At 32.0% G+C, this 1,107,268-nt stretch overlaps 28 protein-coding genes and 5 long non-coding RNA genes across 52 annotated transcripts; 15 read left to right on the forward strand and 18 right to left on the reverse strand.

Annotated features, from left to right (window-relative positions):
- Positions 1–6,218: 6,218 nt before the first annotated feature.
- On the reverse strand, positions 6,219–9,029 carry LOC127712311 (toll-like receptor 4). Its single transcript, XM_052218682.1, has one exon. It carries the CDS (start codon positions 8,983–8,985, stop codon positions 7,147–7,149), a length of 1,839 nt encoding a protein of 612 aa, XP_052074642.1. The 5' UTR covers positions 8,986–9,029; the 3' UTR covers positions 6,219–7,146.
- A 57,115-nt stretch (positions 9,030–66,144) lies between these two features.
- On the reverse strand, positions 66,145–69,153 carry LOC127712309 (toll-like receptor 4). The gene has a single exon (XM_052218677.1). The coding sequence runs from the start codon at positions 69,090–69,092 to the stop codon at positions 66,459–66,461; it is 2,634 nt and encodes an 877-aa protein (XP_052074637.1). The 5' UTR covers positions 69,093–69,153; the 3' UTR covers positions 66,145–66,458.
- Positions 69,154–77,255: 8,102 nt separating this feature from the next.
- LOC127712308 (toll-like receptor 4) lies at positions 77,256–83,780 on the reverse strand. Its single transcript, XM_052218676.1, has 2 exons — positions 83,620–83,780; positions 77,256–80,111 (listed from the first exon to the last, which is right to left on the reverse strand). Exon 2 carries the CDS (start codon positions 80,109–80,111, stop codon positions 77,409–77,411), a length of 2,703 nt encoding a protein of 900 aa, XP_052074636.1. The 5' UTR covers positions 83,620–83,780; the 3' UTR covers positions 77,256–77,408.
- An 8,501-nt stretch (positions 83,781–92,281) lies between these two features.
- LOC127712315 (four-domain proteases inhibitor-like) lies at positions 92,282–99,769 on the forward strand. Its single transcript, XM_052218686.1, has 5 exons — positions 92,282–92,314; positions 95,048–95,168; positions 96,359–96,420; positions 98,016–98,139; positions 99,693–99,769. Exons 2-5 carry the CDS (start codon positions 95,092–95,094, stop codon positions 99,736–99,738), a joined length of 309 nt encoding a protein of 102 aa, XP_052074646.1. The 5' UTR covers positions 92,282–92,314; positions 95,048–95,091; the 3' UTR covers positions 99,739–99,769.
- A 3,228-nt stretch (positions 99,770–102,997) lies between these two features.
- On the reverse strand, positions 102,998–109,506 carry LOC127712312 (protein Daple-like). The gene is made up of 5 exons (XM_052218683.1): positions 109,165–109,506; positions 107,739–108,002; positions 106,079–106,347; positions 104,907–105,474; positions 102,998–103,314 (listed from the first exon to the last, which is right to left on the reverse strand). Exons 1-5 carry the CDS (start codon positions 109,472–109,474, stop codon positions 103,274–103,276), a joined length of 1,452 nt encoding a protein of 483 aa, XP_052074643.1. The 5' UTR covers positions 109,475–109,506; the 3' UTR covers positions 102,998–103,273.
- A 5,521-nt stretch (positions 109,507–115,027) lies between these two features.
- LOC127712318 (uncharacterized) lies at positions 115,028–125,162 on the reverse strand. Its single transcript, XR_007987033.1, has 6 exons — positions 124,864–125,162; positions 122,287–122,547; positions 120,906–121,166; positions 117,839–118,107; positions 116,464–116,957; positions 115,028–115,300 (listed from the first exon to the last, which is right to left on the reverse strand). It is a non-coding gene; the product is annotated as an uncharacterized LOC127712318 (long non-coding RNA).
- A 35,686-nt stretch (positions 125,163–160,848) lies between these two features.
- On the reverse strand, positions 160,849–177,378 carry LOC127711368 (meiotic nuclear division protein 1 homolog). The gene is made up of 6 exons (XM_052217394.1): positions 177,337–177,378; positions 171,199–171,264; positions 167,740–167,913; positions 166,963–167,070; positions 164,454–164,613; positions 160,849–162,883 (listed from the first exon to the last, which is right to left on the reverse strand). Exons 1-6 carry the CDS (start codon positions 177,337–177,339, stop codon positions 162,777–162,779), a joined length of 618 nt encoding a protein of 205 aa, XP_052073354.1. The 5' UTR covers positions 177,340–177,378; the 3' UTR covers positions 160,849–162,776.
- A 253-nt stretch (positions 177,379–177,631) lies between these two features.
- LOC127710682 (uncharacterized) lies at positions 177,632–204,227 on the forward strand. Its single transcript, XM_052216628.1, has 13 exons — positions 177,632–177,758; positions 182,788–182,882; positions 185,174–185,290; positions 186,287–186,466; positions 187,178–187,282; positions 187,889–187,965; positions 188,766–188,879; positions 189,688–189,784; positions 190,172–190,340; positions 200,414–200,505; positions 201,532–201,699; positions 202,775–202,900; positions 203,592–204,227. Exons 1-13 carry the CDS (start codon positions 177,680–177,682, stop codon positions 203,604–203,606), a joined length of 1,434 nt encoding a protein of 477 aa, XP_052072588.1. The 5' UTR covers positions 177,632–177,679; the 3' UTR covers positions 203,607–204,227.
- On the forward strand, positions 179,247–180,172 carry LOC127710684 (uncharacterized). The gene is made up of 3 exons (XR_007986274.1): positions 179,247–179,316; positions 179,651–179,881; positions 180,148–180,172. It is a non-coding gene; the product is annotated as an uncharacterized LOC127710684 (long non-coding RNA).
- LOC127710681 (uncharacterized) lies at positions 180,185–182,056 on the forward strand. Its single transcript, XM_052216627.1, has 4 exons — positions 180,185–180,436; positions 180,678–180,913; positions 181,134–181,261; positions 181,535–182,056. Exons 1-4 carry the CDS (start codon positions 180,203–180,205, stop codon positions 181,969–181,971), a joined length of 1,035 nt encoding a protein of 344 aa, XP_052072587.1. The 5' UTR covers positions 180,185–180,202; the 3' UTR covers positions 181,972–182,056.
- On the forward strand, positions 193,621–195,798 carry LOC127710683 (uncharacterized). Its single transcript, XR_007986273.1, has 2 exons — positions 193,621–193,887; positions 194,470–195,798. It is a non-coding gene; the product is annotated as an uncharacterized LOC127710683 (long non-coding RNA).
- Positions 204,228–217,366: 13,139 nt separating the features above from the next.
- LOC127710842 (uncharacterized) lies at positions 217,367–223,056 on the forward strand. Its single transcript, XM_052216799.1, has 2 exons — positions 217,367–218,494; positions 221,218–223,056. The coding sequence occupies exon 1, from the start codon at positions 217,405–217,407 to the stop codon at positions 218,491–218,493; it is 1,089 nt and encodes a 362-aa protein (XP_052072759.1). The 5' UTR covers positions 217,367–217,404; the 3' UTR covers position 218,494; positions 221,218–223,056.
- Positions 222,910–232,843, reverse strand: LOC127710841 (cytochrome P450 2B5-like). Its single transcript, XM_052216798.1, has 8 exons — positions 232,262–232,843; positions 229,275–229,500; positions 228,588–228,714; positions 227,456–227,615; positions 226,772–226,908; positions 225,251–225,347; positions 223,703–223,909; positions 222,910–223,250 (listed from the first exon to the last, which is right to left on the reverse strand). The coding sequence occupies exons 1-8, from the start codon at positions 232,614–232,616 to the stop codon at positions 223,072–223,074; spliced, it is 1,488 nt and encodes a 495-aa protein (XP_052072758.1). The 5' UTR covers positions 232,617–232,843; the 3' UTR covers positions 222,910–223,071.
- Positions 232,844–236,691: 3,848 nt separating this feature from the next.
- LOC127711373 (uncharacterized) lies at positions 236,692–248,468 on the reverse strand. The gene is made up of 6 exons (XM_052217405.1): positions 248,280–248,468; positions 247,046–247,124; positions 245,217–245,370; positions 242,946–243,066; positions 240,717–240,763; positions 236,692–239,226 (listed from the first exon to the last, which is right to left on the reverse strand). The coding sequence occupies exons 1-6, from the start codon at positions 248,407–248,409 to the stop codon at positions 238,087–238,089; spliced, it is 1,671 nt and encodes a 556-aa protein (XP_052073365.1). The 5' UTR covers positions 248,410–248,468; the 3' UTR covers positions 236,692–238,086.
- A 15,726-nt stretch (positions 248,469–264,194) lies between these two features.
- Positions 264,195–290,475, forward strand: LOC127712998 (golgin subfamily A member 3-like). 3 transcript variants are annotated; one of them, XM_052219578.1, is made up of 15 exons: positions 264,195–264,275; positions 268,219–268,446; positions 271,531–271,749; positions 274,469–274,686; positions 277,357–277,507; positions 277,932–278,047; positions 278,849–281,425; positions 282,229–282,460; positions 282,877–283,091; positions 283,609–283,887; positions 286,268–286,384; positions 287,602–287,727; positions 288,491–288,657; positions 289,291–289,404; positions 289,659–290,475. In XM_052219578.1, exons 2-15 carry the CDS (start codon positions 268,257–268,259, stop codon positions 289,798–289,800), a joined length of 4,863 nt encoding a protein of 1,620 aa, XP_052075538.1. In that variant the 5' UTR covers positions 264,195–264,275; positions 268,219–268,256; the 3' UTR covers positions 289,801–290,475. The 3 variants fall into 3 exon arrangements, with proteins under 3 accessions (XP_052075538.1, XP_052075539.1, XP_052075540.1); XM_052219579.1 differs by lacking the exon at positions 271,531–271,749; XM_052219580.1 differs by lacking the exons at positions 264,195–264,275; positions 268,219–268,446 and having other exon boundaries at positions 271,531–271,604.
- Positions 290,476–304,598: 14,123 nt separating this feature from the next.
- On the reverse strand, positions 304,599–341,202 carry LOC127713003 (uncharacterized). Its single transcript, XM_052219592.1, has 13 exons — positions 341,116–341,202; positions 325,310–325,558; positions 324,131–324,187; positions 323,671–323,753; positions 322,077–322,228; positions 321,493–321,615; positions 318,278–318,437; positions 316,975–317,559; positions 316,302–316,408; positions 315,691–315,809; positions 313,810–313,883; positions 311,880–312,041; positions 304,599–311,356 (listed from the first exon to the last, which is right to left on the reverse strand). Exons 2-13 carry the CDS (start codon positions 325,526–325,528, stop codon positions 311,179–311,181), a joined length of 2,019 nt encoding a protein of 672 aa, XP_052075552.1. The 5' UTR covers positions 325,529–325,558; positions 341,116–341,202; the 3' UTR covers positions 304,599–311,178.
- Positions 334,718–695,998, reverse strand: LOC127712999 (small G protein signaling modulator 1-like). Of its 6 annotated transcripts, XR_007987360.1 has the most exons (25): positions 695,623–695,998; positions 695,450–695,493; positions 688,020–688,095; positions 676,168–676,333; positions 659,132–659,266; positions 651,929–651,996; positions 651,466–651,626; positions 636,495–636,632; positions 635,053–635,183; positions 626,983–627,050; positions 624,591–624,755; positions 621,933–622,100; positions 621,349–621,523; positions 617,677–617,741; positions 616,777–616,922; positions 615,899–615,967; positions 612,813–613,581; positions 612,069–612,148; positions 611,364–611,488; positions 610,675–610,757; positions 607,668–607,777; positions 607,241–607,337; positions 604,174–604,341; positions 599,240–602,760; positions 334,718–334,732 (listed from the first exon to the last, which is right to left on the reverse strand). XR_007987360.1 is itself a non-coding variant. In XM_052219585.1 (24 exons), exons 1-24 carry the CDS (start codon positions 695,699–695,701, stop codon positions 602,672–602,674), a joined length of 3,357 nt encoding a protein of 1,118 aa, XP_052075545.1. In that variant the 5' UTR covers positions 695,702–695,998; the 3' UTR covers positions 598,155–602,671. The 6 variants fall into 6 exon arrangements, 5 of the variants coding, with proteins under 5 accessions (XP_052075545.1, XP_052075543.1, XP_052075542.1 ...); XM_052219585.1 differs by lacking the exon at positions 334,718–334,732 and having other exon boundaries at positions 598,155–602,760; positions 621,358–621,523; positions 651,475–651,626; XM_052219583.1 differs by lacking the exon at positions 334,718–334,732 and having other exon boundaries at positions 598,155–602,760; positions 651,475–651,626.
- Positions 350,581–470,694, forward strand: LOC127713002 (beta-adrenergic receptor kinase 2-like). Its single transcript, XM_052219591.1, has 19 exons — positions 350,581–350,958; positions 351,087–351,163; positions 356,027–356,100; positions 394,728–394,829; positions 397,267–397,353; positions 405,886–405,947; positions 422,983–423,034; positions 432,521–432,612; positions 433,380–433,479; positions 447,626–447,841; positions 450,616–450,710; positions 452,170–452,277; positions 455,281–455,347; positions 455,683–455,783; positions 456,958–457,120; positions 457,755–457,926; positions 459,835–459,989; positions 460,957–461,073; positions 462,452–470,694. The coding sequence occupies exons 1-19, from the start codon at positions 350,846–350,848 to the stop codon at positions 462,626–462,628; spliced, it is 2,130 nt and encodes a 709-aa protein (XP_052075551.1). The 5' UTR covers positions 350,581–350,845; the 3' UTR covers positions 462,629–470,694.
- Positions 483,815–502,395, forward strand: LOC127713008 (uncharacterized). Of its 3 annotated transcripts, none has more exons than XM_052219604.1 (5): positions 483,815–483,998; positions 496,297–496,397; positions 497,458–497,481; positions 498,054–498,726; positions 500,227–502,395. In XM_052219604.1, exons 2-5 carry the CDS (start codon positions 496,316–496,318, stop codon positions 500,465–500,467), a joined length of 1,020 nt encoding a protein of 339 aa, XP_052075564.1. In that variant the 5' UTR covers positions 483,815–483,998; positions 496,297–496,315; the 3' UTR covers positions 500,468–502,395. The 3 variants fall into 3 exon arrangements, with proteins under 3 accessions (XP_052075564.1, XP_052075562.1, XP_052075563.1); XM_052219602.1 differs by lacking the exon at positions 483,815–483,998 and adding an exon at positions 488,903–489,160; XM_052219603.1 differs by lacking the exons at positions 483,815–483,998; positions 497,458–497,481 and adding an exon at positions 488,912–489,160.
- LOC127713001 (ankyrin-3-like) lies at positions 515,871–520,006 on the reverse strand. Its single transcript, XM_052219590.1, has one exon. It carries the CDS (start codon positions 519,915–519,917, stop codon positions 516,606–516,608), a length of 3,312 nt encoding a protein of 1,103 aa, XP_052075550.1. The 5' UTR covers positions 519,918–520,006; the 3' UTR covers positions 515,871–516,605.
- LOC127712842 (serine/threonine-protein phosphatase 6 regulatory ankyrin repeat subunit B-like) lies at positions 562,596–566,425 on the reverse strand. Its single transcript, XM_052219449.1, has 3 exons — positions 566,227–566,425; positions 563,467–565,773; positions 562,596–563,401 (listed from the first exon to the last, which is right to left on the reverse strand). The coding sequence occupies exons 1-3, from the start codon at positions 566,423–566,425 to the stop codon at positions 562,596–562,598; spliced, it is 3,312 nt and encodes a 1,103-aa protein (XP_052075409.1).
- LOC127713010 (uncharacterized) lies at positions 565,510–577,298 on the reverse strand. Of its 2 annotated transcripts, XM_052219607.1 has the most exons (3): positions 576,903–577,298; positions 571,956–572,100; positions 565,510–567,715 (listed from the first exon to the last, which is right to left on the reverse strand). In XM_052219607.1, exons 2-3 carry the CDS (start codon positions 572,020–572,022, stop codon positions 566,844–566,846), a joined length of 939 nt encoding a protein of 312 aa, XP_052075567.1. In that variant the 5' UTR covers positions 572,023–572,100; positions 576,903–577,298; the 3' UTR covers positions 565,510–566,843. The 2 variants fall into 2 exon arrangements, with proteins under 2 accessions (XP_052075567.1, XP_052075566.1); XM_052219606.1 differs by lacking the exon at positions 576,903–577,298 and having other exon boundaries at positions 571,956–572,377.
- LOC127713015 (uncharacterized) lies at positions 643,100–683,947 on the forward strand. The gene is made up of 2 exons (XR_007987362.1): positions 643,100–643,801; positions 683,706–683,947. It is a non-coding gene; the product is annotated as an uncharacterized LOC127713015 (long non-coding RNA).
- Positions 695,999–700,575: 4,577 nt separating the features above from the next.
- On the forward strand, positions 700,576–731,947 carry LOC127713005 (vacuolar protein sorting-associated protein 33A-like). 2 transcript variants are annotated; one of them, XM_052219594.1, is made up of 17 exons: positions 700,584–700,697; positions 705,863–705,928; positions 707,275–707,402; positions 708,282–708,366; positions 709,437–709,541; positions 716,936–717,052; positions 717,841–718,015; positions 719,150–719,340; positions 720,153–720,243; positions 721,125–721,199; positions 721,751–721,830; positions 722,565–722,651; positions 724,340–724,471; positions 725,206–725,374; positions 726,592–726,714; positions 727,307–727,416; positions 729,855–729,980. In XM_052219594.1, the coding sequence occupies exons 1-16, from the start codon at positions 700,584–700,586 to the stop codon at positions 727,408–727,410; spliced, it is 1,842 nt and encodes a 613-aa protein (XP_052075554.1). In that variant the 3' UTR covers positions 727,411–727,416; positions 729,855–729,980. The 2 variants fall into 2 exon arrangements, with proteins under 2 accessions (XP_052075556.1, XP_052075554.1); XM_052219596.1 differs by lacking the exon at positions 727,307–727,416 and having other exon boundaries at positions 700,576–700,697; positions 729,855–731,947.
- A 1,704-nt stretch (positions 731,948–733,651) lies between these two features.
- On the reverse strand, positions 733,652–767,057 carry LOC127713007 (uncharacterized). Of its 4 annotated transcripts, none has more exons than XM_052219599.1 (17): positions 766,994–767,057; positions 763,341–763,463; positions 762,359–762,398; positions 761,906–762,025; positions 761,280–761,337; positions 759,968–760,077; positions 757,183–757,311; positions 754,275–754,301; positions 753,028–753,186; positions 746,528–746,725; positions 744,855–745,138; positions 740,816–740,896; positions 739,943–739,999; positions 739,386–739,469; positions 738,783–738,824; positions 736,511–736,582; positions 733,652–735,974 (listed from the first exon to the last, which is right to left on the reverse strand). In XM_052219599.1, the coding sequence occupies exons 2-17, from the start codon at positions 763,380–763,382 to the stop codon at positions 735,888–735,890; spliced, it is 1,590 nt and encodes a 529-aa protein (XP_052075559.1). In that variant the 5' UTR covers positions 763,383–763,463; positions 766,994–767,057; the 3' UTR covers positions 733,652–735,887. The 4 variants fall into 4 exon arrangements, with proteins under 4 accessions (XP_052075559.1, XP_052075561.1, XP_052075558.1 ...); XM_052219601.1 differs by lacking the exon at positions 766,994–767,057 and adding an exon at positions 766,905–766,978 and having other exon boundaries at positions 739,386–739,439; XM_052219598.1 differs by lacking the exon at positions 766,994–767,057 and adding an exon at positions 766,905–766,978.
- Positions 767,058–872,180: 105,123 nt separating this feature from the next.
- Positions 872,181–923,259, reverse strand: LOC127713000 (uncharacterized). 3 transcript variants are annotated; one of them, XM_052219588.1, is made up of 14 exons: positions 923,222–923,259; positions 918,914–919,027; positions 917,952–917,992; positions 899,630–899,706; positions 898,743–899,175; positions 895,050–895,123; positions 894,585–894,684; positions 891,863–893,688; positions 890,244–890,366; positions 888,435–888,545; positions 882,064–882,207; positions 878,637–878,700; positions 877,142–877,184; positions 872,181–872,437 (listed from the first exon to the last, which is right to left on the reverse strand). In XM_052219588.1, the coding sequence occupies exons 2-14, from the start codon at positions 919,000–919,002 to the stop codon at positions 872,200–872,202; spliced, it is 3,363 nt and encodes a 1,120-aa protein (XP_052075548.1). In that variant the 5' UTR covers positions 919,003–919,027; positions 923,222–923,259; the 3' UTR covers positions 872,181–872,199. The 3 variants fall into 3 exon arrangements, with proteins under 3 accessions (XP_052075548.1, XP_052075549.1, XP_052075546.1); XM_052219589.1 differs by having other exon boundaries at positions 877,142–877,181; positions 923,161–923,258; XM_052219586.1 differs by having other exon boundaries at positions 923,161–923,258.
- A 17,890-nt stretch (positions 923,260–941,149) lies between these two features.
- Positions 941,150–943,126, forward strand: LOC127712843 (uncharacterized). The gene has a single exon (XM_052219450.1). The coding sequence runs from the start codon at positions 941,150–941,152 to the stop codon at positions 943,124–943,126; it is 1,977 nt and encodes a 658-aa protein (XP_052075410.1).
- Positions 943,127–951,188: 8,062 nt separating this feature from the next.
- LOC127713011 (fibrinogen C domain-containing protein 1-like) lies at positions 951,189–983,373 on the reverse strand. Of its 4 annotated transcripts, none has more exons than XM_052219610.1 (6): positions 983,276–983,373; positions 957,639–957,892; positions 956,142–956,266; positions 954,438–954,534; positions 952,833–952,997; positions 951,189–952,042 (listed from the first exon to the last, which is right to left on the reverse strand). In XM_052219610.1, exons 2-6 carry the CDS (start codon positions 957,808–957,810, stop codon positions 951,798–951,800), a joined length of 804 nt encoding a protein of 267 aa, XP_052075570.1. In that variant the 5' UTR covers positions 957,811–957,892; positions 983,276–983,373; the 3' UTR covers positions 951,189–951,797. The 4 variants fall into 4 exon arrangements, with proteins under 4 accessions (XP_052075570.1, XP_052075569.1, XP_052075568.1 ...); XM_052219609.1 differs by lacking the exon at positions 983,276–983,373 and adding an exon at positions 976,567–976,664; XM_052219608.1 differs by lacking the exon at positions 983,276–983,373 and adding an exon at positions 960,051–960,131.
- On the forward strand, positions 967,206–970,231 carry LOC127713013 (uncharacterized). The gene is made up of 3 exons (XM_052219613.1): positions 967,206–967,360; positions 967,972–968,058; positions 969,741–970,231. Exons 1-3 carry the CDS (start codon positions 967,222–967,224, stop codon positions 970,205–970,207), a joined length of 693 nt encoding a protein of 230 aa, XP_052075573.1. The 5' UTR covers positions 967,206–967,221; the 3' UTR covers positions 970,208–970,231.
- Positions 983,374–987,492: 4,119 nt separating the features above from the next.
- On the forward strand, positions 987,493–1,013,590 carry LOC127713004 (acetoacetyl-CoA synthetase-like). Its single transcript, XM_052219593.1, has 18 exons — positions 987,493–987,667; positions 989,864–989,967; positions 990,676–990,793; positions 991,081–991,191; positions 992,916–993,013; positions 994,170–994,284; positions 996,076–996,154; positions 997,189–997,330; positions 998,023–998,103; positions 998,995–999,119; positions 1,000,755–1,000,819; positions 1,002,544–1,002,666; positions 1,003,665–1,003,778; positions 1,004,164–1,004,289; positions 1,005,834–1,005,903; positions 1,006,830–1,006,888; positions 1,007,510–1,007,715; positions 1,009,506–1,013,590. The coding sequence occupies exons 1-18, from the start codon at positions 987,544–987,546 to the stop codon at positions 1,009,641–1,009,643; spliced, it is 1,998 nt and encodes a 665-aa protein (XP_052075553.1). The 5' UTR covers positions 987,493–987,543; the 3' UTR covers positions 1,009,644–1,013,590.
- A 6,258-nt stretch (positions 1,013,591–1,019,848) lies between these two features.
- Positions 1,019,849–1,029,953, reverse strand: LOC127713012 (endoplasmic reticulum resident protein 29-like). The gene is made up of 4 exons (XM_052219612.1): positions 1,029,810–1,029,953; positions 1,025,335–1,025,473; positions 1,021,580–1,021,744; positions 1,019,849–1,020,750 (listed from the first exon to the last, which is right to left on the reverse strand). The coding sequence occupies exons 1-4, from the start codon at positions 1,029,924–1,029,926 to the stop codon at positions 1,020,398–1,020,400; spliced, it is 774 nt and encodes a 257-aa protein (XP_052075572.1). The 5' UTR covers positions 1,029,927–1,029,953; the 3' UTR covers positions 1,019,849–1,020,397.
- A 108-nt stretch (positions 1,029,954–1,030,061) lies between these two features.
- Positions 1,030,062–1,063,138, forward strand: LOC127713006 (TBCC domain-containing protein 1-like). Its single transcript, XM_052219597.1, has 19 exons — positions 1,030,062–1,030,154; positions 1,033,109–1,033,232; positions 1,036,129–1,036,190; positions 1,037,057–1,037,119; positions 1,037,867–1,037,967; positions 1,038,509–1,038,617; positions 1,039,673–1,039,742; positions 1,040,804–1,040,879; positions 1,041,815–1,041,911; positions 1,042,504–1,042,570; positions 1,045,033–1,045,153; positions 1,046,409–1,046,496; positions 1,046,988–1,047,036; positions 1,048,078–1,048,157; positions 1,050,101–1,050,223; positions 1,050,627–1,050,802; positions 1,057,123–1,057,220; positions 1,060,390–1,060,539; positions 1,062,538–1,063,138. The coding sequence occupies exons 2-19, from the start codon at positions 1,033,128–1,033,130 to the stop codon at positions 1,062,610–1,062,612; spliced, it is 1,710 nt and encodes a 569-aa protein (XP_052075557.1). The 5' UTR covers positions 1,030,062–1,030,154; positions 1,033,109–1,033,127; the 3' UTR covers positions 1,062,613–1,063,138.
- Positions 1,063,139–1,069,474: 6,336 nt separating this feature from the next.
- On the reverse strand, positions 1,069,475–1,075,151 carry LOC127713014 (uncharacterized). Its single transcript, XR_007987361.1, has 3 exons — positions 1,074,991–1,075,151; positions 1,070,220–1,070,420; positions 1,069,475–1,069,599 (listed from the first exon to the last, which is right to left on the reverse strand). It is a non-coding gene; the product is annotated as an uncharacterized LOC127713014 (long non-coding RNA).
- Positions 1,075,152–1,107,268: the final 32,117 nt, after the last annotated feature.

Below are 1,107,268 nucleotides of genomic sequence, written 5' to 3' on the forward strand. Positions count from 1 at the left end.
GTGTCTCGGTATTATACATCCAACATTCATGTATTTAGTTATGATGTTTCGTTTGTAATTCTGATTCGTATTGTGTTATGTTTTATCGTTTGTGGTTTGAATTCAATTATTTTTTTCTACATGTATGTAATAGTTAAGATAATTAATCAGCTAGTTCATTTATATGATTTTTAGTTTAAGGCTACTATATGCATGGCATTTATTTGTTTTTACAGTTTTGATTTAGAAGAAAAACCGACATGGTTAGAAAATACAAATAATTAAACACAATTCTATATTAATAAACTTATAATGGTTAGGAAATACATAAAATAACACCATTACAAACCTAATCCAGATTTAATATTCTATTTTTAGAAATTTGGCATTGATACATTCGTGTGACGCACTGTTCATAATTCTATTGTGGTGTAAATGGGAGATGTCCGTTGTTATTCTGTGGTTTACATGTTGTAATGTATATACATTATTTATTTATGTATTTCTTTGTCCTGAGTGTTCTTGCGTTTAGTTGTAATGTATTCCTGTCCCGTTATGTTGTCATTTTAGAAGTATTTTTAACATTGCCATATAAGCGGGAGGTTTGGCTAGCCATAAAACCATTTCAACCCACATTTTTTCTTAAAATGTCCTGTACCAAGTCAGGAATATGGCAGTTGTTATCAAATAGTCCGTTTCTATGTTTGTTGGCGTTTGTTTTTGTAGCAGTTCAGTGTTTATGCTGTTTCGTTGTTTTCCTCCTCTTATAGTTGATGTGTTTCCTTCAGTTTTGGTTTGCGACCAGGATTTTTTTCAGTTAAATCGATTTATGACTATTGAACAGCGGCATACTACTGTTGCCTTTATTTATGTTTTTTCAGATGTTTATTTTGTCTTTATCATAGAATGAATACAGCTAGTCCAAGAATTATCCCTATCTTTAGATTATATATTCGATCGATCGATCGATCGAGAGAGATCGAGAGAGAGAGTGCATTTGTTAATAAGATTTTATTCAAAGTATGATTTTTATTACAATATTTGATCATGTTTGTTTCCCTCGTCCTTCGCCATTTGCTATGGCCTGAGGATCAAGATCACGTGCATGTACAAGTTCTGCTGATCAGTATTTGATATTTTATCAAAACACCTTCAAAAGCTGATTCTGTGATCCATGTCCATGTCTAAACTTAACTTCGTACTATAACTATCTAAACTGAAAAAATATCCAAAATTTGCAACACTATTATTTTCCCGGTATCATACACCCACAGAAAAATCGTCGAAACGCCATCCGTTTATTACTTTTTCAGAACAATTCAATCGAGTATATAATCAATAGAATTTGCAGATAATATATATATCACAAATTATAGGCAGCTAATAGTACAGATATTAATTCAATTTTTTTTTCCATTTCGCAAATCATACTGTTTCAGATATTTTGTATCTCAAATGTTATGTTATGATTGATAACAGTCATGTCTTTTAAAAATCTATTAAAAATAATTTTTTGTTAGTAGTAAGAAAGTGTCTTCAGCATAAATTTGAAAAACAGTGGTCTCAGCAACTACAAACTAGTGATAAATTGAGAACATATAGATTATTTTAGAATATTTTTAAATTTGAAAAATATTTATCTGTTGTAAATAGTGATAATGATAGAGTAAGCATGACAAGGTTCAGAACCAGCTGTCATAAACTTCATATTAAAATTAGTAGATACACTTTACCAAAAACTCCCATAGAAAACAGGATTTGTAAGAACCGTAATATAAATTCAGTGGAAGATGAGTTACATTTTTATTAAACTGTCCAAAATTTTCTCATTTAAGAGAGGAGTTAGTGTACAACTGTTTAAATAAAAACATTATTAATACTAAAAATGTTAATCCTCAGTTTATGTGGTTGTTAAGTAATGAAGACAATGATGTATGCAGAAGTATAGCTAAGTACCTTAATATGTGTTTTTTACTTAGAGTAAAAGTGTGAAATTTTTTGTTTGTTTGTTGGCTATTTATAATATACATGTATATCTACAGTGATTAACTGGTTTTTATTTCTATATATACTAGAGTCACTCCCCTTGAAACACACAATATTTTAATACTGGTTTAGTATTAATTGTAGTGCGATTGTTTAAATGTTATTCTTTGCTGTATCTATGCTATTATTGACTTATGTTCATAATTGAGCTTTCTTTAATAAAATATTTCGTATTTCGTATCTTTGGTCTTTTGTTTGTTTTGCCCATTGGCCCTACCATATTCGAACAAATTATTTTCCCATGTGTTTAGTATGATTTTAAAATTCAAATAGGTGATGTTTTGTTTGTTAATGTACAATTGTAAATTTAAATTTATACCGTTTTTATCACCAATATAAGAAAAGTCACATTGAAACAAATAATTATCCATTTATTTTGAACAATTCTCGCGTAAACACAGAAGAAGATAAGGAAATGTTGTATGAATGCCAATGAGACACTATCCACCAGAGACCAAAAGCCGTAGATCTCAGTAACTATGGGTCATCGTACGGACTTTCTAAATTAGTAAAACCAATATTGCAAGTTGTAAGAGGCCTCAACATGACAAAATGAAAAAAAAAAAAAAATTCAAACGAGTAAACCAACGGCTTGATTTATAAACAAAACAACAGAGAAAAAACAAATATGATATGCAGCAACAAACAACAACCACAGAACTAACAGTAATACATAACAAAACACTATAAAAAATCAGTTGAAAAGGGGTAGACTCATCAGAATGATACAAAGCATAAAAACAACTAAAGACCCAAATTAACGATGTGAGAGTAGTCGCAGCTACTTAAAGCTAGCTCAAAGCCAGTAACAGCTTATAAAATCATGTATCGAAAACAACAGTCAGTACATATCCAAAGGATTTTACGTAAAGACGTCATAAACAGTGTCGGAAAAAATGAGTATCGTATCTTAATTTATGGGCTCTAAAAACAACCATGAAAATCAAGATGTAATAACCCACATGGGTAATTAGTTCTAACCTTTACTGTTTAGTCTATTTCTGGTAATATACTTTTGGCGTGGCTCGGTATTCATACCCCCACTATTGTGTTATTGTGCTATGGTCATTTTTGTATTCTTGTCTTTCATTTTTGCTTATGTACTTTGTCTATAGTGTCTATATGCCGATTTGTCGTTTCTTTGTTTAAATAGTAATTTGTTTTTATAATGATTAAGATTATAACACTATGTTGACTGCTGTACTCCATTTTTGATATTTTTACCTATAATGTCTGTTTGTTTTGCTCACACATTGTTGTCAATATGATGGAATTCTATGCGACAGTCATACAAGTGAGAGGTTGAACTAGCTATAAAACCAGGTTTAATCCATTACTTTCTACATAAGGAAAGGCTGTTCCAAGTCAGGAATATGACAGTTGCTTTCAATTCGTTTGACGTGTTTGCGCTTTTGATTTTGCCATTTGATAAAGGAATTTCCGTTCGATATTTTTTAATTAGTCTATAAAGCCAAATCTTTGTATTTATCAAAGAATTTAGTGAAGGTTTTAAGAAATTTGAAGCTACAAAATATCTGACTTAATAACTTACCAGTGATACACAGATTATGTTCTTTGAAATGTACAAGCATTGATTACGTTCATTGAAATACCAAAGTCACAATGGACACAGACATAGCGAACCAGTTGTGAAATATAAACATCGTAACATGGAACAAAAGGAACATCACCGGTAAAAAAAATAACAAAAGTAACAATAGGGAACGAAAATCGTCCTTTTTGGCGTAAATTTTAGGGAAGAGTTTCCCATGCAGAACCTAAATATCTTAATCTAAGTTTATATGAAATCTATGGAAAGTAGGGTCAAATAGGTAAATTCCAGAAGTATACTTAAAAAATTATACCGTTGAACTTATTGATTATTTAATGCAAAAAGGGAAAAAAAAAGGTAACGGTAGGTGATGTTGTAATCATCAATCACTAAGGCAAATCAAATTTAGACGGATCTTTAATTCGTTTGGCCATAAAGGAGAGGCGAAAGATACCAAAGGGACATTCAAACTGATATCGAAAACAAACTGACAATGCAATGGCAAAAACCGAAACACGACCAATAGACTAACAACAGTATACAAAACATTACATAGAAAACTAAAGACTGAGCAACATAAACTCCAAAAAAAAAACTGGGGGTGATATCAGATGTTCCGGTAGGGTAAGCAGATCCTGTTCTACATGTGACACTCGTCGTATTACTCCTATAAAATCTGTCGACAACGTTATATCCAGCGATTAGGCATCATGCAATAGCAGGTTTTTCATGACATAAACTTTGATTCATATCAATACAGTAACACATCTCCTATCAAAGGGATGCAACTACTGGCCATGGGAATACATGCAACCTATCGATAAACTTTATTGCCAAAACACACAAAGATGTTGTCAGGTAGAAATTGTACAGCTTCTTATCATCTAATTACACTTCCAGTAAGTATATCTACCATATTTACCCTTTTTAGGACAAACAAGCTTCATATGAGTAGCAGCAAAGTAATTTGCAGTCAGATCTTCCAGAGGACAATTTAATTGAAAAGAAAAACTTTTTTGAAACATTGTGTTGAAGTGTTGTGTAGGGAGTGGAAAAGTACAGAGTGTCAAACCGGATTGAAAGAACCACCAAAATCATGTAATTACTCTCAAATAGCCCAATAATGAGTTTTTTTACAGAAATAAATAATAGCATCATTTACAGTTGCTTTATTTCAGATATAAATGATAAGTTCTTTGATAGTAGTTTGGGAGCTAGTTAAAAGCACTGAAAGAATAGTTGTAGAACACTTACTGGAGGTCGAGATGAAACGAATTGGATGGGGATGTGGTTGCAGTTGAGGTACAAAGAAAACAAAGCGTTATATGGGTACCTAAAGCTTGTTTCTTATTCTAGAAATGGACATATATGTTATATAGGATTAAAATGTATCTCTAATGAACTGGCAACACTGTTTCAAATTCTTATACTGTTAAAGATGGAGAACGATGTTTTTGTTCTTTTTCAAAAAAGAATTTACCTTTCGGTCTTCAACGATGTCAAGATCCCTTTTAATCATATGGCCATAGTGATCATATCAAAAACTTGATGTTTTATGTTTCAGGACCATAAGTTTCTATACTGACGTAATAACATAAACGGTACCAATTTAACTGCGCCAGATGCGCTTTACGACTTTTAATGTCTCTTTAGTGATTTTTCGAAGCCAAAATATGTGAAACCCCTACACCTGATACAAACGTTGAAGAGCTGATCAAAAAACAAATTAAAGTTTAGCCGAATCCGGACAAGGAATCAGAGTTTGCATGAGGGAGATATATTCTTTAATTTAAAATTATTTCCAAAATTTTATAACGGCAAGTTTTTATCAAAATAATATCCGTATTTTCAAGCCATTTCCAAAGTACAGGCTACTGGGCTGGTGATAGCCTCGGAGACTAACATTTCACCAACAGAGGTATCGACCAAGTTGTAATCATAACACAAATGGTACCAATTTTACTGCATCAGATGCGCATTTCGACAATTAATGTCTCTTCAGTGATGCTCGAGGGCAAAATATTTGAATAGGAGGTCGCATGTCATCAAAATATTGAGGTATAAAGCTTTGAATAGTAGATTCCTTACATATACAAGATACGTGAATAAATCAAACATCTGTTGAAATATTGAATTCAGCAAAACTTACGTTCATGTTCTTCATTTTTTTTTTATTCGCAGCAACAGCATATGATGACAAAAAGCTGTAACCATGCGCGTGCATTCATGGAGTGGGTTGAAAAACGAAATTGTGGTACCCTTATTCAAAATATGATGTGTTTTTCTAATTGGTAGTTTGCAAAGTAATTATTTTTTACCATTGTTTTTAAATATAGATAGGAGATTATCAAATGTATAAACTATACGATGTTTAATTCGTTTATTTCGATTGATCTGAGACTGCTTGTTTACGGCTGCTTTTCTACCCTTGCAACATACATATACTTACGCCACATTAAAACCAAACTGACTTCCCTTCTGAACTTAAGCAACAACAAAAAAGGACGGAAAATTCCTATACTAGTATAGGAATTTCAATGTACAAATATAAAAGGTAGAGAAAAATCTTATGAGGTACAATGAACTTAATGAAGATAAGAACCTTAACTTTTTAAAAAGGAAAAACATACAATTTTTTTATAGTTATTATTATTCAAACTATACTATGAAAATATATGAAACTCTTTCAAATTCAAAGAACACTCATTTCATGAAATACCTTACAAAAACTATATTTTAGTTTTCATTTCATTTCAAACTAAAATTTTAAATCTCTCTCAAAATTTTCCCAAAAGATTACTCTGTCTCCTTCATCCTCTGGATAATCAATGTACGTGTCCTCGTTCATTATATACCTCATTTCTCGAGGAATATTTCGGACATCTGTGCTCGATAGCTGAACAACTATTATGCTATTTCTTCCCTGTCTTGTCACCACAATATCTTCTAGAGCCATATTAAATTCATACATACACCATTTTGACCTGAGAAAGTTATTTGTGAGAATACAAACAAATTTTCGGCTGTTGTGGATAGCATTTGTTATATTTTCAGCAATGGCACTTCCTGCGATAAAGTCTCTATCATGAATGCACAAGCGCAGTGCTCCATGTTTCTCGAGAAATTCTATCATGTAGTCTTTCGGAAACCATCTGTCCTTTTCCGCGTATGATACAAAAACATCGAATTGAAAATTGCAATCAGTCTTTACACGATCGCCTCCGTAGGCTCCCTTGAAGATATAATACCAGTAACGCAGTTTCCATCGATATCGATAAATTATCATAGAAGAAATAACAGCTAGAAATACTATTATTCCGATCGCCGCTGAAACAATCACTCCAACATAGGAATAACAATCCTTTTTCAAATAAATGTTTGCCTCTGGTATATCACAAGACTTATGTAAATACGTGCATGAATAGTCATCGAAGCCTTTAAAATACTTCTTGTGCAACTGAAGCCATTGCAAAAAATATATTGAATTGCATGAACACTCAAAAGGATTGTTAGACATATCTATAGTGGTATTCAAGTGAAATGAATGTTCGAGTAGATTCATTCCTTCACTAGACAAATATAATATCTGATTCCAACTTATATCTATATATTGTAGGTCTTGCATATGATAAATAGAAATATTCCAGTCCGTAAGTAAATTGTGATCCATTAAAATAGTATTTAGTTTTGATGAACTGAACAGAAAATTCCGGAATAAAATAGATAGTCGATTTGACGACATGGAGAAACATTAAATTCGTTTGATTTTCAAAAATAAAAACAGATTTGTTCATATGAAAAATGTTGGAATTACCCAGAAGATTATTATCGATTTCTAAATGTTTGAGACCTATAAGGGAACCAAACACATAACTGGATATATCAACAGCTCTGTTACTGGACAAATCCAAGTATTGGAGTTCGGTTAAGTTACATATTGGCCCTGTAAAGGAATAAATTTGATTGTTCCGCAGTGATATTTTCTTCACAGAAGATGTACTAAAATAAATAGGTGGAAAATTTTCTCCTACTTTAGCACTTTCTATAATTATCGTTTCTGTTTTTACAGGAATAAGGGCAAGTTCAAAAAATGTGGCGTCATAAGGAATACATGATGTTATTAATGGGAACTTGTCAATTTTTTTAGATGCTCGTAAAATGTCTTTATGTAGACCCCCGTTAAGAAATGATGATTCATTGACGTAATCTGGAACTCTATCACAAATGCAATGAGTAGTTTCATGAAACACTTCACTGCAAAGCCAGGCGTTCTTTGACTGCGAAAACTGGTGTTTATTTTGAAAGCTTAAATCAACTGTTTTTATTCCTGTCAAGCCAGAAATATAAAAGTATGCGTATCTATTAATTACCCATCTATTATCTCTGGCGCTGAAATAATTCAAAGACTGTGGTAAATGACGTGGCACTAGGTAATCTGTTTCTTCTAAATTATTTCCATCAATATATAGTTCCTCTAGCTTTGTATTATTCAAGGATTTGATATCCTCGACGAATAAAACGGTACTTACTGATCTTTCACATTCCAGATAATTGGCTTTTAGTATGCGTATTGAAGTTTTTGGTAGATCATTCGTAACATTTCTAAATCCACACATTCGAAGTTTCCGATGGTATGAGATGTCTAGGTACAGCAATTTAGAAAGTTTTTGAAGAGCACCTTTTTCAAAATTTGTTAGTGCAAAATCGGTTATGTTGCGCCATTCTGATGTAGCTGATAAATCGAGGTGTTCCAGATTGGGGAAATTGTCAAAATATTCTCTATTTATGATCCTTTTAACAGCAATTCCAGTTATTCTCAACATTGTGAGATTGGTCAGAGTAGAAAATCCTTTACCAAACGTTACATTTTGAACTCCGTCGATTGATAGACTTTGAAGAGAGGAAAGTTCTTGAAATACTTTATCTGGACAATAATAGCTTTTATTGGCATTGGAATTGTTTGAAACATCTAAATATTGTAAATATTTCAGATTTTGAAACACGCCTGTGTAATACGTATTAACATCTAGTGATAAGAAATTGCTGGATAAATTTAAGCTGATGATATTATGAATTGCAGAAAATGGACCCAGCTCGTCATTCTTGAATTTTGTAATCTTATTTTTTGTTAAATCTAGATATTTCAACGTTTTCGGTAGATATCGCGCGTCATGGAGATGAGTGAGCAAATTAAAACTAAGATTTACCGACACAACTCCTTCCTGGATTTGGGGAAATTTTGTTAATCCTAAGGCGGAGCAGTCAGCTAATACGCCGTCACTAATATTCAAACATCTGCATTTGCAATTTGAAGAACATCCATGGTTATCGGTTTTATTATTTCCACTTATCTTGAAATCCAACGACGGTACACCTTGTTTGTTCTGGGACACGCACAATACAAACATTATACCATAATGCAATAAAAGGAAAGAAAATAGTCGACTGCAAAACTTCATCTGAAATAGTATTAACATTATCAATTTAACACAAAGTAAAACACTTTTTGTAAAACAAAAGCTTTGTTCATAAACATCAAATTTTATCAAATACTTGTCAATGTTCCTTATACAACCACAGGGCTTCAAAATCAAAACTGTTTTGTGCATTAGATCGTTGATAAATTAACGTTCAGCTTTTTCTTGAAAGATCATTTATGATACGGAAATTTTTATATGATTATATGATAATGTTGTTTTCACAAACGAGAAACAATAACTGTCAACGAATATTAAGCAGTACTATGGATTCAATTATTTTTGTGGAGTATGAAAATTTCATTTTCGTGGATATTTGATTTCGGGGTTTGCTAAATTCTGCAATTAAGCCTATTGGAAACTTTGTACTTCGTCGAACATTCAAATTTGTCGTTCACATTTACATCTACGAAAATTATTGTCCCACGAATAAAAATGAATCTACCAAAAATTGATATCCAACGAACAATATTGACTCCACTGTATCGAATGAATGCATAAACAATTCGATTTTTCACTAGCTCATATTTCTAATTTAAAAAAACAGTATTCGATAATTCTTTTTCAACAATTTCTATGATAAAATACACTTAATGAATTTCGTGCGTCCAAAATACTTTTCTGGATTTATCTTCATTACGAACGATCCAACCTAAACATTTGAAAGCAAGAGATATGTAAACATGCTGCAACGTTATGAGCTATATGACCAAAAAGGGTCATCTTTGCCTGCGAGAGTTGGAACATTAGTTCCTTGATAATTTCTTAACTCATGAACGAAGAATTTTATATAAGTACATTTTATAAGTCATGTCATTAGTGCCCTTGTAACTAGCAGTTAACCAGAAGCAATATCGACACAGTGCTAGTAAATGAATTTAACACTTTTTGTCGTGCGTCTGAAATGTTTTTCTGGATTTACCTTCATCAGGTATGCTTAGATACCCAGGAACTTTAGAGTCTTTTAGACTAAAAAAGACCTAAAACAATAGTCAAATTTGCCAAAGGTCAAATTTACCTGCAAATACATTTTTCAAATTTTTAGTAAAAAAAACAAATTTAAAAAATTTCAGTACGATACTTAATCGTTTTTCTTTCTAGACTAGAAATCTAAATTTTTCACGGTATTCTTCATACATATTTTTTTAGAAATTTGTTTTTTCTTGAAGTTGATAATCTGTTTGTTCGCTCTACCATTGGAACGTACTTACAGTAATGTTTCAATTTGCAATGAATTTATATTGTAAAATACTTTTACAAACCTGACCACATATCATAAATCAGATTAAACGTAGTAAATGAAGATTAAACCCTATAAATTTCGTGCATACCAATAGCTTTTCTGGATTAACGCTCAAAACTAAACATTTGACAACCAACAATCTCAAAATTCATAACGTTAAGAGTTATATAAAAACTTTAAGAGCTATATTATCAAAAGGCACCTTAAAAGAAAAACCAAATCTATCAATGTCAACCTTGTCTTAGGGATTTGGAAACAAAGTTTTTAATAAGATTTTAGAAAAAAATGTTAGTTAGCATGTCAGTACCGAATCACTGATTATGTAGATAATGATACCTTTAGGGACTTACAGTGCACGAGCAGAAGTAACGACCCAGTGGTAGTAAATGAAAAAATACTTTCGTGCGTACCAAGCGCTTTTTATATCACTTCCATTAAGAATGCCCAAACCTAAACATTTAAAACCAGTATGTATAAATACCCAAACACGTAGGAATCTGTAGTACCATAAGCTCTTAATCGTCACAATATGTGAAAAATTCAAATGTTTGTCTTATACACTAACATGACTAACTCGCTAAATAACTAAACTAAAGACAATCACTAACTAGGTTTTGACTTCGGAAGGGCGTATTAACATGTTTAAGAATCTGTTAACACCTATCAGCCTTGTAATTTTGATCCGTATTGAAAACAATAGGTATTTAGATGATAATGGTGGATGGCCGTTTAACATCCAGAGGCAAATTGAATGCATATGCAGGACGGGAACATGTTATTTTATTGATATTGCTCCATGGCTATGTTCTTCAATTCACAGTTGTGGCGTGATCATCAGTTAACAAAGAATTACAATTAAATCGTTGCTAGGGCCCCGTCTTAAACTTGAATCTATGTTCTGTGTTGAAGGTTTCACTGAGACTTTGAGATCAAGAACATCAATAAAAGCGCTGTTTCATTGCTTTATGTGTTTTTTTTTATTTTTTGTCATAGGTGGTTCCCTATATCCTTTCCTTTTCAATAAAGTGATATGAATATGAAACCTGTTTTGTACTAGACCAACATGTTGGGTCAGATTTGAACATGCTACTTCTCAATGTAACAGTTTATATGATGACAAGTCACCCTACTATGAAACGTTATACTGACTCCGAGTCCACCAGTAACTGTTCTACCTAATTTCGCGTGCTAAGTAGAGAAGAAACAAATTCCAATGTCAAAACCGTTGGTTGACCCCGCTTAAGATCGATGGAACGACCTCCGCAATGGAGGCAAGAACAATACTACAAGAATATCGAGACGATTATAGGAATTTAGAGGAACTTACATTAATATGGATTCCAAAAAAGTAATTTACTCCATAATAACTGTACAGGACACATGTGCAACCATGCATCCACCAGAATCACAATAAAACAACTTGTGTAAAGATATAAACTCGTACCAATTTATCTTCATTCGGTTGTACATGTATCAAAACTATCATCAGCACGGTCGATCATTATCATCTAAATATTTCAAAATAGGTTAACACTGATTTTTTTCCTTACCGATCGTGATTTTATAGAGGTTGACGCAATGCTGGCTTTGAAAAGGAATGTCAAAGTATGCTATGCATACCCTTTCTGGATACGTAATATCATTAACAGTTTAAGGTGGTTCTCCGAGATTAGTTTTTCAGTATTATTGTTTGCTTTAATATATCCGTTAAATCTATCGTTTCATGATGCTTGTGGATCTCTATTTTTTAAATGTATGTTCTGGTTGGTTTTTTTTTTCTTTCTTTTGATATTTGATTTTCTAACTTTACCGTGTCTCAGCTTTCAATTGTCGGCTGCCACAAGTTCCGATTCTACTTTATATGTTAATGCAATATAGCACAATACAGTTAATCAATATTTGTACTGGTCATGTGTATCGTTTTCATGGTAGCGATCTTACTTACCTTAGTATTCCAGCCCGAAATCAAATTCCCTTAATTTCACTGTTTTATTCAATATTTGATCTTCTGTTTAGATTCATTTTGAATTTAACGAATTCTACTGCTTAAGAACATACATGTTTATGATTGAATGAGCTTTAAATGCTTTGCAGTTAAGATGTTTAACACGATCAAAATAAGTCAATTACAATAATCAATTGTTAAACAATGTTATCTCCTTTACACAATCAACGTTAGTGTACCGATATTGCATAAAAGATCACTGACGGGCTATGCAATACAAAAGATAACATTTATAGAACTTGACAAAGACATCATACATCAAATTAACTAATTATTATAGATATTTGACCAATGTGTTATTCTATTTAAATAGTGGTGTGTGACAGGATCTAATGGCTTTCAGTCATTTATTTCAACATAATGCAATATTTCTTCTCGACAGTGTCTTGCTTGTTATGCACAACTTCATATATAAGAATGATTGTATTTGTTGCATATAAAGGTCGTGTTTTTTTTCGAAATTACTATAGCCAGTAATCATACTAAACTTAAGTATAGGACCAATTAGGCATACATATGATGCATTTGCAAAGGCGATTGGAAGAGAATGATGGAAGATACCAAAGGCACTTTCAAAATCATAAGTCGAAAATAAACTGGAATTGATTCAAAATTTAACAGAAAAATCTCGATTAAAAATTGGAAGTATGTTCGATGGACCCGATACGAAAGCAATATATAGGTATAATTATTGTCAAAATTCTGGAGTCTGGTATAGGTGTTTTGATTTTATTACAATTTATTATTAAAAAAAAGCGATGTACAATGTAAGCCCATTTGTCATGTAAAGTTATCACATTTACACTTTTTATAAAAATATTATATGAAAAAGGCCACTGATGCAATTGTTTTACTGCCGGGCGGGAGTAGTCCAAGAATGACCATATTTCTAAAATTGTGTCAACCTATGGATTTTTCTAAAGTCGAAGAAGGTATGATATTTTTATGCCATCAATAAAAAAGCAACACAAAAAAAATGAACAAAGTATACAAACAAAGAAAGAGTTTTGCTTAAGGAAATTTTTATCGTATCAAAATTATAAAAAATAAAGACCTTTCGAAAATATAGCTACACATATATTCATTTGCGCAACTGACTCGATGTTTGGAAGTTCGTTCGTTTGTTTTATGCTTGCTATCGTATTCTATATGGTGCAAAACAATGTTTTAGCTTTTTTAATTCCAATTTAGTCTCATTGGCATATCTCCTGGTTTTTTTTAATATTCTAACATTAACCATGTGAACGAGGTTAACTCTTTTGATTAATTGAATTTTGGTCTTTTCATACTTTCCTTTTTATGTAAAAAAGGAGATATGGTATGATTGCAGTAATATAGAATTTCCCTCTCGTGTACCGAGTTATGTAACAAGAGGTAATGAGGTCATAAAAAGACTGATGTAATAACTGGAACTGAGAAGGGGGGGAAGAAGGTAACCCCCCCCAAAAAAAACCACAAAAACGGAGTTCATAATTTATGATCCCCAATGAACTACAATCCACCTATGACTGCTTGAAAAAATATGAGTGATAAATTAACAAATAACGTTAAGGGAGATAAACAAAAGTTTATTACTTTATTTTACCTATGAAAGTTGTAAAAAATGAAAACAACACGTTAAATATTTTCATGCGTCGAAAGCGCTTTTCTGGATTTACCTTCATCAGGAGCGCCGAATATTTAAAAGCCGAACATGTATAAGAACCGAAACAGTTTAAGAGCAATATGACAAAAAAAAAACCTAAAAAATAGCCAAATCTAAGGTCAACTTTGCCTGAGGGAGTTGAAACCTTAGTTTCTTTATAATTTCAAAATTCATAAACGGACAATTTCAGAAAGGTTTGTTATGAATCATGTCAGTACCGAAGTACTGACTACTGAGCTGATGATACCCGCGAGGACTGATAGACCACCAGCAGAGGTATCGATCCAGTGCTGTAAAAAATGAAAAGGTATTAATTACTTTACGATATTACTTTTATTACCCTGTAATAGTAACCTATCTATCTAGATAAGGATTAAATAAAGTAAATATAATGATTCAAATTAAATAAATGAAGTATCGATCTCTTGATAAAGCAACAAATACGATAAGGGAGATAAAGAAAAGATGATGACACTTTATTACCCTTTATGTGTTATATCTACAAATCGAACAGATGATGATTTTTTTTCGGACTTCAAAAAGAATACATTATGGTATCGATGTATAGATTCTAGGTACTGACATTGTTTATCATCTTAATTACGTGTTATTGTGTTCTTTATTTGTCTTTTTAAATTATTAACGTTTACTGTTTTGTCCATTTTTTGTAATATCTTTTAGACGTGGTTCGGTACTTGTACATCCCGTCAATGTGTTATTGTGCTGTTGTCATTTGTTGTATTCTTGAGTTTCAATATTGCGTATGTGCTTTGTCTATATGCCATTTTGTTTTTCTTTCTTGACATATTTGTTTGTTTTTATAGTGAATGAGATTATAACACAATGTTGGCTGCTATACCTCTATTTTTGACATTTTTACCTTTTATGTCTGTTTGTTTTGTTCACACATTGTTGTCAATATAATGGAATTTTTGATAATAGAGGTTTAGCTAGTTATAAACCAGGTTTAATCCACCATTTTCTACATAAGAAAATGCCTGTACCAAGTCAGCAATATGACAGTTGTTTTCCATTCGTTTGATGTGTTTGAGCTTTTTATTTTGCCAATTGTTAAGGGACTTTCCGTTTTGAATTTTCCTTGGAGTTCGGTAATTTTGTTGTTTTACTTTTTACAGTACAACACATCCTGATTTGATCTTTCTTGTAGAGTTCATAAAAGTTAAAATATGATCCATGTAAAATATTTGGTACTTAGAATATTTTAATGTAATGTAACATTGTAATAAGACCTTTGAACAAGTTCCTTTTTGTCATATAGCTTCTCACGTTTTTTAGGTATTTTATACATCCTCAGCTCTGACCTTAAACATTGTTAATGTTCAAAAAATAAATTACCTTTTTTTTTCAATCAAAAACTTCATGACCAACTTCATCAAAATAACTCGCGGACATTATTGACTTGCAAGACGATTATTTGACTTCATTTACATCTGTATGCATTCAACCTATGATTAACTTCAGCTTGATATCGTTTTTTGGCAAGTGTTCAACATGTTCAAATAAAAATATCAACTGGATAAGTTAAACTAGAAAAGGCAGCAGTAAGACCCATTTCGTTCGCCGATTTGGCCCGCCAAAAAAGCAACGTTTTGATACTGGTTAAACAATGTATTATGATTTTTGTTATCTATGTTATATAATCAACCAGGCCTAGGAAATATTTCACGTACGTTATCAGTGTTTTTTTTATATTTATAACGGGTACACACGGCATAGGCAATCATCGAAGGCCACGTCGATGGTAAACTAGATGGCCTCCAGTCCCACAAAACTCACAAAACTCACTGTTTATTGTTTCCTAAGAGATTTGTAGTTCAAAAACTGTATGTAATAAATCAAGTTTGAGTTTTTTAGTCAATTCTGTGGTATGAATTTGCAGTGGATGCCGCTTTAAGAACAATTTATACAGGAACCTGTAGAATTAGATGATAAAGTCATAACCCTGCATTGGCATCAGACTATCTTCCTTTGAAGTTGAATGTCATTAACAAAGATCAATGAACATGTAGGGTTTCCTAAATACAGAAATTTAATTTAATATAATGATAATTGTATTTTTATCATAATAAAAATAACAAAAATAATGTATCAATGTAATGGAAATAATCGTTGAATAAGTGCTGTTTATTTGACACGTGACGTATATGCAATGAACTCAAAATATTTTTACAGGAACAGATTTAATAAAAAAACATTTAACGCTCATTAAATCGGGAAATCAGAGCGTATCATAAATCTATCAAACTATATCCTGATATGGCAGAATTTCCTTTTCCAGATTTTCAAATTAAAACTTAGTTATAAGGAATATCCTCACCTCAGCAATATTTTTCTTCAGATGCAATATTCATAGATACTTGTATGAGAAAAAATCAATCTTGGTTAGATACAATTCACGTTTTAGAAAAACTTGCAACAGTCACGCTCTAAACAAAAGAATACAATATGAATATTTTAGAGAGTTAACACCAAAAAGGCAAAAAATGATAAAACAACCAAAGCCGTCCTAAAGTCAAATATTTAGATAGAACTATCTCAATAACGAGCTGTGCATAGCTTTGCGAAAAAAGGCCTATTGAATTGACAAACGACATGATAGGATTTTTTCGAATTGCGTGGTTTTCTAAACAATTGTCAATGACTTGAAAATTCTTTGTATAATAGTTATTTATGAAATATTTCCGTTTTCATCTATATGTCAACAGAAAAAGCCTCAAGTGAGTTTGTGTGTTTGTGGAAAGGGGAAAAGAGGGGAAGGGGAGGCGGTGATCGACATTTAGGCACATGTGTTTATCAAAGTTTGGTCCTGGCTATAAAAGGATTTTACACAACAAATGTGCATGGTCTTCAAAAAGGAAAAATTCCTGTACAATATGCATATAGAGTATCGTCTAGATATTTGAAACAAGACTGACAGGCAAAACTAAAGATCAGCCATCAATACAAAATTCCCTAAATAAAAAGATATAACGAAAGACAGCCACTGAAGCACTGAGTAGAACCCTGACTTGGTATAGTTTTAAGATCCTAACTCTCTCAACCGCTTCAGTGAATGCGTGGCAGCGTGTTCACCACGAGTGCGGAAGGTCGTTGGTTCAAACACCAGCCAGATCAAACTAAATACTTTAAAATTGGTATGTGCTGCTTCTCCTCTAAGCACGCGGCATTATAGAGTAAAAAAAGTATAGCAAAAATAACGAACTCCAAGAGCAAAGACTGGTCGGCTTGGAGTCAGAATAATGTGTCCGTGTAGGGTTACATGTCTTTCTGCTGACTGTTTTTTTTGTGAACTAGCACGTTAAAATCCGGCTCAGCGTATCGGTCTAGTACAAAGCATGGTTAATTATCTTTGGCTCCGTATGTAAAACAAGATGGTGAATTATACTTTTATTTTGGCAAAATATTCTTGTACAAGTTCATTACACAAATATATTATATACATATAGGAATAACTTATACATAAATTGCGGGCCCTATAAAAATAACTGCATAAATGCATGCTATAAGTTGTACAACAATTTAAATTAGGGATGGGTGGGAGGGTAACTTATCGAAAACTTATCCAACAATTAACGAAATAATATATTAATGAAAACAACTCATAATATACCTATACTACGATATTTACAGAATAAAGTGTGAAACGAACTTCGCATATAATTATGCGTTTTTTTTATAAAAACAAATCCCTTTTTGGTATACCATTTTGTAAAAACCCTTTATAAGACTCGATGAAAGTAATATTTTTATACTGTTTAAGACTTTGTTAACGTCTACTACCTTACTACCTAATCGATGATAATCAACCGGTCGTGGTACAACAGAGGAGATCAAAATATGTATACATTTATTCCTATTCATTACACCATAAATCAAGTTGCTGAATTTGCAAGCAATAACTTTAGTAGTCTGATCTACTATATCATTTGTGCCAAAACGCAGAATAACATGAGACAAATTATTTATATCTTGTAAATACAACTGCTCAGTATCAAATATATATTGAATATAACTTAAATTTGCTCCTCGAAAACTCTATACAACCGTGTCCTTTATCCCATCCAAATATTTCCAAAAGAATCCCACAGTATCAACACCCTCTTTTTAGTTACTGCAACTAAGGCCTAAACTAAGTCATAGCTTCGACGACTGAGACCTTTCCGGATAACGAAAACTGAAGATATAATCTTGAGGCATCACTAGACCTAACACCGTGAACTTGAATAAGTTTCACGGGCACTTTAGATTCAAATTCAAATGTAGCACCACTCTTCTGAGGCTGTGTGTAGAAAACTAACGAGGATCCCTACCTAGTCTTACAATAAAATCCTGAAGATTCTTTTGAAAATCTGTATATGTGACTGAAACTAAAGTGTGCCTACTAGGAAGTTAAACAATTAGGTTGTCTCTATCTGCTGGGATTAACCTACACATACTCATATATGCTTTAAACGGACAAAGCATCGATGTAGTATTTTCTACTAAAAGCATCTTTAAAATACGGTTACCCATTTTATAGTTTTTCACAAGTAAGAAATAACTCTCGCTACACCATCTTCAATAATAATCTTATTTTTCGTTAACTGTTTATCGAATGAATTTCTTGAATCGGCACTAAATTCAATTTGCTTGCCTTTAAGAAAAAGGCTAATAAAAATAAACACCATATAGTACAATGCTTTGGATCATCATGAACAGTAAGTTTATAAGTCTAGGGAAATATCAATCTTAATCGCTTAAGCTTTTTTCGGAAAGTGCTGCTTTTCTCTAGTGATACCTTTATACAATAATTCAACAGCAAATTCATTTAAATGAACAAAAGGCTTGTCTAATAACAAATGCATTGTCTTAACACCTACTTAAACAATTCTTAACTGATTTGAAAGATATGCTTAAAAATTGAATAAACAAACAAACAATTTTAAAAGAAGCAGGCCATGTCATGAATTTAGAAGAGGGGCGAAAGATACCAGAGGGACAGTCAAACTCCTAGATCGAAAATAAACTGACAACGCCATGGTTAAAAAATAAAAAGACAAACAGACAAATAATAGCTCACAAGACACATCATAGAAAACTAAAGACTAAGCAACACGAACCCCACCAAAAACTGGGGGTGATCTCAGGTGCTCCGGAAGGGTAAGCAGATCCTGCTCCACATGTGGCACCCGTCGTGTTGCTAATGTTATTACAAATCCGGTAAAGAGTCTAATTGAAATGTACAAAATAGTTGAAAGGCTCTCCGTTGTATCAATTAATTCTTTTTGTTCCAACAACAAAGGCTGATAAAGTCGAAATCTTTACATCTTTCTCTAGATCTCTAATTTGTATATCTGAAAACGTAAATCACCATTCATGAAAACAATTGAAATAAATGGTATGACACAGTTCATTCTTCTAAACTTATTCGATGTGTGATTTCGAAAAATGTTTTGGCATAAAACTATCAAAACGCCAGCGAGACAACATATCAGAAAAACGATTTTCAACATTCGCAATGTGAACTGCCCTCATCTCGAACTTGTTAATAGCTGCAACAAAACAGATATCACATTAATAGGACTGTAAATAGACGTTTCTAGATTTTCAGTGTTGATTACAGTAACCGTCACCTGATTGTTACATTTAATCTTAATTCGTTGTTTCGTTCCATCTAGTTCCCCACAATTTCAAGTACACAGCTTCTGTTAAAATTTCTAACTCATTAATGTGAAACTGTTTATTCACATTGTAATCAGGAAATTCAGCATGAAAAATGTTTTCTTTGAACATACCAACACAACCAGACAAGCAGGCAACTGACGTTAATATTTTGTATTGCTAAGACCATTCTTCCATTGGCATCATTGAAAAATCATTATGTAATGGAAGAAACTTTTCCACTACATAATGTCTTTTTTTATTTATTCTGGAACAACAAATCGCCTTACATCTTGATTAATAGCCTTTAACCAATTAAGTTTTCTGGATATATATCAATAGGTATCTGCCTATAAGTTCGAGTAAGATCCCGTGTTAAAAATTGAGATCCTCTATTCTTTTTTCTTTTTAATCGAAACCAAATCGTCTACTGTTGGATATGTTAACGAAACAGGATCATCTAAATATTCATCGTTGTCTATAAACGAATTTACCCCAGTTTCACCAGCCGCACTCAGATCTAAAATCACCAGTTTTTCCATTGAATCCTTTTTTTAAACAGTTCTTCATGGCGATAAAATAATTTCATGATTGAAGGAATTTACATGAAAGGTCCAAAATTGCCTCTTAGATAGTTCCTTTACTAAATATTTCTCTATATCTCTTTCAATCCACTACCCCTCGATGATTTTTAACTTTGAAAATATCTTTTTGATCCTTGAACTCTCTTAAAAAATTCAAATATTCCTTATTTTCATGAAAACCAATTGGAAATCTAATTCAAAGACATATCCATTTCCTTGTCTGGACAATCATGAATCATGGACTAAAAATAAACAACATTTATTTTGGATTCTGTCTTTATTATACAACCTCCAAAATTTGATTTTAATGAACCAAAAACCAATTCGTGGTCGTGTATACATTTATGATTTAAGTCATCGCATACACCTTTGCACACTAAACTACAAGGCCGTTTTTGCAAGTTTTTGTCCATCTTTTTTCTTTTTTATTACCATGTTTTTGCAGAGGACAAGTAAGAGTAGAGCTATCTTTCTTTAAACTATCTTTCACATATTGCGAATAAAAAGTCTCCGCTTCAGGATCAAGTTTTTACGATCTAGCCAAAGTGGAAAATTTGGACAGATACTTGAGCATTCTGGATGATTAAACTTTTTTTTTTCAAACACATGTTCACTGCACAAATGTGAGGAACCGTTTTATATTGGCATTTAGATTAATTTGATGTGGAGTTGTTTTGGAAGTACAGCGATTTCTTTTGTATAATGTACAAAAAACTTTCTTCTTTTTTTGGTGAAATCAGATTTAAATGACTAACTGACCGAAATTGTTTCAAATTTCTAAAGTTTAGACAATATATATGGACATTGAACCGGAACATCAATATATGTCGGATCATCCTTCCATGATTTCTGACCCAATTCTATTTTTCGTAGCCATGCTGCATCAAACGCGAGGAGACTCTTCAACGCATATATATTACTGTAATATGCTTTTTTCGTTAAACGACATAATCTTCCACTGACATACTCATATTGTTACGCAGAGTGAGGCCACATTAATTTATTTTTAACCTGATCAGAAGATTTACTGTGCATACCAGATTTTATCTTTTTACTGTGTCTCAGACTCAGAAGAACTATATGATAAAACTATACAAATCTTTCTACCACTGTATCCTTTTTTACTTCTTATATCTTTAACGTTTACGTCATCCTCAGATTTACTCATCATCATCATCATCATCATCATCATCATCATCATCATCATCATCATCATCATCATCATCATCGTCATCATCGTCATCATCGTCATCATCGTCATCGTCATCATCATTATCATCGTCATCGTCATCGTCATCATCATCATCATCATCATCATCATCATCATCATCATCATCATCATCATCATCATCATCATCATCATCGTCGTCGTCGTCGTCGTCATCATCATCATCATCATCATCATCATCATCATCATACGTTGAAAAAAACGTATAAGATAACAAAACCCTATGCCATCGGCATAATGATAAACCAAAACATAAGTACAAGCAAAACAATGATAAACAATACTGTATTATAACATACTCGCAGTAACTAGATGTTATGGTGAAGACAAGATATTCCATCACAACCCACTTAAGCTCTGAAATAAACAGTTTTGGAGCAAATATCCGTTAGGATATCGATGACAAGAAAAACAAAAAGTTTATAATAGAAAATCCTGTAGAAGTTTCAACCGCTTAATTCAATAGTTATATTCCGCTGCTCTCTGTGGTGACAACACTTCATGAGTAGGAGATTCGATCACGGGGAAGGACTGAATTATTCGGCTTACTACAAGTTGTAAAACTAAATACCTGTTTTCTGCATTATGACGAACTCTGCGAGTAGGTGACAATGACTGATTAATCCGTCAAAGGAAACAACATTTAACACGAGGCATCCAAATATATTTCATTCAAACGTAAACATGTAGATTGATTATTACAAAATTGATTAAAATTCTAACTGAATGGCAATCATACACGCATATGTAAGTGACATGTACCGCGGAACTCTAAAGCTTTTAGAAATCAAACTCTGCTTTTAAGCGTTTTATTGGTTTACCTTTCCAAAGTTTAAGCCTTGGGTATTCCAGGTGAAGATTATTCTAGAAGCACTTGTCATGTGCAAGGGAATCAGTTTCTTCGAGTGTCTTCCAAAGTTTATCTTTTGGTGTTGATGGAATCTAGTTTTTCAATTTTAAATACCAATCTTTAGATGTGTATACGTAGTCTAGTGTCAATTTGAAATTTCTGCACTTTGATATTTAATCTGTAGACCCTACCTTTTTAAGTTATTGGCGAATATGGTCTCTTTCTGGAATTTTTATTTTTCTATTTCTTGTTTTTGTTTTGTTGTTGATTGTTGTTTGTTTTTAGTTTTTTAGTTTTTGAATTTGCCACTTTCTTTCAATGGCAATATTGGAATTTTTAATTATTAATTAGCTCCCTTGATTCGGAGCGTATTTACATTTCATTTAATTACACATATTTACATGAAAACTTTCACCTGTGTTAAAGTACACAATAAATTCATTTCTTTTCAAAACCAAATATGATCATTTATGTATTATTTCTTTAAGACTTCATTTCCCAGAATGCTGGTTTATACTTGTCCAACTTAATGTCCGGTTGAGTATTAGCTTGTCCTCCCAGAGAAACTAAAATTGTCTGTTATGTCGGTTGTTGTAGACAATTGTCCCCTAGTGTGACAATGTGTCAAGGGCAGAACTGGTCTTCGTAGATATAAAAAGATGTGGTATGAGTGCCAATGAGACAACTCTCCATCCAAGTCAAAATTTATAAAAGTAAACCATTATAGGTCAAAGTACGGTCTTTAACACGGAGCCTTGGCTCACACCAAACAGCAAGTTATAAAGGTCCCCAGAAAATACTAGTGTAAAACCATTCAAACGGGAAAAGCAACGGTATAATCTATATAAAAAACGAGAAACGAGAAACACTTATAAACCACATCAACAAACGACAACTACTGACTTAGGACAGGTGCAAACAATTGCAGCGGGTTTAAACGCTTTAATATAGTTTATATACAGTACATATAACCTGGGTTAGTTTGGTTATTTCGTGGCTGCGCTAACATTAAGTAAAAAGGTATCCAGAAAACATTACTTTTACTTGAATGTTAGATCAGTCCGTTCACGGGACAAAGAACACTGCAAAGGTTTTGTTTTTAAATACCTATTAATGAAATGAAATAACATAATACAACGTTAGTACACATTTTTTCTTTTGATAAAAATTGTTTGATTTTTGAATATCTATTATTCTGTTTCAGTAAATACATGTAATTCAGTATTGTATTGTCAAATTGTCATATTGGAATTTTCCTTTTTATGTCCTGAAAGTCACAAAATTCACATTCATAGTCATATGTTTGATTATTTATCCAGTGTCGTTTTGTGAATAATTTTAAAGAAATATTTCGAGAGGGTTACCATGAATATTTTACACCATCATCAGAATGATAGGGCATGAGACGAAAATTAAATAAGATAACACGACCAAAAACGTTAGCATCGCATTTATTAACTTTATTCCCCCGAAAGATATAAAACGTTGTTCCTGAAATAAAAGCCGAAAAAATTACGAACCAATAAGTGAAAGTAAAGAAATGTTTGCCTAGCCGAAACTAGACAGTTTTATAGGTTCTTTCTTGGTCATATAGATCTGTTTTGGTTCTTATACATCATTGGCTTAAAATATTCGGCTTTGAGCGTTCATAATAAAGATAAATTCATGAAAGCGTGTCGGATGCATGCAATTTATAAAGTGTTGTTTTAATTTTTTAACCGTTTTTTGTGCATTATGATGGTTCACTTTTTGGAGGTTGAGTCCATTGTTAAACCTGGTTCTATTCATTCGAAAGTGACTGAATCAAGTGACAGGACCATAACATCAATAACACAGAATTCCCCAAGAGAATCGTTTGAAACGTTCTTCTTAAAAGGAGGCCACTTGAAATTAACAGTAAATATTTGATTGCACATTTAAATGATGTAAATCTTATATTGACTATTCTTATTTAATTATATTTTCAGTGGACGGTTTAGGGGGTTGGTCATTATTTGGTTGCAACAATTGATATGTAGACAGTGAATTTCTAAAATGAACGATTCTTTTTTAATCAACTCTAACTCTCTGGGAACGAGACAAATCTTATTAGAATGGATTAAAAAAAATCCTAATATCAGTTAGATGTAGTCTTTTCAGTCTTGAACTGCATAGATATAGCAATTTTCCCACAACAAAATAATAATAATAAAGACAAAAGATAAAAAAAAAAATAGAAAATTTACCTTGACCAAACTACTTGCTATTGGACGTGCAAATGGTCATCTATGAAACAAATATAGATCAACTGGAGCATTTTCTATGAGGTCATCTACTATGGTTATACCCATGGCTTAGAAACTTTAATATCTGAAGCCATTTAAATTCATGGAAGCACAAATGTCAAGACCACCCGAAATATACTGTAAAATTTCTAAAATTTTCTTTTAATCGCATTGATCTATATATTTATGTAAAGCATTTTAACTCTCTGTAAAACAAACTTATCACAGATATCAGAATTAATATGTAAAATGTTTGTTTAAGGTAACACTGAAGTTTCATGCTTATATTGATAAAAAATATATCTACATAAAGATAGATTGTGTACGGGGTTTACGGAATGCTGTATATGTTGTTTTGATTTATTAATAGCGAAATATATATTAAACATTTAAAATATTGGATTATAAATACCATTTATAAAGATAAATATCAGTCATTTTTTTAAGTCTTTTAACTATGGATAATGCCTGTACCTGGTCAGTAATATAACAGTTGTTTTCCATTCGTTTGAACTTTTGGTTTTGTCATTTGATAAAGGACTTTCCGTTTTGAATTTTCCTTGGAGTTCGATATTTTTGTTATTTTATTTTTTAAATGAATTCTAAGTTCATGAAGTTACTTATTTATCTTAGGTTCATTTTAATGTATTAACACGGAATAATGTCGATAACATCTGCTGTATATAATGTTCTGAAAAAGGTATGACCAAATATGCGTACTCCGAAAATATTTTTCTGTGAAAATGGTTACACAACTTTATGATAAACCCTAAATTCATCGATCTTATTTTCACTTTCTTTCGTAGGAATGCATTCTATGATTTAGTACTGAATATCGCGACCTTCTACACTGCACAATTGTAACACACAATTTTATCAAAAATGTTTTCTTATTTGAATAAACGGTACTTTGACAAATCTGAGTGCAAAATTATGAAATGAATCTCTTAATAAAAAGTAAAATAACAAAAATATCGAATTCCAAGGAAAATTCAAATCGGAAAGTCCCTTATAATTTGGCAAAATCAAAAGCAAACGAATGAAAAACAACTGTCATATTCCGTACTTGGTACAGGCATTTCATTATGTAGAAAAATGGTGGATTAAACCTGGTTTTATAGCTAGCTCTCACTTGTACGACAGTCGCATAAAATTCCATTATGTTGACAACAATTAAGCCTTCTACTGTAATGTGAAAGGTGAATGTAATAGATTGATTGATTGAATGTTGGTTTAAAAGGTGAGTATGCTAGATATTCTTACTTGAAATGATATCAAATGATTAAAGCTGTTTTTTTTCTTCTTTGGATATACCTATTCGGCAATAAACTTAGGTTCTATCTAGGGGCACCAATTGTGCCCTTTTAATAGTAGCTTTAATGTGTTCCTGTAGTATTATAAAAGCTGTTTATGTGCAAACTATGGTATCTTCCGTCTAAACGCCATATAAATGATATTTTCAGTTAGATAATATAAAAGCTGTTATAAAAATCTAATATTGATAAATACACTAAAGGAAGGAGAGGTCAAACTCTTTCATTTTAATTGCTAGTGAACCAGTTTAATTGATAAATCTTTATTCAAAACAAACAATGTAAAGCTATGATACTGATTTGTGGAATCTAAAACGATACTGCAGACACTGATTTGGGTTCTTTTGTTCTTACAACGTCTTACATACAGATATGTTGGGAACTAAAATTTCAAATCTCTCTCAAAACTTTCCCAAAAGATAGCCCTGTCTTCCTCATCGTCTGGATAATCAAGGTATGTGTCATCATTCATTACATACCTCATTTCGCGAGGAATATTTCTAAAATCTGTTCTCAATAGTTTAACAATAATTATGCTGTTTCGTCCTTGTCTTGAGACCACAATATCCTCAAGCGCTATATTAAATTCATACATACACCATTTTGACTGGAGAAAATTATTTGTGAGAATGCAAACACATTTCCGACTGTTGTGGATAGCATTTGTTATATTCTCAGCAATGGCACTTCCTGCGATAAAGTCTCTGTGGTGAATACACAAACGCAAACCTTTCTGTTTCTCGAGGAGTTCTATCATATAATCTTTTGGAAACCACCTGTCATTTTCGGAATAAGAAACGAAAGCGTCAAATTGAAAATTGCCATCAGTCTTATCGTGATCTATATCATATTCACCTTTCAAAATGTAATACCAGTATCTCATTTTCCATCGATATCGGTAAATAATCATAGAACAAATAGTTCCCAGAAAGACAATAATTCCGATTGTCACTGAAACAATCACTCCAACATATGAATAACAATCCTTTTTCAAATGAATGTTTGCTTCAAATATATTAATTGAATTATGCAAATATATACATGAATAATTACCGAGGCCTTTAAAATATTTTCTGTGCAACTCTAGCCATTGAAAAAAAATCATTGAATTGCATGAACAATCAAAGGGATTGTGTGACATATCTATAGTGCTATTCAAATGAAAGGCTTTTTCGAGTAGATTCATACCGTCACTAGACAAATATAATATCTGATTCCAACTTATATCTATAAAGTTAAGGTCTTCCATATGATAAATAGATATATTCCAGTCCGTAAGTAGATTGTGGTCTAATAGAAGAGTATTTAGTTTCGATGCCCTGAACAGAAAGTTCTTGAATAAAATCGATATTCGGTTTGACGACATGTTAAGAAATACCAAATTTGTTTGATTTTCAAAAATAAAAACAGAACTCGTAGTCTGAAAAATGTTGGAATAACCTAGTAGATTATTGTCGATTCCTAAATGTTTGAGGCCTACTAGGGAACCAAAAATATAGCTTGATATATCAACAGCTCTATTATTGGACAAATCAAGATATTCTAGCTGTGTCAAATTGCATATTGGTCCTGTAAAAGAGTATATCTGATTGTTTCGCAATATTATTTTCTTCACAGTTGATGTACTAAAATAAATAGGTGGTAAATTGTCTCCTACTTTTGCACTTTCTATTATGATAGTTTCTGTATTTGGAGGAATTAATGCAAGTTGAAATTTCGAAGGGTTATATGGAATGCATGCTGTTGTCAAATAGCTTTTTTGTATGTTGTTTGTAAAATATGAAACTTCTCCATTTTTATTCCAGTGAAACACATTTTCATTTGTCTGAATAGGAAGTCTATTACATATGCAGTGTGAAGTTTCATGAAAATATTCAGTACAATACCAAGAATGTTTTGACTGCGACATCTGGTGTTTACAGTTGGGTGCAGACCAAGCATTACATGTAGACGGGCCGAAAAAGTAAACGCGGCGTTTACTCGCGTGCACTTCATGTTAACGCCGCGTTAACTGCGCGTTAACTCCGAAATTTCAGTAGACATAAAAAGTAAACGGGCGTTTACTTTCGCGTTTACCTCCGCGTTAACGCAAAAACGGCGCGTCTTCTAATTTTGTAAAGAGTAAACGGGCGTTTACTTTCGCGTTTAATTCCGCGTTAACATGAAAAAATGCGCGCCTTCTATTTTCGTCAAAAGTAAACGCACGTTTACTGTTTGTAGTAAACGCGCGTTAACGCAAATTGTCATCGTATCCTGGATACACTGACCTAAAAAATCAAATGATAACGTACATCAAAATTAAATGACCAACTGGTCATTTTCGATTGACATATTGACGTCGATTACAGTTAATTGATAATGTTATCACACTTCTTTAATAAATTTAATCAAAATTATTCATAGTAAATTTTTTTTTCTTCACCAAAATATAGTTCAAGTATGTCCTTTTATTAAATTAATTTAATCATCACCAAATTCAAACAGTTTTCACATCTCAGACAGGCTGACTCAGGATGACTCGTAAAAGAAAATTATTTGATCTCATTAACCAAAACTGACCATATTTGCCCTTTGTCAAGTTATCTATACAGCAGCGTAGTAATTCAGCTATATTTTATGTCATCATGGACCGTATAATACAATTGACAGCAATATTGGAACCAGCATGTCCGTCCTTTTTTTATTCTAAATATTTAATCGTAAACAAATTTCAGTAGATTTAATACCTCAGACTGACTCTTAGAACAACACGATGTGCCCTAACTAACCAAAACTGACCATATTAGCACTTTATTATGTAAATCTTTATGGCCGCATGGTAAATGAGTTATATTTTCATGTAAGGATGGATTGTATAATACAAATGATAGCAATATTGGCAATTAATGACTAAACAAATTTGTTCGCATCAATTAAGAGTGCCAGCATGTCCTCTTTTTATTCAAAATATTTAATTGTAAACAAATATCAGTAGTTTTCATACCTCAAACCAGAGACATATATATATGTGTATATATGTCTCTGCTCAAACTGACTCGTATAACAAAATAACTTGTTCGCATCAACCAAAATTGACCATATTTGCACTTTATTATGTAAGTATTTATAGCCGCATAGTAAATGAGTTATATTTTCATGTAAGGATGGATTGTATAATACAAATGATAACAATATTGGCACATATTGACTAAAAAATTTTGTTCGCATCAATTTAGAGTGCCAGTATGTCATCCTTTCATTCAAAATATTGAATTGTAAACAAATATCAGTAGTTCTCATACCTCAAACTGACTCGTATAACAAAATAATTTGTCTGCATCAACCAAAACTGACCATATTTGCACTTTATTATGTAAATCTTTATATCCACATAGTAAAAGAGTTATATTTTCATGTAAGGATGGATTGAATACACAAATGATAGCAATATTGGAACATAATGAGTAAAAAATTTTGTCCGCATCAATTTAGAGTGCCAGTTTGTCTTCCTTTTATTCAAAATATTGAATCGTAAATAAATTTCAGTAGTTTTCATACCTCAAACTGACTCGTATAACAAAATTATTTGTCTGCATCAACCAAAACTGACCATATTTGCACTTTATTATGTAAATCTTTATAGCCACATAGTAAATGAGTTATATTTTCATGAAAAGATGGATTGAATACACAAATAATAGCAATATTGGAACATAATGACTAAAACATTTTGTTCACATCAATTTAGAGTGTCAGTATGTCCTCCTTTTATTCAAAATATTGAATTGTAAACAAATTTCAGTAGTTTTCATACATCAGACTGACTCGAATAACAAAATTATTTGTCCTCATCAACCAAAACTGACCATATTTGCACTATATTATGTAAATCTTTATAGCCGCATAAGTAAATGAGTTATATTTTCATGTAAGGATGGATTGTATAATACAAATGATATCAATATTGGCACATAATGACTAAAAATTTTTGTTTGCATTACTTTAGAGTGCCAGCAAGGCCTCTTTTTATTCAAATATTGAATCGTAAACAAATTTCAGTAGTTTTCATACATCAGACTGACTCAAATAACAAAATTATTTGTCCGCATCAACCAAAACTGACCATATTTGCACTTTATTATGTAAATCTTTATAGCCCCATAGTAAATGAGTTATATTTTCATGAAAAGATGGATTGAATACACAAATAATAGCAATATTGGAACATAATGACTATAACATTTTGTTCACATCAATTTAGAGTGCCAGTATGTCCTCCTTTTATTCAAAATATTGAATTGTTAACAAATTTCAGTAGTTTTCATACATCAAACTGACTCGAATAACAAAATTATTTGTCTGCATCAACCAAAACTGACCATATTTGCACTTTATTATGTAAATCTTTATAGCCGCATTGTAAATGAGTTATATTTTCATGTAAAGAAGGATTGAATACACAAAAAATAGAAATATTGGAACATAATGACTAAAACATTTTGTTCACATCAATTTAGAGTGCCAGTATGTCCTTTCATTCAAAATATTGAATTGTAAACAAATTTCAGTAGTTTTCATACCTCAAACTGACTCGAATAACAAAATTATTTGTCCGCATCAACGAAAACTGACCATATTTGCACTTTATTATGTAAATCTTTATATCCGCATAAGTAAGTGAGTTATATTTTCATGTAAGGATGGATTGTATAATACAAATGATATCAATATTGGCACATAATGACTAAAAATTTTTGTTCGCATCAATTTAGAGAGCCAGCATGTCTCTTTTTATTCAAAATATTGAATTGTAAACAAATTTCAGTAGTTTTCATACATCAGACTGACTCGAATAACAAAATAATTTGTCCGCATCAACCAAAACTGACCATATTTGCACTTTATTATGTAAATCTTTATAGCCGCATAAGTAAATGAGTTATATTTTCATGTAAGGATGGATTGTATAATACAAATGATATCAATATTTGCACATAATGACTAAAAATTTTTGTTTGCATTACTTTAGAGTGCCAGCAAGGCCTCTTTTTATTCAAATATTGAATCGTAAACAAATTTCAGTAGTTTTCATACATCAGACTGACTCAAATAACAAAATTATTTGTCCGCATCAACCAAAACTGACCATATTTGCACTTTATTATGTAAATCTTTATAGCCGCATTGTAAATGAGTTATATTTTCATGTAAAGATGGATTGAATACACAAATAATAGAAATATTGGAACATAATGACTAAAACATTTTGTTCACATCAATTTAGAGTGCCAGTATGTCCTCCTTTCATTCAAAATATTGAATTGTAAACAAATTTCAGTAGTTTTCATACATCAGACTGACTCGAATAACAAAATTATTTGTCCGCATCAACGAAAACTGACCATGTTTGCACTTTATTATGTAAATCTTTATAGACGCATAGTAAATGAGTTATATTTTCATGTAAGGATGGATTGTATAATACAAATGATATCAATATTGGCACATAATGACTTAAATTTTTTGTTCGAATCAATTTATAGAGCCACGAGTCTCTTTTTATTCAAAATATTGAACCGTAAACAAATTTCAGTAGTTTTCATACATCAGACTGACTCGAATAACAAAATTATTTGTCCGCATCAACCAAAACTGACTATATTTGCACTTTATTATGTAAATCTTTATAGCCACATAGTAAACGAGTTATACTTTCATGTTATTTTATAATCGTTATGGATAAGTCTGTTTAAATTGAAGAGATGGTACAAATGTACATACTTATACAACACTTTATTAATATCCCTTGCAATACACTGTACAATTTCCGTTTGAACATTTGACAAAACAGAAGCTGAAATCATGTAAATCCATGTGAATTACGATTAAAAATAATGTATTAAATGCATCGAGCTAGGAATTCGAAGAGACAGTTAAAAGTGGGGAACGAAGCAACGTAAACAATGATGTTTATATCCCATCATATACAAATATTTTTCCGATGTGTTGGATAACCTTTCTATCGGCCTTGATATTTGTACATGTAACTTTTGAAAAAAATATAGAAAATCTGCTTATCAGTAAAGTTTATATAACTATTTTTCTTAAATTTAATAAAATTAATATTTCGAATTAAAATTAAGTGTTTTTGAATTGTTCTGGTTTGAAACACATATACGTTAAGTATTAAGATAACAGTCGCTTTAATAAAATAAATGTTCAAATGAACACGAAGTTTATTTCTTAATTTACACGATCAGTTAACGCGAAAAGTAAACGCGCGTTTACTTCCAAGTGCACGTAAAAATACATTAATGAAATCTGTAGTAAACGCCCGTTTACTTTTAAGTGCACGTAAAAATAAATTAGTGAAATCTGAAGTAAACGCCCGTTTACTACTGACTAAACGGACACAGAGTAAACGCCCGTTTACTCGGGTAGACATTAGAAATTTCCATTTTGACCGCGTTAACGTAATTAAAGTAAACGCGCGTTTACTAGTAAACGCGAAAATTGAAGTTAACTAACGAAATATGTGCACGCGGCGTTAACTTGCGTTTACTTTATGTAATGCTTGGTCTGCACCCAACTGTATTTTGAAAACTCAAATCAAAAGTTTTTATACCAGTCAATCTAGGAATGTCATAATAGGCGTATCTAGAAACAACCCATCTATTATCTCTAGCGCTGAAATAGTGCAAAGACTGTGGTAGATATCGTGGTACAACGATATCAGTTTCTTCTAAATTATTTCCATGTGAAATAATTCTTCAAGCTTTGTAGAATTCAAAGGCCTAATATCATCAACAAATAACACGGTACTTACTGATCTTTCACATTCAAGATAATTTGCTTTAAGTATACGGATTGAAGTGTATGGTAGATCATTCGTCACATTTCTAAACCCACACATATGAAGTCTTCGATGATATGATATGTCTAAATATTGCAATTTAGTTAGCTTTTGTAGTGCACCCTTTACAAAACTAGTGAGAGCAAAGTGGTCTATTCTGCGCCATTCTGTTGTAGCTGATATATCGATGTGTTCCAGATTGGGGAAATTGTCAAAGTATTCTCTGCTTATAATACCTTTCGCAGCGATTCCAGTTACTTTCAGTAAAGTAAGATTATTCAGATTAGAAAATCCTTTGCCAAACGTTACATTTTTAACTCCATCGATAAACAAACTTTGAAGAGAAGACAGATCTTGAAATGCTTCGTCTGGACAATAATAACTTTTATATTCGTTTGAATTGTTTGAGATATCTAAGTATTTCAAATATTTTAGATTTTGAAACACACCAGTGAAATACGTATCAGCATCTAGTGACAATAAATTGCTCGTTAGATTTAAGCTTATGATATTGTTTGAAGTAGAAAATGGAACCAGTTTGTCATTCCTGAATTTGGAAATCTTATTTTTGGCTAAGTCTAAATATTTCAGCGTTGCCGGTAAATATCCTTCATCAGGAAGATAGGTGAGCAAATTCAGACTCAAATTAACTGACACAACTCCTTCGTCAAAATATGGAGATTTTATTAACTTTAATGCGGAACAGTCAGCTAAAATCCCATCCGTTATGTTTAAACATCTGCATTTGCGATTTGTAGAACATCCATCATAGAAGGTGTCATTATTTCCAATTATTTTGTATTTCAATTGAACTTGTTTTATACCAGGCATGCATACTATCAGAAATTGTTTACAATGTAACACAAGCAAAATTAATATACGACTGTTAAATTTCATCTGAAATAGTAAAATATTGTCATTTTAACCAATAGTTAAATGAAAATTCTACAAATATCATTTTGTCAATACGAACAGATACCTATTTCATATACACAGTTTCAACCAACATTTTTTTATCAAACGCAATCATAGGTTTGAACGTTGTTTTCAATTTAGACTTGTTTATATTTTTTCGTTTGAGCTCGTATTATATTTGCCTTCGGGTCCGTTCATCCTATTTTGACTCTTTCAAAATTCAAGAGTCTATCCTAAATTGAGATAAATTATATGGCCTTCCAAATACCGTTTCGATTCCTAACATCACTGAAGAGACAATAATTGTAGAAATCCGGATATGGTGTACAAATTTTTGCACCTCATGTTTGCGGTTTACCATCTTTTCCGCAAGTTTATTGTTTTCTGTTTGGTAATAAATTAATAATAAGATCTATTTTGTTACATTTTGTGATCCGTTTATTTGGCAATCGCCAATGGCAGTCAGCAGGGTTTAAGAACATCAGTTGTTCGACCTGCTAGTCAAATGCGTTTTGTTAAAATATACTTTTTCATTCATTTGGTCTTTTGGAAAATGTTGTTTGTGCTGTATTTAGACCCCTCTACCAAGAAATTTGTTTTGCATGCACACGTATAAAAATTGCGGTTTTATCCAACGCAATCATAGGTTTGAACGTTGTTTTCAATTTAGACTTATATATATATATATATATATAAATCTATTCCGATTGTAATAATTTCTTCAAGTGATTAATCCTACAAAGAAATTTCAATTAAACATGTAAAAACTGTTCCAAGTCAGTAATTTTTCATTGATTATAATTAAGTTTGCTAGCTGTGTGGCAAACAGAATGACGTCGTGTGATTAGTTTTCAAATGTAGACTTAGTTATGTGTTCTTCTTATCTACTGAATTGTAATTAATGTTCGTTTCTAGCTAAATGCTAAATCTATGTATATATATATACGTATCTATAAATCATGTGAAATTATCCAATTTAATCTTTGACACAGGAATCATACCAGACAATTGGTAATTTGGGAAATATACATTCGATGTTTAAAACCAAAGGAAATAATCAAGATCCGCAAAATTATAGACCGATAACTATCTTAAGCTGTTTTGGAAAAACTGTTTACGTCCATACTAAATGAACGATTAACAAAATACTTCGAGAACTTTCAATAATACACAACAATCAAAGCGGTTTTAGAAAAAGATATTCAATATCAGATAACATATTCATATTATAAGGTCTTTTCAATTTAGCAAGATCACAAAAGAAAACGTTGTTTTGTGTTATTATTGATTTCGCAAAAATTTCAACACAGTATGGAGAAATAGTCTATGGTTTAAGATGGAGCTGAATACTATCAATGGAAAAATGCACAAAGTTATACATAGTATGTAAAACAATATAAAATCACGAGTTATATATAATGATCAAAAGTCAGATATTTTCCCGTATTACACTGGAGTAAGACAAGATGATCATCTTTTCCCTCTATTGTTTTCTTTATATATAAACATGTAAATGACCTCTCAGATTTTTTATTATCAAGGAATGTGAAACGTATGTTATCGATATCCAATTGCCTTTAAAAAAATCCTTATGTTTACGTAAAGCTTTTCATCCTATTATACGCCGATGATACTGTTCTAATGTCAAATGCAATTGAATTGCTTCAGTGAATATTGTGAAACATGGAAACTCAAAGTGAATGCATCTAAAACTAAAGTTTTAATTTTCTCAAAAGGAAGACAGCCTAATAATATACACTTCAGTTATGTGGAACTTGAAATTGTGAAAGGATTCAACTACCTTGGACTGTTTTTAACCAGATCTGGATCTTTCAATAAAGCAAAGAAAAGCAATCAGAAAAAGCAACGAAGACTATTAACAGTGTACTTAAACAGGGAGGACAATGTAATTTATCTTTAAACTGTCAGATATATTTATTTGATAAACTGGTGAAACCAATTCATCTTTCCGGATGTGAAGTTTGGGGATTTGGAATAAATAACATTATCGAACAAGTTATGATATCATATTGGTACAGGTTGATGGTAGATGAAAATTAGTTATCATCCATATTATATGAACTTGCATATTTTCGGTATCATACATGCAACGATGATATTGCATGGATAAAGTACATCAAAACAATACTGGACAATCCTGGATTCTCAAACCTATTTCATGTGCAAAATACCCATCGTACAAAACGGTTACCGAAAAGTCTCAAACTTCGAATGATTGACCAGTTTCAACAAATTTGGAACTCAACTATCCTGAACACTCCTAAATGCATCACATATAGGCATTTCAAGGAAAATTTGGAATTTGAAAATTATTTTAATTTTAGCAATGGCCGAGATATATGTATACTTTACAAATTCCGAACTTCAAATCATTCACTCCCAATAGGAAAGGGAAGATGGTATTATATTGACAGTAGTGAAAGAAAGTGTCCTATATGTCAGAATGGAGATATCGGAGACGAATAATAAGAGTGGACATTTTATCATGGATTTTTAATTTTAAAGTAAAATCATCGATATGAAATATTATTGTGACTTGACTGTAATTGTTGCTCTCCACCTATTGCAGTTCAAAATTCTGACCAAACTGCAATTTGTTTCATCAAACCAAACTGTTAAACTGGTCCGAAACTGGTTAACAAACTGTTGTAGAAAACAACGCCAAGTCGTGAAAGTGCAAGGTGATAAAAAATGGATACTTACATTTCTATTAGATTTTAATTCCACTTCATTGATATTATGAAAATGTTAACAAGAATGTCTCTACATACTTTTATCGTAGTCTTCATATTCGAATTCAAACTTCCTTAGTGGTCTCGTTTTATTCATTTATTAATTTGCACTTACATGTATTACACTTTTTAAAAGTAATTTATTGATTGAGAACATATATTTTTTTACGAATAATTTATCTTAACACTTGGCGATTTAGATATTTAACCCGATAAATCTAACTGAAGTATATTGATTCATAGTCTAACAATTTAATCAGCATTGTGTTATCAATGTTTTTGTTCATTTTTCAAAAAGTGCTAAACGACCTTTTGGTTATAGATTTAAACAATGAGCCATACATTTTCTCTTCTGTGTCTTGCTTGTATTGCACTACTGTATTTTGACTTTTTTTATTGTATTTTTTCTAATGATAATATTTGTACAGCAACTCAAAAACATTACTTTTTTGAATTAATCAATATGTTAAATAGGCCGAGGAGTTTTGCCATGCGTATGCTGTGTGTTTGTTTATTCCATGTTTAATAGATGTAGAGCGGAGGGTTGAGATCTCACAAAACATGTTTAACCGAATTTTTGCGCCTGTCCAAAGTCATGAACCTCTATCCTTTGTTGGTCTTGTGCGGTTTTTTTTTTTTTTAATTTGGTTAATTTGTATATTTCAGAGTTTAGTATGGCGTCCATTTCGCTAAGTTATTATTCATTACTGTTTAGGGGCCAGCAGGAGGACGTCTCCGGACGGACGCGGGATTTTGTCGCTGCGTTGAAGACCTATTGATGGCCTTGGGTTGTTTTCAGCTCAATTGTCGGGTTGTTGTCTCTTTGACACATTCCTCGTTTCGATTTTCTATTCTAGTGAAGGTCAAAGAAAGAAACACAGATACATTAAAACATTTTGAATTTAATCACGGAAATTCTATAAAGAAGATTTCCTTCTTATAGTAACTTGTTAGTATACAAAAATTAGTAAACAAACTCTTTTCCTGTTTGTTTCCTTATCCGTGTAAGAAATGCATCATTTGTGTCTTAAAGGTGGATTAAATCCTTGAAAAACATCGATAATTAATATATAACTCCGTGTCTAAAAAATCATAAACAATTTCATTCATAAACTTTGTTCTTTGAAAACACATAAATATTGTATATCACACATAAACAAATTTCAGTTGCTAATTCACGCGTCCAGAGTAATGAAAAAAATCATAATTTTCAAAGATAATATAAAAAAATGAAATGAAAATAGATTAAACATGATAAGTTTTGATTTAATTGATTAACATTTATTAACATGAAATGATCCATTGTTCACTTAACCCTTTACAAGATAAAAAGTAAAACAACAAAAATACCGAACTCCAAGGAAAATTCAAAACGGAAAGTCGACCCTTAACAATTGGCAAAATCAAAAGCTTAAACACAACAAACGAATGGAAAACAACTGCCATATTCCTGACTTGGTACAGGCATTTTCTTATGTACATAATGGATTAAACCTGGTTTTAAAGCTAGCTAAACCTCTGACAGTCGCATAAAGTTCCATTATATTGACAACAATGTGTGAACAAAACAAACAGACATAATAGGTAAAACTGTCAAAAATGGGGGTATAGCAGCCAACATTGTGTTATAATCTCAATCACAAACAAATATGTCAAGAAAGAAAAACAAAATGGCATATAGACAAAGCACATACGCATAATTGAAACACACAAGAATACAAAAAATAACAACAACACAATGGCGGGATGTACAAGTACCGAGCCACGTCTAAAGGTTATTACCAAAAATTAACAGTAAACGTTAATGATTTACAAAGACAAATAAGAAAAACACTATAACACGTTATTCAGATGATAAACAACGTCAGTACCTAGCATCTATATATACAGCAAGACCATCATGTATTATTTGTGAAGTTGATACGGAATATTTATCAACAAGGTCTTGGTATCTTCGGATGAACTTTTTTAGAAAATGGACGAGACGTTCTTTGACATAACCCTGGTTCATCAAATTTTTGCTCTGACACTGGTGACGTTTTACAAAGTCTGAGTAGCAGCTGCAAGACCTTGAATACCGAATGAGTTGGGAAATGTATATCCCATATGCAGATGAAGTTGGTATATTGCTACTAAGGTGGGGGAAATTGATAATTTTATGATTAAAATCGTCTCGTTTGTCATAGATTTTGGTACTGAGCTGACCTCTGATGTCAAACTCGAGAAATAAGTCTAAAAAATTGAGGCGAAGGAAGCCGTGTATTTTGTTTCTTTAATTTCTAGTTCTGGAGGATATATTAATGGCACCCAATCAGAAAAGTTAGGATTGATTATGGAAAGAACATCATCAATATATCTGAATGTGAAATTAAATGATCTGGATTCTTTGATCTTCTTGTTTTTGACAAGTGTCTGAAGGAACTCCAGCTCATATGAAAATAAGAAGAGGTCGACAAGGAGAGGCGCACAGTTCGTTCCCATAGGAATGCCGACAAATTGTTGAAAAAGTCTACCTCCAAATTCAACAAATATGTTGTCAATTAGAAACTCCAGCATACTGATCACTTGTTCCTCTGTGTAGAATGTTTTACCTTGTTGTTCACTATTAACAAAATATGCCGTATGGTATCCATTGTTCATTCTGGACCCTTTACTAGATAAAAAGATCTACTGGACAACGCACTCGATTGATCATTATTATTTATTAATTGTAAAAAAATAGTATATGCATATATGATCATATATATATCTATTACTCTATACAAATGCTAATTTGACTTAATATTTTATTTCTCTTTTCATTTAAAATTTCTAGTAATTGACAAATAATTGTCAACATTTCTTTATATTCATTTCCAAAAAATATGAAACTTTAAAAAAAAAAATTGATTTTTATATTTTGCCACGAAGGAGACTTCTAACATTATACAAAGCTTTACGTGTTACATCTAATCTTCTATTTCTTCATTTCAGTATTTGCGTTCTATTTTCAAATTTATTGTCAGAGAACCGTCCATCTTCAATTTCAAGTTTATGAGGTCCATTTCTTAATCTTGTTAAAATACACCTTTAACACTGTGTATCATCACCACCGGAAGCAGAGAGAAAGGAGAAAAAAAATAAACAAGGTAAGAAATCCTTTAATTTAAACCATTTCTACCGTTTTGAAGAGATTACCGCTGCTGAATCGATTTTCTGATATATAGTGCTTTTAGTTTTTATACCAACAAGTAGCAAACAAAGACAATATTTTGTGTTATAATTCAAAACTGTGCACTTGGTACCAGAAAATTTCGAAGTCGATCGCCCTTCAACTTCCCGCCCCCCAAGTTAAACGGATTTTCGTTTTTTTTTTCTAGACAATTGTTTAGATTATGATAGTATGGCATCATATTTACTGAAAAATCACTTCATCTTCTTTCCCAGTCATAAAATTTTGATATTAAAAAAATAATTCAAATTTAGCGTTTACAATTTGAACACGATACATACGACAGCTGATAAATGTTTTGACCTTCTTTTATACTGTTGCTGTGTCTATGACAGGCTACTCGAATGGTCAAATGACAGCTGTCTTTAAAAAGCAAATTCAAATGATATTTTACATACACATTTTATGTAAACTAGACTATTCGAACTCAGTTAACCTTGTGAGACATTCTTTTTATACATACTTAAGAATGACTCGACTTATACTTTGGTTATCCCAAAGTATCATCGTGATGTTAACTTGGAAAAATACATGTTCCCCATATGCTCTCTTTAAACAGGAATTCAGTTTGCCAAAACAGGACCAGGTCCCTAAATGTAGTGTAAGATTTATTACACAGTTTACATGAATAACTAGTTAAATATCTTTTTCTTAAAAAAATCTCGGTTTGTTCTTTTGTTGTACTGTCCACTGTCCCAGGTGAGGGGAGATTTGAGCGCTAACAAGCAAACCGCTCCACCTTCTATATGTGTCTGTCCCTATCCAGAAACCTGTTATTTAGTAGTTGTTGTAAGTTTCTGTGTGTCATATTTGTTTTTCGTTTATCGTTTTGTCATAAATCAGACCATTGTGATCTTCTTTTGTCAAGTCGGGGCCTTTTATAGCTGACTATATGGTATGAGATTTTCTCATTGTCGAAGGCCTACCGTATGGTGACCTATAGTTGCTTAAATTCGCTTCATTTGGACACAGTTGGATAGTCGTCTCATTGGCAACCATACCACATCTCCCTATTTTATAAGTATTATTAACTTATTTTCGAAGGCAACCACAACCAGTATGTTTTAGAGATATTTTTAATCAATGCAAAAATTCTTTTTAAGTAAGAATGAAGGTACAATCTCGCGACTTATACTGTTTGAAATTTTAGAAAATAGCATGCTATAAAACATCATTTTGTGAAAGAATTGATATAGCAGAATACTTTTCAAGGGATGCAAATCCGTCTGCGGCTACGGTATAGATTATTTATATAAAGCCTTATACATGTTATAACAGAGAAGATAGAGGACCTAGATACGCATATATTGTATACAGAACAATTGTTTTGGTATTTTAAAATTAATATGTTGTATACTTATTCATACACTAGAGCTAGAAGTAATTATGAAACTATTAAGTTGAATAGATATAGTCACATAAAATCTAATAATGGCAGGTGAAAATCAGTTTATATCCTGATGGTGTATTCTCATAAATTCTTTTGAAAAAATCCACGAAATAGTAAAGATTGATTTGATAAAGCGTTAATTTAGATGTCTGTCCTTAGATACAGTTTTGTTAAAACACTGAAATCGGTTAATTCTTATCGTGAAAGAGTAAGTCGGGTACACCTTTCACATTTAGGGGTCCTGTAGTGGTACTTTTTTCTCCTTCAAAAAGATGACAAAAAAGTTGATTATACATCTTGCTAAAGATTCGATTATCTTCATATATTTGAAGGTTAATTCAACTAAAAAGTCTTATTTTACAAGAAGCTACGATGATCTGAAATATAAATCAACAAATGTCGTCTACGGATTAGAGTGTAACCGTTGCGGATTGGCATACGTCGGTGAAACGAAAAGAACGCTAAATAGACGTATGTGCGGCCATAGATCAGACATCAACAACAGTGCTAGCGACATTGTTTACCAGCATTTTAAGCAGCCTGATCATTCAATCGTTTCTATGCAAGTTCGCATCATCGAAAAAATATACCACAGGACTAACAATCCTCATCTTGCAACACCTCTCCGTAGACATAAAGAAGACTACTGGATTCGACAATTGGGAACTGCGACACCATATGGTTGCAATGACAAAATTGATGGTATAGGTATTCTATCTAGTCCTTCCTGAGATTACCGCTGCTGAATCGATTTTCTGATATATAGTGCTTAAAGTTTTTATGCCAACAAGTAGCAAACAAAGACAATATTTTGTGTTATAATTCAAAACTGTGTACTTGGTACCAGAAAATTTCGAAGTCGATCGCCCTTCAACTTCCCGCCCCACAAGTTCAACGGATTTTCGTTTTTTCTTCTAGACAATTGTTTAGATTATGATAGTATGGCATCATATTTACTGAAATTCACTATCAAAAAGATATTTTTTAAAGAATATCGGTAAAAACCAATCAAGCCACGCAACTTGCTGGTGTTTACAGATTTACAGTACGGCAACTTGTTGTCCAACTGTATGGCAACTTGCAATTGCTAGTTTTAAAAAATGTATATGCCGTCCTTTTCGAGAAATAGTGCTATTAGTTCAAAAACCTAACTATGCATTATATGTTTTATATATCCCAATTGACATCAGACATGAGATACAACGCATTGTAGTCAGTTTTAATACATTAAACAAATGAAAAAATCACTTTATCTTCTCTCTCAGTCATAAAATTTTGATATTAAAAATATATTTCAAATTGAGCATTGAAAATTTGAACACGATACATACGACAGCTGATAAATGTTTTGACCTTCTTTTATACTGTTGCTGTATCTATGACAGGCTACTTGTATGGTCAAATGACAACTGTCTTTAAAAAGCAAATTCAAATGATATTTTATGTAAACTAGACCATTCGAACTCTGTTAACCTTGTGAGACAATCTATTTATACATACTTAAGAATGACTCGACTTATACTTTGATTATCCCCATGTATCATCGTGATGTTAACTTGGAAAAATGTCTTTTCCCCATATGCTCTCTTTAAACAAGAATTCAGTTTGCCAAACAAGGACCAGGTCCCTAAATATAGTGTAAGATTTATTACACAGTTTACATGAATTACTAGTTAAATATCTTTTTCTTAAAAAAATCTCAGTTTGTTCTTATGTTGTACTGTTCACTGTCCCAGGTGAGGGGAGATTTGAGCGCTAACAAGCAAACCGCTCCACATTCTATATGTGTCTGTCCCTATCCAGAAACCTGTTATTTAGTAGTTGTTGTAAGTTTCTGTCTGTCATATTTGTTTTTCGTTTATCGTTTTGTCATAAATCAGACCATTGTGATCTTCTTTTGTCAAGTCGAGGCCTTTTATAGCTGACTATATGGTATGAGATTTTCTCATTGTCGAAGGCCTACCGTATGGTGACCTATAGTTGCTTAAATTCGCTTCATTTAGACACTGTTGGATAGTCGTCTCATTGGCAACCATACCACATCTCCCTATTTTATAAGTATTATTAACTTATTTTCGAAGGCAACCACAACCAGTATGTTTTAAAGATATTTCTAATCAATACAAAAATTCTTTTTAAGTAAGAATGAAGGTACAATCTCGCGACTTATACTGTTTGAAATTTTAGAAAATAGCATGCTATAAAACATCATTTTGTGAAAGTATTGATATAGCAGAATACTTTTCAAGGGATGCAAATTTGTCTGCGGCTACGGTATAGACTATTTATATAAAGCCATCCACTAGCGCTAGAAGTTATTATGCATCTATTAAGTTGAATAGATATAGTCACATAAAATCTAATAATGACAGGTGAAAATCAGTTTATATCCTGATGGTGTAATCTCATAAATTCTTTTGAAAAAAATCCACGAAATAGTAAAGATTGATTTGATAAAGCGTTAATTTAGATATCTGCTCTTAGATACAGTTTTGTTTAAACACTGAAATCGGTTAATTCTTATCGTGAAAGAGTAAGTCGGGTACACCTATCACATTTAGGGGTGCTTTAGTGGTAATTTTTTTCTCCTTATAAAAGATGACAAAAAAATTGATTCAACATCTCGATTATCTTTATATATTTGAAGGTTAATTCAACTAAAAAGAGTTATTTTAGCAGAAGCTACGATGATCTGAATTATGAATCAACAAATGTCGTCTACGGATTAGAGTGTAACCTTTGCGGATTGGTATACGTCGGTGAAACGAAAAGAAGGCTAAATAAACGTATGTGCGGCCATAGATCAGACATCAACAACAGTGCTAGCGACATTGTTTACCAGCATTTTAAGCAGCCTGATCATTCAATCGTTTTTATGCAAGTTCGCATCATCGAAAAAATATCCCACAGGACTAACAATCCTCATCTTGTAACACCTCTCCGTAGACAAAAAGAAGACTACTGGATTCGACAATTGGGAACTGCGACACCATATGGTTGCAATGACAAAATTGATGGTATAGGTATTCTATCTACGTAGTCCTACCTGTAGCTCGGTGAATTTGATGAACATTTTCAACTCTACTCCTCGACGTAGACGCAGTCATGGTCATCGTCATTATACATCACCTACTCTCCATGATGTCTCTATTAGTGACCTGCTGCCATTTATACAAAAGCCATTAGGTATTCATCACATTCGCACGAAGCTTTATTCATTACCCTTTCGAAACTTCATTCTTTGTATCACTTATGTTTGGAAACCACTGTTACAAACCCTCATTCAAACCAATACAAACGTACAGCTATCATTTCTTTCTTAACTTTACTTTCCGCTACATAGATGATGTTCTCTCACTTAATAATTCAAAATTTGGTGACTCTGTTGAACGCATCTATCCCATCGAACTTGAGATAAAGGATACAACAGATACAGTTAAATCTGCCTCATATCTTGACTCACATCTAGAAATTGACAATGAGGGTCGGTTGAAAACTATACTTAACGGCAAAACAGATGATTTCAGCTTCCAAATTGTGAACTTTCCATTTTTATGTAGCAACATTCCAGCAGCGCCTGCATACGGAGTATATATCTTCCACTTGATACGGTACTCCGGGTCTTTTACTTCCTATCATGATTTCCTTGATAGAGGGTTGCTGCTAACAAGGAAGCTATTAAAACAAGAGTTCCAAGTGGTGAAGTTGAAATCATTCCTTCGTAAATTTTACGGACGCCATCACGAGTTGGTTGACCGTTACGGAATATCCGTTTCACAGATGATAGCGGATATGTTCCTAATGTCGTAACTACAAACCCGTCCCCATTTCCCGAATGTAACCTACAGAATTAGACTTATTACCGGGTTTGAACTAACATGAGCAACACGACGGGTGCCACATGTGGAGCAGGATTTGTTTACCCTTCCGGTGCACCAGAGATCACCCCAGTTTTTGGTGGGGTTCGTGTTGCTCAGTCTTTAGTTTTCTATTTTGTGTTTTGTGTACTATTGTTTGTCTGTTGGTCTTTTTCTTTTTTAGCTATGGCGTTGTCAGTTTATTTTCGACTTATGAGTTTGAATGTTCCTTTGGCACTTTTCGCATCTGTTTTTTTAAATAAATGTTGATTTTTAAACACTAAAACCTAATATATAGGGCGAGTTCTATACCTTTATGAAAGGACGATCAGATCATTTGAACTTCTTTTTTTTTTGGAGGTACGAGGATTTATTTTGAGGATTGATCATAAATTTTATTTGCTTAAATTTTTCCGCCTTTTTGTTTACATTTGTTTCCTGCATTTTGTGCTGCAGAATATTCATTTTCATCCTGTCTTGTGCAAAATGTAAAATAACAAAAATACCGAACTCCGAGGAAAATTCAAAACGGAAAGTCCCTAATCAAATGGCAAAATAAAAAGCTCAAACACATCAAACGAATTGATAACAACTCATATTCCTGACTTGGTACAGGCATTTTCTTTTGTAGAAAATGGTGAATTAAACCTGGTTAAGTTATTTATTTTCAGTTCTTAACCGGCCAAGTTATTTATCATTCATAATCCTTCTACCGCTTTCCAGAAAATCAAATTGCAATCTCGTAAGTTTCAAAACAGAGAAGGTGTGTATAAAAACAAAATAACCACGTGCTGCTGTAACTGTTAACGCTATTGCAAGTCTTATTTGTATCCAATTATATCATTTTATTTGACAATATCAAAGTCTTATTCGTGGAAAAGTACTACAATAAGAGATGTCGGCCGAATAAACCTCGCTCCCACACTACCCCTAAACTCACTCATTTTAATTTAGACCAAACAAAAGACTTTAAAATAAAAAAATTCTATTTGTGTTTGGTTACCACACATTTATTGTCTGTCGTAATAGTAGTTTGGATATTTAACGTCTTACAAAAGAACTAAATATTCTAAGTCGGCGATCCCTTTGCGGAATATTTTATTGAATTATATTTTAGGCACTGACCGTTCTTTCTGTTAAAGGGGGCATGGTTTTTCTCTCGTGATAAATATTTTTTCCCCGACTTAAACAAAAAAAAAACAAGTATTTCACACTATCTAACAGTAACTTAAAAATTATTACGAAACGCAATGAATAATTCATTTCCCTAGTTTTGAATGGCAACAAAGTTTTTTGTTTACTTTCCTTCTAAACAAGGAATTATTTAAATCATTTATTCAACAATTCAAAATCAAACAATATATATGAAAATCAACTCCCCCAGATGAATGACGTTGTTTTATTGAAGTTTTTAAAATTCGCCCTTACAACAAATAAGACAACAGTTGCTTAGGAGTATGAAAAAAATATTATTATATTTGGGATAATAATTTATTTTCTTTTAAAAGACAACATCCAATAAGGGAACGCAATGATGACATCTGAATGAGATTAATGGCTTATATTTTATGATATTTTTGACTATGTAATTTATTTCGCAAGAAAGCTGATAACGCGTAGACATGTACGCCATATCACCCTTATTATCATCTAAATAGTTATTAACTATGTACTGGCTTCCGAAGCTACACAAATCACCTTACAAATATAGATTTATTTCGTCTTCAAGTCATTGTTCCACTACTAAATTGTCTATTCTACTTACTAGTACACTTAGTACAATCAAAAACCTGATAATAAATTGTTCAAATAAGGCCTTTGAAAATAGTGGAATTAACTACTTTTGGAGTGTCAAAAACTCGTTGGAAGTCCTTGATAAATTGCATGCATATATTGGTGATTTTGAATCTGTTCAAAGTTTTGATTTTTCTACCCTATATACCACTTTGCCTCATATTCTTATTAAGAAAAAATTCACACACCTAATTAAATGGGCATTTAAAAAGTCGGAATGCGAATACATATGTTCAAACTCTTTTAGGTCATTTTTAGTAGCAATAAACAAAAGAGCTATGTCAATTGGACATGCTTTGATTTTTACTTGATAACATTTTTGTTCGCTTTAGAGATTCCGTATATCGTCAAGTTATCGGAATTCCAATGGGGACTAACTGTGCACCACTTATTGCGGACCTGTTTTTGTATTGTTATGAGTTACAATTTATGACTAAAATCAGCAAAGAACCATCGAAACAACATCTGATACAAAAGTTTAACAATACTTTTAGATATTTGGATGATATATTGGCTCTCAATAATGACGACTTCAGTATGTATACTAAAGAAATTTATCCTGTTGAACTTACTTTAAGTAAAGCTAATACTAACAATGACCACTGTCCTTTCCTCGATCTTGATATCTATATCAATAACGGGAAGCTTAATACAAAAATTTATGATAAAAGAGATGATTTTTCATTTCCTATCGTTAATTATCCATTTTTAGATGGTGACGTTCCCTTGTCACCATCTTATGGTGTTTATATATCTCAACTTGTACGATTCGCTCGTGTATGTAACAACGTATTAGATTTTAGCGAGAGAAATTTATGTATCACTGAAAAATTATTACACCAGGGTTTTCGATATCATAAACTAGTCAAAACATTTACTAAATTTTATCATCGGTATAAGGACATCATTCGTAAATATAACTCAACATGCAGCCATCTTATACGTTCGGGTATTTCACATCCAATCTTTTATGGCAATATTCTTTACAAAGCACAAAAATGTCAGTATTCACATCAAAAGCTAACAAAACCTCTAAACTGACTTATTGAGAAGGGATATAGTTATGATACTGTTGTCAGGTCATTAAAGATTGCATATTTTGGCTTTAATATTGATTCACTTATAGGGTCTTTGCATCGGAATTAAACATATTTATTCTAAAACCAGTTGTTGGCATGACACGGGTTATGTTCTTCTCATATATTTTATGATGATATAATACTAAACCCCTAACAGGAGGGATTGTGCCTGATATTCATATGATGAAGACATAATCTTTCAATCAGTTTAATTGAGGTCTGGAGCTGGCATGTCAGTAACTGCTAGTAGTCTGCTGTTATTTATGTATTATTGTCATTTTGTTTATTTTCTTTTGTTTCCTATTCTGACATCGGACTCGGACTTCTCTTAAACGGAGTTTTACTGTGCGTACTGTTGTACGTTTGTTTTTTCTACATTGGCTAGAGGTATAGGGGGAGGGTTAGGATCTCAAAAAAACAATTTAACCCCGCCGCATTTTTGCGCCTGTCCCAAGTCAGGAGCATCTGGCCTTTGTTAGTCTTGTATCTTTTTAATTTTAGTTTCTTTATTAATATCATCTTTACATTTCAGTATATCGCAAGACGCCGTACAGAAAAAAAAATGTTATTTGCAATTCGTCGTACAGTAAACAATAACTGTTTTGGCCCATATTCTTTAGAAAACATATTTTTGATAGCGAATTTCAGTAATTATGAAGTCACATTATCATAACCTCAAATTTCGTCTGGAAAAAAGAATGAAAACCCGTTGAATATCTGGCCAGCAGGACGTTGGAGGGCGATCGACCTCGAAATTTTCTGGTACCAAGTGCACAGTTTTAAAGTATAACACAAAATATTGTCTTTGTTTGCTACTTGTTGGCATAAAAACTTAAAGCACTATCTTTCAGAAAATCTTTTTAGAAGCGGTAACCTCATCAAAACGGTACAAATGGTTTAAATTAAAGGATTTCTTATCTTATTTTTTTTTCTCCTTCCTCTTCGCTTCATTGGTACCCAATTTCCGATGGCGATGGTACACAGTGTTTAAGGGAACGGTCTCTTCAATAAGTCGAAATTATAGTTTGGTTTGAAAAATCGATAGGTTCTAAGTTTATTTCCAGATGTATTATTTTGTCTTTATCATTGCACAAGAGTGCACATGCTGAAATATCTCGCCTGCTTTATTTATGATTGAATTTATGTTTGTAATATGAAGGTTTTACTATGAGGATCACATAAATAGACTATTTTTATATTACCGACTTTTGAAAAGACTTTTGTTATGAAACATAATCGGTGCAATTTTGGGAGAAGGTTTACTGTTTCCCGATTTTTTGTACTAATTGTAAACTTGTTTTTCTTCTTTAGGTTGCTCTTACTTGACCTAGAACCAGGCTTTCCTACCACAGAGAAGATAACCTGTCGAAAAATTATATAATCCGGAGTCAATATAGTAGTCCTATTGATTAAAGTACCTGGACAACCAACCAAACTGCATAAACTTAACACTGACCAAGAAACCATGAAAACGAGGTCAAGACCATCCAAACCCTACCCTGACAGACATGTACACCCTACAATCATTCCATACATCAAATATAGTTGGCCTATTGCTTACAATTTCTTAGAAAAAGACCAAACAACACAAACTAAACATAGTCAAGTGAACCATGAAAATGAGATCAATGTCAGAAAACATCTGTCCATCGGACATGTACACCTTACAATCATTCCATACACCAAATATATTGACCTATTGCTTATAGTATCTTAGATACGGCGGACTTGACCATGAACACTTAACCTTGATCACCTATCCATGAATTTAGGTCGAGGTCAGATGAGCCCTGTCTGACAGACATGTTGACCTTGAAATGAACCCATATACCAAATAAATTTATCTATTACGCATAGAAAGTGAGTTATTCACATGACAAAAAAAGCATATTTTTTCAAGCAGTCAATGAACCATAAAAATGAGATAAGGAAACTTCGTAACGTAAGGTATCTGCATTCAAGGTATGAATCATCCAGGTCTTCTACCCTCTTAAATATAAAGATTTATACAAATAGATTACTCCGTTGTCGTCGCCGCCGGATTGTAATCAAAAATGAATGTTTCGCATTCTGTGACTTTTATCGCCGGCGAGACAACAATATTTCTTCCCTTTGATAAAATAATTTTGAGTATAATTTCTTTTTCGCCATATTGTTAATGTTTGTTTTAGATGAGAGTACTTGATCTAGCATTTTAGGATAGAATGAATACAACTAGTCTAAGAATTTTACCATGCAAGATAATGTTTTAAGAGAGACTATGCATATGCTTAATATAATATTGTTCAAAATATGACTTGTTGCCAACATTTGATCATGTTTGTTAAAAATATATAATATTAGGAAAAACTTCTTCACAAAAAATAATCAAATTAGTTGAGTTCTTATTCACGTCTTGTGCATTTAAGCGAATTTAAGATGCACTTTCTCATGTGATGAATTTTTACAAAGTCTTTAGAAATAAATCAGTTTTGTGTTATTTTCAACTTCTGTTAATTAAAAAAAAAACTATTTCGGAAAGATAGGAAAAAAAAGAGAGGCGAAAGATATCAAATGGACATTCAAACTCATAAGTCGAAAATAAACTGACAACGCCATGGCAAAAAAGGAAAGAAGACCTACAGACAAACAACAGTACATAAAACACAACATAGAAGACTGAGCAACACGCACCCCACCAAAAACTGGGGGTGATCTTTTGAAAACTAAAATTTCAAATCTCTTTCAAAACTTTCCCAAAAGATAACCCTGTCTTCTTCGTCCTCTGGATAGTCAAGGTACCTCATTTGGCGAGGAATATTTCTTGTTTCTGTTCTCAATAGTTAAACAATAATTATGCTATTTCTTCCATGTCTTGATACCACTATATCCTAAAGCGCTATATTAAATTCATGCATACACCATTTGGATTCGAGGAAATTATTCGTAAGAATACAAACAAATTTTCTGTTGTTGTGAATAGCATTTGTTATATTTTCAGCAATGACACTACCTGCGATAAAGTCTCTGTGGTGAATGCATAAGCGAAATCCTTTATGTTTCTCGAGAAAGTCTATAATATAATCTTTCGGAAACCACCTGTCATTTTCAGCATAAGATACGAAAGCGTCGAATTGAAAATTGCCATCAGTTTTATCATAATCTATACCATATTTTCCTTTCAAAATATAATACCAGTATCGTAGTTTCCATCGATTTCGGTAAATAATCATAGAACAAATAGTTCCATGAAAGACAATAATTCCTATTGTAACTGGAATAATCACTCCAACATATGAATAACAATCCTTTTTCAAATGACTGTTTGCTTCAAATATATAAATTGAATTATGCAAATATATACATGAATAAATACCAAATAGAAATAAGAAGATGTGGTATGAGTGCCAATGAGACAACTCTCCATCCAAGTCACAATGTGTAAAAAGTAAACAATTATAGGTCAAAGCACGGCCTATAACACGGAGCCTTGGCTCACACCGGACAGCAAGCTATTAAGGGCCCTAAAATGACTAGTGTGAAACCATTCAAACAGGAAAAACCAACGGTCTAACCAAAGCATTTAAAAAACTGTGTATGCAACTCAAGCCATTTCAAAAAAATCATTGATTTACATGAACACTCAAAAGGATTGTGCGACATATCTATTGTGATATTCAAATGAAAAGCCTTTTCGAGTACAGTCATACCATCACTAGACAAACGTAATATCTGATTCTAACTTATATCTATAAAGTTAAGGTCTTCCATATGATAAATAGAAATATTCCAATCCGTCAGTAAATTAAGGTCTAATAGTAGAGTATTCAGTTTAGATGGCCTGAACAGACAATTCTGAAATAAAATCGATATTCGATTCGACGACATGTTAAGAAACATCAAATTTGTTTGATTTTCATAACTGAAAACAGAACTGTTATCCTGAAAAATGTTGGAATAGCCCAGTAGATTATTGTCGATTCCTAAGTATTTGCGGTCTACTAGGGAACCAAATATATAGCTTGATACCTATCAACAGCTCTGTTATTGGACAAATCAAGATATTGTAGCTGTGTCAAATTACATATTGGACCTGTAAAAGAGTAATGCTGATTGTATCGCAATGATATATTCTTCACAGTTGATGTAGTAAAATAGATAGGTGGTATATTGTCTCCTATTTTTGCACTTTTCATTATGATTTTTTTTCTGTATTTGGAGGAATTAATGCAAGTTGGAATTTCGTAGGATTGTGTGGAATGCATGCTATATCAAATAGCTATTTTGTATGTTGTTTGTAAATATGAAACTTCTTCATTTTGATTCCAGTGAAACACATTTTCATTTGCCTGAATTGGAAGTCTATCACATATGCAGTGTGAAGTTTCATGACCATATACAGTACAATACCAGGAATGTTTTGACTGCGACAACTGATGTTTAGTTTGAAAACTCAAATCAACAGTTTTTATACGAGTCAATCTAGCAATGTCATAATGAGCATACCTAGAAACAACCCATCTATTATCTCTAGCACTGAAATAGTGCAACGACTGCGGACGATATTGTGGTACAACGATATCAGTTTCTTCTAAATTATTTCCATCGAGAAATAATTCTTCAAGTTTTGTAGAATTCAAAGGCCTTATATCATCAACACATAACACGGTACTTACTGATCTTTCACATTCAAGATAATTTGCTTTAAGTATTCGGATTGGAGTGTATGGTAGGTCATTCGTCACATTTCTAAACCCAGTAAGAGCAAAGTGGTTAATTCTGCGGCACTCTGTTGTAGCTGGTATATCGAGGTGTTCCAGATTGGGGAAATTGTCAAAGTATGCTCTGCTTATGATACCTTTTGCAGCGATTCCCGTTATTTTCAGTTAAGTGAGATTATTTCTTCTGAACTCCATCGATTAATAAACTTTGAAGAGAAGAACGATCTTGAAATGATTGGTCTGTACAATAATAGCTGTTATATTCGTTTGAATTGTTTGAGATATCTTAATATTTCAAATATTTCAGATTTTGAAACACTCCAGGGTAAATAAAGGCAACAGTAGTATACCGCTATTCGAAATTCATAAATCGATTGAGAAAAAACAAATCCGGTTACAAACTAAAACTGAGGGAAACATCAAATATAAGAGGAGAACTACGACACAACAGAAACTCAACACTAAAATGCAACACACACAGAAACGAACTATAATATAACAATGACCAAAAAAACGTATCAGCATCTAGTGACAATAAATTGCTCGTTAAATTCAAGCTGATGATATTGTGTGAAGTAGAAAACGGAACCAGTTTGTCATTTCTGAATTTGGAAATCTTATATTTGGCTAAGTCAAAATATCAGCGTTTCCCGTAAATATCCCTCGTCTGGAAGATAGGTGAGAAAATTCAGACTCAAATTATCTGACACAACTCTTTCGTCAAAATATGGAGATTTTTTTATTAAATTCAATGCGGAACAGTCGGCTAAAATTTCATTCGTTATGTTTAAACATTTGCATTTGCGATGTTTAGAACATCCATGATAGAAGGTCTTATTATTTCCAATTATTTTGTATTTCAACAATAATTGACTTTGTTTTATACCAGGCATGCATAATATCAGAACTTGTTCACAATGGAATACAAGCAAAGTTAATATACGACTGTAAAGTTTCATCTGAAATAGTAACAATTTTGTCATTTTAGCTAATAGGTAAATAAAAATTCTACAAATATTATTTTGTCAATACATACATGAAATTACTAAGTACTAGATACCTATTTCATATACACAGTTTCAACAGTGAAGCTTTCATGTGTATATAACGGTCAAATTTGGAACATGAATTTAGCTATCAACATTTACCTTCCTACTGTCTTGATTCGAGCACCACTGACGATTCTTGGGTAGACGAAACGCGTTTAGCGTACTAATAATTATAAGCTTATATTTGATGAGTTCAATATTTGCTCATTTATAATTTTTGTGCTAAATATAAATAACGCTACGTAAGGTGAATACCTTAGTTTTTTTTTTATTATATATTAATCTATTCCAATTGTAATAATTTCTTTTAAGTGATTAACCCTACAAAGAAATTATAATTTAACATTACATGTAAAAACTGTTCAAGTCAGGAAGTATTGCATGATAATACTTATGTTAGCTTTGTGCGAAACGATATGCCGTCTTTCGATTAGTTTTGAAATGTAGACTCAATGTGTTCTTCTTATCCACTGAATTGTAATTAATGTTTGTTTCTAGCTCAATGTATGAACACAAATCTAAAGATTAATTGATAATTATATATTTTCAACAATTTTGGCATCTTTCAGAACAAGGTAGTCTTTCGCCATAAATTGGAGTTTCTAAATGTACCATGGAAATCGAAACACCTGACAATAATCGTTATAAATTGCTGTTCTGCTTAACAATTTATCGTTTTGATTTCGTGAGGTACTTTTCATCAAAACTTATAATAAACGGAACTTCTTTTCTATAATTAATTTTTCTTTTCTTGACTCTTATGCAATGAATTCTTATTGTTCCTTTAGTTTGCAAATAATTATTCTTCTCACTGAAATAACCTTTCAAATGCGTTTAATGATAATGGTATTTATCAAAGAATATTTCTTAGTGTGACTTGTCTATAGGTGTTGCTGTTTACCTTTACCTATTGTTCAACCGGATTGTAAAAATGACAATACAATTAGGACATTTAAATTGACCAGTTGGTTTGTTAGAATTGATGAATAGGTGATCATTCGTGTATTTAGAGTCTACCTTAATGCTGTCCCATCACTTAACTTGTTCAATTGTAACTATTGTAGTGTAACTAGGATATGTCCTTCAAAATTTATCCATGTGACATTCAGGATTCAAGTTTTATTTTTGTTAAATAACATAACATGGATACCGTTTAAAATTAGTATATATGGTATGAATAAAGCTAGAGTATGGCCACAAGATGCAAACTTTTTCCATGTTCTAATATTTTCTAAGAACTGCTGATTTAAAAAAAAATCATTTCCCAATGTTATTCATTAGAGAAACATAAAACAAGTTATGAAATAAACAGTGTAAATGCAGTCTTTTTCCCCTGCTGAAATAGATGTGTTCCTTGAAGTACCGGGGTAATTGATCATACAATTGCCAAAGAAACACAACATTTAAAAGGAAAAAGAGAGATCTTTATTTGACTGTCATCGGATTTTCCAAATTTTTAGGAGTGAGCAAGCCAGAAGAAGAATGCATATGTTTTTTTTTTCTTGCAGGGTATCTCATTGTATGTCGTGTAATGCACTACATTTCCTTTTCTTAATGTTTTCATAGCCAAATGCTATAAGTGCTTGGATTTCTTTTATATTATTAAAAGACCTCTTTTATCGCAACGAATTTTTCTAATGGGAGATAACTCAAAATATTTTTGTTTACTCCTGTGGAAATCTTCATTATTTTATAATTTTCCATAATGTTCCATGAAAAATAAACACCTGAACCAATGTGTGCATTCCTTAATTTAGACATTTGTTGATACAAGCCTTGTACAAAGTGTTTATGCATCGTAAAATATCAAAATAATAGTTGTGAATGAACAATTTTATTTATTGATTGATAGAGATATTTGATATTCCATTCAGTATTCCAGTTTTACTATTTGAAATCATTTTAAAATATTTTCCTTATTTTATTAACTTTATGGGAATATTTTCTTACATTTTTCACTTTTTCATTTGATGTTACTATATATATCCAAAGTATTCTGTAAACTTTCCCATCCAAATTAAAAAGGTTCAGAGTCTTTATATTGTATCCAGAATTTTGCAAATATTTATTATTTCCAATATCACATTCAAAATAATTATCCTCACTTTATTTTGGAATATTTTATTTATATTTTTCACTATATCATTTGATTAACTATATCCTCAGTATTCAGTTTTTATTTCATTCCCATGATTATTTCCAATATCACATTCAAAATTGTTATCCTCACTGTATGAAATTTTGAGAATATTTTACCTATTATCTTTCACTTTATCACTAGATTTGACTATATCCACTATATTCACATTTTGTTTCATTTTCCATGATACATATTCCATCTAAAAAAGGAATCATTTTCATATTAGACCCAGAATTTTATAATGATTATTTTTCAAAATCACATTATTAAAAACCACAGAAACATGTTGGATGAACTAATTTCTCCTACTTTTTTTTACCTTTGAGATTAACTAAATCTAACTATCTTATATAACTGTTTTAATACAGGAAAATTACATAAAGGTTATATTCCTTTGGTTTTGATCGCTTGAATTTACATTATATAATTAAGAAATAATTCATGGGGGTTTGAATATATCGTGATTTTACCACGGGTTGGCTCTTTATGACAAATATTTTATCCTGAGCGATATTCAAGCCCTCATGAATTATTTCGATTCTAATAGGACAAATACGGCAATTGTTTTGGATCGAAGCGCTCTAGATGAAGGCATTATTTGCCGTTCCCATAAATAAACGCACTATCAAATTGACGTAAAAGACCGGATCAAACTGAATAAATGACATGCTTAAACTATTTACAATAACATATTAAGTTAGGTTTGGATGAATCTAAATGATAATTGAACTTATATGTCTTATATGTATACAAAAAATGGCTTATATAAAACATTTTAGCATCGTTTGTTTACGTTTCTTTGTTGTATTGATTTTCGGTTTTACAAGCGTGTATTTTCCCGTGAAATGCTTATATTCTTACGTCATCGTACTATGACGTCGGGTAGCTCATTCATAAAAAAGCATATGACGCGGGAGTACAATCGGAACAGCCCAAACAATACATTCAGATTTTACCACGGGTGTGTACTCAAATCGTTTGAAGAACGTCATGTTAGAATAGTTTATATAAAATGAAACTGAATTCACACAATTCTGCATATCATGATTATTACACAGAAAAGGATAATAAAATTCGTCGACAATACTATTTAGTTAAACAACAAACAGTACCAGTTTTTGTGTGTTTTAGTCACCGAACAGTTTCAATTTGAGGTTAAATATTTGAACACCAAATCTGTATACTAATATTAAAAAACTCTTAAATAATTTAAATCCGAGTCTCGAGTTGCATTTTGGGTGATGCGTGTATTGCAGGAGACAATAGCGGCCAATGTAACAACGTTTCGAAGTTATTCAATTCCTTTAAGTTTTTTCCACCCAGGTGGTTTGCATATGCAACGGGATTTATGAGTTTTATACAACGATAAACTATTCTGGAAACGTATTTGACACTCTCTTAATTTGTTTTGTGTAAATCTGCTCATACGATATATCAAAAACTACTATGCTTCACACATGATTATAATACTTTTTTATATACAAAATGGTGAAGTTCTAAATTACCATAGTCTTCATATTCGAATTCAAACTTCCTTAATGGTCTCGTTTTATTCACTTATTGATTTGTACTAACATGTATTACACATTTTTAAAGTAATCTATTGATTGAGAACATATAGTTTTTACGAATAATTTATCTTCACACTTGGCGATTTGGATATTTAACACATTGAATTACATTAATTTATAGTTAAACAATATAATCTGCCTTGCGGTATCAATACTTTGTTCATTTTTATCTAATAGTGCTAAATGCACTTTTAGTTGTAGATATAATTAATAAGCCACGCTTCTTCCCTTGTGTCTTGCTTGTATTGCATTACTGTATATTTTTTTTGTATTTGTTTAAAATGATGATACTTGTACAACAACTGTAAAAAATGAAATAACAAAAGTACCGAACTCCAAGGAAAATTCAAAATGGAAAGTCCCTTATCAAATGGCAAAATCAAAAGCTCAAACATATCAAACGAATGGAAAACAACAGTGATATTCCTGACTTGGTATAGGCATTTGCTTATGTAGAAAATGGTGGATTAAACCTGGTTTTATAGCTGGCTAAACCTCTCCCTTGTTTGACAGTCGTATAAAATTCCATTATATTGACAACAATGTGTGAACAAAACAAACAGACATAATAGGTAAAAATGTCAAAAAAAGGGGTACAGCAGTCAACATTGTGTTATAATCTTAATCACTATAAAACAAACAAATATGTCAACAAAGAAAAACAAAATGGCATATAGACAAAGCACATAAGCAAAAATGAAAGACAGGAATACAAAAAATGACCATAGCACAATAACACAATGGAGGGATGTATAAGTATCGAGACACGCCAAAGGGATATTACCAAAAATGGACTGAACAGTAAAGGTTAATAATTTTCAAAAAAAAATTAAAAAAACACTATAACACGTTATTAAGATGATAAACAAGGTCAGTACCTAGAATCTATACTTCAATATATGAATTATTTGTGAAGTTGATACGGAATATTTATTAACAAGGTCTTGGTATCTTCCGGTGATCTGTTTTTAGAAAAAGGACGAGACGTTCTTTGACATAACCTTGGTTCATCAACTTTCTGCTCAGACACCTGCACTGGTGACGTTTTATAAAGTCTGAGTGGCAGCTGCAAGCTCTTGAATACCGAATGAGTTGAGAAATGTATATCCCATATGCAGGTGAAGTTGGTATATTGCTACTAAGGTGAGAGAAATTGATAATTTCAAAATTAAAATCGTCTTGTTTGTCATAGATTCTGGTACTGAGCTGACCGCTCATGTCAAATTCGAGGTACAAGTCTAAAAATGAGGCAGAGGAAGCCGTGTCTTTTGTCTCTTTAATTTCTAGTTCTGGAGAATATATAAATGGAACCCAAATCAGAAAAGTTTGGATAGTTAATGGGAAGAACATCATCATTATGTATGAATGTGATCTGGCTTCTTTGATCTTCTTGCTTTTGACAGTATCTGAAGGAACTCCGACTCATATGAAAATAAGAAGAGGTCGGCAAGGAGAGGCGCACAGTTCGTTCCCATAGGAATGCCGAAAATTTGTTGAAAAAGTCTCCAAATCTCCAAGTTCAACAAATATGTTGTCAATAAGACACTCCAGCATACTGATCACTTGTTCCTCTTTGTAGCTATTTTACCTTTTTGTTCACTATTAACAAAATATGCCGTATGGTAACTCAAAGTAATAAATGTATAGCGTATGCTACCATTTTTATATTGAAAAGCATTGTGGATTATTTCTTTCAGACGATTTTTCAATTTCACATGGGAAATGGTGGTTTGAATGTTGGGTTGAAAAATCAAAAGTTTTGATAGCATTAATTTTAGAAAAAGATCGAGATTTGAAGTTTTTTAGAATCCACATATGGTTAATACTACTACGCGAGTAAACAGTTTTACAGTATTTCTGAAGACCCTCTTTCACTGCGGAGTGAATTTTGGTCAATCTAATGGACAATTCCTTTGTAGAACATGCAGATGAGACGGCAATGTACCGTTTGTACGGAATTTTGTGAAGCTAAGGTATCCAATACAAACTAGGTAAATCCTCAGATTTGCTTTTCAATGTAATGTTCATTGAAGCCATGAAAGACTTATGATTCGCCAAAATCTCATCCTTGTCAAATGATATGCTTTATATGTGAGATAACCTGAGTGCTCATTTATTCCTAATTCTTTAACAAGACACTCGTAGTAGTACGATTAACATACAAAGACAATAATATTTGAATCTTTGTCCGCAGGAACAATAACATATTTATCGTGAAGAGATGATAGACATTTCACAGCTTCTTTGTCTCTGAAAACTACTTTGGTCGATCACTGACACAGTTTTTCAACTTATTAATTCGACATTTTATCAGAGACCTGATTGTTTTGACCCATTCTGACAAAGTTTCCAGTTCAACTTCTTCTCGTTTAGCCCATGCTCTGGCGTAGTCCTCAATAGAATTCATAATCATTTTGAAGTTATGGTTACAATTGATGTGTTGGGGTTCTCTGAACTTTCGGAGATGTTGAATTATGTTTAGATCCCCAGTAATAACATTGCCAGAGGGGCTGTAGATATGAGGCGAGTGGGAACAGTCACATGTCACAGGTTTTTTTAGGTATTTTTCTAAATCATGGTCCTGCAATGCTTGCTTATAGTTAAACACTTTAGGTGCAATGGTTTTTGGTGTGACTGTAGGATACAATAAGAACAGACTGATTACTTTTTAGAAGTAATAAATATGTTAAATAAGCCAATGTACCTCCTCCTCCCCCCTCGAAAAAAATATAAATATATAAAATCGATTGCACTATAGTCCACTTCTCAAGTCTAATAGCTGATTCTAAAGTAACAGATATAATATCTACCTTCCTTTATACTCACAATATTGTCCTAACGTATATGAATTTTAGTAACACTCCTGTATTTTGAGGAAATGCAATATATTTCATACCTGCTGCTATTCAATACTTTGCCTGTATTTTATATACATTACGTTTAAGAATTGCTAACCAAACTTTTACACAGACTTATTCACAAGGGATACAGTTACAACACAGGTGTCAAGTCATTAAAGATGGCATGTTTTGGGATTAATAACGATTCACTCTTATAGTGTCTTTGCATAGGAAATAAACACATTTATTCTCGAACCAGTTATTGGCATGATACAGGTTATGTTCTTCTCAAATAATTTATGATGACATGATACTAAACCCTTAACGGGGGATTGTAGTTGATTTTCATATGATGAAGACATAATCTTTCGGTCAGTTTAATTGAGATCTAGATCCGGATCTGGTATGTCAGTTACAGCTAGTAGTGCTTTGTTAATTTATGTTGATCATTGTCATTTGGTTAGTTTCATCTGTTACCTATTCTAACATCGGACTCGGACTTCTTTTAAAACCCCGCCACATTTTTACGCCTGTCACAAGTTAGGAACCTCTAGCCTTTGTAAGTCTTATGTTTTTTTTTTTAAATTTTGGTTCATTGTATGTTTCTGAGTTTAGTGTGGTGTCCATTTCGCTGAACTAGTTTGAATTATTGTATGGGAGCCAGCTGAAGCCCGCCTCCGGGTGTGGTATTTTCTCGATGCGTTGAAAACCCATTGGTGACCTTTGACTGTTTTATGTTCTTTTGTCCAGTTGTTGTCTCTTTGACACATTCCCTATTTCATTTCTATTCTATTGAAGAAGAAAAAAGAATCACGGATACACTAAAATATTTTGCATATAATCACGGCCATTCTATGAAGAAGATATTATATCGAATATTTCCGCCAAATAACAACTTGTAATTATACAAAAAATAATAAACAAAACTCTTTTTCTATTTGTTTCTAAACACAGAAATATACGTAGGTTGGTTTTAATACTTAACAAAAATCGATTATTCAGATATATCTCTCCGTGTCCTAAAAAAATAATCAATTACAATCACAAACTATGTTCCTTGAAAAGACATTAATATTGTATATCATATATATGTACAAAAAACACATAGAAAATACTTACTTTGCTAATACAGGCGCCCAGAATAATTACACTCATAACTTTCAAATATAAAATGAAATAAAAATAGATTAAACTAGGTATTACTTGATCAATTTTGATTTAATTGATGAACATTTATTACTATGATATAACCCTTGTTTTTAAGTCTGGACCCTTTACTGGGTATATATATATATATATATATATCTACTGGACCGCAAACGCTATGTATCATTAATCAATCGTGAATAAAGGATATGCCTATGTGATCATATGTATCTATTACTCTATACAAATGCAAATCTACTTTCATATATTTTGTTTTTTTATCTAAAATCTCTAATAATTGACAAATAATTACTAACATTTCTTCATCTTCATTCCCTTTATCCAAATAATACGAAATTTGTTTTCAAGTTTTATAATATTTAGATTTATTATTTAATATTTTTTCCAAACAGGAGATTACTTACATTAGACAAAGTTTTACATGTAAGATATATATTCTACCACTGTCACTAGTGTGATACCATATTTCTCCACTCGAAACAGTGAAATAAGAATTTTAAATTTAAAACGCGAGGCTCGCCCAGCGTTTCAAATATTTAAGATTTAACCGTCGAGAGTGGGAAAATACCGTATTGCACTAGTTTATGTGGTAGAATCTGTTTCTCTAAAGATTTTTAGACTATCAATATGCTTTCTTTTCACATGATTTGCAGAAATCTTTGTTCTTTCTATGTAACGTCTTCAGGCATGTTGCCTTTTTTCATGACGTCACAATAGAAAATTCAGAAGAAAGCAAGAAGATTTGACGTCATAATTGATTTTTGACCAATGACATACTGAGATCAAACGAACCACACGTTGATTAGATAAAAATAATCAACCGCAAACAGGTCAGGAAAGAGATAAACCAACTAAGAATTAGAGAAAAGACAAACATATAATCTTCTATTTCCTCATTACAGAGTTTGTATATTCTATTTTCAAAATTAATATTAAATACTCGTTCTTTTTTTATATGAGCTCCAATTCTTAATCTTTTTAAAATGCACTTTAAAGGATATGATAATTTTAATAAGTCAAAATTAGAGTTTGGTTTTAATAACCGAAAGACTTTACTGTGCTTATTCAGTAGGCTTTGGCCTTTTACTATACCAATTGCTCAAATAGTTTACCAAATTGCAGTTTGAATTTATCCCCACAAACTGATCAACTGGTAAAATATTTTAGGTAATTGCTTCAGTGAAAGGTTGATAGTGTGCAGTGAGTGCATTGATTAAAAGTTATGCTTACCATTTATCTTCAGTTAATTCTTTTATATATCAGGAAATTCAAACAAAATAATGACTTAGTATAATAAGAGGCACTGGTTTACAAAGGTATAATTTTGACATGAAAACTTCTTTCCTAAATACATTTTATAAATAATCAGTTTAAAACATTGTTTTGTTGGTCAATACTTTATAGCTTTGTTTTCCGACAAAAAGTTATTGCGTAATTGTGATTTGGATATCTTTTTAAAAGCAATTACTAATCTGCTAATAATAAAGGGAAATGATTTTCATTATATAATCAGCAAAATTTTGTTCTGTCAACTATAAACTTCCTTCATATTGACATTTTATAAGTTATTTGTTCTAAGCATTGTTTCCATGATTATAACACTATTATCCTCTATTCTTAAAAGAACACGAAATCTATTTTTTAAGATGATCAAAATTTTGAAAAAACTGTTGAAAACATATTATGGTACACATTTAAAGATGTATAAATCCAACAGATTCTTCTGTAAATTAAGAGGGTATCACTAGCCCAGTAGTCAGCAGTTCTGTGTTGACATGATTTATCATTCGGATGGTCAATATTATATATTATCTGTTTTGCTAAACATTGAATTGTTCAAAATACCAAGGATTTCTACCCCTGAGAATTAGATTACTAATCAGCAGTATTTGGCAATACCTTTCGGAATTTTGTTTCCTCAATGCTCTTAAACATGAATAACTTCGTACTTAATTTGGCATTTCAATAACTTTAATTCCAGCCTCAATGAAGAGTCTTCTGTAGACAAAACTTGCATCTGGCGTACAAAATCTTCAGCCTGGTGGTATCTTTCATTAATTTTTTTTACAATGACTGAATAAAATTATTTCCCTTAGATCAGTACATGTAATTGTTATAGAAAAAAAATATTCAAATTACAATTACACAATAACTTCCTGTTAGAAAGCAAATCAATAAATTATTGACCGAATAATTGGGCAAACTAATTATTTATAAAATGTCATTAGGATAGAAGTTGTCATGTCAAAGTCAGACCTTTTTAAACAAGTGCCTAATATTATAGTACGTGATTATTAGGTCTTTCCACTTTTCTGTGGAAAGACCTATTGTATTTGTTCTGATTATTATTATTATTTTTTTTTTTTCTTCCGCCTAATTTTGTTCTCGCGTAAAATTTTTGTTTCGCAAGATGTCGCTTAGATATTTCTTATATAGTATCATACAGTTTATGCGCTTTTTATTTTCACCCATTCTAAGCCGAACAATTTTCTTTGTAGGAGTTATCTCCCTGAACACTGTTTTCCTTGTGACTGCATCTCCTCCGTAACCGTAAAAGAAAGCGACAAATTTATTTTACCAAATGGCTCGCTATATCCTCAGGATTTTTTGTCCAATTTTGAGGGAAGCGATACGAAGACTCCATATGAGAGTTATTTCCCCTAATGCATTTGAAATAAGTGATATGCATTTGTAACTGGTAAACCATAAGTGATAGAGACCTAGGGTCTGTTGATTTGAGGTCCTTGGTCCCAAAGAATAGAAAACTAGGTCAAGGTCAAAGGTCAAGGTCATGTTGTGATTTTTTACATTAGGTTCATATCGCTTCTTCCTAGAAAGAGTTATAGATATCAACAAAACAATTTAACCAAAAATTTTGTCGCGACACGTGTTTACTAGAAATTTTTTGTCGAAATGGTACGCGTCATTTTATTGCAGGGTCAATGTCCCTGTTATGGTCGAATCAACAAATGGCTTATCAAAACTTCAAACTTTGCAGCTATCATGTTGTAAATGTTTCTTATCTCAATAATGAAGACAGTCTACCACTACACTCACTCCCCTCCCCCCCCCCTCCTTTTTTTTTCAACTGATTTTTTTTTTAAGTCATCCCATTTCAAAGAAAAGAAGATCGCTTTTAGTCCCGTACATTATACTGTAAAATGCTAATCCTTCTTATGTACAAATTTCTTTCTGAAATAGAAATCCATCCCTGCAAAAATCTGCTCCAATTCATGTATTTTCTGAAATTAATCGATGAGGCACGTGCGGTCCGCTTGATTGCGAAATTAAAATCAATGTATTCCTGAAATCCTACACTCAAATTTCTAAACATGCATTAAAATACAAATCTGTGCTCCCGTAAACATGTGTACGTAATATGTATGCGTGATCCGACATCAATGACCTGTACAAAATAAAAACAATAGTTATCGCGTTTCTCTGATCAATACACATGTGCTCTGTTCAACGGTCTCCTCTGAAACTCCAGACATATATATTCGAGCGTCACGTGACTTCAAAACATCATCACGCGCGCGGACCTAAAATTAGAATAAAACATTCGAGATCCATATCCAAATATGGAAAGTGAAACTTCCAAGACAAAATGTTACTCATTTTTTTTTTCCTACAAGTTGAAACAAAATGTACATACAACACATAAAAGAAACCATGAAGTATCAGTTCTCGTAGCAAATAGAGAAAATTAGAAAAAAAAGAAGATGTTAGGATTTTTATTTATTAGGAAATCCTGAAGCTGTCAGTTTGGGAGTGCGGGATATACAAGTACGCAGCCTCGTCAGAATATGAACGTCAAGTCCGATGCCTCGCATAGAGAGAGTGTCATGCAAACTTTCAATCAATCAATCAATCAATCAATCAATCAATCAATCAATCGACCAACCAACCAACCAACCAATCAACCAACCAACCAATCATGTTTCGGAGGGGAAAGACCGTTTAACAATTGTTTTTAAAACAATTGATTTATATTTCTATTTCAATTTCATTACAGAGACATTAAATAACTGAAGTTGGGTGGTAAGCATTACTTTCATTTCACTGCACTCACTTCATACAAAAAACCTTTCACTGAACCAATAAGCTAGAATATTTTACCAGTTGATCAGTTTGTGGAGATGAATTCAAACTGCAATTTGGTAAGTTATTTGAGCAATTGGTATTATGATAGGCCAAAGCCTTCGGGATAAGTACAGTAAGTTTATTTCAAGATGTATTATTTTGTCTTCATCATTAAACAACTCTTTCCTCCCAATGTTACGATATTTCGAATATAATTTCCACATAGTTAATGTTTGGTTTAAATGAGAGTACTTGATCTTCTTGTAAGCCAAGCAATTTTAAGATAGAATGAATACAAAAATAATACAAATCACTTCTTTTTAAATCTCTACAAAGTTCCTAGTAATAATCTTGATTTGTGTCAATGTTGAAATTCTGTGAATTAAAACAACCCCACATTTCTGAACCATATAATAATACAGAATTCCCTGGGTAAACATTTAACACGAAAAGTTTAGTTTTATTCATCATGTTCATTACGTTAACATATATTTTCTTTGATTTTATTACATAAGTACACAAAAAAGTTATTTCTTTTCATTAAATACATTATTAAGAAAACATACAAGGCTATTTGTTTGAGCCTACATTTGTAAATCTATTTATCTACATCAATTTTTCATGTCCAGAATGCATACGGGGGAAAATGAGAGGTTAAATGTCACCAAATAATGCAGATAGGTCAATATAAATGCTGTTTTAAAATGTTAATGGGGTTAACTATACTGAAGAGGGAGGGGTATATTTTCATGACTCGAAAATTAACGCGAAACTAGTTGATTTATATTCAAATCTCTCAAATTGATTACGGATTAACAAAACAAGGTTAATGTCTCCTTTTAAGCATGCATTAGCAATCATCTGAATACAAACTCAGTCATAATATAGCAACCGGGTTAAGGATACATTAACAAAATTACATATAAAACTACTTTACTGGTACATAAAATCGTGAAAACATTTCGGTAGTGAGTTGAAACACCGACACATAGTATAGGTTAACATCGGTAAGGTCGAATGCAGTCGTTCTTCCTCTTCTGTTCGAGCAGTATTTGTATAAAAAGGGCAAAGCCGTAGTAAGGCAGATTTGATTAATGGACCTTTACTCAAATCAACCAAATACAAATTTATGACACTGCTTTATATAATCTCAAACGTCTCTGTTGACACTGGTTATAGTCCACATAACTTGTTCTTGTTTAAAACGATTTAAAACATATCTGTTGCGAACTAAAATTTCAAATCTCTTTCAAAACTTTCCCAAAAGATAACCCTGTCTTCTTCGTCCTCTGGATAATCAAGGTAAGTGTCATCGTTCATTATATACCTCATTTCTCGAGGAATTTTTGTTATTTCTGTTCTCAATAGTTGAACAATAATTATGCTATTTCTTCCTTGTCTTGAGACTACAATATCCTCAAGCGCTATATTAAATTCATACATACACCATTTTGACTCGAGAAAATTATTTGTGAGAATGCAGACAAATTTCCGGCTGTTGTGGATAGCATTTGTTATATTTTCAGCAATGGCACTTCCTGCGATAAAGTCTCTGTGGTGAATGCACAAGCGCAATCCTTTATGTTTCTCGAGAAAGTCTATCATATAATCTTTCGGAAACCATCTGTCATTTTCAGCATAAGATACGAAAGCGTCGAATTGAAAATTGCCATCAGTCTTATCATGATCTATACCATATTTTCCTTTCAAAACATAATACCAGTATCGTAATTTCCATCGATTTCGGTAAATAATCATAGAACAAATAGTTCCCAGAAAGACAATAATTCCTATTGTCACTGAAACAATTACTCCAACATATGAATAACAATCCTTTTTCAAATGAAAGTTTGCTTCAAATATATTTATTGATTTATGCAAATATATGCATGAATAATTACCAAAACCTTTTAAATACTTTCTATGCAACTCAAGCCATTTCAAAAAAATCATTGAATCGCAAGAACACTCAAAGGGGTTGTGCGACATATCTATTGTGATATTCAAATGAAAGGCTTTTTCAAGTAAATTCATGCCGTCACTAGACAAATATAATATCTGATTCCAACTTATATCTATAAACATTAAGTCTTCCATATGATGAATAGAAATATTCCAGTCCGTAAGTAAGTTGTGGTCTAATAGAAGAGTCTTCAGTTTAGATGCCCTGAACAGAAAATTCTTGAATAAAATCGATATTCGATTCGACGACATGTTAAGAAACATCAAGTTGGTTTGATTTTCAAAAATACAAACCGAACTGTTATCCTGAAAAATGTTGGAATAACCCAGTAGGTTGTTGTCGATTCCTAAGTGTTTGAGGCCTACTAGGGAACCAAAGACATAGCTTGATATATCAACAGCTCTGTTATTGGACAAATCAAGATATTGTAGCAGTGTTAAATTACATATTGGGCCTGTAAAAGAGTAAAGCTGATTGTTTTGCAGTAAAATTTTCTTCACAGAAGATGAACTAAAATAAACAGGTGGTATATTGTCTCCTATTTTTGTACTTTCTATTATGATTGTTTCTGTATTTGGAGGAACCAATACAAATTGAAAGTTCGCATAAGTGTATGGAATGCATGCTGTTATCAATTGGCTATATTTTAAGTTGTTTGTAAAATATGAAATTTCTTCATTTTGATTCCAGTGAATGACCTTTTTATTTGCCTGAATCGGTAGTCTATCACATACGCAGTGTGAAGTTTCATGATAATATTCGGTGCAATACCAGGAATTTTTTGACTGCGACATCTGATGTTTATTTTGAAAACTTAAATCAACAGTTTTGATACCACTCAATCCAGGAATGTAATAATAAGCATATCTAGAAACAACCCATCTATTATCTCTAGCGCTGAAATAGTGCAAAGACTGTGGTAGATATCGTGGTACATAGAGATCAGTTTCTTCTAGATTATTTCCATCAAGAAATAATACTTCAAGCTTTGTAGAATTCAAAGGCTTTATATCATCAACAAATAACACGGTACTTACTGATCTTTCACATTCAAGATAATTTGCTTTAAGTATACGGATTGAAGTGTATGGAAGGTCATACGTCACATTTTTAAACCCACACATACGCAGTTTTCGATGATATGATATGTCTAGATACTGCAATTTAGTAAGCTTCAGTAGTGCACCCTTTTCAAATATTGTAAGGGCAAAGTCAATAATTCTGCGCCACTCTGTTGTAGCGGATATATCGAGGTATTCCAGGTTAGGGAAATTGTCAAAATATTCTCTGCTTATGCTACCTTTCGCAGCGATTCCAGTTACTTTCAGTAAGGTGAGATTATTCAGAGTAGAAAATCCTTTGCCAAACGTTACATTTTTAACTCCATCGATTAACAAACTTTGAAGAGAAGAAAGATCTTGAAATGCTTCGTCTGGACAATAATATTGCTTGTTTTCGTTTGAATTGTTTGAAATATCTAAATACTGTAAATATTTCAGATTATGAAATACTCCTGGGGGATATGTATCAACATCTAGCGATAATAAATTGCTGGACAAATTTAAGCTTATAATATTGCGTGTAGTAGAAAATGGAGCAAACTCTTCTTTCCTGAATTTTGAAATCTTATTTTTTGCTAAATCTAAATATTTCAGCTTTGCCGGTAAATATCCTTCTTCTGGAAGATATGTGAGCAAATTACAACTGAGATTAACCGACACAACTCCTTCGTCAAAATATGGAGATTTTGTTAAATTTAAGGCGGAACAGTCGGCTAAAATTTCATCAGTAATATTGGAACATTTGCATTTAGGATTAGTAGAACATCGATAGTAGAAGGTTTTATCATTTCCAATTATTTTGAAATTCAACAATGATAGACCTTGTATGACATCAGACATGCACAGTACCAAATTTTTTTCACAATGCAATGCAATTAAAATAAATAGATAACCGCAAAGTTTCATCTGAAATTATAAAATAATGTCATTTTAACTAAAAGTAAAAAAAAAAACACAAATATTAATTTGGCAATAAAAACAAGTTGTTGGCAAAAACTAAATACTCTTCTGCTATACAGAGACACAGATTCAACAACAATGGTTTATTGTGTATAGAACGATCACATTTGGAGCAAGTTACTCCATTTACACATACTACCACCAATGCGCATGACCAATACTTGATGTTTATTTGCACACCAAGACCAATCCATCGTTATATTTGATAAGTGACAAAACCTTAAATATATACAAATCCAAAATTTTAAAGGCTCTATTCAAGTCAGCAATGTTTGTTTGATAATACTTGATATGCTCGTTTTGTGGTACCTGGAATGCAGTCGTGTGATTTGTTTTTAAATGTTGACTTAATGTGTTTCTCTTATATTCTTGATTGTAGTGAATCTTGATATTGCTAAATTCCTAAACACCACGCACAAAAGACCAATTGATAGATATTTTCAAGAATTTCTGCCTCTATTTGAACGAAGTAGGGTTTCACACTAAATGTATTTTCTGTACCATGGAATTGCATACACCTGCAAATAATCTACTTAATTGCTGTTTTGATATTTTAATCCCTCAAGGTAACTTTTATCCATAGATTTATATAACCGGGAAGTTTTTCTTCTGTTTCTATTGTTACTATCCTTCCTAGTCTGTGATATAATGACGTCCACAGATCATAACAATAAAAACGCCTAATAAAGTGTACCACAAATATTGTGATTTTGTTTCTGAAGTTATTCTTTCAACTGGAATATAATTAGAAATGTCATTTCACACCAACGTTTAATGATGATATAATTCATCGATAATCAGGTTGAGGCAAGATCTTCCAAAATAATATTTACAGCTTGCTTTAAGAAACTGATAACTTTCTTTAAAAACAAAGATACCAGAGGGATATATTGAACAAGGACAGGTTTAAATGAATTAAGAGTGGACCTTTTTACATGGATATGCAATTTTACAGTAAAACTATATATTTTTTATTGAAAATTTATATTGTTATTTTGCATTAATGATTACTTAAGAATTAAATTACATTCTAACTTCGTCAGGAAGCATGATATTTTGCAATGGCCATGGTTGGTTTGTAGAGAAATACATAATAGACAATAATAGGAAAGAAAGGATTTAGTGTATCCATTCATGACACGAGACCACTACGTGTTAAAGAAAATATTAAAAAGGAACAGAGCTTTTATTGCTGATCTTGATTTCAAAGATACAGGGATGCCTCCAACATGAAGGACAAACACTCACCTCACTGCGTCTTCATGACGACCCCTTGACTCGGTTTGAGCGGAATTTTTTTCTACATGTCGACCACGCTACATATATTTATTGAGAAACACAGTTGCGGGATAAAATCAATAAATTATAAATCATATATGGCAAAGAAATCTAACAATCCAACGAATACTGTCAGAAATTTCCCAACAATATCATTATACAGTAAAAAAAGAACCAGTGCAAATATTAAGACAACTACTGGGTACATAAAGATTGCGTAATATATCTAGAGAGAAAATAACGTATGAAAAGTGCTTATATTGCGGTTGAACTACATACCAATTTCAATATATTTCCTCGTCGAAAGTGACAAAATGAAGAAGCATAAAATAGAGAAGTTATCACAAAAGTAAATGCACCATCAATTCACATGCATGTGAAATGTGTCACGGCCTCCAGAAAGCATAAGAGACAACTATATGTTAAAAGAATGAAAATATGGATATGGTGTATCAGTTCTGTTCTTCCTTTCAAAGTCAATATATAGCCTTCAAATTAGAGCAAAAACTCTCATAGCAAAACATGAAAATGAACCCTGTAGTAACGATTTGAATGGAATTCTTTTCTAAATGTTGATCACGCTTTATCTTAGCATTAACGAGTAACTGTGGAACAAAATCATCAAACTTTCAAATATATCCTAAAAATATTAGGGAGACAATTCCTCAACTTGTGTTTATAATAAATCAATAAATAACCATTAAAACTGCAGTTACGGAAACAACTTGATCAAGGATATATAAAGGCACTAAATTTTTACTAAATATATGTGATCACTTTCTTGATCGCTATAAGGATATTGTTAGAAAATCACGTGTTTTTACGAAAATGACACATTACCGTTTATGTATCTAAGAATTTCGGGTCGTTAATGTCCTTCAACTTCGTACCTTAGTTGGCCTTTTTAACTTTTTTTTATTCGAGCGTCACTGATGAAGTCTTTTGAAGACGAAACGCGCGTCTGGCGTATCCTAGTATCTATGATGAGTTTATTTACAATCACTAGGTCGATGCCACTGCTGGTGGAATTTTTCTCCTCGAGGGTATCACCAGCCCAGTAGTCAGCACTTCTGTGTTGACATAAATTATCATTGATATGATCATACTTATAAATTAACTGTTAACAAAACTTTGAATTTTTTACCTCAGGAATATATTACCTCAGCTGTATTTGGCAAAACGTTTAGGAATGTAAGGTCCTCAACGCTCTTCAACTTCGTACTGTATTTGGCTTTTTTTACTTTTTTTTTATTCGAGCGTCACTGATGAGACTTTTGTAGACAAAACGCGCGTCTAGCGTACAGAATTTCAACCCTGGTATCTATGATGAGTTTATTATTATGACATACAGACGATATGTCACATCATGAATTTAAAACTCTTTCGTTGTACCTAATTCACACCAGCTTACTCATCTGTAAATTTACACATATTTTAAAGGATTTTAAGTTTTTTTCACGATTGTTTTTACCCTCAATCACACAAGAGGAACAAAGGGAATTAATACATTGAACAATGAGACAGTGGTGATATATTTTATAATATTAACAAACAGTGCATTTAAATACTGATCAAAAGAATTTTCAAATGTATATGATAACAATAAAGCGTGATAACCTTTTTAATAGGTACATTAAACAAAGGCAATAATCCTTTGGTTTTAGTTCGCTTCCATTTATATTACAAATAACTCGTTTCATACTGTTTTATAACACAGAAAAAGATAATGAAATTCGTCGACATAACAATATAGTTTAACAACGCACAATAGCAGTTTTTTTTTTGTAGTTTAGACCAGTTTTAATTTAAGATTAAATATTTGAACACCAAATTTGCATATTAACGTTATAAAACTCTTATCAAATAATTTTAATCCGATGGTCTATTTTACTGAGTGTTGAATTACATTGTGGGTGATGCATGTATTGCAAATTTTGTTCTTATGGTTTGCAGATGCAAAGATATAGCTTGAGCTTTATACATCGATAAACTATTTTTGACACTTATTTGACACTCTTATTTTCTTTGTGTTACTAGTAATCAAAAATTCACCTAAAAGTACTTTGTTTCACATAAATAAACATAAAACTTTTTTTTATTTTTTAACAAAAATGGTGGCGTTCTTAACTTACCATGGTCTTCATCCTCGAATTAAAACTTCCTTAATCATGTTATTGTTCTCGTTTTATCTATTTATTTTTTTGTACTTGCATGTTTTTAAATTATAAAGGTAATCTTTTATTTGAGGTCAGATATTTTGCATGTTTCATTAACTTTAGAATTTGCGGTTGAGATATTTAACTTTATTTTCTACCTCATTTCATTCGTACTAAATAAATATTTTCTGATCTAAACTAAAAACTACCTATGAGGTTAACAAGGACATTTTATCGCATGTTTCCGCCTTATATTAACTTGTAACTATAGATGAATTAATATACAAACCCTTTGAATTTTTGTTTCCTTCATTTTGTGTAAGAAGTTCGTCCTTTGTGTCTTACCGACCATTTGTTATATAAGAAATTCAATATAAAAACAGCAATGCACATAGGTTGATTAAAAAAAAGATAACTTATATTTATTCTACAATGTTATTTGAGCAGTCTAAATGAGTTGACTGTATATATTTATGTGATAACAGTCACTGACCGCATATTACGTTAGGCAACGCCAACCACTTAAAAATTCGTAATGAAGTATACACACTTCTGCAAGGTGTTCTCCGAAATTTCTCCTACAAAAATTATACAACAAAACATGGTCTTATTCTTATTAATTGAAAAAGAAATAATCCACAATGCTTTTCAATATAAAATTTATTACTATAAAAGAGGGACGAAAGATACCAGAGGGACAGTCAAACCCATAGATCGAAAACAAACTGACAACGCCATGGCCAAAAATAAAAAGACAAACAGACAAATAATAGTACAGATGACACAACATAGAAAACTAAAGACTAAGCAACACGAACCCAATCAAAAACTGGGGGTGATCTCAGGTGCTCCGGAAGGGTAAGCAGATCCTGCTCTACATGTGGCACCCGTCGTGTTGCTTATGTTATTACAAATCCGGTAAATAGTCTTATTCGGTAAGTCACATTCGTGAATAGGATACCATACGACATGTTTTGTTAATAGTGAACAAAAAGGTAAAACATGCTACACAGAGGAACAAATGATTAGTATGCTGGAGTGTCTTATTGACAACATATGTGTTGAATTTGGAGATAGACTTTTTCAACAAATTGCCGGCATTCCTATGGGAACGAACTGTGCGCCTTCTCTTCTTTCCTACCTCTTCTTATTTTCATATGAGTAGGAGTTCCTTCAGACACTTCTCAAAAACAAGAAGATCAAACAAGTCAGATCATTTAACTTCACATTCAGATTTATTGATGATGTTTTTCAATTAACAATTCAAACTTTTGGGTTCCATTCAAAGGGCACTAGCTACGAGATATATAAAAATTTAAAATATGTTTTTTTTTGTTCAAACATTAATGAAAGTGAAATAGTGAAATAATAATTCGCTTTAAGCGGCCAATATGGTTCATTTTTTTCAAAATAAGCTAAGAAACATTGATGATGAATTATTCACTTGCAAGTGAATAATTCGACCTCATTGAATCCGTATTCATGTGAACTTCAATTTAATCCCTTAGCTAGAGATTGATAACGCAAGCATTGTGCGTGTTGAGTTATTTAACGGAAAAGAATGTCAACATTGAAAGTGAAACAAAGGTAAATCATTTGATTGACTGATTCGATCCTCAAAACATCATTCTTATACAGGTAAAAACGATGATTAACATATATTTTGATATATAATAAGAAATTAAACAGATCTAGAAAAATCCAATTGCACGAGTCCACTTTCTATTTATATCTATATTTATGTTTATATCGCTTATATGAACTTCAGAGGTTTTCGGAGGTCAACGCGATAGGTAATTGAATGGCGTCTAGACTAAAACACACACGAAACGAAGTTACATATTCTCGAGCCCATGCCCTGTTAATTGTTTATTTCAGACTTTTTATACTTTGGATAAATGTTTTACATTGTTATAAATCAAATATGAGAATTTGAGTCAAATCGGTTAACATGAATTTGACAGCTAGTGCCCCTTTAATATATCCTCCAGAACTAGAAATTAAAGAAACAACTGACACAGGTTCCGCCGCCTTATTTTTAGACTTATACCTCGAATTTGACATACGCGGTCTTCTCAATACCAGAATCTATTACAAGCGAGACGATTTTAATTTTGAAACTAACAATTTCCCCCTACTTTAGTAGCAATATACCAACTTCACCTGCATATGGGATATACATTTCCCAGCTCATTCGATATTCATGACCTTGTAGCTGCTACTTATACTTTATAAAACGTCACCAGTGTCTGAGCAGAAAGTTGATAAACCAGGGTTGTCAAAGAACGTCTCGTCCTTTTTCTAAAAAAGTTCATCGGAAGATATCAAGACCTCGTTGATAGATATTCCGTATCAACTTCACAAATAATATATGATGAACTTGACGCAAAGATTCTAGGTACTGACGTTGTTTATCATATTAATTACGTGTTATAGGGTTTTTATTAGTCTTTGTAAATTATTTACCTTTACTGTTAAGTCCATTTTTGGTAATATCCTTTTGGCGTGGCTCGGTACTTATACATCCCGCCATTGTGTTATTGTATATTCTTATCTTATCTTTCATTTTTGCTTATGTGCTTTGTCTATATGCCATTTTGTTTTTCTTTGTTGACATATTCGTTTGTTTTTATAGTGATTAAGATTATAAGACAATGTCGACTGCTGTACCCCTATTTTTGACATTTTCCTACTATATCTGTTTGTTTTGTTTACACATTGTTGTCAATATGATGGAATTTTTATGCGACTGTTATACAAGTGAGAGGTTCAGCTAACTATAATACCAGGTTTAAACCACAATTTTCTACATAAGGAAATGCCTGTACCAAGTCGGGAATATGACAGTTGTTTTCCATTCATTTGATGTGTTTGCGGTTTTAATTTTTCCGTTTGATAAGGACTTTCCGTTTTGAATTTTCTTTGAAGTTCGGTATTTTTGTAATTTTACATTTTTATGCTAACACAAAATTAATATCAAATTGTTTTAAAATGCAATATACAGACAACGATAGTGTTTACATGACATTATAACGATATAAGGACTCGGTACGAAACGTAGAAAATTCTAGGCAGAACCTAGCATTTTCACAGTTTCTAGGTTACACTTTGTAAATACAGCTATTCCACAAACCACGCCTCTTTTAGGGAGAAATTTAATATGCTTAGATATTTTGTTTTGTTTACCTACTGGTTCCCAGATATGATCTCTATGCTTCATCTAGTAGAGACACAACTTGGAAATTTTACCAATATAAATACACATGGTAAGCGGCCAAATTGAATTCTGAGGAACATCCAAAGTGAAGGGAGGGGTAGTACAGAATTTGAGTATATTTAAACTCTTAGAAGTTCGAGGCATATAAATGTTGAAAATATGCCACACAGCACTGTTTTTGACCATTAAAATAAAAAAAGTAGTGCATATAAACTTCCCATTCTACAATATAATTTTTTACGAAAGTTCATAGTAAAAGTGGCACAGTTTTAGCCGTAAAAGGAGTTCCTATGGGAAATTGCATTGTCTATATTTACAGTGCATCTTTATTCGTTGAAAAAAGATAAAATGTATAATTTCATGAAATCTTATTTATCTTCAGAGATTTTAATGAAATAAACTAAAATATAAAGTTTTATAAATATTTCATGAAGATTGAAAAAATCCTGGGCCTTAAATATGATTACTCAGCATAAATTCACAGTTTACAGTATGCATAGTGTACCTAAAGCCCTGTATGCAAAGTGAATTCATAATATATGCATGAATGTAATTTAAATTGTTAAGAAGTGCTTATATTTACTCTTCGCAGTTATTGAAACTCATAGATCTTTGATGAACTTTGTTGTTAGTGTGTTTCTGTCCTCTTGAAAACCCATAAGTAAGCCGTAACACCCGACTGTGCTTTCTTGTGACCGCGGCATTAAAAAATACAAGCTAGAGATATAAAAATATTTTAGACCCAAATAGTCTACTGCTTATGTGAGTACCACATCGACGTCCTGTTTTCACTTCTGAATTTAAGCAAAAAAGGACGGAACATTCCTAAAAATGAATTCGAATGTTTAAATATAAAAGGTAGATAAAAGTTATTTTAAAGCCTGTTAGTTAAAATATACTTAATGACGTAGGGAACTTTTGTTTTTGTTTTTTTGTTTTTATGTGTTTTGTATCGATCTGATAAGTTAAGCCCTATTAACTCATTTTAATAGTTTGTTCTTATGTCGTACTGTTACATCACTATTCCGGGTAAGGGGGAGGTGTTGGCGCCAGCAAACAAGTTTATCCCCGCCACATTCTGCATGTACCTGTCCCAAATCAGGAGCCTGTAGTTCAGTGGTTGTCGTTAGATTCTGTATATCATATTTGTTTTTCCCGTTAATTGTTTTGTACATCAATCAGGCCGTTAGTTTTCTCGTTTGAATTGTTCAAAATTTGTCATTTCGGGTCCTTTTATATCTTATTATTCGATATAGGTTTTGCTCATTGTCGAATGCCGTACGGTGACCTATATTTGTTACCGTCAATGTCATTTGGTGGAGAGTTGACTCATTGGCAGTCATACCGCATTTTTTTATTTCTATACTAATATTTTTACCCAAAAAAATCCAATTTATATAATAATTTTTATTCAAACTATACAATGAAAACATAAGAAACTAATTTAAATTCAAAGAACTCATTTCTTATTAAAACACGAAATACCTTCCGAAAACTATATGTTAGCTTTCAAATTAAAACGTCTTTGTACCTAATTTTATGAAACTAAAACTTCAAATCTCTCTCAAAACTTTCCCAAAAGATTACCCTGTCTCCCTCATCCTCTGGATAATCAATGTATGTGTCTTCGTTCAATATATACCTCATTTCGCGAGGAATATTTCTGACATCTGTGCTCGATAGCTGAACAATTATTATATTATTTCTTCCCTGTCTTGTCACCACAATATCTTCTAGCGCCATATTAAATTCATACATACACCATTTTGACTTGAGAAAGTTATTTGTGAGAATACAAACAAATTTTCGGCTGTTGTGAATAGCATTTGTTATATTTTCGGCAATGGCACTTCCTGCGATAAAGTCTCTATCATGAATGCACAAGCGCAATGCTCCCTGTTTCTCGAGAAATTCTATCATGTAGTCTTTTGGAAACCATCTGTCTTTTTCCGCGTATGATACAAAAACATCGAATTGAAAATTGCATTCAGTCTTTACACGATCGCCTCCGTAGGCTCCCTTGAAGATATAATACCAGTAACGCAGTTTCCATCGATATTGATAAATTATCATAGAAGAAATAACTGCTAGAAAGACTATTATTCCAATCGCCGCTGAAACAATCACTCCAACATAGGAATAACAATCCTTTTTCAAATAGATGTTTGCCTTTAGTATATCAAAAGACTTATGTAAATACGTGCATGAATAATCATCAAAGCCTTTAAAATGCTTATTGTGCAACTGAAGCCATTGCAAAAAATATATTGAATTACATGAACACTCAAAAGGATTGTTTGACATATCGATGGTGGTATTCAAAGGAAATGCATTTTCGAGTAAATTCATTCCTTCACTAGACAAATATAATATCTCATTCCAACTTATATCTATGAATTGTAGGTCTTTCATTTGATGAATAGAAATATTCCAGTCCGTAAGTAAATTGTGATCCATTAAAATAGTATTTAGTTTTGATGAACTGAACAGAAAATTCCGGAATAAAATGGATAGTCGATTTGACGACATATTGAGAAACATTAAATTCGTTTGATTTTCAAAAATAAAAACAGATTTGTTCATATGAAAAATTTTGGAATTACCCAGAAGATTATTATCGATTTCTAAATGTTTGAGACCTATAAGGGAACCAAACACATAACTGGATATATCAACAGCTCTGTTACTGGACAAATCCAAGTATTGGAGTTCGGTTAAGTTACATATTGGCCCTGTAAATGAATAAATTTGATTGTTCCGCAATGATATTTTCTTCACAGAAGATGTACTAAAATAAATAGGTGGAAAATTTTCTCCCACTTTCGCACTTTCTATAATTATCGTTTCTGTTTTAACAGGAATAAGGGCAAGTTCAAAAAATGTGGCGTCATAAGGAATACACGATGTTATAAATGGGAACTTGTCATTTTTTTTAGATGCTCGTAAAATGTCTTTATGTAGACCCCCGATAAGAAATGATGATTCATTGACGAAATCTGGAACTCTATCACAAATGCAATGAGTAGTTTCATGGAATACTTCACTACAAAGCCAGGCGTTCTTTGACTGCGAAAACTGGTGTTTATTTTGAAAGCTTAAATCAACTGTTTTAATTCCTGTCAAGCCAACAATATTAAAGTATGCGTATCTATTAATTACCCATCTATTATCTCTGGCGCTGAAATAATTCAAAGACTGTGGTAAATGACGTGGCACTAGGTAATCTGTTTCTTCTAAATTATTTCCATCGAGGTATAGTTCCTCTAGCTTTGTATTATTCAAGGATTTGATATCCTCGACGAATAAAACGGTACTTACTGATCTTTCACATTCCAGATAATTGGCTTTCAGTATGCGTATTGAAGTTTTTGGAAGATCACTCGTAACATTTCTAAATCCACACATTCGAAGTTTCCGATGGTATGAGATGTCTAAATACTGCAGTTTTGTAAGTTTTTGAAGAGCACCTTTTTCAAAATTTGTAAGTGCAAAATCGCTTATGTTGCGCCATTCTGATGTAGCTGACAAATCAAGGTGTTCAAGATTGGGGAAATTGTCAAAGTATTCTCTATTTATGATCCTTTTAACAGCAATTCCAGTTATTCTCAACAATTTGAGATGTGTCAGAGTAGAAAATCCTTTGCCAAACGTTACATTTTGAACTCCGTCGATCAATAGACTTTGAAGAGAGGAAAGTTCTTGAAATACTTTATCTGGACAATAATAACTTTTATTGGCATTGGAATTGTTTGAAACATCTAAATATTGTAAATATTTCAGATTTTGAAACACGCCAGTGTAATACGTATCAGCATCTAGTGATAAGAAATTGCTGGATAAATTTAAGCTGATAATATTGTGTACAGTAGAAAATGGAACCAATTCGTCATTATTGAATTTTGAAATTTTATTTTTCGTTAAATCTAGATATTTTAGCGTTGTCGGAAGATATCCTTCATTGGGAAGATGGATGAGCAAATTAAAACTAAGATTTACCGACACAACGCCTTCCTGGAAATGTGGGGATCTGGTTAATCCTAAGGTAGAGCAGTCGGCTAAGATTCCTTCACTTAAATCTAAACATATGCATTTTCGATTTGAAGAACATCCATAGCTGAAGGTTTTAATATTTCCACTTATCTTGAAATCCAACGACGGTGCAATGTGTGTGGTATCAGACATGCACAATACAAACATTGTCCCATAATGTAATACCAGGAAAGAAAATAGCCCAGTGCAAAATTTCATCTGAAGTAGAGTTAACATTATCAAATTAACATAAAGTAAAATACTTTTTTTTGTAAAACAAAAGCTTTGTTCATAAACATCAAATTTTATCAAATACTTGATATTGTTCCTTATACAACCATAGGGCATCAAAAACAAAACTGTCTTGTGCATAAGATTTTTGATATAATTACGTTCAGCTTTTTTGAAAGATCATTTATGATATGGAGAAAAATTCTATCAGATAAAATTATATGATAGTGTTGTTTAAAGAAATGAGAAACAATTACTGTCGACGAAGATTTACCAATACTATGGATTCATTTATTTTCGTGGGTACCGATTTTCGTGGAATAAGAAACAATATTTTTTCGCAGATATTTGATTTCGGGGTTTTGGTAAATACTAAAATCAGGCCTATAAAAATTTTGAACTTCGTCAAACATTTATATTCGTTGTTCACGTTTATCCTCGACATCCACGAAAAATTGAATCCCACAAATAATAATGAATCCACCAAAAATTGGTATCAAACGAATAATATTGAATCCACAGTATCGATTTGAATGCATACACAATTCGATTTTTTACTTGCTTATATTGTCAATAAAAAAACGGTATGCGATACTTCTTTTCAACAATTTCTATAATGAAATACACTTAATGAATTTCGTGCGTCCAAAATGCTTTTCTGGATGTATCTTCATTAAGAACGATCAAAATTAAACATTTGAAAGCAAATGATACGTAAATATGCTGCAACCTTAGGATCTATATGACCAAAAAGAACCAAAAAGACTTAAATAAATAGCCAAATTCGTCTATGGTCATCTTTGCCTGTGAAAGTTAGAACCTGAGTTTCTTAATAGTTTCTTAACTTATGAACGAAGAATTTTAAATACGTATGTTTTATAAATCATGTCAGTACCGATTTTCTGGATTTACCTTCATAAGGAACGATTGGTCATTTAAAAGGAGCTATATGACAAAAAAGGAAACAAAACAAGAGTCAAATTTGCCTTAGGTCAAATTTGTATGCAAATATCAAATTATTAGTAAAAAATTCAGATTTTTTCTGAATACACTAGTGCAATCGTTTTACTTTTTAGACTAGAAACCTTAATTTCTCACGGTATTCAGCATACCAATTTTTTTTTTAAATTTGCTTTTTCTTGATGTTGATGTTCTGTTTGTTCCCTCTACCATTGGAATGTACTGACAGTAATGTTTCAATTTTCAATGAATTTTTCTTTTATATTGCAAAATACTTATACAAACAGGGCCACATATCATAAATTGGATTAAACATAATAAATGAAAATAACACTCTTTAAATTTTGTTCATCCGAATGGCTTTTCTGGATTAATAAAGGCAATAGTAGTATACCTCTGTTCAATAGTCATAAATCGATTTAACATTTACAACGCTCAAACCTAAACATTTGAAAGCAAATGATGCTTAAATTCATAGCGTTAAAAGTTATATAAAAACTTTAGGAACTATATGATCAAAAAGGACCTTAAAAGATTAACTAAATCCAACAATGTCAACCTTGTCTTAAGAAGTTGGAAACATAGTTTTTTTTAATAACTTCCTGATTTAACGATGAATTTTAGAAAAATATGTCATTTAGCATGTCAGTACGGCAGCACTGAATATGGTGGTAATGATACCTTCGGGGGTTCACAGTGCAAGAGCACAAGTAACGAACCAGTGCAAGTCAATGAAAAAATACTTCCGTGCGTTCGAATCGCTTTTCATATTCACTTCCATTAGAATGCCCAAATCTACAAATTTGAACACCAGGATGTATAAATCCTAAAATCTTAAGAAGCTGTATAATCACAAAGTCTTAATCGCGTAGAGTCTAGACAATACGTGAATAACTATTATCAAATGTTTGTCACATATACTAATTCGCTAAAGGCGAACAACTAAAGACAATCACTTACTCGGTTTTGCCTTTGGAAGGGCATATTAACATGCTAAGTGATTTAACTATATACACCTGTCAGCAAAACACTAGGTATTTAGATGATGATGGTGGATGGCTGGTTAACGTCCAGAGGCAAATTAAATGCGGATGCAGGACGGGAACATGATAATTTATTGACATTGCTCAATTGCTTTGTTCTTCAATTTACACTTGTGGCGTGATCGTCAGTTTGCAAAGAATTCCGTTCAAGCCAGTACTATTGATCGTCTTAAACTTGCATTGAATCGAGAGTTTTTGTGCTGTTTTAAAAGTCTCACTGTGACTCTGAGATGAAGAACAGCAATAAAAGCGCTGTTCCTTTGCTTTTTGTGTTTTTTGCTGTGCATATACTGATTTTGTGTCATTGATGGTACCCCATTTCTTTTCTTTTATATTAAAGCGGTATGAATATGAAATCTGCTTTATACTAGAACGACACGTTGAGTTGGATTTTTAGTGTGCTACTTCTAAATGTATTAGTCATCAGGAAGACATTGTACCCTAATCTGACACATTATTCTGACTCCGAGCCGACCAGTAGCTCTTCTGCCTAATACCACGTGCTTAGAAGAGAAGAAACAATTACCAATGTCAAAGACTTTTGTTGACCCCGCTTGAGATCGATGGCACGACCTCTACACTCGAGGCGAGCATGGTAATGGTATTCAAAGGATCTTACAGTTCAGAAAAAGTAAGTTCCTCCATAACAACTGTACAAGACAACACCACACAGGTACAATCATGTATCCATCAAAATCACAATTAAGGTGGTACCAAACACTTTAACTAAAATTAATTTGGCTCGTTTAATTTTCTTAAAATTTTGACAAAATATTTACTTTGACCCTTTGACAAAAATATAAAAATTTCAAATAACTTGAACCACACACTTTATCGGAAAAATTTCATTGGATATATAGAAGTTTGACAAACACTAATTTTGATCATTGAGAAGCTTAATATTTCTTTAACAATAGAACGTTATTAAAACGTTCAGCTGATTTTTACAGAGTTATCTCCCTGTAGTGTTATGTACCACCTTAAATTCAAAACAACATGACTTTTATTGTGTAAAGGTATAAACACGCGACAATTTATCTCTACATTCGGTTGTATGGTTGCCATCACCATTTGGGAGGATCATTTTAAGTCAAGTATTTCAAAATAAGTTGAAAATGTTTTTTTCCTTGCCAATCGTGATTTTATCAAGATTGACTCAATGTTGATTTGAACTATTATACGGAATGTAAAAGCTTTTATGCAAACTCTTTCCGAGCACCTGATATCACTAACAATTCTTGGTGATACTCCGAGAATAGGTTTCCATGTTATTGTTTACTTTGATATATCCCTTATTACACTCGTTTCATGATGCTTGTGGGTTTCTACTTTTTAAAATGTCTTCTGGTTTTTTTTTCTAATGTTTGATCTTTTATTTGTACACTGTCTTAATTTAAATTTTCGACTGCCACCAGTTCCGATTCTACTCTATATGTTAATACAAAATTAGTAGTGTTTATGTTTATTGTTTCAATGGTAACGATCTTACTTACCTTAGTATTCTAGCCAGAATTCAAATTCCTTTAATTTCACAGTATTAATCAATATTCGACCTTCTGTTTTCATTCATTTCAAATATTAACGAATTTTGCTGTTTAAGCACATACATCTTTATGATTTAATGAGCTTTGACTGCTTTGTTTAACACGATCAAAATAAGTTAATTACAATAGTCAATTGTTACAAAATGTTATCTTCAATGCATTATCAACGATATTACATAATAGAACACTGACGGGTTAAGCAATACAAAAGATGACATTCATACAGCTTAAAAAAAACATACATCATATAAGCATATTAGTATACATACATTACGATAACGATCTAATATTCAAGTACAGATGTGTGACAGGCTATATATATTACTTTCAGTAATTCATTTCAACCCAATGCCAGACTTTTTGTCGACTCTGTTCATCTTTTTATGCACAGCTACATATATAAGAATGATTGTATTTATTGCATTTAAGGGTCGTGCTTTTTTCGAAATTATTCGTACTAAACTCAAGTTTAGGACCAATTAGGCATACATATCATGCATTTGCAAGGTCGATTGGAAAAGAAAGGGTTATTTAAACTCATAAGTCGAAAACAAAACCGGATGTCAAGTTGGTTCAATATTCAACATCCAACATTCAGCGTTCATATTATTATTATTTTTTTTAAACATTTTCTTTTTTCAATTTTTTTTTTTTTTTTTTCAACATTCAACATTCAACATCCGTTTCTTACAATCAACATTCGTTTCAAACATTTAACATTTGTTTTTTAACATTCGATTTCAACATTCGTTTTCAACATTCAATATGCGTTTTCAACATTCAACATTCGATTTCAACATTTAACATTCGTTTTCAACAGTCGATTTCAATATTCGATTCGTGTTTGGACAAGTCATTACAAAAGCTTTCGATGCCCATATTGAGATAGATTTATTAACATTTTGTTAAAAAAGAAATTGAGGGATTAGAATGTTGAAAACGAATGTTGAATGTTGAAATCGAATGTTGCAAAACGAATGTGGAATGTTGAAAACGAATGTTGAATGTTGAAATCGAATGTAGAAAAAAAAATGAAAACAAATTTTGGATGTTGACTGTTGAAATCGAATGTTGAATGTTAAAAACGAATGTTGACTGTTGAAATCGAATGTTGAATGTAATGTTGAAAACGAATGTTGAATGTTAAAATCGAATGTTGAAAAACGAATGTTGAATGTTGAAAACGAATGTTGAATGTTGAAAACGGATGTTGAATGTTGAAAACGATTAAATAAAAATAGAAAAATATTGTTTACCAAAAAAAAAATTGAATGTTGAATGTTGAATATTGAACCAACTTGACATCATAAAACAAAATGGAATTGATTTAAATTTGATTATCTCCCATTTAACAGAAAAATCTAGACTAGAACTTGGTCGTTTGTCTGATAGATGCGATACGTAAGTAATAGGTATGATTATTGTCAAAAGTCTGGATCTAGGGGTTTTGATTTTATTACATTTTTTTATTATATAAAGGCGATGTAAAATATAAGCCTATTTGACATGAAAGGTTATCACGTTTTAAACTTTTTATTAAAATATTATATGAAAAAGGCCACTAATGCAATTGTTTTACTACCGGGAGTAGTCCAGGGATGAACACATTTCTAAAATTAAGTCAACCTTTTCTGTTTTTCTAAAGTCGAAGAAGGTATGATATTCCCATGCCATCAATAAAAAAGCAAAATATAATAATGACAAAGATCATTTGAAAATATAGTTACACGTACATTCATTGGCGCAACTCTGACTCGATGTTTGGAAATTCGTTCGTTCGTTTTATGCTTACTATCGTATTCTATGTGATGCACACAAATTTAGTCTCAATGGCAGTTATACCATATCTTCTAGTTTTTTTTTTTAACATTCTAACATTAACCATGTGTACGAGGTTAACTTTTTTAATTAATTGAAATTTTGTCTTTTTATACTTTCCTTTCCGTGTAAAATAATTAGGAGATATGGTATGATTGCCATTAAGACTAAATTTGAATAAACAAAAAGCATTCTATGTGTGCCCGTCCCAACTCCCATGTAAGCAGCCTGCTATTCAGTAATCGTCAATGGTTACCAATTCAACACTAGATCTTTCAATATTTTTTTATTGGTATAAATATTATTTTGTTATCAGTAAATGAAAACCATACTAAATACTATTCTTATACACATATGGACATTCACGGTTCTACAAACTGTCGATACCTATATTTTTTGCATTGCACAAGGTTATTTTATTTTCTAGCTGTTGATGACGTCTTTACACTATACACTGTATGTTTGATGTGTATTGATTGATATACTGTGTGTTAAAAAAAAAGAAACGCATAGCTCGGATGATTTTTTTCAAAATGCAAAATATATATTTTACAAGGTCAACGGTCAATTGCATCTTCGAGTTTTTACAGGTAAGTTTTAAACTTAAAATGCCCGTTCTTTTGATTTGGCTCTCTGCCACATGAAATTTGCGACTTGCTTAAAGTGCATATGACCTGTTTCGCCGCAAAATTTTGCTAATGTTTTTCACGATAATTTTGTAGTCAACTCAACTGTTACACTTTTGCGCATATAAGGACCAAGTTTGAAGATTTAATTCATCACAACGTTAAAACGCTGCCATGCCAAGGTTGGACCCTGCTATTCGAAATATCGTCATTGGCCGTCTCCAGGCCAGAGTGTCCCAAAGTGAAGTAGCAAGAACTGAAAATGTTAACCTGAGTACAATTTCGCGACTTTGGAACAGATACCAGCAGACTGGCTGTACTTAGGATCGCCAGAGGAGTAAACGACCTCGCCTAACGACTCCTGGACAAGATCGCTACATCCGGGTATTTCATCTACGGAATCGAACCGTTGCCGCAACAGCCTCTGCAGTTGGGATACCAGGATTGAGAAGAATGAGCTCAAAAACAGTCCGCAATCGACTGCGACAACGAGGGCGTATTTTGGACCCGTTTTGAGGCCGTTACATAGACGGAATAGAGTCCGATGGTGCAACAGATTGAGGGGGTGGACATTCCGCAACTGGCACAACTGGCGCAGAATCTGGTTCAGTGATGAGTCCCGTTTTATGCTTCAGAAACGTGATATCGTGTCTACCGTGTCTACTGGCGCATGGATGAACTTTTTGCTTCCTCGTGTGTCCAAGAAGTGGACAGCTTCGGTGGAGGATGTGGGCGGCTATCTCTAATGACCGAAAAACGTAATTTGTACATGTTCCGGTTAATTTAACGGCTCAGAGGTACAAATACGAAATTCTCCAACCTCACCTTATGCATGTTATTGACCGACAGAGGGAGTTATTCTAGCAGGACAATGTTAGGCCTCACACAGCGCGTTTAACAATGGACTACCTTGAGCAGAATAACACCAATGTGCTACCTTGGCCTTCCAAATCACCGGACTTGAATCCTATTGAGCATCTATGGGACCAACTGTATACACGTGTACGCCAGCGTCAACCCTCGCCTAAGACCCTTGATCAGCTCCGACAAATGTTACAACAGGAAAGGCGAGCAATTCCACACAACAACATTAGAACATTGATAGCATCCATGCCGAGGAGATGCGTAGCAGTCTTAGCAGCGAGAGGTGGTCATACACGGTACTAACTTTAATGGCAGCGGACTAATTGTGATAAATTGACTTTTATTCATTAATCTCGAAGGAGTTGACTGTCCTCTTTTCAATCAAACACGTTTTGAATGAATATCTTTATTAGTAATTTTAGAATTTCTATTCAAAATACATGTATTAAAATTCTTAAATATCCATTATGCGTTTCTTTTTTTGCAAAGTATATTTTAGTCTTAGATACATGATTTTTTATTAGTTGTTATTGGATCCGAACTAGCTGCCAGTAACTGAGAGTACTCTCAGATCTGTACTTAGTGTCTTATTAGTTGTGGTGGATGTATAAATACCCTGCCACGTCCGGTCTGTACATGTGTCTTTGTTAGTTGTTTTTCTGCTTTGTATCTATCTCATCAGTAAAGCCCTTTCAAACTTATTTTTATAGTTTGTTCTTATGTTGCACTGTTACACCACTGTCCCAGGTTAGGGGCGTGGGTTTGGCGCCATCAAACATGTTTGACTCCGCCACATTCTTCATGTGTCTGTCCCAAGTCAGGAGCATGTAGTTCAGTTTTTGACCTAGGTTTATGTCTGTCATATTTCTTTTTTGTAAGTTGTTTTGTTATCAATTAGGCCGTTAGTTTTCTTATTTGAAATGTTTCACATTTTTCATGTCGGGACCTTTTATAGCCGACGAGACGGTATGGGGTTTTCTCATTGTTAAAGGCTATACGATTGCTTATAACTGCTTACATCCACTTCATTTGAACTTCGGTAGATAGTTGTCTCATTGGCAATCATACCACATCTCTTTTTTTAAATTGTCGTTGGTTACTGTCTGTCATATTTGTTTTCAATTATTGTTTTGTCACAAATCCGGTCAGTTTTTGTTCGTTTGAATTCGTTCACATTTGTCATATCGGAGCATTTTATAACTGACTTTTCGGTATTGGATTTGCTCATAGTTGAAGGCCGAATGGTAACCTATAGTTAGCTTGAATCGGCTTCATTTTGGAAACTATATTGGATAGTTGTCTTATTTGAAAACAAAACACACCTTCTTATACTGACGGGAAAACCAACAGTGGATGTAATACTTTACTAAGTAATTTTATTTTATTCTTCGTTAGAAACAATTAAAGTATTATTCTAATTAAACTCGTCCAAAACTAGACCAATACAGAATTTTTGAGATTAAGTATATCAGTACTTTCTAATTTAAGCGTTCAATTTGACTTTCTACGTAATTTTGAAATCCAAATACACGAATCACAACGGTACGATCGTGTTGTATCAATGTCATATCAATGATAAAGATCTGCCCTTGTCCAGCGGATATCTAGCGTGAAGTCGACCTATATCCTACACGAAGGGATACAGGAATGGCTTATTACTAAACCAAATTAATTCAAATACATTTGTTCATATTCCTAAATATTTCTTTTTGATATCGTACTTTTTATTATGTTTCCTTTTGTTCTTTGATGTCCGTGAACCATTGATTGGCCTACATCAATTTCAATATGTAAAAACTTCCAACCAAAGAAAGATCTGGATAAAAGCCTTATTGGTCTTTGTCAGTACCGAATAAGCATGAAATTTCAAAACAAACTAAATTGACCGACATTTTTTCATGCTGTTAAACGTAAGTACTAGGACGTTGGTGCCAGGCATTTTTGGTTAATATGGTATATATTTGAAATTTGATTGTAACAGTTAATCAATTGGAAGGAACAGTTGTTAGAACAAATTTTTAATTAATTAGAAAGAACATTGTTCAATGGTATTTTTCGTAATTTAACAACAGATTTCTCATGAATCGAGCTCGAAAGATGAAATGTAAGCCAATAACTGACAATAGAAACTCGTTCAACAAGTGGCGACTGAAATAATTACAAGCGCTGGCCCCAGCGCCATAAAACTTATATTTTCTCAGACAATCTCGGCGCAGAGTTCATATCCGTTCCTTACATGCTCCGCAATTTACACTCAATATTAGTGTAGTGTTACGTAGTATTGAACGGAACGGATATGATGTCTGCGCCGGAGATTGATTCTCAGAATGAATTATATTACTCAGTTAAGAATGAGAACTTTTTGTTCTGCCATAAAACCATATTCTCAACATTAAGAATATTAACAGCTGAGAATCGGTTACACCTAAAATCTTTTATATATACCAATGAAAGAAAGTCTTAGTGGTAATTTTCAAATAAATTTCGCTTAAAAGGTTTTTGAGAAAAAGACAATTTAAAGATAAATCATTCAATGTATTTTGTGATATTTACGTACATTCTCTACATCTATACGTATTTCTACAGATCATTCAATTTGCTTTATCTCCTTATGTATAAAGTTACTTATATATTTTTTCCAATATTCCCCCTGACAACCGATCAGACAACAGTTTTAAGTTGACTAAAGGCATACAAGTACATGATGCTCATTAGCTAATAGATACATTTGTCTTTTAAAATACAACTGGTATATAAGAATCGTAATGATGCTATGTGGATAAATTTATCGGTTTTCAAGAGCTAAACTGACAGCGCGTCATCCCTACAATGGCTTCCATTTTTACGATTGTAAAAATTAGGTGGCGTAGCGGGGAGATAATTTTGACGAATTAGAATCCTGACTGAATAATCCAAAATCAAATTGAAGTAACATGAAACTTAATTTTTTTATATTTTGTATCAAAGTTGGCACCCTATCAAAGTTCTGGGAAATCAGTGAAAGAACATCGAATGCACCTAACAAGGGAATTGCTTTAATCTTGATTGGTAACATCCTTGATTTTTTTTTACCTCTTTGGCAATAATGAAAAACATAAAAGGAACCTATGTTAGATAAAATCGCAAGTAGCATTGTATAAGCATCGACCCTCTATCATAGAATTATCGCTATAAAACGCGGGACATGGATGTCGTTGGGTTGCTGTCACATAGACATATACCCCACATATCCTTTTATTCACATATACATGAGTATACTAAAATGTAGGTGATTTCCAACAAAAACTAGAGGCTCTAAAGAGCCTGTGTTACTCACCTAGGTCTATGTGCATCTTCAACATTGTAGACAACTGTTCAAAGATTCTCTCTATCTTATTTAGTTTTTGTCCAAAACACAAAAGAGGGTAAACAAAATTGTCATTTAAGGGCAATCACTCCTATCTACTAACTTTACCGGCAGAATTTTACCTGATTTTTTATCTTGCCTTGCTGATCATTCTTTTATTTAAAGTATCTAGATCTATCTTTTATAGTTTTCAAGATCATAGTAAAAAATGCAAAACATTGGTAAAAATTGTCATTATAGAGCAATAACTTCCATCACCAGTCAACTGAAGAATTTCGGCTATAGACTTATTTGTAGATCTTGTCTTGCTGATCTCTTTTGCTTTTTAAAGTGTCTCTCTATCTATTATATCTTTAAAGAAAATAGGCAAAAAAGGAAAAAAGTAGTAAAATTCATCATTTTAGGTCAATTACTCCTATAAGAAATCGATGACAGTTTTGACGTGAATGAGCAATACGTAGAGCTCAACATTCTGAACAATTCTGCTCCTGTCAGATTTTTTCTATTTATAACGGCTTTCCAAAAAAAAGACAAAACCTATTTTTTTCCCTATGTTATATTTTTAGCCATGTCGGCCATCTTGGTTGGCAAGCGGGGTCATCGTACACATTTTTTAAACTAGATACCCTAATGATGATTGTGGCTAAGATTGGTTAAATTTGGCTAGGTAGTTTCAGTGGAGATAATCTTTATAAAAGTTAACGAACGACGGACGACGACGACGACGACGACGACAGACGACGGACGCCAAGTGATAGGAAAAGCTTACATGGTCTTTTAGAATAGATGAGCTAAAATAGAGTATGGTCAATTTCCATTGAAGTTATTTCACACCATTTTCAAAAAGTCTTTCAATCTTTACTTAAATTTATAGTATCACAGCATTGTGCGTACTTTTGTAATGGTATTATTATTGCTTATTTCAAAACAGATCAGCAAATTATGAGCCCCTGAAGATAGCCCAAAACCTCAATTTTGACAGATTTTGACAAAATTAGTGTTGAGTATTTATCCTAAAATCATGAATGAGAGGGACAATGTTAACCAAAACAAAAATTATGTTGGAAGTAAATATATGTATGTTCTTTCGGGTGCAATTTAATTCGTCTTGATTAGTGACGTTCTGCAAATTTTAACAAAACACTATTAACAGTTGTTATTTTATATAAAAATGTCTTCAATAGCAACATGTAACCATTTTTTTATACTTAAATATGGTTTTTGTTATACTAAAAAAATTAAGAATATTCTTAATCTTGAGTAAGAACAAATCTGATTTTTTTATGGCGGTGTATTTTGCTGAGAAAAAGTTAAGAAAATTTTCAGGCTGAGCAAAAACAAAGCACTCAGAAAGTTTTATGGCGCTGGGGCCTGATCTATAATCGGATCACGAATTTCAAAGGTATCTTTAATTGCGTTGTAAAATGGATTTAACACATTTAACTCTTACAATTAAAGTTGTACTGTTATATAATTTAGAATAGTTTTTGTTGTCTTACGTTATCAAATAAATATTACACAATACGCATGCAAGTGGATGGGGTTTACAGAATAGAGAGTAATGGGCACAAAATATAAAGAATAGAGAAAAATGGACCAAAAAAAATCAAAAATAGAGAATAATGAGGTGCTAAAATATAAAGAATAGAGAATAATGGGCAAAAAATATAAAGAATACAGAAAAATTGCCGAAAAAAAAATAACGAATACAGAAATGAAGGTTCCCCCCCCCCCCCAAAAAAAAAAAACCCTCATGCAAAGTAAATCCACGTGTCATATTTTAATATTTCATAACTTTTTTCATGATTACTATGAATTCGCCAAATCTGTAATCATAATTCTATTCTTGACCTTGTCCTTTGTAAAGGACCACAAGAAACAGGTGGTGATATTACATGATAAATATCTTTATCTTATCTAGTGTAATAATTTTAATTTAATTTGAATTTGATAGCCATGAAGTTGTGTATTGTTTTGTTTGCTTTATTTGGTAAGTGTAATGATTTATTTATTTTCCATTTACATCTATCCCTATAAAAGGTTAAATATTCGTCCAATTGTGGTTTGTTTATTTAATTTATCTTTTTTTTTTTTCTTTCGTGATAGATGATTTACCTCTAAAATTAGTTTTTTTTTTAACCCTTTTCCATTGAACTTTATTTATTAGAAAATATTTGTTCCATGTTAGAAATTTGACAGTCATCATTTGAATAAAATAGGATTTTATTACTGTACTATTGTGTTGGTCTACTTTATTCAGTATATTCCGAAGTACGATGAATGATATTGAGACGTTAACCAAACAAATGTAATTATAAAAGTGAAATATTTGAATGATCACATTCAAAAAGTTTTATTTTCATTGATAGTGAATCCCCCCCCCCAAATAAGGAAAGGTTGGCAACCAAATTAAAGCGAGAAATAACTATGACAATTCTTCAAACAGAGCATCTAGCCGAAAAGTTGGACAAACTTGAGCTACTAAGCTATCTGAGAGTTTTTTTTAGAAAAAAACTAAAGACCAATTGTAACTTATTTCGACACATTCCGTCATAAAGAAAATGATTGACGAAATAGAGATTTCAAAAGAGCACTTAAGTTAGATAAATCCTTCCAATGCCAATAATGATATCGTTGGTTAATGTAATTTTTGATAAATTTCAGAGAAAGTGTTCAAGTATTATTTGAACGTCACTGATTTTGACGTTTTTGGTAGGTTCGGGTGTACAAGATATACTGCTATGCGATTTAGCATAACACACGATGAATTCTTCATATATTCAAATGCAAAGAAAAGGCAAGAGTAGTACACCGTTGTTGTTTTTTATACGACTTTTCTGTTATCTTAAGGTCAAAGACCATCAAAACGATGTCTCGTCTAATAGTATAACACATTGGCTACCTTTAAACTTTTGTAGTGTCGATTTTAGTCTTATTCCTGGTTTTGTATCGACTATACTGACTATATCGATAGACTATAATATGTATCGCCTTAAAAGCTGTGATTTGTAATCTAAAATGTTAGGTTTGCAGTGGAGAGTAGCTTGACATAGTGTATACACACCTATCAGTTTTTTTTTTGTTAGAGATCGTACATTGACATTTACATTTCTCTTTGATTTGTTTTTTGTTCCCGTTTGGTTATTGTTCGCCCAACGTCTACTTATATTCATGCTTGGACTGATTGAATTAACTTCAATTGAATTTTCATACATTTTAAAATTAAGATGTGTTCTGTCAGAGTTAAAAAAGAAATAGAAATTGTCTAATTTTTAAATACATGTATATATCTATATAAAAAAAAATTACTGGTGGCATCTTTATGGATAGAACTCATTACAAAAATGACAATCACACATTTTGATCGAAAACAACAATTATAACTGTTTCACTGAATACAGTCCTACTAATATTGTAGCATATTACATTGAATCGCATATTTCTTCTAATCTTCATATTTATTTCTCAAACTTTTTAACCAATATTTTCGACCTTTGTATTATTTTTGTGTTTAACAATTGACTGCTTCTTTTTATAATTGTATTGGGGTGTAAAAGCGTTGACGAAGCACATTTTGTATGATGCGCGGAAGCGCTTCAGATTAAAAATTTGAACACGATTATTTAATATGAAGCGTTCGATGAAATTTTATAAGAGTTATATCAAGCTTTCTGTTAGTTTTTCTAAGCATTGTTTTAACATAGTCGTGGATAGCACGTGCAGTTATAGCTGCTGTTTTTTATACGGAAATTAAGTTTGATATTGCAGAACATTGCGATTGTTGTCAGCCAATCAGAACTACGGATTCTAATGAAACATACAAACAAACAAACAAATCATGGCGCCCAACATCAGCAGAATAATTACAATTTAATTTTTCAAACATAATATATAAGAAAAAGAAAAATAGGTTAAACAAATTATAACATTAGTTTTGACTTAATCGATTAACTGTAAGTTACATCTTATATTAAGGTGAATGAAATAAGTAATTTGTAATAATACAAAATATATATCATATGATATGACCCATTGTTTGTTACTCTAGACCCTTTACTGGACAGCACACCTCTATGTACCAGCATTATCAATTAAATGTAAATAATGTAGATGCATATATGATCATATATATATGTATCTATAACTCTATACAAAGTAATTTAAGTGAATATTGTACTTCTATTTGGATTTAAGGTGGTACCAAACACCTCGACTAAAATTAATTTAGCTCGTTTAATTTTCATAAAATTTTGACAAAATATTTACTTTGACTTTTTGACAAAAAATATTAAAAAATCAAAAAAACTGGAACCACACACTTTATCGGAAAAAATTCATTTGATATATAGCAGTTTGACAAACACTAATTTTGATTTTTACAGAGTTATCTCCCTGTAGTGTTATAACCTCTAATAATTGACAAATTATTGTCAAAATGTTTTTATCTTCATTTTCCATTAACCAAATAAAAAGAGATTTGTAATCATTTTTTTTTTAAATTTGGCCCACCTAGTAGAAAAAAATACTTATTAATTTCCATTTACAGTTGTGTTTCTTCTATTATAACAGCTGTTGTGTTATTAAACAGTAGATTATTCAGAGGTTTATGAATTTAATTTTTATGACATTAATTACCAACTTCTAGCTTGAGAATGGGACCCTAGATGCCAAATAATAAAATAAAAAATAGTTTGACATAATGGATTATTTCCTACTTTTATAGCTGTTGGGTTGTCCCTTGACCCAAACTGCCTGAGAGCATGTCCTATGATTTACATGCCAGTATGTGGCAGTGATGGAAAAACATATTCAAACAAATGTGTGATGGGATCAGCATCTTGTGAGTAAGTACAAGTAGTATAAAAGCACCGTTGAAAGTGCATTACCTGATGAAAGATTACACATAAGAACACTACACTTTTTGCAAAACGGTCACAGCACGATTAGAATAAACGAAATCACTCCATTCTTCCAGTATATATAAGGATTTATAACTAACATACGTCCTTGGTATTCCTTAATCATTTATGACGTTTCTGTGTGTAATCTAAACCGAAGTTCAGTCGCCATTATTACAGTGTAGGACGGCTGAGCATTTGATGTAATTTAAGCCTGATTTTAGTAACTGCAATAAATCTTTAATACTGTATTGTTAATTATTGTTTTGCTTGTTGTAGTTGGGTTTTTTTGTTGTTGTGTGTACATAGAAACTGAAGTAAGGATGATTTTCTTGCTAATTAGAATATAAAATAAAAATTATATTCTGATCATATTTTTGATGGACAGAATTATTGTTAGTTGGTTAAGGTGGTTTGATCAAGCATATGCTATTACAGTTAAATGTTTTATTTTTTTGAGAGTTTTAATATCCCATTTACCAGAATCAAAACGTACATAAGTTGGTGTTTCGTGCTGTCAATCAAGATATAATTGCGAAACTAGCGGTAACAAACCACTCTCGCAAAATTTTGCATTTTACATTGTATTTGTGTATCAAACGTTGCAATATTCAATCAGACGAGAACATAGGGCAGTTTATTCTAAAATCAGTGTACAGTTTACCTATAACACATAAACAATTCATACACATCAACAATGACTTGTATGAAGAAAGTGCATACTTTATAAACAATTCAATAATAGCAAGATAACTATATGAGGAGTCAACTCCTGGCGAATTGTGATACATTTGTAATTACATTTACTGTTGCTCTTTAATCTCAGATGATTCAAATATATCAAAAGATAGAAAACATGAAAAACAAATTATACAAATAAGGGTCTGGATGGAGGTCTTTATTTCTATATTCTTTAAATGTTTCGGGCATATTTCTGTTTTCTTTATTTTTTGTACATAATTCTCTATTTTTTATTTTCATTTGCCCATTTTTTTATAGTATGTTGACCCCATTCAAACCGTCATAAACAATATTGCTATGGAATCAAATGGTATAAAATGAATTTTATAATATGGTACTGAACTCTTAAATACAAATTTAAGGTTATATTAAAGAATATAATGGATTTTTTTCAGGATGAAAACAGAACTTACAGTAGTAAGCAGCGGTCCTTGTGTTGTTGCCACGACACCTGCTCGTAAGTGAATTCTATTAATAGTTCACCAGATGATAAAAAAAATGTACATAAAAAGAGCTTTTAAACAAATCGCAAATCGCTTTTAAACATGAAGATATGATTGCTTTACAATATTGGATTTGAAAATGTATGTCTTTTAAAAGTCATTTGACACTGTCATATATGACATTAAGTAAAATACTGTAAATTACAGTAAGTTTCAAGATTAGCTTTCTGTCTCATTTGCCAGTAGTCAAGGAAACGGGGACGATCGGTTTACATCAATGAGACATAAACCCTACAACACTTAAAACCAAAAACAGTGTGTTTACTTTTTCAGAGACAAATTTGCGATTATAATTTACTTATTTCAGAGAATTATATTAAAATGAATTTTCGTATTCGTAGTTAAAGTTGTTCGCAGCTGAAGTTGAAAATAACAATATTTTCAAGAAAAAGTCTTTTTCCAAAAGATAATGAAAAATATATCTTAATTATGAAGAAATTAATTAAAGGTCCGGATGAATGTTTAAGAATAAAAAGCATTTTGAAACTAAGAATTTTTAATTGGGAGAGAGTTGTCTTTGCGTTTTTCATATTCAATGTAATAAAATGTCGTCATTCACCCCGAAAGCTAACCAAACCTTTAAACAGACTTATTCAGAAGAGATATAGTTACGATACTGTTGTCAGGTCATTAAAGATGGCATATTTTGAATTAATGTTGTTTCACTCATGAGTCATTGCATTGGTAATAAACACATTTATTCAAACACCAGTTGTTGGCATCATACGGGTTATGTTCTTCTCGTATATATTGTGCTTCATTCTCATATGATAAAGATCGAATCTTTCAATCAGTTTAATTGAGGTCTGGAGCTGGCATATTAGTAACTGCTAGTAGTCCTTTGTTAATTTATGTATCATTGTCATTTTGCTTAGTTTCTTCTGTTACCTATTCTACCATCGGACTCGGACTTCTTTTAAACTGAGTTTTACTGTGCGTATTGCTGTGTGTTTGTTTATTCTACATTGACTAGAGGTATAGGGGGAGGGTTGAGATCTCACAAAACATGTTTAACCCCGCCTCATTTTTGCCTCTGTCCAAAGTCAGTAGCCTTTGTTTGTATTGTATGTTTTTTTTTTTAATTTTGGTTCATTTATATGTTTTGAGTTTAGTGTGACGTCCATTTTCGCTGAACTAGTACATAGTTTTGTTAAGGGGCCAGCTGAAGCCCGCCTCCGGTTGCGGGAATTTCTCGCTGTGTTGAAGACCCATTATTGGCCTTGGGCTGTTTTCTGCTCTTTGGTCGGGTTGTTGTCTCTTTAACACATTCCCCGTTTCCATTCTAATTTTATAAGAAAATCAACTAAAAAATTCTAAATATTTAACAAGAATTGTGTTTGAGATTGAGACGTTTAAAAATATCGCGACGTATTTAGGTTGAACGAAAAACTTTTCTAATACGTATACATAGCTTAGGAAAAATCAAAAGGGGGTTACAAAATTCCGTATTATGGAGACGTTAAAAATATGAGAAGCTAACATTATTAAAATTATAATCTAAGAAGATTTGAATAATTTGTGCGTAACATTTTTGTTTTTGTTTTAAAAGCAACACAAGCCCCTAAGATAGACACACAGTGCCTCCGAGCTTGTCCATTCATTTATTTCCCTATCTGCGGAAGTGATGGAAGAACATATGGTAATACTTGTGAAATGGAAGCAGCTGCTTGCATGTAAGTATTGCTCTTTTGACAGTCAACTATTCAAAGGAAACAGGCTTTATGACGCAGTATTCTCAATTATGACTAAAAATTAATCTTTTGGCTGTTTTTCCGGCACTTATGAATACAATGAGATATGTGATATAATTCCCTGAGACAGCAACCCAATAACAAAAAAAACAAAAAGACATTTGAAGTTCAAATATTGTTCCTATGACGATGTTATGGTTTTGTATTCATAGTTCATATTGCATGTCTGTTTTCCAAAATATCGGGGGAAAAAACACAAGAGCACTTTAACATGACCTTTAGTAAAAGAACTTCTAGAGATTGACCATCAGAATTAAGTTCATAAATACATGACCAATCCTACAAAAATGTTACAAATTCGATTTCATAGACAGTGATTTTCTTTTGATTTTTTTTTTTAAACAAGAATCACATTATTATAAATATAAGAGATCGGGTTCAATGACACTGCAACCCATAAGTTGAATTACGTTGGGAGAAAAAAAGACTAAAATAAATTGTGGATTGTTCCGAGACGGGATAATTTGCATATAATTTAAACATAAACTATCAAACACATGTCACCAACATCAAATTCTTTAACTGGCTACACTAATTTTAAAGATGTACTCGAAGAAAATAAACACATAAGCGACCGATGAGATCAGCGTCTCCTTAATTCTAGCTGTATTTGTTTAATATTTGTGCTGAAACATTATTTTGCTATTATGTATACTGTCATTCAATTATTTTGCTATTATGTATACTGTCATTCAATTATTTTGCTATTATGTATACTGTCATTCAATTATTTTGCTATTATGTATACTGTCATTCAATTATTTTGCTATCATTTACTGTCATTCAATTTTTGTTTGGTTCTTTTTGTGCATACTCATGATAAAATGTTCAACAACATTTTCAATAAATTATTTTACATAATTTGAAAGTAAGCTGACACTTAAGTCCAATTTTAATTTTCTTACACTGTTTAGCTAAAGCAAACACAAATGCTAGTGTTAACAAGTCTCATAACGCATTAGTGCGTGCGTTGCAATTTCGCCATTCTTTTGTAAAGAAGAGTTTTAAAGATCTTCTTGTCTGCATGCAACCAAGGATTCCTTTGAAGTTAAATCTGGTGCGAGTATAATTATATATGTGTATATAGAATGCAAACGGGGAATGTGTCAAAGAGACAATATCCCGACCAAAGTGCAGAAAACAGTCCAAGACCACCAAGGGTTTATCTCATGATTTCGGTCGCCTTTATGTTGCTCTAATTTTTCTGTGTTGTGTTTCCTTGGGTTCTTGTGGTTTTTTCCCTGTTTAACTTCGAATTTTTGATAGCCACTTGTAACCTGCGACAATCCATCACAGGTATCAGATACAATTTTAAATTGTAAGTCGTTTAATGGCATAATACATTTTTTATACACTTTTAAAATAGTGACTTTGTGTAATTATGAGGAAATAGATTGAGTTGCAAGTCCTGTAAAAACGCGTCGCATCATTCACCACATGTATTGCTTAATTTATGATTATGTTTATTATTGTAGGGCAAAGACTACATTGACAATGGTAAAACAAGGTCCATGTCCATAAACAATAAACTGATATAGATTTACTATTTATTGTTGTCTTATGAACATCTTAAGGATGTTATTTGGTAGATTCATAATATTTTAAGATTTTCGAATTCAAGTGGCCAAAAAAGTGGCATTATCATACCTTTTCCTTTATAACTTCTCTCATATTTATCTTAACAAATTACGGGTTTTCTTGTATGTTCCCGGCAATTAGGGTTGAGAGCGAAGACTGGTCAGAATAGCTGTCCAGTTAGGGTGACAGGTCTTCCTGCAGACTGTTATCTTGTTAGGTAGCACGTTAAAAAATTCCGGCTCAGATCGTCGGAAAAGGACAAAGCAGGGTTTGCATTCATATTATATTATCATGTTCTCGTCCTGAATATGCATTCAATTTGCCGCTGGACGATGAACAGCCATCCATCCATCCATTTAAGTTTTCATCCCAAATATCAATAATTGGTCAGTGCCGGGCCATTGATTGTTTTTTTTTTTTTATCTCAAAGATCATGTCGCCATAATTGCAAAAACAATATGTTGCGTGGTCTCAGTAGCACCTTGACCAATAAGAAAGTCCATAACATGTGTAGTTTCCTAAATGCGAGACAATCTCGAAGTCTGTCCATTTACGAGGTTTATAACTCTTTATCTATTTCATTTTCTTTTAGTTCAACACTTTGATTGACTTTCTCAATGGTGGTGTAGGTGGTATAGTGTATTCTATTATTATCATTATTTTCTCTAGATATATCAATGTATAATTCAATATATCTTCCCACTAATCATAATGAATGAATTATTAATTCTGAATTAATATTTCAACGAACATTGCGTAGATGATCCTATACGGATTATATATTTTCGAAAGGTAAAAATTGGAAAGTTTTATTATTTCCACATCTTATCTCGACCATGGTATTTAAAGAAAACAAATGAATACGTTGTAGAAAATTACATATGTACTGCGTCATTTTAATTTCGAAAATAACATATGTGCTGTGCGCTATTATGATGTCATGAATTTTGTTATTGATATATATAGAATAATACATGGCAGAATCCGTATCGCATGCTGTATCACCACGAGAAACCAATATCGGTCCCGAGGGCCGAAGGTCCCGAGGGCTGATATTGGTCAAGTGGTGATACAGCATGCGATACGGATTTTGCCATGTATTATTCTGTTTATCATATATTTTAATAGAATCAGATTCATGGGATATCTATTTTTTTAAATCGTCCGAAATTATAAGCTAGAAAAGAACATTATGATTTTCCTGTATTTTTCCAGCTGACTTGTTGGTTTTTTTTTTTATAGACTTCCTTATTTGCTTTATATCCACATCGTAATGTCCCCTATAACCTTTTTTCATTCTCAATATACGTTATTAAAGACCATGTATTAAAATGCATCCACTAACGATACTGTCCTATTATTTCAACTAAAATTAATATTTATCAAATACATATCATAAGATGTAGAAATGTTTAAAGTTTTATTGTTTATTTGGCGATGATATTATTTATGATCATTTTAATTTTCTGACGAGGTGAACAGCAAGAAAAATATGTCTTGAAAAGTTTGCTATCTATTCTAACCAAATTAAAATCGTAAAAATTTGCATTTGTGTTTAATCCATCAGGTAATGAAAACAAACTTCACGAAAATTATGACCAAATAAACAATAAAACTTCAGATATTTCTACATCTTATTGTGTCTTTTTTTATATATATATATATATATATATAAAAATCGCTCGTAAAGTTACTGGATAATAATTTTTTGAAAAATATGTTTTTTAGTTGAAATCATTGGACATTTGTTTTAGTGGGAACTCATTTTTTTCCTTTGCCAGGAAATACAGCAACTGGACGTCATATGTCAAACGTTGACGTCATTCGAATTATGACGTCACGCCAGGTATGCGATACGGGTTTTGCTATGCGATACGGGGTATGCGATACGGGTTTAGCTATGCGATACGGGGTATGCGATACAGGGTAGGTGATAAAGACTGGAAAAAAGAACCTTTATTAGATATACAAAATTGCTGTATTTTGTACTAAATATATGATAAATTTTGATCTCTTTGTATAATCGTGCAGTGGGTATATAGAATATAGATGTACGTTAATTCCGATATGTCCCGTTTAGAGAGTGTTACTCGTCACATGCAAGAAATCTTTAACAGCATTTCGGAATGAGGATTTATTGACATGTCGTGGGGAAAAATCTACTACTCGTTTTTATTTTCTAATGAACACCGCTATTGTCCGACTATCGTCCTAATCAGCTTTGCATAACTCAATTATCATATAGTACATGTGATGAATAAACTTGAAATGTTTGCCATAGAACATCAAGCAAATATCAATCCATCAATTTAATCAATCGCTCTGTTGTATTACAAATTTTTGACTACTCATAATCGGTAAAAAAGTTCAATGATAAATGCTATTTTGTAAGACATACATACAACTTTAACACGTTACACAAAGAGAAAAAACTTTCGAATAAAATAAGAACATCCAATGAGACAATTATTCAATGGACGTGGATTTAAGCAACTATAAGTTACCGTTCGACCTTCAACAATGAGAAAAATCCACACCGTACAGTCAGCAATAAAAAGCCCAGACATGAAAAAATGTGAAACAATTTAAGAAAGTCAGATGCCTGATTTATGACAAGAAATAAACGAAAAACAGACCAACGATAACCACTGAATAGACCACTTTCGAGTTCGTTGCATTTCCGTTAAAAACTTTGATTTTAGTGAACATCATTCGTTAGTTTAGGGGCATCGTCACTTCCTTCTCATGTTGAGCGAGCGGTTGAAAAAAATATGACGCTACATTGCATGAATTATTCGGCAAATTAAATTCTTATAATTGATAATCAGTACTGCTGTCATCAGGGAAGTGTGATTAAGTACCTACGGAATAAACATTATTTCTAGTTTATCCTGCATAATGGCGATCACAAAGAGGCTTGATGAACTTTAATAGTGCAGGGATACAGGCGGTTCCCTCTATCTGGAAAATGACGTCATTAAGTCGCGCATAATTGACGAACTTTTCCGGTGAAGGACATAACTCGAAAGTGGTCTATTACAGGCTTTTAACTTGGAACAAGCACATGTATAGATTGAGGTGGGGTAAAGGCATGGTGTATATACATGTATGCATATAACAGTCAGAATATATTTGATAAACTTGCATATTTGTTGAAGGCCATCAATCTTTTTGTATATAAGGAAAAACCATTAACAAAAAGAAAGGTAACATCGCCACATTTTTAGATATTCACATATCATAACATAGATACTTTAAAGAAAGTTTGGAACAAGATACATTCAACGTAGGATTAAAATATGTATATGTTTTTGTAAATGTAGGGTAGTTGATCTACTAGTATCTAATTCAACCAAAAACTAAATCTGTATCTGCAATCAAATTATGCTAAGTGAATAGGTAATAACACTGCAACTGTTTTCTGCAATCATAATCCAGAAAGAACTGTGCAAACCGTTGCTAGAAAATTTATACATCACTATGAAACTACACATATTCCGGATTGTTTCCGCTGCATATCTGAAACAACAAAAATATGATCATATATTTATGAACGCTATAGGTGACTGCTTTTCTCTTAATATTAGTGTTATTTATATAGATTTTCCAGTTATTTCTTAATGTACTAATCAACTATATAATATACCTTATACCTAAAAATATTCTTAGATCATTGAAAATTTATTTTTATGCCCCACCTAGGGGCATTATGTTTTTCGGTCTGTGCGTGCGTTCGTCCGTCAGTCTGTCCCGCTTCATGTTAAAGTTTTTGGTCAAGGTAGTTTTTGGTGAAGTTGAAATCCAATCAACTTGAAACACATGTTCCTTATGATATGATCTTTCTAATTTTAATGCCAAATAAGGGTTTTGACCCCAATTTCACGGTCCACTGAACATAGAAAATGGTAGTGCGAGTGGGGCATCCGTGTATAATGGACACGTTCTTGTTTATTTCTATTTTCACTCTTACTTGGAATTTAATATTAGAATTCTTGAAGTGAAAGAGAAAAAGATCGTAGCTCCGATCTTTGATTTTACTTTCAAATCCATATGAGGTCATTCATGGAGATAATATCCATCAAACAAGTCATTGATAAGAAATAAACCAAATTTTTATGATACATTTTGATTTAAAGAGGTAGATCTAGGGTAAGTAATTACTGACTTTAGCTAAATTTAACACAATTTAGAAAAAAAATATGGTGTTCAATTTTCTTGAACTGTCTAATTGCTCTTGAACTGCCTATTTGATTTTGTCTGGGGGTGCCACTGATATATCCTGTGCATACCTAAATATCAGGAATAATTGATGTTTGGCACTGTTCTGTGTAGAGACGTTAAACTTTTAATTCTTCTTTTGTTGCAATTATTTTAAGTTTGAATACAAACAAAATGTGAAAATCAGCAAGACTACAACCTAAGAAAATTCCTTTCAAAATGAAATATAAGCATTAATACCTTAATAAAGTTCCAAGTCGCACGAGTTAAAAGATAAAGTATAAATGGGAAAAAACAAAGACTTTGAAAGATTAATACGCCTAAAGAGAATCAAAATCAACTAAAACCACTGCTGGTCCAAGCTTAAGACATACACATTAAGAATATACAAGTCTCAACTAGTTTTGTGAGTACCGAACTTTCATTTATTTTCTCGATAAGTTAAAATAACAAATGGGGCTTTTTCTGAAACATTAAATCTTGTCCCAAAATATTAAAATTTTAGCTTAATTACAGATTTTTCATATGGTCGAATTTCTTTACTAAAACACAATTTTTAGTTTTTCTTAAATCGAAAATACAAAAAGCAAAACAAAAATGAGAAAAAGATAAGAGTGTGAATCTTATCTAGGGAGCCAGCAGTCTCCAAATACTTTAAGCAGACATAACGAATTTTTAATATAAGAAACATAAAAAAATCGTTTAGATTAAAAAAATAAAATAGCAAATTTATATCAGAAAACGAAATCTGGTTAAATTCAACATCAACAATAAATTACGAATTAACTTAGTGTGTTTGGAATGACAAAGACACAAGACGTTAAAATTATCCCTATCCGTCACTTTCAGGTCATACATCAAGCTATATAAAGTTCTACAGGTAAATTACAAACCCTCTAATGTTTTAGCTATATTAGCTATTGAGTCTGTATGCTCTGCTTTCATTTGTGTTATCATATTCTCATATGTTTCTCTAATTTCTGTAATTGTCTTTTTATGAGTTTCACTTCCATTGTCGATATATTTCTCTAACAATTCAATCCTTTTTTCTAGTTCTCTCTTCTCGTCTTTTAATGAATCCAATTCGTTTTGCATTACTTTTGCATTTGCTCTTGTAAATTTTAATTCTTCACTTTGCTGAATCAAGGTTAGAGAATTTTTATTTAACATATTTTTCTCTCTTTCAAGTTCGCCAAATTTGGCTTCTTTCAATTCCAACTGTACTTCTCGTTGTTTCATCTCTTCCTCTTTTATAGCTAGTTTGCACTTTTGACTTTCTATTTCATCTACTTTTTCTTTAATAACCATTTCTTTGTTCTTAATTTCAGTTTTCATTTCAAGAAGCTTTGTTTCTTCTTTAACAATTTTTTCTTCTTTCTGTGTTAGTTCCTCCTTTTTCTCTTGTATTTCATACAATTTTTCTGTCGTTCTGGCATTGATTATTTGTTCTATTGGTATGTCCTTAAATATAATAAAGTATTTTATATTTCGTTTTCTTTTCGGAAATACGGTATGCAGGAATTTGCATTACTGACCACAGGTTAGAATTGAGCGCTAAGAGATGTGTTTACACCAGTCACATGCTGTATGTACCTAGACCGAACGTATGTAGTTAGTATTAGTCATCTGAGGCTGTCTTTCATCAGATGTTTTCGTTACTTTTTCAGCAAAGATAAATAGTTGCTTGAACCCCCCGCCCCCATTGGCATCTAGTAGATAGTTGTCTAACCGACATTTAGTTAATGTTAAATTTCTTTTTTTTCAGGAATCTCGGTATATTTGTTTCTTCAAAAATAGAAAATATGAAAATACCTTTACAATTTCCATATCGGACCAGAACTTGTTCTTTTAGAAAAAGATTCCAAAATGAAATTGAACGAGTTTCTTTTGACTTCAATTTGATTTTAATATGGTTCATTAGACAATCTCTTGATCATTACGGAAGATAACTCGTTCAATCACACTATGAAAAAGTGGCTTAAAATAAGATTTGAATGGTTTTTTTTTAAAGTCTGTTAATGATAATAGCTTGTTTTTCGTATTTCGATTGTACAAAATTACTTACTGTTATTATCACAAAGCAGGATGTTTTGAAATTACCACACACGCAACTATACTCTCCACTGTTTACCATCTTGATATCTTTCATCTTCAATGTGTACTTGAACAAATTTTCCTTAGAAGTTTTCTTGCAATCTGTCTGTTTGTCGCATAAAATTTGTTTGCCATTTTTCAACCATTTGACATTCAAATCTCTGTTCAACTTGCAACTTAAATGAAGAGTTTCTCCCTTCACCAACTCTAAATCTCTAAGAGCTTTAATGACTTGTAAACCTGAATGTACAATTAATGTTTATAACATAAAAAGGCTATTTTTTGCGCTTTATAGTTGAACGTTTGCATGTATTGAGAGGGACTAACTGCACTTAATGCATTTATAGCATCAGTATATAACGCGTTCCAATTGATGACTACTTTATTATAAAGTAAAATTCTCATCAAAATTCTGTTATATAGGCATGCATCACCTGCCCCTTTTTATTCAATATCAAGTGCAAAGGCAGATAATATGTCAAAACCATTAATAACGTACCACTGGCTGAATTAAGGTTTCACCCTTTAAGCTGAAATCATAAGACACTAGAAGCATCAGCTGATTTACGATGACAACTGTAGAGCATAATATGAGTGATAGCTTAATAGTTCTTTCGATTATTTTCGGAGTGTATTTTTGATAAGTTGAGATAAGTTTGCTTTGAGATATACTTTTTTTTTAAACTGCTTAAAGGAGAAAACAAGCCTTAGGATAAAGACCAAATTTTATCCGTTAATATTGTGAAATTGAGCCGTAAGTGTCATATTTTTAAATAAGAAAATATCACCAGGCAGACTGAGAATATGTGTGTCCATCGTGAATCCTTTCTTAGTTCTTACAAATAATCGACTAAAGGAAGTCATTGATTTTGTCATGATTAAAATGTCCTGCGTTCTCGTCAATAAATAGCAAAAAAAAACTAGATATTATTATTTTTTTGGCATACAAAAACACGCTGCTGATTCATGTTCTTACTCACTTTCACTAAGATAAACTGAAATTTTAAATGGTTGTTCATAACACTCAATAACAAAGTAGCGTATAACAACCATAATGAGAAAAAGCAGTTTATATGTGTTTTTGTTAACAATCAACATGTATGCTTACATAAGGTTTTGTTTCATTAAGTTGTAGAATATGATTCTCTTATAAATAAAAACGAAGCAAAACCTATGCAGGAGTTTTACCTTTATATGTGTTGTATAGATTTATTTATCATTCAAATTTTGCTAAAACAAAATGTCACAAAATTATCAAAATTTGCGTATCGTAAATTATCCTTGTAACTGAAATTAGTTGATAGCATAAACTCAAATGAATCTGTAATCCGTCATTTGTATTATGCAAGTAGATGAATCATAAAATAAATGCATAATATATTATATGGGTGATTTTTTTTTAATTTGTTTCTTGTCTTAAAGTCTTTTAATGTTGACTTTAGATTATACTTTATAAAACAAAGGTCGGTGAAGATATTGACTGTATAGTAGTACAACGATTAATCAAAATAAACTGGTATTCCCTTTGAAGGGTGATGCACAACAAATGATGCTTATGATTTGTAAATATAAATATACTCAACGTAACTATATTTTGTATGTCTCTCTTAAATATGTTAAGTCTGCCCTACCTGCTTTTAGTCTACACTTTGTCTTTGCATAGCAACATTCACACAAATAATCGCCTGCATCCTCTTCCTGTGCATTCAAAATAATCAGCTGATGGGCAAGAACATCATTTTTAAGAGTGTATTTTGAACCTGTTGATAATTCTATTCCATTTTTAAACCACTGAACGGCACGATCATTACTGATTTCACAGGACAAAACAACATCCGTGCCTATTGCATATTCCGAATTTTTTAATTCTGACGTAAAGTAATAATTCGCTGAAACTAATAGAAAAAACAATTCATTTGATAAAATGTAATTATACAGTTATAATTCAACGAAATTATTTTTACGATTGTTATTTGTTTGATTCCACAGTCCGCAGTTTTAATTTTGAAATTCATTCTCAAATTAAAAAAAAAACCCAGATATTATGTCTTTTATAACAGATTTTATAGACCTCCTAAGATATGAGTTACTTGATTTCAAAACAAACCTCATATCGTTATTATTTCAACCGTATCACGACTGGCTTTGATTTAAAATGTAATCTGATCAAATAGTATTGTACTAAAATTTATTATTGATGGGAAATATATAACAATTAATGACCCCTATCAAGTCAGTTAACAGTATGGCATAAGTCTTTATCTTCGTTTGATTAATTATTCAACGTTTAGTTTGATGTATTTATCGTCTTATTTAAATTTTGTTAAAGTCATGTAATGGTATTTAGTTCCATTGTTATCTTGAAAATTCTTTTTTTGTTGGATTTTTAAAATGTGTTTCCCACTTCCTTAATTAATTAGTTAAAACTTGTTGTTAGTTTTGATTTCAATTAATTTGTACTTAACAAATTAAAGCTCAAGGGTTTTGATTTAATCACAATCCCGGTTTTTTTTCTAGATTGAGCAACCCCATACACGACATATTAATTTATAACACGGCGGGTGGCAAAAGATGAGCAGAAGCTTCTCAACCGTCCGGAACTCTTTGAAGATTTTGTTTGACTTTTCATCGTTTTTCTTTTTGTACATGGCGTGTCTGTTTAATTTAGACTTATAGTGTTTTATTGTCGCCTTAGTATTTGCTCCTATATTTCAACAAACGTAAATAATTAGAAAAATTATATCATGACACAGAAAAAGATGCATTATCAAAAGTACAAGAAAAAAGAATCACATAAACAAGGTTGTGAACCTCATTTCAATAATGATAACAAATACACTTATATTAAGTTAATAAGGTTCGATGAACAAGCAATGGAATACAATATCAATAAATTGAAAGTCTTACATTTCTCAAAGAGACGGGAAATGTGATAGAACAATACAAAAAACGTTATTTCATTTGTTTTTATGAGAAGTTTTGGCTGACCAGAATTGACTATGCATCTAACTTCTTACAGCTTTAACATATATTTATATCACAGTGCAATTTACTTACGGCGAACAAGATGTGCTATTCCGCCATTTTCAGTCTGATTAAGTACTTCAATAAATTCTTCGGATTTATCATTAACTTCTATGTAATAAAACAAATCTCGTATTCCCAAATGTGGCGACAAACTACATTCAACACCAAGCTTTTCACTGTCCGATATTATATTTCGTCTGTGCAACTTAAACACAATTTGATTCAGATTTTTGGATAACAATTCCACAATAACATCACTATTTTCTTTAAAACAGTCTTGTATCCTCCCCATAATAAACACATTTAGTGCATGTATCCCGGAAGTTTTAATGTCTCTCATTTAAATAATATCAAATCCACAAATCTTTCACCTATTGGCACTGGTTTTATTAAATTACCAGGGGTTCACCGTAAGCATTAAAACAACTCATTGTATATCTCTACGAGTTAAACTATTTGTTTCACAACTGAATAAATCCGAATGTGCATGATCATATTATTAACTTAGATTCTGGTCATCTAAGGGTCATCTAAGGGTCATATATGACAAAAAAACCATATGATAACCATTGTTCAATTAAGTAAAATCAAGACAGAGTAATCAGCAATTAAAAATGGACGTGCACAACGCGGTTCTTATTGTAGAAATGTATGAGCAAGTTGGTTGAATCCAGCATTATGGTTTAAAGGAAGTTGCGAACTTAAGACAGGAATGACGACGAATCATGTTAGAAGAACACAGACAATACTAGCATACGATGTAATTAATTGCCAGTAACTCCCATCAATGATGCGCGAAAGCAGACGGAGAACATCTAAAAGTCAGTTTTAAAATTGCTTATGTAACAACAATGCTGTTTATAACATAAATCGAGGTTTACATAAAAAAGTTTGTGCTGAACAACTTTAGTTGAATTGTGAACTCCTGTTTCATTCTCATGTTTGCTAAAAAAATTATGAATTTGCTTATCAAACTTATCAATGTCGACAGTCTTAAGTCGGATAATTCAAATGATAGATATAATGCATTAATTGATTTTGCTGTATTTTCTAATTCCCCTTCATCAAAGTTGATGTCGAATAATAGAAGTAATTTGGTTATCTTCTTTACCCATCACAAGATTATTTTTTTATCAACCAGTCAGCCCGACTGTCCGCCCGTCCGTCAACACTTTGTTGTCGCCGACAAAGGTCTATAAATTTTTGAAACCTATGCATGTGTAGTTGATAATTTCCACAAATCAATTCCACGGATCAGTACCATAATGAAAAAAACACGATTTTCGGAATTTTCTCGGGAGGGCTATTTGTAAAAAAATTATACCAGACTTTACGGTATGGGCTTTTCTTATTGTCGTACGGTGACCTATAATTGCTTGTATTATATAGATATAAGAAGATGTGGTATAAGTGCCAATGAGACAACTCTCCATCTAAGTCAAAATTTATAAAAGTAAACCATTATAGGTCACAGTACGGTATTTAACACGGAGCCTTGGCTCACACCGAACAATAAGCTATAAAGGGCCCCAAAAATTACTAGTGTAAAACCATTCAAACGGGAAAACCAACGGTCTAATCTATATAAAAAACGAGAAACGAGAAACACTTATGAACCACATCAACAAACGACAACTACTGAACATCAAATTCCTGACTTAGTGGTCCTGTCATGTGATGTTGTCGTTTTGGTGTTGTGTTTGACGTTGCCATTAAAGCGGGAGGTTTGGCATGCCACAAAACCAGGTTAAACCCACCATTTTTTTCTTAAAATGTCCTGTACCAAGTCAGGAAAATGGCCATTGTTATATTATAGTTCGTTTCTGTGTGTGTTACATTTTAATGTTGTGTTTTTGTTGTGTCGTTGTTCTCCTCTTATATTTGATGCGTTTCCCTCAGTTTTAGTTTGTAACCCGGATTTGTTTTTATCTCTATCGATTTATGAGTTTTGAACAGCGGTATACTACTGTTGTCTTTATTTAGGACAGGTGCAAATAAATGCAGCGGGTTTAAACGTTTCAATGGTACCAAACCTTCACCCTTTTTCTGAAACAATAGTATAACATCACAACATAGAAAGACACACTATAAAATATCAACTGAAATTAACTTAGTTTAAACAATATTTTTTTTGTGAAAATAATAACACAAATATTACAATATGACAATTTTATTAGTATTGGAAAAAATAATTTTACTTTTACAAATCCAATCCCTCTCCTTTATGATATAATAATAGATGAATGGCGTCGAAAATAAAGTATTTTACTAAATTAAGAAGCAATTGTTGACCAAATTCACTACCGTACTACAGTGCTACAATACCACACAGGTTATATAAATATTGATATACGACAATTTATTAGAACATGATTATGTAATTTACTGCATGTATTATATGAAATTCACACGAATCTCTTTGATTTAAGAATAAAATCTTGAATGAGAAGAAAGTTATGAGTATATTAAATGTCGAATATCAAATGATTACCTTACAGTAAGTTATAAATATTAGGCTGACATGACAAGTTAGTCAGCATAAACTCTCTAAGTAATTGGTATTGCGGACAACTCAAAAAAAGTGTTTAAATATTTCAATCTGTCTGCATTTACAGAAAGGATCAGAAACGAAACTTCAATCACTGTAAAAATATTTAGGGACTACATGAGTTTTCTTCGAGAATTTTTTAAAAATAAATCAGGAAGAATTTCTATTCTAATTGGAATCGAAAATATGTCCCAAAGACGGATAGTAGAAGGAAGAAAACTGTTATGATTATAATTCGTTTGTGCAGGTATACGAGACAAGGTACCTGCGTTAGACGGATGTAATTGGCCGACGTTAGTAGGGACTAAATTTGAAAGATAGGATGGAAAGTTATTGTTAACCATCTGTTGAAACAAAACAAATTAAGCTTTTGATTTTTTTCGCCTTTCCCTGAGAGTTTCCCACCAGGTCTCTTTTAAAAGAATGTGTAGACTAGTAAACTTACTAGCCCACCAATTATAGAGCTAAACTTCATTTGAACTCTGCTGGATAGTTGTCTCAATGGCAATCATACCACATCTCCTTATTTGTATAAGAAAATACAAAATATTTTAACTGGTTATCAACACGAAGAAATGTACATTTATATGTTTACTATGGCGAATTCTTCTTGAAACTTGATTAGTTACAGCAATATATGCTGTTTACTTTTACCAAGCTTACAATACAAGACAACAACGTCTTATATTTAAGTACAATAAAGTATACCAAGAGACCAATGCAATGCCGATTTGCTCAATTTGTCCTTTTACTTGCATGTGGAAATTCCTGATAATACGTCAAAGCTGTTTGATTTAATATGGGAAAGTTCCTGGACTATTCGAATCAGAGTTATTATCAAATTTTATCAAGAAACATCTGTCTTATTGTATAAAGCTTTGCATGAGAAGTGCCTTCGCGGATTTTATAGAAAATCTGACATGTTCCAAAGTCTATCCGACGAAAAAGAATAAAAATATATCTTCACTACATAGAAATTAATGAATGAATCAGAGCATAAATTGAAATTCTCAAATCTACAGGAAATGAGGATATCGCAAATTAATCAGGACGCACGTCCTAAATGATTTGTTATTGTTTTATATATTTTGATATTTCAATTAACCTTGAAAGAGCTGATCGAATCAAAAATGACCTAACATATAGCCAAATCCAGGAAAAGGAAACAGAGCTTTGCAGGAGGGACCTTTGAGGCCTAAAATAATTTAAAATGTTTTTTTTTTTTATAATGACGGTGATTGAAAAAAATTCCTGTTATTTGGTGAAAGTGTTGTGGTAGGGACCTTTCAAAATCAATATTAAAAGTTCTGCACAAACTTGCTTCTGCATTTGCCATCTTGATGTGACTTTCATTTTTTTTAATTGTGTTGGGGGGTGTGTATATGTAATCTGCAAATGACTTTTTAAAAAGGAAGTGACCTTTGTAGATGACATTGGAAGTGACCTTTGTAGCTGACATTGGAAGAATTAAGCAATGTCTAACATATTTCCTGACACTTAAACTATTGAGTTGTGTGCTTTTTAACGAAAAGCATGTTCATACATTTGAATAATTATATTATTTACCTTATAAACTGCATAATATGTCAAGCGCTTGATCATCTCATGTGTATTGCTAGCGATCAACATCAAATTATGTAACAGACGAAAGTCTAAGAAGTAGCAAAAAAGACAAGAACTGACCCAGTTCCTGACATGAAACAGGAATCGTTTTATATAACAGCGTTTAATAAGATACAAGATAGTTTACCGATGATAACGTCTCATAAAAGTAAAGTAAAAGTAACCAACCAAAGTAAACACAATAACTTAGATAACGAATGAACTCCAAAAGACATGAGACCGGGTGCGTCGATAGGGCATGCATTCATCAATACTCAGTCAAAATTACACAATGATCTTGAATAAGTTTTAAAATGTGTATTCCTCACTCTTTGTTTGTTTTGATCATTGGAATAAAATATGGTACAAAAACATTTCCCTTTTCAAAAAAAATATCGTATTAAAATAACTAGAACCAACGAGGCAATATAATAAACTTGAAAAAATAGAATTATCTTTAGACACAAAAATGTGCGATAATATTATCTTAATTCCTGTAATTGTAAATTGTCTCAAGATATACAATATATTCTAGCGAAACTTAAACTAGAACCAGGTAGAATGTAAAGTTTTCCCGAACATTTCTATTGTGTTTCGTGCACAGGACAAACAAAGTCATAATAAAATGTTCAAATACTTCCAAACAAAGTGATTGTCAACTTCTACGTTATTTGGTCTGTGGTGGAGAGTTTTCTAATTGGCAATCGTACAACATCTCGTATTCTTATAAAGTAACTGATTTCATTTTTGTTTCCGATTTAGGAACATTGCCACAAAATTGGCAAAATATAACAAACAAATTATTGATAGTGTGTGGAAATTATTTGGTTTTATCTGTTAACATTCCATTCCATACTAGCTTTGTGCTTTCTGTCGTATATTGGAATTTTTCGGGTTTTATTCTATACCCATTGCAAAGATATATTTGAACCAGTCAGTCATTCCGACTATCCGTCCGTCAACACTTAGGTGTCCCCGACACATATTTTTTGCGACAAGATCCTTTGCATGTGTAGATGCAACGAATCAGTACCATAATGAAAAAAAAAAAAACGAAATGGGGAATTTTCTCGGGAGGGTGATTTGTAAACATACCCGATATTTTTTTGTTGCTGGTATAGCGCCTTAATGTTTTCTCATATCCTTTTAAAATATTCAAAATGTTTACATTCATTTAATTCACCTTTCAGTTTAAAAATCAGAACAAAATGAGTGAAGAGACTTTTTAGGGGCGAAAGACTTGTAAAAATAGATCAAACATATGTTTTATATCTTTAATAAGGCCCTCATTTCTCATTGCTTTTTCTCAAAAATAGATTAAAGATTTCAACTCATTAACACCATATATGGTTCGTTCGTCGAAAAGAGTTCAAAATAGTAGTGAGACTTTGACAAATAATACACACAATCTGTCATCCTTTGTTGTCGCCTGGATACTGCCAACAAATCGGAAAGATCTGACTCAAATCTATTTTGAAAACTTTGTCAAGTATCAACGTTTTAAAAATTTCAAAGGGATTTTTTTTCAATTACATTTGTAAAATCGCACGAAGCTATGTCTTCGGACTACTGAGCCGTACCGCATTATATGAGAGAGTTGGATATGTAGCCTTCCTTAAAACAAGTTCTTTCATTTCATTTTTCTGGATCAAAATGGTGGCCACAAGGAAATGCTTGGTTGGTTTTTCTTTTAAAAGAGGGGTAAGATAAGATCCATAATCTGGCCTCTTAGACAATTTTTAATACTTCAAACCTGTTTTTATTTGCGTTGTGTTCATAAGGAACAAAAAATAAACAAAACTTTTTCTTATACAACTGTCCTCCATTTCAGTTTAAAACAACATATACGTACATATATAAAGTAACTTCATAGAAGCAAATATGTTAAATGAATATGCAAGTTATTTCTTCCATTTAAAAGTATTCAGTATTATAAAAACCGCTGTAAGAATACTATATTTTCATTACATCTAAGTCCGAACTATGACACTGCACACGTTCTGGATTGCTCACGTTCTGAAATAATAAAATATTGATATAAATGAACGTTAAATACATAGCCCAAATTTGATTTGTTTGTGTATTATCATTGCAGAAATACATATTATTCTCAAATAAGATATAAGACTCATTACGGTTAATACGGATTATAATCTGGATACCTTCCTGTATTTGACTTTCAAATATACTAGAGGTCATTGATAATAAATAAGAAATATCTCAATTACATACTTTGAAATGTAATTGATCATTCTGTTATGATAATTCTTTGTTATGTTCGGCTTAAAATGTTTGAAAGTTTACGTCTGGATTATTCTGTAATTCAAAATTTCCTTTACCAGAGATACTCTTTACTGATATTTCTACTCAGCTACCTTGGACTATTTTTTACTTACAATGGTGTAAACAATATTTCATATCTCAAGATTTCAACTTTATATATAATATTGACGTTTAGGCATTTTTCTTACATAACTGTTGTATGAACAAAGGTAGTTTTGAATATACTGTAATTTAATCTATAATAAAACTTTTTTCTTCATATAGTTGAATTGTTCTAAGTTACCACCATGACTTGCATGCATCTTTATCATAGTCAAGTTATATGTCATCTGTATTTATAGAAATTAGAAATACAGCAGTAGTTACCGATGTTAAAATCTGAATAGTCGATTAAGAAGACTGATCAAGGGTAAAACAAACAAAAACTGAAGTCATCACACATGAAATCCTAACGTACCGATACTGGGTTCATAGACAGGGTGAGCATATCCTGATACGCATGCTTCACACGCAATGCAAATCCACACTCAGTACATATGTTACAATTGGTAAAATTACAGACAAGACAATTATTCTTAAATCTAAAAATCTAATACTGCGAAAACATGCGCTAGTGAGTTTAGACACAGACATATCGAATCATCTGATGATGATGATGATGATGACCGTCAACCGTATAGTGTGTCGATTCTTTGTGATTAAAAAAAAAACGGTTAAAAGTCATCCACACCAAATTCCACCAAAGATGATAACTGTTGACATTATAAAGGTGGGACACTTAGAAATTGTGAATGTCACAAATTTCTGGTATATGCAAATAAGTAAAATCATAGCAGAAATTTACTTCTCAAATATGGAAAAGCAACAAAAATACAAACAAAATTCATCATACAAACCCTGAATTAATTGTTTTATTTCTTTCAAAGTTCTCTTATGATCTTCACTTGTAGCGTGAATATATTCTTCTAACACTGCAACTCTACCTTCTAGCTTTTCCTTTTCTTCTTTTAGTATTTCCAGTTCAGTACCCATCATGTGTACATTTTTCTGAGACTTTTCTAGTTCAAGTTTCAGTTCTTCGTTTTCTTGACGCAACAGGCGTTTTTCTTTTTCAATTTCTCTCAGTTCGTCCTCTTTTGAAATTGGTTGAATTTCTCTTTGCTCTATCTCTATTTCTTTTAAAGTTAGTTCTGACGTCTTACTTTCTATTACAAATTCTTTTGCAGACATCTCTTGTTCTTTTGTTATCATATCAGTTTCCATTTCCAAAAAAAATTATTTGTTTTAATTCTATTTCCTTTTGCTTCTCCTCTAGTTTCCGTTTTGTGTCATTTACTTCATAGAATATTTCCATTGGTCCAACGTTGATTATTTGTTCAATTGTTTTTTCCTAACAGAAAAGAATTGAATGTTTCATTTCCTATCTAAAGGTATAGTTAACTTGTGTTAATATTTCACTGCGAATCGAACTCCTTGCTTGAAGTTTGTATTGTGTGCCTGATATTAAACACACAATAAGACCTCTCGGCTTGAATTGCTTCACATTTTTTTTATGTCGGGACTTTGGTGGTGACTATACTAAAAAGTGTTTTCTAATTGTTGAAACCGTACAGTGACCTATGATTGCTCATATTTTACGTTATTTGAACTCTAGTGGATAGTTGTCTCATTTGCAATCATAGCACAGCTCCTTATTTTATATGAGGTCAAATGGAAAAGGGAGTAAAAACTATAAAGTTGCTTTCTTATGTTCTCATTACTGTTTTTTTTTTTGTGTTAATGAAGAGATTCTCATTACCAAACAATTCTATGTTTTGTTGTATTACTAGTATTCAATTGTTTCACAAAGTACGTGTTTCAAAAGGCAATAATTGCATTGTCGAAATATTTTATTGTGTTTTCATCTGATTTAATAGATATCGAAACAAACCTATATTTTCAAAATTATATGAGTGTTGTTTGATCTTTAACAGTTGTTTAGATACAAAACAAAATCGATATGTGTTTGTTCATGAAAAGGGCAAGTCACCTTCCATTATTTGGGCTCCAGCAAAATTTTGAAGAAAAACGACTGACATCGACACTGAACAAGTTTTACTGTTATAATCTGGAGCTTGTTGACAGTTGATACGTGCCTGTTATCGTACTCACAGAGACATGTTGTCTGTCTAACCTTTTAAGATATGCAATTAGTCGTGCGCTCTGTCGATCATAGAATTTAAAATTTAAATGTTCCAAGCTTTTGTTTTGCAATTTTGTAAATAAACCTACCGTTACTTTTACATCACAAGAAATTCTCCAATTTTGGTAAAAGCAACTGTACACTCCACTGTTACCTTCCTTCATATTTTTTATCGTTAATGTGTACTTGAACGAATTTTCCTCAACTGCTTCATAAAAATCTATTTGATTGTCCCCTGAAAGTTCTTGACCATTTCTATCCCATTTGATGTTGACATCTGCATTCAACTTGCAAGTTAAGTGTAATCTTTCTTTATTTTTTACCTCTTAATCTTTGAGACCTTCAATTACTTTGATAACTATAGAGAGATAAGAAAACATCTTCATATCACAAGCAAATCTTATGTCACATTCAGAAAAAAATTACTAATACACTTTACATTGAAAATCTGTAAAATGATAAAGATAAAACAACTTTATACTTAAAGGTAAATTATCAGAGATATCAACACTGATGATAATACATTTATAGCAATATCTAGTGTATTGATTGATTGACTGAATGATTTATTGGTTTATTGTCGGTGTTTAACGCCATTTTCAACACTGTTGGCTATACCGCTGCAGCCAGTTTTTATTGGTCGTGGAAAACAGAGAGCCTTGAGAAAACAACAGACCTTTGACTGGACAGTTGTCAATCCTTGTCAATTTAGAAGATCGGAGTCGAATGCATCTGCCTCGTGTGGGGTTCGAAACCACAACAATTGTTGCCAGGCTAGTGATATGTAGATAAAAAAAACTTAGACCACTCTGCCACCAAGACCCCTGATTACTTTTTTGAAAAACAAAGAAATCTTTACATTATATATATTATCCAAGTGTCTCTTTTTCTTTTTATTATACACATTTTAAGATATAACAACCTTCTCAAAACCAAGGAACTATTGTATTTGTTTTGATTGGGAAAAATCCACTTTCAATGCGTTTGATTCTAAGATTGAATCATCTTATATACTAGTACACGATAGTCAATTTGAAGACTGAAAAATGGATATATATGCTAAAACGTCTTAACCACTCTAACTTCAGAAAAAAAACTCTGATTTAAAAAAAGTTTTTCAAATACTCAACACGTTAGACAGTACAATCTTGTAGAAAATGCCCAACAAACACCTTAAAGAAAGTACAGTTTACTATATAGGATTACAATATTCAAAATCTTCCATTTCCTATCATGATTTCCTTCAAGATAAGAGGATTCAATAAGATACAATGAAACTTTTGAACTGAAAGTTGGATCCTAGTCATTAATTTGGTAAAAAATAAAGTCATCCACTCGAAAGGTGTACGCGCGCCATCAAGAGTTGGTTGACCATTATGGAATATCTGTGTCACAGACGATGTCTATTTTACACGTTCTTTTGTTAATACCTAAAACGGATGTCTATATATTTTCATTTCGCAATGGATTTGTTTTCATTGCAATCCGTTTGGTTAAAATAACAATCAATATCATCTATTCAAATTTCATCACATTCAATAAGGCAGGCCCAAAACGATGCCTATTTTTGTTTGATGGTCTTACTCTAGAGAGAAAATAGCTTATTTTTACTTGTAGCAAGAAAACAAGTTCGATGACTCCATTTTCACTTTTTTATTATCTAAAAGTATATTATCAAACTCATCTTTCTTAGTTCAAAGTTCTAATGGAGACAATAACATCACTGAAAAAAATATTTAACGCTCTAGAACCAAACAACAACAAATACATGTCGACAGATTCAAAGACAACAACAGACCGTCAAGGGGCTATAATTACCAGTTAGTCTATTAAAGAAATGAATTTGTGAAAAAAATCTTTCACTAAAAACTGTGATTTGGTATCAAGTATGCCATTTCTTTTATCATTGCTTTTATAAAGGATGTAATGACTACAAATAAATTAATCGTTCTGTGTTTCACAAGATCAATCATATGTAAGCTGTCAGCAGATAAGTATTATACACCATTGCGTAATGTATGGTCACTCCATTTAAATAGTAAATTGTTTTATATTTAAAAAAATTTAAAAAAAGAATAATAGAAATAATTTTTTTGTAACAATACCTCTATTGCTATCTTTGTATTAAGCATTCATGTAAATTTTAACATAAAAAAAAATACTTAAGTTCTTTGTAACATGATCATAACAATATTTAAATTAATTTTCTTTTTAAAAAATTTATACTTCTATTTTCTTTACATTAACAACATGTATAATTTTCATTTTTTCACCACCCTACAAACATTTTTTTGAAAGATGTCCGCATATATCCATATGCTTTTTACATATTTGATTTGTCCAATTATTTTAGAGCAATATGATCAAAACGTCAACATTATGATGATTAAAAGTTTTATCAACTTACGATTTATGATATATAAAATGAATAAAACAATGAAACTTGACTGATTTGCTACTTGAGAAATGTTTACAATATTGTAGGTGCTTAAAATTGAAACGTTGTTAGAAAATTTAGTGGTTAGAGCATGGAATTTCCTGACTTTCTCCTGAAGAATACACGTAGATTATCTGACAATAATTTTGATAAGATATAGTAAAACATCGCGAAACGTTTCAAAGGCAGAGGTTTGATTAAATGCTTAAAGGTAACCAGACAACGACCCCTTATGGAATAGTCTTAGGATCCTCAAGAGATAATCAAAATATAACGGACAAAAGTTAGAGGTCATATTTAATCAAGTTGACAGGCGAGCATATTTGTATTTTGTTTATTATTGAAGAATTAATACATCAAGGAATTCTGAATTTCAAAACGACGGCTTCTTGTTGTAAATCGTTGGTTTAACACCCTGGAATGAAGTCACCCATTTCAAATAATTTATAAAACGAATTGCAAAAGATTCTACTGTAATAACTAGTCCAAGATAAATGAAGTAAATAATAATGTCGACGACATCACGAAATCCGAATGTAAACTATCTGCTCTAACGGTCATGATATTTGCTAGTCATCATTGTCCTAATTAATAGACAATGAAACGCATATATCATCATGTGTAAAATAGATAACGGGCAATAGCAATTAGATAAACTTAAACGTTCTAAGAAATATATCCAAGTTCTTTATTTGTAAAAGTATTGAGTAAAGTAATACCTTTTAGAGTACAACATGAAGTCTCGTAGCAACATTTACATAAATAATCGCCTGCATCTTCTCCCTGTGCATTCATTATGATGAGCTGGTGGACAAGACCTTTATTCTTTAATTTATATTTTGTATTTGACGCTATTTCGATTCCACTTTTGCACCATTTCACGTCTCGATCATCGCTGCATTTGCAGGATAAAACAACATCTGAGCCGATTTCAAATACGCAATCTATCAGTTCTGATGTAAATATGAACCTCGCTGCAACTAAAGAGAAATCATAACATTAAGCACCACAATAATAAATTCCATCTGCATTATGCACATTTAGAATTAAAGTTTATTTTTGAAATGAAAAACGGTCAATCGATCCTTTTAAAGTGGACTTTATATACCTGACAAAATCTAATTATAATGTAAGCTGTCTGGAAAAGCAACATTACTTTAGCTTTACTCAAGTTTCTGAACTGCATATACTGCATTTGTAATATTTAATATTTTAGATATATGTACTTTAAGATATTTTGCCTGGTAAACTGGAGATATCCAATAACAAAAACCTAAGACTATAATCATGACATACATTGTTTTATGGCTGAATTTTGATCAAGGGATTGATTGAAATTATCAGAAGTTTACTATCAATTAATTACATTTTTTGCCTTGGGAAACTTTAGATAGAAAAGTAACCTAATAGATCAGATCTCATATTCACAAAAAAAAATAAGAAGGTATTCAAGGTGACGAGATTGTATCTTTGCCTAATCTATTTATCCATAGTTCGCTTGGTGATTTTAATATGCATATCAATAAGGTTATATTGGTTATTGTAGACAATTGAATCCCTTTGAACAATTAAAATCTTACAATAGATAGGTTTTTCATGGTTCTTTTCGTATCGTTTCAGACGAAAATATTTGTATTTTATGAAGAAATAAAAAATCAAGAAATACTTAATTTCATAACGACGGCCTCTTGTTATTACATTTAACTACGTCGTTGGTTGAACAACCTGGAATGAAATCGTTCATTCCAAATCATTGTTTAAACAAATTGCATAAGATTATTCAATAATATACCGTCCAAGGTAAATCAAGTTAATAATAATGTCGAAATCCGGGAGTAAACTATCTGCTATAACAGGCATCCTCTTTGCTAGTCATTGTTGCCCTAATCAATAGGCAATGAAACTCATATGATAGAATAGACGAACCACATTAACGCATTTGACCCATATTCATATCATACTCCGTTCAGTCGGAAAGGACAAATACATCATCATGTGTTAAATAGATAACGGGCCATAGCCATTAGACAAATGCATATTAAATATTCTAAGAAATATATCAAAGTTCTTTTCTTCTGAAAGTGTTGAGTATAGTAATACCTGTTAGAGTACACTCTGATTTCTCGTAGCAACATTTGCATAAATAATCGCCCACATCCTCTTCTTGCGCTTTCCTAATGATGAGCTGCCGGACAAGGCCTTTATTCTTTAATTCATATTTTGTGTTTGGTGATATTTCGATTCCACTTTTGAACCAGTATACTGCACGTTCACAGCTTACTTCGCAAGATAAAACAACTTTTGATCCGATTTCAAATACGCAATCTCTCAGTTCTGTTTTCAAGTAATACTTCGCTGCAACTAAGGAGAAATCATAACATAAAGCACCACAATGACAAATTCCATCTACATTATGCACATTTAGAATTAAAGTTTATTTTCAAATTGAAAAACGGCCAATCGATCATTTTAAAATGGACTTTATATACCTGACAAAATCTAATTACAATGAAACCCGTCTAGAAATTCGACCTTCCTCAAGCTTTACCCAAGTTTCTGACCTATGTCAGATGCATATAATGCATTTGCAATGTTTAATATTTCCAATATTACCAATTTGAACAATGCAAAATCGCCAATGACAAATTCATTATGCGTCGATATTACCGTTCAGAATTTTTTTTAATGAAGTTCTTTCTCCGTACTTCTCATGTACATGTTTATTGTATTAGAAATACCTCATATGGATGACTTTGGTTTAAATTTTACTTTTTTAAGATTTTAGATACATTTAAGAATATCCTACATAGTTTTTACGTTTTTAAATATGAAAATGTCTAATTGGTGATATCCAATAGAAATTTAAAAAAAAACACTTATATTATTAAAGATAATTGCTACAGTGGTAAACCGTACATTAATCGTTTAACAAAACAATATGCTATATTCACGACATATATGTTTTGTTGTTGAAATCTGATAAAGAGTTTGATTAAATAATCAGACATCTATCTTTTGATTAATTGATTTATTGGCTCGTGAACCTTTATTTAGTAAAGTAACATAATAGATCAGATCTCATATTTTCACAAATCAGGAGGTATTCAAGGTAATGATGAGATTGTATCTTTGCCTAATCCATTTATCCATAGTTCATTCAGTGATTTTAAAACCATATGCATATCTATATTGTTTTTTGAATATCTAAGACAATTCTATCCCTTTTAACATTTCAAATCTTACCATAGGTTTCTGATTCTTTTCGTTCATTTACAAATTTGACGAATTTGCATACTAAGTATTACTTGGTAATAAATTTAGATTTTCATTCAGAGAAGATATTCTCATCTCGTAGATGGAGTTATTTTTACATAAGAACATAATATTAGAAAATGGCTACTGACCCATGACCATTTCCGTAAGTCTTTCAGGAATTCTTTTATCGATAAACTGATTCCACTATTTCACTATGATACTAGAACTTATTCAAACGTTTTCAATAAATCAGATTTCGTCAGGAAAGATTACGTAGTCAAAACTTTTCCAAGAAATTTCGAACTTGGGTTTTCGAATGTTGCATTAAAAAGAATATGCCAGGGAACACCCAAAAAAACTAACAAGTACAATAGACCACATCAACCACCAACATCTGAAAAAGGACGTAAAACAATAACAGAGAACAACACATAGTCAACAAACAGTCACGCTTAAACCAGCTGTACGTGCACAAAAACCTCCCTCTTTGCCTATCTAGACCATATGTTGTAAAACTATATCGAACAATAAAAAAAACTGTACAGAGCAGCCACTTACAGGATAAACAGTTCGCCTTTTTAATTTTTTTTTTATTCAAGCGTCACTGATGAGTCTTCTGTAGACAAAACATCTTTTTGGCGTACACAATTTGAATCTTGGTATCTATCATGAGTTTATTTACTTTGACAAGGAAATAAATGAATTGAAAAGCAGGGTTATAACGTGCTCGATACTATAGGTAGCTAACAAATGTTGGTAAAGCTGTTGATTAGCTCCTGTTGCTCAAAAACAAAATTTAGATACAACACGATGGGCAAACATTGGAGTAGGATTTTCTTTTTCCTCCGGGGCACATGATTATGTCATTTTTCTATGAAATATTTAGTGATCTGTTATTTATTTTCCTTCGTTTTTCGTTTTTTTACCATGGTTTTGTCGGTTTCTTTTGACTTATGAATTTGGATTGTCCTTTTTTATCATCCACCTCTGTATTTCCGAACAACATAGCGTACGCTCGTTATCGAAAGAAATAGACAAAATGATTGATACATAGCATTGTTCACATCATTTTTGTTATCATTCCTAGACTGTTTTTTAATATCGTTATGATGAACGAACCGATTAAGAAATGTCAATGAATTAATTGGTACATATTTTCATTAGATATGCATCTTATTCTAAATCATCAATGATATTGTACAGGATGTAATATAGTTCAATAAATAAAATATCATTAAAGTTCGGAAGTATCAAGAATCGAAATTAAACTAATTCAGCAGAAACACCAAATAGAATGGATCAAATGAAAAAACATATCATATTCCTTTTCTTGGTAGTGATACTTATCATTAGAAAGTCTTGGTTTGAACTAGAATTTACCACTCTCACAGTGATCGGCATATACTATTGAAATTTACTTACATCGAACAATCATTGCAATTTCACTAATTTCTGTTATATTTAGAACATCTATGAAGACATCTGTTGATTTATTTATTTCTATATACCAAAACAAAGCTTCTATCCGCGTATATAGAGACAAGCTTTCGTTACACTCGTTAACACTCTGTTTTTGATCTTCAGTAATTGCTCCTCTTTTGCGCAACATAAACACAATGTGATTCAGTTTGCTAGTGAGTAACTTAACAAATTTTCCACTATTTTCTTCAAAACAGTTTCTTATCCTCCCCATATCATACGGTATGCAGTTGTTGCATACATTCCTAAGGTTTTTATGTCTTCAATCAAAAGAATGTAGCACGTATATATCTTCCATCTTTTTGGCAACGTTACTGTTTAGCCACGCATGGTAGATCTATATACATTTGATCAATTCAATTCAAATGTCAAGATGTCAATATATTGAACTCAATGGTTCATTGCTATAATAAATAATCTAAATGAGATATTACATGGATGTGACAATGCCGAACCAAATAGTTACAGATGGTATAATCAGCTCAGTAAGTAAGTATTTTAGTACTTGCTTGAAAAGAAACGGATATTTTTTATCGACATTTGCTGTTATAAAACTTAATAAATAATTTGAAATTGATGAATGTACCTCCTTTATGCATAGGTCTGATTTATTGTCCGGCTTTGGCAATATTTTGGCACTTTCGATCATTCCAGCTATTCAAACTTTGTACAAGGATTGGAATATTTAAAAAGGTTCCGCCCACGAGCATCACTGATGAGACATTTTTTGTCGAAATATGAACTATTTAGGAGTGCGCCGATATAGAACGCGATTCATACCTGTAGAAAGTTGCTTGGTGCCGTGTATTGTTAATTACAATATTGAAACCTTTGTTCCACTATCTAAATGTCTGGGAAAAGCTGTGATAACAAAACTACCGAACTCCAAGGTAAAAAATGGGGAAAACTGACAAAATTAAAAGCTCGACTATATAAAAGGGACGACTGGAAAACAACCGTCATGTTCTTGCTTTGATACAGACATTTTTTTTGAAGAAAATAGTCGATTTAATCTGGTTTTATAGCTCTCTAAACCTCCCACCTGCATGACAATTGTACATAGTTCGTTATATTGACAAATTTTATGAGCAGATATTATTGATTAGCGTGACAATAATTGGGATCGAGCAGCCAAAATAGTGTAATCATACATCATATATATATAACATTACTATATTTGATAGCCTTAACAAACACAATCAAATCTAACAAAGACGCTAACAGAAAATGTTTTTTAGTTGGAGGTCTAGTACAGTATAAAGTAACAATAATGCCGAACGCCAAGGAAAATTTAAAACGGAAAGTCCCTTAACAAATGGCAAAATATAGTGACATATACATACACTACATATTTAGAATATATTGAATAAAATGGTTATTTTTGAAATCTCAAAAAGAGATTTTATATGAATTTATAGGGTTAAATATACTTACCATGAAATTACATTTATATTATATAGAATATGTTTGCTTTCGGAACATATTCTCATCGCAATTAACTAGGTGATTAAAAATTACATCCATAAGATGTACTCACCTACGTCATAATTTACCTGTGTAACACATAATATCTTCAGTTTTAATTTGTCGTTTAATTGAATAATTACAATTGTGTGAAAACAAAAAACTGAATTTATACTAGGGGTGGTGATGGATTGTGGTAAGTATATTTAACCCTATAAATTCATATAAAATCTCTTCTTGAGATTTCAAAAATAACCATTTTATATGAATTTGGTTAAATATACTTACCATGAAATTACATTTATATTATATAGAATATTCACTGATTAACAAGCAGTGTTTTATTTTGGTGGAGGATAAATTCTCTCACACATATACAATTTCCAACATATCAAAAACTATGTCAAAATTGTTAAAAAATAACTCCACTAAATTTTGTAAATACTGAAATAAGTCAAAACCGAAATTACAAAATTCAAATTTATTACACAATAAAGCTATGCTGTATAACTATATGTATCAATGGCAAAACTCTGCAGATTGCATAAATAAATTTTGCAAAAAATAGACATGAATAAATAATCTGCAGGCCAGTATAGAAATTATTTCATTAAAGCTCCTACATTATGAGTTAAATGTGTTGTAATATTATTGCAACAGTAAATAAGCATTTATTTTATTTATTTTTTAATTTGTCATGTGAATAGGTTGTTCTTATTGCTTGTACAAATCGACAAGAAGTAATCCAACCTTAGTATCATTTACTTTTCAACTTTGAAATATTAGTTTTCAAAACTTTAGTTTATATAACAACAGAGAATATATGACTGCTGATCATTATCAATATCTTTCAAAATAAATTCTTTTCTGCTTAATTGTCAAAGAATTATAATCAATTAAAATATACGTTGTAAATAAGTGTCCTTACCAACAAAGTATAATAAAGACTCAAACGAAAGTTGTTTCATGATTATGCTAAATCTGGATCAATCTATAAACTTTTTTTGAAGTTATAGTCTCCTTGAGTACATATTCTTCTAGATATACTACTCTTGTTAATATCTAATAGATTTAGAAAGAAAATATTTTTTGTCAAGAGAAGTCCTGCATTATAGGAATGACATGATAATTTTCCTAAGTTAACCAACTAAATTTTAAAGTCTGATAAAATTTCTATGATTTGAATACAATGTCTACCAGTCCAACAATGAACAAACATTATCTTTGTGTTTCGTATTAGACTACCTAAGTGTAAAATTAAGAAAATGGACAAATCAGTGGAAATGTTTTAGTATACATGTTTTCCAATGGTATCATAATGCTTCTACAGAGCATTTGGATGTTGAGCAAGCCAAAACTGGTGTCCTAATAAGCCAAAAAGAATGCCGACAGATGATTTTCTCAAACTATGAAAAATCTGTCTGTCAATGTTGTTCTGACATTTCTAATTAATATCTCACAATGGTATACTGTCTAAAATGTGAACCTTAAGCCACGATTGTTTTTAAATTATAAAATGCCATGCACAGATTCAAATTTAAAGAAATAAAAGTTTGACATATTGAACAACTTTTAAACTGTTGCTCTTGACAATTGTTTTTATTTGTTTCAGAAAATATTTCGCAATCAGAAATACTAACATGCAACATGTCAAATTTAGTTCTATACATGTATTTAAAGAAAACACATGTTTGACAATATGGAAAACACTTGTACTAGCTTGTTTTTGATAAGTGTTCTTAGTTGTTTAAGAAATGGTTTCACAATCAGAAATGCTCATTTCATTTCTCTCTTAGTTCACCTTATCTGAATTCTATATATACATTCTGATATGGTTCAATATAAACTAACCAAAACATTTTTGGTATTAATTTTGTGACTTCAACCCAGTCATTTGGTTAAACTAAAAGTCACTCAGAAAAACTTTGCATTTGTCCACTGATTTGACAAAACAAAATGAATGGGATTTATATAATCACATCTTTCAAAACAATATTGAATACAAATTTAAACTAACTGTTAATAAACACATTTCAATTTTGTCTAGTATATTCTTGCATAAAATACTAACTCTATGCCAGATATTAAATATTATTTCTGCAACTGTAAAAGTTGTTAGATAATTGTCTGGTCATTATGAAAATTGAATAGTGAATACCCTCAATTTTGGGATTAAATCACACCCAATCTATTTGGAAACCTTCCTACATGTAGATTAGTCACAACTTGACTTTGACAAGACTAGAATTTTTGTACTCTTTGTGTAATAATGAACAAAAATAAAAATAAACAGTGACATTTTAAATTTAGATATTTACAAATGTCTTGCACTTATAATCATGGAATTATCGTATTGCATTTTACTTCCACTGACTAACAGACTGTTTAATGTTATTTGCTAACTATTAATCAGTCTTTTAAATAAACTGCTTTTCATGTATTTTGCTTTTAGATTAACTGTTTCTACAGGTGCTAAAATATGAGAAGCAATTGAAATATATATATATATGTTTATTGGTACATTGTAGCCAAAAAGACCTCTTCTTTTTCCTGCATCTTGTAAAGACTGGCTAAAAAGAAGATTTATATAAAGAGATGTATTAGATAGTTCATTGCTCAATCTTGTAAACTACTCTAATCTCCTCGTCAATGTCTAGTATTTTTAATGAATCTTGCATCAACAATGCTTTATATTTTCTGTATTTATTTAGTAATATTTTACTAGTTATATCTAATTTGTGCAAAATCTATATGATATGCCTTTATTCTTAATCTTAATTCTCAAAAAAACAAATCCTAATGATAATCTAGTTTTTTTTTGGTTTTTTTTTATAAATCAGTATCTTTGAGTCCTCTATAGTTCAACTTTCTAATTCAATATAAACTCGAGGAAAAACTTGTAGCAGTTTGATTAGCTGTTTTAACTAGCAATCTCACATTAAGATTGAAAACAGACCCAATGAAGATAGCAGAATCTTGTCAAACTTGTTGTCATTGCTTTGAAAACAAGACGTAAAGGCTATTTTCTATATTTAAAGAGCTTCCCAAAAATCTCTTCCTTTCATGATTGGAAGATACATGTATTATTTGTCAGTGATTCTCATATGGTGAGGGTAAAATATACCCTTAAGTCTTATGTTATCACCTTTTTGTGTACTTAAGGCAAAATAGCACAAGTACATATTATATGTCATATGCATTGGCAATTTACACTCTGATTTATGTAATCAAAATATAAGCCATTTCCGTGAATAGAGTCTTTGTGAAATGCACCATAATGGCAATGATCCCCTAAACTCTTCTGAACCCAAGAGACAACTAATGTTTACTTAAAAACATATAAAAATCTGTGTTTCATTAATGCACACAAACAACCAATTGGTCATAGCATTACATACTGATAATATTAATGTTCTTCTTGTCAGTAATAAACTGACCTTGAAAATAAAAAAAATTATAATATGAGTTGTCACAAGCTATCAACAGTTTTTAGAACGGTGTTCCATTCTTGCTGACTCAACATATTAGTAGTTTCTTAACATCTGTAAGAGAATAATTTATCAGTAAAGAAAAGATTTACAGCAGGTTCTTGCTCCGAGAAAATATTTCAGGCTTCTAAGAATTTACTGTCCTGATTAAATCTGGACATAATTATAAATTTTGTGTATTGACATGTAAGTACTAAATAACTCTGTACTATTTCAGTGGTTTTTTTTATCTGTCTTGACCTTTTGCAGACACTCTTTCAATATATCATCTGAGCTGTTAGTTCATCACAAAAATCAATGTGCAACCAAAAATTAGCTAAGATCAAAATGTGTGTTGTACTAAACATGCAACCTGCTTGTGCTTGCAAGTTGTTTTAAATACAATAAAGGTAGACCTACGTTATCTAGATGGAACGATTTCTACAATAGTCAGATAGACCTGGACTTAAATTCACTATTCTGATTCGATTTAATTTTATTTCAGTATGTCAAATACTTAAAATTGTATTTCCAAGAATGATCTATGCTCCTTAAATATCAATGTGCGATCAATTAATAATTATGATTTTTAGGAAAGATCAAATCTGTACAATGCATGCAACGTACAGATCCAAAATCATGCATGTTGTTCTAGTTCCTACGTTCCCTGGATGAAACGATGTCAACATTAATCAGATAGACTTGGGCAAAATCCCTATTCTAATTTTAATTTTATTTGTGTTGCATCAACCACTTTCTATTTTCAATAAATATGGTATATGTTCCCTAATTGGAAAGTTAACCAAATAAACATAATCAGTTCTGGGCAAATTCCCTATTCTGATTGTGATTTATCTATCTACTTTTAATAGTAGTATCAATTTTGGTCTAGCTCCCTGTATGGAGCGTTATCCAAATAAAAAAAACAATCGTTTATGGGCAAAATTCCCATTTCTGATTGAAATTTATTGAATCACTTAAGGTTCTAGTGACAATAGTGGTCTACGCTCCCGTAAGGACGTTATCCACATTAAAATAATCAGATCTGGTCAAAATACCTATTCTGATTGTAAAATAGTGATGTCTTTACTCCGTCTCGTGTAAAGACTGTAAACAATCAACTCATCCGAACTTGGTGACAATAGTGGTCTACGCCTCCCATAAGGACGTTATCCACATTAAAATAATCAGATCTGGTCATAATACCTATTCTGATTGTAATTTAGTGATGTGTTTACTCCGTCTCGTGTAAAGACTGTAAACAATCAACTCATCCGAACTTTCCACTTGACCCGTTTCGTAGATTGCTCAAAACAGCTAAAATTCGGTCAGCGTGGAAGAAGAATTTAATCATAAGTTTATTTTTATAAACGGAGTACTCATGTAACATGTCCGATTTTGACAGAAAAGTTCTGCCTTTCCTCGCACCGGACTAAAATTTTGAAAATGGCGACTTAACAAAGGTTAATTTCTAGGTCGTCGTTGTTACAGACTCGTAATGTTGACGTGTATATCAGAAACTTGACAAAAGCGCTGTATAAACATAGAAATGGTAAAACGATATTCCAAAAACAAATAATGTTTTTTTTATAAAACATAAGGATTTTCAACAGTAGACTGTTAAAAATCCTGGTCGACGAGAAACATGCGTTCACTTGAACGCAAAAATTAAAACTGAAGATATTATGTGTTACACAGGTAAATTATGACGTAGGTGAGTACATCTTATGGATGTAACTTTTAATCACCTAGTTAGTTGCGATGAGAACATGTTCTGATAGCAAACATATTCTATATAATATAAATGTAATTTCATGGTAAGTATATTTAACCAAATTCATATGAAATACAAATACGCTGGTACACAAAATGAAAATAAGACTATAAAAATGTCATGCATCCAATAGAGCCCCTTTGGACCTACTTGGGGCGTGTTTTTTTGTTCTTCAATAGTGAGCCAGAAGATGTCCATTTTCTGGTTTTTTTTTTTACATTGGGAATATTATCTGACCCTTTTCCTTTTAAATAGGTATATTAGTCTTCAGAGGCAAATAATAAACACCGCGTCGTTTAGTCTAAATGACATTAACAAATTTATGAATGCAGATATAATAGAATGTGAGCTGTGTGATAAACGTTTTTATGGTATTGGAGCCTTAGTAGGAAATCCATGTAGGGACGATAAGCTGGATAAATATAAGAACTACACGGACAATAACCATGAGGAGACGACTATTTGATATTCTGGGGAGGGGAGTGGGCAGGATTTTTTGCGGATTTATTATTCTTTTTATATTGTTGCTTAGCATGCCTATTTTTTCAGCTCTTACCAGGCCACTATATTCATATTAAATCTATCTATAAGGTATTGGAACCTTCCGATGACCTTTTTGAGAAAAAGAAGATACGAGTCAATACTCTGGCTCAACTACTTTTTGCTCAGAGACCGATGAGTCTGTGTAGCAGTTATTTGCCCTGAATAACTGGAAATCATTGTTATCAAAATTGATAAAGAAGGGGCGAAATTCTTTTAACTACATTAGGAATTGTGTATTTTTGATGGATTTTAGAAAAAATGATCTAATTGATTTGATGTCGAAGTACTGCTTCATAATAATAGTGGAAAAGGGATTTTTTTCTAATGCAAAAGCGTATATAGTTGTGTGTCTATTAAGTCAGGATGGTCATCGATCAAGCAGAAGGTGAACATTTGAACCTAAGTTTTAGTATCGTTATTGTGCTAAGGTTGCCCAGACAGTTTTGGTTGAACAATTTTATATTGATGAATGCAGACGGTTTTCCAATTTGTAACTGAACCTTATGACCCCGTTACTTCATAAAGAAGTTTTTTCGATGTTCGGTGCTAACAATTACATTATAAAAAGTTAAATCACAAAAATACCGAACTCCGAGGAAAATTCAAAACGGAGAGTCCCTAATCAAATGGCAAAATCAAAAGCTCAAACACATAAAATTCTGTATTTTAGTAAACCATTAAAATAAAAAAATAAGGACAGGAAAGTTTTTTTTCAAAGCAACATTTCTATTTTATTTGACATGGTTATATCTTTGAAAGCAAGGATAGGTGGATATGGAAAAAAAACGAAATGAGATAATTTTCGTATAAATAAAAAATAAATTACCAATTAAGGCCAGTTTTACAACCCGCCCTTAGCTAAATATGTAGAAAATTGTTATTCTTAAAGTTTGAACAGAACCAGATGAGATTTATTTCAGCACATAAAGTCAAGTAATAATATCTTTTTACTTTTGATCAAGACTTCTTCTCTTTTAGTATTTATTATTTTATTAATTAATTAATTTATTTATTTATTTATTTATTTATTTATTTATTTATTTATTCTAGCGTGTTTTTAAAACTATAATGTTGATTTAAATTCCAACTCGTTATTATATTTAATGACGATATTTTCTTTTTGATCATGTTGAACAAAACAGTATAATCAACGGAGATATGATCTTGTAAATGTCTTCTCAAACTATATGTTTATTGATTGGTTGATTGTTTGTGCTCAACGCTATTCAATACGAGAGGATGTGTTTAACGGCTGCGATTTATTACTGGTTTTTGTTGTTTACTACCAAGATGAGGCAATAGTCGCCTTGAAATATTGAAATATCAAGGAATAGGACAAATCATAGCACAAAAAAGAAATACAAAATATAATAAAATCAAAAGGCGACCTTTTTGTAAATAAAAAATTACAACTGTTACAAGATATATATTCGATTGATTTGCTTTCTGTAAACTACAAGTTGATCTCTAGCCCAGTAGCCAGTACTGAGATACTGGCATGAAAATACGACATTGTTGGATTGAAATTTGCTATAATAAAGTTTAGAATTCATTTTAAAATACAGAATATATATTCCTTATGCAAAGCACTTATTCCTTGTCCGAATTTTGCTATACTTTTTTTGATACTGTTTTATTTGCTCAGCTCTTCAACATTTTCTTTAGGTTTTGGATTTTCAAATACTGAAGATTAAATTTATTCTTCATTGAACATTTAAATTCGTGGTTTTCCTATACCAACGAAATCAGCGAAAATTGGTACCTCAAAAAAATGATGAATCAACAGTTTTTTGCTCTCGAGCATCACTGACGAGACATTATTTTTTTCAAATGAGTATCTGGTGCAGTAAAATTAGTACCGTTAATGTTATTGCAAACCTAAATATCACAAGACAATAAGATGTTATTAAATTATTTTTATAGCACAATTTTCTAAAACAAAAACATAGAAATATTGCTTAATTAGCTACGATCAAATCAACTTTATTCGAGACATAATGGACTACTTTATCTTACACTGATTCTGCTCATTTTAAAGTTAAATGATCTTTCAAATTTCACTTTTAAGTGATATTAGATGTTAAACATCACATGAGGATTCTGTGACAAACTGGGAGTATTTTTTTGTTAACTTAGCAGAGATTTATAAAACTATTATGGTACAAGTCCTTCATATATGTCTCAAGTGTTATAAATGATTTTTTATAAAAATCCCAAAACAAAGGTTATTTGACTGTAAAGCATTTTGTTTGATAAATGGTCTTTCAGTCTTGTGTTATTAAAGCATTCGTTTTAAGTTTCCAAATAATCTTTCTTCGTTTACAAAAATCGTAACGACGAATCCGTTTTCGAATGAAAATCAAACATCGGAATGACACTGGTTCTACAAACCCGTGATTTTCAGAAAATAATTCGTACTACAAAACTATTAAAGGATTTTTTTTCTTTTAACCCATAATGATATTTTTAATTTACGAATTCACCTTTGTTATCCGGCAACCCTGAAAGTTTGAAAGATATTAACAAGAAAGCTAGCCCATTTACGCGAAGGTCGCGCCAGATTTTTTTCGGTCATAACAAAACTTTGTTTTCTATTAAACGGATTGTGAACTTAGGCGCACCAATGTCGATCAAAAAAGGCATGGATGATAAGCTAAGAACCCCGAATGTTGACCCAAAAGCATAAACCTGAGTTTTATTGTATGATTGTATTTTTATTTAAAGCTGGAAATAGGATCCATAGTTTTTTGTTGTTTTTTTTTTTAAATCTAGATAATCGATTGTAGATTTTTTTACTTCTTGTCATTTTGCTGTATGAATGATCTTTCTTGCTTGCGTATAAAATGCGTACATTATTAGTTTCCAAAATCCTTTATTTATTTGTATATCAATGTAGAGTTCAACCAATTTTTTTATTCTCTAGTATAAGTATTAATAATATGACCATTGAACACTATTGTTGTGAATGCTCATGAAATATCAAACCAAAGACAAAAGTGCATATTCATAAATAAGTATTAAGATTTTTATACACCTCAGAAATTGTTACCCATGGTACTATTTTTAGGAATGGGCAATAATTTGACATGAGAGTTCAACCTTTTCGAACGATTTTTCTTGCTTGTATAGTACTTCCTATTTTTATTTCATTGTAAATATCTGTATTTTTCATAGTCTTTCTCTTTGTTGTTCAAATAACATTTGTTTCAGTAAGATAATTTCTTTTTTTTAATAATATATGAGACCTCTAAATGTGTTAATGGGAGTATTCAAATGGAGATACAAAGTGTCTATGTAGCTGTTTTGGTGCTGCCATTGTGACCATAGCTACTTCTCGTGGTGGGTATATAATGCAGAAAAACTGCAGGACGCATGTGAAAATTTTGTTGCTATACAAGGCTAACTAATAAGATAAACAAAAGCATTCAAGCGTGTTTAATTGTTACTTAAAGCCTAATGAGTTTTTTTAGGAAAAGGAAATTTTGCTCGACTAAGACGTCTTGTATTCTAAATTATACGCCTTGTATCTTTGGTGAGTTTTTATAGCGTCTGTAGGTTCTGCCTCATATTAAGACGTGACATGAGAGTGCTCGTAGGACAGATATTAACGATAATTATTGTTTTTTTTTCCTATATATCAGTTTTCTATTGTGTTGAACCTGAAATGAAATCTAAGTTATCATTGTATTCAACCATATGCTTGTAATCATGAAGCTTCTTCTTGAGTTTGAATATTAAGTTCTACGTTGCATATGTCCAGATCTTAAAAGACATGGATTGTTGTTCAATTATCTTTGCATTTTTTTTTATTATTTATAAATGCTTCTTACCTGTCGATTTTATCAAGCTTTTTTAGTAGACAAACTCTTTAATCAACTCCCTCAGGCTAAGTTGACCTTAGATGGATTTGGCTACTAAGTATTTGTTTTAGATATTTTTGTCATAAAGCTCTTCAACTGTTTCGGTGCTTATACATCCCTCGGACGCATGAACTTATTAAACGTGTTGTTTTTAATTTTTTACATCACTGGGTCGATACCTCTGCTGGTGGACTATCAGTCCCCGAGGGTATCATCAGCTCAGTAGTCAGTACTTCGGTACTGACATGATTTATAACAAACTTTTCTAAAATTGCCCGTTTATAAATTTTGAAATTATAAAGAAACTAAAGTTTCAACTCCCTTAGGCAAAGTTGACCTTAGATGGATTTGGCTATTTGTTTTAGGTATTTTTGTCATAAAGCTCTTCAACTGTTTCGGTGCTTATACATCCCTCGGATTTCAAGTGTTTGGCTTTGAGCGTTCCTGATGAAGGTAAATCCAGAAAAGCGCTTCGGATGCATGAAATTATTAAACGGGTTGTTTTCAATTTTTTTAAACTTCGTTGAAATTCAATAAATATTTTTAAAATCTATAAATCAATTTGGTTTTTTAAACAAGGAACATGCCAACTTGTGAGTGTTTATTAAATTGTGTCAATGTAAATATTTCGCTTTCAATTGTTTCAGAATTAAACGTATACAGATTGTGATATCTTGTTATCAAATGATTACTATTACAAACTATATCATGAAAAGAGACAGAAAGACAAACGCGTACCAGCCCAAGAAACGCTACATAGAAAACCCAAGAATTACACACGAGGCCCGCCGTTAACCCGGGCTAAACTAGCAATAATAAAAAAAGATGCATCATCACTCAATCATAAGAAGTATAAACATTTGAAAAAAAGGTAAGGGGAGAATTTACTTGCAATTACGTTTTTACGTTTTTCTACATTAACGGTTAACGGATAAATTTGAAAAAGGAAAAAATGTGATCGTAAAGCTAAATTCAAACTACTTTAACATGCATGACAATCCGATTATTTTGATTATTTGCATTTTGACTAGAAGATCAAAAGTGTGTTCTAGATCTTAAATCTTGAACATATTATTTAGATATAAATAAAACTAAGTATGTATCTCACTGACGGTTCAAGATGGATCAATTAGATTTAAATATGTAAAGTACGAAGGCATGGTTTCTTCAACATGCCTCGATTTCGGTATTGGCATAAATCGAATTATACGTTTTTACTCAAAGGAGTAGGTCCAGTAAGACCCCTTTTTGGCCCCAAAATATAGCAGTTTTACAAAATTGTTAAAATGTAAACTTTAAGTTATTCATTGGTAAGAAGAATGCTTCTGCTACATAAATATGGGCTGTTTTTGACAATACAATGCACATATATCGGGTACTAGCATCCTTTAGTCAGGCTAAATTACTGAAATCTTCACAATTTTAGCATTTTAGTTAAATTTTAGAAGGTTTCCGTCTAAAATGAAAGTGACCGCATTTGTGTTCATTCTTAATATTGAAATGTAAGTTGTATTTGATGATAATACATAACATATATAAAGTTTGGGGATGAACACGGATGCGGCCACTTTCATTTTTGACAAAAACCATCTGAAAAGTGACATTTTTGGCATATTTGATATATTTTTCATATTTAAGCTTGAACCGGAGCGTTTTTAATGACTAAATCAGTTAAAATCTTTCACATAAACTAATAGAATCAACTTAAATAGACACTTTAGCGTTCAAAAAGTGTCCAAAATCCTTCGTCATATGAACCTGAAATTTGAGGCCAAAATCGGCCCTTACCGGACCTATTCCTTTCACTTTATAAATCTTGGTAATTGAATTGAACAAGGCCTGCAAATCCTTCGGACGATTTCTATGCCAAAAACGTTTAATGTATTTTGCTTTCCGAACTATTTATCCTTTGTTTTCTAGGTGAAAATTGTTATTGGTTATTGTTTGTCGTTAAGAGATTGTCTCATTGGCAGACACCCCAAATCTCCTTTTATTCATAGTGAGTCCAAAACATATGTCATGTGCATTGAAATCGACATTATGCGATTACATTACAGGTGTTTGATGGGAACATGTCTTACACCATTTTTATTTTTAACTGATGTTATACATATTTCATTAAACAACAGTTGAAAGAACATTTGGTGTCCTCAAGACACCAACTATTTCCCGACGCGAAGCGATATATGGCCAGGGACTGTATATTACAAATGCATATACGGCCAATGCAATTTGATTACGTAAATACATGTAGCACAGTTGCCAAATGCAGTATAAACAATCATTCGGAAGTTTCGGGGGACGAGTCAATTCAAACGATACAGTAGGGGGAATGTTTGCTGCCAGTATTTCGTAAAAGGATTACTAACCGGTCAATAGTTGTTGAAATTATTAACCGGTTAATAGTTTTTGAAACTATTAGCCGGTTAATAGTCTTTCTACGTGAGATAATTGCTACCAGTAAATAGTTCATATCCAGGAAATAGTTTTTGAAACTATTAACCGGTAAATAATCTTTTTGAGACAATTTCGTAAAAATAGTATATCTATTCGTCTATAACTTTATAAAGAAAAATACATACTGAGGTATAATAATTATTTTTAATTGTCCAGGTAGATTTTTTAGATCGCATGTTACAAATTTTGCGGATTTTTGAAAAATGCGCTGATAATAGTTATCAAACAAACTTACTCCTAAATGAATCAACTTAATTAATTTCCATTACACTTCTTTATAACAGACAGAGCTAAATTTGTGTAGTATGTTTATGTTTGAAGTAGAGTAATTTTTTGAATGATTGTCATAGTTTTATTCATACTGCATATCCTTACTTTCATTTAAAAGTCTTTATTATACATGTATTAACCTATATAAGATAACACTATTTGTTGAACTGTATTGTTTGTGTGAGAACGAATCATCTGGTAAGGCTGAGATATCTGTTATAAATCTGTCGCGTGGTCCCGAATTGCCATTTGTTAGATAACTGCAGACGAACTAACATGAAACTGTTCATCATAATTTTGTGCATTGGAGCAGGTAAATTATAGAAATGATCAAATCTTCAGGATTATATGCAAACGGTGATAATGGATAACATTATTAAGTTAATACATTTCATAAAGTTGATTTGAATTTCATGTGATCAGGTAAAGTAGCTATCGATTTCATAATAAATTATTGCAACAGTAGTTGACCGATGTTCAATTCTGGTAAATCAATTATCAAAAAATAAATCAAGTTAACAAACGGAAGTCAGAGAGAACAATATGCAGAAATTTGAAAAAAAAGATGACTTCTTCCAAAAAATTACTCATCAAAGATACCAGGCTTGTGATTTTGTACGCCAGATTCGCGTTTCGTCTATGTGACAACTTAGAATCGCTATTCGGGTATTTTGTGTATGGTGAAGCTGTTAAGTCGTAGTGTATATTTGCATATCCTATTTAGAACTATTATTCTAAGTAAGTCGCTAATATTCAAAATCATTCAATACCAATTTTTAAAAAATCTAAACCCCAGATGTGCAAAAGCAATTTGCTAATTTAAAATGATTTCATAAATATCGAAAACAAACATATTTGGATTCCATTGACATATACACTTTGAATTTAATTCATAATGATTAAGATGATACTTAAATTTAAGAAACAACAGATTCTCTACAGTCAACGCTTTATGAAATACGAGATTCCAGAAACACGTATAACCATTGTGTGTACGGACATATTGTCATATGATTTTACAGTACTTATACCACAGCGCTGTCACAAAGGACGAATGTCTAAGTCTTGTGTAGTGCTAAAACATAGGTTAACAAATATCATTACACTTTCATGAACGAAAAACTCTTAGTTTCGCCAGTTATGTGTCGACAAGGAAAATTTCGAGGACTAATAACTTTCCCAAAAACATCGTCGAAATTATTTTGAAGTACGAAAGTTGGACAAACAGTATTAATCCTTAATCAGTAACTGTGAATGTAGATTTTCTCTGGGATGCCTTAAAGACATGAAGTTCTTTGACCTTAAGGGCACATCTCATCATTAATTAACAACCTTACGATCTGAGCGTCACTGATGAGTCTTATGTAGACGAAACGCGCGTCTGGCGTATTAAATTATAATCCTGGTACCTTTGATAACTATTTACCACACGGAGAATTCATACCTGAATTAAAATTGACACATTTAGTTTTTGATTGTAAGAACATCACACAGTGATTGTTTTAAGGATTCGGTTTCAAATGTCAACAACTCGAAATGTTTAGTAGAGCACACTTGTCTAAACAATTTGTGATAGCAGCGAATTACAAAATTATGAAATATCGTAAGAATTTATCAAACATAAGTTCAATCATTAGTATGCATATTGCATGAATGTATTAAGCTTCAAAAAGTCAAAGAAATGATGAGAAAATTTACTTTTCTAAGCAATTGTTGATAAAAACGAATTTAAAATTTTTTAGATATCATAAAAATTTATCAAGCATCAATTTATTCATTACTATGAATATTCCAGCATATATTAATCACCAAGACCTTAAATAATTCATGACAAAATTAACCTCTTCGAATACTTATATACAATAAGGAATGATCTCTAGGTTTGAGATCATGATGAAAATTACATGTAGATCTTGACAGAGATATATATACAGAGATCTTGACAAATTAGAAGAACATAAATATGTTCCATGTGTGATAATTATGACATAAAAAAAGAACTAATGCGACCCTGTTTTAGGGAATAATCATAATGAACAACATTAAAAGTTATAGAGGATACAAATCAACAAATGCTTACTTTTGTTAGCTTAATGGAAATACATACAACAGAATAAAAGACAAAAGCTTAACATTAATGCTCATGAGCATAAAGCCTACAATTTCCTCTTATGCTCCAGAGCTACATTGTCGATGAACTGAAACGAGGTTCTCTTTCAATTTCTGAAAATAGATTTAGAACAGTTTAATTTTTATTGAATATTTGCTTTGGGGCAGCATCAAATATATTTAAGACTTTGTTTGAATATGAGATAGACGTTGGTAAAGAGCGTTGTTTTTGTTGTTTCGAAAAGCTTTGAACTTGTTCTAATGACTCTTGATGGATTTTTTGTTCTTTTTTCTTTATCAAGTGTATTTACTGCCTTTACGGTATACACGGAAAATTCTTCTGAAAATAACTGCATTATCTATGATATTCTGTTCAAATGTTATGAAATAGATATTTTACTAAAAGTATATGCATTTAATTTGACCAGCTTAGAATCATTAGCCCTGATGATAGATGGAATGATGCATAATTTCAACTTTGAATAAGTCTTTGATCTTATTCCAAAAATTTGTTCGACTTGTCTGTAACTTTTTTATTTTTGCTTAACCTTTTTGTGTATTTTCTTTCTAGCCCTGGCTGCTGATTGTCCAATGATTTGTCCCATGAACTACATGCCTGTATGTGGCTCAGATGGGAAAACTTACGGTAACATGTGTGGTTTTGAGGCTGCCAAATGTTTGTAAGTTTTCTAATTTAGAGTAACTGTATTTCTGAAATATGCAAACAGGTTCTTTTTGATTTCAAAAATCTTTTAAAATCGATTAACTGGTGTTTTTAATGCAAATCAACTTAGCAGAGTGTCATTTAACCCCCAAAAATCGGTCCCACAATTTTCTAAAAGTATGCATCTATAATAAACGGTATTTATAATATCACATCAGTTGTAATTTCATTTATGCTGAATAAAGGTTACTGTGACCTTCAAATCTTCCAAAATTAGCACCAAATACTGAAATTAAGTAATATTAGTATCAGATTGTAATAAGGGATTCTGCCCGTAGTCGTCGTCGTTTTTGTTCGTTGACACGATGTTTAGGTGTTCCGTCTTTTTCCATTTCACCCATTTTGCCGTGATATTTCAACATGTTTAACGTTTTTAAAAACTCATCAAAGATAACAGGCTTATAACTTTGTACCCGCGTTTTCGACTTACAAAAGACTAATCAGTGACACTCGAATGAAAAAAAGCTAAAAGGCCAAATCAAGTACAAAGTTAAAAAGCATAGATTTCCCGTAATTTGTCAGGTGAATTAGATGAAGTCTCGTTAAAAATTTTTTAATTTATTCATTTAACGTCGTTTTAAATTATTCCATATAAGGAAATAACATAAAGTACACGCATGAAGTATTTATACAGATATTTCTAAAGAATCCTTACATTTACTTTTATATTAACATTGAAGCTATTTATTAGTCCTACATGTTATTCTTTCACGTAGTTCTAACTATTTCATTCGAGAAAAAGCAGAATTTTTTGTCTAAACCTTTGTAAAATTATTTACCCGACTAACATCAATAATATTGATTAAGCAAATTCTGAGATTTTTATTATTATTATTCAAATATCGTTTTTCATCATGTGGATCAATTTTAATAAAAATGGACATATTCGGAATTCAAGCACATGCACTTAGTAAGTCGTTTATACGTATTCTGATACGACAAAACAATGCAGCAGTGAAAAACTGCTGATGCGTTTAACAATCCTACTGTACAACTGATGGTCTTGCTTTAGTCCTTTTTTTAAAAAAAATAAATGAAGGTACGAAAGTGACATTCAAAACTCATAATTCGAAGAAAAATTTATTACGCCATGGCAAATAAACGAAAGATGACAAAAAAAAAACCCTGACAAGTTCATAAAACAATACATAGAAATCTGAAGACTGACCACCAAAGCAGGGGTGATCTCAGGTGTTCCGGAAGGGTAAGCAGATCCTGCTCCACCTGTGTTATACCATATCTTAATACTTTTATGTATTCTGATAAAACGTATGTGTGGTGTAGACGACACATTAAAAATAGTTATGTTGATGACAAAAAAAACTCTTCGGTTTGAATCTTTTTTTGGATATAATTTTCTACCTTAAATCGTTTTGTTAAAAAATATATGTTTTCAACTAGAATTTGGACAATATATAAAAAAAAACCAAGATAAAAGTTAAGATATGGTATACACTTTACTGAATATGTATGCATATGGAAGAGCGAGAGATAAACATAAATTACCTGAACTCTGAGAAATATTTTTTTTAACATACTTTTGAACGAGTGAAGGCATGAACAGTTACACTGCAAAAATAGTGTTGTAGAGATTTTGATGCTCGGATAAAAATATTATTTGATAATAAGGACTTTGAATATCATATAAGACCACATTTTATTTAACTTTTATGATGGTCTGTTTAAAATTTGAAGCAGGGAAAACATAGTTCTTCTCAAACCCCAATACTTTTAAAAACAATTTTCCACTTGCCGCGCTGTTCTATCGCATTTCGTTATATTTTGAGACATACTTAATTATGATGTTACTAATGTTATCAATATCATTCTTTCAGATTGACAAACTAATTACTAAAATACTTGATTCTTGCTTTAATCGTTTTGATCTATTTCAGATTATTGAAGGCAGACCCGAGATCAGCCCCGATTACAGTTACGCAACATAGTGCATGCGCAAAGCCGGTTGGATAGAAAACTGGAGATAATTTAAACATTTAAAAATTAAATGTCTTATGGTTGTTTTTAATTTATTGGAATATATGCTTCCCAAGTACAAGACACTACGACCTTTTCTAGATTAACATCATATAAAACGACGTAAAGAAGAGATGCATCCTTTAAATCAATGTAATCTGATTCGTTCTAAAAATATGAACGGGGACCATTAACGTTTAGATTAAATGGTTCCAAACACCCAAGATATTTGAAAAAGGAAAATTATTGCTTTTAAGGAGCTTTTCATACAATATATCTTATACTTATATATGAATGAATAATCAAAATGTAACTATTGAAGTATTTATTTTAGGTTGAACATAATTGATTTGTACAAATATGGAACCCTAGGTACAAATATCAAGTAACCCCAAATAGTACAAAATACATTATTGGCGTCAAAGCTTAAATATATTATTCTACTATATTGAACATTATTTGTACGAAAAATGCATCCAGTAAATATTGAATAAATCAAATTATCATATTTAAATCCTGATTTGTTCCATTGTTTAGTATACCATTGACCTTGTAATATCGCGAGTCATATCGTGAGATATATCACGAAATTGGCCTCCTTTGTTTCAATAAGATAAGTCACTGAAAGTTGACATGAAATCATTTTCATAAAAATTGGTCAGTGATTTCAAAACAAAAGACAATTTTCAAAATTTTTCAAGATCATCTTCATATTCGTATTATCTAAATCAGTATATCCGTGGCCTTTTTTAAAGCTGTCATAAGATTTGTACTAAAATAATCTTAAGACATAAATTATGATAATGATAGGACCGACTTATGATATGTCTGAGCATACATCCACTTCATTCGAACTTAGGTGGATAGTTGTCTCATTGGCAATCACACCACATATCCTTATTTTAACAACGAAACTATTTATGATGTCCTAACAGTTGTCATAAGTGTTAGCATAAAAGAAAATAGTAAAAAAAAATAGTTTTATAAAAAATGCATCAAATTCAACCAACAATTATAATTTTAATAAGATGAATAATAGAATATTTATTAGTATCATTATGAAATTAATACATAATATGTATATAATAATTGTACATTTAAACTCTATGGAACAAAAACAAAAAATAACTGCATTTTACATAAGAAATGAACAAATTAATTGAAAATTTAGAGTTACAACGAAATATATAATTGGTAACAATCGTTTTATCTCTTAGAGTGAGATAAATTCGAAGTGTCCCATTTTCATACTTTACAGAGTTCCAAGGCAAATATCGTGAATCTTTCATATAAATACAGAGTACTTTATTTATTTTGTTACGGGAATAATACGCGTGAAAATGACGAAGAGAAAAAATCGTAACTTTTCCAATGCCTAACTACAGGCTCCCCTGGATTTGATTTATTATTGTAAGAACCATTTTCGACCAACCCCTGAAATCTTCAGTTACTAAAAATAATCCTACTCATATTGATAATTAAAGTCATATGAAACTTCAAATTAAAAAAAAGTTGAATATGTTTTATATACTTAAATGGCTAAGTTTTACTGTAACAGTCGTACGAGAACTTTCTTGTAAAAGAAAATCATTTATATTATCAAAATCTTCATAAATGTGCTGCTATTGAATCATTGTCTTCCCGTACACTAATTCGCCGATATATTTCCGTATGCAGTGACTATAACTACGAGACCTCTCGTTAGAACTTGGGCGACCGCACAGCGCAAGTGCGAGGGAAAACCGTGATGAAAGAATGTAAACAAACGTGTACTTCAAGGTAAATAGTAATAACTGATTCTTAAGGTGGATGATTGGTATGTATTTCCTCAGATAGAATTTTCTTATACTTTGCCAGAATGTAAATTTTTCCATGCTTTTATCAAAAATATAATAAAAAGTATGGGTCACCGTACTATTTGTCAAGTCGTGCAAAATTGCCAAAATTTGCATAGATTTTTCATAAAAAAAACCACTTTTTTTGTGAATACAATGAAATTTATGAGATAGAATTTTGAAATAAAATATGAGAAGATAGGTTTTAAAATATGCTTTTAGAAAATAAAAGGAAAATCGTGTCACCGACCTTGTGTTCTTGCTAAAAGTAAAAATTGAAAATTTCTCTATCATTCCTTAAAAATTTTACTATTTGAGATATCTCCCCTTAAATGGCTAAGTTGACAATTTGATTCGAACAAACACAAATATTTGGTATTTGATAAATCAGTCTGAATAATGCAATAAATCACTTATTTTTCTTTATTCCGATTAACAGTCTAACCCAATAATTGACAATCTGTCTCAATTTGTAGATTTAAGCAAAGAACTAGACCTATTGTGAAGTGCTATTTTACCATCCAAGATTGCGGTATACAGTTAATCTACCTTAAAGAACAAATTTAATACAACAAATCCTTTAACAACTGTTAAGGAAAAGTTTAATTGACAAATGGGAACGCACGGAAAATGTAAAACAAAAAATTATGGCTCTTTTAATTCACTTATTTGTCTCGTGCTCCGCGTGCTCCGCGTGCTTTGTGTTGATTGTTTATAAATTTCACCGGTAAACTTCGTCAACAAACTCAAAACTTAATTAGCTTACGATCAACAATGACTGAATGAAATATTATTTGTCGATAATACGTTATAGATTCATAATAAATATATAAAAAAAAACGTGCGTACAGAACTTAGTTTAGTATATATGCATGCATTGGTTCAATAATGTCGATAACATTGAAATTACAAGAAATTCGTTTCATATGACTTTGATGAATTCTTTGAATGACTGATTAAATGCTGATGAATGTCCAAAAATAGAGAGGATGAAGATAAACTCGAAAACGAACTCACAATGACATGGCAAAAAACGAAAAACAATTGAAAAAGATAAGTTTACAAAGAAGATAATAGATAATTGAACAGGAGGGAGGATATAATCTGAACATTTGTATTCTGACATGTTATTTAAAATAAACTCATCATAAACACCAGGACTAAAATTATGTACGCCAGATGCGCGTTTCGTATACAAAAGACTCTTCAGTGACGCTCGAATCAAAACAGTTTAAAAGGTCAATTCCTTTGCTTTTTGTGTTTTGCTGTACATATCGTTGTTTTGTCATTTTTAAGCGCCACTTTTGTAGACGAAACGCACGTCTGGCGTACAAAGTTTTAATCCTGGTATCTATGATGAGTTTATTTATTGGAATTTGAATATGTCACCTAAAATAGCAATTTTATAAAAAGTTGTTAAAACATTTTTAAACACTTACAGGAAAAGATATAGAATCATATTAACATCTTGTAATATAAAACCTTTTTGGATAAAATGTGACTCATTTTTCATTTCTCATCAGCCCCATTTTCTTTTTTGGAAAAGGTGGGGGGGGTTCGAATGCTTTGTCTGCAGTTTTTTATGTAGTGTTTTGAAGATTGTAGATAGTCGTTTTTTTTTTCGTTGGTAGCAAAACATCTGCATTTTTTTTTTCTAATTAGTAAAGTCAACTCTATATGAATTTTGCATAAAATGCAATATGTGTGAAACCATAAAATATATATAAAATGGAAAATGGAAACAGTTAATGTATCAAAGAGACAACACAAAAATGTGTACTAGTTCAACATAAAACATATAAATGAACAAAAAATAGAATAACATACAAGACTAACAAAGGCTAGAGGCTCCTGAGTTGGGACAGGCGCAAAAATGTGGCGGGGTTAAACCTGTTTTGTGAAAACTCAACCCTCCCCCTATACCTCTAGCCACATGTAGAATAAACAAAGACACAGCAATACGCACAGTAAAACTCAGTTCAAAAGAAGTCCGAGTCCGATGTCTAAAAAATAATTTAAGACAAATTCGAAAAAAGAGATACTTTTCTCTGCCAGACTTAGATTTGAGGTCGTTTCGTAGATTTATGTGACATTTGGATTTTCAAATTAAAAGTACAATAATAAAGAGGCTTTATCGTAGATTCTTGTTTTTGTCGAGCCTTCGAAACTTTGTTGCAGAAGCAAGTTAGACCAATCCTAATCCTACATTGGAGGCGTCGTCAACAGATTCAGTCTGTGGTTAAAAATATTTTATGCCTCAATAACTATATTTGTCAAAACGTCTTGGAATATTATGATATTTGAATGTATTTAGCTATTTTTTTTTTTATCCTTTTTGGTAATACAGCTCTTCAATTGTTTCGGTTCTTATACATCCTTTTCTTTCAAATATTCGGCTTTGAGTGTTCCTGATGAAGTTAAATTCAGAAAAGCGTTTCGAACGCATAAAATTTATAACGTGTTTGTTTTCATTTTTTGGACAGACGCTTTTTTTATTATCACAAGACAGTATCCAGAGTAAAAACAAAATCCGTTTTTTAATTGATAAATGGGCTTATGGTTTTCGCGAATAACATTTGGATATAGTCTACGGTTAATAATTACCATTATTTTGTCAAATCCTCCTGGAACTTTTTGAAACTTTTTTTTTTTTTTTTTTTTTTTTTTTTTTGAAACTTTTGACTGATATTTTTTGGATAGAATATCTGAATAAAAATTTGAAAATTTGTACCATTTTCCTGTAATTTACTGATCAGTTAATGTAGTATTATATGCAGTTAACATTCACATTCAGTCTAAGATTACATTTATAACATCACAAACATTGTTAATCCTTGAATTAATTGTTCATTTTGAAACTTGAAAATTGGAAAATGGAATCTGAAGAAATTGTTTTTTTTCTGTATAGTGATGATAAATTGACTTAGTTTTTGGCAATAACATTACATTTGAACAATGACAGCAGCAATCGCAGGTAAACACAGAGTTCAGCGGGACCCTTTACTAATGTTTATTGTTTTGGTATTACTTGAATTTAGTAATGCAAGGATATGTTTGGAAGGAATTGCTAATACATTAAAACTAAAAGTTGACATATTATAATAGATCGAAGTTATCAATCTAACCGTTCATTTGACTTGGCAATTAGCAAAAGTTTCTAACAATTCAATCCTAGCCAGTCTTGATCTAGAAAAGAATACCTTTTTTTCTCTAGCATATGTACATCTCTGACTTACTGCATTCAGCAGATAGATACGATTTGATTTTTTTCTACTCAAATTTAAAACGCAGAGAAGGCAATGAATCTTAATGATACAATTTACTGATCAGAAGGGAGAAATGTAAAGCAAAATACTTGGATTAAATCAGTTTTTAGTCAAATTTAAAAGTTGTGTAGGCAAATTTTAAGTTTTCATTAAAAAGAGCTTGAAGATATCAAAGGGACGATCAAGGTCATAACTCGGTAAGAAATCGACAAAACCATAAAAAACGAAAAACAACGAATTGACTACGATACTGTTGTCAAGTCATTAAGAATTGCATATTTTGGTATTAATATTGATTCACTCATAGGGTCTTTGCGTCGGAAATAAACACATTTATTCTAAAACCAGTTGTTGGCATGATATCGGTTATGTTCTTCTAATATATGTTATGATGTATGATACTAAACCCCTAACGGGAGGGATTGTACTTGATTTTCATATGATGAAGACATAATCTTTCAATCAGTTTGATTGAGGTTTGGAGCTGGCATGTCAGTAACTGCTAGTAGTCCTTTGTTCATTTATATATCATTGTCATTTTGCTTAGTTTCTTTTATTATCAAATCTGACATCGGACTCGGACTTCTTTTAAACTGAGTTTTACTGTGCGTATTGCTATGTGTCTCTTTTTTCTACATTGACTAGAGGTATAGGGGGAGGGTTCAGATCTCACAAAACATGTTTAACCCCGCCGCATTTTGCACCTGTCCCAAGTCAGGAGCCTCTGGCCTTTGTTAGTCTTGTATGTTTTTTAATTTTAGTTCATTTATATGTTTTGGAGTTTAGTGTGACGTCCATTTTCACTGAACTAGCACACAATTTTATTTAGGGGCCATCTGAGGACCACCTCCGGGTGCGGGATTTTCTCGCTGCATTGAAGAGCCATTGGTGGCCTTCTGCTGTTGTCTGCTCTTTGGTCGGGTTGTTGTCTCTTTGACATATTCCCCATTTCCATTCTCAATTTTATTCAACAGAGTTGCCCAAAAAATATGTTCTTTCTGTGATACATCACCAGGTTAGATCAACTTTTTCATGAGATCGCGTTAGCAAAAAGGCATGAGAATTTTCAATTATTATTGCATGATTAGATGAAGAACTTAAAAGAGAGGTGAAACATGTCTTGTATTTGACATTGTATACATTTTTGAGTTTGGAAATAAAATACGTGCTTGTAGAATAATATTGGTAAAGCAAAATATAATGAAGTTTTCGAATTAAAGCTCATTATACTAGAAAATTGGAAAGGTTTAAATCTTACATGAATATAAAAACTTGAACAGCTTAACAATCAAGTCCTTGATTATCTATTATATATCTTTATTTAGCAAATGTTTTAACACTGGCACTGGAAATCAAAAAACTAAATAAAACGATGCTTTTCCTCATTTTGATAGTTTACAAGAACACAGTTTATAGTGTAATTAGTGTATTACTATTTAATCAAGTTAAATAATGGGTAGAGTTCCTTCTTGTCAAACACGTGAAGTATTTACCAAATTAAGTTTATTAAACAGTAAGAAGATATATACCAATGGGACAATCATAAACCGAAGAAATACGGATACGTTTATTACAACATGAAAAAAATGAAAATAAAAAGATTAAAATTGGCCGTTCAGTTTTCTGTAATACCAATACCCATTGATAATTTAAAATACTTACAGTGTAATTCGCTTGTTTTATTTCTAAATATAAAACCCAAAACTGCAAATCTTGTAACATTTTAATAATAGATACTCAATTTACTAGCAATTAAACTAAAAACCTTACTTCACCAGAAGCTGCGATACTCGGAATTGTAAATCAACAAATCTCGTCTACGAACTCGAATGTAAACTTTGCGGACTGGTAGATGTCGGTAAAACGAAAGAAGGCTTAATAAACGTATGTGCTGCCATAGATCATACATAAACAACAATGCAAGCGACTGTAAAGTTGCTCAAAATCTTATAACATTATGTCATTTTAAGATATCTAACCAATTCCATTACATCCTTTTGTACTCATTTTTATTCTTTAAATAATGCCGCCTTCTTAATCTACTAGATGTACTGTGTGTTGATGTCGTCTTTTATTCTCTTATTGTAGCGAGCAGGTTGACTATTTGGATGGTGATACCATCGGAAAAGAATCCTCCACCAGCAGTGGCATTGAACCAATAGACAAATGAGCATAGTTTACATTATTGTTTATGTGCCAACGGAAGCCCGCTTCGGATTTTCTCGCTGCGTTGAAGACCCGTTGGTAGCTTTGGGCTGTTTTCTGCTCTTTGGTCGGGTTGTTGTCTCTTTGACACATTCCCCGTTTCTATTCTCAATTCTATAAACTACTACCTCAGGCCATCAACTGATTACACGAATACTGCTAATAGTTTAGAATTGAACACTCCATTTCTACCTTTGAACAAAAACTAATTATACCATACTTGATACGTTTTTTTTTTCAAATTGCATCTGTATTTTTACCTCAGGAATAGATTACCTTACCGGTATTTGGCAAAACTTTTTGAAATTTTTTTGGTCCTCAATGCTTCGTTCTTAATTTATTTGGCCTTTTATATACCATACTTGATACGGTTTTTTTTCAAATTGCATCTGTATTTTTACCTCAGGAATAGATTACCTTACCGGTATTTGGCAAAACTTTTTGAATTTTTTTGGTCCTCAATGCTTCGTTCTTAATTTATTTGGCCTTTTAACTTTGTAGAAGAAATGCACGTCTGGCGGACAAAATTTTAAGTCTGATATCTTAGATAAGTTTATTTACAAGCACTGGGTCTATGCCACTGCATGTGGTGGATTCTTCCCCGATGGTTTCACTATCCCAATAGTCATCACTTCTGTGTTAACATGCACAATGGTCTAAATTATAAATTAACTGTTAACAAAACTTTGAATATATCGAAATGCTACCTCAGGAATAGATGACCTTAGCTGTATTTGGCAAAACCTTTCTGAATTTTGGGTCCTCAATGCTCTTCAACTTCGTACTTCATTTGGGCTTTTAACTTTTTTTATTCAAGCGTCACTGATGAGTCTTTTGTAGACGAAACGCGCGTCTGGTGGACAAAAATATAAGCCTGGTATCTTTGGTGAGGCTTTATTTTCACACGAAGGCGTACTTTATCTGAAAACTACATATCATGTACATGTCAATGCAATGTGCTTTATCAGTGAACTTATTTGATACTGTGTCATTAGATAATCAGAAAATTTGAACAGAACTATTTTGAACTTTTACAGACCCTATTGTGTCTAACGTCGCTTGTGGATGATATGAAATTAGCACTACTTCTCGTGTGTATTCTTGGAACTGGTAAGACATGTATATGCTTTATTCATTAAACCTAGGATATTTCGTATTTTAGCATAACTGATAGAAAATAATAAGGTAATGTCAACTTCCATGATTAAGAATGAAAAAGACCCATGAATCGTAGGTGCAAGTTGCTTATTTTTGAAAATTTTTAAACGCTACTTCCTCATGCCATCGACTGATTACACAAAGACTACTAATAGTTTAGAATTGTACACTCCATTTCTACCTTTGAACTCTTTTCGGATCACCTAATTTCAAGCACGGATTTCATGGCAGTTATATTACTCATTGTTTGTTCTTGGTGTATTTTTCATATAGTGTACACTAGTCTATACTTCCGTAGCTTTTCCATATTTCAGATTCAAGATCCAAGATTCACTGATAACGCTCACACACAAATATTTTATATTCTTTTGCCAAATTTCAATTGCGCCTGTTCATTCGAGAAGTGACAAATTATTTATGTAGTAAATAATCTCATCATAGGCCGTGTTCACATTGAGGTTAACTCGGTGTGGTGTAAGTGTACTCTACACCTAAACTAAATTCAATTACGTTCTCATTGGTAAAAATCAATGTTTACATGTAGTTTAAAACAGGTTTTGACTACATGCAGTCGATAGTCAATGTAGGCCTTCTGTGGGTTTAGTGTTCATAAAACAAAATATCAAACACGTGGATTTTATTGTGAATTTTTAAGGAAGTTACATATATTGAATAAATATAATTATAATAGTACTATGCATGAAGTTATTTTCCTATTTATATGACAAAAACTGAAAAATTGCTCCTTTAAAAACATGATTAAATTTTATAGCCTTAGTGGACCATTTGATTTTCAGTGGAACGAGGGCATTTTTTGCTGATAGAATATTTATTTTACATTGGTTGATAGTACGGCTTATTTATTTAGCGTGAAAGTTATTTTCACTTTTTGTACGCAACTTTTTCTTGCAAAGTCCTGCATTTTGTAGGACAAATTATTCATTTTCGTCGTATCGTGGTCAAGGTTATTTTTACAGTTGGTACCAGTCCAGACTATACATTTCTAAAACCATCCCTTGTGTAACTGGAGAATACAAATATGGTCACTTAGATCTTCTTCCGATCGGCCGTAAAACCCGGGCGTAAGGCGTCCGTTTAGCTGTGCGGGATATACAAGTATTCAGCCACGTCCATTATTACAGGACCTTCCTATTGTATTTATTGTGAATTTGTTCTCGTCCTGAAAATGCATGAAATATTTGCCACTGGACGTTAAGCAATAAACAATCAATCATTTTCAAAATCCCTTTTTCGCCAATTGTTGCGCTGTTTTAGCAAACGTAATCGTGACATCTTTAGAACTCTCAAATTTCTCCAAATCAATAGAACGATTTTTTTAAGGTACCGAACATTCATCTTCGTGGGACATATAATTTTTTTTTATTACTTTGATAAAAAAAATAACATTTTTATTTCTACAACATACAGCATATTTTTAAAACTCCATGTTCAATACCCCCGCCCTTCATTTTCAAGACATCAAACAATTTATTTTTCTCACTTCCTTCCTTGAATCCTGGAAAAAACATTTTTTTTCTTTAAAAAATTAGAATTTAAACAATTTATCAAAGTGTATGCTGCTGATATAAAAATTGTTTCGGTTGTTAAATTTCATGATGGGTTGCAGGTGCATCCTTAGTTTTTTTTAATCCCAACCTCCTTATGAATGTCATAAAAAGGTAAGGTGTTGGCAGATATATAGTGGATTATGGGGGATTTTTTTAATCACTTTTATTAAAACGTTTAACATAAGGTAACTTTTGGTCTACAAATTCCATACAAAAACCGATGTTTGTCACATTATTTATTTTAACAATTTTTTTCATTTCTAATCATCTTTATCTGTATATAAATTAACTAGAACACATCCGCGACATCGGGGGTCCGTGACTGTATTAAAGTACCTACGCCTTATTTTTAGCCTGGATTTTTAGTATTCGTATTGTCATCTGATAAAGTCATACTGATTATAAGGTGCACATTTTTCTCTGCTTTCAAAATCTTTCTTTTTGAACCCGTCGACCTGAAACTTATTAATTATTGGTAATATTCATTATGTGGAAAACAAAAGGGCCTGGAATGGTGTAATTTTAATCAACACCATTGTCCTATAAAGTTGAATTCTTTGATTTGTCGTTTTAACGTCATGCCGGTTAACAAATTAGAAAGTACCTATGCCTCAGTTTTAGCCTGAATTTTTAGTATTCGTATTGTCATCTAATAAAGTCATGCTGATTATGTGGTGCACAGTTTTCTCTGCTTTAAATATCTTTCTGCTTGAACACGTCCTGAATTTCTTACTGCAACCACACTATACTAATTAGGTGTTAAACCTGAAGTTTAATAAACAATCCACTTTCAACTTGTATGACAGCGAATTTGGATATATTGCTACACTAAACTGTGTTATGAAGATGATAGTTAACACCTACCAAGTCAAACCATTGAGCTTGCAGCATCATACTTTCCTTTGGTGAATATAAACGTTCTAATAAACTGTAATTAGTGAAGAAGTGTTTTATATTTTATGATATAAAGCTGAGCAGTGTTTAACTTTGATGTATATGTAGCATTATTAATGTTAGAATAAATAAATTCTTATTATTGGTGGAGGACTTCTCATCGTGTGAGGTGCTCCTTCATTGGAGGAAGATTCGTTTAACAGTTACAGTTACAACCGGAAACTACATGTGACATATACTATTGGTATCAGTATCGGATTCGACCCGGAACTTATTTATGTGGAAAACAAAAGGGCCTGGAATGGTGTAATTTTTAAACACCATTATCCTATATGCGCTATATATAAAGCTGAATTCTTTGATTCGTCGTTTTTACGTCATGCAGGCTAACAAATTGGACCTCGTTATTTTAATATTATAGATACGATATCGCCAATCATTTACATTTTTTTATCTTCTGAACACCATATACTACATTGTTGATTTTATGACCATGTCTTATTGACATTATTAATGTCAAATAATTAATCCTTTTCTTGGTTATTCATAAGCATTTTCTTTTCAAGTGTTCCTTGCTGAGTCAGCAGTGGTAAGAGCAGCATGTCCTATGTTTTGCACTGCCGATTATTCACCTGTCTGTGGATCTGATGGCGTAACCTATAGCAACAAATGCGGACTTATTGTAGCTGCATGCTTGTGAGTTGATTATCGGAGAACGAGCATCGTAGTTTATTGACAAAATACCATTCCTGAAAATGTGTTTTTTCTTCTTCTGTGGTAATGCATGAAATTTAAGAAAAAAAAATTATGAAGGGACAGGCAATCAAACAAACCAAACCGATGTTTAGTTAACTGAATTTGCTTTCATCACTCATGACATACATTCATAGGTTTCAAATAGATAGAAAGAAATTGGTCTAACGGTACGAAATGGTGTGTCGATGACAAACAATTTTTATCAAAAAAATATATTTGGCAATTTTATAAAACCAAGGATTTGTATAGTCTTGAATCCTTGATAAAACAGATGTTTTATTTAATTTTTTTTATTCTCGCGGATGTTTAACTAGAGTAAACATAAAGATCTAAACTGTCGTCGATATTTTGATTGAAACACTTTTTTTCTTCATTATACACACGATATTTTAAATGTATAAATCATAGCAATGTTTTTCTCCCTACAGGAAAAAGTCAGAAGGTGTTATAATCCATGAGGCCCATAAGGGGCAATGCTGATAACGTGCTGATATTAAATGAGCTTGATTACTATAGACGTGTTGCATCATACTTTAACTCGCTATCGCGAAGGTTATCAATTGTTTTGGGTCTTTTATTGGCTGGTATTTGTTTGGCTGTTGTATCAGCTTTTTGTTGAGGTGAGAATTTTGGTTAGTTTTACTACCACCTACATTTCATACGCTGAAATCATTGACATTTTTTTCTTATTACAAGTAATTCAAAAAATTCTAGAACAGACGTTTGAAACCAATGTTGTATGCGACCTTTCAACCTTGATACAGTGTATACGAATTGTGCAAGTTTCTTAATTGGAAGATTCTGTAAATAAATGTTTTCTTGATAAATATAGTCTTTCTTCGAATAAAAGGACTGTGTATATGTTCCGGACAATATGAGTAATTGGACCATATGAGTATATACTTGTTTGGTTATTTACGGGCTGGACGATACGAGTTCTTAGACCATATAGGTATTTTTTCGCATAAATTGTTTATTCGTTCGCAGGTTCTCCGAACCAAAATCGACACAAGTTACTTACTGAAATCCTTTATCTTTGACATGTCTGAATCTTGGTGGATCTGTTATCTTGCATTCCCTGAGTCAATTTAAAGCGCCTTAATTTATCCTGTCGACTTTTTTGTGAAACCACCGGTGTTTCGGGTATAGTGTTTGGATTTTTTAATTTTTTAATTTTTTTATTTATTTTCACTTAATTGATGTGTTCTTGTTCCTATTCATAAGATCTCACAACAGTAGTTTTTCAGGACCTGTTGCCCCTCTAGCACGTATAAACAACTGGGACTGTAAAATCGCATGAATAGGAGCATTAACACATTTATATACAAGAGAAACAAGAGTGCACACGCTGAAATGTCTCGCCTGCTTTACTGACCATAGATTTTATGTTGATAGTCCTAAATATAAAGCTTTGCTACAATTATCACATAAACTTGATCGAAGAAAATAAGGTCAAGGTCAGATAAACCAAACCGGAAATACATGTACACCTTACAATCATTCCATATACCAAATATAGTTGACCTATAGCTTATAGTTTCTTAGAAACGAACTTAACAAGGAAAACTTAACATTGACCAATGAACCATGAAAATGAGGTCAAGGTCATATGAACCATGCCAGACAGAAATGTACACCTTACAATCAATCTATGCATTAAATACAGTTAACATGTTGCTAATAGTATCTAAGAAACAAACTTAACATTGACCAATGAACCATGAAAATGAGGTCAAGGTCAGATGATCTCTGCCAGACAGACATATACACCTTACAATCATTCCATACACCAAATGTGTTTAACCTATTGCTTACAGTTTAAGAACAACAGACCAAAACATAAAAACTTAAAACTAAGCAATGAACCGTGAAAATGAGGTCAAAGTCAAATAAAACATGCCAGACTGACATGTACATCATAAAATATATCCATACAACAAATATAGTTGACCTATTGCATATAGTCTTAGAAAAAAAAGACCAAAACACAAGAAGAGTGCACACGCTGAAATGTCTCGCCTTCTTTACTAATCACTGATATTATGTTGATAGTCCTAAATATAAAGCTTTATTACAACTGTCATATAAACTTAACATTAACGAAGAAAACTAAACATTGACCAATGAACCATGAAAATGAGGTCAAGGTCAGATGAACCATGCCAGGCAGGCATGTACAGCTAACAATTCTTCCATACAACAAATATAGTTGACCTATTGCTTATAGTTTAAGAAAAACAGACCAAGACACAAAAACTTAACTATAACCACTGAACCATGAAAATGAGGTCAAGGTCAAATAAAACCTGCGCGACAGACATATAGATCATAAAATATTTCCATACACCAAATATAGCTGACCTATTGCATATAGTATTAGAATAAAAGACCAAAACTCAAAATCTTAACTTTGACCACTGAACCATGAAAATGAGGTCAAGGTCAATGACACCTGCCAGCTAGACATGTACACCTTACAATCATTCCATACACCAAATATAGTAGACCTATTGCATACAGTATAAGAAAAACAGACCAAAACACAAAAACTTAACTATAACCACTGAACCATGAAAATGAGGTCAAGGTCAGATGACACCTGCCAGTTGAGGTCAAGGACTTTTGACATGTGACTGACGGAAACTTCGTAACATGAGGCATCCATATACAAAGTATGAAGCATCCAGGTCTTCCACCTTCTAAAATATAAAGCTTTTAAGAAGTTAGCTAACGCCGCCGCCGCCGCCGGATCACTATCCCTATGTCGAGCTTTCTGCGACAAAAGTCGCAGGCTCGACAAAAACCTAACTTTAAGCACTGAACGATGAAAATGAGGTCAAGGTCAGATGACACCTGCCAGTTGGACATGTACACCTTACAATATTTCCATACACCAAATATAGTAGACCTATTACTTATAGTATCTGAGATATGGACTTGACCACGAAAACTTAACCTTGTTCACTGATCCATGAAATGAGGTCGAAGTCAGATGAAAACTGTCTGACAGGCTTGATGACCTTGCAAGGTACGCACATACCAAATATAGTTATCCTATTACTCATAATAAGAGAGAAATTAAAAATACTAAAAATCTTAACTTTTTTTTCAAGTAGTCACTGAACCATGAAAATGAGGTCAAGGTCAATGGACATATGACAGACGGAAACTTCATAACATAAGCATGTATATACATAGTATGAAGGATCCAGGTCTTCTACCTTATGAAATATTAAGCTTTCAAGAAGCTTGTTTACGCCGCTGTCGCCGCTGGATCACTATCCCTATGTCGAGTTTCTGCAACAGAAGTCGCAGGCTCGACAAAAATTGAAATATTAAAGAAATTTTAATTTTTCAAAAACAAATCAAAATACTAAAATAAGGGAACAAAGAGAGCGCAATGCCCTAAGTGCCCGTGAGTAAAACAGTTGAAGCCTCTCTCTTTGACTTCTTGTTTAACGTTTCATTTAGATTTCGTAAGGAAAAATCGCTAGTGACCATGTAAAAATGCTTGAGAAAATTCACTTTATTTCATTAATCATGTAACAATGAGTACCATTTAATTAAATAAGTCACAATTTCATTTTAGAAACTATTAATCTATGACACCTTGATGGGTCTTACCTAAAGCAACGTTCATCGTATTTAATACTCAGACCATACGGGTATGGTCATACCATATGAGTCTACACGCATATGGTCATGACCATATGCATATAGTCCCAATACTCCTATGGTCCAGAACATTTCTAAGTAAGCAATTACAAATCGGCAGTTCGCATATAAGAAATGCAGTGTGTAGACGGTAAATCATGAAAATGTCGAAAAGGCTAGGTTAACCCTGACCTGTTGACATTAATATCATCCAATGTACCAAATGTTGTTGACCTATTGTTAATACGGTATCTGAAATATGGACTCGACCACGAAAACTTTATGCAGGTCACTGGTCCATGAAATGAGTTCAAGGTCAGGTGAACCCTGTCTGGTGAACAAAAAGTAAAATAACAAAAATACCGAACTCCAAGGAAAATTCAAAACGAAAAGTCCCTTATCAAATGGCAAAATTAAAAGCTCAAACAAGACCTTGCGAAGAACCCATATACCAATTACTCATGAATGAAAATCTAACATGGTAAAAAAGACAATTTTTAGCATTCACACAATGAAACTGAGTTCGAAGACAAGGACAATTGACATGTGAAAACTTCAGACTATAAGGCATCTGTATACAATGTATGAAATAACCATGTATTATACCTTCCGACAAATATACAAAGTTGCATCTACATAACCAGTAGCAGGTTAAAATGTTATCACAGAAACATTTTAGGTTAAAAAGCACAATGTTTGCCCAAAATATTTTTTTGCTGGTGAGTGAATGATTAGAAAACATTTCAAATGGAGAATTTATTTGCAAAGGTCCTGCAACAAAGAAGTTTTGTGTTAGTTGACCTTTTTACTTAATTTTGTAGTTTACTGGCTGCATGGAAATGAAATAATTTTAAAACTGTGACAATATACATCGGATCCAACATTATTTTTTTCAAAATGTATGGCTAAATTGAACTCATTCATACCTCTCCTTTAAGAGATAAGGGAGTAAACAGCTATATCTTGTCTGTAGAAGCCACTATAAATGCCCTATTTGAAACACCAAAAACGACCTTGAAGGAAATTTGAATTTAATGTCATAATGACACATCTTCACATAATAAAAAAATAATTGCATGAAACAGCTGCAACAAAACAAAAGGGAAAAGTTCTTGGAGAAAAGATCAACATTGCCACTAATTTTTATTAATGCCCAAAAACAATTTACGCCAATTTATTCAAATTCACTCCCATCCCAAAACCGAAAAAGTAAATTTGTTAGAGAAACATCTAGGAAGTATTCCTTGACCATGCAGCTTATTTGTATAAAGAAAGATAATGTTATATATCGCTTTGAGAACCCATGATGAAGGTAACCGAAAAATGCCTGAGAATAGCAAACCTGATATTTTTCGATCTTATTTGCTTTAAAACAATATTTGTTTTCTTGCACAAAGAAACGAATAATAAAGCTATTTGATTTGCTCCATTAGGTTTTTACCTGCTACTGCTTATTCGGTAGTGGATGCAACTATTTAAATATTGGGCAAAAATCCAGCAAATCTTCATTATGACACTTGAAGACATCTTCTTCAATTTGTGACTCAAACATTAAAAAATGAATATGATTTCCTAACATTTAACACACTGGAGTTTTCAATATCGCATATTTAGCTCCTTTCTAGATCAACTTCAGTCAAGTGAGATTGTCATATGATAACGAGAAACTCAATTACAAAGACATATGAATATAGCTACTCACATTTACATAATTTGGTCTCTGGTGGATAGTTGTCTCATAGGCAATCATACCACATCTTGTTGTTTTATATATAAATTAAAAAACACCAATGAGGATTACAATTGGGCAATAAAATCCCCACCAGTGATGATAATTCCTCTACCATGGTAACCTATCTGCTCAATATATAATGCTTATGCGATTTAGTTTCTAAATTATGCTTGTTGAAAACATCTTTCAAGTGAAACTTAAGTGGAAATAACTTATAATGTATTAGACTATTTAATAAATACAACATTAACAAAATCAACAAACAATGATTAAAGCATTAAATAAAATATGATACTGAAACAAATCAAAATGGTACATGGTATATATATATATTGAACACTGTCACTCATCATTTCAGCAGCCTTAGTCTTAACCTACATATTGCATTCATTTAAATATCAAGGACATGTACTTTTCAATTTACATAGAATTCTGTTTTTCCACTAGAATTGCAACTTTCAATTGCAATAATTTGAGTAGTCTAATTTACTTTTGTTTGTGAAAAACTTGAAAAAGATTTCCAATAACTATTTTTACACTGGTCTGACAATTGCTATTAATTATTTACAAACTACTTTTCCTAAAAAATAAAAAGATCTGAATTGAATACAGGAGAAACGTCTTAGAAGTCAGCAGAAAAGTTAGTTGTTATCTTTTTTATGTACTAGTACACACTTAACCACAAATCCATGAAATAACTTTAAATTTTGATGACAGATTAAATGTGTCAGGTTTTTTTAATGAATTAGATTAAAATTATTGATTCAATCTGAAATTCATATAGAGGGAAAAAAGTGGAAAAAACTAAATCATACTAAAAAAAATCAACATTATCTCCCTTGGAAATAATCTGTTATTGTTAATAAACTGTAAATCTGTAATCACTGCATGATAAATGCCTTAAAATTGCCTTGAAATAACATCCAGGGAAAATCTTTTAAGACATTAAAACCTTATTCAGACTCAACATGCTCAAAGTTTCCCACCTTTCTGATTGAAAGTAGATCAAAATTACTGTTTCAGTCTAAAATTCATTTTCTAGTGGTCATTTCTAAACGTTCCAAATAAAGTTAAAAAGCTGTTCTTTTACTTTCTGTAATTAAAAAAACAAAATTGTAATGGCAACAAATGCACAGAATTCAACTAAAACTCAATTTCAAAATGTTTACTATAGAATTGTTTTATCAAAATTACAATTTGAATAGGAAGTTGGAAGATGGAAGGCAAGGCATTCACCTCAACAATTCAAAAAGTGACCAGCTACAGGACTATTTCAAACAAATATACCAGTCTAGTAGTCTTCACAATAAACTTTTAAATCTACAGGCCCGGAGATCAATTTTTGGAAAATTTTAGTTAGATTCTGTTGGCCTGTAGAGATGATTTTTACAGACCTGAAAGCAATTTACAAGCCTGGGCTGCTGGGCCTGTGGCTAAGCATGAAGACTGTAGAGTCTAGTAAAAATATATAGAAGCACAAGAAATTAACCAGCAATGGTGTTTGGAGAGTGAAAATATTGTGAAGACAATTCTATTTCAAAAACCATGTAGACTTCATTTTTTTAGTTGTTTGGTGTCTTTGTCCTTGACATAATCCCCTCCAACTCTTTTTAACCACTTTTACTCTATTATTTCCCCTTCCATATTTCATCTATTAAAAGGCAGCAATGGTCAGGCCTGATTGTATTGGTTAAATTGGAATCTACCAAACAAAGGCAGAAAAGACAAATTGCTATTGCAGCTATAATATTTCGACTGGTCAACTTAATCTGCAAAATGGAAGCAATCAGCGGGACCAACAGATAAATTGTTAAGACCACCTGAAGAACATATCAGGTTAAATACTATCAAAATAGTGAACCTGTCTTTTGTTTGGACTAGGTAGGTGTTTAGCTAATTTACTTTTAATAGACAGTGCACATATAAAAGGTTTCCATGAATGTAGATTTCTGCTTTACATCTAGTTAACTTTAGACAGGTTAAACTCTATTATTGTTAATGATTTTATCCAGGTATTGGCTAAATTCATCTGTGCACATCTCCATTTTCTGAATAAACATAGCATCAAATGTTTTTCTACTTTCACATAATATACCAGTAGTCAAAATCTTATGGAATACCAATGTGTTTGTCAATAACACTTTCTTTACTCAATATAGTCAAAATCTGCTGGAATACCAAACTGTTTGTCTATCACACTTTCTTCAAAACTAAACTTGTTCTTGATCCATGATTTAACTGAAAAAATGTTGTCTGAAAAAAAAATTTATGTATAATTAAAATTACAAACTCCCTTGCATGAGCAAACTCGTAAACTCACTCCCCCCCTCTCCCCAAAGTAATATAAACAAAAAGTTTTATAATTCACACCGAGTTAACTTGTAATCATGATCATGAGTTACATAATGATACATTAAGACATCTCATCTGTGAACAAGAAGATGTCAAAACAACAGCAAACAAGGTTTTTATAATATTTATAAGTGTCATTGCTATAGCAATGAAAGGCAATAACTCCTGAGTGACAAAAGGGAAAATCGTCAATATCCAACTTGACCTCAATTTTGTAATCAGTAACAACATTTGAAAAGCATTGGTTGTACAGTACTCAACTTATTGCACGAAAAAAACTTAAAATGGCAGTGTTCAATCAATTGAAGGACCATAACTCCTAAATGGAAACAGTGAAAATCATCAAAATTGATGTCCATTTTATCATCAGTTAGGACATATTAAAATTCTACGAGCATGGACTGAACAGTGAATAAGTTATTGCACAAAAACAAATGGAGCAAATAGCACACTTGCCTGTACCACGCAAAATCAATAACTGGAACCTGGTTAAAAATGAGGGTTACTATTGTTTTTGCAGGTACTGTTAAAATTAGTACTTAAAAAAATTAACAAGTTTGCAGAGCATTCCTGCTTTATATATTTCACTGTTTTTGCACCTGTTCCAACTATTGACTGTATATTTTGACTTTGACAATCGTTGCTTATATATCCACATCCCTCCAAGTTTGTCTATTTCAGTTTTATACTTTATATATTAATATGCTGTTTCTATATATCTGCTGGATGGCAAATATATACCTTCCTGTCTCTATGTCCACTCTTTATTTATAAAAGTTGTCTTCAACATTTCCAAACCCTAAATCAGCCCCTCACATTCCCTAACATTGTTCCTGTCCATTTTATCTTATGACGTTTCTGTATGTTATCTGTTTTCTTCACAACCCCAATGCCCATTTCTCAATATAGTGCACAAGGTGATGCAGCTGAAAATCAACCTTGGTAGTGAAATATCACTGTGAATATTGGTGATCATTGGTGAAGCACATTGAACTACTGTTAATTCAGAAATTAGGGAGATTTTTTTATTATTGTGAAAATTGTGACAGGATAGGTTTAGAAAAATTATAACCTGTGTTTTAATTTTTTCCAATATAGCATTTCCTGAAAATCGTAATGATAAATTCTTACATATTTGTCCATCATTCAACAAATGTTATAATAAATGCAAGCAAAAATTTCTGAATTTACAGTATATATTTGTGTGCCTTCCCTTGGTAATAACTGACAGGGTCATAAATCAGAGTGCTTTCACCTCAATTCACTACCATCATCCTGTTTCAAAGTGAATCACTCACCACAAGTACCAGTGATTTATAAGTGCATAACCTTACAGGTACTGTAGAAATTTCTCTCATCGATTTGAATATCCCTTCAACATTCAGCAGCATCTTTTAACATTTTTGATAATTTTTTAGACAATCCCCATCCCAATATCTTCCTTAATAATTATTTAACCCTTTTCTCATACCTGTCCATCTATTAGCAGCGTCTTTTGATATCTCAGCTTGTTTCCTGACCCCCTCTACCACCTCTGGGTCACATTCTTTATATTTTTCTATTTCTGACATAAACTGAGATTGTTCTGTTCTTTTCTCTGATAAGGCTGTTAACAGCTCTGTTCTAGAAACCTAAATCAAAAGGTACATGTAACAGCTAATAGTATAAAGGTATAGATGTTCTTCATTTCTGTTTTTTTTTTATTATTTAGGTCATTTTTTCTCTATTTTTTATATTTTTTGTTAATTGTTCTCTATTCTTTACATTTCAGCACCTCACTATTATTTGTTGGCCCATCTTTCTCTATTCTTTATTTTTTTAACTTTTCTCTATTTTGTAAACCCCATCCAAACCCTCATAGTATCAGAATAAACTGTTAACACAGAGATATGTCTCGCCTATTTGTTATTTTGATAATGCAAATGTTGAAATTAAAATAGCAATACTTTAACATGTAAGTTATACAAATATTCAAAGTCAATGAACCATGACTAAAGGTAAAGGGCTAAACAATCTCCATGGAAATGAGATGTGCCAATGCTTATACAACTGCATACCAAATACCATTGACTTTTCATAAGTCGTTCCCTTTAAAGAAACCTAAACACAAACATTAACTTGTAAACTAAGCAAAAGTTTCAAAGTCAATAGACCATGACTGAAGGGGCGGGGCCAAATAATCTCCATGGAAATGAGATATGCCAATGTTTATACAACTGCATACCAAATATCATTGACCTACCACTAGTGGTTCCCCATAAACTGATCTAATCACAAACTAATACATGAAAACTAAGCAAAATTTTCAAAGTCAATAGACCATGAATAAAGGGGCGGGGCCAAATAATCTCCATGGAAATGAGATATGCCAATGCTTATACAACTGCATACCAAATATCATTGACCTACCACTAGTGGTTCCACATAAACTGATCTAATCACAAACTAATACATGAAAACTAAGCAAAGTTTTCAAAGTCAATAGACCATGACTGAAGGAGCGCTGCCAAATAATCTCCATGGAAATGAGATATGCCAATGCTTATACAACTGCATACCAAATATCATTGACCTATCACTAGTGGTTCCCAATAAACTGACCTAATCACAAACTAATACATGAAAACTAAGCAAAGTTTCAAAGTCAATAAACCATGACTGAGGAGGCGGGGCCAAATAATCTCCATGGTAATGAGATGTGCCAATGGTAATTCAACTGCATACCAAATATCATTGACCTACCACTAGTGGTTCACCATAAACTAGACCTAATCACAAACTAATACATTGTAGATGCCGCCTTTGATGCCGGAAACAGCATACCTATGTCTCGCTTTTTGACTCTGTCAAGACGAGACAAAAAATCATCCTTAAAGGGGAAAATCTATTGAGTTAACTGACAATTTCAGTCATGTTCATGTATTTGTAGATCTTATCCTGCTGATCGTTTTTCCTTTTTAAAGTTTCCATTAAAAAATTGATAATTATCATTAAAGGCAATAACTCCAATAACAAGTCAACTGATGATTTCGGCCATTATAGCTTATTTGTGGATCTTGTCTTGCTGATCATTTCCTATAAAAAGTTTCTATCTATCTATCTATAACAGTTTTCAAGATATCAGGCAAAATCACAAAAAATTGGTAAAAATCATCATTATAGGGCAATAACTCTAATAAGGAGTCGACTGATGATTTCGGCCATGTGACTCATTGGTAGAGCTTGTCTTGCTGATTAATTTTGTTATTAATAGTTTCTGTCTATCTATTATAATATTTGAGATAAAAAGCAAAAATTTTTTAAAATAGTAAAATTCATCAATTAAGGGCAATAACTCCTGTAAGAAGTCGTCTGACAGTTTTGACTTAAATGAACAAAAGGCAGAGCTCAACATTTTTGACCATGTCAGATTTTCTCTATTTCTAGCTGTTTTCAAAATAATAGGCAATCTAGCATTTTACCCTATTGTTCTATTTTTAGCCATGTCGGCCATCTTGGTTGACAGGCAGGGTCATCGGACTCAGTTTTTGAACTACATACTCAAAAGATGATTGAGGCCAAGTTTGGTTAAATTTGGCCCAGTAGTTTCAGAGGAGAAGATTTTTGTAAAAGTAAACAGACGATGACGGACGAGGTCACGTTAGGCCAGGTTAGTTAAATAGTGATTCTTGAAAACCTCAAAAGTAACTAACCTGGCAACAAAAGAAAAAACAAACTAGATGTGTCGCTCACCTGCATCTTCAACAATGGCCATTTTTAATTAAATCATCATTAAATGGGAATAACTCTATTAAGAGCTAACTGACAGTTTCAGTCATGTTGACGTTTTTGTAGATCTTATCCTGCTGATAATTTTTTTCTTTTTAAAGTTTCTATTTATCTATTACAGTTTTTAAGATAATGCAAAAATGCAAAAATCAACGGGCAACAAGAGACAACAAATGCCAAGTGATAGCAAAAGCTCATAAAAGACCACTTACAGATTCCTCTTTTCCCATTTTAGCTTTATCTATGGATTCTGTTAGTGATTTCTTTCTTGAGTCCAGTTCTTCAATTCTATTTTCTAAATCCAGCAATTTTCTTTTCCGCTGTAAAAATTCAAAGAGGAAAATATTGATATATAACCATTAGAAAATTAATGATTACTTTGATATAAGTTGAATTCTGAACATCTAGGAAAAGTGCATATACTAATGTGCAATATAAATGTATAATTTTGCACTGTTATTGATATCATATCACTGCTAACGAGTGGTAAAAAAATTCAATAAAAGAAACCATGTAATTGCCTATAAGAAAGCCATATTAAACCGAATCTATAATGAATTTTGTTTGTAGCAGATCATCATGTTTTATGGCATTCAAGATATTTTATTAATTTTTTCTAGGAAGGCTGATTTATCATGTCTAGGTGGAAATTAAACATCAATTTTCATTGGTTCAAAAATTATTGCATACATTTTAATTTCCTTTTTGAACAGCAGACTTAATTGTGATATTGCTGGCTTGCTGTCTCATTAAAATTTATCCCACATCTCTTTTCATCAATCATTATTACACAGATTTCTAAAAATATCAGTTAATGCTGCATTTAATTACAAAAAATGTAATGCTAACAAATTTTAAGTGACAATACTTATTCTATCAAATTTTTTAAGCAATACATGTATTACAAACATTACAAAAATTTCTGAATCAACACTCTAGTCTTGATCCCAACAAAGACAAATTCAAACAATGATGAAGCTAATATTTACATTCTGACTAGCTTTACTAGGAAAAGCCCAAAAGTATACAGATGTTCCTATTTTATCTGTGTCGACCATTCCATCATCTACCAGACTTGTTACTATCTCCTTGACAGACATGGATGTTATACCTTTCTCTTTCTGACATTGCTTCTCTAGTTCTTTCAACAAAAACACATCTTTCTGCAAATATTAAGAAATAGCTAGATTATGGTACTCAGGTACTGTGGATTCATTTATTTTCATGGGTACCAATTTTCGTGGCTTTAGGAAAACTTTTTGTGGATATTTGATTTTGTGGTTTTACCAATGTCTGCAAACAAACTTAAAGAAAATTAGTAATTCGTTGAACATCGAAATTCTTGGTCTACGTGTACCCATGAAACCAAAGCAAATTGGTATCCAATGAAAGATAATGAATCCACAGTATATATATGCACATTGAAAACAGACGCAGACAGTAAACTTTGCCCACTTGGCTGATATGAGCTCTTTCAAAATGACCAATAGCATAAAACTGAGAATTGAAACAGGGACAACATCCTGACCAAAGAGCAGAAAACAGGCCAAGGCCACCAATGGGTTTTCAAATTTTCAGAGTTACAAAATCTAAAAAATTATATCGACAATGACGATTTTATTAAAAAAATATTAAACTTTTACTTTTAGAAATACTAACATGTCTCATTCAATTTGTAATGTATAAATAAATTGTACATAATTTTAGATAGAATGATAAAATCATGACATGAAAAATCCCTCTTGCTGGTGTACATGTAGGTGATTTACTTTGAAAAAATGCAATTTAAGAAGATCACAGGTGACAACACTTAATTTTTTACTTGATGTTAAGCAAGCAAAAATCAATCAATCAATCAATCAATCGATCAATCAATTAATTTTTGAAAGTTGTATATCATCACATGATCAACGTAATATACAGATAGATATTTTCGGGATAATCATCCACAATCACCAGCAATCACAATGAAAAGTCACCATCAAAAGCCATGTTTAACTGAATCATCTTGTGTGTACTGTATAAGTTAATGATGCATGATCATGAAATATAGATCAGACCAAGGGTCCGGAAACGGTCATATTTGCCAGTCATGTCCTAAGATGAAACTATTTGTCCGAAACGAGTAATTGGGATTTAGGACAAATTTTATTTTTTTACAGAAGTAATTTCGGTCATTTCATTGACTCAATGTTTGAAATCGGATTTCTTAATCGCCATTTTGCACTTGTGATCACTTGTTTTTGTTTATAATCCCTTTCCTGTAATAAAACTGCCACTACAGTAGTTTGATAATCCTGAGGGCCCTCCTAATATCTATATCAATGCCTCCGGGAAACATTGGCTAATGATCGCTAATCACTTTTTACCTGTGGTTTTAATTCACACCTGACAGTGATCACAAGCTCAGAATAATATCTTTAAAACATTAGTTCCCTGACAAGTGTTATCATTATTTATTTACTTTTCATCAAAGACAGTCATCAATTCTGATTTAAAAATTAAATCTAAATTTACGTAGAAAAAAGTATTTTTTCATGAGTAACACATGTGCTTTATTCATTATTTACTAAATCCATCAACGCCTTTACAAACAAATAAGTTAGGATCCTTCTTGAAAAAGTCATTAGAACTGAGGGCAGGGGACTCTTAACAACTTGTTTGTTTTTATAAATTTTGATGCTGTTTTTATTGTGTTTGTTTGATATGTATGTATATATGTTTATTGTGTTAATACATGTTGGTCACAAACTGTAAAGTTTATAAGACAATAAAAAAATATTTGATATTTATTTACTATGTAATACGCATGCGTGAAATTGTCTTCAACAAATTTAATATTTAAATCGTAAAATGCAAATTGATTTCATGCTAAATTAAACGAGTGCAACTATTATCTGTTATATTCAAACACTTTTAAAGGTAATAAAATAAAAAAGCCATAAAAAGCCGGTGATTTCCTGTCAATTTGATAAACAAAACAAATCCGGAAATGAATCCGGAATTATTCGTACTTTAAAATATCGCAAACTTCCGGTTTTAACTTTTGTAAAATCGAAAGAAACGTAAGCAATGTCTGAGAAATTAACCATTTTGAGTCATTAAAATCATTTCAATTTTAGACTGTTGCCTTCCCTAAACTGTCCTTCATGCGATGAAACAGCAATACAAGTTCGTCATGTTCGTTGATGCTATGAATATAGTCAAGTTGATATCGACAACTTTTCAAACATCTCAAAATGACCGAAATTGTCTGGAAAAATTTCCGGATCCTTGGATCAGACTGAGGCTGTTACATTTCCCAAGCTGTATCCATAAACCTAATCACAAAATTATGATGAATAAATAGAGAAATTAAACCTCATCTAATTTGCAAGTCAATACCACATCTCCTTATTTTTATATTAAGTGGGCGACTGGTATACTCTTTCAAAATGCATCCCTGTACTTTTTAAGTATATATTTGTAGGACTCTCAGTACATGAGAACTTTATACATTTATAGTATACACATGATTCAAATATAAAATCATCCATATCTTATACACATATAAGATATGCTGCATCCTTTCAACAGACAATGTGTTTGTAAGCAACTCAAATTTAAAAATTGGCACTAAACTTGCCTGAATTTTGGCCAAAACAATTTTCTCAAATGTCAAAACCAGTAAACAGTGAAATATGATTTCTATACACTCATCATAGATACCAGGATCAAAATTTAGACCTGTGTTTCGTCTACAAAAGAATCATCATGCAGTGACGCTCAAATCATAAAAGTTAAAAAGGCCAAATAAATTATGAAGTTGAAGAGCATTGAGGACCCAAATTCTTAAAGGTACGCCAAATACAGCTATGGCAATCTTATCCTGTAGTAGACCATGTGACCTTCATTTAATGGTGCAGTCACTCTCCAAGCTGCATCAGCATACCAAATGTATGATACATTGTACATGTAGCATGTCTACGAGTTTCTGATAACTGGAGGAAAATGCATATGTGGATGTCATGTGTGTTCCAATAGTCCCCCAAACAACAACCCCAACCACCATTAAACTGCTCCAAGGGCTAATAAACATAAATACTTTCATAAATTATATTCCTAATCATACTGCAACTAGTTGTGTTTATTTTCTAAATATAGTAACACAGCTATATTCTGTGCAATGTCAATTTCATCATGGAACACTTTTTCTACAATCAGGGGTTCATTAAGGGATGAAAATAAGTTTTAAATTTGTGTTACAATTCAAATAGCTATCAATGTATTGGTTTCAGTTGCAGTATAAAAACAATATTAGGTCAATGTCAGAAAAATATAAACTTTTTTGTATTCTGCACAAAACTGGGGAAGGGCTCGGTACAACCTTACCATTCCCCAGTTTCTCAGCCTCCTACTAAAAATTTTATATTTTTCTGACATTGACCTAATATTGTATATTTGTTTACCTTTTCAAAAAAGAACTCCATCATTCTTGTTCTCTTCTCTTCTACACTCAGTCCTCTTTTCTTTGACTACAAAAAATGCATACATTGTTAAGTGCTTGTTAGAAGAGCAGTTGAAAATCTTTGGACCTGACTGCCAGACTGTCTAATTTTTATGAGGTCCTGTGGAAATCTGGAGTATTTCAACAAGGTCCAAACAAACTCTGCCAGATTTAAACAACTCAGAGTTTAAAAAATGATATAATATATATTCATAGCTAAAAGGCAAAATGATACTTCCTAAGTATGACAACTTTAGCGATAGACAGTAACAAAAATTGAAGATTCAATCAAGTTACAAAATTTTTATATGAGTGTTTAGTAGTTACATACAGGTTATTTAAACCTTTCCATCACCTTGAACAATTTTCTAGCCACTAAATCATAATCTGTTGTCAATGTTAGCAGCAAGGATAGCTCAATGAAATTTCAGGTTCCTCTTATCTTTGTTAGCATTTCTGTTACTCATATTACTTGTGAGCGTTGGAATGGTATGGTAAAGTTGCAATGTCTTGTCAAGAAACCAACAACAATCTTCATGCCATGGGTACTTCTTTGTAAATGCACTGCCTTTGCTTATCAAATACAGAGGATGAATACATGTATCATATAACTGGGAATTTTTCAGGTTTTATTATTATCATGATTATCATTATTTATTATAAATCAGAAGACGCTAGCAACCTATAATTTGGCTATTCTTTTTAGGCCATAAGCAAGTAACATTTTTAAATATATATACATCCCTGGCTTTCAAATTTTAAGCTAGAAAATGCATTTAAAAACTAATCTGTTCATAAGTTCTATAGATGACAGTGGGGGATTTACCGGGGGGGGCACAGGGGGCTCGTGCACCCCCCCCCCCCCAGTCGGGGTCACAAAAAAATTTCTAACATAGTTTTATTGCTACTGTATCTGCTTATCTAGATATCTAGATCGAAAATCAAGACACAGCTTGATTTGACTTCCTAAACTGGTCGTTAATTAACCACAGCTTCAACATGCGTGATTTATGACTTATCGATGGGTGTGTAAATATTGACACCTTTGTGTAATGTCTGTATCCAAAAGCATTTATGTAAACTACATGTACATGCTGATTGGAATTAATACGAATATATTTATTGGTTTCTAATACAACATTACAGGATCAAGATCGATTAACAAGTGAAATCTTGATCAGGAAAGAAATTACCAAATAAAATCGGTCTTAAAAGAATATAGATATTTAGTGTCAAGAATGTTAGTATCGATATGAGAAACATCTTTATTACCAAACACTCACATTGTATACGGTTTCTGGGGAATGTGTCTTTCTCAGAACAGTCTTTTTCGAACTTTATTAAACAACAAACAATTTTTTTCAATGCATACAGCATTTTTTTTAAACTGAATGTCGTGTTTCTGTTCCCCTTATTTTTCTATGGAAACCAACGATTTGTCTTTAAAACAAACCTTCCCCCTCCACAAAACATGAATGGTCTGTGCCTTATATATACTCATTAATAAAATAATATTGTAATTTTAGAAAACCTACCTATAGTACAGTAATATGTGTATATTTTTTCTTGTTTCAATTACCATGTATGAGGGTATGAATAGGTAACCGTGAATGAGGGTATGAATGGTTTACCGTGTATGATGGTATATATGAATGGGGTTTACAGATTAGAGAATAATGGTCAAAAAGTAAAGACTAGAAAAAAATGGGCCAAAAAATATAGGAAACAGATTAAACATGTGTTAAAGGTGTGATGAACTATAAAGAATAGAGAACAATTGGCAGCAAATAAAAAAGAGTAGAAAGAAATGGATCCAACAATAATGAAAGTATATAGAAATGAAGACCCCCCCCCCCCCCCCCCCCACACTCCTCACGACCACCATCATCCCGAATACATGACACCACCACCACCCACACTCGCATATATACATATCTAAACAAATCTTTAATTTTGGTTTCATGGTGCCCCCCCTAGACATCGAGGTTCTGGAACCGCCCCGGGATGATCATAAATATATTATTTATCTGATATAATTTTCAAAAATCCTTTCAATACTTAGGTTTATTAAAATCTTTTATGGTCTAAGAAATTTGGGAATAGAAAGATATACAGAAGACCTCGTATTGATTTTTCCATACAATTTTTACACAAAGTCAATTTCAATATATATATGTACAATTGAAATAAAAAGAAAAATATACCATATAAATGCAAATAGAAAAATTTCTATCATTGATTTTTTCATGCAATTTTGATATAACATCCCTGAAGTAGTACAATGTAAAAAAATGTAGATAGTCTATTTGAAAAGAAAATAATGGGGGTCCATGTACTCATTTTTAGCTAGAAATAGAAAACCTAGTTTTTTAAATACTGGAGATCCCATTTCCCTTTATTGGCACTAAATTACATTGCATTGTATTCTTTATTCAACATCGCTGAGCAGCTTTTCCCACTGTACATCAAAATGCTATATGAATTAATGTCATATATACATATTTATTGCATGATAGAAAATTAAACCATCTTCATTTGACTCAAATTTCATACCCAGCAGTAGATTTTGTGTGCTTAATTATACTATACATTGCCAAAAAATTCAAATTCATGTAGCCAATTTGATGACACAAGTGATTTATTTTCAGCGAGACCAGAGACACATAATACTTAACGACTTGAATGCTTCTTTTTGTAAATTTATTGGGGTGTAAAAGCGTTGACCGAAGTACATTTTGTATGAAGCGCAGAAGCACCTCATTCTAAAAATGTGCGCACAGTCAACACTTTTACAACCCTATAAAATTACTAAAAGAATCATTCAATACTTATAATTACATTTTTTTGCTAGGATCATGAAAACACGATTTCTATCAAGTTTTTCTTTTATTTACCTGTGCACTTTATTGTGGAAGCTCATGTCTTCATGAACATGATGAATTTTACATTTTCATTTTGAAATGTAGGTTAATTTCAGAATGACGCAAGATTGCTGTTAGCCAATCAAAATAACGTATTATAATGAAACATACATGTAATGTAATTATATTAGTATGTTTTATCATTAGCAACATTGCAAAAAACATGTTAAATTTAAATGCAATTTTATCTGCCCTTGCTGCTGTATTGTATGCCCTTAAGGTTTATCAGAAGGAATAAAAAAATAAGGCAGAGTTCCCACAGAAGGAGCCAAAATAAACTAAGTTTCGAAAAATGTTTGAGATGTTCCCATATATGCATTTAATAATATTTAAGTAAGTTGTTTAGATTGACATGGACAAAATTAAAAAGAAATTGATTTTAAAAGTGTGGACCATATCAAATTAAATTCAGGTGTTAAATTTGTTTATTTTGGCAGACCTATGCCAAGTATTCTGAATTGACTTCTTAACATGCTTAAGGTTCATCATAACAAATGGACAAAAATGGCTGTATTTCCACCTCAAAAACTACTCTGAGTACAGACTAACCTGTGCAGTTTGAAAAGTTTTAATGCCTGGCATCCACTAGATATATAAAAGTTAAATGCATTTTGAGCTTCAGAAAGATAAAATATTTTTTTGGATTTTGATGGTCATTTTTTTTCATTCCTGCGGAAGGTGTAAAAATAAACTAAGTTGGGATACAACTTTGAGATGCTCCCTCTCAGGTAAAAAGTGTTGATTGTCCTTGATTGACATAGACAATAGACAGGCAATAGATATCTACACAACTATAGGTGAGTTAAAGGGTTTAACTGAGTGGACAGTATCAAAGAAATTCAGGTGTTTGTTTATTTTTACACCTTCTGCAGAAATGAAAAAAAATGCCCATCAAAATCCAAAAAAGATTATATCTTTCTGAAACACAACAGGTCAGGAATAATCACCAATTGGTGGATTATACCTCAATTGACGTATAATCCACCAATTGACATATAATGGTATAGACCAATTGACGTATAATTCTTTGTTTTTCATAGCAAATTATTCAACCAAAATGGAGCATTGTTTTCTTAACACCATATTATTGTATGAAAACATGTCAAATATTCCTAGTTTAGTATAGTGACATAACATATAATATATTGCATTTAATCAATAATTGTATTTGCAGTTTCTTCTATTGTTATCTTGTCAGTTCTTGTTGGCAAATTTACCACTAATCACCTGTCAATGGACATCAATACTGTCTGCAGTCATGTGATTATGAGTACAACTCCATAGGTGAATGGAGCTCTTTGTTAATACTTGACTTTCATTATTAAAAGTCAATCAGTGTCGGTTAGTGTATGGAAAGGTATATACTATGAAATTTAGAGCGAGGGGCTTGCCCCGAGCTCTTAATTTCATAGTATATACCTTTCCATACACTATCCAATTTAGCACATATTTACAACTTGAGTAATCCTGTAATTAGTCTATTGATATGTTTGACTGACTAAGTGTAGCTCATTTACGTAGTTTTGTAAATCTACTCACTAGTATTATTGTAAAATATTGAATCCAGAATGAAAAGATGGTAGCTGCTGGTGTAAGTATGTTTATTGACACAAAGCGGTGTTTTTTTATACATGTATTTCTTCACATGGTAAGATGACAAAATAAATTGACTAAAAGCAGGCAATAATTAAATTGCAATGGAAGCTTTACATTCTTGAAAACATTTTTTTCAATTTCACATAAAAACCAAAACTATAATAAATTTTACACATATAGATAGTTTGCAGTGGCGGATCCAAAAAGGGGGAGGGGGAGTTCAGGAGGGGGATGGAAAACGCCCTTTTTGTGATGATCAATGCTTTTGAATGAGGACATACAGTTGGACCCCCCCCACCCCCTCCCTTTATTTCGGGTTGGAACCCCTTTTAAAAATGACTGGATCTGCCCTGGTATGTACCCATAGGTAGTCTAGTAGATAGTTTACATGCATGAAATATTTGTCACTGGACATTAAGCAACCAATAATCAATCAATTCATGACGAAATAGATCAAATTGCTTTAATTTCCCTTCACAAGGTTTCATGGTTCACTCTTTTTTGTGTACAAAGTAATTGCATGGAAGATAAATGATTACAATTTTCAGATGGCGTTGTACTCTAATCAAGGTATAAAAAATCATATTTGTTACTCTTTATTTAAATGAAAGAAACTTTTAATCGTCAAAAACATTTTTAGATCCTAAGATTAAATAGTAGGATGTTAAAAAATCAATTTGAAAACTAATTTCTTGATTACGATACAATGAAATCTTACCCTTGTGGTCATTCTTGCGTAGTTACTTAGTACATGGAAAAAGTATGTACTATGAAAATTAGAAGGCAAATATAAGCAATTTGATTGGACGAGAAGTTGTAAGTATGTGCTAATGGTCAATAGTACAGATGTTTCAACAAAATAATTGTTGTACACATGCATTCTAAAGAGATGCAGCAGGCTTTGAAAAAACTGAAACTTTAAGAGGACTCAATAATGGTCATAAAATAGGTTGTATGTTGCAAAATGATGCTCCTATCTCATACTAGCATTTTATAACAAAAAAACTTGCATTATACGTCAATTGGTCTATACCACTATATGTCAATTGGAGGATTATACATCAATTGAGGTATAATCCACCAATTGGTGGTTATTCCTGACCTGCACAAAATGCATTTACCTTTTATATATCTAGTGGATGCCAGGCCTTAAAACTTTTCCAACTGGACAGGTAAGTCTGTACTCAGAGTAGTTTTTGGGGTGTAAATAAGGCCATTTTTGTCCATTTGTTATGATGAACCTTAACAAAAACAAGGATTTGTATAACTAAAAACAAATCCTTGACAAAAATAATAAAATGAAAATTTCACTATGAAAATGTCAGAAATGGAATAAGAATGTGAAGTCGTATTTTACGACAAAGAAGTATTAAAGTATGTGATATGAAAATAGAAATTGAATATTTCTAAACTAAGGTGCAAACAATGACAAAAAAAATCCTAATCCAATACCCAAACGTGAGGCTTTAATTATTGGTTAAAATAGCATAAAATGGGGAGTGTGTGGGGGGTCGGGTGTAGAATAATGCATGACTGTATGACAACCATCTGTTCTTCTATATAACATGTATAATATACACTACCATTTTGTCAAACAGTAAATTGTATAAATTAAATTTGGCGCCTTTTCCTGATACTACTTAAGACCGACAGATGAAAACAGCCACGTTACTCTTTTTAAACGTTCGTGTTATTTTTCGTAAACAAATAATGAATCCATCTCCACCAAGAACAAATGATTCCTATTCTTGAAGTATCATAAAATATTTTTCTAGACTCCAAAGTACAATCACAACATAACGATCTATCGTAATGTTCTTCGTTTCGTGTTTACATTGTCAGTTGGTTTTAGTATAAATTCTTTATGTAATAACAAAGCGTTGGTTCCTCTTCCTGTCCTTCCCGTCCCCTCATTTTTTTTCTGTGATGGACAGAAAAGCTCAGTATAAACACAAGACAGATGATGTTGATACAATAAGAAACAGGAATAGAAATGAAGAAATTGGTAGGAAGTTTATAAACATACGTGTTTAAGGGGAGTTGTTCTGAGATACTAGTGTAGTAAAAAAAAAATAACTACATATATAATATACACACAAAAAAACCAATTAAAGAATATACTGCAAGGTAATACATTTTCAGTATGCCAGTCCATCTAAATCGTCAATCATTAAAACTTCCGGTTCTGAAAACATTTCAATACTACCGTAAGCATCAGACTTTTCAGCATCATCAAAATTACTAGTGTAAAACCATTCAAATGGGAAAACCAATGGTCTAATCTATATTAGAAACGAGAAACACTCATACATGTGATTCTTCTGGCGGAAGTCAAAATCTTCCGCTTTTCAGACCCTCTTCTGTCACTCCCGTTAAAATTTGAAATCTTCCGCTTTTTGAAAATTTAAACCTCGAAAATTTTTTAGAAGACATTTTTGTTTATAAAATTGATACGGACAGAGAAAAAGTCCAAGAAACTCGAAATTGTTATGGGAAAACACTGAAAAAACGGAAGTCACCATTTCCTGTTATTGATATTGTGACAAAGGTAAATATAGGGCAATTAGCGTCAAGTAATCAATAAAGGTGTTTAGGATTAGACTGACACTGTATATACAGCAATAAAAGTTGATTGGTAATTACCAGGTGATCAGCTGGCTAGTTTAAGACACACGCCTTTATGATTAAAAGTGAAAGACCAACAATGGCCTAATTTGTATAAACAACGACTCGGCGATCTTTGATGCTGTTGAAAACACGGAACTGAACCTCAAAGAAATATGAAATCAACTCAAATATGATAATTATGGCTTGTTTTCTATCCAAGCCAATGGAATACCTATATAACAATGTTTGTCTTGGGCAATTTTATAATTTGTCAAAATGCCGAAACGTATGTTATCACCAAATACCCAAGCAGCAAAGAAGACCAAGTATCTTGCCAAATTCAACACTGCCTGGAAATCTGAATTCAAATGGTGCAAGGCCAGTGCCAAGGGTACAGACCATGCCTACTGCACTTCATGCAAGGCTGACTTCAAAATATGCTACGGTGGCCGTAATGACATGACCAAACATATGGAGACAGCTAACCATCAGAAAGCCCACAACTCCATCAGCTCAACACCTTCTGTTAGTAGTATGTTTAGTAGTGGTACCAAAGTTGACAATGTTGCTTATGCTGAGGTACTTTTCGCCAACTATGTAGCTGAGCACAACTGTGCATTCCTGATGGCTGACCACTTTAGTGACCTAATCAAGGCTATGTTTCCAGACTCTGCAACTGCACAGAAGTTTGCCTGTAAGAGGACCAAGACAACCCACATCATCACACAAGCTTTAGCACCACACTGGGACAGTAAAGTAAACGACATGTGCCGTAGTGAGAAATTCACAGTTATGATTGACGAGTCAAATGACAAAGGTGATAACAAGAAGCTCAACATCCTTGTACGTGTATACAATCAGACTTTATGCAAAGTGTCCACACAGTTCCTTGGTATCCCAACCTGCAATATTGGAACCAGCTCATCAATATTCAACTGCCTGAATCAGGTGTTCATGTAAGTACATTTTCTACATTTTCTAAAGATTAATAAAATGATGTGGGTATACATCAGTGAGACAGCAACCCATTTACAAAAATAATTAAAAGACATCAAGAAGGCATATTACAGTCTGAAAATTGTATCCTGAATAAATTTATTATTGGTATAAAAATAAGATAATATTTATTAAATTTACTAAATAAAACTTAGGATTTAATTTAATATTTTAATTTAAAATTAAATTCAGTTGAATAAAATTTAACATGATGAATATAAATTGTCATATACCTCACATGTACATTTATTTGTAAGTGATCAAAATGTTAATCTTTTTTTTAATTTTTTTCAGTGATAGAGATATTCCTTGGGCCAACTGCATTGGATTCTCATCTGACAACTGCAATGTGATGATAGGCAAGAACAACAGTGTCCTGACCCGTATTCAGCAGATGTCACCAAGTGTGTTCAACGTAGGGTGTGTTTGCCACTTAGCCAACCTCTGTGCACAGAAGGCCATCAAGACCCTGCCATTGCCAGTTGATGACTTCTTGGTGGACATCTACTACCACTTTCATCATAGGTATCACATTGTAGTTATTATCTCTATAGATGTTTTGAAAAAAAAATTGTTTGAAATAAAAAAATTAACGAATGGATTACATGTTTCTTTGTACATGATTTATATACATGTGTCCTAGTTTTAAAAATGAACAATAAGATATCAAATTAAAGAATGTGACTGTCACTGACTGAGTGAATAAGACAAATGTAATAATATTATTTAATCAAATATAAAACTAACACAATGGTATTCATAATTCTTTATTTTTGAATTTTATTTTTCAGTTCCACCAGAAGAGAGAATTACAAGGAGTTCCAAGAGTTCACAGAGACTGACCCAATGAAGATCATCAAGCACTGCAGTACCAGGTGGTTGTCTTTAGAGAGGTGTGTTCAGCGTACCCTACAGCAGTGGCCAGCTTTAAAGAGTTACTTTCAGAGCCATGCAGAGTGTGAGAAGCCAGGTCGTATCAACAGATGTATGCAGTACTTCACCAGTGACCAGATGTGGTTGTATTTTGCCTTCCTGGAGTTTGTCATGCCTATCCTGAATGACTTCAATGTGATGTTTCAGGTATTTTATTTTGATAATATGTATATTGTACCTATTTTAAGGCATAATTTTAATATCTTTTAGATGTGAGGTATAATTCAATGAGACAGCAACCCAAAGACAAATATATGTCAACATACAGTCTTCAACAGTTTACAGATGTCTATACAATATTTCAATATATATAAACATTTCTAAATCAGTACAACTTGTGAATGTTTCCTTTTTGTCAATTGATATTAATAAATATTTTAATTTGTAGGCTGGTGAGTCCATGATTGGTTACTTACACACAGAAATGGTGCGACTTTTTCGCAAGATGATGGGTAAATTTGTCACTACAAGTACCATCACAGCACAGTCAGACATCACAAAGGTAGACTTCAGGTGTACAGACAACCAACACGACAACACCAGAATTGCAGTTGGTATGAAAGTCAGAGAGTTCCTTAGCGACAATGATGACCTACCACCACACACAGTCAACAACTTCTTCAGGTATGTTTATTATGTGTTAACAAAGAAAAAATAATCTAGGGTATATGTTCTTGAGATAGTCAACAGAGAATACATGCAATACATGAAATATTTTGAAGAGAAAATAATCCCATCAGATGTAATTGTTCATTAGTTTCCATTTCAATTCACACAGAGTATACTTGCTTAAGGTGTATATCAAGTTTTGTACATTTTAATAAATGTTTTATTTCTATTTCAGTACAGTCAGGGAGTTCTACTGCACTATGACTGAAACCATGATAAAGAAGTTCCCATTCCAAGACAAGGTTCTCCGAGGCATCAGTTTTCTGAATCCACTCAGCAAAAACAAGTTATCTCCATATGAAGGTGAGTTTTTTGTTAGTCTAGTAAGTCAACACTGTCCAAAAGATGAAAGTGAGTGCTTGTTACAAACAGAATAACATAATATTGTGTCATGAGTCATAACAGTATAATAATTTACATAAAATTGATCAGTTGTGGGGTATATGCCAATGATACTGAACTGCCTATAGCTTATAGAGAAGATATAATATTACATAGCACAACATTTATTGTTTGAATTATGATTGATCATTGAACTGTTTAAACTTAGTACTTATTATTTTTTTTCTTTTTCAGTTATCAGCTTGTCTGATAGGTTCCTCAACTATAATCAGCAAGAAACCAGTCAACTAGAAGATGAAGCTGCTGAGTATTTTCTTACTCCTCTGTGTGATTTGCCAGCATTTGATCCAGATACACCTTCACTCAACCAGTTCTGGACCTCTATTGGCAACCTGAAGCTACCAAGTGTTAAACAACAGTTTCAGCACCTGTTTGCACTCAGCAAAGTTGTACTAGCCCTGCCACACTCCAATGCTGACACAGAAAGAACTTTTTCAATGCTAAAGAAGATCCAGTCTGAACCCAGAGACAACCTAGCTGATAAGACCATCCACAGTCTACTTAGTGTAAAGATCAACAACCCAACAGACTGTCACCAGTATAAACCAGAACCTGAACTAGTCAAAGCAGCAAAGTCAGCTTGTGCCTTATACAAACAGTCTCTTTCTTAAATTGTGTTTGAACTCATGTTAAACAATGATTAGTGCTCTTGCTAATGTAAAAACTGTGCTTTATATATTTATTTAAAATCATGTTCTCTTGTGACATTTAAATAGTTTGCTTTAACTGTTGTTTAAAATAACTTTTTAATTTAGTGCTTTAGTGTAAACATTATAAGAAACATTCAACATAGTGACTATTGTTTGAAATTTTATATTGTTCTGTTATTGTAACTTGTTATAACATATCTTGAACTATATATGATGAATAAAAATTTGAAAACCCCTTATCTTCTATTATTATCAAGTAAAAATGGCTATACAGGTGTTTAAAGGTATGGAATCATTGTTCTTTTAACAAAAAAGGAAGATATGCAGTTTCAACACACCAAAAAAACATTGCGTACGACAAAAAAAAGGTCGATAAAAAATCTCCAGTTATGAGATCCAAACTCCAGCTGAAAATTTTCAAATCTCCAGTTGTGGCTTGACAACTCTGTCACATGTCTGAACACTTATGAACCACATCAACAAACGACAACTACTGAACATCAGATTCCTGACTTAGGACAGGTGCAAACAATTGCAGCGGGTTTAAACGTTTTAATGGTACCAAACCTTCACCATAAAATACATGCCTTATCTGAAACAATAGTGTAACATCACAACATAGAAAGACACACTATAAAATATCAATTGAAATGGCTTAACTCAATCAAAAGACGTAATAACACAAATGAACATACACAGAACAAATAAATTTGATCAATCTTATTGTGTTACATAAACATAATTATAATAACAGACTACATGTACTTTTATTTTCAGCTTTAAGAAAAGAAAAGAAAGATAAATTACTAAGCTCAAAGAGATTTCGTCTAGCTGAAGGAGAAGAAATAACAGATGAATACAGTATAAGTGAAGTATGCAAAATTTGTTTTAGGTTCTTATGTACATGTAGATGAGGTGTACAAGCAATTAAAAGGCTGTGTTTTACTGGTTGGCAATGCAAAATTTCCTGTAAAACGATGGAATATTTTATTTTGAGTGAAACATTATATGAAGAACAAAAATTTGGGAGATGATTCTCAGGAGGCAATGACGAAAACCAGACAACACCATGGGCAAAAAAAAAAAGGCAAACAGACAAACATCTGTCCACAAACACCATACAGAAATGTAACATGTCTAAAGATTGCCGAGAACTCAGGTGTACTGGAAGGGTCAACAGTTATTGTCCAACTTATGTCACCATCAATGCTACTCTTGTTATAATCTGTTGATAAAAAATATCTTGTGAAAATGAGAGGTTGCATAAACCTCAATGGTAAAGCTAAAAAAAACATTTGAGATGCATCGGATAGAAATCGACCTTATGCAAATGAATATAAATATATCTGTTATCCTAATTCGGGTTGAAAAAATCTCTATGCAAAGTCTGTAACTATTTGAAAATTTAGTAGTTATGAGAACACTACAAAAGAGATCAAAGTTTATCTTTTATTTCGTATTTGAATGTTCCAAAATCAATCAAAGTTTTATATGTGCACTTGCATAAGTCGATTTCTATCCGACGCAGCTCATTTGTCAACCAAAATATATATCATTGTCTACTTCTATTTCTATGCATTTTAGCTTTAACCACCTAACACAACCAGTGACCACATTGAATGTGGATGGAACATTGTGGAAAGGAATGATGAATAAAGATATAATAACAAAAAGAAAAAAAATAGTTTTTGTTATAAAGATTATATGCAGCACATATTTGATCTGACAGTGAATTTTCTTACGATATTTAAAATCAACAAAGGTTGTGTTACAGTTGAAAAAATAAAAACAATGAAAAATAACAAGATTTTGTGACTGTGTTACCTGTTATGTTTGAAAGCCATGCAACATTTTTATACGCCCGTTTATGGGACGTATTATGGTATACCGTTGTCTGTCCGTCCGTCATCAACATGTCGGACATTAACTCAAAAACGCTTTAACCAATTTGCATAAAACTTTGGTGAATTGTTTATATCTATTGACGTGAGCTCCCTTTCGTTTTTTATAAATTTTAGATATTACGTTTCCGAGTTATGGGGTTTTATTCATTAAAAAAAGGGGGATTTTCCAATTTTTGGACAATAACTCAAGAATGCTTTCACCAACTTGCAAGAAATTGTGATGAATTGTTTATATCTATTGACATGAGCTCCCTTTCGATTTTTATATATTTTAGATTTTACGTTTCCGAGTTCGGGGTTTTATTCATAAAAAAGGGGGATTTTCCACTTTTCGGACAAAAAATCAAAAACGCTTTCAGCAGCTCTTATGAAACTTTGGTGAATTTTTTATATCTATTGATGTAAGCTCCGTTTCGAATTTTATAAATTTTACATTTAACATTTCTGAGTTATGGGGTTTTATTCATTAAAAAAGGGGGGATTTTCCAGTTTTTGGACAATAGCTCAAAAATGCTGTCAGCAATTCTCATGAAACTTTGGTGAATTGTTTATATCTATTGATGTAAGCTCTCTTTACATTTTCATAAATTTCTAATATGACATTGAGAATTAATTGAACTTTAATTGTTTATAGTCTGACAACAGATTTACTAAGTATTGCGCAACAATACAGTGTATTGCACAACAGCAAGAAATCTTTAATTGAATATAAATTCAATTCATATAACCAATTTCAAGTTCTTTGACTACATTTATTCAGAAACCTATAATATTTCAAATATTTAATTACAATCCAAATTCAGACCTGTATCAAGCTTGAATATTGTGTCCATTTTTGCCCCAACTGTTCAGGGTTGGACCTCTGCACGCGTATCCAGCTGCGCTCAGCGAAGCAGTTTATTAGGAAGTTTTATACATTTTGACACAACATATGAGAATGATTGTGCATCAAGAATGAAATGTTCATACATTTAAGTAGGAGTTTCTTTGGCAACAAAATATCAGTTTGCAAGAAATATCTATACTAAGATACAATGTAGGAGAGAACTTTTAATTTAAAAACGTCCACTATTTTTCATGAAAGCATTTTATTAATTAACACAAATGACTACTACTATGACTATAGATTCCATTCAATCTTATGTATGAAAAACTATGTTTCATTAAATATATCAGAATGACATTGCTTTTACTTTCCTTAATGTTAAGTAGCAAGGGATCTGCAGTTATGTTACATTTTTAATTTTCATTTATTTTAGGTAAAAACCATATCAGCTAATTTAAAGAAGTCTGGAACTAACACTTTAGCAGCTTTAAAACTTTTAAGACAAGCATTTTCACAAGGAACAGTGTACATTGATGCATTTGTAAGGCAAGTAAATGAACATTACTTCAGGGCCTTTGATTGCCGAACATGCCAAATGGTGCATGTATAGTATGTACAAGGGGATTTAATTGAAAATCAATGTTAAAAGGGAGATAATCCAATGTCCATGAATGCACTGTCCTTTTGAGAGTTCATTCACAGTTCTAGTTCATATTTATTGTGTATTACTGTTTGATATAACAGGACATTATAGTTTGTTCTTATGTTGTACTGTTACAACACTGTTCCAGGTTAGGGGGAGGGTTGAGTGCTCACAAACATGTTTAACCCCTCCACATTTTTTATGTGCCTGTCCCAAGTCAGGAACCTGTAGTTCAGTAGTTGTGGTAGGTTCATGTCTGTCATATTGGTTTTTTCTTAAATTGTTTTGTTATAAGTTACGCCGTTAGTTTTCTCAATTGAATTGTTTCATATTTTTCATGTCAGGGTCTTTTTTTGCCGAACATACGGTATGGGTTTTTCTCATTGTTGGAGGAGGTACGGTTGCTTACATCCACTTCATTTGAACTTTGGTGGATAGTTGTCTCATTGGCAATCATACCACATCTCCTTATTTTTATATTATATTTTTGTCTTACCTGTAAGAAAGTTGTGAAAATCTTGGACATGCTGTCCCTACCATCAGCACAGGGGCCTTGGTAGCCGAGTGGTCTAAGTAGTTCATCTACTGTGTTATTAGTCTGTCAACACTGAGGTTGTCAGTTCGAACCCCTGCACAAGGGAGGTGTGTTCTACTCCAATCTTAGTTGACTAGGATTGTCAGTTTTCCTGCTGAAGGTCATGGTTCTCTCTGGGCACTCTGGCTTCATACACCTTTAAAAACTGACCACAATGATATAACCAATAGTACTGAAAGTGGCATTAAACACCAATAATCAATCTACCATCTGAGATCAAGTTTGTGATTAAGCTACACATGTTAAACATTTGTCTATGTTATCAGTTTATTCAACTTTAAATACAAAAAAAATCTTTTTTTAGTGAGGAAAACATCATACACACACTGGTGGGACTATACACAGGAACAAATTCAGAGTTACAGCTGGAAGCAGGATGGTGTATTACAAACATATCAGCAGGAAGCCATGACCAGGCCATGTTAATCACTAAATATGTAGCACCATACCTGGTAGCTTACCTCAGTAGTCAGAACTTTCTCTTACAGGTAATAATCTCATGTACTCGTGAGAATTCATAAATATGTAGCACCATACCTGGCAGCTTACCACAATAGTGAGATCTATCTCTTACAAGCTGTGAAGTGTGTTAATTCAAATATAAGTATAAGGAGATATACTTGTGGTAAGATTGCCAATGAGACAACTGTCCTCTAAAGACCACAGGAGGAGGATTTAAAAAAAAATGCTGGAACAATATTAACTCATAATCATGAAACAAGATGAAGATTGGTTGGATCAAAGTTTGGTATTGACATGTTAAGAACAATCAAATAGAGATGAAGTTTGGTATGGATGACACATGGATATTTCATATCTGCACCACAACTTATTAAGTCTCTTTTAAAAAAATAAAAATCAACAAAAAGGATGTTTTCCCTGGTAAGTATTTTAGTTTGTTCTGATAACAAGGCTTATCATTAAAATGTCAGATTAAGAACAGTAGTAAACAATTTATTAACAACAACCTAAAAAAAAAATATTTTATTTAAGGGTACATATGGCAGATTATATTAATCTGGAGTTTAGTCTTTAAGCATATGAAATTCCACAAAATTTTGTCATTACAATTTCACTCTCCTCAAAAACTTTCTTTATGCAATATTTATACTACTTATTATTTTGTGTATATACATGTAGACTATTAGGATTTTTGGGAGCTCTGTTAGATGACTTTACTTTTTGTTTCATGTTTACAGGACCAGAGTGCATGGGCCCTTGGTAATTTGGCAGGAGACAGTCAAGAGTGTAGAAATATGGTCAGGGCTCAGGGTGTGGTTGCACCATTAATTAAATTATTACAGGTTAGTCTGATATAAGATTTACGTCAATGGAAAAAAAGGGTGTATAGGTTATACAACAATTTCAATGAATATTGAGAAATAAATGTGCTGTAATATATTTGCAAGCACAAGCAAACTAGACTACAATAATTTTAATAACCATTGAAATGCATATTTTCTATTAATATATTAAATACAAAACTTGAAACATGAAATTTAAAAATATACAAACCAGAACCCATAGATAAAGGTACTTCACTATGTTAATTTTACGATGGCTATAACATTAAGCTTTAATGGCTACATATTTTTGGGACATTCTATTCCATAAAAGATAAATAGAAATACTGGTATCAAACTGTCATATTAATATCAAAGAATGAGTGTACTAGAAATTGTTGCAGAACATAAATGAGAAATGTCTCACAGAAAACCTCAGGTGAAATTTATCATGTAATACATCAAAGAAACCTAATAAAATTGATCCCAAAATTGAATTTTATTCATTATCAGAACTGAAATTGGTCAAGGAGGAGTTTATCAGTGAAAAATGAAAGAAAAGATATTGATAAATTCAATAACAATTCTCACTGTTGTTCCTTCAAAAAAAGATTTTCTTTATTTCAGTCCCAGCACCCAGCAGTCATACAGTCAGCAGCTTTTGCTTTATCCAATTTGGCCAAGGAATGTATTGAAATCTCAAGGTAGGATGTATAACCTGTATACTGTAAACATTGATATTTCTGTGTTGTTGTTATATTTTCTTATTTCTCGTTCACATCAAATGCGCAAAAATTTCCAATGTTGAGCATTTAATTTACAAACATTTAAAATGTATGTATAATTTGTATACACCTTCATAGACAGGATGTATAATGGTACACTGTGTCCATCTGTCTGTCCCTCTGTCTACACATCATACAAAACAGAGAGAGCTTTGATCAAATTTCATAAAACTGTTACTGAATATTGGAAACAATGGATGAAACCTCCCTTCCCATTTTGAGTTGTTTGGTTTAACCGTCAAATTTAAGGCTATTTTTCACATTTTGTAGACTGATTCCAGTATAATTAAATTAAAACTTTACACTGTTGTTAGGATTGGTAAAAGTAATGTCTCTTTCAAGTTGAAAAATGATCTTGATGGTCTTTCCAGACTTGTGAGATATTAACCATCAGATTTAAGTACCGGTAAATGTTTCACATGGCACACACAAGCTGGAGTATGCTGGAATTGATTTTCTTGAAACTTTATACTTTTATTGAGATGGGTAAACACAAGCCCCCTTTCCATTTTGAAAATTTTATGATTTGTTATTCCAGATTTATGGGACTTTAATCTTCAAATTGAAGGTAGTTTTTCACATGGTGTGTACTAACTCTAATATGTTTGAATCAGTTTACTTCAAATTTTAGGGATTTGTGAAATTAAGCTCCCTATCCCTTTATATAGTTTTCCAATATGTCTTCGAAATTTTTTGTCATATCTGTTTATATATTTTAGGGAGATGGTACAGAGTCAGGTTATACCAGCATTACTGCCACATTTTACCTATCAGCCAGACAATGTCAGTATACTGTCAGAGGTCTCATGGGTCTTCACTTATTTAGCCTCAAGGTAGATTTACTGATTTCTATAACATTTATTATGTTATACTCCCTTCTTAGTTAAGTGGCACTTATATATAGATGCATTTATTTGTTTGTTTGTATGTTCATATGTCTGTTTGGTCTTGGTATCTGCAACTATGGATACATCAGTGAATGGACTTCAGTAAAACTTTAACTATCACAGTGTCTCATGATAGAGAACTTAGATTTAGTGCATGAGGTTATTGGTTATAAACCAAAGACTTGAAAATCAGTATTCGTGGCTTCTCTGCATGTGGCATTTAGTAGTAAGAGCAAAAAGACTGGTAAGCTCATAAGGGTGGCATGTATTCTTGCAGACTTACTTTCTGAACTAGCACATTAAAAGTCTGTAAAATACAAAACAGGGTGCATATTCATATTACATTATTAACAGGTTCTCATCTTGATATGTATGTAATATTTGCCACTGGACATTAAACATCGTCATCAATGACAGAAAGATGAAAACAACGATTAACTTATTTAAAAAACATCTGTTAACTTGTATTCCATTAAAAATGTCGTATTCAGACGTTTTTTGTCTTTGCCTCCCATCACTTTTGATACGAACATAACAAAACTTGCCGCCCTTGATTGTATTCACTTCTACTGTGTATAATACTCCAAAGAAGGAGCACACCTGAAAACAAAAAAAGATACCTCAATTTTATTTTTCCCTAGTATTGAGATAACTTCTCAAGATCTGTCTACATACTTCTGACTTTAGGACTTATAGATTTAGGAGGTCTTTTATGTTATGGACAAAGTTAAGAGGGTCTTTTCTTTGTTTTTAGTGGTGAATTCTCAGAAGAAATTGTGAAAAATGGTGTTTTGACACAAATAGTAGTATTACTGATACAGTTATCTGAGGTGCAGCCACATATAGCAACAGTAAGTTATTACTATGAATAAAAGAATATTTTATAGAAACCAGTGCTTTTCCAATTTGAGGCATTTTTTCATGAAAGTTTTAAAAAACAATTTTAAAAATCGAAAAACCAATTGGTTAACTCAAAAGTTTACAATTTTCGATCATGAGCTGATATATATGTACATCTTTCATAAAGTTTACTTATCATTTATTCTCATATATTTCATATTAACATGTTTAAGTTGCCAATTAAAAGTTTGATGCAATATTATATGTCTCTATTATTATATATTTTATTAAATTTAGATTCACTACAATGAATATTTGAAAAGATACTTTTGCCATACTTCAAAAAAGATGTTCAAAAATGTGTTTCCTTTCTTGCTCATGCTTTGTCACTGTTATAGGTTGTGACACCATTGCTTCGTTGTCTTGGTAACCTGTGTAGTGGTCCAGACGAGTACACAGTTATGGTATGTGAGAACCCACAACTACTTCCTGTTTTAGGCTCTTACTTATCATCAAATCACAGACACGTTAAGAAAGAAACATTATGGGTTTTATCTAATTTAACAAGTAAGAAAGTAATCATAAAGGCATACCCTTATATCAAATAAATAATTTAAACCCATCAATCAAATATCAAAAGAATAAAAAAAAATTACATGTTTATGTTTTGTAATTTTTACAAAGCAGAAGCAAACACATGTTCTGGACTTTCTTATTAATATTTAAACCATACAACTTGTCAGGAATATGACCTACCGAATTAGACTATTTACCGGATTTGTAATAACATAAGCAACACGACGGGTGCCACATGTGGAGCAGGATCTGCTTACCCTTCCGGAGCACCTGAGATCACCCCTAGTTTTTGGTGAGGTTCGTGTTTCTTAGTCTTTAGTTTTCTATGTTGTGTCATCTGTATTATTATTTGTCTGTTTGTCCTTTTATTTTTGGCCATGGCGTTGTCAGTTTGTTTTCGATCTATGAGTTTGACTGTCCCCCTGGTATCTTTCATCCCTCTTTGTCTTGAATCTTGACTACAGCATTTTATTAATATCTCATTAAAATGAACGTGTGGCAGTAGGAAGGTTCTTAAAAATTCCTCGTACACCCTATATACTGTTTTGAGTAATTTTACATACACCAAATGGACATACAATCATAAATGAACTTTGAACCATGTCCAAAAAAAAAAACTTCCCTTGCTTCCCTTTCACATTCACTTTATGCTTGTGTGTACTAAAGGAGACAGCTATTTTTGGAAAATGACGCTATCAGCGGCATGTTTCCGATACCATTGACCAGAACTTACGAAAGTCGATTATTGCCTCCGCCTACCGCACTCGGTTTCATATTTACTATTTTACATCAATCTCCAATACAGACAGGGTTGTCGTCCTTTCCTCCAAATTGAGGAGGAAAGGATGACAACTCTGTCTGTATGGGAGATTGATTTTACATACTAACTGGAATCTGCTTGTATTACGCTACACTCTTACAAAGTGTTGTAGTCGGACGGGAACCAGTTTACATACTTTATTTTATTTACCAAAAAGATATCTTGACGTTCATATGTTTTTTGTTATTAAATGTAAATGGTATTTGGAGCTATCCCTTTGTTATATTTTTCATATTTATTCGAGGTTTCACTTTTATGCACATGTCTTACAATCGTAAACAATTGGTATGTATACATGATAAATAGATCCGTTTTGTTATGGTGTTGGACTTTTTACCCTCCAATGATCAGCAATTGCTAGACAAAACAGTTCTCCTAAATAATGTCAGCCTTTCATGCCATTTCAACTTTACAATCATTAAAAAAGTGAAAATCGGAATCACTTTGATATCTATTGGATAGAAACTGGTCTTTATCCAGATTTACGAAGATTTTAAAAATCTGAAATTAGTAATACGGTTATACCCACGCGGTGCGTATGAATCTTTGTTTACAAAACAGGATTTTGGAACGTCTCTAGTTTTTAGATTGTAAGTCACGATAAACTCAAATCGAAAGTAAACAGTTGTTTGTAAGACGCAGGTTTACTCACCATAAACAAGCTGAAACATTCAGTATGGCATATATTTTAGGTTAAAGACGGTCCCATTCATTTAAAAAGCATTTTGAAAGTAGACGATGGGATTATTTCAGGTTTGGGGAACGAGTAAATTATCACAAAGTTCATTTCTTGACGACCTCATAATTTCATCATGTCAATGCCGATGGTACAAATCGATTTTTACTGTTTACTGTCGCTTCTCATGTTTTGTATTTAAACGGTCGTTTATTTTTAAACCCGAACCAGGCATATGCATTCTGTAATTGTGCAAATCTTCGTTCTTTGGTCAATTGGCTTATGGATAGTTGTATCAATTTCAACTCTTATATTATTTTTTTTTTAAATATATTTGCATTACACATGCAATGGCAGTACCTTTCCAATTACTATTTATGTGTTGTGTCTAAATTAAAGTTGTAACACTTTATAGTGACTGGAAAGGGTAGAAAAATTCATCAGATGAGAAAAGGCTGAAGATACTTCAAACGGCACCGAATCATTAGATATTGCATTTTATAAAAAGAAACTGAGATTTGGATAGTTCCACTTCAAGGTAAAAATGTTTATCTCTTGTGAAATGAAATAAAAAAAAATATTGTAACACTGTAGTTAATTAATAAAGATACTATTACGTGTATTTCTGTATTGGCCTTTTTATTGGTTCTCGGCCAGCAGTCAAACGGCACCGAATCATTAGATATTGCATCTTATAAAAGGAAACTGAGATTTGGATAGTTCCACTTCAAGGTAAAAATGTTTATCTCTTGTGAAATGAAATAAAAAAAATATTGTAACACTGTAGTTAATTAATAAAGATACTAATTACGTGTATTTCTGTATTGGCCTTATTATTGGTCCATGGCAAGCAGTATTGGCCTTTCGCTTCGCCTCAGACCAATACACCCAAGACATGGACCAATAACAAGGCCAATACAGAAATACTTACGCAATGATATTATAGAATGACAAAATGGTTCAATAGCGGGAATCAGCCCCTCAACTACTTTTTACATAAATATTAACTTCTGGCTTCAACGCTTTGTTCGTCTTGTCTGGAAATCTTGCTGTAGTTCCAGTTCAGCAAGCATTTTAGAGACGTATCCCGTCCATCCTCTTTTGACTTGTAATCTCTTGTGGTAGATTTTGCCGCTTGACATTGTATCCTTTCAAGCTTGTTTTTTTTTAAAGGCAGTGCTTTAATGCCTTTCTAGTTGCCGTGTTAATCTTTCTTTCCGCGATATCCAACTTATCTACGTGGGGGGTCATTAGGCTCCAAGTAGATCCGGAAAATGTTGATTCTCTCCTCTTCTTATTGTGATTTAAAATGTTTTTTGTTTCATTTCATTTACATTGGGAAATAGAGAAACGATCATTGTGTTTTGTTAGTTTTAAAAACTTTTGATATATTTGCATTTTGCATTATAAGCAGTCAACCGATTGACAAACTAGAATTATTTGAATTCCGTGTGGAAAGAGGTCGGGTTAATTTCGAGTGTTATCTGCAATCTAGATGTTTATAAATCATTTCAGTCGTTGATATAATAATTAAAGGTCGACTGAACATGAATTATATTATACAATTTAAGGCGCATTTCTGTTTATGCACGTAAACCCATCTAACGTTATTGATTGTTATTTCGCAGTTATATAAAGTAGCAAATTATCGTTCCTGAATAGGTGGCGCCGTGGTAGCCGATCCTGTTCTTCCGGTTTCTGCACTTTTTGTTCTACATGCCGAACAGATAGTGTAGCGGTGTGGTTGTCCTACAAAGGATGTGAAGATTTGGAAAGAAAGAAAGAAAGCACTGTGCAACTATACAGTTGCATTTTTAATTAACGATGCCAAGTACTTGTTGTTGTGTACCTGGATGTCATTTAAGAGGAGGACATGCATTTCCAAATGACTTAAAAAGAAGGAAAAGTTGGATCAATGCCATGGCCCATACGCAGATTGGACGAGAACACGATGAAATCGTGGAGTCCATCTCAGACTCAATCAGCTGTTGTTTGCAAGGCACATTTTACTGAAAATGACTACGTGCAGGAAACTATTCATGGTAAAACTCTATTTTCTTTTTAAAATATATAGTTATATATGTAATCGCCATGCGAATAAACCGAAGTCTGTTTACAACCGCAATTATCGTTTTAGAATAAAAGGGGGTGGTTAATTCAAGACGTCATAATTTTTTGGATTACGATTCAATGTGATCTGTTTGAGATTTTTTGGTGCTTGTTACAATTATAATGATTTCTTACAAGAGGTATATCATACTGAGAATTATTTTAGCAGTAATTATGCTAATGTTATAATGACAGGAATGCATAAGCTATGCCTTATAGACTTTCTTGAAAAATATCAATGACAATGTTAGCAGGAACAAAACAATGACATGCTCTCATCTGTATTATAGTTATTTAGGTACAAACAATGTACGTTTGTTGCATAAGTCTCTCATTGTTTGTCCTTTGGATTTACATAACATACATTTTGATGTACATTGAATCAGGCTAACATAGTTTTATCCAGATTGTAATGAATAAATCTAGTTAATATTTTGCCAGGTAGTACAAAGTATGCATTGCTAATGGAAGTTCATTTAATTATCAAAAAACTTATGTTTTATAACCTTTTTCAGGGCGCAAACCCACCATACAGAGACTTAATTCTACTGCCATTCCCAGCCTTTTTTCCTGGACCAAGCAAGAGACTGAATCGTCCACAAAAAGAAAAATCAGGGCAGTTTCCTGTGAAAACAAAAGAACTAAGTTTCAAGTTTTATTAAATCAGGAAAATCAATACAAAGTATAATGATGTCTTCCCCCACATTAACATGATATTACATCAGATAGATAAATATATATTATGTATGACAAAATATCAAATCAAGGTTAAAACTAAACTTGATGAATATTGTAGTAGAAATCTAGAGGAAAGTTTTGATTGTAAAGTTGGTTTTCCTGAAGAAGTCATTCATACTGCAGACAGGATTTATGACTGTCCACCACCAACTGCCGAGCTTATGTTGAGCTTCACAGATGGAATTACGCAAACACCATCAATGCCTTTATTTTCAGCAGAGAATTTTGAAATGAAGACACGTGACACAGCCATGCATTTTAATACCGGTTTAGAGTTGTATACTAAATTTTTATTTGTTGTGACCACACTTGGTCCAGCAGCACATTGTTTGAGATACATATATTTTCAAATTGATAGGGTGTCATTTGAAAATCAGTTTTTTTATGACTTTGATGAAATTGAGGCATTATACAACCAACTTTGAACTGTTCAGATTCTAGATTGAAACTAGTGTTAAGAATGTTGTGTAAACATGGATTGTATTTATTTTTAAACAGTGGCGTGAGGCTAACACTTGGCCATTTAGTGGTTAAGTCAGGTATTTTTCGCCATCCAACTTCAAATTAAAGTTTCCTACAACTTGGATTATTATTGACAGCACAGAATATCCCGTGATAAAACCTAAAGCTCCTAGAGCTCAGGCAACCTTTTCATCATATAAAAACAGAAACACTGAAAATACTTGTATGTTCGACACCTGGTGGTTTAGTCATCTATGTCTCTAATGCATATGTTGGTTGTACCAGTGACTGTGAAATAGTTGAAAGATGTAGAATAGTTCAATTATGTGATCCAGGTGACAGTGTGATGGCAGACAAAGGTTTAAATGTGCAAGATTTGTTTGCTCACTTTTTTCAAAAAAAGAAACAGAATTAGTTCCAAAACTCATATACGGGATAGAAAAGTCTCCAATTAACACGTGCACATAGAGCTGATTATTGGACTTGGCAAAACATACAAAATTCTAATAAATCCTATGAATGGAACTGAAACAATACTTTCATCTGAAATAACATTTAGTTGTTTTATGTTGTGTAATTTTAGAACTTGTATTGTGCCAACATGACATGGCCAAAGGATGCATAAATAAAAGTGACGCAATGAAGTTTGTTCTGATATATACATGTATATATTTACAATTACATGCACATGTAAATTGTAATGCATATAAAAATAAGGAAATGTGGTATGATATTCAGTGAGTTTATCAACCAAAGTGCATAAGAAATGGGTTAAGCAGTTACAGGTGTTACTGTCACCGTACAATCTCCAACAATGAGAAAAACTTGTACCGTGTAAAAAATTTCAGAGATCTTACAACTAAGTTTTGTTGTCTCACCTTGACTTTGGTGAATTGTTTATATCTGTTGATGTAAATATAAAAAAGAAGAAGTGGTATGATTGCCAATGAGACAACTCTCCACAAGAGACCAAATGACACAGAAATTAACAGCTATAGGTCACAGTACGGTCTTCAACATTGAGCAAAGCACATACCGCACAGTGAGCTATAAAAGGCCCCGAAATGACAATGTAAAACAATTCAAACAAGAAAACTAACGGCCTAATTTATGTACAAAAAATGAACGAATAACAAATATGCAACACACAAACAAACCACAACCACTGAATTACAGGCTCCTGACTTGGGACAGGCAAATACATGTACATACAGAATGTGGCGGGGTTAAACATGTTAGCGGGATCCCAACCCACCCCCTAACCTGGAACAGTGGTGTAACAGTACAATATAAGAACGAACTATAATAATCAGTTGAAAGAGGCTTAACTCATCAGATGGATAAATACAAATACAAGTGGATGTGGCCAGGTAGTTGTACATCCAAACAACAAAAAGACACTAAGTACAGATCTGAGAGTACTCGCATTTACTGACAGCTAGTTCAAAGCCACTAACAACTGATAAAAAAATCTTGCATCTAAGACTAAATTATCAATCCGTAAGCTCCCTTTAGAATTTTATAAATTTTAGATTTTACATTTCTGAGTTATGGGGTTTTATTCATTAACAAAGGGGGCATTTTCCAGTTTTTGGACAACAACTCAAAAATGCTTTAAGCAGTTCGCATGAAACTTTGGTGACTTATTTATAGCTATTGATGTAATCTCCCTATTGATTTTCATTAATTTCAAATATGACATTGAGAAGAAATTGAACTTTATTTGTTTATAGTCTGGCAACAGATTTATTAAGTATTGCGCAACATCACAGTGTATTGCACAACAGCAAGAAATCTTTAATTGAATATAAATTCAATTCATATAACTGATTTCAAGTTCTTTGACTACATTTATTCAGAAACTATAATATGTCAAATATTTAATTACAATCCAAATTCAGACCTGTATCAAGCTTGAATATTGTGTCCATTTTTGCCCAAACTGTTCAGGGTTGGACCTCTGCGGGTGTATCCAGCTGAGCTCAGCGAATCAGTTTATTTCTTAATTAAGAACTCCTTTTTGTCGAGTCTGCGTCGCAGAAAGCTCGACATAGGGATAGTGATCCGTTGGCGGCGTTAGCTAACTTCTTAAAAGCTTTATATTTTAGAAGGTGGAAGGTCTGGATGCTTCATACTTTGTATATGGATGCCTCATGTTACGAAATTTCCGTCAGTCACATGTCCAATGTCCTTGACCTCATTTTCATGGTTCAGTGACTACTTGAAAAAAAAGTTAAGATTTTTTGTAATGATAAATTCTCTCTTATTATAAGTAATAGGATAACTATATTTGGTATGTGCGTACCTTGCAAGGTCCTCGTGCCCGTCAGACAGTTTTCACTTGACCTCGACCTCATTTCATGGATCAGTGAACAAGGTTAAGTTTTGGTGGTCAAGTCCATATCTCAGATACTATAAGCAATAGGTCTAGTATATTCAGTGTATGGAAGGACTGTAAGGTGTACATGTCCAACTGGCAGGTGTCATCTGACCTTGACCTCATTTTCATGGTTCAGTGGTTATAGTTAAGTTTTTGTGTTTTGGTCTGTTTTTTTTTATACTGTATGCAATAGGTCTACTATATTTGGTGTATGGAATGATTGTAAGGTGTTCATGTCTACCTGGCAGGTGTCATCTGACCTTGACCTCATTTTCATGGTTCAGTGGTCAAAGTTAAGTTTTTGAGTTTTGGTCTTTTTTCTAATACTATATGCAATAGTTCAACTGTATTTGGTGTATGGAAATATTTTATGATCTATTTGTCAGTCACTCAGGTTTTTTTTTACCTTGACCTCATTTTCAAGGTTCATTGCTCAGTTTTAAGTTTTTGTGTTTTGGTCTGTTTTTCTTAAACTATAAGCAATAGGTCAACTATATTTGTTGTATGGAAGAATTGTTAGCTGTACATGCCTGCCTAGCATGGTTCATCTGACCTTGACCTTGACCTCATTTTCTTAGTTCATTGGTCAATGTTTAGTTTACTTGGTTAATGTTAAGTTTATGTGACAGTTGTAATAAAGCTTTATATTTAGGACTATCAACATAATATCAATGATTAGTAAAGAAGGCGAGACATTTCAGCGTGTGCACTCTTGTTTCATTCATAAATTACTTTATACTTGGAAATATAATTTTGCTTGGAGTTATAGTTTCTAAAAAAAGTATTGTCATTGAAAGAGTTGACATGTTGCAATGTACATTTATTCTACATAGTTCTATGGTACCAAATCAAAAGTTTATATAAAAGAAAGAAGTCAAAGGTTTCCCATCATAGTTTAGTTACATACATTTTTTTTGTACCTGAGGTCGTTGAATATAGATCATTATATAAATAAGGAGATGTGTTATGATTGCCAATGAAACAACTATCATTCATACATTGTACTTACCAGTAACAAACCACATTTGCAAAGTTGAATAAAATACAGTTGATAACATTTATTTATTACTAAAAAGAAAATGCCAAACTATTTTAAACAGTATTTGACTATTAACATAGATAAAAAAGGTACAAACTGGACATAATGCACTAGTTCATAAACAAGTGAGAACAATCGCCTTCATATAGTGCTCAGAATATGACATTCATAAAACTTGTTCAATATCATTAGAGAACTCTAAATCTTAAATACTGAAAGCCACCTCTGATAAGTACAATGTACTATGCAAGATAATGATATAACTGGACTAAAAATACACACAACCTGTAATTAACTGCCTTTACAGCACTTTCGTGCTTTGATTTTATTACCATGTAGGGGTCCCATACTATGGCTCCATATTAAATTATAAGATCCATTCCTAAAGATCTAGATCATTGTTCTAATCTGACACAAATTTCAATAACTGGAATGCTACCCAAGTTGAATATATGGTGACCCACGAGAACAGCATTATCACTATTGAAATTGTGTTTAATACCATGATTGTTCAATGTCATTAACTTAAATGGAGACAGACACTTGACCTGAAAGACATGAAAGGTGGTGTGGGAGTGCAAAATCAAAAACTAACTGACTATGGTTAAAGAATGAATATCAATTACATGGGTCAACATGGTCAAGGGCAGAGTTGTTATAAAATAACAATATGGCAGAGAAATGGTTTCAAGTTTCATATAAAGCGACCTGACTGACATGAAATAAAAAATCGAAGGAGTATCCCTATTTGTCTAATCTTCAAGGTGAAATAAAACTAGTAAAACAATATTATACTATTGTCTAAATATACAGAAATATAATTTGCTTCAAGTAACAGAAATAACTAGGTCACTAGTAACTTATTTAATGAGTATGTGGGGTATAAGAGCTTGCTAACAACAGGCTCTTCATAATCATTTAGTTTGAAAAGGATACTAGTAGTCTATATTCTTGATTTAGAAAAATGTAATTGCAAGAAAAAAATCACATTACTTAGAATACTTTAGATCATTCAGGTAGTCTTTATTTATATGTACAAAAGAACAGCCAGTAGTCATTGGATATTGTAGATCATTTAAATAGTCTTGACCTTTTTATTAGTACAAAAGAACAGCCAGTAGTCATTGGATATTGTAGACCATTCCGGTAGTCTTGACCTATTTATTTATACAAAAAAACAGCCAGTAGTAATTGGATACTGTAGATCATTCAGGTAGTCTTGACCTATTCATTTGTACTGAAAAAACAGACACATATACGAATATCAATTATATGCTTACGAGACATGTTGCAATGTAAAACTTATTACGGTATGTGAAAATCAAGACTTGCATAAAAAATATCACAATATTAGAGACAGTGGCGTCATTTTTCCTCAGAGCTTTCAGCTCTTTGATTAAACTCATTTATGTCATTGGAAAGCTTTAATAGTATAAAGTTTGAAATTTAAATTCAAACTTTGTCCCTCAGACTAAACTTAATTTTATTAGATTTATAATTTATTTTTTTACAGTCAGATAAAGTTCAGAATTATAGTTATTTTCAAATGATTTGTTTTACTGAAAAAATATAGAGGAATGGATAACAAAACACAAAGAAAGAATCAACTTTTTATTTCTGTCCTTCATTGCAAAGCCACATTGATGCACAGTGAAGTTGGAAAATGATTACCCTACATGTTTGGTGTGCTGTAACTCTAGTTTTAATCCACTGCTTTCACCTGTAATATGCATGATGATGTTTTAAGAGAATTTCTGAGAGGTAACCAGTATATGTTGACATTGATATGTAATAAACCCTGTTGTATAGTACATCTTTTATTCCCTATTCTTTGTTGTAGGTGAATCTAAAGCCTGCTCAGCAGTGACACACAGTCCTCTGTTACACCAAATCCTAGAGCAAGTACCTGCTGCTTTTGATATCAAAATGGAGGTAAGTATTATTAAAGAAACCTTTAAGAAATGAGCCACTCAAGTGTTATATAGAAATGCTAATAATGACATTAACTGATATTGTAACTCTGACTCTTTCCCTCAATGCATGACAACATTACAAAATTGGAATTAGAGCATTTACTGTTATATATCGGTTAATATAAACTACCAAAGGGAGATAATCCATAATAAATATAAATCCTTTAGCTATTTATATACAATGTATATATATATTCAGAAAATAATTTCCCCCTTTGATAACATTCTTGAAAGGATAGTAACTATCTGTGTACCCTGGTGTTAGTTTTATAATGAGGATGGTTGTTTGTCACACCTTCATGACACAATCTTATAAGAAAGACTACTATATTCTTTACAAGTCTTAAATGCAGCCAATTGTATTTATGATTGTGTCACCTGACAGCGTCCAGCTTAGATCACTTCTGCCTTTTTGTGTCTTTGTTGTCAGCATCACACCTTGTTAATCCTCAACTCCTTGAAAACATCTTGACAGAATTCAACCAAAGTTGCATGGATTTTTCTATAGGACATTAGATTGTGCACCTGCTACTTTAATTTTGATCCAAGTGATTTTTTGGGGTTCCTGTACTAAACAATTTGAATAAACCATTAGTGCTAATATTAGTTTGGTAATCATTTACTCCTTTAAAACAGCATGACAGTAGTTCTGTTTATTTTATTTGGAGATGACTGGCGACTCTTTGTCCTCCTTTGAAGACTCAACTATGATTTTTTTGTAAAAAGACTACTTTCACACAATGAAACCAGTTCAAACTGAATCTTTCATCAGTCTGAATTCTATCTAAACTGATCTCTTGTTTGTTTTCTATAAAAATGTAAACTATTTAAACCCAAAGGCCTGAGATGTCTTACCAGAACAAAATCTTCAATTCCAATATTGTTATATATACCAGTTTATAATGTATCGATTAATTGTCAATTGGCCATGGATTATAAACTTCTCGAATGTACCGGTATATTATGTATTGTCTTGTAATTTCAGGCATTGTATGTGTTATGTAATTTAGCCATTCACGGAGAAGAAATCTGTAGTTACCTTGTTGACAATGGAGTTCTACAGCAAGTTACACCAGTTTTAAAGTCATCAGATGTAGAAATTTTAAATTTAGGTCTATCCTTAGTAGAAATGGCTCTTAGAATGACTCAGAATGTAAGTATACCTAACTAAGATGTTGGAGGTCAAAATAATTGAGACCAAGGTCATACTGTAGGTACCAATTTTTGTGGATTGAGGAAATCTTGCATTTTCATGAATAATTGCTTTCATGGTTTTGCCAAATTCTGTATATAATCCAAAAGAAAATTTGTAACTTGTTGGAACATTTAAATTTGTGGTTCTCCTGTTCCAACGAAATCCATGAAAATTGCTATCCCACAAATAATAATGAATCACAGTACTTCCTGGATACTATTACCAAGTGTTTAATGACCTTGACTACCAATAAGGGTTTTGCACAGATGGCTTTAAGCCATTTGGGGTATTAAATATAAATTATTTTTAACCTTTCAGTTATAGATATAATGTACAAAAACATTTTGAGGGTAATAAAAATATCGAAAAAATAAAATGTAATTCTTAAATAAAAGTACAAAAGGAACCAAACTATTGGTATTTGCAAAACATATGTTTATATATATGTTATGTTATTAGAAGTTAAAAGGGAAAATGTTTTTAAAAATGAAGAAAACTTGGTCCTGAAGTCATCAAATCAGCGAAAATATATTAAGGACTCTTACAACAATATAAAGCTGACTGCATTTTCAAAAATGTTATTTGATTTTAGGAAATGTAAACTTTTTTTAGCCTTCAAATAATATAATATTAATTCTTTATTGTTATATAAATAAACCTGATTGATACTTGTGACAAATACAACAAAATAATATAATATATATTAGCTTTCAAAGGGAGATAATCCAGAGGGAAACATGAAGCCCTAAGGCAGATGTCAAAAATGTTATTTGATTTTAGGAAATGTAAACTTTTTTTAGCCTTCTAATAATATAATATTAATTCTTTATTGTTATATAAATAAACCTGATTGATACTTGTGACAAATACAACAAAATAATATAATATACATTAGTTTTCAAAGGGAGATAATACAGAGGGAAACATGAAGCCCTAAGGCAGAGGTCAGAAAATATCCACTCTTTGGTAACTTTCTTTGTTGGATAGGGGGAAAAACAGTATTTCAAATGATATTGTTGCCTCTTAATTGTAGGGTTGTCATGTATTTGAGGAGTGTGATGGAGTGACAAGGTTAGAGGCTCTAGATTACCACAATAACGATACAATCAGACACCAAGCCAGTGAATTGTTAGATGTTTACTTTTATGGAGAAACACAGGTTTGTGAAATATTTTTCAATGGAATAATAAAACTAACAAATACAATCTTAGTCAAATTACAATATTTTTTTAAGTTTTGTATGATATTTTACAAAGCATCATGAATAAGTTATTGTGATGTATTAATTTTCTGTACCTATGAAAATTTGTTAATTACAAACACATATTTGCCCTTTAAAATTATAAAGTTACATATAAATAAATGTATATACAGGGTATATATATATATATGTAAATGAGATAACAGGCTGACATTGCTATTAACCAAAAACAACATATGGAGGTCAACTAAAATTAGATTGGTTCTCAAACCATATGTCAAGCTCTAAATGGCCCTCATCTAGATAAATCATGATTGAATGTAACAGTAACTATAAAGATATTCTCCCAAAAAAACTAAGTTCCCCCAATTGACAAAAATAGTAAGGTGTATAGAATTACAACCATTTGATAATGTTCTTGTTTTGGGACAAGCACACAAACATGTGACAACAGTCAATATTTTATGTTCATCTTGAACTATTTTCCATGTCTTAAAAATATTTCATTTATCATACTTTTAGGAGAGTTATAATTTTTTCCATGAATTCTGCCAGCACAAGATATACTTTAAATGTTCACCAGTTTGTTACCTTGAGATGACAGTAGGTACTTAACATGAATTTATGATAATAATTATTTATTTTTCAGGAAGGTGATGGATGAAGACATTGTCAAATTAACCATTAAAAAGACAGAATTATATTAGGCAGCAATCATAGTTTGCTTATCTTCAATTATACGAGATCTTCCAGCATGAATTATGAGTCACTATTTATGTAGAATAAATAAAATTATTCAGTGCTTAGTTTATAAAAAAATGTATTAGTCTGACTGCCAAAACTTAACAGAAGCCTACACAAAAATCAAAAATCCACATCAAAAGTATAAGTCTAATTTCAATTCACAAAAAATATTTCTGGAATAACAAATAAGAAAGCTAAAGACTTAAGTTTGAGAAGCCAAAAACAAAAGGTTTTGAGGCTAAAAAAACAAAAGGATATTGATAAAACAACCAGAAACCTAAAGTCAACATTGCCTGAGAGATTGAAACCTAACATTTAGTTTATTACTAATAGGAACATCTTCCTCTTTAACAGGTTAAACCTGTCTCATTTTATGGATCAGTAGTAATAAAGGAAGTTAAAAATAAGTGCAATCAATTTTTATGTATTTAATCTATTTTACACAATTATAAGATGGAAAATTTATTATGTATTTTGCTTTTATGTTTAAGATTGTAATGAATTACAAGCTTATTCAGTTTTAATAAACATCATTAGTAAATGCATGTGTTAGTGTGATTTATTACTCAGATCAGTTATGAAAGTGAGAGGGTACACTTAATTGTATGATTATGATAAATAGGTCATATACCTGGTGATGGTTGAAAGTTACTGTGTAAATGATTGAATAAAAAGTAGAGAGTTAGATGTTAATGAGACAGCAATCCAACAAAATATGGAAAACAGAAATAATATCTCCCACAGTTTTGTATCCACCCTAGTATACATATTGATGAACCCAACATGTCTGTGCCAATATAAAGGCTATACAAATTAGGTAAGTTATTCACTGATCATTTACATGTGTTATAGGACTCAGACATCTTCGATCAATCCAGACTAGCATATACCATTGCAGATTCCATACAGTGGTGTAATACCAATGTACAATTTAATAAAGCTAAACTAAAAGTTCTTATTTTACATCCTAATAGAAAAACAAAAGATACAGGGTATCCATCTATGACACAGTACATGCACATCAAAAAACACACAAAAAGCAGAGGAACAGCGCTTTTATTGCTGTTCTTCAAAGTGAGGCCTTCAACACGGAGCAAAAAAGCCTCTCACATACTGCAAGTTTAAGACAGCCCCTGGCACTGGTTTGAGTGGAATTCTTTGCAAAATGATTCGGATAGACTGTGTAAGATGTAACACTACCAAATTGGGCCTGTCCAAAAAGAACATACTGGAAAGTAGTACTTATTAAAAACAAATAGTTAACTGGTTTATAGAAATTACTTCAATATTATGAATTATGAAGACATACGCATCTATCACATGAAATGAAAGAACAATATGGGGGAATTTTCAAAACTCTACATGCTCATGGAGTTACTTAATTAACTCTTCTTTGAAATACTGCCACTGATGGGGTCAAAATTTTTCATATGGTTCCTATACCTTTTTGTGTAAATTTCATTGAGTAAACAATGCAAATTATTTTAGATTTTAAAAGAAATCAATATGAGAATCTTTCTCTAAGGGGGCTGACTTAAAATGATAAACTGATGAACATATGATGCAAATATATTTGATGAATCCCCTTTTTTGTTTGCTCTTTCTGTTAATTGATCAAAGACAATTGACTTTATTTTAAATCTGTAGGGTATAATGTTTTTGACCCGTCAGTCTGTTTGCTTGTCCATCAGTCTATCTGTCAGTCCTGTTCTTTTCATCACAACTCCTCTGAAACCTCTAGAAGTAATGCTCCTTTGAACATAGAATTTTGGCATAAATATAATGCTGCAACAGTATGTCATCACAACTCCTCTGAATCCACACAACAGCGTTTCATGAAACAATAGATAATAAGAACATAATATGTAGATGTGCATAGCAGCAGGAAAATATGGTTCAATTTTTTGTTGAGCTTGCGACTTCTGTCGCAGAAAGCGAAACATAGGGATTGTGATCTGGAGGCAGCTGCCTTAACTAACTACTTCAAAGCTTAATATTTAAGAAAGGTAGAAGACCTTCATACTTTATATATACTGTAGATGCCTTATGTTATGAAGTTTCCGTCTGTTATATGCCCATTGTCCTTGACCTCATTTTCATGGTTCAGTGACTACTTGAAAAAAAAGTTAGAATTTTTTGTAATGTTAATTTCTCTCTTATTATGAGTACACTTGACGTCAACCTCATTTCATGGATCAGTGAACAGACCTTGACCTCATTTTCATGGTTAATTGCTCAATGTTAAATGTTTGTATTTTGTATAAAAAGGAAGATGTGGTATGATTGCCAATGAGACAACTCTCCACAAGAGACCAAATGACTCAGAAATTAACAACTATAGGTCACCGTACGGCCTTCAACAATGAGCAAAGCTCATACCGCACATGTCAGCTATAAAAGGCCCCGAAATGATTTGTTTTTTATACGACCGCAAACATTATTTTGCTGTCGTATATTGGTATCACGTCATCGTCGTCGTCGTCGTCATCCAAAGACAGTTGGTTTCCGGACAATAACTTTAGTATAATCAAATAGAAATCTGTGAAATTTAAATACAAGGTTTATAACCACAAAAGGAAGGTTGGGATTGATTTTGGGGGGTATGTCCATTAACCATTTTTTTATACATAATTTAAAGCAGTGTAAGGGAGGTAATTCAGAGACATCATTTGAATTACATCCCTTACACTGCTTTTTAATTATGTATAAAAAAGTGGTTAATGGACAATTACTTAAGACAATTTAAAAGAAATGCATATTTATAAAGGAAGACCAGTAAAAATATCTGCAAATGTTGGATATTTTTTTTTACCAAAAAATCCATATGAAAGATTTGACACCATATTTTAAATTCTATTATAAAATAGATTAAGTTTGCACTATGGTAAATTTAAATGGGTAATTATGGTTGCAAACGCCAATGGAAATTTGAATTAAGATTATGACCATATCTTGAGGGAAAGAATTTTTTGGGGGGGAAAAAATGGGGGGAGGTGAAAAACAAATTGGAAGGGGGGGGGGGGGGGGGTAAAAAGAAATTGTGGGGTTGGTCAATTTTTTTTTCATTTCAGATTACAGAAATTTAAAAGAAAAATTCTTCAAATATTATATTTTTGGCAAAAAAGTGGGGGGGGGGGGGTCAATACGCAACTGCATAGTGTATTGCACAAAAGCAAAAAATTGAATATAAATTCAAATCATATAATCAATTTTAAGTTCTTTGACTACAGTTATTCTGTGTCAGAAACCTATTATGTGTCAAATATTTAATTACAATCCAAATTCAGACCTGTATCAAGCACGAATATTGTGTCCATTTTTGCCCCAACTGTTCAGGGTTGGACCTCTGCAATCGTATCCAGCCGCGCTAGTCAAAGCAATTTATTTTAAACTATAAACAAAAGGTCAACAATATTTGGTGTATGGAATGATTGCAAGGTGTATATGTCTGTCTGGCAGGTATCATCTGACCTTCTCTTCATTTTCATGTTTCATCGGTCAATGTTAGGTTTTCCTGGTTAAGTTTGTTTCTTAGATACTTTAAGCAATAGGTCATCTATATTTGATGCATGGAATGATTGTAACGTGTACATGTCTGACTGGCAGGGTTCATCTGACTTTCACCTCATTTTCATGGTTTGGTCTGTTTCTTGTATACTACATTAGCAATAGGTCAACTATATTTGGTGTATGGAACGATTGTAAGTTGTACATGTATTTCAGGCTTGGTTTTTCTGACCTTGTCCTCATTTTCTAAAATCATGTTAAGTTTATGTGATACGTGTGGTAAAAGTTTATACTTAGGACTATCAACATAAAATCAATGGTCAGTAAAGCAGGCGAGGCATTTCAGCGTGTGCACTCTTGTTTCTGAAAGTAATGCTCCTTTGAACATAGAATTTTGGCCTAAATATACTACTGCAACAGTTTGTCATCACAACTCCTCTGAATCCACACTATAGAATTTCATGAAACTTTGTAGATAATAAGGTCAAAATATGTTATTGTGCATATCGGCAGGAAAATGTGGTTCTTTTTTCTCTAGTAGTATTGCTCCTTTAAACAGAATTTTGATGCAAATATACTAGTGCAACAGTTTTTCATCGCAACTCCTCTGAATCCACACAAGATAATTTCATGGAACTTTGCAGATAATAAGAACAGAACATGTTAATGTGCATATTTGTTTTTCATTAATTATTTTGTACATAAATCAGGCCTTTAGTTTTCACGTATGAATTGTTTTACATATGTCATTTTGGGGCCTTTTATAGTTCACTATGTGGTATGGATTTTGCGCATTGTTGAAGGCCGTACAGTGACCTACAGTTGTTAATTTCTATGTCATTTAGTCTCTTGTCGAAAGTTGTCTCATTGGCAATCAAACCACATCTTCTTATTCTTATATATCCATAAGAAATTTTGATCAGTAGACTTTTGTAGGAGTTACGAGTCTTTAAATTAGGAATCTTGTGATATTTTGTTTGCACAGTGACAATGTTGTGGGGTATGTTAGCGTGCTCACAAAGGTTCTTTGATTTTGGAAGACCTAAAAGGAACATTGAGAAATTTACCAATTTGATATGCACCTTAAAGGGGCAAGTACTCAATGTTTTTATCATAATATTTCAATTAGCAAACTATGAATAAAAGGAAATATGGTGTACACATCAAGGAGACAGCAATACAACAAAATGAAATAAGAGATACTTAAATTCATATTATAAGGTAGCCATGGCTATACTGTGTTGTGTTTTCTCAGCAAATTCTGGACCAATGGTTTCTAAACAAAATATTTAATAAACATACCCTAATGTTCCTGGAATTTCAACAAAAAACACTCCTTACCTACTTAAAATAACAATAGAACTTCAGTTTACTGATAGATGCAGTTGAGGACTATGCTAGAAAATGGGTAAAGCGCGAACCAGTCAAACCAGAACTGGACACTTTGTCTGAATGGATCAAAGCTATTCGATCATGCATTCAGAAGCGCATTCAGAAACTACGATGTACTATGAGAACAAGGGTTTCTAACCCATTCAAGAACCCGGAGGTTGTGGATGCTTTATCCTCTTTGCATGACAAATATGTCGTTGTGTTAGCAGATAACGCCTCCAATAATATTGTCTTCGTATGTAAAAACCATTATTTGCAATGTCTCTCAAAAGAGCTTGGAACTAACAGCACAACTGGTAATCCTACCTATTCTTTATCATCATTTACAAATGATGAAGTTTTACAAAATCACAAATCGGTCCTTGTTTCATTTGGTATTAATCTCAAAGAAAACGAAGAAAATCTACCGTCATTATACTGGATACCAAAACTTCACAAAACTCCGTATAAAGAACGATACATAGCTGGATCATCAAGATGTTCGACTAAACATCTTTCTAAAGTGTTGACTACTATTCTTTCTACAGTAAAAGATGGCCTTCAAAAATATTGTGATGAGATATATTCAACAAGTGGTGTCAATCAAATTTGGATTCTCAAAAAATTCTAAAGATCTTCTGCTAAATCTTAGATCAACATTAAGACCTTTGATTTTTCTACGCTTTACACTACTATTCCCAATGCTCACTTGAAAGATCGACTTCACCATCTCATTAAACAGAGCCTTTTCTATAAAAATGGGAATCGTAGATATAAACTTCTTGTTGTGGGTTATAATAATTCTTATTTTGTGAAGAACCACACTGATTCTATCAGAAACTACAGTGAAGATGATATTATCAAAATGTTGGACTTTTTAATCGACAATATATTTGTTGAGTTTGGAGGATTGATATTTCAACAGACATTCGGTATTCCAATGGGTACTAATTATGCACCCCTTCTGGCCGACTTGTTTTTGTACTCGTACGAAGCAGAGTTCATTCAGAACCTTCTAAAAGACAAAAAGAAAAAGCACCTTGCAAAATTCTTAAATTTTACTTTCAGATATATTGATGATGTCCTATCACTAAATAACCCATATTTTAGTCAGTACTTGCATCTCATATATCCCAGTGAACTTGAAATTAAGGATACTACTGATACAAGAAGGACTGCTTCATACCTTGATCTTTTCCTCAATATTGACACAGATGGACGACTTCACACTAAAATCTATGAAAAACGGGATGATTTCAACTTCCCAATTATCAATTTCCTATTTCTCAGCAGTAACATACCCTCTGCTCCGTCGTATGGTGTTTACATATCTCAATTGATACGTTATGCTCGTGCATGTTCACACTATACTGACTTCATAAACAGGAGTGTGCTCCTTACGCAGAAACTGCTCTAACAGAATTATAAGGAGGAAAGATTAAAAATGACACTCCGTAAATTTTATGGACACCATCACGAATTGGTTGATTTATAAGATATGTCTGTGTCCAAACTTACTAATGACATTTTTACCACGTTTTAGGTTGTGGTTTAACATCTATGTCGTCTGTCTGCTAAGTGCCGAACGTGACCTATTCCCGAATATGACTGTTAAACCGAGTGGCAATTTGCATTGCTATACGACGTGTCTCGGTATTTTGTACATCCAACATTCATGTATTTATTTTTGATGTTTCTGTTATGGTTTCGGTTGGATAATGTGTTATGTCTTATCGTTTGTAGTCCAAATAATTATAAAATTGCCTTTCAATACCATCATTGTCATATTCCCGAATATGACTGTTTTACCGAGTGTGAATTTGCATTGCTATACGACGTGTCTCGGTATTTTATACATCCAACATTCATGTTTTTAATTTTGATGTTGTTATGGTTTCGGTCGGATAATGTGTTATTTCTTATCGTTTGTAGTCCAAATAATTATAAAATTGCCTTTCAATACCATCATTGTCATGAAAATTGTTTGGACTGGTATTGTGAAAATATTTGTATAAAGTTCGAGATTGCATGTTCGTTACGTAAGTGCGTCACTGTTTGTGATATCCTGTTGTGTCTGTCGTTGATGGAAGATGTTCGATGTTGTTCTGCGGTTTGCATGTTGTGTCGACTATTATATTATTTGTTTGTGCGTTTCTCTGTGATGAGTATTCTTGCGTATGTTTGTGCTGTATTTCTGTCACGTAGTGTTGTCATTTTAGCGATATTTTTAACATTGTCATATAAGCGGGAGGTTTGGCTAGCCATAAAACCAGGTTCAACCCACCATTTGTTTTACAATGTCCTGTACCAAGTCAAGAATATGGTAGTTGTTATCAAATATTTCGTTTCTATGCATGTTGGCGTTTGTTTTTGTTGCACTTCAGTGTTTTTGTTGCACTTCAGTGTTCCTGTTGTCCCTTTGTTTTCCTCTTATAGTTGATGTGTTTCCCTTGGTTTTAGTTTGTAGCCCGGATTTGTTTTCTCTCAATCGATTTATGACTGTTGAACACTGGTATACTACTGTTGCCTTTATTTATATATAAATTGAATAAATAAAATACTAGAATGTGACATTTTCGCGAGAAAAGCCTCGAGCATAACCAAATTGAAAATTAAATGTATTCAATGATCAGCTAAACCCCTCACTAAACTCATTTCCGAGAATATGTTTTAAGTAAACTTTGAAATATGCAATCCAAAACCGGTCCTAATAAGACTATTTTGTTGGATAGCTTTTAAGAACAGAACAAATGTCTGGATACGGATAATATATAAGCTGGGTTTCGTTTTTAGCCGCATATGTTTCCAACACAAAGATAAAAATTTTCCTTTATTTTCCATCTTTTTCAAATTTGGTTGATTGATTTCCGGTCTGTGCTGAATTTGATTATTTTTCAATTAAAAACAAAATGAAATGCAAAAACATAACAAGAGTGCACATTTTACAATGTTGTTTGATAGAGTGCAGCCTTTGATTTTGTCAGTTTTTATGGACTTCCCCCTTTTTGAATTTACCTTGAAGTTTGGTATTTTTGTTAGTATTTTTTTGGCAGCCTACTTTTGTTGCCTGTTTAACTGATCATGATAACGTTTTAAGATCAAGTTTTTAATATAGATATCATATTATATACACTTTACATATTCAAGATCAATGAAAATAAAATCGAGGTCAAATGAACCCCCGACAGGAAGACATTTACACCTTTTATACACCAAATAAAACTAATTAATCTACTACAGGAAAGACAAAAAGATAAGGCCTTTATGCGTTTCCGTGTTTGAAAGTGTGTCTAATAATAATGATCCTAATAGACATCCATTTAAAACAAATATTAATCAAGGTGGTTGCACTTAACAACAACAAAATTAAATATCGAAAACTGAAATCAACAAACAACATTGTACAAGGTAATACATAAATTTGACATCGAGACTTTTTAGATTACTATTTGTTAAGATGTCATCGGCATCTGCAAGCATTTGAAAGGCACAAGCGCCAATTTCTTGTCATTTTTGTTACAGAAACAAAATAAAATGGAAATGTGAGGAATGCGATATATTAATGTGCGATACTTGTAAGGATAAAATCCACGAAAGAATTAAATCTACAAAGGAGCATGAAGTGGTATCCTTTGACATTGTTGCTGGGGATCCATCTGCCTCCACGGCCGTTTCATCTGATATAGTTTCATCAATTTATAGCTCTTATACAACTATTGTGCCAGTAAATGTTTTGCTATGTGCAGATGATGACATCGTTTACATTCTTGCAAATAGAAGGCAAGAGAAACTAATGAAGGTAAAAATGCTGAAAGCGTCAATACGAACATTGCTGTCGCTTGATGAATCTATATTTGACATTGCTGTAAACAAAAAGGGTGAGATTTTTTTTACTAATCCGTCTCGAGAAGCCGAAAGTCCAATCCGCATGCTGTTAACGTCGAGAGAAAATCACACTGTTTTGGACCCTTGGCCGATGATGTTACTTGCTTTACACCTGAATAAGGATGACGAATTGGTATGTGGTCCGCGTGAACAAGGGGATCCGTTTCCACTTCATGCAGATTTTTCTTTGCGGCAAGTTGTTATTTTTGGATGCGATTACAAAAGAAAAATGACATTTGAGGTTGATGCTAAGGGAAGAAAGCTCTTTACATATCCAGCTCGTATCCGTACAGACTCCAAAAATGTCAATTATATCGTTGATTGGCTACACAAAAACCAGACTGGGAGGATAATTTCAATAGATAGAAATGGTCGTCTGAAATTTACATATTGCGGACCTACCTATTTTGATTTTTTCTATCCATCATCAATTGCTGTTACTCCAACTGATAATATAGTACTGGCTGACCCTGTCAACGAAGCTTTACTAGTTTTGAATTCGAATGGAAATCTTATTGCACTATAGTATGTTCATAAGATGAATATTACATTTCCTTTGGCTCTGTGTTTTGACAGCGAATGATTTTTACTTATCGGTTGCTCGGAAAAAGAGGGTGCGAGTGGAATAATTCACGCAGTAAAGATTACAGATACACTCATGTGAATTATAGAAAATTATCATTTGAAGACTTATTTTTTCGTTAATCGTCTGTTCAATTAACAGTGGAAAATCTGGTGTCAAAACATTACCGTCTTTTCGAACACTCAGAAATGGAATTCCCTTTGATATCTTTTTTGCGTGGACGCTACTAATTATATGTTATTTCACAAGAAAACGTTCTGGTTTATAGCAATGGTGAAATATGAATAAAAATAAACGTATCATAGAATGATATCAATTTACTCTTAATATTGCAAACGATATACCAGTTTAAGAACGACAGGGTATAGGAGTTTTGAGTAAAAGGTTTGAAATATTGCTCTTGCAATAATTTCCTATTTGTATTCTTCTGGTAGTATACGTCACTGGAAGGTATTGAACCAAGTTGACTTCATCCCTTCGGAAGTTTTACGGTCATGCGTTGGTTGACTGATATGGAATATCTGTGTCACTGATTACCACAATGTTCCAATTGTCGTATTCACGAAATTGTCCTCTTTTCCTCGATTTTGAAATAACTGAATATTCTTAATATAGAAAGTTTACTTACCATGAGAAACACGACGTGTGCCACTTATGGAGCAAGATTAGCTTACTCTTCCGAAGCACCCGAGCTATCCCCGGCATTTTGGAAGGGTTTTTTGTCGACCAATCATTAGTTTTCTGAAACACGTACCTTACCGGATATTACAATAAAAAAAACGTATACTGAGAATCATCGAGAAGACCGCACATAAATGTACAAAATTGGAAAACAACCTAATCTTAAGATGTTTAAAAAAAGAATTTTTTTTTCAAATCATAATGTTTCTTGTAAAAATAATTTCCTTTTTTTAACCGGAAGAGTTATAACATATGCACATAACAGTATAGTTGTCTCATTGGCTCTTTATTTTTATATTAATTTTAAATCGTTATATTCAAAAAAAAAGCAACAAAAAATGTGTGTCGTCCGTCTTCCTTCATATGTCTCTTCCGTTGTCGTCCGTTAATTTTTCAAAAATCGCCTTCTCTGAAACTACCAGGCCAATATCAACAAAACTTTGACACAACCAAGATTATTTTCTTTAAAAGCATGTCCTTCAAAGAAATATAGCCGCCATGTCTAAAAAAAAAAAAAGAACACATAGTGGTTTAAATGTAAACATTGTTTAATATCTTAAAAACCATTATCGATAATCGAAAAATATCACGGTGGCAAAAAATTTCAGAATGTGGAGATCTACTTGCTGTCCAGTTTTATCAAAACTGTTAGACGACACCTTATATTATAGGAGAAGATGCCCTCCATTTATGATTTTCCCCATTTTTTATTTTTGTGTTTTAATCTATCTTGAAAAGTTTAATAGATAGAGTGAACTATAAAATGAAAAAAGATCAGCAAGACGTGATCTGCAAATCAGTCTAATTTTCGAAATGGTCAGCAGTATAGAATTAAAGAGATGTGGTATGATTGCCAATGAGACAACTATCCACCAGAGACAGCTTGCCATCATAGACAACTTGCCACTAGAGACCAAATAACGTAGAAGTAACATTACAGCAATTATAGAATACCGTACGGCCTCCAACAATGAGCAGAACACATACAGCATTGCCTGCTATAAAAGGCCACGGCATGAAAAATGTAAAACAATTAAAGCGAGAAAACTAACTGCCTAATGTTTGTACAAAACAATAAACGAAAAACAAATATGATACACAGCAACAAACGACAAATCGTTCATATTGACATGTATCTATTTTTTTTTTAATTAATGCAATTTTTAAAGCAGAATCTTAACTTAACTTGTCGTTGTTGTTTGAATGCTGGCCATTCCATAAGAAAATGAATTCTTATATTGAATGTAAAGAACACAATTTACAATTTATTTTATCTTTGTCAATATTTTAACGATCCTGCTAATTCATGAATAGTTATTTAAAAAATTTTCAGTGTAAAAAAAAATTCACAGTATAAAGATAAGTTTACCGTTTTAAAATATTTCAAAATTTGAGATAAGTCCGTAATTTACCCTTTTTACTGTAAAAGATTATCCGTCCACGGCAATTCTACTACTTTTTTATTGAAACATCTTTAATATCATTAACATTGAGATGATTAATACATTCATTCAACTGTTTTGCAATTTAAAATACAACAAAAGAATTACATGTGTGTGCACCATTCTAAATGCACTGCTTTGTTCTGATTGATATTTCAGTCCGGGAAAACACGATTCATTAGTATTTTTGTGCGTCATGCCGACCTGACGAGTCAAGCACTTTCCAACTGATATTTATAATTTTCTTTATGAACTGTGTTGTTACACTACTGTCCCAGTTGAGATAGAGATTTGGGCGCTCGCAAATATGTTTAACTCCGTCACAATCTGTATGTGTCTGTCCAAAGTCAGGAGCCTGTAAAAGCATATGCATGACGATGTACAATGTAAGTATCGGCAGAATGTAGGACCATACGATAAATGTATAGCAAAACATAATTAGTTATGTTTTGATTTATTTATCTTGCTACAGTGTTAAATTGATAACCTATAAGAATAAGTATGTTAAAAGGATCAATAAGTTTACAAAGATCGTATCTTAATTTACGAGCTAAACTTTGAAACCAAATATTTGTATCAATGAAAAAATTAAGAAAATGTTTTTAATAATTTATGGTAGCGAATTTCTGCTTCAATAATTTACCAGACGACTAATATCCATATTTTGCTTTTTTGATGAAAACTATAACAGACAGGGGAAAAGTGCAAACTGCAAAAATTATCAGCTACATAATTATGTATTGCCTTACACGACGATTTTTATAAATGTTTGGTGTTTTGGGTTATTGTTCAGAAAACTGTATTCGATATAATGATTTTTTTACATATTTTGTGCCGTTTTTGGCGAAACATAAAGAGAAATATGATCAGCAAAATATGTTTTACAAAATTAAATAAGTCACCATGATTGAAATCGTTAATCATCTCCTTACTTGAGTTGTTGCCCCTAGTTCACAATTTTAACATTTTATAATCCATCAATGCTGTATCTATGTGATCACTCCGGATTTTAAGATGGTGCAGATTTCTGAGTTGAAGACATATCATGAATCTAATGTTGTGTATTATGACTTGCAGAAAGTTTACATGCTATTTTAATCATCTATAGTGCCAACTTTTAACGTGTTATTTGCCCTTAAAATTAAGAAAAGACGGACTGAACAGCTGCTAAATTTTAGATATGCACTTGCATTTATTATATATAAATATATATGTAATAGATTATTATAACTTATTTGAGCAGTTGATTAGAATTATTAAATTATTTGATCAGTATTTGAACATGGGGCGAGGCATAGGGACATGTGGATAGATATTTATGTTATCCATTCATTGAATAATCGCACAACACATATACTGTTAAATGAAATTAAATATTCTGACAAAAACCAACCTTATCTCAAAGAAGAAAAAACATACTTTTAAATGAAATAAAATATTCGAACTAAAAAGCAAGCTTATCTCAAATGAAAAAAAATATACAAAGATATTTCTACCTCAGAAAATCTTTTCCATGGTTAAAATCCATAGTTGATGGAAGTGGGTCTTAAACTGGATAATAATTTGATCAGTGAAAATATTCAAATTTGAACAGTATCTGACAAAAGATGAAGCATAAGCATGACGACAACACTGTGATGACGTAGGGAAGGAACCATAAAATTATTTTCTCTTTGTGTAGGACGGAAATAATAAACGATTATCCCATGAAATAAAACAACAACTAGAATGACAGTAAGATAAGGATACGAGACATCATGAAAAAACAATTACTAGACACGTATACAAGTTTACTGTTATTGGCGTCTACTCTTAGATTAACCACTAAAAGACCTCTTCATCCGACCATACTTAAATAAAAATTTCAATTCAAACAATAAACTTTCTTTTTTAAAGTCCCGTGTGTCATTTTTAAGGCACCACCCAACACCTACAAAGGTAAAGGAAAAAAGATAACAAAAGTATAACTGTGAAGTCCTTATGAACTGATTACTAGTATTTATTTCAACTGGGTCATATTTTTTTCTACGAATTAAGATTCAGATTTCAAATACTTATTGTAGACACCTTTGAAATATATTTGTGAGAAGCATGACATTCAGACACAAGGCTTATATCCAATAAACAGTTCATACCACTTCAGTGTTGACATCTAATATCATTGATATGGCCAGATTTATAATATAGGACAGGGAAGTTATATATGACGTCAGCTGTGTTAGTGTGTACATGGTGTATTAGTCGTAAAGATGGCATCTAGATCTGCCAGTATTAGGAGGGCACAGGTACCAATGCCTTGTGGTTTTTGTAATGGGAACAAGATACAATGGAAATGTGAGGAATGCGATATATTTATGTGCAATACCTGTAAAGATAAAATCCACGGAAGAATCAAATCTACAAAAGATCATGAAGTGATATCCTTTAAAAATATTAAGGAGGATTCATTTTCTTCTACAGAGGTTTCATCTGATGTCATTTCATCAATTTTCAATTCGTATATAACAACTATACCAGTAAGTAATTTGCAATGCTCAGATGATGATATATTATACATTATTGCAAGCAAAGACCAAGAAAAACTCATTAAGGGAAAAATGCTGAAAGCATCAATACGAACAATGATGTCCCTTGATGAAGCTATTTTTGACATTGCCGTAAACAAACAGGGTGAACTTCTTTTTACTCAACTGTCTCGTGTACCAGAAAGTCCCCTTCGCTTGTTGTTAATGTCTGGAGAGATCCGAACGCTTATAAACCCTAACCCAATGAGATTACTTGCTTTGCATTTGAATAAGGATAATGAATTGGTATGTGGTCTACGTGAACAAGGGCCTCCATTCCCAATTCATGATTTCTCCGTTCGACAAGTTGTTATTTTTGGAAGCGATTACAAAAGAAAAATGACTTTTGAGTTCGACGGAAAGGGAAACAGATTATTTTCACACCCAGCTCGCATCCGTACAGACTCCAAAAATGTAACGTATATTGTTGATTGGATAGCTAGCAACCTGTCAGGAAGAATAGTAGCATTGGATAGAAGTGGTCGTCTGAAATTTAGTTATTGCGGCCCTACCTATTTTAACTTCTTCAAACCATCATCAATTGTTGTCACTCCAAGTGATAATATTGTGCTGTCTGATCAACACAATGACGCTTTACTTGCCTTAAATTCGAGAGGAAATCTCCTGGCAATACAGTTTGTTCATGAACTGAATATCACTACTCCTTGTGCCCTTTGTATAGATAGTGAAGGCTTTTTATTAATTGGCTGCTACCAAGATGAAGGTCAAAGTGGGAAAATTCACGCAGTAAAGTTGACAGAGACCCTCATGTAAGGTATGTTTTTTTTTTAAACCGTTTGTTAAAAAAAGAGGCGCTTGAAACCAAGGGCACATTCAAAACTAATAAGTAAAAAAAAACCAGACAAAACAATGGCAAAAAATAAAAATGAACGAAGAGACAAGCATGTACACAAAACACTACATAGAAACTAGATTGAGCAACTCGAACTCCATCGAAAACCGGAGTAAACTCGTGTAATCCAGAAGGGTAAGCAGTTTGTGCTCCACATGTGTCACCCTTCGTGTTGCCCATGCAGTAAAAATCCGGCGATAAGTCCCATTCGGTGATGTCAAAATCGAGGACAAGATGACGGGATTGTGGTTACAACAGTTGAAACATATTCATAGTCATCTGTGACACAGATGCTCCACAACGGTCAACTAACACCTGATGGCCTCCGTCAAACATTCGAAGGGATGACTTCAACTTTACCATTTGTTAGGTTCGAATCAATTTTTTTCGACTTTTGTTTGTAATCGATTTTAGCATTTAAAATTAGGTATAGCTTAGATAAAAGTAACAGTACAAAAAAAAACGGTACAATACTACATATAAAAGGTAAGTCATCAAAACTTTAGTACACAAAACAAAAAAGAATGAAAAAAGAAAAAAATACATCTTACAAAGTCTATCCGCATTATTTTGCAAAGAATTCAGCTCAAACCGGTGCTAGGACCCGTATTAACTTGCAGTAAGGTGATATTTTCTTGAGATCCGTGTTGAAGGCATCATTGTGACTTTGAGATGAAGAACAGCAACAAAAGCGCTGTTCCTAAGCTTTAAGTGTGTTTTTGCTGTGCATGTACTGTTTTTTGTCATAAACGTATACCCCATATCCACTGGTTTTTATTTTTCTATTCTATTAAAAGAAATTTACAGTACAACTGAAAGATACAAATATTTTTAAAAGTAAAAATAATACTTTAGAAGTTTTGTGCGTCCGAAGCCCTTTTCTTTATTAACCTTCATCCGAATTGCTCAAACCCAAACAGTTGAAAGCCAGGGATTTTTGAATACGGAATTTGAAATTTAAGTTATACGGAATTTAAAATTTAAGTTATACGGAATTTAAAATGTAAGTTATACAAAATTATATTTCGTATGATTGTAAGATGTTTATGTCTGTCTGGCAAGGATAACCTGACATTGGCCCGATTTTCATGGTTGATTTGTCAGCGTCAAGTTTTCGTTGTTATGCCTGTTTCTCAATTCCTATAAGCTTCTTTCTAAAGGTACTTTGTCAACTAAAGTTTATGTATTGACCGATTGTGAGGGAAATATGTCCATCTATCTGGTCATTCCATGGGTAATTGATGGATGATTGACAAATTAAGTTCTGTTTTTTAATTTGTAGTAGAACCATTATCTTAACCATTTTCATCAAAATATTTAAGCGATTGCATCTCGATTTTTACTTGTATTAAACGAGAGTTGCCAAATGTACAAAATTAAGACAATGCATTTAAGCTATTATAAAAACCATATATAGAATGTCCCCAGTTTTTGGTGGGGTTTGTGTTGCTCAGTCTTTAATTTTCTTTGTTGTGTTTTGTGTACCGTTTGTCTTTTCGCCGTTTTCGCATTTTGAGTTCGAATATTTCTTTGGTATCTTTCACCTCTATTTTGAATGCAGAATGTTTTTAAAGGTAATCTGAAAAATGGTAGTTCGTCCATTTGATATACGCAGGGGGTAGGAGGATTTTGGAAATAAATATTCTGGTCTGGTAATAACTGAAAACAGATTATTTTGACCGCGCAAAATAAATAAGTTGTACCAGCAAAAAAGGAAAATGATTTAGAACATACCTCTCTTAAATTATCCGTTTATGAATTTATAAGTTATTATGAAAGTAAGGTTTCAACTCCCTCAGGCAAAGTTATCCTTAGAAAGATTTTGGCTATTATATTTTAATCCTTTTTGGTCATATAGCTCTTCAACTGTTTCGGTTCTTATAAATCCTTGGCTTTCAAATGTTCGGATTTGAGCGTCCCTGATTTAGGTAAATCCAGAAAAGCGTTTCTTACCCAAAAAATTTACAAAGTGTTATTTTCTTTTCTTTTTTTTAATTAAACTGGGTCGATATCGCTGCTGGTGGTCTGACATTCCCAGAGAAGTCTAAACAATTTTGAATTACTGTTGACATAACAATGTTGTAATGGATTAAGATTCACAACATAAACAAAAGTGAAAAATAATAATGTTGAATCAGTGAAATTGTTGAGACAAATCAACCGTAACATTTCAAAAAGTATAAATTAATGTAAAAAAAGAGACCAAAGGGACGTTGAAAACTGTAATATATGTACTATCATTATCACTGAACTAGTATACATATTTGTTTAGGGGCCAGCTGAAGGACGCCTCCGGGTGGGGAGTTTCTCGCTGCATTAAAGACCCATTGGTGGCCTTTAGCTGTTGTCTGCTCTATGGTCGGGTTGTTGTCTCTTTGACACATTCCCCATTTCCATTCTCAATTTTACTAGTATGCAATGCACGTCAAATCAACAACACTTTACTATAATCAACATCCAGAGGCAGAGGACAGCAAGAAAACAAAACGATATATAGGCAACTTTTGACATGCTCCCTGATTTTGAAACTTCAAAGTTTTATTTATAATATGGTATGGATTACATGTTTATCAGTTTATCAACTTGAGATCAGTTGGAGTCCTTAGTATTAATAATTGTATGAACAATAATTCATTTCGTTTCAGGAAGTTGATAGCTGAGGATATTGTGACCTTTACCATATGCCATAGTTTGCTTTGAGTCTCCCTGAGCCAGTAACATGAAGATGCTATGGTTATGTTTTTTTTACTATAATTTTAATGGATGTTGTCACAATATACGCATGTGCACGACGATATCTTCGTTTCTGAAAAAATTGTCACGATCAAAACCAAAAGTTTAAAAAGTCAGATATACTAGTATACAATATTGTTGGCACTTGAAATTTAAATGAGTAAGTGCAAATAAGGCAAGAAAAAATAGTCCGATGGAGGATAAAATGCACTTTTTGCTCATTACCAAAAATCTCGCACTTTTTTTTTGGGGGGGGGGGGGGGGAGGCTTTCTTCATGTACATTTCAACCAGGAAAACCAATTCAATTATCAATTTGTTTTGCTTTCCTCCAATCTCTCATTTTATTCTGGAAAAGCGAGGTGAAAGATATCAAAGTCGAAAACAAACTGACAATGCCATGGCAAAAAAAAAACGATCAAAAGACAAATAATAGTATTCAAAACATAACAAAGGAAACTAAAGACAGATCAACACGAACCTTAACAGAAACCGGGGGTGATATCATGTGCTTTGGAAGGGTACGCAGATCCTGTACCCCATGTATTCCCCGTCGTGGTGCTCACGTTAGTACAAACCCGGTGATAAGTTTAATTCTGTTAGTCACATTTGAGTAGAAGAGGAAGGGATTGTGGTGACGACAATTGGAACATATCTGTGGTCATCTGTGAAACAGATATTCCATAACGGTCAACCAACACATGATGGCGTCCGTAAAATTTTCGAAGGGATGATTTCAACTTCACCACCTGGAACTCTTTGGTTAATATCGTCCTTGAAAGCGGCAACCCTCTATCAAGGAAATCATGATAGGAAATGCAAGCTCTGGAATATCGTATAAAACGGGATATATATACTCCATATGCAGGCGCTGCTGGAATGTGGCTACATAGATATGGCAAGTTTACAATTTGGAAGCTGAAATTATCTCTGTTGTCCTAAAGTTTTATTCTCAGCCGTCCGTCATTGTCAATTTCTAGATGTAAGTTAAGATATGAGGCAAACTTAACTGTATCTGTTGTATCACTTATTTCAAGTTCGATGGGATAGATGCGTTCAACATAGTCACCAAACTTTGAACTATTTAGTGACAGGACATCATCTATATAGTGGAACGTGAAGTTAAAGGATAATACTAGCTTCTTTTAATTCTTTCTAAGAAGCTCCTTATGAATTCAGCGTCAAATGAATAAAGGAGGAAGTCGGCAAGTACCAGAGCACAGTTAGTTCCCATAGGAATACCAATTGTTTGTTGAAAAATACGTCTCCTGCATACGCAACAAATAATTTAAACCAATTTTACAACACATCCAATTTAAAGCTGTTATCACATATCAAGTTCGTTCACTATATTTTGTTCAAGTCAGTGTCTTCTTCGAATAGGAGATACATGACTAGGATAAATCTATCGGCTATCGTCACACAATTTATTTACTGAACTAGACGTTTCAATGATGTAGAAATGACATATAGAATTTGCCTAACATGTTCCATGAATGTTATGAGAGATAAACAATTTGTCAAACCATCTTATTTGTCAGGATGAGTTAAACTTTTAAGTGTGTAAAACGGGTCTCTGAATTGTGTTACTATTTAGAAATAAAGCTTTAAGTTTTCGTACTGTTTTAATTAACCTTGATGTAATTTCTATGAACAATCACAATTTGTACAACCATGAATTTTAATTGTTTTCAATATTTTAATGTTAATTGATATATGTTTTAAAGCTAATAAAGAATATAATTGTGTAATATATCTAAGTTAGTTATCATTTAGGCCTTGCCACCAAGTGGTAAGGCAATGCGGTCAATGTCAAAGCTTGGATACCATCAAGTGAAGGGAGATCATTCCCATCTGTAGGTGTAAATGAAAACTGTTGTAATAGGTTGGTGAAGAATAAAAACAGTTCCATTCTTGCAAGTGGTTCTCCAATACAAAACCTTGGACCTGTAATAAAGATGATTGCTTAAATATATATGTAATAAACATAATGACAGCATGCCCATTCAATAACCTTACTGGTTATAGCAGAAAACACAACAATAGATAAAATTAATGTTTGATGTTAGATTTTCTAAAGGAACCAGTTTAGTCTGCTTTACAAAATGGATGAGTCAAATTAGAATACTGATTTTGGTACTATCGACTAGCTGGGTAACGCCATTGTTGGGAAAAAATACACGGCTTTGCCAGAGTAGCTAAAAAATAATAAATAGAAATTCGTTTTGTAATTGAGGAATATGTCTTTCATTCGTTTGTTTAAAGATGTGTGAACAACTAAACACAACCATATTGAAAGTTCATACAAGACCAGAAAAAATAGTCTGTTGCAAAAAAAAATCTTAATGAAAAGAAATTGAACTACCTTATTATACTAGTAGTATTATAGAAAAAAATACCTATTGAGAAGGGAACAAATGCATCCTTCCTCTGGATTTTGCCATCACTGTCCAGAAATCTCTCTGGCCTGAATGTTTCAGGATCATCCCAATATTTTTCATCAATATGTGCAGAATATAAATTGGCAATGACAATGGAATCTTTAGGAATAAAGTAACCTTGTAGTGTGGCATTTGTCTTTGCCACGTGTGGCAAGGAAAATGTTACTGTAATAAAGAAATAGATGTGTTAAAGGTGAGAAAGTATGATCAGCAACATAGTTTCGAGGTATAAATTGCAAAAATAGTGAAATTATAAGTGTCTGTATCTATAAAAAAAAGCTCATCATTGATACCAGGCTTATAATTATGTACGCCAGACATGCGTTTCGTCTACAACTGACTCATTGGTGACCCCCGAATAAAACAAGTTAAAAGGTCAAATAAAGTACGTAGTTGGAGAGCATTGAGGACTCAACATTCCGAAAGGTTTTGCTACATACAGCTAAGGTAATATATTCCTGGGGTAGAGAATCAATTCAAAGTTGTGTAGACAGCAAGTTTATAAATATGACCATATCAATGGTAATTCAGGTCAATACTAGTAATCTATTCCTGGGATGGAAGATTCTTATTAATTCGAACAATGTAATATGTGCTGGTAGTTCAATTGAATAAATCTTCTGTTTCGTCCTATACTTAATTCCGTGCTAACATAACAATTCTTTCGAAAAAGGAAACCAATGTATTTGAGTAAACATGCACATCTTAGGACTTGAAATAATGAAAACTTTCAATGAGTCCAAGACTTATTAAATTGTGGCCACGCGTTAAGGCGGCTTCATAAATGGCCGTTGTCGAAGATTACAACGTTTATAGAATTTAGAAATTTTTTTTAAAGCATTTCAAAAAACGTAAAAGGATTCTTAAATCAGTTCTAAAATTAATATTGTACAACTTACTATCGAATTGAGAATGACAGAAGAGCAGGAAATACTTTTAATAAATGAATAACTGTAAACGTGGATATTTTTCGTGAGTTGTTAGTTTCGTGCATCCAACAACAAACGGCCCGCCATGCTATTACTGTTGCTTTCAACAAACTATTCGCGATATTTTCGCGCATTTTATGACCGCAAAATATACGAAAATAAACCCCGCTCTAAATTTCCCCTTTTAATTAATTGTCTAATTTAGGAAAATATTTAAAACACGCCACAATTATAAAATGTTCATGACAATCCTTTGAATTGTTTATACTTTTCTGTTATAAATTACATGTATATGTTGTTGATATACCTTAGTCCTATAAGCTGTATTGTTTTTGATTTGAAACAAACTAAACTAAGTCTGTTATAATTACAATTTCCACATTTACAGTAATAGTTTCAAGGTTCGATCAACTTAAATTTTTGAGTTGGAACAAAATATTGCAAGGGGAATATATTATATGTGAAATGTGTATGATTAAATTCACCAATGATTTAGTAATTTGATATCAATTTAAGATTGTTGAACAACTAAGCATTCATGTATGATATTAAAAGTAATATGGTATAAGCTACATACATGTATTTCCTATTCTTTGGATTTCCAGTAAGGTGGCCTCTAGAAAAGGGAGGTTAACCTTGTCTGACAGTTTTACTCTTCGGTTTGTTCCTACAACCTGGGTAAATACATAATTATATTAAACACAATGTGAATACAGATTAATACCTGATTTTGTATAACACATACTAGTAGAAGAGAAAGTTTTATTGTGACATGTAGACATCTTATACGTTCAGATATTTCACATACAATCTTTTATGGTAATATTCTATACAAAGCACAAAAATGTCGTCATTCACCTCAAAAGCTAACCAAACCTTTAAACAGACTTATTCAGAAGGGATATAGTCACGATACTGTTGTAAGGTCATTAAAGATGGCATATTTTGGTATTAATACGGATCACTCATAGGATCTTTGCATCGGAAATAAACACATTTATTCTAAATCCAGTTGTTGGCATGATACGGGTTATGTTCTCCTCATATATTTTATGATGGTATGATATTAAACCCCTAACGGGAGGGATTGTGCTTGATTTTCTCATGATGAAGACATAACTTTTCAATAGTTTAATTGAGGTCTGGAGCTGGTATGTCAGTAACTGCTAGTAGTCCTTTGTTTATTTAATTAAACGACGTGTTTTAAAGCTAACCAAACCTTTAAACAGACTTATTCAGAAGGGATATAGTTACGATACTGTTGTAATGTCATTAAAGATGGCATATTTTGGTATTAATACGGATTCACTCATAGGATCTTTGCATCGGAAATAAACACATTTATTCTAAATCCAGTTGTTGGCATGATACGGGTTATGTTCTCCTCATATATTTTATGATGGTATGATATTAAACCCCTAACGGGAGGGATTGTGCTTGATTTTCTTATGATGAAGACATAACTTTTCAATAGTTTAATTGAGGTCTGGAGCTGGTATGTCAGTAACTGCTAGTAGTCCTTTGTTTATTTATGCATCATTGTCATTTTGCTTAGTTTCTTTTGTTACCTATTCTGACATCGGACACGGACTTCTTTTAAACTGAGTTTAACTGTGCGTATTTATGTGTGTTTGTTTATTCTACATTGGCTAGAGGTATAGGGGAGGGTTGAGATCTCACAAAACATGCTTAACCCCGCCGTATTTTTGCGCCTGTCCCACGTCAGGAGCCTCTGGCCTTTGTTAGTCTTATATGTTTTTTAAATTTTATTTCATTCAATTTATATGTTTCGGAGTTTATTGTGACGTCCATTATCGCTGAACGAGTAGACATTTTTGTTTAGGAGCCAGCTGAAGCCCGCCTCAGGGTGCACGGTTTTCTCGCTGTGTTGAAGACCCATTGGTGGCCTTGGGTTGTTTTCTATTTTTTGGTCTGATTGTTGTCTCTTTGACACATTTCCCATTTCTATTCTCAATTCTATTTGTAAAAAAAAATCATTCTAATTAAAAAATGCAAATCTGTTATGTTGTTGGTATTCTCTGAATTATATAAGCTTCTGTAGAGTAGTGATGATAAGTGTGTTTTAACATTTACACACCTTGTCGATTTCTGCCTGACATTTTCTTTGTATATCTGGGTATCTTATCATATACAGCAAGGACCAGTCCAAGCTGGTACCTGTTGTTTCTCCTCCTGCCAGGAACAAATCAACTATCACTTTGTAAATGTTAGCCTCTGAAGAAGACAAAAAAGATATCAAAATGAATAAAGTTAAAGAAGCAAAAACTCATCAAAGATGCAGGCTTATAAAGTTGAAGGCAAGGCAACCCACAATCCTAATCTATGGGATAAAGTTTGAAATTTCGTTGATGCATTACTCGAGTTTTGTTCTAGTCTTATGCTTTACTGGGTATAATGTGGATAGCAAACCAACGATCTAAATGTCTTCTTTTTGAAACAATGTAAGATACATAATAAAGAAGTTAAGTTCAAGGAATTAAAACATTGAATTTAAATGGGCCATGATATTCTCCACAGATTTTAAACAAACTAGTGCAATAACCTTAAAATAATTTCTAATGTGGCAGGAAAATGCTGATTACAGTAGAAGATCTGACATAATTAAAAGACGTGTTTTCAGGGTAAAGAAGTAACTGCTCTGGACTTATGACTAATTTATGAAAAATATCTTCAATTTATGATCATTTTTGGAGTGAAAGCAAACTTAAATGTGATGCTGTACCAAAGTCTGTTACTGCCTTGCTTTTATTTTCACACTTACCTGTAAATATTTCTGGTTCTGATTCGTCCATTGACACTTTATGATATAAATCAATAAAATCCCTGATGTTATTACTGTCAAATGTATCTTCATGTTCTTTGATCGTCCTAGCTAAATATCTTTTTACTTTCTCTATTGCCGCGCTTCTCCTCCGGATTAACTGTAAGAACAATATTGATCATGGAAATTAAACGCCACTGTTTGTTGATAGTATAAGACCGAGAATAGGTAACGCCCTAGTGGTCATTGTACAGAACTATACCTATAGTTAGATTACAACGCATATTGTGCCGCCTGGCAGAAGTTCCCCTGGAACTATGTTTTCCACAATACCATAATTTCTGTTCCTGTTGGAACAAATATTCTATACCAATATGTGTTCCAGTGGAAAAAATATTCCAGAATGTATCTTCCATTTGGAACTAATATTATGGAGGAAATTCTATTTCAAGACATATCAGCATATGATTTGTTTAGATATTTGATGCAGATTGTTTTTCCATGTATTGTTGGCCAAGTTTTTTGTATGCCATTATAACTGAAAATGTCTTGCATCAATTAAGTTTGAAAAGTAAAATACGCTTCCTTTGAACTACTTTGCAGAACCTACCATATACTTTATTTTGTGAATTGTTCTCGTCTTGAAACTCATGAAATATTTTACACTGGACGCTAAGAAAACGCCAATAATATACAAACACGGTGTTATATACATATCTTATACAAAAGACATAATGTTATGACTGAAACTTATGTTCCCATACTATGCTAACAATATTGATATATTATTATCTAGACATAAATCTTTAACTATCACGTTTAAAAAAAAAACTTGTAGTGGTAATATTATCAAGATTTAAAAGCATTTTTGATAAACCAGGAAAAAGTCAATCTTGTAACATATCTGGTTTAGCAACTTCAAGGAAAAAAATCCAGCATAAAAATTATGAACCCTCTCATTTCTGACAAAAAAATTAATTGATCCCTCCCTCTCCCACAACTCGAATGTTTTCGTGAATGTTACCGCGAAACTAAATGATTAATGTCTTCTTGACAAAAAAGACAGCAGGGATGCATATATATGATTTTCCTCACCCTTAAACAACTTATTTTAAATGTAACAGGTACTTACCTCTCTACCTGAGGGGAAGAGTCTGGTAATTGGAAAGAAATTTTCCTTTGCAAATGGAGCGTTTAAACGAAATATTTCTTCCAAAACGCCTGTCAGTTCTGTGAACCTGGAATTTTCATAACTGAATCTGAAACAAAAAAAAGCAGCGTATTTAATACATGATGGTATTATGTTTTCTAGGTTTCTATTTACACTATCATGAAAAAAACTAACGAAAAGAATATATAGCATCAAAATACATATTTCAGCCAAGCAGCGGAAGGCAATAATGTCCATCACTTCGCTTTACTGACGATGGACTAAATAAATATGGTCCGTTCCTATTCAAACTATTATGAGGGGATAACACGCTTTTGGAGATGTGGAAACTAGAGGGGTAAAAAAGTGGGGATGTGGGAAATAGGGGGTAAAAAATGGGATCTGGAAAAAATAGGAAAAAAGTGGGAAGTGGGAAAAATTTCAAAAAAATCAGGATTTTGAGAATGTGCGAATCAATAATTCTAATAAAAACCAATCAAAGGCAACGAGATAAATGTATGGACCAATTAAAACAGACGTATTGAAGATAACCGAACACAAAGAAAAAGCTCCCTTTACTGTAAACAAATTTCAAAAACAACGTTATACCTGAATAATTGTTGCTTAGGTCTATAAGTGTTGTTGAACAAATACAATTTATATGTTTACCTCTCTCCAAACATGACACTACAAATAATATTAGTTGCAGCTGACAAGAGGAGTGGTTTGACTCGAATCGGTTCCCCATTGCTGGCCTTTAAGGTATCAGAGACTACATCAATCTCTTCTACAATTTGTTCCTCCAAAGATTTCTTCCCCACTCCAAAATCTCTCAATGCTTGGAGAGTAAAACGCCGCAGAGTTTTCCAGTTATGGTCACTGTTGTATGTTATACCTATAACACGAGAATACATGAAGGGAAAAAATTAAGTCATTGTAGGAATTTTTCATATAGAGGTATTTAAATATCCATCTGATATGAATTTGTCGTAAAAATGCATATAGGACTAAATACAAAACTTTTAATTGGTAAGCTGAGATCTAAATTATTAATTTATTAGTTGTGATATATTAACTGTTGATGCTGCCTTTAAAGCTATTTGATATAGAGGCTACTTTATTAGCTTTTTAACAAACCCTGTATCATAGATACTTAATCGCGTATCTTTTATCACACCCCTGTTTAGTATGCATGTACTTCTAGAGTTAACAAATTTAAAAGTAATAATTCATGTTATTATACGTCACGTTAAAATGCCAGATTTTGATTGGTTAACACGAGGGAGATAATTTACTCTATCCCATGGCTCAGCGGGAGACAATTTTTTAAATGTCACCCTCTCGTGCAGACCAATCCAAATCGGTAATTTAAAAGACAATGAATTGAATTTACATCAATAATTTAAAGACAATGTTCAAGTGCTACGTTTTGGCCAAATAACTTTGTCATAGACTGTGAAAACAAAAGATACATCTTGCTTCGCTTTTGTTGCTTTTTCTAATAACTGTAATATTGTTATGTACATGAAGTCATAGTAAATTATTTTCAATTAAAATTTTAAAAGACAGTAATGGCAGAACATTGAGTATTAATAATGAATTAAATAACACATACCTGAGAGGGTGATAGAGCAGATTGTTGCCCCTCGAAAAAACATTGTCGACCTTCGCATTGTTGATAATGTTTTCTCGGGGTAACAATCTGCTTTATATACTTAGTAGTAAATACAAGTATATTGTATGTGTAATACAATCGATGGCAATCATGCTGTATTAGCCAACCGTGATAATATCGATATCAGTCACGGTTGCAAAGGCTTTATCAAACCCCTAATCAGTATGACGTCACGTAATCGATATCAGTCACGGTTACAAGGGCTCTATCAAACCCCTTATATATGTTTTACGTCATGTCACGTAAAAAAAATCTAAATTAGTTGTACGTGAGGTACATGTATATAATAAAGTGTGAATGATATGGCTTTTTCAATAGCACATTCTGTATCAACCCTCAACCAATATAATCCCTCGAGCAGAGCTCTTGGGATTATATTGGTGTCTCGGGTTGATACAGTTGTGATATTGAAAAAGCCATATGATATTCTCTATTTATCATATACTTGTATAAAATATTACTAAAATTTTACAGTTCAATAACATTTAAAAATATTAAAAGGCTATGAAAGGATTACTAGGTTTATTGATCAGATTCCTAAGAATTTCCTCAGCGGGCTAATAAAGGAACCTTTATTGACTGCTTCCGGAATGTTATCACATACCTTTCCGTTAATTTCCGTGACGTTTATCACATGCAACTTCGTGCATTTCCGGAAATTTGTTCGAAAACGGCAACACAGTGCGGAAAACCGCAAGTGATTTAAGACTTTTTACAAAATGGTTGAGGAGCAAATTTCAACCTAAGAACATGATAATTGTTGTGACAAGATGAATAAAATGCTTGTAATATCAATAAAAACAACTAAAGTTAAGAAATTTGTATTTGGTTGTCTGTAAATTATTACCTAAAAATTCATGGAAAGACAAAATTTTAATTAATAGTTCTTGTCTGTATTTCTTCTGTTGAAGTATATGATAAAAAGATAATTACATGTCATTTATCATATCAGACCCTTTATCGGCCCTCGTTCATGATATCAGCCCTCGAGCCCGGCTGCGGCTCTTGGGCTGATATCATGACCTAGGGCCGATAAAGGGTCTGATATGAAAAATGCCATGTAATAATCTACACCTATCACCCTCTCAGCTATGTGTTATTTATATAATTTATATAATAAATTCAAAAATACACGGTAAAATTTCAATTGCATGATGTATCAACCCTCAATCGATATCACACCTCTAGCTGATATTGATCTTCTAGCATGTGAGATATATTTTTTCATGTATCATTTTCTATGTAAAACAAACAATAAAAATATCATATCAAACACAATTGTGTGCTTAACTCAGTTTTGTCTAAAGCGTGGAAATATTCTGCATATTTATTAGCTATTTTATTTGATTTTTTATTTTCATAGAAAGATGCTATTTTGGAATCATGAAAGTAATAGTGTATATAAACATTCTTTAAATGTGTGTCAATCCAAATTTTTATATCAAATCATTCCTTATTATAATATTTGTAAATATGTTCATGACCAGGAAACTGCGTATATTTCATTCCGCATTTTAATAGAAAAAAAACTGGTAATTAATAACGATAAGTGTACCACTTTTGGGTACGAAGACTATCCGGACTGCATCTCAAAGTATTCAAAAATGCAGACCCCTCTCCTCATACAGTAAATTATAAACAGGGGATATGTATTTGTATTCCTCTCTATGTCTACAATTAAAGATTTGTGTTCATGTTGTGTATGCGTTCCCAACTGTCAGTCAATATATATCTTTTCAAGCCTGTATGTCACACAAAAGTTTATATAAGAGATATTCATACAAGTTTCAATATAAATATGAGCTAGATGTAATCACCTGTGGTAAAATGTCCTGAGTGTATTCTTTACCCCCACCTACTCACTCACATAAATGACGGATGAGGTAGTCATTTCGTATATATTGCCTGTCTTCATATATATACATGTAACAATAAGATCATAGATTAGAAATTGCAATTAAATACCCTCCTTTTTACATACCTGTACCCTTTGACACACCAATGAGTGGAGCAAACAGTTGGGGTCGGTCAGTGAATACAGCTGCCTGTTTAACAAACGCTTCATGTATCGCATCATATCCGTTTAGAAACACAATTTTAGTCGAACCGCAGTATAAACGATAAACACTTCCATACTGTTTAGATAACTCTGTTAAGCGTTTATATCCCAACGGATCCTTTTTGAACAGTATTTTGTTTCCAAAAATAGGACACGGTGGTGGCCCAGGTGGCAATTTTGACCGTGTATGCCATCCCTTAATGTAATTATATATAATGTAGGTCAGTATAGCTATCAATCCATAAACAAGATAAGTAGTTGATGAACAACAATCCATTTTGTACCATATGTTACTGATCACAATATAACACGAATATGATACTAAAAGTACACGATTTTTACTAAATATAACATCTAGGGTCTGTTCCTATGTCTATAAATCTCAAACACTTGAAAAGATCGTATTTATTCATACAAGTAGATATTGTGTATGAAGGTAAATTAATGACATTAATGACTTGATCCGTGTTGACCTTGCCTCGTATGAAATGTGATGCAAACCCATGCGCTATTATAGTGTCAATACATTGACCGTGATGACCGAATTTGGTAATGATATGGAAATATGAAACCATAAATTATGCAGTGTGTATCAGAATTACTGACTGAAAAAGGAGGCGAAAGATACCAAAGGGATATTCAAACTCACAAAACAAACTGACAATGTCATGGAAAAAACGAAACACGACAAAAACACAAACAGTACACAAAACACAGCATAGAAAACAAAGAAAGACTGAGTAACACGAACCCCACCAATAACCGGGGGTGATCTCAGGAGCTCCGAAAGGGTAAGCAGATTCTGCTCCACATGTGGCATTGTATGTCCATTTTTTAAACCATTTTCCTAAAAAGTTGTGTAAATAAGTTCCTCAAAATCTTGCCAAGTTGATGAAGGTCATAAATTTAATTTATTTTTTTTCTTTGTAAAAGCTGCCATTAGTGTAACTGGTACTGCTTCCCCTTCAGCGAGCCCGAAATTTCACCCCATACAGTCATGATTAACGAAATTTGTTTCGCCCAATCGTTAATATTCTGTGTAATATTTTATTAATTGTGTATTTCTATCATTTGGTCATTGCGTTGTTTACCTCTTTCTAGTGATAGTCTCCGATTCCACTCTTTGTACAGTTTACATTACTACCCGAAGCAAGGTCGCTCATAATATAAACAAGATTTACTGCATTTTAAACGAGACATTTCTGTCCAATCCAAAATCCCCAGTTAACATACCTATATTGTATAAGGCTGCATTTTCCCTGTATGAAGTACAGCAGCTGATATTACTGTCCTTTTTCTTGCAAAAACTTTTATATTCATAATTTCTTTTCATTAGCCTTCTTTAACCAGGCAGAAAATAACATTTAGAAGAATCAACTTTCATATAGCTCATGACCGAATAAACAAAACAAAAGCTTCTAGACTACAATCACAATTCATGTTGCAGCCTAGTGGTATGGGTCCAGTTTATCGTCATCAGCAAATCCTTCTTTACGAAATTGTCTTACTCTTAATAACTCTGAACTCGGAGGTATTGACCAATAAATCGTTCTCTGAATATTATGTGATCAACTACAAGTTTGGTTCCAACCCCAAGTAAGGTTCTTTCAGTTGCCATCTGTAGAAACCCTTTTCTGAACACATTTCAGTATATATGACATTGATATAGGTCTTAATTTCAAAATCGATGTTTTCTTATTTTTTGACAATATTATCCAGTTTGGGGTTACTTCAACATTCCCTACGAACAATTTTTACAATAGCCCCATTGTACGCAGAAGCATTCTATTAAGGAAATCCTAAATAGAAATCAAACACCTGGAATATCGTATCAACTTTAAAGAGACAAGTCATATACAGGAGCTGAGTGAATGTTTTGTTTATAAAAATGAGAAGTTCACAATGAAAAAAATTGAAGTCATCGCTTTTGTCATTTACAGTTTTCAACCGACCATCAAATATCTTTTCTAGGTGTAAATCAAGATATGAAGCAGACAAAACACTTGTTTTTTATAATTATTCATTGTTGGTGTTTAATGCCACTTTCAGCACTATTGGCTATATCATGGCAGTCAGTTTTTATTGTTGGAGAAAGCTGGAGTATCCGGAAAGAACCACCATCCTTCGGCAAGGAAAACTGACAATCCTAGTCAATCAAGATTGGAGTCCAGCGCACTTCTGTGAAGTACAGAACAGATATTAGAGAGCAGGGTAGCAAGATTTTCTGTATAGTTTCTTATGTTGCTGAATGGAATTTCCTGCGAAGAACAGCAGAAGATATTAGAGAGCAGGATGGCAAGATTTTCTGTATAGTTTCCTATGTTGCTGAATTGAATTTTCTGTGAAGTACAGCAACATATATTAGAGAGCAGGATGGCAAGATTTTCTGTATAGTTTCTTATGTTGCTGAATGGAAATTTCTGTGTAGTACAGCAACAGATATTAGAGAGCAGGATGGCAAGATTTTTCTGTATAGTTTCTTAAGTTGCTGTATGAAATTTTCCGTGTACAGCAACAGATATTAGGGAGCAGGATGGCAAGATTTATCATCATCAGGTAAAAGTACTCTGAGCTTTCTTTCACACAGAATAAATGATTATTTTGTTTTGTTATTTTGTTATACTATTATTCTAGTCAAGTGATATTAATGATATCAAATGTATGTTTAGTCCAATAATCCTGAAAAAAGGGGAAGGTTTAAAATCATGTACTAGTTTTAGCCTGCAACATATTCATGTGCCTTTCCCAAGTCAGGAGCCTCATCAGTGTCTTATCTTAAATGTTTTTTTCTTATCTGGAGAATTTGGTGTTAATGGGAGATCTTGCATTGTTTCTGTATATAGATATAAGAAGATGTGGTATGAGTGCCAATGAGACAACTCTCCATCCAAGTCAAAATTTATAAAAGTAAACCATTAGAGGTCAAAGTACGGTCTTCAACACAGAGCCTTGGCTCACACCGAACAGCAAGCTATAAAGGGCCCCAAAAATTACTAGTGTAAAACCATTCAAACAGGAAAACCAATGGTCTAATCTATATAAAAAACGAGAAACACTTATGAACCACATCAACAAACAACAACTACTGAACATCAGATTACTGTTTCACATCTTGAATAAAATTTTGGAGTTTGACATATTGTATAGACATCTGTCTATTATCACGAATGTGTGTTCTTTTGGTTCCTTTTGTCATTGGGTTGCTGAAATATACACAGCTTTACCTTTTATTCATATAAAAACATACTCATTTAAGATGTATCAGAGTATTTTATTTTTTATTTCTCACATGAAAAAACTCCACAAAATGAGATCACAGTAATAAAGGAAAAGTTACACAAAGGAATGTATAAATATCTATGGAAAAAAGTGTAAAAATTTATTGTATAAATAGATAAGTATATAGTATATATGGAATAAATATGTAACTGTATTGTATAGATAAATTTATCACATAGAGGCAAACTTAATGTATAAATTGCTAAACATATTAAGCAATAAATAAGTAAACATACTAGAAAAAAATGACAATGTGTATAGACAAGTATCAAAATAAACTAGAAAGAAAATTGACAAATTGTATAAATAAGCATTTATCCAAAAGATGATTGTCTTAAATAAGCAGTTATTGTTAACAGTCAAACTATTTTCATTTATAAGATATAATGACTAGCAATAGTTGTTTTATAATACCATACTACAAGAGAAAAGGTGTGCTGTACCATAATACAGTTATGAAATATTACATACACCAATATTTACTGTATCTTATTTTACCTCTACAAGTAAAATTTGTATTGCCCCTGCCCAAAAACCGGAATTTGACCTTGAAATTATAATAAGTTATTTCCCTTTATTAGTAATGGTTGTTACCACTGGTTACCATTTCCTGCAATTAAGAGGGAAAATTGAAAAAAAAATGTTTATCTTAAAAATGAATGAATTCTATTGTATAAGTTATGATAGATGTATAGTGACCTAAAAATATATTTAAATTTACACTGACCATACTGTAAAATTAAGAAAAATATTATCTACTCCCAACCAGTACAAAATTTGAAAAGTTGTCGCATGGTTCAGGGCATGGGCCGAGTACGATAAGGTATTATGCTCCTGGATGACTGATGAAAACAATGAAACATGTATAATTCAACCTACTATAATAATTTTAGAGTTAAATTCAGACTTTTGGAAATGAGTATAAATGTTTTTAAAAAAAAATTTTATATATAGATTTTTTTTAATATGTTCAATGCCATGTTTATTGAACCACATGCATGCCCAATGAAAACACTAATTTTGTATACATCTTCAACTAGAGGTCTAAAGAGCCTGTGTCGCTCACCTTGGTCTATGTGCATATTTAGCAAAGGACACAGATGGATTCATGACAAAATTGTGTTTTGGTGATGGTGATGTGTTTGTAGATCTTACTTTACTGAACATTCTTGCTGCTTACAATTATCTCTATCTGTAATGAACTTGGCCCAGTAGTTACAGTGGAAAATATTTTGAAAAAAATTTACAAAAATTTATGAAAATTGTAAAAAATTGACTATAAAGGGCAATAACTCCTTAAGAGGTCAATTGACAATTTTGGTCATGTTGACTTATTTGTAGATCTTACTTTGCTGTACATTATTGCTGTTTACAGTTTATCTCTATCTTTAATAATATTCAAGATAATAACCAAAAGCTGCAAAATTTTCTTAAAATTACCAATTCAGGGGCAGCAACCCAACAATGGGTTGTCCCGATTCATCTGAAAATTTCAGGGCAGATAGATCTTGACCTAATGAACAATTTTTACCCCATGTCAGATTTGCTCTAAATGCTTTGGTTTCAGAGATATAAGCCAAAATCTACATTTTACCCCTATGTTCTATTTTTAGCCATGGCGGCCATCTTGGTTGGTTGGCTGGGTCACCGGACACATTTATTAAACTAGATACCCTAGTGATGATTGTGGACAAGTTTGGTTAAATTTGTCTTAGTAGTTTCAGAGGAGAAGATTTTTGTAAAAGATTACAAAAATTTACGAAAAATGGTTAAAAATTGACTATAAAGGGCAATAACTCCTTAAGGGGTCAACTGACCATTTTGGTCATGTTGACTTATTTGTAGATCTTACTTTGCTGAACATTATTGCTGTTTACAGTTTATCTCTATCTATAATAATATTCAAGATAATAACCAAAAACGGCAAAATTTCCTTAAAATAACCAATTCAGGGGCAGCAACCCAACAATGGGTTGTCCGATTCATCTGAAAATTTCAGGGCAGATAGATCTTGACCTGATTAACAATTTTACCCCCATGTCAGATTTGCTCTAAATGCTTTGGTTTCAGAGATATAAGCCATAATCTACATTTTACCCCTATGTTCTATTTTTAGCCATGGCGGCCATCTTGGTTGGTTGGCCGGGTCACCGGACACATTTTTTAAACTAGATACCCCAATGATGATTGTGGCCAAGTTTGGTTTAATTTGGCCCGGTAGTTTCAGAGGAGAAGATTTTTGTAAAAGGTAACGACGACGGACGACGACGGACGCCAAGTGATGAGAAAAGCTCACTTGGCCCTTTGGGCCAGGTGAGCTAAAAAATTAACATCATAATCACATGTGTATCAAACTTCAAGTTGACATGATAATACTTTCTTGGTTAAACTACCTAAACCAAAACATATGGTAAACTACCTCAACTTTAACCTGGACAAAACATAGCACACATGCCTAGTTTGACTGCTCAAACAATAGTTTCTCCTCTGTCCAGAACAATAAAATGATTTTCTCCTGGGTAAAAATCATTGACAATGAAGGATTTATTATCCCCCATAGTATCATTGAACTGTGTGTTATTATTTAAATCAACAAAAGATTTATTTCCATCCAAAGAACATGTTTGGTGAAACTGCAATTGTTTGTTTTGATTTAGAGGAGACTCATCCAGCACAAAAGCAGGATTGTCAAACTCTTTGTTTACTGATATATCTCCTTCCTCGTTAATCAACGACATGTTTTCATTGTTGGAGGTAGAGCTACTTCCCAATTCAGTTGTCGCATGGTTCAGGGCATGGGCCGAGTATGATAAGGTATTATGCTCCTGGATGACTGATGAAAACGATGAAACATGAATGATGGGCATGGTTTTACACATTTCTTTCATCTCAGTTAAGTTTTGTAATGAACAGCAGCTATTTTGAGAGAATTTGTATCCGCTATCATTCAAGCAATGAATGTCTTCCCATTTTCCCCTTTGTAAATTAGTTGACGAAACAAAATTATTCATATTATGGAAGTTTGATGTTGACAAAAATGTTGGATGTCCTGTACCAGGTCGATACGAATCTACTGGTGCCTCTGCACATCTACTGAAAAGTGCAGTACGATAACCATTTCTTTCATCATTATATGTCAGAGATCCCTTTGACCTTTTTCTACTACTATTTGATGCGATGAAAGATGCAGACTTGTTTTCTGTTTTTCTTCTTTTCTGCCTCTTATCGAGTTTCTTTGGATGATCATTTGAAAATACTGATGTATCAGATACCATCGAGGGTAATTGCTTTTTACCATCGTAACAACTATCATCTTTACCTCGATAATATGGAGGTGGATCTTTATAAGGTGGAAGCTCAGCAATACTCTCTAAACTTCCTACAGTCTTGTGGTTTGGAAACATGGCTTTTATTGTCTGCTCTTTCATTTTCCTCTTGGTTAATGACTTTAAACTGCCCTCGGTACTACTATCAGATGTTTGTGGTCTCAGACTCAAGTAAGAGGGAAGAGGAGCCCTGTGGCTAAATTTAGTTGGAATGGACAGGAAGTTACTGTTACCACTGAAACTTGACCCACAGTTTGAGATCATCTGTGCTTCTGGTGTATCCTGAAATAATAAAATAATATTAAACTTCAGTCCACATCAAAGTTCATCTTTGGTTATTTTAATTTTTAATAACTACTACTCACTAATGGAGTAGGAACTGCTGCACTTCCAGGGCACTTAATGAAGACCTCTCTTTGGTTGTATGTTTCTTAATATTTAATTTACTTGGCTAAAAGATTAATTTTTGTTTGCAACGGCATAGGATACAGTGGCAGGGGAAGATAATAAGACATCAAAATTTAATGCGTTGTTTTGGCAACGGTGCTCATGACAGGTTTCCAAATTTGCTGAAAATTAACTATTATCATCAAATCAGTTCAACATTACTGAATTTGGTCATGTATTGTCATATGTCATAGGGAACATGTGTACTAAGTTTCAAGTTGATTGGACTTCAACTTCATCAAAAACTACCTTGACCAATAACTTTAACCTGAAGCGGGACAGACAGACAGACAAAAGGACGGACAAACAAACAAAAGAACGAACAGACCGAAAAACATAATGCCCCTCTACTATCGTAGGTGGGGCATAAAAACTTGATTTTGCCATGATTGTTATTGAAATTGTAGAGGGCGCCCTTTTTCTTTTCAAATACTCTTTTATAAATTTCCAAATATATATTAATATGCAATTCTAATTTAAAAATTCCAAAATATATTGATAAATATCAAAATTAAATGCTTGATTAAAATTTTCTTCTTTCTTTTCATAACATTGCATAACGATGTATTAACTACATAACTTAGTAGGTTATTCGTGTTTGCTACTGCTGCATGTGTGTTTTGTTTTTTTTAAGCTAATGGTTTTTCAAAAAATAATGGGATGAATAAATTTAAGTTTTTTACAGAAATACGATTTAAAGTACAGATTTTCCACACACTCTCACTGTATTTGTTTGCTATTTACATGTTCTTTTACTATTTCTGGTTAATGACAGACACAACTTTTCCAATTTTTTTTTCTTTTTTGTGATTTTAGCTAATTAACAGTTGTGAAGTGTTCTAGAATCATTAACACATTTTTCTCTTCTACTTGATGATGGAAAGAAGGTTTTTCCATAAAAATATACAGCTTGAAATTACCGAAGCCTCACTACTCATTTTCAAAAAGTGATAAAAAGAGTTTTTTCCTGAATTGAAGGACATAGACTAATAGGTTCAGTTGATTGCACAACATAGTTGCCTTCTTTTTTCTGCCAACCTTCTAAGTGCAACCAAGTCAAAAATATGTTACATCTTACAAAGTCTATCCAAATTATTTTTGCTAAGAATTCCGCTCAAGCCAGTGCTAGGGGCTGTCTAAACTTGCAGTGAGGTGAGAGCTTTTTTTTTTTGCTCTGTGTTGAAGGCCTCACTGTGACTTTGAGATGGAGAACAGCAATTAAAGCGCTGTTCCTTTGCTTTTTGTGTATTTTTTGCTGTACATGTACTAATTTTGTGTCATGGATGGATAACCTATATCCTTTGATTTTTTATTATAGAAATTACCTTTAGGAAAACAGATCCATCGGTACTAGCTGCAGAGGGCATAATCACTGAAAATAGATATTACACAGCTCTGAAACAAATCAATTATTTACATGTATATACTAAAATCCATTGAAGGATATTATGTAAATCTGAAATTCAATTCTGACATAATATCATGTAAAAAGAATTCAACCATAAATCTAAGCAAGTCGTAAATGGTTGGTATGTGCAGGGAAGAAGGGAAATAAAACGACAATTTCATGATAAATGGATTTTTTTTTTAAAGGATTACATGTTGTTTTTTTTGCAAATTTGCAAGAAACACCATTAATAATGAGCTATAAGTACGAAAACATGTGAAATAAAAATTGCAAACACATTGTCCAAATATAACTCTTTACCACCCACATCTTGCTAAAAGAAATTTTGCTTAAATCAGGAATTATTCATTCAAATTTTGTGTGTACACTTTTGAACAATCTTATGTACCATAATTGTTTATGCTTTTTCAATAAAAATATCCACTAATTAAAACCCCAATGTTAAGTAATTTCAATATTTGGTGTTTTTCACAATTGCTTTCCACAGATCTTGTAGGCGAATGTATGAATACTGTAAACCGGGAAATTTTTGCAAAGTCTTTATTTCGCAATTTACAAACTGAATCTTAATTCGTGCCGTTATGAATTCGCGATTTGTAGGAGGCCTGTACAAAATTTAGTAAATAATTTTCAAAGGACATAGTTATGCACATATCATATAGGTTGTACTTTGTAAATACAGCTGTTTCACAAACCACGATCTTTTGGGGAGATATATAATATTCATAGATATTTTGTCTGTTTACGTACTGGTTCCCAGATATGATCTCTGTTTCATCTCATAGAGACATAACTTGGGAATGTTACCAGTATATTTACACATAGTTGCAGGGAATTTTGAATTCTGAGGGTCAACTTAAGTGAAGTTAGGGGTAGTACAGAACTTAAGTATAAGTTTAAACTCTTAGAAGTTCGGGGCGTATAAATGTTGAAAATATGCCGCACAGCCATATGTTTTGACCTTTGAATAAAATAGTAGTGCATATCAACTTTCCATTCTAGGATATAATTTTTCACGAAACTTCATAGTAAAGTGGCACAGTTTTAGCCGTAAAGGGAGTTCCTATGGGAAATTGCATTGTCTATATTTACAGAAATGCAACCTAAAGCAAGTGCTGGAAATCAATCAAATACCTTTTTGTCTAAACAAAGTGAACAGTTTTCGTCATTCATTGATACACATGTATATTTCAAGTTAAAGTAAACCGCTACATTTATGTTTATTTGTAAAAACATATACACTATTAACAGAAAAGAATGCTTTCAATTCAGTAAGAAGCTGCAAGGATTACGGCTAATTAATCAATCTTTTGATCTTATTGATTAGTGTAGAAGATTAAATGCGGTTATCAATTAAAAAATGATTGAAGGTGTCATTTATCTAATTGTCACGAGTGATGTTTATATAACAATATCAATAATTTTCGGTTCCTTACAATATAATAGATTTCATATCAACTTGAATGTCATGAGTTAAAGGTGTTGGTTTCTAACACTGCCTTTCATTTAGAAATAAAGTTTTAATTTGTGATATATATAGATCTGTCATCTGAAAAATTGTTGTTATAAACTGGCCCTGTATACATAATCCTATTAGTATGTTAATAGATTGTCTTCATTCTTTGAATCAGTTCTTGAAAAATTCGCGGAATTTTTATTTTCGCGTTACCAATCTTACAGTGAAAAAAGCGAAAATAAAACTGCCACGAAAATTTCCCTGTTTAAATACTCACATTTTTCATGTAGGGGCCTTTTATAGCCAACTATAAGGTATACAGGTTTTTCTCATTGTTGAAGGTTGTACAGTGGCCTATTATTGCTTACATATCTACTTTATTTGAACTCTGGTGGATAGTTGTCTCATTGGCAATCATACCACATCTCCTTATTTTTATAGTCTCCAGGACTACAGATAACCCAGTTTTTGGCTGGGTAAGTGTTGCTCCTCAGTCTCATTTTCTATGCAGTATTTTGTAGACTTTTTTTTCTTCATCTATTTTTTTTTCATGGTTATGCTGGTTTCTCTTCCACTTTTGAACTTTGATTGTCCCTTTTGTATCTTCAGCCAAATATTTCAATGTTATGACCAGTACTTTGAACAGTGCTGAAAAATATTTCAAAAATGTAGCATGTACCTTTTACATACCTCTATGTACACAGAACTGTCCTGGTGCCATTGCATATTCTCCTGATCCTCTAATGGAAGACATTTCAGGATCAAAATACCTCCTGTGGGAATTGTCAAAATCTTCAGACGGTCTAGAAACCTAGAATTTAAAAATTATGTTGTTTTTATTGATAAATAAACCAGTTGCTTTAATTGGAAACTTATGTCCAAAATGGTCAGTTGTGATGTATCTATGACGTCATAAATACATCACAACTGTCTATTTTGGACTTAAGTTTCCAGATTAAAGCAACTGGTTCATTTATCAATAAAATTAACATAGTTTTGAAAGGCTTGGACAAATTATTGATTTTTTCTATTTCAGGGGCCAAATAACATGAATAATGGCTCTTATCAAACCTCCTACAGTCAAAAGATTTGGTTTTAGCTGTACTTTAGTTATCATCTGGAAACCAATTCGCTACAGACAGAACAATATGTGCATTTGTATATACCTTCCTCTAAGAGGCAAAATTTCTGTAAAATTACTAACTCAGGGGTAGCAACCCAACAACGGGCTGACAGATTGGTCTGAAAATTTCAGGGCAGATAACTCTAAATCTGATGAACATTTTTGCCACCTGTCAGATTTGCTCTAAATGCTTTAGTTTCAGAGATATAAACCAAAAACTGCATTTTACCCTTATGTTCTATTTTTAACCAAGTCGGCAATGATGGTTGGAAGGCGGGGTCATCGGACAAATTTTTTAAACAATATACCCTAATAATGATTATGGCCAAGTATGGTTAAATTTGTCTCAGTAGTTTCAGAGAAGAAGATTTTTGTAAAAGATTACAAAAATTTACGAAAAATTGTTAAAAATTGACTATAAAGGGCAATAACTCCTAAAGGGGTCAACTGACAATTTTGGTCATGACGACTTATTTGTAGATCTTACTTTGCTGAACATTAATGCTGTTTACAGTTTATCTCTATCTATAATAATATTCAAGATAATAACCAAAAACTGCAAAATATCCTTAAAATTACCAATTCAGGGGCAGCAACCCAACAGGTTGTCAGATTTGTCTGAAATTTTCTTGACCTGATAATCAGTTTTCCCTATGTCAGATTTACTCTAAATGCTTTGGTTTCAGAGATATAAGCCAAAATCTACATTTTACCCCTATGTTCTATTTTTAGCCATGGAGGCCATCTTAGTTGGTTGGCAGGGTCATTGGACACATTTTTTAAACTAGATACCCTAATGATGATTGTGGCCAAGTTTGGTTAAATTTGGCCCAGTGCTTTCAGAGGAGAAGATTTTTGTAAATAGCTAACGACGACGACAATGGACGACGGACGCCAAGTGATGAGAAAAGCTCACTTGGCCAAGCGGGCCAGGTGAGCTAAAAACAAGAGGCTCTCAAGAGCCTGAATCGCTCACCTGTATTTCAGAGGAGAAGATTTTTAAATGTTAGCAAACTTGATGAACAAATTGTGTAAAATTGTCTTTAAAGGGCAATAACTCCTTAAGGGGTCAATTGACAATTTTGAACAGATTAACTTTTTTTGTAGATCTTACTTTGCTGAACATTATTGCAGCTTACAGTTTATATCTATCTATAATAATATTCAAGATAATAACAAAAAACTGCAAAATTTTGTTAAAACTACCAATTTGGTGGCAGAAACCCAACAATGGGTTGTTCGATTCGTCTGATAATTTCATGGCCGATAGATCTTGACCAATTGAACAATTTTACCCCATTTTAGATTGCTCTAAAAGCTTTAGTTTTTAAGATATAAGCCAAAAACTGCATTTGACCCCTATGTTCTATTTTTAGCCATGGTGGACATGTTTGTCGATGGATCAAAACTTCGGATACAATTTATAAACTAGATACCCTAAGGAACATTTAGTTAAAGTTTGAAGGTATTTGGCCCAGTAGTTTCAGAGGAGAAGATTTTTGAAATAGTTTACGACGACAGACGACGACGACAGACGCCAAGTGATGGCATAAGCTCACATGGGGCCCGAAACCGGTGAGCTAAAAAGTGTCTAAAAAATGACTGAGAGGGATTATAAAACACCGTTTAGCAAAGATCATGCAAAAAAATCAATGGTCTACCATAAGTTTTTCTTTTTTGGTTTTCTTGTGATGACTTTAGCAGAAAACATTAAGTCTTTCTATTACTTTCTCTGACATATTTCTGATATTTTGTCAGACAGAAACAAACAAAATAGGTCTTTCGAAATCATATTTATCAACGGTCTTAATGAACAACATAAAGGAAGATAGTAATACCCTGATTTTGATACTGTTCTGATTGTTCTGGTTGTTTTTCTGTCCATTATTTACTTTTTTTGTCAATAGCAGTGTTCTATTTCTTTGATGTTTCTGTCTAAATCTGTCATACACTTGAACTTCAATTCTCTTCTCTTTTTTTCGTTTTTTCTTCCTGAAATATCAAAATAAAAGAAGTGCAATCGGGCAGATATCCACATGAAATCAAACATTATATTAAAGAAATTGAACTCGTATTGTAGAAGGCAAATTGACCAAAATGGCATATATATCTAAACAGTTCCAAGCTTTATTACAGCTGTGTATTCTTTTTCTAAGTTATATATATATTTATCGTCCTTCCCTTTGCCTACATCACCCTGTTTAGTGATCCATAACTCTCGTTTCATGTCTTTGAGAAGTGAGCAGGCATTATCAGCGACGTCACAATGTCTGAGGAGAAGTTATCAGCGACATCACAATGTGTGAGGAAACATTATCAAGCTTGCTTTTGTCAAGTGTAAACTTGTCTAAGGAAAGAGGAAAGACCAGTAATGGAACGATAAACAGATTATCAGGTTTTCTACGTATAGATATTGTAAAATCTCAATCACTCGACACAATGTGAAGCTTTTTTACTGACTCCCTGCTCTCACTCACCAAAAAGGTTCACATTGTGGACTGCGTCTGATATTTTACGATATCAAAGTGTAGAAAACCTGATAATCTATATTTATACTTAACTTTCAAATAAATTATGATATTAAGCTAATAGTATCATGTATCATGTTGTAACATGGGTTTTTTAGTCACATAACAATTGATTTTATTGGTGCAAATAATTTCTGATAAAGAAGCTTGATTGATTGCTTTATGCCCAGTGGAAAATATATCATGTCTGTTCAGGATGACAACAAATTAACAGTTAGCACACTAGGTTCTGCAAGGAAGGGGTCAGCAAGGATGAAGGGTCAGGGGCGGATCCAGGATTTTAGTTTAGGGGGGGTGCAAGCTTAAATTTTTTTGGAGGTAAAATTATCGAAATATTCTTTATTAAGCTGAGGACAACCCATGCTTTGCAAATTTTAGGGGGGCGCACGCCCGCCACGCCCCTGCCTGAATCCACCCCTGAGGGTGAAAATTTTGGACTGCCACTGGAAGATGTTAATATGTTGGATCTGGACAGAAATCTAAGCCTTGAGGGTTGTAACATGGGTTTTTTAATGTGCAGAAAGTATGACTCTCTCTTTCACAAGGCATCAGATTTAATGTCTTCTTTCTGACCAAACTTGTTTACAAATTAATATATTCCTCACAGTCAAACAGACGCCTTGAAGATGCTTCTTTGCAAAAGGTTTTATTAAAATCTCGGCCAGTAATATTAATACATGTAACTAAATATATACGCATTTTGAACCTAAATACAAAGGTTACCTCTCTTATAAGGTCAGATTTCTCTTGTTGGGAGGGTGACCTTTACATACAGGTTTGACTGCATAGAGCTAATAGGTATGATGCATCTTTTTAATCAAAGGAATAGAGGCTCTAAAAAGCATGAATCGCTCACATGGATTTACCTGCATTTTCAACAACTCTCTAACATTAAAGGCGAATATAATTCATGACTAAGACCTCTTTTTTGTTGATCTTTTATTGCTGATAATTTTTTTCTGTTTCCCTTTCTCTCCATCTACTAGTTTTTGCTCAAAATACAAAAATAAGGTAAAAATTGTCATTCAACCTACTAACCTTGCAGCAAAAAAAAACATCTCTTTTTGAGGCACTCCACTCAACAAAATGAACAGCTCACAATAAAATGAAATATATCTTAATTTTCAATATATACTTACTTAACATAACAGAAGGAAACAGCTGCAATCACTGGTATAAAGATTACCAGCAATGCCAACAGTGATAAATCTGATCCCTCTGCAATATACAGTAAAATGAAATGTATTCATTTCTATGATACATGAATCTCAGGTTTGTTTGTTAAGGCTACAATTAAATTTCTAGTTTTGGGGGAATTATAGGTGACAAAAAAGGTGTGTAGGTGCAAAATTTTAGTTTAACTCTTTTCTCTAAAATCAATTCTAACATACATGTAATCAAAATGAAAAGTATTTTGCAGGATTAGAGCTATTTTCCTAATGCTTGTAGCTTAAAGGTTTGGTTGGCTTGCTTGCCTTGTTTGTATACATGTTTGCTGAAGCATTGTAATTCAGATTGACATCTGCAATCATTAAGAGATAGACAGGGCTTCAGCTTGTATACATTATACTTAAATGTTATCGGATGTTAAGTATAATGCAGAGTATAAATGTATACAAGCTGAAGCCCCGTCATCTACTGATTGCAGATGTCAATATTAATTACAATGCTTGAGCAAACATTTATACAAAGCAAGCTATACAAACAAAGCAAGCAAGCCAACCAAACCTTTGAAATACATGCATTAGGAAAATAGCTCTAATAAATAAAAAAATCTCTATCCAGCAGTACAAAAATATCTTACAGGTAATATAAATATAGGAGCTAACTTACTTTAAATTTATTTTTTATTAGTCATTTTTCTTTTTTGCAGTAAAATTAATAAGCGATTATTGTTTGTTTGTATTGAAACTTACATCCATCAATAAATTTCTGAGAAAATCTAATCAGCAGAACTAATAATAAATTTGATGTGAACTTTCAACATCTTGATACATCTTTATTTATACTTTAAAGTTAATACTATAAAGAAGCCCTACTCTTACAAAAGATAATGTTTCTTTTCAAAGCATTGGACAACATTTCCAAATTTCAAATGATTCCCTGACAAAAATTTGTCTATATTCAGTTTTTTTAAGGGACATAACTCTAACATGTCTAAACAGACAAAAGCAAATTGAGTCAAACTCAAACTGGATCTATGTGAAGTTGTCCTTAACAACATTTTCTAATTTCAAATGATGTGGGGGAAGCTTTAAGTTTTTGTCCAGAAACCAGTTAGGTTGCTATCTCATTGATGTATACCACACATCTTTAATTAATATTTAACAACAATTACACAAGGTACACATATACTTTTATTATTTTTCTTACCATGCTTTTCAACTGGTATGGCATCAAAGATCAGTTCAAATTTGGATTTTGCATGATTTATAATCTGGAAATAAATCCAAATCCTGTTGCTAATGGAAACATACACTTCAGGAATGGCCTTGCCACACATATCATGACCGTTGACCCTACGATTCTTGCTGTCATAGGAACCATAAAGGATAAATCCATCTAAGCACCTATCATTTGACATCAAAGGGAGGTCAAATGCCAAGAACTTTAACCTAATGACATAATTGTCTGGAACAATAATCATCCAATCACACTGCAGGATTTTCTTCTTTTCATCATATACTGGAGACAAGATGTGTCCAGATGTAGCTTCTATTGTAGTATAACAGTCATCTGCACAAAAAAAAGCAATACCTTTAAAAATGTATTGACATTAACCAACATTTTCTAAACATAGTCAAAATGGCTTTCGATTGATTGCTGGTGTAAAAACCTTACTTTTTATTGGTGGAGGAAGCTGGAATGCCCTTAGAAAACCTTCAACCTTCAGCAGGAAAATGGCAATCCTTTTTAATTAAGATTGGAGTCAAACGCACCTGACCCGTGCGGGGTTCGAAGTCACAACCTCAGTACAGCAGATGAACTAGTTAGAACATTAGACCCCATGGCCACCAAGACCGTAGATGAAATGGAGTTAACTATAAACAGCTGTTCACTTTCTTGCCACATTTAGAGCATTCTTATTTCAAAAGTAAGCTCTAAACAGTCAGAGCTCAGACATAAACAAGTCGTTTTTTTTTGTTTTTGACTTACAGAAGTCAAAAAATGTATTTAATTATTATAAAAATGTGTATTCATTTTCAGACTTATTTAAGTCAGAAAAAATAACAGACTTGTTTAGGTCTATTTATGTTTATGAAAAGGCTTAATTTTAATTGGAGGCCAAAGTGCACCACCTATGACTTCATAAACCTGTCTGAGAGTTCACAAGGACCTGCGCTATCTATATTTAATTATCTCATTGAACATTTTTACTTATCATAAGATTATTTTCCTCATTTTGTGTGGTTATAGATTTTTGCATTGTAAAGTAAATAAACATTATCTCTGTTTTTTTAGGCTCTCATGCATAATTTTCTTTAGAAGACAAAGCATTGTCTTTCAATGTTGTCATAATTTCATGTAGATGCTTGACCTTTTTATAAATATGCGTGGGTCTTGAAGTTGACCAATTTTGGTAACTTATCGACTTGTAAGAGTCAATATTTGCAACTTTTTAATTTAGGTCAAATATTTCTTGCTTAACACTAATTGACTTATTGAAGTCATAATTTGTCTCAAATTAAAGGGAGATAAATCTTGAAACCTACATATTTAGACCCCTATGAGTCAAAAGCAGATTTAGACTTATTTATGTCTGAGCTCTGACTGCTAAATGTGCCAATGCTAATACAACTGCATACCAAATTTCATTGACTTCTCATGATTGATTCCCCTTAAACTGGCATAATGAGAACTATCCAATAATTATTTTAAAGTCAATAGACTATGACTGTGGGGCCAGTGACAAATAGTCTGCATGGATATGAGTTGTCTTTATGCTGATACAACTACATTTTGTGCACACCAATTATTATTGCCTTATCATGAGGGGTTCCCCTTAAACTAACCAAATCAAAAACTTGCCTTGCTGATCATTTTTGTTATTTAAAGTTTCTATTTATCTATTATAATTTTTATCATTTATGGCAAAATGCAAAATAAATTGGTAAAAATCGTCATTAAAGGGCAATAACTCCAATAAGAAGTCGTCGTAAAAAATTCCTCCACATTGTCTTAAATGTGCATCTTCTCTTGCTGATCATTTTTGCTTATTTAAGTTTCTATCCAGACTTGGGGTCAATTACATTGGAATGTAATTAATTGAATTACACATTACATTGCAACAAGAGTGGACACACTGAAATGTCTCGCCTGTTTTAGTGTTCATAATTGAATTTATGTTGAAAGTAAAAAAAATAAGTTAATATATATATATATATATAAGCTTTACATTAAATTAACATTTTAATGATGAATGAACATGAAGTCAAGGTGAGATAAACCCTATCAGACAAACATGTAGGCCGTACAATCATTCCATACACCAAATATAGTTGACCTATTGCTTATAGTATTAGAAAAACAGACCAAAACACAAAAACTTAACATTGACCAATGAACCATGAAAATGAGGTCAAGGACAAATGACACCTGCCAGTCAGACATGTACACCTTACAATCATTCCATACACCAAATATAGTTGACCTATTGCTTATAGTATTAGAAAAACAGACCAAAACACAAAAACTTAACATTGACCAATGAACCATGAAAATAGGTCAAGGACAAATGACACCTGCCAGACAGACATGTACACCTTACAATCATTCCATACACCAAATATAGTTGACCAATGGCTTATAGTATTAGAAAAACAGACCAAAACACAAAAACTTAACATTGACCAATGAATTGTGAAAATGAGGTCAAGGTCAGATGAAACCTGCCAGACTGACATGTATCCCTTATAATCATTCCATACACCACATATAGCTGACCTACTGCTTGTAGTATCTGAGAAACGGACCTAATCATGTAACTTTAACCTTGATCACTGATCCATGATGGACATGTAGACGTTGCAAGGAACCCATATACCAAATATAGTTATCCTATTACTCATAATAAGTGAGAAATTTACATAACAAAAAAACTAAACTTTTTTTTCAAGCAGTCGCTGAACCATGAAAATAAGGTCAAGGACATAGGACATATGACAGACGGAAAGTTCGTAACATAAGGTATCTGCATACAAAGTATGAAGCATCCAGGTCTTCTACCTTCTGAAATATAAAGCTTTATACAGTTAGTTTACGCCGCCGTCGGATAGTAATACCTATGTCTCACGTTCTGCGACTTTCGTCGCAGGCGAGACAAAAATGATCAATTACACTACACTAGCCGATTTAGGGGGGCTTGGGGGGGGGGGGGGGGGGGGGTTTCGGGAAACCGAACCCGACTTGAAAATCTTGAAATATTTTTTGCGAACAAAAAGCATACAATCACTTAATCATTTCTTTTTTTAATGTTATCTTTATTAAAAATTGAATATTCAGTGAGCACTTAATTGAGTGACACATTGTCACTACACTCCGTTAAATACACACATGTCATAATTACATTGGCCTGGGGGAAAATAAATAGAGGATCAAAGGATTTAATTTAAACCATCCAAGGCTGCTATCCTATATTTTATTACTTTGTTGGTTTAAGAATTAAAACGACGTTTTTCTGATAGCTTGATTTGAAGAAAAATACTTTCTCATTCTATAATATCCATAAGATTTTTTTTATTATTTTTTTTAAATTCTGCAACTGCTGCGACACCTGCTGAATCTAAAGATATTGCAAACTTTATTTCCACATCTGTACCTAGTGCTGATATGTATAGCATTCTAATTGAAAACTGGCAACCACTTATCATAGTTTTTTTCCTTTTCCTAAACGAGAAATGTACGGGTTTAAAAGATGCTTCAAATATGCGTGGCTGCACTATTACCTATTTAACTTCACCGACGGAATTGACTGCAAATTTTGCGTTTTGTTCGCTACTGGCCACAACCTCGGACACAGAATTTGGTAAAGGTAAATGGTGAATGTAAATTTCACGGAAACAGAGAATTACAAGACTTTCAGCTCTTTCAAACTCTTAAAGACCTATTTGCGATCAACCATGACAAGCAAGAGACTCAATGGCCTTGCTTTAATGCTTTTATTATTATTATCTTTGCAGGGATTTAACTGTACATAATGTTATTTTTAAATAGTTAGGTATTCAATTAATAATTTTTATAAGGATTAACCAACCTTAATTCAGTAAGGTTGGTGTACTCCAACTATTGGAGGAAGATATACATGTAGAGGAAAGAAGAAATGCATATTCATATCAGCATGGAAATTGTCAAAAGTGCAGTGATCGATCAGTATGCTAGAGCCTATAACATCAGGATGAAATTATCAACAATAGACTCTTTTAAAGGATAACTTTGTACACTCAATGTTTGCCAATTTTCATTTATTGAAGTATTTTTATCTGGAAATAAATAATTAAACTAATCTAAAAATTCAATTTTGAGTAACCATATGACGGATGAACAAAAAGTGTGCCAATTATTGAAAACATAAAGTTTAGTTAACAATTAAGAAAACTTCTATAATGTTCAAAAATGCTTCTCAACCCCCCCCCTTTAAGCTCTGGATCCGCGCCTGCACTAATTACCATTACACAGTTTAAAACTGTTTTGGCAATGTAATTAATTAAATTACAATTACTTTAACAAAGTAATTAATTAAATTACAATTACTTTAACAAAGTAATTAATTAAATTACACATTACATATTATCAGAATTGTATAAACCAATATGTTATGTACATTATGTTAATATATATAACTTGTCTCAAATTTAGCCCAACAATGTTAAATCTTCTTCCCTCAGCTGAATTTGACCTCTTGATTCTTTATAAAATTGAGAATGGAAATGGGGAATGTGTCAAAGAGACAACAACTCGACCATAGAGCAGACAACAGCCGAAGGCCACCAATGGGTCTTCAATGCAGCGAGAAACTCCCGCACCCGGAGGCGTCCTTCAGCTGGCCCCTAAACAAATATGTATACTAGTTCAGTGATAATGGACGTCATACTAAACTCCAAATTATACACAAGAAACTAAAATTAAAAATGATACAAGACTAACAAAGGCCAAAGGCCAGAGGCTCCTGACTTGGGACAGGCGCAAAAATGCAGCGGGGTTAAACATGTTTTTTGAGATCTCAACCCTCCCCCTATACCTCTAGCCAATGTAGAAAAAACAAACATACAACAGTACGCACAGTAAAACTCAGTTTAAGAGAAGTCAGAGTCCGATGTCAGAATAGGAAACAAAAGAAAATAAGCAAAATGACAATAATTCATAAATGAACAAAGGACTACTAGCAGTTACTGACATGCCAGCTTTATATATATATATCACGTGAGCCAAGGCTCCGTGTTGAAGACCGTACTTTGACCTATAATGGTTTACTTTTATAAATTGTGACTTGGATGGAGAGTTGTCTCATTGGCACTCATACCACATCTTCTTATATCTATTGTAAGCTTATGTGACAATTTGGATGTAAAGTGTTTTCATTTACTTGATAACTGGTCTTTTTTGTCAGCTATTGTCTATTGTCATTAAATTTCTAAACTTTTCAATTTTAACTATTGCCAAGCTATATATATGTCAAAGGCAACAAACATCACTATAGCATCCGTTTTTTTTTTTACATTTGGTCAAATACCATTGAATTTCCTTTAATTAAGGTAGCCAACTTAGGTTGTTAACTTATTTTCTTCTCATTTTTAAGAAGAAGGATGTCTTTGTAATTTAATTAAAAAGTTTTATTTAAATTACAAATTTATTTTGTTCTTTAAAAATTTAAAAAGAAATATAGTTGTCATAACATTGAAAATAATTGAAGTATAATGCTTCATATATTTGTATACATCTGCTAATTAGATAAAATACATGTAATAGTTTACATTGTCCCTAGGCTGTTTTACAGACATATTAATCAGACTAATTGCCATTTGTTTTTACAGCTGATAATTTTATTTCTATAAACTTATTGTGTATATTAATTTGACAAAATTAGTGTGTGCAAGGATTTAAAACATTTTTACCTTCATGTAAGTCACAAAGTCAAACTTCCAGATATTTTAGAAGTACATTGATGGCAATTTGCTCTAAAAGTTTCATTAGGATTTGTTGGTTTCTCATTAATATATGTGAATGAAATATTATTTTACAATTAATATTAACATAATTTCTTATGATTAACATCAAAAATTACATGCACATGTAATTGAAATATAATTGAAAAGTAATTTAGCATTACATGCTTTTTTCAATGTTATTAATTAAATTACCATTAAATGTAATTTAAAAAATGATCAATTACACATTACATTCAATTACATGGAAAATTGTAATGCATTACACTTAATTACAATTACATTTTCAATTACCCCATCCCTGTTTCTATCTATATATTATAATTTTTAAGATATTAGGCAAAAACACAAAAAATTGGTAAAAAACATCAAAGGGCAATAACTCTAATAAGGAGTCCACTGACGATTTAGACCATGTTAGACTTATTTGTAGAACTTGTCTTGCTAATCATTTTTGCATTTTAAAGTTTCTCTCTATCGATCATATCTATTGTAGTTTTCAATACATGTATTATAGGCAAAAATGAAAAAAAAGGTAAAATTTGTCATTTAAAGGCAATAACTCCTATAAGAAGTCATCTGACAGATTTGACGTATATATGGACAATTGGTAGAGCTCAGCATTCTAAATATTTCTGCTCCAGTCAGATTTTCTCTATTTATAACGGTTTTCAAAATAAAAGACAAAACTTGCATTTTACCACTATGTTTTATTTTAAGCCATGTCAGCCATCTTGGTTGGCAGGCAGGGTCATCAGACTCATTTTTAGACTAGATACCCCCAATGATGATTGTAACCAAATTTGGTGAAATTTGGCCCAGTAGTTTCAGAGGAGAAGATTTTTGTAAAAGTCAAAAGACTAGGACGGATAACGGATGCCAAGTGATGAGAAAAGCTCACTTGGCCAAGCTAAAAAAGGAAAAGAAACTTATTGTAATTGACTTTTAACAAAGGTTTCGTTTTGCAAAATTATTTAGGTAAATAACAATTAAATGCATTTAACTTTATGAAAAAGTTCTGACGCAACTATTTGTATTTATATTTCAGGCACAATGTATTTGTTAGGGTCGGCGGGAATAAAAAAAAAGCATGAAATGTCAAATTTTTCTTTCTTTCTGAAAATCTTAAAAATAGAGTCGGTGGATCCGTAAACCAACAAATTTAAAAACCCTGGCCTAACATAAGTTGTTCCCCTTAAACCAACCTATATAATCAAAACTGTTACCTCATATTGAATCTTGCAGCTGATATACTTTACATTATCCCTTATTTCTTTAATTTTCCATCTCAAGCAACTGATTATGGTTTTTCGCAGTCATGTCAGTCGAGTAGAATGAGAACATGATGACTTGATTAACTAACTTTATTGACACAAGGAAGTTTCTCAGCTGCATCTCATCTCAGGGCTAACACCCATTCAAATAGATTCAAGCCGAAAAACTCTCTCATTTTCAAAACCACAGATAATCTGAAAATATCTTGTAAAGGAACATCAATTAATTGGATTGTATTTGTGTGGATTTTATGATAGTTTGAAATAGCTATTTTTGGTAAAACTTATCAACATGGTGTTAAACATTATGACAATGGTGATAAGTGTCAATCAAAATTATCAAGGATAGGTAAAAAAACAACTGATGTTGTCATGGTTACGAAGCCAGGATTAAGGGCAAAACAATAAAAGTACTTATCAGTCTTCCATTAGTTACCTTTTGCTCCATTATCAGCCAAAGAAGTAGTTGTAGCAATTTCTTGCTTTGTTGTTGACTGTACATTGTATTCCACTGTTGTCAAGATGGTTGTTGGTTGTGGAGTAAATTTTTGTATCGTTTGTCCTGAAAACCTCTCATTAATATCTGTACTGATATTTGAGGTATCTGCAACAGTTTTTATGTCTGAAATATTTCTGTTGTCATGTTCATACAAGGCAGAGTTTGTTGAATTTATGGTGCTTTCTAACAGTTGCTTTGTCTGAAAATAGAATACTCTTGAGAAAAATGTGAATGACCAATGTTACTATGAAATCAAGAACAAAAGATTTAAAAAAAATGTAATATGAAGAATAAGAAATTTCAATAATTATTTTATCTATTTTCACAAGCTTTCCCAGCCCCTAATCTCATACTTCTCTCTCACTTGGTTTTTAATGGCAATTTGTCAACAAAGTAGCCACCAGGAAAAACAATTTTATTAATAATAATAATAAATTCTTTACTTAAAGAGGGTAAACACAGTTAGTTACAATTACTAATCTTCCCTGAGGCTCTCATATACAATACAAGTAAAAAAAATAATAATAAGAGAAAAAAAGCAAACATACAACATATTAACACATAGTCAGTTCACAATCGTATAGTCATGATAATTCAGTGTACATGTACCATTAGAACATATAAAACAGTTACAGAGTGCATTTAGTAAATAGATATTATATACAAATCAAAATCATACATTCTAAACTAGAGGCTCTAAAGAGCCTGTGTCGCTCACCTTGGTCTATGTGCATATTAAACAAAGGACACAGATGGATTCATGACAAAATTGTGTTTTGGTGATGGTGATGTGTTTGTAGATCTTACTTTACTGAACATTCTTGCTCCTTACTATTATCTCTATCTATAGTGAACTTGGCCCGGTAGTTACAGTGGAAAATACTTTGTAAAAATTTACAAAAATTTACAAAATTTATGAAAATTGTAAAAAATTGACTATAAAGGGCAATAACTCCTTAAGGGGTCAATTGACAATTTTGGTCATGTTGCCTTATTTTTAGATCTAACTTTGCTGTACATTATTGCTGTTAACAGTTTATCTCTATCTATAATAATATTCAAGATAATAACCAAAAGCTGCAAAATTTTCTTAAAATTACCAATTCAGGGGCAGCAACCCAACAACGGGTTGCCTGATTGGTCTGAAAATTTCAGGGCAGATAGATCTTGACCTAATGAACAATTTTATCCTCATCAGATTTGCTCTAAATGCTTTGGTTTCAGAGATATGAGCCAAAAACTGCATTTTACCCTATGTACTATTTTTTAGCCATGTCGGCCATCTTGGTTCGCGGGCGGAGTCATCGGACACATTTTTTAAACAAGATACCCTAATGATGATTGTGGACAAGTTTGGTTAAATTTGTCTTAGTAGTTTCAGAGGAGAAGATTTTTGTAAAAAATTACAAAAAATTACGAAAAATGGTTAAAAATTATTAACGGGTTGTCCGATTCATCTGAAAATTTCAGGGCAGATTGATATTGACCTGATAAACAATTTTACCCCATATCAGATTTGCTCTAAATGCTTTGGTTTCAGAGATATAAGCCAAAATCTACATTTTACCCCTATGTTCTATTTTTAGCCATGGCGGCCATCTTGGTTGGTTGGCCGGGTCACCGGACACATTTTTAAAACTAGTTACCCCAATGATGATTGTGGCCAAGTTTGGTCAAATTTGGCCCAGTAGTTTCAGAGGAGAAGATTTTTGTAAACGTTTACGGACGACGGACGACGGATGCCAAGTGATGAGAAAAGCTCACTTGACCTTTCAGGTCAGGTGAGCTAAAAAGTAATAGTTGCAATCATTTCAAGACTGAATATTGGGACTGCCTCAAGTATCGTTTTATAATTTGTTTAAAACAAAAAGTGTTTTTCACTTTACGCATTTCATATGGTAGTCCGTTCCATAATATTTACTGATTTGTTCCACAAAAATCATTCATATTTAGGTAAAAGGTTGATTTAAATTTTTTTTAATCTAAATTGTATAACATGAAATCAAACAGACCTTAGGAGAAATTGTCATTATACATTTACACATGCTCATCTGTTTATTTATATTTATGTTTATATTTGGTAGCAAGACTGTCTGCAGTTTATGGGGGTCACCTTGATGGTTTAAAATTAGATGGTGTCTAGTCTGAAATATGCACACAAAATGCTGATTCATTATAACGAGTTCATGCAGTATTAATTGTTTCTTTTGGACTTTTTTGTAATTTGGAAAAATATTCTAGTATGTCTGTATGTTATATACATGTATCAAATATCAAGAGAATTTAGGGCAAATTGGTGATCATGAACTCGACCGCTAATGCCCCTTTAACAATCTTCTATACTTTTAAATAATTATCATATCTTGTTCATTATAAACTTATTTTTTCATTATTAATCACAAATTATGATACATTCTTCCATTCTTCTAACATGTCTAATACGCATAAATTGATACAAATTCTTATCAATGAATATAAATATTTAATTAACCCTTTGGGCACCAAAACGACATTTTTGTCGTTTACCGCTAGCATGCCAAAACTGGTGCTATTTGTGACGTTTTTGCGTATATAAAAGTAGCAGGTACTTGAAATTACTGATAACGTATTGCAGTAAAACCATTGCATTTTTACTGATTTTCACAATGTTTATTGTTGCAGATTGCAAATTGTTCTATATCTGCTATCACAGTTTGATTTCTCTAAATATATATTTGATAAAAACTGTTTGCTCAAATTTAGAACGCTATATAGCTCGGCAGATAAAGTCGATCGAATTCGGGAATATCTCTTTTTGAATGCGCTGTTTTACCCAATATATTTCTTGAGAAATTTACCCATTTGCTGTTGGTTTAAACATGTGTTGACTTCACTAGTATTAAAAATAACAAAATATTAAAGTTATTAATAATTTCGACAATGTCTTCTAAAATAATTTCTGAGTAAACCAAATCATACCCTGATTTTTGTATTCATCAATCTACTTGATCATGGCATAAAATTTTCATACTCCGCCTTAATTGTTCATGCGTCTCACTTTGTTGTCAATTCAATGTTAGAAAACATGTTCAATTTTTACTTAAGATCGTGTTTGAATTACCCATCACTTGGATTTTTTGTTCTTTATTACTATGATAGTTTTTTTGTTCTTGGTCCAATTCTGAAAAGTCAAACTCTTTACAATTTTTTTTTGCTATTTGTTCTAATGTTATAGGTTAGAAGAGGGAATCAGCGCCTACAAAGTATACTGAAGTTTTCCAAAGCCAGGAAGAAGCCTTTGGCAAAGTGGCTGTCGTATCACATACCCTTTGTTTGTCATGTTTGTTTTTCGATCCTTCAATGCTTAAAGCTTAAACATGTCGTGAACTTTCTCTTTTTAATTGTTTCACATTGAATTATATGGAGGTCAGTCTTGCATACAAAAAGAAAGGCGAAAGATACCAAAGGGATAGTCAAACTCACTTGTCGAAAACAAACTGACAATGTCATGGCAAAACACAAAACCTGACCAAAAGACAATTAAAGGTACACAGACATCATAGAATACTAACGACTGAGCAACATCAACCCAACCAAAAACTGGGGGAGATCATAGATATAAGAAGATGTGGTATGAGTGCCAATGAGACAACTCATGTATAGTAATACAAAACTATTGTTGAAGGCAGTACGACCTTATAACCTTGTCCTGATGTCTTTGGTGGCTATAGGTGTCTCATTTGTAACCATATCAAATATCATGACCAAATATCATAACAGACTCTCAAAATAATACTGGAGCCAAAAGAAAATTCTGAATTGTTTATTTTAACAACCAAAATTGTTTAACGGTAGCTAAAGAAAAAACAATATATAAACACGGACGGCAGTGCATGATTCTTTAAAAGTTGCATACACGCTAGTACTAGTATTGAAAATTCAAATCAAACACACACAATTGATATACGAGCTTGTTTATAAGCAGAAGTTATTAACAGCATGTAGATTTTTTCAGTCCATCGGATCCATTAAAACTATTAAACTATTGTCATCATTTTGAATCGTTTTTTTTTTCATTACTAGGAAAGATTAAAGAAGACTAATCTAACTACTTCGTATGACTAAATATGAAAAAGATCAAGATATAATCAGATAGAGCTAAGGAAAAGAGATAAAAGTATAAAAATATATAATGGGGCCTTTCTTGTAATTCCAAGACCATAGTGATATAAGAAATGTTTCCGTTTGGCTTAAAAATCCAAATCTCAAAGGAGTAAACATTCACTGCGCCACGTCCTCATCATGATCATCTAGTCCAATAGTTAATTTTTTAATTTTATGTGAAAAGCTTTCGAATTCCTAATGGTGGAACCTGAATATTTTAAATAACATAGCATTTTTTTTCAGTTTTAAGAACATACAAGAAAGGGTTAATTCATGTAATTTGTAAAAAATAAAGTGTCGTCTAAAATTGTCTATTCTTCACACAAGTGCAATCTTCTATCTAACTTTATCATTATACAAGGGATGGGATATGAACGACTATTTCAACCCGGCACCATTTATCTGTGTCAGTCAACGGCGGTGTTTTCACTCATGTCAGAGTTGTTTTATTGTACCAGTCGTTGTTTTCGTTAATATTTGAGTGGTGTTTTTTATTGTCCAAGCAGTTGTGTTCGTTTATATCCCACTGCTATATTTTAATTTAGGAAATGAATACTGATAGCAAATTTAGTAGTCTCTGTTAACTTATCTACAGCCTATGTATACTTTATCCTTTTAGTGTTTGAAATATTGTATAATGTCCGACTATCTTTTAAGACTGTAAGTTGACCTTTATATATCTTTGTTAATTGTTTGTGTCCTGGAGTTAAAGTCTCATTTACACCGGGTCCGGATCTCTTTTTAAAATTGAAGAAGGGTTTTTTAAGTAACCTGTTTGTGCATGTATCAAATCAAATTCAAAAAATTAAAGAATCAGCCACAGTCAAAAGGAAAGTATGGCGTCTGTAATTATGATTGGGGTAAACTATTGGTACCATTACCCCTTTTTCATACTCAAACTAACCATGTACTAGTTTTAGAAAATAGATACTACATCATAAAGTAGGAAGCAACGAAAGTAAAATAGTTACAGCATTTGTAGTCATATCGATTTTACCGAAATTCCTAAATGAACTCTTGCCAAAAGAGTGTGTCTCTACGAATAGATAGTTTCTTCTCATCATCTGCCTAAATCACACCAATGAAAAAGGGATTTATATCAGATTTTCGAGGTCAATGATCGCAACAAGAAATAGAAAATAGTTTTAACAACAGGCCTCATTTAATAACAACACTGACACTGTACATAACACAGCTAAGATTTCATAAACCTGTACCTATAGTTGTGTTCTTTACTGGACTAAAGTTCATAAAACTTAAATATTATCTGTAAAAATCGTCTTACTCCATAAAAGGATCAAGACAGTTTGAACCACACAAAATTAATAGAACTTCGCATGCCTTTGACATGTAAAATATTGGCTTGAATACCAAAAAAAAAAAGAAAAAAGGACCAGTTCAGGCTATATATAAAAAGGAGCAAATTGATCCTAAAAGTTCACTACTACTGGTTATTCCGACAAGTGACATTCCTCAAAACCAAATCGGCAAATCAAAATGAAGGATAAGTCACACAATTGTAATGTTAAAGTTTACTTATTTCAGATTATACATTATCAGAAAAAAAGATAAGTTATTGTTGTAAATATTCATGAAATATTTGCCGCTGAATGCAGTTGTCATTGTTGTTCGATTTATTGCTCAATCAGTTAAGACTTTGATGGTTAAATCATTACAATGCTATATACTAGTATCCCGATTTTTGTGGTGATGTGCAAAGTGTTAAGTCGGACTCTTCATTGACGCTGCTTTAGAAAATACCAGACCCATGCCAACTATGAAGAAACTGAGAACACTGCTTGTCTTTTGAATCCCTCGATGATACCAAATATTGCATGATCCGTTATATCAAAATATAGTAATTGAACTATATTTTCTTCAATATATCTTTATCATGTTATAAGAATCTTCATTTATTTCCATATTGTGTTTTTTTTCAATAGTATTCTAGAAAAAGAAATAGAAATGAAATAAAAATAACTTCGATTTCTAACCCAAAAATAAACAAGAGTGCACACGCTGAAATGTCTCGCCTTCTTTACTAATCATTGATATTATGTTGATAGTCCTAAATATAAAGCTTTATTACAACTGTCACATAAACTTAACATTAACCAAGTAAACTAAACATTGACCAATGAACCATGAAAATGAGGTCAAGGTCAGATGAACCATGCTAGGCAGGCATGTACAGCTAACAATTCTTCCATACAACAAATATAGTTGACCTATTGCTTATAGTTTAAGAAAAACAGACATAAAAACACAAAAACTTAACACTGAGCAATGAACCTTGAAAATGAGGTCAAGGTCAAATAAAACCTGCGTGACTGACATATAGATCATAAAATATTTCCATACACCAAATATAGTTGAACTATTGCATATAGTATTAGAAAAAAAGACCAAAACTCAAAAACTTAACTTTGACCACTGAACCATGAAAATGAGGTCAAGGTAAGATGACACCTGCCAGCTAGACATGTACACCTTACAATCATTCCATACACCAAATATAGCTGACCTATTGCATGCAGTATTAGAAAAAAAGACCAAAACTCAAAAACTTAACTTTGACCACTGAACCATGAAAATGAGGTCAAGGTCAGATGACACCTGCCAGCTAGACATGTACACCTTACAATCATTCCATACACCAAATATAGTAGACCTATTGCATACAGTATAAGAAAAACAGACCAAAACACAAAAACTTAACTATAACCACTGAACCATGAAAATGAGGTCAAGGTTAGATGACACCTGCCAGTTGGACATGTACACCTTACAGTCCTTCCATACACCGAATATACTAGACCTATTGCCTATAGTATCTGAGATATGGACTTGACCACAAAAACTTAACCTTGTTCACTGATCCATGAAATGAGGTCGAGGTCAAGTGAAAACTGTCTGACGGGCATGAGGACCTTGCAAGGTACGCACATACCAAATATAGTTATCCTATTACTTATAATAAGAGAGAATTTAACATTACAAAAAATCTGAACTTTTTTTTCAAGTAGTCACTGAACCATGAAAATGAGGTCAAGGACATTGGACATGTGACTGACGGAAACTTCGTAACATGAGGCATCCATATACAAAGTATGAAGCATCCAGGTCTTCCATCTTCTAAAATATAAAGCTTTTAAGAAGTTAGCTAACGCCGCCGCCGCCGCTGCCGCCGCCGGATCGCTATCCCTATGTCGAGCTTTCTGCGACAAAAGTCGCAGGCTCGACAAAAAATCACTGAACATACGCAAAGTTCGCTACGTGTACTCAAGTTAAAAGGTTAGTCCCGAGGATGATAAAAATTTCCCTGAATGTATGAGATGTCCAATTAATCAATTAATAGCATGCAAGTGCTTGTAGGTAAATGTGTTGACGTTACGTTACGTATCGTTTATAGTAACGTCATTCATATATGTATGGCAACGTAAGAATGTGAAAAAACTACGTCTCGGCGCTCAAAGGGTTAAAATGTATATATTTCAATTTGTATCTTTACGTCTGTTTCTAGAAACAATTATATTCTTCTCCCCTTTATATCTGAAACCACTTACAAAGTTTGGCCAAACTGGCAGTGTGACCAAGGGCATAGTCAGAAACGGGGGCAGAACAGGTTCATAAGGTGGAATAGACCTAGATTTCCAATGTCACTATGATATTGGCTACATAAGTCAAACATAATGATTAGATTATGGGTTGTAGTTGTGTCTGTTTGCTTCTTCTTTTTTTTTTTTTTTTTTTTTGCTTTGTAAATAATAAATAAATAAATGTTAGGGATTTTGTTTGGTAACTGATGTTGTTTACCTGAACACTTGGTATCAAGAAAATATAAAGAAAAATAAAACCATAATTGACGAATAGTAGTAATGTCGTCATTGGATGTGACTGCTTTGAACTTTGTCATCTAACTTTTCTGAATATTGCTAATCTAAAAGTTCCCGCGAAAAACAGATGTACAAAAATATTTGGTATTCATCTTTGAAGTTTAGCATGATTCACAAGGCCTTCCGAACATGATAATAAAAATTTTCGTATTTTTTTCTTTTAAATAATGTAGTGTAAATTACTTTAGTTTGAGTGTGTTTTTCATGGAATATGTTAATTGTTTTTTAAACAAGTACTGTTATCTGATATTTATGATATAATTTTAAATAAATGAGGAATGAGTACGGGACCAAATGACATGTTTTGTTCTCACAAAAATAACAACATGGCAGGAAGTGACAGCAAACAAAAATTTTGACACTTGTGCCGACAAGTAACAGATGACAAGATAATGGTACTAATAATTTCACCATAAACTTCTTTTTAAAATATACACAAGTTGTAAACAGAAGAAATGTAGCTCATGTGTATAACCTCTGTTGTTCTTACCAAGGAGCAACTGCTAAATATAAGAAAACTGAAAAGTTGAACTGGGGAGAATCCGGGTCCGTTCGCTCAAAAAACAAGTTCGCGCCCATTCACGTTCGCCCCCTTTCACTTTCGAACCCTACACATTCGCACCCAAAGTCCGTTCGTATCCTTTTATTGGTTATGTGTTTAATAATTTTGTAATCGAGTTTTGTTGAGTGTATTGCTGTAAATATTTTTTTTTTCATTTTTTCAAAATAGATTCTGACAACATTTTATTGTGTTGAATAAATCTTATTCTAATATGACGTCCTATTATCGTCAACCAGTATAATCACAATATATCTATCTTTAGCGCAAATGCAGTAATACACAAAAAAGGCTGTTCCGCCTTACGACCAACTTATTTATACTACCAGATATTCTCAATTTTCTACATCAAAACCCCAAGTTTACGTAGGCCAAGATTCAGATACAATATATTTATCTCTATTCTTCAGCAAAATAAACAAATCAGTCCATTTCAATTTATTTTTCATGGTAAAATTTCATAAACGAAATGCCGCGAAATGATGTTATTGCCTTGGCATGGCAACGAAACAAGGTGACGTCACAAGTATGTTTTCCTAAACAAAAAATCATAATACCGTGCATTTTAAAGCTTCTTGTACGCCTCAGAACGAATAAAATTACATTGGAAGAAAATATATAAGTGTAAAATGCGATTAAAAAAAAATAATCATTGAATTATATAATATTACTAATATTATCAAAATTGGGTAAAACGGAACAGCCAAAACAATATGGTATGTATAGGGCTTTCACGGTTAACAAAATTACAGAATTTGTCCTATTTATAGAATCAAAATAATTCATGGCAGTCGTAGATTTGCTAACGCTCAGGGTAAAATAAGCGAATATAAATGCCCAACCCATGGTTAAATGGAAACAAATCTACGGCTGCCATGAACTATTTCTTAAATCATGTTTTGGTTAGTGTATTGCTATAAAAAAAAAAATTCATTGTTTCTAAATAAAGTGATATTCTCACAACGTTTGTTTTTTGTGTTGAATAAATCTTAATCATCTTTTGGTTTATATGGGACCAGCCAGAGAAATAACAAAAGAATAAAAGTAGACATGGTGCTGGGGCAGATTCATTTATAAATGAATATGAATCATACACCATGTCCGACTACTGGGGAAAGCTTCTTTTCCTCTTTCTCGTTCCACATTGTCTGTCCCCTTGCCGTCATAATTAACTTACATTGTAAAAGCATTAACAGCCGTTTATGTTGCGTCCTGAGCACAATTCTGTACAACATTCGTTAGAGCACGTTTTACAACAAAAGCTGAATAATTTGATTTTAGCAGTAAATTGAACTCATTTTACTCTAAAATTGTTTGTCAATTAACTGACAGATACAGTCTGTCCAACCTGAAACAATATGACTTTTGGTCCAAAGAAGCACAGGTACAAGACGAGATTTTGTTAATATATGTATATATACTGAATACACTATTCATTATACAATGTATATACAAATATTTTTAAAATCTCGCTTGTACCTGTTCAAAGAAGTTGAGCAAAATGCGTCAACTTCATATTTTTTTCGTCTAAGGGTCCATCATGTTCTTAAAAAAGATTCATCATATAATTTTCCAGAATAGATGTCATTATATTTTGCGTCTATGTGATCACATTTTGCATATTTGACAGCAATATACGCTACACGGTTGCCGAAAAGCCATGCTTGTTTATTTAAAATCTTGGTCCTTGAAACGCTTTACTTATCTATATTGGTCGATATTATCAAACGCTTTGAAGATCTATAGTATTCTAAACAAATAATCAGATCCAAACAGACTGAAAAATCCGGATTTTGAATTTTTATTTTTGTCAATAAAATGTTTAGGGTCGGCGTTGGAAATGGAGGTAGGGTCGGGAAACCGGAAACACACCATTTATTTATTTTGGCCTAACAATTTATACAAGAAAAGGAAAAAAAATCATGTCATATATATAAGAAGATGTGGTATGAGTGCCAATGAGACAACTCTCCATCCAAGTCAAAATTTATAAAAGTAAACCATTATAGGTCAAAGTACGGTCTTCAACACGGAGCCTTGGCTCACACCGAACAGTAAGCTATAAAGGGCCTAAAAAATTACTAGTGTAAAACCATTCAAATGGGAAAACCAACGGTCTAATCTATATAAAAAACGAGAAACGAGAAACACTTATGAACCACATCAACAAACAACTACTTAAAATCAGATTCCTGACTTAGGACAGGTGCAAACAAATGCAGCGGGTTTAAATGTTTTAATGGTACCAAACCTTCACCCTATCTATATCTGCAATTTATTTGACCAGTAGATTAATAAGACAAAGATTTCACATTCTCACTCTTCTCAAAACCTGGAATTTTAATATTGTCAGAACCACCCACTCTTCAATCAAGATCACTTTCTGTCAAACACCAAAACACATCTGTATATTAAATAAAGAGGGTGCAAGGTCAGAGTATTAACCCTAAAAAAAATCATAACTAGCTGCTGCTTAGCATCAGTTCACAGTGTTTTCAAGGGGTACTTATCTGCTCCCACATGTATACCCTGTGTGTCATTTACATTGTTAGGTTCAACGAGGCCCAACATAATAACATACCATGCCAGGTTTTTCAATGCCATTTTTGGTTAAAGATAATAAATCAGCATGAACATACACTTTTCCTATTACGACCAATGAAATGCATAAAAATTTTCATTAAAGTTTATTTTCATATTTCTGACGCAGAACTAAAACAGAAAATTAAAAAAGCTGAAGATTTATTTACTATTCTAAATATCAAAGAAGCCTGCACATCAAACGATTTGATTCTGAACTTTTTTCAGCTGTCATCAATAGAAAAAATGATAAAATGTTTTCATAAAATAAAATGTTTTACCTACCTACCCTACCTAATTTTTTTGGAGGTGAAATAGAAAAACAAACTATTAATTTATTTTGGCCTTAGGGTGAAGAGGTCATCATACCAAACTAGTCGAACAAGATGATACTAATGCTAAACACACTTTTTTCTGAAAAGTCATTAAACGGTACAGTAAATTGTCTGAACTTGAGAAACTGCCTTTTCCAGTGCTTCCACTCTTTGATTGTGTTTGTAACATAGACAATCTAGAGAGCAAACACTGTCAGATATTTTGGAAAGTTGATTGGGAATACATCAACAAATGATGGATGATCAGTACAATATTTTTCCTCTCAGGCCTTATAACATATTTTAAACCAGATTGATGATGCGACATTTAAAAAAAATACATTCAAAGTTTTATGGAAAAAGATGTTTCCTGCAAGTTCTGTAGCGAAAATTGATATTCAAATGTAATAGTAGTTTTATAAGAAGCAAATATTGTAGTACTGTGAGCAAACAAGCACGTCAATTTATAGTTTCACAACTTGCTGCTGTCAGACTTTGAAAGAGAAGTTACTTCTCCCTATGATTCTAAGGTAGGGTGAGCCCTGGCGCTAATCTTATTTTATGGTTATACATTTAGGTATGTTGACCTCAAAAAACTTGGCACTTCATGTTTGTAAGATTGTTTTCTGTGTGTACTTATGGTATCCACTGCATTAGTGTGGTGTGTTCATTTACCAACTGTATGTATCATACATTCATATATATGAATTGACATTACTCACATTAGAGATTGCCAAAAAAAGACATCATACATTGTCATATGGGCCTAAAATTCATAATGGATGACTTATTGAATATTAAAGCAACATTTTTTAGTGTAAAGCTTAAATTGTGTTGTCATAGTTGTGTTTTAACAGCATTTTCATAACTCTTTTCTCTTTTTAGGTAGCAGGTCCTGGTAATGAAGGACTGTTGCTGTTTCTATGGAGCCATTTGAGCTGACTCTTCAACAGGTCACCTTTGAAGAGGGGGATTTTTCACCTCAGGCAGATCTAGATTCATTTGACACTGTTGTTAATTACGATACTCAGTTTGAGCCACCTAGAAAAGGAACAACATTACAGGGTAGCAGTGCATTGACCTATACTTATTCTGAGGCCAATAAATGTAGAGGTGTGACATTTATATAGATTATTTTTAACAAAACTGGCATGTATCCATGAATCAACCAAAACATTTGTTGAAATTTGCAAAAATATTTTTATTTGTTTATCTGTTAGTTAGTGTGTGAAAGATTTAACTAATTGCATTCCCTGTTTAAGAATCAATGAATAGCCATTCTGGTACTTCTGTTTCTCTTTCAGTATATCCAAGTTTGTACAAAGAATAAATGAGTTAAGTTCAAAGACAGTTTTGCTAGCTGGACCATGGAATTGATATTACTTTTAGAGAACTTACAATTTTAATTCTTAGTTAGTCAAATTATATAAAAGGTAACAAACAAATGACTTGGAAACCTGTTTGACCTGTTTGTTTTCATTTATTTACAGCAACTTATCAAAATTCACAGTTCGCTTATTAAACAATCGAACCAAAATTTCATGCACTTTCTACACTAATATAATTCAGCTGTAACCAGTCAAAATGTTTTTGTATATGATTTATATAATATTTTACCCAGAATGCTTTAGATTCTGAAATGTCAATTTAATCATATATATATAATATATAATTCATGGATCCATACCTATTGTTTTGCTTAATAGGCAAAATTGTTTATCTCCCTTTCTAATTAGATTTAAAGGGGAGATAATCTGTAGTTAAATGATACCTCATGTTTTTTATGACTCTGTATTTCTGATAAAGGATTGATGTTCAGCTTTTGTACAGTGAATTGAATCATTCATTTATTAAAACACATTGCAACTTTGTTTTATTTCTACTTTGGATAGCAAAATTTTAGAGGGAATATTCAATATATATACAATATAAGAGATGGTAGACATCATGAAAAAATTGAGGAATTTTCAGATTTTGATCATTTAAAACAGAGCTATATGTGAAATTAAATGACTACCACTAAAGAGGGATCTATTGTGTAGAAATACTGTACAAGCAATTGAAAAGATGAAACATGGAATTGAACATTTGAAATAATTTTTAGAAGTTATAAGCATGGTTTCTGACATTGTTCAATTATTCACTGTGGTGAATACACTTTTGCATAAGCAATTTAACAGAGTTTTTAGTGCCTATTTTATATTTGTTTCAGAATTAGAACATAATTTAGTTTAATCCCTTATGGCTAGAGAAATCAATAGATTAAAAAGACCAAAAAAGTTTAAAATGTAAAATGTATCATGAAATTAAACATTCAATAGCTGACATCAATTCTTGTAGGAAAGATTTATTATTTTGCTTTAAGTTGTGTCTAATTAGATGTCCTTTATTTTTGCTTATATTTATTATGATTTATATTTATTTATTATATACTTAGTAGTAAATACAGATAAATTGTATGTGTAATACAATCATTGGCAAGCATGCTGTATTAGCCACCCGTGATGATATCGATATCAGCACGGTTGCAAAGGCTTTATCACACCTTTAATCTGTATGACGTCACGTCATCGATTGCAGTCACTGTTGCAAACCCTAATCTGTATGACGTCATGTCAAACCTATAATCTGTATGACGTCATTTCAAACCTCCTTATCTGTATGACGTCATGTCACATAAAAAGCATCTACGTGAGGTATATGTATATAATAAAGTGTATATGATATGGGTTATTCAATATCACACACAGTATCAACCCTCAACCAATATAATCCCTCGAGCAGAGCTCTTGGGATTATATTGGTGTCTCAGGTTGATACGGATGTGATATTGAAAAAGCCATATGATATTCTCTATATATCTTGTTAAGCTAGAAGCAGCTAAGGATTTGAAAAAAAAATATAGATAAGGAATTGTAGATCAGATTTCCGAAATTATTTTTTGCCATATATAACATCTGATCATTGGAAGTAAAGGCATGAGCTGGCTGATTTTTAAAGTTTTTATTTTTTGCCAAACTTTAGTGGAGGAAAAATCCTTAGAAAAAAACCATCTATGATAAAAGCAGGACAAAATTATATAATAATCTAGCAAACCAGCAAAATGTGAATCAATTTTGAACTTGATATATATATAGAATAATGGCCTTTTTGTTTTTGATACTGACTTTATCAGCAAGAATATCAAGCGAGCCCACTAGGGGAGCTGGTATTCGAGCTGATGAAGTCAGTATAAAAAAATAAAATGCAATTATTCTTTTTATCAAAGATTTGTCTTAAATATTTTTGGTTTAGAATATATAGTAAAATAAAATAGTAAGTAAAACTACTTTTACACGTACAAAATGTTGGGATAGTTGTTCGGTTCTATGATTGAGGTAGCATGCATTTCATTCATAAATTGATGGGGATGGACTTGAGCACGTAACGTTGCTGCACTTATACATGACGTCATTGCCTAATATTTTCAAGTATTAAGACCTGTCGGTGTCCATGATCTTTAAAATATGAGGTAGTAAGATCAAAGGGAAAATGTACAAATTGCTGATAAATGGTATAGACACATGTTTGTTGTTGAAACTTTATGTTGACTTTTAGATGTCTGTACAAAAAATTAATGCATTAACTGTCAAGAAATAAGACTACTGTGGATTCTTTTGTATAGGTAGGATACCATTTTTTGTGGATTTTGTGGGTATAGGGAAACCAAGAATTTAGATATTCAACTAAGTAGAAATTATCTAATGGTTTGTATGCAGACTTGCAAAACCATGAAATCAAATATCCTTGAAAATACACTAGTTTCACTTTTTCACAATACACCTTATCGCTATTTGTCCACCATTACTGGACATCACAAAAGTTCCTTTAAAATATTTACGTCATAATAGAAAATATCTGACGCCACAATGGAAAAGTGATTGTTGTATGACGTCAAAAGTTCAAGCGGGACAGATTTCCAAATAGCGATAAGGTGTATTTTCCCTCAATCCATGAAAATTGGTACCCATGAAAATAAAGGAATCCACCGTATCATTAAATAATAATTGGAATGGTTTCTATTAATTTGGTTAAATTGCAAAGAATCTGCTGCTTTGGTGAAAAAAAAAAAACTTTATCATTAATTTCTTAGCATGCTTGAATTTAGCAAGGAAATATATATACTATTTGCATGAAGATATACATTTTTAAATTTAGGGGAAACCAAAGGGCTTGGATCGCATGCAGCCTATGAAACCCTTCAAAAGAGCTTTGTCCCTTTAGGTTCTTTTGTAAGTAAACCCTGCTTGATAAAACCTGACCAGCAATATAGAGAACAGTTAGTAGACATACCATCATGTAACCATAGTAACAACGCACATGTTTACACTGAAAGCAGAAACAGAACTAACAAAACTTCATGGCTTACTACTAATGGTATATTATGTATTTAGTTTATACTTGTTACAATAGTTAACTATGATTAGATTTGTGCACATAAAACATTCATTAATTAACCGGTGTTTGACTAGTTTGACTATTTACCTACAATGTATACATTGAAAAAGCTTCTTCTTTAAATCAATATGGCTCTTTTGGAATAGAATAATCATGGTTACTTTACCTTAAATTAAGTGAGTTCAGTATGAAAAATACAGATTTCAAAAACAATGAAATGTTGGGGTTTAACAAGACTTAGAGTTAATGTTTTTACCTGCGTTGCCGAAGGCGAAAGCAGGTCTAGTAACTGCTCTGTCCGAAAGACCTTGGGTAGAAAAACTTTTGTCAAAGAATTCTTGGCTTATATGATAGGGAATGATTTAATATTTGGTCTGCAGCTTGATAATGTTGAGCTATACCATGAAGCAACATTTACATTCACCATGCTGCCATTTTTGCTGATCATTTGAAATTTTGCAACACTCATTGTACAAGGAAAATTTTCTTAAAACATTTCTTGGTTTCTATCAAGGGGAATGGTTTAATATTTGGTCTGCAGCTTTATAACATTGATTTGTAGGGAGTAAGCCATTTTTACATACACCCTCCTTGTACAAGGAAAATCATGTCAAACTTTTCTTGGTTTGTACTAAAGGGAATAATTAAATTCTTTGTCTGCAGCTTGTTTATATTTAGTTGTTACATGTAATCAATTTTTACATGCCCTGCAGTCACTTCCTGTTTGCAGATATTTTGAAATTTTGCAACACTCATTGTACAAGGAAAATTTTTGTCACATCTTTATTTTCTTTAATGTCAGAATGAATGGTCAGTTATGCTTCAGTATACACGTTACCTCAATCAATTTCATGCAGCAATGCAGGTCCAGAACCGGTATTGGTCTTGTTTTCAGGTGGCCTGTCTTCAAGATTGTGATTCCATCAAACAGCTAAGACATATCTCTGTGTTAACAATTTATTTTATATTTTCCATTTTTGAATCTCTTGTGATTAGATTAGATTTCATCTGTTTGAAAAGAATTTTGTCAACTGATGAATGTTTCTGTGGTAATCAAATTGTCATAGTTATATTTTTTTAGAACTTTTGTCTTAGATAATACATATAAACTAGCAATAGAGTGAAACTGAATAATATACATAACTAGCAGTAGAGACTTAGATACGCATTTATAGTTCACCCTACAGCCTTTAACCAGTCTTGTCTCATCATAAAATCTATTTTACATTCCTGCACATTTTTTTTTCTATTATTTTGATAAAAATAGATTAATGGTTGAGAAATTAGGAAATATACTTTCATGACAAAGCTACTGAAACAAATGGGTTTTATTTTATTAAAAAACGAAATATAATTATTTAAGTTTTTTAATGTTTAATTTTTCTGTTTTTACTAACTGATTTACATTTATATGCATGCATATGCTTTTGTTTTGCTATACATATTAATATTTAGTTTTCCCAGTTGTATATTCTATTATTTTAACAATTCAATGTTGTATTTTATAAAGGTTGTATCCTTTATACAATGTGCCATTTGCCACTGGTTTTAGACGGGTAATTTTAGATCACAACTTTTAAACATCAACTTTTTAGTAAAGACATAGTTCAGAAGTGAATGGACTTACTCATTTGCCTCATTTATAATATAGTGTAATATATCATTTGTTTGGTGCTGTGAAATGCTACCAGTAGTTTGGTTGTTTTGATTTTTTGTAGAAAAATTTTTTTCCCTTAAAAAATTTCAATAGATAGTCATAGAAATTGTTAAAATACGAGACATTCAACCGCAAACCATTATTTTTATTTTGTTAAAAACTTTTGTAGGGCTCTTCCATCATGTCCATAATTTAATTTATTTTGAGTGAGGTTTGAAAGCAATTATTTTTAAATCCCAACCATCTAGATTATAAATTTTTCAATATTCTACATGTACTGTGAAAGTACTTTTATTCATGGGTATCAATGTTCATGGTTTAAGCAAAAGTTACATGTTAGTTGGTTCTTATATTTGTGGATTTTAGTTTTCTGAAAAAGAATCAAGTGAAGAATTAGAAGCCATCATTATATGATATTTGATATCTTTTAAATGATAGTAAAAAAGATCAAACACAATGTTTAAGGTGGTACCAAACACCTTGACTAAAATTGATTTGGCTTGTTTAATAAGTTTCATAAAATTTTGACAAAATATTTACTTGGATCCTTTGACAAAAGTATAAAAATTTCAAAAAACTTGAACCACACACTTTATCGGAAAAATTTCATTAGATATATAGCAGTTTGACAAACACTAATTTTGATCATTGAGAAGCTTAATATTTCCTTAACAATAGATCGTGATTAAAACGTTCAGCTGATTTTTACAGAGTTATCTCCCTGTAATGTTATGTACCACCTTAAGAAATCAAAAAGATAAGAAGGGACAATAAATAAAAGTCAGTCAAAGAATGATGGACAAAACTATGGCTGAAGAGAAAAAAGACGAAACAAATAATGGTCACAAAATACTACACAGAAAATAAACATTAAGCAAAACAAACCCCACCAAATTTGGGGTTTAACTCAGGTGTTCTGGAAGGCATCAGCAGATCCTGCTCCACTAGTTACACTCACCATGTTACTCCTAGTAAAATTCCTTCAGAGTATTTAAGTGAAAAAGTTTTTCATAAAAATACAATATTAACAATACTTTTCAGTAAGCCACCAAGCCAGTAGACCATCAATTAGAGCCCAGCCAAGTTGTGTGAAGACAACACAGATACACACCAAATTAGTGTGTTCTGATGGTGTGTCGGCAGGGCTGTTACACCAACACAACATTATACATCCTGACTACTCACTTAGAGATATAGACACTTCATACATAACAAGGAAGGAAAAGATCTCTGACACTGACATTAGAACACTGTTTAAGGTTTGTTTATAGATAACTTGGTGAAGAGGTTGAAAGAACAATTTAATAATGCAAGGTGTACATGTTTGTCGGCCAAATTCTGAGTAATGGTAATTGATAGCAATGAAGAAGATCAGGACTATGACAGGACATAAATTACTTATGGTTAAGACAATACTGTATTGAATGGACAAATTTATTTATTCAACTTTCGTCCTCATAAAGTTAGTTGTAATAATAATAATAATAATAATAAATTCTTTATTTAAAGAGGGTAAACTCAGTTAGTTACAATAAACTAATCTTCCCTGAGGCCCTCACATACAAATTACAATACAATCAAAAAACAGATATTTACACATAGTTAATTTACAGTCAATTAGTTCAATGTAATATTACTAACATGATAAGATATAAGGCTGTTCAAGATGTACATGTAGTCAAAAAATCAAATACAAATATAAATAAAAGAATATACAAATACATTGTAGAAAACATAATCTTATCAGGACTGTGTTAAGTACTTCTTGATACTTTGTTTAAAAGTATAAGTGTTTTGAGCTTTACGCATTTTGTTTGGTAGTCCATTCCATAACACTGATCCAGAATAAACAAAAGATTTCTTAAATAGCTCAGCTTTTGGCTTAGGAACTATCAGATTACCTTGAGTGACGCCTCTCAGGGAGTAAGGATTAGTATCTGATTTCAGTTTAAACTTTTGAACTAGGTACATTGGTGCTTCCATACGCATACATTTATATAGAAGTAAATATTTGTGGTATTTTATTCTATTGTCAACTGTCATCCACCCAAGTTCTTTAAATAAGGGGGCTGAGGGGGATAAAGGAACTGCATCTAGAATTAATCTTGCTGCCCTTTTTTGGAGTTTTAAAATTCTTGCTATCCCTTCATTTTTACATTCACCCCAAATAATACAGCAGTAGTCAATCAGGGGCAGAATATACCCATTGTAATATGTTTTCCTTGCATTTATATCTAAAAATTTCTTTATTTTAGAAAGGAGGTATATTCTGGATGATATATTAGCACAAACTTGGTCAATTTGATTTCTCCAGTTAAGTGTGCTGTCAATTTTAACACCTAATAATTTTTCACATGAAGAATTTTGTAATACTTTTGAATCTATTATTAAGTTTGGTTGATAAGTCTGAATTGATAGTTTCTGCTTTGTTCCAGTAACCAAACATTTTGTTTTATTTGCATTAATGAACATGTTATTCATTTTGCACCACTCTTCAACCCTGTATAAATCTTCTTGAACATCATCATGTATATTTTCTATGTTTTTCCCTGATTTATGAAGAGTGGTGTCATCAGCATATAGGTCTGTTTCACAATTTTCAATGCATAAGGGAAGGTTTATAAATAGCACAAACAATAGAGGACCAAGTATAGAACCTTGGGGTACACCAAATTTTACATGTTGTTGTTCAGAGTAAACATTACAAATGTTTACCTGCTGTTTTCTGTTATTCAGGTACGTTATGACTTGAAAAAACTAACAGTAGCCTCACTAAATCCATAAATTTCAAGCTTTAAACAAAGAATGTCATGATCTACCAAATCAAAAGCTTTTTTAAAATCTAATAAAATTACTAGGTTTAAATTACCATCATTCATTTCTTGCAACCATTTGTCAATGATATTAATAAGTGCAGTTTGACAAGAATGCTGCGGCCTGAAACCAGATTGTGTAGGGTGTAAAAGTTTAAGTTTAGATAAGTATTTGTACATGTTATTAGAAACATGCCTTTCTATTAATTTTGATAAAGTTGGAAGAACAGATATAGGTCTGTAATTTGTTGCTAAAAGCTTGTCACCATCCTTGAAAACTGGTGTTACCTTAACATTCTTCAGTAAAGAAGGATATATACCAGTATCTATCATTCTGTTAAATATGTATGTGAGAGGTGATGCAATAACAGGGGCGCTTAATCTTAGGATTTTTGGTCCTATATTATCCATACCAGATGCTTTGTTTATATCAAGTTTTGTTAACTCATTAAATAGCTCATTCATGATCACTGGTGGTATAGAAAATTTATCATGTTTATGTAATTTATTTTTAACAAATTTACCAAGATTACTGAAAAAGTTGTGTAGTCCCATGGTCCTTGTAAATGACATAGAGACCAATCTCAATGTCCAAAATATGGGCATTCCCATAATACAACACTATTTCCTAATTGGGCCATTAAAAAGGAGAAATGGTGATTGCCAGCATTTGAAAAACTAGGTTTTCTATTTCTACCTAAAAAATAAGGACATGGACCCCCATTTTTTTCTTTAGCAGTCGACTTTGTACTGCTTCAAAAATGTTATATCCAAATTACAAGAAAAAATCAATGTTTTTTTCTGTCTGTATGCATATGAATTGGCAAGAAAATTGTCCGTGGCTTTTTATTACCAATAACTACATGATTTCACCAAAATGTATTCTCATTTAGCCTTTATTTTATGGACTTACTTCAAGGCCTATAAATTAAGGAACACTTTGCAAAAAAAAACAAGTGAAAGTATGCCTTTCCGTTTGAAAGCTGAAATATCTCGAAAAAAAAAGTTGTGGAGGGATATTTTTTTTGCATATTTCAATAAATTGACTTTTGATATGTTTTGTCCTCCAAAGACTTTATTATATCAAAAGATGATAATGATTGATATTTTATTCAGGTTTCTGCCAATACTGCAGCTCTAGATAAAGCCAGAACATTCCAGAGATTAAGAATGTCGAACCCAAATCCAAGTCCTGGTCCAGGTGATGTTACGGATGGGACCTTTGAAACAGTAGCTGATGCTTTACATCTACAGAATTCAGTTATAGGTATGCTATCCACATTCTTTGTTCAAACAGTTGTATTTAGATGTCAATTATTTAAAGAAATAAAATCCATGACAATATGATGTATTCCTTTATAAAGAGTTCTTGTTGAGAACTTTTACTTGAAGAACATTTTAATTAAACTTTATTTTTTACTGCTTATTTTCTTGTTATTAGAGGCTCCTGACTTTGGGAAGGCACATACAGAAGTGACAGAGTTATACATGTTTGTGAGAGCTCAACCCTTTACTAACTTGGCGGAGAGCTCCCATCATAATTTTGTTATTTCCTAGTATGTCATAGGGTTGTTGTCTTGTCTGCATCCATCTTGTGCCCTATAACTTGAATAATTTTATTTGAAATCTCCTATTCTGGTCTTTAAATCAACAAAGTGTAATTATTTAAAAAAAATTATTATAATTTATAGGTGACAGAAAAATAGCACCAGCCCCACCAGAGGTTGTAGCTCAGATTATAGCAGAAACAGAGAGGAGGTTGAAAGGGTTAAGTCCATCTGTAACACCAACACCAGGCACAGAACAGGTAGGATGGTTTAAAATTGTTGGTGTAACATGTTTACATTTCAGGGAGGGTCCTGTGTTCACCCCAATATTTTCAAATCGCACCATGAGATAGCACTGTTTCCCTTAATTTATAATACATTCTATTTTGAAATATATTCAGATAGCATCATGGTTCCATGGTGCAATAAGGCTCCTAGGAGAAAATTGGAATCCCATATGATAAATCAATGATGTTAAGTACTCTGTTGCATTAGCTAAAGTCAATGTCATATCCAAGGGCATTAATGTAATAAACAACATTTTATTCAGAAAATAAATCTGTATACACATTACAAGTTGATCCAAGAATTGGAAAGTAAATGGATAACAGTATATACAAATTTTTCTCCCAAATCAGAGTCAGTGTAGTACAAAGTAAGGTACTGTAAATTCAGAAATTATTGCGCAGTTTTTATAAAGGCAAATGATGTTACTGGGTTAGGATTGCAAAAATAGGAATTGGCTTTTTTGATATATGATACATATATCTTTATGCAGGTTTTCCTGAAATCACAATAATAAATTCACATTTATGTCCATTCTTCAAAAATCACATTAATAAATGCACATTATAATTTCTGAATTACAGTGCAAAGTAGGGTATATTATATAAACAAATTACTTGCTTAAATATGAATGTAAAATTTGCAGGCCTACATTAATATATATCTATCTGTCAATCTTAGTTTGTCATCAAAATTATTTTTTTCTGTGTTTTTTGGAAATTTTAATAACAAATGACTTCTTATTTTAACAGCTTTCTGATTATTTTTTATTGTAGACTGTAACTCCAACTTCTGGCTTGAGTGTAGATAATGTTCAGATACATGTCAACACTAATGATAATGCATCTGCCTCCTCAGATTTTACAGCTACAAATGAACTGATCCGTGTACCAACACAAAGCATTACTATGACAACAGAAAAAGCATCCTGGATAGGGTCAGCCATAACTAAAGAGGATAAAAAGGACAAAACCAAATTAGACGTTGACCCACTTAGTGATCAAGGTTCTGCTTCTGAGGACACACAAAGTGTATCGAGTGCTGCCAGTGAATTAGAAGCTATAAATCAGTCTGAAACTGACAGATTTCTGAAATCTCTGCCACCATATAAAATGATAAATATTAATGATATTGTGCCTAAAGAGCATGTGCAAAGAACTTATTCTCCTCCAGTTAAGGAGACCTCTTTTAGACCTGTAAAACAAATATCTCAAGATTCAAAAAGCACTTTTCATGATACTTCTGAGGACTTGTATTCTACTGAACTGACAGATTCAGGTATTGGTTCAGAGGTTTTGCAAGATACTAGTTCTGTAAGTATGGTAGCAAGTACTCCAAAGAGATTTTCAAACATTCATGTACCTCTGGTTGGGCCACTATTTAACAAAAGTTTAAGAGAGCATGTAGTTACCAAAAATGCACATCAGACCCCAGACAAGACTGTACGATCAGAAGAACTGGAGGCCATTTTGAGGGAAAAGGCTAAGCTTGAAGGACAGCTAGAAATGTTAACAGAGGAGGCACAGACAACTCTTCAAGAGAGGGCAGAGTTGCAAGCACAAGTGTCCTCTTTGAAAATTAAATTGAAATCTGTGGATGATAATAGTAAAAAAGGGGAAGTTGATGCAATGAAGTTAGAACTTGATAAATTCAAGTCTAGTAGGTCTATTCTGGAACAATCTTTAGCCTCGGCACAAAAATTTTTAGAGGAAAAAGTTATGGAATCAAAAGGACTGCAAGAAGAATTAAATCTTTCTCAAGAGTCAAATGATAAAATGCAGAGTAAAGTTCGGGAGATTCGAGATGACATAAGAGCCAAAGAAGTGACTATTCAGGCTTTAAAAAATAAAATAGCCGAACTTTATGTCGAAGTTCAAAGTGTTTTACAGTCTAAAATGGAGACAGAATCTGAAATGAGATCTGCAAGAAGTGATCTGAACTCTTTACTCAATACTAAAGTTTGGTATCAGCAACAGCTTCAGGCTGCACATGAAGCAAGGTCAAAACTACAACATGAATTGACAATGCTGCAAGGTCAGGCAGCCTCGCAAGGAAGTATTATTGAGAGGTTGAAAACAGAGAATGCAAAGCTTAGACACCAAATGAAAGAAAGTCAGCAGAAAGCTTTGAAAGATAAGGAAATGTTAGCCAAGCATCTGGAGGCTATTGAATCTGATATGATGGAACGTGAGGCTGCATTTCAAGACATTCAAAGGGAGAGAACTATGATAGAAAATACATTCGATGCAAAATTGCAGTCTGTTGATGACGAAAAATCACGAATTCATAATCTCATTTCATCAAATAATGATCTTGATTCAAGACTTGAAAAGGCACAAGCAGACTTAAAGAAGAAACAAAATCAGATATTTAATCTTGAAAATGAACAGATTGAAATGATGAAAAAACTGACTTTGTCACAGGAAAGTTTGGTCGAAAGGGATAATATTGTCGAGGAATCTCACCAAAAACTAATTGAAGTGGAGGCTCAGTTGTCCTCATTTCAGAAAAGTTTAAGTTTGAAAGATTCTGAAATTTTACAGTTGAAAGAGGAGAAAGCAGCCACAGAGATAGCCCTGAAAGCTGCACTTGAAGAAAAATCTTCTGTGGACAAGGCTTTAGAAAATTTAAGAAGTGATATGGGTAAAGTAGAGAAAAGTTTTAGATCGATGAAACAGGATTTGACTAATAAAACTTCTGAGCTTAATCAGGTTCATTCTGAGAAGAATGCTTTATTGGTACAAGTCGAAGAATCATCAAAATGTGTTCAGGTAGAGAAACAAAAAGCTGAAGTTTCTATGACGGAAAATAAGTCTCATATGTTTGATGAATTGCAAAATCAGAAATCTCAATTTGTAGAAAGAATTGGAGAATTAGAAAATAGTATTTCAAATCTTCAAAATGTAAAAGAAGAAAACATTAAAGAAAAAGAATATTTGAAAAAAGAGCTGTCAGAAACTCATGAGAAGTTAAAACAAACTGAAACAGAATTGACTTCATTGAAACAAGAAATTGATGAATTAAAAAGTTCAGGAGAAAAGATCTATAATGAAGAGATTGTGAATGAAAATAAAAATCTGAAAAAATCTTTTGAAAATTTGGAAAAACTACATAAAAAAGAGACTGATCATCAAAAGCAGAAAAGCGAACAATTAGAAACTGATCTGAAATCATTACAGACAGAGCTGACAGATAGACAGGCAGTGTTTGATACTAATGTGGAACTGTTGAGTTCAAAACTAAGGGAAGTAACTCAAGAGAAAGATAAACTGGAAACTGAGTTGGATATGGCTAAGAAAAAGTATGATATCAGTATGATAGAGCAACAAGACCAAGTTACTTCAGAATTACAGGTAATGTTTGTAAATATTTTTTTACAGTTGTCAGAATCTCATTTTTAGTTTGCAACTCTGTCAAAATTGTTTACTGTTAAAAATATTTATGATATACTTAGTGGTAAATACAAGTAAATTGTATGTGTAATGCAATCAATGAAAATCGTGCTGTATCTGCCATCTTTGATGATATCAATATCAGTCACAGTTTTAAATGCTTAATCAAACCCCTTCTGTATGATGTCACGTCATCAATATCAATCCGGTTGCAAAGGCTCTTATCAAACCCCTTATTCATTTTAGTTCATTTTAATGATATCAACTTAATTCTTTATTTTTTAGAAATTTTAAAATACCATACAACTGGAAACAGTTCAGAAGAAACTAGATATTAAATATAATACAAATTTTGACACAGTTAAATTATTAAAAGAATACTGAAATAGCTATAGCATAACAGAAAAAAAATATTGGACAGTACAACAAATCACAGCGACACCGGACTCCTGAAAAAAAAACAACACATGGTCCTGATAACTGACTTGGTAAAGGCACAAAATATGATGGGTTTAAATCAGTTTGATGTGTGCACACACCTTCCCCCATTGAATACTGTATGCAGTGAAAGTAATTAATGGCATTCAAATATCCAGCCAGTTTAAATATTAGATTTGTATATAATAAGAGAAGTTTTTACTTCAGATAAGAAAAGAGAAAATCTTCCATATTTCATAGTAATACATTTTTTTGTAATACTAGCTGTTTTATTAAAATGTTATTCATTTCAATAATTTCAACCGAGTTCCTAACTTGCATTTTAGAAACTTGCCAGAGAACTGGAAACAGCAAAATTAGAAAAACAAAAATTAGAAAACCAATTGTTTGAGATACAAAGAATGAAGGCAAAAGAAATAGAAGAGTTTCAGCAACATCTGTCTGCCCTTGATGATCAGTTACAACTTGAAAGACAAGAACATTTAGAGGCTATGGCATCACAGGAGACAAACCAGAAACTAGAACTTGAATTGGAAAAAGAAAAAGGCAGAGTTGCAGGTAAATGTGAAATTATTGTCCGTACAATTCATGAAGTTGCAATTTTCATTCAATATGGCATTTTTTGCTGAATGAAAAATATATAATCATAAACTCAGAGACCCAAAAAAGTGAAAAAAAATAAGTGAAAATTCAGTTTAAGTATATTTTATGATTTCTTAGGGAGAGGAAGAGGTCAAATATATGCAGGAAACTTTATGACCCTTGTGTAAAATGTTGTTACTTCTTTAATAATGTATTGATACATAACGCATCTTTTGAAATTACATCTAATTACTTCTCTGGTTATATCTGTTTGTGTTTAACAGTTGTAACAATAACATAAGTATAGATCAGCTCAGTAATATGAAAGAAGCAAGACAACCATTCTGAATTTTGGTATTTTATTTACATATCTTAAATTTCTCTTTTTATAGGTCTATTGCAAACCAACAGCTCTTTAAAACAGCATGTTTCCCAGCTAGAGGAGGCATTAGCTAGGAGAGAGTCATCCCTGGTAGATGTCCAAACACACATGGAAGGCTTAGTCAGACAATGGCAAGACGGTGAAGAAGATTATAATAAAAGGATTCAAAGTTTAGAAGAGGTTCTTCAGCAGGAGAAAGATGGACAGAGAGATCTTAGAAAACAGGTTGGTACTTAATATGTATTGTTGTTAATATTGATTTAGTATTCATTTATACCTCAGATGTTAGGATTTTTGTTTTATGATGACACACTATACACCAACTCTAGAAACGGGTACTTTATTGAATTTACCTTGTCAGTCCGTTTGTACAAAAATTATATTTTGTTCAAACTTTTCTGAGATACTACTGAACAGAATGACAACATATTTGGTCAGCAGCTTTAGATTTGTAAGACACTTACTTTCTGTTTGCTGATAATTTGATTTTTTCAATATGTTGAAGTTGAAAAGAATTTGTTACATTTCACAACTGTCAGACTCTTACTACCTTGTTTTCAGATACTTTGAATATTTAGTTGGAGTATGCTTAGCAAGACAACACCTGCATTCTTGTTTTACTTAGAAGGAAATAGGTTTTTGAAGATTGTTTTACAAAGCAATGTCATATCATATTTTGAGATAACTTTTCACTCGATCAATTTAAATGACCCTCTTCTATTTTCTTTTTTGCTATATTTAGATCGGATTAAAGATAACAGAAAACAAAAAGTTAAAACGGAGACATGACACATCAAAAGTTGAAAAGGAAACTTTACAACATGATCTCGATGTGGCTACACAGGAGAAAGATCAACTGCAGACAGTACTGGACCAGTGGAAACAGTCACACATGAGTGAACAGTCACGATTGACTGATTTAGACAGTGAAAACAAAGTACTGACCAGAGAGCTGGAGAGAGTCAAACGAGAACTGACTGATAATTTAGCCAGGGAACCAGTTCTTCAAGAACAGATTCAGGTATGTCTTTGTTACATCTGTTCTCATTGGTTGTATGCAATGATTACATTTTTAATAGCACTATTTTCAAAGGAATTGGGGTCTTATTTTGCTTACAAAATTGAACTATACCCAATCATATACATCTATATTAAGATGTTAAATAAAAATTCTTAAAATCGAAACTGTATTGGATATTCATATATTATGAACATGGACTTAGATTTGAAGGCTTGAAGAAGAGCCCACTTGAATTTTTGTAAATATAATGCTTAATTTTAATGAATACAATGTCATTACTACTGAGAAACATCCACTGTTCTGATACAAAAACTACATAATAATTATATATTTCATATTGTCAAATGATGTGGTAACTTATCTAGTTGATATGCTTTATATTTGTGATAAAAAAAAGTTTCAAAGGCACCAAATATATGTATTTTTACAAAACCACTTAGAATATTTTGTTCAGTATTATTTTAACTTCAATACATGCATAAAGGAAAATTGAAACTAAAATTTCCGTGAAAAATAAGGCCATGTCATCTTCTTGTAAACCTTACTACATTTGGGGGATTTTTATGCCCCACCTAGGGGCATTATGTTTTTCAGTCTGTGCGTCCGTTCGTTCGTCCTTCCATCCGTTCATCCTTCGGTCTGTCCCGTTTCAGGTTAAAGTTTTTGGTCAAGGTAGTTTTTGCTGAAGTTGAAGTCCAATCAACTTGAAACTTAGTACACATGTTCCCTATGATATGATCTTTCTAATTTTAATGCCAAATTAGAGTTTTGACCCCAATTTCACGGTCCACTGAACATAGAAAATGATAGCGCGAGTGGAGCATCCATGTACTATGGACACAATCTTGTTATTTATTGAGGCCAATCAAAAATTATGTGTGTAGGTTTTACCCCTTTAGGAACTTAGGTAGGTCACCCGTAGGGGAGTCGGAATTCATTTCTATTGTTTTTTTATTTTGCTCAATTTTTAGCTCACCGGGGCCCAAAGGGCCCCATGTGAGCTTATGCCATCACTTGGCGTCCGTCGTCTGTCGTCGTAAACTATTTCAAAAATCTTCTCCTCTGAAACTACTGGGCCAAATACCTTCAAACTTTAACTAAATGTTCCTTAGGGTATCTAGTTTATAAATTATATCTGAAGTTTTGATCCATAGACAAACATGGCCGCCATGGCTAAAAATAGAACATAGGGGTCAAATGCAGTTTTTGGCTTATATCTCATAAACTAAAGCTTTTAGAGCAAATCTGACATGGGGTTAATTTGTTCAATTGGTCAAGATCTATCAGCTCTGAAATTTTCAGATGAATCGAACAACCCATTGTTGGGTTGCTGCCACCGAATTTGTAGTTTTAACAAAATTTTGCAGTTTTTTGTTATTATTTTGAATATTATTATAGATATATATAAACTGTAAGCAGCAATAATGTTCAGCAAAGTAAGATCTACAAAAAAGTTAATATGACCAAAATTTTCAATTGACCCCTTAAGGTGATTGCCCTTTAAAGACAATTTTACACAATTTGTTCATCAAGTTTGCTAACATTTAAAAATCTTCTTCTCTGAAACTACTTGGCCAATTACCTTCAAACTTTAGCTTAATGTTCCTTAGGGTATCTTGTTTATAAATTGTATCTGGAGTTTGTATCCATCGACAAACATGGCCGCCATGGCTAAAAATAGAACATAAGGGTCAAATGCAGTTTTTGGCTTATATCTCAAAAACTAAATCTTTAAGAGCAAATGTGACAGGGGTAAAATTGTTTAATTGGTCAAGATCTATCGGCCCTGAAATTTTCAGACGAATCGAACAACCCATTGTTGGGTTGCTGCCACCAAATTGGTAGTTTTAACAAAATTTTGCAGTTTTTTGTTATTATTTTGAATATATATAGATATATATAAACTGTAAGCAGCAATAATGTTCAGCAAAGTAAGATCTACAAAAAAGTTAATATGACCAAAATTGCCAATTGACCCCTTAAGGAGTTATTGCCCTTTAAAGACAATTTTACACAATTTGTTCATCAAGTTTGCTAACATTTAAAAATCTTCTCCTCTGAAATACAGGTGAGTGATTCAGGCTCTTGAGAGCCTCTTGTTTAAATTTGATTTTGCTGGGAGAAATGCAATTTTGTCACAATTAACTACTGAAAGTGCTAATAAAATTTTAGGACTGGCATTTTGAGGCATAAAAAAGGGTTAGATTGGGAAATCGTTCACACAAGAACTTTTTTGTTTTTGGCCTAATTGAGAAAATCAGGAAACCTTGAATGGTTGAGAATCAAAAACATGCACATTATACATGCATGCATGCAACTTTTTTGCAACGAGCAATCGGTTTCTTTTTGCTTATAGTTAGTGTTATTTTACATCTTTCAGAGTTTACAGTGGCAGCTATCACAGAAATGTAAAGAAATAGAAGCTATACAGGAACACATCTCACTGGCAGAACAGAGACAGAATGTTGAAATTGATGATCTCAAGAAAAGTTTACAGGTAAGTACTTAATGTAGTCATATAAGGTGGAAATTAAACCACTTGACTCTAAAAATTGATATTACTGGTAAAAGACTATGAAAAGAAGTTTTGAAACAATGCCAGGAAAGAATATTAATACAACACCTGTAAATGTGTGGTCAAACCAGGGCTTCCAAAACGGTCGTATTGTCCGGACAAGTCCAGTAAATTATATAAATGACTTCTTGTGCCGAGGCTGAGACGGACATTTTAACATAGTTCAGAAAAAAAATTGAAGTCTTTTTGACCTGACCTTTTGTCTTAAATAGCCACACATTTCAGGTCATATAAGTGACATGATGAATAATTACTATCAAAACAAACCCTACTTTAATACCCTTTCATTACAATCAAGGTTAATTTGTTCTCTGACAGCTGAAATTTACCTGTTCAGACGAAAGGTAAACTATTTTGTACCGGACATTGATCGGTCTTTAATTATTAAATCTAAAAACTTAGCCACACTAACCCCAACAAAAACCGGGGGTTGATGGTATGTGCTCTCGAAAGGTTATCAGTTACTGCCCATCTAGTGACACCAGTTTGCAGAAAATACAAAACTGGCAGAATGGTTGAAACTCAGACTGATAGATAAATTCAATGTATAAGTCCAAGGTAAAAACAACACAGACACAAATTAAACAAAAAATCGCTCGTCAGTGTATAAACCAAATAAAACAGCTATCACATATATACTTGAAAGCAACATATTTAAGATAACAGGGGATGAACATCTTGGTTTGATATAATTACATTATAACATGCCTCAATTCAATATCTTGATGATGAAAAAACCCAATACATTCAGGAGCTTGGTAGTGAAAAATCTAATTTGATATTTGCTTGAGGGGTGAATTGGAATTAATAGTACAATAGAAAAAACTATTTCACTCAATTACATAAAAAATGGTGGGTAAAAAACCCAATTTGTGAATTCTTACCTGGAGCTCTGCAATGTCAAATGAAGATACCATAGACATACACATGTTTTAAAGAAACAAACAGCCCTGTCACTGTCAAGTATCCTACACAAGATGATATTTTGAAATCATAAAGAGAGAAATTATACGCTGATTATTTTAAAGTTTAACCTTTTTTTTGTAAAATTGCATGTTTACAAAAATCCAGCTGAAAGAATCAGTGTCGATAAAGTGAAAGATATGTTTGTAAAAAATATACATGATTTGTAATTGAAGGAAAGTCAGTCTGAAACGGAGGCCATGAGAGCAGAGCTGGCTACAGCTAGACAGGAAAAAGCTAACTACCAATCCAGGGTTACAGAACTAAGAACCACACTGAAGGCCTCTGTACAACATCATAAGGTATGTATAAACTGTCAAGCAACTATCAATCAAATGGGGGTTTATGTTTGTTTGAATTAGAATATCTGTGTGTATACTTAACAACATAAAGATTGTATGCAGCAACAAATCCAGATTGGTCAATGCCAGAGGTTTGCAAAGGGGTGTCTGTGAAAAAGTGAAATTATGTCAAAGTATAGTCTTATTCAAAGTATGGTATTAGCATGCCCTCTAAATCTGCCTAATCCTGAATTTACCAAAAATGTTTTATCATTAGATGTTAAGCTACCATCAATCTATCAGTCTTTATATGCCCATGTTGTGTAGCTTTTGTTGATTGGTTTGACTAAGGCGAGTTCCTTATGGAGGACAAGTAAGAACTTTTGAAGGTATAACCTTTGACATAAAAAATAAAACTCTAATGTATGTTATTAAATATACATAAAAAATTAATCTGTTTGATAATTTTCTAGCAAATGGTCAATAATTTTCTTTCAATTCGTCAATAATTTTCTTTCAATTAGTCAAAAATTTTCTTGCAAAGAGTAGATTGGCTTACAACATCATAAACAATGGAAATTTAATCAATATTTTAATTTTTGGTGTTTGAACAATGTAGTTAATCCCAGTCCTTTAGATTCAGAGTTGCTGATTGTCAGCAAATTAAAAAAAAAAAAACCTCTTCAAAAGGACAGACTCCAAATAAAAAAAAAAAACTCTTCAAAAGGACAGACTCCAAGTAAAAAAATCTCACAGAAAAATGAAAATTTTATTTATCTTTTAGCTGACAAAAAGGATGAATTCTGGGGGAAGTAGAAATAATTCTGAGGATACAAAGGATGTTGGAACACAAGTGGTGGACAATGATGTATTAATACCTCCATTACCTTTTGATCTGGACACGGTCGAGAAACTTATTCAGGATACAGGGGTAAAAGCCCTTGAAAGCAAGTAAGTATATATTTGGTTATATGGACAATGATAATGGATTTTTTTATTTTGATATAGTAGAGAGTAGAATTCAGATTATACATTCCATAGTTTTGTGGGTTTTGATAGCAACAAAAAAATCAAATTACTAGTATACATTTACTCAGATAATCCCAAGATTTGAGAGCAACTAAAAATAAATTTTTAAAAAGGCATCTACAGGACTGAATTTGAAATAACAATTTAGTAAACATGAAAAAAATTATACGAATGATTGTGTATTTCATAGTTATTTTGGGAAAAGTTGGATTAAACTTGAACTGATGTTTAGATTTTTTTTCAGAACATTAGATAACCTCAGATAACATATATATTATATATATATATATATATATATTATATTTGCCTTCGGGTTTATATGATCCGTTCATCCTATTTTGACTCTTCAAAATTCAAGAGTCAATCCCAAATTGAGGTAAATTATATGGCCTTCCAAATACCGTTTCGATTCCTAACATCACTGAAGAGACATTTATTGTCGAAATCCGCAATCATAGGTTTGAACGTTGTTTTCAATTTAGACTTTATATATATATATATATATATATATATCAGGTTGAAATTATTTAAACATGTATTGATTTTGTTTTTCAGACCATTAGATAATCTACAGACATGTTTAAGTTCCCTCAGATCACAGATATCAGGTTTACAGAAACAGATGGATGTCCACACACTGTCCATAGAAACTTCTACAGATTCCTGGAGGTATGTTATTATACCATTCTTTTATTGAAGTCAAGGCATTAGATGATTATATGCTGAAACCATACAGATCATATTTGGAGGAAAATTGGAACGAAATTTATATTTTACATATTGTCTTTCAACTTGTAAAGATCTGAGCAAATTGTATAAATATTTTCTGAAACTTATGGTATAATCATACCAATTTTTCTATTTGCACAACTTTTATCCTATTATTTATTTACATTTGAATAAGCCATTGATATATATTTCAGTGTTGTTGAAAACCAAGTTCAAGAATTGAGGAAAGTTGTCAAAACAATAACTGAAACAGCCAACAATACCATGACAACGACCTCTATATCTGCTGCTGCTGTGGATCCTGATCACATGACCAATGGTGTGTTCAATATATAATGTGGTGCTTCCTAAGTGACCTTGACATGGGTTGCTATAGAAACTGTGCTGCACCAAAAATGTGGGATCAATTTAAAATGGCATATTATATGTGTGGTAAAATATTTATCAGATTATATGAAACAAATCATTAATGTTTAAGACAATTGGTTGAGTGGCATATTGTTTTCAAGAAATTTTTGCAGTTCGTTCACATATTTATGAAAAGTCGGAATTTTAAAATTTTACAATGCTAAAATGTATTTGTCATAAAATGCATTTAATATTTGTTGTCATAGATCTAATACATCACCAATTACAGATATTTATGGTCGCATTTTGTTTGTATCTATTTTTAATTGCCAAATTGTTGCTTATTTATGGATAATGTGTTGCATTATAAATATCTTGTTATGAGTTTTAAGCGATTTGATTTAAGAGATATTTGTTTGTGCCAAACTAATACCGGTAGGCCATTTTTATTATGTGTTTGACACTGTAGTTTATGTTAGAAAGTTGAGACCATTTAACACAAGTACAAGCTGTAAAAAAACCAAATGTCTCAACATATTGAGATCTTTTTTGTATGATATATTTTAATCTCTATTCTTCTCCAGTCAGATTTAAAAACCAAATAGTTTTAAAACTAAGATAATATTCTTTTGTCAAGCAGTACTTTTTACCAAAGGATTTTTTTTATACGACCGCAAAAATTGAAAATTTTTTGGTCGTATATTGGTATGACGTTGGCGTCGTCGTCGTCGTCGTCGTCGTTGTCGTCGTCGTCGTCGTCGTCGTCGTCGTCGTCCGGCGTCGTCCGAAGACACATTGGTTTTCGCACTCTAACTTTAGTTTAAGTAAATGGATCTCCATGAAATTTTACCATAAGGTTCAATACCACGAAAGGAAGGTGGGGATTGATTTTGGGGGTTATGGTACCAACAGTTAAGGAATTAGGGGCCAAAAAGGGGCCAAAAATAAGCATTTTTGTAACTTCCAGACAATAACTTGTGTGTAAGTGTATGGATCTCTCTGACATTGTACCACAAGGTTCCATATCACAAAGGGAAGGCTGTAATTGATTTTGGGTGTAATTGCCTCAAAATTTTAGGAATTAGGGGCCAAAAAAGGGGCAAAAAACAAGCATTTTTCTAGTTTCATGACAATAACTTGTGTGTAAGTGTTTGGATATTTCTGAAATTGTACTACAAGGTTCCATATCACAAAGGGAAAGCTGGAATTGAGTTTGAGGGTAATTGCCCGAAACGTTTAGGAATTGGGGGCCAAAAAGGGGCCAAAAATAAGCATTTTTCTAGTTTCCAGACAATAACTTGTGTTCAAGTGTATGGATCTCTCTGAAATTGTACTGCAAGGTACCATACCACAAAGGGAAGGCTGGGATTGAGTTTGGGGGTGATGAATCATAAGGGGGTTCAAAAAATTTGGGGGGGGGATTTTTTTTTTTCTTTTTTTTTCTTTTTTTCCTTTTTTTTTTCTTTTAAAATTTTCCATTTTAAGTTGGTTATTTCTGATTAATATTTAAAAGCAAATAATAATGATATGGTAGGAGATACACACCAAACAGGATGTGTAAATTATTATATAATAAGTATTGTGCAATAGCAAGAAATTTTCAATTGCACAGTATTGCACAATTGCAAGAAATCTTCAATTGCACAGTATTGCGCAATAGCAAGAAATCTTCAATTGCACAGTATTGCGCAATAGCAAGAAATATCCAATAGCACAATATTGCGCAATAGCAAGAAATTGTCAATTGTACAGTATTGCACAATAGCAAGAAATATTCAATTGCACAGTATTGTGCAAAAGAAGATACTTCGTATAAATTGCTTATTTCTTGATCAATTTCAATGGGGTTTTATTCTTGAATTCTTGGGGTTCTTTAATATGCTGAATCTAACCGTGTATTAAGTTTTTGGATTTTGGGCCCCGTTTTTAAATTGGTCCACATTGAGGTCCAAAGGGTCCAAAATTTAACTTTGTTTGATTTCATCAAAAATTGAATTATTGGGGTTCTTTGATATGCCGAATCTAACCGTGTATTTAGATTCTCAATTTTTGGTTCCTTTTTCAAATTGGTCTACATTAAGGTCCAAAGGGTCCAAAATTAAACTTAGTTTGATTTTAACAAAAATTGAATTTTTAGGGTACTTTGATATGCTGAATCTAAACATGTATTTAGATTTTTGATTATGGGCCCAGTTTTCAAGTTGGTCCAAATCGGGGTCCAAAATTAAACTTTGTTTGATTTCAACAAAAATTGAATATATGGGGTTCTTTGATATGCTGAATCTAACCATGTATTTAGATTTTTGATTTTTGGGCCCCGTTATCAACTCTGTCCACATTGAGGTCAAAAGGGTCCAAAATTAAACTTTGTTTGATTTCATCAAAAATTGAATTCTTGGGGTTCTTTGATATGCTGAATCTAACCATGTATTTAGATTTTTTATTTGTGGACCCGCTATCAAATTGGTTCATATTGAGGTCAAAAGGGTCCAAAATTAAACTTTGTTTGATTTCATCAAAAATTGAATTATTGGGGTTCTTTGATATGCCAAATCTAACCGTGTATTTAGATTTTTAATTTTGGGTCCCGTTTTTAAATTGGTCTACATTAAGGTCCAAAGGGTCCAAAATTAAACTTAGTTTGATTTTAACAAAAATTGAATTCTTGGGGTACTTTGATATGCTGAATCTAAACATGTGTTTAGATTTTTGATTATGGGCCCAGTTTTCAAGTTGGTCCAAGTTGGGGTCCAAAATTAAACTTTGTTTGATTTCAACAAAAATTGAATATATGGGGTTCTTTGATATGCTGAATCTAAACATGTATTTAGATTTTAGATTTTTGGCCCAGTTTTCAAGTAGGTCCAAATTGGGGTCCAAAATTAAACTTTGTTTGATTTCAACAAAAATTGAATATATGGGGTTCTTTGATATGCTGAATCTTACCATGTATTTAGATTTTTTATTTGTGGGCCCGCTATCAAATTGGTTCATATTGAGGTCAAAAGGGTCCAAAATTAAACTTTGTTTGATTTCATCAAAAATTGAATTATTGGGGTTCTTTGATATGCCAAATCTAACCGTGTATTTAGATTTTTAATTTTGGGTCCCGTTTTTAAATTGGTCTACATTAAGGTCCAAAGGGTCCAAAATTAAACTTAGTTTGATTTTAACAAAAATTGAATTCTTGGGGTACTTTGATATGCTGAATCTAAACATGTGTTTAGATTTTTGATTATGGGCCCAGTTTTCAAGTTGGTCCAAGTTGGGGTCCAAAATTAAACTTTGTTTGATTTCAACAAAAATTGAATATATGGGGTTCTTTGATATGCTGAATCTAAACATGTATTTAGATTTTAGATTTTTGGCCCAGTTTTCAAGTAGGTCCAAATTGGGGTCCAAAATTAAACTTTGTTTGATTTCAACAAAAATTGAATATATGGGGTTCTTTGATATGCTGAATCTTACCATGTATTTAGATTTTTTATTTGTGGGCCCGCTATCAAATTGGTTCATATTGAGGTCAAAAGGGTCCAAAATTAAACTTTGTTTGATTTCATCAAAAATTTAATTATTGGGGTTCTTTGATATGCCAAATCTAACCGTGTATTTAGATTTTTAATTTTGGGTCCCGTTTTTTAAATTGGTCTACATTAAGGTCCAAAGGGTCCAAAATTAAACTTAGTTTGATTTTAACAAAAATTGAATTCTTGGGGTACTTTGATAAGCTGAATCTAAACATGTGTTTAGATTTTTGATTATGGGACCAGTTTTCAAGTTGGTCCAAGTTGGGGTCCAAAATTAAACTTTGTTTGATTTCAACAAAAATTGAATATATGGGGTTCTTTGATATGCTGAATCTAAACATGTATTTAGATTTTAGATTTTTGGCCCAGTTTTCAAGTTGGTCCAAATTGGGGTCCAAAATTAAACTTTGTTTGATTTCAACAAAAATTGAATATATGGGGTTCTTTGATATGCTGAATCTTACCATGTATTTAGATTTTTTATTTTGTGGGCCTGCTATCAAATTGGTTCATATTGAGGTCAAAAGGGTCCAAAATTAAACTTTGTTTGATTTCATCAAAAATTTAATTATTGGGGTTCTTTGATATGCCAAATCTAACCGTGTTTTTAGATTTTTAATTTTGGGTCCCGTTTTTTAAATTGGTCTACATTAAGGTCCAAAGGGTCCAAAATTAAACTTAGTTTGATTTTAACAAAAATTGAATTCTTGGGGTACTTTGATATGCTGAATCTAAACATGTGTTTAGATTTTTGATTATGGGACCAGTTTTCAAGTTGGTCCAAGTTGGGGTCCAAAATTAAACTTTGTTTGATTTCAACAAAAATTGAATATATGGGGTTCTTTGATATGCTGAATCTAACCATGTATTTTGATTTTGGACATTGGACCATAATAGGTAAATTAAAAAAATTGAAGTTCTTAGACCACATTCTTTCTGTGTCAGAAACCTATGCTGTGTCAAATATTTAATCACAATCCAAATTCAGAGCTGTATCAAGCTTGAATGTTGTGTCCATACTTGCCCCAACTGTTCAGGGTTCGACCTCTGCGGTCGTATCAAGCTGCGCCCAGCGAAGCATTTTATTTTACATTGTGTTCATGCAGGTTTGTTAATTACAAACACATAATCTAAGCAATTTAGAGATGATTAAAGGCCCTTGTCTTTTGCTGAAAGCCATATGATATTTTGACATTTACATGTAGATGACTTTTCTGTTTTTATTGTGTTGTTGAATTGCTGTCTCATTGCTATATAACCCACATCTTTTTTTATTCAAATATATTTATTAAGACTGAATTTAAAAAATAATTCTGAGCTCTGCAGTGTTTGTAATCTGTAAAGAGGAAAGGGATGTTGTGATTGTAGTCTGCTGCTCCACAATCTGAAGGATTATGGGTAATTTTATTGTTTGTACCCTTAGATGAAAATAAGATCAAGCCATTGGTTGAATTTCTATTGTTTAGAATGATATGAGCCACAAACAACACAATTTGGTGTACGCTTTTGAAAATATTACCCAGAATGCATTAGATTCTGAAACCGCAAATAGATTTACAAATACAATTTTTGTAGTGCAATGTGTTCATTTTTGCTGAAACTTTTTATTAGAATTAGTGCTGAAAATAATGATTATTTCATTTTGAAATCCTTACATTTTTAGATGCATCAATCTCATACTGCTGTTTCTGTTTGCATTTGATCTTAAACTTGATGTGTATTACATTGTAGAAATGAATTGTGTAGTTGTTTGCCATCTAGTAGTACATTTATTTTCACCCACAAAGTGCAATTTAAGCAATAAATGTATAATTAGAACTTGTATGTACAAAGCATTGAAAATGATTGTCGTTGTTTTAGTAAATCTTTTTATTTACAACAGAAGTCGTTCATGTGTTCACATATTTCTTGCAACTTGTGACCAGGTTAAATATTTCAAATTTTATGGGGCCTCGGTGGCCGAGTGGTCTAAGTAGTTACTACTGTAATCACTAGCCAGTCAACACTGAGGTTGTGAGTTCGAACCCCGCTCGTGCGGGTGCACTCGACTACAATCTTAATTGACTAGGATTGTCAGTTTTCCTATCGAAGGTCAGTGGTTTTCTCCGGGCACTCCGGCTTCCTCCACCAATAAAAACTGGCTGCCACGAAATAGTCCAAAAGCTGTGCTTAAAAGTGGCGTTAAAACACCAAAAATCAAAATCAAATCAAATTTTCAAATTTTTAACAAGAGATGTCAAACAATATTTGTGTTGGAATCAATATTTATCAGATAACACTTGTTGAAATTAAAATAGAACTGGTTGATTTCAGCAAAATTTCTGCTATAATGCCGAATTTTAAAGACAGTTAAAAGTGATTAAAGTATGTCTTCTTAATGTGTGCCACATTTAAATGTTTTGGACTTTAGTGGATATTTATGTGTGTTTATTGTATTTCATGTCTTAAATTCTATGCATACTTATCTCTTTTTACACTGTATTTTTGTAAACATTTATCAAATGTTGTAATGTTATTGTAGGCTTTCAAGTAGATGAAAATCATGAATAAAACCAACTCCATTTTGTTTAGTCTTGTAAAAGGTATACAAGATGAAAATGAATATGACAGTGTCACAAAGTTTAGAAATACTTTAACACCCACCCAATACAGGTATTTTAAAATTTTCAAAATATTTCAAATGTAAATTTGCATCAAAGAAGTATATATTACATGGGATTTAGATGTGAAAATTATTGTGTACAGTTATATATGGAAAAAGTTACATTTCATTGACTAAGATATTTTTGAAAAATATGTAAGGATCTGAGTAATCCAAATAATTCAGTAGTTATATTCCGTTGATCTACGATTACTTCATTAACGCCTGAATGTAAAGACAATGAAAAATCTTCAAACAATCATTCGGAATTAGCTCGGGATTTACCTATCTCGATAAAATTGAGATGATTGCTGATTGGTCACCTCTTCTACAGGGCACCAATCACTATCCAGGATTCGTGAAGAGTTTTTATTGTGTTAGGAATTAAGGCCCTCGCAAGTAGGAGGGATAGATTACGGGGAGGGACTGAATTATTTGGGTTAGGATCTGAGGAATTAATTTTTCTAGATTTTGTTGCTGCATTATGATGATGTTTTCAGAGTTCATCATTTATTATGATGATGTTTTCAGAGTTCATCATTTATCATGATGATGTTTTCAGAGTTCATCATTTATTATGATGATGCTTTCAGAGTTCATCATTTATTATGAACTTTGATTTTGCAGTTAGCAATTATTCAGATTTTTTGGATTACATCTGTATGGTATCACATTTTCTGAGGGTGCTCAATATTAAGTTTTGTTAATGATCTTTGAAAAAAAAGTGATCGGATTCATGGAATATACCAAACATGAAAGAAAAGTCAGCTTCAAACAAGAAACAATAGATTTAGTTTCATGGAGAATTAAAATCTACAGTTTACTCATGTCTACAGAAAGAGTTGAGAGTGGCCTTTATTAGTGCAAGGGGGATTATCTGAGGATATGTAAGGTTTGACAGGGATACATTAGAAACTGTTTTTTCTCATGTACTCTAAATTCAGAACTTTTGTGTAATATATTTAATATTTCCAAAATGCCAATGGTAATTTACAAATATTCAAAACATGTATTTTTGTGTTTTTTAACAATACTGTTTTTATAATTTTCCATTGTTATGTTTTTCTTGAGTTGTCAAAATCTACAAATCAAACTATATTTCTGTCTCTTTACTTTAATTTTATGTTTAAGATGTTAAAAATGTTTTTTTAAGGAATTTAATGGAATCAAAATTTGTTTAACATATCTTTGCTAGTGAAATCCAGCTTGTTTTGTGGCAATCTGCATAAAAGTTTTGAATTTTAAGTAAAAAGAAGGTTATACCTGTACTATTGAAATGTTGTTCAAATTTTTTCATTTCATTCTTTCCAGCTTTTACTTTGTTACAGCATATTTTTTTTAAGTGAAAAATTAAACATCATGTAAAAAAAAGTTAGGCTTCCATTCATATTTTCTTGAAGTATTTCCATCCTACAATGATACAGGCAATGGTGAGGACTAATTCTTTATTAACGTTTTTCCACTTTCAAATCTTTTAGAAATCATGATTTAAAAAACAATATTTTGAAAAAATCTCATTGAAATATGTGCTTAAATTTATTTATTTTCAAACTTTTCTACACATCTTAAAAATTCATATACATTTTTAGAAATTTAAAATCAACACTTGAATTATCTTTGTTAAAAAATTAAAATGATTGATAAACATAAAAATAATTTGGAATAAATATAATTTATTTTCAATGCATCATAGAATTATTTCAAGCTGAAATTTTACAATTAGTAATTTATGCAAATCGAAACAATAGATTTAGAACTTACCAGGAAACAAGGGCACTTGTCCATCTTTGAAGAGTGTATGCTGATTTCTATATTAGCCTGATTAATTAACTTTTATTGTGAGGTTGCTATCTCATTGATATTGGCCTCACAATACCTTCTATTCAAGTTCCAATTATAACATTGTCCTCACTTAGAATACATATCTTAATTCTACTTTTTCTGGATTGTCACTTCATTGACTAACTGAAAACTATTTTTTTCTTATCACTTTTTACATGTTTTTGTTACTGTGGGTTCATGTTTCTGGCCAAGTAAAATAAATATAATGCTGTTTGGTGCTTTTAAGTGTTGATATACTAGTAATTTATAAATTTCCATGCGTTTAAAAACTTGGCAGTAATTTTGATACTACAGTGAAATCTGTCTAATTTGAACCATTGTAAACCAGAAATTGACTATATTTTTTATCATTACTTTTGCTAACAAGCCATATAATGAGAGCTCTTGTATCAAAGTGCACACTGAATTAAGCTAAGGGAAATAATTCTTTAAAATCACTAAGGGAAATAACTCATTAAAATTATAAGTGAAATAACTCTTTAAAATCACTGGTATGTTTGGACCAACCATTTTCATAAGTATATTTTAAGCTTTAAAGTAGCACTGATTTTCTTAATTCTGTGTCAAATCAATGCTTAAAAAGAATTTAGGAAACTGATTATTTCAAACACATTACTGATTTGAATAGTTTTTTCTTTACAAAATTCTACCCCCTGAAATTATCTGTTCTTCACCTAAGACTGATTAAACCAGAAAAATTCAAGTTAAGTCATACAGATTTCACTATAGTTGCATTAGTTTCTCTTCTTACTATAGATTTAATTGCTGACACAACATTAAGCAGTCAACAATCAATCAATCATATATTTATTTCAGTAGAAAATTTAGTAATCAAATTTATTGATTTTTTAATAATTTTATTGAACAATAATACCTCAATATCTAAAGACAAGAATTTTGAATACAAAATATTATGCAATATTCACGTTCCATTAAAACAATAATGTTAAGATTTATTTTACTATGTAATTAATGGAGTTTGAAATATTTGTTTTACTTGGCTTAGTTGATCTTTGTTTATAAATTGTTTTGTTAATTTGGGATATAATAAAATAATTAAAAAATAAAATGTGTATTGTTTTATTTAGTGTAGAAATAGAGTGTCACTAGCTTAGTTGAGATTAGATGAATCAACATACATTGATATGTCATTTAGATGGAAAATTCACACAAAAAAGACCAACCATTCCCTTTAACATACATGTGATAGACTTTGAAACTCAGTTCAGGAGATAGGGTAATTTTGGTCAGGAGTTTAGACCTCAGATCAAGAGGATTTTTAGAGATTTGTACAAGACTTTTGTATGTCAGATATCAGTAATAACATATGAAAATCATCTTACATAACAGGGCTTAGTGGCCCAAGTAGTGATCACTAGACTGTCACCCCTAAAGATTAGGATTGACAGTTTTCTTGTGGAAGGGAGTGGTTTTCTCTGGGTACTCTGGCTTCCTCCAGGAATAAAATTTGGTTGCCATAATATACCCAAGGAAGCTGAGATTGGCATTAAAAACCCACAAACAAATCTTACTTAAGGATGTTCGCTACTCTGTTTCAAAATAACAAGCTTTTTAAAAGACTGTTATAAATTGGCAGTATATAAATAAAGGAACTAAAAAAGCAGAAATCAAAGCACTGTTAGCTCTATAGGCAGTTAACCAAAAACCAAGGCAAACGTAATTATGAAAACTGTGGCAGTGTTGCTTCAATTTTTTTTAAGATTTGAAAGAACAAACATTAAACATTCGTATATTGTACATTTATGTTTATTTATTGAATTGATTATTAAGCAAATTAATTAATATTTTATAAAGGTTTTCAAAAGCAATGCATATATCAATGTATATTTTTAATGGTGAGTCTGCAGTGGCACAAGTTCGCAATGATTGCAGTTGTTCTAGTTGGTAGTAAACGTTGGTACCAGTTGACTTTTAGTGGTACAAGTTTACGTAGTACGAGTTTGTAATAGTATGAATGGACTTGCTTCCCTACATGAAAATTTTTATAGACCCAGAAATAATTCAAAAAATAATTAAAAGTAAATTCAATTAACCTAGACTTATTTTTTGCATCAATTAAATTTTATAATAAACAAGAAATGATTGTAACAGGATGCTGTTACGAAGTCTCTCAAACAAAGCTCCCATAATTCGTCATTCCCATGGTCGCCTGACATTGGGCAAAGTCCAGTACACATTGGTTTGGTCTAGTAAAGTGATATGCATATGTGATGCCTAGGAGATTGACCTTGAATGTCATTCAAATCTTCTTGAAATGACGAACAGGAATAAATATGGTTTAGGGGTGGGTATCATGACCGTTTACAAGTTCTCAAAAGGGGGGGGGGGGGGGGGGGGGGGGGGCAGTGATCCCCAGGGGACTCGCCCTTTATTTCATTTGATTTGGTTTATTATCCCATACAAGAATATATATGGTTTCGGGTGGGGATCTTGACCGTTTACAATTTTTCTAAAAGAAGGGAGGTAGGGCACCCCGTGGACTTCCCCTATATTTCATTTGATTTGGTTTATTGTCCCATACAAGAATATATATGGTGTAGGGGTGGGGATCTCGACCGTTTACAAGTTCTCAAACAGGAGTTGTAGGGGTGACCCCCGGGGCCTCCCCCCTCAATTTAATTTGATTTGTTTTATTGTCCCATACAAGAATATATATGGTTCAGGGGTGGGGATCTCTACCGTTTCCAAGTTCTCAAACAGGAGGGGATTGGTGACCCCAGGGACTCCCCCTATATTTCATTTGCTTTGTTATATTGTCCAATAAATTAATATATATGGTTTAGGGGTGGAGATCTCGACCATTTACAAGTTCTCAAACAGAAGGGGGTTGGGTGACGCCTGGGATTCCCCCAAATGTTCATTTGATTTGTTTTATTGTCCCATACAAGTATATATATATATATATGGTTTAGGGGTGGGGATTGCGACCGTTTACAAGATAAAAGCACATTTTTAAATTGAGGGTTGGGGGGGGGGGGATGAGGGGTGAGATGACCCCAGGGACTCACCCAATATTATATTTGATTTGTTTAATTGTCCTGTTATCATTACTGAAGACCACGTGTTTCTATCACTAACTGTTTTCAAGTAATAGTCATTTAAAAATTAAAAAAAAGAAAAAATCCCAAAGGGTTCTATAGTAAACCCCTCCCTTCTTTAGGTCCCTCAAAATACCCCTAAATAGTCCCCAATGCACAAACGAAAGATTGATGGCTCCGCTAGACATGTTAGTCTCACATTTTATGAAACCCTAAGTAAATCTGACAAGCGGTCCGAGTGGACACAGTCTGACTTGTCTCTGGGACAAGTTGTTCCCCATTTCTTAAAATATCGACCAATTCCGGTTCTCTTTCATTCATAAAATAACAACAACTTTATTTGGCAAGGTCAGTGATAAACGGAATAATATAATAAAAGAAAGGAATTCAAATGTGCATACATTTAATTGAAATCAATTAATTATTACAATCATCTTAAACAAAAAGAATATCATGATTAACAATACTTTAAGTAATACTTTTAATCGGGCTTTATATCATCAGAATCAATGTATACTTACTAACTTACGTTTCGTGTAAGTTAAAATTACCGCCAACTTAGACTACTATATATAACTTTATTTCCTCTATCATAGAGATTTGGTGTACATGAACAATTTTCCTGCGAATTTGCCATTTGGGAAATATAAACGACTTGTAATTAGAGATTTTCGGCCATGAAATATTTCATACAATTGCTCTTTGACATCTTAGCCAAAAGCACATAGGATAATAAACTACGTACGGATTTCTATTGAGCACTATTTCCTATGTGCAACTTCAATTATTATACGTCGTTCGACAATCATTTAAGGTTATTCTGGTCATAGTTTTTGTATTTCAGAATTAAAAGTATGAAAAAAGTGTCCAAATCTAGGGTGCTAGCATAAGGCAGCTTAACTGCCTAAAAATGAAGGGACTGTGTGATTGTTTTCGAGATATAAGCCATTGAAAATTTAGCGGGAAATGATTCTCTCAAGATTTTTCATATACTTAACATTGTCACCATTTTTTCTTTCAAAAACAATGAAAAAGTTACAAGGATTTTATAAGATTTTCAAATATGGCTTTAAACTATATGTAATAAAATTATGAAAAGAAAAGTAGGGGTTAGCAAGCAAAATTTTTAATGGCACTACATGGATAAAACCAGAGGATTCCGAATATCTGGCAAAAAATTCAAAAACAAGAGGAGCGAACATCCTTAACACTCTTTAGTCCTTCAAACTTTTTGAAATCCAGAAAAGACTGCAAAATCTGCAGATACTGCCTCTGTTTAAGAACTTCCCATAAATACAGTGGATTCATTTATTTTCCTGGGTTAAATTTTTTTGAAGATGAAAGAAAAAATATCTTTTTGTGGATACTTTGTACTAGGATTTCATTGTTTTTATCAACAGGCCGACATGAAATTTGCATTTTGTATAATTGCACCTAATTACATAAAAATCTTGGATTTTGGTTGGTTGAAAGCTAGTGCATTTTTCATGTATTTTCTTTTATTGGGTGAATTTTGTTCATATTTCATAAACCTTTAGCAGCTCAGGATTTTTTTACTTTCTCTCAACTGGCATTTTTTCATAATACCCCTTGTAATCGGGATATATCTTTAATTTTTGGTTAACTTATACCCACTAACTAGTACACAAAATACAATACCCATCACTACTTATCAATCTACAGTAAGTAGATATTAATAGGTTTCATAACGAGTTAGAATTGGATGTCTCTTGATATCAAATCAAGTTATTTAATTTCCATATAATAATAAACCAGCCTTTGGCCAATTCTCATGAGTTATTAAACCTATTTCTCTAATGGTCAACACTCACATAGTGTTGAATTAAAAATTCCTCAATGATCTTCGCACATACCATTATGACATCATATGTCCTGTTCCTGCGTCAAACTTTAACATAAGACATTTTAAAACTTTTTGTACGCTTCAGAATGTAATAAAATTTGACAAAAAAAGAAGATTTTCAGGTGAAAATAAGAGTGTTGAAGAAATCACATATGTCCGTTGCCATGAATAAAATGTACATTGTCTTAACCTTTGAAAGTCATCAATGACCTAAAGAATAGCCAATGGAAATGTTGTAATATCGTCTCATGATGCTGGATAAGCCAATAAAATTAATACAGTTTTCCTATCACTTTTTCATATCACACTCCATGCAGTGTGATACTAGAAATATCTCTTCATGCAAGAAATAGATAACTGGTCGCAACCTATGAGAGAGCATTTATCTCACTTTAAAATGGAGATGATGAATTATCATTCATTGTTGTTACTATTAAACCTGCTTTGGTTTGTATCAAATCTATCAAACTGTGCATATACTTATGCATGAGTTACATGCAACTTTATTTGTGACATAGCTGACTAGACCTTGTGGGTTTTGTTCATTGTTGAAGGCTGTAGGGTGACCCATAATAGCTAACAACCATGTCTTTTAAACTCTGGTGGATATTTGTTACATTGCAATCATACCAGATCTCCTTATTTTTATACTGGAGTGGATTATTGCTTTATAAACATTGCAAAAGATTTTTAAAGATCTTATCAATAATTTTTAACTTATTTGCAGATTATTGGTAGCTTCTGTTGAATTCGTTCATATCTTTGAAGATTCAGATTAATTAAGGGCTCAGAATACATGTATGGTATGAACACTCATGTTTACAAGACTATCAGATCTATACTTAGTGTCCTTTTTGTTGTTAGGGATGAGGGATGGATAAATACCCTGCCACGTCCAGTCTGTGTTCATGTTTGATGTTTTTCTGCTTTGTATCGATCTGATGAGTTAAGCCTTTTTCAACTGATTTTTATAGTTTGTTCTTATGTTGTGCTGTTACACCACTGTCCCAGGTTAGGGGAGGGTTGAGCGCTCACAAACATGTTTAGCCCCGCCACATTCTTTATGTGCCTGTCTCAAGTCAGGAGCCTGTAGTTCAGTGGGTGTCGTTGGTTCATGTCTGTCATATTTGTTTTTCGTAATTTAATTGTTTCATATTTTTCATGTTGGGGCCTTTTATAAACGACTATACGGTATGGGTTTTTATGCCCCACCTATGATAGTAGAGGGGCATTATGTTTTTCAATCTGTGCGTCCGTTAGTTCATCCATCCGTCCGTTCGTCCGTCTGTCCTGCTTCAGATTAAAGATTTTGGTCAAGGTAGTTTTTGATGAAGTTGGAAGTCCGATCAACTTGAAATTTAGTACACATGTTCCCTATGATATGATCTTTCTAGTTTTAATGCCAAATTAGAGTTTTGACTCCAATTTCACAGTCCACTGAACATAGAAAATGAAAGTGTGAGTGGGGCATCCGTGTACTATGGACATATTCTTGTTCTCATTGTTGAAGGCTGTATGGTTGCCTATAATTGCTTACATCCACTTTATTTGAACTTTGGTGGACATTTGTCTCACTGGCAATCATACCTCACCTCCTTATTTTTTATTATTTGACCTATTAAGGTTTTTTGTGTTTTATGTGTAGTTGGGTTGCTGTCTCACTGATGCATACCACACTTCTCGTTTTATTCCTATGATATGCACGATGGAATTTTACATCACAAAAACTGCAGTTTTTTTGCTATTCATTTGGATATGCAAATGTTTAATAAGAGAACCTTTTTTTGTTGTTCATTCTGTGTTTATCCATTAGTAAAGTTCTGACTAGGATTTAAATCAAAGACTAACATAGCTAGCTTTTTTATAAAATTTTAATTGGTAATTTACTTTTAAAAAAGCCTCAGTAGCATTTTGCAAAATAAAATATATCAATACAACAATACATAACATAACCTCAATAAATAACAACTCCGTCATGTAAACAGTGTTATTGTTGACCTTTTATGTACTAATGCTTCTGAATGATCAGGGATTAATCAAAATAATAAAGTACAGAAAATAAAAAATCCTCAATTATTTTTTGATTAATAAAGAGGTATTTATTTATAAAAATATATGTTTGGTTCTTTTTTTTTCAAATCATGGCAGTTCATAAAGCACCAATGGTTTAAAATCACATAGCAAAAGTGAAAATTATGAATCTGACTCGAACAGAAATCTAAATACCATTTATTGAATTCATAAAATAATAGACAACATAACAACAACAATACTTTATTTTTAGAGGGTAAGTATTGTTGTTTTTGTTGTTGATGACAACTCATGACAACAGAACTACAACTTTTTGTTGTTTTTTTGTTTTTGAAAATTCATGACAACAGAACTACAACATTTTGTTGTTTTTTTGTTTTTGAAAATTCATGACAACAGAACTACAACATCTTTTGGTTTTTGTTGTTGTTGACAACTCATGACAACAGAACTTCAACATAGAATGTTTATATTAAACTGAAATATCACCAGGAAACTTAACAATGAACACATACTTAACTTGCACAAAAAAAGATACTGATTTAACAAAACACATACGGTAATCCCTGAACATGATTCATAACAACCAATTAGTTAATTAGATAACAAAATATAGATTACATAAAATTTTATCATTTATTCTAAAAAAAATTAAGGTTTTGGCATATAAAACCATAAAAAATACATCATGTAATGACAAATATTTCTTCCATACAGTAATAACATATTAGTTACAATGAAAAAACAACCAGAACAAAAAGCGAGTAAGGAAAGAAGGTAAAAAATTAAGCCTATAAAGAAAACCAGCCAGAAATTGGTTTAATTTTAGAAGACTGCAAGTTAATGTTTTGTGCATCAGGTTAAAACCTTACCCAAATACTTCAGGAATATTTGGTATACAAGGAAATAGACATGAAAATAAAACAGTATCATTCTCTCACACATAAAACAACATTTTGATATATTCTTATGGATGGTTTTCTTCTATTGGAATAAAAATATAGCTTCTATTTTTCATTATCTAATGTAAAAAGGGATTTATATTTGGCATATTATATAGGACGGCAACCTGTCACCATAATGTAGTTTTGTCATTATTTGAAAAAAATAATTCATGTTAAGGTGTTGTTGTTTTATTATAATCCAATTTTTGCTATACTGGATTTTAAAAAAAGAGTGGACACACAGAAATGTCTTGCCTGCTTTACTGGTCCTGATTGATTTTGGGCTAATAGATTTGAAGATAAAAGGTTTTATTAAAAGTATCACATAAACCTAACATTATCAATGATCAATTTAAATGAGATCAAGGTCAGATAGACCCAGTACAACTTTCAATCTTCCCACACACAAATATAGATGGCCTATTCAGTATTGCTTTTAGTATGGGAGACAAAGACTAACTATGGAAATGTAACATTGACCAATAAACCATGAAAATGAGGTCAAGGTCAGATAATACCTGACAGACAGACATAAACACTGTTCAATCATTCCATAAACCAAATATATTTGAACTATTCCCTGTATCTTAAAAACAAATAAGTTAAAGGTCAAGCAAACACTGCCTGACAGACATGTAGACCTTGCAAGGATTCCATATACCAAATATTATTATTATATATGGCCACAAAAACAAAAAAAACTAGATTTCAGGCCCCGTCGCATTCCTAAAAACACTCCTGCAACAACGATTTTTATTTTCATAAAAAACCGGCATTTTTTCATATCAGGTCCGATAATGATTTTGTATTTATGAATAACTTAACAGAGTCGTATGTGCGCTTGACGAAAATGTAAAAGTTACATTTCTATTGAGGCTGTTAATTATTTAACATTGACTAGACATCATAGAGTGGAGCGAGATGATTTTAATTTCCTTACCAAATCTCACATACGAGCAAAGTTTTGATGCCATGCATATGGTGCATCATATTCAACTTTTCCTCAGAAAGTAACTTATCAGAATTGATTTTTTCCTTAAAAAATGGACAAGGAAGTCCAAATGGATGGACATTTCCTGAGAAATAGGATTAGTGACCCATATTAAAATATGTCAATTTTCAGGTCATGAACATTTTTTGCTGAAACAGGTATATCTAGTTTATCAAAACTCATACCAAGAGTTCTTCATCTTGAAAATACTCATTTGTGCCCTAGGTGGGTAAGCAGACCATGATTGATAAGATATATCTAGACAGCTGAAGCAGTGGATTTGATGAAATTTCTTTAAAAAAAGAAAGACTTTCTTCTTCTGAAAAAAAAAAGGAAAAAGGCCTCCCTTCTCATCCATATTTTAAAAAAGTGGCCTGAGAAAATAGGCATTTTTTTGAATGGCCTAAATTTATTATGCATAATAAGCGGGAAATTTACATGACAAAAAAAAGTTTTTTCAAGCAGTCGCTTAGCCATGAAAATGAGAACAAAAAACATAGATCAGAAGGAAAATTCATAACATGAAGCATCTATATACAGGATATGAAGCAATCAGGTCTTCTACTATCTTATATATAATGCTTTATGCAAATAGTTTACACTGCTGCCAGCCGCCGTTTTAACATCCCTATGTCTTCCATACTGAGACATAAGTTTCGTCGCCAGACAATAAATGATCAAGTTTCAGTTTACAAATACACTGAACTCCCACATTCAGATAAAAATGAAAACAACTACCCTTGTACATATTAACTAACAAAATACATTAAATATCAAGAAAATTGTCACAATATATAGAAAAGCAAAATTAAAAGTAAAATTAAAAGAGAATACTGAAGGATGGCCAAACACAATTAAGTTTTCCTCAAAATGCTGATATGGCTTGCTGGTAAAATTTCATCCCAATCACTTTCATTATAAACTTAAGATAAGTAATAAATTACTAGTCATTAGTGTCATACAATACATTGATATTAAAACTAATATATTTTACAAAACAATATGCAGTTTACATATCATAATAAAAATATAAAAAACAAACAAAATAACCAAAAAAAAAAGGCAATAACTATTTGAGACAAGTGATAAAAGATTAAAAAAAAATTCAACAAGCACTGAACTACTTTAGCAAAACTAGAAATAAACATTCAGTTTATACAAGACTTAAATATATAAAAACTGATCAACACAGAATACATGTATAAAATCTTGACATATTTTGATCAAAACATTTTGAATAAAATGAATGTAAACGTTATTTGGTTTTTATAGGTTCATTTTCAATACAAAATTTATACAAGTAAAGAATTATTGAAGGTTATTGTTTTAAGCCATAGGCATAATTGTATATCAACATATTCTATGAGGTTACTAAAAGGACTTCAACCCAGATACTGATTATGTCATCTAATGGTTATGTAATGACTAGAAATATAAAATGTCACCCGTTATCATATATTTTTTGATTAAATGGAGTGAAAATAAAAGTCACAATACATATTTTCATTCATTGAAGTTAGAATAAAGGTTATCATGCATGATTGCAGTCAATAGGATCAAAATAAAAGTTATAAAATATCATGTTCTCAATCGAAATGTCAATATTTAATTGATACAGTTACTTTTCCTGTGTTCTTTAATTTCTGTTCCTGTGTACTTTAATTTCTATTGAGGTATTTATTTTGATACTGTGATTCACGTTTATTCGTTGGATACCAATTTTTGGGGATTTCGTAGGTAACAGTGTACAGTAGAACCACAACTTCAAATATTCAGAGAATTACTAAGTCAGGAATCTGATGTTCAGTAGTTGTCGTTTGTTGATGTGGTTCATAAGTGTTTCTCGTTTCTCGTTTTTTATATAGATTAGATCATTGGTTTTCCCGTTTGAATGGTTTTACACTAGTAGTTTTTGGGGCCCTTTATAGTGTGCTGTTTGGTGTGAGCCAAGGCTCCGTATTAAAGACAGTACTTTGACCTATAATGGTTTACTTTTATAAATTTTGACTTGGATGGAGAGTTGTCTCATTGGCACTCATACCACATCTTCTTATATCTATATATAGAAATGTATGCAGACTTTGGCAAAACCACGAAATCAAATATTAATGTATGCAAGAATTCTCAATCCACGAAAATTGGTACCCACGAAAAATAAGTCAAAAATACATGAATCCACAGTCATAAATTTACTTTATTTTTCAACAAAATAGAAAAATAAAAAAATCAGCAAGCTGAGCTTACCTCTCATATCCCTTATAGGAAACTTCAGAAAATAATTTGATAAAAAAATAAAGTAGGCGTTGCCGATAACGTTATTCATGCTATTAGGGGCTAAAATTTACTTAAAGTTTGTAGTAATAGAGGAGTCACAGATATAATTGATGTATAAAAGTAAGCTAGGATCACAATACATATATGCTTCTTGAATCAGCAAAAGGTTCAACCATCAGAAGTAAAAACCTAATTTTTTCAATCCATTTCAGGTTTAGACCTAATTTTTTCAGTCCATTTCAGGTTATGACCTAATTTTCCAATTTCATGAGTTGACAGATATGACCTCAGTTAAGTTTTCTTTTTCATTGTTATTTATTATAATCATAAATCATTTATGGATTTAATGATATATTGACCAATACAAAAGCCTGTCACTGTTTTATTACAAAGAGATCAATCATAAGGGGCCAATCAAATATTTAAATTTTACTAAAGTCAGCTGACAGCATCCAAACCAATGAAATAATTTATATGAAAAAATATGTAATGTAACAATGTATGGAAATCATTGTGTACATGTATATAACTATAAACCTTAATTTCTGTACTAAAATACAACATTGATTAATAACCATAATTCACATAAATTACTCATTTTTAAGTTAATTAAGAATATAGATAAACATCAACAACGCACCAATGACAATAAGATTATATCCAATATATTTAATATATATATATAATAATATATTAACACTCAAATAATTACAATACATTTTCCTATTGAACACAGTCTCATCAAAAAGTTAACTCCATAAATCATGCTTGAATATTATTGCACTTTTCATATCATGTACTGTTGATACATTATTATTCGTGGGATATCAATTTTCGCAAGGAAATTAACAACGTCTTCATAGGTAAAATAGCGATAAACAGATTATCATTGGTAATCTCAAATCGATTGCTTTTCTCGCTTTCACCCTACCAGCTCAAGCGAGAAAATCAATCTCGTTGAGATAACCAACGATAATCTATAATTATAGGCTTGTTTGCAGACATTAGCAAAATCACAAAATCAAATATCCATGAAAATAGAAATTTTTTCACTATCCACAAATACAAATGAATCTACAGTATATAAATATATATATATACTCCCATAGTAATGTTAATAAATCATCTTCCTCTTGAGACATATGTCATGGTTAATACAACATTCAAACACTTGACACACAGCCAAATCAATGATCACATTATAACTGTGTTAAATTTAAGCAAACTTAAGATTCATTTATTTCAGTTGGTGTCAATTTTTTTTTAAATCAATAGACCTATTTACACTTAAATAAAAATTTGTCAGCCAATAAAAAGTTACACAGGTTCCTGCAAAAGCAGCATAATGTTGTATCACAAATAAAAACACTTGGTCATAATTTAAAAGTGATTGTTGCATGATGTCAGAAGGTTATTCTGAGACAGACGTAAATACATGTACGTCTATTGCCATGCACATTTTTTTCTGTGTACAGTAGTACTTGAATTTCAAATATATCTAAGTAATTCCTGTTATTCTATTCTTCTTTTTTTTTGTGGTCTACTAGAATACACCTGCGATATCGCAGGTCCCAACTGAATTAAAGAACCTATGCCTTATTTTTAGCCTGGATTTTTCTGTTTGAAACCGTCCTGGTTTACTTACTACAATAAACTTACTATAAACTAAATTTAATTTTCTAACTAGTTAACCCACATTATTAGTGGTATTGAGGTGGAAGAAAACAGACTTGTTAAATAGTGTTCTATAGTGAACTATTATTTAACAGATATAAAACAACTACTGGAAGAATAGAGGAGGGATTTACAGAAGGTAATTGGTAAATACCGAAAACTACATGTGACATAGACCATTGGTATCGGTATCAGATTCGACCCAGAAGTTGTTAATTATTGGTAATATTAATTATGTTGAAAACAAAAGGGCCTGGAATGGTGTAATTTTTAAACAACACTATTGTCCTATATTAATTACATATAAAGTTGATTTCTTTGATCCGTCGTTTTTACATCATGCCGGCTAACAAATTGGACCTCTTTATTTTAGTAGTATAGATTTAATGATCTTGCTGTTTTAAAAGTACACATGTCTTGAAATCCCTTTCATGTTAGAATATTATTCCCCTATTTTTCTGTAATACTTCCTCTTTTCTTCAATACATCAATATTCCAGTTCATAATTTGTTCATCTTCTCATTTCTTTTGTCTTGTCAGTCTCTCTGGTAAGGTAACAGCACTGATTATAGTAATAAAGCAACACAGAGACATGAAAAAGAAGGAAAGGCTGACATCAAATGGTGGACCAAGATGTTTGGCACCATAGCTGATGGACCAGGCAAATATGCTTCCTCCTACTGTTGGGGCCAAAGTCCTACAAAAAAAAATAAATCAAATAATAATGTACTTTATTAAAGCAATGACTGTGATTGAAGTAAACTCATTACAAATCTATTATCATTTTAAATTCTGGTCAATATTAGTATGGAACTAAAACAAAAACGTGTTGTATTTCTATATAATATACAAGATAATGGAGTGTCTGTCTCAGCAAGAACTTCTCTATGTTCAGTCGGGTTGTTGTCTCTTTGACACATTCCCCGTTTTCATTCTCAGTTTTATTTTTTACAGCATTTGTCTTCAGTGCCGTGTTGAGACAGTAGAGTGTCTCCCTGTGCTTCAGCTTTATGCTCTTATAACAAACAAGACAATGGAGTGCGTGTCCGAGCTAGAACTTCTCTATGTTCAGTCGAGTTGTTGTCTCTTTGACACATTCCTGTTTCCAACCCAACGCATGTGATGACACCATTCAAAACCCCTTTTTTTTTTATGTTAACATACCAATTCACAAATAATGCTGAACTAGCAATACAAGAATTAAAAGACAAAAAACATACCTTCCTATAGCTGTGGCTGTCATGGCGATACCATTGACTGCTCCTGCCTCACTAGGCTCTACAGAATTGTTCACAAATATTGCTGTAGCTGTGAAACAACAACTTACAGCTATCTTTAACGGCAGAATGATAACTAACAAGGAGGCCCATAACTCTGGTCGTCTGCAAAATTATATATGTATCTGTTACAACTCTTAGATTCTACTGACAAGGAAAGGTAACACTAGGCCACCAAAAGCTGAATTTTAGTTCAGTCTAGGTGACTGAGTGGTCTAGAACGCCGGACACATTGCAGGCGGTGTTGTCACGATACCTCAATTGCAGGATTTTGAATCCCGGCAGGGGAAGAACAAAAATTTGCTTCCACAAATTTGCAGATTTAACATATATATATTATATATATTCACTGTAAATTCAATTAATTTTTGTACTTTTTTTTTTGTGTATTGAGGAAATTTTATTTTGTTTATGGATACTGTAAATTTAGATATTATTGCGTTTATTTTGTTCATGGATACTGTAAATTTAGATATTATTGCGATTTTGAGAAGAAATAACAAAATGTGAGATAATTATTGTGATTTCAGGAAAATATGTATCAGATATCAGAATGTGAGTGTTTACTATTGCAATACTCAACCAGTCCCATTATTCCCATAAACCAGTGTCTCGCCTACTTTTGCTATTAATCAAAGGCTCAACAAAAATGAGGAAAAAAATTAATAAAAATATTCCTCTCTATACTATCTTTTGATTGTAAGTAGCTTCTGTCCAAGTTTGGTAAAAATCCAGGATAGTTTATGAATCTAATAAATGTTTTAAAAACTTTAACTGCTGACTGTATGTAATGTTAACTGGAAGAAAAACTAAGTCCATTTATAAGTAAAATATGGAAAAAATGGATTTTTTTTTTTACAAAATTTACTTTTGAATATTATCTTATGATCGCCGACGACAACAACGACGACACCGACAACGGAATGTAGGATCGCTATGTCTCGCTTTTTCGACAAAAGTCGAAGGCTCGACAATAAAAACCTCCCAATAATTACTGAATTACAGTAATTCATTTCATGGTTTTGACAAATTCTGTATGAAAACCTACAGAAAATTTGTAACTTTTTTTTTTAGCACTTTAATTCATTGTTCACCTATCATGCCTATAGCCCAACATACATGAAAATTAGTTCCCCACAAATAATAAGTAATCCACAATACTGTAAACTCAGAAAATAATGCAAAATATATTTTAAAAGTAAAAATGCAACATAATCATTAATGAACATAATAAGTAAGATGCACACTTTAGTTTGAAGATAATACTCTTCTACCACATGTAAAGGAAGATCATTAATTAATCTTGCATTATTGTATGTTGTTTAACATTCACAATAATATATACATATACACAAATTAAATTTTCAATTAGACTTAATACCGGGTTTGTACTAACATGAGCAACAAGACAGGTGCCACATGTGGAGCAGGATCTGCTTACCCTTCCTGAGCACCTGAGATCACTAATCTCCTTGACTATAGGTTAAATTTGATATTAGTTGTGAATCTAAATCCATGCAAATCTCTTATCAGGTTGAGGAGTGACCTATTCTTTTGAATATAATTTGAACACTTATAAACAAATATAACATATTTAATGGTGTAAACTATTTTCAATGTCAAATTAATGAGATTTTACTTTGGTTTTTTCTGTCTTAATGTAGTACTGGAAAAATAGCCCATCTGAACTTTTGTCTGGAAAAAATGGCATATCTGAACTTTGGTCTTAAAAAAAAAAACTGGCCCATCTGGACTTTTGTCAAAAAAATAATGACCCATCTAGATGCTTGTCTTGAAAAAATGGCCTGTATGGATGCTTGTCTGAAAAAATGGCCTATCTGAACATATGACTACATAATGTATTTATAATTACCTGTCATATAATAAATGTGCTACTGGTTGTACTGCTGTGAGAACCATCATAATCATAGAACCTCCTAGGAAAGTCTATAATAGAAATGAATCATTAATGACCATCACTATACATATCAAAAGGATATTTTTTGCAATCCAATAAAAGAAGTCATGAGGCACATAAAAAATGAACATCTACAGGTTATGATAGCCTTTTACAATAAGCATGCAGTCACACAATTTGATTGATTAATTGATTGGTGTTTAATGCCACTTTCAGCACTATTGTGCTATTTTGTTGCGGACAAAGGAGTAGGTTCGTTAAGGCCCAAAAATGGTCCCCTTTTTTTAGCTTAAATTTCAAATTGGGATTTATTGACCAATATCACAATAAATCATAGCTAATACAGTGACTAGATAGGAAATAAGCCTTTTTGTTGAAAATATACGTTCCTGCGTTTTATTCATGAAGTCATAAATAGCACTTTTTGATTTTCCATGAAAAAATCAATGACAATGGGTAAATTTCCATTGATTATTGGACAGGAAACATAGAGCGCATACGTTGACAAAAAAGATCTTTTAAAATTATGTTTGTAAAGACATTTTACAAGTCTTACTTGAATATTTAGTTTGTCAACGCCTTCGCTCTATGTTTCCTGGTCCTAAATTTGGTTGAAATCAGGCCGATTTTGTCATATTTCGCCAAAATCTCTTATCTTGACCTATTTGGGATGTAAAAATCAATGCTCTAGAAGAAAACTTTGTTTCGTTTAATGTTTTGTACTTAAATCAGGCTGTTTTCTCATTTAAATTATTTTACTTTTGTCATTTCGGAGCCTTTTATAGCTTGTTATGCGGTATGGGTTTTTGCTCATTGTTGAAGGCTGTAGGTTGAGGAATAATTGCTAAGCTTCTACATCATTTGGTCTCTGGTGGAGAGATGTCTCATGACAATCGTAACACATCTTCTAATTTCTATAATCGCACGTTTCTTTGTTGATGATTGCATTTTAACCTCGTTGACTTTTGGCGTTTTGTTGTCGTTGGTTTGCTGTCTCCTTGAAGTACAGCCCACATTCTTCTTTTATTCATACATATACATAGTGACTGTGCAACTGAAGTACTGTAAATTCAGAAATTATTGTGAGGTTTTTTTTATGCGAATAATGCAACCGGGTGAGTATTGCAATAATAAGAACTCACATTCTGATATCCCTTATATATAATGTATGCCGATTTTCCAGAAATAATTAATCTCGCATTTTCGTTCTCTTTTCAAAAATCGTAATTATAAATGCACGCAATAATTTCTGAATTTAAAGTGAATGGCTAAAAGTTTTCAATTTTTCAGTCAGCTATAAAGCACACTTCATACAACATGTACAAACACAGTCATAGTTGGAAGCAAGTATCACCATACTCGTGTTCACTTTTGAAGTCCTGGACAAAACTTATTGGTTTAATTATTACTTTAATAGAATAATAACAATTTTGGCATCAAACTTCGTTTAAAAAAATCTTTTTTCCATTGATTCTATTGCAAAGAGGGTCAATTTAAAATATAGAAATAATTACATCATTAATATAATTTATCAAAAAAAAAGAGATAAGCAGGAAAATGTTTGTTTTTTGTTTGTTAATGATTCACCCATTTAGGGACCTTTGCTATATCATGACAGGAGTTTATATTAGTGGAGGAAGCAAGAGTACCAAAAGAAAAACATTGACCTTCTGCTTGAAAACTGGCAAGCCTTGACAGATAAGATCAGAATCTCACCACAAGCAGGGTTCCAACTCACAAAATCAGGGATGTCAGTCTATTGACCAACTACTTAGACCACATTGTCACTGAGGCCCCCACCAAAGAATTACCTTTTTTATTTGATCTACAACTTACCTTTTTAATGCCAAACCTTCGAGCACACCATGGAAAAACATATGCATTAAGTAATAGAAGTGGTACTGCTGACAAACCAAGAACAGTTCCTATTTCTCCTGGGTTAAATCCCAAACCATCTAAAATATCAGAATTGTATGTAGATACTATTAACTCACAAATGATCATCACTATAGTTATATCTTGCATAAAACAAGAACCGCTAAAGAGTAATAAATGTTGTTTACATTGTGCATTAAATTAATTTTGATATCTTATAATTTGAATTGGTGATGATAACAGCAAATAAATATTCAGGTTAAATTTTGAATGTATAATATTTTCATAAAATCACATGAACAAACCCTAATATCATTTTTTTTTTCTGTAGTACACTTGTTTTGGAGCTATCTATGATGTTTGAAAAAAAGTTTAGTAATCACCTCCTTAGATATCCAAATGTCATTTTTAAAATTGTTCATAATGAATACAAAAACATTGTTTGAGGATGTAAGACAATTTTTTTCTGGAATAGGGCCATATTACAACTGTTCTATTAACCTTTGAAAAAGATTGTATTCCATCGATTCAAAATAATTATGATTTGCAAAGGTTATACAAGGGTCACATACCTAACAAAGGATCTGTTGAGCACCAAACTGTAAAAATTTCTTCATAACCAATCACAGCAAAGGAAAAAATTGTATACAAAAATACTGGATGTCTGATATCTGATTGACTGAAATATAAAAATAATTGCCTTCTGATTGGCTTAAGCATTATATATTACATAGACAATGTGCTAGTTTCATCCAATTGAAAAACTGATATTTGTACAAAAATTCTGTACACATTTAAAATGGATTTACTTCAACAAGAATGCTCGAACCTTAACATTTTTAAAGCCAGGGGTACAACTTCAGCTCAAGATGTTTGCAAAATAATAATATATTAAAACAAAAATTCTGTACAAATTACAACTTGCACACATCATATATATACCACAAATAACGAATTGTCTAATATATTCATTTCGTTCTGAACACGCATGAAATATTTGTCACTGGATGTTCAGCAAACATCAATCAATCATATAAAATTATTAACAAATATTTTTAGGTTTTTGAAAAAAACATGCCTAGCTGAATTATCCAATCAAATTTAATCAGAAGAAGACAACATGAAGATATTTTTCCCTCTGCTACAATTTAAAACATTATTTCATGCTCATGGAAGACTTCCTGATCTTTAAAAGGAGATTGTGTAAAAACCAATTAATTTGTGCCATAATCTTTCTATGCTTACCTTAAAAGTCTAAATAAAGACATCTCTCCAATCACCTTACAGCATCTCACAAAAACATTTCTTGTCTTTTTCTCTTCAATTTCTTTCATTGAAAATTCAACTATTTCATGTCCATTACAACAGTTCTTTGGAGATGATTGAATGCTATTTTTAGAACTATAATGGCAAGAACCATTTAAAGATCTTGTGGAATCAGCATGGCATGAACCATTTAAGGAATTAGTCCGCTTCACAAATGAAGACGTTGAATGTCCATTGTTTATCCTACTTTTAAGACCGCTGTCTTGTAGCAGTGTGCTGTGTTCTTGGTCTTCTGTAACTGAATCTGTTTCATTGATATGTTTTTTATCTCTGTTGAGAGACTCTTTGGAAAGAGCACTATACTGAGTGTGAAAATATGCAGCTTCATTTTCTAAATGAAGATTTTCAACGGACATAGATATTTTGGGAATTTTCTGACTAGAAAAACTTTGTAAAGATTTTTTATCCTCCTCATCATCAACTAAGATTGTAATATCTTCATCTGGATTAATATCAAGAGTGTTTAATTTTCTTTCCTCTATGGTGAGTTCTAAATTTTCTCTTCTGAAAATATATGCAATTCAAACAATGTTTACAAAAATAGTATTATTAACATTTGTAGCATAATAAACAAGGTCATGCTATATTCAGAAGTATGACAAAGCTCTTGGTAAAATAACACTATAGTATATTTGATAACCATTTCAACAAAATTTCATTCATATCAGTTGAATAACCTTAGAAAATATTTGACAATCATATGCATTTAATCCCAATATTCTATTTATAGTGAAATCAGCTTATAGGTCAGCAGGCCATAATTGGGGTCAAGGTTGGAGATTTACCAAAAAGTTTAACGATGACAATAGAAACAACATGACAGTAATAGCTTACATGGCAAAAATGGGGCAAGAAAGCTAATAATGACAGTGATATATTCACACTACATCTTTCCAAGGGTTTAAATCAGTTGAGGTCTAAAGTATCTGATCTTTGAATATCAAAAGTGGACCTTTTATTTGAAATTTCAAAAGTCCTGGACCTTCCATTCCTGTCAATAAGTCTTAACAACATACCTTTCTTTTTTGAAGATGGACTTTTGACTTTTGTTTTATAAGTCCCAATAGTCCTGAACCACCTCTGTTATTACTCTAAAATTAATTTTGAACTCCTGCTTTATACACATTTAAATGTGAAAAAAAGAACAGTCTCTCAAAGTTTTCAATCCAAGCTTTATATAGGAAATGAACTAAAAGTTTGATGTTATATACAGTATACATACTTGCTATGTAAAGTTTCTTCTAATGCAAAGAATTCCACAATAGTCACTAAAGTGCATACTATAAATACAAGTAACCCTGGTAACAGGTATGGAAATTCTTTCAGGAACTCTGATCCACCAAACACTGATGGATATTCCTCAACTGGATTTGCTAGTAAACCTGAAAACAAATATTATGTGCTTATTTTAATCACATACTAAAGACTTCATTATCAGCTTAACAGCCTTGGTAGTCTAGTGGTAGCACACAAGTCTCAAATGCAAGAAGTTGTTGGTTTCATCACTGACTAGGTCTAAACAAGAGTGCACACGCTTAAATGTCTCGCCTGCTTTACTGACCATTGATTCTATGTTGAAAGTCTTAAAGATAAAGGTTGTAACAACAAGTATCAGATAAACTTAACATTTTTAAAGATCCATGACAATGAGGTCAAGGTTAGATAAATCCTGTCAGACAGACATGTACACCTTACAGTTATTCCATACACCAGATATAGTTGACCTATTGCTCTTAGTACTTAAAAAACAGACCAAAACACAAAAACTCAACATTGACCAATAAACCATGAATATGAGGTCAAGGTCAGATGAAACCTACCAGACTGACATGTACCCCTTACAATCATTCCATACACCACATGTAGTTGACCTACTGCTTATAATATCTGAGAAACCAACCTAATCATGTTACTTTAACCTTGATCAGTGATCCATGAAATGAGGTCGAGGTCAGGTGAACTCTATCTAACGGACATAAAGATGTTGCAAGGAATCCATATACCAAATATAGTTATCCTATTACTCATAATAAGTGAGAAATTTACATGAGATAAAAACTATATTTTTTTTTCAAGCAGTCACTGAACCATGAAAATGAGGTCAAGGACATTGGACATATGACAGACGGAAACTTCGTAACATAAGGTATATGCATACAAGGTATGAAGCATCCAGGTCTTCTTCCTTCTGAAATATAAAGCTTTATACAAATAGATTACCTCGCCGCTGCCGCCACCAGATAGTAATCCATATGTCTTGTATACTGACACAAAAACTGCTTTAAAATTGAGATTTGCTGCTTCTTTGCAAAGCACATGGAATCTATGTGGAAGAGTAAAGATTAGTTGGCCTGGAAGTCAAATTCATGTGTAGGATTAGAGTGTAATGTTTTGTCAGCTAATGTTAAGCAAGATATATTTTTATCTCATTTAAAAGGTATCACCTAGAAATATTTAATTCTTGCCAGGTCATGTTAAGGAGTGTCGGTACAGATTCTCATTCTATTGCAGTATAAAGCTAATTCATGATTTTAAGATACATCACCTCAAGAAACTATATTTGAAAATTTAAAAAAAAAACATAGGTTCATCATATGGTAAAGCATGTCAATATGAAACTTGGTTTTAATTTTAGGAACTCTGATTTGTAGTGACTGTGAATGAGAAAAACTCAACGAAAATTTCACACACAACCATCGGAGAGACAGAATCATGGAGAGGGACATAAACCAATATAACTCATTCTTCAAGGCAGGGGTATAGTTAAGATAAATTCCCTTATCTTTATTGAACATTTGGCAAGGTTCTTGTTTTTTTATCATGCAATAGACCTTTCTACTACTAAAATACAGGTATACAGATAACACAAGGCAATATATATACATAGTATTCATAAATAGTCTCCTGGTAGTTTGCCTTTGTTGCCAGCAAACAATTATATTGAAATGACAGTTTGTCACAGTTCAATTTGGGGTCCTCAATGTAGTTCTGCATTTGAGTCATGTCGTTTTCATTCAAAAATAAATTCAGTAGTTGGGAAGTAAAAAAAATCGTTCAAATAAGTTTTATATTTTCCTACAATGTACAAATATTGTATACAAATGTTGTATGTCTCTTTTTCTTTAAATATACTTTACGTCAGTTGGCTTTCATTGTGAATTTTTGAAGTGAATACATAAAGAGTTTGTGTAACTTATTTTTGAAAAAATGCTATAAATCATAAATTAATGATGTACTAAAGACTGATTGTATATTATTGCAAAACAAGAATGTGTCCATAGTACACGGATGCCCCACTTGCACTATCATTTTCTATGTTCAGTGGACCGTGAAATTGGGGTAAAAACTCTAATTTGGTATTAAAACTAGGAAGATCATATCATAGGGAGCATGTGTACTAAGTTTCAAGTTGATTTGACTTCAACTTCATCAAAAACTACCTTGACCAAAAACTTTAACCTGAAGCGGGACAGACGGACGGATGAACGAACGAACGAACGAACGGACAGACCGAAAAACATAATGCCCATAAATGGGGCATAAAAACATCTTTATATGCAAGACATTCACGGTGTTTTGTCATTTGACATTTGCAATTTAATACTAAGCTTCTGTCCATGTTTCATAACAATCAATGAAGGTTAACAAACTTATCATGTCAAAAAAATTTAATCCAAGACTGTCAGTAAATGTTGACTGCTAATAAAGTCCATCTATCAGAAAAATACTGAAAACGAAAATATATTTCAAAAGTGTGTTTTAGACATTATCTCTTAATCATAAAAAAGTTTCATAAAATTCTATGAAGATTTGACAAAGTATTTGATGTGTAACAAACTTTAACCCCAGACTGTATCTATTTGTTAAATGTAAAAAAAAACTAAGTCCTTTTATCAGTAAAATACGGAAAAATGAAAATAAATATTTTCAAAATTTTGTTCTGGATACTGTATTTTGGTCATAAACAAGCTTCTGTCCAAATTTCATCAAATTGCATGAAGGTCTGACAAAGTTATTGATGACTGAAAAACTTTAACCTTAGACTGAATATGAATGTTAACTGTAAAAAAAATAAGTCCATTTATCAGTAAAACACAGAAAAATGAAAATAAATATTTTCAAAATTTTGCTCTGGATACTGTATTTTGGTCATGAACAGGCTTCTGTCCAAATTTCATCTAATTCCATGTAGGTTTGACAAAGTTATTGATGTCCAAAAAACTTTAACCACAGACTGAACCTAAATATTGACGACGCCGACGGCGGAATCTAGGATCGCTATGTCTCGCTTTCGCGAAATAAATTGCTCATACTCGACAAAAATTGGTTAGCATGTGGATAGCTTCTGGTATAAACCTCTTACCAATACACAGACTTTCTTTAAAATCATGTTTTAGTGGCTGCTGTTTATTAGACTCATTTATCTTATATACAAACCTCCAAAAGTTGGACCTAAAATAAGCCCTGCTCCCCATGCCATGGATAATATTGACATGCCAACAGCTTGGTTAGTGTTGTCGGAAATTTCATATATCACAGTTTTAGCTGTACCCACAGTTCCTGAAAAAATATGGTGATTTGTTGAAGAACTGATTTCATAAATTTTTTAATATTTGCTGCAAAAATGGTTGATTGATGTTTGCTTAACGCTGCCTCAGCACAATAAGGCTATTTTGCTCAATTAAGAGATACCATGATTTAAAAATTTTGTACGCCAGATATATGTTTTGTCTACAAAAGAATCATCAGTGACGCTCGAATCAAAAAAGTTAAAAGGCCAAAAAGTATGAAGTTGAAGAGCTTTGAGGACCCAAAAAAAAAAAAGGTTTTGCAAAATACAGCTAAGGTAATATATTCCTGGTGTAGAAAACCCTTAGTATTACAAAAAATTCAAAGTTTTGTAAACAGTTAATTTATAAGTATGACCATATAAATGATAATTTATGTCAACACAGAAGTGCTGACTCCTGGGTTGGATATACCTTCGGAAGGTAAAGGAGCCTATTGCAATATTTTCTTACCATTAGCTAATCCTGTAAGAAATCTGGTAATCATAGCCATAGGGAAGTTCACTGTAAATCCAAACGCTAACGAAAATAATCCATTCAGAAATACTGTAATCAGAATTATTGGCCTTCTTCCAAACTTGTCTGACAGCCATCCCCAAAAATAGCTGAAACAAAATTTTCCATTAGTTCAATTTTAAGTTTTCAAGAAATATTTGTATGAGGAAGATTAAAAGACACCTTTAATCAAATTTGATGGGTGGTGGTTGCTTATGCCTTGAAAATAATATGGTATAATCAACATTTTAAAGTCTGGTAAAACATAAGAGTGCCTTTCAGACTTACTGCTTTTCAATATATTTCTAGCCACTACTACTTACAAAATGAGATTTAAGGATGTACTTAGGTCAGGTTTAGGAATTTTTGTCAGATGTTTGGACTCCTTGGTTTTTTCCTACGATACAGGGTAAAATATTTTGCCCCATAACACCCAATTTTCTTTTCATATAAGACTTCAATAGCTCATAAAAGTTCATTTACCAAAATCTAAGCAGATTCTAGATGTCTTTTTTTTTTTCGATTTAAGACCCAAATAATACCAATGCAAATATAAGGTAAAAGTCTGAGTCAGCCTTTTCCCATCATTTTTTTTTAAATTAAATATCTCAAAAAGGAGCTCCATAATCTATCAATATTTTTAAATTAGTTTGTTCCTTAACTAATGCTCTTCTCGCTTATCATGCTTATGGTATCAATTTTAAATTCTAGATTTTTTTAATTTCACCTAAGTACATCCTTAAGGCATGAGACTATCAAAATAATGATATGAATCTGATCGAAGTGTGCACAACACTTGTATCTCAAAAAAATCTTTAGAGTCGACTTGAGACAGCAAATTCAAAGTTTGTTTCTTGAAAACCATAAAAAAAAAAAAAATTGCAATTCAGCAGCTCTTTTAACAAAATATCTTATGAGTAAAATTACTCATAAGTCATAAACATTTCAGTATAACTTCAATCTCTTTTAATCATAAGATTTCTTGTGAAAAGAGTTGCAAGTGCAGAATCAAGTAGCACTGTGTGTAACAGCCACAGAGAACTGAAAGTCAATTTTTACGAATTCACATGGTGAGCAATCCTAATAAAACAAATTACAGATCATGAATCTTAAATTTTTTATATGAAAATGTACAACTTAAGGTGGTACCAAACACCTTGACTAAAATTAATTTGGCTCATTTAATTTTCATAAAATTTTTACAAAATATTTACTTCTTCAAGACCCACCCTTTGACAAAAATATAAAAATTTCAAAAAACTTGAACCACACACTTTATTGGAAAAATTTCATTGCATATATAGCAGTTTGACAAACACTAATTTTGATCATTGAGAAGCTTAATACTTTTTTTAACAATAGAACGTGTTTAAAACGTTCAGCTGATTTTTAGAGTTATCTCCCTGTAGTATTATGTACAACTTAACAAACAGGAACTTTTCCTTTAGATTATAATTTTAGAGAGTAGGATTCAAGATTCTTGAGATGATTGCGGAAAAGGGTCGTATGTACTGAGAACGATATTTCCTTGTAAAAGAGAAATTGGTTTTACCTTCCTACAGCCCTTCCAAGAAACACAGCTGAGGCTATCAATCCAGCATAGTATCCCTTGTCTTCTTCTTCATAACCAAACCACTACAAAAAAATAAACACTCATTTCTAATGTGAAACTTCAGTAAATGAAAGATTTAAAAAAAATTTTAAGTGACTCTAAATTGTAAATATTTTTTCTTTTTTTTTCTTATCACTCTTCATTGTTCAATATAGAGTTAACAAAAGATACAAATTTCTGTGATGAATTGCTAATTTCAGGAAAGTTCTAGAGCAATGATTCATAATAAAGTAGTTCTACTGCTTAAATTATCTCCCATTTATATCTTCGTTTAGAGAAAACTGAATAAAGTTTCTCCTTCCACATTTTCTTGAAAAGTATCAAATGTTCAGATTCTAATGGATTTTGCTTTTTAGGCAAAACATTTTATATGATTACCTGTAAAAAGTTTATATCTTACCAAAACCATTTCAGGTAAAAATGGGAACAGGAATGTCAGACTGAATGCACTGCCAAACTGAAATAAAATAAAGTCTTATGTAAAAACTATATTTTCCAATTCTTTCTTATAATAATAAGACATGTCAAAATCAGTAAATAGACTTAAAATGGAATTAGATTAGGGGTATATGTCAATGAGATAACAATATTGTATGGCCATTTTACACACACATGTTGCCATTCTCTATTCTTCAAGTCACTGTCTTACCCAGCCAAATATTTTACCCACACTAGCTTTTTTGAATAACAAATCTTGTATGCAAAATGTCTGTTTGGGTAATAAAATTGAGAATGGAAATGGTATTACTTAAATCTAAATATCAAATCAGGCTATTTAGATAGGTTTCACACTTAACCATTAAAAACAAGAAGTTTAAAGCCGTAAAGCAAAAGTATAAGGTAAATTAAAAAAGACTGATATCTGAAAGACTGACTATCATTCTATATCTCCTTATTTTAATATTGGTATCTCATGCATCATGACCATTGCAAGGATGCTTTTTGAAAGATATATCTTTTAGATTTTCAATTCACAAAGCAAAAAAAAGTGGCCTTATAATACCTACTCCATTAAATGTTCAATGAAATATTCTGTGAATCAACTTATTTTCACAAATTTTTTTTTGCATTTAGTCCTTCCTAGTGGACTTTGTGACGATTTATTTTCAGCGGACTTTGTGCTGATTTATTTTCAGAATTTTTTCTTACTTTGCTGATCGAATCATATAAGAAAGTATTCTATTTTCACATAATAGCGAAACATTTGTTTTTGAGATTTTTTTTTCTGCTAGTGAAAGACACTGTATTTAAAATAGATCACTTGTGAAAATTATATGCTTTACAGTAATGAACACATGATTTCTAAGATAGCAACACATAAGTTATCCAATGGGTTTCGAAATCACAAATATTTCCTGACATTTGCTAATAAATGTGTGTAGTAACTGCAGTTTATGTTTATATATATATTCTTAAAGATCAGTAAATTTATTTTGATAACATGTGAACTTTTGAAACCATTCCATGATAAAAAAAAATTCATGAGTGGGGGTAGAAGGGTTAGGAATCTAGGAATTTAAATTTCCAACAAATTTCACTACTTTTTCTTGAAAATAAATGAATCCACACCTATACTTACAAGTGAAACAAATACCAAAATAATCATTTTCCATTGAATGGGCGTTGCCCCTTCCTCTGTCACACTCATCTTTTTCTTCACTAGAACCCATACTGATGACTTTCTCCTTGGAAGTTTCACCTCGGGTGAGTTGTCATGGTTACTAGTTGCTGTCATGACCTTAGTGTTCTTATCAGGGTTACAATCAAAATCTTCTTCTGTTTCTTGAGTCTTATGCATGTTTTATTTGAAGCACATTTAAAAATGAACCTACAAAACAAATAAATCAATAGAACTAATATGTTCTATGTTATTAACATACATCTTTATACATATATCATGTCAAATGACAAATACAGGTATAAACAAAATTGTTTAAATATTTTCAGACAGTATAAAACAACTATCATTGAATTACAATAAAAACAAGAGTGGACACACAGAAATGTCTCGCCTGTTGTAAGTAAATGCTATTGCATAGGTTATTATCTGCTATATGAAGAAATGCTGGATAACTGTGGTTAAGAGTGAAATAACTTAGTCATATACCATTGATATTGATTATTGTGATTAAAGATGGCAGTGAAGAATGAAAAAAACTAACATTGACTTATGAACCATGAAAATAAGGTCAAGGTCATATGAACCCTGCCAGACAGACAGATACGCCTTACAATCATTCCATACACCAAATATAGTTGACCTATTGCTTATATTTTCTAAGAAACAAAGTTCAGCATTAAAACTTAACATTGACCAATGACCCATATAAAAGGGGTTAAGGTCATATGATACCTGGCGCACAGACATAAACACCTTATAAACATTCCATACACCAAATATAGTTGACCTATTGCTTATAGTTGGACAAAAATAGACCAAAACACCAAATTTTAACACTGAGCAATGAACCATGAAAATCAGGTCAAGGTCAGATAAAACCAGCGAGACAGACATGTACATCCGAAAATATTTCCATACACCAAATATAGTTCACCTAGGCTATTGCATATAGTATAAGAAAAAAGGACCAAAACTAAAAACCTTAACTTTTTTAGACCACTGAACCATGAAAATGAGGTCAAGGTCAGATGACACCTGCCAATTGGACATGTACACCTTACAATCATTCCATAATCCAAATATAGTTGACCTATTGCTAAAAGTATTAGAAAAATAGACCAAAAACAAAAACTTAACATTGAGTAATGAACTGTAAAAATGAGGTCAAGGTCAAATAAAACATGACTGACATGTACATCGTAAAATATTTTCATACACCAAATATAGTTGATTTATTTTATACAGTATAAGAAAAACAGACCAAAACACAATAAAATGCTTCGCTGAGCGCAGCTGGATACGACCGCAGAGGTCCAACCCTGAACAGTTGGGGCAAAAATGGACACAATATTCGCGCTTGATACAGGTCTGAATTTGGATTGTAATTAAATATTTGACACATACTAGGTTTCTGACACAGAATAACTGTAGTCAAGGAACTTAAAATTGGTTATATGATTTGAATTTATATTCAATATTATGCTTTTGTGCAATACACTATGCTTTTGAATATTAACCCCCCCCCCCAAAAAGAAAAAAAATATTTTGAAGAAATTTTCTTTTTAATTTCTGAAATCTGAAATGAGAAAAATTGTAGCCACCCCACAAATTCTTATTTACCCCCCCCCCCCTCCCTCCCCAATTTTTTTCAACTCCCCCTTTCCCTTATTCCAAAAATAATCTCAATTCAAATTTCTAATGGAGTTTGCAACCATTACTACTCATTTAAATACATCATAAAATATTAAAATATAAAATGACATACAGTCATGGTTAAAATTAATATCAATTAATAGTAACTTCTAAAAATAAATTTACAGCTAATCACCTCAAGACAATCATCATTTCTTAATACATAATTTACAAGCAGTGTAAGGGAGGTAATTAAACATATATACAACAGTATTCTTTAAATGGATTGGATTACCTCCCTTACACTGCTTTTAAATTGTCTAAATTGTCCTTTAACCATAAAAACCCTTGTTTTCCCCCTTTTTTGCCCCTAATTGCTAAATGGTTTGAGCCATAACCCCCCATAACCATCCCTTTGTTGTATGGAAACTTGTGGTATAATTTCAGAGAGATTCATACACTTAAACACAAGTTATTGTCTGGAAACTGCAAACATGCTTATTTGGGCCCCTTTTTTTGACCCCTAATTCCTAAACCTTTGGGACAATAGCCCCAAAATCAATCCCAACCTTCCTAATGTGGTTATAAACCTTGTGTTAAAATTATATTGATTTCTATTTACTTATACTAAAGTTATTATCCGGAAACCATCTGTCTTCGGACGACGCTGACGACGAAGACAACGTGATACCAATATAGGACCAAAAATATTTTAATTTTTGCGGTCGTATAAAAACTTAACTTTAAACAATGAACCATGAAAATGAGGTCAAGGTCAGATGACACCTGCCAAGTTGGACATGTACACCTTACACTCATTCCATACATCAAACATAGTAGGCCAAAAAACAGACCAAAACACAAAAACTTATCTATAACCACTGAACAATGAAAATGAGGTCAAGGTCAGATGACACCTGCCAAGTTGGACATGTACACCTTACACTCATTCCATACATCAAACATAGTAGGCCAAAAAACAGACCAAAACACAAAAACTTAACTATAACCACTGAACAATGAAAATGAGGTCAAGGTCAGATGACACCTGCCAGTTGGACATGTACCCCTGACAATCATTCCATACACCAAATATAGTAGACCTATTGCTTATAGTATCTGAGATATGGACTTGACCAACAAAACTTAACCTTGTTCACTGATCCATGAAATGAGGTCGAGGTCAAATGAAAACTGTCTGATGGGCATGAGGACCTTGCAAGGTATGCACATACCAAATATAGTCATCCTATTACTCATAATAAGAGAGAAATTAAGAATACTAAAAATCTTTAATTTTTTTACAAGTAGTCACTGAACCATGAAAATGAGGTCAAGGTCAATGAACATATGACAGACGGAAACTTCATAACATAAGGCATCTTTATACAGAGTATGAAGGATCCAGGTATTCTACCTTCTGAAATATTAAGCTTTTAAGAAGTTAGCTAACGCCGCTGCCGGATCACAATCCCTTTGTCAAGCTTTCTGCGACAAAAGTCGCAGGTTCGACAAAAATTAAGAAATGATAGGTCCAACACATTGTTCATAGTTATATACATGTATAACTTTATAAAAAAAAATGTACTATTAACTTCTGCTGTTGTCTGTTCTATGGTCGGGTTGTTGTCTCTTTGACACATTTCCCATTTCCATTCTCAATTTTATTAAGACACCAACCATTCAACTTTTTTGGAAGGGCATGGGATTTTCTCTTCTTACAAACAACTATTTTTTTAAATGACAAAGTTCTACAACCTGTCATTTGTGCAAAATTTTAAGAAAATCAAAATCCTGATAATGTGCACTCATTTTATAAATTGTACTAGTACTTAACACCCTACATAACATAAAGGTTTCAGCTTCAAAACTAGAATTTAGGACAAACCATATACCCTATGTGGGATGGACAGACTGGGGTAAAACAACAAACCCTCCCCACATATTGTTGCTGGAATGAAAAATATTCACACACATTATCATGTCTACTTTCTTTCCTCCCCACCCTACACACACACACAAAAGATGACAACTTCTTTGAGACTGGTGATTTGAGATCTGATTAAGTTTCTGAACTATATCATACATTTTAATATCGTAGATATAATTAGTTTTATTTTCAAACAATTGAAATTTAAATACAAAATAAACTAAGTAACATTGCATATGTTTAATGTTAATGTGACAGATCTATTAATCATTGTTTTTGGTTGCCAATAATTCACCCTCTTTATCAAAATATATTGATAGACTTTAATACTGAAACACATAATCTCTATATCCATAGAATATAAATTTTGTAATCATTTGAAATCATTGCATATCTTAAAATGATCAGATGAGTATTTTTCTTCTCATCTATTTTTTTTACTGTTTATTTAAGAATTCAGGTCCTTCAGATCAATTCATGCATGGATTGCTTAACTGTTAGTTAAGTTTAGAGAAATTCTGCTATCTCAGTTATGTCATGTATGTATTCTTTACTTTCGTCAAAATGATTTAAATATCACGATTTTTGTCATTACCTTATTTTATGTATTAAATCTCACACAGACAATGACGTAGGTAGATAAAACTTCTCTTATTTTTTTTATTTTTTTTTCTGAATATTGAATAATTTGTATATGCTGCGAAATTGTAAATTTAAAGCACTTTGTATGCTCGAATGAAATCATTTCCAGACTATATATGTATAGTGTGATAAAAACTTTTCTACATGTACATGTATTTAACTTTCAACCCATAAGAGTATCATACTTAAACATTAATATAAAATGCTCTGTCTGTTATATAACAGTGTGTGATAATCATTTTCTGTAAAAAAATCTTATGCAGGTCAGGTGAACCCTGTCTGATGAACATGTAGGCCTTGCAAGGATCCCATATACCAAATATAGTTATCCTATTACACATAATAAGTGAGAAATTCACATGACAAACCAAATAAAATGCTCCGTTGGGCGCAGCTTGATACGACCGCAGAGGTCGAACCCTGAACAGTTGGGGCAAGTATGGACACAACATTCAAGCTTGATACAGCTCTGAATTTGGATTGTGATTAAGTATTTGACACAGCATAGGTTTCTGACACAGAATGAATGCGGTCTAAGAACTTAAATTTTTTTAATTTACCTATTATGGTCCAATATCTAAAATCTAAATACATGGTTAGATTCAGCATATCAAAGAATCTAAACCCCAAGGGTGACTGGGGAATAGAAGTATGGTCACCATTGGTCTTCCTCGGACTGGCAGTAAAACCCTTGCTAAAGTGGGGCGTCCGTTTGGCTGTGTGGGATGTACAAATTTGCAGCCACGTCCGGTCAGAATGGGGACGTTAAATCTGATGCCTCGTGTAAAGAGAGTGCCATGCTCTTTGCACGTTAAGAACCCTTGCAACAACTCTTTGAGGGGTCCGTAGGTGACCTGTTGCAAGGCTAAATTTCTGACCCTATCCAATATACCCTCATTTCCCGTGGCAATCTATAAATTTCTCCGACCTTAGTCCCTGACTCCTCTATTACAGAAACTACCTATTGTATTTATTGTTAGTTTGTTTTGTCCTGAATATGCATGAAATATTTGCCACTGGACGTTAAGCAACCAACAATCAATCAATCAAAGAATCCAAAGAATTCAATTTTTGATGAAATCAAACAAAGTTTAATTTTGGACCCTTTTGACCTCAAGGTTGACCAATTTGATAACGGGGCCCAAAAATCAAAATACATGGTTAGATTCAGCATATCAAAGAACCCCATATATTCAATTTTTGTTGAAATCAAACAAAGTTTAATTTTGAACCCCAACTTGGACCAACTTGAAAACTGGGCCCATAATCAAAAATCTAAACACATGTTTAGATTCAGCATATCAAAGAACCCCAAGAATTCATTTTTTGTTAAAATCAAACTAAGTTTAATTTTGGACCCTTTGGACCTTAATATAGACCAATTTAAAAAACGGGACCCAAAATTAAAAATCTAAATACTCGGTTAGATTTGGCATATCAAAGAACCCCAATAATTCAATTTTTGATGAAATCAAACAAAGTTTAATTTTGGACCCTTTTGACCTCAATATGAACCAATTTAATAGCGGGGCCCACAAATAAAAATTCTAAATACATGGTTAGATTCAGCATATCAAATAACCCCATATATTCAATTTTTGTTGAAATCAAACAAAGTTTAATTTTGGACCCCAATTTGAACCAACTTGAAAACTGGGCCCAAAATCAAAAATCTAAATACATGTTTAGATTCAGCATATCAAAGAACCCCATGTATTCAATTTTTGTTAAAATCAAACTAAGTTTAATTTTGGACCCTTTGGACCTTAATGTAGACCAATTTGAAAACTGGACCCAAAATTAAAAATCTAAATACACGGTTAGATTCGGCACAACAAATAAATAATGGTGGTCAAAGATTTTACAAATCTAATGCGCCATACTGTGCAATTAAAGATTACTTCTTGAAATTTTCTTTTTAACCCCCCCCCCCCCACCCTTTTTTCCCCAAAAAAATTCTTTCCCTCAAGATATGGTTATAATCTCAATTCAAATTTCCAATGGAGTTTGCAACCATAAGTACCCATTTAAATTTACCAAAGTGCTAACTTAATCTATTTTATAATAGAATTTAAAATATGGTGTCAAATCTTTCATATGGATTTTTTTGTAAAAAAAAAAAGATGCAACATTTGCAGATATTTTTACTGGTCTTCCGTCTTCCTTTATAAATATGCATTTCTTTAAACATAATTTAAAAGCAGTGTAAGGGAAGTAATCAAAACATTGTATTTGGATTACCTCCATTACACTGTTTTAAATTGTCTTAATTGTTCATTAACCATTACTTTATACATAATTTAAAAGCAGTGTAAGGGAGGTAATTCAAATGATGTATTTGATTTATCTCCCTTACACTGCTTTAAATTATGTTTTGTACTAAAGTATTTGTCCATTAACCAGGACAACTTTGTTTTTTCCCCCTTTTTTGTGCCTAATTCCTAAACGGTTTGAGCCATAACCCCCGAAGCAAATCCTAACCATCCCTTTGTGGTATGGAAACTTGTGGTTTAATTTCACAGAGATCCATACACCGTTCCACAAGTTATTGTCTGGAAACTAGAAAATGCTTATTTTTGGCCCCTGATTCCTTAACTGTTGGTACCATAACCCCCAAAATCAATCCCAACCTTCCTTTTAAGGTATTCAACCGTATGGTAAAATTTCATAGAGATCCATTTACTTAAACTAAAGTTAGAGTGCGAAAACCAATGTGTCTTGGGACGACGACGACGCCGCCGACGATGCCAACGTCATACCAATATACGACCGCAAAATTTTTGTGGTCGTATAAAATTTTTTTTTTTTTTAACCAGTTGCTGAACTGTGCAAATGAGGTCAAGGACAATGGACATGAGACAGACAGAAACTGCATAACTAAAGATAAGGCATCTGTATACAAGGTATGAAACATTTAGGTTTTCCACCACTGAAATAAAAAAAGGTACTCCATCTCCACTGCCAGAGTGTTTGTCTCCCATTCAACAACTTTCATCGCAGCTACTAAAAAAACTTAAAGTTGATCAATGAAATTAAAAAAAAAAGGTCACCATCAGGTGAACCCTGCCAGACTACTTGTACACTATGCAATCATTTCATACACCTGTACACCAAATATAATTTACCACTTGCTTCTACATGTAGTATCTGAGAAATAGAAATAACTTAATATTAACCATTGAACCATGAAAATGAGTTCAAGGTCAGATTAACACTGCCTGACAGACATGAACAAACTTACAATCATTCCATACACCAAATACAGTTGACCTATTGCTTACAGTATCTGAGAAACAGATTTAACTATGAAAAATTCAAATTTACAGATGAGTCATGATAATGTGGTCATGGTCAGATGAACACTTCTACAGTACATGTATATAAACACGAGGCTCTCAAGAGCCTGAATCGCTCATCTGCATTTCAGAGGAGAAGATTTTTAAATGTTAGCAAACTTGAACAAATTGTGTAAAATTGTCTATAAAGGGCAATAACTCCTTAAGGGGTCAATTGACAATTATGGTCATATTAACTTTTTTGTAGATCTTACTTTGCTGAACATTATTGCTGCTTACAGTTTATATATATCTATAATAATATTCAAAATAATAACAAATAAAATGCTCCGCAGGGCGCAGCTTGATACGACCGCAGAGTTCGAACCCTGAACAGTTGGGGCAAGTATGGACACAACATTCAAGCTTGATACAGCTCTGAATTTGGATTGTGATTAAATATTTGACACAGCAAAGGTTTCTGACACAGAATAAATGTGGTCTAAGAACTTAAAAATTTTAAATTAGACATTCACCTATTATGGTCCAATATCCAAAATCTAAATACATGGTTAGATTCAGCATATCAAAGAACCCCAAGAATTCAATTTTTGATGAAATCAAACAAAGTTTAATTTTGGACCCTTTTGACCTCAATGTGGACAAAGTTGATAACGGGGCCCAAAAATCAAAAATCTAAATACATGGTCAGATTCAGCATATCAAAGAACCCCATATATTCAATTTTTGTTGAAATCAAACTAAGTTTAATTTTGGACCCCGATTTGGACCAACTTGAAAACTGGGCCCATAATCAAAAATCTAAATACATGTTTAGATTCAGCATATCAAAGAACCCTAAAAATTCAATTTTTGTTAAAATCAAACTAAGTTTAATTTTGGACCCTTTGGACCTTAATGTAGACCAATTTGAAAACGGAACCAAAAATTAAGAATCTAAATACACGGTTAGATTCGGCATATCAAAGAACCCCAATAATTCAATTTTTGATGAAATCAAACAAAGTTAAATTTTGGACCCTTTGGACCTCAATGTGGACCAATTTAAAAATGGGGCCCAAAATCCAAAAACTTAATACACGGTTAGATTCAGCATATTAAAGAACCCCAAGAATTCAAGAATAAAACCCCATTGAAATTGATCAAGAAATGAGCAATTTATACGAAGTATCTTCTTTTGCACAATACTGTGCAATTGAATATTTCTTGCTATTGCGCAATACTGTACAATTGACAATTTCTTGCTATTGCGCAATATTGTGCTATTGGATATTTCTTGCTATTGCACAATACTGTGCAATTGAAGATTTCTTGCTATTGCGCAATACTGTGCAATTGAAGATTTCTTGCTATTGTGCAATTGAAAATTTCTTGCTATTGCACAATACTTATTATATAATAATTTACACATCCTGTTTGGTGTGTATCTCCTACCATATCATTATTATTTGCTTTTAAATATTAATCAGAAATAACCAACTTAAAATGGAAAATTTTAAAAGAAAAAAAAAGGAAAAAAAAAAAAAGAAAAGAAAAACAAAAAATCACCCCTCCCAAATTTTTTGAACCCCCTTATGATTCATCACCCCCAAACTCAATACCAGCCTTCCCTTTGTGGTATGGTACCTTGCAGTACAATTTCAGAGAGATCCATACACTTGAACACAAGTTATTGTCTGGAAACTAGAAAAATGCTTATTTTTGGCCCCTTTTTGGCCCCCAATTCCTAAACGTTTCAGGCAATTACCCCCAAACTCAATTACAGCTTTCCCTTTGTGATATGGAACCTTGTAGTACAATTTCAGAAATATCCAAACACTTACACACAAGTTATTGTCATGAAACTAGAAAAATGCTTGTTTTTTGCCCCTTTTTTGGCCCCTAATTCCTAAAATTTTGAGGCAATTACCCCCAAAATCAATTACAGCCATCCCTTTGTGATATGAAACCTTGTGGTACAATGTCTGAGAGATCCATACACTTACACACAAGTTATTGTCTGGAAGTTACAAAAATGCTTATTTTTGGCCCCTTTTTGGCCCCTAATTCCTTAACTGTTGGTACCATAACCCCCAAAATCAATCCCAACCTTCCTTTCGTGGTATTGAACCTTATGGTAAAATTTCATGGAGATCCATTCACTTAAACTAAAGTTAGAGTGCGAAAACCAATGTGTCTTCGGACGACGCCGGACGACGCCAGACGACGACGACGACGCCAACGTCATATCAATATACGACCAAAAAATTTTTAATTTTTGCGGTCGTATAAAAACTGCAAAATTTTGTTAAAACTACCAATTCGGTGGCAGCAACCCAACAATGGGTTGTTCGATTCGTCTGAAAATTTCAGAGCTGATAGATCTTGACCAATTGAACAATTTTACCCAATGTCAGATTTGCTCTAAAAGCTTTAGTTTTTGAGATATAAGCCAAAAACTGCATTTGACCCCTACGTTTTATTTTTAGCCATGGCGGCCATGTTTGTCAATGGATCAAAACTTCGGATACAATTTATAAACTAGATACCCTAAGGAACATTCAGTTAAAGTTTGAAGGTATTTGGCCCAGTAGTTTCAGAGGAGAAGATTTTTAAAATAGTTTACAACGACAGATGGCGGACGACGACGGACGCCAAGTGATGGCATAAGCTCACATGGGGCCCTTCGGGCCCCGGTGAGCTAAAAAGAAGATGTGGTATGATTGCCAATGAGACAACTCTCCACAAGAGTCCAAATGACACAGAAATTCTAGACAACCTTGTACACCTTACAATCATTTAATTCACCACATATAGTTGACCTACCGGGTTATAGTATCTGAGAAATGGACTTAAGCATGAAAACATAACATTGACCAATTAACCATGAAAATGAGGTCAAGGTCAGATGAACCCTGCCAGACACCAAATTAGTTGACCTACTACTTACAGTATCTGATACAGACTTGATCATGAAAACTAAACCTTGATCACTGATCCATGAAATGAGGTCAAAGTCCGTTGAAGCCTGTCTGACGGACATGTATCCTTTACAAGGATGTTATATACCAAATAATGTTATCCCCCTACTCATAATTAGTGGGTATTTTACACGCAAAAAAACTATACATTTTTTGAAGCAGTTAATTAACAATGAAAATGTGGTTAATGACACAGGACATATGACAGACTGAAACTTTGTAACTTAAGCATCTGAATACAAGGTGTGAAGCATTAAAGTCTTCTACCTACACTGTATCTGAAAAATACAGCTTTTTACAAACAAATTACATTGGTGGATAGCAATCACTATGTCTCGCATCTTGTGACCTTCGTTGCAGGCGAGACAATAAAAAGTCTTACAGAGATGTGGAGTATATGTCAATAAGACAGCAACCCAATAACAAACATAACCAAAAGACATCTAAGGGTCAACAGACGTCAAACAATATGTGAAACTCTAAATCTTATTGAATGATTAAAAGAAGTGAATAAATAAAGCGGAAACAACAAGCATTCTCTGAGTATTGCATGGCAATACATAGTCCCCTACCGGTTAAAAATTCATTGTACTGGAACAAAATGCTAACTTGATCTCTAACTTGTCATGGTGTAAACTATATAACAAATATCAAGTCAATATCTTCAAGCATGACGAAAAATTGATTAATTGAGTGAATTTTCTAAGTCCAAGGAACACAACTCTGCATTGTGTATAAGTTTCATAACATTTGGTTGAGGCAAACTCGTTAGAGAACGGAAACCAATTTTAGGACGTACATAGGGACGGACAAGATTAAAACTTAATGCCCCCACCGCCACAGCGGGGGCATTAAAAAGTGAGGAAAACTGATTATTTGAGTACTGACCGTGCAAGGGCTGTATAGCCAGTCAAGGTCGTTAAAAACTTCCATTTGTTGTTATTTGAGTGAATTTTCTAAGTCCAAGGTCCATAACTCTGCACAAAATCAGCAGACAGGAACAAAATTCGAACTTGATCTGTAACTTGTCATGATAAAACTATATACCAATTATCAAATCAATATCTTCAAGCATGACGAAAAAAGTGAGGAAAACTGATTATTTGAGTGAATTTTCTAAGTCCAAGGACCATAATTCTGCACAAAATCATCAGACCAGAACAAAATTCGAACTTGATCTGTAACTTGTCATGATAAAACTATATACCAATCATCATAACAATATCTTCAAGCATGACAAAAACAATTGCGGAAAACTGATTATATGAGTGAATTTTCTAAGTTCAAGGACCATAACTCTGCACAAAATTGTCAGACCGGAACAAAATTCAAACTTGATCTGTAACTTGTTATGATAAAACACTAAATATCAAATCAATATCTTCAAGCATAAAGAAAAAAAAGTTTGGAAAACTGATTTGCTGGACTGACGGATGGACAGACAGACAGACAGACGGAGTGCAAACCTAAAGTCCCCTTCGACTTCATAAATAGATGCAAACTAGTGAAATTTTAGAAAAAAAATTCAAATAGACCGATCGATGTCCAGTACAAAATAGTTTATCTGATGCTTATATCGTGTTTGGTTTGTATATTTCTCTGAAGTAAGGAATCCTGAAACACATTTTTAAAAATTGGGTCATCTTCATCTTGGCTAGAATTGTAAATTATTTTATCAATACTTTTGGATATTTTGGGAAATATTTTGTACCAATTAAAGCACAGTTAAGATAGGAATCATGTAAATGAATGCAAACATTTCTATCTATATATATATATAGCTAGCCATAATTGAAAATTACCCTGAACAAATTGGTTCTCAAAATTTGCTTTCAAAGTCCTGCTGAAAAAAATGGCTTTGGAAGTTATGTCATAGGAAGGTTTCACAAAAAAAATAAAGGTAGTCTAACTGGTTGAGTTAGGGAAGATCTTCCTGGCTTAGTACATGTAGGTTCGAGTGCTGCCTTTAGATCCTCAGATTGAGAGTTTGAATCCCGTTGTTACCATCCATGTATTTTCACAATATTAATGCTGTGAGCAATTACTACTGGTATGGTACAAATGCCTGGCAGTTTAATTGTGTGATTCATCAGGTATTACCAGCAGGTCATTAGGGATGATAGACATCATTGAACTGACCAGACGGCCTAGCCACAATCAGATGTACATTTCATATTAGGTCTATGTTATAGGCTTCTATAGACAAGAAGGTGAACTTAATTTAAGTATTACATCTTTGAACTGAAGGAAAGAATATATAGGGCTTCACAATGCATATCAAATATCATGTATATGTGTGACCATTTTGAAAAAAAACCAACTAAAATACACGCTAAAATGGGCAAAATTTCACGTTATGTTGTTTCATTTAAAAATACACTGTTTTTATCAATTGATAGTTAATAAGTGAACCTAATTTGAACTACATTTTTGGTTCACTGTTATAGACAATTTATTCATCTTTCTTTTGCTGGTTGTTGCAACGAAAAATCTTCAGTGGTTACAAAGTTATGATAAAAAGTCGAATACTATGCATTCGTTATGCAATTTTGTATTTTTGTTTTTACCTTGTATAATGTAGTAATGAAAGAGAAAAATAAATGAAATTTATGCTATTATGTGTTTTGTTTTCTCTTCTTGTATATGAATTATCAACAACTACCTCATATATCTATATTGCAGTACCCTAGCTGGAGATATATGCCATCTAAAATGGATATCCAAATAAAGTGAAAAAATGTCTTGTCCTTAGGCATGCATTTCCTAGTAAACTGGAAGTGTAATAACATAAATGTTGCATTGCTAAGTTCCTACTCTTTTGTAGATATGAAAACACTACAAACATTAATTTCTACCATCTTTTAATAGAGGAAGAATTTGAAAAAAATGTCAGAATGTCTTGTCCGTAGACACATGTCTTGTCCGTAGACATGTCTTTATATCAATATTGCTTGGCTTTATGGATCTAAATTGTTCCTATGTGTTGTTTAAACTTAGAAATGTATTATTTTTTATTAATTAATGGTTATTTAACTGTTCTCATTTTTTTGTAAAATTACTTTACAGGAGTGGATTTTAAAAAGTGTCAAATTGTCAGTCATTAAAAGCATACCTTATTTTATTTCAATATTTTTATTCCAGTTGCTTCATAACTTAAAAGATAAACTTACACAAAAAAAATGTAATCAAATGAAGAAATAGTATTTCTCTCTCTGTGACTTTATCTTTTGCATTTTAGGATTATCAGCAGATGAGGAAGTGTCTACGGACAAGACACTTGTACATAACAAGTATTAAATTCAATTATTTGTCTACTTTGGAACTTAAATCTAATTTATAGGTGATGAAAGTTCTTTGAACACATTAAAACTCAGTATTTTCAACATAAATATAATCACAATTATTTCTAACAGATTGTTTATTCAACTGAAATTGTCTTGTCCGTAGGCATTACCACAATCTATTTGTTTCCAATTTCCTTGAGTTCAGCCTCATTTGATAGATAAAATGTATGTTATTTTTTTCAAGAGAACACATTCAACTTTGTCAAAATTGAGTTTTAATAAAAGTTTAATTGTTAAACATTCAGACTTATGGATTTCAGTTGAAAGAATGTGTCTTCATTTTTGCTTAATCAATAAAATTTTGAGATATGTAAAGAATCATGGGTACTTTTTTATATTTTCCAAAAATTAAAAAACACAGCTTAAAATTAAATGGGTAACTTAATCTTAATTTTAACAATTATCTTTTTAGTGCATTTAATTAAATATCAATAAAATGTCTTGTCCGTAGACATTATCACAATGTATTTGTTTCCAATTTCCTCGAGGTTCAGCATCATTTGATAGATAAACATAATAAAATGTATGTTATTTTGTCAAGAGAACATATTCAACTATGTCAAAATTAAGTTTTAATGATGCATTTAATTAAATATCAATAAAATGTCTTGTCCGTAGACAAAACATATAAATTGTATTGCTAACTTTGATTGTTTATTGTAAGAATATGCATCAAGTTATTTTAATGTTCTATACACCAAAAGAAAGGTTTTTTTTTTAAGTTTTGTTATTAATAGATTATTTTAGAAATAGTTTGATCAGATCAGAGTAATGATCAAAGAAAGCTACTGTTGTTTGAAATAATTGTGAGTTAAACATGTTCTTGTCATTTTTTTTTTCGATTAAAATGTTTGATATTCAATAATTCTAAACATATTTTGTTGTCTTTGTCATTGGCCAAAAATTTGAAACTGGTGACCATGTCTTGAAGGCAACCTGATTAAAGAAAATTAGACAGTTTTAAAACACCATTTATTTAATAAAAATATTAAATATTTCTTCCCAAAACTGCATGTTATTATATAAATGCTTCAAGTGTTAGCCTTATGACGGCCATTTTTCATAATTTAAACCATTTCTGTACCAAAATATCAAAAGGGTTTTTGCCTGATGTGATCTTCATTTTTGGCTTCATGTGAAACACAAAATGTACATCTGATTGTGGCTAGGCCGTTAGGGTTTCCGAGAGAAAGACTTGGGGTTGTACAGTAGTGGACCTGTAAGCTGCTCAATTGGATGGTATGCAGTGCAAAAATTGAAATGTGGGATGAGTGTTGCATAACTGGATGCATAAAGGTAGTCTAACTGGTTGAGTTAGGGAAGATCTTCTTTGGCTCAGTCAGTGAGAGAGCTGCCTTCAGATCCCAAGATTCAGGGTTCAAATCCCACTGGTACTGTCCATGTTACACATATATAATTTTTCACAATATAAAACAGTTACAGTGGAAAGATTAATATAAATAAGAAGATGTGGTATGAGTGCCAATGAGGCAACTCTCCATCCAACTCCAAGTCACAATGTATAAAAAGTTAACAATTATAGGTCAAAGTTCAGCCTTCAACACAGAGCCTTGGCTCACACCGAACAGCAAGCTATAAAGGGCCCAAAATTATTAGTGTAAAACAATTTAAACAGGAAAACCAATGGTCTAAACTATATAAAAAACGAGAAACACCTATGAACCACAAAAACAAACAACCACCACTGAACAACAGTTATCTTGCACGACTAGCTGTGACAGTGGTGCATACACACATCCTGAATAAGTTGGATAAGTAAGTTCGTATCCAGTACCATACAGATACAATTTTTAAACATATTTATATAAACAAATTATGAACATGATGAAAAGGAGACTGGGTTTTATAAAAAATAAACTGTACAGTAACAGGCTATTAGAAAGTTCAGCAGAACAGAATAGTAATATCGGCAGGTAAAAATTTCATCATATTAATGTACCATTTCACTGTATCTTCTAGATCTTGATTATAATTTACGTTCACAGATATAATTAACTGAAACCATGAAGACGATATTTCATCAGCTGATAACCGGTTCCGCTTCCGGTTATTACATAGCTTGCACTGTCCAAAATCCGAGAAGTAAGCCAGAAAATAATAGACAAGAACTTTCTTCAAAAATTATGGACGTACAAATAACATGAGTTCAATAAAAGATAAAATAGCCATAGATCTATGGCTATCATATCTGTGGTTCAATCAAGTTAGTACAAACACACATATGAAAATTCAGAGTACAGATACAAATAGTTAGATATTTTAAAACAAGCAGCCAACTTTGTTCGTCAACTAAAATGTAAATAACGTCAAGTCATTGGTTGACTTTTCCATTGTTTTTAACAAATCACAACTTCTTGATGTATGCTTTTAAAAATATCTACCAGATTCAGTTAGATTCTGAACCGTTGAATTGTCTTGGATTGTCCTGTGTGTATTGCAGTGGAATATGGTAAACGGGCTAAGAGGCGTGACATGCAAAAAACAAACGTTTCTCATCAAATTTATATTCTAATTCTAAATTCTAATCACAAAACAGTATACGGAACATAATATGCAAGAAACTATGCAAAGAACAATAACTCTATGAAAACTAACTGACCTGCCAATCTACATTCTAACAGAACGTGGTCGATATGAAACAGCTTCAGAAAATCAAGGATTTGTATATCATATTATATTTACTATACAAATCCTTGAGAAAATATAGATTGCGCCTCCTAAGTTATGAATAAGTTAAAAGACTTATTTCATTTTGTATAAAATATTGAAAACAACACGTTTAATAATTTCATGCGTCCGAAGCGCTTTTCTGGATTCACCTTCATCAGGAACGCTCAAAGCCAAACATTTGAACGTTTATAAAAACCTAAATAACTCTGGTATCAAAATATTAAGTGAAATTTATTACATTGTTCGTTGTTTAAATTCAATGAGTAATAAAAACAAATTTGATTTTTATTTTTCTTGTGAAGAATGTCACATAATGATGGTTATTGTTATGGCATAAGTCGGCGTGTTTAAATATAGAAACAACATTTACCATTGTGCAAGTAATTTTACATGCATGATTTTATATGTTTATTAATAATACTATAGGTCTCTTTCTTTCTTTTTTGTAATAACTTGCTGTTCGGTGTGAGCCAATGCTCCGTGTTGACCTATAATGGTTTACTTTTATAAATTGTTACTTGGATGGAGAGTTGTCTCATTGGCACTCATACCACATCTTCCTATATCTATATATGAACTAATATATAATAGAGTTAGACATCATATCCTGTTATCTTTTTTATAGTCGGTTCTATGAGCTTCCGCTCATGTTTATTGTTGATTGTACATGTGTCGACTTTAAAGAAAAATACTTAATTACTATATAGATATAGGAAGATGTGGTATGGGTGCCAATGAGACAACTCTCCATCCGGGCAAGTCAAAATTTATAAAAGTATCACTGTTCTAAATTATAATGATCTAAATGCTAATTTGAAAGGATGCGTGTTGTCACGCATGAATTTCATTTGTTTGTCAATGAAACATGTTTATATTGTCGATTGTTTGTTTTTGTTATATAGTAACAATTCTATTGTTTGGATTTTGCACTAATAAAATATCTGATCTTATCTGTTGGAGATTCGGCTTATTCAGTATAAAAATAAAAAGATTTGGTATATGATTGCTAGTGAGACAACTCTCCTCCAGAGACCAATTTAAATGACGAAACGTTAACAATAATATGTTACCGTACGGCATTCAACGATGCGACAAAACCTGTACCCCATAGCGAGTTATAAAAGGCCACAAATGGCAAATATAAAACAGTTCAAACGAGAAAAACAAAAGAGGCCTGATTTATGTTCAAAACAATCAACGAAAAAGAAATATGATATACAGCTAGAAACGCAACCACTGAATTACAGTCTCCTGGCTTGAGAAGAAGCTCTAAAATATATGGGTTTGGAGAACTACATGTTTTTCACATTGTAGTAGAACATTTCTGGGTCTTTTATTCAATATTTGACACCATGCATCTACCTGATTGTGGTTAATCTTTGCTCTGTTAGTATGTGTCAGCTAATTATCTTAATTTAACTGGATGTCTTGCTACATTTCTGGTGGAAGTTTGTACCATTGGCGTAGTTCCTTATATTAAAATCCTACCAACTTTTGTAACATGATTTATTCATAACTGTCTATAACTAACTACTGTTGTGTTAATCATTCGCTTTCATGCATTCTAATTAGTGTGGCGTCCATTTCGCAGAACTAGTATACATTATTGTTTATGGGCCAGCTGAAGCCCGCCTCCGGGAGCAGTAATTTCTCGTTGAATTGAAGACCCATTGGTGGCCTTGGGCTGTTTTTTGCTCTTTGTTCGGGATTTTGTCTCTATGACACATTCCCGTTTCGATTCTCTATTCTATTCTAATTTGTTGGAGAATTGTCAAAGATGACGTGAATTGATGGGAGTTTATACGTGAACATGGATCTACTTATTTTAGAGAAGTAACTTTCAATCTGGATATATTTTGTCGCAACTTCTTTTTTTATTGAAGTATATACTGTAGCATTAGCAAATATGACTATAGAATAATTTCATGTAAACAACCCTCAAGATAGGATATAAACAGCTGATTCAGCTGTCACGACTGGGATAGACAGCATCATGTTTAATCGTATTTCTGTGGAAAGTTTCTGCTTCTGCATAAAAGTAACCGCCACACAGGCAAACCATATATCAGCTACGATTTAAAGTACATATACATGAAACAGCTGTATTTATATGTTGGGCTTAGTCCGTACTTTCCATGCAAGCCAGCCGCGGTCAATTGAGCTCTACATTGTTTGTCTATCCTTTTTAGTGTTCGAATTTAAAGATACGTTGATAGTTTCGTCTTACAGTTCTTATGCATAATTACCATATGGAAAGTCGTATCTGTCGTATGGCTGTTTTCAAAAATATGAAAATAAGGAGATGAATGTGGTATCATTGCCAAATCACGTTGATTTAAGCAACTATATGTCACCGTACGGCAAATATTACAGACAGCAACCAACGAACAACCACTGAATTACCGGCTCCTGACTTTGGACAGGCACATATGAAAAATGGCGAGGATAAATATGTTTGCGAGCCCCCTCAAACCAAACAGAGGTGTAACGGCACACCATATTAACACACTGTAAAACTCAGCTGGAAAGGGATAAACTTATCAGATCGACACAACAAAACACAACAAAATAACAAAACGAAAAAAGGCACAAAGTTCCGATCTAAGAGTACGCGCAGTTACTGAAAGCTAGTTCAAAGCCAATTACAACTATAATTCATGTTATAAATTATTGACTATTAACACGCGAAGGTCCTTTCCAGAGTTGACTGTTAATGTGACATTAATTTTCGCACAAATTGGAAGAGGACAGGTAACATGTAGAAATTCTGTTATAAGGCATGCTTAAATTTTTTTACATGATAGTTTTCTCATGCAATTGGTCTCATATTATGTGATTTAGTAGTCATGATTCCGACATCAAATTCACAACTTTTCCTCCGAATTCAGAGAGAAAAAGCTGCATATATAAATTGTGTGCTTGACGAAACCAAGGACTGTTTAAGCATATAAAAAAAGCCACAGGTACAGTTACTTTTCCATTTAGTGCATCTGGCACAATCCTCGGACATAATTTAGAAAATAAGGTCCCAGAGTGCATATATCCAGCATTTATTCGCACAAGTTATCTGAACAGTAAATGGGGAACCACCCTTGAAGAAAACTCTCGTTGAAGCTTCAACGTTCAAGTTATTAGTAAATGTTTAGAATTTTTTCCGAGGAACAAAATTAGATCTATTATATATAGATGTTCCTCGGAAAAAATTCTAAACATTTACTAATAACTGCCAATTAATACAGTGGTACCTCTCAAAATGTTGGCTTCGAATTATACATACATGTACATAGTTTTTGCTCATTTTCTAATGCGATTGTTCTCATTTTATGTTAGTGAAAATGATTCAGACAGTACCCAAACGAATTGCGCATTCCAGATTTTTCTCAATTTTCTTAGCATCTTGTTCACTAAAAATGGCCCTGCAGATTTTTTACAAAATGAAAGAACGAAATCAGCTTGTCAAATCATTTTAAGTGTCTACTTATTCGCCCAAGAACATCTTTTTTGACGCTATATAGTTTTAAGGGCATACGATACAGTTTCGATCCCACGGTGATTTTTTTTACGAAAATTTGCATATAAGCTATTTTTCACCTGGTCAATTTAAATATGTAATAAAAAATATACCTTCATTTGCTAAATTTAGACATAAATAAGGTCGAAATTTTAGACATTTACCTAAAATCTCGGTTTCTTGGACATTTCTATCCATTTTGGACAGACATATACTTAACTTTTTTGTCAAGTTCAAAAGATAAAAACATGTGGATTTTTGTAAAACGATTTGGAATATCTTCTTTACAAAAGTATCTTCTTAATTTGTGTAACAATTCTTTGGTAATAATTATTTTTTTATTAAATTTTTATGATTTTAGAAAAAAAACCGGCATTTTTTGGTATAATAAATATTTATCTAATTTAAAAACATTTCATCGGTGATTTCTTCATAAAAATTGGAATAAATAATCCCCATTTCCATTCTCAATTTTATTTTTTACAGAGTTTGTCTTTAGTGCCGTGTGGAGACAGTAGAGTGCCTCCCCGTGCTTCAGGTTTATGCTCTTATAATATACAAGATAATGGAGTGTGTGTCCGAGCGAGAACTTCTCTATTTTCATTACTTTAAGAATATTTATCTAAAACTCATATGGTCTTTGATCGGGTTGTTGTCTCTTTGACACATTAACCATTTCCATTCTCAATTTTATTCATACAGTAAGATATATATGAGTGTGCAGGACGGCATGATTTCATATCAACAGGTAAGTACTTAGAGCTTGCTTTCAGTAAACTGAAAAAGAAGTTCCTTTATAATATCATAGTTCCAAGTGGAAGAAATTCTCTGGAATATTACGTTAACGATACTGTTTTTGTCACATGTGGGTACTATTATATATTTGGAATACAATTGTTAAAATGGTTATGTGAAAAAACAAACCAATTTCAAAAGCATGCTGCAAGATTAACTTGTGAACATAACTTTGAAAAAAATATGTTTTCCTTTGAGAAAAGTTTTCAACTAAAATGTATATATAAAAAATAAGGAGATGCAGTATGATTGCCAATGATACAACTATCCACCAGTGTTCACATTTAGTGGATATAAGTAAATATTGGCCACTGTACGGCCTTCCACAATGAGAAAAAACACATACCGTATAGTCGGCTATAAAAACACTGATGGTCTAATTCATAACAAAACAATTTACGAATAACAAATATGACAAACATTAACAAACGGCAACCACTCAGGAAATACAGGCTCCTGATTTAGGACTATGACAAGCCGGTCTCGTCAAAACTATGTTAAAGCCATTAGTAAAAAAAAATGTGCACACTGAGATTAACAAAAATCACACACCGAGATATGAAAAAACAAACTTAAAAACACACACTGGGAATTAAAAATTACACACCGAGATTTCGAAAAAGACACACTGAGGTTAAAAAAAAAAAGAAAAAGACACACCGAGATTAAAAAAAAAAGGAAAAAGACCCACTGAGATTAAAAAAATACACACTGAGATTATATAAACTGGGGGAAAAAACCACACTGAGAATTGAAAATTTCACATTGAGATTTCAATCCTCAGTGTGTGTTTTTCAGTTTATTCAATCTCAGTGTGTATTTTTTAAATATCATTGTCTAATTTTTAATTCTCAGTGTGTGTTTTTTTCATTTTTCTTAATCTTAGTGTGTCTTTTTGAAATCTCAGTGTGTATTTTTTAATTCTCAGTGTGTGTGTTTTGTGTTTTGAAATCTGAGTGTCTTTTTTTTTTAAATCTCAGTGTGTAATTTTTTTTTAAAAGTGCGTTAAAGATAGTTTTGACGAGAACGGTTTGCCACATGGGACAGAGAATGTGTTGTGGTAAAACATGTTTGTGAGCCCTCAACTCTCCCCTAACTGTTACGGTTTAAAACTATGTACATTGTGGTTAGAGTTGTGATCTGTTCCTTTAAAGTGTCGACAGTGTTGCATAGTATAACCGATAAAGGCAGCAGGTTCCCTTGTGTAACAATTATTCCATCGAAAGATCACACATATATATAAGGACGCAATGACGTCTTTGCAATGTGTCTAGCATAATTCATATACATACATCACCTTCCCTCAGGTAAAGTTAACCATAGATGATGTTGGCTATTCACTTTAGGTCCCTTTTGGTCAAATAGCTTCATCAAGTATGTATACATCACTGACTTTCAGGTTATCGGTTTTGAGCTTTCCCGATAAGAACTTTCAGAAAAACGCTTTAAATGCACAAAATTTATAATGTATTATTTTTTATTTAACCATCAAGTCTGTACAGGAAAACTCCCATCGTGCTGCAAAGATTAATCCACTCCAGTTATAATTGTTAAACATACAATTCAATGTAGCCATAACGTTACACATTTGAATATTTATGATCTTAAATTTAAACCTCCTTAATGCTTTGTTCATCGTGTAAATGCAGCTTTAGTCTTGGGGGTATGATATCAATTTTGATCGTGGGATTTTTTTTTTTCAATAATAAATGTTTGTACATCATGCACACTGATAATGGACCTGCTAGAAAATAGTAGAAACCTTTCGATCATTTATCCAATCGAAATCCATAAATTACAAGTTTCGATGAACATCAAACTTTTTTCAGTAACAACAGAGGTTGTAGATGCTATCAGCACATTAGATTACAAATATGTTGGTGTCCAATGCCACGCAAACTTCTTAAAAGTGAAATGATACCAGACATCACCATAAACAAAAAGAAAAATAGGGAAAAGACAAACAGCAGGTCACAAAGCCCCTCACAGAAATCAAGATTAAGCAACATACCACAGCAGAAAAATCGAGGACTCGGATTCTACGGGAGAATGAGCAATTTTGCCCAACTAGCGGCATCCGTTAGGATATTTATGTCGATACTGTTTTGTTCATTTTGTTTTCATGAGCAAATTCGACTTATTCCTAGTTCAGAGTGATCTCTGTTACAGAACAAGAAGGTCTATAAAAAAAAATGGTGAAGGGCCGTGTTCTGCCTTTGGAGTCAATCATACGTAATTCTTTTAAACATTCCAGAAGTCTCCAATCATAAAATCACAAAAATTTTACAACGATATCAAAACGTTCGACTCTCCTACATTACACTAAATATTACTATAAATTAAGGCTACTACAAAAAGTCTGCTTCATATCTATATATCTTTCTCTAATATACAACTAAAAGGTAGAATTCATGAAAAGCAGGATGATCCTAAAATTGAGAATGGAAATGGGGAATGTGTCAAAGAGACAACAACCCGACCATAGAACAGACAACAGCAGAAGGTCACCAACAGGTCTTCAATGCAGCGAGAAACTCCCGCACCCGGAGGCGTCCTTCAGCTGGCCCCTAAACAAATATATATACTAGTTCAGTGATAATGAACGCCATACTAAACTCCAAATTGTACACAAGAAACTAAAATTAAAAATAATACAAGACTAACAAAGGCTAGAGGCTCCTGACTTGGGACAGGCGCAAAAATGCGGCGGGGTTAAACATGTTTATGAGATCTCAACCCTCCCCCTATACCTCTAGCCAATGTAGAACTAGTTTTCCTATTATCTGCTTTCCATTCTTGAGACTTTGAAACTAAATTACCAAGATTTGCTGCCGACATATCTGTTTTCTATTAGAGATAGAGGATTGCTTTTTATAGGGAAGGTACAAAACCAATTGTTATCAATTGAAAAGTGAATTTCGTTTTCTTGAATGTCATGAGGGCGACACCATGACATGGCTGACTGTTACAGTATGATCAGAGGCATAGATGACCACAGATTTGTACCAATAGTTGTAGCCATATTCTCTTGTACTTTCATTGTTCATGACTTGTAACTAAATACTACTAATCATCACATGTTTCACTTGTCATGAGCAGCATGATGGATGCCACTGGTGGAGCAGAAACCGCACACCCTTCAGGGTTAACCGAGTCCAGTCACACATGTACACCAAGCCCAGATATTGGTGTTGGTTTCGTGTTGTTCAATGTTTGTCTATAACATAAAGTTGGTCTTTTCGCCTTATCTTATTTTGGTTCAAGTGGTGTTTTTTTTTTTCTTGGACTTGTGTTTTTTTTTCCCTTAGTACCTTTTTTTCGAAGTTCTAGATATTAACTATACACTGTTTAATTAAATTTGTGTTTTTTTTCCTTAATACCTTCTTTTTTCGAAGTTCTAGATATTAAAATCATACCGTATAATTAAATTTGTTTGGTTTAAAACCATGAATGATTCTGGTAAAAATGGAAAGTTTATGGACAATCTTTCCCCTAAAAAGTGTCTCAACCAAGACAGAAATTTAACTGTCTTAATCCATTTGTTATCAGTACCCGGCCGTTTACTAGTTTCCCGCCTAGTCGGTAAACTTGCATGGTTGGACTTTCAAATTACTATTGAGTTTACATTTGTTATTTTTATTTTCAGAAAAAAAAATAATCAAGGATCATACTACAAAAATCCTTGATAAAATGTATATATAGCCTTTCTCTCTTCTAACTAATAAAATTGAATAATAATAAAAACCCCAAAACCCCCTGAACGAGTGACGGTCCATCCTGGAAATCGTAATTGTATCGATTCCTCAGGCATAAAAAGTATGATTTTGACGATGGAAAACAAAAATAAATACAAGTATGAAAATTGTGTCTAAAAGACTTTACTACATGTATATAAAAAATGTCCTACTGTGCGGGTCTTCTAGTCGATTTTCACCTCTAGACAGACATGGTTTTTATATACATATGAAATGAATACACGGCGATGCAGTCCAACAAAAACCCAAATGGTATAGATATTACATATTATTTCAAAGATGTAAAATATTAATATTTTTTCAGTAATTTTTAAAGCCACAATACTAATTAATAATAAGATGAAAGATTACTATAAAAATCATATGCTGATATTTGTAAATTATATAAAGAAATTTTGCATCATCATTATTTAACCCCCCAAACGGTGAAGAAATTACGTATTATAAAATAGTACCCGGCTCACAAAGGCAACTTGAATCAGTACTTGAAAATCATTCTCTCATCATTTTGAAGTTTTTATTGACGAATCGTTATTATTGACACAAATCTCAAGATTGAATCTTTAACGAAAGTGTATTTGTTTAGATTTTCTAAAGTTTTTAATAATCGATCAACAAAGGAAAATCGAATAGGTCGGTTCCGCATCTGGCCAATAGCACGCCCCGACCTCTTTTCCCAGTCGCCTTTGCAAGCTCCTCATTTACTGATTAATACATTTACATATGTACATATTTGAATTATCTTAAGCAAAGCAATATAGATGAAGGATTATATGGTTAAAATATTATTTAATATTCGAGGGAATATATGTGTTATTAAAATGTAGGCCAAAGAGAATGGAGTACAAGTAAGGAAGGATAAAAATTCATTACACACTTGGTGTAAAATCGATCTTCGGGATAGATCGCACAGTTTTGTGATCTATATTTTTGTAAAAATGGCCGACTTGGAGGCTGTGCTGGCTGATGTCAGCTATCTCATGGCGATGGAGAAGTCTAAATCAACTCCAGCCGCCAGAGCAAGCAAGAAAATCATCCTTCCTGATCCAAGGTACGTAGCGGAGCAAACGGGCACCTGCTCGGGTTCTGTTAAAACCCAGTTTGACACCATGTAATTTATCGTCTGCATTGTTGATGATAAAATGATATGATAATATTTATTGTCTTAATATTTTTCAGTGTGAAGAGTGTTATGAATAAACATTTGACGAAAATGGGCGAAATAAAGTTTGACAAAATATTTGGACAAAAATTAGGTGAGTTACAAGTGTGTTTGCGGAAGTGATGCGGCGGCTGCGCGCAACATCAGATACATCTACATAACATAATCTTTCTCCTGATTATCCATCAATACACTTGATAATGTGTACACTAGTCCAGATAATTATAATTGTCAGTGTAATAGGATTTCAACTGAATGCTTCAGTAATTATTACTTAATAATGAATAACACTATACCAAGAGTGCAATAAACAATATTCTGATATAAATTGTTTCAACAAATATTTATATATTTAAATTATAATTTAGAAATTAAGTTGTTTCCATATTGATCTGACTAAATATTTCCATCTGAGATCAAACACCTGTTAAAATACAAAATGAAAAGAATATATTTATTCTGAAATAATGGATGTTTAATGCAATTAACAGATATATTATCACAAGTTATTTATTTGATTATCATAAGATATTCTTATATCTTTTTTTATAATCTCATTAATTGTAACAATTTAGGCCTATATTTATGATATACACATATATAATCTCATTAATGAAATCAAATTAAGTAATTAATTATAAATTTGTTCAAGAACAGTAAAGACCATATTTGTCCAGTCTAGAACTTTCTAGTTCTTGTTTTGTTTTTAATTTATATTTTTAATTTTAGTTTTGAATTCTGAAAAAAAAATGGAAAAATGCAATTTACTGTTAGATTTTTTTTATTTTTACAAAATTGTCATGAAATTTTGTTGTTGCATTGAATTCCACCACCCAAATTAAGTAATGCTATGAGCTAGAGATAAATTTATCTTTTATATATAAGGACTAAAACTAAATATTTGGATTGTTAATTTTCTAATTTCTAAAACCTAGAGCACGTAGAGGGGCAGGAGAACCTTTTACAGGATTTTAATAGGGATTGGGCCTTTTTTTGCTAGAATTCAAGATTTACATTTATTAGGACATGTATAATACTAGAATCAATATATTCTGGCCTGTGACAATTTTTTGGGGGGACTTTATGACCTACCAGCCCGTTAATTCTATTGCAAAACAATTCTAAATGCAATTATTTTGTTTTGTATTACCAATTTTTTTTTTCTTCAAATTTTGGTATTCAAAGATATGTATGTAAATGAAGGTGTCATGCCGCCAAATGAATGGTAGAGTATGGGTTAGCTTAACAATTATAAGTAGCTGTTAAACTAAAACACTAGTCCCTAGGTGCATGACATGTTCAAATTACAATGGTCATTCCTTGTGCTTTTAAGCCAAATTGAAAAATACATTTGGTCTATTATTAAAAATTTAAATGGTAGCATTCTAAAAAATCTTGAATTCAACTGAAATATAAGAACTCAGTTAGAAATTTTTCTCTTTGACAGTCAGGGTAAAAATACTGAACAAGTGAATTTTTAATCATTTCATCATTTCAATAAAATGTTGGCATGCATGTATACAAGAAGTTTCATGAAATTTCCAAAAATAATAATCGATTAAAAAGAAACAAATTTGTTTTGCTTTATTAAACAGTGATATGCTGTGTAGTTGTATGTATTTTTTCTTCATGTTTTGTATACAACCACAAAAAATTTGAGTTCGTATATTGCTATCATGTCCTTGTCGTCTTCGTCGTCTGAATACATTTGGTTTTCGGACAATAACTTTAGTATAAGTGAATGGAATTCTATGAAATTTAAACGCAAGGTTTAATACCACAAAAGGAAGGTTGGGATTGATTTTGGGGGTTATGGTCCCAACTGTTTAGGAATTAGGGGCCAAAAAGGGTCCCAAAACAAGAATTTTTCGGAAAATTACTTTAGTATAAGTGAATGGAATTCTATGAAATTTAAACGCAAGGTTTAATACCACAAAAGGAAGGTTGGGATTGATTTTAGGGGTTATGGTCCCAACTGTTTAGGAATTAGGGGCCAAAAAGGGTCCCAAAACAAGAATTTTCTAGTTTCAGGACAATAACTTGTGTATAAGTATTTTGATTGCTCTGAAATTGTACCACAATTCAAGGTGCAATACCACGAGTAGAAGGTATGGATTCATTTTGGGGGTAATTGCCCAAACCGTTCAGGAATTAGGGGCCAAAAAGAAGCATTTTTCAAGTTTTCAGACAATAACTTGTGTTTAAGTGTATGGATGTCTCTTAAATTGTACCACATTTTACAAAAAGAAAATTTCTTCAAATATTATTTTTTTTTGGAAAGGGGGGAGGGGTTATACAAATTTTTTCGGGGGGAGAGGGGGGGGGGGGGGGTAAATTGTTTCCCCTCAAAATTAAAGAAATTATCAATTTTCCAAAAAAAAAATTGTGGGTCACAATTTATTTTGCTAATTCTTTGTATATAGTCTGAAACAGATTTACTAAGTATTGCGCAACAGCAAGAAATCTTCAATTGTATATAAATTCAAATTATGTAACCAATTTCAAGTTCTTTGACTACATTTATTCAGAAACCTATATTGTGTCAAATATTTAACTACAATCCAAATTCAGAACTGTATCAAGCTTGAATATTGTGTCCATTTTTTGCCCCAACTGTTCAGTGTTGGACCTCTGCGGTCATATCCAGCTGCGCTCGGCGAAGCACATTTTTTATTACTTTTATATATATTTTAGATTAATTAATTAGATAAATACTACATGTATATCATGTGTATATATGTTTGACTCAAGTTTAATATTTGCTATTTCAATCTCCTAAGTAAAATTGATGCATGATAAGATTTGATTTACATCAATAATTTCTATATATATGACTTTTAATAAAACTATTTATGGACAATATTAAAAGCTGTTCACAGAATTTTATTGTTGGTTGTCATGGAGATAGTTATGTCAAAGATTTATTGGAAATATTTTCAGAACTTTATGGAACTTTTATGTATAGTTAGTTTCCTCTTACATTGTATACATAATAAAAGAGTACTAAAATTAAGTAAACCACCATTGCCATTAGCAAACTAAAATAATGTATGTACAATGTTAGTAAATCTCTGACTAAGAGTAATTCTTTCATGCACATCTTATTTGACATGTATTTGAAACTTCTATACATTAGCAAACAATCTGATTAGGTCTGCTGAAGTTTCAAAATAGGGTGGGCAATAGTTATATTTTTTATTATTTAAAATTATTTTGTTGTCGTGTAGAAATTACAGTGCGAAAGATACAGTTTTGTAATTGTGTTTTTTAAATTCTTTTTGTTTTTGAACCAATACACACCTCAAATACAAATATATAGACAAAGTAACATGCACAACAGACAACACAGACAAAGTAACATACTCAATGCACAGAACAAACATAGTAACATGCTGAATTCCAACAACAGACAAAGTAACATGCTCAATGCACAGAACAAACATAGTAACATGCTGAATTCCAACAACAGACAAAGTAACATGCTCAATGCACAGAACAAACATAGTAACATGCTGAATTCCAACAACAGACAAAGTAACATGCTCAATGCACAGAACAAACATAGTAACATGCTGAATTCCAACAACAGACAAAGTAACATGCTCAATGCACAGAACAAACATTGTAACATGCTGAATTCCAACAACAGACAAAGTAACATACTCAATGCACAGAACAAACATAGTAACATGCTGAATTCCAACAACAGACAAAGTAACATACTCAATGCACAGAACAAACATAGTAACATGCTGAATTCCAACAACAGACAAAGTAACATACTCAATGCACAGAACAAACATAGTAACATGCTGAATTCCAACAACAGACAAAGTATCATGTTCAATGTCTACCACAGACAAAGTAACATGCTCAATACACACCATAGACAAAGTAACATGCTCAATACACACCACAAAGTAACATGCTCAATACACACCATAGACAAAGTAACATGATCAATATATATACACACCATAGACAAAGTAACATGATCAATGCACACCACAAACAAAGAAACATGTTCAGTGCACACCACAGACAAAGTAACATGCTCAATACACACCATAGACAAAGTAACATGCTCAATACACACCATAGACAAAGTAACATGATCAATATATATACACACCATAGACAAAGTAACATGATCAATGCACACCACAAACAAAGAAACATGTTCAGTGCACACCACAGACAAAGTAACATGCTCAATACACACCATAGACAAAGTAACATGCTCAATACACACCATAGACAAAGTAACATGATCAATATATATACACACCATAGACAAAGTAACATGATCAATGCACACCACAAACAAAGAAACATGTTCAGTGCACAACATGACACAAAGTAACATGCTGAATGCACAACATAACATAAACAAAGTAACATGCTCCATTCACATCACAAACAAAGTAGCATGCTCAATGCCCACCACAAAGTACCATGCTCAATGCCCACCACAGACAAAGTAGCATGCTAAATGCACAACACAGGCAAAGTAACATGCTCAATGCACACCACAAACAAAGAAGCATGCTCAATGCACAACAAAGTAATATGCCCCATGCAGGACACACACAAAGTTACATGCCCAGTGCAATACATAAAACAGCCAATGTTCAAATTCATGCTCAATTTTTTGATAAAAAAACATTTCAACTTAGTATCTCTCATCACAAAGATCTGTCAGAATGCATTTTGATTTAAATTTGATATTTCTGTTAAATTTCACAGAATATGTATGCCTGGTATGGTAGCCATTATAGTATAACAGAATTCTGAGTTTCTTTTAATGAAGCATTTAAACATGATAATTGTAAACCAATTCAGACTGATGGCCTGAAAATAATTCTTAATATTTTAGTGTATACTGTAATGACAACTCAAATTGGATTTGTAATGACCAAAACAATCTCTTTAAGTTATTTATCTATATCTTTTTCAGGATTTTTATTATTTAAGGAATATTGTGAACAAATCTGTGATGAATCTGTCCCTCAGTTAAAGTTTTATGAAGAGGTAAGTACATGCATGCAAGACCATATACCGGTACACAATTAATTAAGAAGTCTTTATCATCCTGTGTGTCGATGGAAATCTGCTTCACCAGTTTTGAAAATACAGATTTTTGTTTTAAACAAACTAGAAACATGTAAAAATAGTCTCTAATCCATGCTGTTGTAGAAATAGTCTCTAATCCATGCTGTTGTAGAATTGATTGACCAATTCTAATGTTAACAATGATTGGACCTAACACATGTCACAGTTTTATCTACATAAGAAATAAAAAAAAAGATAATTGAAACCTACATATAGCTAGTTTACATGTAAAATTAAAGACAGCCTGAATGAAATACGAAAACACGTGTAACATTTGAAAAACGCACAAATAGGGAAAACTGGAAATCTTAAAATTTATTTTCCCTCTCATGAGTTGTTATCCTATGAGAAGATGTCATCATAAGAACTTGTTTCTTTATATACATGAGTGTATTTTATTTTGACTTTTGTGATAAGTTTTCTTTTCAAAATAGTACATTATAACTAATATTAAAATCAGAGCTGTAATCCAGTTTAGAATCATTGTGTGTACAAGTCCCACTCAGATCGAAAAGTGATATAATTATTGAAAATGGTTGTATAATACACCCACAACCATCTGTAATACCATGGTAAATGTCATATAACTCTGGGGGACAGGTATAGATGGTTTATCATTTTTTTAAACCAGTGTATTATGCAAGCATTAAGTCCATTTACACTATTACATATTTGCAGAATATTTTTGAGACCCGAAGTTTGGCATGCTAAAAATATAAGATGTTATACTACAGGGGGATGGGGTGATATTTAATGACCTAAATACCCTCATGAAAATGAGGGAAAATTAGTGTACAGTAGTAAATAATTAAGAGAGGCTGAAAAGCCAAATAGCTAAAACAGAACAGTCATAACAGTTGTACAACTTTGCCTAAGGGAGTTTCAACTTAAACTTTAGCACAATAACTGGTACATAATTTAATGAGCTAGATATTTATAGATGTGAATTTATAAAATTTATGGGTGCAAAATAGTGTTGGTACCTTTGTTATCCTGATATTGTTTTTCTTTTAAATTGAATGGGTCTAAAAAATTCATAAGTAGTTTCTTGGTCAGTTTACATGGTTGTATCCAGTAAAATGGAAATTAACCTCTAAATGTCTTTTATTGATCTGGTAGAAGCTTTGGTTATGGGATCGTTTTCTCCAATTTACCCCACATCTCATTTGATATACATTAAAATATAGATTTCTTTTAAAAAAACATTAAAACTTTTATTATATTTTTTTTTTGGTAAATTTAAACGTTCCAATCATTTGTTCATTTTAGTCCTAATGACAATTTTCTACATTTGTATGTTAACATTTTAATCAGATATATTTCAAAAGAAAAAAATAACTGTTTTAAATGAATACATCTGACTGAACATGCTGAAGTTATAAATGCATTCTTTTGGTCAAATTTTAAAGACAGTCACAATACGAAAACACATTATTTTGCAATTTAAGAATATCCTTTTTATAAATAACCACAAACGAAACATAAAGGATTATCAAGAGAACAAAAACCTACATTGTATTTATAACACCATTATACGGTTCTCATCCAGATATTTTTTTTTAACAATTTGGACAAAAAGGATAGGGGTTGATTTTATTTTTGGTCATTTTGTTGTGAAAACCTCTGAAATATTACAAGAAAGCTAAAAATCAGAGTATTATTGTTTTGCTCTGAAAAAAATGGTTATTTCAAAAAAATTAATTCATTCTTGTCTAGCATGTGAATCTGCTGTTGACAGGTTGCAGATTTTCTTTTACATGGTCACTTTTAGAAACCTATATACAACATTTACTATGATCACTTGTTATAAAAGTTTTATGTTGAAAGCTAAGTGTAACTCTGTTTAAAGCTTGTTTACAAGGCAGTGCATAATAGTTAGTTCCATCTTCAAAAAAAATATATATTGAAATCTCTGCTTAATTCGGAAAGTTGATATACAACATAGTAAATTAGATTTGTGTGCCTCATAATTTAATGCCAAACAGTTCTGTCTATTTTTTTAATGGCCCAGTTGCACAAAACATTAACTTCTGATGTTGCTTTAGATACATGTCATGTTACTTTTCAGGAATCATATATCAAGTGAGGTTCTGTTTTACTCCCTGTGGCCTCTAAAAATTATACCCCACCAGCCTTTTTTTCTGGATAAAAATAGTATTAAATTGGCAAACCCAGGTTTGAAGCTGCAGCATTTATTGAACTTTGTTGTAATGACCCAGGAGCCTGCAACTTATTATTCTTCAAATGGCTCATGAAATAGTAGGTTTGATACCATTCAACCTGAACAATCTCTTCTTATTGTGATGTTGGGCAGGTGAAAATATTTTTACTTTCATCTTGGTAATGTCTCTAATCATTGGAATTCTGTTACATTCTTTATGTTGTGTTGTAGGAGTATTGAATTTTATACCATTAGTAGAGCAAATTAACATGATTAAGCATGTTTAAATAACAGGAAAAAAATTCAAAATGCTACAGGGAGGTATTGCTGCTTTATGACTTTTGTGAATGTGCATTAGTTTTGATTTTGTACTTAGAGTAAACAAAAATATATATATTTCGTCTTGTTTATATATACATGTACTACATGTACTTTAAAGATTCAGTGGGTCTCAGTGCTGTTTAAATTACTTCTTTTACCCTTAGCTCATCTTTTAAATAGGTCAAAATTTCATTATTTACTGTTCTGGACAGTTTGTACCCATAACCACCCACCCAAAACCCCTTCTCAAAAGTTCAGGGTGGGATATATATGCTGTTCCATAACTATAGATTCAATATTCAGGTACTAACTTCTCATTGAAAAACCTTCCTTGTGAAACTGAAAAAATTTAAGGAACAATGATTTAAACATAATTAAAATCATGATTGAGTTGAAGTAAATTGTCACCTTTTAATTTTCTGGTTAAAGATTACAATATAAAAGGTACATATACAGAATTAAATCCTTCACGGAGGCCTCAGAACTCTACCTCAGAATTATGTGTAGGAGGAATGCTAATAATACATTATCACAATTTTAAATGTCAAATTGATAATAGGCTACAACAGATGGTGTATTTATTATATGTATTACATTGTAACCCTTGTTGATATGATAAATCACAAAGTGTATACAATTTTATTAAGTTTCATTTAAAGGAATTTACATTATGAGCTACTAAATGATTTATTTTTACATTATATTTTACATCATATCGTATTATATTTACAAGATGTTTTGTGAATATACCTGACAAACACATTTTTGTACATTTCCTGTTTTTGTGGTGTTTTTTCCTTTGAATTGTTACTTGTACATATGTATGCATACGTGTACATTGTGTTTGTTCTTCAATTTTAAAATGTACTTAGAGTGGTGTATGATTATTGTACACATAAGGATAGATTTGAATCAAAGCAGAGATCACAAGAGAGGCATCAGTACCTCTCTTTTCATGCTTATATTTTTTTCATTTTGTAAAAAAAAATCTTTATGCATAAGGAAGAAATTTTTTATTTTAATTGAAATATTATGTATTATTTTATATTTATACCTGCAATTTACAAAGGGTATAAATTAAATTAGTTGGTAAATCAGCCTGTCATTGCCTGTAGCATGTGTAGGCTGTAGACTCCAGATGTTTTGAGAAAATTTTAATGGAAAAGGGCAACATTACTACATGTACATAAACAAACTTTTGGACTAAATAGATTGACTAAAATTGTGGAATAGACTATGTTTTATGTCCCTCTTGATCATATAGTGCCTAATGTTTCTACATATTAGATATATCCCTGGCTTTCCTTCATTCTGTGTTTATGTCTAGCGGCTTTAAGCTGTAATTGGAGCAGATTTATATCTTTGTGTTCATTGGGGACAAATGTAACCAAAGAGCAAGTTCATGACTAGATCTTGGTAAAATAATACAGTCAGCAATTACCATCCTATACTTATAGACGGTGTAGGCGTAAGATTGTCTTCTCACTCGGTTTCTGTATACATGTATTTGCATATTGAGTGGCATGCTATTTAGAAACCACTGGGATTCAATATTCAGATTTCATATATGTATATCCATGACAGTGTTCTATTCTTAGTAGATTTTATGACAATAGCTGCAAAATGGATAAATTGGTTGCTGTTTGCTTCATACATACATGTACATTGACAAATATCACAGTTATTTTAAGGAAAAGTACAATTTTTGAAACAAGTTTGGTATTTCTAAAAAAGGCTGGTAGAATGGTACTTGAATTTTGAATGCCAATCGTATAAATTATAGTACTAGTATATTTAAATTTAGTACAATCAGATATTTTTGCCTTATACATTTAGTAGACAACCTTTCAACCTGTAGCTGATGAGATACTTGGTATTACTAGTATTCAATGAAATAGCTAGCGACCCCGTGACAAAAATAATCGAAAGACATCTAGATGGAAATAAACAGTCTTCAGCAGTAGACAGTTTATCTATACTATATATATATATAAATAAGAAGATATGGAATGATTGCCAATGAGACAACTCTCCACAAGAGACTAAATGATACAGAAATCAACAACTATAGGTCACCGTACGACCTTCAACAATGATCAAAGCCCATACTGGTAGTCAGCTATAAAAGGCCCCAAAATGACAAATGTAAAACTATTTAAACGAGAAAACTAACGGCCTGTTTTATGTACAAAATTATGAACAAAAAACAGCAACAAATGACAACCACTGAATTACAGGCTCCTGACTTCGGACAGGCACATACAGAATGTGGCGGGGTTAAACATGTTTGGCGGGCGCCCAACCCTCCCCTAACCTGGGACAGAGGTGCAACAACACATCTACACTACAGATACATATGCTCATTATAAAAGCTTCTATTCCTGGACAGAATAAAGCTATTATTTACATTTTTGGAAGAGCAACTGTATCCTTATACCCTAGCTCCATTGAGGTTTTTAAGGAACACAAAGCAGAGACTGGCATACATTACACTCACTACAACACATGTTGCATTTCCAACCCTGCTTGGTGTCTATCTTTTTTCCATCACTATGAATCTCTGAACTTTTACCAAGATTAATATTTATTCATAGCCAAGTCCGATAGGGAAATGACTGTATAATTGACACAGGAGTACAAACTAAAGCTTTGGTTTTATGCAAATAGAAACTAATCACTAAATTATGTTGTATTTGGTCATTAAATAGACATTCTATAGGAAGGCACTTGCTTTTCTTTTCCCCGCAGAAGATCCATATTTACATAAAAGATATGGCAGTAACGCAATCAAGGGCAGCCTCTCTGAATCACTGCACTCTGCTGCAACAGAAAAATCAATTTCCGATGCATAAAATTGTCAGTGAATAATTCTGTTTTTATCCAAATTTGTACAGACAGTGAAGAAAATGGATTTTACAAACAATGCTAGTGATTGCTATCTTAATAATCGATTGAATATGTATCCTATTACTACAATAAAACACCAGAGTTTTTTTTGTCTGGTTTTTAGTTAGAGGATTTGACTTTTATGACTATTTTGTGTTTTAAACATTCATTTCTTGCCAAAACCTCACTCACACCTGTAATGTTGCAGTTTTATGCAGTGTTATTTTTCACATATTTGAAATATTTGTTACAGAAAGAGTCATACAATTAATGGCAATCAAACACAATTAATTGTAGCTGCTAGTTTGAAATGCTTGTTAAATTGCAATCGTAGTTTGGGAGAATGCTGGTGTTCAAATCAAGATATTAGCAGTACTTTCTACTTGTACAGTGTACAGATCTTTTATTATTTAGTCTCTGTTCAATTTATTTACAACTTACCAAGACTCTGAGCTATTTATGCTTAGATTCTATTGATGACCATATATATTAACCTTTAGAAATGTCTTTTGGGGGAATGATAATGTTGATGATTTTTTCTTTCTGATTGACATAAATGGACATCACATTTCTTTTGGTATCTAATAAGATTGTTAATAATAGTTTGATTTTTAATTAGTTAGTATATAAATTCCAAACATTCCATATTTTCTCCAGTTGTAGGAAAAACCATCTACCACGATCTGTCTTATACCTTCCTCTCATTCACAGCAGCTGAATACATTTTTCTCCTTTTTTTCTTCGTTCTGATTGATCAAGTTTTATATGCATTTCAAACAACTACCACGATTTTCATTCTTTGAAATAGTACTGGTTTTAATAATAAATGGAAAATAAACTTTACATGTAGTGGTCTATTTTCGAATGATCGTACAAGGCTTTTTGTCCAAACTTATTTACATTTAAACTACAATGTTACAGTTATGACAGGAAATGCAATAACTACTTGACTGTTTTTTTAAGCTTCTCGATAATTTACTTAATAAAAAAATTAACAAAAAGCTGCTTCTAACAAACAAATTGACTTCTACATGTTTACATGAAAAACCTAGCTATGAACATGAAACATGAAAAACCGTGAAAATACAGTTTATATAATCCATCACACTTCTGAGTTACTACCAAAGCACTTTGGCGTAAGGATAGCATCACAATGCCACCATCACACTTTAGTGTGATCAAAAATGCACTTTAGCTTTTAAAAAATGATACTTCTATAAAATATTGAATTCTTGAATGAGTTGAATCTCTTGAGTAAAAGGGAAATACATGTGACTTGAACAATGATGTGGAATGTGAAATGTGAAATACGAAGTAAAGGTATATGTGGCAGCATTATAGGAAATTGACAGATTGAGTTATGGATCATTGTTGATATTTTTTGTACACATTCTTCACAGTAAATGCCATTTATTGATTAGGTTGATGAAAATATTTATACCTAGTTGTAAATGTGTTAATTGAAAATTATCAAAAAATAAATAACATTTGTGTTTACTAAATATTTAGGCGAAACTCCAAGAAAAAGTGCTTGACTGTTAGTAGCATGTAGACTCTCGAAGGTCACATGGTTACCTGTTGTTGTTTACATCCTGGACCTTTAGTCTTTGGAGGATAGTTTGTCTTGTTGGCAATCATTCCACATCTACCTATTTTTAAAGTCTCGGAAGAGAAGTCTTTAATGTGAGCACTGAAGAAAAAATCTATATATACATTGGGATTTGCATTTGATATTAAAGAGTAAAAGTGGATGTGGGGATATATGTTAATGAGTCAGTAGTTTAACAGCATGAAACAAATAACCCACCTTTAATGAAGTACACATTGTCTACATAAACATGATAAATATTCAAATTATTTTAATGTATGTGCACTATATGTCTAAATAGAGGCAGAAGACGCCAAAGGGACAGTGTCAAATAATGATTTGAAGATGAAATGACACCAAAGGGACAATGTCAAATAATAGTTTGAAGATAAACTGACACCAAAGGGACAATGTCAAATGATGATTTGAAGATAAACTGACACCAAAGGGACAATGTCAAATAATAGTTTGAAGATGAACTGACACCAAAGGGACAGTGTCAAATAATGATTTGAAGATGAACTGACACCAAAGGGACAGTGTCAAATAATGATTGGAAGATGAACTGACACCAAAGGGACAGTGTCAAATAATGATTTGAAGATGAACTGACACCAAAGGGACAGTGTCAAATAATGATTTGAAGATGAACTGACACCAAAGGGACAGGCTGTCAAATAATGATTTGAAGATGAACTGACAATACAATGGCCAAAAAAAACTAAAATGAAAAAACAAATCATTAAAACATTGGTTTACATAGAAAAATAGACTGAGGAACATGAACTCGTAAAGTTCTCAGGTGCTCTATCTGGAAGGATTAGCAAGTTTTAAAACATACTGAGTTGAGATTGCCAAAAGATCTGACATCATGCTTTGTGTAATAATGGACAAAAACACTGCTGTAATAAACAGCCACTGATGAAGTTCATAAATTGCAATTTGAGGAAGGCTCATTGATGTATGACTGGATTATACAAGCAGTTTTGAGAAAATCATCAGTCAACCTTTGATCACAACTACTAGTAGATAAAAAACAAATTTTCCTAAGATTGAGATTTACTTTAAGTGCACATGTATTAGCTACAGCATCATCATTCACATATTTTGGTATTATGCTACTTAAATAGATTTTCTGCCTTGTTTCGATATATTTTTAGTATCTAATAAGTTCAAAATCTTTCTTTTTTGGTGTTGGAAGAGTGGGATTTTCCCTCCTATAACCCGAATTCTAGTTCTCCAATCAAAATTTATGAACATGCAGTTAGCACAATTTGCTTTAATGCATCTTGTACCTTTTACTGTAAACCAACTGATATTCGTGAGTGATTTATTTTCTCGACTTTCCCTAGAAGAGAAATAACGCAAATATAAATGATGACATCACGAATTGGTTAATTTTAATCTAAAATACATCAAGAAATAAGAAAGTCACTAAAATAAATCACCGCGAAGTTGGTTAGAAGGGGATAAACGCGAAATAAAGTATCAACGGAAATAAGTTGGTTTACAGTTTTACTTTTAGTATTTCATGTGTGTTTTTCCATTCATTGTATGATACTCACTCACAGTAACACTTCCAGTTCTTGGACAGCAAGTCTGTCATTACTCTTGTTTGTCTGGACTTGGGTGAAATTAAGTTAATGAAGTAAAGACAATTGTACATTTTGTTATCTTCCGATTATTGATTTAGTCTGTATTTGTTTTAAGTTAGAAGGAATTGTGCACTCGCATTGGTTAAATGCACTTTTATTCATTTACCGTTATTAATAAAAGGAAATGATAAATAATTGTTAATGCTAGAATCTGGATCCTTGTCCACATTTGGCTATACTTTAGGTCCATTTTGGTTTGATCAGCTCTTCAACATTTGTATAAGGTTTTGTTTTTTTTTTTTAAATATTTTGGCCTTGAGCATCACTGAGAAGACATTGATTGTTGATATGTGCATCTGGTGCAGTAACCAATGGTACGGCTAATGTTATACCCGAAACATTTTGTCCAACACTTCTTATGTGTTTGGACTACCATATGGGTAAAATTTACATGATTTTACCAAACGTGAATCATTAGACCTTTTAAAAAATCACAACTCAAGAAGGGAGCCTAAAAATTACACCAAACATGACTTAACATTTGTAACATTTCAGCCTCAATGTTTCTATTATGTGAATTGTCATAACCAGAGTGTGATAATTTAATTTATGACATAAAAAAAACTATAGCTTAATTACTCAAGATTGTTTTGCTAAAGAACTTTGGATGAAAAGAGGTCGCATATATTCTTTGAATGTATTGCACTATATTATTATTAACCATAATTTCTCCCAGCGTCTCTTACATCAAGCTGCTGACCATTTTTGCCTATATCTTATATTTCTGAAGAGATTTAGCAATCTTTTTTTTTTTTTCACAGAACCTTTGCATGTTCCAAAATTATATTTTCACTTTGCTAGCATGCCCTGTAGAAATATAACAGCGATTGTGCCTACAGTTTGATATCTCAATTTTGCTGATCTTTCAATTTTTCAAGTCTTCATCAGCATTTAGATTTATTTCTGTCTGTGTTCTGACAATAGTTATACCATATCATGTCCCTACATGTATAGAAATAATGAGGGATAATCAGTAAAGTAAGAAAATCATTTTGTAATCAGAATCCAATAAGATCCTTCTTTTATTTGACCTTCCAACTCAAATAAAACCTTGGATAGATACAATTTCTAGATGTTGAGATCTTTGTAAGTGATAGCTAATCGATCTTCTTATACATGAAGTGATGGGAATAGTTGACTGGAGAAATATTACAAAAGCATAGGAAAAAAATCCATTATGGATTGTAATCTTATGTAGACTGTTGTTGTAACTTGTGAGTAAATGTCAAAGTTGATGAATTCTGTCAAGTTGATATCATCTCTATTTATTTGGACATTATATTTCCCCAAGAGCACCAGTTATTGGTAAAAACAAGGTGAAGAAAATGTAGTGGGCTTTCAGATGGCAATACCCTCTAAGTTTTAAGTGTGGGTGAATTAATGGCTTTGTAAATGTTTACCGTCTATTGTTGTGTATAATATGCATCTCCTTTACCGACTACATTTTAGGGGTAAAAAAAAGTGTATTATACACACCAAAATACGGTAGAGAATAACTTACATTTTTACCATTCAGTAAGAAGTTAATTTAATGTATGGTGAATAGCAGTATGAATCTATTTAAACGATTATTACTTTAAACACTTGTTTTTTTCACACTCAGGCACATATAAAACATGAAAAACTAAATATTTGAAAGCCAAGGATGTATTGTATAGTGTGTCTTTCTATGTTGTGATGTTACACTATTGTTTCAGATAAGGGTGAAGGTTTGGTACGATTAAAACGTTTAAACCCGCTGCAATCGTTTGCACCTGTCCTAAGGCAGGAATCTGATGTCAGTAGTTGTTGTTTGTTGATGTGGTTCATAAGTGTTTCTCGTTTCTCGTTTTTTATATAGATTAGACCGTTGGTTTTCCCGTTTGAATGGTTTTACACTAGTAATTTTTGGGGCCCTTTATAGCATGCTGTTCGGTGTGAGCCAAGGCTCCGTGTTGAAGACCATACTTTGACCTATAATTGTTTACTTTTATAAATTTGGACTTGGATGGAGAGTTGTCTCATTGGCACTCATACCACATCTTCTTATATCTATATAAAAACCGAAACAGTTGAAGATCTAAATGACCAAAAGGACCTTAAAATAATCATAATAATAGCCAAATCAATCTAAGTGTTCACTTTTTTTTTATTGCAACTGCATGGTTAGTTCAATTTGAAATTTACCAAAGCATTTGTAAAGTACAATTGTATTGAAATTAATATTGCTTTGTTGAAACAATGGACAATAATGGCTTCAACACTTGTATCTTTTAATTTAGTTATTCATGACATCAAAGTCGGTTTAATTGCCAGTAAGGAAATTGGTAAATTCTTATATGATTTCAATCGAAAATAAATTTCAAATAAGATTTTTTAGTGTGTGTACTTAAGATTTGGTGCTAAAAGGTGAAAAAACAAATGGTTAGTCAGTGGAAATCTATTTCTTCCTTCTGACCATAACAAGTTGCAGTAATTGCATAGCAGTTGATGGGATCAGAAAGGTGGATGGACCAGAAAAGGGAGCAAATATATATAAATTGAAATAATTTGACTACAATAGGAAAAAAAAATTAAGTCCTGTAATGCAGTTCTGCTTACCACTCAGAAGACTTGTTTCTCTAGACTTTGATCTGCAGACCAATCAGAGAACTTGTTGTTCTGGACTTTCATTCTTTCAATGTGTGACCTGCATTTCAATAACTCACATTTCAACTACTCATATTTCAATAACTCACATTTTAAATAACTCACATTTCAATTACTCACATTTCAATAACTCACATTTCAATAACTCATTTTTAGTGTCTAAAACCAAATTTAAACTACAGATGTTTAATTCTAAGCAGAGTAAACTTAAAGAGTACTGCCACAACAAGCAGATTTGATTGAATTTTGAGTTGAGAACAAGCACCTGCTTAAAGATAAGTTTTATAGTCACTTTTGTTCCATAAATATGCTATAGGCTTATACAGATGATTTTGTAAGACAAAAAAGTTAAGACATTGAGTTGATTGCTGTGGAGAACTTATACAGTTTTACAAGTGTTATAATGAAGACATAATTACTCCACCTGTTTTCGTTTTGAAAAGATCAAAGGTGCAGAATGAATATATACATACATGTTTTAAGTCTTAATTTATTATTGTACCATAAACAATTTTTAACAGGAGTGAATTTTAATGTATTTTATCTACACTTTTCTAGTAAGATTTCTTACACTACAAAATTAAAAAACAATGTTTGCATCCTTGTTTTTTGGTCTCTGGTGGATTATAAGTTGTCTTATTACCTACCAATCAACATCTCCTTATTTTATATATATATATATAGTCACCTTGAGTTTGATGGAATAGGTTTTTTGATGTTCCCAATGGTCCCTTTGGCCTGTTGATAGCTTATATAATTTCAAACCCAAACACTCCAAAATTAATATTAAATATGATATGTTTACAAATTTTCTCATTACATTTGTCAGAGTATACAATATCAAACAAATTGTTTCTTTTAATAAATGTTAAAACTAGTAAGATAAATTGGCTTGCTGGCTTGGTTATGTGTATCAGAATGAGTCTTGTTGTGTCAAATCTTAAAATCTGATCAGCAATGATCAGTAGTCTGTAGAGTTTACTATGGCACAACTTCATATCAACAGGTTAAGTTAAATTGATTTAGTTACTGAGAGTATTCTTTGATATAGTATTGTTTATTTGTGTTTTTTTGAGCTCTATTATTTCTTGTCACTTGTGTATACAATGTACTATGTTTGCATTTTAACCGCCAGGGTTTCATGTTTTTGCAATAAAGTTATATATTATATTATTATTTACCCTTGCTTATTTATATTATAAAGTTTAAGAGTTTGACATTTTGTATAGATTGATTGACCTTTGGCAGGAAAATTTGCCATCCAAGTTATATATATATAAATTAAATGGTAGATGAATCTTTCTCATGTTGTTTTGACTACATGCAATGATGTATGATGACCTCTGAAACCAGGGAAGACCAATGAAAACAAAGATCAGACTTAATGATAACAATGATATAGGAAATAATAGCCTCTTTATATGTTTCAAAGTTTGTAGAGTTCAAACAAAGCTTGTATGACATTGAGTTCAACCTAAATTTACCCTGAATAATCCCTTTATAATTTAAGGTAAATATTGTTTTTTGTGATTGCAAGATGATCATGAGCGCTCCAGGGAATGAAGATGCAACAGTCAGAATTTTTTTTTGATGGGGTCAACACCAATATCTACTCATTCATAAAATTAGGACCAATTGAAATATTTGATAAAATTACCTAGTTAGAAAACTCTTCATGTTAAAAGCATGTATTAATAAGATCTGATAGTACTAGATGCATGTCTATATCTACTTGAAGGTATAAGTGCTGTCAGAAATAGAATGTATGAGCACAGTGGTATACTTTCACAGGGATAAGAATGTAGGAAAGAGGTCAATGATTTCTCAAGTAGTCAACATAAACATCTTCATCTCTCATATTGATTACATCAAACACCATTCTGCTTCATCTTTCATTTAGAGAGGCTCTCAAAAGGAGTGTTTTTATTTTTTCTCACTGCTACTGCTCTGCTTATTATGCCCAAAATTGGTTTCCGTTCTCTAACTTTAGTTTGTCTCAACCTAATTTTATGAAACTTATACACAATGCTTATTACCACAAAACACAGATCAACTTTGAATTTTGGTGGCGTCACTTTTACCGTTCTAGAGTTATGCCCCCTTACAAATGGAAAAATTGCTAAATTTTTTGTTTCCGTTCTCTAACTTTAGTTTGCTTGAACAAAATGTGATGAAACTTATACACAATGCTTATTACTACAAAACTCAGATCATGTTCAAATTTGGGTATCATCGCTTTTTCCGTTCTTGAGTTATGTCCCTTTATAATGTTTTATGCAAGCGGGGGCATCGTCTGTGTCCCATGGACACAATTGCCCATTTATTTAGGAGATATAATGAGGGGATAGGACAAGGAGACCAGTAAATTCCACTTTTCTTTCCTGTTCACTCAATTTCTCCATTACTACATGTATAACTAGATACAAATCTTTCTAAATTTGAGTTCCTTACTTAAGGAATCAGTCCAAATACCCAAGGAAAATACATTGAAATTTTATCGTTTATCGTCATGAAAACCTTTTATTATTAGCTTTTAAAAAATAAACATTGTTAACCAAAAATTGCATTTTTCAATCAAGGATTACAAAGTGGCCATGAAATCCCAGAAATTGTGGGGCCATTATCAGGGTCTAAAATAATCTGGAACAAATTGAAAGCCAAAACTGTTTCTTATTCTTTATTTATTATTGACATCAAAAATTGCATGTGGTAACTGCAAGCCCCTGTGTGAAACCTAGAGCAATTTAGTACATGGCACCTGTACAGAAGAGAATCAACTGGAATAGTAATCACATTCCAATTTACCATAATAGATTGTTAATATGCCCAGATTACTTAATGTTGAAATATATATCAGCTTTAATAATCGTATACAATATATAACTTCTTATTGCTTGACATTTATATACAACCAAGTATTAACACCTGAATGGCAATGGAATATATTGATATTTAAACATACTTTCGGCAGGTAAAAGACATAAATGTTTTGATACTTAGAGAACCTGTTAAACTGTTGAGGGACAAAAAATGATATAATAAGACAAGAATACCTGCTGTTTTTCACTTTAACAGTTATTTTATTATTGTATATCAAAATTACATCAGTGTCTGATTTTTGCTTTTATTTATTGAATTCAATCTGACATTATAATTGGTCAGATAGGAACCAGGTAAAATTGTGGTCTTTTTCTGTTTTTACAAGTCGTGTCAAGGCATGAAAAAAAATCAGCAAGTGTTGCAAATAAATAATTATAAAGACTGCTTTTAGACCCTTTTAGTTGTTGTAGCTGGATTTTGACAGAGTTTCATACTTAATAACTATTAAAAAAGTGAAAAATTAGTCAAAAGGACAAGATGGAACAAATCAAAATTGCTTCACATAAAAAATCTAGAACCATTATACAAAATATCTACTTTATTCCATTAAAGAAAATGTTAAAGGTTTCATATAGATTTTTACCTTGAAAAGAACTTTAACCCCAATATAATTAAATTTGTAAACGGGTCTTGTAGAATTGAGTTGTCTCATTTCATCTTGTAAGATGATTGAACGAATTGATACTTAAAAGAAATAGAATTTTGATAGACAGATAAATTGATCTTAGGATGATTTCGGCAGCTGTAGGAACAGTGTTATAGTTTGATGCTTTGAGACAGATTGGTGTTGTTTGATTCTTACAGAGCTAGTAGTATTTTTTATTGAAGTCAGCTGAAAAGAAAAACACAGGAGGCCTTTGACAGAATTGATTTCACGAATGGATGATCGAACATAGTAGAAGTTATCTTTTTTCTTTGAGATTTTGTTGTTGATGGCAGATCTCTGATAGTCTGTTTAATTGATACACATCTTTTTTTAGACTGAGAGATTTATAGGCTGACATGTTGTTTAGACACCTGTCTAAGTTGTGCAGACTGGTTTTTATACGCCCGTTTACGGGACGTATTATGGTATAACGTTTTCCGTCTGTCCGTCCGTCTGTCCGTCCGTCGTCAACATGTCGGACATTAACTCAAAAACGCTTTAACTAATTTGCATAAAACTATGGTGAATTGTTTATATCTATTGACGTGAGCTCCCTTTCGTTTCCAATAAATTTTAGATATTACGTTTCCGAGTTATGGGGTTTATTTCTTTAAAAAACGTGGGATTTTCCAGTTTTCGGACAATAACTCAAGAATGCTTTCACCAACTTGCAAGAAATTGTGGTGAATTGTTTATATCTATTGACATGAGCTCCCTTTCGATTTTTATTTATTTTAGATTTTACGTTTCCGAGTTACAGGGTTTTATTCATAAAAAAGGGGGGATTTTCCAGTTTTCAGACAAAAAATCAAAAATGCTTTCAGCAGCTCTTATGAAACTTTGGTGAATTGTTTATTATACGACCACCAAAAATTTTTGCGGTCGTATATTGGTATGACATTGGCGTCGTCGTCGTCCGAAGACACATTGGTTTTCGCACTCTTACTTTAGTTTAAGTGAATGGATCTCTATGAAATTTTACCATAAGGTTCAATACCACAAAAGGAAGGTTGGGATTGATTTTGGGGGTAATGGTACCAACAGTTAAGGAATTAGGGGCCAAAAAGGGGCCAAAAATAAGCATTTTTGTAACTTCCAGACATAACTTGTGTCTTAGTGTATGGATCTCTCTGACATTGTACCACAAGGTTCCATATCACACAGGGAATGCTGGGATTGATTGTGGGGGTAATTGCCCCAAAATATGAGAATTAGGGGCCAAAAAAGGGGCAAAAAAAAAGCATTTTTCTAGTTTCATGACAATAACTTGTGTGTAAGTGTATGGATCTTTCTGAAATTGTACTACAAGGTTTCATATCACAAAGGGAAAGCTGGAATTGAGTTTTGCGGGGTAATTGCCCAAAACGTTTAGGAATAAGGGGCCAAAAATAAGCATTTTTCTAGTTTCCAGACAATAACTTGTGTTCAAGTGTATGGATCTTTCTGAAATTGTACTACAAGGTTTCATATCACAAAGGGAAAGCTGGAATTGAGTTTGGGGATAATTGCCCAAAACGTTTAGGAATAAGGGGCCAAAAAGGGGCCAAAAATAAGCATTTTTCTAGTTTCCAGACAATAACTTGTGTTCAAGTGTATGGATCTCTCTGAAATTGTACTGCAAGGTACCATACCACAAAGGGAAGGCTAAGATTGAGTTTGGGGGTGATGAATCATAAGGGGGTTCAAAAAATTTTGGGGGGGGGGATTTTTTTTTTTTTCCTTTTTTTTCTTTTTTTCCTTTTTTTTTCATTTAAAATTTTCCATTTTAAGTTGGTTATTTCTGTTTTATATTTAAAAGCAAATAATAATGATATGGTAGGAGATACACACCAAACAGGATGTGTAAATTATTATATAATAAGTATTGTGCAATAGCAAGAAATTTTCAATTGCACAGTATTGCACAATAGCAAGAAATCTTCAATTGCACAGTATTGCGCAATAGCAAGAAATCTTCAATTGCACAGTATTGTGCAATAGCAAGAAATATCCAATAGCACAATATTGCGCAATAGCAAGAAATTGTCAATGAGGGACTAAACTTGGGAATTTCAAGCTGGGAGCCCAGACCAGATATTTCATAATTAGTTTCTATATGTTCAACTGAAATTTACCTGAAAGTTTAGGGGCCCAGCTCAAAATCTAGGAGCCATGGGCGACTGGGCTCCCTTTAAGTTTTGTCCCTGTCAATTGTACAGTATTGCGCAATAGCAAGAAATATTCAATTGCACAGTATTGTGCAAAAGAAGATACTTCGTATAAATTGCTTATTTCTTGACCAATTTCAATGGGGTTTTATTCTTGAATTCTTGGGGTTCTTTAATATGCTGATTCTAACCGTGTATTAAGTTTTTGGATTTTAGGCCCCGTTTTTAAATTGGTCCACATTGAGGTCCAAAGGGTCCAAAATTAAACTTTGTTTGATTTCATCAAAAATTGAATTATTGGGGTTCTTTGATATGCCGAATCTAACCGTGTATTTAGATTCTTAATTTTTGGTTCCTTTTTCAAATTGGTCTACATTAAGGTCCAAAGGGTCCAAAATTAAACTTAGTTTGATTTTAACAAAAATTGAATTTTTAGGGTTCTTTGATATGCTGAATCTAAACATGTATTTAGATTTTTGATTATGGGCCCAGTTTTCATGTTGGTCCAAATCGAGGTCCAAAATTAAACTTTGTTTGATTTCAACAAAAATTGAATATATGGGGTTCTTTGATATACTGAATCTAACCATGTATTTAGATTTTTGATTTTTGGGCCCCATTATCAACTTTGTCCACATTGAGGTCAAAAGGGTCAAAATTAAACTTTGTTTGATTTCATCAAAAATTGAATTCTTGGGGTTCTTTGATATGCTGAATCTAACCATGTATTTAGATTTTGGATATTGGACCATAATAGGCGAATGTCCAATTTAAAATTTTTAAGTTCTTAGACCACATTCATTCTGTGTCAGAAACCTATGCTGTGTCAAATATTTAATCACAATCCAAATTCAGAGCTGTATCAAGCTTGAATGTTGTGTCCATACTTGCCCCAACTGTTCAGGGTTTGACCTCTGCGGTCGTATCAAGCTGCGCCCTGCAGAGCATTTTATATCTATTGATGTAAGCTCCATTTAGAATTTTATAAATTTTACTTTTTACATTTCTGAGTTATGGGGTTTCATTCATTAAAGAAGGGGGGATTTTCCAGTTTTCAGACAATAACTCAAAAATTCTGTCAGCAATTCTCATGAAACTTTGGTGAATTGTTTATATCTATTGATGTAAGCTCCCATTACATTTTCATAAATTTCTGATATGACATTGAGAATTAATTGAACTTTAATTGTTTATAGTCTAACAACAGATTTACTCCGTATTGCGCAACAGCACAGTGTATTGCACAACAGCAAGAAATCTTTAATTGAATATAAATTCAATTCATATAACCAATTTCAAGTTCTTTGACTACATTTATTCAGAAACTTATAATATGTCAAATATTTAATACAATCCCAATTTAGATCTGTATCAAGCTTGAATATTGTGTCCTTTTTGCCCCAACTGTTCAGGGTTGGACCTCTGCGGGCGTATCCAGCTGCGCTCAGCGAAGCAGTTTATTGACCTTGAGATGTCTTTTGGAATTTTGTGTGGTTGGGTTTCTTCACATTTGCATATTCCCACACCTTCTTTAGTTACCGCTTTCAACAAAGTACACATTTTCTATAAGCTTATATGCAGACACAATTATAAATTCTGTCAGTTTTTTTATTTGATTTTGCTGTTGTGATGTAAGGATTGATAACATCTCACAGAAAAACTTGCATTTCATGGAGAAGATTTGTTATATAGTCTGAAATGATTAAAAAATCATATTCCATTAGTGAATCTCTTGTGATACCATATTTCTGCACTGTTGATAGTTAAATTTTAAATATTTAAAATACTTAGCAAGGCTTGCATTATAAAAATAAAAAATTCAAAACTCTTGAGATATATTATTTCACACTGGATGCTATGATAGAATCTTTATAAGACTAAATGACATACATCCACGTCATTTGGTCTCTCGTGGATAGTTGTCTCATTGGCAATCTTATTTTTATAAAGTACAGGTTTGAGGCTTTGTACTTGGAACATGATGGTGCTGGTTGAAAATTTCCTGATTCAGGTCCTGGTTTACCCAAGATGCTACGTACCATGACTACAGTATATATGTTAGCTGGCTTTATTCACCAATTGAATTAATCATCATCAAATTGTATAAATGAATAAAATATAATCATTAAAAAAACAACATTATCAATCATGGACTGCGCTGTTTCAGTGGAAGTTTTGATACTTAGAAAAATCATATAGATAATACCACAATTCTAAAAAGCCTCGGAACAAAAAATGGTAAATTAAAATGTATTTTTTTAAGTATTAAAAACTTCCACTATTTTAAAATCATTGTGTCTATTGATTATTTTATTTAATCAGATTTTCAGCTCTGTGTTCTGTGTGAAAAAAGTTTTCTCTAATTTTCATGCTTTTTTCACATTTCTCGATCGGTGTGAGAAAACTATTTCTCATCTCTAGAGAAAACTTTGTTCTTGGCAAATAATTGGTCAAAATTTAATTATGACGTCAAATTTTCTTAAGTTTCTTCTGAATTTTCTATTGTGACGGCATGAAAAAAGGCCACCATGTCTGATGAAGTCTCATATAAAGAACACAACTTTCTGCAAAACTTTTAAAAGGAAGGATAAGCTTTGTTTAATTATTGTCCAAAAATTATTAAAGAAACAGATTCCACCACTATAACTCGTGTATTATGATATTTCTCCACTCTCAACAGTTAAATTTTAATTATTTAAAAAGCTCGGCAAGCCTTGAGCTTTAAATATTAAAATTTAACTGTCTTGAATGGAGAAATATCGTAACACACTTGATGCAGTGGTGGAATCTATATGTTTATCACAATATGCACAGTACTACAACTGTTATCTTATATCTATATTTTTGTAACACTTTTTTGACACATGTACTTGTGCAAACTTTATATATCGATATGTACAATGTAATATAAAAAAATCGCAAATTTTATTAGTTTGAAAAATTAATTGACATCAATTACATATATTGTAAATAAAATAATTGACAGAAATATGTAACAGTAAATTATTATTCCAATGATTTACATGTATAATAATTATGATTTGATTAATATTTTACGACTTATATAATTTGAAATCGACATATTCATTATGCAAATTTCAACATATTATGTATAATTGATTTCAGAAACTTATAATATGTCAAATATTTAATACAATCCCAATTTAGACCTGTATCAAGCTTGAATATTGTGTCCTTTTTGCCCCAACTGTTCAGGGTTGGACCTCAGCGGGCGTATCCAGCTGCGCTCAGCGAAGCAGTTTATTGACCTTGAGATGTCTTTTGGAATTTAGTGTGGTTGGGTTTCTTCACATTTGCATATTCCCACACCTTCTTTAGTTACCGCTTTCAACAAAGTACACATTTTCTATAAGCTTACAATAATAAGAACTCGCACTCTGATTTCTCATACATGTATCTGTATGAAGATTTTCCTGAAATCGCAATAATTAATCTCGCAATTTTGTCCATTCTTTAAAAATCGCAGTAATAAATGCACGCAATAATTTCTGAATTTACAGTATTTTAGATGTTTCCTCACTTCAACAGTTATGTTCATCCAGCAAGTTTGGAATTTTTATGTTGACAAATATGAAAACCTTAAAAAGTTCTTACTGTAATACAAAAATGAAATAGTAAAGAAGTACATCCAGCTGTTTGAAAATTTTCCTGTCTTGACTTTAGTTCAAATGATTGTGTTACAGAATAGAATGATTTTGTTGTTAAGGTTATCGGTACAGTTTGTATTTGAAAGGAAGGAGTGAATTGTTGACAGATGTGACACAATATCGATATGGATATTGAACTGACACACTGTTAACTAATAAACACTTATCAATTGATATGTAACACATGCAGTGTTTCAAATTTAGGTCAGTATACAGTATGCACACCCAAATAAGTACGGCTTTCCTTAAGGGCATTAGTGAAACTAAATTAATGAAAATTTTATCAAATCTTTGAAGATTTCTGCATTAATAGCTCTAAGTGTCTGAAAAGTTTTTGACGTGGTCGTGATATTCATGTTTTTGAAGGGCTGTTAAAAAAATCACTGTATAAGACATGTATAAGGAGGATCGTCACCTACAACAGGCTTCACATGTTTAGGTTTCATGAAATGTCCAATCAGAATTTTGTCTTGGGTTTTATTTCTAGATCAAAATGTGTTGTGTAAAGTTTGTTCAAATGGTTACATGTAATTTAATGTACTTCAAAATTCAAGTGAACAATTAAATCTTCAGAGGTCTGCGGTATTTTTTTTGTTGGCTATGTTTCATTTCTAGTGTCGCACAATTAAGTATGTCGAGGATTTTAAATCAAATTTAGTTTTTTATATAAAACAGGAAACGATTTTTGTTCTAATGTACTTTTAAGTGTAATTTATGGAAAGTTGGATTGCCAAAGAAGTTTTTTCAAGTACTTGAATAGAACAAATTCAGTGTTTTGTGGTTTATGGAAATATTGTGAGTTTTGAATTCAGGAATGTATTTAGATTTTCACATACGAAAATAGTTATAAATGTATTTGAATTTGCTGATTAAGCCCTCATTTAGGTGAATATCCCTACAAACTGAATACAAGAACTTGGATACATTATATCTCAAAATAATAGTGCAGGGTTATACCACCTGTTCTTATAATGTTATATCAGTATGGGAAATTTGAATATTACTTCTATAAACAATGATAAAAGAATACCTTATTTTATTTCCTGCATTAGCCGGTATGCCATCATTTTTTTGACTTGACAGATTTATGATGAGGAACAAATGCAATAAGCTTCCAAATGGGTGAAATATTTATTTACAGCTATGTTTAACTCACAGTATTTCAAAAACTTTGGTAGCTCAAACGCCTAAAAACAGAAATGTGTACAATGACTATTAAAAGGATAGACAGGACTTCAAAATTTTCCTTGGGCAACTATAGTGTTAAATTTGCTTGTGTTTGAGATCTATAGTATAACCATAGGTATTCAAAGACCTGAATTATAGGTCTGACATCATTTTAACACATACAGGTAATATTGTTATTAGTATTGATATTGACGAGGAAATGGACAAATTGCTTATAATCTGTTTTTCGCTAATGGAAGTACAATCAATAGAAGGAAGTATATCTTAAGGCACTGTTCAAGATTGAACTTGCTTTCAGCTTGAAAACTTGGAGAAATGTTGGTTCTAATGAGAAAAGTGGAAGTTGTTACTTTAAAATTGAGTAAAATGTCATTTCAATAGTTCCTGATTTTAAGTGCCAATGTACCATTATATTTGTCACCAAAGTAATAAGGTTAGAAAAAACAGTGCAATGGAAGATTCTTTGGGTTTATAGATAAGCTTTGTTTAATGGCTACATCATTTGTAGTTTTTATATCAAACTGTCAGTAGCATGTCATTGGGGAATCCCTCTCCACATAAATGTACTGTATTTGTGTGTCAAAATTAAAATTGATACAGCTAGACTCAGTTTTGTTTTTAATTTTACAACTATATGGGATAACATTTTATTGCAAGTGGTCCTTTTCATTTTAGTTTATGGCATTGTTTTAAAAAAAATCTGTTATTGAAGAGTGATTGTTAGCCAGGATGTACCAGTAGCTAAATTTATAAGTTGTGTTGCCAAACCTGGATTTTTAAATTTAACATCATTCAGAGGGCCAAAATAATATATTTAATCTTTAAAAGTGACATTTAGTCTCAACAGATGTCTGTGGTGATGGTATGAGAACCCCTCAATGTCTTTTTGGTGATTTTGTGTCATTGGGTTACATTTAAACTCCCACATGTCCTTTTATATTCTCAATTTGAACATTGTAAATTGAACTGTTTTAGAGCGATAAAAAGATTGTATTTCACTAGATACAGTGAATGAATCTATTCTTCAAATTACATGTGATTTAATATGATTTAAACATGCAAACTGTTGCAACTTCCTTTAGTTAAAAAAAAAGACTTATCATTGGATATGCAGGTAGTTAAAAAATGTCATTTAAAAAAAAATTTGTGAGGAAGATGAAACATGATTATACTTAACATCACAGATCGTTGTATAAAGTCATGGTTGGATATGGTATATCTTCCTTAATATGTCATTTATGACATGTTTAATGCACTGTTATATCCAGGAAGATTAATTATTGAATTTCTTCACTGTGAAATGTTTTCTTCCTTTGCAGAAGCGATAAATTTAAATGATCAAATGTGTCCTCTTTGGTTATTCAGGTATAAATCCTGGATTTTACAAAAGTATAAAAAAATAAGTGCTTAAAATAAATACATACTATCTATGAAAATTTAATATCTGTCCTCTGTAGTTGACATTTGCCTCTTGTAACAGTGTAAACTGTCAGAGTGTACAATAAAATCTTGTTAGAGCATTAAGGGTTCTGCCATTGACTGTCGCAGAAAATACGTTATATCGCTATGTGAATTAAATTCAAAATTGAAACCATGATCATCTTTTGCATTAAATAAGTTGTATTATTTTGAAGTTTAAATTTGTTTATGAGCTAGGTAGATATATTTTAGGGGTCTTTTATTCCTTTTAATGACAGCTTTTCATGATTTGCATTTCAAAAAGATTTCTCAGCATAATCAAAGGAGCTGAAGAGTGAAAATTGTGTCTGTTATCCAGGAAAGTGCTTTGTTAAGCACAGTAGCTTTATATGTTCATTTGTATGTTAAGAAACTACATTGGTATCATGCAACTAAATTAACCCTTTATTTATACTATTATGATACTTATACCGCTACATTGACAACAACACTTAAGTAAACTGCATCTTTTATTGTCGACATGTTTCGCGATTAGATCGGCGTCATTAGGACCAATTATTATGATACTTTAACTTATAGAAATATTAAAATCAACTCCTTTAAGAAAAGACATACAGACAAATCAACAGACAGTACATGTAAATAAGATGTGGACTATGAGTGTCAATGAGACAACTCTCCATCACGTCACAATGTATAAAAAGTTTACAATTATGGGTTATAGTCAGCCTTCAACACGGAGCCTTGGCTCATATGGTCCAGATACCCTTACTTGGTACAGACACAAAATGTGTTGGAGACATATCAGTTCTTTATATATATGGGTGCACGAAATAAGTATAGATAAAGGAAAACTGGGAAATGCACACATTAGCTACAATTATTTCCTTCATATTTTTTACTTTGTTAGTTTTGCAACCTCATATTTGAAAAGAATGTAAGATTTTTTAAGCAGTATTTAGAGAATTATTTATTGAATTAATGATATGTGTGTTGGTTTTATCTGTTTCAATGTTATGGATCTGAGCTTTTGCTAAGTCGATATAAACATTTTATGATTAGAAATTTTGCAAATGATATCTTTTCATTTAGGGGGACCATTATAAGTCCTTATCTGCCTAAAAGGCAGTGAGATCAAATCAAATCAAACGATTTATTGGTGTAAAAATACTAGGCAGTAGATGTGTGAGTGGCTACTGTGATTGCTTCATAGCTACTTTTATTTTCTTTCAAATTTCCAATATGTCAAAACATTTGAAGCGAGGTCTTGTATTCAATGTATTTTGAAAATTCAAGATACGTAGAATTGTTGAGAAATATCAATCAGTGCTTCCAGGTACATTGTAATTTGAATCCTAATACAATAACAGCTTGGATAAAGAAAATCATAGAATAAGATTTAAGATTATTGTTATGATAGTTTCTGGTTTTATGTTAATCACAGGCAGTGTTCAGTTTACAAAGGTTTACTGATAGTAATGATGAAAAAGAGTCATGCTCCAGTTTTAAATGAGGAATTAAAAAGATAAGGTTACATATTTAACGGCAGGCTTTAAAGTTTTATCAGTTCTTAAATAATGAATGTTTCAGTATATTCATGATATTATATATCTTAATATTGAAGATATGGTTAATTCGTGTTTTTGAAGCTGGCTTATTAAAAATATTTGAGTTCTAATGTTGGTTTTGAGTAGGAATTGATGGTCCTCACAGAGGAATTCTGGGAAATTCAGACTATTACTGGCATAAAAGAACATGTTGCACAGGTTATAAATAACAAAATAACTTAAACTTTTACAAGCAGACTTTTAAGCTGGTGGCAAAAGTTTAGTAAAGCAGAATAAAATTTCAAAATCTGTTAGCTAGTATTTACACAATTGAATTTAATCAATGCCTCTCGTGATAAGTTGGAAAGATCTTATTTATTTTAAATTTTACCTCATTTAATTGTACTTGTTACAAATTCTCCCCAAAGTAATAATGATTTATGTATTGTATCCATATGTAAGTGCTTGTCAGCAATTAATATTGTCTCCATACTTGTCAACATAAGTATTTTATGAAGTATCACTAGGAAACAGCGCCCTGAGGAATATTGTTTGTTAGATGCCATCTCATTGACTTCCAATTCCTGACAATGTCCGAGAGTTAAACCCTCCGATTATTGATATTGATTATTGTATTGACATACCACTGAGCAGCTTTCGTGCACAATTGTCATCAGAAAGCGATAGACTATTAAAAACTATTACGATGATGAACAGTCTTAGCATTAATATTTCATATCAGGAATCGATCTCTTCACTTCAGTTTATGATTCAAGTGTGCAAACTCTGCTGACTTAGACTGAATTGGTATGTAAATATTGTCATCTATGTTATAGGAGCAGGGCGCTGATTAAGGAGTCTCTAAATCTAATGAGAGCACCTAATAAACACGCAATTCTTTGATTTGTCACAGATCGTTATAATGTGACAAAAAGTGTTTTATCTGAAATTTATGAACTAAATAGAATGATATATTGGTCAAAAGGGATCTAGCTTTTATGCCCAGATCTCTTTTATTCATAAATATCTTGCAATTTCAACTATCTTGAGACCAAAAATCAAGGCTAGATTACTGACTGTCATATATTATAAAGTACAAACTACTTATATATTAGAAATATTAGTGCAATATCCTCTTTTTGAAACTGATGTAAACAATTTAGATTGGTCTTAACCTCTGGTTTTGATATCTGAAAGAATGATGCCTATTAAACCATTACATTGTACTATAAGAGTACAAAGTCAAGAAATAATCAAAATTATTTGGTTTTTTATATTAGTTAACATTTACATGTACAGATCAGTTCAGCCCATTGTTACTGTAAAAGGACTTTTTGGGCTTATGTGGTTATTTGGAGAAATTACAAGCTGTTCTTAATTTGTAAGTTTGGGATAGATTCCAGCTGTGTTGCCACATTCTGTATGCACATGTTCAAAGTCAGGAGAGTGTATTTTAGTGGATGGCGTTGGTTGCTGTCATATTTGTTTATTGTTTGTAATAAATCAAGCTTTTTTTTCTTCTTCATTTGGATTGCTTTACTTCTTGTCATGCCAGCTGTCCGACTATACAGTATGGGTATCAGACTAAACAATATGGGTATAATATGGTTAACAAATGATTATTAGCAATAAAGACTGCACATAAAATTTACAATTCTTTTCTAGCAATCCTTATTAAGAAAAAGTTGTTAATTCAAATATATATAGGTGAACTTGTTATATAAAGATTAATGTGGTAATTTTTCTCCCATTTTTGTGAGCATTTAAACTGGTTTTGACCAGTTGCAGTTTGATACTTTTTTTTAATGGCATGTCATGATGGACCTTTATATCAACTTTGATTGGTTAAATTTCCAAATTGTCAAAAGTTGTGCAAGACTGGCATTTTAATTTTGATTGATAGATAGATTTTTCATTAATTTCCAGTGGCAAATATTTCATGCACATTAATTATGATTTTATCTTTCTCAACTGGATTAATGTTATAATGAGCTGAGTTTATAGACAGATAATTTAATATGTACCAGTTAAAGTAATGAAAGAATCAGGCTGTTAGGTTGCCCTATAATGTATCATACTGGGAATTAATGTAAATTGGCTCTTGATTCAAATAGCATTAAAGCAGTGGTTTATGATCATGATTATTAATATAGTCTTAAGCATAAGTTATTGATGATTCTGAGTGTTACATAACCTATCATAGAAATTGGCACGAATTTCACTAAAATGATGTTAAAGTACAGCCTTGTAAAGATACACTGAGTGTCAAAAGACTTACAACAGAATGAACATACTGGTATTGTTTTTTTTAAATATCATTAACTAAAATTTCGAATGAATGGACCTCTCTGGATAGTTAATTAATCAATAATGGAAAAGCTGGATATTGTGTATTCCATTAGGGCCCATTCCATTATGAGGGTCTTGATAAGGGTTCCTTTGTTTTTAATAATGGAAAAGCTGGATATTGTGTATTCCATTACGGCCCATTCCATTATGAGGGTCTTGATAAGGGTTCCTTTGTTTTTGATAATGGAAAAGCTGGATATTGTGTATTCCATTACGGCCCATTCCATTATGAGGGTCTTGATAAGGGTTCCTTTGTTTTTAATAATGGAAAAGCTGGATATTGTGTATTCCATTACGGCCCATTCCATTATGAGGGTCTTGATAAGGGTTCCTTTGTTTCTTTATTCTTCAACCTTTTAGACCAATTTTCTCTATTCTTTATTTATTTTTACCAGTTTAATTAATTCTCTATTCTTTATATTTCAGCACCCCATTATTCTCTTATCTTTATCTTTTTTTGCCTATTTTTGTCTATTCATTATTTTCTCTCCCTTTATTCTGCACTTTTTGCTAATTATTCTCTATTCTGTAAAGCCCATCCAGACCCTCATTCATAACACAAAATCCCTGATGTATTTGACACAAAACCTTAAGCAAAAGAAGAGTGCTTTTATAGCTGCTCATCATGTCAAAGTCACAATTAAGCATAAACAGCACTTAAGTAAATCTCTCTCCTTAATGCAAGTGCAAGATGGCACCGATATATAGGAGTGTCAAATTTATCAGTTAAGTTAGTATAACTTGTAAAACAAGTTGACAATTCATATAAATTTCTGATTACAAATTGCAAAGTTGAGAATTTCAGTCTTCATATTTTAACTCAAAAAAGGTGTAATTAAAACTTTAAGATATAAAAATTTGACATTATTTAACATTTTTTGTATAAAATTGTTTGATCAGGGACAATTTGTCTGCATTCATGAGTTGATTCTTACCCAGAAGCAGTAAAAACAACCCTAATGGGAATCAGTAAATGTCACATAATGTTTAACAAATCTTTAAACACCAATAAATTATTAATTTCACATATAAACAGAGAATTTCTAAAGGCAAAATTTAGTTGTGTTGCATTTATATTGACCTTGAGTATATTCTAATTAATTTCATACTTCTCTCTACTCATTAGTCTAAAGTAGGTGAAAATAAATAGTTCAAAAGGAATTGTAGTGCATTCAATTAGTGCATCATGGGAAATGTTATGAAAGTAATACATTGTCAGAATATTGATAGAAATAACAGGAGGGACTATGGTGTAAATGTCAATGAGACAGAAACTTAACAACGCAAGTTAACATTTGGAAGTTGCCATAACCTCTCCCAACAATGGACAAGTGCCCAGTCATTTTGGAGAGTTAAATGTCCTGAGTCTCAAGTTGTGATTGATTCAACAGAGAAAACGTATCTAACAACAACACTTGAAATACCCAGTAACCTCCCCCAGTAAAAAGAAAAAGTGGAAACAGGACATTTGTATTACACTAAATTATTAAGTACATGTTTATAGGAATTATATTTTGTGCCTTATATCTTGCTAAACCTGCCTAACAAAATATTGTGTAATGCTCATATGAATAAACTATGTAGCTTTGTAAAGGTGTTTAAAACCTCTTGCAGGTAACAGCATTGAATTTTGAATTTTAAAGAAGGATTTCTTTGATATTTTAGAGCAAATTTTGTTTAATGAAAACTCAAAAGCATCATGGCTGTTGACAATTTGTTTTAACGATATCAAACTTGCACAAATGTGTGAAAGCTACATTGTTAACAATACAGTTAAGTGCATTAGTACGTAGTTCTCTGCTTCTTGTATTATGGTCTGTATATTCATGTAAAACCTATTGTTAACACACTACAAAAGATGAATAAAAGTAGATGTTTGAGGAATAAAAGAGCAACGACAATAAAAACATAAAATTGAATGAAAGGAGTTGTTTGGGTACATGATAAGGTTGATGAGAGTGAGCAAACCAATAGATAGAAACTAATTGACAGAAGATAAAATAGAGGTCAAAAGTTTGATAGAATTTGCAACTAGAAGTGACCTTCATCAGTGGGCATCATGGTTTTTGTGGAGCCTGCGACTTTTGTCGCAGAAAGCTCTACATAGGGATAGTGATCCGGCGGCGGCGGCGGCGGTAGCTTACTTCTTAAAAGCTTTATATTTTAGAAGGTGGAAGGTCTGGATGCTTCATACTTTGTATATAGATGCCTCATGTTACGAAGTTTCCGTCAGTCACATGTCCAATGTCCTTGACCTCATTTTCATGGTTCAGTGACTACTTGAAAAAAAAGTTAAGATTTTTTGTAATGTTAAATTCTCTCTTATTATAAGTAATAGGATAACTATATTTGGTATGTGCATACCTTGCAAGGTCCTCATGCCCGTCAGACAGTTTTCACTTGACCTCGACCTCATTTCATGGATCAGTGAACAAGGTTAAATTTTCGTGGTCAAGTCCATATCTCAGATACTATAAGCAATAGGTCTACTATATTTGGTGTATGGAAGGACTGTAAGGTGTACATGTCTAGCTGGCAGGTGTCATCTGACCTTGACCTCATTTTCATGGTTCAGTGGTCAAAGTTAAGTTTTTGAGTTTTGGTCTTTTTTTCTAATACTGCATGCAATAGGTCTACTATATTTGGTGTATGGAATGATTGTAAGGTGTACATGTCTAGCTGGCAGGTGTCATCTGACCTTGACCTCATTTTCATGGTTCAGTGGTCAAAGTTAAGTTTTTGAGTTTTGGTCTTTTTTTCTAATACTATATGCAATAGTTCAACTATATTTGGTGTATGGAAATATTTTATGATCTATATGTCAGTCACGCAGGTTTTATTTGACCTTGACCTCATTTTCAAGGTTCATTGCTCAGTGTTAAGTTTTTGTGTTTTGGTCTGTTTTTCTTAAACTATAAGCAATAGGTCAACTATATTTGTTGTATGGAAGAATTGTTAGCTGTACATGCCTGCCTTGCATGGTTCATCTGACCTTGACCTCATTTTCATGGTTCATTGGTCAATGTTTAGTTTACTTGGTTAATGTTAAGTTTATGTGACAGTTGTAATAAAGCTTTATATTTAGGACTATCAACATAATATCAATGATTAGTAAAGAAGGCGAGACATTTCAGCGTGTGCACTCTTGTGTTTGAATGTTTTTACTTGTAATTTTGTCTTTTCCTTAATCTTTGCAACTATATCGTGGATTGAGGAAAAATTCTGCAAACATATCTACAGTAAATTTGTACTTCGTTGGACATTTAAATTCGTGGTTTATCTATACCAAGGAAATCCACGAAAATTGGTATTCCACGAATAATATATAAATCCACAGTACCATTTCAGCAATCAGTAGAGTATTGTGGATTCATTTATTTTCGTGGGTACCAATTTACGTGGATTGAGAAAAACTTGCATTTTCGTGGACATTTGCAATATTTTGTGGTTTTGCCAATGTCTTCATACAACCATATAGAAAATTTGTAATTCGATGAACATTTAAATTCGTGGTTTATCTGTACTCGTGAAATCCAAGAAAATTGGTTCCCCATAAATAATACTGAATCCACAGTATGTGACCTGTAATTGCTAAGATCTACATCATTTGGTCTGGTGGATAGTTGTCTCATTGGCACTCATACCACATCTCCATACTTTATATTTACTGAAGTAATAATTTTGTAAGAATTAGATTTATGGAATTCGACGATACACAAAGATTGCAATTGGCAAATAACAACATTTTTACTGAGGATATGCTTAGATATTTGCAATCTGAGTAAATTTTGATTTTTACAGTCTGGATAATATAACAGATTTCTGTTTGTTTTCTATTTGATAGAGTTTGTATACAAGGCCAAAGCAAAGACTTCAAATTGTGAGGGCATGAAAATAAATAGTTATATATTTGTTTATTTTTTATTACTTTTGAATTGTTGAACATATGGTAATATGAATGTTCTGGTGTTGTTTTGATGCAAATTTTGTTTCTTGCATGATTTTAGAAGTCATCATAAAACTGAAGAAAAAAGTATTCAGCATCCAGTGAGTTAATATAAGCTTTTGAAAAAACATATTCCAGAATAAATTAAATTATAAAATAGTAAACACTGGACAAATTTATACGGCATAATATATGTGCAACATATAAATATACGGAAGATAAATTTCACTAGTTGCTTCCTATCAGTATCATTATTTCAATAATATTGAGGGAAAATAACATATATCACATCTGGGGCTAACACCCTGAGGGATATATTTGATAAAAATGAACTGGTTGTCTCTTTGACACATTCCCTCTTTCCATTCTCTATTCTATCACTCCCATTTCTTCAGATACTATCATACAGTTGTAATTTCTAATGATATGAAAGTATGTAACTTTATTAATTGTCTGATGAAAAATGTGTCAAGCAATTATACAAACATTCAAACTCCTTTCTATTCTTGATTGTTTCTCCAGTCATTTTTATCTGACAGGTAAGATAAATAATCCATCATCACTTCATAATGAGGCATTATGATATTCTGCTTGATTTTTTTCTTGTGTATATTCTCCTGTTATAAGGATCTGCTTACCCTTCCTGAGCACCTGAGATCACCCCTGGTTTTTGGTGGGATTCGTGTTGCTCTGTCCATAGTTTTCGATGTTGTGTTTTGTATACTGTTTTTTGTCTTTTGGTCTTTTTTAGTTTTTTGCCATGGTATTGTCAGTTTATTTTTTACTTATGAGTTTGAAAGTCCCTTTGGTATCTTTCGCCTCTCTCTTACAACTCCTCTGTTTAGGCATTGACCTTTTCCTTTTGAGAACGAGGGTCTTGAGATTTATCTTTGAACACACTAGCATTTGAGATCACCATCCTCTCCCTCCCTATCTTTATATTTAAGTTTTAATGTTGGTGGTCTCTAAGAGTCTTTCTGATGATCCATCTGAAATGTAAAATTTTCTGTTTGCTGCTGACCCAAACACCCTTAATGTGTAAAAAAACATTTTTCTCAGATCACCATTTACTTATTCATTTTATAGACTTCAAAGATTAGGATTCCAGCCAATGTGCTTAATGTATGAAATTAATAAAAATAAAACCAGAGACTTTTAGACAGAATTGCAACAATTATCCTGGTGTCTGTTATCCTGTTGCAGAAAGTAATCCATCATCTGGCTCATGGAGACATTTACATAGATGGTTGACAATTCTCCTTTGAGGCATGTCATCTTTCTATTCATTGTTGGTGTATACAGTTTGAAACATTGTTCAACTACTTGGTTCAATTCCTGCTTGATCCACACCAAAAAGCACACATGAATTAATGTTAATGATTGACTGGCCTTTTACATGCAGCAAATTTTTTCTCTATTATGCATCACTATGAGATTAAACAAACATTCTGTAACATCGGTTGCTTTTAATTTAAAGCCAGAATGTTATTGATGTGGTGTTAATAAACATGGAAAAACTGAAAGGGATTTTCATTTCTAGTAATTGTATATCCATTGTATGTAGGACTTACCAAATAAACTATTTGTGTGGTTTTACATAAACATTACATAATGGATGATGACAGTTTATGTCTTAAATTGTAATTGTTATCAAAGCTGTTTACAATCTCTTTGAGTGTATACCAGGAAATTGCTTCAGTTTAAATAGTTTACTCAAGGTACACCCTTTTCAAATATATGCACTATTTGTAAATATGAATAGATACTGTGCACTGGAGGCATTTAGAAACCAGGAGTATAATGGCATGGGGAGGTGGAAATAAGTAGAGGGATGCACTAATCATGAGATAAGAAGGGATGAAAGTAAGGTTGCAAGAATCATAAGATATGAAGGGATAAACATAGGATTACAATAGCTATGAGATAAGAAGGGATAAATGAAGGATTACAAGAGCCATGAGATAAGATGGGATAAACAAAGGATTACAAGAACTATGGGATAGGAAGGTATGCTAACAGGGTTAATAAAAACCATGAGATAAGAAGGGATAAACATAGGATTACAAGAACTATGGGATAGGAAGGTATGATAACAGGGTTAATAAGAACCATGAGATAAAAAGGGATAAACAAAGGATTATAAGAACTTTGAGATAAGAAGGGATGATAATAGAGTTACAAGAACCATGATATAAAAAGGGATAAACTAAGAATTACAAGAACCATGAGATAAGGAGGGGTTAAAGGATTATAAGAACTATGAGGTAAGAAGGGATGATAATAGGGTTATAAGAACCATGAGATAAGAAGAGATAAATGAAGGATTACAAGAACCATGAGATATGAAGGGATAAACAATGGATTACAAGAACCATGAGATAAGGAGGGATAAATAAAGAATTACAAGAACCATGATATGATAAGAAGGGATGATAATAGAGTTACAAGAACCATGATATAAAAAGGGATAAACTAAGGATTACAAGAACCATGAGATAAGGAAGGGGTAAACAAAGGATTACAAGATCCATGAGATAAGAAGGGGGTAAACAAAGGATTACAAGAGCCATGAGATAAGAAGGCATAAACAAAAGATTACAAGAACCATGACATAAATTTTAGAAGGGGTTAATGGATTTTAAGAACTATGAGATAAGAAGGGATGATAATAGGGTTACAAGAACCATGAGATAAAAAGGGATAAACATAGGATTACAAGAACTATGGGATAAGATAGGATAAACAAAAGATTACAAGAACCATGAGATACGAAGGGATAAACAAAGGATTACAAGAGCCATGAGATAAGAAGGCATAAACAAAAGATAACAAGAACCATGAGATAAGGAGGGGTTAAAGGATTATAAGAACTATGAGATAAGAAGGGATGATAATAGGATTAGAAGATCCATGAGATAAGAAGGGATAAACGAAGGATTACAAGAACCATGAGATAAGAAGGCATAAACAAAAGATTACAAGAACCATGAGATAAGGAGGGGTTAAAGGATTATAAGAACTATGAGATAAGAAGGGATGATAATAGGGTTATAAGAACCATGAGATAAGAAGAGATAAATGAAGGATTACAAGAACAATGAGATATGAAGGGATAAACAATGGATTACAAGAACCATGAGATAAGGAGGGATAAATAAAGAATTACAAGAACCATGATCTGATAAGAAGGGATGATAATAGAGTTACAAGAACCATGATATAAAAAGGGATAAACTAAGGATTACAAGAACCATGAGATAAGGAAGGGGTAAACAAAGGATTACAAGATCCATGAGATAAGAAGGCATAAACAAAAGATTACAAGAACCATGAGATAAATTTTAGAAGGGGTTAATGGATTTTAAGAACTATGAGATAAGAAGGGATGATAATAGGGTTACAAGAACCATGAGATAAAAAGGGATAAACATAGGATTACAAGAACTATGGGATAAGATAGGATAAACAAAAGATTACAAGAACCATGAGATACGAAGGGATAAACAAAGGATTACAAGAGCCATGAGATAAGAAGGCATAAACAAAAGATTACAAGAACCATGACATAAGGTGGGGTTAAAGGATTATAAGAACTATGAGATAAGAAGGGATGATAATAGGATTAGAAGATCCATAAGATAAGAAGGGATAAACAAAAGATAAAAAGAACCATGAGATAAGGAGGGGTTAAAGGATTATAAGAACTATGAGATAAGAAGGGATGATAATAGGGTTATAAGAACCATGAGATAAGAAGAGATAAACGAAGGATTACAAGAACCATGAGATATGAAGGGATAAACAAAGGATTACAAGAACCATGAGATAAGGAGGGATAAATAAAGAATTACAAGAACCATGAGATAAGAAGGGACGATAATAGAGTTACAAAAACCATGAGATAAAAAGGGATAAACATAAGACTACAAGAACCATGAGATAAGAAGGGATAAACAAAGGATTACAAGAACTAGTTGATAAGAAAAGATAAAACATAGGATTACAAGAGCCACATTGCAATGTTGGTGGGCCAGTGAAATTTATCTGAAAAGTGATCTAATTTTATGAAGTCTTTTTCAGGCTTATAAGTCAAACAAATGTTTGTGAAGACTGCTGCATACAGACATGTAAACATTTGAAATTGAAAAAGAAATAGAGGTTGTCGTAAAGTCCTGCAGTATATACCTAACTTAAAGGTTTTCTGTTGATCAATTCATTTAGGATCAGAATTAATGTTCAATATTGTCATGTTATTCAGACAGATTACTATCTACAGGAATCTTATGGCATTTTAAATGCCAATACTAGTGTAAATATGTAGAGAGAGAAGTGTAACTTTTGCTTGATTGGTCTAGGATTACTTGTTGGATTGTGTAGAGAATCGTGATGCATTTGTCTGAACTTTTGAATCAAATTGGAGTACATTTGTACTTGGAATGATGCGTTATGTCAGACAATTGACATGGCACATCATATGAAGTGTTACTGTTGAGAACTTCATTTTGATTACTTTTATCATGTTCAGTAAAAATAATTAGGCAGTACATATATTCCCGATTTAGAAACATTGATGTAGAATAGGAATAGTTTGAGTATCTGTATTATATACATCTTTCATACAAATGGAGCTCATGCTAGTGGCATCACATTTAAGGAGCTTGTGGGTGCATTCACATGGAAAATTATTGATTTATCATAAATCATTGTTATTTTTATTATCTGAAATAAGTGTTAGTCTGTGTAGGAAATTGTGATTTGCAGTGTTCGCACTCAACCACAGGCCCACCAGTCCTCGCTTGTAAAATATTTTTTCTAAAAATCATCTCTACAGGCGAATAGAATCTAACTAAAATTTTGATAGAATTCAGGTACGGGCCTGTAGATTCTTAAAGATTATCGTTGGTTCTCTCAACGAGATTGATTTTCTCGCTTGAGCTGGTAGGACTCTTGAATTTTGAAGAGTCGAAATAGGATGAACAGATCATATAAACCCGAAGGCAAATATAATACGAGCCCAAGCAAAAAAAATATGAACAAGTCTAAATTGAAAAAAACGTTCAAACCTATGATTGCATTAGTTAAAAACCGCAATTTTTATATGTGTGCATGCAAAACAAATTTCTTGGTAGAGGGGTCTAAAAGCGAGAAAAGCAATCGAGTTGAGATGACCAATGATAATCTGTTTATCGCTATTTTACCTATGAAGACGTTGTAAATTTCCTTGACAACGGCACATGTTCTCTTAGTTTCTAGCGATAATGTTCATATCACTCGACTCTGCTGAGAACGGAAATTATCAGTCAGTAAGATCAAAGGAAAAATTCGTAAAATAGCGATAAAGAAGTTTAATGTGAAGACTGCGATTTGTACACTAGTATTTGTCCTTTTCAAGCACAAATGATATGAAACATCAGATGATTATGTTAAATTAATATCCAGTGACAACTATTTCATGCCTATTCAAGACAAGAACAAAATAAACAATTAATCAATAGGTCAGTAGTGCAAACTTGGTTGATTCGGGGATAGAGGGACACATATTTGGGCTGCCAGTGGAGAAAGAGAAAATGTCCACTAGGGACAGAAATTTTGACTTGCAACAGACTTCCTTTTGACCCTCCAAAGACTTGTCTCAAGGTTTCTTTAATGTGCATAGTCTATATTCAATGCCAGACAGTTGACTGACGATATTAGACAAATCAACAAGTAACACTACAAACCACAAACCTTAATTTCCTGTTGCTATTACAACGCAAATAAACAAGATTACCTGTATTCCTTTATATTTGCTATTACAATGCAAATAAACAACCTAATTACCAGTAGTGCATTTTTAGCCTATTATCAGACCTATATTATTACAATAATTAATTGTTATTACTGATTAATGTATAAGCTTTTGGATTGTTTAGGAAATCGTGATGTGTTGTTACAGGCCACTTGACACATTGCATCATCAGTTAAAAGCAGAATTTGTATTTAACTGTTTTGGCATCTGCTATGAAAAAAAAATAAAGAAATAAAGAATGCAAAAATATAATCATGATGATTTGGTAATAAATGTTCTTGATTTAGAAGCCGTCATGTAGGAATTGGTATATATTAGTGTTTTTATGCCCCCGCCGTAGCGGTGGGGGCATTAAGTTTTACCCTTGTCCGTCTGTACGTACGTACGTACGTACGTACGTCCCAAAATTGGTTTCCGTTCTCTAACTTGAGTTTGCCTCAACCAAATGTTATGAAACTTATACACAATGCTTATTACCACAAAACACAGATCAAGTTTGAATTTTGGTTGTGTCACTTTAACCGTTCTAGAGTTATGCCCCTTTATAAATGGAAAAATTGCAAAATTTTAGTTTCCGTCCTCTAACTTAAGTTTGCCTCAACCAAATGTTATGAAACTTATACTCAAGGCTTATTACCACAAAACACAGATCAAGTTTGAATTTTGGTGGCGTCACTTGAACCGTTCTAGAGTTATGCCCCTTTATAAATGGAAAAATTGCAAAATTTTTAGTTTCCGTCCTCTAACTTAAGTTTGGCTCAACCAAATGTTATGAAACTTATATACAATGCTTATTATCACAAAACACAGATCAAGTTTGAATTTTGGTGGCGTCACTTTAACCGTTCTAGAGTTATGCCCCTTTATAAATGGAAAAAATTGCAAAATTTTTATTTTCTTCTAAATATCAAGTTATTTTTAAAATTGGAGTTATCTTCCTTTGTCCATGATTATAGTTGAATCAACTACAATCAATGCTGTATACAATGCAATGTTTAATTTTTACTTCCACTGATAAAACACAGATCAAGTTGAATTTGGGTAGTGTCACTTTAACCATTATTGAGTTATGCCCCTTTATAAATAGAAAAATTGCTGAATTTTTTAGTTTCTGTTCTCTACTAAAGTTAGCCTCAACCAAATGTTATGAGACTTACACACAAAACTCAGATCAAGTTAAAATTTGGGTAGCGTCACTTTTACTGTTCTTCAGTTATGTCCCTTTATAACTATATGATATGCAAGCGGGGGCATCATCTGTGTCCACATGTGGACACTATCCACATTTATTATACATGTGTCACACAAATTAGCTTGATGCTATGCATATAAATAGTAAATTGATGTTTTGTGCTAAAATACATGGAATTAATTGCCATTAGCAGATCCAAACCGGTGATTGTTTTGCAATTTCACTTGAATAAACTCCTTAAGTATTTAAATTTATAGACAATTGATGAGAAAAAATACTATAGTAAACAGCTGTATCTCATAGCCATTTCTCAAACAAAATTGACTGTTGACTTTGCTTTATTTGTTCTTTCTTTCAGAGGTAATAAGGTTGCCATTTATTTCTTCAAATTGAAGGGAAATTTCCCACACCTGAGTAATTATATATAAGCTGATTACCAGAAATAATGAATTGTCATATTGCATGCATATGTAGATTTTAATGCAAATTTTATCATAAACAGTGATTTAATAATTCTACCTTGTCTTTTTTTTTCAGATTAGAAAATTTGAAAAACTAGAGACAGATGAAGAAAGAATAAAATTAGGAAAAGAAATTTACGACCAATTTATAATGAAAGAACTTTTATCACAATCACATGCAAGTATTCGATATATCACTATTGTGACAACCACAATGCACATACTGCTGATTCATAATTTTTGTGGATTGAGGATAAAGGAATAGGTCCGGTAAGGGCCGATTTTGGCCTCAAATTTCAGGTTCATCTGATGAAAGATTTTGGACACTTTTTAAACACTTAAGTGTCTACTTCATTCGATTCAATTACTTTCTGTGAAAGATTTGAACTGATTTAGTCATTTCAGTCGCTCAAATTTAAGCTTAAATATGAAAAATCTATCAAATATGCCATAATATGTACATTTTCAGATGGTTTTTGTCAAAAATGAAAGTGGCCGCATCCGTGTTAACTCTCAATCTTTATATATGTTATGTATTATCATCAAATACAACTTACATTTAAATATTAAGAATGAACACAAATGTTCCACTTCCATTTAAGATGGAAACCGTCTAAAATTTAACTCAAATGCTAAAATTGTGAAGATTTCAGTAATTTAGCATGACTAAATGATGCTAGTACACGATACATGTGCATTATATTGTCAAAAACAGCCCATATTTATGTAGCAGAAGTATTCTACTTTCCAATAACTAGCTAAAAAGTTACATTTTAACAATTTTGTAAAACAGCTATATTTTGGGGCCAAAAAGGAGTCTTACTGGACCTACTCCTTTACTTTTTTGTGGATATTTGATTTGATGGATTTGCCAAAGTCTGCATACAAGCCTATAGAAAAGATATATACTTCGTTGAATATTTAAATTTATGGTTTACGTATACCCACCAAATCCACTCAAATTGGTACATGTATTCCACAAATAGAAATGAATCCACAGTAATCAAATAGTTTCTTTAGCCTATGGTACCATTCTCAGCCATTCAGGGTTCTAATGAAGACTCATTCATGGGTCACTGAAACAAGATTTTCTGTCTGGACTTGCCATTTCATGAAATCCTGCATCAACAAGAGGCATCCTATTTACACAAGATGAGTCCTTCCAGGAAAGGGAAGGGAAGTGGGAATTATCACTCCTGTCCACCCCTCAGAATAAATACTTTAATATAAAATGGTATACATGTGCCTTGAACAAGGTGTGTTGTTTATAATGCTGAGGAATAGTAAATATTTAAGAGCATTTGTATTCATTTAAGTAATCATGCACTCTAAATCTACTCTTTTTTTGTGTTTTCCACTAGAATTTTTCATATAATTTGATTTTATTCTTAAAGAATGTAGTATTATATTTCACTACATGCACTTGAAGAGTTATAGCTAAGCCTTCAACTCTCACTTCACTGCAAGTTCACAGCCATTAGCACTAGCTTGAGCAAACAGGGGAATTCATTGCTATATTTGATTTGATCCCTTGGAGTTACATTATTAAAATAAAAAAAATCTTAACAAATAGAGTCCTAAATTGCATGAAAAAATAAAAAAATATAAGTGTATGGAAGGCTTCTCCATTTAAATAAATGTTATCAATATATGTACCATTTATTTGTTTTAAGAAGACCATATATATATATATTTTATAATGAACGACTTGGCTGCATGCAAGTTCAGATCAAGAAAATACCACAGAAAAATTTAAAGGGAATAGTGAAAAAATGCTATGCAACATCACAAAAACTCAGAGCTGTGTAAAAATATTTACTTAAAACAATGCTGAGCTATGTAAAAATATTTGTTGAAACATTGCTATTAATTATTGCCATTCGATACTCCTGATGAGCTAGACCTTTAAGATCCCTGTCATTCCTCTATTACAAGATTTAGACATTTATGTAATGTGATAATCTCCCTGGAGGTTGGAATTTACTTTACAATTGTTTATTGCTGTATTTTGTTTTCTCAGTTAATTATTTGTTATTACAAAGACAAAGTTGTTCAACATATGTCCATTAGTAATTATGTAAGGAAATTTGTTATATATATATGAAAAACCACCTACACATGTACATGTTGAAATAACAAATTTCACAGACAAAAAGGAGAAGGTCAAACATTTATAAATCAAGCTACCTACATTGTACAATTATCAATAACAAACATCACAGGCTCCCTGCTGGATTTGGTAACATATTTCAGTATAATTTTGGATGTAGAGATGGCTGTTTAAGTCCAGTGGCATCCATATCAAATATCAGAATGTAGTTCCTATTATTGCGACTCTTACCTAGTCACATTATTCAAAATTAATAAAAACCTTGCAATAATTTCTGAATTAATATTATCTTGTGTTATGATGGAATAGATTTGGTGTATTCTATCACAGAATTTGATGTTAAACATTTTTAAGTTATTCCAAAGATCGGTCAGACATAAGTAAAAGTCTTTTGAAAATTACATTTTTGATATCTAAGACAAAATGCAAAGTAGCATTTACAAATTATATCTAGGTGCAAATGCTTTTACGCATGAAAAATGTAATCTTAAACCTGTATTTTCAGACATATACAAAAGAAGCTGTAGATTCTGTCAAAGAAGCCTTAACATTAGCACAAAGAAATAAAACTCTAAATCCACACATTTTTGAAGTAAGTATTTCATGTGATTGTGCGATTGAACAGTAGTAAACAAAGTGTAAAGGCTATTTTAATGTGATTTGTGACAATGTAAGTATCTTAATCTTGAATGTGCCTGACATCTAGAAGATGCTTCATTAGTTGGTTTCAACCAAATCTGAAGTAAAACATTTCAGCATGTGAGTGAATTTACTTAAAACAGTTCATTAACATCCACAGTATGCAGTCATTGTCTCTTGTGGAGGACAACAGCTGATTTGTTTACCTTTAAAAAATGTAACCTGAAGTAAGCGTCTTCAGGTATCAGTTTAGTTTCAAGTGTCAAAGACGGTTGGTGTCCATGAACTGTTCACTCGTCCTGTATATGCATGAAATATTTTCCACTGAACAAACAAGCAACAATCAATCCATAAAAACAACCTCTAACTGTTTTGTTTATCTTTTTGTTTTAAGAAAGAAATTACATTTGGTTTGTAAGTAAGAAGTTATTAGCTATGCATATATGAAAGCAGTTGGTCAATACAAAATTTGTCCTGATATCATTAAAAAATATGAAAGCAGTTGGACATAACAAAATTTGTCCTGATATCATTAAAAGATATGAAAGCAGTTGGACAATACAAAATTTGTCCTGATATCATTAAAGAACAATCAACAGCTACGGCCAAATAAAACAAATATGCTTATTTAGAGCTTCCACTAAGATACTAATTGAACTCCTACCCTAACGTTTTAATGAAAATTTATTCTCTATTCCCTTTTCACTGCATATCAGTTGTTGTAACTGGTGCAAACTTGTTTTATTAATATTTGTCACAGAATTGATTAAAACCATGCTGAGTATTTTTGCTTTGTTGACAAATAATTGTTAATTTCTAGTAAAACAATATGTATAATAATTGAACAGGTCAAAGTAAAGACGAATATCTTCCTGGCTTGTGACAAAAAATAATACAATAATGAAGTTCTTGGCAGAAAACAAAACACACATAATTTTTATTCTTATTAAACAGATTAAAACAGGCCCCCAAAAGTCTCCAAAACAGGAAGTTAGATGTTGAAACAAACTTGGACTAACAAAAACAAATAATTGCCATATGACTGCCAATAATTATTTAGAATTTGTAAAATGTAAATGAAATATTTATTTGTTGTAATCTTGTAAAAGGCACTTAATGTTTTCTGAGTACAGCCAATTTAAAGATATGTTGCAACATGAATTAGGGACAGGCTGCAAAATAAACTTCATTAAGAAATGGATCACAATTTTAATTGAAATGTGAAGAGTTAGATAATTTATCAGAATTTCACTTAGATTATTAATGTTTACTGGTCGTACATTTGAATTATTTTGAATGAAGTTTTGGCAATATTACATAAGTTAACATTCCTTTTGATAAATCTTAATCCTGAAGTTTAAAAAATTAAAATGTATGTGATTTGAAAATATCAAGTTAAGCTAAAAAGTAAGATCACCAAAAATAAAAAAAAAAACTAATGATGCAAATTTCATAATTTAATTTTTATGGTAAAGTTCACGTTCTTTAGTTTTGAGGTATTGTCTATGCAACATGATATACCAGTTTGTTATTTGACCTGATTACTTGGGGTAGGGAGGTTGCCCAAGACCACAATCAAATTTACTATATTGTAGCATTAATTCTGTCACTATAAGAAAATCACACCAAGATTAGTCTGAAATATATAGCTTAAGTCATATATTCAACTATAAGAAAAACTCTTTTTTTCTCAGAAATAAATTTCACCCATCTTCTGTCCTGTATGTGACAAGAAAACACAAGAAAGTAATTAAGAAGTGAAATAAAAAAAATTAAACAAGTGTACTCAAAATAAGGGGAAGCTTATAAATGGACAACTAAACTCTGTTTGTAGGAAAATGTATATCTTTGATTAAAACATAGATCCATGCAAAAAAATTGTCATCTTGACCTATGTTTTACTCATAAATGACTAATGTTAAGTTTTATCTAACTGTTGAGATCCATTTCTAAGAAATTTTGCTTAAAAGATGAATATATTTAGTGACATTGCACATCTTGGATATTGACTTTTACTCTAATTTTTACATGGACAACCTTGGTTTGGTTTGTGTTACTTACAGTTCTAAACAGCTGCATATCATAGAGGAATATTTTATCAGTATTTCTGTAGTATGAAGATAAAAAATTGGGTTACCGCCCTCAACCTATATTTTATGCATGAATGAATAATATGGGTCACATCCAATCATTATATTGAGGATCTCCAGCAGAACAGGTGTGAGCATAGATAGCTATGGTTTGTATGTCACAAGGTCTTTGACAGAGTTTTGCCTTTGACAATAAATATGGGCTCAAGGCCTGTTGTCACTATCAAAGTTTTCTTGGTCAAAGTTTCTGATGGATTTTTTTGTAGTGACAACCGTGAAAGAAAAATGATCAAAAACTTTGACAGACTTGGATGAAATTAAATCTCATCCTCTTTTTCTTAAAACTTGGATGGACTTTTACAGGAATTATCCAATCACAGCGCAGTTTTTTCTTTGACCAAGTTTTTGATGAAAAATTTGATAGTGACAGACAACCTATGACTTGGACTGTTGGACAAAGTTTACCGGTCAAAGAAATCTTTGATAGTGACAACCGGGCTTCACTGTGACGACATTTTGCCATTGACAAAAAATATCAGGTTAGAGTGTTAAGTCTTTATAAGTCACTTAATAATATAGGCTACCTTAAACATTGTGTAAAAATGTCACTCCATGGAATTCCAAACAAAATATGATATTCTTATTGATTTTGTTTGAGTAAAACATTGCAGCCCGTTCAATTACGAGTGATACAATAATTTCCCAAGTTGCAAGAATGATAATTAGTTTTAGTTCATTGTTAGAATTAAATTCTGTGCGAATCTAGCACCTCGTTTAAGTATTTAGAGAACAGACTAATAATCGATTAGAAATATCCATTTGAATCCTGTTATGTAAGTCTTGTCATACTGTGGAAATTACAGGTAATTAAATTGTCAATATAACAGGTAATTAAGCGTTGATGACTTGTAACCAGCCTGCTATCACTGCGGAATTATTATGATGAGCTGAAGAATTATTTTAATATTTGGATCAGTCATATGTTACAAAAGAACATTAGTCCTTGAGCAAATTATATCTTGCATGTAAATGATGGATCATGAAATTTTATTACCTAACAGAGTCATGCAAGCGGTTTAAAAATCTAATTTTCCAGTTTTAGTAAGTGAGCAAACGATTTGTATATGTTATGTTGATGAGGCTGACAATCATATCCAAGAAAAAGGTTATCATGTGACTCCCTCATCCAGGAAAAGGGTCATCAAGCGACTTCCTCATTCAAGAAAAAGGTCATCAAGTGACTCCCTCATCCAAGAAAAGGGTTATCAAGCAACTCCCTCATCCAAGAAAAGGGTCATCAAGAGAATCCTTAATTGAATAAAAAGGATCATCAAGCTACTCCCTCATCCAAGAAAAGGGTCATCAAGAGACTCCTTAATTGAATAAAAAGGGTCATCAAGCGACTCCCTCATCCAAGAAAATGGTCATCAAGCAACTCCCTAATCCAAGAAAAGGGTCATCAAGCGACTCCCTCATCCAAGAAAAGAGTCATCAAGAGACTCTTTAATCGTATAAAAAGAGTCGTCAAGCGACTCCCTCATCCAAGAAAAGTGTCATCAAGAGACTCTTTAATTGAATAAAAAGGGTCATCTAGCGACTCCATCATCCAAGAAAATGGTCATCAAGCAACTCCCTGATCCAAGAAAAGGGTCATCAAGGGACTCCCTTATCCAAGAAAAGGGTCATCAAGAGAATCCTTAATCTAGTAAAAAAGGGTCATCAAGCGACTCCCTCATCCAAGAAAATGGTCATCAATCAACTCCCTAATCCAAGAAAAGGGTCATCAAGTGAATCCCTAATCCAAGAAAAGGGTCATCTAGTGACTCCCACATTCAAGAAAAGGATCACTTAGTGATTCCACATTCAAGAAAAGGGTCACTTAGCTACTTTCACATTCACTTAGAAAGGGGTCATCAAGCAACTCTCACATCCAAGAAAGGGGTCTTCAAGCAACTCTCACATCCAAGAAAAGGGTTTTCAAGCAAATCTCACATCCAAGAAAGGGGTCAAGCAACTCCCACAAGTTTCCAAGAAAGAGTCATCAAGCGACTCCCTCATCCAAGAAAATGGTCATCAAGCAACTCCCTAATCCAAGAAAAGGGTCATCAAGCTTGAATAGGGGTATGAGCAACCAGTTAGGTTTCCTTAAAATAAAAGTTGCATTTTAAACTTTGATTACATTAATTGTATGTAGTATTTCCTGATATAACAATAATTTTACTGCCATTTCTGTCCTTTGTTCAACCATCACAATGATAAGTGCAAACAAAAATTTCTGAATTTATAGTAAAGAGTTTATTGTCCCCTGCGTAACGCGTTGCGGGGGACATGGAAATACCGGGCGTCGGTCCGTGTGTCCCTCTGTCCGGTCTTGTTAGCGCTCTCACAGGTACAATTCTTGCCAGATTTTTATAAAACTTATGCTATAGGTTAATATCAGCAATATCTCGGACAAGTTCTATAAATATAATGGTGGCCGATCGACTTTTTTTAAAAGAGTTATGTCCCTTGGAAATATTAAATTTATGGAAAAAGGCCTCGTTAGCGCTCCCACGGGTACAATTCTTGAAATATAAAATATGTGCAACGCAGTGGACATTGGAACTCTGTTCTTTTATATCATTGATGATGTCCGATATGATAAAAAATTTGATTGTCACCTATGGCCTTATGTGTTTTACACATTTCTTATACATGATGATGTATAATGGTTTACCCTCGGTTCATCCGTCTGTCCATCTGCCCACACATCGTACCAAAGCAGAATAATGCTTTGATAAAATTTTCATGAAATCTGTATGATTGAATGGGTGAAAGTTTATTTATTTTAATTTGTTACCTAATGTTTAATACGAATCTATAATTTTAAATATTAATAAATGGAAATTTTGGGTAGATGTCAATAAAAGAGCAACTGAACTGCACTAAAATCCTTTTTTTTTTTATTTTGACCGTACATTAAACAAAATTATCCAATTTTTCTAAAACAAATCCTTGAAATTATCTTGTGTTTTATTTATTTATTTGAATACACTGATGAGCCGTATAGCTCAAAGTCAATAAAGAATTTGAATTTGAATGTTCTAGTACCCTTTTCATTTATGATCAATTACCTTACAGCTATACATTAAGTAATGCTAAATATATAATGGTAATTTTGTTAATGTCTAGACTGGAAAATTTATGGCTAAGAAGAAAATAGATTAGCTGTTCTGGTTACTATTGAGAAAAAGTTACTAATCTCTTGGGTACTATACATTGTTCTGTTAGGATATTCTTCCTCATGATTAGTATCTTGATTTTTTCTCACTCACAGGAAGATTTATTACTACTTTCACTAATCAGATAGTTTAAATTTGTCTCGAATTTTTATGATGAATGATTTCATATTCCTTATACATTGTAGTTAGTAACCTGAGTGGTTGCTTCAATAAAAGTTATTAGTATTCTGAGGAGAAGCGATTTTTTATTGATACTGAAACATAAAAAGTGTTTCAAGATTTGTAAATATTGTAAGATTTTTAACAACATAGCATAGTTTTAGTCTTTTTAATTCTGAAAAGCTTTATGCATTTTTGGACCAGAGAGAGTCAAAGTTACCTTTTAAAATTTGTGTGTTTACGGTAAATGATTTTTGTCACTATTGGTTTACTGGTAGATATTTCAAAGGCCAAGGTCACATTACCTATGTATACAAAGTAAAATGTCCTCTTCTAACTATTTTTGGAGCCATAAATCTGTGTTAGCTGTTATCATTATTTGACACAACTGTTCAGCACATAATTATCTTCAAAAAAACAAAAAAAAAACATTACCCAACACAAAAAAAAGTTCCTTATGCAACAAATCTATTTAGATGCCAGTTTGATTTGATAACCTATGGTGCTGCTGTAACATTATGTTGATGATGTTGCTGATCCCTTTCTGATTTGATAACCTATGGTGCTGCTGTAACATTATGTTGATGATGTTGCTGATCCCTTTCTGATTTGATAACCTATGGTGCTGCTGTAACATTATGTTGATGATGTTGCTGATCCCTTTCTGATTTGATAACCTATGGTGTTGCTGTAACATTATGTTGATGATGTTGCTGGTCCCTTTCTGATTTGATAACCTATGGTGGTGCTGTAACATTATGTTGATGATGTTGCTGATCCTTTTCTGATTTGATAACCTATGGTGCTGCTGTAACATTATGTTGATGATGTTGCTGATCCCTTTCTGATTTGATAACCTATGGTGCTGCTGTAACATTATGTTGATGTTGTTGCTGATCCCTTTCTGATTTGATAACTTATGGTGCTGCTGTAACATTATGTTGATGTTGTTGCTGATCCCTTTCTGATTTGATAACCTATGGTGCTGCTGTAACATGTTGATGATGTTGCTGATCCCTTTCTGATTTGATAACCTACGGTGGTGCTGTAACATTATGTTGATGTTGTTGCTGATCCCTTTCTGATTTGATAACCTATGGTGTTGCTGTAACATTATGTTGTTGATCCCTTTTCTGATTTGATAACCTATGGTGCTGCTGTAACATTATGTTGCTGATGTTGCTGATCCCTTTCTGATTTGATAACCTATGATGTTGCTGATCCCTTTCTGATTTGATAACCTATGGTGCTGCTGTAACATTATGTTGATGATGTTGCTGATCCCTTTCTGATTTGATAACCTATGGTGCTGCTGTAACATTATGTTGATGATGTTGCTGATCCCTTTCTGATTTGATAACCTATGGTGCTGCTGTAACATTATGTTGATGTTGTTGCTGATCCCTTTCTGATTTGATAACCTATGGTGTTGCTGTAACATTATGTTGATGATGTTGCTGATCCCTTTCTGATTTGATAACCTATGGTGCTGCTGTAACATTGTGTTGATGATGTTGCTGATCCCTTTCTGATTTGATAACCTATGGTGCTGCTGTAACATTATGTTGATGATGTTGCTGATCCCTTTCTGATTTGATAACCTATGGTGCTGCTGTAACATTATGTTGATGATGTTTCTGATCCCTTTCTGATTTGATAACCTATGGTGCTGCTGTAACATTATGTTGATGATGTTGCTGATCCCTTTCTGATTTGATAACCTATGGTGCTGCTGTAACATTATGTTGATGATGTTGCTGATCCCTTTCTGATTTGATAACCTATGGTGCTGCTGTGACATTATGTTGATGATGTTGCTGATCCCTTTATGATTTGATAACCTATGGTGCTGCTGCTGTAACATTATGTTGATGATGTTGCTGATCCCTTTCTGATTTGATAACCTATGGTACTGCTGTAACATTATGTTGATGATGTTGCTGATCCCTTTCTGTATCTTTTGTCATGTTTTCATGCAGCCTTTGACCGTCCTATTGTTGTATAGCTTGAGGGACATACAGTTATTATAGCTGTGTTGTTTTGGTTGATACAGTATCAGTTATGTGGATTTCCTGGTTACTATAAGACCAAGTTCCAATTTGAAGTCCAACAAAAGGTGTTTTATTTTTTATTCATTTAGTATGTTTTAAGCCTAAAACAGTGGCTAAAAAATGGATCAATAATTGATTTTTCCCATAAACTTTAAGAATTTTAATCCATAAAAGGTAGTTAAGTATATGTACAAAAAAAAACATCAATTCTAAAGTATTTGTAGTTTTAAAGAAATAACTACATAAGTAAGAATAGCAGATGCATGATTTTTCCCCTGGTACATTGTAATGCAATAATACAATGATTCAAAAATAGAATACAAAAATAGAATACAAAAATACAACAATACAACAATACAACAATACAACAATACAATAACACAATAATGATGGAACCAGAAAGTAATTAGCAACAAATATTCTATATGTAAATTATAGGACATTCATGTTATATAAACAAGCTGTGATATTGGTGATTATTTCTATAACATATAATAAGTCTTTCATGACATACTAATGTAAATACAGATATATGTAATGTCTGTACTCAGCTACATGAAGATACAACTATTAAGTGTGTGTCTTTTTTAATCTTGTTCGTCCCCGTGAGTCTGTGCATTTCGTTGATGATATCAGTTTAAATGATTAGACTTATGAGATAGTTGAAAGTCCAGGCAAGCGTTTCATTTAATTGGTGCATTTAGATGGTTGAATTTCATAATCAATGTGTTGTCTACAGTAGCATATTCACAAAGTCAGATAGTCAGTATGTCGATGTTAATAACAAAATAACATTTTCATTAGATTTGTGCAGAAAAAAAACATTTAAAATTCCAAAGTATGAGATGAAACAATAGCTGAAATGTATCCCAAGAATATTTTTTTTTCGGTTTCACTGTTTGTTTTTTGGTTGCTGCTCAATAATTTTACATTAATCCTTCTTTTATTATTTTTTTATTTTCAGCCATATATAGAAGAAATTTGCAATTCATTGAGAGGCCATATATTTGATAAATTTCTAGAAAGGTAAGTAGTTAGAATAAATTTGATACATGTACAGTTGAACCTGTCTAAATTGGAACCTTTTCTGAACAGGAAATCTGTCTAAATGCAACCTATTCTAAACAGGAAACCTGTCTAAATGGACTTATTTCCAAAGCAAACCTGTCTAATTGGAACCTTTTCTAAACTGGAAATCTGTCTAAACTAAATGTTTCCTAACTGGAAACCTGTCTTAGCCAGATGTTTCTAAACTGGTAACTACATGTTCTCTAACCTAGAAACCTAAACTTTGTGTCAGAACTTATATTCTTTGCTAATCAAACCTATGTAAAGATGACATATTGGTTCAGTTTTTATATGTTTCATATTTTTCTTAAAGGGAAAATAATTCAGAAAATCACTTCCAGTTTTGAGCTAAATGTCAGTTTCCCCTCAGGAAAAACTGGGAGAAGTGGTAAAGGGCTTGAGAGGCATTTTAAACACTTTTGCTGAAATGTTGAAAAAGTTACTAGGCAAAACTAAATTTTCCCTTCATTCTTATGCCATGAGATTTGGATGATTATTAAATGGAGACATACTACACATTTGTATTTTCGAAATTATTTTTTTTGTTTGCTGCCTTCAATGTTCAACTCACATTTGTCAATTCATTTTCCCAGGTTAGTAAAGTTCTGAAGTAGATTTTATGCCTAACTACAGTTACCAGAAATGTATTTCTCATTATACGACCGCAAAAATTAAAAATTTTTTGGTCGTATATTGGTATGACGTTGGCGTCGTCGTCGTCGTCGTCGTCGTCGTCGTCGTCGTCGTCCGGCGTCGTCTGGCGTCGTCCGAAGACACATTGGTTTTCACACTCTAACTTTAGTTTAGGTGAATGGATCTCCATGAAATTTCACCATAAGGTTCAATACCACAAAAGGAAGGTTGGGATTGATTTTGGGGGTTATGGTACCAACAGTTAAGGAATTAGGGGCCAAAAAGGGGCCAAAAATAAGCATTTTTGTAACTTTCAGACAATAACTTGTGTGTAAGTGTATGGATCTCTCTGACATTGTACCACAAGGTTCCAAATCACAAAGGGAAGGCTGTAATTGATTTTGGGGGTAATTGCCTCAAAATTTTAGGAATTAGGGGCCAAAAAAGGGGCAAAAAAAAAGCATTTTTCTAGTTTCATGACAATAACTTGTGTGTAAGTGTTTGGATATTTCTGAAATTGTTCTACAAGGTTCCATATCACAAAGGGAAAGCTGGAATTGAGTTTGGGGGTAATTGCCCGAAACGTTTAGGAATTGGGGGCCAAAAAGGGGCCAAAAATAAGCATTTTTCTAGTTTCCAGACAATAACTTGTGTTCAAGTGTATGGATCTCTCTGAAATTGTACTGCAAGGTACCATACCACAAAGGGAAGGCTGGGATTGAGTTTGGGGGTGATGAATCATAAGGGGGTTCAAAAAATTTGGGGGGGGATTTTTTTTTTTTTCTTTTTTTCCTTTTTTTTTTTCTTTTAAAATTTTCCATTTTAAGTTGGTTATTTCTGATTTATATTTAAAAGCAAATAAAATTGATATGGTAGGAGATACACACCAAACAGGATGTGTAAATTATTATATAATAAGTATTGTGCAATAGCAAGAAATTTTCAATTGCACAGTATTGCACAATAGCAAGAAATCTTCAAATGCACAGTATTGCGCAATAGCAAGAAATCTTCAATTGCACTGTATTGCGCAATAGCAAGAAATATCCAATAGCACAATATTGCGCAATAGCAAGAAATTGTCAATTGTACAGTATTGCGCAATAGCAAGAAATATTCAATTGCACAGTATTGTGCAAAAGAAGATACTTCGTATAAATTGCTTATTTCTTGATCAATTTCAATGGGGTTTTATTCTTGAATTCTTGGGGTTCTTTAAAATGCTGAATCTAACCGTGTATTAAGTTTTTGGATTTTGGGCCCCGTTTTTAAATTGGTCCACATTGAGGTCCAAAGGGTCCAAAATTAAACTTTGTTTGATTTCATCAAAAATTGAATTATTGGGGTTCTTTGATATGCCGAATCTAACCGTGTATTTAGATTTTTAATTTTGGGTCCCGTTTTTTAAATTTGTCTACATTAAGGTCCAAAGGGTCCAAAATTAAACTTAGTTTGATTTTAACAAAAATTGAATTCTTAGGGTTCTTTGATATGCTGAATCTAAACATGTGTTTAGATTTTTGATTATGAGCCCAGTTTTCAAGTTGGTCCAAGTTGGGGTCCAAAATTAAACTTTGTTTGATTTCAACAAAAATTGAATATATGGGGTTCTTTGATATGCTGAATCTAAACATGTATTTAGATTTTAGATTTTTGGCCCAGTTTTCAAGTTGGTCCAAATTGGGGTCCAAAATTAAACTTTGTTTGATTTCAACAAAAATTGAATATATGGGGTTCTTTGATATGCTGAATCTTACCATGTATTTAGATTTTTTATTTGTGGGCCCGCTATCAAATTGGTTCATATTGAGGTCAAAAGGGTCCAAAATTAAACTTTGTTTGATTTCATCAAAAATTGAATTATTGGGGTTCTTTGATATGCCAAATCTAACCGTGTATTTAGATTTTTAATTTTGGGTCCTGTTTTTTAAATTGGTCTACATTAAGGTCCAAAGGGTCCAAAATTAAACTTAGTTTGATTTTAACAAAAATTGAATTTTTGGGGTTCTTTGATATGCTGAATCTAAACATGTGTTTAGATTTTTGATTATGGGACCAGTTTTCAAGTTTGTCCAAGTTGGGGTCCAAAATTAGACTTTGTTTGATTTCAACAAAAATTGAATATATGGGGTTCTTTGATATGCTGAATCTAAACATGTATTTAGATTTTAGATTTTTGGCCCAGTTTTCAAGATGGTCCAAATTGGGTTCCAAAATTAAACTTTGTTTGATTTCAACAAAAATTGAATATATGGGGTTCTTTGATATGCTGAATCTTACCATGTATTTAGATTTTTTATTTGTGGGCCCGCTATCAAATTGGTTCATATTGAGGTCAAAAGGGTCCAAAATTAAACTTTGTTTGATTTCATCAAAAATTGAATTATTGGGGTTCTTTGATATGCCAAATCTAACTGTGTTTTTAGATTTTTAATTTAGGGTCCCGTTTTTTTAAATTTGTCTACATTAGGGTCCAAAGGGTCCAAAATTAAACTTAGTTTGATTTTAACAAAAATTGAATTCTTCAGGTACTTTGATATGCTGAATCTAACCATGTGTTTAGATTTTTGATTATGGGACCAGTTTTCAAGTTTGTCCAAGTTGGGGTCCAAAATTAAACTTTGTTTGATTTCAACAAAAATTGAATATATGGGGTTCTTTGATATGCTGAATCTAACCATGTATTTTGATTTTGGACATTGGACCGTAATAGGTAAATAAAAAAATTGAAGTTCTTAGACCACATTCTTTCTGTGTCAGAAACCTATGCTGTGTCAAATATTTAATCACAATCCAAATTCAGAGCTGTATCAAGCTTGAATGTTGTGTCCATACTTGCCCCAACTGTTCAGGGTTCGACCTCTGCGGTCGTATCAAGCTGCGCCCAGCGAAGCATTTTATTCAGTATGTCAAACTTTGATCAAAATCAATGTGAAATAAATATTAAATGATTGTTATCAGTAAGATTGTGCCTGTCCTTCTCAATATAGAATAAAGTAGGTTGTCTACAAACATGGGATATATTCGTAGGAGGCTTAGAAACACATCAAAATGTGGGGCATTCTAATGTGAAGCTATTATCGTGCCAAGTAAATCTGACAAAAAAAATTGATATCAAATAAATAATGCGAATCCTTACTACAAGTACAGTTCTTTGAAGTGTTTTTTTCTATAATTTGTTCCTGTAGTTCATCTGCAACCTTTAACAAAAGCTTTTTATATTGATGACTGTTATGTAATCACCTGCATGAGTTCCTCTCTCCACAGAAGTCTATGTAAAAAAATTATAATCAGTAGACTACATGTAAAGATGGCTATGTAAAAACTAAATTTTTCATAAATAGGAACTTGATTTGATGCAAGTCTAAATGAAAGATTTTTCCTTTTTACCATAATTAAACTATTCAGAAGAAAATATAATTCCTGAAAATTGTGAATTTTGGTCAAAAACTGGTAAAAAATTTTGAACCCTACATTACTTGAAACACATTATGAAACAAGATAATGGGTCATTGACTGTATATATAGCATGGTTATTTAGAAAATAACGAATAACTTGTTTGTAGAAAAAATGTACATGCAAGCAAATTTTGAAGTAAATTGAATCACAGTCAAGACCTGCCAACTTTTCTGATTTATGGGGATTTCTCCCAAGAGATGTGTTGTCCTGACAAGTTTAATCCTCAATTTATATACACTCAAATACCTTAAAAATCACCATTCAGAAGAGTTATAGATTAATCTAAGCACATATACTCTTTCTAAGCCAAAGAATATTAGATAAAAAAAAAAACACTTATGACATATAAAAGGGAAGCATTAGATCCACATACACTTAAAATCCCTCGGGAGATTCTGAAAGTTGACATACCCTGGACCAGTAACTAAAGAAATAAAACAATCTCCATAAAGATTCTGAAAAGATGACAAAACCCCCAACCAGTAGCAAAAGAAATAAAACAAGAAACAGAAATCTTTAGAATGATTTATTATAATAATATTATTATGTTTTTGCCACAGTTAATGAACATTTGAAGTCTTCCCTAATCCGGCAAAGATCTGTCCTAAGTTGATAAGAATAAGATTGAAGGGACAGTTTAAAAAATTTTTTGAATAGATCTTTTTGCACACGAACTAGCCTTTTAATAGGGGATTTGACTAAGGGGTTGGGTTGTTGACCCTTTTCATGTTACATAATTTTTAAGGAGAGGATTTACTGATATCATGATTATTAACAGATATTTAAGACTATAGGTGTAAGTAAATTCAAACATACTCAGTCATAGATAAATCACTTTGTAATTTATAGATATATCACATAGATTGTAAATCTCTAATCTTATATTTCATTATAAAAACTGAAACATGAATAAATTTGTCCCCCATGACTAAATATTTATCCAGTGTCATATTTGGAATACATCAACTCCTCTGCATCCAGATAAGTAAACTGCATCACAGGAATTGATAAGAAATATAAATAATTCCAGATGGTTAATTTTTCTACTCAAAATAATTAAATATTGATCAACTCTCTGATTTGATTCATCTAACAGAGATTCTCAAGTGAATTATAGTCATGGAATTTGACAATTTGACGTTATGTAACATGTTCGAGGGTCATAATGAAAGTTATAATTTGATTTGTAAACAGAATCATTTTATGGATTTTGTAACAGAAATTTAAATGTGAAATTGTTTTGTTCCCACGCATTTTACACTTTTCACCATTGTTCATAGAAATTGAAACCAGTAATTTTGCATGATGGAAGTGGTAGAAACTGTCATTATGTAACTTTTGTTATCTCTTTCAGAATTTAATTTTGAACTTTTAGAATTGATTCATAGTATTTCTGCATTATTTTCGCTAATCTCTACAAAAGATCTTTTCTGTGCTGCTGATGGATTCAAGAATTCTTATTGTCGTTCTTGCAAATATTTTTGTCATGAACTTTAAGGTCAAGGTGCCCATTTGCCTTATATGCTATCATGTAATCCAATTATTATTAATAAAAGAAAACTATTTTTGCAATGTGAATGAAATCAAAATGATTATCACTCACAGAGACATGTTGGCAATGATACACTTTGTCTGCTTGTCTTTTTTCTTTTTTAAGCCATGGCGTTGTCAATATAAAAAAGAAGATGTGGTATGATTGCCAATGAGACAACTCTCCACAAGAGACCAAATGACACAGAAATTAACAACTATAGGTCACCGTACGGCCTTCAACAATGAGAAAAGCCCATACCGTATAGTCAGCTATAAAAGGCCCCGAAATGACAAATGTTAAACAATTCAAACGAGAAAACTAACAGCCTAATTAATGTACTGAATAATGAACGAAAAACAAATATGTAACACAGAAACAAATCAGTTTATTTTCGACTTATGAGTTTGAATGTCCCATTGGTATCCTTCGCCTCTCTTTTGAGGAAGAAAATCAAGCTTCTGATTGAGTTGGAATAACTTTCATTTTTGAAAAACAAACATCCTCCGTTCTTTATTTTGTAAAATATACACCTTAACGGGACATTATTGGACTTGGGGGTAAATATACACCTTAAAGGGACATTATTGGACTTGGGGGTAAATATACACCTTAAAGGGATATTTTTGGACTTGGGGATAAATATACACCTTAAAGGGACATTATTGGACTTAGCGGTAAATATACACCTTAAAGGGACATTTTTGGACTTAGCGGTAAATGGACATTTTTGGACTTAGCGGTAAATATACACCTTAAAGGGACATTTTTGGACCTGGGGGTAAATATACACCTTAACGGGACATTATTGGACTTGGGGGTAAATATACACCTTAAAGGGACATTATTAGACTTGGGGGTAAATATACACCTTAAAGGGACATTATTGGACTTAGGGGTAAATATACACCTTAAAGGGACATTTTTGGACTTAGCGGTAAATATACACCTTAAAGGGACATTTTTGGACTTAGCGGTAAATATACACCTTAAAGGGACATTTTTGGACCTGGGGGTAAATATACACCTTAACAGGACATTATTGGACTTGGGGGTAAATATACACCTTACAGGGACATTATTGGACTTGGGGGTAAATATACACCTTAAAGGGACATTTTTGGACTTGGGGGTAAATATACACCTTAATGGGACATTATTGGACTTGGGGGTAAATATACACCTTAACAGGACATTATTGGACTTGGGGGTAAATATACACCTTAACGGGACATTATTGGACTTAGGGGTAAATGTACACCTTAAAGGGACTTTTTTGGACTTGGGGGTAAATATACACCTTAAAGGGACTTTTTTGGACTTGGGGGTAAATATACACCTTAATGGGACATTATTGGACTTGGGGGTAAATATACACCTTAAAGGGACTTTTTTGGACTTGGGGGTAAATATACACCTTAAAGGGACTTTTTTGGACTTGGGGGTAAATATACACCTTAACGGGACATTATTGGACTTGGGGGTAAATATACACCTTAACGGGACATTATTGGACTTGGGGGTAAATATACACCTTACAGGGATTTTTTTGGACTTGGGGGTAAATATACACCTCAAAGGGACTTTTTTGGACATGGGGGTAAATATACACCTTAATGGGACATTATTGGACTTGGGGGTAAATATACACCTTAAAGGGACTTTTTTGGAATTGGGGGTAAATATACACCTTGCAGGGACTTTTTTGGACTTGGGGGTAAATATACACCTTAAAGGGACATTATTGGACTTGGGGGTTAGTTTTTTTGCTGGTTGTAGTTTCAGCACCTTTTTATCATAATTTAACTAAGCAGGAACCTGTTAGATGTGCTGGAAAATTTTAAACTACGCTTTATACTTTTCATGTTTTAACTCTTATGGTCACCTTTCATGTTTTGTATGAGTGAAATTTTTATTGGAAATCAAAAGTTGTGTAAGACTTACTCAAGACAAGCATAGTAAAAAACTTTTAAATGTAGCTTACTATGTTGAAAAAGGGGGCATTAAAAAAAAAAACACAATGGCTTAAAGAAAAATGATAAAAGTCGACAAACAGCAATTCACAAAACAATAAACAAAAAACTGAAGATACAGCAACAGAAACCATACATATTTTACACATTAACTTTTGATACAACTGCTTTTAAGGGAACAGCTAGAAATTAGCCACTATGTGAGAGAGAGATGATTTGGGATTCTGATCCAAATTATGTTCTCAGGGAGAAAAAAATCATTACCAGTACTATATTTGTTCTAAAATACATTTGTAGAACAAATAATATTAAACTCTCTCCATGTTGTAAATAAGTCAAAATATATTATGTAGGAGGAAGTTTGCTTAAGTTACATAAAATTCAAAGACCCTTAGTCAAAAACATGGTTGATGTCTTACACGAGGCAGTACAATTTTGTAGGACCTCTTATTCTGAATAAATTTACATGGCTGTAACTTTAAAGAAATATTCGTATAATTTATCATATGTTGACACAATTTCTGGATAAATGTCTTCATCAGAGGAAAAACTAGAACAAGAGCAATCAATCATTCCTTGTTAAGTAACATATTGTGGCTGGATCAAGTTTCATTGAATGTTAAAGAAATTGTCAATGGTCTCTGATAGATGGGACATCTGTTTAATAAAATGCAATTAATAGGTGACCTTGAGCTCACTTTCATGAACAGTTCTTAATAAAACCTAGAAAGCAATTTCCTTTTTAAAAAAAGGATAGAAAAATTTTAGAAAAAAAATGATTGGATTTCGTTAACTGCTGGTGCATTATAAATTTTAGCAATTTTAAAGCCTCTTCATAATTAACGTCATCTACCTGTAACTAGTTAATTCTTCCATAAATAAAACTATTGACATACATTACTTTGAGATGGCCCTGTAACATACATTTGGAAATTTATGACACTTTGGTTTTACGCAATCATGATTCTTAGGTAAAATTAAATTAAATACTTTTGAAAAGTTGACATTTTGAAAAAAGTTTTTTTTGTAATATTTGTCCAATCAAACAGGAAGCCAGCTGTTTTGAAAATGTTTGTCAGACTTTTATGTCGGATAATGATTTGAAAGGGACTATAAATTGTTGATTACATTCAAATAAAAAGTGCTTTCAAACAGTTACGTTGTGAAATTTTAAAATACTTTTTATACGCCCGTCAAATTTTTGGCGGGACTTATTATGGTATACAAATGTCCGGCATCCGTCCGTCTGTCTGTCCGTCTGTCTGTCCGGCGTAAACATGTCGCACCGTAACTTGAGAATGACTTATCCAAATTTCATGAAACTTAACATAGTTGTTTCTTATGATGGTCAAACGATCTGTATACTTTTTGGTGAAAATAAGATTAAAACTTTTTGAGTTACGGGACTTAGTAACTAAAACAGGTGTGTGTTTTTTTTCACATGTCGCGCCATATCTCAAAAACAATTTATGATTATTGCTTAAAACTTTACACACTTCTTAGTTATATTAATCTTAAGATCTGTATACTTTTTGGTGATGATTCAAAATTTTATTTTAAGAGATATTGAGTATTTTGTTAAAAAAGGGGGAGGGGTTTTTCACATGTCGCGCTGTATCTCAAAAACAGTTTATGATTATTGCTTAAAACTTTACACACTTCTTAGTTATATTAACCTTAAGATCTGTATACTTTTTGGTGATGATTCAAAATTTTATTTTTGAGTTATTGAGTATTTTGTAAAAAAAGGGGAAGGGTTTTTCACATCGCGCCGTATCTCAAAAACGATTTATGATTATTGCTTAAAATTTTACACACTTCTTAGTTATATTAATCTAAAGATCTGTATACTTTTTGGTTTTGATTCAAAATTTTATTTTAGAGATATCGAGTTTTTTGTAAAAAAAAAAGGGGGTTTTCGCATGTCACACCGTATGTCAGAAACTATTTATGGTTATTGCATAAAAATTCACACACAAGACGACGGGCGTATCATGCGCTCCTGGCGCAGCTGTTTATTATAAATGACTTCTTCATACTCTTACTTTTGTATCCTTCTATAATGTGGCATTGAGTTCTTGCACTATTTTGTGTTGTGCCTAGTTAGTGGCATTTTAAATTTGCTCCAGTTTTAAGATATTTTTCAATGTTGAATTCAGAAACTTTTCTTTTGGAATGTATGTATTGTAGCATGGTTACCTAGTTGATATAGATCCCACTTTTTATTCAATCAGTCAAAATGACTAAGGTCAAATCTTGAAAGTTAATTAGGTATAAATTATTTTTGGCAGTAAATCTTAAGATGTGCTTGGTTCCATACAACTCACATAATCTCAGAGTTGGGTAACATTAGTCCAATTAAAAAATAATTTGAATAACACCGGTTGAATTTATCGGTGAATTCCGTCCATATGATATTTTCACATGACCCCATAATAAAAATTTAAAAGAAAAAATAATAAAAAGCAAAAAGAAAAAATGATGAAAAAAACTGATTCATTCTTCTTTCTTATTTTTCTTGGCAGTAGTAAGTTTTATATCAATATTTAAGTATATGTTTTTTCCTACAAATTAGCTTATTGGAAATATTGATCACTCATTTGTCAAGATAGTATTCACATTTTTTCTTCCATGATTGATTTTAGTTTTACTAGTGTGTTGAGAAAAGAAGAGATGAAACCCAGAATGTCTCAGTATTGATTCTGTAACCTGATTTATATTTTCACATTGTTTTATCAAATTGATCAACTTAAACAGACTATCAGTATTGAACACTTTTTGTCCGTCTGCATTCCCTAATGAAATATGTTCTGCGTTTTCCAAGTAGTAAACTTTTATACCGCTGAACATGTTATGTTTCAAGCATGTTGTATGAAAATATTCATAGCTCAGCATCAAAGAAACTGTAGCTTACAATTTTTTCATTTATTATCCCTGTAAGTTCCAGAACTAATTCATTGGGTTATGTAATTGATTTGTTTTAATAGTGACTACTATCATGATATTTATGGCTAGTAGTTAGACAATTCATCTGAGAATTGGTTCCATTGGATTGTGCTAGCGTATCAGAACTGTTGTTGATATATATGAAAATTAGGAGATGTGGTATGACTGCCAATGAGACGTAACTTGTAAGGGAGCTACCATTTGATTTTTATGGGGGGGGGGGCTAGGAAGAAATTTGAAAAAAATAGGCAGGACAGGAGTTTTGAGTAAAAAAAAAGGCAGGATGAGCAACTTGGCAAAAAAAAAAGGCAGGATGACAATTTATGTAAAAAAAGTCAGGATAAACTAATTAAAAAAATGCAGGGCCGAATAGAGTGAAAAATAAAAAGGCAGGACAGAGATTTAAACTAAAAAAAAATGCAGGACAAAATTTTTCATCCTAGACCCCCCATAAAAATCAAATGGTAGCTCCCTAAGCCATAGACCATGTAAACAGTAACAGGTCACAATCAGGCCTTTAAAAATGAGCAAAACCAATTCCATATACACTGTAGTAAGCTGTAAAATGCCCCAGTATTACAAAATGTGAATCAATTCCAAAATAAAAACTGCAAGGATGTAATTTATACTACAACAATGAAGGGAAAACAAATATGGCAGACAGCAAACAACAACAACCACAGGATTACAGGTTCTAAAAGGACTGGCAGTTAATAAAAGCTAGTTCAAAGCCCAATTTCAACTAATAAATAAAAAATGTTCTTCCAGACAAATATGTTTTTGTCTATAAGCTGTTATTGGTAATTCAAACAGCTGTCAATATTCCTATCAAGACACAATTTCTTTGAAACTGAAGAGACTGATTGCTTGAGATCTATTCAGGTTTTTTTTCTCTCTTGTTTTTTCTCCTGAAAAAACAGGAGAAAAAACAGCATTAATATTTAGTTTATGTTGTCAGGCATTGTCTTGTTTTTAACAAAATGATCAATTGTCATGGTAATGAATCAACGTGTCAATAAGTCCAAGAACCAAGCCATCTTCTTGCTTCGTCTTTATGCATGAGCAGTGCTGCTTAAAGATAAATGATATAAACTTGTTTATGACCCGTGATTAAGTAATTGTATTTTCCATAAGATGAACACCTAGATCATGTTAAGATAACAGTATAATGGGACATTTCCATGCTTTTATCTAAATAAAATTTTATATTGTCTTTGATGTCAGCTAACTGTGGTACCATTAGGCAAGTGGTTTATGGTCAAAAGGAACATACATGATCATGTAAACTAACAAGAATTGTTAAAATCACTATGAGATGAAACTGATGAATTATTATCTTTAATGGGCTCTATAGATATTTTGGTACTCAGTGGATTATGGTAATGGTTTTGAGAATTTTTGTTTTATGTGATTGATGTTAGTTAATGAAGAAGATTACTCAAGTGAAAAGTTAAGACAGAAATCCAGAGACCATGGCATTTGAACATAAATGACTGGATGATCAAAACATTGAGTACATTTAAACTAAAGCTCCCAAAGCATAATTGTTGCTCAGTCTTTGGTTTTCTAAGTTTTTTTGTTTACTGTTGTTTGTCTGTTTGTCTTTTTCCTTTTTTAGCCATGGTATTGTCAGTTTATTTTCGACTTATGAGTTTGAATGTCCCTTTGGTATCTTTCGCCTCTCTTTAACCATTCATTTGTTAATCAGTTCTTTTGCTACATGCCAGAATTTCCAGAGTAATCATGCAATCTTATTTCAACTCTTGACATGTTAAGGCTGCTTGTGGTTAATTTTAGATTAAACTAGAATTGTCCACTTTAAAAAAAAAGGTCATCCAGTTAAGACGTAGGATAGGACGTAGAGGGCTTTTGAGCGCCGAAAAAAAGAAAAATCTCATGTTTCTCACGATTTGTATGTTTTTTTTCATCCTTGTTTCAAAATTCCCATAGGGAACACATATTATATTATTGTATATAAATTAACCATTTTGTAAGACGTTTAGGCCACTGGCCTTCTTCAGTTTCTTTATTATCCTTCTTAACTACATGGTAGACATTTTGCTTTCAAAATTTTTTTCTATTCCCTTTTCTGCAATTACACCTATTTTCAAACATTCTGGATCCACTCCTGTCATCCAACATGCCACTGAGAAACTTTGATTCTTTGTCAAGCTTTTGGTCCAGATCAATAAAAGTAAGATACCAGAAAAGACATGAAATATATCAAGACCAATCACAACTGGTTAAAATCAATGGATACATGAAAACCTTGTTAACAAATTATTTACTTCACTTACAGAAATGTGTTTGAAGTCTAAGTAAAAAATGCTGAAATAACAGTTTCAATAAGGTAGTCGTCAATTTGTTTACAAGAAAACAACCCAAGCGTTCACTATTTAATATAAGGATGGAATTCCATAAAGATGTTGTATAAGGAATACTGTGATTAGGGTATAGCTAATGACCTTATCAGGAAGTTCTACTGTTCAATCACACTATGTGAATTTATTTCCATTTGCGATAATATGCTGAAATTTTTTGTCTTGCAATAAACTGTGATTGAAAAGATTACTTAAGGTGCTGTAAAGTTGGGATGGGAAATCTAAGTTAAAGAAGTGGTTGATTATATTGCTTTAAAAAGGGGGGATGTTGTATAGGGCTAAGGCCCATCAAACATTTTTGTTAAGGGTTCCTTTGAATCATGCTTTTTCTGCCTGGAGCTGCACTGACAGTGTAAAAATATAATAATGACTGCCAAAAAATAGGTCAAATCACCAGTAAATTCAGAATTGAATAATAAAAAACTAAGTTATCATAATGTCTAAAAAAAATCGATGATGGTTTAACTAAGTTATAATGTCCTAAAAAAATTTCATCTTTGAAACTTTCATTGTAGGTATGTGAGACAATAAGAAAAATGCATTTGAATAATCATGTTTTTTTTGTCCGAAGGTTATGGCAAGTCTGCCCCCTTGATCCTCCCTTGTTAGCTCTCATAATATTTATTCAAGTGTTATAAAATATTTTCATCATTTATCCTTCATTCATGAATTGTCAATATAAAATATAATAAAGTTTCAATAGCAAAAAAAACTTTTACAATTATAATTTCAATATCAGACAGAAAAAAATAGATGTTGCATTCATCTTGTAGGAATTCTTAATGTCAATTAAATGTTCTTAAAATACCACAAAATTGTCCCAGAGAAAGAGAAAGAAGATAACATAAGAGGGCAATCAAAAATCCTAAAAATATTAAATTGTTATTTATAGAAGTACAAATCCTGAGTAACTTAAATCACTAGAGATGTTTCAGAAAAAAGGAAGAAAGTGGAAGTGTCTTGTTATCTTTCATTTCCTTTTCACATTTTCTTTCACTTTTGCTTTCCTTATCTTAAATTAAATTATAAAGTTTTTTTTAAAATAAATATTATTCATTGTTACAACGGTCATTTCTTTGACACAATTCACACATCTTCAAGTCATTCATGAACTTATAATGATTATAGAATTTACTAAATAATTCAAATGTCTGCATAATACAGTTTCTCTAGTTCATTCCTGTGGCTATTTTCATATGGGTACTTCAGTTATCAGAAATGTTTATTTTTAGCTAGCCTTCAAATGAAAAAAACATGAGTATTATGTAAAAATAAACTTTACATGATAAGCATGACTGTCTGGGAAGATTTTCTAAAATAACAATGTAATGCTCATAATCTTAATGTATAAACTATATTTTTATTTTTCATGTTTCAACAGGGATATTTGCCAAAGTTACTGAGATAAAGTCTCATTTAAACTTTTAAAAAAAAACACAATAATTTAAATTGATTGATAAGACAGTAAATAAACCTGGATATTTAAATTTGATAGATATTCCAATATTCTGTCTTTTCATTATAATACCAGCTGAGATAACAAGCAGTTATATTAGATTTAATCAATGTAGAATTGGAAATAAAATAAACATAAATTAAACAGCACAAAATTTAATTATTTTACTACTTTTATCAATGTGACTGCCCCCTGAATTCAACAACAAGTCTTCACACCCAAAAACTGATACAAAGAGAATATGATATGTCAATTCACATATTGCACCGGTATCAATCCAAAACTCCAGTATAATCCCAAGAGCTCTACTTGATGGATTATATTGGTTGAGGGTTGATACAGCCATATCATCTTATGCACTTTAATTTATACCTCACGTAGATGTTTTCATGTGACGTGACTTAATGCAGATTAGGATTTTGATAAAGCTTTTGCACATGATTGATATCCATGATGTGACGTCATACAGAATAGGGGTTTAATATAGCATTCAAAACCGTGGCTGATATTGATATCATCACAGATCACTGATACAGCATGATCGCCATTGATTGTATTACACAGACAATTTACTCGTATTCTCTACTAAGTAAATAATAAATAAGTGTACTATACATGTGAAGGGTCCACTGATATTATAGATAAGTGTACTATACATGTGAGGGGTCCACTGATATTATAGATAAGTGTACTATACATATGAGGGGTCCACTGATATTATAGATAAGTGTACTATACATGTGAGGGGTCCACTGATATTATAGATAAGTGTACTATACATGTGAGGGGTCCACTGATATTATAGATAAGTGTTCTATACATGCGAGGGGTCCACTGATATTATAGATATTTGTACTATACATGTGAGGGGTCCATTGATATTATAGATAAGTGTGCTATACATGTGAGGGGGTCCAGTGAGTCTGATATTATAGATAAGTGTACTATATATGTGAAGGGTCCACTGGTATTGTAGATATGTGCTATACATGTGAGGGGTCCACTGATATTATTCAGTCTTTTTGTTTCATATGCTTTTCTGTTGTTTGAAGAGTTCATGTAAATACAATATGAAAACTTGACATGAGTCAAACAAGAGGGAGGTTTGGTACATGAAAGTTGGTTAGACCATGGTTTAAACAGGTTTCCAGTTTAGTCATGGTTCAGAATTAAGACAGATTCTACTGTTTCTGTACTGGATCTGCAATATTGAGAATTAATAAGTTTGAGGGTATCTTTATATGTAAAACATTGACATTATAAGCTGTTAGGTTGCTGTCACATTGAAGTATACCCCAATTCTTTTATTCATATTAAATTGATTTACATGTCAGTTTGAAATATTTCTGTTCCAACAACAACAGTATGCATTTACATATGCTGTCATCATGTTCAGTGACAATGTAAATGGGGAAAGTTATAAACCTGGAGGAGAATTATTTAACAGCCTTGATGGTCATATCACAAGTCAATAGTCATAGTGATATGAAACTAGGAAACAGTCTGTTAAATGGGGAAAAAAGAAGTGTGAAAGATACCAAAGGACATTCCAACTTATTAGTCGAAAACAAACTAAGACAGTGCCATGGCATAAAAAAAATGAAAGACACAGAAATTAGATGTCTCATAACATTATTTGATACAGACAGCAAATCTATTTATAAGACTATATATTCCAAATAATGCATTTTATACATAGATATTATAGATATTGTTGTCTCTGGTAATCATATCATATTTCTCTTGTGTATATATATTCACACAAAAAAATAAAGATTAGAACAAACCAAAAATCCCAACAGACTAAATGAAAACAAAATTAAGTACTGATTCAAATAACATATATATGTCTCTGAGGATTTTTATCACTTGACCGGAGGTGTTTAAGAACTAATGTCGTGACTGTAGGCAAATATCAATGATTTAAAAGACCATATTTGTATATCTGAATGTCTATCATGAGAAAGAACAAAAACTGGTAGGCTTTGAGTCAGGATAATGTGTCCAAATTGATTGACATGTCTTCCTCCAGACTATTTTACTGCATGAAGTAGCAAGATATAAATCTGACTTGAGTTTCAGTCAATTACAAAGCTTGGAATCTTTTTGTCACTGAGTAATATGTTCTCTCTATAAACATGCATGTAATATTTGCTGCTGAAATGTTAGCAGTCATCAAACAATCAATCTGAAAGAACAGGTCTCTTAAAACATTTTAGTTCTTGATACAGTTGTCTGATTGTGTTACTCACTCATTGATGTTAACCACAAATTTCTCATTTTTATGCCCCACCTACGATAGTAGAGGGGAATTATGTTTTTCGGTCTGTGCCTCTGTTTGTCCGTCCGTTCGTTTGTTCGTCCGTCTGTCCCACTTCAGCGTAAAATTTTTGGTCAAGGTAGATTTTGATGAAGTTGAAGTCCAATCAACTTGAAACTTAGTACACATGTTCCCTATGATATGATCTTTCTAATTTTAATGCCAAATTTTTTACCCCTATTTCACGGTCCACTGAACATAGAAAATGATAGTGCGAGTGGGGCATCCGTGTACTATGGACACATTCTTGTTTTCATATTAATGTTATGTATTTATTCTTCTTCTACTTTCAGCGACAAATATACAAGGTTTTGTCAATGGAAAAATTTAGAATTAAACATACAGGTATGTATACTGTCAAATTAAAAGAAGATATTTTTTTAATGTTTAGAAATTGTTAACCTATGATAGTCACTATACAAAGTTTGTATGTTTGGAATGTTCCATGTGATGAAGGAGATGTATGGTAAACCACTGTTTTGTTTGTCCATGCCCAAATTTCTTATGTTATTACTGTAAATTCAGAAATTATATTGCTAGGTTTTTATTATTGCGAATAATGCTACTAGGTGAGAATCGCAATAATTAGAACTCGCAGTCAGATATCTGATATATACATCAGTATGCAGATTTTCTGGAAATCGCAATAGTTATTCTTGCATATTTGTCCATTCTTCAAAAATCTTAATAACATTAATACTCTCAATATTTTCTATATTTACAGTAATCGATTCTTTTGAAATTTTTGCACATTCTAAAACTTGCAAAATAAGGATGATTTAGTTTTGCTATTTTTTGAATAATTTATTTGATTAGTGCTTTGTTTGTTCACTTCTTTTGTTGTCTGTTTATCTTTTTTTTATGCTCGTTGTGTTTTGTAATTAATTGTTATTTTTTTTCCTGCTTTCCAAAACTTATGACCATGAACATACCTTGTAAGAAATAAATATTTATTTTTGAATAAAAAAAAAGAAAAGTCTATAGTATAAATGAAAACAACGGATAGCTGATGGCATGATTTTGGAAGATTTATTTTTCTCATAGACATTTTTGGTTTTAATGAATCAAATACAAAAATTAACGGGAACAAATGTGGGGAAATGATGCATAGATTTTCCCTTGAGCAGCAAGGCAGAAAGTAATTTCTCAAATATCAATTATCTTAGACAAATTAAGTTTTTATCAATTTTTCGAAAGTGGTGTCTAGAAATTAATTGATTGATTGTTGCTTGTTTGCGTAATGTCCAGTGGCAATTATTTCATGCATATTGAAATCGAATTAAGTGACATGACATGTCAAATAGACATAAGAAGATGTGGTATGATTGCCAATGAGACAACTCTCCATCCAAGTCAAAATTTATAAAAGTAAACCATTATAGGTCAAAGTATGGTCTTCAACACGAAGCCTTGGCTCACACCGAACAGCAAGCTATAAAGGGCCCCAAAAATTACTAGTGTAAAACCATTCAAACGGGAAAACCAACGGTCTAATCTATATAAAAAACAAGAAACAAGAAACACTTATGAACCACATCAACAAACAACAACTACTGAAGTCTACTTTGATCAACTTTTACATAGTTTTACTAAAGACTAGAATAGATGAAATGTAAAAAAGACATTTTTGTGTCTAAGGCCACCCATAAAAAATTCTTTGTTTGAGTTGCCTACCCATGTGTTGTAGGGTTGGGTAGGTTACTAAAGATAGGGATTTTATTTGTTTTTGGCCAACAACATAAGTTACATGTTTTAGACAAGAAAAAGACGTTAGAACAGGGAAAAAAATTATAAAATTTGTGGATAAATTTTTTCGGATAGGCTGCTTTTTAGATAGGTAGGTTGGCAACATCAAACAATTCAAATTTTATTTTTGGCCCAACGGGTGTCAGGCTGCAACTTCATGACATAGATATCTAATAAATGACTATGAGGTAATTAATCTTCATTGAGTATGCTTATGGCTGAAAGTTTTATAGCAGTACAAAATATTAGAGCATGAATTATGATTTTCAAAAATGAGTGATTAAAATGATTGATTGACAATAGTCTTAGGCTACATATAGATGATTGAAAAGGAGTAGGCCCAGTAAGACCCCTTTTTGGCCCCAAAATATAGCAGTTTTACAAAATTGTTAAAATGTAAATTTTAAGCTATTTTTTTTGAAAGAAGAACACTTCTGTTACATAAATATGGGCTGTTTTTGACAATACAATGCACATGTATCGGGTACTAGCATCATTAAGTCATGCTAAATTACTGAAATCTTCGAAATTTTAGCATTTGGGTTAATTTTTAGACGGTTTCCGTCTGAAATGGAAGTGGCCACATTTGTGTTCATTCTTAATATTTAAATGTAAGTTGTATTTGATGATAATACATAACATTTATAAAGGTTGAGAATGAACACGGATGCGGCCACTTTTATTTTTGACAAAAAACACCTGAAAAGTGGCATATTATGGCGTATTTGATAGATTTTTTCATATTTAAGCTTGAATTTGAGCGTCTTTAATGACTAAACCAGTTCAAATCTTTCACATAAACTAATCGAATCGACTGAAGTAGACACTTAAGTGTTTAAAAAGTGTCCAAAATCTTTCATCAGATGAACCTGAATTTTGAGGCCAAAATCGGCCCTTACCGGACCTACTCCTTTGACTTTGAATACTGTTTTCTAAAGGAAGGTAAAAGACTAATAACACATAGGTAAACTCACGGTTTTGAGCAAGATTAGATTCAAATAGGACACAATTTTATTAAAGTGTACTATAATTATTTTTCCATTAAAGATAGATAAGTTTAGCATTTGCGTCAACCAATGTGCTGAACCAAATTGATACTTGGAGTCATTAATTTTCAAAAAAATGTAATTTAGAAAGGATCTAAACAGCATGATGAAACCTATCTACAAACAGGTTTTCATGTTAGAGTTTGGGAATTTGTTTTACATAAGATAATTTAGATTGAAAACAACTGTAAATTTTCCTTAGAAAAAGTATCAGAGGACTTTGATAAGTGCAAGAGCACTTATTTCATTTGATGATGATAAACAAAATCTTAGTTTCCTGTGAAAATTTTAAAAAGAAGAAGAGTTCTAATGATTGCGTCAAGATTTTTTTTATAAAGATTTAGCTTTCTCATTTGCATCAAGATTTTATTTGTTGGTATACAAAGGTTAGAAACTAACGCTATATAGAACAATAGTTGATAGACAATACAGCAATACTTGACATCGGCAGAAAGTCGAGTCTAGAAAATCTAAATCTTCCAGACTCTGCCATGAAGTGCAGATTGATTTTCTCAAGATATTGAATTAAAGTAGATTTAAGTCAAACACGTGGATGGAAACAGTTTTAAGATCAATTCTTAGTCTTGTGTAATCCAATTCTAATATTCACATAAACCATGAAAAAAGTATTCTTTAGAGAGAAAAAAAAATATTTTGCACAATCAACAGATATTTAAGTGGAACACTGCATAATTTTTGTTTGCATGCAATTGATTAGTTTGAACTTTGATTTATTATTTTTGTTTGATATTTTTTTAATTTTAGCCAAAAGTAAGTATATGGACTTTACTGGATGAGTTTATACGTTCTGCAATCAGACGCATGATCTTACCCATGGGAAAAATCTACACACGAATCCTTTGCAATATCTGTTGTTGCCATATATTGAAATGCATTCTTTTTCCGTCTTTGGCATTTACATATAATCAATAGTTAAAACTTATATCTTAAGCTTGTGATTTTTACAAGTCAGTGAATATTTTTTTTCAAACTGTAGCAATATATAGCATGAACAGATATCTATTACAACCACTTTTTCTTGGGAATTTTTGCATTTTATTCTGCTAAATGCTTTGCTGATTTTTTTTATAATGGACAGCCAACCTGAATCATTTAAGAATATGAATTACATAAGAGATGTGGTGTATACATCATTGATTGATTGCTGCTTATTATTGATCAGTGGCAAATATTTCATGCATATTCAGGATGAATGTGTACTCATTAGTGCGATAGCATCAAATGCAATGACACAAAGAATAGTCTGGTATTGTCATCAGCTGTTATTATAACAGGGAATAGGGTACTTAAGATATGACAGGTTCACAATATACATTTCACTTCACTTCTTATAAGATGTCTATACTGTCTTTCAACTCGAAAAGAAGGGGTTGTTTTTTTTTTTGGAACCAGCACTTCAATTTACTAGGTGTTTAAATTTTGCTTTAAATAATGAAGGTCCTAAACCATTTGAATTTTCAAGTAAAAGGTCATCTTTGAGAAAGTCAAAGGTCCTGTAAAAGGCCTCAAATTAAAAAAATGGAAGGTCTTCGACTTTTGTAATTTAATCATATCAAAACTATACCTTATCCTGCCTTGTGCTGAAAAAATCAACATACCTTTAATTGCATATTAGAGCTCACTGGTTCTCGAAAGTTTGTACCGGTAGTACAAAAACAAAAATGAAGAGCCCCCCACCCACTAGAAAAGTCTGGTTCCAGACCTATACTAATTTGAACCTCTGTTTGTGATTGAAAAATAACCTTTGATATAACTGACCTGCAACATCTTGGTATGACAATTTTGCTTATACATTTATACTTAAATAATTCAGGTTGGTTGTGAGGTGTTTGGTTATTCATAAGCTCTGACATTTTCTGCATATTTAATATCCTAAAATTATATTAATTATTTAACAGTTGAAGTATGAACAGGATTTCTCCAATGTAAGTGATTTTTTCTGTGGTAGTTATACAAAAATTGTGGTAGAAAATTAATAGAAGATTTTTAAGATTCACCACTTGTACATTGTTAGTACACAACATACATTTTTGTGTTTCCTTACAGAGTTGTCTCCCATATAATTGGAGATAACAGAACAATAGAGGATATCAGAAAATATGTTAAAATGCAGTTTTAGGTTGTGCATTTACAAATATTGAAATGAAACATGGACATTTTTCATCAAGTAACTGTTGAGAGAAATATTGTAAATAAAATTAGAATTTGATGTGATTGCCAATGAGACAACTCTCCACTAGATCAAATTATGTAGAAGTTAGTAAACATAGTAAAGAAAAAATGAAGTTTTATCTTCACCAATGTTAAATTGTACTTTTAGATAAATTGTTAACTTCTTTTAAGCAAGTTGGTTAATATTCACTCAGACATGAAGTTCAGACTTGGGGACTAAGTAAGAAATCTTCATTGTAATTATCAGCAATTCACTGTAGGCTATCACAAATAATGTTATTTTCACTGGATCAAAAATGTTTCCTTCTGTATATTTTAGAATCTTGTGTATTGGATATGAATGATTTGTATTCTTTCTTTTGCTTTCTTTTTAAACAGAACTGAACTTAAAGTGCTGCATGTGCAAATTGTAATGGGTTGCACTCTCTGAAATAATGAAACATAATTAAGTTGAAATTTTTAGTCTTGCTAATGCTGAAAATTGTTTCTGATTGTTTTGAAAATTTGATTGATTTATGGGATCCCTTGGAAATAGGTTTTACTCTTATTCATAATATAGTAGCTATATTTGTTTGCTTCTTAAAAAAAAACCAGCACAATTTTTAAGTACAAAGCTTTTAATACCAGGTACATGTAGTTACATTGGAAAATTTTCCTTTGTCTTAATGAATGCTATGTTTCTATTGATGTGGTATCATTTCTTTCCTAAAATTAGAAATTGAACATTAAAATTGCCATTACTGTTAGGTCATCAAATATTAAGCATCATACAAATCTCAGATCTCTTGTCTCCATGCATCATTAATCCAGGTGTGTTATATATACACTGACAGACTTCCAAACCGTAACACTCAATCTAAAAGCCATAAAATACAAGGGACTATGTTTTTCTGATAGTTAAAGTCATGGAGCCTTTTTATTTTGACTCTTACAAGTTGTTCACCTTTAGCCTTAGAAAGTCTTGAATATTCGATATAAACCAAACATAAGTAAATGTTTGATTTATTACCGATAAAACAATTTGAAATCTTGAAAAGTTGTATTGGATTTCTAATGTAAAATTAGGAACAGGAATCCAGAGCTCAGAAAAAAAATTTCGGGAAAAAAATTTGCAATAGCAAACAAATATATTTTTGAAATAAAATTTGTGTCTTGTCTGGGAAAAAAATGTTTTGAGAGGGTAATGTAAATTTATGTTCATTATTGTCATATTTCCACCAGCACTTGATTTTAGGTCCAATCCAGAATAATTACTTATTAATATTTGATATGTTGCATTGGTGTCTATAATGCATTATGCATGTCAATTTCTGACGAGTATCATGAGCCAGTTTCTCCCCAAGTCTCCCCAATGTTCAAAATGTTGGTTTTATGATTAGGTCTAATTATGAGATGGTTTGTTAATGCATAAGTATCAATTGTTTTCAGTTTATAGCAATATAAAGTTTTCACTGACAATCAGTCATGCTTTATTGACTTCAAACTTTTACAACAGTGGCAAAAGATACCAAAGAGACTTTCAAACTCATAAGTCAGAAATAAACTGACAACACCATGGCTAAAAAAGAAAAAGACCAAAAGCCTAACAACAATACACATATCAATATAAAAAACTAAAGACTGAGCAACATGAACCCCACCAAAAACTGGGGATGATCTCAGGTGCTGCAGAAGGAAAGCAGTTCCTGCTCTACATGTGGCAACTGTCATGCAAATTTACAATTATGATTGAAATATTGCACTGTCTAACTTGGTTTATGATAGACCATTGATAATTTGTATACTTTGCCTTAGAGTCCATGAATTTCAGTTTTAAGTAGTATATGAAGAATAAATCTACTAGCAATGCTTTCACACCGAACTTTGAAATGTTCACATTGTTAACTTTGTTATTTAAAAGTGTGTTCATGAAAAAGTACTAAAGATAGATCAGTGATAGTTAGTATACTAGATGTCATATCAGCAGCCAAATATATCAGTTTCTTAACATGTATAGTATATAACACAGTTCTTAAAATAATCACTTTTAATTTAGCTTTGAAACAGGCAAGACATATCTGTATTAGAACAATAAAATAGATTCTTGATAGTTGAAGGCTGGCAGTCTTCTGATGTTCCAGTCTATAACCCTGCCAAAGCAGATACTCCAGTAATTGAATATTGTAAGGTCATTGTATCTATCCATGTCAAAGACATGTACAAGAATTGTCAAAGACATTGATCAGTCTAGGCTGAATCCTCAATTTCTGAATTAGTTTTAAGAGAAATTAATTTGGAAGGGGAGACAAATTAATTATTTTGAACATATCAGTTTACTATCATCAAATACGTTGTGTCTGCTAGATGAAACTGATTGCCTTCTTAGACGTGAATGGTTATTTAGACGTCTTTCATTTGAGATGATAGATTGATTGTTAGTGTTTTAGCACTCTAGGCTAATTTTTATTCAGCCCCCAGGATGGTTATTTTGCAGAATTTCTAAATAAGACCATGACATTTAAAACTTGAATTTGCTACACAGCGAATGTTCATCTAAATATTCTTTTATTTTCACAAGTTATTACCTTTCTTCTGGGTATGCATTATATTTTCCATAGGACAACATCACTACAAGGCATTTTCCCATTGAAATTAATCTAAATTGAACCACCATAAAACATGAAAAATGTGTTTAGGTGTATTGCTATCTTAATTTTTTTGGAACTAATCTTAAATCTTAAAATTATTTATCTATGGATCCAAAAGAGTTTTTTGAGATACTGTATTTCCTGTGTTCTATCAAATAAGAGGTCTTTATATGTATATATAGATATAAGAAGATGTGGTATGAGTGCCAATGAGACAACTCTCCATCCAAGTCAAAATTTATAAAAGTAAACCATTATAGGTCACAGTACGGTCTTCAACACGGAGCCTTGGCTCACACTGAACAGTAAGCTATATATATAAAGTTCAAACGTCATTTATTCTCTCATATTTTCAAATTGTGAGGAATTCTATATTGGAGAGACAAAAAAGGAACTGCGGACTAGAATGACTGTACATAGACAGCAAACCAACCATGAAGATTTAACAATCATCAGGGTTAAAGACCATTTCCATCGTTGTTCTAATGGACGATTTAAAATATTTCCATTGTATATGGTCAATCGTCAAAATGATTTTCTCCGGAAGAAGAAAGCAGAATTATTTATAAACATTCTCAACCCGGGGTTAAATGATAAATAATATTTTAATTTTTACATAACATTTTAAAGACTTTACTCCAAATTTAAAATGACATTAGTATCTTCCTTGTATTTGTTAACGTCATACTATTGTTAACGTCAATCAATTGTTTTATAACACTTATGTATACAAGTCACATTACCTGAAGATCTGTAAAAGCAGCGAAAGCGCTAGTAAAAGTGATGAATTGAAACCGTTATTATCTTTCATTAATTTTCTTACATATATATATATTAATATATATGTGTATGAATGCATGCAGTTTACTCGTAACTTTTTAAGAAGTTTCATATTTAATGGTACCCAGGAACCAGTTGAACTAATTGTGTGTGTTGTTACTGATTTTATTATATTCTCTATACAGAAAAAATTTCATTATAGTTATACAGCGGGATCAATATAGTTATGTTAGTGTAGAATAGAACGTGTGTTCCTAAAGGCTGGCTAATTTAAATGTTAGAAATACATCCTGTTGCTTGTGCCATATATAGAGTTTAGCAATAATCGTAAAATGTCATGAACCTTTGGGAAAAAAGACATTCTTTATGGATAGACAATTTTTATTGATTAAATTCTGTTTTGTTTTATAACAAGCCTTTGATAGAATTTATGCTAATTAAGTATAAGAAAATATTTGGATTTTTTTTTTTGTTTGTTGAAAAATCCCAATGGTTTATTTGAAATACAAGCCTTCTAAATCATGCCAGGACATGAGGTATGTGCTGTCAGCTGTATATCTATCTCAGGTTGTTTATAAATATTTCTATTTGATAAAAAATTCTATGAAAAATTTGAAGTAGTGATAATTATTCTAAAGGGACATTACTCTGATAATATTAAGCTCGAAAAACTGAAGACATTATGCAGTTAAAGTGTGTTTGAATCTAAAGTTTTAAATGAATGAACTATTTTAAAATAAGATTACTGATAACAGTTTACTAAAAGCTTATTAAAAATAAACACGAGTGAACCAACACGTTCTAACGGTACAAGCTTATTAGTATAAAACACTTCTGTTCCTACAATCATTGAGGTATTTCCATTATAAAATATTTTTTTCATTTTTACAGTTTAAAACCTAACAAGATTTCCTGAATATCTTTGGGACATTCAGCTTTTCCTATAATTTTAACCTGTATCAAATAAGTTTTTGATTTACTGTGTAATATCAAGATATATTTCACAAGTGTATGATATACAACTGAAATTCAGAAAATGCTAATTAAAAAAAAAAATGCATTCCAATGGACACGTGTTAATGTATTGAGGATTTTACATTTAAAAAATAATATCTTTACTGACAAACAGGGGAGTTAGGGGCAAGGGAGCTGGGGGTAAGAACTTATTTAGGTTGTTGCAAGGAGGACAGAAAGCATGGTGTTAGTATAATCATATTTGAAACCAGGAAGTCAAAGTGATGAATGGAAAGTTTGAGTTAAGAAGATGGGAGGTTTGAATATTGAGTAGAGGATCCAGCTGTACACCCCTAAGCTATGAAGTTTAACCTATAAAACTAGGCAGGGAATGCCAAGTACCTTAATGGCAAACAGAACATGCAAATATAGAGGTTGTTGGTGTTGTACACATGTTATAAACAAGTCAAATATTTCTTTTACAGTTAACCATGAACGACTTTAGTGTACATAGAATTATAGGAAGAGGAGGTTTTGGAGAAGTATATGGATGTCGGAAAGCAGATACAGGGAAAATGTGAGTAGAAAACAATTTAATACCGGGTAATGTATTTAATTTGAATATCTATATTGATGTGTAAATATATTGGAATATAAAGAAAAGAAGATGTGGTATAATTGCCAATGAGACAACTCTCCACCAGAGACCAAATGACATAGAAATTGACAAATATAGGTCACTGTACAGCCTTCAACAATAAGCAAAACCCATAACGCATAGTCACCTATAGAAGGCCCTGAGATGACAAATGTTAAACGATTCAAACGAGAAAATTAACAGCCTGATTTATGTAAAAAACAATAAACGAAATACAAATATAATATGCAGCAACATAAGACAACCACTGATTACAGGCTCTTGACTTGCGACAGGCACATACAGAATGTGGCGGTTTAAACCCTCCTCCTAACCTGGGACAGTGGTGTAATAGTACAACATATGAACAAACTATGAAAATCAGTTAAAAAAGGGCTTAACTCATCAGATATATACAAAGCAGAAAAACAAGTAACAAAAACACAGGCCAGATGTGGCAGGCTATTTATGCATCCCTAAAATTCTAACATTTCAATTCATAGTTAACCTTTACACGCCAAATCCACGATAAACTGGTACCCCACAAATAGTAATGAATCCACAGTATAGTTTTTTCTTTACAGAAGTGTAAATATATTATTATTATTATATAGCTGTTCCTTGCTTGAAATCCACAATTATTTAAATCTTTTTCATGCTTATTGATGAAAAATACTTCTATTCTAATTTTGGTTTCTTTTTGATAGGTATGCAATGAAATGCTTGGATAAGAAGCGTATTAAAATGAAGCAAGGAGAAACATTAGCATTAAATGAAAGAATAATGTTATCTCTAGTCAGTACAGGGGTATGTATCAAGTCTCTAGTCTAGTCATCTCCTTAACTTTAGAAATTGTTATTATCAATAGTCAGTGGCAACAGTTTTCTCCAATAACTGAAGTGAATTTGTTAATTGCAGTATAAAATGAATTATGGCATAGCATAATTATGACCCTAGAAAGTCTTCAAACAGAGTACTTTTATTCCTATGTTAATGAAATACTTTTGAATCATCACGGAAATGACAACTGTCATTGCCAAATGTTATTGCATAGGTCTTTGACCCTCCTTGTATAATTGACAGCAGAAGGTATAAAATTAAAATTGGCATTACATATCATAATGCTTAAGAATGCATAACTTGGGCAAAGTATTTGCATTTGTGTGTATTTTTAAAGTGAACAATACCTTGAATACTTTTATTTCATACCTGTAAAGTCACCTGATGTTTTGAGGATATACTAAAGCGCTGTTCCTTTACTTTTTGTGTGTTTTTTGCTTTGCATGTACTAATTTTGTGTCATGGATGGGTATCCATATCTTTTGTTTTTCTATTATAACATGATACCATTTTATTAGACCGTGGATGATAAAATTACGGGAGATTTTCTTTAACAACTTTTGTATCGATCCAGGGGGTGTTTTCTTGAAGGAAATAAACTGTTAAATGGCATGAAAACAGCCATCAGTTTAATAACAAGAAAATTTTCATACTTCTCAAACAAGAACTATTGTCGAAAATAAAAGATGAACAGAAGGATGATGGTTTTATTCAGATTGTCATATTGTAGTCAGTTATCAATGATTTTAGACCTTCCTTGTGCTACATTACACTGTAAAGGCATTGTGACATCTAACTGACTATATATATATTGTAATCCACCATTTTCTACATAAAGAAATGCCTGTACCAAGTCAGGAATATGACAGTTGTTTTCCATTCGATGTTTGATGTGTTTAAGCTTTTGATTTTGCAATTTGACAAAGGACTCTACGTTTTGAATATTTCTTGGATTTCGGTATTTTTGTTATTTTACTTTTTTTATACAGACATTCATAAGTACACAGAAACAACTTACTTGCATCCCTCATATTCTAAATGTTGCCATATTTGTGAAGTACTTTTATTATGAAATATTATATTTTCCACATTAATGACATTTTGATGCATTGCAATTAACCAAGTTGTCTGTATAACTATTGAAAAGGATTCTCAGTCTATCATGATATTGGAGTCTCATGGGAAACTTGTTCAAAAACTATTAAATGCAATCAAACCAACATCTGTATGAGTTTTCAATCTATGTAAGTGGTGTTTATATCGTGGATAGATATTATACTTATATATTATTCATGAAATCAAAACAAATGACGCTTTGATGCATAGCAAAATATTTGATATATTGGTACCAGGAGTTTTGAACTTTTGACATTTGCATCACATCGTCTGATCAATTAACTAAATTTCTTTCAACATGAATATAGATGCTTTTAGTAATTTCAATTTTTTTATGCACTGTACACAAATGTGGGCAGGTTATTCAGACTTATTTCTATACACTTTGACATTGAAGTTCAGTCCTAGTACGCATACTGTTGCTTTTGATTGAGGTCTCTCATTTCATTTTGGATTCCAACATTTTGTTCCTTTTTCAATGCAATTTCATTAGTATCTAATCCACCTGTTATTTGGCAACCCAATGTAGGTTTATATTTTGACCACACGTTACGGTTACCTTGCTGCTGTGATGTTCCTTTTAGCAGGCTATCCACAGCTCACAGATGCAATAGAAGGATCTTCAGATTGAGATCCCTGGCATGTTACAACTAAGTCAGCTGTCCAAAAAAAGTATAAAATTTGATAAGTTGGATCAAACGAAAAAAATATATCAGTAGTTAACAAAGGGGCTATTATAACAGAAGCATCACTGTGTCTGATAATCTACAATAAACAAAACCACTTATCAGCAAGTGTTCTGTTGTATCAAATAGCTTAGGTGAAGTTATTAGGGAGACCCATTAAAAAATACCTGTCCTGTGCTATCCTAAAGTTATCATTAAATGGAGATTGCTGTTTAGCATGGACACTTCTTCATAGTTAATGAAACCTTTCCAGAGCACGAGTCCACCCCTTGTTTTTGGTTGGGTTGGTGTTGACTCGTCTATAGTTTTCTGATTGACTTTTATTGATTGTGTTTCTTTTTGTAGTTTTCATTTTTTTTCTGTTATAAATGTTGTCTGTTTGTCTTTGAATTAAGGTTTTTGTGTGTCCCTTTAGTCTCTTCTCCCTCTTTCTGTATACATGTATGACCTTTAGATGTCAGCTTATTTACTGGGTTTTTTCAGATTGCTGTCAAATTGCTGTCTCATTGCTTTTAATTTCATGTTCAAAACACTAGTTTATTAACATTTCTGTCATCCTATTATCATCACAGTTTTTCTTCTAAGAAGATTACAATTATTGATCATGATTTAACCATTCATGAGGTATTTTTTTCCTGTGAATGAAGATAGGATAGGTTTGGAACCAGTGTCCTGATAACACAACAGTGATCTAGTCAGATAGATAATTGTTGATATAATGCAAGGTTTTTTTTGTAATCACAAGATAAGTAATAAATAAAACTTGTTCATTCGACCTTGGAAATAAAAAAAATAAAGATAAAACCCAAAGATAATCAATAAAAAATAATGCAAAAGATAAAGAAAAGTACTACCAAAGATGCTCAATGACTCTTAAAATAAAAATTGCCTTACAATGTTATGTGTAGAAACCTGTTATTCAATTTTTCATCATTTGATGGAACACCTTAGATCACCTCCCAAGTTTTTGTGCTGATCTGTCTTTAGAAATTTAGCTGGAAAATTTGGTGATAATGAGCAAATGATAAATACAACTGGTGCAGTTGACCTTGTTGAATTATGTTTTATTGAAGAGAGCAAAATGAGGATACTCTCTAAAATGTTTTTCATGGTTTGAGAGGACAGGACAGCTTTGTTTTGGCCATTTGGTTTTCATAGAGCACAAATTGGTCATGAGAGAGACATTAACCACATGTTTGTCCTAAAAGATCTTTTTACTAGTCATTGATTATTTGCAGTAAATCAAATTCCCATCTCTGATTGGCTGCTTTATAGCCTAATCAAATGAGAATATTTTCTTGAAGTGTCTTAGTGCAGTAGTTATCCTATAAAATGTTCTCTCTAATTGGTCTGGGCTTATTCTTGTGACAATAAATTCTTTCTGGAGTTTTGATTAAGCAATTGACGTATGACGGAAACAAAAACTGAATAGAATTGTAAAAAACAAATATATCATGTTCTTTTATTAATGCCCTTGATCATTCAAGGTCGCCATCTTTTTTGTTGACCTTTTATATATAAAAAGAAGCCGTTGGGAATATAACAGAAGGACAGCAATGCAACATCACAATAAAACCAGAACAGATGTTTAGAAATAACTATATGGTTTCTAATATATAGACAAATTTCAACACAATGCTCAAATACAGACTGGACAATTTAGTGTTTGACATATTCAATAACACATATCTGTTGTTAAAGACTCAATGCTGACATCTATATATCTTTTTTATGCCCCCACCATAGTGAGTGTTACCCTTGACCTTCCGTCCGCCTGTCCTTCCCGGAGTTCCAAAGTTTGAGTGGGGGCATTCCTCAGACACATTCTTCTTTTTTAATGCCCCTGCCGTAGCGGAGGGGGCATTAAGTTTTACCCTTGTCCGTCTGTACATCCGTATTTACGTCCCATACTTCCAAAAATTTGTTTCCGTTCTCTAACTTTAGTTTGCCTCAACCAAATGTTATGAAACTTATACACAATACTTATTACCAGAAAACACAGATCAAATTTGAATTTTGGTAGCGCCACTTTTACCGTTCTAGAGTTATGCCCCTTTACAAATGGAAAAATTGCTGAATTTTTCGTTTCCGTTCTCTAACTTTAGTTTACCTCAATCAAATGTTATGAAACTTATACACAATGCTCATTACCACAAAACACAGATCAAGTTCGAATTTTGTAGCTTCACTTTTACCGTTCTAGAGTTATGCCCCTTTACAAATGGAAAAATTGATGAATTTTTCGATTCCGTTCTCGAACTTTAGTTTGCCTCAACCAAATGTTATGAAACTTATACAAAATTCTAATTACCACAAAACTCAGATCAAGTTAAATTTTTACCGTTCTAGAGTTATGCCCCTTTACAAATGGAAAAATTGCTGAATTTTTCATTTCTGTTCTCTAACTTAAGGTACCACTAAAGTCAAAATATAGGACACTTCATAAACATCTAAACTTTGCCTGTATTTTTCAACCTATAAGGAGTAAATTCATAAACTATGAGAACATATGTTCATTTAAACATACTTAACATATACACACTGTGTAAATTGTAAATAAACTTGAAATTGTTATGTTGTGGCCAAACCGGTTCTTGGGGTGAACACTAAATTTTCAAAAAAATCTGGAGGCCTGCGAGACGACTTAATTTGTTTAAAATTGGTATTGACGAATACTGTTATATCTAATGCAGGGCAAGCGCATGTTGATTTTTCAGAAAAATGTATTGATTTTCGAGTTTCAGTTAATTTCATGTATCTAGGTGAACAAATATCGAAGTTACAATACAGAAATTGGACAAATATGCCATTAAAACTTATGTATGTGACAAATCAACATGCGCTTGCCCTGCATTAGATATAACAGTATTCGTCCATACCAATTTTAAGCAAATTAAGTCGTCTCACAGGCCTCCAGATTTTTTTGAAAATTTAGTGTTCACCCCAAGAACCGGTTTGGCCACAGCATAACAATTTCAAGTTTATTTACAATTTACACAGTGTGTATATGTTAAGTATGTTTAAATGAACATATGTTCTCATAGTTTATGACTTAACTCATTATAGGTTGAAAAATACAGGCAAAGTTTAGATGTTTATGAAGTGTCCTATATTTTGACTTTAGTGGAACCTTAAGTTTGCCTCAACTAAATGTTATGAAACGTATACACAATGCTTATTACCACAAAACTCAGATCAAGTACAAATTTGGGTAGCGTCACTTTTACAGTTCTTGAGTTATGTTCGTTTTTAATGTTATATGCAAGCGGGGGCATCATCTGTTTCCCATGGACACATTCCCCATTTATTTGTTCATTTAATACCTGTCTCATTAGCATATACCCAACTGGTCTATAATCATAACCGTATAATAATGTGTGCAGATGCATCATAGAGAATCTGACCAGATGTCATTAAATGAAAATCGCATTCATGACCCATATTTTAATTTAAGTTTTAAAACTTCATTACTTATTGTAAGCTATAAATCCAAGTCCAGCTCTCAAATACAAAGTGACATATAATCATGTAGCCAGTTTTCACAAAAAGTAGGTCGCTCTGACTTATTTTTATGCTTTCCTGACCTTCTTTTAAGGTTAAACAACCACTTACTACAGGCCATTGAAATCCCCTTAAATTTCTTCCATAAACCCTGGACCACAGATTTTTCCCTTTGGATCTTGAAAATAAATGACTTGAAATTTCTTTTAAATATGTTCGTTATCAAGGGCCATTAGCCTTCAGTGTATGAAAATTTCTTGTCTGCCTTTTCATGAAATATGTTAACAGAATTTTTTAGTGTTTTATTGAACTTAAAAAAATTGTCCTGTCAATCAGACAATTATTTTATGTTATAAAGGCATATTAGTACACTAAATGTAGCTTTTTAGCTGGAAGAATCATTTGTCTTTCAAAATACAACTTTCAAGTAGGAATGCAATGTGAATGAACTTATCAGTTTTGAAGAGTAGTAATGACAGAGTGTCATCCTTACTATGGCTACCCTTTGCACAATTGAAAAAATCAATACGTTTAATGGGGAGACAATTGTAACAAAGTGGAAATCTGCCTGTAAAGATATTTACATTACTCGTATGAATATATTAAAAATATTGTGTGAGAACCAACTTAAGAATTTTTTTTTTATTTTATAAGATTTGAAAAGTCTTTTAGAATTGAAATTGATTGTTCAGTTAGACATTCTATCTGTTCCTAGGTTTCCATTCATCACCCTTTACATCTGATTAAACAAAGTATATTAAATGCTGAGCTAAATAGAAAATGCACCCAAAGTACCTAATGTAATGAATTTATAAAAATAATTAAGCAATCAATATAGAAAGAAAGATTTGAGTTAAGCAATCAATATAGAAAGAAAGATTTGAGTTATCCTGGAAACTGTCCTTGAATTGAGCTGGCTGTTTTTCTTGTTTTTTATATAAGGATAAACTAACAAAGTCATTGATTTATATCCGAATGTGTAGCATTTCAACAGTATCAGAATATTTCTGCAGTGATTTCAGACTCAAAATAATTGAAAACATTCATCAATTGAGAAAACTAATCTCCTTGGGGACCTTGTTGATTTCTCAGTGGTGAAATGTTTCTAGCTTCTGTCCGGAAGAAATTAATGGTAATTCTTATTGCCATTTACTTTTGAAATTTGATTGATTGTTAATCTGTTGCTGAATGTTCAGTGGCAGATGTTTCATGCATATGCAGGATGATCTGAAGAATGGATGAAGTTGAACACGCAGGGATGCTTGAGAATATTGACTGCAACTGGAAACATTGGGTGGATTACTGATGTGGTTAGAAGTGTAGCCTTTAAAAGGTCCCTATTGAACCCCTTTTAAGAATTTTTGCTCAAGTTCTTTTTATTTTAAAAACTTTGCATTGTGAACATTTAGCAACATCTGCATCTGCTTCAATGTCTCAATCAGTTGTGCATTGATACAAAATACATTGTCTAAGCATGTGTCTTGTTTTATCAACCTAATCCTGTAGGAGAGTGCATTGATACATACTACATTGTCTTAGCATGTGTCTTGTTTTATCAACATAATCCTGTAGGAGATTGCATTGATACAAAATACATTGTCTAAGCATGTGTCTTGTTTTATTAACCTAATCCTGTAGGAGAGTGCATTGATACATAATACATTGTCTAAGCATGTGTCTTGTTTTATCAACATAATCCTGTAGGAGAGTGCATTGATGCAAAATACATTGTCTAAGCATGTGTCTTGTTTTATTAACATAATCCTGTAGGAGAGTGCATTGATACAAAATACATTGTCTAAGCATGTGTCTTGTTTTATCAACATAATCCTGTAGGAGAATACAGGAAAGAGCAGGATAAAAATTTCAATAGTTTTGAACTATACATATGAACACCCTATTACTGGCTATCATTATGGCAAAATCTGCTGTAATCAATTGCAAAATGCTGGCACTATATTGTTTTTTTGCATTAGGTATAATTCCACCAGTTTTATGACCTTTGTCTTTAAACTCCTTTATCCATTTATAGTTTTCCATTAAAAGTTTTATTTATGGAAACCTTTTAGACTTTAGTGTCATGAAAAGGTTGAATTTATAGTATGTATTTCTATTTTTGTTAAAAAGATTGATATGTACGATTCCTGATAATGGTGATTACAATGTACAAGAATTTCGCAATAATTTTTTTTTTCAAAATGAAGTTTCTTGGATAAGTATTATTTAATGACGTCTGATAGTATTGACTCATGATGGAGACTATCATATCATTTCCCAGAACAAATGGGAGGTTTGACAAGCATGAACAAATACATCAAATATTTCTTTGTTGACAGCAAGAGTTTCCTCTGACATGCAATAATTGATTTAGTAAAGCAAGCATTAAGTAATAATGCAAAAGATTTCATGTCAAAGAGATGCTTTTGTTTGTTTTCTCATCGTCCTATTTACAAAAACACTTAGGCGATTTAGATTTTATGACTGTAGATGCAAAAGAAATTTTCCGGTAATTGATCTTAATCGGTTATATTCTATAAAATTATTATGGTGGCTATCTGGAAAGATTTATTCTAGTGTAATAAATATTGATCAATATTTTCAATTTACACAAAGGAAAAGCTTATTCATTTGCGATTTAGATGTAATCAGAATTTCCAAGATATGATTACCGCCTTTTAGTCATTTTATGATTTCATTTGTGGGAATGAGGTGAAAATGGATAACGGTACAGTAGGAATGAGATCCTATAGTAAATCTCAATTTACTTATAGCAAAATGGTGTTTTGTAAATCTGGCATGTTCACCTCAATACATTCATTGCTTACATAGTTTCCAGCAATCGTGTCAGCATAAACTTTTTGTATATATAAAGATTTATTTTTTAGAAGTTTGAAGTACAGGATGCTTAATACTTTGTATACAGATGACTTCTGTTAATAATAATTTGTCTGTCATATGTCCATTATCTCTGACCTCATTTTAAGTGTTTAGCTACTGCTAAAAAATCTTACTTTTGTCACACTAATTTTTAGTAATTATTGGTTAGGATAAACATATTTGGTATGTCATATGGGATCTTTACAAGTTCTCCATGTCTGTCAGATAGAGTCTTCCAGACCTTGATCTGATTTCATGGATCATTGATCAAGGCTAAATTGTATTCTTTGCTGTCTGTCTGCAACCAGATTTTGCCATCTGCTACAAAATTAATGTACCAAATTTGGACAAAAGAAAATTCCTAAATTGTCAAAGATGTTTTAATTGCTTATGTTTTTTTAACACCCGTCAAATTTTTGACGGGACGTATTATGGTATACAAATGTCCGGCGTCTGTCTGTCCGTCTGTCTGTCCGGCTAAACATGTTGCACCGTAACTTGATAATGACTTATCCAAATTTCATGAAACTTAACATAGTTGTTTCTTATGATGGTCAAACGATCTGTATACTTTTTGGTGAAAATAAGATTAAAACTTTTTGAGTTACGGGACTTAGTAACTAAAACAGGTGTGTGTTTTTTTTCGCATGTCGCGCCGTATCTCAAAAACAATTTATGATTATTGCTTAAAACTTTACACACTTCTTAGTTATATTAATCTAAAGATCTGTATACTTTTTGGTGATGATTCAAAATTTTATTTTAGAGATATTGAGTATTTTGTTAAAAAAGGGGGAGGGGTTTTTCACATGTCGCGCCGTATCTCAAAAACAGTTTATGATTATTGCTTAAAACTTTACACACTTCTTAGTTATATTAACCTTAAGATCTGTATACTTTTTGGTGATGATTCAAAATTTTATTTTTGAGTTATTGAGTATTTTGTAAAAAAAGGGGGATGGGTTTTTCACATGTCGCGCCGTATCTCAAAAACGATTTATGATTATTGCTTAAAATTTTACACACTTCTTAGTTATATTAATCTAAAGATCTGTATACTTTTTGGTTTTGATTCAAAATTTTATTTTTGAGATATTGATTTTTTTTTTTTTTAAAAGGGGGGCTTTTCACATGTCGCGCCGTATCTCAAAAACGATTTATGATTATTGCTTAAAATTTTACACACTTCTTAGTTATATTAATCTAAAGATCTGTATACTTTTTGGTTTTGATTCAAAATTTTATTTTTGAGATATTGAGTTTTTTGTAAAAAAAAAAGGGGGTTATTGCATGTCACGCTGTATGTCAGAAACTATTTATGATTATTGCATAAAAAATCACACACAAGATGACGGGCGAATCATGCGCTTATGGCGCAGCTGTTTATTTTAATCCAGTTCATAAACTGATTCCAAAACTTGCATTTCAAACACATTACAAATGTGTATTTACTTATTTAAACTAGGTAATGCAGGATTTCGCTGTCAGTAATCAAAAAAGAAAATTTTAGATTATTCCACATATTTTGTTCAACCACGAAAACAATTGTGTGATATTTGTACAGTTTCATCAATTTCTCTTAGTTTACACATGACAAACTTAATTCCCCTAATTCGATTTTTATTGCCAATTAAATGTACAATTCATTATTTGTACATGCTGACCAAATATATTTATCAACCATTTCTTATAATGACAATTCTGTTCATGACCTATTTGTCCTTTTTTAAGTAACTTTATTTGTTTACCATTAATTTTACATTTATGGGTTGTTGTTGAAATCAGAAATGGTTTGATTGAATAGCATCCACTCTGGCAAATTATAATTTCAAATGGAACTGATAATTTCTTAGCAATAATGATGCAGGCAAATCTCTCTATAATATATGATTATTGCAAATTTTGCTGTAGAAAAAATTAAACAAAATTAATTTTATCGAAAATCGAAAGATAATTTCACATTTTAACCTCATTTGAAAATTACCATAAGATGATATTTTCAATCTGTAAAATTATACATCAAACAGCAATTGATATTATCTTGTACCAGTACTGGTACCAATTGTTTCTATCTTTGTTGTAACCAGTTTATACTGGTACCAATTGTTTCTATCTTTGTTGTAACCAGTTTATACTGGTACCAATTGTTTCTATCTTTGTTGTAACCAGTTTATACTGGTACATGTACTAACTTTGTCAACATTATGCTTAATAATTAAACACATCAGCGCAGGAGAAGCAAATGAAAATTTTCTAAACAACGATAAAAACAATTGATGTTGCAATAATCAAATGTAAACAAAACAAATAGCAGTCAGCCAAACTCTGTCCGAATAAAGATTTTTAGTTTAAATAGAGATAATTAAATCTGAAGCTATTCTCCCAATGGAGATAAAGAGTTTGACTAAATTTAGTAGTTTGACGTCAAAGTAACACATGTACCAGTGTTATAAATCCTAAATCGAGCTTAACGTATCATGTTTGTGATATAAAATGTTATAATTGTCATTTTTTTCAAGGACCTTTTCTGACCTTATGATCAATAACGATATATAAGAGTTGTAAGCTCATTAGTGGACAATATTGGAATGTAATGTAATGGCCTATCAATATTCATTGAATCATTTATTAGGACTATTTTGGAGTTTTATGCAATTTAAGTTTGAATTGAGTAGTAATCTGGATATATGATCCATTCAACATTTCAATAGAAAAGAGGGACAGCTACTTTTACTGATAGAAATTGTATGGACTGGATGACAAAGAAAATGACCAAGTTTTATATTATTTTTCCCCATGGCATTGTCAGGTCCTTTTTGACTGAATTTAAATGCCACTTTGGTATCTTTTGCCTCTTTTTATATTTTTATGATAGAGCTGTTGGCTATTTCACCGTTGAAATTCCTTTTTCCTCCACAAATCTGACGTTACTAGATTTAGCTGGTTATTGAGAACTGACCTGTATGTTAGATGTCGATAGCAGATCTGATGACCTCTGTTAAATTTCTAGACTGCACAATACTTTTGTTTCCACTGATTGTCTGGGGTCAAGAACTAACTTCTTTATAAATCATATTCACCTTATGTGAAGTTGCAAATTATGTATATAACATTCTAAGACGTGTCACAATGTCAGATCAGGGAATTTCCCGGAAAATGTTGGATGGCTCAGCTGGGCATGGTGAAAATCATTAAGAAATAAACAAATTATTATGACAAGGAATAGAAACAAAATATAACAAACAAAAAATATTGCTATTGGTAATAAATGAATAAATGTACATGAAAACTTATAAGACCTCTGCCCTCATTTCTAATGACTGTTGTAAAAAGAAGCCAATACCTTATACAAGTTCCATGGTAGAAGGGGTAGCATTTCTTAACTCTTTGTTCTTTATTTAGAGACATAAAATTATTAATAAAATATTTTCCAGTAGATTTCCATAAAATTTGTTAATTTTACATTGAAGGAGGATTATAGAGAACATTTTGGAACAATACATGATTTTATATTCAGTGGATGCAATGTTTATTGTTCAGAATGTTATATATACCTCAGCCTTCGGCCTCAGTAAATACTGAACATAAGGTTTTTTGACATTAGGTTTTGTTTGTCGTTTGGGTTAGATAGGGCAGTTAAATCTTTACTGTGTTCATTATTCACATCTCATGGCCTTGTACAATGCATTTAAATGAACCGTGAAATGTTCCCCTTACCGCTTGAATTTGCGTTAAAATGTCTACCACTAAAAATAGACACACATAAAAATTTCTAATTTACAGCATAACATTCAAAGGTAAACATGCCATCCTCTAGTTGTGTAATATTCTATAAAACCAGTAACATCCAAAGTTTGGAGATGTTGTTTTAAATAAAATCATTGATAATTGGTGCCTTGAAAATTTACACTTGTCCTTCATTCTCAGGAAAATAATCTCTAAACAAATTAGATTCTATCACCATAAATAGCAGCTTAGGCAATTTTTTTATTGAATAAAGTTTTATTAATATGTATACCTTTGAACACTATCTGGTAACTGGTAAATCTGACAAAATGATGAATTGTATTGTCACTAGTAAAATCCATCTTAACCATGATTGATTTTATCATGCCACAGAGGAAAACAAAAGTATTCATTCCGCATAGTATCGATAATGGCAATTTAGAAAAAGTAGATTGAGGAAACATTTCAAGATATCCATAGGGACCTTAAAAAGAGAATCATGCATTTTGTATTGTTCAGCTTATTAGTCTTTGTAGGTAGAATGAGATTTAAGACTGCTCCAGTCACCTATTGAAAAAGAGAAGAACAAAAATATTTAGAAGATTAGTTGATGTTCAGTCTTTTGAATTATTTTTTTTTTTTAACCTGGGACTGTTGTTGAACAAACCATAAAAAACAAACAAATAGAACAAACAAAACCACAAATAAATATTGAGATAAGTGCCGGTGAGTAATTTTAAGATATTGTCAAACCGCTGCTATAAAAGTGACCTCTTTTAACCGAATACCTATCTTGTATGGTCACCCTCTTTTGTCCCGTTGTAGTAATACCTTAGTCCTATGAATTTTGAACCTCAATTTAAAGGTCACCTCTCTTATAAGATAAGTTTTCTTTGGTCTTGAAAGTGACCATTATTTACAGGTTTGACTGTATAAGCTATTTCATTATCATACATGTTTGGCTCTATAAGGACAGTGAACTCTATATACTTGTACAACACTGCAAATCAAAATAAAAATGTTTTAAATAAAGAAGAATGCTGCTGTCATTTACACTGTAATGAGTTTGTTTTTAGAACAGAGGCATTATCATGTGTTACCATAGCAGCTAATTATTGTCAAGATCATATCCATAGGAAACACTTATTTTGCAGATTTCAGTCATATTTTAAGCAGTGTGAAAATAATCACTGCAAATTCCTTTTAGTTGAGCATTAGAACGTAGACATGTTCCTGAAAATTTAAAATTTGTAAAGTGAAATAAATCTACTTGGTATTTCCAGGATTTTATAAAGTTAAAATTTGTTGCATCATAGGAAATTTCACATCTGTTTGAATTATGTTAGATTGTCTTAGTTATCTAAAAAACTGCTAAGGCAATGTTAATGTCATTGTTGCAAGATTCAAACACTAAACAATTTAACAAAAAGTACAGGCATGAAGTTGAGAGAAATCAAAGGATTAATGAGAACAAGTTTTCAACCCACTTTTTTATAGCTAGTTTGATTTACATATACATTTTGATATATTGTTTTTAATTATGCCCCCGCCGCAAGGACAAGGGGGCATTAGTGTTATTCTTGACTTTCAGTCTTTCCGTTCTTCCCTCTATCCATCCGTCCCATTTTCGTTTGAAAAGCAAGCTTGAGTGGGGCATTCGTATCCTCAGACACATTCTTCTTTTATTTATGGTTTAAACTGGCCTGATATCAAACAATTTTAACATAAAACTTGATACCCAAACTATCAGAAGACCTGAAGATTTAGGAAAGAAACTGGTTCTTAATGAATAAGTTTTATATCTTTATTATTTATAATATTTGATTTTTTTATTTTTGGTGTTTTAACGCCACTTTTAAGCACCGCTTTTGGGCTATTTCATGGCGGCCAGTTTTTATTGGTGGAGGAAGCTGGAGTGCCCGGAAAAAACAACGACCTTCGATAGGAAAACTGACAATCCTAGTCAATTAAGATTGGAGTCGAGTGCACCCACACGAGCGGGGTTCGAACTCACAACCTCAGTGTTGACTGGCTAGTGATTACAGTAGTAACTACTTATTATTTATAATAATTGTAAATAATATTTGTTTACTTTATATATAGTTTGAATTAATATAAAATTGAGAATGGAAATGGGGAATGTGTCAAAGAGACAACAACCATATCTGATTAATTGATTTCTTTTTCTTTTTTCTTTTCTTTCTCAGCAAGAAGGCAGCCCATTCATAGTGTGTATGACTTACGCTTTTCAAACTCCAGAAAAATTATGTTTCATCTTGGACTTAATGAATGGAGGGGATCTACACTATCATCTGTCTCAGCATGGAGTATTTTCAGAGAGGGAAGTCAGGTTTTATGCAGCAGAAGTTATTCTGGGATTAGAACACATGCATAATAGATATGTTGTCTATAGAGATTTAAAGGTAATTTATATTCAAAAAATTTCAAAAGAAAAGCGAGAAAGCATAAAAATGCAAAAAAAATCAGTTTCTTAACTCTAATTTTTAAGGAGGATCACAATCAGGGAAAAGAAAATTAAGAAACAATTTGCATTTGCAATCGCAAAAATTTAAACCATGCAAAAAATAAACCAATAAACAGTTTTGTTGCTTATGGAAGATTTTGAGATACTGTGAGATACTAATATTTTAGGTTGTCAGCCAGATCTTTTTTAGTTTCAAAATCACCTCAGTCCTGCATCTTGTCATTTAGAAACAGTTCAGCTAATTTTCCCGATGTGCTGGGGATTTTCCCCGTGATAGGTGTTGTACGACTCTTGGATTTCTTTATCATATAAACTGAATACCTCTTAAAATATATACAAGGAGTCAAAACTAGTGTTTAAGTACTTATTTACTAATTCAGAACAGAGTATATTAGATTAAAAATACTTATAACTTGTATAAGAGAAGCATTAGGCCATCATGTGCTTAAAATCCTACAGACAAGTACATAGAAAACAACCTTTTTGTTTAAAGAAATTACTGTGTGTAAATTAAAGCACATGCATTTTAAAAATAAGATCTTTAATGACAGATCTTGAAAAAATGTCCATGAAAAATTTGATGTTGCATTGTCCTGTAAGGAATATGTAGAAGTTGACCACAGGTGGCTAAAATGAACAACAATGTCCCCTTTTATACTTGTGATATTATACAATTCCATATATAATTGAATTTCCAATAAAATGTAATCACTATATTGAGTACCAGTTTTATGGATGTTTTAAAGTGATGTTTTATTTCCCAATTAAATGTTACATCAATGACATCATATGCTCTCCTTGACAATGGCACAGAAATGCATAGGAATATTAAAAACAAAATAAACATACTAGTAATTTCCCTTTTTTACTCATTTATAAGAGTATAATTATTAGAATAGAGTGCTTGTTTTGTAGGTTAATGAAAGGTTGTAAAGGCGTTGACCTTGAATACATTTTTTAATAGTGCGGAATACAATATTTGCTTTGATCGATGCCTTTACACCCCAGTAAAACTACAAAGCAAGCATTCAATTCTTTAGTGAAACCACAAATTCTAATACATTTTCTATTAATATAAAATGTGTTAAGTTTGAAACAACAAATTAAGACAAAACAAAAACAAATAAAAAAAAATTCCACGACAGAGGTGAAAGATACCAAAAGGACATTCAAACTTATAAGTCAGTAAAAAACTTACAATATCTTGGCAAAAAAAAAAAAAAAAGACCAAAAGATAAACAGTATACAAAGCACAATACAGAAAACCAAAGACTCAGCAACACAAACCCCACTGAAAATAGCCGTGAATTTTTATTTACTGAAAATTTAGTGCCCCTGGCTCTTTGGCAAACCTTTGACAGAAGATTAGATATATACCAATTTTTAGTGGTTTATATCAGATAATGTACTCTTTCTTGCTGAACTTTGCTATGAATTTCATTTTTGTTGGACACTTTTATATAAAATATGCTGGAAGAGTTTGTCATCTGTTAAAATAGCCTGGAAAGTCGATAGTTTACCTTTTTGTACACAATTACTCAAGCTTAGTTCAATCCTTTCATATCAATAAATTCATTGCTGTATCCCATTTCTTAAGGTCATTTCTGAAATTTGGAAACTGAAAACTCCCATTCATTTAACATAATATTATGAGTCATTACCAGATATGACGGAATTATATCGTTGATTGATACTTTTATTTCATGTGGCTATATCTCTGTGAGAAATAAAAATTGCATGATTATAGACAATTATATCTTGTTACTTTGAATAAATCTTCGGATTAGGAGTAATTACCAAACAGGTATTACAGATAAGGTCATATCCAGGTGAAAACAGTTTTTCCAAGATTCCAAAGTAGGATATCGACTCTTTAGCACTTGAGCAAAGTCTGTTTATCTCAAAGACTATATACTACTAAAATGGTTTATCTTAGAATTTTATTTACGTAAACTGTTTTCTCTGACCATGTGGAACTTTAGAACTACATAATGGAAATTGATTAAATAAATATAAGCAACTACTTGTTTCCCTGGGCTGATAAATGACACGATAGACAGATAAAGTTTTACCTACAAAAAGCATGTGAGACAATAACATCTGGAACAATTCACATGACTCACATTTAGTCTAACTTTGTATACTGACTAAAATTTATTAACGTTAAAGTTGCATATATCATATCAGGGATTTAGGTAGGACTTTTTTGTGTCTTCTTAACAAAAACGGTCAATGTGAAATGAAAGAAAAACAAAACGTTGAACCATGATCAAGTATATATGTTCCACATTTAAACCTGAAACTTGATTTGTGAGTCCAGATTCATTCAATTTTTTTTTCTTTTAAAAGGATAAATTCATAGAATTACAAAAAATTTTACTACTTTTGAAATTTGTGGTAACTTAAATTTTCAGGTCCAAGTTCTAAATAAAAATAAGAAGCTGTGATATGGTTACCAATGAGACAACTTTTCACAAGAGACCAAAAGACGTAGAAGTTAGCAACTATATGTCAATGTAAAGCCTTCAACAATTAGCAAACCCATACCACATATTAAGCTATTCAAGGCCAGTCATGACAAACATGACAAATATAAAACAATCAAACGAGAAAATTGACACTCTGATTTTTGTACAGAACAATTTCATTTTACAATTTTTATATCATTTGTCATCAGTATGGATTGATTTGAATTGTATTTTTTTGTTTCAGCCTGCTAATATATTACTTGATGAAAATGGTCATGTACGAATATCAGATCTAGGTCTGGCTTGTGATTTTTCCAAGAAAAAACCTCATGCAAGTGTGTAAGTACAGTTTATTCCACTGTCAAGAATTTACAACATGTCATTTGTTCCTCTTTTATTGAGATGGTTTAGTATTGATAAACAATTGTTTAAGTATTCAATACATGAAATTCCGTCACATTTTTCTGAGAAACTAATAACTAGAGCTTCCTGAAATTTATAATCAGTCTTAATATGGAACATGCTTTACCATGTGACGTAGTTTTGCATTCATCCCTTATAAACAAAACATATTGTTGATATTGTGATAATATGATTAGTTTGTCTAACTCAGAATTAACACCTATGAGAGATGACGTTTGAAAATAATAACAATGTAGACTATTGAAATATTTGTGACGTTAGTTTGTTTATAAAATAAAGTATTTCTTTTTCCATTCATGTTATATAAACTTTAGCAGAGATACCTCTGAGCATGATATATTTGTGTATGATGGTTATATAAAGTTTAATGTGTAAACCGTACATGTGTCCAACAATTGTTTTGCTGGTTGTCAATTCCATTTAAATTTTTATCTAGAGCTGTTTCAAATATCACCATTGGTGGCCTTGGGCTGTTTTCTGCTCTTTGGTCGGGTTGTTGTCTCTTTGACACATTCCCCATTTCCATTCTCAATTTTATCAATATTGTTCAGATGAAAACACAGATTCATTCATTAGATTTACCTGATATCCACCCTAGCAACGTTTTAAACGAACTACTTATATTTTCGCCTGCATTGCCAAAGGTGATAGGTGTAGTTACTACTAGAATTTGTCCATCTGTATAGAATACTGTAAATTTTTGCGATGTTTTTAATATTGCAAACATTGTGACGGGATAGGTTTCGCAAATATAAAAACTGGCTCTATAAACTCTGATAACCTTATTTGTATGTAGAATTTCATGAAATTGTTATAATCACAGGTCAAACCAAAAACTTTAAAATTGGTATTTTCTGCTTTTCCACTACAGAAGGGCATTTAAGAGTAAGAGAAAAACTGATTGGCTTTAACAAGTTGAAATAATGTGTCAGTTAGAGTGACATGTCTTCAAGCTGCTATTGTTATCTTAGTCTAGTACAAAGCAGGGTTCATATTCATAGCACATTAACATGTTCTCCTACTGAAAATACATGTCATAATTCCCTAATTCCTACTGGACATTCAACATCCATTCATACATCCATGTTGACATACTTTCATGCAAGTTGTCAATTCTATGAAGAATGTGACAGAAACTATTTAAATGCTAAGTGGTTGAAAAACAAAATTGTTTTGGGGGAACAGTCTGTTAATGGTAAATTTAGATTTGCCTAAATTCTACCAGGGCAATTTGTATTAAATAGTTGCCTGATCTTTAAAATGTATTGTTACTAACTGAATAAATTGCTCAAATGTTAACACATGAGTGGTTTCTACTGTAAAGGTACAATTTCTATGAATAATTTTAGTAACAGAATGTTTTATTACATTACAGAGGTACACATGGATACATGGCTCCAGAAGTTTTATCCAAAGGTACTCCATATGATTCCAGTGCTGATTGGTTTTCCTTTGGCTGTATGCTGTATAAATTATTAAAAGGGTAGGTGAATGTTGACATTTCATTTCAGTAGAATTGTCTAATTGTCATGAAATATTTCATGGTGTTTGAAATTTTTTTTTTTACTCTCATACTTTCCAGGAGGTTACACTTGTTAATAACTTTTAAATAGTTTTGTGCAATTTGAATATTATGCTGAAATATAAATTAAAGTTATCCATATTATAAAAAAAAAAAACATCAATATCACTTTGATGACATATGGCAGTTTATGGATCTTTTAAGAGATGACTACTACTCAGTCCATAAACTGTGTCATGAATTATTTGTTAAATACCAATTGATTTAACTCTACAAGAATGAAGATATTTAAAAGTATTTATTTACTTTGGGGACATATTTTATACCATTTTATTTAATTGAAAGAGAACAGAAATATTCAAATTTCTTCCTTTTTTTCTGTACATTTTTTTTACTGCACGTTGGAGAGACTTGCAATCTCATAACATATTTTAAGCTTGCATTTAGAGAATAGTTAAATAGCCTTGTACAAAAAATTTGCAACTCTGACCAACACTTCTAGTGTACTTGAATTAATATATATTTTGATGTTTGGTAATGTGCCTGTCCCAAGTCAGGAGCCTGTAATTCAGTGGTTGTCGTTTGTTTATGTGTTACATATTTGTTTTTCGTTCATTTTTTGTACATAAATTAGGCCGTTAGTTTACTCGTTTGAATTGTTTTACATTGTCATTTCGGGGCCTTTTATAGCTGACTGTGCGGTATGAGCTTTGCTCATTGTTGAAGGCTGTACGGTAACCTATAGTTGTTAATTTCTGTGTCATTTGGTCTCTTGTGGAGAGTTGTCTCATTGGCAATCATACCACATCTTCTTTTGTATATTGATTGCAACTGGATGCGGAAGCGGGACTAAAGTGTGCTGTTCATTTGTACTATGGAAAGTACACACAGATGAGCCATAGATCTGTGTCAAGAGTTTATTTTTGTAGATGATGTAATCACCTACTGTTTACTGGTTCGATTATTATATAAGCCATATATAGTTTATGTGGGTATTGTCATCTAGGCAATGTTAGGAATCTTAAAGTTCATTTGTTTTGAATAGTTCCTGAAACTTTGAGGACTTTACCGCAAAAAAGGAATTTATCAAATAAATTGTCCTAGTTGTAAAGCAATGACACAGATTCTTGATTTATGGCTAGATTTTGAATTTTATAGAACTTCATCAATATTGTTATTATGTTTTGTAAATTTAATAGCTAGATTCGCTTTTGACATCCAAACCCTGACTTCCGAGATGCTGAATTAATCTGCTTAAAATTATGTAACAAAAGCATTCAATTGTATTGGAGCATTGTTTTGATTGGGTTTTTATCTTTCTGATATTTTAATTGGATTTTCTGGAAACATGAGTTTAATAAAATACTTTATACACCATTAGTAAGCTTAATGTAATCGATTGTTTAGGATTTTGATATTATCATTCCAGATTATATTTCTAAAGTTTGTAATCAATACATTGTTAAAAAAATTTATCTATGGGGATTTTCTTTCTTATGGCTATGTTGTGCTTTAAAATGGTTTTAAAAGCATCCTTCACAATATTCAGAGATATTTAAGAGAATATCTAGAGCATATACACTATTATACTATAAGCGAGTCGTCTTAAACATGCATGAAATATTTGCCACTGGACATTAACCAACGGTGAACCAACAATCAATCAATCAATTTTAAGTGAAATTCAGACTTATAGTCAAAATATAATAATTATATGCAAAACACGGGTTCAAAAAAATTTCAAAGGTCAAATTTCCAAGACTTTTTATATATTTTCAATAAGGTCTACCTTTGAAAAATGAAAGGTCAGTTGTTAAAAATTACTCTTAGGAACGGGAAGTCCAAGTAAAAGGTCCATCTTTGATATTTAAAGGTCATGGACATCGACCCTTCATTAATTTGAACCCCTGCAAGAGTTATCTTGCTAGGGAGCTTACACTTGTTTTTTAAGTTTCTATGACAAATGGTGGGTATTTTTCATTTTTGTACAAACTTTTTTTTCTTTGGCATAATATACATGTTAGAATACATGTTGTTCTAAGGATCAAAGATCTTGTAGATTCCTTTAACAACAAAAAGGAGTGGGTTGCTTATCCTAATCTTTCAGTGTAATTTGTACTTGGGTATTTTGATTTTTGTTTGTGACCACTTTAAAATGTAGGTAATACAAGACTAAATAAACAAGTAGATTAGGATTTATGATTTAACGAAAAACAATAGTTATGACATCATAGAAAAGACCTTTTAAGTTTTTTCTTAGAAGTACATGTAAAAACATTTTGGTATTAAGAGAAGTTTTTGTACAAACAGCTTATAATTTTCATGTGAGTAAAGTTTCCTGCCCACATTATTTTATAGCTTTGAAATTTGCCTTGAAGATACCTGTCACTTATTTTAACGCAAAACACATGATTTTGAAATCAAATATTATTTTTGACCCAAAGGCCTCAACACCTCTACCTTTGTTACATGTATAACATTTCAAAGAATACCTCCTTAAATGGGAGATAACTTTTACAAACAGTTTATGTAAAGAGACTCCAAGTACACCAACATATACATGTATTAATCATAGACCAAGTAATCAGTGCTTAAACTGCACTTATACTTACTTAAAGGTAGTAAAAGAATGTTAGGTTCAAACAAAAATATGTTGATAAAAATCATCAAAAATATCATATTTGTTAATTTTTTTCAGGAATCTTTATCAATATTTTCTACAATTACATATAATAAGATATTAGGAGCATTTTCTTTTTATCTCTGTCATAGAAAAGTTAGTACCAGACTCAAAAATGGGTTTGACTTCTACTACAAATCCATATAGATTGCAATTTGCCTATTCGTGGTGCTTTTATATTTTATATGTATTGCTTGGAAAATAATTAATCATTGTAAAAGCAAAAACTTAGCCATGCATAGCTTTTAGATTTATGAATGAATTAAGTATTTTTTCTCTTATAGACACAGTCCATTTAGGCAACATCGGACCAAAGACAAACATGAAATAGACCGAATGACCATGACAATGGTAAGATTATTTTATAGTTACCCCCCAAAAGGGCAAAATACTTAAGATTGATTTGGAATATTTTTTAACAAACATGATCAGGATAGTGCCTTCCGAATGAACAAATAGGTTAAATAGGAAGAACTGCTCCCTTGCCAGAAGGTAGTAACATATGTACACAACTATCTATGACCACAAAAAGAAACATTGCAAAATGAAAGAGCAGGTTAAGTTTTTTCTTTCCTTAACTGGAAAAAATTACTTTTCTTTCAGCACCATACATTGTAGTATTAAGCACATCATTATCATATGTCGTATAATGAATTGAACCAAATTTTGTTTCTATTTTTTTTCAGAACGTTGAGTTACCAGATTCCATGTCTCAAGAAATGAAAACATTATTAGAAGCTTTATTATGTAGAAATGTGGAAGATCGAGTTGGCTGCATGGGCAGAGGGTATGTATAGCAAAGTCTTAGAAAAAGATAAAAGGATGAAGTATATATAGAGAACAACTTTGATGAATTATTGAGAAAGAAGCTAAAGATTTGCTACATTTCAGAAATAAGTTATAAAAATGACAGTTTTCTCAGATGAAGTTATATTTCCGAATTCAACAACTGAATTTTACAACAATAAAAATGTTTGAATAATTTTAAACTTCCAAACTCAACATAAGATAAGAATAAAAGTATTTTCACGTTAATCATTAACCAGAATTTTTTGGGGGGATTAGAAGATGTGCAATAAGAGAACAAAACATTTTCCAAAAGACACTTTATTGTAAACTACAAGTTTTAAATGATAAAATGGCTCATCTGTATTAGATGTAACATGATGCCAGATTCAATAATATCAAATATTTTCATTTCTCAACAAACTATTTCTCAAACTGTTGGAAGATATGGACTTCAAACATCTATCAACAACAATAACATGTCAATATCTTTGGTCTCATAGTATTTGTATTTGTAGGACATTCACAATTTACTGTTATTTTAATGTTGTTTAAGGTATAATGTTTATAGATTTTTGCTTAGGTGGATTTTTTTTTTTCATCTTGTTTACATTGATGTCTTTCATTGACAATAAAAACAGCTCTCTAAAAGCTTTTGATGACATTAGATTTTATGATAAACAACCTTAAAATTGGCCTTTTATGGACAAATTTGATACAATTTGTCAAAAGTAACTGCATTATAATGCCATTATGATGTCAGGAAATCCAAAATTATGGATATAAAAAACAATCATAATTTTTACCTCTACAGATAAATACGGTAACCTTTCAAAATTATTTTGAGGACTTTAATTAAATGAGACCCAATACAAGCTCTTATCAACTGTGATAAGTAGTTTGAACAGGCTTTTTGCACTGAATTTTGTCATATAGGCTTCTCATGTCAGATTATATATTTTCTTAGTGTGCGAATTAGAATGGAAGATCATTATTGTTTACCCTGTAACTGTGACAAATATGCTACTTTGTAAATAAAAGAATGGCTGTGTTAGCTCTATGACATAAAAGGAGATGCAGTTTGAAACATCAACCCAAAAACCAAACTTCTAAAGTGTACTTTATCATTCAGCATACTAAACAATTTTTAATAAATTTTTTTCTAATTTTTTCAGAGCTATTGAAGTTAAAGAACATCCATTTTTCCGTGGAATAGATTGGACTCAGGTGTATTTACAAAAATATCAGCCCCCATTGATACCTCCAAGAGGAGAAGTTAATGCAGCTGATGCTTTTGATATTGGTTCATTTGACGAAGAGGATACCAAGGGCATAAAGGTAAACACAAGAGTAATTAATCGTATAATGTTAAAAACCGGTATTTTATTTCTTTTTTGTTATGCAGGGTAGTTTATTTTCATAACTACTTGGGAGTATTCCATCTAGTAGTCAGTTGTAAAGATAATCTCTATGCTGAGTCAACTACACTCAGATTAGATAATGATTGATTGCTGTTTGCTTCATATCCAGTGGCAGATATTTCATGCATATTCAGAACAAGAACTTATTAACAATAAATCCAATAGGTAGTTGGAAAAGTGGGTTAACTGGGAGACAACAGGGAAAAAGGGGGAAGTAGGATAAGGGCTTGCAAGAGGCCACCTACAGACCCCTCAAAGAGATGTTGGAATGTTATTTAACATGCATAGAATGTAGCACAGTCTTATATATGGGGCAGCAAATTTAACGTCCACATTCAGATCCGAAATTACTTGGTATTTATACATTCCATACCAGAAGTTCAATATTTCTAAACTGCAGTCAACCCTGGAATAAGATTGAATTATGCTTTTATACCATAACTTTAACTATCATCTGACTTACAATACCATCCCTTTGATATATAAGGTACTGAAGGGATTATAAAATCTTTTCATGTCAGTAAACAGGCTATTTATAATTTATTTTTCAGTTAACCGAGTCAGATCAGGATTTGTACCGAAATTTTCCATTGTTGGTATCAGAACGATGGCAACAGGAAGTAGCTGAGACTGTATTTGATGCAATTAACGCTGATACCGATAAACTAGAATTAAAACGTAAACAAAAACCAGGGTCAGATTCTTCTTACTACCAGCAAGATGGTAAGATATTTTTGTGTAATCCGATATGTTTTGGGGTGCTGTTAAGCTTCATATTCAGTGAGGAGGAAGCCAGAGTACCTGTAGGGAACCACTGACCTTTGGCAGGAAAATTGGCAATCCTTCTCAATTAAGATAGGAGTGGAACACACCTCACATTGAGCTGTGTTCAAAATCACAACCTCAGAATGAATGGGCTAATGATCACTGTAGGTGAATTACTTAGACCACTCTTACCACTGAGACCCCACATAATCCAAAAGAGGTAGTAAATGAAATTAAGTTCCAAGTTATTTATTGAAGGTTTCTTTCTTTTTGCATGAAGATTGTTGAGGTGTAGATAAAGAAAATGTTAAGTTTTAAAAAAATTGAAATTCACTTTGAATTGGAAAAATGTTAGTATGATTTTTATACGACCGCAAAAAAATCTTTGTGATCGTATAATGGTATGATGTCGTTGTCGTCTGCGTCGCCGTCCGAAGACACATTTGGTTTCCAGACAATTACTTTAGTTTAAGTGAATGGATATCTATGAAATTTTTCAAGAAGGTTCAATACCACAAAAGGAAGGTTGGGATTGATTTTGGGAATGATGGTTCCAACCGTTTAGGAATTAGGAGCCCAAAACAGGCATTTTTCTAGTTTCAGGATAATAACTTGTGTATAAGTATCTTGATTGCTCTGAAATTGTACCACAATGTTTATTACCACAAGTAGAAGGTTGGGATTCATTTTGGTGTTTATGGTGCCAACAGTTTAGGAATTAAGGGCCAAAAAGGGGCCTAAAACAAGCACTTTTATAGTTTCCGGACAAAAACTTGCGTGTAAGTGTATGGATCTCTCTGACATTGTACCACAAGGTTTCATATCACAAAGGGAAGGCTGGGATTGAGTTTGGGGGTAATTGCCCCAAACATGCAGGAATTGGGGGCGAAAAAAGGGCCAAAAATAAGCATTTTTTTTAGTTTCCAGATAATAACTTGTGTTTAAGTGTATGGATCTCTCTGAAATTGTACTACAAGGTTCCATACTACAAAGGAAAGTCTGGGATTGAGTTTAGGGGTAATTGCTCCAAGGGGGAATTCAAAAAGTTTGGGGAGGAGATTTTTTTCCAATTTTTTTAAGGGGTTCATATTTTTTTTTCAAAATTTTTCAAATTTCAAATTTTTGAAAAGTTTCAAGAAGAAATCTGCAATTGCATAGTATTTCACAATAGATTTGTAAGATCTTTGACCACATTTATTTTGTGTCAGAAACCTTTATTATGTCAAAATTTGATCACAATCCAAATTCAGACAGTATTAAGCTTGAATATTGTGTCCAAATTTACCCAACTGTTCAGGGTTCGACCTTTGTGGTAGTATCAGGCTGTGCTTAGCGAAGCATTTTATTATAGCTTCAATTGAAGCAATTATATTCATATGAAAGCTTTCCCTTTTGTGGAGGTTTGAAAATTTGCCACTTTAATATAATGCCTTATATGCAATTAAACATAAAAACAAAACACACTATAGTCTCTAATGAAGACTGACAGACAGAAATGCTGACATGGTTAATCTACTTTTGTAACACACAAAACACAAGCATTTTTCTGTGGGGATCAAAATCTTATGTTGGAAATTTAAAAGTATCAAATGATGAATCTGACAGAATCAGACCTTGAAATAGTTTCAAAAAGGAGGCTTTAACCAGCTTTTACAGGAACACCTATGCATTTGAAGATTAACCCAAGAACTGAGAACCTGTGACTGCAGCTGTCCGCAGAAAAAAATATTTCGCCTGCTAAGGCGGGATGAAATTTTACATCTTTTTTTTACAACTGAATTAAGTAACTATGAATTTTATTTTTGTGATTGATTAATGAATATTCATGAATATTGTTATTATATATAATATTTCTTTATATTTCAGGACCAACAGATTGTATAGTGGAAGGTGAAGTATTGAAATTAGGTGGACCATTTCTTCAAGCCTGGCAGAAGAAACATTTAAAGCTATATCCAAACCGTTTAGAATTTTATCATAAAAATAGAGATGGACAGATAGTCTATGGTAAAGGTGTAGAGGTAATAATAATATTAGATTGTTATACCCCAACTTTCTAAAGGGGGCAGTATATAGTGATGGGGAAGTAAGTCAATCTGTCTGTTCATTCATCCTTCTATCCAACCTTTCACTAATCTTACTCCCATGATGTATAATTTACCTCTTATTTCATTTCCTCGTTGGAATCGTTTTTTTGGTTTCCATTTCCAAAGAATGGCCTTTGCCATTATTGAAATTTTCTCACACTCTTAACAATATAATGGTGTTGTGCATCTATTTTGTTTTTTGATCAGAATCAATTTTAGTATTTCCCTATCCAAGCGTGGACTTAGCCATTGCTTTATTTAGAGTAGAGAGTATTATTTGTTTACCTTTGCTCACATAACTTCTGGTTTATATATGAATTAAAGTACACTATTAAATGAGATGGCAACCCAATGAAAACAAAAATAAAAGACATCTACAGGTCAACAAGAAATTTGTATCTATACATTATGTCAAAAAACTCTGAAACTCAAGTCTAGAAAGAACTAAGATTTCAACTCCCTCAGGCAAAGTTGACCTTAGATGGATTTGGCTAATTTTTTAGGTCCTTTTTGTTATATAGCTCTTCAACTGTTTCAGTTCCTATACATCCTTGGCTTTAAAATATTCGGCTATGAGCGTTCCTAATGAAGGTAAATCCAGAAAAGCGCTTCAGACGCATGAAATTTATAATGTATATTTTCATTTTTTAAAACTCAAGTCTAGAAAAGTTGTGTATAGATTTAACAGAGCCTATATCAAAGATTTGCAGTCAAGACCAAACCCCAGAAAGGACACAAAAATTGACTAGATACAACGACTGATAATAATATGAATATGAATAAGCCTAAAGATGGATTTCTGAGCTCTTATAGGTATACATTCTTGTCATTACCTATGATGGTATTTTCTCAATCTAATATGTGTTCATTTTTCACCAAATACTATTTCATATTCTTTCAGCTCGTATCAATGTTAGATATCAAAGAAATATATCCAGATTTCCAAAAGTTTAACAAGACTGAAAATTGTATTGTGATAGTCCTGAAAACTGACACCAAACTAATTATAACATCACCAGTAAGTACACTAACTCCCAAAGGTTCTATTAAGTAGAAGGGGGATCATAGTTTATAAAATGTGCTGATTACCTGTAATTTATGCATTTAATTTGCCTATTTGCTGACAAAAGAGACATCTATTAGACATTATGTGTTTTCTATTAATACCAAGCATTAAATTGCACTAAGTCTCAATGAATTTAACAGTGGTAGCTTTTAGAATTCATTCTAAATGTTCTTAGCATGTTTTTGGGAAAAACAAACCAATTAAGAGGTAGTTGATTTCTGTTGTAACTGTTTTGAGTAGAGAAACATAGTATCTCACTTAATTTAGTGGTTGATTATGTAATACGCTGGTTTTGATATTGTGTTGACATATATTTTTGAAAATTGACATCAAAATGAACATGAGTAAGTTTCAAGTTGACCAAAAATTTACCTAAAACAAGACAATTAAAGGAGGGGCGAGCAGATGGAAGCACAGATCTAAAAACATAATTAAGTAAAAGAGATATGCGTAATGTTATGATGATAATAATGTGGTACAGGAAGAAAACTAGCTTATGGGAAATTAAATTACATACTGTGGATCCATTTATTTTCGTGTGTATCAATTTTCGTGGATTGAGGAAAAGTTACATGTTCGTGTATATTTGATTTTGTGGTTTATCAAAATCTGCATACCAGCATATATAAAATTTGTAATTTGTAGAACATTTAAATTTGTGGTTCACCTACACCCACTAATTCCACGAAAATTGGTGTCCAACGAATAATAATGAATCCACAGTATATTGAAACAACAATGGGTTGAAACTCTTGAGAATCTATTATAATTCGAAGGCAAGAGTTTTACTGTTAGTGTTGTGGCTGTACTGCAACGTCAAGAAGCCCCCTAGCATGTTGTTATGTGTCTATTATTTGTTTGCTTAAAAGGCTTCAAGGTTTATACAAATTTTATTACTGACAGTTTAAGGGGTCAAAGATACAGAAATGTTTTAAGTAAACCACTGACCTTTGACAGGAAACTAAACTGGCAACATATGAGCTGTGTCGGATAGAAATCGACTGTATGCAAATGAATATCAATACATCTGTTATCCTATTTCGGGGTTGAAAAAATCTCTATGCAAAGTCTATAACTCTTTGAAAATTGAGTTGTAAAGACAACCCTACAAAACAGACCAAAAATCATCTTTCATTTCGTATTTGAATGTTCCAAAATCAATCAAAGTCTTAAACATGTACAGGTATATGTGCAATTGCATAAGGTCGATTTCTATCCGATGCAGCTCATATATTCTCACAAATACTTATAGGATGACAAATGTTTCACATGGTCAACTGGTAAACTGCATCTTCTGTATATTTTTACAAACATATTTCTTCTTTTCCAGGATAAGGTGCTAATCACTCAGTGGAAGGATGAAATCATTAATGGACATAAAACTTCTCTACAAATTATGTCAAATATGACCAGCAAAGGTTTCAAGATTTACGGTGCTTTAACAAACAGTCCAAGCACCGAAAATTTTAAACCTCCTTTGGAACATCGTAACAGTAATGGAAGCTAGACCAGTGTTCTATTTAGTAGTGTTATCTAGAAAGAATATTTGGATACGAGTTTACATTGAGCGAGTTCTAGAAACATTCTCCATATCTCACATGCAACTTAATACTACGTGAGACATGGCGTACACACAGCGCCATTTATCATGTAATGTTTCTTCAAGTAGATCTCATGGTGCCAAGGATTCTTATTTTAACCTTTAATTAACAGCCTGTGAGCAAGCATTGAAGTGATCCAGATGGATTACAAACTGTGGATTTAGAGATGGCGCCACAGGTTGTGTGTAATACACCAAAGTTGTTGTCTCAATGTGGATGTGGATTTGTAGTGATAGCGTGTCAGAGATTTTATACGAACAGGTGGATTTTATTTTAGTTTATGACTGTGATCTGTTTGTTTTGTTTTCTATTAGCAAAATAACTGTAGCTCTTTTCAAGGTAAAAAGTTACGACTAAAATTGATTGTAAGTTCAACCAATATGGTTATGACTTACTAGCATTTTTTGTAAGATTTTTTGTGACAAGAGCCGCTGATTTTTTTTCTCATATAGCTGTAAGTGTTTGCTACCTCGATGTATTTCACATGATATGGGACAGCACAAAGTCTGTTCATTATAATTATTACATTTTTACATCATCGTTTATTCCTTTTCAACAGTTCTCTGTGTAAATGTGGTTTTCATATTGGAATCTCATGTGAAAATATATTGCATTGGAAAACAGGTGTCATTGAATAATTGTTATAACGATGGGTAGAAACAGAGCTAATTGGATATTGATGGTAAAGCAATTAGTATGATAAATATATTTATCTCTATAATATAGATATAAAAAAATCTCAGGATGTGAAAATATTTGACCTGAGTCTGTTACCCCAAGCGCAAAATTTGATAATATGATAATAATATTTTCAATATGCTGTATGTGATACAAATCAGATTTTATGACATGTTTTTTTTTATTATTTAGAAAAAAAAAACAATATTTCGTATTAAAAACATGACCATAATCTGAACAAAGAGTGAACATTTTTGCAATTAATTTATGATTTTTTTTTGTTACTATTTTGAATCTCAATGAAAAGATAAAATATTTTTATTTACATGTAATAGTGCTTCATAATGATGGTCTGCCATAAATTATAATATAGCTTAGACCTTTAGTAATGATTGTTCAATTTTTTATGGCCTTTAGACATTATCTTGAATAGGGAGACATCATTGAGATGTGTTTAAATAGATATAAGAAGATGTGGTATGAGTGCCAATGAGACAACTCTCCATCCAAGTTTATATTTTACGACTGCAGGGTTATTTCTACCTACTATTTTGTATGGCTTTAGTTTGTTAGACAGAAAATTGGTCTCCAATGTCTATTAAGATCACTTTTAATGCTAATTTGTACTTTTCAATGTTTCGGGTTGTTTTTATTATTTTTTTTTTAGGGGGGGGGGGGGCTATCCAGATAATGATGAGAATTATATTACCATAAAGAATTACCATTGAGAAAAAAAAATACTGATCTTGCTTAAATTATTGATTATTCTAGATTTTTGTTGTTGAATATTTACAAACAAAGATGATAATTTTTCATGAAAATTCAAATTCATTTCTTCCCTTGTCTATAGTCTCTCTCTGTGAAAAAAAATCAACTTTTCCCCACAAGGGCATTATCTTGTTATCAGAATAATGGCACTTTAGGGGAAAATATGTTGTATGCATTTAAGTGACTTATTTCCCTGTAGTAACCATAATGGACAATTAGACAAGAAATGTTCTTTCCTCATCCAGTGATTTAATATAAGCTACTTTTTAAAGTTACTTATAAAGGATCAATTGTTCCAACATACTCCCATTTCAATAAATTCAGATTTTTGCATACTATTTAGAAATGTGGATTCGTACCTGTATCCTGTAAGAAAGTGGCTGAATTTTTCATTCATGTTTGTTTGTGAGAACCAGAAAATTTGTTTTATCGGGCCTAAATTTTTCTATAATCTTATATCTTGCTTTTAATGCCTAAATAATGAATTTGGTCTTGCTTTTTTCTAAGAGATGCATTTGGATTTTCAAAGCAATTAATACCCTATATTTCGTATAGTTTCGTAAATACATTATAACTCAAGATTTTTAGATTTTTATGGCTTCTTCAGTGGTTTATACGGCTTGACATTAGTTTTGCATTTTCAAATGAATCTTTTCATATAGTTATATTTTGAAAACAAGTGCAATGAACTATTTTGCTTGTTAGTAATTTTGATAGGTTATAAACTGTATTAATATCTTTAAAAAAAGAGCTTGACAAACATAATAAGTAACCTGTATAAAAAAAGTTTTTTATGATAAATTTCAATAGCTTGACAAAAATCTGTTTCATGATAGTAATAATTGCCATGTAATAGAGTTTCAACATATTTGTAGGCTCTTGAGCAGTTTTATTTTATTAAAATCTGTCGTGTTAAAAAAAAAAATGACTCAAATATTGTATAATGATATTTTTCATTTACACATTTTGTATGTTATTCAATCTGATCTCCTGTTGCTTGCATAACTACTGGTATTATTTCACAAGAGATTGAAGTGTTTTAATACAAAAAAATTACTCCACGACAACATACATAAAATTTTTTTTAAATTGATTAACCTTTGTTGGCCCTGAAATTTTTTTTAATAAATTGGTAAAAATACTTATTTACTAATATTTAACAGTACTAACATGACAGACAATGCCTATACTGTTATAGACATTCCTGATCAGAAAGAACTAGTATCTAATTCTCAATAGAAACAAGTTTCCAAGTTTTGTAAACTAATCATACTCAATTAATTGTATGATTTCATGATGTTTCAAGTTTTCAAGAACACAAATTATATGAAAGCTTTTTCTAAATAATTATTTATTCAATATTAGAAACAATAAACATTAACATTATGCCAGAATTAAGCCATATTGCTAAAAATTTCTGCTAATGTGACCTCTGTTTAATATCAAAATTACAAAAACTTTGGATTTTGTCAATGCTATGGTGCAACTGTAAATTTCAAATGACTATTACAAAGAAAAAATTGCTTTTCAGAAATTAAAAAAATGGTTTCAAGGTACAAATATTTTCAGGAATTCTCAAATACATGTATTGAAAAAATTATTAATACTTACTTATTTTTTTAAAGTTTTTCGCTTTTTAATAACTCTTAGAACAGACAAAATAGATCAATTATAAAAAAAATTATTAATGAAACATGTATCTGGAAAATACTTGTTGACTGCTCAGCTCAGTATTTTCATAACATCTAATATTATGGTCGCATAATGATGGGCAAAGTGCAATAAATAACAACCTCACTTATCTAGTGCTTAATATTAGCTCGTGGCATGATGTCTTGTCTGTGCAGTCAATATAGATTATAGTTAATAGCTTGTGGCAATATGTCCACTAACACTCTCTGTTCTATGTGTGTGTGTGCAAACTATCTATAGATTATATAATGTAGTGGTCAAAGTTCTGTGAATTATCCTCCAACTTATAACTGTGCAAAAGCATTGTAGAATTTATCTATGTGGTGAAATTATATTCAAATTGTTATCAACACTCACCGATTTAGTTTGCCCAATTTCAAAATCTGTGAGAATGATTTAATTATAATGTAGAGTAAATAAAGACAAAGTCTTTGAAAATTGCATAGTTTTTATTGTCATATTAATATCAAATATAGATTAAAGTTATAGTTACTCTGAAATTATTGTAGGCAATTATCAATGTGTATGGTTAAAAAAGTTGACTGAAGTGTGAAATTTATGAATGCGAATCATAGAAATCTGTTATTGAAATATGTTTTATTTGAACATTTCGGTTTTGAAGAAGGCTATCTAAACTCATATTTTTCACATCATTAAAACATTGCATTAATTTCTGATCTACAGGAAATGAATATCACAATATATGATAACAATGATGTAAGACAGGTGGTGATATACTAGTCCCAAATGAAGTCATGAATTACTAGTAATGTGAGTCTAGGATTTCTGGTTATAGAATGTTTACATTACTTTCCTATGGTGTTAATAAATCTTTTTTTATTTTGGCCTATACTAGATCTGTATGAAATTCTAAATTATTCATGTAATTGTATCAGCTGCAAATTCATTTTTCAATTTATACCTTATGCTGCATACAGTTAAAATGCTTGAAAAAAAACAGTGCTAGAAATTTTTAGGTAACAGTTATGTCCCTTGATTTTAAAAACAATTCCCAACTTTAAATATTTTTTAAAAATTCTAAATACTTCAGGAATTTAATGCTTAATTCGTGTACATTTTGACTACATGTATTAACTTTTCTTTTAGATTAGTGAACTCACATCTGTGAAGAGCTGGCTAAGGGAGATAACTATTTATTCCATTTTTGCGTATTCTGTAGTAAATATTTTTAGCAGTAGATAGTTAGGTTCTTAGTGATGGATTGAGATTTTTGTTCAGCTATAATACTACATTTACATTTTATCTTTATTGATAAATTTTAGATTACAGTTTTTGAAGCTGTGCATTTAGAAAATGTGCTTTATAAAAAATGACTGTAGATGCCTCAGGTTTTACTCTGTTTGTAGCATTCATAGAAGCTGCTTTCTTTGGTAGAATTCGCAATGTATGTTTATCTTCCTTTTTTAAATCATTAAGGACAATCTTCTGTTACAAAAATCATGTTTATGAAAATAAGAAAGATGGTACCTTCAGATTAATTTACTTGTGAAAGAAATAATAATCCAGTCACTCATAAATCAAGACCCCGTTAAAAAAGAAGATGACAACATTTTTCTTTGTTTTATAGTCACAATTTTCTTTCATCCACTAAAATTTATTCCTGAACTCATTGTTTGGAAAAGTAACAGTAGAACAATAATTGCCGTCTTGATGTTTTAAAAGCTAATATTGTTTCCCTGTTTGAAATTAACCTAGTAAGAGGCCTGCAAACATATCTTTACAGTATGGACAATCTTATTTTAATCTAAAATGTAACTTTCATATATACGTGCATATTGGTAAAAAAGGTATTTAACCTTTACAATCTAATAAAAGGTGTATATTAAAAAACTATCCCTTACATTTGGATTAAACTGTCAGTAGACAATCTTAAATTTAGTTCAAGATGTCAAGAAACTTAAGACTGTCTAACATTTGGGCCATAATGTCAATCATGCATGGGGACTTCTGCCTAAAGACAAAAAGATTTTCACATTTAGGTCATAATGTCAATCTTGCATTGGGGGGCTTCTGCCTAAAGACAAAAGGACTATTTTCACATTTGGGTCATAATGTCAATCTTGCATTGGGGGCTTTAGCCTTAAGACAAAAAGACTATTTCACATTTGGGTCATTATGTCAAAAGACTATTTTACATTTGATGTATCATAATAAAAGACTATCTAATGCTTGGTTGATGTTTTTAAATGACTATCTAACTTTTGCTTCATAAATTTCAAAAGACTGTCTTATATTTGGTTCATAGGTCCAAAAGAGTATCTTACATTGGGATCATTGTCAAAATAAACCAAATGTTAAAATATATCATTAAAAATCTTAGTTTAAGAGTGATCTCTTTTACTAACAATAGTTCAAGATATTAGAAAACGAGCTTTCATAACTAACATCTTTTCAAATGTAGGTTGTTGCTGCTCAGTTTGTTGAAAGATAAATTTCTGAACTCCCAGTTACATTAAACTTAATATCAATGAATCTTCTTATTATTAAGTTATGAATGGTGTTATTTACACCTTATACGGTAATGACGATTGGCCACATTATAGTGTATTATAAAAGTCAACATGAAAATTGTGCTGTCATAATATTTGCAATTGTCCCACATTTTGTTGAATGATAAGTTATTGAACTCAAAATAACTGATAAATGTTGACCAGGGTTTTTTTTCTGATGTGTTTATGTTATTAAGTTATTATTGCTTTTTTCTACATCCATATAATTTATAGGGTAATGATGCTTGTTTCACATTCAAGTGTATTATAAAAAATGTATGACATGAGCTGTACATGTATATGTTTTTTTACACAACTCTTCAATGGTGTAGATTTTTTTTAACTTATCATATTGTGTACTATTAAAGCATAATAGATAATGTCTGAAATTATGTTGTTGAAATCGGTGGTTGTACTTATATATTGAGAGAGAAAAAATGGTATTTAAGGGGGTACATTACATTTATGGGAGATAACTCTTGATTAGTCAGCAAAACTGTTAAAAGCATCGTGATTTTCAAACATCTTGTTAACACAGACTCACATTTTAAATACAGATCTCATCATATGTTTTGAGTATTGGATTTTTTTTTATGAAATGTTGTGTCCAATTTGGATAATATTTTGTAATAATTAAGAATTTGGTATCTGAAATATTCCCAAAAATTTGATAAAATGAATATAATTCAACAAAACTATATGTGTACCCCCTTAAAGGACACTAGATTTTTTTTAATAGCAGATCAGATGTTTCATTGTGCGAAAAAATTGTTTGTTTCATATCTCACTTTGTTTAGAATTCACTGATCTCTATTAGTGAAGGTATGTCTCTTGGCAAGGAATTTGAATGAAAGGGCACATTTCTAAACATATTAAATTGAAATGGTATGAATTGTAGGTACATCTCAGATCAATTTTAATAATAAACATAAATGAATATTGCAATTTAATATACAGTTTAAGGAATCTGGATCATGATCGTATGTTAATCCAAAATTGATCACATGACTTCATTTAACTTATGATCTCCTCCCCAAACTTATGAAAAAAGTATATACCGGTAATCAGTTTGTATGGTAGAATGTCTATACTATATATTATCCTCATCTGTCTGCCATTACTAGACATCATAGATGTTCCCATTAGATTGTCATGTCATAAGAGAAATGTTGCAGATTCCTGAACAACCATTACCGTAAATAGATCAGACAATATATACATAGTGATGTCCAATTTTTAATATATTTTCTTTTATTGCCATAACTTTTACTTGACTAACACTTGAAAAATGGCATTACTGATACTTTGAAAAGATATTGTGAGCTTTTACTCCATGTTGAAGTCCTTGCTGTGACTTTGAGATGAAGAATAACAAATATAGTACTGTTCCCTTGCTTTGGGTTTTCTCAAGTGTTAAAAGGGATTATGTGTCATGAACCATTACACCATATCCCTTTCTTTTTGTTATTAAAGCAATAGATACACAGGTCCTTCCTTAAAATTTATAAATGTATCTAAGATATCTTGTGTAAGCAGGCAGGCAAATAAAAAAGAAATGTTTTGTTTGTAGAATGTTAGAATTTTATTTATGATCTGAAATTGTGACAGATCTTAGTAATGTTTAGGACTTTATTATATTGACAAATTTTATCATTGGTTGGTTCAGAGCAGATTACTTTCACATTGATTTTTGTCATATTCAACCGTAAACTTGTCAAGTTTCCTAACAGCTATGAATTTGATCACCATTTTTACTTTCAGACTTGCTGAATTGCTTTAATTAAACCATATCATAATAATCAGTGATAAAAATTTGGCTGGTCCAAGTTTTTTACTTAAAATGTGAATTTTTATGTAAATGTATATATTTATTTACAGGTTAAATCATTCATGCTCCAGTATTTATATGGTGGTTATCTCCCCTTTGATACTGGAGTATTGAGGAACAGTTCAATGTATTTGAAATCCATATGTTATAAATTTCTTGTCAGTTTTTGAATAGATTTTAATATACATCCAGATCTATTGTTCAATAGCATTCGATTTTCATTGTAGTTCAGTGTATAATTTTCATGCATTGTTTAAACTATTTAGATGTCATTAGATAACGTGTATTTTCTTGAGGTTAAATTGTCGAAAGTTTTACTTTGAGACATACCAGTTTGTGTGACAGTAGCTCACCATATCTCATGAGATCTCACACAACGAGATTGAGGCTCATACTGACTTCACTCTTTGTCTTTTGTCTCAATCATTAATTAAACCAGTTTATATGTATGAAAAGAACATGCCACTGTAATGAATAAAAACACATAAAAACTTGATTTTCTTGTTTTTCTTTTACTTGAATGCAAAGTTGAAAAGACTGAGAAAAAAATTTGAAATAACAGGAATCAATATACATGTATCACTGTTTTCTGCTCTTTGGTAGGGTTGTTGTCTCTTTGACACATTCCCCATTTCCATTGTCAATTTTATTATGAATTTCTTGTCATTGCTTATGGATGTATTTTTGAAGCACCCAAGTTCTTTTGTTAACATCAAAAGTGAATAATGAAAAAAAAATTGGAAGTTTTTGTCTCACCTTGACTTGGACAAAAAGCGAGATTTAGGTATGCTGTGTTGGGCAGCGGTGGTGTCAACAACTTGATAAGTTAGTGATTAGGTTAGTATATGGGGAATTACTTTGGTAATTCAATGATATTTGGTATGCAGTATTATAAGCTGCATATCTAGCCCTGCTCCCTCAGTCATGGTCCATTGGCTTTTGAATCTTTTGCATAGTTTATATGTCAATGTTTGTAATTAGGTCAGTTTATGGGGAATCACATATGATATTTGGTATGCAGTTATATCTTATTTCCACAGAAATTATTTGGCACTACCTTCAGTCATGGTCTATTGACTTTGAATAATTTGCTTGTTTAAGTATTGTTGTTTTAATTTCAACATTTGCATTTTACTATCAAATTACATACAGGCGAGACATACCTCTGTGTCAACAGTGTATAATTCATATTCACAATTTTCAACACTTCCTTGACTTTAGAATCATCATTTGGAATCAAACACAAATTACTTTATATGACGATTGTCTTTGTTAGCATTGACAAATCCAAAAAACATCCAATGTTACAAAAAAAACAGCAAAACCAACAAACAAAACAAAACTAGATTATTAACAGTAAAAATATTAAATAAACTGTTGGAAACAAAACAGTCTTTGATAAATGTGAACTGTTTCATTATAGAGGAATTACTAAATTAGGGGAAGACGTGTTTTATCTATACCATATTCAACTTATTGGAGAAAGTCACATAAAGAGGTGTTTATTTAAATTAATGAATTTAGTTTTAAAAAGTACCAGAAAATCAGTTAATCCTGCAACAATTAATCCAGACAAGATGTGGATTAACTATCATGGACATCCTAAGGTTTCAACTTCCTCAAGCAAAGTTGACCGTAGATGAATTTGGCTATTCTCTTTAGGTTATGATAGGTCCTGACTTTTTCCTGTATTTATTATCCCTGGCTTTCAAATGTTTGGCTTTGAGCTTTCTTGATGATGGTTAATGTAGAAAAGCACTTCTGAAGCAGGAAACTTATAAAGTGATATTAACATTTACTGGCACCAAGTTGATACTGCTGCTGGTAGACTGTTAGTCCCAAAGGGTATCATCAGCTCAGTAGCCAGTGTTTGGGTACTGTCATGATTCATTTTATATCACTTCATAGATATCAGAAGATGTGGTATGAGTGCCAATGAGACAACTCTCCATCCAAGTCAAAATTTATAAAAGTAAACCATTATAGGTCAAAGTATGGTCTTCAACACGGAGCCTTGGCTCACACCGAACAGCAAGCTATAAAGGGCCCCAAAAATTACTAGTGTAAAACCATTCAAACGGGAAAACCAACGGTCTGATCTATATAAAAAAACGAGAAACGAGAAACACTTATGAACCACATTAACAAACAACAACTACTGAACATCAGATTCCTGACTTAGGACAGGTGCAAACATTTGCAGTGGGTTCATACCTTTCTTAAGGATCATCACTATATATTTCAAATAGAATTTTTTTATACTTTGTCAAAATGGAAATTTTGCCATGCTGTTTAAAAAAAAATCTAATCAAAAGTATTGGTCACCGTGCTATTTTTCAAGTTACAAGTCATCCAAAATTGCCTAATTTTGCATAGATTATTCATGAAAAAAAAATTTGTTAATAAAAAGAAATCTATGAGATAGAATTTTGATAGGTTTTATATAATATGTTTTAAGAAAATGAAAAGAAAAATGGTGTAACAGAACAGTAAAAAATGAAAATTTCTCTTAACATTCCAGAATAAAATTTTACTCTAAGAGTTATCACCCCTTTTATGGCTAAGTTGAAAAATTTAATGAAACAAAAACAAATATTTAGTATTTGGTAAAACGGTCTAAATAATGCAATAAATCACTTATTTTCTTTATTTAGATGAACAGTCTTACACATTCATTGCCAATCTGTCTAAATATTTGCAGATTTAAGCAAAAAACTATACCGATTGAGTACTGCTATTTTACAATCCAAGACAATTAATCTACCTTGAATTCTCTGTCGAAAAAATTTGAATTATTTATAAAACTAAGGTTCCTACTCCTTCAGTCAATCAACATTATGGTTTTGACTTTTATTTTTAGGTCCTTTTTGGTCAGATAGCTCCTCATGTGTTCGAGTACACATACATCCTTGGATTTCAATATCTGGGGTTAAAGCATTCCTGATTAAGGTAAATCTGGAAAATTTGGACCAAGCATGTTCTATAATTTAAATTTCTTCATGTGTTGGTCACTTGCATAAAATGCTCAGCTAGGTAGTTAAAAATCATTTATACCACATGTTGTTTAAATGATTTTACACAATAAACCATTAATTTCAGATGCAGTGATTGGTTAGGTCATATTATTGGAAGCATAGATGCCATTGTCCTGACCCATCATGGAGGTTTACAAAGAAAAACTGAAATTGTTTAGGAGAAAAAAAAATTGTCCTTATTTTTTCTAATGAGTTACAAAAAATCTCATCTCTTGTTAATTTAATTGTAGATTTTTACATACTTCCTTAAGCTTACATTAAAAATCAAAGGCAAAACTGGACTGACAGCTTAAAATGATCATCAGGTCAATTTCTATCTACCATGAAATTTTCAGTAACATTGCCTCTAACCCCGGACCCCCTTCCCCCCAGGATCAGCCTCTCTGAAAAATATTATAGACAGAGAGAATTTGTATATATACATATAGAAAAAAAGTCAAGAACATTTAGATCTACACATATGTCAACATGGCTGAAATTATAAGGTAATTGATATTTACCCTCCATTTTACATTTTTAGTAGAAACTATAATAGATAGAAAGAATCTTCGTTAGCAAATATGGTCAACAAAATAAGATCGATTACGCCGAAATCGTCAATTCGGTTGAAAACAAAACTTCACGACAAAAGAGCTTCAGCTTCCCAATTGTGAACTTTAACATAAGCAACACGAAGGGTGCCACATGTGGAGCACGATCTGCTTACCCTTCCGGAGCACCTGAGATCACACCCAGTTTTTGGTGGGGTTCGTGTTGGTCAGTCTTTAGTTTTCTATGTAGTGTTTTGTGTACTGTTGTTTGTCTGTTGGTCTTTTTCTTTTTTAGTCATGGCGTTGTCAGTTTATTTTCGACTTATGAGTTTGAATGTCCCTTTGGTATCTTTCACCTCTCTTTTTTGGCCTCTTATAGGAGTTATTGCCGTTTAAAGGCTATTTTTACCGATTTTTTTCCGTTTTTTGCAGAAACATAAATAGATAGCGAGAAATCTTAAAAGGCAACAAATTATCAGCCAACTTGGCTGAAATCTGCAGTCGACTCCTGATAGGAATGACAATTTTTAATCATTTTTTTTTGTACTTTTGACTATAATCTTGAAATCTATAGTTTAAAGAGAGATACTGTGAACAGCAAATATGATCAATTATAAAAGATCTACAATAAATCAAGGCTAAAATTATCAGTAAATTCTTTGTAGGAGTTCAGTATTGTCCTTCAAAGACGATTTTTCCCATTTTCGCATTTTCTGAAGAAACTATAATAGATAAGGGGATTCGATTGTGGGAGATAAAAGAAAACTGCCGAAACGATCATTAAATAAGATCTACAAATACGGAAACATGATCACCTTGAATTGTCCACCAACTCCTTATTGGAGTTACTACTCTTGGATAACGATCTTTAGCATTTTTTTTTTTGCATTTTTGTCAAAAATAGGATAGAAATTGCAGAGAAACTATAACTGAAGGCAATGAAATCTACAAAAAGTTCAACATGGCCAAAACCGTCAATCGATTCTTTATAGGAGTAATTGCCCTTGTATGACATGCAATTGTTACTACGGCGCTTTTTGTGAGTTTTATTTGTTAGTTTGCTGTAATCTGGAACACAATTATAATGCCTTATCAAGTCAAAAAGAAAGATTTAAATAGACAATCCCTTAATTTGTTATTTACTACAATGAACATCATTCTAATTTTTTCTTCATAATTTTTATGCCCCACCTAGGGGCAGTATGTTTTTCGGTCTGTGCGTCCGTTCGTTCGTCCGTTCGTCCATCTGTCCCGCTTCAGGTTAAAGTTTTTGGTCAAGGTAGTTTTTGATAAAGTTGAAGTCCAATCAACTTGAAACTTAGTACACATGTTCCCTATGATATGATCTTTCTAATTTTAATGCCAAATTAGAGTTTTGACCCCAATTTCACGGTCCACTGAACATTGAAAATGATAGTGCGAGTGGGGCATCCGTGTACTATGGACACATTCTTGTTTTCTCATGTTCCTTTTTGCCCAGAAATTCGAATTGTTTTTGTCATTATTTTAATGGGGAGTGAAAATAGTCATGACTCCATGTTTTGATTCGAAATGGCTTAAAACAAGCTAACACGTTGATACGTTTCTTGGAAAATTTTCTATAGAACGTCTTTGTTAAAAGTAAATGTTCAATAGTTGCATTGTGAATGTAGGGACGAGTGCGTATCTGTCAAAACAAAATATAAAAACTATACAAACAAAAAAGCAATAACGGTGCCATTTTGCTGCAACCAAATAAACTAACGATATGATGGTCAGTTTTAAAAAGTATAATGTAAAGACTTTTTTTTAGTTTCGTGCGCTTTATAGAATATATCATGATTTGTTTGGTCAATGGTGTTCGATTCCTGAAAGTAAAAACAAAGACACAAAGGCGCAATCAAAATCATTAGTCGAAGAATGACATTCAGTGGTTGTCGAACTTGGTTCATGTCTGTCATATTTGTTTTTCGTAATTAGTATATTTTATAAATTAGACCGTTAGTTTTTTCGTTTGAATTGTTTTCCATTTTTCATGTCAGGGCCTTTTATAGCTTACTATACGGTATGTTTTTTTCTCATTGTTTGAGGCCGTACGGAGACCTATTATTGCTTGTATCCACGTCATTTTAACCCTGGTGGATAGTTTTCTTACCCAATCTCCTTATTTTTATCTACAACAACATTAGCAATAGACTAAAAGACAAACAACAGTCCACACAACGTACTATAAAAAGATTGAGCAACACGATTCACACATATCAAAAGTTAGTGTGGGTACTGCAAGAGGCCATGGTTTAACTGAGTGTTTTAAATAAATTAATTTTATTATTGCAAAGTTGAGAACAAATTCGATTGTTTAAACGATATGGGATATTTGTTTTTCTCATGTTATCTTTGTCAATTACTTCTGAATTCATGCTTGCAAACAGTTTCATGATCTGGATTTGTATTGTTTTAATGTAAATTAATAAACGTTACTATGACAATATCGTTTGGAGTGGACATGGAATGGATATACATAAAGCAATTCCTTAAGATACTAGGCAAATATATACCAATTTAGCAGCACTAAGCGGTGTTGATCTTCGTCTTGACATTTGGAAGGACGACTTTAACCGTTCTCTTCGTGGTTACGATTGATAACTGCAGATACATATATTGTACTATATGTCTCTGATAACTGCAACAATGCAGTACTCTTGTTGTTATCGAAATGCTTATTATCAAAGTCAATACTTATTGTGAAAGGCAATGTTGTATTCTTGCTTTCTCAGAGGCGTTTTTTTTTTTGGGGGGGGGGGGGGCAGATTCACTCCCCTTTTATAGAGCTGAATATTTTGTTAAGACATAGACGTCTTCACGTGACAAGTCCCACATCCAAGGTTGTATTGAAGGCCCAATAAAATCCTCAAAATCCTTGATCCGCACCTGTTAATGTTGCTAAAGTCAAGATTATATATTTATTATCAAAGGCAATGTTTATACTTCTTTACTGTTGCCAAAGTCAAAATTTCATACTTTTTATCAAAGACAATGTTGTGTGCTTGTTTACTGTTGCCAAAGTCAAAATTATATGCTTATTATCAAAGGCAATGCTGTATACTTGTTTACTGTTGCCAAAGTCAAAATTATATGCTTCTAATCAAAGGCAATGCTGTGTACTTGTTTACTGTTGCCAAATTCAAAATTATATGCTTATTATCAAAGGTAATGCTGTATACTTGTTTACTGTTGCCAAAGTCAAAATTATATGCTTATTATCGAAAGGCAATGCTGTGTACAAGGCAATGCTGTGTACTTGTTTACTGTTTCCATAGTCAAAATTATATGCTTATTATCAAAAGGAATGCTGTGTACTTGTTTACTGTTGCCATAGTCAAAAGTATATGCTTATTATCAAAGGCAATGCTGTGTACAAAGCAATGCTGTGTACTTGTTTACTGTTTCCATAGTCAAAAGTATATGCTTATTATCAAAGGCAATGCTGTGTACTTGTTTACTGTTTCCATAGTCATAATTATGTGCTTATTATCAAAGTCAATGTTGTATACTTTGCTTAGTATTAAAGGCAATGATACATACTTGTTTACTGTTGACAAAGTCACGATTTCATATTTATCATCATAGGCAATGTTTTATACTTGTATCTATTGCCAAAGTCAATATTCTATGATTATAAGTTTATATGTTTATTATCAAAGACAATGCTGTATACTTGCTACAACTGTTGCCAAAGTGAGGAGTGTATGCTTATTTCAAAGACAATGATGTCTTCTTGTCAAATGTGATCAACGGGATTGCGTAATGTTAGCTAATTAGTATTGTAAAGAAATCATCTAACAATTTAACTGTCTACTTTATAAGAACTGTAACTGAAACCCTTCCAAATGTTTTCGAAATTAATGAAAGAAAAGCAAACAAACGTTTTATTAGTTTATACTTTTGCGCGTACTAGTACATGAAAAATGCGATAAAACGCATGTTACTGTAGTTAATACGGATGGAATCATACACGGAACTAAACGCTAATAATAGAAGTTCATGGAGTTTGCGACTGTGCAAACTTTCGCCGATACATCGCAGCAGGATCAGATTTAGACTATCACAAATTTTATTTTGTTCAGCTTATTATCGGAAGTTTTCTGTGGTAAGTTATTTTATTGAGCATTTGAGTATATTAAATAAGATAAAAATCGGAATATACTTTAATGAAACAAAACCCAAAGACAAGTGTCTCTATATCTATACTATATATTACACTGCCAGCAATTTTGAAAAATTGTGAAGAACATACTATACATATCTTCTTATTTTTATATTATACAATCATCCAAACTCATCAAATATGTCATACAGGGTTTTACTCATTGTTGAATGCCGGGTTGCCTATAATTTGCTTACATCCACTTTATTTGAACTCAAGTGGATAGTTGTCTCAATAGCAATCATACCACATTACCTTATCTTTATGACGGTATATGGCTGGTAAGACATTTTTTTTTATGCGTACTCAACTCTCCTCCTGTTTTAATCTCTATCAGATGAAAAAAGTAACAAAGAAATATTTTAGTGAAAATTTCATTAATTAATCAAGAGGTCTCGAATATATTTTTACTTTTATAAAGTTATAAGCAAAAACTCATTTCTTTATAGGCTAAACATAGATCAGTGAAAGAGGGGGAGAAAGAACAGCGATTTTCAGAGTAGCAGTATTCGAGTTTACTCTTGAAAAATGGGAAGATGTAGAGACCGACATACAGGCTGCTGAGACACAAGAAGCAGTTTTAAAGAAGGAACTGGGTATGTAAACGACAAAATATAGGAAAGAGATGGATAGGACCCCCTTTATGCTCGTGTCAGTTGGTCTAGAAATAGTTTCTTTGTAGTTATTTCATTATCTGAATTGCATATAGCGCTTTGACGAATTGTTTTGGAACAGCTAGTGGTATGCAAATGAACGAAGATTGATCATAAAAAGCCTATACTCTTTTGCGAAAACATCTCTTGTCTTTAAAGCTTTGATTAGTGAAGGTGAACGATACGTTTCTAAATTTCCAGATGAGTGAAATCTGCATCATATGAGTACAAAAAGTCGGTCAGAAGGGTACACAGTATATTTGGGAATACCGACTATCTGTTGAAATACATGTTATTTAATCATCCAAACTCATCAAATAATTATGTCGCCGATCAAAATGGTCCAGCGTTTTGACGATATCATCTTTGGTGTACTATTATTTGTTGTTGTAATCTGTGTGGTTCTTGGCAAAGTCAGATTGGTTATGACCTTAATTCCCATTTTTGTAGAAACGCTCAGTTTACTGATATGATGCTGTTGGCGTAAAGCGTAGAAAAATCAAAAGTTTTGATTTATCTACTAAATTGTAGAGATTGTGATTGAATATTTTGTAGTAGATCTCGTTAGAACTTTTAAGAATCCACATCTAATTGACACCACTGGTTGAATATACCTCGCCACAATATTTTGAAAGCCACATTTTTTACTGCAGAAAGAACGATGGTACGAACTTTAGAGAGATGTTCAGTCGTTCTTATATCGTTTTTTATAAGGGTTTTTGTGAAGTTTAGGTATCCATCAAAATGACAGGAGATTTTCATTTTTTATATAGATAAAAAAAGGGAGAAGGCTGGATTTGTAATAATTTCCTAAAATCTCCTCTTTGTGGAATCCTATAGGGGTATTCAAATTCTTAAGTTAGACATTCCAAATAATGATTTTTGCATACATAACAAATGTTTAGACTTTGTTTGCTGGAACATCAACATAGTTGTCGTGACTAAAGGATAAAGCATCCACTCTTGGGCTTCTTGGAAGGTAGGGTTAGAAACCCGTGTGTTCATTATACATCGTCGATATTGAATGCGGTTCTTCGTGCATGACCGAACAGCTTAAATTCATTCAAATAAAGTGTCCAGTCTTGGTACAAGTTTTACGATAAAATATAACAAACTCTTATTACCTATTTTATCCACGCAGTTTTTGTTAAAGGCAAATTGATATTTTTTACACTTTTCGATGGTCATAGAGTAATTTGACAAAATTTCGTAAATTTTAAAAACAAAATAGATTTTTTCAATTTCTCCATGAATTGTGAACTTTCCATTTCTCTGTAGCAACATACCATCATAGTCAATAGATAGAGTAAATACACCCCCCCCCCCCCCCCCCTGTTGATTTTATATTCCAGAGTTTGTGAGTTTCCTGTTATGAAATCAAGTTGCATGATAGATGGTTGCTGCTTACAAGTTGGCAACTGAACGTAGGGTTCTAAATGGTAAAGGTGATGTCATCCCATCGAAAGTTTTACGGGCACAGTCATGATTTGGTTGACCGTTATCGAAAATCTGTCACAGATGACAACAAATTTGTTCCACCTGCATGTAGTAACTACAATCCCGTCTTATTTTTTCTCGATTATGACATCATCAAAATCGACTTATCCCGATGTTTTTGCTATGTGCACTGAGACGATGTCACAAGTTGAGTAGGAACTGTTTACCTTTCCAGAGCACCTGCATGAGTTGATTACCCCTGTTCTTTCCTGAGGGTCATGTTGATCCATCTCTTGTTACCTGCATGTGTAAAGTTTTTCGACTTGTTTTGTATTTCCATTGTGGTTTTCTGTTTCGCCATGCTGTCTGCTTTATTTGACTTATGGTTTTATTACCCAATTGTTATCTTTTCCTTCTTTTTTTTTTTAGTTTAAAGATGAAATAAACAGTCAGAGAAGAAATTATCTTGTACAATGCAAAAATATAAGTATCAACAGAATGTAGGACTGTAAATTGTCATAGCTGTATAGCAATGCTATTTAGTTCAGTCTACACGGATCTTATATAAATTTAATGGTTCTATAAACAACATCACTGTAAAAATAAGGATTTGTTATCCCGTTTGTATTAGGTTTTCTATGGGTACAGCCAAACTTCCAAACCACCAAACCAAAATCTTTTTATGGACATCAAATCTTATTTTATTATTTATCAAATCTTTCACGTGTTAGAGCTTTTGATTTTGCCATTTGATAAGGACTTTCCGCTTTGAATTTTCCTTGGAGTTCGGTATTTTTGTTATTTTACTTTTAATCTATGAAATAATTTAGTAAAGATTTTAAGTAATTTGTGGTAACGAATTTCCTGACTAAACTGAAATATCTAAATCTAAGAAAGGACAATTATTGCTGTTTATATTTGATTAACTAAAGTAAGTTTGTCCTTTTTCATTTACTTATACATTTACTCGGTAACAGTTATACAAATTTCCTATATACATGTAGTAAAAGAATAAATCTAAACATGACGATAAAAAGTTATACATCTTAATCAACATTCTATATTTTCACATTTACAGAAATGAAAAGAAAAGAAACAAAAAAAAAGGATAATGGTGAAATAGATAAAAAAAACATCAAAATCACAGTTACTGACAGGAAAAAACAAAAAGATAAAAAGAAAAGCAAAACAAAGAAAGAGCCGAAGAAAACAGAAGAGAAGAAAGGGCACAATGATAAGAAGACAAAAAAGGGCACAATGATAAGAAGACAAAAAGGGCACAATGATAAGAAGACAAAAAAGGGACAAGATAAAGCTTAAGAATTCAAATGAAAGTTATTGATACTAGAAAGAAAGAAATACAAAGAGATATCGATGACAAAGTCGATGTGAACAAAGCAAGAAAGAAGAAAACAGTTGGATCAAGCATGTGTGCAGTCTTCGTGTCTCTATCTTTTATCAAAGGATAGAAAGTAGATGTTTTATTATAAAACGTCAGTTACTTTTTAATAAATGTTTATACTTAACTTCATTTGTTCCTATTGTATTTTTTCTCCTGAATTAGAATAATATTGGAACATCTAGCAACAGATAGATTACTCCCTGTAGCATTTAAAGTAAGTTGACAGATGGAACGAGACCTGATGTTTTGATAGGATCGTGGACTCATTGTAGTGGATGGAATAAACATGTCCTCCTTCATATTTTATATATATTTTATATATCATGCATCTTATCTAAAAAAAAATGAACTTGTGTCAGTCTGTTTTACAAGACGTTTATTGTTTTGTATAGTTTGTTCTTGTGTTGAGCCGTTACACCAATGTCCCAGGTTAGGGGATAGTTGGCGCCTTCAAACATGTTTAACCCCGCCACATTTTTTATGTGTTGGTTGTCGTTGGTTCATGTCTGTCATATTTGTTTTTCATAAATTGTTTTGTTATAAATTGTGCCGTTAGTTTTCTCAACTGAATAGTTTCACAATTTTGATCATAGTATCGAGGCCTTTTATAGCCGACTATACGATATGGGGTTTTTCTCAATGTTGTAAGTCGTACGGTTGCCTATAATTGCTTACATACAGTGTAGGGGTGTGTACGAATAAACAAGTCATAACTTAGGTTTCCAAAAAAAAAATCACAACTTTTATTATTGATTATTATTATCATTATAGAAGCTGATTATTTAGCAAAACACAATGATTGTTCTTTTCAAATAGTTTTTTTTAACTGGAAAGAACTTTATTAGAGCTTTGTGGATAGTTGTCTCATATGCAATCATACCAAATCTCCTTATTTGTATATAAAACACTATTCTTCGGCACAGGCACTTGTCTCTGAATTTTTTTATCATTATAGCTTAAGTTATATTAATATGTATAGGTAAAAAAAATAATCATTGTCAAGTGTCAGTTTTTTTCAGCCATAGTGGAGCCTCGCTCCTTGGATTCGCCCTAGTAAACATGCACATGAACGTGTCTGTGTTGAATTTGACTTGTGGGTACTCAAACCTACGCATTACTGGATTTTTAGGGTTTTTTTTCAAATTGGCCCTTAGATTTCGTTTTTTGGTTTCAACTATTTTTTTTTAATAAAAATATTTGATAATAGCAAGTAATACAAAATCTTCTTTTTCGCCCACTACCATCACATTGTAAACTAAGTTATGACCTCTAAATGTGCATTATCGATGTTGTAACATCAATTTTGGTCCATTATTTTAAACAGTTTTTAAAGTAAATCACTTTGTCCTCGACCCCTGCTTCAGAACATTGTTTTTGTCTATCGAATGAATTTAAACTTTGGTACCTTTTGGTTATAGAGCCTTTTGGATCGTAGTTTTTGGTAAAAAAAGAAATAATGCATAAAAACAACGTATTTTAATGACATCTCCAAAATCTGCTGACTTTGAAGTCCACAGTGTACTCGGGATTATGAACAGATTTATTTTACCTATGATTAAGGCTTTTAGAATAGACCAATTTAAGAACCAAAGAGTAGCATTTTTGTTAGTTTATAATAAAAATTAAAGTTGAAATACAAGGCCATATTTTGGAAGAAGTGATCCTGATCTTTTTAGACTGCCTTCGTCTATGTACTCATCGATCATTAATCTCAGTCGACTCATGGGTACTTGGGGGCAGGATAATTTTGTTTTAGCCCCCCCCCCCCCCTTTTCCTCCAAAATCCGTTATTTTTGGGGGATGATCAAAAATAGTATATGGCTGAAGATAGTAAATTAGGAATTGATAGTCAATAGTAAATACATGTTATTTCTGGTATATTTATGAATAAAGGATTTTGGAAAAAAAGGGGGCGGGCAAAAAAAAAATCATCTTGTCCCCAAGTTCATATGAGTCGACTGCATTTAAAACTGTAAAACTGAAACTGAGGCTGAATGTGAGAACAAAAATAAACTTTGAGGCAACACCCACACTCAACCCCCCCCCCCCCATTTTTGTTTAAACTTTCCGGTAAAAATATGTGTGTTGTAGAAATCCCCCCTCCCAGTAAAAACAAAATCAATAAACACTGTGCGACAACTCCAACTTTTGTCAGTTTTTACTTTTCATTTTATTCATCCTTTTCGTCAGTGTGGTCGAGTATCTACAGCATTAGAAAGCCTGATCAATAGATATTACATAATTGAAAAATAATAATTTTTATTCATGTTGATTTTATTCAATTAAATTGTATTATTCCAGTGTTGATGACTGTGATAGGCATTTAATGGATGCCATCGTGCTTGTGAACTAAGTAGCTTTTCTATTTACTCAATGGGGTTCTAAACAAACAAACGGCCACTGAATGCGTCCTTAGAAACTGTCAAAACGAGGCTCGGAAAATACAGGTGGTAAAATTAAGAAGGGAAATATGATATTCAGTTTTGTGTTCATAAAATAGATTCTTACTATCAAGATGTGTTGGTGAAAACAATACAGATTAATTTTCATAATTAAGGTGAGTCGCGTGATTTTGTAATATTATGTGTATTAATTATAAGTCACATGAGCAGTGATTTAACACGGTGTGGAACTAAACAGAAGGACACTCGATAAACGCTCTATATGATTATCAGATAACTTGTTTTAATAATTTAAAATGAATATTTTTCAATGTATAGATATTGATTTTCTATCAGCTGTGTATTTGTCATTTTTGAAATGTCAATTTAAAGTTGTTAGTTGGTATCTTATACACACGGAAGTTTAGAGTGTGTACTTCAAACGAATTGATATGCCTTTATGGATTTCTTATATACCATATACAAGTTAAATCTTTCGTCAAAGTCATAAGTATTTATAAATTTCACCAAATCAAAGATGTTCCTCTATAAATTCATATATTACACTAAACGTTTCACGCCTGGATTGGAAAGCGATATTTTAAAATTCTTCCTACGTTTTGTGTATGTAGTGGATTTTAATTTTCAATTTGGATCTTGTTTGTAAAACCAAAATAAAGTTTAAATACCATAGATTTAAAAGAATTACTACACAAAGAAAAAAGATTTACTTATTCTCCTGACTTATGCAATAATTGTAAATTTCAGTGAAAACAAGTGTAGGGGTGTGTACGAATAAACAAGTCATAACTTAGAAAACCCCCAAAAAAAATCACAACTTTCATTATTGATTATTATTATCATTATAGAAGCTGATAATTTAGCAAAACACAATGATTGTTCTTTTCAAATAGTTTTTTTTTAACTGGAAAGAAAATGTCACACGTACTACAGATTGTGTCTTGCACCAAACATTCACGCCGTCTTGTGCATGGGCAATTGCAAGAATCACTCATAAAAATATCCCTGGGCTGGGAATGAGACCCAACTTATGTTTTTCCCCATTTCAATCTTGTACTTGCTAATTCTATTTTAATTACAATATTGTAAACTTAATTAAATATGTTAACGGAAAAATATAAGAATACACCTAATCCAAGGAACCTGAACATATGTAAGAATAATAGTCAGGCAACCCGAAAACTCTCTTTGTTTATATTCTATACGGGAACACACTGCTTTTTAATCCAAAGACTAATTATGCAACACTTTGTCTTGAAATGGATTTGTTTGTTCAGAAAATTATACAAAGTAAATTACGTAGGTTGTTATTTTCCTGTAAATATATTCACGTTCTGATACGTCCGGATTAGTAGGTTATTTCATTCAAATTGTAACGTTTTTATTTAAAAAACAATTAACAAAAGCACTTAATTAACCGTAAAAACGTTTAATTACTAATTAATTAAATTCCATTCATAATTAGTCATTTGATTCAACTTATCTATATCTAGAATTTATTTATTGGTATAATACTTCCTATTTAGTTGTTTAGAAGGTATAACATTTAAGTATACAAATGTATAAATGGGTCTGTCATTTTTGTTCGGGGTAGTTTTTACGACAAACAATTTCAGTAGACAGGAAAATTCGAATATCAGGTAAAAATTAGAAATATTGATGCGTCCTGTCAAAACTATGGTCCGTGTTGGGAGTTTGCAATTCTTTCTGAAAGTTAAAGAACCCGTGCAACAACTTTTTGAGGAATAGCTAGGTATGCGACATAGCAAAACGTCTGCCCTATTTAACGTGCTCAGCGTTCCAGTGGTAGGCCAAACTCTTCCTCCTAGGGCCAGTCGGTAAATTTTGCAGGACCTTCTTTAATTTACCCATCATCTAATCACCTCGCATTAAATATACACGAAGTATTCGCCACTGGGTGTTAAGCAAATAATAAAATAAGTCAGTTATACGTTACATTTATTGAGGAAAAAGTAAAGATACTTAGTTGACGACGACAGCTAATCCGTCTTTCTGTTTGACCTATGTCGTCTGATATTTGTAGTTTTTCCTCAGCTGTTGTTCATGATATGGTTATGCCTTTCAGACATTACACAATGATAAATTTTGAAAATACGCAAAGGTCACATAAAATCAATCTGAAATTTCGATAAAAAAACCAAACAAGTGAAGGGGTGTGTACGAATAAAAACAAGTCATAACCTAGGTTTCCAAAAAATTTGCGATATTTTTGATATTATCAATTAATCATTGCACAACCACAATCATGTCGATGTTGATGGTATATGTGTTTTTCTAAAATGGTTCGTTTTATATCAGATTTATTGATTATCGTATCTTATTTTATTTAAGCTAATAATATTTATTGAAATTAAACTTTTTTTCTACCAAATAACCTTATAGATTAGTGCCATACTCGATCAATCAAACTATCACGTGGTCTTTAAACTAATCGGTCTGTCCGTCCGTCAGTAAGTTAGCTTGTCAATTGATCAAAATTTCATTGAAAAAATCAGACACTTTTCGATGTAGACCAATGTTTCAATCCATTGTTTCAGTTCTAACGTTATCAGTTTAAATAAGTGCTAAAATATGCAAATACATGTAGCTTACTATGCGGTATGGGTCTTGTTCATTGTTGAAGACTGTGCGGTGACCTATAGTGTTTACTTCTATGTCATTTGGTATCTGGTGGAGAGTTGTCTCATTGGCAATTATACCCCATCTTATTTTTATAAATACAGTTCATAAAGTACTACGCATGTTGATTGACGCTGCTACAATGCACTAAGGTCAGAGCAAACTTCGTTTCGTTTCCTAATGTAGAAAATTAAGTATGCTTAAGATGGTCTTATCAGACTATATATACTCTATCAGATATTTTTGACACAACACTTGAAAATAAATTTGTCTATCGATTGTTTTATCTTGTCAAAGTAAATATTATATGTAGGGCCTATAAGTGCCTTTATCACGGAATATTGGCGTGTTGTCTCTTACCGTCTTTAATCATTTATTTTCCCGTTTGGACTGAGGCACGTTTATGTAATTAATGTCGGTGCATTTCTCTTTGCTGATTTATTTGTTAAAATTGTCACCGTAACATAAACTTGTTTATAAATTAAATGCAGAACTATTTATTTAAATTGAGACATTTAAAAGGTCTCTATGAACAACCACATTTTCATTAACACAGTTGACAATATCGGATTAATTGATATTTTCTGCCTAAATCTGTTGGAACAATATATCTTTTAAAAACAGTACAGCATTTATAGTGTAACGTAATTCTATAACCCTGTTGTATAAGCTGTGATAATTAATTCCGTTCATTCGTCCTTACTTTTTATAATATTTGTAGCACCTCCTCATCAGAGATTTGATTTGAATTTAATCATCAGAAAATCTTAAAGCATTTAATTGTATCATGTTGTATAGTTCACCTCATAATTTCTTCAATGATCTGACTGATTTCAGGGGTTTATTTAAGTCATTTTTTAAGTTATAGCATTGCCTCGATTTCGATGAATTTTCACAGGATCTTTTTTATACAGTGTATATAACGAGTGGAACACCCATCTGCTTTATTTTAGAAAATCAATTGATTTCAGACGATTTTGAGGTTTCCCATATCAAAACATGAACTTAATTTGCAACAACGATACACAATTGGGGTCTTTCTATAGTTTTAAATACAACGAAAATTAATTGATAAATGCAAGCTTGTCGTCCAGTGGCAAATAGTTCAGGTATATTTAGGAGGTTGTGAATTTGGATTGTCACTGATAATGAGTGTATTTTGGATAAATGCAGATTTTGATTTTCAACTGACCATGCACCAACACACTCCTTAAAGAATTGTTACACGTGTTCTTCATCATGCTAAGGGCGGGACGATTTCCATTAACAATTCAATGAATTCTCCGTTCCATTCGAATAAAAGAACTTGGCTGCGTATTTATACATCCTACACTGCAAAATTAATTAACCACCCGAGTGGAACTGAGAGCATTTTCTATACCACGGACCCGGGCTACTCTCGAAATAAGTTTCAAATTTGGTATTGAAATCATTTCACCCTACGCGTCGGATTAAATGACCGCGGAAGACGAAGTTTGAAAAAAACCTTAACGGCGTTCCATAATCACCAGAGTACATAACTTTTCTTTTTAATAATCCAATTATATTCGTTGATCAGATATGTTTCAAACACGTGTCGTGGTAAGTGTACTCTTCGCTTCCGGGTTAAGAAACTTAGCACTTTGGGTGAAATTATCTTATTTATGGATACCAATTTTAACAAGTTTTAATACCTCTAAATGTAACCAATGTCTGTTGATATGAGCTATGTTGACGAATTTCTTCCTGAATAAGACGACAAAATTGCTTTCAAATCGATTTGCTGTTTTAACCAATATTTATTTCAAAATAAATACCATAATTGCAAAATTATTTATGGAATATGATATTGAAGGTTTTATGAAATGAATAAAACGAAACTGATTTATGAAAAAAACACGTTAATTCTCAAGATACACCTGCTATATATAGACATGATTAAAATTGAAGACTTCTCTATTTTCGTTGATGTTGGTATAAGGGGATAATATCATCTTAGACTTGTCCGTATTTAATTGAGATAAGAAATATGTTTGCTACTAAAAATGCAGGTCAAAGTGTTGAAACAGGATGAGACAATACATTCTTGTTGCACCATTTTGACAAAGTGGACTTCAGTTTTATTTTCCATTTAATGTGAGGCAACCACTCATAAAATTGAACTAGTAATGTTTCAGTATGGCGATGAGTTGTTTGAATCCATTTCATGTCTGAAGGTTAAATATACTAAGGACAAAATTGCGCAATTATCCAATGAAGATTTAAAATAATTACAAAAATGTTGAGTAGTGAAGATCATATCTTCGGAGAAAATGTGCCTGTTGCTTAGCACATTGAAATTACTAAAAAGCAATTTAAAAGAATAAAAGATATAAAAACAAATGTGTTGACAAAATGGAGGCATGGTTTATTTTATAGGCCTCGGTGAAAATTGTTAATTAAACGGTTACGTTTTGTATTGAAGAAACATTCATTAGAATTTCGTGAAGAATTTGGAACATATACAATAAGCTCTATTAATCCAGCAAAATAAGATCATACATAAAGTTCTTGGGATTTTGGAAATTAACAATCGGTATCTTTGCGTACGAGGATAAATGACTTTAATAATTAAAAAATAACAGAACATGGAAGTCATATCTGGAGAATTTGTTGACACAACGGATAATGAATCAACTTTGTCCGATAAGAAAGTTCGGTGAGTTATAAATTATATATTAATTTAACTAAAAAGTATTATGAATAGAAAAAGATGTGAAATATTCGCTCACAAGACAGCAACCAAACGACACAAACAGCCTACAGACGTTTAGAGGTCACCATAATAATGTTTGGTTGTTAACGTTACTTGTATCACGTAAGCTACTGCTTTATCTCGTTCGAAACAAATAAAAAAAACTAGATGATAAATAAATAAAATTCAGCATTCTCACTATCGGAAATGGTTGCGTCCTGTTTTATAAAGAGTACATTAGTTTCTGCTGTAAATGTTTTAAGACTTTTTTTCACGTTTCTATTCAGCTGTTTCGTCGAATTTTGCTGTATTTTTTTTTTTTTTTTTTCTTCTTTTAAATTTGAGTGTTTATGAAGTGTTTATATAATTTTTATGGAGTAGCGATTATGTACATTAAATGTTTTATTATTGCTTTTTCTATATTTAGAATTACAGTTATGTTATCTTTAAATTTCGACAAAGTCCAATGTGAAATATTTAAGGGACAGGGTCGTTAAAGAAAAACAAACCATTTTAAGTTTTGCCTATCAATTCCATGGAATATCTGCAATGTATACCTTGGTCTATGAAATCTATATTTTGAAGAAGATAAGTTTAGAATTTTCTTTAAACGTATTTGGTCAACCTAAATCTTGTCAGTTTTACAAACAAATCAACAAAACCCAAATTCTATGCTTTGAGTAATATATACCACACACTGAAATTTATCATGAGATATTATGTGGCAAAATCAACATATGTCAAAAGTTCTCAATAAACAATATCCCTGATATGAAAACATTCATTCATATGAAGCCTTTCAACGTGATATATGACCAACTCATATTAGAAATTAATATTTCATATAAACAGCGAATAAATATTATTGAACAAGTAGTCATATGGCTATAAATCCACTTATGAATCAAATATCCCGGCGATTTTGGAGGGTTTTATTTGAATACAGAGGATTATGGACATAAATCCTATTTGCATGATCTCTTTAAAAAAAGCTGTAAAATACAAAGCGTGTTAGATTTAGGACTATACGCATTACAATCTATTGTAGGGGAATATTTTGACTTTCGTGATGTCATTGTTTATATTCTTGATAAGAGATGTTTTTATTGACTAACACTGACTTATATACATATGCCTGTTCAAAGTCAGGAACATTGTATTTTGCTATGACTTAATGCTTCTGTTTTTGTTTTGAGGGAATTTGGAATTAATGGCAGATTCCTGGTTAGTCTCTGATAAATCTATTCACATTTGTTCTATGAACAACTCTGTCTTTTGTTAAAGATCGTATCGGTTGACATCTCGTATCGGTTGACATCTAGATGTCTATATGTTTTTTTGTCGTTGGTTTGCTGTCTCATTGACGTTTATCCCACATCTTATTTCATTCATAATTTTACCAAGGCCAAAACGATTAATTTCCACTTCACCATAGAAACCGCATGTGGTCTCGTTGTAGCGTGTTTACCTTGAGAACAAGAGGTTAATGGTTCCATCTCTGGCCGGGTCAAATTTAAAGACGCGAAATTGGAGTTTGTTGTTCTCCGTTAAGAACATGGCATATAGCAGTAAGAACTAAAAACGGTCTACTCGGAGTCACAATAATGTGTCCGGGTAGGGTACGTGTAACATGTCTTCCTGTCGGCTATAATCTTGTAAACTGGCAAGTTAAAAATCTGTAACCTAGTTGGTCGGTTCACATTAAAGCAGGGTCCATATTAATGACACATTAACGTGTTCTCGTTCTGATACAATGTAATATTTGCCACTGCACATTGAAAAGTAATCCATCCATCATTGCATGTTTTCCCTTATGGACTTTAATTTTTTTGTCATCTCATTAAATTAAGTTATCATGCAATTTAATTGATATCGAAACTCATTACTTGCGCTTAATTCGCAATTCGAAGTCGAACAATAATTTCTCATCAGTGGTGCTTGAAACAAATTATAGCCAATCCGAAAGCACCAAAAGTTGAACTAGAAACAATACCAAAACATTCGCGAAATTCTTTCCAGTTTATTCCTTTACGCTTCATATGAAAAATAGAGAAACTTCTTTTCTCGCCAAAGATAATTTTGTTCAGTCCTGTATATGAAAAACAAGTATGCATTCAGACGATCTGTTACAGTATTTTTTTCACAATTTTGATGAGTTATAAATTCTCTAACGAATAAGGTTTCCTTCAAAATTTCATTTTTGAATTATAAATAATTTGAATTTTAACAGCTTACAGCCTAATAATGTAGTAAACGCTTTTTGGGTGTTTATCTCAATCTTGATTCTTTTTCTTTAAATCCTTCCAATCTCTAAGTGCTTGCGTGAGAAAGGTCTGTAAATCAAAACAAATCATAGAAAAATGTTCTCAAATCATTACTTATACATAACTATACCACTGTATCATGAAAGCACAGTTTTAAATTTCCGTTTGTATTATACAGAGAAATTAATTTTAATTTAGATAAGAGAGTGTTTATAAAGTACATTTTATTGATTAAACATAAATGTTTACAAAATGGGAATCCCTATCCTCTATTTATAGAGAGAGGGGAGCACTGGCTAATTTAAAGAATAAAATCTTGGGTGATGACTTTGAGAAAAAATGTATGCTTTTCCCCATAACTATCCGTATTTCTTGTGTAGAAAGTAAGTTCCCAACGACCTAATTATCCCAGTCACACGTTGCATAACTTCCTCTAGTTTTTGTGTGATTTCCTGCTAAGTACTCTTCAGATTCTCTCAAATCCAAATCTTCCATTCATGCGACCCCCCCCCCCCCCCTTTCATACTGTGTTCAACCATTCATATCATCACTTTTACATATCTTATATATAACTTTTTGTATTGTAAGCATGCATGTTTTATATGTTTTGTCTGTTACAAATTGTTGGCGCGAGAAGACTTTATACTTATGTCTCATACCTTTTTCATACTTAAGCAAATAAAATAAATTTAAACTTAACCCCCTTTTTTCATAAAATAAACGTGTGGTATATGAAAACCCCGCTGTATCACTTTCTCGTCCATTTAAAAAAATCAATTCAGTTTATCAATATAAATTAAAAGCAATTTGTAATTTTTGCAAGAACATTAAAATATGTAATTACAATAAAAATAAATTGGCAGTGATTAAGTGGTGTCTTTCTTCTAACAATACACATCATTAAAGGTACCTTGACATCACAATAGGACGGCCTCTCTTATCAATAATGTCACTAATTGCTAGAGCATAATACATCTAAAGTCCTCTTTGTATCTAAGGTCGAGATTCCTTATCGAAATCGATTATTCTTTTATATTAACGGAAATTGTATTGACTGGTTTCTAAGTTGATGTTTTCAATGAATGGATATAGGAAAGTTTTTTTCTGAAGTGGACTTAGGTTTACTAGCACTATAAAACTTTATGGTAAGATGGGTCTGTTTTTTCTTTTTTTTATTGGTTCGCTTCACGTTCTAGTGATTGCAATCATCAGTTTAACTGACCCTGAGGTGGCAGTGTATACAAACGTTCTTATTCCGTTGCTTATTTGCAGAGGCGGATTTAGGGAGGGGGCAGGGGACCTAGCCCTCCCCTTTATGGAGCTTCATATATATACTTTTTACAAGCATCCTTCCAAACGATTAATCAATCAAATGTCCATAGACTGTCTTTTGTTTCCTTTTGCATAGTCTGTCAGAGGTTGTTCAAAATTTAGTTGATTGAATGTTTTTAGAGATACATATGTTAATAATATGAATTGTACGAGGATAGTAGTTCTATATTCACTTCAATATAGTACTTCAATGGGATATGACTATCATACAGCGGTTTGTTGTTTTCCGAACGGATATTACAGTCCTGTAATAAACAGAGTTATGTAAATGTTGCACTTCCACTTATTTCTAAATTCAAACCGTTAATAATAAAATTTTCGGCTTTTTCTTTGGATGCAACCTGCGAAATGTGATGGTAATATGAGTCAAGCATCTGCTGTATTTGCATTTAAACACAGAGGCCATTTTTAAAGAAAGCGTATAGAATGGTTGAAATCGTGTCGTGTATATACATTAATAGTTAGTTATAAAAACTGGAGGGATAATAAATAAATACTAAAAGCATCAAATGAGACGTCCGAGTTAATGTTTAAATGGGTAAATATTGAATCAGAAAACAAATACTTTTCACCTCGAGACTTCTTCATCTCTTTTAACAAGCATTTAAATATTTATTGCGGGGTTTTGATGCGTATATGTTGTAAACGATTCGAGAAGCTTTAAAAGTCCTTTCAACATAACGAAAACGAAATGTAAATTTTATGTAAATTGTATTCACGAATAAGAAATGATGTACATATGTATTAGAAAAAAAACGTATTAAAGATTTTCTAGTGGAATGAACAGTTAAAGAGCTTTTTTGTAAACTAAGTCTCATCCGCCATAATTTTTTAGATGTTATTTTAAAAACCTGAAGCAAAATTTCACTAAATGTCGGATGATATTTATCAGATAAATCATTTCAAAATCGTAGATTATGGAAACGTGGGTTCGATTCACAATTGACAGACATTTTTTGAATGATTAAAATGGAACGGTTATATGGTTGACATTTATTGCTTGCAGAAGCTGTAACAGGAGAATTTTTTCGTAACATCGTTCATGAACTTGTTACTTTCATTCACTCTACCGAATGTTCCCATTTTCCAGTGACATTCCAAATCCCTTTTCAGCTTGCCTGTCATAAAAAGAAAAAAGGAGAAAATACAGATCTGATTTTAATCACACGCATTGAAAAATACTGCGGCTTCAATCAATATCTTGGATCAAATTTGAATTAATATGAAATCTAGAAAGATCAGTTTACATAGATTTCCTGAACAAACTATTCTATTAAAACCCATAATATACACATGGCTATCATTAATGGATATTGAATTTCCTAGTTATATAACTCGGTACTTTGAGTTCATTTAATGCAATAAATTCAAATGCCACTTTATAGTGTTGTTTTTTGAAGTACTGCAAAACAAAACCCACAATATATAATGGACAACTTAAAATCAAAGTACCTGTTTTTTTTTTAATTATTTACTGGGCCAATAGATGTTATGTATCATAGTCCCATGTATTAATAGCGATAATCACTGATGATCGATCGTGAATGCTAATAATCGAATATGTTTTCAAAAATCGAAATTTGATGTATTGAGATAAAATGTTAAGGAATTGAACTTATATCATTTTTATGCACAGTCACTTCATGGCTGGGGAATATAGTTCTAGTCATTCTGAAATAAAAAAAGTTATCTAGACATTTCTTCGTTTTGCATGTAAGGTGGTCTGAATATTTTTGGAACATTAGTGCATAATGATGACTCACAAGTTGAATTTGCGTTTAGTTCCAGTTGAATGATTTTTTTCTCTCGAAATAATGGCCCTTGGACAGAAAATTTCATGAAAATCCTGACTGGGCGTGTTCCCAAGTTACATTTAGTACGGCCTGTCATGCAAGTTGGCTATCTGTTATTTGCTAGAAAAACTCATAAAAGATACGAGGGTTATACGCTGTAATTTAGTACGTCATATACGTCTACATAAGACCCATCAGTGGCGTTCGATTCAAAACAGTTGTTAACCAAATCAATAAATATCCTTTACAATTATACCAATGCATTTTTTTACTGTTCAGAGCATACAAAACATTTGATTAAAAATGCATTTAACATACATTGTTTTCTGTGGTATTCAGACGATTTTTCATTATCATGGTTTCTTTACTTCTTTTGTCAAACGAGCGGTGATGAGATGACTTTGCAGAAAATGAAACTCTTCTCTATACAAATGATATCAAAATATTGATGTTGACTTCTATAATATAGTATCATATTTAATTTCCCTATTGACGATTTTTTTTTTTACAAATGGCATTTAAATTGAAAAATAATATACTCAAAATATATGCAGTGGTTGTCAAAACATTAGAATAGAAAATTCGTGTCATTGTACTTAATAAAAACACAGCCTTGCTGTAGTATAAAAATTCTCACGTCCAAAATTAATCAATTGGTGTGTTAAATTAATAATTCATCGTGTTCTTACAAATTATAGGTTGTTTAAATACACCATGTACAAAAGAGTAACTATATCTTGGCGATAAAGGGTCGAATTTGTAGTAAAATAGTATTGGTATATTGATTTAAAAACTTCTAAAAATGTTTTAAATAAGCTGATAAGAGTTTTACAGAAACAATGGAACAACCCTAAGTTATCTGACAAATCTTCATTTGGATAAAGTTGCTTCAGAGGTATATTGTTTCCGGACGCTTATATTAACAAGTTACGCGTGGCTATGGAATGCGATGAATTGATTATCATTTTGAATGGTCAAAGCGAATGACTTAATAAACCATATACCTGCTCGTGGTTTGGAAATTACGTCCTAAAAATTACAGTTTGATAACTATGATACATTTGCAAGAAAATATCTTAAATCCTTATACCCTGAAAGGTTGATACGATTCGCTTAAAGCACAGATTTCATTAGAAAAAAAACTAACCACGATATCTGAAATCTGGGTATCCGAAATCTGTCCTTTCTGGGTAGCACTGCAGCTTTTAATAATACGAATAATAATAATACACATGTAATGAATGATACACCATAAGAAACATTTGATCAAAATAAGGTTAGGAACATGCTATTTTTCTGATTTTATTTTTCTGATTTCTGAATGTTCTTAAAGCGTTACGGATAACGCTGAAACCTTATAAAATGACGTTCATCGTTTTAAGTTTAATTAGGGTTGTTTAGGAAACATTTTAAGTAAAGATAATAGTTCGAAACCAATTACTACAGTTTCTTTACGTAAAAGTTAAAGGTTGATTGAATATGAACCTTTGGTAAAAAATTTCAACGACACCCACAGGGCGAGACAGTTATCTTGTCTTTAAATATTAACCTGAATTTGAGGGTAGTATATGTAGTACCTATCTGAAATTGATTGCTGAAAATAGTAGAGGGCTTCTTACCCTTCTATGCCACCTGTGCCAGTAAATTGAGACGTATTCATTTTTTCTAAGCGAAGAATCCAAGTAAAAAAACTTTTACCTCTGTTTTACAGGTTTGTGTTACCAGACATCATGAAAGAGCAGACGTACGGCTGGTATCCCTCCGCCAAGGATGTCTATGTTGATAGGCGGATGGGTGTTCCAAACGAATACCGTGAGTATTTGCAGCTATTTCTTAAAATGGTTAACACCATAACAACGATTCTGTGGCTTTAAGTAGGACAAACAAAAATAATACTAATTTGTTTTTAACCAAATAGGGGCATCTTAAGCATTTTTAGATGGTTTCGATATCTATTATCGTTTGACCTTACTTATATATTATTACTATCTATTTTATTTGAACCAAACATTGCAGACATTTCTTGGTGAAAAAAATGTTGTTTTTTTGGCAAATCGTCTGAAGTTGATAAAGTTAATTTTATAAACATTGAAGAATATAATACTTCACTTTAGATTAAGATGAGCATTCTAGTTTTTATGTCAAATTGATCGAAGGGAGAGTGTCAGTTTTTCTCATCACATGTCGTCTCGTATCCATTGTTCAGATGTAGTTTTTTAAAACACGCTTTTCTCTGAAACCATTGGACCAATTTATACCATCTATATTTTATATGCATTATATGCATATAGGATGTTTGTTTTGACAGTACGGTAATCGTTTGTGCCACCGACAAATTTAAACTTAGCGCCCACCGCCACACGAACATAGCATGGATTAGGAGGTTAAAATAGACAAAGAAAATGACGTTATTCTAACCAAAAGCACCATTCCCTTTAGAAATCTGCCAAAAACCCGTCAGTGTGCGGCATTAATGCTTGGTGAGCGATGGGAGATATCATTGGAGACACTTGTTATGTAAAAATATCCTTTAGTTTTCGAAATGCGTAAATGGTATTACTTTCACTTGGTCGATAACTCTCACTGCTGGACTGTTAATCCCCGAGAATATCATCAGCCTAGTTACCAGTACTTTGGTACATTAAAATTCGAATGTATCCAGGGTTCGGCTAAACGTGTAGCCCTTTTCGGTTTTGATAGCGTCGTTAGGCTTTTGATTTTAGACATTTTGGCCTTGAGCATCACTAAAGAGAAATCAAATGTCCAAATGTACATATGGTGCAGTAAAATTAGTACCGTTAATGTTATAAGAAATGTTTGCTTATACCATATTGATTTACATATTTTCATGTTTATACAATTTTGTTTTTAGCACGGTCTCCTTCTATGTTGTCAGGTACTGCTTTAACAAATAACATGCTTTTTGTGTTGCTCTAATCATGTGACCACAGAGAGTGACCAATCAAAAGTGTGAGGATTTTAAACATGCAAGAAACACGACATTGTTATCACCATCCTGAATTGAAAACCAACTAACATTGCCAATATGTTTTATATTTTTCAAATGGAAATAGAAAATAATAACATGTAGATGTTGTAGAAGGAAAATGCATTTTTTAAATTCAGTTTCAACTTGTTTTAACAATTTGTTTTCAATAAAACAATAAATAATAACCGGGAAATATTTGACTAGTATTTAAAACAACATGGAAATTAACAGCATGATTATGTTTGGACCCATCTTTTATTATTCTTTTTGCACTTTTTAAATGTAAAGAATTTTTTTTGCTATTGTGTCGTGAATTGCTTGTTGCTTTACACATGATTTCTTTTGAATTTTGTCGATAGTTTATGATTTTCCAAATATTTGGCTTGGTGTTTTTGCTTTGCTTGTCATTGTCATAATTAAAATGTAGATGATTCCCCCTAAAGATGTATAATATAATTTTCTTTCATATAATATTTTAGAACTTGAAGCCATGTACAAGTATCAAAACAGTAAATATTATACAGCACCCAATCCACCTTCACCAAGGCCACCGAAAGGCTTCCGTCCATCACCAACTCCTAGCAAACGTCCAATGTCTAGTGTTTCGAGTCATCATTCTAGATCGGAGAGCAAACAGTCAGCCTCTTTGCAAATACGAGCCAAAAGTGCACCGATATATGACTTCAAACCCGTTCCTAAATTACAAATACCAACCCCATTTCAATGTTGGTCAACTAAAGTAGCTGAAACTTCTTACGGTGTGCCAATACCGACAGAGTTAGAGCCGAGGACCCCAACTCCATCGTCAGCGTTTCAACCAGAGAATGGTGTTACAATCATACCGACATCAGAATATCCGGAAATGTCAGAGAGGGAAAGCTTCGACACTAAAAGAGAAAGGGTGAAGAGTGCTGTAATTCCTAGACAGAAACCTACTCCTCCCCCACGACCAATAAAATCTGCTGGTTCAAACAGATACCAGACGCCAACAGAGGACATACGTCAGTTACGACCAAGGAATCCGACACCAAAGTCATGTGTACCTGACTACGCAGATACTGTATCCCGAGTGGCAACACCAGATCAATACGAAAGAGATCGAGAAAAATATGGCTGGAGAGCAGAAGTTCATGGCGATCCACTCAGGCTGAAGTGAGTAATATTTTCCATGAACAACTATTGAAAAGAATAAATACGATAATAAGAAACACATTTATTTACTAATGTATACCTGCTTTAGTATTTATGTAAGTTTCAATATTAATTTAAGATCTTTAGATGTAATCATAACATTGAATTAATGTCCAAAAGTTACTGACAAAGTTTAGTAATGTATATGATATGTTTGGTAAAAAAAGTGAAAGAAGTAGAAGAATGCATGTATTCGCCAAACATTACAAAACATTTGTTAAGCAAATTGAAGGCAACAAAAAGAGAAAGGCGGGACATACCAAGGGGACTGTTTGGTCGAATCTGCGATTGTTTGAAATAAAACAAAGAAACATAAATCAAGGAAACATTCTTCTTTAATTGCGTTTAGACTGGAAGTCCTTTAACTATAGAAGTTTTCAAAGGACATGTAAATTATGTGTTATGGTAATATTTCAAAGCTAGTTTAAATTTGGGAAAAAAAGTATTTGATCAGAACAGCATCAAATACTACAAGATGAGTAATGAAGAAAAATATTGGGCTCCATCATAGTTCAGTAACTAATGCTAATACATGTAAATCTTAAAAACGGTTTATGTACACCATATGCATAATATTAGGCATAAAATGAGGAGTTCAACGCTTGTCGACTTTTTGACGTGAAACACATTACAAAGTGTAAATCCCCGTATTGTATGGGATTTTTATTTTAGAAAAATAAGTAAAGTGTAAGTAGATATATTTATATATTTTAACTATTTAGCAATGGAATTAGACCAAGGTTTCTGGCAAATATGTGCCCTCTAGTGGTAAGAGAATAGATTAGATGGTTTATGGTGAAATGTGTTGATTTTTATTCATATGGTATAAAAACAATTATATATATATATATATAATTATGTTCTGCACTTAATTAAGGACAGTTAAACTATAGATGGCACATTGTATGCGTGGGAAGTTGTGTATTATTAATATTTCAATTTGTATGATTGATTTCATTATATTGAATCGCATCTGGGTCAATTATTGTCTTATGAATAAAACAGACAGCAAATTTGATATGTGATATATTCATAATGGAATATTCCCTGTTGATGTTTTGATACCTTACTTAGTGTGTTGGCTGTATTAGTGAAGTCGACCCCTTCATTTCTCAATGAATGCATGGTCAATGAGATGAAAAGCTGATGACCATTTATAGCCGGTGCCATTCCTACCACATGAAGCCAATTTTTGTGATATACATGAATCATATTGCTAATATACATTATTAAATTTAGTAAAATAATCCCAGAGAATATATCACAGTTTAATCTTATTATCACTAAATATTATCCGCACACGATCATCTGCTCCTTAATGTGTATAATTAGTATTATGGTATATTATTAAATGCTGAAAAGTAAACACTGGTATGTTTTTATGCTCTGTAGCTTAAAGTGCTATAGGGACAAATAAATGCTTCGTCTTTTAAAATTAATAATATCGCATATACTTTTCAGGAAAGTGATGAAGAGACTGCCATACTATGTACAATGTGAAGATCCCATCATACCACCAAATCCTCCTAAGGCTTATATGGAAAATATGGAGACTTTCTTCTATAATACCATACCACGTAGACCAATGGCATATACAATACACAAGGAATGGGTATCTGAAGTCATTCATGCTAAACGTATGGAACTTCAAAAAAGAGAAGGAATTAAACATAGATGGAAGAACTTCGCATTTGTATATTAGGGATATTAGGATATATTAATTAATATTAACGAATTGTAGCAATATATTTTCCATTTTCGAAGTTTCGACATTGACAAGATGTTATTGTACATGCATTTAGGCTTGGAAAAGTTTTGCTCCTTAGATAATGTTAATTTACTTTAGTGTAAATTCAGAGCTTCTTGGATATTTATGAACAGTTTTTTTCCGTTGAAAGCATAACGCCTTCTATTGAAGTGCAATTTTCAGTTCAGCACATTTTGATTCTTCCTGTTGAATTTTACCTCAAAGAACGACAACAAATTTCTTATTCAAATTGATAGTATACTTTTTTTCATATCATAGAATGAATTTCGATGTTTCCAATGCCCCCATGTTGAAAGTCTTTCCTTTTAGAAATCATAAGCTTTATAAAAAATTTACAATTTTAAAGATCTGCCTTTTGCCTGGAAATAAGTAAGACAAAAATTAACACTAACTTTTTTTTTACCGGAAATAGTGCTGTTCACAAACTGCCCAAAGGTTTTAAGATGTAAAATATATTATGTTTATCTAAATCAATATTTTGAAATATTCTGTGATATTTTTGTTTGTACAAATGTAAATAAGAGCTATTATTTTTAACTGTGTATATGCATTAAGTACTGTTATGTGATAGTAATGAATACAGTTTTAATGTGTTCCTATATAGTGAAATGAGTGTCAGATGGACATTGTGTCCATTATCCAGCACAAAGTACTAAATGATATAATGGTCAAAATAGATTACAGTTTGTGTATATATGTTATATGTTGTTGCATTTCAAATGATCATTTCTTTCTCGTAGATTTTTAAAAGGTGTCTAAAAGCTTAGATATAAAAAAAATTACATTTTAATTTTGATAGCTTTAGCAAAGTCATTGTTATAAATGAAGTTTACTCGCTGCAAAACTTTGATCCTCAATATTTTGAATATGTTTTTTACTTAATAATGAATTTTTACAATCTGCTTATTGTAATATTGTTAATTAAAAACATATTTTTTTTCTCATGAGTGTAAATGTCTATATTTGCATCATAAATACCTGGTTAAAAAAAAAACGGTTTTAAGTGTTTCAACATAAATAAAGAAAATATTATTTTTAGAATTTCGATTGTTTCTCTTATAGCAGAGAAAGTATCTACACTGCCAAAAACAATAGTTTGTTTCTAAGATTCACAAAAACGTAATTATGGACTATTGGTAGCATTATCTTCATTTATCTATCAACCACTTATGGATTTCTTGGAAAGAAATCTATAACTAAGTAAAAGGGGCATATCATGATTTCAAAATTTCCTTTTTTATGGACTATTTTCATTGTCAATCTTTTACAACATCCAATTTTTTTAAGTAATATTTTTATTTAGAGTTCAAAATTAACATGAACTATGATATAAAAAACAATATGAGACATGAAATCTTTTCATGAGTATTGATTCATACAGCAATTCTAACTCAATCAATAAATTTTTAAAGAAAGACAGCATCCATCTTAGAAATCAGAATACCATGAAACATTTGTATATGTTTATAATTGCAGCACATTCTCACGCTCTTCTACCTCCCTTTCATCTATACTCAAACATCTATTTTTTATTTTCTTCATAATCATGATATGCACGGGGATATGCATGTAAGGGAAATAACTCTATCTCAAATGAAGACATACTTTTTATGTATAAGTAAATGTACTAATCTAAATAAAAAAAATTAGAAAATATATTTCTGAATAACTAAATTTATCAAGATACAAAATATTTCCATAAGTAACACTGATACATAATTTAAATATTTAATTTTGACATCATGTGATACACATGATATGAAAGAAACAAACAATATGTATAAAGAATATAGTATAGATATAACTTTGTTTACTATGTTTACATTAATTTAAAATAAACCAAATGTTGATATTGCTTTTTACCAGTTTTTATATTTTGTTCGAGGTAAACTACATTCAAAACCATTTCCTTAGGTGTATGACTTAATTTAGATATCTAGTAACATCTTTGGATTAAAATAAACAGTGGTTGATGTTTTTATCTAAGATTTAATTTTTAATCAAGAAATTTGATGCTGAAGCCATACTCTGATGTACAAGCTAATTTTTCTTGTTTGTTTTATGAATATTTGTAATTGGTTGGTTGTAATTACTTCAATCGAAATTAATCATCACTGGTTTTTGCTGTTCTGTTATTGACTATTTGGTTTGGATCCTTCTTAGCAGTTATTGCCCACAGCTTACGTGATAAATTGGTTCTTTAAAAACAAGTCTAATGAACATCAGTACATTTATTCTTTCTATGTTTATTACAATGCATAGTTGGCGGACTGCTTGCATGGTAGCTACATGGTGTAGACAATTCATTATGTACAATAAATATTCAGAATGTTTGAAAGCAGATAAAGTAAAAAATAGGGCTAATGGGGAAAAAATTCACAAAAGTTTGTTATTTAGTTTTAATGTTTCTTAAAGTTTTATGTACTTTTGAGTTTCCAAAATTTCTCGAACACGATTATTGGAAGTTATACCAGTTACACGACTGTCATAGAAATTTGCATCATTATCATTATTTGGATTTTTTTTATCTATGTTTACAGATATTTTTCAGGTCACTTTGTAAAGAAAAATATTGCAAAACTACATATTCTGAAGGCACAAAAATTGCCTGAATCAGACCAAAAGTCAAATATTTTAATAAAAATGTGGATTCCTACCAAAATAGTGATGAACTAATATGCTTCGGAAGGATAATCAGTTCCTTTTAAACTAGTGTCTCATTTGCATTGCCAATAATATGGAGATAGTCTGTAAGAAGGCGACATACTATAAAGGATCGGAAGATGTCAATTGTCTAACCCCAAAACATAACCAAATTCATAAACCATTAGTGCATCTGCATTCTCTAACCCTAAATATAACAGATTTTAAAAATTTGGAATGAAAATGAAAAACCTATTCTGACCAAACGTCAGAGAAATAATTGAAATAATTATGACACATCAGGAGGCTATTCGGATTTTTGCCTTGACACCTTCCTTTTCAATAAAATCAAAGTAGAAAAATATCCTCAACAGATTTCATGATTATCTGTGCTACACAAGACAGTTAATTACAACAGACGTCATGATTATATGTCCTACACAAGACCACAAAAAGCATCAGTCATACAACATATTCAAACTACAACACAGAACATTAAAGTTAAACCGACACGAAACCCAGAAATAACCGCAAAAGGTTAAATTATGCGTCAAAGCATTTGCTGCTCCACAAATGTTATCCGTCGTGTTGGTAAGGTTGTCACATATCTAGAATTGTGTCTACGAATATACGAAAAAAAGTGAAATAACAAAAATACCGAACTCCAAGGAAAATTCAAAACGTAAAGTCCTTTATCAAATAACAAAATCAAAAGCTCAAACACACCAAACGAATGGAAAACAATTGTCTTCTTCGTGACTGGGTCAGGCATTTCTTTATGTAGAAAATGGTGGATTAAAACTGGTTTTATAGCTTGTTAAACCTCTCACCTGTATGAAAGTCACAAAGAATTCCATTAAATTGACAACAATGTGTGTGCAAAACAAACAGACATAATAGGTAAAAATGTCAAAAGTTGGGGTACAGCAGTCAATATTGTGTTATTATAAAAAAGACCAGACAGCTATGTGAACAAAGAAAAATAAAATGGCATATAGACACTCTATAGACAAAGCACCTAAGCAAAAATGAAAGAAAAGAATACATTGATGGTCATTTGTGACACAGATATTCCGCAATGGCCAACCATATTATTAGGGAATCTGTTAAACTTTTGAAGAGATGCCATCAACTTTAACATACAATGAAAAAACATGGAAGAGACCGTCAACAAACAATTTCCTGTAGGAAGTAGACCGTCAAAAAAGTTGATAAAGAAACACAAAGCTACATTCGAACATATTTAAGGTAAACTTACTTAATTCTAACCCTCAACACCCTCCCCGCATTGAGAAAATGTATCATATATAGTCTCTCATTTGTTCAAGCCTGGTATCTTTGATGAGTTGTAACAACAGGAGACGCCGATTGTGTCCTATTTAAGATTGCATCATTTTGACTAATTGTGGATTCACATGGGGAGGGGGGGACGCCGATTATGTCCTATTCAAGATTGCGACATTTTGACTAATTGTGGATTCACATGGTGGGTGATGTATGTATAGCAGGAGACGCCGTGTCCTATTCAGGATCGCGATATTTTGACTAATTAAGGATTCACATGGTGGATAATGTATGCATAACAGGAGATGCTTACCTTAACGATGTAATCGGTATCACACCTTTTGGAGTTCATAAGATTTCCTCAATTTTTGTTTGTTACTTGATTTGTCTCTTATTGATTTACAAGCTTTGAACATATGTAAACTACTGTTGCCTTTATTTATTTGTCTCTGTTATGGAGTACACATCAGACCTCTCCTACTTGCCTGTAATATATAGATAACACAATACATCTCATTTTCTTCCATCCTAGTTATTGTACATATTAGGTCAATGCTACTACTGGAGGATGATTCGTCACCGATAGAATCAAGAGCCTAGTAGTCAACACTTTCGTAAATATTAATGATGCAGTCAATTTCTGTTAATTGTTTGCTTACAAAATTTTGAATTATTCGAAACACTGGGGTTTTCTATCTCCATAGCCTTAGCTATATTTGACACAATTTTTCGGTATTTGTGATCTTCAATGCTAATTTACTTCTTATTTATTCAGTCATTTAACTGTTTTGATTCGAGTGCCACTGATGAGTCTAATGTAGACGAAACGCGCGTCTGGTGTTAAAAGATATAACCCTCGTATTAAGAGTCTTTTTTTTATATTGATTGAAAACAGAATTTGATAAATATTTATAAATACTAGCAATATAATTTGTCTGGACAAAAATGGAAAAAAAAACCAAATGAATAATCTATAATACACGAAACAATTTATTTATTAATGAAATGCTTTCTATAACTATACCACACCATATATCCACTATCGATACACAGATCATAAACTGCTGCCCACGATTGAAAAATCCGTTGTATTGCAATCGCATTTGGAAACGCAGACCAAAATCTGCTGTACACGATCGCAGATCCAATTTTGTTAAGCAAACGAGAAAAAATAGATTTGTCGTTCCGATATGTTCAGACCTATACGGGATCTTTTACCAACACCCATACCCCCACGCTGATTCAGGTTAAAAACTTTTGTAAATAAATCAGAATTAATAATACAGAGAGAGGTTAATTCTCCAGGTTGATAATCATTTTCTCATCTTTTTATGCTTATTAATACAAATTTGGCATGCGCAGAATCTGTATGATATTATATGTTTTAATATTATATTTTTTTGTTACATTAACTTGGTTTTATAAGAAATTTAAGAATCTTGAATCTAGGATGGGTTGAGCGCTTACGAACATTTTCAACCCCGCCACATTCTATATGTGCCTGTAGTTCAGTGGTTGTAGTTGGTTGGTATCTGTTATATTTGTTCTGACATACATTAGACCGATTGTATTTTCGTTAGAATAATTTCACGTTTTGTCACGGTGGGGACTTTTAGAGATGACTATTCAATATTGGTTTTAGTCACTGTTAAAGGTCGTCCGATAGTCCATAGTTGCACGTCTTTTGGAATCTGTTACATAGTTGTCTCATTGGCAATCATGCTACATCTCTTTATTTTATAAATACGAATGTCAGCCAAACACTTAGTATTCCCTATTTTATAATTTTTAGTCTAGGCCCATGTATATATCAGACAGAAACTAAGTTGGAACAGATATTATAAGAAAGGCGGAAGATACCAAAAGAATAATCGAATAAGTCAATAAAAAACCGACAATGCTATGGCAAAATACGAAAAACGACAAAAGGACAAACAGTCTACAAAACGTAACATAAAAAGCTAAAGACAAAGCAATACAAACCCTATCAACAAAGGTGATCTCAAGTACTCCGGAGGATAAACCTATCCTGCTCCAACTTTTGATAACTATTCTATCAGTATTTAATAACTAATTATGTAAATTAAAAAATGTTATTCAGAGATTCTGTTGTTATATTTAATTGCCAGAAATTTATGTCATTGTATATAATTGTTATATTCTGCACATCTGTTCCATGATAGGGGAAGGTTTGAGCCCTTACAAGCATGTTTAACCCAAACACGTGCTCGTGCCAAGTCAATAGCACGTAAATCAGTGGTTGTCGTTGGCTGATGTATCATATATATGTCATATATTTATTATTTTGTAATAAATCTGGTCGTTGTTTTTTCTCTTTTGTATTGTTTCCCATTTTTGAACCTTTGAAAGCGGACTTTATAGTATGTTTTTGTTTCATTGTTGATTCGTACATTTTGCCAAGTTCACGTCATTTTGCTTCTGTTGGACAGTGGTCTCATTGTCATTCATACTATATCTTTAAATTTCATTCTGGTTATCGTCGACGTCCTTTATTCTCTTGAAAAAATTATCATGTCTCCTATATTAAAACTTATTATAAAATAATTTCCTGATTTTGTTCTTCTATTTGAATTTTTTCCATTTCTATAATTTTTCAAAAAGGACATTTTGAACAACTGATAATTTTCATTTACTAAACAAGGTGATAATGCATAAAATTATAGAAATGAATACCTTTTTAGACAATTTAATGTGTTCTTCTGATTAGTCCTTAGATATTAACAAATCGACTCACCTCGAATCAATTCATATATTTTTTGAAGTATGACTTCTGGGTACTTAATATATTACAAAGTCAAAGTTCATGACTCATTTGTTTATGGTATTTAGGTACCATTCTCTCCGTTTAACGAAACGAAAGGGATTATGTTTTGCTGTTTAATATAATAAGATTTTTGTTCATAATTTTGTACATAGATTAGGCCGTTAGTTTTCTCGTTTGAATTGTTTTACATTTGTCATTTCGGGGTCTTTTATAGCCGACTATGCGGTATGGGCTTTGAACATTGTTGAAGGCCGTACGGTGAACTGTAGTTGATAATTTCTCTGTCATTTGGTCTCTTGTGGAGAGTTGTCTCACTGGCAATCATGCCACATCTTCTTATTTTTATATAAATTGCCGTTGTCGTATTTGAACCAACCTTTCGGAATTATCGTATGTTAATGCTTTTAAATTTCGTAATTCATTTTGCTTTCTAGCTTTCTAACAATTTTGATTCAAGAGCCACTTATGAATCACGAGCGCCTGGCGTACCAAATCATAAGTCTTGTGTCTTTGATGAATTTTCACGTATGTCTGTACGTAATGTCTAGAACCCAGAAACGACTTATTGGAGACCTTGAAACTTGAAACAATATTAACAGTATATGTTGATTTTGAAGTAAGTTTTAGACCTTTGATATTTGTCCTGAGGACATGATTGTGTACGAATACTAAATTTATGAAAGCTATTTAAACAATTTAACTACTATGGATAGAAAATCGAAGTACTATTTTGTTTTATACAAAGTCATATTTTATATCATATCTTGAACAATATTTATTCTACAGTAAAATTCTTACGACCCTTCTGCCTGTCGATACTTTTATTTTGGCAATGTACAAGTTATGTCGTCTTTGACTATCCATGGCGTTAAAACAATAAATCCCTGGGATATGTTTTAAGTGATTTAAGTCTCTGATGCATAATTTTTTTTTTATTGTTAATTGTTTTTTGCTTTTAACTAGCTTTCAGAAACTGCTAGAACTCTCAAATCGTACTTTCTTGTTAATTTGACCTGTTTACATTTTGTAATGCATTTCTGTAATTCAATGTTTATATTTTTGTATTATATCTCGTCTCACTTTTTTGAATACGTATCGAAAAAGTAAAATCACAAAAATATTGAACTCAGAGGAAAATTCAAAACGGAAAGTCCCTTATCAAATGGCAAAATCAAAAGCTCAAACACATCAAACGAATTAATAACAACTGTCATATTCCTGACTTGGTACAGGCATTTTGTTGTGTAGATAATGGTGGCTTAAACCTGGTTTTATAGCTAGCTGAACCTCTCACTTGTATGACAGTCGCATCAAATTCCATTATATTGACAACGATGTGTGAACAAAACAAACAGACATAATAGGTAAAAATGTCAAAAATTGGGGTACAGCAGTCAGCAATGTGTTATAATCTTAATCACTACAAAAACAAACGACTTTAATAAGTATTTAGTATTACGACAAATTTTCACTTATGTACTCGTACTCAGAACAAAAAAAATCATTAAATTTTGTAAAACAATGTTTACTTCCGTACTCATAACAACAAAATTATTATATCTAAATTTACCTGTGTACGTTGTTTTATTTCACGCCATTTTGTCCCAGGTAAGAGTTGTCTTATTGAAACTCTTACTACATCAATTTAATACTATCTGTAGCGTCTATGTTATATAGGCACATACGTTTTAATATTGTATTTTTATTGTGTCATAGATCAATCTTATTCGTTCAGTGTATGTTTACTTGTTTTTGTTTAAATGTCTTTTTGATCGAGTTTAGCCATGTCAATTGATATTTTATATTGTGTCTTTTTATGTTGTAATGTCAGGAGACTGTTGTTCAGTGGTTGTCGTTTGTTGGTGTGGTTCATAAGTGTGTTTCGTTTCTCGTTTGTTATATAGATTAAACTGTTGGTTTTCCTTTATGAATTGTTTTACACTTGTCATTTCGGGGTCCTTTATAGCTTGATGTTCGGTATGAGCAAAAGGCTCCTTGTTGAAGGTCGAACTCTGACCTAAAATTGTTAACTTTTTAAACATTGTGACTTGGATGGAGAGTTGTCTCATTGGCACTCATACCACATCTTCTTATTTGTATTAATGGAATGTTCATGCAACCTTTGTGGACATGACCATAAAGGCACCCCCCTTAAAAACAAACCACCGATAGTTCTCAAATTGTTTCCACACCATAAAAACTGTGCCAAAGGTTATAAAATTTTTCTATTTGACCTGGTGCCAGAATGAATAAAAATGCATTTCAGGCTATCATGTCGAAATTGGTTTTTGACCATGCGGTAATGGGCTCTTGGGGTTCCAAATAAAAATAATAGCAGAACGAAACTTGGTCTTTAGTGTACGATAAACTATGTAAAAATTGTCTATAATTAAGGTTCTGGAATTAAATTTTACCCTTAGGATAATAAAAAGTAAAATCACAAAAATACTGAACTCCGAGGAAAATTCAAAAAGGAAAGTCCCCAATCAAATGGCAAAATCAAAAGTTCAAACACATCAAACGAATGGATAACAACTGTCATATTCCTGACTTGGTACAGGCATGTATAAAGTTGAATACTGCAGGCTATCTGATTAAAGATTATTCATGAAGACGGATGTATTTAACTGTTCTTCATGGTCATTCCTGCATGTACAAAAATATTATTGTAATATCAACAATTTGATTTTATAGCACACCTGCCAAAATCCACCTATGGTTAACTTTTTTAGAGGGAGTTAGATTTTATTTCTAAAAAATGTTTACATTTCTAACAGAGCATTTAAGAAAGGTATGTTATAAATCGATTCAGTACTAAACACATACTACTAAGCTGATGATAATCTCGGAGAGTAGCTGTGGTATCGACCAAGTACTAAATAAATATGAAAATAACACTATATAAATCTGGTTACATTCGAAACGCTTTCCGGATTTACCTTCACCAGAGACGCTCAAACGAAAAACTTTAAGGCCAAGGATGTACTAATTTAGTACTTGGATACATAAGGGGCTTCGTGACAAAGCTTCTTGATATTACAAATCCTAATTATTCAATAGAATGGGGAGGTTTTACATTTTGTCATATCAGGCCATTTTATAGCTGACAATTTTGTATAGGTTTTGCCAACTGTTGAAGGCGAAATATAGATGCGTAAATCCGCGTCATTTTGGACTCTGGTAGATAGTTGTCTCATTGGCAATCATACCACATCTCTTTATTATATATTTGTTGCATTGGTATCATTTCAATAGTCAGAATGTGGTTTCCCATTACTTTACGATTTCTGGTTTTTGATTTTGGTCATTGTTTACAATGTGGACTTATGTCTATTGACATTACACCTTTTTTTATTCAAAATCTGGTATTCTAATCCAATTGCATGGACAAGATGTAAACATCTATAGAATACTAGTTGTCTGTTCTTGTTGTCGTTGATATACGTAGATATCGGTATGGATGAAAAAATATTTGATAGTCTCTGCTAATTTTGTATACAATTTCTGTAGACTCACGTTTCTGGGGTTGAAGACTGTAGGATAACCTTTGAATGACTTTTTGGTTTTGTGTGTTGTTGTCTCATTTGTGTGTATACATCTAGACTCACGGCCGATTTAAAGCTTGACATACTAGTATTGCAAATGCACACGTCTGGTGTTGAAGTCCGTATGTTAACCTCTGAATAACTTTTGGTTTATTGTGTTGTTTGAGTGTTGGTGTCTTATTCGTGTCTACAAATCTACACTCATCCTCGATTTATAGCTTGACATATAATTTTCAATATACTTGTCTGGTTTTGTAGACCGTGTGTTAACCTCTGAATGACTTTTGGTTTTTATTGTGTTGTTTGACTGACATATTTGTTTTCGCCTTATGTGTTTGTATATCCCTTTGGTATTTTTCGTCCCTCTTTTACCGGTAGTTAAAATATGAGTTGCATTGCATAAAATAATGCATGCGTATTGCAAACAAGCAATCTTACGATAGGAATAACAAACATTCTTAATAATCTGTATTAATTTATATTAAAAGGGTAAAACAGACAAACAAACAGACACACAGACCAGAATACTTCACATTGTTTAATTTGAAAATAGTAAAACGAGGGTATTCGTGTTTATTTACATGGCTTTTTGTAATAAATTAATACATGTATAAGGCAAAGTAAATGTAGAAAACAACAACATTTAGCCAAAGGAAATAAAACAAACATTTAAGACATATTAAGACATTGAATCATTTTAACAGATTTGTGACATTTATCGTCGGTCATCTCAACGAGATTGATTTTCTCGCTTGAGCCGGTACGGCGAATGTGATAAAAGCAATCGAGTTGAGATGACCAATGATAATCTGTTTATCGCTATTTTACCTATGACGACGTTGTTAATTTCATTGACAACGGCACGTGCGCCCTTAGTTTCTTGTGATAATTTTTCATATCACTCTACTGTGCTGAGAAAGGAAATTATCAGTCAGTAAGATCAAAGGAAAATTTCATCAATAGCGATAAAATATATTATTACCAAAAACACTAACATAAACATAAACATAAAAAAAAATAAAATCAAAAGACAAGGTAAACATATCCCTAGTAAGTATGAAAGTCCCCTAAAAAATCTATTAAAATAACATTCTCATTCTAAAATGAATACACATTAAAAAAGAAACTATGAAGCATTAAAAAAGAAACTATGAAGCATTAAAAAAGAAACTATGAAGTCGTTGAATTGATTACAGGATAAATACATAACATACACTTAATGTCTATATTGCTATATAACAATTCAAATTCAAATATTTATTGCCATGTAAACTTTAAACAATAAGTTTTAATTCGCAATCAAATAAAAAATGTTTTTCATTTTCTAATATGTTACATTTGATGCACACTCTCTGCTCTCTATGAATATTAGAGATGAGTGCAATGTATCGGTACGGAAACGTGAAACAAGGGTACACATTAAAAGGGATTGAATACGCATTAATGAGCTTGGCACAGTGACATGATTATTTATATGACGTTAAACTGCGATGCACATTATTCTGACCTTTATAACATAGAAACTACTTAATAGGTTGTATGCAAAATATATTTGTACACACCTGAAATATATATCAAATAAACATACGAATTTTTTTTTATTCAAATAGGATTATAGAATTAATCCTTCTATATGTACATTTACATGTATATACGTTCAACAAAAGGTTAAGGACCACTTATCTTATTTTCCATTACAATATTAATAAAGTTGCAGTCTGAAAAAAGTCGATGACGTGGGTGGCATCACCTCCTTTAAAAAATAGGTTTTGGAAATTAGATTTTTATCCCTATAACAAAACCTTTCATAAAATGTGATTCTGTTACCAAAGAGTCCTTTCTTTTGAACTTTTTGTTACTGTAAAGATAAACGCTGAATTTCAATCACAATGTGTAAATTTCTAACATTACTGTCTTATTAAAAAAACAAAATGCCTAAAGCAAATTATTGACTATTTTAGTATGTCCTTCGCCTGACATACAATAACACACAATAAAGCAATAAAGCGGTGCTGCGTTCATTATCAGTGTTTGGACCACATAAGTTCGTCATCTGTAGCAACAAACAGTATAAGTTGTTGTTCTCATTAACAACGTTTGGATAACACTTGTGTTCTAGCAATAGTTTGACTATTTCAGTATGTCTTTTATCTGACGCAACTAATAATGCAGATTTGCTGTATTTATTTACAATATGTTGATCAGGGTTTCCCGCTGGTCAATTTTCTTTTTCACCACCTCAACAAAAACAATATTAAAATATCCCTTCTTACTAACAAAAAATTCTGTTTGCAAAAATCAAACATAATTCTACATATCTATTTTTTTATCTCCTTTGTAATAAAAAACACTCATTAATAACAAATATTTACTTTTACAAAAGATACTGTACAATTGCAATATAACTCTTTGACTTCTGGCAACACGGGATGTATATTCAATAGTTGTATTGGATACTTCCCGTCTTGTAGAATGATAAAGACTAGAGTCAGAAATGTTTCTTAGTTTTGATATTTTGATTCATGAAAACAGTTTTATTTCCGGATCATCTTTTAAAAGAGGTTGAGACGAAACATTATGCTCCATCCACATGCGTCGCTAAAACGATTGTAAAGTACTCACTTAAAAACAAAATGTTTCTATCAATGTTTTAAAAGAATCCTTCATGTGAAATGTGAAGCCATTTAACCATACAATTTTACAATACAATCAACACCTTTTTTAATTAGTCCATTGTTGTCGATAGGTATGGCATTCAACTGACGTAACACACAATGCCGATTTGGTTTTTTTATTAAAAAAGTTTGGATTACACTTGTGTTCAAGCAATTGTTTGACTATTTCAGTATGTCCTATAGCTGAAACAAAAACAATGTAGAGTTCCTGTTTTCATTGACAATTTTAGGATCACTCTTACTTGTGTTGTAGCAATATTTGGACGACTTCAGTATGTCTTTCGCGTGATGCAAAAACCATGCTGTGTTCATTAATAATATTTGGATCACACATGTGTTTTAGTAAGAGTTTGACTATTTCAGTATGTCCTTTAGCTGAGGCAAAAACAATGAAGAATTCCTGTTTTCATTGACAATGTTAGGATCACAGTTTTGTTCTAGGAAAAGTTTGACTGTTTCAGTATGTTCTTCACGTGATGGAATAAACAATGTGGAATTCCTGTTTTCATTGACAATGTTAGGATCACACTTGCATCCTAGCAATAGTTTGACTATTTCAGTATGTCCTTAACGTGATCCAAACGTTGTCAATGTACATAGCAACTCTGCATTTTCATTAATAATGTTTGGATCACACTTGTGTTTTAGCAATAGTTTGACTATTTCAGTATGTCCTTTAGCTAACGCAACATACAATACAGTATTGCTGTCTTATTAATAATATTTGGATCACACTTGTGTTTTAGCAATTGTTTGACTGTTTCGGTACGTCCTTTAGCTGACCAAACATACAATGCTGAGTTGCTGTTTTCATTGACAATGTTTAGATCACACTTGTGTTCTAGCAATAGTTTGACTTTTTCAATATGTCCTTTAGATGAAACAAAAAACAATGATGCGTAGCTGTTTTCATTGACAATGTTATAATCACACTTTTGTTCTAGGAATAGTTTTACTATTTCAATATGGTCTTGAGATGACGCAAAAAACAATCCAGAGTAGCTGTTTTCATAAAAAATGTTTTGATCACACTTGTATTCTAGGAATAGTTTGACTATTTCAATATGTCCTTTAGATAACGCAAAAAACAATGCAGAATTACTGTTTTCATTTCCAATGTTTGGATCAAGTTTGTGTTCTAGTAATATTTTGGTTATTTCAGTAAGTCCTTCCTTCACGTGACGCAATAAGCAATGCAGATGATCCATGTTCATTAATAAAGTTTGGATCACACTTGTGCTCTAGCAATAGTTTGACTATTTTAGTATGTCCCTTAAACGACGCAGCAATCAATGCAGAGTTACTGTTATAATTAACAATGTTTGGATCGCACTTGTGTTCTAACAATAGTTTGACTATTTCAGTATGTCCTTAAAATGACTTAGCAATCAATGCAAAGTTGCTGTTTTCATTAAGAATGTTTGGATCACAGTTGTGTTCTAGCAATAATTTGTCTATTTCAGTATGTCCTTTAACTGACGCAAAATGCAATGCAGAGTTGCTATGTACATTGACAACATTTGGATCACACTTGTCTTTTAGCAATAGTTTGACTATTTCAGTATGTCCTTTAGCTAACGCAACATACAATACAGTATTGCTGTCTTATTAATAATATTTGGATCACACTTGTGTTTTAGCAATGGTTTGACTGTTTCGGTATGTCCTTTAGCTAACCAAATATACAATGCAGAGTTGCTGTTTTCATTGACAATGTTTGGATCACAATTGTGTTCTAGCAATAGTTTGACTATTTCATTATGTCCGCTATCTGACGCAAGAAATAATGCAGAGTTGCTGTTTTCATTAACAATGTTTGAATCACACTTGTGTTCTAAGAATTGTTTCACTATTTCAGTATGTCCTTCAGCTGACGCTAAATACAATGCAGAGTTGCTGTTTTCATTTACAAAGTTTGGATCATACCTGTGTTCTAACAATTGTTTGACTATTTCAATATTTCCGGTACTTGACGCAACAAGCAATGCAGAGTTTTTGTATTTAAATACAATGTCTGGATCACACTTGTGATCAAGCAAAAGTTTGACTGTTTCAATATTTCCGCTTCTTGACGCAAGAAGCAATGCAGATTTTCTGCATTTATTGACAATGTTTGGATCGCACTTGTGTTCTAGCAAAAGTTTGACTATTTCAGTATGTCCTTTAAATGACACAGCAATCAATGCAGAGTTACTGTTATAATTAACAATGTTTGGATCGCACTTGTGTTCTGGTAATAGTTTGACTATTTCAGTATGTCCTTAAAATGACTTAGCAATCAATGCAAAGTTGCTGTTTTCATTAAGAATGTTTGGATCACAGGTGTGTTCTAGCAATAATTTGTCTATTTCAGTATGTCCTTTAACTGACGCAAAATGCAATGCAGAGTTGCTTTGTACATTGACAACATTTGGATCACACTTGTCTTTTAGCAATAGTTTGACTATTTCAGTATGTCCTTTAGCTAACGCAACATACAATACAGTATTGCTGTCTTATTAATAATATTTGGGTCACACTTGTGTTTTAGCAATTGTTTGACTGTTTCGTTATGTCCTTTAGCTAACCAAATAAACAATGCAGAGTTGCTATTTTCATTGACAATGTTTGGATCACAATTGTGTTCTAGCAATAGTTTGACTATTTCATTATGTCCGCTATCTGACGCAAGAAATAATGCAGAGTTGCTGTTTTTATTTACAATGTTTGAATCACACTTGTGTTCTAAGAATTGTTTCACTATTTCAGTATGTCCTTCAGCTGACCCAACATACAATGCAGAGTTGATGTTTTCATTGACAATGTTTGGATCACACTTGTGTTCTAGCAATAGTTTGACTTTTTCAATATGTCCTTTAAATGAAACAAAAAACAATGATGAGTAGCTGTTTTCATTGACAATTTTTTAATCACACTTTTGTTCTAGGAATAGTTTTACTATTTCAATATGGTCTTGAGATGACGCAAAAAACAATCCAGAGTAGCTGTTTTCATTAAAAATGTTTTGATCACACTTGTATTCTAGCAATAGTTTAACTATTTCAATATGTCCTTTAGATAACGCAAAAAACAATGCAGAATTACTGTTTTCATTTCCAATGTTTGGATCAAGTTTGTGTTTTAGTAATATTTTGGCTATTTCAGTAAGTCCTTCCTTCACGTGATGCAATAAACAATGCAGATGATCCATGTTCATTAATAAAGTTTGGATCACACTTGTGCTCTAGCAATATTTTGACTATTTCATGATGTCCTTTAGATGACGCAACAAACAATGCAGATTTGCTGTTTTCATTACCAATGATTGGATCACACTTGTGCTCTAGCAATAGTTTGACTATTTTAGTATGTCCTTCACCTGACGCAACAAACAATGCAGATGATCCATGTTCATTGATAAAGTTTGGATCACACTTGTGCTCAAGCAATAGTTTGACTATTTCAGTATGTCCTTCACCTGACGCAACAAACAATGCAGATGAACCATGTCCATTAATAATGTTCGGATTACACTTGTGTTCTAGCAATAGTTTGACTATTTCAGTATGTCCTTTAGCTGACGCAACAAACAATGCAGATTTCCTGTCTTTATTGACAATGTTAGGATCACACTTGTGTTCTAGCAATAGTTTGACTATTTCAATATGTCCTTTAGATGACGCAACAAACAATGCAGATTTGCTGTTTTCATTGACAATGTTTTGATTACACTTGTGTTTTAGCAATAGTTTGACTATTTCAGTATGTCCTTTATCTGATGCAAAATGCAATGCAGAGTTGCTGTTTTTATTAACAACGTTTGCATCACTCTTGTGTTCTAGCAATAGTTTGACTATATCAGTATGTCCTTTAGCTGACGCGGCAAACAATGCACAGTTGCTATATTCATTAACAACGTTTGGATCACATTTGTGTTTTAACAATAATTTGATTATTTCAGTATGTCCTTTAACTGACGCAGCATACAAAGCAGAGTTGCTGTTTTCATTAACAATGTTTGGATCACACTTGTGTTTTAGCAATTGTTTGACAATTTCAGTATGTCCTTTAGCTGACCCAACATACAATGCAGAGTTGCTGTTTTCATTGACAATGTTTGGATCACACTTGTGTTCTAGCAATAGTTTGACTATTTCAGTATGTCCGCTATCTGACGCAACAAATAATGCAGAGTTGCTGTTTTCATTAACAATGTTTGCATCACACTTGTGTTTTAGCAATTGTTTAACTATTTCGGTATGTCCTTTAGCTGACCCAACATACAATGCAGAGTTGCTGTTTTCATTGACAATGTTTGGATCACACTTGTGTTCTAGCAATAGTTTGACTATTTCAGTATGGCATTTAGCTGACGCAAGAAACAATGCAGAGTTTCTATTTGCATTAACAATGTTTAGATCGACCTTATTATGAATCAACAGTTTGGCGATACCCATATTATCATATTTAATTGCCAAGTAAAGTGGTGACTCGCCTGAGTTATTACAATCATTAGGATTTACATTATACTTTAATAATAACTTGACAGTTTGAACAAATCCTTGCGAGGCTGCTTTACAGAAAAGACGTTGATGGGACTTACAAACTTGAAGGAAGTCTTTTTTCAATAACATATTTAAGATGTTTTCATTTGCCAAAGCAAGTATTAGAGGTGACATTTCATCTTGACAAAAATTTCCTGCATGAATTTGACCGGTCAACAGCAGTGAAACAGCATCTTCATATTCACATGTTGTGGAAATTAAAAAGGACAGTTTATACTCTGTAAAAATTTTATCACAACACACAGAATAACACTTGTGCATTGATAATAATGTTAAAACATGTCTTTGAATTAAATCATTTTTGAAACACTGTTCTATATCTTTCTCATTTAAAGGTTCAATAAAAGATTTAAAAAGCATTGCATGCATCTTGTGCAAAACAATGCTTAATATTGACTTACTATACTTGGTACAGGTATCTGAACAACAAGCAGGTCTTAAAATATATTTTGCCATTTGTAAATGTTTCTGCAAGAGAGTAATGCAAAAAGGTAATTTAAGGTCAAACATACTAGGAATATGAAAACAATTGTGTGTTAACAATAATTCGACTACATTGTTGTATCCTGAATTTGCAGCAATTCGTAGTGGGTTCCAATTTTTGTGTCCATCATTATCCATATTGCATTTACTTTCTAACAGCAACTTAACAATAGGCCGAAACCCCATCCACGATGCAACATACAGAGTAGACATGCCATATTTGTTACAAAGATCAGGGTTACATTTGTTGTTTAATAGTAAATCAACTGCGTCTACATTTCCCTCCCAACATGATATAAATAATGGTGTTCTTTGATATTCATCACACACGTTTATATTCAAATTCATATCTATTAACATACGGATCATATCGCAGTATCCTTGTTTTGTCATTATCAGCAATGGAGAAGACTTCTTGTTTGAATGCATTGACATTGGCCCTGCTAGATCGGCTTTTTTCTTTTCAAACCATGAAATAAGTTTTGTTCGAAATAACTGGTATTGTAACTGGCGATTTAAAAATACATTTTCAACATTGCCTTTGTTCATATCTGTGCACAAACGTTCAAGATAGTCTTCTTCCTTTTCAGCAGATACAATAATCATATTTTCTCTTAAGGGCGCTCCTATAGAGTCAAATTGGAAACGATCACGTATTACATCTGGATGAGCGTACGCAATTACGAGATCAAACATGAACTGCCCAAAAAAAGAAATAATAATATCGAAGATTTTATCATGAATAACTTTGTACTTATTTTCAGTTTCAATGACGTAAGACTTCATTAAAAACTCTAATTGACGTTTCACTATCTTGATAGAAAAAACAGAGGGAATTTTAAACTCCTCTGACAAAGCATGTAAAATGGATCTGATTGCAGACGTTCTACATACATGTTCTTTTGTTAAACAGTTGTTGTAAATTACAAATAAAAATAACGTAGCTGCAGTTGTTTGATCACTCAGCTTCATCATAGAATGTAACTCTTGTCGGACAAAATCAACTGGTCTAGAAAATAACTTTTCAATATCACTTGATGTTTTGTTAGCAGAAAGCTTACATAGGAGCGGGAAAAAGTCATATTCATTAAAGTATTCTGTTAGCATAAGGGAAGCAACAGTATATTCAGGAAGGTATTTCCCTGCAATAAGGACCCTTTCATCAACAGTTAAAATGTGTTCATCTGACAACAAATCACAAACATTTCTGCAAATGATATTATCGTCTTTTTCAATTTGATTATATATGTGTGATCTACATGATGAAAAAATCTTAACAGTGTTTTTTTGCAAGATCTTGGTTATCTGCTCTGAAACTCTCGACCAAGTTTCAATTTTCGTCTGTTCTGACATATATTTTCCATAAACATCATCGAAGACAAATATCTGTTTCCTTTCAGGGTTAAAATAATTTCTCAAATCCATGGGATCATGACTATCAATAATGTCATAATCTTGATAAAGATGCAATTGAAGTGCAATATGATGCAAAGCAGTTGTTTTTCCGCAGCCGGGAGAACCAATCACTGTTATGGTATCTGCAGTTGTGGCGAGTTCTTTAAGATGTTGAATAGCTGATGTTTCGACCACATGCTTATCAAGTATCTTCCATGCATCGATTAAATGGTCAATCACCTCTACAAAATATGACAAATAAGTAGTACGGGTTCAATATATCTTACCTTATTAATGATTTAAGATTTTGCAAGAATTATTTGGTAGAATTAAAACTTCAAAATTGTAATAGATTTTTCAACAATCATAAATCAAACTATTTTTCTGCAAACAAATAAAAATCTTTTTTCCTTATAATCGTTTCCTTAATATTTCAGCGATTATATTGTCAAGCATCTCTTCAAAATATGAGAAATAATTAAAACATGTTCTAAATTAATCTACCAAACTATGTAAGATTATGCAGGAACTGTTAGGTAGAACTCAAGCTTCAAATTTGGTATTCATTAATCAACAGTTAAAATTAAAGTAGATTTTTTTTCAGCCAAAATAAAAAATAATAATTCGTCAGAATTGTTATCTTAATTTTCAGGCATGAATACACATATTTCAAACTTTCTTTGGAAAACAGACGTATTCCAGAATTAAAATACACGTAAATTAAACACATATTTAAGGCAGTGTTTTGCTTCGTATCCGTTTCTCACTGAAACACGCGGAATAAGCAACGTGACCAACAAATTTATAATGAAGTTATATATTTTAACAATGAACCCATGGTTAAAGCCTTGTCTGAGCCTGTTTAGCTTTCCTTGCCATTTCTAATGACACATTTTGCCAACCTATGGCTTAAAAAAAATAGTTCCTGTTGACAGCTTTCGAATAATTTCATGATGCAAGAAAAAACGTTCATTAAGGTCAATACTGGCACTTAAGTTTGAGAAATATTAGTCAAATGACCATCATATCCATTTAATGAAACATTTAATCTAATTTATATATTGATTATATAAAGTTGATATTGATTATCTAAAGTTTATATTAGTTCATTCAGAAGTGACTTAAATTAGTGTACTATACAGTATGCATAATTTTGGACTTTTTAAATATTTATGTCTGTGAGTGATTAAAGAAATTTGTATAAACTTCATTTTGTTAAATTATCATTTTAGTCGTAACAAGTGTGTGTTCATTTTATATGATATGTTAGTATCTTTATGTCATGATATTGTAATCTTGTATAAAGCAATTCATAACTTTGACTGATTTTGCGAAAAAATGTAGACCGTTTTTGCATCAGGAACATTTGGTTACGAAATGAGCCAACTTATAGATTGTTCAGATTTGTTTCGAGCCTATGTGTATCTTTCTATAGCAAGTTCATTTTTGTCAAAATAGTATAACACTAATAAAACCCATGCGAAAAAAGGGTGTCTGCTTACAAGCTGATTTTGCGTTAAAAATAACTCTTTGAGGATACACAGGTGTTCTGTTGCAAAGCAACATTTACGCCATAATCAAACATTTCCTCATTTTAGAATGGCTATCCAAATCATTCGAAAAAATCAGAGATGAAGATATCAAAGGGACATGCGAACTCATAAGTCGAAGATACATTGACTTCGCCAAAAAAATAAACAATAGTATACAAAACAATACATAAAAAAAAATGACTGAGCAACACAAACCCCACCACAAACCGCACATTTTTATCTAAATGAAGGATACACATTATTTTAGAGATCCACCTACACGATCAAGAGCAATGTACTTGTATCTGACCGGTGCTGTAGACAAGTGCCTATGCTGGAAATTCCAGTCCTTTGTACTGATCAGCCTACGTTGAAGAAATGGGATTTTAGAGAAACCACATATATCATTGCAGTAGGTAATTCATCGGCCTCTTGCTCATGAATTAAAATTTCCAAATGCTTCAACTCCTGCGATAGCCAATCATCAAATATTATAACCAATGAATTTGTAGATCTAAAATTATTTGTTTTTCACAAATTTGTTGTTTAGAATTTTTCTCAATCTTTGTTCCAGGATTATATCAGAAAGAAAAAAACGATTCATTCAAATCAATATTAAATGGTTACATCTCCTATAATGCATCTTCTGACAGGTTTGGATAATTTTTAGTTTTAACCATAATGATTATTTTGTTCCTGTCCAATTCTCCCGATGTACTATATTTTATATTTTTAAAATGTATCATGTTTATTTTATCGTAACCTTTTATTGTCGTTTTAGGTGTTAAGTGTTAGTGTTGTTGGGCAATAACGTGAATAGAAAGTCAATTCACAATAGATCTTGTAAATACATATCTACATTTTCTATCTTAATAAATCTGATATTTTTTAATGAGGTTAAACAATTTTTATGATAATTAAAAGCAGTGCTTTATTTGTTGTAAAATTTAATTTCATGAAAATAACTCCTAATAAATTTTTTGGCTTTTTTAACTTTTATTATTCGAGCGTCACTGATGAGTCTTATTGTATACGAATAGGCGTCTGCCGTACAACATTGTAATCCTGGTATCTATGATGGGTTTCTATATAGTGAAATAGTGATAACATTAATGGTACCTGTTATCATTAAATTTTAAAAGACCTTTTAATTCTGATAATGTATACTGTTCACAATTTCTTTCTATCAGTTCAATATTTCTGATTTCTTGGTCTCTATTATAATTTTCAAGATAGACATTACTTGTATTTCACCCTTTTGTTCTTTTTTCTGCCATGGCGGCCATATTGATTAACAAACAGTGGTATTATGAACAAAGCACAATTAAGACACCTTCAGGATAAATTCATTTTGAGGTTTATTTAAATTTGTTCAGAATGAGCAAATCTTTACAAAAAAATCAGCGACGACAGACGACGGACGACGGACACCAAGTGATAACAAAAACGTATACTGGTATTTTTCGTTTAATAAACTTAAAATATTTCTCTAAACTTCCTTTCATTTATTAATATATAGTTGCCAAGCCTAATATATTATACACAGGCTATCAGTAAAAGAAAAACAAGCAATCTTTAGAACAAATTTACATACCTTGAAAGCCTATTGAAATTGGATTGTTTGACCTCTCATTATTTCTGAACTCGTTCAATATTTCCATATCATTTTTGTCTAGCGTGGACACTTTTAGATCATTACATTTTTGTTGAAAGTCGATACCACCTAGACGTACAACAGCCTGTAAAATAATGTCCTCCTTAATGTGTATGATTTAAAGATACTTTTCTGAAAATATTCAGATTGATAAAGGGAATCTTGACGTCAAATGTTAAAAGGGGGAAGAGATGGTGAACAGTGATCTCTAGCTTTTTAACTCTGATGTTGCGATTTCGAACTAAGCTCCTGACGAGGCGTGTTCAACTGTGAAATTATTCAACAAGGATTGATAGTTTCCCTGGCGAAAGTAGTTTGTTGACTATGGATATTATATCTTCCTTCGTCATAAAAAATAGTCAAGGTAAAGCGACGGTTGCTGAAAGTGACGCAAAAATAAACAAAACTTGGCCTCACACCTTTATCCCGTCGATTGAATATTAAGGAATCCACGACTAATAATTTTTTGAGTTATGATATATTGTTTTGACATGAATTATCATTGATGTGATCATAATTATAAATCAATTGTTCAAAACACTTTGGATTTTTTTAAATACTAAAGATGTTCTACCCCAGGAGTAGATTACCGTAGCTGTATTTTGCCAAAACTATCTGAATTTTGGGTACTCAGAGCTTTTCACCATTGTACTATATTTGGTCTTGTTAACTTTGCTGACTCAAGTGTCACTGATGAGTCTTGTGTATATGAAACGCGCGTCATGCGTACAAAATTTGAAGCCTGATATCTAAGATATATTAACTTACGATAAGTCCTAAAATTTACGAAGGTGTATTAGCTTATATGTCAAGATGTATAACGGAAGCGGCTTGATTTTTCAACCAATTCCACTTTTTTCTACGATGATCATGGTTTTCCGAGTTTAGGTGAAAAAGTCAGGGTTAATTATGAGATTTTGCATCTATTAAGATGACAAGTTATCGAGGTCAATGGTGAAATCATTATGTTATTACGACTTTCCAATGGTCACTAATGACATTCCGGTACCTTCGATGGAGGTTATCTCCCTTAGAGTTGTGAATTTTTGTCAAAATAGAAACATGTTGCGGGTTAATTCCTAGCATTTTCCACGATTTACTTTTACTCGAACTTTGATATTTCAGAGTTCATCTAATAAGTGGAAAGGTCATGGTAACCTTGCATATTGGTATTTGTCAACGCCTGTTCTTAAGTAGACCATTATATCTCAACCTCAAGCCTTGCGATCATAAAACTTTCAAGCACGATTTTCGAACTCAGACTCATAAATTAACTAATGAAAATCCTGGATTTGGTGTTTCGAGCACAAATTCTGTAGTTCGAGTATTGAGTAAAGTTTAATGACCGAGAGCCCATGTCACTAAGACTTATATTTTTGGAATTCTGACGTTTTTGGAGCGGGTTTCAGATTTCGTAAAAATGAAATGCAGTAGCGCCATGAGGCAAGAAATATTTACCTTCTTTCGAGTTTCCTCCAGAGAAAATAGAACTATTTTATTTTCCTTGCATTCGATTGCCTGAGGTGTACCCTTCTAGTTGAAGTAACTTAGCTTTAGAGCGCTGTGACTGGATGTATGAGTATAATGTAAATTTTTATTTTCACACATGAACAATTGCAATACAGTGAAAAAATTGAAACATATAGAATTTTATTTCTTTAGAATTTTTCAAAAAGGCTTTTGATTTTTGTTTTATAGATATGGTGTAAAATTACGGTTGCTATATCGATACTAGTACTATAAAATAAAATTGAGAATGGAAATGGGGAATGTGTCAAAGAGACAACAACCCGACCATAGAACAGACAACAGCAGGAGGTCACCACTAATAACCTACTTAAAACGAAAATGGCCTTGCTGCAATTTGTCTTCTATTCTAAAACAAAATTATAAGGCAATTTCATCGTATATGTTTCTGCAATTTGTTTTTTTATTGTTTCTTGGAACGTAACTTAGGCAATATAAAATACCTCCCTATTTTAAAGATCAGTCTGTACCAATCATTTCTTATACTTATACCAAACCAATTGCAACTAAAATTTTCTATTACAAACACGTGTTGCAGGATCTCAATATTGACGACTTCAAGTCTAAACCTCCTGATTACACTTGTGCTAGTTCCCTAATTCATATATAATCCGGCTGGCCACGTTATTACCGGTGACCTCAACATTGTCAACAACAGTTCCCTGCGAAATGTGTTATCAAAGGTTCAACATATCAATTGGAAACACAACTTCAAAATACTGATGGATTCAATCGAGGATTATGCCAGGCAATGGGTTCAACGCGAGAAAGAAGACGTAGATACTCTTTCCGAATGGATTAAAGGCTGTGAGGTCGTTGATACAAATCAGAATTAAGAAACGAAATGGGTTTATCAATACCCAGGCTACATCAATCTTTAAAGACCGAAATGTTGCAAAAAACACTTGTCCTACCTCCATGACAAATATATCATCGCAGATAAAGCCCCAAACAGATCGTTTTTTTTTGTGTAAATCACATTACATAAACTGCTTGATAAATGAATTAGGTATTGACAATTCACTCGGAAACTCAACATATACCCCCACGATACTTACTAAAAACGAAATCCTCATAGGTCTGTTCTATGTTCCTATGGAACTTCAACCAAAGATGAAGAACTGGATCTTCCATCACTGTATTGGATACCTAAACTACATTAGTGTCCTTACAAACAACGGTATATTGCTGTGTCTTCCAAGTGCTCCATGAAACCTCTTTCTAAATTATTAATATCCATTTTATCAGCAATCAAAGCCGGGCTTCAAAGTTATTGTGAAACTGTCTATTCTAGAGGTGGCGTGAATCAGATGTGTATACTAAAAAATTCTAAAGATCTTTTAGAGTACATACAATCTAAGACTCTTTCATCTTGCAATAGTATTAAAACATTTGACTTTTCTACACTTTACACAAGTATATCCCATTCCAAACTAAAAGACAAATTGAAAGAGTTGGTATTGCTTTGTTTCATTAAAAAGAATGGCAATCGTAGATATAAGTATCTTGTCTTATGGAGGGATAAATCCTACTTTGTAAAAAAACCACTCTGTTTCAAACAAAAAATTCTCTGAAACTGACATTATCAAGATGCTTGATTCCTTGATTGACAACATACTTGTTACGTTTGGAGGACGTGTTTTTCAACAAACAATCGGCAATCCCATGGGCACCAACTGTGACCCTTTTCTTGCCGACTTGTTAATTTATTCTTATGAAGCTGACTTCATACAGGAACTTCTTAGGAAGAAAGAAAAGAAGTTATCAGTATCCTTTAACTTTATTTCCGCTATATAGATGATGTTCTCTCACTAAATAATTCAAAATTTGGTAACTATGTTGAACGCATCTATCCAATCGAACTTGAGATAAAGGATGCAACAGATACAGCTAAGTCTGCCTCATATCTTGACTTACATTTAGAAATTGACGATGAGGGACGGTTGAAAACAAAAGGTTACGACAAAAGAGATGATTTCAGCTTCCCAACTGTGAATTTTCCATTTCTATGTAGCAACATTCTAGTAGCGCCTGCATATGGAGTATATATTTCAAAATTGATACAATATTCCAGGGCGTGTATTTCCTATCATGATTTCCTTGATAGAGGGATTCTGTTCACAAGGAAGCTATTAAATCAAGAGTTCAAAATGGTGAAGTTGAAATCATCCATTTTTTTTTAGATTTTACGGACGCCATCACGAGTTGGTTGACCGTTATCGAATATCCGTTTGACAGATGATAGAGGATATGTTCCTAATGTCGTAACGAAAATCCCGCCCCCTTTGCACGAATGTGACCTACCGAACTAGACTTGTTACCGGGTTTGTACTAACAAGAGCAACACGACAGGTGCCACATGTGGAGCAGGATCTGCTTATCCTTCTGGAGCACCTGAGATCACCCCGTGTTTTTGGTGGGGTTCTTGTTGCTTAGTCTTTAGATTTCTATGTTGTGTTGTTTTGTGTACTATTGTTTGTCTGTTTGTCTTTTTCTTTTTAGCCATGGCGTTGTCAGTTTATTTTTTAATTTATGAGTTTGAATGTCCCACTGGTATCTTTCGCCCCTCTTTTGGGCTGGATAAGAACATATTCGCTATCATCTACAATAACGGTTAATTGCGCGCGAAAATTTATCCCACTTGTGGTTAAAATCATTTTAACCGTCTGGCTTATTGAAAAGGTTCCAATAAACATTACAATAATATGAGTAAACATAATAGTTAAAAATCTTAATTAACTTCTAGACAATGAGTAGAGATGGAAAAATGTTAATGTTACAATGCATTAACAATTTTCACAATAATTAAGAATAATTCAATAACTTTCAATTATAACCTGGCTAATATCAGTCCACATCTCTTGAAATTTTATGTTAGATAGTGTTGCATCATCGCAGTGTGCTACCAAATTTCTATAATATTTCATCCTAGACAAATCAGCTGCGACGCTCGTGTCTAATGGCAGCGGGAGTAGATCTCCAACGCGAATTTCAGCTAGGTTTCTCAAAAGACATACCATTAAGGTTAGGTCAAAACTATTCGAAGAAGCTTCTCCTGAAATTATTCCAGTTTTGAAAATTATTTTGCAAGTTATTACAATTGTTTGCTAGTCTTTGACCGTCTGTCTTTCATCAGTTGTCTAGTTAAAAGAACTATAACAAATGCTTTCGCTATATAACTTCCAAAAATTACTCATAATTTGTCCAAGATATGTATTTATGACTATACATTTAACCGAACATTGAAAAAAATTCATGCCACGTGTTAATCTTTACAGGGCCCAACATGGCATAATGTAAAACAGTGAAAGAAGCATACAAACAACCGTAATGAATAAAACAGATATGACAGACTTCAAAATGCCGGAGTTGAAATAGGGAACGGGGTTTAATTTGTTTGTAAGTGCTCAACCGGAGATGGTGGTGCCATAGCAAAACATTAGTACAAACTGTAAAAGGAACAAATGAACAGACAGAAGACATCAAGAACCGATAGAGGAAAACTTGCAGTCACTGAAATCTAGTTAAAAGCAAAGTAATATTACTAATAATAGATAAAACATATTCAGCCAAATTTAAATATAAACCCAACGGATTAAGTGATAAGAGTTTTATATACAGCTCCTGTAATTCGTAAAGGTTCACACTTGCGCTTTGTTGTAAGGTTTTAGGTAACCTCAAAAGCTAACTAAACCTTTAAACAGACTTATTCGGAAAGGATATAGTTACGATACTGTTGTCAAGTCGTTCAGGATTGCATATTTTGGTATTAATATTGATTCACTCATAGGGTCTTTGCATTGGAAATAAACACATTCATTCTAAAACCAGTTGTTGGCATGATACGGGTTATGTTCTTCTCATATATTTTATGATGGTATGATACTAAACCCCTAACGAGAGGGATTGTACTTGATTTTCATATGATGAAGGCATAAATCAGTTTAATTGAGGTCTAGAGCTGGCATGTCAGTAACTGCAAGTAGTCCTTTGTTCATTTATGTATCATTATCATTTTGCTTTGTTTCTTTTGTTACCTATACTGACATCGGACTCGGACTTCTTTTAAACTGAGTTTTACTGTGCGTATTGCTATGTGTTTCTTTATTCTACATTGGCTAGAGGTATAGGGGGAGGATTGAGATCTCACAAAACATGTTTAACCCGGCCGCATTTTTGCGCCTGTCCCAAGTCAGGAGCCTCTGGCCTTTGTTAGTCTAGTATGTTTTTTAATTTTAGTTCATTTATATGTTTTGGAGTTCAGTGTGACGTCCATTTTCACTGAACTAGCACACAATTTTATTTAGGGGCCAGCTGAGGACCACCTCCGGGTGCGGGATTTTCTCGCTGCATTGAAGACCCATTCCGCAAGTTTATTTTTTCTGTTTGATATTAATTAATATTTAAGATCCATTTTGTTTCATCTGGTGATCATTTTATTTGGCAATCGACAATGGCAGTAAGCAGGGTTTAAGAACATCCGTTGTTAGACCTGCTAGTCAAATGCGTTTTGTTAAAATATACTTTGTCACTTTTTTGGTCTTCTTGAAAATTTTGTTTGTGCTGTATTTCGACCCCTTTACCAGGAAATTTGTTTTGCATGCATACGTATAAAAATTGCGGTTTTTATCCAACGCATTCATAGGTTTGAACGTTGTTTTCAATTTAGACTTGTTTATATTTTTTCGTTTGGGCTTGTATTATATTTGCCTTGGGGTTTATATGATCCGTTCACCCTATTTCGACTCTTCAAAATTCAAGAGTCTATCCTAAATTGAGGTAAATTATGGCCTTCCAAATACCGTTTCGATTCCTAACATCAATAAAGAGACATTAATTGTCGAAATCCGGATTTGGTGTACCATATCCGGATTTGGTGTACCAATTTGTGCACCTCACGTTTGCGGTATTCAATTTTTTCCGCAAGTTTATTGTTTTCTGTTTGATATTGAATTAATATTTAAGATCCATTTTGTTACATCTGGTGATCATTTTATTTGGCAATCGCCAATGGCAGTCAGCAGGGTTGAGGACATCCGTTGTTCGATCTGCTAGTCAAATGCGTTTTGTTAAAATATACTTTGTCACTTTTTTTTGTCTTTTGGAAAATGTTGTTTGTGCTGTATTTAGACCCCTTTACCAAGAAATTTGTTTTGCATGCAAACGTATAAAAATTGCGGTTTTTATCCAACGCAATCATAGGTTTGAACGTTGTTTTCAATTTAGACTTGTTTATATAGTGTTAATGATACAGTATTTTTTAAAAGAGAGGCGAAAGATACCAGAGGGACATTCAAACTTGCAATTCGAAAACGCCACGGCTAAATAAGAAAAAGACCAACAGACAAACAATGGTACAAAAATAAAACATAGAAAACAAAAGATTGAGCAACACGAACACCACCAAAAACTAGGGCTGATCTCTGGAGCTCACGAAGGGTGAGCAGATCTCGCTTCACATGTGGCACCCGTCGTGTTGCTTATGTAAGTACAAACCCGGTAATAAGTCTAATTTGGTAGGTCACATTCGGGAAAAGTGGACGGGATTGTAGTTTCGACATTAGGAACATATCCGCTATCATCTGTTAAACGGATATTCCATAACAGTCAACCAACTCGTGATGGCGTCCGTAAAATTACGAAGGGATGATTTCAACTTCACAACTCGGAACTCTTGGTTCAACAGCTTTCTTGTGAGCAGCAACCCTCTATCAAGGAAATGATGATAGGCAATACAAGCCATAGAATATCGTATCTGTATGCAGGCGCTGCTGGATTGTTGCTACATAGAAATGGAAAGTTCACAATTGGGAAGCTGAAATCATCTCTTTTGTCGTAAAGTTTTGTTTTCAATTCAACCGACCCTCATTGACAATTACTTAATGTTAGTCCAGATATGAGGCAGACTTAACTGTATTCTTTATCTAAAGTTCGATGGGATGGATGCGTTCAACATAGTCACCACATTTTGAATTATGTAATGATATATTACATAAAAAATAAATTAATTAATAACTATTTTCCATAGAAGATGGTGTTTTAAAAATAAATAAATAGAATATTAATCCTTTGTAATACATAAAACATAAACTACATCACTAGTACATGTATTAGTATATTAAGTCACTACAATGCAAATTTTATCTGAATTCAAAACAAGTACTAATGTAAATGTATCTGACGGCTTTTAATACAAGAAATCCTCTTGTGGTTTATTGGTCAATATTTTTGCTTAGGAAAACATAGTGTTTTTTATAATTTTATGTCTTTTGTTTCATTGTTTATTAGTTTTGGGATAATAGCCAATCTGATAAGTCGCGTAATTTAAAATTGAATTTACTGTTTTTCTTACGGTGAGTTGGTGCAGCACTGTGCAGTTACAAACATGTTAAATCTGTCACATGATCCTTTAGTTCGATGGTTGTTGTTGGTAGCTTACCATCATCATTGTCTTTCTAGTATCGTTTTTAGCACATGTTTACAATCCTCGTCCAATCAAATTGCTTGAATTTACCTTCTAAGTTTTATAGTTCATATTTTCCCCGTGTAATAAGTAATATGCCTTGACCACAAGGGTAAGATTTCATTGTATTACAATCAAGATATTTAGAACAAAAAAAACAACTGGCTATTTTGGAATAACATTATGTGTCCCAATTAAAAGAAGTGCATGTAATTAGTTTTCACAATTATTTTCATTAATCCTGTTTTAAAATCCTTGGTTTGAAAAAATTAAAAGACAAGTTACTATAATTTAGATAAATAGTAAAAACTATAGTTCTTAATACCTTGACGAGAGTACAACCCAAACATTATCGTGGTCATGTAGCATTCATGAAGTTATTTTGTAAGCAAAAAAAAATGTACTTAGAAACCTTGTAAAGGAAAAAACATGGATTTGTAATAAATGATTGAGGGAAATAATAATAATGACACATACATAATAATGATGACAATCCTTTTTTGAAACGTTCTGAAGGAACTTAATCCCTTTCATCAAGAAAATGATAATGTTTGAAGGGAATGTGCTATTTATATCCATATTTTGACATACTAGTTTAGTTTTTACTTTGAAATTAAAAAAATAAGAAACCTGTTATGAAATCGTTGATCTTTTGATGTTGCCTTTTTAACTCATTCACTAGACTACATATTTTTTTTTTAAACTAATAAGCTTTCGTTTTAATGTGAAATTGATAAATATTTTCAAAACAATGTTCACTGCTTTAAACTATATATGCCTGTTTTTGGTCAATTTAATTTGTCGTCTTAACATGCAGAGAAGTAGACATGTCTTTATCTCAATATATATACACACATCAACACCTACCAATTTTTTTATTCGGGAATCATCAATGTCAAAAGTTGAACAAGTATGACAGCTATGATAGTAGTGAGTAAATTTACGTAAAATTATACTTATTAAATGAATTTTGATTTACACACGCTTGTTAAACAAGTAGTCATCAAAATAAACTTTCAAAAGACCAAATATTAGATTACTGTAGTTGTAAATAAGTGATAAATTGGATAGTCAATGAAAAGTATAAACTATGAAATTAAATGCTCGAGGCAAGCCCCTCGCTCTTAATTTCATAATATATACCTTTTCATAGAATAATCGTTAAATATAAATCAGGCCATCTGTTGTCTCATTTTATTATTAAAAATTGTGCTATCCCGGGGAGATTTGAAGCCTACCATACGATATGAGTTTTGCTCATTTATCGCACAGTCACCTGTTTTTGTTACTGTGCATATCTGAGAAACTTTGAACTTTATTGATGCCATTTTGCTAAAAAATGTTTTACTTAATTGAAGTTTGAATACATTTATCTCTACAAACTAATCAAATGGTAAAATATCTAAGCTCATTTCAAGCGAAAGGCTGTTTGTGTGAAGCAAGTGCAGTGTAATAGAAACTATCCTCATCATCCAAAGCCAGTGATTGATTTTTGTTTTGAGAAAAAAATCAGTGTAATTTTGAGCACCCAGTTATGAGACTCACTAGTTTAAAAAAGAATGTATTTAATCTATTAACGTCGATTACAATGACTGTTAACAATAGATATAAGAAGATGTGGTATGAGTGCCAATGAGACAACTCTCCATCCAAGTAAAAATTTATAAAAGTAAACCATTATAGGTCACAGTACGGTCTTCAACACGGAGCCTTGGCTCACACCGAACAGTAAGCTATAAAGGGCCCCAAAAATTACTAGTGTAAAACCATTCAAACGGGAAAACCAACGGTCTAATCTATATAAAAAACGAGAAACGAGAAACACTTATGAACCACATCAACAAACTACTGAACATCAGATTCCTGACTTAGGACAGATGCAACCAAATGCAGCGGGTTTAAACGTTTTAATGGTACCAAACATTCATCCTTTTTCTGAAACAATAGTGTAACATCACAACATAGAAAGACACACTATAAAATATCAACTGAAATAGCTTAACTCAATCAAAGGACATATTAACACCATTGAACATACACTGAACAAATAAATTTGACCTATGACACAATGTAAATACAAAATAAATAAACTAAGGGAAGAATAATAAAAGTAACATGTTATATCGGTAAGAAATGTTAAACAATTAAAGAAAAACAATATGCTCGAACAAAAATATCAGCCATTTGCAATAACTTTAAACACAGGTAAATGAAAATAATTTTGTTGTTAGGTATACGTGTACAGTACCAATAGAGAAAGGAAATATTTTTACAAAATAAATTATTTTGATGTTCATAGTACGAAGTGAAAATTTATAGTAATACCAAACACTTATCAAAGCTGGTATATAGACCAGATATAACCCTGAATAACATTAAATAACTAAAAAGCAATACAATTAGTATCAACAGGTCAAATAAACAAGAAAGTACGATTTGAGAGTACTCGCAGTTACTGACAGCTAGTTAAAAGCCAAAACAATTAATAATAAAAAATCATGCATCAGAGACTAAAATCAACTAAAACACATCCCAGGGATTTAGTATTTTAACGTCATGGACAGTCAAAGAAGACATGACTAGTGCAATGCCAAAAATAAATTTATCGACAGACAGTAGGATAGTTAGGAGTTTAACCTTTTTATAGATCAAAACGAACGTGGTTGTGTCTTTATACATCCCGTTTGAAAAAAATACAAATTTAGTTATGTTTTAATTTGCTGATGACAAAATCGATATTAGTGCCAATGTAAACTATATTCAGATATCTAATTACAACATTGGTAAGATAACCTTTACTAATAAGTCTGTTTAAAGGTTCGATAAGTTTACACGGATCACATAGTGATTTCCGCACTTTAAGTACAATATTACCGTAAAATTTAGGATGTAAAATACCGTTTTTAATCAGTTTTCTACAAGTACAGCCAAATTTACTAATCAAATCTTTGTATCTATGAAAGAACTTAGCAAAAGTTTTACGTAATTTATGGTAACGAAATCCCTGATTTAATAATTTACCAGTGATGCATTGATTACGTTCGTTAAAATCTATGACATCACTACACACACGGGCATAACGAACGAGTTGGGATATATAAACACCGTATGATGGAGCCAAAGGAACATCGCCGAAAAAGGAAAATTAACAATAGGGAATGAAAAATCGTCTCTTTTGTCGTAAATTTTCGTATGGAGATTTCCTTTAGAGATTGAAATGTCCAAATCCAGAAAAGGACAACTAGTATATATTTTTAGACATTTTTCCACGGTTACTAAATTAGTTTCATATAATATTATCTAGAAAGAACATTTACAAAAATGTACATAGTTTTGTGAGGTGAGTTAAAACTTTGTAAAAATATTCAAAACATGCTCATAAGGTAAATAATCAAGTTATGTCGAAAAAAAATATCTGTCGTTGATTCGGCTGTTAATTATAAATAGATTATCTACCTTTTATATCACTTGATCAGTGATTTCTATAGAAACAAAATAAAATTACAATTAAACGCTTTCATTTTCTAAGTAAATAAAGGCTTAATTAATTGGTCCACAAAAGAATTAAATTACTCATAAAACTTATCAAATTTCACTCAATCACTCGAATTGGGTGGTAAATAAGACTTTTAGTACATTGCACGTGCTAATATCTTTAACTAGCAACGAAGTAAATATTTTACCAATTGATCAGTTTCAAGAGATGAATTCAAACTGCGTTTTGATAAAACAAACGTTTTGGCAAATTAATATTGTGAAAAAAAGCACACCTTTCGGATATACACAGTAATATCTTTGTTTCGGGTTTGGTTGATAGTTGTATCATTGACAAAACTTTCACGTCTCCTTAGTTTTAGTTTGCATTTTATGTCTTTGAATTGTTTATTGCGAACCAAATGAAACTTTTCCACAGATTCACTTGAAAGTTACCTGTCGATTTAAACTTTTGCAAGTTCTTTTGTTCCATCAAATAAAAAAAATAACTATTGTTCTCTGTGTAGTTTATTCACTGAGACCTTTAAATTTCTTCTAAGAGAAATCTATCACTCATTGATTAATTTACCTGAGTAAAAAAGTATTTTCAAAATAGACAAAAATACATGTTATAACTAAAAAAATGCATGTGATGTTGTTTTTATTCAATATCAATAATATATTTCAATCTGTTCAATATAAACACTAATTTGATTATAAAAAGTTGATTTTGAACAAAACTTTTAGCATTGTTCCTATTTCATTTGGTTCGCAATAAAATAGTTTTTGGTTTATCAGTTTGAAAACAAATGAAAAGTTCTCATATTGGTTTTGTTTAACTGTTCAAACCACATGACCAGGTTTGCTAAATTTAGGAAAACGGTTTTGGCTCGAAAGAAAACAAATGTAAAACAAGTTTCGGTTTAGGAAAACAATATGTACTCTGAAAATGCCAGTCTCAGCAATTCAAGAACACTGATTTTCTTGTGGTTTGTTTTGTACCTTGCTTCATACCATGATTTTTTCCTCAATATTGAAACAGATGGACGACTTCACACGAAAATCTATGATAAACGGGACGATTTCAACTTCGCAATTATCAATTTCCCATTTCTCAGCAGTAACATACCCGCTGCCCCTTCGTATGGTGTTTACATATCTCAGTTGATACGCTATGCTCGTGCATGTTCACACTATACGGACTTCATATACAGGAGTGTGCTCCTAAAGCAGAAACTGCTTCAACAAAGTTATGAGGAGGACAGATTAAAAATGACACTCCGTAAATTTTATGGACACCATCACGAATTGGTTGCTTCATACGATGTGTCTTTGTCCAAACTAACAAAGGACATTTTTACAACGTGTTAGATTGTGGTTTGCCATTACGTCGTCTGATCTTTTAAGTACCGAACGTGACTTATTCACGATTGTGACTGTTTGGCTGAGTGTGAATTTGCATTGCTATAAGACGTGTCACGGTATTTTTCTATCCAAAATCCATGTATTTAGTTTTGATGTTATATTTCTTATTCTCATCGGATTTTGTCAAATGTCTTATCGTTTGTAGTTGTAAATCTTATTTTTTTCTGTTCTATTCGTGTGATACGGTAAAGATAATTAATCACCCAGTTCATTTATAAGATGTTAGTTTGGGTCAACTAAATTTATACGATGTATTTGGTTTACAGTTTGATTTAGAAGAAATACCGACATAGCTTGATAATACAATTATTTATCTAATTACTACCACAATTGTATATTAATAAGTATTGTAATTTTCATGGTTATTAATACATGTTATATCAGTAATACAAACCTAATCTTGAACTCTATCCTATTGTTTGGAAATTTATAGAAATTTATATGTGACGTCACATTGTGCGTCGATCTCTTCGGCTAACATATAATACGTTGTTCGGCTGTGCCTTTTTTATGTGCTGATTTAGGTTGTTTTACGTATTCGTTTTTATTCTGTAGTTATTCCACTTCGGTGTTAACATGTACATATATTATATAGGAATTTTTATAAATTAACTGTTTGCAAAAATATGAATTATTCTAAATACTAAGGATTTTCTTATCCCAGGCATATAACCTTAGCCGTATTTGGCACAACTTTTTGGAACTTTTGGTCCTCAATGCTCTTCAACCTTGTACTTGTTTTGGCTTTAGAACTTTTTTGATCTGAGCGTCACGGATGGGTCTTATGTACACGAAACGCGCGTCTGGCGTGTTAAATTATAGGCCTGGTACCTTTTGATAGCTATTATTTGTGTGTGTCTCTGTCCTGTATTTTCTCCCATTTATTTGTATTGTAGTCCTGTCATGTAATCTTGTCATTTTTAATGTTATATTTAACATTGCCATAGAAGCGGGAGGTTTGGCTAGCCACAAAACCAGATTCAACCCACCATTTTTCTTAAAATGTCCTGTACCAAGTCAGGAAAATGACCATTGTTATATTTTAGTTCGTTTCTGTGTGTGTGTTGCATTTTAGTGTTGTGTTTCTGTTGTGTCGTTGTTTTCCTTTCATATTTGAAGTGTTTCCCTCAGTTTTAGTTTGTGACCCGGATTTGTTTTTTTCTCAATCGATTTATGAATTTCGAATAGCGATATACTACTGTTGCCTTTATTTGTATGTCAGTTTTAGCTATTTGCTTACCTTCTTACAAATCTACCAATCGAATATTTACCTGTTCTGGGGAATAATAAATCAAACTGTTTCTGGTTGATTACGCGCGTTCTCTTCAATGAATCTAGAATCTTAAATTTATTCTGATTTAGCATCTTTTGTAATCCTCTAGGGAAAAACTCTTTATCAAATTTCACCCTTACTGCTTGTGGTGCTACTCTAAGTATAAGATTGATTATCCGCAAGTAGTTTGCCTCTTCCTGGGTTATGGCCTTTCGCGTTTCCTTTATTCTGTAAAGGGATTCTGCCGAACATTCACTAACTGCCATATTGATGCTGAAATACAAAAAATGTATCCAATATTTAATGATAGTAATGTACTGTATTAACTTAAAGGAGAAGACACATATTTAAATCAAACTATGATTTAAGAGTGTTATTGATGTAATAAGGTTGCTGTGTCATTGATGTATTTTTCATACATCTCTTTTTTGATGAACATTTATATCCGTTTTGATACTAATAATATTGTATCCTTGGGAATTTTATTTAGTACTAGCGGTCCGCTTTATCTGAATTTTGATCAAACTTTTATCCTCGAACTTTCTTAAAACACTCAGAGTATGTGCATAATCATTCGTTCTTATGAACATTAGTGTCGATAAGAAATGTTTACTATTTTTGTACGGCAAGGCCCCTAGCAGAGTTATTTTTAAGATAACAAATTTAAAACGGGAGTTACACGGACACGAATATGAATAGAGTCACTCGTGCATTCAAAGAGTTCATAGGCGCTTTATCATACAACTTGTGACCTAATTACCTGTTTTTATGAATATGATTCAGATAAATAGTGTTCATAAAATATTACATTTTTAAAAGATCTTAATATGTCTCAGAATGCTTTATTCAAATAAAGTGGCTACGATATCAATGAAAGACTGTAAAAGCAAATGTTACCAATAAACGTTTCCATGTCATTCACAACCTTCCTCATTTCAGTCGCAAAATCAATCGCAACGTAACAAAGTTTTCGTGATATTAAGAATGCATTGTGACGTCACAATTTCCATTGAAAAAAACATGCATAGTACGAATTTTATACGACGTACGAATACATGATCTGACCATACATATCTGAAATAATATGCTTCACCTGAAATCGACACTACATAAAATGTACTGTCATCATCACGAATTGGTTGACAAATACGATATGTCGATGCCTAAATTCACTATGACATGTTTTCGCGGCCTAAGATCTTTAGAAGCCAGCATTGTCGTCTGTTTCGTAATTTTATCGATTGTGTCCTATTCCCGATTGTGTCATTTTGCATGAGTGTGAATTTCAATGGCGGGGGAAATTTTATACCATGAGACGCTTATCCTGTAGCCACATCTCGTTTCCTTATGGAGTTCAATTTCACTCAGGTTTAGGTTGTTCGTTTGGTTTGTCTAATCGTAAATGATTTTCGAGATTTGGACGTTGGTGTACTACTGTAGCCTAAAGTTTGGACAGTTAGCATTGGGATGGTAAATAAAAACATATTTTGTCAACCTTGGTTCAACATGAATATCCTATACTCAACGAGCAAGAAAATAAACTGAAATATTGATTTCGTATTTACACTTTTATCTTTACGTTTGCCTGATTTTTACTTTATTTTCATATTATTTAATTTTCAAAAACGTAGTGTGTTGTTAATATATATATATTTTTTTCTTTATTTTGTTTATTTTTGTTTTACGTATATTTGTTTTTTTTGCTTTTTTTAGGTGTTTTTTTATTCTTTTTATAGTTGAACGATGTATATATAAATTTCAATAATTTATAAATCGCAAAGACTACATATCACATCAAATAATTGATATTAAATACATATATATGTGTGTAACAAAGTAATCAGCAACGATTTTACTCCGACACAGCTTAAAAAATGCGCTACTGTCAACGCAAAATCAATAATTTATCAAAAAGACTAGATATCTCCAACATTGTAATACATAAACCGGTATGAACATTTTCATTCTGTTCAATCATTTTAATTATGCAATCGTCTTTACAATTATTAATTAACTATGTTCTAATTAAAAACTTTACACAAGTCACTTACAAAACAAAAGTAACAAAAGAAACGGGTTGGTAACAAACCGTTGTATAGTTTTCTGCACTCGTGGAGAAATAATTCACTGCAACGGTCGTTACCAGCTCTTTCTTTTGTTACCTTTATTCTATATCGAATATATATTTCACTTTTGATTTATTCAAATAGACATTTGAAATACCGGTAGTGATCAATCTATGGTTTTAAAATTCTAAAAGTAGAAACATAGGAAATTTTGAAATAGTTCAAACAAGTAACCACTGTATTAAGAACGACTATTCCGTGTTTTTTATATAATTTTAATCAGGTCCTCTGTAAATCATTTAATATTAAAGTTAAGAACAAAATTGTTCTCTTATGATAAATTAAGACAATATTGTTCAGTTGACATTAGACAAAGACTGCCTAGTTTGAATTCTGGTACATAATTGAAGAAATAATATCAAACATAAAAAGCAAAAGTTTGTAAAAAATTAAACTAAATAATACAAAGAACACTAACGTAAAAGTAAGCTAAAGATTTCTTTTTTTCGCCTAAAATGTGAAATTTATGAACCAATGACGAGCGAACATTGAATTTTCATTGCATGAGCTGTGACAGCAGAGGAAGACTCTGAATCCAAAAATACCACTCTGTCAGCGATGATCGAAAAGAGGGACGAAAGATACCAGAGGGACAGTCAACCTCATAGATCGAAAACAAACTGACAACGCCATGGCCAAAAATAAAAAGACAAACAGACAAATAATAGTACAGATGACACAACATAGAAAACAAAAGACTAAGCAACACGAACCCCACCAAAAACTGGGGGTGATCTCAGGTGCTCCTGAAGGGTAAGCAGATCCTGCTCCACATGTAGAACCTGCAACTCCTTGAGTAGCATGCTACTGTCCTATTGACTGACATGACATGAAGGGGAGCTTAGCTGACGCCTACACTTAGATAATTTGTTTGCACTTTGTAACTCTATTTCGCAGGAGATGTCTATAAGAACATTCGACAAAAAAAGTTTACTAAATAAATGTTCCGCACTAAACAAACAAAACATTCTGCATCTGACAATACAAGCTGTATAAGTTTCGTTTCACATAAGCCTACCTTTTATGAATGAATATTTCAGATTAAATCCAAATTATAAAGTATCTTCCAGCATAAAAAGGCAATATAGTATAGAACTACCACATATTTCTATCATTCGGTGTGCTTGTAGTTCAACATTCAATTTAAAAGTCCAGATATTTAAACAAAATCGATCCCATGCATTGAATTTGACAGTAGTTCGACAAATTGACAACCAACTTCCGGTGCATTAGTTCAGATTAATTCACCATAAAGATTGGATTGTACTGATATCCAAATAGAACTAAAAACCTATGCAAATTTCGAAGTTGATATACACAATTAAATTCATAACAGTTTTAATCTGAACTCACTCTATCTTTTTCGACTTGGGTGGGTAATGGTCATAAAGGGCTGACAATGAAACATTCGTATGAGGTAGAAATGTCACATGGTATCTGTGTCGACGTTTCAAAATTGGTAAAATAGAACAAAAACCTATGCAAACCTCGAAGTTGAAGTATGAAATTTAATTTATAACAGTTTTTATTCGAACTCAACCTCTCTTTTTCGACTTGGGTGGGGAGTGATCACATACGACTGTAAGAGTCAATTACCAATCCACTATTGCGTCATGCCTTATCATCAGATATAATTTCTCAACATTATGAGTAACACGATGAGTGTTACATTTTGAGCAGGATCTGTTTACCCTTTCAGATCACATCGATCACCCCGGATTTTGTTCGGATCCTATTGCTCGTCGTTTTTCCCATGATGAAGGCATAATCTTTCAATCAGTTTAATTGAGGTCTGGGATTTTCTCGCTGTGTTGAAGACTCATTGGTGGCCTTCGACTGTGTTTTTACTCTTTGGTCGGGTTGTAGTCTGACACATTCCCCATTTCCATTCTCTATTTTAACGCCATACGATTGGCCAAAGAGTATGTTACTACTGAGAATTAGGGAAGTTGACGATTGAAAATCATTACGTTTGTCACGGATTCTAGTTTGAATTAGTCCATCAATGTCAATGTCTAGGAAAAGATCGAAATACGAAGTTGCCCTATTAGTTTCGTTAGTATCCTTAATCTAGAGTTCACTAGATTAATGATATGCCTAACGGGAGGGATTGTGCTTGATTTTCATATGATGAAGACATAATCTTTCAATCAGTTTAATTGAGGTCTGGAGCTGGCATGTCAGTAACTGCTAGTAGTCCTTTGTTACATTTATGTATCATTGTCATTTTGCTTTGTTTCTTTTCTTACCTATTCTGACATCGGACTCGGACTTCTTTTAAACTGAGCGTTACTGTACATATAGCTATGTGTATGTTTAATCTACATTGGCTAGAGGTATAGGGTAGGGTTGAGATCTCACTAAACATGTTTAACCCCGGCGCATTTTTGCGCCTGTCCCAAGTCAGGAGCCTCTGGCCTTTGTTAGTCTTGTATGTTTTTAAATTTTAGTTCATTTATATGTTTAGGAGTTTAGTATGACGTCCATTTTCACGGAACTAGTACACATTTTTGTTTAGGGGCCAGCTGAAGTCCGCCTCCGGGATCGGGATTTTCTCGCTGTGTTGAAGACCCATTGGTAGCCTTCGGCTGTGTTTTTACTCTTTGGTCAGGTTGTTGTCTCTTTGACACATTCCCCATTTCCATTCTCTATTTTAACGCCATACGATTGGCAAAAGGGTATGCTACTACTGAGAATTAGGGAAGTTAACGATTGTAAATCATTACGTTTGTCGCGGATTCTAGTTTGAATTCGTCCATCAATGTCAATGTCTAGGAAAATATCGAAATACGAAGTTGCTCTTCTAGTTTCGTTAGTATCCTTAATCTAGAGTTCACTAGATTAATGATATGCCTAACGGGAGGGATTGTGCTTGATTTTCATATGATGAAGACATAATCTTTCAATCAGTTTACTTGAGGTCTGGAGCTAGCATGTCAGTAACTGCTAGTAGTCCTTTGTTACATTTATGTATCATTGTCATTTTGCTATGTTTTTTTTCTTACCTATTCTGACATCGGACTCGGACTTCTTTTAAACTGAGCTTTACTTTACGTATTGCTATGTGTTTGTTTAATCAACATTGGCTAGAGGTAAAGGGGAGGGTTGAGATCTCACTAAACATGTTTAACCCCGCCGAATTTTTGTGCCTGTCCCAAGTCAGGAGCCTCTGGCCTTTGTTAGTCTTGTATGTTTTTAAATTTGAGTTCATTTATACGTTTAGGAGTTTAGTTTGACGTCCATTTTCACTGAACTAGTACACATTTTTGTCTAGGGGCCAGCTGAAGCCCGCCTCCGGGTGCGAGATTTTCTCGCTGTGCTGAAGACCTATTGGTGGCCTTCGGCTGTTTTCTGCTCTTTGGTCGGGTTGTTGTCTCTTTGACACATTCCCCATTTCCATTCTCAATTTTACTCATTGAAGAGTTGGTTATTGCTTGACATTACATCATCAATATATCTGAAAGTGAATTAAAAAAACTGTGCAAGATATTTTTATTTTTGACTTTGAGAAGAATTTGTATGAACTTTGATTCAAACAAGAACAAAAAAGTCAGGTAGTAGGGTGCACAAGTAGTTTCACTTGGAATACCGACTGTCCGTTGAAACATGAATCCACCTAACTCACGAAATATATTGTCGATCAAAAAGTCCAGCATTTTGATGAGTTCATCCTCGGTGTTTTTGATTTTGCGATCAATGCAATTCTTCACTAAGTATTTTTTTATGACATCAAACAAGAATTTTGTATCTTCGCTTCCATTTTCGTAGAAAAAGCTATTTTTAATGAGACGATGTATCAGTTCTTACAATTGAGAATGGAAAATAGTACTTTATAGCGTAGAAAAATTATTTTTGATATCACTGCAAAATTTTATAGACTGTGAGTGAAAATTTTGCGGTATATGTTTATAAATCTTAAGCATCACCATCTGATTAAAACCACTGGTTAAATATAACTCATCTAACTGTTTCTATATTATCTTTAATTATAGAAAGGAAACTGCTGGAACTTTGGAAAGATATTTAGTTGAAAAATCTTGACAACCCGGGTGGGTATCGTCTTTTTTTTACTGATTTTTGTGAAGTTTGAGTATTTAGTACAAAGACGGGAAATAATACTGTAGAAAAGTTATAGATTAATGTGTTCTTATCAAAGACAGCACCACCTTTATGAAACTTTTTCCAAGTGCTTTTAAAACATTAAGTTTTTGTAATATCATATAAATTGGTAACATTATTTTTAAGAAGAGGGTCCTCCAAATCCAAACCAACTAGATCTTTTTTTTTAACCTTGAAATCACATTTAACTTTTAATCGGGACTAAAGTTACATTTAAATTCAAATTCTCGTTAAAACGGCTTGTGGTTTTACCGTACCGGCGGACAGAGCAATCGAACATGTGGTGGTAGTATATGACGTAAATATAACACGAAAGTTCTTATGACAGAAATTATATATTCTTCTAAATTTAATCCCGTGCCCTCCACAGAGATTCAAATAATCATATAAATGAAAAAAACATTTCTCAAGTGTTATATTCATTTCTGTCTCGTCAAATATAGTTTCATCTCGGCTTCTAGTCAGTGTTCTACATCTAATCTCTCTGTGCTAATGACTACTAGTAGTTCCCTTTCTACTACCAAAGAACTTATCTTTAACTTTTGGAATAAAGAATATTAAAATATAATAAATAATTAGTTTTGGAAAGTAAAAAATTCTTTTGATGTTTTAGATCAATAACGTGCTTTTGATTGTCCATTCGATCCGATCGACAGTCTCATGACTTTTAGACTCTCTACATTACACTTCCACAAAATCTTATATGCACAAGTTTATTTTTTAATTGAACGGCCCTTTGAAAAAATTTCATTTATTTGCTTGATTTAATATAAAGCCTTCTTTTGTACTGAAAAAAAAAATAACCTCACCAACGATACCATGCTTACTGGAAGTGTGATGAGATGATTATAGTTGTAAATTTTCTCTTTGTCAACATGTATTTACGCATCAACAATAAAGTTTATTGACAGGTTGTAAGTATTCCTATTCACTCCTTTAATGACAGACCTGTTCCTGTAAATAAATCTAAAATAAACAGCAACAACTATTCTTTCCAAAATTTAGATTTCAATTTCACGCGGGAAACCCTATACAAAAATATGATGAGATCTTTGAATCTTGTTTTATCGGTACTTATATTGATTTTGTTATCTTGATAAAGTTGAAATGTAGCATATAAGCAATCTTAACATCTACTGTGCAGCCAATTCCTGTTTGCTAAAATTTTACAGTACACATTGTACACGGTAAATGTTCGTATCAATGCACCAGTTATGCTTCAGAACGCATGTTACTCAATTGAATGCATGCGACGCAGGTCTATACCCGGTTATTGGTCTTGTTTGTACTTTGTGTGGAGCTAATGAGTCTATTCAAATGATTTTTCGTATTTTTTTCCAATGTAGTGATATTACACCAACAAGTGACCGAAAAACACATTGATTCACGAATCAAATAATACCCGTATCGTCTTGTCAGTATCGAAGAAATGGCTACTGTATTGGTGATACCCTCTTGGACTAACAGTACACCAGAAGATGTATACACCCTGTGGTAGCAATAACATTGACGATACCAACTTAACTGCACCAATTAATATCATTTAAAGGATACTCGCTCGTGATTTTGCTAAACCGGGTCCCATATTGTCGTGGCATTTCCTCTCGTTATCTTACAAGTGTTACTTCATAAGCATGCTCTTTGTGAATTTTTTCGGATTGAGAAAACAATGACTCGGCTGGCTTGACCTGTGATGTTGTTTATGAGTTCTTTTCAATCTTGATTATTTGCGATGGTGCAGCCCAGGTATTTGGTTAATATTTCATGCTCTAGAGTATGTCCGTATAAAAGCTTGTAGTTCCACTTGATTTATCTTTTTCTGTGACTGTGTGAACGCCGCATTTTTCAGGGTGACACTCAAAGTTCTTTCGCCAGTTTGTCCAGGTCTTCCAGGAGTCTATAGCAGTAGTTATCTGGTGAAATAACAAAAGAAGGAAATTAACAATAGGAAACGAAAAATCCTCTCTTTTGTCGTAAATTTTTGTATTGCGATTCCCGTGTGAATTGAAATATCATATATTTGATATTAACCACACATTACTCAGACCTGTCAGACATACCTATAACATATTTGTAATTGGCAATTAAACATTTGAGTCATTTTTCAGTAGATTTTTCTGGTAAAAGAGAGATAACTAAATGTGAATCATTTCCATACACCCATGCAAATGCCTTATATGTATGTCTTATTGGTCCAATAAGCGATAGTTTTAGATTATCGTTGGTCATCTCAACGAGATTGATTTTCTCGCTTGAGCCGGTACGGCGAAAGAGATAAAAGCCATCGAGTTGAGATGACCAATGATAATCTGTTTATCGCTATTTTACCTATGACGACGTTGTTAATTCCATTGACAACGGCACGTGCGCCCTTAGTTTCTAGCGATAATTTTTCATATCACTCTACTGTGCTGAGAAAGGAAATTATCAGTCAGTAAGATCAAAGGAAAATTTCGTAAAATTGCGATAATATGTTTTATGTAGAATGTCTGGACTTTTATATAAGAAGTAATCTAGAATATATAGAAGAGATATGCTGTACTATTATATACTTTATAGAACAGTCAAACGAACACCTCCTCAGCACAAAACCGGACGGGAGAAGTCTATGATATATTGAGGGTATATTCTAAAAATTATTATACTGACTAATTCTGATAAAATCTCTTACCGGTAAACAAGTTGACAGATACGTTAAGTTATGGCAGTGTTAAACTACAGTAGTTTTATCCCTTATGTAATTTCTTACTTTGCATATAATTATTTCTCTAATTCTTACTCGATTTATACTTTTCCTGACCTTATTTTTATTTGATCAACATGTGGTTCGTTTGATCTCAGTTTGCCATTGGTAAAAATTCGATTATGACGTCTTATTTTCTTGCTTTCCTCTAAAATTCCCATTGTGACGTCATGAAAAATGGCGACTATGTCTGATGACGTCAAATAGAAAGTACAGATCTTTTTGCAGATCATTCGAAAAGAAGGATTATTATTTTTGTCATCTAAATTTTTCTTAATTAATTCTTGACCAAAGAAAAGACATGAAAATTGATACCAAGGATGCGAGTTCATTTGAAGAATATCTGCCTCAAGATTTGTGAAAAAGGTCAATTATTCAGAATATCATAAAGCATTATACAACTGAAAGTTATGGACAATTATGTCATAAAACAAAACTGAATAAATGACAACAATTGCAAAGGTGGGAAATAAATACAGCCACCCATCAATAAACAAATTACAAAACATAAACAAACAAATTTATACAATCAACATTAGATATAAAATAATATAATAAAAATAAACTTAGTAATCAGGGTGTAGGTGGGTGGGAAATTTCTGGCAAAACAAAAATAGCGTCTAGTAGCATTCAGTGCAATTGCAAGAATGCGGGCGCAACTAGACGCTTGTTAAGAGTTAGCATGCACTTTATCCTCATTGGTCAATTAAAATATTTGCAGCCAATGATAATTAATATTGACCCTGATCATGCCATGACCATGTTAACCTTGACTGCCTGTAGTTAAAAACTTGCATAATTCCTAGACAAAGACCATAGAAATTTTCGGTATCTTATTACAACATTGATAAGAAGTAAAACCTATACAAGTTGAAACAGTATTCTTTATAGCTATAAATTAGTGTATACAAATTTCCTGCAAAAAAAAGTTTTTTTTTTACCATAAAACTGAAAATTGATACCATGGATGCGAGTTCATTTGCAGAATATCTAACTCAAGATTTGTGAAAAAGGTCATTTATTCAGAATATCAAAAAGCATAATACAACTGACAGTTATGGATAATTATGTCATAAAACAAAACTGAATAAATGACAACAATTGCAAAGCTGGGTAATAAATACTGCCACAATCCCCAAGTCCCTGAGTTGGGGAGACCGCCACCCGAGACACCTTGGAGACTATTTTTTTTGACAAAAAGACAAATTCAGAAAAATAACATATATTCAAAATCAAAACATTAGTAAAAATTACAATTTAGGCAGAGCAAGCCCTGTTGACCTCTACCTTAGCTGTTTGACAAGTAGACATGTGTATGTAAAGCAAACCCTTTTGACCTTTACATTCCCATGTCATGCTGTTTGAAGTTTAATCTTTAAACTTGATGTTGAGTTCATCTTATTACCAACATTAAAGTAACTTATATGTGTAAGGTACGCAGTGTGTAACAATATAATCAAAGACAAAATACATATTTATAGATAAAAGACGGTCAAAACATAAAAAATAGAATACAATTAGATGTACATATAATTTTGCAAACAATGTTAACAAATGGATGGAGCAAGCCCTGCTGACCTCTATCCATGTGTACATAAATGTCCACTCTAAATAAATGCAATGATGCAATTAAAAGAAAAGAATAAAAGGTAGAGCAAGCCCTGTTGACCTCTACCAGCTTAATACACAAAGGAAAAATATACTTTATTTGGCAGAGCAAGCCCTGTTGACCTCTGCCAAATCATAATCATAATCAAAATTATTCATTCTAATGTAATTTTGCAATGCATTTGATTTCCATCTGCCCATTTGTTGTATAACGGATAAAGATGTGCCTTTAGCTGCTTCGCTTGTTGCAGCGCATATTCTGAAACTATGACCCTTGTAAAGCTCTGGGCTTAATTCTATGAAAATTAATAAGGACTTCAAAGAGGAATTAAAGTAAGTGTATGATACTGGTGTTCCACAAAGGAATTGAAAAAGGGGACCCGACTTATGTTTTGCCATCTCTATATAATTCATCATAGTTTTTACAGGGCAAAACATATTACCAAAATTCCGAGTAATTAAAATAGTCTTGGGACGTAAGTCGCTATGTTTATAGAATGTTATTGTGACGGTCATGTTTATTGGGACCTGATTTTTACATCCCATAGTAATGTCTGAAAACTGTAAAACTTTGTAATTTTAATTTTTTTTTTAACAGCAATTTCTCCTATCTTGAGGAAACAATGAAATGCCAAGGACATCATAGCCTTTAATAAGAACTGATTGAACTGACCCTGTATAACATAGGAAACGGTTAACAATAATTTTGATAATATCTCTTTTGTAATGGGCAATCTATTGTCACAGGAACTCCTCAAATTTTGTGCACTCTTGATAATCTTTTTTTTATTAAAAAAGAATTTGTAGGATCAGGCAAACATTTTAACATGTGAACATAACTTAAAGCAGAAACATACGATTCTATTGTAGACGGTTTATAATTTTGCAAGAAGAGAAAACTAATAAAATGAGATACCATCATGTGCGTAGATGGATATGCCTGTGATAAAGGAATATTTTCCTTACAAAATTGTTCGTATGCTTTTAACATCCTATTATAAGATGCTCTTGTTGCAGATGATAGTGAAGCTTGCAATAATTTTCTCGTCATAGATTCAAAAGATGCTGTTGCACTGAAACTGATGTTGGACTTAACCAAGGAGCTATGTGTTGGGCTTTCTGAAAAGAAAAACGAGTCGCAGACTACATTCGTCTTACACGCAATTTGCTTTGCTTTAAAATGAATATTAAACTTTAACGATGCCAAAACTACTCTGCGGACCAATTTCATTAAAATTTTATCTCGTGATGAAGTTTTATTGATAATATCAGCAACAGCCTGATTATCAGTCAAAAACAATACTTTATGATTTGACAATGAATGCCCCCATATTTCCACAGCAAGAACAATAGGAAACAACTCCTTTATTGTAATGTGTAATTAAAGCATATTTTGAGGCCATTCTCCCGCAAACCATGTACTGCCAAAAAACAGCCGCATATCCCCCATGTACTCCAGCTGCATCTGAATACAACTTCAATGATTCGGAAGACACCCATTTTTGAAACAAAAAACAAGACTTCCCATTGTTATTAGATATAAAATCAAACCATGCCCTCAAATCGGCTCTCGCTTCTGAATTTGGTGTAATTCTATGATGGGGACATGTATGGCCAATCGTTAGATCAAATAACCTTTCAGAAAAGCTCGTCCTGGAACTACAACACTACAGGCAAAATTTAATAAACCGAACAGAGACTGCAATTCTCGAAGAATAACTTTCTTTTTTACCTTAAATATGTTAAGGAGACCCAAAATGTTTGCTATTTCATCCTCGAATCAACCTCAATGCCATATATTGGTATGCATGTTGTAGGTAATTGAGTTTACTCATCTTTTATAGGAACACCAAAAGTTTCTGATAAAGTTAATAAACAGCTGCGCCATGAGCTCATGATACGCCCCTCGTGTTTTCAAAGAATAAAGTTCAATAACTTCTCAATGTTATACCAGAAATTTATAAAAAAAAATAATGGGAGGTTATCTTAATAGATATAAATCAGTCACCAAAGTTTAATGAAAACTGCTCACAGCACTTTAAGGATATCGTCCGAAAAATTGAAAATCACCCCTTTTTCATGAATAAAATTCAATAACTCGGAAACGTAGAATCTAAAATTCATAAAAATCAAATGGGAGCTTACAACAACATACATAAACAATTTACCAAAGTTTCATGAAAACTGCTTAAAGCATTTTTGAGTTATTGACCGAAAACTTGAAAATCCCCCTTTTTTTAATGAATAAAACCCCATAACTAGTAAACGTAAAATCTGAAATTTATAAAAATTGAAAGGAAGCTTATGTCAATAGATATAAACAATTCGTCAAATTTTCAGGAAAACTGCTCAAAGCATTTTTGAGTTATTGTCCGAAACTGGAAAATCCCCCTTTTTGTAATGATTAAAACCCCAAAACTCGGAAACATAAAATCTAGAATTTATAAAAAACGAAAGGGAGCTAATAGATATTAATAATTCATCAAAGTTTCATTCAAATTGGAAAAAGCGTTTTTGAGTTAATGTCCGACATGTTGACGACGGGCGGACAGACGGACAGACGGACAACGGTATACCATAGTACGTCCCGTAAACGGGCGTATAAAAATGTGTTAAGTGCTACAGAACACTTGTTAGTATTTGCTTCCCCTACAAAAAAGAAATCATCTAGCAAATGTGATACACCTCTTTTTTGAAATTTGCTATTCAAAATCCACTGAAGAGCAGAGGAAAAATTATCAAACAGTTGGCACAAAGAAGAGGCCCCCATGAGGAGGGCTGCATCATGATAAAATTTACCGTCCCATTTAAAGCCTAATAAATGATATTCTGAAAAATGCACAGGAATTAAACGGAACGCATCCTCAATATCGGCCTTACTCATTTCACGGTTGAAACTATGTTCTTGGACAAGTTCTATGACAGTTTCAATATTTTGATATGAAACTGAAGTGTATTCAGGTGGTGTCAAAATATTGACAGTCCCCTTTTGGAAAAGATAGGTTATGAATTAAGCGGAAAGACCCACTTTCATTTTTAGGGAGCAGACCAAAGGTAGAACAGATAAATTTTTCAAAGGGTGGTTCATTAAATGGTCCTCTTATTCTGCCTTTCATAATTTCCTTATTTAACTTGAGAGTGACCACCTCAGGATTGCTTTGTTGCTGAACCCGCAGTTGAAAGGGAGGACCTCCACTTTGTTTATTGGATTTATTATTTGATGCATAATTGGTATTTGCATGATTGAAATGATCATAAAAGGCAATCCGCCAAAGATCATCATTTACAACTGCCCAATCAAATTTCATCACTATGCGTACCTTTCTACATGTTTCATCATATGCTTTTGCCATGTGAAACCCAAATTGCTTTGACATTGCCCTAACATTATATGCATATTTGATAAGACTTAAAATATGTTCAGGATGGTTTACATAATATAGAGACATATAAATATCAAAGGCTGCAGTCCACTGATGGATTGTAAATAACTGCTTTGGTTTTGCGTAACTAGAAGTTTTAACTGCTTTCGATCTAAAAGGAACATCATCGTCTTCATCTTCATTAAAATTTGGAGAAAGGGTGACAAAATCCACATAGCTATCAGACATAATGTCTTTTCTGATTTTTTTTACATTAAAACCCAAGGATAGACTATTTTTTAATATGTAACTGACTGTCTGCCCTATAACAGAATTGTCAATAATTAATGATTGTTCTTCTTGTGTTGTTGGACTATTGGGTGTGAAGTATCCTGCAACTGATAGGTCCGAAGTCACAGGTGGTACCAATGAGCAGTGAACGGCGTTTGTGGATGAAGACGGCAATGTATGCTGACTCTCTGTTTGGTAATCAGTGCCGGAGACCGCTTCCTGTGTTGCATAGAGCGTATACCACACACACTTGACAATCTGTCATCTGAAATTCGGACTCCACTGCTGTCGGTTAAGTATAAACCAGCTCCTCTCAACTGAGTGATCATTGCTGCAGCTATTTCATCCGCTGTTGGCTGTGCTGTTGTACTTGCACTGTTCATCACAGGAGCTGTTGCTGTAGTTGGACCATTGTTTCGGACTCGTTTTCGCCGTCTTGGTGGTTTAGTAGTTTAGTCAGTACCACGAGATCTATGACAAGGTCCCTTTCTGTGAGATCGGAGGGAGCAGCTCTTATTTTCGATCTAGCTCTTTGTTTAGGCATCTTTAAAGGAAACAAAAATAATTCTTGAATACCTGATAATGTGTGTTAACTTACAATATAAAATCAGAAAAATGTGCATGTATCACTTATATAATACTATTTCATTGTATAAAAAGTTCACAGAACAAACAATGTGGCACACAATAATGCAATATAATATGACAACTACATTGTAACCAAACATGATAATAACCATGTAAGTGTATGGTACATGTAAAACAGTATGTAAATAAATCCAGTTAAATCTGATACATAAATACAAAAGTGCACAATGCATATCAGAACCATAACCATAATGATGGTTAACCATATGTATGTATAATGATACAAAATATAACCATATAAAACCTGTGCAAATTGATACCATTTAACAAAATTGCACTGACATTTATGACAACCATATCCATAATGATGGCAATAAAACCATGTGTATAATGATACATTTGTGTGCCACAATAATTGGATAAATTAAACAAGAGCAGTGGATTGTCTGCAAAAATTTGTATATACTAAATAAAGTATTAAATAACTGATGCATAAGTTTTCATAAATTAAAAAAAACAATGATACATGTACAGATAATAGCATTCTATAACTAAAAAACTTTTTAATTATTATAAGCAAACTATGTAAACGTATCGTTTGATGTATCATTCTGATTTTATTAATTTTTATTAATTTCACATACGATTTGCACTACCGACAGCTGCACGAATACTTTTAGCGTAGATGTGCATACTTTCATCATTTAAATGAACTTTATCTGATAACAAAGCTTTCTTGTTTTTCCACAGGCCCCCATGTTTCCAGAAAGTAATATTTGTACGTGATTTCAAAGTTGAAGACAGTACCTGATTCGCTTTGTTTATTTTGTTGTTATAATCGGGACCAGACTTTTCCGAATACCTCGGCAGTAATTGCCCAACGATCACGTGACTAACACCATACACTGTAATTATGTAATCACAGAATCACTCGATATCTCGAGCCAATTTCTCAAGTTTCCTCTCGCTTGTCAAGTCATTACCGCCAATTTGAATAAATACAGAATCTGGTTTAAAAGTGTGAAAAACGTGCATGCATTCTGCTTTCTGAATGCTTTTACGACCCGGACACAATGTACTTCCACCCAAACCTGCAAATTTAACCTGAATTTCGGTACCATCGAACCCTAAATTATATTGCCCTCTACACGATTCTCGTACAAAAAGTATTCTAATCTATGTACAAATGAATGACCAAATATCAAAACTCGATGAACCATAATATACAAATTTAAGAATTTACCCAATATCAAACGAATATTTTTAAACTAGATAATATTTTAGATGGCTTTTACCTTCTGAACAAGTGCAGTAATCGTAACTACGTCTTTTCTGTACAAAATCGTCAGTTATCGTCTGTCCAAAACTGAATAATGCCTCTTTCAGAACAAACTTTTCTTCAGACAAAATTGAAAATCTTTACTTTTCTGGCAAAACAAAAATAGCGTCTAGTAGCATTCAGTGCAATTGCGAGAATGCGGGCGCAACTAGACGCTTGTTAAGAGTTAGCATGCACTTTATCCTCATTGGTCAATTAAAATATTTGCAGCCAATGATAGTTAATATTGACTCTGATCATGCCAGGACCATGCTGACCTTGACTGCCTGTAATCAAAAACTTGCATAATTCCTAGACAAAGACCATGGAAATTTTCGGTTTCTTATTACAACATTGATAAGAAGTAAAACATATACAAGTTGAAACAGTATCCTATATAGCTATAAATTAGTGTATACAAATTTCCTGTCAAAAATTGTCTGCATATCGTCTAAAAATCATTAGAGAAGCAGATTCCACCACCAAATCTCGTGCAATACGATATTTATCCACTCTCGACAGTTAAATTTTAAATATTTAAAACGCTCGGCGAGCCTCGCGTTTTAAATTTGAAAATTTAACTGTCTCAAGTGGATAAATAACGTATCACACTTGATGCAGTGGTAGAATCTATATGTATCTATTAAACTTTTTAGTGTAAATTTATTGCATAATACACCTTCTTTTATTTCTTGTTAGATACATGTTTGCTCTTACCAGCCAGTTTATTTATTTATGGTCAGTTTGTTTGAATGTTTACTCTCCTTAATTAAACTACTGGTCAACATTTTTTTTACATACAGCTTTAATAAACAACTTGTTATGACAATATTTATCAATTATATTTTCCAAAACCAATTTTTTTATTCGATGGATAACCAAATGTATGATCAATCTTCATTGGCAGTTGTAGGATATTAACCCTGCATGTCATTGCAGACAAACAATCTGAGTCATAAAAATATATCGTGGGTGATTCAAAGCACCATTCTTTTTATATTTAGTGTTTCTATCAAATATTTTGGAAACTTATGTGACATGGTTACTTAAGCTTGTAAACAGGAATGTTTGATTGGTTAACTTCCAGTGATAGTTATGATCTTATATGCAATGAAATGTTGTGCGAAATTTTGTCTGATATACTGGACAGGATAAAACTTTACTCATGCAAGTATCTTTTTAATTGAAACAAAGATAAATCCTGCACATTTTTTTGGAAAAATGCCAATTTAACAAGGACTAAAAAGGGAAAACAATGGTGGTTTGGCTCCTCATATGCTTCAAAATATGAAGACAACGGTGTCTCGCTGATATAGGGTCGAAGCAAATCACTGCGTATTCATAAACCATCAATATGCAAGGATTTCTTAAAAATATGGACTTCTGTGATCTGGGATATATGATCTACAAAAAATAACTTGGGGTTAAATCTGTTATCCTAATGCTAGCAATTTAAAGGTTTGGTTGGCTTGCTTGCTTTGTTTGTATAAATGTTTGCTCAAGCATTGTAATTAAGATTGACATCTGCAATCAATAGATCGGCGGGACTTTAGCTTGTTTACATTATACAAAACACCCAATAACATTTTTAAAAGTGTCAATAATGTATACAAGATCCGCCTATCTTTTGATTGCATATGCCAATCTTAATTACAATGCTTGAGCAAACATTTATATATATACAAACAAAGGAAGCAAGCCAACCAAACCTTTTAACTACAAGCATTAGGATAGCAGCTTTAAATTAATGAAGCCATATGAATATAAATAAGAAGATGTGGTATGAGTGCCAATGAGACAACTCTCCATCCAAGTTACAATGTATAAAAGTAAACAATTATAGGTCAAAGTATGGCCTTCAGTACGGAGCCTTGGCTCACACCGAACAGAAAGCTATAAAGAGCCCCACAATGACTACTGTTAAACAATTCAAACAAGAAAGTTTGCTTGTAGTTCTGTATTTTGGCTGTAATATATTGCAAGCAGTTTATTTTTTGCAATTAAAGTAGAGATTTACAGTATTTGTTATATGAACTTATCTTCTAATACAAAATATCACAAACAGATTCATATTCTTCTGAGCGTTTCATTTATTCAAAGATACAAGGGTGATCGGATGACAATTTTAATGTACCTATTAAAAAAATATTAGTTTCAAGATATGCTTTTATAAGAATTCAATTCTTTTACTTATCTTAGCCCGCTCGAATGAGTGCGGGCTATTATTATGGGTTTTATCCCGGTCTGCTTAAACCAAAGAAAGATTCATTTGCTGATTCTCAATCACACATGCATCATTTAGGTTTAAGGCCAAGGACTGGTCAATACAGAGTCAGTAGCGTGACATATCTTTCTGAGGACTGTATAATTACCATATGAACTATAGCTTAAAAAAACCCAGCTCAGAGTTTTCGGTCTTGTACAAAGCATGAGTCATATTATTGTTTCATTAACATGTTCTCGTCCTGATATGCAACTGCTACTTGCCACTGGGTGTTAAACACCAAATCATCACCATCATCATCATATTCATCATCATTTAGTTATGTGTTGTCAATGCAAAAGGTAGAAGCGAAAGTACGTTTACTGATATTTTGATACAAGGTACTATTCACAATGTAGTTGAACAGCTCGGTATACAATATAAAGATTTCTTTAGCGCAAAGTACATTTATAGTGATATTTCTGGGCAGAATTTAAGTTATAATGTAGTACATTTTACATTTGATATATCAAAATAGATTATTATCGTCTCTTAGGAGACGGTTTTATAAGTTGAACGATGGACAGTATTCGGACTAAATGCTTTCTTACTACCTGATTGGAAGATATGACTGTCTCTTTCATAGCAAAAGTCTTGTTGATTGGTTGGGGCAATTTAAAACCTAGTAAATGTCCTTCAATCTCGCAGAGTGGTGTCGGGTTTGAACTATTTATTTTAGTTATTAAAGTTGCATTGTGATCAACCATGCATAACGGTACACATAAACATAATTCTATAAATAACCGAACTACTGCAATTTTGTAATGTATACAAACGCACACGTGATCATTCCACATTTTATCTAGTCTCTCGTTGATATGAAGTTTTGATTTGAGTCCTTATAAAATTGAGAATGGAAATGGGGAATGTGTCAAAGAGACAACAACCCGACCCAAGAGCAGAAGACAGCCCGAGGCTACCAATGGGTCTTCAACACAGCGAGAAATTCCGCACCCGGAGGCGGGCTTCAGCTGGCCCCTAAACAAAAATGTGTACCAGTTCACAGAATATGGACGTCACACTAAACTCCGAAACATATAAATGAACCGAAATTAAAAAAAAACATACAAGACTAACAATGGCCAGAGGTTCCTGAATTTGGACAGGCGCAAAAATGAGGCGGGGTTAAACATGTTTTGTGAGATTCTCAAACCTCCCCCCTATACCTCTAGCCAATGTAGAATAAACAAACACACAGCAATAATAAGTTCATATTTGAAAAGTATATGAAAACCTAGGGACACACCGCGCATGCTTTTTTCCTAGGTAATACATTGATACTTAGTGAGATAATCCGAGGTAACAATTTAATTGAAAAACGGATATAACCAAATCAATTAATTTCGATTAATACGCGGATAATTTAGAAGAGGGTTTGCGCTGGGCTAGATGATGCCTAGCTATCTTACCATGGCAAGATAGCAGAGTTTGAAGAACATAAGACGAGGGGATAATAATAAGAAGAAAAAACGACTCTCAGACTAGAAAAGCAATTATTTGTGCATATTAACACATTTTAATTTTTAATATGATTCAAAGGAGATGTGAGTATACACAAATAATACAGACAGGCAACCTATAATTAACCGAAACACAAAACTACTTACTTCTAAAGTTCAAACAGTGCATGCCTCTTACAAGTTATAAAGTCTTCTACAGTCGACATATTATGCAATTACAATATTTGTTAGCTTTTAACTCTCCAAAGTCTAGCTAGAAATAGGCAAATATTGAATAAAGAAAGACATCTACATGTCAACATAAAATCGCTCTCCCACAAAAGAATATGTCAGTTCAGCATGTTAAGCTTTGAAGGGTAGATACGATAAAGGCCTTATTTTTCTCTCGATATCGATCATGTCCATCATGCGACAAAGTGAAGTAGAACGAATTTTGTCGAATGTTTCGAAAGTTACGTTGGAATGTATACCCGAAAAAGCATCAAAAACAGACTTTGATGAAGTTTTCCAAATATCGTGGATTTCATCGAAATTTAGGCTTGAATGATATGAAGCGCTGTATCGACAAACTAACTATTTTAGTCAGATATTATATTCACTTTTAACATGTATTATAAGCATGTTTAATGTTGCATGCTATTTTTGTCGACGTGTGCGCTATTGCTGTTTCCGGTTCTGAAAACGAATGGAATTCGATGCCTGCTTTCTTTGTTTGCTAGGAAATTGAAATTGTTTCTAACTGTGTCGCCAAAGAATGATATCTAATCTAGTTATTGTTTTTAAAATAATACGTTTCATTGTTATAACAGCCATCAATCAAAATTTGAACTTTAAGCTCGATATTCTAGTAACATTTTGGCCTTGTCCAACTTACTTCTTTTCCAATAGCCATTAAACGTTGAGCAGTTGATTTATCGGGACTATCGTGACGAGGTAAGCTAAGTTGTTGTAGATCTCAACACTTCTCGTTTTAATTAGTTTTGAATGACAAAAGGCAGATAAAAGATTGTTCAATATAAGTTTTAAGGATCATTTTGAAAAGATGAACAACATATCTTTTAGAAAAAAAAACTAGTCGATAAACAGATACAAACGCAGATGATTGAGTGAGTGTCCCCTTTTTTTAGGGTGTTTATTCATTCCCCCACAGGTATTTGTCTCTGAAAAAAAGGCACATAATATTTAATATTATATTAAGGTATATATGGAAAAAATCAGAGACAAGCGCCTGTGATTTCCATCAAAAAAGAAATAGGAAAATCTCAAAATTAGATTTTCCGTTTATGTTTTATAATTCACGATACAATGCTATTTTGCATTGAAAAACCTTTTCAAATTTCATCAGCTACGAGGCGGCTAGCTTTTCAGAAAAGATATTACATGTTATCAATGGATTTCACTTATTTTCTGGATACACTATAAGTCACAACGACCAAAAAATTGGCTAAACAGACTATATAAAAATAAGAAGATGTGGTATGATTGCCAATGACACAACTCTCCATCAGAGACCAAATAACATAGAAGTTTACAACTATATTTTACTGTATGACCTTAATGATACATGAAGACTGCTAGTTGTCCTTTGTTTATTAATGTTGATCATTGTGTTTTTGCTTAGTTTCTTCTGTTACCTAGTCTAACATCGGACTTCTTTTAAACTGAGTTTTACTGTGCGCATTCCTTTTTTTTCAGTGTGGCGTCAATTTTGCTGAACTAGTATTCATAATTGTTAAGGGGCAGGCTGAAGCCTGTTTCTGGTTACGAGAATTTCTCTCTGCATTGGAGGCCCATCGTTGGACTTGCGCTGTTTTTCTGCTCTTTGGTCGGGTTGGTGTATCTTTGACATATTCCCCATTTCCATTTTCTATTCTATAAAGGTGTAATTCGAGAAATACCGATTTATCACAAGTATTCAAATTAAATGTACGCAATGGTGACATTGACTGAAATAATATGATTATGTTAACGAAATATCCTTGATTGCAAATTGGTAATTATGCATTTAAGAATAAACTAGCAAATCTAAAACTAAAATCTATATCTGTTAATATATTTTTTTCAGATGGTGTTTTAAGTAAAATTTCGTGTATAGATGGTTGCTGCCTAAAAGATTAAAGAGAAACTGGAGCAATTTATGGTTCATAATGGTAAAGTGGAATTAATCAGTTCTACGGCCAGTAGAGTTTTACCTCATTATCCGTCGTTTCACTGTCTGTATGACTATGCTCAGCTCTTAATAAAATTGCATATCACGGCTTTGTGACATCAATTACGTTGACCCCGCCTTATTAACTTTGACCCGGACATATCACCGACGTCATAATGAAGCCTTTTTGAACTCGTTCGCTGCGCTCACTCGACACTGAAAAAGCTTCATATTGTGACTCGCAGCTGATATTATACAATATTAATATGCAGCTAACCTGATAATCGGTACGCCTATCGACGAAATTTGAGAAAGAATAATAAACTTTTTCATGATATTTTCTAACGCTGTTTAGTATATTTCTTGAACATAACTTGTTTAAAGAAAACAATGTAACTGAACATCAAATCAAAATTTGTTTTATAATATGTTCGGCTAGTTTAGTTTAATACTCATGATTAAATTTAATGACTTGCAAGGGGAGCGGCAAGTTGGGTCAACCCCTTACAACGAGTACATATACTATAAATGCATCGATATTTTACTTATAATTTTTTTAGCTTTATTTTTCATCATTATTATCATAATGCAGAACATTAAAAGAAGTAGTAGAAGTAGCAGTAGTAGTAGTAGTTGTAAGTTAAGAGATTTGACAATACAAATCTCACATAAAAAATAATAGGAATAAGAACAGTGTAAAGCTACTGCAAAATGATTTTGTTAAATGATATTTCATATTGTAAAGAACCACTAATTCGGACCCGGTCAGAAAGAAAAGTTGTCATTTATCGGCCTTTTACAGCTTATTATGCGGTATGGGCTTTGGTCATTCTTGAAGGCCGTGCTTTGACCTATAGTTGTTAACTTCTATGTCATGTGGAGTGTGGTGGAGAGATGGCTAGTTGACAATCATACCACATCTAGTTGTTTTTATAAATACAAAAAAAAAGTAGTACATTTGTACATATTATAAACAAAATAGTTCTTACGCATATCTGTAACTTTGTCAATGAGTAAATTATTTGGGAAATATTGGTATCAAATGAAAGCTTGTTAAAAGTGTCTTTCCAATAATAAAAAAAGTATATGCAATTTGAATTTGAGCAGATCAGAGGTACATTTGTACCTGTTTTTGTACAACAAAATACCTGGAACCAGTCCATTCTAATATGCAATTAAAGATATGTTAAATTGTTCAGCGCAAGGCAGGATATGGTACAGTTTTTACAGGAAATGACTGCCACTTCATTTGAACTTGAGACACAATAGCTATGAGTGCTTGAAGTTGCAGAATTTAACATAGAAAGCAATGGGGCTGCTATGAATTAGTTGTGTCATTCCTAAAGAAACAGCACGCACGCTTTAAACAAAGGCAGATTAAGAGGGGCAAACCTACAAGTACTTAAATACATGAGGATTACATGAAAAAGGGACATACACGAATTGGCCAAGGTCATCTCTGCCTGAGGGAGTTAGAACCTTAGTTATGGAAAATGTCTTAATTTGTCAGTGAACATTTCAGAAAGGTATGCTATAAATCAATTCAGATCGATCGAAACACTGACTACTGAGATGATGATATCCTCGGAAACTAGTTGTCAACTAGCAGCAAAATCGACCCAATGCCAAAAAAAAAAAAATATTTAGATGTGGTGCATCCAAATTTTTTTTCTTATTTACCTTAATCGGAAACGCTCACCGGAAAATATGAAAGCCACTGATGTATAAGTATCGGGATACATTAGGATCTGTGTGAATAAAATTAAAAACAAAGATACTTCGTATAATAAATCCTAATAAAATGATGAGGTTTTACATTTTGTCATCATGCCAGGGCGTTGTTGAAGACCGACGTTCGATGATATAGTTGCGTACAAATGGCGTCATTTGGACTCTGGTGGATAATGTTCTCATTGACAGTCATACCACATCTCCTTATTTTATATTGACGACAATGTTAATATTTTGATAGTAAGACTATGTTTTGCCTTTATTATACGATTTCTGGTATTTGGTTTTCTTGGTCATTGTTGACAATGTGCACTAATGTTTATTGGCGTAAAACCTTTTTTATATCCAAATCCTGTATTAATATCCAATTATGAGGTGTTTTTGATCATCAGTATAGCTGTTTGGATTGCAACAGGAAACTCGACACTGTAAAAATATGGTATGATGGCCAATGAGGCAGCTAGTTTCTGGTCATTTGTTAACGAGTTTTCTAGACTCACGGCCAATTTAGAGCCTGCCATATTATAAATGTACGTGTCTGGTTTTGAAACAATATGTTAGCCTCACGATGACTTTTGGGTTTTTGCATTGCTTGTGTGTTGCTGTCTCATTAGGTGTATTCCTCATATTCTTTATAATCATTTACCAAAATAAATATCAGTAAAACATTTATTAGATTCGGTTATAAACAATAATAATAAAAGTTGATTTATTTCTAATTGATCGTCCATCTAATGCGATTTGAAAATGAAATTGTATACTGTCTCCATCTATTCAGAGGAAGCTAAAAGTCTTAATAATCAGAAACCAACAGATGGAGGCAGTATACATTTTCATTTTCAAAAATTTGGGTTCAGATAATAAAACAATTTTTATAACATTTTTATCAACGTTTTTTTCAATTAGACTTTTAATTACATTTATAAAGAATTATTTCTTCAATATACGTTTATTTAAGAATTTAGATTGTATGTACAACTTCAATTGAATAGATTTAAATTATTGGCAATCTCTCATTTAGGAAATTAAGTCATTTAGCACATGAGTTCACCCCCCCCCCCTCCTTTATCTGTAGAGTTCGTGTTGCTCAATCTCTAGTTTTCTATGCGGTGTCAGCTTTTCTTCGACTAAGGAGTTTTAAATGTCCCTTTGGTATCTTCCGCCCTCTTTTTATTTACAGCTCATTTGAATATAACGCGTGATAGTGAAAGTTTTAAAATTATACCTTCAAAAAAGTTAACAATAATATTAATTTTTCATAAGAGATGACACTTTGAATTGGAATTCTTAACATATTTTGTATCCGACTCGCACATTAAAGAAATGGGCACTAGATCTGAAATTAGAGGAAAATATTTATCCTGAGCAGTATAAAGACTTATGAAATCTTGTATCTTTTTCTTGTGATCAGTCGACAAAAATCTGTCTGCATATTGCATAACAACAGCTCGATTAATCCGTATTCCATATATAGGACATTCACTTGTAGATTTCCACTTTTTGTGACCTAAAAGTAACTCGACAATATCTTTTCTTCATTTATTGTAGCAGTATATAAAGCTGACTTTTTAAATTTTTTTTTTGTTTTATGATATTTTTTGATTATGATTTAACAATAACGTTACAATTTCTGTATTGCCATTGATTTAACAATAACGTTACAATTTCTGTATTGCCATTACGAGAAGCAACATAAATTGGAGATTCGTACTTTTGATTGCAAATATGAGGATTGCTTCCATTATCTAATAATAATCTAACTATTTCAGTATGTCCTAGAGCTGACGCAAAATGCAATGCAGAGTTGCTATTTTCATTAATAATGTTTGAATCACTGTTGTGTTCTAGCAATAGTTTAACTATTTCAGTATGTCCTTTATCTGATGCAAAATGCAATGCAGAGTTACTGTTTTTATTAACAACGTTTGGATCACACTTGTGTTCCAGCAATAGTTTGACTATTTCAGTATGTCCTTTATCTGACGCAACACATAATGCAGAGTTGGTATTTTCATAAACAACGTTTGGATCACACTTGTGTTCTAGCAATAATTTGACAATTGCAGTGCGTCCTCCAGCTGAGGCAAAATGTAATGCAGAGTTGCTGTTTTCATCAATAATGTTTGGATCACACTTGTGTTCTAGCAATAGTGTGACTATTTCAATATGTCCTTTATCTGATGCAAAATGCAATGCCGAGTTTCTGTTTTTATTAACAACGTTTGGATCACCCTTGTGTTCCAGCAATAATTTGACAATTTCAGTATATCCTTTAGCTGACGCAACAAACAATGCAGAGTTGCTGTTTTTATTAACAACATTTTGATCACACTTATATTCTAGCAATAGTTTGACTATTTCAGTATGTCCACTATCTGACGCAACACATAATGCAGAGTTACTGTTGTCTTAACAATGTTTGCATCACACTTGTGTTTTAACAATAGTTTAACTATTTCAGCATGTCCTTTACCTGAAGCAACATACAATGCAGAGTTGCTGTGTTCATTTACAAAGTTTGGATCACACTTGTGTTCTAGCAATAGTTTGACTATTTCAGTATGTCCTTTAACTGAAGCAACACACAATGCAGAGTTGCTGTTTTCATGTACAAAGTTTGGATCACACTTGTGTTCTAGCAATAGTTGAACTATTTCAGTATGCCCTCTATCTGACGCAACATACAATGCAGAGTTTCTGTTTTTATTAACAAAGTTTGGATCACACTTGTGTTCCAGCAATAGTTTGACTATTTCAGTATGTCCTTTAACTGAAGCAACACACAATGCAGAGTTGCTGTTTTCATGTACAAAGTTTGGATCACACTTGAGTTCTAGCAATAGTTTAACTATTTCAGTATCCCCTTTATCTGACGCAACATACAATGCAGAGTTGCTGTTTGCATTAAAAATGCCTGGATTACACGTGTATTCTGGCAATGATATGCCTAGATTTGTAGAATCAAGATTTGATACCATAAACATAGAAGCGACCTTTTTTTCTTCTTTTTTCCATTTTACTCCCAGATTTGACTCGCCATATGTATCTGATATATAAGGATTGGCCTTATTATGTAACAAAAGTTTTACAATATCTACATTATCAGATTCAATTGCCACATATAGTGGCGACTGGCCATTTACATTGCATAAGTTTATATCACAATCGTGTTCTAGCAATATTGCAGCTGCTTCTACTTTATTATCTTGTGCTGCTAGGTGTAAAGGTGAATTCCCATAGTTATCTAATTTATTGGGATCAGCCTTATTATGTATCAAACATTTTACAATATCAAAATTATCATATTTAATTGCCAAATAAAGTGGTGACTCGCCAGCTTTATTGTACAAGTTTATATCACAATCGGGTTCTATCAATATTTCAGATGCTTCTGTTTTATTATATTTCACAGCTAGATGTAAAGGGGACTGGCCATATTTATCTGATATATTAGGATCGGCCTTATTATTTATCAAAATGTTTACCATTTCTCCCTTATCAGATTTAATTGCCACATAAAGCGGTGACTCGCCATTTTTATTGCATAAGTTTATATCACAATCGTGTTCTAGCAATATTTCAGCTGCTTCTATTTCATTACATTGTACTGCTATGTGTAAAGGTGAATTTCCATTCATATCTGATATATTAGGATCGGCCTTCTTATGTATCAAAAGTTTGACAATATCTACATTATAAGATTCAATTGCTAAATAAAGTGGTGACTTGCCATTTCTATTGCATAAGTTTATAGCACAATCATGTTCTAGCAATATTTCAGCTGCTTCTATTTCATTACATTGTACTGCTATGTGTAAAGGTGAATTTCCATTCATATCTGATATATTAGGATCGGCCTTCTTATGTATCAAAAGTTTGACAATATCTACATTATAAGATTCAATTGCCAAATAAAGTGGTGACTCGCCATATCTATTGCATAAGTTTATATCACAACCGTGTTCTAGCAATATTGCTGCTGCTTCTGTTTTATTACATTGTGCTGCTAGGTGTAAAGGTGAATTCCCATTCATATCTGATATATAAGGATCGGCCTTATTATCAATCAAGATTTTTACAATTTCTGCATTATCAGATTTAATTGCCACATGAAGTGGTGACTTGCCATTTTTATTGCATAAGTTCATATCACAACCGTGTTCTATCAATATTGCTGCTGCTTCTGTTTTATTACATTGTGCTGCTAGATGTAAAAGTGAATTCCCATTCATATCTGATATATTAGGATCGGCCTTATTATGTATCAACAGTTTGAAATTATCTGCATTATAAGATTTAATTGCCCAATAAAGCGGTGACTCGCCATTTCTATTGCATAAGTTTATATCACAACCGTGTTCTAGCAATATTGCTGCTGCTTCTGTTTTATTACATTGTGCTGCTAGGTGTAAAGGTGAATTCCCGTTCACATCTGATATATTAGGATTGGCTTTATTATGTATCAACAGTTTGACAATATCTATATTATAAGATTTAATTGCCAAAAAAAGTGGTGACTCGCGAAAGTTATTACAATCATTGGGAGTTACATTATACTGTAATAATAACTCCACAATTTTTACAAATCCTTGCGATGCTGCTTTACATAAAAGCTGTTGATGTGACTTACAAAATTGAAAGAAATCATTTTCCAATAACATATTTAAGATGTTTTCATTTTCCAAAGCCAGAGTTATAGGTGACTTGTCATCTTGACAAAAATTTCCAGCATGAATTTGATCCTTCAACAGAAGTGAAACAGCATTTTCATATCCATATGCTATGGAAATTAAAAAAAACAGTTTATACTCTCTTAAAATGTTACCACAGCAAACACCATTACACTTGTGCGATGATAATAATGCTAAAACATCTGCATGAATATTATCACTTTTAAAATACTGTACTAGGTCATCACTTTTTTTTTCGTTCAAAATTTCAACAATAGATTTAAAAAGCATTGCATGGATTTTGTGCAAAACAATGCTTAACGTTGACTTACGTTACTTATTACAGGTATCTGAAGAACAAGTCGGTCTTAAGATAATGTTTACAATTTGTAAATGTTTCTTCGAGAGAGCAATGCACAAGGGTGATTTAGGGTCAACAATACTGAAATGATAAAAGGAATTGTGTTTTAAGATTAATTCAACTATACTGCTGTATCCTAAATCGGAAGCAATGTATAGAGGGTTCCAATTTTTATGTTCACCAATATTCATTTTGCATTTACTTTCTAACAGCAACTTTACAATAGGACTAAATCCCATCCATGACGCAACATACAGAGCAGACATGCCATATTTGCTACACAGATCAGGGTTACATTTGTTGTTTAATAGTAAATGAACTATGTCTACATTTCCCTCCCAACATGATATGAATAATGGTGTTCTTTGATATTCGTCGCAAACATTTATATCCAAATTCATATCGATAAGCAAACGGATCATATCGCAGTATCCTTGTTTTGTCATAATCAGCAATGGAGAAGACTTCTCGTTTGAATGCATTGACATTGGTCCTGCTAGATCGGCTTTATTGTTTTCAAACCATGAAATAAGTTTCGTTCGAAATAACTGGTATTGTAGCTGATGATTTAAAAATACATGTTCAACATTGCCTTTTTTTATATCTGTGCACAAGCGTTCAAGATAGTCTCCTTCCTTTTCAACAGATACGATAATCATATTTTCACTTTCAGGCGCTCCTACGGATTCAAATTGGAAACGATCACGTATTAAATCTGAATGAGCATACTTAATAACTAGATCAAAAATGTACTGCCCAAAAACAAAAATCATAATATCGAAGATTTTATCATGAATAACTTTGTACTTATTTTCAGTTTCAATGACGTAAGACTCCATTAAAAACTCTAACTGTTGTTTCACTCTTTTGATGGAAAAAAACAAAGGGAATTTTGAACTCCTCTGACAAATCATCTAAAATTGGTCTGATTTCAGACGCTCTACATAAAACATCTTTTGTTAAACAGTTGTTGTAAATTACAAATAAGAATAATGTAGCTATAGTTGTTTGCTCGCTCAGCTTCATCATAGAATGCAAATCCTGTCGGACAAAATCAACAGGTCGAGAAAATAATTTGTCTATATCTTTTGGTGTTTTGTTAGCAGAAAGTTTACATAAGAGTGGAAAAAAATCGTATTCATTAAAGCGTTCTGTTTTCATGATGGAAGCAACAGTATATTCAGGAAGGTATTTCCCTGCCATAAGGACCCTTTCATCAACAGTTAAAATATGTTCATCTGACAACAAATTAAAAACAGTTCTGCAAATGACAGCATTGTCTTTTTCCATTTGATTATATATGTGTGTTCTACATGATGAAAAAATCTTAACAGTTTTTTTTTGCAGAATCTTGTTAATCTGCTCTGACAGTCTCGACCAAGTTTCAATTTTTGGTTGTTCTAACATATATTTTCCATAAACATCATCGAAGACAAATATCTGTTTCCTTTCAGGGTTAAAATAATTTCTCAAATCCATGGGATCATGACTATCAATAATGTCGTAATCTTGATAAAGATGCAATTGAAGTGCAAGATTGTGCACAGCAGTTGACTTTCCGCAGCCAGGAGACCCAATTACTGTTATGGTATCTGCAGTTGTAGCGAGTTCTTTAAGATTTTGAATAGCTGATGTTTCAACCACTTGCTTATCCAGTATCTTCCATCCATCGATTATACTGTCAAGCACCTCTTCAAAATATGACAAATAATTAACACGTGTTCAAAATATCTTATGTAAGGATTTAAGATTATGCAAGAATTATTTGGTAGAAATTAAACTTCGGAATTAAAATAAATTAATAAATAATTCTAAATTTTTCTGCCAAAATTATTTCCCCCTCATAATCGTTTTTTTTTTTTTTATTTTCTTAACTTTTCAGGGATTATCTTGTCAAGCACTTCAATTCGACAAATAATTTAAACATCTTTCTAAGTTATCCTGGTGTAACATTATGCAGGAACTAAACCTTCAGAATTTGATTTAATTAATCAAAAGTTTTGATAATTGACTTTTTTTTGCCAAAAAAAAAATAAATATAATTCTTCATAATTGTTTTCATAATTTTCCGTTATATATACTCATATTTCAAATTTTCTTTGGAATACAGAAGTATTCTAACATAAAATCACACGCAAATTCAACACATATTAAGATCAGTGTTTTGTACCTTCCGTGTCTCACTGAAAACATGTGAGTAAGCAACGTGATCAACACATTTATAATGAATTGATAAATTATAACAGGGGATTCATGAATAAAGACATGCCTGAGTCTGTATGGCAATCCTGGCCATTTGTAATGACCCATTTGGTCAAGCTGTGGCATCATAAATGTATTTATTGTTGACAACTAGCGAAAAATCTAATATTGAGAGATATTTTATTAAGGTCAATACTGGCACTAAAATTCCACGAAATGTTCATACACATTTAATAAAAACAGAAACGGATTTGTTTAATCAAAAACAAATCTACTTTAAATATCATTGAATGCATCGTCTGACCCGTTTGGATGATTTTAGATGTTTCGGGGATTTTTTTTTCAGATGTTACCGTAATGAGCAGTTTGTTATTTTCAGATTTCCCCCTTTCTATTATATCAAATATTTTTTACAATTTAAAGGACGATTATTTTATTTAAACCCTCTATTTTTTTGGTGGTGGCAGCCATTTATAGATGTAGAGTTTGAATGCTGGGCAATAATTTGAATAAACAGCCAATCTATAGTAGATCGTGAAATATATGTCTTCAATTTCTGTCTTTCTTGATAAGCCGGACATTTTTTAATAGTTTTTCACGATAATTAGAAAAAAATGCTATATTTTTTGTAAAGCTATTAATAAAAGAGTTCCAAATGGTGCAGTTGAAATCATCCCTTTATAAATTTTACGGACGCCATCACGAGTTTGTTGACCGTTATGGAATATCCGTTTCACAGATGATTGCGGATACGTTTCTAATGTCTTAACTACAATCCCGTTCCCTTTTCACGAATGTGACCTACCGAATTAGACTATTTACCGGGTTTGTACTAACATGAGTAACACGACGGGTGCCACATGTGGAGCGGGATCTGCTTACCCTTCTGGAAGCACCTGAGATCACCCCCAGTTTTTGGTGGGGTTCGTGTTGCTTAGTCTTTAATTTTCTATGTTGTGTACTATTGTTTATCTGTTTGTCTTATTTTTTTTTTTTAAGCCATGGCGTTGTCAGTTTATTTTCGATTTATGAGTTTGAATTTCCCTCTGGTATCTTTCGCCTTTCTTTTGTAAACTTTTATTTTAGGCAAAATGCTCCTATAAGAAAAGAACATAAAATATCTATTTCCTGATGCATGACTCCAAAATATATGGTCGGTAAGTCTGGATTTTTTAAAAACGAAATTTGCATCGATCTCATCATGAAATTCTTTAAACAGTTTTCCAAATGTTTATGAATGTGAAACTGTCATGGACGTTTGTGGTTACATTTTATCAACCAAACTGCGAGCACACTATTTATATAAGCCGGCCATTTGTCGGGTGAATCTTATAATGTTATATGTCCGCTTTTGATAAAAATGGAAATAGCTATATATTTGAAATCCAAGTGCAATGTTATATCTCCCTATAGAGCTATTTTACGAGATTTTTACACTCTACATGTTTAGTCGGAACAACACCCACATTTGATTATTATGGCTTATTCATCTAGTTTTTTATAGTGTTGTATCGCCACTATTTCTCATGTATTTTTTGTGTTAAATAGTTGTTATAAAAAGTATCTTAGTAGTTCTATGATAAAAAGATTCGCATGGCTTGAACTCAATCTATGAACTATTCTTAGCAAATCCAGCAATACAGATTTGGGGATAAAACAAAGTTAAAAAATCCATGGTCTATCTCCAAAGTAAATATAGGGATAAATTTCTAAAACTACATTGCTTGTAGGGATTGTTTAATCTCCAAAAAAGGGATACTTTATTTATCAAGTTGCTTGCCCATTAAAAAATATAACAAAGAGATTATCTTCGTGTATGTAAATTCGATTCCTATATAACATTTTATGTCTCGGTCAAATATTTATGATATTGAGCTTTTAAACTTTAATTAAAATTTTTACCACTATTACCAAATGAGAAATATATCATTATAAGATGCACACGATGATTTGTTTATTATCAATCACGGTCACAAAAACGCTTTTAGAAAAAGCCTTAATAAGACCACGACTATTTTGGGATATGCTAACGGAATAGCTTTTTTCTCGATCACAGCGAAAATTACTAATTGTTTTTGCGTGTCCCTAATCAGTGGTCTCGTTAGCCCAAAATAGAAGGGCGCCGCGCCCTGGGTGCCCTCATCCGCGCCCTGTGTGCCTTCATCCGCGCCCTTCTGCCCTGACGCCTTTTCCCCAAAAACCCTTGTGCCGTTTTGGTAAAATTGCCTTTTGTTTCATCGATTTCTTATCACAAAGTTAAATTACATATATGACACCAGGTGATTGCCCCCAGGTTAATCATGTCATTACAATCAATTACAGTGGATAAGACTTCAAAGGTGTTAATAACTAGGTAATTTAATTAAGACAATGTACTTTTTTGTCATAAATTTGATGAATGTGTCAGCTGGGACTATTATACTAGTCCCAGGTGTCAGCGAGTGTTTTTAGCTTGGGTCGATATTTTCGATCTCCAAGAAGAGTGTATAAATGAAGACTTCCATGACTTTAGAATAGAATTTAAGTCATCAAAATACAACTATGCCTTCACAGAAACGCCGTCCATCTCAACTTGTGAGCGACAAGCAAACAGTCAACGTGTTAGAAATTAATTTTGGAGTTACTTCCCCTGTTTTAGCTTATTACAAATTTGTGCTCCTAAAATATTATCTAATAATAAAAATAGGAATAAATTACCAATTGAATACAAAATTGTATAAGAATGTTACCTTAAGGATATTAACTGTCTTTGAACATACCAAAAAAAAATATATTGCAATTTATTTTTGATAATCATACTTTTAGCAATCCATGTTCTATACATAGTCAATTAAGAAATTTGTAAGAACAATTGTTATGATGATGTTAAGCTGCAATCCTACAATAATGGGTGATGAAGCTTTACAAAATAATTCCTTAACACAAACAATGAAAAAGAGTTTTGAGGGCCAAACTCTAGCTGAAAATTTTGAAATAAGACAACTCTGTCACATGTATGCTAAACTATGAGATGTTTAGTTTATGTTGTTTTTTTTTGGAAAGTAATTAGTAATGATATTCCAAATCACACACAGAAAAGTCAAAACTGGTAATGAAAATCGCCACCATTTAAGGGCAATAAGGCACCATAGGACACATGTGGTTGCTTCACATATATGATATTTCTGAAGATATTTATATAGAAGTTGTGGTTCCGATCTGGTTTGCTATTAAACATTTCTCTATTTTTGATATCATGTAAATCGCTATAACTGAAAAAAAATAAGCAATCGTCTCTAATAATTTTTGCAGAAATAGACGTAAATAGATCTTGATATAATTAAATAATTTGCTACTTGTTAAATATTTTGTCTTTATTATGAATTTCAAGAAAGACAATTACCTGCATTTTACCCTTCTTTTCTTTTTTCAGCCATGGCGACCGGGTTGATTAACAAATAGTGATATTATGAACAAACTACCACCAAGACCTTGATTTAAATTATTTAAGTTAGATGAGTTGTAAAGAAAGAGATGATCTTTGTGTTTTTTTAGCATAGACGGACGACAGACGACGAATACCAAGTGATAGCAAAATCTTGTACTGGTCTCTTTCATTTACTTTATAATTCTAATTATTTTTTTGATACTGTCTTTCCTTTCATTATACATAGTTGCCAAACCAGATAAATTATACACAGTACACGAGTACAAGAAATACAAAACAATCTTTAGGACACATTTACATACCTTGAAATCCTTTCGAAATTGGATTGTTTGACCTCTCATTATTTCTGAACTCGTTCAATATTTCCATATCATTTTTATCTAGTGTGGACACTTTTAAATCATTACATTTTTGTTGAAAGTCGATACCACCTAGACGAACAACAGTCTGTAAAATAACGTCATCCATAAAGTGTATGATTTACATGTACTCTTCTGAAGACATTCGGATTGACAAAGGTGATCTTGACGTTTGACTTTAGTCACGTCAAATAGGGAAAAGGGGGAGGGGGCTGTGTTGTCGAGTGGTCTACAGTGATTATTAGCCTTTTAACTCTGATGTTGCAATTTCGAACTTAGATCGTTGCGGGCTGTCGTCGAATGCGATATAATTTGACAAGGACTGATAGTTTGCATGGTGAAAATAGTTTATTCTCTACCGATACTCTGGCTTCCTTTGTCATAAAAAAATAGTCACCAAAATAAAGCGACAGTAGCTGAAAGTGGCGTAAAAAAACCCAAACGAAACTTAGCCTTATACCTTTTGCCCGTTGGTTACATATTGAGGAGTCCAGGACTTATGTTTTTGAGTAATTATTGTTATTGATATAAATTATCATTGATATGGTCATAATCATAAATAAGCTGATTGATAAAACTTTGAATTTTTCAAAATACTAAGGATGTTCTATCCATAGAATAGATACCTTAGCAGTATTTTGCCAAAACTATCTGAATTTCGGGTGCTAAATTCTCTTCAACTTCGTACTTTATTTGGTCTTGTTAACCTTGTTGATTTGAGTGTCACTGATGAGTCTTGTGTATACGAAAGCCTCGGCAGTCGTACAAAATTTGAAACCTGATATCAAAGATCTATTAATTTACGATAAGTCTTGAACCATACGAAGGGGTAGTAGCTTTTAGTCCAAAATATAAAAAGGTAGCTGCTTGATTTTTCCATCATTTTCACTTTTTTCTACGATGATTATGGTTTTCCAAGTTAAGGTGAAAAGGTCAAGGTGATTATGATCTGCGACGTTTATCAATATCACAATTCATTGAGGTAAATGATGAAGACTCTAGGTTCCTATGACTTTCTAGCAATGGTCACTTATGACATTCCAATATCTTCGATGGTGGTTATGTTCCTTAGAGTTATGTTTTTTTTGTCGAAATAAAAACAAAGTTGCGGGTTGATTACAAGCATTTTCCACAGTTTACTTTTTCTTGAACTTTTAAATTTCGGAGTTTATCTTATAACTATGTCTGAAGTGGAAAGGTCATGGTTGAACATTGGTTTTTGTCAAGGTCTGTTTTCAAGTAGACCATTAGGTTTAAACTTTAGGTCTTTAAGACTTCTGATTTTAGAATTCTGACGTTTTTGGAGTGGGTTTCAGATTTCGTGGAGTTATCTCCAGTTATGATTCGTGAAACTGATTGCGTAAAAAAATGAAATGCAGTATCGCTATTAACCAAGAATTATTTACCCCTTCGAGTTTCCTCCAGAGAAAATAGAATTATTTTATTTTCCTTGCATTCGATTGCCTTGTTGTGTACCCTCCTAGATGAAGTAACTTAACTTAAGAGCTGTGACTTGGTCTATGAGTATAGTGTAATTGTTTATTTTCACATATGAACAACAGCAATACAGTGAAAAATTTGAAGATGTAAAACTATATTTCTTAAGAATTTTTCATAAAGGCTTTTGATTTTTTTTTATAGATATGGCGTAATATTACGGTTGCTATATCGATACTAGTACTATAACCTACTAAAAACGAAAATTGTCATGCAGCAATTTGTCTTCAATTTAAAAAAAAAAGTTATAAGGCAATTTCATCATACATATTTCTCCAATATTATTTTTTAGTCTTTCCTGGACCGGATAGGACTACAATGACACTGTTTCAAACCGGAAGTTATTATATAATGAGGTCATTAGTATTATGAGTTCGTCTACAATTTACCGCACCTGCAATAACGGTTAATTGCGCGAGAAAATTTACCCCACTTGTGGTTTGAATTATTTTAACTGTAAGGTTGATAATTTTAAAAAGGTTCCAAACAACATTACAATTGAATTATTAAAAATAATAGTTAAAGATTGTTTTAACTTCTGGACTAAGAGTATAGAATGGAAAAATGTAAATGTTACTATGCATTTTCACAATGATTAAGAATATTTCAATAACTTTCAATTATGACCTTGCTAATATCAGCCCACATCTCTTGAAATTCTATGTTAGATAGTGTCGCATCATCGCAGAGTGCTATCAAATTTCTATAATGTTTCATCCTGGACAAATCAGCTGCGACGCTCATGTCTAATGGCAGTGGCAGTAGATCTCCAACGGAAATTTCTGCTAGGTTTCTCATAAGACAGATCATTAAGGTTAAGTCAAAACTATTCGAAGAAGCTTCACCTTAAATTATTCCAGTTTTAAAAATAATTTTGCAAGTAATTACAACTAATTTTTAGTCTTTGAACGTCTGTCTTTCATCATTTGTCTAGTTAAAAAAGTGTAACAAATGATTTTGCTATATAATTTCATGATGAGAGCTCCTATAATTCGTAAAGGTTAACAATTACGCTTTGTTATACGATAATTGAATATGTTTTGTCGAAGAAAACAATGATTTCATCTTAATAGTTTGATACATAACCTACAAAAGTATTTCTATCCAATTATGGTCCTACATGTTGTCGATATTTGAATTTTGCATTGTAGGAGGTCATCCTTTTCTCAAACTGTATACGAATACGAATACGAATACTTTATTAAATCCAATTAAAGGGCCCATTTCAGAGCATTTACATATTTAAATATAGTATTGATTATACAGTAATTTTTTAAGATATTTTACATTGAAAATAAATGAATAAATAATTATCCTCCATTCAAGATGTTGTTTAAAAATAAATAAATAGAATACTTACCCTTTGTAATACATAAACAATAAACTACATCACTAGCACATGTATATTTAGTCACTTGAATGCAAATTTTCTCTAATTTCAAAACAAGTACTAATATATATGTAACTGAGGGCTTTTAAAACACGAAATCCTCGTGTGGTGTATTGGTAGATATTTTTGCTTCGGAAAACATGGTATTTTTATATTTGATATGACATTTAGACAAGCGTCCAGTAACTCCAAACACTGTGTATGTACTCTAAGATCGGTACATAACTTTTCCGTGTACTAAGGAACTATGCATGTTTGACCACAAAGGTAAGATTTCATAGTATTATAATCAAGATATTTAGAACAAAAAAGCCACTGGTTATTTTGGAATAACATTATGTGTCCCAAATCAAAGAAATGTATGTAATAAGTTTTCACAATTGTTTTTATAAATCCTGTTTGAAAATCCTTGGTTTAAAAAAAAGGAGAAGTTACAATCATTTACATAAATAGTAAAAATATGGTTCTTAATACTTTGATCAGAGTCGAACGCAAATCTTATTGTGGTAATGTAGCATTCATGCAGTTACTTTGTTCACACATAAAATGAAACCTTATGAAGGGAAATACATAGGATTTGTAATAAATACTTGAGGGAAATAATAATAATGTCACATGTAAAAGGATGATGACAATCCCTTTTTTAACGTTCTTAAGGAAATTGATCCCTTTCATCAAGAAAATGATAATTTTGGAATGGAATGTGCCACCTATAAAATTGAGAATGGAAATGGGGAATGTGTCAAAGAGTCAACAACCCGACCAAAGAGCAGCAAACATCCCAGGCCACCAATGGGTCTTCAACACAGCGAGTAAATCCCGCACCCGGAGGCGGGTTTGAGCTTGCCTCTAAACAAAAATGTGTACTAGTTCAATGAACGTCACACTAAACTCCGAAACATATAATAGAACTAATCTATATTTCTATATGTCTATATTTTGACATATTAGTTTAGTTTTACTTTAAAATTAAAAAATAAGAAACCTGTTATAATATAAATGATCTTTTGATGTTGCCTTTTTAACCTATGCACTAGAATTTCTATAGGAGATTTAAGGTGATATAATTGTTCTGAAACTTAAAATTGAGATATTAATTCGTTATTTGAAATCTTCAGCTGAGATATTGTGCTTCTTCATCTGAAACAATTAATTGAGGTCCTAGTGTTCTGATTATTTAAACTTTGATATACCATTATTCATTTTCTTTGGAATCAATTGAGATACTATTGACAACTATTAATCTTCAATGTATGTTCTTACAAAAAATCTTTAAAACTATTTAAGAAAACAACATTTTGAAGTTTGTTTAAAGAGATAAATTCAAACTGCAATTTGATAAAACATTTGACCAAATTGGTTTTGTGAAAAAAAAAACACACCTTTCGGGTATGCACAGTAACATCATTGTCATTTGGGGTTTGGTTGATAGTTGTATCATTTACAAAATGTTCACGTCTCCTTAGTTTTAGTTTGTGGTTTAGGTTTTTGAATGGTTCCAAATATAGTATAAAATTGAGAATGGAAATGGGGAATGTGTCAAAGAGACAACAACCCGACCATAGAGCAGACAACATACACTTTCTCGATAAGGCAAACATTAGGTAAAATATAAATACAAGAGTAAACAAAATAAAAACAGCACTGTATAAACTTAGGACCCACCTGCACCAGGAACGCCTTAAGTAAAAAACTCAATGACGAGATGCATCAAAACCGAGTCACGTCAAAAGTCGAGTTCAAAATCGGTCTGGAGAAACAAACAGAAGGTTCATCAAACTTATCAGAAAACGATCCCAGTTAAGAGGCAACACATACGCCCTAAGTCAAGAATGATTTTATATGGTAAACTATCTTTGCATACAATGGTATAACGAAATCTATTAACAACATGAAAATGTCAGTCTCAGCAGTTTAAGAAAACTGATTTTTGTGGTTTGTTTTGTATGTCAATTTTAGCTATTTGCTTACCTTATTTACAAATCTACCAATCGAATATTTACCTGTTCTGGGAAATAATAAATTCCACTGTTTCTGGTTGATTACTCGATTTCTCTTCAATGGGTCAAGAACCTTAAACTTATTCTGATTTAGCACTTTTTGTAATCCTCCAGAGGGAAACTCTTTGTCAAATGTCATTCTTACTGCTTGTGGAGCTACTTTTAGCATAAGATTGATAATCCGCAAGTAGTTTGCTTCTTCCTCAGTAATGGCCTTCTGTTTTTCCTTTATATTGTAAAAGGATTTCGCTGAACATTCATTAACTGCCATATTGATGCTGATTAACAATTTACAATAATTGTATCAAAATTTACACTCTGTATCACCTTAAAGGAGAACGCACATATTTAGATCAAACAAGGATTTTATATAAAGTTATCATTGATGATTAAATTGCACGTTCATAAATCGCTCTTATTTTTTTTTTTTTTAATAAAATAGCCATTTTATGACAGTAAAACCCTTTTTATACTTATATATAAGATGACAGTATGACAATCACTAATTATTGTTGACACTGACATGCTGCAACATTATACCATCCAGCATTACCTCTTCCCAATTAAACTCATATTAATCAATGAACTGTTTTTGACATGACATGAAATGTTATCATGTTTATAATGACCATTGCCAAACATGCTAGTGGGTTTGGAACCGTAATTTAAATATAATTATATGAATATGAAATTCATGTCATTTTGTTTTTCGTGTCATTAGGTTGCTATGTAAATAATGATTTTTTTCATATTTTCCTTTATCTTATTAACATTTAAATGAGTTTAATATCAAGTAGAAATGTATGCTGAAAAATGATTTAGTACTACTAACGTTACGCTTTATCTGAATTTTGTAATAATTATTTTACAATGGAACTCTCTCGTGACAATGAGAGTATGTACATCATCATACAATTGAATATACATTTTTTTTAGGAATAGCTTTGTCGACAATGAGTGTTTATGTAAGACATAATAGTGTCATGTGAAAAAGTGTCCACCTGGACAGTTTTTTCCAGATATAAAGTATTAAATAATGTACATTGACATGAAATTTTGTCTCTTAAGCGGAATTTTTTTTTGCAGAAACAGTTATGAAATAGTGTCCTCCCACAGGATAATATTTCATAGCAGTTGTTATTGAATTATGTCCTCCAAGAGAAGTAACACAAAGGTCTTAAAAATGTGCTATTATACTTGAATTTTAATTAATTAAGAAATGTGTATTCGAAATAGATGAATTTAAATATAAAAAATGGATGGCAGTGAATACCGACAAGTACAAGAAAAGTTCAATGAAAATGTAAGGCGAACACTTCGAAAATGTTAAAAGTATAAAATCAAACTGGAGGAGTTATATTAAATTTATAAGGACAGCTTTTCACAGAATTTTAGTATTAAATATTGTACATTGCCATAAAATTTTGTCTCGTAAGAGGGCAGAATTATACAACAACAGTTATGAAGGAGTGTCCTCCCACAGGACAATATGTCATGGCAGTTGTCATTTAATTATACCCTCCAATGGAAGTAATACAAAGGTTTCACTTCATTTTATATTTTAGTATATGTACATGTTACCTATATTTCAAAAACTGCAGGTCTAAAATTAAATCAGCCTCATAACCTACATATGTTGTTAACTATTGTATATGAAAATGGGATTCCTGTTATCTGTTACTTGACACTTAACGTGTTCACTGTTTTTGACATAATTTATCTCTGATAATTGTTATTTACAAGCATTTGCAAGATTCACGCTAATCACATTAAATTTGCTATTAATCTCTTTCTTTACAGGGCTCTCTCAAAGGAGTAACATAAACAGCATATATGCAACTGTCTTTGGAGATCTTTAAGTTAGTTTATTTCCATCCACTATTTAATTTATCCCCACGTTTTTCAATAAATCGTTGTCAAATCCTATCCCAGCACCCCAACTCCATAGATCACAAGGTGTTTCGAACATCTTTTTAGACCAATTAGAATAAGCTAATTGACCATGGCCATGTCCGTCGTCAGGAGCCCAAGCTATTGCAGGGTGACACTTAATCTTAAAAATACTGTAATTTTATAAGGGTTTTGGCACCTCGTGATCTGTTTGACTAATACTTTTCTATACTCATTCTTTTCTGTCCATGTTCATCAGTTTAACAAACATAGTATAGAATATATTTTCATAATTTTCAAATATTTTAATTACCAAGAGTTACAGATGTTACTGTGTCTTTCAGGTTGTTATGCCTACGGAAAGCGAAAAGATATCTTTTATCAAATAAAAGTTTTGCCTCTTCGTCATCTTTTAATTTATGCCGTTGCTTTAAAATATTGTTCTTTAAGTGTATTTTCTGTCTTGAAAACACTGTGGAATATACAGAGGGAGGCGACTGTAATGCAGATTTGGGTTTAACCATTAATGTATCATTTCTTTGTTTTGCAGTCACTACCTACAAAACAGTTTTAATTTCTTTTTCTTTATACCCTCCTTTTAATGAGGCGTTCAGAAAATAACGCATATTGTGTTTGCAAATCTACTGGATCGTTCGTACATTTCTTAAAGCGAAGCATTTCTCAATGCTTTAATTATGACCCTGAAAGTAAAAGATGGATGGCACGAGGACCTCTCTAAGTACTGATAATTTTTCCTTTTTTTTTGGAATGTCGTGAAGTCTAAGGTTCCTTTATCTCTAAATATTGGGCCTTTGAATATAAACGCATCTAAAAACTGCATTTTAGTTTGTGATTTCTCGTATTTAAATTTTAGTAGTGTATGGTGTCTGTTACCATGTTCAAAAAATTTTGCTATTTCATCGTCTGTACCTTCATTGTAAATAAAAAAACAATCGTCCCTAAACCTATAAAGGCTCGATATCTGTTTATGTTGGAAAGTCCTTAAAATTCTATTTAATTCTTTTCAGACTCTCAGATCGGTAATATCAGGAGATATACTATTTCCCATTGGAACGCCAGTTGAATTTTGTAAAATTTATCATTGAACATAAATATATTTCTGAATCAGTATTTTCAAGAACTATCTTTAGAAGTTCCAAAATATATCGCAGGGGACACAATGGTGTTGCATGTTTACATCTAATTATCGTAGGCCAAGCATGTTTGACTGAGTCAATCATTTCTACATGGGAAATATTGTTGTAAATTTCGTTTATGTCAAAACTGACTAAGCAGGCGTCAGGTTTTACCTGCAATTTCTCAATAATATTTATAAATTCTAAAGAGTCCCTTAAATGTGTTTCCTGTTGTACTACTGCTGGAAGCATGGATTTATCCAAATGCTTCCCTTTTCTCTCTAAAACAAAACTAGATAATGAAACAATAGCCCTCCCTTGAATTCTGTCATTTTTATACTGCGTAGGATTCTGTTGAACCCTTTCTATTAGTTCATGATCCAGTTTGTGCAATTTAGGCAGAAGATACAACCTTCCTGGTTTTAGATTTCTATCAGCAGAACGATATACAAATGTATTATCATCCATGACCCCTTCCCTATGCATTTCAAAGATAATATTATTGATTTTCCAGTTGGTCTCTATTATATTTATTTTTTTTCAATTTCTAAGAAGTGAGTAGCACTACTTAGTTGCCGAAGTCCTTTATTTATATATTCTGTTTTATCCCAGACCACTGTGGTGTTATCTGCTTTCCAATAACTATTTTTTTGTTTTGTTTCAGGGAATAAACTGCCTATTTTTCCGGTGTAGTGATCTTAGTTTTTAATAAGTATGTCTCAATTGCATTGTTTGCAATTTCCGGGTCGTATCCATATGGTTATCACAATCTTAACTCCATACTCACTTATACAATCAATATTCAAAAACTTTGGAACATTAAAGGGAAATCCATGGTCAAAGGGCGAAACCAAGACAACAAGCAAACAGCATATATATATAGGACAAACGACGTACACAATACACTAAAAGAATATACAACACATGAACACAAACCGGATTAAACCTGGAATGAACTCAGGTGCTTTGGAAGGGTGAGCATTTCCTGCTTTTTGCAAGACACCCACCGTTTTGTTTTGAAAATTCCTTAAATTCGGATAGAACAATCAAATAACTTAACATTGTTCGATTTTTCAATATGGTTGTTAAGTATTATTGAAGTTTTTACACCACTGTTATCTGTTATTCAGTTAAAGTTGGTGTTAACTGTTATCAGCATTTTATATTTGTTGTTAACTTTTTTTGCCAAAATCGAGGTGTTGTTAACATGTTAACAGACCCCCTATTGCCCCCCTCTGAAACAGAGTAAAGATTGTTTGATTAGGTACAGACACAAACGAATGTGATTAAGTAAAACATTATTTCATGGGAGACATCATTAAATTCTACATTATCACATTTACTGTTAAAGGACCAAATTTATGGTAAAAAGTGTCCAGAGATAACATTAATATATCCTACATTGACAAGTTTTGATTTACTTAAATAAACCTTTAAACTACCGGTTGTGAGTATAATATATAAGTTGGTCATATGATTTCATTTCCAACTAAGTTAAATCATCATTATTCATGGAAGCCAATCTGATTTTTCTAAAATTAGAATCAATGGAAATTTTGAATGGTTATAATTCTTTTGAAATATAGTTAAAATATCATATTGAACGAAAATATTGTTATTTCAATGCTACATTATGACAATATTAATCATTTGACATCCTACCTAGCCTGTCCTCGTAAGAATCATGTCACAGGATTACAGTAATCATATCAAGGGTAAGAAACTAAAAGATTATCTAACTGAATATAATAAAGGCTACTAAAATACAAGTAAGTTTAAGATTGTTTGTGTTTGCCTAAAAATGTACGTTTTATTAACAAATAATGAGCGAAAATTGAAATATCATTTAGACGTGACAGCAGATACACTAAATCCAAATTTATCACTGTCAGCGAGGATCGAACCTGCAATCCCTTGATTAGCAATCAACAACTCTACTGTTTGAAATGTGCAATAGGGGAGCTTAGCTGCTTCAAATGTACACATGAATAATAAATACAAACTTTGTAATTTTATTTTGCAAGAGATATCTACAAGGACATTGGACAAAAAAATGAATATTCCGCACAAAAAAAAAATCATAAATACAACAATGAATTCTGCATTTTAATAGATTTCGTAGATACCAGGATTTAAATTGTGTTAACCAGACGCGCGTGTCGTCTACAAAAGACTCACCAGTGACGTTCAAATAGGAAAAGTTAAAAAGTAGAAATAAAGTACGAAGTAGAAGAGCATTGAAGACCCAAATATTCCGAAAAGTTTTTTCTCCGAATACAGCTAAGATATCTATTTCTTTGGTAGAAAATCTTAGTTTTTTTAAATATTTAAAGTTTTGTAAACATTTAATTTATAGTTATGACCAAATCAATGATAGTGTCAACGCCGATGGAGATGAAGAACATACGTGAACGTATATCAATAGGGCATGTAGAGGACCAATTTATAAGATTTGGTTTATAGACAACTGGGGCGTGTTTTGTTTTGTTCTTCAATAGTCAGCCAGAAGAGGTTCATTTCTGTTTTTTTTTTTTTTTGCATTGGAAGATCTTCTGGCTCTCTTCTACCTCTTTTTTTAAATAGGTAGTTTAGACGGCAGAGGCACATAACAAACATGGCGTCGCTCAGTCTAAATGACATGACATTAATAAATTTATAAATGCAGATATAATAGAATGTGAGTTGTGCGATAAACATTTTTATGGTATGGCAACCTTAGTAAGACATTCCTATAGGGACAATAAGCTGGATAAATATAAAAACTACACGGACAATAACAGTAAGGGGACGACTCTTTAATATTCTTGGAAGGGGAATGGGGCTAGAGGATTTTTTGCGGATTTTTTTATTCATTTTAAATTTTAATCTGTCGCTAAGCATGCCTCTTTTTCCAGCTCTTATCAGGCCACCGTATTCATATTCAAAATCCTCCTGTCCCCCTCCCAAAAGAAATCAAATGGTTTTCCCCTTATTTAACACGAGTTGAAATTGATTGGTTGTTGGTTACTTATTTTTAACGTCTAGTGACTAATATTTCATACATATTCAGAAAAAACACGAATTTAAAAGTCAGGTATAGAATATCAAAACTAGTAAGGAGATGTTGCATGATTGCCAATTTGGCAACTATCAACCGGAGTTCAAATGAAGTAGTGTCAGCAATTATAACTAACCGTACAGCCTTCAACAATGACAAAATCCCATACCGTATAGTCAGCTATAAAAGGCCCCGACATGAAAAATATGAAACAATTAAAACAAAAAAAAATAACGGCCTAACTATATATATAAAAAAGATCAAATATGAGTTGACAGATATGAACCAACAACAACCACTGAACTACAGGCTCCTCAGTGACTTGGGAGCATGTGGCAGGGTTCAACATGTTTATGAGCGCTCAACCCTCCCCTAAACTGGGACAGTGGTGTAACAGTACAACATAAGAACAAACTGTAAAAGTCATTAAGAGGATAAACGTAAAGCACTGAAATAAGAGTGTTTGCAGTAACTGAACGGCTTGTAATCATGCTCTCCCAGATTAAAGTATCAATCAGTACACAACCAACGGATTTAGTCATAAGCAGTCTGAGAAACGCCATAACCTTGTATACTAGAACCTTAAAAACATATAAATTTAAGGTTCTCAAAAAGTGGTGGTCAGAAGGTTTAAACCATCGAAATATTGCAAGGACCGGCACAATTTTGGAATTTTGAAGTAGAAGAAATAGTTAGAACCAGTATATTTTTCTTCAAGGACCAACAGGGAATAAAGATTTTGAGAACTCTGCGATATCTTTTATCTACAATGCTTACAGACAAGATGTCCTTTTCGATCATATACGAGACAAACATTGACAAATTCTTGTATAGTTTAAGATTATTCCAAAAACTTTTAATGGTCTGGGACCGTATGCATATGCTACTTAAGTTAAGATATACAATCGTAATACTAATTTATCGTAGTACATGTAGAAAAATCTGTCCGTTCGGAACAAATCTTAACTTAAGTAGCTTTATGCATACGGGCCCTGAGCTTTAAGCCGGATTTGTTTATTAAAATTAAGTTAGAAAAGCATCAAGAAAAAATTTCACGTACACAGCGATTTTTTCCAACAATTTCCTTTGTCTTTTCACTTATAAAATTACATCAATGCCAAAAACAGAGAACACTAAAGTCATGTCTACCGAGCGAACTGAATCCTACAGAATATCTCCAGAAGAGGTCTTGATTCATTTTTTTTGACTCTTCTTCAAAAGACATTCTGGAGATGTACAGAAGAGACCAATAAAATACGCCCCAGATCAAAGACACAATTACTATCTTTATTTCTAGATGAAAGGCAATGTTTAAAATCAAAACGTTACCTCATGATATTTTAATTAACATGAAAGTAATCTCATACAAGTTGGTCTTGAAACCCTAATTTAAGTTTCATTTTATAAAATAAAATGCATGTCATTTCGTTTTTTTTAACTCATTAGGTTGCTGTGTCATTAATGAATATTTCATATCTCCCTTTATCTAATTTACATTTAAATGTGTTAAGTAAAAATGTATTCTTCAAAAAAATGTTTTAGCACTACTAACGTTACGATTAATCTGAATTTGATCAAAAGTTATATTCAGATGCAAATCCAGGATTTTTAAAAGGGGGTCCATGGGCTCCCATCCTAGAAAAAATTTGTAGTTGAACCGATAAAAAGTCTGGATTAACCATAAATGAGGCTCCATAAGGGGGCCGGGCCCCCTCACCCCCTAAATCTGCCTCTGGTATTAATAACTTGTTCGAGAACTTTCTCATGACAATGAGAAAATGTACATCATCATTGATTTGAGTATACATTCATTTTATAAATAGAATTGTCGACAAGGAGTGTTTACTATTTTTGATTTATCTAAATATACATTTAATTCCCCATTGTGAGTATAACATATAAAAAGGTCACATGATTTCATTTCCAACTAAGTTATGTCATCATTATTCGTAGAATACTATCTAATTTTTTAAAAATTAGAATCAATGGAAATTTTATATGGTTATTACAAGTCTTTCGTGATATAGTTTAAATATTATATTGGACGAAAATATTGTTGTTTCAATTTGAAATCCGACCTAGCCTGTAAGAATTATGTTACAGGATTTAAGTTATCAATGCAAACGTACGAAATTAAAAGAAATTAAAAGATTATTTAACTAAATAAAATGAAGTCTACTAAAATAAAAGTAAGCTCAAGATTGTTTGTATTTGTTTTATCAACCAATGAAGAGAAAAAATTGAAATATCATTGAGCTGTTATAGTAGGTACCCAAAATCCAAAACGACACCTGTCCGCGAGGATCAAACCCGCAATCCTTTGAGTATGGAGATGTCTACAAGGACTTTTGACAAAAAGGTTTAATAAATACTCCCCACTAAATAAAGTTTCTCATAAACAAAAATGACAATACAAGCTGTATAAGTTTCATTTTGCACGAGCCTACCTTTTATGAGTGAATATTTAAGAAAAAATCGAGATGGATGTATAAAATTTCTTCCAGCATAAAAACGGAATATACTATCGAACTATCACAGACAAAAAAGTCCAGATCCTATACAACCGCACCATTTCCAAAAGTAGTTCGACAAATTTCTAAAAGTGTCAACTAATCAAATCATTCGTTTGAGACAGTCCAGATATTGAACTTCCGGCACATCAGAAATAAAAAACTTAAAACTGCACATCATAAAACTTATAACTTAAAACTGACACACAGTAAAGAATGTATACTGATTTCCAAATGGAACTAAAAACCTTATATATATATAGATGCAAGTTAAAATACTTTAAATGCAAGTAGAATACTGCATATAAAATTAAATGCATCACAGATTTTATCTGAATTCAACCTATCTTATAGGACCTGAGTGGGGAATGGTCATTAAGTGCTTAAAAAGAAACGTTCGTATGAGATAGGTATGTGACATGTTCTACGTTTCGATGAAGTCTGTTTTGAAAATAGTAGAGTGTTAGATACCATTCAAATACCAATCAAAAATTGCGTAATTCCTCATCTCATCCTCACTTGATAATGTTAATTAACACAGTTTAGACCATTCTGGATCACATGGGATCATCCCTGAGTCGGGTTCCTGTTACTGTAAGCAGGGATTTTTTTCAGCAGTTTTATTTCGCTAAATTCGTGATAAGAGTCGAAACGCTAAAATAGTACTACAGCGAGTATTCCAATGAAAAAACCAATTCGTAAGTAAATCCTTTGATACCAGGCGTAGAAATGTGTACGCCAGACGCACGCTTCTTCTACAAAAGACTCATTTGTAACGCACGATGAAGAAAAGTTATAAAGGCAAAAGTACGAAATTGAGGCGCATTGATGACCCAAAATGCGGAAAGGTTTCACCAAATACGGCTATGGTTACCTGTTCCCAGGGTAGGGAATTCTTAGTATTTTGAAATATTTAAAGTTTTATAAACAGTTAATTTATAAATATGACCACATCTATCATAATTCATGTCAAAATAATGTATAAGGGATCAATTTATAAGATCAGTTTTACAGAAAACAGATCACAAACGCAAATCTTAGTTTTATTTCTTGATGAAAAGCAATGTTTAAAGGGGCATTAGCTGTCAGATTCATATTCACCGATTTGACTCAAATTCTCATATTTTACTTATAACCTACTAAAACGTATATCCAACTTACAAAAAGTCTAAAATGAACAATAAACAATACATGGATTCGATAATATGTATCAGAATTTCGTGTGTATCTTAGTCTAGGCGCCATCTAATTAACCATCGAGATGGACTCCGAAGACTGCCGACGGTCATAAAACCCGATATAAACATAAACATAAATATATATAGATAGCGACCTCGTGCAAGTTGACTTTTCCAGATCTGTTTGATTTCATGTTACAGGTTAAAAAAATAAATTTATCATTGTTTTTACCTGTATAAGAATGATTTTTTTGTGGATCAAATCAGTCAACGAAGTGTTTCACCCTTGTTTCATTTTCAATGTTGACATTCTTTTCCTTTTAATGGCTGAACACGATTAATGATTGCGTAACCAATTTCTAGCAAATGGGTTAAATTGAAGGTCACATGAATACGGATTCGATGAGGTCGAATTATTCACTTGCAAGTGAATAATTTATAAGCGATGTTTCTTAGCTTATTTTGACAAAATTGAACTAAACCGGCTGCTAAAAGCGAATTATTAGTTCAATATTTCACTTTCACTAATGATTGAACAAAAAAAAATCATATTCTAATTTGTTCATATCTCGTAGCTAATGCGGGTTAAAATCAAAACATTTACTCACGATAGTCTAATTTACATGGAAGTAATCTCAATAAAGCGGACATTACGGGCATTAAGGATATTGTAATATAAACGACACTCGTTACAGTTAGGTAAACGACACCTGTCAATCATATTAAAATTATTATCACATGGATCGATACTTCTGCTGGTGGACTGTTAGTCCCCGAGGGTATCACCAGCCCAATAGCCAGTACTTCGGTAAATTAAAATCTGCTTTTAATAAATTTTGGAAATTTCTTAAAATTAAGGAATATATCTCCCTCATGGAACGCTCTGATTCATTACCCGGCTGTGGCTATACTTTTGTCCTTTTTGGCATTTCTACATTTTTTAAGTTCTTGATTTTCAAATATTTTGTCAAGTGTTTTGGTGACTTGTTTGTTTTTTCGTCGTTTTTCGGTTGTTTAAATGTCGTTGTCAGTTTCTCTTCTACTTGTGAGTTTTGAATGTTCCCGTGGTATCTTCCGTCTCTTTTGTACATTCGCCTTTCACTTTTGGGACAAAGAGGAGGCAATGAATGCACAAAATGAAACATTTGAATGGGGAACGTATTTCATGTATTTAAAGAACGGTTTCGACGCGTACGAAACACAAATTGTATTGTTTATTCTATTTTTTTACGGAAATGTTCCAGGGAGTTTTTACTGTCAACATGACATAAATTAATATCAACAGAAAGATATTAGAGGGTGACATAGTGTATTATTAGATTTTTAAATTTTGATTCCAAATTGATCATATATCTATATTTCATCTCTTCACCTTTCAAACTATTAGTTATGAATTCTGATTTTCTTTCAGTTATTTTCTAAGACCATTTTCAAAATAACCTGATGTAAATTAAGACAACAGTAGTATACCAATGCTCAAATCTCATAAATTGATTCAGTAGACAAATCCTGGTAAAACAGACCAAAACTGAGTGAATCGCATGGACCCCAAAAGGATTGAGACCTGGTGGATCGACAGGGTAAGAGTCTCCTGCTATGCATGCATCACTCACCATGCGAATTCACACTCAGTCAAAATGTCACAATCGGGAAAAGGACACAATAGATAAAATTACAGATTAGACGACTAGTCTGTGATATAAACCTGCGGAAACACGTCGCTATTGAGTTGAGACACATACATTCCGTGATGGTGTCCGTAAAACTTATTCAGTGTCGATTTCAGTCGTTCTTCCTCGTAGCTCTATTGAATCAGTTTGTGTGTAAGGGACACAATCTGCAAATGAAATCCGTTTAGTGTGAATATGAACGAGCGTAAAGTATCAGTTAAGATATGCAAACGTCATACGATCGGGCAGAGGATATGTTCAACTAAGAAATAGGGGTTTTGACGATTGTTAAGTTGAAATCATTACATTTATCATATGCATTGATTCTAGTTTGAAGTCGTTAATCTATGTCAATATTTATCAAAAGATCAAGATATGAGGCAGACATTATTTTGGTACTATCCTCAATGTCGAGTTCACTGATATCTATGAAATGCAAGCACCACTGCAATGTTGGTTATTGAGTGACAGTTCATTCTCAATATAACTGAAAGTTAGATTAAAGAACTTTGCAAGATGTTTTCTCTTCTTTGCCTCTGAGAAAATTGTGTATAAACGCTGCTTCATATGAGTACAACTACAAGTTAGTCAGTTATGGGGATGCACAATTATTTCCACCTGAAACTCCGACTGTCTTTTGAAATATAAATCAAATCAAACTCAATAAATAAGTTTTCGATCAATAAGTCCAACATTTTGATGATAATATCCTCGGTGTAATTGATTTTGGAATCATTGCGGTTTAACACAAAGTCAGATTTTTCAATACCTAAAATGAGACATTTGTATCTACGAATCCCATTTCCTCAAAAATGCTCTGTTTGAAGAGACGATCTTTCGATATCAATTAAGAAGGATGAATAGTAGTGTTTAACGTAGAAAATATAAAATTTTGATATTGCTGCAAAATTTTTAAGATTCTGTTTTTATATTTTGCTGAAGATGTTTAGAATTTTTAAGATTCTGATTTTATATTTTGCTGTAGATGTTCAAAATTTTTAAGATTCTGGTTTTAAATTTTGCTGTAGTTGTTTAGAATTTTTAAGATTCTAATTTTAAATTTTGCTGAAGGAGTTTAGAATGTTAAAGAATCCGCATCTGATTGACACCGTTGTTGGAATATATCTCATCATAATATTTCTGTACCATCTTTAGAAAGATTGAAAGAATACTGGTAAGAACTTTAGAAATATGTTTAGTCAAACATCTTGACGACCCGACTATATATCGTTCTTTTTAAAGATTTTTGTGACGTTAAGGTATCTTGTATCAAGACAGGAGATAACAAGTTTTTATCCTATATGAAACTATTTACCTCTTAAAATATCAAATATTTTTTTTGTAATGGGATCACATCAATTGGTTTAGTTGTTTTTCACTTTTAGTCTAAGTAAATTTCAAAATTGAGGTACCCGCAAAGCGGTTTCTGCTCGTCACAAAAATACGCCACTTTTTGTTGCGTTGATCCATTCATGTGATGCGCAGTTTATACTTCGTTTGTGGTGTCCTGTTGTGCTGTCGTTAATTCATGGGAGGTGTCCGTTGTTATTCTGCGGTTTACATGTTGTAATGTACTATTATATTATCTATTTATGTATTTCTCTGTGCTGAGTGTTATTGCGTTTGTTTGTACTCTCCGGTAGTGTTGTCATTTTAGCGGTATTTTTAACGTTCCATATATGCGGGAGGTTTGGCTAGCCATAAAACCAAGTTCAACCCACCATTTTTTGTTAAAATGTCCTGTACCAAGTCAGGAATATGGCAATTGTTATCAAATAGTTCGTTTCTATGTATTTTGTTGCAGTTCAATATTTCTGTTGTTCCGTTGTTTTCCTCTTATAGTTGATGTGTTTCCCTCGGTTTAAGTTTGTGACCCGGATTTGTTTTTGCTTAATCGATTTATGACTATTGAACAGCGGTATACTACTGTTGCCTTTATTTGCATCACTGTTCAAGTTTAGGGGAGGGTTACGCGCTTGCAAAAATGTTAAAGAGAGAGGCGAAAGATACCAGAGGGACATACAAACTCATAAGTCGAAAATAAACTGACAACGCCATGGCTAAAAAGAAAAAAAAAAGAAATAGACCAACAGACAAACAACAGTACACAAAACACATAATAGAAAACTAAAGACTGAGCAACACGAACCCCACCAAAAACGGGGGTATTCTCATGTGCTCCGGATTGGTAAGCAGATCCTGCTCCATATGTGGCACCCGTCGTGTTGCTCATGTTAGTACATACCCGGTAATAAGTCTAATTCGGTAGGTCACATTCGGGAAAAGGGGACGGGATTGTAGTTACGACATTAGGAACATATCCGCTATCATCTTTGAAACGGATAATCCAGAACTCGTGATGGCGTCCGTAAAACGTACGAAGGGATGATTTCAACTTCACCACTTGGAACTCTTAGATTAATAGCTTCCTTGTGAGCAGCAACCCTCTATAAAGAAAATCATGATAGGAAATACAAGCCCTGGAATATCGTATCAACTGGGAGATATATAGTCCGTATGCAGGCGCTGCTGGAATGTTGCAACATATAATTCACAATTGGGAAGCTGAAATCATCTCTTTTGTCGTAAAGTTTTGTTTTCAACCGACCCTCATTGTCAATTTCTAGATGTAAGTCAAGATATGAGGCAGACTTAACTGTATCTGTTGTATCCTTTATCTCAAGTTCGGTGGGATAGAAGCGTTCAACAAAGTACTACATTTTATTTAGTTGTCAAGGCGAAAAATAACAGCTTTGGTCAACTCATCACAGTTCTGGTCAATGTATCAAGCATACTGTGGATTCATTATTATTCGTTGGATACCAGTTTTCGTGGATTTCGTGGGTATAGGTGAACCACGAAATTAAATGTTCAACGAATGACAAATTTTCTAAAGGTTTGTATGAAGTAAAACCACGAAATCAAATGTCCACGAACATGCAAGTTTTCCTTCATCCACGAAAATTGGTACCCACGAAAATAAATGAATACACAGTATCTACCTTTTTTCATTACAGAAGATGGCTTTATTTGTATTTGTTAAATTATAACTTTGACGGTACAACTTTTAGGTTGATATGTATGAACATGTATGAACATGTATGAAAATATAAGTATCGACAGGATGTCGGACCATAAATGTTTTGAATAACTTAATAGCAATAATGTGTTAAGTTATCAAATAATTGTTGTACTTATAACGGGAATGTTTTATTATCATACTACAATGTGTATTTGATAAAAGAGGGACGAAAGATACCAGAGGGACAGTCAAACTCATAGATCGAAAACAAACTGACAACGACATGGCCAAAAATAAAAAGACAAACAGACAAATAATAGTACAGATGACACAACAAAGAAAACCAAAGACTAAGCAACACGAACCCCACCAAAAACTGGGGGTGATCTCAGGTGCTCCGGAAGGGTAAGCAGATCCTGCTCCACATGTGGCACCCGTCATGTTGCTTATGTTATTACAAATCCAGTAAATAGTCTAATTATAACAGCATAACTGTTAGAACCGATAAAGACATTATTAAAAGATCTGACCTATGTGTTAAGTTGACAACCTATTCAAAGTATCAATAATTTTAAATGGATTGTACCTTTTCCGGGTTCTATAAAACACCCCCTTTAAAATTGAAGTACGATGTTGAAGAGCACTGAGGACCAAAAATTCCGAAAGGTTTTGCCAAATACAGCTAATGTAATATATTCCTGGGGTAGAAAATCCTTATTATTTCGAATAATTCAAAGTTTTATAAACAGTTAATTTATTATTACGACCATATCAATGATAATTCATGTCAACACAGAAGTGATGACAAATGGGCTGGTGACACACTCGGAGTGGAAACCCCCACCAGCAGTGGCATCGAACCAGGATTAAAATTGTGTACGCCAGAAGCGCGTTTCGTCTACAGAAGACTAATCAGTGACGCTTAACATGCTCAAATCAAAAACTTTAAAAAGACCAAGATAACGTACGAAGTTGAAAAGCATTGAGGACCCGAGTTTCCCATGTGAATCTGAAATATTTAAATCTAAACAAGATTATTCTTGCTGTTTATATTAGAATTACTAATTTAAAGTGAGTTTGCTAGGGTAAAATTCCGCAGTATGATTAGAGGATTCCTATTTTTTAAAGGCAAAAATATCATCAAGTTAATGGCAAGTGTTATTATGATCTGTCTTTTATGGATTTTAAAGGACATTTATTGAGTTTGGCCATTATCTTTGCGTCATACACTACAGGAAAAATCAAGAATGCGTTTGAAGGGGCATAATTGATAGCTATTTAGAGACATACATCCTGTCGGTATATTTTACTTGCAAAAGTACTATTTAGTTGTCAAGGCGAAAAATAATAGCTTTGATCAATTCATCACAGTTCTGGTCAATGTATCAAACATATCTACCTTTTTCATTACAGGAGATGGCTTTATTTGTATTTGTTAAATTATAACATTGACGGTACCAGATGCGCATTTCACAAATTGGTGTCTCTTCAGCGATGCTCGAGGCAAAAACTATTTTAAAAATCCAAAACCTAAATCAAGCAGTGAAGAGCTGATAAATCTAAAAATAAACTAAAGCATAGCCGAATTTGGACAAGAAATCAGAGCTTTGCATGAGGCAGATATATTATTTTATTTAAAATGTGTTTTTTTTAAATTGACAACAGCAAATTTCAATCAAACAATATCTGTATGTTCATGCCAGTAACGACGAAATGTCTACGTACTGTGGTGGTAATACCATTGGGGACTTTTATCAATTAACCAGCAGAGGTACCGAACCAGTTGTAGCAACTATATTTACAGAACAAACAAGATGCACATTTCGAATATACGTTGAAGAGCTGATAAGATAAAAAAAATCCTAAAGTGTAGCCACATTCGGGCAAGGAATCAGAGCTTTGCATCAGGGAAATATATTTCTTAATTTAACATGATATGACAATCTCAGAACAGCAACTGTCTATCGAACAATATCCGTATGTGTATGTCAGTACCAAAGTTATGTCTATTGTGCTGGTGATACCACCGAGAATTAACAGTCAACCAGTAGAGATATCGACCAAGTGACAGTAGTTTTATGGAGAGGTAGTTAAGCCAATACCAGAAAGAATTAAAATAACATAGTCGTCATATTCCGCTCAATATAAATCGGTTAGAAAGGTTTTCTGGTTGCTAATCGGAGCAAAATCATTCGAGTGTATTCGAATTTAGAAATGAACATGGCGGTGATATTTGAAAACGAATCGGTATTGAAGTATCAACATTAGGAACAGACCTTGTAATGAACATATCTGCTTGCTGGTTGGTTTGTTCAGTAGTTTTCAAAAAGAATAAGAGAAGGCATAATGCATGAGATTACAAAATCGGCAAAAGTTTTCCTTTGAAGATAATCCTTGGCAAGATTTCAAATACCTGAAAGGATGTTTACAGTAAGATATAACTAAAAGCTTACCCATGAACCATCATTTAGACTTTTGTCATGACAGGATGACTTTGAGGTAAATTTAACAAAATGAAGACTATAAAAATGTCACAACTCTGAAATAACAAATAAAGTCAAAATAGTTAAAACCGTTTACCCTGATACTACCAAAATTTGTTGTTGTTGTATTAAACATTTAACACATGGCACATGTGGAATTATTGATGATGATGATGCACATGTGGAATTAGCACATGTTGAATTATTATTGATGATGATGATGATGACGATGACGACGACGATGTACTCTTTAGCTCTTCTAAACAGTTGGATATTTTTTTTTGTCATTAGATTAGATTCAAACTCCAAGATGTAAACTAAACAAATTTCTGATGTAAAAAAAAAACCATGACTGAGGGGTGGAGCCAAATTGTCTCCATGGAAATAAGAAAAGCCAATGCTAATACAAATGCATACTAAATATCATTTGTCTACAACTAGTGGTTCTCATTAAACTGAGTTACCACAGTATAACACTATGCTGATGCCACCACCACTGGAAATAGCATACTTTTTCAACTTCTTCAAAGTGAGAAATGAAACTGTATATAAAATTAAATAGGTGTGTAGGTTTTTCCTGCTTCTGAACACTGAAATACCTGTTTTGGTACTTCCGAAGTTCAAGAAACCATATTTATGCAATTCTAGGCATGTTGATTTTTGCCAGCACAAACCACAAAAAGGTATTACTTTGACATGAAATAACTGTCACTATGTTTGATCTTACAGACAAAACAACTATGACTGCTTGAAATTGCAGATTTTATAATAAAGAACAATGGTGCTATGAGTAAATGATTTGCCTCTAGAATTGGAAAAACTGAAGATGAAATCAATCACAGATATTTTTATTCCATTGATCAACAATAACATCACATAAAATCTGAATTTAACAATAAATCATAATATAATACATGATTATATATAGTCATCAAATTATAGATCATTAGTCTAATAATATGGGAAATCATAGATATCTAATACTAGGAAACACAAAATAATATCCTTGATACAATATTGGTAAATACATTTGATGGGAATAGTGTTTTAGACATATAGTTCAGTCAAGAAACAGCAACGAATTACTTCCTGTAGGAGGTAGACTTTCAAAATTTTATAAACATTTATAGAGACGTCTAAGCTTTCTACATTAACCACACATTACTCAGACTTATCAGACACACCTATAACATAATTGTAATGGGCAATTGAACATTGAGTCGTTTTTCAGATGATTTTTCTGGTCAAAGGGAGATAACCAAATTTGAATATTTTCCCCACACCCATGCAAATAATTATATTAAGCCTAATTGGTCCAATACGTAAGTAAAGTATGACTTATGTAGAAAGCTAGAACTTTTCTAACTAGAATAATCTTGAAAGTGTAAAAGAGATTTGCCTGTACTAGAATATACAAGAATAGTATATAACAAATGTGAATATCTTTAGGGTATATTCTAAAAATCAATATTCATATATATACTGGCTAGTTTTGAGGAAATCTCTTTTTAAAAAGTTGTCAGGTACATTAACTTGTGGCAGAATTAAACTACAGTAGTTTGATTCCTCATGTTGTCTTTAAAATCTTTTCACTATTTTCATAAGTTGTGAAAGAAAATAAATGTTACACTTTGCATATAAATATTAATTAAACTTTTTAATGGAAAGATAATATAATTTTTTATTACCATTATGACTTTTTATAGGGGATACAGACCAACTCCTTTGTATAATATGCTTTCTTGTCAGATACATGTTTGCTCTTAACAGCAAAATCTTATTTAAGGGGGATCAGTTTGGTTCAATGTTTACATTCCTTAAGTAAACTGCTAGTCAACTATTTGTTTTGAATACTGCTTTCATGAACAATGTTTTGTAATAACATTCACCGTTTGCATGAAGTAATTGAGGGGTATAAATTAATAATTTAGTAGCAATTGAACACTGGCAAGGACTTTTCATAATGCAAAATTGGTAAATTATATTTTCCTAGATAAAATTTTTTATTGGATAGAGTCAATCATATGAACAATCTTTTATTTATATCTCGGATATGGTCTTCAAACCTTTAGTCAATTACAATATTAAGAAAATACAAAAACAATAAAAAATATGACTTGTCAGATCTTATTTGATATCAGTTAAAATGTTTAATCAGAAATACAAAATAAAAATAAAATGCATTACAATAAAAAAACATGTTATGAAATAAACTTTTCCACATTTTGTTTTAATTTCAACATGTATATAAAAGTAGAACTGTACCAAACGAAAGCTTAAGCAGAAAACAATTGCTCTCCTTTAAAGCAACTTAAGTAGATTTGTCATGGTGAAATACGTGCTGAATGGAATGTCTTTATAAAAGTATCGAAAAAGCTTTTTTGACCTTAAATGTGCTGTATGGAATGTTTTAGTGAAAAAAAGTAATAAAAAGTAAAACAAATTCAATTACGTAGATTCTGCAAAGTGGGTTGAACTAGATGAAAGGTAGGAAATTTGGACTGTTTCTGGAGAAAAAACATTTATGATGGATTGAGACAAAAAGTTTATCTTGCAACAACCTGCCTACTGTGGCAAATTTGAAAGCTAACATATACATGACATATTACTTGTGCTATCAGAATTTAAATCCTTCATATTTATTTTGATTTTCCACATTAAAATTCTTGAAAATGACAAGATAGACATTGACACATCATACCAATTCATTCATAATTTTATATGTAGCTTCTCTAAACATATATATTTGGTTCAGAATTGCAAATTGATATCTGCCAAATGTGATAAGTTTGTGAAGATCATAGTGAATTTAATGTATAGAGATTTCTATCTATGTAAATATGGTAAGCTCATTTTACAACACATTTAGTGTGCCATTACAATAAAAAGGCATTATTAATTATCTGATTTTAAGATGGTCAATCTATTTTTTTTGCAAAGGTAAAGCATTGCGTTCAAATTTGTTAAAAAAAGTAATTATATAGCATAACAATTTTCATCATTGTGAAAATCATCAGAGAAACAATTTTAACTAATATTGACCCCTCATGAAAATAGAATATGTTTACCAATATCTTTTTTCTTGAAACAGTTTATTTACAATGTACACATATGAAAATAATCGCAAATTTTAGCTTTTAAAACATACTTGTTTAATATAAGCTAAACCTAAATTTGAGATCATTTTCTCATATAAAATACATCCTTTAAAAAATGTACACAATGTAAAAATGAAACATGGGTAGTCTAAACATTTTGGTGTATGAATGTAAAAGAACATGTATAATTGTAAGAACTTTTTCGGATGTGAATGTTTTAGAACATCTATTTTCCAATTGATCCTTTGCATGAAAAAGTTTACCATTTGAAAAGAAAACAGTTCAGACAGGCACACAGACTTGAATTTCAAAATCTGTTCTACTATAATACAATGGCACAATTAATTAGTTATATTGCACATATATAATATATTTATAATGAAATTTATGTCTCATATCTTTTTGTTAGATAAATGTCTTAAACTTCGTTATAGATGAATCTACTTGAACCAATCAATTAAGAAGAAAAAACTACTTTAACAGGATTTTATAGGTCCATCCTGTACATTATGAATTTAGACAAAACAAATCTATGAAATATAATAAAACCAGTTTAAATTCAATTAAAAAAAAAAAAGGATAAAAAGTTAAGTTTAACAAATACATGCCTATAACAATTTTTTTCATGAGAAAGATGTGTCTTTAAATAGTGTTATTTGGAAAAATAATGATGGGCTTCACATAATCGATCTCTTCTACTAGTGAAGGCCTGAACTCTTTATAAAAGTAGAAAAGGTGTCATGAATTCTCAATTTTATTTTGTACTCTCTGGGAGAGACCCAATCTGCCAACATCTCAATGCTACCTAGATGGGTAAATCCATTTTACATTCATAATGATTGATAATTCTTCTTTGACTAGGTGTCCAGACATTAATGAAGCCACAATCAAGCAGCAAAATATAGCAACTGAATTATTTCTATGAAACAAGAATCCATTTGAAAGAACCACTTGCTTTTCTTTAATACATAAAGGATATCTATTAATGAAAAACTTATGGCCTTGGCCTATACATAATTTGCCATGGTGGCTATACAAAAATAAAATGCTCCACTGGACGCAGCTTGATACGACCGCAGAGGTCGAACCCTGAACAGTTGGGGCAAGTATGGACACAACATTCAAGCTTGATACAGCACTGAATTTGGATTGTGATTAAATATTTGACACAGCATAGGTTTCTGACACAGAATGAATGTGGTCTAGGAACTTAAAAAATTTTAATTTACCTATTCAAACCATATTATTATTATTTGCTTTTATATATAAATCAGAAATAACCAATTTAAAATGGAAAATTTTAAAGAAAAAAAAAGGAAAAAAAGGAAAAAAAAAATCCCTCCCCCAAATTTTTTGAACCCCCTTATGATTCATCACCCCCAAACTCAATCCCAGCCTTCCCTTTTGTGGTATGGTACCTTGCAGTACAATTTCAGAGAGATCCATTCACTTGAACACAAGTTATTGTCTGGAAACTAGAAAAATGCTTGTTTTTTGCCCCTTTTTGGCCCCAAATTCCTAAACGTTTAGGGCAATTACCCCCAAACTCAAACCCAGCTTTCCCTTTGTGATATGGAACCTTGTAGTACAATTTCATAAAGATCCATACACTTACACACAAGTTATTGTCCTGAAACTAGAAAAATGCTTGTTTTTTGCCCCTTTTTGGCCACTAATTCCTAAAATTTTGAGGCAATTACCCCCAAAATCAATCCCAGCCTTCCATTTGTGGTATGGTACCTTGCAGTACAATTTCAGAGAGATCCATACACTTGAACACAAGTTATTGTCTGGAAACTAGAAAAATGCTTATTTTTGGCCCTTTTTTGGCCCCTTATACCTCAATATTTTGGGCAATTACCCCCAAACTCAATTCCAGCTCTCCCTTTGTGACATGGAACCTTGTAGTACAATTTCATAAAGATCCATACACTTACACACAAGTTATTGTCCTGAAACTAGAAAAATGCTTGTTTTTTGCCCCTTTTTGGCCACTAATTCCTAAAATTTTGAGGCAATTACCCCCAAAATCAATCCCAGCCTTCCATTTGTGGTATGGTACCTTGCAGTACAATTTCAGAGAGATCCATTCACTTGAACACAAGTTATTGTCTGGAAACTAGAAAAATGCTTATTTTTGGCCCCTTTTTGGCCCCTTATACCTCAATATTTTGGGCAATTACCCCCAAACTCAATTCCAGCTCTCCCTTTGTGATATGGAACCTTGTAGTACAATTTCATAAAGATCCATACACTTACACACAAGTTATTGTCCTGAAACTAGAAAAATGCTATTTTTTGCCCCTTTTTTGGCACCTAATTCCTAAAATTTTGAGAAAATTACCCCCAAAATCAATCCCAGCATTCCCTTTGTGATATGAAACCTTGTGGTACAATGTCAGAGAGATCCATACACTAACACACAAGTTATATCTGGAAGTTACAAAAATGCTTATTTTTGATCCCTTTTTGGCCCCTAATTCCTTAACTGTTGGTACCATAACCCCCAAAATCAATCCCAACCTTCCTTTTGTGGTATTGAACCTTATGGTAAAATTTCATAGAGATCCATTCACTTAAACTAAAATTAGAGTGGGAAAACCAGTGTGTCTTCGGACGACGACGCCAACGTCATACCAATATATGACCACAAAATTTTTTTGCGGTCTTATAACAACAATTTGTGACTTCCATGACTTTGCTTCAACAGGTCCTTAATGTTGACCTTTTTATGTTTGGGAACTTATCACTTTTGTGTTATGATAACAAATGTTTTTTTTATTTAGATGATAAATATCATATGGGAAAATATGATATTTCAATTCAATTGTGGAGAAACTTATAATTGTTGTATAAGTGGATTTCAGATCATTATCACAGAAATTGTAAATAAAGTATATACATCACTTAAATAATATTCTTAACAAATAAAGAACTTCAAGATTGCAAAATGTAGTTTTAAAAAAAAATCTTTAGTTAAAATCACATACATCAGAGACTTATAACTGTAATTATCTTATAAAAGGAATTCTAAAAAATCTTTCCAACTTACCAGCATTTTTTATTGACTAGCAAATTGTTTTGTTTACTCCTACAGTGATTTTTAAATTTGTTCCTCCCTAATCATGAAAGAAACTAAATAGAAGGCCATTTTCTACAACTGAAGCTAATCAATTGTACAATTTGTTTTTCTTTATACAAAAATCCTGTGGTATGGGTATTGGTAAATGGCTTACATACTACAAGATAATAGGAGTTAACAAGAATCAGATTGGGTATACGAAAACTATTAACTATAAAATCACAGATACATTATACAAGTCATTTAGATGAGTTTTGTACAAATGATAATGATAATTTTCAAAATATAGAGGCTCTGTACATATTTAGTTACAACAAAACATTTGGCAAAAGTCAAACAACCTCCTAAAATTCAACAATACAAACCAATTATATAAAATAAAAATACATATGTATGTAGCTATCTGCAATAATGACTTGAAACAATAAACAGCTAATTTATCTTTAAATTTAAGATAAAAATATCATTTTTAATCTTGACAAGTATATAGAAATTTCTGATCTTGATTTAAGTAGGATTTTAAGGATCTAGTAAAGAAATTTCTCTTATTCTTAGTCAAATTACCCTTTTCCCGACCAGTTGTTTATTTCTTTTTCAACCAACTTGTGGTAAGTTTGATCTCAGTTCTTCATTGGTCAAAATGCAATTATTTTCTTGCTTTCCTCTAAAAGTTCTATCGTGATGTCTCTAAAAGTCGACCATGTCGGATATGGCACAAAAAGTTTCTTGTGATTAGTCCACATATGTTATTTTTAGAAAGTGTCAGTGTTGAAATGATTTTTAATATCCTATCAGGACATTTTGATAATAATTTGGTAAAAATAAGATATAAATAGGTACATGTAACCTCAATTCCCTTCTTTTCTTCTGTATTTTTTTCCTTCTTGACAATTCAAATACTCTCCCTTCCTTAAAGTTATACATTATCCTACTTCTAATCAAGCTCAGAATTTCTTTAAATTTGTTGAGATTTAAAATAAACGAAATCCAATTTAATAAAAAATATATCAATCTTCACTGTATCATTGCGTAGTAAATTAAAGTAAGAAAGAAAGTCATTATGGCAGTTAGCTAAACCTTCAAATACAATTAAACAATGTTTAAGTTAAAATTACTGACTAATAAAAGCATTTCTATAAACAATTGCATTGAATGCCACTATTATAATACTTTGTGTACTATATATATAATATTGCATCTCAGGTATATGACTAGCATCTCTCAACTATTGTATAAAGTATCAAGTAAATAATGTCTCAAGTAAATCATGTCTCAAGTAAATAATGTCTCAAGTAAATCATGTCTCGACTGATCTAAAATCTTATTGGAATACATGTAAAAGTGAAAAAATACAAATTGGCAGCTTGTGACTGAATAAAAAAATGTCTATTAGCTGTATAAATAAATACCTCTATCTTTGTCATGTGACCTTAACGTTAATAAACTGTGGTTATTTAATTGGTGTATTGAGCTATATGTGTACCAAATAAATTTATTTGTATTATTCTTGTCTATCAAATTATTGATTCAACTTTTTTGCTACTTAACAAGTAAAATTAAAACAATCACCTGACTTTGTGAATTTTATACCCCATTATAAAATGGGTAAAAACTGCCATTTAAACTATAGTACTAAAAGTCTTGCACACCAAACTGCCATTTTTACTACTTCAAAGTAGTTTTGTAATTGGAAAAGGGTTTAAACAATTACCTGGAGAAATAGATTCTAGATCTGCCAATCTCATGTAACAATAATTAACTCTGTGCTTAAATTTTGAACATTGCCATGTCAGGAAATGAAGTATTGTTAACAATTTGCAGTAGACATAATTTTTACATGCAGTATATATTAATTATAATACAAAATACTCTCAAATTGTTATGTAAGTACAAAAGATGAATATATAAGACTTCTGGAAAATATTGCACAGTAGTATATCTATCTGGAACACCTCAGACAGTTTTATTTTCTTTTATTGAGAGAATAATTTTAGCTGTTCAAAAAGTCTATAACCTTTATTTTCACATCTCTTAAAAAAGAAGAGAAGCACATTGTTTGATCATAAAATATTGAAAAACGCCCTCCCTGCCCTGCATTGCTAGCACTATCATATTTGGCCAAATATGCATACATTTGTAAAAATTTCACATCTTAATGAACCTATATATAACCTTAACTATAATATTTAATACTCTAGACCTGAAAAAATTTCATCTAAAATATCTGAGGTTAAATACACTTTACAGAAGTGATTTTCTTTTAATAATACATATCCACATACACAGTGGAATACACACTACACTACCATTTGTACTATGTAGTACTGGTACACACAACACTTCCATATGTAATGTTAGTATACATTGTACTGTCCCATCTCTCTATTTGTTACTGAGATATCAAGATATACATTGTACTGTCCTGTCTCTCTATTTGTTACTGAGATATCAAGATATACATTGTACTGTCCTGTCTCTCTATTTGTTACTGAGATATCAAGATGAATAGCCTATATCTAAATAAGAATTTAACAACTAATCGTAGTGGAAATACTGGTATCTAGATGAATGCTTTGGTCTGCAGAATATTCTTTTCATGATTTATGTGTATCTGTTCTCACTAGTTCATATCATGACTACATCTACATGGTTTATGGGAACTCCAGTCATTTATTATCAATCAAAGTTTGTAACTTCAGCACCAAATCTCTTGCCAGCTTAAGTATTTGCTTTGCTTTATGTCTTTCAGCCATTTCTATAAAATAAAAAAAATATATCACACATTAATTAATTCACACAATAAAATGTAGGGGTGTTAAATAAAACTGAAAATATTAGTTTTTGAAAAAAAAACCAAATAAACTGTTGACACAGAGATATATCTCGACTGTCGGCATAAAATTCAGAAAAAGACAATCTGATGGGCAGCAACATGATTTATCAATTCAGTCGCTAGACCATTATCTAGTAGGCAGGGCCTGAAAATAATCGTCAAACTGATATGTACTGATAGTAATGCAACTTTATACAAAATATCATTGATCTATCACAAGTAGTTATATCAAATTGACTTAAGCAGAAAACTTAACATTGAAAAATGCTAATTAATTCAAAGTCACTGGAGCATGACCTAGGGGGCAAGGCCTAGAAATAATCGTCAAACTGATTTGTACCGATAGTAATGCAACTTTATATTAAATATCATTGATCTATCACAAGTACTTCCTATCAAACTAACTTAAGCAGAAAACTTAACATTGAAAATTACTAATTAATTCAAAGTTGCTGGACCATTACATAGGGGACAGGGCCTCGAAATAGTCATCAAACTGATATGTACTGATAGTAATGCAACTTTATATTAAATATCAATGATCTATCACAAGTAGTTCCTATCAAACTAACTTGAGCATTTGCTGGAAAAGCAATCTCCATGTCTCGCTTTCCCGACTTTCGTTGAAGGCGAGACAAAAATGGTTTCCATCTTCAGTGTTGGATTAGTGACACGTCAGAGGAGTGAAATTATCAGATTTATTTCACATGTGAAATTATTGGTTTTTATTTCACTGGGAAATCATGATAATTCATTGCAACCAATGTAATAAATACTAATACTTTCATCTACTGATTTTGATTACATGTCTATGACTAGGTCATGTTGTTTTTACTGTTACACAGATCAAGATTTAAAAGGGGAGGACCAAGAACCCAAAAGACAAGGTGTAACCAAGTTGCAACTTTATATGCAAGTTCCAAGTCGGGACCCTTGTCAGTGGTTGTTTTAAGTCATATCTTACTGCTATTTTTTTTTGTCATTTGGGATATTTGGTATTGATTGTAGACCTTAAATAGTCACTTTTAATTCAATTCATTCAAACTTTTCTGGACTCTGGGAAAATACGAGATTGACATACTGTATAGAAACTTGTCTGTTGTGGAAAACTGTGTTTGACCTCTAGATGTCCTTTGTTCTTAATAAGCCTGGTTTCTTTGATGAGTTTTCTTAAACAAGTTCTTAATTTGCTGATCTAGAAATCATGGCAACTCACACTCAAATATGAGTGGCCATGTGAGTATTGCATATATATAGAATAATGGCATTTTTTTTTTTATATTGACTTTATCAGTATGAATATCAAGTAAGCCCGCATTTTTTTAATGAACTCACCATTAAAGAATTTGATTATATCTGTGAAATCCATATTATTATCCAGTATGATATCTCTGTAGAACTCAACAAGAGCTAGAGACATGAACAGGACAAAATGTGGAGAGCTGATATACTTAGCTGCCCATATAGTCTCCCATACTGAAAACACATCATCGTACACCAATTCTACAATAGAATTAAAAATCAGTAAGCTGTCTATAAAAATTAACATACTGAGAACACATCATCGTACACCAATTCTACATAAAAACTAACATACTGAGAATACATCATCGTACACCAATTCTACAATAGAATTTCACATCAGTAAGCTGTCTATAAAAACTAACATACTGAGAATACATCATCGTACACCAATTCTACATTAGAATTAAAGATCAGTAATCTGTCTATAAAAACTAACATACTGAGAATACATCATTGTACACCAATTCTACAATAGAATTAAAGATCAGTAAGTTTTTTTATAAAAATCTAACATACTGAGAATACATCATTGTACACCAATTCTACAATAGAATTATCATCGTACACCAATTCTACATTAGAATTAAAGATCAGTAAGCTGTCTATAAAAACTAACATACTGAGAATACATCATTGTACACCAATTCTACAATAGAATTAAAGATCAGTAAGCTTTTTATAAAAACTAACATACTGAGAATACATCATTGTACACCAATTCTACAATAGAATTATCATCGTACACCAATTCTACAATAGAATTAACGGTCAGTAAGCTGTCTATAAAAATTAACATACTGAGAACACATCATCGTACACCAATTCTACATAAAAACTAACATACTGAGAATACATGATGGTACACCAATTCTACAATAGAATTTCACATCAGTAAGCTGTCTATAAAAACTAACATACTGAGAATACATCATCGTACACCAATTCTACATTAGAATTAAAGATCAGTAATCTGTCTATAAAAACTAACATACTGAGAATACATCATTGTACACCAATTCTACAATAGAATTAAAGATCAGTAAGCTTTTTATAAAAACTAACATACTGAGAATACATCATTGTACACCAATTCTACAATAGAATTATCATCGTACACCAATTCTACATTAGAATTAAAGATCAGTAAGCTGTCTATAAAAACTAACATACTGAGAATACATCATTGTACACCAATTCTACAATAGAATTAAAGATCAGTAAGCTTTTTATAAAAACTAACATACTGAGAATACATCATTGTACACCAATTCTACAATAGAATTATCATCGTACACCAATTCTACAATAGAATTAACGGTCAGTAAGCTGTCTATAAAAACTAACATACTGAGAATACATCATTGTACACCAATTCTACAATAGAATTATCATCGTACACCAATTCTACAATAGAATTAACGGTCAGTAAGCTGTCTATAAAAACTAACATACTGAGAATAAATCATTGTACACCAATTCTACAATAGAATTAAAGATCAGTAATCTGTCTATACAAACTAACATAATGAGAGTAATCATTGTACACCAATTCTACAATAGAATTAAAGATCAGTAAGCTGTCTATAAAAACTGTCATACTGAGAATACATCATTGTACACCAATTCTACAATAAAATTACAAAATCAGTAATCTGTCTATAAAAACTAACATACTGAGAATACATCATTGTACACCAATTCTACAATAGAATTAAAGATCAGTAAGCTGTCTATAAAAACTAACATACTGAGAATACATCATCGTACACCAATTCTACAATAGAATTAACGGTCAGTAGGCTGTCTATAAAAACTAACATACTGAGAATACATCATCGTACACCAATTCTACAATAGAATTAACGGTCAGTAGGCTGTCTATAAAACTAACATACTGAGAATACATCATTGTACACCAATTCTACAATAGAATTAAAGACCAGATAGCTGTCTATACAAACTAACATATTGAAAACACATCATCGTACACCAATTCTACAATAGAATTAAAGATCAGTAAGCTGTCTATACAAAGTAACATACTGAGAATACATCATTGTACACCAATTCTACAATAAAATTACAAAATCAGTTAGCTGTTTATAAAAATTAACATACCGAGAATATATCATTATACACCAATGCTTCAATATAATTACAGAATCAGTAAGCTGTAAAATAACATCTTACACCGAATGTGACCTACCGAATTAGACTTATCATCGGGTTTGTATTTACATGAGCAAAAGGAAAGGTGGAGCAGGATCTGCTAACCCTTCTGGAGCATCTGAGATCATCCCATGTTCCTCGGTCGGGTTTGTGTTATTCAGTCTTTGATTTTTCTATGTTGTGTTTTGTATACTGTTGTTTTGTCTATTGGTCTTTTTTGTTTTTTCCCATGGCGCTGTGAGTTTATTTTTGGACTTATGAGTTTGAATGTCCCTTTGGTATCTTTCACCTCTCTTTTACATTGTATCTAAGACAAGCTATTCATCAAAATTACAATTTTACGTAGCTCTTTTGATGAAAATTCCACATCAAAGAATAATCCTAGAATTTACTTTAAAAAAAAGCAGGTATGATAATGGCCATTCTTGGGCCAAAAATACATCTTAATGCCCCTTCTCCACTCATATAATTTTTAATATAGCTTAATTCAGGGGGGCCAAACAATTGACTGTATGATATAACAACTGGTAAAATATGATCAATTCAAGCAATGTACATCTAAAAGTAAAATTTCTCTGTAAAATTTTAAAAATATGATAATTAATGACGTATTTTGTGATAAAACCTGTTATGAAAGCAAAACTATTTTTTTTCAAATTTGTTTAATCTTTTAAAATTGATTATGCCTTATAATATTATGGCAAGATGCTGAATAAATCCAAATGTTTATCTTTTCACAAATAGATGTTTTAGACTCCAAAGAATCTTGGTATCTTTCATTTCATTAAAACTTATATGTTGTTATTTTTTTTTCATGTAGACATACACTTAAATAAAATAAAATCCTCTCTGATTTAAATCTTCTGTAAGAAAAGAAATGAAATAATACAAACAAAAGAGACGTTCTTGTATCTCTTAACATTATTACCTCTTTTAAAATCAAGAAGAAACCACCGGTAACAGAAATAAAAATGTGTATAGTCTCCATGGTGATGCATGTGCTCAAATAATTCAGAATCAAGAATCTGAAGAAAAAAGATAAATGAATTAAAAGATACATTTCGGAAATGGTTGAATATCACAAGGTTAATTTTGATAAAACATGATTTTTTATTCTTCTTTACTTATTTTTGATTTTTTGTCATTTACATATCCTGCAAAAGTTAACACATTACAACTCATCATTTCAAGATGGTGACCAAAAAACCCCAAAGAGGTTTAAAGTACATGAACAAATGAATAAACAAAAAATGTACTTTTTATACTTATATAAAGAATCGTTTTAAAAACTATCACTTCTCATAAGTGTTTGAGAAAAGAGATATCTATTTATTAAAAGAAAAGTCAGTTTTTACCTGTATTAAGGATCTCATATTAGCAAAATGTGTATCCATAGCCCCACCATGGGGGAAGTTGGAAGACATCCTCTTCATTAGTTCACAAAAACAACTGTATGCCATGGCCTCTGCAAGTGAAGGTTAATATCAATGTTTAATAGGATTGTAATCAAAAGAGATTCCAAATTAATTTTAAACATTCCCATTCTGAAATCAAAATTTACCATTCAAGGACCAGTTACCCTCTCTTGTCATTTTAAGCAAAAAGGAACAAAGTGTAAATATGGCATACTGCTGTTAATTTCAGACAAAAATGTTTGTCACATTTCAGTCCTTAAATAAAATTTACCATTCAAGGACCAGTTACCCTCTCTTGTCATTTAAAGCAAAAAGGAACAAAGTGTAAATACAGCATACTGCTGTCAATTTCAGACAAAAATGTTTATCACATTTCAGTCCTTAAATAAAATTTACCATTCAAGGACCAGTTACCCTCTCTTGTCATTTTAAGCAAAAAGGAACAAAGTGTAAATACAGCATACTGCTGTCAATTTCAGACAAAAATGTTTATCACATTTCAGTCCTTAAATAAAATTTACCATTCAAGGACCAGTTACCCTCTCTTGTCATTTTAAGCAAAAAGGAACAAAGTGTAAATACAGCACACTGCTGTCAATTTCAGACAAAAATGTTTATCACATTTCAGTCCTTAAATAAAATTTACCATTCAAGAACCAGTTAGCCTCTCCTTTCATTTTATGCAATATTACACAATGTATAAATACAGCATACAGCTTTTAATTTCAGATAAAAATGTTTATCTTATTTAAAATTATTCTTTTTATATTATACAAATAAATGCTGAGTTTTCTTATTTTTTTTGTGTGTTGAGTGAAGGTAAGCATGCACAGTCATGACTTCTTTGCATCATTACACAATTAATTTCAGAAAACTTAACAAAGCAATATCTATGCCTGATTTAAAACACAAATTTTTGTTTCATGTGTATAATTAAGTATAATTTTTTTATTAAACTTAGAAACTTGGAAGGAAGATCATCTTCCAAATTTACGTATGGTTCATTTGACATGTTTTTTTCTCTAAGCAAAATATGACACTACAGACTGAATTAAGTGACGAAATTGGAAATTTATAGGATAGATTCATGAATAGCAGGCACAAATATAAAAATATCAAGTGAAAATAAATAGACTAATGGCAATTTTATAAAGATAAATAGGATTTTAAGTCTGTTTTAATGGGTGAAGATTCAATTTTTAGTAACTGTTTGTCACTTATATGGCACCATTTTCAACAAATACATTGTATATCTAAAATAACTGTTAACATGTTCACTTGAGACTTAAAGTTTAGTAAACTGAATACATACTGAATACATACTGCTGTTAATTTCAGACAAAAATGTTTATCACATTTCAGCCCTTGGATAAAATTTACCATTCAAGAACCAGTTAGCCTCTCCTTTCATTTTATGCAATATTACACAATGTATAAATACAGCATACAGCTTTTAATTTCAGACAAAAATGTTTATCTTATTTAAAATTATTCTTTTTATATTATACAAATAAATGTGGAGTTTTCTTTTTTTTGTGTGTTGAGTGAAGGTAAGCATGCACAGTCATGACTTCTTTGCATCATGACACAATTAATTTCAGAAAACTTAACAAAGCAATATCTATGCTTGGTTTAAAAACACAGATTTTTTTTTGATGTGTATAATTAATTGTAAATTTTTTATTAAACTCAACTTCCAAATTTACGTATGGTTCATTTGACGTGTTTTCTTCTCTTCTTGCTAAACTTAAACAAAATATGACACTAAAGACTGAATTAAGTGACAAAATTGGAAATTTATAGGATAGATTCATGAATGGCAGTCACAAATATAAAAATCTCAAGTGAAAATAAATAGACTAATGGCAATTTTATAAAGATATATAGGATTTTAAGTCTGTTTTAATGGTGGTAGATTTATTTTTTTGTATCTGTTTGTCTCTTAATGGCTCCATTTTCAACAACTACATTGTATATCTAAAATAACTGTCACCAGGTTCATTTGGGACTGAAAGTTTAGTAAACTGAATACATTTGAGTGCACCAAAACCAAAGAGAGAGAGAGAGAGAGAGAAAAAAAAAGTCAACATTATCTGAGTTGCAGTTCATACAGAAGGTAGAAAGAGTAAAGACAGAATTCACATAAACCAAATATTACTTCTGTTGCTATAGTTTCAATTACAAATATATCAAATACTAACAGAAAAATATTCAAACTGTAAACCAGACTACTGCTGCTTAGTTTATGGAAAATAAATGGGGAATGTGTCCATGGGACACAGATGATGCCCCCGCTTGCATATAACGTAATAAAAGGACACAACTCAAGAACTGTAAAAGTGACGCTACCCAAATTTGTACTTGATCTGAATTTTGTGGTAATAAGCATTGTGTATACATTTCATAACAATTAGTTGAGGCAAACTAAAGTTAGAGAACGGAAACGAAAAATTCAGCCATTTTTCCATTTGTAAAGGGGCATAACTCTAGAACCGTAAAAGTGATGCCACCAAAATTCATACTTGATCCGTGTTTTGTGGTAAGAAGCATTGTGTATAAGTTTCATAACATTTGGTTGAGGCAAACTAAAGTTAGAGAACGGAAATAAAAAATTCAGTAATTTTTCCATTTCTAAAGGGGTATAACTCTAGAAAGGTAAAAGTGATGCCACCAAAATTCAAACATGATCTGTGTTTTGTGGTAATAAGCATTGTGTATAAGTTTCATAACATTTGGTCAAAGCAAACAAAAGTTAGAGAAAGGAAACCAATTTTGGGACGTACATACAGATGGACGGACGGACATACAGATGGACAAGGGTAAAACTTAATGCCCCCTCCGCTACAGCGGGGGCATAAACAATATTTAAATTGAAGTAAATGATGTTTTCCACTTCCTTTCAATATTTAAAAGACAAAAGTTTACATTGATTATTTATGTAACATACCATCGTCAAATATCACTAGAAGTGGTGCTACTAGATCACACATCCCTTGTACATAGCCTATGTCTAAATGTTCCCACACATATCTGAAAATAAAATTTTAGAAAGCTTTGAAATTACACAGGCCTGTAACTAGCATATCTTTAAGGTTCCCACACATGGAGTTAGGTTTAAACTCGTTTCACTGCATTATATAGCCCTTTAAAGCTATTAGAAAGAGGAAATCACTGAAAATCTTTAAAATTGTTCTTATGTCACTTGACATAAAGGAAAATAATTTAGCAATATAAAATTTTTGTAAACTCTAAAACTATACAAAGTATTTTTATACCATAAGACTTCAAAGTACCTGGTACTGTAAAATTAAAACATTTTTAGAGTAATTATTTTTGCTTATTCTGTGTTAAAGATAAAATCATGAAATATCCCTTTGCTTAAAATTTGATCCATAAGATAGATTAGAATCAGAAACAAGAAAAGAGCCAAATTGAAACTTTGTGAAGACAAAACTCAAATGTTAAAAAGTGAACCCCTTAAAAGCATTGTGCAATATTCTTTATTTACTTCAAAATGAAAATAACACTTTAAAAATCTTGTGTGTCCAAAGAACTTTTCTGTATTTTCAAGACCTCATGTCAGATGAGAAGAATTTCAAGTATTTCAAAATTTTAAAAACTATCTAATATACTTACGTGCACATAACATTGCGTAGCTTATCAAGATTTGGTATTGTAAAATACCAATAGTTTCTATCACACCTCTGTACGTCTTTGTCAATTCTGTGTAGATTTAATGCAACACTATCTAACATGGCGGGCTGTAACATAAAAGATCAAACATTATTTCTGGTCAGAAAAAACATTGACTGATAAACTAATTTCTTACAATTAAATGATTAATAATAAAATCACATTTTGTTTTTAGTGTCTTGTCAACCTATTGAAGCTATTAAGTTCTTAACTGATATATTTTGATGATACAACTAGTGGAGCAGCAACTGCTGAAACTTCTTGAGCAGCAGATGAGTTCCCGTCTAGTTGTTGGTGCAGTTCATGATGCTCAGCTTTAGTTTTTTGTGTAGTGTTTTGTGAACTGTTGTCTTTCTTTTCATTGTCCTTACACCATGACTTTGGCTGATTATTCTTAACCTATGGTTTTAATATCTTCCTTAGTATGTTCTCATATCTTTTTGTTACTCATTTTTTACAAATAAAAGGAGATGAAGCTTAAATGACAATGAGACAGTCACCCAACATCATGATTTAGCCAAAATTGAAATCTACTGGTCAACATAGATCTCCTATGGTGGAAAGCATCCTTACTACATGTCAAGATCTAGTTTGCCGCTAATCAAGAAAAGTTTACTGAAGCTGTATTTCCAATGTTGTTATACTTACTGAGTATACTCCACCATGGGAGGCTGGTGAAGCTGGTGAGATCAGACTTTCTCTGGATGTTGATAACTTTCTCATGTGATCTAAAAACAATATTTTAGTTCCATATGAGACTATCATGTAAGTTTAAAAAATTAACATAAAACACTAATATTGATCAAATTGCTGATATGTGATATTAACATTTGTACAATACTTGCAACAAAACGTTTATTGATAAAGAGAAAATTGTGTTCACTTAACACAACAGTAAATGAACAAAACGAATTTACAACTCCAACAAAATAAACCTTAAGTTACACATAAGAAATGTTTAAGCTTGCACTTAATTCTTTAGGTACAACATATATGGAAATCTTAACAAGATATTTACAATCCCAGCAACCTTGAAAACTTAAAACCCCTTTAATATTGCAAACTTACAATCATTTCATCCTTAAAAATGTATCTAGAAAAAAGGACATTCCTGGGAATGGTAACTTGTTTGATAAAGTAAAACATATGTAATATTTTAAATGTTACACAACCCATCAGCATACTTGTTAGACCTCCCAATGGAGGTTTTCAATCAATGGCAGATAAACACATTGTTTACTACAGGAAGATGCCTTACACAGGTCTTGGAAAATGAATATAAATGTGTATGAATGCAGCTCTGAATAACTTACAATATAGAGTTGTAAAATTGAAAAAAAATGACAGTAGAAAACAGCAGCTATGTGTAATCACTCAACCATTTAACATTACCTGAGTCTCCCTCAATTGTCTTTGCACTTTCCACTGTCAATAAAGATTCTCTACGACTGTCATCATCAATCTCTTTGTCCTCATCCTCATCATCATCATCCTCAGCTTCATCATCTGATTCTCCACCATCCTCCTCATCAGCCTCTGCACTGTCTGCAGAACATGACAACTTTGGTGTTACATATGACCGATCTATACTGCCATCTCGGTCTAATTTTGAAATGTCCGTGCCTTCTGAGTCTCCAGCGGAATCAAGTTTGCTACGTTCCTGAGAACTTTGTCTTGCTATAGAATCACCCAGTCCATCATCTGGACTATCAGAAAATGATGAAATGACATAATCTCTTTTTTCCAACAAGAATTCTTTAGTCTGTTTCATTTTATCAATCACCTGATCTTGAAGTGGAAGATCCATACTTTGTTTTCTGTCTGGAGTTGGTGTACATGTTGTACCAGTAGCTGAACTCTCTTCAGGGACTGTCTCAGGGTGTGAAAAGTCTTCCCATTCATCAAAACTTTGTGATTCAAACACATCATTACTTAAACTTGAATCTTTCCTTACAAGAGGAATTTGCCCATCTGTGCTTTCAGAAGACATTTTCTGTAGGTTAGCCGCCATGATTTCTTTTTCTCTTTGTCTGACAATGGCTTCAACAGCTAACCATTCGGACATTGTCTTTTCATACAACCATCTCATTTGTTTATCTACTTTGACTCTATCATCAGGGGTACTAGAGAAAGCATAGTGTCCTAACAAGTATGGCCACACCTGTAATTAAAAGAAATACAGTGGACTTTATTTTAAACTCTACTTGCTTGTCTGAAGTAAGGAACCTGTTTTAAATAGTGGTTCTCTTTTGTTATACAATATGTTAATTCATTTTTGCCATTTCGGAATTTGAAGTTTTCAGCAACCTTTGATACTTTCTGTTAAGTCTATTTAAATCTTTTCTAGATTCTTGATGACTTAGAGCTTGACATATTATACCAATATATAGGCATTTGTCTTTTATTTGCAGGCTATATTTTGAATGCTGGATGTCTGTTTTTTTTGTGTCGTTGGGTTGCTATGTCAATGGCAAAACTCCATATATCCCTTTATTCATATGAAAAATAAACCTGTCAGTCCTTACTAAAAAGGAGTAGGTGTGGTAAGGGCCCTTTTTTTTACCCTGAATATTATGTTCATTATTTAAAGATGAAAATTGTTTCAAATAATGCATAAATATGTGATATTCTATTTGGTTTAGCTTTCCTCATTTAACATTGACATTTACACTCAAAATGGGTACAAATAGATTTTGATGAAGGTTGACAAAATTTTCTGGATTTCTATTTCCTTTAGGACTAGGAAACATATATAGAGGTCAGTGACTCTTTTCACAAAAAATCTGATGAGTGAAAATTCTAATAAGTCATGAACATTTCAGTATAACTTATGATCGACTTTAATCATGATATATTTTAGAAATGAGTCACAGGGTCTTGACAGACTAAATATTCAGGTCAGAAAAGTTATTAGATATAAACAACAAAACATTGAAAGATTTTTTGTTTGTTAATGCATTATATATAATGGAAACTGGCCTGTTTTCCTTTAATTTGGTGGAAAAATGAAATTTAAGATAATTTTGATATAAAAAAAAGAAATCTGATACTTAAACAAGAGTGCACACGCTGAAATGTCTTGCATATTTTACTGACCATTGATTTTACGTTGATAGTCCTACATATAAAGTTTAAGTACAAGTATCACATTAACATTTAAGATCCAAGAAAATGAGGTCAAGGTCAGATAAACCAAGCCGGAAATACATGTACACCTTAATACAATCATTCCATACACAGAATATAGATGACCTATTGCTTATAGTATAAAAGAAACAGACCAAACCATGGAAATTCTATATTGACCAATGAACCATGAAAATGAAGTCAAGGTCAGATGAACCCTGCCAGACAGACTTGTACACCTTAAAATCATTCCATGCATCAGATAAAGTTGACCTATTGCTTATAGTATCTAAGAAACAAAGTTAACCAGGTAAACTGAACATTGACCAATGAACCATGAAAATGAGGTGAAGGTCAGATGATACCTGCCAGACAGACATATACACCTTACAATCATTCTATACACCAAATATAGTTGACCTATTGCTTAAAGTTTAAGAAAAACAGACCAAAACACAAAAACTTAACATAAGTAATGAACCATGAAAATGAGGTCAAGGTCAAATAAAACTTGCCAGACTGACATGTACATCGTAAAATATTTCCATACACCAAATATAGTTGACCTACTGCATACAGTATTAGAAAAAGAGACCAAAACACAAAAACTTAACATTGAGCAATGAACCGTGAAAATGAGGTCAAGGTCAAATAAAACCTGCAAGACTGACATGTACATCGTAAAATTTTTCCATACACCAAATATAGTTAACCTATTGCATACAGTATAAGAAAAACAGACCAAAACACAAAAACTAAACCACTGAACCATGAAAATGAGGTCAAGGTCAGATGACACCTGCCAGTTGGACATGTACACCTTACAATCATTACATACACCAAATATAGATATACTATTGCTTATAGTATCTGAGATATGGACTTGTTCACTGATCCATGAAATGAGGTCGAGGTCAAGTGAAAACTGTCTGACATGCATGAGGACCTTGCAAGGTACGCACATACCAAATATAGTTATCCTATTACTCATAATAAGAGAGAAATTAACATTACAAAAAATCTTAACTTTTTTTCAAGTAGTCACTGAACCATAAAAATGAGGTCAAGGACAATGGACATATGACAGATGGAAACTTCATATCATAAGGCATCCAGGTCTTCTAACTTCTGAAATATTAAGCTTTTAAGAAATTAGTTACCGCCGCTGCCCGATCACTATCCCTATGTCGAGCTTTCTGTGACAAAAGTCGCAGGCTAGACAAAAAATCTACGTCCTATCTAATCATTGTTTATGTTTATAATTGTGGATTAATTTATTTTCATGGGTATCAATTTTCGTGGACTTGGATAAAAAAACTACAATTATATTATATGTGAAAGAATGAACCCACCTGTTTTCTTATCTCATGTTGTACGCCACCATAATACACCAGTCTGTGAATTTCTTGTTCATCTGTGATCTAGTGAAAATTTGTTTTTTATGTAAATATTTTGTTAATGGACTGAAGTTTGATAATTATTTTTAAAAATAAATATAAAATTATGAATATTGCTATACAATCATAGTGAAAATATCTGACAAAAGGGAGCTAACTCTTACTATACTTGAATTTCAAAAGGTGGAAATATTAGTATCAGTAGACATGTTTATTGGCGCCACCAATACTAAATTCTTTGTAATGAAACAATCAAACTGTTATATTGCTACATGGATCAATCAGAAATTTTAAAATAATGCTCTATATATCTATATGGTCTCTCTAAAGATTTCCGAAAATTTCCTTTCGATTCCAAGATATTTAATCAAATTGCAGATTGTTAAAGGTTACTTGAAAACCTCAAAAAGAAAGCCTGCATGAGTGATTGTTTTTTATTTCTAGTCACATTTCTATCCAACATATCTTGTGAGAAATTCCTCATAAATCTTTTGACTACTGACTTTTGACTTTTTTTATGGAAAAGTCAAGATCCTTACAGTAGGAAGTTTCTGTCATCAACTTGATTGATTTTCATTTAATGTTGATTTTAAACAATATTCAATTCAAACATGCAACTAAAAGAATACCCCGTCATCACAGAGTTTGTGTGGTTCTTGTTTCAGTAAGTCCATCAAACTTATAAACATCTCATTTTTACCACTGATATTATACATGTATTTGGGAATCAGTCTTTTTTATAGATATAGCGGTATATTTTTTTACAGATGAATACTTTAAAACCAACATCGTTTTTCATTCAAAGGGAGATAACTCAAATCCAATGTTCTTACTGTGCCATCCTTCTGTAATTCAATCCACTTCTGTTCTGTCAGTCCACATGAACCATCATAGGGTTTATCTGCTGGGACTATTTTATGGAGGACCAGTCCAGACAGATGTGTTCTCACTGTCTTTAAATGTCTACAGTGTGCTAACCCTGGTAAATAGAAATTTTAAATAATTCAAGACACAATATTTTTATTAATTCAGTAAAAATAAGATGAAGAATATAGTGTTAACATAGAGATGTGTCTCACCTGTGTAACCTAATCACAAACTTTAACAATAGTAAATGCCACCTGCATGCATTAGTTTCCCTTCCACAACATTTGTCAGTGGCAGGTGAAACAACAAATTGTTACTTAGTTTAATTCTTATTAAAATTTTTCTTAATGTCTGTATTAAAATTGAAATACTACAAAATGAAAATAAGGTATTTCAGAATTCAAGACGTCATAAAAAATAAAACAAAGCCATAAATGAGCCTTTTTGTAATTTTTTTGGTCCCATTTCAGATCGTTTTTTATTATCGTAACACCAAGTTCATGTATGAATCAACTATAATGAAAATAATTACAAAAGCTACTGTTTCTTAAAACACCACTTCTGATCAAAAGATTTATGCATCTAAAAACAAGGATATGTGTTGATAGGAAAACATGTTCCATTCACAATATAACAATTCCAGTAAACTGCAAAATCTGAGTTCAAATTCTAAGTTGGCAAATATTTTTAACATTTCACATCATAATAAACATGTGCACTAATTTTAAAGTTGATGGTTAACAACCTTAAATCAAAACTTTAACCTGACACCTGATGGATGAACAGATAGAAAGACTAACAGATGCACAAACAAGAAAACAATGTGATAGAGAAATAATTAGAGTATGATGTAATGTGAAACATACATCCATAAAATGCCCTAGATATAATCTGTTTCCTCATGGTATCACACAACTGTTTGATTGTTGCTCTGAAAATAACAAAATTATTGTTACTTGTTATATACAATTAATTTATTTTAATATCAATATAAATACATATATAGTATCTGTAAAGTAAATTCATATTTTTTTTGGATATTTGTCTTATTGCAAAAAATGCAATGTAATAGATTTCACGAAAAAAAAAATAATTAAAAACTTCAAATTTTTATAGCAAAATTAATATTGCATTTTTGTCCAAGGTTTCATTTGAATTAACTGTATTGTACATATATAATATTATTTAATTTTTTATCATCAGTTTAAAAGTTTCTGAAATTACACCCATGATTAGAAGTATAGTATACACAAACTGTTTCTGACTGTGGCTGACCACTATCTTGAGATGATAAATATAACATATATTATATCACAATTATTTAGCTCCTATGGTTGGCCACTGCCTCATGATGATATACTTATAAGATAAGATAAGAATTTTATTAATCTAATCAAGAACCCATAAAGGGCATCATTTACAACAATATTAAGCACAATATGACTGGAAAAAAGAAAAACTAGATCCGAATATAATACTATCATATTATGGACAGGATCAGAGCCTAACACATCATGTGTCTTACATAACTATAACAATAATTTCATAATAATTAAATATTATTTTATATATTTTGTATCCACCTGGATCTTATTTCTAAACACTTAATTATATAATTGCCTAGGCACATAAGAGTTGGTAAATGCTCATTTGTGAACAGCCAGAAATATTTTTTATCCTTGGGTAATTCTTTAAAATTATTACAAAAACTGTTTACTTTATCCCATAATAATTTTCTCTGTTCGTTATATAAAGGACAACTTACTGTGAAATGGGTCTCATCTTCAATAGAATTTGATCCATGTGATAGGCAGTGATGACATAGACACTGACTTCTTTCTATGTATTTTTTACTATATCTATCTTTCTCAATTTTAAGATCATGTGCACTTACTCTCAATTTACATATAGCTCTTCTTATATTAAAATCTTTAATTGATAAATAAGCCTCCTTTACGAAGTCAGTCTTGAGGTTGAAATAATTTTCTAATTTACTATTACCTTGTGATAAGGTATCAGATCTTTTGACCACCCAATATGTTTTAAAACTGTTACAAAGTTTACATTTTACAAATTTAATTAATTTATTGAGCTTTGTATTCAAATTTTGTATATCAAGTGATTGAAGGACATATCTCATAGATGAATACCAACAATTAATGTTTCCTGCATCTAAAATTTTATTACAAACATAAGCATCATAAAGTAACCCATCGTCCAATTTGTTAAGCCTGTGTACATATTTTACCATAGATATCATGACAGAAAAATAAAGAGGAAATCTTGCAACCTCTGATAACACTGCCAAATTTGAGGTTTTTTTATTTACACCAAGAATACATTTTAGATACCTGAAATGTGATTTTTCCAAATAATCATTTATGTAAATTAATTCAAATAGATAATCACTTTTTTTCTTGCAAGCAGCAGAGTTAATCTTAAAGGTACCCCAGATTTCACTACAATATAATAAAATTGGTTTTATTGTGTGATCATATAAATGGATTGCAGTATCAATACTTGGATTACAAGCTGACATGGATTTTTGTAGTTTAAATTTTGCCTTTAAGGACTTTTTGAATAGCTCTTCTTTCCCCTGCTGAAAAAGACCACTAGAAGTAAAGACTATCCCTAAATATTTATATCTGTTAACACATTCTATAGCCTCATTATCTAAACAAAGTGATTCCTTCAAAAATTTTCCAGGCTTGTTAAAAATTAAAACTTTTGTTTTGGACAAGTTTACATCTAGACACCAATCAATACAATAAGTGTGCAGTTTATCAAGTCGGTTTTGAAGACCCTGTTTAGTGTTTGATAATATAATAATGTCATCGGCATACATAAGACAATCAATTCTACGCCCATTGATATAAACAGCATCTGGACTCGACTCAAATCTTGGAGGCAGATCGTTAATGAAAAGCTTAAATAAATTTGGGCTTAGAACATCCCCTTGCCTAACCCCAACTAGCGAGCTGAATGATGGCGTTAGTACATTACCCACTTTCACCGACATTTCATTTTTTCTGTACATATCTTTTAAAATAGTATAAAATTTTCCAGATATGTTATTTTCCAATAATTTGTATCTAAAACCACAGTGTATGACCACTATTTTCCCCCTTTTCTGTCAGTATATTTATCTAATATGGTTTTTAAAACAAACATATGGTCAGATGTTCTGCTCTTTTTCGAAAAACCAACCTGACATGGATGAATTATATTATTTTTATCAAGATGAATGTCAAGTCTTTTATTAAGAATACTGTTAAATAATTTTCCAATGCATGAATTAATTGCTATGCCTCTGTAATTTTCAGGTTTACTAGGACTCCCTGCTTTAAAAATTGGACATAAATAAGACAATGACCATTTGTGAGGGTATGTTCCAGAGCAGAATATCAAGTTAAAAATTTTCTGCAAAACAGGTGCAAATATACTACCCCCTGATTTCAATATCTCGTTTGGGATACCATCTAGTCCTGCAGCTTTATTATTCTTTAGTTTATTTATAGCATCCAAAATTTCTTTTAGGGTTATTTTGTAATCCAGTTCACAAAAAGTTGGATTATTTTCTAAATTTTTTACTTTCTTGTTAATTTCCTTTAATCTGTCTTTAAATTTGTCAGAGTTGAGATTTAAAGATTGAAAATATGAAAACCAGACGTTAGTTTGAATAGAATGTTCTGGACCATCCAAATTGTCTTCTTTTAATTCTTTGATGAGATTCCAATAACTCTTTGGATTATTATCCCTTAGATTATCCAGACTGTCAAGAATGTTTTGTTTAAATTTCCTTTGTTTATATTTACGTAGCTTATTATACTCCCTATAACATTTATAGTAAGACCCTTATATAATAATTACACCTCTTATAAGTATCCTGGAATTTGAATGGTTGATAACTAGTGTTTTTTTTTTACATATTTTCTTTTATCAGATGAAATTTGTTCATATTCTGTCATATGCTGTGTAATATGTACATGAATACGGTAAATCAACTTATTTTCACGAATGATTAATTTTTGCGACTTTATTAAACATGCATGTTTTTTGCTAAGGTCTTGATAGCAAAACAATAATGGAATTAGAATTTCTATTAGTTAACTTTACCATCTCTTTTGGTATTAGGTGTAATTAAACAGATACATCATGTTCTTGAAGGGTCTTTGTGAAAATGATATTCTTGAGAAGAAATTTCCTTCGCCTAGCAGCTTAGGAAATCTTATCTTATCACGACTGGTATTTTTTGCAAACATCTCTCCTAAACATGATATATTCGTTCAGTATCATATACTGTTTGATCCTGTGCTTGGTCCTTGTCTTAAGATCTCAAATTTATACTTAAAAATATATGCCATAACTAAATGTTTGCCACTATATAACAAATATGCCAAATTGGCCAGGTTGTTTGGCATAAAAATCTGTAAATATTCCTTTGAAATATCAGTTTCTTCTCATAAATGTCCAAAATGTTTTTAACTGTAATTGGTTCCTGTCTTTCGATAAGATATATTTATATAAATGTCACATACTGTTTGTACCTGTGGTTGGCCCCTGTCTTAAGACAAGTGTTGTTCTGTATTTCCTGAGATCGGGCATAAGTCTGTACTGATGTCTGTATCATGGGACTAGGCAGTCGGGGAATTTTACTGGCCCAAGAGAAGTTATCTCCCTTGATTTTGGCTTTAGGATCCATCATTTCTGGAGCTGAAAAATTCATGCACAAAACAAAATATAAATTATAAAACAAATGGAATATCATTTTTATTACAGACAAAATTGCCTTTAAAAACAGCTGCAATATGAGTGCATGATACACCTTACTTTTGTTCATTGAAATTTTCACAATGCAAGTCCCACAACTCTGCAACAATAAATCTTCAAAATTCTATACATCTTATTAACAGACTATACTGTAGAGAGACTAATTTTCCCAATTTCTAAGACCAACCCTGTTTGAGAGGTTCATTCTTGCATTTTTCATGTACGAAATTCTGATTCTCTTAAAAGATAAACAAGATATTTAAGGATATCTTAATTACAAAACTAGTGAAAATTAACCTGCCACAAAAAATTCCCACTTTACACTTGTTAGGATAATGAAATATGAACATACGTATAATATCAGGTCTGAATGTAGTAATGATCCTGAACACATAATCGGTAGCCTCATCATCATCTGTAGAACTGGTACTACTGGAACTTCCTGTACTTCCACCTCTGTCTGACTGTACAATGTTTGACAGACGACTTCCTTTACGCTTTAATTTAGGGAACACTTTTCCTGTAGAAGAAAAATGACTTGAAAAAATTGTAAATGAGAAGTAGTATATATGTTTATAGATATTTCAGTATTTTTAGATACAATTTGAATTTGACTTTTATTTTATTGCGAACCAAATGAAACTTTTCCACAGAGTCATCTACTATTGGTCAATCTATTTAAACTTTTGTCAGTTCTATTGTCCCATTAAGTAAATACAATAGCTATTGTTCTCTGTGTAGTTTATTCACTGGGACCTTTAAATTTCATCTAAGAGAAATCCATCACTCATTGATTAATTTACCTGAGTAAAAAAATATCTTCTAAAAGATGAAAATGCATGTTTTAACTCACAAAACTGCATGTGATGTTGTATTTATTTAATATCAATATTTCATTTTCAATTTGTTCAATAAAAACTCTGATTTAATCATAAAAAGTTGATTTCTGACAAAATATTTAGCATTGTTCCAATTGAAATTTGCATATTTTTGTTTTTGTTTAGTTATAGAATACAGTTAAGAAGACCTTAATTTAAACATCATCATTTTCCAGTTTTTATTTGTCAAACACAAAAAAAATTATTTCAATAGGAACAATGTTGAAAATTTTGTCAGAAATCAACATTTAATGTTTGAATCACTGTTTACATTGAACAGATTGAAAATATATTATTGTTAATGAATAAATACAACATCACATGCACTTTTGTGAGTTAAAACATTTATTTTCATCTTTTAGAAGATAATTTTTTACTCAGGTAAATTAAACAATGAGTGATGGATTTCTCTTAGAAGAAATTTAAAGGTCCCAGTGAATAAACTACACAGAGAACAATAGCTATTGTATTTATTAAATGGGACAATAGAACTGACAAAAGTTTAAATAGAATGACCAATAGGAGATGATTCTGTGGAAAAGTTTCATTTGGTTCGCAATAAATATCTTCCTTTTTAAAAGTAAAACTAGGGTAAGGGAAATAACACTTATAATCACTAGTATGTTTGTATCAGGCATTTTCAATTTAAAATTCTAAGCCTCTAAGTAACACAGTATATTTTATGTCTGTTTCATATCAATGCTTGAAAGCATTGATGAAGCATGACTAGTACAAATACATTTCTGATTTAAAGTTATCAGCCTTAACTCAAATCTACTCCTTTATAATCATAATGGATCACAATTTTCTGATCTAAGTGGAACAAGTTGGCTATTCTGTATCTTGTTGAAGACATTCCAGCATATAGTCCAGATGAAGAACAGCAATATTACTCTTACAAAGATTATCTAATCATTACAAAAATATTTCCATTGGTTTCTGAATTTGTTTTTAATGAATTATAGTCACAGCACAATGACCAGCATGGATTGTTTTGTTATTCACTTTTGTGGGAATACAATCAAACCTTTGTTTAATAGACTGATTTAAGATGTAACTATGCATATAATTTATATAGTAATTACCACTAAAATTAGATATTTTGCCGCTGGAGACAGTTAAATATTTATAATTTTAATGTATAAAGTAAAGAAATATATTATATTACATGAGAAACAGAGGTGGAACCGGTTTCTCCAATGATTTTAAAATGAAATGTAGGCAAAATTTATCGTTATAAAAACTTATAAAAAGTTTTGTGTACTCTTTCTCTGAAATCTTATCTGAAGTGATCTAAATTTTCATGACTTCTCAAACTGAAACAGAGAAAAGCAAGAAAAAATTTTATGTCACAATTGAATTCGACCAGTGACGAATGGTGAAAAGCCAATCACACATTTATTATCAAAGTAATTACTAAACTGGTCAGGTAAAGTACATATGGGCTTATATTGTTAGGTACTGAAATTAAGTTAGGTAAGTTACTGCATCTTGACATTAAAAACATTTATGACATTAAACAGTGACACTGAATTGTGAAAATACATGAAATAAACTTTACAACTAAGTTGACATAACAATTTGTATTATTTAGTCAATAGGTATCTTCTTCTTTACTGATGAGATGTTATTCAGAATCACAAAAAACTATACTCTCTGAATAAATGTGAATTTACTGTTACATGAATCAGGCTTTCTAAACATTAAAAATTGACAAATTAGAAAAAAAATATCTTGACATCAATTTCTTGAACTTTGAATACTCATACACTACACAAAGGTCAACTGCTATTTTCAAAAGTTTCTCAAATAGAAATTTATTAAAGAATCTAAAGTATGTCCTCACTCCTGAAGTAATACCAAAAGAATAAAAAAAAACCTACTAAGATTTATTAACATTTACGGTACCAAATTTACTGCTCCAGATGCACATTTCTACAATTAATGTCTCTTCAGTGAAGCTCATTTTTTGATAATTCTGATTTAAAATTTCATAATGAAAGAAATATAAAGGAACAAAGAATATATATAAAAAGTTAAGGCCAAAGAAATTTATTTAATGAAAATACGACACATTATGATTCTAATAAACAGAACTATGGTATTACTTCAGGTTACATGTAAGGTTCTACCTTTACCCCGTTGTGACCAAAGGGGCGGGTCAAGTTGACCATGTGGTAGCAGGCCATTCTCAAGACAGGACAGGAAGGCCAACAGATGACCGCCCTTTGGAAAATGAATAGGTGGACGTTGTACTCCATCTTGGCCAACTAGAACAATTGTACCGCCACAGTCAGCTGAAAAAAGACAAGCAGTAAATTTTGATTTGTGTAGTTTTCTAAATAATATGTTTAAAATATATTAAAAAAAAATCTTTAAAGGGGCACTAACTTCGAGATACATAAAACAATTAAATTCTGAATTTTTTGGTTCAATCATTAATGAAAGTGAAATAATGAAATAATAATTCGCTTATAGCAGCCAGTATGGTTCAATTTTGTCAAAATAAGCTAAGAAACATCGATGATGAATTATTCACTTGCAAGTGAATAATTCTACCTCATTAAATCCGTATTCATGTGAACTTCAATTTAACCCCTTAGCTAGAGATGGATTATATAGATATAAGAAGATGTGGTATGAGTGCCAATGAGACAACTCTCCATCCAAGTCAAAATTTATAAAAGTAAACCATTATAGGTCACAGTACGGTCTTCAACACAGAGCCTTGGCTCACACCGAACAGTAAGCTATAAAGGGCCCCAAAAAATTATGCATGATTGATGCGTGTTAGGTTATTAAAAGAAAAGAATGTCAACATTGAAAGTGAAACAAAGGTAAATCATTTGATAGACTGATTCGATCCACAAAATATCATTCTTATACAGGTAAAATCGAAAATTAACTTATTTTTTAAACCTTAAACTTGAAATCAAACAGACATAGAAAAATCCATTTGCACGAGGTTCATATATCTATTTATTTTTATGTTTATGTTTATATCGTGTTATGTAACCGTCGGTTGTTTTTGGGGTCATCTCGATAGTTTATTAGATGGCGTCTAGACTAAACTACACACGAAACGAAGCTTACATATTATTGAGCCCATGCCCTGTAAATTGTTTATTTTACACTTTTTTAATTTGGATAAATGTTTTACATTGTTATAAATCTAATATGAGAATTTGAGTCAAATCGGTGAACATAAATTTGACAGCTAGTGCCCCTTTAAAAACAAGAAAATAGATATTCTTATATTTTTCATAACACACAGCTGTCAACATTATATGATTACATCATAAAACCTGTAAGAAGTGTTGTATCTAATCATATTTTTTTTTAATGTTACAGTTGTGACAATTACAGCTTGCCCCTTGAAGTAAAGAGCAAATTTTTACCCTGATTTACAAATTATCTGCTATCCGCCTCAGTAGTCTCGTGGTAGCTTTTTTGCCTTGAGTGCGGGAGGTTGTGGGTTTGAACCCCGGCCGGGTCAAACCAAAGACTTTTAAATTGGTATTGGCTACTTCTCCACTAAGCAACTGGCATTAGGAGTAAGAGCCAAGACTGGTCGGCTCGGAGTCAGAATATTGTGTCCAGGTAAGGTGACATGTCTTCCTGCGAACTGTTACCTTGTGAACTGGCACGTTAAAACTAGTACAAAGCAGGATTAATATTCATATTACATTAACATGTTCTTGTCCTGAATATGCATATTAATTTGCCGCTGGACATTAAGCAGCCATTCATCATCATCATCATCAAATTATCTACCATCTTTTATTCCCTTGTTTATTTTAGTGGTCACCCTGTTAGTAGCTGGACAGTGTTTATTTTAGTGGACACCCTGGTAGTAGCTGGACAGTGAATTTAGTTGTCACCCTGTTAGTAACTGGACAGCGTTTATTATAGTGGTCACCCTGTTAGTAGCTGGACAGTGTTTATTTTAGTGGTCACCCTGTTAGTAGCTGGACAGTGTTTATTTTAGTGGTCACCCTGTTAGTAGCTGGACAGTGTTTATTTTAGTGGTCACCCTGTTAGTAACTGGACAGTGAATTTAGTGGTCATCCTGTTAGTAGTTAGACAGTGTTTATTTTAATGGTCACCCTGTTAGTAGCTGGACAGTGAAGGTTTTTTTACTTTACTTTTACAACATATGGTTTGGTGTGTAAAGGGGGAAGGTTTGAGGGCACATAAAACTGGTTGAGCCCCCACCACATTTTTTGCCTGTACCAAATCCAGCTATCTGAACCATGTGCTGTTGGTTGTTGTCTATTTTTGTTGGAATTTCTTTTTCATTTTGAAAGTGTTGGTGGTTCCTGGAATCTATTATACTGTTCAATTTTTTTGGTAATTCCTTTTTATCTTTTTATCTGAATAAACATTTATATGACAATGAACATCAGCGTTTGGCATGACTGACCAACTAACTTTAAAAGCTTAAACATTTGATGATTAACTGTGTAAAAAGGCAATACAATGTACAATCAAGTTTCATAAAAAATAAATAATAATGTTACTTACGCTGTTGATGACAATGTATATAAACAATTTCATCCAGGTATACTGTCAGGGCATAATCCCAGTATAAACTGAAAGGAGAACAAAATCAGTTCTATTCATAGGCTGTTGATGACAATGTATATAAACAATTTCATCCAGGTATACTATCAGGGCATAATCCCAGTATAATTTATAGGCTGTGAGGAAGCACTTTCAGATATATGAGGGTAATTCCTTTGCTATCAAATTTAAGAATGTTGAGAAATAAAATTCTTAAGTTGAAATAAATTTTCCCTTGTAAACTAATCTACCATTAGGTAAAAATGTAATAAATTACTATAGAAAGCCACCCCTTTGTAGAAAATATGGCTATGATTAGGAGAAATATATCTGCTGAGAGAGATAATAAAGATAAGAAAATGATTTACAAGTGTACAAAAGGGGTTTGCCTTTGTTTGGGGGAAGGGTTTTCATTTATAAAATATAATATTAATGCCACAGTATGAAGCTAAGTAAATCATTTTAAACTACATAATTTCAAATATTTATTATCTGTGGTGACTTTAAGTTTGACCTTGAAATATGGTATTGACTCCTGTGTACCATTTAAAACTTAATTTAATATTGACTTTGATGCCTTTTTTTATCATTGTTGAGTTACTGTCTCATTTATATTTTTTACCATAAAGGATTTTATTAAAAGTGCATAAGATACCAATTCAGGTTCAACTTTTTTTTTGTATTTAATTTATTGTTTGAATGCTGTTCTGTTGATTCTTACCTAACATATTTTTTATTCATATTTCTTTCCTCAATAGTTTTTATTAATTAATTATTAAAAGGGCCAATAACATGCTCCGCTGGGGCGCAGCTTGATACGACTGCAGAGGTCGAACCCTGAACAGTTGGGGCAAGTATAGACACAACATTCAAGCTTGATACAGCACTGAATTTGGATTGTAATTAAATATTTGACACAGCATAGGTTTCTGACACAGAATGAATGTGGTCTAAGAACTTAAATTTTTTTAATTTACCTATTCAAACCATATCATTATTATTTGCTTTTATATATAAATCAGAAATAACCAATTTAAAATGGAAAATTTTAAAGAAAAAAAAGGAAAAAAAAAATCCCTCCCCAAATTTTTTGAACCCCCTTATGATTCATCACCCCCAAACTCAATCCCAGCCTTCCTTTTGTGGTATGGTACCTTGCAGTACAATTTCAGAGAGATCCATACACTTGAACACAAGTTATTGTCTGGAAACTAGAAAAATGCTTGTTTTTTGGCCCCTTTTTGGCCCCAAATTCCTAAACGTTAAGGGCAATTACCCCCAAACTCAATCCCAGCTTTCCCTTTGTGATATGGAACCTTGCAGTACAATTTCATAAAGATCCATACATTTACACACAAGTTATTGTCCTGAAACTAGAAAAATGCTTGTTTTTTTGCTTTTTTATGGCCCCTAATTCCTAAAATTTTGATGGAATTACCCCCAAAATCAATCCCAGCCTTCCCTTTGTGGTATGGTACCTTGCAGTACAATTTCAGAGAGATCCATACACTTGAACACAAGTTATTGTCTGGAAACTAGAAAAATACTTGTTTTTGGCCCCTAATTCCTAAAATTTAGAGGCAATTACCCCCAAAATCAATCCTAGCATTCCCTTTGTGATATGGAACCTTGTGATACAATGTCAGAGAGATCCATACACTTGCACACAAGTTATTGTCATGAAACTAGAAAAATGCTTGTTTTTTGCCCCTTTTTGGCCCCTTATTCCTAAAATTTGGAGGCAATTACCCCCAAAATCAATCCAAGCATTCCCTTTGTGATATTGAACCTTGTGGAACAATGTCAGAGAAATCCATAAATTTACACACAAGTTATGTCTGGAAGTTACAAAAATGCTTATTTTTGGCCCCTTTTTGGCCCCTAATTCCTTAACTGTTGGTACCATAACCCCCAAAATCAGTCCTTTTGTGGTATTGAACCTTATGGTAAAATTTCATAGAGATCTATTCACTTAAACTAAAGTTAGAGTGCGAAAACCAATGTGTCTTCGGACGACGATGACAACGATGACGACGCCAACGTCATACTAATATACGACCGCAAAATTTTTTTGCGGTCGTATAAAAACAGATTGAAAATTTAGTTTTCCATCGAAAAAAAAAAAAAAATCTGAAAAAATGAAAAATGAAAAATGACATTTATCTATCATATTTAAATAACTGACTGTAATAAGCATTAGGTTTGAATTCACAGAAGATCAATTTACATTCATGTATAATTCAATTATGTTGACTGCTATTTATTATAATTCTATTAAGCTCCCTGCTTTTTATATTTTATCTAAATTTTATCAGTTTTAAATGCATCAAATATTCCCGACATGCTGCAGTTACATAACCAAACTAGAAAGATCCAATTATTATTCATGCTATAACCACTCAATGGCGATTTCGGCTTGGAATAATAAAACAATATCTGTTAAGTGTATATATTTTATTTCACTTAAGCCCACATCTTTACAGTTCACATTTTACAAAGTAAAGTGCTCTTCTGTTATTTTGCTTGATGTTAGGAAGATTGAACGGGTTTCTAATGGAATATGAAGGCAGAAAAAGGTATCCAGAATAAACTGCATTCTCACTGATAAGTTATTTGTTTTATTTATCTAACAGGAAGATACCATACCCATGCACAAGTGAAAACTATTTAAAAATGAAAAGCTAAAAGGGTAAAATCACAGTTTATCTATTGCCAAGGCTACAATATTCCCATAGACTTGTGTTTTCCAAATGGAACCATATTTCCAATTCACATCTCTAATTGCAATATTGCCATTGAAAACAAATCAAATATACATTTCCAATTGCAATATCACAAATGAAAAAAATAAATAACTGAAAATTGCAATTCCCTTTTAAAGGGGCACTAGCTATGAGATACATAAAAAATATAAAATATGATTTGTTTTGTTCAATCATTAATGAAATGAAATAGTGAAATACTAAATCGCTTTTAGCAGCCAGTATGGTTCAATTTTGTCAAAATAAGCTAAGAAACATTGATGATGAATTATTCACTTGCAAGTGAATAATTCGACCTCATTGAATACGTATTCATGTGAACTTCAATTTAACCCCTTAGCTAGAGATGGACAACGCATGAATCATGTGTGCTCAGTTATTTAAAGGAAAAGAATGTCAACATTTGTAATATCACGATTGAAACTGATTAAATATATATTGCTAATTGTAATATCACGATTGAAACTAATGAAATATATATTACTAATTGTATTATCACGATTGAAACTGATTAAATATATATTGCTAATTGTAATATCACGACTGAAACTAATGAAATATATATAGCTAATCGCAATATGACCATCACCATAAAGTAAGCAATCTATATCTATTTACCTACTGTAGTCAGTTGTATAGTTTAACCTAGCAAACAGATTTAGCTGGATGAAAAATCTAGCAAACTTTTTTCAGTACATTCTAGCAATTAGCTCAGTATCATAACACCTAGCTTATAGAAAATGTAGTTTACTAAAATCAACCTTTCGGCAGCAGTAACTCATAAAAAAAGTTTGATGTTTGGTTTAGTAGGTTATTTCAAATCAAAAGCAAATACAGCATATAGGTATAAATATATGGTATATACTGTAAATATTCAGAAATTAATGCGTGCATTTATCATTGCCAATCACTGGATACTGGCAAAAAATAATAGATTTAATAAATGCGATGGCAAAAATTTTGTGAAGGAAAATCACTTCTGAAATTATGACTGCAAGTTTTTATTATTACAAACCTGATACTGTCTCATTTAGCATTAATAAATACATCGCAATAATTTATGAATTAACAGTACTGTGGATTCATTTATTTTCGTGGATTGAGGAAAACTTGCATTTTCGTGGATATTTGATTTCGTGGTTTTGCTATAAAAATCTTCATACAAGCTTATAAAAAATTTGAAATTCGTTGAACATTTGAATTCATGGTTCCCCTGTATCCACGAAATCCACGAAAATTAGTATCCCACGAAAAATAGTGAATCCACAGGATATGGTATCATATAGCAATTAATATTATATTATTAAGTCATAGAAACACCTTTTTATAAACCATATAATTTATAACATAAAATATGAATATCATAATTAGTTATATAGTTAAAATAAGCATGAGACATTTAGCTTATAGCCTAACATCAGCAGTGTTTAAGTATCAAGTATATGGTAAAACCTAGCTTAGAGAATGTAGATAACACAGTGATTGTCCAGATGGTAAAACCTAGCTTTAAGTTAGCTGTTACACAGTGCTTGTCAAGTAATGCTGGGTAATTCTAAGGATATATTTCACTAAATTTGGATACGAAATCAAGACAGCAGCACCTATAGGAGCAGGAGTGATTAACAGCTATACTAGAGAGTGTGTAACATAACCATAGCATTGTTTATACTCAGCTTATCATTATGCTATAGTTCATTTGTGTTTTTTGTGTAAAAAGCTGGTGCTATAACTTACTGGGTTTTACTAGTTACTGTACGTCTCAGTAAGTTTTTATACAACTCAGATGATTGGCTGGCACATAGGTAACACCAGTAAATAAATAAAAATATTTCATGTACATTTTTTTCCAAATAAACAAACTTTTCAAAGAGAATTTTTTAAGAAAAATCAAAAGGTACAATCACAAAATCCAAGGAAATACTGATCAAAAACACAAAACCAAACTCTGTAAAGGAACTGACAATAAATCTATTTTGTTTCATCACAAAAAATCATTCACCTTCATCTGGCTGAGTCAGGTGAATCAAGATGTTTAAACTAAGCAGAGGTCTCGGTGGCTGAGTGGTCTAAGTAGTTGAACTTCTGTATCGCTGGCCTGTCAACACTGAAGTTGTGAGTTTGAATTCCGCATGTGGCGGGTGTGCTCGACTGCAATCTTAATTGACTAGGATTATTAGTTTTCCTACCAAAGGTTGGTGGTTCTCTCCAAGCACTCCAGCTTCCTATACCAATAAATACTGACCACCACAAAATAGCACAAAAGTGTTGAACAATGCAATCAATCAATTAAACTAAGCGATATTGATTTCAAAACCAAAATAAATTTTGTTCAGGTCTTGATTAAATTTTCTTGAATTGTTCAGGTGGTTTACACTTTAATATTTTCAGTTGTAATCCTAATAAATCCAGTAATGATTAATGGAACAGGAATAACATGGTGGATGTCTTCAATGGAACAGGAATAACATGGTGGGTGTCTTCAATGGAACAGGAATAACATGGTGGGTGTCTTAAATGGAACAGGAATAACATGGTGGGTGTCTTTAATGGAACAGGAATAACATGGTGGGTGTCTTTAATGGAACAGGAATAACATGGTGGGTGTCTTTAATGGAACAGGAACTGTTGACTCTTCCAGAGCAAAATTAATTAGACTCCCACCCCATTTTTGATCAAAGAGAGGCGAAAGATACAAAAGGGAAAGTCAAATTCATAAGTAGATAAATGTGGACACAAATGATGCCCCCGCTTGCATATCATATAGTTATAAAGGGACATAACTGAAGAACGGTAAAAGTGACGCTACCCAAATTTGAACTTGATCTGAGTTTTGTGGTAACAAGCATTGTGTGTAAGTCTCATAACATTTGGTTGAGGCTAACTTAATTAGAGAACAGAAACAAAAAATTCAGCAATTTTTCTATTTGTAAACACGCATAACTCTAGAATGGTTGTACATAAGTTTTATAATATTTGGTTGAGACAAACTAAAGTTAGAGAACGGAAACGAAAAATTCAGCAATTTTTATGTTTATAAAGGGACATAACTCAAGAATGGTAAAAGTGACGCCACCGAATTTCATACTTAATCTGTATTATGTAGTAATAAGTATTGTGTATAAGTTTCATTACATTTGGTTGAGGCAAACTAAAGTTAGAGAACGGAAACAATATTTGTGCTTGATCTTAGTTTTGTGGTAATGAGTATTGTGTATAGGTTTCATAATGTTTGGTTGGGGCAAACTTAAGTTACAGAATGGAAACTAGAAATTTTGCAATTTTTTTATTTATAAATGGGCATAACTCAATGATGGTTAAAGTGACACTACCCAAATTCAACTTAATCTGTGTTTTATCAGTGGAAGGCAAAATTAAACATTGCATTGTATAAAGCATTGATTGTAGTTGATTTAACTATAATCATGGACAAAGGAAGATAACTCCAATTTTAAAAATTACTTGAATGACATTGATATTTTTGGAAAAAAAATGAAAAATTGGAAAAATTTGTAAAGGGGGATAACTCTAGAACAGTAAAAGTGACGCCCCAAAAATTCAAACTTGATCTGTGTATTGTGGTAATAAGCATTGTGTATAAGTTTCATTACATTTGGATGAGGCAAATTTAAGTTAGAGAAAGGAAATGAAAAATTTTGCAATTTTTCCATTTATAAAGGTGCATAACTCTAGAGCGGTTAAAGTGACGGCACCATAATTCAAACTTGATCTGTGTTTTGTGGTAATAAACATTGTGTATAAGTTTCATAACATTTGGTTGAGGCAAACTTAAGTTAGAGAACGGAAACCAATTTTGGGACGTACGGACGGACAAGGGTAAAACTTAATGCCCCCCTCCACTTCGGCGGGGGCATAAAAACAAACTGACAATGCCATGGCAAACAATGAAAAACAGACAAACAACAGATAGAAACTAAAGACAGAGCAATACAAACCCCACAAAAACCGGAGGTGATCTCAAGTGCTCTGGGCTTTGGAAGGGGAAGCAGATCCTGCTCCACATGTGACACCCTGAAATCTGTATTTTTATTGGTGGTATTTTGTGGACTTCTGTTTTTTTTTTTTGTCTTTTGGTCATGGCCTTGTCTGTCCTTTTTCAACTTGTGACTTTGCTTGCCCTTTGATATCTTCTACCATTTTTTTACAATTTGTTTAATATGCTTACATCCTACTAATTTGGATTGTGGTTGACCTTTATCTGAGATATCTACACAACTAGATGATTACTATTTAATGTTATCTTTTATTTGTATTTTTATCATTAAACATTAATTTCCAATATTACCGAACTAACAACACAAATCAATTGAGAGTGGAAACGAGTGGGTGGCAGTTTTTTTTATTAATACTTATAGATTCTGGTTTGTGGACAATACTTTCAGTATAGTCTAAATTATACCATGCTTGCATGCACTAAATTTATTTTCAGCACAGTAGATAACACGAGTGGGATATGTTATTCTTAAAATAGATAAATATTGTGATGCATATATAAATTAATGATGTGTTAATGTAGGATTTATTTTTGTTCTCATTTAATGTGCCATTATTTCCGATGTCATGAATCTTTTATAATGTACTGTTGGTACTTTTAAATGTCATGTTTGATATGGAAGTTATATAGCTTTCTTTTTATATAATAGGCATTATAATATATGTTTAAAAGTACTATAGAATCTTGAAAAATTGAAGAAAATTTTGATTAAAGATAAGCTATTGATCACAAACAGTTATTTATATGATGTTTTTACAAAAAATCCATTGGATGTGTACTGGAGAAGAGAGGCAAAAGATACCAAAGGGACATTCAAACATGGTAGCCATTTTAGTGTGGGAGAACATGTTTTTTTTTAATTAGTTGAGATTAGGCTTTGAACTATTTTTTAATCTTAGATTGGTACTTTGTGTTTTCTGTCATTTTGTTTTTTGCTTTTTTGTGCATCAAGTACCAATCTGTATCAATAAATACCAATAAGCCTTTCGAACTGAATTATACACTATGCTCTTTTTTTGTGTCTCAGTTTATTTGGAGGGTTGAGTGCTGACAAACCTGTTTAACCTTGCCACATTCTTTATGTATTGATCCAAATCTTTAACAACAAAATGAACATTTCAGCCATTTTTGCACAACTGCATTTGCCATATACAAAACAAAGGCTAAATCATAATTCAGAACTGCAACCAATAATGTCATATAATTTCAATATATGTAATCTGGGCCACTTGACAAATGTCTCCTTTGTATTCTTACCTCCTATCAACATCCTCTTCCTCATCTTTTATACATCCATTCATCAACTGATTTGGTGTCCACATGACCGTCAGCCCTCCAGCTGATTGGTGCAAAGACAGGTAACCTGCTAAGGACTCAACATCTTCTTTCTATAAATAGAAAATTTCCTACCATGAACTGTCAAGGCTGAAAACCCTAATCATATTTGTGTAGAGATAAGTGATACATGCTGCCAATACACTACTGTTAACATGGACATTTTTGCAGGTTGTTGTGTGTTCGTGTGGGGTGAAATTTGCACATCAAAGATAAGTGTGCCCTTTTTATAAATATTGTTGATTTGTAAAAACAAATTGCACTAAGGATATGTTTGAGCACTTTATGTGATCACATACATGACAAAAGAAACAAAATAATCCCAATGTTAAAATTCACATGTTTGGAGTATCTGTTGTTCCTTTAAATTCCCCCAAAATGCTTATGAATTGGTTAATGAAGTTGAAATACACAAAAACACTTTAATTCATTGAAAATCCAAGATACCATCAATTTATAAGAGGTGTTCTAATTAATGTATAATTTATCCTACAAGGTATATACAAATGTGTTCTAAACGAATAATTTTCTTGTTACTTGTGTTTTGGATATAAAACGAAGGAGACAAAGATACCAAAAAGGAAATCGAAACCCACAAAAGAAATAAAAGAATAATGTGTCTAAGAGGACATGAATGCCCCGGCTCAAGCTTTGCAATTTTCCAAGTTAAAAAGGGGCATAACTCTAGAACATTAAATGACTCAATGCCCAAATTTGAACTGTCTGGTTGTTGTAGTTTCTAGCATTGTGTATGTATTTCATAAAATTTAGATGAGACAAACTTAAGTTAGAATGCTGAAACAAACAAAAATTTGCAATTTTTCAAGATAAAAAGGGGCATAACTATAGAACGGTAAGTGACTCACTGCCCAAATTCAAACTCTGTCTGCAAGTTTTGGTTCTTAGGATTATATACGAGTTTATAAAATTTGGATGCATAAAACTTCAATAACAGCAGGAAACATAAAAAAATTGCAATTTTCCATGTTATAAAGGGGCATAACTCTAGAACAGTAAGAGACAAATTAGATCTCTGTCTGCTAGTTTTGGTTCTTAGAATTGTGTATAAGTTTCATAAAATTTGGATGAGAATAACTTAAATTAGAGTGCTGAAATGAAAATGGGATAGACAGAAGGACTGTGAAGAGTAACACTTACTGCTCCCTTCACCACAGTGGGGCATATCAAAAACAGTACATCCACAAAAAAAATTCATAGAACTAAAGAGAGAGCATATCATCCATGAACACCATAAAAAATGGGGTATACATTGGTGCTCATGAAGGGTGGACAGTTCCTGCTCCACTGTTGGTATCCAAAGTTCTAGTATATTTCAAAGCTTCCAATATAAACTGTAGACTTACTGGCTGTACATAGACATTGTTTTTGCCATACAACAGTGTTGTCTTGGAGTTCTGGTGCAGGGACTCAACATATTCTTTGGCTGACAAATGGAAACTTTTAGAGCTTTCTTCACTGCTAGAACTGGTATTTCTTCTCACCTGTAAATATAACAATATAAGTGAAAAATTCATATTTATGAGTTATTACCAAAAAATAGATAGATAAAAAATGAAACAACAACTGAAATGGAATGATATATTGTGAAAAACTTAAATTTATTGATTTCACTTTGTGTAGTTCGTGGCTTGTAGAATATCACTGTAACCTGGATTTTAAGAAATCAATTAAAAAAAGGATATTAACAATTTCTTTCATAATAATTTTATGAATCATATTATTAACAATGAAATCAATTAAACTGGTATCTAATAAACTGAATATAGATTCTTCTACTGCACCATATGCACTGAGGAAATATTGCTTTATCACCAGACTGACAATAATCATAAAATTTCAAAATATATAAAATAACGATGCTGTTTATTTTTTAAATTGAAATAATAAGAGTGAACAAAATCGAGTGAAAGTAATATTTACTTAAAATCCAGTGGCAATTATACTTCATGCATATTCAGAATGAGAGTGAATAAATATTTGTATCTCGTAACATTCTTTGATAGAATCCAATAATGATTTTGACAATATGTACATTATTTGTCTTCACTAATCTCCAAAATCTTTTTGCATGATGTCATAATTATGCACAATTGTGCTTTTTAAGTTGTCACAAAAGGAAAATGGCCAGAAAATTTGATGTCATAATAGAACTCGAGATAAGTTCCCAAAAATGGGAGTTACAAAAATTTACAAAATATTGTTGGGCTTCCTTGAAATCATTAAAGAAAATTATCATATGTTACAATAACTATTTCCACATGCTACCCATCCAGATTTATGTCTTAGTGTCTAATATTCCTCAAAATGCTGACATAAGGTATTATTAGCAAAACATTTCAAAGCAGTGACCTAGATTTATTAATGATTGTTCCATATCTGAAAGGCTTTCATTATCTTAAGAAAGATAAATAAATTGTACAGAATTTGTAGAAAATGCTCACAGGAAGATTTAAGATAAAACGTAATTAATCTAAAAAGCCAATGACAATGCACAACGAAGGCAGTTTCAATCCAATTACATGTTTCAAAGAACAAAACGAAGTATGTCTTTAATTAAAAGAAATGAGGATAGTATCGATCTTGAAAAGTATTTCTGTCCAAATAATTTATAAAGCAATTTAAAATATTAGATTACTGAAACAAATTGAAAATATCTATTATCATTCATATAGTTACAGTTTAGTAATAGGTTTAAGGCATTCAAAAAATAGTCATTCAGATTGCTACTGTTCATATAAGCCTCATATTTAGATTTTCCAAATGAAATGGTTGACTAATTGGCAAACAGATCCTGCTTTAGGCCAAACCCTGCAGAGTCATTTTCATCTTATACTTTTTTGTTGATATTGCTCAACACCATTGCAGATAGCATTCTCTAGCAATCAGTCAGCTGTTTCACTGGAAAATGAAAAATGGTCCACAGGAATAAAATATTGACCTCTGATGAGGTGACAAACTTTTTATTCCGCAATCAACCAACTATTATACAAATAACAGTTTTTTTGGTTTTTTTTTTCAAATAAGCTTTGCTCCTGTTATCCTGCATCTATCTTGAGCTAACAGTAATGGTAACAGTTTATTTTCCAAGTCATCTCCGCAGTCCAAGATTGACCATGTTGATGTTTATCAAAACCAAATACAACAATTTGGAAATAAAAAGACTTAACTTAAAAGTGCAAGGGTTAAATTGATGGAAAAAAAACAATATCTGTACATTGTCCAGAAAATATAAAATTTATTTGTACTTGCTATGTACGGCTCTACAAGCCTTGCATTTTCTCTCTTGTTTCATGGGACATCAGTCCAACAACGTAAGCAAAAAAGGAAGCATTTATCATTAACGTTGTGCATGATATATATATATCGAAAGTGCATTTTGTTAAACCATGATGTTTTGATAGTAGTCATTTACAGACAAGAGGCTTGAACCCATTCTGACCTCTTTGCCATATTCATCAATTTTTTCCAGACCGGATCATGATGTGCCAAAAATATCTGATTAATCTGTTAAATGCTAATCTTAATTTTTAAAACATGAAAATATTCCAGAATATTTCTTAAACGCCAACTAAACAGTCCATCAACTTATCAAACACACAAAACAGATTTCTCTATCAAGAATCACGAAGTCACTCAAGGTAATGTCAATTCCTAACTCAAGATCACACTTTCTCAGACTGTTACAAGCTTTGAATCACTTATTCACCAGTTTTTCTTGTGATGTCAGTTTAAAAGTATAAATTTTACATAAAGCTACATAAAAATGAAATTAATATTGCTCATGTGAAAAAGCTTGTTTCAGGTGACCAGCCAGTTAGAGACATAAAAAAGGTAACCATAAATTTCATTACATGCCACTTTCTATACTTGCAACAATTTTTTTAAAGATATTATTTTTTAGATGGAATGGATGTAGTACGGATGTATGTAAGACCACAATCCAGAGAAACATTAGGAAAGAACCAATCAATAAAGAGTAATGAATGAATATGAGGAGATAAGAGATATACATGAGACAACAACACAAAAATAACCAAAAGACTTGAAAAGGTCAATATACAGCCTTCGACAATAAACAGCTGTCTACACAATTTAGCATGCTCTAAGATCCCTATGGAGCTTACTAAAGTAATGAATAAAGTTAATAGAAGCTTATGTTGTTATTTACATTCCCTGTAGTTTTGTCTTTCAGATAGTCGTGTTTACCAAACCAAACTGTGAGAAAAAAGAAATATCAACTTTGCCTGGTGATCTCTTACTAATTAAATGGTTCATATCAACGAATAAGCTGTGACAAACAGCAACAAATCTAATAACTTTGCTTCTAAATGACGCCTGCTAAGAAGAGAAGTAGCAAAGACCAAATTTCAAGTCTTGGGTTAAAATTTTGGAAAACATAATCAAACAAAATAGGTTAAAGCTAAATGCTTATATATATAATTAGTATTACGGTATACTATAAATCACACAGTGACTTCAATGCAGAAGAACTTTTGCCAGGTACACTCTGGACCTAGAGTTTCTCAAAAAAAATTACATACAAGGATCTAAGAGCATTAAATCTAAAAACAGCCGACATCAAACTCCTCAAAGGGAGTTTAAAAAATGCAAATAACAATATATAATATGAATTGGTTTCATGTATGCTCATGAGTCATGACCAAAAGTTTTAAAGATCAATAAGTTAAAATGTTTGAGAGCATTAAAACAAACAAGAGGATCCTAAAAGCCTGAATAGCTCACTTGGTAAAGATTTGAAATTTTTGTATTCATTTTCACATTTATTTCAATCAGTTATGTTATTTTTGTAGATCTTGTAATTTTGTATTGCCCAGCAGTTTGTACCTATCTATTACATGTTATAGTTTTTGATGTCATAAAAAAATAAAACAATAATTCATTCAAGGGCAATAACTCCTTTAAGAGTCATCCAATGGTTTCTGCCATATTGGCATTTTTGTATATCCTCTATTGCTGATAATTTTTGCTGTTTACAGTTTTTATCTATATTTTATAGTTTTTCCAGTTTTGGGCTAGGTGAGATAAAAGGGGCCTATAAATTACAATAAGTAAGAGAACGAAAACCATTTGTAAAGGGGCATAACTCTAGAACAGTAAAAGTGACACCACCAAAATTCAATCTTGATCTGTGTTTTGTGGTAATAAGCATTGTGTAAAAGATTCATAACTTTTGGTTGAGGCAAACTTAAGTTAGAGACAAAAATTCAGCAATTTTTCCATTTGTAAAGGGCATAACTCTAGAAAGGTAAAAGTGATGCCACCCAAATTCAAACTTGATCTGTGTTTTGTGGTAATAAGCATTGTGTATAAGTTTCATAACATTTGGTTGAGGCAAACTAAAGTAAAAGAACAGAAACCAATTATAAGACGTACAGACAGACAATTAAGGGTAAAACTTAATGCCCCCTCCGCTACGGCAGGGGCATAAAAACCAATAACTGTATCATGAAAGTCAACATTCCCTTATGGAATTGCAATCTAACCTTAATTTTACCATTTATACATAATTATATGAACTGGAAATTTAGCTACATCATGTTAATACCAAAACACTGGCTATATTAAGTACAAATTGCTGCAATCCTTTGGTAATTGTCCAAGATGAAGTTAACTAATAGAATGAGACAACTCAATTCATTGTTGATTTCTTACACTGGTGATCTACACAATACTCAACAATTAGTTAAGGAACACCTTACCATAATCTAATGTCTTATTGTTGTATATTGATTTTTGACGTCTGAATCGACTTCTGGGATGTAGTACGTGACAGGAAATGACACATCAGAGAACCAATGGGTCATAATTTCCTAGACTGACGTTTCATATGCATTGTCTTAATTACCACAATGTTGCATGTGGAGTTCATCTTACGTACACCGTAGGGGATATCATCTTTAAAGTTATGAAAGGCATAAACATGCTCTTATTGTTTTAAGCCTAACAGCATCTTAAGTGAATTATTCAAAAGGACTAACAATTCCTTGTAACAGTTTATTATTTTTTTTCTATTTTTTATCACTAACTGTTCGCAGGTAATAATTGAGCCAGGTGTTACCTGTGAAGAAGGATGAAAGTAAATATAATAATAGCTTTTTATACTTTCGTTTTTTCTACTGTTACAAAAAAAAAGGGGAATCAAATACCCTGTTAGTGATACTGATATTACCGTATCATATTTGTAAGAGAGAAATTATAAGTTACCAAATGTTGCAGAAAAATCAGTGTGACAGCAAGCCAACAGATATTACAAAGTCAAAAGAAACATATAAAATTCATACATGTATATCAAACTGAATAATAAACAGGTGATCACATTTATTCATATTAAACTGTATGTATGGCTCCGACAATACAAATAATGACCAGATTTTAACTTGATCTGAGGAACATGACAGGTGCCATTAGTGGAACTAGAACTGCTTACCCATCTACATCACCTGAGTTCATCATCTATTTTTGGTGGGGTTTGTGTTGTTTAACAATCAATTCCATCAGCTTTCTGTGTAGTATTTCATAAACTTTTGCTTGTTATCTCTTTTTGTTGTCTGTCTTTGTTAAGACAGACGATCCCCCCCCCCCCCCCCCCCCTTTGATATCTTGTCCCATCTATTTTTAGAAAATAACAGTTCCAAAAATTAGACAATAATATTGTCTACACTTTTCATAAACATGATATATGGATGAGGCTTAGAAGCAGTTAAAAACAAGCTCTAATGAACATTTTCCTTCTTTCGTGCCAAATGCTTATATAACTTATATGACAAGTCAATAAACTTTCGCTGTCATTCCACCACAATTTTAAACTAGTATAACCGGTAATCTATTTGCAAGTGATCAATTCTATTCCGTTGTTACAAGAGCGTATTACAAAGTTATAAGCTGTTGAAACCAGCTAAGCTAAAAAACACAGCTTGCTTGAACAGTAGTAGTCCTACCTACATAATTTTAATTCTATTTCAAAAGCTATCCCTTTTTATCAAAGATTTTGTAACAATAATATATGATTGCACGACCACATGCAAGGAAATAGGCTACCTAACAAATAAATCATGTCTGCTCGAACACTAGGATTCATAAACAGAAAAATAACACAAAGATACATAAAAGATAATTCATCTGTCCTATCAATACTGATGAAAAAAAGCCATTTGTTACATATGGCCCAACTATCTGGAATCTAATTTGCTTTCTAACTTTTAGTAGCTGACTGGTATAAGGATATCAGAGTTCAGTATAGATAAAATAGTATTCTTTAGTAACAGGATATCAGATTTTAATGTTGATTAAACATCATTTTAGTAGCTGACTGGTATCAGAATATTATCATTTTATCTTGATAAGAAGGACTAATATACAAATGTGGCAATTGATTGAAGAAAGCTGACAATGTCATATCCAAAGGAAAAACAATGAATAACAGTTCACAAAAAACTAAATACTGTAAATTCAGAAATTATTGCGATTATTCAAGAATGGACAAAAATGCGAGTTTAATTATTGCGATTTCGAAAAAATCTGCATAAAGGTCTATGTTTCAGTTATCAGAATGCGAGTTCTTATTATTGCGATACTTAACCAGTCGCATTATTCGCATTAATAAAATCCTCGCAATAATTTCTGAATTTACAGTATCTGTTTCAGTAGGTGACAGGTATCAGGATACAAGAATGTAATGCTGATTGAATACATGAAGTACTGAGTATACATCTTAGAAACAAATCAATCAGTGGAAAATCTAGTGGCAAAAAATGGCAGTCCTTGGTACATTCTCGGCAGGGATGCTGCTGATCATGAGATATTTGGCAATAGCTAATAATCTGTATGCATTGTCATCAAAATAAAAAAAACAAAAACAAAAGATGACAAAATATTTTGTCAATTTTATCATACATGTAAGGAGAGTTACTTTTCTAATGTTCTCCTTTTCCCAGTTTTTAAAATGTCAATCTTCCATACTAAATCAAAATAAAATGTAAAAAGTAACAACTTTGTAATCAGCATTCAGAAATTATTCAATTATACAGGGAACATTGATGAAACAAGGTGATAACTTCCATCTTCCAAGCATGAACTTTTAATGGTTTTTTATATGAACATGTGAAATCAATCAATAGTAATTTGATAGAACAATCAAATTTCTTTCGTTTAACAATGCAATTACCTCAGACATCAGTGTGATTGATTATTCACCTAACTCGTGAAATAACGTTAAAACCAAAACACTGTTACGCTGCTGAGAAATTACATGAAGGTCAAATTGTTTGTTTTGCAATAAAACAATATGTTTAAATGCCATAAAATTTTACTGTTACATTAATATTCTATGACACGATTAAAGCAATGGACTTGACAAATTATAAAGTTCTTGAAATCTATGCTGTGTAGAATTTTAATTGATACAAATATTAAATGACAGCGTTTTGAAAGATACTTGAAAACAAAGAGTGCAAAGATAAAAAACTCTGATATTGTCATGACAACCAATTCAAGTTATGTTATTCTGAATAACCAAAAAAGTTTGAAGTAAATCTTTTTGGCTTTATATATGATAAGAAAGAAGGGATATGGTATGGATGTATAAGAAAATAAATTGCTTCCCTGAGCGTAGCTGGATACGACCGCAGAGGTCCAATCCTGAACAGTTGGGGCAAAAATGGACCCAATATTCGCGCTTGATACAGGTCTGAATTTGGATTGTAATTAAATATTTGACACATAATAGGTTTCTGACACAGAATAACTGTAGTCAAAGAACTTAGAATTGGTTATATCATTTGAATTTATATTCAATTTTTTGCTTTTGTGCAATACACTATGCTGTTGCGAATTGACCCCCCCCCCCCCAAAAAAAAAATAAAAAAATTTACCCTCCCTTTTTTTTGCTTTAGTGCAATACATTATGCTGTTGCAAATTGAACCCCCCCCCCCAAAAAAAAAAAAATTCCCCATAAGATATAGTCATTATCTCAATTCAAATTTCCAATGGAGTTTGTAACCATTACCCATTTAAATACATCATAAAAGTCTTAAAATAGAAAATGACATACATAATAATGGCTAAAATTAATATTCCTTAATCAGCATTTTTCAATTGTAACTTCTTAAAATAAATTGACAGCCAATCACCTCAAGACAATATAACATTTCTTTATACATAATTTAAAAGCAGTGTAATGGAGGTAATCAAAACATAACATGGTATTTTTTTTTAATTGTCCATTAACCAGGAAACCCTTGTTTTTCCCCCTTTTTTGCCCCTAATTCCTAAAGGGTTTGAGCTATAACCCCCAAAGCCAATCCTAACCATCCCTTTGTGGTATGGAAACTTTTGGTATAATTTCAGAGAGATCCATACACCGTTCTACAATTTATTGTCTACAAACTAGAAAAATGCTTATTTGGGCCCCTTTTTGGACCCTAATTCCTAAACTGTTAGGACTATAACCCCCAAAATCAATCCCAACCTTCCTTTTGTGGTTATAAACCTTGTGTTTAAATTTCATAGATTTCTATTTACATTTATTAAAGTTATTGTCCGGAAACCAAATGTCTTCGGATGAAGCTGACGACGACAACAACGTGATACTAACATACAACCGCAAAATTTTTTGCGGTCGTATAAAAACACTAATGAAGTATGTGTAAGAAGTAAAATAACAAAAATACTGAACTCCAAGGCAAATTCAAAACAGAAATTCCTTTATCAAAATGCAAAATCATAAGCTCAAACACATCAAATGAATGTAAAACAACTGTCATATTCCTGACTTGGTACAGGCACTTCCTTATGTAGAAAATGTTGGATTAAACCTGGATTTTTAGCTAGCTAAACCTCTCACTTGTATGATAGTCGCATGCTTGAGAAACTTTTTATTTTCATATTTCAAAATGAAATATCATGAATATGTTTTTAACTCCAGACTTTAAAAAAATTAAATGTAATATGTTTATGTTTTATCCGAGCAAAGTAAATAAAAATTGTGTGTATTATACTGTTCTATATCTTATAGTCATTGAAGTGAAGTCTTCAAAGCAAAATTATTGACATTTTATTAACAAGGAAATTTAAATAATTGTATTTCAAAACAAAATAACATTTATTACTGAACTCCAAACTATTTTATAAATTCAATTGGAACTCAAATGCATGCAATTTAACACTTATGTGATTGATTGATTGTTGGTTGTTTTATGTCCAGTGGCAAATTTTTCATGCATGTGCAGGACGAGAACAAATTAACAATAAATACAATAGGTAGGTTCTGTAACAGAGGCCTTCAGGATGAAGGTCTGGTCAATTGGCAAAATGAGGGTATATTGGATAGGGACAGAATTTTGCCTTGAAACAGGTCACCTACGGACCCTTCAATGAGTTGTTGCAAGGGTTCTTACAGTGCAGAGAGTGTGGCACTCCCTTTTCACGAGGCAAAATGAGGGTATATTGGATAGGGACAGAATTTTGCCTTGAAACAGGTCACCTACGGACCCTTCAATGAGTTGTTGCAAGGGTTCTTACAGTGCAGAGAGTGTGGCACTCCCTTTTCACGAGGCAAAATGAGGGTATATTGGATAGGGACAGAATTTTGCCTTGAAACAGGTCACCTACGGACCCTTCAATGAGTTGTTGCAAGGGTTCTTACAGTGCAGAGAGTGTGGCACTCCCTTTTCACGAGGCATTGAAAATAAACATCCTCATTCTGACCAGACGTGTCATCAAACTTGTATGTCCTGCACAGTCAAATGGACGCCCTACTTTGATGAGGGTTTTACTGCCGGTCGAAGGAAGACCAATGGTGACCATATTTCTATTCCCCGGTCACCCTTGGGGGTAAATCATAAAACAGATTGGATAAGCTTTTTATTGTAGTTCTTCATCAGGGCAGTTGCTGAAAGGTCTCAGATCAATATCATAAGTACTGATAGAGTGAATCTCTGTACAAGAAAATGGGGACCAGCTAATTAGACCACTTAGCTATGTGGTATTCTTCAATTCAAACTCAACAAGATGTTGTAAGGTATCATTTCTGTGCTAACAAAAATAGACCATTGATCTCCAGTGGTATACAAAATTATTCATTCGTTTTCTGTGTCAACAAAATTTGAAATCCCAGAAGCTGTCATATTACAAATTTGTTCTTATCTTGAAAATGCCATTAAAAATATGAAAATAATATTCAATCAATCACAGAATCAGTCTGATTAAAGCAGGGGACCAGAACAGATTATTACTGTTTTTAATTTTCAAGGACAGTAAACCAAGAACATAAAAAAACACTCAAAGGTATTGTTTTGCTTTATCTCATTACGAAATAAATATCTAAAGCCCAAATAAATACATATTACAAAAACAACTGTAATTTGGAAGATTCTGTCGATTTATTTACTTTCATTCAAGCAGTTCATCTGGGTGAGTTAAAAAAAACCCCAGAAATTCAGATATTTTCAAATTCTTTTACTTCATGCAATCTTGTAACAATAACTCCTTTCTCATTTCATTTCCAACTTCAACAAATATTCTTTAGAGTTCAATGAACACAAATAAAGTCAAATAATTAATTGAACAAGTGACAATTTTCTGATCAATGTTTCATGTAATAAAAATATCGGTTGAATGATCACTACGTTAATTGTATCAATAGCGATCGCTATCAGAGACATCATTGTTTGGAATCTGAAACCAGGAAATTATTTCCAAGGTTTTATGTAACTGTGGAGAAAAAGTAAACAAGGCAAATCCTTTTCACAAAAATGTTTTGACTGATATTGAATGCTAGAAATATAGAATTGTTCATTAATTAATGTTTTTTTGTATAGTCAGATTTATTTTAGAGTAAAAAAAGAATGGATTCATTCATATCTCAAATGAAAAAAAAAAAATAATATCCTTTCCTTCAAGGTTCTTTTTTCAAGTATTTGCCCATTAATCAATAATCATATCAAATACATCAATGTACAATTGATAAACAACATTTCCTTCTTACTAAGATTTTGTAGGCTAGATCTAAGTTCATTTTTCCACTGCCGGCCCTTCAGAAAAAACTACAGCTGCCAAAGTGATTAGAGCTAAGAGCCTCAAATTAGCCTGTATAGATTAGATATTAGTTCTCAAAACAAATACAATTTAATAAAAACATATTTACCATGCCCCCTCCCCCATCCCCAAACCAATTGTAATCCATATGACTTTGTTAAAGCCTCAAAGTAACAACACTAAGCAAGTTTCCGATAAGTAATCTCTCTATAGGATTTTGCATCAATTAATTGAGGGTTTCCCAAAAAAGATTATTGCCATTAATATTTCCCATAGGCTCAAACGTAAATTTAAATCCAAATCCTCCATTTAAAGTCATATACATCAACCTAGCAGCATAACAAGCACTGAAGTTGAACCTCATCTGGCACTGTGCCAGGGCCACCTCTCTCTGATAATAAGTTTGATTTAAGTGGATTTCATGAAACTTATTGCTACATATTTCCATTGCAAATAGGCTCCAATGTAAACACCCCCCCCCCCCCTTTTCCTAAGCTGGCAACCATAACAATTGAAATAAATACCATACAAGAAATCTAGTATCCGTCATATTTGATATCAATTGGTGAAATGAAATAGATATTTACATTTTCAACTAATTACAAAAGCCTTTTTTGGCATTATCCTATAGTTATATGCTTTGTGCAGACGGAAAACCTGCAAACCTCTGAATAATATGCAGGTTGGCGCCTATTAAAACGTTTAAACCCGCTGCATTTGTTTGCACCTGTCCTAAGTTAGGAACCTGTTGTTCAGTGGTTGTCGTTTGTTGATGTGGTTCTTAAGTGTTTCTGGTTTCTCCTTTTTTATATAGATTAGACCGTTGGTTTTCCTATTTGAATTGTTTCTTGAATAGTCATTTTGGGGCCCTTTATAGCTTGCTGTTCGGTGCGAGCCAAGGCTCCGTGTTGAAGGCCGTACTTTGACCTATAATTGTTTACTTTTTACACATTGTGACTTGGATGAAGAGTTGTGTCATTGACACTCATACCACATCTTCTTATTTCTATTGTTTACCCAGGATTTATATCAGTATGAAAACCCTTCATGTACATGTATTTTAATCCTGTGGTTTGTTTAATATTTTACTCTCTAAGAATGACCTAATGTTTAAAAATTTTATAGCAACTAACACCAAAAATATCCAACATATTAAATTCTTCTTTAATAAAATTATTTGCAAACTTTAATCAAATTACTTTATAAATTAACTGCACATGTAATTGTGCATTCAGAGAAATTGATCTTATTTAAAAACTAGAGGCTCTAAAGAGCCTGTGTCGCTCACCTTGGTCTATGTGCATATTAAACAAAGGACACAGATGGATTCATGACAAAATTGTGTTTTGGTGATGGTGATGTGTTTGTAGATCTTACTTTACTGAACATTCTTGCTCCTTACTACTATCTCTATCTATAATGAACTTGGCCCGGTAATTACAGTGGAAAATACTTTGTAAAAATTTACAAAAATTTACAAAATTTATGAAAATTGTAAAAAATTGACTATAAAGGGCAATAACTCCTTAAGGGGTCAATTGACAATTTTGGTCATGTTGCCTTATTTGTAGATCTAACTTTGCTGTACATTATTGCTGTTTACAGTTTATCTCTATCTATAATAATATTCAAGATAATAACCAAAAGCTGCAAAATTTTCTTAAAATTACCAATTCAGGGGCAGCAACCCAACAACGTGTTGCCTGATTGGTCTGAAAATTTCAGGGCAGATAGATCTTGACCTAATGAACAATTTTATCTTCATCAGATTTGCTCTAAATGCTTTGGTTTCAGAGATATGAGCCAAAAACTGCATTTTACCCTATGTACTATTTTTTAGCCATGTCGGCCATCTTGGTTTGCGGGCGGGGTCATCGGACACATTTTTTAAACTAGATACTCTAATGATGATTGTGGACAAGTTTGGTTAAATTTGTCTTAGTAGTTTCAGAGGAGAAGATTTTTGTAAAAGATTACAAAAATTTACGAAAAATGGTTAAAAATTGACTATAAAGGGCAATAACTCCTTAAGGGGTCAACTGACCATTTTGGTCATGTTGACTTATTTGTAGATCTTACTTTGCTGAACATTATTGCTGTTTACAGTTTATCTCTATCTATAATAATATTCAAGATAATAACCAAAAACGGCAAAATTTCCTTAAAATTACCAATTCAGGGGCAGCAACCCAACAACGGGTTGTCCGATTCATCTGAAAATTTCAGGGCAGATAGATCTTGACCTGATAAACAATTTTACCCCCATGTCAGATTTGCTCTAAATGCTTTGGTTTCAGAGATATATGCCAAAATCTACATTTTACCCCTATGTTCTAATTTTAGCCATGGCGGCCATCTTGGTTGGTTGGCCGGGTCACCGGACACATTTTTTAAACTACATACCCCAATGATGATTGTGGCCAAGTTTGGTCAAATTTGGCCCAGTAGTTTCAGAGGAGAAGATTTTTGTAAAAGTTTACGGACGACGGACGACGGACGCAGGACGACGGACGACGGACGCAAAGTGATGAGAAAAGCTCACTTGACCTTTCAGGTCAGGTGAGCTAAAAACATGTTAATCACTTTTCCATGAATTTAGGTCAAAGTAAGGTGATTCTTTTGACTGACATGTAAACCTTGCAAATATTTTGTATATACCAAAGATATTTGCCCTATTACGCATAATAATTGAAAAAAAATCACATGATAAATAACTATACAGTTTTTTAAGCATATGCTGAACTATGAAAATGAGGTTAAGGACAACAGGCATATACTAGATTGTCTTTCTTTTGAAATATACAGCTTTAACCAAATCGTTTCTGCTGCCAGAATAGCATCCATATGTATCTCAGACAAGACTATAGAATATCATAAATTAATGAAAATAAATATTAAACATAATTTTTCATGGAAGTCTTTTTCAAAAAATTTCTCTTAAATTTTCAATAATCACAACATAAATATATAAAAATACAATACAACATTCACAGATCATACAAAAGTACATAAAATTCACTATGTGAAAAATGTGTTTTAAAAATCTTTTAAAAATGTAAAGACAATCTCACTGTGCATCCATTTTTCATAGATAATCCCTTTACCTGACATCACATCAATATATGGTAAAATAAACTGGATGCCTATTAATGAACTCTATTATTGCAGGAAATAATCCACTAGGTGCCAGTAGTCAGAAATATCTAGGTTAAAGGAATACACAGTGATACTACTTTACAACAAGTGTACAAAACAATATAAAAATAAGGAGATATGGTATGATCGCCAATGAAACAACTATCCACCAAAGGCCAACAGCCAAGGAATTAAACAATTTCAATCACTGTACGACCTTCAACAATATGCTAAATCTTTGGACTTGCAAAGGTCAATGAGAGTGTTTTCATGGGCATTCTCCATAGGTATATTATTTCACAGAAGTAGCTAAACAAAATTCCTATATAATCTGAGGCCCAGAATAACCAAAAGACCTTAAGACTCTCATTTAAATATCAATTCAAATTGTTAAAAAAAAACCAAATATATGAACAAATCATTGACCAATATAAGAATACCAAACATTTTCATGTCAAAACTGGCTCATGATGTCCTTAAAATAACAACAAACCTCAGTTACAATCTTTGTGTATCGCAAATAATTTCCATGACTTATAATGGTGATGTCTTTTATGAGTGAAACTAACAAAATCATTTAAACTTATGATGCTTTTATGCACGGCTGTTACGCTATTTAAATATTTCTTGATTTTACTTGAAATTAGAAAAAAGATATTATCAAATCTATTTTTATAACTGACTTCTACTACTAGTAATATTTGTAGTGTCTTTTACTCAGGAACATTGCTTGAGCCCCACAATGTTCCTAGTCATTGGTCCAGTAAAAAATATAGTAAGTCTCATATGCCTTGCCCTGTGTTGTGATCTTTAACGAAACAGCTTTGCTATAATTAGTCCACTTGTTGGAAAATACTAATTGAATGACCCTTTTCTACAAAGATCCTGACACTTTGCTATTGTCACAAAGAGGAATATGATTTTCCCAAGCAACAAGTTTTTACCTGGTCCTGAAGGTGTCTGGGGAAACACACTACCATGAGTCCATGACCATACATTAACAAGGTACGGTTGTGGTATAAGATAACGTGCATTCATCTATGTGTATACACTAAAACACAGTTACAATATAAGTAAAACCAGTGAGTTGTGTGCACACATAGAGATAGAGAAACTGATATTACCACTGGTACCTGTAAACCAGGTCTTTTAGGGGAACCAGGGCCTGTAATGTGATTTGTGCTGGAATGAATTCTATGTCTTTGAACCAACTCATCTGCTGGTGGGTCTGTCCAAAAATGGTCAGAAGTCTTCATTTTGGAATAATCCAGAGCACATGGTCCAACTAGAAAATATAATGAAAATTTATAAATAAAAGTGTCTAATTGAAAAATTTCTTGCAATTAATTTCTCACATTAAAATTTCCCCAACTACAAGTAATTGGAAGCCAAAATGAGTGTCAGTGCATGCTTCTAATTATAACAATACAAGATTCATACAAGGATATGTGACTTAAAAATCTATAAGACAGCATCTAAACAATGTTGAGTAAGGAATTTAAATGCATGGATGAAACAATGTGAAAACATATCAGTAACCAGATTAAAATAGAAAATCTTAGGCTATAGAAATTTAATCATACATACCAAGTAATGACGCAAATATGGGGCCATCCACAGGATCTGATATCAAAGCATAATCTTCATAAAACTTACTGAAAAAGAACAAAATGTTATATTATATATATATCATTTGACATCTTACTGATGAAGGATATTTGATATCCGAAATATTTCACATTTGTTCATGATTTTACTTTTTTTTGGTGATGTTGTACCCTTTTAGACTTGCTTATTATATATATATATATATATATAATAAGCCAAATACCGTTTCGATTCCTAACATCACTGAAGAGACATTAATTGTCGAAATCTGGATATGGTGTACAAAAACCTTTGCACCTTTTGTTTGCGGTATACCATCTTTTCCGCAAGTTTATTGTTTTCTGTTTAGTATTAAATTTATATTTAAGATCCATTTATTACATCGGTGATCCATTTATTTGGCAATCGCCAATGGCAGTCAGCAGGGTTTAAGGACATTTGTTGTTCGACCTGTTAGTCAAATGCGTTTTGTTAAAATATACTTTTTCACTTTTTTGGTCTTTTGGAAAATGTTGTTTGTGCTGTATTTAGACCCCTCTTACAAGAAATTTGCTTTGCATGCACACGTATAAAAATTGCGGTTTTTATCCAACGCAATCATAGGTTTGAACGTCGTTTTTTAGACTTGTATATATACAACTCGTCCAAACATCAGCCCAACAATGTTAGATCTGTAAATTTGCTTTCGCAAATTTTGTGTTCTTATAACAAACCTTTGTTTGCGGTATACCATCTTTGCCGCAAGTTTATTGTTTTCTGTTTGGTATTAAATTTTTAATTAAGATCCATTTATTACACCTTGTGATCCGTTTATTTGGCAATCGCCAATGGCAGTCAGCAGGGTTAAAGAACATTTGTTGTTCCACCTGTTAGTCAAATGCGTTTTGTTAAAATATACTTTTTCACTTTTTTGGTCTTTTGGAAAATGTTGTTTGTGCTGTATTTAGACCCCTCTAACAAGAAATTTGTTTTTGCATGCACACGTATAAAAATTGCGGTTTTTATCCAACGCAATCATAGGTTTGAACGTTGTTTTCAATTTAGACTTGTTTATATTTTTTCGTTTGGGCTTGTATTATATTTGCCTTGGGGTTTATATGATCCGTTCATCCTATTTCAACTCTTTAAAATTCAAGAGTCTATCCTAAATTGAGGTAAATTATATGGCCTTCCAAATACCTTTTCGATCCCTAAGATCACTGAAGAGACATTAATTGTCAAAATCCGGATATGGTGTACAAATTTTGTAACCTCATGTTTGCGGTATACCATCTTCTCCGCAAGTTTATTGTTTTCTGTTTGGTATTAAATTAAATATAAGAACCATGTTACATCTGGTGATCAATTTATTTGGCAATCGTCAATGGCAGTCAGCAGGGTTTAAGAACATCAGTTGTTCGACCTGTTAGTCAAATGCGTTTTGTTAAAATAAACTTTCACTTTTTTGGTCTTTTGGAAAATGTTGTTTGTGCTGTATTTAGACCCCTCTACCAAGAAATTTGTTTTACATGCACACGTATAAAAATTGCGGTTTTTATCCAAAGCAATCATAGGTTTGAACGTTGTTTTCAATTTAGACTCGTTTAAAAAGCTGAATTTTGTTCAGTCTAGGTGGCCGAGTGGTCTAGACGCTGGACACAATGCAGGTGGTGTTGTCAAGATATCCCAATAGCATGAATTCAATTCCTGGCAAGGGAAGAACAAACATTTGCTTCCACAAATTTGCAGATTTAACATTGTTGTGCTGATATTTTGAGTTATTATGAATATAATATGTGTTTTCAGCCGTGTATCACCTTCACTGGTGATCCAATGGATGGATCTGTCGTAGAGTTGTCACTTGTTTAGACTTACTTATCATTCATATATATATATATATATATATTCGAATATACTTGTACAAATTGACCTGTAGTTGCTAACATCCACGTCATTTAGACTCTGGTGGATAGTCTCATTGCCAATCATACCACATCTTCGTATTTTAATGTTGTTATTAAAGATGATTTGCAGTTAACCTTTAAGATGAAGCATAAAGCATACCTGAGGGAAAAAAATAGTTATGTAATAATGACTCCTTGGCACATTTGGTGTTATGGTAGATCTTTGATTGTCTCTGATAAATTTAGTTGCTTCTTGCATTGTCTAGACCTTGCTTGAATTAGTGGTTGAAATATATAGTATGGAAATTTGTTTATTGTTGTAGAAAATATGCTGGTTTTTTAATGTTATTTGAGGTTTGAGGTCAAACATATTCTCATTGAATTTTTAGCTGGATTGATTTTTGGTCTTTTAATGCCTCTTTCAGCACTATTGGCTATTTCGTGGCAGTCAGTTTCTGTTGGTGGAGTAAGCCAGAGTGTCAGAAGAGAAGCACCCCAACCTTCAGCAGGAAAACTGGCAATCCTTGTCTTATGAGATTGGAGTCGAGTGCACCTGCCACGTGCGTGATTTGAATTCAGAACCTCAATATTGACAGGCTAGTGGTACAGTAGTTGAACTACTTAGACCACTTGGTCATCGAAGCCCCCAATTTTGACACTAAGTACACACAGCAACAGTTTATTTCACTGACAACAAATGAACACATAATTCAGATTTTGATAAAAAAAACAAAAAAAACATGTTGTTTGGAAGTAGAAATAATAGAAGACATTGACAAAAACAAGATTGGTAGCTGAATAAAATCATTTTACTACTTCATTTGTATTTAAGACTAACACATACAAAATAGTTAAGATCAAATCAAGCAATTTAAATTGTTTCACATATACAGAAAAGTACATTGTAGGGTGTCATGTGGTACAGAATTTTAGCTGTACTTTAAACAATCAACTTCCATTCACACTAATGAAAGTGTAATTTTTTTAAGAAATGCGATAAGGTTTCATTAATGGTCAAAGTGGTCACTATATAACATAAGTATGCGGAAATGGATGTCTAGTCTTGGAAAAATATATCTGACAGGCAACAATCACTTTCTCTGACCGGAATATCTATATAAGTTTTTCATAATGGTTTCTTCAAGATACATTAATTTATAGACAGCTGCCATAACCATTAATAAGACTCCAACAGAGTTGATTTAGCTGACATATTCAACTGTATCTGTCAGAAAAATACTTAAAAGTTATCTGTAAGTTGTTGTTATTTTGTAGTTAATATATAGTTATAGAAATATAGAAATGAGTCAAAGTTTCTTAGTAAAGTAAAAAGTACATATGGTACTGCATCCAAGTATCCAAACTATTCAAAATATCAGGCACTAAAAAAACATAAAGTATTTGATGATTTCAGCTCCAGAATTAAACATACATATGGAATAAATTCTAATTTTATTTTTAACCTCCCAGTTCAGTGAGTGTATTCATTTTAGCAATATCAATTATATAGATTATTAATAATGAAGGTAAATCCAGAAAAGCGCTTCCGACATATGAAATTTATATAACGTGTTGTTTTCATTTTTTAATAACACATGTATAAGAAGCAATTGGTACCAAAACACTGTCTAAATATAAATGTATTTGGACTTGGGGATTCATCCTTCTTAGAATGCAAAGCAGGAGACACATGCATAGCAGAAGACATTTTCCCTGTCAACCCACCAAGTCTCACTCCTTTTTGAGTTCAGCATTGCAGGAGACGCTTGCATAGCAGAAGACATTTCCCCTGTCAACCCACCAAGTCTCACTCCTTTTTGAGTTCAGCATTGCAGGAGACACTTGCATAGCAGAAGACATTTTCCCTGTCAACCCACCAAGCCTCACTCCTTTTTGAGTTCAGCATTGCAGGAGACACTTGCATAGCAGAAGACATTTTCCCTGTCAACCCACCAAGCCTAACTCCTTTTTGAGTTCAGCATTGCAGGAGACGTTTGCATAGCAGAAGACATTTTCCCTGTCAACCCACCAAGCCTCACTCCTTTTTGAGTTCAGCATTGCAGGAGACACTTGCATAGCAGAAGACATTTTCCCTGTCAACCCACCAAGCCTAACTCCTTTTTGAGTTCAGCATTGCAGGAGACGTTTGCATAGCAGAAGACATTTTCCCTGTCAACCCACCAAGCCTCACTCCTTTTTGAGTTCAGCATTGCAGGAGACGCTTGCATAGCAGAAGACATTTTCCCTGTCAACCCACCAAGTCTCACTCTTTTTTGAGTTCAGCATTGCAGGAGACACTTGCATAGCAGAAGACATTTTCCCTGTCAACCCACCAAGTCTCACTCCTTTTTGAGTTCAGCATTGCAGAAGATGCTTGCCCTTTCAGCCAATATGGCCTCATTCTTTTTGAGTTCAGCATTGTAGGAGATGCTTGCCCTTTCAACCAATCTGGTCTCATTCTTTTTGGAGTTCATGCAATTCCCTCAATGTTTATTTCATGATTTGAATCTTCTTCAATAGATTTTCTGAGATTTGAACATCAGTAAACTTCTATTGCCTCTAATTTACAAATAAAGTGAATATATACAAAGCATTGATAGGTTTTTCCTTTTGTACTGCAATGCTGAGAACTATTCAAAAGTAAAATAACAAAAATACCGAACTCCAATAAAAATTCAAATTGGAAAGTCCCTTATCAAATGGCAAAATCAAAAGCTCAAACACATCAAACGAATGGAAAACAACTGTCATATTCCTGACTTGGTACAGGCATTTCCTAATAAACAAGGTTATATAGCTAGCTAAACCTCTTACTTGTATGACAGTCGCATAAAATTCCATTATATTGACAACAATGTGTGAACAAAACAAACAGATTCAAAAGATGATAATTTAGGTTAAAACTGAATTGCATACATAAATGCAATAAGAAGAAAGTTAAATGATTATGTGATCCTTCATACAAAATGTTAAGCCTGGTATCTATGATGAGTTTATTTGTAATGCCATAAATAAACTCTGTGGTAACATACTGTTAACATCACAGACAGGGCTTTTTATGGACAATGATTGGCTATCTCAGTTTTTTCAATTGTCAATACAACTTGACTGCACAAATAGTACTGCTGAAGGGAAATGTGGCTATCTATAGTTCTGCACTTTTTTAAAAATAAATCTTGCCTCTTTATAGAGAACAACTACAATCAGCACAGAACAGAAGGTACTACACTGTTCTAGACTCAGAATGAATGAGTGTGATTTAGTTTCGTGTTGATGACAGTATGTTGAACTCTACTAGACATATTGCTTTTAGTTGTGAGTTTGCTGTCTCATTAGTATTCATTTTATTTATATTTGCTTAGATTTTAATCTCTTAAGTCTGAAGCTCATGTAGTCATGAGATTTTATGACATCTCATATTTAATGTAAATGATTGGAAGCTATTGATAAAAGAGTTAGAATTGTAATGAACACTTTAATTTAGCAGAATCACCATACTCTTATTCTGATCTCATTAAAAAATTCCAATATATTGGCAATATTGCATATTCATACAAGACTGTGTGACAATTTAAGTGGGAGACACTAAATATTAATTTTGCATGCCACAACAATATAAATCATAAAACAAATTGCTCTGAAAATTTGATCATAAAATGTTTTGACATTACAGAAAGTAAATTGGGCTTTGATTGCAGTTCTGTCCTGTCTAATTGCATCTTTCCTGTGTAATTGCATCTTGTCACTTATGTCAGAGTTTTAATGTACTACCCTAAAATTCAGACAATTCGGTGATAATGTCACAAAAATCAATACACTCTCCCATAAACCATAACTCTGTATATCAGAAAGTAATCTAATATCGGTGACAATTTAATTCTTTTTTCAGTTGTTAAATTGAGATTAGAATTTCAAAATGGATTAATCAGATGACAATAATCTTTCCAAAAATAGATAACAAAATCTATAGTGGCTTAGTTCGAATTAAGAGAAATGTTGTTTTCATTCAATTTTGAAAATAATTCATGAAATTGAACATGGTTTATGAGATTAAAGGTCTTACGGGGATTCAACTATATGTTTCAAAAAAAATTGTGAGATACAAGATTTTAATTATCTAAATTGAAATAATAAAATTAAAACTAAATTCCATTGTTGGAAAAAGAAAGTAAAAAATAAACCTTTTGACCAGGTAAACTGTATATATGTGTTATTTGCCAAAAAATTAATCCCTAAATTTATCAGCAAAATAGAAAAATATACAAAAATATTTGTGAATTTTGCTCCAGTTACTGTCTTTCGATTATGAAGAAGCTTCTGTCCAAGTTTTGTAAATTTCCATGAAGGTTTGACAACAGTTATTGATGTCTAAAAAACATATAACCACACACTGAATCTAAAAGTTGACACCTATGACAGAATGAATGAACTCTATGTGTCCAATCATAACTTTTGTTGCAGTGAAGACAAAAATCTATCGCCTATACAGGTTCATGGTAAAACTAAGATAAAAACAAGAATATGTTTCCATAGGACACCATGACCACTTGCACTTTCATACTTGCATGTTCAGCAGTCACAAAACCCTTATTTGGCATATAATTTTAAAAAATTCAAATCACAATTCACATCTATGCTTAGTGTCATGTTGATGTGATCACAACTTTATAGTAAACTATGCCGTCAGTTTTCTCAATTGAATTGTTTCATATTTTTATGTCGGAGCCTTGTATAGCAGACTATACTATATTGGTTTTTCTCATTGTTGAAGGTCGTACAGTTGCCTATAATTGCTTACATCCACTTCAGTTGAACTTTTGTGGATAGTTGTCTCACTGGCAATCATACCACATCTCCTTTTTTTTATATTAAATTAAAACTTTTAATTTTTTTGGTTTTGATAATTGTTACAATTTGTTTCCAATTCTTTAAACTTAAATAAAGGTTATTTTTGCCCTTTTATATAATAAAGATGAAGATCAATACACAATAAAGCTATTCACTTTCCATATTCAGTACACAAAAATAGAAAGTAGGAGTGCATTGAAATTATTGAAACTAGGTCAGAATGACCTACTTTTGTTTCTGCACTTATCGACTAGGGAAACCAATAAATATAGTAACACTTTCAATACTATCCTACAGAACATACAGTTGCTTTACCAATGGTATAATGCAGGCACTAGAATTTGATGTTATTTTTTTTTAAATGTAATATAATTGTTTTTATCATAATCCATCCTTGAAATGAAGACCTCAAAATACACAAAAAAATAAAAAACTATTTGAATAGTTTTACCTGTGATGTTGAACTAAATGATCCAGAATCTTGGCCAGCTGTTTTTCAAATACAGAGAGTCTTATCCATAAATATCTAGGATTCAAACTTCTTGGAGGTTTCCTTGTCTGGTTCTTGTTGGAATCAATGCTCTTCCTGAAATAGAAAACAAGACATGCATTTTCATATCAGTATAAAGTCATTGCTGTTTTGGTTCTATAAAGATATTTGTCCATTGTTTAAAATGGTATGTTGAACCCCGAGATGTCTTTATTGTACCTTTGGGTTGCTGTATCATTTATTAATATCATATACATTGTCCATAATACTGTGTACATTCAAAAGGCTTGACAGTCCTTTCACAATAACAATTGCTAAAATGTTTTACCAATTTGTAGTTTGAATATACCTCTACAAACAGATCCACTGGCAAAACATTTTAGCTAACAAAACACTAAACTCATTGGCCAGCTGTCCTAGTCCAATATGCCATATGTGGACAGGCTCAGTAGACCAACGTTCAATAAAAAAGTAGAAGAATTATAACAAATACTACCGTGTAAGTACAATATTAATATTCAAAGGTATCAGCAAAATAAAGTCATTCCATGTAAAAATTGCTGTTTGTTTCACATCCAGTGGCAAATATTTCATGGATATTCAGGAGAATGTAATTTTTGCTATCAATGTTCAGTTTTAATAACTTTTAAATTTGCATATTCATTTTCTTGGGGATCTCTGTCCTTATTGATTAGATTAAGGGTTAGACCAGGTAAGGTAAATGTCGGGTGTCAGCTATAGCTGATTCAGAGGCACCAAGACTCTCTTTTATGGAGTGCTTTTTGCCAACTTATGAAAATTAAAAAAAAAATTATAAGTATTGTGAATAAGTTTCATAACATTTGGTTGAGGCAAACTTAAGTTTGAGAACGGAAACAAAATTCAGCAAGTTTTTCTTTTGTAAAGGGGCATAACTCTAGAACTGTTTAAGTGACACCACCAAAATTCAAACTTGATCTGTATTTTGTGGTAATAAGCATTGTGAATAAGTTTCATAACATTTGGTTGAGGCAAACTAAAGTTAGAGAACGGAAACGAAATATTCAGCAATTTTTTCATTTGTAAAGGGGCATAACTCTACAACGGTTTAAGTGACGCCACCAAAATTCAAACTTGATCTGTGTTTTGTGGTAATAAGCATTGTGTATAAGTTTCATAACATTTGGTTGAGGCAAACTAAAGTTAGAGAACGGAAACGAAAAATTCAGCATTTTTTCCATTTGTAAAGGGGCATAACTCTACAACAAATTAAGTGACGCCACCAAAATTCAAACTTGATCTGTGTTTTGTGGTAATAAGCATTGTGTATAAGCTTCATAACATTTGGTTGAGGCAAACTAAAGTTAAGAGGACTGAAACCAACTTTGGGACGTCCGGACGGATGTACGGACGGACGTTCGTACGGACAGACAAGGGTAAAACTTAATGCCCCCTCCGATACGGCGGGGCATAAAAATAGATTTTAGGCCATCCATTTATCCAGCACTGGTTGAGGTTAAGTTAAATGGTAAATATTTAGATCCTTAGATTAATGCTAGCATTTAGGGTTATATGACTGGTTTATGGTTGGATTTAAGCAAAAAGAGCTAAGGTAAAGTATTTAGTTGGGCACAGTAACTGTACAATTCTATATATATAGTCTCAAACTCTCAATTGTCTCTAAAGTAAGCATAGCTAAATTGGTATTCTCACTGATATTCAAGATTTCAAGTAAATTAATTACTAAATCATTCTATGGTTTTATACAGAGCTAAATTTGTATTTCAACTGATATTTTAAAAGTTCAGTTAACAAGTTAGTGAAAATCTATGGTTTTCCTAAAACAAATATAACCTTTAAACTATAGCTGAATGAAAGTCACATACATGTCACTGTTTGATTATAGTTATGCAACCATAGCTACCAAAAGAGTCAAAATTCATTTATGAAAAGATAAATGCCAATAAACAGTGGTCAATATTCCAGAACTAAATTTGTATTCTAACTGTTTTTTTTTACGAGTTCAATTATTATAAGTTAAGAGAAAATCTATGATTTTTCTAAAACAAGTATAACCTTTAAACAATAGCTGAATGAATTGAGTCACATACATTGTTATTGTGTGATTATAGTTATGTAACCATAGCTACGAAAAGAGTCATAATTCATTCATCAAAAGAAAAATTTCAATGAACAGTGGTTAATATTACAGAGCTTAATATAAGTATTCTCAATGATATTTTTAAAGTTCAAGTTGGGAAAATCTATGTTTTTTTCTAAAACAAATATAGCTGAACAAAAATCATATAAATGTCACAATGTGATTGTAGTTGTGTAACAGTATCTATGAAAAGAGTCATAATTCATTTATGAAAAGATAAATGCCAATAAACAGTGGTCAATACCAGAGTTAAATTGGTTTGCTCAGTGATATTTAAAAAGTTCAGACAATATAGTAAATATGTATGATTTTTTTAAAACAAATATAATCTTTAAACAGCTGAATGAAAGTCACATAAATGTGACAATGTGGTAATGGTTATGTAACCATGGCTTCAATACCTATGAAAAGATAAATGCCAATAAACAGTGGTCAATATTTGGACCAAAGCATAACAAATAAGAGTTAGGTTATGAAATTGAATTATACTGTGACAATAAATCATTTATAAGGAATCCTCCTGTATGTTGTCTGACATGTTAAAAAATAAAGTAACATTTATAGCTAACTACAATGTATGGGTTTTTCTCATTGTTGAAGGCCATACGGTTGCCTACAATTATTGCTTACATCCACTTCATTTGAACTTTGGTAGATAGTTGTCTCATTGGCAATCATACCACATCTCCTTATTTTTATAACAGCAGTGGGTGTATATATACAATCTTTAATGTTAGATATTCAGAATACTGATAACAATGTTTTTACACCACACAATTTTCATCTTCATTTTCTTAATTTGCATGGGCAAGTCATTTAGAAATTTCTAAAGCATTTTTATCTTTATTGACTTTTGCTGTGACCATTCATTTAGAAAAATTCAAGTTGAAAAATAAAAAAATAAATTTCCTTTTTTTTACATTAAAAAAAAAACACTAACAAAAATTCCCACCCCATAACCAAAATACAAAAACAGTGAAAATTTATAGAATCGTAGATAGTTCTACATGCAGAAGCATTTTCAAGTTTTCCTGGTACTGTATTTTCAAATTGATTATAAACAAATTAATAATAACAGAGATACTGATGAAGGTCAGTGGCCGAAATGTCTAATAAATGATTTACTTACTACAATAATGTAAAAGAAGATTAGCAGAATTCAAAGAAATAATTTATTGTGAAAAGTCACGTAATTTATCTACATGTAGTTTAGAACAATAATAGAGAAACTGATGAAGGTCAGTGGCCGAAATGTCTAATAATGATTTACTTACTACAATAATGTAAAAGAAGATCAGAAGAATTTTACGAAAATAAAGAATTGTGAAATTTAGTCACTTAATTTATCTAACATGTAGTTTTGAACAATAATAGAGAATATGCCAAAGGTCAGTGGCCGAATTTCCTAATGAAAGGTATTATACTGACTACAGTATTAATGTAAAGGAAGATTAGCAGAATTCAAAGAAATAATTTATTGTGAACAGTTACGTAATTTATCTACATGTAGTTTAGAACAATAATAGATGAAGGTCAGTGGCTGAAATGTCTAATAAATGGTTTACTTACTACAATAATGTAAAGGAAGATTAGCAGAATTAAAAAAAAAATCATTGTGAAAAGTCACGTAATTTATCTACCATGTAGCTTTGAATAAAATGCTCCGCTAGGCGAAGCTTGATATGACCGCAGATGTCGAACCCTGAACAGTTGGGGCAAGTATGGACACAACATTCAAGCTTGATACAGGTCTGAATTTGGATTGTGATTAAATATTTGACACAGCATAGGTTTCTGACACAGAATGAATGTCATCTAAGAACTTAAAATTTTTTAATTTACCTATTATGGTCCAATATCCAAAATCTAAATACATGGTTAGATTCAGCATATCAAAGAATCCAAAGAATTCAATTCTTGATGAAATCAAACAAAAAGTTTAATTTTGGAGCCTATTGACCTCAATGTGGACCAATTTGATAACGGGGTCCAAAAATCAAAAATTTAAATACATGGTTTGATTCAGCATATTAAAGAACCCCTATATTCATTTTTTGTTGAATTTCAGAGAGATCCATACACTTGAACACAAGTTATTGTCTGGAAACTAGAAACATGCTTGATTTTTTGCCCCTTTTTGGCCTCAAATTCCTAAACGTTTAGGGCAATTACCCACAAACTCAAACCCAGCTTTCCTTTTGTGATATGGAACCTTGTAGTACAATTTCATAAAGATCCATACACTTACACACAAGTTATTGTCCTGAAACTAAAAAAAATGCTTGTTTTTTGCCCCTTTTTGGCCTCTAATTTCTAAAATTTTCAGGGCAATTACCCCCAAACTCAAACCCAGCTTTCCCTTTGTGGTATGGTACCTTGTGGTACATTGTCAGAGAGATCCATACACTATAACACACAAGTTATTGTCTGGAAGTTACAAAAATGCTTATTTTTGGCCCCTTTTTGGTCCCTAATTCCTTAACTGTTAGTACCATAACCCCCAAAATTAATCCCAACCTTCCTTTTGTGGTATTGAACCTTATGGTAAAATTTCATAGAGATCCATTCACTTAAACCAAAGTTATTGTGCGAAAACTAATGTGTCCTCAGGCGACGACGACGACGACAACGTCATACCAATATATGACTGTAAATATTTTTTGGGGTCGTATAAAAATAGAACAATAATAGAGAAAATGATGAAGGTCAGTGGCTCAAAATGTCTAACAAATGGTTTACTTACTACAATAATGTAATAGAGGAAGATTAGCAGAATTTTATAAAAACAGAATTGTTAACATAAACTTAGCAAATGGAAATAATAATATCAATGTTTTCTTATTATTTGAAAGAGGGTAATCACAGATAGTTAATTATTATTACCACTTCTAATCCTCCCCTATGACCATCATAAACATTTACACATATTCATTTCACTGTCATACAGCTCAGTGTTTCAAATATAAATATCATCAGACTGTTTATATGTGTTTGCTTGATTAATTTGTACTTTTTTTTCTGCTTTATTTTATATTCATTGCATTTAATGAGGGCCATGGGAAATTAATTATATAACTAATTCTGTTACCCTCAATACATGTAAATAAAGAGTTATTTTTATTTTTATTTTTAAATGAAAAAAAAAGGTGTAAGGTATAGAAAACTGTATAAATACTTGTTAATCTATTTCAAATTTCAAGCTAGCTCAAGGATAACCCTTCTTAAATATAATTGGAAGTTCAGATAAAAAATGTCAATGAATTTATCTCTTTTAGAGAGAAGGCCATATCCTATAAGATATACAAGCCAAAATCCCTAATGACAACTATTTATGCATCTGTAGGTCCTAAGAAAACCTAGCTTACAAAGCAAAGATTCCAACGATTAATTAAAGCAAAGATTACAATGATTAATTCTGCATAGATTTCAACCTTTCCATATTTTTCCTTTGAGGAGAATTTTTCTTTGTGGAAAGTATTTCCTTTTGAGGAAAAACTTTCTATGTGTAAAGTTTTATTTAAAACCTATTTCCCCTTTGTTTTTCTATGATTTTTGTTATTACCTTTTTGTAGTTTTACCACAATAACCTTTAAAAGATTTTAACAATAAACATTCAAATGTATTAAATCATTTTTGATTCGTTAGTTTCAACAAATTTCAGATACCCTTGTAACTCTTTTTAACAAACAATTTATACAGCACAAAATTTGGGTAATCAACTTAAAAAATCAAATCATGGTGAGAGAGAATGGAATTGGGAAATTTAACTTGCCTTTCAATACGTTTAAATCTTGAAGAAATTTTTATTGTTTAAAGACTGATCTGTTTGTATAGTATTCGGTGACAAATATTTGAAGCAGTCTAAGGACACAAATAAGTTTGGAAGGATACAAAAAGTGGGTTGACTGGAATGAAGGGCATGAAATTAAGACTGTCACTATGAAAAAAGGGTATTGTTGGGTAAGACAAGAATATTTGCCATACAATAGGTCAACTATAGAGCCTCTAAGACTCAATACAAGGTATTTTATCAGAAGAAAGTGTAGCACTTTCCAAATGAAGTTTGTCGTATTTAGCATCCCTGTTACAAGGTGGCTGCAAATTTACAAGTGCCATAGAAATACACAAGCCAGGAGTCCCCTCAATACATTGACCCTCAGGTCTTAACTCGGGTGAAGTCCCCATGACCATATTTCGACAGCTGAATCAACCCCTTCAATATAATAGATGTTATATTGTTATATTTTATTGTTTTGATGCAATAAATTCATACTAATAGAGGTATAGGGGGAGGGTTGAGATATCACAAAACATGTTTAACCCCGCCAACATTTTTGCGCCTGTCCCAAGTCAGTAGCCTCTGGCCTTTATTGGTCTTGTATGTTTTTTAATTTTAGTTCATTTATATGTTTCGGAGTTTAGTGTGACATCATTTTTCACAGAATTAGTACACATTTTTGTTTAGAGGCCAACTGAAGCCCGCCTCCGGGTGCAATATTTTCTCGCTGTGTTAAAGACCAATTGGTGGCCTTGGGCTGTTTACTGCTATTTGGTCGGATTGTTGTCTCTTTGACACATTCCCTATTTCCATTCTTAATTTTAATGTAGGCATATGTTTCTAACAATATTCTTGTCAACAACAACTGTCTTTTCATAACTGTATCACTGTCAGAAACAAATGTATTATTTGATTATCTGGCAGTTCAAGACATAAAATGACTAAGTAAGAGACAAATAAATTGTTTACATTACTCTGTAACCAATTAAAGACAGATGATCAATGACAACAGAGGCCCTCAGTGGCTGAGTGGTCAAAGTAGTTCATCCTCAGTGATCATTATATATATATACTGTCAAGACTGAAGTTGTGAGTTTAAACCCTGCTCATGGCAGGTGCTTTCCCTTTTGGTCTTTCTTGACTATGATTGCCAGTTTTCTTGCATAAGGATAGTGTTTCTCTCCCAATACTTTGGCTTCTGCTTCAAAACTCCAAAAATTTGAAAGCAAGGGATGCATAACTACTTCATGAGCTGTAATTTTTTTGTTAGGATGATTGAAGTGTTTTAAAACTGATTTTTACAGCTTCTTCTTATGTTGTGCTGTTACACCACTGTCCCATGTAATGTTAGGGTTGATAGCTTAAAAGTAAAGATGTTTTATACCCCACCACACCCAGAAACCTGTATTTTTAGTGGCTGTGGTTGGTTGCTGTCTATCATATTTGTATTCTTGGTTTATTTTTTTGTACATAAATCAGAAGTATAAAAGTCAATTCAAGACCCAAAGTTTCCTTTTATTTTCAATTAAAGAGCTCATGGGGGACAAAATTAGCAGGAAATTGAATAAGTTTTTGTTTTATTTCAACTGCATTAAAATAATGGAAGTAAAGAATTCTCTTACTTAATGCTTTTCTGTATAACTTTAATAATGAGAAATGAGCATGAGTTCTAGCACATAACTAGTTTTAAAAAAACAGTTTATTAGATTTCTCTTCTCATGTTTCACTCACCTTAACTCTTTGGAAAATATCAAAATACAGCTTGGTGTCAAATTTGTCAGACCAGGTCTCGCTGAGTATCATATTTCTTTTTTTGTCTAATGTTTTGTACATAAATAAGGCTGTTGGGTTTGTTGTATGAAATGTTTTACATTTCCTCATGTTGAGGCCTTTTGTCATTCTATATGGTATGGGTTTTGCTCTTTGCTGAAGGCCATACAGTGACCTATAGTTGCTAATTACATCTATGTAATTTGGTCTCTGATGGATAGTTGTCCAATTGGCAATCATTTATAACCACATCTCAACAAAAAAAACAATAAGAGACCCCCCCGCCCACTCCAAAAATAAAAAAGAGCCAAAACTGTCTAAGGTAAAGTTTGCCTGAGGGAGTTGGAACCTTAGTTTCAAAGAGTTTCTTAGACTATCAATGGTGAAAAAATGTCTCATACACCAATTTAACAAAAGAATGGAAATCCAGAATGTTTAAATACCATTATCAACTCCCTTGTCATAACAATCCTTATACATCTAATTATCAACAAAATCAGTTGTTGACATTTGAGTGTGAGTGACAAAATGGTCAATAACACAGAAATAATTCATGATAAAATGCAGAAATTTCTTGAATCTTTATGTCTCTGAGCTAAATAATATTATAAAGATATCATTATGGAGTTCAAATCATCCAATGGAATAAAAACATTTATACTACTAAAGTGACTAACAATAATAGAAATTAAGTTAAATTCCTAGCATAATACAACCAATGTCTCTCATTTCGTAGGCGTTTGTTTACTTTTTTTTAAGACATCAGACATTTCTGTTGTTTATCTGTTTTCTTGTTATAAATTAAATGTTATTGATTTGTGAATGCAAAAACGTCAATCATGAAAACATAGCAACCATGATATATAATTGCTAGGAAATCATATTTTGTGGCATATCGTCGATTTCAATTTGATTCCGTAGTTTGACAATCTATTCACATATCTAAAATGATCCCATGCTTATTCAAAAAATCATAAAATAAAATACTAATCCTTTCTTAAATATAGATGTTTAATGAGTTTCAATCTTATGAGCATAGGATACAGTTACAGGGGAGATCATTAAATGATGTTGCTAATGTTATTTCTGGCGACGTCAAACTGTGACAGATCAGGAAAAGATGCATTATTGGACTGATATTAACCATTAGCTCCAAAATGATAACATGAACCACTTTATTTTAAAATGACATTTGGCTCGGTTATGTATGAAGATTATTTGTATCAATTTTTAAGAACAAATCAGCAATGAATTTTTTTTTAATTAGATAAATATACACAAATTGTATAGCAAAAATAAAATCATTAAGATTCAATAAAAATAAATTATTTCCAAAGAATTGTTAAACAAACTTAGAGCATACTTATGTTAAGAAGATAGTCCAAATGCTTTTACAAAAATCCCCTTGTGATTATCTTTTTAAACAAAAAAGTTAGGCATTACTGGTAATCTGTCCAGAGGACAGAAATGTCCAAGAAACCAAAATTTTGAGTAAATGTCTTAAATTTCAACCGCATTCATCTAAATTAATTAAAAGTAGCTCATGAAGCTATAATTTTTAAAACACATTTGAATTAACTAGGTGAAAAATAGCTTGTTTGCGTTTTTTATTACAAACTTTCATCATAAATTCACAGTGGGATCAAAACTGTATCGTATGCCCTTAAAACATTTTGTACGACTTAAATTTGAGAAATTTGACAGAAACTGAAATACAGTGGTATATAACTACTAGAAAGTTCGGTTATACATAAATTGCAGAAATAAAACATTGATGATTAGAAAAGGAGAAGGTATAACTTGGGACTATCTTCATTTATTCATAGGACAAATCAACAAAACTGAGCCACAGATTCTTCAAATGCCAAGTTCAATATCCTTATCCGATACGTGGGATGTGTAGATATGAATAGCATTTTATAAACATAAACATAGCAGAATTAGCTAAAGGCTATGTTGTTTGCAACAATGAAAGCTGTTTGTAGAATGAGACATTGTCCTATACCTTGTTTCTAAACAGGAAGAGAAATGAGAACAAGATCGTAATTTGGCCATTAAACCTCAAAGGAATATAATGTACTAGATGGCTGTATATTTCTTCAGACATAAAGAATCAAAACAAGAAAATTAATTGTAATATTAAACCTCAAAGGAATTGACAGTACCATACTGCTATATATATTTATTAACAGGAAGAAGAAATAAGAAACGGAACTGTAACCTTCTACGTCATTTGAGAGTTGTCTCAATGGCAATCATACCACATATTTTTTATTTTTATATGTAGTGTAAATAGAGGTAAAAAAATCAGTTCCTTTGAATTCATTATTGTTCATGGGATACAAATTTTTGTGAATTTTGTGGGTACAGGTAAACCACAAATCCAAATGTTTCACGAAGCACAAGTTTTCTATCAGCGTATGCGTGTGTTTGCAGAATTAGCAGAATCCATTAAGGAATCAAATATTCTTAAAATTACAATTGTTCCTCGATACACAAAAATCTATATCAATGAAAATAAACCAACCCACAGTAATTTTCTCTTTTTGTTCCACAAAAATTCCATTTCTAAAAGGTTTTTTTTTTGTATTTCTGGGCTTAACAATAGTTATCAAAGGTACCAGGCTAATAATTTAATACGCCAGATGCGCGTTTCGTCTACACAAGACTCATCAGTGACGCTCAGATCAAAATAGTTAGAAAGCCAAACAAGTACAAAGTTGAACAGCATTGATGACCCAAAATTCCAAAAAGTTGTGCCAAATACGGCTCATTAAGGATATCTATGCCTAGGATAAGAAAATCCTTAGTATTTCGAATAATTCATACTTTTGCAAACGGTAAATTTATAAAAATGACCATATAATTGATATTCATGTCAACACCGAAGTGCTGACTACTGGGCTGGTGATACAAAACTTTCTTCAAATTCTTAAGATTTCATTGGGGGTTATTTTTTAAAGATGAAGAATTTGCCCACAGTATACTGTTTATTATTAAAATAGATTAACTAAAAATTAGTACTATAAGATAACAGTAGATAAATGTGCAGAGTAACATTGTTGTAAAGGACTAAAGTATAACATTAAGCATAACAAGAATCTGTACCATAGTCTCAGGTTGCACACCAACAACAGACAAACCATTATCAATTTATGAACTGTGCCATATAATATGTATTTGTATAAATGAGATCCTTGGTTATCAATTTAAGCATAGTTATTAATCTAACAACATAAAATTGTGACCAGAGCTCAAAATTCAATAACAATTTCACCCTTTTGTTCTAATATGGCAAAGTCTGTGTTCTGCAATGTAAATACCATAAATCATTTAAATAAAAAAATAAATGGGGAATGTGTCCATGGGACACAGATGATGCCCCCGCTTGCATATGATGTTATAAAGGGACATAACCGAAGAACGGTAAAAGTGACGCTACCCAAATTTGAACTTGATCTGAGTTTTGTGGTAATAAGCATTGTGTGTAAGTCTCATAACATTTGGTTAACACAAACTAAAGTTAGAGAACGGCAATTTTCCATTTGTAAAGGGGCATATCTCTAAAACAAGAACGAAAAAAAAATGCCCATCATAATCCAGAAAAGATTTTATCTTTCTGATATGCAAAATGAAATTAACTTTTATATATCTAGTGGATGCCAGGCCTTAAAACTTTCCAAACTGCACAGGTAAGTCTGTACACAGAGTAGTTTTTGAGGTGAAAATACGGCCATATTTGTCCATTTGTTATGATGAACCTTAAGTCAGAGGAGAGGCAGATACAAGGTCCCCCCTTTTTTTCATATCGCAAAATCCTTGTTTTGCTATGGGATCAACCAACCATTTGGATCAAAATTTAACATAAGAGAAGCACAATATAAATATCTTTGAAAGGTAATTGGAATCAATCCACTGCTTTAATAAGAATCTTACAGTTTAAATGCATGTGGAGACAGATAAATCAATGTACTATCAAGTAGTCAGAAGAAAACAATTTACCATATCACTACATACCAGCACTTTATTAAGTCGATGGTATAACAAATACCATTTAGGTCAATGGTCTCTTGTAACACAGGAAGTAGATTTCTATTAAACATTACACTGTGGGTCAGAAAAGAACAATTAATCAAGGTTGCAACTCCCTCAGGGGTATTGACCTCAGACAGTTTTTGCTATCCGAACTAATTAATATAGTAATAAAATTGAGAATGGAAATGGGGAATGTGTCAAAGAGGCAACAACCCGACCATAGAACAGACAACAGCAGAAGGTCACTAACAGGTCTTCAATGCAGCGAGAAATTCCCGCACCCAGAGGCGTCCTTCAGCTGGCCCCTAAACAAATATATATACTAGTTCAGTGATAATGAACGCCATACTAAACTCCAAATTGTACACAAGAAACTAAAATTAAAAATAATACAAGACTAACAAAGGCTAGAGGCTCCTGACTTGGGACAGGCGCAAAAATGCGGCGTGGGTTAAACATGTTTATGAGATCTCAACCCTCCCCCTATACCTCTAGCCAATGTAGAAAAGTAAACGCATAACAATACGCACATTAAAATTCAGTTCAAGAGAAGTCCGAGTCTGATGTCAGAAGATGTAACCAAAAAAAATAAACAAAATGACAATAATACATAAATAACAACAGACTACTAGCAGTTAACTGACATGCCAGCTCCAGACTTCAATTAAACTGATTGAAAGATTATTTCTTCATCATATGAATATCAGGCACAATCCTTCCCGTTAGGGGTTTAGTATCATACCATCATAACATATATGAGAAGAACATAACCTGTGTCATGCCAACAACTGGTTTTTAAATAAATGTGTTTAGTGCCGATGCAAAGACCCTATAAGTGAATCAATATTAACGCCAAATTATGCAATCTTTAATGACCTGACAACAGTATCGTAACTATATCCCTTCTTAATAAGTCTATTTAAAGGTTTTGTTAACTTCAGAGGTGAATACTGACATTTTTGTGCTTTATAAAGAATATTTCCATAAAAAATTGGATGTGAAATACCTGAATGTATAAGAAGTCTGCATGTTGAGCTATATTTACGAATGATGTTCTTATACCGATGATAAAATTTAGTAAATGTTTTTACTAGTTTGTGATATCGAAAACCCAGGTGTAATAATTTTTCAGTAATACATAAATTTCTCTCGTTAAAATCTAAAACATTGTTACATACACGAGCGAATTGTACAAGTTGAGATATATAAACACCGTAAGATGGTGACAAGGGAACGTCACCATCTAAAAATGGATAATTAACGATAGGAAATGAAAAATTATCTCTTTTATCATATATTTTAGTATTAAGCTTTCCATTAATGATATAGATATCAAGATCGAGGAAAGGGCAGTGGTCATTGTTAGTATTAGCTTTATTTAAAGTAAGTTCAACAGGATAAATTTCTTTAGTATACATACTGAAGTCGTCATTATTGAGAGCCAAAATATCATCCAAATATCTAAAAGTATTATTAAATTTGTGTATCAGATGTTGTTTCGATGGGTCTTTGCTGATTTTTGTCATAAATTGTAACTTATAGCAATACAAAAAAAGGTCCGCAATAAGTGGTGCACAGTTAGTCCCCATTGGAATTCCGATAACCTGACGATATACGGAATCTCCAAAGCGAACAAAAATGTTATCTAGTAAAAATTCAAGGGCATATATAGTATCAAAGCATGTCCAATTGACATAGTTTTTTTGTTTATTGCTACTAAAAAATGACCTAAAAGAGTTTGAACATATATATTCACATTCTGACTTTTTAAATGCCCATTTAATTAGGTGTGTGAATTTTTTCTTAATGAGAATGTGAGGCAATGTGGTATATAGGGTAGAAAAATCTGTTTTGGTTCTTATTCATATTTTTGTTTTTCCAAGCTTTTGACCTCATGAGTACCAGATGAAGGTTACTCAAAAAGCATGTGACATACCCACAGAAATCTGTACCATATATTTTTTTCCAATGGTAGAATCCTAGTCACTTAAGCATTATCAACCTTTAAACGATTTGTTGATATTTGAGAACTGAACTTGAATAACAAACTTACAAGAGTCAATGAAGCATGAAATGTAATTCAGAGTAAACTATTCTTGAATGAAAAGTATTCAGTGCCCTTTAATGTATTCTAATATCATGTTATATAACTGTAAATGCTTGTGAGAGTAACTTGTTTTGATGGTAGGTTAATATACTATCAAATATGTATCTTTAAAGTAAGTCATACAAACTTGTATATAATTGCACTCATTATTTACAACTTGATAGGTGAAGTCTGACATAAACATGACTGTGAGTCAGTGAAGCGTGGAATATAGGTCGTCCTGTCACAATGACTTACTTACTTTAGATGGGATGTTGTAATACTCCCTTGATGCAGATGTAACTTTAGTTCTTAAAAGAATTGAATTTAACATAAAAATATTGTACAGTGGTAAGTTTTTGTGAAGGGGTTTATTTTCCCTTATTTCATAAATAAGACAAATCCAGAAAATATTCCCTCACTCTAATTTCATCTTCCAGAAAGAAAAGAGTCAGGAACAAGAAAAACTTGAAAATAAAACCATGCGAAAAAGGTTTGGACTTTAAAATTGATATTTAATTTCTGTTTTACTGTATACCTCATACACCTTATCGCTATTCGTCCGCCATAACTGGACATCACAAAGGTTCCCGTAAAATTTTGACGTCACAATAGAAATTAACTGACACCAAAATGGAAAATTGTTGTATGACGTCAAAAGTTCAACCGGCGCAGATTCTCAGGTCAACCGGTGCAGATTTCCAAATAGCGATAAGGTGTATTCACATAAGATGAATTCCTAGACCTGATAGAAGTTTAAAATCCTGTTTCATGGTATTGCCTTTGAATATGGTTAAAAAAATTGATTAAATCTCCCATGATAGATTTCACCTATGTAATTAATATGAATTAATTGACATATCAGAAACAGGGTTCTAAATACTGTCCTCTTAATTACCCTTCCCTTCAATCAATAGAATTGTGATTGAGTTCTATTTCTGCTGTTAGGTTCAATCGAACATGGTATAGATATGTGCAATAACTGAGGAGACACCTCTTCAATGAGCTTTAATTAATACATCACACCAGCTAACAGCATATTCATTCCATGTTTATCATGAATAAAAGAGATGTGGGATATTTCCGATATATGTCAGTGCGTCATTTCATTTACTTGATTCAGTAGATTCGATTAATCATTGAATTTTAAAAAGAACCAGATATTATTTGATACATATTCAGCAACCAACCACTGGAAAAGTAAAACACTTTGTCTGTATTATTACAAAACTTCTTAACCACTTGTTTTTCTTTGTTTACTTTCTTTCATGACATGTAAATGACTATTTCCTCTGATGCAAGTTCACAAAATCCCCCACCTCAGTCCCTACTCCCTCAAAAAAGATGACAATTAATTATTATGTTTTCCAATGAAAAACCGTCAATCTTATTAAAATTCAAATTTAAAAATAACATCTTAACATTTAGTACTTAGTCTTCTGTCAAATGCTTTCAGTGACTGTTTCCTCCACTTCAAGTCCTGTTTTCCCTATAGCAACTTTATGCTGTTTAAGGTATTAAATGCTTAATTCTTGAGCATTTTTTAGATTTATAAAATTTTCCATTTCTTCTATAACATTATTTTGACCCAGAAAAAAGAACAAAGAAATTTTCAAAACTTGGTAACATTATTAAAATCAACTGGTTGCTGGATTTCTGTCTCAGTACTAGTGACATTCACCCTAAAGTCTTTTTATTAGCACAATACTGACAATACTGTGGGTTCACTATTATTCCTCAGGATACCAATTTTCATGGACTTTATGGGTAAAGCAAAAACTCAAATCTAAATATTCAAAATAATACAATTTTTTCTATAGTTAGATATAAGAAGATGTGGTATGAGTGCCAATGAGACAACTTTCCATCCAAGTCAACATTTATAAAAGTAAACCATTATAGGCTTGTATTCTGACTTTGGCAAATAAACTCATCATAGATACCTGATTAAAAATTTTTCACCAGACGCCTGTTTCATCTACAAAACCATAATATACAATTATAGCCTTTGTGTGAGGTCGATACAAGGATATATTGACCTGAAAGAAGTATATTGACTGAGGACGAAGTCCAAGGTCAATATACTTCTTTGGGTCGATATATCCTGTATTGACCTCATACAAAGGCTATAATTGTTATTTTATTAATTTCCGACGATATTTGTATCAAAATCGTCAGTGTAATATAGTTGATCATTTGATTTTGTTGGAATTTTATAGATATCATATTGTCTCCTAGACAATAACAACATATTAGTTGTCTTTTCATTTTATTTTTTATGGTTTTTTTGTACATCTTATGTATTTAAAGATGTTTTTCTTCAAGTAATCGATCATAAATATAATTTTTTTAAAACTTTTAACAATATCATGAAATTCATTACATGACGTCACAAATTATATCGGTTTTTAGATATTCTAAAAATAACCGTGCAATATGCTTTTTGCTATCCGCCGTTTTCTATCTACCTTCGAAAAAATAGTTTAACATGTGACTATCCCTGAACAAATCAAATTAGTTAAAATATACGAATTAATAATATCATGAAATTTATTACATGACGTCACAAAGTATATCGGATTTTAGATATTCTAAAAGTAACCGTGCAATATCACTTTTGCTATCCGCCATTTTCTATCTACCTTCGAAAATATAGTTTAACATGTGACTATCTCCGAACGAATCAAATTAGATAAAATACACGAATTAATAATATAATAAAATATCTACAAAAATACTAGATTTCTCAATCTACAGAAATTGGTACCCAGGACAATAAAAGAATCATCAGTAATTGGTTTCATCTGTTTCAGCTTAAGTTTCTCATGAAAAAAATAAATAAGTTGATCTGATTAATTTAAAAATGTGAAAGGTCCACTAAGAACATCATGAATATTGATATATATCTCAAATAAAAATCCTGGATTTCAGACCCCCAGATTTTAGACATCCTAATCCAAGCTTATGAATATAACAGATAGAATCTATCTATTCTAAAAGGAGCTTCTATTCATACTTTTATGGGTCCAACATGAAAAAGAAGCACTGTGACTTTCAAACATAATTTGTATAGCTTTTTTTAAAAGGATTTTGAAAGAGTTTCTGAAAAACGAGGGCATCAAACCTGACTGAATCCATCCCCACCCCGTCTTGATCTGTCGTCACTGATGTAAATAAAAAAATCTTACTTGTTTTGTTCTATTGCAGATTCTAGATTTTCAGATACTTTGAGTACATGTGCAGCAGGTTCACAACTTTTGGAGAGTTTCTGCAGTAAAGCTGTTGTAGTACTCAATTTAAATAGACCCAGAGCACGCTTTCTCAGTCCATGGAGCAGACAGGCTTCTACAGCACCTAAAAGAGAAAAGTGTAGGAATAAAATAATTGGTATGAAACTGTGTTTTTTTAAGAACAAATTTGTCTTGTGAATTTGCAGTCATTTCCATTCGGTACATTGCACTAAATCATAAGAGAACAAATTTTTACCATTTATCCATATTGACTATAAAAATAAGGAGATGTGGTACAACATTTATCCACTCTTTTAATTGATAGTTGAATATTCAAATTCTTAAATGCTCAGTTACATCACATTTCAAAATTTGAAAATATAACTATGTAGAGAAGATATTTTTAAGATTGAAATCAACAGGGAATTGTGATAAAATCTATTACAATTTTTTTCAAAATTGATGATCCAAGTGTTCCTGATAATGTTTAAAATCCAGAAATGTGCATCTAACACAGTGAGATAATGTTTTACTTTAACATGTTTAATTTGATCGCTGGGCACTCTGGCTTCCTCCACAAATAAAAACTGACTGCCACGAAATAGCACAATAGTGCTGAATGTGGCATTAAACACCAATCAATCAATACTTTGATAGCAAACAGTTTTGAAGTTCTCTCTCTTCAATTCAAATACATTTTTTTTTGTTTTTAGAATTAATATTTTTTCGTTTATTGTTTATAAAATTACCTTTTATTTATGGAAAAAAGTAAAATGAGCATTTATCAAAAAAAATAAATAAATAAATTAATTAATCATTAGGTTTCAAATTCATGATTTAATGACTCAATTGCACAAGGAATCAATGTCTGATGGAATAAGTTTCTGAATCCAGATATCATTTAATATAATTCATTTAAATATATTCAAATTCAACAAATATTTACTTTCAAGCAACCATCATGATGAAGATCTGCAGTTAAAGCATTGTTTCTCTAAATTATTGATTATTTCTTAAGTATTCAAAGACATTTTTTGTCCCCTGTATTCAGCCCAATTATTATCCAATCAATTGATTATGCTATTTAATTTTAATCTTTACCAGACTTCATTGTTGGTTGCAATTGCTGTCTACCATTATTGCTTTTACTTACCGGGTAATTCTATTTGCTTTGATCAGTCTGTTAGGTTACTCTAGTGAGTTTCACATTTTGTTATCACCGGGAGGGATCTTTATGGCATATTTAAATGGAATGGGTTAAGCCTTGTACATTGTTTTGGTAGGTAGTTTTCACATGGATTTTGATTTATGAGAATTAAGGTATATACATTGGCAATCATACATCTTTTTTTATATTTATGATCAGTCAACCATGACAACTAAGAAAGAAAGCATACATCCTTCCTTAACTTTAGTCAAAGTCTTTGTAGTGATCAGTCAACCATGACTCTTATTCTAGATACTAGTGCAATAAAGAATTTGTTAATGTTTAAAAAAAAATAAAGGGAGAATGTGTCTATGGGCCACAGATGCCACCACTTGTAAATCATGTAAATATGCATGAGTCAACTTCCACATACAGATGTAGGATTCACTTAGTTAAGACCGTTTTGTGATTATAAGCATTGTGTATAAGTTTCATAACATTTGGTTGAGGCAAACTAAAGTTAGAGAACGGAAACGAAAAATTCAGCAAATGTTTATAAAGTGGCATAACTCATGAACGGCAAAAGTGACTCCACCCAATTTCGAACTTGATCTGTGTTTTGTGGTAATAAGCATTGTGTACAAGTTTTATTACATTTGGTTGATAAAAAAGACTCTTTTTAAAATGATCAAAATAAAAAAATTTCATGATAATTTAATTAATTTAAGTAAACCGCAACTAAAACCTTCCTTTTACATTTCCTTGAAAAAACAAAAATCCTCCTCAGAGTAGCTGATGTAATAATACGAATGACCTCTAAGTACTCTTGTGATAATTACCATTTCTAATTTCTAAAATAGTAGTTGATCTTTTAGAGTGCATGATGACCTTTCCAAGTTATTTATGTACAAATGTACTCTAAAAGTATAAGTTATCATCTATTATTCAGAAACACCCACAACAAATACATATATATCCATAAAGATATATTACAAATTAAGTCTAAAAACCAATACCTAACATACGCAAAAACCAAAAACAGAAACAGTGCTCCCAAAGCCTTGTCAGCAATACAATCAAAGCTACATGAAAATTGACTAAGAAGATTTAGATGACAATAATCTTGGTTTGACGCAACCAGGAACCAATCTCCAGAGACAATAGATATTAGTTTCTGGGTAAATTTATTAACCATTTCCCCAAGAATAATTTCTTGATTAAGGAAAATTGTATATGTCATGAACCTTAAACATTTAAGAGTTTTCTGTTGTTAGACTGTTTTATGATTTCTCAAGTGACAATGACTAATGGTATGTTATGTCAAAGTCTCCAAATAAATAAAGGGAATTATGGAAAAATCAATTCTATCAATTTGAAATTTGAATCTGTTCCGCGTACATCAAAAAGCAGATATAGAGTTTAATATCTAATTTGCATCCTGAAGACAATGAAGTCTCAGGACTTAGAACAATTTCATAGTTACTAGACTTGTGATTTAAATGATAACAGTCTTAACTTTTTTTAATTGCTCTAGATCTTCTGAAATCAAAATTGGATAATTTGAAGAAAAGTTAAAATAATCCACCTGAGTGATTTTGATTTCAATAAGTAAATATTTTTCATATAAATCTTGACCAGTTGCATGTAAATATGGGATGAAGGTGTTTTCATTATCAAAACAGCTTTTATATGTATAGTTCCCATGTTGCACATAATGTTAACCATATAGAAATAAGAAGATGTGGTATGATTGGCAACTTTCCACCAGAGAACAAATGATGTAAAAGTATCCAACTATAGGTCAATGTACAGCCTTCAACCATGAGCAAAACCCATACCTAATTGCAATCAAGCAATAAAAGGCCCCAAAATGACACACATAATACAATTCAAACAAGATAAACTAACAGTCTGATTAATGTACAAAACAATAAACAGAAAACAAATATAACGTCAACTCTGCAGCCTACTGTACATGTGTATAAATGATTTTGCTGGTTTAATGAGCAGTTGTTGTATGCTGCATTCAAACTAATTCCTATATTATAATTAAAAAAATGGTCGAACTAAAAGTTATTGTCTTTATTTCAAAAAACACCCATTATATCTTTTTTTCTAAATTCTATGTGTATATATACATCTGAATGGATATGTAGACCAATATTTCATGATTTGTAACTCCATGGAACCAAAATACAATTTTGCATTTCCTATTCATTTACCTGATCAATACTAATACCAGATATGAATGGATACCCTAGTGAAATGGAGAAAGCCACAGATGTAATCACTTAAACACTTCCAGCACCACATTGCACAATACATCATTATTGTCACAATGACGTGAGTGCGATATAAAATCAATCTATATATTCTCCCAATAATATGAATATGTTATCGCCTGGACCGTCTGCTGAGAGCAATCAGAATTATATTCTATGAAATAAAAGGATAAAGATATTAAAGATATCCGATTTTTACAGAGGATGACCTTGAGGTCACTCCGATGTATTGCCATCGCCTAAATTTCCATTATGCAAATTAGTTTTGGGATTTCAACCGATCTATAAAAATTATAGATCCGCGGTCATTACAAGGGAAAAAAGTGCATTTGTATACCTGCGATTCCGTTCTCCGTTCGTACGATGTTTCATCAAAAAATGGAATCATTTCAGTTGTTGATTTAGTACTGAAAATTTGACTGAATTATCTCCTTATTAAATACGGTTTTATATGTTTAATAGGTGTTTAAGAAAGAGGTCAGGTGCTCATGTTCATTCATAAAATTATCGTTCATTCATGAATTTATCGTAAAATCAAAATCACTACACAGGTCACACAGGTTGTCAAAAGATTACCTGTATAGTATCTAAAAATAGACAAACTTAACTGACTCCCCTTACTGTAGTGTGTGATAACATTTTGTGAGGGAATTCGATGTTTGCTATACCACTGTTCATTTCAACGCACTTTATGACGATACCACTTTATCAATATGAATGAAATTTTTTGCAGTGTTTTAAGAAATAATTTTACTTTAAAATCGCGTATCATTTGTGAACTATTAAATGTTTTACAAGGACGAATTTTCTGTATAAAGTCAATAATTGTGTGAACTTTTGAAGCCCAAACTTTTTATAGCCTTAAATACGCTAATGAAAGATCCGAAAACTATACCCATACAGAACGACATGTTTTCGAAATTGTAGCAAAACTTTTGGTTGACAAATTTTAATTCGTTATTGCATAAATATTAACTTGAAATATCTGTCATTTTCTCCCTACCCAGTTTACCTCTATTACTCATTATGATGTGGACTTGACATTGTTATTGAATCTTATGCAATTTGATTGGATTAAGTTATTATTAGATTACCTTCAAACTGTTCATGCTTTTTCGTACGAGTATATTGATTAAATCAGAGCGTGCATGAATGTGTACAGAAAATTAAATGACCTGCAAACTGGACACTGGACCAGTCCATATTACGTTTTATCAATGAATAGATTTTTTTTTATATCCCAAATAACAGGGCCCATAAAGGGCATAAAATCAGATACAATTGATTTACATAATTGGTAACAACAACAATAATAGCGGCATATAAATAGATATTTAGTATATAAGCATTGGTCAGAATCAGATGAACGAAACTTAAGGTATGAAAGGTAACAATTGCCACTTTTTATCTTTTCACATAATTTTCCACATACACATTAGATAAATTATTTTTGATAGCCTATTGCGGAGAAAAAAGAGAAAGTTTACTGTATTAACGTTCTATTCCATTAAATACGCCATTTTTCGAAGATAAATGCAGAAAAACATTAATGAACGGCTACGCCAGGTAAAATTGTTGTTTATCCTAAAAAAAAATACAATTTTCAGTTTCATTAGAATATTATAATAATAATAAATCCCAAATTTATGTAGTCATTAGATAAAGTCCTTATATGTCCGATCTGCCTATTTTTGGACATCAAAAGACAATACGATCGTTTTAAGGTCAATTTCGTCTACCTCACACAATCTTGTTAGGCACTATAATGAAATGGACCTGAAATTTATTTCACATGTTTCCTGAAAATTGATAAATATCAAAGCAACATAGAGCTGTTTGTTCTGTTTAATTTAATGTCATGTTTGTTTGTGATGACCCCCCTTTTCGGGATTGCATCAGAATTATAGTTATCTCGTATCGCATGAGGATGACACATGTCAACTGAGCAATTATGTTTGGGACTTAGTTTTAAGAAATGATGTCAAAGTAACATTATGAAAATATTTTTAGTAAGCTGAAATATATATTTATTTTTTACATGTTTATGTCTTGTAAGATATTTTATTTCTGTCCCGTTTTTCAACATTTGCGTCTGGAAAGTTGAAATGTTTTAACTGAATGGTTAATTTAAATTAATTATGAAAATGGTTAAAATTAAATCAATAAAGGAAGTTATTGCCCAGTTACAAACACTACCAGGGGATAATCCATAATGATTTTTTTTTCAGTTATATGTTTCAGCACATGTATAATTAACCCCAACTTTAGCCTGGTAAACTTGTTGTCTCCTTGTAAAATATAAAACATATTTAAAATGATTTCCTGCTAAAGTCTTATATTGATATAAAGTTAAAACCGTCTTGCTTCTCACTAGTCAACACTCCTGTCCTGTCAGGTTTAATTCTTATATATATGGATGAAAAATAAAAGTCCACAAAACATTAACATGGCAGCAATTGCTTTTACAGCCTTTAAGACTTTGACTTTTTTTTTACAGAAGAGTGTCCACCATGCACTTGCATTACACTATAATAATAGTAGAATAGTATGATATACAAAAAGATGAAAATTATATATACATGCAACCGTAATATTAATATAATATATAACAACAAACCAGTGTATTCTCTGGAACTATTATTATATTAGTATAATAGTCTAAGGTATACTGATTTGTATCACTACAATATAATAGTTATTACGGTGAGGTTGAATTTCCTGTCATTTATTCATCATCCAAGCACGAACTTGTATAAGAAAAAAAAATCTCTGTAAATTAACCTCAGTTTCATGTATAGAGATGTGATCTGTTTCTGTGACATGTGCTTTTGACCATCCACAAGAACCTGCGGTCATCCGATGTTCAGTACTTCAGTACTTTGATTGAAGACTGCATTTTCAGGGGTTTTGTATTTCAAGGAGAATTATTCAATTAGATAAGGAAGTAATATCTATTAATCCTTAAAATGATGTATGTAATGCTTGAATGTTCTGAAGGACATTATAACATCAAACAGAAACTTAATGAATTTGTTTGATCAAAGCCCTTCTGTGGATTATCCTTCCACAGAATCAAAGGTCACACAGGTATCAAAAAAATAAGAAGAGGGTCTAATTTTGTTAATTTTTAACAAAATGTCCAAAAAAAAAGTTGGTTTTAAAATTACATAAACCCCTTAAACATGTTAAAAACTTGTTCTGGGTCCCCAAATGAAGACACAACCAAACATTTGAAAAGCAAGTAGTTTATGATTATTTCAAATACATGAAAATTAACTTAAGATTTTATAAACTGAAACTAGGTAAAATGATAACAAGTAAAACCATCTATGGTATTCATTTTCTTAGGTATAAATAATTCAACTTTATTGATATGCGTTTATGGTAATCAGGAAAAAAATCTACATTTAGTAAGGGACTATGGTGACAAAAATATTAAAGTCAGCTGAATTCCCAAAACTTTCATGCATGTTACAATTTTCAGTGGCATTTGAGATCATTAGATGATATTTTTTCCAAGTTTGTAAAAAGAGAAATTGACTGATCAATGTTAAATTACAAGTTTGTAGACAATATAAATAAAGGGACAATCTAACATCAACAAAACACTTGAAACATGTCATAACCAAATCTTGAGGTTGGAAATGTGATGTCAAGAATAGGATTGTGGGTGGTTTGAATGATGTTTGTTTCTGACAGAAACCTGATTGGGTTTCTGATAGTACACAATAATCTACGTAAACATTCAACAATTTCTGGTACATGTCCCTCATAAGATTCTAAATAAACTCCAGACGTCCAAAGTTGATTGAATACCATACTGAGTTAGTTTGTTTGAACAAAACATGGTAACAGTACATTCTTGAATTATTTCTACAAAAAGAGCTACCAATGGGTTATCAAAAGAAAGATACAAATGCCATATTGAATACATGTAGTTATTCTTTGGGTTTTCCCCAAAAATAATTAAGGGTAAAGGAAAATAAACATTTTTTATGCAATTACAAATTTATATTTCAAATTTCAATAAATTGCTTCGCTGAGCGCAGCTGGATACGACTGCAGAGGTCCAACCCTGAACAGTTGGGGCAAAAATGGACGCAATATTCGCGCTTGATACAGGTCTGAATTTGGATTGTAATTAAATATTTGACACATAAAAGGTTTCTGATACAGAATAACTGTAGTCAAAGAACTTAGAATTGGTTATATGATTTGAATTTATATTCAATTTTTTGTTTTTGTGCAATACACTTTGCTGTTGCAAATTGACCCCCCTCCCCCCACAAAAAAAAAAAAAAAAAATTACCCCCCCTCTTTTTTTTGCTTTTGTGCATATACTATACTGTTACATATTATCCCCCCCCCCCCCCCCCCCCCAATTTCTTTTTAATTTCTGATTAATTTCTTTTTAATTTCTGAAATCTGAAATGAGATGTATTTGAATTACCTCCCTTACACTGCTTTAAATTATGTTTTGTACTAAAGTATTTGTCCATTAACCAGGACACCCTTGTTTTCCCCCTTTTTTTGCCACTAATTCCTAAACAGTTTGAGCATAACCCCTCAAAGCAAATCCTAACCATCCATTTGTGGTATGGAAACTTGTGGTATAATTTCAGAGATTCATACACTGTTCCACAAGTTATTGTCTGGAAACTAGAAAAATGCTTATTTTTGGCCCCTTATTCCTAAACTGTTGGTACTATAACCCCCAAAATCAATCCCAACCTTCCTTTTGTGGTATTGAACCTTAAGGTAAAATTTCATAGAGATCCATTCACTTGAACTAAAGTTATTGTGCGAAAACCAATGTGTCTTTGGCCGACGACGACGACGCCAACGTCATACCAATATACAATTTTTGCGGTCGTATAAAAATACTGCTTTCAGGTGAGGAGAGATAAAAATGTTATGAGTTTGGAGAAGCTACTATGTATAGTACAGGATTTATTTTATAACTATATATTCTAGGTGGATTTAGATTTTTTATATTCTCAACATTCTATTTTTATAACATTGAATGAACTTCAACAATCTGTGATAAAAGTGGCACTATTAGTCCCCATCAGAATACCAATTATTTGACAGTTTACCTCCAAAACTAACATTAATATCAAGCATCAAACAAAAATCTAATTGTTTTTATCATATTCTTGCATGCCTGTTTAGTGCATTTTTGCAAGGTTTTTAACTCAAAAATTACACAAGTCAGAAGTAACGGTTGTCTCAAATATTGTCTTTCAGTATATATTTTTTTATGTTGTGTTATCGTCTTTAATTAGGCAATAAGTCTTTTTGAATTTTCTCATACAGTTTTTACACCGAGCATTATTTAATACAGAAATATGGTGATGTGGTATGATTGCCAATGAGTCAATTACATTGTGTATCCACCAGAGTCCAAATGATGTGGATGTAAAATAGCTTATTCTACATTTTACATTTTTTGCATATTGTTGAAGGCTGAATAGAAGCGTTCCCTGTTAACCACATGTACAAGGCAAACAGCCCAAGCCTATTCAAATATCATAAGAGTGTAAAAATTCAATTTATTAAATTATTTAATTTTTCTATTAAGAGATAGGCTTTTTGGCAAAAGTATCTCATGAAGGTTGGTACATCGACCTGAAGATATATTCATAATAGTGAAGGTACATGTATTTACTTTCATATCCCTTTGGTCTTGGTATATACATGTACAGTACACATACGGTGTTTCAGTTAAAATCATTCTTAGTGGTGAAAAGTAAAATAACAGAAATACCGATCTCTAAGGAAAAATAAAAATGGAAAGTCTTTTATCAAATGGCAAAATCAAAAGCCCAAACACATCAAACAAATGGAAAACAACTGTCATATTCCTGATTTGGTACAGGCATTTCCTCATATAGAAAATGTTGGATGAAACCTGGTTTTATAGCTAGCTAAACTTCTCACTGGTATGACAGTTCCATAGAATTCCATCAAATTGACGACAATGTGTGAGCAAAACAAACAGACGTTATAGGTAAAAATGTCAAAAATTGGGGTACAGCAGTCAATATTGTGTTATAATCTTAATCACTATAAAAACAAATAACTATTTCAACAAAGAAAAACAAAATGGCATATAGACTCTCTGTAGACAAAGTATAAAAGAAGAAATGAAAGACAAGAATAAAGAATTTTCACTGTAAAAATACTTCTCAGTATATTTTGTAGACATATCCAGAAAGGGAAGTTCCCAAACAAATCTTAAAATGGAACAACAACTTATTCACCCAAAACAAATTATTCAGTAGTTGAAGCAATGAACAAGTTGGTAAATCAATGCTTTTCTTGTATATCAAATCCATAATGGTAATTTGTCATGCTAACAACTTAGAAACATGCAAATATATATATAGTCACTATTACAAAGGCTTTACATTACAAAAATAGCTTATTACATGAATAATTAAAAGTATCATTTATTGAGTTTTTGAAAGTGCAATGAAGCATGAAAATTCAAATTTTAACAAATTGTCATCAGAACAATTAGAAGTCACTACTCTAACAGAAACTGAAATGTGTGTTACAGTGTAAGGTTTAGAAAGAACCTAGTCTATTAAATTTTTTTTTTAAAGTACTCTAGCTCCTATTAAACAAGTTCTAGACTTTCATTTAAATCCTACAATGTTCTAAAACTTTATTTAAATCCTACAATGTTCTAAAACTTTATTTAAATCCTACTATGTACTTGAGCTTCATTTAAATCCTACTATGTAATAGACCTACATTTAAATGCTACTATGTACTTGAGCTTCATTTAAATGCTACTATATACTTGAGCTTCATTTAAATCCTATATGTACCAAAACTTCATTTAAATCCTACTATGTTCTCAAACTTCATTTAAATGCTACTATGTACTTGAGCTTCATTTAAATCCTACTATGTAATAGACCTTCATTTAAATGCTACTATGTACTTGAGCTTCATTTAAATGCTACTATGTTCTAAAACTTCATTTAAATCCTACTATGTACTAGACCTTCATTTAAATCCTACTACATGTATGTACCAAAACTTCATTTAAATCCTACTATGTACCAAAACTTCATTTAAATCCTACTATGTACTTGCCCTTCATTTAAATCCTACTATGTACCAAAACTTCATTTAAATCCTACTATGTACCAAAACTTCATTTAAATCCTACTATGTACTAGACCGTCATTTAAATCCAACTATTTATTGGACCTTCATTTCAATCCTACAGCTTCCTTGAACTACCAACTCTCTCATATTTTTATACTTAAGTAACATGAATATGGCGAAATTCTCTCGTGCCACCTGGTATAAGTATATATTGTAAAACCAGCACGATATTAATTTTTAAATTTATTCATTGTGAAAAAGCCATTTCTTTTAAAAAATTACTCATGGGGGCTTGAATTTATATTAATTTTACCACTGGTTAACCCGTTATGATAAATTTTTTACCATGAGCGAAGATGTAAATATTGTGTGTGTTTCTGTTGGAAAAGAAGGACTTAATCATTGTTGCATTAATCATACAAAACATATTATTAATATTGAATAAATACAACATCACATGCCGTTTTGTGAGTTGATACATGTATTTTTATGATACTTCATGTACTTGGAAGATATAATTTTTGTATTCAGGTAAATTAATCAATGAGTGATCAATTTCTCTTAGAAGAAAAGGTCCCACTGAATAAACTACACAGAGAACAATAGCTATTGTATTTATTCAATGGGACAATAGAATTGACAAAAGTTTAAATACCTTGACCAAGAGGAGATGACTCTGCAGAAAAGTTTTATTTGGTTCGCAATATATCTTACTCTTTTTTAAATAAATGGCCTTTAAACAAATTCATATAATAGTTTGTTTATAATGTTTCCATGTTTTGAAGACTTAAACATTCATCCAATAAAAGCGCTGTTTCTTTGCTTTTTGTGTTTTTCCTATGCACATACTGATTTTGTGTCATGGATGGATACTATTTGCCTGTAAAATGCTTGTCTTACGTCGCAGTCTTCACCTATGTCATTTACACCAATTCACCTCAGTAATTTATTCAGGGGTATGCTTGGAACAGCCAAAACAAATCATGATGTTGCTGATCAGATGACATACAATATATTAGTATTTTACAATGGGTGGTTGCAAAGTGTTTGAAGAACGTCATATCATGATTCCTGTTCATCCATGCCCTTGTACAACCTCCTGAGAAATATTAAAATATTTAATCTTATAGAAGTGGAGAAATTTGCTAGACTATTGTGTTTACAATTAGATCAAAGTGGCTTTCTAAATATGCATGAAATTTGCCACTACATGTAAAGCAAACAACAATCAACAAATCTGACAAATCATGATTACTTACCAGAAAGTGAGGTAATACTACTGCTTTCCTCATGGACAAACTTCCGCGTTACTGCTTCTTCCATTATCTGCTTTACCTGAAATTATCAAAATATTATACATGTTATATCTCAGAATTAAAGTCATATATATGAATCTTCAAATTCAAAAAAAAAAAGACGAGTATGTTTTATATACTTGAATGGCTAAGTTTTACTATAAAACAAGTGTACATGGACTTTTTTGTAAAAGAAAATCATTTATCTTATAAAAATCTTCAGAAATGTACTGCATTTTGAATTATTGTCCTCTGGTACTCTAATTTGGTGATACATATACCTTTTCCATATGCAGTGACCTTAACCTAGAGACCTCTTGATAAAACTTCAGCAACTGCACAGCGTAAGTGTAAGGAATAAAACCATTATCAAAAGAATGTAAACAAACTTGCACTGGAAGGTAAATAGTGTAAAATTGATTCGGAAAGAACAATTCGTACATCAAATCATTTAACAACTGTAATGGCAATGTTCAATTAACAAATGGAAACTCACGGAAAATATAAAAAAAAATTAATATTGCTCTATCAACATGATCAACTGACTTATTTTTCACATTCTCCATGATTCTGTGTTAATTGTTTATCAATGTCACAATCTGGTAAACTTTGGCAACAAACTTGAAGAATAACTAGAAGCTACAGTTTGCAAAGAACACTGACTGAATGAAATATTTTTTTATGATTATGCATTATGGGTTCGTAATAAATGTACAAAAAAAAGGGCTTAGAGGACTTAGTTTAGTATATATGCATGCGTTTGTTCAATAATTTCTGTAACATTATAATTACAAGAAACTCGTTGCATATATGACTTCAAGAATGATCATAGATATACTAATAGTCACTTTAAAATATATATGTAATAAACAAAATAAATTTTACTTAAATACAAACTGTACAAAGAACATCTTCATGTAAATCATTATCTTGCATTATATTATAACCATTTAATACTCAATATAAACAAGGAGATGTTGCATGATTGCCAATAACTGGTAGACAATCCACCAGAGACCTAAGAAGAAGGACATTGAACAACTATAGGTCACTATACAGCCTTGAACAAAAGTCATACCATATAGTTAGTATTAAGCTATAAATGGCTATTTCATGACAAAAATACATAGCCATATACGAATAAATGAGACAATGGTCTAGTTTTGGGACCAGGAAGCCTAGAAGGTAAACTGATAAAAGTAAATGACATCAAAATATACCACTTAAAGTACTAAGTAAGCTAATAATAATTTAAATCATCAGTAAAACATTTCTAAAGGGATGCAAGAATCCCTAAATATATGTAATCAGTTATTTCAATTAGGGTCTTCTGGGAGTTTGAATTGATGTGTTTACAAATTTTCTCATTAATTGCTCAAGAGAAGATGACTACTGACAAGTTGAGCTTCTCATTACCTAAAATTTTAAAACATTCTGCCATGTTACGTTTCAGATGAGAAGATTACCTCTGGTAACAATATTATTTATACGATAAGAATGAAATGAAAATAATTTGTGAAGAACCTTTAATTGAAGACAAGTCTTGTAGTTTCAGAAAAAAAATTGAAAAATTGACTTTTCTTCAATAGGAATTAATGATATATCTATAGGCCACTAATGCCACCATGTTAGTCACCAGGTCATTTGTAGGAAGTTAATTTCAATATTGGCTAATCAGAATCAAAGATTGTCTCTAGAGGCCAAGTTTCTTGCCCAATCAGAAGTATAATACAGGCAAAAGATACCAAAAGGACATTCAAACTCATAAGTCAAAAACAAACTGACCATCCTATGTCAAATAACAATAAATGAGTAACTGACTTGATTTCAGAGGAAGACCTTCTCTACATTATACATGCTACGTTTGGTTAAAATTCAACTTTATAAGTACTTTATTTGGCCTTTTAACTTTTTTGATATGGGCATCACTGGTGAATATTTGGTAGAGGAAACGCTTCCGGCGAACAAAATTATTTATAAGCCTGGTATCTTTGGTTAATTTTGTTTTGGAAATGTAGTTTCAGAGATTAGTAACTGGACATTTAAAGCAACCAACAATCAATCAATCATCAGAGATTGAGAGATGAAAAAGTAAATTGGAAAAAAAACTATACTAACTGGTTTTTATACTGAATCATCTGGTGTTTTACTGTAATTATATATAAACTACTGATGATAAAAGGATTGTTGTTGGTTGTACAGTGACCAATAGTTGCTTGCTTCTAAGTCATTTGGTTTCTGTTGGAGAGTTGTCTCAATTGGCATCCATACCACATCTTCTTATTTTTATATTTTTAACATTTAAATAACCACTGAAATTTCTGTTTCATGATTATTTTTTATCTTTACATTAATTAATCAATACAGCCAAGCACTACTTCCAAGTCAACCTATTTTCAAAACAAGACAAGACACTTTCTCATAAGAGCAAGTCTATTTGTTTCCAATAATATTTTGTGATTAGATTTTATCTAGTAACCTGAAAAAACCATATAAAATTTACACCGCAACCATTTACTGAAAGACAACACAACCCTATTAATTTCCAACCACAATTACGATTTTACCAACAAATAGATTACAGGTCCCTAATGGACAGGAACTGACCTATCAATGTGACAGACAAATGTATTTTTTTAATCATCTGACTTCAGAATTTATTACTGAGGAATCTGATTATGACATATGTATGTGGGCGTTTAGGAAACTGCTATAACCATTGATTTACACTTTTGTGTATTGATTTTTGGGTCATTTTCTAAAAACAAACAAGAATGGCACTTTTTATAAGCATGTCATTTGTAATGAAATGGAGTTTTTTTGTTCTGACATAATGTTTACAAGTATAAAAATATGTGTTCTTAATTGATATGAATGTTTGATTTCCATTTCAATTTCCTCCAAATAGAACTTAAATATTGACCTGATTTTTTATATAACTATTGGAAAACATAAATGTAAAACTTATCAAATATGTATTAAACAGAGGCTGACTATATATATAAAGTCTAGCTTTCTTTGTGATTCTAACCTAATTTTGTCAAATTGGAAAAAATTCTTGAGTTTAGGATTTCACTCCCTACCGTAGTTTATATGCCTCAAAACACCTACCCTAGATTATATCTACACTTTGGTAGTGAATTTTAAATTTCTTATCTTGCATTATACAAAAGGTAAAAAAAATAAGCAAACTAAATAAATTTATTTACCAACCTGTTTTTTCTACGGGATGAAACCCTGAATATACATATTTTCCTTAATTGAAGTCTATTTTTGGCTAAATTGTAAGTAGCCAGATAATAAAAATCTTTTTCAAACTGACATATTTACTTGACAAAATGCTATATATTCTACCAAATAACTGCCTTCTAATTTCAAAGAGGAACTACAATGAAGGAAGATTTCTGTTTTATTGGATACTTTTATTCAAATAATCGATTTCAGGTTCTAAATAAATTGGTTTTACCTAAAATAACAAGACTGGTTGATTGGAAATTAATTGAACATTTACAACAAATTTCACATGGGAATAGTAATTAACAGTCAATTTAGTAAATTGGATTGAAAAGTATGGAATATGATTGATTGATTAATTGTGTTCAATGTCTCTTTCAGCACTCACAGCTACATGTAATTCATTGCCGCCAGTTTAATTTGTGGAGGAAGCCAAGTACATGGAGAGAAACGTTGAACTTCAACATGAAAACTGGTATCCAATTCAGTGAAGATCAGAGTCAACACACCTTGGAACCAGTAGGGTTTGAACTGACAAACTCAGAGTTGACCTCCTACTGATCACTGTAGATGTGCTACTCAGACCTGTGACTTGGCCATCGTATGCCACCAAAATATGGAACATGAATTCCAAGGAACAGGAACACTATAAAGTTTAATAAGGTCTTTTTAAATAAACATACTAAACATTACCCTCTCAACTTTATCATTCATTTCTTTAAATTTAAACTTATCAAAAATTAAGATACGTTCTGTAACTTTACAAATTATAGCATCTCCTGTTAATTCAGTTGACATTATGGACATGATGGAAACTTGTTTATTTTTCAAGGAAAACAGCATAAAAATGATTTAAAACTTTTATATATACCAATAATATAAAGTAAAGTTTAAACATTATAAAACAATTTACAAGAAATAAGTAAAAGAAACAAGAGGCACCACTGTGCCTGTATTTCTCACCTGGTGAAAAATTCCTTAGTTTAATTGCTAATTAGGACTATTTATTACACATACTATAGTTACTCTTTCGGTTGCAGATCATTTTTTTCAATTTACATATTTTACCCAGCTCCTATAGGTTTTTAGACAACAGCCAAAACTGTGAAAAACAGTAAAAATCAAAATTTCAGGGGCAATAACACCAAAATGGGTTGTCAAATTTTCAGAGTACGGTAAATAAATCTTGTCATACTGATAATTTTTGCAGTTTGTACTTTTAACCTAGCTCCTATAGTTTTCAAAAATCACAGATGAAAAATTGGAAAAAATGTATATTTCAGGGGCTTTAACTCAATTACAGGTTAACATGAAAACAACCAACAACTGCTTAAAATTGGAGAGAGAAAATCAAAATTTCAGGGGCAATAACACCAAAATGGGTTGTCAAATTTTCAGTGTAAAAAATCTTGTCATACTGATTATTTTTGCAGTTTACACTTTTAACCTAGCTCCTATAGTTTTAAAACAAATGACAAGGAATGCAAAAATTATAAAAATCAACATTTCAGGGGCAATAACTCCAAATTAGGTGGACAGAACTTGTTGTGACAATATACTTTATTTTGTGGTGATCATTTGTACCCATTTCAGTTTTTCTCTGACTCCTATATTTTTAGAGATATTATCATTTCTTAGCAAAAGTTCAAAAATCATTCTAAATATGATCTAATTTGTTTGATCTTTTTTGTCATGACGACTTAAATTTTAAATTGTTTCCATATTTCTTCTGACTGTTGGATTTGCCATAAGAAAAATCAAAACATATCTTGAGGTCAACCTTCATGTAGGGTCTTCAACAAAAGGCAGGTGTCTATACTGGCGCGGGACATTTATTCTTTTTGAAAGGACATTTGCGCTTTTATAAGTGGACATTTGTGCTTTTTTAAAAAGGACATTTGCGCTTTTTCTACAGGACATTTGTGCTTTTAATTACAGGACATTTGAGCTTAATGAACATAACACTTGAGTAATTGTGGTTAAAAGTTTTATAAAATGAGCTGCGTCGAATAGAAATCGACCTTATGCAAGTGCACGTATACATGTTCATTTATAAGACTTTGATTAATTTTTTGAACATTCAAATACAAAATCAAAGATGAATTTAGGCCTATTTTGTAGGGTTCCTGTACCGACTCAATTCTCAAACAGTTACAGACTTTGCATAAAGATTTTTGCAACCCGAAATAAGTTAACAAATGTATTGATATTCATTTGCATAAGGTCGATTTCTATCCGAAGCATCTCAAATCATCTAATATCCAAATCACAGCACATTCACATTTTCTTTCTTTAGTTGCTAGGTTACTTTTCCATTGACCAATACATGTACACCCACAGAATTCTTCTTTTTTGGGGGAAAATTAATTTCAATAAGTCCATGAGAATTTTGAAAATTACAAATTATTCAGTAAGTGACAAAAAAAAAACATCTTTTATTTGAAGAAATAAAGAAACTGTAATAAGTTTGTTTTGTGAAATAAAAAGAATATACATATAACCATCGCACTTTAAAAAATCTTGATACAACTGCTCGTCAAAAAAAGACATTAATTTTGAGTGCTCACAAAGATATATAATTGTTTCTTTTTAACATAGAGATAAATGGTTATAAAATTTCACATCCCACACCTAGAAAGTCTGAGGTACTAAAAATATCGCCATCATGCTTTTGGCAAATGGAATGGATGTAAATTCTTATAACACCATGACTCTCTCTTCAAATTAAACCAGAACAGCATGTGGTGAGAAAAGTTAATTTTCGTCTCCGCAAATTGAAACAAGCTTAGAGAAACTATGATGGAAGAGTTCTGAGAACTTTTTAAACGATAGAATGAACATAAGAGGAATATGGTTTCTTTATCTGTATTTTTAATCCAAAATGGTACATGTACATGTATAAAGCTCCTTAAAAAAAATCAGTGCAGAATGTGTCATCAATAAAAATTTCGTTTTATCTATATTTTACTTGAATAAATTTTTTGTGATTTTGTGGTCTGGCAGGTTAACTTTCAAAAAATGTGTGAATATCATCTGTTGACTTTGGTAAATTTGGTTTAGATCAAGGTAAACTTTCATAGGTAAAAAGCTAAAATGTCTGGTCAATTTAGTTCAGGTCTATCAAAGTTTAAAGCACAAATGTCCATATTGTTAATGCGCAAATGACCTTTTTGTGTTACAAGTAAAAAAGCGCAAACTGAATCCTGCGCCCGTCAATACAACAATTGAATCTTTTTAAATTACCTGAGTGTAAACAGATTAATATATAACAAATAACAACCACTAATAAGGTTGTTGCATGTACTTCATAGATTTCATACAGCAACTCCATTAACAGTACAGGGACCCTATCTTGCAAAATTCCAAGGAACAAACTGTACAGAATTTCAATGAAGAAAAGCAATAGTAACACTTAATTAAGTCTTACATCAATCTATAAATCAACAAATCAATATAAAAATAAAGATGATTTTCATATGAAAAAAATGCTCATATGAAAAAAATCCAGACACAATGACTGAACAGCAGTTTAATTAGAACCTTTCTCAATAAGACTATTAAGCAAATAAATGAATTTATTTGCTTCATCCTGATCATGCATGAATTATTTGCTACTTGGTTGCATGAAATATTTGCCACTGGGTGTTAAGAAAACTACAATCTAGCTACCAATAAATCATTTCATTTCACATGGCAAAATATCATACATATTATATTCACCCTGTATGGAATGAAGTGTAATGAAAATTTGGATTTGCTTGCAGCTTACTTAATGTGTTTGCTAAAAATATTTTTTGTCCAATAAAAAAATCAAAAATTTGTGTTCTGGAAAAGTTGGCAGGCCTGATAAAAAATAGTTCTGTTGATTAAAACTGGGTGTCATACATGAATCTATTGGTCCCAGATTAAACACATTATTTTCCAATATTGATGATGTCAAATGAAAAATGTATGTCATAACTTTTATTTCTGTTTTTCTTAATTTATGCTATCTTTGAAAATCAGGGTAGAATTAGTGCTGTCCCAGAATTAATCAATTGAAAACTGTAATTACTTCTCCACTGACACATTAAACATAAATTATGCTATTGATTTTTGTATCAATATTAAAGGGATGTTATGTGTGGTTCCACAAAGTTAAACAACATCAAGAAACTAACCTCTTTCTTGACAGCTCTTAACAGATTCTGTCGGTTTTCTGATTCTGAAAAAAAAATGAGAAAATAAATACTTTACTTTTATAAAAGGATTATATGATAGGAAAGCATACTGGCTGAAAATTTGAATCATAATATATACATAATAAATCAAATGTTTAACCAATAAACCTCACCTGTTGGATTCTGGCCTTCCATTTTGAGCTTCAGATCTGCTGAGAGCTCAGAAGAGTCCAAAAGTCCCAGATGTAACATTAATATTTCATACTAAAACGTAAGCCCTTGAACTCCTTCTATAGTACTAGCCTCACAGTACTATGTGTATTGAAGATGCTCGGAACAGTTACCACAGATAATCAACATCCATGAATATTGATTAAACAAGGAACCAATTATCATATTCGCATCATTTTGTATTCAAGACCACCGGAAGTACCATTGCAGGGATATTTTTTATGTCGTTTATAGGTCATGTGTGCTTTAATTTATGTTATTTGATCTGTAGACTGGAAAAGGGTGTTGTTTTCGTCTGTTTTTCAAGCTAATTTGTTGGTAAACAAATGCACCGGAAATTCAGGGATCCTTAAATGGGAACCGGTTAACTTTTCAGTTTTATACTATAAATATAAACAAAATACACATATATGTAATCATTAATGATCCGATATCATTTTTATTGTCTAAAATAGTAAATTAAAAGGTAAAATTTTGAGGATTTCTATGTTTATTTTGCTCACATTAATACAGTAATAACCTCTCCCTACAAAAAGTTAAGCAAAGAACCAATAACAAAGTTACTTCACAATAATGTAAGAAAGTACATTAAATGCAGCTTACAAAACGCTTTATTTTGAATTAAACCCGAGTATTGGAATTCTTTATTATAAAAGGGGAAATTTTATTATTTAAATGCTTACATATATTTCCTTGTTAACTAACAGTGTATTGCCGCCTATTAATGAAAGGATTTTGTTTTTACACACAATTTACAGAATAGGGCAACGTTTAAGGTAGTTCGGGGATGTGAAAATAAAAATAACAGATTAATTCTCTTGTTTACTAATATGTAGTTTGTAGCAAAATGTCAAAATAATATGATAAAAATCTAAATCGGCGAGTTTGTCTTCAAACTGATAGTGCATAATTCTCTTAATATCATCTCTATTGATATGCTAAATTAATCAATTAATAATCTTATTACTCAAACCAGTGACTATTACTTCTGGAAGCGATGTAAGATGTATCAAAGTGAGTTTCCCGCTCCTTATGGATCAACATACGTGGTTATTGTATAGACTTTTTACCCTAACGCTTTCGTGTTGATGACGCCCTTCCAAATGATCCTCGATCTGTATCTGTTCCGGCCGACGATCAATATCAGGGGTAAATATCCCACGATATTTCAAAGATAAATTTACACCTTAATTATCCCACGATATTTCAAAGATAAATTTACACCTTTCATTTCGAAAAACTACGTAAAAGATCCCTAATATGAAAAAAGGTATAAATTAGGAATTGTTGGTCATAAACCCCAAAATCATTGATTCAAACAGAGACATAATATACGTCAAGAGATTGGTAGCTAGGCGAAATTTCATGATATCAAGTGACTCTCATGATTTCATTAAAAGTGTTAAAAAAATTGAAAACAACACGTTTTATAATTTCATGCGTGACGTCCGAAGCGCTTTTCTGGATTTACCTTCATCAGGAAAGCTCAATGCCAAACATTTGAAATCCGAAGGATGTATAAGTACCGAAACAGTTGAAGAGCTATATGACAAAAATACCTGAAACAAATAGCCAAATTCATCTGTCAACTTTGCCTGAGGGAGTTGAAACCTTAGTTTCTTTATAATTTCAAAATTTATAAACGGACAATTTTAGAAAAGTTTGTTATAAATCATGTCAGTACCGAAGTACTGACTAAAGTATGATTACAAATTTTATTTTCTGACTAGTTACACACACATATTTAAATAATACCTATAAATACCAAAAATCATTTAGATTTGTATGCTTTATACAATTATATTTGTACAATCAAAACTTGGCAAGAAAAAAATATTTTGAAATTTGAAATGGCTGCAATTCTAAAATCAACGTCTAAAGACATTCGACCGAATTGGCGGGTTATGGACTTATTCAATTCCCGTTATTTTTATTTTTTTCAATTACAATAGATGAACTTACTATATACACATGATGGGAGTTATTTTTTTTTTAGCACAGACTTGTAATTTAAAAGTGATGGATCGAAAACAATTTAATGCGTGTACGAATATCTTGATGAAAATTTTGATTCAGTTGATAAGGGTGTTTATGTATTAACAGAACATCCTTTTTTAACAATATTTTTTAAAATATGTAAATAATTATGTGAAAAGCAATGTAGCGGTGCAAATCATTTATGTACTAGTATATTGACTATAAAGACAGTGAAAGGGAGATATAGAATGCCTTTTCATGTCGGAGCATTTTATAGTTTTTCTCAATCTTCTATAGATTTTGCTCAAAAAAGGGTAAAAGTTGTAATTTAAGAGCACTAATTCCTATTTGAAGACAACACACAATTTCATCTTTGCTGACCTGTTTGTAGATCTTGTCTTACTGATCATTTTTGCTTTTTAAAGTTTCTATTTATTCATGTACATCAGTTTTAAAGATCATAGGCAAAAGTGCAAAACAAAATGATAAAAAACATCACTTTTAAAGAAGTTGATTAAAAATTCCAACCATGTTAAATCGTTTGTAGATCAATTTCTATTTATCAATTATATAGTTTCAAGATAAAAGGCAAAAACGCACAAAAGTGAAAATTGTCATTGAAGGGCAATAACTCCTAAAAGGAGTTGACTGACGATTTTAGTCATCTGGCTTATTTGTAGATCTATAAGATAATAGACAAACTTTATATTTTGCCCCTATGTTCTACTTTAAGCCATGTAGGTCATGTTGGTTGGCCAGGCAGACTCATGCGACACATTTTTTTTTTAAATTAGAAACCCCAATGATGATTTTTGCCAAGTTTGGTTCAAAGTAACCCAGTAGTTTCCGCGGAGAAGATTTTTGTAAAAGTTAACGGAAGACGTTAAACGACCGCACGACGACGATATGTTTACTGACGATGACAGATGACGGGGACGACGATGACGATAGGCGACGGACGACGTCGATGACGAATATAATAATAATAATAATAAATTCTTTATTTAAAGAGGGTAACTCAATTAGAAGTAGTCTAATTTTCATTGAGGCCCTCAAACAAAATACATGTGTACAGTTAACATTAATACATTCGATTCATACATTAAAATACAATACATATTACTAGTATATACACAATTCAATCATTCAAACATACAAATGGCAATAAATGGCAATAATTGGTAAAGTTTTGATTAAATTTTCTTATTCTTACAATAAAAGAAAGAAAACAAATTATTCGACTCGCATAGAATTTTCAAGAAAATGATTATAACAATGTTTCTTAAATAATTCCACATTTCGACAATTTTTTATTTTGAGTGGTAAATTATTCCATACCTTTGTTGCAGAATAATGAAAAGATTTTTTATAAAAATTTGTGTTTGGTCTTGGAACAAATAGATCATTATTAGAGACAGATCGTAAGTTGTGGTGTTGCACATCATTAATATTTAGCATTGTTAAGTAATCAGGTGTTAGTCCATTTACAATTTTATACATTAGAATTGATTGTTGGTATTTTATTCTTTTTGTAAAAGATAGCCATTTTAAAGATGAAAACATAAAATTAGATGGAACAGAAATATCGCATTCAAGTATAATTCTTGCTACTCTTTTTTGAAGTTTTATGATTCTATCTGAATCTTTTTGTAATAAAATTCCCCAAACTGAACTACAATAGTCTATATATGGTAGAATATATGCATTATAAAACAGTTGTCTTGTGTGTATAGGCAAATATACTTTAATTTTGAACAATAGTGATATTTTAGATGAGATAATCTTGCATATACGATCAACATGATCCTCCCAGCTTAAATTTTCATCAATGTCAATTCCAAGTAATTTGAAAGAATGGACATTTTCAATACATGTTTCATTGACGGTAATACATAATTCTGATAGTTGTGTAAGTTTTTGTTTTGAACCCAATTTCATACACTTTGTTTTTTGTGCATTAATTTTCATACTGTTATTGTTACACCAAGATTGTATAGCATTTAAATCATTTTGCAATATGCTGTTTATTTTTTCAATGTTTTTATTATGAAAATGCAATGTTGAATCATCAGCATGACGACAAACGCCAAGTGATTGGAAAAGCTCACACTGACCCTTCGGGCCATGTGAGCTTAACAAGCAGAGATTCTGATCCATACGAAAAACTTCAAAGAAGAAGTAAAAGAAATTATATTTCTAATTAAAGGACATACTATTTGACATGACAATAAACATCAATAATTTGAGATAACTTTAAACCATTTAGATTAATAACGTCCAATTAAGGAAGTTGATATTGGGGTCTATTGTAAGACATAACACTATACATGTATGATTAGGACCTCAAACTATGCATGTCAGATCTGGAAGACCTCAAACTATGCATATCAGATCTAAACTAGCCAGACTACCTCCAAGAAATAGAATTCTTAAGACTCAATAAGATATCTAAATAATCTATTATTACAACTAATAATACCCTTGTTCATAATGTATAACGGAAATACACAGTCATAATCCATGGACTAAAATTATTATAATTTGTAAAAGAGAATTGAACTTTTCGTTCTTACGCAACCACCAGTTTACAGTTTCGATCAAGCCATTTTAAGATACTTAAAGTAACGTTTATTGGTCAAACTTTACAGTTATAGAATGCCAGTAAAAATGACGATGTAAAATCATCTTTCTTTTAATTTTTAAAACTCTTTCAAGTTTATAAAAGTAGTGAATTGTATCAATAAAAGTTCTTAAAAGTACTATGCAAGAAATGTTTTTTTGTAGCCGTTTGCTTTCTCATTGAGGCAATCGTCTGCTCTCGTCAAACCTTCCTAGCACCGAATGATATTGAAATTAATTAGCTACTTGGGACGTTGCATTCTTACATTAAAATTATTCTGTTTGTGGTAATCACATTTATTCCATCATGGCTTCGACTGGAGGGTCTCACCTGTCAAGTGGAAAAATAAACCTGAGTTTATTGAGAGATTTTTACAGACGTGAGCTTTTAGAAGCTCTAGACAAATGTCTTGGCTCTAAGGCAAGCAGACTAATAATTAATATATTTGTGGTTTATTTTAGTTATCCGCAAATTATGGAAACAAGAGTAAGCTAAGGGGGCGGAAACCAATATAAGGTGATCCCTCGGACCCTTGGGGGTTTGTGCTCTCTCACTTTTTGTATGTGTATTGCAAAGTAAATTTTATTTAACATTTCAACTTATTTAATGAGTTCATCATTTTATTCATACACTATTGTACCAACAGTAGTTTATTATGCTGCCCCTCTTTAAGACTATATTCTAATTTTCCATGTACAAGACGAAATTATAGAAGTACAGGATGTCTATAAGCTACTGTTATTGTAATTTTATACCTGGATTTGTGAGATGATCTAAGCTGGGACTATTATACTAATGGGATTAGAATCTTGTAGGTTTTTTCCTTATAACATGAACAAACACCCGGTTGCGGCGAGATTTTATGAGACTTGCAAGGATTTGGAGTGAAAGATGTCAACGGCTGTGTAAATTTACCGAATATATTTAAATGATCATCAAAAACGCTTTATTGTTAAGTTTTAAACCAAACTAAATATAATTTATTAATTAAAATGACACATAAACATGATAAAAGAGATTTTCGGGTTGTGAAGTGATTCAAAGCGTTGTGAAATGGTCACTGATTTATGGCCACCGCTTTTCATTTATTATCCCTTTGCATTTAGGCACACTTCTGTAACGAAATATATGCATATATAACTAAAATAAAGCGACAAAGTTAAAATTTATTGTTTTTGACTTACGAAAGAAATGAATTTAATCATGTTAATGACATACCATCAGTAATTACTACAACAATAATTTTCTACTGTGAAAACAATTTTTGATGAACACACATAATATTTAACAAAATTGTTAATTCTTAAAATTCAATATTTAAAAGAAAATGGCAATTAATTTCTCATGTGAATAAACATAATTGTGTCTCTGAGACATAATATTTTCACCATGTTCACAGTATGACATGTAAATGTATATTAGGTGTAAATGATTTGATTACCAGGTAAATCACAACATGTTCAAATGAGTTTATATTGACATCTTTTACACAGGAAGTTCAATGGTTACTACACTACAGGAGTTCAAGCATTTGAAAACAATTAAATTCCCAATGTAAAATAAAATATCAACAACTCTTTAAATTTGTATCATATACACTGATATATATAAACAATAAGGTTTTATTAAAGGGGGGGGGGGGGGGGGGGTTGTTGCTAGCTTATATTTATCATATGAACATAATTTTTACAGAAGAAAAGAATTCTTGCAACAACAAAAAAATGCAATTTGTTGGATAGAAAGTCACAGGACATTGTACATGTTATCATATATTTTTTTTTATTGTGTCGCAGTTGATAATATGACAGTCAGGGGTACTACTTATACAAGTAATCTTTATTTACTTGAAGAAGTAAATAAAATATACTTATACAAGTTAATTATATTGTTTGAATAATCTCCCCTTAATTTTCTAAAAAATTTACTTGTAGTAGTAAAATTTTTTTACAATCCCACAAAAATTCTCAAGTTTTGAGATGTAAAATCATGCCTTAAACAATTTTTATCAGGTTAGCTCATAATTTTTGATAAGAGTTCAATGTTTCATCTCATTAATTCAACAAAGAAACTGATTGAGCAAAGATCTTAAGTATTTGAGCAAGGCCATCAAAAATTGCTCCTTGGGGGCTTGTAAATGAGCAGTGTTCTAAAGCTTAAGATAACAGACAAATGAGATTTTCATTGTCCATGAAATTACACTTAAATGATCATGAATAGTAAAGACATCTGCAAAGGACAAACAATTCAAAATTCTGTTAGAGCAAAGAAGTTCTAAGAATTCAAGAAAAGAAGATAGGATGACTTTTTTACTTGTATAAGTAAAAAAATCTGAATGTCTAAGGGACATAACTAGGCCAAAAAATAATTTACTTATACAAGTAAATAAAATACACTTGTATAAGTATCCTACAAATTTACTTATATAAGTATATTATAATTACTTCTTCAAGTAAATAAAAATTACTTGTACAAGTAGTACCCCTGATTGTATGAAATTAAAAACAAACAAAAAAGGAAAGAAAATTGCTGTTTTCCCTAATAAATAAACTTATTGTTTATTTTATCATTTTGGAATCAATTAGATATTTTTAACAAACTTCAGTTTAACAGTTATGGGCTTGTGTATTTTACTTGAGAAACTTAACGAAACATGAACATGATGAACAAAGCCTTTTTTATAGTCGTCTTGGGATACTTTTCCTAGTTGGTATACAGAATTGAAAATTAGATAATTATTTCTTTAATTACGTTTATTAAGTTCCTTTGATCATGTTGATTGGTAATCAATAGCATAATAATTACAATAATAAATTTCTACTAAGAAAACAATTTGTAATCAAAACTATTGTGATAAAAACTATTTATCGAAATTATTTATTTTTTAAGGTTAAAAGCATAAACACTGTTGTTGTTTTACTGGGACTCTGTTCTAAAAAAAAACAACACATTCGAACACTTTTTAAGTGAAAATTCGATTTTTATTGTTTAATAATATGAAATACAATGTAGATACGAAAAGGAAAGAAAAGAATAATCGCAATTGCCGTTTTTTCTTTTAAAAACAACTTAAGTTTCTGTATTATTGTTTATTTTATCATTTTGGAATTAATGAAATATCTTAAAATTAGTTTTATAAAATATAAGAAAATTTCCAATCATTATTTTAAAACCGTTTCAATTGAATTTGTAATGTAGAGCCGTATGTATCGTCAATTATAGCAATACGTAATTTGACACATCTCTGTTTCCGTTACATATCAGTAATTAGAACTGACGCGACAAGGAAATTGATATGATTGTTGAGTGTCAAGTCCTGTTAGTGTTAATATATTATGTCCCAGATCTAAGTCAAACAACTTCTTTTTTGTGACATGTTGTGAAGATCGTGCTATTCCCTGTTCCTGATCATGATTAAACTTTACCTGTGCCAGGGAAAAATACATAATTTATCTATTTCTGCATTATTTGTACTTATTATATAAGACGACAAACAGACACACAATAAAACCACATAATATTATAAGCTTTGATTAACAAATATATATAGCTAAATGTCTGAAAGACTGAAATGATTTCCTTCAATTATTGTATGGATAAGAGCTTCAACATCTATGTATCTAGTTAAGGGAGTTAACTCTTACATTATTTAGTTCTTGTTTTCTTTATTTTTCTTATATTTTATATGTTTATATAGTAATATTGATATTTGTAAGCTTAGATTGTATTTAAACAGGATCTAAATCTAATTAAGGCCAAAAATAGAATATTGTTTGTTTCTCAAAACCAATCACTACCCTTTCAGACATGGCCAGGGAGGCCAAAAAAATTTAACATGGTACAGTAGGTAGGAAGAAAAATAATTATGTTTTTTTCCAAATAACTAAAAGTTTGTATACTGAAATTAGGAAACAATAAAAATTTGACTTCTGGTATTGCAGTCATAAAAATTTCAAGCACAATTATCATACTCAGATTTTAGAAATCAACCAATTAAAATACTGGATTTGGTGTTTCAAACATAAATTTTGTACTGTGTGTATTGAGTAAAGTTTTATGGCCAAGAGCAGGACTTATTTACACAAGAAAACACAAAAACCATGTAAACATAAGTTCTGAAGCCTTTCACTGTATTTTACTTGCATATAACATAACATATCAGGTACAAGAAGGTACAAATTGCAGAAATAACATGTAAAACATTCTACAAAAATAGTTTACTTCTGACTTCATCTTTGTCAGATTTTGGAACCAAAAAAAATCTAAGAAAGTATGTAGTCATGCATAATATGCACCCCTTCTTATAAACCTACCTTAAGGAAAAAATCTTCGTATTTTACACAACTGAAAACGGACAAAAAGAGTTAATTATAGAAATTCTGGTGTACAAAATATCAGTCTTTGTATCTTTGAATACTTTATTAACATTTAAAAAAAAAACATGATGTAATTCAATATATGGATAGATACAGTAGAAGGAATGTAAAAAATTCGAGAAAAACTGTACAAGTGCTGTATGGCCAAAGCATTTGCACAGAATGTTTAATAAAAATGTACATAAAATTGATTTTGACAGCCACTGTTGACAATGGTATAGTAGCACACTTGTTGTTATTTTAAGTTAATGCTAGAACATGAACTTCAAGGCTATTTCCAGGCAGTTACATTGAATTTTAGAAGACACAGCTTTCAGTTAGAATTTGAAATTTTCTGATCACAATCTAATTGAAATACACATCCTGTGATTATGACTCGCTTACAAGGAACTTGCGACACACCATTCAGCTTTCTTTTATGATAATCATTAGGGCCCCGCCGAATGGCGGACGCCCTATAGTGATCAGTTTGTCCGTCCGTCCGTCCTTCCGTAACAAATTGTGTCCGCTCTATATCTAGAGAACCGTTATGATTTCAAAGTTTATACTTGACATGTATATTAACCAACACCAGAGGGTGTGTCATAATGTATGTACAACTTCCTAGGTCAAAAACTTTGGTTTTAGTTGACAACCCCATGTCCTATGGTAAAGATCGTGTCTGCTCTTTATCTTGAGAATCGTTATGATTTCAAAGTTTATTCTTGATATGTATATAAACGAACACCAGAGGGTGTGTCATAATTTATGTACAACTTCCTAGGTCAAATGTCAAGGTCAAAAACTTTGGTTTCAGTTGACAACCCCATGTCCAATGATAAAGATACAAATTTTTTACCACACATTATTCACAGCGGGGCCCACAGAGATGGATCCCATCTCAATGATATCTAGTTATTCCTCTAAATTTTTAAGGTGTGTATCATAATAACAATATTGAGGGATGAAGAAAAGAACAGAAAATAAAACAGGAGTGCAATGAGCATAGACAATATTCTTTTACCACTTTTAAGTTCCTAAACAGTAATTTAACTGAAAGGAGGTCAAACATTATTCTTGACCTTTCTTTTTTTTAGCTAGACTTGAACTATTGAGTCAATATAAATTTAAACTACTGTACTAATGTATCAGGTATTGGATTAAAATGGACTCTCAGTCTAACAATAGGAAGTATGTTAGAGATTTATTTGATAACAGTGATTTTTTTTTTAGGCATTAGTATGGGATAGTGATTTGACTGGACCTTTTGGTTTAATAGCAGAATATTCTTTACTGAAGGTAAATATTACAATGAATTTGGGTTAAGAAATAGTTTTTTTATATTTTCTTTGATTTCTGATGATGTTATTTTGGTTTTTAAACGAACCTCTTCATTTACAGTAAACACCAACAAACTGGACATGTATTTTTATATTTCACTTGATTGTACATTGTAAGTGATACTACAGGAACCAGTAAAGAATCTCTCAACCCTTTTTACAAATTCATGTTTCACAGGATAATGCTAGTGATTAAGCATTCTTTACTGGTACTCTCAAATATCTTTATATATTCAGTAGATACCTGTTTTATGTAACAATATAAAAATAAGAAGATATAGCATGATTTCCAATGTGACAGCTATCTACCAGAAACCAGACGTAGAAATTAGCAACTATAGGTCACCATACAACCTTCAACAATGAGCAAAATCCATACTGCATAGCAATCAATAAAAGGTATCGAGAAAATCAACAGCTGGATTTATGTACAAAACAATAAATGGAATACAAATATGATAAACAGCAACAAATGACAACTATTGTTGTAAATCACAGTGTTATCACAAGTTATACATAATGACCCTGTTTCACATTCTCAAAATGGCTGCCAAAATATGTAAACATTCAAAGTGATCATATTTCAATGAAATTTTATATCTAAACTGATGTTCGCCTCCATTTTCAAAAAAGTATGATTTAAAGATTAATACATGAAAATCAATTGAAAATAAGTATTTTAGATAGGCTCTAAATTTCATGTTTTGCTTGTAACACAAAAATTAATATGCTGGTAACATGTATTAGTACAAATTATAATGTATTGATAACTGTGGATTCATTTTTTTTCGTGGATACCAACTTGAACTTTCGTGGATTATGGAAAACTTAACATGTTCGTTGATATTTAATTTCATGGTTTTGCCGAAGTCTGCATACAAGCCTATAGAAAATTTGTCATTTGTTGAACATTTAATTTCGTGGTTAACTTGTACCCATGAAATCCACGAAAATTGGAATCCAACGAATAATAATGAATCCACAGTATTTGTTTCTGTGTCTCACACAAAAATTTGCAAATGGGATGAAATGTAATTTTTGCAGTGGTTTTATATACTGTTAATTGAATTCTTCCCATATATATCTCACAAATCTAACCAAGAAGTTTACTTTTTTCATTGCATCTTATATTTTACTGTTTTGCTGCAAGTGATAGTATGTTAAGAGTCTAGCTGATAGGGAAATATAAATGTAATGGTTCTGCAAAATAAAGGAGAATTTATTCTACTATATTACAATTTTTAAAAAGAACTATTTTACTTATTTTTTAACAATATTCATATCTATTAATGTTTCTATTAATAGGAACATGAAGTTGAGAAGATGTTTCCACTGCAGACTTCTGGTCTTCCGCCAAGTAATGTACAGAATATTATATTTATAGCCAGACCAAGACTGAAACTCATGGATCTTATAGCACAGAACTTATTACAGTCAGTATAGAAATAAGAAGATATGATTTGATTTCTAATGAGACAGCTATCCAACAGAGTTCAAATGACAAAGATAAAAGCAATTATAGGTCACTATATGACCTTCAGCAATATAAACTTATACCTTATAGTCAGCTAATTTGTTCCTATTGGGTTATAATTGTTCTTGTTGATTCTTACCTTTTGTGCTGGCATGTTAAAAATCTTACATAGCATGTCGTTCTGGTACAAAGCAGTGGATATTCATAAGTATTGTTATTGTCCTGATATGTAGATATTTTTGCTGATTTTTAAGCATTTAGCAATCAATCAATTATACCATTTCTTACTCATTATTCAACTTGCTGAATAATTTTGGTGGTGTGTTACTAGTATTCAGTTTTATAATTTTATAAGTGAGCAATCTTATTTGATACCAACAAAATTTGACTTTTATATGGGATGTGTATTTAATAATTTTATCAAATAATTAGTATGGTAAAATACACACAAAACCAATTGAAGCTTAAAAAAGATAAAATGGGTACACGTGTAATAGCCAATATCAAAATGCTTGTTTTTCTTACTTTTATTTAGTCCGATCTCTACATCTGCATGTAGAACTTTTTAAGCAACATTAGATCTGTAAAAAAATTGTCTCCTATGATGCTATTTTCACTACAATTTAATATGATGAAATATCATTAAAAAGGATATGAAGTATAGCTCATTCAAGCTAATATTGCATAATATCACCTATCATGCCTATGTTTTCAGATTGATCTTGTTGAATGTTTGGGAAATGTGTGTTCAAAATAAGCTTCACATGACATTTTAATAGTTCAAAACTTTAGAGTGATAAATTAAGTTTTTAAATTTGTATACATTTTGTATTTACAGGGAAGAGCAAAAGGGAGGTTTTAGGAAAGAATATCACATCATATTTGTCCCAAGAAAAAGCCTTCTTTGTGAGAAAAGATTAAAGGTATAAATGATGCAGATTTATAAGCTCAGCTGGACCAAATCACCATTACAGTTATTGCCAGGCTCCCAGAATCTGTAATTCAAGACTATTCAATTAAAATGGATGTGGCGGGGTAGGAAGGGACATCTAAATACCCCTACCACCAATATCCAATGAAGCCTTTCATTCAGTTTGATGAGATTTTAATTCAGATTTATAAAAAAAATGTATATGTAGTCATCCCTTAGCCTTACAATTTACTGCTTAAATTAAACCACATTGTTAAAATCATGGTAGTGTGATGGCCTCAGATATGGGAGGTTGGTTTGATCCTTGACCAGATGAAACTTTTATGCTGACTTTTGCTGCTTCTCCTCCAAGAACGTGACATTTTGGATTTCATTCATGAAAGGGTGTCATGTTTTCCTGTAGACTATTCAAAATTTGAATTGGCATGTTTAATACAAAGGAGGGTATATTCACATGATTTGGCATGCAGTTATCCCTAATATGCATGTAATATTTGATACGGGTTGTTGAAAATTCCTTCTGTCAACCAGTTTCTCTGTCTTGTCATGCTTGTAATGTTCTATTTCAACCAAATACTGTTTTCATTTTGATACTTTAACACATTGACCTTTAGAAAAGTAGGAGGTACAAATAGCCAATTTGGATACTGTAAACTTAGAAATATTTTGGTTATTATTGCCATAGTTGAACAAAGGACAAAAATCGCAATTTTCACAGTACAAATGTAATAAAATAAATCATTACAAAAATTAGTACATTTACAGTACATAAATCAAGTGGACAGATAACATTGTTGCCAAGAGTAAAACAAGACAAAAAGACAATCAAATTTACACAAACATTAAGGAAAGAATGACTGTGCATCAACCCCATAAAAAAGGGTGAATCTGTGGTGTTATATTTAGAAGGGGAAGATGTACCTATTTCAAATGTGTTTTTTTCTCACTAATTTAGTGATTTAGATAAAATTATGAAAGCATGTTTTTGTGAATTTGTTTGTGGAAGTTGATTATCATTGTGTTTTATATATATTGCTACAATTTGTTTTTGTTTATTTTTAGGATTTAGGTGTATATGGTACCCTGGCAAATATTGAAGAATTTAGTCTCAGTTTAATTCCTTTTGATTATGACCTGATGTCAATGGAAATGGATAATTCTTTTAAGGTAACCAATCTTGAAACATCAAGGTTATACATTTGAATAAAAGAAATTACAGAAAATATAGACTTTATAGTAGTCATTTATTAAACCAAATTCTGAATAGAATATTTTGTTTTTGTTTTTGAAGATTTAAATGAAATAGTTGATTATTCAGTATAGATCTTCAAAGATAGTCCCTTTGTACATATTCAATCTCATTTTTCACACTTATCACATGATTAGGTAAAAGAATCAGCATGGTGTATGTTTAGCACATGTATATGAATTGGTTACTCTTTTTGTTTAACCATAACAAGATTATTGTAAATTCAGAAATGTTTGCTATGCTTTTATTATATTTAAAATTGCAACAAGTTTTCTTAAAAAACAAAAAATGTGCAAATACAATTTTGATAGCATTATTTGAATGCAGCAATTACTTGAATCACAATCATAAATGATTTTGTTTTTTGATCCAATCATAATAAATAATGGACACAAAAAATTCTGAATCAACAATATAATATAGCATGTTGTTTGTTTTGTACATAAATCAGACTGGAAGTTTCTTGTTAGTCCCCTACCGACGAAATCGAAGGGGACTTTAGGTTTGCACTCTGTCCGTCTGTCTGTCCGTCCATCCGTCAGTCCGGCAAATCAGCTTTCCACACTTTTTTTCTTCGTTCTTGAAGATATTGATTTGATATTTGGTATATAGTTTTATCATGACAAGTTATAGATCAAGTTCGAATTTTGTTCCGGTCTGATGATTTAGTCCAGAGTTATGGACCATAACTCTGTACCATATCTAATGTTAAGAGTACTATGTTAAACCATATTTCTGAACAAAGGGAGATAACTCATTTTTGTCTCGCCTTGACGGAGTCAAAAAGCGAGACATAGGTATGCTGTTTCCGGCGGCGGCGGCGGCGTCAACAATGTATTAGTTTGTGATTAGGTCTAGTTCATGGTGAACCACTATTTGTAGGTCAATGATTTTTGGTATGCAGTTGTATTAGCATTGGCACATTTCATTACCATGGAGATTATTTGGCCCCGCCCCCTCAGTCAAGGTCTATTGACTTTGAAACTTTTCATAGTTTACATGTATTAGTTTGTGATTAGGTCAGTTTATGGGGAACCACTAGTGGTAGGTCAATGATATTTTGTATGCAGTTGTATAAGCATTGGCATATCTCATTTCCATGGAGATTATTTGGCTCCGCCCCCTTAGTCATGGTCTATTGACTTTGAAAATTTTGCTAAGTTAACTTGTATTAGTTTGTGATTAGGTCAGTTCAAGGGGAACCATTAGTGGTAGGCCAATGTTAATTGGTGTTCAGTTGTATAAGCATTAGCACATCTCATTTCCATGGAGAATATTTGGCCCCGCCCCCTCAGTCATGGTATTTACTTTGAAACTTTTGCTTAGTTTACATGTTTTAGTTTGTGATTAGATCAGTTTCAGATGAACTGCTAATGTTATGTCAATGATATTTGGTAAGCAAATTTATTGGCATTTGGGCAAAGTCAAAATAAATGGTCCAAATTTAATTTTTTTTACCAAATTTCAACATTGTTTTAGTGCATTTTCATTTGTTGTATCTTGATACATATACATTTAAGTTAATAAATCCAAAAGGATATAAAAAAGTATAAAGAAATAAAAAAGTTCTGAAACTTAAATGACATAAACCAATAAAACAAATTTAAATTAAGTATACCTTTTTGGAATATTATTTCAGACAAACACTATCAAATATTTATATTTTTTTCACCCCTATTGATTGCAGAGATCCAAACATTACTTTTGATGCATAGATTATTAATCTCCTCTTTGATTATCTTTTTTTTTTTTATGTTTTTGACTATTTTTTGTATCAATTCATTTAAAGTTGATTGAAAAAGTTTTGATTAAAAAATAATTCATCAATTAGTTGATAAAATAACTTCTCCATATTAAAATTAACCCTTTTTCAAATTCACTGAGGAAAAAAAATTGATAGATAAATCTTTTAATAAAGAAGATATATCAAAAAGAAAATACATCCAATTTCCCCTGTTTTTGTTGCACTCCTGACATATTATACACCAAACAAAAATTTCAGAAACTAGAACAAAATACTCATGATTTTTTAAAATTTGTAATCATTGCTGGTTTATAAAGACCTAAATCTGTCATTTAAATGTTATTTCTATTTTAACTTATGCATCTTATGCACTTCAGATCATATTTAAATAGATTTTTCTGACACATTATTATAAAAATGAGGTTAAGTTACCAAACTATGAACTAAATTCTATTAAATATTCAGAAGAATTGTTGTTTGACAACTTAAAAAGAGATCTGCATTCTTCAAAGTTTTTCTGAACTATTATTATTTTTTAAAATTATTACCTATATAAGGAACTTTATTTCTCCTATTTTGTTGCACTCCTGACATTCAATTTATATCATATCAAAACAGTTATACATCATCAAAAAAGCCCATGATTTCTAGATTAAGTGTATATACCTTTTAGATTTAGCATTTTAATTCATTTAAACAATATTTTTGAACTATATTATACATGTCACTTTTTGTATACATAAGTTCACATCTCATCACATTTCGCTTCTATTTTTTTAAATGGCAGTCTTTGCAATGTTAAAATGGGCTGAATTTTGTGGTTTCATGTGTAGAATAATCCCGCAAAATATCTTTGGAAAATCTCAAGTATTAAAAAAATGACGATAAAAAAAGATGCAAAAATTGTAAGGAGTGCAACACTTTTTTGTGACATTTTGAAAAAATACTTTTTTTATAAAGACACAGAAACTTGTAATATGATGATATGTGCCATAGATTCTTATTTATATTACAACTATTATGTCTAAGTGATGATTTTAGCTACAAATGAAGTTTGTCCATTAAACAGTTTGATACAGATGTGTTTTGAAAAAAGTATTGCCCTGTCAGGAGTGCAACATAATAATTAGTACAGCTGTGGAATAGAATGATTTTTGAATATATGAATCACACCTAAACATAAACAAAAGTCAATCCTGTAAAAAAGATATGTCCTTTCCAGAATAAATACTTTATTAACCTGATTATTGATATAAATGTGTGATAGTCAAGTAAATAAGGCCTCCCTATAAATGTCAGGAGTGTAACTTTGAAGTAAAAAACCACACTTAATAAATACAAAAGCCAATATATTGTTCTGTTTTATTTTTCAAAAGATACTATACTAGATACAAGATTGCACCAAAAGAGTAGCCTGATAGACAATGATAGACAAGGATTTTTTTTAGAACCATTTCTTTGATGTCAGGAGTACAACAGTTTTAAATTGTTATTTTCTTGGACTTACAATGTAAGATAATCTCAGCTCCTTATGCCTTATTTTCCTTCAAATATGTGTTCTTACTATTTAGGCTACATGTATGATATATTCTTAAAGGTGAATTTCAAAGCAGGACTTCGATCCAAAAATTATTGTTTGTCACAAGCAATTATATTTGAATGATTTTTTATATAATTTTAGAATTTAGGAAGAGGAAGCTTATTGTCATAAACTTTGTCGTTTGATTAGGAAATAACCATATTTCAATTTAAAAGTTTTATAATGGTTTCATGTAATACTAATTAAATTATTAAAACTGTAATAACAAACAATTAATTTTGTTGAACTCCTGACATGAATTTACCATAACAAGCAGTTTTGCACAGATTCAATATTTTTATTTTATTAAAGTCTCACACATTTGGAGTTCATCTTGCAGATCCAACCTTTGAATGAATGAAAGATGGGAAAGATAGTTGATGAAACTGAACTAACTTGAGAAGAAAATCAGACAGACTAAGGGATCAAAACACACCACCAAAGTCAACATCCACTATAACTTTGATGAGTAGAAAATTGAGAAAAAAATTTGAAAGATGATCCACCTAAAGGACACACTAGACAAATATACTAAAGCAAAGAAAAGAAAACAATGTAAAACTTAATTACAAAGGCTTAACCTGAATACAAAAACACAGATGGAGAAAATGAAACAAAAATCAAAACACAGAGATTGGCAACAGAAAAGAAGAATAAAATTGACACAAGCCAAAAAATTTGCAAACCCACAGAAAAATGTCCAGTCGAGAAGCAAAAGTACAGGTGCAGATACACTATCTAGAGAAATCAGAATAAGAAGACAAAGTATAGGGAAAATTCTTCCTGACCAACCCAAACCTTGGCCTAAAACAATTGAATACATCATATCCACAGCTACACCAAATCAGTTGTAAGAACTAATCAGTACTGATGGAAGTGTGCTAGAAATTGATGGGTGCCGAAGTGGAAACAAAATTGAGAGACCTTTAATAGATCTGGAAACTGTTGAAAAGAAACTGGCATTTTCAAAAAGAATAGAGGCTACCTGAAAAAGTTAAAACTAAGGGACTCTTTGAAAATGCCATTTTCTTTTCAACAGTTTTCAGATTTTTTAGGGTTTTCTCAACTTTGTTTATACTTCAACATGTTCAAGACTCATCAATTTCTTGCACACAGCTGATATCAGTTCTCATTTACAATGACAACCACCTTGGTGTAGCTGTGGATATGATGTGCCCAATTGTTTAAGCTCAAGATTTGGGATGGCCAGGAAGATAATGTCTTATTCTTTGACTTCTCTTTCTGATTTCTCTAGGTATTTTATATGCATCTGTACTTTTGCTACTTGACTGGACAATTTTCTGCTGGTTTGCAACTTTTTATTAGCTTGTGTCAATTTTCTTCTTCTCTTCTGTTGCCAATTTCTCTTTTTTGTTTTCATTTTCTCATTTGTGTTTTAATTCTGGTCTAAGTCTTTTGAATTTAGTTTTACATTGTTTTGTTTTCTTTGTTTATATTTGTCTAGTTTGTCCTTCAGATTTGGATCTTATTTCAGTGTTTTTCTCAATTTTCTACTCCTCAAAGTTGAAGTTGTTGTTGACTATGATGGTGTGTTTGTATGCACTTAGCCTGTCTGATTTTATTCTAAAGTTTAGTTTCACAACCATCTTTCCCATCTTTCATTCATTCAAAGGTTGGGTCTTAAAGTTGAACTCAAAATGTGCAAAGCTGCTTGTTATGGATAATTCATGTCAGGAGTGCAACAAAATTAATTGTTTGTTATAACAATTATAATAATTTAATTAGTATTACATGAAACCATTATAAAACTTTTAAATTGAAATATGGTTATTTCCTAATCAAAAGACAAAGTTTAAGACAATTAGCTTCCATAATATGAAAATAATATGAAAATTTAACATTCAAATATGTTTGCTTGTGACAAACAATAATTCATGGATCAAAGTCCTGCTTTGAAATTTACCTTTAAGAATTTATTATAACTCATACATGTAACCTAAGTAGTTAGAAAACATGTTTAGATGCAAATAAGTCACTAGGAGCTGAGATTATCTTAAAATGTAAGTCCAAGAAAATGTCATTTTAAAACTGTTGCACTCCTGACATCAAAGAAATGGTTCTAAAAGAAAAATTCCTTGTCTATCAGGCTACTCTTTGGGTGCAATCTTGTATCTAGTATAGTATCTTTTGAAAAACAAAACAGAACCATATATTGGCTTTTGTATTTTTTCAGTGTTAGTCTTTAAACTTCAAAGTTGCACTCCTGACACTTATAGGGAGGACTTATATACTTGACTCTTGCACATTATCTATATCAATAATCAGGTAAATGAACTATTTATTCTGGAAAGGACATATTTGTTTTACAGGATTGACTTTTGTTTATGTTTAGGTGTGAGTCATTTAAGCAAAAATCATTCTATTCCTCAGTAATACTAATTTTTGTGTTGCACTCCTGACATGGCACAACTTTTTTTCAAAACACATCTGTATCAAAACGGTCCAATGGAAAAGCTTCATTCTGAGCTGAAATCATCACTAAGATATAATAGTTGTAATATAAATAAGAATTTAAGGCACATTCCTCCATACAACAATTTGCTGTGTCTTAATAAAAAAGTATTTTTTCAAAATGTCACAAAAAAGTGTTGCACTCCTGACAATTTTGGCATCTTTTTTTAACGTCATCTTTTTAATACATGAGATTTTCCAAAGATGTTTTGCAGGAATATTCTACACATCAAGCCACATCATTTGAAATTAATTTATTCAATCAAATGATCAGCATGATTGATAAATATTGCTTTATATGCAAGGAACCATTTATTTTGACTTTGCCCATTTGCAAGTATTGTTTCCATGGAGATTATATAGCCCCACCTCTGATCATGGTTCATTGACTTTGAAACTTTTACATAGTTTACAAGTTAATGTTTGTGTTTAGGTTTGTTTAAAGGGAACGACTTATAATAAGTCAATGGTATTTGGTATGCAGTTGTATTAGCATTGGCACATCTCATTCCATGGAGATTGTTTAGCCATATACCTTCAGTCATGGTTCATCGACTTTGAATATTTGCATAACTTACATGTTAAAGTATTGCTATTTTAATTTCAACATTTGCATTATCAAAATTACAAAAAGGCTAGACATATCTCTGTGATAACAGTTTATTTAAAAGACATTCTTTGTTAAATTATTTGAAGAATGTTTTGGCAGGTTGGTTTGTTATTTAGTATAAACTAATTTTCTGAATGCTGTATATATATAAAAAAAAATTATGAAGAGAAATCCTTTAATTAGATAATAATCTATTTTTATTAATGTATATATTTCAATACATTACATTGTGTAGATAAAAGTTGTTGACGTTTTATAGATAAGTTACAAATCTATATTAGTTTGTGACAAATGAAAGAAAAAATATTTGGAACTATTAATTATATTTGATTATAATTTACACTGTATTACATCATATCTAATTTTAGAGAACTATTAATCATATCTGATGTTTTTTTCATCATGCTTATAAGATATTGATTAATAATTGGTGTATATATATAGTTTTATCATGACATGTTACAGATCAAGTTCAAATTTTTGTTTCGGTCTAATAATTTTGTGCTGAGTTATGGTCCTTGGACTTGAAAAATTCACGCACATAATCAGTTTTCCACACTGTTTTTAGTCATGCTTGAAGATATTAACATGATATTTACTTTTTGTTTACACCATGACAAGTAATAGAACAAGTTAGCATTTTGTTCCAGTATAATGAATTTTTATCTGGTAGGGGACTATGTATTGCCATGCAATACTTTCAGAATGCTTGTTTGAATTGTTTTACATTTGTCATTTCAAGGCCTTTTATAGCTTGTTATGCTGTATGGGTTTTGCTCATTGTTGAAGGCTGTAAGGTTACCTATAGTTGCTAATTTCTACATTATTTGGTCTCTTGTGAAGAATTGTCTCATTTGCAATCATACCACATCTTATTTTTTATATGTTGACTTCTTTTGATTGACAGGAATGTTACCTGGAGAATGATTTTACCAGCATGCATTATGCTGCTCAATCCTTGATGACACTACAGACACTATATGGTGTTATTCCTAATATTTGTGGGAAAGGAGACTGTGCTAAGGTACATGTACTACAGATATTTATAAGTATTTATTTTCTTTCTTTTCATGCTATATAAAGAAAATTTTGATATTTTAAACAAATTCAAGATCATCTTTTTGAACTGCTGTGTTAAAATTTTTATTTTTTACTTGGTTAAGGGGAATACCTGCTCATGTGCCAAGTTATGTCTAATAATGTCTTTATTCTTCAATACTGTAGTTCAAAACCTGATCCAGTTATGTAGGATTTAATGTGCCCATTAAACAAGTATACGGCTATCTGTTTCTCCCAATTACTCAAGTATGCCCAAACAAGGAAATACCAATTTCTGACATAATTTTAGGATGCTCGAAGACAAGCTCAATTTTGATTTTGATGATTTTCAGATTATAGATTTCAGAGTTATGGGACAATAATCTTGAAAAAAAAACTGGACAATTTTTCATTTGTCTGGTGAGAACTATAGTATACTTGTGATATTGTTACAAATGGTTTAGTTCATTCATTTACCTGTATTAAATCTAAATATAAACTGACTACCTCAAAACTGACATTTAATGGAGTTGAAAGGGCATGTAGGCACCTATATGTTTATTCATAACCATAGTTTATTAGATAAATACACTTATGACATGTATAAAAGATGCGTTAGATCCTCTTGTACTTGATTTTGAGAAGATATCAGGAATGTGTATCATGTGCCTCTGTAAGGTTTCATGTAGCCAAGTCGTAAGGTTATTATAAACAAATGTTGTAATTTGACAAAACAAATACCATTTACTTATTTCATCCATTTGTGTATTTCAGCAAGTAGTAGACATGATGTTGAGAATGAGAAGAGAACTTTGTGGACAGGAACCAAACATAACACCACAGATAGATAATCTATTGATTCTTGATCGTAATGTTGACCTTCTGACCCCATTGTTGTCACAGCTGACGTATGAAGGATTAATTGATGAAATATTTGATATAAATAATAGTAAGTATCATTTTAACAATGCCTCCCTTCAATGGGAGGAACGTTTTTGTCATTTTCAGTGTATCATAAAGTGTTGTAAGCATGCATTATTCTAAGGAATGGAATCAAGTTTTCTGTCACCATACAATACAAAACAATGTTTTTATTGTCAATTATGAGTTCCCAATGATGAACTGAACAATCAGATTAAATTACTTGCAGTTGATTACATTGATTAGTTTGACAAATAAATGAAATATAAGATTAAACATGACTTACAAAATGTAGATAAAGATGGACAAACTATTGGTGACATATTTAATACAGAAGAAAAAAAATTTCATCTTCAACTTAAAGTTTACATCTTCCTATCAAAGTGCTGAATATCTGCCTCTTTCTATACATAGTTTATGATCACTAACTGTATATGTAGTTGTGTATTTTTTGTTTTTTAATATTTTGAAATGAATTTCCCATGTGTACCTGGGAATTTTTAAGATAGTTGTTGTTCCTCATAAAGTGAGTAAACAGTTATAATCACCACTGATCAATATTCCAAAACTGGTTGATTTTGTATTTTTAAGGTATTTTGCATTGTATATTCTTTTAATTTGTAAGATAATTTAATAAACTGAAAGGATTTTTTTAAAGGAAATTCAATTCAATTTGATGTGAAAACCTATTTTTTATCGAATGATGACTACTGTCAGTTGCAATTGCACAGTTGACCATCAGAGTTATTTCCAACAACTATGAGCAATCATAGTTAACATTTTAAATTCCTGGATATTAAAAATGTGAATTTTGAACATTTTACTTGTATTGCATTATAATAGGAATATTAGTAAAGTGTTTAAGAGTTGTCACTGCCAATTTGGGATTTGACAGCCATAAGTATCCATTTTAGTGATTCACTTTATGTTGCCAGTAAAAAATTCATTTGTAAACATCTAATCACTAACTGATAGCGGCAACTCCCTAATCACAGTAAATGTTATTCCAGAAAGAGACCCTTTTTGAATTATCTTCTAGTTTAAAAAAAAACTCTACCGAATTATTTTAGGTTATTACAGTAATAAATTCTAGGTAAATGTATTATATTTATTGTAAATTATAAACAATCTTGAAAATTCTCTTTTTTTCCCTAATTTGTAGCAAGTGTAAAACTACCTCCCGAAAAATTTCAGTCAGGACAAGGTGAAGAATCCAAAGGTGTTCCAACAGAACCAAAGAAAGTCATTCTGAACTCTTCTGATGTATTATATGCTGACTTGAGAGATAAGAATTTTAATGCAGTTGGTAGTATTGTCAGCAAGAAAGCTAAAACAATAACAGCTGAATTTGATGTAAGTATAAAGAAAGGTGATTGTGTCATTAAGGAAACAAGAGGCCTAGGTGGGTGACAGATCTAGGTTGTTGGCCAACATCTACCGGTACTCATTGAAATCACTCCAGCCTATTATCACTGGGAGGTTTTCAAGCTCTTTATATGGTCGTTTGTAAGATGTTTAACGTTGTATTCGATTTCTGGTAGGTTAAAGAGTTTATCAGTTACTTGCTAGAGGTTTGCAACTTACTCCTAGCTACTCCAATTTCCTCCATCAATGAAATTGACATGATGGATGGGTGAATGTCCAGTGGCAAATATTATAATCAGGTTCAGGATAAGAATATGTTAGTACAATATCAATTAAAACCTTGCTTTATACTAGATCTAATGACAGTAACAGTATATAGGAAGCACTACAACACACCTGGACCCTTTATTCTGATCTCTAATATACACTTTTACCTTACATGCTTAGCCAGAGAAGCAGTTGATTTTTAGTCTTTGGTTTTACTCAGCAACGGATTGAACTTATGACCTCATTTTTTTCAGGTGATCATGCTATCTTTACCATGAGACTAGAGAGATGGTTTTACTACCAAAAATATAAGAATTGTTGGAAGTGATGTTATAATTCTATCAACCAATCCGAAATAATGAGCATACTTTGTACATATAGTTGTATTCAATGTTTTGATTGTAAATTTGCTATTGTCTGTGGAAGACAAACAATCATAAATTTATTTAATCTAAATTCTCTGACTTTGCCAACAATTAAAACCATTTATAGCTAAAATTTAGTTATACAAGCTTGTGTGTTTTTTTCAACAGGAAAGACATTCTGCCAAGACAGTTAGTGATATGAAACAGTTTGTATCTAAACTTCCACATCTACAACAAGTCAGGCAGTCATTATCAATACGTAAGTGTAATGTATAGCATCTACAACAAGTCAGGCAGTCATTATCAATACGTAAGTGTAATGTATAGCATCTACAACAAGTCAGGCAGTCATTATCAATACGTAAGTGTAATGTATAGCATCTACAACAAGTCAGGCAGTCATTATCAATACGTAAGTGTAATGTATAGCATCTACAACAAGTCAGACAGTCATTATCAATACGTAAGTGTAATGTATTGCATCAAAAAAGCTACATCCATATAAAAAGCAATTTTCTGTCTACTGGTCAGATGCTATTTTAGTAGAAGATAAAAAATGTATTATCTTCTGAAAACAACACAGCTCATACACAACACTGAAACTTGGGTTACTAAGCATACAAATTTCTGTTTTCATGACCATTTTTCTGGAGACTAAAATGGAAAAGATACTAATTTATGTACCAACAAATGTTTCTGTATAAGATTTATAAAAGAACAAATGTGTGGGTATGTAAAATATTAAACATAAAAAAATATAAGACATAAGAAGGGCTTAGAGAGACCAGCCAAAATTGTATACTGGCAACTTGGTAATATTTGTAAACTTAAAAAAATAATTGTGACAAATATTGTCAGATTTCATAATATGCAAAATGTGAAAGTCACTGAAAGCAGTTATTTTCAGTCAAAGTAGAATATCCCAATCCAAACAAAATTAACAGCAGTGAAATGTCCATGCAAAGAAATATAGGTACACACCCTTGAATCCCTAAAGTGTATATCAGAGTTGTGGCAAGACGGTCATTTTCAGTTTTGGATGCCTTGTGGATATATTTCTTAATGCAAAATAGCTAGGTCATCCTGAACCAATGAGAACAGCATTCATAATTTCTTATAATATTTTATCGTAATTTACAGATACATCAATAGCAGAACTAGTCAAAGAATATACTGATACAGACGAATTTATAGATTGTTTGCGGTGTCAACAAGGTATGTAGCAAATAAGCAGTTAGAAAATGTAGAAATACATGTATAGCCAGGTTTGCATATAAAAATAAATACAAAATTGGAAATTAGTGTCATTCAATCATTGCATTTTCATGTCCATTGCTCATCAAATTCCTATTTAACCAAATTAACTCTTATATTCTTACACATAATTTTAATTTATGAAATTTAGGTGGCATTTTCTCAGTACAAATTGGAGCTTCCTGAAAATTTGTATCAAGCTACAAGTGAACATGCTTTATTGTGGGATGTGTTTACACATCCATCAATCATCAGCTAACTGTTTATACAATACCTAAAGCAAGGGTATCATTATTGTGCAATAGCTCATGGTAAATCTTGTAAGTCTAAATTTAAAACACCAAGAAATATCTTGATCTGAAATGAAACTTAGATAGTAAGAATTGCCTTACAATTATACAGAAAAATATAGGAAACAGGAAGGATGATCCAGATGAGAAAGATTTTAATTTCAAAGATTTTGTCAATGCATTATTCAATGGTAAAAATATTTAATGTGAATATGTTTACAGAATTCATAAATAGTATAGAGACAGATAAAGTTCACACGTACATAGAAGATTGTATGGGAAAACAGGAACCAATTAATAAGGTGAGGAAAACATTTTCCATGTATTTGTATGAATTGAATAATGACTTTGGAAGATTGCAACAATATAAATGCAAATGACATAGCACATTTTGTATTAAGCGCGCACAGGCTTCTTGTTAAAAATGTGGTAGGTCACACGCTTTCTTGTCACATAAAACTTAAAAAATGGTAATTCAATTCTTACATTTACAATAGATATGAGTTAAATTAACATATAGAATAAGATAATTATGAAAAATTATCTATAGTATCGATAATTGTTTAATTTTACTTATTGTTTATCATGTGTGGATAATTGTATGTGCCTTAAAATGGTTACTGGTACTGGTTTTCATGAATTTCTAGGTTTGTAGTTACACTGGTACAAAATATATTTTTTTGCCATTAGAAAAATAAAGATCATATGAACAAAGTCTAATTGTAAATATATTTTTTTTTATGGTATTATGGTTTTTCTTCAGATAAATACTCTTTGTGTTCTTAAAATCATTCAAATCCTTTTTCCATAATTTTTTTTCCTGAAACAGCTGTAGGTATGGGTTTGTATAAAACTGCAAGTGATGATCTTCCTAAAATTTGTCTATTTAATCTAAAAAATATGGAATTACATTATGTATGATTGTTATTAAATGCAAAAAATCAAGTTTTGTTTCCATATGTTTATATCGTTTAAAAAAGTGAAAGAAACATGTATATATTTTTTTTCTGAATGTTCATATCTTATTTGTTTTCAGGTTTTAAGATTAATATGTATCCAGTCTTATTGTAACAATGGATTAAAACCAAAAGTATTAGATTATTATAAAAGAGAAGTTCTACAGGTATGTATTATAGATGAATAAATAAAAAAAAAAAATGGATATACTTCAACAATCCAGCAATCCAACAGCAAACATAATCAAATGACTTCTTGAGGTAAACATACAGTCGTCATTAATACGCAGGTGTCTATACAATATGTCAAGCTCTAAATATCCCACATACTTGTCAAAGGAGTAGGCCAAGTATAACCCCTTTATGGCCCCAAAATATAGCAGTTTTACAAAATTGTTAGAATGTAAATTTTTAGCTATTTATTGGAAAGAAGAATACTTCTGTTACATAAAAATGGGCTGTTTTTGACAATACAATACTCATGTATCGGGTATTAGTATCATTAAGTCATGCTAAATTACTGAAATCTTCGAAATTTTAGCATTTTGGTTAATTTTTAGACAGTTTCCGTTTGAAATGGAAGTGGCCACATTTGTGTTCATTCTTAATATTAAAATGTAAGTTGTATTTGATGATATTACATAACATATATAAAGGTTGAGAATGAACACGGATGCGGCCACTTTCATTTTTGACAAAAACCATCTGAAAAGTGACATATTATGGCATATTTGATAGATTTTTCATATTTAAGCTTGAATTTGAGAGTCTTAAATGACTAACTCAGTTCAAATCTTTCACATAAACTAATTGAATCGACTGAAGTAGACGCTTAAGTGTTTAAAAAGTGTCCAAAGTCTTTCATCAGATGAACCTAAATTTTGAGGCCAAAATCGGCCCTTACCGGACCTACTCCTTTTGAAATTATTATTTTTGTTTTTGTTTGTATTGACATTTTTAAGGGTTACAGCTTGTGTAGCATTTGTGAATGTATGTTTTTTCTCTCTAGAGAAAGTGTCATATCTGTTCTCTAAATAGCTTACCTTCTTTTATTTGATGATATATGAACTGTTTTTAATTGTGTAGAAAATTAAAAGAATGCTAGCAAGATTTTGTCTTGTGTAAGAAAAATAACCCTAACCGTAAAAATAATGAGATTTGGTATAATTGCAAGTAAGACAACTTCCACCATGAAAACTTAGACGTGAAAACCATTTAAGACCTTTACATAACAACAATGGATGGAAAAAATTAAAGTACTTTGAAACGACTAAAAACAGAAAACCCATATTAAACAGTTAATCAGAACATATGATCTTGTGTGTGATCTTCTGTACAAACATGTTCCCACAATGTGAAACAAGAAGAATTAGTAAACTGTTGATAAAGCATGCACATGCAAAAAGTTTGTCAGTTGAAAACTATGAATTTATATCTAAACTAATATAAATGTTCTCTATCAACTTGTAAATTCTATTTTACTGTGACTTGATGATAAATGTTTCTCTCCACCAATGCAGTTCATTCAAAATTCTTACCAAATAGGAATTTGTTTCATCAGTTCAAACTGTTCAACTGGTCAGAAATTTTAACAAACTGCTGAAAAGACATCAAAGTGCAAAGGGAAAAAATAAATCATACTTCCTAATCCTATAAGACGTGAATACCACTTCAAACAGGTAATTAAAGAGGTATATGAATATCGAGGGAATTACATCTTTTTCATATTCTGTACAGCTATTTCTAGTTATTCCAGGTATACTGGCTGTGTGTTTGATTTATCTTTTACAGATAGAAATATATTAGATTGAGAATTGCCCTTCATTCTTTGCATAACTTTTTGTTTTGTTTTTAGACATACGGCTTTGAACATATAGTTACAATAATGAACCTAGAGAGAGCAGGATTAATACGTCTTTTTGGTAACAGAACATATCCAACTATTAAAAAGTCACTCAGATTAATCATGGAGGACGTAAATGAAATGGTAAGTATGAAAACAAAACATGAACAATTTAGTAATAAAAATTAGTAACATCAGAAATTATTTTGAAAAGCTGTTTTCATGTAAAATATTTGAGATACAAAAATTATGTGCTAAACACATTGTAACATAATATTGTGAAAAAGAAATTGACAAAAATTTTCAGTATTTTTCCTGATATTGCATTAAATTTTTTTAAGTAATTATTTTTTTTGTGGCGCTTTGTATAACAAGTTTTCAACAAAATACTTTAAAAAGTGTACTTGTATTTTGAATATTTACAGTGTAATATACCATGATATAAAAATTAATTATTTCCCTTTTCTTGATCATAAATACATTAAGTCAAATTTCTATCAGTTGAATGAAATGTGCTTTTTACAGCAGTGTAGGATACAGTCAACTAACTCATTTCTATTTACACTACTTTCATAAGCAGAAAAATACAGCGAAAAATAAATCACAGTGAAGTCTGCTAGAAGGAGCTAAATGAGAAAAAGTATTTGCAAACATGAATCACCATTGAGTCCGTGGAGAGAACTAAATGGAAAAAACAAAATATTCATAGAAATAAGATGGTTTACAGTATCTCTAGACATTTGTTTATGCCTCTTGCTCATGAGATTTTTGTTTCTGAAAAAAGTAAAGATTTCTTGAAAGAGTGATAACAAAAAAGATGATGGGATGAAAACTTTTTCTTGATTTCAGGTAACAAATTTTGTAAATTTTTGTTTCAGGTTCCCAATGATATTTCATATGTATACAGTGGATATGCTCCTTTAAGTATTAGACTAGCCCAGTATTATGCCCGCCCTGGCTGGCGTAGTATAACAGAAGTTCTCAACCTATTACCTGGACCGACAGTTGAAGAAATACAACAAATACCTGTAGCTCTCAGGAAGAGACGTAAGATTATTATAAGTACCATATAAACCAAATTAATTGTCAGTTTGGGGATAAAATGATTTTTTGTGTGTCAATTTATTTTGTAGTTTGTTTCATATGTAAAAAAATAAAATCACATTACAAATTTATGCAACAGTAGTCCATACAGTCAATAAAAAAAAATGAAAGATTCTTAATGAACAAAAGCTAGTCAAAAGTCCAGCATAAAGCACAATGTAAATAAAAAAATGAACTGAATAAAACAAGATGTGTGGTAAATGTCTATGAGACAATAACCCCTAAAACACAAATAACCAAAAGACATCTAGAGGTCAGTTTGCAGTCCCCAACAAAAGAATGGTGTCTATACTATATGTCAAGCTTTAATCTTTCCCTAGTCTAAACCCAATTGTGAATGAATTTAACAGAAACTACCAAAAATCAATGAATTATTATGCTGTTTTATTTAATTCCTTAATTCTGGATGGTAGTTTAATTTTGTTATTCTGGTATTATGTATGGATCTGTTTGAAGATATTCAATTTCCTTGTTTTTATTGGTCTAAGGAGAGAAATTGTTTGTATTTTGTTTAAATTTTAATTTCTGACTCTGTCCTTGAATCTCTCAGACTTTGAAAAGTACTTGTTCTTAATGACTACCTTCAGTCACTCAGGTTAGACTTATAGTTTAGCAAAAGTTGCAAAAGTTTGAAAATACATCTCTAAAATTTTGTCAGTGATGCTGTCATTGACTACATAGAGATATTCTACAGACCCATGGTCAGGGAAATATCTTTTAGGGTTAGTCTTTCTATAAATACTTGACCATGAAAGTTAACTACAGAAAGAAATTAATTTTTAGTCAGTAATTTCAAAAGCTTTATTTCAAAACCATACAGTAGGTTTCACAGTACCCCAGAGGCTAATAGTTGAGTTCATTAAATTAAGAAAAATGTTTTTTTTTTGCTTTGAAAACCCTATGAAACTACAAAAAGATGTATGCAATTTTTAAAATTGAAATTTAATGTTCAATAGCTTTGAATTGAACAGCTCATCTATTTTGCTTTACAAAAAATCTTTAATTGGGAACTGTTTTATAGTCATCTGCATTGTATAGGTGGTATGTCTCAGACTTTGTATTAGAAATAAGGAAAAGATTTATTTAAGTCATATGATTGCCTTTGTGCCAAGTTATCACAAAATATAACTTTTATGCCTTGAAATGAATTATATTTGCAGGAAGTTCAATAGGATCTATAAATTCCACAGCAGCAGAACAAAAGATAACATTGGTGTTTTTCCTGGGAGGTGTGACATATGCTGAGATTGCTGCTCTCAGGTTTCTTGCTCAACAGGATGATGGTAAGATCTTTAATAATTTCCATGTGGAATGTTGTCTCAGTTTTCAGCATGTATATATTAGTTCTTTTTTTGTTTAATTACACTTATTTAGTTGATATGGAATGGCTTTTTTATATACTTTATTATCATTTATGCTATTCTCACTCATTTTATATATCTTTGCTTCTGACAGCATTCATGCATGAAGAAATGTTAGACTAAATGAATACAATAGTAATGCTTGATTTATACAGGTGTCAATGTTACACTTTACTATCTAAGGATATGTTCCAGTAGAATAGTTAAAACATTAAAATAGTCATAGTGATCATATAGAGAACGTAATGCATTATATTCTATGTACTCACGAAATGCACAAACAAAATTTGTATCCCACGAAAGAAAATGAATCCACAGTATGGAAAAAGTAATAAAATATGTCTATATGATAAGCTTCTTTCCGACATTAGTAAAAACTGCTATAGCTAATTCAAAATTTATGGATAAATGAACAAATAAGCAAACTTTTACTTAATAACTATCCACTTAAGAAGGAAATTTGGTTGTAATATAATTATTTAAATGCATGCTAATTTTTGATGGTTTCTTGTAGGTGGTACAGACTATATCATAGCATCTACTAAAATTCTCAACTGTAACACTCTCATGGACTTTGTTGTTGAACATACCAAGCCTGCTCGGTTGTTTGCATCTTAGTCAAATGTAAAATGTTTTAATTTTTCATCCCATCACTGATATCCCTCCTTCTCAATACCATCCTGGAACAATCATCCCACAGTATGGCAGTACTTGTACACTTTCATCCTTTGTTGGACTGCAATTGGATTTTATGTTATCTCAAGAGAATTTTTTTTTTAATTTTCAAAGAAAATTTGAACAAGTGTTCATACAGCGGAGTTAATATAAATAAGAGATGTGGTATGAGTGCCAATGAGACAACTCTCCATCCAATTTACAAATCTGTTTTTGTTTTGTGGTTTTTGTAAACAAACATTGCATGTCAATTTTTGTTGAAAAACCAAATATTCATAATGAAAAGATGAGGGGCAAAAATTTGGAAATAAAGGGAGACTTCCCTCTATAAAGTCAAATTGTATTATCTTCATATTCATATATCTATAATACATTAGCCTGTGGACCAGCTAGTAGTTAATGTTTTCCCCGTTGCTTGATACTACCCAATATCTCTAGTTATTATTTATATAGTATTATATGCTAGTCAGTGTCTCATGATCTTGCAAAACCTGTTTTATTGAAAGAATAAGAAATTATACATTGTTGAAGATATACTTGATTTATTCTTAGAAGTTATGTTTTAGAAAGCAATTAAAATAATTTTGAACTATAGGATATGAATATAGAAAAGATGTTATGTTATTTATCAATAATTTAATTTTGGATGTAATGTGTCTTCTGATTGGCTGACGTTGTTTTGTTTATCAGCTCATAGACATAATTTACTCATGTGACCGTGGCATCATCAACGTTTTTTCATGGTTTACTCTGGTTTAAAATAGAATTTAGAATTAAATTATAAGAAATAACTTTAATATTTTTTCTGTCTATTCGAAATAACATAAAAAATGTGGTGCACACTTTAAATAATCCGCTATGTGGGTTATTCAGTGTGCACCACATTTTTTATGTTATTTCTTAATAGACAGAAAAAATATTACAGTCATTCCTTAAATAGAACAGAACCTCAATAAAAAAAGCAAAAAGACATTTGATAAATGGAGTATGTTATGCATCCACTACCATGTGGCATATATGAATGTCCACAGACAGTTCTGTAAACAAATTAACATACAGTTACAGTCAAAGGATATAGTTCAAATGTACTTCTTAGAAACAATATGACACTATAAGTTATATGGTTCGCAACTGACCTCCTATGGACCCATAGAGGGTTAGTAAAATCCATTGGGTGTGAGGCCGAAGGTGATATCTATGGATTTTACTAACCAACTATGGATCTGTAGGGGGTCAGTAGTGAACCCTATAACAAATTTAGTGCACACGAGACTTTTCCTACTAAGTTATGTATAAAAATAAGCAATGAAATACAATCACATTAATCGATGACGTCACCATTAATAGTAAACGTGACATCATGAACCCCATATAAAATCTACTGACACCATATGGATACATAGGGGTCACCACGTGATGGCGTTAAACCAATCATAACGTCATAATTTACCCAAGGTGTGATAAATACTATGATAAAGATCATAATGACCATATTTACTGTTTAATAGCTTGAAGTTAAAGTAAGTACTGTTAATCCAGAAATATTTGTGATATAAGAATAAGAAGATGTGGTATGAATGCCAATGAGACAACTCTCCACAAGAGACCAAATCTCCACAAGAGACCAAAAGTAATGTTTTTATTCATGCTAAAAATGCAATAGTATCAGGTTCGCAATAATAAAAACTTGCTTTTATAATTTCAGTTGTGATTTTCCTTCACAAATTCTTGACAATCATATCAATAAGTTCTTACATTTTTACCAGTAATCAGTGATTAGAAATAATAAATGCACACATTAATTTCTGAATTTACAGTATTTAAAGTCAATTACAATGATACAATTTTTGTAAGAGCCTAACAGCACAGTCAACCAGTAGACTGTGACACAGTTTCATATATTCATATATATCTACTCAGATTAGTAAAAGAGATGCGGCTGATACTAAGTTTTCTGATACCAAATAAAATAAGTTTGTCACTTTTAATTCATTGAACAAGATAAGTTTTTTTTACCTAATTTAATTCTTCAAACATAAAACTACCTACCATCACTTAACTTGGTAAAAGACTTTTGACATCCATTTCATAATTCATTGATTTTGTTTATTTTATAATTAAAGTCAGGTTCTAGGCAACTAAATGACCCAACACGCTTTTTACTTTCTGTGGTGATATCCCTTTTAAAACATTGTCCTGTTGAAACAAAAAAGATAAATTTCAGATATGTGTAAAAAAGAAATGTTGGTACCGTATGTTCTGTTATGCTAACTAGTATTATTGTTATTCTTTTCATATATTAAATATATAGGAAAGACACACTTTTAGCATCTTATTCTTCACTACAATATATAATTGATGTTGATTAAGATTTTTATGTTTTTTAGGTGGTACAGACTATGTGATAGCAACAACATCTATTTTATCTGGTGAAACTTTATTGAATCAAGTATCAGTACCTTTGGAACCAGCCAAACTAAATCCTTTCTGATTCAAGGTTTATTGACCTCAGCCTGCAGTCTTGGAGATTATTCAGCTTTTTGGTGATACAGACTTTATAATAGGAACAACACATGTTTTATCTTGTGACGCTGTATCAGGAAATTTAGAACCAGTTAAATTCAGTCCAGTCTTATTTATAACATTGACTTATTGATCTCCTGAACTTATATTTTCATATAAATATGTTGTTTTGTTTAAATATATTTACAGTTGTAAATTTGTCAGCCATTACTAAAAATCACACCTGTTCCCATAGAATATTGCATTACAATTTCAAAAATTTGACGTCATAATTAAAAAGTGATTGATATTTGACCTCACAAGGTTATTTAGAGACAGGTCTAGGGTCATTAGTAGACAAAGTTTAGCTAAATACCCAAAGTGAAAATGTGTCCATAGGATGTAGATGTGAAAGGACATCCTCTTCTTATGTATACGTTACAGTTTAAGTAATAATTCTAATGTCTTGCTAGAATAAATGTAAATTCTGATTTATACTTATTAAAGTTCAGTACAAATCAGTATTCCAATGACTTCTAGTAGAAATTTGGATGTTAAGATTTGTACTAGGGGGATCCTGGATTGTATATAAAATCTATGAATACTTTTACAATACATAATAACAATATTTCGCTTTACTTCAGTATAAAGTAAACTTATAATTAAAACTTATTAGAATGAGAATTGTAATTTTTTGTTAAAATTTTCAGAATATTTGTCATAATAGTCATTACAGTGCTTGTTTTGTGTTTAACACTTTATCATGAGTAAATGGCCTAAAAATAGACGAGGTCAAGGATATTTCATACAAAAATGTCAATTTCCTTACTAAAGTTTCAAAAACAGTATGACTGAGCAAATGTTTTATAGGTTAAGGAGTATACTTCATGTCTGTCATATTTGTTTTTTCGTAAATTGTTTTGTTATAAATTAGGCCGTTAAATTTTTCAATTGAATTGTGTCATATTTTTCATGTCGGGGCCTTATATTGCCATAAAACAGTATGGGTTTTTCTCATTGTTGAAGGCCGTACGGTTGCCTATAGTTGCTTACATCTACTTCATTTGAACTTTGGTGGCTAGTTGTCTCATTGGCAATCATACTACATCTCCTTATTTTTATACTGTAATTGTGATTGTGTTTAGATTCATACAAGGGTGTTAAAACATAGGAAGGAGTCAAATGCAAAAACTGGACCCCCAAAAAAAATTCTATGTTAAGATGATTGTTTTAATAGAAAAACAAAGGATAAGGGGTATCCATCCATGACACAAAATCAGTACATGCAGAGCAAAAACACAGAAAAAGCAAAGGAACATGTTGATTTACATACACACTGTTAAACTTTCTCTGGACTCAGCCCCTGAGACCCCTAATTGCTCTTTGTTGTTTCACAGATCGGAAAAAAACTGGAATCTTTTTGATGATTGTCAGGTGGTTTCTGTCTACAGCTGTGCAAGAAAGATTTAAAAACAATTTGTATTTCATGTTGTAAACTAAAGCCAAAAATTGTTTCCTCAATGAAATGCCATTAACAAAATATTAGCATATTTTATCACAAGTAAACCATTTGAAAAGATTTTCAAGAAAGTTATTGTATTTTGCCAGATTTTGTTTGTAGTAAAGTATTGATAGTCATTCTTGTTTGGTCTCTAGTTGATAGTTGATAACGGTCGCATATCCTTATATTTATGTTATTACACCATATTAATATATAGCTAAATCATTTTACAAGTAATTACTGTAAAACAGATGTTAAACAAATATAATGTGTCAAACTTTTCATGAATAAGTTACGGTTTATAACAAATGTATAGAACCAGATATTATATTGGGATCTTTATAAATGACTTATGAACTAATTTTGTATGTATGTGTTTGCATTTGACTATTTGTGTGAATGTTTGCATCTGTTGTTGATGTTAATTTGTTATTATTTTATATCTTATTATGAGGTGCAATAAAATTAATATAAAAACTACAAATTTTATATTATTAACAGTAATTTGACATTACTACAGACCCCTACTGTATGCCCACCATAATAAAATTGCCTTGCCCAAATGGTCATGAGAGTGATTACCATCACTAATTTTCTTGTCCATGGTATACTTTTTATACGACCGCAAAAAATTTTTTGGGATCTTATTATGGTATGATGTCGTCGTTGTCCGAAGTTTAAGTTAATGGATCTCTATGAAATATTTTAAGAAGGTTCAATTCCACAAAAGGAAAGTTGGGATTGATTTTGGGGATGATGGTCCCAACCGTTTAGGAATTAGGGGCCCAAAACAAACATTTTTCTAGTTTCAGGATAATAACTTGTGTATAAATATTTCGATTGCTCTGAAATTGTACAACAATGTTTAATACCACAAGTAGAAGGTTGGGATTCATATTAGGGGTTATGGGGCAAACAGTTTAGGAATTAAGGGCCTAAAAGGGGCCAAAAACAACAATTTTTGTAGTTACCGGACAATAACTTGTGTGTAAGTGTATGGATCTCTCTGATATTGTACCATAAGGTTCCATATCACAAAGGGAAGGCTGGGATTGAGTTTGGGGGTAATTGCCTCAAACATGTAGGAATTAGGGGCCAAAAAAGGGTAAAAAACAATGCATTATTCTAGTTTCCAAACAATAACTTGTGTTAGATGTGTATGGATCTCTCTGAAATTGTACTACAAGGTTCCATACTACAAAGGAAAGAATAGGATCGAGTCTTGGGGTAATTGCTCCAAGGGGGATTCCAAAAGTCACGGGGGGGGGTTCCAATTTTTTAAAGGAATTCATATTTTTTTCAAAAATTTTCAAATTTCAAATTTTGTAAAAGTTTTAAGAAGTAATCTTCGATTGCACAGTATTGCGCAATAGATTTGTAAGATCTTTTACCACATTTATTTTGTGTCAGAAACCTATATTTGGTAAAAATTTGATCACAATCAAAATTCAGACAGTATCAAGCTTGAATATTATATCCAAATTTGCCCCAACTGTTCAGGGTTTGACATCTGCGGTCGTATCAGGCTGCGCTCAGCGAAGCATTTTATTTAAAGATCTTCACCTCTGAAATTACTGAACCAATTTCAACCAAAATTTGGGTGAATGATCCTAAGGATATGTAGTAAACGTTTGTGTTTTTCCCAAGTTAAACAACAAACATGGCTGCCATGGCAAAAAATGGAACATATGGGTAAATCGATTTAATTGTCTGATATCTCAAAAACCCTTGGTAATAGGGGTTATTGTCCTTATGGTGGTATGGGAGTATAAACAATAGATGCCCTTAGAAGAAGATTTTTGACTTATTTTAAAGTTTTTGCCTATTATCTTGAAAACTATAGGTAGAATTTGTAAACAACAAAAATGATCAGCAATACAAGGCTTATAAACATCTCATATTCCAAAACATTGGATGACTCCTTATTAGAGTTATTGCCCTTAAATGATTTTTTTTACTAATTTACCTGTATGTACCTATTATCTTGAAAACTATAATATGAACGAGTGGTCTATCAAAAATTTATCCTACTGATCAGAATGACTTAAATGTATATCTAAAGTGAAGTAATTCATACAGAAAAAAAAGAAACATCATACTATAATGTACAGAAGCTATACCCAAGTTATAACAAATCTACAGTTCAAGCACAACAAAACAATTAAAAACTAAACAACATACTAACATTGATTTTCTTTTTAATAGATTAAACCAACACAAAATATATATGGGTTTACTCAGTTATGAACACTTTTGGTCCTACATCCAGTCCCCGTACTTATATTATGGCATTGCACAATCTAAAAGAAGGATCTGTGGTATGATTGCCAATGAAGCAACTAGCTAACTAAGTCTAAATTAAGCGGATTTGATTAAATATGTCAAGCCTTCAACAATGAGCAAAACAAATACCCTATAGTCAGTTATAAAAGACCTAGACATGACAAAATATGAATCACAAGCGACTACTTATTTTTTTCTGAATTATAGACTGTTCGGTAGATCTACAACTTACAATCATTTTATTCATCAAATATAGTTGAGGCATACTATAGTAGATGAGAAACAGATTAAACCACAAAAAACTTCCACATGAATAACGAACTGTGACAATTTGACCAAGGTCAGATAAATCCTGTCAAACTGGCATGTACACCTTATTATCCTTCTATATATTAAACACTAAAAGTGTCAGCAACATTGACATAATCATGAACACGGAATGTTGGCTATTGAAACATGAAACCAGAGCAAGGTTAAATGATACCTGACAAAGACATGTACGTCCTACAATCATTTTGTAAACTCAATATAGTTATAGTTGACCTACTATTTAAAAAGATAAAATATAGTTAACATTTAGGTAACAAGTCTAGAGTTAAATTTTTTTCAGACATGTCAAACTTTCATAGAACTTTGTTGAACTTTGTTTACAGATTAAGAGGTAACATTTGGAGCAAACTTTTTAAAATGTATTTTTTCATGTTCTCATATTTTGTCTATAGATTGACTAAAAGTTTTTTTGCAAACCATGCAATTTTGAAAAAAAATTAAAACAACACGTTATAAATTTCATGCGTCCAAAGCGCTTTTCTGGAGTTGCCTTCATTAGGAACTCTCAAAGCCGAATATTTGAAAGCCAAGGATGTATAAGAACAGTTGAAGAGCTAAATAACCAAAAAGGGCCTAAAAAATAGCCAAATCCATCTAAGGTCAACTTTCAAAGCTTTAACAGATTGAAGCTTAGTCATGACCAAGAAACAGCGTCTGAAGAAAATGCTTTATTTTCTGCTTTCCGGATTTTAATGATAAATGGATTAAATAAACTCATCAAAGATACTAGGATTAAAATTTTGTATGCCAGCTGCGCGTTTTGTCTACAACAGACTCATCAGTGACGCTCGAATCAAAAAAGTTAAAAGGGGCCAATGAAGTACGAAGTTGAAGAGTATTGAGGACTCAAAATACCGAAAGGTTTTGCCAAATACAGCTAAGATAACATATTCCTGGGGTAGAAAATCCTTAGTATTTCTAAGTGGTTTTGAAGATCACATTTAGATACAGTCTAGGGTTAAAGTTTTTTTAAACATCCATAACCTTTTCCAAAACTATCGTTAAATTCCAGGAAACCTTTGCAGAAGCTTCTTCATGACCATATAGGATAAACAAATATTTGTTTTTATTCTGTTAACAAAAATTACCACGTATTTGTACACAAGTAGCCATCATATTTAACTTATTGAAAAAACATGCATTTCTAGAGTTTTAATTGTTTTTATTCATTGTATGTTATTTAAGGCAATTTTATCTAGATTTTGTTTGCTCAGAAAGGTTTTTATAAAACACAGACTATTGTCTGTAAACCTATGTTTTCTAAAAGAAATGTTTTATCCTTTTAAATGACCGGTCCAATCATAACGTACAAAACTGTAACGTTTCCAGATTGTAACAGCTTTTCTTAATTTGTCCACTATCAGTCAGCTAACACATATGAGCTTACAATATTTCACAGATAAGGTAACAAGATACACTTCGAATTAGGCAAGAGGAACATTTGTACATAAGAGTTATCATTTTGCAGGCATCAATAATAGCAAATTGTTGACTAAAAACGCAGTCAAAACAAATAGTATACAAAATCTCCTGTTTCCTCTTTTTGCTGGATGTTAATCGAGACAAGACATCATCACAACTAATCATAAAATTCAGTAGTATCTATGTTAAAAACCCAAAGGAATAGGATTATATACAATTCATGAAAAACCACATACAGAGCGTTTTATAAATCAACAATAACAGTCATCTGCATGTGAATATATTATGCATTTCTTATCACGATGGGCACTAGCCCATTTACACGAAATAACTGCATTGTTTACTCCAAGAATGACTAGAACATAGATACATCATAGAAGTATTAAACTGATTGCCTGCTGTAGTATATATCTATGTCAGATTGATCCTGTTTCACATCTTCAGTCTGTAGATTGATTGCATTACTTGTCTGTGAAAAGAAAATTTTATGAAATTAAATGAGACAAGTGCAGTCACAATAAATCTTAACAGGCGTTTGATGTCTGACTCTCAGAGTATACAATCCACCAAGTAGCCTATGTTTTTTATATTGGCAGGATGAAAGTGGTTCACATCTGTCTTTGTGTATTTGGCAACCCAAACTCATGGTCTTCAGCGTACCAGATGAAGGACATTGCAAACTACATGGTGTGTGCACTGAAAGCTGTATTATACGTGTATTTCAGATTTTAAGATATTTCAGATGACCTATATGGTAATTTTGTTCGCGATATTTTGAAACTAATAGATATTTATTTTAGTATCTATTTAATTTCTGTCTTATTTCAACGTCTGTTTTTTTTTAGCATCTGTCAACATGTGTCAACTAAGCATGTTGAAATGCAATGTATGTTACTTATATAAAATATCGATAAAAATGTATATTATAGTCCTTATCAATGTATATAAACTATATAAAACTCTTTAAAATTATCAAAATGAGTTTAAAGCTTTTGTTTTCCTTACCTGTAAGTCATGACAAATTTCTTCCATAGAATTTCTGTCATGTGGAAAGTTATCCATAATACCGCTTAGATACTAGAATTAAAATAAGTGTCAATATTATTTAATAATATATATAAATTCAGTCATCAAATGTTAAAATCTCATAAATCGATGAGGAAGATTCAAATCAAGGAAACAAGCAAAAACTGAGGAAATATTATGAACTCTAAAAGGAGCGAGATCAGATTCATCGACATGATAATCGTATAATGCAATGCCACACTCAGTCAAAATGTCACAATCGGGAATATAGGATACAATCGGGAATATAGCAGATCAGACGACTTTTCTGGTATCTAAAAAAACTAATAACATGAAAACATGGTGAGTTGATACACAGACACATCGTATCGGTCGACATATTCGTAATGGTGACCGCTTAACTTTGGTAGACATCCTTCATCATAACTCTGTTGGGGTAGTTTTTGTGAAAAGAGCACACCCCTGTAAATGAAATCCATATAGAGTGAACATTCACGAGCGTAATGTGTTACTGAGACTTGACTGTAAGTGTCATAGGCGGATTTAGAGGGTTTTTCAGGGGCCCGGGCCCCCCCTTTTTGGGGAAAAAATTGGTTGATTATATAGGGAATCACTGAAGCATGACTGGAGCGGGCCCCCTCTTAGGCAGTCAGTGGGCCCCCACTTATGAAAAATTCTGGATCCGCCACTGAGTGTTGCTTTCCACCTATTGCAGTTCATTCAACAAATTCTGACCCAATTGCAGTTTGTTTTAACAAATCAAATTGTTCAACTGGTCAGAAATATTAACGAGCTGTTGTAGAAAAACACTATCAATCAGGAACATATATATTGACCCAGAATCAAGTCATCAAAGTGCAAGGTGATAAAATAAAGTATACTTACAATTCTATGAAAATTTTTTTAAATGTTGCTAAAATCTTCAAAACATATTGGTATTGTAAAAAGTCATTCAAAAGGTGAGAGGTGGTAATTTTGAAATGCCGTAAACATGTCCAATTTTACGTTTTTGAATAATTTTTTCTAAAATGGTGTTTTCCTTTGTTTGCTACAAAGCTTTCTTTAAATTAATATATAAATACTTTGGGATGTATACTTTAATCGTAAATATGTTATCATGAAGTTTTAAAGGGAAATAAGATCAATATTTCAAAATCAATCAGTTAAGATTAACTACCATGGAAACTTTATTTTTATAATTGTATTTAACTAATCACTAAGGAATTTTTAGACAAAAACGAGCAATATAGTTTCTACAATTTTGATTGTTTTCCTATTGTATACTACGTAAGACAGTCTCGTGTAGATACTATTTGAACATCAAAGATTTGGAAGTCAAATAGAAGTTGGGTCCCTAAAATGCATAGATTTACCAATTATAATAGATTGACAGAAGATAGATGTTTCGTTTTCCTTTCAGGAAGTCCTTGGTTCCTGTCACCATAAACCTGTTGCTGTATTTTCTTGTTTTATTCTCAACTGATATTATTCTATTCGTAATTTAAAACCACATGATGTGAATGCAAAACCGAACAAAAGTGTTGAAAAGCGTAGAATCAAAAGCACAATACCAGATACTGGACAAGATTTGATTACAGTATTGAACAATTGTCATTTGTCATTTGTCTACCACTGGAAGACACGTACGAATACTTGGTGTAAGTGTAAGCTCTGTTGTGACTCTCCCGAATATGAATTTATTTGCGAATGAATTGCTGGACGACAAAAATGATTCACGGGGGGAGTAAAGTCATAGCAGTTGATTTCCGATTAGGCATCAGTTGTATCATTAAGATATGATAATATAGATGAAACTGGTCGGAATTTAAACTATGACTTGGTCGCTCTACCGCTTGTGACTGTAACTGCTTTCGAATTTCGTACCTTTGGACATTTGCACCATTGATGAGAAACAAGTCTCGAAATGCGTCAATAGTAAGCACATCATATATCGACTCAATGTTTCTATAAATTCCTTGATAAAACAAAAACTAGCAAAAAAGGTATTATAACTAGATTTACCATTCTTTGTTAAGCGACACACTGCTTTATACAAACGTCGCTATCAATCTTATGTTCGAACAATGTTAAGTAATGGTATATGGAGTACATCGCCTTACAAGTCTATAATATTTTTATATCGATGTATGTATTTGTGTATAATTTAGAAAGTTTCAATTCATATAAAGCCAGATCTCGAGGTTCAATAAATTCTACTCAACATTACTGTTAAATTTACGTTATTTTTTACCTTATGAATATCTTGCAACTCTTTGTCCTTTTGTTCAATTCCCTTTTCAAAAAATAAATTAAAAAAATCTCTTTCAATTTGTAAGCATGTCAATACATAGTTAACTTCATTAAAATGAAAATATCTCTTTAAAAATGAAGTGCGTCCGAAGCGCTTTTCTTGATTTACCTTCATCTGACACGTCCAAATAATAAAAATACTGAAAGGGATGCATATCTTCATCATGATCATCCCAACAAATCCTTTTTTATACTGACCTTGTGTATTGAAATGTCCAGGCATATATATTTCTATCTTCATGTTACCAGTTACCATCGACGCAAGTTATATCACAATATACAATGTATATATTGCATCATGCAATTGGATAAATTCATTCTTATTTTAGTATTTTAGATTGCACGATACTTATTTAGAAATTGCTGGATGACCAAAGGAATTTTCTCTTTTGATTGACAGGGTGGTGCACTTTTCGTTTTTCAACCATGAAGCAAGTATTATTTGCCTATTTCATAATTCAACAATTTTGTGCAAACGACTTTTTCAAGATAATCAACTTTGTTGTGAAAAATGCAAAATTCAAACAGACGAAACAAAACTTACCTCACGTAACCTTCTTACTTCTTCTTTTAACGATTCTGTCTCTTCCGTTTTTCTCTGAAGTTTACTATCCTTTTTTAAAATCAACTTAACAAAAAATTATGTGAAGATCAATTTATGAAATTAAGTTGTTACATATTTGTAAATAAATTGCAAAGAATAATTAATTCATGTGAGTTAAGACCAGTGAAATGGGTTCCGCAAACAAACATTTCAAGAGCACTAACTATCATTATTTTGCCGTTTTTATCGTTTATTTGATTTTGTAAATATTTATCAAAATATTTTCAGTCAAGAGCAACACGTTTCCGTCGAAATTTGTGTTGCATCTCATATGTTACTTCATCAAACTCAGATGTTTTAATTTGTATTATGCTTCTTAAATTTGTAAAAGCATGCATGCACGAGTCCAGTAAGAAAATGCTGAGGTTGTAATTCATAAGTATTTCAAGACTCAGTCTCTGTTGTGCTACATATACCGAGTTCATGTCGTTAATATTTAGCTCGTGCAACTTTGCTTGAAAACTTTATGTTTTTTTCGGTTATATTTATACCCTTACCGTCTGCAACATTCCCAGAATCGTTACTGCATTATTTGAAAAACTAGTCCTTGGTTCCTGAAATATTACTTTGATCATTTTGTAAAAATGTCACACTTAACAAAATGATCGATTATTTTAATGCTCAAATATTCTTAAATTCTTATATTTTTCGTTTCAGTTATCACACTTAAAAAATAAATAATCAATACAACTATAAGTTGAAACCAAAACAGAGAAAAAGATTCGACGATTAAATAAATTCAAGGAAAAAGGACGAGAAGGTGTCCCAGGATAGGCTTCATTTTTTTTAATGACAATACTGGTAAAACACACAAAAGATACCAGTTGCCACTTCAAATTCGACTTACGCCATGTTTACAAATTTCCAAAATATATTTAAATCAAACATTTGCAGAAAGTATTCTGGATAGAACTGTGCGTCATGAATAAGTAAAATTGATAAAAATTGATCGACTTTTAACATTGATTGCGGTTTTAAAAATGACCTATGCGCAAACCTTAGTTTTCTTTTCAAATGTATTTTATAAAAAAAAAAACACACATTAAAAAAGGACAGAATATCACTATAAATTATAACTTGATGCAAAAAGAGAGAAAACACAGCAAGAGTCCGTACAAAATCATAAGTAAAGAAAACCCCCCAGACACCATTGGCAAACAGAAAAAACAACGAAAAGACAAATACAATAACAAAACACTACAGAGATAAGTATACAACAAGTTTTGCTGTTTAATATAATAAATATAGATTTTATAAATGTCTTACGCGTTTCAAGAAATAAAATATTGTAATGCTCGTTTCATTCAATACTGCTTTCAAATGGATAGTTTATATATTCCCTGAAGTTTCTCTATTATTTTAACATATACCTGCTGAATTTGAACAGCTTCATAATCATCAACATTCCGATGGTCATCATTGTTTGCTGCAGTTACATTTTGTTCGATATCCTAGAAGAAGATATTAAAAATGTATTTCGTTCATTAACCTTTGACATGAATCCTTAAATCCCTATATTTGATGGTCCAAATTAGTCAACATTCTTTTATGATTTAAATTCTCACACTGAATTTATTCACAATTAACTCAAAATTTGTAAATAGCTGTAATATACAATAATAGGAACTATCTAATGTGTAAAAGAATGTTAAAAAATGTTAAAAAATACAGTACAAATAAGAAATTACGACAATATCCTTAACATATATTTTATTTTGAATATCACATTATAGTAAATTGACGAGGCCACATTACCACTTAAATGGATTTACTGGTATTCCTATGACTTATTAGGCAAACATTTAATTAGATTGAATCATGCATGAAGCAAACCCAATACCTGAATAATAATTTCGAACTTTTGAGGAGATTTGTTAGGGAGGATACAACAATTGTGTGTAAAATGTATAATGCATTTGAGGAAGTACACCATATCAGTACTTAAAAAACATATATACCCCTTGCACGAATGATTATTGTTTTGTAGATACTAACAAAATTTAAACAACATTGAAGACACACATGCACACACATACACATAAATATTTAGAGCTGAAATTAGTGTTGGAATATCTTTAAATGAAATTAATAATTTATAAATTTCGTGCGTCCAGAGCACTTTTTTTGATTAACCTTCATCAAGTACGCTCAAAGCTTAACCTTTGAAAGCCAGGAATCTGTAAACTACATCCAATCAATATGGTTAAATTGTATTACTTTATGCATCAGGAGGTAAGATAACATGGTGCGTTGGGATGCCATTATTCCATGATATAACAGATTATTATTACCACAATTCGTAATCAGGTGGTAAAATCACTTATTAACAAAAGTTAATCAAATAAACATCAGACATTATTTAATGAAAATAAATGAAGCCTATACTTATCACTTAAATGTTGTGTCATCTGTACTATTATTTGTCTGTTTGTCTTTTTATTTTTGGCCATGGCGTTGTCAGTTTGTTTTCGATCTATGAGTTTGACTGTCCCTCTGGTATCTTTCGTCCCTTTTTTATTAAACATACATCAGACAAAAGTAATTCAAAAGTTGAAAAACATTGAAAAACCAAAAATTTCTAACATTAGTTCCAAATCTTGCGAAAACCATCTATACCAGGGGTTGAAAAGAATAAAGTGTGTTCGAGTTCTATAAACGTCAAAATTAATTAATTGAAAATTAAATTTTAGAATGAAATTGCATAGCTTGCAGTGAATCTTATCTATACCGAATGCAAAAATAAATCTAAATGCAGTCTGTAGTAATAAAACATGATTTCAATATTTTTAGACTGTTAAATAATGAAAATAAATGTAACTTCATAATGTATATTATAATATATTCATAGCTGTGCTTCTAATATATCTTTACTAACATCAAGAACCACCAACGTTCATATAATGGTAAGAACTGTTCATGCTAGAGAACTACTTCATGCAGTCAAGGACACTCAAAACCCCTACCATCATATTTTTTATTCACGACATTGCTAAAAACTCATTAAGGATACCAGGCATATAATTTTGTACGCCAGACTCGCTTTTCTTTTTCACAAGACTAATTGGTTATGCTCTAATAAAAATTACTTGAAGGACAAATAAACACTTTTTGAAATATCGTTCGTAATATATAAATTACTTCGAAACAATATTAACATTGTAGGACATCATCCATCAGTACGTAAAATAATATCATGCGTTGAGTTGCTCTCGTTCAATGATATAGCAAAATTGTTATTACCACAATCCGTAATCAGGTTGTTTCACTCATTCAAGTCTATCAAACAAAATAATACAACACTAATTAAGAAATTGAAAAGCATTAAAGACCTCAAAACCCAAAAAGTTATTCAAAATCTGGCTATGCCATCTATACGTATAATTTATTCCAAACCGAATTTTAAAATTATATCGCTTATCTTGCAATATATTTTATCTATACTGAATGCAAAATATGATTTTACATATGGGCTCATGTAATTGAATAATTGCCACTTTGTCTAATAGTAACATTTAATTAACAAAGTCAATAATTTGGTAATATATTTATGATTCTATACACCAAAGAAGTTCTTCTTATTCAAGTGCCTTAAACGTATATCTTAGTAGTATTGCAACTGACAAATGAATGCTTGTACACCTATAATACTGAGCAACACGAACCCCACTACAAAACGGTGATCCCATGGATAAAGTGCGAATAAACTTACAGAAAAGAACGGATGTCTAACAAAAGTAGTTGGTATTCTAAATTATGGTTTCGTTAATCATTTATCATAAAAATTATTATGTGAAAACTAAATTTCTGTCGTTGCAATGAAAAAATGGAAAACACTTTTTCTGTTTATTTCTTTTAATATTCCATGATTATAAAAGAGATAGGGGGGATAAGAACAATCTGACCCCTGATTTGCAAAATAGAGAAATTCTTCAAGGCTTTCAAAATATTAGTTTCATCGATTAATGATTAGTTTGGTGTAATCTAGTAGAGAAATGTCAATTGTGTTGTCATTATGGTGTCATATCACATATTCAAATTAACTTATATGTAATAAAAGTGCTATTTAAACCATCACATAGTTTTTGGCAAAATTTGTATGAGCTAAACACGATATTTTTCTCGTTTACATTTGAATGAGTCTGCGTAAAGCAAACTTATTTCACCTGAAAGGTCGTGGCTTACATTTAAATATTGATGACAAGTTCCCAAAATGAGTCATTTTTGCAGATTTGCAGTTTTGCATAAAAGCAAGATCTTTGAACCCTTCAAGCAACGACATTGATTTAGAAATATAAATACAAATATCTAAAAGATATAGTCGTTGTTCACATAGGTCCTATACGTTCTGGATTTCGAATCGAGCAGACCAAAACGTGGCCTTATCATACCTTCTCCTTTATTTACTTTAATATATTCAATTATGGAATGATTTCTTTATTTTCAAATTTAAACTTGAAATCCCATACATATCGAGGTATTCATACTACATATTTATGCCATTACACACAACACCAACACATGCATAACTAATAAACAAGACACGTTCAAAAGAAATACTTACGAATTGTAGGATGTCATTTCTATGCTTAGACATATATACAGATATATAGTTTTGCAAAAATACCTTGATACGAGTTATTTCTCTGTTGATTCATAAATTAAAAAGCTCAATTTAAAAAAAGTACTTATTTTCTCGAAATCTTGAAATAGAAAAAAAAATCTATGGCTAAAAAAAAGTTGAAAAAACCCACATTGAGTGAGATAAGAATCAGCAGATTGCTTGACTCTTGTATGCTCTTTTTGTGACCAGATATAATTATGAACTTTATATATCAGTTACAACTCTGAAAATATATCGAAAACATCCAATGTTTCATAATTGACTTCAATGTACTTTTAAAATCAAATGTTAGTCTCTAAGTATAGTAATGGTTATAATCTTTCAAAATAAAGCAATAGCTTAAAAGTGTGATGGATTATTGTTTAGGGGCCAGCCGAAGCCCGCTTCCGGGCTTTTCTCACTGTCTTGAAGACCCATTGGTGGCCTTGGGCTGTTTTCTGCTCGTTGGTCGGGATGTTGTCTTTTTGACACATTCCCCGTTTCCATTCTCAATTTTATGATGGAAAGTGGGGGAAAAATAGTTTTGAGATAATCTACTGAAATGTGATATATTTTGATTATAGTTATCTAGTTGATTATATACATTAAAAAAGGAATGTTATTGTGTGATTGTTAGGTGATTGTCTTAATCAGCCAGTTTTTTTAGTGCTAGACATCTAAGGATGATGTGTTCAGCAAGTCGTCGCACAGAACGACTATCATTACAATAAATCATAGTACATGTAAATATGTCTAATAAAAACATGATTCAGAAAGTTAACTTGTTAACTATAATAACAAAAACTCACTTCTTGAATTTGATTTGAAGAAAGGTCATCTAGAAATGGCTTCAACAGCTTTGTTTCTTCACTAACATCATCCAAATCAGTTGTCACATATGTTGTGTCTGTGGACATGTTTTCTATCGAATTTGACTGGAACGTTGGCAGAAACAATGGTAAGGTCATTTGACCATGATATTCCATATTTTCGTTTGCTATATCTTGGTTTTCATCTACATCTTCACCATTCCAGCTTAGTATATTGTTGTTAGTTGAACATCGATCAATAGAATTAATTGTTAACAAACTTCCTGTAAAATGTATGCATCATACCTTAAGATGTACCATGTTTAACTTCTCGTCAATGGATGTCATTGTTTCTTAATACATCTTGTCTGTTAAGGAATTTGGCATCTATGGCAGATCTTTGGTAGTGTCTACTGAATTATTTTATTACTTGCCAACTGACATAGGTTGAGTCATTTGTTTATTTTTATGGAAACCCTATGATGATTTCTCAATTCGTCTTCTTGACTGTATTATTTGGTTGCGTTCTAATTTATCCTTCTCAACTATCTTCTCTCATTCAAATGTATAATCTTATATAAAAATAGTGAGATGTGATAGGATTGCCAACAACTATCCACCAAAGTTCAAATGAAGTGGACGTAAGCTATTATAGGCAACCGTACGGCCTTCAACAATGAAAAACCCATACCGTATGGTCGGCAATTTAAGGCCCTGACATGAAAAAATATGAAACAATTCAATTGCGAAAACTAACGGCCCAATTTAAAACAATACAATTTACGAAAAACAAATATAACAGACATGAACCAACGACAACTACTGAAAAACAGGCTCCTGACTTGTGACAGGCACATAAAGAATGTGGTGGTTGAACATGCTTGAAGGCGCCAACCCTCCCTTAACCTAGGACAGTGGTGTAACAGTACAACAAACTATAAAAATCAGGGCTTTGTTTGCGTTAAAAGATAATGGACGAATTTGGCTTTTAACAATACTTTACAAAGAACTAAAAGTCTAAAAACAATTACTGATCAAATACCAATCTTTCTGTCTATACAGTACTTCGGTGGCATGAAAATATGGATATTGTGTACTGTTACAAAGTTTTGGAAATTATTTTACATTAAAGAATATATCTCCTTAATGCAAAGCTCTGATTCCTTGACCGGCTTTGAATATACTTCTTGTCCTTTTCGGTTTATAAGCTCTTCATTGTTTTAATAATTTTTGGGTTTTTAAATATTTACTGAAGAGACATCTATTGTCAAACTGCGTACTGGTGCAGGAAAAATGGTACCATTAATGTTATTCCCTGTATTGCTTTTCTAAAATTGTCCGTTTATGAATTTTGAAATTATAAAGAAACTAAGATTTCAACTCCCTCAGGCAAAGTTGACCTTAGATGGATTTGGATAATTTTTAGATAGTTTTTTGTTGTATAGCTCGTCAACTGTTCTCGGTCCTTATACATCCTCGGCTTTCATATATTCGTCTATGAGCGTTCTTGATGAAGGTATATTCAGAAAAGCGCTTCGGACGCATGAAATTATTTAACGTGTTGTTTTCATTTTTTGAGAAAAAAAACGTGATTTGCTAAATAATAGCATTGAAAGCAATATCACAAAATATAACATCGACTATTCAAACCTTTAATTGAATTACAATATTACCTGTCTGTGTGATAATGTGTGCGTATTGATCGGCATTTGTTGATATATAATTAGTCTCTCTCCTTTCTAAGTTATAACTACTCTCATCAGAATTTGAACTCGAATGCTTAGTTGGCCAAGATGTTAAGCTTTGGTTTACATGCTGGTTAGCTACAAAGGGGTTACTGTTTGATCGTCGGTCACCAGAAGAAGTAATTTCTGTAAAAAGACATAGATTCATTAAAAATAAGAAACAACGTTAAATGTACAGTTCAAATGTTTTTCAAGGTACAGTACTACCTGTGACATTATCTGATTAATGGTGGCCATAAAAAATATTGTCACCATGATGGCCCTAAATGTCCATCATTATACCCCCTGCTGCTTAATTAATACACAAGGTATTAATCAAAAACTAGTCAAGGATAAAGAGAAATCATGACTGCATTGAAGTGTTAAAATTACATAACTTTCAGGTAAAGTGTCTCAGGGAAAATATATGACTTTTTGTGTTTGTCAAATTTAAAAACTGTGATTATGACAAAAAAATTCTAAAATAAAATGAAATAATAAAACTAGTTGAACATATAGCTTCCTAACTTCTTTTTTGTAAAAATTTTCTCATGACTGTTTGCAAATGTTTGTTTTGATGTTATAACTTTTAAATAATTCTATCAATTTAAGTTATTTTTTACATGTATTTTTTGGCAAGTGAATAATAAATGAATATCATCTTCTAATATAATGCAAACTTTCACAACGCCTGCCTTTTCCCATTGAAAAGGTGTTTCTCAAACTAATATTCTAAAATCAAAATTGTTTATACTTACTGCATTTAACATTGTTTAACAAATGTTTAAGATTCTTGTAAGGACTTATTCTAAATAAAATTTAGGCAATTCATTATTTCTATATTGAATAAGTACATGTATATTCAAAATATTCATTACAGAAAAATTTGTTAATTTTTTTATTGTCATGTAAACATATTACAATTTAATCAAGTTTCTGACAAAAAAAAAAACAAAACAAACATTATAATGCAAAGAAATAACAATTCTATAAGAAATCAAAACACATGGAAAAAAGTTATTAGGTTTCTGCACTCAGTTCTAATGACTTTCTTTTATAAAGGAACCAATATTTTAAACATGTCCCATGTTATAGAGGTTTAGCATTTCTTTTGCTTTTTGTTCTTGGTTAAGATTTTATTCATAAGATTCAAGATTTTATTCATAAACTGGTCAGAGACATTAATATGAGAAGGTAAACAATTTTGAAATAGATTATCTCTAAGTTGTTATGTTAATTTTACAAACAATTCTATCCTTTATAGGAATTTTATTCACCATTTTCTATTTCTAAATTATGACCACTAATTCTTTACTAATTGAAGCATTTGAGTTTACAATTGTTTCAAAAAGCAAGACAATTTTTTCTATAAATAATTTCTTTGTAAGTCTCTTTAGTGATTCTTCATGCAAAACTCGTTTTGAGATTTGAAAAATATCAAAGATAAACAAAAATAGTTTATTCCTATACCATATAATTATATTTGTAGTTTTCCTGAATAATAATCATGATAATAGATTGTACAACTTTGTTAACAAAATTTATTGTAAAATGATTGATATTCATGATATTGATAATTTAAATTTGTGGATAAACTGGCTTGTTAAATTACTTGCTTCATGGTTCCTTTAAACATATCATTTGCATGATTATAAGTTATAATTAATAATAATTCATTTAATAATGCAAACAAACAATAGAATACCATGTACATCATGTACAATAACTTTTGTTTTACTGAAAAAATAATTATTTAAAGGATTCTCTCTTTTGTTTTCAAATGCTAGTCAATAACTTATCTTTGAATTTTTGTCATTTCTAATCAAGATTCTTTCCCAGAAGAAATTAAAAGAATAAGAAGCAAAAAAACAAATAAAAAATAATAATAACATAAAAAAATAAAAACGTTAGAAAAAATGGAAAATATGTAAATTTAAAAACAGAAAAATCAACAAATGACATGAATGATATGAATTAACAAAGACTAAAACAAACATTCTATTCTACATTTTCAAGAAAAGGTGAAATGTCAATCTGAGAAGAAACCTGAGTTACATGTACCTGTACAGGTAAATTTTAATGAAACATACAAGCTGAAAACTTCAATGCTGATTGATTTCAACAGGTAACATAATTAGATAAAAAATCAACCTCTGTTTTATGACCCCAATAAATGGCCAACATCTCAAGATTGAATACCCCAATAAATGACCACCATTTGATGGTGACCATACAAGAGGGTGGACATAACTAAGAGGAAGTCACAGGTTGTACTGTATCGTGTGAATGGAATAAACACCTTTTAAATTTCGTGAGTCCTAATTGCTTTTCTGGATTTACCTTAACAGAAACTTTCAAAAATAAACAATTAAAAGAATCATACGCCACATTATTTATGTGCCTGTCCCAAGTCAGAAACCTGTAATTCAGTGGTTGTCGTTTATTGTTGTATATCATATTTGTTTTTCCATTATTGTGTTGTAGTACATAAATCAGGCCATTCGTTTTTCTCCTTTGAAAATTTTTACATTTATCATTTCGGGGCTTTTTATAGCTTACTATGCGGTATGGGTTTGCTCATTTTCGAAGGCCGTACGGTGACCTATAGTTGTTAACTTCTATGTCATTTGGTCTTTAGGGGGGAATTGTCTCTTTGGTCAGCATACAAAGGTTCTTATTTTTTATAAGCAGTTTATTTTTACTATTGGCACCAACAAATTTTGAACAGCCATATATACAATATATCTAGAGGAAAACAAATTGTCAAATGTTAATTGACCATAATTAGTTTGCCCCATTTGTTACAACATATCTAAACAAACGTTATCAATTCTTATCAGAGCATTGCGAGTTCTAATGCACTGCCTTTTATTCTAAGAGTAAGAGATAACCTCGGTAACAAAAAAGAAGTTTGCAAAGTCGAAAAGAAAAGAAATATTCAATTAATCATTTCAAAAAGAAGTAAAAATACCTGTTCAAATTAATGTTCCTGAGTAAAGTGAAGCTTACATTGAGAAATCAATTTGAAGAAAAAATATTAAGGTGAATAAACCCACCCTGCCTCGTTTATTGGAGATTGAAGATGTAGTGACATTGCAATACACAATTCATTACTTGGATTGTCTAACAAAAGAGCCTGGATTTAGGGTTCTTCAAGAAAAAGAGATTGTAGAAAATAAATAAAATCGTCGCTTTCTCTTTTTGTATTAACACAAAGAACAAAGGCGGTAGAAATTCCACTTCCTCATACCGGATACCGGATACCAAAACTTCAGAAAAATCCTTATAATGAACTTTATAAAATCGGATTAAACATCTTCCTAAAATTCTTCCTACAATTATTTTTTCGGTAAAAGAGAGGCGAAAGGTACCAAAGGGACATTCAAACTCATAAGTCGAAAATAAACTGATAACGCCATTGACGAAAAAGATTGGATTGTAGTTACGACATTTGGAACATATCCGCTATCATCTGTGAAATGGATATTCCATAACGGTCAACAAACTCGTGATGGCGTCCGTTAAATTTACGAAGGGATGATTTCAACTTCACCATTTGGAACTCTTGGTTTAATAGCTTCATTGGGAGCAGCAACCCTCTATCAAGGAAATCATGATAGAAAATACAAACACTGGAATATCGTATCAACTGGGAGATATATACTCCGTATGCAGGCGCTGCTGGAATGTTGCTACATAGAAATGGAAAGTTCACAATTGGGAAGCTAAAATCATCTCTTTTGTCGTAAAGTTTTGTTTTCAACCGCCCTCATTGTCAATTTCTAGATGTAAGTCAAGATATGAGGCAGACTTAACTTTAACTGTTGTATCCTTTATCTCAAGTTCGATGGGATAGATGCGTTCAACATAGTCACCAAATTTTGAATTATTTAGTGAGAGAACATCATCTATATAGCAGAAAATAAGTTAAAGGATACTGCTAACTTCTTTTCTTTCTTCCTAAGAAGTTCCTGTATTCATATGAATAAAGGAACAAGACGACAAGAAGAGGGGCACAGTTGGTTCCCATGGGAATGTCAATTGTTTGTTGAAAAACACGTACCCCAAACATAAGAAATATGTTGTCTATCAAGAAATCAAGCATCTTGATAATGTCAGTTTCAGAGAATGTTTTGGTTGAATCAGAGTGATTTTTTTACAAAGTACGATATATTAAGTGTTTCTGTTGTTCTTTTGTTTTCCTCATATAGTTGATGTGTTTTCCTCGGTTTTTAGTTTGTTACCCGGATTTATTTTTGCTTCATCGAATTATTACTATTGAACAGCGGTATACTACTGTTGCTTTTATTTATCCCTCCCTAAATACCTGAAATGTGGTATAGGTAATCAGTGGTGTCCATCAGATTTTGCTACTTTGAAATTCATAAGATCTACACTGAAATCGTTAATTGCAATCGTTCAAGTTTTGCATTAATATAATATTTTTCTATTTTTCTATGCCCCTCAAAACTATTACCAATGATCAATTGAAAGATCGACTCTGTCTTTTTATCAAGCAGTGCTATTGTGACCTATATATATTTACTAAATTTTGCGTCATTTGTTCTCCAGTGGAGTCATTTGTCTCATTGGCGATCATACCACATCTTCTTTTTTTTTATTTTACCTACAAACATGGGAATCGTAAAATAGATTTCTTGATAAGGTCATGACAAACCTTTTTTTGTGAGGAACCACGCTGATTCAAACAAACAACAAAAACACCGAAGACATTATCATTAAAATTCTGTACTTTTAATTGATTACTGTGAAAGTACTTTTATTCGTGGGGTACCAATTTTCGTGGTTTTCGTGGATGGCTTTATCCGAAATATAAGAACTGTTGTCCAAATCAAGACATGGAGAGATATCCCCATTACCGTAGGTTTGCGTACATAGATTATCAAAAAACCTATTATGAACTAAAGATGCAACTTCAGACAGGATTCTGTCCATTTAATCATTAAAAACCGAAACTGTACGTCTTTTAACCCTTTAATTCTCACGAAAAAATTAGTTTTCATCGATAAAAGTCAGACTTCCGGTGATGATATGCGATGATGAAGTGTTCATTTTATATCCTCATAATTCTCATGCAAAAAAAATAAATAATTTCAAACGAATTGATTCTGCAGTTCAAAGATCATTTGTAGCTTTTTCTATGTACCGGTAACCGTTTTCCTTAGGCGACATGTTTATGGCCCAAATAACACCTTTGGTGACCGTTAATCTGTTGATCAAACAATCTCGGGTTAATTAGATGTCATCACTTCTGATTAAACGTGCGCAACAGCTAAAATGTTTACTTTGCAAATTTGGAAGAATACATGAATCTGCTTATTTCAGAAAGCAATTATCTTATTAAAAGTTTGATGAATGTTGTCAGCAATGAAAGACGAACAAGTAGGTGGAAACGAACACCTTATTTTGCAATGTGTCAGAAATTATTACAAAACAACATATGATTATTTTCTCGAGTTTTCGTTTAAGATGGCTTCCAATTCTTCACCAATAAAATTTTCTTTCAAAAAACTAAAATCCACGAATTGAAGACCCCACGAACATTCAACTTTTGCTCAAACCACGAAAATTGATACCCACGAATAAGAGTACTTACACAGTACATTGATATTTCAACGATGGATATTAGTTTAGCAGTCCTAGTGGCACTCTTGATTCTGATCTCTTATCAAGTAGAATTTATAAAAAAAAAAACCCTTCTCAAAGACAATAAGAAACGGCATCTTGATAAATTCTTTAATTTCACTTTCTGATAGATTAATGATGTCCTGTCACCCAAAAACTTACATTTCCGCGATTTCTTGCATCTCATATATCCCAATGACCTATTCATATTACATATCGTTATTTTCCTTGATATTAATACAGATGGGTGACTCAAAATAAGAATATATATGACATACGTAACGATTTATTTCCAATTGTCAACGATCAATTTCTCAGCAGTAGCGCAGCTTCTGCACCATCTTATGACATATTTTAAAAGATACGCTACGCTTAACAAGTGCTCCATCAGGAAGAGCGACTGAAATCGACACTTGATGAGTATTATGGACATCATCACGAATTGGTTTACTGATAAGATTTGTCTTTGTTACAGGTCTTAGATTTTGAAATACGGAAGAGAGACGGAAGATACCAAAGGGATATTCATCTCGAAAACCAGCCGAAAATGCCCTGGCTCCGGAAGCGTTTAGCAGATCCTGCTCCACAGTGACATCAATTGTTTAATTCCTATAAAATATGTTGAAGTTATTTCAAATGATCAGGCATCACGCAATAGCAGAATAGTCCTCTGATCTATAAACTTACCGATTGTGTTCTTCACTTGTAATCTCTCATTAAATTTTGATTTATGATATTTGAGTCAATTTTAGAAAGCATATTTGGCTATAGAATAAAAGAAATTTCTTGGGAATTATAATTACCATTGCTTGTTACATCCGGACTGCTGAAACTGTATTCCTGACTATGACTTTGTTGAAACCTTGGTGGCAGTGGAATAGCATTTCGGAGTTTGTCTCTTGTCCTTTTTACTTTAGTTTCATCCATTTCCGGTAGATTGACTCTGTTAATTAGATTGAAACCTAAAAGTAAATGAATATGCGGATAAGTTCAGTTTATTTCAATGTCTGTTGAACTAATTTTCCTTGAACAATTAAGATATAGAAAGTTTAACATTTACTATTTTTTGCAGTTTTAGTGTTTACATTTTGTGGTTGATAAAAGGTTCCCTGTCAAAAGAAATTTACTACACCTTTAGTATATTAAAAAAAAATAATATCTATATGTTCACTTAAAACAATAGAATATAATTTGCACAATTGTTTTCTTGCAAAGTTCTTGAAATGTAAGAGAGGGACGAAAGATACCAGAGGGACAGTCAAACTCATAGATCGAAAACAAACTGACAACGCCATGGCCAAAAAAAAAAGACAAACAGACAAATAATTGTACAGATGGTAAGCAGATCCTGCTCCACATGTGGTACCCGTCGTGTTGCTTATGTTATTACAAATCCGGTAAATAGTCTAATTCGGTAGGTTAATTTTGTGAAAAGGGAAGGGTATTGTAGTTACGACATAAGGAACATATCGGATATCATCTGTGAAACGGTTATTCCATAACGGTCAACCAACTCGTGATGGCGTCCGTAAAATTTACGAAGGAATGATTTCAACTTCACCATGTAAGTTTCTAAGTTCTAAAAATCTTAAAATTATATCTTATACATATATAAAGTCGAAAAGGATTAAACTATTGTAATTTCTGGAAGTCATTTTTCATTTTTGTTTTGTTTGTCCCTTTACTATGAATAGCAAACGAAAAAAGGATAACATAATATAACATAATAAATATATATTTTCATTTTTGCAAAAGGAGGGGAGTCAGAGGTTGCCACATTTAGCATTGATTAACCATTAAATACGGTTTCTGGAAACACTATACATAAATGTAATGAAACAAAGATGTAGAATGAGCTACCTAACTATTTCTACTCTTTCCTGTAAATGTTTTACCTTTTGTAAAAACGAGGCATGCAATACCAAAGTGGCAATCAAAAATCAAGTCGATAATACCATGGCACAATCTTATTATTTTGAACATTAAAAACGTTGAAAGTACTTCATACATCATCTACTAACACCTGTAACATAGAGGGAAAGACACTTACTATTCGATACATCCCTGTATGATAAACCTACAAAAAAAGGAAAAGAAAAATGCAATAATTTTATCTGATCAATGTGATTATAATTATAATTAATAGACACAATGACTTCTCAAATATGAATTCCAAAATAAAAAATAAAAAATTATAATTGTCGAGAGTCGGAAGCGCTTTTCTGTCTATACATATTAGAAACGCTGAAATAATTATTTATATTAAAGGGACATTAGCTACGAGAAATAATAAAAAAATGATTTTATTTTTGGTTCAATCATTATTGACAGTAAAAGAAAGGCAACAGTAGTATACCGCTGTTCAATAGTTACAAATCGATTAAGCGAAAACAAACCCGGGTCACAAACCAAAACTGAATGAACACATCAACTATAAGAGAAAAACAACGGAATAACAGAAACACTGAACTGCTACAAAAACAAACGCCAAAATACATAAAAACGGACTATTCGATAACAACTGTCATATTCCTGACTTGTTACAGGACATTTTAAGAAGAAATGGTGGGTTTAACCTGGTTTTATGAGTAGCCAAACCTCCCGCTTATATTGTTATAGTATTTATAGTTACTTATTTAGTGTTATATTTAACATTGCCATAATAGCGCGAGCTTTGGCTAGCCACACAACCAGGTTCAACCCACCATTTTTTCTTAAAATGTCCTGTACCAAGTCAGGAAAATGGCAGTTGTTATCTTATAGTTCGTTTCTCTGTGTGTTGCATTGTCGTTTGTTTTTTTTTTTCACTTCAATGTTTCTGTTGTTTCGTTGTTTTCCTCTTATAGTTGATGTGTTTCCCTCGGTTTTAGTTTGTAACCCGGATTTGTTTTTCCCAATCAATTTATGACTTTCGAACAGCGGTATACTACTGTTGCCTTTATTTACATACATTTAGAAAATAAGAATAGATTTCAAACCTCATACGATAAGACATAACACACACTATCAAACCAGACTTACAAAAGAAACATCATAACCTAAATATATGAATGATAGATGTATAAATACCGAGAACTAATAATTCGCTTTTAGCAACAGTTTGATTCAATTTTGTCAAAATAAGCAAAGAAACATCACTGAAGAAGTATTCACTTGCGAGTGCATAATTCGACCTCATTCAATCCGTATGCATGTGACCCTCAATTTTACTTTAGCTACAGAGGGGTTACGCAAAAGCTAGTCGTTCACACCTATTAAAAGGAAAGAATGTCAACATTGAAAGTGAAACATGAGAAAACCATTTGGTAGACTGATTCATATTATCGAGTACATGCATCGGTTATTGTTTTAGACTTTTATGATTTAGATATACGTTTTAGTATGTTATAAATCAAATTCGAAAATTCGGGTCAAATCGGTGAACATGAATTTGACAGCTAATGAGAGACAAATTTACTACAGCTATGTAATCAGTGATTCGGTACTGGCATGATTTCTGACATATTTTTTTCCAATAAGTAATAAGAAATGACTAAGACACTAAGGTTCCAACTCACTTAGACAAATATGAACTTAGATGGATTTAGCTTTTCTTTTAATAGAAATAAGAAGATGTGGTATGAGTGGCAATGAAACAAATCTCCATCCAAGTCACAATGTGTAAAATTAAAACAATTATAGGTCAAAGTACTGCCTCCAACACGGAGCCTTGGCTCACACCGAACAGCAAGCTATAAAGGGCCCCAAAATGACTAGTGTAAAACAATTCAAACAGGAAAACCAACGGTCTAATCTATATAAAAAACGAGACACGAGAAACACTTAAGAACCACACCAACAAACGACAACCACTGAAGCAGGTTCCTGACTTAGGACAGGTGCAAGCAAATGCAGCGTGTTACAACGTTTTAACAGGCGCCAACCTTCCCCCTAACCTGAAATAGAAGTGTAACATTACAACATAGAAAGACACACTATAAAATATCAATTGAAATGGCTCAACTCAATTAAAAAGACATATTAACAAAAACAAGTAAACATACACTGAACGAATAAATTTTATCTATGACACAATGTCAAAAAGACAACTATAACCTTTGACAAAAATGGCGTTCAATAAATAACATACACAGGTAAATTTAAATATAATAATTTTTGTTGTTAGGAGTACGGAGATATTTTTTACAAAATAAATAAATTTGTTGTTCATAGTACGAGAACAGCAGTGAAAATTTATTGTCATGCACATTTATGTCATATAGCTCCAAATTGTCTACGTATTTATACATCCCTTGCTTTCATATGTTTGGGATTGAGCATTCCAGATGAAGGTAAACACGAAAAAGCGTTCCGGACGCAAAACATTTATAAAGTTTTATTCAATTTTTTTTTACATCTTTCGGCGACCTCATGCGCTAAGTATGTAAAGCAGAGGCGCTAGCCACTAACACAATCCGATCACCAAAAGACGAAGTTTCACTGGAGTAGAGTTATCTTTGCTTGTCACGAAAGTTTTTAAAATTAGTACATGCCTTATACGTACACAGTGTTGTTTACGGTTTATGATCTCAGTCTGCTGAATGCACGTGCATCTATATCTGATTTATATATAGATGTCAATATAATTTATACTTCTCTATATATATAGTGAAAGCTCTGTATAACCGTCAAGCTAGTTTTAGTGTTTTAAAATTTGTATTACGTTTTAACATAGATTTACGCAATATGTCGCTAGACAAACTCGTTAAAATAGGAAAAGCTCCGTATAACATTTATCTCGATTATTCTTAAAACTACGGTTTCAGCTGTCTCCTTATAATGATTACGTCCTGATTACTTAAAAGCTTTATTGGGATAAAGAATAGTTGTTATAGTGGTCTTGGGCGCTAGGCCGTTAATGTTAATGATAAAATCATGACTTGTGTGTATTTATATTTATATGATGCACATTGTCTTACCTATGACTGAGGTGTCGGCATAACTATATACGGAACTATTCCGTTCAGAGCTGCTTTCCTGGTGATTTCGTCTGCGTGACAGTAAAGGACTTGATCTTGAAGCAGAAGTTCGTTTTCGTTTCTTCCGTCCTAAGAAAAGTTAAGCAATGGATGTAATTACAAAAAGGACTATACCTGTACTACTTTACTCAGTTTTTTTTATAAAACAATATTGTAGTGTTTAAATTTTTACCGTCGTAATTGTTACTGTGAAAATTTTGAATAAACTGCAATAGATGGAGAGCAATACTTACAGTCAAGTCACAGTATCATCATTATTATGGATTGAGTTATCTAATGTGATATAAATCAACATATCATGAAAAAAGTTAAAACATATGTGAATTTTACAGTGGACTGTAAATTTTCTGCGACATTTTATTAAAATGCATCGAAATGACACTGTACGCACAACATGATGAACATCGGATATCAAATCGCATGTTATTGAGAAAACGCTGTGAAAAAAAAAAAATAAAGTGGTAGGGACAATTTTCACTCACATGGTCAAAATATGAATGTCGTTAAAATCTAATAGTATTCAAATATTGAAGAATGTCTATGATATTATCTTAGAAATTATCAACAATTTTAAAAATTTCAGCTGAATTAACATTTGTCAGTGTTTCATATTGCTGTTGAAGACAATGTTGCAAATTATACATGTTTTTTTCTTCAAAAAAATTGCATTGAAAGGACTTCTGTTAAAAGAGAGGAGAATGATATCAGAGGGACATTCAAACTCATAAGTCGAAAATAAACTGACAACGCCATGGCTAAACAGGAAAAAAGACAAACAGACAAGCAACAGTACACAAAACAACAGAAAACCAAAGACTTAGCAACACAAACCCCACCAAAAAAAAAAAGAATATATTGAGGTGATCTCAGGTGCTCCGGAAGGGTAAGCAGATCCTGTTCCACAAGTAGCACCCGTCGTGTTGCTCATGCAAGTACAAACCCGGTGATATGTCTAACTCGGTAGGTCACATTCGGGGGAAGGGGATGAGATTGTAGTTATGATAATTGGAACATATCCGTCGTCATCTGTGAAACAGATATTCCATAACGGTCAACAAACTCGTGATGGCGTCCATAAAATTTACTAAGGGATGATTTCAACTTTGCCACTTGAGTCTGTTTGTTGAAAAACACGTCCTCCAAACGTAACAAATATGTTGTCAATCAAGAAATCAAGCATCTTGATAATGTCAGTTTCAGAGAATTTTTTGTTTGAATCAGAGTGATTTTTTATAAAGTACGATTTATCCCTTGTAATAGGAATGGGGGATACTTGTATAAAGTGTAAAAAAGTCAAATGTTTTAATACTATTTCAAGATGAAAGAGTCTTATATTGTATGTACTCTACAAGATCTTTGGATTTTTTTAGTATCCACATCTGATTTACGCCACCTCTAGAATAGGTAGTTCACAATAACTTTGAAGCCCGGCTTTGGATGCAGATAAAATAGAAGTTAATAATTTAGAAAGAGGTTTCGTAGAGCACTTGGAAGACCCAGCAATATAACGTTGTTTGTAAGGACACTTATGTAGTTTAGGTATCCAATACAGTGAAGGAAGATCCAGTTCTTCATCTTTGGTTGAAATTCCAAAGGAACATAGAACAGACCTATGATTATCCAGGATTCTGTCTTTGGTAAGTGTCGCGGGGGTACATTTATATGTTGAGTTTCTAAGTGAATTGTCAATACCTTATTCATTTATTCAGCAGTTTATGTAATTTGATTTACATACAAAAGCTATGTTATTTGGGACTTTATCTGCGGAACAACAACAGATTTTTCATGGAGGTAGGACAGGTGTTTTCTTTAAAGATTGATGTAGCATTGGTGTCCATAGACCTATTTAGTTAGGGTTAGGGTTATTAACAAGTTAAATAAATTCGTATTTGTAAGACGATATATAGTATAGAAATAAGGAGATGTGGTATGATTGCCGATGAGACAGATATCAACTTACTTAGTGTTTGTCTTTTCGTCGTTTTACGTTTTTTGACATGACATTGTCAGTTTGTTTTCTACTTATGAGTTTTAATGTCCCTTTGGTATCTTTCGCTTTTCTTTATCTTACCACACAATTTTGGTTTTGGTTAATGATGTCCATCTTATACATTTGTTTGTATACACAAATTGCCAACATCTGTCAAAATTACATTTTTGAACGATCGTTTAGCGTTTATTATTCGGTTATATGTTGGAAAATACACAAAAATCGTGGTAAAATCATAACAGACACATTTAATTCTATGAAACTGTGAAGATTAAAGGACGTTTTTAAAATGACCTTGGTGAGTAATAAAATCACGGAAATTGGCCCTATAAACGGTTTGTACGAACGACAATTCGTTTACTTGTATAACATTCAAAGCTTTATGAAATTCATATTTCAGACTTCTTAACATTTTACTACGAAAGTCTAGAAGGACCATGCGAGATCCGATATATCGAAATTCAAAATTAAATATCCGCAGTTCAAAATTCGAAATTCGAAATTCGAGATTTATATCTTTATTTCGAGATCCGAGATTTCTCTTAGTCCTTCATTATTGTATTATATATATATATATAAAAGTAAGATAAAGATATACAAGTTATAGATGACTTATGCCTATATTGTTAGCTAAAAAGTCTTTCATCAACATTTTAAATAGCTCGGTTGGTTGTAAAAATCTTTTAAGAAGTAAAATTAAATCATTTTATTAACAATTACAAAGCAAATACATACCCCTTTTTGAAATAAATACTATGAGCACTATTATACATATAATTACTAAAGTTGCCAGTAAAATAGACACTACAATAAATGGAGTTGTCAAAGTACTATTACTCGTCTGACTAGAAATAGAAAGTATCATACATGCATTAAAACAACCATTATAACATAAGATAAATTCGCACATTATTTGAATACTTTAATCTTTTTTATTCGAGTGTTACCGATGAGTCTTTTGTAAACGAAACGCGCATCTGGCGTACAAAATTTTAATCCTGGTATCTTTGATGATTTTATTCCTGATTTCTTAGACGTTTCTTTCCAGACATTTAATATTTTTGTAGATTCAGAATGTTTTCCTACCTCCAATGGGTCTATTGATTATCATGAATCACATATAATAACAAAAAATGATTGTAACAGGATGTTGTTACGAGGTCTCCCATAACTATGAACCCCTACGGACTTCCCCCTAGTATTTATTCAATTCACCTTGTAGAAATTATATGGTGTAGGGGTGAGGATCTTAACCATTTACAAATTATAAGAACATTATCATATGACAGTGGGCGAGGATGACCCCTCGGGACTTCTTTTATATTTCATTTAAAATATCTTTTCATGTCAAACCAGAAAATATATGGTTTAGGGGTGGGGATCTTGACCACCTACAAGATATTTGAGCATACATAAATGACAGGCTATAGCAGGAATCACTTCCCCGGGCAAGGCGTCCGGTGTCGCTTCTTGGGTGCCACATGTGTAGCACCTGAGATTATGCCCGGTTTTGTGCGTTCTTGTCGCTAAGTCGATAATGTTTCTATGTTGGTTTTTTAGACTGTTGTTTGTGTCTTGGTCTTTTTTGTTATTTGCAATTGTATTGTCAGTTCGTTTTCGACTTATGGGTGGTTTCCACCTCTCTTTTTGAATCATGGGATTCCCTAAGAGGTTTTCCATTGGTTTCTATATTTAAAATTAATAAACGAGATTCAAACATCGGTGAAGTACTGTTGTATAAATATGTACATCACTCTTACTGAAAAAGATATTTCATTTACATCAACGAACTTGTGTGCGACAAAACCATTTCTTTCAAATTACTAATCAGAAGAATTCATGATGAAGTGGACTTATTATCTTAGTTTCCCCTTACTGGCAAGAAGTAGGACGTTTGGTTTGTTTTATTTCAAACAGGTGCATGCTATGAATTAAATACTTACACATCTAGGTACCCCATCCCGCCAAACACACACACACACTTATTAACACTATCAAAGGTAGAGCAATTACATCACGAAACATTAGTCAACCTTTGTGGAAATACCTTTTGTTTTTGTAACAACTTTCCACATCATCGTCAGCAGTACATGGTTTACAAGAACCTGAACAGACAAAATATAAGTTTAAGACAAAAACCAAACATTCGCATGAAGCAGAATTCCACCAAAAAGATAAAAACACAATACACAAAAAGCATCAAAACTGCAAAAAAAAACTTAAGGGTATATTTTTGTTTTACAAAGGAAGCTTGTAATGCCTTGTTAGCAAATTTCTATATTCACCTGTTCTTCAAAGCTTGTGATCGATGATAGATTAGGATGTGACAGCTTCGTATTTTCCCAAAAAGCAAAGAAAAATATTGCAGACCTTTATATTTGAAATATGTCTTTATCATATAAACATATCTGACAATCATATAATTAATATGAAAATATTTGCAAATAAAGGATATTGTTTATTCAATCATGACACAAAATAAGTGTTTGTGTTTTAAGCAAAATCCTTTTGAACGTAAAATATTACTAAATTTTGACAATGATAAGTCTTTGCACTAAAACAAACATGCATTAATTAAAACTTGCGTTGGGAAAACTTGTTTGTAATGAACATTGACATTAAGAATATGTTGTATTTTTTCTGGTGTTATATCTATAATTTATCACTATTTACCATTCCTTGTCAGTATGAAACCATTACTGCAGTTTTTCTGGTCACAGTTGTTCGGATCTTCACCATAATATCCGCGGCTTAGATCACAGGTGCATTCCGACACATTCCATTTTGTCTTTTCTTAATGTTAAAATGAAATAAACTTCAAATTAGTAGTAAATATAATTTGAAATTAAACGTTACATTTCTAAGTAGAATCTACTGAATTAAGAAATAAGAAGAAGTGGCATGATTGTCAATAACACAAATATCCAAGCAAGAAGTGATATTGTGAAAAAATCTTGCCCACAAATAATATCCCTATTTGTCGTCATTAACATATTGCTCTTGTGTATTGAAATCTGTTATGGTCTGTTATCAAAAACAATCTCGTGTGTTTTTTTTTTATCTAATACAACAATGTCTTCTTTTACAGTATGTTTTTTTTTTAAATATATATAAAGTTCGTTTTACCTGGGCATGTTTGAAGTGAACTTACAATCCTGGTGACGAACTGTAATAAAACAAAAACTATATCACATGATATAATGATTACTGATGAATATTCATTTAGCATATTTAACCTGGCCAAATTATGTGTTTCCCCCAAATCAAGGGTTATCATAATAATTTAAAATTCTTTGTTCCTTGTTGAATCTAGTGTTATGGTCGAGTTTAAATTATATTTTTTTGATGACTTTTGAAAAGATTTATTCAGTACTTGTTCCGACTCGGGACGATGCAGTGCTTGAAATAATAAATATACACATTTAGTGTGTTGGCCTGTATATGTTCTCTGATGTATTATCTGTGTGTTTCTGTTCCGTTGACATATTCCAAATCTCCATTTATTCCTATTTAGGTGTTGATGCATATAACATGTGCAAACAATGAGTATCATTAGACAGCTCAAAACAAATATCGCAAATTTGAGTTTTCCAAAATTTACTGTCTTCAATTGATCGAATGTTTTTGTGTCAAGCTACACTAACTATTGATTTAACCACCAATGCAGACAACATATATCAATCTACAGCTTACTTACTTTAGATCACTACATTAATAATAAACCGCATATAATTCAGTTTTTTTTATATACTACTTCAGTATTAGGTTAATGATTTGACATATATCTCAGACAATGAGGAGTCGTGTTCATCATTTTCAATTTGTATTCAGTGTCTAGAATTGTTTGACTGATGACATTTTCATGACAATGATTTTTGGGACTTTTTCTATATAAACAAACTGGTAACGACAAGATCACAATTAATTATTATGATAGTACTGTAATAAACTCCGATTTTACTATTACAAATTTTTTTTAATTTTGGTGCTTGTAACTTTTATTTATTGGATGGGAGGGGTTGTTGTAATCAAATAATTATCGGATGTTAATGCATGGAAATCTCGTGATAAAATCCTTTCTGTCACCTCGTTTGTTCCATGTACTCACCGTGAAGAAAATGATTATAGAGACTATTTTTGATTCCTTCATTTTGAAATCGATTTCAACATTATTAACACATCTTTAGTCCATAACCGGTCAGTCTTGTATCCCTCCACTAAGCTGGAGTTGCTGTGAATAGAACTTAAGAATAACAACCAGTGTTAACTCACCCTAACTAACAAATGGTTATTTTTACCTAAATAAAATTGAAATGGTCGAATATGTTGGAGTTGTCTAAGATCCATCAGTCGAATAAGATGGCTATATAATGGATATTGTAATGAAATAAATATGTGAACAATTTCTTACACACTGGAATGGATCAATCTTCTCAATAGTTTTTATATAAATGATTGTCTTTGTATTTAATATTGCGTTTGTTAAATTTTATAGTTTGGTCCCAAATATCTCCATTTTTAACCTGAAGGTAGAAAAACCTCAATGTTTCGAATTATTTACCAAAAATGTATGAACGGAAGATAAACGTATCAATTATATTTAGCATATATAATTACGTTTGTTAAATACTTTTACAAGATGAACAAGATGTATTTTTTCTTCAAATTCATAACCAATCAAATATTTTCAATGATTTCTCATTATTTGGATCATTGTATATTGATCAGAAAGAGATCATTCCTTGGAGTATTGTGTTTACGATGACTAATTTTCAATATGAAAACTAAGTTAGTCCTTTATTCCGTTGTGATGATATTTTATACTGCAACAGTGGTAGTATTTGCGTTATGTTTCCTTGACGATTATACCTCTGCTGGTAAGGTTGCATCTTTCGCCTTTCATTTGCAATAATGAAAACAATCTATAGCATATCAATGGGACAGATAGTATGTTACACCCAAGAGAAGGCAGATCACAATAGGAAATCATAATAACCGCTTTTTTAAAGAATAAAATAACAAAATTACCGAACTCCAAGGATAGTTCAAAACGGAAAGTCCTTTGTCAAATGGCAAAATCAAAAGCTCAAAAACATCAAACGAATGGAAAAACTGTCATATTCCGGACTTGGTACAGACATTTTCTTATGTGGATGGATTAAACCTGGTTTTATAGTTCGCTAAACCTCTCACTTGTATGACAGTTGCATAGAATTCCATTATATTGACAACAATGTGTGAGCAAAACAAACAGACATAATAAGTAAAAATGTAAAAAATTGGGGCAATTCCCAATAGGAAAACTTAAAAGTAAAATAACAAAAATATCGAGCTCCAAGGATAGTTCAAAACAGAGAGTCCTTTATCAAATGGCAAAATCAAAAGCTCAAACACATCAGATGAATGGGAAACAACTGTCATATTCCTGACTTGGTACCGGCATTTCTTTATGTAGAAAATGGTGGATTAAAGCTAGTTTTTTAGCTAGCTAAACCTCTCCCTTGTATGACAGTCGAATAGAATTCAACTGTATTGACAACAATGTATGAGAAAAACAAACAGACATAAAAGGTATAAATGTCAAAAATTTGGGTACAGCAGTCAACATTGTATTATAATAGATTCAATCCACAATCGTCAATTTCAAATAACACATTCGTTCCAGAAATGTGATTGTGGGGATATCATAGTGTCTTCTGTTTGCGATTTAAAAAATTACTTATGGCCTGAATAATGACTGGAGGTACAAGTTTGTTACTTGAATTTTTACTTTTATGCACTTTCAGGGACTTAAAACTGCCTCGATTTGTGCATTCGCCTCCATCTTAAACATGTAAATCCCAATAATACTTTTGCAAAGATTGTATATTTGACAGAACACTGGTCAGAATAATGAAACTATGCACATTTAGAGAGAATCAAACTTAGTCTTATAAAATATAAAATAGTTATTCAAGAGGAAACGATTTTCGTGTATTATCCTCTGCAGATTTAAATGAAATCAAATATACTAAGGTCTGTACTCATAAGGCACTTATTTACTAGGTAGTTAATAAAATTGGTGCTTCATCTTTATTCGTAGGACGACAAACATATTCGATGGTTGTCGTCAGCTTGGAACACACTGAAAATGACTGTGATTAAATGTGGGTAAGACTGACTTAGATTTTTGGCAGCCGCCTATAAGTCTAGTAAGCTGAAACGTAAAACAAAGATGATCAAATGTAGCATTATCAACCTGATATATGTAACTTTTAATCATATTTGTGCCCCTTGATTATAATCGACCGTTTAATAGTTGGAGTGTGAAAATGTTTATTTTCTACTGCACTATATTCTAAATATCCATATTCAATCTTCATTTGATATCATGTCACTAAAACAGTACAATTTTAAAGCATTTTAACGATTAATTACACTTTCAAATGCTATATAAAATTAAGAAGATAAATGTTTAGATATATATAGTTTGTTTTAAAACATAAAGTTCAATTTCACCTTTATTTGAAATACCTGTCCGTGTTATAAATTTTGGTGTGGTAAACGACGAATGAATAATTATTTAAACCTTAATTCTATAAATAGAAAATCGCCATGGTTACTAAATGCTTTTACGCAGTTGGGAACTACCAAACTAGTTTTAACAAGAACAGTAAATTATATTTTGTAAAATATGTTGAACTTTTGAAATCGAAAAGGAAATCAAAGGAACTTCACTATTTTTTGCTGTTTAAACTGATCAATTTGAGCAATATATTCAGGAATATAAATTGTACCATTTCTATGAAAGTTTTTTATGAAGAAGACATGGTATCTTGTGGAGAGTTGTCTCATTTGCAATCATACCACGTCTTCTTATTTCTATATGTTCAAATTTTTGCGTTAGTTTCAAGTTTCATCAGATAAATATTTATTATCGATGTCCGAAAAGTCAACTACATTAAACGGAAACAAATCAAGTTAGAAAAATGTAAAATACACAAAAAGAATATTATGTCCATTTCCATAAAACACTTTTACTGGACATAGTAATATATAAATTAAGGACTTTCATTCGGTCAATACGTTATAAATAGACCTGTTAGATTATATTGAACCTCGGACTTCGTCATCGGTCAATATAATCTGAATAGGTCCATATATAACGTATTGACCTCGTAAAAGTCCATAACTGATAAATATCCACCATTCGCGGTTAAAAACCACAATAACAGAAAAAAATAATGTGATGCGTAATTAACTTCACAAAACACGCAGTCTATATATGTTTATTGCAAGTAAATTGCAATTCATTTTTACTTACCTTAAAATGTAATGATACACTCATTTGACAAGGTCGTGCATGCAAGACTTATGCGGCATTGCTATTTCATACATTTTCATACAAACAAACACAAAATGGAAGAACAATGATAAAATTTCAAAGACTAAATACGCTCGAACAATGCAGGGGATTTAATGGTATGTTTGCAGTGCTAGCAATTTTATTACAAAGAAAAAAAATAACATTTCAACTTACTCACCACTCCAATTGTCGCGACCATCTTCTGTCGTCACTGTGATATTAGGAATAATTTGCAAGTGAATGACATCTTCTTGATACCAAAGAGTAAATGTATAGATTCCGCAATCCGTTACCAAACTAATATAATTCAGACAAAAAAAAACTTACCTTAATTAAACATGTAAGAATTTACCAAAATTAGTTTCATGTTCATGATGTTAATTAAGTTTGATAAAAGTAAGAAATGTGAATTTTACCTGTATTGAAATTTTATTTTTAAATCCATGTAATATCCTTTTCCATGGATATTTGAAAAACCAGTAAATGTTTGAATAATACGCCTACTGAACATTCGATATCATTTAAATGAATTCGTTTTATGAATGGATAAGGACTACTATGTGTACACACACAGGAAAAGGTAGCTTTAGCCTTGGTTTATTATATATCGTCCAAATAGAAAATAAAAAATATTAAATTGAAAATTTATATTGTTGAATTTGTAATTTCTAAATACATAACTACTATATATTGCTCATTCCATTTTAGTAATGATATTTAGTATTTGTAAAATAATTTTGCGGGTTTTTTGCAACAGAAAGATGGTTTCCAATGGTATTTTTTATTCGAAAGCTTATTTTTGCGCTGGCTATTTTCAAAACAAAATACTAGAAACGAAATTAAACATTATCAGTACAATTTGTTATTAATACCTGCACATTATTTTTCTGTTTAAGGTAGATGGAGGGTCTAAATTGAAATAGATTTTTTTTAATAATTTGCTTAATAAAGGCAACAGTAGTATACCGCTGTTCGAAAACTCATAAATCGATAGAGATAAAAACAAATCCGGGTTACAAACTAAAACTGAGGGAAACGCATCAAATATAAAAGGAGAACAACGACACAACAAAAACACAACATTAAAATGTAACACACACAGAAACGAACTATAATATAACAATGGCCATTTTCCTGACTTGGTACAGGACATTTTAAGAAAAAAATGGTGGGTTGAACCTGGTTTTTAGGCATGCCAAACCATTTTGGGTTTGAGCGTTCCTGATGAAGATAAATCTATTAAAACGCGTTGGACGCACCACATTTATAAAGTATTATTTTAATATCCAAACGTTTAACAAATTCCAACAATGTGTCTATATTGTTGATATCTCAAAGTAAACTTTCGGTCTTACCACGAAGTAAATGTTTGTTCAACATAATTAACGACAGTTTACATGTCAATTAGAAAACAAAATGAAAAGAACGAGACTTGGTATGATGGTCAATAAGTACATTAAAACCAAAGGACAGAAGGCATTTATTTTATACAATGTATACAGTAAATCTTATATTTATTCACAAAAAGAATGAAGACAGTTCATATAAAGTACTTTCTAACAGATTATTTTATAAAAGTTTCACTTTTCGAGTTATCTCTCCTTGTATGGCAAAGTCGAAAATAATTGAATAAAAAAAGACATATTTTGTATTTGTAAAAACTGTAATAAAAACAAATACATGTGTTATTCATGTAGATGAAACGTCTTACAATTGAATTACATACCTCTCTCAAAATGTGCACATTTCATTACAGATCTAGACAGATTGTTTTCTGCTATTGTACAATCCTAGACCGAAGTACTTTAAATAACATTATGTTGTTTTCATAGTACATGGAGAAAAGGTGAGTAAAATATTAAATAAAATCAAATATATCTGTCCATTGAAAGTGTTATTTTTATTCAAAGAATATGATTATATCATTAACTGTACCAGTTATACTGCACCAGATGCGTATTTCGACAATAAATATCTCTTCAGTGATGCTCGAGGCCGAAATATTTGAAAATATAAAATGTATTAAAAAGAATTAAGGCTTCAAGACGTGGCTATATATGAAACAGACTGTCCCTAGCGGTGAACTAGATGATGCTGCTTTTAATTACACATCAATTCTACAACGATCTCCTCTTTCTGCTAATGAAAATCTTATTGGTACAATAAGTTCCTTGTATTTTATTTTTATGTCTGCAAATTTCTTAATGTAAATGGAAATAATTCATTATAAATGTCGTGCGTACAAAGCGCTTCACTTGATTTGCTTTCATTAGGAACACTGAAACCCAAATATTTGTAAGCCAGGGATGTATGAATACATAGAGACGTCAGACGCTATATGACCAAAGGGACCTTAATTGTAAAGCCTAAATCAACTTTGCATGAGGGAGTTGGAACCTTAGCACCTTACCACCTTGGTGAATTTTGCAATAACATGTTATAAATCAGTTCAGTACCGAAGCGCTAACTTCTCAGCTGATGATACCCTCGGGAATTAACAGTCCACCAATAGTGGTATCGACCCAGTGCAAGTCAATAAACATACTGCTTTATAAATTTCGTACGCCTGAAGCGCTTTTCTGGATTTATTTCTTATCAGGAACGCGCAACAAAAACATCTAAAAACCAGGGATATAAATATATATATATGAAGTTTGATACTGTCACCAGAAAATCAGTATCACTTTTACGAACGAACTGATCTCTTCTTCCTGCTAAATTGATACTTTATTGATATGAGGCATATTTCGTTCAAGGGTGTTGCATTTGATAATGGACTTTCCGATTTGAATTTTCATTGGAGTTCGGTATTTCTGTTATTTTCTTTTTTTCAAAAAGCTTATATGATCCCTTATCTTCTTCAATATAGATAAAAACCTGGTTGTTTCATTGCTTATATATGTTAGCGGCAATAAGTAAAATTAAGCTTAAATCCTCGGAAATAAGCTAACGCCTAGGCATTAATTTATTGCCTGACATTTTCAGGCATTAAGCCTATTTCCTGAAATATGACGATGACTATTCAACCTATTACCAAACATCATTTCAGGCAATAAGTGAACTTTGGGATGTGTATTTTATCTTCCAAGTACATGTTCAATCGGTGAACTAATCTTGATATAAGGTATTTTTTAAATTATATTCCACATATTGATATACACTAATTTAACAGATATCAAATTTTAGTATTTTTTCATATCCATAACAGAATTAGCTTGTATTTCTTTGTGGTATTACAAATATAAATATGTTACAAACAAGTGATTGTATCTAATGAAAGGAGGGGGATTGTTATATACTCCCAGACCATCTTGTCTTTTTAACTTCCTAATCTGAATTATTATCATTAAGTGACATGCTACTGAAGGTAAATTTCCTGAATGTATGCGGTCTTAATCTTAATCAGGGAAAACAAGGAGCATTTACCCAAGACAGAACAATGATATTTTTTAAACTTTTACATTTTAGAATCCCCACAGAAGACGGCTACTACATTCAAAAGGTATAACATTTTTACCCCAGGGGGCTTTGAAAGGTTGATAAATAAAGTAAAGGAGAATGATGAGAAACTTTTCAAAATTTATATTTTCCTAGAGGAACTATATTGTACTTTGGAAAAAGCACATACACAGGTCATGGCGACAGAGACCGTATGATTTAAACAACTTAATAATAACTATGTAAATGTTTCTTGTGATTCCATGGCTATGCAAATATTTTTAGTAATTCCATCAAACTATTTCTTTCACTTTGAGAAAATTGTAACATGAAGAAAAAGTATTTCAGGCAGTTGACATTTTAAACTTCAGTTCTTATGTTATTATGTAGCAAATGTATTTTAACTTTGAATAAATATCTTTTTTTTTACTCGCGTTTACGTTTTAGGCATTAAGATTAATACCTGGACACATTTTTGCAGGATTTAAGAATAATATCTAAAATTTTTTTAGGCTATTAAGTTACTGCCTAGGCGTTAGCTTATTGCTTAGGATTTAAGCTTAATGCCTAATTTCACTTAGCTGTCGCTAACACATATATATAGATATACGTCTAAAAATGTGACAACTTTATGACAGCCATTCTCCATCGGATAACCCGTGGTTTATATGATCCGTTCATCCTATTTCGACTCTTTAAAATTCAAGCGTCTATCCTAAATTGAGGTAAATTATATGGCTTTCCAAATACCGTTTCGATCCCTTACATCACTGAAGAGACATTAATTGTCGAAATCCGGATATGGTGTACAAATTTGTGCACCTCATATTTGCGGTATACCATCTTCTCCGCAAGTTTATTGTTTTCTGTTTGGTATTAAATTAATAATTAAGATCCATATTACATCTCGTGATCAATTTATTTGGCAATCGTCAATGGCAGTCAGCAGGGTTTAAGAACATCAGTTGTTCGACCTGTTAGTCAAACGCGCGTTATTCAGTGTGCACCACATTTTTGATGTTATTTCTTCATAGACAGAAAAAATATTACAGTCATTCCTTAAATAAATTACTGCACGTATACATGTACATGTATAAGACTTTGAGTGATTTTAGAACATTCAAATACGAAATAAAAGATGAATTTTGGTCTGTTTGTTTTTCATAACAACTCAATTTTCAAACAGTTACATACTTTCCATAGATATTTTTGCAACCCAAAATAGTTAACAGATATATTGATTTTCATTTGCATAAGGTCGCTTTATATCCAACGCAGCATTATTGTTATTAGATTGATCTCTATTTATATCATCTGTATCGTTTTGTCTTTATGTAAAGCTGTTTAAAGAAACTTATTGTCTTTATACACTACAAATAGAAACTACACGTATGAGAAGGAACAACACAGTCAATTACATCATTTCCCAAAGAATCATATCAAACAAAAATAAAAGACTAACATCGATAAATGAAAACAAGACAACCACCGACATCTTATAACATATACATGTATATTAATATTTATCTTGATAGAAGATAATCCAATCGATCTACGTTGTCGAATGTCATTCATTTTCATATTGATAAATGACATGTGAGTATACGGACTCTGTAAGCTATTTTTCAACAAATTGCTGAGTTTTACACCTGGAGTGAAACATATACAAAAGAAATTGGCATTATGTTTTTATGTTGTGCTGTTACACTACTGTTCCAGGTTAGGGGAGGGTAAAGCGCTCACAAACATGTTTAACCCCGCCAAATTATGTGCCTGTAGTTCAGATGTTGTCGTTGGTTTATGTCTGTCATATTTGTTTTTCGGAATTGTTTTGTTATAAATAAGACCGTTAGATAACTAGTTGAATTGTTTACATTTTTCATGTCGAGGTCTTTTATAGCCGACTTTACGGCATGGAGTTTTATCATTGTTGAAGGTCGTACAGTTGCCTATAATTGCTTACATCCACTTCATTTAAACTCTAGTGGATAGCTGTCCCATTAGCAATCATACCACATCTACATCTTTTTATATAATCTCTTAAATTTTAAAATTGATACCACAACCTGTATACATCGGTCATTTAATAAAGTTATGACGTCATTGTGGTAAATCAATAAAACGGACGTCGATAAGTAAAGCCAAAAATTGGACGTCGATTTGAGAACAACAAAAAAGACGTCAATTAGAGGGGTATAAAATTGGCCGTCGATTTGGAATCTTTTATTGTGACGTCAGATTTGGACGTCGATTTGAGGAACGGACGTCGATTAGAGACCGGACGTCGATCTGAGTCTTACATATATCTCCCAGTTGATACGATATTCATGGGCTTGTGTTTCGTATCATGATTTCTTTGACAGAGGGTTGCTGCTCACAAGGAAGCTATTAAACCACGAGTTCCAAGTGGTGAAGATGAAATCATCCCTTCGTAAATTTTACGGACGCCATCACGAGTTGGTTGACCGTCATAGAATATATATGATGTTCCAATTGTCGTAACTACAATCTCGCCCCCTTCCTCCGAATGTGACCTACCGAATTAGACATATCACCAGGTTTGTACTTACATGAGCAACACAACAGGTGCCACATGTTGAGCAGGATCTGCTTACCCTTCAGGAGCACCCGAGACCCCCCCCATTTTTGGTTGGGTTTGTGTTGCTCAGTCTTTGGTTTTCTATATGGTTTTGTGTACTGTTATTTGTCTGTTTGTCTTTTTCTTTTTTAGCCATGGCGTTGTCAGTTTTATTTTCGACTTATGAGTTTGAATGTCTCTTTGGTATTCTTCGCCCATCTTTTGCTATTTCTAATCATGAAAATTACAAAATATAAACAAAAGCAATATTTGACATGTCCCAAAGATTTTTTCAAATAATTCAAAGAAAACTTAAAATTGAGCAACATAAATATCACATCAACAACGGGAAGGAACTCAGATAGCGAGAAAAAGGCTTTACACCACGCGTTAAAACAAAAAAACACCCCCTTATATTTATAATCAAGATTTATCATTGAAGAAAAATATATAGCAAAAAGGATACACTCATAAATGTTATAAAGTGAGGTGGGTACATAAAGAGTTTCAACTTATAACAGATACATTTTACATAGTACTCAGTGTTTGGCAGATGTTTATGAATTAGAAAAACATAACACAAACTTTTAAAGTTTGACATTCACATCAGTGCCCAAGGCATCTGTCTGGAATAAACTATATCGCGTACAATTGCAAACAAGTGGATGTGAGACCAAATGAGCAAAATGTTCGGGAGTATCGAAAGCACCTTACCATAACAGTCAAAGCAGTCTGTATATAGATTACAGTTCGAAAGGCTCAATTGCTGTGTATAAGACCAATAATCGAGGCTTGTTATGTTTCTACGGTCAAAAACTAAATGCTGATTTTAATCCACGGAGGACATTTGTAGGTTTGTTAAAAATAGAATAAACCAGAGGCCGGTAAAACATCTTTAAAAATATTCTTCTGGACACCGTTATAACATAGCCTTAGGTTTACAAAAAAGTATAAATATAAAATTACTATTTTGCCTTTTTTCTTAAATAATTAAGCTGTTGATTTTTCTACGTGATAATTTTCCAAGGAAGTCACTCGGCTACATCTCCTTCGATGAGATTGTAGCCAATAAATAATCTATAATCACATTGCTGAGCAAATATAATGCAGAATATCTTTCAGTGAGGATTTTATGATATCGATTTGTAAATGTATCATATCATTATAATAACATTTGTAACAGATAAGAGCACGCACAATACCTGTTTTTGGATTAAATATATCAAATAAATAGAAATCAAAATTGGAAACACCGATAAATTTAACATATGAAAGCATATTAACCCCAGATAAGACCAAAAAAGATCAGCCGATTTTTCCATTAAATCGGTGTTACAGCATACTTGAAATACAACAAAGTAAAGAGTGTGGTATTAATTGCCGATATCATAGAATGAACAATCGGTTTTAGTATTTGATCTTTATTTCAGTCTCTGTGGGCATCTCTGGTACGGTATTCTGTATTGCCACGCCAATTTAATTCCTTGTTCGACGGACCCGCACGGGCGGGCACATATTTTTTTTCTAAACAGAAAAAAAAATTTCCCGCTTCCCGCATCCGGAAAAGTAAACGTGTCTATTTCCCGCGCAGTTTTATTATTTTTGAAAACATTAAAAAAAAAAAGGCAAATCGTCAGAGCGTTTCAGTCAACGTCAGATCGCGAACCTTTAGTTTAAACAATATTTTATTTTCAAAAGTGCACAATATACAATTATACAATATAAATTCTGGGATTCGGAAACAAGAATAACTTATATAAATCCGTCTCCCTTTAAACAAAATGACAAAATTAGGAACATAGTATAAGAAGCTCGTATACTGTAAATTTCAATTCACATTACATGTTTATTCAGTGGTTTGCCCGTTACTCAGAAGTCAGTTTGATCGAAAAATATTATCAACTCATCTTTTTTTATGATTGTGGTCTCACATGTAGCTGTGAAGTATGTAAATGTTTGAAAATAAGGTAAATTAAATTAAAGTTTTCAACATCTAAATCGACATAAAAATAATTGTTTATGAACCAAATCTCCCTGTTTCTAAAATAAAACTTTGTACAACTTTAAAAATATTTTCGTTTTCCTCATCACTGATGAGTTCACTACCTGATAATAATGTTTGTATTTTATATCTTGGTAGTGTAGAAATGGTTTGTGTCCTGATGAGACTATAATTATGACATTCTAGCAGATAGTGTTTGGTGCTCTCAACCTGTCCACATATACAGAGGCTGGAAAGAACAATATTTTTCTGGAAAAGGTGTTCATTTAAGCCACTGCAGTTCAACCGGAGTCTGGCGTGAAGTATTTGGCCTTTTCTACAACCAGTATTATAATATGAAGGGGCTTTCTTAATATCTCGATTTATATAATTTTTAAGTGTAAATTTAGATGGATTACATCTAACATCTTGTGGAAGGCGGTTCCATTCACGAATAACAGATGGTAGGAAGGAATTTTGATAGAAAGTAGTTCTACAGTTCATATTTTGAACATTAAATGCCCTTCTAGTATTATAGTTATAGACTTGGTAAAGCTGTTGAGGTACGAGACTACAAAGATAATTAGGAGCTTGATCATGAAACATTTCGTGAAATTTAATAATTTTATGTCTGGATCTTCTTTCACTCAGAGATACCCAACCAGTATCATTATAAAGTCGCGACCCTTTAAACTGTTTCGAGCATTAACACATATTTCATATTAAAGTCAAGGACGATCCTTCACAAAATCATGCCGATTTTCGTTGTTAGAATAAAGGGTACAAAAGGAGGAGAAGTGCCTTCAACTGCAATATCGTTTGCCAGCGGAAGTTGTATGCACCTGTCCTAAGTTGTTCAGTAGTTGTCGTTTGTTGGTGTGGTTCATAGGTGTTTCTCGTTTTGTATATAGATTAGACCGTTGGTTTTCTGTTTGAATTGTTTTACACTAGTAATTTTGGGGCCCTTTATAGCTTGCTGTTCGGTGTGAGCCAAGGCTCCGTGTTTAAGGCCGTACTTTTATCAGAGATAAATTAGTCTTAGTAAAATGTGTCCGGGGGACACATATTACTAGTATACTAATCAACAAAAGTAATGATACACATGTTTGAACTCCAATTTATCATAAAATATAATAAATAGGAAAAACTGTAAAATTATCCAATGAAAAACATTCATTTGAACAGCAAATACATATGATTAAAAGTATCGGACCAAATTGGAAAGTGCGAAAATACCGTGTTATTGAACACAGGGGTCAAATTTATTTTGCGGAAAATAACGACAAAAGTCGGCATTTAATTACGATGAGAATTAAGTGTTCTAATATCTGCAAAGGCATTCAAAATTTTAAGCAGACCAAGTTTTAAGTTCTAATATCGATTTTTTAATTTTTGGGTGAAAATACAATTTTTGAAAAAACAAAAATTGCAAAAAAATGATCGCGTATTTGCCTTAAATCAATGAATTTGACTAGTATATAAAAAAATCCATGGTTACAGAATTTACAGAATTTACTAGTATTTTTAGTCCGATGTCAGTAATTTATGTCCCCAGTCTAATTTTCCAAGGAATTCATGTCCATGGCAGTAATATTCCTAGGTAAAAAGTCCTTTATTTTACTATGAATGGTTTGTAAGAAAAGAAATCATTTCACCAGCCCAGTGGTCAGCACTTCTGTGTTGACATGAATTATCATTGATATGGTCATAATTATAAATTAACTGTTTCAACACTTTACATTTTTGAAATACTGAGGCTTTTCTACCTCAGGAATAGATTACCTTAGCTGTATTTGGCAAAACTTTTAGGAATTTTTGGTCCTCAATGCTCTTCAACTTCGTACTTTATTTGACCTTTTTAACCTTTTTTTATTCGAGCGTCACTGATGAGTCTTTTGTAGACGAAACGCGCGTCTGGCGCAAATACAAAATTTCAATCCTGGTATCTATGATGAGTTTATTTACATGTAAACAATGGAATTTTCAATTGCTATGTTTTAATAACTTGTTTAACAGTTGTGAATTTATCTTTTAATATAATTTTTTACCAAAACCAATTTTCCTTGGAATTCATGTCTATTTTATTCCTAAGAAAAAACGTCCATGTCCTTTATTATTTGGGAAATAAGTGCCAGACATATTTTACTAGGTATGGACTTATTTTCCTAGGAAAATTTACCCTGGGACCTGCATTCCTAGGATAATTATGGTCATGGACTTGATTAACTAGGGGAAAATGTCCAGGGGACAAATTTTACTACCGCACTGATTGTAGTTAGTTATCAAAGGTACCAGGCTTATAATTTGATACGCCAGACGCGCGTTTCGTCTACATAAGACTCATCAGTGACGCTCAGATCAAAATAGTTAGAATTTGCTTTACACTTTGACCTATAATTGTTAACTTTAAATACATTGTGACTTGGATTGAGAGTTGTCTTATTGGCAATCATACCACATCTTATTTATATACAAAGTGCCAAAAAGACAAAGAACAAAAATAACAACAAAAAAAACGACGGAGACACAGACAACCAACATATAACACAAAAAACTAAACAGTACACTCATCAACGAACAGCACGAACCCAAAAAACTGGAGTGAACTCAGATGTTCTGGAAGGATGAGCAGTTCCTGCTTCTTGCAAAGACACCCGACGTGTTGCTTGTTATAAGTCATGTCCGGTGAAGGAGGAAAGACATCTATGACAATTCAATGGAGATCGTTTAAGGATGTACTAACTAAAGGTGAAATTTAAAAAATCAAGAATTTAAAATTGATACTATAAGTCGAAAGAGCATTAGTTAAGGAACAAAATAAGCTAAAAATATTGATAGGTTATGGAGCTCCTTTTCGAGATATTTGAGTTTTTAAAAATGGCGGAAAAAGGCCGACTCGGACTTTTACCTTACATTTGCATATGTATTATTTGGGTCTCAAATCGAAAGAAAAGAAATCTAGAATCTGCTTAAAGTTTGGTAAATGACCTTTTATGAGCTATTGAAGTCTTATATGAAAAGAAAAATGGGTGTTATGGGGCAAAATATTTTACCCTGTAAGGTAGTAAAAAACCAAGTCCGAACATCTGACACAATTCCAAAACCGCACCTAAGTACATCATTAAGGCAGTTGAAATAATTATTCAATTATTCAGTTCAAGATCTGATGTCCTCAGAAAGTAAAAGTAATACAAGAAGTCATAAATATGCTGCAATTAAAAGTGGGCATTACATTCTTGGTGAACAGAAAAAAAAGCACTTCAGCAGTTGATAAATTAAAGAAATGCCAAAGTACAAGTGGTAAATCAAGTTTCATACCATCTTGTTTTGATCAATATTGTCAGAACCTATGAGTTTATGTTAACAAAAAAAAATATAATCGCTCGTCTTTACTTTTCAAGCTTCGCAATAAAAATTTGAAAATAAGTTTTTTGTTTATTAAGATTTTCAAATCGCTCGCTCGCCCCAATTTCTGGAGTGGAAAAATCCGTAGAACAAGAAATTAACTTGGTGTGGCCTTACCTTATACAAATCATAAAACTACAGGGAGTGATTTATTATAATTGAAATAAAACACTGGTGTACTTATATCATCTTAAAGAAGTTATCAACCTTTTGATATTTAAGAGAGGTAATTTAAGCTTTCTACTTTAAATTCAAATTAAGCAATACAAGGTGTTTATATGGAGAATATCAAGATGGTCCCAAAGCGGCTAATTTCAATAAAGATATGTCCAGAAGTGGTGGTTCTTATGATATGAAATGAAGTTATTGATCCTATTAAGAATGACACATCAAACATTAAACGTCAGAAAAAAAATAAAATCAACAATTGAGATCACTGAAAGGAGATGAACATCATGAATAGTGAATTGACCGTAATGTTATACGTAGTGTCAGATCAACTTTCATGAAACTTTCGTCATTTGGAGACAACATTGGCATAAACAATTCCGTTCCTTGGGGGTTCATTAATGTTAAATTTCAGAACGATGCTTCTTATAGAATTTGTTTTGGAATAAATGTTAGGTGCACAACAGTTAAGCATTAAATGAAAATTGGCAAATAAATGACTCTAATGTATTGTTTTTTGGGAAATGCTGTTGTTTCTAGATGTATCCAAATGTTTAATTTGTTTGATCAAACCGTGTACAGTGTTTGAGGCAGTGTACAATATTATGCTTGTTTATATCATAAATCATTACCTTCGATTAGTTTTTAATACCTTGCTGTATGAAATCTTGTTTAAATTACAGTCATCTATTACGATTATAGAACGGCATGATTTTATATCAGCAGGTTAAATACTTTGAGTTTGCGTTCATTAATTGTGAGAATTCTTGTAAATGTATGATATTGTACATGTTGTAAGTTATTGTGATTGTAATGCTTGCGTTATTTATCCATATACTGTTGTTTTAGGGTTAATTGGCTTTTTTTCTGTACTGACTTGTTATTGAAAGTTCTCGTATAGACCTTATGTGAGTCTATTGTTTGGAAAAAACATTTTCTGAATGTCGTGCGTCCGAAGCGCTTTTCTTAATATATTTTCTCCAAGAACGTTCAAACCAAAAAATTGAAAACCAGGATGAATAACTACATAGAAACTCTAGGTGCTATATGAAAAAAGCATAGCAAATTTCTCTAAGGACAACTTTTTTCTGAGGGAAATGGAACCTCAGTTATTGTGTAATTTCCTAATTTAGCAACAGGGAATTATGGAAACAAAAATATCATAAATCATGTCAATACCGATCCACTGACTCCTGAGGTGACAATTAGCGACTTTTGTGAGGTGAATTGTGTATAGAATAATACAGATTTTTATAGAGTCTTTTAGACAAAAGTATGAACTAATAATCTTACTTTAAATAGCAAGTGTATCAACAAAAGCCAATAAAAATCTTAGTGCAAAAGAAAACAACGCAAGTCAATGTCATTTATATCTAATGCATGTATATAATTTTTCAATACGCTACTGTTATATGATCATGATGAAATTTGGAAGTATTCATTCTGATTTAAATTTGTCACATTTAATCACAAGAGTTATCTGTCGTTTAATCTTACATACCAGTAGTGTAACGTTAAATTTGGTCAAAAATTTAAGTTGTATTATGTTTAAATAGTATTACCCATTAGAGTTATTAACAAATAGATATAAAAAGATGTGGTATGAGTGCCAATGAGACAACTCTCCATCCAAGTCAAAATTTATAAAAGTAAACCATTATAGGTCACAGTACGGTTTTCAACACGGAGCCTTGGCTCACACCGAACAGTAAGCTATAAAGGGCCCCAAAATTACTACTGTAAAACCATTCAAATGGGAAAACCAACGGTCTAATCTATATAAAAAAGTATACTTTCATGAAAATTAAACTGTTTGCTTTCATATTAATTGTACTATGCAGTGCGTTCGTTATGCCCGTGTCTGTAGTGACGTTTTGGATTTTAATGAGCGTAATCTATTTATTACTGGTAAATTATTAAGTCAGGGATTTCGTTACCACACATTACTCAAAACCTTTACTAAATTCTTCCATAGATACAAAGATTTGGTTTGCAAGTTTGGCTGTACCTGTAGAAAACTTGTTTTAGTCGGAAAAGCACATCCTAAATTTTACGGTGATGTAGTTTACCGAGCCCGGAAATTTATATACAATCCGGGTAAACCTATCAATACTTTAAATAAACTTATTCTAAAAGGTTACCATTCAATACTGTTTTTAGATCTTTGAATATTGTTTTTATTGGTATAAATATTGATTTTGTTATCAGTATATTAAAATCATACTAAATAGTTTTGTTATACACATATGCACTTTAATGATACTACGATCTGTCGATACTATTTTTCGGCATTGCACAAGGTCATGTTTTTCTCTGACTATTAATGACGGCTTTTCACTAAATCCATTGGTTTTTTGATGTGTACTGATTGATATTTAAGTCTTAGATACATGATTTTTTTATTAGTTGTTATTAGCTTTGAATTAGCTGTCAGTAACTGCGAGTACTCTCAGATCTGTACTTAGTGTCCTTTTTGTTGTTAGGGACGAGGGATGGATAAATACACTGCCACGTCCAGTCTGTGTTTATGTTTGATGATTTTCTGTTTGTATCGATCTGATGAGTTAAGCCTTTTTCAACTGATTTTTATAGTTTGTTCTTATGTTGTGCTGTTACACCACTGTCCCAGGTTAGGGAGAGGGTTGAGCATTCACAAACATGTTTAACCCCGCCACATTCTTTATGTGCCTGTCCCAAGTCAAGAGCCTGTAGATCAGTGGTTGTCGTTGGTTCATGTCTGTCATATTTGTTTTTCGTAAATTGTTTTGTTATAAATTAAGTCGTTAGTTTTCTCAATTGAATTGTTTCATATTTTTCATTTCGGTGCCTTTTATAGCGGACTATACGGCATGTTTTTTTTCATTTATAAAGGTTGTACGGTTGCCTATAATTGCTTACATCCAATTTATTTGAACTTTGGTGGCTAGTGGTCTCATTGGTCGCAATACATTTAAACATATTAAACATTATACATGATGTGCACTTTTCTCGGTATCCAGATGTACACGTTTCCTGCATATGTATAATTATACTGTTGCCTTTCTGCCGTTGTATCAGTTTGGTCATTGTTACAGTAAACACTGTTTCACAGATTCGAAAAGAAGCAAATATATGAGATCTTCCTCAAGAGGATTTTTTTCATATTTACGTTTTTCTTTCAATAAAAGAATGAAAACATCACTCATTAAATTTCATCCATCTGATGAGCTGTTCTTAATTTACCTTGAAGGCTTCATCAGGAACTTCCAAAGCTGAACGTTTGAAATCCAAGGATGTAAAAGAACCGAAACAGTTGCAGAACTATATGACTAAAATGGACCTAAAATAATAGCCATATCCATCTAAGGTACACTTTGAATGAGGGAGTTGAAACCTTAATTTCTCAGTAATTCATAAATTTATAAACAGACAATTTACGAAAGGTTTGTTACCAAAGTACTGACTACTGAGATGATGATACCCTCGACCACTTTATAAATAGCATGCTTTCGAAGCGCTTTTCTTTGATTTACCTTCATCATGTACCTCAAACATCATCGTTTTCTTATTTTTACATTTCTCAGCAGTAACATATCATTTGTTCCATCGTATGTCGTTTGCAAATCTCAATTCACATTATGCGGACTTCATTAAGAGGTTGTGCTCATTTTCTGTATCTCAACTTGCTAAAGACAGATTTTCGCGGTCTTATATCTTTAGATAACAAAATAGTCGTCCGATCTGGAAATTTACTAATTGTGTGCTATTCCTGAAAACGACATTTTGATTGAGTATTGATTCGCATAGCGAATGAAGCATGCATAACAGGGGACGCTTACTCTGTCGACACACCGGTCTCGCTTCCTGCGTTTCTGCGACTCTCTCAGGTTTTATTTTTTTTTACCTCGAATTGTAACGCCTTTATGGATTTATGACACTTGAATATAGGTAATATACTGTTGTATCCAATTTACAGTACTTTTTCAATTGTATACCCGTTTCAACATTTGGTTTTAAAAAGATAATACATGTACTTGAAAAGATAATATATAAACGGCGACCTAACATAAAACCACAGTTGAAATCATACCATTTGGCAAGTCAACATTGAAAAAGAATAATAAAAAAATACCTAAATGTCTACGAATATAATAAGTATTTTTCAATATAATATAAATTTATTTATAACAATTTTTACCATACAAAGTATAGATAATAAATTCATTAATTGAAATGTATTCGTTGTAAATAAATATGAATACATTTTGTCGACATAAAACAAAGAAATTAGTAAAAGAATACTAGTACCTTTGATATGACAACATTAACGGCACCAATTTCAATGCACAATATCGACAATTAATGTCTCTTCAGTGATGCTCGATGTAATTACATTTGTGAATAGATTAACTACACTTGCGAATGGATGTCAATACATTTGTGAATGGATGTACTTTTGTGAATCGATGTAACTAAATTTGTGAATGGTCGAACAATTACCTATATTAATAAATCAAGATAACACATAGAAAATATTTACCTATTAAATTGTGTTCCTTTCCTTCTTAAAAACAAAATGTTATGTACATGAGCACAATACAATATAACATACCAATAAAGGCCTCAAAGAATACATTCCAGTAAGGCAAATTAAAGACTGCGAAGCATACCATTTTAATACCTTTAAATACAGAGAGGGGCAAGCAACTTATACTAGATTAATTTACATTTGTATGAAACTCAATATTTTAACGAGACAAAAATAAAATAAAATAAAATAAACCAAACATTTGATTTAATAAATTTTGAAATTCATTTAAATATCATATCCAGAGAACATAATTATTAACATATATGAAAGTTAACACTCAAACGTGAGTAGTTAAAGACTGATATATTTTTCTTTTATTTCTTTTGTTGATATGGTTCACAAAACCAACCCGATACAAAATTGCTGATTAAATAAATATTATTTTATACTACGATGCTCATCACAAAAGCATTTAGATCGAAATAGTCATTTCGGTTTGAATTATTTTTAGTGTACACATTTTCAATGAACAATCATTAATTACAGTTGTACATTAAAACAAAGCACAAAAATATTGAGTAGTATCAAAATCAAACTTTAATTTACTGTTCAACATTATTGTAAAATTCTTTATAAAAATTTGTGAATTGGATATACAAAGAAAAAAATCAATGAATATTACAAGTGATTATTATCATGAACATGATTTACACAACTTTCAACAGTAAATCGTTAAAGTGATTTACAGTGTAGAGTTAGGAATATTGGCTCCTGCCAAGTTATATTATAAACTTTTGATTGATTATTTAATATTGAATAGCCATTTGACTGTTGCTCAGTCTTTAGTTTTGTATGCAGTGTTTTGTATGCTGTTGTTTGTCTTTTCTTCGTTTTCGTTTTTGCCATGGTTTTTTGGGCTCTACTCAACAAATGAATTTTAATTGTCCCTTTGTCTGTTTTGTTCTTTAATCTTCAAGGAGTAATATGATTATGGAGTAACATTTGCAACTATTTTTCTTTTAGAATTTCAAGTTTTAAACAAACAGTATTTTATTTAATTTTAGAAATTGATATAATTATTCTGTTTTACAAGTGCTGGTTAACTTTTCAGTACACAATTCATTCAAGTTTCAAACAATATCGAATATTTCCTTTGGAAAGAGAATGGAGGATATCTATGCTTAACTCGAGAAAAAAATATTGACTGAAGGTACCATTATACATTTGGTTCTTTATGTTGAAAAAGAATATTAAATTGATTTCAAAGTAAATTTACATCGGTAGGTATATGACTGTTTGTATGAAAAATTACATGAAATAATCTAGAAAAAGTTAATATGTATTAATGTATTTAAAACATATTACCCATTGGTGGCCTTCGGCTGTTGTCTGCTCTATGGTCGGGTCGTTGTCTTTTTGACACATTCCCCATTTCCATTCTCAATTTCATATATGTAAAAAGCATCTTCCTTCGACTTTGATTTTATTTAGTCATGATCAATTATATTGCTTTCAACAACATCTGATATATAGACGTTTTGTACCGAATATTACAGTAACAAACAGTTTAAAAAGAGGTGAATTCAAACCATTACTTCATGCACTTTATAATTGTATTGCATATTTACATATTTACATAAAATACAATACACTTGTTTTTCAGGCGATTGCTTAATGCAGTGAATTTGCCATGCGTTCAGGTGCCTTGGGTCCCGATTAATCTAAGAAACTATATTTAAAATTGCCTCAATATAACAATAAAGAGATCTGTAGTGATTGCCACATAGATAACTACCCAATATACAACAATGTTATTTATAATAAGTTGATGTCATAAGAAGTAAATACAACTGAGTTTTACTTGTAAAAGTATAAGGTAACATTATTGTTAAATTAATATATTGTTTATGTGTTTAATTTTCCTATTTGATACACAAAATCTACATTAACAAACAAAATAGCTATATACAAAGGTAATGTGAAATTCATCTTCAGAGCTTCATGATGAAAAACAATTCTTATCTTCGCACTTGTTTTGTTAGTCAATGAGAAGAACTTTACTATATCACGACTAAATCATCGCACATAACAACTTTACCCAAAAAAGTCACGACTGTATTAAGTTTGTTTAATCCCGTTAATTTTGTGTTTGTACAAAATAATAAGCATTTGTGAAAAATTATATTCATAAAGGAACGAAAAAGTATGATAAGGCATTTTAATAACCTCTTGATATAAAGAATCAAAATTTGATAAAAAAAAAAAAAAAAAAACCAATGAAAACAGCACCTCATAAATTTCGTGCGTCCGAAGGATTTTTTTTTGGATTTACTTTCACCAGGAACCCAAACATATGAAAGACAGGGATTTATAAAGACACAGCAACGTTATTACCTAATCGACCAAACGGAACCTTAGGTTCCACTAAGATCTGATAACGTCGTTTGTTTGCGACACAATGATAGTCATTTGATGTAGAGGTTGTCAATTTTGTCTTTTTAATTTTATGAAGTAATTGTGACGGTTCAACCAAATTTTTTTGCATTGACGTGTTTAGATTATATCTTCCTATTCATTTATAAAAAAAGTAACATTATTCTGAAAAGATTGAAGAATTGGTTAACAGCTATGGAATATCTGTTTAACAGATGACGACGGATATGTTACCAATGTCGTACCCACAATCACGTCATCTTTTCCTCGAATATGTCATACTGAATAAGACTTATCAACGGGTTTGTAATAACACGAGCAACACGACGGGTGCCACATGTGGAGTAGGATCTGCTTAATCTTTCGTAGCACCTGAGATCAACCACGGTCTTTTGTGGGATTCGTGTTGTTCGGTCTTTAGATTTCTATGTTGTGTTTTGTATTCTGTTATTTGTCTTTTGGTCGTATTCTATTTATGTCCATGGCATTAATATTGTCGGTTCGTTTTTGACTTGTCCTTTTGAATATTACTATGGTATCTTTCGTCTCTCTTTAACACGTTTGCAACTCCATTCCTTAATACATGTAATAGGTCCAACCATACCTCTCCAAAACAACGTTAACATTCAGTGTTACATTATATTATATGTAAGCACAAAAAAATCAAGAAAGTTTTGTAACAAGTTGGTGAAGATAAGTTGTGATCTGCATAATATGTTAATAAATTTCAAATACGCATCTCTGAGATACAATAGTATTCGTGTATCGTATTTATCATAACACAAACTACATCGTCATTATAAAAATAAAAAGAAGTGGTATGATGCCAATGAGACAACTCTCCACCAGAGACCAAATGATACATTCCTTTAACATCTTTCTACCATTCCATTAAAATTTGTCCAAACTATCAAACTATGAATTTAACATACAAAACAATTGAAGACAAAGTAATAAATACTTATAATCAAAGCACTAGGTAATTACAGCAAATGTGTACCTTTCCCATTAAGATAAACATGTAATATAATTATAATTTCAACAGTAAAAATTACAATAATGTACCCATAAAAATAACAAAAGTCTTTAAAAACAACAAATTGAGTTTTTTTCTCCCCTGAACTTAACTTTTTCTTTATACAGAGTTGTCCTGATTATTTACATGCCTTAAGAGCTAATTTCAGATTTTCTGTGTATATTAAACGTGAATGATAATATGGATTTAATAGAAATCCATGAAAATGTCCAATGAGAAGACATAGACGGAAAGAGAAATCTTTGGCCAAAAGAAAAAAACATTAACATTACTAAGGAACTACACAATGATTAATTAGACTATATTGTTAAGATAATGTTTCTTTAGAGTTGACATACGCTTTCGAAATATTCACTTTATAATGATTTCTTAAAAAAATGAAAACAACATGTTAATTTTATGCGTCCGAAGCGCTTTTCTGGATTTACCTTCACCAGGAACGTTCAAAGCCGAATATTAAGTTATTTTGATACACGTACCAAAATGAGACATTATTTCTATACTGAAATCCACCGAATCCTGATTATACAGGTGATGTCAATTCTGATTTTCTTTTTCTTTCTAATGATTTTTTTTTTTTTTTCTATATATTTTCAATAGTTGTAAACATTTAAACAAAACGATGTTTCGGGTTAATTCTGTCACGGAAACACAATTCTGTACTCTTATTACATATAATCTCATTGAATGATATACAAAAGTCACAAAATATATATGAATTAATCAGATGAATAAAAAAGTACAACTGTTTGCAATAACGAGATATATTACGAAGTAAGTGATTCATTCTTATATTGGCAATTATTGAATTAAGGATGTTCGCTCCTCTGTTTCAAAATAACAAGCTTTTTTAAAAACTGTTATAAATTGATAATATATAGATAAAGGAACTTAAAAAGCGTCTCCAACGATTGAGAATTTAGTATGTAGAAGGATTTTTTTTCAGCTAAAATATATGTTCAAAATAATATAATGATTTCAAAACACCAGTCATTTAATTCTTATACTTATTTCTAATACAAGAGGTTCCAATTGTCTTTTTTCAAAAACAGCGGAAAATATTAAACCAAATTTTATAAACTAGTGTCCTTGTTTTTGAGACACAATCAATTGAAAATTTGGCGGGAAATGATTCTCTTAAGATTGTTCATACATTTAACATTTGCACCTCTCTTCTTTCAAAATCTTTAAAAAAAAACCCAAGTATTCTATACAAAAATAGCTTTTTATTCTATATGTAATGAAATTATAAAAAGATAAATAAAGTTGAGCGCGCAAATGTTTTATTTGCACAACATGGATAAAACTAGGGGATTCCGAATATCTGACAAAGAGTCAAAAACAAGAGTAGCAAACATTCTTAAATACAAGTATTACATTTGAAAAAACTGTTGATGGATCGATTTTCATGATTTGTTTGAAATATATAAGCAAAAAGAAAATACTTGACTAAGTAGATTTGTTGTCAATATTCCATTTGTTTATCACCCAATTCAAGTTTCAATGTATCTATTTATTGTTTTACAGTCATGAACTTGTGTGAAGTAATCCACATTTGACTCTTACAATTATGCTGACAAAATACTTTTTCAGAATTGGACGAAATTTTTTGTTCAGCATAAAATATATAAGGGGATTAACCACCGTTGAAAGTTTCGCAAACAACACTGCAATTAGCGTAATTCTGACAGGTACCTCTCCTTTGCAACCATACGCCGTCCATAAACTGACAACTGCGTACGGAGACCAAAGTCCAACGAATCCAATGCACATGGTAAATGTCATCTGTAAGAGATTTACAATCTATGCAATTAACCAAAGATTATATTTCCTAAAAGAATAAAATAGTTATTGCTTTACAAAGAATTAGAGAAATTACAACTTGAATAATCTGTAAACATTCATAAAATTTTACAAATTTTTATACAATTATCAAATAAAAAACCTAATGATATTTTTAATTCATTTTTCTCGCGAAACTTCTGCGATGCAGATTAACGTCTTTTTAGAATACAATGTCTTATAGCATATTTATGCTTAAAATTAAAAAAAAAAATGTGTTTCAATTTTCTCTGAAATTAAACGTTGGAACATCTCAATTTATTTACTTCAATAGTTAATTTTCACAATGCGCAATTTCAGATGACAATAATTTAAACCCCCTCTGTAAAACTAAAATGACCAAGTTGCAGAGACTTAGATCTGGCAATTCCAATACTTAATATTAAAAAGGAAATTATAAAAAAAAGTCAAATGTTTAAAATTACTGACAAGCCTTTGTTTTATATGTTGCTATTGAATGTTTAATTTCGACGTCACAATTTGTTCTTCATCAAGGTCACAAGAGGATTAGAACGGCGTATATGAACACTTAATATGAATGATTAGAGATATAACGTTAACGTTATTGAGTAAACAATGCAACATAAAAAAAATGTCATCCTATTATGAAGTGTGTTCTATATCCGAAATTTTTTATTTAGATTCCAAATACCAATAGTTTTTCTAATGAGACAAACTGTTAACCATGAATTAAAGTTCTGCCCTAACCTTAACTCAAATATGAAAGCATAAAGAACATTGACGAGTACTGCTTATGTCGAAGCTTGATGCGGATTTTATGTTCATCTTAAGTATATACTGTTAAGTACTTTGCGTTATGTTTATTATTTCATATGACATTGTCTCATGTATAAACACCGTATTAAACCATTAACTCCCTTTTTATTTATTTTATAAATATTTAAACTCTTTTTGTTATCTTTCCTAAACTCCTAAACTCATACTTTGACTTATAACTATTACCTTAATTAAATACGAATCTCTTTTCTTCATAGATGGTTTAACATTCATAATTGTTCTTCTTGTTCGCCGTCTAGATCTTCTTATGTGCAGTAAAATGCGTCCATATGACACTTTCATGACAATCACAGGCACAATTACACATGCTATTAGGAAGAATGTTACAAAAATATGGTGACCATGCCAGGCAAGTGTACAAGACGTTCCATAAGGTTCAGGTCCATAAGCACCAACTCCGAATACAGGCAAAAAAGCCCAGAAGGTAGCATAACAGTATATTCCAACGATGGAGAATTTAGTATGAAGAAGGATTTTTTCAGCTAAAATATATATACAAGAGGTTCCAATGGTCTTTTTTTCAAAAACAGCGGAAAATATTTAACCAAATTTTATAAACTAGTAACAAAGAACCGTTTACATTTGTAAAGTTTGCTTCATTTTGTGATATGCATGAGATGGAAAATTTCAAAATAATTATCGACAGTTTTTCTTATGTGTAATAAATATTTTCTTTTTCGCATTATGAAGATTGTTTTTGTCAAGTCATGTTACACATGTCTTGATATCACCATGGTTGTAAAAACGTTGCATCTGACAACAGGATAGTCCGACGCTGAATGTTAAATATATTTGTCTGTTATAGTAATAACATTCACGGTATCAAGTTTATGGCACCAGATGAGTATTTCGACAATCAATGTCTCTTCAGTGGTGCTCGCCTCCCAAAGTATTTGAAAATCTAAAATCTAATATAAACATTATTGGCTGTACCTGTAGAAAACTTATTTCAAACGCAATAGCACATCCTTAATTTTACGGTGATGTTGTAAACCGAGCCCGGAAATATAGATTCGATCCGGGTAAACTTATCAATCCTTTAAATAAACTTATTCTAAAATATATCTTTGAATATTGTTTTTATTGACATAAATATTGATTTTGTTATCAGTAAATTAAAACCATACTAAATATTACACATATGTACTTTCACGGTACTACAATCTGTCAATACTTATAGTTTGGTATTGCACAAGGTCACGTTTTTCTCTGACTGTTAATGACATCTTTACACTAAATCCATTGGATGTTGAATGTGTACTGATTGATATTTTAGTCTTAGATACATATTTTTTTTCGTTAGTTGTTATTGGGTTTGAACTAGCTGTCAGTACTCTAGTACTCTCAAATCTGTACTCGATTTTGGGATGTACAAGTTACCGTCCACGTCCACTCTGTTTATGTTAGATGTATTTCTATTTGTATCCATCTGATGAGTTAAGGCTTTTTTAACTGGTTTTTATAGTTTGTTCTTATGGTGTACTGTTACACCACTGTCCCAGGTTAAGAGGATGGTTGAAGCGCTCACAAACATGTATAACCCCACCACATTCTTTATGTGCATGTCCCTAGTCAGGAGCCTGTAGTTCAGTGGTTGTCGTTGGTTCATGTCTGTCATATTTGTTTTTCGTAAATTGGTTTGTTATAAATTAGGCCGCTAGTTTTCTCAATAAATAGTTATATATTTTTCATGTCGGGGCCTTTTATAGCCGACCGTACGGTATGGGTTTTTCTCATTCTTGAAGGACGTACGGTTACTTGTAACTGCTTTCAATTTCATTTGAACTTTGGTGAATAGTTGTCTCATTGGCAATCATACCACATCTCCTTTTTTTATATTAAAGAGCTGATGTGACAAAAGTTAAAGCCAAAAAAACATAGACAACTTTCCACTAGAGACCAATTGAAGTATAAGTAAGCAATGAACCAGAGCAATTTATGAGATAGATACATTTCTTGATTTCAAAACGATTTCCAAAATTTTATAAACATACAATTTCAATAAAGCAATATCTATATGTTCATGCCAATACCGAAGCAATGGTAACTGGGTAAATTCATTGGAAAAGAACAGTTCTTACACAAACATGATAAAATTAAAGCCAAAAAAGTGTTTTTACTGCTGTTTTAAATGTCAGTTTATATGTTGTAGTAAAATTTGTTAATATGATTGAAGATTTGTATGCATAAATGAAGAGATGTGCATTTTACTGACATCTATAAGATGTGACGTTTAATGTCATCTATATTCATAATTTATGACGTTTATATATCTCACTTAATACGTTACGCTCGTACACTGTGGAAACTTAATTAACAAGGGTGCGCTCCTTACACTAAAACTTCTCCATCAGAGTTTTGATAAAAACCGACTGAAATCGAAAATATCATAAGTTTCACGCTTTGATGACTTTTAACTTGACACTGCATTCGATTTGATGACAGACCAAATTAAATATGTATATCACCAATGGATTAAACATAAATGAGGTTGATTTTTTTTTTATCTAATTTAATTACATCCTGAACGACCACTTCATAGCAATTATTGATCGTAGTCTAACCGCAACATAATCTTTAATCCTTGTTACATGATTGCCGTTGTTTGTGGTAAAATGCGTTTTTACTATTAGTTTTATCTAATTTGCTAGCTGCACACTATTACAAAATAAGAAAAAAGTCACAATTGAAAAAAGGATTGGATAAATGAAAACAGAATGTTACAGTATTATTTATTTCAACTAAATTTCAGGTACCAAATAAAACTACACGCCTGGTAAACCATCTAATCTCAACCAAATGGTTAAGCGAGAAAAAAGTTTACTGGCACTTCCTGTTGAGCTTTTCTGGTATAAAATATCAAAAATATAGATATGGTAGGTCGACTTCTCGTCAATTTATTGTTAACCTGTGAATATTTTGTTAAATAGGTACCTAAATAAGAGTTTGTCTCGTTTATTACTCGGACCAATATAATTTAAAATGACATCGGAATCACTTTTTCCCCGCAGGTTAGTGCGGCCAGGTCAATGAGTTTTTGACAAAATGACCGTTAATTCATCAATAAAGCTAATGTATTTATCGGTATATTAGTATTTTTCTTACTCATTATAAATGTATAATAACAGTTATTCCTTTTTCTTTATGAATGTAATTTTATTAAGCTGAATTTGTTATAAATCATGTAAGATTGAGATCGTCTGGTATAGGTTGTGATATTCTGGAACAATGTTGAGAGCTTCTGTAGAATAAAACCAGCAAATTGTCAATCTGGCCTTCTGTATTAGATTTTACATCTCCAGCGCTGGAGTTTAAATCTTCAGTGCTAGACTTCCATTTGAAAACCACTATACGAAAATATTATGAATTTTGACTGTCGTATCCGACACTTCGATAGTTGAAAGTTTTATTTGACAGACGATCTCAACTTTTGTCCAAAATATCACATCCAGACAATCTCAACCCGACATACATTTTAACTTATTCAGCTTAATAAAATCATATTCGTATAGAAATAGAAAAAAAATTTTATTAAACGTTTCTATTGATTAAGAAAAAATACTTATATACTGATTAATACGTTAGCTTTATTGATGAACTCACTGTCATTTTGTCAAAAACTCTCTGAGCTGGCTGCACTTACCTGCAGGGAAAAAGTGATTCCGATGTCATTTTAGATTATATTGGTCCAAGTAATAAACGAGACAAGCACTTATTTAGTTATCTATAGCATGATATTCTCCTATTTAACAAAACATTCACAGATTAACAATAAATTGACAAAAAGTCGACCTACCCTATCTATATTTTTGATGTTTTATACCAGAAAAGCTCAACAGGAAGTGCCAGTAAACTTTTTTCTCGCTTAACCATTTGGTTGAGATTAGATAGTTTACCAGGCAGGACTACATTGAAATAAATTTAAAGGACTGTACATCAATTTCGTTCTTATAGTACATTAACTTACCATGTTTAACCCCGCACACTTTGATGTATCTAGCATAGCTTATAGCTGCAAGGCTTGCTATGCTCACAACGCCACAGAAAAATCCTATGAAACCATAGGCTGCACAAACTGAAATACATCAGAAATTATATATATTTTGAGACAGTTCTCATTGATATGTATCAATATTTCGCCAGATGATGCATTGTTGAACAACATATTTTAGCATTTAATTTCAAAGGACATTATTATATAATTAAAAAAGAATCGATAAAGAGGGTAATCATCGGAATCAGCATGGGTCATCAAAGTCAGCAATGAATTAGACTTGAAACTTATCGCTGTAGTTGTTCAATGGAAATTCGTGTACTCTTGTTTAATTCAAGACGTATGTCTTCGCGTCCGAATAGAACTTCGTTGCAGGTTTAGCATTCTTGAGATATTATTTCTGTAGCTTCGGAACAGTAATTTGTTGTATTAAATGAAAAAAAGTTATCTTCCCTCAATTGTTAGATTATAGCTTCATTTGAAAATTCGAAAATCTGAATACTTAGGGTAGATAAGTATCACCTCCAAATAATGTAGGATATACAACTTGAAGTATTAAATGTTCATCGATGAAATTGTTTTGGTTATCTATTGTCTGAAATGGCCCTTTTTTACAGTTTAAGAAACGCAAAACAGTTCTACTCGGATTAACAATTAAACACACTTACCAAAATAATACTTACGAAATTCACCAATTATCCATTGATGATATACAGATGAATAAATTGTCAATGGAAATCCAAACAATGGCATGAACAGGTCGATGATTGCCAAGTTTAAAATATAAAAATCACATGAAACTAATGATTTCAGCTTGCGTATACACACATACAAGACAAGTCCATTTAAGATTGTAGACAAAACACCTATAAAAAATAGAAAAGTTGAAATAGTCAATCAATGAAATTGAAATTGGAAACGGGGAATGTGTCAAAGAGACAACAACCCGACCAAAGAGCAAAAAACAGCTGAAGGTCACCAATGGTTCTTCAACACCGCGAGAAAATCCCGCACACGGAGGCAGGCTTCAGCTGGCTCCTTAACAAAAATATGTACTAATTCAGTGAAAATGGACGTCACACTAAACTCCAAAACATATCAATGAACTAAAATAAAAAAAAAATATACAAGACTAACAAAGGACAAAGGCCCTTGACTTGGGACAGGCACAAAATTGCGGCGGGGTTTAACATGTTTTGTGAGATCTTCACCCTCCCCTTATACCTCTAGCCAAGGTAGAATAAACACACGGCAATACGCACAGTTAAACTCAGTTTAAAAGAAGTCCGAGTCCGATGTCAGAATAGGTAATAGAAGAAACTAAGCAAAATGACAATGATACATAAATTAACAAAGGATTTCTAGCAGTTACTGACATGCCAGCTCCAGACTTCAATTAAACTGATTGAAAGATTATATCTTCATCATATGAAAATCAAGCACAATCCCTCCCGTTAGGGGTTTAGTATCATACCATCATAAAATATATGAGAAGAACATAACCCGTATCATGCCAACAACTGGTTTTAGAATAAATGTGTTTATTTCCGATGCAAAGACCCTATGAGTGAATCAACATTAATTCCAAAATCAATATCTACTATTACCTACACGTTATTCATAAAATATAAACAATAAGTATACTTGTCTAAGAGAATGAAAATTTGATTTTCTGTTTAGGGGCTGGATGATAATTTGCAGAGGGGATATTCATTTTCACCTGTTGCAAGTACGGCCTTTTTATTTTAGTACACAACTATTTCCTGCATTTTTTTGGTCAAAGAAATTTATCATTTAGGCCAGAATCATCATTTCCAACACCGCCCTGACCGCCACTACCAATAATATGAAATGATCATCCCAAAATAAGCAATTACATCATATCTATCTGCATCTCAATTTCATAATTACCAGCTCGTGATTCGTTGTCTGTAAAAGTTCAAACTCGCTTATCTCAAACACTGTTATGAGTTATTGTCATTTTGCGTACGATATGCGTCCTTCCGAAACGACCAATGAGAATAAAGCATTTTCTCTGGCCCAAAAGATTTTGATCAGAACAAAATGAGGATAGTTCATGTATATGCATTTTCCCGGGTAATTTCATATCAATATAATAACGTAGTTTCAGGGTAAATGGAAAATGTACTAACCAAAAGTAACAAAATAAATTAAATGGTTTATGAAGCAAATACAGTTTCAAGAGAAATTTCAAGACGGAATTGGTGTAGAGGGTCTTCAAATCTGTATAAACAAAAGAGTCGGAAATTTGCAGAGGGGACATTTGTGCGTCGAAGAGAACAGACAACGCCATTACAAAAACGAAAAATGACGAAAGGCAAACAATTCAATAAAGCACTCCATAACAAAATAAAATCTTATCAACACAAACCCTACCAAAAACTAAAGGTAACTCAGGTTCTCCCGACCTGTAAGCAGATCGTGCTTCACTAGTGCTCATGATACGTATGCGTTCGGTGATTAGTCTCCTTCAGTGGTTTCTCTTTCGAGGAAAGATTTGAAAGAGCAAAAGAAATGTAAAGTTTGATCAACTAGAATGAGGAGTCTTCTATCGGCAATATTCAATGCCTAATTATTATACTAATATTGTAATTTTTTATCTAGGATTTTTCACAAAATTTCCAGCTAAGTATTATTCAATTTACCCGAATTGGTTTTGAGATACAAGCTGAACTTTAAAAAAAAAGTTAGAGACGGACAGATAAAGGGAGGAGAGAGACACTTTGTTGCAAAACATGTCATTGTTATAGGAGGATCAAGAAAACTAACCACTCTCACTTGAGTGATATTTTAACCTCATACGTAAGTGATTCGGAGGAACTGTTTATTTATGCAAACATATCATACACAATTTTGATTTTTTTCTAAGGATTTTCTACCGCAGGAATAGATTACTTTAGCTATATTTGGCAAAATCTTTCGGAATTTTGGTTTCTCGATGCTCTTTAAACTTCGTACTTTATTTGGCCTTTTTAAATTGATTGATTTGAGCGTAACAGATGAAATTTAAGTTGACGAAACGCGCGTCCGGCGTACAAAATGTTCATCTTGGTATCTATGATGAGTTTATATATAATAGAGTCAGAAGATTTTGTAAGATCTCACTCTTTTTGGTGGAATGTCAATTCATTTGTTATATGTGTACGATTATTTATCTGTATATAGGACATTTGTATATAAAAAAAAATGCATTGCAATATATAAGTATTACTTTTTTCATTTTCAGTTGAGTAGAAAATAACTGTTGACACAGTAGTCATGCAGCTATGGTAATTGCCTTCTGGATGATACTTGTAATGATATGTTTATAACTGAAACATAAACTTAATAATTTATACCCAAATGGACGTTTATGCGACACGTTGAGTAACATGTGCCATTTGATCACTTAAGTTAGAACACTCATCAGTTTTTAGACTGTCGGAAAATGCGAGATTATGAGAAGATTGCTACTAATAATTTAATATTTTTTTCCATACAATATTCTCCCTAGAATAATTATATCAATGTCATAATCCATTTCATAATATGAATTGATAGCTCTTTTTTCATTATCAGACACTAAAATTTCATTAAAAAATAATGTATGTATGCATAGTTGTGTAACAAATTGGATATTTCATATTGCCTAAAAATCAAACAGTATATTAATATGCAATTTTGCATTTTTTATGCTAAAAAAAATACCAATATCAATGGTTCTCTTCTAAGACACGGACATATCTTTATATTTCTAAGACACCATTACAAATGGTTGTCTCTTCTAAGACACGGACATATCTATATATTTCTAAGACATCAATACTAATGGTTGTCTCTTCTAAGACACGAACATATCTTTATATTTCTAAGACACCAATACCAATTGATGTATCTTCTAAGACACAGATATATCTTTATATTTCCAAGACACCATTACCAATGGTTGTATCTTCTAAGACACAGACATATCTTTATATTTCTAAGACACCAATACCATTGGTTGTCTCTTCTTAGATACGGTCATATCTTTATATTTATAAGTTACCAATACCAATGGTTATCTCTTCTTATACACTGAAATATCTAAATATTTCTTGCTTTTGTTCTTTGAAATATGATCATGTGAAAGACCTAATTTGACTCTGATTCTCACAAATGTGTTCGGTATACAAAAAAAAATCATTTAAATAAAGGCAACAGTAGTATACCGCTGTTCGAAAACTCATAAATCGATAGAGATAAAAACAAATCCGGGTTACAAACTAAAACTGAGGGAAACGCATCAAATATAAGAGGAGAACAACGATACAACAAAAACACAACATTAAAATGTATCACACACAGAAACGAACTATAATATAACAATGGCCATTTTCCTGACTTGGTACAGGACATTTTAAGAAAATAATGGTGGGTTGAACCTGGTTTTGTGGCATGCCAAACCATTTTGGGTTTGAGCGTTCCTGATGAAGATAAATCTATTAAAACGCGTTGGACGCACCACATTTATAAAGTGTTATTTTAATATCCAAACGTTTAACAAATTCCAACAATGTGTCTATATTGTTGATATCTCAAAGTAAACTTTCGGTCTTACCACGAAGTAAATGTTTGTTCAACATAATTAACGACAGTTTACATGTCAATTAGAAAACAAAATGAAAAGAACGAGACTTGGTATGATGGTCAATAAGTACATTAAAACCAAAGGACAGAAGGCATTTATTTTATACAATGTATACAGTAAATCTTGTATTTATTCACAAAAAGGGTAATAATTAATGTGAATATTGAAAATATGAATAAACTCATCATAGGCATTGGGATTGAAATTTTGTATTTGCGCCAGACGCGCGTTTCGTCTTCAAAAGACTCATCAGTGACGCTCGAATAAAAAAAAGTTAAAAAAAGGCCAAATAAATTATGAAGTTGAAGAGATTTTCTTGTAAGTATTTTCATCAAAGGCTTAAATATTACAGTTAATAAATATGAGAGGTAATTCAGACAAATTCAAGCTTACTAAGATTAGAAAACAATAGATAGTTCAGATTTGTGATGTATACAAGTAGTTCAATTCAGCTGTAATCATTAAATTCAGGGAATTGCATTGATAAATAAAGCATTATGAAACTTCAATTTTGTGTTGTCTGTTCCTTTAAACACGCGCTTGCCGGGTAACCCTGTGGTGTAATTATTAGGTAATGTCTCTGAAAAAAAGGATATAGAATAGATGAATGTAAAAGAATTTTGACCAAAAACCTACAAACAGAGCCAAATCTGTGAAAATTTTATATTAACATTTTTAGGCAAAATTACAATTTATGATTAGCTTTGAGCGATATTCGTTCAGTGACTTGTTCTTGATTTGCACAAATAATCTATGTGTAAAAACAGTATTAATTAAACTCATCATATATACCAGGATTGAAATTTTGTATTTGCACCAGACGCGCGTTTCGTCTACCAAAGACTCATCAGTGACGCTCGAATCAAAAAAAGTTAAAAAGGCTAAATAAAATACGAAGTTGAAGAGCAGGGAGGACAAAAAATTCCTAAAAGTTTTGCCAAATACAGCTAAGTTAAACCAACGAAAAAAGAGGATTGTGTTAATGTTTGTATAGTTACAAACTTTCATTGACGTCCAGAAGAAAAACATAAGCGTTACAACAATGAACATATATGAGCATATGCATCATTAAGATACACAACCAAACGGAAAGAAATTATCACTAACACTACTATAATTTCATTAAATCTGGTAAAGATTTCCTCAACGAGTAAATCAATCATACAGTGTTTGAAAGTGAAGTGTGTGAGAGATTATTTTTTTCCTGGAAGATTAACGTCGTTATTAGCTGGTAAAAATACCATACTGAATTATCTTTAATTTTGCATTACTTTCGTCATAAGAAGACTTACTGTCAAAGAGTGAATCCTAACAACTGAATCTTTGTAAAGTAACATAACAGTGCTAAAGGAATGATTTCTATATCATCAGATTAAAAACGAGTAACTAATTAGATATTATTAGATGTTGATCTACTCGTAGTATATTTGTTTTTTGTTATTTGAGACACCTAGATTTTAGCGTTAATTGCATCATTTAGAGATTTTTTTTGTATGGCGCCTTTTGTTATTAGAATGAATGATATAAAAACCTGATACGTTTCATATTCATATTTAAATATGTCATGACCTCGCAGTGGTTGTCTTCTTAATAACTATGAATTTGTTTAAGAAATTTCATATTGATTCAGATATTCACTATTTGTTAGACTCAGGGCGAAATATAACTTAACATGTGGTGAATATAATTGTCCATAGGTGAAGACCGTATGTTGACCTCCGAATGTCTTTTTCTGTTTGATCATGTTGTATTGTTCCTTTTACGTTGCCCCAATCTCCTTTCATTCCGACTTATTATAGGAGAATTGCCAGCCCTTTCAAATTACAATTCGTTTGCAAATGTGAAGGATCATATATTGGCTTTTATGTTTAATGCAGATGTTTCATTTGGGATGTCACGTCGATGTCATAAATATGTTTGTCGCGGATTTTTCTCTTACTTAGTGTAGTATAAACTATTGAACGTATCCAGTGCGTTAGGTCTTCAGGTGAAGATTTGATTTTAGCTCTCGGACTCGAGTTTTTGTGCATGAAATGCGGTTGTTCTTGTTACATTACGATTTTGCGTAAATTAGATAATTTGGTGTTGATGAAAGAATTTTGATATAGCTTTTTCGGATATTGAAAGCTTATAGTTGTATAGAAACCGATTGAAGATTATATTCATAAATGTTGTCGTAATCAATATAAAACTTTGTAAACAAACTCATCATAAATACCAGGATTAAATTGTGTACGCCAAATCGTCTACAAAAAACTCAAAGGTAAATGAGAGGTGGAAGATCCAAAGTGATTTTCAAACTCATAAGCCAAAGATTAACTAACAACGCATGGCAAAAAATGAAAAACGACTAAAAGATAACAGTTTACAAGACACAACTCGAAAACTAAAGACGGAGCAACAGGAACCCTCACCAAAAAAAAACGGGTGTGATCTCAGGGAATGCCTTTTTGAATTCACAGTACTCATTGTACCATCACAACTTCAAAAGTTATTTAAGTGTTTAATGACTAATAAAGCACGTCATTTTTGAAAAAAAACCATAGCTTGTGAATTTGTTCCTTTTTGGTGTAAAACTTCAACTTCACTCAGCATTAATTATGACAACATTTATATCAAATGAAAGCCTAACATATATTGGTATTTGTTTTAAGTTCAGGTTCAGTTTCATTATGTAATTTGCATTTATCTGTAACTTTTATACAGTTGTCTTTGTCCATGCCTACTGCAAGGACAGGCTAAACTTTAAATGTACAATACCAAATTCAATGCACCATCTTCTATCTTCAAATCAACAAGTCCTTTCTTATTTACAAAAAACATACAACAATATGCTAATTTGTAGAACCAGTTTTTCATTGAGCAAGCTAATATTTCTTCATTGAGCAAGCTAAGATTTAATTGTATTTCAAGATAGAAAAAGAACACACTTATTTGAAACTGTAGAATTTGGCATAGCAATCAAGGAGAAAAGATAGTGTGAACTTAACCCCATTATCATAACATTAATGTATTCGTCGATTAAAATATCTGATAACTATTAGAATGCTGATGTACGAAACACCACAATGTAACGATTGTGACACTTATATAACTATTGAAATAATCAGCATGTTATAATTTATAGGAAGCATCCGATTGATTTTAAGACGTCACTGTGATTTATGACTTCGGAAATTCTCATCAGCTGTATGAGTTGATTATTGATTTGAATTATTAAATGTTATAATATTTCATTAATTTGTAATTTCTACATCAGTTTACAAGAATTGCCTGTGTTGTATTAAAATCTATATTTAGTTTAGACTGCACAAAATTAAAAGTGTACTAAAAGGATTTTGAACTAAATTCAGCATTTAAGTATACAAAAAGAAGCCCATTTCTTCTCCAGTTTACGGTAGTTTGTATCAGAAGTTTTCACTTTTTCTCTATTCCTAATATTTGAGTACCACAAAAAGCTATAACAATAACGTGCTAAAAGGATATTTTCCGTATATATCTGTTCTACAGAGCTCTCCGGGTTATCAATAAATGATGATAAATCGCTGTTGTTCCTGTCAATACAATAGTTACATGCTAACAAATTAGTTATATAAATAGACTGACAAATTTTAAGTTCATGCTATTTATGAACAACATCAAAATTATGAGAAAAAAAAAATAAACAAAAAATTATAAAACATCATTTCGACATTTGCTTAAATGCGAGGTTCAAATGAGGGAATTGTCTTGTCAAGTAATTTACATATTTCTGCAAAGTTAAAGTTTTGTAATTAAACATAATGATTAAATTGGTGGGTTCTTCAATAGAACAGTATCACGTCAAAATATTTCCGTATATCACAATACAATCAGTCAATTTACAAACCTTCTTTGCATCTTTGTTGAATAGAAAATACCTACGCCCATCCCCCCCTCCCCCCCCCCCCCCCCCCAACCCCCCATAATAGAAATGAATCAGATAAGTGTTTGAAACACTTAATATGTGAGAATTTTATTCGTGAGGAGTTATTTTTTCATCTTTGTAATGCATATTTAAATAGGATCTTGCGGTTTGAACATCAATACACTTCTTTTATCTCTTGTTTACCTCAACGAACACATTTCTAAGTTTTCATATTCATGTAGAGGCAACATATTCATATCAAAAGTTCCCGTGACAGGCAATAATCATTTGTGATTGAATATTGAATTGTCGAAGAGAGGTTGTAGATTTTAGCCTAAGCTTATTGGGTACTTAAAAACGACTCGAAATGAAATTTGAAAGGCTTTCATTTTAATATGGTATTCTTAATTTTTTTTAAGGATTTATAGTTATAATGTGCAATCAATGCATTCTTTTAGTAAGTTTTGAAAGTAAGACAATATTTGTTAGTTTGCACGTACATTTTTAGTTATAAATTGTTATCGGTATGGTTACGAAAGTAAACAAAATATTGACAATTTACCCTAATCACAAGGATGGTTATATCCCAGTTTTCTGCAAATTAAATTTGAACAATGTTTGTTGTAGATTTTTGGGTCGGATCTATCAACAAAACAATAAACAAAAAAAAACAAAAATTAATATGATAAACTGCGAGACTGGATCTGACTCATTTGACACCAAGACGTATTTTGATATTCGCGAAGAGTTAAGCTGGATGATACATGCAAAGAGAAGACAATAAACAATTATAGTTTATAGTAGTCAAGCGCGATATCTCTTGTTTTTTGTCATTAAAATATGCAGATTATTGAATAGCAGTTGGAACAAAACAAAAATTGATTTACCTTTTTAGAGCTCCTTAATCGATCATTAAAGGCAACTTTTGACCTTGAATTGACATTCATATATCACTGAGCTTTTCTTTATTTTTTTTCAAACTTAAAATGTGATCCATTTTCACGTTGTTCATATCAAGAGGAGAGTTTGTGATTACTTGTAGGTCTAATTAAATTTCCCAGTCTTATAGCGTTTTGTCAACGTGTTCTTAGTCTAAAAAAAAATAATTACTTGATAAATACTCTCGTGGATTGACTTTCTACTATTACGCAATTTCTATCAGACAACAAATCATGTTACAGATATACATGATACAAGATATATCAACTGATGTGACCTTTACGGGTTTCTATGTATCAACGTATTTTAATTGTTTATCTTATATAATGCGTAGGTACTTCTGAATTTCCTAGAAAGCCATCAAAATGATCTTAAATTGAAACGAACGCGTTAGTATACCGGTATTTTACAAATACCAGGAGACAAATAAACTACTTAGGTTTGAAATTCAGAACAACTTCTATTTTAAATGAATTATAGTAAACTTTCATGCAAAAAAAAAGAGCAAGAAGATACCGAAGGGACAGTTGAAATAATGATGTACGAATTAGTTCTATACTGACGACAAGCAAAACATCCGTACATTTAATTTGTTAACAATTAAAAGATAAAGACCCATTTTGTTATGAAATCGTATAACCTGATAGAAATCTACCTAGGTCATATTAGTAGTATTATGTATCAGGACTATGTGCCCGTAAATACAAATTCAATTTGTCCTTAATATCAGTGCTTGCTATGCTTCCTATCTAGTGGATATACAATAGTGTGTCAACAAATAAAATACGTGGTATACTTGGATGGGTCAAACTATCAGTTCGAACAAGGTTGTTAATAATAAAACATATAAAACAGAAACAGAAGTAAACTGAAGATAGTAATCATAGGCAGTCTAAAATCATGGAAAATAAGATTAAGACCCGACATACCACTGAAGTCAGTCACAGGACTTTAAATATTTCAATTCTTTATGGGTTGATTTATAATATATATATATAAGAAAGCAATGAATGTGGTTGTTAAATTTGATAGATGCTTTTTCTGCTTCTTTGTTAAATGTTTGTTTGTTTTGAGATTGTGACACAGTGATGACTGCTGTACCCATATTTTGACAATGTTACATATTATGTCTGTTTTGTTCACGCATCGTTGTAAATGTAATGGAATTTGATGCGACTGTCATACAAGTGAGAGGTTTAGCGCTATAAAACCAGGTTCAATCCACCACATTTTCTACATTTGAAAATGCCTGTACCAAGTCAGGAATATGACAGTTGTTGTCCATTCGTTCCATGTGTTTTATCATTTGATTTTGCCATTTGATTAGGGACTTTCCGTTTCGAATTTTCCTCGGAGTTCAGTATTTTTGTGATTTTACTTTTTCCATTAAATGGAAATTAATTTTAGTCATACGTCGGTAATAACCAAACATAGGCTAACCTTGCTTATTATTATTACAACGTGATTAGCTATTACTTTTTGTTTCTATTACTGGTATAAAATAGATTGTTACTTTAACATAAGAGCCTTGAGAGCATTATATAACAAAACAGATCTTTGAGAGTTTCATGCCATTCTACGTGATAAACTTTGGTGATTTGGGAGGCTCAGCAGTTCCTGTTCAAATAGCGGCACCCGTCATAATCATCATGGCATGTTAATAAACTCATCGTAGATACCAGGCTTAAAATCTTGAATGCAAGACACGCATTTTGTCTACAAAGGACTCATCAGTGACGGTCGAATAAAAATAATAAAAGCGGCCAAATAAAAGTACGCAGTTGAAGAGCATTGAGGACCCAAAATTCCAAAAGGTTTTACCAAATACAGCTGAGGTAATCTATTCGATGGGGTAAACAATCAAAAATTCGAAATGATACAGTTAAATAGATTCATCACGAGAGCTCATCGCAGTGTTTGGTGTAGTAAGTTCTGTTTAATCATCTTTTTATTTTTCTGCGTGGTGTTTTTTCCTTCAAAGGCAGTTATATTTCCATGATACATTAAAGCAAATGATCAGTCGTAACGGCAAAATTAAAAGTTTAAACACATCAAACGAATGGAAAACAACTGTCATATTCCTGACTTGGAACAGGCATCTCCTTATGTAGAAAATGGTGGATTCAACCTGGTTTTATAACAAGCTAAACCTCTTACTTGTATGACAGTCGCATAAAATTTCATTATATTGATAACAATGTGTGAACAAAACAGACCCCTTTGTATAAAATGCAGAATAACAAAATTATTGAGGTAAGACTTTGGCATCTATTTAATTTTTTCAACAAAAAAACTATGTGTGCAGGTAAAAGAAACGACCATTTCAACATGTTTATGACGTCACAAAGACGGAACTTTTGCCATTTCGTTACTTTAATTATCTCAAGGTTATAAATTCGTATTCATTAATAGATAGAACCAACATAATTTTGACTGATTTAAACAAAAAACTATTTGTTCAACTTTAGACCCCAAATAATGGCCGTTACCACCCCTCCTCCTCGAGCTTATATAGATATAAGAAGATGTGGTATGAGTGCCAATGAGACAACTCTCCATCCAAGTCAAAATTTATAAAAGTAAACCATTATAGGTCACAGTACGGTCTTCAACACGGAGCCTTGGCTCACACCGAACAGTAAGCTATAAAGGGCCCCAAAAAATTACTAGTGTAAAACCATTCAAACGGGAAAACCAACGGTCTAATCTCTGTAAAAAACGAGAAACGAGAAACACTTATGAACCACATCAACAAACAACAACTACTGAACATCAGATTCCTGACTTAGGACAGGTGCAAACAAATGCAGCGGGTGTAAACGTTTTAATGGTACCAAACCTTCACCCTTTTTCTGAAACAATAGTGTAACATCACAACATAGAAAGACACACTATAAAATATCAACTGAAATAGCTTAACTCAATCAAAGGACATATTAACACCATTGAACATACACTGAACAAATAAATTTGACCTATGACACAATGTAAATACAAAATAAATAAACTAAGGGAAGAATAATAAAAGTAACATGTTATATCGGTAAGAAATGTTAAACAATTAAAGAAAAACAATATGCTCGAACAAAAATATCAGCCATATGCAATAACTTAAAACACAGGTAAATGAAAATAATTTTGGTATTAGGTATACGTGTACAGTACCAATAGAGAAAGGAAATATTTTTACAAAATAAATAATTTTGATGTTCATAGTACGAAGTAAAAATTTATAGTTATACCAAGCACTTATCAAAGCTGGTATATAGACCAGATATAACCCTGAATAACATTAAATAACAAAAAAGCAATACAATTAGTATCAACAGGTCAAATAAACAAGAAAGTACGATTTGAGAGTACTCGCAGTTATTGACAGCTGGTTAAAAGCCAAAACAATTAATAATAATAAATCATGCATCAGAGACTAAAATCAACTAAAACACATCCCAGGGATTTAGTATTTTAACGTCATGTTATACATGTAAGCTAACAATACATCCCCGGCAAGAATTGTTGCAAAAACTTTTACATACAAAGGATTTGGAACACTCTCAGACATAAACCTCGTTGATCCGAAATTTCATTGATCTCTAAAACAAATTTGCGCATAAAATTCTTAAGAATTATGAAGGATCAAAGGGGATATTTCATGCATATATGATGTGTCAAGGTTGTTGTAAAACAATGTGTGGTCAATTTGAAAAGACATAATTGAATAAGTTACTCGAGTCATTTATTTAACAGGAAATGTGTTCTCGAATATGCTGTAAGAGCCGTATCAATAGTGTGCGTATTCCTAGATATTAAAACCTTAGAAAAAAATGTACTATCAATACAAAACATTAATAACATGTGGCAAGAAACGAAACTGAAAAAAGAAAGATACAGAAAATGACACAAAATCACTACACGCTTTTGACTGAAATTTAAGTAAGAAACATCGCTTCCACAAAGTGTTAATAATTTAACACAAGGTTTCGTTTCGTCTGACAACATGACAGAAATGCCAAAGTGATTTTTAAATAACAACCAAGGGCAGCAAAATTTATAAATACAGATAACAAAGGTAATTTATCCAAAATGAATACAGTATTTATCCGTTTATAAGGCGTTTTATGTTTGTTATGATATTGACAAATACAGCACAAAACTAAAGATAGAAGATGCGTACACCCATTAAGAGAAATCCCATCTCATCTGACACAGGTCGATAACCTCATCTTCGGTTATCTTTTCTTCTACCTTAATCGCACATGGTTACTTTTGCTTTGCTGTTTCTTTGGTTGAAGATGACCTATAGATGTCCTGATTTTTTGTTAAGTGTCGTTGGAATTCTGTGTCATTTACGTATACCGTTAACTGCCATGTGTTCAAAGTTTTGTCATTTTTGCATGTAACATTTGTTGGTTTAACCTTTTGAACGACAAAATTATTTTATGTCTACCTGTGCGAATTTCAAACGCGCGATTTTACGCCAGTATCTAAAACCTTCCATTCTTTATGGGTGGATTTTACATAGATAAATAAAATCGTATAATATAAGCAAAATGAGGATTTTAAATTTGATGTATGCCTTTTTGTGCTTCTTTGTTACATTTGTTTGTTTTTATAGTGATTAAGATAACACAATGTTGACTGCTGTACCCCTATTTTTGACATTTGTTATCTATTGTGTCTGTTTGTTTTGTTCACGCATCGTTGTCAATATAATGGAATTTGATGCGACTGTTATACAAGTGAGAGATTTAGCTAGCTATAAAACCAGGTTCAATCCACCATTTTCTACATTAAAAAAATGCCTGTACCAAGTCAGGTATATGACAGTTGTTATCCATTCGTTTGATGTGTTTGTTTTTTTTTTGTTTTTTTTTGATTTTGCCATTTGATTGGGGACTTTCCTTTTTTGAATTTTCCTCGGAGTTCAGTATTTTTGTGATTTTACTTTTTTTAACAATTTTTAATTATATCTAAATTCAATGCCAAATGCCTTATATCTTAGTTTTTAAATAAAAGAGGAACTCAAATTTATATTGCAAGATAAAAAAAAGATATTTGATTTTGTTTATGATAAATGTACTGTCATTTTCATTTCGATCAAACTGATCGTGAGACATTTTACTGTGTATATGTTTTCCATCCCCGTAACGGGTAGAAATGCTAGATTCGTTGAGCATTTTTACCCCGTTTCGTGTCGAGTGTAAATGAACCTTATATTTGAGACGATGGATTGTAAATTCTTTTATATTTTATAACTTAAATGTATTCAGAAGCAAAACATTTTTGACGCTTAGCGGACGAGCGAAATATTCCTCCAACCTGTTCTCCTTCAAAACGTCACAAACAAAATGAGAAAATCGATTAAACACCGCATGAAAGAGCTTTATCTAAGTTCAATTCGTCTCTTAATGTCTCCATTAACATTTAATTCACAAATTTTCCGTATCTATCAACTTATCAAAATTGTGAATTATTGGATGAGCCAATTTTGATTATTTTGCTTTTATTTAATTTATAGTTAATAGACGAATATTAATCATATCTAATATTGTAGATAATGAGCGGTAGCTATATCATAAATCACAAGTGAGACTGTGTAAGCATGGAAACTTGATATTAATCATTATGGTAAGGGAGTTATAAGAATGTAGTGAGGAAACTTATAAATACTGTAAGGAAGAATTTCTGGACTCAATTGTTTATAATGCAATATTTTTAATAGCATGATTTTATTTATTGAATAAAATATTGATAAAACTAATTATTTTTTCTTTTCGTATTATAACAGTGTACAGTGTATAAAGCATTGTCTTTATAATTTTAGTATAATTTGATTTGATTATTTGATATAATTTTAATTAAAATGTACTCTTTATTTCTGCACGACCAAAATGATTTTAAGGGTATAGAAATATGGACAACTCCCATGGGGGAAATAAGACCTATGATGAGGGGACGGCATTTTGTCTGAGTCTGATGACTAAATAAAAGTTTTAGGGGTTTATTATTGCCCTGTTTAATTTCGTCTGCAACTTGTCGAACAAACCAAGGCCACCGATGGGTCTTCAACGCAGCGAGAAAATCCCGCACCAGTAGGTGGTCCTCAATTGGCCCCTAAATAAAATTGTGTACTGGTTCAGTGAAAATGGACGTCACACTAAACTCCAAAACATATAAATGGAACTAAAATTGAAAAAACATACAAGACTAACAAAGGCCAGAGGCTCCTGACTTGGGACAGGCGCAAAAATGCGGCGGGATTAAACATGTTTTGTGAGATCTCAACCCTCCCCCTATACCTCTAGCCAATGTAGAATAAAGAAACACACAGCAATACATAGCATGTCTCTTCTATAGACGAACATTTTGTTAAAGCGTTCAGAGAGCAACAATATATCAATTGACCAATCATTGTTGCACCTACCAGCTAATTCATGTACTCTAGTACACCTAAAAATGACTTAATAATTATCTTTTTCTTTAGCCTTTTTAAAAACAATTACTAGTATATACTCAAGATCGATACAATTATACAATAACGAAGTTGTTACTTAATACGCTGATAAGGGGGCGAATCCTCTTACAGAACAAACCTACCATGAAGAAATATAAGAATTCATATTCCAGGGGTATGATCATTACATTAGGCTGTGTCTGTTTTATTTGGTTTTGGGTTAAGTCAAAATTTGAAACCGACCAGCCAGCCTAAAGAAAAAAACACAAACAAATACACCTATCAACTAAACATCCTAAGCATTTTTTACAGTTTGTTTTTATGTTGTACTGGTACATCACTGTCTACGGTCGGAGCAGCGTTAAGCGCTCGTAAATATGTTTAACTCCGGCAAATTCTGGATGTGGCTGTCCAAAGACTGAAGCCTGTAATTAAGTTATTGTCATTGTTCGATATCTATCATATTTTTTTTCCGTTTAATTCACTTTACATAGATACTCCTTTAAATTGTTTTACATGTTTTTTTTATGTCTGAGGCCTTAGATAGTTTACTATACGGTATAAGTTTTGCACAATGTTGAAGGCCATATGGTCACGTACAGTTGTTGACATCTACGTCATGTGGTTTCTTGTAGATAGTTGCCTTATTGACAATCATAACAAATATTCCTATTTTTAAATACGGCTAGACTTAGTTTATAACACAAGAAAAATCCTCTTGTTTCATAATTTTATAGCATATCTAAGTATCAACGTATAAAAATTAATGAGACGTGATATGCTTGCCAAATGATACAACTATCTAATAGAGTTCAAATGACGAAGATAAAAGCAATTTGTTACTTTAACTTATTTAAGCAAGGTGTTTGTTTAACCTATCATCCCACTCAAGACTATCATATAAATAATTTTATTTCATTTGCATTATGGTAAGAATATTATATTCAATTCAGTAAAATTTTCCTCAAAGGAATAGTGTAACGTCGTTTCTACGTCATATATGGGTATAACTAAATTCAAAGCGATTTTCTTGATCTACCTTGATCGTGCAGTCTCAAAAGATTAAACGTTTTGAAATGCAATGAAGGCAGAAAAGTACCAACATTTCTTTTTACCTTAAAGTTATTCAACACTTCTTAATCAAATATTGTTTTGCTGTTAATATAACACGTGTGTCTTAATCACTTCTGCTAGCTCTTTCAATTCACAAACATTGTTATAAAGTTTCATAACCCGTCATGAACATTTACAAACATTGTCATAATGGACATTTACAGACCAACGATACTATTGTTGGATTCATTGTCTTCACAAATATATATTTTTTTTCTTTCTGATATAAATTCATATTAAGCGTATTCTGCATCAGCCGCCCCAATATTGTAGTGACATTCAAAGCATGCACTTAACACAATTAACAGATAGCTAGTATGTTCATTAGCACCCATTTCATACTTTATACAACAACAGTTATAAAAAGTAATACATAATGTATTAGAATGTCGATTACAATAACAAAAAATAACAACTGTCGATTCGGGTCACGAAATAATTTAATTGTGTCCTAAAGTACAACCACACACACACACACACACACACACACACACACACACACACACACAGATAGAACCAATTACTTAATCATACTATGGATTCATTATTATTCGTGCGATACCAATTTTCCTTGATTTCGTTGGAAAAGGTGAAAATATGAATTCAAAAATTCAACAAAGTACAAATTTTCTATAGGCTTGCATGCACGAAATCAAATATAAAAGAAACACAATTAATTCTAAATCCGAGAAAATTGGTTCCCAAGAAAATTTGTGAATCCACAGTATGTGATCTCAAATGTGGAAAATAACATTTTGACTAATAACTAATTTGATTTTGATTTTGATTTTTGGTGTTTTAACGCCACTTTTAAGCACCGCTTTTGGGTTATTTCGTGGCGGCCAGTTTTTATTGGTGGAGGAAGCCGGAGTGCCCGGAGAAAACCACCGACCTTCGATAGGAAAACTGACAATCCTAGTCAATTAAGATTTGAGTCGAGTGCACCCGCACGAGCGGGGTTCGAACTCACAACCTCAATGTTGACTAGCTAGTGATTACAGTAGTAACTACTTAGACCATTAAGAGATCCAATTTTCGGACAAAATCTGAATTGTGATTCTTATCATCAGAAATCGTCTTTCATTCTCGTTGTTAACATGTGTTATGTAGTATTGACCCATGTCATAACTAAATATTGAATTAGGATTCTGAATATTGATTGATTGATTGTTGGTTGCTTAACGTCCAGTGGCAAATATTTCATGCATGTTCAGGACGATTCTGAATATTGAATATCGCTTCTGGAATTATTTTTTTTAACCCAAATTGAATGTCATTTGTTAAAGGACCCCCCCCCCCCCACCCCCCACCCGAACGTATTAACATTTTTGTGGATCCTTTATGCATGAATAGTATTTTTTTTCCGTGATATAAGTGTACATTATGATTTTTTAATTTGGAATGCGTTATTGTCTTCATAAGTCTTACTTCGTTCATTTTCTACTATCTTGTTTTTGCACATATTACTGTTCCTAACTGTGTTAGTCGTAGGAGACCAGAACAAAGAGACGAATGGAAACAAAACACAAACATTCCATTAAAATGATAGCTTAAGAAATAGGAACCCCACAAAAAAGATTAAGAGTGAACTTCTGCTTCCAACTTATGTGTACAGTTTGATCTTATGTTGTGCGGTTAAACCGCCGTCCTAAGTTAGGGGGAGGTGCGAAACAACAAACAAGTTTAACCCCGCACATGCTATACGTGCCCGTCCCAAGGCCTGAAATTCAATGGTTGTCGATTGTTGCTGTATATTATATTTGTTTTTCGTTTACTATTTGTCATAAATCCAGACGTTGTATTTTTTCATTTAAATTGTTTCACATATCGGGGCTCTTACATCGATTTCACATGGGTGACGATACGGTAGTCTCTTTGAACAAGACCTTTGTCATTTTACTCACCTTATATAATTCATATAACACAAATTGTAATAAAAGTTACCCATATAACTTCAGATATGTACTTACAAAATTCCAGTATTAGGTTTGAATTTTATCAGTATAGAACCAACTATGAAATTTTAATTCCTTCTCTGAGGTAACTTCTTCGAATTTTTTTTTAATTGTTTAACTCTCCTTATATATTTCATTTACTTTTCTCAGCTTAAAAGACCTGATTATTGTAATACTTGACCATATAATTTTAGTTCTGTCCTTACAGTACTCATATAATGGATTGAATCATTATCGGTTTGAGAGAATCAAGTTTAAAAATGGAATTTCTCATCTGAGGTATTTTCTTTGAACCAGATCAGTTTTATTTTACTCATCTCATATATTTCATTTACTTTTTACACCTTCAAAGACCAAATTATAGTAATAGGTGCCCATTTAATTTCAATTTTGTCCTTACAATACTCTAATATTTAATTTTAAACATATCGGTATAGTAGGGCCAACTATACAAATTGGATTTTCTCCACTGAAGGTACTTAACTGAGAAATTTCTTTATTGTTTTACTCACCTGACATAATTCATTTACTTTTCACACCATAAAAATCAAATTTTTATGATGACAAATACCCATATAGATGTATATGAAATGAATTTTTGCCCTATTTTTTTCTTATTATTGCTGAAACAGATAACATCGGGACTGATAATTTATTTATTTTTCTTTAATAATAACATTTATATTTTTTTTCTTGTTAAATATTTATTGAAAAAATTTCTTGTCTGACAAATGAAAATTTTACAAACTTGATATATCCTTAAACTAATAAGCTTGAGAAACGTTTTTGTCCTAACACTTTGCACCGTTTCCACCGCTAATAAATATTGCTTGGCCCCTTTTACAAATAAATGCATTGTAAGAAAAGAAATATGGGGGAGGGGGTGTCAACATTTTCTACCACTTTCAGGAGGTGGACAGGGGGCCACTATTTTTTTTATTGATCATTGAATACATTTTGCCGGCCCCCTGGAGATAAATAATGACCGGTTCCTAACGAAGTACATTAGTTCACCTAGTTGCTCAGCAGCATCAAGATTTTTGAATTGATATATGTAGTCAGCACTTCTGTGTTGACTTGAGTTATCATTGATATGTTCATAATTATAAATTAACTGTTAACAAAACTTAGAATTTTTGAAATACTAAGGCTTTTCTACCTCAAGAATAGATTTCCTTAGTTGTATTTGGCAAAACTTTTAGGAATTTTTGGTCCTCAATGCTCTTCAACTTCGTACTTTATTTGGCCTTTTGAATATTTTTTGATTCGAGCGTCACTGATGAGTCTTTTGTAGACGAAACGCGCGTCTGGCGTAAATATAAAATTTCAATCCTGGTATCTATGATGAGTTTATTTGCTTATCAGCCTTGTTTGTATCATTAAGGACTACGCGCAAAGAGTGGTAATCTCGGAATCATAATAGTGTACGACATATCAATCTGCAGACCTTGTGTGCTATGATGTTAAAATCCGACTCAACACACGCTTTAGTACATACCTTTAACAGCTGTCAGACAATTACAAAATGATAAGAAGCGAAAGGGTTGATTAATAGTCTTCTTTATTCATGTTTAAGACAAAACTAAACCGAAATTAGTTAGAAACTTGAAAGATTGAAACTAACAAGCATTTTATTAAAATTCGTGGTTTTACTGAATCCACGAAAATTGATACCCACTGAATAAAAGCTTAAAGTATATGCACCTAAAACATGATTATAGAAATTTCAACTTACCAATTGTTAATAAATAAAGTGCCACTACATAATCCTCCCATGTATGCAGTTTTGACACGAGAGCTGTATTATCTCTTAACAAAGTTATGTTTTCATTCATAAGAATATCATGGAACGTGCAATTACTTTTGTACGGACAAATGTGCACTTGTTGAATTCCGACCTCCTCCATAATTCATATACACCACGAGGATGCATGATCTACACCATACTTTTTTGTTAATTTCCTCTCATCGAATTCCGTTAATGTCGTTTCACAGATTTTAGTAAAATGACAATTAATTTCCGACTTTGTTAAAATCATATAATCATTGTAATAATCAATGTTCAAATCCGATATGAGACTGATTATTTCACGTCCTTCGTTTTCAATTTATATGCATGATAGTATATTTCAGAGGAAAGTCAAACTGTGATTGGCTTAATTTTCTGATAGTAATCTGTAAAGAGAGACGGATGAATGAAATGATCTCTTTCCGTGACTTTTTATTTTTATCCTATTATCCAAGCGTGATATTGCGATTGAATTATCTGTTGTATTAGAGGACGAGGTCAATTAGAGGCAAACGTGGTTATAACCGATGTTATTATCTCCTTAATCTATTAAGGAGATACAAATCAAGATTAAAAAGAATAATAACTGAAGGAATCGTATGAACACAAAACGTACCAAGATCGACAGGATAAGAGTACTAATTCATTCATACTAATAATTCAAGATTTTCACAAGTTTGTTTTGTTGTCAGTTCTTCAGCATATGCGCAATTTTCCAAATCTGGTAACATGGTGTTTAAGGATTTGTTTGGTAAAACATCAAATAGGAACTTGTACGATTTCGAGATTATTTGTTTATCTGATTATGAAAAGTATGATACCATTGGAAGATACAATTAAACTTTGTAACATTATCTTGTAAACCTTTGTAGGTCTTATTTCAGTGGGGAAATCTGATTTTGTAAACAAGACTGGTAATCCAAAAGCGTTCTTATACCCTTTTCTGACAATACTTCTAGGATGTGTGCATTTTCACTTCATGTTTGCACAGATTTTTCGGAATGGCGGGAGCTTTTTAAAACTGCACAAGTTATTTTAACATTTTGAATTCCATAGAGAAATGAGTTTTTAAACCATTTTTAAATACCTTTTTAGAGAAAACTCAGGTGATGAATAATGTAGATTTATATAAAGAAGGTTAAAAGTACATATCCTTCGTTTTTGTGCATAATTTTTTGATTTAGGATAAACCACACTTTGTAATACGGGAAAAACGTATCCTGAAAAAGAACACTTTCCCTAGTTTACATTGTTAATAAAGTCATATATAGATAATTCTATGACAAGAACGGAGAATATTGTTATATAATTTAATTTTGGATGTAACGCGTCTTCTGATTGGCTGACGTTGTTTTGTTTATCAGCTCATTATATAATTTTGTCATGTGACCGTTACGTCATCAACGTTTTTTCATGGTTTACTCCGGTTTAAAATGGAATTTAGAATTAAATTATACGCGGGTTATTCAGTGTGCACCACATTTTTGATGTTATTTCTTCATAGACAGAAAAAATATTACAGTCATTCTTTAAATATCAGTTGACGTTTTTAGATAGAAAATGTCTGGGAAATGTATGCGATAACAAATAAATCAGGTTTCAACCAAGAAGCCATTATCTTGATGCTAAAGGCTATTTTCTCCATAGTAGATATTTTTTTCAAAAATTTTCTTAGTAACGTCGTTAAAACCTTTTTAAGATTTAGTGACGGGATTCGATTTTCTCTATACAAGGGTTCAATTAAACGCACATTTTGGACCAAATTAAATTCAGAATGAAATTTGTCGAAGTTTTTAGAAATGATTTTGCTATGTATCTTGTACTATTTGTTATTAGATAAACGCTTTAAAAGGAGGAATTTGCTGTATAAAGGCAATCATTTTGGTGCTGTAACTTTCTATTGATTCAAATACGCTAATGAGAGATCGGAAAACTATAATAATACAGACATACCGGTTTTCGAATTTTATCATAAATTGTGCTTGATTATTGTAAAGTGGTAATTACAGGAAGTTGTACAAAGGAGATACAATTTATAAGCGTTGAATCGTTAAAACAAAAACCACGAGCCTGCAGGGGGAATGATATCTTTTTTTTTTTTTGATATAACGCTAATCCATTGTGTCTTTTATGTAAACTATTTGAAAATTACAAATCTTCCATTATTAAGACCTTATTATCAGTGAGTTCAAATAACAACCTAATTATCTTTAATGATGCACAAGAAACAACAAATGTTTAGAAGTAAAGAGGTAGTGGATTTAAATCATGAAAAAGTATTTAAACAAAATTCATTCACTTTCAGTAGACTTCTAAAATGTCCAATGATTAATAATGAATCTGAATATCATTCGTAATCTATTAAATAAGTCCTATTGAAACTCTGTCGAAAAGCAATCTATGTTATAAAATTTCTAGGATTACACAGAATTTGATGTACATCACAATTTACATTTGTAAAGATATGTATCAAAGCAAATCAAATCAACCTTAATAAAAAAAAACGAACAAATTTATAATTGTTTTTTAAATACGTGAAATAGACAGTAATAAAATTAATATAATAATAAAAATGGAAAAATTCGTTTCATTTCGAAAATATCAACAATAATCACGCAAAATGAAAAACACAAAAATGAAGATTAATAAGGAATTACAGGTAATCTTACGTTAACTCTAAAACTCATTCATTTCAATCTAGCGGCTACAAACTTACAGTTTACGAATGTCGATTTGATATTTATAAACGTGCACTCCCCAGTGTATATTGCATATGCATGTACCATATAAAAAAATACTTTATGTTTATAAAAATGTTGGCTGACAACATTTAAATTGGAATTCTTCCTTAAATATAAACCAGTATATTCAAATCTTATTATAATAGAATCGTTAGAAGCACGCAATGATCTCAATTATATATCATATTGATACACATGTATATATATAATGGACTTCTCAGTGGCAACCAATTGGTAACCGAGAGTTCTCGTCGATGTGTTTGGTGTCGATCATACATGACGTTCTTCAATGACAGGGTTCCATTCCAAGTGACGGCAAAACTGCAAATAAAAGTTTTTAATGTTAGAGTTAAGTTTATAAATTTACAAATTATATAGAAATTAATCACACTAATCAAATTATTAGTCAGGAGCCTGTAGTTGAGTTGTTTTCGTTGGTTCATGTTTGTCATATTTGTTTTTCGTAAATTATTTTGTTATAAAATTGTTTCATATTTTTCATATCGGGGCCTCCTAAAGCCGACTATACGGTATGGGGTTTTCTCATTGTTGAAGGCTGTCAGTTGCCTATAATTGCTTACATCCACTTCATTTGAGATTTGGTGGATAGTTGGCTCATTGTCAATCATACCACATCTCTTTATTTTTATATTGAATATAATTTTGTGAGTCCATTTCAGCGACAGGTTTAGGAAGCGCTGATTCTAGTAAAAGAAAAGGCTGACATAACAGCAATGGTATAACTTCACAAATCTATCGTTTTCTCCGAAACCAATTTACCCCTAACATTTATTTTGATAATAATTGGTTGTTGTTATTGAATTTAAAGCAATTCGATTGAATGCATTTATAATTGCTTCCCCTCTACCTTTTTTTATTATGTGAAAATTCTTGTTTATAAATACAGGCATGGCAACTCTGAAGTTAAATATTAAGAAATATTAGAATTATTTTAGTTTGTTTATTAACAATTATAGTAATGATTTACTAGCTGTCCTCGTTCTATTCTAAATAAATTCATCATAGATGCCAGATTTAACATTTGGTACGCCAAACGTGCGTTTTATCTAGAAAAGGTTCTTGGCGCTCGAATCATCGAATCTAAATTGCTAAAAGGCCAAATAAATTTCGAAGTCAAAGAGCATTGAGGACCCAAAATTCCGAAAGGTTTTTCCAAATACAGCTAAGGCAACATATTCAAGGGGTAGAAAATCCTTAGTATTTCGAAAAACTCAAAGTTTTGTTAACAGTTAATTTATAAGTATGATCATATCAATGATAATTTATGTCAACATAAAAATGCTAACTACTACTAAGTCGAAAAAGTTCTTGTACGTAATGTGTACTGAACACAGGTTAATCTGCATTTTTTACACACATTTTTTCTCAAATTTTCGTAATACATACACTTTTCAAAATACTGAAATAGCGCATTCTACAGAAATTTGTGAGACTTTATAGATCAAGCGTTTTCATCCTTTGAAACAGTTATGAGTTTGAAATGAAACCTCGAAGTATAGTTAACCCACGTCTACGCGAGGTAAATAGCTTTTGCAAAATACGACGGATCTGCTTATATTTGAACATTGATAATTGAAAGGCCGGATTCGTTACCTCAATCTTGTCAGGTACTTTAACGCAATCTTATATGTATAGCTAGCAATATGGACTTCGTCCTCTTCTACACCTGACTGATATATATATTATAAAAAAACAGTTGAATATTTTTTATATACATAATGGCTAAGTTTTACTATAAAACAAGTGTACGTGAACTTTTTTGTAAAAGAAAATCCTTTATATTATCAAAATATTCATAAATGTACTGCTATTGAATTATACACTTATTCGCCGATATTTTCCCGTATGCAGTGACCTTAACTACGAGAAATCTCGTTAGAACTTCGGACACTGCACAGTGCAAGTGCGAGGGGAAAATCGTGATGAAAGAATGTAAACAAACGTGCACTGGACGGTAAATAGTAATAACGGGAACAAATTTAATACATCAAATCATTTAACAATTGATAAGGAAAAGTTTAATTTACAAATGGGAACGCATTGAAAATATAAAAATAATTATCACTGCTCTATTGATTCACTTCTCTGTCACGTCCTCCACATGCTCTGTGTTAATTGTTTCTCAATGCCACAACCCGGTTAACTTCGTCAAAAAGCTATATTTGCATACATTGGTTCAATAACTTCGATAACATTAAAATTACAAGAAACTCGTTTCATGTGACTTTAACTTATATGACAAAAATCATTCGATATACTGTTGAATAGGCATTTGCGATACTGATGACGTTTACCTGCGGATACAGCTTTTCGCTCCAAGGGCCAATACGGAAAAAAGACAGCTCAGTTCTTTGGACTGACATGATTTATAACAAACCTTTTTTTTAAATTGTTCGATAAATAAATAACAAATTATAAAGAAAATCAGATTTTAACTCCCTCAGGTGTTCCTGAAGAAAGGTTAAATAAAGGCAGTAGTAGTATACCGCTGTTCATTAGTCATAATTCGATTAAGAAAAAACAAATCCAGGTACCAAACTAAAACCGAGGGAATACATCAACTATGATAGGAAAAGAACGGAACAACAGAAACACTGAACTACAACAAAAGCAAACGCCAACATACATAGAAACGGACTGTAGATACAACTGCCATATTCCTGACTTGGTACATGACATTTTAAGAAAAAATGGTGGGTTGAACATAGTTTTATGGCTAGCCAAACCTCCCGCTTATATGGCAATGTTAAAAATACCGCTAAAATTACAACACTACGTGACAGGAATACAGTACAAACAAATGCAAGAACACTCAGCACAGAGAAATACATATATAATTGATATAATAGTACATTACAACATGTTAACCGCAGACTTACAACGGACACCTCCCATGAATTTACGACAGCACACCAGGACACCACAAACGAAATATAAACTGCGCGTCACATGAATGGATCAACGTCACAAAAAGTGACGTAGTTTTTGTGACGTTTATATTATCACAGGTTAATTTCTAAGAATAAAATAGATTTGTTTTATTTATGGACACGTACAAAAATATTAAATTGGGATTGAGTTTGTAATGGTGTTATGTAATGCATTTTCTAACCATGACAAGCATACTAAAATGGAATTGTGTTTGTAATGGTGTTATTATTTATATTTTCTGACCGTGTCGATTTTTCTTCTAAATCAAAACTGTGTATAAAAAAAAAATTCTAACAGAGAACAATAGGAATTCCTCCACCCTCCTGAACACTGTTCAAATGTACCATATTTACCACTTCTTATTTGAATTCGGCTGATAATAATGACAACAACAATAAAAACAAAGACCAACCTGACGGAAAAAAAGTATAAGATGGAGCAGCAAATGGGATATTTGAATAGCCTTAAAGCATTCATTACTTTTTTTACCTTAATTTTAAATACCCTAATTTTCCTATATATATATATTCTGTCTGCAAGTCATAGCCGTGATCGTATAGTTGTTAGTACTTCGCGTTGTGGGCGCGATAACCCAGGTTTGAATCCTGGTCACGGCAAACAGCTGTGTAATGTCGCTGTAGGGGCATTGTGGGCAATTTTTTTCTCTGTCTCTCATTCTAATTATCCATTTTCTTTAATCCTTTGTTTTTAGATACACGTATGTTTTTGTTTATATATAAAAGTCATTGAACATTCACATTCCTACCTTTTGAGTTGTCTAACTGGCTATTACTGCATGTACCGCTGCTATTCAGTACAGCTAGAACACTTTTTGCCTTTATCTACCAAATATAGTAACAAATGAATATTTCATGCAATGTCGATTTCGTGTTACGTTACTTTTTTTCACAATCTGGGGTTCGTTTAGGGATGAAAAACAAGTTTTATTTTTGTGTTATCTTTCTCATCAATTTAATTGTAGCCATTTTTAGCTCCAGTATAAACACAATATTAGGTCAATGTCAGAAAAATATCAATTTTTTTGGCAATCAGCATGAAACTACTAGGGGGTGTCTAAATACCAATGAGGGTCTCGCACGGTCGGTATTCTCGAACAAAAATAACCCTTTTACCAATCTATCTAAGAAGGTGCTACCGTGTCATGGTTAGGTATTACTAACTATTCATTTAAAATATTGTTTAAAAATCGTTTTAACTTGTACTAAATTTAAAAATAAATTTTAATAAACCATAATATACATTTGAAGTTCATTGGATAACAATAAACAATAATCAAAAACTCAGAACGTTTTCCTTTAGAGCACAGTGATCACAAAGTTTCAGAAAAGATTTTATTGCTTTGCGCTCATGCTGGCATAATGCAATTCCATGTCAATGTATGTTTTATGCAGTCCAACATGGCCTACAGCAGTGAGACGTTGTCCAATAATATCATACATTTCCTCAATATCAAGTTGATAAATGGTTCATCTAATTTTTTTAGAACAATGCCTTAAAATCTTGAATTATACCTCTCCCCTTCTTTTTAACATGGAAAAATTAAAGCAAAGTCTCCTAGGCATACTCTACTTATAGGTTAGATAATACTTGGTCATGTTTGATATTAACTCATTTTAAGTATTACCATGTTTAGTAAAAGGGATGTAAATCATTTAATGGTCATTGCAACAGATGGTATGAAAGAGCAATGAGATAGTTTTGTGATAACAAAAAAGGATAACTTTTTCAAAAATGGAGATTGCTTCTGATTGAGATACAATTTAATCTTAAATATCTAAAATTCCTTCATTTTAAAAAGCACAAAATGTTATATAGATATGAAAAAGAAGATGTGGTATGATTGCCAATGAGACAACTCTCCATACGAAACCAAATGACACAGAAATTAACAACTATAGGTCACCGTGCGGCCTTCAACAATGAGCAAAGCCCATACCGCATAGTCAGCTATAAAAGACCTTGAAATGCCAAATGTAAAACAATTCAAACGAGAAAAATAACGGCATAATTTATGTATAAAATAATAAACGAAAACCAAATATGTAACACAGCAACAAACGACAACCACTGAATTACAGGCTTTTGACTTGGGTTAGGCACATAGAGAATGTGGCGGGGTTAAATATGTTAGCGGGCGCCCAACCCTCCCTCTAACCTGGGACAGTGGTGTAACAGTACAACATAAGAACAAACAATAAAAATCAGTTGAAAAAGGCTTAACTCATCAGCTAGATACAAATAGAAATACATCTAACAAAAACTGAGTGGACGTGGGAGGGTACATGTACATAAAAAAACAAAAAGACACTAAGTACAGATCTGAGAGTACTCGCAGTTACTGACAGCTAATTCAAACCCAATAACAACTAATAAAAACATCATGAATCTAAGACTCAATCTAAAATTGTATAATTTTTAATAAAGACGAAACGTCATCAATAAATTTTAATTTACAATCGTTTCAAGATCAGATGCTTGCTTTTTTCATTGATGAATGTATTGCTTTTTTTTGTCAAAAACTTCCTTTGATTTTTTTTTATGAACAGTTATTGTTTCTTAAAAAATTGAGTTTGAGATCTGGTATAAAAAATGAATTAAATATTGCATGTATTTTACCTATACCTTTGCCCCCCCTTTTCAATTTTTTTCAGGGGGGTCTATATATGTACCATTAAATAACATAATAATGTTTGTTGACTTCATGTGTGTTTTAAAAGGTATTAAGTAATTATTAAACTATTCATCTAGTCATTAACTGTACCAAAAAGGACAAAACACGCTAACATGAATGAACAATAAAAAAAAATAATGAAAATTTATTGAGGTTAATGACATGTGTTGTAATAATAGAAACATATCTTTATTTTTCAAAATTTGTACAAGTTAAAACCATTTTTAAGCAATATTTTGTACGTGTTATAAAATGTATGAGGTACTTTTGTACATTATCAAGATGCTTGATTTCTTGATTGACAACATATTTGTTACGTTTGGAGGACGTGTTTTTCAACAGACTGTCGGAATTCCAATGGGAACCAATTGTGCCCCTCTTCTTGCCGACTTGTTTCTTTATTATAATGAGGCTGACTTCATACAGGAGCTTCTTATGAAGAGAGATAAGAAGTTAGCAATATCCTTTAACTCTACGTTCCGCTATATAGATGATGTTCTCTCACTAAATAATACAAAATTTGGTGACTATGTTGAACGAATCTATCCCATCGAACTAGAGATAAAGGATACTACAGATACAGTTAAGTCTGCCTCATATCTTGACTTACATCTAGAAATTGACAATGAGGGTCGGTTGAAAACAAAACTTTACGACAAAAGAGATGATTTCAGCTTCCCAATTGTGAACTTTCCATTTCTATGTAGCAACATTCCAGCAGCGCCTGCATACGGAGTATATATCTCCCAATTGATACGATATTCCCGGGCTTGTGTTTCCTATCATGATTTCCTTGATAGAGGATTGCTGCTCACAAGGAAGCTATTAAACCAAGAGTTCCAAATGGTGAAGTTGAAGTCATCCCTTCGTAAATTTTACGGACGCCATCACGAGTTGGTTGACCGTTATGGAATAACCGTTTCACAGATGATATCGGATATGTTCCTTATGTCGTAACTACAATACCCTTCCCTTTTCACGAATGTGACTTACCGAATTAGACTATTTACCGGATTTGTAATAACATAAGCAACTCGACGGGTGCCACATGTGGAGCAAGATCTGCTTACCCTTCCGGAGCACCTGAGATCACCCCCAGTTTTTGGTGGGGTTCGTGTTGCTTAGTCTTTAGTTTTCTATGTTGTGTCATCTGTACTATTATTTGTCTGTTTGTCTTTTTATTTTTGGCCATGACGTTGTCAGTTTGTTTTCGATCTATGAGTTTGACTGTCCCTCTGGTATCTTTCGTCCCTCTCTTGTACATGTTATAATTTGTATTTTTCCATTGTACAAATTATAACATGTACAATATGTCTGTACATGTTATAACATGTACAAAATCACAACTTGTACACGACTCATACATCACGTTTGTATTTTGTATAAAAAGTGCATTTTACAAAAAGGGAACACCATATCCAATTGAGCCTTAATTTTAAATACCTTTATTTTCGTACAAGAATATTAAATTGGGATTGAGTTTGTAATGGTGTTATTTTATGTATTTTCTAACTATGACAAGAATTTGAAAATGGAATTGTGTTTGTAATGGTGTTATTATTTGTATTTTCTAACCATGTCAGTTTTTCTTCTAAATCAAAATTGTGTATAAACAAAAAAATCATGCGCATATAGTTGCTTTAAACTTAAAATCATCTAAATGAAGTAGCTGATTTTTTATCTTAACTTTTACATACATATAGAAAATAAAAATAAAATAACTGTAATATAAGGCAAGATCATGTAAGACCAAACAGTAAACACACATGAAAACAAACAACATTAAACAAAAACCCTGTAGACGAACCACGAGTAACTCGACTATACTGACAAATAAGACATATGTGAAATGAACCGAAAATACAGAATTCAAACCACAAACGAAATAAACAGACAACTCAGCACAAAATGACCCACCGGACCCACACGTATAAGAAAGTAACAACAAAATGCCTGAAAGCGGGATATATAAATACCGAACCACGTCGTCTCTAACAACGTTAAACCAGAAACGCGCTTCGGACGCATACAATTCATAAAGTGTTGTTTTCATTTTTTTTATAATAAACTCATAACATAGAATATATATAGCATATGGAATATTGAAATAAAGGATGCCACAGACTCAGACTCAATTTAATCAAGTTTATATCTTGACTGACATCTACAACTGTACGACAAAGGAGATGATTTCAGGTTTCCAATTGTAAACTTTCTATGTCTATGTACCAACATTCCAGCAGTTCCTCTATAAAGAGTATATATACATGTATATTCCATTTGATACGACATTCTAGTGCTTGCGTTAACTATTATGATATAAGTGTTCTTAATAGTAGAATTGAGGTCATCCCTTCCAAAGTTTAACAAAATCATATTCAAATCATTAGCCTGGTGTCTTTGTTGCAATTATACAACCACAGTGTTAATGCAAGTGCTGGTGGAAATTTCATCCCCAAGGCTTTGTATGGACTTGAAATATCATTGATATAATATGGTTTTTTTTATATAAATTTGCTGTTTATATGATTGCAATTAATCGAAACAATATTGTTTTTTACCCCCATACGTAGATTGTCTCGTTCGTCTTTGTCGCAACTTTTCGGGATTTTAGGGTTTTCGTGCTCTTCAGTTTTGCGTTTGATCTTGCTTTTAAACTGTTTTGATGCGTCTTATCATAATTTGGTTGACTTTTATTGATTATCTGAATCACAGATGACCACGGATATATTTCAAATGTCGTTCATGTAGCCACAATTCGCCTCAAATGTGACATAATTGAATTCGACTTATCACCAAGTTTTTATTTGGTATGAGCATCATGAAAGAAACCATTAGTTGATCGGGATCTGCCTACCCTTCCGGAACACCAGATATCACCCTGGTTTCGGTGGTGTTCGGAGTAACCAGTCTTTCGTTTACTGTAGTGTTTATACTGTTTTCTGTCTTTTCGTCATTTTCTTTGTCATGATATTGTGTGTTTCTACGACTTACTATGTTTATTGTCCTTGCGGTATGTTCTTTCTGTTTTTATAAGCATTTTGTACAAGTGCTATGAACAGACTATTTCCGTAATACTATTGTCCTTGGTTTAGATTGTCAATTTCCTTAACCTTGATATCTCGGGTCTAGGGGCCAATACAGCCAACGTCCAATCTATACCAGGGCCAATGTAGTAAACACAAGTTAAAAACACTATATTTGGTTGTATAAGAAAATATTTTTCAATAGACCTGTCAATTTACATGATTTTTGTCTGCTTTATGTGTACTTTGCCTTTTGATTTGATTTTATTTTCATATAGATTTGCTATATATGAAAATGTCCCCAATTAATCCATTTGAAAAGGGACTTTCGTTGAAAAGAACTAATAATGCTAAAACTAATTTTGGTTCAACTTTGCAAACATAAACGACGCAATATCTCCGGCATTTGTCGTTATATTTGGTTTTTTATTATTTGTAAAACATGCAACGTACATATCAATATATATTTCATATTTGTTTCATCATTAGTCGACTTTGTAACGTTTGTCCACCTTTAATAAGTTAACATTTTTAATAAACATCACAGCATTCTGCCTAGTTTATAGTTAAGCAAGGACTAATGGCAGAAAATTTCATCTGTAAAAAAGGATAAGAGTTTTGGTCGGTATATAAATCTTAAGATATCACGAGAGCTGTTGTTCTATGAACAAACAGAACATGGCCATAAACTAATCAAAAAGCGAATACAGCTTTGTTTGATGTTTAATCTACAAAGGAAAAGGCATACAGTTTTATATCATAGAATTCGAATATCACAAAGTATAACAAATCTATATCTTTATTCTCGTAAACCAAAGTACAAGGTGCTTATTGTGTCGTTACACTTAATCGGTCTAAAGTGGATTGATATTTTAGTTTGGTGTGGTACAGTGGTAAATCTATAAGTTGAAATTTAGCCTTGAAAAAATGTGATAAAGAGACAATCATAAATCAAAAAAGTAAAAAAGGAACCGAAAATACCATGGCAAAAAAAGAAAAACGACAGAAAGAAAAACAACAGTCCAGAAAAGACTGCATACAACATATATAAAACTATATACTTAGCAACACGATCCCCAACCTAAAAAAACGGATACGTTATCATGTGTTCCTGAAGGGTAAGCAGATCCTGCTTTACGTCATGTTGTTCATTGCAAGTATTAATTCGGTGGTAGGTCTCATTTGAGGATGTCGCAATCGAAGAACAACAGAAAAATTGGACAAGCTTGCAGGAATTTCGAGAACTCTTTATCGTCACGTTTGTGTCTTTTGTCTTATAGTTAGTTTGTATATGCTTCTTAGTTATTTAGTGAAACGAGCCCTTTTTCACTGATTTACTGATTTAGTAACAACACTGTTCTAGGTTAGGGGAGGGTTGAGTGTTCACAATAATTGCTTACCCCACTACATGCTTAATGAATTTAGGCAACTGTAGTTCACAGATGTTCAAATCTCACAAATCCACGAAGAAGATACCAATGAAGATAACAAACAAAGTATGAGGGAATCACAGGAACTCCAAATGAATGCAGTATTCATGTGGTTTTTGGTGTTTGTTGTCTGCAATATTTGTTTTTTATTTACCGCAATCAAACTAAATCAGGTCGTGTGGTTTCTCTTTTTACTAGTTTCGTATTCAGCTCACTGAATGGGGAGGGTTTTGCTCATTTGTGAAGACCATACGATGTTATTGTTCACATCTTTGTCCTTTGGTCTTTATGGATAGTTGTTTGGATGAAAATCACACCACATCTCCTTATTTCTATACGAAGATTTATTTATAAGTGTAGCCTAATATCTGACGAATTGAAGAATTGTAACAGTATTGCAATGTTAGGGACCAAGGCATTGCTATTTGATACCATACAGTCTTCTTCAACTAGATTTTGCCACGTGCGGTCATCTATATATGGAATAAGTTCCAAAAGGGGGATCAATACAACATACCCACTATAAAAGTTTCGGAACCACCACCCTCTTACCTTTCAGTAGCAGTGTTTTTTTCTGCTTTCATTTTCATTTTGTTTCATCTCAATAACTTCTGTAATGTTTTTGATTGTAGAATTAAACTGATTCAAAATGGACAACATTCGTGATATTTTATATTATGGTGTACATAGTGAATAATTATATATTTTGGTATTGATTGTCACAAATGTAAACAGACGCTAAATTTAGTGTCAGAGTTGTATTTCTCATCAAGTTTTAATTAAATAGGTAAAAAAAAATCTCAACTTCATTGTTCACTTGAGAAATTTTGTCAACTTTATTTTCTTTACATGTTATTTGTATGCGTTGCTAACACGAGTAGGAGGAAAAATATCAAGCACTGAAAAATCACACTTATTTTCAAACAGTATCATTAAAAAGGGAGGGGGAGATACCAAAGGGTAGTAAAACGTTGATTATAAGATAAGCAGACAACATCATTGCAAAATGGAAACCGATAACAGCACCAAAAAAAGTTGATGAACTCAGGTGCTCTCGAAGGGTCAGCAATTCCTGTTCCACTAGTGTCACCCGAGCTATTTCTATCAAAATACGTTGACTGATCATAACCAATGAAAGGGCATTATATACATGATACATAAGCAAAAAAATATTTTTGTAAATATAAAGCAAAGTGTGACTTGATAAATGTCATCACGAAATCACATGTTGTTCGTCGTCGTGCACACTCAAAGCAGTATTATACGTTAAGATATATCTATCTATATATTTACGCTCGTGATAATAGTATGAAATAGTGTTTAACAAAGTTCACCGTAAATTTCCCGAAAAGACGTAATTTAATTCAATTCAAAGGTTTATTTAAAGTCAGTATTTAGAAAACATACTACATAACACAAGTCCTAAAGAGATTCTCAAATTAACATAAAATGAATGTATACATAACGGCTATCATTCGGTATATCAGAGAAAAATTGTCGTGACAGAATAAGGAACGGTGGTCAAGCATTGCTATCGGGTCGTGTTATATGAATGCAATCAAATAATATTGAACTTTAAAATCTGTAAAAATATCCGTTATCATATCAAAAGGCGGAAAAAATGAAAAAAAAGAAGTATGTCTGTCAAAGTGGTTCAACTCTATCAATAATACAGTACACTACGGTAAGGAATAAATGCAGTACTACATGTACAATCACTTTACTATGTGAAATAGGTACAAACTGTATAAAAGACAACATAATCAATAAGGTATAAGAAAAGCAACACTAAATAACAATATATCAAAAATGTGTACAGTAACTGCATGGAAATGTTAAGAAGAAAGAATTTAATCTGGCTTAATAGAAAGCATGCTTTCTAACAAAAAAGTTAATAAAAGAACTGTAAAGACCTGCAGTTGAATTTGAAATAATCTCAATTTCACTATGCAAATGCTTTGTCCACAAAATATCTAAGATTATTTGATTGTTGCCTTTCCTTTTGGCTAAAAACACGACGTAGTCTTATTCTAGCTTAGGCCTGTTCCTATTTGTGGATACTAAAGAAGCAGACTAACCTTTTTATGACAGTTTTATCGTTACATAAGAGAGAGTGTTCCTGTAAAGGATACCGTACCTGCCTCGTCCTTATATGTTGACCTCTAGATGCGTCGTCTAAGAAAATAGTGTTGAATTCTCCCTCGCCCTGCTTGTCCGAATTTAAAGTATTTCTACTCCAAATTCAATTAATTATAAACAGGACAAACACAGAATTAGGATTAGTTGCTCGATGTTACATATTAATTTCTCTGGCGATACAATTCTTATTTTGAATAATTGTCAAAGTTTATTATTCAAAAAACATATAAATACTTGTAGTAAACGCAGCAGCAACTGTATATATACTAACGTGACTAACTTCGATTCGACGTAACTGCGATCACCATCGATACTAATACATTTAAATGCCAGCATTATATAGTACCATGAAATCCCACCCGTAGATACCGCCAAAACTTTTCTCGTGCATAATGAACCTAATATAAAATTTTATAAACAGTAAGTTCTGTTGCAGAACTAGTTATACTAGTTCCCATCTATATACAAGTCCTAACAAATAGCAAACATGAAAACCACAATTTCAAACGAAATGGAATATATTTAAATATGTCTATGAAGTGGTGTTTCTTCGACTCCATATGCCTTAAACTGCAATTCACAACAATTAAAAGAACAAATCTGGCACGTAAATGTAATTCCCGATCGGAATACCAATCACTTGACGGTATACTTCTTCTCCAACTGATCAACAACAATAATTTTGGGTTTCCTCATTTGTTTTTTTGTTTTTTGTTTTTTGTTTTTGTTTGTTTTTTTTTTCTAAATATAAAAGTAGTATCCCAATACTCAATTAGCAATTCCAGAATTTAAAGGATTGTGAGTAAATTTATTGTTTGTACATCAATCATGTCATTGGTTGGTTTCATATTGTTTAAGATGATGTTATCTATTGACAGCGTTTTGGAGTTCGCGTTCAAAAATCTTCCCCAAAATTCATTAGATTCTTGAAAAGTTAATAAATCTCTTAAGCCTAGGTTGAAACATACAAAATGAAAGTGTAAACAGTTGAAATCGCACAAACTGCAACTGGAGTGAAGTACTAATTCAGTTTACTTTTATAGATGATTCAAAATGTTCATGATCTACATTTCATTGAATTAAGGCGAGTTAAAGCGAGTTTCCTAGTGAAACCTAGATATAGAGCTGAACTTGCCAGTCTTGTAACATGTATAGATCTTTGTAGTCTGAAATGTATATCAGGTTAACTGCCGGTTTCATTTATGGCTTTTGTGTTAACAAAGAAAAAGATTAAATTAAAAATTTAATTCGTACACAAATATCAATTTTAGTAATTAATAGTTTATGTCAAAATTGCTTGCCTTCCCCTTCAGGAGCACATATGCACATATTTTGTCGTCTGTTTTTTTTTTTGTTTTTTTTTTTTGGTTAACGCGTTGTGTCTTTTTTCTCTGAATTGATTTTATAACAAAACTTTTTGTATAATAATCGAACTTAACCATATATGGGTAACATTAACATTTCTAAGATTTAAATTTGTTTTGTCAAAGGCATAAATAAAGGCAACAGTAGTATACCGCTGTACAATAGTCGTAAATCGATTTAACTGAAACAAATCCGGGTCACAAACAAAAACCGAGGGAAACACATCAATTATAAGAGGAAAACAACGGAACATAAACACTGAACTGCTACAAAAACAAACGCCAACATACAAAGAAACGGACTATTTGATAATAACTACCATATTCCTGACTTGGTACAGGACATTTTAGGAAACTGTCATAAGTTTTATGGGTTTTATGTTACATTTTATCTTTGTCTGCCGTAATCAAGGAAAAAACATAACTTAATTGAAGTTATACACGTGTGTTAGTCATTGAGTCAACTTTGCATAAAAATTGATATAAAAATCAATCCTTTATTTAGAAAGTGAAATGTGAACAAAGTGTTTATTAATGTAGACCGTTTCTTTGATATCCACCAGTATTACATTGCTACGAAACCGAACTTTGTTGATGAAATTTAATTATGCTTTTTTTTCAAACAAATGTTGCGCAGACATTATTTACAAACGCATATCCGTTATATCTTTGGTACATTAAAAGATTTCTTAGACGCTGAAAGATCGGTGTTTGCATTCAAAATTACATTAGTTGGCTTCCATGAATATCCTTAAATTTTGGCATGAAAATTACATAGGGAAGTTTTGTCCTTGTCGCTTAAGCAAACAAGCAGTAAACGATAACTGCGAACAATCTCTATTTACATAAAGCTATAGAATTACTGCCTTTACTAAAATTCAATCGCAATACAGGTAAGATAATCGTATCGAGTGAGCTGTTGATTTATCCTAGTGGCTTTCTTTTTTCGCTGCTGCCACTTGCCAAAGAATACAATGTTTTTACAAATACAAAACATTAAGATTTAAAAGAACGAGGCCGTTAATATCATTTCCAATGATTATTTTTTTAAATCTCAAATCTATAAATAAACATCAGAATGGTTAAATCTGAATTCCTTTTGATCATAAGAGTTGTAGTTTGCATATGTATATTGTAATCATGTAAAATGTTTATATCAAGGCGTTAGTAGTTTACCGATGTTCAAATCTCCTGAATCGATTAGGAAGAGACGACTCAAGGTAACAAACTTTGGGAATCGTATGAACTCCAACCGGTGTGTCGACAGGGCAGCGTCTCATGTTATGCATGTATATCACTCAGTTTAAATGTCAGAATTGGGAAATTGAGAATAGGACACAATCAAATGACTATCCTGGGATCTAAAGGGGATTCTTTAAATCAAATTGGTACTGTTATATAAGATAAAACTGATACCAGCGTTTTATTTTGTTTCATCAATCTTGTCATTTTTTCAAAATTACGAAATTACATTACAAATTACTAATCTCTTAGAACCAAATGGCTTATCACCTGTTTTATTATAGACAAACCTTGTTTGAATTGTGAACATTCCTTGGGAAACTCAATATTGGCTGCTAGTTTTTGTACGTTAATTTTCAAACACATTTAAACATACACAAAAAGGATAATAGGAAATATACTGAGCAGTACAACAGACCACACTAAATACCAACAACACACTCTTACAAAAACGCTCTCAAATAACAGGACAAACAAAGACAAACAACAACGTCATGACGGTCTTGACTTAGTATAGACACAAATTGTTTACATGTTCACCCACCCTACTTTTGCACTTTGTATTTTGCAGTTTCTATTTGACTTTATCAATTTTTTATCATCAAAATGGCCTATAGAATTCCCGAAAAGGAATACAGTTAAGAAAAGTAACAACATATTTAAAAACAATGTTGGCTATTGCTACGTTTTTGATATAATGTAAGAAAAAATCAAAATGGAATAAAATTAAATATTTTTAGTTTGAAACAATTATCTACTAATTAGAATCCAACGTTTCAGATTCAAACAATTGAATTCTGTTTAATAAGTCATCAAGATAAATTTCTTTAAACAAAACCAGCTCAATATTGTCACATTAGGTGTTCAAAACATTAAATGGAAACAAAATTGAAGTAATATTAACATTTTGGACTTAACCTTTCATTATAATCCCTCATAATGAATTACAAAATGTCTGATAACTTTGATAAAGTTTTTTGTTTATTTTAATTCCCTGCATTTGCTCGTTTGTTCTGTCTTACTTTTGTTCTTTAAAGAATAGAAGAGAAGATAGATATATCTGATTTTAAGAAGACTGAAGACTATTTTTTCAGCAACGCAACCACACTTATAGAAAATTGCTCTGGAAATAATGTTTGAATGTTGCAAATAAACTGTGAATGGTATGATTTTTTTTTTCAATCGTTTTTAATCGACAACGTCTCTTAATCGCTGCGGCTTTTTAGTGTACAAATGTTTAGCCAATGTCACATTTGTAAAATGATGAGTTGAAGTACAATTGAGGTATATGAAAGAAGAGATATGATGCGAAGGGTGCAATAACAAATCATAGATCAAATAAAATTTTCTAAACCATGGCCAAAATAGATATAAAAGGTTAGAAAAAAAAACTTTTATGTAGGAGAATAAAATATTTTCTGGGATTTTTAAGTATCTTAAAATCATAAATTGTTGCAATTGTTTGTATTTGCTATTATTTTTGCACCAGTTAAGCGGATTTATTTCACAATGTGCAGAAAAAAGTTAAAAAGATTTAAACCGGAATTAAAATTCATATCTGACTTTTGCTGGTTAACGCTCGTCTAGCTACTAAAGTATAAGCCCGGTATCTTTGATGATATTAACATACGTTTCAGCTATGAACATACTGAACATGGTTTATTCTTATAATATTTTTATGTGCGCCAATTCTGTGTCTTTTTGTGTTTGTTTGTTTTTGTTTTTGTCGTTTTTATGATGTTAGATTTTGTATCGTTATGGTCAAAGTGTACATACAAGTTCCCCATTATATAACTTGCAATCGGTAACACAGATCAGACAAACGTTGTTTGTTTTCGGAATGGCAGGTAGGTTAATATATTCGCATCTTTTTCTTTTTACAATTCCTCTATGGTAATATTTTATGTTTACTCCTAAAACAATAGTCCAAGTCTTTTCAAATATGAGATTATGATTTCACTTATTAACAGAAAAAAATCAATGAATCAAGTTTATCAAAGCAATCATACCACATTTTCTTTTTTTCATATCAGCATTCGTTTGGTTTCAGGAAAAAATCGCCAATGACAGCTAATTTCTTAAAACCTACAATTGGATCCTCACATTCAAGGTTTCATGAAATAAATTGACAAAGTATAACCTTCTTAGCAAAGAAGAACCTTGTATGATATCTACTAATTATTATATACACGATTGAATTGGATCAATCAAGATGTTTTTGTTGTCTTCAACAGGCCCGGCAAATACTGCGCCAGATCTTGACAATCATAAACACGGATTCAATGCCAAGTATATATATGACAGACTCGCGTTCTATTGCATAAAAATTCGTGAAACGAAGAGTATTAACATAAAAGAACGGTAAACATATAAATATGAAAAGATTTATCAACCGGCCATGCCGAAAAATATTCATCTGTTCTGCATTACCTATTGCATCTGGTGTACCGATAGCCATTAAAAGGATGTGTTTTTTATTTATATGTAATAAAAGATTAACAGTATACTTTCTGTTGTTGTTTGGGTCTTTTCTTTATCTGTCATTGATAGAAATTGATTTGAAGCTGCTTGCCACCAAAACTTTTGTTTGCTCTTTTTGTGTTATTCATATTCTAGCCTAACTGATGGACAACTTTATGGATTCAAATTTTGTGACTTACTTTCCTCCGATTTTCCTTATTCTTTATTTGTGAAACACCTTGTATTCTGACGCTTGACCTGCATGTGTTTAACGTAAGATTACAATGATTATTGTACACAGATATCAATTTCAAAAGACTTAACTTTTTCAGTTCACTGAAAATAAGCCTCAATTATCAGTGTCTTCTGTTTTTAGGTTAGAAAAACAAAGCGAAAAAACACAATGGTATTTATTAATTACGACAAGCATGAATTCAATTTAACATCATTCTGGAAAATTTTCTAATGATTCTTAATATGTATGTAAACTAACAGAAGCATTGCCAATTTTTATGATGAATATGACAAGATTATGTTATATTCCATTTTGATTTGTTACATTTCAATTTATGAAACATAATGCAGTGTAATATAAATTCTGGCATACTTCAAAAATACAGCTAGAAACATCAACGAGCCAAAAGCTTTTTTTTCTTTCAGGCTTCTTTCTTCTGGTGAAAACTCTAATTGATATAAATTAATTATCATCCCTGTGATAAGAACTTTTAAGGTTCTTCCTTCGGACAACCTTCAAAGAACATTTGTTTACGAAGTATTTTTTTTTTCTAATTACTCAATGAAACTAATGAAAACACAATATCTCTTAAATTATTACTTGAAATTTAAAAGTTGATAACGCACGCGTGTAAGTGTGAACATGCAATTTATTTTTTTAGATCGGTAGGATTCATTTTATGTCTTGGTGAATAGTAAACAAAACCTTTCAGGTAAATCTAAAAGGAATAGTCAATTTCCTATGCAAAGCCGGGATGCTGATCGCCAATTGTGCCTTTAATGGTCATTTGAAGAGATTTCCTTAAACTATTTATTGAAATTGATGTTTTTTTTTTCAATAAATCATAACATTAAATACATTCGTCACCTCTTTTCCTCTGATGATTTTAGTTTTACAACGCAGGACCTTCTGGTTATAATGCATTAAAGCGCTTTATGTAGTTCGCTCAATTTCCAAAGTTTTAGTCCCTGAGGGTATCATCAGCCTAGAAACCAGTACATCGGTATGAATATACGGCGGATATTGTTTAATTAAAACTGGCTGTTATGACATTTGATTGATTGATTGATTGATTGTTTGTTGCTTAACGTCCAGTGGCAAATATTTCATGCATATTCAGGACGAGAACAAGTTGACAATAAATACAATAGGTAGGTTCTGTAATAGGGGCTTCCGGGATTAAGGTCGGAGAAATTTAGACTGCCACGGGAAATGAGGGTATATTGGATAGGGACAGAAATTTAGCCTCGCAACAGGTCACCTACGGACCCCTCAAAGAGTTGTTGCAAGGGTTCTTAACGTGCATAGAGCGTGGCACTCTCTATACACGAGGCATCGGATTTAACGTCCCCATTCTGACCGGACGTGGCTGCAAATTTGTACATCCCGCACAGCCAAACGGACGCCCCACTTTGGCAAGGGTTCTACTGCCGGTCGGAGGAAAACCAATGGTGACCATACTTCTTTTCCCCAGTCACCCTTGGGGGATTATGACATTTGAAAAAATCGTTTTAATTTAAAGAATATATCTCCCATATTCAAATCTCTGATTTCTTGTCCCTATTTGGCTACATTTTAGATCATATTTGAATTGATCAGCTCTTCAACTTTTGTATAAGTTTCGGTTTTTCAAATATTTTGGCCTCGAGTCTCACTGAAGAGGCACTAAATATCGAAATGCGCATCTGGTGTAGTAAAGTAGGTACCGTTAATGTTATTAAGTCTCATCGAAATGATGAACGTTTTTTCATGAATATGCCCCGTGCATTCTGATATACGTAGAATTTGTCTTCAACGCAGACAAAACTATTAGCTACACTGTAAACAATTATTTGTTATATAAAAATAAAGATCATACAGGCTTTTTATATGTAAACTACACAGAATAACACAGTCACTGTGCTTGCTTATACAGATAATTAATAATAGAAAATAAGACGAAAAATAAGAAAAAAAAAAAACACTAAAGGTTTATTAAACGAAATAAATCATATATAATTAGAATACATAAATAACTTTTTTTTGTTGTTGTTGTTGTTGCTTACTTTCATAGCAGGAGATTCTAACCCTGTCGACGCACCCGCACTTTTTGAGTCAATGCAATTCCTCAGTTTTTGTTTGTTAACATGATTTGTATGTTCTTAATCGATTGTTGAAATCTGAACACCGGTTATCTACTGTTGCATAAATTTCATACTTGATGGGACAAAAGGCTTCAACAAATTACCGCCATGTTTATCAACTATTGTAATTGTTTCCAAGCGCATCCAATCTCTTGTAATTCTGTTCTCAATGTTCTTCATTCACTTGTTTGTGGTGTTTTCCTTGTTTTCCTAATCCATTTTGTGTCAATAAAATCACATATGACAAAATGTAAAGTACGCGATCTAAGAATTCACGCTGATAATCAATTTTCATGAAATATTACCTCGGAAAAGAATGAAATTAAAATGCTGCTTTTTCACTATTTAAATCAATATTTTTGATTTTGCTAGGCTTAATTAAGGATATCGTTGTAACGCGTCCTGCTTTGCCTGAAATGTGATTGAATTTATGTAGGCAACTGCTGTCGAAAGTTTTAATCTTTTCGGAATTAATGTAAATCGTTTCGTTTTGAATCTCATTTGTGATAAAAGGTAAATTAAAATAAAAGATAAGCACAGATTTAATTTTTTTGAGCCGCAACAAACGACCATCATAAGCGAGATTTTTCAAAATTATAGCAAAAACAGGATAATTGTAAAAACATGTTGCTTAATTTTAATAGAGCTCAAGCATCGTCCAGAACAATTGTTTACCGGTGAATAGATTCACTTACTGTTCAAATATCTTTTTCGCAGCGATATAGCCTTTTTGCGATGATGTGGCGTAAATCAAACTTTAAACAACGAATCAATCAATCAAATATCTTTTTGGGCGAGGATTGTGGTTTATGTTATTTCTAAGCATAAACATGTCAGGATTTTGCATAATGTTGTACTTGTAATTAAATTTCATTTCATGGCTGTGGACCTCAAAAATGGTATATTCTTAACCAAAACAGCATTGGTTTATTAAAGTTCATACATTCAACATTTACGTTGTGTTTTGTATGCTGCTGTTTCTCTTTTGATCTTTTGTTTTGTTTTGTTGTTTTTTTTTACATGGCGTTGCCATGTTTTCATCAACTTATGAGTTTGAATCTCCCTTTGGTATCTTCCGCCTCTCTTTTAAGTCTCAAAATCATTGACAGCTTGAAATATATTAAATTTTGGGGATAATTTGGCCCGAAATAGTACTAACTTCTTGAAGTAACAATTTTGTACTTTAATTGTGTAGTAATATAGATATATAGTACTTTGTAGCATTATAATATGATACGAAGTTTTACTGAACGTAAACTAATACTAGAGTATATAAACGGTACTACGTGATAAAGTACAAAACTGGTACTTAAAAGTTACAAATTTAATACTGTTAAATAATAGTGCTCAAACTAAAGAGGCACATTTGCAGAGGTAGCTGTTCACATTTACCTCTCTTTCAGGAGGAATAAATATTAATCTATGATATTAAAAATGTCTAATCCCACAATATGCAAATGCAATTGATTAATAAAACAATTGCTAATCTTATAAACAAGCAGTTGGTGAATTTGGTTGTAAAAAATCATGACTGTATAGTGGTAACCTTTTCTTGAATAATTTTTTTTTGAGTTGAAATGAAAACATCTTGTATCATTATACCCCAGCTCCAAAAGAGGGTATCTTTAATGAATAGTAGTTCGCAGTTCATCTTGTTTCACCCAGATATTTCCAAATACATCCTTGGGCACTATATGCCTTTTTCGTGAATACTGGTTTCCTTACAATTTTCATTTCATTTATTCGTATGAAGATTTTGATTTGATGCTATCTTGTAAAAGGAAATATAACTGTGTGCTGATTTCTTAAAAGCGTTTGTTCCAAGCTAAATGCAGATGAATGTACCATTGGGAAATCTATTTATTCCATATTAAATGCGTGAAAATTACGCCGGTTGTTAATTAATCAACATGGAGATTGTTTGCTAGAAAGAAAACATTCAAATCGATATATATTGATGATTTATTAATCAAGGTCTCAGTGCGTTAAGATTTATGTTAAACATATTAATATATATATATAGGATATAAATTTGACTTGTTTCTACATGGCATAAATACCATTCAATTCGTTTGGTAGATTCTAAGGTTTAAGGGTTTACGAACCTGGAAATTCTTTTATTGTTTTCTATAAAATTTATACCATGTATACTACTCAAAATCAAACAATTTAAATTGCGATTTTGCTAGACTAGAAACGCCGGAATATCTTAATCTTGGTCGTATATTTAAAATCTGTTAGACCCTTCTGTCGTCTGAAAATGTAATTAGTTATTTCCTTCGTGTTATACTTGATTATCAAAGTTCAAGGATTTGTTCTCCGCGGTACGGAGTTTACAATCCACAGTATGTTTGTAGTAAGTCGTCTGATCTAGTTAATGTAATAATGACTTTGTGATAGTTCCTTTTCTTAGTTTAGTACTTTCTAACTATATAAGAACCATATGTGCTGTCGAAGTTGGTAAATTAACTTACTTATCATCTTCATTCATTTATTTTTTTTGATTTGATTGACTTTTTAAAAATCGTCTCGAAAGGTTGTAACAATCTATTTTCAGTGTCAGAATATTTATTCGAAAAATATCAAGCTATGTCAAACAAAAAGGTTTGCAGCCATTCAAAAAGCGTTTAGGTGGTCTATAACGGTCTACAATTGCGACTTTCAAATATTTTGCAAGACGAAAAAGGTATTTTACCATTCACTTTTATGCAACGCGTGTGTTACCTTGATTCGTCATCTAAATCGATAACGATGTCATTCTCCGACAAATGTAGCTCGCCCTTTTATCAAAAACTTCCCATCCCATCTCAAAAGATGATGTCGCAGATCTCTAAGTTCAAAGTGTCCTTAATACATGCGCTTACGCAGAATAATTGATTAATTTGTTTAATCTTTACGAATATCATTAACATGTTAAGGAATATATATAGGTAGCTAATCAAGGGTTTTTGAAATTAGACTTTTGTGTTTTACAAAAACATCTGGGTATTTTTTTTTAAAATCCAAGTTTGCTGTCATCAGGTCAAAAGACAAATTCAAAATTACTTACATTGATTTTAAAATGTTAAGCTAAACCTCTTAAATTATGCTGTTATATTAATTAAAAAATCATTTTGATTATTATATAAGTCGGTCCATATATCGTACGTATATGGACCAGGACAGCGGTTAAGGGTATTATTGCATGACGTCAACTCTGTAAGAGAATGAAAGTACAAATGGTTCACTTAGAAAATCCGAGAATACGATGAAAAACACGTCCAGCAAACGTAGCAAATATGTAATCAATAAAACTCAATATATCAGTTTCATACACTTTTTCATAAAAATCAGAGTGGGATTTTTAAAGAAACAATGAATTGTTCTTTTTTAGCCACGACATGTATATCTATTATACCATTCTTTTTCATGTAAATAAATTTTCGATCACTACTACTGCACGAAGAGAGTGATTTAAAATGTATGTTCTTTAAAAACTCATCAAAGTTACCAGGTTTATAATTTGATATGACAGATTTGGTTTCGTCCGTCTAAGTCTCATCGGTGATACTTCAAATCAGTTTGAAGGCCAAATCAAATACGGAGTTGGAGCATTGAAAACCAGAAATACCCTAACATTGTGTCAAATACGGAGTTGGAGCATTGAAAACCAGAAATACCCAACCATTGTGTCAAATACGGATAAGGTCATCTACGATTGGGTTAGAAAACCTTTCAAAAAATTCATGATATGGTAAACTGAAAATTTACAGAAAATGACCGCTTCATCTAACAGATCTCTTGATTTAAACAGTGTACACATCTTCTTTACATTGCCAGGATACTTGATGATGTCCCAGTATCCCCTAAAGCCCGGTTTTGTTTGCTGATAGAAAAGATGTAATTTGGAAAATGGTTTCATGTAGCAATTCCAAATCCAGCAATATAACGTTGTTTGAAAGGACACTAGTGTAATTAGTAAAACTATGTTACATGATTAACGGAACGCTGTTGAATTTCGGAATTAGTCAATTATGCTCATATTTAATCGATACTTGATAATAACCAGCGCAAGCGGGGGAATAATGGTTTACAGTTAAGTTGTATCTACTTTGAGATAACTTTTGCTGTGTACATTATTTCATTTTCTCCCTTTCTCCTGGTTTGTATATCGAAATTGTTATGCAGACCACACGAATAACTGCCCAGTTCACACATTACTTTCCGGCAAATAGTCTTCATTTATCTCCAAGTGTCCATTGTTCATTAAACGATTTTATTGTTCCTGTATTTTGCAGTAATAATGTCGGTCATTTTATGACAGTTTTTGTTAGATTTTATGTGAATATTGTGTTCTTTAAAGACAATGTTAATATACGATAGAAGATAAAACGTACGAGGTTATTGCAAATTAATGTTGATTAAGATTTAAACATAAAAAGTATGCATATGTTTCTATCAGCTTAAACCACTAGATCTCTGAAAAATTGACAAATTTGTTCCGTTAGTATCATAGATATGCATACAACAATATTATGTTTCAGTGAATTTGAAGATTTATTTTAATATGCATAATTACATTTACTCGCATTTTCATATTAACAATAGTATATTAGCTTTTCGAAATGTATTGATCATTCTGTTGTCGGATAATAAGCTTTTGTGATTAACACATAATTTAAAAGATTGAATATAATCTAAGTACGTGCATTTGACAAATAAACTCATCATAGATACCAGGATTACAATTTTTTACGCCCAACACGTATTTCGTCTACAAAAGATTAATCAGTAAAAAATAAAAAAAGTGAATTAATGAGATTTGAACATCGGAAAACTACTGTTGCCTCTAATTCAAATCAATAAAACGTTATATGGGAGTAGATAATGTTTTGTACAAATAAAGAAGTTATAAATGTGTAGCCTTGCCATGTCCATGTTATTTAATTTATGGTTTACTAATTGGATGAAGAGGTCGGGCGTAGTTCAGCTCATTAGTGCGATGACCTCAATAATATCTAGAAAATGTTGATATAACTAAATTCTGTCTTCATCGATCATTTGTATGCTGCACACGTACATTTATACAAAAGCTCGATTTTTGTTTAAAATATTACGTATAAAAATAAAAAAAATTTCGTTTGATTACAAAGGACTTGAAAACAGTGTAGTATGAATATTTTCGAGTGTAATCATTATCTCATATTAGTTTTCGTTGCTGTTTGCATCATACAAAACTATAAATTAAATGTCAAAACAAACTCAAATATCAAATACAATTATATCAATTTCATATTTTTTCTCTTAAATTAATAAAATAAAATATGTAAAGAATATGAGATGAACAACGACTAAATATGAACCATAACCATTGATTGCACCACTGTCGATATCGCTTTCGTTTGACTGTGTATCACAAGTCCCAAATGTATTCCAACTACAGCTGTCATTTTGCTCACGACGACAATATCCTCTGTACACCAAACATGACATATATAAAGGCATACACTCAGTAGAACTATTAAACGAAACTGATGACATGTTAGTCGAGTCCACAGTCAAAGGTTCACTTATCTGAAAGAAATATGTTGGATTCCTGTTTATGTAAAGTGTATCTCTCTCAAACATTCATTTTGTTTAATGAAAAACTAAGTAAAAGTAAAAGTGAAAGATGCGGAGGTTGCATTTTCTGCATCCAAGATAATACTATGAAAATTACTTGCGATCCGGAATATCATCAAAAACATGTATATATATATATATATATATTAATATCAAACACTCCTAAACAGAAATAAGTTTTCGAAATGCACACATAGTGCATCAAACCATTCTTGGAATAAATCAATTCGTTGGTTTTTTTTAATTATTTTAAATTTGGCATGTCGGGGCCTTTTATAGCTTGCTATGCTGTATAGGTTTTCTTCGTTGTTGAAGGCCGTACAGTGACATATAGTTGCTAACATATACGTCATTTTGGTGTCTGTCGGATAGTTGTCTCAAAGGCAATCATACCAAATTTCCTTATTTTCTATTGAAATCCTGTTACTTTGTTCACATATACAGATGTGTAATATAACGTACGTAAAGGGATATTTAAAAATAATACTTAGAAATACATATACTTTCAATTGATTGGATGTTATTTGCTCTCGTCTGGTGGTAAATATTTCATGCAGGTTCAGGACGAGAACACATTCTCCTTCAATACAGCTTATAGCATATAAATGATGGAAAATATTAAATGTCATAGTGACCTTATAACAGCAACTATTTTCGGATATGTACGGCGATGAATGACAATAATAATGTAATGAGATATATATAAATGCGTTAATCTTGAGTTTGGGTTATTGCTTTCTTAACGACAAATAAAACACATGTTTCCGGAATTACACGGCATCATCATGTATATACACCGACAACAACCAGTAAACTTAATAGGTATTGGATCATCAAAATTGACAATATTACACAAACAGGGAAAATTATATGAGTCTAAAAGATTGTGTAACAATACCGATAAATAGATGGAAAACAAAACACTAAAAAGTGTTGAATATCATCGCACAAAGATGGAAAAACTGAACAGATGATATAAATTATACAATAATTGCAAATATTTTGGCTCAACAAATGGCCTTCCTTAGTGTTAAAAGTTTTAACAATACTGATATATAATGTATAAGGTGTAAACATAGATCAGTAATAATACAGGTAAGTTTTGGTCGATTGATTTTAATCCAAAATCCTGAATATCATAATATAAACATTAGACTGTAAATTTAATTATTTCTTTCTATTGATTCCATCTGGATGGAGGACACCCAGTGTTTTTATCCAAAACTTCTCCCGATTCTCTCTTTGTCTATTTTGCCATGTACAATCCTGTTCGATCACAAGGATCTTTATGTGATCAAAATCTTTCAGATTGTGATCTGGTAACCTGAAGTGTTGGCTGACAGGAATATACGGTTTTTTTGTGAGGTCACTCCTGTGGCCATTAAGGCGTTTGTGAAATGGCTGCATAGATTCACCAACATATTGGAGACCACATATAGGACACTCAAGAACGTAAATCACGTTTGAGCTTTTGCAGTTGACATTGCAGAAGATCTTGTATGTCTTTTCTGTGGTCTTACTGTGAAATGTTGATGAATGCTGCAATTGGTTGCAACATTTGCAGCGCTTATCCCCACAAGGCTGGCAATTACCTACAGTATGGTTAGGTTTGGAAAGGTCACCACGGACAAGTATATTTCTCAGGCTGTTAGGTTGTTTGAAGGCAATCATGGGAGGCTCAGGAAAGATTTTGGATAACTTAGAATGTTTCTCGATTGCTGTCCAATGATCACGAATGGTCTTGAAACTATTTCTCAGGCATGGATGGTAGGTGAGCACACATGGGATTCTTTTACTTTTCTGTTTTTCTTTGTAAGTTAGCAGACTGCTTCTGGGGATGGATTCCGCTTTTCGAAAACTATTTTTGATGTTTTTGTGTTTATATCCCCTTCTTTTTAAATGTCCTTTGAGCTGCCCCAGACGTTGTTTTGCAGTGTCTTCAGAGGAGCAGATTCGCCTTATTCTGAGAGCTTGGCTGTATGGAATGCTCTTCGTGCAGTGTGGAGGATGGCAACTTTCAGGCGACAAGTATTGATGAGTATCTGTAGGTTTAGAGTATATATCTGTGTTTATTATACCTACAGAGAGGGTGCTAGATGTATCAAGGAAGTTTATGGTGGAATTAGATGTTTCATGGGTGAATTTGATGGTAGGGTGTTGTTGTTAGCATTTGTTATAAAAGTTTGTAATTCTTGGTATCCCTTGTCCCATTTCATGTCAACGTCATCAATGATATATAATTGAAAAAGATGTGGCATGATTGCCAATGAGTTAACTTTCCACCAGAGACCAAATGACATATATTTATTGTTTACAATACAGAAGTAGAAATTGATAACACATCACTTTTCACATCAGTACTTATGACTTTCCTCTATCACATATCAGATCTTTGGCAAACGCCTTGAGTTTTTTATGGTTAGATATGAAAAAATTATTTACAATTATCTATACTTATCATTAATATTTAGTACACATAGCAATGGTTTCAAATATTGTTAAATATACTAAAGCTGTATTACCCTCGAGCAAGGAATTGTATATTTAACAGGAATGGAAACGCGGCCGACTTCAAAGAAAATTGTATGATGCATTTCTGACTTTGGTGGTGTGTTAATTACATCCCGTTGCTCTAACTGGTTCATTACTTATCTGGCAGTAGTTATCGAACTTGATCATTTAATCATGAAATGAAACAAGGAATTGTCTATATACAATTCCTTTAATAAAATAAACAAAAAATACAACCTTAAACAAAGTTACTTCTGAAAAACATTTTTTTTCTTGTACCTCCTCTTGATATTTCATGAAGGTATGCAACAATTAAGATCAATTAATAGATGAAATCTGACATTATACGAGTTTTTAAAAAGATTTAAGGTAATACAAAAAGTTAAAAAATTATTTTTCAATTTTGGAATATTATAATGACTGGTATAGAAAAGTATAAAGGAAGAAGTACGTGAACAGATGTAGTATTTTGTCTAGATAAAAGAACTTAGATAATATGTGTTATAATAAACACCGGTATGGGATATCCAATTTGAAGGTATAATCTATCATGTATCATTGATAAGCTAATTTTTGTCGTGTATATATTTAAGCAGGAACAGTGTATACTAACTATAGGATGTCCCTGATTTAAGGTGTCAAAAAGAAATCACGCCGAGCTCACCTGTTAATAAATGCTAAATTATGCCGTGGTGCAATACATTTTTTAATGAGAAACAGTTAAAACTTTCCGACATTCGCATATAATTTATTTTAACACCGAAGGAATATTTGGCGACCTCTAGACTACTGCTCTTCTAGAAAAAAAGAAGGAAGTGTTTTGCTTTTAAGCTTGAGGTAATTTGCTGCAAAGCTTAATAATGGCAAATTGTAATACCAAACAACGATTAAGTATAAAAATAGTATTTGACAAAAAAACTAAATGATTAAAACCGTGTATAAAACGGCACAATCAATCCCAATCGGAAGTCTTATATACATTTCTTGCCTGTAATTTCCGACTTCGTCGATGTGGAACTTGACTGAACAAAATGGCGTCAATGTGAACTATAAACATGGGATTTTGAAAAATCGTAGGAAACTCGTTTTTATCACCATTTTCATAAAACCAACACTATATGATAGAAAAAAGACTAAGCTTTTAAATTGTATGTCAATGTCACATCTATTTCAAGTAGTTATTTAAACCTTACCAGAATACGGCGTGTTGGTGTATTTATTGACGCACTTCTTAAAATTTTCAACATGTTTCGAAATAAAATCATTTACATTGTACCAATATCATTTAGCATTCGTAATTCATACCAAACTGTAGGAAAATATTCGTTCTTTAAAATGATATCTCATTTTCTCACTTTATTTTTTCTACTTTCCAATATTTAGAAGAAATCGTATTACACTCCCAGATTGAAAGACGTGTTTTGACAGAATAATGAAATTCAAAACTGAAATTTCGAAAAATCGTAGAAAATTCAGAAATGTTACCAGAAACTTAAAAAAATAGCAAAATGCTAGAATAAGGTTTCAGCTCCATAATGATATCAACTATTTTGTTTTGCACTTCGTAGTTGCCGAGCTTTTAGAAAAAAATCAAAACACTGTATTTTTTGTTTTGTAATCCGAATGAAACTCACTCAAGTTTCAAGACCGAGGTCTATTTTAATAAGAATTTTCATAATAAAATATTACAAACGTATGTTCGATGAGGTATTAAAATGATACTTAAGGCCTTAACTATTCACGGAATGGAAGTTTATTCTTGATTTTGGGTTTCTCTCTCCTTTATATCTTCTCAAGCAAGATGACCCCGTGAATTTAAAAGACCGATCTATATGACAGGAAATGGACCACCGTCATGATTCTTTATATAATTCATCATACTTCCGACCGAGTCAGACATGGATTATAGCTCTGCGGGTGCTCTGGTATCCCGATTGATCTCGAGTCGCATTTCCATTCCTTTTAAATATACCATTCTTTGCCTCGAGGTATTACCTCACGTACATCGTTACATTAATAAGGTTTGTAAGATTTGCACATTTAAGTTCATAAAGCATTTGTTTAAGACGAAGACAATCATACAGCTTTATAATAAACATAACTGATCGATTTAGTCCGATAAAAGACTTTGTCGGTGTATATATATATAATGTCTAAAAATAGCAACAATCAACATCCAATCTATTTAGGCGTGGATCAGCTTGTGAAAATGAACTGATACAGTTACTGAATTAGAATTATATAAATGTCTAAGAATAAATTGATACATTAAAAAGTTCTATTAGATTTTAAATAGTAATACGCAATATTTCGCTAGACAAACTAGCTTCATCAGGCGTGTGCGTCTATCAAGGTGAAATCGGATGCATGACAAAAAAAATATTTTTGTAGCTTAAACTACACAAAGTTGGAGTAAAAGTTTAAAATATTTATTGATGTTCTATAAAAAAATATTTTTGTAGCTTAAACTACACAAAGTTGGAGTAAAAGTTTAACATATTTGTTGATGTTCTATAAATTGTACAAATTTCAAGATTATTGTTTTGATTTGTTTTTAAATCTTTTCTCGTCTCTCTCATTGAGTACATCAGGTTCAAGAGTTCGTAAATGGTGCATCCAAATTCTCTCTCTCTCTTGTTTTCCTCGTGTGTCCCAATTTTGGTTATATTTTTCCGTTTGGGCTTGTATTATATTTTCCTTCGCGTTTATATGATCCGTTCATCCTATTTCGACTCTTTGGAACTCAAGAGTCTATCCCCAATTGAGGTAAATAATATGGCCTTCCAAATACCGTTTCGATCACTAACATCACTGAAGAGAAATTAGTTGTCGAAATCCGGATATGGTGTATAAAAATGTTTGCACCTCATGTTTGTGGTAAACCATCTTTTCCATAAGTTTATTTTTTTCTGTTTGGTATAAAACTGATATTAAGATCCATTTTGTACTGGTGATCAATTTATTTGGCAATCGCCAATGGCAGTCAGCAGGGTTTAAGAACATCCGTTGTCCGACCTGTTAGTCAAATGCGTTTTGTTAAAATATACTTTTTCACTATTTTGGTCTTTTGGAAAATGTTGTTTGTGCTGTATTTAGACCCCTCTACCAAACAATTTGTTTTACATGCACACGTATAAAAATTGTGGTTTTTATCCAACGCAATCATAGGATTGGACGTTGTTTTCAATTTAGACTTGTTTATATTTTTCCGTTTGGGCTTGTATTATATTTACCTTCGGGTTTATATGATCCGTTCATCCTATTTCGACTCTTTAAAATTCAAGAGTCTATCCTAAATTGAGGTAAATTATATGGCCTTCCAAATACCGTTTCGATCACTAACATCACTGAAGAGACATTAATTGTCGAAATCCGGATATGGTGTATAAAAATGTTTGCACCTCATGTTTGTGGTAAACCATCTTTTCCACAAGTTTATTTTTTTTTCTGTTTGGTATAAAATTAATATTAAGATCCAGTTTGTACTGGTGATCAATTTATTTGGCAATCGCCAATGGCAGTCAGCAGGGTTTAAGAACATCCGTTGTTCGACCTGTTAGTCAAATGCGTTTTGTTAAAATATACTGTTTCATTATTTTGGTCTTTTGGAAAATGTTGTTTGTGCTGTATTTAGACCCCTCTACCAAGAAGTTTGTTTTACATGCACACGTATAGAAATTCCGGATTTTATCCAACGCAATCATAGGATTGGACGTTGTTTTCAATTAAGACTTGTTTCTATTTTTCCGTTTGGGCTTGTATTATATTTTCCTTCGGGTTTATTTGATCCGTTCATCCTATTTCGACTCTTTAAAATTCAAGAGTCTATCCTAAATTGAGGTAAATTATATGGCCTTCCAAATACCGTTTCGATCACTAACATCACTGAAGAGACATTAATTGTCGAAATCCGGATATGGTGTATAAAAATGTTTGCACCTCATGTTTGTGGTAAACCATCTTTTCCACAAGTTTATTTTTTTTCTGTTTGGTATAAAATTAATATTAAGATCCAGTTTGTACTGGTGATCAATTTATTTGGCAATCGCCAATGGCAGTCAGCAGGGTTTAAGAACATCCGTTGTTCGACCTGTTAGTCAAATGCGTTTTATTACTTTATAACTATTTTGGTCTTTTGGAAAATATTGTTTGTGCTGTATTTAGACCCCTCTACCAAGAAATTTGTTTTACATGCACACGTATAAAAATTGCGGTTTTTATCCAACGCAATCATAGGATTGGACGTTGTTTTCAATTTAGACTTGTTTATATTTTTCCGTTTGGGCTTGTATTATATTTACCTTCGGGTTTATATGATCCGTTCATCCTATTTCGACTCTTTAAAATTCAAGAGTCTATCCTAAATTGAGGTAAATTATATGGCCTTCCAAATACCGTTTCGATCCCTAACATCACTGAAGAGACATTAGTTGTCGAAATCCGGATATGGTGTATAAAAATTTTGCACCTCATGTTTGTGGTAAACCATCTTTTCCACAAGTTTATTTTTTTCTGTTTGGTATAAAATTAATATTAAGATCCATTTTCTACTGGTGATCAATTTATTTGGCAATCGCCAATGGCAGTCAGCAGGGTTTAAGAACATCCGTTGTTCGACCTGTTAGTCAAATGCGTTTTGTTAAAATATACTTTTTCACCTTTTTGGTCTTTTGGAAAATGTTGTTTGTGCTGTATTTAGACCCCTCTACCAAGAAATTTGTTTTACATGCACACGTATAAAATTGCGGTTTTTATCCAACGCAATCATAGGATTGGACGTTGTTTTCAATTTAGACTTGTTTATATTTTTCCGTTTGGGCTTGTATTATATTTTCCTTCGGGTTTATATGATCCGTTCATCCTATTTCGACTCTTTAAAATTCAAGAGTCTATCCTAAATTGAGGTAAATTATATGGCCTTCCAAATACCGTTTCGATCACTAACATCACTGAAGAGACATTAATTGTCGAAATCCGGATATGGTGTATAAAAATGTTTGCACCTCATGTTTGTGGTAAACCATCTTTTCCACAAGTTTATTTTTTTTTCTGTTTGGTATAAAATTAATATTAAGATCCAGTTTGTACTGGTGATCAATTTATTTGGCAATCGCCAATGGCAGTCAGCAGGGTTTAAGAACATCCGTTGTTCGACCTGTTAGTCAAATGCGTTTTGTTAAAATATACTGTTTCATTATTTTGGTATTTTGGAAAATGTTGTTTGTGCTGTATTTAGACCCCTCTACCAAGAAGTTTGTTTTACATGCACACGTATAGAAATTCCGGATTTTATCCAACGCAATCATAGGATTGGACGTTGTTTTCAATTAAGACTTGTTTCTATTTTTCCGTTTGGGCTTGTATTATATTTTCCTTCGGGTTTATTTGATCCGTTCATCCTATTTCGACTCTTTAAAATTCAAGAGTCTATCCTAAATTGAGGTAAATTATATGGCCTTCCAAATACCGTTTCGATCACTAACATCACTGAAGAGACATTAATTGTCGAAATCCGGATATGGTGTATAAAAATGTTTGCACCTCATGTTTGTGGTAAACCATCTTTTCCACAAGTTTATTTTTTTTCTGTTTGGTATAAAATTAATATTAAGATCCAGTTTGTACTGGTGATCAATTTATTTGGCAATCGCCAATGGCAGTCAGCAGGGTTTAAGAACATCCGTTGTTCGACCTGTTAGTCAAATGCGTTTTATTACTTTATAACTATTTTGGTCTTTTGGAAAATATTGTTTGTGCTGTATTTAGACCCCTCTACCAAGAAATTTGTTTTACATGCACACGTATAAAAATTGCGGTTTTTATCCAACGCAATCATAGGATTGGACGTTGTTTTCAATTTAGACTTGTTTATATTTTTCCGTTTGGGCTTGTATTATATTTACCTTCGGGTTTATATGATCCGTTCATCCTATTTCGACTCTTTAAAATTCAAGAGTCTATCCTAAATTGAGGTAAATTATATGGCCTTCCAAATACCGTTTCGATCCCTAACATCACTGAAGAGACATTAGTTGTCGAAATCCGGATATGGTGTATAAAAATTTTGCACCTCATGTTTGTGGTAAACCATCTTTTCCACAAGTTTATTTTTTTCTGTTTGGTATAAAATTAATATTAAGATCCATTTTCTACTGGTGATCAATTTATTTGGCAATCGCCAATGGCAGTCAGCAGGGTTTAAGAACATCCGTTGTTCGACCTGTTAGTCAAATGCGTTTTGTTAAAATATACTGTTTCATTATTTTGGTCTTTTGGAAAATGTTGTTTGTGCTGTATTCAGACCCCTCTACCAAGAAATTTGTTTTACATGCACACGTATAAAATTGCGGTTTTTATCCAACGCAATCATAGGATTGGACGTTGTTTTCAATTTAGACTTGTTTATATTTTTCCGTTTGGGCTTGTATTATATTTTCCTTCGGGTTTATATGATCCGTTCATCCTATTTCGACTCTTTAAAATTCAAGAGTCTATCCTAAATTGAGGTAAATTATATGGTCTTTCAAATACCGTTTCGATCCCTAACATCACTGAAGAGACATTAGTTGTCGAAATCCGAATATGGTGTATAAAAATGTTTGCACCTCATGTTTGTGGTAAACCATCTTTTTCACAAGTTTATTTTTTTCTGTTTGGTATAAAATTAATATTAAGAACCATTTTCTACTGGTGATCAATTTATTTGGCAATCGCCAATGGCAGTCAGCAGGGTTTAAGAACATCCGTTGTTCGACCTGTTAATCAAATGCGTCTTGTTAAAATTTACTTTTATACAAATTTTGGTCTTTTGGAAAATGTTGTTTGTGCTGTATTTAGACCCCTCTACCAAGACATTTGTTTTACATGCACACGTATAAAAATTGCGGTTTTTATCCAACGCAATCATAGGATTGGACGTTGTTTTCAATTTAGACTTGTATACCCCTCTAACAAGAAATTTGTTTTGCATGCACACGTATAAAAATTGCGGTTTTTATCCAACGCAATCATAGGTTTGAACGTTGTTTTCAATTTAGACTTGTTTATATTTTTTCGTTTGGGCTTGTATTATATTTACCTTCGGGTTTATATGATCCGTTCATCCTATTTTGACTCCTCAAAATTCAAGAGTCTATCCTAAATTGAGGTAAATTGTATGGCTTTCCAAATACCGTTTCGATTCCGTACATCACTGAAGAGACATTAATTGTCGAAATCCGGATATGTGGTACAAAAACCTTTGTAACTTTTGTTTGTGGTATATCATCTTTTCCGCAAGTTTATTGTTTTCAATTTAGTATTAAATTTATAATTAAGATCCATTTATTACATCGGTGATCCGTTTATTAGGCAATCGCCAGTGGCAGTCAGCAGGGTTTAAGAACATTTGTTGTTCGACCTGTTAGTCAAATGCGTTTTGTTAAAGTATACTTTTTCACTTTTTTGGTCTTTTGGAAAATGTTGTTTGTGTTGTATTTAGACCCCTCTAACAAGAAATTTGTTTTGCATGCACACGTATAAAAATTGCACCTTTTGTGTGCGGTATATCATCTTTTCCGTAAGTTTATTGTTTTCTGTTAGTATTAAATTTATAATTAAGATCCATTTATTACATCGGTGATCCGTTTATTTGGCAATCGCCAATGGCAGTCAGCAGGGTTTAAGAACATTTGTTGTTCGACCTGTTAGTCAAATGCGTTTTGTTAAAATATACTTTTTCACCTTTTTGGTCTTTTGGAAAATGTTGTTTGTGCTGTATTTAGACCCCTCTAACAAGAAATTTGTTTTGCATGCACACGTATAAAAATTGTGGTTTTTATCCAACGCAATCATAGGTTTGAACGTTGTTTTCAATTTAGGCTTGTTTATATATATATATATATATGATTTTTAATTATATTGATGTACCTTAGTACCAACATAATATTTTTTGCCTAGGTTTTAGACGCAATCTGATTTCCATCGTTAACCGTTTATTGACATACAAATTAAATACGTCGTTAACATGGATACAGACGATACCTGTACGAATTGATATGGATTATGAATCGTGACTCTCAATATTAGAAACCATTGCAATAAGTACTGAACATGTATGATAGGTATAGATAAGTGTTCATCCTGTTTCCACGTATGTCCAAATATTATCTTTTGGCGTTTGCCGAAGATCTAATATGTGATCGAGGAATGTTATAAGGACTCATGTAAAAACTGATGTGTCATAATATCTTTTCTATCAATCCCCAATGCTGTATCGTCAATAATAAATCTACATCATTTGGTCTCTGGTAGAAAATTGTCTCATTGTAAATCATACCACATCTACTAAATTAAATATATACACGTATATATATAAAAGACTAACCAGCAAATTAAATATGTACCGAGTCGTCTAAAATATTCGATACTGCACAGATAAGAAAAGACAGCATTAAAGTCTTAAGATTAGCACAATAGTACTAATATGAGATGTTAATATACGAAGATGATGTTAAAAAATCGTGTTGAAAAATATTTCAGCTGAACAATAACATAAACATAAATACTTAGTATTGTATCACATTGACACTAAAGAAGGGTATTTGGTTAGTCGAAATATTTATTAATACGATTTAATAACATTCTCTTCGTATATTATCATTTTATATTCGTATCGTTGCGCAAATCTTAAGAATTAATATATATTACAGGCATTTTCTAAATTAAGGGATTTTGTAAAAATGCCTGAAAACTTTAGGCAAAAATTTGGAAAAAATGAGAGGCATTTTACAAGATGCCTGAAATTATTCTATATGAAAACCGTGCCATTGAAAGTATTGAACAACGGAGCATTTGATAATTACTGAATTTTAACGCTTACACTTAAAAAGTTATAATAATAACAAAAAAGTCTAATGAAGTATTAAAAAATCCCAGAAGCATTTAACTCGACAATCGTTATTCATAAAATAATTAGATGGCAGGTTGTTTTACACTTTTGTTCTGATTTTTTTGGCAAATACTCTGTTTGGCGTTAAATTTGGTCTTAGCATTACAACCATAGTTGGTGAAACCCAGACCATGACACATTCAGCTCAGTCAATACTTTTCTGATAAAACACTTAAAATTCTAAATACATTGGGTTTTTGAAAAATGCACACGTGAATATCTTCTTTTTTTTTTATCTGTTCCCAAAAAAATGCAAAATAACATTAGCATGATTAGGATAGTATACATAGCATGATTAGGATGACTTACATATTTTGGATTATCAGAACATTTAAGAGACTGAAGCAGATCTTCGTATGGTTTGTGTATCATGAATAGCCGGAAACGGGGCCACAGTGGCCGAGTGGTCTAAGTATTCGAACTATTGTATCACTAGCCTTTCAACATGTTGTGAGTTCGAATCTCGCCCTTGGCAGGCGTGCTCGACTCCAATCTTAATTGACTAGGATAGTCAGTTTTCCTACCGAAGGTCGGTGGTTCCCTCCAGGCAATCCGGCTTTCTCCACCAATAAAAACTTACCGCCACGGAATAGCACAATAGTGCTGAAAATGTTGTTAGACACCAATCAGGCAATCAATCAATCATAGCAGGAAACGCTTATATAATTAACCTGTCAATGCACCCGTCTCGCTTCTTATGGGGTTCATTCTAATCCTTCAGATTTTGTTTCTCAGTTACCTTGATTTGTCTCCTCTTGGTCGATTTTTGAGATTTTAATATAGGTAAAGTATTGTCGCCTTAATGGTGTACATGTATGGTGATACCCATGCTTTTTGGAGGAATCCGTTTGGCTGCGAAGAATTTATAAATTCACATTTTTCTGAATGATGACATTAAATCTGATGCAGCGTGTAAGGAAAGTGCCAAGCTAGCTGCACGTTAAGAACTCTTCGAACGGTCCGGGGGTGGCATGTTGGAAGGCACCATGATTTATGTTCCTATCCAACATACATTCATCTCAAGCGGAAGTAAATATTTGCTACTGAACGCCAACAAACAACAATCAGTCAATAAAAAAAAATGCTTCTTTTCTCTGCTGCACATCATACATTTCTGTTTTGAATCAAGATTTCTAAAAATGTGTTTAACTTAGTTTCACTAATAATAGACATACAGGTTTTCTCAGCTGGTATTTGATGAATTAACTTAATTTTACTGAACCATTAGTTATTTTCTTTGCAAAATATTGTGTTTTTGATAACGAATATGTATCTCAATGATATCCATTTTCTACAAATTACCTAAAACTAAACAGGCAATTTGTTGAATTTTGTTGAATTTTGCCTAAAAATTTCAGTCATTTTTCAAAATGACTAGGTATTTTTAGTCATTTTAGATAAGGCCTGTCAAAGTTAGGCATTAAAAATTTGCCTAAAAATTCAGTCATTTTACAAAATGCCAAAATTAAGACATTTTGCAAAAGGATTGAATTTTCAGGAAATTTATAAAATACTTAACATTGACATGCATTATATAAAATGACTAAGCATTCCCATTCATTTTGAAAAATTTAAATCTGAAAAAATTGTCAATACACTGTTAATAATGCCTGATTCTTACAGACAAAAATACCTAAATTTAGAAAATGCCTGTGACATATATATATATAGATATGTAGATATGTATTTTTTTAATTTCATTATTAATAAAGAAATTCCACTAGTATCAACATATTAGTTTTTGCCTCGGTATTAGACGCAGACTGATTTCGATCGTTAACAGAGATCGTGTTTTTTCGAGTGAATCGGTCCACTTTTTTCGAGTGTAGATCAGGTTTTCCGAGTGATATGCGATCATATCAATCTACTGCTATTTTGCGTATATTATAGATCAAATTTAACCCTTTTCAATTAAATGATAATTTTCTGTTCTGTAATCTTTTTACCATAACCTTACAGTATTAAGATATATTAGAAATTACTGGACTCTTTGTAAAACTGTCTTTAGAACCGAGAACAGGGGACTCATAATCTTTTCAATATCATTTCATGCTACAATATTTTTTACCGTAAATAATAGTTTATGATTTATATACATTACAGCGGCGAAACCTGGAGTTTTAAAAATAGAGTTAAGAAAACAAAAGGACAGAAATTATAAATTCAGTAAAATGCACTACACCACAAATGTTCTTCTAAGAAAGGCCTGTGACTAGTTAAGCCCCCCCCCCCCAAAAAAAAAAAACCAAATACATTTAATCCGACCCTGTATATTTCCTATTGACAAAATAAAATGAATTGAATGGAATATATAATAAACAATGAAATAAATAATCTATAAGCATTAATATAATACTTTTGAAATGATAATAAGAAAAATGTGTATACAATAGCGTACACCTCGTGTATTTAATTCATGTCTTTCGTAGAGTTCCGTAGATATACATTGGTAATTGTAATGTATAGATAGATATCCGTATTTTTCATTTTAAAAGCACTGCTAACTGATGGAAAGGAAGCTATCATGGTGTTTTATTGCTGTGTGACCAAGTATAACATACGCTCGAAATTGTTTTTGTTTTCCATTAATAGAACGATAAAACAAATTATCATCAAGACAAATAGTAAATGAAACATCTAGAATGTATTTTCTGTTTAAAAAAGCACATACCCGCTTAACACACAATGTACGTACGTCTCAATCTAACATTGTACTGCCTGATACTTTAGTCTGGGAAAACATGATTTATTTATTAGTTGTAACTGGCTTTGAACTAGCTTTCAGTAACCGCGAGTACTCTTATACCGATACTCTGTATCTATTGTTTTTATGTTGGTTTGTCTGCCCTTCGTACCAATCTATTGAGTAATGCCGTTTGCAAATGATTTTTACTGTTTGTTCTTATTTTGTGTTGTAACACCACTGTCCAAAGTTAGGGGGAGGGTTGAGTGCTTACAAACAATCTTTATATGCCTACCCCAAGTCAAGAACCTGTAATTCAGTTGTTGTCGTTGGTTCGTGTCCGTCATATTTGTTTTTTTCGTACTTTGTATTTTATAACTTAGCGATAGTTTTCTTGTTTTAATTGTTTAATTTTTTTCATGTTAGGGTCTGTTAGAGCTGACTATAAGGTATTGGGTTTTCTCATTGTTGAAGGCTATACGGTGACCTATATCTACTTTTATCTTCGTCATTTGAACTCTTGTGGATAGTTGTCTCATTGGCATTCATACCTCATTTCATTTTCTTTATATATATATATGTCTGTGCTCACATTAATATTGTTTACAACACGAATATTTACTGCATGATATCTATATTTGGTTGAATTGACATCGATATACGTATGTTTGGATTGATACAACATGTGTACCTGGGCGTTGACTTGTTGGATAGTTCCACAATATTTACATGGGCGTGGACATGTATGGTCTATCCAAATATACCAATACCGGTGTCCAAGCAATTTATAAGATGTGGCAAACAATAATATATACAAATATACGATGCTTTTCACGAATGTACGTGTTACGTACTACAGTATTATAAAACTGGTTAAATGCATTGGTTTCCTGCTTTGAAAAGTACTTTATTTGAACTCTTTATTGTTTTTTAACGTAATCGCACTGACATACAACATTTTAAGCCATTGGAATTTTGTTTAATTACTTGATCAAAACCTGGACCGCACTCAAAAAAACCCGGACTGCTCTCGAAAAAAACACGGACATATAAAAATGAATTTATTCTAAAAATGTCCTTCTCAATGCAATAACAAGAATTTTTATAAAGTGTCTGTATATCTAAGGATAATATAGATTCCAAATATACATTTCCTTTGACATTTGCATAGGTACTTGTATAAAAATAGCTTTATTCTATATTTTGAACTAAAAGCATTGTAAAGCTAAATTAAACTTTTAGAACACAAAATAATGTAGGGGTGATGACTTTTTTTTATCACCAATACTAACTTACCTTGTATGATCTTGTATACAGGCATGGGGCGAATTACATTGCAATGTAATGCATTATATTACAATTACTTTGACCAAACCATGCATTATATTACAATTACAATTACATGCATTTATCAAAGTAATGCATTATATTACAATTACTTTTGCAAAGTAATGCCTTGAATTACACATTACATTTGAAAATTTTATTAAGTGACTAGAACAATTAAACATTTTGAAAAACAACTAGAAGTCACAAAAGATTCTAGCATATGCAGTAACTGTTCCATGAATTGAATATAAGTATACATGTAAAAAGTCTATTTAATTTAACTTTTACAGTTTTAATTATTTTAACTTAATGTTGACTTTACTTTTATAAATATACTTTTTATTGTTTTATTTTAAATTTTAAACGAAATATTTAATTACTGTGAATTACTTCCCTAATTATAAAATAAACATAGACATTGATTAATGAAAAATTGTCAAAAATGGTGAAAATATTGATTGTAAAACAAACTAATTAGTGTTTATAACAAAGTTTAATTATCTTTTATTTAAGCAAGACAAGATATTCTTTGATCTTATGACAACAATACAGTTATGCTTTTCAAATATCAATCTTTTTATGCAGGAAAATGTATGAAATAAGATGAAATAAAGAATATATTCTAATGATTAACATATTCTTAGTTAATCAAGAAATCTTAAATTTGGTTTAGTTAAAACTCCAACAATATGTTAAAGATGTAGTATGTGAAAAATGTAATGGCATGTAATGCCATGTAATGCATGAAATTACACAACTTTTTGCTAAAGTAATGCATTATATTACAATTACATGTAATGCACAAATTGCTGCATTACACATTACATGCAATTACTTGGAAAAATGTAATGCATTACCATGCATTACAATTACACATTTGCATTACCCCATGCCTGCTTGTATATTAAGTTTAAGCATCTATTTCACGTCTTACAAACAAAGAAGTCTGTTTATTTACATTTTTTATTATATTCACTCGAAAAAACGTAGTCACGATCGATAAAATACACGATCAAATCACTCGAAAATACACGATCCCAGCCGGACACTATACCTGCTGTGCGTTTATCAAAATACAATTTAAATATGTCGTTAATATGGATAAAGACGATACCTGCACGACTTGATATGGATTATGAATCCGTGACTCTCAATATTTGAAACTATTACAATAAGTACTAAATATGTGTGATAAGTATACATTATTGTACATCATTTTTCCGTATCTGTCAAAACGTAATTTCTATGTGTTTGCAGAAAGATCTGACATGTGATAGAGGAAAGTCATAAGTACTGATCAGATGTGAAAACAGATGTCTCATAATATCTTTTCCATCAATTCCTATTGCTATTTTGTCAACAATGCATGTGATTTTTGCAATTATATTAAAGTGCCCTAGTACCAACATAGTTTTGGTGAAGGTATTAGACGCAAACTGTTTTCGATCCTTAACTTTTTATTCACATAAAACTTTAATACGTCATTAATCTGTTTAAGGACGAAATCTGCACGACTTCTTATAAGTTATACATCGCGACTCTCATAAGATTTGTTTATGATCACATAAAAAATCAGTCTGATATGGAATATATATTCACATCCGGTCGCTACACAGGGGCCAAAAGTATGAATATCGTTTCTAAATGTACGAGTAGAACTATATACTGTACAGATATCATGACTATATGTCCATTTCAAACTGTTTAAGGTTATATATTATATCATCGTAAATTTCATCTTAAGTTTCAACTATAGCGACATAATCATGGCTGACTGAAAAAAGGATTAAGATGAGTTAGGCGTCTAGGGAGCTAGACACATTTTCAGGTTGAGTTGCCACAATGTCATTGTAGCATAGGTTCAAATTCAACATGGGAAGTACAAAGTTTCGTTCTTACATTCTCCATAAAACAGTACAATTACAATGATTTATGCAAGAAAAAATTAAAAGTAAAAATAGTGAAAAATACAGAATCTAGTCTAGGTGGTTAATTCTCTTTAAAACAAATACATCATTATATCAATTTGCCCTTAGAATATATACAAATTTATAATTTTAAGTATTTTCACTATCTTACTATAGACATTTTTAAAATATTGGCCAATCAGAGTATGATTCTGTTGTTAACGCACTATTTAATGAACAAATCAGATTAGACTTAGATATTTTAGAAAAACTATCCGAATGACACATTAATATAAATTCAATATCACCTTTATATCATAGATTTTCAAAAACCTTATCAAAAGTGAAATAAAGGAAGATTAAGATATATTTATTAACAAATTTAAACCTATTGTTGTGATTGAGCTTTCTCAACTTTCAGCACAACTTTATACCAGAGCCCCATCAGTATTACTCCCAAATTAAGCAAAGGGACCTTGCACCGATTGCTTTATTTTAAGTGCTTTCATTGAATAGAGATAATATATCATATGTAATAAAAGTTAATGTTGAACCCTGCACTTTTCTAATTTTGAGCTTTTGATACTTATCTGAAAATCCTAGATGGCTGTCACTGCGAAACACAGTTTAATATAGGGCTCTATGAGGGAAACATAGATGTAAATCAAAAAAACATCTAGTGGGACACAACCAATGCATACACTCAATGAAGAAAACACTGTCAAACAAACTTATACTAATAAACAATTACCATCCACACTGATCTGTGTCCACACTTGTGTTAATATATAATACCAATAGGTAAAATTTTGTACAAGACAAAAAACATCCTTAATTATCAGTGTCCCTACCTGACAGCTGCAATCATAGAAATGTGTAATGTGCCGAACATCTTCCGATAAAGGCTCTGTGTATTCATATAGTACAGGTACATCCGTTGAGTTATCTTTGTTTGCTAAAAATTATTCCTCATAAAATAAGACATTTTAACGACTCTCTACGTAGAAATATTATGATTGGATATCCATACGTTTTATTGTTGTTGTACAAAACATTAAAAAAAACTAACAACAACAAAAAGGGGTTTGCAATTTCACATTAATTTATGAAATAAATGATTACTACTACTGCCTTGAATTTATGTTCTACGGTAGACTCTACGTGTCTTAAGCTACAAATGTTAACATGTTGATCTCTAAATGTATTTTTTTGTGTAGTTAGATTGCGGTCCCATTGAAATTAAACTCGTATATCCATTTGATCATAAATAATTGATACACACCATATATTAGGTACTTTGTACTTGGTTCCATACTCTGATTAAAATGTTCACAAACACCAAAGCCTCTTATATATCCACTGAAGTTCTTAAGGAGACTTGATCCATTCTGTATTCAAAAAATACATAATCAAGGTTTGTTGGTTTTTCATATGTTATATACAAAACAAAACAAAATATTACTGAATTACATGCAGTACAAACTAAGTTCACATGTTTATTATGGTGTGCACTTTTAAAATATATGCCAAATTAAGATTTTCACTAAAATTTGGAGGTTCATTGAAGATAGAAATGTGATAATGTTAATGTTAGCGGAAAAGGTATACAATAGACACATATTCTTGTTTCACAATATAATTGGACAAAAGGAACGAAGCTTTGTTTTACTTGGTCTCACTGAAAGCAACTAAACTGCTGGCTAAGTTACCTACGGCATTTAGCAGTCATTTTGAACAGTTGCACCGGAAATGCACGTCTTTTCTGATTCAATTGTCTGGTAGTTTTCTGACCAGCTGGTTCTAAGTTTTTTACGCGTACCGTTCGTCCGTTGGTATGTTGTAATTTATATACATATAGCCCATAAGTAATAGGATTGGATAATTTATATAGTTGATAAGCAAAACCCTGTCGTGACTGGTCACCCTCAGTCTATCATTACCGCTTGGCAATACCTATGCGTTTTTAACCTCAATTCACCTCAAAGGTCACCTGTCTTATTAAGTATGTTTTCTCTGGTCCCTAGAGTGGTATTTATATATATACAGGTTTGACAGTAGTGTCAGCGACAATTAAAAAGACGGGTTTTTAATAAGTTAAGAATATCGTTTCACAAATTGAGCGATAAACAGCAACCCTTAAAGTATGTACATGTATTGACATGATTTATAACACTCTTTGCGGTGTGGGTTTTGCTCATTGTTGAAGGCCACACGGTGACCTATGGTTGTTAAATTCTATGTCATTTGGTCTCACTGGCAATCATACCACATCTTCTTATTTTTACATTTGCTTAAATTCGCTGTTGGTTAATCAATTTATTATTAAGAAGCTAAGGTTCCAACTCTCTCAACCAAAGTTGACCTTAGATGAATGTGGATATTCTTTTTATGTCCCTTTTGGTCATAGCTCCTCACGTATTCAGGTAGCTATATATTCATGCTTTTACTTTCAAATATTTGGGTTTTAGCGTTTCTGGTGAAGGTAAATCCAGAAAAGCGCTTATGGCGCACGAAATTTTATAAAATGTTATTAACATTTAAAGAATATAAATAAAATATATCACACCTTATAAGTATGTAGTATATCAACTTTGTATGTTCTGTTTTCCATGTTTTCCAAGCGCTCTTCGGATGTAGCGTTTTCAGAATCTGCATTAGTCCACTTTATAACACGTGCCTCAAATACTACAACATACATGATAGCGTCAATTCAAGTATCGTGCAATTTTCCTATATCACAATCATATGCATAAATTAAAATGATTTTTTGCATTAGAGACATTATCTGATTGAGAAAAAGATGATTCCTTCCAAATATATAATTATTTCATAAAGCTTTTTTAAACAACTTTGCTTGTGCACCTATCCATCATGATTATTTATTTATTCGTTATCTAGTTAGTATTATTTTACAGCAGTCAAAATGTAGAATAGTTTTGTACCAGGATATATTCACCAGGCTTGTCTCACAAATGTACTTGTACGTGTATTTTCAAAACCTTCAATATACATGTACTATAAATAATTGCAGTAGAAACTCATTAATCATAGGAATTAATAAAATTCTAAATTACGCATCAAATCAATTTTATTTTTGCATGCATTCCTAAGCCTTGTTTTCTCTGATTTTTTTTTATAACTGTCATAAACAAATTGTATTTCTAATTTGAGTTCTGTGTAGGAAACAAATTATGCAACGTGGTTTTGTTTGGATGATTTAAGGAAAATTGTTAAGATTATATTATTGCGGTTTGTTTTATATCTAAAACATTTCAAATGGTTTTTTACTATAAATAAATAAAATAAGACAATATATATCTATAAACAGTTCATTTTTGTCTACATTCATATGGAACGGCCATACTGTTCTGACTAGCGGATAAATAATTTGAAAGATATTGTTTATATCAAATTAAAAGAAACATATGACATGTGTCAATTGGACAAATCCTCCTTTTATTGTAAGAATAACCTGTAAGATCAGATTTCGTCAGTCTCCGTGGTTTTTCATCACTTAATTAAAAAAGGTCGTTCAGTGACGAGACTCGGTGACGAAACATTATCCACATCTTTGTCCTTTTATCTGTACGAAAAGTTGTCCCATTGGCAATTCCACCACATCTCCTTATTTTTTATTTTTGCATATGTTTTCATTCAAAATTTTCAGCAACCATTTAATATTTTAAAAATTTATCTTACCGTAATCTGAGTGGCAGAATTTGTTCTGATAATGGAAATATGTCGGTGCACATCCTAGAACTTCAGAAACTATGATAATGAAAAGAAATAAAGTCCAAAAGACAGATAATGGCTGAAGTAAGGACGACATATCTAATAGTGTATTTGGTACGCATGAGTCTACAATACAAAAATGTGCAAAAATGCCCTAAATGCTAATACATAAAAACATTAATATTCCTCTATATAAGTTTCATGTAAACAACCCCCAGCAAATGACTTGTCCTTCTATACTAAACAACAAACTACCTACCACAAGGTGAATTAATGATTAAAAGGATTGGTAACGAAATAAACATGTGTGTGTAATGTTTATAAATAAAAAAAGATGTTGGATTAACGAGATATTAATCCATAGACACAAGGAAATAAAAAAAGACAATAATATATAAGAGTAAGAATGTAAAATAACAAATTTTATTTAAAATTTTTAAATCGATGTCCATATTAAATTACCAATATCCGGAAAATTTTAATCCTCTGCAAAAGAAAAGGCCACCAGACAAACAACAGTACACAAAATACAACATAGAAAACTAGAGACTGAGTAATACGAATCTCAGCAAAACTGGGGGTGATCTCAGGTGCTTCGGTCTAATTCTAACTTTAGACAATATATCCCTCTAATGAAAAACCAGTTCATACTAATTCACATGAAATCAGCAAAGATACGAATAATTGAAGTATTCTGATAATAGTAACTTTTCATTTGTAGGAATTTGTAGGGATGCCTGTAATTATTATACGCGTAAATTTAATTATCAAGTGCCAAAAACTTAGTACATATCCCGGATGAGAATAAGTTTACTCTTCCGGAGCACCTGAGATTACCCTTGTTTTTTGGTTGGATTCGTGTTGGTCAGTCTATAGTTTTCTATGTTTTGTTTGTGTACTGTTGTTTGTCTTTTCGTCGTTTTCCCTTTTTATTTGCCTTGGTATTGTCAGTTTATTTTTGACTTATGAGTTTGACTATCTCTTAGGTATCTTTCGCCTCTCTTTAACAATATATCAAATGTTACAGTCTGCAATCTTGATTAACCTGGAGAAGGGCGCATTGCCATGGAAAAACAAGTGGAAAATGGGTCAAATTTAAGTTCTGTCTTAAAACAGGTCACATATGGACCCGTCTAAAGAGTGGATGCACAAGTTCTTTAAAGTGCGGAGAATTGGAATTTTTTTCATCATGTACAAATTCACGATGGGTAAGGTTGTCCTGCGAGAAAATATTCTGTGCTAATTATTTGGTCCTGATAGATGCTGGAAATATGGAAACAAAGCCAAAAAGGTGATTGTGCAGGTTGTCTTGAATAACAGATGAAAGAATATAGTTGATATGTTTTAATTTTATTTCTTCCTGGTCAACGGCGAGCAATTACAAAGCTGGTTGGCTATACTGTTTCCGGATGCTTAACACAAAAGTATTAATTTTAAGAACATATGGAACGGAAAAGAAATATAAATAAAAATGCTCCTGTAGTCCGCTTTCTATACCGAAAGCCGAAGACATAATAATTTTGTAAAAAAACCGACATATCAATTTCTTTAAAGCATGCATTTTTACAGTAAAGACATGCTTTGGTTTTGTGATGGCGAGTCCTGGCTTCGTGCTGGATGGTCCTGATACGGAGATGGTGATTTTGACAAACGTTAATCTTAATTATTATCTAACGTTGTATCTATCAATATAATTGTCTGAAAGGAATTTATTCAATCTGATGTCTGACATCTATATTTTAACGTTGGACATTCATTTCACTGTATAATTTTCATATAATCGAAACTATACAGGAGCACATAGGTTCACCTCCGGTTTTTGATGGGGTTCGTCTTGCTCAATCCTTAGTTTTCTATGTTGTGTTTTGTAGACTAGTTCGTCTTTTCGTTTGTTTTTTTTTTTTTGCCATGGCGTCGTTAGTTTTTTTTTTCGACTAATGGGTTTTGAATATCCCGGCCCGTGGTATCTTCAATCTCTTTATACATATTACTTAAAAGGGCAACATATTCAGTTCAATTCAATATCAGATGAAAAAAATATCTTAATATAATAGTTTGATAAAATTGATTAAATGTCCCTATAATTGTTAATTCCTTAACATAAAATGCTTACTGAAACATCTTTCAAAAGATAGCACAGTACATATAAGTTAAAGCGACATTGAACTTTTGCTCTGTCTTCCTTGATCTGTGTCTCATCTCACTAGAGACATCTTGATTGGTCTATTCCAAATTAATTTACGAGTTAAGATAATCTAACTATTGTTGCTTTTAGTTTCACCCTTTAGACATACGTTCTCTTGAATAACTGATCTAGGCTTCTTTTCCATACCGTGATAACTGATTAATTAAAACTGACTCGTATAGGACAATAAGAGATGAACAATTGCATTACCCCGTATGGCCTTGACAATGAGCAACACCCTGGGTGTATTATAATCTATAAACGGTACAGATGTGACAAAATCAGTAAAAAAATAAAAACAGAAGACCATTGGTCTGATTTTCTACTGTTAAAATGAACGAAAAACGAATATGACAAACAAGAACCAACGACAACCACTGATTGTGACAAGCATATGTGGCAGCGTTGGACAAGTTTGTGAGCGCTCAACCCTCCCGGGCCATCGTCTAGGGCAGCGGTATGACAATTCAACAAATAAACAAAATTTAAAAATCACTGGGAAAGGGCTTAACCCGTCAGATCAGTACTTATAAAAAAAAGATGTGGTTTCATTGCCAATGAGACAACTCTCCACAATAGACTAAATGTCATAGAAATTAACAACTATGGGTCACTGTTACGGCCTTCAACAATGAGCAAAACACATACCATAGCACAGATGCAAAACAAAAAGACAAATGACACAAATAAACGATAAAAGTACTCGCAATTACTGAAAGCTATGTGAACCGTATTGGCATCCTTTGGCACACATCGTCCGTCAACTTTTCATTGTCATCTTCTTCTCTGAAACCTTCTGCCTCCTTTATACTTGACAAGATTTTATAGTAATCATTATGGTTGTTACCAATGCATTGAACTTTTTAAGGTAAACAGTTCTCTTATAATTTTTTGTTGTTGTAAATTAGTTTGGACAAGAACATAACAGCGAAAAATTTGAATACACGCAGTTAAAATGTTATCATGAGTTTGCAGTTTTCTGTCTATCTCTATGTTCAGTGTTTATTCGAAATGATTTGGAATTTAAGCGGCTACCTTTCATGTCTTCACCTAACAAAACAAAAACTAGAGACTCCAGGGAGTCTGTATCACTCAACTGGCATTTTGCATTAAAATCATTCAAACCAACAAGAGTGCGTATGATGAATGAAAGCCGTGTGAGTCTTCATCTTGTATTGCTACTCATTTAAGCTGAGCCAAGTTTTATATTTTAATTATTTTCATTATAGTTGAAAGATAAATTGCAAAAATTGAAGAAAAAAAAGGTTGTAATTTAACTAATTTGTAGATCATTCTTATTTTACTGATAATGTTTGCCATAACAATTCTTTCAACCGCAGAAATCACATAAAAATCGTTATGCAAGGGCAATAACTCCTACAATGATTTGGATGACTATTTCAGCGATGCGACTTATCATCGTAGCTCTTATTTTGCTGAACATTTTTGCTATTTACAGTTTCTCCAAATTTATTATAGTTTCTGCTAAGAAATAATAAAACTAAAACAAAATTTGATATTCATGGGCAATAACTCCAATAAAAAAGAAGGTGTCAACTGACGATATTGGCCACTTGACTTATTTGAAGATTTGACTTTGCTTGTCATTTTTACTATTAATACTTTCCCTCTTTCTATAAAAAAAAGTTTTCAAGATAAAAACCAAAATCTTCATAATTTGCTAAAACTAAACATGTCAGGGGGAATTAATCCAAAATGAGTTATCTTATTTTCTGGAAATTTTACGGGTAGATAGATCTTGACCTGTTTATGATTTTTACAATGTCTATGTTCCTCTAACTGCTTTAGTATTCAGACCTAGTTCAAAAACTGCAGTTTTATCACTATGTTATTTTTGTTACCAACAGCCCAAATGTTGAGGGTCAGATCGTCACCCGTTTTTATTTTTTAACCAAACGTCTTAAGGAAAATTCATACAACTTGGTCACTTTTGGTCACAATTGGTCTAGAAGTTGCAGCGATGAAGGTTTTTTCAGTATCAAAATTTATGACGACAGACCAGACGACGGACGCCAAATATTTTTTCTACCTTCCCTAAAACAATCTTATGGTTGTTTTTTAAATTATCAATACATTCTTACAAAGAAATCACTGATTTTAGCTTCCGAAGACAGAAATTGTTTATTGAAATTCATTTGGTTAAACAAAAAGAAAAAGATCTAGAATTAGCCCTTTTGCCGAAGAAGCAAGATCATGGATACTAATGCCGCATTTTATTTATATCCTAAAGATAGATTTGTATTTGTACTTAATCCCCTTGAAAGATGACATCTCATGTATAGTCATTATTTTTCTTTATAAGCTTACGCGGCAATTTTAACAGATCAAATGACCCTTCAGAATTTGAACATCCTGCCATGCATAGACAAATTAATTTAAAGGAATTTTGTTTTTGTATTTGCTAGACTCTTTTTACATAAATATTTATATTATGACCTCAAGGCATAACCATTTGGTATTTTGCACGTTGTTTTTTTTTTTTTATTTTGGGTGATCCTGCACCTGCCGATTATATGCGTTGGATGTGTACTGATTGATTCTTTAGTCTGTGAGAACATGTTGTATAATTGTAATTGAACTAGCTTTTAGTAACTGTGAAAACTCTTACATATTGTTGCTTTGTGTCTATTGTTTTTATGTTAGGTGTTGTGTATTTTTTTGTGCTAATGGTACCGATCATTGAGTTAAGCTATTTCCGACTGATTTTTACAGCGGATGACCGTGAGGGCATTCTGGTGTTATGTTGCCGCAGACATTTCTACCCACGTGACTTGCGTTTTTGATTGATAACCGAACGTATTTCGTATAATTACGCGGATATTATCGAGTGCAAAATAACATTCCTTATCGCTTGTTATATATTAATTTCATCAATAAATATTTATGAAAATATTTTTTAAGAACATAGATAAATGATATGAAAATGTTTTGTCGTGAGAAATATATATATCAATAGCAAATCAAGAATACCGAAAATCTGTGTTAACGCATGCGGAAGAATATCTCAAGAAGGTTTTGTAACAAAGGCGGGAAAATATGAATGCCTACTCAAATTCAATCTATTAGAAAAACGAATTATTACAGAAGAGTATCCACCATGCACTTGCACTGCACTATCATTAGAATGGTAGAATAGAATGAATGATATACAAATTGATGAAAATTATATATAACTGTTATACAAATATTAATATAATATATAACAACAAACCAGAGTATACTGATAACAAATGATTATATCACTACAATATAATAGTTATAACGGTGAGGTTGAATTCCTTGTCATTTATTCATCATCCACACAGGAACTTGTCTCAGAAAAAAATATATCTATGTTCCTTAAACTAACTTTCAGGTATAGAGATGTGGTTTTTTTTTCTGAGACAAGTCCTTTTGACCATCCACCAGAACTTGCGGTCATCCGATGTTCAGTACTTCAGTACTTTGATAACAGTTTGTTCTCATGTTATGCTGTGACGCCACTTTACCTTGGTTAGGAGGAGGTTTGAGTGCTCACAAATATGTTAAACCAGCCACATTCTGTATTTACCTTTTAAAATAAAGGGCATGGACGATTTTACCTAGGAATATTAATGACATGGACATGATGTCCTAGGAAAATTAGTCCGAGGACATACATTTTTTTTAAATATAAATACACAACTCTTAAACAATATTAATACATAACATTCAAATTTCCATGGTTTAAATGTAAATGATTTAATTGATTAATATTTTTCCTATAAAACAGGACATGGACGTTTTTACCTAGGAATATTAATGACATGGACTTGAATTCTTTGGAAAATTAGTCTGGGGACATAAATTACTAACATCGGACTAAAAATACTAGTAAATTCTGTAACCATGGACTTTTTATACTAGTAATATGTGTCCGCCCGGACATATTTTACCAGGACAAATTTATCTCTTACATATGTCTGTCGTATTTGTTGTTTTTTTGTAAATTGTATTGTTATAAATTAGGGCATTAGTTTTCTCGTTTGAACTGTTTCATATATTGCATGTCGGGACCTTTTGATTTTTAGGGGGGGGGGGGGGCTAGGATGAAATTAAAAAAAAGACATGACAGGAGTTTTAAGTAAAAAAAAGGCAGGATGAGCAACTTTGCAAAAAAAAAAAGGTAGGATGATAATTTAAAAATCAAATGGTAGCTCCCTAAAGCCGCCTATACAGTATGGGTTTTTCTCATTGTCGCAGGCTGTAAGTTGACCTATAATTGCTTATATCTTCGTCATTTGAACTCTGGTAGATAGTTCTCTAATTGTGATGTTACAGCACTGTCCCATGTTAGGGGAGGTTTGGGCGCTTACAAACATATTAAACCCTCTTTGTCCTGTATGTGCATGTCCCAAGTGACCAAAATATGAAGTTGAGAACATAATTCTGTTTCTAGGGAAGGGTGTTTTGGCTGGACACTAAAATGTCTTACCTGGTTTACTGATACTAATTGACATCACATAAATAAAACATTATCAATGAATCATAAAAATGAGGTCAAGGTAAGATGGACCACTTCCTAACAATACCTGCCATGTGGAAAAACCTCCCCTAAGATTAAGGGGATTATGTGTTACAACCTTTTTTCATTACAAAATTTTGTAATAAGATACGAAGTATATATTTTAATATTTCAGCAGAAAATGATCAAATTAGATTATCTTTAAACAGATTTCTTTAGATACGTGTGTACAACAAAATGTTTGATCATCACAAATGGCAAAAAAATCCTCCCCTATAAAAATGGTGAAATTCAAACATAGGAAATTATTCAAATACATGTACTATCAATACAACCTATATAATGATGGGGTAAAAATTGGGTGTTTATCTTTTTTGTCAAATAGGGATATTTTGACCTTCCTGCAGGTGTCAGGTCCAAATGGGGATATTTCATTTTCTTTTAGCGAAAATGAACTCTCTCCTAGAACTAGTGTATTGGCAGGTATGTCTTTCAATCATTCTGTACACTGAATATATTACCTACTAGTATTACATTTTGCATCTGAAAAACAGATCTCATAAAATATATTTACCAATGAACCTTGAAAACCAAGTCAAGGTCAGATGGAAATAGCATCTTACAATAATTCTACATATTGATAATTGTTGACTTATAACATAAATTCTGAGAAACAGACCTCATAAAAAACTTTACACTGATCGATGAACCATAAAAAATTAGGTCAAGGTAATATTTACCCTGTCTGATAAGCATACACACCTTACAACCATTCTATAAACCAAAAATAGTTGACCTATTGCTTTCTATATCTGAAAAAAGAGGTCTTATCAAGAAACTTAACTTTAACCTTCAACCTTTTATCAATCAAATGAGGTCAAAGTGGGGTGATGAATACTGTAAACCATGATATTTACCAATTAAAGTTGTTCTCTTACAACTTAAAAAATTATCAAATGATAAGAAACTATATAGTTTTTGTCGCTTAACCATGGAAATGAGGTCAAGGACTACAGACATATGCCAGATGGAAATTTCAGACCATGAGGCATATGTTACCAGATGTGGTTTGTCTCCCATTCTGTGACATTCGTCACAGATGTCTCAGGCCAAACAAATATGGCAATGCATGAGTCCTATCAACGTATTTTGTGAAAAAATTGCTACCAAAATACTTTATCTTAAGCTGTTGAATTTCAAGTTGCGAAAAATGGATTGGCAAAATTTTAACAACCAAAAAAATAATTTTCCAATCTTGTTTTGCTGCTTCTCTGTATCTATGATGAGTTTATATATTTATCATTTTTATTTTTCAATGTGTAGATTTGTATGGTTAAATAAGTTTGATGTTTATATGTAACAGTTGCAAAGATAAAAGCCAGAAATGCTAAGCAATTCATAAGAAATTGTCATTCAAGGGTATTAAAGAACTGCTTTAATGAGTTGATTTATATAGTAGCATTCATATTGGCATTTTGTTGGATCTTTTGTGCTGTTGTAACAGTTTCTGTCTACTGTTTCTGTAAACAGTTCTGTAAATGTCACCATTTCAGAGCAGAAAGTTGATTAACAAGGGTTATGTCAAAGACGTCTCATCCTTTTTCTAAAAAAGCTCATTGGAAGATACCAAGACCTTGTTGATAAAAGCTCTGTATCAACTTCACAAATAATACATGATGGTCTTGAAGTATAGATTCTAGGTACTGACGTTGTTTATCATCTTAATTACGTGTTATGGTGTTCTTTTATTTGTCTTTGTATATTTTTAATCTTTACTGTTTAGTCCATTTTTGATATCCTTTTGCATGGCTCGGTATTTATACATCTTGCCATTGTTATTAATTTTTTCTGCTATGGTCATTATGTGTATTCTTGTTAATCATTTTTGCTTATGTGTTTTGTCTATAGAGTGTCTATATGCCATTTCGTTTTTCTTTGTTGACACAGTTGTCTGCTTTTATAGTGATTAAGATTATAACACAATGTTGACTGCTGTACCCCAATTTTTGACATTTTAACCTATCATGTCTGTTTGTTTTGCTCACACATTGTTGTCAATATAATGGAATTCTATGGGAATATCATACAAATGAGAGGTTTAGCTAGCTATATAACCAGGTTTAATCAACCATTTTCTACATAAGGAAATGCCTGTACCAAATCAGGAATATGACAGTTGTTTTCCATTCGTTTGATATGTTTGAGCTTTTGATTTTTTTGCCATTTTATAAAGGACTTTCCATTTTGAATTTCCCTTGGAGTTCGGTATTTTTGTTATTTTACTTTTGATTATAATTTTCAAGATAATAGGCAAAATATTAAAACTGGTCAATTGGGTAATAACTTCTATAATATTTCAATCATGATTAGCATTTGATCTTGTGATGCTAACCTTTTAATTCTCGTGACAGTTTCGTTTTCAAATTAATGAGCAAAAAAACTCTAAAATTGATCATAAATTGTCATACAAGGAGTCATCTGACTATTTTAGTTAGAAATGAAGATTACCTGCATGTAAGGTAGCTAGATCTTGAAATTCTGAACCTTTTTATCCCAGCAGAATTTCGGTTTCTAAATATGGTTTTCAAGAAATGAGACAATTAATTGCATCTTGCTTTAAAGTTCTATTTTTAGCCATTGTAGCCATTTTGCTTGATGGACCAAAATGTAATTGATAAACTATAATCTAAACTTCCAAAACATCAATCATGACAAGATTGGTAAACATTTGTATAAAAGTTTCAGAGGAGATCTTTGAAACAAGTTTACGATGAAAAAGGCATAAAAAATCATTAGAGACAAAGTCATGGCAATAGCTCATATTGCTCTTAAGGGCCAGATGAGTTTGAAAGAACAGACTACACTGACAAAAGCTAATATGACACATTTTAATTCCAATTGTCAATATCCTTCCACAATTCATCACAAAGTTTAACTTTACAGAAGTCATCATTCCAGAAATTTTCGGGTAAATCATTGTCTTTGGTAAAATCTGTTACATCCAAAAGTTTTATATTGGACATGTGTAAGATGATCTTTAAACTTCCAGTTGAATCAGAGCCTTTGTTACTACTTTTATCATTGAAACTATTACTACACAGGCAAACTGGAGCTATATCTTCACACCTGAAATATAGATAACTATAAGTAACTTATAAAACTGTTGGTCCTGCATATATATTACATGTACTTTAAAAGTGAATATTTTTTTTACAATTCAAGCATTAAACGTTAAGTGTGCCCTTTTTGTGATGAAAAATTCCCTAAAGTCCATTTTCAGATTCCATTCCATGGTCATTGGCAATAATTTGCTTTAAATCTTTTAATAATAAGATTCAGGAAAGTTTTTGTTCTAAATGGCGTTAAAGAGTCCTTCCAACTGGAAATCAAAATACTGAAATTTTCTCAAGCATTCAGCTAAATATTAACTTCAAACTGTTTTGGTTTTTACTGGACAAAATGTCTTAATTTATTTTCAAATATTTCAAGAGTGTAATAAAGTCAATAGTAGTAAACCACTGTTCAAAAGTCATAAATCGATTAAGAGAAAACAAATTTGTGATGAAATTTCAAAGGGTGCAATCTGAGAACAAATCATCTATTATAATTTGCTGAATATTTATAACTTAGCCTGTCCAATGTTGGGAACTATGCCAATGGTAGATTTCTATTGTGTATCTTAATATATTTCTTCATTGTGGATGTTTGATAGTCTCTGATACATTTATTGATTACTTTTCTAGACTCTGATCTTTGTGGATGTTTGATAGTCTCTGATACATTTATTGATTACTTTTCTAGACTCTGATCATTGCGGATGTTCGATAGTCTCTGATACATTTATTGATTACTTTTCTAGACTGATCTTTGTGGATGTTCGATAGTCTCTGATACATTTATTGTTTACTTTTCTAGACTCTGATCATTGTGGATGTTTGATAGTCTCTGATACATTTCTTGATTACTTTTCTAGACTCTGATCATTGTGGATGTTTGATTGTCTCTGATACATTTATTGATTACTTTTCTAGACTATCTGATCTTTGTGAATGTTTGAATGTCTCTGATATATCTATTGATTACTTTTCTAGACTGATCTTTGTGGATGTTCGATAGTCTCTGATACATTTATTGATTACTTTTCTAGACTCTGATCATTGTGGAAGTTTGAATGTCTCTGATACATTTATTGATTTCTTTTCTAGACTCTGATCATTGTGGATGTTCGATAGTCTCTAATACATTTATTGATTTCTTACTAGACTCTGGATATTGTGGATGTTTGATAGTCTCTGATACATTTATTGATTACTTTTCTAGACTCTGATCATTACAGATGTTTGATAGTCTCTGATACATTTATAGATTACTTTTCTAGACTCTGACCATTGCGGATGTTTGATAGTCACTGATACATTTATTGATTACTTTTCTAGACTCTGATCATTGCGGATGTTCTAGAGTCTCTGATACATTTATTCATTACTTTTCTAGACTCTGATTATTACGGATGTTTGATTGTCTCATTTCTAACATTTGATGACATTTTGATGCATGTCTATCACCTTACAATTACCAGAATCCAGTTATCTCCCCCTAGTTTTTGAAGTTTGTACATGCTTCATTATGTTTTTTCACATGTAATTTTGATCTTTATTGTTTTAAATGTCAAACGGATAAAAGTTTGAATCATGTAACCTTGACCTTTATTGTTTTATACATAAAAGTGATCATGGTGCTAGCTGATTAAATAATGTTACCTTGACCTTCATTGTTTTAAATGTCAAATTAATAGCTGTTTTAATTATATAATCTTAACATTTCCTTTTCTGAATATCAAATTGAAAACTGTTTTAACCATATCATTTTGAACTTTGTTGTTTTTTTTATAAAAGAAATAGAATTTTTGAATCCTGCATGCACTCATTAACTGTGTGTTAACTGTGTGACCCTGCAACATACTCACAGATAAGTAAAGGCCAAAAAAAACCACGAACAGGAAGTTGTAGTTTTATTTGTTGAATATTTTTTTTTATAAAAAAACACATTTGAACTCTTATCTCGTTAGAACCATTAAATTGGTTACTAATGGAATTAAATATTAAAATAAGAGTTAAATGGAGTCAGGGCAGATTCCCACCAACCTCTTATTTTTATAATATAGCATTTGATGTTGACTATGATGAGATTTTCGAATATTACGTCATAACAAGAATATGTGTCTATAGGACACCATGTCACACTAGCTCTATCATATGTTCATGTTCATTAAACAATGAAATCAGGTCAAAATAATAATTTGGCATATGATTATAAAAGGTCATCTCAGAATGAACATGTGTACATATGATCCATGTAAACTCATTGATCATGTGAATAAACTTATTCTTAAAGGATATCAATTCAACATGGTATTAAGATCTTTGAATATTGATTTTATCAGTACATGTACTAATATAAATATTGATTTTGTTTTTGACAAATTAAAACACAAGAGTGCACACGCTGAAATGTCTCCCCTGCTGTACTGACCATGATTGATTCAATGTTGAAAAGGTTTTATTGCAATTATCACATAAGGTTAACATTATCATTGGTCGATGACAATAAGGTCAAGGTCAGATAAACCCTGGCAGACATACAAAATTGTACATGTACACCTTAAAATCATTCCATACACCAAATATAGTAGACCCTTTGCTTAATGTCATCAAAGAAACAAACCAAAACTGTGAAAGCTTAACATTGACCAATGAACCATGAAACTGAGGTCAACGTCAGATGATACATGACAGACAGACATGTACACCTAACAATCACCAAATATAGTTGACCTATTGTGTATAATATCTTAAAAAACAGGCTTAACCAGGAAAACTAAATATTGGTGTTGGCCATGATGAGATATGACCAATGAACCATAAAAATGAGGTTAAGGTCAGATGAACCTGCCAGACAGGCATGTAAACCCTAGATTCACTCTATACACCAGATAATTAGTTGATCTATTGCTTATAGGATCTGAGAGGAGGACCAAACAACAGGAACTTAACATTGACCAATGAACCATGAAAATGAGGTCAATGACAAATGATGCCATTAAAACTATTATTTGGTATAGAATTTAAAACGTTCCCATCATAATGAACAGGGTGTACTATGTTCAAAGTTGATGTAACCACATAGTCATTATAAAATACCTTAACCAAAAAATTTACCTTGGTATGGACACACTAATGGACTTACTTTAGAACAGACAGACACACAAACCAGAAGACATAATGCCCACTACGACCATAGACAGGGCATAAAAACTGCTTGGTTAAGGATTTTTTTTGATATTTTGTTAAAAATTTGGAAATTTTTAAATAATTCAATATAGTTGGTATGTTGGTCAATATAAGAAGAACCAAACTTATTTTATTTTAAAGCTCTGTAAATTATATGTGTATCATTTCACTTCAAAAATCAAATTTTCAAATTAAATGCAAAGATGAAAAATTCCCTGACTATTTAAGCATTTTCCCTATAGGTAAGCATTTTTCTAATAGTTTTATAAGTTTGCTTTCACTGTGCATTTAAACATAAATACATAAAAATTATGGATTAAAAAAATCTTTATACAAACACAGCAGTAACTACATCAGTAACAAGAATGTGTCCATAGTACACGGATGCCCAACTCCCACTATCATTTTCTATGTTCAGTGGACCTTCAAATTGGGGTCAAAACTCTAATTTGGCATTAAAATATGAAAGATCATATCATAGGGAACATGTGCACTAAGTTTAAAGTTGATTGGACTTCAACTTCATCAAAAACTACCTTGACCAAAAACTTTAACCTGAAATTTTCTATGTTCAGTGGACCGTGAAATTGGGGACAAAACTCTAATTTGGCATTAAAATTAGAAAGATCATATCATAGGGAACATGTATACTAAGTTTCAAGTTGATTGGAGTTCAACTTTCATCAAAAACTTTAACTTGAAGCGGGACAGATGGACGGACGGACGGGTCAAAAACATTATTCCCTCCGCAACTCGTTGCATGGGGTATAATAAAACAACACCTACCTCAAAACTCCATTTAATTGCAATATTATCCAAATTTGGAGGGTTCATACAACGGAAAAACCTTCAGCTTTGGGGTTTACCTTCGTATGACGACATGTTATGAAATGACTTCAATGCGCCAAAAATCATTAATGGAATTTCATGGAATTTTATTTTATTTTAATTCTGTACATTTTTCTGAGCTCTTATGCATTAATTCTTTTTGTTATGCATCAGAATAAGAATAAAGGTTCTGTAGTTTTTTTTCAATTGCAATTTTTAACACAGCAAAATCAGGATAGCGTTTGCACATAGGTTATGATACACATGGATTTACATGAGAGGTATATTGTAACAGCAATTATTATGTACATCTCTGAGTCATCGCTAAGTATAGATATCTTGAGAATTTTATCATGGTGTTGTTTACAAAGAGAAAGAAGCACGTCATATAAGAATTTTTATTAATTTTCATTCCCATATTTAGATTCCATCAATGCTAAGATTAGACTAGTAGCAAGACCTTGCATCTTATTCTTTTTTTTTTATATAAAAGGTGCATGTTACAACTATTACTAAAAATAACTTTTAAAAAAACAATTAATTGGTTTCCTTGCATACATGAAGAATCCAATTACCAATTCCAAGTTTCACAAATAGATTTTTTTCTTTCTTGGATCTATGAAATATTCTTAAGAAAACATAATGAGGTTTGAAATTTATAGTTCTAACAATTAATCTTTAAAACTTAAATAAATCAAAGATGTGATCTTACTGGTTATCTCTTTCTTTGCTTTCATATTGATAGCTGTCATCTTCTGAAAAGCAATAAACTGTTAACACAGAGATATGTCTCGCCTTTTTGTAATTTCGATAATGCAAATGTTGAAATTAAAATAGCAACACTTTAACATGTAAGTTTTGTAAATATTAGAAGTCAATGAACCATGACTGAAGGTACATGGCTAAACAATCTCCATGAAATGAGATGTGCAAATGCTAATACAACTGCATACCAAATACCATTGACTTATCATAAGTAGTTCCCTTTAAACAAATTAACCTAAACACAAACTAATACATGTAAACTAAATAAAATTTCAAAGTCAATAGACCATAACTGAGGGGGCGGGGTCAAATAATCTCCATGGTAATGAGATATGCTAATACAAATGCATACCAAATATCATTGACCTACCACTAGTGGTTCCCCATAAACTGACCTAATCACAAACTATTACATGAAAACTAAGCAAAAGTTTCAAGGTCAATAAACCATAACTGAGGGGGCAGGGCAAAATAATCTCCATGGTAATGAGATGTGCCAATGCTTATACAACTGCATACCAATCATCATTAACTTACCACTAGTGGTTCCCCATAAACTGACCTAATCACAAACTAATACATTTAAACTACCGTCAGCAAAATTTCAAGGTCAATAGACCATAACTGAGGGGGCGGGGCAAAATAATCTCCATGGTAATGAGATGTGCCAATGCTTATACCACTGCATACCAAATATCATTGACCTACCACTAGTGGTTCAACATAAACTAGACCTAATCACAAACTAATCAATTATTGACGCCGCCGCCGCAAACAGCATACCTATGTCTCGCTTTTTGACTTCGTCAAGGCGAGACAATAAATAATACTTTTTTAATTTTGCATTTTTTAACAAAAACCTGTTCAAACAATAATTTTGTAGGACTTGCAAAGGTCATTACAATGCAACAATCTTTTTATTAAAACTTATGAAATGTCATTGAAATTAACCATTTTTTTGTGAATATGGACTATCTTTAAAAAATAAAGAAAAAACATGATTTTTAATAAGAAAACTTTTGTCCAAAGATCATAATCTTTTTAAAAAAGGTGGAATATAGTGCACATATACCTGCAACTACTTCTGGAAGTAAATATATATAGGTTTATTTCGGGGCCAAATTTCTCTGCCATCATGTTTGAAATGGGTCATACTTAAACAAAACTTCCAAAAATTGACATAATATAATGAAAATTATTTTTTACCAAAGGATCATCCAAATAAAAACAGTATTTGTCAGAGTAGCAACTTTTTTGCTTCGTATCCAATTTCAAAATACATGCATGTATCATATTGATTTAGAGGTTTTAGCATCTTTTACAGAATCATATTGATCAGATACTGATAATGGAGGCAATCTCATGCTTCATTGGTTATTTTAAAACATTTTGATGTTAAGATTAGAAATGAATTCAATATTTTTTCAATTATGTCTCCTTACCTTCATTATCTACTAAGGTGGGTTCTTCTATGATTCTTATTAATGACCTCCCTCTGTAATGAACCTATCAAAAAAACATACAAATTGAAATCTTGTGTAACAGGAACCTGTTTTGGGAATGTCAACTACTGTGGATTCATTTATTTTCGTGGGTATCAATTTTCGCGGATAGAGAAAAAAGACAGTTTGTGGGATATCTAAATTCCTGGATCTCTGTTTGAATAATGATAAACAAAAGATAGAAATTCACTGAAAAGGTTTTGAATTGTCAAATCCTGGCTTGGTCATTCTAGGTTGAAGTGTTCATTTGATTGCAAGCATGAACAAGGGCAAATAGTTATTTGTTTGCTTTACAATTGATAATTTCTTTTCGGAATTTTATAAGGTATTCAAAGCCATTTAATATACAACTTATTTTCCCTAAACACGATATAATAAGCAGCCATTAAAAAATGACTCCTGGATTCATCCTTTAAAATTTTATTATGAAAAAAATGTTGTTTTGTCCTGAATTAAGTATACAAAAAAGTTTCAACGGTAATTTATCCAAATTTTATTTGAAAAGCAATTGGTGTCATACTTATGCTACCTCATTGAAAGTTTGTCAATAATTTGAATAAGGCAAAGGTGTGAAATTTCATGTTATTGTCATAACCAATATTACCTACTGGCAATGATTGATTCTTAATCCTATTGATTTTTAATCACCAATAAACCAAATTATGACACGGAACATGTTATTGACAACTTGTAATTTAAAAAAAGTAAATTCTCACTGATATATATATATATTCTAAGAATTATTTATTTGATCAAAATACTATTATGTTTAATTTCAAAAACATGTTTTAGGTAACCATGTTTATTGCAAGTCAGCACTATACAAGAATTGCACAACATAACCGGAAATAAACATCCGACTCAATACACATTTCTCGGTATTATTCTTCATTGAAGTCTTAAATTCGTGACCCATGAAAATTGGTATACCACATATAAAAATGAAAACACAGTACTACACATATAAAACATATAGATTCTACCACTGCACTGAGTGTGATACGATATTTCTCCACTTCGGACAGCTAAATTTTCATATTTGAAACTTGAGGCTTGCTGTGGTGGAATCTGTTTCACTAACGATTAATGGGCAATATGTAGACTAACTTTATCTTTCATTTTCGACTATCTACAAAAAGAAGTTTTCTTTATATTTGATGTCATCAAGCATGGTCACTTTTTCAGTGGCGTCACAAAAGGAAATTCATAGGAAAGATTTTTGAAAAAATTTAATTGAATTTTGACCAATGAAGAGCTGTCAGATAAAATAAACAACAGGTTGATTTTAAAAAAGTAATCAACAGATTGAGAGAAGTATAAATCAGGTAAGAATTGGAGAAATATAGATTCCACCACAACAAGTGTGTTAGAATATTTCTCCACTCGAGACAGATAAATTTTAATATTTAAAACGTGAGGCTTGCTGAGCTTTTCAAATAATTAAAATTTAACTGTTGATAGTGGAGAAATATCGTAAAACACGAGTTATAGTGATGGAATCTGTTATTTATGATTTTTATCCTTCCTTTTCAAAGATTTGCAGAAAGTTGTGTTCTTTATATGTGACGTCATCAGGCATGATCACCTTTTTTCATGACGTCACAATAGGAAATTCAGAAGAAATAAAGAAAATTTGAAGTCATAATTAAATTTCGACCAATCATTTGCAGAGAACAGTTATTTCACTAGTGAGGAGAACAATGTTTTCACAATCGGTTGGGCAATGTGAAAATAGTGAAAAAATTAGAGAAATAGATTTAGCCCTTGACAAGGTGCATCAACATGATCAACATGTCCAACGATTGTAGACAATAAGTTTTTTTTTTTTATTTTGGTCTGATTGAGTTGATGGATTAATGCTATTCACTTTGACATTTACCCCGCATCTCCTTTCATTCATAAATCAAATGTATAGATAGTAAGAAGAATTCATTAAATTTCAGGCAAATGTGTGCCTTGATTTTAGCAGCTATTGGTCTATAATATCAATACATGTATAATGTTTGCATGTTCACTTGTTTTTGTTAATATGCCGTTTGATTGAGTTAAGCCATTTCAATTGATATTTTATAGCGTGTCTTTCTATGTTGTGATGTTACACTATTGTTTCAGGTAGGGTGAAGGTTGGCACGTATTAAAACGTTTAAACCCGCTGCGTTTGTTTGCACCTGTCCTAAGTCAGGAACCTGATGTTCAGTGGTTGTCGTTTGTTGATGTGGTTCATAAGTGTTTCTCATTTCTCGTTCATTATATAGATTAGAACGTTGGTTTTTCCTGTTTAAATGGTTTTACACTAGTCATTTTGGGGCCCTTTATAGCTTGCTGTTCTGTGTGATCCAAGGCTCAGTGTTGAAGGCCATTCTTTGACCTATAATGGTTTACTTTTACAAATTGTGACTTGGATGGAGAGTTGTCTCATTGGCACTCATACCACATCTTCCTATATCTATTAAGCAATATTCTTGGATTTTTCTAAAATTTCTCTCTTTTCCAGAATCAGAGAATTTACATGTACCAATGGTTTATAAATTGGTGATGCTAACCTTTCTGGAGAACCGGAGCTCAACCAATAATTTTACCTTATGTTGATTAAGATTAACTTATAAAAATAATTAAAAGGACATGTGGGGTATTGTGGATTCATTTTTTTGGGGTGTACCAATTTTCATGTATTGACAAAAAATTGTAAATTTCAGGGACATTTGACTTTGTGGTTTTGTCAAAGTCTTGTTTTGTACAGATATTTACACTTCGTTGAACATTTTAATTTGAGGTTCACTACCACCCATAAAATGATCACAAAAATTGGTATGCAACGAATAATAATGATCAATCAGCAGTATATGTCAGTGAGACAACAACTTAAAGACAAAAACAACCAAAATATTCCTAGAGGGGTGTATACAGTCTTTAAATATAGACAGGTGTTTGTACAATACATTTTAAGTCTTCTTAAGTCCAGTTAGCAATACAAACAAAGAACTACAATTATTTAAATCACAATTAATATCCACACAAATACAATCCAATAAATACATTTTCAGATTTTTCCAATAAAATATCAAAATGTCAATTGCTAGTCACAATATGAACTTTTTTGTGCTCCTTAGATGTGCTCACTTACCAAAAAGCTTCATAAGTTTGACACAAAACTGATTTTAAAATATTCTTTATGTAGAAAATCTAATAATTGCATCTATCATGTATGTCATGTAAGTGTTCTGTTTATGTTTAAGTGGAATGAAAACTTGAAATTACATATTTTGTGTCCATATTTATAGTAATTATACCCACAAAAAGAAACTTCAAATTCTGCAGTCTTTAAAAAAAAAATAATTAAAAAAAAAAAATTTGATCGGTTGAATACCTGTTTGTAAGCTTGACTTTTCTTTACATCAGGAACTGGTTTACCAAGAATAGCTGCCAACCATTTGACTGGTGTCTGGAACAATTCTCCACCTAAACTCTCTATGTTCCCATCTTCAGTAAGTGAGGATCTAAATTCTCTATCCTGAAACATCAAATCCTAAGAAACTAAAGAAACAGTCTCTCCAAATAGCCTACATTGCCCAATCTTTCATCAGTAGGACATGATTATATGGCCTTTCTAAAATTTGAACAAAGCAATTTACTAAATTTTCTCAATATACCCAGAGCTGATTTTGTTGAAAACAATAATTATATGGTTTTTGCAACTTAATGCTTGCTATTACTCCAAATTGTGCCAACCACTTCATTTAGCCTACAATTTTCCTTAGAGGCATTAAAACAGTCAGGGGTACTACTGTACAAGTTATTTTTATTTACTTGAAGAACTAAATATTAATATACTTTTATAAGAAAATTTGTAAGATACTTATACAAGTGTATTTTATTTACTTGTATAGGTGAATTAATCTAATGGCTTAGTTATGCCCTTAGACATTCAGATTTTTTTTCTTATACAAGTAAAAAAGTCATACTATCTTCTTTTCTTGAGTTTATCAGGACTTCTATGCTCTAATAGAATTTTTAATTGTCTGTCCTTTGAAGATGTCTTTACTTATCATTTAATTGTAATTTCATGGACAATGAAAATCTCATTTGTCTGTTATCTTCAAAACACTGCTCATTTACAAGCCTTTAAAGGGAAACTTCGCAAAAAAATAAAAAATTGATATTATGTCCATTCTGTATAAAAAAGCACAAATTCATAAATATTAAAGTTTTATTTTGCTAGATAAGAGATCACCATCGATTTTAAATTTAGAGTATCAATTCTCTGCGTGCGGCCATTTTGACATCTTCTCGGTTTAGAAACCCCGATATATCTATAAACCACAAAGGACCAAAACCAGCAGTAACCTAACGTAGTCGCATTTATCCGACTAACTAACTTGATACGGAAAATGTAATTATTTTTTTAAATAACTATGGTCTGTCGTTTTAAAACTGTTTTTTCTTTACGAAGTTTTTGAAAGAAGAAATTTATATGGGAATTAGTCAAAAAGTCAAAGTTCAAAGTCATAAATATAAGTGTTCCGTGTAAAATCGTTTTCGAAAATCTAATTTGTTCATAATTCTTTTATGTAATAAACTTATTTAAATAAATTCGGACCTTCTCTTATCTGATCACCAGCATGGCTAAAGGAATTATTCCCTGAGGTATTGTGAGGTGACACGTCCAGGTATTCAAGCAATTTCCTGTCGGGTTTAAAAACTCTTATTACACAATTACATAAAGCATGTTCATGCTTCGCTTCACTTCTGATGGTATTGATTAGTGTACACGGCCGATAACTTGTAACTTTCCATTTTAAAACTATCAGGTGTAATATACATCTTTGTCTTGCGTGTCCGATAGTGATATACTAGTCATTACTAAACTCATATGCTTGTTTATGAATAACATTTCTAGTGTAAAGAATGATATTTATGAAAATCTAAATAATTCCAAAAAAAGATTTGATAAAATAAAAATCTATTTACATATTTTTCTAAGGGTAAATTGGGGAAAATGTAAGTATATACTCATTGTCAATAATGATGGACATTTTGAAACATGAAAAACTATTGATTTAAAAAATACGCACTTGTCGATCATTGGTTTATACGCCTACATAGAAAGTTACGGAACTATAAATAGTCGCAATTTAAAATTGTATATTGAATATAAGAAAGAACATCTACAACCAATTTGATTTAAATACAGGTCGATATCTAACTTGCTTTGGTTCATCGAAGTTATGGACATAGTAAAACACAGATTTATATTTCAATTAGATTGTTCTCGAACAGTTGAAGAAATTCGTCATCATCACAATTGTTGGGTATAATGTATATTAATGTGAACATGGTTCTTATAGAACCTTATGCCAATTTTCCTGTTCCTACATGCATGTAATATATATGCCACTGGACGTACACTTATGATCCCCAAAAGTTTATTTGAAGAAATAAAGAAACTTCACTCCGGATAGACTGATAGTAGTTGTATTAACGTCTGATCAGCTTGAGGGTTGATTAATTTATTACGTTAGCTTGTGGGGGAATAAACCATTCCCACTATTCCACTTATGCATAAAATATTGAATAAGAGTAATATAAGAGAAAATATAAATACAAAAAGTCGCATATCTGGTAAAAAAAAAGTCTCACCAACTATAGGATTTCACGTACAATTGTAATTATGATCGAAATAACGGACAGTCATTAAAATACATGCATGTACGCTTTGATAAAAAGGGGTGCCGCAGTTGCATATTATTCATCATAAATCTATTTCAAGTTTATACTTTCCTGTTATTCTTATCAGTTAACGCAGAGACATGTAACTATACATCTCTAGTTAACGACAATCAACTATATAAATATCTGAATCTGATGTGACTTACCGTTCATCTCTAGTGGTTCATCTCTTTCTTTTTTTGTTCTTCTTTTTTTTTTTATTTGGGCAGGAACATAAACATTGTTAGATATAATGTTCCCAGGTTTGAGGGAAGGGGGGGGGGGGGGTGTTGGAGGTCAAGTCTATCGAAAGTTACAAAATAAGAACGTTGTATTTATGAATTTACAAGAATTCTGTTCTTGGACGTTGTTTTCTCCTTTCTTTTTTTTTTAAGTTCAGTGATTTAAATTGAGAAAAAATCTAGTCAGAATTTAAATCGTTTCGACAATCCCCCACCTAATACTCCTCTAAAATCATGAATGGTCATGCTTCACAATCATCAGAATTTACTTTGCATTGGTACATTCTGTATCGGTAGTGATTAACCTTGACATTTCCGGGTATAACAGAGCTACTTGTATATTACTTGTATGTGGTTAGGTATATCGTCCCATGAGGTCTTACGTATACAGGTTCACATTTATAATGGTTTCTGATATAACAAGGTTTTATGACATTCACACTTCTGCATGTTCTGTATACCAGTTTCTTATCTTATTTTCAGACCGAATGAGGATGTGAAATTTTGAGTATCAAAGTATCAAATTAATTTCGGGATTTTTTTCTTTCTTGGTATTAAATCACAGAAATTTAAAGATAATACTGCTTATAGATATAAGAAGATGTGGTATGAGTGCAAATGAGACAACTCTCCATCCAAGTCACAATTTATAAAAGTAAACCATTATAGGTCAAAGTACGGTCTTCAACACGGAGCCTTGGCTCACACCGAACAGCAATTAAGCTATAAAGGGCCCCAACAAATTACTAGTGTAAAACCAGGAGTATTCTTGTCAGTTAAGACAGACATATAATCATATGTATATATATGTCTGCGGTATAGACATGGTTTATGAATGAATGATAAGTCTTACAAAGGTACAAGATATAAAGCACATTGAACATTGATTCCGCCGGTCTGTCTCCATTCAATAAAGGCAAGTTGACGTTACATCGAATCTGTAAAAAATTTTTAAACATCGTTGGTCAAATAGCTAAAGTATTTGTTGTGAGATGTAGAATATTTCAATAAGGACATTCCCGATTAGGTAAATGTAGATCGCTTTGGTCGGACCAAACTATATTAATGTAACTGATAATTTTCTCTGCACATTTAAATATTCAAGGTTACCGATGATAATTCAAAATAGCACAGTTTTTGGTTTATACGCTCGTTTTCGTGGGCCATTTTTATTTATAAAATTATTTCATTGAAAGTTATTCAGAATTCCGATGTTACAACAAAGTACTCGCCCATCTATTTAAAAACTGAGCTAACGCAAAATATAAAAAATATATATAACGGCGATTCGGGTATTTTGCCACCATATTCCTCCCCAAATAATTATTTTTTTCTGTCTCAAACCCACATTTCTCTTTTATCATTTTTTTTTATGTTTTTCAAACCAGAAAATAATTTTTGTTCTTGATTATTCGATCTCATTCCAATAAGACAAAGTTGACCTTAAATTTCCTGTCAACTTTTTAATTATCTTTCTTCAAATGGCTGAAGTATTTATACGTTGTGAGATTTAAAATATTTTGATAAGGACATTAATTCCTGAATATATAAATAAAGATCGCTTTGGACGGACCAAATTATATAATTGCAATTGGTAATTATCTATTTCAAATATTCAAGGTTACCGATTCTAATTTAAAATAGTACAATTTTTAGTTCATACACTCGTGTTTAGAATGCCATTATTATTTATTCAATTAAAATAATTCAGTATTTCATTGTTACAAAAATATTCAGCAGTCATAATTCATTTTAAACTGAGCTTACGGAAAATATAAAAATATACCACGGCTATCCAGTTATTGTGCCACCATATTACTCCCTCAAAATAATTATATTTCTTTTTTTGTTTTCTGTCTCAAACTATCACTCCCGTTTATCATTCATACGAAATGATGTTCACACCTGGAACGGTGAACCGTGACGGCTAAAATTCACTGAGTGAAGATCAAAAGATTAGAATTACAGAATGCAAACCTTTAAATACCTTGAATTCAACCACGCATTCAACAGGTAGTCACTATGTGTCACAGTACAATACACATTGTATTTACACGGTACTAGCGGAAAATGTTTGCTAGACTTAAGTAAAAGGTGAGAATACAAACATGCATTTTTAATACACTATCAGTTAAATATGTTTGTTGAAAATATCCGTCGGAAAAAAAATTCATAAAAATATTCTATTGTATGATTTACTTTTATTACTATAATGACTATAATCATATCAGAAATCCTTAAAATATAAATCGTACATTTTATTTTTAAAAGTTGCACGGCTGATCACTTTACTTTCTAAATTATTAGTTGGTTAATAGCTACGCCAAAAGTCGTCGATGCGCTTTAAATCGCGTTATTAAATGAATAACGAACAAGACTTAAATGAGATTAATTCCACTCCCGGCATGCAAAAAGACTTAAACTACGTCACAGAAGTCAGGAAGTTCAAATAAATAAAATTAATAATTCCCAATGTTCTTCTTTATTAGTTTTCATATCCAGATAAAACTTGGTGAATATGTTTTTTATGGTATTATGAACATAATAAGATGATAAGTAAAAAATCGCGAATTTTCCCTTTAAGGGGCAATTTTTGAAGGCCATGCGCAATTACTTAAGATCTTTGCGCAATTAGTTTCTTTGTTGAATTAATGCGATGAAATGTTGAACTCTAATAAAAAATTATGAGCTAACCAGAGAAAAATTGTTTAAGGCATGTTTTTACATCCTAAAACTTGAGAATTTTAGGGATTGTAAAAAAAAAATGTTTTTTTTTTTTTAAATTAAGGGGAGATTATTCAAACCTTATTAGAAAATATGAATATAACAAATTTACTTATATAAGTATATTATTATTTACTTCTTCAAATAAATAAAAATAACTTTACCCCTGACTGTGATAAATACATGTATGTGAAAATTAAAAAGAGATACTGTTGGGAGTTCCTGCAAAATGTTGCATAACTATTATTTGCTTTAACTCACTAATCACATTATATAACTCATTCTTGTTTTCTTGTTACTCCATACTCAACTTTGTTATTTCGAAACATTTTAAAGCCAGCTGTGCAACATGGGTTTTGCTCATTTTTGAAGGCTCTCCAGTGACCTATGGTTGCTTACTTATCTAATTTGTTTGGACTCTGGTTGATAGTTGTCTCATTGGCAATCATACCACATCTCCTATTTTTATAGTGATGATTTATACTAGCACTATTTCTCAACTTGCCAAAGTTGCATTATTCATAGTTACTCAAAAATTAGTTGTTTAAAACAGTACTATAAATTCAGAAGTTTTGTGATGTTTTTATTATTGCAAAACATGTGATGGGATAATTTAAATTTCTAAAAAATAAAAAGCTTTTTAAAATTTGTGAATAGTATTATTTGTATGCTCCATTTTCTAAAATCACAATCATGAACATTGAACCTCACATTTTTCTTCTTTGTTTGAAACAAGTGAAACTGCAAGCTACTGCTCACTGATGATTCCCTCGCCCAAATAATTGACAGTAAACAGGAAGTTGTTGAGTGATGAATTGGAAAATGCATCACACGGTATAGCTGACTTATATAAACCCTGAAACCAAATTTCAGAAATCCTTATGATGTAGTTCCTGAGAAAAATGCAACGGACAGATGGATGGATGGACGGACGGACGGACGGACGGACGGACAGACAGAGGTAAAAGAGTATACCCCCACTTTTTTTAATCGGGGGTATAAAAAGTTGCTATAATATATATGCATACAAAAAATTTCTAAACTTGTCAGAGCATATCAATCCTACCTTTGCATTAGCTGTCAGAATATTCCTTCCAGGTTTAATAATTCCTTTGTTAATCAGTAAATGAAGTGGTGGGTACTTTAAACCATTAAACATATCCTGGGGACCTTGCTCCTGAAAAAAAAATTACAAAAAGTCAATTTTCATAAATTAAAGGATCCAACTTCATCATTACTTAAATATCATAAAAGTACAAGTTTCAAGTGCCATGCATTTTTACAATGCTGTTTCACTTAATTAAGAATAATATACATTATAGCTGGGTTTAATTTTTCCTACAGGTCCACTAATGAGTAGTCCATGATTTCAAGGGCACCCTTTTTTATAACTTATTTTGTAGATGTTAAGATTACAAGTGCTTCATTGCTAAATTACATCAATTGTTGGTCTGAAATGTTTAAGTCTTTTGATAATAAGGCACATGGGACCATCTAGAAGTAAAATCGTTCCTTTTGTGACTGAAAAGTTTTTTCCAAAACATTTGGAAGATCAGTGGCTTTTAAGAAGTTAAAATTGGTGAACAAATTAATAAAGTTGATAACAACATTTCCATTTACTATATGGTTGCATGATTCAAGAGAAACAACTCTATCTAAGAAATTTCTATCAATATATTGCCCAAGAGGCACTTAAAACAGTTAGTCATGATAAAAGGCTTTAAGAAGTTTGTATTGGTGAACAAGTTTATAAAATATATAACTAGATTTTTGCTTTACTATACTAGCTATACTGTTGATTCAAGAGAAACAACTCCATCTAAGAAATTTGGATCAATATATTGCCCATAAGGCACTTCTTTAAACAATTACATTCAAAACATTCTGGATATTTTATACTGAAGGTAACTCTCTTGCTATACAAAGTAGATATCCCTATTAAGTATATCACACAATTAACACAGATGTTTGCATGGTTCAAGTTATCACTGTTGTTTGATTCAATATTATCATACAAGTCAAACATTCTGGGCTTTGCTCATTGTTGAAGGCCGTACCGTGACCTATAGTTGTTAATTTCTGTGTCATTTGGTCTCTTGTGGAGAGTTGTCTCATTGGCAATCATACCACATCTTCTTTTTTATATTGTTTTATATGAAGCACTTTTCCAGATTTACACATCTTTACAAATGATCAGAGTAAAAATTAAGAAATCCAATGATGTACTGTGGATTTTTATCATTTGTGGGATACTCATTTTCATGGATTTTATAGATAAAGGAGACAAAGTATTCAATGTTCAACAATATACAATTTTTCTATAGGCTTGTTTGCAGAAATTGTTAAAACCATGAAATAAAAATCCAACAAAAATTGAAAACACATTTGTTCCTCAATTTACAAAAACTGATACCCACAAAATCAAATTAATCCACAGTTGATAATTAAATTATACATAGGAAGTTATAAAATCAAAAAACAGAAAAAAAGAATTTACCAATTAGTAATGTTCCGGTCTTTAACTTTAAACAATTCTGGCCAATACTTTGGAAATTTAGACCTGTCATTACGATAGTATAATTCATACATTCAAAATTCCCCTAATTGATAGGAATGATATTGAAACCCTGAACCTCCTCACAATATATTTTCTATGAATTAAATTTGTTATTTTCAACTCACTTTCTTCACATTTCATGATGCAGCAAGATTTTACTTTAAAATTAATCCACACTATTCCTTTAAAAAAATGAATATGGGAGGGTAGGATTGAATTTTTTTTGGACATTGATGGTGGTAATACGTACGTCCATTTGATGCATACAAAATAACTCTAATTAATAGGACAAATATAGCAAATTTTTGAATACTCAACCTGTGTTGATGGTCTTGTGACAGGAAAATGTTCAGTAAAAGCTGACCTGAAAGTGGCAAATGAGGCTATGCTTGGAGATATATCATTACCGGTATGCCCTTCTCTTGGACTCAACTGTGGTGTCTGAAATGATGCAGAAGTTATAAGCTACATGAAAAATCAGAAGTTTGTTATCTTTTTCTTCTAATGAGAAGAATCTAATTCCAAATAACTCTCAACTGCAACAAAGAATGCTTCCATAAGAATCTTATATAATTAATAAAAGAAATCCATGGCAAAATATCATGTTTTATAATCAGTGATAATGGATATTAAACATTCTATAACAAAATCATTGTAATCATCACCAATTGTTTGACAGGGATACATCCACAATGCTACATAAAGAATGAATTTTTCTTTACACAGCATGAATATTTACTTTTAAATTCATAGTTTTAGACTGAAAAGATCAAAAGGTTTCATAGAGATTTCTTTTTAAATCGGGTAAATTTATCAGAAAAATTATGAAAGCAGATTTGTGCCTTAAATCTTTATTGCAGATTTTTTAAAAAAAGTTGTATTTCAAGACATTCCATCTAGAAACCAACATTCTGATGAAATTTCAACCTTTATACACCTGTTGTGTGTTATAAATGCTTCCTCCACAGCCTTGATATACAAAACCCCCATTCAGGCCCTGATTTTCAACCTAGGATACCTGTGACCCTGTCTTACCAGTACATGTACCAGACCTAGAGACAGCACTGCCCATGTTTAATACAAATATTCCTGTAAAACTAAAGAGAGATTTCATCTAGAAATAAAGATTTTAAGAATTTCATACATGAATATTTTTTTTTAACAACTTTAACCTCAACCTTTAACCAGCTGACTTTAAAATCAAAACAGTTCATTCCTTTCAAACTTTCAACCACTTTCTTAAGTTTTATTAAAATCCAGCAAGTCTACCTCAGTATAATCACAGAAACAACAAATTGTTCATAATATTTGTATATTTTCAGTCTATTTTTACGGAACTGTGACCTTGAAATTTGACCTAAATACCTTTCCATATACTTTCTATTTAAACAAGTTTCATTGTTAACCAACAAAGGAAACTTAAGTTATTACATGAAAACTAATTTATTCCAAATATTGTCTCTTCTTTAATAGTAAAAGCGACCTTCAATTTTGATCCATTGACACCTAAATAAATAGGCTTACTCCCATTTCCTTCATCTTCCATCTGAGTTTAAGTTTTGTTCTAGTTACACAACTTGGTTAACTGAAGATTTCATCAACAAAGCTTCTGTTTTAAAAAAAATATATTTTCAGTAAGAGATACTTTGAACTTTGAACCTTCCAGAAAAAAATTCTGGGGCACATAAAAAATTGGTGTTGATGATCAATCTACAGTAGCCTCAATGTGGTCCTTTAAATTCATACACATCTTTTTTAAATATTTGACAATTAAAAACTTCGCATATTATAGTATGGATACTTGTCTATCTTTAAAAACCATGATTAGCTATAGATGGTTTTTTTTTCATTTTTAACTGTTAGCATGTTGAAGGTCTCATTAACTTTATTCCTATATTCAATTTTAACTTTTTACATAATTGTATTGGCCAAATTACCTTGTTCTGTTCTGCTCTGTAAAGTCTTTCATGTTCTAACTGTGTGCTATCTACATCAATATATGAAGGTTTGGTCCCTGATGGCTTCTCGCTGATGATCTTCATAGCCTTGTCAATAACTTTTCTCATCATTTCATTATGTGTCTTCCCATCTTCTCTCATTTTGTTGTAACTTTTCTTTTTAATTTCATTAATATATATTTTTTCAGAAGTAAGTCCTCCATGGAAGTTTTGGTAATCTGTATTTTTATGATTTGCATTAGGTGTAGTTGCTCTGATTTTTTTCCCTCCAGCAGTGGTAAATTTCTTTCCCACACAAGCCATTTCACGTTTCCTATTAATTTTATTGAATATTTCATTTCCTTGACTATATGTGAGTTTTGGTGCTTTAACCCATCCTGTGTTTGTCTTTTTAACCACCTCAGCATGACTAGCTCCTCCAGTGGTCCTTCGGTTATCTCTTTCTTTATCCCTCACCTTGTTGGTTATAATCCTTCCAGTGTTTATTCTACCATCAGTGTATGAGTCTCCAATATAAGGAGCTCCAACCTCTTTCATCTCTGTATTTGTTTGTTTGTCTGCTGTACTGCCCTGATTATTCCCTTCTGTATCTCTAACACCTTGACCTTGAACTCCTCCTGAGTCCTCTCTAACATCCCCTCTTGTATTTCTTACATATGTTTTGCTTACTTCCACATCCATGTCAATATCATTTTCAATTTCTATAACTCCTGGCTTTTTAACTGAGTTGAATGGCACAGATAAATAAGCTAAGGTATTTTTCTGTGTAATATCTGGTCTCACCAATAGTGACAAGCTTTCATTAGAATCTGTGTTTTGTGATAAAACAATTGGAGAAGATGGTGGCACTACAGTAACTTTTTCTGCCGGTTTACTTTTGTAGTTTTCATAATCAAAACTTGATTTGTCTACATTCTGTAAGACTGACATGTGCTGAACAGGTTGATTTAATAAATCTTGCTTGACTAGACAGCCTTTATCAAAATTCCCTTCATCTGAAAACTTCTTCTGTCTTATTTGTAAATCTGATTCACAGCATAGCTCATCATGTATTTCTAGCTGCTGAGTTTCTCTGACAGTTTTTATATCTTTGGACCCTGCTTGCTTCATATAGTACATGGAGCCCTTATGCAAGGGTATGCTTGTTACATTGAGTCCTGTTCTCTTCAAACTACTTTCAATTCCATCTCTCTCTTCATTTCTTGCATCCATATCCAAATCTTCACTACATGTTGGCTGTGTCACATTTCCATAAGTCCCATTGTCTTCCATTTCAGAATACAGTTCTCTTGTCCCATTGAAGCTTATGGTATAATTAGGATCCTCTGTTAAAGGTTCAATATTTATAGAGCCTCTGTCATTCCACGATTTCTGAGCTGAATGATTGAAATTCTGTTCCTCTACGAATTTCTTGTTTCCTGTTCTGTTGGAAGTGGCAGCAACCTTCATACTTGTTACATTTTCAATAGATTTTGTAATATTAGTGTTCAACCCACCAACCATCTTTACTTTTTCCCTGCATTGTTCATCTGCAGTATTTGGCACAACAGGAAAGCTCTCCTTCAAATTTGTATCCTTTTTCATCAATCTGGTTATTTCTTTATGTTTCTGAAAAAGTTTAAATAGTGATTCCTGTCTAACACTCAGTTCTTGTAAGCTATGCTTTAATGCAATTTTTTCACTTTTTAATTTTCCACTTCTTTTAATGTCAATTGTTATTTTGTTTCTTTCAACTTTATGTCTTTCTGCTATCCTTATAAGCATACTTTTGATTGCATGAAGTTTCTGCTGTATTACATCAGTATCTGAAAGAGACAAAACTTTATATCAGGGTCGAATCCAAGGGGACTCAAAGCATGCATGGATATTAATAAAAGTAGGAGTAGGGTCATTTAGACAATGACAAACAACACTATGAAACCAAAATGGAAATCTAAGATCAATTTACAGTCTTCGGTGATATACATACATGTATATAAGTGAGGTAAAACTCTCAATATTCATTCAACATTTTGGGGTAGTTTCACCAGGTATACTGTGTCTCCATTAGTATTCATGGGATAGCAATTCTCATGGATTTTCGTAGGAATAGGTGTTACTCACCGTGAACCACTAATTTGAATACTCAATGAAGAATAAATTTTCGATAGCCTTGCTTACAGAATTTATCAAAACCATGAAATCTGATGTCCACAAAAATACAATCCCCCCTTCCAAAAAATCAATAAGCATGAAAATAAAGGAAGGCACATGTACAGCATGTAAATCCAAGGTAAATGTAAATGTGAAATCTTATAAGATTTAATAGAACATATGGGACATCTTTGCCACTATGTATGCCACATGTCTGAGCATGAATAATAAACACAAATAGAAATGAGGAATTATTTCAGAGATCTTTCAAAGAAAGTATATAAAGACTTACCATGGAAAGAAAAGAAAAGAAAATAATTGAAAAGTGGTGACAAAAACTAAAACTGTAAATTCAGAAATTATTGCAATGTTTTTATTATTGCAAAAATCGTAACGGGAAATGTTTCGCCCAAAAAAAAAAAGTAACTTTTTGAATTTTAATAGCATTATTTTATGCAGGATTTTCTGAAATCCCAATAATTTATCTCACATTTATTTAAATTTTTCAACAATTGCAATTATAGTTGCAGGCAATAATTTCTGAGTTTACAGTATTTTATTCTGGTACCTTGTGCAGATGTTCTTGCTGATACACAGGATAGTTTCTTTTGAATTTTATTCTGCATTTTTTCAACTTTACACAAAATGTCTTCTTCTTTTTTCTTGTACTGAAAAAGAGATGGACATGTACATGATGTATGTTTTACCATTTACCAAAAAATGAAACCCCCAACCCTCCCATTAACAGAAACTTCTTTTGTTTTGAAATTTAAAGAAGATGACACTAATTCATTTTAAACAGTAGATTTCCAGTTATTTCCCGAAGTATGTAATTGGTTTTCATTCATATTACCAGACCAAGTGAGCTAAAAGGTACAATCTTAATCCATGGTATCCGAAAGTTACATGTTGTCCAGACACACGAATACCGGGTAAGCTAAAAAGGTGCACTCTAAATCTGTTGTATCCTAAAGTCACATGTAGCCCAGACACACTAATTGAACTGCTAAATGTTAATTTTACAGATACTTACATTGTTATCATTACTGTCATTGATGTCTCCTAGTGATGATATACTCGATGTCGACTGAGAGGGAACTTTATTTTCTAATAAATAAAATAAAATTTTATATTACATCTAATATATAATAAAACTAAAGATTGTGAGAAAAAAGCAACATGTGCTCCAAAAATTCCAAAAAATATGACATTGCTCTAATCATGGAAGTAATATTGAAAGGAATAACAACGTCGTCACTTTAAAGGTTTCATCTGCGTGACCGCCCATCTTTCGATAACTCGTTAATTGATTTAATATCTGGCATGGTAGTTGATTCTCCGCATGTGATCGATCAAATCACTGACACTTTTCGGTCATTTTCGTGTTCACGGAAAACTATGAACAGACAAGTTTTTGTCGTATATACGTGCGAAGTAACCCGAATAGTCCATTCGTTACATTCCATTGATGTACGCTGCCGAATAGAGTCATTCGTTCAATTTTTATTTTAGTCCAATTTTCCTATTTCTGGTTAGTTCGATTTTAATAGTACCGACAGCTATCACATATGAAATTGTAGAACAAGGCTGGGTCATTTTCAATTTTAATATTTACAGACAGTTAAAAGGCCATTTCCGTAAGTTAAGAAGATGATTGTACAAAAAATACGTTTGGACTCCCTTTTATTAAATACGAATAAGTGTAAGTCTTTCGTGTATTAGTCAATTAAAATATCACAATTCTAAACGGTTCTATCCTTTAATTTATAGTTCTTGATACATAAAATAATTCGTGTAAAAATGAATTTGCCGTAAGACAGATAGCGTCAAGCTCATTTTGTCGGTTTGTTTTAATTTTTGCTGTAGCTTGTTATATTAATACAAGTATTCCACAATAAACACTTCTTAAAAAAATATATGTTTACGAACATATCATCCCTATTTTGGCTGTCCAGTTTCAATAATGTAATCAATGACATTTATGACATATACATAAATTTAGAATATTTCTCGATAAACTTTGCACATTTCAACAGTAAAAAAATCTATGTCTAGATTTGTCTACATTATTTTGTTAAACATCATGTGAAACCTGATCAATTCATCAGTATTTAACTGTTTTACTCGGGATCAGCTTTTAACCGGAAAATACTTTTAGAACAGTTTAAAACAAAAGGTAAAAAGCAAAAATATGCGAAATTAAATACAATTTTCCATGTTAAACTGTTGTAGGTTGAACAATTCTCGTCCGTTTTTCAAGTTTTTTACATCATACGACTTCTTTCTGAAGGTAGAGGTTTTATATGATACAGCGCCACCGTCTTATTAATAAACCTCGGATTTCACACAAGTGCTTTATAATTACCGGACTCAATAAAATCACGTGACTGATAAGAAATTCCAGATGCCATTTTACAACCGCGGTATCACAGATAGTAACCAAGGGGGTCTTGCCGCTGAGACTATAATTGGATAAAATCATATGACTTTAGTACAGAGCTCTGCAGGCTGTTAATACATACTAATTAGTCGTTGTTATTCCTTTTAAATATTACTTCCATGCTCTAATTAACTTAATTCAGAAACAATAAATTCTGGAAAATTTCTATGCGTCAGGGGACATAACTCCAAATGATTAAAGCTGTAAAGTTGAAAATTAACCTTTAAATATCATGGATTTTATCAGGATGTTTTGAGAATGGTCCATTAAATACATTTTGGGGAAGATTTTACACCTTAGTCAGATTATTTGGGAATCATTTCGCTATGCTTCTGACTTCTTGGAGCCTTTAGTTAATTGATTCAATTTTCTTTTGTATATTTTATTCTGGCTGATGATTTCTTAATATGAATTGAAACCATTATTGTTTATAAGCATTATCGATAAAGCAGTCAAAATTTATAAAATAAGACATATTCAAACTTATTTCTAAGTATATATAATAAGTATGTTACCGAAATTTCTAGCAAGAAGCCTAATTCTAGGCACATCACGATCTACTCTCATAGGGATTTGCGAATAAACATTTGTAAAGATATGTAGTAAAACAGATAAAATTATACTATATTTATAAAACACAAATGGACAAATTGAATATGTATCATGTGTTCATTTATATATATATAATAGACAGTAGTCATTTTCTTTTCAAATATGTGAAATAGCCAATAATAATCCATAAATAGACGGGGAAAACCCGCTATTATTGCAAAAAATATCAACAATAATAAGAAAAACGGAAAAACTAAAGAATAGGGACAACAAAGAGAACCTTAACCAACAAGTTTCTACCTTTAACTAGACTTTATAACTCACTGATCTTAACCATGTTAACCTCGCTGCTACCAACTTATACCTACTTTTACACATATTGCCTACTAAGTATATATAAAGGGACAAGCCCTGTGTGTCTGTTGTACCGATGTGTATCATATGTTCATTTATATATATATTATAGACATTTAAATTGCAACCCATTGGTAGCCGACAGTTTTCGTCGATGTGTTGATGTCAGTCACACATAACAGATTTTAAGGAGGGGTTCGATTCCCAATGAAGGCATATGAAAATTACAAAAGTTAAAGGTAAGTTTTTAAATTAATTCCATTAGTGAACAGAAATCAGTAAATAAGCCAATTCAAACATAATGAAATTAGACACACAAAGGAAACAATTAAATATAATTTGGTGAGCTCAGTTTTAGGAAGCATTGCTTCTAGAAAAAGGAATCCACGGTAAATGAATAGGCTGACGTCACGACAATGGTTTAAATATTATAAGATTACAGACCAAAGACCAAATTATTCTTTCATATACAAGCTGAGTAATTTTTTATGAAAGTTACAGACAGACCACCTTCTCCTGCAGAAAAAGATACAATAGGAAATGGCAGAAAAAATAAAAAGACCTTAAGGGCTTATGCTACAGTAGCAAGGGAAGATAATAGTGCATCCAAATTTAACCAGATGTTTCCACAAAGTTGCTACTACTACTAGCATCTACTATTTTTGGAAAAATCTTTAACCTCATCAAATTGGTTGTATACATTTGAAAGCATTTTCAATGGAAAACAAACAGTTGGTTTAATTAAGCACCAGTAATCTACTGAGGCCCAGGGCACAAAATTTGATGCACATGAAGACTGCTTACTTTCTATCATCAATAAATTCAAAGAAGACAGTAATTCATATAGTGTTTGATGTCTGCAAAACGATGTTGCATTAAGAATACACTACAATGTAATTTAGAGCCAAAAAGAATGAACAACAATAAAAGACACAAACTTTATCCAAATACTCTAAGGTTCATTCAGGCCAACTTTGGTTGAAGTTGGTCTAATGATTTCAGGGAAGATCTATGAAAAATTAACACGGACAGCGGAGGGATGGACGGATGCAAAAGTTCACATGGCCTTTTTTTAGGCCAAATGAGCTAAAAATACGATGATTTCCTGCTATTTGAATTGATGAAAGTAACTTGGTAGATGAATCCAGGAATAAATATATGACATATTTGTAAGCCCCTACACAAAGGATCATTGAGCAAAGGTTTTGTTGAAATTAGTCCAGTGTTTTCAGAGCAAGGCAGACTCCTAGTGATTTCAAGAGCTCACTAGAACACAGGCCAAGATGAGCATATTTTCAAAAGGAACCATTTCGAATGAAAGCAATAAACTGCCTATATATATTTTATCACAATAAACTAGACTTAATTCCTGAAAGATACCTTGAAAATGGTTAACTTCACACTGTTTCAAACCTGGCAAACATGTTTCCTGTGACTCAGTTATTATCCCAATACTGCTAGTGACTCTATCTGGACTATGTGCTCCAACCGTACTGTGTGATATAAGGCTGACACTACCTCCACCATGGGACTTCTGTGAAATAAGTTTGATTTTCTTTCCATCAGAATGTGGGATATTATCATCTAGAGGATCATTCGTATCAGCTATTTCTCTTATACAGCCATCGTCTGACAAACTTGATTCAGTAACTTTGTTTTCTTTCAAGTTTTTTCTTCTATCAACTAGAATCTCTTTCCATTCATCTACTTTTTCACTAAATGGTATTACAGAAAAATTCAATGCCTTGCTTCTGTTGTTTGTTGTTAGCAATGACTGAGAGACTGAGCTTGCATCAGAAGCATCATCTTCCTCCTGTAAGAGAATGTATTGCTGTTGCTTAAATTTCTGATGTTATGATAGTGGATTAAAATATTAATTAAAATAACATATCTTTTTATATTTGGAGTAATGAATAGGTAAACTCTTTGTGCAAGCTGCTGATTACTTCATTATTACTTTAAAGATCAAACAGTGTTTGTCTAGTACAAAGCAGGGTTAAACATGCATACAACATTAACATGTCCTTGTCCCAATATCCATTAAGTACTTGACACTGGACATTAAACACCAACCCATCAATGAGAAGCATTAACCAGTGTTTCAATGAAAAAAGACAATGTTTGATTAATATCTTTATTAAAACATGCCCTTTTCATGTTATCATTTCACACATTTAATGCCGTTTTCAGGATTGGCACCCTGCCCTTTTGAAACCCTAACTGGAACACTAATTATGGTTTGGATATCTAAGAGTACTCAATCTTACCACACTCTTCTGACTGTTACATTTGATATTCCTCAACACAGTAGTTGCTATAGGTATGATTGGAGAACATATTTCTGCTGAAATACATATAAACATTTTTCAATAAAAGCATTTCTGCATACAAAAAAAAATTGAATTAAAGAAAATAAATCAAGTCAATTTTGAGAAAGTCCTTTTCAGAAAAAAAAAAAAAAAAAAACCTGTACACAGCTGTTTTATATAAAGTCACAAATCAAATTGTTACTTAATGTCACTATGGGCATGATGAGTCAATCAATGTAAAATTGAGACCCATCAAAGAAAGGCCAGGATTTAAATTCATTTATTTTAACAATGGAATTTTATATCACCGCTTTGTGACACCAGATAGATTGACCTGACCTTAATTAATAAAAATTGATCCAACCCGGACTTATCACTGATATCCTTTTGTTCCTACTGGCCTACTGAGGTTAATTTGATAAGTTTGATCGAATCTTATCAACTCCTCTTCTTGTTTGCTGGTGGAACAAAGAAAATATAAAAGAACAGAGTTCCAATACACAATATCACACACCTATACCCCCCCCCCTCCAAAAAAAAAAAAATTTGACCCCCAAAAAATTACCCTCATTTCAAGTAAAAGAGCCCTAAATTTTCATAAAAAAAAAAGCAAAAAAAAACGCAAAAACACCAAAATTTTCTTACTCCCAAAAAAATTTTTTTTTTACTTTGGAAAAAAACGTTATTAAAAACACCCAAAAAACAACAAAAAAATTCCAAAAAAAAAATAAATAAAAAAACCGGGAGAACAGGCGAAGAAAGAATTCTGTGGGATTTAAGAGAAAAAAAAAATTAAGTGTTTTTCCTTAAAAAATGGAAACAAACGAGCGGAGCGAGATACACTCCGAATTACCAAAATATCCACATTGTGTTATTATATGTGGACAAACAGGATGTGGAAAAACAGAGTTTGTTCTTGATTTATTAGAAGGAGAATATAGTGGAGTTTTCAAATATATAGTCATACTTTGTCCAACAATTCAATGGAACAAAGCATACAAAAATCGTGAATGGATTGGTGATGTTAGAAAACCAAAAACAAAAAATCTAATAATTGTTAATCCTATTGTCAAAGAAGAAGAGAAGCTACAAGAACTACTAAGAATGTTCTTTAAAAAATATGCTGGTCATCCAACATTATATATCATTGATGACTGCAGTGCAACAAAAGAACTAACAAAGAAAAAAGATATGCTGTCCGAGCTTGCATTTTCAGGAAGACATGCGGAACAATCAGTGTGGGTCATTTCACAGAGATACAACTCTGTTTTAAAAGATTTAAGAGAACAAACAAAATGGTTATGCATGTTCTACACAAAAGATAGAGATAGTCTTGATAATTGCCTAAGAGAAAATGATGTTATTCCTACTTTGGAAGAAAGACAAAGAATAAAGGAAGAACTTAAAAAAAAGAAACATCGTAAATTAATATTAAAGACAGATCAACCTACTGATTATTGGTTACTTGATTAATTTTTTTAGCAATTCTCAAGTAATGCTTAAGTAATGCTTAAGTAATGCTTAAGTAATTCTTAAGTAATTTAACCAAAATTTTTAACCAAAATAAGCAAAATAATGCTTAAGTAATGCTTAAGTAATTCTTAAGTAATTTAACCAAAATAAGTAATTCTTAAGTAATTTAACCAAAATAAGCAATAAAAAAAAGCAATGCTGTTGGAAATACTAACAATTGCAACAAACACTGCAGTTTTATCATTGGTTGGATATGTTGTATTTAATTTTTTTAAAGTTAAAAATAAATTATATCCGTTTTTTGAAACGTATAAAATGAATGCTGAAGAATTATTAAGCGAGCAAATTGTGGAAAACATAAATATTGATGATGAAGCGAGCGAAGTGAACGGTTCCCTTCAAGAAAAAAAACGCGAAAGATTATCATCCGTTGTTGCTGGTGGGAGTAGTAAACAATATCTGGGTAAAGAATTACAACTGTCAGATATTGATAAAATGACAACAGAGCAAATAAACAAACTATACTGTAAATATGAAGCAAGATTGGGAGCTAGTATGACCAAGACATTAGGAAACTCTTTTATAAATTTATATGTCATGGGTGTATCAAAGTTTTTCAAAGTTGTTAATCCACCAATTTTAATACAAGACTTAGAGGAAGATCCTTTTATCAATAATGCTTTAACTAATACATGTTGTGAACTGTACTATAGATATGGAATGTATCTTGCTCCTTTTACTGCAATATTAACAACAGCAAGACATATTGAACCATTCGCTTCGCTCGATTTCCGAAAAAAAGATGAAAATAATGACATAAAAAATGATGAATGAAAATCCTGAACAAAAAGAAGTATTTAAAAAACCCAAACCAAAAGACCCAAAAAGAGTAGCTGCTGGTAAGAAAGGTGCAGAAGTAAGAATAAGAAATGCAGAATTGAGAAAAAAAGAAGTGGAAAAATTCAAAAAAGAAAATTCAAAAATCAAACAAATAACAAAAGATTCTGATACAGAAACAGATTATGAATCAAACGAACATATCCCTTCTGTCAAAAAACACTCCAGTTCCCTAGTTGATTACAAATTTGTACTTTTTCCTATAAGTATTGTTGGATTGGGATTGTTTTTTTACAACCAAAGTAAGAAACCAGAAAGAATGATTAAAGAAATAACAAAACCAGAAAAACAAAAGAAAGAAATTGATCCTTTTGAATTTAATTAAATTTAGTACATTAAAATGACAACTCAAAAAGACGGAAAACAAATAGCAAATATGTTATATCATGCTGGAGTGGAAACATTGTTAACAGTTGGATATGCAGAAATAGGTAAAAAGGTATTAAGGAGGCCAGCACCAAAAGTGGATTTTAATATGAATGATGTTGTAATGTTATCCATTGATATATTACTTGCGATAGCAACAAAAGATATGTTGATTAAGCAAGGTATTATACCTGCTGATATCATGAAGTAATTTTTGTTTTTATAAAATGGCAAGTGCTTTAACAATGATGCTTGGTGGGGCAATAACAAATGCTTTTGCATTTTCAGGGAGTAATTATTTATTTTCACATATGGGTAGTAATGCAAATGAAGAGAAAATAAGACATGATAAAGCTATAGAAAAATTAGAAAAAGCACAATCAGAATGGAATAAAAAAAGAATACAAAGATTAGATTTTATAAATGAACAATTACAAAAGGAACATCATGCGGTTCAGACTTTTGATGATGTTGACCAGGCAATGAAACTATACTATCGTGTCACGAATAAAAAATTAACTTCATTATCACCTAAACCTACATTAAGTGATTTTTATACTCCATCAGAAGACCAGAAAAATAGAGAGATTGCATTTGTTGTTGGTGGTATGACATTAACTGGTTTTATTGTTTGGAAATTAAAATAAAAAATAAATACAATTTACGTTTGTATGAAAAATTGGAAAAATAAGAAAAAATTGATAAAAATTAGAGTCCCTAATTTCTGTACTTTTCCTGGTAAAAACAGCAAAATTGCAGAAAAAAGTATGTACTATTCCTGTACTTTTTCTGTTTTTAGGGGTATAGAGAAATAAAATAAAATAAAAAATTAAATTTCAGGACATGGTTTTTCAAAAACATATTCATAAACTTTATCTGGTCTAATAAAAGCATCCCAACCAGGAGGAAACTTAGATAACTTTTTACCTTCAAACTTTTCCATTACTTCCATTTGTTTTGAAGTTAAAGGACATTCTCCATCATCTCTTAAACAACATATCTGATAATCTGATAACATTATTCTTCCTAATATAACTTTAGCGTCAGGATCATCTTTCTCAGTATAAGCTTCAATCATTTTTTAGTCTTTTATTTTTTAAAATAAAAATTTAAATTATATATTTTTTAATATCCATAAGGAAAACTTCTAATTAGATTTTCATTTTCATAACATACCATTCTTTTATCAAACATATAATCATAAGCTTTAACTTGTTTAACTGTTTTAAGTTGATGATCTTTTCCTATTTTTATGTTGTCATATTTTACAGTTTCATATTTTTCATTTTCAGCAGTAACTATTTTTATTTTTTTATCTAATGTAATCTTTTCTTCAACTTCAGCATTTAATCTAAAACCTTTACAACAGCTAACTAGTTTTTCTGTATCTAGTTTCATAGAATAATCTTTTGGACCAGCAGATATAAATTGTTTTATATGATTAGCGTTATGTTTTGAAACAATTTCATCTGTTAAATCTCCTAATTTATTTCCCATCATACTTTCTATTTTTTTACAAGCTTCAGAACCATCATCATTATAAATACAAGAATCTGTATCCATGTATAAAACTCTTTCTTGAAGAATATCCAATAGTTCGTATAATTTTAATCTAGCATGTGCTGTTGTAAACAAAGCTATATAAACATTTACACTTGGATTAGGTTTAGAGTATTCTTCTTTATTTTTATATTCTGTTAAAACAATATCTTCATCTAATATCATAGTACTTATATCTTTATATTTTTCATTAAATACTATTTTAGTTATATGTTCTAAAGTAAAACAATATTCTTTTTGTGTAAAATTATCTCTCATACCAAAATGTCCCCATAAATTATTTAAACATATTTTAGCTATAAATCTTAATCCTGAATTGTACTTAACTTTGTCAATATCTAGATCATAAGCAGTATTATCTATAATGTATTGTATTTTTGTTTTACATTCTTTATCGTTTTTACAATCATTTTTACAATATTTAGGATCACATTTACATCCTGAAGCTTCTTGTTTATATTTCATAAACGTATCTACATAAAGTTTAAATATATCTGTAGATGTTTTTTCAAAATGTTCTAGTTCATATATTTTTTGTAATTCATAACCTTTTTCTATTGCTTTATCTATTTCTATTGTAGACCATGTACCTACTATAACTCTTTCCTCATTAGAATGTATACATTTTTCATTTTTAATATTTTTACATTCTTTACATCTTTTTATTTCATGTATTTTATCATGTTTATTTAAAGTAGGATCATCTATGTGTTTACATTTAAAAGATATTTTATTCATACATGTTCTACATAATCCAAAAAGTAATTTATGTGTATTATCACTAGTTAATTGTTTATAAGGTAAAACAGGGTGATACAATCCTTTAGGTGGTAATATTTTACATTTCATTATTCCGAAATAATTATTTTTTATATAATCATCTACAGATATTTCTGTAGATGTAATAGGATGTCCTATAGGATATTTACAATATTTATTTACTGATGGATACAGAGAACAAAAATCTACATATCTACCTTTTAAATCAGAAAGATTATTGTATAATTGAATAGTTTCTGTTCTTCCTCCATAAAATGCATCTCTTTTATCAATAGGTTTTAAATGTGGATCAACTTCAGGATATTTTTGTTGATCAAACTCACATTCCCATATTGTATGAATTTTTACATTTGGTTTTAGATAATCTTCAATAGTTTTAAGTCTTTCTTTAGTTTGGTTATATAACTCTTTCATAGTTTTTTTATTTCTATCTTTTTTACATATTTCTTCAGGACTATAACATTTTGTACATCCATGCCAATAACATCCAAAAAATTCATAAACATTACGCATTTTATTTTCTCTATCATAATAATAACCATCGACTTTATAACATTTATTATTAATGAATAATTTCTTTTCACCTCCCCTTTTAGCATGTTGAATCATTATATTATATTCTAAAGAAATATACTCTAACCATTGTATTGATTTTTGTGAATGTACTTCTTTAATTGTCATCTTTTTGTGAATTCCAATTGTTTCATTTGTCAACATTAATGTTTTAAATATTTTTGTACAACATTGAGCAATTGTAATATATTGAAATGGATCGATACAATTATTGGTTATATTTAAAAATAATTTTTTATACAATGTACAACCTTTTGACAAAATTAAAACATCCAAAAAACAATAGTAAAATATTTCTTTTTCGAATTCAAATTTTTTATCTTTTTTTGTTTCATACCATTTGTCAAATTCTTTTTTATTTTTGGTAGTCATAGTATCAAAACCATAATATTTTTTATCAGGATATTTACTTTTGTATTTTTGGTTTTCTGTTGTATTAAAATAATGTGGAAAGTATCCTTTGTTACCTTCAAAACCAAATGTTTTTGGGAAAGCAGCTAATCCACACAATGTAAAATTTATTGAATCTATAAATCTTAAATTTATTCCTTTAATAAACATAGCTGTTAATTTTAGTCCAGAAGAAATTATGTTATGTTCAATTTTATTTTTTACAATGTATCCTAAAATCGGTTGCATATCATAACCTTTTCCATAATGTGAAATAAAAGTGTAGTCTTTAAATTTATCTCTTATGAAATATTTACAAAAGTTGTCTATTACAGAATTTGTTTCATATTTGATTTTTTCTACATCACTAAAACAATCATCTATGTCTAATTCTAACAAGTTTAAATTATCAATATTGAAATCACATTTAAATACTTTTACATAGTTATTTTTAAAACAATAAATATTTTCTAAATCGTAAGCTATACAAAAATTCATTATATGTATTCCTGTTTCTTGATTTGCTTCAAAATCAAAATATATATATTTATTATTTTTTACTTGTTTTGGTACTGATGGTTTCATATAACATAAGTGTTCTTCATTACTTTCCGTGTATTTTTCATAACATATTAAACATATTTTTTCACCACATTTGTGATTTTTACCTGTATATGTTTTGTTACATTTATCACAAATATGTTGTTTTCTGATAGTTGTTACTGTATTATCTTTGCATGTATGTTGTTCAGTATAACCAATTAAACATACTTTACAAAACCTACGTTTAGCTAAAAATCCTGTTATATTTGTTATAGTGTCAAAGTGTTCATCATGATAATATAAATATATTTGTTCATTATATTTTTCATTACCACCATATACAATATATTCTGTACTATTTGATGTAAAAACAATTATCCTAATATTAAAATAATTTTCAAAAGCTTTTAAATCTTCCAAATCATTTCCTTCTTCTTTTATTTCTACTCCTGATTGTTCATGAAAATCTTCAGCAACTCTTTTTTGTAATGGTCTACCCTCTTTAATGTGTTTTAATTGTGAATCTGTAAAATCTTTTAATAACTTATTTGAAGCCAAAAAAGTTACAATTGCCCTTGATAAACATATCGTATCATCATTTTTTATTTTGATAATACTTCTTTTATTTATGACATCTAATATTTTTAAAGCTTTACCTTTTCCTCTTTTATTGGGTATAATAGTAACTTCAAAAATAACTTCTTCTAAATTTAATTCTTCAGCACTATTTAATAATCTTTCCATTTGATCCATGAATAACTTTTTAACTGTATTATATGTTCTTATAGGCCAGCTTTTATGTTTAGTAATTATGATTTCATGAATAGGTACTATTTTAATTCTTCCATTAGGGTAATCTTTTATGGAATAGTCTACCATGTGGTCAAAAGCATTTGTAAATGTTTCTTGTTTTTCATCCTTTAGACTAATTTTATAATTAAATACATAAATACTTGCTTTATGTTTATATTCTTTTGTCAAAACAAGTTTATATGAATCTTCTCGCTTGGATAAAATTTTATCCTTTTTTGCCTCCATTTTTTAAGAAAACATTTTAGTTACTTAAAAATGTCTAAAACAAATCTAACAAATAAATTAGCAGATGAATTACATCATAGAGTTATAAAATCTTTTCCTAAAAGACGTGTTTATGTTAATTCAATAGATCAAACATGGGCAGTTGATTTGATAGATATACAACAATATTCAAAACAAAATAAACACTATAAATATTTATTAGCAGTTATAGATGTTTTTAGTAAATATGGTTGGTTGATTCCATTGAAAAATAAAACAGGAGTAGCAGTGAGTGAAGCATTTAAAACATTATTTAAAGAAAGAAAACCAATGTATATTTGGTCGGATAAAGGATCTGAATTTTATAATCGACAAGTAAAAGAATTGTTAAAAGATAATAACATAAAGTTATATTCAACTGAGAATGAGGAAAAGAGCAGCGTGGTGGAACGCTGGATAGGTACAATGAAACAACATATGTTTAAATACTTTACTGCTAATGAAACTTTTAAATATTATGATATATTGGATAAATTAGTTAAAAATTATAATAATACAGTACATTCTTCAATTAAAATGACACCTGTTAAAGCAAGTAAATTAGAAAATGAATTAACCGTGTATAAAAATTTATATCCAGAAAAGAAAGAGAAAATTAAAAAACCTAAATTCAAAGTAGGTGTTAGAGTAAGAATAACAAAAAAGAAAGGTAAATTTGAAAAGGGTTATACTACTCGTTGGACCAAAGAAATATTTGTAATTGAAAAAGTTTTAAATACAAACCCTGTTACTTATAGAATAATTGATTTAAAAGGCGAAGATATTAAAGGTGGATTTTATGAACAAGAATTACAGATGACTAAGTTTTAAATCTCTAGGTACCTGTAAATATTTACAATGATCGATTTAGTTTATTTAAAAGTCATATCCTATTGAATTAAACACTTACTTTAGAAACACTTTTATAAAACCTATATAACAAAAGAAATTTAAATGCCTCAATTGCTTAATATGTTATCAAGGCTATAAAATATCAAGTTTCTTTCAATTTTAATGAGTTATCCATTTTAAATAATAATGATCCCAAGGATCAAATGATACAGCAATGATTATTTCAATAAAATACAACACTTCACATCAATACTTTAATATTTACTAACTTATTATCACAAAGAATAACAATACACCCCATTGAGCATTTTATCACATTAATAAGAGAAGATGAGAACTAGTATTGAATTAAATGATAATTGATAATTCTCTCCATTTTATTATCTTTACTCAAATAATCAATACTATGACTGAATTTTTAAATTGTAAGTGATACAATGATAGATGGAATGTAAAAATATCAACAGTTCTGTAATTGGATTATTGATTAACTCCTTAGTTGCAGTAAACACTTACTTAGTTACACTTTTACAAAAGTAAACAACTCCTTAGTTGCAGTAAACACTTACTTAGTTTCAATAAATACTTACTTAGATACAGTAAACAACTCCTTAGTTGCAGTAAACATTTACTTAGTTGCAGTAAACACTTACTTAGTTTCAATAAACAACTCCTTAGTTGCAGTAAACACTTACTTAGTTGCAGTAAACACTATCTTAACTACCTAATTGTGACATGTTCATATTCAAAATGGAATCTGAATTGAGAAGATGTAATTTAGTTAAAGTGTCGTATGAATTAGAAAAATTAGAAACGTTGTTAGCAAAACATAATAATACGATAAATTTACAAGATACAGAAATAAACAGTACAAAAAAGGAAATTGAATTGTTGACCGATAGAATAAACAAAGCTAAAGAAGATTTTGGTGATAAAAACAAAAGACGGATTTGGTTGAGATTAACAAGACAAAAAGTTAGTGCAAAGACTAAACTCAAAAAATTGACAACGAAAAGAACATACGAGAATGAAGAAAAAACTACATTGGAAATAAAAATAAGTGAATTGATTACCGAAAGGAATAAGATTGCAGAACTTGTTCGTCAAGACAGCAATTACTAGTAATCAACATTTTTAAATCTGCCATCTTCAAAATTAATTTGTGCATCCTGGATTACAAACAGATAAACATTTATTAATTTATTTGCTCCTGCTGTTTTAGTTATTTGGATAGTAATACCTTCAGAAGCATTTTCAATTCTTCTACCTGAACCGTGTAATGAGTTGTCATCTGTTGAACGTAAATCTAACCATAATGCATAATTAGTTGTAAGATATTTTTCTAATGTTGTATAGGATAAATTTAAATCCTTTAAAACTTCTTCTGTTGTTTTATTTCTTTTTGAATTTAAAGCAAAGAATTTATTTATTTCATCCCATTGTTGATATGCTTTCATTCCTTGACTGTATAGTTGATTTGGAACACCTTCTATTGTCATTTCTACTTTTGTTATGTTAGGATTATAATAAGTTTCGGTACTTGTTCTTTCAGGATCTTCGAACAACATTAGAATTCCTTTCATACTTCTAGCTGGAACATTTAAATTTATATTCCACAATGTATCAGATTTGTTTTTGGTTATTTTTCTATGTCTTAGTATTCTATCGTACAAAATAACCATCTTACCATTAACTTGTTGTCTTATCTGTCTTGCTAATTCTGCATCAGTAACCATATCAAATTCTAAACAAATGTTTTTGATTGTATAACTTGCAGATGTATCTGTTGATTTAATAACATTGCTATAATTATTAAATGTAAGTTCATATTCAAGTCTATCACCAAGACCTGCTTGATAAAAAGGCATATGAGTTTCTAATAGTTCAAAATCAAGTGGGATACAAAATCTTGCACCATATGCAGTTGCAATTGCTTCATCACCTATGTCTGATGCTTTATTATCTGCACCAACTCTGTGTTTTAACATGTTTGTTTCACCAATTCCTTGGTATGCCATATTTAAACGTTCAGATGTAGATTTCCATAAATCAACATAACAATGATAAATATCACTATCATCAATTGACATAATTTCATTTCCACTTATACGAATTGTTGTTTTTTTAACTATTGTTCTTCCTATGTTTTGATATATAGTTGCATTGTCGTCTGTAGATGTGAGTTCTATTTCAAATGCCAATCTGGTTGTTCCAGGAACAATAACATCATTATTGCTTAGATTGGGGAATCTCACTAATAGCTGTTGATTTTGATCAATAGTTGAAGGATTATTTGTTATTGATACACTTTGACGAATACCTTTCAAACCACGGGGTTCTCTTATTTTTCTGTAAGGATTTAATTTGTTTCCGTATGCCGACATTTTTAAGGATTAAATTTGTTATAAAAATAATTCAATTATCACTGATACTAGAGTATTGATACATGTATAATTATTAGTCATACTAATAAAACTTATTAAATCTCCAGCCTTAACTTCAAAAGGTGTATAAAAGTTATTAAAACCGTGTGTGACACCATTACCCAAACTCATTTTGTAACTAGTTGACTTATCATTAACAATCATCTTAATGGCTATAATATCTGTGCTTGTTCTTAAACTTACTAAACTAATACCCAATATTTGTCCTGGAAAGTTCATTACATAATAACCACCGCCAACACCAAAATTAAACTTTTTATTTCCATGTATTGGACCATCAATTCCAGCATATATACTTATTATTTTTCTGTCTGGTTTATTTTTAATATTATCAACTATATTTTCAACATTTAAAACTCTGATGCTTAGGGCAGCGACACTCCGATGTAAATTTTTATCCTTAGTATCCATTGTTTGAAGCTCACTCTTCATATTTAATATTTCTTTTTCTACGTTTTTTTTTTTGACACCAAGTATGCTCATTTTATTAAATAAATTATATAACTTTTAAAACACAATTAATTGGTAAATGATTAATTATCTTGTTATTATTTTCATCTCTTATTTCTAATTTCAATTCTGTTATAACATCATTTACTAAACACTTATATTCCGGATGCTCAAATCTCGCTGTTATAACTTCACCAAACTCTTTATTTTCAACTGGAATAACAGCTAATAATTTACTTGGCTTACCATCAAGATAATTATGAGAAGTGCTAACTTGTTCCAAATGGATATATAATGATTTATGGATAGCAAAATCCACAAATTTGTTTCCATAATGTAATTCATTAGGTTCGAATTTACGTTTATTATTAAACCCTAACATATTTCCCAAACCCTTACTTATCCTTAACTCAGTAGTAGTGTTTAATGAAGCGATACCATTTGCTTCATTTACGGATAATACAATATTTTCTTTTTGAAATTCATCCACTATTTGTTGAAAACTATAATAACCATTCATAATCCTTTGCTGTTCCTCTCCGGTTTTTGTTATAAACCCATGATAAACATTATACCAACCTATGCTGTATCTTATAAATTTCAAACCAATACGTTTATTTCCATTTCTGTTATTTATGTATTGTTCTAAGTTTATTGTATTATCAATATTTGAAATAGTATGAAACATTTTTAATATAAAAAAATGATAACAAAAGAATTTAAATATAATCCTAATGTTTCATATAATCCAGGTATTAAATATTCTGAAAAAGATCATCAATTAAAAACAAATCTTGTAAATCAAACGATATTTGTAAATCAAAAAGAGAACTTTAAAACAGCTTTTCCTGATTTATTTCAAAACTATCAAAACCCATCAATACACACTAACGAACCATGGAATGCCTGGATTCATTCTTCATTTGATTGGTGGCAATGTCAGTTAAATTTTGCAGTTTGGTGTGCAAGTACAGGATGTGGTGTTTCTTATAATGATCATATACAAAATACTTCAAATCTTACAAAGTCTTTTTATATGTTTCATTTATATTATTGTATTGCCAGAATTTTAAAAGAACTTAAATCACCTTTACCAACAGATTCTTCTTTCTGTTATTACAAGAACCCATATGACAAAGCTGCATATCAGAAATTATGTGATGAATTTAATATTTCTCCAAATACAAATTGGAGACAAAAACTAGAATCATCATGTCAAGGATTAGGAAGTTTTGAGCAATATTATAAACCAAGTGGAGAATATAGACAAAGAAATAAAATTAAAGGACCTTTCTTTAGTACTCATGATACTATTAAGCATGAAAAAGATATAAGTATGGCTTGGACAACATTTATTTTAGATAACTCTAATGGGTTTACACAAGCAGGTATTGAACGTATTAATGAAAGTATTAAAATTTATGTATGGGCTTTGTTAGGTGCACAATCTCAAACAAAAACAAAAATTTTAAAAGTAGGAACAGGATTTGATGCACAAAAACAATTCTTAGCAAATGTACAAGATGTAATAAATAGTCCTATCGATTTACCCACCCAGATATCGAATTATGAAAATGTTTTAAAATATGCAAGAAGTAAAGTTGATTATGCTTATGGACTTGGTTTATATATGTCTCCCAGTGATATGGTTTTACAAATTGGAAGTATTGTTGGTTATAATAATAAAATTATAATTGCAACAGAAAATCAAACACTTGGGTTAAATGATGATTTAAATAATAAAAATTTTGATCATGTTGATTTTAAACCAAAAGAACCTGTAAAACCACAAGAACCTATAAAACCTGAAAAGCCTAAAGAACCAAAAATAGATCCAATAAAAAAAATTGAACATGAAGATCATGAAGATAATAAACAAGCAATAATATTTGTAAGTATTGTAATAGGATTTACAGCACTTTATTTTTTCAAATAATCTCTAGCAGCAGTAAACAATAAACTAACAACTAAAATAAGCAATGCCCATAAGTTGTTTGCAAACCAATTTACTACGTCTTTTGTTGCAGACAATAACCAAGAAACAATAGAACCTATAATACCTGGTAATGCAGCTGCTAATTTTCCTGCAAGAAAAGATAATAATTTTCCAAGATTTTTTAATTGTTTTTTTATCCAGTCTTGTACACCACCACCTTTTGATGGAGGAGAAGGAGAAGGAGAAGGAGAAGTAGTTCCACCAGTAAATGCTTCAACAATAACACCAATAATCATTCCAAAAGCAGTTAAAACACTAACTATTGTTATTCCTTGTTCTCTGAATAATGTTCTTATTCTTTCACCTAATGTTTTGTCTTCGTTTAACATTTTATGTATTGTTTGTTTAAATCTGTTTACTTGACTACGTAGTTTTTCTTTATTAATATTAATAACTTCTAGTCTTGCACTTCTCTCAGATTCCAACTCTCTTATTCGACTACTTATTCTATCTATTTGAAATTTATTATTGTCTTCTTTAGCTTGTTCTAATTTGGCATTTTCTTTTGCTAAGTCTTTATTTGTTTCATTCAGTTTTGCTAAATTATTTGCAATCTCATCTTCCGCTGTTGTAAATGCTTTTATTATACCATCCATCTCTCTTTTTGTCATTTTTGTTTGTGTTTCTTCATTTATTAAAGATGTTCCTTGTTCAATAAATGAAGTTTCTATTTCTTTCACATATGTTTCTGCATTACTTGCTGTTTCTAATAATTCTTGTCCTTCTTCTTGTGTAGATATTTCTTGTAATGGAATTTCTATATTATCGAGTTCATTTAACATTCTCTGAAACCCTGCTCTACCTTCTCTTAAATTATCAGATATTTTATAATCATCTACACCTAAAACATCCCTGACAAAATTAACACCGTATTCTCTTTGAAGAGTGCTAAATTTATAAAACTTTAATACTCCTTTTTGGTAATATGTTAATGCAATATCATTACCTTTTTCATCTTTTACATATAAGATTTGTCTTCCCTTATGATTTTCCCCAACAAAAAAAACCTCTTCATTACGTATAGTTTCACCATTTTTTTTATAAAATTGTTTAATCATTTTTTTTGTAGTTTCTTTTTTACGAATTTTAACATCATTTTCTGATAAATCTCTTGATATTTCAAATTCCTTATTTATATTATTTTGAAACTCTTCATCATCTTGAAAAGACGTTTCTTCTTCTTCATAATCATCATCATAATCATTATTTTTAAACTCAGGATTATCAAACTCATAACCTCCTTCAGCCATTTTATTCATCTAAAATATTAGATAATAAACAATAAAAAGAACCTGTTAAAAACAACTTAAGATAAAAATAATTAAATTTTTTATTTAACATTATTTTTACATTTTTTACTAATTTTTCTTTTGTTTCTTCATCCATTTATTTAATTAAAAATTGATTCATAGTTTGGTGGATTTCCGTTATCAACTAAAATTATTTTATTAAAGAAAATCAAAGATTTTCCATTTTTTTTTTTAATTCGTTTTTTACTCTATTTTCTGTTTCCTCAATTAGTTTTTTTCTTTCATCATCTGGTAAACTTTTTAAAATTACTTTTTTTTTATTTTTTTTCATCTCATTAAATTTTTCTAATTCATCTAAAATAAGTTTAAATTCATCTACACTTATCTGTCCGTCAGTTAAAGATTTTGATATTAAATCTTTTATGCTGTTTAACTTGCATTCTGCCATTGTTTTAATTTCATAATGTTTTTTTGATTTTGTTGTCAACTTTCTTCTAATTAATTTAACTAGACCTCCTAAACTTCCACATACAACAGCTGCAATTTGTATGGGAAGTAAGATAGGAAAAGCTATTCCTATACCAGCTAAAACAACAGATGTCGAAATTAAACTTGTATCAACACCATCAGTAACATTAACTCCGCGTTTATATTTTTTGTATAGTGATTTACGTTTATCTCTCTCATTTATTAATGTTTTTTCTATTTCTGTTATTTTTTGTAGTCTATAATTTTGTCCATCTTCTATAGGTAATTCTGGATATAAATCAGGAGCTGTAGGTTGTTTCATTTTTTAAAGTAAAAATTGATTTTTTTTTTTTTTTCTCTTAAATCCCACAGAATTCTTTCTTCGCCTGTTCTCCCGGTTTTTTTATTTATTTTTTTTTTGGAATTTTTTTGTTGTTTTTTGGGTGTTTTTAATAACGTTTTTTTCCAAAGTAAAAAAAAAATTTTTTTGGGAGTAAGAAAATTTTGGTGTTTTTGCGTTTTTTTTTGCTTTTTTTTTTATGAAAATTTAGGGCTCTTTTACTTGAAATGAGGGTAATTTTTTGGGGGTCAAATTTTTTTTTTTTTGGAGGGGGGGGGGTATAGGTGTGTGATATTGTGTTCCAATATCCCCCCGTGTTGCACATATTTTAGCTATCCAAGGTAAAAGGGCAATAACAAATGTTTTTTAAAACAACTTTTAAAAATATCTTCGAGAAATGAAAGCTTCTGAGCAAATGCAAATCCTTTCGTTATAACTAATATTTCCAAGGGGCAATACTTGTTAAAAATATTTGATCAGCACTACTTTCGAAAGTGTCAAAGACATTGCTGATATAAACTTATGATATAAGTTTCTTAAAATTCTGGCAAGAATTGTACACATGAGAGCACTTAATACAATGCAATTTTTCATATAATCAATATTTCCAAGGGGCATAACTCTTTCAAAAATAATTGATCAGCACTGATTTTCGAATTTGTCAAAGACATTGATGATATAAACCTATAATATAAATTTCCTATTAAATTAGGCTAGAATTGTACACATGAGCGCCATATAATCAATGTATCCAAGGTGCATAACTCTTTTAAAAATAACTGATTGGCACTGACTTTCGAACTCATCAAAAAAATTGATGATATAAACTTCATAAAAATCTGGCAAGAACTGTACACATTAAGAGTGCTCATAAGACAATTTTCCATATAATTAATATTTCCAAGGGGCATAACTCTTTTAAAAATAATTGATCAGTACTGATTTTCGAAATCGACAAAGACATTGCTGATATAAACCTATATATAGTTTCATAAGATTCTGGCAAGAATTGTTCACATGAGAGTGCTAACAATGCAATTTTCCATATCAATATTTCCAAGGAGCATAACTCGTTTAAAAATAATTGATAGGCATTGATTTTCGAACTCATCCAAGACATTGCTGATATAAAGCTATGACACAAGTTTCATAAAAATCTGGCAAGAATTGTACACATGAGAGCGCTAACGATGCAATTTTCCATATATTTAATGTTTCCAAGGGGCATAACTCTTTTAAAAATTATTGATCGGCACTAATTTTCAAACTCGTCCAAAACATTACTGATATAAACATATGATATAAGTTTCATAAAAATCTGGCAAGAACCCTACACATGGGAGTGCTAACAAGACCAGAAGGACGGCTGGACACCCGTTATTTCTATGTCCCCGCAACACGTTGCGCGGGGGACAATAATGATTCTATCATGAAAAACACTCATAGTATCATTATGCAGAACACTTGATAATCAGTACATATTAGTAACTTGAAAACAAAACTATGCATCAGCATAGCGGTTTGTTTTTCAGCCGAGAATATTTCAGGGTGCCCAGCATCTGTGTTAGTCTTAAAGCACAGGTGTAATACAACTTACAAAAAGTTCATAAGGAATGTCTTAAACTTGCAATTAGAGAGAGCTGTGTTGAAGACCTATTACTGTAACTTTATGATAAAGAACAGGGTCAGTCTTAAAAAATTATTTGTTTGATGTTGCCTACCCATGCATCATAGGGTTGGGTAGGTAGGTAGGGAATTTTTTTTTACCAACAACATATGTTATAGTTTTAGACAAGAAAACGACGTCAGAGCATGAAAAAAACTTTTAAAAATTTGAAACGATTTGTATCATAAAATTTTTCGGGTAGGCTGCTTTTTAGGGTGGGTACTGGGTAGGTAGGCAACATCAAACAATTCTTATTTAATTTTTGGCCCAGTAATAAAATCACTATTTCTTTACTTTGAGTTTTGTTAAGTGCATGAAGTGAGTTTATGTCATGAATTCAAACATCTTTTCTGTTTCTTTTCCATATTAGTCAAGTAAAATCAAATTTCCTGTATTCAATAAACACATAATAGTAAACAACGTTTAGCACTTTTTAAATGGATTTAGCCACTTTAAAGTCATATATTCATTCTATCAAATCATGGCAATTTCACTTCTGTTCATGCTTTTAAAAAATCCACAGAGAAAAAACCATTGTATTACTGTTGATATAATTAATATGGTTTGAAAAAGGGGTTGTAAATGCACTAATACCTTAACTGACCAAATTCTGGATGATGGCTGCTGAAAAATTTCATGAGAGGGAATGAAAGTTTTATCAATAATCTAAGTTTTGACAAAATAATGTTTATCTTTCAAGCATGGAATATATTTCAGGGAAAAATGTATTTCTTTCATGGGTCTAGGTATATGTATCATTAGTTTCTAAACTTTCGTTTCTAGGTACTGTTCAAGCCCAGTTGAATCACTAGCTATAATACAAATAGAAAAGGCAACACTTTCATCTAATGATCTTTGATGACTTTTTAGGATACATGTACAACTAGCATTATCAAGATTTTGACCTCAGGAAACTGCTTTCTTATATTTTGCAAATTTGCCATGCAAATTATTTCTTTTATCAAGAAAGACCTTGGAATACATGATGAAAAACTAATATTTATTGACAATATGACCAGTACCAATATCTGTATGGTACCAATGACCAGAAAACATTATGTACAAAATGCAAGGATGGATCAACAAAAACAAATCTCCTCCTACAGATACAGAGTTTGTTGTGTACTAAAACATGATCTTAAAATGAACTTTGTGATAAAGAGGTTTATAGTATACCTGGTAGCAACTTTACAATGTCTGCTTCATCTTTCAGGTGGCTGTCATCAAAAAGACAAAACTTAATATTAGGTTTAATTGTATATTAGTCATATTAGTAGGTAAAAAAATTGATGGCTATTTCATTCATAATTTGGGAAGAAACGACATTACAAAAAGTTGTGTTCAAACCTGAAAAAGACTTGACTGCATTAATATCTTAATTATGAAGCAATCTTCTTGAATGACTTTGGGTCAGGTATCCATTTCAGCTCATCATAAAACATAACATAAAATGGATACATTTATACAAGGAAAGCAGTACAGAATCTGCTTTATAACTTTTTGGAAAGCCTGATATTGCCCTCAGTCTTTGGAGGCCGAGGGGTTTGTTTGCTGAGTCTTTTAAGTTTTCTATTAGGCCTAAATTAATATATTGATTGTTTCCCCAATCCCAACCCTGCCAAGCCAGGTGTGGGTAGGTTGGTAGGGAAATAATATTATTTTTCCAAAAAGCTTGAACATTATCGGACGATCTGGCAAGCCTGAAAATCCAAAATGATTAAAATAATATTTGACTTAGTTTTGACAATAAAATTTTACGAGTAGCACCATTTTAGCAGGGTCGGTTGGGATTGGGGAAACAAACAATATTTTATTTTAGGCCTTACCTGTAAAGTGTTTTGTAGAATGTTAGTTTTTCTTGTCGTCATTTTTCTTTGTGGTCATGGTTAAGCACTGTTGAAGTCCAGATATTTGTTGGTTAGGCACAATTTCGCTACATAAAATTTTTTAAGAAATAATTTTATTTTACCTACATTTTTTATGTACCTAGCTAAAAATAAATCTGTCAGGAGGTGAAGAGACAGGACACAAGCATGTTTGTCCATAATGTTCCTCTTTTTTTTCAGCAACTTTGCCTTTCAAAATATGACCTTCCTTGATTGTAGTGTGAACTATAGGTTAATAATTAAGCTATTTACTGTTGTAATGATGGAACCAGTTCTGTTGATGGATCATTAAATGTTGAGTTCGTAACTACCGAATCATCATCTGAATTGTCTAAATCCATTTCAAAATCTCATCATCTGCAAAGACTGAAATAAATTAGAAATATTATTTTCACAGTGGACAAATTTGTATGTTAATTGGTTTTTTTTTTTTATTTTTGATATTTTTGACAATATCCATTGGTCTATTCACTGATGCTTATTTCATGAAAAAAAAATGCCACTATAAGAGATTGATGGACTCAAACTTCCTTCAAAATACATTGTGGCATACATTAGGCCTTCTTTAAATGTTTAATATCCCCACCAAATAATATTTCTAGACAAATCTTTCCTGACATGGTTTATTTTGTCTATCCACGTCATTTTTTAGCACATATAAGTTTAAATGGCAAGTAACACTGTTAAAATCTGAATTTAGTAATCAGAAATGACCAATTCGCCAAAGCGGTTATGTTATAGATTGTATAAAAATGTTTTTAAATTTGAACATTATTTGTCAGTGCTAACACTCAATTTATTAATAACCTAGCTTGTGTAAAATTAGATGTGGGAATAACCGTTTGCCAATTGAGACGGGAAGGTGGCACAACATACCGAGATCTGATAGATTGTGTCACCTTTGCGACTTAGTTGACATCGGTGATGAATACCATTATATTATGTCATGTAATTTTTTCAAATATGAAAGAAACAAATATTTACCACAATATTGTAATACTAATGTAAATGTTATTAAATTGGAACAAGTATATTCAACTCGAAATTGTGTTGAACTTGAGAAACTCTGTAGATTTATTAAATGTATTTCTGTGAAAGTCTATCCTCCTGGTTAAAACAACTATTGTATATTTATTTATCTTTTGTCCAAATATATATTATAATATTAATGAACAATAATTTGTATTTCACACATGCTATATTCAATATTTGTTATTATTGTAATATTATATTCTCTGTAACTACATGAACTATGTCATGTATATATTTGGTTTATGAGAATATTTTTAAGAAGATCATTCATTCATTCATTTATTGAGGTCAAACGATACACATTTTTTTACTAGCATTTTAGTGATTTTTAGGCATTTATGCATATGAGCCTGTTTCTAAAAATAGACACAATTCAACAAAACCTAAATTTAATTTTTACTTAAATTCATTTATATATACTAGTATCATGAGTATTATAAGATTTCAAAAATATAAAAAATATTTCAAAAGTTACGACATGCCATTTGGACAATATTTTGGATTTTGCATGGTTTTCTGGCAGACTGTCTCTTTTAAAATAGACTAAATAACAAAATGAACAAAGAAACCTACAAGATATAGATGCTTTGTCAGTGCCACTTTACTTTAATAAATACATCCCCTGATTTCATTTTTGACTAAGATGTCAATAAAAGGATAACAGTAATTACTAAAAAATATTGGACAGTGCAAAAGACCCTACCACCTGTACGATTGAACCTGCAGAAGTTTAAAAATAAATGGAGAATGTGTCAAAGTCAATGAACCATAATTAGGGGGTGGGGTTATATAATCTCAAAGGAAATGAAACTTGCAAATACCAATACATTTGCATACCGTAATCATTGACTTAACATAAGTGGTTCATCTTAAACTGACCTAATCACAAACTAATACATGAAAACTAAGCAAAAGTTTCAAAGTCAATAGACCATGAATGAGGGGGCGGGGCCAAATAATCTCCATGGAAATGAGATATGCCAATGCTTATACAACTGCATAACAAATATCATTGACCTACCACTAGTGGTTCCCCATAACATGCATAAACTGACCTAATCACGAACTAATACATGAAAACTAAGCAAAGTTTCAAAGTCAATAGACCTTGACAGAGTGGGTGGGGCCAAATAATCTCCATGGTAATGATATGTGCCAATGCTAATACAAATGCATAAAAAATATCATTGACCTGCAACTAGTGGTTCCCCATAAACTGACCTAATCACAAACTAATACATGTAAACTAAGCAAAGTTTCAAAGTCAATAGACCTTGACTGAGGGGGCAGGGCCAAATAATCTCCATGGTAATGAGATGTGCCAATGCTAATATCATTGACCTACCACTAGTGGTTCACCATGAACAAGACCTAATCACAAACTAATACATTGTTGTCGCCACCGCCGGAAACAGCATACCTATGTCTCGATTTTTGACTCCGTCAAGGCGAGACAAAAACCAGTAGAAATAAAATGCTTCGCTGAGCGCAGCCTGATACGACCGCAGAGGTCGAACCCTGAACAGTTTGGGCAAATTTGGACACAATTTTCAAGCTTGATACTGTCTGAATTTGGATTGTGATCAAATTTTTGACATAATATAGGTTTCTGACACAAAATAAATGTGGTCAAAGATCTTATAAATCCATTGCGCAATACTGTGCAATTGAAGATTTCTTCTTGAAACTTTTCAAAAATTCGAAATTTTAAAAATTTTGAAAAAAAATATGAATCCCTTAAAAAAATTGGGAAAAAAATCCCCCCCCCTCCACCCACACCCCCCCCAATTTTTTGAAACCCCCCTTGGAGCAATAACCCCAAAACTCAATCCCAGCCTTTCCTTTGTAGTATGGAACCTTGTAGTACAATTTCAGAAAGATCCATACACTTACACACAAGTTATTGTCTGGAAACTAGAAAAATGCTTCTTTTTGGCCCCTTTTTGGCCCTTAATTCCTAAACTGTTGGCCCCCATAACCCCTAAAATGAATCCCAACCTTCTACTTGTGGTATTAAACATTGTGGTACAATATCAGAGCAATCGAAATACTTATACACAAGTTATTATCTTTGTATCTATGGAAAAATTTAGAAAAGGTTTTAAGTAATTTGCGGTAACGAAATCCCTGACTTAATAATTTACTAGTAATACATAGATGATGCTCACTGAAATCCAAAACGTCACTACAGACACGAGCATAGCGAACGAGTTGGGATATATAACATCGTAAGACGGTGCCAAAGGAACATCACCATCCAAAAAGGGAAAATTAACAATAGGGAAAGAAAAATCATCCCTTTTGTCCTAAATTTTTGTGTAGATTTCTGCTGTACTCCTGAAATATCTAAATCTAGGAAAGGACAGTTATTGCTGTTAATATAACATTTATTTAAAGTAAGACTGTTTTGTGATTATAAACATTGTGTTTAAGTTTATGAAATAAACAATTGGTTGAGGCAAACTAAAGTTAGAGAACGGAAATGACAGATTTAGCAATTTTTCCATTTATAAAGGGGCATAACTCAAGAACGGTAAAAGTGACGCCACCCAATTTAGAACTTGATCTGTGTTTTGTTGTAATAAGCATAAGTTTTATAACATTTGGTTGAGGCAAACTTAAGTAAGAGAACAGAAACCAATTTTGGGGATGTACTTATGCGACAGACGGACAAGGGTAACACATACCTCCACTGCTACAGCAGGGGCATAAAAATGGTATATTGCATCTATCTTTTTATAGTAACATTGTTTATAAAGCTAACAAGTCTAGGGACTGTCCTTCAAAACTTTATTTTTGACTTTATAAACTTATTGATATTGTCAAGGATTTGTATTTGTATAAATCCTTGATATTGTTATAATTAATAATGTATCTTTTGCTTTTCTGTCTAGTTCTTAAGAAAGTATACTTTCAATGGCCAGATTTGTGTACATTTCATTCTATGAACAATTTAAATTTCAGGCATTTTGTAAAATGCCTTTCAAATTTACCAGACATTTTATAAAATGCCTAAAAAAATCAGTCAAAATATTAAATACCTCAATTTAGAAAATGCCTGTTACAGTTCTGTATAATTCTTTGATACTGATTATTTGTCTTTTATTTACCTTATGCAGAGACATATAATACATCATATGTCTCTGCCTTATGTTAATCCACTGATCTGTATTAAAAAAGGGGGAGGGCTGAGATATCAAAAAACAAGTTAAACTCCAACACATATTTTATATGCCTGTTCAAAATCAAGACAGTGGTTGTCTTTTGTCATATCTTAAATAATGCTTTTTGTTTTTGGTTTTGAGATTGTGTCTAGTTTTTACAGCTTTTGTAAACTCTGGAAGATTTAGAACTTGGGAGTGAAGTTGAAGGCACCTGTCTATCATGTCTATAGTATAGCTGAAAACTGAACCACATGTTAATGCCCTCAATATGTTGTAAAACAAAGATTTTTTTTTGTAATTTACCTCTGAGACTTTAATTGGACTATTATACTAGTACCAATGTGGGTTAGACATAAATTATTACCATCGAGCTGATAGGCGGCAACTTTGCGGGATTTATTTGGAAAGAGGGAAAGAAACCAATTGAACATTGCAAGATCTAAAAACCGCTTACAATGACGTCACATGGTAGATTTATACAAACGATACACCTGTTTAAACATGTATCTGTTGGAACCAATGCCATTATTGGAACCTTATATATTCTTCTAAGAATGTCTAATAATAATTCTCAGGGCCATAACTAGGCCTCGGGAACAGACGATGCAGGGGTTTAGGGGCCGCCAACTGAGGCCCCGGCCGAAAATCACCCCCCCCCCCTGCCGAAAATATTAATATTAAGGTTCTATATATATCTTGTTACCTCCGTTTTCTGTATCATACTTATCGTTTTTGTGACGTCGATTCGGTATCCAAAAATGAGCTGTTCTCTGTACTATTATTTAAGATTGTATATAGTTTTAATCACAAAGTTTTTTTCATTGCACTAAATAAGTATATTTTGTTTAAATTGGGGTAAAATTTATAAATAGTCCACCGTATGCGACAATATGTAATCATCGGATGTCGATGGAATATTGTATATTGTATAGATCTGTATACCTAAAGAACTGAGAAGAAGAAGAAGAATTTATTTTGTCCAAGCCTTAACTTAACTCTGTATCTTTACATCCTTCATAGGATAACCAATGTAAAACCGTCAGGGGCGGGTCCAGGTAAGGGCGTAATGGGCGTACGCCCCCCCTTTTCAAAAAAAAAAAAAAAAAAAAAACTATCGTTATCTGCTTATATTGTATTGAATATGGCAATTTATCATATTTATTAATTAAACACATACTCTGATTTCTTTTATACTGATTCCCCCATCCGATTGGTGGTCTTGGACACCTTTTTTAAACAACCAAAGCGGTAAGTAAATCTATACATGAAATGGTTTGTTTTGTGTGACACTTCCCCAATGGCCATTCTACATCTACCCGGGGGATACTCACTATATATATGATACCGGGTATGTTCCGACAAACGGGGTTGCATAAATCAGCTAAATTGTCTAAAATGGGGTTATGTTTTTTTCGCCTTGCATTGGAAGGGGTCAGATTTGACTATCTAGAACAGGGTATTATAAATACAATGTTACACTATTGTTTCAGATAAGGGTGAATGTTTGGTACCATTAAAACGTTTAAGCCCGCTGCAACTGTTTGCACCTGTCCCAAGTCAGGAATCTGATGTTTAGTAGTTGTCGTTTGTTGATGTGGTTCATAAGTGTTTCTTATATAGATTAGACCGTTGGTTTTCCCGTTTGAATGGTTTAACACTAGTAATTTTTGGGGCCCTTTATAGCTTGCTGTTCTGTGTGAGCCAAGGCTCCGTGTTGAAGACCGTACTTTGACCTATAATGGTTTACTTTTATAAATTGTGACTTGGATGGAGAGTTGTCTCATTGGCACTCATACCACATCTTTTTATATCTACTAAATTGAAAACAACGTTCAAAACCCGCAATTTTTATACGTGTGCATGCAAAACAAATTTCTTGGTAAAGGGGTCTAAATACAGCACAAACAACATTTTCCAAAAGACCAAAACAGTGAAAAGGTATATTTTAACAAAACGGGTATATATATATATGATCCGTTCATCCTATTTTGACTCCTCAAAATTCAAGAGTCTATCCTAAATTGAGGTAAATTGTATGGCTTTCCAAATACCGTTTCGATTCCTATTTAAGATCCATTTATTATATCGGTGATCCGTTTATTTGGCAATCGCCAATGGCAGTCAGCAGGGTTTAAGAACATTTGTTGTTCGACCTGTTAGTCAAATGCGTTTTGTTAAAATATACTTTTTCACTCTTTTGGTCTTTTGGAAAATGTTGTTTGTGCTGTATTTAGACCCCTCTAACAAGAAATTTGTTTTGCATGCACACGTATAAAAATTGCGGTTTTTATCCAACGCAATCATAGGTTTGAACGTTGTTTTCAATTTAGACTTGTTTATATTTTTTCGTTTGGGCTTGTATTATATTTGCCTTCGGGTTTATATGATCCGTTCATCCTATTTTGACTCCTCAAAATTCAAGAGTCTATCCTAAATTGAGGTAAATTGTATGGCTTTCCAAATACCGTTTCCATTCCTAACATCACTGAAGAGACATTAATTGTCGAAATCCGGATATTTTGACTCCTCAAAATTCAAGAGTCTATCCTAAATTGAGGTAAATTGTATGGCTTTCCAAATACCGTTTCGATTCCTATTTAAGATCCATTTATTACATCGGTGATCCGTTTATTTGGCAATCGCCAATGGCAGTCAGCAGGGTTTAAGAACATTTGTTGTTCGACCTGTTAGTCAAATGCGTTTTGTTAAAATATACTTTTTCACTCTTTTGGTCTTTTGGAAAATGTTGTTTGTGCTGTATTTAGACCCCTCTAACAAGAAATTTGTTTTGCATGCACACGTATAAAAATTGCGGTTTTTATCCAACGCAATCATAGGTTTGAACGTTGTTTTCAATTTAGACTTGTTTATATTTTTTCGTTTGGGCTTGTATTATATTTGCCTTCGGGTTTATATGATCCGTTCATCCTATTTTGACTCCTCAAAATTCAAGAGTCTATCCTAAATTGAGGTAAATTGTATGGCTTTCCAAATACCGTTTCGATTCCTAACATCACTGAAGAGACATTAATTGTCGAAATCCGGATATTTTGACTCCTCAAAATTCAAAAGTCTATCCTAAATTGAGGTAAATTGTATGGCTTTCCAAATACCGTTTCGATTCCTATTTAAGATCCATTTATTATATCGGTGATCCGTTTATTTGGCAATCGCCAATGGCAGTCAGCAGGGTTTAAGAACATTTGTTGTTCGACCTGTTAGTCAAATGCGTTTTGTTAAAATATACTTTTTCACTCTTTTGGTCTTTTGGAAAATGTTGTTTGTGCTGTATTTAGACCCCTCTAACAAGAAATTTGTTTTGCATGCACACGTATAAAAATTGCGGTTTTTATCCAACGCAATCATAGGTTTGAACGTTGTTTTCAATTTAGACTTGTTTATATTTTTTCGTTTGGGCTTGTATTATATTTGCCTTCGGGTTTATATGATCCGTTCATCCTATTTTGACTCCTCAAAATTCAAGAGTCTATCCTAAATTGAGGTAAATTGTATGGCTTTCCAAATACCGTTTCGATTCCTAACATCACTGAAGAGACATTAATTGTCGAAATCCGGATATTTTGACTCCTCAAAATTCAAGAGTCTATCCTAAATTGAGGTAAATTGTATGGCTTTCCAAATACCGTTTCGATTCCTATTTAAGATCCATTTATTACATCGGTGATCCGTTTATTTGGCAATCGCCAATGGCAGTCAACAGGGTTTAAGAACATTTGTTGTTCGACCTGTTAGTCAAATGCGTTTTGTTAAAATATACTTTTTCACTCTTTTGGTCTTTTGGAAAATGTTGTTTGTGCTGTATTTAGACCCCTCTAACAAGAAATTTGTTTTGCATGCACACGTATAAAAATTGCGGTTTTTATCCAACGCAATCATAGGTTTGAACGTTGTTTTCAATTTAGACTTGTTTATATTTTTTCGTTTGGGCTTGTATTATATTTGCCTTCGGGTTTATATGATCCGTTCATCCTATTTTGACTCCTCAAAATTCAAGAGTCTATCCTAAATTGAGGTAAATTGTATGGCTTTCCAAATACCGTTTCGATTCCTAACATCACTGAAGAGACATTAATTGTCGAAATCCGGATATTTTGACTCCTCAAAATTCAAGAGTCTATCCTAAATTGAGGTAAATTGTATGGCTTTCCAAATACCGTTTCGATTCCTATTTAAGATCCATTTATTACATCGGTGATCCGTTTATTTGGCAATCGCCAATGGCAGTCAGCAGGGTTTAAGAACATTTGTTGTTCGACCTGTTAGTCAAATGCGTTTTGTTAAAATATACTTTTTCACTCTTTTGGTCTTTTGGAAAATGTTGTTTGTGCTGTATTTAGACCCCTCTAACAAGAAATTTGTTTTGCATGCACACGTATAAAAATTGCGGTTTTTATCCAACGCAATCATAGGTTTGAACGTTGTTTTCAATTTAGACTTGTTTATATATATATATATATATATCAAAAGTTCAGAAAAAGCTATCGCTAAAGATTTATTTTCCATTTTTCATGCCCATTTCATATAACCTTTTAACTGAATTTATAACTTCTTCCAAAGATTTGATATCCACATTTTAATCAATACATAATTTGAATGATCCGAAGGCAGACTATTTTCACCAATTTGTCTATCATGGAGTCTGTTATAATACTTCATAATTTGATGCTAAATTGTTGAAATCCAGGAGCTTCTGACCTTCCCAATGGACCCTATACCAGGGCAACCGGAATTACGCCTCCTGTTCATAAAATCCTGGCCTAGGACTATTGAAATGTAAAGTAACACCCTATACCCTAGAATTTGGAATTTCTCGTTATTGGTCTACTGCTGTTAAGATCCATCCAATCATTTTAATATACCATAGACAATTAGTGGAGAGAATTTGGCATAAAAAATATCAAACCCTGACACTTTAACTATAAAATATACATGCTCCAAGTCAAAGAACCGTTATATTAGTGCATTTCACAATTATTTAATGTTTTTTAGCCCAAAAAAAGTCCAAAAAATTTTCGTATTCTACGCACCCTCTTTCAAATATCCTGGAAATGCCCCTGTTAACCGTGCACTGTTTATTAAAAAGTCGCCTATGTACAACTAGACTGACGATCGAGTGTTGTCCTCTGGCTTGATACCTACGATGGTATTCTAAAATTAAACGGTCATTATGTAAAGAAAATTATTGTCATAAGACAGCATTGCATTATCATGTTAAATTTGTTCCCATCTTTGAAAAAATGTCCAGCGAAAGACAAAAATTAGTCACTATTGGAAAATATTTCATAGATTGATGAGTTGATGAAACTAATTAGCTTTTCATAAAATATATTTTTGTTGTTTATATAACAGTATGAAATACTTGCCTTACACAATATTTTCAGTCATAAAATGTGTTGGCTTTAGGCTTGTTTACTATAGATGAGAATTATTTGATGCAGTGGAAGTACACATACTTTTCAAGAAGTATATTTCAAAGCCATGATTCCCGAAACGCTCCTACAATTTCATAGCGTAGGATTCCTCAGTGGACCTAAAGTGAAAGGATAATTGAACGCATATTTTTTTATGTAACCAACATATATATCTTTTCATGAACACATATTTAGATTTTTTGAATAAATATTTTGTTTTTATGAATACATACTCAATTTTTATGAACAATTATTTGTTTTTTTAAGAACATATATTTCTTTTTTATGAACAAATATTTCTTTTTAAGAACACATATTTCTTTTTTATGCATATATATTTCGTTTTATGAACATATATTTAATTTTATGCACATATATTTCATTTTATGAACATAGATCTAATTGTATGCATATAATTTAAATTTTATTTTATGAACACATATTTTGATTTTTTGAATGTATATTTTGTTTTTATGAACATTTATTTAATTTTTATGAACACCTATATATTTTTATGAACATATATTTTATTTTTTGTGAATATTGCAACGTTTGATACGCCATATTTTGTAATCCCTCCGGGAATATTGATCCACAAAATTCATCAAGATCAAATTACAATCTGTGATCATGCATGTTTAACCCAGTCACAATCTGTATGTGTCTGTCCCAAGTCAGAGACCTGTAAGTCATTGGTTGTCGTTTGCCTCTGTATATCCTATTTGTTTTTCGTTTTAAAATTTTACCATATATTTATTTTATATCTTAAAAGATTTGATATACTTTATTTTACTTTAAATTTCAGCTTGACCTTTGGAGTCTAGGTATTAACCTAAAGTAGGTGTACTACTATTGCAATGCGAAACATGTCCACGTTCGCCCACAAGACAACACGACAGAGACGGGTCCGAATTAAAGCTTAGAGGGGGTGCAACCCTATATTTTAGAGGAAGCACGCCTGCTGGCACCCATGATTCGGCCTATGCATTGGTCTGTGTCAAAACAGTGTTCACATTTGCCCACCGGACAACACAAGTCTGTGTCCACACTTGTTCTCAGAAGAAACCAATTGTCCGTTTCAACCAGCATCTCACTACAAAAACTAGTAATCCTGAACATGTATACAGTGGAAGAAAGGAAGTGTTTGAAGCGAAAGCTTTTTTTTTCTGTGTTTTAGTTGTAACCAGTTTGATAATCCTTTAATCATATACACATTTATTGTTGGAATAGTGTAGGATCACGCTCTACCAAGGAAAACAAATCACTATTGATACGACATTACCTGACCAACGTAATTATGAGTATTATGCTGAAATAGGCATTATTGACATATATCTGATGTAGAAATGAGGAAAATTAAATCTATCAAGTTTGTTTGACCAAAGTTTAATTTGATTTTTTCCTGGAGGCCTAACTCAGGTAAAGTACATATTGGAAGAGACTATTTCAGTTTATACAGTGATTAAGACAAACAAATGCACATAACCCAAGTAGAAGCGATCTGACGCTTTTAGTGTATTATGAAAATAAAGAAATATAATTGAAATGATGGTGAATAGCTCATGGACAAAGACAGTATTTATGAGAGAGCCTCGAGATCGAATTATTTTATCATGTCTTCACAAAGGATCAAATAAAAAAAATTATGCTTGTGCATTGCGGATGTGTTTCAAAATCTTTTAAACATTCTTTGAAAACTATTAAACTTGGTAAACATCCACACTTTGAGCCTCAAGTTCAGATATCAAAACATTTTTCAAGTACATGATGATAGGGAAAATGTCGAAAATATCAGATTTACAGAAAATATTATTGTTAAAGTTTTGCACTTGGAATGATATTGTAAAAGTATGGCTGAATTCCAGTCATTTCGATGAGACGACGAGGGAATATGCTACAAATGCAAAGACAAAAACGTTAGATTTTTATAACAGCACATACCTTCAAGATAAAATATTTCTAATGTACTGTGTTGCTTATGATGCTTTCAACTTTGAAACAAGATATTGCGAACGCTAATCAAACCTGGTATCACAACTTCTATCTTCGTGCAATCGTTTTCAATTGCTAGCTTATAATTTGCTATATTTTGTGAAAAATAAAAACAACCCTCAAGTCTTGCTATGTTTATTATCAGACGATACCTCTCGGTAAACTAAGGCACCCATTATTTCAAGGAAAAGATGACAATTGCTAACATAGCTATCCTGATTTTGATTTTCCTTGTATTTCTGGTCTGAATGTTTTCTTCGACATTCCCAAAGGTTTGACTATATAAATTCAAGAAGAGATTTATCTGTACAAATTAAAGCTCTTTGGAGGGAAGAAAAAAATTGTTTCAGCATTCATATTTATATCATATCGGTTTCACGGGAAAGTGGAAACAGTTAAACAAAAAGTGGATAAACATACCATAGGGAGAAGCAACAATAGTCGATTTTTTTTAAACATGCATTGCCTAAAGAAAAAGACGAACAGACTGTTCGCGAAATACAACCGACAGAGACATTAAAGACAGAGCAACATACACTCCAATTAAAACTGAATGTGAAATAATGTGACACGGGTTGGGAATTCCGTTCCATTTGCACTAACGGAAACCCTTGTGTGGCTGATTTCAAGTACTAATCAAGTGATATCATACATGATAATAAAAAAAGGGGGTTGTAGCTACGACAAGTGCAACAAATACGTAGTTATCCGTGACACAGATATTACACGACGGCTACTATATCATGACATCGTCCGTTAACTTTTGAAGAAATTATTTCAACTTTACCACCAAGAGCCCTTGTTCAACATTTTTATGTACCCCCTGGAATATCTTATCAACTACTTTTCTTCTTAAGAAGCCCCCTGATAACTTCTGCTACTTGCATTACAGGAACAAGATACGATATTCTATTGAAAAATACGTTTACTAAACGTAACAAATAAGTTGTCAATGGTCGAAATGCGCATCTGGTGCAATAAAATTGATACCGTTAATGTTATTACTACCACTGGGTCGATATCTGTGCTGAGGGACAGTTAATTTCTATGTTACAACTTGGATGTTTTAAAAGTGCAAAATTGTGACCCGATTGCTGATTAAAGATAAAAATTTCTGTATTGTTTTTTTGAAAAGTGAAATCTCAAAAAAAAAAACACACAGCTTGCATTTATCGCTTGGTTTACACATGTAATAAATTAGTTAAATTGATTGCTGCATTTCTTTCAATAAGTAAAGATTATAGAAAATACTAAAACCTTTGTAATAATCAGGTTATTACGTTAACATGGTTAATGTATTTGTAGTAGGGTATAAATAAATCTTAAATAAATCAACGTATTTAAAGGGACATTAGCTGTCAAATTCATGTTCACCGATTTAACTCAAATTCTTATATTTGATTTATAACATACTAAAATGTATATCAAAATGACAAAAAATCTAAAATAAACAATTAAAAATGCATGGACTCGATAATATGTATCAACATTTTGTGTGTATTGTTGTCTAGACGTCTTCTAATTAACCATCGAGACGACCTCCGAAGACTGCCGACGGTCATATAACCCGATGTAAACATATATATATAAAAAAAAAGTTGCTTTCTTTAAAAAAAGAAATGCAATCGTGAACCTAAATGAATGTTATATTATATAAGATCAGATAATTGTTATATACAGATGCATGATGTTACCTCATTTTTTTTATATAACGTGTAGAAAAACTGACATGGATTCTTAATGAAACTGATGTTCAATGTGGGCATAACTTTCTTGTTTGAAACCTAATCGTTATAGTTAAATCAGTTTGTTCAAAACAAATCTCACTTTTTCATTTCATAACTCGTCCTTTTGTAAATTAGCCAAAATATAATGAAGTTGCTGATTTGTTGTTTTTTATACGATTGAGTGAAAGACAGAGGGAAGTAGGAATAACAGTGCCAATTCAGTTTAGCTCATGTCCATTACCGAATTTTAAAATCCTGTTTTTATAATCGCATGTCCGTTGAATACGGATATTAATTTTAAGAAAAATAAATTGTTACTAAGTTTGCCATTTTTTTTTTGCTTATGAATACAATTGTATCGCCTAACATGTAAAGATATTGACCTATTTTGTCGCCCAAAACGCTCCAGGCCTCTGTCAATTAGACCCTCTAAATTCGTTGATGAATACAGATTGTCTCAACTCCTTGAAAACAAATTGACGGAATTCCCAGAAACTTGCACTGATTATTCTTTAGGTGGGACATGAAGTTGTGCACTTGCTACTTCAACGTTTAGTCGGATTTTGTGCGTATGTGTGTGTGCGGGGAGGGGGTTCACATACCACAAAGAATATCAATGCAGTGTGTCTGTAAATCGGTACATATCTATAGAATTATTTTAAGGACTCAAACGCATAATCGTTTATGATTTAGTTCGATATGACATATAATTTCTGCATTTAGAAGGGTTAACTTGTATTTCTAAATAAGACTAGGTACTAGTATGGTTTCTTTATATAAAAAAGGAAAATGTGATATGATTACCAATGAGACAAAATGCCGTAGAAGTTAACAACTATATGTCACTGTATGGCCTTCAAAAATGAACAAAACCCATACCGTATAGTAAGCTATAAAAGGCCCCGAAAAGACAAATGTAAACAACTCATACGAGAAAACTAACTGCCTGATGTCATCGAGTTGTCTTCTATTATTGCTTTTGTTTCCTTACTAATATTTTGATAAAAATGTAGAGTCTTAATTTCTATGAATAGAAATTCATAATCTTATCCCTGACTATATCCATCATCACTCAGTCTCTGTAAAAGGCATTCGTTATTCTATCTCTGATATTCTGTATTAGTATTTCACCACTGCTATTACATATGCATGATATCCGACATCACAGACATCACGCCCAAACATTTAATTATTCTTTCAGAATCGTCATCATACCGCTAAAATATTTTTATAACTTAATTACAAAAGTAAAATGTTTCGTTGTAGCATTTATATTTGCATTTTACACATCTCAACGATTCTAAGGTTCAGTTTGTTTTTCTTAATATTTTTTTTTTCTATTTATTTTGAATTGTATTTTGATAACGATAAGGGATATTTTGTTCAAATATCTTAAGTAATGGAATTCTAATAATATTTCCATTTTTGCTATTTTGATAAAAATATAATCAATTTTAGAAACTCCTTGTTTGTTCGTATCTTTCCTGGACGTGAAATTTTAACTGATGCTCAAACTGACTTTTTAAATAACGCTAAAATGGCTCAGTTTTAAAATCTTAAAAACGCCATATCCATTGACGGTCACTTAATCTCCAATGTGAACACAGCTCGTATTTCAGAAAAAAAATTACATATGGGACTCTAATTTGATTAACTAGTGATATAGGATATAAATTAGCCTCGATTAGCACTTATCTTATAGCAACTGTAAAACGCTAATGCATATTCATTAGATTAATTAATTACATTTTACGTAGGCGGTCGTAGAAAATAGCAGATGTATTCCGAAAAGACAGTAAGCTTTCTCGGTTTTCCGAAAGACTACAACATCAACCAATATATATGCGTGAACCCCACCCTCAGGGGTTCACGCAATAAACAGATCGCGACCACGTGCAATCGGATTTTTCTAGGTCTGTTTGATTTCATACTGTAGGTTAAAAGGTTTGTTTATCATCGTTTTTCGGTGGATCGAATCAGTCAAGCAAATGGTTCATCCTTGTTTCACTTTCAATGTTGACATTCTTTTCCTTTTAATAGCTGAATGCATGCGTAACCCATGCCCAGCTAAGGGTTTAAATTGAAGGTCACATGAATACGGATTCAATGAGATCGAATTGTTCACTTGCAAGTGAATAATTCATCAGCGATGTTTCTTAGATTATTTGACAAAATTGAACCAAATTGGGTGCTAAAAGCGAATTATTATTTCACTATTTCACTTTCATTAGCGATTGAATAAAAAAAAAATCCTATATTATTTTTTTTATATCTCGTAGATAATTCCCCTTTAACTTGTTAAAATTATCATATGCCATATTTGACTATGATGGCTATGATGAGTGTATTTGCCATACACTTAAAACTCATCAAAGATTCAACCAGGCTTATATTTTAATAATTTAACATGGCGTTGTACGAATGTACACTTGAAGGTTGAAAATAAGACTGATATTCACAAAATAGCTTGAAGAAAGAACTATAAGAAAAGTTTCCGTTTCAGATCAAATAGATACATTTTATTTCAATGATGGGGAAGATAAAGTATAAAGAATGATACTAAATAAAACGAAAGGTATTTTGCGTAAAGAATTTTCAAAACTTGATAATAGTTTGTTTTCTTTAGTGGTTTTCTTTAATTAGTCCATGCAATCTAAATAAACCGTATTCTGGAAAGGTTCACGCCGGTTTTTTTTGTTCACTTTACCACTTTCAAGCAAAAACTTCTCAATGTAAAAACTGAAAAAAGGAAACCATCATCATTACTTTCTCAAAATCACACGACATAGCAGAAATTATTTTGAACATTTGTGTAATCACATTTTGGATCAGATGAAGTTACTTTGTAACAGATATACATTTTTATCATGAGAAAGATAACAGAAATCTTGTCTATAAAACGATATAACTCTTTATAAGACATTCAACTCTGCATTTCGAGTGCATATGTGTTGTAAACTACGGCTTACACATTGACTATCTTTAGCTGCTTTTGTCATTGAAAAAAGTAAAATAACAAAAATACGGAAATCCAAGGAAAATTCAAAACGGAAAGTCCCTTATCAAATGGCAAAATCAAAAGCTCAAACACATCAAACGAATGGAAAATAACAGTTACTGTTAATTCCTGACTTGGTACAGGCATTTCCTTATATAGAAAATGGTGGATTAAACTTGGGTTTATAGCTATATAAGGAAATTATACTTTCTTCAAGGGCTTCATTAAAAAAATAATAATTTATGATTCATCGTCAACAATCATTTGACAATGTAACATAAAAAAACAAAGATACCAGGCTTATAATTTTGTATTCATGACGCGTGTTTCGTCTTCTCATCAGTGACACCCGAATAAAAAAAAATTAAAAGGGCAAATAAAGTACGAAGGTAGCGAGCATTGAGGGACCAAAATTCCGAAAGGTTTTTTCCTAATACAGCTAGGGTAGTATACATTCGTATATTTAAAAGACATTAAATTTATCCATTTCTTTTTGTTAAAATGGATACCATTTGATGGCGTTGACTAAAATTCTTACCAATAAAAAGAATTTGTCTCGCCAAAATTTATAAACTATTACATGGTAGTCATTGCCGAGTGGTAATGATTGTTTAAACGAGCATAGTGGCTCCTTGGAGTTCGAATGTTCATTTATTCTTAGGCAATCCGATACTGTTCTGTGAATTTTTTCATACGGTATAAAAATAAGGAGACGTGGTGGAATTTCAAATGAGACAACTATCCACCAGAGTTCAAATGACGTGGATATTATACAATTAAAGCCTTTGTATGAGGTCGTTACGAGGATAAACCACCTGAAAAAGTATATTAACAGAGGAAAAAATTCAAGGTCGATATACCCTTTTCAGGTCGATGTATTAACCTCATACAAAGGCTGCAATTGTTATATTATTATTGTCAACATGCTTGAAAATCATTTGACTGGTTGTTACGATTGCTTCACAAAGTATTGAGGTTTTTAGATGTCTACTGTAAACCAACTTATTTTCGCGAATATTTTATTTCGCGTTTAACACTTTCTAGTTCACTTCGCAGCTATTTAATTTCGCGATTTTCTAATTAAGTTGATGTAGTTTAATAAGAAAAGATCAAGTTTTACACATTTGCGACGATTTATATTCGCGTCATTTTTCTACTCGCGAAAGATCGCTCGCAAAAATTAGTTGGTTTACTGTATTTTTCAGATATTTTAAAAGTAACTGTGCAATATCACTTTTCTATCTGCTGTTTTCAGTCTCCATTTGAAAAAAAACCAGTTGAACATGTGACTTTTTCTGGACGAATCAAATTAATTGGAATATATAAAATAATAATATAAGGAATTATAGGTCACCGTATGGCATTCAACAATGAGAAAAAATCATACTGTATAGTCAGCTGTATAAAGCCCCGACGTGAAAATGTGAAACATTTAAAACGAGAAAACTAACGGCCTGATTTTAGATTTACGAAAAGCAAATATGACAGACAGCAACCAACGTTAACCGCTCATATGTATAGTCATGTTAATAACAGTTAGTTCAAATTTGAAGCCATCATTTTTAATCTCAATTTTTCAGTTAGGTTATTGAAAGAATTCAAACGTGGAGTGACATGGTTAGTTGACCCGGATAATGGCAAATGATTATACAACGTATAAAACATTTTCAGGGTATGGAAAAGTGCTATTATAAAATGACTTTCTGTTGTCTCTAATGTAGGAATCTGCATACCTTGCAATGATACTTTTTACCAAATATAGGTGTCCTATTACTCTTAATGACAAAATTAAATATACATTTTTTTTTATGCAATTATTCATCAATAAAATTAGGTTAACAACAAAAGACATATACCAGAAGGAAAAGTCAGACCATCTGTAAACAAAAGTAAGAAGATGCGATATAAATGCCAATGAGACTACAATCCACAAACAGACCAAAGGACAATATTACAAACAACTACAGTGTACCGTAGGTCTTCAACAATGACAAACCAATACCGTATGATAAACTATAACAGGCTGTGGAACAAATACAAAATAGAAAATTAAAGGTAAGATTGAAGTTGATAACATAAAATTCATTTATCGTTAAATTAAATCGTATAAGTTCTTGTAAAAATTTATTGTATCTATTTCAGATTAAAAAGGTTGTTTAAATATTAAATAAAAAAATGGTAGTAAATCAAAACATGTTTATGGCTTTATAGATAGCAACCGTTTGGGGAGGAAACACCAGAGAGAGAAAAAACTGCCCTGTTGTTTATTCTGGACATGATTTATATTGTAGTTGTGATTTATAAATGTAGGTTTGTATGGGCATTGTTCAATATTTCAAGGCTAATGATGAACAAAGTATTACCACAATTAAGATAGAAAACTTGTATGGTAAGTTTTTAAAGCTAAATATAAGAAAAAAATATATTAAAGCACAAATTAATTGCTTGCAAGACATGCAGTCGTAACCTTTTGAAATTTAATGTGTTAAAACATCAGCTTATTTAAAAACATGTATAAGTACATAAAAATCTATTTAGTTAAACATTGCTTTTAAAAAAAAGTTTAAAGTTTGGACTGATCTCTCATTCCATCTTGCTATTATCTTTCCGGATATGTTTTTTTTTCTAACACATTCCTAGTTCTAGTAATTGACACCAACTCGTTAAAACCTTTTTATTTTAGCAGTACAAGTCCAACTTTGCTCTCAGTGGGTATGATTTTAGTCTGATAAATAGATCAAATTTCTAATAGAGTATCTGTAAGAAAAAACAATATTGATGACAATCGAAGAGTCGTGAAATCCAAACATTGAAAAAAAAAGACTTTATCAATTTTAGACGAGTGAGGTGGTACTTTACCTACACTTGAAAATTGACAAAGACCTTGTCACATTATACAAAGCTAATACTACAAAGTCGTCAACGTTTTGAGACTTCATTGGACAATTTATGACTCTCTCGTTTGTTTCATATTTTAAAGCATCTAGATGCGATTCAGAGCTTAAAATATTGCATATACACTTGTTTATTGTTGAAGATGAATAAAAATAACACTTTAATATAATTTCATCCGTCCGGAAAGCTTTTCTTGGTTTACCTTCATCAGGAACGTTTATCATTATTCTGACACCCTTTTATGTTGATTCTTGTGAGACATAAAAAAAAAACAATCCACAAGAAAACAAGAAAATTACTATAATTGATTGTTGCTTGAGTGTCGCCAAGTGACAAATGTTACATCCTATATGATCGAGAACAAATTAACAATTAATACAATAGGAAATTTCAGGAACGTAAGTCAATCGGGAATAAAGACTGACATGTTAACTATGTTTGATAGGGGCAACAGGCCACCTACAGACCACTCAGGAGAGTTATTGTAATAGTTCTTTTAACGTGCAGAGAACGTGGCATTCACTATACACGAGGCATCAGATTTGATATCTCAATTACGAGCGAACATGACAGTGTGTTTATACATCCCACACAGCCGAACGGAGCAAGAGTTTTACTGCCGGACGGGTAAAAAACTGGGAACAACTATATTTGTATATCCCAGTCAATCCTGCTTGTATAAAAAACCACGAAAATTGGTATTCGACGAATATTTATGAATCCACCGTATACTTTGATATTAAGACATTTAGAAACCTTCAATTGTCGTCACCATTCTTCGGTTCTCTTATCCTAGATTTTGACTTTACATTTTGAGATTACCGAATGAGACTTAACACCAAATTTGTATTTACAATGAGCATCACGACGGGTGCCACATATAGAGCAGGATCTGCTTCTGAAGCATCTGACATGATCCCGGGTTTTTTTTGTGGGATTCGTGTCGCTGAGTCTTAAGTTTTTTGTGTAGTGGTTTGTTGACTGTCGCTGAGTCTTAAGTTTTTTGTGTAGTGGTTTGTTGACTGTCGCTGAGTCTTAAGTTTTTTGTGTAGTGGTTTGTTGACTGTTGTGTGTTATTTCATTATTTTTCCATAATGTTACCGGTCTTTCTTTGACTTATGATTTTTGATTCTCCATTTGTTACTTTCCACCTCATTTTTAATCAAGCATATATCATATATATGCATTTATGACTGGATTGCTTTCCTTGGTATATGTAGTAGATACCAGTCGTAAGCGGTTGATCTAGGGAAGTGCTTCTTTGGCTTTTGACAAAGAGACCAAAGGACAATATTGCAAACAACTACAGTGTACCGTAGGTCTTCAACAATGAGCTAAACCAATACCGTATGATAAACTATAACAGGCTGTGGAACAATACAAAATAGAAAATTAAAGGTAAGATTGAAGTTGAGAACATAAAATTCATTTATCGTTAAAAAATTGAACATGATACTTCCATTTCATTTCTGCTAAATTGAGGTCAGGTTAAATCGTATAAGTTCCTATAAAAAATTATTGTATCTATTTCAGATTAAAAAAATTGTTTAAGTATCTAATAAAAAAATGGTAGTAAATTTAAACATGTTTATGGCTTTATAGATAACAACCGTTTGAGGAGGAAACACCAGAGAGAAAAACTGCGCTTAGCCTATTGTTTATTTTTGACATGATTTATATTGTGGTTTGTTGACTGTTGTGTGTCATTTCATTATTTTTCCATAATGTTACCGATCTTTCTTTGACTTATGATTTTTGATTCTCCATTTGTTACTTTCCACCTCTTTTTTTATTAAGTATATAACATATATAAGCATTTATGACTGGATTGCTTCCCTTAGTATATGTAGTAGATACCAGTCTAGAGAAGTGCTTCTTTTGTTCAGTCGGTCAGAGTGCTGACTTGTAACACATAGGTCCCGAAGGAGACTATGTGATTTTGTAATAAGAATCATGCTCTCCGGTTATATATTCATGTTTAGCACTTGTCTATACACATTCTTTACTGTGGTTGTTTATTGCTGTATATCATATTTGTTTTTTTGTTCATTATTTTGTACATAAATCAGGCCGTTAGTTTTCTCGTTTTAATTGTTTTACATTTGTCATTTCGGGGCCTTAATTATAGCTGACTAGGCGGTATGGGTTTTGCTCATTGTTGAAGGTCGTACGGTGACCTTAGTTGTTTAGTTCTATGTCATTTGCTCTCTGATAGAGAGTTGTCTCATTGGCAATTATACCACATCTTCTTATTTTTATATTTACTGTAAATATGTTATGTTGATTTGGAAAGGTAAAGTATCTGTAATAAACTATTCCATAGATTGTTACTACATAAACTCATCATATATATATATATATATATATATATATATATATATATATATATATATATAGATACCAGGATTGAAAGTGTATACGCCAGAAGCACGTTTCGTCTACACAAGACTAATCAGTCAGTGACGCTTGAATAACAAAATGTAACAAAAAAAAGACCAAATAAAGTACAAAGTTGAAGCTCATTGAGGACCCAGTAATATTTACAAATTTACATCGGAATCTATATATATATAAATGTGGGAAACCGTTTTAGTTTTTTGACATATCACGCATAGAAAGCCTGTAACACCAGTGCGAGTGACGTCGCAACTTTTAAAATAATGTTGTTTGTTGTTTTACATCATTTTGATCCAACTTCAAAATGAAATTAACAATATTTTAAAACAAGCTTTTAAATTGAGACTTACAGCAAAACTGATTACTTCGTAGTTGTAATAGATGATGAAACTAGAAACAAATAAAATTGAAAATATTAAGAAAAGGATACCAATTTCGTTTTACTTCACTTTTATTTGATGAAAGACCACAACACAAAGCCTCTGATAGATTTCCAAGTAAACTCAATCATGTCATGAGGTTGAAAGAATCTAATAACTTATTTAATACCCTAATAACTTATATTCAATACCGGCAACCATTAATATTCAATGCCTGTAATAACTAATAATTCAATACTTACTGTAATTAATATTCAATACCTGTAATAACTGATATTCAGTACCTGAAATAACTAATATTCAATACATGCAACATACAATATTCAATACCTGTAATAATCATTATTAGCATTGCATTTTACTTTTAGTGGAAGAATGTCACGAAAGTTACATTTAGTCTATGGCCTCCTTTTGATAGGAATACATAGTATTATGTGTCAAAATACCGATGATGAATGGTTTGACACACTGATGAATCAAGGATCAGCTTGTAAGAGAAACACTTGCAGTCGAAATGATGACACATGTGAATGCTATTTAACAATAAATCACAGATTGACCATGATGAATGAAAAAGATAAAATTTTACTTGTACCTTCCAAAGGAAGATTATGGCCGTTCAACAATACAAATAAAGAATATCCCTATTCCGAAGAAGAAGAAAAGGAGTTCATTAGTGCAGACGGATACGGATCTCGTATTGTCATTGCTATCAATCGTCGCTTCCCAGGTCCATCAATTACTGCATACGAAAATCAAAAGATTATTGTACATATGCGTAATTTGATGCACACAGAGAGCACAACAATACATTTCCATGGGATGCACCAAAAACAGACTCCATGGTCAGATGGGGTCGCCTTTGTAACACAGTGTCCAATTTTACCCGGACAAACATACACATACGTTTTTTATGCAAAGCCATTCGGCACAAGTTTTTACCACGCACACATCGGAGATCAAAGAAGTGCGGGGCTATATGGACCGTTAATCATAATACCATTATCATCTTCTAACATATCGACGCCTCAAGATAACAACAACGAAAATGTTCACACAGTTACAATTCAGGACTGGAATCATTTTGATGACCCAGAAACATTGTTCCAACGTTCACGCTTTGGTATATTTGACTTGCAAAAAAATCAGCCTGTTGATGTCACATCCGATATATCTGGAGCTAAATACAGTGGATTTCACTGTCATTCTGGTCTTATTAACGGAAAGGGTCGTTTTTACTCTTCATTGACTACACATAACCAAGCACCACTCACCAAGTTTGATGTCGAACCGAATAGTGTTTATCGCTTTAGAGTAATAAGTGCTGCTACCTTGTATCCTTTCCGTATTTATATACAAGGCCACAATGCAATCCGTATTGTTGCATCTGATGGATTTGAAATAAAGCCAATGGAAGTTGAATCCTTGATAATTCATCCAGGAGAAAGAATAGACTTTATATTAACTACAGACAAGGTTTCAACAAGAAACTATCTGTTGATTGCTGAAACTTTAGAAAAAGAACCGGAATTCCGAAATCAATACCATGCAGCAGAGGCTATTATTCAATACAAAGATGTCTCTGAAAATCTAGATCCTCCCAAGGCCTCACGAAATACCTGTACAGAGCAAAACAAATGTAAAATATTTAATTGCCCTTTCTTATACTATCCAAAGTCAGACAACCGAATATGCCTTACATGGAACGATGCGACATCAGTAGACCCAAATTCAAATATCAACGATGTTAAGGGAAAAACCATCGAACGATTTTACAATTTTGCTTTCCCAGGGGAGAATGATTTCTTTCCAGGGTCGGTAAACGGACATCAGTTTCTACCTCCCACTGTAGCAGCATATGCCGAATGGGATAAAGTTGAACAAAACTGCGGAAAATGTAATGAAACAACTATTTGTGAATGCACATACTACGATACAATAGATAGAGGGAATACTAACCAAATTTATCAGTTCGTTCTGACAAACATTGGAACTGGTGCAGGCTGGTCACACCCAATTCATTTACATGGTCATTCATTTTATGTTATGAAAATGGGATTTGCCTCTTATAATTCTACCACTGGTCAATTGATATCGAATAAGGGGCAAGATCAACAAGATATCGTATGCCAAGACGGAAAAAACTTTTGTACCAATGCCCAGTGGCGAAACATTTCTTGGGCAAACGGCAACCATCCTGCATTAAATTGGAATAACTCCCCACAGAAAGACACCATTATATTACCAACAGGAGGATATGTGATCATACGATTTAGGGCAGACAATCCTGGAGTCTGGTTCTTCCATTGTCATATAGACATACATAATACAAATGGTATGGGTATGATGATCAACGAATCTCCGGAATACCATCAGAAAGTTCCTGAAAACTTCCCAAGATGCAAGAGCTATTTAGTGAAAGACGCAACTAGTAAGTTTATTTCTTAAAGGGCTGTTTTACTAGCTTTACGGGAGAGGCAAACATAATTCATTGCTTGCATTATTTTTTACGTTAACAAAACGTGCTTGAGTTCGAAACTCTATCATCCAATATGATAAGAAAACGCGTATTAATTTACAGTCTTTCCTATCGCAATTCGAACGTGTCTGGTATTTCTTTTGTATATTCCTTAACATTTATCTTCTGGTGTTTACAAGTCAGGTTTATCTGACCATTTTTGGTTTATATGATAAAATTTCTAAAGAGGACGCCAAATGTCTTTAATTGGAAATATTTATTTAAATGTCATGCCGATCGGGTTTCTTTTGAATTCATTAGATAATACAGGACTTTCATTTATATAAGTTTCGCTGTGGCACTTTATGCTTCCAGGTTGTAAATTTTTTTTTTAATTTTAAAAGTTGTAAATCAAAAGGTTTGTTTCTGTTTGTTTTTTATCATTATAATTTTTTTTATTTAAATGAAACGAAAAAAATCCTGTTTATTTAATTTCCGAGACATGAGAAAAAAGTATTGTTATAAAAAGTTGTCAAAAGTATAATAACAAAAATACCAATCTCCAAGGAAAATTCAAAACGGAAAGTCCTTTACTAAATGGCAAAATCAAAAGCTCAAACAATTCAAACGAATGGAAAACAACTGTCATATTCCTGATTTGGTACAGGCATTTCCTTATGCAGAAAATTGTGGATTACACCTGGTTTTATAGCTAGCTGAACCTCTCACTTGTATGACAGTCGCATAGCATTCCATTAGCGTAACATTTTCCATGTGGGTATTTTGTTTTTGGAATGGTGCTTTTGTAATGAATTTCTCTAAAAAAAAAGATTTGCTTTTATCTTAACAAAATGGTAAATTCATTTTATTTTACCATGTTTTTTTTTTTTCATTAAAGGAAAAAAAAATCTGAAAATCGATGATTGCAAATACAATTTCAATATGAGATTAGAAGAAACAGTAGTTTACCGATGTTTAATTATCTTAAATCCATTAAAAGAGAGGCGAAATATAACAAAGGGATATTCAAACTTAAACTTATATCGCAGTTTTCCCTTTCTAGAGCACATGAGATCACGTTTGTGATTGTCAGTTTCTTGTCGACTTATGAGTTCTTGCCTCCTTGGTATCTTCCGCATCATTTTCAGCAATCATTAAAAATCTATCAGGTGAAAAATGCAATTGAAATTCAATACTGATGTCAGTGTTTTTCTTTTTTAAGTTCAAAGGACCGTCCAGCAACCGAATACACAAAGACCAAATAAAAGTACGTATAAAATAGATGTATATATATTGTGGATTTATTATTATTCGTTGGATACCAATTTTCGTGCATTTCGTGGGAACAGGTGAATTGTATGCAGACTTCGGCAAAACCACGAAATCAAATATACACGAACATGTAAGTTTTCCTTACTCCACGAAAATTGGTACCCACGAAAATAAATGAATCCACAGTAATAATCTCATAAAAAATACCAGGTTTACATTTAAGAACGCAAAACGCGTTTTCTGTAGAAAAGACCCATTGGTAGTGCCTGGATCAAAATAGATTGAAAGCCAAATAATCACCAAAATGGTAAGAGGTTCGAAAACCGCAAATTCTTTGCCTCGGCGTAAAAAACATTTTTTTTAAATGATTTTGATATTTTATTGATTTCTCTTTCAAGATATTGCTGATGTAGACCTTTGATATATGTTTTATTAAACTGAGCATGGGAGCGCTAATATTTGATTGTCCAAAATGTTTACATTTGAGGCATATCTCAAAAATGTTCTCGACAATAATAATATTTGAACTCGTTTGAGAGTTGCTGTTTAACTTTGACAAAACATTTAGGTGAGATTTCAATATCAATTTATCAGATTTTCTATTGGTTTAACTGTAGTCAGAATAATCGCTGGAATGTTTAGTTGAACCGCTAACATTTGATCTCCCATACTGTTTACTTTTCAAAGAGTCATAACTTCACCAAAAATGTTCGATTAGCACTAATGTTTCAACTAGTATGAGATATTGTTTAAGTTAATTGTTTCGCGAATATTTCATAATTAAAAATGAAATTTTAATGAAAATGAAAACACGAGAGCGCTAACAGTGTGACATTCCATAGAATTTATATTTCTTAGAGGCATAAGTCCCAGAAAATAATAGGCTGGTTCTGCATTTTAGACATTGCTGATTCAAACTTTTGATACCTTTTTCTTCAAATCTGACGAATTTTTTATACACGGAGCGCTAACGTACGATGTATATAAAAAACCTGAAACTGTGTCACCTTTGTTAAACTGAATTGCAATTGTAACCTCTTTTTTTTTATCATACTTGCTTTAAGGTGTTATAAATCGAATGATACTGACATCAGTTCGCACGACGCGCGTTTCTGTAATAACTTTATCGTGTACACCCAAGACAAAAAGTTAGGAATAGATTTCAAACGCCAAAAATTCAAATGTTATTTGGTGGTATGCATTGCTGTTGAAAACAATGTTTATTAACTGAATTTGGTCATGGTTTATATATTCTACTTATTATTCACTTTTGGATAGTCTCTTTAAGTTGACTGCAATGTATCATTAAAAAGTTAAATCACAAAAATACTGAACTCCGAGGAAAATTCAAAACGGAAAGTCCCTAATCAAATGGCAAAATCAAAAGCACAAACACATCAAACGAACGGACAACAACTGTCATATTCCTGACTTGGTACAGGCATCTTCTTATATAGAAAATGGTGGATTGAACCTGGTTTTATATCGCTAAACCTCTCACTTGTATGACAGTCGCATCAAATTTCATTATATTGACAACGATGCGTGAATAAAACAAACAGACATAATAGGTTAAAATGTCAAACAACAACGTCTCACAATCTTAATCACAACAAAAACAAACAAATATTTAACAAAGAAGCACAAAAAAGCATATATCACATTTAATACAGTTTCACTCAGGAATACACTAGAATGTGGTTACAACCACAAAGTACACACATGAACGTTAACATTTAGTAAATTAGAGGCAATTGTAGTTTACCAATGTTATTGACTCCTATTCGAATTATAGCCAACAAGTTAAAGCATCTGAGGGGATCATATGAACGGGAGAAAACTACTATAACCCTTTTTTTTCTTATTGTTGAAGGCCGTATTGTTACCTATAATTGCTTTCATCCTCTTCATTTGAACTTTTGAATTTAATATTTTTAAATTTGAATAGGTTTTATTCATATTAAATGATTTCTTCCTTCTCTTAAAACAAATTGACAATTTGGATGACATAAGTGTGCAAATTAAGAGGAGATACCAAGTTAATTCGAAAACCAGAAGTCGAATGACAGACAACAACATGGTGACAAGAAAAAATTACGAAAAGCCACTAAAAAGTAAACAAAACAATACACAGAAAACTGAAAACTGAGCAAAAAGGACCAACACAAATCGACGGTTAAACCAGATGCTCCATCCAGAGGGGCCAACCGTTTCTTCTCTAATGCGTAGACTTACTGCAGTACTCATGTACAATATACCATGGCAGGTGATTTCACATTATACAATAGCGGTTTTGAGGAAAGTGACCTTTTCTTATTTAATACACAACTGTTACGACTCCCTCTGGCTCATTTTTTTAGATATTGATTTCCATTTATTTGTACACCTTTTGTGCTGTCATAATTTTCGACATCAACTGTCCTATAATAAAGATAAACTCTTATTAGAGCACTAAATGCATTTCTATACTATTAACGTTGATCGGATGCACATTGTATTAATTTTCTATTTTCTTTTTCCTTCAAAACTCACAATCATAATAGCATATATACTTTAAAACACAATTACTTAATATTGCCTTCTTAATACTATTTTTAAGATCATTTGACTTTTTAAGTTAATACATATACGATGTTTCTCCTGATTAAATAACTTGTTTTAAGATGAAAAAACCATTAAGTTACAAAGGCTTTTATGGAATGTGCTATTTACATATTATAATCTGCTCAGTTATATGAAGTGCTTATTTGTCAACAAACATTAATATATAGATGCATAGAAAAATAGTTTCTCTGACAAAGATCTCATTCTGATTTATTCAGTGTTATTATCAGGAAGTATGTATAATTGAAGTGTGGTATAGCAAACATCGAAATCTCTCACAAAATCAAATCGATCAATATAAAACGTATACTAATAGCAACATATATAGTACATAGACAAAATGTTTGTCAGATTTCAATTGGCAGAAGAAATATATATTGAAATACAAGTATGCATATTTGAAATAAAAAGAGAACAAAGAAAGGTTGATCGGATAAAATAAATATGTGTGTCGTAAATTATGAGATAAAGATTTAATTCAGGCAAAGATTGAAAGGAAGGTGTTAAACAATTATTAAATTAGTTTTTCAAAGCAATTATTTTGTTATTTGAGGGACTTCTTTTAAATAATCTCTGCATTAAGAAAATAACTTAGTTTCCATAGTTTTGTAGTCTAGATGTTTGCAACCTTGATGTTTTTATTACCATTTTCTTATGTTTGTAGATTTTCAAAGATCAAAATCTAATTGAAATTGTTACTTGGGATTACTTCAAGATCCATTGATCATTGATGAAGATCATTTATATAATTTGCTTTTCGGTTTTGAAACAGAGTACATAATTAAATTATTTGTGAAAAAAAGCATATTATGCTCTTTACTTTGAAGCGTTTGAGTATATTTTGGTTTATGATACTTTTTGATTTTCAAATTTAAGGGACCAAAAATTGGCATTTTACCTTCTCCTTTTACAAGGTATTTTTGGATATTCCAAATCGATGCCATAGTATAGAAAAACTTTGTAAAATTACCGAAAACCATGACACATAATATTGACGAAGTAACCATTACTTTATAAGGTTCTTTTACTTTAATATGACGTCAGATTTATCTAGCACATAAGTATTATCAATTCAAAATGAATTATCTAGAGTTGCATAGCTCATTTAGGGATTAGTTTCCTATGATTGATAGGTTATTCATACCGTCACGTAGACACTGTTAATCGTAACGCATTTTCGCTCTACAAAACTTTTCCATTATGGGAAAAATTATCAAAATTTTAGCAGATTTGATAAAAACTTTGCACGTATGTACACTTAAATAGCTGTGATTAACGTATGTTACTCTAAAATGCTTGCAATGCTTTTCTCGCTTTTTTTTTATCGTGAGATATCCTTATTTAATCATATGCTTTTCAGTTGAAAATGTCTTCACATCTTATTGATTTATCTTTAAAAAAGTATTGTTCAGCTTTTTTTTATTATAATACATTTGTTCTAGTTTCAGGGTGTGAAACAGCGGCACCATCTCCTTTCTTGAGAGTATGCATTATCATTACTTTGTTGTTAAATGGTTATATACTATAAATCCTTAACTATTATAGATTTCATGTATAAAATGCAAATTTTATTTGAAATCAATGACTGACACATACAGGAAATGTTATGAGGATGAAGGTTAATCCAGAATAACAATATGGACGCACGAATGTTATTAAGTGTTAGTTTCATTTTATATATGTAGCTTATCTGTAACTCGTCCCATTTATATTCATGTCCTTTTCATATTCCTTTTTTATTTTAATATTCATTTAAAAGTTCAATATGCACGAGTATATTCGGATTTTTTTTTTTAAAAACGTGGAAAGTAAAAAGGCTGAAACAAAAAAACCTTTGAATATATCTGTACCCTATTAGACTGTAATTTAAATAAAAAGTAAAAGAAAATCAAAATTGAATGTTGAAAAAAACGAAATTACTGTTCATGTTGCACATTGGCCCTGGGACAACTATGTACTTGATTTGATTTTCATTTTTTGTTCGTGCCATATCGAAAATATTATGTAACATTTTTGTTTAAAATTAATGACAAATAGCTGATTATCTATATCCCCTATTCGAATAACTAATTAATTTATGCAAATCATTATATAATGAATCTTTTGTAGAGGAAACGCTCGTCTGGCATAAAAAATTATGAGCCTGGTAGCTTTCATGCGTTATTTCTTTATCATAACTTGCATTTAATTAAATTTTTCACATAATTCTAACTTTGCATATCAATATGTTTTTAAAGGTAAGAAATAAGATAAAACTCTTTATCTTGAATGTGTAGGCCCGAAACTCAATGCAGCTTTTGGAATTATAAGACTGTCTTGACTTTTTCATTATGTATGTTTTTTCATATGGATTGCTAGGATTGTGGCATAGAGAATAATTTGACAGCCGGAAGGGGATATTCGTCTAGTCCGTTTCAATGTTAAGATATTTATAGGAATTTATTTCTATCTACACATAGTCGATACCTATGAATGGTGTAACGAAAACGTCGCAACTCCGAAAATAAACGTCACGTCCTGAAAGTGCCGTGAAAATTTATTAGTCTACGTTTTCGATACAGCAGCAAAAGAACTTGTATCCTTTATGTAGCAACAGAAAAACGATGACCCACAATGATTTTTATATCAATTCAAAAGACATTTCCTTGTCAATAACATATCTATTGTACAGAAAATAAGACTAGTCTCGCACAATTTTCATTTAAGGTGGCAGTTTCAAATTTTTCATTTGTACGTATTTATACATTTAATTACTGTTTGACCGTTGTTGGACTAACTATATCTGGAAAAATATATTGCATATACATTGTTCTGGGTACGCAGATACAATTTTGGTTCTAATTTTCCCCCCTCTGAATTACAAAAGTCCCCGTATAAAAAAAGCACACTGATACTTGAAAACAGTCTAAATCGTGCACGTGAACTCCAACCATGGATCTAAAGCAAGTTAGTCGACATTCTAAGTATCTTTTGCTTTGCATGCATTGCACGAGATGCAATTCTACAGTTATCCAGTAATATCAGATCACTATTAACTGACAAGCATAAACGCTGGTGCAGATGGTATTTTATTATAAAATTGGAAGTTTTTTCATCGGAATTCAGAAATAGTATTTTTTTTTATGATCGATATTTGCTTGTACAACCAAGAACACCTCCTCACAATATCATTGAATGCGTTATAATTTTGGAAATAATGTGTTTTGAAATTTCTGGAAGATCACCGTGTATTAAGTTTGTACTATGTATTCTAGTAAAATCAAGAAAGAAGTTCCAAATCCTTTTTTTACACTAATTTCATTGGAGAAAATAAACAACAGATTTATATTTTGTATACTCCATCCTCAAGCACAGGTTGAAGTTTTATAGGACAAACAAACCGTTGAATTGTAAATTCCAAGTTCTGTAACAGGACATTGAAAATAGTGATTTTGGCATATGAAAACAATATCCTAAAATTATCAGCGAGATAATATCATTTTTACCAACATGCATGTTCTATTAGTAGGTATGTGATATGGAATATACCAAATTAGACTGCTTCCAAAGGACAGAAAATAATTAAGTTAACAGTGACTTTCAGATTTGCCATAAACACCACCTTATATAAATGACAAAACAGATTAACGAAAGACGGAGGAAAGGCAAATGAATATATGCATCGTTAACCTAGTTTTTTATGCTCTAAACCCTTTTTCTTGAATCGCAATAGGCGGAACACCAAAAGGTACATGAAAGAACTCAGTTCAGGAAAAGCCCACAACTAGATAGTAGATAACAAAAACAAAACGAAACTACAAGAAAAAATGATGAAAAATACAGTGTAAAGGAATGCTTAAATACTAAAAGCACGAGCACACTATTTAACCAGTAAATATAAAATTATGCCGTCCTACACTTTGTTATAAGTATGTACTACATAAACACCAGATACCGATTTCAATTCTCATACGACGTGTTTCAGGAAAGTTTTCCAACACGAGTTCACTGCAAATCAACAGTTTTACAATCTTATATTGTGTATTTTGTTTTAAATTTTTGATATCTAATTCAACCTTCAATATGCATTTGACATCTGAAAACATACAAAACAGCATTTACCGATGTTCAAATCTCATAAATCCATTAAAACTAGACAAATTAATACAGAAGACATGTCGCTAGTGTCACAGACCAAATTGTATCAAACAAATAATGATGCTGGGCGTGAAACTTGTGTAGTGTTATTTTCAGTGGTTTTTATTCATAACTCAGTTTCTGTGTCAGGTGCCCACATCGGTAAATGTAGTCCATATAGGTTGAACATGCACGAACGAATATATCGTTCTTTATTAAGATTTTTGTGAAGTCAAAGTATCCAGTATAAAGAGAGGAGATTTTTATCATCTCTTTTTTTATAGCTCAATTCGAGACGAGAAATATGAATTTGTGATTTTCTAAAATCTGCTCTTTCGCAAATCGTGTAAGAGTAGATGTGGGATTCAAATATTTGCGTCAAATTCCAACTTCATGCTTCTTGAGTGGTTAGAAATCAACTCATCATAGATAGAAACGCGTATACTTATGGTACATCGTTTAATAAAAGTGTCATCAATACCTTTATTCGTTTTCAATTGTGAGCACAAATTAATGGTTATCAAAATAAGTTTGCGATCAGAGGTCAGAAAACGTCCAGTTCATCTTTTCTTTTTTAGTTTGAGCTTTCCTGATGAAAATTAATTTGGAAAGTGATTCGGGGGAACTAACATTTATAAAGCTCTTTTCATTTACAATAGAAATGATTGTTTAACGGCGGCGCCTTAACATCATTTGGGTCTTCTTCAGCGAGTAACGGTGGCCCCTCCATTGGTACCAGTTAATTCCGTTAGCGGGCGCAGAATGTGTTCCACGAAGATAGAGACCGTTAAGATTGGCATCGTGACACGTTCCGTACCACCAACCACCTTTATGTATCTTAGCACAACTGTTCGTACTGGTGTCTCTGTCTTTTGTTGCAAACGTTTTTCCATTATGTAAAGACATGGCATCTCCTGAAATATATTTGTTAGATTATATTATATTTCCTCTCTTACAACATGTACAAAGTGGTTAAACCTTAAATAAAAATTAAGCTTGTAAAGTCTAAACATCTTAAAGGGGCGTAAGATACGATTTCGAAAAAAAAAATAAAATACGATTCTTTTTGTTACAAGTATGAATAAAGGCGGAATTTGTCAAAATAAGCTAAAAAACATCGCTGATGTAGTATTGACCTGCAAGTCAATAAATCAAACTCAATTGAATCAGTATTCATGTACCCTTCAATCTAACCCCTCAGCTTGAGATGGATTACGCATGTACTGTGCGTGCTCGGCTATTAAGAGGAAAAGAATGTCAACATTGAAGGTGAAACAAGGCTGAACCATTTCGTTGACTGATTCGATCCACAAAAATCATTCTGATACAGCATGTATAGGTAAAAACGATGATTAACATATTTAAACCTATCAAATGAAATCAAACAGACCTATAGAAAAATCAAATTTGCACATGCTCGCTATCTATTTTTATTTATGTTTATATCGGGTTATATGATCTTCGGCAGCCTTTGAAGGTCATCTCAGTGATAAATTAGATGGCGTCTAGACTAAAATACACACGAAATGCTAATACATATTATTATGAGAATCGATAAATCCATATTAATTTTATGTCCTAAAAATGATTGAAAACTAGATTTGCCACGAAACACACAGAAGATATTTAAGCAAAGTGTATCCGTGACAGTGAACGATGCTTGTAACAAGTGGTACAAATTGTATACAAAAACAAAGACTCTACCTGCATCTCCACTGAAATCTCCCATAGATAACACATATTTTGATGCAGGATCCCCAACAAAGAATGTTTGATACCTCGCATATCTTTTCTGGCCATCAAAATCTCCGAGTTGTATATAAAGTTCATACTCATCTTTGTTTGTTATCTCGTGTATTTTTATATTACCTAAAACGAAAAATATTTCTGATCATGTTTTCGAAGAATTTTATATCATAGCGCAAAAAATTGAGATTTTTAAAGTTGAAACCTCTTTTTGCACGCTTTGCATTCATGTCAGAATTGTAATGAAATGATATTTTGACTGCGTTATCAAATATGCATGTAACCTCCAGCGGAAAGTCAATAATGTGAATGCTGAACTTTATATACTTGCTCTTGTAAAACCTTCACTAAAATAACAATTTAAACAGCCGTGAGTAGACTTGATTAAGTGGGTACACATAACTAAATTATAAAGCAGTTAAATATCTAGATGGGTTGAGAACTAAATTTTCCGACAAGAGAATTAACTAAATTTTCCCATTTTGAACTTTCCATTCTGTGTAACAGTCTTTGTGTTCCATCATGATTCCATTCAGTTCAGTTGGTTGCTGCTTTTATTATCAAGAAACCATAATGGTAACGTAACAGACGCGTTCATTATTTGATGGATTTTCTTGAATACGTGACCACGTATTTGGCGTAACAAAAAAATCCGTCCCCTTTTCGTTTTTAATTATATTACGAAATTTTTTCGGGATTTTTACCTGTCATTAGCAACGTAAAGGGGTGCCAATAATGAAGCAGGAGCTGTTTACATTTCCGGGTAGCACCAAATTGTACATCCGGTGTACCTCCGGACACTGCATAAGTTTTCGGTCACCATAATGAATTGGTTGATCGAAACGATGTGTCTGTGTCTCAACTCAGCGTTTTGGTGTTCTTAGATATTTGGATACAAAGTAGTCGTCCGATTTGTAAATTCGCCACTTGTGTCCTGTTCCTGATTTCGACATTTTGATTGAGTGTGAATTCGCCTGGTGGGAGATGCATGGTAATCAGGAGATGCTCACCCTGTCAACGCATCCGATCTTGCTCCTTTTGGAGTGCATGCGATTCCCCCAGTTTTTTATTTTACTTTTTTGTATCTTCTTAATTAATTTAAGATTTTGACATAGTTAACTTCTGTTGCATTTGTAGTGGACTTTGCGTTGTTCAATCTTTGGTTTTCGAAGTAGTGAATGTTGAATATATTTTTTCTTTTGTGCTTTTTTTTTTTTTCATTCTATATTTCTGTCACTGTACCGTCTTTCTGTGACAGATCTTTTGGTCCCTTTCAGTATCGATTTACTATTATTTCATTTCTATAAGGAGTTGGCCAGTTTGTCGAATGTCTTTGCCTTTTTGTTTCTGTATTTACATTATATATACTCACCGGTTATATACTCTCAATGAATAAGACAAAGTAGTTGATGCACACACAAGTACTAGAAGAAAAATGTTTGATCCCAATCTCAATATGACATAATCAAACAGAAGTAAGCGTATCATGAAAATTGGGCGTTAACTATCTCATCATGTTTCTAAATCTGATTTACAAACAATATCTAATCTTATCCTACTTACCTAACCAAAAATCCTCGTTAAGATCGCCAAATCCGTCTTTATAATCAGACCAATCCCTATAGAAGTTTTCACTACCGTTTTTTCGTCGTTGCAAAACCTTAAACATGTTAAAGTATTGACAAAATAAAAATAAAAATACTTATAATTTTGAGCAAATATCGCAAGTCCAAAGCAAATGAAGTCCCAACTGATTTAGATTTTAATGCATTCAATGAATATTTTTGCAATAAATTTATGCTCAGTTTATCATTCCTTTTAAAAAACAATTTACGGTAAATTTTCAATGACTCAAATCAATTATCATGTCAAATTCCAACCTCATTCTCTGATTTTCACATATTAAACTTTATAACTGTGCTTTATGACGCATTTTGATATCGGACCATACATCCAAAAATATGTGATTTTTGATATCTATTATAAAACAATCTTTATTATTTCAAATCAATTATAAACTTTTTATTGGTGTAAACGTGGTCATAAGATTTTAGTGTTACGTCCCTTCTGACCAACGCCTTCTATTTCAGCAGTTGCATTATTTGCTATTTTTTCGTAAAAAATATATATCATAATTAGCTGTCTGTCAATAAAATTGAGAATGGAAATTGGGAATATGTCAAAGAGACAACAACCCGACCAAAGAGCAGACAACAGCCGATGGCCACCAATTGGTCTTCAATGCAGCGAGAAAATTCCGTGGTCCTCAGCTGGCCCCTAAATAACATTGTGTACTAGTTCAGTGAAAATGGACGTCACACTAAACTCCAAAACATATAAATGAACTAATATTAAAAAACATACAAGACTAACAAAGGCCAGAGGCTCCTGACTTGGGACAGGCGCAAAAATGTTGCAGGGTTAAACATGTTTTGTGAGATCTCAACCCTCCCCCCTATACCTCTAGCCAATGTAGAAAAAAGAAACACATAGCAATACGCACAGTATAACTCAGTTTAAAAGAAGTCCGAGGCCGATGTCAAAATAGTAACAAAAGAAACTAAGCAAAATGACAATGATACATAAATAAACAAAGGACAACTAGCAGTTACTGACGTGCCAGCTCCAAACCTCAATTAAACTGATTGAAAGATTATGTCTTCATCATATGAAAATCAAGTACAATCCCTCCCGTTAGGGGTTTAGTATCATACCATCATAAAATATATGAGAAGAACATAACCTGTATCAAGCCAACAACTGGTTTTAGAATAAATGTGTTTATCATCATATGATTCCTGTCGTCAACTATTTCTACTTATCATTTAATCAATGTTTAATCATTTTTTTATTAATTAATGATCAATGGAGAGGCCATTATCAAGATAAATAGACTTACCCTTGGGACAGTCGTATTGACTGCAACATTGATGATGCGCTCCCATGCGCCTCGGGTATTATCATATTGGCCGATACTACTATCCTTTGGGCAGTGTGTGTATCCCCATAATGCCCTTTTGCACGAGTAACTATTATGTAAATATTACCTTTTTTCCAGCCTGGCGTTAAATGACTACTCTGTCGTATTAAAAAGGTTGTATTAGATGAAACGGTTTTGTCGTCTAAAACAATCTCCTTTGTCATATCGAGAGGCCTAAGAGAGAGCAAATCATACATCTCAACATGCTGCACTCAGAAAATTTTGATAATTGATTACTTTTTTACAAGCATACGTAAATACCAAGTAACGATTCAAACTTTACTTACAACCCAACCTCCATTTTCGTGTTGGTTATCACAGTAAACATCAAACCCTCGTGTACCGCTAGGGTATATCCTGTAAATTCCACTTTGTGTGGCTCTTATGTCTTCACAATCTCGTGGATATTTCGCTTAAAGAGAGTAAAATATAGATCATAAGAGTTTATAAATCTAATAGTACTTTTACTCGCAATTTATTTCATATCGATTGGCTCAGTTTTAAAACATTCAAGTTAAAAATTTGTGTAAAATTATTTGATATTTTCTCAATCTGTCCGGATCTTGGGAAAATCAGATTTTTGTGAGTATTTGTTTTAGATTAAGAAAAATAAATCAAGTGAAGATAGCTAGCATTTAATTTCACATTCAGCTATATTGATAATGTTCTTTCCATTAACAATCTTAAATTTTCTGATTGGGTTCCATTAATATATCCTCCAGAACTAGAAATTAAAGAAACCTCATTTTTTAGACTTATACCTCAAATTTGACATAAGTGGTCATCTCAGTACCAGAATCTATGACAATCGAGATGATTTTAATTTTGAAATTATCAATCCCCCCCTCCCCCCACCTTAGCACCTGCATATGGGATACTAATATTACATTTCCCAACTCATTCGGTATTCAGGAGCTTGCAGCTGCTACTCAGACTTTATTAAACGTCACCAATGTATGAACAGAAAGTTGATGAACCAGGGTTGTGTCAAAGAACGTCTCGTCCCTTTTCTATAAAAGTTCATCGGAAGATACCGAGACCTTGTTGATAAATATTCCGTATCAACTTCACAAATAATAGATGATGGTCTTGAAGTATAAATTCTAGATACTGACGTTGTTTATCATCTTAATTACGTGTTATAATGTTCTTTTTATTTGTCTTTGTATATTTTTTTATCCTTTACTGTTTCGTCCATTTTTGATAATATACTTTTGGCGAGGCTGGGTATTTATACATTCCGCCATTGTGTTATTGTGCTATGGTCATTATTGTATTCTTGTTTTTCATTTTTGCTTAATATGTACTTTGTCTATAGATTGTTTATATGCTATTTTGTTTTTCCTTTGTTGAAATAGTCATTTGTATTTAAAGTGATTAAGATTATAACACAATGTTGACTGCTGTACTGCAATTTTTGACATTTTTATGTATTATGTCTATTTGTTTTGCTCACACATTGTTGTCAGTATAATGGAATTCTATATGACTGTCATACAAATGAGAGGTTTAGCTAGTTATGAAACCAGGTTTAATCCACCATTTTCTACATAAGGAAATTCCTGTACCAAGTCAGGAATATGATAGTTGTTTTCCATTCGTTTGTTGTGTATGAGCTTTTGATATTACCATTTGATAAAGGACACTTCTGGAGCATACGAGTTGGTTTTTGTGTGACCACCTCTATATGCCCCTTGTATAAGAGTTTACAAGAGCATTTTTTAATCAACCTAATGAGGACTAGCAGTGCTTATTAAAGAAGCTAGAAAATGAAATATACTAACTGCTAAGAATCTCGTTTAGTATATTCTTTTTCAACTCAGCGATATTGTCGTTGATCTTTTTCTCTGCTGTGACATTAACGTAATCTTTTATATTTCTGTCAAGAATCGTTGTATCCAATTTTGCAACTAATGGGACGTCGACATTAGTGATCAGAGGCATTTCGACGCCCATTTGTTGATTTCTTTCGCCTAATCCGAAACTGACAACGAGCTAGTCCATAACAACCAATATTCAAAAATCATGTTTATTTAACCTGAAAAGGAAAAGAAGGTCTTAAAGGAACCTTCACAAATCATTACTCGATTGATTGATTAATTGTTAATTGTTCAACGTCCAATGGTTTCTTCACTCGAAGAAAGACAGACCCCTCCGTGGTCGAAAGAAGAAAAAAGCAGGCAAACAATACATTTCAATAGTCCACAAAACACTACACCGAAAACTAAACTGATTGACCAACATGAACCGCCCATCATTATTGTTCTGTTGAAAGTTAAATAACAAACTGATTTTTTACTATTAGTTCACTTTTTTTGTTTGTTATATTGAAAGTTTTACTAATATAAACTAAAAAAGGCTATTTATCATACACGTGAGAGGTTTAGCTAGCTATAAAGCCAGATTTAATACACATGGCAATTTCTGTACCTAGTCAGGAATACGACAGTTGTTTTCAATTCGTTTGATGTGTTTGAGCTTTTGATTTTGCCATTTGATAAGGGACTTTCCGATTTTAATTTTCCTTGGAGCTCGGTATTTTTGTTATTTTATTTTTTCCTTCAAACATGCGATCAGTTCATCAACAGATTAAAAAAGGATATTAAATGGAATACATCTAATCCTGTAATACTTAAAGTCGTTAAATGATTTGTTGTATTAAGTTTATTCTTTAAGAATTTACCTTCCAGTGCACGTTTGTTTACATTCTTTCAACACGGTTTTCCCCTCGCACTTGCGCTGTGCGGTGGCCGAAATTCTAACGAGAGGTATCGTTCTCGTAGTTAAGGTCAAAATATCAACAAACTAGTGTTTGGGAAGACAATAATTCAATAGCAGTACAGTAATGAAGATTTTGATAATATAATGGATTTTCTTTTACAAGAAAGGTCAAGTACACTTGTTTTACGACTTTTACAGTAAAACTTAGTCATTCAAGTATATAAAACATATTCAGCTTTTTTTTTAAAGTTTAAAGTTTCGTAAGACTTTAATCAAGATCAAAATATTTTTGATTTTTGATTTTTCTATTCTTTCTTATTCAAAATAAACACAGAAACTTTGCATAAGGTTATGGTCTCCTGGTATAATGGCTTAATATGAATAACATTACGCCACTATAGATATTCAGTCCGTTGGCTTGATTTAGAGGCAATGATAAAACTTAGTGTTTGCCAGTCTTTTTGCAGTGAGGTGTGCGATTTTAAGCGTTGAAGACCACTGTAACTTTGAAAGAAGAACAGAAATTTAAACTTTGATCCATTGCTTTTGGTTTTGTCGAGCGTGTGTCTTGAATTATCGCAATGAATCAATGCGTATTGCATTTCCGTACGAAATCTATGAAGTGTTTTTTCATTGTAAACTTATCGTTTGACTTTTCCGCACAAAAGTATATTACGTTTCCGCAATAATGTGAATCCTACTTTTCAACAGTTTACCTTGTAAGTTGCCTATCATTTTTGTAAGCATTTACACGCATTATTTTATATTTTTAAACTGTATACTAGTATATTGGATATCTGATCCTTCATAAAAATCAAGACAATATAAGAATGAGGAGATGAAGTAAGATAGCAATGAACAGATGCAACAACTAATGTAAACTCACCAAGACCATCTTGCAATGATATAGATATGTGTGTTTAAGTCCACTGAAATTTGTGGAAAATGAAACGGCTAGTATGTCGTTTTAATGATTCCGAGACTTTATTAATACCTTTTATCTTTTATCAGTAATTAAACTGAGAATAATATACTTTTCGGATTTGGTCATGTTTTATGGACTTCCGTTTTTAGAATTTTCCTTTGAGCTCGATATTTTTGTTAAAACATTTTTTCACCTTAACTAAATTTCACATTATAACATTTTCCACAAAACAATAAAAAAGACAAAATAACTCAATATTTGTTGTAATTTCATTGCATAATGGTCTAGAATATAAACGTGCAACATAAAAGAGTAATTGGGATGTAATCTTGAATGAAAATAAAACTTCTATGATTTATAAGGAACTTATAGTAGAAAAGCACATACATTTGACAAAATATGTTTAAGAATTGAGTAGCGAGTTGATTGTTTATTTGCAACTTGAAAACAATCATAGCAAAAACATCCCTAGAAATATATAAAGACAAATGCATGTGTATTCTACCAAAATTTAAAATCTATTATACAAGTATGAATCAATGCTACTTACAATAAATGTATCTGTTCTGTGATTTAACAATTATGACAAAGGCAATCACAAGTACAAAATATAAATACACATTCTCTTAACTAAACTATGATTACAAATAAAAACAAATCAAGTACGGATGTCAAGTAATATGCAACCTTCCGACCCGTGTCCTTATTTTTTTTTATTTCATGAACCACTTCATTGTAATCTATTCTATTTTGCTAATTTATGTAAAATATTTTATCTTATATCCGGTAAACTATTAGAAGACGTAGATACTCTTTCCGAATGGATTAAGGCTGTGAGGTCGTTGATACAAATCAGAATTAAGAAACTAAATGGGTCTATCAATACCCATATTACGTCAATCTTTAAAGACCCAAATGTTGCAAAATACTTGTCCTACCTCCATGACAAATATGTTGTTGTCCTCGCAGATAAAGCCCCAAACAACATCGTTTTTGTGTGTAAATCTCATTACATAAACTGCTTGATAAATGAATTAGGTATTGACAATTCACTTGGAAACTCAACATATACCCTCACGACACTTACCAAAGAGGAAATCCTGGATAATCATAAGTCTGTTCTATGTTCCTTTGGAATTTCAACCAAAGATGAAGAACTGTATCTTCCATCAATGTATTGGATACCTAAACTACATAAGTGTCCTTACAAACAACGGTATATTGCTGGGTCTTCCAAGTGCTCCACGAAACCTCTTTCTAAATTATTAACATCTATTTTATCAGCATTCAAAGCCGGGCTTCAAAGTTATTGTGAAACTGCCTATTCTAGAGGTGGCGTGAATCAGATGTGGATACTAAAAAATTCCAAAGATCTTTTAGAATACATACAATCTAAGACTCTCTCATCTTGCACTATTATTTGTCTGTTTGTCTTTTTATTTTTGGTCATGGCGTTGTCAGTTTGTTTTCGATCTATGAGTTTGACTGTCCCTCTGGTATCTTTCGTCCCTCTTTTGCAATAGTATTAAAACATTTGACTTTTTTACACTTTACACAAGTATTCCCCATTCCAAACTAAAAGACAAATTGAAAGAGTTGGTATTGCTTTGTTTCATAAAAAAAGAATGGCGAACGTAGATACAAGTATCTTGTCTTGGGGAGGGATAAATCCTACTTTGTAAAGAATCACTCTGATTCAAACAAAAAATTCTCTGAAATTGACATTATCAAGATGCTTGATTTCTTGATTGACAACATATTTGTTACGTTTGTTGGACGTGTTTTTCAACAGACTGTCGGCATTCCAATGGGAACCAATTGTGCCCCTCTTCTTGCCGACTTGTTTCTTTATTATTATGAGGCTGACTTCATACAGGAACTTCTTAGGAAGAAAGATAAGAAGTTAGCAATATCCTTTAACTTTACTTTCTGCTATATAGATGATGTTCTCTCACTAAATAATTCAAAATTTGGTGACTATGTTGAACGCATCTATCCCATCGAACTAGAGATAAAGGATACAACAGATACAGTTAAGTCTGCCTCATATCTTGACTTATATCTAGAAATTGACAATGAGTGTCGGTTGAAAACAAAACTTTATGACAAAAGAGATGATTTCAGCTTCCCAATTGTGAACTTTTCATTTCTATGTAGCAACATTCCAGCAGCACCTGCATACGGAGCATATATCTCCCAATTGATACGATATTCCCGGGCTTGTATTTCCTATCATGATTTCCTTGATAGAGGGTTGCTGCTCACAAGGAAGCTATTAAACCAAGAGTTCCAAATGGTGAAGTTGAAATCATCCCTTCGTAAATTTTACGGACGCCATCACGAGTTGGTTGACCGTTATGGAATAACCGTTTCACAGATGATATCGGATATGTTCCTTATGTCGTTATTACAATCCACTTCCTTTTTCACCACGAATGTGACCTACCGAATTAGACTATTTACCGGATTTGTAATAACATGAGCAACACGACGGGTGCCACATGTGGAGCAGGATCTGCTTACCCTTCCGGAGTACTTGAGATCACCCCCAGTTTTTGGTGGGGTTCGTGTTGCTTAGTCTTTAGTTTTCTATGTTGTGTCTTGTGTACTATTATTTGTCTGTTTGTCTTTTTATTTTTTAGCCATGGCGTTGTCGGTTTGTTTTCGATCTATGAGTTTGACTGTCCCTCTGGTATCTTTCGCCTCCTCTTTTACAAAGTATTTTGATCTGCAAAGTACAAAGTCTGAACTTATATCTTAACCGTTTTGAATAGTATGAACTTAACTTTAACGAAAAACGTATTAATGATTCGAAATATACCAAGGATTTTCTACCACAGGAAAAGAAACCTTAGCTGATTCACAAAACTTTCGAAATTTGGAGTCCTAAATGCTCTTCAACTTCGTATTTTGTCATTAGAACTGTTCATTGTACGATATATGCTTGTTATTGAAAAAATCGTATCATCGAATCTATTAACTTCAGTTATATCTCAATATAATATGGTTCAGTGTTTGTCGAGTACAGTTAAAACTTGTTTTAAAGTATTGTATAGATCTTTTCAAGTTTATTTCAGATCGTTTCGAATATAGTACAGGTTCTAAGTTTATCTGCAATGTGTGTGTCAAATTAAGTATTCAGTAACCGATCTCTTTTGGAAAGATATCTCGGTGAAAATCATGTCACAGCTTCTCATGTTATCTCGAGTACAGTTAAAACTTGTTTTAAAGTATTGTATAGATCTTTTCAAGTTTATTTCAGATCGTTTCAAATATAGTACAGGTTCTAAGTTTATCTGCATTGTGTGTGTCAAATTAAGTATTCAGTAACCGATCTCTTTTGGAAAGATATCTCGGTGAAAATCATGTCACAGCTTCTCATGTTATCTCTATATAATATATAATTTTGATATTTGCCTATATGTCGACCGTGCAAGGCACTCATATGTAGTTTATTAGTTAAGCTCTCACATAGTAGAAATGTTTTTCAATAACATCTAGAAAAATACAGATTATGAAATAAGCAAATTGTGATGTAATTCCTTGACCAAACAACAAATATTATTATAACAATACCAAACAAAACTTATTTGCAATGCACTTTACTTTACTTAAATAACTTTATTTAAATTCCGCATATTGCCATGCATTTTAAACATAAACTCAAATGAGCTTGATGAGGGAATATAAAACATATACATTAACAAATAAAATAAGGATTGAAGCATGCAGCATGCAAATAAAGGAATATAAAACAGTGCAACTCTCGCATACTAAAAGCACATATAAAGCACCATGACTGTCCATGAAAAAATATTAATTTCACAATTTGCAATTAAATCCCGTCAGTACTGATATAAATTAAATCTATCTATATATAAAATGTTTTGTAATTACTTAAAAAGTCACTTGAGTTTTATATGTAAGTAGCAACTCTGGAGAGCTCTTTTTCTGGTTATCGCTTAGGAATTTAGACAGTACGCTGCAATACAGGCTTGCAAATAGAGGCAAGCGTATGCAACAAATATAATGTATTTTTGGACCTCTTTTAATTGTCGGTGCGCATGACGCAAGCACCCATTTGTGCACTGACAAGGTAGCATAATGGAATAAAAAAAACGGTAAATTGCAATATAAGCTAATGAATGAAAATAACAATTAAAACCGTGCCTCCGAAGCGACTTTCTTGATTTACCTTCATTATGAACTCACAAACCTAAACATTTGAAAACTAGGGATGTATAAATACGTAAAAACTTCTAAAGCTATATGACAAAAAGGGACATAAAAATAATAGTCAAACTGTTTTCAGTCCTAAAGTATACTGACTCTCCTTTGATAATGATAGATAATGTTTTCTTAGTACACAAGTTTTCCATTGAAGTCATCACAATTCTCCCCCTCCCTGAAATCTTGTATAACAATTATGATGTTTAGCAATTCATCCAGGAATATTGTTCCATTTTATCATTTAGAAAATGTGTTGCAAATGAAACTACAAATGAAACATTGTCAACATAACTATTTTGTAGTTTTACGGGCTTTTAAATTAATCTTCATTTCTTAATTCAATAAATTGCAGGCCTCACTTTTCAATGTTATTTTTTTAAAATTCAGAATTCCTTTATTAATCAGTCCATCCGTCGAATTGAAAACATGAAAAGACAATAATGACTTGAACAGTTGTACTTTGTACAGATTTTAAATAACAATTTAAGCAACAGTAGTCTACCTGTTTTTGAAAACTCGGAAATCGATAAGGAAGAGACAAATCAAAGTTACAAACAGAAACTGGGGGAATCGCATGAACTCCAAAGGAAGCGAGATCCAGTGCTTCGACAGGAAAAGCGTCTTCTGCAATGCATTCATCACATGTCATGCGTACCGCATTCAGTCAAAATAACACAATCGGAAACAGAACAAAGTCGGCAAAATTACAGATCATACGACTTTTCTGATATCTCAATACCTAAGACCGCGAAAACATGTAGCTAGTGAGTTGATTTACACTGTAGCGGTCAATCAATTAGGGATGTTGACTGTAAAACTGATTAAGGTGGATCACCATTAAATATTTCCTCAGATAGACTTTCCTTCAACTTTGTCAAAATGTAAATTTACAATAATTTTCAGAAAAATAAATAAAGCAATGGATCATCGTGCTATTTTTAAGATACAAAAATTGCCCAATTTTGCATAGATAATTCATGAAAAAAAAATGTTTTTGTGAAGAAAAAGAAATCTATCTGATAGAATTTTGAAATAAAATATATAAGTGACAGGTTTTATAATATGCTTTTTTAAAATTGGTCCTCCTTTGTTTCATAAAAAAGAAGAGCCAACGTAGATATAAGTACCTTGTCTTAATTTAAGGAGAAATCATCGTACTTTGTAAAAAAAAATCACTCTGATTCAAACAAAAAGTTCTCTGAAACTGACATTATCAAGATGCTTCATTTCTTGATTGACAACATATTTGTTACGTTTGGAGGACGTGTTTTTAACAAACAATCACAACAAAATGTGAACCTTCAATTTCTATGTAGCAGCATTCCAGCATCGCCTGCATACTATGGAGTGTATATCTCCTAGTTGATACGATATTCTAGATCTTTCATTTCCTATCATGATTTCCTTGACAAATGGTTGATGCTTTCAAGGAAGCTATTAAACCAAGAGTTCCAAGTGGTGAAGTTGAAATCAACCATTTGAAAATTATTCGGACGCAGTTGACCGCTTTGGAAAATCTGTTACAAAGATGACGACGGATATGTTCTAATTGTTGTAACTACAATCCCGTCCTCTTTTTCTCGAATGTGACCTACAGAATTAGACTTCTCATCGATTTTGTACTTACATGAGCAACACGTCGGGAGCACCTGAGATCACCCCCTGTTTTGATGGAGTTCTTGTGGCTCAGTCTTTGGTTTTCTGTGTTGTGTTTTGTGTACTGTTGTTTGTCTTTATTGGTAGTTTTTTTGTTTTTGTTTTTGCCAAAGCATTGTCAGTTTGTTTTCGAGTCATGCGTTTAAATATCCCATTGGTATCATTTGCCTGTCTTTTGTCCCTAAAGGATTAAAGGTCCGCCAATAAATGTAGGTGTAACGACCGATCTCAGTTAGCAAAATTCAGAGGAAAAAATAAAATAAGATAGGTCAAAGGTACCAAAACAGGACAACGAGAAATTGTAGTTAGAAACACGACAATAATGATTGAAAGAATAAAAAGCATTCAAAACGTAAACAAAGGGCAATATGAACCTTATTGTTAGAAGTGACGACTATTGGTTCGGAAAAGTTTGAATATGACACGGATGAATGTACGCATAATCTTGAATCTGAATAGATGACAAATTGGTAATATTAACGGTGCCAATTGTACTGCACGTGATGCACATTTCGACAATTAATGTTTTTTTCAATGATGTACAAGGCCTAAATATTTGAAAATCCAAAACCCGACCAAAGTATAGCCAAACCCGAATGAGGAATCAGACTTCAAATGAGAAGCTACATTTCTTAATTCAAAATGATTTCTAAGTTTTATACTAAATAGAAGCAAATTCCAATAAAACAATATTCGTATTTTCATGCCAGTACCGAAGTACTGGTCAGTGGGCTGGTAAAACCCCGGCAACTAACAATTCATTAGTAGAGGCATCGACCAATAGTAGTAATAGCATTAATTGTACTTTTTACCTCGCATGATTCGCATTTCGACAATTGACCTTTTTTTCAACAAAGAATCCCCATTCCCATTATATCTAGAAATTGACAATGAGGGTCGGTTGAAAACAAAACTTTACGACAAAAGAGATGATTTCAGCTTCTCAATTATGAACTTTCTATTTCTATGTAGCAACATTCCAGGTGCGCCTGCATACGGAGTATATATCTCCTAGTTGATACGATATTCCAGGGCTTGTATTTCCTATCATGATTTATCATTGTTTATCGTGGTAATGTTGAAATCATCCCTTCGTAAATTTTACGGACCCGTTTCACGAGTTGGTTGACCGTTATGGAATATCTGTTTCACAGATGACGACGGATATGTTCCAACTGTCGTAACTACAATCCCGTCCCCTTTTCTACGAATTAGACTTATCACCGCGTTTTACTTATTTGAGCAACACCGGGTGTAACATTAGAAGCAAGGTCTGCTAACCCTTCCGGAGCACCTGAAATCACCCCCAGTTTTTGGTGGGGTTCGTGTTGCTCAGTCTTTAGTTTTCTATGTTGTTTTTTTGTGTACTGTTGTTTGTTTGTTTGTCTTTTTCTTTTTTAGCCTTGTCGTTGTCAGTTTATTTTCGACTTATGAGTTTGAATGTCCCTTTGGTATCTTTCTCCTCGGTTTTAAAATGTCCCTTTAATGATGCTCGAGGCAAAATATTTCAAAATCCAAAACTTAATACATACGTTGAAGAGCTGATAAAACCAAAAATGACCAAATGTTATTGATAGATAAGCCAAGGAATCAGAGCAATGCGTAAGGGGAATATTAATATTTCTAATTGAAAAGTATTTCCTTGCGACGGAAAATGACAAATTAAAATTCAAATAAAATAAACATGTATACTGGTAAACAAAATTGCAACATGATCCCATGCTATTCGAAATTCGATAATACCAGTTCTTATTTCATTTCAGCACATGTGTTACATTAGTGAGAGTTTATATAGTATCTACAAAGGTCTGATGCAGTTATTCTACAAAGTGACAATGTTGTCAACAGTCTTTCTGCTGACGTTCAGCTTAGGTTGTGCGCCTGTATCGTCAGAGATGTGTGACGAATATATTATCACTAGAATAGAACGGGAACTCAGGGACCTGAGAAATGATCTGCAACATGACATCACAGGTAATTTTAAATTTTCTTTTCTATAGGAGAAACAAAAATGAACCCTAATATATACCTTTTTGAAACCTTATGAGAATAATGATTCAGTCAAAACTATTTTGTCACGAGATTTGTATACATTTCTCGATGATAGCCAAGAAGATTATCGAAGACTTATCATCCTTAATGGTGGAATGATATTGAACTGAACATTTTGATAGAATGCGTATATAATGGGTTTGACCATAAAACAGATAGTGTGAGAATCAATTTGAATTCAAATTAATGTTTACATCATTCAGTGAGAGAGACATATACTAGCATATGTGTTTGAAAACGTTAAAAAACATTATTTTCTTCGAATTATTTTTTAGAATAGAATCAAACCATTGCTTGTTTGTTAAATCAATCAACAAGTATGATAAGGTAGAAACATACCCGGTATACATTACCATTTACTTACTTAAAGGTTGCTTATACATTTATATACATCGAAGTTCTATCTAAATTGTAAAGAATAAATAATTGAGAAAATCGTAACGTTTAATATGTTTGTTTCTTCAATAAGTTTGTAATTCAAATATAAAACTCAACAAGATTGATATCTATTTAGCTGACAGTTTCTTTTTTAGATTTGAATAGAGACATTAAATTTGGTACAACATTCACACGTTGGGGAAGAAAGAATTGTCCACAAAAATCTTCATTGATATATGACGGTGAGTTCCCTATTATCATTTCACAAATATAATCGGAAAAAGAACGACGGTACATTGTAGTCTTAGGTAAATTCATTTAAGGAGAACATTAACAGGGAAAGCCGTATGGTGACCCCCTTGTCCTTTTGTCTTTAGATGATAGTTGTCTTTTTTGGCAATCATTCCACATCTCCCTTTTTATAATAAAGAAAAGGAATATAGGCAATGATGTTGTTCAGGTGTTAGTATAAGGGCTTAAGTCTCTATATATACTGATTGATGTGGCAGATCGGTGTCTTCAGCCATCTTGGATTGTAAAATAGCACAAAAAATAATCGATCTGGATCTTTAAAAGAAATATGCAAATTTTTGAGACATGAATGCAATTCTTTAATTAGACTTTTCATTTAAATAAAGAAAATTGTGTGATTTTGTTCATTATAACGATTGTTTTTACAACTACAGAATATTTTTTGTTTGAATTAAAAAAAAAAATATTTATCTATATAAGGGGGATAACTTTGATAATGTAATTTTATGAAGGAATGTACATAAAAAATTTGCCTATTTTATTTATTTTATTTAAAACGAGTAAGGTGACACAAATTTCTCTTATTATTTTCTGAGAGCACACTAGAAGAGCTATCTTCACATATTTTATTTTAATTTCAATCGTTTAGTTTCTTTTTATCATAGGGGCCTTGGTGGTCGAGTGGTCTAAGTAGGTCAACTACTGTACCAGTAGCCTGTCAACACTGTGGTTTAATTTCGAACTCCGTACGTGACAGGTGCGTTCGACTCCAATCTTAATTGACTAGGATTGCCCGTTTTCCTGCCGAAGGTCGATGGTTCTCTCAGGGCACTCCGGCTTCTTTCATCAATAAAAACTGACCGCCACGAAATAGCTAATAGTGCTGAAAGTGGCATTAAAACACCAAAAATCAATCAATCAATATTTCTATTTACACAAAAGTAATTATCCATGTATAATCCAAACAAAATCTGACAATTTTCTACAACCTGTAGATCGAAAAAAAAAGCTCTGTGACAGATACTTTTTATGATATTTCTGAAAATTCAAACAATATATCGTTTCTAAATTAGACACCCGTCTAAGAAATGGTAACTGGTCTTTGTACCCGTCCGAATCTATAGGGCAAGCATAAACACTTTGGTTACCCTTCATATACTACAACAATAATTCGAAACGGAATTCCTGATCGACAATGTTCAGTAAAAGCTGTGTTTTTTTCTTCGATGACTGTACTAGACCAGAATTTCATTCTATTTTTGTTATGATGAGATCGGGAATTCATCTTTTGAATTTATATTTTGTGTGACTATATTGGATTCGTGTGTAAAGGCTTTTTAAATAAATATGACACTAAATGCATGTGTCGACATTTAATATTAAAGTGTAATGTATGTAAAAGCAAACATGGTTAAGTTTATAGCAGACGTGCATAGATGAAGTGGGACCAGGGTAAAGTGTATCTTCAATTTTGTATAACTTATCAGTTGAAACATCTTTTATAGTTGATATGTTTACCTCGGTTTTAGTTTGTTACCCGGATTTGTTTTCTCTTAATCGATTTATGACTTTTGAACAGCGGTATACTACTGTTGTCTTTATTTAGGTTTAGAATCAGTGTCGTCAATTAAGTTGAAACAATTCTTTTTTCATTTTGTTTTAAAATTTTCAGGTTACATGACTGGAAAAAAGCAGAATCGAAATGGAGGAGGCTCTAATTATTTATGTCTTCCTAAAAACCCAGAGTACACAAACCTGCAATCTCCAAATATAGCAAGGAACTTGTACGGTGTTGAGACCGATATTAATGGCTTTCATCCAGACATTGCAAACAAAGATGCATCATGTGCCGTCTGCATCACGACAAATAGAGCCTCGGTTCTGATGATACCTGGTCGCAAGTCATGTCCTGCTGGTTGGAATGTTGAATATTGGGGTTATTTAATGTCGGAAGGACAGAACAGTGCATGGCAGCCGACTGAACACGTGTGTGTGGATAACAAACCAGTTGGTGTTCCAGGGGGGGATAGAGATAATGGAGATTCTGTTGTTTACTTGGTTGGAGGAATGTGTGGATCACTGAAATGTCCTCCATATGTCAACGGGAAACCTTTGACATGTGTTGTTTGTTCAAAGTAACTTAAATAAAAATGTTTGAAATTTCTTTTTGTCGAGCCTTCGACTTTTGTCGAAAAAGCGAGACATAGCGATCCTACATTCCGTCGGCGTCGGCGTCGTCGTCGTCGTCGTCGTCGGCGGCGTCCACAAATATTCACTCTGTGGTTAAAGTTTTTGAAATTTTAATAACTTTCTTAAACTATCCTGGATTTCTATCAAACTTGGACAGAAGCTTGTTTATGATCATAAGATAATAGTCAAATGTAAATTTTGTAAAAAAAAAAATCCATTTTTTCCGTATTTTACTTATAAATGGACTTAGTTTTTCTGCCAGTTAACATTACATTCACTCTGTGGTTAAAGTTTTTAAAATTTTAACAGCTTTCTTAAACTATCCTGGATTTGTAACAAACTTGGACAGAAGCTTGTTTATGACTAAAAGCTAGTATCTAAAAGGAAGTTTTGTTAAAATTTTGTCCCATTTTTTTCGTATTTTACTTATAAATGGACTTAGTTTTTCTGCCAGTTAACAATACATACAGTCTGCAGTTAAAGTTTTTAAAACATTTATTGGATTCATAAACTATCCTGGATTTTTACCAAACTTGGACAGAAGCTACTTTCAATCAAAAGATAGTATAGAGAGGAATATTTTTATTATTTTTTTTCCTCATATTTGTTGAGCATGCGATTAACAGCAAAAGTAGGCGAGACACTGGGTTCCGCGGAACCCTTACGAATTTTTTTCAAAACTCGTTTGTGTTAAGTGGCTTTACTGCAGTTCAAACTTATTTGTATTTTGTTTACCCATAAGCGTGATTTGAAGAAAATTGCAACTATTCAATGTTTGCTCCATTTAAGTATGAAATAGTAAATTAGTTCAAGTTTGAATTGTTATTTCTTTTTTATGAGAGGAGGGGAAGAGAGAAGAAAAAAGGCCTTGACCCATAATTGCTTTTATCTTAGTCATTTTTACTCTGGTTGATAGTTGTCTAATTGGCAATCATACCGCATATTCTTATCTTTATGTGCAGTGGGTTAATACGAAACAACAATCCCAAGACATGCATTGCATATTTAACACAGATTATGCCTTAATTATTCTTCGCTTTAACAGTTCGTCGTGTGAGTTTTATAATGATGTAACACTCATTTTTCTAAATGTTGAGAAATTTGATATAAAGTTGAGAGCGCAATATCATAAATATTTGACTTAGATATGGAAAAGTTATGTAGGAATCGAAATTTATGGAGTTGTTGCATAACTTGTATTTTCAATAAACAAGCATATAAAATAAACAAAGCATCTCCCGTCTAGAGAAAGAACACTACATTTGAAAAATTGTAATTGTAAGTTGTTAATTATTTCCTTTATATATGTAACTATAAGAGATAGAACACGGATTTCTGATTTCTACAATATCCCCCAATTCTACAATATAATGCTTAGAATTACTTATGGATTGAGTTCAAACCAGGGAAACAATTAAAGCAGTGTATAACCAAGTTAATGTTGATAACAATTTTTATTACACCAAAGATATCTGAAAAATAGTGTTGATACACTATAACAGTATTTTTCTCTGAACTTTCGGTAGCGACCTAGATGATTGAAGGGGCATTAGATCCAAGATATAAACAAAATATGATTTTTTTTTTGTTCAATCATTAATGAAAGTGAAATAGTGAAATAATTATTCGCTTTTAGCAGCCAGTTTGGTTCCATTTTGTCAAAATAAGCTGAGAAACATCGCTGATGAATTATTCACTTGCAAGTGAATAATTCGACCTCATTGATTCCGTATTCATGTGACCTTCAATTTAATCCCAAAGCTGGAGATGAGTTACGCATGTATTCAGCTATTAAAAGGAAAAGAATGTCAACATTGAAAGTGAAACAAGGATGAACAATTTGGTTGACCGATTCGATTCACATTAACTCATTGTTATACAGGTAAAAGCGTAACTCGAATAATTCAGTCCCTCCCCGTAATCGATCTCTCCTACTTGCGAGGGCCTGAATTCCTAACACGATAAAAACTCTTCGCGAATCCTGGATTGTGATTGGTGCCGTGTAGAAGAGGTGACCAATCAGCAAGCATCTCAATTTTATAGAGATAGGTAAGTCCCGAGCTAATTCCGAATGGTTGATTGAAGATTTTTCATTGTCTTTGCATTCAGGCGTTAATGAAGTAATCGTAGATCAGCGGAATATAACGACTGAATTATTCGGGTTAGTAAAAACGATGATAAACACACTTTTCAGCCTACACTATGAAATCAAACAGACAAGGAAAAATCCAATTGCACGTGGTCGCTATCTATTTATATTAATATTTATTTTTATAACGGGTTATATGACCGTCGGAAGTCTTCGGAGGTCATCTCGATGGTTAATTAGATGGCGTCTAGACTAAAATACACAGGAAATGCTGATACATATTATCGAGTACATGCATTGTTAATGGTTTATTTTAGACTTTTTGTAATTTGGATATATGTTTTAGTATGTTATAAATCAAATATGAGAATTTGAGTCAAACCCGTGAACATGAATTTGACAGCTAACGTCCCTTTAAGCTTTACTATAATTCAGTGGGAAGTGTTGAGATTAAACATTATAGTGCTGAAATCTCGTATTATAGCTGTATAGGGAGGTGAATGGAAATACATCGATATCTTGATTTTTATTAAAAGTGGACATAGAAACTGCAAGCCTCACACGACGAGTTACGCAACTCGAATGTTTCAGAAATGAGCTATTTAAAGTAGCAACCCTAAAAAAAAGATAAAAGGATAAGTCATTATTGGCGGAACATATGACAAGTAGTGTTAATACAGGGGATCATGCTTAGAAATGTGTTTTTGACATTTGAACGATCCCATTTAAATTCAAATATGGTCCATAATTTTTCATACAATCAAGGGGTCAGTAGCATTAACCATTCGTTACCCAACTATATCCAATTATTTAAAATCTTAAAATGTAGTCGTTTACGGTATATTTTTTTCTACAGATGTTTAGCTATATGCTAGTAGTCTGTTGTTATTCATGTATTATTGTCATTTTGTTTATTTTCTTTTGTTTCCTATTCTGACATCGGACTCGGACTTCTCTTAAACTGAGTTTTACTGTGCGTACTGTTGTACGTTTGTTTTTTCTACATTGGCTAGAGGTATAGGGGGAGGATTGAGATATCAAAAAACATGTTTAACCCCGCCGCATTTTTGCGCCTGTCCAAAATCAGGAGCCTCTGGCCTTTGTTAGTCTTGTATCATTTTTAATTTTAGTTTCTTGTGTATAATTTGGAGTTTAGTATGACGTCCATTATCACTGAACTAGTATACATATTTGTTTAGGGGCCAGCTGAAGGACGCCTCCGGGTGCGGGAGTTTCTCGCTGCATTGAAGACCCATTGGTGGCCTTCGGCTGTTGTCTTCTCTATGGTCGGGTTGTCTCTTTGACACATTCCCCATTTCCATTCTCAATTTTACTATTACCTATATAAACTTCTGTTGACTCTGGTGTTCCTCAGGGCACAGTATTAGGCCCAACATTATTTTTGTTATTCATAAACGACCTACCTGAGCATGTCTCCTGTAAGGTTCGTCTTTTTGCTGACGACTGTTTACTTTATGAAACATCAAATAATATAAATGAGTCTCAAGCACTCCAAAAAAATCTATCAAGCCTTGAAAATTGGGAATCTGAATGGCAAATGAAATTTAATCCTGAAAAATGCTATGTCATAAATATTTCTAAAAAGTCGAAAACTAATTTATTTCAATATAAATTACATAACCATGTACTTGAATCTGTCAAAGACAGCAAGTATCTAGGAGTTACAATAAGCAATGATCTTGATTGGGGGCCCCATATTAATAATATAACTTCAAAGGCAAATAAAACACTAGGTTTTTTACGTAGAAACATGAAAAATTGTACACGTAAGGTTAAAAACCTTACGTACACATCACTTGTGCGTCCGACCGTCGAGTACTCCTCACCAGTTTGGGATCCGTACAAACAAAGCCAAATAAACCAAATTGAGCAGATACAGCGTAAGGCAGCAAGATATGTTTTTAATGACTATAACGATAGATCACCAGGCGCTGTCACTGGTATGTTAAACAAATTAAAATGGGAAAACTTGCAATCCCGTAGAACAAAAGGTAAGCTTGTCTTGATTTATAAGATTAATGGGGGGGGGGGGGGGGGGGGGTCGAAGTCACTAATGACGTCCTGACACAATCTGACAGGCGAACTAGAGGCCTACATAATTATATATACAAATAAAGACTTTTTTAAATCATCTTTTTTCCCAAACACTATTGCTGTCTGGAACGATCTCCCAGAAACAATTTGCATGTCACCCTCCCTAGAATCCTTCAAAGGTGGTATCTCTACTTTAACATTTAGAGGTTCTAGTCTGGCTAATTAATTAGTGTATTTAAGCCACTGTACATAATGTAAATATGTGTAACATTAAGCTACAACTAATGTTATTTTAAATTGTAATTGAACTGTGGCAAATATTTTTATTTTATTATTACAAAATTTTCGACATCCATTTGCATGTTCATAGCGCCACAGTTCCGGGATATTCCACACTCCGGCACCGGAGTCTTTCCCGTACCATGCAGGAAGAAGAATAAGAAGTGTTAATAAATTAGTTCTTAAAATACAATGCTTTGCTTGGCATGTATGACAGGATAACTAACCAACTGAGGTCAAAAGTCAGAAATTGGAACTCGGATACACATATAGAGTGAATTGAACTGACAAATCAAAATAAAGAAGGGAGGCTAACGGACGGCGAACAGAAAAAGATTCATAAAACAGTGAACACTAATATAAACTCCCAGCTAAAACTTTAAAACGATATCAGGTGATTCAGTTGGGCAGGAATCGGAAACAAGGGGTCGAAACTCAAATGTTAACTAATCCAATATGAAATCAAGAACAGCTATACATTTGTTGTTATTTTGCTTTGTGTTTTTGGAGTGATTGTTCATTAATTTATATATCCTTTCTTCTTTGTTATTAGAATGACTATCTATCCTATATATTGTTTGGCCCACATGGATTCATAAGTAAAGGATCAGTCAAAAATGCCAATTTAAAACATCAGCACGTACGAAATAAAGAAGCAAGTAACATCAAATAATTTGTATTTGGCAAAACCTTTCGGAGTTTTGGGTCCTCGATGCTCATCAACCTTGTACTTAATTTTGCCTTTTAACTTTTTGATTCGAGCGTCACTGATGAGTCTTTTGTAGACGAAACGCGCTTCTGGCGTACACAATTTTATTCCTGGTATCTATGATGAGTATATTTACCAGGACTTTCACTCGTTGACAACAACAAATAAATGGCGTTATAATTCGAAGAGCATGTGTTAATGAAATCGGGATTTTCAAGAAATCAATACACTCATCGAACCGGGGATGCATTCCTGTAATATGTTACCGTGGCAAAAATAACCTTTTTGGATGACGGAAAAATAACCTAAAATAATAGCTGAAATATTTCAGGAAAACTGTGGTTTTTTTTTCTGCACCCAGCGTACAAAATATTATTTCAATCATCTGCCTTTACTAAGAAGTGTTAAGAGTTCCATATGGCACACCCACGAAATAAACTGTAAAAGCATGGGGCGTTCTAGTCTGTGCCTACACATTATTTATCTAAAAGAAACTTTATAAAAAATAATGATAACGTAATCTGTGTGACCACTGAGAATGTTCATACTTTTTCATCTGAGCGAGGAAGTATTATATTGACAGTATAGAACGTACCTCCAGAGACATATAGTATTGTATTATAGATAAACTTGATAACCATATGGCCATATCTAACTATCAAATGCATTGTCTATCCCTACAGACACTAATTATGATAATTTTATGTTGCAAATAACACCCTTATGGTTCAAGCAAAAACAAAAAATTTCAGATGTTCTCCATGGAGCAAATGAAAATATTACTCATTCTTTCAAATCATCTACACCCATATTGCAATCAAGTTAACTTGTTAACAAAAATAGACATTTTATATCCTTTCATGTGGAAATAAAGTTTCAAGTGGGGAAGTTTCTTGTGACTTCAGGGAACTTTATTTAGATGTGTATGTTATCAGATAATGGTCTCATGACATTTATTACACCTTCATTCAATTTCAGCGCATTGTTCCTATCCTTTATTAAACTCTGAGAAGCTAGTAAATTAACTTAGATAAAAAAGACTTTCCTGGTAGAACATGTTGAAACTTAGGATTTTTACTTAACAATTGATCCGAGCAGAGAGATGCGAAAAAAAATTGATGTCTTTTCTGCCAAAATTATTTTTTTATAGTCGTGTGACGAAAATTATAAAGTTACCTTAAGTATGCTAAGAAGTTCTAAGTTTGTCTGTTAGGAAGTCGGCAAATGTTTAAATCCAGTGAATGTTCACATAACAAATTCTACTTTCACTTTCGTTTGTTAATGACGTACGCTAATTACGGTTGTAATACGGAAAACGATTTCCGAAGTTTTGGTACTGGTTCCGATCATTCCTAGTTGAAAATTAAGTGCTTGATATTAAAGTACTATAGGCGTTACATTAAAACATAACAGTAATACGGAATATATTTATTTCTGTTTAGAGATTATATGCATTTTGGTTAGAGATTATTCTAGTATATGAGTAGAGTTTCTCACAACGTTAACCAGTCGGTCGTCAGAGCTCGCAGAGTAAAGACTAAAGAAAAGGTAATTATAACTATTTCTGAATAAGAAGTAGCTTACCAAGGACCTTTGGTTAAGCTTACATAAGCAAGAGCCAATTGTACTATCTGAATAAGGTGGTGACATATTGTCCTGTGGTATATAATAAAGGTGACAACGTAATACTGTCCCTTTGGACCAGTGACACCTTGGCCCTGAACAAGGACCAGGGGTGCACTGGAAACCATATTTTCATATATTACCTTTGAATCAAAGAACCAAAGCACTGTAAGGCAAATAGGTGAACAGTCATATATCTAATTTTGAAGTAAGGTTAAGTCACAGTTCCAATAAAGCGTCCCTTGTGCTGTACTCCATTGTTAGGTTAAGGGTTCCATTTAGTATACTTACCGGAAGTAATCTGTCGTTTATTCTCGTAAGGCTTTATATCTAAATTTAAGTTAAGTTCAGGTTACACGTTACCATTTGTAAGGGTTAGCCAACGATACACAACAAATCCAGGAAAGTAACCCTGGTACGGATCCACGGGTACATAAAGTATCATCTGGCGTGTAGGACCCCCTGCACGTTACAGAATTTGGTGGCAGCGGTGGGATTTGTTCGCTGTATTGTTGGTTATTTAGATATATCAGTCAGTATATAGTCAGAAATCAGTTTTCTTTATAAATATGGATAAAGCCGCAAATTTGTCTGCTCAATTGTCTAGGCTTGAGAAAGATCTTCAGGACACCTTGTCAAGGAGTCGTCATTCACATTCTACACCCATTCCCGGGTTTGCAAGTGACTCAGGGATTATTACTACACAGCGGAATGACCAAACGTCTGTTGACAAAACAACCCCGATTCATAGTACCCCAGTTGGTCCACATTATATAGGTATTGGCGCAAGACCAAAGGTCTTTCAAGATGTAGGAGCCTCAAATCAGTTGAAACCTCATGATATTCAAATTGTTAAGGAAAACCCCGTCAACTTGTCCGATAAGAAGTCAACGGGGACAAACATGAGTAAGCGTAGAGATATTAAGGTTGCAACGTACGATGGGTCAGGTGATTGGAATGACTACCGGTCACATTTTGAGGCATGTTCCTCTATTAACGGTTGGGATAACCTAGAGAAAGGGTTATACTTAGCGGCTTCTTTAAGGGGTCAGGCTGAAGGTGTTCTTGGGGATTTATCAGATGACAAGAAAATTCATTTTGACCAGTTGGTTCGATCTCTAGAAGAGAGGTTTGCTCCCCCAAATCAGTCCGAGTTGTACCGGGTACAATTGAAAGAAAGGAAGCAGAGGGCTTCAGAGTCGCTTCCTGAGTTAGGACAAACGATACGCCGACTGGTGAATAAGGCGTACCCCACTGCCCCAGGAGAAGTTAAGGAAACATTGGCTAAAGAACACTTCTTGGATGCATTGATTAATACCGAAATGCGTATAAAAATCAAACAATCACGGCCCCCTGACCTTAATTCCGCTTTTTGTTTAGCTGTAGAGTTAGAAACGTTTTACAAGGCAGAAAAGCAATTTGAAGTAGGGAAAGCCCATTTAAGAGTTGTGGACAATAATGAACAGGTGGTAAGAGAGTCGGAGTCTCATGATAGGTTTTCAGATAAAATTGAGGGCATGTTAGCAGCTCTCAATGATCAATTGGCAAGTATGCGTAAAGAGTTAGATGAATTTAAGAATAAAGCCAACATGCCTGGGCCAGCTGATAGGTCGAAATTTCTTTGCTATAATTGTGGTAAACCCGGCCACATGGCTAGAAATTGTAATGCTCCTAGAAATAGGAGACAGAACAACCAAGGATCACCAGGACCTTCGGTTAGGCGTACGAACAACCGTAGTGGTAAACGGAAACGTAAATCTTTGTACCTCGGCTCAAATACACTTAACAATGAGGCAAGGCTCTATGTAGAGTTATTTATAAATGGAATCCCTGCCAAGTTTCTTATTGATACAGGAGCTACAGTTAGTTTGGTGTCGGATACTCTTTTTGAGAAATTTAAGTCCCGTGATAGGCCAAGTGTACAGCAGGTCACTCAGGAAATAATAGCAGCTAATGGAGAGTCTTTAAAAATCATTGGTAAGGCACTGTTTTCTCTCAAAATTGGTAGTTTTCACACTGTCATTGAAGGTGTTATAGCAGGTTTGTCAGTGGAAGGTATTCTTGGACTAGATTTTCTGCAAACAAACGGTTGTAAAGTTGATTTAGGCAATCGAGTTATGGAAAGGGATAATCAACAGATACCTCTGCTACTACAGGGAAAGTTAGGCGTTTATCGGGTGGCAGTCAAAGAAAAAGTTAGCATAGCCCCAAGGTCAGAAGTAGTAATCCAGGGTGAAGTACTGAACTATGATTCAGCTGTGAAGGTAACTGGCATTATTGAACCAAGTGAAGAATTTCTTGATCGAGGAAAGGCTCTTGTAGGGAAGTCTGTTGTAATGTCTGATAAGACAGTTCCTGTTAGGCTGTTGAATATAAGTGACAGTGTCCAAGTATTAAATGGCGGTACTGTGGTCGGAAATCTCAGCGGAGCTGAAGTGGTTAGTCAGGTAGACAATGACAAGGATTATGCTCTTAATAATGAATTGGAAAAGTTATTAGATAGGTCTAGTGAGAATCTTGGACATGGACAAAAGGACAAGGTCACAGAGTTGTTATTGGAATTTAAGCATCTTTTTGCCGCTTCGGATTCGGATCTTGGACAAACAAATATTGTGAAACACAGGATTGACACTGGTGCTGCAAGGCCAATAAAGCAGCCACCACGGCGCACCCCAATAGGTCTTAGGGAAGAGGTAGATCAACATATTAACGATATGTTGGAAAGAAACATTATTGAGCCTTCGGAAGGACCATGGTCCTCCGGGATAGTTTTGGTAAGAAAGAAAGATAGGACCACTAGGTTTTGCGTAGACTATAGACAGTTAAACGCATGCACTATCAAAGACGCGTATCCTTTGCCCCGAATTGATGATTCGCTGGAGCAGTTGTCAGGAAACAAGTGGTTTTCAACTTTGGATTTATGTTCTGGATATTGGCAGGTAGAAGTAGAGCCATCAGATCGCCCTAAAACAGCCTTTGCCACACGAAAGGGTCTTTATCAGTTTCGCTGTATGCCATTTGGTCTGGTAAACGCCCCTGCCACCTTTGAGCGGCTAATGGAGAATGTTATGGCAGGGCTCCAATGGGACATTTGTCTCATATATCTAGATGATATCATAGTTATGGCTAAGACTTTTGACGAAATGATACATAATTTACGCAAGGTTTTTGTAAAGTTACAAGGTGCAGGGCTTAAACTCAAACCCAAAAAGTGTCATTTGTTTGCTAAAAAGGTTACTTTTCTCGGACATGTTGTTTCAGAATCGGGTGTTGCTACCGACCCCGATAAAATTAAGTGTATAAAGGAATGGCCAGTCCCCCAGAACGTGACAGAGCTCAGATCCTTCTTGGGTTTGTGTGGTTATTATCTCCGGTACATAATAAATTTTTCAGATACGGCTAAGAGCTTACACCAAATGACCGAAAAGGGTCGCGAATTTCTGTGGACAAATGATAGTCAGGAGGCCTTTGAAAAGCTGAAAGGCAAATTAGTCAGTGCCCCAGTCCTCAGTCATCCTGACTTCTCCCAAACATTTATTCTTGATACGGATGCAAGTAACAGAGCGATATGTGGTGTTTTATCACAGGTTATTGATGGCGAGGAACATGTTATAGCATATGGGAATCGGACCCTTTCAAAAACAGAGCGCCGGTATTGTGTTACTAGGCAGGAACTGCTAGCCGTGGTCCATTTTGTTAAACATTTTCGGCATTTCTTGTACGGTAGGCGGTTTATTATAAGGACAGATCACAGCTCATTATAATGGCTCATTAGATTCAAAAACTCAGAGGGTCAACTTGCCCGTTGGCTGGAAGTTATAAGTTCATACGATATGGTTATTAAGCATAGACCAGGTACCCAACATCGCAATGCCGATGCTTTGAGTCGTATTCCTTGTAAGCAGTGTGGCTTTGTTGAAAACTGGGAAGCAGTTGGCTCAGTCAATATGGTACAATTTCAGGGGGGCAAGGATGGTGATCTTGAGCTAGATATACGACAATTGCAAGAAACAGACAAAGACTTGCAGACTGTCATAGGATCGTTGACTACTGGCTCAAAACCTTCATACTCACAAACCGGAAACACAGTTATGTTGTTAAGTCCCTTTGGTCCCAGTGGAATGTTTTGAAGGTTCAAGATGGTATATTGTTTAGGGAAGACCCGGAAACAAATTTGAAACAAGTTGTCATACCAATGAAGGAAAGACGTAAAATTCTTGAGTTTGCTCATGATAATAGGACAGCTGCTCATTTGGGCATTAAGAAAACTTTGGCTAGGATTAAGGAAAATGTTATTGGCCAGGTGTTAGAGGTGATACTTGGAGTTACATTGCTGGTTGTTCGATATGTAATAAGAGAAAGAAACCAATTCCTAAGAGAAAGGCCCCAATGCAAGTTAAAGAGTCAGGTTATCCCATGGAGAGAATTGCTATGGATATCCTCGGGGAACTCCCCGAATGTGACAAAGGCAATAAATATATATTAGTTATAAGTGACTATTATACTAAGTGGACAGAGAGTCACCCCATGCCCAACATGGAGGCAACTACAGTTGCAAACATTCTTATGACTGAGGTGATTTCTAGGTTTGGGGTACCAACTATTATCCATTCCGATCAAGGTAGTCAATTTGAGAGCCACTTGTTTAAGGAAATGTGCAAGTTGCTTCAGATAGAAAAAACCCGTACGACCCCTTATCACCCCAAATCTGACGGGATGGTAGAACGATTCAATAAAACTCTTGCTACAATGCTTACGGGGTATGTAAATGAATATCACTCCAATTGGGACATATTACTTCCTTATGTCATGATGGCCTATAGGTCCTCTCAACATGAGACCACTGGTTACACCCCCAATAGATTAATGTTGGGAAGGGAAGTGTCTACACCCCTAGACTTAATATATAAGTTACCATTCCAAGTAAAGGCAATACCTCAGAATCAATGGGCATGGGAATTACAAGAACACGCGGAAGAGGCACATCAGATTGTTCAGAGACATGTCTCGAGACAAATGTTAAGGCAAAAGAAAATCCATGACAAAAATGTCAGTTGGGCTAAATTTGAACCTGGCAACATGGTTTATGTCTATTTTCCCCTTAGGACCCCGGGTTTGTCACTAAAGTTCACTAATCAGTGGCGTGGTCCATATAAGGTGATTAAGATAAACTCAAGTGTCACATACACCGTCAATTGTGGGCGTAAGGGAGCGGGTCAAGTCATACATGTAGATAGGATGCGCCCTTGTCCCCAACAAATACTAAGGGGGGAAAACCTTGTCGACGAACAAAACCCTGAGAAAACAGGCGAGTTAGAATCAGAGATTCAGGAAGAAGTTATCATTGACTCTTTGCCCTTATTGGATCTAGATGATCATGAGGATGTAGATAATGATAGGCCAAGGAGGTTTAGAAAACCTCCATCGTGGATGAAAGACTACGAACGTTAAATTGTGTGTTTTGGGTTGTAAATAGACAGTGTAAATATATATTTTTAATATTAAGTATTTGTTTTATAATTGTAGATCTAGATATGGTAAAAGATACCCGATATTATTCTTGTGTTTTAGTTTTAATTTTTTTTGTATGACCGTCCGGTCGGACTGGGGACGTTAAATCCGATGCCCCGTGTTCAGGAAGTGTCACGTCCTGTGCACGTTAAAGATCCCTTTGTAGAGTTCATTAAGAGTAGGCTCCTTGGGGCCGCTACATAGGCTAAATTTTTGCAACCAGGATTATTTCGGAAAGTTAAGTTTCCAGTGACAGTCTAAATTTTCCCTTTGACACCGGATTTACGATCCAAATTGTTAGTTATTAATTTCCGTTCTGATGCCCACAGCCCATAGTGTTTTTGTTAATATCTTTGTTTAGTTAAGTACAAGGGACAAAGTGATATATGCCTTTGGTGTTTAAATTTTATATAGTAAGGGTAGGGTATTAAGTTAAATAGTTTTGGTTAGAATCCATTACCCATAGTAGTAGGCAAAGTATTGATAGGAGCTGGTTGAAATCTGAGCATATGGTAGATGTATTGTCTACGAGTTGATATGGTGGACATTTATTTTGTTCGGTTAATTTTGTATAGTACCATGGAGAGTACTTTGCATTTTGAGAACATGCTCAGTGGTTACTGTAGAATATATAGTTGATAGAGTTTGGGTCTGAAAAAGGGCCAGAGGTCGATGATTAAGCTCATGTATTGTAAATGCGGGACGCATTTCTTTTGAGGCGTGGGTAATGTGACGAAAATTATAAAGTTACCTTAAGTATGCTAAGAAGTTCTAAGTTTGTCTGTTAGGAAGTCGGCAAATGTTTAAATCCAGTGAATGTTCACATAACAAATTCTACTTTCACTTTCGTTTGTTAATGACGTAAGCTAATTACGGTTGTAATACGGAAAACGATTTCCGAAGTTTTGGTACTGGTTCCAATCATTCCTAGTTGAAAATTAAGTGCTTGATATTAAAGTACTATAGGCGTTACATTAAAACATAACAGTAATACGGAATATATTTATTTCTGTTTAGAGATTATATGCATTTTGGTTAGAGATTATTCTAGTATATAAGTAGAGTTTCTCACAACGTTAACCAGTCGGTCGTCGGAGCTCGCAGAGTAAAGACTAAAGAAAAGGTAATTATAACTATTTCTGAATAAGAAGTAGCTTACCAAGGACCTTTGGTTAAGCTTACATAAGCAAGAGCCAATTGTACTATCTGAATAAGGTGGTGACATATTGTCCTGTGGTATATAACAACGTATATAGACAACGTAATACTGTCCCTTTGGACCAGTGACACCTTGGCCCTGAACAAGGACCAGGGGTGCACTGGAAACCATATTTTCATATATTACCTTTGAATCAAAGAACCAAAGCACTGTAAGGCAAATAGGTGAACAGTCATATATCTAATTTTGAAGTAAGGTTAAGTCACAGTTCCAATAAAGCGTCCCTTGTGCTGTACTCCATTGTTAGGTTAAGGGTTCCATTTAGTATACTTACCGGAAGTAATCTGTCGTTTATTCTCGTAAGGCTTTATATCTAAATTTAAGTTAAGTTCAGGTTACACGTTACCATTTGTAAGGGTTAGCCAACGATACACAACAAATCCAGGGAAGTAACCCTGGTACGGATCCACGGGTACATAAAGTACCATCTGGCGTGTAGGACCCCCTGCACGTTACAGTCGGGGGAAGTGTTAGGTGTGGGTGACTTGACTCCACATCTCCAGGTCATCAAGAAAAAAATATTCATGTATAGGTTTAAATACATTTTTAAGATACCACACTTTACTCCTAGATATCATCTTGAACCATTGCCGGAAATATATGCTCAATCACGAGTTTTATGATTAATCATGTAAGGAAACAACTATTAATATGATCAATGTTTTTTTTAAATGGAAATGGGTATAATAATGAAAAAACCTGCAAAAACAAAGACATCAAACCATTATCATTCCAATAATACTGTCATTCTTCCTGTCCAACAAACAAATAGAAGATGGTCATGACTCGCATGAATAAAACAACAAAATGAACTTTGAAGACAAAAATTATGACACGAGATATATATATATATATATATATATATATATATATAATTATGATCTGGGACATAATATGTTAGTATAACATGTATATAAATAGTCCCAGATATTATATATCTGAATCAAGTGGTAATACACCTGAACAATCCACATACTGGTTTAGAGTATTCTTCAAATCAGCTAAAAGTTTTGCATGTTTGAAATCTTATAAACCAGGGCCGTAACTACATTGAGGCAAATGCCTCATGTTCGAAATTTCAAAAAACAAATAATAAGATGAAACAAAAGCTGGTCTCGTCTTGCAAGAAGCAAGTTCTGTTCACCCTCTGACTTCGCCCCTGTTTTTTCGGGATCCATGTTTCTAATATATTTTTAGTTTTCAGTGTTGATTGTCTATTGTTTGTCGTTCAGTGTCTTATCTGTTCCCGAGTTTGTCTTTCTGCTTTGCGTAGACTTAAGACTTGAGAAAGATCTACGATGACGGGTGAACAGTTGTGTGGTTTGGCAATGTTACATGAGGGTATGGATGAAGGGTCCTTCATTTCTGTATTTTTTTCGCTCATTATTCTTTCTCTTTAAAAATAATGGCTATTCTGTAATTACTTGATAACTGTATTCTGGACATTGTTCTTTTCTGTAATCAGTATATGTTTACCCAATTCTTTAATTTTTGCAGTTATTCTTTTTATTTTAGCACCCCATTATTCTCTATTCTTTATTGTTTTCTTGCCCATTATTCTCTATTCTGTAAACCCCATCAACACCCTCTTACATGTCCACCGATCGGTTTTGAGAAGATACGATGCTACCGGACATAAACAAATGGTCGTTTTTTCATGGAAAATTAAACTTTATATATTAAAGAATGCAAAACTGGTTCTCGTTTCTGTAAATAAAACTAAAAAGCTGACGTGGGATAAATTAAAGTCAGACAACCAATCTCCCGGAATCAAATCATTTAAAAAGAAAATTACTGTATTGCCATATGATCTTTTACATTGAAGGGCTAAACTTGCATTAAGCCGTGTTCAGGCCCTTAAATAGAAAATAAAGGGATATGGAGTAAATGTGCATGGGACAAAATTGCACACAATACATAGAAAAAATACAAACTATCAATGAACAGGGCTTTTATTCCTGTTCTTCGTCTTGACAGTCGGTGGAGGGTCTTCAACAATGAACGAATCATTCATACCCTACAACAAGGTCAAGACGGTCCCTAGCGTCGACTTAAGCGGTATTTAAAGTATTGTACTTGTGAATAAATTTCAAAGTCACAAAAAGATTACACCAAGTCTTCACACCTTACAAGACCAGAACAGACAGATCCGACATTAATCAGCCAGTACACATATTAAAACAGCACAAAAATGTAGCAATGAGTTTTACTGAGCCTACCCTTTTATCTCAGTTGGGTACTACATCAAGCCCCCTCTTAACTTAATTTGAAAAAAAAACACATAATTGACAGGTATTAAATACGTTTTTCAGCAAGCCGAAACTCAATAACAAACAAAAAACAAAAAACAACAGCAGCCACACACTTAACTATGTGAATTACGATTTTAGCTTTATCCTACCGTGATCTCGGTCTTTTGATGAGGGAGGTAAAGGGTTATTTTCGTGCAACGTTTTCGGCCTTTTTATTTCACGTGTTTTCGTGTTTTGACGTTTTATTTCTCGTTTTTTCGTGTTTGGTTCGATGTGCGTGCTTCAAGTCGTGTTTCCCCTTATTTTTTCCGTGTTTCGTGTCGGTACTCTTTATTTCTCGTGCTTGTCTCGCATTTGATTAAAAAGTAAACCGGGACTAATTCAAAGTCAGTCCGGATATTGTTTTAAATTGTGTATTAATGAACTGTAGCCTAGTATAACTATGAATAATTTATTTTTCAAATCAGATACAACTAGCGGACGCTAAAAGGTGACCGCAGGGTCTTCATGTCCATTAATAATGACTGTATGATCTCCAAGAACGGCTGAGTAATAACTTCTAGTACTTTTTACCTTAATATTTACGATTTTATATCTCGTGCTCCGTTTTTCCCAATTTTTATTTTCCGTGCACAACGTTTTTGCGATTTTTATTTCACGTGTTTCCGTGTTAATTCAGACCCCCCCCCCCCCCCCCCCCTTACCACCCTCTTTGTTATTGTCCCCTACAAACTAAAAGTCTTCCACATAATTTATATATTTTGCTTTGAGACCAGAATATTGTCGAAAAAAATAATTAAAACAAAACTTGCGTTTCGATTCAGATATGATCCGGAAAAACGCTCAGAATGCATGATTTTGCGTCTTTTTTTCCTTATTGAGCGGCCCCCGACCCCTCGCTTAAAATATTTTTAAATATATTTTGCCTCACTTTTAAAAGAGGCTAGTTGCGGCCCTGTAAACGTTTTGCGATGCCCCCTCACATCTGAAGTATTGAAAAATTGGATACAGCTCCATTTTCCATTTTCCTCAAAAAAAATTCAAGCCCCCCATTTTCAGGTTACAAATGACCAGTCCCTTATTTTTTTTCCTCTGCCTTTACAAAAAAAATTGAGATATTTCCATATGGCACACCCACGTTTGATATGTGGCTGTTGATGGAACTCTTGCCAAAAATAGTTTTGCCTCGTATTTGAAAATTCGAAAACCGTCAAAATGTCAAAACTACAGCACATTAGAGGTGTGTCTGGTGTAACCAATGAAATCTTGAGAAAATGGTTCGAGATATTACTACCCGCATAGCGTTGTCAAAAGTGATAATATGTTTCATAGAATTCCCAGTGTGGACTTTTTTAATATTAGAAACAATTTTCTATTTGTTGTAATATGTAAAAAATCTTTCACAAACTATAATATTCACGTATTTCCAAATGCCTATGCACTATATTGTACAACATAACCGGAAGTCGCCATATGAAAATTTCAGATGCACTTCGACTCCTTCAAGACACGTTGTGAACATCAACAAAATTTATTCTGAAGTAAAAAATGGATTGCGCCGGTGACTCGGATGGTTTGGTTCCACCAATTAAATGGGAACCACATTGTTCTAAAAATACCAAAATGGACAAGCTAAGGCAGCTGATCAATGAAAAATATTCAGTTGAATTGAGTTAGTGTCTACTTTCATTTTGTCAAATAATTTAACATTTATAACGAAAATTAAGAATCTTTGGCTTAGAGGTCTTCATCGTTATTCATTAGTTCAGTGTATGTCTGTAATATTAGGCAAAAATGACGATTTAGTACCTATGAAAAAAACAGTTCTCAATTTTTTTAAGTAATTTTTTTTAATGTTATTCCGAATGCTGTCAACTATCCAGTATTTCGGACAATAACTCAAAAACGCTTTTACCTGTAAGATCGTTGTGGGGCTCATATGGAAGGATCCTATCATTTTTAGACCACCTTATTTTGGTACACTTTTATAACTGATACAAACATCAATCCTGCATGGTTTGGTGCAATATTTCACACAATTAAAAGTTACATGTATAGAAAAATTATTTGTGTCCTCATCAATTACTGAACTGATACATTAAGGACTCCCAATGACGTTCTTTACTAATTTTAAAAGCTTCCATAGTTTTTGAAGAAATAACTTCAACTGGTAGGTTATTCCAATCATTTATAATACGTTGTGAAAAATGTCTTTAACAAAAAGAAGTGTTACATCTAGGTTTCCCTAATTTCCAATTATGCCCACGGGTATTTGTCCTGATAACAGTAAAAAATCTTTCATAAGATATATCTTCGATTCCTTTTATAATTTTAAAAGCTTGTATCATATCACCTCTTCGCCTTCTGTGAGTAAGAGAAGGAAGTTTAACTTATAAGTACCTATAATCTTTCTTCATAACCCAAATGTCTTATATCTGGAATGGATTTAGTTGCTCTCATCTGCACTTTTTCTACTGCGTTAATTAATATCTTTCCTCAAATGCAGATACCATATTGTGTTTCCATATTCCACTTGCAGTCGTACCAACGCAACGTATAGTCTTCAAAATGTAGCAGTTACAAAAATGTATCATGATACTTTTGTGACTTGTTTATATCTATTAAAATAAGCTCCCTTTTGGTTTTTTTTTTACAGATTTCTGATATGACATTGCAGAGTTATGGGACTTTATCAGTTGAAAAATTGTCGAAAACTGTCCAGTTGGTGACTGGCTTATCATGCGCTCATGGCGCAGCTCTTTATTAGAATCTGAAGGCGTTCTTTCTGCAATTAGAGCTCTTTTTCTAAGATTACATGTAGTTATCGTATGATGAAGTGTTCCATATTTACCTTTCTGAGTCATTGAAAATTTGATTTAAAGTTACACATTTTAAAAACAAATATGTACAAAGGGAAAGAATCTTTCTGAAAATAAGAACAGCTGGTAAGATTGTCAATGAGACTACTATCCCCCAAAGACCAAATGAGGTAGATGTTAGCAGCTATATGTCACCATACAGCCTTCAACAATGAGCAAAACCCAAACCACAAAAATGTAAAACGATTCAAACAAGATAACCAATCTAATTTAGGTACAAATCAATCCACAACAACACAATATGCTTTACAGCAACAAACTATAACCAATGAGTTAAAGGCTCCTAACTTGGAACAGGCACATACAGAATGTGGCTGGGTTAAACATGATTGCCAGCACACCCCCCCCCCCCCCCCCCCCTCCTATCTTGGACAGTGGTGTACAGCAAAACATAAGATCAAACTGTAAAAATAAGTTATCAAGAAAAAAATAAAAAAATATACATGGGAAGACAATTCAATCTCAACAGTTGACAATTACAAGTTTTCTTTTTTAAAATCATTAATTAATAAAATTCTGCTAGAATAAGATCTACAAAAGATGGAGATTGTTTAACCAAGTTGCCTGTATTTCCCTTTCAAGACTTGAAAAGAGAAAATTTAACATCTACTTTGAACAAAACATTTGTTCATGACTTTGTTTTACATTGAATGCTCAGAGGTTATGTATGTAATATCTGCCATTGAACTTTAAGCAGCCATCCTTCAAACAAATCAATTTTCAAGAAAATTTTAAGTTTACCAGTATTTATTTATTTTAGACATCTGTAGCCCAAGATAGATTGGTGCCATGTCCTGCCCCCTTCTGACTACAGGCACCCCACTGCTGTTTAGACTGCAACATTAAACTTGTCAAGCATCGTGTGATAAGTTAGAGGATTTAAAATCAAAATTTGAAAAATCAATAATTGAAAATCCATGTACGTACATTAAAAAAAAAAAAGGAAAAGTTCAGAATATTTAAGGGATTCATATTTATTTGCTTTTCAGAAACATACAGAGAATTTCATCAGTGGTCATGTGACAATTACAGTGAATTCTGGGAGGAAGTGTTCAAATTTACAGACATTATACATTCTCAACCCTACTCACAGGTATTTGTAAATAAATAAGAGGAAATGTTGGGTGTGTATACAAAAAATGAAACATAAACTCAGAGTTCATGAAAAGTGGTGGTCCGAATGTTTTGACCACCAAAATTTTGAAAAGGACCAACACAGACACAATTTTGGTATTTGCAATAGAATTAATAGTGAGGAACATCAGATTTTTTTCAAGAACAACCAGGGAAAAAAGATTTCTTTTTGTGAACTCTGCAAACTTAACAACAACAAAAACTAAAAGACCTACTGTAACATGAAATATAACGGTCAACATACATACAGTCTTCGAAAGTAGCAAATGTCTTTTCAAAATATTAAAAGCTCTTAATGTCCCAAGTCTAGAAAAGTGTGAACAAGTTTAACAGATTCCAAGGTCTGCCATTTACTGGTAAACCAAATTCCTTAAATGACAATAGACAATCAGTTGAGAAGTTCCTGACTATCAACAGTTGCAATGAATCTACAAAAGTATGGGGTTCAAGAATATTTCATACGTCAAGTAGACATTATCTTGAGGCAGTAGAGTCTTGTAGATTTCAGTATTATCATTGCCAATAGTAATGATAATTTTCTTTATCAATGTGATAGTTGTTGCATAATGATGCAATGAAATGTCCAGTAATAGGTTTTGTGATTTCCACTCATTTCTTCTGCTTGCTTTTGATGTATTCTTAAAAACAAGAAGAAATGTTTTTGCAGGTTGTTGACAAAGAGAAAAACATTGCAGACATACCAGAATGGTTCCCTGGTTGTCATCTTAACTTCACAGAAAATATATTACGATATGATGATGACAGGGTTGCTGTTTATGCTACAGGTAAATGGATGGTAAACATTAAAACATATGATAAACAGAAACAAAGACATCTTGACTCTGGTAAATAATAAATAACAAATGGTCTTCATTGACAAACGTGTGTGTATCAAATATTAATTTCAGAGATAAGACAATTTGTAAACAATTTATTTCAGTAAAGAGACTACCAATTATTGCTTTCAACATTGAATTCCATTACTGGACAAAAACCTGAATGGTACAACAACAGCAACAACATGCATTAATATGTGGTAGGTAAAAATAGTTTTAACTATTTATTCTTTTAGGAGAAGGTCTTGGTGTATCTAAGATGTCTTTCAGACAGTTGAGAGAGTCAGTAACTAGATATGTTACAGCACTGAAGAAAATGGGGGTACAAAAAGGGGACAGAGTTGTTGGTATGTATCTAAAGAAAACAGGGCCCATACGGGTATAAACATGATAAAAGGGAATATATGTTTGCAATAAAGTGTAAATTTCAACAACTTTCACAGACATTCAATTTTGCATCAACAAGGTATAATTCAATTAAAATTACTATGGAATTTCTTATATGACAATTCATACACAAAATTTATCATTAAGTTAAAAACCAACCTTTTGAACAAATGACATTGATAAATAACTTTCTTTGAATAAATTTAAATGGGAAGAGTTCCAAATTTACAAGAATACTTTCAACATAATAGCAGTTTTCACTGACATGGGACAGAAAAAGGCCATATTTTAGCCAAAATAGATTAATTTATATCACATTAGAATAAGGATTATTGATAATACCCAGTTAAACAAAGTATTTATTTTTGTGCCCCCGCCGTAGCAAGGGGGCATTAAGTGTTACCCTTGTCCGTCCGTCCATCCCTCCCCTCTGTCCTGTCAGTCTGTCCCCAAAATTGGTTTCCTTTCTCTAACTTTTGTTTGCCTCAACCAAATGTTATAAAACTTATACACAATGCTAATTACCACAAAACACAGATCAAGTTCGAGTTGGCGTCACTTTTACCGTTCATGAGTTATGCCCTTTATAAACATGAAAATTGCTGAATTTTTCGTTTCCGTTCTCTAACTTTAGTTTGCCTCAACCAAATGTTATGAAACTTAACGTCACAATACCCAAATTCACCGAGTACCCAAATTGCACCTATTCAGCAAAAATAGCAGCGGAAATCTTATAAGTTTTCTTGGTGACTTAACAATTTGTATTTTTATGATTTGAAATTATACATGTCTTTCAACATAGGAAAATATATTTAAATATACACAAAAAGTACACAGTATATATCAACAGATGAAGAATCCACTGGAAAAAGTAAAATCTAAGGAAATGTCGCCTTGCGATGTCCATAAAATGTCATCTTTTAAAAATGAGCAAATAAAATATGTAACAAGCATCCATTTCTTAAAAAATGAATAGTAAGCATGGACTAATGTCAAATTGTTCTAACTGTTTGATGAAATAAAACAAAACGTCTGTTATTCGATTTTTAAGGATGTGAATTTAATAGATATAAGAAGATGTGGTATGAGTGCCAATGAGACAACATTAAGCATAGATGCAATTTGGGTGCTCCTCATTACAGAATCATGGACCGTTTGGAGGTCGGTTCAAACTCATTTTTTCTATGATTCAGTATGGATTCAAAATTAAATTGGTGGAACTATACAGTAAATAAGGACACATCTACAAAATAAACACAGAATGGAAACTTTTTTCTGGATCATAAATAAACTTAGGTGAAAAAAACTGTCAAAATAGCTGCAATTTGGGAACCCTCATGTTATACACAATGCTTATCACCACAAGACACTGATCCAACATGATATTGGGTGGCGTCACTTGTACCGTTCTTGAGTTATGCCTCTTTTTAAATGGAAAAATTGCTAAACCTGTCGTTTCCGTTCTCTAACTTTAGTTTGCCTCAACCAAATGTTATGAAACTTATACACAATGCTTATAATCACAAAACATTCTTAACTACTTGAATCCTGCATCTGTATGTGGAAGTTGACTAATGCATATTTACAAGCGGGGGCATCTGTGGTCCATAGACACATTCTCCATCTATTTAGAAATAGATGGAAAATGCATAATAACTGCTAAAGAACATCTTTATTTCATTAGGATACATACCAAATTGTTGTGAGGCATTAGAAGCTATGTTAGCTGTAGCCAGTATTGGTGCTGTGTGGAGCTCTACATCACCAGATTTTGGTGTTCAGGTAGTGTAGGAGTTATTTCAGAAATTGATAGTAAGGACTTTGAAAAGATTGTAATAGCTTCTCTATAGGATATATTTATGCCCTGCTTTAGATAGCAAAGTGGCACTATGTTTTCCTTCCACCATTTGTCTGCACATGTCTTGTATCAGATAAAGTTATCATGAAGTAGTGACCACTACAAATGTTCATTTTGATATACAGTTTTTGAATTATAAACCACATTATGGTTCAGACCCTGATTTCATGGTTCACTGAACATAGAAATGAGATTTTGCAAAATCTGAATTTTCAGGTTAAAGTTTTTGGTTAAGGTAGTTTGGTTAAGAGTTTAGTATGGCATTCATTATCACTGAACTAGTATATATATTTGTTTAGGGGCCAGCTGAAGGACGCCTCCGGGTGCAGGAATTTCTCGCTGCATTGAAGACCTGTTGGTGGCCTTCTGCTGTTGTCTGTTCTGTGGTCGGGTTGTTGTCTCTTTGACACATTCCCCATTTCCATTCTCAATTTTACCATTAAGTTGTGTTCACATCAACTTGAAACTTAGTACACAAGTTCACCCTGATGAGAAAATTTTAAATTATATGTCAACTTACTGTTTTTTATCCTCATTTTAGAGTTCAATGAATATTGAAATGTGATTGTATATGTACATGTAGGGCATTGTGTCCTACGCACACATATTCTTGTTGGGGCCTCGGTGGCCGAGTGGTCTAAGTAGTTACTACTGTAATCACTAGCCAGTCAACACTGAGGTTGTGAGTTCGAACCTCGCTCGTGTGGGTGCACTCGACTCCAATCTTAATTGACTAGGATTGTCAGTTTTCCTATCGAAGGTCATGGTTTTCTCCGGGCACTCTGGCTTCCTCCACCAATAAAAACTGGCCGCCACGAAATAGCCCAAAAGCGGTGCTTAAAAGTGGCAATAAAACACCAAAAATCAAATCAAATCAAATCCTATTCTTGTTTTAAATTTGATCACACAATAAGTCCAGCATGGAGTTTTACAAATGTTGGCAGGTTTGCTTCATATGATTTCATTAATTGAGTGTTGTTTCATTATTGTTAAGCTCATATTGAGAACAATAATTTGCTTGAAAATTTTTGCAAAATTAGATTTGCATATGATGAGGATTTAACTGTTTTTATCTTGTAGGGTGTTTTAGACAGATTTACACAGATCAGACCTAAAGTTATTTTTAGTGTAAATGCAGTCTGGTACAATGGAAAAATACATAATCATTTAGATAAACTCTCACAGGTTGTACAAGGTAAGATATAAGTTACCTCATGATAATTTTGAAAACACGTACAGTGTGATGATCTGAGGGAAAATTTCAATTTAGGCCAAAAAAAAATATATGTCTGTTTACGGTTACATGACCGACCATACTTTTGAGCGCCGACTCTAAGTCATTTTATTTCAGTCGTAAAGTGAAAAATAAACAACTCGTGTCAAAAGCGAAGTTAGTGTTGCAAATAATATAAATCAATTGCCTGATACATCCCAATGTTCACAATCGTAAATATGACAGCTGTTTTAAGGAAATTAGCAACTGGTGTGATGAAATAAACACTTTGCCGCCATTTTTTTTCAACCAATTACCAAGGGAAATAATCCAATCATTAAAAATACGGGTAAACTCGGCCCATGGTCAACTCGGACCACGACAAGACGAAACGGCATGACTCAAAATCATGTCACAAAAAATAAAATGAAAAAATAAAATAAAATGGAAATACCGACCTATCTACCCTATTTTATTAAAGTATGTAACCTTAAACAGACATATATTTTTTTTTTGGCCTTAGTAAAAAGTATAATATGCTCAAATACTGTGATATAGCTGTACACACAAAATGTAGTAAGATGGTTGATCAAATCTTATAATTTTTATATGCACATATATCCATGTAATTTAGAATTTGTTTTTTTCCCTTCTGATACTCTATGTGTTATTTATATGTTCGTTATATGCAGACAGTGTCAACCTCATGGAATTGTTTATACTGATTTGCACAGGTTCACTCTGAATGCACTCTGAAACTATAATGTTAAATATAATCAATACATGTATATGCAAATATTTGCTTTGCATGTTTATCATGTTTTACTCGATTTGTTCGCTATATAAAAACATGTTCATTGTATGTATTTTTGCTCCTGTTACGCAGTTACTGTAGCTGATCTTTTTATTATAATATATTTTGAAATAAACATCTAAACATCTAAGTTCTTGGAATGTACAGTACTACGACTCAATGTTAGATATACATGTTAATCTAATGGCATTATAAAAAAAATCTCTTTTGATTTGTGCTTCAAAATTTTTCTGTTGTGAGGCTAATCAATTATAGTAAAAGACTTATTTTCTTCATTGGCAGACAAACTTTATTAACCCACTGCAAGCTTAATAACCTTATATTTTAAACAAATTGTATGTTAATTTTTTTTTATGAAAGTATTCAGAACAATTTTAGATTGTATAAGGAACTATTAAAAAATTATGAGGAATTTAAATCAATATTTCTTAGGTGAATCAGCTAGATTTAATGAGCAATTTTGGTTTCAAATGAATTCAAACGACAATTAAAAAAGGTCATACTTTTAAAAGTTTTATGAATATAAAGGGGACAAATATAGGGAGGAGAATAAAATGGTTGTGCATGATTCTGCATTTCCAAATATATTAGGCTGAAATCATCAATCAAAGGAAAGGCACATTATTAAAACTTAATATGTATTTCTTACAATTATAAAACAAACTGTGCGTTAAAGTATTATTGTTGCTTGATATAGGAATACTTAAAGATTATCTATGGTTCTGAAAACAAGAGGGAGCCGTGAAACATGCTTGAGGTGAAAGACCTTTGATAATCTGTTTATCTCTATTTTCCCAGGCAATGTCAATGATGTCAGTTTATGATGTCATCGCATTTTCTCTCTACTAGATTTAGTTTACAAGAACACCCATATATATATCAGTTAACACACAGAAATTAAAGATCAAAGGAACATTTATGAAAATACTATAAACTCTTTTTTTTTAAATTTTTTCCAGGTTTACCAGAATTAGAGAAAGTTGTTGTGATACCATTTGTACCAGATGCATTATTTGATTTGTCTAATATAAAAAATGGGTAAGCTTGTTGTATATTTTTAATCATGTTTAATACCACTTTCTCTGCATTTCATGGCTTATGGTTTCATTATTGGCAGTACCCAGATCATAAACCCACTGATATTTGTGGGATACTAATTTTGGTGTATATGATTGATGGGTAAGCAGAAAAAAAATGATTTTTTTATGCTTGACGTAATACAAACTTTTGAAAAAATGATACTAAAAAAAATTAATTCAAAATTGTTTTGAAAATTGATAACAGTTGGAAAATGATAAAAAAGTAAAATGACAAAAATACCGAACTCCAAGGAAAATTCAAAACGGAAATTCCCTTATCAAATGGTAAAGTCAAAAGCTCAAACATATCAAATGAATGGAAAATAACTGTCATATTCCTGACTTGGTGCAGGCATTTCTTTATGTAGAAAATGGTGGATTAAACCTGGTTTTATAGCTAGCTAAACCTCTCACTTGTATGACAGTCGCATAGAATTCCATTATATTGACAACAAACAGACATAATAGGTAAAAATGTCCACAGTAACAGACATATGGTTTTCTTAATACTGAAAACTCAAGTGCAGGAGTCAGTTTCACAAAAAATCTTACAAATAAAGTTGATTGTAAGTTTGACACAATTCAGTATACTTATGATCAACTTTAGTCGTAAGTTTTTAGTGAAACTCATTCCTGGATTCGAAGCTCCCCTCCCCAGCCCCATCCCGAAATGACAGGTCAAATTATTCTTGTTGAAATGCCTAGATCATGCAGTTAGTCATTGTGGCCCTTGGGGAAGTTTAAGGTCAATGAACAGAAATAAGTCATATGCATGTAAAACTACACCAGCAAGAGGATTTTAGTGAAATTTTTACAAAATATTTCTATGGTGAACTGATATCAATCAAAATGACTTTTCACTTAGAGCAATATTTGTGAACATTTTTAATAATCAACTCCCATTAAAGTGGAGCAGATTTCATTTATGTTTAGATTATTATGCCAATTATAAAGTTTATATTGTTTGACAATAAACATTTTCTTTATATTTAGTTGTGCTTTAAAGGATTTCCTACCGAACTTGGATGAAGTAACAGAATTAAAATTTGAGCAAGTTCCTTTTAATCATCCCCTGTTTATCATGTATTCCTCGGGAACAACTGGTGCTCCTAAATGTATGGTTCATTCTGTTGGGGTAAGTATATTACAGACACATCCAACATTATTTATTACTTAAGGAGGTGTAACACCTGAAATTTTCATAAGCAATGAATATTAGTATATATTAATCAATTCTTGTGTTGTATATTTAATGCACAATATACATTGTATATATACTTTAAATTAAAGTCACTTTTTAGTCTAAAATGACAAAATCGCAATAATAAATGCATGCAATAATTTCTGAATTTACAGTAATAAATTTCAAGTTGATGAGTAACTGTTGAGTAATCTATTAATGTTAGAATAGACTCTGTGGTTTGATGTTAGTAGCGGTAATGATTAGATCCTCTGCTTGGTTAAACCAAAGATTTAAAAATTGGTATTTGATGCTTGTCTGCTAAGCATAAGGAATAAGAGCAAATAGTGGTAGGCTAGGAGTCAGAATAATGTGTTTAGATAGTGTAACATGTTTTCCTGTATACAGCATCTTAAACATTTGGCTTAGCATGTTGATCTAGTACAAAGCCGGTTTCATATTTATATCATATTAACATTACCTTATTGAATATGCATTTATAATTTGCCAGTGGATGTTAACAGCCAACAATCTATCTATTATGTTGGGGTGTTGGCTGTAGTGTTTTTTTATGTTCTCATATTAGCAACTACTATTTATTCAATCTTTTACGTTTTATTTGGTAATACAAACATTACATTTTCTAGGGGACATTACTTAAACACATGGAGGAGCATGTTATACAAAGTGATATGGATAGAGATGATATTATGTTATATTATACAACTGTAAGTAAGAATTTACAAGAAATATATATGGCTCTGTTTTCATTTTATGCAATTTCTAGAACAATAAGAATGCACAAATTCTGAAAGGAAAGATTTTTTTGGTGATTTAACTTCATTCCATACAAAAGGCTAAAAGATTGCAGAAATACTAATATGTTAATGTACAAGGTAAATCAAAATGCTGAAAATCTGCAGAACAATACATAACCAAGACAACAGATAGAAGACAAAGACTTGAACACTACTAATCATGAAGATAGCATCAAATGATAAAGACAGAAAATATTACAATCTAAAACTTGGGTAGGAGAAAATATTACAATCCAATTCTGGGGAGTAGAAATATTATAATCTAAAACTTGGGTAGTCCAAACTCCTAAAATTTTAGATGAACTTTTATGCCCCACCACAGCAGATGGGGCATTCAGTGTTACCCTTGTCCGTCTGTATGTCTGGACGTCCATAAATACATATGTACGTCCCAAAATTGGTTTCCTATCTCTAACTTTAGTTTGCCTCAACCAAATGTTCTGAAACTTGTACACAATGCTTATTACCACAAAAAAAAAAGATCAAGTTCAAATTTGGGTTGTGTAACTGTTACTGGTCTACAGTTATGTCCCTTCATAACGTTATATGATAGTGGGGGCATTATCTGTGTCCCATGGACATATTCTCCATTTATATTTTAAACAGGGGGCGATAATACAGTAAGGGATTGTTAGGTAAGCAATCTAGTTCTGCATTTAACATTTGTCTCCAAGACATACAAAAAGACATCACTTCACTGATGTATTTTAATTTGAAATAAGTCACATCGAAGTTAAATGATGTTATATTGATTTGGAATGTGTTGATATTGATAGTAACCTATAGTGGACTTTATTACAGGTTGGTTGGATGATGTGGAATTGGCTGGTATCTGTGTTGGCTGTTGGAGCAGCTATTGTTTTATATGATGGTTCACCTCTGGTACCAAAAGATACAATTATGTGGGATCTGATTGATGAGTTAGGGTAATTGTTATTGATATTTTGGAAAAACTGGTTCTGACAGTAGTTAGACTGAGGATTCAATCATATGTACATTAAACCAATTATTATTTGAATTTAGAATGATTATGGGTAAACAAAGTGATATATACAAAAGACAACTTAGCCACCTCTTCACATATGTACGGAAATGGTTTCTGCTCTCTTACTTTAAAACCCTTGCAGGGAGAGAAGTTTGGCATAATTATTGCCAACTACCATAAAGTCTGTAGTGGACAAGAAAAAAAGGGAAAATGAAACTCACCGTAATAAACAGTTCATTATAGCCACCTGCACCCCTCCACATATATGCAAAAATGGTTTCCACTTTCTAACTTTAGAACACATAGAGTTAAGGGAAGAAAATTGGAAAGATTATTCAACAATACTAGTAGGTTTGTTGTGTTTATGGAAGAAAATTGTATGTTGATAATCATGGTCACAATTTCAAAATATAAGTTCAACATAGACACCTTCATGCATTTACATGAAATTAAACTGAATTGAACATCATGTATAATAGCAAACCAATATTAGATGCAAAATATGAAGAAAAAAACTTGATGTCAATAAGCAATATCCATATAACATGTATTCCATTGAAATTTTTTATACGACTGAAAAATTTTTGTGGCCTTAAAATGGTATGATGTCATTGTCCTCGTCCTCGTCGAAAGCCATTTGGTTTCTAGACAATAACTTGAGTATAAGTGTATGGATCTCTATGAAATTGTACCACATGGTTCCATACCACAAAAGGAATGTTGGGATTGATTTTGGGGGTTATTGTCCTAATTATGGACCAAAAAGGGGCCAAAGACAAGCATGTTTTTTGTTTCAGGACAATAGCTTGTGTATAAATGTATGTATCTCTATGAAATTATACCACAAGGTTCAATACCTCAAAAGGAAGGCTGGGATTGATTTTGGGGTTATGGCCCAAATTGTATGGTAAAAAAGGGCCAAAAAACAAGGATTTTCTAGTTTTCAAACAATAACTTGAGTATAAGTTTATGGATCTCTATGAAATTGTACCACAAGGTTCCATACCAAAAAAAAAGAGGGTTGTATTTGATTTTGGGGGTTATGGCCCTTACCATTTAGGAAAAAGGGTCCAAAAACAATACTTTTCTAATACTTTGTATAAATTGCTTATTTCTTGACCAATTCCAATTGGGTTTAATTTAAAGTCTTGAATTCTTGGGTTCTTTAATATGCTGAATCTAACCGTGTATTTAGCTTTAGGTTTTGGGTCCTGTTTTTCACTTGGTCCACATTGAGGTCTAAAGGGTCCAAAATTAAAGTTTGCTTGATTTAATCAAAAATTGATTCTTATGGTTCTTTGATATGATGAATCCAACCATGTGGGATTTGATTTTGGATATTGGACTATAATAGGTAAATATCAAATTTCAAATTTTTAAGTTTTACATTCATTCTGTGTTAGAAACCTTTGCTGTCTCAAATATTTAATCACAATCCAAATTCAGAGCTTTATCAAGCTTGAATATTGTGCCCATACTTGCCCCATCTGTTCAGGGTTTGACCTCTGCAGTTGTATTAAGCTGCATCTTGCAGAGCATTTTATTTAAAATCAGATTTTAATAATTTGAATTTCAGGATAACATTTTTAGGAACGAGTGCAAAATGGTTAGCTGTAATGGAAGATAGAGGATTAAAACCGGGTAAATAGATGCTTAAAGTATGCTGTCTGGTGTCATTTTTTTTTATTTTATGAAAAGAGTATGCAAGAAAAATCAGACACGTTTTTTTTTCTCATATACAAAATTACAATTGTAGGCATACTGATTTAAGATATCCTGATTTAATCATATCCAAAATAATCAACAATATTTTGTATTACTAAGTATTTACAGCAAAATGCATTGAGTGTGTAGGTAAAGGTAATATGTTTGGTTAGTTTGCTTGCTAGCTGAACCATGAAGTCATTATTAAGTTAGGTATACTACCCTCCTTTAAGAGTAGACTAGTCCGATAGATAACCGATCTATCTGTCTGTAGGACTAGACTACTCCGAAAGGAGGGTAGTATACCTTACCTAATAATGACTTCACGGTTCAGCTAGCAAGCAAGCTAGTCAAAGATATTACCTTTACCTACACACTCAATGCATTTTGCTGTAATTATAAAATTTGGTGTAACCAAGATTTTTAACAAATCCTGATGGAAGGAAGCCAATTTTGATATGTAATTACCATGACAAAACATTGAGATTTCAAAGTGGTAGACATGTTCCCACATCTATTAAAAGCCTTTATTTTTTAGGAGCAAATCTCAAAACAAAAAAAATATAAAATAAATATGTAATAGCATAGTTTACTTAAGAAATAATTCATGAAAGCCATAGATTTGTTGGAAATTTACACATGGCCTGGGCCGTGATATTAGAATTTTATCCTGACAAATACAGTATTTAAAAAAAACTGAAGTGAGGGTGGGTATGCCATGTGTGTGGCTGTTCTAATTTACCCCTTGTTAGATAAAGGTAAAAATTTCCAATAAATCTATAGCTTGCATGAATTATTTCTTAAATAACCGCTAGAAAAAATGTGTTTAATTCTTTTAAATCTCAACCCCAACATTTGCCATTTTTAATTAACATTTTTTTCTCGTAAGCTACCGTCAAATCCACAGTTGACATTTCGTAACTAAGGAGCCGCCATGTTGACTTGTTGAAATCAGTAAATGTGCGAATAATGCAATAGAATAAAAAATAAAACAACACCTACCTCAAAACTTCATTTGAATGCAATATTATCAGAATTTGGAGGGTTCACGTAACAGATGAAGCTTCAGGTTTACCATTTTCATTCGTATGAATTCATGTTTTGAAATGACTTTGATACACCAAAAGCATTAATGGAATTTCGTGGAATTTTATTTTATTCTGATTTTGTACATTTTTTCCAAGCTCTAATGCATTAATTCTTTTTGTTATGCATCAGATTAAGAATACAGGTTCTGTAGTTTTTTTCAATTGCAATTTTTAACACAGCGAAATCGGCATAGCATTTGCACATAGGTTACGATACATGTGGATTTACGTGGGAGGTATAATGTAACAGTCACATCTCTGTGTCTGCGCTAAGTATAGATATATCGAGAATTTTATCACGGTGTTGTTTACAAAACGAAAGAAGCACGTCATATTAGAATTAACAATATAGTTAAAGCACTTGACTAATTATCACAAACACCAGATAAGCTACAGACTTACTTAAAGTACCATTTTCCAAAATATAAATATGCATTAATTTAAGATTCAATCTGTCATAGAACTAAAAATATATCACATAGAAATGAGTTTTAATTAAATAGATAATAATTTATCTTTGTGCTTATAATTAGATTTTGTCTTACTTGATAATTGCATTGTTTTTTTCTTCAGGTAAAACACACAAGCTGGAAAGTCTTAAAGCCATATTATCTACTGGATCTCCCTTAAAACCACAGTCATATGATTATGTATACACAGATATAAAGAAAGATCTACTGCTAGCTTCTATATCAGGTGATCTATTTATTCCTAACTCGTTTAATTGCATTCATTTTGGACTTTTAATCTTGGGAGCTGTAATGCTGTAATATATGGAAACAGAATTTAATCACTTTGGTAATTACAGAAGTTTGTAAAATTTAAACAAAATTTTGAATACCAAGTGGTTGTTGCCACAAGATGAGTAAGTATGATCTGCTATTTTAATGAGTTCACAAAAGATTCAGAATTTTGAATTGTGATCTTTTTGTGTAATATTCTAAGGTTTTGTTGCTGTGACTAGTTCAAAATTATATTTCATATCTTATTAAATTTTATTAAACAAAGCTGTTAATAACAAGTCTAATACACACATTGGAAAATATATACATAATGAAAAAGCTCTTGTTGTTAATTTAAGATAAGAGCAAAATATAAAATGCAGTAAACAAAGATAACACTTAGCACAAATGTGTGCCATTTCAAAATATTTGTTAAGAAGTTTCAATATAAAAGTTTACTGAAGAGATAAAAAGTAAAAGATCATAAAATAAATTTTGTATTAATCTAACAGTGGTTTTTGTCAGGTTTAATTCAGTATAAAAATACTATAAGTAGAAAAATGTTTTCTTTCAGATATTGATGATCAACTTTAAGATGGATCAAACTATTGACAATTTAAGGAACATTTTTCTTTTTCATGTAGAATTAAAAAAAAAGAGGTTTTCTTGGGAAATGTTATGAAATAGACATTTAAATTACCGTAAACATGTATTAACATGTATTCATTATCACTGAACTAGTATATATATTTGTTTAGGGGCCAGCTGAAGGACGCCTCCGGGTGCGGGAATTTCTCGCTGCATTGAAGACCTGTTGGTGGCCTTCTGCTGTTGTCTGTTCTGTGGTCGGGTTGTTGTCTCTTTGACACATTCCCCATTTCCATTCTCAATTTTATTAGAATATAAATAATGTTGCTAATTATCGTACATTTTAGGTATGAAGATACATAGAACTTTTCTCTATTTTTGTAGGTGGAACAGATATAATAGCATGTTTTATGGGTCAGAACTGGACTGTACCAGTATATAGAGGGGAGGTCCAGGGTGCTAACTTGGGATGTGCCATAGAAACTAGAGATGAAGAAGGTAAATGTGATATATATTCGTTATTCTGGTTTGGATATTTTATCACATGCAAGTTCATTTGGATATGTACAAATACCTGAAGAATTCTTTTTCAGTTTTTTGTTCTAAATGAACCATTAGAAAGCAGAAATATAGAAATACAAACACCATTTTTTGTTTTTTTGCAGTTTACGAAAGTCAATTTCTGTTCTTAGTGTTTTGTTCTATAAACAAAGTTGTAAAATAACCCACACTATGCACTTTACACGCCTTATGAAAATAGCTCTTAATTTTCATATTGGATAAATATATTTATTGCATTTTTTTGGATAAATATATTTATTGCATTTTGGTCGGTATGATATTTGCTCTAATAGATATATCATACAACCTTGATTTCTTGTAGGCAAACAAGTATATGATGAAGCAGGAGAACTTGTCTGTACCAAACCATTTCCATCAATGCCTGTATTTTTCTGGAATGATCCTGATGGCAAGAAGTATAAAAAGGCTTACTTTGAAATGTTTCCAGGTACAAAAAACATGAAAAACAATGTATTAAACCTATTATTACCGTAATCAGGCTTGTATAGTTCGCACTGGTACATAGTCCACACCCCCTTCTCCCCACGAAATTTCAGGTAAAAAAACTTTTTGTAACTGTTAAAAAAGGTCTAATGAAACTCCGGTAATTTTAAATCATGTTTGGTCGTTTGCGGTATTTTCTTGGAAAAACCTATTTTCCATCACCAAACAGAAGCTGAAACTGCTTGTAAATGGTTCTAAAACACTTCACGCTGGTTAAAATAAGTCTAAATCACACAAAAAACAATTTAGAAACTTGTGTATGTTTAAACCGGAAGTTTGAAAAGCATGTGTAAAAGATGAAAAAACCCTGTGAGAGGCGAAATCCGTACATAATAGATATCACTATAATACGACTTTGAAAGTAAAACAGTTCCTTCCTTATGTAAAACAGTGTTTAATATATCTATCACATTAATGTTTAAATGGTCTTAAGCTAATACAAAACATATTTGTCAATAGGAAACACCAAAACGGAACGAATAATAACCGATTACGTTTTGTAGTTTACACATCGTAAGCTGGTTTACGGTTGTCTTTTTTTACTTTTTTTGTACGATTTCATTCAAGCAGATACCAGTTTCTATTTAGCAATGCATTGAAAAGAAACAAGAATTTTGTAATGAAGCATTTAATTTTTAAATTTATCAGTATTAATTTGATATTGAATAAAAATAACTTATTAATATGGATTGGGTAAAATTATTGGTTTGAAAAATGATAAGAGCGCCCTCTACAATGTCAATAACAAACATGGCGGAACGTAAACAAACCACATCGCGAAATTGAAATTTTCTCTCTTATTTCTTGCTTATTGTACTCTATAGTCCGCACCCCTGCTGTCAGGGTCAATTTGGGAGAATAAAACCACGGACCATACAAGCCTTTTAACGGTAATTGTGCAAATTGTCATCATTTTTTGAAAATGCAGAGAAACAAAAGTTTTTGGTTTTAGAAGAAGAATTGCTACTTAAAAAATCATTAAAATCAAATCAACCATCTTCATCAAATTTTAATGTATTCAGTGTTGTGTGAAAGTTGAAGTGTCTGTTTCTATAATCAATTTGATTTTTTTTATAATAATTTTTTTTTTAAAATGACAATGAATCCTTGCTATAATGTCATGACATCACAATGTATTTCAGTAAATTAAGAAATTATTGAGAGGTTTTTTATTAATGCCAATAGTGTGACAGGGTGAGTTTCACAATAATAACAACTTGCATTCTGATACATATGTCTGTATATGTAATCTTTCCTGATATCGCAATAATTAATCTCACATTTTTGTCCATTCTACAAAAATCGCAATAATAAATGCACTCGATAATTTCTGAATTTACGGTAGCTACAAATTACATCACCAAAAACTTGAATAAGAAATGACCAAAAGCATTGATGAAAAGAAATGTGTTCAAGATATTTGAGATGAGGAAAGTTGGACTCCTTATTCAGTATTTCAGAATTATGATTTAATGCATTGAATTGCAGGTGTATGGGCACATGGAGATCATTGTTGTATCAGTAGTCACACAGGTGGTATTGTTATGCTGGGTAGAAGGTAAGACCAAATAAAACAAATATAGGCAAAATTTCAGATCTTATCTCTCAGAACAAAATTAACTATTTGTGGAATTGATTGTTTTTGTTTTAAAAAGTGATTAAAAGGGATTTATATTTGGATATTTGCACCAAATTCATCTCAGATTGGGTTTTTTTTCAGTTTGTACTGGAATAAGTACATGTATAATCAAATGTGTTATGTTTCAAACAGCAATATGGTTATGCCTTGAAAATGTCAGTATGTTTAATGAAATTCAAACACTTTTTAGCTCAGCTGGCCAAAGGCCATGCTAGACTTTTGGTTTCACATTTTCATAGATAAAAAAGTATGAGAATTAATTACAAGGGGGCAACAGATTCATAAGTCTTAAGGATAGACGAAATAATTGTCAATAGACAATAGATGAAAAGAAAATTAACAATTACAAAACACTATGCAGTAAACTAAATATTGAGCAGCCCAAACTCTTACCAGAAACTCTCTCTAATCTCTAATCTCTGGAAGGGTTAGTAGTTTTTGCTCTACTAGTTACACTGGTCATGTTAAACATCTGATGCATCTTCTCATCTAAATTTCTGGTAAATTGGGACAAAATATGGCAGGAAAATTCCATGTTTTGAAGTAATTATTAACAGTACACAAATTAACAACAGAATTTTAATGGAAACTTGATTTAATTGTAAATTTTGAAGAAAGTAAATTTTATAGATGGAAAGATTTGCTACATCAATGGAGAATAAGGGGGTATGGAAAGTTGTAGTATAGGAAAATTGCCTCCATGGTAGGCTTAAAATGCTGATAGGTTTTTTTTACAATCACTGTTATTAAAATTTCTGATGCATATCAAAAGAAAATAAGTCCCTCACTTCCTATGTTTTTCTCAGTAAAGATCCAATGACCATCATTATGTACATCTATTTCAGTGATGGTGTGTTGAATCCTAATGGTGTAAGATTTGGTAGTGCTGAAATCTACAATGTAGGTTAGTAGCTCTATTCTAACTTTAATGACTTAGCTGTGTGGATAATTTCCATTCTGTGGAGATGTCACTGTAATTCTCTGGCTTAAACTTCAGCAGGGGTGTTAATGAGCTACAGCTCAGCAGGAGTGTCGATGAGCTACACTCAGCTGGAGTATTAATGAGCTACAGCTATTTTAATTTGGATGCATGATTCCCACAGGACCACTGGCCAGATAAACCGATCAAACTAGAGTAACACACATATTTCAGCATTCCAATAGCTGCATCTGAAAAAAAGACCAAAGAAATAAGCGACACGATATGTTATTTATTTTTAAACTCACTACTAAAGTTAATAAAAAAAGACCAGTAATAGAACCATAAACAGATTATCAGGTTATCTACCTTTAGATATTGTAAAATATTAGCTACTCAAAGCAATTTGAAAGCTTTTTTTTTGCTCTTCTCTACGCTCACTCGCCAAAAAAGGTTCACATTGTGGCTTGCGGCTGACATTTTACGATATCAATGTATAGAAATTATGATAATCTAAACTTACAAGCTGTGGATATTACAGTTGAAAGCATTGCCACATCTTAAAGATCTACACAGAAAATTACAGAGACCATATTTTTTTTGCAGTTGAATCCTTTAAAGAAATTCAGGATAGCGTTTGTGTAGCACAAAGGAAGAAAGATAATTCAGAAGAAAGGGTTGTTTTGTTTGTCAAGATGGCCACAGGAAGCAATTTCTCCAGTGAACTGGTTACCAGAATTAAGAGTTGTATTAGAAATGAACTAAGTGTCAGATATGTACCAACTGTAGTATTGCCTATTGATGATATACCAGTAAGATTTATGTTTATTTTTAACCTATACTTTATATCTTTTATATCTTTCTGTGTCAAGAATGATTTAGACTTCTTGTATTTTCACTTAAGAAGCTTTATGGTTTCCATTGCATGTTGGTTGATCATTCCATCTCCAGGCTTGCTCGAACCATTTTGACCCATTTTAAAAATATAAAAGGTCATTGGTTTGACTTCAGGACAATATGATTGCTGTTACAAGTACAGCAGTATATGCTTACAGTAACAGAGAACCTGGTTTCACATCTGTTTTTCTTGCCCCGCCCACTTAGGTCGCCTTCAAATATTGAGCTGATTTTTAGTATGTAAGTCTACTACAATGAGTTACCGAGCAAGTTTACGTTTGTTTCCACTCCACTGATTTTTGCTGAAATTAAGGGCTGTGGACTTTAAAAATTTCATGAAAATAACAGCTATACAGTCTTTTTTTTCTAAACAGCTTCACCTATCAGAGCTGATTTTTAGTATGTGAGTCTACTATGATGAGTTACAGATCGATTTTATGTTTAGTTCCACTCTGCTGTTTTTGTTGAATTTACAGGCTTTGGACTTTGAAAATTTTGTGAAAATAACAGTTATACGGTCTTTTTTCTAAATGGCTTCACATATTGAGCTGATTTTTAGTATGTGAGTCTACTATGGTGAGTTACAGATCAAGTTTATGTTTGGTTCCACTCCGCTGTTATTTGTTGAAAGTACACACAGACAACATATTTTTGAAAACTACTTCGTATGATAGAATAAATTTTTATTGTGATCAGGTCTAACATGAAGTTTGTGATTTTTATTATGATGCAAAAGAAACAATATGGCTGCCACCATGGAACAAAACACAAATTTTTCTAGGTTCTCTTGGAAACACTTGTAAATTGCATATTCCTGTTGCAGATTGAAAATTTGAACAAGTTCATAAAACTGAAATATATGTAACAGTATTTAAATATTTTGGTATTTTTGAGAAATAAGAAGTTTTTGTTTTATAGCTATGCAATAATTACTTAGACATATAAAAAATAAGAAGATGTGGTATGATTGCCAATGAGACAACTCTCCACAAGGGACCAAATGACACAGTCATTAACATATATAGGTCACCGTACGGCCTTTAACAATGAGTAAAACCCATACCGCTTAGTCAGCTATAACAGGCCCTGAAATGACAAATGTAATTCAATTCAAACAAGAAAACTAACGGCCTGATTTATGTACAAAATAATGAACGAAAAACAAATATGATATACAGCAACCAAAGACAACCACTAAATGACAGGCTCCTGACTTGGGACAGGCACATACAGAATGTGGCGGGGTTAAACTAGTTTGAAGGCGCCAACCCTCCCCTAACCTGGAACAGTGGTGTAACAGTACAGCATAAGAACAAACTATAAAAATCAGTTGAAAAGGGCTTAACTCATCAGATGGATACACAGCAGAAATACATCTAACAAAAACAGAGTGGACGTGACAGGGTACTTATACATCCCCACAACAAAAATTTAGGAAGCTTATCAACACAGTTCTTGACTTTAACAGGTTCATTAAGTTGCTTAGAACAGAAATCAAAGTAGGAGATGTGGTATGATTGCCAATGAGACAACTATATATATATAGCTATCCATCATATGTCCAAATGACGTTGATGTTCCTGTAATCTACTGTAGGACACTGGATGACCACACATGTTTTATAGTATTTACATGTTTATTGCAATGCAAATATTTATTTGCATGTTTATTAAAGTGTATATATTTATTTACTTGTTTATTACAGTACACTATTAATAGTAAGAAGGTTGAGGCAGCAGTAAGGAAGGCTATGATGGGCGAGGAGGTTGTACAGAAAGGTGCATTGGCTAATCCACAGTGTCTAGAACTGTATCATAACATCAGGGAACTACAGAATTACTGATATTACTCAACAATCAGTCAGGAGAGATGGGAATAATTTAACTTTTGTAGACAATTCATAACTGTAGAAACTATGTCTTATCACAATTATCAATAGAAAAAGGAAACGGTAATTACTTAACATTTGTAGATCCATTATAACTGTAGAAACTTTACCTATTCGTCAATGATTATATCACAATGATCAAGAGAGATGGAAATATTAACCAATGGAGAAACATACTTACATTAAGATAATTACTATAACATTAAGGAGGTAGAGCATTCTGCAGTTACTCTTCAGGATTATAAAACTGGCCAAGACATCAACTGGAGAATAATTCAATTATTTAAAAGCTACTTTCACATTGATTTAAAGAACAGCAAAAGTTAACATAAATAAATATCATTATCTGACATTTTCTAAGTTACAAACTTTACAAGTTAATGTTCAAAGTTATCTCCCTTTGAAAAATGCATACCTATGTGATATAAATGAATTTCTTATCTAGGATTTATAGTGTGATATTCAATTTTTTTTCTCATTAATATAAGGAAGGTTAATTAATTCATCACTATGTCAATAGGTTACTTGAGATAAATGAAAAATTTTATTTGCATTTGTAAAGTGAGTGTTTTTAAATGGCAGCTTTTTTTTTTTTACCTGAGTATAAATGTTAAGTTGTGTATAGAAGATATTATTGTACTCTGCTCTGTAAATACTTTCTAAAATGATTGGCAGCACTACTTATTAGTTATAATGAATCCTGTGATAAGAAATCACTATTGGGACTGAGAAAATCTTTCATCATGAGAATAAAGATCTAAAAAATTATAGAAGTTTTTACATTCAAAAGGAACAGGAAAAAGAAGCATTTTTATACAGTTACCCAGTTACCCTCTTTGACTGTATGAAAGATACTGTTATACATTGCTTTGTATTTTTAATTTTTGTATTGAACAATTTTTCTTGATCAGATATTAGAGTCATTGTTGAATAGACAGATATAACTTTCAAATAAAAGAATATGTTATGTATCATAATAGATTTAAATTAGATAATGGATAATATTTAGGTATCAGGTGTAGATGGGAGTTCCCACAGGTTTAATATTGATATGTTTTCCTCTACTAAAATGTGTCCTGAAAAATATTCAGTTCAATAATTTTCAATATTTGTTTTAAGTGATGTTTTTATTATTATTGTCGTTAATAGCACTTCATTCAATTTCATGGTAGTTATTTCTGTCATCTCGGTTACCTACTCACAAGTTGAGTGCACAATGCCATTTTTTTAAATGACCAGTAATAATTTTTACAAAAAATCTGAGAGAAAAAATGTAATTTGTAATTTCCAATTCAGTACTTTTATAACTATTATTAGTTTTTGTCATAAGTTTTGTTGGAAAAAGAATTACTGAGCTGTGAACTTCTACTGTAGTTCGGTGCAGACTGCCATTATCTTAAAAGACAGCAGATTTGTACACAAACAATCTTGCAAGTAAAATCTGTTGTATGTTGCACTGAATTATTTGTGCTATAAGTATTTTTTTTTTAATGAAGATTTTTTGTGAAAATAGCCAAAGATGGCAACCAACTACCTAAGAGCACTTGGCCATTGAGGTCTCTAGTGTAAAAAAAATATGCATCATTAATGGATATTATTGAAATAACAAGATGACATTGACAATTATTATAAGTTAACATTTAAAAAGGCATATTTCAAATGGTTGTTGCTAATGACATGTATTTAAGCTTTGTCATAATTGTCATATTTTTAAAGTTCAAGGTCACTGCTGATCAATATTTATTGTTTAATGTCTCATTCATATCTTTGTTATTATTTTTACATTTTCTGACTGTATTATATCTGTGATATTTGTAAAATAAATGTACTATTAATGTTGTAAAACCATTTTCATTTTGTCTCCCAAATGAAGTTTGCACAGATTGAAGTTTTGGATATATTTTTGTCTCTGTATGTCTCCATTTCTTTCCCATATAATTCTAAAACCTGTCTTATAGTCAACGTTCAACAAAAAATTATCTGAAGTATATAATATTGGTATCTTTAGAATTTTAAGGATTGAGTCATTCAATTATTTAACACTATAATGAAGATGATTTTAAAAAAAATATTTAAACTTCATGCTATTAGACTAAAAGGAAATGATATGTTTACATTTTGCCTGATAAGCTATGATAGTTGACAGAAATATGATCATCAGCAGTTATATCAAAAGATAGAAAATTCACAAAATTTAATGTTATAAGTGTATGATCATGGTGTTACAGATGAATAATGATCAATTTCATGTTTTGTTTGTTTGTTTTGGATGTTCTACATGTACTTTTTTATGTGACCCTTGGAATTTGACAGCATGCAAGGGCATTCTTCTAGTCCAGAAATATCTTATTTGTAATTATAAAGACTTAATTTCAGTGTTCTACTCAATACTAGTATTTTCAAAATTCGTGTACTATGCGATTTAAAAATAGCAGTTTCTTTAGAATTTTAGCACTTTATTGAACTTAAAATACAACCAATAATAAAATCTATTCAGATAGCATCATGGTAAAAATATAGCACAATTTTAGTATGGCGTGAAAATGCCATTTGGAGGACAATTCAAATATATTTGCGGTTTCATATTAATGAAGATAATGCACAATGTATATCAAATGATCAAACTAATTTTATTTATTTGTGCATATATGTAGTGTACTGTTACATTCCGTGCATAAGTTTCATATCTTGAAATCCTATTGGATTTTAAACTTAAATCATATATATTTATTTCTGTTTTGTACTGATTTAAAGTATTTTGTTTGTTGTTTTGTTATTATATTTTGTTATTGTTTATTTTGAAATGCATGTTATTGATTTTATGACAATCTTGATATTTATATGTTTGTTGTGTTCAATGTTGATAGAGGTTAATATTATTATTAATAGGGTATGACAAATATACAATATTATTACATTTTTTGCAATGAAATATCATGATATTGCAATCAAATAAAAACTGATAATTTCACAATGAAATAAATCCTGTAATTTCACGTATCTGAAGTTATACAACAATATGTGTTGTCAAAGTGTCAATTACATCGCATGAAAACTGAAATGAGAAAGGCATAAAAAAAGATATAGGTCCTTGCATTTTCACTTAAATTACATTAAAGATCAATTTATTATTCACATATTCAACTCATGATCAATGAACAGTGATGATTCACTTAGGCGCTATGAACAATTGTGAATTAATATGTTGTTCGGTCACTTGTTGAATATTTTTCAAGATATGAAATCTTGGAAGAGTTATTCTATTACTCCTTAGTACTAAAATAGATTTATATCAATGTACATTGGTAGCATTTAAAAAAAAATCATTGGAAGGTAAATTACTTTGTTCTGACTCCACAAAAAATAGAACAAAAACAATGGTTTAATATCCAATGTATAAGATTTTTTCAACCAGTCATAAGGTTTTGATGTAAATTACTAAGAATGCTTTAGATTTTAATGGATCCCTGAAAATGGTTCAAAACCAACTATTACCAATGGTTATAGTCACTTAAAAATATTTAAAACTTTTTAAACTGATGCGTTATCCAGAAGGCTTGTATGTGAAATTGCTTAAAAATTTGTAACAGGAAAGGTATGTATCTCAGTTTTAGAAATCCCTGTATATGCTCACATGTAGCTTAACTTGGAGAAATACTCAATAAATAGTGCTTATTGTTTATAGCTTAATTTTAAAGGTCAAAATAGCCGTGAGCTTATTTTTGAATACATGAAATTGAACTTGTGACAATCATTTGTAATTACAAAAATTTACTCCCAAAAAAAATAACATTCATTTAAATTTTTGACATCTGTGTATTTAAATGGAAGTGAATATTTTGTTGTTACAAAATCTTCATATGGGTCTTCTTAGTTGTAGAAAATAAACATGTTGGAAATACTGTCTTTGTTTTATGATTTTATGGCAGTTTTTTATTGTTCAATGAAACTTATACAAATGGAAGAAGTCTATTGTTTCTTGGGTCAAAGATGAAGATCATTGTTTTTTTACATATATGTATGTCCTATATGAATTGAATCACGTTTATACAGGTGAAAAAATAGCAATAATCTTTCCTGTATTTTTGATATTTGTCCCTCAAATATAAAAAAAGAGATGTGATAAGATTGCAGACGAGAGTTCAAATGAATTGGATTTAAGCTACTATAGGTCAGCATACAGCCATCAACAATGGGCAAAACCCATACCCTAAATTGAGCTATGAAAAGCCCAGACTTAACAAAATGTGAAACAAAAAACAAAACAAACAATGCCCTTGTGACAAAACAATAAACAAAACATGAATAAACCCAAATATGACCAAAAGCAACCAACAACAACCAGTGAAAAATCAGTTGGAAATGTCTTGACTCATCACATCTGAAGGAAGCACCAAAAAAACTTAACATAGAAGTATCTCTCAATAAATGTGTAATTTTGGGAGCATCAGTTGGCAGTGCCAGCTTTATTCTTATTATTTGTTGTTTTGCTTAGAACTGATCTTATAAGTCTTATAGAAGGTGGGCATTATTTTTTCTAGTCTGTGCATTTGGCCATCCGTTAAGGTTAAGGTAAAGGTTTTTAGTCAAGGTAGTTTACCATAAATGGTATGGTCACATCTTCTTGAAACTTTGCATACATGTTCATTGTGATGAGAAGTTTAAAATTTAATGACATCTTTTGGTTTTGAGCCTGATGTAAATTTAGGTCATTGTTCAACAATGGCAATAATAAATGCATGTGAAAATTTCTGAATTTAAGCAAGCATAAAACCAGTACATACTCAGGTTAAAGTTTTTGGTCAAGGTAGCTAACCATGAAGTAGAGGTCACATCATCTTCAAATGTAGTACACATTTGCATTATGGTGAGAACTTTTTATACCTCTTCTCCGAAGGAAGTGTGGTATACTGTTTTAACCCCATCTGTCCCATGTTATTTCCTTCACATTTTTCTCTGAAACTTCAAATCAGACCGTCACCTTCCTGAAATTTGTTATGGCTTCATATGCATGTCACCATGTTATACTGTGTGACAGGGTTTCACATTCATCACTCATCAACTTCCTGTTAACCGAATACTTATATATTCTAAACATAATAGCTATAATGGTTTACTTTTATAAATTTTGACTTGGATGGAGAGTTGTCTCATTGGCACTCATACCACATCTTCTTATATCTATGTATGTAATTTTCGTATCATTTTTCTAGGGAACTAGACATCAAAGTGTCCTAAAATTTTTATTTTGCTTCATGTCAACATGCTATACTGTGTGACACAAGTCTCAGTTTCATCCCTCATCAACTTCCTATTTACCGAAAACTTGTATATTATACTAACAGATACAAGCCATTATTGAAATTTTTGCGGAGACTTTGCAGATGTGTTGTCAGATTTGTCAAGTGAAGATTGAAGACTGTAAAATAAAGAAGTGCTGTTTTTTAATGTTTGTTTATTTCCAATTATTTCATGGACCCTTCCTAAATTCTTTCCTTCTATAGTATAAAAATACCTAAAAAACAATATTGGTGATCTTTTGTTCATCCTAAAAAATTTGTAAGGGTTCCGCGGAACCCAGTGTCTAGCCTACTTTTGGTGTTAATCGCAGGCTCAACAAAAATGAGGAAAAAAATTAATAAAAATATTCCTCTCTATACTATCTTTTGATTGTAAGTAGCTTTTGTCCAAGTTTGGTAAAAATCCAGGATAATTTATGAATCTAATAAATGTTTTAAAAACTTAAACTGCAGAATGTATGTAATGTTGACTGGAAGAAAAACTAAGTCCATTTATAAGTAAAATACGGAAAAAATGGAACAAAATTTTATCAAAATTTCCTTTTAGATACTAGCTTTTGATCCTAAACAAGCTTCTGTCCAAGTGTGGTACAAATCCAGGATAGTTTAAGAAAGTTGTTAAAATTTTAAAAACTTTAACCACAGACTGAATGTAATGTTAATTGGCAGAAAAACTAAGTCCATTTATAAGTAAAATACGGAAAAAATGGAATTTTTTTTTTACAAAATTTACTTCTGGATACTATCTTATGATCTTCTTTCCAAGTTTGGTAGAAATCCAGGATAGTTTAAGAAAGTTATTAAAATTTCAAAAACTTTAACCACAGAGTGAATATTTGTGGATGCCGCCGACGACGACGCCAACGGAATGTAGGATCGCTATGTCTCGCTTTTTCGACAAAAATGCCAGATTGAATAACAACAGTACAATTATGATCTTTTTCAACAAGATTTTTAGACCAAAATGAAAGCTATGAAGGCAATCTCTTAACTTATTAGCTATAGATGATGCTAGTTTTAGTGGATTTAAACTACATTCTCCCCTTCACACACGACAAACACATTGTAGTACTGGTAAGGTATTGTCATAACAAATAATAATATATATGGTTAATGGGTTGGAATTGTAACTGTTTTCAATATATTTTTTTGTACTATTTTAGATATGAGGAGGTAGCCTTGGGATTTGACCCAAGCCTCAACAAATGACCAAAATCTATGGTACACTAAAAAGGTCTTGTCATGGCAATTAAGAAAACATGGTTAATGGGTGGGAATCTGAACAGTTTTTGATACACTTAACAATTAATGATAATGGAGGGTGGGGAAAAGCACCTGTAGTCAAAACCTATGGTATACTTTAAAGATCTTGCTTGTTATGACAAGTAAGAAAATATATGGTTTATGGGTGGGTTCTGAACAATCTTTATGATACCTAACAATTAACCCTATATAGGGAACAAGGTCAAAACCTAAGGTGAACTAAAAAGATTTTGTCATGGCAAACAATCAAATACATGGTTTTGAGGTCGACATCCAAATCAAGTGACCTTGAGTTCCATGATATGTGACACATCGTTTTGAGTTGCTGCACTCCAGTATCAAATATCAAAAGCCCTGTTCTTATCCAACCTTGTCTGTTCCAACACTTTTATCTTTTGACATTGACCTATGATATTTGATTTGAAGGTGTATAACCATTTAACAGTGTGTTGCATATCATCATTACCTTCATGTGACATTGACATTTTACCTTGAGATCAAAATCATTTGATTTTTAGGAACTTTTTCATGTTTAGAATGTAATTCATTTATCCTTTAACATGGATGACTAGAAGAAGAAATACTATTAAAAAGTACATGTAAGTCTTCCTTTGTTAAATAAAGATATAAACGTGAAAAGCTGGTTGTGAAATACCACTTCTTATTATTTTCTGCAGGTGGAATTTTATTTTCACAAAAAATCTCTATAATTGTGATAAAATGGAAGTAATAGTTTTGATAATATATGATATCTGTAAAAGTTTTGTTGTGCTAAGCATACCCCAAACCGTAATTCCAAGTATAGGAAACAGGAAGTATAGGCGTCTTAACAGATCCAAACGGTGCATATACCTTACAACTCATATCTGTTGAGCTGCTGACCAAATTTAATTTTATACTATTCAGAAGTACTTGAGAAAAGTGTAACGAAATATTCTAAAGTTCATTCAACATATTGAAAAATTCAAAGTATTGTCCAACAGGAAGTTGATGTCTGACAGATCCAAAATAAAATAAGAATGTCTCCATGGGACACAGATGCCCTCACTTGTAAGTATGCAAGTCAATGTTCACATTCAATCTTTTGAGCCTGGATATGAAACGTTTGATCAGTACATACAACAGGTAGAGTGAACTTGATCTGTATTTGGTGATCAAATAAGCTTTGTGTATAATTTTCAAAATATTTGATTGAGGCAAACTAAAATGCAAACTAATTTTGAGACATACTGATGGACAATGGTAAACTTTATGCCTCTCCACCTAACGGCACAGACATAATAATCTCACAATACAACTCATCACTGTCAAGCAGCTGACCAAATATAAAGTCGTTCTGTTCAGTTGTACTAGAAAAAAGTGTGAAGAAAAAATTTAAAAGTTGATTCAACATGCATGTATTGAAAAATTCAAAGTATCAGCGAACAGGATATTGTTGTTGGACAGATCAGAATAGTGCTCACACATTACAACTCATCACTGTCAAGCTGAACACCAACTACAAAGTCATTCTAGTGTGGCTGAAATATATATAGGACAAATGAACTGACAAGGTGAATGCAATTAGCCCCCACTTTTAGGGTGAGGATATAAAACTACTTTCATTGAAATCTGAGACATCACTACAAACACATGCAGATTGAAACCTTTTTTTAAGTCAACTATGGGAACATAAAGAATTAGAACACCTGCATAATAGGAACAGATTTTGTTTTAAATCTAAAATTTATCAAGGAATATAAAATAAACAAGCATTTTATTTAATACAAGTCATCTTATGCATTTTATTTTGTGTTGTTAGGTTGTCTCAAGTTTTGGCTAAATTGTTATTTTTTGTCAAGTGAATGTAAGAATTTCATGTCATGAATTAAAACACCATATCCTTTCTCTTCCGTTATATTTGGTTTGTCTGTGATGTGTGGAGGCTGTAAAAATTTACTCATGCTTGAGGTGTAAGATATCCAAAAAAATAAAAAGATCTTCCCAGTGTTTGTCTAAATATTTGTATTGTTTCGAATCTGTATCATGATTTTCTGTCAAGTAAGTCATAGTATTTGTTAGTTTTCTTTACTGGTAGATGGTTGCAGTCTATAATTTGTTAAAATTTACCTCCATCTATGTTATGCAATGCAGAGGTATTGTGGTCAATATCTAGCAAAGAATTCCACTCAAACTGGTTCTAAGGGTGACCTTTATAGAGGTTTGAGCTTTGCCATATATTGAAGACTTCACGTTTCTTTGAGATAAAAAAAGCAATGATTCTGGTTTTGTGTAGGCTTTAGGCACCAGAACATTATAGAAAATTCATCAGTACAAACAACCAGGTATTGAATTAAATTATTTCGATATTCTGCTGCTTAATTATGGAACGAGTTGCCAAACCACTTTAGATCACAAACATCATTCGGCCAGTGCAAAAGGTTAATAAACTCATAGAATGGCAGCTCCTGGCACTGCAATGCTTGTTCTTAAAAATTTATTTACTAATGCATGAATCAAAATTTGATTTTTATTGTTTTATGTACTCAAATTATCTGTGCTTTTCATAGTGTTTTAGTGCTTTAGCATAATGCATGACTAAAAGTTTTTACTGCTTTATCGACATTGCACGAAATATTCATTTGTTACTATATTTGGTAGATAAAGGCAAAAAGTGTTCTAGCTGTACTGGATCGCAGCGGTACATGCAGTGATAGCCAGTTAGACAACTCAAAAGGTAGGAATGTGAATGTTCAATGACTTTTATATATAAACAAAAAAAAACATACGTGTATCTAAATACAAAGAAGGATTAGTGAAAATTGATAATTGGAATGAGAGAGAGAAAAAAAATTGCCCACAATACCTTAACCGCGACATTACACAGCTGTTTACCGTGACCAGGATTCGAACCTGGGTTGTCTCGGCCACAACGCGAAGTACTAACCACTATAAGATCACGGCAGAATATATATAGGAAAATAAGGGTATTTAAAATTAAGGCTGAATTAGATATGGTGTTTCTTTTTTGTAAAATACAATTTTCATACAAAATTTAAACGTGATGTATGTAATGAATGCTATAAGGCTATTCAAATGGGATTCTGCTCCATCTTATACATTTTCCCCGTCAGGTTGCTCTTTGTTTTTATTGTTGTTGTCATAATGGTCATCCGGATTCAAATAAGTAGTGGTCAATAATGTACATTTGAGCTGTGTGCATACATATACTGGTTTGGTGCTTTAGCTTAGTGCATGAATACATTGTTTTAGTGCTTTAGATTAATTTATATAACATTACATGTATATGTGCTTAATTGTACTTTAAAATGCATGAAATGATTTGTGTATGACAAGTATCTATGGGCATATGTATGTTTTAAAATGTATATGTTTATCTGTATTGTGCATGATATATTTAATTTGTATTTATGTGTAGTGTCTATGTTGGTTTTAAAAGCTCTGATGAGCTTATGTTGTACTGTTTTGTGTATGTACAGACTCTAAATAAATTACATGTCTCAAATTTCTTTTCTATTATCTCTTAACCTTTAAATTCTCTCATTCACATTTATATATACTCATCTACTCATTGTTTAAAGTTAAGATAAGTAAAAGTAGTTTTTATACTTTATTATTGTTAAACCTATAATAACATATCAAAAACACATATTCCTGGCATTTCAAAACTTGTATAGTATAAATGTTTTCTCTAATATATTACTTTTATAAAATTATAAAGTATAAAATCTACATCCTGTTGGAATATTTTAAATGCCAGCATAAAATATTTGAATGCATTTACATTCTGCAACTCCAAAACAACATTAACAATACATTCTGGTCCAGCACAACTGGCAAGTGTACTGTACATATGTAATAACAAATAAATCTCATTTCATCAACTTATTGCAAAATATGTGAAAATGGCACATGTGATTCATTTCCTCCAAAAGAGTTCGTTTATGAAGTATCCCTTCACTGAAAAATGTATCATAAATAATGGAAATGGAAAAGAAAACCAAACTTAAAAAATTCTCCCCCACCCGAAACAACAGTTTTTTGGGCGATAAAATGTAAAATAGGAAAAAAAGACAAGATTTAAAATTATTCAAATTTGATGAACAAAGAAACAAAATGAAAAACAGAAAATTAAAATGAGATCCTTCAAAGTTCATCCTTTCCTTTTTTTGCTTCTTTTAATCGAAGTTTGAATGATGTTAAAATATTTAATCTTGAGCCTAACTGTTCTCTTTTCTTATCGCTTATTTTTCCATCTCTAATTTTTTCGACTCTTTTTACTTCTTCTGCAATGAAAGATTCTCCTTTTTCCAAAACTTTTTTCATTGTTTTCACATAAACATCTGCCGATTTTTTCTGAGATTCTTCTTTCAGTTTTTCAGCTGCTTTCTCCACTTCTGTAACTACAGCTGTCTTTTTGTCATTGTCAGCTGCATTATAAAATTTGGTTACAAGTTCGTCAAATTCTTGTAAACAATCCGGAAGTCCTAACCAAAGACCTGAAAATGAAATATTTGAATTGGAGATAATGAAATCAGTAATGGTTCAATTCACAATATTCTCTATTTTTCTACTTCAAGTTCAGTCAAATGTAATCTCCTTTTTCAGCAGTTTTTGTTAATTCAATATATTCTATCAGTTGCAGTGACGTAAAAATTGAAAAAAACCTCTCCTAAATACACTGAGAGAAAGGTTACATTTTTTCTTATTTCAAATATGTTATGACAAAAAGTGACTGGAAACAAGAATAAGGCTACAACCACTGATATTTCTCAGGAAAAACAGTTCTTTCCTACTTTTAATTAAAAAAAAAACCAACAATTTATTTCAATAAAATGCAGAAACAAGAAATATAGTGCAAATATTATTAATGACAATACACTATTATGTAAACTATGCAAAACATTCAAAGTCAATGAACCATGAATGCAGGTATAGGGCTAAATAACCTATTTGAAAATAAGAAATGTATATGCTAATACAACTGTATACCAAATACCATTGACTTATCAGAAGTGGTTTCCTTAAAACTGACCTAATCACAAACTTTAACATGTAAACTATGCAAATGGTTCAAAGTCAATGAAACATGATGAAGGGGCAGTGCCATCTCAATGGAAATTAGACTAGCAAATGCTAATACAACTGCATACCAAGTATTACTGACTTACCATTAATGGTTCATCTTAAACTGACCTAATCACAAACTCATATATTGTTGAAATGCCACATAAATTTTTTTTATTTTAAAATTAGTTCTGTACATGACATGATTGATGCAAACTATACCAGCTATAACTTAAACCTCTATATATATACATGTTTTACCTGCTTCAGTCATCAAAAATGTTTTTATGTCATTAGCATTTTTTGTATCTCCTTTGTATAGGACGCCTTCAAGGTCACCATTAAGAAACAATCTGTAAACTGGGAATTGTTCCTTTGTTACACCATATCTTTCTGCCAAGTCGAGATTTTCTTTCTCTCCATAATCTGAAAAATTAAATTTGAACAATTAACAAGGAATCTAACCATCAATTTAAAAAGTGAAGAGCCATTATCTCTGTGGCACTATTCTCAGATTACTTGGCATATAGTGATAACCAAGGTGTGCAGCTTTTTACTACACAATATTATACCTATGATATTCAGCTTTTACAGACTAAAAAGGGGAATGCTAAACTTTTAGTTATTGTTCTCAAGGTATTCTTTCTTTGAATGGGTCAAACCCTTTTTTCTGGATTTGTGGCAATGACTGGATATAAAAATGTGACTGTGTGTACCAATTCTAACACACTCCTGAGAAATCACCTTATGTTAAAACTTTATCTACCGTATTGTTCAATAATAAAACTTTAAGAAACCAAGAACTAGGGATGTCAACGAGTACTCGAGTATCACTCGGTAGTACTGAGTATCGAATACCAAAATGATACTTGACTTATCGGTTTCCTGTTAGAACATTGATGTCTTCTTTATATAAAATTGATCTTTGAGAACCTCTTCCAGAAAATTAAATAGGCATCACTGATTAATCATACTAGTAAATAAAATACATTATGTTTCGAATGCTTGTGCTAAATTGTCATTTAAAATGCCTCCGAAAATATGTGGGCTATACCTAGGTTAAGTTAACACTTTAAACTAAACATGTCTTAGCCATTCCTTCACATCAGTACAGTCAAAGCAAATATTTTCGTCTGCAAGACTGTTAGTTACAAAAACCGACTGTCCCCAATAATAGTTGACAAGAAAATGTTTCCAAAAAAAATAAATTTGTCGCATCCTCTGGTTACCCTCAGTGAATAATTAAACTTCTAATCCTTGCGGCTTTGTAAACATTAAATGTGTTCTTAACAATTACAAAATACTAATGTTTAATATGGTTTTTCCTTCTTATAATTTTTACATAGGTGTTCATTAAATTAAATTGATTAGATTATTGTTTTTTACTCAATTAGTACTTGTAGGTAATGAGCTATTAATTATGGTGTGTAATTCCTTGTCCCAGATACTCATGTAGATGGTTTTTTGTCCGTTGAACAACAAACATGACAAACCACAGAATGTAAAATATGTCTTTTTGTGTTTCCTTGTAGATATATTCCTGATCAAGTACTCGAGTATCGCTCGATAAAACCAACGAGTACTCGATTAGTAATTGTTCACCAAGTTGACATCCCTACCAAGAACCCACCATAATATACTATAGTATAAATTCACCAAAATTCATGTACGGTAGTACTTTCAATTAGTATTAACAAGAAATGATTGTAACATGATGCTGTTACGAAGTCTCCCAAACGAAGCTCCCATAATTCGTAATTCCCAGGGTCGCCTGACATTGGGCAACGTCCAGTGAAAATTGGTTTGGTCCAGTAAAGTTATATGCATTAGTGATGCCTGGGGACTAACCTTGTATATCATTCAATTCATCTTGGCATGACAAACCAGAATATATATGGTTTAGGGGTGGGGATCTCGACCATTTACAAGATACTAGAACATTGGGGGTGGGGAGGAACCCCTGGGGACTGGCCCTATACGTCATTCAAATGTCGTTACATGACGAACAGGAATATATATGGTTTAGGGGTGGGGATCTCAACCATTTACAAGATATTAGAACATTGGGGGTGGGGGGAACCCCTGGGGACTGACCGTATATGTCATTCAAATGTTCGAGACATGACAAATAGGAATATATATGGTTTAGGGGTGGGGAATTTGACCATTTACAAGATATTAGAACTTTCTCAAATGGCAGGGGGTAGGGATGACCCCTGGGGACTAACCCTGTTTATCATTCAAACCAGAATATATATGGTTTAAGGGTGGGGATCTTGACCACTTAGAAGATATTAGAACATTCTTAAATGGCAGGGGGTGGGGGTGACCCCTGGGGACTAACCCTGTATTTCATTTGATGTGCTTTATCATGGCAAACCAGAATATATATGGTTTAGGGGTGGGGAATTCGACCATTTACAAGATATTAGAACTTTCTCAAATGGCAGGGGGTCGGGATGACCCCTGGGGACTAACCCTGTATATCATTCAAACCATCTTAGCATGACAAACCAGAATATATATGGTTTAGGGGTGGGGATCTTGACCACTTACAAGATATTAGAACTTTCTTAAATGGCAGGGGGTGGGGGTGACCCCTGGGGACTAACGCTGTATTTCATTTGATGTGCTTTATCATGACAAACCAGAATATATATGGTTTAGGGGTGGGGATCTTGACCATTTACAAGATATTAGAACTTTCTCAAATGGCAGGGGGTAGGGATGACCCCTGGGGACTAACCCTGTATATCATTCAAACCATCTTAGCATGACAAACCAGAATATATATGGTTTAGAGGTGGGGATCTTGACCACTTACAAGATATTAGAACTTTCTAAAATGGCAAGGGGGTGGGGGTGACCCCTGGGGACTAACCCTGTATTTCATTTGATGTGCTTTATCATGACAAACCAGAATATATATGGTTTAGGGGTGGGGATCTCGACCATTTACAAGATATTAGAACTTTCTCAAATGGCAGGGGGTCAGGATGACCCCTGGGGACTAATGCTGTATATCATTCAAACCATCTTAGCATGACAAACCAGAATATATATGGTTTAGGGGTGGGGATCTTGACCACTTAGATATTAGAACTTTCTTAAATGGCAGGGGGTGGGGGTGACCCCTGGGGACTAACCCTGTATTACATTTGATGTGTTTTATCATGACAAACCAGAATATATATGGTTTAGGGGTGGGGATCTCAACCATTTACAAAATATTAGAACTTTCTCAATTGGCAGGGGGTCGGGATGACTCCTGGGGACTAATCCTGTATATCATTCAAACCATCTTAGCATAACAAACCAAAATATATATGGTTTAGGGGTGGGGATCTTGACCACTTACAAGGTATTAGAACTTTCTTAAATGGCAGGGGGTTTGGGTGACCCCTGGGGACTAACCCTGTATTTCATTTAATGGGCTTTATCATTTAGAACATTTTCAATTAAAAAGATTGTGTCTATCACAAACGGTTTTCAATTTATAATCATTTGAAAATTTTAAAAAATAAAATCCCATAAGGTTCTATAGTAAAACCCTCTTTTCTTTTTGCCCCTCAAAGTACCCCTTTATAAACCCCATTGCACAAACAAAACCCTGATTGCACCACTAGACATGTTAGTCTAACATATTGTGAAACCCTAAGTTAATCTGACAAGTGGTTTTGGAGAACGGGTGCGGACAAGTTCAAATTTAAAAGCGGCGGAAGAAGAAGAAGAAGAAGAAGAAGAAGAGAGAAAAAGAAGAAGAAGAATAATAATAATAATAAGAACTGAGCAAAAACAATAAGTCTTCCCAAACTTCGTTTGGGAGACTTAAAAATTTGACAGGATAATGGTCCAATAAAACATATCTCTTTTCTGCTACAAATTTCTACATTATTCATCTACTCCAACATTTTGGCATCTTTAAAAATCTCCTTATTATGTAATGTCCAAAATACCTATATACATTTGAAATAAATTTTATTCTGCTCTACTAAATGTCTGTTATTAAATCTTACCTGACACCTGTATTTCAGCACATAAGGCATCGTCCTGAGACATAGTGGCCTCCACAACTTCTTTAAAGGTATCTTGTTTATCTCCATATGGATAAGTCTCATCAAACTTAACAAGAACTGCTTTGTGATGCTTCACAATCTGAAGAATATAAATGTATTCGATGCTGTATGTATTCAGGAGCGACTAAACTCTTTATTTTATCATCATTTAACAATAAACTTTATTCCTGCTACAGATCTAGAATGCACAAGTGTTTGTAGGTATGAATAAATAATTCATCTGTAATCTAAACTGTCATTTCAAATACATCATAACCCAGATGCCTTTAAAATTTACAAGCTAATGAAATTGAAGTTGTTCACCTGAAAATCTTTATTATCATACCTTGATTTTCAGGCTAACAAATTCAATTGCAGTAGCTTATTATTTTTTAAGGCAGATGGACATTATATGTCTGATAAGGGTAACATTATTACAAAAAATGCTTAAGATTATATACCGGTAGGTAAAATTTTTTTTTTTTAACAAATGATTAATTCAGTTTTTTATTATAAAGATTTTTACTTTTATAACTGAAGTTGAACTGGCTAATGCAAAAAGCCATCAAGTTGAATTTAATGTCTATTTCTGGATACATACTAAACAATCCTTAATGAAGAAGAAGTACCTGTGACATTTGACCTTAATCGAAGCAAAAACTGCAAATACCCTTAGATGAACTGTCTTGACAACTTGTATATTGATAACCTGAATACAAATACTTTGTCCTTTGACTAGTAATTGATGTAAGATCTCAATAACAATGACTTCAAAGAACCACACATTTGACAACATTTTACCATAAAATCCTACTTACCTTTGTACAATATTTTCAATGTTGTACAATATAACGTGAAAATGAAATCCAATATTATGAATATGTTACATGCTTTACGCCTGTTATTGATTATGACATATTGTAATTTATCAATAAAGAAAGCATTTACATAAGTTTGTAAAGGTTGTTATTCTTACAAGTGTCTTATATGATTGTAGCTTCATTTCTTCAATTTTGTTCAATTTATAAATTTATATTTCAAGTACCTGTATTCAGAATATGAATATATCATTGACATGATAGATATATCATTGACATGATAGATATATCAATTTTTACAGGCAGGGGTACTACATGTATCTTGACTATGCATCAATGAAACCAAATAAAAATTATAGATACGAATTTTAATACAATTAAAAGCGATTCAGTAATAATACCTGATTTTTTTTTAACCATAATTCATAAATACAATTTCAGGAGCATGATAAAATGATTTTTCACTGTATTCTTGATAGAGTGCTGTATTTTAGAATTGAATATAGTTTATTGGGATGTAAAAGCATTGACCAAAGAACACTTTGAATGGTTTTACAACATGACAAGAAAATTCCTATCACATTAAAAATTTTATTGCTAAAACCAGGAAATTACATGTATGTCATGTATGTGTTAAATCAAGCATTTAATTTGTTTTAACATATGTGGAACAGCATGAATATACAATAGTGTTGTACAGAATTCCATCATTTTGACTGGCAGACACTAACCATGTGGTGTTTTAAAACATGTGCAAAAATTAAGTATTGCATATTCTTGATGTCAACAAACTATTCTGTTTGTACTATATGTTTAGTGTCAGTCATATATATATAGAAGAAAATACATTTTAAAGATATAATTTTTTTGGATATGCAGTACACACAAAATTATGTAAAAACAGAATCAACTTAAAATTTATTGGAATTGAGAAATAAAGCTGTAAAGCATCATATGTCAGAATTGTATGTGATGAAAAGTTTATGACAGCTTTATTTCTTAAGCTTCTTTCGATTTTTAGAAACCAAATAAAAACTGGAAATCATTTATTTATAATCTAACTACCTGTAAGATTGATAATAGTTTCACTCGTTTAATATTGCATGAAATTATTTTAAGTCTCTAATTTAGGGAGGACACTTGCACGAATGTGTAATACAATGTAAATAATGAACAAGTTTGACTCCTGAAAATTTACTTTTTTGTTCTGGGTATAAATTGTATTAAATTAAGATGGAATTTGTGATGGAATATAATTCTTTATAATATTAGTTCTCTGCTTGATTCTCCCAATCAGTGCATGTGAACATAGGTAAACAGTTATTAAAAATTATTAGCCAATATCTCCAGAGTGGCAGCTTTATAACTGGCCAAGCAGTGAAAATAAAATCTACTGCAAAATGGCAATTAAAAAACCTGACTTAATAAATTCAGTACCTTTTTTTTTTCATAACCTAAATCCAAGATACAATTTCAGTAATTGGCCTTTAAGATAAGGTATTGACTGGCAAATATTACAGTTTCCTGAGCCTTGTATATAGCACCTTTTTTTTATTCAGAGTGCACTCATTGTGCCTTTGTTAAAATAAGCACCAAACCCTTTTCAAATCCTGACTAGAACAACAAAATTATGGAAAGATTTTTGTTATATATTTATTAATTGATAATTTTGTAAACATTGAGATTTCCTTTCAAAAGAAGGTGAAAGATACCAAAGGGATATGATTTTTTGACCCCATGACAAAAAATGAAAAAACACCAAGAAACAAACAACAGTATACAAACACAACATAGAAAACTCAAGACTGAGGAACATAAACCCAACTAACAAACCTGGGTTGATCCCAGGTGCTGGGTATGGGTAAGCAGATCCTGCTCCACTATTGACACCAGTCATATTGCTCATGTAAGTACAAACTCAGTGATCAGTATAACTTGGTAGGTCACATTCAAGGAAAAGAGGAGATTGTGGTAGTGACATTTGGAACATATCTGTCATCATCTGTGAAACAGATACTCCATAACAACCAACTAGTGATGGTGTCCGTAAAATTTTCTAAGGGATGATTTCAACATAACCACTTAAAACTCTTGGTTAAATAGCTTCCTTGTAAACAGTCCCCCTCTATCAAGAATATCATGATAGGAAATGTAAGCTGGGAGATATATACTCCATATGCCATGTATGCAGGTGCAGCTGGAATGTTGCTACATAGAAATGGAAAGTTCACAATTGGGAAGCTGAAATCTTTTCTTTTGTCGTAAAGCTTTGTTCTCAACCAACCCTGGTTAATTTCTAGATGTAAGTCAAGATATGAGACAGACTTAACTGTATCTGTTGTATCCTTTTACTTCACTTTTTGCATTCAACATAGTCCATACCTGCTAACTTTTCAAAATCTCCATGGGAGATTTTAAGTGCAAGAGAACATAATGTTCCTCTTATATTGTCATAAGTGTTTATAATCAACTACTTTATCATGGTTATTGTTTGAATGAGTATGTATGTGCTTAAATACCCTTTTAACTCGTTTGAATTCCTGTTTTGAGGTGTTCAGTTTATATAATAAAGAATTTCAAAATTCAGGTCAGCACCTCTCATGGGGGAAATCCCCTATAAATCAGGATAGTTGGTGGGTCTGATAGTCACCAACATTTGAATTATTTAGCATGTTTAGTGAGAGGACATAATCTATTTAGCATGTTTAGCGGAAAGTGAAGTTAAAGGATAATTGTAGCTTCTTTTCATTCTTCCTAAGAAACTCCTGTATGAAGTCAGCCTCATAAGAATAAAGGAATAAGTCTGCTGGAAGAGGAGCACAGTTGGTTCCCATGTTAAATTCATTATAACATTTATAGAGTATAACCCTGAAATCATCATAAACAGAAAAAAAATCACACACTATGATCCTATTTTTATAAACTAAGTCTGAGAATACAGATCAAGTAAGGAATCTGCCAACCTATAGTTATATAAATATTCAAGCATATTCTTAGGAATAAAATTATTGTGAAAATTGGAATTTTACTTCAAACATGTGTGTTCAATACTAAACTTGCTAAATCAATGAATTTTCATTTCGCAACAACACTGCCTTGGTCGTCACAAAGTGAGAGATGCCTCCTGTAAACACTCTATGTTCGTTATGAACCCTTGCAGCAACTCTTTGAGAGGTCTGTAGACAGCATGTTGCAAGGTATAATCTCTGTCCCTATCCAATAGGCAATATACCCTCATTTTCCAATGGCATGTCAAATTTCCCTGTCTTTCATCCCAGATGGCCTCTATTAAAGGAACTACCTATTGTATTCATTGTTAATTTGTTTTCATATGCTGAACATGCATGAAATATTTGCCACTGGACATTGTCATTAAACAACCAACAATCAATCAATCACAATGTCACAGAGACACAACATACAGAAAATTTATCTATAAGATAAATATCTGTATAAAAAAGTAGGCTTACATAAAACTTGCATATCAATACAAACTGACGAGTTTTTGTTAAATGAAACAGTCATCTGTCGTATGATCTGATGATCTGTGACCAGAAGCCGGTGTTGGGGAAAATGCTGAATAATGATTTATATATAAATATTACTAATTAATTTTACCTTTTCAAACACACCAGAGTTAAGCTGGATCGATCCTTTTACTGTTTCGGTGTTGCCAATTGCATTTAAAGCAAATAACAGCAAAAAACCAAGATAGACTTCTGCTTTTAGTTCCATGCTTGCAAAAAGATGATGTGGGCCAATGAGAACGGTCGCTTTATAATGAATCGTTTGCCACAAAACTTGTTTTGATTGGTTCTATTTTTCTGACTTCTCTAGAGTCATCTTAAGGACGATTGTTTTTCGGAAATCTGTGGATTTTTCCATTGAAATTTGTAAACAATGTTCTGTTTCGGCATGTCAGTTTATGAGTTTAGCAACAACAACAAAATTACGAAGAATAATGTAATGAAGAATATTTGTGTAGCACTTCCTAATAGTTGTTAAGTTAAAATTTAAAAATATAGAATAAAAGAAAAAAATCCACGAAAAAAATCCTACGATATATCTCAATAGCTATGGGGGTCAGCTATAGAAACTTTTAAAATTATACACAAAAAGAGTCTAGTAGTAGTATGATAAGTCAAAATCAAAATCAGCGTTCCGACTATACAAATGTTCTGGTTCTTGTCCTTGTGGTTAAGACCGAAGGCTGCAGTGCAGAAAGTCCCGGGTTCGATCCTGACTTGGCTAGCTGGAAATTTAAGTACATAAGTAGAGTGATTTTCACCCTTCCACACACATCTCTGGTACCCAGCCAGAAGTTTAAACTAAAATGGGTAGTTTGGGGAGAACCCCGGTCTGTTCGCCCAAAATTATGTTTGCTCCCATTCATGGTCGCACCCCACATGTTCGCACCCTTTTTAAAATCTAACATATATATGCTATAATAAAAAGGAGAATGACTAATGTAAATATGATGCACAAAACAGAGAAAGAGAGACCAATCAAAAGATATGAAACGGGTATTAATGCGAAATGGGGTTTTCGTCTCTGAGACTACAACCAAAAGAGGAGTTCAAAGGTCTTTTCTACATCAAATTTCAAATGAATTGTATATCCCCCAAAAACAAAAATGGCTCAGGGGCTCTTTTCACACAAAAATCTAATGACTGAAATTGATCGTAAGTTATACAGAACTGGTCATGACTTACGAAATTTTTTCTCGTAAGATTTTGAAATGAGTTCCAGATATTGCTATAAAATAAAAACAATATTTTTTTTTTATCGTTTTAAAATAAAGTGACATTCTAAAATCGTCAACAGGTTTTGTGAATTATTTTGATGAAATGAAGAATAGATATTGTCATGATGATCAAAGGCCAAGTTCACTCATTTAAGATTTGTAAAATAAAGACGGAAGATATCAAACAACAATAATACTAAATTATCTTTGTAAGTACCAATTAACTATAATTGGTAATACTGGTACATGTAATTAACATTGAAGAATTAATCACCTAATCACATGGGGGGGGGGGGGGGGGGGGGGGGGTGGAACATGTTAGGTGGGAACGTGTTGGGTTTGAATGTGTTCTGGGAGCAAATGGACCTGATACCATTTTGGGCCTTGGTTGGTTAAAGTGGCCCCTAACTTTGACCTGGAGATCAATCTGCTGATACCTATTTGGTTTGTCTATTCATGCTGAGGAGCTCAGTGGTTCTCTGATCACTTCAGCTTCATCAACCATAAAAAACGGACTTCCCGGTGTCCTAACACTCCCTTTGTGTTGGGTCAACAATTGTCTCTGATAAAAATAAGCTTATGTATATAAGTTAGTGACGCATCTCCATTAATCCTAATAGGGAATATACACAGATTCCACTGTACATGCTGTACCCTCGCAGCTCTCTAGGGGTGCTTCAATTAACTAAAGGATCTACAAACATACATACATACATACATACATACATACATACATACATACTGCTTACATAATAAACACTTAACACTTTATATTAGGTTTTAGCTGAGGTACTACTAACTGACTACTAGATAACACTTTATATTAGGTTTTAGCTGAAGTACTACTTACTGACTACTAGATTATTTGTCTTTTTGAATAGTGCAATTACTACCATTAAAAATCTTATTCAATATGGGCAATAAGGTCTATATAAAATTCACAGGTGTCAATTCTATTTTGATCTGACAGTTTTAAATACTTATTGGCCTGAGCTGCTTCTAACAAATACTGGAGATTTCAATTTAATTTTTTGTTGGGAATGTTGTACATTGTTTCTGAGTTTTTTGTTTCCTTGAGCAGCAGTATCAATTACCAACAGCATTTACCTTAGCACATTTTGACCTGCTTTTGACATTTTGTGCTATTTTTATATTGCCTTGTCTTCATTCTAGATTGTTATTAACAGGCCCTGGCAAATTTACTAATATGTTTATTTGCACATGCATGTAAATTTTCACATGTGAAAGAGGCTTAATTAAAAGATTTCTTTTTTCTTTTCTTTCTGTGTTGTCAGAAAAACACCAAAGGTTCATTGCTTTTAATAATTTAACTTTCAGCATGCATATATACAAATTAAAATAAAGCTTGAATTTTTTCTGTGCTATTCATACACTAAGGCAGCTCATTAAATTAGATAATCAACAACAATCTTTACATAATTGTTTGTTGATAATACTTGTACAATGTACATCTTCTAGAACATTACAATGTCAACATGAATTTGTACATAGTCTAAAGTCTAAGAGAATTTTCATACCATTACCAGTTTCTTTTGCTAAACAGTGATCGCTAATTCAAAATTTCCAAATTCACTGTCGTACAAAGTTTTAGGTAAGTAAATATTGTTGAAGGTTATAACTGTCTTGATTTTGTTTAAACAGCTAGAGTGTACTATGGTTTTATAAATTTGACATTTTATCATTAAATTTATGAATTTTGATAAGAGTTTTCTAGATGTTTTTTGTACATCAATGATCAGCCTAGTATTTTTCTTTTTCTTATTTTTACGTTTTAATCATCAATTTCTATATTATTTTATTTTTATACCCCTGCCGTAGTCGACAGGGGCATTAAGTGTTACCCTTGACCTTCCGTCTTTCCATCCATCTGTCTTTTAGTCCTTCCATCCTTCTGTCTTTCTGTCCATCTGTCCCATTTTTGTTTGTTTGAAGCTTGAGCGGGGACATTCATGTCCTCAGACACATTCTTTTTCTTTTTAACATGACAAGCATGGGAATATCATGAATAAAACTATGCCATTAATGAGGAATGTTATCACTTCATATTGCAAAAATCAATTGAATGAATGAGTTATAGTGATGATAATTATGATTAAAATGTTTCAGGCTGCTTTATATATTCAAATTTAGAAACATGTTTTTTATCTTTCAGATGAACAGCTAATGCCAACATGATGTCGACTGGGAGTGATTCTAATGTCACCCTGTGGGTTAAATCAGAGTTATTTAGTTATGGGGCTCTACCAATAGCTCCTCATCCTAGACTCACATTTAATGTAAGGATTATCATGTTTAAAATATAAACACCTTGTAATACACCAGCTGTTTTGGTTTAAAAACATACTGACTTCACAGCAAGATCCCTTTGAAAAGGTCTTTACATCAATCATGTCAATGGATAAAATTTTTGCAATAACAGCATTTACTATGTACATGTAAACATGTACAAAATGTAACTTATCCAAATTATCACCATTTAAAATTCAATTGTTTGCAATTAATAGGACAGACTAAAGCTTACTGTCTTGATTGTTAAATAAAACTTTGTTAATCATTCATTTATACACCATGAAATGCCAAAATATTTTAGCCAGAGAAAGCCTTAGAATCAACAACCAAAAAAGTGTTGACTCTTATATTCTGTTGATTTGTTTTAAGTTTACAGGTAGCTTAGCCTGTGCAAACAAAATTTTGAGCTTTTCTTTTTTACGTACCGCTTTAAAAAAAGTGGGGGTATACTGTTTTACCTCTGTCTGTCCATCCGTCCGTCCGTCCATCTGTCCCATGAATATTTTTCATCGCATCTTTCTCAGGAACTACATCATAAGGATTTCTGAAATTTGGTTTCAGGGTTTATATAAGTCAGCTATACAGTGTGATGATTCATCACTCAGCAACTTTCTGTTTACCGAACACTTACATATTTTTACACTATTAAAATTATACAGTTGCGGCAGGGGTATCATCAGTGTGGAGTAGCTTGCAGTTTCACTTGTTCTCCATGGTTCTTAAATGTGCAATTCCTCTTAGTAAATGAATGTCAAATAATTTCAATGAAACTTCGAACAAATGAAGTACATTCATATTTGCATGAAGTGAAAAATTTCTGTTGGACATCTTGAAAGGGAAGTAATTTAACTGATTACCTTAAAATAATTACAGTACCTCAGGCAAAATGTCAGGTTTTCTGTTGACAGAGATTTAAAACTGTTTCATGTTATAGTGTGTCATTTGGTCCTTGTCATAAAATGAATGAAAATTTGTTTCAAATGAAAAGTAATAAATTTATCCACAGTACAACACCAGCACAAAATGAGATTGCTTATTTACATTGGAGATAACTATGCTTTTTCTCAATTTCTTACTTAAAAAAAAAGATATTTGTCAAAAGACGAAGAAACACAACTGTTTTATCCGGGTAAATTTGGTAATAAAAGAATTTTTATACGACTGCAAAAAAATTTTGCGGTCGTATATTGGTATGACGTTGGCGTCGTCGTCGTTGTTGTCCGAAGACACATTGGTTTTCACACTCTAACTTTAGTTTAAGTGAATGGATCTCTATGAAATTTTACCATAAGGTTCAATACCACAAAAGGAAGGTGGGATTGAATTTGGGGGTTATGGTACCAACAGTTAAGGAATTAGGGGCCAAAAAGGGGCCAAAAATAAGCATTTTTGTAACTTCCAGACATAACTTGTGTGTTAGTTTATGAATCTCTCTGACATTGTACCACAAGGTTCCATATCACAAAGGGAATGCTGGGATTGATTTTGGGGGTAATTGCCTCCAAATTTTAGGAATTAGGGGCCAAAAAGGGGCAAAAAACAAGCATTTTTCTAGTTTCATGACAATAACTTGTGTGTAAGTGTATGGATCTCTCTGACATAGTACCACAAGGTTCCATATCACAAAGGAAATGCTGGGATTGATTTTGGGGGTAATTGCCTCAAAATTTTAGGAATTAGCGGCCAAAAAGGGGCAAAAAACAAGCAGTTTTCTAGTTTCATGACAATAACTTGTGTGTAAGTGTATGAATCTATGAAATTGTACTACAAGGTTCCATATCACAAAGGGAAAGCTGGAATAGATTTTGGGGGTAATTGCCCAAAACGTTAAGAATGAGGGGCCAAAAAGGGGCCAAAAACAAGCATTTTTCTAGTTTCCAGACAATAACTTGTGTTCAAGTGTATGGATCTCCCTGAAATTGTACTGCAAGGTACCATACCACAAAGGGAAGGCTGGGATTGATTTTGGGGGTAATTGCCTCAAAATTTTAGGAAAAGGGGCCATAAAGGGGCAAAAAAACAAGCATTTTTCTAGTTTCAGGACAATAACTTGTGTGTAAGTGAATGGATCTTTATGAAATTGTACTACAAGGTTCCATATCACAAAGGGAAAGCTGGGTTTGAGTTTGGGGGTAATTGCCCTAAACGTTAAGAAATTTGGGGCCAAAAACATGAAAAAGGGGCAAAAAAACAAGCATTTTTCTAGTTTCCAGACAATAACTTGTGTTCAAGTGTGTGGATCTCTCTGAAATTGTACTGCAAGGTACCATACCACAAAGGGAAGGCTGGGATTGAGTTTGGGGGTGATGAATCATAAGGGGGTTCAAAAAATTTGGGGGGGGGATTTTTTTTTCCTTTTTTTTTTTTTAATTTTCCATTTTTAATTGGTTATTTCTGATTTATATATAAAAGCAAATAATAATGATATGGTTTGAATAGATAAATTAAAAAATTTTAAGTTCTTAGACCACATTCATTCTGTGTCAGAAACCTATGCTGTGTCAAATATTTAATTACAATCCAAATTCAGTGCTGTATCAAGCTTAATGTTGTGTCCATACTTGCCCCAGCTGTTCAGGGTTCGACCTTTTGCGGTCGTATCAAGCTGTGCCCCAGCGGAGCATTTTATTCTTGTATGATTTTATTTTTTAATAAAACAAAATTGAAAGTATGACATTAGGAAAAAAAATAATTTACAGGTAGATATTTGCAAGATATTATTTTAAAATGTATATTTCAATTCATTTTCATTTATTTGTTATAATTGACCTTTTTCAATTTTATACTTTTTTTATACATTATATTTCAAGAATAGTTTTCTCTTTACTGTTCCAATGATTTTGTTAACTGCTTCTAATCATAAATTTCTATCTATCTTTGTAGAATATAAAGAAAATTGTCATATATGCTAAAAATAAAGGAGAGTCTTGTTTCCCCAAAATAAGGTATGAATTTTTATTTGTATACATTTTTGATACATACCGATTTTTTATCTGACAACCCTGCATACCATCTGGTATCCACTTAAGGGAACTCTTACCAGCACAAAACATAGGAGGCGTTGGTTCAGCAGCTCTTTATTAATTTTTGATACATGTATTTTAACTTATATTGGGAAAAGATCCACATAAGGAAGGAAAACATAGACTCGTGTATTTTAGTGTCTCATACTTTCATGTATACACTTAAAAACAAGGATCATGGTGATGGAGACAAAAAGCATAGGCATCTACCAGAAGAGTTCTGTTTACTTCCTTTCTAAGTTTGCCAGTTTTTCTGATGCTGAATCCCTTTTAGAATTTTGCTTTGCTCCACAAATAAAACCTGGTCACCATGATTGCTAAGAGTGGTGTATTTTTCTCAATTTACATTAATCAAAAAACTTTATAACCAAAAATTTGAAAGCTGTGGATTTATGATGGTACTTGAAAAGCTCTATGTATATCAAGCTCATTAATGAAACTGCATAGATGAAAAAACGTCAACAAAAGCCTTGTTACCTGGATACATTTATGTAATAAGATGTATTTTCTGTGTTTGTTAAATGTTTTCTCCTGTGCATGTTCTCATTATTTATGCATAGACAACAGACAAGCATCTACACCAAATAGATATCATTATTTAGTTAAGAATCTAGACATGATGTGAATGAAACTTTATGGACCGATAAACTTGCTTATTCTTTTTATAAATAGTAAATTCTGATATATTATTGATGTAATATGATTATACTGTTTATAATTGATTGTTGTTTGGATATTATAATACATTGAAATTGTTTTTTAGCAATTTTTTTTATTCTTTACTACAGTTATTCTGTATGGAGACACATAGCTTGTAACAAGCTTCTGTTGACAGAAGATTTAGCATGGATGTAAGTAGTAGCATTATGAAAGAAGAGGTTAAGTGCAAAAAAAGAAATATACTTAACAACTGACCATCATTTTCAAGATTTAATTAGAGACTTCTAGCCTAATGAAAACTGAAGACTGAGTTTAAATATGGCAATTGCAATTTCAGGAATTGCAGCTGTTCCCTCAAAGGAACTAAAATGTTAGGGCTCAATAAAGAGCAAAATGAAGTTAGGATTTTTCAAAGTTGAACTTTAAATTTATGTCATGGGAATGATAATTTTAAAACTACAAATTATATTCATAAAGACATTGGGAAAAAAACGAAAGTAATTTTATTTAAATGCAGTACAGTTCAAAAATATTCCAATGTGTACATTTTGATTTCCTTTTCAAGCTGGACAGAGAACTCTTGTTGCTTTAAATGGGATTAGTAGAAAACAGATTTGATTCTATGATGACTTTATGAGAACATGCTCTATAGGCAGAAATGTTAATTGAATGACATTTTTTTTTTAATCATCTGTATAAAATATATGTGTTTGAGTATACTCACATCCTGTAAATGATGATAATAAATTATATGAAGTGAATTTTTGTGTAGTTTGGAGTTTATTTTACATATATTTGTGCAAATCACAAAATGAATGAGTTTTCAATGATCTTAAAATTTGTATCTTATCTGATAAAAATTCCAATAATCTCTTTTAATGAAAAATAAGTCTTTTGATAAATAACAAAGTATATGCATGAATGCTGTTTATTTTAAGGTATTTCCACACTTGCCATTTGTTTAGTGAAGACATATCCCCTATTGAGAGAATGGAATGGGATCAAGAAATGTCAAATTGTTCAACAAAACAAGAAAGAGGTATGTGGCGTAGTCAAATCTATTAAGAATTATTTTCAGTGTTAGCAGGTATTTTCGTATAGTTTGTATGGATAGAAAAAAATCGATTTTTCTGTGCCGAAAAGCATGACATATGTTTCTGGAATAACCTTAATAAGGTACACTCAAGGCAAAAGTATTGGAAAGCCAAACATATACCTGTATAATGTTTCAGAGTAAGAAAAGTTTGCAAATATGCATTCTCTTTGCAATTTTCATTTAATTTAGATGCATTTACAGATCAAAGGTAAACTTTGCAATAAGTAAAGAACGTAATAATGGCTAAAATTGAAATCTGTACTTTAATAAATGCAAATTTTGAGATCTCTACTTAAAATACAAAATTTTTAGATATCTACTTATATTGCAAAATTTTGAGATCTCTACTTAAAATGCAAAATGTTGAGATCTCTACTTATATTGCAAAATTTTGAGATCTCTGCTTAAAATGCAAATTTTGAAAGTTGTTTGATAAGTTATGAATTTTGTCTTACATTTAGATGTACTTTTATGTTTATTTCAGATCAGCTGAAATCCAGAGTAAAAGTAAACACTTTGAAATTTGTTTTGTATTTATATGTACAACAGATTCATAAAGTTTCTTTGAAAGCTTCACTTGTAGCTGGTGATGAGTATCCTTTGATTAACAATTTCATGTCAGTTTTGTATGGTGTGTTTGGTGTATATTTGAAATGGCAAAATGGTAAACTAGTATTCCCTGTGGATCATTTATATCATTTTGAATAAGAATAAAATGTAGATGTGGCATAAACAATAAATATATCAATGAGGCTGAGACCAAACAACACAATTAGGCCAAAAACAATCCAATTTGAAATGGAGTAAATTTTTTATACACTTATCAAGATGACAACTACATATGTAGGAATTCTAATAGTGGTGACAGAAGTTAGATCGCATTAAATTATTCTGTATTTTTCTTCATTATTTATCAAATTTACGTCCTGTTTACAGAGATTTCTTTTGTTTTCATTTTTTTTGTTATGATACTATTAGAAATCGTTTTGATGAAGTCAATTCTGATATGTGCTTGAAAATTTATATTCCTAACATGGAAAAATGTTTCATCTAAATCTAACTTGTTTAGAATTATGTCTCTTTCACCTAATTGCAGTGATTTGTTGATAAGCCATATCATGAAATACAATAAATGAAAATATATATTTTCAACAGTAATTTTGGTCAAAATTAGGTGCAATTAGTTATAAATATAATGTAAAAAAAGTTTTAAAAGTAAAACATAATTTTAAAATTACAAGACTCTAGGAAAAGTTGCTAAAATCTATGCCATTAAGTCTCTGATGGATAGTTGTCTCATTGGCAATCATTTCACATCTTCATGTTTATACATAGAAAGTTAACAAAGTTATTTGAAAATAAATCATGTTAAAATATTATTTTATCTTATACATTTTTTTCTTTACAAAACTGTCATATTTTAAGACCAGATATGGACCTTTTGATTCCCATATTTCCTGTAACCACAATGAGGAGTTTCCTGGCAACTCATGTTAGTTTTGATTTTAAATATGAATGAAAGGAAGTGTGGGGTAAACATAAATGAGCTGCAACTTAACAATACACAAAAATACATCTATGAATAATTGTTTTATCTATATAATATGAAATTGCAGCAGATCTCTTTTCAACCTTAACACAACAATAGATGGCCCACAACAAGAAGTAGTTCCCCAGATCTGGATGGTACAGGGAGATCTACACCAAGAGGAAATAAAGTGAGTCTTTGTATGTTTTTGTCTGGCCATGAGTCGCAGGATGCAAGACACTATCTGGCGGTGGATAAAAGAAAACAAACTCAAGTTGACTTTTAAACAAACTTGATTTTTCTTTATTTGATCTATTTATAACTCTCTACTTTCACTTTTCATTATTTCTCTTATCGAGAGCAACACACATTGTGAAGTCAAACTAATACTACTAAGTAACTTTGTAGAGGTGTGCCTGAGACGAAGGTTTTATATATACTCCTATATGTATACAAATATGTGAAAACTGTTGTTTCTTATTTGTGTTTGTAACTATGTATACTGTATTGTTTATTATATTTGTAAAAATAATATTATAACGATATTATATTATGCTCCTTGTGAGCCCATTGGATGGAAATAAAGCATCTTTTTCTGTATTCACATTTTTATATTTCTGTAATAATGACCTTTGATTTATGGGTGTTTATTGATATATCCTGTAGAGAAAAGTTTTTGAACAAACAATTTTATTTTAATACCAGAGGAGGATTTAGGTGGGCGGGTGGCAGGGTACCTTACCCAGGCCCTACCTTATGGAGCTTTATGTATTGTTAATGCATAGCCTTTTTACATGTCCCACTCCAAACATCGCGTAGTAAGGGCATTCCCCTCCTTTTCCAACATCCTGGATCTGCATCTGAATACATTAATAAATATATTTTGTAATACATCATAATGAGGAAGATGTATCTTGTTATTCAACAAATAATGAATATAAAAGAAAAAGGATGAAATAGAGCAAGGACTGTATTGATAATGGTATAATTATTTTTTTTTTAATATGTTTGAGAAAATGTGACAATCAACAAATGCAAGGAAAAAGAGAAAATAAAAAATATCAATAAACAAATAACAGTAGGTAACTTACTTAAAGGATTAGATATAGTGCAGCCTTGATAGAATTTAAACTGTTTTACCATCTGATTGACAGTGAACGCATGTAAATTGAATTTTTAATTACCACATGGTTTATTTAATGAATACAACTGTATCTGTTAATTTTTTAAAGTATTTTTTCTATTTTTCAGACTTTAGATGACCACAGTCATTTGGTATATATACAGAGTAATATGCACGAAATACTTGAACTTCTCGTAGATCCAGGTTAGTTTTACGTAATAATGTTTTCTGTTAAACACCAATTTATAGAGGAGCTGTGATGTGTGATAGGTCTAAATTAATTGTGTCAACATCGACCTTACACTTCAAACTATCATCACTATGATATAGGTTGGGTTTTGCTGTAATATCATATGATTGTATTGAATTTGTTGTAAAATGCTCACAAACATACAAAAACATTCTATAGAAGAATGACTATTCAAGTTTTAGCATACCACTTAAACACAGTTGTTTCTGATTATGCTCATGAGATATCAAATGAACAAGAACTTTTTCTTTCAAATTTTTTGGAATAACTATCAGAGAATTTCTGTTTCAATTTATAAAATTTCATAGAACAGCATTTTATCCTGAAAATTCAATCTTTATATTTTATTTATTTTTGTTTTAAAAGTCGTTATTATATATAAACCAGGAGGAAAATTCTCAATTCATTTATTTGTTTTGAACTAGATATTCAGTGGTGGATCTATGGGGAAAAAGGGGGTGGGCAGGGCCCCCTTTATGGAGCTACATATATATATTGTTTATGCATAGACTTTTATATGTTCCACTCCAGCTTTGCCTAGTTTGGGGGCCTCAGGTCCCCCTTTTTCAAAATCCTGGATCTGCATCTGATATTTTATACCTTACATCAAGGCCTAGACTCAAACTTTACTCTTTGATAACTACAACATGTTTTATTGAAGGAACTTGTAGTAAATTATATATAAACTGGTCATTAATTGCACAACAATAGACTATGGACAGAACAACTACAAGCAAAAAGACAATCACACAGCATCATTTGTAGGATACTTGAACATTGGCTTGTATCATTGCTTATATATAATTGTTAAAAGCAGAAATTTATTCATTTCTAATGATTTTGATTTCATTGTAAGGTAAAGTGATATGGTATAAATTAAATTTTTCAGAGTCTTATAACAGAAACAATCCATCAGAGTCCCTGGTTTCTGTACAGGCATTGTCAGCAATAAGTTTTCTCATAGCTGGTTCCATAGATAAATGCAAGTAAGTAATTATTATAGACAAATTTCTTGAAAGAGCTTTTATTCATTTGATCCCAATAAATTACTACAACATACTTTATAACATGATAGGACAGTGACTTTAAAATAATCCATCAATAATAGGAAAAGAGGAATGACCCAAACATTGGACTGTACAACACCACACATTAATCACCAACATCTGACTCTCCAGAAAAAAAGATGTACAACCATAGAAACAACAACAAACAACACTTGGTCTACATAGCCTGATTTGCACACAAATGTAGTTGGGTTAAAACATTTGTACGTGTGCACAAACCCTCCTCCCTTCCTTTTTGATTATCAATACCATATGTTGTTAAAAGAAAATGCACAATAAAAGTACCTCCACAATGTAGCTACAAACAGGATGAGAACCTGAGGAAGGAAATAAAAAAAAACGGCATTTTGCAAAATTTTGCAAATTGCCTCATCCCTTTACACTTTCCAATAACCTTTTTTAAAGGCCCATCAAATATTTTGCTTAAGATGAATGGAAGTGTAAGATACAATAGCAGTAAAAATCGCCTTTTGTGTTTAGTTTAATAATATATGTTGTTATTTTTCTGTAGATCCCTTTTACCTATTCAAGATATAGCAGTATTACAAACAGTGCAGCATAGAACAGGCTACTCAAAGGTAGGTTACAGGTGTTACATGAGAGAGTAAAACACCAGCAACATTACAATAGACAGTGCAACATAGAAAAGGTTACTCAAAGGTAGGGTACAGGCGTTACATGAGAGAGGAAAACACCAGCAACATTACAATATACAGTGCAGGATAGAACAGGCTACTGAAAGGTAGGTTACAGGTGTTACATGAGAAAGAAAAACACCAGCAACATTACAATATACAGTGCAGCATAGAACAGGCTACTCAAAGGTAGGTTACAGGTGTTACATGAGAGAGAAAAACACCAGCAACATTACAATATACAGTGCAGCATAGAACAGGCTACTCAAAGGTAGGTTACAGGTATTACATGAGAGAGAAAAACACCAGCAACATTACAATATACAGTGCAGCATAGAACAGGTCACTCGAAGGTAGGTTACAGGTATTACATGAGAGAAGAAAACACCAGCAACATTACAATATACAGTGCAGGATAGGACAGGCTACTCAAAGGTACATGTAGGTTACATGTGTTACATGAGAGGAAAACACAAGCAACATTACAATATACAGTGCAGCATAGAACAGGCTACTCAAAGGTAGGTTACAGGTGTTACATGAGAGAGAAAAACACCAGTAACATTACAATAGACAGTGCAACATAGAACAGGTGACTCAAAGGTAGGTTACAGGTACAGGTGTTACATGAGAGAGAAAAAACACCAGCAACATTACAATATACAATGTAGCATAGAGAAGGTGACTCAAAGGTAGGTTACAGGTGTTACATGAGAGAGAAAAACACCAGCAACATTACAATATACATTGCAGCATAGAACAGGTGACTCAAAGGTAGGTTACAGGTGTTACATGAGAGAGGAAAACACCAGCAACATTACAATAGACAGTGCAGCATAGAACAGGTTACTCAAAGGTAGGTTACAGGTGTTACATGAGAGAGGAAAACACCAGCAACATTACAATATGCAGTGCAGCATAGAACAGGTTACCCAAAGGTAGGTTACAGGTGTTACATGAGAGAGGAATACACAAGCAACATTACAATATACAGTGCAGCATAGAAAAGGTTGCTCAAAGGTAGGGTACAGGCGTTACATGAGAGAGGAAAACACCAGCAACATTACAATATACAGTGCAGGATAGAACAGGCTACTGAAAGGTAGGTTACAGGTGTTACATGAGAAAGAAAAACACCAGCAACATTACAATATACAGTGCAGCATAGAACAGGCTACTCAAAGGTAGGTTACAGGTGTTACATGAGAGAGAAACACACCAGCAACATTACAATATACAGTGCAGCATAGAACAGGTCACTCAAAGGTAGGTTACAGGTATTACATGAGAGAGGAAAACACCAGCAACATTACAATATACAGTGCAGGATAGAACAGGCTACTCAAAGGTACATGTAGGTTACATGTGTTACATGAGAGGAAAACACAAGCAACATTACAATATACAGTGCAGCATAGAACAGGCTACTCAAAGGTAGGTTATAGGTGTTACATGAGAGAGAAAAACACCAGTAACATTACAATATATAGTGCAGCATAGAACAGGCTACTCAAAGGTAGGTTACAGGTGTTACATGAGAGAGGAAAACACCAGCAACAATACAATATACAGTGCAGCATAGAGCAGGTGACTCAAAGGTAGGTTACAGGTGTTACATGAGAGAGAAAAACACCAGCAACATTACAATATACAGTGCAGCATAGAACAGGTGACTCAAAGGTAGGTTACAGGTGTTACATGAGAGAGGAATACACAAGCAACATTACAATATACAGTGCAGCATAGAACAGTTTACTCAAAGGTAGGTTACAGGTGTTACATGAGAGAGGAAAACACAAGCAACATTACAATATACAGTGCAGCATAGAACAGGTTACTCAAATGTAGGTTACAGGTGTTACATGAAATAGGAAAATACAAGCAACATTACAATATACATAATACTTATCATACGTTCAGCCATACACTATACATAAGAAAAGGCCTAAGGATATAATTTATACATAAAGCAAATCTAATTGTCTCCTTCTTAAATCAGATAATTGCTTGAATTAGAACTGTTATGTACTGGTAAAGTATACATTAAGAACGTGAGATATTTTGAATTTCTATTAGGAAGTATGAAACTGAAATGACTGAATAAATTTCCACAGAAATATAATGGAAATCGATTGTTTTCTAGTGATTTTAGTTTGCTGACTCATTGACATATACCCACATCTCATTTTCTTCATGGTGAAAAAGCAACATTTATTTTAAAATTCTTTGTTTTAAGACAAGACTTTTATTTACAAAAGTAAGTATGTTTAGACAGTAATCCTGACATCGTTTCTTAAAAAAGCTTGAAAATTATATTCTAAATATCAAAAAAAGTTTCATGTTTAGAATTAAAGAGGCCTTACAAAATGGTTTGACCATAGGTAAATGTTTTCTTTACATTTCAGTTAACAAAAAGTTTTACTATAAGACCTTTACAGCTATGGATAAAGGATTGTTTGGTGCAAAATATGTTTGGTATATCAGCCTGCATAGCAAGTGGTCGTAGATTGTCTTGGGCAGGAGCAGGTTTGTTGATTATAGTCATAATATAAAACAAGTACAAACTGCTTTAACCATAATCTTATTATAGGACTCTTCAAAATAGATTAATCGTAAATTCATAATAATAATACAAGCTATTTGTAATGGGTGATTAACTTGAATAATTCAGTCCCTCCCTGTAATCAATCTCTCCTGCTTGCGAGGGCATGAAGTGTAAACACACTTAGAAATTCTTCACGAATATGGACATAGAAAGGTGGCTAATCAGCTCTATTTTATCAAGTTAGATAAATTGCGAGCTTATTCCAATTGATTGATTGATGATTTTTCATTGTCAATGCATTCAGGCGTTAATGTAGCAATTGTAGAGCAGTGAAATATAACAACTGAATTATTTGGGTTAAAGGGTAATGAACATTTTTACATATAAGGAACATTTTTATGGTAAAGATAAGATAATCAAATTAAAATCTTGTTTTATCCATTACAAATGAATTATGAATTTGATACTTAGTATAGATTATATATAAGGTATATTGCATCACTGGATGGTGCTAATAACATCATAATCATAATATATAAATGTAAGACACTCGCATATCAGAATCATGATATAAGACACTTTTTACAACAAAGAGAACAGATCAAATTTTTAATACATTAAAATTTGCAAATGTTAGAATAACATTTTTAGTTTCTAGATATAAGTTTAGATTAAATTTAAAATTACTTTGTTTGAATTCAACCGTTTTTTAAAGACCCTACCCCAGATTATTTCTAGAAATAAAGCCTACACCTTAAATGAAAACTAATTTATAGATGTAGATTAAAAAAATTAACCTTGTCTATGAACCTTTTTTAATAGCCACCAAGGATAAAAGTTACTGTGGATTCATTTATTTATGTGGGTTCCAATTATCGTGCAATGAGGAAAACTTGCATTTATTGTTAATATTTTATTTAATTGTTTTGCACTTGACTGCATACAGGCCAATAGGAAATTTGAACATTTAAATTCATGAATCCCCAGTACCAACAAAACCCACAAAAATTCCAACGAATAATAGTGAATCAATAGAACATAAAAATAAATAATTTATGCAGATGTGGAAGGGGTTAATACATAAAAGGTCAACAGAAAATACCAAAAATATTGGACAGTAAAACAGACTACACCAACACCCAACACCAAATCCCCAGAAAAAACAGAGGTATAGACAAAGACAAAGAACACACGGTTAAGACATAAATACTATAAGAAATAATTTTGGTTTTTTAGGAGAGGAAAAGGATGTTAAATCAGAAACAAAGAAAAGAGGGAAAATAGCCACAAATGCTCATGTTGTGCCAAAGGAACACATTAAAGGGTAAGAATGCTATTATAAGATATAACAGATTCAAAAATAATTGTTTTTGGAAGTGGAAGGGATTTTATCTTCACCATGCATAAAAAAATTAAAGATTTAAGACATACATTTTACAGTAGATTTAAAATTATTTGTAAAATATTAATAGGACCTTCTCACTGTCCATACACACATTGCTGGAAAAGCATTTAAATCTTTTATACTGCAGCTTACAAAAATATCCCGATTTGATGCAGATTATGTAATCAAAATCTGAAAAAGGTCATCTTATCTGATAAAATATTCATAAAAAGTATCAGTTGGAATGTTCTCTTTAGATCTAGATAGATTTTCAATCATTTCTATTAATATATATTTTATTTTCTGTTTGGGTTTGTATCTTTTTAAAAATAATTTCATAAATTCAACTTTTTATTAAATCAAAAACAGGGAAATGAATTCTGTATGATAAAAAGTTCTTTTATTAAGAAATTTTTTGGTTTATTTTTTAGAAACAAGATCATAATAATGAGTCAGGTCAGCAAACAGACGATTGGACGTGTAAGTGTTGAAAGATAACATCTGTATTATGAAATTACACTGTATAGGTTTTTATTAAAGGAGAAGTTTCTGAGCCAAATTGTCCATGAATCATTTGCACATCAAAAATTTATCAATGTGCAGAAATATGCTCTTCAATAAAGAAAACATTTTTCCCTTAAAATAGTTCCTTTTCATAGGTTATAGAGCTGTATGATGACAGTTCATTTGAAAAATGACAGAATTGCAAAAAGTGTTGACTGCTTTGACTCAAGGATACTGGTAATTAAAAGCACAAGCTTTGAGACTCAATGTTAAATGATTATTTTATGCAATCTCAGGCCCTCTGTCAATTTACCCAAAATGTTCCTGAAATTTGCCTTTTCCATACCCCATTCACAGATGGTATACTGCAATTACATTGTTTGTCCATTTTTCCTTTTATAACATGATACTCAGCTTATGTTATGAGGAATGATTTGATATTTGGGAAAACAAATAATTATGATTACTGAAATCCACATCATTTAGATTCTAATGGATAGTTGTCTTATTGGGGATCATACAAAATCTCCTAATTTCATTTGAGTTAAATACTTTTACATAATTTTCATATCTGCCAGGCAAATTTAATTATACCCACTGAGCATAGAATTTTCATCAATAACTGATGGTGACTGAGTCAGTAAATCATGCATGACTTTATGTGCAATTTCTTGTTAAATAAATGCTAGTCAGAGTCTTTTTATTTTTTTGACACAAGAAAAATGAAACCTAAAAAATTTAAGCATTATTTTAAGAGATAAGATATTCCCTTTTTAATTGACAGCTATGGGATTTTATAATCTAATCAATTATCATTTTTGAGGCCACAAGTAACAGAGCAGTACACTATTGCTTGATCGAATTAATTTAAAAATTTCCTATTTGCATCTGTTCGATGATCTTTTTACATTTATATTTATATTTTACTTTTTTACTAAATTGCTTACAAACAAACAATTTTTTTGTAAAAATTCAGTGGATATCAGAAACTAATATGTATTTGTTCCACTATTTCAGAGTTCCAATACATTAGAGAATAGCAGTGTGAAGATACACAGATGCCATTATTCTTACCTATATTTACTGTCCCCTCTCAGGTAACTAAACAGTATTACAATAAGTCAATGGTATTTGTTAGCAGTTGTATTAGCATTGGCATGTTTCATTTCCATGGAGATTATTTTTCCCTGCACCTTCAGTCATGGTTCATTGACATTGAATATATTTACATAGTTTACATGTTAAAAGTATTGCAATTTTGATTTCATCATTTGCATTTTACTATCAAAATTACATACAGACATTACATAACTCTGTGTCAACAGTTTATTGAAACATTGCCCCAGGTAATGCCCCAGGTAAGTAATTTATTTATTTGAAAACAGACTTTGATGATGATGATGATGATGATGATGATGATCATTACTTATGGTAAGGTAAAACAATGATGATGATGATGATGATCATCATCATCATCATCATCATCATCATCATCATCATCATCATCATCATCATCATCATCATCACCACCACCACCACCACCACCACCACCACCACCACCACCACCACCACCACCACCACCACCACCACCACCACCACCACCACCACCACCACCACCACCACCACCACCACCACCACCACCACCACCACCACCACCACCACCACCACCACCACCACCACCACCACCACCACCACCACCACCACCACCACCACCACCACCACCACCACCACCACCACCACCACCACCACCACCACCACCACCACCACCACCACCACCACCACCACCACCACCACCACCACCACCACCACCACCACCACCACCACCACCACCACCACCACCACCACCACCACCACCACCACCACCACCACCACCACCACCACCACCACCACCACCACCACCACCACCACCACCACCACCACCACCACCACCACCACCACCACCACCACCACCACCACCACCACCACCACCACCACCACCACCACCACCACCACCACCACCACCACCACCACCACCACCACCACCACCACCACCACCACCACCACCACCACCACCACCACCACCACCACCACCACCACCACCACCATCACCATCATCATCATCATCATCATCATCATCATCACCATCATCCTCCTCCTCCTCATCATCATCATCATCATCATCATCCTCCTCCTCATCATCATCCTCATCATCATCCTCCTCCTCATCATCCTCATCATCATCATCCTCATCCTCATCATCCTCATCATCATCCTCCTCCTCCTCCTCCTCCTCCTCCTCATCATCATCCTCCTCATCATCATCATCATCCTCCTCATCATCATCATCCTCATCATCATCATCATCATCATCATCATCATCATCATCATCATCATCATCATCATCATCCTCCTCCTCCTCCTCCTCCTCCTCCTCCTCCTCCTCATCATCATCATCATCATCATCATCATCATCATCATCATCATTATCCTCGTCATCATCATCCTCATCATCATCATCCTCATCATCATCAATCATCATCATCATCATCATCATCATCATCATCATCATCATCATCATCATCCTCCTCCTCCTCCTCCTCCTCCTCCTCCTCCTCCTCCTCCTCCTCCTCCTCATCATCATCATCATCATCATCCTCGTCATCATCATCCTCATCATCATCATCATCATCATCATCATCATCATCATCATCATCATCAATCCTCCTCCTCCTCCTCCTCCTCCTCCTCCTCCTCATCATCATCATCATCATCATCATCATCATCATCATCATCATCATCATCATTTAAAAAAGTTAAAAAGGCCAAATAAAGTACGAAGTTGAAGAGCATTGAGGACCTTAAACAACACAAATAGTAAATGACATCATTTTTGTTCAATGAAAAAGTTTGGGAATTATATTGCTTATTTTCTAAGTCTTTGTAACTATTGACTAATACATATGCTGTGAAAGGATTATGGAACGTAGTAGCACTAATATTTCATTCTTTTTATATAGAAAAAAAAATCATACTGAGGTTAAATAATTTATTCTGTTTTCAGATCAGTTACAATTGAAAAATGCAGAAGTACAACCATAGTTCTTGGACCTGTAGAAACCACAGTCTATCTCAGTCATTGTGAGAAGGTTACACTGATAGCACCCTGTAGAAACATTATGATTAGGTAATTTTGTTTTTTTACTAAAAAAATGTATAATGTGGGAAAATTATTTAATGTGGTGATGGTTAGTTGTGGTAATGACTATTTGATGAATGAAAATACACTAGGGAAGTAAGAAATACATTTTACAGACTATCAATAAGCTTACAAGTTTTGTTACAGTATATATCCTTGTGATTCCTCATGCACTAAAAATCAAAACAAAATACAATACAATACTCCAGACCCCCAGTTTAGTCATTTAAGAATAGTCTTTGGAAGAAAACTATCAAACAAAAATAAATATTTGTCAAAGATAAACTACCGTTTTTTTTTAATCTAGACATTATATGGTAATAAGATTCTCTTCTGTTTGAGATCAATATTAACCCCTGTATAATACCATTATTTCATCTATTTTTTCCAGTGGCAGTACTCTCTGTAGTTTATATACACTGACACCAAACAGACCAGTAATACTTGGTGGGAATGACACATTACTTCTGGCTCCATATCACACATTCTATCCAAGCATTGAGGATCATATGAACAAAGTTGGAATAGGGAGTTCAAAAAACCTTTGGGATCAGCCGTTATGTGTTGGTAGGTATTGGAATATTCTTTATTATATGAGCTGTGTCGGATAGAAATCGACCGTATGCCTGTGTCCATTCATACCTGTTTGCTTACAAATCTTTTTTAAAAGTAAAAAAAGGTTCTAAAGATATGTATAAAATACTTATTAATAACAATGTAACTCAAACAGGACAACTGAGGAGGGGTGAAATATTAGGCGAAGATTTCATTTGGAAACATATATTCAAAATACCCTTTAGGTGTAATACCACCAAATCATAGTTCGTCACATCTGGTTGCATACGAAAATAGGTCGAAAAAAAATATTCCCTTGAATTTGACAGTTGTAGGTAATTGATCCTACATTTCATTGCAGTAAAACATTTCTGAGTCATAAACATATATCTTGGGTATTTCAAAGCACCATCATTTCTTTATTTGGAGTTTCTATAGAATATTTTGGAAACTTGAGGTTACATTGTTACTAAAGCTTGTACACAGGTTAAAAAAGGGGGAAAATTTGATTGGTTAACTTCCAGTGATGGTTATTTTCTTATATGCAATGAAATGTTATGTGAAATTTTTTCTATAGTACTGGACAGGATAAATCTTTACTCATGCCAAGTATTTCTTTATTTGAAACAAAGATAAATTCTGCACAATTTTTTGAAAAGTGCAAATTTAACAAAGACTAATAGGGGAAAATCAATGGTGGTATTATACCTAATATGGGAAGCTGTACATGCACCTTTGACCTTGTGAGTACTCTCATGTGTTAAGATTTCTTGCTATTTAAGTAAAATATTACAAATAATGAAATATTCTGAGTGGATTGAGTCTCCAAAATACATTTTATGAGAAAATTTCCTTGAAATAGGACTTTACCATGAATATTAGTTGACAGAACAAGCCATACTTAGAGTTTTGGGGAGCTTTTTCTCCTTATTTCTTATATTCTGCTATACTAGAAAATTTTTCCTAAGAAATACTTTAATAAATATATAGTTTTAAGTAAATGAAATTATTTTTAAAGCAGTAACAGCAAATTATTCACCAAAAAAGAAGTTTTTTATGTCCCTCTCTGGAACGCGGCGTAAATTTAAGTTTTACGTAAGGACTTATTAAAACCTCCTTGGAGACAGTAAACTTTTATACGGATAGTTCATTCAGCTTGAATACTTCAATTAATCATTTATAATAACATTTCTATCATAAATGAGTGAAAATTACCCCAAAATTTTTATTTATTGGCCTAAAAAGTAGAAATTTTGAGGAAATGAGAGGTATAAATGGACCAAAAGAGACCTTATAAGGAAGACAAAGAGGTCCATTAGTAGTATTTATCATCCTAAAGTCATCTTTTGTATCATATTCAACTGTTTGTAGGCAGATGAGATAAATATTTGATCATTTATTGGTCCACACTATATTCTATCATGATGCGGCTTGGTTTGGATTTTTCGAAGAAATTTTGCTCGAATCGCTGTAGATGTCGTCTAACATTATAATAAATTTTTCTCAAACTATTGAACTGATTATGACAAAACTTGACAGGAATGCTTGAAATAACCAGTATTACAAAGGAAAAAAGTCACATTCAGTTTATTTAACAAAAAAGTCTTCTTTAGGTGTTATACCACCAAATCATAGTTCGTCACATCCGGTTGCATACGAAAATAGGTCGAAAAAAAATATTCCCTTGAATTTGACAGTTGTAGGTAATTGATCCTACATTTCATTGCAGTAAAACATTTCTGAGTCATAAACATATATCTTGGGTATTTCAAAGCACCATCATTTCTTTATTTGGAGTTTCTATAGAATATTTTGGAAACTTGAGGTTACATTGTTACTAAAGCTTGTACACAGGTTAAAAAAGGGGGAAAATTTGATTGGTTAACTTCCAGTGATGGTTATTTTCTTATATGCAATGAAATGTTATGTGAAATTTTTTCTATAGTACTGGACAGGATAAATCTTTACTCATGCCAAGTATTTCTTTATTTGAAACAAAGATAAATTCTGCACAATTTTTTGAAAAGTGCAAATTTAACAAAGACTAATAGGGGAAAATCAATGATGGTATTATACCTAATATGGGAAGCTGTACATGCACCTTTGACCTTGTGAGTACTCTCATGTGTTAAAATTTCTTGCTATTTAAGTAAAATATTACAAATAATGAAATATTCTGAGTGGATTGAGTCTCCAAAATACATTTTATGAGAAAATTTCCTTGAAATAGGACTTTACCATGAATATTAGTTGACAGAACAAGCCATACTTAGAGTTTTGGGGAGCTTTTTCTCCTTATTTCTTATATTCTGCTATACTAGAAAATTTTTCCTAAGAAATACTTTAATAAATATATAGTTTTAAGTAAATGAAATTATTTTTAAAGCAGTAACAGCAAATTATTCACCAAAAAAGAAGTTTTTTATGTCCCTCTCTGGAACGCGGCGTAAATTTAAGTTTTACGTAAGGACTTATTAAAACCTCCTTGGAGACAGTAAACTTTTATACGGATAGTTCATTCAGCTTGAATACTCAATTAATCATTTATAATAACATTTCTATCATAAATGAGTGAAAATTACCCCAAAATTTTTATTTATTGGCCTAAAAAGTAGAAATTTTGAGGAAATGAGAGGTATAAATGGACCAAAAGAGACCTTATAAGGAAGACAAAGAGGTCCATTAGTAGTATTTATCATCCTAAAGTCATCTTTTGTATCATATTCAACTGTTTGTAGGCAGATGAGATAAATATTTGATCATTTATTGGTCCACACTATATTCTATCATGATGCGGCTTGGTTTGGATTTTTCGAAGAAATTTTGCTCGAATCGCTGTAGATGTCGTCTAACATTATAATAAATTTTTCTCAAACTATTGAACTGATTATGACAAAACTTGACAGGAATGCTTGAAATAACCAGTATTACAAAGGAAAAAAGTCACATTCAGTTTATTTAACAAAAAAGTCTTCTTTACAGTCACTATCAATACTAAACTACAGAGGCTTCAGTACAGAATCAACCACAGAATTCTTGCCAGAAATAAATTTTTATGTAAAATCAAACTTATTGATAACCCTTTATGTACTTTTTGTAAATAAGAAGATGAAACTGTTGAACATATTCTGTGGAATTGTGATATTGTCCAAAATTTTTTACAAGATATTGATTATTGGTTTTTATCTGGTGGGGTAAGGCTGCTATTGAATAAGTTAAATTTTATTTTTGGTGATCTATCAAAAGTTCAAAAACGTGACCCATATAATTTGATTTTTTGTCGAGCCTGCGACTTTTGTCGCAGAAAGCTCGACATAGGGATAGTGATCCGGCGGCGGCGTTAGCTTACTTCTTAAAAGCTTTATATTTTAGAAGGTAGAAGACCTGGATGCTTCATACTTTGTATATGGATGCCTCATGTTACGAAGTTTCCGTCAGTCACATGTCCAATGTCCTTGACCTCATTTTCATGGTTCAGTGACTACTTGAAAAAAAAGTTAACACTTTTTGTAATGTTAAATTCTCTCTTATTATAAGTAGTAGGATATCTATATTTGGTATGTGCGTACCTTGCAAGGTCTTCATGCCCGTCAGATAGTTTTCACTTGACCTCGACCTCATTTCATGGATCAGTGAACAAGGTTAAGTTTTGGTGGTCAAGTCCATATCTCAGATACTATAAGCAATAGGTCAAGTATATTCGGTATATGGAAGGACTGTAAGGTGTACATGTCCAACTGGCAGGTGTCATCTGACCTTGACCTCATTTTCATGGTTCAGTGGTTATAGTTAAGTATTTGTGTTTTGGTCTGTTTTTCTTATACTGTATGCAATAGGTCTACTATAATTGGTGTATGGAATGATTGTAAGGTGTACATGTCTAGCTGACAGGTGTCATCTGACCTTGACCTCATTTTCATGGTTCAGTGGTCAAAGTTAAGTTTTTGAGTTTTGGTCTTTTTTTCTAATACTATATGCAATAGTTCAACTATATTTGGTGTATGGAAATATTTTATGATCTATATGTCAGTCGCGCAGGTTTTATATGACCTTGACCTCATTTTCACGGTTCATTGCTCAGTGTTAAGTTTTTGTGTTATGGTCTGTTTTTCTTAAACTATAAGCAATAGGTCAACTATATTTGTTATATGGAAGAATTGTTAACTGTACATGCCTGCCTAGCATGGTTCATCTGACCTTGACCTCATTTTCATGGTTCATTGGTCAATGTTTAGTTTACTTGGTTAATGTTAAGTTTATGTGACAGTTGTAATAAAGCTTTATATTTAGGACTATCAACATAATATCAATGATTAGTAAAGAAGGCAAGACATTTCAGCGTGTGCACTCTTGTCTATACATGAAACAATATACATGTAGGACTCTGAACCGCGATGGCACTCCGAACCGCGATGGTCATGCTGATGTGCAATGGTTAGATGCTGAAGTGCGTTTTTGATCACGCTGAAGTGCGATGGTGGCATTGTTATGCTATCTTGTTGATAGTTACGCCGAAGTACGATTGTGGTTACGCTGAAGTGCGTTGGGTTACATAAACTATATTTTTAGTGTTTTTCATGTTCACATGTTGATGAAGAAGTAAATATGTTTTCTAGAAGCAGCTTTCTTGTTTATTAAGTAAATCATCGAGATTTATTCCAGTCATAATTGTAACGTTGTAGTTTACTTTGGACAAAAAGAAGTCAACATTCATACAATCGTTCCAGCCGCTACATGCAAATATTTTCTTTCCATTAAAACCAGTGCTTATTTCAATGAATGAAAATGTGATAGCTGTTTAAAAAGCAATATAATAAGTGCCTAATGAACTTATCACCGTATGTGGTTTTTACTGCAACTAGAAAAAATGTGGAATGTTTTTGTATATCCAACATGAATACAGTAAATACATTCTTAATACTACTGGTAAAGTGAAATAATTAGTAAACAGGGGAAATTTAGCCTCTCTGTAGCAGATCCTTTTCGAAATTTACAGAAGTTTTGTTTTTTGCGTACGATGGTGCTTGGAAATCTTTAACTACATAAAGGTCCGCAGACATACTATATGTCTTAGGATATTACGGTAAACGTAGAGCTCATGAGAGCTGAGAGCTGAGATTACTTTAACACATATAGTAATCTCAGATGAGGGGAACAAAGTAAAGATAGACTGTTAACGCAGAATAATGTCCTCATGCAGCAAACTTAAAGAGAACGAGCTCTCATTTAGTATGAAACTATAACTAAGGACATATATAGACCATAGCACTTCGGCGAAGACCATCACACTACAGCGTGACCATTGCACCTCCGAGTCCTACATATATACAACAGTAGATGTTTTTCAAAGGATCTTTCACTCAGTGCCATTAAAGAAAAGCTAAAATATATGAAAATTTAGAAAAAATAATAGCAGTCAAAAATAAAAGAAAAGGGCACTTTGATACCATGTGGAATGCATTTAAAGATATATTCTTATAATTCAAATTGTCATTTATTTTTTGCAAATACTTATTGTCAAAACTAACATAATATATTAGTTTATCTAATAGCACAATTTATTATGTACTGAAATCTTACAGGATATTGCAACCTCTTCCTTTTTCATAAAATACTTTGCCCTACTCATGTGGTACATAACTCAAATTATCTTTTCTTTCCGTAATTATATACTCTTTTCATATTAGATAAAACTGAATTTTCAACAATCTTATTGTTATAGATAAATAGATATTCAAAATGTATTGCTAATATTACTGTATGTATGTTTGATGTGTTGTATTTGTTGTAATTCTTGAAAATAATTTAAAAAAAAATAAAAAAAATAAATTGACCTTATGCAAATGAATATCATTACAACTGTTAACCTATTTCCGGTTGAAAAATCACTACGCAAAGTATGTAACTGTTTGAAAATTCAGTTGATAAAAGAACCTTTCAAAACAGACTGAAATTCATCTTTTGTTTCGTATTTGAATATTCCAAAATCAATCAAAGTCTTATACATGTACATGTATATGTGAACTTGCATAAGGTCGATTTCTATCCGACACAGTTCATATATTGATCAAACTATTTTCCAACTAAATTTAAAGAAATGTTACATTTTGTATCTCAGAAATCTTGTTTGCGTAAATTTTAATCCAGTGAATACAGCATTATCAATGAGTTTTGACTACACTGTCATGTTTATACAAAGTGATAAACTCACTATTGTCAGTCTTGTAGTGTATATTGAACAGGAGTGAACTAATGACAGATTTCATTCCATTTGTCAACTACATAATACAAACTGTTACCTTTTGTTTAATCATCCTTAATGTTTTCTGCAGGACCAGACCACAAAGATGAGGGACCAGTATGGGAACTGTTACCTGTGTCAGAATTCTTTACCTTTAACATTCCATTTGAAGTGGAAGGAACAACTACAGTATGTTTTCATGTTCAATTATTTTGAAATTAGTTCAGATCCAAAATTCTCTCAGTTTAATCAAATGCTAAGTACTTTTTGAATTTAGACTTTCAAGTTGCCAGTTTGAGGTATTTAAGTTAAAACTATAATAATTACAAGAACAGAAAATAAAATGAAGTGATGTCAGAAGCTTGTAAGCAAAGGCTGAACACAGGATCTGTAATTTAAATAGATTGTGCAAGTACTGGTATATGAAGAAAAAAAAGTTATCAAAGGTACCAGGATTATAATTTAATACGCCAGACGCGCAATTTGAAGACATAAGAAATTTTGTAACAGAGGCATAACTTTTTTTCAATTGAATCTGTAGATACATAATAATATGCATAAAGTAAGCACTTTAATGTAAAACAGAAATAATATCTCCCTTTATGCATAATTAAAAAAAATGATTTAAACTGTTGTTTGATTGCAATAAAACATAGTTTTACAAATATAAAATGTTTAAGTGCATAGTTTTGAGAACATAACATATAAAATAATTTACCTGAACTGTATTAAAAGAAAAACACCACTTATAATTTAAATGCCAATCTGGTAAAAATACAACATAATTATTTTTTTTCTGTAGCAAGTGATTTACTTTATTTCTCCACAAAGGGTAGCTTTATTTTAGATTTTTGTCTCGCTTGACGAAGTCAAAAAGTGAGACATAGGTATGCTGTTTCCGGCATCGGCGGCGGCGTCAACAATGTATTAGTTTGTGATTAGGTCTAGTTTGTGGTGAACCACAAGTTGTAGGTCAATCATATTTGGTATACAGTTGTATTAGTATTAGCACATCTCATTTCCATGGAGATTATTTGGTCCTGCCCCCTCAGTCATGGTCTATTGACTTTGAAACTTTTGCTTATTTTACATGTATTAGTTTGTGATTAGGTCAGTTTATGAGGAACCATTAGTGGTAGGTCAATGATATTTGGTATGCAGTTGTATAAGCATAGGCATATCTCATTTCCATGGAGATTATTTGGCTCAGCCCCCTTAGTCATGGTCTATTGACTTTGAAAATTTTGCTTAGTTAACATGTATTAGTTTGTGATTAGGTCAGTTCAAGGGGAACCATTAGTGGTAGGCCAATGTTAATTGGTATTCAGTTGTATAAGCATTAGCACATCTCATTTCAATGGAGAATATTTTGCTCCATCCCCTCAGTCATGGCCTATTGACTTTGAAACTTTTGCTTAGTTTACATGTATTAGTTTGTGATAAGATCAGTTTAGGGGACGACCATTTGATATTCTGGGGTGGGCCAGGAGGATTTTGAAAATAAATAACTCGGCCTTGATAATCACAAAAATAAATAGTTTGTTCTGTGGTAGTTCGAAAATAAATAACCTGACTTACAATGTATTGAAAATGAATAACTCGGCAGGTCTTTAAGCCATTTAAAGGCATTTTATAAATGCTATTCGAAAGTATGAGGTGGCACCAGATTCTTCATAAAATTCATCTTTTTTTCATAAAAAAATTCGGGAAACACTTCCCAAATCCTTTAATAACAAAGGTATAAATATTATTTAAATATACTTGAAATGTCTGAAAATGGGTTTCATTTAACTTTAGGTATATTGGCTCAGGAACACTTACCTCACTTTTATTACAGGGCTGTAACTACATTGAGGCAAATACCTTTATGTAGGAAATTTTAAAACCAAAAGCTTATCTTCATATCAAATTGTTTTCACAGCGAGTGTTTGCAAGAAGCAAATTCTGTTCTCCATTGGACGTAGCACCTGTTTTTTCGGGATCAATGTTTCTTTAAATTTGTCTTTTGTTCATTGATTGCCCTTCTGTATTCTCTTAGTATTGCATTCCTTTAATGATTTAGTAATTTTGTTTTCAACTTGATCATGAGTTTTATTTTATTTAGTACTTTTTAGCTAATTTTACAACTTAACTACTTTAAATTGTATCCCAGTTAAGAGCTACATCAAGTTGTAATTGAAATGTGTTATTAAAAATTACTTGACATAGTTATATCACTGATAATCAGCCCCTCTTAACTTAATTTGAATAAAACCCCATATAATTTACAGGTATAAAAGATTTAAATTCTGCATGCCGAAACAACAAAAAAAAAAAAAAAAAAAAAACCAGCAGCCACATTAATATTGGTCTTTTGATGTTGTCCATATAAACTTAAGTCTTAACGCTGAATCTATACATTTTACTTTGAGACCAAAATATTGTCAAAAAATTATTAAAACAGAACTTGAGTTTTCAGAATAAGAAAGGGTCTGGGAACGCCCAGAAAGCACGATTTTGCATCATTTCTTCTATAGTTTCTTTGGGCCTTCAGCGGCTTCAAATCCCTTCAATTTTTTTTTTTCAAATACATTTGGCAATACTTTTAAAAGAGGCTAGTCACAGCCCAAGTCTAATACCGTGTATGTATGCAATACATGTATATGCAGTTTGGAATTCAGAAGATTCATTTCCGCAGAGGATGATGATTAATTCTGATTAAATGGTACATTAATGACTTGACTGTACATGTATTATTTATAATAAAAAAATAATTTAAAAATTGTATGTTTTCAAATATTATTAATATAGTTATGAAAATAAATAATCAGTCCCTTGTTTTAATGAAAATGAAAAATCTTGCTTCAACAGTGCAGAAAATAAATAATCTGTCCTCTTAGTTTACAAAAATAAATAACCGATCCAAAACAAATCCTCCTGCCCCCCCCCCCCAGAATATCAAATGGTCGTCCCCTTAAGATGAACTGCTAATGTTAAGTCAATGATATTTGGTATGCAAATTTATTGGCATTTGTAAGTATCGTTTCCATGGAGATTAGATAGCTCCACTCCCTCTTCATGGTTCATTGACTTTGAAACTTTTACATAGTTTGCAAGTTAATGTTTGTGTTTAGGTTTGTTTAAAGGGAACAACTTATAATAAGTCAATGATATTTGGTATGCAGTTGTATTAGCATTGGCCCATCTCATTTACATGGAGATGATTTAGCCATGTACCTCAGTCATGGTTCATTGACTTTGAATATTAGCCTAACTTGTTAAGTATTGCCATTTTAATTCAACATTTGCATAATCAAAATTACAAAAAAGTGAGACATATCTCTGTGATAACAGTTCATTATGTTTATTTCTTCTCTAGAGCATTCCAGGAGGACTACCAAATAAATATCAAAAAGCTGTAACTCAGAGACAGAAACAAATTGACAGCTGGCAGAAAACTGTCAAAGATGCTGGACTTAATAAACAGCAGAGGAAAGAGTTCCAGGAATTAGTAGAATCTAGGTTTCATGTATGTAATTTTTTGGTTTCTTTTGACTTCCTAAAAATTATGGGATAAACAATCTAAAGAATTATAATAGTCATGCCATTTATAAGAAATGCAATTTCAAACTATTTTTTATACGACTGCAAAAAAATTTTTGTGGTCGTATATTGGTATGACGTTGGCGTCGTCGTCGTCGTCGTCCCAAGACACATTAGTTTTCGAACTCTAACTTTAGTTTAAGTGAATGGATCTCAATGAAATTTTACCATAAGGTTCAATACCACAAAAGGAAGGTGGGGATTGATTTTGGGGGTTTTGGTTCCAACAGGTAAGGAATTAGGGGCCAAAAAGGGGCCAAAAATAAGCATTTTTGTAACTTCCAGACATAACTTGTGTGTAAGTGTATGGATCTCTCTGACATTGTACCACAAGGTTCCATATCACAAAGGGAATGCTGGGATTGATTTTGGGGGTAATTGCTTCCAAATTTTAGGAATTAGGGGCCAAAAAGGGGCAAAAAACAAGCATTTTTCTAGTTTCATGACAATAACTTGTGTGCAAGTCTATGGATCTCTCTGACATTGTATCACAAGGTTCCATATCACAAAGGGAATGCTGGGATTGATTTTGGGGGTAATTGCCTCCAAATTTTAGGAATTAAGGGCCAAAAAGGGGCAAAAAACAAGCATTTTTCTAGTTTCCAGACAATAACTTGTGTTCAAGTGTATGGATCTCTCTGAAATTGTACTGCAAGGTACCATACCACAAAGGGAAGGCTGGGATTGATTTTGGGGGTAATTCCCTCAAAATTTTAGTAATTAGGGGCCATTAAAAGGACAAAAAAACAAGCATTTTTCTAGTTTCAGGACAATAACTTGTGTGTAAGTGTATGGATCTTTATGAAATTGTACTGCAAGGTTCCATATCACAAAAGGAAAGCTGGGTTTGAGTTTGGGGGTAATTGCCCGAAACGTTTAGGAATTTGGGGCCAAAAAGGGGCCAAAAAACAAGCATTTTTCTAGTCTCCAGACAATAACTTGTGTTCAAGTGTATGGGTCTCTCTGAAATTGTACTGCAAGGTACCATACCACAAAGGGAAGGCTCGGATTGAGTTTGGGGGTGATGAGTCATAAGGGGGTTCAAAAAAATTGGGGGGGGGGATTTTTTTTTCCTTTTTTTTCTTTAAAATTTTCCATTTTAAATTGGTTATTTCTGATTTATATATAAAAGCAAATAATAATGATATGGTTTGAATAGGTAAATTAAAAAATTTTAAGTTCTTAGACCACTTTCATTCTGTGTCAGAAACCTATGCTGTGTCAAATATTTAATTACAATCCAAATTCAGTGCTGTATCAAGCTTGAATGTTGTGTCCATACTTGCCCCAACTGTTCAGGGTTCGATTTCTGCGGTCATATTAAGCTGCGCCCAGCGGAGCATTTTATTAGCTAGTTTTGTCACATTTATTAACACCTGTTTTAGTGAATTAAAGTTATCTGAAATCACAAGTAAAGAAATAAAGTTCAACTCTAGAAGAGAAATCATGTCTTTGTTTATTTCAGGCATAAGGAAATTTAAAAAAAAAGTCATTAAAAAATACTTTATAATTGATATTTATCAATATATTAAGAAATTGACAGTGCTAACAAACAGACTGCAAAAGGATGTGTAAAATGAACCGTGTAATTTTAGTATAACATTTTGCTTATAAAAGCAGGTTATAAAAATAAGAAGATGTGGTATGATTGCCAATGAGACAACTCTCCACAAGAGACCAAATGACACAGAAATTAACAACTATACGTCACCGTACAGCCTTCAACAATGAGTAAAACCCATACCGCATAGTCAGCTATAAAAGGCCCCGAAATGACAAATGTAAAACAATCCAAAAAAGAAAACTACCATGAGAAGATGTTGATATACTAGTTAGTTGTATATAAATATCCAGTAAGTTTTTTGTACACCTGTATTTAAATATTAATATGTCTGATTGCAGGATAAATTATATATGTTTGTAGGTATGGTTAGCAGAGACAAACTACAAACGAGAACTGGATAGTTTAGTTGTACCACCTCCATCAACAACAACATGAAAGATATCTTGATGGCTGTTCAGGATTTTTCAATTATGAATTATGGCATCTTTAACAACCTGAATAGTGTATTACAGCTATCAGTCTCATTGCTGCATATGTACAACAGCAGTCCAGAAAACATAGATATTGAGTGTCAATTGTTACTTTGACCATTATGTTTAGAACAGTGCTGTTTTTATAATTGGTTGTGAAAGGAATTCCTGAAAATTGACAAACCGTCCATAATATTTTTATATTTTCGTGCCATCAGATCTGTTAATTGTTGTATCATTATTTATTTTAAAGGGTCCTAAAATATCATAATATCAGATAATATTCAGATATTACAAGTTTCTAAAAAATCTTTTTACAGATTTGCTTGCTGTTATCTTACAATCTACACATATGTCCTAAGTTCAATCTGCTGACCCTGGACATATATGTTTAACTGTTTAATATTTACAAAGGAAGGCTGTAAAAGCACAGTTTTAACAATCTGGATAATCAACTTCTTTTGATAAAATATAAGTTAAAAGGGGGGGGGGGGGGGGGGGGGGGTTATTATTTTTATATCCAAAGGGATTGGTTAAACCTTTGACTTCCCATAAGTAGATTTGTCTTTTCTATTATATATTTTAATATTACTCAATCGTTTTATAAAAATAACAGTAGGCTATCAAGGATATCTGGATAGTTTACACCTTTGTATGGAGAACCTCTTAAATATTTTTTGTGTCTTAGTTATATAGATCTCATTAAGTATATTAATATTATAATTCATAGAAGTATGAATGATTATACACTGTGATAGATGTACAATTTTCTGTCTCAAGCTCTATGTTGTATAGTCCAGGACGAATTTGTAATTTGTACAAATCTCGTAAATTTTCAATGTGTTAAGCACATTAAAATTCTACTGTACTTGTCATGTTCTAACTTCAAAGCCAATACACATTGCACATACTTAATTTGCTGCATAGAAAACAATTGTTCATTTTCAATAGGAAGACATCCAGTGGTGACTGGGATGTTAATTCTGTTGTCCCATTTAAGAATAGTGCTGTTTGTTCAGCACATTATAGTGTGCTGTAAACAACTAATCAGAGTACTCCTGAGATGGATTGTTGCGAGGCATGATATATTTGCCACTGGACATTTCACAAACAACAACCTTTCAGTCAAAATGTATGTTCAAATTCAAATGAGTGTTCTGCAATAGTGTTTTTTAATGTAGATTTATCATTAATATATTCACAATGGATTCGATGTGATGTTGTCTTTATTATTCATATAAAAACAAAATGTTAAAGTATCACAATTACAAACAAGTTTTTACGTCAAAATAATTGATGAATGTAATGTGTTTAAAAAATCCACCAAAATTTCGAACAAAATAACTAAGAATAAGACGTTTTGTTCCAAAATTGCTGTTGCAAAAAACTTTGTAAAGAAATGAGCAGGGGAATACAGGTGTAGGGAGGACTGATAATTGAAATCATTTCACCATCAATAGCATTGTTGAAATTTCTGAAGGGTATTTGTATTAGATTATTGATTTGATTAGGATAGTCATTTACTTATCCTTATGTTTTAAATACTGAAAACAAAAAACATTAAGCCAATTTTATTTTTATTGATGCCACATTCCTAGAGATTTATCTTTGCCCATGTATACGACTCCCTGTTTATTTTAAATGTCTTTAGGTCCATTTTGGAAGTAATCTGCCAAGGTCCTTTTATCAGAAAGCTTAAACTGATGGAAAAGAGAGAGCATGGAGTGGATATACAGGTATTAATAAATCAAAAGAACAACTCTTCATATAGTTGTTTTCTTAGATTATAGTTTAATACTGAAAGCAAGTTTGTGTTTTGAAAGAGATCAATAAAATGGCAACAAGTTATGCCTTTTGGTGATTGTGTGAAGCTTTGGATTGCATGCCATTGCTTTGCATTTATATATTTACAAAAGAAAAGATATTTAGATTGGAAGCAACAGCTTGCAATTGTTTGTGTCTTTTTTAACCCATTCACCTAAAATCCTGTCTGAAGTTGGGATGTAATCTTTTCCAGATGTGTTGTTATAAAAATATGAGGAACCTTAATGCCCTTCTTGGAGATAAAAATCAGAAAACTGAAAAGTAGCCAAAATCCGGTGGGGGGAAGGAGTTATTTGGTGGACACTAGATTAATGGTATAGGCCCTAGGTATTTACTATTGTTCTAAATGTAATATGATCAGATAAATTCTGGTCTGTAAAAGCATACATTTTGGCAGACCTGGCTTGCCATTTATGTATCCAGAGCAAGACAATTCAATGAAGTCATATTTGATTCCAGTCAACATGAATGGGTTGCTGTAACTGAAAGATAATAATTGAATGACAAAAAAAACACAGTTTTGTTAATTTCCACCTCTCAAGGTCGAATTAGAATCTAAGAATAGACCAGAAATTACCATTTTCCAGCAGGTGTTGGTTCTGATTTTCCAGAATTCTCTTGGTATCGAATCAGTTGAAGAAAAATATGTGACTGCAGGTTGATCAAACAACAATCAATCATTGATTTTTTCTTTGATGTTAGAAATTTTATGTGCTTAAGTAAGTGTGTACAAACCTACTTTATCATTGTCATTCACTAAGCATTCAACTGACAATTAATACTTGCTTATTAAACCCCCTGCATACAAACTGTAGGAATCACCATGTCCGTCTGTCTGTCTGTTTATCCCGCTTCAGGTCTGGCGCACTACTTTTGAACCATTGAACCTAGGTTGATCAAACTTGGTATGCAGATGCATCATTGGCTGGGAGTAAGTCATATACCAAAGTTAAGTAACTCTGACCTTGACTTTGACCCTCTTAAAGTAAATTCTTGCCCAAATTCATTTTAGGTTCATAACTTTTGTACCATTTAACTTAGGTTAACAATCTTGGTATGCAGATGCATCTTGGGCTGGGGTTTCTATACCAAACTCTGGTCACTCTTACAATAAAATTTGACCTTTGACCCCTATGATAGTAAAACCTTGTCTGATTTGTGTCCTGCGCATAATTTTAGTTCCGTAGTACTTAGGTTGATGAAAGTTGATATGCTGATGCATCATGGGATGGAGGTGTGTCATACACCAAAGCCAGGTCACTCTGACTTCTACCTTTGACCCCTTTGATACTAAAACCTTTTCTGATTTGTGTTCAGTGCAGAACTTTTATTCTGTAGCACTTAGACTGACAAAACTTTGTATGCAAAGGCATCATGGGATTGAGATGTGTTAAATACCAAAATCAGATGACTCTGACTTAGACCCTTGAACCATTATACTTAAAGCCAAATATCTCAAAATGTCAGTCTCAATGCTGAATTTCACAGCAACAACCTAAATGCATGCATGTACAAGGGTATTAGTGTCTTGCTATGTGGACAGCTCTATTTCTACCTGTGTTTAGTTATAGATATTTGTTTGTACTTAGGTGTTTATTTCATTATTTAAACATCAGTATGGTCTTTTGGATTAAAAAAAAAAGAAAGAAAAATACAAAAATGTTTGCCCGTTGTATGCAGGAATATAGTACCGCTTATAATGGATTAAGTAAACAATGATGTTGGTACATTTGAAACATTTATGTCTGAAAGACATATTTGACGTCTCTGCCAAAAATAGTTAATTCTGCCATTTGCTGGAAACTTAAAGAAAATCAAAGTCCTGATAATTTGTACACTCTTAATGTATGCATAATTTAAAAGGTCTAGCTCGTAAACTGTATGAGGTGTAAGCTGGAAAAACTATGTACCCTGCATGTATAATTTCACCAAAAAAAATTCAACAATTTGCCATCTGTCTTTAATATGACAATGTTCAACATCCCAAAAACAAGAAAACGAAAATCCTATGTATATGCACACCTTTTATATATATGTACAAACACTCAGCAAAAAAAGGACGTTAGTAAAATAAATCATTGGCAAACTACCGGTATTTTAAAGGTTCTAGTTTGAGAACTGTTAAAGGAGTTAGCCAGACAAATCATGTATTCCACATACTCAATTTCTCCAACGAAAATGACAATGTTCAACATTCTGTTCAATGTTGCATGGAAAAATTAAAGTCATAATCCTTATAATATGCACTAATACTAAGTTCTAACACTGTACATGATTTAAAATTTCTTGCTCGAGAACTCTAGAAGTTAGCTCCATGTTTCACTATGATATTACCAAAAAAATGATTAAGTTCAATGACCTGTCATTTTGGGAAAATTGAAAGAAAATCAAAACCAAAACAACATGCACACCTTTAGTAAATGTACTTTTATTCTACTTAATATTAAAGTTCTATTTTTGAAAACAAGAAGGAGTTAACCAGACCAACCATGTACCCAATTTGGGACAGTCCGAAGCACAGTTGTAATACAATATGCATACAACATTTTTTTGTGGAGGCATAAGAAACATACTCAAATTAAAAATGAATTGAATTTATTCAATAATTAACATGTTTTTTTTATTGATATAATAACACTTCTGTAACAATGTGAATGGCAAATAACATGCATAATTTTGATTATTCCTTTAATTGCATCCGTGACTGCATTTCTGCACTCATGTTATGAAACTTTTCTATTATATGTATTATAAAGTTTTCTATTCATACAAAATGTAAACCAGCTTTCATTTAGCAGCATTAACTAATGAACAGACTTTACAATATTCATTAGAACAAAAACAAATGCAAGTTTTTATTTGATAAAACTAAAATAAAATAAAATGCTTCGCTGAGCGCAGCCTGATAGGACCGCAGTGGTCAAACCCTGAACAGTTGGGGCAAATTTGGACACAATATTCAAGCTTGATAGTATCTGAATTTGGATTGTGATCAAATTTTTGACATAAGATAGGTTTCTGACACAAAATAAATGTAGTCAAAGATCTTACAAATCTAATGCGCAATACTGTGCAAGTGAAGATTTCTTCTTGAAACTTTTCAAAAATTTGAAATTTTGAAAATTTTGAAAAAAAAATATGAACCCTTTAAAAAAAAAAAAGGGAAACCCCCCTTCCCCCCAAACTTTCTGAATCCCCCTTTTAGCATTAACCATCAAACTCAATTGCAAGTCTTTCCTTTGCAGTATGGAACCTTGTAGTACAATTTAAGAGAGATCCATACACTTAATCACAAGTTACTGTCTGGAAACTAGAAAAATGCTTTTTTTTTAACCATAAAAGCCCATTTAGATACATCATAAAAGTATTAAAATAGAAAATGACATCATAGTCATGGCTAAAATTAAAAAACCTTCATCAACAACTTTTAATAGTAATATCTAAAAATAAAATTCCTTCATCAGCATTTAAAAGTAACTTCTAAAAATAAATTGACAGCTAGGACTTTGCAACCATAAAAACCCATTTAAAAACATCATAAAAGTATTAAAATATTATAATAATTGACATCATAATCATGCCTAAAATTAAAACACTTTCATCAGCAACATTAAATAGTAAAATTTATCTAAAAATAAAATTCCTTCACATACATATCATGGCTATAATTAAAATACCTTTATTAAACATTTTTAAAATAGTAACTTCTAAAAATAAATTGACAGCTAATCACCTAAAGACAATACATTTCTTTATAAATAATTTACAAGCAGTGTAAGGGAGGTAATTTGACAATATGTGTTTGAATTACCTCCCTTACCTGCTTTAAAATTATGTTTTGTATGGTTATGGTTGGTAATTGTCCATTAACCTGGAAACCCTTGTTTTTCCGTTTCTCCCCCTTTTTTGCCCCTAATTCCTAAATAGTTTGAGCCATAACCCCCCCCCCCCCCCCCCCCCTTCCCAAAGCAAATTATTACCATCCCTTTGTGATATGGTAACTTGTGGTATAATTTCAGAGAGATCCATACACCATTTCACAAGTTATTGTCTGGAAACTAGAAAAATGCTTATTTGGGCCCCATGTTGGCCCTTAATTCCTGAACTGTTAGAACCATAACCCCCAAAATCAATCCCAACCTTCCTTTTGCGGTCATAAACCTTATGGTAAAATTTCATAGAAATCCATACACTTAAACAAATGTAATTGTCCGGAAACCAATGTGTCTTCCGACGACGACGCGATACCAATATACGACCGCAAAATTTTAAAATAAAAAGGAATGTGTGCCAGCATATATGACGATTTAAAAGCAAATATTTACTTGACTTAAGATGTTAGAGTTTAAGCTGTTTAAATTAATAGTAAATAATAAATACATTTCATTAAAATTAGATGGTAAGCATTTTTTTTTTTAAAGTTTATTACAGATTTTAGAGGATGGACACCAAATGGTGGCATATACTCACATGGCCATCAAGGGTAAGATGCGCTAAACCAATATCTACATCAGCTATATTCTAGATGTAAAAGTGTGTACAAATAAAATTGATATTTTATTTTTAAAATTTGAAATTTCTAATTTGAATTCCTTGATCCATAAAAGTAATTTCATTGGAGTCAGTATATCAAATGTGAATTGAGAAAATAGGTATTGATTTCCATTTGGGCATTCAGTAGAAAAAGTAAACAACAATTTAAACTTTTAAATAAAAGTTCATTGGAAAAAGAATAAATTATAGGATCAAAATCAAATATTTTTTTTTATTAAAATATGGAACAGAGTTCACCTTACTGCACTGTATGGAATTCTAGGATTTGGTATTAGTATGAACAAAAGCTATTGTACTCAAATCAAAATGTTACAGATGGACAAAAATGACAACATAATCATCTATACATGTATACCAAAGTTCATACAAAAAAGATTCAAAAAAGTAAATACAATATGATAATCATTTTTTTTAATCCTGCTGTACCAGTTGGTGTGTGACAGGCTTTCAGGATTATTTCCCTTTGTGTTGAATCATCATTTAAACACTAAAAGATAACTGTTAGATTTGTATGGTGTCTCATAGCATCACAAAGGTCCTCCATCATTTTGTCAATGGTTCATATAATTATATCCTGGAAATAAGATTTAAATTGAACTCTTCATATAAAATATGAAAACTTAAAATGAGGATAAACAAAAAAGAAAAGAAAAGGATTGCTTAACCTACCATTTGTGTACACAATCACTGATAAAGAGCCCAAAGTATACATGACAAACTTATTTACCAGAAACACCCAAAAAATTTACAAATTTACAATCATGTTCTGTAAATTTACTATTCTTAAAATGTTTCGATAATCAAAACTATTTGAAATGTTTGATTTTCAGTGCCCGTCAACGTTATTTGTATGGCCTTCAACCTGCTTTGATTCGAGCGCTACTGATGATCTTTGTGTAGACGAAACTCGTGTCTGGTGTACATTATAAGGACAGCTAATATTTATGTTGAATTACACTTATATTCTAACAAAAAATCTGAATCCTTTAATAATTACCGGTTTCCAACGACCTATAATTGAATTACCTTTTTTTTCTGGGAAGGCATTGTAATAGCAGAGACATAATTTATACATTATCGGTGAAAGCTTGACGACTGTAGTGTTTGTAGGGTAAATGTACCAAGCACTATTAACAGAAACTTGTTTGATAATTGGTTGCATTTGATTTGCCATTGTCAGTAAATTTTATTTACCCATGGAAACCGTCAAATGGTCTTCAGTCACTGTTGCTACACCAAGTTTGTCTTTACTGTAAGGCGGTTATCTTGTCACAAATTGTCGTGTATCAGGCATTCTTCCACAACAAGAATAAAATTTTACGTTCCTACATCCCCAGTGGTCAATCACAATTTTTTTTATGGCAATGTAACTGTAGTATATACCCCAAATTGTAACTGCAATAGAATAGGAAACATAATCTATACCCGAGAAGACTGTTTTTGTCACCAGCTGCACACGATTGTCTGTCAAATAAACTCAAAAATAATTTTTGTTCATAAAATGCCCTGGGACAGCTTTATTGTTGAACTTTTTGTATTTATTTTCTTGCTGATGATTTTTGCTGTTTAAATATTCACTTTCGGTCACGGCGACTTATTTGTAGATCTTAGTCAAAAACACAAGAACAGCAAGGTTAACATAGTCGTGTAAGGACAATTATTCCTACAACCAGTTGATTGACGATTTAGGACCAATGGAAATAATTATATCATGACTTGCTGATCGTTTTGTTTTCATACGACCGCAAAATTTTTTTGCGGTCGTATATTGGTATGACGTTGGCGTCGTCGTCGTCCGAAGACACATTGGTTTTCGCACAATAACTTTAGTTTTAGTGAATGGATCTCTATGAAAATTTACCATAAGGTTCAATACCACAAAAGGAAGGTTGGGATTGATTTAGGGGGTTATGGTACCAACAGTTAAGGAATTAGGGGAAAAAAACAAGGGTTTCCTGGTTAATGGACAATTTAAAAGCAGTGTAAGGGAGGTAATCCAAAAACAAAATTGTACAATGTTGTACAATGTTGGATTACCTCCCTTACACTGCTTTTAAATTATCTATTTAAGACTTTTATGATGTATTTAAATTGGTAATTATGGTTGCAAACTCCATTGGAAATTTGAATTGAGATTATGACCATATCTTGAGGGAAAGAATTTTTTTTGGAAAAGGAGGGGGGGGGGGGGGGGGGGGAGGGGGGGTAAAAAAAAATTGTGGTTGGCAATTTTTTTTTTTTCATTTCAGATTTCAGAAATTAAAAAGAAAATTTTTTCAAATATTTTTGGCAAAAAAAAGAGGGGGGGGGGGGGGGTAAAAACATTAATTTTTTTTTTTTTGGGGGGGGGGGTCAATACGCAACAGCATAGTGTATTTCACAAAAAGCAAAAAAATGAATATAAATATATTCCAATCATATAACCAATTCTCAGTTCTTTGACTACAGTTATTCGGTGTCAGAAACCTATTATGTGTTAAATATTTAATTACAATCCAAATTCAGACCTGTATCAAGCGCGAATAGTGTGTCCATTTTCGCCCCAATTGTTCAGGGTTGGACCTCTGCAGTCGTATCCAGCTGCGCTCAGCAAAGCATTTTATTTTTTTTTAGCCACAGTGGTAATGATTTTGCGGTAAGAGTTGTTCCATATGGCACTCCCACCATACTAAAAGAACACAATAATGTATTACAGTTTATTCCGTGGGGGTGCCATATGGAACTCTTTCCCTTATGGGTAGTCAACTGAGGTCGTAAAACACCCACATAGTGGTAGTATGTTTCAGGGGGAATATCAGGACGCTTCATACCTTGTATACAGATGCGTTATGTTACGAAGTTTCCGTCTGTCATTTGCCCCTTGTCCTTGACATCATTTTCAAAAGCACTAGGTTTCTTCTCCTTTCCTTTGTCTTCCATTTGTGTAAGTTATATGTCAATCCAGCAATAGAAACTCACGTTACCATTCTTAAACCAGTTTATCGGTCTTTTTTCAATTTTTAGTAACAGTTACATTGACCTATGCCCTAATGACCCCCTTTCCTATACCTCCCATCTGTATATATATAAGATTCATGTCAATCAAGCGAAGGATACTCTAGTCATCAATTGTTTCGGACAGACGAATGGACAGAGGGAAGGACGGACAAAGTGATTATATATATATACTATGTGCTCTCTAATATTTTTTTTGGGAGAATATCAATGAGAATAAGCGATCACAATTTATTATTTATTTTATATTGTCAAAAAATATTAAACCTATATTATCCACAAAAGAAGAAGACGACAGGACCCTTTACTGAACATAAATTAGAAATAAGGACAATGACTATTTATACTGTACATAAATATTTTTGTTCTGCTCATTTTATGTATGGAAGCTGAATGCTGCAAATTTCGTGTTTTTGAGTTTTAGTGTTTTCAAATCAAGAAACTGCGAAAGAGAAAACACGAAATGCGAAAGCGTAAAAACACGTGACGAATTCAAATTTCTCGATTTTGTGTTTACGCTTTCGTTTTTGCGTTTTCCCAATTTATCCATTTCGCATTTGTCAATCACTGCCTGTGACTGTCTATCTTCAATCTGATTGGATAATGATTAACGATTTGAAGAAAAACTGACTGGATAATATTATTTTCAGGTACTTTTTATTGTTACAGCGAGTACTTGCGTATGTAAACTAATTCATAATGACAACGGGCAGCACTTTGGAAATATAATGGCGACAACTTGAAAACGTGAAATTGGCCGCATCCAGCTTCCATCTTATGTTTATGTGACAATAAAATATTTGTTTGTTAATGAGTGAACTTGTCAATTTGGTCTGTAAGGCCCGAATTTAATCACTGGTTACTAGTTAGACAAAATTGTGAACGAGAGATCCTCTTTTTATGCGCCCGCCGTCACCGGAGCGGGCATTTAGTGTTACCATTGTCCGTCCATACGTCTCAAAATTTTTTCCCTTCTCTAACTTTAGTTTGCATCAACCAAATGTTTTGAAACTTATACACAATGCTTCTTACCACAAATTACAGATCAAGTTCGAATTTGGGTGGCGTTACTTTTACCGTCACAGTCTTGAGTTATGCCTCTTTATAATGTTATACGCAAGCGGGGGCATCATCTATCTGTGTCCCAATGCCATAGACACATTCTCCGTTTATTTTTAATAAGTACTTTTCCGAAAACTCTGCCAGAAGGTCATGTACACCTATCATTGACCAATAAACCATGAAAATGAGGTCAAGGTCAGATGAAACCTGCTAGACAGACATGTACACCTTACAATCATTCCATACACCAAATATACGTGACCTTTTGCTTATAGTTTCTGAGAAATAGACTAAACCACAAAAACTAAAAATTGTTCAATGAATCATGAAATTGAGGTCAAGGACATACAAAACCTGCCAGTCGGACATGCACGTCTGCCGGACAATTATTCCATACGCCAAATATACGTGACCTATTGCTTATACATTTATAGTATATGAGAAATAGACCAAACCACAAAAACTAAAAATTGTTTAATGAACCATGAAAATGAGGTTAAGGTCAGATGAAACCTGCCAGTCGGACATGTACACTTAACAATAATTCAATACACCAAATGCAGTTGCCCTATTGCTTGTAGTATATTAGAAATAGACCAAACTACAAAAACTAAAAATTGTTCAATGAATCATGAAATTGGGGTCAATGTCATATGAAACCTGCCAGTCTAACATGTATACCTTACAAACATTCCGGACACCAAATAAAGTTTACCTACTGCTTATATCTGAGATGCGGACTTGGCCATATAACTTTAACCTTGGTCACTGATCCATGAAATGAGGTCGAGGTCAGGTGAACCCTACTTGAAAGGCATGTAGACCTTGCAAGGAACCCATATACCAAATAGATAAAATTGAGAATGAAAACGGTGAATGCGTCAAAGAGACCCCAACCCGACCAGAGAGCAGAGTTGTCCTATTATTCATAATAAGAGAGCTCGAGTATTTCACTCTAAAAAAAACGGTATTTTTTTTCAAGCAGACACTGAACCATGAAAATGAGATCAAGGACAATGGACATATGACAGACGGAAACTTCGTAACATAAAGCATATGTTATTCAATGTATGAAGCATCCAGGTCTTCTAGCTTCTGAAATATAAAGCTTTATACAAATAGTTTACGCATTTGCCGCCGACGCCGGATTGTAATCCTTATGTCTCTCATACTGCGACTTTTGTCGCAAGCGAGACAAAAAACAGGCTTTAAAACAAAGCTATAGTTTTGAAATCTTAATGAGAACCAAGACAACGGATATAATATGCCAGATGAAACTTCAGAATATAAGGCATCTGATACATACAAGATTTAAAGCCCCAAGAACTTAGATTGTCTAACTTCTGAAATATAAAGCTTCACATAAATATAGTTAACGCTATCTCCGTTACCGCCTATAAACGGATTAACATCCATATGTCTCGTACTCTGGGAAATTCATTGCAGGAGAATCAAAAACCAAAATTTTCGGCCAGAAAGGGTCGTTTCCTTGGCCATCCTGGATCCAGTAACCCCTCGAAAATAAACTTTTATACTGCCTCGAAAACAGAATGATACGTTATTGTTTGCTCCTGCTATTAAATGTAATGCTCTTGATGAGGGGCGGACATGGTAAAGGGAGAGAGGGGCGCGAGAAAGGAGAAAGGCACCCCCTGTCCGCCCCCTTCTCGATATGCGATCAGTCATCATCAGATCTTGGGATCAACCGAGTTTATGTACAGCGCATATATATATATCATTGGAAACATTTTTAAATCCAATAGGCAATACTGATCCATGCAAAATCATAAAATAGAGTTTTTATATATTTTTTTTTACCAACATACGCATGATACATTAACAAGTTTTTTTTTAAATCAATGCTGATTTTTTTTATAGAGAAAGAATAAAAACAATATAAAGTACTTACTAAACATATTCTTTGAGTTTATACTCGGCAGATCAAACTATGATGTATCTTTTTCTTATAAGTTATCCTACGCATAGTACGGAAATCACTCCATAGTATACACTTTGATTACTTTAAGCCTAAAGTTTTAAACCGTATTAGCCTAGGGGTTCGACTACGCGTTAAATACAGATACCATTCAGCACATCTCGGCTGATTTCTTTTAGATATGGTAATCTGCCGAGATTTTCCGATTGTTGGTTGATTGGCAAATACACGTCAGAAATCCTTATATGCCCAGGTATCAGTTTTAATCTATCGAATGGATTTAAAGATGAAACGATATCGTTTACAAAGATTGCTCGTACTAATTATAGAATATCTGCAATTCTGAGGTACTTGGTGAATCAGTGAAAAAGTAAAATTGTACCCACTACTTTAAATTAATTGTAATATCGTATGGAAAAGAGCTAGAACACACTAAATAAGTGAAAATATTACAGAATATTTATTAAATAAATATTAAACACGAAAAAATATTTAAAAAAGTGTCCACCAGCGCCTGTGCATTTATTCCATCATTTATTAGAGATTGAAACAAATTACATTTGATAAAATTAAGTGATATAAACATGTTTTCGTTTTGTATTCTTAAAAGTACACATATCCAAACAGACTCAAGATATCATAACACACAATGCTTTTACTGTGTATAGATATAAGAAGATGTGGTATGAGTGCCAATGAGACAACTCTCCATCCAAGTCACAATTTGTAAAAGTAAACCATTATAGGTCAAAGAACGGCCTTCAACACTGTGTAGCTAAAAATAAACACATAAGGGTGTTTTAGGGAACGATCATCAAACATAGAAGGGGGTATGGTTGGTTTTTTTTCGTAGCACGTAAGCATCAAATTATTTATTTTTTTGTCGCACGTAGCACGAAATTTTGCGTTAAAGTGTTATTTTATCTTCCACTGTAATTCATTTTGTCATATTTAAGTTTTGGTTATCGTCTGTTAAAGTCATTAAGTCAAATGGCTATCCTGTAATAAGAGATTAGCATAGCATGTTCTCTAGGTCATGTAGTAAATACTTTATGTTTTGTTTTTGTAAACAAAGAATTGAAGACGAGAAAGGAACGATACAATATGAAACGTTAAAAGGTTTTTGTTATTCTAGGCAGATCTTGGCAGAACCTTTAGAGATTCAGAGAAAGTTGTGTTATATTACTATTGTTTTTTTTAATATTTTTGTTCGCACAGTATTGGACACTGTTGCGTGGTTTTTGTCCGCACAGTATTGGACACTGTTGCGTGGTTTTTGTCCGCACAGTATTGGACACTGTTGCGTGGTTTTTGTCTGCACAGTATTGGGTACGGTTTCGTGGTATTTGTTTGCACAGTATTGGAGACTGTTGCATGAATTTGTCATATTACGGAATGTAATGAAATCCGTCGTATTGTGTTGTGTTAAGTACGATCTCACTTTTGGAAGTTATGTGCCAATCGCCTATATGGTTTCTCCAACAATTAATTTTATATGTGATTTGAATTGTAAACTGTATATTACGTAAATATTCGTCTAGATTGGAATTATAATTAACAATAGATTAGTCGATTTACTCGTATATTCTCATTTAACAAGACTACGCATCACTGGTTTATCAGTCGTCATATTGTCCGGCAATTCAATGTACCCTGACCTGAAAGTTTCGTTATATTCGACCACCATGGCATTTGTTTAAAATCTTAACATTAAACTTGATGGAATAAACTTTCTATTAGAATGTTTTATCCTTCTCCCTGAGCAAAATATTTTTTTCTTCAATTGGGAATCAGAATATTTCTTTTTAGAAACAACAATAACCTAAACCTACCTCCTCCCCCCTCAGAGTTAAATGGTAGTTCCCTTAGTAGTCCGATCATTAATTCGCATTAGTCTGCTAAACATAAAATAGAAAACTAAATACTGAGCAACACTAACCCACCAAAACCAGGGGATGGTTTATCATGTACTCCGGAATGTTAAGCAGATTCTGCTCCACACATATGTGGCACCTGTTGTGTTGGTCATATAAAAACAAATTCAATGATATGTCTAATTCTGAGATGTCACATTCGAAAGTTTTTACTGACACCATCACGAGTTGGTTGACCGTTTCACATATTACAGATGACAAGGGATAAAGATAAAGATAAGAATAAGACATTTTCATTCCAATAAAGGGCTCATGATCAGCAAAGCAATTTATTACAATGATATTTTATAATTGAGAGATATGAATATATAATCAACTTAAATTTTATGATCTTTGGCAGCAGCCAGACCAGACGATGTTGTTATGGGAAAACAACATATTTTCCATATTGGAAGGAAAGGTGCTTAGCAACAATCTGATGTAGCATGTGTTTTCAAAGACCCCTTCACTTTTAAATTCCAATTTGTATTGCATTAACCTATTCGCGGAGATCTAGTAGTATCTTCGTCTTCTTTTTCGCGTTTACTCCATTGCCTTGCAAAAACCGCCACTGAATCAATCAGTATTTCAATTTATCTATTTACTTATTAATGAAATGCACATTTATACCCGAGGGGTTGAAGGCATATAAACAATACAAATATATATATACACAATTCAAAAATTATAAGATACCAAAACATCATATACTGGTAGTAAAAAAGGTAATAATATTTATGCAGGTGTTGTGTCCACTCTCCTCAGTGCAAATAATAATAATAATAATAATAATATCTTTATTTAGAGAGAGTAACTCATTTGGATTACACCAATTTTCAATAAGGCTCTCTTAATACAATAATAATTACATTAAAAATAAACAATACATATTCAATAATAATGATAAATAAAGATGTAATACAATTTAAATACAATAAACAATTATTATATATGGCATTACAGTACAAATATCATGGTAATGTTAAAAGTACATAGATTTGTAGTTATGTTTAAATTCTAATACTGTGTTTGATTTTTTAATTGAATTAGGAAGAGCATTCCATACTTTTGGTCCATTGTACGAGAAACTAGACTTATACAACTCTGTATTTGGTTTTGGAATTATAAAATTATCTGAGGACGAAAATCTCGTATTGTATTTTTGGTTTGCAGAAGCTGATAAAATAAGACTGGACATATATTCTGGAGCTAAGCCATGTTTTGCCTTATACATTAGTAATGATTTATGATAATGTATTCTTTGTGTAATCGGCACAATGTTACATTCGTGAAATAATTCGCTTGAAGGTTTGGTGTAATCATGTTCGTCTAAAATTATTCTTGCTGCCCTCTTTTGCAGTTTTAGTAAACTATCTAATAGAAAGTTATTACAGTTTCCCCATATTGAACAACAATAATCTAAGTGAGGTAAAACGTAAGCGTTATAGAACATGTGTCTAGCTTTGTGATTTAAATATTTCTTTATCCTTTTTAGTAAAGCTAAAGAAGAGTTAACCCTTTTTATGCTATAATCAATATGAGAAGACCAGGATAGAGATGCATCAACAAAAATACCTAGAACCTTTTCACATGTACTTTCTTTAATTTGTTGTCCATTCATAGCAATATTAATGTTTTCATTTGATGTAACTGAAAGCTTCTGTTTAGAGCCAATACATATAGCCTTCGTTTTAGATACATTTACAGCCATTTTATTGTCATCACACCAGCGAAAAATATCTTGTAAAACCGTATTAAGTTTATGACTGATACAACTTTTATTTTGTCCAATGACTGATATGGTGCTATCATCAGCAAATAAATCGGTGTTATGATTAGGATTAGACAAAGGAAGATCATTTATAAAAATTAAAAACAACACAGGTCCTAAAACGGATCCTTGAGGTACACCGGTTTTTTGTTTTTGTAAGTCTGAAAATGTATTTGAAATAGATACCATCTGATATCTGTCAGCCAAATATGATGTAAACCATCGTAGCGAAGTATAAGCAAATTTGTATTTGTTTAATTTTTGAATAAGCAGTTCATGATTGAGAAGATCACAGGCTTTTGCTAGATCTAGAAACACTGCCCCAACAAGATCGCCATCATCATTGGCTTTAAGCCATTTATCCAATAAAGCTGTTAACGCAGTTTGACAAGAATGGTTTGCGCGAAAGCCTGACTGCATTCTATACAATAAGTTGTATTTATTAAGATACTTTACTAAGTGTGTTTTCACATGTTTTTCGAGGATTTTAGAAATGAGTGGTAAAATTACAATTGGTCTGTAATTAAAAACATCCTGTTTTGAACCTTTGTTCTTATAAACTGGTATGACTTTTGCCAGTTTAAATGAAGATGGAAAAATACATTTTTTAATACTTAAGTTAAAAATATGACAAAGTGGTAGTGAAATAGCATGAGAAGACATCTTTAAAAACTTTGCACCTATGTTATCAAGACCTGTTGCTTTTGATTCATCTAGTGCTTTTAGTTGTAAACACACAAAATCATTACTCATAAGTGGTATAGAAAAATACACGTTATCTGGTACATGACCCGATATGAAATCATCAAGTTTGTTAAAAGAACTATTGTTGCTGTTTTGATTTATATTAAGATTATCTGTGATATTTGTGAAATAAGCATTAAATACATCAGCAACGCTTTTCGGTTCTAAAATTTCCTTTTTGTTACAATCACTTATGATTTTAATACTGGTATGATTGTCGGTTCCGCTGACAGTATGTAGGTGCTTCCATAATTTACTACTGTTGCCCTTTTTGTGTTCTATGATATTGGTATTATAATTTTGTTTATAGAGTTTTCGATGAGATATTTGACTTTGTTTCTCCAGAGTCTATAACTATACATATCTTTTTTCTTATGATAAAAATCACGTTTTCTCATGCTATCTAGAATTTCATCATTCATCCACTAATTTTGATACAAACGTTTTTCTCTCTTTTTAATGAGTGGAGCATGATGATTTAATACTTCAGTAAAAATATTTAAAAATGACAACAATGCTTCTTCGGGGTCATCAATTTCTAATACACTATCAAATGAACACTGTGATATGTGATTGATAAAATCATTTTCATTAAACTGTTTAGTAGATCTGAACGTAATATATTCATGAATTTTCTTTTTCGATTTTAACCCTCTTTTGTGAGAAATGCATACTGGATAATGGTCACTGATAGAATACTTTGGAACAGAAAAAAAAATGAATATTATCTGGTTCATTACTATAAATATGGTCTACCAAAGTGGAAGATGTTTGTGTGACTCGAGTGGGAACTGAGACTATTTGAGACAAGTTAAAAATGTTTTTCAAATGGGACCATTTAGCTGGAATTTTTCTCGACGCCAAATCAATATTAAAGTCACCCAAAATGATTATTTCCTTATCTTCAATATCAACATTTGTTAATATTGATTCAAATTTTGTAATCCACTCTGCATTACTATTTGGTGGTCTATATATGTTACCAAGTAATATAGGTTTTTGATGAACAAAAATAATTTCGACCCAAATTGATTCTATATCATCCTTTTCCAAATCATATCGTCTAATTGTGGTTAACATGTTAGAAATATAAATTAAAAACCCACCCCAGATTTTCCAATTCTGTCTTTTCTGTTTGTATCATAACCCTTAATATCTATTTCTTTATTTTGGACAGAATTTGACAAAAATGTTTCACTTAAACACAGCACATCTGTGTTAGATTTTGATAGCAAATATTCAATTTCAGAAAACTTTGGCAATATATGATTTATGTTTAAGTGACAAATATTAAGTGACTTTTGTGGAAATATAAGGGTTTGTAAAAGGAGATGATTTGGAGTTAGATAATAGAATATGTGTTGCAGTACATAAATACAAAATAACAATACTGACAGATTTCCCAAAGTGAAGTTACATTTTCTGGTAGAAGAAAGATTATTGTGAAAATCCTTTACCTCCAGTACGCTTGACTGAACACATTTTGTTGTTGAGTTGTTGTGTTGAATGGTATAAATCTCCTCCCTGTTGACCTCACCGATTGAAAATTTGATTGAGTTTTTGATGTACAATCCGACAAATTAAGCAACGCGTTCACTCACGAGATAATGTTATGACTTAAAACTTTGGCACCAGCAACATTTGTATGAACATGGTCTGCAAATAAAGTAAGATTGGGCTGGTCTCCATATAGAAAGTCTAAAGTATTGTCTAGAATCTCCACATGTTGTTCCTCTAGAGATAAAAGACGGTTGTTGATATCATAAATTGTACGGTTAGCTTGATAGTGAGTTGGCCTTGGTAAGATTGAGGAAATTACCAGCTTAGTTCTTGGTAAGCTCTGTCTAACTGTACAAATTAAATTTCGATAGTCGTCAATTATAGCATGAACAGAGTCTCCATCTGATACGTTGTTAGTGCCCACATGAACAACGATGACATCTACACAATCAAGTTTGCCTTCTGAGATGTAATGGATTAGGCAATCTTCAATGTCTCTGATTCGTCCTCCCCGAATAGTCTTTACTGTAGTGTTGATATGTTCAGTTGACATTTTCCTTGGAGATATTTTTGAGAGTTGAACTCCCAACAAGAAATTAGTTTTTCTTCTCACTAGAACAAAGAAAATGCGGATAAGTAGAGTTAACTTCACGGTCCGTGTATTTTGTATTTATTTGTGACCTTTGTCTTTCCATATAGGTAGGATTGTGCGTATCATGGTGGTTCCCGAGGTTTGTCCTATTTAAAGTAACTGGCTTATTAGAGCTTCTTGGTAATCCACTTTTAACAGCGTTGCTTTATGTTCCAGGTGTAGTTTTATTTGCAGCAGAATTTCTTTCCTCTCTTTTTCTATTTGGTGTTTCTGTGACGGTTTCTGGTAATACGTTGACGTGAGATGATTTTAAATTAACAGATTTAATCTCATTAGAAACGGCATTTAATTTGTCCCACATTGACTTTTTAACGAATGGAACAGTAAACTGCATAATAGTAAATGGCCGCTCTGTAGTACGTCCATTATTTATTTTTCAGATAATTCTATAAATCCTGAATGAATATTGTTTAATTCTTTGACAAGCTGTATTCGTCAAGATATATCAATTTCACATGTTAAGAAAAAATCGGTTTCATCTTCAACCATGTCAACCTCATTAATATAAGGCTGTTTTTTATACTCACGATTTTTCGCTCCTTTTGATAATGCATGTCGCAGAGACGTGTAATTGACAATATAGTTAGGTCACCAATTAGTTATAACATTGCCAGTCGGATTATATATGAACGGGGAACTAGCACAGGTGTAGTCAGAAGGTTTAGTATGGTGGCCGGTTAAGGCCATTTCATATTCTATAGGGCGAAAACGCACAGTCGAAACGCGAAATAGAAAACACGAAACATCGAACAATGCGAGAACGCGAAAACGCATAGTCGAAAACACAAAAACGCGAAAACGCGAAATGGTTTCCCTTCTCGTTTTCGCGTTTTCGTCTTCGCGTTTACACGTTTTCGCCTTCGCGATATTACGTTTTCGACTTCGCGATTTTGCCGATTTCGCGTTTGTCGATTACTGTCCACTTCTGTCAATCATTTCGTATCATTTATCTGATTGGATAATGATTAACGATTTGAAGATAACCTGACTGGATAGTATTATTTTCTAGATAGTACTATTTTCAAGTACTATTAATTCTCAGTATACAACGAGTACTTATGTATGTGATAAAATAATAATAATAATAATAATGATATAATGAAAAGAAAAGTGGGTGATATGGGGCAAAATATTTTACCCTGTATCTTAGGAAAAAACACAAGGAGGCCGAACATCTGACAAAAATTCCTAAATCTGACCTGAGTACATCCTTAAAGAGAGTTACTCATTTGGATTAAACCAATTTTCAATTAGACTCTCTACATTCAATATTAACTACATGAATAAAACATAATCAATCTTCCAATATGCAAAGAAAAACTGACAATATATAAACACATATTTATACGTATAAGAAAAATAAAACAGCAATAGTATACATTGTTGTTAAACTTACATTCAACACTTTGTTAAAAATATAATGACTTGTAAAGATAGTTGAATGCAGATACAATTTTTAATTTTTACATTATACTTGATATTTATACTTGATAGTGAATTACACACTTTTGGACCACTATCCAGTCAGGACGTTATCTTCAAATTGTTAATCATTGTCCAATCAGATAAAGGATACGAAATGATTGACAGAAGTGGGCACTTATTGATAAACGCGAAAACGCGAAGTCGAAAACGCGAAAACACAAAAACGTGAAGTGAAACCATTTCGCGTTTTCGACTTCGCGTTTTCGCGTTTACGACATTTTTTTCGCGTGTTCGCCTAAAAATATGAAAGGCTAAAAACGTGAAATGGCCTTAACCGGCCACCATAGTTTAGTGGTCAATATTTCTATCCTGCAACACGTGTTTGTAATTTAAAATTTTAGTCGCAATATTGGTTTGGTATACGAGATGATAGGTACAGATTGATCTATACAGTAAGAGGGTATTTTCGATTTTACAAAATGATGATGAAGAACATTGTCGAAGTATGTGGCGTTAAGACTAAAGTCGCTCGTTGATTATCGTTTACGAATCCACTACTTCTTATCAATTCTCTAGCTTAACCCATTTCTACTAAAACGACTGTCTGTTTTATGTTTTGACAATGACTCAACGGAATTTCATGAAAATAATTTCGTATTTTGTCTTTTTTATTCTATAATAGCTGGAAACGGTTCACATTCATATTTAAGTTAACATAAGTTTACTATAACTTAAATGGGTTGTTAGCTCCCTTTTAAATACCAGATTTCATATTTGTATATAAATATTTCATTTAGTGTTTAATCATTACAAATTATTTAAATTATAAAGCAGGCTCTTCAAGACGGCTTAACAAAACATCGGTAAGAAGACCAACTACACTGCAAGAGTTATCCGGGTCAGTGACTCAGAAATGGAGTCAGGCCGTAACCGGCAGTACAGCAGGCTCTTCAAGACGGCTTAAAAAAAACACATCGTTAAGAAGACCAACTACACTGCAAGAGTTATCCGGGTCAGTGACTCAGAAATGGAGTCAGGGCGTAACCGGTAGTACAGCAGGCTCTTCAAGACGGCTCAACAAAACATCGTTAAGAAGATCAACTACGCTGCAAGAGTTATCCGGGTCAGTGACTCAGAAATGGAGTCAGGCCGTAACCGGCAGTACAGCAAGCTCTTCAAGACGAATTAAAATCGAAATAAATTTATAATCTAAAAAAATGTTTGAAATAATTAAAATTAGTTAAAATATATGTAGTGCTAAGTTAATTAAACTATTCAAATTATGCTAACTAAACAGTAACTCACGATAACCTTTGGCTTTTTTTTTCCTTTTTTTTTTTTCCAAATTCGCGGCATCCAAATTATTTTTGTGTCTACTTTAGGTCCTTATATAAATTCTCATTGTAATTTTTTTCTCGACCAAAATAATGTTTTAATCTTGAGGTATTATATATTTCATTTTCAAGGCGATGATTTTGTTTCTGGTTTTACAGTCAAAGAAGTAATTTTACGGTCGTAGCGTATATATTTCACTTTATTCAAATTAGAGTCCGTTCAATGTTGATGTATATTTGGACCATTTATAATCAAACAAAGAAAAACTTATTTGTAGTATGATATCTTTATAAGACTAAAACCATAAGTAACCATTTGCTATGATGAAAAAGAAAAGTCCTTGTACGTTAAAAGTGACAAGTGTAATGGGCATAGATTAGACCGTTGGTTTTCCCGTTTGAATGGTTTTACACTAGTAATTTTGGGGGCCCTTTATAGCTTGCTGTTCGGTGTGAGCCAAGGCTCCGTGTTGAAGACCGTACTTTGACCTTTAATAGTTTACTTTTATAAATTTTGACTTGTTTGGAGAGTTGTCTCATTGGCACTCATACCACATCTTCTTATATCTATATATGGATGTTTATTTCATCAAGGAATTGTACTAATATATACAATTCTTTAGTGTTTAGAACTAGACTAAGTGTTTAATAGCCACAATCGTAAAAAGATTCATCAGTTCATTATAACGATGTTGAAAATCGACCACTGTTCAAATCTGACATCAGGAATAAACTCTTTTTTATGATTTGAAAGAAAAATGTTTAATTATTTTTTCTCTAGTAGTCATTTTATATTTCCATACTGCTATATAACTATACTCAAGAATGTTCAAATGTAGAACATATTCTTTCTTAAAAAAGATAACGCCCAAAATAAAACATTTGAAATAAGTTTGAAAAGAAAATGAACAAATCCAGACATAATATATATATTTTATTACATAAGAAAAGCAAATTATCTATGAGACAGAAATACAGTTTATTGACATGTATTGACAGTTATGCGCTTTAAAAGTGTTATTTAAAGTTTGATTTATGTCAGCACTGGTGGTATAGTGGTATTATGTATAGATTGAAGAATCTACTGATTATGAAGAAAATACGCGCGAGTTCGAACCCTTCATATGCCACGCGTTTTTGAGAGGATATCGTAAGTTAAAAGTTATGGTGATATAAGTTATATTAAGATCTTAAAAGTTAACACAGTGGTCAGTTGATTCTTGAAAAATAATCTACTGTAAGAACTGACGTCAGAGAAATGGGTTAAATTCACCGAGCTACAGAAAGGCCTAGATAGAAAACCTATACCACCGATTTTATCATTACAACATTATAGTGTCGCAGTTCCCAATTCCCGAATTCTATAGTCTTCCTTTTGTCTTCGGAAAGGTGTTGCAAAATAAAGGTTGTAAGTCCTGTTGTATCTTTTTACGATGGTAAACTCTCATAGAAAGGATTGAATAATCAGTATGGTTGAAATTTTGATAAATAATGACATTTGGATTGTTGTTAATATCTGATATATGGCACCAAACACGTTTATTAAGCCTTCCTTTCGTTTTACCGACATAATAGTATACTAATCTGTACTAATGGATTAAATGAAATTGGTTTTTTTTTTGGGGTGCAAAAATAATATGGTTTTTGGCGCAAATAGAATGCCATTTTGTGCAAAAGCAAATCACCGATTTAGATAGAATGATAAGTTGAAAAAATGATACTATAATATTGTTGCTTAAAATAATATTAAAAGTGAGTATACAATTGTATGGAAATCCAATCGCACAAAACATGAATAAATAATGGATCAATTTTTTAGCGCAATAATATACTTTTTTTACGCAAATGATACTTGGTATTTAGAAACCTAGTGGTGCAAACGTAGCATTTGTGCAAGTAAGTTGTGGGGCAAAAGGACACATATTTGGCGCAAACCAATTTCTCCCGTTGAAAGACCGTCATGAGTCAATTTAATTGTTTGGCCAGTTTCACGCGCAGGAAAAAAAGTCTAACTGCTGTTGGATTAGTTATATGAAGCTGTATTTGATTCAGCTGCAGTGGTCAAGATATATAGAACTGATCTAAAGTATTATTTGACAAGTCAGCATTTCTTCATGATTCAATATTTGGGTCATCTAGCGTTCAGTACCCTAAATCAGTACTTTTGTCGTAAGATCAGTAACCTAAAACCCAATCGCCTGCGTATTGGATATAAACCATTGACAGAGAATTTGAGCCCACACACACTGCAAAAATTCCGAATAACACATGCTAGATCTTTTATCAAAATTACCAAATAAAAGCAAAACATTTCTGTCTAATAGATTTTTATTTACGAATTAAAAAAGAATTTCTGACACACAACTTGGTGCCAAAATAAATCAGAATGGTTAATTGTATAAACTTGTGATGCTTTGGCACCAAGAGTAGAAGAAATATAAAATTTAAGCGTATTTCTATCGATGTGACCAGTTGTCGACCAAGCCAGGTACCAATTCGACCTGTTTCCTCCGTGTGTCGTAGGATGTTAATGTTGAATAAACTTATTAAAAAAAAAAAAAAAAAAATTTCTAGTCTGCATGTGGTCCGATGATCTGAAAGCAATCGTTTCCGATAACGACGCTGAAAGTGACCAGAAACTAAACCATCTTAAAGACAGAGGTACCTGTGATTTTGTTTTTCATCGAACATTTATGGTTACAATGAATTAAGTTGAAGATACGGAACAGGAATTATGAAAAGAGAGTCAATAGTTGATTTCATAACTGGCTCAATTTAAAATGTTTTTAACCATGTTAACAGTGTCATGAAAAATAAATGCTTTGCTGTGTTCAGTCGTTGACAGAGGTGCGTTTCTTTGATCGTTTACGATCTTATAAAAAACTGTCACAATGACATACAATACATTTTTATCAAGTAAAATAGCTGTAGCGTCCCGTGATATACAAGAGAGAACACCACATACCATCCGATTTTAAAAGCATCGTTCATCTTCATCTCGTGTCTACTGTTTCTTTGTCAAGACCGAAAAATCTAAAATTAAGCGTAAAGCGTATCGGAAATCAAGCGATACCGTCGGCTAAATCGGATTTAGTAATCGTTTGGAATATGCACTGTATCATGATTTGATAATTAAATTTAAAATATAAATGAAAAGTGACTTCTGTGTAATATTCATGGTCTTTATTCCTGTTCCATATCTTTTTTGTGCGTTATTGCATTGGCACGCATAGTATAATTATGATTAATTTTGTTGTGTCAAACCTAAATGAAAACATAATATTGAAATAAAAGTCGCTGTTAGCAATAAATTTTGTTCAATTTTGTTAATAAGCTAAAAAAAATATCACTGATTTAGTGTTGTCTTGTAGACAATAATTTGACCTCAGTTTGACCCATATGCATGCAACGTTTAATTTGACCCTTAGTTGGAGATGTGCGCAGCATGTTCAGGTATTAAAACATTAAAAAAAAAAGTGAAACAAGGGAGACAAAAGTAAGAACAATTTAATTGGTTAATCATGACGGCCGACAAAGAATCATTCCTTTACGGTAAGCGATGTCTGACAGATTTACAATATTTTTTTAGCTGTGCCATGAAGTTAGATAAAAATCGTCACGGTACTATACGTGTGATACCATTGCAGGTGCTTGCCAGTGTATGTTTATATCGCGGGGTCACATGACCATCAGCAGTCTTCGGATTAGTCATGAAATACTATGATAAAGTATTCAACTGCTACTGAAACGCTTAATTATCATACTTTTGTTTGTTTTTTTCTAGTTTCGAAGGTGAGTTTCCAGCTATAACAAAAAAGTTGAACAAACACTCGTGTTTATATAAACACTATTCTGAAGACCTCCTTAACTCTCTGAAAGTATAACTAAATCTTCAGCAAATAAAACGAATCCCGGTAACACTTGAATCAACTATAACTTTGCTCTAAGTATTGAAAAGTGTATGACTGCTAGAACCCTTCTGAAAGTTTCAAAAGTGCTTAAAATTACATTATCCAGCTAAAGAGCCGTTTCAGGTCTGGAAAATAAAACATGTTTGCCTCGCGACAAAATGTCTAGGCATATTGCATGTATTGGTTCACCCCCGTCTGTCCCACATAGAGTATATGTGGTTTGTCCGATTTAATCCTCCTTAAGTTTTTATATCTAGATTTTTGTTTGTTATATAAGGTTTTGTACATATACGAAAGGTGTGCATATTGTCAGGATATTGATTTTCTTGAAATTGTCCACAAATGACATGCACCTTCTACAGTTTTTTTTTAGCTACACCGTTTCTATTTTGTAGGGTTTTAGTGCAGATACTAATCATGTGCATACTATCAGGATTTTTATTTTCCTTTATAGATTTTTTCAAATGATATGTTGTTGAACTTTGTCATTTTTGGGTTATATCAGGCATGCGAGGTACATGGTTTATCCGATTTCTAAAACTTTTATACATACTGTAACAGTTGTATCATTAGAGTTATCCCTCTTTGTGTACAATCTGCACTTAGGTGATCATCATTTCTGTTCCGATATAAAAATAAGATGTAATAGATTGCCAATGAGACAACAGAGGCAGGGGGCCTGGACCCCCCTTTTTTTGGGAAAAATTTGGTTGATTATATAGGGAATCACTGAAGCATGGCTAGAGCGGCCCCCCTCTTAGGCAGTCAGTGGGCCCCACCTATGAAAATTTCTAGATCCGCCACTGGACAACCATCCAACATATAGACCGCGGCGTTCACACAGCGCCGGTTTGGCTCCCATTTGAGATCAGACAGTACTGCGACCCAAAAAGGGAAAAAGTCTGATTACTAAACTCAAATAAACTCATCACAAATACCAGGCTTTAAACTTTGTACGCCAGGCGAACGTTTCGTCTACAAGAGACCAGGCCTGGGGTAATGGTAATTTGTAATTGTAATGCATTGTAATATTACATTTTTTTTATGTAATGCAAAGTAATTTGTAATGCACATTTTCTGAATTACAATTACATGTAATGTAATGATTACTTTAGTGAAAAATCAATGTAATGCCTCCATTACTGTACATTACTTTCATTACAAATTGGTAAAATACATAAAATTGAAGAATATAGTAAAATAAAAATAAAATATTAACAAAAACAAAAGAAAGTATTGAATAAAATTATTGTCACAGTTAATTACCGTATTAAATCATTTTAGCACATACTTACAACTTCTCGTCCAATCAAATTGCTTATATTTGCCTTCTAATTTTCATAGTACATACTTTTCCTGTGTACTAAGTAACTACGCATGAATAACCACAAGGGTAAGATTTCATTGTATCGTAATCAAGATATTTAAAACATATATTGCTACTGGCTATTTTGAAATAAAATGCTGTGTTCCAAATTAAATTAAATAGTTTGTAATTAGTTTTCACGTTGATTTTTAAATATCCTGCTATTAAAATCTTTGGATCTAAAAAATGTTTTTGACAATTGCAAATTTTATCATTTAAATAAAGGGTAATACATATGGATTAGAGTACAACGATATCTTAACATTATGATAATGTATCATCCATGTAATTACTTTGTACACAGAAAAGTGTGTACTATGAAACCTTGTGAAGGAAAATTAAAGCAACTTGGTGATAATTTTTTAAACTTTCTTAAGGAAGGTAATCTATTTCGTCATGAATTGATTGATTTATTGATTATTGGTTGCTTAATGTTCAGTGGCAAATATTTCATGCATGTTCAGGACATGTCATGAATTGAAAAACTGTGATTATGTCTGAAGATAATGTGCCACCTATATATATATATATAAACATATTCTGATAAATCTTTTAGTTTTTACTTTGAAATAATAAAAAAAAAAACACAAAACCTATAATCTCTGATCTATTGGTAGTTGCTTTTTAATGCCTATCTGCTAGACTATATCTATTGTGACAAACTATCTATATGTTTCAAATTTATTATAGCTTTAGTTTTACTGTGAAATTAAAAAATGTTTTCAAAACATGTAAAGCTTCCATTGCAATTTAATTATTGCCTGCTTTTGGTCAATTTATTTTGTCATCTTACCAAGTAAGAAGAACATGTATAGTAAAACACCGCTTTATATCAGTATACATACTTACACGAGCAGCTATCATCCTATCATTCTGGAGTGAAGGGCCTTTTGAAATCACATATTTTACAATGATACTAGTGAGTAGATTTACAAAACTTCGTTAATGAGCTCCGTTTTACAAACACCTGTGATACAAGTAGTCAGCCAAAATAAACTATCAATAGACCAATTAAAAGATTACTCGAGTTGTAAATATGTGCTAAATTGGATAGTCTATGGAAAGGTATATACTATGAAATTAAGAGCTCGGGGCAAGCCCCTCGCTCTAAATTTCATAGTATATACCTTTCCATAGACTAACCTAGACATAGATAGTTAGCCCTTAAAACTTTCTTCAAGGATCCATAACTAAATCCCCTAGGCCAACTAAACTTTAATCCAGCAAATGAAAAAAGTGAGCTGTTGTTAGTAAGAATTTTATTCTTGATTTGCATTTTCTTGTCATTGTTGAATGAGATTTTGCAAGGACAACATGGAAAATAATATATTAGACCAATTTGATTTACCATCTGACACTGATGGAACATTTAAGGCAAAATGCAGACATTGTCCAGCCTTGGTATCTGGAAGTTTGAAAATTGCGCAAACTTTAAAACACACATTAAGGTAAGAAATATAAAACTTCTTTAATTGGCAAAGGAGGGGGGGGGGGGGGGGGGTGAAAATTATCAAGTCTTGATCTTGGTTTCTGATATTTGTATAAAATGATATTGGGAATATGTTGGTGTTTGGTGGTCCATGAAAAATCTTCTAAAAAAATTATTAAACAAAACTATATACAAGAATGAAAAAAATATGAAAATGAAATTTTCATAATTCTATATACACCTTACATGTATTTCAATGAAAGATTGAATATGTCTATCAACATGTTTACACCAAACTGTGGTTTGTGTCCTGTCTGTGTTGTTATTTCACCTAATTAATATCAAAATGTTTTTATTGCAATCAAATCTTTTCAACTTATGTTTGTCCTCACAGAGCCCTTAGGCATTTAACAAGATAACGATTAAGTGATCAATGTTAGAAACAAAATTATATGATAATTTATTTATTTTTCAGAAAAAACACACAGAAGTGCTAGAAATTAGAGAAACTTTTTCAGCAAATAATCTCAATGGAAAAGAGGACTTGCATTGACTTAACATTAGTGATTCCTAATAAACCGAGCTAATCGCAAACTTAAACATGTAATCTATGCAAAACACTCAAAGTCACTAGACGATGAATGAGAACATATGCAGTACCAAGAAGCATCTACGGACTTGAGGTGATGAACTTACTTGCAAAAGAAACGGATATGCTAGAACTGGCAGAGAGAAAAATCCTCCGACAAATTCAAGGGCTTCCAAATAATACAGCAAATATGGCTGTCTATACCCTGGTAGGAGCAGAACCTATTGCCATCACATTAGACAAAAATCTACTTACCTTCTTCATGAATATTGTTCGAAATTCAGGAACCATAGAATGTGAAATTCTGCGTCGACAAATAGCATTCTCAGACCAAAGAGGAAAAGACTTTATCAACAGAGTGGAAAAAACTCTGTATAAAATACAATTTGAAATCTAGTAGTTACTATATAGAAAAACCACTTAAGAAAATCGAATGGAAAAGACTAGTAGGAATAAAGATCAAGAAATACTGGAAAAATGAATGTCATTATGAAAAAATGGAAAAAACATCACTTAAATACATAGAGATACAGAACAATCCATTAAATGAAGCACACAATATATGTAAAAGCGTAAAAAACAATAGTAAAGATGTAAAGGCAGGAGAAATAAAAGCAAGAATAAGTACTCAAACGTACATATTACAAGCCAAAAGAGCTAAGTTCGATCCGAAAGTTAACCCGATATGTACAATCTGTGAACAGGAAAATGAAGATCTAGAACATTTTATTCTACGCTGCAAAGAATTGGAGCAAATAAGATCTAAATATTGCTCAAAAATAGAACAGACAATGGATGAAATTGATACCTCAACATACAAGAAGATCATACAAGAAGGGAATTTACTGCATCTCATAATGGACTGTACTAGCAAGGACATAAACTGTTACTCAACTATGTATGAAAACATTGAAACTCTGGCTAGAAATATGTGCTACGAGATGCACATGCTGCGCACAAAAAGGATAAAAAACTTGAACACAAGTACAGTATAAGTAAACTTTTTAAAAATAAAATAGTTCTCTACTTTACCATCTTACTATTTTATGACGTATTAGGACCTAAATTAAATAAAAATTTTTGCAAAGTTTTAAGATATCCAGTTACCTTTAAAGAATAATGATAAGATCCGAAATAAGGTAACTTTAAACTGCATGTGAAGGAAAACTTATGTATATATGATGAATTGTTCTAAACCCCAACCCTTTTTCACAAGTCTTATAATATAACCTTCTCATTATAAATTCTGATGTACGTATAGCACCTTTAACTAACAATTATAAGAAAGTTTAATTTAAGACCACTTAAATTCTAAATTCTTATTTGTAAATATATCCAGTTCTTACTTAACTTATTCTTACACTTCAGCACATTATGAACATTATTTTTAAAATTTAATGATGACAATCCTATGAATAAGTTATAATATTAATTATTTAGTAATTATTATTGCCTAAATTCAGTCATCTGTACATAATTAAATGTTTCCTTATGTTCTAAGGTGTATATAGTTGCTACAATTATACCCTATGGGTAGTGCTCCACAATTAATGGAGGAATATACAAGAAACTGAACTGAATGATCTCCATGGAAATGAGATGTACCATGCTTGTGCATCTGCTTACCAAATATCATTTACCTACCACTGTTGGTTCTTCATTAACTGACCTAATCACAAACTAATACATTGTTGACGCCGCCACCGTCGGAAACAACATATCTAAGTCTCGATTTTTGACTCCGTCAAGGCGAGACAAAAATCCTGAACGTGTAACTGAGGCTTAAGCAATATAGGTCATCATACGGCCTTCAACTATAAGCAAAATCAATACCGTTTAGTTAGAAATAAAACGCCCCGACATAACAAAAAGTAAAACAGTTTAATCAAGATTACCAACGGCTTGATTTATGTACAAAACAATTAAGTTAACTAAAACAATTATGATAGACAGCAACCAACGACATCCACTGACAGACTCCGATACCATGACTTTGGTTTTCTCATTGTTTTCATATTTCCTGTAGCATGGACTTAAAGAATTTTAACAACATATCAAACATTTCCATTCTCATTTCCCGATGTAAGTAATAATGCCACTATGTCCTATAGTTCCTAATTTAGGCAAGGTATTGTTTTTATTTGAAAATGTCACGAGAAAGCATGTATACCAAGTTTTAAAGCTTACAGTCAGCAAACAATGGCATTCGTGTATATTATCATGTTTAAACTTTTGTAATGTTTTATTTGTATCTAATGGTAGATTTGTTCGAAGTTGGTAGACTTAGATTGTAGTTTACCATGTTAATGATAAGTTCATATAGTTATAAGTTGCTTTTTTATTGTAGCTTTTCGTCAAATGTATATGTCTTAATAGCAAGTCTGATCCATTTAATATTTTATCAAATAGATTGATCTCCATATATACGGTTTATTTATCTGAACCTTTGACAGAATAATAAGTGCATATTAAACATGGTGTACATGACTACTCATCTTACCTGAGACATCGTATTTTAAGACTGCATTGACTTAGTTCTCTATATTTTTAAATACAGTCCCACACAGCCTAACAGACGCCCCTCTTTAGCATGGCAAAAGTCAAAACTTAACCATGTTTCTATAACCAACACAACCATTGAGATTGCCTTTTTGGAATTGTGTTTCAAACTAGAAAGCAGTAGCACCGTCATTTATTTTGTAATAAAAATTTAAGTGTCACATTACTTTCTAACCGAATTGTTATATGCATCACTTTTCACAAACGGAAACATACTAATTAAAAAAAAATAAAATACTACAATTTATGAAATTTCCAAATCCTTTATCAATTCGAATTTTGAGATTATTGCATAAGTTTTTTTTTAAATCTTGATTAACATCTCGAATGTTTATTATGTTCAACCTTCAGGTAATAGGCGGATTTAAATTTTTTAATGTTTACTCAAGTTTCGGTCTATTGAAATTTATTTTTATATCCATTGAACGGAATATTCAACCGGTTCTGAATAACTTATATTTCATCTACGGTTCAGTTTTTTCATATATAGCAATTGAATGCATATAAATAGCTTGCGATTTAAAAGGGTAGATACTTTTTTAGTGGCATCATAGTTTTATACGACCAAGTCTGATAAAGCCTGAAATATTGATTTCAATAGTTCAACGGAAATAATTATACGAGAATGTAAACACAAAGTTTTAACAGCGAAAATATGGTGGATTCGAAACACATAATTTCGTGAAAACGGTAAACTTTGTTGACGAGATATATATAGGCCGCCATTACAGAATAATACATTTACTTAGTTTGCAATAAGTAAAAGTGCAAACAACATGGAAGAACCTGTCATGGCTTTAATTAAACGTCGAGTTTTGTATATTGGAACTTCAGTTTCCTTAGAAACAGCAGATGGACTGGAAGCAGTTCAGAAACCATTGTGTGATCGGTACCCGGTAGGTGAAAATGATCATCTAGTTGTCAAGGCTATAGAAACAAATCTTATTATCCTGAACACTGGTTTGCAAATTCAGTTTATAGAGGAACCAGATGCAGTTGTATTTTTCCCGATTTCTTCATTAACATTTTGCGCGGCGGTCAGACCGGTAACAGAAGTTAATGCCCCTTCCGGGGAGGTAATAACAAAATTTGTATCATTAAATTCAGAATTGACAGCACAGAATACCAAAAATCCAGCAATTTTCACTGCAATAACAAGACATGCCGATGGAAAGACATTAGAGTGTCATGGATTTATTTGCGCATCTGACAAAGATGCATTAGATATTGTCAAGGCAACTACAATGGCGCACATCAGGAGGAGGAGAAATACTGCTATGCATAAATAAACGTAGCTGGTTGAACTAACATTTCACGCTCATTACTAAGACAAACCCCGACAAATACTTGTTGTAACAGTAATGTTAATTTTCTTATCTAACTGTTAAATATTTTGTTATTGTGTTCAGTATAAAGAATGTATTCAAGAGGAATTAAAGTAAAATTATTCAATTGTCCGAATGTGTCTCTAACGCAAAGCAAGGATTTATATAGTAAGATTACTATATAAATCCTTCCGGAAAGTGAACCGAGTAAACAGGGAAGTTAAAAACTATTGAACATGACGTATCTTTTTTTATGCTCCTCCTACGATAGTACGGGGCATTATGTATTACCGTCCCGTCCGTATGTACGTCCGTATCAGGTTTAAATTTGTGTTAAACGTAGTTTACCACGAAGAAAAAGTCACACAACGGCTTGCAATACACATCAAACTGAAGCTTACCACAAATGTTCACTTTATGAGTTATCTCAATATATGCAAAATTAGGTGCAGGTTTTAAGGTTAAGAATAAGTTAAATATGTATACTAGTATACGAAAACTTGATTTGAAAGCCGAGTATGTATACGTACCTGAATACATGAACAGCCGTTTATGACCTAACAGAATAACCAAACCCTTCTATAAATGTCAACTTTAGCTGGGAGAGATGGAACCTTAGTTTCTGATAATTTTCTAAATTTATCAACGGAGAATTTAAGTAAAGTACCGACTACTGAGGTGAGTATAACTGTGGCCCTTGAGGACTAATTCCAACGACAGCGGTGTCGATCCCAGTGCTACAGGGAGTCATTTGATGGTTTCAGTCATATTGCCATTTTGGTCTTTTATGATGATAGTAATCAAATCAATAAATTATAAGGAATAGTGGTTTGAAATTGGCATTTTTGTACGTGCTGTATTGCTGTTCATTTTAGTTATATCAGTTTGTGGCTGTCTATAATAGTTTTCATGTTTTAAAAGGTGTAAAAATCGAGGAAAAAATCGTCATATAGGACAACAACTTGCAATTAATATTTTAGCCATGATTGCCATGTTTGGCTATGGACCAATATAAAATTGAACAAACTATATCACTCTAGGGATAAATCATGTCAAGTTCTATTTTAAATGGTCCAGTATCTATTCAAAAAATTACGGACAACGGACGCCAAGTGATACCAGTTGAGTTAAAATTAAAGTTAAAGAACAGAAATCAATGTGGCTGAAAAACAATAAAAAATAATAAGTTTATAACCATATCACATATTATCCAGCACAAATCCCAATACATTAGGAGCCTGAATCCTTTACCTGGCAAAATGTGCAACTTTACCACAGCCAGTCATCTTTCACGCACTAAGTATGATTGTGACCAAGTTTGATCCAGATTCACTCGAAGAACATATTTGTAAAATTAAGAAGCATTGGTGCATGAGTCAAGTTGTAATCCTTATGGTTTGTTGTTTGAAAAAAAACCTTGATTTTTGTGTCTGTTGCTCAACAATAATCACTGTAAAGTTTGCTGACAATTTATGTCAAATGATGGACAACAAAAAAATTGCCAAAAGTGTCTGTTATTTATTTCTGCTATATATAACTTGACCTTTGACCTAATTACTTTAAAATCAATAGCTAGATAGATATTCACCATAAGACCCATTACACATGCACCAAAGAAAGGTGAAGATCTGATAGATGGCTAAAGATATTGTCCCGACACAAAATTTCCCCCAAAATGTCACTCTTATTATAGGTACTTTGACCTTGATCAACTGTAAATAAATAAAGGGTCTTGTTCTGTATAAGGGGTATGAGTGATTCAAAAGATAACATGCTTGTCCAGAACCAAACTTTAAGTCTATCAGTTGCTGCTATGACTTTGACCTAATGGCTTCACAATTAATAGTATTTTTTCTCACTACAAAGCATATTATCCGGCAAAAATTTAACGTTAAAGTTCTTAATTTTGGTTAAAAAAAACGTTGATTAGAATACAAATTTTCTCAAAATTTCCAAAAGGTACTGTAACCTTGATCGTAGACCTTCTGATCCAAAATTTAATGAGGTCTTGTTTAACAAGGGTAATTTTACAGCAAAGATATGGTGAAGGCTGGAAATCTGGTTCAAAAGATATCCTACAAACCCCCTAATTTCAGTCTTATCGATTGATATGACAAGCTTGACAATTGACCTTAAATTCGAAAGATATTTTTCCTCCCGTGGGGCATAATCAAACACAGTTTGGTAAATGTTGGATATATGGTAAAAAAAATGCATACAGAAACCAACATTTTAAACAAATTTCAGTCTAACACCAGCTACTGTGACCTTGTTTTTTTACCACAAAATCAATAGCTACTGTGACCTTGTTTTTTTACACAAAAATCAATAGCTACTGTGACCTTGTTTTTTTACCCCAAAATCAATAGAGGTCTTCATCATCCACTGCAAGTTTGGTAAAAATTTGACATACGTTTCAAAAATAAAATCCAGAAACCTAAGCCTTGCCAAATTTTAGTCGATCCGTAACTGCTGTGACCTTGACCATTGACCCCTGTAACAATAAGGTCTTTCCATAGATATAATAGCCATTTAATGGCTATTATATCTATGGTCTTTCTTACCCTATTAGGCAATATAAAACCATGTTTTTGACACACAGTATCATTTTGGAATAGCAAATTATACCTACATATTAATTATCTAGAAAATACTAGCAAAAACAGATGTTTTCAACACATCTAGGTACCTGTAACTGTAAATTCAGAAATTATTGCGAGGTTTTTATTAATGCGAATAATGTGACTCCTTGTGTATCGCAAAAATAAAAACTCAAAAACTCTCATTCTGATATCTGTTATGTATATCTGTACAAAGCCTTTCCTAAAATTGCAATAATAAAACTCGCATTTTTGTTCATTCTTGAAAAATCGCAATAATAAATGCACGCAATAGTTTCTGAATTAATAGAACCTTAAAGGCAATAGCCCCTGTGAGAAGTAGATTCCAAATATCAAAACAATAAACTAGAGGCTCTCAGGAGCCTGTGTCGCTCACCTGATTCTACTTTGGTTTTGGAAATCATGTAAAAATAGATTAAAATCATAACAGATACCCTAATAATGATTGAGGCCAAATTTGGTTGAATATTGGCCCAGTAATTTAATCAAAAGCAGAAGACTTTTGTAAAGTTTATAGAAATTACCAATAAATTCATTGAAATTGTAGAAAATGACTTTATAAGGACAATAACGCCAACAAGATGTCAATTGACAATTTTGCTCATTATGACTTATGTGTAGATCTTCTTTTCTTGATATTTTTGCAGTTTACAGTATATCTCAATCTATAAAGATACATGACTGTATTAATAAAAGGTCTTCATCAGCACCTCATAAGGAACATTTATCCCATGTTTGGTTTCATTTCATTCAGTGCTCCTCTAGAAGAAGCATTTGTATGTATTTCCCATAGGGTCTAATGTTAAACTAAGTCCCCTGCTTGTGGCCATCTTGGATGATGGTTTGGCTACAAAGTAACAACACTTGGTCAGCACCTCATTAGGAACATTCATGCCATGTTTGGTTTCATTGTATTCAGTGGTTCTTTAGAAGAAAACATTTGTATGTATTTCCCATAGGGTCCTATGTTAAACTTACTCCCCCTGCTGGCAGCCATCTTGGATGACAAATCAGCTACAAAGTAACAACACTTGGTCAGCACCTCAAAAGAAACATTCATACCATGTTTGGTTTCAATCCATTTAGTGGTTTTCTAGAAGACATTTGTATATATTTCCCATAGGGTCCTTTGTTAAACTAAGTCCCTAATTGGCAGCCATCTTGGATGATGGATTTGCTACAAAGTAACAACACTTGGTCAGCACCTCATAAGGAACATTCATGCCATGTTTGATTTCATTCCATTCAGTGGTTCTCTAAAAGAAGATATTTGTATGTATTGATCATAGGGTCCTATGTTAAACTAAGTTCCCCGCTGACAGCCATCTTGGATGATTGATTGGCTACAAAGTAACAACAGTTGGCAAGCACCACATTAGGAACATTCATGCCATGTTTGGTGTCATTCCATTTAGTGGTTCTCTAAAAGAAAACATTTGTATGTATTTCCAATAGGGTCCTATGTTAAACTAAGTCCCCCGCTGGCGGCCATCTTGGATGATTGATCGCCCATAAAGTAACAACACTTGGTCAGCACCTTATAAGGAACATTCATGCCATGTTTGGTTTCATTCCATTCAGTGGTTCTCTAAAAGAAGACATTTGTATGTATTGTCCATAGGGTCCTATGTTAAACAAAGTCCCCCGCTGGCAGCCATCTTGGATGATTGATCGCCCATAAAGTAACAACACTTGGTCAGCACCTTATAAGGAACATTCATGCCATGTTTGGTTTCATTCCATTCAGTGGTTCTCTAAAAGAAGACATTTGTATGTATTTTCCATAGGGTCCTATGTTAAACTAAGTCCCCCTATGGCGGCCATCTTGGAAGATGAATGGGCTTCAAAGTAACAACACTTGGTCAGCACCTCATAAAGAACATTCATGCCATGTTTGTTTTCATTCCATTCAGTGGTTCTCTAAAAGAAGACAATTGTATGTATTGTCCATAGGTCCTATGTTAAACAAAGTCCCCCGCTGGCAGCCATCTTGGATGATGGATCGGCTTCAAAGTAACAACACTTGGTCAGCACCTCATAAGGAACATTCATGCCATGTTTGGTTTCATTCCATTCAGTGGTTCTCTATAAGAAGTTCAAAATGTAAAAAGTTAACGACGACCGATGCCAAGTGATGAGAAAAGCTCACTTGGCCCTTTGGGCCAGGTGAGCTCAAAAACTAGACAAAGTGATGCCCCCGCACTCCACTCTGAAGTAACTGTATTATAACAAAGTCAATGTAGGACTTTCTTTGAGATTTTATTGTCTCTGGGAGACAAAAATGATGCCCCTGCAGATGCAAAGTGTTATTTTAAAATACACAAAGTGGAGCATGGGAGCACATTGGTCTATGGTTCACTGTAGGAGGAGTTATCTGGAAACGATATGCACCTCTTATGCAAGTATATACTCCAAAAAATGACAAAGTTCAAGTATCTCCCAAAAGACCAAATATTAATAAAAACCAAAACCCTGACCACATGCACACCTTCAATGTATTTAAATTCTCCCTCATGAATTCGTCCGAATTTAAAACATTTCTATACTAAATACATGGCTAAATAAGAGACAAGTCATAATTTAGGTTTGTTTGCTCGCAGTAACTTTCTTATTTTCTCAGCGAAACAACATTTAATATCTTGTAAACATTTTACAAATTACAAAAATATACCACAATTCCATCTATATACATTCACAATGTCCTCTAAATACATATCAATACAAACATAACTGTAATATATTATGCAGAGCTTAACGTTAACTTCGTCTATCAAAGTTACTGGAGCACATCGATAATAATCAAACGTAATCAGGACTTATATATGCCTATAAAACCCCACCCGTACTACCGCCCTCGAAATATTCGTGCAGAAAACAACAGTAACATCAGACCACTTCTGATTTACATACTAGCCAAACTTGTACCACAAGTCTAAAGATAGAAATAGAATAGGGAAATTCCAAATATAACGGAATAGAAATAAATTTAAATTCTCCCTCATGAATTCGTCCGAATTTAAAACATTTCTATACTAAATACATGGCTAAATAAGAGACAAGTCATAATTTAGGTTTGTTTGCTCGCAGTAACTTCGATAAAACAAAGGAATAAATAATTTGAGAACTATATGCCAAGATTCAAGGAAACAGCCATTTGAGATTTTAAATTGTCTTTAATATACCCATCTTTGGCTTTATCAGAAGCCCATCTACCGTGGACTTTTAAGTAACCTATCAGAGACTCCTCTATTAGCCCCCGTAGAAGCGCCACCACTTCTCAAACTATGAAGCCCAAACTTAAGCTTATCTAAACCAATATCTGATAAACTCTCTAACAAAATTTCTCTCGCTCTGGTATAGGACAATGGACTATTTATATTACATAATTTATAAACATCTTTCGATTTCATAAAAGACAGTGCTCTGAAAATATAGCTATCAGAATTTTTGCTCAATTCAGCTAAATTGATATACTTATTTAACCAAAAAACTGGACATAAATCTGTACCTGTGGCAGCTATAACAACAGAATTACCCCTTCTGTATAAATCAGTTTTGCTTTTATCAATGCGAATTTTAACATGACTGACTTGAAACTCAATATTATTCATCTTAATGTTAGCCAATTCACTATACCTCAAAAATCCAGAAAATCCTAACAGAAATAATACTACTACACGCAATTTTTTGAGATTATTATGATCTCCGAACTTCAAAACAATTTTCCTTAATATATCTGGCGTAATAGGTTCTTTTTTGTTTATAGGTTTACTTAGCAATCTCCTTCCTCCTTCATAAATAAGACCAAGGAATTTGTCTGAACAAGGATTATGTTTGAAATTAAAGTCATGAAACCATTTTATTGAATAAAAACTTGCATCTAAAATCGCAACACTGGATCCCTGTTGAATGAGTCCACCTATATACATAGAAATCGTAGTAGTTGTCGCTGGTAAACACTCAAGTAAACATGAAACACACCATTTTTCAAACTTTTTAAAATAGCACTTGTATTTCTTAATTGTAGAATTTGATCTAGACGATTCGACAAAAGAGGGTAAATCTCGTATGATACTGGCAAATCTCGAATCATTGGCATAACACTCAAATTGTTTCCATTGATCTGTAAAATAAATATAATAATGAATACCAAGTAATAACTATAAACAAAGTAAATATAATTAACATTACTACTATAAATGAATGCGGCATTTCCCTCGCAAACAACCCAGTGCGGCATTTCCCTCGCAAACAAATGAATGCGGCATTTCCCTCGCAAACAAATGAATGCGGCATTTCCCTCGCAAACAAATGAGTGCGGCATTTTCCTCGCAAACAAATGAATGCGGCATTTTCCTCGCACACTTACTGTGGCATTCAACCTCACAGTATCTAAAAAAGTCATATACTTATATATATACAGTGGCATTAACCCTCACTGTATTCATAAACAATTAATCAACAATGTTAACAATGACATATCTAATTGTTGCAGATAAAACATCACAATGTTAAATTTAACATTCTTACGAATATAGTCTCATATCTGATAACTGCGGCAAATAACCATCGCAGAAAACTAAATCAACTACAGTCTGTATACAACATTCAATGCATAAATCTCAATACTTCGAGAAATCCAACAACAAAACATATACATTACTGTTAAAAGGTCTCTGTGCAAATATACTCTTTTCTTGTGAACCTTTTGTAAAAAAGTTCATAGGTTTTACGTACTCTCTAAAGTCTATAACAAAAGATTTAAATCTGTCTGAAAACCTATTCACTAAGATAGGCCAAAATAACGCTGATGGCCATTTAGGTACAACTAAAGTGCCTTTAGCTTTACATAACCGCATGTGATTTAAACACTTGCTAACTAAACAAACTGGTGGAACTAACCAGTTATTATGAGCAGACCAATCATATGCGAAAGCATCAACCCCGGAAGTATCTGGTGAATAATATCTAGAATTAAAATAGTCTACTTTTTTGTTTTTCGAATCTGCAAAACGATCGCATGTGAATGGTCCCCATAATTTATCAAAATATATAAAAATTTGATAGGAAACACCCCAATCGTCATAATCAAAAATTTTGCTCAGATAATCTGCATAAATATTTTTATCTCTAGGTATCCATTCAACATCCAAGAAAATATTATGTGACAAACAAATATGAAATAAGCTTAAAGCAATGTCTTGTAATTCTACTTTCATGCTACCTTTTTTAACAATCTGTACTACATTTTGGTTATCTGTATAAAGTTTAACAAATTTTCCTGTTAAATCAGATTTAAAAGAAGAAATATTCTTTTCTACAGTTTTCAATTCTCTCCATGTAGAACTTTTGTTTCTTTCATGACCATCAAACATAAAATGTACAATTTTGTTATCATTCGTTATAAACCCTGCTCCGGCATACTGACTAGCGTCAGTGAAAATTACACGCTGTGGTATTCTATTTACAGGTACAATGCGTTGGAAAGATAATGACTCGCATTCAAAATACCAAAATTTTAGTTCCTTCAAAATGTTGTCATTTATAGGGATGACATCGTCCCATGCAGATCTACAACAGACTAGCATATGCATATGCTTCGTCATCATTTGACAAACGTTACCAAGAGCAGGAATCATAGAAATGATTTTTCCACATATTTTAGCAATACATCTATAAGTCAAAATAGTTTTGCCATCTACTACGCTCGATATTAACAGCTTTAAAGCAAATAATTTTTTAAGCGATATTTCTAAAGTACAATCTTTAAAGTTCCAAACAAAACCTAACCAATCAATATTTTGTACTGGTTCCCAGACACTCTTTTCTGTATTAGCAATAAAACCGGAAAGCAGTAAATCATTTTTTACTGTTTTCGATAATTCAAAACATGTATCAAAATTTTCTGCTGTACCCATACCATCATCTAAATAAACCACCATGGGAAATCCTAAAGATCTCCAGTATTTAACTAACACACGTACTGTCTTGGTAAATATATGACCAGCTGATGAAAGTCCAAAAGGCAAAACCGAAAAAGTAAAATAACGCACTGTATCACCATATTGCCAAGAAAATCCTAAATATTTTTGATGATCAGGGTGAATTTCTATATGGTGATAACCAGACTTTAAATCAAATTTAAACCCAAAACCGCTAAAATTTACAAATGTCATAGCTTCTTTAACCCCTTCAAATTTAACTTTTTGTTTCTCGACAAATTTATTAACATGTCTCAAATCTAAGACTAATCTTTCTTTACCCGTACTATTTACCGACACAGTAAGTGGATTAACGACAAATGGTCGATTTACTTCTTTTATACATTCTTTAGTTAAAAGTTCTTCAATAGAATTTTCCACAAATTCTGAGTGTTTTAACGCGGATCTATTATTACTTAGAAAAATAGTCGGTGGTTCACTCAGAAAAGGAATTCTATAACCAAAATTAATAACATTCATTATAAAATCATTAGCGTTAAGTACATTTTTCCAAAACAATGCATGTTTTCTTAAATTTCCTTTCACATTTATAAGATTTTGACAAGATTTTTTCTCATACTTGTTAACAAATTGAAAACAATACTCAACTTCATCTATGTCTGTATCTGTTTTGTTACTGGGTCTTTCCTGTGTTCTGTTCCTGGAACTTTGGTGCACCAACTGTCGCTGTAGGAATCCTTTTTTCGGGGCAGTTCCTTGCAAAGTGCCCGGGCTGGTTACAATAGAAACACTTGTAACTTTCTGACTTGCCTGCTTTGGAGAACTCGGTATCACTGACTTGGCCAAGGCCACGAAAAAAACTCCTGGAATTGAATTCTCCTTTTCCGGAACCACTATTGGAAGATTCTGGTTTACTGTACGGCTTGGAACTTCTTTTACGAGAAGCCCTGGAAATAGCAGCACGCAAATCACTAGCATCTTCTTTATTGTCGGCCAACGGACTATCCAAGTACTCTTTAACCGTGTCCCATCCATGCTTGTCGGCTATCTTTAGAATTTTGTTACGCTTACGGATGATTTCCTTTTCCTGGGTAATAATTCACTAACTTCGGAAGCGTTTCCAAGCTTTATACAACTTTCAACGGCAGCAAGCCTCTCCAGACGCTCGGTATTAAACGAATGTTGCACTTTAATTCCCTCACTTTGGAATACAAATTCTGGTTGGTCGACACCGGTTGCTTTAACACTTTTTCCTAAACGAGCTTCGAAATGATTAATCAAGGAATGTTTTTGCTTCTCTAAAGCATTGTTTAAAGCTGAAGTGAAAAGCGAAATAGCCCCGTCCGTACTTAACTCTGTTTCGTTACTATTTTCAGCATGTTGAGTAGTAGCACGGCGTTCATCATGGTCGGAGCCTTCCTCGGACATATTATGCAGAGCTAAACGTTAACTTCGTCTATCAAAGTTACTGGAGCACATCGATAATAATCAAACGTAATCAGGACTTATATATGCCTATAAAAACCCACCCGTACTACCGCCCTCGAAATATTCGTGCAGAAAACAACAGTAACATCAGACCACTTCTAATTTACATACTAGCCAAACTTGTACCACAAGTCTAAAGATAGAAATAGAATAGGGAAATTCCAAATATAACGGAATAGAAATAAATGTACAAACAGCCAGCTAAGTGAAAACTTCCTAGCATTGAAACTGTAGGAGGAGTTATCTGAAAATGCTATACACCTCTTATGCAAGTAAATAATCCAAAAAATGACAAAGTTCAACTATCTCCCAAAACACCAAATATTAATAAAAACCAAAACCCTGACCACATGCACACCTTCAATGTATGTACAAACAGCCAGCTAAGTGAAAACTTCCTAGCATTGAAACTGTAGGAGGAGTTATCCGGAAACGCTATGCACCTCTTATGCAAGTAAATAATCCAAAAAATTCGTCAGGGTTCCGCAGAACCCAGTGTCTCGCCTACTTTTGCTGTTAATCGCAGGCTCAACAAAAATGAGGAAAAAAATTAATAAAAATATTCCTCTCTATACAATCTTTTAATTGTAAGTAGCTTCTGTCCAAGTTTGGTAAAAATCCAGGATAGTTTATGAATCTAATAAATGTTTTAAAAACTTAAACTGCAGACTGTATGTAATGTTAACTGGAAGAAAAACTAAGTCCATTTATAAGTAAAATACAGAAAAAATGGAACAAAATTTCCTTCTAGATACTAGCTTTTAATCATAAACAAGCTTCTGTCCAAGTTTGGTACAAATCCAGGATAGTTTAAGAAAGTTGTTAAAATTTTAAAAACTTTAACCACAGAGTGAATGTAATGTTAACTGGCAGAAAAACTAAGTCCATTTATAAGTAAAATACGGAAAAAATGGATTTTTTTTTTTTACGAAATTTACTTCAGGATACTATCTTATGATCATAAACAAGCTTCTTTCCAAGTTTGGTAGAAATCCAGGATAGTTTAAGAAAGTTATTAAAATTTCAAAAACTTTTAACAACAGAGTGAATGTAATGTTTCCTGGCAGAAAAACTAAGTCCATTTATAAGTAAAATACGGAAAAAATGGAATTTTTTTTTACAAAATTTACTTTTGAATATTATCTTATGATCATAAACAAGCTTCTGTACAAGTTTGGTAGAAATCCAGGATAGTTTATGAAAGTTATTAAAATTTTAAAAATTTTAACCACAGAGTGAATATTTGTGGACGCCGATGACGGAATGTAGGATTGCTATGTCTCGCTTTTTCGACAAAAGTCGAAGGCTCGACAAAAATGACACAAAGTTCAACTATCTCCCAAAAGAGCAAATATTAATAAAAACCAAAACTCTGACCACATGCACACCTTCAATATATGTACAAACAGCCAGCAAAGTGAAAACTTCCTAGCATTCAAACTGTTGGAGGAGTTATCTGGAATAGCTATATACCCATAATGGGATGGACGGACGGAAGAACAGACGGACAGGGGTAATACAATATGCCCCCCAAATTTCAGTTGCGGGGGCATAAAAAAGGGAAATCATGGCATGCTGATAATTTCGATGAGTGTTTTTTTCTCCTTCTCTGTAAATACTGTTTGGCAAGCATAATAAAGAACTGCGCCATAAGAGCATGATACGCCCATCACCCTTTTAGC

This window comes from Mytilus californianus, unplaced genomic scaffold, assembly GCF_021869535.1.
Source record: "Mytilus californianus isolate M0D057914Y unplaced genomic scaffold, xbMytCali1.0.p SCAF_8, whole genome shotgun sequence".
In the NCBI taxonomy this organism is placed as follows: Eukaryota; Metazoa; Mollusca; class Bivalvia; order Mytilida; family Mytilidae; genus Mytilus; species Mytilus californianus.

What these genes read in the sequence shown, in the direction of transcription:
- LOC127712311 (XM_052218682.1), bottom strand. Translation starts at nt 8,985, where the DNA reads ATGTTTGTATTGTGCGTGTCCCAGAACAAACAAGGTGTACCGTCGTTG.
- LOC127712309 (XM_052218677.1), bottom strand. Translation starts at nt 69,092, where the DNA reads ATGTCTGATGTCATACAAGGTCTATCATTGTTGAATTTCAAAATAATT.
- LOC127712308 (XM_052218676.1), bottom strand. Translation starts at nt 80,111, where the DNA reads ATGAAATTTTGCACTGGGCTATTTTCTTTCCTGGTATTACATTATGGG.
- LOC127712315 (XM_052218686.1), top strand. Translation starts at nt 95,092, where the DNA reads ATGATTTACATGCCAGTATGTGGCAGTGATGGAAAAACATATTCAAAC. An exon ending in TGTTGCCACGACACCTGCTC is followed by an intron (nt 96,421 to 98,015) that starts GTAAGTGAATTC and finishes TTGTTTTAAAAG; the next exon opens with CAACACAAGCCCCTAAGATA. An exon ending in ATGGAAGCAGCTGCTTGCAT is followed by an intron (nt 98,140 to 99,692) that starts GTAAGTATTGCT and finishes TTATTATTGTAG; the next exon opens with GGCAAAGACTACATTGACAA.
- LOC127712312 (XM_052218683.1), bottom strand. Translation starts at nt 109,474, where the DNA reads ATGAGAGACATTAAAACTTCCGGGATACATGCACTAAATGTGTTTATT. An exon ending in CCTGCTTTGTGATAATAACA is followed by an intron (nt 105,475 to 106,078) that starts GTAAGTAATTTT and finishes ATTATATTTAAG; the next exon opens with GACATACCAATAGAACAAAT. An exon ending in TATAGCTAAAACATTAGAGG is followed by an intron (nt 103,315 to 104,906) that starts GTTTGTAATTTA and finishes TTGTTGTTTCAG; the next exon opens with ATATGCAGCGGAAACAATCC.
- LOC127711368 (XM_052217394.1), bottom strand. An exon ending in TGGAGTTCTTTTTTGAAAAG is followed by an intron (nt 167,914 to 171,198) that starts GTAAACAAATAT and finishes TAATATTTGCAG; the next exon opens with AAAGATGTGTTTTTGTTGAA. An exon ending in CGCTGCTAATAGATGGACAG is followed by an intron (nt 162,884 to 164,453) that starts GTATGAGAAAAG and finishes TTTTTTTTTCAG; the next exon opens with ACAACATTTTTTCAGTTAAA.
- LOC127710682 (XM_052216628.1), top strand. Translation starts at nt 177,680, where the DNA reads ATGGACAGAAAAGCTCAGTATAAACACAAGACAGATGATGTTGATACA. An exon ending in TTGATGCATTTGTAAGGCAA is followed by an intron (nt 185,291 to 186,286) that starts GTAAATGAACAT and finishes TTTTTTAGTGAG; the next exon opens with GAAAACATCATACACACACT. An exon ending in TTCACTTATTTAGCCTCAAG is followed by an intron (nt 188,880 to 189,687) that starts GTAGATTTACTG and finishes CTTTGTTTTTAG; the next exon opens with TGGTGAATTCTCAGAAGAAA.
- LOC127710681 (XM_052216627.1), top strand. Translation starts at nt 180,203, where the DNA reads ATGAAGATCATCAAGCACTGCAGTACCAGGTGGTTGTCTTTAGAGAGG. An exon ending in ACTTCAATGTGATGTTTCAG is followed by an intron (nt 180,437 to 180,677) that starts GTATTTTATTTT and finishes TTTAATTTGTAG; the next exon opens with GCTGGTGAGTCCATGATTGG. An exon ending in CAAGTTATCTCCATATGAAG is followed by an intron (nt 181,262 to 181,534) that starts GTGAGTTTTTTG and finishes TTTCTTTTTCAG; the next exon opens with TTATCAGCTTGTCTGATAGG.
- LOC127710842 (XM_052216799.1), top strand. Translation starts at nt 217,405, where the DNA reads ATGGCATCTAGATCTGCCAGTATTAGGAGGGCACAGGTACCAATGCCT.
- LOC127710841 (XM_052216798.1), bottom strand. Translation starts at nt 232,616, where the DNA reads ATGGATTGTTGTTCATCAACTACTTATCTTGTTTATGGATTGATAGCT. An exon ending in TCTTCCCCTCAGGTAGAGAG is followed by an intron (nt 227,616 to 228,587) that starts GTAAGTACCTGT and finishes TTGTTCTTACAG; the next exon opens with TTAATCCGGAGGAGAAGCGC. An exon ending in GTCAGGCAGAAATCGACAAG is followed by an intron (nt 225,348 to 226,771) that starts GTGTGTAAATGT and finishes GTATTTACCCAG; the next exon opens with GTTGTAGGAACAAACCGAAG.
- LOC127711373 (XM_052217405.1), bottom strand. Translation starts at nt 248,409, where the DNA reads ATGTGTGGCAAGGCCATTCCTGAAGTGTATGTTTCCATTAGCAACAGG. An exon ending in GTTTCCTTCTGTTATGTTAA is followed by an intron (nt 245,371 to 247,045) that starts GTAAGTATATAT and finishes TTGATATTTCAG; the next exon opens with GAAGAAAAAACGAAAAAAAG. An exon ending in AGAACAGTATCAAAATCAGG is followed by an intron (nt 243,067 to 245,216) that starts GTATTACTATCT and finishes TTTAAATTCTAG; the next exon opens with GTTTCTAGACCGTCTGAAGA.
- LOC127712998 (XM_052219578.1), top strand. Translation starts at nt 268,257, where the DNA reads ATGGAGCCATTTGAGCTGACTCTTCAACAGGTCACCTTTGAAGAGGGG. An exon ending in CAACACCAGGCACAGAACAG is followed by an intron (nt 278,048 to 278,848) that starts GTAGGATGGTTT and finishes TTTTTATTGTAG; the next exon opens with ACTGTAACTCCAACTTCTGG. An exon ending in AGAAAAAGGCAGAGTTGCAG is followed by an intron (nt 282,461 to 282,876) that starts GTAAATGTGAAA and finishes CTCTTTTTATAG; the next exon opens with GTCTATTGCAAACCAACAGC.
- LOC127713003 (XM_052219592.1), bottom strand. Translation starts at nt 325,528, where the DNA reads ATGCATAAGACTCAAGAAACAGAAGAAGATTTTGATTGTAACCCTGAT. An exon ending in TTTAGGTCCAACTTTTGGAG is followed by an intron (nt 318,438 to 321,492) that starts GTTTGTATATAA and finishes ATTTGTTTTCAG; the next exon opens with GTTTACTAGCAAATCCAGTT. An exon ending in ACAGCCACAGCTATAGGAAG is followed by an intron (nt 311,357 to 311,879) that starts GTATGTTTTTTG and finishes TTTTTTTTGTAG; the next exon opens with GACTTTGGCCCCAACAGTAG.
- LOC127713002 (XM_052219591.1), top strand. Translation starts at nt 350,846, where the DNA reads ATGGCCGACTTGGAGGCTGTGCTGGCTGATGTCAGCTATCTCATGGCG. An exon ending in AGTTAAAGTTTTATGAAGAG is followed by an intron (nt 356,101 to 394,727) that starts GTAAGTACATGC and finishes TTTTTTTTTCAG; the next exon opens with ATTAGAAAATTTGAAAAACT. An exon ending in TTTGATAAATTTCTAGAAAG is followed by an intron (nt 405,948 to 422,982) that starts GTAAGTAGTTAG and finishes TTCTACTTTCAG; the next exon opens with CGACAAATATACAAGGTTTT.
- LOC127713008 (XM_052219602.1), top strand. Translation starts at nt 489,090, where the DNA reads ATGGAAGTCATATCTGGAGAATTTGTTGACACAACGGATAATGAATCA. An exon ending in TTGTCCGATAAGAAAGTTCG is followed by an intron (nt 489,161 to 496,296) that starts GTGAGTTATAAA and finishes TCTGTTTTACAG; the next exon opens with GTTTGTGTTACCAGACATCA. An exon ending in GTCTCCTTCTATGTTGTCAG is followed by an intron (nt 497,482 to 498,053) that starts GTACTGCTTTAA and finishes ATAATATTTTAG; the next exon opens with AACTTGAAGCCATGTACAAG.
- LOC127713001 (XM_052219590.1), bottom strand. Translation starts at nt 519,917, where the DNA reads ATGGATTTGAGAAATTATTTTAACCCTGAAAGGAAACAGATATTTGTC.
- LOC127712842 (XM_052219449.1), bottom strand. Translation starts at nt 566,425, where the DNA reads ATGAATTTGGATATAAATGTTTGCGACGAATATCAAAGAACACCATTA. An exon ending in TGTAAAGTTGCTGTTAGAAA is followed by an intron (nt 565,774 to 566,226) that starts GTAAATGCAAAA and finishes TAATTTCCATAG; the next exon opens with CATATGGATATGAAAATGCT. An exon ending in TGCATTGTATGTTGCTTCAG is followed by an intron (nt 563,402 to 563,466) that starts GTAAAGGACATG and finishes AACATTGTTAAG; the next exon opens with ACAACAGTAACTCTGCATTA.
- LOC127713010 (XM_052219606.1), bottom strand. Translation starts at nt 572,121, where the DNA reads ATGGATGACGTTATTTTACAGACTGTTGTTCGTCTAGGTGGTATCGAC. An exon ending in AATTTCGAAAGGATTTCAAG is followed by an intron (nt 567,716 to 571,955) that starts GTATGTAAATGT and finishes CATATTTTGAAG; the next exon opens with AGGTGCTTGACAGTATAATC.
- LOC127712999 (XM_052219581.1), bottom strand. Translation starts at nt 695,701, where the DNA reads ATGTTACATCTGGGACTTTTGGACTCTTCTGAGCTCTCAGCAGATCTG. An exon ending in CATATTTGCGTCATTACTTG is followed by an intron (nt 651,627 to 651,928) that starts GTATGTATGATT and finishes TATATTTTCTAG; the next exon opens with TTGGACCATGTGCTCTGGAT. An exon ending in GCCAACCACAGGTACAAACA is followed by an intron (nt 617,742 to 621,348) that starts GTATGTGACATT and finishes TGTTATTTTCAG; the next exon opens with AGCAACAATCAAACAGTTGT.
- LOC127713005 (XM_052219596.1), top strand. Translation starts at nt 700,584, where the DNA reads ATGGCTTCGACTGGAGGGTCTCACCTGTCAAGTGGAAAAATAAACCTG. An exon ending in GGAAAGGAGACTGTGCTAAG is followed by an intron (nt 717,053 to 717,840) that starts GTACATGTACTA and finishes TGTGTATTTCAG; the next exon opens with CAAGTAGTAGACATGATGTT. An exon ending in CAGGCAGTCATTATCAATAC is followed by an intron (nt 720,244 to 721,124) that starts GTAAGTGTAATG and finishes CGTAATTTACAG; the next exon opens with ATACATCAATAGCAGAACTA.
- LOC127713007 (XM_052219599.1), bottom strand. Translation starts at nt 763,382, where the DNA reads ATGAAGGAATCAAAAATAGTCTCTATAATCATTTTCTTCACG. An exon ending in AGTTGTTACAAAAACAAAAG is followed by an intron (nt 760,078 to 761,279) that starts GTATTTCCACAA and finishes TTCTATTTCTAG; the next exon opens with TCAGACGAGTAATAGTACTT. An exon ending in TCCGGATGTAACAAGCAATG is followed by an intron (nt 746,726 to 753,027) that starts GTAATTATAATT and finishes GTCTTTTTACAG; the next exon opens with AAATTACTTCTTCTGGTGAC.
- LOC127713000 (XM_052219588.1), bottom strand. Translation starts at nt 919,002, where the DNA reads ATGGATTTAGACAATTCAGATGATGATTCGGTAGTTACGAACTCAACA. An exon ending in CACCTTAGTAGATAATGAAG is followed by an intron (nt 877,185 to 878,636) that starts GTAAGGAGACAT and finishes ATTGCTTTTCAG; the next exon opens with AAGATGACAGCTATCAATAT. An exon ending in AGCAAAGAAAGAGATAACCA is followed by an intron (nt 872,438 to 877,141) that starts GTAAGATCACAT and finishes TCTATATTTCAG; the next exon opens with GTGTGAAGATATAGCTCCAG.
- LOC127712843 (XM_052219450.1), top strand. Translation starts at nt 941,150, where the DNA reads ATGAATCAAGGATCAGCTTGTAAGAGAAACACTTGCAGTCGAAATGAT.
- LOC127713011 (XM_052219610.1), bottom strand. Translation starts at nt 957,810, where the DNA reads ATGGGCGTCGAAATGCCTCTGATCACTAATGTCGACGTCCCATTAGTT. An exon ending in ACTAAACGAGATTCTTAGCA is followed by an intron (nt 956,267 to 957,638) that starts GTTAGTATATTT and finishes ACTCTCTTTAAG; the next exon opens with CGAAATATCCACGAGATTGT. An exon ending in TAACGAGGATTTTTGGTTAG is followed by an intron (nt 952,998 to 954,437) that starts GTAAGTAGGATA and finishes TTTTCGTTTTAG; the next exon opens with GTAATATAAAAATACACGAG.
- LOC127713013 (XM_052219613.1), top strand. Translation starts at nt 967,222, where the DNA reads ATGTTGTCAACAGTCTTTCTGCTGACGTTCAGCTTAGGTTGTGCGCCT. An exon ending in TCTGCAACATGACATCACAG is followed by an intron (nt 967,361 to 967,971) that starts GTAATTTTAAAT and finishes TTTCTTTTTTAG; the next exon opens with ATTTGAATAGAGACATTAAA. An exon ending in ATCTTCATTGATATATGACG is followed by an intron (nt 968,059 to 969,740) that starts GTGAGTTCCCTA and finishes TAAAATTTTCAG; the next exon opens with GTTACATGACTGGAAAAAAG.
- LOC127713004 (XM_052219593.1), top strand. Translation starts at nt 987,544, where the DNA reads ATGGATTGCGCCGGTGACTCGGATGGTTTGGTTCCACCAATTAAATGG. An exon ending in AAAATATTCAGTTGAATTGA is followed by an intron (nt 987,668 to 989,863) that starts GTTAGTGTCTAC and finishes TTTGCTTTTCAG; the next exon opens with AAACATACAGAGAATTTCAT. An exon ending in GGTTGCTGTTTATGCTACAG is followed by an intron (nt 990,794 to 991,080) that starts GTAAATGGATGG and finishes TTATTCTTTTAG; the next exon opens with GAGAAGGTCTTGGTGTATCT.
- LOC127713012 (XM_052219612.1), bottom strand. Translation starts at nt 1,029,926, where the DNA reads ATGGAACTAAAAGCAGAAGTCTATCTTGGTTTTTTGCTGTTATTTGCT. An exon ending in ACTCTGGTGTGTTTGAAAAG is followed by an intron (nt 1,025,474 to 1,029,809) that starts GTAAAATTAATT and finishes TATATTCTTCAG; the next exon opens with ATTGTGAAGCATCACAAAGC. An exon ending in ATTTTTGATGACTGAAGCAG is followed by an intron (nt 1,020,751 to 1,021,579) that starts GTAAAACATGTA and finishes TTTCATTTTCAG; the next exon opens with GTCTTTGGTTAGGACTTCCG.
- LOC127713006 (XM_052219597.1), top strand. Translation starts at nt 1,033,128, where the DNA reads ATGATGTCGACTGGGAGTGATTCTAATGTCACCCTGTGGGTTAAATCA. An exon ending in ACAGAAGATTTAGCATGGAT is followed by an intron (nt 1,037,120 to 1,037,866) that starts GTAAGTAGTAGC and finishes GTTTATTTTAAG; the next exon opens with GTATTTCCACACTTGCCATT. An exon ending in TATTTACTGTCCCCTCTCAG is followed by an intron (nt 1,048,158 to 1,050,100) that starts GTAACTAAACAG and finishes TTCTGTTTTCAG; the next exon opens with ATCAGTTACAATTGAAAAAT.